General features: G+C 43.9%; 3 protein-coding genes and 1 long non-coding RNA gene across 16 annotated transcripts; 1 reads left to right on the top strand and 3 right to left on the bottom strand.

Annotated features, from left to right (window-relative positions):
- Positions 1-88,415: 88,415 nt before the first annotated feature.
- LOC137376324 (platelet-activating factor receptor-like) lies at positions 88,416-94,884 on the bottom strand. The gene has a single exon (XM_068044625.1). The coding sequence runs from the start codon at positions 94,168-94,170 to the stop codon at positions 93,166-93,168; it is 1,005 nt and encodes a 334-aa protein (XP_067900726.1). The 5' UTR covers positions 94,171-94,884; the 3' UTR covers positions 88,416-93,165.
- Positions 94,885-101,287: 6,403 nt separating this feature from the next.
- On the bottom strand, positions 101,288-372,447 carry kif25 (kinesin family member 25). 9 transcript variants are annotated; one of them, XR_010976172.1, is made up of 19 exons: positions 372,309-372,447; positions 336,400-336,465; positions 319,320-319,442; positions 298,084-298,210; positions 296,103-296,206; positions 273,616-273,704; positions 269,580-269,622; positions 251,519-251,586; positions 250,720-250,812; positions 235,340-235,414; positions 191,935-192,084; positions 154,621-154,797; positions 128,567-128,718; positions 128,275-128,487; positions 126,601-126,756; positions 121,695-121,838; positions 114,213-114,359; positions 113,059-113,243; positions 101,288-101,970 (listed from the first exon to the last, which is right to left on the bottom strand). XR_010976172.1 is itself a non-coding variant. In XM_068044632.1 (17 exons), the coding sequence occupies exons 1-17, from the start codon at positions 372,375-372,377 to the stop codon at positions 114,280-114,282; spliced, it is 1,929 nt and encodes a 642-aa protein (XP_067900733.1). In that variant the 5' UTR covers positions 372,378-372,447; the 3' UTR covers positions 112,376-114,279. The 9 variants fall into 9 exon arrangements, 3 of the variants coding, with proteins under 3 accessions (XP_067900733.1, XP_067900736.1, XP_067900737.1); XR_010976173.1 differs by having other exon boundaries at positions 101,288-101,938; positions 113,059-114,359; XR_010976171.1 differs by having other exon boundaries at positions 101,288-101,941; positions 113,059-114,359.
- afdna (afadin, adherens junction formation factor a) lies at positions 103,965-702,235 on the bottom strand. Of its 5 annotated transcripts, none has more exons than XM_068044630.1 (33): positions 701,943-702,235; positions 629,425-629,620; positions 628,055-628,170; positions 620,275-620,432; positions 617,572-617,738; positions 615,700-615,857; positions 603,351-603,462; positions 600,661-600,825; positions 576,336-576,430; positions 572,063-572,322; positions 566,515-566,596; positions 559,685-559,800; positions 550,336-550,397; positions 549,361-549,566; positions 546,491-546,511; positions 545,972-546,117; positions 526,447-526,541; positions 515,298-515,563; positions 508,997-509,140; positions 504,980-505,178; positions 490,716-490,816; positions 488,734-488,820; positions 472,213-472,278; positions 469,004-469,077; positions 468,335-468,453; positions 465,390-465,584; positions 462,247-462,338; positions 458,260-458,439; positions 448,908-449,954; positions 439,981-440,115; positions 434,821-434,917; positions 430,234-430,327; positions 420,437-421,768 (listed from the first exon to the last, which is right to left on the bottom strand). In XM_068044630.1, exons 1-33 carry the CDS (start codon positions 702,039-702,041, stop codon positions 421,615-421,617), a joined length of 5,304 nt encoding a protein of 1,767 aa, XP_067900731.1. In that variant the 5' UTR covers positions 702,042-702,235; the 3' UTR covers positions 420,437-421,614. The 5 variants fall into 5 exon arrangements, with proteins under 5 accessions (XP_067900732.1, XP_067900731.1, XP_067900730.1 ...); XM_068044629.1 differs by having other exon boundaries at positions 434,614-434,917; XM_068044627.1 differs by having other exon boundaries at positions 434,392-434,917.
- A 122,011-nt stretch (positions 702,236-824,246) lies between these two features.
- On the top strand, positions 824,247-868,081 carry LOC137376771 (uncharacterized). The gene is made up of 3 exons (XR_010976296.1): positions 824,247-824,301; positions 867,602-867,674; positions 867,905-868,081. It is a non-coding gene; the product is annotated as an uncharacterized lncRNA (long non-coding RNA).
- Positions 868,082-1,109,386: the final 241,305 nt, after the last annotated feature.

Raw genomic sequence — 1,109,386 nt, forward strand, 5'->3', positions numbered from 1 at the left:
TTGCAGCTGTCAGCCTTTATTTTAGTGGGGCAGTTTCTTATTCACTACATCCTTTGTTCTAACTCTTGCTGTTTCTCTTTTCTCTGCCTAAGCACAATTTTTAACTGCTGTACTGTCTCAAGGTCTTTACTTACATACCCTTATCAGTTCTCTTTTTCAGTGATTTCATTATGTTGTGTAGAAATGACTTCTCGGTAATTTTCCACAAGCTGTAGAAACAACATTTCAGTATTTCTTATTCTCACACCCCCACAAAACACTTTTTTAATTTCCAAAATATACTTTATTCATAAAATCTGTAAAAAATACATTACAAAACAGTTCCAAAAAGCACAAGGAGTGCAAAGGAGATCAATTTCCTTCATTACAGGAGTGAGTTGCCTCACAACCCTTCCATTTCATTTTACATGCTATGTACATTTTACAGCAAAACAAATATTTTCTGGATACAGTTGAGGGGTTTCTCATGGATCCAGCCCCTCAGTTCACCTTGGTGGGGGGTGACCTTACACAGTGGTCTTTCCCCATTGAGGCTTTGCCGCGGCTCCCCCAAGCTTTAGTGCATCCCTCAGCACATAGTCCTAGACCTTGGAATGTGCCAATCTGCAACATTCGGTTGTGGACAACTCTTTGCGCTGAAAAACCAGCAAGCGTCGGGCAGACCAAAGGGTGTCTTTTACCGAATTGATAGTCCTCCAGCAGCAGTTGATGTTTGTCTCGGTGTGCATCCCTGGGAACAGCCCGTAGAGCACAGACACCTGTGTTACAGAGCTGCTTGGGATGAACCTCAACAAAAACCACTGCATCTCTTTCCACACCTGCTTTGCAAAGACACATTTCAGAAAGAGGTGGGCAACTGTCTCTTCCCCACCACAGCCACCTCGAGGGCATTGTGCAGAGGCTGTGAGACTCCGGGCGTGCAGGAAGGATATGACAGGGAGGGCTCTTCTCACCACCAGCCAAGCTACATCTTGGTGCTTGTTTGAAAGTTCTGGTGATGAGGCATTCCACCAAATGACTCTGGCAGTCTGCTCAGGGAACCACCCGACAGGATCCACCATCTCCTTTTCCCGTAGGGCCTTGAGGACATTCTGTGCAGACCACTGCCTGATGGATTGGTGGTCAAAGGTGTTTTTCCGTAGAAACTTTTCCACGACAGATAGATGGTATGGTACGGACCAACTGGATGGCACGTTCCGCGGCAATGTGACCAGACCCATCCTTCGCAACACTGGGGACAGATAGAACATCAGCACATAGTGACACCTCGAGTTTGCGTACTGGGGGTCTACGCACAGCTTGATGCAGCCGCACACGATGGTGGTCATCAGGATGAGGGCGGCGTTGGGTACATTTTTCCGGCCCTTATCAAGGGGTTTGAACATTGTGTCCCTCCGGACCTGGTCCATTTTGGATCCCCATATGAAGCGGAAAATGGCTTGGGTGACCGCCACAGCGCAGGAGTGGGGTATGGGACAGACCTGCACCACGTACAGCAACAACGTGAGCGCCTCGCATCTGATGACCCACAATGGAGAGAGATCGCTGCTCCCACATGCTCAGTTTATGGTGTATCCTGGCTACTCGCTACCTCCAGGTTTTGGTGCATGCCCCGGTCCCTCCAAACCATATCCCCAACACCTTCAGGTAGTCTGACCTGATGGTGAAGGGGACAAAGGATCGGTCAGCCCAGTTCCCAAAGGACATGTCCTCGCTCTTGCCGTGGTTAACTTTGGTTCCCGAGGCCAGTTCGAACTGGTCGCAGATGCTCATCAGTCTGCGCACAGACAGCGGATCCGAGCAGAAGACGGCGACGTCATCCATGTACAGGGAGGTTTTAACCTGAGTGCCTCCACTGCCTGGGATTGTCACCCCTCTTATGCTCGCATCCTTGCTAATAGATTCAGCAAAGGGTTCAATACAGCAAACAAACAAGACAGGGGAGAGAGGACAGCCCTGTCTGACTCCAGATTGGATCGGGAAACTTTCTGATTCCCACCCGTTGATTGAGACTGCGCTACTGATGTTCCTGTAGAGCAGTTTGATCCCATTACAGATTCCCTCCCCAAACCCCATTTTGGAAAGCACGTCCATCATGTAGGTGTGTGATATCCTGTCAAAAGCCTTCTCTTGGTCCAGGCTGATGAGGCAGGTGTCCACCCTCCTGTCCCGTACATAGATACCTAACCCTTCCATTACCTTTCAAATCTGACCTATCCCCAGACTGCACAAAGTTTGAAGTTCACCCCTTACCACCATCCCCTACACCCATTACATTTATTTGACCCATTCCCCCCACCCCGCACTGAAAATCTATCTCCTCCACCTCCCCACCCCCCCACCACCCCCCCCCCACCCCATCAGTATCACGCCGGCTTTCCCTGGACGGGGAATTGAAGGCATGGAAGTGCCAGCCACCACGACGAAGATCGTGGTGGGCCCATAAGATTGCAGGTAAATCCATTTAAATTTATGCATGTAATTAATTTAAATATCGAAACCCAGATCCTGCCACCCAGCGGCAGGGCTCCACCACGGAGCCTCGCCCCCAGCGGGAGGTTTGGGCCGGGACCTCTTGATGTCGGGCTCCGTGGCAGACCGCTGCTGGCTCCATATTTTGGCCTCCCCCACTTCCGTCAGGGAGCTTGAGGTCAAGGGCTTGGTAAAATCCAGCAAGATTTGCTGTTTTTCAACTTAAAATCATATTGTTTTAAATCACCAATTGTTGCTCCACACTGATTTCCAATTTCATGTTCTGTCAATAAATCACACACAAAGTCTTCATATCACTTTGGTGGTCTCCTCTCACACCGTGGTCTGCCTGTTGTCTCAGGAACTCTGGTCACCGTGTTAGGATTAGCAAGTGTCATCGGCCCCTCTGGAACTGATGTTTCTTCCTCTGGATAGCAAGCTGTCTGTCTGCCAACAGTATCGCTGCCTTGGACATCTGGATTGCTGTGTGTCAGATTCACCTCAGCTCCTACATCTGGTTCATCTGCTGCTGTGTCTTTGTCACCATGACACTTTTTGACACATGAAGAATTTCTGTCATACAATACTCCTTCTGATGACTGCACAGTCAAACTGTTTCCCTTCTTGGCAATAACCATGTACGGCTTGGGGTAATATGATGTATCCATCTTACTCGAACTCTCCCGTCTCAGCAATACCTCATCACCTGGCATCACATCAGACAGTCTAGCTCCCCTTCTGTGATCTGCATAAAACTTTGCAGCACCCTTTTTCTCAGCATCATGACCCCAAACCTCCAGATCAACTCTAATGTCCTTCAGTTCTGGTATCTTGGTTGTATTTTGTGCCCAAATAACAACTCAGCTTTCCTGTCATAGTGTGTGTAGTTGCTCTATACATGGCTACATATGACAACCACACCTTTTTCCAGTCTTTACCCTCAGCCTGAGCAATCCTCATCTGTTTCTCTAAGGATTAGTTTTGCCATTCCACCTCCATTTGCCTGCAGCCATTTAGGGTTACTCTGTGATGGTGAATGCCTGTGACTGTATGTAATCTGCAATCATCTGTGAAATGATTTGTGGCCCATTGTCTGAATACAGACTGACTGGTAGACCATGCCTTGCAAATATTTCAATCAATGCAAACACCATTTTCTCTGGATCTGGGAGAATAAATCATGTCTAACAGCTTGTGACCATCACTAATTCAAATTCAATGCTGAACAAGTATGCATGGAATCTTTCACATGCTCACAACAATCCTAAGGCCTCTTTCTCTGTCTGAGAATATCTCTTTTCCTCATTTGTTAAAGATCTGCTCACATAAGCAATGATTCTCAGGCCTTCAGCATTCATTTGCATCAGCACTGCTCCTAATCCTACTGGACTAGCATCTGCTATGACTTTCATTGGTGCATTTGGATCATAGTATCTCAAAGTTCGAGCACTTGTCAAGCTGTCTTTCAAAGCTTTGAATGCAGCTTTCTGTTCTTCATCAAATTTGAACCGTTCATTCTTTTTGGTTAACTTCCTCAATGGATAAACCAGGGTAGCAAAGTTTGTGATATACCTCGCACAATAGTTCACAAGTCCCAGAAAATTTCTCACTTTGCTAGCATTTTGTGGTTCACATGCCTCTGCTATTGCTTCTCTCTCGTCTTTGGCAGGATTGATTCCACTTTTGGTGTGTTTATGCCCCATGAACCTTGCTCTGTCATGTTCAGCAAGCACTTGTCTGCATTTACCCTCACACACAATCAGCCATCATGACAATGTTCAGCTGTGGAAGATTAAGAGAGAGCATTAGCTGGAGTGTGGAGCTCCAAAATGGCAGTACTACTGTCAATTCAGCATTACAAGCTGGTTGAAAATGCTCTGCATACTGCTAGTGGACGATTGGTGTGCACACACTAATCCTTCACCAATATGATGTCCAGCGCAGATGGCATTTTGGAACCTTAAAGGGTCTCGAAAAAACATTGAAAAAATGGGTGCTACTGAGCTCAATTTGCCCCGCTATTAATGTAACATCTACTCCACTACCTTCATCAGTCCTCTCTGTTACTTCGTCAAAGACCTCAACATGATTTGCTGTCCCTTATTAACCCATGCTGTGCCAATTGAGAATTAATTTTTCCCTTGACGATGGTCTCTAGTAGGTTTCACATCATTGACATTAGATTGTTTGACTAGTAACTTCTGGGTTTAGCCCCCTTTTTGAACAGGAGTGTAACATTTGCAATTCTCCAGTCCTCAGGCAATACTCCAGTATCTAAGGAGGATTGAAATATTGTGGTCACAGCTTCTGCTACCTCCACCCTAGCTTCCCTCAGCAATCCCATCCAGATGAAACCAGCAAAGGGCCACCAAAAGTTGATAAAAAAGGAAGAAATAGAATGAGAGTAAACGAGCCAGTAATATAAAAACAGATTGTAAGAACTTTTATAGGTATATAAAAAGGAAGTGAGTAGCTAAAGTAAACTGTTTGGGCAGTCTGTGCTAACTTTTTAACACTGGGTTCAGCAAGCTAACCTCGATCAAGAAAGACCTGCTAAACACTTCCTTTGGTTCCTCTAAATTCTCAAAGAAGGTTTCAGACAACCAGACAGCAGGGTGATCTGTCTGCGGTGCCTGTTCAGCCTCCTCTGAGAGAGCTTGTTTGGCCATGGATCGGGTCACCACACAGTCAGGGAAAATGCCAGGGTTGTTCTCCTATAATTGCTCTGTCTCCTTGACCTATTTTGGTCTCTCTAAAACCACAAGGGTAGCTACCACCTTTGCCCCGCCAGGTCATTACCGAGGAGCAGGTCGGCCCTGTCCGCAGGTAAACTAGGGACAATCCCCATGGTTACTGGTCCTCAAACAAGGTCGCACTCCAGATGCACCCAATATAAAGGTATGGGCATATACCTTCCCCCAATACCGCTCACTAATACTTTGGCATTCAATGCACTCTCTAGGGGAAAGGTCATGCCTTTTCCCAGCAGAAGGTGGCCCCCGTATCCCTAAGTATGACTGTGGGCTTACTTGCCTGACTCGAGGGGTATAGGGTCACTTTTTCTTTACACACAAAATCCTGGTAACTCTTAGGGATTTCGTTAAGTTCGCCCGCACTCACAGCGGTACATTTACATGGACTTACTGCCGCAGTTAGAGCCACATCCTAGTCTGCTGTGCTCTCCATCAGGGCCCCTTTTCCTGCACTGGTCTGATGTACACTGACTAATCTTATGGGTTTTTCCTGTAACTTCCAGCAGTCAGCTCGAAGGTGACCTGCTTTGTTGCAATGGAAACATACAGGTTTTCAGGAATCACTCCTGTTCTCAGCACCTACCTTTTTGGCTTGAGGAGGGCCCCCTGTGTTTCCAGCTTTCCCTTCTCACCCATGGCTGTTCATCGTCCTATCACCCTCCTTCTATCCTTTCCTGGTTTTCTTTGGGGCAAGGTCTTGTGGACAAGCCAGCGTTTCTGCCTGCCTGGTTCTTGGAACCCTTTGTTCTTCCATGTGTTTTTTATGGAAAGGGAAGTGAGTTTTTGAACTCCTAGAGGAGAATCACCTCTCAAAGTTTTCATAGGTGGATTCTATCTTAAACGCCCATATCCATCACTTGAAAGTGGGTTGCTTAACCCATTTGAACTCGATGTAAGTTTGTTCAGGCCGTTTTCGGAGCGTTTGGAATTTTTGGCAGTACGCCTCCGGTACCAGCTCATATGCGCTCAGGATAACATTTTTGGTCATCTCATAGTTTGATGAACACTCGCCGGACAATAGGGAATAAAACTCATGGACTTTTCCTGTTAATTTGCTTTGCAGTAGCAAGATCCAGCCCTCTGCTGGCCAATTCAATTGTTCTGCAAGCTTTTCAAATGAGATGAAAAATGCTTCCACATCCCCCTTATCAAACTTTGGTATCAATCGGGAGAACTTTAAGAGCTCAGCACTCAGTCCTGAGCTAGGGGTAGTTCCCTCACTGGATACATTGGGTCTTTCCCTATTCAGTTTGAGCTGCCTTAACTCTTTTTCCTGCCTCTCCTTCTGGAAAGCTCTTCCTTTCTCCCTTTCCTGGAATTCTCTCTCCTCCTTCTGTTCCTGGAATTCTAGCTCTAGTCTCCGCTGTTCCAGCTGTATCTTGTCTACTGCCAGCCTATCTGTTTCAGATTCTATGCCTGTTTCTGCTTCGTCAGCTTCAATTTCAAAATGGTTGGCCACAAGTTTTAGGATTTTGGTTTTCCTAGCTTTTGGATGGATATTTATCTCTAAATGCCTAGCTATACTCCTTAATTCTTCAACAGCTAGGGGTTTAAGTCCCAAGCTACTTCAGTCTGTTCTAGGAAGGTACTGGCTTCGAATGTGGTGATTTTAGTACTCTAGCACTGAACCACAAGAAAATCTGTATTGAAGTTTTTAAAAAATAAATTGTTGCTAGTGATCAATTTAGTTTCCTGCTTCCAATTTTCTGTTAGTATTTGGGTTTGCTTATGGACATAGAGCCCCCAAATTGCTGCTCCGATCAGGTGAGGAGGGGTTGAAAGGCTCCCCTCTTTTCCCTCTCCTTGTTTGACCACAACAGATTTATTTCCTTCTTAAGTGGATATACTTGCCAATTCATTAGTGTTTAACTTGTTTACGTGTCATGATCATAAAAAATGCCAATCAGACAGGTTTTCTCAAGTTTAACAAAGAAAGAGGTTAACTTTATTGTACTTAAGCTGATCTGAGTAAAAATAATAAAATACTCTCTCAACCTATACACACACACAAATAGGTTACAGAGCGGGGGAAGGATAGTTTTGTCGAATTAGAGTCCAGAGAACTAAAAGAGGTATACAGTCTGTGGAGGCTGGTAACTCAGCTGGCGTCAGGCTGAATTCAGTGGTCCTGAGGCTTCCAGTTTGAAGAGGAGAATGCTGATTCAGTGGTTCTCCAGGAGTGCTTCCCCCCCCCATCCCCCACAACCCATGCCTAAGTCATTAAGCACAGTGAGCATCGATCGGTGAACAAACAAACACAATCAAATGTAGGTCAATTAAACCACTGAACGCTACAATCTGCAGCAAGGAATATGCCACGGTGCTCACAGTCAGCAGGCAGAGTTTGCAGTTTGCAAGGTTTGAGTGGTTCATCTCCACCAGTTTAATATTCAGGTTTCCAGCTAGTGGATTAAAAAAAAATCATCGTTTTCATGTCAGTAGGTAAAGGGAGACCAGTAGCTATGGTATGCCTGGATTTCCAAAAGACATTCAATAAAGTGCCACATAAAAGGTTAATAGGCAAGCTAAGGGCTCATGGAGTTGAGGGTAATATATTAGCATAGGTAGAGGATTGGTTAATGGACAGGAAGCAATGGGTGGGCATAAAGTTGGCCTGCAGTGAATAGTGGAGTGCCACAAGGATTAGTGTTGGGGCCTCGGCTATTTACAATCTATATCAATCACTTAGATGAAGAGTATTTAAGTTTTCTGATGACACGAAGGTAGGTGGAAAGGTAATCTACGGGGAGGACACAGAGAAGCTTCAAAGAGATATGGACAGGTTGGGTTGGATTTTCAGAGCCTGCCGTCGCTCTCGGCAGTGATCTGAAAAATGCAGGTCGCACACCAAATAGCCGCCACAATCTCCCGCGCAGCAACTCATTTAAATAGCCGGGGCAGCCCACTCCCCCTCTCAATCACGGGGAGGGGGCGGCCTGTCTGTAGCCAGAAATGGAGTCAGCTGCCTATGTGCAGGCACTGGTGCCCTTTTTAAAGGGCAGCCAGCCCGGCCAGCAAATTTGAATTTTTAAAGTGAACACCCCCAAAATTTACAAAAAAAACTGTAACGCCCATTTCCAAACCCCCAATAAAAATTACAGTATTTGCCCTTCCCCCGCAAAACACTTACCTTTGAATTCTGACCCTCCCCGCCCCCAGACTGCACAAAGTTGAAAGTTCATCCCTTCCCACCATCCCCTACATTGATGATGCTTATTTGACCCCGTCTCCACCTGGCAGTAAAAATCTTAGCTCCTCCCCCCCTCCCCACCAGTGTCATGCCTGCTTTCCCCAGACGGGGAATTGAAGGCATGGGAGAGCCGGCCACCATGCTGAAGATCACGGCGAACCCGGAAGATTCAAGGTAAGTTGATTTAAATTTTTTCATCTCATCAATCTAAATATTGAAATTGAGGTCCTGTCACCCAGCCATGGAGCCTCGCTGCCACTGGGAGGATCAGGCCGGGCCCTCCCGGTGTTGGTTCCATGGCGGGCCTCTGCCACAACCTTTGGAGCCAGATGTTGTGGGCTTGGTAAAATCCAGCCCATTGTGAGTGGGCAACAAGATGATGGATGGAGTATAATGTAGGGAAGTGTGAAGTTATTCACTTTGATCCTAAGAATTGAAAAGCAGAATATTTTTTCAAAAGTGTGAAACTTCTAAGTGTTGATGTTCAAAGAGACTTGGGTGTGCTTGTACAAGGAACGCACGAAGTTAACATGCAGGTACAGCAAGCAATTAAGAAGGCAAATGGTGTGTTGGCCTTCATTGCGAGGAGGCTGGAGTACAGGAATAAGGAAGTATTGCTACAATAGTTCAGGTTTTTGGTGAGACCACATCTGGAGTACTTTGTGCAGTTTTGGTCTCCACATTTAAGAAAGGATATACTTGCATTGGAGGCGGTACATTGAAGGTTCACTAAATTTGTCCCTGGGATGAAGGGGTTGTTCTATGATGAGAGGCTGAGTAAATTGGGCCTATACCCTCTGGAGTTTAGAAGAATAAGTGATCTCATTGAAACATACAAGATTCTGAAGGGGCTGGATAGGGTAGACACTGAGAGATTGTTTCTGCTGGCCAGGGAATCTAAAACCGGAGCGATACAGTCTCAGGATAAGAGGCCAATCATTTAGGACTGAGTTAAGGAGAAATTACTTCATTCAAAGGGTTGTGAATCTTTGGAATTCTCTACACCAGAGGTTTGTGGATGCTCCATCATTGAATACATTTAAGGCTGGGATAGACATATTTTTGGTCTCTCAGGGAATCAAGGGATATGGGGAACAGGTAGGAAAGTGGAATTGAAGACCAAGATCAGCCATGATCGTATTGAATGGCAGAGCAGGCTCAATGGGCCATATGACTACTTCTGCTCCTATTTCTTGTATTCTTGGACCAGGTGATTTGTTAATTTTGAGTGATGCCAGATATTTAGCTCCTCCTTTCTATCTATTTTAATCCTAACCCATATTACTACACCAGCATTAACATCATCCTCTTCTTTTCTGAAGACATGCAAAATACTCATTCAGTACTTCAGCATGCCCTCTGCCTTCACAAGAAGGTTTCCTTTTCTGTCCCTAATTCGTCACACCATCTCTTTGGCTATCTTTTAAATTTTTTATGTTTACAAAAGATTTTTGGGCTCCCTTTTATGTTAGCTGCTAATATTCCTCATGCAGGGAAGTTATCCCCAGTGTTCTGGCCAATATTTATCTCTCAATCAACATCACAAAAACAAATTAACTGGTCATTATCACATTGCTGTTTGTGGGCCCTTTATGCACGCAAATTGACTGCTGAATTTCTTATGTTACAACATTCAAAAGTACTTAATTGGCTGTAAAGTGCTTTGAGATGGTTATCGAGTGGTTATGAAGCTGCTTTATAAATGTAAGTTTTTTCTTTTTTAATTCTATCTTTGGCCTTCTTACATCATTTTTCAATTTCCCCAGCACTCCCTGTATTCTGCCTGTTTTTGATTGTATTCTGTACCTGACATTTATCATAAACCATCTATTCCTCATTTGTTTTAACTTCTATCTGCTTTGCCATCCTGTCTATTGTTCACTCCTGCTGATTGCCTTTACTGAAGGGTAAACTATATGTCAGCTCTCGATTTGAATACCCAATCTTTGCGCCTTATGGGAATATGCTTGATTTGTACTCAAACTATCTTTGCCTTGAATACCTGCCATTGCTCATTTATTGCTTTCCTGGCAGATCTTTTTTTTCAGTCCACCTGTGCAAGATCCCTTCTCAAATCACTGAAAAACTCTCTTCCAGTTAGTTATTTTCACAGTTGATTTTTCTTTTCTCCTATCCATAACCACATAAAACGTAAGCATATTATGATCACTATTGCCAAGATGTTCTCTAACTGAAAACACATTCCATTTGCCCTTCTTCTTTCCCTAGAACTAGATGCAGCACTTCTTCATTCATTGATGAGTTAGAAACATATTGATTAAGAAGGTTCTTCTGTGCACATTTTCAGAACTATACACCATCCTTGCCCTTTACTCTGTTTTCCCCAGTCCATATTTGGGTAATTGAAGTCCCCTGTTATTACTGCTCTTTCATTTTTATATTTCTCTGAAATATGCCCACAGATTTTCTTCTCTATTTTCTTCTCGCTATTTAGGAGTCCATAGTAAACATTCAGCAATGCAAAAACTCCTTTTCTGTTCCTTAACTCCAACTAAATAGATTCAGTCTTTGAACCCTTTAATATATTGCCCCTCTTTAGAGCTTTAATATTATCCTCTATCATCCTGACACATGCCCCTTTGTTCACTTCCCTATCTCTCCTGAATATGCTGTAGCCAGGAATCCTGCTCATGTTTAAGCCAAATTTCCCTTATTGGAACATAGAAACATAGGAATATATGAAATAGAAACAGGAGTAGCCCATTCAGCCCCTCGAGCCTGCTCCGCCATTCAACTAGATCATGGCTGATCTTCTACCTCAATGTCATTTTCGCGCATTATCCTCATATCCCTTGATATCTTTAATATCTAGAAATCTATCGATCTCTGTCTTGAATATATTCAATGACCTCCACAGCCCTCTGGGGTAGAGAATTCCAAAGATTCACCACCCTTTGAGTGAAGAAATTCCTCCTCATCTCCCACCTAAATGGCTCACCTCTTAATCCGAAACATCCTTCCTGCATCTACTCTGTCGAGCCCTGTAAGAATTTTGTGTGCTGTAATGAGATCATCTCTTATTTTCCCAAACTCTAGAGAATAGAGGCCTCAATCTCTCCTCATAGGACAATCCCACCATCCCAGGGATCAGTCTGGTGAACCTTTGTTGCACTCCCTCAATGGCAAGTATATCCTTCCTTAGGTAAGGAGACCAAAACTGTACACAATACTCCAGGTGCAGTCTCACCAAGGCTCCATACAACTACAGCAAGACCTCTTTACTCCTGTACTCAAATCCTCTTGCAATAAAGGCCAACATACCATTTGCCTTCCTAATTGATTGCTGCACCTGCATGTTAGCTTTCAGTGACTTATGAACAAGGACCCCCAGGTCCCTTTGGACATCAACACTTCCCAATCTCTCACCATTTTAGAAATATTCTGCATCTCTGTTTTTCCTACCAAAGTGGATAACTTCACATTTTTCCACATTATATTCCATCTGCCATGTTCTTGCCCACTCACTTAACTTGTCTAAATTCCCTTGAAGCCTCTTTGTATTGTCCTTACAACTCACATTCCCACCTAGTTTTGTGTCATCAGCAAACTTCCAATATGTCCATTATAAAATTATATTCAAAATATTATAACCCCATGTGGCAACTCGTGGTTTTAGCTCATCAACCTTATTTGTAACATTCATCGCATCAGCACACATGCATTCCAACACCATGCTAATCTGCTTTGCTGTTTTTTGCTTCAATTACTTCCTGCTCTTACTACACTGTTCTGTTTTGTTGCTGTTTCTATTTGTGACATATGTTGTAGTTTACACTTCACTAAAGATAATTAGCAGGATTGAAAAACAAATAGGGGAAGACATGGTAGACAAACATTACCAAATAAGTCACTTCTAAATGAAATAAATAATTTAATACAAAATACTGCAAGATAAGTTGATATTTTCATTTTGATCCTAGAGCCAAAGTCTATTTCTGAAACCTTCCTCATCTGCTGTTAAGGATCAGCCTGATGAATGTGAATTTAAGGAATCAATATTACCTAACACATAATTATGGAGCGGTTAATGTTACCAAGGGATATGGTGCAGTTTATGGTTACTGAGCCCTTTGTGATTGAGAACAGGAAATAAACCTGAAGGTACGTACCAATGAGTAATAATTAATGAAGTGTTAGAAGGCGAGGATAGAGCACCACTACCAGCTTGATTGTGAATACCTCAGTAGCACCAGTGTGGTATAAAAGAAGCACCCAATAGGATGTACAGTGTATAAAATGCTTTCTTTGACCTCCTTATCTCGAGAGACAATGGATAAGCACCTGGAGGTGATCAGTGGTTTGTGGAGCAGCGCCTGGAGTGGCTATAAAGGCCAATTCTCGAGTGACAGTCTCTTCCACAGGTGCTGCAGAGAAATTTGTTTGTTGGGGCTGTTACACAGTTGGCTCTCCCCTTGCACCTCTGTCTTTTTTCCTGCCAACTGCTAAGTCTCTTCGACTCGCCACACTTTAGCCCCGTCTTTATGGCTGCCCGCCAGCTCTGGCGAACGCTGGCAACTGACTCCCATGACTTGTGATCAATGTCACAGGATTTCATGTCGCGTTTGCAGACGTCTTTAAAGCGGAGACATGGACATAAAATGCTACCAAGAAGGAAATTATATCTTTCAGAAATGTCCCAAAGAGCTCCACAAATAATTAATTACCTTGTTGTTGTAGGCAAATGCAGTAGCAGTTTTTCACTGAGCAAGGCTGTGCAAAAGCAATACAAATTAATTTGTGGAGGCAATGATTGAGGAAAGAAAATTGGCCAGGACACTGAGAGAACTCCCTGTTTATCAGATAATATCAAACTGTCCCTTGCTTTAATGTCTCATCTGAAGGATGGCACCTCCCACAATGCAGCATATCTTTAGTACTGCTGTGGAATGTAAGTCTAGATTATGTACTTGAATGAGGCTTGATCCCACAACCTCCTGACATAGAAGCCAGAGCCCTACCACAGAACCAAATTGACACTCAAAGAAAATTTACAGAGCTATCTAGTACTGCACACTATTTTAGATATGTAACCACCACAGCGACACTACTTATCAGTTTGGAACACATTGTCCTTCCCAATTGATCCCAAAATTCAATGAGGGAGACGAGGACGCCTTTTTTGTGTCTTTTGAAAAACTGGCAAGACAGTTAAAGTGGCCAGCTGAGGCTTGGACTCTCCTGCTACAAAGCAAGCTAACGGGAAAAGCCCAAGAGGTTTATTCCACATTGCCAGATGTGAGTCCATCCAATTATGAACTGACAAAAAATGCTATCCTCGGGGCATATGAGTTAGTACCGGAAGCCTGTGGCCAAAAGTTTAGAACCCTCAAGAAGCAAGCAGATCAAACTTATCTGGAGTTTGAGAGAAATAAGCAGCTGGTTTTTGATCAGTGGCTGAGAGCTGTTAAAGTGCAGCCCAGCTATGCAAATCTCAGAGAGGTAATTTTGCTAGAGGAATTTAAAAACTCTCTCCCACTCTCCATAAAGACTCATGTAGAGGAACAGAAGGTTCATAGAGCCTGGCAAACTGCACTCCTGGCTGATGACTTTGCTGTCATTTATAAGTCGGTTCCCCAGGGGAAAACCTTTCCTAGTCACCCCCACAAATCCAAAAAGGACAAAGGGTGGGAAGGCGATTGAAGCCCAAGCAGTCCTGGGAGGGAAGAAAAGCAGGAGACACAGGGGGCCCTCCTCCAGCCGAAAAGGAAGGTGCTATAAATGGGAGTGAGACCCGGAGACCTGTGTGCTTCCATTGTAATAAAGCAGTCATCTAAGAGCTGGCTGCTGGAAACTAAACGGAAAACCTATAGGGTTAATGAGGGTAGGCCCTCTCAGTGAAGGAGAGGGACCCTGATGGAAAGCACAACAGAACAAGAGTGGTTGTAGACAGGCTGTTTGATGTTGTAACAGCCCAGGCTACCACATCAGTGGCATGTCCTGACTCATCTATCTGTGTGTGTATATGTTGGGGTCCTTGTTCAGTTACATTGTCTTTTATTTTTAAAAAGCCCAATATGAACCCCAGTGATGATGTCTTCTCCCTTCATTGCAATGTCCTCCGTCTCCATATTCTTACCACCTGGTGAGTCCCACATACTGGTCCACACCACAACTGGTTACATTCTACTTATGAACAGAAATGCAAGAGATATTAACAAATGCCTCATCACATAACAAAAATAGAAAAGATATCCAAATGCCTTACAAGATGAAGACAGAAACAAAGCTGACTCAATTTGCAGATGACATCAAATGGAGGAGGGGGTGGTGGTATGAATAAATATGGACCAAAGGGATAGGTTGCACATATAATCTTTTTGTGCATTTTTTGGTAAAATGCTAAGATGAAAAGAAGAGTGTGAATATTTTTTGATTTTTGTGAATGCTTTACTACCTTGGTTACTGAATGGTGGGAGATGTTTGCTAAGTAAATATACACATTTGAAGTACATTTATCAGTGTTGTGTGTAAGGCCTTTTCCACTAAAATTAGTGCACGTGGTTAAAATGATGTTGCCATAGCCAAACCTGTGGCTGATCAATGATTACTATTGGTCATCACTGATCAACAGTAATGGCCCGAGTATTGATCCCTATGACACCACCCAGAGAGTGTGTCCACAGGAAAAAATTATATATTCACTATCCCTTGGTCACTTGATATCATGTGGCTGATTAAATTTTGTAATCATTTCTTTTTTTACTTGCTTGTGCAAATATATTCATAGACATTTCAGCATTTCTATCCACATTCCAGCTTCATTCTCTCCTTTAACTCTTCTCAGCAGACTCTAAGGGCCGAATTTTATTAGCGAGACTCCAGTCCCACCATCAGGACCAGAACCGGGGGTGAGGCATGATGCAGGCAGGAGTGGCCTGCCGCATGTGATTCAGTGGCAGACAGCCAATTAAGCCTAATGAGCCGTGACACCCAACCAATTGTGTGATCGGTATCGGGCCCGGAGGCGGGGAGCATGGGGTCAGGTGATGCCTTGGCAGGTGTGGGTGCCATTTTTAAAGGGCTGCCAGCCCTGCATTGAAATCAGTATTCTGAAAGGCCTGGGAGAGGAGGAGGTGATTGCAGAAACTGAAGAGATGGCTGAGAGGAGACCCGGGTGGCCCCATGCTTCCCTGATGCCTCCCTCCAGGTGTTTTTGCTGGCTGTAAGAGAGAGGAGGGATCTATTGTTCCTGAGGGATGGCAGGAGGAGACCTGGCAGCCAAACCAAGCAGGCCTGACTCCAGATCACAGAGGAGGTGAGCAGCCATGGGGTCACGCTGTGCACTTGGATACAGTGCCGCAAGCGGCTCAACGACTTCATCCGGGCTGTGAACGTGAGTACATTTTAATTCCTTCATCGTCTTGGGCCTTGCATCCGGCGAAACAGGTTGGTGCGTTGGGAGGAGAGAGATCAACCCCCTCAGACACTGTCAAAGGGTCAAGGGACGCAAGATGACTGACAGTGGCCAGGTGAAAGGAGGACCCCTGTCATTGTGCAGTCTCACAAGGTCCCTGGAAAGGGGGTGCATGCAGAAGGCATCTGTGTGCCCCCGTCAGTGGCAGCTGGACTGCCAGCAGCCTATGTGTTGAGATTGATCTCACTTGGGGACCAGCATCTCCCTTCCCTCTGTCTGCAGGAGAAGATAATGCATAATCGGAGAGAGCGAGCCAAGACTGGTGGTGGGCTGCCCATCACGCACGTTCCAACACCAATGGAGGATGAGGCCATGGAGCTGGCTGGACCACAAGATGGCCGGAGTGTTGTGGACAGAGAGGCAGGGGCACCTTCCCAAGACAGTGAGGAAGGTCACCATGGGGCACAAGGGTGCATCTGCAGTGATGGAACCATGCTGCTCATCAGGCATCTGGTGCCCACAGGGATCTGCATCATAGGTGTGTGTGCTATGGTGGGAGGGGAGGCCATTGATCCTTACATGTCTTTGTTCTCTCATGGAGGTCAAGTGGTGCCAAATCAGGGAGCCTCCGAATCCATGGGAGAGTCTACCCCCTCTGAGGAGGAAGAGGGAGAATCAGAGGGTCCAGCGTCACCTCATATCCCTGCACCCTCCACCAGTGCAGATACTTGCACCTCGGTGAATTATCACAGATGTGCCCGAGCAGCTGATAGAGGCTGTGACAGCCCAGGCCTCTGACAGTTGAAGGAATGTGGGAGGCCAGGCCCATGCTGAGTCACAGGCTCCTGACGTGCCTCTGGTGTCGGCAGCATCATAGGAAATGCTGCAGCTGCAGCGAGAGGTCTGGCAATACCTGGCAGAGATACCAGATACAATGTGTGCCCAAGCGCGGACAATGAGGAGTCTAGGCCTTAAATGCTCCACTGCCTCTGACTGGTGCATGGGTGGCATCCTCCATTGAGAGATTGGCAACTCTGATAGATAACCGCATCCAACAGAGCACTCAGTGTCTGAAGGATATTCATGCAGACCTGCATACCCTCGTCTTGACCATGCGTGCAAGGCAGAAATGGCAAGGTGAGTGGGGGACAAGGGACCTCGAGTCACCAGCAGGACCCCTGCACTCTCAGGTCAGCAGGGAGGCAGATGTCTATCTTGCAAGGGTGGAGGAGCGGCTACCTCCTGCAGCTGGGGGCTCCTCTCAGGCTGCTTCTGGGGTGGCAGCAGTTCCTCAGCCCCTCTGCCAGTGATACCAGATCCTCCTTCATCCCTGCTGAAAGAGGATGGCACTGCTTTGGTGCAGGAGGCCCTCAACATGCTGGGGCCCTCCAGGCCCAAGGTATTCAGAGGGTGACCGCCAAGGTCATCCGTAGCCAAGGGGCAGCAAGGTCAGCATCCTGCCTCCACTTCAGCAGAGAGCACAGAGAGAGCATCGCTTTGGAGTTCACGAAGGTTAAGAAGTGCACAGGTGAGTGTATCTCTCACATGCAAAGTGCAGGTTGTAGTGTGAGTGTAAATAAATAGTTTCTCTTAAACATAGACTCCCTTCCTTTCTCTTCCACCAAGCACTTGGCCCTTTGCTGCAGTCCAAACTCTAGGAAGAGGCTGGAGGCGATAGAACATGCTGCAAGGGGTCAACTCTGGAGCCTCACCAGATCTGCTCTGCGTGAATGTTCAATCCATAAAGAGGGAAGGCGACAACATGGCTGCAAAAAAGTAGGTTTTTATTGGTCAAAGTACAAGTGGCAGTGAGGATCAAGGAAATGTGAATGTGTACGTGCATTGCGAGATTCCCTTGCACGTATCTCATGGCCACTCTCCAGTTGCACGTATCCCATGGCCACTCTCCAGCTGCATGTATCTCATGGCCACTCTCCAGTTGCACGTATCCCATGGCCACTCTCCAGCTGCATGTATCTCATGGCCACTCTCCAGTTGCACGTATCTCATGGCCACTCTCCAGTTGCACGTATCTCATGGCCACTCTCCAGTTGCACGTATCTCATGGCCACTCTCCAGTTGCACGTATCCCATGGCCACTCTCCAGTTGCACGTATCTCATGGCCACTCTCCAGTTGCACGTATCCCATGGCCACTCTCCAGTTGCACGTATCTCATGGCCACTCTCCAGTTGCACGTATCCCATGGCCACTCTCCAGTTGCACGTATCCCATGGCCACTCTCCAGTTGCACGTATCTCATGGCCACTCTCCAGTTGCACGTATCCCAAGGCCACTCTCCAGTTGCACGTATCCCATGGCCACTCTCCAGTTGCTCCTAGGCTCCTTCATCTAGCCTGGCTTCAATCTGGGAGAGCAGAAAATTCCACATATTTACTTAAAAAGGAAGTAAGTTAGCAGAGGAAACTGATATGGAAAAATAATGAAGGCACACCTTCATAATCAAATAGATAGAGATATAAAACAAACAAGGAGATACAATACCCACCACCCATAATGGGTGTGTTGGTGTTAATCTGGTTTACCCTCCATATGAGGTGCATGCTTAAAAGGAGCGCTGCTCAAACACCAACTTCACACTCACAATACCATCAAATCAGAAGTGAACAAGTCTGTATATAGCTTAATACAATTTATACAAACTATATTATCTAGGAAGTCAAAAAAGTTAAAATAGTTATACATTGCAAAGGATATAATTGTCTTGAACTTTAGACCACAGTTATTCTACTTGTCTTTGTCGAAGATATCTGTAACCAGAGTCTTTCTCTGGCAGTATGGCCACTGTCACTTTGTCCCCTTTTTCTGTCATTTCCCAGTCTGGTTCTGTACTCATAGCTCCTTAGCAATGTCAGAAGCACAGAGCAATCATTGATCAGAGTTCCTGTAATGTCGTCACTGTTTTCAACCAGGTTCTGTTCTCCCTCCTCATCATTCTGGGCTGGCATTGCACCCGCAAGCTCTGCTACCTCATCTGTGCCAGTTTCAGGCGGAGTGGCATGTTCACCAATGTTATGCAGCAGAGAGAATGCTTCCCTTGATGTCCCACCTGGTGCTCCCAGAAGCGGAATCTTCCTGGTCCCGGGGAGGTGGCTTTGGAGGTGGGAGCAGGGAAATCCAGACCAAGGGGTATGAGGTCTGCTCCCCAATGTGTTCCCACCTTTAGGAGATTTTCCCTGAGGCGGATTCCCTGTGGCAGTAGTTGCCCACCTGTCTGCGATGGGTAGCCAATCAAGGTATGTGAAAGGGAAATTAGCCCTTAATTGTGTGCACCAATGCAATTGTTACAACCAAGTGAGAAGGGGTCTAGGGGTTTCCTCTCAGCCTTTGCCTGGTTTACCCATAACCGGGTTTAATTTTAGAAACATCATGTTTTAGCTCCCCCCTCAGTAAATTCTTGCTCACCGATTTCCAATTGTAAGGCAAAGAAATCAGACAGGTTTTCTTATAATTAAACATGAAAGGTGGAAGTTTATTAATCTTAAACTCTAATTCTGGTAATCGCTACGAATGCACGACATGACCACACTAGCATGCATACACGATAAACACGCACGCAGATAGAGACAAAAAAAGTAGAAAAGAATTAAGGGGAAAAGTTTGAGGCAATAGCTGGATTGTAATTACAGTTCTTTGAGTTTGAGGTTGTTGGTAAATCTTACTGTCCGTTGGGGCCCAGTGCATGCTTTAACTTGTTTCAATGTAGGAGTCTTTCCTCTCTTGATGTTCACATGTCATCAGTTGGTCCAGAGGCTTGTGAGAAAGCAAGAGAGAGTCAGCCAGGAGAGAGGCTGTCTTGTTTCAGGTTCAGTTGCAAATGGCAGTCTGAATTCAAGCTGTCCTGTGGCTAGTTCAAAAAACCTTGAACAGCCAGTTATGTGACCAGCTGGCTTAACCACTCTGCGTTTGTGGATTTCAAAGCTCTCGGTGGGGTGGGGGGGTGGGGTGTAGTGCTGTCTCTTACCCCAACAAGATGTGGATCACCATTGCCCAGCCCAATCTCTGTTAATTGAATCAGTGAGCAATTCTTTTGTCTCTCCAAGCACGGTCTCTTAGTATGCAAATGTTCTTCCAGCCAAGTGCCTGGTGATCTCTTGTAAAATAAGTCATTTCTTCACTCCAGCAACAGTTTAAAACTAATGTTCATGACAAAATTAATATGCCTCATTCTTGACAGGTGGGGGTCTTCATGACACCTCCACATCCAGTGGAATGAAATGCGATTTTTTTTTTAAAAGAGCATTTCATAAAAAGGGGCTAGAGAGAAGATAAGTACAGGAAAACACACATGCATCACTATCATTCATTCAGAAATTCTAACAGTTGTTACAGCCTGTCTTTTCTTGCTAGCAGTGCTGCTTTAAACTGCCCTTTGTGGCATCCCAATAAACATGTGGTATTTTGGGGAAGTTTTTCAGTTTGCACATTTCCATGGCTGCCTCGGATGTCTTTGTTCTTGTTAAGGTCTGCAGGGGGAGGGTTAGATTTAATTAGCCCTAGGTTGGAGTTCTGCTCAGGGGAGGCGACAGTGGGCGGTTCTACTCTGAACTCTCTTTCAGTGCTTTGATGAATCATGCAAGTTTTTCCCCTTAGGGGATGGTTGGTTCCCTTTTTTCTAATTGTGGAGGAGAATTCATTGCTAATTTTCCCTTTGTCCTATGGGACACTCCTGCGTGCAGGTATTTGTCCAGTTTCTACTGCACTCCCCTGCGGCACTTCGTCTAGGTAAGGTATCACCCTCACAGTTTCTCTGCCCCCTAGAGGTCTCTCATTGTCTCTGCTGGTTCCTGTAAATGCTGATAGCAACTCTGGTGAGATCTTCTGGAGTCTGCATTCACATAAGAGGATATGGGGTTTAACTTTTCACATTTTCGAGGGTTCGTTGACCAGACAGTAGGGGTTTTCCTCCGGGATTCTTCCCGGACTTCCTTTAACCTGCCCTCTTGGTCACTTTTTCCCCTTCTCTTTCTAAACTTTTGCCAGCCATGTGCCTGCCTTTCCCCTTTTTTTCTCAGCAGGAGTCCCTTACAATTCACCAGCCCTCTGCTGGAGGGTCCTCCTAACATCAGTGCAGGACTTAGGGGTGCAGGTTTTACTATAGCATGGGGTTTCCCCTAAACCTGGCACATGGGGAAAGTCCTGCAGTACTCCATCACATCTTTGTGGAGTTTCGGCCAGTCAACCTGTTGTCTTATGCGGGTTTTGTTCTTTTGTATACCGGCATGTACAGCTACTGTGGTCTTGTGGGCCCTTCTTAATATTTCTCTCCAGTACCTCTGCAGCACCACTAACTGGTGAACTACTGTCCACTCCTTGCCCTCAGGTCTGTGAGGAGAACTCCATTTCCTCATCAGTACCTCATTCTTTAAGTAGTAGCAATCAAGGATTCCCTCTGCTTTACTTTCAGACTGGGCAGCCTGTGCTAACTCTTGCAATACTGGGTCGGCTCTCTGAGCCTCAGCTAGGGAAAATCCATTTAATTCATTCCCTGGTCTCCTAACTTTCCAAAGGAAGTCTCAGACAGGCAGACCTCATGGTCATTTGCCTGCAGTGCCAATGCAGTCTCCTCTGGGGGAGCTGGTTTGATCATGGCCTGACACATTCAGGGAGTCTGCAGGGCTCAGTCTCCTGCCACTGCCCTGTCTCTCTGACCTCCTGAGGTCTTTCTTTCACCACTGGGGTGGCTACTAGTTGCACCCCTGCCGGATCATTACCTAGGAGCAGGTTAACTCCGTCCACAGGCAAATTAGGGACAATCCCTATGGTCACCAGTCCCGAAACTAGGTTGCACTCCAAGTGCACAGCCTGGGTACAGGTACAGACATACACTGCCCTCCAATACCATTCATCACCATTTTGGTGTTCACTGCACTCTCTGGGGGAAAGGTCAGACCTTTTCCCAGTAAAAGGGATCTAGTGGCCCCCGTGTCCCTGAGAATCACTATGGGCTTGCTTGCACCACTCGAGGGATATGGGGTTATTTTCCCTTCAAATACAAAACCCTGATAACCTTCAGGAATCCTAGTAACTTTTCCTGCACTGGCCATAGTAATCTTCCTGGGTCTCACTCTTACTGCAGTTAAAGCCACAGCTTCCATCAGAGCCTCGTCTTCACTGAGCGGGTGTGCCGTGATTAACCCTGCCGGTTTCCCCTTTAGTTTCCAGCAGTCAGCTTTTAAATGCCTTGCCTTATTACAATGGAATTACACTGTCCAGGTCTCACTCTTGCTCACAGCACCTTCATTTTTGGTTGGAGGAGTGCCCCCTGTGTCTCCTGCTTTCCTTTCTCTTCCAGAACTGTCTGGGCAGATATCACCTTCCCACCCTTTGTCCTTTTCAGATTTGTGGGGATGATTAGGAAAGGTTCTCCCCTGAGAAACCACTTATAAACTAAAGCAAACTCATCAGCCAGAACGGTCGCTTGCAGGGCTCCCTAAACCTGTTGCTCCTCCACATGGGTTTTTATTGAGAATGGGAGAGAGTTTTCAAATTCCTCTAACAGAATTAGTTCTCTGAGAGTCTCATAGCTGAGTTGTATTTTTAAAGCCCTCAGCCACTGGTCAAAAGCCAGCTGGTTGCTCCTTTCAAACTTCAGATAAGTTTGATTGGCTTGCTTTTTGAGGGTTCTAACTTTTTGGCGATAGGCTTCGGGTACTAATCCATATGCCGGGAGGATAGCATTTTTGGGCAGTTCATAATTTGATGAGCTCTCACCTGGCAGTAAGGAATAAACCTCATGGGCTTTTCCGGTTAGTTTACTTTGCATTAAAAGAGACCAGGTCTTAACTGCTCATTTTAGCTGCCTTGCCAGTTGCTCGAAGGACATGAAAAATTCTTCCACATCTTCCTCATTGTATTTTGGAATTAATTGAGCAAGTTTTAGCAATCTTGTAGCTGGCCCTGCATTATGTTCCTCCGTATTGACCATGCTTTCACTAGAGATACTCTGTTGACCCCTTGTTAACTCAAACTGCTTCATCTCTCTTTCTTTGCATTCTTTCCGGAATTTTCTTTCTCGCTCCTCTTTCTCTCGTTCCTTCTCCTGCCTTTCATTTTCTTCACGTTCCTTTTGGAAGGCTCTTTCTTTCTCCCTCTCCTGCCTCTCTCTCTCTTTTTATCTTTCCTCCAATTCAAGTTTCTTCTGTTCCAATTGTATCTTTGCTCACAATACCCTGTCGGATTCTGCTTCTAACCTTATTTCTGCTTCTTCAGATTCAAGGAAAAAATGGTTGGCCACTAGCCTTAGGAGTTCAGACTTCCTAGCCTTGCCATGGACAGTGATCCCACACCGCTCAACCATTTTCCTCAACTCCTCCATAGACAGTGCTTTTAACTTATCCCAAGTTACTTCACCCTGGCTTGGGGAGCTACTCGCTTCAGTTGCAGACATGTTAGTATTCAATCACACACAACCACAACAAAACCTGTACTGATTTGCTCTTTTTGATTGGGAACAATTTGGCTTCCCACTTCCAATTTCACTGGTTTGTCGGTGGGTGAAATCCTGGACGCTAGCACCCAATTTTCTGTTATGACCAGATGAGCAATGTGTCTAGGGGTCTGTTGCTATCTTCACCTGATCTTATTGCTACAGGGTTTAATTTTAAACACACTGACTGGAATTGTATGCCACTCCAGCGAGCCAGATGGTGACGGGGTGGTGGCATAAAATTGAGTGGGAAGCTCCATGAGGCCTTCCCGACCCACTCCCACCTCCACCCCATTTTACGTGGGCCGGGGGTGGGGTGGGGGTGGGGGGGGGGGCACACACCCCAGGCCAATCAAGGCCCTTAAGTGGCCACTTAACAGCCACTTAAGGGCCTTCACCTGCCTCCACGGGGATTTTACCCATGGCAAGCAGGCGCCCAGGAGATGTGAAAGGTCGTCCAGTGAAACCTGGCGGCCTCTCAGCACACCGGGGGGTGGGGGTGGGGGAGGGGGTGGCGCCTGGCCAAAGGGACGCAGGGTGCCCAATTGAGGGCTGCCCCTGCTTCCCCAATACCCGAGACGCCCCCTCTTCCCCCCACACGACCACCCTTGCCTCGACGGGATGCAACCGACCACACTGGTGAGGCAAACCAAACTTACCCTGTAGTCCTGTCTCCATGTCCTCGGCTGGGCTGCAGTCCTAGCAGTGGCCACTACTCCCAGTGGCACTGCTGGGACTAAGAGTTGCTGGCCTGATGATTGGCCAGCAGCTCAATGAGGCAGGTCTTCCTCCCTCAAGCGGGTGGAAGTCCTGCCTTGGAACAATTAAAGCTCGGGGACCCATAAAATGAGGGTCGTTTTCCCAGGCTGGGCGGAAGCGAGTTTGCCACCGACTTTTACGTCAGTGGCCAGCTCCTGTCCGCCCGACATAAAATCCAGCCCACTGTTTTTTGAGCTCCCCCCTTTTGAATCCTTGTTCACAGTTTTCCAATAATAAGACAAAGAAACCAATTCACACAGGCTTTCTCAGGTTTAAAGAAGAAAGATGAAATTTTATTAAAACTTAAGCTCTAATATGGTTCACCCCTACGGATATACAACACGCCCATGCTAGCTTGCACATGCGATACACACATGTAAATAGGGACAGAAAAGAGATGAAGAAAAGATAAGGTGGAACAATTTGAGGCAGTATCTTGTTACAGTGATTCAAGCTCACTGTAGTCCTTTTGTAAGTAGTCTTGCTTTTCGTTGGGGCCCAGTAGTCTTCTTAAAACCTTGTTCACATAGGAAACTTTTCTCTCTGAGTTTCACGTGTGTTCACAAGATTCAGTTCCTTGGGAAGGAGATGGAAGCAGGCAGACAGGAGGGGCTGTAATTCTTGCTTCAATTCCAGGAGAGATCTTTACTCCAAGAGCACACGGCTTTGTCTCTTCAAAATCTGTTTCTCCAGTTTAAAACTCTCCTAGTTGGCCAGCAGGTGGTCACGTGACCGACTGGTTTGACCAGGTGTCTTCTGTGTATTGGGGCAGGGACTGTTTCCCTTTGTTTCAACATTGTCTGATACTATGCAAATGTCTTTCCAGTCAGGCACTTGTAATTTTTTAAGTTTTAATGTTCATGTGGCGAAATAATGTGTGCCTCAGTCTTGGCAGGGTGGGGGTTTGCCTGACAATACCATCCACAGTCGTCGCACCCATTTTCACCGCTGCATGGAGCAGTGTCGAATCTAGGGATTGTTGGAGGTTCTGGAGGAACTGATCCTGGGTCTGGCAAATACCAATGGGGGAGTGGGACTCCTGTCATGAGTTCAAATGAGCTGTAACCTGTATAGCTACTGGTGTGGTGCAGTTGGCCATCAAAACACCAGGCAAAGCAGTAACCCATTCACTCTTGGTCTTAACCAGATCATCAGTTCCTTGCATGATAGTTTTCTTCAGCCCTGCTTTTAGACTGTGATTAAAGCATTCCACCATCCCACTGGACTGCAGGTGATAGAGCATGTGGAAATGTTGTTCCACATTGATGAGGCAGCACAGGGATTACATACTTTCTGCTGAAAACTGTGAGCCATTAACCCCATTTGGTAAAACTTTGCTCCAACAACATTTCAGCTCTGGTAACCACATAATTTTTACAGACTGGGAAAGCTTTAATTCACCAGGTAAGCATATCGTTAACAACTAAGTTAAACTGATACCTTCCTATTGCTATGGGTAATGGGCTGGTATAATCAGTCAGCTTTGTTTGATATGCACCATTATTCAGCTGGGAGGTGCCCATCTTTCACTTGGCTAGGGCCTAATTCATTTGGACACAATGAGACAGGTGATGCTGAACATCCTCGTGCATCATTGGCCACCAATAACAACTGTCTAATGTATCCCCCTTTTTGATGCATATTCAGAATCAATCCCTTTCTGAGATTGAGAGCTATGACCCACGTCAAGTTGGGGCCATCTTCATGATACAAAACCTCGTCATGTAGGATGAGTGAATTCTTACTTGGTGCAAAGGAAGGGAAAAGATGCTTCCTGTTCTGTATTGCTTTTTTAGCCATTACCACAGTGGGGTTGCTAGCTATGTTATATATTTGGTTCTTTATGCTGCCAATGTGTAGAGTCTAGCCAGAGAGGTTCTTAGATTGTATTGTTTAAACAGTAATCTTTATTGTATAGTAACTAGATACAGTCCACACTAGCCTGTGTGTCTCCTTCAAAAGCCACACTATAACTGTTGTCTTACCTCATCCTGGTGGACGGTAATCTTTACATTCTCTCAAGATTAACCCTTAATACCCTTATACTACATCTCCGCCCAAGTCTTTAACCCAATATATATTTACATACATTCACTTTTTTATTTACATGGTACCCCATCTCTCCCCAAGTCTCTGACTTCATAGGTTCAACCTATCAGGAGGCTTCAAAACTATCCCTGATCTTATTGTCATCAGATGTGGAAGATTTGGAGTCTTTCTCTGATCCTTTGTTTCTTGACTTGGACGGCCTTTGTTGAGGTTTGTAACATGCGGTGCTTTTTGAATTTTAGGTTCATCATCTGAGTCGTCTAAATGTATGACCGATTGACATCTTTAATGTAAAGGAATCAGATTCCTTCTATTTCTCCACATAGAACCTTCTTGAGTTAAAACTAGATAAGATTGCTATTGATTCTCGTCCTTCTGGAGAATTCCCCCTTCTCTATTTTGGTCTCGTACCCAAAACTTTTGTCCTTCTGACAACTTTGATAGGTTTCTGGTACGGTGTCTTCTGTTATAATTATGGGTCTGTTTGTTTCGATATGACTTTTCTTTGTCTTGTACTTTCTGATAATCCTTGCTTTGCAATCCTGGAAGTAATTTCTTGGGTAGAATTGGAAATTGTGTTGGAAGTTTTCTTCTCATTAAGAGTTCCGATGGTGCTAAGCCGCATAATAATGGAATACTTTTGTATGTCAGTAGTGCTAATTGGAAATTTTGATTTTTCATCAACATAGTTTTAATGGTTCTGGCTGTTTGCTCAGCTTCTCCATTTGATTGTAGATACTTAGGAGATCTTGTTAGGTGAACAAATACACATTCCATCGCAAAGTGCGTGAAGTAATCATTTGTAAATTGTGGTCCATTATCAGATATTATCTGATCAGGTATACCATATGTTGCAAAAATTTCTTGTAAAACTCTGATGACTGCTTCAGTTGTTGTTGTGTACCTTCGCTTAACTTCGATCCATCTTGAGAAGTAATGAACTATAATTAGCTAGGATCTTCCCTCAAAGAAGAATAGATCCATCGCCAACCGTTCCCATGATCTAGTTGGGAATTGGGTCGAAATTAAAGGTTCTCTTTGATCTGTGAACTGCACATACATCACAATTCAAAATCAGTTCTTCGATATCCTTTGAGATTCTTGTCCGCCACAAAGACGCCTGAGCCCATGCTCCACATTTAGTTATGCCCATATGACCCTGGTGTATCTTGTCCAAGATCTCTACTCTGAGTGACTCTCACCAGTCTCTTGTCATATACCAATAACTCACCAGCTATGGTAAAGTGTCTTGTGTGTTTGAAGAAGATTTTCATCCTCTTCTCTTTGGGACTTTGTTGTAGCCAACCTTTTTCACAATTTTGGCGGACATAGATGCATTCTTCATCTTGCATCTGCGCCTGACAAATTTGTTGAAGTCTATTTGAACTTGCCGACCATTTTGATGCAGTGACCTGCGAAAATAACTCAATTTCATTAATAAAGTTAACATCCTGTTGAATAGGATGGTTGACTGTCACTCGAGACAATGCATCTGCTGTCATTTGTTGCTTGCCCTGTGTGTATACTGTTTCGTAGGTGAACTTCATTAGCCTCAATCAGAATCTCTGGATCTGTGGAGGCATCCTAGTGAGTTCCTTTTTATTGAGTAAGGAAACTAAGGGTTTGTGGTGTGTCTCAATGATGACCTTTAAGCCAATAATGTAGTTCAAAAATTTCTCACATGTACAAGTGACTGCGAGAGCTTCCTTCTCTATCACAGCATATCTCATCTCCGTGTCTGAGAGTGCTCGTGACATGTAGTAAACAGGTCTTCAACTTCTATCGGGCTGTTCCTGGAAAAGGACTGCCCTATCCCTGTAGTCATGGTGTCAGCCGCGATCATAGTTGGAAATGAAGGGTTATAATGGGCTAAAACATCCAGTGAAATCAGCATCTCCTTGATTTATTGGAATGCTTGTTTCTGATGTGCATCTCAGCACCATACCAAAGCTTTCCTCAGCAGTTGTCGCAAAGGTTCAGTAATTTAGGCTAAATTAGGTAGGTATTTTGCCAACTGATTGACGATACCAAGAAATGATTGAAGATTATGGGTCGAAGTAGGACTTGGAAATTCGCTAATGGTTCTTGTCTTTTGCGGGTCTACCATTATGCCTCTGCTGCTGACAATGTGTCCCAAAAAACAAATGGATGTTTTAGAAAACTCGCACTTCTCATTGAGTGTTATGCCTTCATTCTGCAAACGATTCAAAACTGCTCTAACCTTTCGGTTATATTCTTCTATGGACTCCCAGTGATTAAGCATGTCATCCATATGGCAGTTTACACCTTCCAGGTCCTGTAGAATACTTGACATAGTGCTCTGGAATATTTTTGGTGCTGACATGATACCAAATGGAAGATGGTTAAAGCAAAATCTCCCAAAGGGAGGAATGAAGGTCGCCAATAACCTTGACTTCTTATCAAATGGAACTTGCCAAAAGCCACTATTTGTGTCAAGCTTTGTGAAGACAGTGCTTCTGGATAACTTTGCCAAGCTTTCATGTACTGAGGTCATCGGATGGATTACACATGCCTTATTAAGTTAAGTCTACACAAATACAAAGATCCCCATTTGGTTTAGGAACTGGAACCATTCCTGAACACAAATCTGTCAGCTCAGTAGCAGGAGAAATGACTCCCACCCTGGTCATGTCTTCTAGTTGATGTTGAACTTGCTTCATTAGTGGGTGTGGAATCTTCCTCGGCATGAAGAGAAAAAGTGGTTTAGCATCTTTTCGCAACATGATATTATATTTGGTCTTCAGTCTCCCTAGCCCTGTGAACAGTTTTGGGAATTCCTCTTGAAAGGGACTCCCAGATTCCTGTTGTTTAATCTCTTCAACTTTCTCTATAAGATGAATTTCAATACAAGCTCTTCTACTTAAGAGTGAGAACTCCTGATTGCTTAGGACATGCAGTGTTTCTAATGTCTGCCTTCTCTTATATTGAAGAATCACTTATAACTTTCCCTTTACTTTAAGTACAACACCTCCTGGGCCATGTAACTGAGTTTCTGTTGGTTGCAGAATGTGGGTGGATAGCCACAGCTCTTTATCTGACAGGACCGTCACACTTGCTCCAGTGTCAAGTTTGGAATTAGTGATATGTCTGTTGACATACGTCTGCTGACTAAAATGCCTGGTTCGGATCATTGATTTCGCCCAGAAAAGATTTCAATTGGTCTGCTGCAGGAGATTGCACAATTTCATTTACCTCTCTGTTCTTAACTGCTTTTCCTTTCGACGTTGAGGTAGTCGAGATTTTATTTAGGCACATCTTACTGAAATGCCCTAATTTTCTGCAATAAAAAGCATTCTGCTGTATTGGTGGGATATGGTTCACGCCTGTGGGAAGTTTTTGCACCACAGTGCTGTGGCAGGGTTTAAAAGTGTCTTTTGCTGTCCCCTACCACCACCACCCCCCCACCTCCCCACATCCACCACCCCCCCACCTCCCCACATCCACCACCACCCCCCCCCCCCCCCCTCCCCAGTGTACCTTTTTTCCTGGTGCCTCTTGTTGAGCCTTCTGGTGAAGGAACTGAACAGTTGCAGGAGGTTTCCTGAACCAAAGTCTTTTCTCACCTTGCAGGATTGGTCTGTTATTGCTGCACAAATTGAAGTAGGAATCACGAGCATTTAAGACTTCATCGAATTTGGCTGATGTTTCATCAATGTCTTGCTATTATATCATCAGCTACAACATCAATTAAATATAATAATATATGCACTTGCTCAATTTCTGACCTGCTGTCTAATTTCAATGCAATTCTATATCTGAGGAACCTTTTCCTCCATAGTTCCCAGTTTTGAGTCTGATTGGATCCCTCATGACTTTAGAAACTCTCTGGCGCTCCCAAACTTGGATCCATTTTTTAAAATGTTATACTCTTTTTAGAGTGTTCCCCTTTAAGAACCTCTTTTTTCAGCCTAGCTTGCTTTGATGGAGTGCAGCTATGTAGCTGAAGCTTGACAGTGTTTCCTGCTTGTTTTTTTATAGGCTTCTGGTAGGGCCTTCTGCTTTCTTTCAGCAGTTCACTGAAATGTTTATACAGCTGTCTATTGAACTTGACAGAGCTGTTCGATAGACAGTTCCAGTTGCTTTTTTTTTAGCGAGAGTTTAATTATTTTGTTCAAGCTTGACTGCTTTAATGATTTTTTTTCTCTTCAGCTTAGCTGCGTTAATGGAGACTCTGCTGTGTTTGGGGTTTCTCGTGCTTTTTTTACTTATTTTTTCAGTTCACATGTTTTCAGGGTTTTCCTGCTCTTCACCTTCATGTTCAGCCCAAGTGAGGGATTGGGTTTTCCCCCTTTTTTTTCTTTTGCTCTCACACAGAGCCTTTAGAAAATTAAACTTCTAAGCTATTCAAAAGCTTTTTTTAAAACTGGGATTTCTCGATTGTTGGCCCAATGATTCACCCGATCACTTGCTTTTCAGCCACGTTTCCGTTCTATGGAGCTTTTCTCTGCCTTCTATGGTATGTAGTTTGTTTTTTCTCTTTAGCTACCCGTTTTAAAGTTTCTTCTCTTCTGGCTGAAATATAATTGTTGCTTCAAATTCTTTCTTCTGCGTATAGCACTTTGATCCCAGCTCAGTTCACTATGTTATATGTTTGGTTCTTTATGCTGCCGCTATATAGAGTCTAGCCAGAGAGTTCATAAACTGTATTGTTTAAACATGAATCTTTATTGTATAGTAACTATATACACGCCACACTAGTATGTGTGTCTCCTTCAAAAGCTACACTGTAACTGTTCTCGAGTCTCTCCCACATGATCTCTTACCTCATCCTGGTGGGCGGTAATCTTTACATTCTCTCAAGATTAACCCTTTGATACCCTCTTCTACAATCCTGACGAGTTTTTAAATCAAGTCTAACCTCAGTCTGTCACACTGGTGCCAGTTGTTGTGAGTTGAGTGGTTTTCATGGAACTACTTTTCCAGCTCTTCTGGCCAATTATCTGCCATATTATTACAGTTTACCTTCTTGGCAAGTTCCGTTCCACTGATGGACTGTCATCTTACAAATAGGAAATTTGTCCTGATCTCTTGCTTGCAAAGTCCCAAGCCATTTGGAGTTCAGAATGATGGGTCAGTTGTTTACCCTCTACCGTGCAGAAGCCACACTGTTACCAGATAGACAAATATTCTCTGACGGAGTTGCACCAAAATGAATTGTCCATAATGGCTGGAGAGCCATAACTACAGCAAAAACTTCAGCTTTTTGGACAGAGTGTTGAGGTGGACATTCAATGAGAAAAAATTGTTTTGCCTGTGGAATCCAACATACTCCTGTATGGTATTGTCCCAGGTTATAGAAACTGGTACCATCACATAGACACTAGCGGAGCCCAACAATGGTACAGTTTTAATAGGTTCACTGGATATGCAGGTTTGAGAGGTATGTAGGTTTAATTGATTAAATCCTATCAAATATTCTGCATGCTTGACTGACCAATGGACTCTTAATATCTGTTTATTGGTTGTACGATCTCTCCACAGGGGTGAGCATGCACGTATGTTAACATTTTCTTTGCCAGCCCAGTTTTCTTTGGATTGATTTTAAATCCAGTCTCTTTGAAGAGGCTGAACACTCCCTCTAAGAGGAGTTAATTCTCCTTCATTGACTCCCACTGCAACAACATATCTGCTATACTCTGATGAAATAAAGTGGGTGAGTTGTGAAATATCTGGGGTATAGCTACACAACTGTTGTTCTCTGAGGTAAATGCAAATTTGTACTGACTGTGAATGCACTGGAATGTCCCAGAATCCATCTGAGATGTCCGGGATTGAATAGATGGTTAGAAAAAAATAGAAAACTAAAAATCCTTTTTAAAAATGATTTTAGGTCTGTGCTTTTTTCTGACAATACATAGTAAATTGTCAGTGTTTCTCACAGTTAAAGGAAGGTCTATGCCCTTTTGCTCCTCCATTAATCACAAATGTTGCTGCTTATTTTATTTTTGGGATAGCTGGGAGTTTATGATCGAGTCGGGATTCATAGCAGGCTTGGAGAACCATCTGAATATCCCCCTCCATCCTGTCTCATGGCTCCATTGCCATCAGTTCCATGGCATACTGACAAAGTAGAACTTACAAGGGTCGTACATATTAATCATCAAACCCCAAGAAGTGGCATCGTCACCAGTTAATTCTACTTGCTCACTATAGGGTTCACGGTTCTGATTATACATGTCCACAATGTCAAATACTGGGTTGGGTGCTCATCCCTGGGCTTATGGTCCATTATATTTCCCATTCCTGCCACTATCCTATAATCCTACTGCCTCACACACAATGCCCGGAATTTTGGCGCCCCCCACCCCCCCACCCCGACAAAAGAGCGGGCTGTTTGCGGGGGTACGGCATAAAATGGAGTGGGAAGCCTGGGGTGTGGCCCTTCCCGCCCCACTCCCACCTCTGCTATCAATTTACACAGGGCGGTGGCAGCGACAAACAGCCCGCATCCCCCAGGCCAATCAAGGCCCTTAGGTGGCCAATTAATGGCCACTTAAGGACCTCTGCCCACCGCCACAGGGATTTTATGGATGGCTGGCAGGCAGCTGAAGCTTCAGAAAAGCCACCTAATAAAACTAGGTGGTCTTCTGCTGGCCTGGGAGGGGGAGGGTGCCCTCCTGATGTGGCACCCTGTGCCCCATGGAGGGCCGCTCCTGAAGTCCCAGCCACCCCCAACACCCAACACGTCTCCTGCCACCCCTAACCAACCCCCTTGCTTCACCAGGGCCTGACCAACTGCCCCCGGCAAGGCCCCAAAAACTTACCTCTTCACTGGTGCTGTCAGTCATCTTCATCCTGAAGCTGGGTTGCAGTCCCAGCAGCGGCCACTGCTTCCGGTGAGGCTGCTGGCACTAAGAGCTGCCGGCCGCTGATTGGACGGCAGTTCCTTTAGGCAGAGCTTCCTTCCTCAAAGTCCTGCCCAAGACCAATTAATAGCCTGGGGAGTGTAAAATCCAGTCTGGATCTCCAGGCCCACAGAGGCGGGATCACCACCGACCTTTTGGCTGGTGGACAGCTCCCCCTCGCCCAGCCCGTTGTCTGTATGCTCTTTATAGTCTGGGAATTCGCCCTCATCACCCACTATAAACTTATCAGGCAGTGTCATGCAAGGAGATAAGGCAGCCTGCAATAGTCGTCAATCATACTTGTTTGTCAAGGCATACGCCTGCTATAGCAATCAAACTTTATTTAATAGCTGAGTTGGGTCTCCTACTCCATCATATTTGGGCAATTAGCCACTAAATTGACATAATTCCGAAAGGGTCAGATCGCTGTTTGATTCATTTACTGTTTGACCTTTCATGTCTATCTTCCTGTCTTTGTGCAGCTGTTCAGTAACCATCTTGACAGACCTGTGTGCACCTGTACTACCATCTGTTTTAAACCAGGTATAATCGACGACACTCCCTGCATTACTACTGAAATAAAAATACCACCACTCATCAGAATTCTCCTGCTGAGGTATTCTGGAAGATGGGAGCGCCGTCAGGAGGACTGCATTGTCCTTGTCATCATCACTACGGCATTCCTCCTTCTCCGTGCCGATAGACAAGGTTTCACCCTAACTTTTAATGCATTAGGACAAGAATGTTATCACCATAGCACCAGCTCCAATGGTGCTATGGAGGCTTAGCGTCATTTTGTTGGGGCATGTTGTGCTCCCAGCTTCTGAAGGGTGCCCACACTGGCATTCCCAGCATGCACTGAAAGACTGTAAAGGAGCATTATCCTGACACCACACAGCCCTACCAGCCAATGCAATGCCAGGGCACCTAATTTGGACCTTGAGGTTGCATGCCACTCTTCAAACAACAAGCGTTGAGCTGTAAGATGGTCCCTGCCCATAAAGGGGCAGGCACCCAAATTGTAGGTATAGTATTGCCAAGTGTCTGGAAGTATTCTGGAGTGTTGTGGTGAGTTTCTGGTTCAGCCAGAGAGTATTTCCACCCCCTCATAGGAATGGAAGAGGATTAGGTGACCTGTCCACACAGAGGGTGCAACCCCTAGTGGGGAGCATTGGCAATATTGCATCTATATCTGCAACATGACAGGGAGAAGGAGCAGAGGCTGCAGAGAGGGCAAATTCTGCAGAAGTTCTCTTGTAGGCTAGCTAATGCACCCACTATCTCATGCCTATCAGCACTATCCTGTATGCTGTCCCGTTGAGGTCCTCATCTGAGTCCTCTGCAGCAGGACTTATCTGTGACCTAACCCTCTGCTGAGCTGTCAAGTGAACCATCCTTTACCCCCGGCCTGGGTGTAGTCCAATCCTGCCCCGTGACTCACCAGGTGCTGATCCCCACTCTATACCAGCCTCCAAGGTAGGTGCAGTTCCAGCATCTGAGCTGGTGGCTGAGTGTCAGATCAAGTGACGGGACCACGTTATTAGTGCAGTGCCTTTGCTCTCTCTCTTCCTCCCTGGGCAGTTGTTGCTGGGCAGGTGAGAGTCAGAATGTCAGTGATTGTGTAGCACTGTTTTTAGATGATGTCCATGCCACAGCTGAATAGCTGGAGGTATGTTAAGGCAATGAGACATGGGTGTGAGGCTGGCATCATTGGTAGGTGTGTGAGAGTGAGGTGGCAATGTTGCCAGGTCCAGGGGTCCAGACTTGAGTCGCTGATCTCCCTAATCTGCTCCCACTCCCTTCTGATGCTGGCCTTTGAGGGCCTCCTGAGCCCCTGCAGAATAATGTGTCTCTCCTCCTGTTCATCTCCATCACTAATGCCTCCTGAGCTGTATCCATCATCCTGAAACCCTCTCTCTTCTCTGGTATTCCATTTTCCATCTTATAAATGCTGGCAATATCATTCAGTACAGCTTCCCTTTAAGAGGGACAGCCTACCTTTAGGAGCAGAGTGATGGCTGCACCACATGCTCTCAGCACAATGCTGTTCTGCTGAGTGCAGAGGAAACCAGCAGCGAGGAGCCCACTCAGACTGACTCTACAATCAACGAGGTGAGGTGGGAGCAGCAAATTTGTATTCTGCCCACCTCCAATGGAACCAGCTACAAAGTTGATAAGGAATGAAACTGGACGGACCACCCTGCATCGGCCTAGGCACTGGAAATGACAACTGTAAACCAAGCCTTGTCGACCCTGCAAAGTCCTCCTTACTAACAACTGGGGGCTTGTGCCAAAGTTGGGAGAGCTGTCCCACAGACTAGTCAAGCAACAGCCTGACATAGTCATACTCACCAAATCATACCTTACAGACAATGTCCCAGACACCACTATCACATTCCCTGGGTATGTCCTGTCCCACCGGCAGGACAGACCCACCACAGATGGCAGCACAATGGTATACCATCAAGAGGGAGTTGCCCTGGGAGTCCTCAACATCGACTCAGGCCCCCATGAAGTCTCATGGCATCAGATCAGACATGGGAAAGGAAACCTCCTGCTGATTACCACCTACTGCACCCCCCTCAGCTGATGAATCAGTACTTCTCCATATTGAACACACTCGGAGGAAGCACTGAGGGTGGCAAGGACACAGAATGTACCCTGTGTGGGGGACTTCAATGTCCAATCACCAAGAGTGGCTGGGTAGCACCAGTACTGACCGAGCTGGCCGAGTCCTAAAGGACACAGCTGCTAGACTGGGTCTGCAGCAGGTGGTGAGGGAACCAACAAGAGGGAAAAACATACTTGACCTCGTACTCACTAATCTGCCTGTCACAGATGCATCTGTCCATGACAGTATTGGTAGGAGTGACCACCGCACAGTCCTTGTGGAGACAAAGTCCCGTCTTCACATTGATGATACCCTCCATCGTGTTGCGTGGCACTACCACCGTGCTAAGTGGGGTAGATTTCGAACAGATCTAGCAACTCAAAACTGTCCATCCACGTGGGCCATCAGCAGCAGCAGAATTGTACTCAACCACAATCTATAACCTCATGGCCCGGCATATCCCCCACTCTACCATTACCATCAAGCTAGGGTACCAACCCTGGTTCAATGAAGAGTGCAGGAGGGCATGCCAGGAACAGCACCAGGCATACCTCAAAATGAGATGTCAGCCTGGTGAACCTACAACCCAGCACTACTTGCGTGCCAAACAGCGTAAGCAGCATGCGATAGACAGAGCTAAGCGATCCCATAACCAACGGATCAGATCTAAGATCTGCCGTCATGCCACATCCAGTAGTGACTGGTGGTGGACAATTAAACAACTAACTGGAGGAGGTGGCTCCATAAATCTCCCCATTCTCGATGATGAGGGAGCCCAGCACATCAGTGCAAAAGATAAGGCTGAAGCATTTGCAACAATCTTCAGCCAATCTTCATCCATCTTGGCCTCCTCCTGATGTCCCCAGCATCACAGATGCCAGTCTTCAGCCAATTCGATTCACTCCGCGTGATATCAAGAAACGACTGAAGGCACTGGATACTGCAAAGGCTATGGGCCCTGACAACATTCCGGCAATAGTGCTGAAGACCTGTGCTCCAGAACTTGCCGCACCCCTAGCCAAGCTGTTCCAGTACAGCTACAACACTGGCATCTACCTAGCAATGTGGAAAATTGCCCAGGTATGTCCTGTAGACAAAAAACAGGACAAATCCAAATACCGCCCCATCAGTCTACTCGCGATCATCAGTAAAATGATGGAAGGTGTTGTCGACAGTACTATCGAGCGGCACTTGCTCAGCAATAACCTGCTCAGTGACGCTCAGTTTGGGTTCCACCAGGGCCACTCAGCTCCTGACCTCATTACAGCCTTGGTTCAAACATGGACAAAAGAACTGAACTCAAGAGGTGAGGTGAGAGTGACTGCCTTTGACATAAGGCAGCATTTGACCGAGTATGGCATCAAGGAGCCCTAGCAAAACTGGAGTCAATGGGAATCAGGTCAGAAGTGGGGATGTTCACTGATGATTGCACAATGTTCAGCACCATTCGCGACTCCTCAGATACTGTAGCGGTCTGTGTGGAAATGCTGCAATATCCAGGCTTGGGCTGATAAGTGGCAAGTAACATTCGTGCCACATAAGTGCCAGGCAATGACCATCTCCAACAAGAGAGATCCTAACCATCTCTCCTTGACATTCAGTGGCATTACGATTGCTGACTCTCCCACTATCAACATCCTGGGGCTTACCATTGACCAGAAACTGAACTGGAGTAGCCATATTAATACCTTGGCTACAAGAGCAGGTCAGAGACTAGGAATCCTGTGATGAGTAACTCACCTCCTGACTCCCCAAATCCTGTCCACCATCTACAAAGCACAAGTCAGGAGTGTGATGGAATACTCTCCACTTGCCTGGATGGGTGCTGCTCCAACAACACTCAAGAAGCTCCTGCTTGATTGAAGCTCAAGCAACCTGCTTGATTGGCACCCCATGCACAAACATTCACTACCTCCACCGCCGACGCACAGTGGCAGCAGTGTGTACCATCTACAAGATGCACTGCAGCAACACACCAAGGCTCCTTAGACAGCACCTTCCAAACCCGCGACCTCTACTAACGAGAAAGACAAGGGCAGCAGATGCATGGGAACACCACCACCTGCAAGTTCTCCTCCAAGCAACACGCCATCCTAACTTGGAACTATATCATGTTCCTTCACTGTCACTGGGTCAAATTCCTGGAACTCGCTTCCTAACAGTACTGTGGGTGTATCTACCCCACATGGACTGCAGCGGTTCAAGAAGGCAGCTCACCACCACCTTCTCAAGGGAAATGAGGGATAGGCAATAAATGCTGGCCTAGCCAGTGACTCAATGACGCCCAAGTCCCATGAACGAATAAAAAGAAAAGCGTGGGCAGGTAGCAAATTGTGATCCCCATGTCCAAAAAATGGGCAGATGTGTTTTTAACTGTTAATCTTTTACTGATCCTCTAGTTTTTCTCATCTCTCTTCTCTCCAACGTCTTACCACCTCTCCTAGCCACGACAAATTCCATAATTCTTGATAAGCTATTTTCGAATCCTTCAATTTTCTTTACCCTCTAACTGTTGTTTCTGAAGATCTCTGCAGCTGGGCAAGTAATTGAGTTATTTCTTAGTGCAACTCCAGCTGTTGCATGGCTGCTAATGTATCTTCTTCCAGTGCAGAAACCAAGTCATTTTTCAAGCTCTCTATTTCTGCCTGGCTACTCTGTTTAGTATTTTTCTCATTCAAGATAGCTATTATTGTATCATTGCCATTATTTGCTTTGCCTTTTTGCTTTTTTTATTTTTTTTCATTTACATTACAATTTTCATACCTCATTGTAAGGTCTCAATCAGAATCATTAGTGTCACTCTCCTCAAAAGGCTCTTCTCTATTGTGTTTTTGGACATAACTTTCTGCCCACACCACCTTTGAGAATACTCCTTTATCATTATTATCCTTTTTTTTAGAGGTTTTCTGTTGGGCTTGTTCTTGGACTTGTTTTTTTTACATTTTTTCCTCTGTTTAACCCTCTCCTTCATGGGCACAGCCTTTATTGGAGGTGATCAATCTCCAATTTGCCCACTTACAACAACCTCCCCCTCCTATGATGTGTAATATAGCTGATGGCTGTGTGATTTTACAGTGGTCTCCCAGCCACTGTCACATAAAGCACCAAACAATTTGGTATCTGCTCCACTCCCTTAACAAATTGAGTACTACTCACACATCTATATGTTTTTAATTATGTGTCTTGCTGCATAGTCATCACCACTAGTCCCTGATAGTGGAAGTAGTCTACCTCCTGTCCCAGGACTTGTCATGATTAAGTCCTTTGTGATTCAGTTTAGATCTCAGTCTGGTATCGACCAACTACGATTTTTCAAAAAGCAACAAGTTTGCTTGACTCGCCAAATGTTACTAAAACTATAAACTTCTTGTTGTTCACTTGATTAGTAATAAAGTCAGTCAGTGATTACAATCATTTTATTCTTTAATTTCAGGATAAAAAGCAATTTACAAGCAGAGTATTGTTAACAGATTGGACACACTTGAATGTGGTTGTAACAATCAGGTGAGGAGGGGTCGAATGGTTCCCCTCTTTTCCCTCTCCTTGTTTGACTGCAACAGGTTTACTCCTTTTTTGAAAAGGATATACTTGCCAATTCAGTGAATGTTTAACTGCTTATGTGCTGTGATCATCAAAGAACCAATTGGATAGGTTTTCTAGAGTTTAATAAAGAAAAAGGTTTGTTTAATTTCCTTAAACCGATCTAAGTAAAATAATAAAATATGCTCCGAATTTCACACACACATACTCGAAATTCGTACATGTACACAAATAGGTTATAGAGTGAAGGAGGAGGATAGATTGGTCAAATTAGAGTCCAGAGAAATAAAAGGGGTATACAGTCTGTGGAGGTTGGTGACTTAACTGGCTTCAGGCTGAACCCGATAGTCATACCACTTTCCCTTGGTGGTCCTTGTTTGGAAAAAATCTATCCACTCTCAAGGCCACAGGATTAAAGCAAATAAAGATTTTATTTCAAGCGTGTGCAAGGGAGAAGACTTCAGTTACCCCCGCACCCACCCACCCCGCCCCCCCAAGAGCCTTCTCAATGATACGGAATTTACAGCACATATTTATAGGATACAATAGTCAGTACTGATTGATCGCACTACCCCTGACACATACCAGGTTTACGACTTGATCAATGAACTGGATTGTATGGTCCCAATAAATGTTTCTTGTTATATCTGCCCCCAGCCCTGAGGCTGCTAGTTCCCATGGTTTATTGCTGCCTGTCTAGTCTCCAGTCTTCCCCTTATCTCTTTGATGAGTGAAGCAAGGACAGCATGTTTACACAGGCTTTTGAGGCAATTAAGTACTGAGTTGTAAAATCCCAGAACAGTGGCCAAGTATTCCATCATTCAAAGGGTCCCTCACAACTACAGTGTTTCTTCTAAGGTTATTAATGCATTCTAATGCTAAATCTACTAATGTTGACCCTTTGGTCCCACTTCAGTCCCGATGGTTCCGATTTAAAGATGTAGACAGCTGATTTGGCTGTTCTCCTGGAGACAGTAGTGTGGGGGTGATTTCATTCAAGGAGTCTCTGTCTGCAGCAGGGGCATCCCTGGGTGGTCGCAGTCGGCGAATAGGGTTTGAAGCTTGCAAGGTGAGTTGGAGAGTGAGGGAGGAAGGAGGGACCCCACTCGGTCTACTCTCGTCAGCGTCTCAGCTGCTTGTCTCTTTACTGCAGAGCAATCGGAAGCTTAAACACACAAAGAGTGGGCCTGTCACATGACCATCACCCAGGGATTCAAACATTGTCGTTACTAGTGTATTCCCCCTTGTAACTTAATTAGTTCATGTCTGGGAAGCCCCTCTCACAGCTAGGGTCCCATTGTTCAAGTGTTTGGGCTTACAAAGTGATTCTTGACAACGCAACCGGCCACTGACATCATCAGATTGTGCCAAGCTCCGCACATGTGCAAACGGGTTCCTGCTCTCTGCGTGTGCGCTGCGTTCCGCATTGCCAGGACTGTTTGGCGCATGCACAGATGATGTCATTGCGTAACGCGGCAAAGCGGTTATTTAAGCAGTGCCATCTTTAGTTCTGGCAGCTGCCAGAATGTTGCAGACTGTGACATTTTAGTGGATCAGGCTGCATTTGTGTATGTGCCAGTGCAGCGCCAGCAAACGCAGCCTTGGGTTTAAAGCATTTCCATTATAGCTTGATGAGTTCATGTCTGGAAACCCCCTCTCTGCTAGGGTCCCATTGTCCACGTGATTAGGTTTAGTGGTTTGTCTGCACCAGTTGAATACCTCAGGTGATTGCCTTGATGGGGACAGGATATGTGGTTCACTCAGATTCCCTAGGTCATTGTCCTTGATGGATCTTTTCAGACATGGTGTCACTATCTCAGTGGATTGGAATGTGGAAGGTACAGTGATGCAAATTGGGGTAGCCATTTTTAGCTGTGAGCTCAAGTCACCTTTAGTCTCCTTTTTTAAAAATTCAATTCAGATTTCCAGCTGGTGGATTAAAAATCATCATTTGACAGAAAGCACGTTTTCATGACAAGGTATGCATTCTTTCCTGTGGGCACTGACAAAAGGAAAAATGTTTATTCCAATATACTATTTTTCTTATCAAACTGGAACTGGCATTGCCGTATATGGTAGTCTCTGGCTTAATGCAGAGTTCTTCAGTAAAAGCCTATCAATACGCACACAAGTCTACATTTTCGACTACATCCATCAACAGCCTTTACCCATGGTCAGCAGATAATGTAAGTTGCAGCATCTTTCCTATTGTTTGCAATATTTTATTGGCAGGACTTCAGTTTTCATCTCTTGAATTTGAACAACTGACTGGGTTTAGGCTAGAGTAATTCTCTGTCGTAGAGAGTGCTACGTAAGAGCGACTGCTTATAATAACAGTGCAAAGGCAAGGATAAAGACAAAACTCAGAAGAAAATGGAAAACAATTAGCATTGCGCTCATACCTTCCTTGTAATCTTCAAAATGCCTGTGAGGTGTTTATCGCTGATAATTAAGACTGGTAAGGAACAAGCAGTGAGGACCATCCATACAGCAGCAAGCAAAACCATTGTTCTCTGTCTCAGTCTCAATCGAGCTGTCCTATTGGCCGGACACTCCACGGTAACAGCTGTAGCTGCTCAAAGCCAGGAAGCCAAAAGTGCTGTAGATGTTAGAAAACCATAGAACCATAGAAAGGTTACGGCACAGAAAGAGGCCATTCAGCTCATCATGTCTGCACAGGCTGAAAAAATTGTCCGTCCAATCTAATCCCACTTTCCAGCACCTGGTCTGTAGCCTTGCAGGTTACAACACTTCAGGTCCAGGTCCAGGTAACACCACCAATCCGGGCAGTGAATTCCAGACACCCATCACCCTCTCGGTGAAAAAGATTTTCCTCATATCCCCTTTAATCCTTCTACAAATCACCTTAAATCTGTTCCCCCTAGTAATTGACCTCTCCACTAGGGGAAACAGATCCTTTCCATCTATCTAGGCTTCTCGTAATTTTGTACACCTCAATTAAGTCACTCCTCAGCCTCCTCTGTTCTAAGGAAAACAACCCTAGCCTATCCAATCTTTCCTCATAGCTGCAATTTTCAAGCCCTGGCAACATTCTTGTAAATCTCTTCTGTACTGTCTCCAGATCAATTATGTCCTTTCCGTAATGTGGTGACCAGAACTGTACACAATCCTCCAGCTATGGCCTAACCAGCGTTTTATACAGTTCCAGCATAACATCCCTGCTTTTGTATTCCATACCTCAGCCAATAAAGGAAAGCATTCCATATGCCGTCTTCACCACTTTATCCACCTGTCCTGCCACCGTCAGGGACCTGTGGACATGCACTCCAAGGTCTCTCACTTCCTCTACCCCTCTCACTATCCTCCCATTTATTGTGTATGCCTTTTCTTTATTTGCCCTCCCCAAATGCATTACCTCACACTTCTCCAGATTGAATTCCATTTGCCACTTCTCTACCCACTCAACCAAACCACTGATGTCATTCTGGAGTCTACAGCTATCCTCTTCACTATCAACTAAACGGCCAATTTTTGTGTCATCCGCAAATTTCCCATTCATGCCTCCCGCATTTAAGTGCAAATCATTAATATATACCACAAACAGCAAGAGACCCAACACTGAGCCTTGCGGGACGCCACTGGAAATCGCCTTCCATTCGCACAAACATCCGTCAACCATTACCCTTTCTTTCCTTTCTCTGAGCCAATTTTGGATCCAACCTGCCACATTCCCCTGTATCCCATGGGCTTTTACTTTTCTGGCCAATCTGCCATGTGGGAATTTGTCCAATGCCTTACTTAAGTCCATGTAGACCACATCCACTGCACTACCTTCATCAATCCTCCTTGTTACTTCCTCAAAAAATTCAATTAAGTTAGCAAGACACGACCTTCCCTTAACAAATCTATGCTATCACTGATTAATCGGTGCCTTTCTAAGTGACAGTTTATCCAATCTCCCAGAATTGATTCTAATAATTTGCCCATCACCAAGGTCAGACTGACTGGCCTATAATTATTTGGTCTATCCCTTGCACCCTTTTTAAATAATGGTACAACATTTGCAGACCTCCAATCCTCTGGTACCTCGTCTGTATCTAGTGAGGATTTGAAGATTATCCTCAGAGTATCCGCTATTTCCTCCCTGCCTTCCTTTAACAGCCTGGGATACAATCCATCCAGCCCTGGTGTTTTATCCACTTTCAAGGATGTCAGACCCTCTTGTACTTCCTCTCTCATTATGCTAATCATATCTAATATTTCACACTGCTCCTCTTTAACTACAGTGCCTGCATCATCCCTCTCCTTTTTGAAGACAGAGACAAAGTATCCATTCAGAACACTGCCCACATCTTCTGCATCCTACCCTTTCGTTAGTTATCCTCTTACCCTTAATGTACTGATAAAACATCTTTGGGTTTTCCTTGTTTTTACCTGCCAATATTTTTTCATGTCCTCTTTTTGCTTTCCTCATTTTCATTTTTACTTCACCCCTGCACTTTCTATACTCCACAAGGCTTTCTAAAGTATTAAGTTTTTTGTGACTGTCATAAGCTTTCTTTTTCCGCTTTATCTTACCCTGTATGCTTCTAGATAACCAGGGGGCTCTAGATTTAACAGTACCACCCTTTTTCTTTGTGGGGACATGTTTACGCTTTGTGCGTAGAATCTCGCTTTTCAATGCCTCCCACTGCTTTACCACTGATTTTCCTTCAAGTAGCTGTATCCAGTCCACTTTCACCAGATCACCTCTCAGCTTCGTAAAATTTGCCTTCCCCCAATTTAGAACTTTTACTCTTGTTCTATCTTTGTCTTTTTCCATAATATTGCTAAATCTAACTGTGTTATGGTGATTATCTCCAAAATGATCACCCACTGCTATTTCACCCACATGTCCAGCTTCATTTCCTTAGACTAAATCTAGAATTGCACACCCTCTTGTTGGGCTAAAAAGGTTCTCTTGAAAGCAGTTCAAGAGTTTTGTGCCTTCTGTGCCCTTCACGCTGTATCCCAGTTGATATTAGGGTAGTTGAAATCCCCAATCATTATTACCCCATTGTTTTTGCACTCAGAACTTTGCCTACATATTTGTTCTTCTATCTCCCTGTCACTATTTGGGGATCTATAGTACACTCCTAGTAGTGTGGCTGTCCCTTTTTTATTTCTGAGCTCATCCCACATGGCCTCATTTGATGATTCACTTAGCATATCATCGCTCCTCACAGCTTTAATTGCTTTATTGTGGGACAAGAGGAGATTCAGGTACAGTTTCAATCAATTTACTCAAGGGTAAACAGGGAGAGATACCACCTCAGGTATTCCAAGGTAATACTCTAACTTTACATTCAGGAGCACAGACATATATACTGTTCTTATCATACAGTAGATGATTGATATGATTGACCATAAACTTTTAATTAAAACAATGGTGATTGATTACGCATTCCGGTGAGCACACTTCCTCAACTTCATCAGTACCCATACCAAATGGCTTCAAACTGTTGGCAACTGTTTGTCTTTGATCCCTTTGTTTCCCCCTTATACCAACATTCCACAGAAACGGTTAATTACCTGGCCTCGAGGCCCCACCCCCCCCCCACACACCACCCCCACACCCGGCTCCATCCTTCGCTCCCTATCCTAACCTTCACCCTAGCAGCTTGTTTGTTCTATCCTATTCTAAACCTGATCATTAAATTCAGCTGAGATGTATTTCTAATTCTCAGCTTGTTTCTACTTGTGAATACACAATTATTAGTCTTTATCAGTGCATATCTCTAGCCTGGGTCTATTATTCTTGGTTTCACATTAGTCCAAACATTCCATAGTTTAATTTACTTTATTGTAAAGTCTCTACAGATCCTGGCTATCAACTTTTACTCGTTAGATTAGATTAGATTAGAGATACAGCACTGAAACAGGCCCTTCGGCCCACCGAGTCTGTGCCGACCATCAGCCACCCATTTATACTAATCCTACACTAATCCCATATTCCTACCAAACATCCCCACCTGTCCCTATATTTCCCTACCACCTACCTATACTAGTGACAATTTATAATGGCCAATTTACCTACCAACCTGCAAGTCTTTTGGCTTGTGGGAGGAAACCGGAGCACCCGGAGAAAACCCACGCAGACACAGGGAGAACTTGCAAACTCCACACAGGCAGTACCCAGAATCGAACCCGGGTCCCTGGAGCTGTGAGGCTGTAGTGCTAACCACTGCGCCACTGTGCCGCCCCGCGCCACTGTGCCGCCCCTGTTAATCCTGTAACAGTTTGTCTGTCTTTCTCCCATCCTGACTTATTCTACTGGGCTGCTTTCCAAATTCACATTTCCTAATTCTGCTTAACCCCTTCAGCTTCTTTAACCAATAAGGCTACACTTCTTTTTTATTCCTCCTCTCTATCCTGCCCGAAAACTTTATATCCAGGGATGTTGAGATGCCTTTTTTGCCCCTCTTTAAGCCAAATTTCTGTTATAGCAATGATATCATGCTGCCATGTGTCTATCTGTGTCCTCAGCTCATCGGCTTTATTTGTTTTACTCCTTGTATTTAAATAAATATCTATAACACTGCCACGTTCCTGTGCTGCACACTTTTTAACATTTGCTTCTTCTGTCTTTCAGAGTCATTTGCAAATTTTCTGCCTCCTGTACCCTGCTCTGAATTTGTTCTATCTGCAACTGCCCTCGGGTTCCCATCCCCCTGCCAATCTAGTTTAAACCATCCCCGACAGCACTAGCAAACCTTCCTGCAAGGATATTTGTCCTGGTCCTGTTCAAGTGTAGACCATCCGGCTTGTACAGATCCACCTTCCCCAGAACCAGTCCCAATGCCCCAGAAATCTGAAACCCTCCTTCCTGTTTCATCTCTCCAGCCACGCATTCATCTGCTGTATTCTCCTATTTCTAAACCCACTAGCACGTGGCCTTGGAAGTAATCTGGAGATTACTACCTTTAAGGTCCTGCTTGCTAAACTCTTTCTAATCTAATGTTGATGAAAACAAGGAGCCAGTCAAGTTGCACACAAAACTGGAAAACACACAGTTCCACTGATCAAGATAGTAATCCACAGAGGAAGGCTTAAAATGAAAAGGACATCAGCAAGGTTTTGGTTGACCATAAAATTTAAGTTCCATTCAGTCTTTTTTTAGAGCCACCTCTCACAAGAATACTGCTGCAATATTAGTAGAAAGCCCCACAACAAAGATGAACCTGTACTGTACAATAAAAAATTAATACTTGGAATTCAGAACTGGGAAAACATTCTCCTGGAGCCCTGTCAATGTCCTGTTCTGGGGCTGTGTCCTGAGTACTGTACAAAAGCAAAATACTGAGGATGCTGGAAGTCAGTAATAAAAACAGAAAATGTTGGAAATACTGAGCAGGTCAGACAGCATCTTTGAAGAGAGAAGCATGGTTAACATTTCAGGTCAATGACCAGTTCTGACTATAAGGTCATTAACCTGAAACCTTCTCTCCACAAATGTTGCCTGTCCTGCTCAGTATTTCCAGCATTTTCTGTTTCTATTTATTGAATATTCTGTTCACTTGTTAACTTGTCAGTGGTCATCCCTGAGAAAGGTCCTGCGACATAGTCAATGTTGGGCCCACTGTTTTATTTGCTATATATAAATGACTTGGAGCTTGGAATACAGAGTAGAATCTCAAAATTTTCGGATGACATCAAACTTGGGGGTGCGGCATACAGTGAGGATGATATGAACTGCCTGCAACAGGACATAGATAAGCTAGCAGAGTGGGCAGACATGTGGCAGATGGAATTTAATACTGACAAGTATGAGGTGATGCATTTTGGCAGAAGGGATAGGGAGAGGCAATATGTACTTAATGGCACAGTTCTAAAGAGTGTACAGGAATAGAGGGTGCATGTGCATTGATCTTTGAAGGTGACAGAACATATTGGAGAGTGATTAGTAAAGCATATAGGATCTTGGGCTTCATAAATAGAGGCATAGAGTACAAAAGCAAGGAAGTTACACTCAACCCTTATAAAGTTCTGGTTAGGCCCTAACTGGAAGATTGCATCCAGTTCTGGTCACCACACTTTTGGAAGGATGTGAGGGTCATTGAGAGGGTGTAGAGGAGATTTACCAGAACGGTTCCAGGGATGGAGGATTTTAGTTACAAAGTTATGTTGGAAAAGCTAGGTTTGTTCTCCTTAGAACAAAGAAGACTGAGGGGATATTTAATAGAAGTGTACAAAATTATGATAGGCTTAGATAAGTTAGACAAGGAAGAACTGTTCCTATTAACTAATGGTACAAGGACTAGGGGACACAGATTGAAGATTTTGGGCAAGAGATGCAGGGGGAATATGAGGAAGAACTTTTTTATGCAGCAGGTGGTAATGACCTGGAACTCGCTGCCCACGAGGGTGGTTGGCGCAGAAACAATTGATGACTTCAAAAGGAAATTGGATGGCCACTTGAAGGAAGTAAACTTGCAGGGCCTCAGAGATCGGGTGGGGGAGTAGGACTGACTGGATAGCTCTGTGGAGAGCTGGCAGGGACTCAATGGGCTGGTCTCCTTCTGTGCCATAAATAACTCAGTGACTCTGGTTGTTATGTTGTTTAATTTGTAAAAACATGACCTAACCCATCACATTCTACTTACATGAATGTTTGGAAATAAAGGCTTTTGGCAACAAGTTGACAAAATATTTATAGAATTTAATGATAGTAACGTATGGTTAACCATATTAGGCTTTGGCATAATCTCAAGAAGATAAAGAGTTGTTTTCTTGCAATGCTAATGCTAAGGATAAAGAGACATTGTTATTATTATTTATGAACTATGAACATAGGATAGAATAAACCAGTGTTGTGTTCTTGCAGATCCAAAAAATGTGCTTATATAGTATAGGATAGTCACTAATAAATTCAATAGCAAATCAGGAGAAATTTCTTCACCCATAGAGTGGTTAGAATGTGGAACTTGCTGCTACAAGGAATAGTTGAGAGTAATAGCATAAATATATTCAATGGGAAGCTAAGTAAATACATGAGAGAGAAAGGAATAGAAGGATATGTTGTTAGTGCCAAGCATGAGGCATATTAATTTTGCCAAATGGACGTTAAATTTCAAACTGTTTATGTTTATGTTTAGAGATACAGCACTGAAACAGGCCCTTCGGCCCACCGAGTCTGTGCCGGCCATCAACCACCCATTTATACTAATCCTACACTAATCCCATATTCCTACCACATCCCCACCTGTCCCTATATTTCCCTACCACCTACCTATACTAGGGGCAATTTATAATGGCCAATTTACCTATCAACCTGCAAGTCTTTGGCATGTGGGAGGAAACCGGAGCACCCGGGGGAAACCCACGCAGACACAGGTACAACTTGCAAACTCCACACAGGCAGTACCCAGAATTGAACCCGGGTCGCTGGAGCTATGAGGCTGCGGTGCTAACCACTGCTGTTGTTGAAGTGAAGAAAGGATTTGCTTTTACAAAATTGCCAGATTTTGGTCGGAAAGACATTTGCATTTTAACAGACAGTGTTTGGAAGGACAAAGCAGCCATTCCCTGACACATTCAACCCACAATGTCCCCTTGGCTGGAAAGATATTTGCACATTAACAGATAGTGCTTGGAAAGGACAAAGGACCATTCCCTGAAATATTCAATCCACAGTGGACTTTTGATTACCAGACATTGAAGGTGGGGGAGCTCGCATTCCAGGTTGACTGCTAAGATGGACAAATACACAAACGGCCAAGGCCAAACCAGCTAGTCACAAGACTAACCTGTTGGGCAACCTGGGTTTTTTGAATTTGTACAAACAGCTTGAGGAGAAAAGCAGAATGCTCCTGGACTGAGAAGATCTCTCCTGGCTGGCTCGCCACAGCCTCTCCTGTCTGCCTGCTCCCATCTCTTTCTTACGGAACTCCAAATCCACTGAAGACACGTGAACCCCAAGAGAGAAAAGTCGACTACAGTGAACAAGATTTAAGAAGAATACTGGGCCCCAACAAAATGCAAGATCTACCTACACTAAAGGACCCTACAGTGAGCTCAAAGAACTGTAACACAAAAAACCTCCTCAGATATTGCCTCAAACCTTTCCACTTTATTTCTTCTGTTCTCTTTCTGTCCCTATCTGCATGTGTGTATTGCATATGCATGCTAGCGTGGGCACGTCGTGTTTCCATCGGCATTAATCAAATTAGTTTAAGTGTAATAAATTTCAACTTTTCTTCCTTAAACCTAAGAAAGCCTGTTTGTGCTAGTTTTTTGCCTTATAATTCACCAAGGGGAAGCTAAATACACTGTGTGTTTAAAATTAAACCCTATTACAGTAAGACCAGGTGAAGGCTGAAAGGGAACCCTAGACCTCTTTCTCACCTGGTCGTAACAATAGGGTTAAATATAGAAGAGTGAGGAGGCTTCTCGTGTGGAGCGTAAACACCAACAGAGAGCAATGAGACCGAATGGCCTATTTCTGTGCTGTAATTACTTTGTAATGTCAGGTGATGCCACATTTATTAAAAGGCTTTCCATGAACTGGTCTTCTACTTGGTGCATTCTTACATGCTCAGAGTGTTAACGCTATCATTCAGAAATATAACATTCATCTCCTCATCCTGCTCTGAATTCAAAGTTCTAGTTAAATAGTTTTGCTGGTTTGCCCACTGGATTGAAACCAACTTCTACTATGGTTTGATCAAGAGCTCGTTTTACTTTTATGTTTTTGGAGACCACAGTTAACACAGTGCGACTAGTAAAACATTCGACAAGTGCCCTGTCCAAGAGGAGGGCACCAATAATGCAACAAACAAACCTAAATTTATTAAATGATAGTATTATTCTGCCCATCTATCAGAACACCCATATCAAATTCTACTCACCAGCCACAGAAAACTACAAATGTATCAATGGACACTGCATGATACCTCTCCAAGGTCGCTAGTGCACGCAGAAGGCCATGGAGGAGAGGTCAGTAGTTGGAATGACCTTCCCAGCAATCCCTTGCATCCTGGGCATGTAGATGGCTGTCTTAGCCAGGCCCAACTGCAGACTCATTAGCAGGTCTGCTGACTTGCCAACCCACCATTGTTGTCGGTACTATTGTTTCTCATTCTCTTCTTCTTGACCTTTTCTTCCTAATGTGTTAATTGTACATACTTTTAACTGTGAAGTACTAGATAGTGCTTGCATTTCAACAGTATGTGGGCCAGATTGGTTAAAAGTTTATCGTGATTCACTAAGTAGTGAGAATTGACACAAGGATAAGGAATATCCTTGATAAGGATAAGGTACTAGTTACTTTAGGTTTGGTGATGACAACACATGGAGGTCACTAAAGAGAATTGTAATTCAGTGTAAAATAGCTGGACTAAGTCATTTTATAAGTACTGTTGTAGTCTCAAGTGCGATGCCTGTGCTGTTGAGTAAACCTTGTCTGAAAAAGGCACAAATGAAACTTGACATGGAGCACGATAAGGCAATTGTTTTTGGAAAAGTCAGTGGAACTGCAGTTTACCTAGTCAAGACGTTATTGTATCCCCTTAACAAAACCTGATGTTTCTCATCAGAGTGTTAGACAAGTATTAATGGCATCAGGTGATAAGAATCAGAGAGAAAAAAGCAAATTGTCTTCAAGTTACATAGACAATTTGCCTACCCTACTTGTCAAAGAGTAAAAATCCTGCTAAAACATGCAGGTATGGTTGATGAAGATGGTACAAAATTAATAGAAGAGATTAGTGAGATGTGTGAAATCTGTAAGAAGTATCACCACCACATCCTATTGTAAGCCTTCTAATGCACGTGACTTTAACAAGGTAGTTGCCATGGATTGAAAGGTATGGAACAAAGACAGAAATATTCTCATCCTACATTTTATAGACCTGGCAACCAGATTTAGTCTATATACAATGATCCATAATAAGGCAAAGGGTTATTATAGGCAAAATCATGGAGAAATGGATAGGGACCAGACTTAATAATGGAGAGGAATTTGCCAATGATAATTTCTGAGACATGTATGAAAATATGAACAGCATGGTCATAAATACAGCAACCGAAAGTTCTTTCAGCAATGGACTCTGTGAAAAGAATCATGCAGTGATCAATGAAATTCTGCATAAAATTTTAGCTGATCAACCAGACTGCAAGTTGTCAGCTGCCCTGGCATGGGCTGTCCTTACAAAGAATTCACTCCAGATGGTTGGAGGGTATGGTCCCAACAATTAGTCTATGGGCAAAATTCTAAGTTGCCTTCTGTGCTGTGAGAGAGTCTTCCTGCTCTAGAAGGTACTACAATTAGTTCAATTCTTTTTTCTGTACATTTAAATGCTTTACATGCAGAGAGACAGACATTCATCAAGGCTGAGGTCTCAAAGGAAATTTAGAGAACATTAAGGCCTCATGTAAGACCATCTGAGACAGAGTTTAATTTAGGAGATTTGGTATACTATAAAAGAGAGGGTCTTGGGAATGGAAAGGCCTTGATAAAGTAATAGGCTGTGATGTTAAGACAGCTGTTCTCAAACGGCAATCAAACTGTTAAGGTTCATTCCTCACAATTAACTGGAATTAGTTACACAATCTCAGACTCTGAATAGCCGATAGCAGTAAACGAGGCACCTTGTACTTCAAATGTTCATGTGTTTTGTGATGAGGGTCCTGAGGAACAGTATGAGGTAGGTCAAGGGCAGGACAATGATAATTTCAGTGATCATGGCACACGGGACAGAGCTATCATATTTATTTATTTAGAGATACAGCACTGAAACAGGCCCTTTGGCCCACCAAGTCTGTGCCGACCATCAACCACCCATTTATACTAATCCTACATTAATCCCATATTCCTACCACATCCCCTCCTTCCCTCACCACCTACCTGTACTAAGGGTAATTTACAATGGCCAATTTACCTATCAACCTGCAAGTCTTTGGCTGTGGGAGGAAACCGGAGCACCCGGCGAAAACCCACGCGGTCACAGGGAGAACTTGCAAACTCCGTGCAGGCAGTACCCAGAATCAAACCCGGGTCACTGGAGCTGTGAGGCTGCAGTGCTAACCACTGCGCCACTGTGCTGCCCATATCTGTAGGCTAATTGCGCAGAGTAGGTTTTCGGGTGACATATATTCAAGAGGGGTCCAGTGAATGGAGGGATGTGACAATTGTGGGACATGCAGGAAAGCTATTGGCAAGTTCAATTATTGGTTGAATGTTCATGATTTGTCAAAATGGGGTGAAAGAGTGGAAAGTAAAAAGTGCATTGCACCCAGTGACAGTGAGTCTGGAAGTGAATTTTTGTCAGAAAAAGATCACGAACTGGAGGAAGAACCTCCGATAATGCAAGAGGGAGGTCACGCAGTAGTAGTATGGACAGACATCGAAGTTGAAATAGAGGCTGTAGATTGAATAGATTAGTTAATGAAATAAAGGTCATGGAACAATCTTGCAAAAGAACTAGAAGCAAAAGTCTTCTTGATCATGAGATTTTGGTGGCTGCCAATAAACGTGAAGATAAATTAATAAATAGAAGCAAAACAAAGGGAGTTAGATAATTGGAGAGAGTTTGGAATTTATTCTGAGGTACCAGATAAGGGTCAACTAGTTTTGTCACACAGCTGGATTTGTACTGAAAAGATCCTTGCAGATGAGACTTATAAGTAACACCTTACCAAGTTCACGGTCACATTTTACAAATTTCACAGTCACAGCATTTTAAGAATCATGAATTTCACAATTTCACTAATTTAAATCATAAATTTCACAGTGTCCCAACAAATCACAACAATGATTTATTTAAAACAAGAAAAAGACATGGAGTTTTCTGGTTTCAAATGGCAATTATTGTGTAGTCAAAAACTATTTTAAAAAACTGACTATAAACAGGTCACATTCTTTACTCACTGAAGTCAGTGATTGAATGTGAGCATGGAGCAACCTGCAATTGTCTCTTTCTGCATTCCCTGGGCTGAATTTTATTGGGGCGCCCTTTGAACTTGGCGGCGCACCCGCATTAGCCGGCAGACGCCGAGCCCCTGCAATATTAGTTGTGGGGGCTCATTTCCATAGAGGCCATGTGCTGCCCCCCCCCACCATATTATGTGGGGAGAGGTGGGACATTCGGAGCAGTGAGGAACCCTTTGACAGCTGTGCCCTATTTTAAGGGCCCCAGCACCTGCTTCCTGACAGCTGTCAAAGAAATACCTGACTGCTGAAGATTGGGGCTGCTGTCAATCTGGCAGCAAAGCAGAAAGTGAAACAGAAAGCCAGCAGGTCAGGCAGCATCTGTGGAGAGAGAAGCAGAGTTAGCTTGTCCAAGTTCACAGACCTGAAAGTTAACTCTGCTTCTCTCTCCACAGATGCTGCCTGACCTGCTGACTGACCCCAGCACTTTCCACTTTGCCGCCACATACTTACCCTGCTGTGTCCCAGTGTCCTGTGAAGTTGTGATCCTCTTCTACCACTCAAGTGTAATATTCCTTCTTGTAGGCGTGCCCTACCCAGGTGAATAATCGTACATTTACACATTCCAGGATGTGAGACTTAAATAGACCATAAAAGATATTACAGAGGTTTACAGAGAACACACTGACACAAATGGGGATGCACGGGTGTCACAGCAATGTAAATATATCTTTCACTAAATGTTCCTCACCAACATGTGTGTCCTTTTCTCTGTGCGAATGATGTGTGCCAGTATGTAGCGCCAATGTCACATCCCTTGGCACCATTGGCCCTTCAGGAGAGCCAATGTATGCAATAACATCATTGCCATGCCACCATTACTCATGAGTTCTCCAAGGACTCTGTGACATGGACATTGGCTCAATCAGCTGCTGCCTCTAATGGTTTACACAGGGATGCTGCAGATGTGGACTGGTGCACAGCAGGTGAGCAAGGGTGATGTGTGGCTTGCAGAGCTCATGTTAGTTCCTATGGTGCAGACAGCTTTGGTCTGATAAGCCACTTCCATACCTCCCTATCTCACTGCTAGCCCTACGCGCAGAGCCTGGGTGCCATGCTTCTTTCATGTTGTAGGTCCTCAGCGTCCTCATAGGAGGAATCCTGGTGACATCTCTCCTCATCATGCCAGGCCTGGCCCCTATTGGGTGCGTAGTTGTGCAGAGCAGCAAAGAAAGGAGCTGGCCTTTCTGGCCCGTAGTACAGGACATCACCCTATCCATATAGGCATTGGAGGCACTCTTTCAGCATGCTGATCTCCTGCTCAATGGTGGCTCATGTAGCTCAGTGGCTGGCGTTTTATCTCTCCTCTGCAGCAGTGGTGGGGTCTTTCACTGGTGTCGAGAGCCATGTCTGCAAAGGATAGCCCTTATCTCCAAGAAGCCACCCCTCCATCTGAGCCAGTTCAGTGAACAGCGGTGGCAGCTGGGACTGGCGCAAGACCCAGGTGTCATAGCAGCTGCCTGAGAAGCAGACACACATTCGCTGCAAACATCTGCAGTGTTCACTTTCCAGCTTCACCTAGATTGAGAGGGCTGCCTTAATGTTGACATCTGCAGGTAGTAACCTGGCAGTAGGCCTGATGGCCACATGAGTGCAGTCTATGAACATTACAGCCTATGGATCTCCAGCAATGGTGCTCTCTGGATCTGGCTGTGAGATTCCGTCCTGAAGTGGACATCCTCACTGGCCCTCCAGCGCAGGGCATTGGTGACCTCCCTGATGCAGTGGTGCACTGATGACTGTGTGACCCCACAAAGGTCTCTGGTGGGCCCCTAAAAAGGTGCAGAGATGTCAGGCTTGAGAACCGCTGCCACTATGAGGAACAAAGGCATGGGATGTCCACCGGAGCCCATGGGCTGCAGGTCATCCTTGAGCAGAGCACAGAGATGTGTCACTACCCTCTCTACATGCGCAATCTCCTCTGACACTGGTGCTCTGACATCCGATGGCATGTCATTTGGGGCCTGTAGATGCACGACAAATGTAATGGCGAGCTCCCCTTGGGGGCTGCTGCTCATGACCAGGGCCTTTACGTGGATCGCACCTGCCTGGTGATATTTCCTCTGGCACATACGGATCCTCATGTGCAGAGGATCACACAGTGTAGGATGAGCCACACCTATTTCCATGTGATAAATAAAGTTGAACCCTGCATGTATTCAGAGGTTCCTAACAGGACAGGGATTGGTGTTGACGGGTACATCAGCTGCTTTCCTGGATCAACCATGTGGCATGCCATGGCATTGCCCATCTTGGCCAACACTCAGAGTGGCACAGCATGACCACATCAAGATCCTACCAGCTGAATCGATTGCCCCCACCATCCATACAACCTTAATGCTCCTGCCCTTTCTGGCACCCTCCCAACACACAGGGTGCCTAGTGTGCCATTGCCCCTTCACAAACACAGAGCATACACTGTTAACGGAGGGATGATACACAGTACCTCCTTTTGTGCCAGAACAGCTTTCCCTCCAGTAATCCAGCTCCACACAGCCTCACAGCTCCAGCGACCCGGGTTCGATTCTGGGTACTGCCTGTGTGGAGTCTGCAAGTTCTCCCTGTGACCGCGTGGGTTTTCGCCGGGTGCTCCGGTTTCCTCCAACAGCCAAAGACTTGCAGGTTGATAGGTAAATTGGTCATTGTAAATTGCCCCTAGTATAGGTAGGTGGTAGGGGAATTGAGGGAAGGAGGGGATGTGGTAGGAATATGGGATTAATGTAGGATTAGTATAAATGGATGGTTGATGGTTGGCATAGACTCGGTGGCCCGAAGGGACTGTTTCAGTGCTGTATCTCTAAATAAAAATTAAAAAAATAATCTCAGACCCCCTCCCTTCCATAATGCAGAGTTAGACCGCTGAATATCCCCCCCTCTTCCCTTTAAGAATGCAGAGTTAGGCTCCTGAATACCGCCCCTCCTCTCCCTTTAGAAATGCAGAGTGAGACCCCTGAATATCCCCCCCACCTTTCCGTAATGCAGAGTGAGACCCCTGAATAACAGAACTTAACTTCTCTGGCGACAACTTCTGCCTCTGAGGACCCACCGGCTTTTCAAATCATGAACGGGATGACACGTGACAGCCGCCCGTTCATCAAAAAATCTGGAAGTGTCAGTGGAGAAGCGGCAGACTGCCTAATCAGCAACGGTAAGTACTCTTTACCATATGTTAATTGTGGTGCCGCTGCCGTGCGTTTGGGGGGCCGAACCAAGGTCCTGCCGCAGCCGGTAACATGCGGCGGGCCCTTCTTGACGTCACGAGTCGTGGTGGGCTTCTCCCCACAGCATTTTACCAGCCCCCGCACCGTGACCTGCAGCGTCGAGGGCCTGGTAAAATTCAGCCCCCTGTCTCTGAGCTGTGAACACCTGACAATGTTTAGGCATAGCTCTCTCCACATTCACAGAGTGATGTGAATTTGACAGGGTGTGGTATTTTTGGTGAGATCTGTTTTGCTGAAAGTAGGTCGCGTTCAACGAAAAGCAGATCCCACAATGTTTTATTGATGTCACAAAGGGAACCTTCCAGACATGAGAAATTTGTTTTTAAAAGATGCAAGTAGAATTTAAATTTGTAAGTCAGGCTTGTAGGGCTTTAAAATATATTGGCTTAGATATTAAACAAAGTAGATCTGTAATAACTTTAAATCAAAATCCTATTTAAGAGTGTTACTGCCATCCCTGTTTATCATATTAGGTCATCACAAAAGAATGAGGTTATATCTAAAGAAGAGACAGAACATTTGCGAAGCTTGATTGGTCAGTTGAAGTGGTTGGGCACTCAGACTAGACCAGATGCTAGTTTTGATGTGTTGGAGTTAAGTACTACAATGAAACACCCTAAAGTAGAGAATGTTTTAAAGACAAATAAAACATTAAGGAAGATAAATCTGAATAAATGTGCCCTTGAGTTCCTATCCTTCGTTGATCCAAAGAACATGAAGCTATTCATTTTTATTGATGCTTCACATGCTAATCTTCCAGATGGGTATTCTGGTGCAGCTGGTTTCATAATATTTCTGATGGGTGAGAATGGGAAATGTTGTCCTTTAGCTTGGGAAACTAAGAAAATATAAAAGGTTGGTAAAAGTACCCTGACTGCCGAAACACTGGCTCTTGTGGAGGCTGTGGACATGGGTTTCTATTTGTCAAATATTTTAAGTGAAATTCTGTACACTGGGAATATTGAAGATAGTACATCCATTGAATGTCAAGTGCATAATAAAAAGTGTGAGTAAGAAAAGATTATGGATTGAGCTTGCTAGCTTGAAACAAATGTTGGAGAGGAAGGAAATCTTTAAAATTAAGTGGGTGGATGTAAATCATCAACTCTCGGATTGTTTTACAATCCGCCGCATGTATGAAGAAATTGTTAGGGGTTCTAGAGGAGGGGAGTCTCGCAATGCAAAGTTTTGTACAGAATATGAAGTTCTTTAAATTAATTTCTTTTGACATTTTTGTTGTACATATAAACTCTTTTTTATTTAAGGAGAGAGAAGGGAATCTGTTATTTGTATATTAATTGTATTAATTGGGGATTCACTTGTGTCCCAAAAATAGGAACAGACTGAAACTGTGGTTATTGGGTAAGGAGGTGCATGTTTGTAATAGGTATCTCTGTAAATAAATGCTTATGAAAGTGTGTAAAGATTGGCTCAAGTTCTATCCTAATCATCTGATTTTCTGGAGTATAACAGGGACTAGAGTATTGAAGGTAGAGGTGAGGGTATGGTTGAGCAGATGGTTAGCTGCAGAAATATCATGGTGAATGGAGGGTGAAAGACTAGACAATTGAATTTCAAAAGTGCTATTCAAGTCAATTGGGAGAGAGTATTTTCCAGGGGCTGACACAGAAGGAATTGGGGTTGGGAGGTGGAAAGGGGATGTGAATGGAGAGCAATACAAGAAAATGATCAGAGGTAGCCTTATCTGTGATAGCTACAATTGGAGTAGTAAGTAGTAATTGGAGTTGACAAGTTCAAGGTCCCCTCACTCCATCAATCCTTCAGCGTCCTCCCTTCCAACAATCTCCCCAAACAAGAACCAACTGTTCCCCTGCTTCAAAGAAAAGAAAAAAGAAACACTTGCATTTTTAGCACTTTTCATGTCCTCAGGATGTCCCAAAGTGGCTTGCAGTCAGTTAGATACTTTCAAAGTGTAGTTAATGTTCCAATGTAGGAAATGCTGCAGACAATTTACACACAGCAAGATCTCACTAACAGTCATGTGAGAATGACCAATCTGGTTTTTAGTGATGTTGGTTGAGGGATAAATATTGACCAAGAAGCTGGGGATAACTCCCCTGCTGTTCTTTCTATCGCATAGTGGGATTTTTTACATATATGAGACGGCAGAATGGGCCTTGTTTTAATGAGCTTATAGCTTTTAGAGGTTCCATTTCTTTAGTTAGTATAACTCTCGGTCAGATCACAGATCTGACACTGCAGTGGATTGTACACTGAGGTTTCACAGTGAGTAGGATGCTAAGGTAACTAACAGTAACATACAGAGAATGCACAACACATACAGAGAATGCACAATATTTATTCAAACTGTACTTCCCAAGACACTGCGATAATTTACACAGAAAGGACATCACTATTCCAAGTGAATGTTGACACGATCGCTCATTACTTCCTTAACAGGAAGAAAAGATAAAACAGCTGCCACCATGACACCAAGTGCTATTGTTAGATTAAAGAGGAAGAGGAAATTATGGTTAAGAGTCAGTAAGTCTCAGAATGAAGACAGAGTGCAACGCTTGTGAGGAAGGAGTCTCAAGTTCCCCTCTGGCTCCTTTCCTGGTTTGGCCGTAACAGGGTTTAATTTTTATAACAAAATGTTTTAGCTTCACCTCAATGAGCCTTACTCACTGCTCTCTAATTGTAATTGTAAATGAATCAATCAGACAGGCTTTCTTAGGTTTAAACAAGGAAGCTGTAAGTTTATTAACCTTATCACTCTAACTCAGTTAGAATTACTAAAAATATGCGATGCAATTACGCTAGCATGCATATGAGATAAACACACACACAAATAGGTACAGAGGAGGAGAAAGAATAAAAGGGGGAGTGTTTGGAGTAGTAAATGGAATTCAGTTACTGTCGTTAGTTTTGCTATAAAATCTTTGGTTGGAATTGCGGTCTTGTAGTTCTCACTGGGGCCCAATGCACATTTTCAAACTTGCTTCTCTGATACCAGAAGGTTGAAATGGTCCTCTATCTTAAGGCTTAAGCTGCTTCCGTGGGTCCCTGGGACTTTTCTTGAGAGAGAGAGAGAAAGAGAGATGAAGATAGCTTCCTTCTCTTTTGTCTTCAAATTGCAGTCTGCCCATTCTGTGTGGCACAATTCAAAATGTCCCTAGGTTGGCCAGCAGGTTAGTCATGTGACCAGTTTGAACCATAGACCCATAGAAAAGTTACGGCACAGAAGGAGGCTATTCAGCACGTCATGTCCGCGCCAACAGAAAACACTAGCCGCCCAATCTAATTCCATTTTCCAGCACCTGGTCTATAGCTTTGCAGGTTACAGCACTTCAGGTGCATGTTCAGGTACCTTTTAAAGAATTGAGGGTTTCTGCTCCACCATTCCTGACAGTGAATTCCAGACACCACCACCCTCTGGGTGAAAAAGTTTTTCCTCATGACCCCTCCAGTTCTTCTACCAATCACCTTAAATCTGTGCCCCCTGGTAATTGACCTCTCCACTAGAGTCATAGAGTCATACAGCACAGAAACAGGCCCTTTGGCCCATTGTGTCTGTGCCGGCCATCAGGCACCTATCTACTCTAATCCTATCCTTCCCCGTAGCCTTGTATGCTATAGTGTTTCAAGTACTCATCTAAATATTTCTTAAATGTTGTGAGGGTTCCTGCCTGTACCATCCCTTCAGGTAGTGTGTTCCAGATTCCATCCACCATCTGGGTGAAAAAAATCTTTCCTCAAATCCCCTCTAAACCTCCTGCCCCTTACCTTAAATCTATGCCCCCTGGTTATTGATCCCTCTGCTAAGGGAAAAAGTTTCTTCCTATCTATCCTATCAATGGCCCTCATAATTTTGTATACCTCAATCAGGTCCCCCCTCAGTCTTCTCTGCTCTAAGGAAAACAACCCTAGCCTATTCAGTCTCTCTTCATAGCTGAAATGCTCCAGCCCAGGCAACATCCTGGTGAATCTCCTCTGCACCCTCTCCAGTACAATCACATCCTTCCTAATAGTGCAGTGACCAGAACTGTACATAGTGCTCCAGTTGTGGCCTAACTAGGGTTTTATACAGGGGAAACAGGTCCTTCCTGTATACTCTATCTAGTCCTCTCATAATTTTGTACACCTCAATTAAGTCACCCTTCAGCCTCCTCTGTTCTAAGGAAAACAACCCTAGCCTATCCAATCTTTCCTCATAGCTGCAATTTTCAAGCCCTGGCAACATTCTTGTAAATCTCTTCTGTACTGCCTCCAGATCAATTATGTCCTTTCTGTAATGTGGTGACCAGAACTGGATGCAATACTCCACCTGTGGCCTAACCAGCGTTTTATACAGTTCCAGCATAACATCCCTGCTTTTGTCTTCTATACCTCGGCCAATAAAGTAAAGCATTCCATATGCCTTCTTCACCACTTTATTGAGCTGTCCTGCCACCTTCAGGAACCTGTGGACATGCACTCCAAGGTCTCTCACTTCTTCTACCCCTCTCAATATCCTCCTGTTTATTGTATATTCCCTTGCTTTATTTGCCCTCCCAAATGCATTACCTCACACTTACCTGGGTTGAATTCCATTTGCCACTTTTTTGCCCACACAACCAAACCATTGATATCATTCTGGAGTCTACAGCTATCCTCTTCACTATCAACTACACGGCCAATTTTTGTGTCATCAGCAAATTTCCTAATCATGCCTCCCACATTTAAGTCCAAATCATTAATATATACCACAAACAGCAAGAAACCCAATTCTGAGCCCTGTGGAATGCCACTGGAAACAGCTTTCCATTCGCAAAAATATCCTTTGACTACTACTCTTTATTTCCTGTCCCTAAGTCAATTCTGGATCCAACCTGCCACATTCTCCTGTATACCATAGGCTTTCATTTTACTGACCAGTCTACCATGCGGGACCTTGTCAAATGCCTTATTAAAATCCATGTAGTCCACAAGCACTGCACTCCCCTCATCAATCCTCCTTGTTACTTCCTCAAAATATTCAATTAAGTTAGTAAGACATGACCTTCCCCTAACAAATCCATGCTGACTATCCCTGATTAATCTGTGTCTTTCTAAGTGGCAGTTTATCCTGTCCCTCAGAATTGATTCTAACAATTTACCCAACACTGAGGTCAGACTGACCGGCCTATAATTATTTGGCCTATCCCTCGCACCCTTATTAAATAATGGTACAATGTTTGCAGACCTCCAATCATCTGGTATCTCACCTGTATCTGATGAGGATTTGAAGATGATCCTCAGCGCAACTGCTATTTCCTCCCTGGCTTCCTTTAACAACCTAGGATGCAATCCATCCGGCCCTGGTGATTTATACGCTTTCAAGGATGTCAGACCCTCTAGTACTTCCTCTCTTGTTATGCTTATCATATCTAATATTTCACACTCCTCCTCTTTAACTACAATGTCTGCATCAACCCTCTCCATTGTGAAGACAGAGACAAAAAACTCATTAAGAACCCTGCCCACATCTTCTGCATCCACGCATAAGTTCCCTTGTACATCTCTGATAGGCCCTACCTTTTCCTTAGTGATCCTCTTGCTCTTAATGTACTGATAAAACATCATCAGGTTTGCCTTGATTTTACCTGCCAATAATTTTTCATGTCCTCTCTTTGCTTTTAATTTCCTTTTTTGCTTCACCCTTGCACTTTCTATACTCCTCTAAGCTTTCTAAAGTATTAAGATTTTTGTGATTGTCATAAGCTTTCTTTTTCTACTTTATCTTACCCTGTACACTTCTAGATAACCAGGCGGCTCTAGATTTGGCAGTACCACCCTTTATCTTTGTGGGGACATGCCTACACTGTGCCTGTAGTATCTCGCTTTTGAATGCCTCCCACTGGTTTGCCACTGATTTTCCTTCAAATAGCTGTATCCAGTACACTTTTGCCAGATCACTTTTCAGTTTTGGAAAATTTGCCTTCCCCCAATTTAGAACGTTTACTCCTGTTTTATCTTTGTCCTTTTCCATGATTATGCTAAAACGTACCGTATTCTGGTCACTATCTCCAAAATCGTCACCCATTGTTACTTCACCCACTTGCCCAGCTTCATTACCGAAGACTAAATCTAGAATTGTGCCCCCTCTCATTGGGCTTGTTACGTGCTGGCTGAAAAAGTTCTCTTGAACGCAATTCAAGAATTTTGTCCCCTCTGTGCCCTTCACACTGTTTGTATCCTGGTTGATATTGGGGTAGTTTAAATCCACAACTATTCATGTCCTATAGCTTTTGCACTCAGAAATTTGCCTACAAATTTGTTCTTCTACCTCCCTCTCACTATTTGGGGGTCTATAGTACACTCCCAGTAGTGTGGCTGCCCCTTTTTTTTATTTCTGAGCTCTACCCATATGACCTCGTTTGATGATTCATTTAGCATATCATCCCTCCTCAAAGCTGTTACTGATTCCTTAACTAATAATGCTACACCCCCTCCTTTTTTCTCTCCCTCTCTATCCCTCCTGAAAACTCTATATCCAGGGATGTTGAGCTGCCATTCTGGCCCCTCTTTAAACCAGGTTCCATTATAGCAACGATGTCGTGTTGCCATGTGTCTGTCTGTGTCCTCAGCTTATCAGCTTTATTTACTATACTCCCTGCATTTAATTAAATACCCTTTAACACTGCCACATTCCTGTGCTGCACACCTTTTAACCTTTGCTTCTTCTGTTTTTCAGAATCACTCGCTAATTTTCTGCCTCCTGTTCCCTGCCCTGAAATTATCCTGCACTCAGGTTCCTATCCCCGGCTGAAACAGCATAGTCTGCGAGGATTGTTGATTTCAAAAGTTCTCCGGTCACACTCAGTGGGGGAGTGGAGGTCTGTCTCTTTTGATCGCCACTATTGACAAAACCCATCTTGCTAATTGAATCAATGAGCACTCCCATTGTCTCTTCATGCAACTGTCTCTCTGAATGCAAATGTCAACCATGTTTTAGCTGTCCAGCTCTGTGGTCCTTTTAAACAAGTTATGTTCAATGTTCAGTAAGAAGTTCAAGTAGTGTTCCATATGACAAAATTAATATGCTTCCATTTGGCAGGTGTGATTTCCGTCACACTATCCAGAGGAAGACTGTTCTACAGACGGATAATAATGTGCGTTTATATAATGTCTTTAACATAGAAGAATATCCCAAGGTGCTTTAGAAGGAAGAGAAGACCATCATTATAAGATCATAAAAAGAGGTACTGTATATAAGCTCATGCTGACTAGTATGCTTAATGAATGGAGATTTTTTTAATGCCAATGGCAGAAAAATGTCAGTGGTAAGGCAGGGAAAGACCCATGGAAGGGATTTGCCCACCAGCACTAACGTCTATACTAAACCATGTTGCCATGTCCCTCTTTCCACTGAAAGCTATATGTACAAGCTGCTCACAACAATACCATTGTAGTCTCTGTTCCCCTATTGTTTCTCTGTATGTTCTACAAGAAAAGCCAGCACTCACTGCAGCTGAGCACACCATCAAACAATGCTGTTGCTTCTCAACAATGCTGTTACTCTGACCGCCCCAGATATTTCGACCAACCCACCCCAGAGATTTACAGAATGAGTGAGGTGGGGGTATTAATTGTGTGGTATTTGAGTATTTAATTGTATTCAGGTGGTGGACATTAACTGGGGATTGACTTGTGCTCCTAGATATAGGAGCCAACAGAAACTGTGGCAGTTGGGTTTGGAGATGAATGTGTATCTTTGTAAATCAAAGCTTACAAAGTGTGTAAAGATTGGGCTCCCATTTTATCCTTCACTGCCTGGCTTTCTGGAGTCGAAGGGGCGGGGGCAGGGGTGGCGACAGAGTGAGACACAAGGCACGAGCGAGAATGAGCTGTTGGTGGTTGCAGACAATGAATAACACCTTGTCAGGAGGGGCAGGTTGGCATCCCAACTTTGCTCATGAGCCCGATGCCGGGATTATTGGTTCCAATCTTCCTGGCGGTGGCGAGGCTCCATGGTAGCACCTCCGCCGGTCTACGACGGGACCCTAGTTTAAAATGTTTCTCTGCATAAATTTAAATTTAATTCCCTGCGATCTTACCTTCAGTTCGCAATCTTGAGCACATCGTGCAGCACACAATGTGCCTGCGCTTTCCTGTCCAGGAGAAGCTGGTGCCACCGAGGTGGGGAAGGGATCAACTCTGCATGATTTGTATGGGGAAGGGGGGAGAAGGGGTCAACGCTGCATGATTTAGTGTATAATGAAGCTCTGCCTTATGTTGTACTGCCTGCAGGGCTGGCACCAGCACCTGCTCTTACATGAGGTGACACCGTGAACGTGTCGCCAATGCCACCCCAGCCACATGATTGGGGGGTGCACAATCGCAGCGGCCCGGGTCCCATGAAGTACGGTCGCCATGTTTCACGCCCGCTGCTGCTCCTGGTGGCAGGACTACAAAATCCAGCCCATTGAAACTAAATTCATGTAAATTGTTCCTCCAAAAATGTAGACTTCTCTTTTAAGTTGCTTCTGAAGACTTTTGAAACCAGCAGCGGAACAGAAAATTCGTCTTCACATCCAGCAAACTCCTGACAGCTGGCACTGTTTAGCCTGGGAGCAATTAGAAATATTCTAAGCTGCAGTGTGGTTAGCACTCAATCAATATGCCCCATCTGCCTCCCACCCAATCCATACTTGGACTAGAAAATCCCACCTTATTACTAGTGATTTAAGCTCCAGCGTACTGTTCCTGTATGATATCAAATGATAACACTGCCTGGTCACTGCTACTAATCTTCAGATTTGTGGGGCATTTTGTAAGTTGTGTATTAGGGAGGCAACATCAATGTAAACACAAACTGCCATTGATCTAATTAAAATAAAACTTGAATTAGGTGGCAGGTTGTGGCGGATAATAGAACTAAAATCAAGACTTCTCGATAAAATTTAAGATAATCAGTTTGAGAATTCTTCAAAACAAACTGAACAAATTATCAGCAAATCTGCCCAAACCCTCAATAAATAATTGAAAGAAAAGTTTGCCAAAAAACTTACTTCGACCAAAGAAACCAACACAAAATCACATATTTTGTGGCTCATTGAATAAATGGAAAATTATGTATAAGTGTGGAGGTATTTCTGCCTTTACTTCATCTCTGCGTCATGCTGCTGGCTAACTCCTGACCAATTAACTCCAGTATCACAATGCAGCTAGCCACACATAGGTGTGTACAAATTAGTAGAACCAAAAAGCTATTCTCTCTAATAAACAATGTTAAGTAACAGATTTTGAGAATACAGCACAGCTATCTCTTTCAGAATTATTTTAACATTTGGAGCTACTCGATACAATCCTAATGAATGATCAAATGCAGCAAAATTTCTCATCTGTTCTCCCCGTAATTTCCCACACTGAGCATTCTTGATTACAACCATGCTCTGTATCCCTGAGGAAAGACAAATCAACCCTGCATTGTATTTGATGCTACACAGAGGCTACTGGAAGCACCAGTTTGCCTGGGCCTTTGATCTCAGTATCTAACCAATGTTGCAGGAGAACATAACTTAAAATACAGCTTCTGCAATTAATTAGAGAAGTAGATATCTTGCACTTGAGTATTATAGAATATATTGGTTACTTTAAAATTTTTATGGTATTTCTTATGGAGAATGTTTGCACTTATTAAGGTGAGGGCTATCAATGCTCAGAATGGAACACTTATCACTTTTAATGCATCCAGTGTTAGTATGAAACTAAATTAATGTTGACTATTCAGTCAGCAAATCACCAAACCCCATTTTGTTCAGGCCCTTCCTCTTATTTGACCACAACAGGGTTTATTCCTTTTTAAAAACAATGGTTGTGCTTACCATCTCAGTGAGTGTTTCACCTTTTTCCTTTCATGTGATTGCAAAAGAACCAATCGGACAGGTTTTCTTGAGTTTAAACAAGAAAGAGGTAAGTTTATTATACTTAACACTCTAACCCGATTTAAAAGTGCTAAAAATATGCGACACATTCATGCACACACTCACACGAGAATCACACGCACACAAATAGATTACAGAGGGAAACAGTTTTGCTGGTTGAATTAAAGTCCAGAATAAATGGAACTTAAATACAGTCTAGAAATCCAGTAGTCCTCGGCTGGAGCTGTATTCTTGAAGTTGTCGCTGGTCAAAATGTACTTTGATTGGCTTGCTTTGCTAAGAGTTTTCCTGAAGGCAGAATTGGTAGTTGATTCTCTTCCCCTGGTTGCTGACTGTAGTCGTCTGTAGGCTTGGAGGGTGTCCCCCAGTCGCAGAAAGTTCTTTTCTTGATATTTTCTGGGGAGAGAGAAAGAGAGGGAGAGAGAGAGACAGGGGAGCAGCCGCCTTCTTCACTGCTGTACACTCAGTTACTGCTTGTCTGCTGTCTGTGTCACAAAACCTCTGGTTTCTTCAGAGATGAACAGGCAGTCACATGGTTCTCTCAATCCCCTTTGTTTTTAATGTAGTCCAAAGTCTAAAACCCAAAACTCCTCTTAGGTGGGGTTGCCAGTGTTCACCCCCGCAGAGACACCTCCACTTATGAATGCCTCAGGATGACTTTGAATGGCTCACTAACGAGGATCATCTGGCTAATCTACTGAGTTAGCCAAAGCATTGTTCTGACTGGGCTTCTTGTTAGACTTTTTGTCTCCAGTTCAATCTCCTGGTGTATCAGATGTAAATGGCAGTGGCCATCTTGGCTGCTAGTTTTTTTTTTAAGTTACTGTAGAGTTTTTTTTCATTAAAAGTCTAATGTAAGTTTCCAACTGATGAAATTAATATTTCCCATTTGGCATTTAGGGTTTTCCTGACAAGGATATGAAAGATCATAAATCAATTGACAACAAAGGAGAAACGATCAAATAGGATTGAAGAAGGCCTATTAAAACATTCAGGGGTGTCTCAGGGAAATTATCCCTACTCTCTATCCAAGGGAATCCTTCACAAAGGGTAGGAACTCTCTCAAAGGGTTAAATAAACAGATCTAAGGCAGTGATGAGGTGGCAGTGATCCCTCTGAAATCCAACTGAAGTAGAATTTGAATTCAAATAGACAGCAAATGACAATAAGGTGCACAGGTTCAAGCGCGTGACATTTATAGAACACGGAAGAGAGATTTATTTAGAAGAATTCAATAACTTGATTGACAGAACTTTCCTCTTTGTTTCAGAATGAGTATTCTACTTTGAACAAAAGTGTAGCTAAAACAAGTGCCAATTATAAACCAATGGGTGGAGAAACATGGATTGGTCAGCCTGTCTGAATGACATGCCAGAGAGCATCAATCACAGATAAGGCCGTCTCTGGTCACTTCCTTGTATCACTGCCCACCCACATACCCATTCCATACCCCAACTCTACCTCTTTCTGTATTGTCGCGCGGAAAAAACTATTCCCTAATTCACTTACAGCTGCACTTTCAAAATCCCAACTGTCCAGCGCTTGTTGCTTTGTTCATCACAACATTACTGCAGTTACTGATTTGCTGAACTGCACCTTCACCTCCACCTTTGATGCCCTAGTTCCCAATAAAACCATTACTCTCTCTCATGTGTTCACATTGAACAACTTCTCCTTCAACTCCACTCACTTCTTTCAAATAAAAGGTGTTGCTATGGGTACCTGCATGGGTCCTAGTTATGCCTGCCTTTTTGTGGGATATGTCGAACATTCCTTGTTCCAGTCCTACTCAAGCCCCCTCTGCCAACTCTTTTTCCAGTACATTGATGACTGTATCGGTGCCGTTTCCTGCTCCCACCCAGAACTGGAAAACTTTGTCAACTTTGCTTCTAATTTCCACCCTTCTCTCACCTTTAGATAGTCCATCACCGACACTTCCCTTCCCTTCCTTGACTTCTCTGTCTCCATCTCTGGGGATAGCCTGTCTACTTATATTCATTATAAGCCCACCAACTCCCACAGCTAGCTCGACTACACTTCTTCACACCCTGCCTCCTGTAAGGACTCCATTCCATTCTCCCAGTTTCTCCATATCCGACGCATCTGCTCTGATGATGCAACCTTCCATGACAGAGCTTCTGATGTGTCTTCCTTTTTCCTCAGCCAAGGACTCCACCCCCCACCACCCCCCACCCCCCCGCCCCACTGTGGTTGACAGGGCCCTCATCCGTATCCGACCCATTTCCCGCACCTCTACCCTCACCCTTTCCCTTCCCTCCCACTACCGTGACAGGGTTCCCCTTGTCCTCATTTTCCATCCCATCAGCCTCCACATCCAAAGGATCATCCTCCGCCATTTCCGCCACCTCCAGCGTGATGCCACAACCAAATACATCTCCCCTCCCTTCTCCTGTCGGCATTCCGAAGGGATCGTTCCCTCCGGGACACCCTGGTCCACTCCTCCATTATCCCCACCATCTCGTCCCCTTCCCACGGCACCTTCCCCTGCAATCACAGGAGGTGTAATACCTGCCCATTTACCTCCTCTCTCCTCACTATCCAAGGCCCCAAACACTCCTTTCAGGTGAAGCAGCAATTTACTTGTACTTCTTTCAATTTAGTATACCATATTCGTTGCTCACAATGTTGTCTCCTCTACAGTGGGGAGATCAAACGCAAACTGGGTGATCGCTTTGCGGAACACCTCCGCTCAGTCCGCAAGCAGGACCCCGAGCTTCTGGTTGCTAGCCATTTCAACACGCCCCCCATGCTCTCATGCACACATCTCTGTTCTGGGATTACTGCAGTGTTCCAGTGAACATCAACGCAAGCTCGAGGAGCAGCACCTCATTTACCGAATAGGCACACTACAGCCTGCCGGACGGAACATTGAGTTCAATAATTTCAGAGCATGACGGGCCCCCCTTTTTATTTTTATTTTTAGTTATTTTTTCTTTTTTTGCTTTTATTTTTTGTGTTTATTTTATTTTAGTTTGTTTAGTTTGATACTACTGTGCCTACCCCCTGTTTTTTCATGTTTGTGCTTGGGGCCAGGCTGCTCAGTTTTCTGTCCATTCACACCCTCTCTGCACTAATGCTTTGTCTTTCAGCACACCATTAACATACCACTTGCCTTTACTCCATGACCTTCTGGTCAGTTATTCTCTGTGACCTTGTCCTATAAACACATTCTCTTTTGTTATCTCTTGCCCCACCCCGCTTTACTTGTTTAAAACCTTTTACATTTCTAATATCTGCCAGTTCTGATGAAGGGTCACTGACCTGAAACGTTAACTCTGCTTCTCTCTCCAAAGATGCAGCCAGACCTGCTGAGTATTGCCAGCATTTCTTGTTTGAGTTTCTTTACTCTCTCTCACCCTGGCCATTCCCCCGGTATCCTCCTCATTCCCCCCTCATCTCTGCTCCCTTAAGATCAAGAGATGCAGACGTGAAAGGATATAGCAGACAACTGGTGTAGCCATTTACTACAAGATCTAGCTGGACCACATAAAACACCATTGGGTCCTGCTCTCCTCTGCTAAAACTGCTTACTTTTCCAGGATGATGCTGAAATGTAAAGATTTGCTTATTTTCTGTACTGAAAACGGTTTCTTAAAACGCTTTCCCCTGTATCCTCCAGCCTCACCTCCAATGACAAGAGCAAGGAGCTAATGGACTTCTTTGTCACTAAGATTGAGATCACACGATCAGCTGCCTCTGCCACTTCCCTACCTTGCACTAGCCCACCTGGCCAAACTTCCTCTAATGCTCCCCACTGCCCTAAACCTGAACTCGCATCTTTCTCTAGTTTCTCTCTATCTCCCCTCATGCCCTGTCCAAACTCATCTTGTTCATGAGACCCACCTTCTGCTCTGAAGACCCTATTCCCACTAAACTTCTGACCTTCCTGTACTATACTGGTCAGTGTGCTGTTAATATTAAATGAGGATAGTAGACTTTGGGTCAAAGTAACAGGAATTTATTTACAGGGGTCTTATCTCTAAGGTAGCTACATTAACACGGAGCAACACGAGGTTCAGACTCATGACATCACATCCTGTGATGATGCTTTCAGTCTATATACATAATCTACCCAGCAACAGCTTAAGTATTGTACTACACCTCCAACTTCCCTTCATGATGCCATGTTAGCTGATGTTGTTAATGGTTCTCTGTCATAGAGAGATACAGCACCAAAATAGGCCCTTTGGCCCAACAAGTCCATGCTGACCATCAACCACCTATTTCTACTAATCCTACATTAGTCCCATTTTTTCCTTCTCACATCCCTACCTTCCCCTACCACCTACCTACACTAGGGGCAATCTTTACAATGGTCAATTTACCTATCAACCCGCAAGTCTTTGGCATGTGGGAGGAAACCAGAGCGCCCAGAGGAAACCCACACAGTCACAGGGAGAACTTGCAAACTCCACACAGGCAGTACCCAGAACTGAACCCAGGCCGCTGGAGCTGTGAGGCTGTGGTGCTAATCGCTGTGCCACCCCCTCTCCTTAGGTACTGTCCCATTCTCCTTTTAATCTGCCAGCATCAACTATCTCCTCGAAAAAAACTCTTGACCCCCACCGTCCTTGCAAACCTCCACCCATCTCCAACCTCCTTTTCCACTTCAAAGTCCTTGAATAATTTGTAACCTGTCAAATCAGTGCCATCTTTCCCAGAACTCCATGTTTGAATTCCTCCAATCAGGTTTCTGCTTTGTCACAGTACCAAAACACCTCTTATCAAAGTCACAAATGACATCCTCTGTGACTGTGAAGAAGGTAAACTATCCCTCCTCATCCTTCTCCACTTGTCTGCAGCCTTTGATACAGTTGACCACACCATCCTCCTCCAATGCCTCCCGTCCAGCTGGATGGGACTGATCTCACCTGGTTCCATTCTTATCTATCTAATTGTACACAATGTATCATTTGCAATGAATTCTCTTCCTGCTCCCACACCATTATGTCTGGTGCCCCCACCCCAACAGGGATCTATCCTTGACCGCCTCATTTTTCTATATGCTGCCCCTCAGCGACATCATTCAAGAGCATAGTGTTAGTTTTCACATGTACATTGATGACACCCAGTTGTACCTCTCCGTCACCTCTCTCGACTCCTGCACTGTTGCTAAATTATCAGGCTACTCATCCAACATCCAGTAGTGGATGAGCAGAAATTTATTTCAATTAAATATTGGGAGACTGAAGCCATTGTTTTCAACATCCACCTCCCCCCCCCCCGCCCCACACCCCCCACCACCACAAACTCCGCTCCATAGCTCTTGACTCCATCCCTCTCCCTGGCAACTGTCGAAGACTGTGAACCAGACTGTTCACATCCTTGGTGTCATATTTGATCCCGAGGTGAGCTTCCAGCCTAATATCCATGCCATCACAATGACAGTCTATTTCCGCCTTGTAACATCGCCCGACTTGGTTCTTGCCTTGGCTCATTCATGCCTTTGTTACCTCTAGACTTGACTATTCCAATGCACTCCTGCCTGGCCTCCCACATTCAACCCTCCGTAAACTTGAGGTCATCCAAAACTCTTCTGCCTGTTCCTTACTCGCACCAAGTCCTGTTCACCTATCACTCCTCTGTTCGCTGACCCACATTGGCTCCTGGTCAAGCAAGGTCTCCATTTTAAGATTCTCATCCTTGTTTTCAAATCCTTTCATGGCCTCACCCCTCCCTAACTCTGTAATCTACTCCAGGCCCACAACCCTCCAAGATATCTGTGCTCCTCAAATTCTGGCCTCTCAAGCAGTCCCGGTTTTAACTGCTCCCCAGTTGGCGACCGTGACTTCAGCTGCCTAGGCCCTCAGTTCTGGAATTCCCTCCCTAAACCTCTTCACCTCGCAACCTCTCTTTCTTCCTTTAAGATGTTCTTTAAAATGTACCACTTTGACCAGGTTTTTTGGCCATCTACCCGAATATCTCCTTATGTGGCACAATATCAAATTTTGCTTTATAATTCTCCTGTGAAACACCTTGGGACTTTTTTTACTTTAAAGATGCTATTTAAATATTTGTTGTTGTTTAGCCCATTACATTGGCATATTATTTCCCTTTTCTCATAGAATGACATAGAATTTTACAGCACAACAACATACTATTCAGCCCAACATGTCTTTGCTGGTGTTTCTGCCCCACACAAGCCACCTTCCACTCTATTTGCTTCATCTCACTCTACCCATATATCCTTCTATTCCTTTCTCCCTCATCGTTTATCTAGCTTCCCTTAAAATCTACCACTTTGACCAAGCTTTTGGCCATCTGCCCTATTCGCCTCAGCAACTTCATATGGTAGCGAGTTCCACATTCTCACGATTCTGAGCAAAGAAATTTCCCTTGAATTTTCTACTGGATTTATTAGTGCCCAACTTGTATTTATGGTTTTGGACATCCTCATAAGTGAAAACATCTTCTCAACATCCATCCTATCGAACACTTACAAAATCTTAAAGACCTCTATCAGGTCACCCATCAGCCTTTATTCCTTGCTGGAGAAAAGAGCCCCAGTTTGTACAAAAATGTACATCTGTTGTTGTTTTGATGAATAGTAAGATAAATTTTTAATGCCTTTATCTCTCTAATAATTTCCCTACCACTGATGTAAGGCTCATCGGCCTATAATCTCCTGGATTATCCTTGCTACCCTTCTTAAACAAAGGAACAACATTGGCTATTCTCCAGTCCTCTGGGACCTCACCTGTAGCCAATGAGGATACAAAGATTTTTGTCAAAGCCCCAGCAATTTCTTCCCTTGCCTCCCTCAGTATTCTGGGGTAGATCCCATCAGCAGGCCCTGGGGACTTATCTACCTTAATGCTTTGCAAGACGCCCAGCACCTCCTCCTTTTTGATAACGACATGACCGAGACTATCTACACTCCCTTCCTAGAATCAGCATCCACCAAGTCCTTCTCTTTGGTGAATACTGATGCAAAGTACTCATTTAGTTTATTTAAGTTTAGTGAAGTGTTCAGCACCAGTCACTTTCTCTGTGATATCATCGATTGTTGGTGTCAAATGTTTTTCTCCTTGTATGACTTGGTTTGGTGATTGCATATCCATGCAGATTCTAATCTGGTTCTTGCTCTTGGGTTTCTTGATGATTTGTATGAGTGAGACCCAAGAGAAAGGCTCAACCCGACTTTCTCAATAATGTCAAAGTCAAGTAGGCGTTGAAGTTCCTTCTCTGTCTGTTTTCTGACATGAAATGGTATCCATTGCCGTTGATGCACAACTGGGGGTGCAATAGGGGCTATATGCAGCTGCATGTAATACCTTTCAGTTTACTGATACCAGTGAAGCGGTTAGCATACAGCTCGAAAATGTGGTTATGCATAGGAATCACAAATGTGACTGTAATCATGTGCAGATCTGTTGCTGTGTGGAAACTGATAAGCGTGTCACAGTCTCCAGATATGGCATAGAATACAGCATTCACTCTAGTGTCTTTGAATGGGACTGGCGTTTCAAAAGTCGGCAGTTTGTCACTACTGTATGGGAAAATTTTCATATTCCCTGGTTTGCAGGGAATGGGGCAATCCAGAAGTTTGATGAACATTTTGTCTCCCATGCCATTGACAGATGCTCCTCTATCTTTGACAACATCTATGTCTGAGGTCACTGTCACCCGTGGCTGTTGCTGTGTTCGAGAAAGAGCACAAAAGTATGGTCAAGGTCATCCTCCTCTACATTGGTTATATTCTCAAGCCCTTTTGCTGTGGTACACATACATGACACCCTTCTGTTGGTATTGGCCTTTGTAGGTGATTTTGTTGATGAGTGGCAAACATGAGCAAAGTGGTTAGGTTTTCCACAGGCTTTACACTGCTTACCAGTAGCAGGACACTCTGTGGAAACATTCTTTGGACAAGTCATAACTCTGTTTATGAGACTGCTGTTGTTGCTCTACAGGTGGTTTCCTGGCACATGAGTGATGAACAGTGTTCACAGGAGTTGAAATTAGAGTTTGGTAGTTACTGTTAGCAGCGTCAACTTCAGTAACTCTGAACTCTGACAGTGATAGTGATCGCTCCAACAGCTCTGACAGCTTTCTGTCTTTCTCGAGTGCTTTTTGGCATAGTTGAGTAGAGGGACAACTTCAATTATTTGTGTTTTGATTTCCCGTTTGTCATGTTCAACATCACCAAAGTCACATTTGTTTGCTAGTTGCCTCAGTCACATGCAATATTGGTCAATTGTCTTATTTGCTTCTTGCTTAGTGTGTCAGAAGACAATAGTTGCATATATGGTATTTTTCTGAGGTGTAAAGTAGGTTATAGTGCATTTTTGTTGAGTTGTAATCATTTTGCTCAGGCGGAAATGTCTCAAAGATATCCTCCAATTCTTCACCTCCATAGTGGAGAAGTAGGCCTTTTGGTCATCTGTGATTGAGAAACCTGCCATCACGCCTTCAAAATGTTGCATCTACTTTTGCCAAAGTGGCAATACACATAAATGCACATCAAAAGGTGATAGACTGGGCATATACAATGCCCTATAGATCAACAACACAATGATAATGTGTGATCAGTGATCCAGGTCCAGGATCGCATTCCTTTCAAAGAAAACTTCTCTATAATGATCCAAGATTTTTTTTTGATTGGATGGTTATTTTGGAGAGGTCCGTGTGTGTGTGTGTGTGCCTCATTGTGGTTTCTAATTCTCCAACTTAAAATGCTGTCTGCAGAAAATAGACAAACACCTTCCAAGAATTTCATAGAGAGATACAGCACTGAAACAGGCCCTTCAGCCCACTGAGTCTGTGCCAACCATCAACCACCCATTTATACTAATCCTACATTAATCCCATATTCCCTATCACATCCCCACAATTCTCCTACCACCTACCTACACTAGGGGCAATTTACAATGGCCAATTTACCTATCAACCTGCAATTCTTTGGCTGTGGGAGGAAACTGGAGCACCTAGTGGAAACCCACACAGTCACAGGGAGAACTTGCAAACTCCACACAAGCAGTACCCAGAACCGAAGCCAGGTCAGTGGAGCTGTGAGGCTGTGGTGCTAACCACTGCACCACTGTGCTGCCCTTTCATACCTGAAAGCAGTGTTTCCTATTTTTCACCACCCTCGTTGCCAATGTGAGGTTCTTGAGATTAAACGGTAATATTCAGCCAGAACCACTGCATGCTGTTGAAACATTGTTATGACCAAGGCAGGAATCAGTTCAGTCCCAATACTCCACAGGTCGCAGCATATTATTAAAGTTTTCAACAATTTACTGCCATCCAGAATAGAAACAAACCAAACCAGGTATCTTTAGACAACAACAAATCAACTATTTATTAGGAAACTAAATCTTAAACACTATTAAGATAAATTTATGTCTAAAGACCTTATAACTTCTTATTTATTCAAACTTCCCCATTCATACACATACAATCAAAAACTAACAGTTAACCCGTTTTAAAAATGTGTTTTAAAAAATCAGCTGTTTCTTAAGAATAAATAAATAACTGGCTTATAAGGCTTTGTGAGTTACATTCCTGGTTGATGAGGTGTCCAGATTAGAACAATCAGATGCCACTCGAAGTCTCCACGCAGATTTGATGAACAGTCTTTACTTGATAGGCATTCAAAGCACTTCGGCTGCAGCAGGCATTATACAGTTCTTTCAACATGGAGTATGACGATAGGTCTATTATTTGGACTTTAAAATTGGTAGTCTTTCAGTCAAAACTTTACTGCGAATTCCAGGAAATACAATCAGTTAAGAGAGAGTCAATCTTGAAGCAAAGACTTCACCTTAAAGCTCCAATTCCAACTTCACCTCTCACTCATCCTGTTCTCCCTCTTGTGTGCGTATCCATGCAGCAATCTGGAATGTACCACACATTGAAATAACCATGCTGCTCACAAATTCATAAAATTTCCGTGACTTTGGAAGTAAAGCAAAGGAATTTTGCTACCTCCAGCAATACGAATGCTCTCTTCAAAGGGTATTTTTTGCCTCCTTCGGCAAGTAACACAGCCTGTAGCTCATTGTAGAATTTCTGCTGAGAGAATTCTCTTCCTTCAAGGCAAGCATGCTTCACTGGTGTCTCTCTAGTTCAAACTGGTTTTATTTGGTTCTTACACACAGTTAAAAGTTACAGTATGCCACGTGACCTCTCCACTCTCCTGCTGTTGCCTAGTTAACAGATGTAGCTGCTGCACACACTGTTCTCAGTCTTAAATCTTCTCATGCTATCTTAAAAGCACTGTTTTAAACAGAGGAGAAAAATAAATAGTTCCATGATAACATAGATTCCTTTTTTCTCTTACAGCCATGCTGTGTTGATATATGTGTGTATGGTAGCCTTAAGTGGGCAGAATGCTCACTGCAATTTTCAAAACACTACAAATAAGGGTGCCACGTTTGCCAATCTCCAATCCTCTGGCACCTCCCCCATATCTAGGGAAGACTGGAAGATTATGGCAAGCCCTTTTGCAATCTCCACCCCCATTTCCCTTAGCAACCTGGGATGCAACCCATCTGGACCAGGTGACCTATCCACTCTATGCATAGCCAGCCTTTCCAGTATCTCTTCACTCTCACGGTCAGGTAAACACACACAGTCTGATGTGAAGTTGATCAATTGTTTTAGTTTCAATGAGCCCCTAAAGATTTTGAAGACAAATTTATTTTTTTTAATTTTATTTCATTTTAGAGATACAGCACTGAAACAGGCCCTTCGGCCCACCCAGTCTGTGCCGACCATCAACCACCCATTTATACTAATTACCATTAATCCCATATTCCTACCACATCCCCACAATTCCCCTACCACCTACCTATACTATGGCCAATTTACCTATCAACCTGCAAGTCTTTGGCTGTGGGAGGAAACCGGAACACCCGGCGAAAACCCACAGGTTGAGTTATTAATCATATATATGGAGCATGCCCAACGAACACTTACCTTTAGCACTGAGTGCCACATGAACCAGCCTGGAAATGGCACATTAATTTAAGCTATCTAGATCAATAGATAATGACTGAGAGACCAGATCATGTGAGTTTCATTTCACTGTTTGGCGTGATGAATAGATTTTTAAGGTTGTTTTTGATCTAAGCACAGATTTTCAAGCTGTGTGTATTCTCTCCACTCTTCTCTACTCTTCAGATAGTGCTAGGTCTCATGTCAGGGAAGTGGGGCCAGAAGTCTAGATGTGGGATGTGTGAGGGGAGAAGGAGAAAGTGATGCGTGAGGAGAGAGGGAGAACAGGACGCGTGAGGGAAGAGGAAGAATGGGACGCTTGGTGGGAGAGGAAGAACAGGATGAGTGAGAGGTGGAGTTGGAATGGGACCTTTAAGGTGAGGGAGAATTGGGCCAATGGGAAGAGAGCAATGCTCCCTCTAAGGGCATGTATGCGCATCCATGCAGCAATTTGGAATGTACCACACATTGAAATAACCCGGCTGCTCACAAATTCATAACATTTCAGTGACTTTTAAAATGAAAACATAGGAGTTTATTGCCTGCCCAGTACTAATAAAATTTAGAGGGAGCATTGAATTCCCCGTAAGCGAATGTTACAATAAATGAGAGCATGTGGAATGTTGGCCTTTATCTCAAGAGGACTGGAATACAAATGGGTGGAACTTACGTTATAGTTTTGGTTAGAATCCATTTTTAGAGTATTGTGTTCAGTTCTGGGTGCATGTTAGGAAAGATATATTGATCCTGAAGGGGTGCAGTGCAGATTCACAAGTTGATACTGGGTCTAAAAGGGTTAAATTATGAGGGAAGATTGCATTAACTTGCTTTGTATTCCATTCAATATAGCAGATTAAGGGGTGATCTAATTGATGTGTTTAAGATGATCAAAGGAGTTGTTAGGATGGATAGAAAGAAACTATTTCCTCTGGTAGGAGAATCCAGAACAAGGGGGCATATTTAAAATTAGAGCAAGATTGTTCAAGTGTGATGACAGAAAGCCCTTCTTCAAAGGGAGTCTCCCACATGTCAAGAAAAAATATTTTATGTTGAATGATGATTTTTAATCCACCGGCTGGAAACCCAAATTTTGAATTTTAAAAAACAGACTAAAGGTGACTCGATGATTGCAGCTGAAGATGGCGACTCTAATTTGCATCACTGTACCTTCCTCATTCCAATACATTGAGATAGAGACACCATGTCTGCAAAGACCCAGCAAGGACAATGACCCGTGGAATCTGAGTGAATCACATATCCTGGTCCCATTAGCATGACATCAAGGCAATCACCTGCGATATTCAACTGGAAGAGATGAATCACTCAACCTAATCACTTGAACAATGGGACCCTAGCTGAGAAAAGGGGATTCCTAGACATGAACTAATTAGGTTGCAAGGGGGAATACACTTGTCACGGCCATGCTTGAATCACTGGGTGATGGTCATGTGACAGGCCCACCCTTTGTGTGCCTGTAATTATTTTTTCTCTGCAGTAGGAGATAAGCAGCTAGATGCTAACGAGTGAAGACCCGAGTGAAGTCCTTCCTTCCTCTCTCTCTTTCTAACCCATCTTGCAAGCTTCAAACCCTGTTTGCTGACAATGACCACTCATGGTTGCCCCTGCTGCAGACGGAGACTCCGTGAAGGAAATCAACCTACTGTCTCTAGGAGAACAGCCATATCAGCTGTTTACATCTTCAGATCGGAAGCACAGGACCAACAAAGGAAAGTCGCACGACCACTAAATTTAGCCTGAGCCAGTCAACTCACCAGCCTCCACAGACTGTATGTCCCTTTTAATTCTCTGAACTCTAATTTGCCAATCTATCCTCCCCCACTGTCCCCCCTGCCACCCAACTCTGTAATCTATTTGTATGCATGTGTAAACTTCGAGTGTGTGTGTGTGTGAAAGGTGGAGCCTATTTTATTATACGCGGATTGGTTTAAATAGAATCAAGCTAACCTCTTTCTTTGTTAAACTCAAGAAAACCTGTTCGATTGGTTCTCTTATGATCACAGCATGTAAACAGTTAAACACTCACTGAATTGACAAGTATCTCCTTTTCAAAAAAGAAGTAAACCTGTTGCATTCAAACATGGAGGGGGGAAAGAGGGGAACAATAACCATTTGACCCCTCCTCACCTGATCATAATACACATCATGGTCGAGTGCTCCAAATTGCACAATCTCACCATATATAGAGGTCTGCATTTGGAAGAAGCACAGCAATAACATTGGATGAGGAAGACCAAAGTAAGGTGAGGAAGTTGAATTCTGAAAACAAACAAAGGTCTTTATTCGGGAAATGTGACAACGGAGGATTGAAGGGTATGAGGGAAACTGGTTGGCAGGTAGGGGCCTCTGATCTCTTACCACCTGCCCTAAATGGGAGTACTGGAGGGTTAAAAGTGAACTAAGTAACAAGAGAGCATTGATAGGATCTGAGATTGTTGGAAAAGAGCTTACAGTATGAATGTGAAAGGGCAATGGCAATGAGAGGGTCGGGGGAGAAACGAGTACAATTGGAGGAGTGAATGGGAAAGGAGTCTCTGAGGGTCTCTTTTTCCCTGCAGCCTTACTCTAAATGCAGCCTGCAGACATTTGTGGCTCCTTCCCCTGCTGTGCCATATTACACCTCACACCATCTTCCACCCGAAAGAAAAGAAAATTGAGGGAGAAGCAGAAGAGGAAAGAAGCAAAGAGAGTTAGTGAGAGAGAGGCTGAAGAGAAAAAAGAAATAGAAACAATCACGGGGTTGTCTACCTGATGTGTTTCCATCTCCCTGCGTTCTTGCTGGAGGCGAGGTCAGACTGGCACCAGCTACCCATTCGGAAGTGGTGGTTAACCAATTAATATCAACTAAATTCCCACTTGGGGTAAAATTGGTGATGCTATCGCAATCTTCCCGATGTTGGCCAAAGCCTGGCAGGTGCCTGGAGGCAGCCTCCTGGCGGCAGGCCAGTGCGCCATTGATGCCTCTTTTAAATCCCCCCATCCCAGAGCTGCAGAGATCAAAAGCTATAGCTGTGGCTGCAGGGCATCCTTCTCCACAATGATAGCAGCACATCATCCAGCACAGTGGCACAGTGGTTAGCACCGCAGCCTCACAGCTCCAGTGACCTGGGTCAAAAACAAGAAATGCTGGAGTCACTCAGCAGGTCAGCATCTGTGGAAAGAGAAGCAGAGTTAACGTTTCGGGTCAGTGACCCTTCTTCGGAACTGACAAATATTAGAAAAGTCACAGATTATAAACAAGTGAGGTGGGGGTAGGGCAAGAGATAACAAAGGAGAAGGTGCAGATTGGACCAGGCCACATAGCTGACCAAAAGGTCACGGAGCAAAGGCAAACAATATGTTAATGGGGTGTTGAAAGACAAAGCATTAGTCCAGATTAGGTGTGAATACACTGAATATTGAACAGCAGCAAGTGCAAACCTGAAAAAAAAACAACCTGAAAAAAACAGTGGGTAAGCAAACTGAACAAACTAAGATGAAATGAAATAAATGCAAAAAAAGATTGTAAAAAATGTAAAAAGGAATGTAAAAAAAAAGGAAGAAAAAATAACTAAAAATGAAAGTAAAATGAGGGGCTGTCATGCTCTGAAATTATTGAACTCAATGTTCAGTCCGGCAGGCTGTAGTGTGCCTAATCGGTAGATGAGATGCTGTTCCTCGAGCTTGCGTTGATGTTCACTGGAACACTGCAGCAATCCCAGGACAGAGATGTGAGCATGAGAGCAGGGGGGAGTGTTGAAATGGCAAGCAACCGGAAGCTCAGGGTCCTGCTTGCGGACTGAGCGGAGATGTTCCGCAAAGCGGTCACCCAGTCTGCGCTTGGTCTCCCCAATGTAGAGGAGACCACACTGTGAGCAGCGAATACAGTATACTACATTGAAAGAAGTACAAGTAAATCGCTGCTTCACCTGAAAGGAGTGTTTGGGGCCTGGGATAGTGAGGAGAGAGGTAAATGGGCAGGTATTACACCTCCTGCGATTGCAGGGGAAGGTGCCCTGGGACGGGGACGAGGTGGTGGGGGTAATGGAGGAGTGGACCAGGGTGTCGCGGAGGGAACGATCCCTTCGGAATGCTGACAGGGGAAGGGAGGGGAAGATGCGACTGGTAGTGGCATCACGCTGGAGGTGGCGAAAATGGCGGAGGATGATCCTTTGGATATGGAGGCTGGTGGGATGAAAAGTGAGGACAAGGGGAACCCTGTCACGGTTCTGGGAGGGAGGGGAAGGGGTGAGGGTAGAGGTGCGGGGAATGGGTCAGACACGGTTGAGGGTCCTGTCAACCACAGTGGGGGGAAATCCTCGGTTGAGGAAAAAGGAGGTCATATCAGAAGCACCGTCATGGAAGGTAGCATCATCAGAGCAGATGCATCGGAGACGGAGAAACTGGGAGAATGGAATGGAGTCCTTACAGGAGGTAGGGTGTGAAGAAGTGTAGTCGAGGTAGCTGTGGGAGTCAGTGGGCTTATAATGGATATTGGTAGACAACCTATCCCCAGAGATGGAGACAGAGAAGTCGAGGAAGGGAAGGGAAGTGTCAGAGATGGACCATGTAAAGGTGAGAGAAGGGTGGAAATTGGAAGCAAAGTTGATAAAGTTTTCTAGTTCGGGGCGGGAGCAGGAAACGGCACCCAGTGACCTGGGTACTGTCTGTGTGGAGTTTGCAAGTTCTCCCTGTGACTGTGTGGGTTTCTGCCAGGTGCTCTGGTTTCTTCCCACAGCCAAAGACTTGTAGGTTGATAGGTAAATTGACCATTGTAAATTGCCCCTAGTGCAGGTAAGTAGTAGGAGAATGGTGGGGATGTGGTAGGGAATATGGGATTAATGTAGGATTAGTATAAATGGGTGGTTGATGGTTGGCACAGACTCAGTGGGCTGAAGGGCCTGTTTCAGTGCTGTATCTCTAAATAAATAAAAATAAATGATGGCCAATGCAGCTGCAGGCACACCTTATATTTAAAAATTCAAACGTCTTCAGATGGCGCCTCCATCTTGAGGCACCCTCGGTGGTCCCTTCACTTACATTGGCAGTGTCCATCTCTCCCGATCGAGCTGCCAGCTGCCCACACCCTCAGGCGCTCCAACTGGCCTTCCTGCCCGCCGTCCTTAATTGGACAGCAAACACAGAGGCAGTCTGTTAATTGTCTGCAGATTACACAGCTGGTCAGGGCTAAGATGCTATCAGAGTCAGGACTCAGAAATGATCCTGGCCCACGCTTAAAAATAACGTCAGTAAGATTCCTCTTTAACTTTCTGTTCAAAGGAAGACTGCACTCATTCAATTGTTGCACGCATTTGAGTATAATATGTTTTCTTGGGTGATCACGAGTCTGAGTGAAACGACTTCAAAAGAACAAAGAGGCAGAGCATTTTACAGCAAAGAGCTTGTGAATGGGAAGTTTATTTTTAAAAGACCTTTCTGTCAGTTCTTTGGAAAGAAAGAGAGTTACTTGTATTGACTGCCAAATTGAGTTCTAATATTACAGAGGTACATTCAGTCTGCTGTACCACCTTGCATATGAAATTGCCTTAATTGTTCAAAATAAACTTTCCAGTAGCCCTTCTGCGACAACCAACAACACAACAACAAATGAAACCCATCAGTTTTGACAGCGTACTCCTAGAAATTCAGAATCATTGGAAGCCCATGAGCTATGTACGATAATATAACCAATTCTATTGCAAAGTGGATTGCTACCAACTGCAGACCGGTAAACATTGTAAGTGACACAGAGCTAAGAGATGACCTGCAAATAGCATTTTACAATCAGTCATATACTATACTCGATGGGCCGAAGGGCCTCTTCTGCACTGTATTATTCTGTGATTCTGTGATACCTTCCGGCAGAACTATAATGTCACAAATAGATAATCTTTATCAGGTAAAGGGAGTAGGGGGTAACATTTTGGCATGGATGGAAGATTGGCTGTCTAAAAGGTCATTTTCTGCTTGGCAAGATGTAATGAGTGGTGTGCCACAGGGATCAGTGCTGCTGCCTCAACATTTTAATATTTATATAAATGATTTGGATAAAAGGTATGGTTGCTAAATTGCTGATGACACAAAGATAGGTAGGAAAGTAAGTTGTGAAGAGGAAATAAGGAGGCTACAAAGTGATATAGATAGGTTAAGTGAGTGGGCAAAGATCTGGCAAACGGAGTATATGTGGACAAATGTGAAATTGTCCATTTTGGCAGGAAGAATAAAAAAGAAGCATATTATCCAAATGGTGAGAGATCGCAGAGCTCTGAGATGCAGAGGGATCTGGGTGTCCTCGTGCATGAAACGCAAAAGGTTAGTATGCAGGTACAGCATATAATTAGGAAAGCGAATAGAATGTTATCGTTTATTGTGAGGGGAATTGAATACAAAAGTAGGGAGGTTATGCTTCAATTGTACAAGGCATTGGTGAGACCACATCTGGAGTAGTGTGTACAGTATTGGTCTTCTTATTTAAGGAAGGATGTAATTGCATTGGAAACAGTTCAGAGAAGGATTACTAGACTAATACCTGGAATGGGCGAGTTGTCTTATGAGGAAAGGTTGGACAGGCTAGGCTTGTATCTGCTGGAGTTTAGAAGAGTAAGAGGTGCTTGATTGAAACATATATGATTCTGAGGGGTCTTGACGGGGTGGATGTGGAAAGGATGTTTCTTTTTGTGGGAGAATCTAGAACTAGGGGTCACTGTTTAAAAATAAGGGGTTGCCCATTTATGACAGAGATGAGGAGAATTTTTTTCTCTCAGAAGGTCTTGAGTCTTTGGAACTCTTTCTCAAAAGGCAGTGGAAGCAGAGTCTTTGAATATTTTTAAGGCAGAGGTAGATAGATTCTTGATAAGCAAGGGGGTGAAAGGTTATTGGGGGTAGGCGGGAATGTGGCGTCGAGGTTACAGTCAGATCAATCATGAGCTTGTTGAATGACGGAGCAGGCTCGAGGGGCTGAGTGGCCTACTCCTGCTCTTTGTATGTCTGTAGGTTTGTATGCTCGTATTGTTATAAAAAAGCTGATTCGGTAATTATCTTTTTTTTTACACAGATCATAAGCAGCCATTTAAGCAACAAATTACTATGCAATCAGTTTGAACAGAACCGCCATCGCTCCCCACCCCAAACCTTTCAATAGGGAGTTTCAAGAGTGGGCTACCAGTTTTGTTTGTTCTGCCTGTGGTTGTCAATGAGCACTTCCATCAGGAAGTCAGGATCAGACAAGCAGCAGCCAGAGGCAGGCTTGGAGTGTGGCCACCACATATGAGGCTGGCTTTTTCACCTAGGGGAGCACGCACGGAGGAGCACTGAGTGCGGGCCTACGATCACCAGGAAGACCCACAGTTACCAGGGCTGTTGGTGGGAACTAGGTGAGTACAGGCAGGCTTCTAAATAAACCAATCCATCCATAAAATAAACAAAAGGACATCTGTAATAAAAATAGAACATTCTGGGAATACTCAGCAGGTCAGGCAGCCTATTACTTTACACCTATTTGTTATGGACAGGTGGGAGATGAGAGGGATGGTTTTTCCCTTTTTCACCTCTCAACTGACCAGAGACAGCGTTTTATCCACTGAGCATTTTAATGGTCAGCAAACAGACAAATGACAGGTTTTCTCCTAAGTTTAAAAGAAAGATAAATGTTTATTCTGACAACACATGAAAATGTATGCAATGTCACCCACTCTCACACACATAAAGATACACCCAAACACACAAGAAAAAATAGAGATTTAAAAATAACATGCATTTACTTCTAATGTTTTAAAAGTGTCCAATCTTTAACTTGTGTTTCCCTGGGGTGAAGACTTTGAACAATGCAGGCCTGTATTCTTTTCCTTGTTCACTGAAGAAAGACTTCAGAGGTTTAGGAAGATGGATGCATTGCTGCTGACTTCTTTTGTTATATTCCAGCCAAAGGTCACTGGGGAAGGCCTGGTATCATTTCTCAGGTAGGGAGTTCAAGGCCAAACTCCAGTCTCCTGGTAATCTTAGGCAGGGACTTGTCTCTTCGATAGCATAGATGGATCTCCTTCTTCTTCTGGCTTTGTCTGCACAGAAAGTTTTTTTATTAAAATTCCTTATCCGAAACCTGGTTTTAGTCATGTGAGCAGAGTTTCTCCCTCATTGTTCTCATAAATGGTATCTGATAGTGAGGCCATTGTTAGACAATGTGGTCTGGGTGTCACCCATTTTCATTCCATCTTGATAAAATGGAGTTTTTCACACCCATTCTCTTGAGTTTAAATTTGGAGTCACCAAGTCTGCAATGCTATTGTTACCTCAATTCTTTGGAGAGAAGTAACTATTAACTCAGAATTTGCATTTTAATGCCTTCTCCAAGGCTTGTCCAGACATGAATATTGACTCAGGGTTTAGTTTCTATGTGTATTAGCAGTACAGGATAAGGTCACCTGATCTCTCAACTCCATTTTCTTTTGTAGGAAAAGTGTCCATTGTGGGTTTGTTTCACAGGTTCATGATATAGTTCATAATTTCTTCTTGTATGAGTATGATATAATACATTTCTAACCTCTAACCATTCTCTTGAAAGGTCATCAACCTGAAATATTAACTCTACCTGACCTGACAATATGAAAGGCACAATTCAGCATAGCAGTGCTTCAAGAGACCCCTTTTCTATCCTGAGTGGCGTTGAACAGGGCTGTGTTCTTGCACCTACACTGTTTGGGATCTTCTTCTCACTGCTGCTCTCACATGCATTCAAGTCTTCAGAAGAAGGAATTTTCCTCTACACAAGATCAGATGGCAGGTTGTTCAACCTTGCCTGTCTAAGAGCGAAGACCAAAGTACAGAAAGTCATTATCAGGGAACTCCTCTTTGCTGACGATGCTGCATTAACATCCCACACAGAAGAGTGTCCACAAAGACTCATCGACAGGATTGCAGCTGCCTGCAACGAATTTGGCCTAACCATCAAGAAAACGAGCATCATGGGACAGGACGTCAGAAATGCTCCATCCATCAATATCAGCGACCACAATCTGGAAGTGGTTCAAGAGTTCACCTACCTAGGCTCAACTATCACCAGTAACCTGTCTCTTGATGCAGAAATCAACAAGCGCATGGGAAAGGCGTCCATTGCTATGTCCAGAATAGCCAAGAGAGTGTGGGAAAATGGCGCACTGACACAGAACACAAAAGTCCGAGTGTATCAAGCCTGTGTCTTCAGTACCTTGCTCTACAGCAGCGAGGCCTGGACAACGTATGTCAGCCAAGAGCGACGTCTCAACTCATTCCATCTTCGCTGCCTCCGGAGAATCCTTGGCATCAGGTGGCAGGACCGTATCTCCAACACAGAAGTCCTCGAGGTGGCCAACATCCCCAACATACACACCCTACTGAGCCAGCGGCGCTTGAGATGGCTTGGCCGCGTGAGCCATATGGAAGATGGCAGGATCCCCAAGGACGCTTTGTACAGTGAGCTCATCACTGGTATCAGACCCACCGGCCGTCCGTGTCTCCGCTTTAAAGATGTCTGCAAACGCGAAACGAAGTCCTGTGACATTGACCACAAGTCGTGGGAGTCAGTTGCCAGCGTTCGGCAGAGCTGGCGGGCAGCCTGAAAAGGCGGGGAGTGGTGAGTCAAAGAGACTTAGCAGTTGGCAGGAAAAAAGACAGATGTGCAAGGAGAGAGCCAACTGTGTAACAGCCCCAACAACCAATTTTATCTGCAACACCTGTGGAAGAGTCTGTCACTTTCGAATTGGCCTTTATAGTCACTCCAGGCGCTGCTCCACAAACCACTGACCACCTCCAGGCGCTTACCCATTGTCTCTCGAGACAAGGAGGCCAAAGAAGAACTGACCTGCTGAGTATTTGCAGCATTTTGTTTTTATTTCATATTTACAGCATCCCAGTATTTTGCTTTTGTAAAGGGACTTCTGTGTTTAATGCAGTGACTTTTACTGAGTTTTGTTCAAAAGAGTGGAGTTCTTTTAAATATTTAAATATATCGTAGCTGGGCGTGAGTGTCAGGTGAAATTTGCCGAGAGAATACAAACCTATTGGTTTTAGTAGAAGAAGGTTTAGATATTTAAAAGTGTGATTTCTTTTTGCTAATACTACCACATACGTAAACTCAAAGAAAGGGCGCTAAGATACAAGTTCGCCCAGGGTTTCATTTTCCCTTTGACTGGTCCTGGACATATTATGCTGCAACATGTACAAAGTGTTTTTTGAATGGTGCAAAAGAGTGGCTGAAATAAGCCAAGGTAAGAACTGGTATTGACAATGTATGAAATACGATAACGACAGCCAATTTTTGGCATATGATCACTCTCTATCTCCAGTGATCAATCGCAGTAGCAGTTAATGATGCCGGACTTGGAAACTTCCAGGCAAAATACAGAAAACTCATGGGTCATTTCAGGCATAGAACAGCTAATGATGTAGAACTAGAAATACAACTGGACAGAAACAGGAATCTCATACAAGATGCTTTTAGAGGGAACTCCACATTCAGCCACTGTTTAGAAATAGATTCGCTATCGCAGCCACATTAGCTTTCCAGAAGCGCAATCTAACAGTGCCCACTCCTGCTGCATGTTACAAACCTAGGACCAGAAATTGCTGAAACGGTGCACCATCCCACGCCATTATTAATTTGTAAACAAAATTGAGGAGTTACAGATATATGCGGAGTTCCGACCTTCCACAAGTTGTCATTGTCATTTGACTATAATTCACCTTATTTCCTTTTCCTTCTTTTGCTCTGTTTCTTTCGCTATATTTGCCTTCCACTAGTCAGGGAGATGGGCGAACGAGCAAGATGTTCCCAGATGTGATATTGCTGTTTACGGGATCAACATTCCAGCAATTTGCTGCGCAAATATAGTGCAATTTCATTGGCGGAAGTTGAAAACTCTATTTGAGCTTTGCAGACATGTGAACGAGCTCTTTGGGGAAGATATGTATGTTTCCTGTTCCATGGTTGTAGCTGCATTGTGTCATTTATTGTGTGATATGACTTTCTGGGATGATGACCCACTGTATCTTGTCCAATTTAAGAACTCTTACACTGTTATACAAGAAACAATCTCACATAGCTAAAGGTGAACAATGACGTTTGGACCCAAATTCTAAGTATCTGAAATTCCTTCCAAAATTCGACAGGGAGAAAGTGAGCAAGTTAATTCGTGCCTTATTGTTGTTAGAAGTCTGATAAAACCAGCAGTTTTTGCACAAACCCTGCGCAGAGAGGCATACTTAGGAGAGCGAGGTGGGAGAATTGATGCTAAATGTGGTAGCCCCATCTCTGATGTGCTTTTCTTTAGAACAAAGTTTGCAACTGGAGTATTGGAATTGCTCCATTGACCAAACAAAAAACAGAAAAAGAGAAACAAAGAAGGTCAATTAATGGACAATCTTTATAATGATTTTGTCAAGGAGTGACAGACATATCAGTAAGATACATATCACACAATTAGGCAAAAATTAGAATCAAGTGGGGAATGTTTCATACCAAAGGAAATAATACAAACTAAAATGAATTTCTGTAGCTCCCCTCACCCCATATATAAACAGAGCCTGGAAAATTCAGACCAGTAGACGAAAATAAATTCCACCTCAGATCCATTTTTCAGTGTGGTGAAAAGTAGGAAAAGCATGCAGCTATTTTCGTCAGAATTCGCTTATCATTTTGATCACATTTTTACTAAATTTGGAGGTGTTTCAAAGCACAATTTGAATCTTCCCACATAATGGTTGCAGAATGTGAATTCTGCCCAGCAATTTTTAATTTGTCAAGTGCCCAGGGAGCAAAAATGATGTGTATAATACAATACTATGATTCCTTTGCGAACATAAAAAAATTGCAGAAAAAAAATTCCTCAGTCAAGTGCCAATTTACTGAAATAAAAGCAAAATACTGCGGATGCTGGAAATCTGAAACAAAAACAAGAAATGCTGGAATCCTTTGTTATCTCTTGCCCCACCCCCACCTCACTTGTTTATAATCTGTGACTTTTCTAATATTTGTCAGTTCCGAAGAAGGGTCACTGACCCGAAACGTTAACTCTGCTTCTCTTTCCACAGATGCTGCCAGACCTGCTGAGTGGTTCCAGCATTTCTTGTTTTTGTGCCAATTTACTGAAACTATTTTGACTAATCATGATAAATAAAGACACTGTAATATGATATTTATAAAAATTAGAACTATCCTGAATCAAAGTGAAATTGCAGTATTCAGAGGGCAATGTGTTAAAAAGTGTTTAGCAAAACTTTAATAGTTTGTGAAAGGAATAGAGCTGCATCATTTTTGGCATAAGTTATTAGATGCAAGCGATGCACAAGCCACTTTATGGCACGATTATTTGTTATGCTCGATGGCATTGTGTTCTGTGCTTGCGAGCAAAAGAAAATGGTTTGCAAAACATCTTTCATGAAAACAATGCCCCTTTAAATACAAACTTAACAATTAGCAACACTATATGCACGTGCGTACTAAACCTTAGTCACAATCAAGGAAGGATGGGCTGTTCACAGACAGTTAATACTTGGTGGGGGGAGGTTATGTTTCACTTTTGGTGATGGTGTAAAATGTACCTCTTTGGACTGGCCGCCCATTATACCTCCCACTTGATTTTCTTTCGAATGACCATCAATGTGGCTGCTCTGATATTGCCCACTTTATGACATCAGCAAAACTTAAAATAGCCTCATGATAGAAACTGCATTGGAAGAACTCATCATGTGACTTCCTGTAACATAACTGCAATAAAATGATGCACAGTTTTTGCCTCTTCACAAAAATGTTTGTCAAACCTAATTTTTCATGACAACACTTGCACCTATACAGACCTACATATAATAAAGTTTCTGTGACTGACTTCCTGTTCTTAGTGAGTCAGTGTTGTAACTTCCAGCCATTCTGTCACAGACAAGAAGCTATTTTAGCTCCCACAAGGCCTGAATGAGGCAGGCAAGTACAAACTCAATCACAACTTAACGTCCGTGTTCCAGGCGTAACATCAGTGTTTCAGACATAACAGTGAGGAAAAGGAAAATCATCTGACAAGCATCTCACAACCAGCTCTGCAGTGGATATACCAAGACAAATAGATATTTGGGGTCTCATAGATTTGGGCCTGTGCTCGCTGTCTCACTCAACAAATCCAAAATTCATCTATTAAAAAAATAAATTTACAAAATTAACAACTTCAAATCATATGTTACTGCCTTAGCAAATAAATATTGAACTAGGCAACAGACATCCCAAAATGTTCAAGGAATGTGAGGGGATGCAGAGTGTGCACAAGAGCCTCGGGGCCTGACCTCAGATATCTTGCCTCACAATTTCATTGAACTTTTTTGGGGAAATTGGCCACTCTGTTTCTTAAACAGAAACAGAAAACACAGAAACAATTAGCAGGTCAGGTAGCATTTGTTGAGAGACTACAAATCAGTTCACATTTCAAGTATAGATCTTCCTCAGAACTGAAATGTAGTGCAGATGAGCTGCATTTAAAAATTAATGTAACAAGGGAAAGGGGGAAGGGCAGGAAATAAACTAACTATAACCACACATACAAACACTGCATCTTGTCATCTTTCAGATTCTAATGTCTAAATCTTCCTCTACAATGTTGTAATCTGTTTTTTTTAAATAAAAGGCCTGTGTGCCCTGAAAATGTGGACTCAGTCAGGGGTATGGTCGTATAGATGCTGGGCAGTCTCCTGTACTTTGCCTAAGTGATCATCCTTCATGTGTAAGCCTAGACAGTGATTGTCAGCTGAAGATCACATCTTACAAGGACTTTTATGTAACTGAAGTTAAATTATTGGCCTGGTTAGGAAATTGGCTCAGTGCAGGAGACAGAGAGTAGGGATAATGGACAGGCCCTCTAATTGGCAGGATGTGACTAGTGATGCCCTCAAAGCTCTGTGTTGGAGCCTCAACTATTCACTGGGTTTATTAACAACTTAGATGGTGGGATTGAAAGCCACATATTCAAATTGCTGATGACACAAAGATAGGCAGCACTGTAAGCAGCGTAGAAGGAAGCATAAAATTACACAGAGATATTGATAGCTGAAGTGAATGGACAAAACTATGGCGAATGGATTTCAATGTAGCGACCGAAAAGGGTTAGTACTTTCTAAATGGTGAAAAGCTAGAAACACTGGAGGTCCAAAGAGACTTGGGGTTCAGGTACACAGATCATTAAAATAAACGGAGTGTCTCCTGACAACGCAAAACATGTGCAGAGCGATTGCAGATGTCATCAGTGTGTCCGAACATTTGTCAGCTTGCTAGTATGAATCTGTGCATGCGCACACTGACATCACCATGCAAGGACACGAGACATAATGATGCCAGTCTGAGCAGTGCCTCAACCCTCAATGGTTGCAATCGCAGACAGGTGGGAATGAGAGCGGCAAAGAGATGCGTCGATGGCGGGAGGGAGTGGGGTACTGTTGGGGTTGGGATGAAGGCGGCGATGGCAGCCTTTGAGGGGGTTTGGTTTAATTCACTTTATGTGACAAATTGAGTAGCGCCATTTTTTATACTGGCAGCTGCCTGAGACGTCACAGACAGAGACGTTTCAGTCGATGAGGATGCATTTGTGCATGTGCCAGTGCTGCGCCACTTAGTGGTTCCATTGTCAGCAAATGCAGTCTAAAATAAAATAAATAATACTTGGACTCCAAGGGTTAAATTGCAAGAAGAAATTATACAAACTAAGGTTGTATTCCCTGTGATTTAGAAGGTTAAGGGGTATTTTGATCAAAGTTTTCAAGATATTAAGGGGAACATAGGGTAAATGGAAGAAAACTATTTGCATTAGTTAGGAATCAAGGAGTTGTGGCATAGTCTAAAAATTAGAGTCAGGCCTTTCAGGAGTGAAACTAGGAAACACCTCTAGATGCAGAGAGTTGTAGAAGTTTGGAACTCTCTTCTGCAAATGGAAATTGATGCTAGATCAATTGTTAATTTTAAATCTGAGATATTTGGGGTGGCACAGTGGCACAGCGGTTAGTACCACAGCCTCACAGCTCCAGCGACCGGGTTCTGTTCTGGGTACTGCCTGTGCAGAATTTGCAAGTTCTCCCTGTGACTGTGTGGGTTTCCACCGGGTGCTCTGGTTTCCTCCCACAGCCAAAGACTTGCAGGTTGGTAGGTAAATTGGCCATTATAAATTGCCCCTAGTGTAGGTAGATGGTGGGGAATATGGGATTAATGTAGGATTAGTATAAACGGGTAGTTGTTGGTCAGCACAGACTCATTGGGCCAAAGGGTCTGTTTCAGTGCTGTATCTCTATATTAAGGGATATGGGGCAAAGGTGTTATGGAGTTAGGTTGCAGATTAGCCATGATCTTGTTGAGGTGCTAAATGGCCTGCTCCTGTTCTTATATGTGGTAGATATTGCATGGTATTATCAGGGCCAGAGTGACCTTCTGGAATAGCAGTGATCGTCTATGCAGTTCAGAGCCAAATCTCCCAGGTTTTATCCATCCAAATTGGCCTGGGTTTTTGCTCCTTCCAGATCACATGGCTTTCAGGTGTGGTGTAGAGTTTATATATTGTGATGCACAAGATGTTGCAGTTATGTGGGGCAGAATGGATGGACCACAAGGCCCATTGTTGCTGTGTTTGTAAATTTCAATCATGGGGCATTGGGATAAAGCTGCTATCCTCAATGATGTGCTCTTTGCAGTCGGGATTAGTTGATGGAAATCAAAATCGGGGCACTGGATGATTTTTTTCCACGTCCTAATTCAAAGGCACTGAAGCCAATTGCAACTCCCTAACTTTTGCCTTGGGTGAGATCAGGTAACTAAATAACAAGGAACTGAAAGGTCTTCAGTAAATGTCTGTAACATACTCAGGAAATGCTACACACCACAAGGTTCACTAATATTGAAAGCAAGAAGTTCTTTGATCTGATATTTCATTGTTTTGGAATAATAAAAATGCTGGGAAAAAAACAATCGTAAACAAGGCGTACTTATAGTTCAACCTTTTCTCATGATAAACTAAACGACCTTCACGAGTACAGTTGATTTCTAATACAAAAGTTGATCAGCGGTTATTTTTGAGGTGATATAAAGTACTTGCAGAGTAAAATTCCACAACTAGGATAAAGCTTTCATGAAAGCTAAATCTCTTGAGGTTTAGGGCTGCTCTTGAGGATATATTTACGTCTGCAAGACTGTGTCAATTCTTTCAAATATTGCTTGAAGTTTTCTGTCAGAAAGCAGTAAAGAATGGGGTCCAGAATGCAGTTGATACACATTAGGCATAGGGTGACTTGATGAACATCGTTGACAGTCTTTCTGAAAGCGCAGTCGTCAGATTGCCAGAAATTGAGAACTAAAAGCACCCAGGGCAGTTGGACCAGATGGTGAGGTAGAAAACAAATAACATAAATAATCAGAACGGTAAACACCATTCGAAAAGCCCGTATCTTCAACCTGCTTTGCGAAGTTCTCAATTTTTCCTGATCAACTGACAGTTTTCGAAGGATAAGGACACGGTTGGCAATGACCACTCCAAAACTAAGGAAAAAACCCAACAACATTAGCAAGTGGATAATTAGGATCAGAATTTTTCCCTCCCGATAATTTTCAAAACAACTTATTTTGCTGTCTTTTCTGTTCAGGTGTGATTCGTTATCGATTAAAAACGGTAAAGAAAAGAAAAGTGTTATTGTCCAGATGAAAGCAGTAAGGGCGAAGCCTCTTTTGATCTGTTTCGATTGAGCTGTCTTTACCGGCTGTGAGACAGCGAGGTAACGAGTGAAGCTGATGAAAGCCAGAAAGAAGATAGTATTGTAAGTATTGATGTAAAACAGAGATCCGCATAGACTGCACATGAAGCTGGCGAAAGCCCAATTGCCTTCACGATAGTAGTAATCAATCCAGAAAGGAAGAAATGTAACGAACAGGAGATCAGCCGCTGTTAGACTGATCATGTAGATTTTGACTTCGGTTAGTCTTTTATTAGCTGTGCTACGTACTAAAAAATAAAGTGCTGCAATGTTTTCCGGGAGTCCCACAATAAATAGAAAGCTGTAAATTATAGTGAAAAACTGGTACCTAAATTCAGATGTGTCATAAAAATGTTCTTCACTGCAGTTTCCCGAATGTGTTGAGTTATTCATTTTAACGGTTGAACATTCGATGGAGAAACGATTGGTGTTGCTGGACGTGACAATTTTCTCCCGTTCCTCAGTGTCACGTTATTATTGCAAGGTAGAGTCGTCACAGGTCACTTTTCTGCTGTTTTCAAGATGGCTCTTCATACAAAAGGCTTTTGGTCTGCAGTTATTTTTAAAAAATCACAATGTGTGATTTCCGTGGAATTGAACCTCTGAATAAGTAAACCGTGTAACTAATTCAATATCCACTACCAGCTCAATGCAGGTGCTTGCACTGTACAGACTAGTCAAATTCTGTTATAGTTTCTCTGGCAACGCAGCAAGTCTGGCAGCATCTGTGGAGAGAGAAACGGAATTCCCGTGAGAAGAGCAGAACTTTTTCAAGAAGGCTTTCTTGGTTTCTCTGTTGTTCACTTCAGTACTTCAAATGAAAGAAGCCTGTGCGTTTTGGTTTATTTATCTGACCGGATGTGACACTGAATATTTCATATTTCCAACAGTTGTGCGGTTAATGTAGAAAAAACTGTGGGTGTGGTACGTCAAATCTGCTGATTCACTGTAGGCGTTCTTGGCTTTGTTTCTGTTCTACCAATCTTCAGTTTTTTGAAGTGGTGTTGGAAAGTTTCTGTGGAAAAACACCTCTGACCACCAATCCTCAAGGAGAAAAGCACGGGAAAAGGAGATGGTAGATCCTGTCAGATAGTTCCCCGAGCAGACTACCAAAGTCCAGCATTTGCAGTATTTTGCTTTTATTACACCTGTCATTCTGGAGCCTGTCACTCCAGAATTGGCCTTTATAGCCACTCCAGGCGCTGCTTCACAAACCACTGACCACCTCCAGGCGCGTATCCATTGTCTCTCGAGATAAGGAGGCCCAAAAGAAAGAACACCATACATCATGCATCATGCCCATGTTCTTTTAAAATAAATATATATGGACAATTTAGTCATTACATCCAGCATGTACAATGATTTGCAGAGATGTGCAATCATGCTGATATTATTGTGAGTACTTGAAGGACAAATTGGCAAAGCAGAGGGATGAGGTTAGCCATAAATAGGGAGCTGTGGTTGGGGAGAAGAGACCTGAGGAGCTATTTTTTTCATGGTGTGGAAGAAATGTTAAATAGGCTGGCAGCTTGTGGGACCTTTCGAGACAGACTGGTTGCCATTTTGCAGCTGGTTCAGGCATCTCTGGCCTAGAAGCAGGATTGTGGGAGAGGATAAAAACCAAAGAACTGAGACAACGTTCGTAATGAAATAGTGAACAGCCAATTTGTTATTGTCCCACCTCCAAGTGCAGCCTAGTTAATAAGTTCTCAGATTGACAAGGTCACATGGTACTTGTGTCTATTTTTATTATGAAGTTAGAGGTAACATAAAGAGATGTACTTTCTTGCCACAAGTAGCACGGGAGTCCTTGTGTTCTTGAGTAGGAGGGTGAATAGGTGTGGAGCTGAAACCCAGGAAATTGCCAGACTTTACAGCATTGTTTTAAGCACTGGGGGCATGAGCATGCACAAATACATGTGTCACTAAAAGGGAAAAGTCGATTTGTAATGTATGTGTGTCTGTGGCAAGGGAGGGGTATCATGTTGTAATTTGATCTCCTGCATTCCACTCAGATAAACATTAAGAGTGACTGTCCATATCTTTCTGGCATGTATCAGGGTTTTAGAATCATAGGGTAAAATTAGTCTTTGCCAGTTGTGCAAAATGGGCTCATGGTGAATCAGCAGCCTGTTTTACACCGTGTCCAATTTTCTTTTCCATTGAAGCCAGTTGGTTATGAACCTGTTTTGGGATACTGGTGTAAACCAATTTCATCTCCTTGGAATTTCACAACACTAGAGAGAAAGTAAGTTGCATCTTTATTAGAGGCTTTTGATAAGATCCCACATGACTCTGAACGGACAGGGGGCATTCTGAAGGGGGAGGGTGAACAGCCAGAGGTTGTGGTACACATCGGTACCAACGACATAGGCAGGAAGAGTGATGAGGTCCTGCAGGGGGAGTTTAGGCAGTTAGGTAGAAAGTTAAAAAACAGGACCTCTAGGGTTGTAATCTCGGGATTACTCCCTGTGCCACGTGCCAGTGAGGCTAGAAATAGAAAGATAGTGCAGCTAAACACGTGGCTGAACAGCTGGTGTAGAAGGGAGGGTTTCAGATATCTGGACCATTGGGATCTCTTCAGGGACAGATGGGACCTGTACAAGAAGGACGGGTTGCATCTAAACTGGAGGGGCACAAATATCCTGGCTGCGAGGTTTGCTAGCGTCACTCGGGAGGGTTTAAACTAGTGTGGCACGGGGGTGGGAACCAGAGCAGTAGGACAGCAAGAGAAATAAATGAAGGGGAACTAGTAAATAAGGCCAGTAAGACTAAGAGGAAGAGCAGGCAGGGAGATGATGCGGAGCACAATGGGACTGGTGGTCTGAAGTGCATTTGTTTCAATGCAAGAAGTATAACAGGTAAGGCAGATGAACTTAGAGCTTGGATTAGTACTTGGAACTATGATGTTGTTGCTATTACAGAGACTTGGTTGAGGGAAGGACAGGATTGGCAGCTAAATGTTCCAGGATTTAGAAGCTTTAGGCGGGATAGAGGGGGATGTAAAAGGGGTGGGGGAGCTGCATTACTGGTTAAGGAGAATATCAAAGCTGTACTGCAGGAGGACACCTCGGAGGGGTCATGCAGCAAGGCAATATGGGTGGAGCTCAGGAATAGGAAGGGTGCAGTCACGATGTTGGGGGTTTACTACAGGCCTCCCAACAGCCAGCGGGAGGTAGAAGAGCAGATATGTAGACAGATTTTGGAAAGATGTAAAGGTAACAGGGTTGTAGTGGTGGGTGATTTTAACTTCCCCTATATTGACTGGGACTCACTTAGTGCTAGGGGCTTGGATGGGGCAGAATTTGTAAGGAGCATCCAGGAGGGCTTCTTGAAACAATACGCAGATAGTTCAACTAGGGATGGGGCTGTACTGGACCTGGTATTGGGGAATGAGCCCGGCCAGGTGGTCGAAGTTTCAGTAGGGGAGTATTTCGGGAACAGTGACCATAATTCCATAAGTTTTAAGGTACATGTGGATAAGGATAAGAGTAGTCCTCGGGTGAAGGTGCTAAATTGGGGGAAGGCTAATTATAACAATATTAGGCAGGAACTGAAGAATTTAGATTGGGGGCGGCTGTTTGAGGGTAAATCAACATCTGACATGTGGGAGTCTTTCAAACGTCAGTTGATTAGAATCCAGGACCAGCATGTTCCTGTGAGGAAGAAGGATAAGTTTGGCAAGTTTCAGGAACCTTGGATAACGCGGGATATTGTGAGCCTCGTCAAAAAGAAAAAAGAAGCATTCGTAAGGGCTGGAAGGCTAGGAACAGACGAATCCCTTGAGGAATATAAAGACAGTAGGAAGGAATTAAGCAAGGAGTCAGGAGGGCTAAAAGGGGTTATGAGAAGTCATTGGCAAACAGGATTAAGGAAAATCCCAAGGCTTTTTATACGTACATTAGAGAGGATTCTTCGGGACAGGATTTACTCCCATTTGGATACAAATGGACTTATTAGCGAGAGGCAGCATGGTTTTGTGAAGGGGAGGTCGTGTCTCACTAATTTGATTGAGTTGTTTGAGGAAGTGACAAAGATGATTGATGAAGGAAGGGCAGTGGATGTTATCTATATGGACTTCAGTAAAGCCTTTGACAAGGTCTCTCATGGCAGACTGATACAAAAGGTGAAGTCACATGGGATCAGAGGTGAGCTGGCAAGATGGATACAGAATTGGCTCGGTCATAGAAGACAGAGGGTAGCAGTGGAAGGGTGCTTTTCTGAATGGAGGGATGTGACTAGTGGTGTTCTGCAGGGATCAGTGCTGGGACCTTTGCTCTTTGTAGTATATATAAATTATTTGGAGGAAAATGTAGCTGGTCTGATTAGTAAGTTTGCGGACGACACAATCGTTGGTGGAGTTGCGGATAATGATGAGGATTGTCAGAGGATACAGCAGGATATAGATCGGTTGGAGACTTGTGCAGAGTAATTTGGGCAGATGTAATTTAATTTGGACAAATGTGAAGTAATGCATTTTGGAAGGTCTAATGCAGGTGGGAAGTATACAGTAAATGGTAGAACCCTTAGGAGTATTGATAGGCAGAGAGATCTGGGCGTACAGGTCCACAGGTCACTGAAAGTGGCAACGCAGGTGGATAAGGTAGTCAAGAAGGCATACAGCATGATTGTCTTCATTGGTTGGGGCATAGAGTATAAAAATAGGCAAATCATGCTGCAGCTGTACAGAACTTTAGTTAGGCCTCACTTACAATATTGCGTGCAATTCTGGTCACCACACTACCAGAAGGACGTGGAGGCTTTGGAGAGGGTACAGAAGAGGTTTACCAGGATGTTGCCTGGTCTGGAGGGCATTAGCTATGAGGAGAGGTTGGATAAACTCGGATTGTTTTCACTGGAACGACGGAGATGGAGGGGCGACATGATAGAGGTTTACAAAGTTATAAGCGGCATGGACAGAGTGGATAGTCAGAATCTTTTTCCCAGGGTGGAAGAGTCAGTTACTAGGGGACATAAATTTAAGGTGAGAGGGGCAAAGTTTAGAGGGGATGTGCGAGGCAAGTTCTTTACACAGCGGGTGGTGAGTGCCTGGAACTTGTTGCCGGGGGAGGTGGTGGAAGCAGGTACCATAGAGACGTTTAAGAGATATCTTGACAAATACATGAATAGGATGGGAATAGAGGGATACGGACCCCGGAAGTGCAGGAGGTTTTAGTTTAGGCAGGCATCAAGATCGGTGCAGGCTTTGCCTGTTCCTGTGCTGTATTGTTCTTTGTTCTTTGACAGACTGGTCATAAAGGTAAAAGCCCATGGGAGCCAAAGCAAAGTGGCAAGTTGGATCCAAAATTAGCTCAGAGGCAGGAAGCAAAGGGTAATGGTCGATGGGTATTATTGTGGCTTGAAGAATGTTACCAGTGGGGTTCTGCAGGGATCGGTATGAGGTCCTTTGCTTTTTGTGGTATATATCAGTGATTTGGACTTGAATGTAGGGGTATGATTAAGAAGTTTGCAGATGATACAAAATAAAAGCAAAATACTGCGGGTGCTGGAAATCTGAAATGAAAGCAAGAAATGCTGGAAATACTCAGGAGCTCTGGCAGCATCTGTGGAGAGAGAAGCAGAGTTAACGTTTCAGGTCAATGACCCTTCTTCAGAACTAGCAGATATTAGAAATATGAAAGGTTTTAAGCAAGTAAAGCGGGGGTGGGGCAAGAGATAACAAAGGAGAAGGCGTAGATAGGACAAGATCACAGAGAATAACTGACCAGAAGGTCATGGAGCAAAGGCAAACAATATGTTAATGGTGTGTTAAAAGACAAAGCATTAGTACAGATAGGGTGTTAATGGACTGAAACTGAACAGCCACAAGCACAAACATGAAAAAAATAGTGGGTAGGCAAACTGAACAAATTAAGATAAAATAAAATAAACACAAATTTTTTAAAAAAAATAAATAAGAAAAAATAACTAAAAATAAAAGTAAAATGGGGGGCCCGTCATGCTCTGAAATTATTGAACTCAATGTTCAGACTGTAGTGTGCCTAATCGGTAAATGAGATGCTGTTCCTCGAGCTTGCGTTGATGTTCACTGGAACACTGCAGCAATCTCAGGACAGAGATGTGAGCATGAGAGCAAGGGGGGAGTGTTGAAATGGCAAGCAACCGGAAGCTCGGGGTCATGCTTTCAGACTGAGCGGAGGTGTTCCTCAAAGCGGTCACCCAGTCTGCGTTTGGTCTCCCCAATGTAGAGGAGACTACAATGTGAGCAGCGAATACAGTATACTACATTGAAAGAAGTACAAGTAAGTCGCTGCTTCACCTGAAAGGAGTGTTTGGGGCCTGGGATAGTGAGGAGAGAGGAGGTAAATGGGCAGGTATTACACCGCCTGCAATTGCGGGGGAAGGTGCCGTGGGAAGGGGATGAGGTGGTGGGGTAATGGAGAAGTGGACTAGGGTGTCACGGAGGGAACGATCCCTTTGGAATGCTGACAGGGGGAGGGAGGGGAAGATGCGTTTGGTAGTCGCATCACAAAAATTGGTTGTGTGGTTGATAATGAAGAAGAAAGTTGTAGACTGCAGGAGGATATCAATGGACTGGTCAGGTGGGCGGAACAGTGGCAAATGGAGTTCAATCCGGAGAAGTGTGAGGTAATGCATTTGGGGAAGGCTAACAAAGCAAAAGAATGCACAATAAATGGTAGCATACTGAGGAAGTGTAGAGGAACAGAGGGACTTAGGAGTGCATGTCCACAGAACCCTGAAAGTGGCTGGACAGATAGATAAGATAGTCAAGAAGGCATACGAAATGCTTGCCTTTATTAGCCGAGGCATAGAATATAAGAGCAGCGAGGTTATGCTGGAATGGTATAAAATGCTAGTTAGGACACACCCAGAGTACTGCATGCAGTTCTGGTCACAGCATTATAGGAAAGATGTGATTGCACTAGAGCAGGTATAGATTTACAAGGATGTTGCCTGGATTGGAGAATTTTAGTTATGAGGTAAGATTGGATAGGCTAGGGGTGTTTACTTTGGAACAGAGGAGGCTGAAGAGAGACCTAATTGAAGTGTATAAAATTATGAGGAGTCTAGATGGAGTGGATAGGAACGCCCTATTCCCCTTGGTTGCGGGCCCAGAACCAGGGTAGTAGATTTAGGGTAAGAGGTAGGAGGTTTAGAGGGGATTCAAGGGGAATTTTTTTCACCCAGAGGATGGTGGGGATCTGGAACACTCAGCCTGAAAGGGTGGTAGAGGCAGAAACCCTCATAATATTTAAAAATACTTGGATACGCACTTGAAGTAACCTACAAAGCTATGCACCAAGAGTTGAAAAGTGGGATTAGGCTGGACAGCTACTTGTCCGCCGAGTGGATATGATGGGCCGAACAGCCTCTGAAAGGGAGTTCAGTCAACCTCTGATTCCGCAATAGACCGGACGCGACTCAAGCTTCTTTGTTCACTGGTTTATTGCAAACATATGCAGGGGAGACCGCACCCATGCAAGATGGCATACGAACTCTCCGAATAGTTTCAAAACATCATTCTTATACTATTTTACAGATTCGTTTGCATTTACCAATCATTCTGTTACACATTCTTACTCTCTTATCTCTATCCAATTGTGTCTACTTGTGTACATAGCTAGGTTACATTGGGCGGCACAGTGGCGCAGTGGTTAGCACCGCAGCCTCACAGCTCCAGCGACCCGGGTTCAATTCTGGGTACTGCCTGTGTGGAGTCTGCAAGTTCTCCCTGTGTCTGCGTGGGTTTTCTCCGGGTGCTCCGGTTTCCTCCCACAGCCAAAAAGACTTGCAGGTTGGTAGGTAAATTGGCCATTATAAGTTATCCCTAGTATAGGTAGGTGGTAGGGAAATATAGGGACAGGTGGGGATGTGGTAGGAATATGGGATTAGTGTAGGATTAGTATAAATGGGTGGTTGATGGTTGGCACAGATTCAGTGGGCCGAAGGGCCTGTTTCAGTGCTGTATCTCTAAACTAAACTAAACATTCTGAGCATGTATACATTATACTATCCAATCATTAACAAGCATGCACACATGAAACTTTGACTCTTGTCTGGGTTTTTGTCACTCAAGACAGCTTGTGGTTCATCAGGCTTTTTCCTTTGTTCACTGTCCTTGTCTTTTTCTCCCCCTTCAGCCTCCTTCCATGCTGTAAATTCTGATTCTTCATTCCCTCTGCTTATGTTGAAACAAAACGAGCTGAATGCCTCCAAAATGAATAGAAATTGAAGTACTCACAAGAATTCAGCAGGATAAAAAAACTTTCTAAAGTCATATTCACAATTGTGGCATGCATCTATTTAAGGGTTGATGATGCACTGGATTTCTTTCTCCTTTGACATTACTGCTCAGCAACTAGGCTAAGTTATCTCCAATTTAAAATGTCTAAATTGCCTTAATTTGTTTCCAGTTACAGTTTGTTTCTTACGAAACATAGATAGAAAAATTAATACATTCCCACTGAGAACTTGCTTGGAGAGAACGCAGTGCGGCAGAAAGATCAGCCAAGACTTTTGTACTTTTAAGCTCAATTTTGCAAGGCTTTGGGCAGTTAGCAGAACCTAGCAGGGGAAAGCATGGGTTATGAAATCAAGTGAGCAAGCCCTCTTTGCACTCTTCTCTATTTCACAATGAAGAAACATGGTAGGTGACACAAGCCTGCATGGTGGGCAGCAGCAGCCTCATTGTAATATTTTCATTTAATTAATTGCATTTGTGCCAAATTTCATAATATTCAGGCAAGCTCCTCTGTCACAGTTTTTTATACTAACTGTTTCCTCAGTTTCACCATCACTGGTCGTTCCTGTTGGTGGATCTCACTTTTCCTACAATCCAGCGTGTATATTCCACCCCCCTCCCCCCCCCCCCCCCCCCACCCCCACCTGTATCAAGGTAAATGATATGGGGAACCAGAACTGTAACAAGAGAATGCTTACTCTGTACACTAGCTATTGAGATATAACATTTGCCACCCCAACTGAATTCTCTCTTTATTGGACGTGAACTGAATGAACAATCTACTGAAACAAGGCAAAGACTTCAGAACAATAAATGATGTATTTACATAAAATATATACATTAACAATATAGACTACATCACAGAGATAATATTTATTTCCCTAATAAAGATACAACTTACTTTTTCTCTAAACACGAGCTTCAATATAGAATACCTTACTCCTTTAAATGTTCCTCGGGCTTTTTCTGCTAGCTGACAAAACCATGAGCAACTGAGAAAAACGCTCATATGAAGTTTGTGAGATGGGAGCTCTGCCCACTGAGTGGCAATTACAGACAGATCCGGTCAAGCCAGTGGCCTCCCTCTTTCAATTCCTTTCTTCAAGAGATTCAGACATGGCTGTCAATCAAATTTTCTGCCCTGAGATGAGATCCTGCCCTTTGATGTGTGTCTAGGAGGATTCCAAGTGTCTGTATGGCTATGCTCCCCACTACCCTAATGGAACATCCTGGACTGTCAAGTTCCGTGAAGAATCATCAGTCACAATAGCAAATAATGTTTGAAATTGTAAATACCAATCTTCTCTCTGTATAACTAATTAATACTTCAAATGATTATTATGTGAGTCTAAACAAACTGACATCTTCAGTAAAATATAATCAATATCCAGGCTGGTTTCAGGATGCTGCTTTACTGGTAAAAAAAAAAGGTGCTATGTGTAGTCCTGGGAGCTAACCTCTTGCATATTGAATCTAGCATTACACACAGGAATGCTACTTTTCTTCCTTTGAAAAAGGCCCTTGCACACAAATCGTATGGCCTGCTTGTGAGGACTGTGCACGCACAAAAAACATGCAGCTGGGCCTTCCAGGTTCTCACATTTTTTCCTTGAGCAGGTAAGATACATAAGACTCACCTCATTCTAAATGAGATATAGTATAGACCTATTTTCTGGCTATGTTGGTCACTCCATGTAGCTGAGAGGATGTTGCCTGAATTAAATGTCTTTGCAAAGAGGTATAGCATCTGTCTGTGCTTTCCCCAAATCTTTGGTTGGACTCTCATATCTATATCTTTTGCAGTCCCACTCAGCTTGTACAATTTAGACTTCCTGCATGGTCAAATAATCATTTCTCACTTCTGCTGTGTTTGAAGCTGACTTGACAGGGCTTTGGCCTGAAATCACATGTCCCACCTCCGCCGCACCCCACCCACCACCCCCCCCCCCCCCACCCCCCTCAAGTATGTTCAAGTGGGAATATTCAAAACTTTGTGTCACTCTGTTAGCAATGGCTGCAGTTGGACTAACAAAGCCTGCTGTTCTTTGGCTAGCCCTGACATCCTTAACAAGCAGTTTGGCCATATCCCTTCAGTATCTCTTGGCATTATTCCCCCGCCAAAACACAAAATGGCATGGTTATAGAGAACCTGTCTTCTCTCACCCCACGTGAGATACTCTAGCCAATCTCTGACCTGAATGCAATCAACTCTGCCCTTCTCGTAATGGTGATCAGGCATGAATCACTGATTCATTGCTGTATCAGGCATGGATGCATTAATACTGCAGGAGCACTGTGTCCCTTAACCCTTTTGCCAGTGCTCTATTTGCTGTAATCAGGCTTAGGGAAGGAAACATCGGCCTAAAAATTCCAATGAGTTGTTGCACTGCTGCAAAATTCGGTGAGGCAGGATGTCTGCTTGTTGGTTGGCTTTGATGTTGAGCTGACTTTGATAGTCAGCCATTTGTGTAATCACATGCTAGCAGGCAGTCTAAGTTCTGCTTGGTATGCCATATGTTTGTGGGGCAAGGAACACTTATGAAGAGGTGGGTGGGGAGTATAGCTCCCATCTGTAATTGAAACAAGATGTGAGGGAGGGGGTGCAAAGAAAGCTCCAGGGAGAGGAGAGACACAATAAAACCTGCTGCTACTTAGAGGAACAATGGCAGTACTAGAAGAGGATTAGAAAATAAATACTGAATGATGGCAACAAGAACAGAGGAGAAACAAAGAGCAGCCAACAACCTGGAGATGACTGGAATGTGCTTCAGAGTGATATGCTTTGAGATGCCATCTCTTGTGGCACCATCCGGGAAGGGTTTTCAAGTATTAGTGTTAACTGAATTGAGTAGCACATCTAGGAACATGTCCACCCATCCCTGGCAAGAGAGAAGCCTCTGGACCCTGTAGGTAGCTCCAACATCTATCTTGGCACTCACCTCACTCAATATAAAATGGGCATGCGTTTAATTAGCCAGTCTGTCCTGCTGAAGTTGGATTTGTGAAGATGAGTTTCTTTTGCTAAAGTTCTGAGACTTTTTTCAAAAAAGAATTAATGTTTAGTTGTACTTTGCTCTCTTGATTAGCTTCTGTTGATATGGAAGGAGGCATTTTTGCAAAAAAAATTTTTTTTATTCGCTAGGCCAATAACTAACTGCTTCTGCATTTTCTCAGACCCCGGATCGATCCTCCAGTCTTTTGGGGTCAAAGTTTAAGGAGACTTAAAAACTTTATCGGGACGGGAATCCCGCCTCCAAGAGCTGCCTGCCAGTCAGAGGGCTGGCAGCTTAGCAGTGCCCTCAGAAGCGGTGGTCACTACCAGTACTGCGGAGGCCTAGGACCCAGGCCCAGCGGTGGAACCCCAGTGGATAAGCGAGGTTTCCAGGGCCAGTCCAGAAGGCCCCAGCAAGACGGGGTGGGGGGTGGTCATTTGGTCCAGGGGACGGTGGTGGGGGGAGGGGGGGGGGTTGCTCCATAGGCCACAAATTGCCAAGAAGGAAGGACCCCCCTGCAAGCCCACAGGGAGGGCGCCTCACTTTACAAGATGCCCTCCCTGCACGGCGCTGGCTCCCCACCCCCCGCCGCTTGTATGATTTAATAAGCCACTTAAGGGCCTCCATTGGCCTCTGGGAGAAGGTTGTCGTCAGCCTATCCTGCTCCTGGAGATTCAGAACCGGGATTCTGGGCATTGGGTTCCGTTGCGATTCTGCCCTGATTCTCTGGCCCCACCCACCACAAAACCCACTGTCAGGATAACAACAAAATCCGGCCCATTGTGAGGCTTCACCTCAGTTAAAAGGAAGTTCCCACCCCAAATCGCCTTGGCAAGTCTGGAGGGGGGCTGCTGACTGTCACTAGAGGAGACTGCTGATGGCCTTGTAGGATGCCTTGAGCACCCCTGGGCCTTGAGGGCCTAGCTTTGGACTGCACCACCTCGGCATGGTTGAGAGGCAACAGCAAGGGCACTGGCAGAGTGGCAGTGGTGTGGGCACGAATGCTGTCATCCTGAGAAAGGACAGCAGGTTTGTCCTCTACAATGCCACTGCCACTCCAGAGGGCGGTACCTCAGCAATCCTTGTAATCTACTGGTGCACAGGTTGCTGGACCTCTGTGAGAGCTTGCATGTCCTGCTGAGCACTGATATATGCACCCATGATGGTTGCTGTCTGAACCTGGAAGGCAACGGTCTGAGCCTGCATGCCAGCCACCTGGGATCTCATGACCTCTGCCTGAGCTTCCACTGTATCAATGAGAAATCGGGGAGGCCTTTGCCAATGCTGCAGTGGAAGCTAAGACAGCGGCCAACAGACACTCCATCATGGGTTAGTCTGGCAGTGCTACCATAGCATTGCTTAACACTTCCACGATGAAAAGGATGGGCTCAGGGCTACATTGTAATCATGGAGATGAAGTGTGTGTACCAAGTTTACATGCTGCCCACCTCATTAGGAACCAGCAGAGGCAAGTCACCAATCACGGGCTCCGTGCCTGAAAATTGAGGCTATCCAATTTCTAGCCCAGAGTCTTAAACAAATCCCTTTAATTCTAGTCAGAACGCAATTAACCTGTTAACTCTTAAACAACTTTATATATTTCCTAGTGACAGTCTGCTGCTGCAATGACTATTTTTTCATCAAATTAATCTGGCCTAGATCCCCTTTCATCCCACTGAAATGAACTAATTTCCAGTCCCACACCTTCATCGTTGACCCTCTTTTTCTTCATCAATTTTAAATTATAACTTTCTAAATGTTCTCTTCCCTTCAGATTACTTACTGTCTTGCTTCAGTTCCTCATATCAGATTTGATACTGCATCCTTCCTTGTTGGACATGCAACATACTAATTAGGAGACAATTATGTCTATCCTAAGAACCCCTCTCCATTTGACCACAAACTTTTATTTTATCACAGTCTACCTGAGGTTAATGCTCCCAGTATAACAATTCTGTATGACTACAAATCTCATACTCAATTTCCTTCCCACTAGTCAGTAGTCAATAAAGAGACTTGAATTTATATCGCACTTTTCATAATCACTGGATATCTCAAAGCACTTTACAGCCAATGAAGTAGTATTTAGTTTAGTTTAGTTTAGAGATACAGCACTGAAACAGGCCCTCCGGCCCACCGAGTCTGTGCCGACCATCAACCACCCATTTATACTAATCCTACACTAATTCCATATTCCTACCACATCCCCATCTGTCCCGATATTTCCCTACCACCTACCTATCCTAGGGGCAATTGCTAATGGCCAATTTACCTATCAACCTGCAAGTCTTTGGCATGTGGGAGGAAACCGGAGTACCCGGAGGAAACCCACGCAGACACAGGGAGAACTTGCAAACTCCACACAGGCAGTACCCAGAATTGAACCCGGGTCGCTGGAGCTGTGAGGCTGCAGTGCTAACCACTGCACAGGGCACCAATGCGCAGGGAGAAATAATAGTGGAGGTGTCAACTTGCAGGAAGGATCACTAGTTCTGCTGCAGACGACTCAAATGGTGAATTCATTGGTCCAGGCTATAGACTGATGGGCGTACATACACGATTGCTTGGTTCATTTGAAAGCCTGCTAGAAATCACGGAGGAATCCAGCACCAACTTGGAACTGAGTTTTGTGCAGAGCTTGGGGCCCATTCTTTCCAACATGGAACGTTTGGCTACCTCCTGCAGCACACCTGTGGAACTTACCATGATTCAGCACTTGATGGCTTGTATCTCAGCTGCCATTGCAGCACAAGCAACAGCATCCAATGTCTGAGTGCTACAGTGGAAGCTCAGATTGCTGTCATGCAATCTCAGCTTGTTGTCATCGAAGCTCAGATTACTGCCATCATAGATCTGGATACAAATGTGCAAAGGGGCTTGCTGCATGTCACAGCACTCCAGCAATCTGTTCTCCAAAAGATCTGCTCCCTAAAAACCCTCTGTGAACATGGCCTCTTGTTGATAGCCTTTACCCCCTTCCTCATCCTCCTTCTTCTAGCAGCTTATCCTGTTCTGTGTGGCCTCTGCTCATTCTTGCAGTCCTGTTCAATGCCAAGTGGAAGTCCTATTTGGCCACCCATGTCTGGAAGTCACTAGTTTATGCACAAGCCTTTAAGTAACCAAAAAAGTACTTCAGCACCAATCAGATCAGTCCCTACAGACTACTGAAACTTTTAACAAGTATAGAAAAGAACCAAAAATGCATAGAATCACAGCCACAGCCAGAAGACATAATCCAGCAACTAACCTATAAGTAGTTGATGATTCCTTTAAATAGCACTAGTGGTCCATCATGCTGTTGAATGCGTGTTCAGCTGTGGGAAGTTGAGAGGTCATAGGCTGGACTGTGAAGCTCCATAACGGCAACGCTGCAGTAAAATCAGCATTGCATGCTGCTTGACCTCATGATCTGCCTGCTCTGCATATTGGCGCTGACATTAGTTGTACGTTCACAAAACCCTATACGAAGATGGCGTCTGGTGCACTTCCCTTTAGAAGTGTGCACATGCACCGCGTGTGCCATTTTCAATGCTTAAGGAACCTTGTAGTACCCAAACAAATGGGCACTGCAGAGCCCAATTTCTCCCAAAAGCTCTAATCCATTTTTTTTCCTTTATTCTTCCCTTGACTAACCTTCATATGAACATTTCTCTCCTATTTGCCCTAAGGTACATTTTTTCATAACCCATCTTCCCTGAGCTTACTATTTTAGATTGTGTTTCCTTCTCACTGTACTCATTCTTAACCTAACCACAATATATTCTAAGATATGGATCTCTTTCCTGTGTTAAAACTATAAATTCTGCCCTAATGGTTCAGAATCAAGAGGCGCCACCCCAACTATATAGCTTTGACCTCACACTGGAAAGTAGAAAACAGATGGTTCCGACTACACTTATACTGTCTGCATTTATCATGGGCATTAACCTTTTGCTATTACTATGGAGTCAATTACTAAGGTGCCATTTAAAACATATTAAGTGCACAGACTATTTCGGGCAGTTCACTAATTACTTATCCTGTACTTATTAATTTAAAAGGCTTTTCTGATTTCTGCCAAAGTCTGATCTTCAAGCAGCTTCAATAAAATGTTCACACCTTGTTGCAATTTGATTATTTTAGTGATGTGATTCCGGATGCAACTGCTAACAATTAGGAGAGGCAGTTGCTAAGTAAAACGCATTAACCCCAATGCACCTGCTATAAACAGTGGGGACTGTACTTGCCCTGTTTCTAGCACTCCCTCGGAACTCTATAATTTCCCATTGTCTTAAAGAAGTTATTCCCTATCTTAATTACCACATATAGCTACTTCATTTCGAGAAGAATAGTGTATCCTTCTCCTGACCCCTCAAACATTGTGTATTTAAACATGTAGGGAGGAATTTTATGCTCTCCTCCGCAGCTAAAACTTAGTCTGGGGCAGGGAGGCCTGTGAACGGCCTTCCCACCCTGCTTCCAATTGAGGCCCTTAACTGGGCAATTAACCCTCAATTAAGGGCCTCTTCCTGCTGCAGCCACAATTAGTCGTGCAGCAGGCGGCCCTGGCACTGCAGGGGAAGCAAGGCACGAGGAACCATGCAAGCTGCTTCCTGGTCCAGAAGGGGGGATCCTCGTTAAAAGACACAGTGCCTGAACAATGGATCCGGCATCAGGAAGGAGGGGCCTGCTGAGGGACACTCCCCTACCCTTGCCTAAGACCCCCCTCCGCCCTTCCCCCACGACCTCCACCCCACAAGGCTCCTCCTGCCTTGATCTAACCGAGGTCTTGTTCCAATGATGCTTGCTTCTCGGCTTCCAGTAGGTACCTCCACAGTGGCACTGCAGCTGCCGGCCTCTGACCAGAACTTTCAAAAAAACACCAAGATGTAGCTTGGCTGGTGATGAGAAGAGCCCTCCTCGTCAGATCCTTCCTGCACGCCCGGAGTCTCACCCCCTGCGCACAATGCCCTCGAGGTGGCTGTGGTGGGAAAGAGACTGTTGCCCTCATCATTCTGGAATGTGTCTTTGCAAAGCAGGTGTGGAAAAAGATGCAGTGGTTTTTGTTGAGGTTCATCCCAAGCAGCTCTGTAACACAGGAGTCTGTGCTCTACGGTCTGTTCCCAGGGACGCACACCGAGATAAACATCAAATGCTGCTGGAGGACCATCAATTCGGTGATAGACGCTCTTTGGTCTGCCTGAAACTTGCTGGTCTTCCAGCGCAAAGAGTTGTCCACGACCGAGTGTTGCAGACTGGCACATTCCAAGGTCCAGGACTATGTGCTGAGGGACGCACTAAAGCTTGGGGCAGCCGCGGGAAAGGCTCAATGGGGAAAGACCGCTGTGTAAGGTCCCCCCCACCAAGGTGAACTGAGGGACTGGATCCATGGAAAACCCCTCGGGCCGTATCCAGAAAATATGGGTTTGCTGCAAAATGTATCTGGCATGTAAAATGAAATGGAAGGGTTGTGAGGCAATTCACTCCTGTATTGAAGGAAACTGATATCCTTTGCACTCTTTGTATTGTCGACTTGGTTCTGTTTTGAACTGTTCTGTAATGTTTTTTTACAGATTTTTATGAATAAAGTATATTTTGGAAAAAAAAGCTGCCGGCCTCTGACCAGACCTGCACTGTACCCGGCAGGAAGATCTCTGATAGTCTTGCGCTACTCAGGGATATGATCGCCTAAGTACGGGACAAGAGGGTGCACGCCTGCCTCATCAGCTTGGATCAAGAGAAGGCTTTTGACAGGATATCGCACACCTACTTGATGGACGTGCTCTCCAAAATGGGGTTTGGGGAGGGAATCTGCAATTGGATCAAACTGCTTTACACAAACATCAGTAGCGCAGTCTCAATCAATGGGTGGGAATCAGAAAGTTTCCCAATCCAATCTGGAGTCAGACAGGGCTGTCCTCTCTCCCCATCTTGTTTGTTTGCTGTATTGAACCCTTTGCTGAGTCTATTAGAAAGGATACAGGCATAAGAGGGGTGACAATCCCAGGCAGCGGAGGCACTCAGGTTAAAACCTCCCTGTACATGGACGACGTTGCTGTCTTCTGCTCAGATCCGCTGTCCATTCCAGACTGATGAGCATCTGCGACCAGTTCAAACTGGCCTCGGGAGCCAAAGTTAACCACGGCAAGAGAGAGGTCATGTTCTTTGGGAACTGGGTTGACCGATCCTTTGCTCCCTTCACTGTCAGGTCAGACTACCTGAAGGTGCTGGGGATATGGTTCGGAAGGGCTGGGGCGAGCACCAAAACTGGAAGGAGCAAGTAGCCAGGGTACACCATCAACTGAGCACGTGGGAGCAGCGATCTCTCTCCATTGTGGGTAAGAACCTGGTCATCAGGTGCGAAGCGCTCACTTTGTAGCTGTATGTGGCGCATGTCTGGCCCATACCCCACTACTGCGCCGTGACGGTCACCCGAGCCATTTTCCGCCTCATCTGGGGATCCAAAATGGACCGGGTCCAGAGGGACACCATGTTCAAACCTCTGGATTAGGGGAGGAAAAATGTACCTAACATCGCCCTCATCCTGATGACCACCTTCGTGTGCAGCTGCATCAAGCTGTGCATGGAGCCCCAGTACGCAAACAGCAAGTGTCACGACATGCTGAGGTTCTATCTGTCCCCGGTGTTGCGAAGGATGGGCCTGGTCACATTGCCACGGAACGCTCCATCCAGTTGGACCGTGCCGTACCACCTATCCTTCATGGAAACGTTTCTGCGGAAAAACACCTTTGACCACCAATCCATCAGGCAATGGTCTGCACGGAATGTCCTCAAGGCCCTACGGGAAAAGGAGATGGTGGATCCTGTCAGATGGTTCCCCGAGCAGACTGCCAAAGTTATTTGGCACAATGCCTCATCACCAGAACTTTCAAACAAGCACCAAGATGTAGCTTGGCTGGTGGTGAGAAGAGCCCTCCCCGTCAGATTCTTCCTGCACGCCCGGAGTCTCACCCCCTCCGCACACTGCCCTCGAGGTGGCTGTGGTGGGGAACAGACTGTTGCCCACCTCCTTCTGGAATGTGTCTTTGCAAAGCAGGTGTGGAAAAAGATGCAGTGGGTTTTGTCGAGATTTATCCCAAGCAACTCTGTAACACTGGAGTCTGTGCTCTATGGGCTGTTCCCAGGGATGCACACCAAGATAAACATCAACTGCTGCTGGAGGACCATCAATTCGGTGAAAGACTCTCTTTGGTCTGCCTGAAACTTGCTGGTCTTCCAGCGCAAAGAGTTGTCCACGACCGAGTGTTGCAGACTGGCACATTCCAAGGTCCAGGACTATGTGCTGAGGGCCGCACTAAAGCTTGGGGCAGCCGCGGCAAAGGCTTAATGGGGAAAGACCACTGTGTAAGGTCCCCCCACCAAAATGAACCGAGGGGCTGGATCCATGGTAAACCCCTTGGGCTGTATCCAGAAAATAGGGGTTTGCTGCAAAATGTACCTGGCATGTAAAATGAAATGGAAGGGTTGTGAGGCAACTCACTCCTGTATTGAAGGAAACTGATCTCATTTGCACTTTATGTATTGTCAACTTGATGCTGTTTTGAACTGTTTTGTCATGTATCTTTTACAGATTTTTATGAATAAAGTATATTTTGGAAAAAAAAAGCTGTCGGCCTCTGATAGGCTGGCAGATCTGCAAGGGCCGAACTCCGGCAACAAGGTCCTTGATTCTGTGGAAAACCCGCCATTGTCCACTTAAGTGCCTAATCAGCCCTTAATTCAGTGGGATTTCTGTAGAAGAGGTGACATGGGGATCTCGGCTTCAGTTCCTCTGGATGTCAAGACCCCTGCTGCCAGGATAAAATTTCCCCCGTAAAGTTCTCTTCAGTCACTACAAAGGAATCTCAAAGGGAAAGGGATTGGATAGGAGCTATTATGGTTCCACTCTTCAGTCTTAAATACTTAATCAATCATAACTCTATTCTAACAGATTCCATTTCTATAATAAAACACTAATTCTTTCCTTCATTTTGAAATAAATACCAAAATTGTGTAAGGTACTTGGTTAAAACAATATCTACATGATTAGATTGTCATCTCTTAATCAAAACTGTAAAACCTTACTCTAGAAAGGCTTCAACGTGCTCCAAAGTAGAGAAGACCATCACTTCCCAGCTAGCTGCCTCCATTGGTTAGGTGGTGTTCTAAATGGCATCTTTCTGTTCATTACAGTAATAGTGCGAAAAAAGTAATGCCACTGAATTAATTCAAAGTACTCATCACACTCAATGCAGATTGTAGATAAAAAACTGAAAAATAAAAGAGAAACAGGAACATACAAGCAAAGCCCTGCTGACCCTCTCTCAACCAATCATTGTGTGAATGAGTTCTCTGATTCCAACAGCATGCTCATAGTAACCACAGAAAATTTACATCACAGAGGGAGACCATTCGGCCTATCGTGTCTGTGTCGGTAATGTTGGTGCTTCAACGTACCATTCACATTTATTCTAATGTAATATTTGTTTGGCTCTTCCAAGCATTATCAAATGCAATTTATCGTTACATGATATCCTGCTCTTAGGAAGTGAAAATTATGAACAATGTAGTTGGTAAAAAGTACAATTAAATCTATCTATAATATATAACAATTGATAACACCAACGAACAGCTTGTAGCAACATACATTTAAAGGACTTGTGCACAAATACCACAGCTTTCAATGAATGAATTATTGGTTTTGCCTCAAAGTCAAAGAATTGCATATAGAAATACATTTTATAATGAGTGTTATACCATCATAATTAACTAATTATATTCTATGGCTTCATAATTTAAAAACCTATATTAAATCTCCTAGCCTTCGCTGCTCCAGTGTAAATTATCTCAGACACTCCCGTAAATTAGAAGGTTTCTTTGCAGTTAATCGTTTTTTTGGTTATTAAAGTAGTAAATAAAGCACAGCAAAACTTCTTCATAGAAAACGGAATCAAAATAAAATCATTATTTGATGAAATATATCAAACCATTGCAGTGATTCTTCCCTAGTCTTGAAAACAAAATTATGATTTGTAGTTGGTGCTATAAATTTTAGAAGACTAGTACTATATGGTTTTGTCATTTAATTACTCCTGCCTTCCACCCATCACAGACCTTTCCTTCTGTTTTTTCCTCCTTTCCTTGTTTTTGTGCTTAAAAACTGTTACGTTTAACTTTTTCCAGTTCTGATGAAAGGGCATCAACCTGAATAACATCTCACTCCACAGATGCTACCTGACCTGTAATTTCTCTTTTTATTTCAGATTTAAAGCATTCGCAGTGTTTTGGTTTTGTCATACTATATGGTTACTGGCCCTGTGTAAAGCCGGAAACATTTCGCCGAGATCCTTGGGGGTTATTTTGTGAAGATCTTCTTCCACTGTTCTCTACAAGTTATAAATGAATAACAGTTAGAAAAGACATTGTTAAATTCTCAATAATCAAGTACAAAACACAGCATCCCTATATACTGCTGCAGCAATGCTATTAATTCCATTTTCATGAAGATAACAATCACGCAATGGGGTAGTTATATTTGTCTCTCTCATCATTCAGAACATAAATCTTAAACAGTACCAAATGAAGCCAATTTTATGCTGTGGACTTATGCACCGGGAGTTGAATTGAGACTGTTGAAACCCAAGTCATCATTCTAGATGGGAATCAAACCTTTGTCCCATATGTAATAACTTATAAAAGATATTATTTATCCCTGAGATTTTCTTAATTATTTCAGTGATAGGCACACAACCACAGAAATTTGCAGCACAGAAGGATGCCAGTCAACCCCCTATCCCAGCTATTCCCAAATATTTGCTAAAGCAATCCAGAATTAATCCCAGAACCCAGGGTTCTGATGTGGAAGGCTCATATCCGACTCGAAACACTATTTCTGTTTCTTTCTCCACAAATCTGCCAGACCTGCTGAGTATGGCAAGATGGATACAGAACTGGCTTGGTCATAGAACACAGAGGATAGCAGTGGAAGGGTGCTTTTCTGAATGGAGGGCCATGACTAGTGGTGTTCCGCAGGGATCAGTGCTGGGACCTTTGCTGTTTGTAGTATATATAAATGATTTGGAGGAAAATGTAGCTGGTCCGATTAGTAAGTTTGCGGACGACACAAAGGTTGGTGGAGTTGCAGATAGTGATGAGGATTGTCAGAGGATACAGCAGGATTAGATCGGTTGGAGACTTGGGCGGAGAAATGGCAGATGGAGTTTAATCCAGACAAATGTGAGGTAATGCATTTTGGAAGATCTAATACAGGTGGGAAGTATTCCGTAAATGGCAGAACCCTTAGGAGTATTGACAGGCAGAGAGATCTGACCATACAGGTCCACAGGTCACTGAAAGTGGCAACGCAGGTGGATAGGGTAGTCAAGAAGGCATATGGCATGCTTGCCTTCATCGGTCGGGGCATAGAGTATAAAAATTGGCAAGTCATGCTGCAGCTGTACAGAATTTTAGTTAGGCCACACGTAGAATATTGCGTGCAATTCTGGTTGCCACACTACCAGAAGGACGTGGAGGCTTTGGAGAGGGTACAGAAGAGGTTTACCAGGATGTTGCCTGGTCTGAAGGGCATTAGCTATGAGGAGAGGTTGGATAAACCCGGATTGTTTTCACTGGAACGACGGAGGTGGAGGGGCAACATGATAGAGGTTTACAAAGTTATGAGCGGCATGGACAGAGTGGATAGTCAGAAGCTTTTTCCCAGGGTGGAAGAGTCAGTTACTAGGGGACATAGGTTTAAGGTGCGAGTGGCAAAATTTAGAGGGGATGTGCGAGGCAGGTTCATCACACAGAGGGTGGTGAGTGCCTGGAACTTGCTGCCGGGGGAGGTGGTGGAAGCAGGTACGATAGCGACGATTAAGAGAGATCTTGACAAATACATGAATAGGATGGGAATAGAGGGATATGGGTCCCCGGAAGTGTAGAAGGTTTTAGTTTAGGCAGGCATCAAGATCGGCGCAGGCTTGGAGGGCCGAATGGCCTGTTCCTGTGTTGTACTGTTCTTTGTTCTTTCTGTTTTATTTCAGATTTCAAGCATCTGCAGTGTTTTGCTTTTATTTACCACAATTAGTCCCACTGCCCTGCTCTATCTGTTTAAAATATTTAATTACCCTTCCCTTACAAAATGCAATGGTCTCTGTCTGTACTCCTTCCTGAGATAGTACATTTCATCCTCTTACAGCTGTCTGGATAAAGATGTTTCTCTAATCTACTCCCCACTGCTTTACTGACAATTTTATATTGATGATCTATGGTCATTGACTGGTGCACTAGAGGAAAAAGTATTTTTTTCTGGGCGACACAGTGGCGCAGTGGTGAGCACCGCAGCCTCACAGATCCAGCGACCTGGGTTCGATTCTGGGTACACTCATGGGGAGGGGGGACGAGTTTAATTTTCAGGTCGGGAGGAGGGGGGGAAATGGAGGATCCTTACTCCATTGGCTGGGGGGATGGTGGGAAGGGGTTGAAGGGCAAAGCTAACGATGTTCGGTGGGGGGGGGAGGGTCTGTGCAGAGTTTGCAAGTTCTCGCTATGATCGCGTGGGTTTTCGCCGGGTGCTCCGGTTTCCTCCCACAGCCAAAGACTTGCAGGTTGATAGGTAAATTGGCCATTATAAATTGCCCCTAGAGTAGGTAGGTGGTAGTGGGGATGTGAGAGGGTAATGGGATTAATGTAGGATTAGTATAAATGGGTGGTTGATGGTCGGCACAGATTCGGTGGGCCGAAGAGCCTGTTTCAGTGCTGTATCTCTAAATAAATTAAATCATCCTATCAAAATCCTTTATGATACTAAATCCAATTAAATTTTATCTGCTATAAAAAGAATCAGTGGGCTGAAAGTTATGAGCACGCTGCAAATTGCAGTGGCGCGCTCTGCTATCGGTGGTCTTCAGGCACGGATGCGCCATCATTGAGCCCCCGATGCCATAGAGAGGACAGCCGCTCCATCCCCGGCAATGGCATCTGGCACCACTGCGCAGGCACAGGCGCCATTCTTAAAGGGCTTCAAGCCCTGCAATCACAATTGAAATTTTAAAGGGACATTAATTTGAAATTTGTGTGAAAAACTGAATAAAAGCTGGAATCTCCTTCTGACTACTGCACCACCCCCCCCCCCCCACCCCCACCCCCACCCATGTTTGATTTTGGGCCTATTCCATCCAAAATGAACATAATTCCCAACTCGAACCTCCCACCACCCCGAACTTCGTTAGATTTGCCCTTCAACCCCTTCCCACCATCCCCCCAGCCAATGGAGTAAGGATCCTCCATTTTCCCCCCCTCCTCCCGACCTGAAAATTAAACTCGTCCCCCCTCCCCATGAGTGTCTTGCCTTGAATTTCCAACAGGGATCGGAAGACGTGTGACTTCCAGCCACCGGACAGAATATCAGCGTGGGATGGCTGTCTGGTCTAGGTATGTTTATTTACATTTATTTGCAACGCAAATGAAGGCCCTGCCACCGGCCGCACGGAGGTGTCTCTGCCGCCGGTAAAATGTGGCGGGAACTTCTCGGCGTCAGGGGTTATGGTGGGCCTCTCCCAGAAGAATTTTCCAATCCCCCCTGCCACGACCCCCAACGCCAGAGCCCAGTATCTGAGGTTTCATCCTCATAAGTATAGTTCTTCATCCCTGGTATCATTCTGGTGAATCTCCAGATTTCTTTGTATAGTGAGGTGCTCAAAAATTCACAATGTACTCTACCTGTACATTGCCTTATTCAGGTTTTATAACTGCCTCACAGTTTGTACTTTATGCCTTTATTATAAAGTCCAAAAGGCCACTAGCCTTTTTTATGGCTTTATCCATCTGCCCTTTCCTGGAATCATGGGGCTGATTTTGGTCTTACTATCACCCTGTTTATGCCTGGGTACTTGCATTGTCAGGACTCCCAGTGCCGATATCAAACTGTTTGCTACCACAGTAATGACCACCTTTGAAAAGTGCACCTCGCTTTTAAGAGCTGCAGGCCAGCTTGATTTTGCTGCTTCACTAATGGCAAACTGTGTATAAGCAGTGCACTTAGTGTTGGCAGCTTGCCTAGTCAATGTAAGAAAGGCCCAACCACCAAAATTGATCGAGCCTTTTCTTTTATTTGTTCATGGGAAGTGGGCATTGCTGGAAAGGCCGGCATTTATTGTCCATCCCTAATTGGCCTTGAGAAAGTGACAGTCTTCTTGAACTGCTGCAAGTCCATGTTGTGTAGGTACACCCACAGTACTGCTAGGGAGGGAGTTCCAGGATTTTGACCCAGCGACAGTGAAGGAATGGCAACATATTTCTAAGTCAGGATGAAGTGATGATGTTCCCATGTGCCTGCTGCTGTTGTTCTTCTAGGGGTGAAGGTTGCAGTTTGGAAGGTGCTATCAAAGGAGCCTTCGCAAACTGCTGCAATGCATCTTGTAAATGGTACACACTGCTACCACTGTACACCAGTGGTGGAAGAAGTGAATGTTTAAGTATTGGTTGGGGTGCTGATCAAGCAGACTATTTTGTCTTGGATGGTGTTGAGTTCCTTGAGTGTTGGAGCTGCACCCATCCAGGCAATTGGGTAATATCCATCAAAGTATGGTCTGACCAGACCACTGTGCAAATTGATCAGAACTTCCACTGACCTATATTTTATTTTGGCTGTACTGTTAAATATTCTTTTGGCGTAGACTGCTGTTTGTAATTGGTTGAGCCTGTTGAGTGCTAAGTCTAGTAAGATTGCAGAAATGTAAGTAGGTTGAGGGTCAAAATGGGAGTTCCAGGGTGTTCATTGGTACAGAAAGTCGAAGGAGCTCTGGGCTGGGGAATGGAGTTCAGAGGAGCATTCCTGTTTTGAAAAGGTTCTCTTGATTTCCAGAGTTGATTGTAGCTGCTGGCATTCTGCTCTGTTTTAGCTTAAGATGTCATCAAAGTCCTACTAGGCTTCAACCCCAGCGCAACCAAATATTGTAGATATTCTGGAATACAATATCCTCCTGAGTATGCCTTGTAGATGGTGTCCAGGGTTTGGGGAGTCAGGAGGTGAGTTACTCGCCGCAGGATTCCCAGCCTCTGACCTGCTCCTATAGCTATTGTATTTATGTATCTGGTCTAGTTAAGTTTCTGCTGAATGTGACTCACCAGGATGTTCTTGCTGGGAGTTGCAGCAATGGTAATGTCATTGAGTGTAAAGGGGAGATGGTTAGATTCTGTCTTGTTAGTGATGGCCATTGCCTGGCACTTGCATGGCACGAATGTTGCATGTGTTATGGCCATGTGGTGAGAGGTTTGGGTGATTCCTACTGTTCAACTCCCATCTTTTTATTATTAGGGTTTAACCCCTTCGTGTTTTATTTGTTAAATAAACAGACAGCGACAGGTTTTCTTGTAGGTTTAAAACAGAAAATCAATTATTAACTGATCAATATGCCTTAACCCGAGATTGTCGCAACCGCATCCACTCACGCATTCCCTCATGTGCGCACGCGCACACACACACACAAGAAAAACAAGAAACAGATAGAGAGGAATAGGGGTAAGCGGTTGTAAGTTGGGGGTCATGGTAAACCCGTTGAATTCTATTGGAAGTCAAGTTCTCATTTGTGGCAAGCCTGAGCTGTTTGTAGGTTTCTCTCTTGGTTGAAAGTTCAGTTGAAGACAGTGGATCACTTATAATTTACTGCTGTGTAAGTATAGACATATAATTCTATAGCAGGGTGCATCTCTCTATCTTGCTAGAATCCTCCCAGCCCCATAGCTGGAAAAGCTTCTTGGAAGCTTCTTTCTGGGTGTCTCTCTCTCTCTCTCTAGGGCTGCCTTTTAAGGTAAAATTTATTACATCTCATCTCTGCTGGGAAACAGGGATTTTCTTCCAGGATGTGGTTACTTCACACCTTCTTTGTTTCAGAAGAACGTATTCAATTCAAAAGTGTCTCTTGATGGGTTCAGGAGGAGAATAATCTAGTTATGATGTTTCCACTGCACATCTGCTTTGTTTCAGAGGAACCCATTCAATTCAGGAATATTTCAAGATGGGTGTAGGATGGGTGCAATTGATACCTCTTAGCTTTGAAAGTGTTCCTTTGTCCCTGTCAGACAGTTTGAATATACAAAGGCCAAATCTTTTTAAAGAAAAGTCAATTTTTTAAAAGACAAAGGGCTGGATTTTAACAAGCCCATGACGTCAGGCTCCATGGCGGGGGCAGGGACAGTTGATGGTTAAGGCAGCAGTCTGCCAATGAGGCCAATGCCAGGAGGGCCTGGCCAATCTTCCCGACGGCGGCAAGGCTCTGTGGTGGACTCCGCTGCTGGGAAATGGGAACAGCATTTTAATATTTAAATGAATGACATGAATACATTTATATAAACTTACCTGAAATCTTCTGGGCCCGCTATGATCTTCAGCATGGCGGCCGGCACTCCTGCACCTTCAATTCCCATCCAGGAATAGCTGGCATGACACTGATAGGGGAGGGGGAAAGGAGTTAAGATTTTCAGTGCGGGAGGGATGGGGTCAAATAAATGTGGTAGGAAGGGGTGAAATTTAAACTTTGTGTAATCTGTGGTGGTAGGGGGAAGGTCAGATTTAAAAGGTGCATATCTTGGGGGGGGGAAAGGGCAAATAGTTATTGTAATTGTTATGGGGAGGGTGGGAAAGGGGCGACTGAAATTTACTTGACAAAGTTTGAGGGTGTATCTTTAAAAACTTAAATATGCTGGCAGGGCTCTCTAAATGAGCTGCCGCGCGGGAGATCGCGGCATTGAGGCTGCCATTTTTTGAGTGCACCGCTCAGCTCGGCGACGGGCTCTCAAAATCCTGCCCTAATTCAATTTTTATAACACTTCAGTTTTAGTCTGTACTTTTTCATTGTTGCACCTCTGGTATGCGTGACACATGACACTTATCTTCCCAAATCTGAATATTGGCCTGGTCTTGCTGCATGCTCCAACCAGTAGAACATTTTCCCTCTAATCGCCATTGATTTCAATCTTACCAGGGCTCCTTGATGCCACACTTGGTCAAATGCTGCCTTAATGTCAAGAGCAATTACTCTCAACTCATCTTTGGAATTCAGCTCTTCTGTCCATGCTTGGGCTTAGGGTATAATGAGATCTGGAACTTAATGGTCCTGGCGGAACCCAAACTGAGCATCAGTGAGCAACATCCACCCAATCTGTGCCACATACCAAAATCGTGCTCAATATATTTAAACCACTAGGTCTGAACACCCAACATACTTCCATTGAGTTTATACTCCAATTACTTATTTTTCTTTCCAAATACTTTACAGAATGAATAAGAAATTGGTAGAAGGGTAGAAGGTAGTTGAACAAGTTACTGTTCCAAACTTGTAGGAGCAATAAAATTGGAGGAGGTAGCATTACATAATGAGCTGGACAAAATATGTAAGTAGGCAAAATGATTAAATTTAATGTAGATAAGTGTAAATTACTGCACATGGGGAGAAAAATAGGCAATTACATATGCTCCATGGAGTTAAAATAGCTAAGGATGAAATTGAAAGAAACCTAAAAACTTTAATAGATTCAACACTCAACCAATGCAGAGCAGCAATCTACAAACAGTTCAGCACCTGCCATACCAGTTCCTGCAGACTTTTGTAGCTTGAAACAACAGAATATGCCAAGTAATTGTTATGGGAAGATAACCAAATGAGGAAAATTTACCAGGAATATATTGAAATCTAATGGAAAACTGAAAAATTTAACTTCACCTGGGAGTATGAGACTCTTTTTCCTTACATGACTCTTCTGTATTTGCCGAGCTCTGCTGCCAAATCCTAAAGACTGCAATGATTCTGTTGTATATTTCTGGGCAGGCGAAACACATACTATCACCAACAGTTTAGCATCACCCCCTAAAGAAGGAGGCACAGCAATATTTAGAATGCATATTACTGTATTTTTGCACAAACTATGCAATTATAAGCAAATTATAGTTTCTTTGGCAGTGCTAATTCAATTAACCGTCTCATTTATCAAATGTACTTATGCATAAATATTTGGAAAATTCAGTGTAGTTGCAATTTAAAAGAAAACTTTTTGTCTTAATCTTATCCCAAGGCAACTGGCCCTCCAGTCACAGCAACCAACTTTGTTGCATGTCTGAAGCTATACATGCAAATATGACTTAGCCTTGGCTGCTAGCATTCACTGCTTCTTCAAACAAAGCAGTGGACTATCCTGCTGATAGATTAAGGTAGTATATTGTACCTCAGAGTGCAAATTACAACTTAAATTGATGTTTGCATTCAGAACTGTTGAGATTATAGTCATAGTCACAGAGATACAGCACTGAAACAGGCCCTTCGGCCCACCAAGTCTGTGCTGACCAACAACCACCCATTAATACTAATCCTACATTAATCCCATATTCCCTACTACATCCCCACCATTCTCCTATCACCTACCTACACTAGGAGCAATTTTAGAATGGCCAATTTACCTATCAACCTGCAAGTCTTTGGCTGTGGGAGGAAACCAGAGCACCCGGTAGAAACCCACGCGGTCACAGGGAGAACTTGCAAACTCCGCACAGGCAGTACCCAGAATTGAACCCGGGTTGCTGGAGCTGTGATGCGAACCACTGCGCCACTCTCAAATACTAAACATATTATTATTATAAGAAGAAAGTAACAGTGCCCCAGTATCTTTTATAGCCACCTGAGAGGTTCAACATATCATCGGAAAGGCAGCACTCCCTCAGTCCTGCTCTGGAGTTTCAGACATAATTACATGCTTAGTACCTGGAGTGGAGTTTGACCCCATAATCTTCTGATTCAAAGGTGAGAGTGCTACCTCTGAGCCACAGCTGACATCGACATCAGTAATTGTTTTATCTCAGTATTAGATATAGCAATTTCCATGGGTTATAAATAATAGCGCAAATTATTTAGACATTCAGCACTACTGAGGGTTGGAAGGGAGCAGCAACTGCTGGTGTGCGCACATGCGTGCACTTACACTGGCATCTGGAAATTGCAGTACATGACAATGTGCTCTTCCAAAGTCTCCGGTGATGGTACCACTGAGCCACCCTTTAAAGTGGCAGGAACCCACAGTTTATCAATTTGGGCTGACTGCCTACAGGTCACGCTCATTTTATCGTTTTTCTTTAGAGCTGATATTAGCTTTCTCAGGAGTAGATCTGCCATTAGGAAGGCACTGGCAGCAGCAATGTTAATGTATTTGAAGGTCGTGTTGGATCTCTTTTTTTTGTTCATCAACTTAAGTATAATTTTTTACAGCATTTTGCAACAAAAATATCACTAGTTAAAATCTTTATTTCCTATATTGCAAAAGTGTTGCAAACTGAATTAATAAAAATTTTATTCCATTTTTACTTTGTATATATCCTAAAAATAAAATCAAAGAATATGTTCAGTAGAAACCAATTTTACCCAGATTTATGTTCCAGAGAAGTGGTGCAGTTAGCCATTCTTGCAATGAGTTCAAAAAAGTCATCCAGGAAGCATTACAAACTGAAGAAAATCATCCAGGGCTGGTGCTCAGGTGCATCATCTGGTGCTGAGGAGCAAGGCCTATAAATTAGATTAAAAGAAGGTATTTCTCCTCGACTTATCAGTCCAAGGAGCTGGGCCACCCACACAAAAAATAGCACTATGAGAATCAGAGCCTGAAACAGTGTAGCCAGTTTGCTCAGAGTGTGATGCAGGCAAGGGAATGCAGTTTATACTTTCCAAAGTCCTGAATGCAAGATTATCTTTAAACAGCTTAAATTGTTCATGTTAAGACGTTTAAAGTTTATCAAACGCATTAACATTGAATGTCACATAACAATCCAGCAGCCTCGATACAAATTACCTTCAGAGACATTCCCTGTCCTGTTTGAAAATGATTGCTTTGGGGTTCATTATAGATGAGGGTGTATTCACTTCTGCATTATTTAGTAAAATTTGGCTTTCTGAGAAATAAATATGAGTCCTGAACAAGGAAATAAAGCCAAAGAATTATGGATTTAAATTGTATTCTTTGATGCAAGAACTTTGCATCTTTACTTGATGGCATAGAGTACGCAGAAGGGAATCTTTGAAATACATGGGCTTATGATCTTGTTAGCTTGGGCAATATGATCTTAGCAGTAGTTCAAACAAATATTTGAAGAATAATACTCTCACCAATAAGCATGTTTACACCATTAAATTATATGCAAGACTGGCAGTGGAAGGGATGACAAGCGGAGATGGCTGTTTACTAGTGGAAGGAAGAAGCTTCTTCTGAATCAATCCAGACGATTTGAGGGCTGTTCCAGACGAGGGAAACTTGTGTGCTACCAGTGTGGGATGGGGTCTGAATTTATTTTGTGGAAACACCAATTGCTGTTTTCTCTGATAGTTTTAAGTATTTCAAGTTTTAAGGCCCACTATGGACTCGCAGCTCCTGTTGAAAATCAAAGCAGTTTGCCCAAGATGTTCCCCGGGGCAGTCACTTGGTGGTAAAAGTTTGTTAAAGTATTTAAAAGTTTCTAAAAGTTTTAAAAAGTGTTTAAAGTATTTGAATCATAATAAAACACTCAACTGCCTTTGAGTTGAAGACTAACCTTGAGAAAGAAAGACTTGCATTTATATAGCGTGTTTCATGACCACCGGACATCTCAAAGTGCAGACAGCCAATTAAGTACCTTTTGAAGTGTAGTTACTGTTGTAATGCAGGAAGCGTAATGTAACATAACAAGGGTGTGTCTTCAGCTCATGACATCTTTAGGAGGCATGGCTTCATCAGGAATGCACTTCGGTGCAAGGCCTCACTGATGCTCTTGTAGGTGGTCTGTGCTGCGGCCAGAAGTTGAAATTCTCGCTGCAGCTAGCGAACTAGGTAAGTTCACATTTCTCAATGTGGTGGGTGGCGATTGCTATCGCTTCACCACTGACTGCAAAATCTGGGCCAATGTTTCATGTTTATGGCATCTTCACATGTAGCATAAAGAGCCTTAACCAGGATTCTTCTTCCACTTATAAATTGCAGATCTGCATTTCACAGAATAATATGTGAATTGTGTATCAATTGTTTAATTATATACAGGTAGAGGGTACTAATTGAGGTCTTACTAGAGCACTTATAAGGAGACACTAACTAAGACTGGTAGAGGATGTGAATGAGGAGCTACCTGTTTGTAATCCTTCTTACTCTGTATAATAAATATGAAACGGAGTAAAAATAGGTTCCAGCGTCATCCTTCCACATCAAGCTTTCTGGAACTTAACATAACCTGTGTTCAGGGGGCCAAAAGAAACACCTCCAACGTCAATCAGTAGTCCACCAAGTGACATTGTCAGAGCTGGGGAATTCATTACAAATTCAATGGAATTTAGAGATCAGAATGCACATGCACTAAACTTCCTCCAAGTAGTTTGGTTTCTAAAGATCCAAGGAGTCATCAAAAATTCACACATAGGCACCTGTGTTCCTCTGCAGAGCAATGCCACCTGTATAAACGGGAACAATTCCATTCTGTCAACATGTAGCTTGTATGTGACTACTGCCACAAGATTATGCAAGTCAAAGTTGTTCTCAAACATTTTTCTTTTAAAAGCTAGGCTCTGAAATCTGAATCTCTAGTCTCAGCAGCTGGGGAGAATTGACCTGGCCCTCTGGACAGATGCTTCTTGTTCCCCTATCTCCATCTCCACCAGCCTTTGCTCACCTCTGCTCTGTACATCACCAGGGTGCTCTACCCATGTCTGGAGGTGCACTCTATGGGGAAATGAAGGCAGAAAGGTGCTGCATTTAGATGGAAGACAGAGATAAAGATTCTGATCTCTTTGTGCAGAAAGAAGTGAAACTGGTAGCAACTACACAGTGCAGCTCAATTGAAAATAATTGCTGGATGCATAGAAACAGTACCACTGGATGGGGAAGAGGACTGAGAAATGCTAGTACCTGTGGCAGCACTCAAAAAAGAGGATGAGTGTCATGCACCTATTTTACCCTTCCTTGTAAGGTTGTAGAATTTCTTCTTACATTGAAGCCATGTATTATGCATGTGCTGGAGACATTCAGCTTGCCTGCCACCTCCTGAAAAGCCCACCTGACCACTGTTTTGGCAAGCCTGTAGCCATCGTGAAGAGGACGAGAATCTTCTTTCTGCTGCCCATTTAGTTCAGCAAAATATCAACTACATTCCCATGAATATAGAGGGCACTGCTTTCCCCCCCAATACTGCATGCTATTCGTTGCATCACAATTGGTGCTAACTTCCAAGCAATTTCAATAAACTACCCATTAACTTCAGCCAATTTCAATCAGCAAGCAGGTCAAGGTCAGCCCAGCAGACCAATGTTCCACAATGCAGGTTAAAGTAGTGCTGCACAATGCAGGTCACTTCAGGGCCTGCAGACAGTACACTTTTAAGCAGCTGCATACTTTAACTTATCCCTCCAAAATGGGTGTGCAGGCATTTAAAGGTGTACACACACCTTGCACATTCCCATAGTATGTAATTTATCAGCAATTTGAATTATACAGGTGTTCTTGCAACTTCTGGGCGGAGTGCACTTCCACTGTTTTTACATACATGCACATACACTGGGGCCAAGAACTTGATGTCAAAGTTGATGTGATTATTGTGGAAGAAGTATTATACAGAATATGTATTCCTACCTATAGAGTCCTGGAGTAAATGAGTTAGCTTGCTGTTTCGATAAGGTATATGGGATCGTTGTTCTGCAAGTGCTCCAAGCACATCAGACAATGCTGATAAGCTTCGATTTATAAAAGACGTCTCTCTCAAAGCTGTACCAGTCACTCCAGACATTCCTAACAGAAAGTAAATCACAAATTAAATGGTGATAAAATTAATACATAAAAAGAGATGGTATGTTCATGCGTCCTGACAAATCAAATAGTTCTTGAAGCTCACCATTCAGTTAAAAAAAATCCCAGTTTTAAAATGACTGCAAACTATTATGAGTTTCTTAGGATTTCTTAACTTTTTCCCATTCCTTGCCAGTCTACTTGGGTTGTATATTGAGCAATGGCAGAAGACCTGGGCCTGAGTCACCAACAAAACTTCACAAATAAGATCATAAGAAATAGGAGCAGGAGTAGGCCATTCAGCCCCTCAAGCCTGCTCTGCCATTCAATACGATCATGGATGGCCTGATTGTGGCCTTAACTCCACTTTCCTGCCTGCCCCCCATAAGCCTTGACTCCCTTGTAGATCAAAAATCTGTCTAACTCAGCTTTGAATATATTCAATGATCCAGTCTCCACTGCTCTCTGGGAAGAGACTTCCAAAGGTTAGCGACCCTCAAGAGAGGAAATTTCTCCTCATCTCCACCTTAAAAGGGAGACCTCTTATTTTGAAATTTGTGAACTTTTAGCTGACAATGTTCACCAGCAGAAACCCTTGCTGATTTTTCTTTTCTCTAGCCCAAGGATAACTAAGGCAATTATAGCATCCCATCACTACACACCTGAGTTCATACTGCCTTTTCAAATTGTTGTCAGAACATTGAAATTGTTGGCCACATTGCCCAAACGAGACTTTGACCTAGGTTTTCTGCTTTTGCGGCTTTGGGGCTACTGCCTGCCACAATGATATAGCCCTCACCCCAGCCAATCTTTTATTTATCTCAGAGGCACTAACATATGCAGGCAGGGCCCACTGGAGAGTCCAGCCAGACAGTGGGTATAGTTCAGCGGTGGCAGCAGCAGCAAGTCTTAGAGACTCACTGAAGCATAGTGGTGTCAGCAGCCTCCAAGATGTCAGTGAAAGTTTCAAAAATTTTCCAAAACCTTTTAAATGCCTGCTTCCGTACTGTACAATTATCAGCTGGCCAAGCTTTCTAGTGGTAAAATAAATTCAAAATCATCACTCTGCTTCTACTAACACATATCCCAAAATATAGTGGTGCAATGGTACAAATGACAGAAAATATATTCATTGTTCATAGATGGGTCAGCATATTGCCTGTGGGGAATTGGGATCATGTGAAAATGAGCATGAACATAGCAGAGTGCATTTCTGAGCCATTTTCCGCCCCACTCCTCCCAGCCAGTGGGGCGGAAAATGGCTGGGAGGTAGGAAATCCCAAAATGTATGTTCTTGCATTGCCTTTTGTGCATCATGGTCAGTATCAAAATTACTGATGGAGAAAATCAGTCATTTGAAGTCAGTGCTTCAGCAGTTTTTAAGTTATTGTGATGATATATCTTAGGACATCTAATTACCCTTGTTAGTAGTTAAATATTTGATAAAACAATCTTGTGATGTTTTACAAGTGGGAAAGAAAACAGCACACAGTTAGTTCATTTAGGTTTAAGGTTGCTTACCTACGCATTCACTGCCAGCAAGATCGACCAATTGTAGCTTAGTTTTAAGATACTTTGGAAGTTCTGTAAGTTCTGTGGAAAAGTGCTTATCAGGCAAAGATCGGGAAAGTGATGCTGAATTGTTATTTATGATAGGAGAAGGCAGCTGCTTGCAGGACTGACGCTGTAATGGTCGAAACATACTTGATTCTAATGTGCTTTGCATCCGTACACCTATAACAATAAAATACAAAACTGAAAGACAATCAACAAACTCTACAACTGGAAAAATTCTCATTTGTGGCATCCTTACCAGATTTATCAGCTGTGACCTTTGTGGTGATAGTAATTGTTATTACAAGGTGGGATCGAGAAGAGTGTGCATGGACTAGTGTTGGGTGCTTGGTTCTATGTTGTAAACCATGGTTGATTAGATTCAGAATACTTGTGGGATTCTCAACATGTCTGTAATACAGCAAACAGCATTGTAAATAAAACAATTAACACCACTAATCATGAATTACAAATAGCAGTTGTTTAATATTAAACAGACCCTCTATATAATGTAGTCAGTAGTCTTTGAAAGCTATTACATAGGAGTAAGTACTATAGTAAGTGGCATACATTCAAATGAAGAAACATGGAAGTTTGGAGTCTCAGTAGGAGGTCTGACATCAAGTTGCAAATGTTGTACCAAAATTGAACGCATTCTTCTAGAGCTTCAGAATATGCATATGGATTGCAAAAAAGATTGTCTGATCTCTTGCAAATCTTACCATAGCCATCGCTACAGACTACTTGTATAACTTTCGAGTGGGCAACTGCTCAGTTATCTTCAGTACAGAATTATCTTAATTTTTGTGTACTTTGCCACTCCAGGTGTTTGAACTCCACTCAGAGTGGAACAGACACAGTTCACAGTGCTGTATCTCTAAATTAAACTAAACTAAACATCCTCTTCTAGTGATTTCCTATACCTAGTTTGGATATAGATAACCAATATATAGGATATAGGCACCATGCTCTTAAAGTAACGAGGTCCTTGAGTGGTTCTACAAACACTGCCCACTGACTGGGTAATTAAGCATCTGCCTAGGTTTTCCAATCATTGCAAGATAATTAGTCTGAGGCATGCTGAGACTGGAAAAGTTGGAAACATTTAGGTAAAAGATCCTGAAAGTACAGTGTGAAATGGAGATATTAGAAGCAGTGATCAGAAGATCAAAGGGGTGGATTCTAATGTGGGTCTTAAAGGAAGAGAAGAATTTGGAGGGGTTTAGGGAGGGAATTCCAAAGCATGGAGATTAGGTTGAACGCACAGCTGGCAATGATGGACTAAAATAAGGGAGAGATGCATAAGATGGAAGTGCAAATGAATAGAAAGTCCAAAGCGGGTTTTGCTTTCACAGATAGGGAGGGGTAAGATCATGAAGAGACTTAAACGCAAGGACGATCATTTAAAAAACTAGGTGTTGGTGCCAATATACGTTAGTGTGTATAGGGGTGATCAGTGTGCTGAACTTGGTATGGGATAGGATATGGACAGCAGAGTTTTGGAAGAGCTGAAAATTATAGAGCATGGAGAATGGGAGGCCAGTCAGGACAGCATTGTCATAATCAAGTCTAGGGTTTCAGCAGCATATGTTAATTGTATATTAATTGTGTTTAGTTTTATGCAGATAGTGGGCATTAACTGGGGATTCACTGGAGTCTCTATAAAAATGCACAGGCTAAAATTGTGGTTGTTGTGTTAGATTGTATGCTTGTAATGTGTAACCCTGTAAATAAATCTAAAAGTGTATAAAGATTGGCTCGCATTCTATCATTCACCAACTGGTTTTCTGGAATAGAATATGGTAGCAGAGAATGGTTGCCTAAAGGTGAAGGTTGGAAGCTAAGAAAAAAAATCTGCAATCTATTTTACAACTATTATGAAAAATGGCAAAAAAACACATGTAAATTGTTGGGGTATGATTACCTTCTGATGTTCTTGGTGTCTGAACCATATGATCAGTGGAAGAATGAAGTGGATATCTGGACACGGGTTACGTCCCTACCAAAGGGGAAATAGGGCATGGCCTTGGCATTGTTGCTTCCTGCCAGAAGTAAAATTAGAAGTATTTTTTGAGCTGTATGCCTATTGGTTGGATAGTGATGAAGGTTTGGGCATCTATTAGAGTTCTTGGATGAAATTTGCAAGAAAGATGATTTGTTAAATGCATATGAGGCCTGTTCAGGACTTTGATAGATTTTGAAAAATAGATGATAATTCCATGAAGGAATATATCATGAACTTTAACAGATTGCTTAAAAGATTGACAACATTTAATTTGGGGACCCCTGGAATAGTACTAATGTTTAAATTGCTGAATTATGCTCAGGTGTCTCATATGGACAGGCTCCTGGTTCTAAATTGGTGTTTACTTCTTAGAGAGGGAGACCCTGTGGATCAAATATCTGCTGTCTTGAAACAATTTCTGGGGAAACAGTCACATCTTTCAGCCTACATGGAACAAATTAGGTAATCTGCCGTGACACAAAGAATTGAGGACTCAATGATTGCCAGATTTAGAAACAATATAAATGCTGGATGCAGGCAACAATATAATGGAAGGGTTAAAGACAGGCAGAATGAGGATGAAAGCACCCTTAGCAGATCCAACTATTATAACAAAGATAGAATTGGAACAGCAATAATTGATGAATGAATCCCAGGACTGTGCAAGGAACAGTAAATAGGTACTTCAGATGTGACGAAGTATGTGATAAACCGCCCAAAGGAGAGAGGCAGGGTCCTTGAAATTTAAATATATTGGTTTAGATATTAAACAGATTAGGTGTGGAATAACTTTAAATCAAAAATCCTATTTAATGTTACTCCCATCCCAGTTAATTGTGCTTGATCATCACAGAAAGATGATGTTATATTTAAAGAGCGAAGCTTGATTGGTCAGTTGAACTGGTTGGGGACACAGACTAGACCAGATGCTAATTTTGATGTATTGGAGTTAAAGTACTATGATGAAACACCCTAAAGTTGTGAATGTTTTAAAGGAAAATAAAACATTACAAGAATTAAATGTGGAGAAATGCACATTTAAGTTTCCATCTTCAGGTGAACCAAAGATAATACAACTAGCCATTTTAGTGATGTGTTACAACCAGGTGAGAAAGGGGTCCAAGGGCTCCCTCTCAGCCTTTTACTGATTTGGCCGTAACAGGGTTTAATTTGTAAAACACCATGTTTTTAGCTTCCCCTCAGTGAATCCTTGTTCACTGCTCTCCAATTGCAATGGCAAAGTAATCAACTAGACAGGTTTTCTTAGCTTTAAGGAAGAAAGGTGCAAGTTTATTAATCTTAAAACTCTACCTCAGTTAAAACTACTATGAATACGCGAAGTGGCCAAGCTAGCACGCATATGCGAGAAACCCACACACAGGTAGAGACAGAAAAGTAGAAAGAATCAAGGGGAAAGATTTGAAGCAATAGCTGGAGTTCATTTATTTTCTTTTGAGTTCAATGTAAAGTTTTTGATTGCAGTTAAATCTTGCCGTCTCATTGGGGCCCAGTGCAGGCTTTCAAACTTGTTTCGATGGTTTTCTGTCTTGAGGCTTCATTTCTTCCATGGGTCCCTGTCTTTGCGTGAGAGGGAGAGAGAGAGACAGGGAGAGATGCTCTCTCTTCAAGTTCAGTTGCAGTCTGTCTTTTTTTCTGTGGGGCACAATTCAAACCAAACTGGGCCAACAGGCCAGTCATGTAATTAGCTCCTTTTTTGGAAGAATCTGCCCAGCGCGGTTTTGTGGATTCTTTCAATCTTAGTACATATCCTCAGTAAGGGGCTGGAATGCTGACTTTCACACATACAATGTCTTTTGATCAAAATCCATTTGGTTAATTGAATCAGGGAGCAGATCCATTGTCGTCTCCAGGCAACTGTCTTTTAGAAAGCAAATGTTTCCAGCCACTGTCCTTTTAGGATGCAGGTGCAGCCATGTTTTTAGTCCAGTAAGAGTTTAAATTAATGTTCCATATGCTGAAATTAATATGCTTCATTCTTGGAAGATGTGGTTTTCTTCACAGATGCTTCACATGCTAACCTTCCTGATACTGCAGATGGTTTCATAATATTTCTTATGGGTGAAAATGGGAATTGTTGTCCCTTAGCTTCAGGAGCAAAGGAAACAAGAAAGCAGTTAAAAGTACTTTAGCTGCTGAAACACCGGCTCTTGTGGAGATAGGGTATGTGGGATTCTATTTGTCAGATATTTTAAATGAGATTCTGTACATGGGGTGTACTGGATAGTATACCCATTGCATGTTCTGTAGATCATCGTTCATTGTGCGATAATATGCACTCTAAGAAAAGTGTGAGTGAGAAAAGATTAGGAATTGACCTTACTGTCTTGAAACAAATGCTGGACAGAAAGGAAATCTCTAAAATCAAATGGATAGATGAAAGTTATCAACTATCTGATTGTTTTACAAAAGGAAATGCCTATACAAAGAAATTGTTCGGGGTTCTGGAGAAGGGGCATCTCACAATGTAATGCTTTGTACAGATTTAATTCGTTTTAAAATTTTAATTGCACATAATAACTAATTTTTATTTGAAGAGAAGGGAATTTATTAATTGTATATTAATTGTGTTTAATTATATGTAGGTGGTGGGTATTAACTGAAGTTTCACCTGAGTCCCTATAAAAATAGACACAAACTGAAACTGTGGTTGTTGGGTTAGGATGTGTATGCTTGTAATGTGGAACTCTGTAAATAAATATAAAATTGTGCAAAGATCAGCTTCAGTTCTATCCTTCACCAACTGGCTTTCTGGAATAGAGCAGCAGATGGGCTGAGGCAGAGTTGGAGACAGGTGATGTTATAAAAATGGATCTTGATGCCCACTGATCTCCTGAACTGACAGTTATGACCAGGTGAGAAAGAGGTCTAGGGTTCCCTTCAGCCTTCACCTGGTCTTACTGTAACAGGGTTTTATTTTTAAACATACTGGGCTGAATTTTACCAGCCCCTCGACGCTGCGGGTCGTGGCACGGGGGCTGGTAAAATTCTGCGGAGAGGGCCTGCCTTGACCCGCGATGTCGAGAAGAGCTCGCCACAAATTACCGGTGGTGGGGGGACCACAGTGCGGCTCCCCCGCCACACGGTGGAGGCACCACAATTAGCGTATGGTAAAAGGTACTTATCTTTGCTGATTATGCAGCCCACCGCCTCTCCATTGATACTTCCTGATTTTTCGATGAACGGGCGGCCGTCACGTGCTGTCCTGTTCATGATTGGAAAAGCCGGTGGGTCCACAGAGGCATAAGGTTTTGCGGTAGAAGGTAAGTTTATTTTCAGGGGTCTCACTCTGCATTCCTAAAGGCGGGGGATACACAGTGGTCTCACTCTGTATTCTTAAAGGGAGCGGGAGGGGGGGGGGATACACAGGGGTCTCACTCTGCATTCCTAAAGGGAAGAGGGAGGGGGGATACACAGGGGTTTCACTCTGCATTCCTAAAGGGAGGAGGGTGGGGGATATACAGGGGTCTCACTCTGCATTCCTAAAGGGAGGAGGGAGGAGGGGTATACACAGGGGTCTCACTCTGCATTCTTAAAGGGAGGGGGTCTTTAATGTTTACAGGTTTAACTTTCCAACAACTTCAGAGCTGGTCTCCCAAGTTCCACTCTACACAAATTCCAACACACCCGTCTTTGTCCAATATCCCTTAATACCTTTGGTTAACAATTTTAAAATTAACAATTGATCTAGCATCAATTGCCATTTGCTGAAGAGAGTTCCAAACTTCTATCACCCTTACTGTTTAGAAGTGTTTCCTAATTTCTCTCCTGAAAAGTCTGTAATTTTATAGGCTATGCCCCCTAGTCTTAGGCTCCCTGGGCAGCAGAAATAATTTCTATCGATCCTATCTGTTCCCCTTATTATCTTGGAATCCTCGAAAAAATCATCCCTTAACCTTCTAAACTCCAGGGAATACAACCCTAGTTTGTGTAATCTCTCCTCATAATTTAACCCTTGGAGTCCAGGTATCATTCTGGCAAATCTATGTTGCACTTTCTCCAAGTCCTCCAGGTACAGTCTAACCAGAGCTTTGTATGGCTGAAGCATGACTGAAACTCTTTGTATTCTAGTCCTCTACGTATAAGGGCCAGCATTCCATTAGCCTTTTTGATTATTTTCTTACATGTTCATGACATTTTAATCATTTCTGTACCAGGACCCCCAAGTCTCTTGACTATTTCACCATTTAGAAAGTAGCCTTTCTATCCTTTTTAGGTCCAAAGTGGATGCCTCACATTTGCCTACATTGAAATCCCTTTGACACAGTTTTGTCCATTCACTTAATTTATCAATATTTATCTGTAATTTAATGCTTCGATCTGCACTACTTACAATGGATATATGGCTTTCTATCCTATCAGCTAACTCGTTAATAAATATGGTGAATAGTTGAGGCCCCAACACAGATCCAAGTGGGACACCACTCGTCATATTCTGCCAATTAGAGCAACTGCCCATTATCCTTACTCTCTGACTCCTGCCACTTAGCCAATTTCCGAATCAGGCCAATAATTTGACTTCAGTTCCATGGGCTTCAACTTTAGCTAACAGTTTCTTATGGGGGACTTTATCAAATGCCTTCTGGAAGTCCATAATGACTTCTACAAAAAATTCAATCAGGTTTGTCAAGCATGGCATACTCTTTACAAATCCATGCTGGTTCTCTCCGATCAGCTGAAAATTTTCAAGGTATTCAGCCACCCTACCCTTAATTATAGTCCCCAGTAATTTCTTGACAACAGATCTTAGACTAAATGGTCTATAATTCCTTGTTTTCCCTTTCTCACCTCTCTTAAATAGCGCAGTGACATGTGCATCTAAAGAAACAGTTCCCAAAACGAGAGAACTTTGGATGATTGTAGTTCGGTTATTTGCAGTGTTCTCATCTTTTTCATTTAAAACCCTGGGCATGTCACTCTTTAGTGCCATTATTTTCTTTATGGCTGTTATTTTGCTTACATTAATGTTGGTGATTCCCTGACCCTGATTCAATATTAGTTTCCTTGGGATGTATGTCATGCTGACCTCAGCCTCTACTGGAAATACTCATGCAATTATTCAGCCTGTCCTCCACTTCCATATTTTTATTGACAATATCACTGTTACCAGTTTTCAAGGGGCCCACATTGCTCCTCACCACCCTTTTTTCATAACGTAGTTCTAAACATTTTCAGAATTTTGATTTTGATATTCCTTGCAAGTTTCTTTTCATGCTCCTTTTCGTAGCTCCTACTATTTGTTTTATAAAACTTTGTTATTGTTTGTATCTTTACCATTTGCCAGGATCTGTGCTTTTTTGAATTTTCTTTTAGTTTTATGTTATCTCTTATCTCTTTAGCTGTCCATGGCCGTCTTTATTGAGAATTAGAGCTCTTGTCCTTTAGGAGTATAAACTGGTTCTGTAGACATTAAATCCTTTTTTGAACACCTCTTCCTGATCATCTATCATTTTAGCCATTAATAAATATGCCCAGTTTACTGTGGACAGTCTCTATCTCATTCCACTGAAATCAGCCTTACCTAAATCTAGACTGTTAGTGGCTGTATTGCAGTTCTCCATTTTAAACACTCGGTTGAACTTGATCATATTATGATCGTTATTAGATAAATGTTCACACACCATTAGGCTGTTAATCTGACTCATTACTAAATCAAATATGGCATGCCCCGAATTAGCTATAGGACATATTGCTGAAGAAAACTATCCTGGATACACTCGAGAAATTCACAACGACTGAATCCACCCCCTCCCTCTCCAATATCCCTTCAAGCTGGTTCGTGATGACCCTCATGCTGGCACCAGGAAGGTAACATACCACTTTTTATTCTTTCACAGGATGTGGGCGTCACTGGCTATGCCAGCATTTATTGCCGATCCCTAATTGCCCTGAGAAGGTGGTGGTGAGCTGCCTTCTTGAACTGCTGCAGTCCATGTTCTGTAGGTACACCCACAGTGCTGTTCGGAAGGGAGTGCCAAGATTTTGACCCAGCAACAGTGAAGGTAAAGCAATATGGTTCCAAGTCAGGATGGTGTGTGACTTGGAGGGGAGCTTCCAGGCGGTAGTGTTCCCATGCATCTGCTGCCCTTGTCTTTCTAGGTGGTTGACACCGTGGGTTTGGAAGATGCTGTCGAAGGATCCTTTGTGAGTTGCTGCAGTGCATCAGTGGTGGAGGAAGTGAATGTTGAAGGTGATGAATGGGGTGCCAATCAAGCGGGCTGCTTTGTCCGGGATTATGTCGAGCTTCTTGAGTGTTGTTGGAGCTGCACTCATCCAGGCAAGTGGAGAGTATTCCATCACACTCCTGAGTTGCGCCTTCTAGATAGTGAACAGGCTTTGGGGAATCAGGAGGCTCCCAGACTCTGACCTGTTCTTGTAGCCACAGTACTGATATGGCTGGTCCAGTTCAGCTCTGGTCAATGGTAACCCCCAGGATATTGATAGTAGGGGATTCAACGATGGTAATGCCTTTGAATGTCCAGGGAAGATGGTTGGATTCTCTCTTGTTGGAGATGATCATTGCCTAGAATATGTGTGGTAAGAATGTAACTTGCCACTTATCAGCCCAAGCCTGAATGCTATCCAGGTCTTGCTGTATATGGACACAGACTGCCTCAGTATCTGAAGAGTTGCAAATAGTGCTGAACATTGTGCAATCATCAGCGAACATCCCCACTTCTGACCTTATGATGGAGGGAAGGTCATTGATGAAGCAGCTGAAAATTGTTGGGCCTAGGACACTACCCTGAGGAACTTCTGCAGTGATGTCCTGGGGCTAAGATGATTGACCTCCAACAACCACAACCATCTTCCTTTGCGCTCTGTATGACTCCAACCAATGGAGAATTGATTCTCATTGACTCCAGTTTTCCTAGGGCTCTTCAATGCCACATTCGGTCAAATACTGCCTTGATGTCAACTTGATATTACTCTCACCTCACCTCTTGAGTTCAACTGTTTTATCCATATTTGGATCTGAGTGGCCCTGGTCGAACCTTTTCCGTTTTTATTTCAGATTTCCAGCATCTACAGTACTTTGTTTTAGTTTCTGAAAATTAGGACTTTTGTTTTACTGGATCAGAGGTTTCAAAATTGGTTTTGAGAGGGAGTGAGTAGCGCACGGAGTGGAGACTTCGCCAGAGTGAGACATAGAGTATGAAGGTGGGAATTTGGTTCACATGGTAAGTTCTGATAGGTTTTTCTCAAGTTCAATTTAGATTAAGAGTCAGGCTTTGACATAGAACTTTTAAACTTCACATTAGTTAAATTGCCATGTTAAACAGACAGCTGCTTGGTAGTGGCAGTTACCTGTCAATCAGTTGAAAGTAGTCGGTTGAATAGGTTTTAATTACTGTCGGTACGAGCTAGTGATTCATCAAAGGCTCTATAAAAGCAGTTAGGTTTTCAAACTGCATGGAGTCTTCACTGGAGTTAGAGTGTGAAGGTGGGAATTTGATTGATATGAGATATATTCAGAGTGTGAAGGTGGGAATTTGGTTTACCTGGGAATTCATTTGGTGCAGAGGGGGCAAGAGGAATTGATGTGTGATGTTTCAGCATAGAAGTTTGCAGATGACACAAAGATTGGCTGTGTGGTTGATAGTGAGGAGGATAGCTGTAGGAAGCTATTGATGGTCTGGGCAGAAAAGTGGTAAATGGATTTTGACCTGCAGAAGTGAGGTTATGTATTTGGGGAGGTTAAACAAGGCAAAGAAATGCAAGATTAATGGGAAAATACTGAGGTGTAGATGAAGTAGAGGACCTTGGAGTAAATGTCCACAGATCCCTGAAGGTGGCAGGACAGGTTGATAAGGTGGTTAAGAAGGCATATGGAATCCTTCATTGGTTCTGATGAAAGGTTACAGACCTGAAACGTTAATGCTGCTTCTCTCTCTACAAATGCTGACTTACCTGAGTATTTCTAGTACTTTCTGTTTTTATATGGAATCCTTTCCTTTATTAGCTGATGTATAGAATATAAGATCAGGGAGATTATGCTGGAACTGTATAAATCATTGGTTAGGCCACAACTTGAGTAATGTATGCAGTTCTGGTCACCTCATTATAGAAAGGATGTAATTGCACTAGAGAGGGTACAGAGATTTATGAGGCTGTTGCTGAGACTAGAAAAATGCAGCTATGAGGAAAGATTGGATAGGCTGTAGTTGTTCTCTTTGGAACAGAGAAGGCTGAGGGGAGATTTGATTGAGATGCACAAAATTGTGTGGGGCCTGGATAGAGTTGATGTGAAGGGCCTATTTACCTTAGCAGAGAGGTCAGTGACGAGAGGGCACAGATTTAAAGTGATTGGTAGAAGGATTAGAGGGGAGGTGAGGAAAGATTTTTTTTCACCCAGAGTGGTGGGGGTCTAGAACTCACTGCCTGAAAGGGTAGTTGAAGTAGAAACCCTCAACTTATTCAAAAGAAGTCTGGATGTGCGCCTCAAATGCTGTAATCTACAGGACTACTGACTGAATGTTGGAATGTGGGATCAGAATGGGTGGAATGTTTTTTGGTTGGCACAGACATGATGGGCCAAGTAGTCTCTTTCTGTGCAGTAAACTTTCTCTGATTCTATGATTCTTAAGGGAAATAAATTAATTAACACATTATAAAGACGCCACAGCAGGTGATGTGTTGTGGCTGCAGTATATGGGAGCTGGTGGAAGTCAGTGTGATCCACAACAAACACGTCGTCATAAGTGTCTGCAGCTCGAGGAGCTTCAGGGCAGAGTCAGTCTGCTGGACGCACAGCTACAGACACAGCGATGCATCAAGGTGGGAGAAAGTTACCTGGACACTTTGTTCCTGAAAGCAGTCACACCCCTTAGGATAGGGTCTTCTGATTTGGTCAGGGGCAGGAAGGTGTGACTAAGTGAGGCAGGTAAGGGGATCGAGAAGGCGGACGTGGTGGAGACTCAGCCCTTGCAGTTGTCCAACTGGTTTGAGGTTCTTTCTACTTGTATGGATGAGAGCAAGGGCTGCAGGGTTGATGAGCAAACTGGCCATGACACAGTGGTGTGGGGAGTAAATAGGAATGTACTGGTAGCAGGAGATTGTATAGTCAGGATGATTGATACCATTCTTTGGAGCCAAGAGCGAGAGTTCAGAAGGCACTGTTGCCTGCCCAGTGCGAGGGTTTGGGATATCTGCTCAGGGCTGGAGAGGAACTTGCAGTTGGAGGGGGAGGATACAGTTGTTACCCACATGGGTACCAATATCATAGATAGGACTAGGGAAGAGGTTCTGCATAGAGTATGAGCAGCTAGGGGCTAAATTTTAAAAAGCAGAACCTCAAAGGTAATAATCTCTGGATTATTACCTGTGCCATGAGCAAACTGTAGAGTAAATAAGATCAGAGTTAAAAGCGTGGCTCAAAGATTGGCATGGGAGAAATGGGTTTTGATTCATGGGGCACTGGCACCAGTACTAGGGAAAGTGTGAGCTGTACTGTACTAGGGAAAGTGATGGTCCTCACCTGAATTGTGGTGGCACCAGTGTTCTGGTGTTTCACATAACTAGGGCAGTAGAAAGGACTTTAAACTAAATAGTGGGAGCGAGGGATCAAGTGAGAAGATGTGATAATTTAGAGGCAAGGTCGCAATAAGGGAATTGATAATCTGAGTGTGGCAGGAAGGGAAGATTAGAGGGAAGCAAAACTGATAACAGGAAGTAGAAAGGTAGTAAGCGAAATTAGAAGAAAAAGTGAAGGTATGCATCAAATAGGATCAGAATGCATGCAGTATTCACAACAAGGTAGATAATTTGAAGGCAAATGGGTAGAAATTAATTGCCATTACAAAGATGTGGTTACAGGGTGACTAAGATTGGGAACTGAATGTTCAAAGATATTTGTCATTAAGAAAGTATAGGCAAAAAGGAGGTGGATAGTGCTCTTAATAAAGGATGAGATCAGTCCACTAGTGACAGGATCTTAGATCAAAGGATTAAGATGTAGAATCAGTTTGGGTGGAGATAAACAGAAAGGGGCAGCAAACATTGGTGGGTGTTTATAGGCCACCAAACAGTAGTGATAATGTTGGGCACAGTATAATTCAGGAAATTAGAGGTGCATGTAACATGGGTAATACAGTAATAATGGGTGACTTCAATTTGCATATAGACTAGGTAAACCTAATCAGTACTAATGCTGTGGAGGATGAATTCCTGGAGTGTGTACAAGATGGGTTTCTGGATGAGTAAGTTGAAGAACCAACTAGGAATCCAGCTATTTTAGATTTAGTATTATGTAATGAGAGGGCTAATTAATAACCTTGCTTTAAAGTAGTCTTTGGGAAATAGTGACCATAACATGATAGAATTTTACATTAAGTTTGAAAGTGATAATATTCATTCTGAAACTAAGATCTTAAATCTGAACAAAGGAAACTGAGACAAGTTGGATATGGTGGTTTGGGAAAATACACTAAGATTAACAGACAGGCAATGGCTTGTATTTTAAGAATTATGACATGGTCTACAACAAGTATACATTCCTCTAAGACACAAAAACTGAATCGGAAAGATGAATCAACTAGGGCTAACAAAAGAAGTTAAAGATTGCATTAGATCAAAGGATGACCAAGTAATTGAGAAAGAGAAAAGAGAATATGAATGGATTGAAGGAGGTGGCAATAGAGGTAGTAGATGCATTGGTGGCTATCTTCCAAAATTCTATAGATTCTGGAAAAGTTCCCGCAGACTGGAATGTAGCAATTGTAATCCCATTGTTTAAGAAACGAGGGAGAGCAAATGGGGAACTACAGACCTGTTAGTTTGATGTCAATAGTAGGGAAAATGTTAGAATCTCATATAAAGGATATGATAGCTGGACACTAAGACAATGATATAATTGGGCAGTCAGCATGGATTTATGACCGGGAAATCATTTTTGACAAATCTGTTGGAGTTTTTTGAGGATGTTACTTGTAGCAAAGATAAAGGAGAACCAATGGATGTGCTGTATTTGGATTTTCAGAACGCTTTTGATAAGGTCCCACACAGGAGGTTAGTAACCAAAATTAAAGCACATGGGATTGGGGGTAATATACTGGTATGGATTGAGAATTGGTTAACAGACAGAAAACTGAAGGAATAAACAGGTCATTCTCAGCATGGCAGGCTGTTACTAGTGGGGTACCGGAAGGATCGGTGCTGAGGCCACAGATGTTCACAATCTATATAAATGATTTGGATGTGGGGACTGAATGTAATATTTCCAAATTTGCTGATGAGACAAAACTAGGTGAGAATTGAAGATATAAGGAGGCTTCAAGGGGATCTGGACAAGCTAAGTGAAGGGGAAAGAATATGACCGATGGAATATAATGTGAATAAGTGTGAAGTGTTCCACTTTGGTAGAAAAAAAAAGTATTTCTTAAATGGAGAGGTTGGGAAGTGTTGATAATCAAAGGGACCTGGGTGTTCTTGTTCATGAGTCACTAAAAGCGAACTTGCAGATGCAGCAAGCAATTAGGAAGGCAAATGATATGTTGGCCTTCATTGCAACGGGATTTGAGTACAGAAGTAAAGATGTCTTGCTGCAATTGTATAGTGCCTTGGTGAGACTGCACCTGGAGTATTGCATACAGCTTTGGTCTCTTTATATATAAAGAAGAATCTACTTGCCATAGAGGGAGCGCAATGGAGGTTCACCAGACTAATCCCTGGGATGGCAGGATTGCCTTATGAGGAGAGTTTGGAGAGGGCCTGTATTCTCTACAGTTTCAAAGAATAAGAGGTGATTTCATAGTAACTTGCAAAATTTTTCCAGGGTGTGACAGGGTGGATTTAGATAGGATGTTTTCCCTGGTTGGTGAGTCTAGAACAGGGTTGTCCAACCTCTTCAGGCAAAAGGCCGCATTATGATTTTTGCTCGGCCTGGGGAGCCAGTAAGCAAATTTTGAAATATAAAGGTTTTAAAAATTTGTTACTGATAACAACAAATGTGCATTTTTGTGAATAAGCTTCAAATGAGAAGATTAATTTATTGACTTACTTTCTCATCACTATATTGAAAACTGATTCTGTGACATACAGCACTGATGTGCTGGGCTTCCCGATCGTTGAGCATGGGGTTATTTGTGGAGCCTCCTTCCTGTCAGTTGTTTAATTGTCCATCACCATTCACAACTGGATGTGACAGGACTGCAGAGCTTAGATTTGATCTGTTGGGTTGTCGGCTTTCTTAGCCCTGTCTATCGTCTGCTGCTTCCGCTGTTTGGCATGCAAGTAGTCCTGTGTTGTAGCTTCATCAGGCTGACACCTAATTTTTAAGTATGCCTGGTGCTGCTCCTGGCATGCCCTCCTGCACTTTTTATTGAACCAAGGTTGGTCCCCACACTCGATGGTAATGATAAGAGTGGGGGATATGCCAGGCCATAAGTTTACAGATTGTGGTTGAATACAATTCTGCTGCTGTTGATGGCCCACATTGCCTCATGGATGCCCAGTTTTGAGTTGCTAGATCTGTTCGAAATCTATCCCATTTAGTACAGTGGTAATGCCATGTAACACAATGGTGTGTACCCTAAATGTGAAGACAGGATTTAGTCTCCACAAGGACAGTGTGGTGGTCACTCCTACCAATACTATCATGGACAGATGCATCTGCGACAGGTAGCCTGGTGAGGATGAGGTCAAGTAGGTTTTTCTCTCCTTTGTTGGCTCCGTCACCACCTCCCGCAGACCCAGTCTAGCAGCTATGTCCTTTAGGGGCTGGCCAGCTTGGTCAGTAGTGGTGTTACCAAGCCACTCTTGGTGATGTTCATTGGAGTCTCCCACCCAGAATACATATGGAAGAGAATGGGGACCAGGTGCAATATGAAGACCCCAAGGGACCACAGGCAAGGCGCAATAAGATACATACAAGGGAAGCTCATGACTCATGAATATAGACACATTTTTCATGAGCCTTCCTTACACACACATTCAATCAAATAAATCTTCCACTTTCTACAGCCCTGGTGTCCTTTCCTTGAATGCCAGTACCATCTCACAGGACCTGTCATCAGGTTATGGCATAGGAAATGCATTCAGTGTGATCCTTCCCATCACACTCTTTGCGAGAGCCAGCAATCTGTTAATGGCCCAGCAATGTATAAATAAGTTATCATGCAGGCCCCACCTGCCAAAAATGAGGCATACTATTTTTGTATTATAAACATTGATTTTAAACTATTATTGGAGTGAAGAAAGGACTTTTTAAAAAACAAAATCACCAGCCACTTGGCTGGAAAAACATTTTTTGCATACTCAGTGTTTGGAGGGACATGCTCCAATTATCCCCTGCTCCAATTTAACCCACAATGGACTTTGAGCACCAGGTATTGTGTGTAAGAAGAGATATTCCAGGATTGGCTAAGACAAGAGAATCCACAAACCGTTGTGGTCAGACTAGCTAGTCATGTGACTGAACTGCTTGGCAACCTGGAATTTTCTAAATGGTACAAAGAGTTTGAACAGAAGAAAAGTTTTTTTGCTCCTGGAGAGAGAAGACCTCTCCTATCTGCTCCCATCTTTTTCACAAGCCTCTGGACCCACTGAGTTCACGTGAACCTCAAGAGAGAAAAGTCTCCTACATTGAGCAAAGTTTAAGAATACTGGGCGCCAACGAAAAGCAAGACCTACCTGCAGTCAAGGCCTCTAAAGCGAGTTTTAAGAACAGTAACCAAAACCATCTTCAGATATTGCCTCAAACATTTCCACTTTATTTCTTCTGCTCTTTTCTGTCTCTATCTGCACGTGTGTATCGTGCATGCATGCTAGCATGGGCACATTGTGTATCCGTAGGTGTTAACTGAATTAGAGTTTAAGCAGCTTTTTCTTTTGTGTCTTTTGAGAAACTGGCAAGGCAGCTAAAATGGCCAGCTGAGACCTGGTCTCTTTTATTTCAAAGCAAGCTAACCAGAAAAGCCCATGAGGTTTATTCCCTGTTGCCAGATGAGAGGTCATCAAATTACAAACTGACAAAAAACTCTATCCTCAGGGCATGTGAATTAGTACCTGAAGCCGATTGCCAAAAGATTAGAACCCTCAAGAAGCAAGTTAATCTAACTTATCTGGAGTTTGGAAGAAGTAAGTAGCTGGCTTTTGACCAGCGGCTGAGGGCTCTTAAAGTATAGCTCAGCTATGAGAATCTCAGAAGTAATTCTTAGAGGAATTTAAACACACTCTCCCACTCTCCAAAAAATACCCATGTGGAGGAGCTGTGGGTCCAGAGAGCCCAGCAAGTGACCATTCTGGCTGATGAGTTTGCTTTAATTGATAAGTCAGTTTCCCAGGGGAAAACCTTTCCTAGTCACCCCCACAAATCTGAACAGGACAAAGGGTGGGAAGGTGATAGGAGCGCAAGCAGTCCTGGGAGAGAAAGGAAAGCAGGAGACACAGGGGGCTCTCATCTAGCCAAAAAGCAAAGTGCTGTGAGCAGGAGTGAGACCCGGAGACCTGTGTGCTTCCATTGTAATAAAGCAGGGCATTTAAAAGCTGACTGCTGGAAACTAAAGGGAAAACCTGTAGGGTTAATCAGGGCACATCTGTTCAGTGAAGACAGGAACCTGATGGAAAGCACAGCAGAACAAGCTGTGGCTTTAACTGCAGTAAGACTGAGTCCCAGGAAGCTTACGGCTGCAAGTGCAGGAAAATGCAATAGGGTTCTTGAAGGTTATCAGGGTTTTGTGTCTGAAGGGAAAGTAACCCCATACCCCTCGAGTGGGACAAGCAAGCCCATAGTAATTGTCAGGGAAAGAGGGGCCACTAGATCCCTTTACTGGGAAAAGGCCTGACATTCCCCTCAGTGCAATAAACACCAGAACGGTGGTGAATGGTATTGGAGGGCAGTGTATGCCTGTATCTGTATACCAGGTGCACCTGGAGTGCAACCTAGTTTCGGGACCAGTGACCAAAGGGATTGTCCCTAGTTTGCCTGTGGAAGGGGTTGACTAATAATCTGGTGAGGTGAAGGTGGTAGCCAACCCAGTAGTTAAAGAAAGACTGCAGGAGGTCAGACAGGGCAGTGGCAGGAGACGGTCCCCTGCAGTTTCCCTGAATGTGTAATGAATCAGGCCATGATCAAACCAGCTGCCCCAGAGTTGACTGCATTGGCACTGCAGACAAATGACCAGACAAATCACCTAGTCAAAGTGCCACAAGGGAGTGCAGTAGAGTCTGCGCAAATACCTGCAGGCAGGTATTATACCCTGAGGACAAAGGGGAGGTTAGCAAAGAATCCTCCCCCACAGTCAAAAAAAGAACCACCCATCCCCTGAAGTCAAAAGCCTTTGCATAACTCAGCAGAGCACTGAAAGAGTTCAGGATACTTCCCCTCCTGAGGAAAAAAATTCCAACTTGGGGCTAATTAAACCTCTCCCTTTGCCGCCTTCAACAGGAACAAAGGCCCTAGCCAGCCATGTAAATGGGCAAACTGAAGGAAGACTTCCCCAAAGAACCACAAGTTTATTGTGATGCCAAAAAGGGCAGTTTAAAGCAACACTGCTACCAAGAAAAGGCAGGCTTCAGGAATTCATAGGAATTATGAAGGAATGTGAACGAATGCAAGAGAAATGCATTCTTTTTCCTGTATCTTATATTTTCTCTCTCGACCCTTTTTAATGAAATGCGATTTCTTAAATCGCATTTCATTCTGCTGGGTGTGGAGGTATCATATAGGACCCCACCTGAGGCATATTAATTTTTGTCATACAAACATTGATTTTAAACTATTACTGGAATGAAGAAAGGACATTAAAAAAATCACCAGACACATGGTTGGAAAAACATTTTTGCATACTAACAGACAGTGCTTGGAAGGACAAAGGGACTATTCCCTGCTCCAATTTAACCCACAATGGACTTTGAGCACCAGGTATTGTGTGTAAGAAGAGATAGTCCAGGGTCGGCTAAGACAAAAGAATCCACAAACAGATGTGGTCAGACCAGCCAGTCACATGACTAACCTAAAATAAAAGCAAAATACTGCGGATGCTGGAAATCTGAAATAAAAACAAGAAATGCTGAAAATACTCAGCAGGTCTGGCAGCATCTGTGGAGAGAGAAACAGAGTTAACGTTTCAGGTCAGTGACTCTTCTTCAGAACTGGCAAATATTAGAAATGTGAAAGGTTATAAGCAAGTAAAGTGGGGGTGCGGCAAGAGATAACAAAGGAGAAGGCGTAGATAGGACAAGGTCACAGAATAGCTGACCAGAAGGTCATGGAGCAAAGGCAAACAATATGTTAATGGTGTGTTGAAAGACAAAGCATTAGTACAGATAGGGTGTTAATGGACTGAAAATTCAACAGCCGCAAGTACAAACATGAAAAAAAGTGGGTAAGCAAACTGAACAAACTTAGATGAAATAAAATAAACACAAAAAACCATCAAACTAAATAAATATATAAAAAAGAAAAAAATAACTAAAAATAAAAGTAAAATGGGTGGCCGGTCATGCTCTGAAATTACTGAACTCAATGCAATAACCTGCTCAGTGACGCTCAGTTTGGGATCCACCAGGGGCACTCAGCTCCTGACTTCATTACAGCCTTGGTTCAAACATGGAAAAAAGAGCTGAACTCAGGAGGTGAGTTGAGAGTGACTGCCCTTGACATCAAGGCAGCATTTTACAGAGTATGGCCCTAGCAAAACTGGAGTCAATGGGAATCAGGGAGAAACCTCTCCGCTGGTTGGAGTCATACCTAGCGCAAAGGAAGATGGTTGTGGTGTTGGAGATCAATTGTCTCCGCTCCAGGACAACACTGCAGGAGTTCCTCAGGGTAGTGTCCTAGGCCCAACCATCTTCAGCTGCTTCATCAATGACCTTCCTTCAGAAGTGGGGATGTTTGCTGATGATTGCACAATGTCCTGCACCTTTCGCGACTCCTCTGATACTGAAGCAGTCCGTGAGAAACGCAGCAAGACGTGGGCAATATCCAGGCTTGGGCTGATAAGTGGCAAGTAATATTCGCACCACACAACTGCCAGGCAATGACCACCTCAAACAAGAGAAAATCTAACCATCTCCCTTTCACATTCACTGGCATTTTGATTGCTGAATGCCCACTATCAACATCCTAGGGATTGCCATTGACCAGAAACTGAACTGGAGTAGCCAAATAAATACCGTGGCTACAAGAACAGGTCAGAGGATAGGAATCCTGTGGCGAGTAACCTGCCTCCTGAGTCCCGAAAGCCTGTCCATCATCTACAAGGCCCAAGCCAGGTATGTAAAGGAATACTCTCCACTTGCCTGGACGGGTGCAGCTCCAACAAGACGAAGCTTGACACCATCCAGGACAAAGCAGCCCACTTGATTGGCAACCAACTGACAACATTCTCTCCCTCCACTACTGACACACCATGGCAGCAGTGTGTACCATCTACAAGATGCACTACAGCAACGCACCAAGGCTCCTTAGACAGCACCTTTCAAACCCACGACCTCTACCACCTAGAAGGACAAGGGCAGTAGATGCATGGGAACACCACCAGCTACAAATTCCCCTCCAAGCCACATACCATCCTGACTTGGAACTATATTGCCATTCCTTCACTGTCGCTGGGACAAAATCCTGGAACTCCCTTCCTAACACCACATGGACTGTAGTGCTTCAAGAAGGCAGCTAATCACCACCTTCTCAAAGGTAATTAGGGAATGGGAAATAAATGCTGGCCTGGCCAGCCACGCCTACATCCCTATCAACGAATAAAATAAAAACACAGGACTAAAACTCCTTGTGACCAGAATAATTATTTTGGAATGCATCATTATCTTCATCCTCTTCCTCAGCTTTCTCTTCTTCATGTGTCAATTCAAGGAGCTTGCCTCTCTACTTTGAGCGGTTCACCACATAATAATACTTCAAGTCACGCCTGAAGCACTCCCTCGATGTTCAAGTTGTCTGCGACAAATTTAAGCAGATCATGCAGATGTGCGCGTGGTTTCCAGGAAGTTGCCATGACTTCTACATCCTTACAGTCTCAATTGCCTCAGTTCTTCAGGCCACCTGAATGCCTTAATGGCTGGATAATGGGAGACAAAGGTTTTCCACTGAAGACATGGCTTCTGACCTCTGCACGCAATCCCAACACACAGGCAGAAAATACATTCAATCACTGCCATACGACTACAATGGCCACCAGCGAGCAGGCCATTGGCTTTTTAAAGATGAGATTTGATAGATATGAGGGAGCCCTGCAAATAAGGCATCCCACATCACTGTCGTCTGCTGCACATTGCAGAACCTGGCACTCCAAAGTGGAGTAGCGCTTGAGCCAGAGGAAGACACTGAGCAAGCCACATCCTCAGAGCAAGTGGATGAGCATAAGCCGTCTCAACAGGCGACAACCAATGAAGATGGTGCCATGGGGACCACCTCACAGGACAGTGACATGCATGGCAGGGAGATTCGCAACTCTATAATCAGCAGACACTTCACATGAGGACAAATGGAAGGGGCTACCGAACCAAGAAGTTGACTCCCAGAGGCAGCCTTGCTGACCTTTCATGAGAGACCTTTAGCATCTCTTTGTACCCGTCAGCACTATTTGTCAAGGCCTTCTATCAACACAGGTGCTCATGAGGCCCTCATTTTTACATACCCTTCATCTATTTGATTCCACATCTGGTCATGGCCAACTATTACAAAAAAAATAACAGATTGTTATACATTGAATGTCAAGACCTTTAATTCTTGTAAAACATTAAAGGCTTCTGCAGTTTACAAATTATCACCCAGTGAAACCTCAAGTGCTAGTCCATGGATTTATGCGCTCACTTATGGTCACTTCTATGGGATGCTCCCCCTGCACTGAGAATTGATGTGGAGGCAGGCTGCTGCCTTTCTTGCTCCAGTGCATTAAATGGCCATGGCCTGTGACTTCAGGGTGCCTGAGTCTACTGGGCCCCAACATATTTGGGGCCACCTGTATCTGTGCAGGGGCCGCTTCAGTCATCAAACCAGCATGCAGCGTTGGCGTCACTATCAAAGGGGCCAAGGGTCTGCCTTCGCCTGTCGAAGCACCTTGAGAGGGTGCCCCATTGTCTTCAGCCTGCTCCTCCTGTGCCCTTTCAGGCTCCACATACAGTCCCATGGTTGCCTGGAGTAGCTCAGTTCCTGGCAATGGGGAGATGCGTGGCTGGCCCATTTCACCCACCCATCTCTCCACAGACCTCATGCATAAGACCATACTATGGAGGTCTCTGCGTACCCCCTGCATCCACTCGGTGGTAGGCTCCGTATGTCTCTCCATGAGGGTTGCCAATCTCTCAGTGGAGGACACCATGTGTTCACGTGCCAGAAATATGGAGCCACTCATGACATGAGTGGAATCCTCCATCATTTGTGCACCGGACTTCACTGCCTCTGGAAACTCCAACATATGTTCACACGTTTGACGATGCTGCTGAAGCACCTGCTGCATTTATGATGACACCCAAGGCTCGCCAACTGCATGGAGTTAAGCATCACAGATTGAGCCACCCATTCTACACGCACAACAAAGCCCACCAATGTGAGTGTATCTGTGCTGGTGGAGGGTGCGCTGGAATAAAGTGACAGTATCTTGAGATTACGTTGCATCCTCTGAACTTTCCAGTGTTGCAGGAGCCCTGGTCGGTTCCTCATCTGCTGTAACTGCTGGAGAGACATGATTAAGTTAAACCCTGGTGCTGCCCCTTGGTCAGGAGCTTCCAATGGCATTAAAGGCCCATGCACGTGGCGCAGGACACACCTGGTCTAGGAAATGTTGGACGCAACCATCTCTTTACTCACTCTCGATAGCTTCCACACTTGCCTCATAAAAGAACAAAGAACAGTACAGCACAGGGACAGGCCACTCGGCCCTCCAAGCCTGCGCCGATCTTGATGCCTGCCTAAACTAAAACCTTCTTCCGGGGACCGTATCCCTCTATTCCCATCCTATTCATGTATTTGTCAAGATGCCTCAGCAATAGGTTGTCCTACCATGACCCATATGATCTCCCTGGCCACCTCCTCCGTCGGTATCACCACAGCAATGAAAGGCACTCCATCTCTGGTTTGTTGATGCTCCCTGGCATTCTGAGTGCACTTCGCCTGCAAGCACAGACATACACGATGTCACTCCTGTCTCATGGCCCAACTGTGCTGGTCGGCCTAAGGCACTGTAAATGTGTAGCACCATGCCACTGGGGTGGCATGGTGATGCGGCCATTTAGCCATCTCAATGTAGTGCCATGAAAACTCTATATGCCAAATGGGAAATATTAATTTCATCGGCTGGAACCTTGCACTAAACATTTACTGGAAATTCTTACAAGTAACTTTTTAAAAAGTAAACAGGCAACCAAGATGGCCACTGCAATTTACATTTGAAACACCAAAAAATCAGACTGGAGACGACAAGTCTGATTCAACCTAGCCAGAACAATGAGGTGCTCTCGGTTATTAAATTACCTGGAATGGGACACAGCATCAGGGCCATCTACACCCATTGACTTTGAAAGAGCCTAACACCCCACCAAGTATGACTGGACAGCTTGACGTGTTGAAACTTGAATCTCAGAGAAGATTCAGAAAACCTCATTAAAATAACAAAGGGGCTTGATTGTGTCATCTGACTGCTGCGAGGCTCTGGAGAGACTGTAAGCTTTATCACACAGAAAGCACACAGGAGTAACTGAAAAGTCATCAATGAAGCAGGTCTCTCTCTCCTCTCGCCAGTAAATATCAGGAGAAGACCCGGCTGCAACTGGGAGACCCCTCAGGTCTACAGACCGCCACAGCCAGCAACCAGGGGACAAGAATCAAATCCCTCTTCTGCCTTCAGGAGCCCTAAGAGGCAAGCCCACAACTGTGCACGTGGCCCAGGGAGGACTTCAGGACTACAATTTCAACTGAGGACTTTGGGACAGTATTTAAAGTAGTTAAAGTCCATTTATTCTGGACTTCAATCCAACTAGCAAATCTGGTTTCCCTCTGTAATCTATTTGTCTGTGTGTGTGACTCTCGTGTAAATGCATGCGTGAATGTGTATCATATTTTTAATAATTTTAACCGAATTAGATTGTTAAGAGTAATAAGCTTACATCTTTCGTGTTTAAACTCAAGAAAACTTGTCTGGTTCTTTTGCAATTACATTTGAGGAACAGCAGCAAGTGCTCACTGAGGTGGTAAGTTCAATTACTGCATTTAAAAAGGATAAACCCTGCTGCTGTCAAACTAGAGAAGGGGTGAAAGAGGAGCCTGAGAACCCCTCCTCACCTGGCTGTAACAATAGCATCTACCAGGACTGGCTATGGGGTTTGGGTGCGTGTGAACTGGGTGCCTGCTGTTGCCCCTTGCACAGGTCTATTGCCTGGCCTCACATTTCATGGGCATCTTTTAATTCATGCTGGGCTTCCAGTTTGCAACTCTAAACACCACTCACCTTTCTAGACCGCAGAAAATCATTACATTTCTACCTGCACTGAATCCAGGTTCTTGCAATGACCCTTCTGCTACTTACGATGTCTGCCACCTCCACCCATGCCTTCTTGGTGAGGCTTACTGGCCTCTTCCTCCTGTCTGCTGGAAACAGGACATCTGTCCTTTCTCTGACTACCTCCAGCGAGGCGTCACTGAATCGTGGAGTGACCCTTCCTCATTCTGAACTCATTTCTCCACTGCCTCTGTTGCTGTAGACCCCCTCCTTTCTGCCTGTGTCTTCAGCCAGCACATGTGGCTGGCTCTTACTTGGCTCTTGCTGATAAAATCTCATAGGAAGTCCCGCCACTGCTGGCACTTGCCGTCAACCTAAATTTAATTTCTGCCACACGTCAGCTCGTCCACTTGATCAGTAAACTTCAGGCTAGGGAGGGATGAGGCCATGGTGGGATTTGAAAACAAGGATGAGAATTTTAAAATTGAGGCGATGTTAACTGGGAGCATTGGTCAGCAAGCACAGGGCAATAATGTGAATGGAACTTGGTGCGAGTAAGGGCATAGGCACCAGAGTTTTGGATGACCTCAAGTTTACGGAGAGTAGAATGTATGAGGTTGGCCAGGATTGCATTGGAATTGTCAAGGTGTTGATGAGGGTTTCAGCACCAGATAAGCCAATGAAGGTGCAGAGTCAGGCAATGTTAAGGAAGTGAAAATAGGCATTTTTAGTGATGGCGTGGATATGTGGTTGGAACCTCATCTCGGAGCCAAATATGACACTGAGGTTGCGAACAGTCTGGTTCAGTTTCAGACAGTTGCCAGGCAGAGGGATGGAATCAGTAGCTAGGGAACAGAGTATGTAGCAGGGACCAAGGACAATGGCTTCATTTTTGCCAATATTTAATTAGAGCAAATTTCTGCTCATCCATAACTGTATATTGGACAAGTTGTCTAATAATTTAGTGATGGTGGAGGGGTTGAGAGAAGTGGTGATGAGATAGAAATGGGCGTTGTCAACGTAAATGTGAAAACCAATGCTATGTTTCTGGATGATGTCGCTGAGCGGCAGCATGCAGATGAGAAATAGGAGGGGACCAAGGAGGTCCCCTTAGGGGACACCAGAGGTAAAGGTGCAGGAGTGGGAAGAGAAGCCATTGCAGATGATACTCTGGCTACAATTAGATAGGTAAGAATCACCAGGTAAGTGCCGTCCCACCCAGCTGGATGACAGTGGAGAGGGATTGGAGGAGGATGGTGTGGTCAACCATTTCGAAGACTGCAGACAGGCCAAGAAGTGAAATGGTTTACCTTTGTCACAGTCACATAGAATGTAATTTGTGACTTTGATAAAAGCCATTTTGGTATTGAAGCGAGGGCGGAAATCTGATTGGAGGGATTCAAACATGGAGTTTCGAGAAAGATGGGCACAGGTTTCAGAGACAACAAAACAGTCAAGGACTTTGGAGAGGAAAGGGAGTTTCGAGAATTGGGTGGTAGTTTGCAAGCATGGTAGGATCAAGGGTTGGTTTTTTTGAGGAGAGGGTTGATGGTGGCAGTTTTGAAGGAGAGAGGGTCCGTCTGCTGTCCACTAAATTCCAAGCCCCCCACTTGATCATGATGAATTAGATGCAAATGCTCAGCAATTTAAAATGTATTCACATTGCATCAGTGTGGCGATCCCACCTTGGTGCTTTCTTGCCACTGACTAAATCTGGAACCGACATTGCGATACCGGATTTCCGGGCGGACGCTTCTGATGCAATTCTTCGTACCTCCACACCACCATTCCCATTTCAAACAACTGCACAAATTTCTGCCCTTTGTGTGCACACTTTCAGTATGCTTTGAATTGGCCAGCTGCAATGTCCAACACTGATCCTCAGGCCTCCATGCCTAATAATATGGGAACAACAACTGAAGCATTACATGTTTTGGTGCTGTGGGTTTCTGTGCATTAGATGGAGTATTATCTTTTGGCTAAATTACGTTATTTTAATCCAGAGTCTTTTAATCTTCCTTTCATATAAATGTGATTTATATTTTTCAGCCAAAGTCTGTTTTTGTGGTGTTTGCTATCAATCAGAAGTGAATGGCAAAACTCCAATAGCACTCCAATACATACATTAAATGTAAAAAAAAAGTGCACTATTCATCTTTGACCTGTTATCCCAGAATATTTTGTGTCTAAGATCATGTTTTAATTTATAGGGAGAAGGGTTTTATCTATGGAAGTGAACATTTGTGTTTGACATGAAGAAAAAGTATCTGAAGCAAGCTCGGATCATAACAAGGATTCTTTGCTAAACAGGGTGAAATTTTGCATGATGTCATTGATGACAAAGTTGTATTTTAAAATAGTTATGTCATTCAGAATCTCACAATTATTTCATATCATATAGACTTGATATGGCTGGTGGATAGTGTCATAAACAGTTCTGCACAGAAGGCGGCCATTCAGCTCATCCAGTCTAGGCCTTCTCATTCAAAGAGCAATCCAGTTAGTCCCACTACCCCCACTTCCTCATATCCCTACAATTTATTTTTTCCTTCAAGTATTTATGTAATTTTCTTTTGAAGGCTACTATTGAATCTGTATCCACCACCAGACAGAATTTCATAAACAATTGGGCCAGTTATCTGGAGAAAAATGTGTCAGCTTGGCTCAGTTAAGAATGCTCTTTCCTTTAAGTCAGAAAGTTTACCATTTAAAAATACTCTAAGACTTGAGCACATAGTCTCAGCTGCATTCCTGGATTGTTTCAGATAAAATGTTTCCTCCTTTGATAGCACAGCAGTTTTCATTCACTATATGGTGCAAAGTATAGTCCCGATGAGCTGTTCATGATAAAACCATTACACTGAAAAAAAATCAATATTCAAATATAAATTTACTTACTCATGAGTTAATGAAGGAACGTCACTATTACCAGTAATAGTAGTCACAACATCTCGTTTTACACCTAAAATAGTTCCAGCGTTGTCTTTCGCCAGCAGGTCAATGATTTCATTATTGTACACTTCCACAATTGATACTTTGACAGAGTGTGTTTCAAGTGGTTTATCTGACATTAGTCTATAAAGATAATACAAGCCTTTTATTTACAAAATTCTTAGCTCATCTTAAAGTCACCAAAGTAAACATTCATCAGGTATACTGAATGATTCATTAATTACATATTATTCTCCATCTTTTTACAGCAAAATCTGTAGAGCCATAAATTCTGGTCAGATCTGGAACCATTTAATGCCCTTTCTAGGACGATTTCTGCTGCTGTTTATATCAATGGGAAACTTAATTTTTACAATAGAGATGAGACCTGAAAATCTACAATGTTTTCAGCAGATTTGGAGTAAGTGGAGATTAGAGGACTTGGAAATTAGAGTGCACCCTATTCTGTGATACACTGGGGTTTCGTTTAGAATAAGGGACAGATGGTTATTTGTTATTTAATCTTTCCTGCTCTCTGCCCTATCACACACCTTCCCTTTTGTTCTCTTCCCCACCAACCCCCTGCCCCTCCCCTTTACTTGGTTAAAACCTGATTTCTTTTCTAACCTTTGCCAGTTTTGATGAAAGATCACAGACCTGAAATGTTAACTCTGCATCTCCCTCCACAGATGCTGCCTGACCTGCTGAGTATTTCCAGCACTTTCTGTTTTTAGTTCAGATTTCCAGCATCTGCAGTATTTTGCTTTTATACAGATGGAGGTGGGTCTGCCTTGACACAATAGTGGGGCTCACAGCACTATTGTAGGCCTGGGTTAGTGAAGAAATAAGATTTTTGCACCCTGAAAATAACTTTCCTAGAAAGCAGCTGAAATGTATTCGGAACTGCAAGCTACTGGTACACCAGCAATGCTACTACTGGCATGAGCGCCCCACAACAATAGCTAAATGCCTGATTCTAGGAATTCTGATGAGGGCAGACATTTTAGTCTCAGACACTGTGTACGTTCCTCTCTTCTACTGTTAAAGATTTTGGCCATGGTTTTTTGATTTTGTGCTCGTCAGCTGTAATTTTCTGTTCATTCATTTCTGGTAAGTTCAAAGCACAAAATCCTGGTCCCTGTCTCTTTATGCAGTTTTGGCTGTTAAGATTCATTTCTCAACAAAATTACCTACAGAAAAACAACCAGGATAAATGGAAATTGACGGATGCAGAATTATTTGGTCCCCAATTCCTTTGTACTGCAGGTGTACAATCTGGGCAGGTGGGTGTGATCAGATAAATTTGGGGATGGGATCCATTTGTGCTAGGTCATTGCCTGGGATTTTCATTGTGCAAAATTCTGCAAAAATTTGGGTTGAGCACTTCTTGTATTTGCCCCCTTCCTTCCATGTGGATGTCACAGAATGTCTGACTGGTGAGGTGGCATTATCCACCAGCTTTCACACTAGTTCCACCTTCTTTGCCCACAATGCTATGCATGTCTGCATGAAACAGGTGCACCAAGGAAGTGGGTCCACTGCTGCTTTAAAAGATGGTTTTCCTATGGAAATAATGGCAGATTTGAAATTAGAGTCTTAGTCATTTATGGCACAGAAGGAGGCCATTCGGCCCATCGAGTCCATGTCGGCTCTCCATAGAGCAATCAAGTTAGTCCCATTCCCCCACTCTATTCCCGTAATCCTGCAAGTTCCTTCAAGTATCCATCCAATTTCCTTTTGAAATCATTGTCTCTGCCTCCACCACCCTTGTAGGCAGTGAGTTCCATTAAGATATTTTTTTTTAAATCATACATTCAGGCAGCACAGCTGGTGGCAAAGAACCCTGGAGAAGGGTAACCATGACAAAATCTATGCCAACATGGAATAAGGAATTGCCAAAGAGTGACAGTGAGGTGCAGAAACACATTAGTACCAGGAATTCTATCATCAGGGGAACAGGCATGCACTTTGGCAGTCTTCAATGGTATTATGTCTCCCAGGTGGCAGGGTTAGGAATATCTTGGAGCGGGTACAAAAGGTTTTACATAGGAACAGGAATAGACAATTCAGTCTTGAGCCTGTTCCACCATTCAGTTAGATCATGGTTGATCTGTATCTTAACTCCATCTACTCACCTTGGTTCCCTAATGCTTAATGCCCTTGTCTAAATAAAATCTATCAATTTAAATTTTGGCATTTCCAATTCACTTGTCCTCAACAGCGTTTTGGGGGAGAGAGTTACATATTTACACAACATTTTGAGTGAAGAAGTCCTTCCAGGCATCTAAGTGGCCTAGCTCTAATTTTAGTCTTATTTCCCCTTGTCCTGGACTCCCCCACTGGAGGAAATAGCTTCTCTACCTACTCTATCAAATCCTTTAATCGTCTTAAATACCTCAATCAGAACACCCCTTAATCTTTTATGCTCAAGGGAATACAAGCCAAGTCTATGCAACCTGTCCTCATAATTTAATCCCTTTAAGCCAAAGTATTTATTTAGAGATACAGCAATGAAACAGGCCCTTCAGCCCACCACGTCTGTGCCGACCATCAACCACCCATTTATACTAATCCTACATTAATCCCATATTCCTACCACATCCCCTCAATTCCCCTACCTGCACTAGGGGCAATTTACAATGGCCAATTTACCTATCACCCTGCAAGTCTTCGGCTGTGGGAGGAAACCGGGGCACCTGGCGGAAACCCACGCAGTCACAGGGAGAAGTTGCAAACTCCACACAGACAGTACCCAGAATCGAACCTGGGTCGCTGAAGCTGTGGTGCTAACCACTGCGCCACTGTGCCGCCCATGTATTATTCTGGTGATCTGCAGTGTAACCCTTCAAGGCCAATATATCCTTCCTCGGGTACAGTGTCCAGAACTGAATGCAATGCTCTAAGTAAGGCCTAACCAGAGCTTTGTATAACTGCAACATAACTTCCAGCCTTTTGTATTCTAGCCCCTTTGAGATTTCAGCCAGTATTCCGATAGCCTTGTTAATTATCTTTGTGATTTCTGTACTTGGATCCCTTAATCTCTCTGTTCCTCCAGAGGTCCTTGCTTTATGCCATTTGGAAAATACTCAGTAACTCTCTTGGGTCCAAAGTGGATGACCTCATATTTCCCCATATTGAACTCCATCTGCCACAGTTTTGCCGATTCACTTAATCTCACAATATCCCTTTGCAAATTTCTGCTCCCATCTACAGTATTTGCTGTGCCACTTACCATTTATAAATATAGTGAAGACATGAAGCCCCAGTACAGATTACTGGGGATACTTCTAGTCGCATCCTGCAAATTGGAGTACATACCCATTATTCCAACTCTAAGGGCTGAATTTTCTTTGCAGGTTTTAGTTATAGTCTCATTATTCCCTTGTTTTAACTTTCAGAAGGCAGCTGTTCAACATTCTGCCATTCACACCTCCTCTAGACACATGTTTTGTTTCTTTACTTGCCCCATTATCACTCCCTTTGGCCCTGCACCAACAATTCTTTTCTGATTTAATCTCTCCTTTCTTCCACCCTATCACACAGCTTCCCTTTTAGTTGTTTAGTAGTACAGAACTTGAGTATTGCTGAAAATAGAGATATGTTGTCGAAGCTTTTCGTCTTGCACTCATCAGGACAATCCGCAAGAATACCAATGTAAGGGAAAACAACAACCTTATTCCATCTGAGAAGAGAGTGCTGATTGGTTGGCAAGTGAACTCTGATTGGTAGAGGCATTACCATGGAGAGTGCACCAGTTAACGGTGACTGACAGTTAACTACCCAAGCTTTGTTTGAAATTTAAACCAGGCAGCTTGACTATGATTGGTCAAGGCATTGACCTGAGGAATGAACCAGCCAATGGCTGTCACTTATTTTGTTTAGCTGAAACAGGCACAATGTTTGTACATATTCTTTCTGTCTGCAAAGAACAGGTCCCTATGTATTAATATATGTAGCTTCCAGTATGCGCAAATGTGCCACACTGCAAGCCCTACTGACAATCTTAATTTGAGCAACAGGTGAAGCTAGCTGTTTCACGCTGCTACTGTGCAGTAGCAACACGTGTGGTGTTCGCCACTAACAGGATGCTGCCTTCAAGCCAAAAAGACGTCCTGTCTCTCACACAAATAAGTAATCTGATATCTGAATTTCAATGCCAGTGTGATGCTAGGTATATAGGCCGAATGCCCCAAAGACTGGTGGATTGTATCAAACAACATGTCCCTTCTGCTGTGTGCAATAGGCAAGGTACAGGCCATACCCAACAAGCCCGTGCTTGCAAAACTCAAAACTGTGTCCAACATTAGATGTGATTGGACAACATTGCTAAATAATCCTCAGTGTGCTAAGAATTACGCTGACAACCAATCAGCACTCTCTTCTCATACAGTATAAAGTAGTTGTTTTCCCTTACATTGGTATTCTTGCGGATTGTCCTGATGAGTGCAAGACAAAAAGCTTCAACAAAATGCCTTTGTTTTCAGCAATACCTTCCCTTTTGTTCATTTTCCAACTTTTCCCCTTTCATTTTCTTAAAACCTATTAAATTTCTAACCTTTTCCAGTTCTCATGAAAGTTCATTAACCTGAAACGTTAACTCTGTTCCTCTCCCCACAAATGCTGCCTGGCCTGCTGACTATTTGCACCATTTTCTGTTCTTATTATAGCAGAAATAGTTTCTCTCTATTAATCCTTTTTGTTCCCCTTAATATCTTGAAAACTTCAATCAAATCACCCTACAACCCTAGTTTAGGTAATCTCTCCTTGTAATTTAACCCTTGGAGTCTGGGTATCATTCTGATAAACCAAAGCTGCATTCCCTTCAAGGCCAATATATTCTTCCTAAGGTTTGGTGCACAGAACTGCTCACAGTACTCCAGGTGTGGTCAAATGAGAGCTTTGTATAGCTGTAGCATAACTTCTACCCACTTGTATTCTAGTCTTCTAGATATAAAGGCCAACATTCCATTAACCTTTTTGATTATCATCTGTACAGATTCATAGCATTTAAATGATCAATGCATCTGGACCCCCAAGTCTCCTTGGACCTCCACTGTTTCTAGCTTTTCATCATTTATTAAGTACCCTGTTCTATCATTTTTGAGTCCAAAGTGGGTGACCTCACATTTGCCACATTGAAATCTATTTGCCACACTTTTTCCAATTCACTTAATCTATTAATATCTCTTTGTAATTTTATGTGCTCATCTATACTGCTAGAGACAGTAGTATAGTGGCAATTTTACTGGACTACTAATCTACAGGCCCAGACTAATGCTCCAGAGACATGAGTTCAAATCCCACCAGGGCAGCTGGAGGAATATAAAAATTCAATTAATTTGGAATGAAATGCTCATTGCATTAATAAAGATCATGAAACTACTGGATTATTGTAACCCATCTGTTTCACTAATGCCCTACGAAGGGACGAAATCTGCCATTCTTACCCTGTCTGGCCTACATGTGACTCCAGATGCACAGCAATATGGTTAACTCTAACTGCCCTTGAAAATGGCCTAGTAAGCCACTCAGTTGTACCACATGGCTACAGAGAAGTCAAATATTGTGGGTGTACGTATACTATGTGCATTGCAGTGGTTCACTACCACCTTCTCAAGGGCAACTAGGGATGGGCAATAAATGCTGGCCTTGCCAGCAATGCTCACATCCCAAGAATGAACAATAAATCCTGCCCATCTTTGTGGCTTTGGAAAATTTGGATATGGAATTTCAATTCCATTATGTAAGTCATTAATAAATATGGTGAATAGTTGAGGCTCCAACATAGAGCCATGCAGGACACCACTAGTCACATCCTGCCAATTAGGGTACCTGTGCATTGTCCTTACTCTTCGTCTCCAGTCGCACAGCCAATGTCCTAACCAGGACAATAATTTGGCTTCAATTCCATGGGCTTCAATTTTAGCTAACAGTCTCTAATGAGGAACTTTATCAAATGCCTTTTGGAAGTCCATATAGATAACATTCATAGACATTTTCCTGCCTACTACTTTAGTCACCTCTCCAAAAAATGTATCTAGGTTCATAAGGCATGACATACTCTTTACAAATCCATGATGACTCTCTCTGATCAGGCCAACTGGTTTTCCCCTCGCATCTTGTTTAAATATTGGAATGACATGTTAATTTTCCAACCTATAGGAATAGTTCCCAAATCAAGAGAGCTTTGGAGCCATGTCAATAGGTTGTCTCCAATTACACATTGCTCTCATTTTGTTAGCAGTCTTTTCTGTAAAGCACTTTGCAATGTCCTGAAGTCTTGAAAGGCATTACATAAATGTGGAACCTTATGAATGCCTCTGAATGTTTATATTAATACCATTTATCTACCACGTTAGTTACCTCCTCAAAAGATTCCACTAAGTTCATTTGACATGACGTACCCTTTACAATCCATGCTGGCTCTCTCTGATCAGTTCATGTTTGTCCAAGTGCTCAGTCACTCTGTCCCTAATAATAAATTCTATTAACTTCTCTGCAACAGATATTAGGCTGATAGGCCTATGTTACGAATAGGTGAGCAATGTCTAGGGGTCTTTTGCTATCTTCACCTGGTCTTATTGTAACAGGGTTTAATTTTTAACACAATGTGTTTTGCGCTCCCTTTTGTGAATCCTTGTTCACAGTCTCCAATTATAAGGTAAAGAAATGAGCACAAACAGGCTTTCTTTGGTTTAAAACAGAAAGAGGAAATTTATTAAAACCTTAAAACCTAAACTCTAATATGGTTTACGCCTACTATTATAAGACGCACCCACGTTAGCATGCACATGCGATATAAACCTGCAGATAGGGACAGAATAGAGCAGAAGAAAAGATAAGGAGAACAGCTTGAGGCAATGTCTTGTTACTGTTTCTTGAACTCGCTGTAGTCCTTGATTGAAGATATTGTCTGGCATTCTGTTGGGGCCCAGTAGTCTTCTAAAAACCTTGTTCATGTAGGAACCTGTTCTCTCTTTGAGTTTCACATGTTTTCACAAGATTCAGTTCCGTGAGAAGAGATGAAGACAGACAGGCAGAGGAGATGTTTTCAGTCCATGTGTACACGGCGTTCTGACTCAATCCTTTGTTGGGAGTTTAAAATTCAAAAAGCTCCCAGGGTGCTCAGCAGGTGAGTTATGTGACTAGCTCCTTATATGGAATGGACTCTTCAACATCCTTTGTTGGTAGTTCAAATCCAAAAGCTCCAGCCAGCTAGTCATGTGACTAGAACTGGTTTGACCACCTCTGTGTATTGGAGAAGCAACTGCTGGGGCCCCATTGTTTCAACAATGTGTGTCTCAGTCTTGGCAGGTGGGGTTTGCCTGACACCTCCACACCCAGGGGAGTGAAATGCAATGTGAAGAAAATGGCGCCTTTCATTACAGAATTTGAGAGAAATATATGATACAGAAAGAAACCATGCATTTCTCTCATTCATTTCTATTCATTCACCAGTTTTGAAGCTCACTAAAATGCTCTGCTCTGGGGGGGCCAGGGCTGCTTTAATTTCAATATTTTTTCCAGGAGAGTAGCAGTGGGCAGGTCTATCCTCATCTCACTGAGTCATGCAAAGAAGTTTGGCTTCAGGGCGTGGGTGGTTCCCTTTTTCTCTGACTGTGGGGGCGGAGTCTTTGTTACTCTCCCTGTTATTCTCTGGGACACTCCTACCTGCAGGTATTTGGGCAGACTTAACTGCATTCTCCTGTGACACTTTGACTCGGTGAGGCATCACCCTCGTGGTTTCTGTGCCCCCTAGAGGTCTCTCTTTGTCTCTGCAGATTCCTGTAAAAGGCTGTTAGCAACTCTGGTGGGGTGCTTCTAGAGTCTGCATTTACATAGGAGGAGCTGGGGTCTAGCTTTTCACATTTCTCTGGGTTGTTTGACCAGGTGGTAGGGGTTTTCATTTGGTATTCTTCCTGGACTTCCTTTAACCTGCCCTCTGGGTCACATTTTCCCTTTCTCGTCCTAACCTTTTGCCTGCTATGTGCCTGCCTGTCCCCTTTTGTTCTCAGCGGGGGGTCCCTTACAGTTCACTAGCCCTCTGCTGGAGGGTTCTACTAACACTGGTACAGGACTTAGGAGTGCAGGTTTCACTGTAGGTTGGGGTTCCCCTCAACCTGGTAGATGTGGCAACTCCTGCAATACTCCACCACATCCATGTGAAGTTTTGGCCGGTCAAACTGCTGCCTTATGAGGGTTTTGGTCTTTTGTATTCCGGCATGTACCGCCACTGTAGTCTCATGGGCCCTTCTTAATATTTCTCCCCGGTACCTCTGTGGCACCACTAACTGGTGAACTACTGTCCACTCCTTGTCCTCAGGTCTGTGAGGAGAACTTCATTTCCTCATCAGTACCTCATTCTTTAAAATGTAGCAGTCAGCGACTCCCTCTGCTTCACTTTCAGATTAGGCAGCCTGTGCTTGGCTGAGGTCGGCTTGCTGAGCCTCAGCAAGGGAAAATCCATTTAATTCATTCCTTGGGTCTCCTAACTTTCCAAAGGAAATCTCGGCATAGCTGACCTCATGGTCATTTGCCTGCAGTGTCAATGCAGTCTCCTCTGGGGGGGCTGGTTTGATCGTGGCCTGACCCACTACACATTCAGGACTCATTAGGGGGCCATCTCCTGCCAAGGCCTGTCTCTCTGACCTCCTCCAGTTTTTCTTTCACTACTGGGGGGGCTACCACCTTCACCCCCACCAGATCATTACCTAGGAACAGGTCAAACCCGTCCACAGGCAAACTAGGGACAATCCCTACAGTCAACGGTCCCGAAACTAGGTCACACTCCAGGTGCAACCGCTGTACAGGTACAGTCATACACTGCCCTCCAATACCATTCAACACCATTTTGAAGCAGCAATACTGAGTGGGATAAGCACGGTTTAAAAGTGCAGCGGCAGCAAGAGGGAGTGATACTGAGTGGGACCGGCACAGTTTAAAGGTGCAGTGGCAGCGGGAAGGAGCGAGACTGAGTGGGACCAGCACAGTTTAAAGGTGCAGTGGCAGCGGGAAGGAGAGAGACTGAGGGGGACCGGCACAGTTTAAAAGAGCAGCGGGAAGGAGTGATACTGAGTGGGACCGGCACAGTTTGAAAATGCAACGGGAAGGACCGAGACTGAGGGGGACCAGCACAGTTTAAAAGAGCAGCGGGAAGGAGTGATATTGAGTGGGACCGGCACGGTTTGAAAATGCAGCGGGAAGGACCGAGACTGAGGGGGACCAGCACAGTTTAAAAGTGCAGCGGCAGCGGGAAGGAGCGAGACTGAGTGGGACCAGCACAGTTTGAAAATGCAGCGGGAAGGAGAGAGACTGAGTGGGACCGGCACAGTTTAAAAGTGCAGCGGCAGCGGGAAGGAGAGAGACTGAGTGGGACCAGCACAGTTTAAAAGAGCAGCGGCAGCAGGAAGGAGCGAGACTGAGTGGGACCAGCACAGTTTGAAAATGCAGCGGGAAGGAGAGAGACTGAGTGGGACCGGCACAGTTTGAAAATGCAGCGGGAAGGACCGAGACTGAGGGGGACCAGCACAGTTTAAAAGTGCAGCGGCAGCGGGAAGGAGAGAGACTGAGTGGGACCAGCACAGTTTAAAAGAGCAGCGGCAGCGGGAAGGAGAGAGACTGAGTGGGACCAGCACAGTTTGAAAATGCAGCGGGAAGGAGAGAGACTGAGTGGGACCAGCACAGTTTGAAAATGCAGCGGGAAGGAGAGAGACTGAGTGGGACCGGCACAGTTTAAAAGTGCAGCGGCAGCGGGAAGGAGCGAGACTGAGTGGGACCAGCACAGTTTGAAAATGCAGCGGGAAGGACCGAGACTGAGGGGGACCGGCACAGTTTAAAAGAGCAGCGGGAAGGAGTGGTACTGAGTGGGACCGGCACAGTTTAAAAGAGCAGCGGGAAGGAGTGATACTGAGTGGGACCGGCACAGTTTGAAAGAGCAGCGGCAGCGGGAAGGAGAGAGACTGAGTGGGACCGGCACAGTTTAAAAGAGCAGCGGGAAGGACCGAGACTGAGTGGGACCGGCACAGTTTAAAAGAGCAGCGGGAAGGAGTGATACTGAGTGGGACCGGCACAGTTTGAAAGAGCAGCGGCAGCGGGAAGGAGAGAGACTGAGTGGGACCGGCACAGTTTGAAAATGCAGCGGGAAGGACCGAGACTGAGGGGGACCGGCACAGTTTAAAAGAGCAGCGGGAAGGACCGAGACTGAGTGGGACCGGCACAGTTTGAAAGAGCAGCGGGAAGGAGCGAGACTGAGGGGGACCAGCACAGTTTGAAAGAGCAGCGGGAAGCAGAGAGACTGAGTGGGACCGGCACAGTTTGAAAATGCAGCGGGAAGGACCGAGACTGAGGGGGACCGGCACAGTTTGAAAATGCAGCGGGAAGGAGAGAGACTGAGTGGGACCGGCACAGTTTGAAAATGCAGCGGGAAGGAGAGAGACTGAGAGGGACCAGCACAGTTTGAAAATGCAGCGGGAAGGAGAGAGACTGAGAGGGACCAGCACAGTTTGAAAATGCAGCGGGAAGGAGAGAGACTGAGAGGGACCAGCACAGTTTGAAAATGCAGCGGGAAGGAGCGAGACTGAGGGGGACCAGCACAGTTTGAAAATGCAGCGGGAAGGAGAGAGACTGAGTGGGACCGGCACAGTTTAAAAGTGCAGCGGGAAGGAGTGATACTGAGTGGGACCGGCACAGTTTAAAAGTGCAGCGGGAAGGAGTGATACTGAGTGGGACCGGCACAGTTTAAAAATGCAGCAGGAAGGAGTGATACTGAGTGGGACCGGCACAGTTTGAAAGAGCAGCGGGAAGGAGTGATACTGAGTGGGACCGGCACAGTTTAAAAATGCAGCGGGAAGGAGTGATACTGAGTGGGACCGGCACAGTTTAAAAGTGCAGCGGGAAGGAGTGATACTGAGTGGGACCGGCACAGTTTAAAAGTGCAGCGGGAAGGAGTGATACTGAGTGGGATCAGCACAGTTTAAAAGTGCAGCGGGAAGGAGAGAGACTGAGTGGGACCAGCACAGTTTAAAAATGCAGCGGGAAGGAGTGATACTGAGTGGGACCAGCACAGTTTAAAAGTGCAGCGGGAAGGAGTGATACTGAGTGGGACCGGCACAGTTTAAAAATGCAGCGGGAAGGAGTGATACTGAGTGGGACCGGCACAGTTTAAAAGTGCAGCGGGAAGGAGAGAGACTGAGTGGGACCAGCACAGTTTAAAAATGCAGCGGGAAGGAGTGATACTGAGTGGGACCAGCACAGTTTAAAAGTGCAGCGGGAAGGAGTGATACTGAGTGGGACCGGCACAGTTTAAAAATGCAGCAGGAAGGAGTGATACTGAGTGGGACCGGCACAGTTTGAAAGAGCAGCGGGAAGGAGTGATACTGAGTGGGACTGGCACAGTTTGAAAGAGCAGCGGGAAGGAGAGAGACTGAGTGGGACCGGCACAGTTTAAAAATGCAGCGGGAAGGAGTGATACTGAGTGGGACCAGCACAGTTTAAAAGTGCAGCGGGAAGGAGTGATACTGAGTGGGACCGGCACAGTTTAAAAATGCAGCAGGAAGGAGTGATACTGAGTGGGACCAGCACAGTTTAAAAGAGCAGCGGGAAGGAGTGATACTGAGTGGGACCGGCACAGTTTGAAAATGCAGCGGGAAGGACCGAGACTGAGGGGGACCAGCACAGTTTAAAAGAGCAGCGGGAAGGAGTGATATTGAGTGGGACCGGCACAGTTTGAAAATGCAGCGGGAAGGACCGAGACTGAGGGGGACCAGCACAGTTTAAAAGTGCAGCGGCAGCGGGAAGGAGCGAGACTGAGTGGGACCAGCACAGTTTGAAAATGCAGCGGGAAGGAGAGAGACTGAGTGGGACCGGCACAGTTTAAAAGTGCAGCGGCAGCGGGAAGGAGAGAGACTGAGTGGGACCAGCACAGTTTAAAAGAGCAGCGGCAGCAGGAAGGAGCGAGACTGAGTGGGACCAGCACAGTTTGAAAATGCAGCGGGAAGGAGAGAGACTGAGTGGGACCGGCACAGTTTGAAAATGCAGCGGGAAGGACCGAGACTGAGGGGGACCAGCACAGTTTAAAAGTGCAGCGGCAGCGGGAAGGAGAGAGACTGAGTGGGACCAGCACAGTTTAAAAGAGCAGCGGCAGCGGGAAGGAGAGAGACTGAGTGGGACCAGCACAGTTTGAAAATGCAGCGGGAAGGAGAGAGACTGAGTGGGACCAGCACAGTTTGAAAATGCAGCGGGAAGGAGAGAGACTGAGTGGGACCGGCACAGTTTAAAAGTGCAGCGGCAGCGGGAAGGAGCGAGACTGAGTGGGACCAGCACAGTTTGAAAATGCAGCGGGAAGGACCGAGACTGAGGGGGACCGGCACAGTTTAAAAGAGCAGCGGGAAGGAGTGATACTGAGTGGGACCGGTACAGTTTAAAAGAGCAGCGGGAAGGAGTGATACTGAGTGGGACCGGCACAGTTTGAAAGAGCAGCGGCAGCGGGAAGGAGAGAGACTGAGTGGGACCGGCACAGTTTGAAAATGCAGCGGGAAGGACCGAGACTGAGGGGGACCGGCACAGTTTAAAAGAGCAGCGGGAAGGACCGAGACTGAGTGGGACCGGCACAGTTTAAAAGAGCAGCGGGAAGGAGTGATACTGAGTGGGACCGGCACAGTTTGAAAGAGCAGCGGCAGCGGGAAGGAGAGAGACTGAGTGGGACCGGCACAGTTTGAAAATGCAGCGGGAAGGACCGAGACTGAGGGGGACCAGCACAGTTTAAAAATGCAGCGGGAAGCAGAGAGACTGAGTGGGACCGGCACAGTTTGAAAATGCAGCGGGAAGGAGAGAGACTGAGAGGGACCAGTACAGTTTGAAAATGCAGCGGGAAGGAGCGAGACTGAGGGGGACCAGCACAGTTGAAAATGCAGCGGGAAGGAGAGAGACTGAGTGGGACCGGCACAGTTTAAAAGTGCAGCGGGAAGGAGTGATACTGAGTGGGACCGGCACAGTTTAAAAGTGCAGCGGGAAGGAGTGATACTGAGTGGGACCGGCACAGTTTAAAAATGCAGCAGGAAGGAGTGATACTGAGTGGGACCGGCACAGTTTGAAAGAGCAGCGGGAAGGAGTGATACTGAGTGGGACCGGCAGTTTAAAAATGCAGCGGGAAGGAGTGATACTGAGTGGGACCGGCACAGTTTAAAAGTGCAGCGGGAAGGAGTGATACTGAGTGGGACCGGCACAGTTTGAAAGAGCAGCAGGAAGAAGTGATACTGAGTGGGACCGGCACAGTTTAAAAATGCAGCGGGAAGGAGTGATACTGAGTGGGACCGGCACAGTTTAAAAGTGCAGCGGGAAGGAGTGATACTGAGTGGGACCGGCACAGTTTAAAAGTGCAGCGGGAAGGAGTGATACTGAGTGGGATCAGCACAGTTTAAAAGTGCAGCGGGAAGGAGAGAGACTGAGTGGGACCAGCACAGTTTAAAAATGCAGCGGGAAGGAGTGATACTGAGTGGGACCAGCACAGTTTAAAAGTGCAGCGGGAAGGAGTGATACTGAGTGGGACCGGCACAGTTTAAAAATGCAGCAGGAAGGAGTTATACTGAGTGGGACCGGCACAGTTTGAAAGAGCAGCGGGAAGGAGTGATACTGAGTGGGACTGGCACAGTTTGAAAGAGCAGCGGGAAGGAGAGAGACTGAGTGTGACCGGCACAGTTTAAAAATGCAGCGGGAAGGAGTGATACTGAGTGGGACCAGCACAGTTTAAAAGTGCAGCGGGAAGGAGTGATACTGAGTGGGACCAGCACAGTTTAAAAATGCAGCAGGAAGGAGTGATACTGAGTGGGACCAGCACAGTTTAAAAGTGCAGCGGCAGCGGGAAGGAGAGAGACTGAGTGGGACCAGCACAGTTTAAAAGAGCAGCGGCAGCGGGAAGGAGAGAGACTGAGTGGGACCAGCACAGTTTGAAAATGCAGCGGGAAGGAGAGAGACTGAGTGGGACCAGCACAGTTTGAAAATGCAGCGGGAAGGACCGAGACTGAGGGGGACCAGCACAGTTTAAAAGTGCAGCGGCAGCGGGAAGGAGAGAGACTGAGTGGGACCAGCACAGTTTAAAAGAGCAGCGGCAGCGGGAAGGAGAGAGACTGAGTGGGACCAGCACAGTTTGAAAATGCAGCGGGAAGGAGAGAGACTGAGTGGGACCAGCACAGTTTGAAAATGCAGCGGGAAGGAGAGAGACTGAGTGGGACCGGCACAGTTTAAAAGTGCAGCGGCAGCGGGAAGGAGCGAGACTGAGTGGGACCAGCACAGTTTGAAAATGCAGCGGGAAGGACCGAGACTGAGGGGGACCGGCACAGTTTAAAAGAGCAGCGGGAAGGAGTGGTACTGAGTGGGACCGGCACAGTTTAAAAGAGCAGCGGGAAGGAGTGATACTGAGTGGGACCGGCACAGTTTGAAAGAGCAGCGGCAGCGGGAAGGAGAGAGACTGAGTGGGACCGGCACAGTTTAAAAGAGCAGCGGGAAGGAGTGATACTGAGTGGGACCGGCACAGTTTAAAAGAGCAGCGGGAAGGAGTGGTACTGAGTGGGACTGGCACAGTTTAAAAGAGCAGCGGGAAGGAGTGATACTGAGTGGGACCGGCACAGTTTGAAAGAGCAGCGGCAGCGGGAAGGAGAGAGACTGAGTGGGACCGGCACAGTTTAAAAGAGCAGCGGGAAGGACCGAGACTGAGTGGGACCGGCACAGTTTAAAAGAGCAGCGGGAAGGAGTGATACTGAGTGGGACCGGCACAGTTTGAAAGAGCAGCGGCAGCGGGAAGGAGAGAGACTGAGTGGGACCGGCACAGTTTGAAAATGCAGCGGGAAGGACCGAGACTGAGGGGGACCGGCACAGTTTAAAAGAGCAGCGGGAAGGACCGAGACTGAGTGGGACCGGCACAGTTTGAAAGAGCAGCGGGAAGGAGCGAGACTGAGGGGGACCAGCACAGTTTAAAAATGCAGCGGGAAGCAGAGAGACTGAGTGGGACCGGCACAGTTTGAAAATGCAGCGGGAAGGAGAGAGACTGAGAGGGACCGGCACAGTTTGAAAATGCAGCGGGAAGGAGAGAGACTGAGTGGGACCGGCACAGTTTAAAAGTGCAGCGGGAAGGAGTGATACTGAGTGGGACCGGCACAGTTTAAAAGTGCAGCGGGAAGGAGTGATACTGAGTGGGACCGGCACAGTTTAAAAATGCAGCAGGAAGGAGTGATACTGAGTGGGACCGGCACAGTTTGAAAGAGCAGCGGGAAGGAGTGATACTGAGTGGGACCGGCACAGTTTAAAAATGCAGCGGGAAGGAGTGATACTGAGTGGGACCGGCACAGTTTAAAAGTGCAGCGGGAAGGAGTGATACTGAGTGGGACCGGCACAGTTTAAAAGTGCAGCGGGAAGGAGTGATACTGAGTGGGATCAGCACAGTTTAAAAGTGCAGCGGGAAGGAGAGAGACTGAGTGGGACCAGCACAGTTTAAAAATGCAGCGGGAAGGAGTGATACTGAGTGGGACCAGCACAGTTTAAAAGTGCAGCGGGAAGGAGTGATACTGAGTGGGACCGGCACAGTTTAAAAATGCAGCGGGAAGGAGTGATACTGAGTGGGACCGGCACAGTTTAAAAGTGCAGCGGGAAGGAGAGAGACTGAGTGGGACCAGCACAGTTTAAAAATGCAGCGGGAAGGAGTGATACTGAGTGGGACCAGCACAGTTTAAAAGTGCAGCGGGAAGGAGTGATACTGAGTGGGACCGGCACAGTTTAAAAATGCAGCAGGAAGGAGTGATACTGAGTGGGACCGGCACAGTTTGAAAGAGCAGCGGGAAGGAGTGATACTGAGTGGGACTGGCACAGTTTGAAAGAGCAGCGGGAAGGAGAGAGACTGAGTGGGACCGGCACAGTTTAAAAATGCAGCGGGAAGGAGTGATACTGAGTGGGACCGGCACAGTTTAAAAGTGCAGCGGGAAGGAGTGATACTGAGTGGGACCGGCACAGTTTAAAAATGCAGCAGGAAGGAGTGATACTGAGTGGGACCAGCACAGTTTAAAAGAGCAGCGGGAAGGAGTGATACTGAGTGGGACCGGCACAGTTTGAAAATGCAGCGGGAAGGACCGAGACTGAGGGGGACCAGCACAGTTTAAAAGAGCAGCGGGAAGGAGTGATATTGAGTGGGACCGGCACAGTTTGAAAATGCAGCGGGAAGGACCGAGACTGAGGGGGACCAGCACAGTTTAAAAGTGCAGCGGCAGCGGGAAGGAGCGAGACTGAGTGGGACCAGCACAGTTTGAAAATGCAGCGGGAAGGAGAGAGACTGAGTGGGACCGGCACAGTTTAAAAGTGCAGCGGCAGCGGGAAGGAGAGAGACTGAGTGGGACCAGCACAGTTTAAAAGAGCAGCGGCAGCAGGAAGGAGCGAGACTGAGTGGGACCAGCACAGTTTGAAAATGCAGCGGGAAGGAGAGAGACTGAGTGGGACCGGCACAGTTTGAAAATGCAGCGGGAAGGACCGAGACTGAGGGGGACCAGCACAGTTTAAAAGTGCAGCGGCAGCGGGAAGGAGAGAGACTGAGTGGGACCAGCACAGTTTGAAAATGCAGCGGGAAGGACCGAGACTGAGGGGGACCGGCACAGTTTAAAAGAGCAGCGGGAAGGAGTGATACTGAGTGGGACCGGCACAGTTTAAAAGAGCAGCGGGAAGGAGTGATACTGAGTGGGACCGGCACAGTTTGAAAGAGCAGCGGCAGCGGGAAGGAGAGAGACTGAGTGGGACCGGCACAGTTTGAAAATGCAGCGGGAAGGACCGAGACTGAGGGGGACCGGCACAGTTTAAAAGAGCAGCGGGAAGGACCGAGACTGAGTGGGACCGGCACAGTTTAAAAGAGCAGCGGGAAGGAGTGATACTGAGTGGGACCGGCACAGTTTGAAAGAGCAGCGGCAGCGGGAAGGAGAGAGACTGAGTGGGACCGGCACAGTTTGAAAATGCAGCGGGAAGGACCGAGACTGAGGGGGACCAGCACAGTTTAAAAATGCAGCGGGAAGCAGAGAGACTGAGTGGGACCGGCACAGTTTGAAAATGCAGCGGGAAGGAGAGAGACTGAGAGGGACCAGTACAGTTTGAAAATGCAGCGGGAAGGAGCGAGACTGAGGGGGACCAGCACAGTTTGAAAATGCAGCGGGAAGGAGAGAGACTGAGTGGGACCGGCACAGTTTAAAAGTGCAGCGGGAAGGAGTGATACTGAGTGGGACCGGCACAGTTTAAAAGTGCAGCGGGAAGGAGTGATACTGAGTGGGACCGGCACAGTTTAAAAATGCAGCAGGAAGGAGTGATACTGAGTGGGACCGGCACAGTTTGAAAGAGCAGCGGGAAGGAGTGATACTGAGTGGGACCGGCACAGTTTAAAAATGCAGCGGGAAGGAGTGATACTGAGTGGGACCGGCACAGTTTAAAAGTGCAGCGGGAAGGAGTGATACTGAGTGGGACCGGCACAGTTTGAAAGAGCAGCAGGAAGAAGTGATACTGAGTGGGACCGGCACAGTTTAAAAATGCAGCGGGAAGGAGTGATACTGAGTGGGACCGGCACAGTTTAAAAGTGCAGCGGGAAGGAGTGATACTGAGTGGGACCGGCACAGTTTAAAAGTGCAGCGGGAAGGAGTGATACTGAGTGGGATCAGCACAGTTTAAAAGTGCAGCGGGAAGGAGAGAGACTGAGTGGGACCAGCACAGTTTAAAAATGCAGCGGGAAGGAGTGATACTGAGTGGGACCAGCACAGTTTAAAAGTGCAGCGGGAAGGAGTGATACTGAGTGGGACCGGCACAGTTTAAAAATGCAGCAGGAAGGAGTGATACTGAGTGGGACCGGCACAGTTTGAAAGAGCAGCGGGAAGGAGTGATACTGAGTGGGACTGGCACAGTTTGAAAGAGCAGCGGGAAGGAGAGAGACTGAGTGTGACCGGCACAGTTTAAAAATGCAGCGGGAAGGAGTGATACTGAGTGGGACCAGCACAGTTTAAAAGTGCAGCGGCAGCGGGAAGGAGAGAGACTGAGTGGGACCAGCACAGTTTAAAAGTGCAGCGGGAAGGAGTGATACTGAGTGGGACCAGCACAGTTTAAAAGTGCAGCGGGAAGGAGTGATACTGAGTGGGACCAGCACAGTTTAAAAATGCAGCAGGAAGGAGTGATACCGAGTGGGACCAGCACAGTTTAAAAGTGCAGCGGCAGCGGGAAGGAGAGAGACTGAGTGGGACCAGCACAGTTTAAAAGAGCAGCGGCAGCGGGAAGGAGAGAGACTGAGTGGGACCAGCACAGTTTGAAAATGCAGCGGGAAGGAGAGAGACTGAGTGGGACCAGCACAGTTTGAAAATGCAGCGGGAAGGAGAGAGACTGAGTGGGACCAGCACAGTTTGAAAATGCAGCGGGAAGGAGAGAGACTGAGTGGGACCGGTACAGTTTAAAAGTGCAGCGGCAGCGGGAAGGAGCGAGACTGAGTGGGACCAGCACAGTTTGAAAATGCAGCGGGAAGGACCGAGACTGAGGGGGTCCGGCACAGTTTAAAAGAGCAGCGGGAAGGAGTGATACTGAGTGGGACCGGCACAGTTTAAAAGAGCAGCGGGAAGGAGTGATACTGAGTGGGACCGGCACAGTTTGAAAGAGCAGCGGCAGCGGGAAGGAGAGAGACTGAGTGGGACCGGCACAGTTTGAAAATGCAGCGGGAAGGACCGAGACTGAGGGGGACCGGCACAGTTTAAAAGAGCAGCGGGAAGGACCGTGACTGAGTGGGACCGGCACAGTTTGAAAGAGCAGCGGGAAGGAGCGAGACTGAGGGGGACCAGTACAGTTTAAAAATGCAGCGGGAAGCAGAGAGACTGAGTGGGACCGGCACAGTTTGAAAATGCAGCGGGAAGGAGAGAGACTGAGTGGGACCAGCACAGTTTAAAAATGCAGCGGGAAGGAGAGAGACTGAGTGGGACCGGCACAGTTTAAAAGTGCAGCGGGAAGGAGTGATACTGAGTGGGACCAGCACAGTTTGAAAATGCAGCGGGAAGGAGAGAGACTGAGTGGGACCGGCACAGTTTAAAAGTGCAGCGGGAAGGAGTGATACTGAGTGGGACCGGCACAGTTTAAAAGTGCAGCGGGAAGGAGTGATACTGAGTGGGACCGGCACAGTTTAAAAATGCAGCAGGAAGGAGTGATACTGAGTGGGACCGGCACAGTTTGAAAGAGCAGCGGGAAGGAGTGATACTGAGTGGGACCAGCACAGTTTGAAAATGCAGCGGGAAGGAGAGAGACTGAGTGGGACCGGCACAGTTTAAAAGTGCAGCGGGAAGGAGTGATACTGAGTGGGACCGGCACAGTTTAAAAGTGCAGCGGGAAGGAGTGATACTGAGTGGGACCGGCACAGTTTAAAAATGCAGCAGGAAGGAGTGATACTGAGTGGGACCGGCACAGTTTGAAAGAGCAGCGGGAAGGAGTGATACTGAGTGGGACCGGCACAGTTTAAAAATGCAGCGGGAAGGAGTGATACTGAGTGGGACCGGCACAGTTTAAAAGTGCAGCGGGAAGGAGTGATACTGAGTGGGACCAGCACAGTTTAAAAGTGCAGCGGGAAGGAGTGATACTGAGTGGGACCGGCACAGTTTAAAAATGCAGCAGGAAGGAGTGATACTGAGTGGGACCGGCACAGTTTGAAAGAGCAGCGGGAAGGAGTGATACTGAGTGGGACTGGCACAGTTTGAAAGAGCAGCGGGAAGGAGAGAGACTGAGTGTGACCGGCACAGTTTAAAAATGCAGCGGGAAGGAGTGATACTGAGTGGGACCAGCACAGTTTAAAAGTGCAGCGGGAAGGAGTGATACTGAGTGGGACCGGCACAGTTTAAAAATGCAGCAGGAAGGAGTGATACTGAGTGGGACCGGCACAGTTTGAAAGAGCAGCGGGAAGGAGTGATACTGAGTGGGACTGGCACAGTTTGAAAGAGCAGCGGGAAGGAGAGAGACTGAGTGTGACCGGCACAGTTTAAAAATGCAGCGGGAAGGAGTGATACTGAGTGGGACCAGCACAGTTTAAAAGTGCAGCGGCAGCGGGAAGGAGAGAGACTGAGTGGGACCAGCACAGTTTAAAAGTGCAGCGGGAAGGAGTGATACTGAGTGGGACCAGCACAGTTTAAAAGTGCAGCGGGAAGGAGTGATACTGAGTGGGACCAGCACAGTTTAAAAATGCAGCAGGAAGGAGTGATACTGAGTGGGACCAGCACAGTTTAAAAGTGCAGCGGCAGCGGGAAGGAGAGAGACTGAGTGGGACCAGCACAGTTTAAAAGAGCAGCGGCAGCGGGAAGGAGAGAGACTGAGTGGGACCAGCACAGTTTGAAAATGCAGCGGGAAGGAGAGAGACTGAGTGGGACCAGCACAGTTTGAAAATGCAGCGGGAAGGAGAGAGACTGAGTGGGACCGGTACAGTTTAAAAGTGCAGCGGCAGCGGGAAGGAGCGAGACTGAGTGGGACCAGCACAGTTTGAAAATGCAGCGGGAAGGACCGAGACTGAGGGGGACCGGCACAGTTTAAAAGAGCAGCGGGAAGGAGTGATACTGAGTGGGACCGGCACAGTTTAAAAGAGCAGCGGGAAGGAGTGATACTGAGTGGGACCGGCACAGTTTGAAAGAGCAGCGGCAGCGGGAAGGAGAGAGACTGAGTGGGACCGGCACAGTTTGAAAATGCAGCGGGAAGGACCGAGACTGAGGGGGACCGGCACAGTTTAAAAGAGCAGCGGGAAGGACCGTGACTGAGTGGGACCGGCACAGTTTGAAAGAGCAGCGGGAAGGAGCGAGACTGAGGGGGACCAGTACAGTTTAAAAATGCAGCGGGAAGCAGAGAGACTGAGTGGGACCGGCACAGTTTGAAAATGCAGCGGGAAGGAGAGAGACTGAGTGGGACCAGCACTGTTTGAAAATGCAGCGGGAAGGAGCGAGACTGAGGGGGACCAGCACAGTTTGAAAATGCAGCGGGAAGGAGAGAGACTGAGTGGGACCGGCACAGTTTAAAAGTGCAGCGGGAAGGAGTGATACTGAGTGGGACCGGCACAGTTTAAAAGTGCAGCGGGAAGGAGTGATACTGAGTGGGACCGGCACAGTTTAAAAATGCAGCAGGAAGGAGTGATACTGAGTGGGACCGGCACAGTTTGAAAGAGCAGCGGGAAGGAGTGATACTGAGTGGGACCGGCACAGTTTAAAAATGCAGCGGGAAGGAGTGATACTGAGTGGGACCGGCACAGTTTAAAAGTGCAGCGGGAAGGAGTGATACTGAGTGGGACCGGCACAGTTTGAAAGAGCAGCAGGAAGAAGTGATACTGAGTGGGACCGGCACAGTTTAAAAATGCAGCGGGAAGGAGTGATACTGAGTGGGACCGGCACAGTTTAAAAGTGCAGCGGGAAGGAGTGATACTGAGTGGGACCGGCACAGTTTAAAAGTGCAGCGGGAAGGAGTGATACTGAGTGGGATCAGCACAGTTTAAAAGTGCAGCGGGAAGGAGAGAGACTGAGTGGGACCAGCACAGTTTAAAAATGCAGCGGGAAGGAGTGATACTGAGTGGGACCAGCACAGTTTAAAAGTGCAGCGGGAAGGAGTGATACTGAGTGGGACCGGCACAGTTTAAAAATGCAGCAGGAAGGAGTGATACTGAGTGGGACCGGCACAGTTTGAAAGAGCAGCGGGAAGGAGTGATACTGAGTGGGACTGGCACAGTTTGAAAGAGCAGCGGGAAGGAGAGAGACTGAGTGTGACCGGCACAGTTTAAAAATGCAGCGGGAAGGAGTGATACTGAGTGGGACCAGTACAGTTTAAAAGTGCAGCGGGAAGGAGTGATACTGAGTGGGACCGGCACAGTTTAAAAATGCAGCAGGAAGGAGTGATACTGAGTGGGACCAGCACAGTTTAAAAGTGCAGCGGGAAGGAATGATACTGAGTGGGACCGGCACAGTTTAAAAGTGCAGCGGGAAGGAGTGATACTGAGTGGGACCAGCACAGTTTAAAAGTGCAGCGGGAAGGAGCGATACTGAGTGGGACCGGCACAGTTTAAAAGTGCAGCGGGAAGGAGTGATACTGAGTGGGACCAGCACAGTTTAAAAGAGCAGCGGGAAGGAATGATACTGAGTGGGACCGGCACAGTTTAAAAGTGCAGCGGGAAGGAGTGATACTGAGTGGGACCAGCATAGTTTAAAAGTGCAGCGGGAAGGAGTGATACTGAGTGGGACCGGCACAGTTTGAAAATGCAGCGGGAAGGAGCGATACTGAGTGGGACCTGCACAGTTTAAAAGTGCAGCGGCAACAGGAAGGAGAGAGACTGAGTGGGACCAGCACAGTTTAAAAGTGCAGCGGCAACAGGAAGGAGCGAGACTGAGTGGGACCGGCACAGTTTGAAAATGCAGCGGGAAGGAGCGAGACTGAGTGGGACCAGCACAGGTTAAAAGTGCAGCGGCAACAGGAAGGAGCGATACTGAGTAGGACCAGCACAGGGAGCAGAGAGCCGTCCAGGCGTGCAGAGTTTTGTAAAAAAGTCAACAGTGACATCATAGGAAAGCTGGAAGCTGATTGGTTGGTGAGTAACTGCTGTTAGGGAATAGCTCTAAATAGCTGGCTTAGTAACTGAGGTAAGAAAGGTCTACAGTTTATTTTTATATATAGTAAGTCGTGTTTTTTAGGGAGTTCTGTAGTAACGAGGACCAGGGAAAAAGGGCCCAAGAGTAATTGATATTATTTGATGTTAAGCATCTTCCAAAAGGGTTAAGTCATGGCAGGAGAGATCAAAGTCGTCGTGAGCTCCTCGTGCTCTATGTGGAAAGCCGGGAACCATTCCAGTGCCCGGGACCAGAATATGTGCAGGAAGTGTCTCCAGCTGCAGCTCCTGGAAGCCTGGGTTTCAGAGCTGGAGTAGCGGCTGGGGACACTGGAGCATCCACGAGGCAGTATCGGGATAGCACGTAGAGAGAGGTGGTCACACCGCAGGCTCAGACTCCACAGGCAGGAAGGGAATGGGTGACCACCAGGCAGAGTAAGAGGACTCGGCAGGCAGTGTAGGAATCTCTTGTGGCTATTCCCCTGCAAAACAGAGATATTGCTTTGGATACTGTTGGGGGGAATGGCCTCTCAGGGGAAAGCAGCAACAGCCCAATTCGTTGCACCACGGTTGGCTCTGCTGCACAGGGAGGAGTAAAAAGTGTGGGAATGCAATGGTTATAGGGGATTCAATTGTAAGGGGAATAGGTAGGTATTTCTGTGGCCGCAAATGAGACTCCAGGATGGTTTGTTGTTTCCCTGGTGCTGGGGTCAAGGATGTCTCAGAGTGGTTACAGGACATTCTGAAGGGGGAGGGTGAACAGCCAGTGGACGTGGTACACATTGGTACAAACGATGTAGGTTAAAAAAAAGGATGAGGTCCTCAAAGCAGAATATAGGGAGTTAGGAAGTAAGTTGAAAAGTAGAACCTCAAAGGTAGTGATCTCAGCATTACAACCTGTGCCAAATGCTAGTCAGAGTAGAAATAGCAGGATATATCGGATGAATACGTAGCTGAAGAGATGGTGCGAAGGGGAGGGTTTTAGATTCCTGGGACATTGGGACCAGTTCTGGGGGAGGTGGGACCAGTACAAACTGGACAGGTTAAACCTGTTTAGGACCGGGACTGACGTCCTAGGGGGAGTATTTGCTAGGGTGGTTGGGGAGAGTTTAAACTAGAATGGCAGGGGAATGGGAACCTTTGAAAGGAGTCAAAGAAGAGGGGATCAAAGACAAGAACAAAAGACAGTCAAAGAAATAAGAAAAAGGATAGGCAGAGAAATCAAGGGCGAGAATCAAACAGGGCCACATTGAAAAATAATGGGAAGGGGACAAGTAATGTTAAAAAGATAAGCCTTAAGGTTTTGTGCCTTAACATGCGAAGCATTCGCAATAAAGTGGATGAATTAATCACGCAAATAGATGTAAACGGGTATGATATAGTCGGGATTATGGAGACATGGCTGCAAGGTGACCAGAGATGGGAAATGAACATCCAGGGGTATTCAGTATTTAGGAAGGACAGACAAAACGTAAAAGGCGATGGAGTTGCATTACTGGTTAAAGAGGAAATTAATGCAATTGTGAGGAAGGATATAGCTCTGACGATGTGAAATCTGTGCGGGTAGAGCTGAGAAACACGAAGGGGCAAAAAACGTTAGTGGGGGTTGTCTATAGACCCCCAAACTGTAGCGGTGATGTTGGGAATGGCATTAAACAGGAAATTAGAGACGCATGCGATAAAGGAACATCTGTAATTATGGGTGAATTTAATCTGCATATAGATTGGGCAAATCAAATTAGTCACAATACCGTAGAGGTAGGAATTCATGGAGTGTATACGGGGTGGTTTTCTGGATCAATACATTGAGGAAGCAACAAGAGAAGGCCATCCTAGACTGGGTATTGTGTAATGAGAGAGGAATAATTGACAATTTAGTTGTACGAGACCCCTTGGGGATGAGCGACCATAATATGATAGAATTCTTGATCAAGATGGAGAGTGACGTAGTTGATTCTGAGACTAGGGTCCTGAATATTAATAAAGGAAACTACGAAGGTATGAGGCGCGAGTTGGCCATGACGGATTGGGAAACGTTACTTAAAGGGATGACGGTGGATAGGCAATGGCAAACATTCAAAGAGCGCATGAATGAACTGCAACAATTGTTTATTCCTGTCTGGCGCAAAAGTAAAACAGGAAAGGTAGCCAAACCATGACTTACAAGGGAAATTAGAGATAGCATTAGATCCAAGGAAGAGGCATACAAATTCACCAGAAAAAACAACAGACCTGAGGATTGGGAGCAGTTTAGAATTCAGCAAAGGAGGACCAAGGGATTGATTAAGAAGGGGAAAATAGAGTACGAGAGTAAGCTTGCGGGGAACATAAAAACTGACTGTAAAAGTTTTTACAGGTATGTGAAGAGAAAAAGATTGGTGAAGACAAATGTCAGAAACAGGGGAATTTATTATGGCGAACAAAGAAATGGCTGACCAACTAAATGCATACTTTGGTTCTATCTTCACAAAGGAGGACACAAATATCATACCAGAAATGTTGGGGAACACAGGGTTTAGTGAGAGGGAGGAACTGAAGGAAATCAGTATTAGTAGAGAAATGGTGTTGGGGAAATTGATGGGATTGAACGCTGATAAATCCCCAGGGTCTGCATCCCAGAGTACTTAAGGAAGTGGCCCTGGAAACAGTAGATGCATTGGTGGTCATCTTCCAAGATTCTATAGTCTCTGGAACAGTTCCTACAGATTGGAGGGTAGCTAATGTAACCCCATTATTTAAAAAGGGAGGTAGAGAGAAAACAGGGAATTACAGACCAGTCAGCCTGATGTCCAGAACCAGGAGTCATAGTCTAAGGATACGGGGTAAACCTTTCAGGACTGAGATGAGGAGAAATTTCTTCACCCAGAGAGTGGTGAGCCTGTGGAATTCACTATGACAGAAAGCAGTTGAGGCCAAAACATTGTATGTTTTCAAGAAGGAGTTAGATATAACTCTTGGGGCGAAAGGGATCAAAGGATATGGGGGGAAAGTGGGAACAGGTTACTGAGCTGGATGATGAGCCATGATCATAATGAATGGCGGAGCAGACTCGAAGGGCCGAAGGGCCCACTCCTGCTCCTATTTTCTATGTTTCTATGACCTTCAGGAATCCTATTAACTTTTCCTACACTGGCTGTAGTAAGTTTCCTAGGTTGCACCCTTACTGCAGTCATAGCCACAGCCCGTTCCCGGTTTTCCATCAGGCCCTCGTCTTCACTGAGCGGATGTGCCCTGATTAACCCTACCGATTTCACGTTTAATTTCCAGCAGTTAGCTTTTAAATGCCCTGACTTGTTACTGTGGAAGCACACAGGTCTCTGGGCCTCACTCTTGCTCACAGCACCTTCCTTTTTGGCTGGAGGAGTGCCCCCTGTGTCTCCTGCTTTCCTTTTTCATCCTGGACTGCCTGTGCAGATGTCACCTTCCCACCCTTTGTCCTTTTTGGTTTGTGGGGGTGATTAGGAAAGGTTCTCCCCTGGGAAACCAACTTATAAATTAAAGAAAATTCATCGGCCAGAACGACTGCTTGCCAGGTTCCCGGAATCTGCTGCTCCTCGACATGAGTTTTTAATTGAGAATGGGAGAGAGTTTTTAAATCCTTTTAACAGGATTATTTCTCTGAGAGTCCCATAGCTGAGCTGTATTTTTAAAGCCCTCAGCCATTGGTCAAAAACCAGCTGCTTGCTTCTTTCAAACTCCAGATAGGTTTGATTGTCTTGCTTTTTGAGTGTTCTAAACTTTTTTATTCATTCATGGGATGTGGACGTCGCTGGCTAAGTCAGCATTACTGCTCATCCCTAATTGCCCTTGAAAAGGTGGTGGTGAGCTGCCTTCTTGAACCGTGGCAGTCCATGTGCGATAGGTACACCCACAGTGCTGTTAGGAAGGGAGTTCCAGGATTTTGACCCAGCGACAGTGAAGGAACGGTGATATAGTTCCAAGTCAGGATGGTGTGTGACATGGAGGGGAACTTGCAGGTGGTGGTGTTCCCATGCATTTGCTGCCCTTGTCCTTCTAGTTGGTAGAGGTTGCAGGTTTGGAAGGTGTTGTCTAAGAGCCTTGGTTCGTTGCTGCAGTGCATCTTGTAGTTGGTACACACTGATGCCACTGTGCGTCGGTGGTGGAGGGAGTGAATGTTTGTGGATGGGGTGCCAATCAAGTGGTTTGCTTTGTCCTGGATAGTGTCGAGCTTCTTGTGTGTTGTTGGAGCTGCACCCATCCAGGCAATTTGAGAGTATTCCATCACACTCCTAACTTGTGCCTTGTTGACAGGCTTTGATGAGTCAGGAGGTCAGTTACCCGTTGCAGGATTCCAATCCTCTGACCTGCTCATGTAGCCATGGTATTTAAATGGCTACTCCAGTTCAGTTTCTGGTCAATGGTAGTCCCAGGATGTTGATAGTGGGGGATTCAATGATGGTAATGCAATTAGAACATTACAGCGCAGTACAGGCCCTTCGGCCCTCGATGTTGCGCCGACCTGTGAAACCATCTGATCTACACTATTCCATTTTCATCCATATGTCTATCCAATGACCACTTAAATGCCCTTAAAGTTGGCGAGTCTACTACTGTTGCAGGCAGGGCGTTCCACGCCCCTACTACTCTCTGAGTAAAGAAACTACCTCTAACATCTGTCCTATATCTATCACCCCTCAACTTAAAGCTATGTCCCCTCGTGTTTACCATCACCATCCGAGGAAAAAGACTCTCACTATCCACCCTATCTAACCCTCTGATTATCTTATATGTCTCTATTAAGTCACCTCTCCTCCTCCTTCTCTCTAACGAAAACAACCTCAAGTCCCTCAGCCTTTCCTCGTAAGACCTTCCCTCCATACCAGGCAACATCCTAGTAAATCTCCTCTGCACCCTTTCCAAAGCTTCCACATCCTTCCTATAATGCGGTGACCAGAACTGCACGCAATACTCCAGGTGCGGCCGCACCAGAGTTTTGTACAGCTGCAGCATGACCTCGTGGCTCCGAAACTCGATCCCCCTACTAATAAAAGCTAACACACCATATGCCTTCTTAACAGCCCTATTAACCTGGGTGGCAACTTTCAGGGATTTATGTACCTGGACACCAAGATCTCTCTGCTCATCTACACTACCAAGAATCTTCCCATTAGCCCAGTACTCCTTCCAAAGTGAATCACCTCACACTTTTCCGCATTAAACTCCATTTGCCATCTCTCAGCCCAGCTCTGCAGCCTATCTATGTCCCTCTGTAACCTACAACATCCTTCGGCACTATCCACAACTCCACCGACCTTCGTGTCATCCGCAAATTTACTAACCCACCCTTCTACACCCTCATCCAGGTCATTTATAAAAATGACAAACAGCAGTGGCCCCAAAACAGATCCTTGCGGTACACCACTAGTAACTAAACTCCAGGATGAACATTTGCCATCAACCACCACCCTCTGTCTTCTTTCAGCTAGCCAATTTCTGATCCAAAGCTCTAAATCACCTTCAATCCCATACTTCTGTATTTTCTGCAATAGCCTACCGTGGGGAACCTTATCAAACGCCTTACTGAAATCCATATACACCACATCCGCAGCTTTACCCTCATCCACCTGTTTGGTCACCTTCTCAAAAAACTCAATAAGGTTTGTGAGGCACGACCTACCCTTCACAAAACCGTGCTGACTATCTCTAATGAACTTATTCTTTTCAAGATGATTATAAATCCTATCTCTTATAACCTTTTCCAACATTTTACCCACAACCGAAGTAAGGCTCACAGGTCTATAATTACCAGGGCTGTCTCTACTCCCCTTCTTGAACAAGGGGACAACATTTGCTATCCTCAAGTCTTCCGGCACTATTCCTGTCGACAATGACGACATAAAGATCAAGGTCAAAGGCTCTGCAATCTCCTCCCTGGCTTCCCAGAGAATCCTAGGATAAATCCCATCTGGCCCAGGGGACTTATCTATTTTCACACTTTCCAAAATTGCTAACACCTCCTCCTTGTGAACCTCAATCCCATCTAGCCTAGTAGTCTGTATCTCAGTATTCTCCTCGACAACATTTTCTTTCTCTACTGTAAATACTGACGAAAAATATTCATTTAACGCTTCCCCTATCTCCTCTGATTCCACACACAACTTCCCACTACTATCCTTGATTGGCCATAATCTAACTCTAGTCATTCTTTTATTCCTGATATACCTATAGAAAGCCTTAGGGTTTTCCTTGATCCTATCCGCCAATGACTTCTCGTGTCCTCTCCTTGCTCTTCTTAGCTCTCCCTTTAGATCCTTCCTGGCTAGCTTGTAACTCTCAAGCGCCCTAACTGAGCCTTCACGTCTCATCCTAACATAAGCCTTCTTCTTCCTCTTGACAAGCGCTTCAACTTCTTTAGTAAACCATGGCTCCCTCGCTCGACAACTTCCTCCCTGCCTGACAGGTACATACTTATCAAGGACACGCAGTAGCTGCTCCCTGAATAAGCTCCACATTTCGATTGTGCCCATCCCCTGCAGTTTCCTTCCCCATCCTACGCATCCTAAATCTTGCCTAATCGCATCATAATTTCCTTTCCCCCAGCTATAATTCTTGCCCTGCGGTATATACCTGTCCCTGCCCATCGCTAAGGTAAACCTAACCGAATTGTGATCACTATCACCAAAGTGCTCACCTACATCTAAATCTAACACCTGGCCGGGTTCATTACCCAGTACCAAATCCAATGTGGCATCGTCCCTGGTTGGCCTGTCTACATACTGTGTCAGAAAACCCTCCTGCACACACTGGACAAAAACTGACCCATCTAAAGTACTCGAACTATAGTATTTCCAGTCAATATTTGGAAAGTTAAAGTCCCCCATAACAACTACCCTGTTACTCTCGCTCCTGTCGAGAATCATCTTTGCTATCCTTTCCTCTACATCTCTGGAACTATTCGGAGGTCTATAGAAAACTCCCAACAGGGTGACCTCTCCTCTCCAGTTTCTAACCTCGGCCCATACTACCTCAGTAGACGAGTCCTCAAACGTCCTTTCTGCCGCCGTAATACTCTCCTTGATTAACAATGCCACACCGCCCCCTCTTTTACCATCTTCTCTGTTCTTACTGAAACATCTAAATCCCGGAACCTGCAACATCCATTCCTGTCCCTGCTCTACCCATGTCTCCGAAATGGCCACAACATCGAGATCCCAGGTACCAACCCATGCTGCAAGCTCACCCACCTTATTCCGGATGCTCCTGGCGTTGAAGTAGACACACTTTAAACCAAGTTCTTGCTTGCCAGTGCCCTCTTGCGTCCTTGTAACCTTATCCCTGACCTCACTACTCTCAACATCCTGTACACTGGAACTACAATTTAGGTTCCCATTCCCCTGCTGAATTAGTTTAAACCCCCCCGAAGAGCACTAGCAAATCTCCCCCCCAGGATATTGGTACCCCTCTGGTTCAGGTGAAGACCATCCTGTTTGTAGAGGTCCCACCTACCCCAGAAAGAGCCCCAATTATCCAGAAAACCAAAACCCTCCCTCCTACACCATCCCTGCAGCCACGTGTTCAACTCCTCTCTCTCCCTATTCCTCGCTTCACTCGCACGTGGCACGGGCAACAACCCAGAGATAACAACTCTGTTTGTTCTTGCTCTAAGCTTCCACCCTAGCTCCCTGAATTTCTGCCTTGAATCCCCATCTCTCTTCCTACCTATGTCGTTGGTGCCTATGTGGACCACTACTTGGGGCTGCTCCCCCTCCTCCTTAAGGATCCCAAAACCACGATCCGAGACATCACGAACCCTGGCACCTGGGAGGCAACACACCAACCGTGAGTCTCTCTCGTTCCCACAGAACCTCCTATCTGTTCCCCTAACTATGGAGTCCCCAATGACTAATGCTCTGCTCCTCTTCCCCCTTCCCTTCTGAGCAACAGGGACAGACTCTGTGCCAGAGACCTGTACCCCATTGCTTACCCCTGGTAAGTCGTCCCCCCCAACAGTATCCAAAATGGTATACCTGTTGTTGAGGGAAACGGCCACAGGGGATCCCTGCACTGCCTGCTGGTTCCCTCTCCTTCCCCTGACGGTAACCCATCTACCTACTTCTTTTACCTGAGGTGTGACTACTTCCCTATAACTCCTCTCAATAACCCCCTCCGCCTCCCGAATGATCCGAAGTTCATCCAGCTCCAGCTCCAGTTCCCTGACGCGGTTCTCGAGGAGCTGGAGTTGGGTGCACTTCCCGCAGATGTGGTCCCTGCCGTTCACAATGGGATCAGCCAGCTCCCACATCATACAGCTACAGCACATCACCTGCCCAGCCATCTCTACTTAGTTAATTACTTTATTAATTTATATAAATTTATGAGCTAAATACTTTGATTCTTCTCTGCTGTGGTCTTTTTCAAATAACCAATTAATAGATAAGTCAAAAAAGTAAAAGAAAAAAGTAAATTTTTACCAATCACACGATACAGAAGAAATAAAAGAAAAAGCTTACCTTATCAACACACCATAGTCCTTTTTTTGGTTAGAGGAGGAGGGTGGGTGGGAGACACTACACGTGTAGTGGTTCGGGTTCAGCCACTGCCCAAATATATATAGGTTTTGACTTACCCAGCAGTCCCCTGGTCCTCCGAAACAAAAGGGAATTAACTTTAACTTTAAACTGAAACTGACCTCCCAGCTGATAGTTCGCTCCGCACTCTCCGCTTCTGAAAAAGCTGCTGCAACCAAACGAAAGTTATTTTAAACTGCCCAAATTTATAGGTTTTGACTTACCCAGCAGTCCCCTGGTCCTCCGAAACAAAAGGGAATTAACTTTAACTTTAAACTGAAACTGACCTCCCAGCTAATAGTTCGCTCCGCACTCTCCGCTTCTGAAAAAGCTGCTGCAACCAAAATTGAATGTCAAGGGGAGATGATTAGATTCTCTCTTGTTGGAGATGGTCATTGCCTGGCACTTGTGTGGCGTGAATCTTACTTGCCACTTATCAGTCCAAGCCTGGATATTGTCCAGTTCTTGCTGCATTCTACCCGGACTGCTTCAGTATCTGAGGAGTCGCGAATGGTGCTGAATATTGTGCAATCATCAGCGAACATCCCCACTTCTGACCTTATGATTGAAGGAAGGTCATTGATGAAGCAGTTGAAGATGGTTGGGCCTATGACACTACCCCAAGGAACTCCTGCAGTGATGTCCTGGAGCTCAGATGATTGACCTCCAACAACCAGGACATGCAGGACATTCTAAAGGGGGAGGGGGAGGGGGAGCAGCCAGAGGTCGTGGTACACATTGGTACCAACGACAGAGGTAGAAAAAGGGATGAGGTCCTGTAACAAGAATTTAGGGAGCTAGGTAGCAGATTAAAAAGCAGGACTTCTAAGGTTGTAATCTCTGGATTACCCCCGGTGCCACGTGCTAGTGAGTTTAGAAATAGGAGGATAGAGCAGATGAATGCGTGGCTGAGGAGATGGTGCAGAAGGGAGGGCTTTAGTTTCCTGGATCACTGGGTCTGTTTCTGGCAAAGGTGGGACCTGTACAAGTTGGACGGGTTGCACCTGAACCAGAATGGGACAAGCATCCTTGCTGGGAGATCTGCTAGTGCTGTTGGAGGGGGGAGGTTAAACTAATTTGGGAGGGGGATGGGATACAGAGTGGAGGCACAGTAGGGGGTGATATAGAACAGAAAGTGAGTCTGCCTGGAAAGCAAAGCAATTATAGACCTGGTACGGCACAAGGGGAAAATGCAAGGTTGGATTGCATCTATTTCAATGCAAGGAGTCTTACTAGTAAGGCAGATGAATTGAGGGTGTTGATTAGCACATGGGATTATTATATTTTGCTATCACAGAGACATGGTTGAGGGAGGGACAGGACTGGCAGCTCAATATTCCAGGGTATAGAATCTTCAGGCGTGACCAGGGAGGGGATAAAAGAGGAGGTGGCATTGCACTGTTGGTCAAGGAGTCAATTACAGCAGTAAGGAGGAATGACATCTTAGAAGATTCCTCAAATGAGGCCATTTGGGTGGAACTTAAAAACAAAAAGGGGCAAATCACTTGGCTGGGTGTGTACTACAGGCCCCCAAAAAGTCAGGAATAGATAGAGGAGCAGATATGTAGGCAAATCTCTGAGAGGTGTAAAAATAATAGGGTAATAATTGTATGGGATTTCAACTTCCCCAATATTAACTGGGATAGTCTTAGTGCAAAAGTCTTAAAAGGGGCGGAATTCTTAAAATGCATACAGGAGAGCTTTTTGAGCCAGTATGTAGAAAGTTCTACAAGAGAAGGGGCAGTACTGGACCTAATCCTAGGGAATGAAGCCAGTCAAGTGGTAGAAGTGTCAGTGGGGGAGCATTTCGGGGATAGTGACCATAACTCTGTAAAATTTAAGGTAGTTATGGAAAAGGACAAAGATGGACCAGAAATAAAGGTGCTGAATTGGAGGAAGGCCGATTTCAATATGATAAAACAGAATCTGGCCAAAGTGGACTGGGAGCAGCTACTTGTAGGAAAGTCTACATCACATCAGTGGGAGTCATTCAAGAGGAAATTGTGAGAGTTCAGAGCTGACATGTACCCGTTAAGGTGAAGGGTAGGACTAACAGGCCCAGGGAACCCTGGATGTCAAGGGATATAGAGGATTGGATCAGGGGAAAAAAGGAGGCTTACGGCAGATCCCAAGCGCTGAAAACAGCAGAGGCACTAGTGGAGTATAGAAAATATATGGTGGTACTTAAAAGAATAATTAGGAGAGTGAAGAGGGGACATGAAAAAACACTGGCAGGCAAGATAAAGGAAAATCCCAAGGCATTTATAAGTATATTAAGGACAAGAGGATAATCAGGGAAAGAGTAGGGCCCATTAGGGACCAACGTGGCAATCTTTGTGTGGAGCCGGAGGACATATGTGAGGTTTTAAATGATTACTTTTCATCGGTGTTCACTATGGAGAAGAATGATGTCAGTGCAGAGATCAGGGAGGGGGATTGTGAACATATTAGCATTGAAAGGGAGACAGTATTAGCTGTTTTAGTAGGCTTAAGAGTGGATAAATCCCCAGGCCCAGATGAGATGTATCCCAGGCTGTTATGTGAGGCAAGGGAGGAGATAGCAGGGGCTTTAACACAAATTTTCAAATCCTCTCTGGCCACAGGAGAGGTACCAGAGGACTGGAGGACAGTGAATGTGGTACCATTATTCAAGAAGGGTAGTAGAGATAAACCAAGTAATTACAGGCCAGCTAGTCTAACATCAGTGGTTGGGAAAATATTGGAAAATATTCTGCGGGACAGGATTAATCTCCACTTGGAGAGGTAGGGATTAATCAAGGATAGTCAGCATGGCTTTGTCAGGGGGAGATCGTGTCTAACTAACTTGATTGAATTTTTCGAGGAGCTGACTAGATGTGTAGATGAGGGTAAAGCAGTAGATGTAGTACACATGTATTTCAGTAAGGCTTTTGATAAGGTCCCGCATGGGAGATTGGTTAAGAAGGTAAGAGCCTATGGGATCCAGGGCAATTTGGCAAATTGGATCCAAAATTGGCTTAGTGGCAGAGGGTAATGGTCAAGGGCTGTTTTTGCGATTGGAAGCCTGTGACCAGTGGTGTACCACAGAGATCGGTGCTGGAACCCTTGCTGTTTGTCGTGTACATAATGATTTAGACGTGAATATAGGAGGTATGATCAGTAAGTTCGCAGATGACAGGAAAATTGGTGGTGTTGTAAATAGTGAGGAGGAAATCCCTTAGATTACAGGGAGGTATAGATGGGCGGAGCTGTGGCAAATGGAATTTAATCCTGAGAAGTGTGAGGTAACGCATTTTGGGAGGACCAACACGCAAGGGAATATACAATGGATGGTAGAACCCTACGAAGTACAGGAGGTCAGAAGGACCTTGGTGTACTTGTCCATAGATCACTGAAGGCAGCAGCACAGATAGATAAGGGGGTCAGGAAAGCATATGGGATACTTACCTTTATTAGCCGAGGCACAGAATATAAGAGCAGGGAGGTTATGATGGAGCTATATAAATCGCTAATTCGGCCGCAGCTGGAGTACTGTGTACAGTTCTGGTCACCACACTATAGGAAGGATGTGATTGCAGTGGAGAGGGTGCAGAGGAGATTCCCCAGGATGTTGCCTGGGCTGGAGTATTTCAGCTATGAAGAGAGACTGAAAAGGCAAGGGTTGTCTTCCATTTCCTGATTTTCAATTACAATATTACCTTGTTTCTGTCTTTCAGTGGCGCACATCACGCTTAGCCACCCTCGTTCTCTTAATATACTTGTAAAATCCTTTAGTGCTGTTCTTGATATGGCTTGCAAGTTTTTTCTCACATTCCCTTTTTAATGCTCTTACTATTTTCTTAGTATCCCTTTGCTCCCGTCATATCTCTCCTAGACTGCTGCATCTCCATTGTTCTTTGCATCTGTATAAGCTTTCTTTTAGTTTTATACTACATCTCACTTCTCTTGTTCACCTGTTTAATTACACAAGTAAAGCTCTTGCCCTCTAGAGGAACTTACAAGCCTTGTATTATACCAAATACTTCTTTGAAGACCTACCACTGTTTGTCTGTGGTTTAGGAGGAGGGAAGAGCGAGTTTAAACTAATATGGTGGGAGGAAGGAGAAAAAATGATGAAGTGGAAAGACAGTAAAAGGGGGGGGAAGTGTGTAGGAAAAATTAGAGTGGCACGTCAGAAGGACAGAGTCTTAAACATAGAACGTCAATTACACTGTGATAGACCTCCAACATAATTTTGGTGGCTAATCCGCAGAAACCTTCGAGAAATGGTGTAAACAGGAATTCTGTGGATCTTTTTTTGAAGTTATGGCGGCCAATAAGGAGCGGCCTAGCCAACATTCAATTACTGAGAAAAAAACTGCAGACAAAAGGAATGGACAGCAGAGCAGTGGGACAGGAAGCTGAGTGCTGAGACTGAGTTGAGTGTGGAGCAAAGCAGTGAGGCCAGAAACAGCACTGGTTGGAAAGCACAGTAGTCATATTTGACTGGACCTGGATAACCACATGACTGACAATGGAAATGAACAAGCATGAATGGGCACAATGAAACAATTTTTTTCTCTTTCCCACTGTATGGGACTTTTGCCTGAACTCAGAAGGAAATTGGATGGGAATTTGAATGAAATAAACTTGCAGGGCTACGGGGATCGTGCAGGAGAATGGGACTGACTGACTGCTTTGCAGAGAGCGGGCATGGGATCGATAGGCCAAATGGCCTCCTTCTGTGCCGTAATGACTCTATGACTTTGTCTGTACCTCTGAACCCTTCAAATTTTATGGAGTCAGGCAAATTTGAATGATTAGGGAGGGTGCCAGGACCATTTATGATGCCTCTGGGATACTTGCCTCAGCTGAAAATGGGAGTGAAATAGGTGCAAAATCAGAGTTTTTTTCCTCCTTGTACTTTAAATTTGAAGCTTTATTTAATACAATCAATTGTCTTATTCAAAGGAGCCTTTAAAAAGTAACCCATCTTATGGCGCATAGCAATGCTGTACTCCAGGAACACACAAGTGTTCCTTGTGGCCAGCACTGTGATAAGAAGTATGTATACTGTCCGTTGTATATAATATTTTGCACCCATGCTTGGGCAGTCATATTATCTGCCTGATGTTACTTCCAGAAGAAAATTTTGGAAATCATGTCAGATGGCAGGGATTCAAAGGATCGGCCCCGCGACTGACCTTTCCTTTGTTGTCCAGGTTATACTAAACTAAAAAGGAAAATCACCCCAGTCCTTTTTTTTGGTTAAATAAGTAGTATATAAGCTTGACCATTTTGGCAGGAAGAATAAAAAAGAAGCATATTATCTAAATGATGAGAGATTGCAGAACTCTGGAATGCAGAGGGATCTGGGTGTCTTAGTGCGTGAATTGCAAAAGGTTAGTATGCAGGTTCAGCAAGTAATTAGGAAAGCTAATAGAATATTATCATTTATTGCGAGGAAAATTGAATACAAAGTAGGGAGGTTATGCTTCAGTTATACAGGGCATTGGTGAGACCACATCTGGAGTACTGTGTGCAGTACTGGTCTCCTTATTTAAAGAAGGATGTAAACGCATTGGAAGCGTTTACTAGACTGATACCTGGAATGGATATGTTGTCTTATAAGGAAAGCTTGGACAGGCTAGGCTTGTATCCGCTGGAGTTTAGAAGAGTAAGAGACAACTTGATTGAAATATATAAGATTCTGAGGGGTCTTGACAGGATGGATGTGGAAAAGATGTTTCCTCTTGTGGGAGAACCTAGAACTAAAGGACACTATTTAAAAATAAGGGGACACCCATGTAAGACAGAGATGAGGAGAATTTTTTCTCTCAGAGGGTCGTGAGGCTTTGGAGCTCTCTTATTCAAAATGCAGTGGAAGCAGAGTCTTTAAATATTTTTAAGACAGAGATAGATAGACTCTTGATAAGTAAAGGGGTGAAAGGTTATCGGGGGTAGGTGGGAATGTGGAGTTGAGGTTATAGTCAGATCAGCCATGGTCTTATTAAATGGCGGAGCAGGTTCGAGGGGCCGAGTGACTTACGCCTGCTCCTAATTTGTATGTTCGTATGACAGAAGCTTCTGATGTAATTTAAATGTTGTAGTTGTTATATATCATTTATCAGTCTTACAGTACCAAAATTCGTGAATGATAACTGATAGGCTACATAAGCACTTCCATACCTGAATAACTCTCTTGCAGCTTTTGGGATAATTCCTTCATCTAACTGTGGCTCAGGAGAAAGAGTGAAGTTTTCTTTAGAATGTGGCCCGAACATAGTGTAAGTCTTGCCACTGCCCGTCTGCCCATATGCCATGATGCATACATTGTATCTAGAATACAATAACAGATCATAAGGAGTTTAGGGATTTTAAAAAATCATTGTTACATTTGATCTTTGAATATTCCACCATCTGTCACAGCAAACTGTTAAGCATAAAAATGATACAATTTGTAACCACATTGCATTAAAAAGTATCCTACGTCAACACTTTTTTCTAGCCTGCAAGATATTTGACAGTTAACTTGAAAATTCTTGTTGGGGAGGGGAGGTGGGTGAGGTTCAGTGGCTGTACAGAAAACCATGTAGCATACAACCTGTCAACACTTGTCACCCGGCTTAAAAAAAAATTAATTGAGACAGACCTTTTTTTAAACTATGTTATCACCACTGATTAAGAATTTGCTTACAGAAATAGTGGATGGAACCTGACCCTGCTGGAACAGCGGACCATTTTTGGGCTGGGAATCCGAATCTTCGATTTGACCACCTTGTGATTGCTCTTTCCCAGAGCAAACCAATTAACAGCCCGCCTCTGGGTTCCCCAACCAATCAGGGAGGGCGCGGGAAGACACGCCTAAAACAGCAATGAAAGATCTCTATTTAAAGGGACCCTGGCAGCAATGTTTGAAAGGAAAAATCCACTGTGAGTGAGGAAAGAGCTGCAGAATGGATGCAAGATGTGGAAAGGCTGCCCCCGCATCCCACCGCGCACCCCGCCCCCCCCCCCCCACCCCGCCACCGGTTCATGAACTCATTCCTGGAGGTCATGATTCAAGCAGTGACTGAACAGAGAAAAGTCCTCTTCCCTGAGGATGGCCAGAGGAGGCCAGCCAGCCTCACCAAGCGGGCATGGCTTCAAGATGCTGAGGCGGTGAGCAGCTGGAGTGTGGTGCCGAGGAACTGGATCCAGTGCGACAAAGGTTCAATAAACTCATGAGGTCCAGCAGCCTGAGTGTCCTACAACTCTCAGGTGGAAGCCAATACTCTCTCACTCCCAAGATACAGCACTCCTTTGACCAACATACCTTGCTGTCATACACTTCCTTTCTCTCCAACCTCCTCAAATCTCCATCTCACCAGACAATACTCACAGTCGTCTGCAACCTCTCTTGCTGCCTTTCCTCACAGGAACCCTCCTCAAATATCTACCCTCCATCCTCAGCAAAATTTTAACTCCTCACAAACCTAACTCGCCGACTTTCCTCATTGCAGGAGAAAAGAGCCCACAACTCCAGGGAGAGGCAGAGAACCAGGAGTGGAGCTGCAGTCATGGCCACCCTGACATCAATCAAGGAGGAAGACTTAGAGATTGCAGAATGGTAGCCTGTACAAGCCATTGCCGATGGAGAGATGGGGTGGACCTAAGACCTGGTGACAACATCAGATATCGTATTGCCACTTGACACTAAACTGGCAGTCATGTTGAGCCGATGTCACCAACACATTAAATGTCATGATCTGTACTAGATAACTTGGTACCCTATTTCACTCAGGTTCAACACTAACTCATATCTTTCATCTCCCACAGATGCATTGCCAGAGCTGGGGCAGAGATGAGGGATGAGCCCATGGTGTCCTGAGGAGGACCAGCACTCTGAGGATGCACTGTCACATGACTCCTGTATACCCTCCACCAGCACAGATACACACACTTTGGTGGGTCTAGCCTCTCAGTTAGATTGGGTGGTATATGCTGAGACACACATCACATGACAGCAGGTGCAGGTGCTGAAGACAGGGACAGCAGTGGAAAGACCCCATTAGAGAGTGCAGAACATTTCAAGCTCTGCTCAGCTGGATACAGATGCTGAGCCTTGAGGATCTTACACTAAACGGGTACTTGTGGGACAGCAACGAGAAATGTGACTGTATCTGTCAGAGTTTCCTGAGGCAGTGCGCACCCTTGCACAGAAAATGGAGGAGTCCATCTCTAGCATGAGTGCTATGATGCCTCAGGCATTTGCAATGATGACCACCAACACTGAAAGAGCGACCAATCTCATGGACAGTCATAAGCAGCAGGCATCGAGTGCATGCTGGCCCACACCAATGGCCTGCAGGTGCCCTCACTGTACAACCCTTGCCCTTGCCTGCTCTGACAGAGCCCCACATGTTGAGCTGGATTTTGTGCCCATTGCTGGGGCTCCCAGCGCTGGGCTGAAGACCAGGGCGAATCCCATCTCAGCCAGCTGAAGCCCCCTTGGAGTGATTCCATGGTGCCACGCCAATTGCAAGGGATTCCACTTCTCTAATGTGCAGCAGGTAAGTGACCACCAGAAGAGGATAATGCAAGTGTTTAGTTTCGAAGAGCCTTTGCAGCTTCCAAATCAAACACACAAAATTGATTTTATGTGTATACATATATGTGCATGCAACTCTAATACATATATAATAGCTTAGAAATTTAGATTTTAGAACAGCAATACTACTTTATTCTTCAAAAGCAGAGTCAACCTATCAAGAATGTGACACAAAATAGTTCTGTACTTCTGCTTGACTAAGCTACTCTTCTGTCTAAGTTTAAAAACATGTGCAAATATCAGGTTTCTAAACTGTTGGTATCTCCCAATTTGAGTTGTATTTCAGTTAAAATAGGAAGGAAATGAAACAGCACAACACAATCACCTTGACAAGGAAACATTAATAAAGTTACACAAGAGGAAAAATGTCTCACAAATAAAGAAAAAGAAGAACTTGCAATTAAATAACCATTTTCAAACCCTCTGGATAACCCTATGTAAGAAAGGGTTAATCAGACTTACAAGAAGTGTGCTAATGTAATATAACAATTAATTTGTCTTTATATTGTTCATAGTAATATTAACTTTTAGCCTTTGTTCGTTCAGTGAGGAAACATTAAGTACTCACCACTGAACTGAGACTGACCCTACAGCACCAGAACGTTTCAATGTGAAGTAATTACCTGCTAATAAGAGAAGTTAATTAGCGATTGCATACTAGTTCCTAAGACTCAGGGAGCTGTAATCAATAAGATGGATGCAGGGACAAAAGTTTGCACTGCAAAAGGAAAATATTTGGGTAAGTAATGGGGGAATTAAGCTGATGCTGAGTGGTACAGAATCAAAGATAGACACAATTAATAGTTTCACTTAATAGAATAGCAATTATATCTCCCCACCACTTATAGCAGGGGACATTGGTGCAGAACATTATAGCTATGGAGAGCTGAATGGGGCTGAAGTACACAGCAGTTCTGTCTGGTCAGTTTCATTTCTGGTTTAGAGTTGAAAGAATTGTAATCATCGGTCTAGAGAACCATGGCGAGAGGGATGGCTGAAGGCAGTGGGACTGCCTGAAATAACTTAATGACAGGTAATTGCAATTTAACAAGGTGCAAACAGCTGTTTGACTTATCTGAAACAGCTGGCATGCTTAAAACAGTTTAAGTGCCAGCATTATAAATAACATCTATGGTGATGGCAAATGGTTCGCGCCATTTGCCCGATGTAGCGGCTGTCCAGGATAAGAAGAGACCGTCTCTGGAGGAAGCGGCTACAAGGAGAAGCACAAAATGAAGGAGAAGGCAAGTGAGACTGGGCTCCAGTTTTTCCGATGTGGCTCTAGAGGAATTAGTGCAGGAGGTGGAAGGGAGGAGAGAAATAATGCATCTGCAGGGGACTAGGAGGCCTTCAAGGCACACCCTGAGAAGGGAGCAGGTGTCCAGGGTGGTCAATTTCCGGAGTCTGGCTACGAGGACGTGGCAGCAGTGCTGTAAGAAGTTCAACGACATTACACGGGTGGTCAAGGTCAGAGAATGCATCTTGACATGACATCTCCTATCCACCACTCTGCCAAACTCTCAGTGCACCACACCTTCATCACTCACCCATCAACAATCTTTAGTAATTAGGTCTCAGGCCTAACATTCAGATGTTCTACCTCACCTTCATACACCCACCAATGCTGTGAGGCTCACACACATCTCTTGCTGCTTCCATGTAGCTCCAGCTATTCAGCTACGGCAGGTACATTAACCAAACGCATGAAAGGTCACAGACCTGAAACATTAACTCTGCTTCTCTCTTCACAGATGCTGCCAGAACTGTTGAGTATGTCCAGCATTTTCTGTTTTTACAACACAATCACTGACATTTTTCCCTCTCTCTTGCAGGACAAGGTGGCTCATAACAGAAGGGAGCAGAGGAGAATCGGCGGGGAAGAGGCATGCCTGCATCACCTGAGCCCTCTGGATGAGACAGTGCTCTCCATCGTGCGAACGACTATGCCAGTGCCCATTGCATCCAGCATCGCTGAAAACATCAGGATGATGGTATGTTCCTGTCATATGTCCCTTCTCAAATCTCACCTCACCCTCATCCTGCTATCTGGCATGAAGTGTAAGCTGCAGATGGTGTGTCCATGGACCTCTTGCTTTCCACCCCAGCAACCCCCTTCCCTCACCCCAACCCTTCCCTTCTGATTTCTGCTTTCAGATACACAAGAACTGCCACCTGGCTGGCTCTTGCAGCCTCATGAGGAAGGGCAACAGCTTCACCTGACCTTTGAAGAAGAAGCATCGTCACTTGATCTGACAATCATAGCCACCAGCTCAGATACTGGCATTGCGTGTACCTTAGAGCGTAGTGTAGAGTTAGCACCTGAGTCATTGGACATGAAGGGCTGCAGCCAGACCTGGGAAAAAGGATAGTTCATATGCCAGCTCACTGGCAGGCGAGATTGGAGACAAGTTCTGCTGCAGGGATCTCAGATGACAACATCAATGGGATGGCTGACAGGAGAAAGCTGAAGGTCACACACATCAAGGTGCTTGGTGCATTGACAGGCCTGCCAGACAGCTTGTTGTCACTGTCAAAGAGCTAGGACTGGCAAAGACACACGCAAGACAGGTACTAGGCAGATGCACAAGGGTGAACAGTCCAGTTTTGTATGTATTGTTGGATAAAGTGGTTATGGATTGTTTTTCTGTTGACGGCTTTTATTTCATGATTTTGGCCAAGAGTGTGCTATGTAAGAAATGGGATCTTTAATAAATGATACTTCCAGAATAGAATAGAATTCTTATGGAAATAATAGTCATAGCATGAGCCCACCCACAGAAAAGCTGTTTTCTCTCCCTCTCTCTCTCTCTCTCCAAGGAACAAAAGAAGCAGCTGTTAGCAGCTAGGGACATCACTGGTAATAACAGATAGGGCCAAAGAGTATGACATTCAGAAAGGGCAATACAGAAGCCACTAGACACTACAGACATTCCTAAGCTGATAAGATAGTCTTCTGATTCTTTGTGTACCCTCTCATCTATACAAACACGTAGTAAAGGCTAACAACTTGCCCCCAGCATGAAGTAAACTGAATGATGACCTCAAGCTAAAGTGTGGACAAAGGGGAGGTGACCACCCCTGACACCTCGGGTAGCTGGTCCTGTAGTCATTGGTTAGCAGGGTTCGAACAAGTGATTGATGTAGGGTGAACTACCAGCCCCCAAAAATAAGATACATCAATGGATGTTTGGAGGGGCAGAGGGTAGCCCTTGCCTAGCAGAAAACAGAGAGCTTCCTAACACCTTGGCGAACTCGAGGAGGAAAAGGACAGAGAGTGAAACAAGAAAATGGTTGTTAGCAAGAAGACAGGGGGCTGCCACTTCCAACTGCAGAGATCGGCTACAAAGGACTGTCACTCCCAGCTGCAGAGATTGGCTACATTTGCTCGCTCATTCTCCAGGATCGGTAAACCATTCTCATCTGTAACGGATCACTTACTGTCCCTGTCAATTTCACTTATGCATCATATCTCAACAGTTGCTTCTTGATGAACTTAATAAACTACTATAAAATCACTTATGAGTTCTCGACTGCCTATTTTGGGTAATTTGTGACTTCCGAACCTAAATCTTACAAATTGGTGTCAGGAGTGGGATACATAGTGGTCAGAATTGTAGGCTTGTGTTGTGAGAAGCAACAGCTTATTTAAGTGCATGTGACTGCTGCTGAGACTGATAGAAAACATCAGGACGGTTTTGGTTAAGTAAAGACAGAAGTACAACAGTGCAGCATATCACAGGAAATGGCTGATCAATAGCTTGATGGAGAAAACAGGGGCAACGGGAGCGAGAGATATAGTTGGGATTGTAGAAAACTGCAAAGGGGATTACGAGTGCATTCTCAGTAGGCTCTCTGAGGAGGTTCAGAACATAAACTTAAGTTAAAAAAGGGTCGGGATAAATTGGCCAATGGGGCACATTTATATGCCTCACAGTTAAATGGCAAAAAACCAAGAACAAAGTAAGCAATAGATAAGTTACAAAAAGAAAGCGAAGGTTGAAAGGACAGCATTGCCATTTATGCTGGGAACAAGAAACACATGACAGAGCATGCTACACAAGGAAAAATACTAGAGCAGATATTCACAGAATTACAGAATTGTTATAGCGCAGAAGGAGGCCATTCGGCCTATCGTGTCCACACCAGCTCTCAGAATGAGCAATTCAACTTAATGCTATTCTCCTGCTTTGGAACAAAATATCGCATTACAGGCAGAAAATACCAGACTAAGTGAGGAGATAGAAGATACAAGGGGGTCTTTGAGGGAGTTAGTTTGGCAACAAATTGTCACTTCCCCAGAAGCAGACCCCTGTGTTTAGCTAAAATCTGTCAATTCCAGACACAGGTTGGCCAACAGCAATGGTGGCTGCTGTCTCCAAAACTAGAGCAGGCGACCTAGCCCTTGTTGAGACAATACAGTTGAGAACCTCACCCATACAAGACAGACAGGAAAATGCCAGCATGTGTGGTTACACGAGCCAGGACCAAGACAAAGGGAGGGGAAAGGGGCAATGAAGGACCGTCCACCGGGTTCAGAGAAGATGTCACAACTATGCACAGGCCCTTTCCCCCACTGAAGTCAGGATCCTAGGGAAGGAAGTTCTAGTTAACATCAAACAAGCCCCCAACGAAAGTCCGGGTGTATACACAAAGAGAATCCATGACTTACTGTAAGACTCGAGAGGGGGAGGACTGTAAGACTCAAGAAGGTTAGGACGAGGAGGATGATGATGATACAAGTTATGACACTCCAAATTTTAACAGCCTTTACCTGAAAGGACTCTAGTCAGCAGTCCGTCGTGGGTTGGGTGTTTATAACACTAAAAGTGACCTGGGATGATTTGATTCTCCAAGCCGGTACGGTCTGGGGACAGGTCTGTGGTAACCTCCCTCGAACACCTGCGAAAGCTAAGGTAGCTGCCCCTTGCCCAGCCAGAAATCTGGACTGCCTATAAATCCTGTGCTGGGAAGGAATGTTTCAGTACGTTGTTTTAACTGCAACTGCTTGGGCCATTACGCTCGCGTCTGCTGTAATATGCATAGTGGGGGAACTGACAGAAATAGTGAGTCCTGTTTCCATCCTCCTCCTCCAGCATCGACGAGTCCTGACCCTGTTGAACAGCGACGAAAGAGAATGGAGGCAGTGACTAAAGAGAATGGAGGCAACGATAGAGGCAATGCGAATTGGAACTGGGACCCAGCCAGTGGCTGCCACAGTGTTTTAGTCCTCTAGGCCAGTAAACCAGCTTCCCCAATAACTCCTACTGGTCTCCCCTGGAGGGGTGGTTTCTCCTCTCCAATATGACGGTAGTGGGAGACTGGCAGTCTGCACTGTTGATACCAGAGACCATGTATTTGCAACCCATAATCATGATTGTTGAAACGTGACCAAACTTGAAGATATTAGCAGAACGGTACATGCTCCTATGAAGCAGTACCCTTACACAGCTGACAGTATAACATATATTCAAGACACTGCTGAGTCATTGTTAAAGCAGGGTGTTGTTCGCAAACATCAGAAATTGAAAAATCAGTTCGAAGAAGAAGCCAATAAGTTTGGAAACAATTGGAGTTTAATCTAAAATGTTGTCTTTCCTGATGCCAATGTTTTCTTTTGAAGTCGATAAATGTTACTACTGATTTAAAAATAAAATGGTGCAAGTTTAAAAAAGGCTTCAAGACTTGGGAAAACCATTTGCAATGGTGCTTGGTTTGTCTTTGATTGGAAAAAAGTTTTATGTAACATGATGCAATTGCGTGCCCTCTTGAAAACAAGCAGAGAAGTTAAGACTTTCTTCTGAAAGCTGTTTTATTTTTCATTTAATTCACCACACAACTTTTGTATTGCTCAGTGTAAATTATATATTGGGCATTATAAAATTTTAAGTTTCTAAATTGACAGATTTGATTGGAAAAATTAACCCATTGGGCTCTTAAGCACAGCCACAATGAATTCTTTGTGTTTTTCTGAACAGGCGATGATGATTTCCAGGACCTCTTGAGTAGTAATGCCACAGTTAGAGATCAAGCAGTTTTTTTTTTGGAAAAAAGAATTTAAGAACCTATCTGCTGACATCAAATGTCAGACCATGGTGACGATTTGGACCATCGGCTTTGCCTTTCAAAGATTTGGGGGTGGATTTTACGAAGAGTGGACAGGAGCTGGCCACTGATGTAAAAGTAGGTGGCGAACCTGCTTCTGCCTAGTCTGAGGATCTGTCCCGCATTTTACGGGTCCCTGGGCTTTAATTGTTCTGAGGCAGGAATTCCACCTGCTTGAGGAAGGCAGTCCCACCTCATTGAGCTGCTGGTCAATCAGCAGGCCGGCAGCTCTTAGTCCCAGCAAAGCAACCAGGAGCGGTGGCCACTGCTGGGACTGCAGCCCAGCCGAGGACATGGAGCTGGGAGTGCAGGTCAGAGAGTCATAGAGTCAGACAGCACAGAAACAGGCCCTTCAGCCCATCGTGTCTGTGCCGGCCATCAAGCACCTACCTAGTCTAATCCCATTTTGGTAAGTTTGGGTTACCTCGCTGGGGGTAATCGGTCGGGCCCCGGCGAGGCAAGAGGAGTCATTTGGGGGGAAGGGGGGGCATCTTGTGTCCTGGGGGTGGTTGGGGAAGCGGGGACGGCTCTCAATCGGCCACCCTGCGCCCAATTGTCAGGGGCCAACCTCAGGGCGCTGAGAGGTCACCAGCTTTTACCGAGCAGCCTTTCCCGGTTCCAGGACGCCCACTTGCCACACGTAAAATTCGCATGGAAGCGGGCGAAGGCCCTTAAGTGGCCGTTAATTGGGGTGGAGGTGGGAGCAGAACGGGAAGGCCTCCCGGAACTTCCCGCTCCATTTTACGCCACCACCACCACCCCCGCCACCATCCGGCTCGTTGGGGTGGCGTAAAATTCCGGCCTTGGTCTTAACCCATTCAGGCAGTTTGTTATATTCCAAGACAAAGTGCTTAAGAAGAAGGGATATAGAAGTTACCTCTAAACTAGCTGCAAGCACTTCTGAATTTAATGTAAAACACCATGCAAGACCACCAAGCCTAGGCATAAATATTTCTGAGATTTGAATGGATAAAATAAATTGATGTGAGTAGTTATTTCAAGCACTCAAACGGAAAATTTTACCTGAAATTTAAGGGGATAATCACATTTTCATTCAACAAAAAAACTGATGGAAAAGCAGTCCAGGTGGTTCCTGAGTATCAAAAAGAACCAGAAGGTTATTTTTGGGGAGAACAAATTGAACAATGACAAAACCTGTCAGCCCTATAACACTTCCGAAGAAGGGTCACTGACCCGAAACGTTAACTCTGCTTCTCTTTCCACAGATGCTGCCAGACCTGCTGAGTGATTCCAGCATTTCTTGTTTTTGAGCCCTATAACACTGCTGTTTGAATCTAGGAGGATTTAAAAAATTTTGAAGCATAAAAGGTCATTTAAAATAAAGAACAAACAAACGAATGTGTTAATAACTGGGACAACTTGGAAATGTATGATTTTTGCTCTAAAGATATTATGAGAATACAGTATTGGACAGTAAAGTTCCTCCTTATGACTAAGATAGAATGGTAATTAATGGGATGTCCCACTTAAGGATAAAGATATGAGACAGGATGATCACACCACCAAATTGGAATTGCAATAACTCACCTTGTGTGTTCTCACACTCACACAAGGAACAGTTATGAACTAAAGTGAACTGGAACAATTATGAACTGTAAAAATGAACTTATGAACTAAACTCCAAAAAATTGACACATTTTTGCTGCAGACAAGCTGGAGTAAGAGGTCAGGTGACTTCTCCTGTACTGCAAATATACACAGTGACTGTTGGAGATTAAACCCATCATCATGTCTGGACTAGGCCTAGGGAAGGCATGTTAAAATGCTGAACAGCCCATTCAATGTTAAATGGCTCCTATCTTCAAGAATTGGGTTTACAAGGCCTTTGCAGACTGGGAGACAGATAATAGGTGGGACATTAAACCACTTTATCAAGATAAGCCACATTCAAACCCCATTGTGTAACAAGGACCTTCCTTCCAAATTAAGGTCAGAAGTGCGGATGTTCGCTGATGATTGCACAATGTTCAGCATCATTCGCGACTCCTCAGATACTGAAGCAGTCTGTGTAGAAATGCAGCAAGACCGGGACAATACCCAGGCTTGGGGTGATAAGTGGCAAATAACATTCGTGCCACACAAGTGCCAGGCAATGACTGTCTCAAACAGGAAAGAATCTAACCATCTCCCCTTGACATTCAATGGCATCACCATCGCTGAATACCCCACTATCAACATCCTGGGGGTTACCATTAACCAGAAATTGAGCTGGAGTAGCCATAAATACCATGGCTACAAGAGCAGGTCAGAAACTGGGAATCCTGCGGCGAGTAACTCACCTCCCGACTCCTGAAAGCCTGTCCACCATCTGCAAGGCACAAATCACTTGCCTGGATGGGTGCAGCTCCAACAACACTCAAGAAGTTCAACACCATCCAGGACAAAGCAACCCGATGCACTGTGGCTGCAGTATGTACCATCTACAAGATGCACAACAGCAACACACCAAGGGTCCTTAGACAGCACCTTCCAAACCTGCGATCTCTACCAACAAGAAGGACAAGGGCAGCAGATGCATGGGAACCCACCACCTGCAAGTTCCCCTCCAAGCCACACACCATCCTGACTTAGAACTATATCACCGTTCCTTCACTCACTGGGTCAAAATCCTGGAACTCCCTTCCTAACAGCACTGTGGGTGTACTTATCCCACATGGACTGCAGCAGTTCAAGAAGGCGGCTGACCACCACCTTCTCAAGGGCAATTAGGAAACGGGAAATAAATGCTGGCCTAGCCAGGGTCGCTCACATCCCACCATTAAGAAGCTGCTGCAATGGCAGATAACTAAGATCTCACACATAAATCCTTTTATCAAGGAAAATCCTTTCATAATAATCCCCAGAGGTTCGGGAAGGACAGAAAGTGGGATAGTGAAAAAAATGGTGCCAGTGAAAGGGAAAATAAGAGTGAGAATGCAGGGAGCCCTCCACAAGTCAGGAAAGAAAGTACAGAGTAGGAATGTTTTCCACAGACCCGTGTGTTCCAATTGTAGTAAAGCAGGGCATGTGAAACTTGATAGCTGGAAGTTGAAGGGGAAGCCAGTGGATTTTGTTGGGATTCACAAGGCTAGCCCTGGAAAGGATGCTTCAGCAAGTAGTACAGCAGACAATCCTGTGGCCCTAACCACGGTGATGGCCCCCTCATAAGTGTGGCAGAAACAGGAAAAATTCTTGAGGGTTACCAGGATTTTGTTTTAAATGGAAAGGTGTCCCCGCACCCCTCTAATGAGGTGAGTAAGCCAATTGTCCTGCACACGTATACAGGATCCATTCAATCCTTAATGCTGGATAATGGCATGACCTATCCACTAGCAAGCTCACTAAAGGCAAAGATTCTGGTAAAAGGCATTGAAGGTGGATACATGTTCGTACCCCTTTACTGGGTCCACTTGCAGTGTGGCCTAGTTTCTGGACCAGTTACAGTAGGGATTGTTCCGAGTCTGTCTATGGCTGGAATAGATTTGCTTCGAGGCAATAATTTGACTGGGGGTAGGGTGGTAGCAGCCACAGTAGTCTTCGACCAGCCAAATGAGGCCAAGGAGATGGAACAGATACAGGAGGAAGTCCCTGGAATATTCCCTGACTGTGTAGTAACCAGGTCCGTGGATAAGCAAGCTCCGTTAGAGAGAGCTGAGCCAGTAATTCAGCCAAATGACACCGTGAGGTCTGGCTGGCTGAAACTTTTTTCAGAGATTTAGGAGAGGAGGAGGTGTACAGTAGGTCCTCCCTGACTGAGACAAGCAGGTAGACCGTGATTTAAAAATAGCGCAGACCACCTGTTCTGAGGCACGGGCAGAGGCAGAAAAAGTACCTGAATGCTATTACTTTAAAAATGGGGTAGTGTTATGGCCAAATGGTGAGAGGTGTGGGTGATTCCCACTGCTCAACTCCCACTTGACTGCAACAAGCATTTTTTGTTATTAGCAATTAACCCATTAATGTTTTATTTGTCAAATAAACAGACAGCGACAGGTTTTCTTGTAGGTTTAAAACTGAAGATCAATTATATATTGAGCAACACACTTTATCCTGAAATTGTCGCAACCACATCCACTTATGCATTCACTTGCTCGTGCGTGCATGCGCACGCTCACACACACACACACACACACGAGACAGATGGAGAGGAAAAGGGGTAAGCGGTTTTCACGTGAGGTAGGTTTTGAGATTCTTGGTAAACATGAAACCTGTTCAATTCTCTCGTAAGTCAAGTTCTCATTGGTGAGGTGTTTGTAGATTGCTGTCTTGATTGAAAGTTCAGTTTGAAGACAGAGGATCACTTCCAATACACTGCCGCATAAGTTAAAATGTAGAATTTTACAGCAGAGCGCCTACCTAATGGCTTGCTGGATCTTCTCCCAGCCCTTAGCTGGACAAGCTGTTTGGTGATGCTTCTTTCTGGGTGTCTCTCTCTCGCTCTTCCAGGGCTGCCTTTTTAAGGTAGAAAGTTTATCACATCATCTTCTGGTAGGAGACGATTTGGTCTCTTCCCCCATGGTGATCACACAATGGCCCAGGATGAGAATAATCTGGTTATGATGTTTTCGCTTCATACTGTCATACTAGGCAATGACCATCTCCAACAAGAGAGTATCTAACCATCTCCCCTTGACATTCAATGGCATTACCATCGCTGAATCCCCCACTATCAACATCCTAGGGGCTACCACTGACCAGAAACTGAACTGGAGTAGCCATATAAATACCGTGGCTACAACAGCAGGTCAGAGGCTAGGAATCCTGCGGCGAGTAACTCACCTCCTGAATCCCCAAAGCCTGTCCACCGTCTACAAGGCACAAGTCAGGAGTATGATGGAATACTCTCCACTTGCCTGGATGGGTGCAGCTCCAACAACACTCAAGAAGCTCAACACCATCCAGGACAAAGCAGCCCGCTTGATTGGCACCCCATCTACAAACATTCACTCCCTCCACCAGACACACAGTGGCAGCAGTGTGTACCATCTACGAGATGCACTGCAGCAATGCACCGAGGCTCCTTAGACAGCAGCTTCCAAACCTGCGACCTCTACCAACTAGAAGGACAAGGGCAGCAAATGCATGGGAAAACCACCACCTGCAAGTTCCCCTCCAAGTCACACACCATCCTGACTTGGAACTATATCGCCGCTCCTTCACTGTCGCTGGGTCAAAATCCTGGAACTCCCTCCTAACAGCACTGTTGGTGTGCCTACCCCAAATGGACTGCCACGGTTCAAGAAGGCAGCTCACCACCACCTTTTCAAGGGCAATTAGGGATGGGCAATAAATGCTGGCCTGGCCAGCGATGCCCAAATCCCATGAATGAATAAAACAAAAAGAATGGTTGAAAGCCAACTGTAAATTATAGTATTTATGTGCACTTGGGTGTTATTGTCAACTGCCATCATACAAAGCTTGTTAAGTTATTTTACTTGTGTTCAACCTGTTAAAATAGAGGAGGGAGATCTCTTCACCAACAGGAAGTGGGACAGCTACTTGAAGGGGTGTAGTCACATGACCTAGAAGCCACGCTTCTTCAGCCGTCCTGGTTTTGAAACAGTTTCAGTTGGAAGGAACAGCTCATACAGCCAAGCAGCTGCCTGAAAGATGTGTACCCGGTTATCTCTGAGACCTGCCTGCAAGAAGAAGGAAAGAAGCCATAGTCTGCAAAGCAGCAAGAAAATCTCTCTGCTCTCTGCCAGTCTCTCTTTATCAAAAAGTTGGGAAATCAGAAACTAAGCTGCCTCAGATTATCTCCGAAAATGCAAGAAGATGAAAGCGTAAGAGAAGATTCCTGCGACTCCTACCCCACTCGGCATTTCCAGTCGGTTAATTCCAGCTTTGGACATTATGTTAGTTAAAAAACAGACTCTAATTTCAACTGGAAGCCCCTGTCAGTTTGTAATTAAGGCATTTTTCTACTTGATAAATGTCCTTGCCATTTTGATGCCTTTACCTTTCCTTGTATGTTTGTGAGTGTGCATTGAGAAGATAACCCCTCCTGAGTTTAAGAGTGTGTGTTAATAAACCCTATTTCTTTGTTTTAACTTTAACAACAGTGTTGTTGCGGTCCTTTAAAAGTCAGGGTTCACAAACTGAGGGAGTGGAGAAATACGCCATCAGGATTTTCCTTTTATTTTTAAAAAAGGGAAAAATTTAAATCACAATCTGCTTACAGACAAATTGTTGAAAATATAGAGAAATTTGTTTTCAAAATTATCTACCTGTTCGAAACAGAAATTGGGAGCTCAAGTCCATGACAAACCCATGAGATTAAGACCAAATAATAAGAAATAAGCTGAATCAGAGATTAAAATAAACTGATTGGAAGCCAAAAGAGGAAAATCTGGTAGTCAAAAAGATTGTTAAAACAAATAGATGACTACAGCAAACCCTCTTACTCTAACATTAGAAAATGCCACATTTTGAATCAAAAACGTTTTTGGAGCAAGGTGATGTAACTGCTGAAATGTTGCAAACCTGAGTACAAACCAATTAAAAGCTATAGCTAGGGAAATACAAGCGAAACTGCCCAGTAAGGTGAAACGAACTGAGGTCCTTAAAGTGCTTGCTGAGCATCGAGGACACAGTCCCATTCTGGAACAGGCAGATGACGAATTAACTCCTAAAATTGACTCATCTCCCATGGCCAGAATGGAACTGGCAAAATTCAGAATGCAATTGGAGTTTCAGGAGAGGAGAGAAAAGGAGAAAGAGACAAAGGAGAGGAGAAAAGGAGCGAGAGAGAGAGCGGAGAGAGAAAAGGAAAGAGAAAGGTTGTCCAGCTAAAATAATTGGAAATGGAGCTGAAGGATCAAACAGAGAGAGATGCAAGACAGATGGAGGCCACTAGGGAAAATCTTTCTTCACCCAGTAACCGCCTAAATCTCCCTAACCTGGAATCAGGCTTTGAGGCTCTAAGCATGTTAAATTCGTACCAAAATTTGAAGAGAGTGAGGTGGAATTGTTTTTTTTTGCCACATTTGAGAAGGTAGCAGGACAGCTACGATGGCCACAAGAAATGTGGACCCTCAAGATCCAGGGTCAGTTAATAGGGATGGCTCAAGAGGTCTATTCTACGCTGACCCCTGAAATGTCCGTTGATTACGAGCAGACCAAAGCTGCCATCCTTAGTCCATATATTGGTCCCAGAGGCATATTGCCAGCAGTTCAGGAATGCTCAAAAGAAACCCATGCAGAGCAATTTGGAATTCGAAATCATTTTTAACTGGTGGGTCCTATCTGTAAAAATACAGCACATCTATGATGAATTACATGAGCTAATATTGCTGGAGGAATTCAAAAATTGCCTACCCTCACAACCTGAGAATGCACTTAGAGGAGTAGAGAGTCCACATAGCTAGAGAGGCCACAGTCGCTGCCAATAGCTATGACCTCACACATAGGCTTGGCAACTCAGGCAGACCCTTACAAAGCCACCCAAAAAAATAGTGGGAGGTTAAGAGGGGAGAGTGTGAGAGAAAGGGAGCCATACTGGGAAAGGGGAGAACAAATGAGGGTGCGAAGAGTCCACACCAAGCCCACAAAGAGAAACTCCGGAGACCAGTGTGCTCCCACTGCAACAAAGTGGGTCACTCCAGAATCAAATGCTGGAGGCTAAAAGGAAAGCCGGTGGGTCTAATAGGTCTCATCAAGATGTGGTTAAATTTTGTAGGAACTACCATACTTGCCAGGTTGTTGGGAAACCACATCCTGCAATTAAGCCTGCTCCACTAACACCCATCCCTGCTTTCAAACAACACTTCAGCAGAGTTCTGGAAGATTACCCAAAAATAGGACAGGTTTCCAATACCTCCTAACAATCATGGATATGTCCACCCGATTCCCAGAAGCTGTAACCTTGAGAAAAATTACAGCCAATGTCATGGTCAAGGAGCTGACCCATTTTTTCATCTGATATGGATGGTTCAAAAAAAAACAAACAGATCAAGGATCTAATTTCATGTCCCGGGTATTCCAAGAAAACATATATAGACTCAGCATTGAACAGCTAAAATTTTCAGCATCTTCTCCACAATCTCAAGGGGCGCTGGAAAGATACCACCAAATCCTGAAAACGATGATTGGAACCTAATTCTGCGAGTAGCCCCACGATTGGGATAAAGAGTTAGCTTTGCTGCTGGTCACCACCAGAGATTCAACAAATCAATCAACAGGTTTCAGCCCATTTGAATTGATAATGGACACGAAGTATGAGGCCCCTTTAAATGGATCAAGGAAAAATTCCTCGATCAAAGGGAGGAAACCTCATTATTAAATTACATTTCAGCTTTTTGTGAGTGACTTTTTAAAGCCTGTGCTGTAGCAAAAGAGCACCTTAAAGCCTCTCAGAAAAACATGAAAATGCAGGCAGACAAAAGGGCTGAAGCATGAGCATTTAAACCAGGGCACTATGTCCAGCATTACTGGGCGAACCCCTAAAAGCGAGATTTAGTGGCCCATACAGTGTGGGGAAAAAAAGGTCAGTGAAGTACATTATCTTATTAACACCCAAGACTGGAGATAGAAGCAAAGACTGTGCCACATAAATATATTGAAAAGATACCACAATTGGGAACCAGACAAACCAGTAGAGTGTATGTCAGGCAGTGAGTTTAGTGGAAGGTGACAACAATAGTGGAGACAACCTAGGGGAAGGAGGGAACCCAGAAAATTCTCAAATTTAACCTCCTACTGTGAAATTGGACAAACAGAAATCTTAGGGAGATTAGAAACAATATTTAACTATTTGTCTGACAGAGAAAGGACCTAGCAACACTGCTTAAGGAATCTGAAGAAGTTTGTAGGGACAAACCAGGTCGTACCTCTTTAACCATTCACAATGTAGATGTAGGAGAGACCCCACCTATAAAACTAAACCCATATAGACTGAGTCCCGAAAAATTGGCTCAAGTCCGCGATGAAATCCAGTGCATGCTGGAAAATCATCGAATTGAAACAAGACAAAGCAGCTGGAGTTCACCCATCGTATTAGTCCCCAAACCTGAGGATCAAAAAGACTCTGTATCGACTACTGCAAAGTTAATGCAGTAACACGAACAGACTCATATCCAATTCCCCACATTGAGCACTGCATTGACCAAGTAGGCAATTCTGCCTACATCAGAAAAACTGATTTATTAAAAGGATACTGTCATGTTCCCATGACCACCCAATCCAAAGAAATCTCAGCTTTTGTAACACCCGATGGCTTATTCCAATATAAAGTGATGCCTTTCGGTTTAAAGAATGCCCCAGCAACATTTCAGAGATTTCAGAACCAGGTGGTGGCTGGTTTAAACAACTGTGTCCTCTACCTAGATGACTTGTTAGTCTATAGTAACGCTTGGGAAGACCACCTAAACCATTTATGAGCACTGTTCATAAACGCTAACCTAGTAGCCAATTTAGCTAAAAGCGTGCTTGCTATAGTGACCTATTTTAGGACATATTGTAGACCAAGGTCGGGTGTTGCCAAGGGCAGCAAAAATACAAGCCCTGATAGATTTTCCCATTCCCAAGACCAAGATGAGAAATAATGCGATTCCTGGAGATGTGTGGCTTCTACAGAAAATTTGTTCCCAACTTCAGCACCGTAGCTGTCCCCTTAAACGACCTATTAAATAAAAACACTAAGATAGTATTGTCAGAACGGTGCCAGAAGGCTTTTGAAAAGTTGAAGGCAATTTTAACAAATGAACCTGTATTGGCAGCCCAAAATTTCAACAGATCCTTTAAGGAGGCTATTGACGCCAGCAATATATGTAGCAGTAGGAGCAGTCTTACTCCAAGAAAATGACTCGGGCATCGCGAGGCCAATTGGCAATTTTTCAAAAAAACTGGTCATCCAGGTGGAGGACACAGTTGTTTAAACCAGCCATCATCTGGTTCTGAAATCTCTGAAATGTTGCTGGGGCATTCCTTAAACATCAATGTAAACATTTCACCATTGAAAAGGAAACATTGGGACTTTTGTTGGCCCGTCAACATTTCAAAGTTTATGCTAATAATGGACACAGGGAAATCCTGATATATACTAACCACAACCCACGAATCTTCTTAGAGAAATTCAAAGTTAACAATGCCAGGTTGTTCAGATGGAGTTTACTCCTCTAGCTGTTTATCTGGAAAAGCACACATATAGCTGGGAAAAACAAAGGGCAGAATTTTACCGGCCTCTTGACGCCGCGGGTCACAGCGCAGGGGCTGGTAAAATTACGCGGGGAGAGGCCTGCCTCGATCCCAGACATCGCAAAGGGCCCACCGCATATTACCGGCGGCGGGGGGACCTCAGTGTGGCCCCCCGCCACTCGGCGGCGGCACCCCAATTACCATATTCAAAACGGTACTTACCTCTGCAGATTATGCAGCCTGCCACCTCTCGATGCACACTTCTGGATTTTACGTTGCACGGGCGGCCATCACGCGCCGTCCCGTTCACGAGCAGAAAAGCTGGCGGGTCATCAGAGGTAGAAGGTTTCGCTATGGCAGGTAAGTTCTGATATTCAGGGGTCTCACTCTGCATTCTTAAAGGGAGTAGGGAGGGGGGGATATTCAGGGGTCTCACTTTGCATTCTGCAAGGGAGAGGGGGATATTCAGGGGTGTCACTCTGTATTCTTAAAGGGAGGAGGGATCACAGAGGTTTCATCTCTGCATTCTTAAAGGGAGGAGGGGGAGGCGTCTGGAACTACTGGAGGGAAAGCTCTGCAGACATAAAGGGAGGGACTGTGTACCCTCTCTCCGTAAACAGTGTATGCTCTGCATTTGTTGTGTGTATGAAGGAGCAAGGGTACTCCAATCACCCTGTATGTGGGGAGGGTGCCAGAAAGGGTAGGAGGGTTAAGGTTGTATGGATGGTGCGGGCAATTGATGCAGCTGGTAGGATCTTGATGTGGTCCTGCTGTGCCACTCTGAGTGTTAGCCAAGATGGGCAATGCCATGCCACACCGCATAGCTGATCCATGAAAGCACCTGATGTACCCATCAACACCGATCCCTGCCCTGTTAGGAATCTTCAAATAAATGAAGGGTTCAACTTTATTTATCACATGGAAATGGGTATGGGTCATCCTACATTGTGTCATCCTCTACTCCTGAGGATCCGTATGTGCCGGAGCCAAAATCAACAGGCAGGTGTGGTCCACGTAGAGGCCCCCGGTTGTGAGCAGCAGCCCCCAAGGGGAGCTCGCCATTACAGTCGCCGTGCATCTACAGACCCCACAAGACATGCCATTGGATGTCAAAGCACCAATGTCAGAGGCGACTGTGCATGCAGAGAGGGTGGTGACACGTCTCTGTGCCTTGCTCGAAGACGGCCTGCAGCCCATGGGCTTCGGTGGACATCCTATGCCTGCAGTCCTCATAATGGCAGGGGTTCTCAAGCTTGACGCCTATGTAGCCTTTCAGGGGCCCACCAGAGACCTTTGTGGGGGTCACACAATCAGCAGTGCACTACTGTATCAGGGAGGTTACTGACGCTCTGCACCAGAGGGCCAGTGAGTATGTCCGCTTCAGGATGGACTCTCACAGCCAGGCCCAGAGGGCCATCAGTTTTGGCACCATTGCTGGAGAATGACATGTTTTAATGTGGCCATCAGGCCTCCCACCAGGCTACTACCTGTAGACGTCACATACGAACATATGAATTAGGAGCAGGAGTAGGCCACTCGGCCCTTCAAACCTGCTCAGCCATTCAATAACTTATTACTCCACATTTCCACCTACCCCCGATAACCTTCCACCCCCTTGCTTATCAAAAATCTATCTACCTCTGCCTTAGAAATATTCAAAGACTCTGCTTCCACTACCTTTTGAGGAAGAGAATTCCAAAGACTCACGATCCTCTGAGTGAAAAAATTTCTCATCTCTGTCTTAAATGGGCGACCCCTTATTTTTGAACAGTGACCCCTAGTTCTAGATTCTCCCACAAGGGGAAACATCCTTTCCACATCCACCCTGTCAAGACCCCTCAGGATCTTATATGTTTCAATCAAGTCACCTCCTACTCTTCTAAATTCCATTAAAGGAATCCTCTCAATCTAGATGAAACTGGTGTGTGATCACCACAAATGCTTCAAGCAAATCTGTGCCCGCTTCTCAGGCAGCTGTCATGACACCTAGGCCCTGCATCAGTCCCAGCTGCCACCGCTGTTCACTGAACTGGCTCAGATGGGGGAGTGGCTTCTTGGAGCCAAGGAATATCCCTTGCAGACATGGCTCTCAACACCAGTGCAAGACCCCATCACTGCTGCAGAGGAGACATACAACGCCAGCCATTGAGCTACATGAGCCACCTTTGAGCAGGCGATCGGCATACAGAAAAAGCACTTACAAAGCCTGGATAGACAGGGTGATGCCCTGTACTACGGGCAGAAAAGGCCAGCTCCTTTCTTTTCTGCTTGCTGTGCTCTGCACAACTACGCACCCAATATGGGGCAGGCCTGGCATGATGAGGAGGCCAGCATTCATTGCCCAACCCTTATTGCTGTTGAGATGGTGGTGGTGAGCTGCCTGCTTGAACCATTGCAGTCCATGAAATGAAGATACTTCTACAGTGCTGTTACGGAGGGAGTTCCAGGATTTTTACCCAGTGACGATGAAGGAACGGCGATTTATTTCCAAATCAGGATGGTGTGTAACTTGAAGGGGAATTTACAGGTGGTGGTATTCTTGGCGGTAGAGGTCGCGGATTTGGAAGGTGCTGTCAACAGAGCCTTAGCAAATTGCTGCAGTGCATATGGTACATGCTACAGCCACTGTGCACCTGTAATGGAGGCACTGAATGTTTGAGGTGATGGACACGGTGCTGATGAAGTGGGCTGCTTTGTCATGGATAGTGTTAAGCTTCTGTAACTTGAGCTTTGTTGAACAGGGAGGTTTTAAGGAGTGTTTTAAAGGAGGAGAGGTAGAGAGGTTTAGGGAGGGTATTGCAGAGCTTAGAGCCAAGGCAGCAGAATGCATGGCCAACAATGGTGAAGCAATTAAAATTGGGGACGCTCAAGAGGCCAGAATTGGCCGCCTCCTGTAAAATTAAACTGGCAGGTGCACTACTGAAATGTGCATGGTTGGGACCCGAAACTTGAAAAATTTTTAGGTGGAGAAAATTCCTGCCATTAAGTGTGAGGTTACCCACCTTGGACCTAATAATGATAAATCAGAGCACGTTCTAAAAGGTGAGAAACTACAAACTGTAAGGAACATTCTCCCATTCCTTATCCAGACCAAGGGGATTCTAGTAAGATGCCCATGACAAAACACTCCCTTTTCTCCTTGGAACTCCCATAGATGGTTGTGAGTGTTAGACAGCAATAATCTTAGCCTGAAGACTTTGGGCTGAATTTTATGCCACACCTAAGAGCGGGATGGTGGCTGGGGGGGGGGGGATGGGTGGCGTAAAATAGAGCGGGAGGCTCCAGGAACCCTTCCCAGCCTAATCCCGCCTCTGCTGCCACTTTACGCAGGGCGGTGGGCAAAAAACAGCCTGCCTGCCCCAGGCCAATCAAGGCCCTTAAGTGGCCACTTAACAGCCATTTAAGGGCCTTCGTCCGCCTCCACGGGGATTTTACACATGGCAAACGGGCATCCTAGACACGAGAGAAGTCGCTTGACAATAGCAGGGGGCTCTCGAACGTCCCGCGGGGGGCTCTCATGATTGGGCACCCTGTGCCCAATGGAGGGCCGCCCCCGCTACATCAACCACCCTCAATACCCAACACCCGCACCCCCCTTCCCCCCAACGACCACTCTTGCCTCGCCAAGGCCCGACCAATTACTCCCGGTGAGGCAACCAAAACTTACCTGTGCTCCAGTCTCGCTGACATCTCTTCACGCTGGATTGTCGTCCTAGCAGTCACCACCGCTCCCGGCGGTGCTGCTGGGACTAAGAACTGCTGGCCCGCTGATTGGCCAGCAGCTTTATTAGGTGGGATTTCCTTCCTCAAGCGGATAGAAGTCCCACCTCACACCAATTGAAGCCCAGCGACCTGCAAAATACGGGTCAGATTCCCCAGGCGAGGCGGAAGCGGGTTCGACACCAACGTTTCAGTCGCTAGCCAGCTCCCGTCCGCCTACCACAAAATCCGGGCCATCGCTGCAGGAGTTTCTCTAGGTAGTGTCTTAGGCCTGACCATCTTCAGCTGTTTCATCAATGACCTTTCCTCCATTATAAGGTCAGAAGTGGGGATGCCTGCTGATGATTGCACAGTGTTCAGTACCATTTGTAACTCCTGAGATACTGAAGCAGTTCGTGCCTGCATGCAGCAAGACCTGGACAACATTCAGTCTTGGGCTGAGAAGTGGTAACATTTGTGCCGCACAAATGCCAGGCAATGACCATCTCCAACAAGAGAGAATCTACCATCTCCTCTTGACGTTAAATAGCATTACCATCACTGAATTCCCCCACCATCAACATCTTGGGGGGTTACCATTGACCAGAAACTTAACTGGACCAGCCACATAAGTACCGTGGCTACAAGAGCAGGTCAGAGACTGGGGTTTCTGTGGTGAGTAACTCACCTCCTGACTCCCAAAGCCTGTCCACCATCTACAAGGCACAAGTCAGGAGTGTGATGGAATACTTGCCTGGCTGACTGCAGCTCCAACAGAACTCAAGAAGCTCAACACCCTCTGGGACAAAGCAGCCCATTTGATTGGTACCCCATCCACTACCTTAAACATTCATTCCCTCCACCACTGGTGCACAGCGGAGGGAGTGCATGCCATTGACAAGATGCACTGCAGCAATTCACCAAGGTTCCTTCAACAGCACCTTCCAAATCACAACCTCTCCCACCTAAAAGGACAAGTGCAGCAGATGCCTGGCAACACCAAGCCACACACCATCCTGACTTGAGACTATACTGCCGTTCCTTCACTGTCGCTGGATCAAAAACCTGGAAGTCCCTTCGTAACAGCACTGTGGGAGTACCTACACCACATGGATAGCAGTAGTTCAAGGAGGCGCATCTTCTCAATGGCAATTAGGGAAGGGCAATAAATGCTGGCCTTGACAGCGATGCACACATCCCATGAACGAATAAAACAAAAAAGTATCCAATAAGGTGGAGTAGCACAGCACTTGATCTTTTTAGGTGAAGTCCTCAGGGAATTTGCAGAATAAGTGTTGCTAACATGTTGGTGAAGTCTTGACAAAGTGTCCCACAAAGTGCCCCGATATGTTTTAGAGGTCCTCTTTGCAGCTCCAACAGTAAGTGAACATGAAATTTTGAATATCCTGTTATGACTGGGGTTCCCTTTCAGCCTTCACCTGGTCTTACTGTAACAGGGTTTAATTTTAAACACACCGTGTTTTTGGCTCCCCCTTGGTGAATCCTTGTTCACTGCTTTCCAATTATAAGGCAAAGAAACCAGCACAAACAGGCTTTCTCAGGTTTAAAGAAGAAAAGTTGAAATTTATTCAACTTAAACTCTAATTTCAATTGATGCCTACAGATAAACGACACGCCCACGCTAGCATGCATATGCGATACACACATGCAAATACAGACAGAAAAGAGCAGAAGAAACAAAGTGGAAAAGTTTCAGGCAATACCTGAAGAGTTTTTTTTTAACGGGTCTTCAAGCTCACTGTAGAGTCCTTGATTGTAGGTAGACCTTGCTTTTCATTGGGGCCCAATATTCTTCTTAAACCTTTTTCGCTATAGGAGACTTTTCTCTCTTGGGGTTCATGTGTCTTCAGTGGATTCCATTCCATAAGAAAGAGACGGGAGCAGACAGGAGAGGCTGTGGCAAGCCAGCCAGGAGGGGTCTTTTCAATCCAGGAACAAACAGCTTTCTGCCGGCTCTCAGTTCAAAACTGTACAATTCAGAAACCCCCAGGTTGCCAAGCAGGTTAGTCATGTGACTAACTGGTCTGACCATGTCTTGGCTCTGTGTATTGTGTGTGTCAGGGAATGGTCCTTTGTTTACAAACACTGTCTGTTAATATGCAAAAATGCCTTTCCAGCTAGGGGCCTGGCAATGCCTTGTAACAGGCCTTCTCTTCTTCCAAGCAACAATTTGAAATTTAATGCCCATGTGGTGAAATTAATATGCCTCATTCTTGGCAGGTGGGGGGGGGGGGGGGGGGGGGCCTGCATGACAATCCCTTTAAGTAGCACTTAAAATCCACATAAATGCCTTGCTTACTCCCAAACAGCTGGTCGCTGTTAGGAGAGGGCGTTAACACAACTACTAATCACCAAAACGCTGTGCAACCTCCTTAATAAGCAATAGCAGGCACTTCAAATGGCAATCAGCCCCTTAATGAGCCTCTGAATGGCTGTTCCTTGCAGGGGCTTCAACTCCTAAACCAAGATGGTGTCTTGCAATAATTGTTGGCTAAACCAGTGTTTCAACTCAAGACCCCATCAAAGCTACCTCGGAGGATCTTTAGTGCCTAAACACGCAACTGAAAATTGCCCCAATGATTGTGTGGGTGCCAGATCACCAGAGGGCAAGGTTGCACAATATTACTACTGCAGAGGTGTCAGATGAAGACTTAGATGGGAAAGGCTAAAAAGGAAGGCTGATGGGTGTACTGAAAACCCTGTGCTCAACGTTAAGGAGCATGGTAGAGTCCAACAACGACTGAGCAAAGGGTTTTGCACAGAGCCAATCCTTTCCAACATGGATCAGGTGGTCAACTCCATCACCACACCTGTGGAATCCACCATGATGCAACATCAAATGGCCAATGCCACAGCTTCCATTGCAGCACAGTTTCCATCAAAGGTCCTAGTGGCTGCACTGGAAACTCAGACCGCTGCCATCATGGTTCTGGATACCACTGTTGAAAGGGACTTCCAGGGGTCAGAACAATCAGTTCTTCAACAGATCAAAAGGATTCTTGAGGTGCCATCCCAGGAGAGTGTGCCCGGGCGGCACAGTGGCGCAGTGGTTAGCACCGCAGCCTCACAGCTCCAGGGACCCGGGTTCGATTCTGGGTACTGCCTGTGTGGAGTTTGCAAGTTCTCCCTGTGTCTGCGTGGGTTTCCTCCGGGTGCTCCGGTTTCCTCCCACATGCCAAAGACTTGCAGGTTGATAGGTTAATTGGCCATTATAAATTGCCCCTAGTATAGGTAGGTGGTAGGGAAATATATAGGGACAGGTGGGGATGTGGTAGGAATATGAAATTAGTGTAGGATTAGTATAAATGGGTGGTTGATGGTCGGCACAGACTTGGTGGGCCGAAGGGCCTGTTTCAGTGCTTGGGCCAAAGGGCCTGTTTCAGTGCTGTATCTCTAAACTAAACTAAAACTAAACTAAGAGAGCAGAAGAAAAATAGAGGTTTGAGGCAATCTCTGAACAGGGTTTCTTTTTGCTGTGCTTCGAGCTCACTGCAAAGTCCTTGCTTTTCTTTGGGACCCAGTATTCTTTTTAAACCTTGTTCACTGTAGCAGATTTTTCTTTCTTGGGGTTCATATGTCTTCAATGGGTTCCGAAACTGGTGAGAGCAAGATGAGAGCAGACAGGAGAGAGGTCTTTTCTATCCAGCAGCAAACAGCTTTCACAGTTTTAAAACTCTGTGGCAAGTTCAAATTCAAAAAACTCCAACAGCCAGTTAGTCATGTGACTAAACTGGTCTGACCACATCTATGTGTGTATTTGGCCATCTTAGCAGTTAACCAGGAATGCTAGCCTCTCCACCTACAACATCTGGTAGGGCAGCACAGTGGTGCAGTGGTTAGCACCACAGCCTCACAGTTCCAGCTACCTGGGTTCAGTTCTGGGTACTGCCTGTGCGGAGTTTGCAAGTTCTCCCTGTGACTGCGTGGGTTTCCGCCGGGTACTCTGGTTTCCTCCCACAGCCAAAGACTTGCAGGTTGATAGGTAAATTGGCCATTGTAAATTGCCCCTAGTGTAGGTGGGTGGTAGGAGAATGGTGGGGATGTAGTAGGGAATATGGGATTAATGTAGGATTAGTATAAATGGGTAGTTTGGTGCTTGGTGGGCCAAAGTGCCTGTTTCAGTGCTGTATCTCTAAATAAATAAAAGTCCATTGTGGATTAAATTGCAGCAGGGAGTGGCCCCTTTGTCCTTTCCAAGTACTGTCTGTTACTATGCAATTGTCTTTCCAGTCAAGGGTCTGGTGGTTTTTGTTTTAAAAACAAGTTCTTTCTTTACTCCAGTAACAGTTTAAAAATCAATGTTCATGTGGCGAATTTATTGTCTCATTCTTGACAGGTGGGGACTGCATGACAGTGGTCAGAAATAGGACGATGTGATGGTCAGTGATAGAGGAAAGGTAAAAAGTATGGGGCTGTTGGTAAATGGGGAGGTGTGACTAAGGTTACTGGTATCGTTCATGAATTATTTGACCATGCAAAGCCCGGGCAGAAAGGGGCTGTCTAGGTTGCAACCTCCCTGGTTCTGCACTTGTTGCACTTCCTCATCCCCCACTTCCTCCTCCTCATGCTCCTGCTCCTCAGCTTTTTGACTGATAGGTGGTGACAAGGTAATGGTGAGGTTGTGTGCAGTATGCAGCATACTACTACAAATCTTCATACCCATTCAGCTAAGTACTGCAGGGCTCCTCCAGAGCAGTCCAGGCAGTGGAAGTGTTGCTTGAGGATGCCAATGGTGTGCTCTGTAATGTTCCTTGTAGCAGTAGGCCTTCTGTACACGTGTGCATGGGTTCAGGTCCAAAGGCATTAGCCATGATATGAGCGAATAATCCTGGTCACCCAATAGACAGACTTTGACTTGTGCTGGGTCAAATACAGGTGGCACAGAATAAGCAATTGTGCCTGTACCCTGCTGGTTATCACCTGCTGCCTCTGGTTATGCATCAACTTGTCCTACAAGAGCGAGGGAAGTGTGTAAGTATGAATTTAAATTCATAGAAATTGTTGGTAGGTGAGTGATGGGAGTGTGATGCATTCAGCAGTGTCTGACGTTAGTGGTGCAGTTGGTAGGATATGGCATTTGAAGAGGCATTCATTTGACCATTCATGTGAGATCACTGAACTGCATCCAGGTCCTCAGAGCTTGACTCCTGACATTTACTGCCATCTTTATCTGCTCCCAATGACTTCTCAGAGTTTGGTTGGAGTGCCTCCTGGCCCCCTGCGGATAAAGCACATCTCTTATCCTCTCAAGACCTCCAATGCATTGTTGGAAAGTTTTGGGGCCCGCATCTCCTATGGTGTGACATTCTTGACTTACAACACCTGTTCCATTCACAATGCATCTCCCTTTTAAGAGGGCAGGCTGGCTTAAGGCTGTGCCAAATAGCTTTAACTGGTGCTAGCCTTGCACAATGATGGCCACCACCACCCCCCCCCCCCCCCCACCCCCCGCCAATGGTGCAGCTGCTCAACAGCACTTAGCGCTGGCTGCACTCTACAATCATAGTTATGAACAGGTAGCGTGAAGTTGGAATATTGCCTGCATTGGAAGCAACTGGCATGGGTTAATTGTCCGTCATAATCCCCGCACCTGTTTTCTGGGGTTATCAAATTTTGTGGGCTGGGTGTCTTAACAGCCAATGTGAAAACGGAGAGGTTTCTCTGCTCCTGAGATGCAGAGGAAGAAATGAACACAGGGAAGCTCTGCATCTTTTCTACATTTTTGACCTACCAAAAGATCCTTTTCTGTGAAAAAGCTGCTGCAGTTCTTTAATTAGCCATAGCAGCACCAGATATTGTGATTCTATATCTGCACGTACTCGTGGCAGCTGCATTGCAGCCACATCTCACAGTGATGATCTAAACAGGGCCGGCACCCGAAGATTCATTGGGGTCAACCATGTGCTATTTGGGTGGATGCAAAGCGTGCACTGCAACACATCACAGAAAACTATCCCAAAAAATGTCATAAGTGTACAATTGGAAACAACTATAAATGAACAGGATGGAAGTTCTACAATATTAACACATAGTGGTTGTTGGGAACTGAGAAAAAATAGAATACTAATAAGCAACGTTTCCTATAGTTTAATCCATACCTCAGCAATCCTAGTTAACAGTTAGTAGAGCTCTGTATTTAACCTTCTCTGTGCATGGTTCCATGCAGTGACTACAACTGGGAAAAAGTTCCAGGGAAAGGGCAAAGGTTGTTTGAAAGCAGCAGCTTGAGTTCCTTGTATAAGCATAAATACTATCTAGCTCTTGTGATGCTGTTTATATTATCTTTTAGAGACCTCAAACTTTGGCCACACCCTTCCAGGATCTTCCTGTTCTGCTGAACTCTAGGAAAAGAGTTTCTGTGTAAGAAGTTTCCATGTAATACTGGTAATAAAGATTCTGTTGCTTCTCTCATTGCAAAAACATCTGGAAAATCTAGGAGCAGTGCATGAAACATTAGCTGGAACAAAAATTTTATATTTATACCATTAACTTTAGTTAGAAACATATTATATACACCAATAATAAAAGGAAGAATGTGTAACTATGTAGTGCTTATTAAATCCAGAGATCATCCAAGCACTTCATAACCCATTAATTTCCTATAATGTATAGGATATGTAGGCAAATAAAGCAGCCAATGTTTACAAGGCAAGGTCCCACAAACAATAGTAAATCATTGGTCATTTAATCTGCACTGTTGGTGATGGATGGATAAATGTTGGTCAAGACACTGGGACAGCTCTTTGCTCTCTCCAAATATTGTCACGGGATCTTTTACTTTTACCTGAACTGCAAGACATGACCTCTGTTCAACACAGCATCTGAAAAATGGTGGGGGAAAGATTTGATAGCCCGTGAAAACGAGTTCGGAGATCGCAATGCGCGGTTAACCCACACCCGTTGTTTCCGATGCCGGTAGCAACGATCTAAGACATTTTAATCGTTAGATGTATTATTGGATTGGACCTGGAGTCTCTTTTCACAAAGGTAGTGGGATGATTTGTTCATCTTTATCATTTCACCCGTAGATCCAAATTTTATGCTCTTGGTTTTTTTTTTTGCTAAGCATTTATTATTCAATGGAAAAGTCAAAAAATTATTCCAGATGGTGGGGCTAATTTCCCTTACTAAAGAGTGCCTGAATATTTCACACAGATGCTATTGCACAGAGAGCTTCCTTAATACAAGGCATCTTTTTAACAGATACTCAACCCCAATATCACTGCAAGGAGATAGTTTAATCTAAGTTTGAATGTATGTGCGAGAATGTACAGGACACTGACAGTGCACCAAGTGCACGCTGGGATAATCTAATTCTGATGCTAAATTAATAGTGGAAGACAAAGAGGTCAATAAAATCTTCTTTAGAAAATGAGCTGCAATAGAAAATATTCATTGAGCAGATTGTTCAATAGGATCTACAGACAAATAATTAAAATTTTAGTAATTTAATGATAGTACCGTAGGGGCAAATTTTCACTTTTAGCGCAGTCAGACTTAGATCTTTGAGGTTAAGAGCACAGCTGATTTATAGGCCGATAATTTCTATGCATTCATTTGAGTAGCTTTAATAAAATTGTGGGTCAGTGAATTGATGCAGATCCACATTCCTAATTTGCACTCCCAACACAAAAAGTTCTGCATTTCTAACCTTTGCCAGTTCTGATGAAAGGTCACTGACCTGAAATGTTAACTCTGCTTATCTCTCCACAGATGCTGCCAGACCTGCTGAATATTTCCAGTGTTTCTTGTTTTTATTACAAAAAGTTCTGCATTGGGTAGCTAAAGATGAAAATTTATCCCATAGCTCCTTTAATCACCTTCAGGAGTTAAATGATTCACCAACCTCTTAACCTATCTAATTTCAAATCGCTGAACTATAACATTAGACTTTTTTAATGTATTTATTCAAATTATGTCAAAAATTGTCTGTGCATTCTATGGGCTCAAAATTCTAATAGACCTACTCGGCTGGTGAAAATGAAAAGTGAGCTGTAAGTCTGTCAATAACGGGTGACTTAGACCAGTTCCAAATTTCAGTGCTTGGGCCAAATGTATAAATGGGACAAGTGACCTGAACTTGTGAAGATGCTTCGCGAGCACCTAACCCAATCCACTGGGAAAGAATGGAGCATCCAATTAGAAGGACACTGAAGCTCTTCTTGGGTCAAAAAAATAAAGTAAGTAAAGAAATCCAAAGGGAGTCTTTAGGAGTGCATTAAGGTAATGCAGAATTGATCAATTTTGACTGCAATGTCCGGAGCCTTTCAAGAGGCCTCCACAGCTTTCATAGCAGCTCTCAGCCAACAAAAGATCCATTGAAATAAAAACAAGAAATGCTGGAACTACTCAGCAGGTTTGGCTGCATCTGTGGAGAGAGAAGCAGAGTTAACATTTCAGGTCAGTGACCTTTCAGCAGAACCATCAAATCCATTGAACCTTATAAAGGAATGTTGGACAGAATTCTTGGGACTGGTGAAAAACTTGCCTGTTCACCCTCATTGGAATTTAAAGCAGCACTTCGAACAAGCTGAACTGTGTTCTGCTTCAGATTCTGGCCTGTGTCAGGCAATCCGCCTGATTTGAACTCATGGGCCCCAGTGGAACTTGGATCCTAAATATTCATGTCATAGTCATTACTGTCTTTCAGTGTATATGTCTTGTGTATTCTGGAATGCAGTTATAAATCTCAATTACATGTATAATATCAAAAAAGCACTTTTGCAGGTTCAATAGAGTGTATATGCAAAATTAGTGCAAAATCATAATTTACTGATTATTTTACAATGAGCTGGAGATCAATACCTATGAAACCACTTTACTACTACACAGAAATGGCTATTTCTGGCGTTAAAATGCAGCATGCTGAGTGTACACAATCCACCATGTTGCAATTTTGCAAAAGGAACTAGTCTTAATGTGTAGTCCTACAGTTTATAGCCCTGAGTAGCTGCATGTAACCCACGCAAGTGTATTAGTACCCCATCAATTGCATTAATTAATTTTGTAATATTTATGAATGGCAATGAAAGTCATAAAATCAATTTGACTTTCACTTGTCACTGAGAACAGGATATAATAGAAACATAAACAATTACAGCAAAGAAGGTGGCCATTTGGTCCAACATGTTGCTACTTCTTTGCTTGAGTAATCCAATATTAATCCCACTGGTCCTGTCTCGCTATTGTCTTAATTGTATCATCCATTGCTTCAAAATAATTAACTACTTTTCCTCTAAAGGATGCAGTGATCTTTGCCTCAACCACTCTCTTTGGCAAACCATTCCAAGCTCCACCAATCCACTGTGCAATGAAATTTCGCACTTACCTCCTCATTCTCTGAGTAACAATTTTAAATTCATGACCTCCAAAGTAAAAAGAAATACACTGTTGCGGGTTCAGCACTTCCTTGGGCTATGGTTGTCTATGCTGATTTAGTTCAGGCGTATACTGTTGAGATTTCAGAGGATATTTGGATATAATCTGACTGGCAAAATGGGTGCAGTTTTGGATGCAAATTCCAAGTTACGGCCACGGATGAAATTACACGTCTCTACCTCAATATCCACTTATGCAAAGCATTCCACATTCGAATAATCTACTTGGGGGGAAGGGGGGGGCGGCAAGCTTCTAACTTCCCCTTTCATTGTTTTAGTGATAAACCTGAGTGAATATCCCTTGTTGTTTATTTGTTGACCAGTGAAATTAGGAACATAGGAACAGGAGTAGGCTATTCAGCCTGTCGAAACTGCTCCACAATTCAACTAGATTATGGCAGATCATCTACCTAAGTGCCACTTTCCCGCGCTATCTCCATATCCCTTGATGTCATTTGTTGCCAGAAATCTATTGATTTCTGTCTTAAACATGCTCAGTAATTGAGCTTCCACAGCTATCTGGGGTCGAGAATCCCAAAGATTCACCACCCTCTGAGTGAAGAAATTCCTCCTCATTTCATTCTTAAATGGCCTACCCCTTATTCTGAGATTATGTCCCCTGGTTCTAGTCTCATCAGCCAGAGGAAACATCCTATCCACATCCACCCTGTCATGCTCAGTAAGAATTTTATAAGTTTCAATGAGATCACCTCTCATTCTTCAAATCTCTAGAGCATGCAGGCCCAGTTTCCTCAAGCTCTCCTCAGAAGACAATCCCGCCATCCCAGGGATTAATCTGGTGAGTCTTCTTTGCACTCCCTCTGTGGCAAGTACATTCTTCATTAGATAAGGAGACCAAAACTGTACACAATACTGCAGGTGCAGTCTCACTTTACTTCTGTACTAAAATCCCCTTATGATGAAGGCCAACATAGGCGGTGGCGTAGTGGTATTGTCACTGGACTAGTAACCCAGAGACCCAGGGTATTCCTCTGGGGACATGGGTTCGAATCCCACCACAGCAGAAGGTGGAATTTGAACTTAATAAAATCTGGAATTAAAACTAGTCCAATGATGGCCATGAAACCATTGTCGATTGTTGTAAAAACCCATCTGGTTCACTAATGTCCTTCAGGGAAGGAAATCAGCTGTCCTTACCTGGTCTGGCCTACATGTGACTCCAGACCCACAGCAATGTGGTTAACTCTTACATGCCCTCTGAAATGGCCTAGCAAGCCACTCAGTTGTACCTAACCACTACGAAGTCTATAAAAAGGAATGAAACCGGACGGACCACCCGGCATCGACCTAGGCACTGGAAACGACAACGGCAAACCCAGCCCTGTCGACCCTGCAAATTCCTCCTTACTAATATCTGGGGGCTTGTGCCAAAGTTGGGAGAGCTGTCCCATAGACTAGTCAAACAACAGCCTGACATAGTCATACTCACGGAATCATACTTGACAGACAATGTTCCAGACACTGCCATCACCATCCCTGGGTACGTCCTGCCCACCGGCAGGACAGACCCAGCAGAGGTGGGTACAGTGGTATACAGTAGGGAGGGAGTTGCCCTGGGAGTCCTCAACATCGACTCCGGACCTCATGAAGTCTCATGGCATCAGGTCAAATATGGGCAAGGTAACCTCCTACTGATTACCACCGACCGCCCTCCCTCAGCTGATGACACAGTACTCCTCCACGTTGTACACCACTTGGAGGAAGCACTGAGGGTGGCAAGGGCACAAAATGTACTCTGGGTGGGGGACTTCAATGTCCATCATCATGAGTGGCTCGGTAGCACCACTACTGACCGAGCTGGCCGAGTCCTAAAGGACATGGCTGCTAGACTGGGTCTGCGGCAGGTGGTGGGAGAACCAACACGAGGGAAAAACATACTCGACCTCGTCATCACCAATCTGCCTGCCGCAGATGCATCTGTCCATGACAGTATTGGTAGGAGTGACAACCGCACAGTTCTTGTGGAGACGAAGTCCCACCTTCACATTGAGGATACCGTCCATCGTGTTGTGTGGCAGTATCACCGTGCTGAATGGAATAGATTTTGAACGGATCTAGCAATGCAAAACTGGGCATCCATGAGGCGCTGTGGGCCATCAGCAGCAGCAGAATTGTACTCAACCACAATCTGTAACCTCATGGCCCGGCATATCCCCCACTCTACCATTACCATCAAGCCAGGAGACCAACCCTTGTTCAATGAAGAGAGCAGAAGGGCATGCCAGGAGCAGCACCAGGCATACCTCAAAATGAGGTGTCAACCTGGTGAAGCTACAACACAGGACTACTTGCATGCCAAACTGCGTAAGCAGCATGCGATAGACAGAGCTAAGCGATCCCACAACCAACGGATCAGATCTAAGCTCTGCAGTCCTGCCACATCCAGTCGTGAATGGTGGTGGACAATTAAACAACTAACTGGAGGAGGTGGCTCCACAAATATCCCCATCCTCAATGATGGGGGAGCCCAGCACATCAGTGCGAAAGATAAGGCTGAAGCATTTGCAACAACCTTCAGCCAGAAGTGCCGAGTTGATGATCCATCTCGGCCTCCTCCTGAAGTCCCCAGCATCACAGATGCCAGACTTCAGCCAATTCGATTCACTCCACGTGATATCAAGAAACGACTGAAGGCACTGGATACTGCAAAAGCTATGGACCCTGACAATATTCCGGCAATAGTACTGAAGACCTGTGCTCCAGAACTTGCCGCGCCCCTAGCCAAGCTGTTCCAGTACAGCTACAACACTGGCATCTACCCTGCAATGTGGAAAATTGCCCAGGTATGTCCACAGCAAAAAGCAGGACAAATCCAACCCGGCCAACTACCGCCCCATTAGCCTACTCTCAATCATCAGTAAAGTGATGGAAGGTGTCAGCAACAGTGCCATCAAGCGGCACTTGCTTAGCAACAACCTGCTCAGTGATGCTCAGTTTGGGTTCCACCAGGGCCACTCAGCTCCTGACCTCATTACAGCCTTGGTTCAAACATGGACAAAAGCGCTGAACTCAAGAGGTGAGGCGAGAGTGACTGCCCTTGACATCACGGCAGCATTTGACCGAGTATGACATCAAGGAGCCCTAGCAAAACTGAAGTCAATGGGAATCAGGGGGAAAACCCTCCACTGGCTGGAGTCATACCTAGCGCAAAGGAAGATGGTTGTGGTTGTTGGAGGTCAATCATCTCAGCTCCAGGACATCACTGCAGGTGTTCCTCAGGGTAGTGTCCTCGGCCCAACCATCTTCATCAATGACTTTCCTTCATCAATGACTTTCCTTCAATCATAAGGTCAGAAGTGGGGATGTTCGCTGATGATTGCACAATGTTCTGCACCATTCGCAACTCCTCAGATACTGAAGCAGTCAGTGTAGAAATGCAGCAAGACCTGGACAATATCCAGGCTTGGGCTGATAAGTGGCAAGTAACATTCACGCCACACATGTGCCAGGCAATGACCATCTCCAACAAAAGAGAATCAAACCATCTCCCCTGGACATTCAACGGCATTACCATCGCTGAATCCCCCACTATCAACATCCTTGGGGCTACCATTGACCGAAAACTGAACTGGAGCAGCCATATAAATACCGTGGCTACAAGAGCAGGTCAGAGGCTAGGAATCTTGAGGCGAGTAACTCACCTCCTGACTCCCCAAAGCCTGTCCACAATCTACAAGGCACAAGTCAGGAGTGTGATGGAATACTCTCCACTTGCCTGCATGGGTGCAGCTCCAACAACACTCAAGAAGCTCGACACCATCCAGGACAAAGCAGCCCACTTGATTGGCACCCCATCTACAAACATTCACTCCCTCCACCACCGACGCACAGTGGCAGCAGTGTGTACCATCTACAAGATGCACTACAGCAATGCACCAAGGCTCCTTCGACAGCACCTTCCAAACCCGCGACCTCTACCAACTAGAAGGACAAGGGCAGCAAATACATGGGAACACCACCACCTGTAAGTTCCCCTCCAAGTCACACACCATCCTGACTTGGAACTATATCGCCGTTCCTTCACTGTCACTGCGTCAAAATCCTGGAACTCCCTTCCTAACAGCACTGTGGGTGTACCTACCCCACATGGACTGCAGCGGTTCAAGAAGGAAGCTCACCACCACCTTCTCAAGGGCAATTAGGGATGGGCAATAAATGCTGGCCTGGCCAGCGATGCCCATATCCCGTGAATGAATTTTTAAAAAACATACCATTTGCCTTCCTAATTGTTTGCTGCACCTGCACGCTAGCTTTTAGTGACTCATGAACAAGAACACCAATACTTCCCAACCTCTCACCATTTACGAAATATTCTGTCTTTCTGTTTTTTCTACCAAAGTGGATACTTTCACACTTATTGACATTATATTCCATCTGTCATGATCTTGCCCCTTCACTTAGCCCATCCAGGTCCTCTTGAAGCCACCTTGCATCTTCCTCACAACTTACACACCTAGTCTTGTGTCATCAGCAAATTTGGAAATATTATATTTGGTCCCCATTTCCAAATCATTTGTATTGACTGAACATCTGTGGCCTCAATACTGATCCTTGCAGTACCCCAATAGTAACAGCCTGTCATCCTGAGAATGACCCGTTTATTCCTATTCTCTGTTTTCTGTTAACCAATTCTCAATCCATGCCAATATATTACCCCAATCCCATGTGCTCTAATTTTGTTTACTAACCTTCTGTGTAGGACCTTATCAAAAGTCTTCTGAAAATCCAAATACATCATATCCATTGGTTCTCCTTTATCTATGCTACAAGTAACATCCTCAAAAAACTCCAACAGGTTTGTCAAACATGATTTCCCTGTCATAATTCCATGATGACTCTGCCCAATCATATCATTATTTTCTTAGTATCTAGCTATCACATCCTTTATAATAGATTCTAACATTTTCCCTACTACTAATGTCAAACTAACAGGTCTGTAGTTCCCCATTTTCTCTTTCCCTCCTTTCTTAAACAGTGGGGTTACATTTGCAACATTTCAGTCCGCAGGAACTTTTCCAGAATCTATAGAATTTTGAAAGATAACCACCAATGCATCTACTGTCCCTACAGCTACCTCCTCCAACATTCTGGGATGTAGCTCATCTGGACCAGGGGATTTATGGGCCTTCAATCCAGTTAATTTTTCGAGTACTACCTCTTTATTAATACCAATGTCTTTCAGTCCTTATTTTCACAAGTCCTTTGGTTCCTAGCATTTCTGGGAGATTTTCTGTATCTTGCTCCGTGAGAACTGACACAAAGTAATTGTTTAGTTTCTCTGCCATTTCCCTATTCTCCATTATAAATTCTCCTGTCTCTGCTTGCAATGGACCCACATTTGTCCTTGCTAATTTTTTCCTTTCCACATACCTAAAGAAGCTTCTACAGTCTACCTTTATGCTTCTCGCTAGCTTGCATTCATATTCTCTTTTCCCTTTATCAATTTCTTGGTCATCCTTTGCTGGATTCTAAATTGCTCCCAATCCTCGGACTTACCACTTTTTCTGGCAACATTGTAAGCCACTTCCTTTGATCTAATGCAATTTTCAACTTCTTTTGTTAGCCACGGTTGATTCAACTTTCCTGTTCGGTTTTTGTATCTTAGAGGAATGTATACTTGTTGCAGAACATACTTCTTTCAATACTAGCCATTGCCTGTCTACTGGCAAATTTTTTTGCATATTTTCCCAAACTACCACAGCCAACTTGCCCCTCATAACTTCATAGATTCCCCTGTTCAGATTTAAGATCCTAGTTTCAGAATGAATCTTATCACTTTCAAACTTAATGTAAAATTCTATCATACTATGGTAACTATTTCCCAAAGACTCCTTTACAGCAAGGTTATTAATTAGCCCTTTCTCATTCTCTTCTTTGGCCTCCTTATCTCGAGAGACAATGGATACGCGCCTGGAGGTGGTCAGTGGTTTGTGAAGCAGCGCCTGGAGTGGCTATAAAGGCCAATTCTCGAGTGACAGGCTCTTCCACAGGTGCTGCAGAACAATTTGTTTGTCGGGGCTGTTACACAGTTGGCATTTCATAATTCACAGTTCTCATAACATAATAGTAAATCTAAAATAGCCAGATTCCTAGTTGGTTCTTCAACTTACTCATCCAGAAACCCATCTTGTACACACTCCAGAAATTTATCCTCCACAGCATTCGTGATTAGGTTTACCCAGTCTATATGTAAATTGACGGTGCCCATTATTACTGTATTACCCATGTTACATGCACCTCTAATTTCCTGATTTATACCGTGCCCAACATTATCACTACTGTTTGGTGGCCTATAAACAATGCCCACCAACGTTTGCTGTCCCTTGCTGTTTCTTATCTCCACCCAAACTGATTCTACATCTTGATCCTTCAATCTAAGATCCTCTCTCATTAATGTACTGATTTTGTCCTTTATTAAGAACGCTACCCACCTCCTTTTCCTCTCTGCCTATCCTTCCTAAATGACAAATATCCTTGAATATTCAGTTCCCAGTCTTAGTCACCCTGTAACCACATCTCTGTAATGGCAATTAAACCATACCCATTTACCTCTATTTGTACTTTCAAATTATCTACCTTGTTGCAAATACTGTGTGCATTCAGATAGAGTGCCCTTAACTTGTCTTTTTAACATTATTCCGCATTCTGATCCTATTTGATGCGTACCTTCACTTTGTCTTCTAATTTTGCTTACTACTTTTCTACTTCCTGTTACCTGTTTCGCTTCCCTCCAATCTTCCCTTCCTGCCACACTCAGATTATCAATTCCCTTAGTAGTACCTTGCTCTCTTGCCTCTCTCTAAATTATCACATCTTCCCTCACTTGATCCCTTGCCCCCACTATTTAGTTTAAAGCCCTCTCTGCCGTCCTAATTATATGAATCACCAAAACACTGATCCCACTATGATTCAGGTGACGACCGTCCCAACGGTACAGCTCCCACTTTCCCCAGTACTGGTGCCAGTGCCTCATGAATCACAACCCATTTTTCCCACGCCAATCTTTAGGCCAAGCATTTAAATCTCTAATCTTATTTACCCTACTCCAATTTGCTCGTGACACAGGTAATAATCCAGAGATTATTACTCTTGAGGTTCTGCTTTTTAATTTAGTCCCTAGCTGCTCATACTCTCTGTGCAGAACCTCTTTCCTAGTCTTATTTATGTCATTGGTAACACGTGGACAACAACTGTATCCTCCCCCTCCAACTGCAATTTCCACTCCAGCCCTGAGCAGATGTCCCAAACCCTGGCACCGGGTAGGCAACAATGCCTCCTGGACTCTCAGTCTTGGCTCCAGAGAATCGTGTCAATCCCCTGACTATACTACCTCTTACTACCAATACATTCCTATTTATTCCCCACTTGAATGGCTTCCTGTACCACGGTGTCATGGTCAGTTTGCTCATCCATACAAGTGGAAAGAATCTCAAACCAGTTGGACAATTGTAAGGGCTGAGTCTCCTCCATTTCTGCCTTCTCGATCCCCTTACCTGCCCCACTCGCAGTCACACATTCCTGTCCCTGACCAGTGACCAAATCAGAAGACCATATCCTAAGGGGTGTGACTGCTTTCTGGAACAAAGTGTTCAGGTAACTTTCTCCCTCCCTGATGCATCACAGTGTCTGTAGCTCGTCCTCCAGCTCATGACTCTGCACTGAAGCTCCTCGAGCTGCAGACACTTACTGCAGACGTGGTTGCCGTGGATCACACCGGTGTCCACCACCTCCCACATACTGCAGCCACAACACATCACCTACTCTGCCATCTTTATAATGTGTTAATTAATTTATTTTTCTTAATTAATTTATAATTAATAAACCCCACTACTACTAAGCCCCACTGCTGGTAAGCTTTACAACTGCTGATAAACCTTACTGCAACTAATAATACCTTACTAATAAATCACCTGAGTCTCAGAAGATTCATATGTTCATTATTCCAATTAATGTTATACTAACCCCAATTAAAATGCCTTAGTTTAGATCAGAGAAAGAGAAAATGTTCACCAACCAATTACTTACCTTCTATGCTGGAACGTTACACATCAATTCCTCTTTCCTCCTCTGCCCTGAATTTCCAGGTGAACCAAATTCCCACCTTCACACTCTGACTACATCTCAATTCCACGTGAACCAAATTCCCACCTTCACATTCTGACCACGTCTCACTTCGGCAAAGTCTCCACTCTGTGTGTCACTCACTCTTTCGCAAAGTCTTTCATAATTTTGAAAATTCTAATCCAGTAAAACAAAAGTCCTAAATGTCAGAAACTAAAGCAAAATATTGCAGATGCTGGAAATCTGAAATAAAAACAGAAACGGCTGGAAATAGTAGGTCAGGCAGCATCTGTGGACAGAAAACTGAGTTCAAGTTTCAGGTTGATGACCTTTCTCATGAAAGGTCATCGACCTGAAACATTGGGTTGGATGTTTATTCTGCAAAGGTGATGGGTACGGAGGCAGGCGTACCAGCAATTCCATGCTACTGGCCTGCGTGCCTGTCTGCTGGTATGTTCCAGCCACCAGCCTATTTTCAGTGAGGCTGCCTCTGGAGGGCTATGAAGAGCAATTAAAGTTCCTACTGAGGGAACTCTTCACATCGTCTGAAACTTTCCAGCTGGCATACGGGTCCCCTGCTGAGGCTCATGCCTGGGAGGTGGGCGCAGGTTCCTCTCCATAATGATGCTCCGGCAGCTGTGGCCACATTTTATTTTTAAACTTTTCTAAATCTTCAGGGGGCACCTCCATCTGGAGGCACCCTCTTGTTATCTACCAGGAGAGGTGGGTGCTGCCGGATGCTCAGGGTCTCGGGCGCTCCAATTGGCTCTCACAGCTGTGGAGCCCATCCTCCATCCTTAATTGGACGGGGCTTCCGGAGGCGGCCTCTTAATTGGACACCTCCTCCAAAATCTCCCTTGGAGTCCCGCCGCCAGCATTTCTGGTTCCTGCCCCGCTTTTCATCCATACGGTGGGATCTGGACCGGGAACGAAAATCCAACCCATTAATTCTGTTTCTCTCTCCATACATGCTGCCTGACCAACTGACTATTCCCAGAATTTTCTGTTTTTATTCCTAACTTTGAGCCTTTCACCTTCATGGTATTATCCTTGTGCATCTGCAATGTACCTTTCCTGGACTGAAATTTAAATAATACTTTATACAATTCAAATATAATGGCCTTGCTTTTACATTCAGTGCCCCTATGTATAAAGCTAGATTCCCATTTACCTCTTTATGGCCTGCACTCTCACCTTTAAAAATCCATGGATAGATTTTAGCCTTTAGGCAGCCAAATATGCAGAATGTGCTATCTACTTGCCTGTTCCAGCAGTGAAGGAACTGGAACCATTTTGAGGCTGGGCTTCATTTAAGTAGAATCGGTGAACTACAGGCATCCCAATGCAGCTTTCTGGATTTGGGCCAGTGCAATATCGAGCAGTCCAGAGGCTGCCTGCCTGGCAGCGGCCTAGATTATTTTTGTGGGGGTGCAGAGGTATATCTGTTAAGTATTTTCCCACTTCTGACACTTGTATATGGCTTTCTGCATTTTCCTGCATTCTTCCTCACAGTTTGCCGAATTCCTTAACAAGATATCAAGTTCAATTGTCATAAAGTGACCTTAATGCTAGATTTTAATGCAAATATAGATGGTAGTAGTTGTTATTGGGTTACTGTTCCTTTGATAGTGCAACTTAAAGACTACTTTTTTTTCTTGTTCTGGGAAATTATTCATTTGAGTACAGTTTTGAAGTGTAAAATTTACAAATTAAGAGGCTTGTTGGCACTGGTGCCTGTGAACAAGCTTTCTACTGAGTCTATTCCCCGTTAAAGGTTTATTTTTCAAATATTTATCCACTTCATTCTTTTGGTGATCATCTTAGGAATATAGGAACAGAAGAAAGCCATTCGGTTCCTCGAGCCTGTTTTGCCATTCAATGAGATCAATGGCTGTTCTGCGACCTAACTCCACATATCTACCTTGCCCCATATCCCTTAATAACTTTGGATAGCAAAAATTTATCAATCTCAGTTGTAAAATTAACAATTGATTTAGCATCAAATGCCATTTATGAAAGAAAGTTCCAAACTTCTACCTTCCTTTGCGTGAGTAAGTGTTTCCTATTTCCCTAATTTCACTTCTGAAAGGACTGGCACTCATTTTTAGCAACTGACTCACCAACTAGCAAAAATAGTTTTAACCAAATTACTTTATCAATTTTAATTCTGACCATCTCGATTAGATCTCCTCTTATCCTACTTTCTTCTAACCAGAAGGGAATTACATACAATATTACACACTCGTGCACAGTTTGCAAGGACGTACAGATGCAAAATATTGTGCAAATTATACAAACATTATTTATGAAGTACATGTCAGTTGGCTTATAACCTCTCCATCTTCCTCAGGATCAATGCCATTGAAAATCCCCTGAGATTTCCATATTCTGCAATTAAGCTCTGCCAGCTGAGTCCACCATTGTTGCACCTTTCTCTCCTACTATGTGCAAATTTTAAACTATATGCAAGGTAGATCAAGACAGGGTGCTTTAACCCAAATTCTTTCATCCGTTTTGTTCTATTTGGCCTCTTGTCATGTGCAACATCAGCTCGTTTCACTTGTGCTATTTTCCTTGTATACAACTTCCTGGGTGAGTACAGTGTTTTTGAATATATCTAACTTTGACTTTCCTTTATGTCAACATATGCCCTGTATTACTGCTTTGCACTATTACATTTGCTTTAATTTGAGTGCGCTTTAAGAGTCAAGCAAACTCTTTCAGACCTCCCACATGGTCATCCAAGTGATAGACATAAGATTACATATGCTCTGTTATGAATCTGGTTGAGACCCATGCTGCTGTTTCTCTAGGATGATGTTCAGTAGGTTAGGGCCTGATTCATGAAGCAACTTTATAAACTTATTCACAAAGATATTGGATGTTACACTGGATTCCCAAATTCTATACCCTTTATGCTGGTTCAGTGCCTCTTATCTACTTGAGAAGCATTAAAGAATCATCGTTACAGCTGTATTGTCGTTAGTTGATTTGTTGTTCCTGCTAACAAAATGCCCAGTGTATGCTATCTTTAAGCAGACAATTTCATACAATTCATTTTGTTAGCAGGTAGAAATTCAAAAATGGGTTATTTACTTTTGCGATTAGTATAAAATAGATAAATCCAGTGGGAATTATAAATCCAATAAGGAATTCAAGAGAAACTTCTTTATCCAGAGTAGTTAGAATGTGAAACTTGCTATCGCATGGAATAGTACAGGTGAATAGCATAGAAGTATTTAAGTGGAAGCTGAATAAGCACGAGGGAGGAAAGAAAACCTGTTAGGATTAGATGAAGTAGGATGGGAGGAGGCTCATGTAGAACACGAACACCAAAACAAACCAGTTGTGCAGAATAACCTGCTTCAGTGTTGTAAATTCTATAACATTGATTATCAGTGATCTTACTATTTCCAAACTTAATTCTTAAAACACTTCCATTTTAGAGTTGAAATTGTGTTCATTTTGTTACCACTGGCTCCTTGATTTGTTTTAAGCTGTGTGCTGCAAGCGGAACTTTCCTGAAAAACAATACTGCCTCATGGAGGACCTGTTATACAACAAGGTTAGAAATATGTGTTACACTTACCCATCTAGTACGGAGGTAAGTAAAGGACGCAATTGCTCAAACATGGACTCCTGGGAATCACCAGAACCATAAACCCTATTGTGTAGAAGGAATTAATATAAATGATGAATCTTAAGTTAATTGGAGAGGTACAAATAAGAGAAATTTTCAAGAAGCTGCAGACACAGTAATTGTTTCAAACCTCTGATGACTGCAGTAGATTTTTCACTGCATTGCTATTACAATGTTCTACCATTAGCATCTGAAACACACTGAACCCAAAATTCTGATGCCTGCTGTCTGCTACTATAAATCAATGCATTCACAACTGGAAACTGGTCTGTGGACCCAGACTGCTGAGGAGTAAAGCCTGGAGAAACAGTCTGTTGTAGGTCCACTCCAGGACTCAGCAGCACTGAGTGACAGATCACTTCTGTCCTCAGTTTTTTTTTATTCCTTCAGGGGATGTGGGCATCGCTTATCTGTAACTGCCCTTGAGATGGAGATGATGAGCTGTCTTCAATGTTTTGATAGGGAGGGAGTTTCAGAATTTTTGATGCAGCGACAGTGAAGGAACAGCAATATATTTCCAAGTCAGGATGGCATGTAACTTGGAGAGGAACTTGCAGATGATGACATTCCTGTGCATTTGCTGTCCTTGTTCTTCTAGGTGATAGAGATCGTGGGTTTGGAAGGTGCTGTCAAAGGAGCCTTGGCGAGATGCTGCAGTGTATCTTATAGATGAAACCTGCTGATGCCACCTTGCACCGGTGGTGCAGGAAGTGAATGCTTAAGATGTGGATAGGGTGCCAGTCAAACAGACTGCTTTGTCCTGGATGGTGTGGAGCTTCTTGAGTATTGTTGGAGCTGCACCCATGCAGGGAAGGGAGAGTTTTCTATCACATTCCCACCTTGTACCTTGTAGATGGTGGAAAGGCACTGTGGAGTCAGGAAGCAAGCTACTCACTACAGAATTCCCAGCATCTGACCAGCTCTTGTAGCCACAGAATTTTGTGGCTGGACCAGTTCAGTTTCTGGTGAGTGGTAGCCCCCAGCATGTTGATAGTGGGGGTGCAGCAATGTAATGCCACAATATTGAGGGTATTAGGGATACAGCACTGAAACAGGCCCTTCTGCCCACTGAGTCTGTGACGACCATCAACCGCCCATTTATACTAATCCTACACTAATTCCATATTCCTACCACATCCCCACCTGTCCCTACCACCTACCTATACTAGGGGCAATTTATAATAGCCAATTAACCTATCAACCAGCAGTACTTTGGCATGTGGGAGGAAACCGGAGCACCCGGAGGAAACCCACGCAGACACAGGGAGAACTTGCAAACTCCACACAGGCAGTACCCAGAATTGAACCCGGGTCGCTGGAGCTGTGAGGCTGCAGTGCTAACCACTGCGCCACTGTGCCGCCCATAAGTGGTAAGTGATGGGTAAGTGATGAGGGTTAGCATGAGCAGCGTGTGTAGTGCAGTGGGTCAGAGAAGTCATGTGAAGATGTATTCACTGACCCTGACCACTCGTGTGAGGTCATTGAACTTCTTGTGGCACTGCTGGCAGATCCTCAGGGCCAGACTCTGAGAATTGATCCCCTTGGTCACTTGCTCCCAATCCCTTCTCAGGGTTTACCTTAGGGGCATCCAACTACCTACAGAACCAGTGCTTCTCTCCTCTTTTGGACTTCTTGCACTAATGCCTCCAGAAATGCACCGGAAAATCTGGCAGCCCTCTCTATTTCCTGCTGCTATTTGGTGTGCTTCCCTTTGTAGCCACTTCCTCCACAGTCAGCAATAGCTTCCGTATAATTAGTGCAGCTCCTCTTTAAGATGGGCCGGCTGCTTTTAAGATGTACAATCTCGCTGAAACACCTGCTAGCCAAGCACACTGTTTGGCCCCGTGTTGAATATGCAGCCAGCCATCAGCATGTTTGGTGCTGGGCTGCACGTTGAAATCATTGAAATGATGAGGCAACACAAAGTCTTTTTTTTTTGCATGCTGCCTGCCTCAACAGGACCAGGCTAAGGGAATCGCGACTCACCCACTCCCGAAAACAGGAGTATTCGAATTTTCCCCACCGTGTGCCTTGGTTTATTGTTGCGAAATGGCTTCAAGACCCATATAATGCTTTGGATATTTTAATTTATTTGCAATTCTTTACTCCATTATAAACTGGAATTTAAGTTCTAATCTATACTTTATCTTACAGAACTACCAAAGCAAACAGAAGCTACAGCAGGAAATTTTGACAACTTTACCCTTTGCAATTGCCCTTTAAGAACCTACTTTCACTTGATTCACCAGGTTCTTGCAAAAATGCCTGTTCCATTAGGCATTCTTGATAGGCAAGTGCTGTAAGGTGGAATTGACAGAATCTGGGATGGATAACGTCATTTTGATGGCTGTCATTTTAGCGAGTAGGCACTTCTTAAACTGATCTGAATTTAGAACTCAGAAAAGGATGTCCAAAAAACTGATAAAGAAGGGGAAAAGAGTATATGAATGCAAGCTAGCATGCAACATAAAGGCAGACTGTAAAAGCTTTTTTAGGTCTGTTAAAAGATTAACTAGGACAAATGTGGGCCCATTACAGGTGGAGACAGGAGAATTTATAGTGGATAACAGGGAAATGGCGTAGAAACTAAACAATTACTTTGTGTCTGTCTTCGCGGAAGAAAATCTCCCAGGAACACTAGGCAACCAAGGGACTTGTGAAACCAAAGGACTTGAAAAGTTAACTGGATTGAAGATTGATAAACCCCCTGGACCAGATGAGCTACATCCCAGATTGTTAAAGGAGGTGGCTATAGAGATAGATTAGATTAGATTAGAGATACAGCACTGAAACAGGCCCTTCGGCCCACCGAGTCTGTGCCGAACATCAACCACCCATTTATACTAATCCTACACTAATCCCATATCTCTACCAAACATCCCCACCTGTCCCTATATTTCCCTACCACCTACCTATACTAGTGACAATTTATAATGGCCAATTTACCTATCAACCTGCAAGTCTTTTGGCTTGTGGGAGGAAACCGGAGCACCCGGAGAAAACCCACGCAGACACAGGGAGAACTTGCAAACTCCACACAGGCAGTACCCGGAATCGAACCCGGGTCCCTGGAGCTGTGAGGCTGCGGTGCTAACCACTGCGCCACTGTGCCGCATGGTGGTTATCTTTCAAAATTATATAGATTCGGGAAAGCTTCCCGCAAACCAAAAAGTAGCAAATGTAACCCCACTATTTAAGAAGGGAGGGAAAGAGAAAATGGGGAACTACAGACCTGTTAGTTTGACGTCAGTAGTAGGGAAAATGTTAGAATCAATTATAAAGGATGTGACAGCTAGATACTAAGAAAATAATGATATGATTGGGCAGAGTCAGCATGGATTTATGACAGGGACATCATTTTTGACAAATCTGTTGGAGTTTTTTGAGGATGTTATTTGTAGCATAGATAAAGGAGAGCCAATGGATATGGTGTATTTGGATTTTCAGAAGGCTTTTGATAAGGTCCCACACAGGAGGTTAGTAAACAAAATTAGAGCACATGGGATTGGGGTAATATATTGGCATGGATTGAGAGTTGGTTAACAGACAGAAAACAGAGTAGGAATAAACAGGTCATTCTCAGGATGACAGGCTGTTACTAGTCGGGTACCACAAGGAGCAGTGCTGGGGCCACAGCCGTTCACAATCTGTACAAATGATTTGGAAATGGGGACCAATTGTAACATTCGCAAATCTGCTGATGACTCAAAACTAGGTGGTAATGGAAATTGTCAGGAAGATGCAAGGAGGCTTCAAGCGGACTTACACAGGCTAAGTGAATGGACAAGAACATGGCAGATGGAATATAATGTGAATAAGTGTGAAGTGATCCCCTTTGGTAGAAAAAACAGAAAGACAGAATATTTCTTAGATGGTGAGAAGTTGGGAAGTATTGGTGTTCAAAGGGACCTGGGTGCTCTTGTTCATGAGTCACTAAAAGCTAGCGTGCAGGTGCAGCAAACAATTAGGAAGGCAAATGGTATGTTGGCCTTCATCACAAGGGGATTTGAGTACAGAAGTGAAGATGTCTTGCTGCAATTGTATAGAGCCTTGCTGAGACCGCACCTGGAGTATTGTGTACAGTTTTAGTCTCCTTATCTAAAGAAGGATATACTTGCCATAAAGGGAGTGCAACGGAGGTTCACCAGACTAATCCCCGGGATGGCGGGATTGTCTTATGAGGAGAGACTGAGGAAACTGGGCCTGTATGCTCCAGAATTTCGAAGAATGAGAGGTGATCTCATTGAAACTTACAAAATTCTTACAGGGCCTGACAGGGTGGATGTAGATAGAATGTCTCCCCTGGCTGGTGAGTCTAGGACCATGTGACATAATCTCAGAATAAGGGTTGGGCCATCTAAGACTGAGATGATGAATTTCTTCACTCAGAGCGTGGTGAATCTTTGGAATTCCCTACCCCAGATGGCTGTGGAAGCTCAATCACTGAGCATGTTCAAGACAGAAATCAATAAATTTCTGGAGACAAATGACATCAAGGGATATGGACATCATGCGGGAATGTGGCATTGAGGTAGATGATTAGCCATGATCTAATTGAACGGTGGAGCAGGCTCAACAGGTTGAATGGCCGACTCCTGTTCCTGTGTTCCTAAAATTGACCATAATGGAAATGAGGCAGCTTCTGAGTCCATCACAAAATCTGCTCCCTGGGTGAATGATATGCCCCTCTTCTGCCCTCTCTCCTCACTAGAATTATGGGTCCATTCTTGATCAAAGAATTCTATGCCTCTGGGAGAGAAATTTTAAATAAAGTGCATGCAATCTTAGTTAGAACTGTCACCATAACCTATAAAGGACACAGATTTCAAATTATTTTGGGAGTTTGACTAAACTCTGCTGTAACTCCAGTGGAACCTACTGGAAAACAGCAGGGACCCAGTAGCACTGTGTACCTGCTGTTTCTGGGACTTTCCTAGGCTGCCTTGTAAAGGGTGAAACATCTGATCACCTCTACAAGGCCAATGACATCAAGGGAGAGCCCTGGCAGTGAGGCTTCTAGCCCAGGAATTCCAGCTTAATCAGTTCAGCTGGGATTCAGCATAGGAGTGGAGACTGGTATGCCATGAGAGGTGTGATATACTGGGCTCCATATGGTGGTAATGGGCATCCCATGGTGGTTCAGGCTAGGACTTGTAATGGGGAGCTGCCACCATTTAGTGAGTTCCTTTTATGTTGTCTGATGCAACATAAATGAGATGCACAGAATCCAGTTGCTTGACAATCTCAAAACCGGTTTCTTAATAGCTAACTATCAGATACAGTACAGAGCTAACTATTTACAGATCCCTACTCTGGGTGTTACAGTTGAAGAGTGACTCTGGCTTCAAGTCACATGAATGCATCCTGGTACTTAGCTCATTAGCATACTAAGGCGTTAAAGGGACATCACTCTTAAAGGCAATCATACAACATCCCCTTTCTTTCCAAAGATAAGTCTTGTATGTTAAAAGTAAAAAATACATATCAAAATTATTTACACAGGTATAGAGATTGTGAAATTTACAAATGTAGAGGCTTAAGAGTCCATATTTTAGTGGTTTGACAGCTCTTCTATATCTGGTTAAGGTATAACCTTCTGTGGGAGTGGATTTCTCCCTTGGCTGTCCTGGATTTGCAGGCATGTTGTCTGCGTTGGCTGCCGTCCTGTTGATCTGTCACACCCCCACCACCGGAGCATGCTCCCTCGAGTCCGCTGTGAGCAATTGGAGTATTGCACACCTCTCTCAGTTGGCTTCGGTTCCTTCTCAACACTGCTCCGTTAGATGTTGTAATCTCGTAGGACCTAGGTTCACTGCAAACTCCAGCAACTCTGCAGGCAACCATGTTGTCATTGTGGGGGGTATGACCCTGACCTTTTGTCCTACATGTAGCTTTGGTAGCTCCACCCCTGCGTGTCGGTCATGCACCATCTTCATTCTCCCGTTTTTCGAGCAGTGTCTCTTGCATCTCGGAGAATTTGGATAGATGATGCCTTGACAGAGTCATCCGCACTTGTCTGCTAAACATGATCTCTGCTGGTGACGGTAAGCCATAGGTGTAGCCCTGAGGTGGTACATGGCAACACAAAAATCTTGTTTTGTTGCCCTACACTTTAGGATAAATGTTTTGACTGTGCAGACCATTCGCTCAGCGAGACGGTTAGGCCAAGGGTAATGTGGAGAGGACACCCAATTTGGCACACATAACCTGAAAGGTTTGCCCATATACTGTGGCCCATTGTCAGAAATTATTTCTTCAGGTGCACCGAGTAGACTGAATAAGGCACTCAATGTGTCTGCGACAACCGCACTTGAAGTGTCTTTTACCTGTCTGACAATTGGAAATTTGGAGAAATAGTGACTAAGATAAAGTCTTCTCCATTTACGAAATGGAGAATAGGTCAGCGGCGATTTTGGACCAAGGGTCTGACGGAATTTCGCAAGGATGTAGAGGTTCTTTGTGTTGTTGTAGCTGGTGGCTCTGGCATGCCTCACACACCTTCACTAACCTTTCGATGTCATTATTGATCCCTGGCCGATAAACAGTGTCTCGTGCCAGTCGTCTTGTTCGTTCAATACCCATATGGCTTTGGTGAAGTTGTGATAAGATGTCCTCTCGGACAGCTTTGGGCACAATTACATGTTTTCCCTTGAAGGTGATGCCTCTCGAGATACCGAGTTAATCTCTGTAAGACCAGAAGCATCTGAGGGCTTCTGGCACCTCTTTTACCATGTCAGGCCAGCCTTCCATGATGACTATCCACGGTGCCTTCAGTTGTGGATTATTTGCTGTTTCTGATTGTAGTTGGTCACATTTGTGCTGACTGAAATGCAATAAGTCGACTTTGAGCACATCTTCCACCCCGATGTCCATGCTGTCCACTTGTAGATCCAGTGGAACTTCTTCATTCTTATTCAGATTTGGCAATCTGCTCAGTGTATCCGAGGTGACCATTTTAGTACCCGGTTTGTAGCAGATGTCGAAGTCGTACCGTGTACCTTCACTAACAGCCGCAGTAGTCAAGGTGGTGCACTTGTCAATGGTTTGCATCAGATCATTTCCAGTGGTTTGTAGTCAGTTTCCACCGTGAACTGCTTGCCGAACAGGCAGAAGTGGAACCTTGTGATCCCAAACACCAGAGCAAGGGTTTCACACTCTATGTTTGAGTAATTGGATTGTGCTGAGGATAAAAATTTGGACCTGAATGCAATTGGTTTGCCATCCTATAAGATGCACACTCCTAGCCCTTTCTGTGAGGGGCTGACTTCCAGGATTGCCTTTTTCCTTGGGTTGTAGTACTGCAGGGTAAAGATTTCTGCTGAAAATGCTTGTTTGAGGAACTCAAACATATGCTGAGGTCCTCCTTTTTTTTTAAAAGCTCTCTCAGCGATGATGCTTTGTCAGAAAAATTAGAAATTTATGATGCCAAAAAGTTGAAAAATCCAAGACATCTCTGGAGGTCTTCTTTGTCTTGGGGGTAGGCATATGCCTTGCATCTTCAATTTTGCCTGGGTCAGGACGGGTTCCGCAACCAGAATAGATGGAGCCAAAGAAATTGATCTGACTTACATTCACCTGGCACTTCTTGCTGTTAAAAATGAGCCCTTCGCGACAAGCTACTGCCATCAGGGAATGGAGATTTTGATCATGTTCTTCTTTGGTTTTGCCCCATTACCGTAATGTCATTGGCAATGCATATGCAACCAGGCACGTTCTCTATAATTCTGTCCATATGTTGCTGGATCAGATCTTGACTGACAGATAAGCCGAAGGGTAGTCTCTGGAAGTAGTATCTTCCAAATGGTGTCCTGCAGGTAGTGACTTCTTGAGATTCCTTAGTTAGGTGTACAAACAATATCCATGTTTGGCACCCAACTTGGAGAAGAATTTGCCTCCTTTGAACTTGGGATTCAATTCCTCTAATGTTGGAATCTTGTGGGGGCATCACTTTAGGGAGAGGTTCAGACGCCTCGGATCTAGACATACCCTAATTGCTCCAACCTTCTGCAGTACGCATATGATTGAGCTGCACCAGTCTGCGTGATGATGCACAACGCAGGTGATGCCATTGCGTTCCATGTCATCTAACTTGCGCTTAAGCATTTCTTTTATGTGCACGCTGCACTTTCTGGGAGGGTCAATTGATGGAATTGCATCCTCTCTGAGGTGCAGTACGGCATCGCCTTTGAAATTTCCTATGTGTCGAACCAGTCTGGGTACATTTGTTGTAGGTTGTAGACCGACTCAATGCGGGTACCCTTGGTCTCTTCTGCTGTAATGGGTACCTTGGTGACCTCGTGGATGGTTATGATGTTGAGATCCTTACACGCTGTTAGTCCTGCCACTGCTGGTCCACTTGTGTCTACTAGGTAGAACATTTGTTGTTTCCATGCCGACTTGCCGTGTCTGCATTGTATTGTTAATGTGCCATTGCAAGGGATGGATGATCTGTTGCATGCAGATGACTTGGCAGTTGTCACTTGTACCATTGATTCCCAATGACTCCAGTACATATCTTTGAGGATTCGGACTGATAGGATATTTGCACTAGCGCCGGTGTCAATCTTGACCCTGAGCTTTCTTTGCCAGCTTTCTTTGGGCACATGATGTTAATAGTGGCAAAAACTTCCAGTTGTTTGACTTCATCAACATGATGTGTCAGGTTCACAATGTGGAACACCTGTTCGCCTTTGGCTGAGAATTGTTTCTCTCTGGTTCTTGTCTCAGGTGCGTTTCGCTGTGGACTTCATGTATCAGCTTGCGTTTGTGCAGGTCTCTGGCACTTTCCTTGCTGTTGTTGCCCTGCTGCTGCACCTGTCGTCTGTTTGTTAGTGTCCGACCATGACTTCTGGCTGTGTCTTTGGAGCCAGAATTCCTGCATAGGCCTGCCCAGTGCCCTTTTACACCGCATGCCTTGCACAGATCGTGAAATGCGGGACCAACCACACTTACCACACAGCTTGTTTGCTCTTTACGACCTCGTTATTGTGTCGATACTATTGCCTGCACCTAGTGCTTGCAGGTGCTGCTGTCTAGCTACAATAGCTTCATATTTCCTGTCATCTTCAAGCAGCGCATTAATGCTGTGACTTTTCTATTTCCCCAAAAGGTCTTCTGAAACGCTTCAATGGGTGTCGATACGATCACCAGCTCCATTATTAGGTCTGACAGCTCAGCTTCTGAGAAATCGCATTCATTACCCTTACTATGGCATCTACTGACGAACTGGTCTATTGATTACTGTGGCTGTTGCCTGTAGGACACCAATTCCAGAGGCTGAATTCGAAAATTCACTCGTAATTGGAGCTGATCTTCTCGCACTTTCCATATTTTTGTGGGATCTTTCTGATCCTCATCAGATAATACAGAAGTGTTGATTCTGTGTAATCCTTCATTTCCGATTGCTGTCAGTATCTTCACAGCCTGTCTGTCTGGTTCTACCATTGCTTGGTCTGTGAAGGATAACTACATTCTTTGTTTGAACAGTTGGAACTTGGATAGAATATCGAAGGTCTTCCAGTTCATGCTGGGAAATTTGGTATCCATCTTCCTGCTGTTCTTTTGCTTTAAAACTTGCTTTATGACTCTGCACTGTTTCCCCTTTAAAAAGCTCTCTTGGCAGCTTTGGACTTCATGTATCAGCTTGCGTTTGTGCAGGTCTCTGGCACGGGAAACAGCGAAAGCGGAACCAGAGCATAAAGAGACTGGGAGAGAGAGAGCGAGAGTTCACTCAGTGAGCTGGAAACAGCGAGAGTTTGAAAACAAATTAAACAGTGACATTGCAAGAAAGCTGCAAGATGATTGGTTGGTGAGTAACCACTGTTAGGGAATAACTCTAAATAGCTGGATTAGTAACTAAAGTAAAGAGAAAGGTAAGGTCTACAGTTTTTTTATATAGTAAGTAGTGTTTTTTAGGGAATCAAGGTCCATAGTGTAAATAATCTCTAGTTTTTGAGTAATTTAGGGAGTAAATTAAGGATAAGTCATGGCAGGGCAGCTCGGCAACGTGGAGTGCTACTCCTGTGAAATGTAGGAAGTCAAGGACACTTCCAATGCCCAGAGCGAACACATATGCAGGAAGTGTCTCCAGCTGCAGCTACTCAAAATCCATGTTTCAGGTCTGGAGCAGCAGCTGGGGACACTGTGGAGCATCCGCGAGGCTAAGATCATCGCATCTAGCACGTACAAGGGGGTGGTCACATCACAGGTAAAGACTGCTCAGGCAGAAAGGGAATGGGTGACCACCAGACAGAGTAGAAGAACTAGGCAGATAGTGCAGGAGTCCCCTGGGTCCATCTCCCACTCTAACAAATTTTCTGCTTTGGATATTGTTGAAGGAGATGGCTTCTCAGGGGAATGCAGCAACAGCCAGGTCTGTGGCACCATGGGTAGCTCAGCTGCACAGGAGGGAAGGAAAAAGAGTGGGAGAGCTATAGTGATAGGGGATTCTTTTGTAAGGGGTACAGATAGGCATTTCTGTGGCCGCAAACGTGACTCCAGGATGGTATGTTGCCTTCCTGGTGCTAGGGTCAAGGATGTCACGGAGCGGCTGCAAGACATCCTGAAGGGGGAGGGTGAATAGTCAGAGGTCGTGGGTTCACATTGGTACCAACAACATAGGTAGAAAGCCGGATGAGGTCCTGCAACAAGAATTTAGGGAGCTAGTTAGCAGATTAAAAAGCAGAACCTCAAAGGTTGTAATCTCTGGATTACTCACGGTGCCATGTGCTAATGAGTCTAGGAATAGGAGAGAGCAGATGAATGCGTGGCTGAAGAGATGGTGCAGGAGGAAGGGCTTTATTTTCCTGGATCACTGGGTCGGTTTCTGGCGAAGGTGGGACCTGCACAAGTCGGACGGGTTGCACCTGAACCAGAAAGGGACCAACATCCTTGCAGGGATGTTTGCTAGTGCTGTTGGAGGGGTTTAAACTAATTTGGCAGGGGGAATGGAATACAGAGTGGAGGTACAGTAGGGGGTGATGCACAGCCAAATACAGAAGAGAAACTAAGTTAGTCTGGAAGGCAGAGCAAATATAGACCTGTTAAGGCACAAGCGAATACTGCAAGGCTGGATTGCATCTATCTTAACGCAAGGAGTCTTACCAGTAAGGCAGATGAATTGAGGATACTGAATAACACATGGGAATATGATATTATTGCTATCACAGAGACATTGTTGAGGGAAGGGCAGGACTGGCAGCTCAATATTCCAGGGTATAGAATCTTGAGGCGCGACACGAGGCAGGGGGGGGTGGTAAAAGAGGAGGTGGCATTGCACTATTGATCAAGGAGTAAACTACTGCAGTAAGGAGGGATGATCTCTTAGAAGGTTCCTCAAATGAGGCCATTTGGGTAGAACTTAAAAACAAAAAGGGGGCAACCACTTTGCTGGGCATATACTACAGGCCTCCAAACAGTCAGGGCGAGATAGAGGAGCACATATATAGGCAAATCTCAGAGAGGTGTAAAAATAATAGGGTAATAATAGTAGGTAATAGTAGGTGATTTCAACTTCCCCTGTATCAACTGGGATAGTCTTAGTGCAAAAGGCTTAAAGGGGGCGGAATTCTTAAAATGCATACAGGAGAGCTTTTTGATGCAGCACATAGAAAGTCCTACAAGAGAAGGGGCGGTACTGGACCTAATCTTACGTAATGAAGCCGGACAAGTGGTATAAGTGTCAGTGGGGGAGCATTTCGGGGATAGTGACCATAACTCTGTAAGATTAAAGGCAATTATGAAAAGGGACGAAGATGGACCAGAAATAAAGGCACTGAATTGGGGGAAGGCCGATTTCAATATAATAAAACAGGATGTAGCTAAAGTGGGACTGGGAGCAGCTACTTGTAGGAAAGTCTACATCAGACCAGTGGGAGTCATTCAAAAAGGAAAGAGTGAGAGTTCAGGGCCAACATGTTCCCGTAAAGGTGACGGGTAGGACCAACAAGTCCAGGGAACCCTGGATGTCAAGGGATATAGAGGATTGGATAAGGAAGAAAAGGAGGCTTATGGCAGATTCAGAGCACTGAAAACAGTGGAGGCCCTAGAGGAGTATAGAAAGTGTAGGGGGTACTTAAAAAAGTAATTAGGAGAGCGAAGAGGGGGCATGAACAAACACTGGCGGGCAAGATAAAGGAAAATCCCAAAGCGTTTAAGTATATAAAGGGCAAGAGGATAACCAGGGAAAGAGTAGGGCCCATTATGGATCAAAGTGGCAATCTGTGTGTGAAGCCAGAGGAAGTAGGTGAGGTTTTGAATGATTACTTTTCATCTGTGTTCACTGTAGAGAAAGACGATGTAGGGTAGCGATCAGGGAGGGGGACTGTGATATACTTGAACAAATTAGTATTGAAAGGGAGGAGGGATTAGCAGTTTCAGCAGGCTTAAAAGTGGATAAATCCCCAGGTCCAGAGGAGATGTATCCCAGACATACAAACAAGAAATGGTGAAAATACTCAGCAGGTCTGGCAGCATCTGTGGAGAGAGAAGCAGAGTTAACGTTTCAGGTCAGTGACCCTTCATCAGAACTGGCAGATATTAGAAATGTCCAAGGTTTTAAGCAAGAAAAGCGGGGGTGGGGCAAGAGATAACAAAAGAAGTGTTGTTAGGACAAGGTCACAGAGAATAACTGACCAGAAGGGTCATGGAGCAAAGGCAAATGTTATGTTAATGGTGTGCTGAAAGACAAAGCATTAGTACAGAGAGGGTGTTAATGGACAGAAAACTGAGCAGCCTGGCCCCAAGCACAAACATGAAAAAAACCGTGGGTAGGCACAGTAGAAACAAACTAAAATAAAACAGAAAAAGGAAAAAGAACAAAAAATAAAAATGAAAATGGAAGCCTGTCATGCTCTGAAATTATTGAACGTTTTAGGTCAGTGACCCTTCATGTATCCCAGGCTGCGATGTGAGGGAAGGGAGGAGATTGCAGGGGCTCTGACACAAATTTTCAAATCCTCTCTGGCCACAGGAGAGGTGCAAGAGGACTGGAGGACAGTGAATATGGTACCATTATTCAAGAAGGGTAGCAGGGATAAACCAGGTAATTATAGGCCAGTGAGTCTAACATCAGCGGTAGGGAAACTATTGGAAAAAGTTCTGAGGGACAGGATTAATTTCCACTTGGAGGGGCATGGATTAATCAAGGATAGTCAGCATGGCTTTGTCAGGGGGAGATGGTGTCTAACAAATTTAATTTTTTGAGGCCATGAATAGGTGTGTAGACGAGGGTAAAGCAATTGATGTAGTCTACATGGACTTCAGTAAGGCTTTTGATAAGGTCCCACATGGGAGAGTGGTCAAGAAGGTAACAGCCCATGGGATCCAGGGCAATTTGGCAAACTGGATCCAAAATTGGCTTAGTGGCAGGAGGCAGAGGGCGATGGTCGAGTGTTGTTTTTGCGATTGGAAGCCTGTGACCAGAGAGTACCGCAGGGATCCGCGCTGGGACCCTTGCTGTTTGTAGTGTACATTAATGATTTGTATGTGAATATAGGAGGTATGGTCAGCAAGTTCACAGATGACAGGAAAATTGGTGGTGTCGTGAATAGTGAGGAGGAAAGCCTTAGAATACAGGACAATATAGATGGGCTGGTAAGATGAGCAGAGCAGTGGCAGATGGAATTTAATCCTGAGAAGTGTGAGGTGATGCATTTTGGGAGGACTAACAATTCAGGAAAATATACAATGGATGGTAGGATCATAGGAAGTCAGAGGGACCTTGGTGTACTTTATTTAGAGGTACAGCACTGAAACAGGCCCATCGGCCCACCGAGTCTGCGCAGACCAACAACCACCCATTTATACTAATCCTACATTAATCCCATATTTCCTACCACCTACCTACACTAGGGGCAATTTACAATGGCCAATTTACCTATCAACCTGCAAGTCTTTGGCTGCAGGAGGAAACTTGAGCACCCGGCGGAAACCCACACAGTCAAAAGGAGAACTTGCAAATTCCACACAGGCAGTATACAGAACTAAACCCGGGTCGCTGGAGCTGTGAGGCTGCGGTGCTAACCACTGCGCCACTGTGCCGTCCATAAATCACTGTCCATAGATCACCGAAGGCAGCAGCACAGGTAGATAAGGTGGTTAGGAAGGCATATGGGATACTTGCCTTTATTAGCCAAGGCATAGAATATAAGAACAGGGAGGTTATGACGGAGCTGTATAAAACGCTAGTTAGGCCACAGCTGGAGTACTGTGTACAGTTCTGGTCGCCACACTATAGGAAGGATGTGATTGCACTGGAAAGAGTGCAGAGGAGATTCACCAGGATTTTGCCTGGCTGGAGCATTTTAGCTATGAAGAGAGACTGGATAGGCTAGGGTTGCTTTCCTAAGAGCAGAGAAGGCTGAGGGGGGACCTGATCGAGATATACAAAATTATGAGGGGCATAGATAGGGCAGATAGGGAGAAACTTTTTCCCTTAGCGGAGGGGTCAATAACCAGGAGGCATAGATTTAAGGTAAAGGGCAGGAGGTTTAGAGGGGATTTAAGGAAAAAAAAATTCACTTAGAGGGTGGTTGGAATCTGGAACATACTGCCTGAAGGGGTAGTAGAGGAAGGTACCCTCATAACATTTAACAAGTATTTAGATGTGCACATAGCATACAAGGCTATGGGCCATGTACTGGAAAATGGAATTAGAATAGATAGGTGCTTGATGGCCAGCATAGACACGATGGGCTGAAGGGCCTGTTTCTGTGCTGTATAACTCTATGACTCTATGGTTGACAGGAACATGTGTTTAGCAGTGCTTGTCTGTTTATCTAGCTTCCAGCACTCTCTCTGTTTACACAGCTGTGCTGTAGGCATTTCAAATGCTTTTTCTCTCTGCTGGAGTTTGTTTATACAGCCGTTCAATCGGCAATTCTTCACACTTGAGTGGTCTTATGGGTTTTTTAAACTCCAGCTGAGTGAATGAAAGCTCTTCATGCTCGAGTGGTTTGATGATTTTTTTTAAAGCTTTAGCTACGAGATGCGTGAATGGAGGATTCCCGGACATTTTGCTGTCGGGCGCCTCCTGTAATAGCGCCGACTTCGATCAGCCTGGGAAAGGAGACAGGTCTTCCCCATTTTCACTACCACAGAGATTTTTTTTAAAAAAATCAATTTTCGAAGCACTTCAGTGCTTTTGTTTACTGGGATTCCTCTACCAACGGCACAATGACTCACCCGTTCATAATGATTGATTTGCAGCTTGTCACTCAGAGCTCTGTCTTCTACAGCTGGGGGTAAGTTTTTTTTTATTGTTTGGGCCAGTATTTCTTTTTAACTTTCTCTCTTCTGGCTGTAAAAGGGTAGATTTAAAGCTGTTTTACCTGTGGTCTTCAACCTTGGATTCTGTCTTCTCAACGCAGCTGCCACCAGGTAATGAGGAGCTGCCACCATACAATAAGCTCTTTTTATGTTGTCTGATGCAATGTAAATGAGATGCGTGGAGTTCAGTTGCTTGAAGATCTCAAAACAGGTTTATTAACAGTTAACTATCATACACAGTGCACAGTTATTTACAGAACCTTACTCTGGGTGTTACAGTTGGAGAGTGACTGTGGCTCTTAGTCACATGGCTGCATTCTGTACTTAGCTCATTAGCATACTAAGATCTTAAAGGGACATCACTCTTAAAGGCAATCATACAATAGGACTCACAAAATATTTTTTAAAAATTCAAAATAATCAGCTCCCTTATACTGGAAGCATGTAGAAGGTACAAGAAAGTTGGGATGATGAGCATGTGGACAAGCCATCCCAATGGCAGGCAGCCAAGCACCAGGTTTTGTGGCAACATAGACTGGTGGGCACTGGAGATGTACCTCTAGTCCTTAATAGTGTGCATGTCTGTCAGTCCCATACAATTTAGGTGCCCTCCCACTCTGGCATGATCAGCACTGGAAGTCACTTTCCCATGGACTTTCATGGCCTTATTATTTACAGTATATATGAGCCTAACTTTATTTTATATTTATATTCTATCTTTGCATACAATGGAAGCATAAAAATTGCCATGCATTTAACAATCATCTCTTAAACAGTGACCTAAGATGTTTCCCTCATTGTATGATGGATTGTTCTGTTATGTGGTGACTGAATAATTCTGTTAATCATCTTATAACTTACCGGTCAAACTCAAACATCTTGTTCACTACTGTATGACCAGAACGATTGCATTTTACATGAACAGTTTCCTAAACAAAAGATAAAAATACATTAAACCACACTTTTTAAAAAAGCAAATAAATGACAATTTAGTGCAATTTGGACATATAAAAATCATTCCCAGACATCAGTTTGATAGAACTGAGAAACTAAATCTATCAATGAAACTGATTTATCTTAAGTAACATATAGTGGTAATGGGGACTGCAATGATTGTACTATTTTTCCTTGCACTTAGTCCCCATAACTCCTACTAACAAATCAGCTAGAAACACCACAAGTGGTGCTCTGTGTTCATGTGTGGTACCTGAATCTGCAAATATATATGTGAACATATCTCACTTTGGCAGATGAATAGTACAAATGCAGACTTCAAGAAACATAGGAACTGGAGCCATTTAGTTCCTCAAGCCTGTTCTGCCTTTCAATGAGATCATGGCTGATCTGCGACGTAACTCCACATACCCACCTTTGCTCCATATCCCTTAATACCTTTTGATAACAAAGATCTATTAACCTCAGATTTAAAATTTACAATAGATCTAATATCAATTGTTGTTTGCAGAAAAAAGTTCCAAATGTCTACCACCCTTTGTGTGTAGAAGTGTTTCCTAATTTCATTCCTAAAAGGTCTGTCTCTAAATTTTAGGCTATTCCCTTTAGTTCTAGGCTCCCCAACAGTGGAAATAGCTTCTCTCTATCTACTCGATCAGTTCCCTTTAATATCTTGAAAACTTCGATCAGATCACTCCATAACCTTCTAAATTTCAAGGAGTACAACCATAGTTAGTATAATCGCTCCTTGTAAGTTAACCCTTGGTGTTCAGGTAGTCTAGTAAATCTACACTTTTTTAAAATATTCGTTCATGGGATGTGGGCTCGGACAGCATTTATTGCCCATCACTAATTGCCCATGGGAAGGTGCTGATGAGCCACCGTCTTGAACCGCTGAGTCCATGTGGGGTAGGTACACCCACACTGCTATTCGGAAGGGAGTTCCAGGATTTTGACCCGGCGACAGTGAAAGAACAGCGATATAGTTCAAAGTCAGGATGGTATGTGGCTTGGAGGGGAACAGCAGTTGGTGGTGTTCCCATGCATCTGCTGCCCTTGTCCTTCAAGCTGGTAGAGGTCGTGCGTTTGGAAGGTGCTGTCTAAGCAGCCTTGGTGCTGCACTCCCTTCATGCCCAATATATCCTTCCTAAGGTGTGGTGTCCAGACTGTTATAGCTGAAGCATGACATCTACCCCTTGCATGCTAGTGCTTTAGATATAAAAGCCAGCATTACTTTAAGTATTTTTGATTATTTTCTGTACCTGTTGTCATGATCCTGTCTTTTTTTTTCTCTGGAAAGTATGTGGTGTGTCTTTAAGATAGCAAAGGAGCCGTACTGCTTTAAGAAAGCAAACCTCAGGAGTTAGAGAAAGTGCATTTTGGTTGCCATTAGATACAAGCATACGGAAAGGGAACCAACCAGCTTCAAAGAATGCATCCTGGTTACCCGGCAACAGCCATTCAGGGACCAAAGACCGGATATACAATGTTGCAATTATTTTTTGAGCTGGCTTTTTAGTTGAAAACAGACTGTTACAGCTGGGGACACAGAGCTGTGTGTTAACACCTGAAAGGAGAAACAGACCATTTAAACTGAAGGAAGAGAATTAGTCTGTTTACTTATTATCTCTCAAAATTCTAAAAAAAACGTCAAGCCAAAACAGAGATCTCTGATAATTTAAATTGAAGGATGGGACGTTAAACTGTGACAATCTTTTATCTCTCAAAAATTCTAAAGCCAAATAGGTTCTTTTAAAAAGTGTTTGCAAGTTGCTAATTGTGGAAATTCATCGCTGGTGAAGGAAAGCATCACTTACTGCTGGAATTAGACTACAGACTGTTCTACTGTTGAAGAACTTTTTTTTTCTCCCCATAGGACAGCTGTGAGGACGTCAAGCAACATTGGACTTTTTCACCTCCAGCAGGAGCATAAAAGTGCAAGGACTCTAATTTTTCTATTTTTGCTGTTGTTTCTGTCTTAGTAGTGTTTAAGAATTTAGTTTTCCTAATTAAACAGTTAATTTGTTGATTTAAAGACACCTGGTTTGGTTAGCCTCATTCGGGGGTTAATAGATAGCACAATTTGGCTGGGTCTTCCTTTAATTTGGAAAGTTTAAAAATGATATGTTAGGCGATCTGTGGAGGGACGGGATTGAATTAACAGTGCGTTTCTCCCACCACAATCAGAATCATATATTTTGATTGGGGGCTTTGACTGGAGCGGTCAGTCGTAAAATTTTAATTGAGGGCTTGCTCGAGATTTGAATCACATATTAATTGGGTTTCTTGGGGTTTGAATCATATCTTAATTGGGGGCTCGCTCGCAGTTGAATCATATTTAATTCGGTGACTCGCGTCTGGGATCAGAATCAGACTAATTTGGAGGGCTCGCAATTAGAATCATAGTAATTACTTGTCTCTGGGATAACATATTTAAATTGGGGTCCTGCGTTTGGCATCATATTCATTGCTCTCAAGTCTGGGATCATATTAATTGGAAACTCGATTGTTGGGATCTAAATCTGACACCAATTACAAAGAAAATAAAAGAACCAGGTCTCTTGTAGAATAAGGTACAGTCTATACCATTGTAATGGCATTTGTGGTTGTAGCAGAGTTTTAGGGAAAGCAGAATGTTTTCCTGAGTGACTTGATAACTTTAACTAAGAACAAATTAAAAGAATTGGCAGCGAAATTGGAGTTGGAATTGAAATCAGGTGCCAAAAAAGCAGAGATAATTGACATAATAGCCGAACATCTGGAATTAGTCGATGATGATGATGATACAGATGAAGGGCAATACGAGGAACAAGAAAGGGAATACAAGAGACAAGAAGGTAGTAGGTCCAAGAGTAATGCAGTGGAATTGGCTAGGATTCAGTTAGAAATGAAAAAAACTGGAGCTTCAACTGGAAAAAGAAAGCAATAGCATTAAAACAACCTCAATTGGAAAAAGAGGAAAGGGAGAAAGAGAGAGCATTTTGGAGAGAAAGTGAAAGAGAAGAGAGGGAATTTAGGCTAAAAGAGATGGAACTAAGACACGGGGTAGTCTTAAATCTAGGGAAATTCAGGTCAGGAAGAATCTGAATTTAGCTCAGGACCCAGTGAAAAGTTGTTTAAATTTATACAGGCTCTCCCTAAGTTCGAGGAAAGGGACATAGAGGCATTTTTCATATCTTTTGAAAAAATGGCCAAACAGATGAAGTGGTGAAAAGAAAGCAGGAAACTGCTTATCCCAGGCAGGCTGGTAGGCAGAGCTCATAAAACTTATGCCATGCTATCTGAAGAGGTTTCTGCAGATTATGAAATGGCAAAAAAGGCTATTCCCACTGCGTATGAGTTAGTCTCTGAAGCTTACCGTCAGAAGTTTAGGAACTTAGGGAGATTGACTGGGCAGACATATTTAGAATTTGAGAGGGTGAAACGAATGAATTTTGACCGTTGGATACGGGCAGTAAAGATAGAAACCAGATATGAGAACCTTTGAGAATTGATTCTCTTAGAACAGTTTAAAAACTCTATTCCTTCAGTAGTGAGAACTCAGATAACCTGAAAGTTTTGAAAGCTAGGCAAGTAGCAGAGATTGCTGATGATTTTGAGCTTCTGAATAAGCCAATCTATTTTGTCCGTCACCCCCATAAACCCGAGAAGGATAGAAAGTGGGAGAGTGAAAGGAAGGCAAATAGCCAGGGACAAAAAGGAACAGCTGGGAATGCCCCAGGATCACCTCCTCAGGTCAGAAAGAAAGGTGCTGAGGGTAGAAGTGAGGTTCGCAAGCCAAGGTATTATCATTGCAACAAAACGGGTCATCTTTGTTCAGAGTGCTGGAATTTGCGAGGTAAGCCCATAGGACTTGTTGGGGTATGCAAAGTTAGTGCAGAGGAAAAGACTCTGACTGAGAGTATAGCAGACCAGATTATAGCTTTAACGACAGCTGTGAATGTGAAACCATTTACTAAAACTAAAAGGAGTGTAGAGCTTAAGAATAAAGTACCTAAGAGTTATAGTAAATTTTTGTCAAAGGGGAGAGTAATTCCATATCCTGTAAGTGAGGCAGGAAAATCTATCATTATACTCAGTGACACAGGAGCAACCCAAACACTCTTGCTGGGGAACGATATAATGTTTCCACAAGAGAGCGCCTTGAATGCTAAAGTTTGAATTAACAGAATTGGTGGAGTGTATATAGCTGTACCTTTGAATAAAGTACGCCTAGAGAGTGACTTATTATCTGGGATAGTTATTGTAGGTGTTGTCCACAGTTTACCAGTAAAGGGAATTGATCTACTCCTAGGAAATGATTTGGCTGGATCAAAAATATCAGTTTCTCCTATAGTTACAGAGGAACCAAATGAAATTAAGGAAACGGAACAATTATAGGAACAAGTTCCGGGAATATTTCCTGCGTGTGTAGTTACCCGAGCAATGGCTAAACAGGATCCATTGTCGGAGGTAAAAGGGGCACCACAAGTAGATAGCCAAGTATCTGAAACCTTATTTGGGGATTTAAATAATCCAAATGAGTTGTTTAACAGATCGTCTATCATTGCAACACAGCAAGCTGATCCAGAGATATACCGAATAGCGCAGACGGCTCAGTCAGAAGCTGAGGCGAAAGGAGTTCCAGAAGGCTATTATATGGCAAACGGGGTTTTGAGGAGGAAATGGGGACCGCCTCATAGACCTGCAGATGAAGACTGGACAGTTGTTGAACAGATAGTGGTACCACCTCAATATCGACAAGGATTATTAAGGTTAGCACACGACATTGCTTTTGCAGAACATAGGGGAATTTGGAAGACCAAATCACATATAAGCAAACATTATTACTGGCCAGGTCTTACAAAGGAAGTGAGTCAATTTTGTAGAACACGCCACATCTGTCAAATGGTGGGAAAACCACAACCTACCATAAAACCAGGGTATGAAGTATTAGTGTTGTTACTGTCACAGGGAATAACATTAAAAGCACGGTTCAGTGGTCCATAAGGAGTGATCAAGAGTGGTAAGGTAGATTACTTGATTGACACCCCTGGTGGCCGGAAAAAGAACCGGTTGTGTTACATTAATACGCTCAAACCATATTACCTTAGAGAGGAGGATAAACCAGTACAGGTAGGTCAGGTAATCGGGACTGTCGAGAAGAAAAAGGATAGTGAGGATGAGGCAGAAGTAGGCCTAGGAAATTCTCAGATTGAACCTCCAACTATCCAATTAGCGAATGCAGAATGGTTAGGAAAATTAAACAATAGGCTTTTGCACTTAGAGACAAAACAGCGTGAAGTCCTAACCAGGGTTTTCATAACGTTTCAAAAGGTTTGTAGGGATAAGCCAGGATGTACAACCTTAGCCACACATGATATGGGTGTAGGGGGAGCCGTTCCTTTAAAACAACGTCCTTAGGTCCAGACAGACAGGCCCAAGTGGAAGCAGAGGTACAATGCATGCTGAAGGGCAGCTTAGATGAACCTAGTCAGGGCAGCTGGAATTTGCAGATGGTCTTGATGACTAAACCTGGCGGGTCAGCTCAAACTTGCATAGACTCTAGAAAAGTCACTGTGCTGAAGAAGGCAGACTCCTACCCAAATTCTCATTTAAAGGACTGTATGGACTGAGTGGGCAACACAATGTGTCTTAAAGAGACAGATGTTTTGGAGGGATACTGTCAAATTCCTCTGACACCCCAGGGTAAGAAAAAATCAGCTTCTGTTACACCAGACAGGGTTTTCCAGTGTCAAGTGATGCCATATAGATTAAGGGGTACTCAAGAAACCTCTCAGAGAATAGCAAACACAGTAGTGGTCAGTGCTCCTTGCTGTGCAGTTCACCTGGCTGAGGTGATGGACAACAGGGATGCTTGGAAGGAAAACACAAAACAATTGGAAGACTACGCTTGGAAAGTTAAAAATGGGTTAGTTGGGACAACCTTTTGAAAGTTTAAAGCCGAAATATTCTGGTGGAACTTATTGCTGTAGTCTTAACATTTTTGAAAAGTGTATACCTGCAAATACAGGGAAAAAAAATTATATTTTTTTACCTATTGTAATAAAACGCATTCCAGGAATGGCATAGAATATAAGAGCAGGGAGGTTATGATGGAGCTCTATAAAACGCTAGTTAGGCCACAGCTGGAGTACTGTGTATGGTTCTAGTCACCACACTACAGGAAAGATGTGATTGCACTGGAGAGGGTGCAGAGGAGATTCACCAGGATGCTGCCTGGGCTGGAGCTTTTCAGCTATGAAGACAGACTGGATAGGCTAGGGTTGTTTTCCTTAGAGCACAGAAGGCTGAGGGGGGACCTGATAAAGGTATACAAAATTATGAGGGGCATTGATAGGATAGGTAGGAAGAATTTATTTCCCTTAGCAGAGGCGTCAATAACCAGGGGGCATAGATTTAAGTTAAAGGGCAGGAGGTTTACAGGGGATTTGAGGAAAAATATTTTTACCCAGAGGGTGGATGGAATCTGGAACACACTGCCTGAAGGGGTGATAGAGACAGGAACCCTTACAACATTTATGAAGTATTTAGATGAGTACTTGAAACACCATAGCATACAAGGCTACGGGCCAAGTGCTGGAAAATAGGATTAGAATACATAGGTGCTTGATGGCCGGCACAGACACGATGGGCCAAAGGGTCTGTTTCTGTGCTGTATAAGTCTATGACTCTATTCCACCAGGGGTGGAGGTGTCATGAGTCTGTCTTTTTTTTTCTCTGGAAAATATGTGGTATGTCTTTAAGATAGCAAAGGAGCCGTGCTGCTTTAAGAACCAGCAAACCTCAGGAGTTAGAGAAAGTGCATTTGGTTACCACTAGATACAAGCATATGGAAAGGGAACCAACCAGCTTCAAAGAATGTATCCTGGTTACCCGGCAACAGCCATTCAGGGACCAAGCACCAGATATACAATGTTGCAATTATCTTTTGAACTGGCTTTTTAGTTGAAAACAGACTTTTATAGCTGGGGACACAGCGAGATGATGGTTGGTGGGGAAGAGAACAAAAGGAAAGGTTGTGATAGGGCAGAGGGCAGGAGAGATTAAATAACAAACATGTCATAGGACAAAGGCAAAGAGAGTATTAATGATTGTGGTGCAATGCAAAGCATCAGTCCAGAGAGTGAGTTACTGGTACAGTAATGAGCAGCTCTGTCCAAAAGCACAAACATGAAAAACAGGCAAATGGTTAAAAAAAATGTAAAAAAAAAGAAAAATATAAAAAAAAGGCCAGTCATGCTCTGAAATTATTGAACTCAATGTTGATCCACGAGGCTGTAGAGTGCCTAATCGAAAGATGAGGTGTTGCTCCTCGAGCTTGCGTTGATGTTCACTGGAACACTGCAGCAAGCCAAGGAAAGAAATGCAGGGGTGTGCTGAAATGGCAAGCAACTGGAAGCTCGGGGTCATGCTTTTGGACTGAGCGAATGTGTTCCACAAAGCGGTCACCCAATTTACGGCGACCGCATTGTGAGCAGCAAATACAGTATACTAATTGAATGAAGTACCAAGTAAATCACTGCTTCCCCTGGAAGGAGTGGTTGGGCCTTGGATGGTGAGGAGAGAGGAGGTAAAAGGGCAGGTATTACACCTCCTGCGATTGCACGGGAAGGTGCCATGGGAAGGGAACGAGATGTCGGGGATGATGGCGGAGTGGATCAGAATGTCACGGAGTGAATGATCACTTCGGAATGCTGACAGGAGAGGGTAAGGGAAAATGTGTTTGGTGGTGGTATCACGCTGGAGGTGGTGGAAATGGCGGAGGATAATCCTTCGGATGTGGAGGCTGGTGGGGTGGAAAGTGAGGACAAGGGAAACTTTGCTGTGTTTCTGGGAGGGAGGGGAAGTGGTGAGGGCAGAAATGTGGGAAACGGATTGGACACGGTTGAGGGTCCTGTCAACCACAGTGGGGGAAATCCTCAGTTGAGGAAAAAGGAAGACATGTCAGAAGTGCTGTTGTGGATGGTTGCATCATCAGAACAGATGTGTCAGAGATGGAGAAACTGGGAGAATAGGATGGAGTCCTTACGGGAAACAGGGTGTGAGGAAGTGTAGTCAAGGTAGTCATGGGAATCGGGGGGCTTATAATGAAAAGTGGACAGCCTATCTCCAGAAATGGAGACAGAGAAGTCAAGGCAGGGAAGGGAAGTGTTGGAAATAGACCAAGTAAAGGTGAGAGAAGGGTGGAAATTGGAAGCAAAGCTGATTTAAGTTTTCCAGTTCGGGGCAAGAGAAGGAAGCGTCACCGATACAGTCATCAATGTACTGGAAAAAGAGGTGAAGGAGGGGGCCTGAGTAGGACTGGAACAAGGAATGTTCAACATATCTCACAAAAAGACAGGCAAAACTAGGACCCATGCGGGTCCCTATAGCAACACCTTTTATTTGAAGGAAGTGAGTGGAGTTGAAGGAGAAGTTGTTCAAAGTAAGAACAAGTGCAACCAGGCAGAGGAGGGTGGTGGTGGAATGGGACTGGTTGGGCCTCTGTTTAAGGAAGAAGTGGAGAGCCCTCAGAACATCCTGGTCGGGGATGGAGGTGTCGAGAGATTGGACGTCCATAGTGAAGAGGAGGCAGTTAGGGCCAGGGAACCGGAAATTGTCGAAATGATGTAGGTGGGAAGAGACTGGACCAGGGGACAAAAGATAGAGTCAAGATAGGAAGAAATAAGTTCAGTGGGGCAGGAAAAGGCTGAAACGATGGATCTAACAAGTCAGTCCTGTTTGTGGATTTTGGGAAGGAGGTAGAAGCGGGCTGTCCGGGGTTGTGGGACTATGAGGTTGGAAGCTGTAGAGGGAAGGTTTCAGGAGGAGATGAGGTATGTGACAGTCCTGGAGACAGTGGATTGATGTTCAGTGGTGGGGTCATGGTCCAGGGGAGGTAGGAAGAAGAGTCTGAGAATTGCACTCAGCAGCACCACCCTTGTCAGCAGGTTTGCTTTCAATTTTCACCCTTCTCTTGCCTTTACATGGTCTATCTCCAACACTTCCCTTCCCTTCCTTGACTTCTCTGTCTCCATCTCTGGGGATAGGCTGTACACTAATATTTATTACAAACTCACTGACTCCAACGGCTACCTTGACTACACTTCCTCACACCCAGTTTCCCGTAAGGACTCCACCCCATTCTCCCAGTTTCTCTGTCTCTGACACATCTGTTCTGATGATGCAACCTTCCACAACAGCGCTTCTGAATGTCTTCCTTTTTCCTCAACCGAGGATTCTTCCCCACTTTGGTTGACAGGGCCCACAACCATATCCGACCCATTTCCCACACTTCTTCCTTCACCCTTTTCCCTCCCTCCCAGAACCACGACAGAGTTCCCCTTGTCCTCACTTTCCACCCCACCAGCCTCTGCATCCAAAGGATCATCCTCCGCCATTTCCGCCACCTCCAATGTGATGACATCACCAAACACATCTTCCCTTCCCCTCCCGTCAGCATTCCGAAGGGATCATTCACACCATGACACCCTGGTTCACTCCTCCATCACCCCTGACACCCCGTCCCCTTCCTGTGGCACCTTCCCAAGCAATCGCAGGAGGTGTAATACCTGCCCTATTACCTCCTCTCTCCTCACCATCCAAGGTCCAAACACTCCTTCCAGGTGAAGCAGCGATTTACTTACAGTATACTAAATTGAAGGAAGTGCATTTGCTGCTCACAATGCAGTCGCCTCAACACTGGGGAGATCAAAGGTAGATTGGGCTTTGCAGAACACCTCCGCTCAGTCCCAAAGCATGACCCCAAACTTCCAGTTGCTTGCCATTTCAGCACACCCCCTTGCTCTCATGCCCACATTTCTTTCCTTGGCCTGCAGCAGTGTTCCAGTCAACACCAATGCAAGCTCGAGAAGCAGCACCTCATCTTTCGATTAGGCACTCTCCAGCCTTGCGGACTCAACACTGCATTCAATAATTTCAGAGCATGACTGGTCTTATTAAAATATTTTTCTTTATTATTTTATTTGATTTTTCAACCATGTGCCTGTTTTTCATGTTTGTGCTTTTGGACAGAGCTGCTCATTACTCTGCCATTAACACTCTCCCTGGACTAATGCTTTGTTTTTCACCACAAGCATTAACACTCTGTTTTCCTTTGTCCCACTGCCATGTTTGCTATTTAATCTCTCCTGCCCTCTGCCCTATCACACAGCTTCTCTTTTGTTCTCCATCCTGCCAATCTCCCTGACCCTCCGCGCCCTCCTACCCAGTGCCCCGCCACCTTCACTTGCTTAAAACTTAATTCTTTTCTAACATTTGCCAGTTCCGATGAAAGTTGACAGACCTGAAACGTTAACTCTGCTTCTCTCCCCACAGATGCTGCCTGACCTGCTGAGTATTTCCAGCACTTTATGTTTTTATTACTTTCTCCCATTGTTGGTTACATACAAACTTGAGGCAGAAACATTTTAAGAAGAGCTGATGCCTTCCAAGTATCACAGGTACAAAGTCTCCAAAGAAACTATTAATAATGAATAAGATGTTACATACAGATCTTTAAAAAAAACTTTTTATTTTCCTAAACGGAAATCCATGCTACTCCATACTAGTTGATACTGACTGCATGCTTTCTGGCAGGCCCAGCATTTCATTGTGCATACCTATCCCATTTTTCCTGTAGGCTCCACTGAAGTCCTCATCTGAGTCCATTGCAGCAGAACTTATGTTTGATCTCGTCCTTTGGAGAGTTGGCACCTGCGCAACACTTTCCCCATCCTAGCTACAGGCCACTTGTGCCCGGTGCCTCACCAAGTGCAGATCCTACCACTAACCTACCCTCTAAAGTACACGTTGCATTTGTATCTGACTTGATGGCTGCAAGTCTGAGAGTGAGTGACAGTGTTTCTTCTTCATCAGTATCTCTCTTTCACTTCTTGCTCCTACACCACTGCCTGGGCAGATTGAAGTTCTTGGGTATCTGAAAGGAGAAAGGCACAAAGGCAGGGTGAGGTGAGGGAATGGGGGAAAGCAAGAGGTGCATGCTTAGACCATCTGTAGCTTGTAAATCAGAAGAGATGTGGGGTGGCAGGTGTTATGAAAGAGCTTCCTTTTTTTTATATTTTATTTTTTGAGGACTTGTGTTAAAACTGAAAAGATTCCATGGATGTGTTTTTTTTACCAAGTTCACCGACAGGCCACAATGTTGTTTGAAAGCCAAGTTCTGGAGGCCACCTGTGATATGGGCTCAGAAAACAGCAGAGCCCTTGATGACTTGGGGGAAAAATGGTTACAGAAAAGCAACATGTCAAGGTTTATGGAGGTCAGGAGGTCAACTCACAGTTTGGGGTATGAATATTGTTTTCAGTTAGTTGGAGTGTGAACTGTCTGAAGACAGTTGGTGTTTTCCTGCCAAGAAAAAAGAAATCACCCAGTTCACCTCCTTCTCTACCTTTTTGAAGAAATCATGCCAAGATTCAGTGTCAAAGAGAAAAAAAAGTCCCTGGTGCCATATAGTTCTTGAGGAGCTGAAAAAAAAATCCTGCAATTCAAGTGTAGGCTGGCGGAAAAACCTTGATGCCAGATTTCTCCTAGAAAGCCTGTTAGAATAATTCCCAACATCTCCAGAATGAACTGCTTCTGAAACGAACCCAATGATCCGTCTCCATATACTCAGATGCCAGACCAAAAAAGGGAGAACTGACTTCCTTTCGTATTGTCAAGGAACTGTATTTATTTTTCTCCTCGGATTAAAACTTTGTGCCTTTAAGACTCTGTTAAAAACAGTGCAACTTTAAGACAGAGAGAGAATCTTTTGGATTCTGAGGCACAGTATGCCAGCTGCACTTGTTACCTAGGCAACAACAGGAGAGAGAGGCCACATGCTATTATGTTTCAATTTAACTGTGTGTAAAAACCGGCTGAAACCAGTTTTAGGAGTCACCAGCGAAGCATGCTACTGAAGAAAAGAGCTGTCTATTTTTCTCAGCAGAAATTCTACAAGGAGCTACAGGCCAAGTTAATTGCCTAAGGCGGAAAAAAACCCTTTGAAGAGACTGTATTGCTGAAATAAAGTTTCGACTGAGAGACTGTCGGTTTTTAAATTCAAGTAGACCTATTGCTTTGCTCATTGTTGAAAGAACTGTTTGATGCCTGCTGCAGCCAAAGCGTTTTGAATGCCTACCTAAGAGACTATTTCATCAAATTCACGCGGAGACGTTGAGTGGCATTTGATTATTTTCACCCATCAGAACGTAACCCTTAAAGACTTATTAACCCAGTTATTCATTTCTTCTTAAGAAACAGATAAACATCAAAACTTCACTTTTTTAAAGAAACTGGTTAACCATTAAGTTTTGAGTGTATGTGTATGAATGGGGGAGTTAGGTTAAAATAAGAAGTTATAAGGTCTTTAGACACAGGTTCATCTTAATAGTGTTTAAGATTTAGTTTTAATAAATAGCTAATCTGCTGTTGTCTAAAGATACCTGGTTTGGTCTGTTTTATTCTGGGGGCTACTAGAGTGTTTATTTTGGCTCTTTTCCAATTGGGCAGGAAAACTTTAAATAATATGCTGTGACCTGTGGAGTGATGGGACTGAACTGACAGTGCGTTGCTCCCGCCTCAGTCATAACAATATCTTCTTTCTTTTTTTGTCAAGAACTAACAAGTATTTGGCCAAAGTAGTTTTTTTTGTGGGTTTTTTTGTAACAGACCGCTGCAGAGTGAATTCCTGTATTTTTTTCAGAGTGGGTGTGAGTGTAATTGAGGAATTTTTAAAAAGGGAACTTTCATAATTTAATCAGTGTGTTAATGCTTTGCTTCATTAATGGTGAAGTCTTGTTTTATAATAAACTGATAATTTTGTTGTTTATTAAAGAAACCTGGTTGGTGTATTTTGTTCTGGGATAAAAAAAAGAATATATGATTGGCAGTATCAGTAACTGGGTAAACATTTAAATAGATGTTGTGACCTGTGGAGAAGTAGATCTAGAAAAGACAGTGCAATCCTCCCGCCTCGGTCATAACACAGGGAAGTGGATCATTAGGTATGGGAATATCGTCACCTTCAATCCAGCCACAGCCATGACTACTGCAATGATTACGTGCACCCTCTCCTCCGTTGGCGTGAGGACTGGCAGCTATGCCTAGGTCCCACTAGTTAGGTGCTGCTGCCTGCAACTATGTACCATCTTGTCCTGGAAGAGACAGGAAAATAGGTCAGTGAGTATTGTGCAATGTGTTTGCGTAATGTACCTGTCACAGTTAAATACCTGGCAGTGTGTGCATGCTGTGAGATGTGGGTGTTAGGCTTGCACCCAGTGCTAAGCGTTGAGCGTGGTGAAGCTATGTGACGTATGAGTCCTAGTTGATAGAAATCTTTGGTGGGCGAGAAAAGGTGCAGTGGTAAATTGAGAAGCATGTGAGGCTAGTGGTTCATCTGTAAGGATAAGGCATTTGAAGATGTATTCACTCACCTGGACCACTTGTGTGAGGTCCTTGAACTTCTGGTGGTTCTGAATCCAGATCCTTGACGTTAGACTTCCGGCATTAACCACTGCAGCTATTGTTTCCACTGCCTTCGCAGTGCCTGTCTGGAGGGCCTCGTGGTCCCCTGTGGATACAGCACTTCTCTCCTTCTGCACTAAGGTCTTCAGTGGCACATTCAATAATCTTGGAGGCTGCTGTCTCCCAATTTTGTTCTTCCCAGCTGTTCCAGTCAAGAAGTGCAGGCTGGCTTTAAGTACTGCAAAGTAGCTTTAAGTGCTGTTAGTCTCTCATGATTTTGTGCCCTGTGCTCAGGTTTACAGTCACTCAGCAGTGTGCTTAGCACTGGCTGCACACTACAATTATAAAAATGAGCAGGTGGCACGATGTTTATGTGCTGTTAGCATTGGAAGGCATGGGTGCAGATTAATCATGCATCCTGATCCCCATGCCCATTTTCAGGCCTTATCGAACTTCGCAGCAACTATATCTATAGTCCTTTACGAATAGTTTTAATTTGAAAGCAAAATTACAGAAAGCTCCAAAATGCAAGCAAATTTACCAAATAAAGTGTGTGTGTGTGTGACAAAAGAAGTCTTGCACAGTAATTTCTAAATCCACTACTGCTGCGAACTTCACTTTTATGAACTTTAGGTTCCCCCCACAGTGAAAGTGATTGAAAGTTTAGTGTAGCTCCTGCTTAGCACATGGCAGCCTATGTCCTGCTGTACTAAATGCAAGTCTTTTTTTGCAGTCTAATTCCTTGGCCAGGATTTAATGAGTCCTGCGGCGTTCCTGTCGCTGGGACCGGAAGTTGACGGAATTTCTGCTTGTGCCATTTTTCCGGTTGCGCATGCAATTTCACAAGCAAATCAACGGTGCAGCAATGGGCACAGGAGACACGTGGGATCATGCAGCGGGGATGGACTTTCATTGGTGGAATGCACCATCAAGCACCATGAGCACCACAGCTATAAATCATTCTGCATTCCAAGCCTCAAGGAGCAGCAGCCTTCCTGGTATGTGTTTTCAGAGTTACCGCAATTAAATCTTTTACTTAGTTTTAACTGCTTTCTCCTTCCTTAATTTTTCAAACCCAACACCAACTCCCCATTATTTTTTTTTGACTAAAGCAAGAGCAAAAAAAATGTCAGCCAGCAGGCAGCGTCCCATCCCACGGTTCAGCGTTGCCTCCCTGCAGGTTCTCCTCCGGGGCGTCAAGGAAAGGCGGGAGGTCCTCTTCCCTACAGATGGAGTCAGAAGACCCTCCCAATGAGTTCAAGACACAAAACCAGTGACCTCAGACACAACTGCACAAAGCCAACTGGTGTACACCAGTTTTAAATGAATATGAACGGGGTGGCATAGGAATACCACACACCACTAACGTAATCTGGCAGGTAGGACTTAATTTGAACTAAGTGTAGGGTAATGAGTATTCATGGTATGGAAATGAATGCAAAGCTGCAATCAGTCACCGTGCGGAGCAGAACCCCAGTCCACCACAAACACGCTGTTGACTTAACTGTGATTTTTAAAAATTCGCTGTCGGAAAAACAACTGATGCCTAATTATCACTCAACACGTCACCAAAGCTGCTCTTGCAGGGCAAAAAGTTCCCCCCTTGTGGTGTTTGTGCAAGGTCTATCTATATTCAGCCTTTTTTGGTGTTACCAGCTTTTTAAAAATCTGTTGGTCACATTTTGCTACTTAACTCGAGTTGTCATTTAGTGAAACCATTCTGGGTTAATTGTGTCACTTAAGTTTAGTTTAGAGATACAGCACTGAAACAAGCCCTTCGGCCCACCGAGTCTGTGCCAACCATCAACCACCCATTTATACTAATCCTACACTAATTCCGTATTCCTACCACATCCCCACCCTGTCCCTACATTTCCCTACCACTTACCTATACTAGGGGCAATTTATAATAGCCAATTTACCTATCAATCTGCAAGTCTTTGGCATGTGGGAGGAAACCGGAGCACCCGGAGGAAACCCACGCAGACACAGGGAGAACTTGCAAACTCCACACAGGCAGTACCCAGAATTGAACCCGGGTCGCTGGAGCTGTGAGGCTGCAGTGCTAACCACTGCGCCACTGTGCCGCACAGGAAACTGTTCAGCAGAGATAGTGGACGAAAACAAAATAAAGAGCAGCAGAGATTGTTGCGACTGACATAAGGCACAGCCAGTGGGAAGCAACCAAGACATTTGTAGAAGGTCAACTAAGCTCAAACAAATATTTGGAACTCAAGCCAAGTATTCCAAATTGAGCCCAGAACTCCAAGGGAGGAGTAGTCTTCTGGGAAAACTGCTTCTGGGGATTTACAGCAATGTACAGTGAATTCTGTGAGAAACAACAATCATTTTATTTAAAATTCTTTAACTTTATATGGGTTTCTTACATTAAAAATGTTACTTTCACTGATAAATTTCACATGGGAGAAATTCGAATCAACTTCTCAAAATCTTTGGAACAATTCCATTTGTTACTTCTGGTACTTTCTGTTAAGGAATGGTATCTCCTGCCACATATCAGTTTGACACTGGTTGCTTAAAAAGGCAATTTAGTTGTTAGTTTTTCTGCTGCTTCTCATTTCTCTTTGGTACTTGCAAACTTAATCTGTTTTCAGTACTCTAATCAATTGGACATTTGATGAGGGATTTACGCTAAATCCTCATATCAGCCAATAACTATTTTTTGCCCTACAGATGTGCGACATCCTGAGGTGCAACCCCTGAAGTACCAGTGTTTTTGAAAGAAATAACATCACAGGTACATGCTAAATGTAATACTTTTAATTATATAAGACACTAAATATTCCTTTTGAGTTATATATGACCTGTAGGTGATGTTGTTCAATACAGACAGCAAAAAACCATGACTGTATTTATTTTTGGCACATTTACTGATATTAAATCTTTAATATCAAGTATAACTACAAGACTGATACATAATCAGTCGGCACAGGGGCGCAGTGGTTAGCACCGCAGCCTCACAGCTCCAGGGACCCGGGTTCGATTCCGGGTACTGCCTGTGTGGAGTTTGCAAGTTCTCCCTGTGTCTGCGTGGGGTTTCTCCGGGTGCTCCGGTTTCCTCCCACAAGCCAAAAGACTTGCAGGTTGATAGGTAAATTGGCCATTATAAATTGTCACTAGTATAGGTAGGTGGTAGGGAAATATAGGGACAGGTGGGGATGTTTGGTAGGAATATGGGATTAGTGTAGGATTAGTATAAATGGGTGGTTGATGTTCGGCACAGACTCGGTGGGCCGAGGGGCCTGTTTCAGTGCTGTATCTCTAATCTAATCATAATAAAAAAATAAATGAAGTCCAATAACACATGATTTATCTAAGTTTCATAACAGATAAAATATAAACAGTCAAGTCCCATAGTGGAGAACAACACTAACTTAAAAATTAAAACTAAAGAATTGGAGAAATGGCATTTGTATCAAACCACTAGAGAAAAAAGCACTGTATCTACACCACATGAACTGTAACGGTTCAAGAAGGTGGCTCACTACCACGTTATCAAGGGCAATTAGGAATGGGGAGAAAACACTGGCCTTGCCAGCGACCCTCAAATCACAAGAACCAATTTTTAAAAATGAGATAAATCAAGTTGTGGTTGAAATTGAAAATCTGGTGATTATATCCCTTAAGACAGTTAACATAATAACTCATAAGCAAGTGGAGTTATAGCGAATGGTATACAAATCTTATCTCAGTGTATTCATTGGATATATCAGATAAATAATTAAAACTTAGTGATTTGTAAATACAGAAAAAAGAAAAGTCTTGCATTTATATAGCGCTTTTGAGAACTACTGGGCATCTCAAAGCACTTTACAGCCAATTAAATACTTTTGAAGTGTATTCACTATTGTAATGTAGGAAACACAGCAGCAAAACTGCGCACAGCAAACTCCCACAAACAGCAATGTGATAACGATCAGATAATCTGTTTTTGTAATGCTGTTTGAGGGATAAATATTGGCCAGGACACTGGGGGTAACTCCCCTGCTCTTCTTTGAAATAGTGCCATGAGATCTTTTACATCCACCCCAGCAGACAGATGGGGTCTCAGGTTAATGTCTGATTTAAAAGATGGCACCTGCAACAGTGCAGCACTCCCTCAGTATTAGCCTTGATTTTTTGTGCTTAATGGCAATTTTAAATGGAAATTATATTGATGCATGGGTTGGGATGAGATCTGATGATGTGACCATTAAGTTTTTTGCAACAGTGTAATCTGACATCATTATTTAATTAAATAGGAAGAAAATCCCATCAAGATGAAATTATTATAAAGGTATAACAATATTTAGACAATGTTTATAATAACTATATACAAGGAATAATGATGGAATTGCAAGGCACACATTTAAACAGGGAAGCAGATTTAAAACAACAATAATGTTTACTTACAACAGAGGCATGAACTAAATAGTGGCTTATTTTTAGCATGTAACTGATTGCACCTTACAACATTATGGTAAGATTACACTTAGGCAATGGAGAGGGTGGTACTCACATCATCAATCCAATGAATTACCCTCTCTGATGCAGTTCCAGGCCTACAAAATATCATGTGTAATAAAATATTTAAAAACCTGGCAGGGGACAGCAGTATAAGTCAAAAACACTGATATTAGCAGAATCTAAAAATAAGTACATTAACCCTTAGTTAACATTTAGATTTGCATTAAATTCTGAACTGAAGTGAAGTTGATAAATATCTGATAAATTGAGAATAAGTATTTTAGCAAAATGAAAAATTTCAAATAATTCTGCAGCGTAAACAAAAAGAATTGTTAGCGTTGCAAATGCAAAGATAGGCAGCCTCAAGAACACCTTGTTCAAACTGGAATAAGTTTTCAGAAATGAAAGGAATTCGTTTCAATTTTGTTATGCACTGATAAGCCAACTCACTTCACCAAAGAATGCTAAATGGATTCTTTATTGAAAGTACCCATATGGGTAAATTATTAATTTCATTCTTTTTATATTCATTCTTAGGATGTGGACAACACTGGAAAGGTCAGCATTTATTGTCCATCCCTAGTTACAGCTGAGAAGGTGCTGGTGGGTGGTCCTCTTGAACTGCAGGACATCTGGTGAAGGTACTTCCACAATGCTGTTAGGGAGGGAGTCTGTGGATTATAACTAGGATAAGAGTGGCCAAAGACCAAAAGGTCTGAAAACTAGTGGCCGAAGACAAAAAAGTTGAAATTTTTTTTGACACGGAATCATGTAATTATAGCATTGCTAATGATCTGTAATTAATGCAATTGCTTCCAGGCCACTTCAAATGCGTAAAGATATTAGTTATCCCTTTGTTTACCTTTGATTACCATCAAGACGGTGAACCAATACATTTGTATAAAATTACCAAAGTGACCTCAGCATTCCAACATTTCAGCATTTAACACAGTTAGCACATCAAGTAATTATGAAGGATGAAGTAAATTTTCACACCAGAACTGTCAGTTCGACTTTCTAAAAGTCCGCTGGAAAACCATGAAGCTGCCCGGAAGGTTGGAAGCAGCAGTTCCTGCTTGCATTCACTGGCAGTTCCAATTTTTTTATAAAGCCAGTGTTTTGGGTCTGTAGGTGGGAAACTGCAGAGGTGTCCAACATTTTCGCGTGAGGAGCCACATTACAATTTTTGCCCTACATAGGGGGCCAGTGAGCAAATTTCGGAGTGATAAAGGTATTAGAAATTTATTTTACTATTAATCAAAACAACAAAAAATGTACATTTTGTAAACAAGCTTCAAGCGAGTAGACTAATTTATTAACTTACTTTCTTATCACTATGTTGAACAGTGATTTAGTGAGATACCTGGCATTGTTTTTGCTTGCCAGGACATTTAGATTTTTTTAGATTAGAGATACGGCACTGAAACAGGCCCTTCGGCCCACCGAGTCTGTGCCGAACATCAACCACCCATTTATACTAATCCTACACTAATCCCATATTCCTACCAAACATCCCCACCTGTCCCTATATTTCCCTACCACTTACCTATACTAGTGACAATTTATAATGGCCAATTTACCTATCAACCTGCAAGTCTTTTGGCTTGTGGGAGGAAACCGGAGCACCCGGAGAAACCCCACGCAGACACAGGGAGAACTTGCAAACTCCACACAGGCAGTACCCAGAATTGAACCCGGGTCCCTGGAGCTGTGAGGCTGCGGTGCTAACCACTGCGCCACTGTGCCGTGATCTAGAGATTCAGAGTATTCTGGATAGATGTCCATTTGTTAGGAGTGATCTTGATCGCTCTCTCGCTCTCTCCCCCTCTATGTGTCTGTCTGTCTCTCTCCACACCGTGTGCCTCTCTCTCTCTCCCCCTCTCTGTGTAACTCTCTCTCTCACCCCGTGTCTGTGTGTGTCTCTCTCCCTCTCCCCCCTCTCTATGTTCCCCCCTTGCTCTGTGTCCCCCACCCCTCTGTGTACCCGCCAGTGTATTCCCTCACCCCCCCCCCCCAACTGTGGCGTCCCCTATCTCTCTCAGTGTCTCCCCACCCCTCACTCTCTCTCTGCTCCCCAGGCCGGTGCTGGTTTAAAGAGCTGCCTGATTCTCTCTTTGTGCTTTCTCAGCGCCGCTCAGGCCCCATCTCTGACTGTGTGTTGGCCCGCTTCCTCCTTTCCCCTCAGCCTCTCCCACTGCAGCCATTCCCGCTCACTCACCAAACCACCCGAAAACCGCAGGGGTGGCCGAACCCTGCGCACCTGCGCCGTGAACCGTCAATCAGTGCTCACCCCACCCAGGCACACAGACGACCAATCACAGACAGTGCCGGATTGAAAGCTTTAGCAGCGGGAAGAAGCCAATGGAAGATTTCCAAAACTCTAATGTCAGAAATCTGTCATTTGGTGGAAATTTCTCATCCCTCTATAACCTAGCGACTTTCAGGAACACTGATATATGCCCAAGTCAAGATGATGTGCAACTTGAAGGGAAATTAGGAGGTGATAGTGTTCCCACTGAGGTTGCCCTCGATCTTTTAGGTAGCGGAGATTGGGGTTTAGGAGGTGTTGCTGAAGTAGCTGTGGCGACTTGCTGCTGTGCTGGAAAAACTCAACAGGTCTGGCAGCACTTGTGGAGAGAGAAGCAGGATTAACATTTCAGGTCAGTGACCTTTTATCAGAACTGGCAAAGGTTAGGAATGGCTGAACACTGACATCTGTAGTTCCTCAAGAGGAAGCTGAGAAGGACCATCCAGTCAGCTCTTCTGGCTGAGGACGGCGCAAACACTTAAGCCGTGTCTTTTGTACTCAGTTAGGATGGGTATGTTCAAGCAGCCTCCGCCCCCCCACGCCCCCAACGTGAGTTGCTTAATTGTCCATTACCATTGGTGATGTGTCAGGACACATGTATTATCTATCCCAAGTGCATAGCAGTGTTGTCCAATTTCAACCTTAGGACAAATGAAACTCCTTAGCCCTGAAAGCCCATTTATATTTCACTTATATTTCTCATTCACCGGTTTTAAATCCTAAATTAGAATACATATTCCTGCTTAGTATTAGCAGCTTGGGATATATGCAAACTACAGATAACATGGATCTTAACCTTGTCATGGGCTCCCTTAGAATCCACAAACCAGCAGCTACACAGAACAAAACAAAGGTTGGACACCCCAATTGTGTAGCATTAAACTAATTAGTGCTTAGACACACTGTCAAAATACTGATAATTGAGTATTAACAGACAGAAGTGTGAAGTTGGATATGTGGGAGTCAGAGCAGATAGGTTGTGACTGATGATTAAAAAAAGAGGAAATAGCAGTATCAATTGGGTTCTGGAGAGACTGGAAGTAGGAAGTGGAAAAGAGGTTGTAGTGGCAAGCAGGGTAACAAAAGTTGGGTAAGGAGAAATGTTGAAGAGTTTCCAGAAGAAATGTTAGGGACTTCCAGAGAATTTGGAGGTGTTGAGCATGGAAGGGGTTAGTGGGATGAGGTCTGTGCAGAAAAATGAGAGTTAGGGCAATTAAGAATTGTAAGGACGAACGGTAACAATAGAACAATTACACGCATTGAGGATGGGAGATCTTACAGTGTGTGGACTAAAACAAAGCACAGAAAGTGTGAGTAGGACTGAAAAGAACAAACCAGTAGCAATTAAAAAAGATGATACTGGACTGGAACAGATACAGAAAGAAAAAAAAAGAACCTGTATTTATATAGCGCCATTCACATTCTCAAGATATTTCAAAGTGCTACACAGCCAACAAATTACTTTTCAAGTGTAGTCACTGTTGTTTAGAGTAGCCAGTTTGTGTGAAAAAAGGTCTCACATATAACAATGAGGCCCCATTTTAAAGTTATACAACTCTGCTTTTACTTTTATGCAATATTTGATTTTATATTATTTAATATATTAGAAATCTTGTGCCTTTATGCATTTCCCGTCAGTTTTTCCATTATAAATTCCAATTTTCACATTTATATTGGTCACTGCCAATGTAAACTTGTCATGCTATAATTACATCGTTCCTACTGTGGAGATGCTACAGAAAAGGGAAATAACACAATACTGAGACAGGGCATATCTTACCTTTCCAACAAGCTTTTATCATCATCTCCAGAGTCAAATGGCATAGAAGGGCGCACTCTACAGTGGACTCTAATATTCCCACGCAATTCCTGAAATTAAAAATATTTAGCAGACTATAGCTGATTTCTGACATGTAGAAAAAATAATGAATCTAAGTTTTAATACCTTATGTTGATAGTTAGATCACTGATCACTGCTAAAGCAATAGCAATGTAGTAAATGGTTATGACAGCCTTGCGAAACCACCATTATACTAAGGCAAAAAGTTCATTTAAATTTCAATTATTCTCTGGGCACTTTCCTTTCAGTTGCTTTGCACATTCCAAGCACAAGTGCAAGTTGAAATAGCAAATGGGTAACCTGCTCTAGTGTCTTCATCAAAGCTACTCTTTACCTTGCTACTTAATGTACTAGGTGCAGTCCAGAACAGCTCTTATCTATCCTTCCATTTTCTTCCTGCCTTCTGGAGTAGGGCTTGGCTTCCACTCAACTCATCCCCAACATATGGTAGCTAAAATCAGGAGCTCAGAATGAGAAACAGCAGCATAAGCCCATGTTTCAACAGTGCAAGGAACAGTGCCGGCATTCTAATGTGCTGTGAATTTTAGTTCAAGATTACTACTTTAAAAAAAAAATTAAAACTAAATATCAACAGCAATATTGAACTCTATGTTACCCATACAATTGGAGTCTAGAGGGGTTTCACTATGCAAGGGATCGTATCAGCATCAGGCAAAGCTAAAAAAAAACACTAGCATGAGCAGGTCCTCATGCAGTAGCTGTCACAGCGTATCTATTTCCTTTTTGATGAGGCGCACTTCTAAACATATGAATTCGGAGCAGGAGTAGGCCACTCGACCCCTCTAGCCTGCTCCGCCATTCAATAACCTCTGGCTGAATTGATTAGTCCCCATTTCCACCTACCCCCGATAACCTTCCACCCCCTTGCTTATCAAGAATCTATCTACCTCAGCCTTAAAAATATTCAAAGACTCTGCTTCCACTGCCTTTTCAGGAAGAGAATTCCAAAGCCTCACGACCCTCTGAGAGAAAAAATTTCTCCTCATCTCTGTCTTAAATGGGCGTCCCCTCATTTTTAAACAGTGACCCCTATAGTTCGAGATTCTCCCACAATGGGAAACATCCTTTCCACATCCACCCTGTCAAGAGCCCTCAGGATCTTATATGTTTCAATCAAGTCACCTCTTACTCTTATAAATTCCAGTGGATACATGCCTAGCCTGTCCAATCTTTCCTATAAGACAGCCCACCCAATGCAGGTATTAGTCTAGTAAAGCTTTTCAGGCAAGGAAAAGAATCCTAACTTGTGGGGTGTATCCTGCTTAAATGCTGCCTCACACTCCTTTCTTCCATCCTTTCCTGCTGACAGCATATTAAGTTAAATGGTGTGAGAAAGACAGCAACAGAGCAGAAGGTTGGGGTTCTTTTGCCTAATCTGAGTTCTATATACTAATGCATGGAGTAGAAGAAATGAATTGAGTGAATTAGAGACTGAAATACAGTTTGAGGATATGACATATCCATATGCATATGCAAGTTCCTGTCCAAGTCACACACCATCCTGACTTGGAACTATATTGCTGTTCCTTCACTGTCGCTGGGTCAAAATCCTGGAACTCCCTTCCTAACAGCATTGTGGGTGTACCTACCTCACATGGACTGCAGGGGCTCAAGAAGGCAGCTCACCACCACCTTCTCAAGGACAATTAGGGATGGGCAATAAATGCTGGCCTGGCCAGCGACGCCCACATCCTATGAATGAATTTTAAAAAACATAGTGGCCATTACTGAGACATAACTGCAAGCTGGTCATGATTGGCAGTTAAAAATTCTGGCTTATAAAGGCATTAGAAAAATAAGGAAACTGGTAGAGGAGAGGTAGCCTTATTGATTAAAGATACTATTACAAAATTAACAAGAGAGAACAATCAGTGGAGACTCTACAGTTATAATTAAGGACTAAGATAGCAGCAATGAACATAGAACATAGAACATAGAAAATACAGCACAGAACAGGCCCTTCGGCCCACGATGTTGTGCCGATCCTTTGTCCTCTGTCAAGGACAATTTAATCTATACCCCATCATTCTCCTTTATCCGCTTGTAGCAAAAAGTAGTTTTAATGGGAGATTTTAATTTTGATATAGATTGGGAAAAGCAGAATAACTCAAGTCAAAAAGGTTAGTGACTTTCTTGAGGACATTCAAGATAGTTTTCTGGACAATGTGTTCTAGAACCAACAAGAGAGCAGGCAGTTTTAGATTTAGTGAAGGGTAATGAACAGACATAGTTAATAATCTAATAGTAAGGGAATATTTAAACGAAATAGGTGAGAAAATTAGATGCTTTAGCCATAATCTTCCAAAACTCTCTCAATTCAGGAATTGTAGCTTTGGATTGAAAATTTGCAAATGTAACTCCATTATTTAAGAAAGATGAGAAGAAACCAGAAAAATATAGTCCTATTAGTCTAAAATCTGCTATGGTGAAGTTCTTGGAATCTATAATTAAGGCAGACTGACTGAGCACTTACAGAAAGGTAAGCTGATTAGGGAGAGCCATCATAGATTTAAAACGGGTCGGTCATGTCTATTAAACCTAATGATTATTTTCAGTCAGTAACTAAAATAATATAGACAGGGGGATGTCTATGGATGTAGTTTATGTCGACTTCCAGAAGGCACGCGATAAGTTTCCACATAAGTGGCGGCACAGTGGCGCAGTGGTTAGCACCGCAGCCTCACAGCTCCAGCGACCTGGGTTCAGTTCTGGGTACTACCTATGTGGAGTTTGCAAGCTCTCCCTGTGTCTGTGTGGGTTTCCGCCGGGTGCTTCGGTTTCCTATCACAGTCAAATAGAGGTGCCGGAAGCATCCAGGAGGCAGGAACAGATCAATGAGGGCAATTTTAAATGGCAAGCAACAGCCATGACTAGGCTTGCCTTTGCCTTCAGTACTGCAGCACCAGGGAGATTGGAGGGCCTGTGTGGGCATGGGCATATGTCCCCGGGTGGCGCCATGTTTCTCTGATGCCTCCCTGGAGGTGCTCATTGATGCAGTGTCACAGAGGAGAGAGCTGGCCTCAGGAAGGAGAAATCTGCCCAGCGAGACCAAGAAGATGTGGATGGAGGTGGCCATGGAGGTCAGCAGCCAGGGACCCACAAGACAGGACCTGGGTCTAGTGCAGAAAATGGTTCAATGACCTCTTGTGGCCTGGTAGGGTGAGTGGCCAGTGGCACCCAGTTGATAGATCACTAACTTGCTAAACACCAGAATGCAGGCAAACTAACCTCAGAATGTTGATAGTACTTCCTAAAATTGTCAGAACAAGTCAACGGTCAATACACTGAGACGCAGCCACCCCCAAATATGGGGGTGACATTCAGATGGGACAGCGCTGAGGGGAATATCAGCCCATGTCTATGTCATGCTGGAAGAGATGAGGGAGGACAGCCTTCTCATAAATCATTCTCCTCTCAGTGGCACAGTGGTTAGCACCACAGCCTCACAGCTCCAGCGACCTAGGTTCGGTTCTGGGTACTGCCTGTGCGGAGTTTGCAAGTTCTCCATGACTGTGTGGGTTTCTGCCGGGTGCTCCGGTTTCCTTCCACAGCCAAAGACTTGCAGGTTGATAGGTAAATTGGCCATTGTAAATTTCCCCTAGTGTAGGTAGGTGGTAGGAGAATGGTGGGGAGGTGGTAGGGAATATGGGATTAATGTAGGGTTAGTATAAATGGGTGGTTGTTGGTTGGCACAGACTTGGTGGGCCGAAGAGCCTGTTTTAGTGCTGTATCACTCTATGACTCTCGTCCAGCAGGAAAAGACAGCCCATAATATATGAGAGATAGTCATAATGGAAAGTGGAGTAGTCTACCTCCACACTCTGACAACAGAGGAAGCAGTGCTGGAGATTGCCAGGGTGCCCTCAAGGCATTCAGTGGGGGATGGCGAGACAGGAGGCTATAAGCAATAGGGTCATTGAATAGCTCTTTCTTGAGCTGAACAGCATGGAGGAAACTCCCGTTCAATGTGTGCTATAGATCTTAGACTGCTGTCATCTGATGGGATGGTTGTTCGGGGGCACTTGTTGAGTGGGAACAGTTCCCATTCCCATTTTTTGTGTCTCCTACAGGGCCATTTGCGGAGCAGGAGCAAAGTGGACCTGACGAATCGGCGCTGCCATCCTCAGCTGGGGAGGAGTCCATGGAACCTGTGCCATCACATCATAACTTGGCACCTTCTGTCAGCAGAGACACAATGACCTTGACTGGGCTACAGATTAGTGTAGAAAAGGGCGAACATCACAGCATGTATAAGCAGGAGGAAGAGGATGAGACAGAGTCAACTGTGGGCAGTCCACCTCAGAAGACGGAGGACAGACACAGCAATGCATCGCTGGGCAAAGATGCTGGGCCTCGAGTGTCATGGCTAAGGAGGGCCTTCCTCAAGAACCAGAGGCAGATAAGTTCCTGTTTGTCGGAGTTCCCTGAGGCCTTAGGGAGCCATGGGCCACCAATGGAGGAATCCATGCAGCGCTTGTGCTCCGTCATGACTCAGGGATTCGATCGCATGAGCTCCTGCATTGAGAGATTGGGCAACCGCTTGGAGAGCCATATGCAGCATCACTATGCATGGATGGAGGAGCAGCACGCTGATATGCACAGAAAGAGTGAAACTCTCTGTAGCATTGACTGCTCAGTGTCACTGATGGCGCAAAGGTACTCGGATTGGATGCCAGCTGTGTCCCAGTTGGTAGCCGCATTCAGCATCCACGGGCACCAGGAAAGGGCTGAGTTGATCATAGTGGCAGACGAAGCAGCCACCAGCATCATCCTTCAGTCCCTTTCCCCCTCCGACTCTGGAGCCATGTGTGCCAGGGCCCTGTGACAGAAGCAGCCCCTGCCATGACACAGTCGCGGCAGACTGTGGAGGAGCCCCCACAGGCACCTCCAAGAGGAGGACAGAAGCCACGGGCATCTCAGCCAGAGCAAGAATGTAGGGAGCAGGCTGCCTCCACCTCATCCTCTGCCACAGGGGGAAGCACCCCGTAGAAGTGTTAGGGAGATGAAGGCGCTATGCCGTTGAATTCACTTTATGAGTCACCTGGGTGCTATGTCTACATCTGTCTGTTATTTTGTTTACCTCACAATATAACTTCATTATGTCATTGCTCTGACAGGTGTGTTGCTGATGTCTCATCTGAAAAGGGGGAACGTAACATTGTGGGTCGGGTGGCAGGGATATGGGGCCCTGGGAGTGTTATGTGCGAATGCCTTATGATGTTAGACAATGTTGGTGGAGGAACCCTCAATCTGAATGTTCATAGCTGGCAATGGGACCTAACAGTTAAGGGTCTGTATGCTGGAAGGTAAGTTTAGGGGGTCTTCAGCCACAAGGGTTCAGGAGCAAACAGCGTGCCCTTGCGGCCATGCCAGCCTGCAGTTCACCCTGAGGTCTGAAATGGCATTGACCGGTGCCCTCTGCTAGCTGAGTGCCGGCCACCTCTTGAGCGATCCCTTCCTCCTCCTATTCCTCCTCCGAGGTGGAGTGGCATTCCAGCTACTCCTCTTCAACCATCTCCAAGCTTCTTTGCAGCATAGCAGACGACCACAATAGGGGGCACTCTGGCTGGTTCGTACTAGAGGGCACCACCCGACCGGTCAAGGCAACAGCAGCGCATCTAAGAGCATAAGAAATAGGAGTAGGAGTTGGCCATTCCGCCCCTCGAGCCTGCTCCGCCATTTAATAAGATGGTGGCTGATCGGATTGTTCCCTTCCACTTTCCTGCCTGATACCCAGAATCCTTGACTCCCTTGTAGATCAAAAATCTAACTCAGCCTTGAATATATTCAAGGCCTCCACTGCTCCTGGGGAAGAGAATTCCAAAGATTAACGATCCTTTGACAAGAAATTCCTCCTCATCTCCATCTTAAAAGACAGACCCCTTATTTTGAAATTGTACCCCCTAGTTCTAGATTCCTCCACCAGAGAAACATCCTCTCACATCTATGGCTCTGTATTTGGGTTTCGAACAGGTGTCAGTAGCCATCTCCTTAGGGGATAATTCATCCACCAGCAGCCACCCACGAAGTCTGGATATGGGCCTGAAGAGATGTGGCACCAGGGACTGTGGCAAGATAAAGGAGTCATGGCAGCTGTCCTGGAACCGGGCGCAGACCTGCAAGATTCATTTCCTGTGGTCACAGACCAGCTGGACATTCAATGAGTAGTAGCCCTTTCTGTTAAGGAATCTGACTGGCTGGTCTGTGGTGCCTTGATGGCTACGTGGGTGTAATCCATGACCGCCCTGGACCTGAAGGAATCCATCAATGGCAGCTCTCTGTGCCTGTGCTGGCCCATCTGTGTCAAAGTGGATGTAGTTTCCTTGCCTCCAGAATGTGGCATCCATGACCTGCCTGATGGCGTGATGAAGTGTCGTGTGCAAGATGCCAACTAGGTCCACAGCTGATCCCTGGAATGACCCGAATGCACAGAGCGATGGTGACACTGACGGCTGCAGGGGGCTGTGAGGCCTCAGGTCATTGTGGGTCAGAGCACTCAGGTCCGAGACCATCTGCCTGGATAGGTGTAGCCTACTATAGCACTGGCACACTGTCATTTGCAGGTAACTGACTCTTGGGCAGTAGACCCGTCGTCTTGGGTAATCCCCTCTTCCCCTTGCAGCCCCCCGTGTGCTCCCCTGGCTGCCTGGAGGTTGCACCTGCTGAAGCTCATCGTGGCTGTTCTGTCCAATGTCAGAGTAGCCTGATAACATCTCAACTCCCTCAGCTGGGCTTTGTGCGTTCACCAGGCCTCTCCCTGCCAACCCCAACTGCCCAGTGATGCCAGTGGCCTCACATGCTTCTCCAGATTTGTATTACTCACCACAGACAAACGCAAGTCTTACAGCTCCAGCAATGGCTGCTCTGTGACACTTTTGATGCAACTAAGCTTCATTTTGGGCCTCCGCATTATGTTAATCAGCCCTTACGCACCCCCACCCCCGGCCTAGTTCATGTCTTGTACACCCTGCCATGTTCCAGACATGGCATTTTCCCTGGAATCACTCAGCAGGTCTGGCAGCATCTGTGGAAAGAGAAGCAGAGTTAACGTTTCGGGTCAGTGACCCTTCTTCGGAACTGACAAATATTAGAAAAGTCACAGATTATAAACAAGTGAGGTGGGGGTTGGGCAAGAGATAACAAAGGAGAAGGTGCAGATTGGACCAGGCCACATAGCTGACCAAAAGGTCACGGAGCAAAGGCAAACAATATGTTAATGGTGTTTTGAAAGACAAAGCATTAGTACAGATTAGGTGTGAATATACTGAATATAGAACATCAGCAAGTGCAAACCTGAAGAAAAACAACCTGAAAAAAACAGTGGGTAAGCAAACTGAACAAACTAAGATGAAATGAAATAAATGCAAAAAATTTAAAAATTTTTTGCATTTATTTCATTTAATCTTAGTTTGTTCAGTTTGCTTACCCACTGTTTTTTTCAGGTTGTTTTTCTTCAGGTTTGCACTTGCTGATGTTCTATATTCAGTATATTCACACCTAATCTGTACTAATGCTTTGTCTTTCAAAACACCATTAACATATTGTTTGCCTTTGCTCCGTGACCTTTTGGTCAGCTATGTGGCCTGGTCCAATCTGCACCTTCTCCTTTGTTATCTCTTGCCCAACCCCCACCTCACTTGTTTATAATCTGTGACTTTTCTAATATTTGTCAGTTCCGAAGAAGGGTCACTGATCCGAAACGTTAACTCTGCTTCTCTTTCCACAGATGCTGCCAGACCTGCTGAGTGATTCCAGCATTTCTTGTTTTTGTTTCAGATTTCCAGCATCCGCAGGATTTTGCTTTTATTATTATGGCATTTTCCCTGTGCCCTTCCAGTGAAAATCCCAACCTGCTGCTAATAAGCCTGTTAATGAGCTCCACAATGAGCACAATGGGCACTTAATTGGAGGCGTGCAGGGTTGCTGTTCCCTCCCTCCCAATGTCCCTTTAAAATTGTCTTTGTGTTCCTGAGGCGACGGGACCCAGTGACGACCTCCAAGAACATGGGCTTCAAAATGTTCCTGCTCCAGCCCATGGAGTTGAAGACAGTATTATTGAGTTGGTTAGGTGGTAGAAGACAGAGTGTAGGAATAATGGGTATGTACTCAAATTGGAAGGAGGTGACTAGTGGTATTCCACAAGGACCTGTGCTGGGGCTTCTACTATTCACTATGTTTATTAGTGACTTAGATAGAACAATAGAGAGGCAACTATCCAGGTTTGCTGATGACAGAAAAATTGGTAGAATAAATAGTGTAGATGGAAGCATTAAACTTCAAAGAGATGTTGATAGATTAACTGAATGGGCAAAATTGTGGCAGATGGATTTCAACGCAGACCAAAAAAGAATAGATTTGAGCATTATTAAAATAGTGAAAAGCTAACAACAGTGGAGACCCAAAGAGATTTATGACTCCATGTGCACAGATCACTAAAATGTAGTCGTCAGGTACAAAAAATAATTAAAAATACTAATGAAATGTTAGCTTTTATGTCTAAAGGGCTAGAATATAATGAGGATGAAATTTTGCTACTGCTATGTACAGCCCCAGTTAGAGCACATCTGGAGTACTGTGTACAGTACACCAAACCTTAAAAACCTTACTGGCCTTGGAAGAAGTGCAGCATAGATTCACCAGAATGCTACCAAGGCTCCAAGGGTTCGATTATGAGGAGAGATTATATAGACTAGGCTTGTATTCCCTGGAATATAGAAAGTTAAGAAGTGATTTGATTTTGGGCTTCAGGATTTTGAAAGGAAATTATAGGGTAGATACAGAGAAGTGTTTCCCACTGGTGCAAGAGTCTAGGTTAAGAGGACATACCCTTAAAATCAGAGTCAGTTCATTTAGCTGGAAAACACTTCAGTCAGAGCTTGTTAAATGTGTGTAACATGCTCCCTAAAAAAGCAGTCCATGCTAGCTCAATTCATAATTTTAAATCTGAAATTGGTAAGATTTATTTGCAGCCACGGGTATTAACATAAGAAATAGGAGCCAGAGTAGAGCATATGGGCCCTTGGAAGGAGGGTCACTGACCTGAAACGTTAACTCTGCTTCTCTCTCCACAGATGCTGCCAGACCTGCTGAGTATTTCCAGCATTTCTTGATTTGATTTTATATTATATGGGCCCTTGAGCCTGCTTCACCATTCAATGCACTCATGGTTGATCTTCTCCCTCAACTCCACTTTCCTGCCTGCTCCTCATATCCCTTGATTCTTTAAGAGATCAAAAATCTATCTATACCAGCCTTGAATACAAAGGGATATGCAGCCAAGGCAGGTGGACGGAGTTAGATCAGCCATGATCTCACTGAATTGTGGAACAGACTTTGAGGGGCCGAATGGCCAACTCCTGTTCCTATGCTAAAGACATACAAAGCTTTGCAAAAAGTGAATGCTCTTGAGAAGCTCTCCCACAGTGGAAGTGGAAAGTGAAAAAATATCCTGGTAATCTCATTACTTCAGACAGTCAGAAGCAAGTGCAAGACTATCTAGGCTCTACGCCAAACAAATTCACTCCAACAGCATTCCCAGTTTCAGTTCTGCTCAAAATTTCAGCGGTCTCCATGCTTGAAGACTCTTCATTTCTGCTAGTTTCAGCTGATCCTACCAACAACTGTGCTTTATATTTCCTGTTACAGATTACACTCATTGCACTGCAATTGTAAATATAGGAAAATTGAGGATGCTAATTCTCATTTAAATCTGGTTCTGGGGGAATCAGCAAACATAGCACAGGAAGGGTCAAAGTGCATTTAGAAATTCAGACATTTTGTTTTTGGGACGAAAACTGACGCAAATGAGATCTGCCACAATTTTCTGGTCAATTATATGAGATGCCTTGATTTTGAGCACCCGAAATGGCAATAATTGCATGGAATTATAGTTATAAAATAAAATAACAAATTAAAAATGTATAATTCTAAAGAAAATCACTATGTTTACTCATAAAATTGTTTAATTAATGTTCAAAATGCCTTTTTTTAATTCATTCACAGATGTGGGTGTCACCGGCAAGAACAGTATCTATTGCCTATCCCTAATTGCAGTTGTGAAGGTGGTGGTAAGCCGCCTTCTTGAATCACTGTAGTCCATGGTGAAGGTACTCCCACAGTGATGCTGGGGAGCGAGTTCTAGGATTTTGATCCAGCGATGATGAAGGAATAGTGATATATTTCCAAGTGTGTGTTGTGTGACTTGGATGAAAACTTGGAGGTGTTGTTCCCTTCATTTGCTGTCCTTGTCCTCTGAGGTGATAGAGGTCATGGGTTTGGGAGGTGCTGCCGACAAAGCCTTCATGAGCAATGTTCCCTCTAAGTTGCACGAGTGCATGGCTGCACAGTAATTGGGTAGGTGCCATGCAGGGAACAAACGGGCTGTGCACAAGTGGAGCCATGCATCAATCCTAAAGGGACAAGCCAGCTGCACACAGCAAACAAAAGTTAGAGGGAATGTTGTTTGTGAGTTGCTGCAATGCACACTGTAGATGGTACACACTGTAGCCAGGGTGTGCCAATGGTGGAGGGAGTAAGTATTTAAGGTTGCAGATGGGTGTCAATCAAGCAGGTTGCTTTGTCCCGGATGGTGTTCAGCTTTTTGAGTGTTGTTGGAGCTGCACTCATCCAGACAAATGGAGAATATTCCATCATACTCCTGCCTTGTGCTTTGTAGATGGGGAGTCAGGTGGTGAGTCACTCACTGAAGAATTCCCAGTTTCTGATCTGCTCTTGTAGCCATGGTATCTTTATAGCAAGTCCAGTTAAGTTTCTTGTCAATGGTGACACCCAGGATGTTAATTGTAGGGGATTCGATGATGACAATGCTATTGAATATCAGTGGGAGGTGATTAGACTCTCTCTTATTGGAGATAGTCAATACTTGGCACTTGTCATAGGGAGTGACAAGGTGTTGGAAGTTTTGGAAGGCTTAAAAGTAGACAGATCTCCAGGTCTGGACGATTTGTGTCCCAGGATGCTGTGGGAGGCGAGGGTGGAGATTGCAGGGGCTCTGACCCTAATTTTTAATTCCTCTCTGGCCACGGGGGAGGTGCAAGAGGACTGGAGAACAGCTAATGTGGTCCCACTATTTAAGAAAGGTTGTAGAGATAAGCCAGGGAACTACAAACCAGTGAGTCTCACGTCAGTGGTAGGGAAACTATTGGAGAAAATTCTGAAGGAGAGAATCTATCTCCACTTGGAGAGGCAAAATTTGATTAGGAATAGTCAGCATGGCTTTGTCAGAGGGAGGTCATGCCTAACAAATTTGATTGAATTTTTTGAGCATGTGACCAAGTGTGTAGATGAGGGTAGTGCAGTTGATGTAGTTTACATGGATTTCAGCAAAGCCTTTGACAAGGTCCCACATGGGAGACTTATCAAGAAAGCAAATGCACATGGGATACAGGGTAACTTGATAAGGTGGATTCAAAATTGGCTTAGCTGTAGGAGACAGAGAGTGATGACAGACGGCTGTTTTAGTGACTGGAAGCCAGTGTCCAGTGGCGTACCACAGGGATCTGCGCTGGGTCCCCTATTGTTTGTCATTTATATAAACGACTATGAGGGGTTGGATCAGTAAGTTCGCGGATAACACAAAGATTGGCCGAGTGGTTAACAGTGAGGTGGAGTGTCTTAGGTTACAGGAAGATATAGACGGGATGGTCAAATGGGCAGAAAAGTGGCAGATGGAATTTAACGCTGAAAAGTGTGAGGTGATACACTTTGGAAGGAGTAATGTGACACGGAAGTATTCAATGAATGGCCTGACACTGGGAAGTTCCGAGGAACAAATGGACCTTGGCGTGTTTGTCCATAGATCTCTGAAGGCAGAAGGCCAGGTTAATAGGGTGGTGAAAAAGGTATATGGGACACTTGCCTTTATCAATCGAGGCATAGATTACAAAAGCAGGGAGGTCATGTTGGAGTCGTACAGAACTTTAGTAAGGCCACAGCTGGAGTACTGTGTGCAATTCTGGTCGCCACATTACAGGAAGGATGTGATTGCACTGGAGGGGGTGCAGAGATGATTCACCAGGATGTTGCCTGGGATGGAACATTTAAGTTATGAAGAGCGGTTGGATAGGCTTGGGTTGTTTTCACTAGTGCAGAGAAGACTGAGGGGTGACCTGATCGAGGTGTACAAGATTATGAGGGGCATGGACAGGGTGGATAGGGAGCAGCTGTTCCCCTTAGTTGAAGGGTCAGTTACGAGGGGTCACAAGTTTAAGGTGAGGGGCGGGAGGTTTAAGGGGGATTTGAGGAAGAACTTTTTTACCCAGAGGGTGGTGACGGTCTGGAATGCCCTGCCTGGGAGGGTGGTAGAGGCGGGTTGCCTCACATCCTTTAAAAAGTACCTGGATGAGCACTTGGCACATCATAACATTCAAGGCTATGGGCCAAGTGCTGGCAAATGGGATTAGGTAGACAGGTCAGGTGTCTTTAATGTATCAGTGCAGACTCGATGGGCCGAAGGGCCTCTTCTGCACTGTATTATTCTGTGATTCTGTGTGGCGCGAATGTTACTTGACACTTATCAGCCCAAGCTGAATGTGGTCCAGATCTTACTGCATGCACTATCTGAAGAGTGGAAAATGGAACTGAATACTGTGCAATCATCAGCAAATGTCCCCATTTATGACCTTATAACGGGGGAAGGTAATTGATGAAGCAGCAGAAGATGGTTGGGCCTAGGACACTGCCCTGAGGAACTCCTGCAGCGCTGTCCCGAGGCTGAGATGATTTACCTCCAACATCACAATCATCTTCCTTTGTGCTAGGTATGGCACCAGCCAGTGGAAAATTTCCCCTCTGCCGATTCCCATTTACTTCAATTTTACTAGGGCTCCATGATGCCACAACTGGTTAAATGCTGCCTTGACATCAAGAGCAGTCACTCTCACCTCATCTCTGGAATTCAGCTGATTTGTCTATGTTTGGACTAAGGCTGTAATGAGGACAGGAGCCGAGCAGCCCTAGTGAAACCCAAACTGAGAGTTGGTGATCAGATTATTGGTGAGTGAGTGCCATTTGGCTGTCAACAACTCCTTCCATCACTTTGCTGATGACAGAGAATAAGCTAATGTGGCGGTAATTGACCAGATTGGATTTGCCCTGTTTTTTGTGGACAGAACATACCTGGGCAATTTTCCATTTTGTTGGGTGGCTACCAGTAGTTTAGCTGTCCTGAAAAAGCTTGGCTGGAGGCGCGGCTAGTTCTGGAGCACAAGTCTTCAGCACTGTATCTGGGGTGTTGTCAGGGCCCATGTGTCCCATTGCTTAATAGCATGTGGAGTGAATTGGAATAACTGAAGATTGGCTTCTGTGATGGTGGGGACCTCAGGAGGAAGCCAAGATGGATCATCCACTAGGCACTTCTGGTTGCAAACACTTCAGCTTTGTCTTTTGCACACATGCTGGGCTCCACCACCATTGAGGATGCAGATGTCCATGGAACCTCCTCAGAATCACAGAATTGATACAGTACAGAAGGAGGCCATTCAGCCCATTGTGTCTGCGCCGGCTCTTCGAATGAGCAATTCATCTAGCGCCATTCCCCCGCCTTCTCCCCGTAATCCTGCAATTCTTCCTTTTCAGGTAACAGTCTAATTCCCTTTTGAAGGCCTCAATTGAACCTGCCTCCACCACACTCTCAGGCAGTGCATTCCAGACCGTAACCACTTGCTGCATGAAGAAGTTTTTCCTCACGTCGCTTTTGCTTCTTTTGCCAATACTTTAAATCTGTACCATCTCGTTCTCGATCCTTTCATGAGTGGGAACTGTTTTTCCCTATCTACTCTGTCCAGACCCCTCATGATTTTGAATACCTCTATCAAGTCACCTCTCAGCCTTCTCATCTCCAAGGAAAACAGTCCCAATTTCTCCAGTCTATTTTCATAACTGAAGTTCCTCATCCCTGGAACCATTCTTGTGAATCTTTTCTGCACTCTCTCCAATGCTTTCACATCTTTCCTAAAGTGCAGCACCCAGAACTGGACGCAATACTCCAGCTGAGGCCAAACTAGTGTCTTATACAAGTTCAACATAACCTCCTTCCTCTTGAACTCTATGCCCCTATTAATAAAGCCTAGGATACTGTATGCTTTACTAACCGCTCTGTCAGCCTGTCATGCCACCTTCAATGACTTATGCACATATACACCTAGGTCCCTCTGCTCCTGCACCCCCATTAGAGTTGTACCACTTATCTTATTTTGTCTCTCCATGCTCTTCCTTCCAAAATGAATTACTTCACATTTCTCCACACTGAACTTCATCTGCCAATTGTCCACCCACTCCACCAACTTGTCTATGTCCGTTTGAAGTTCTACACTATCGTCTCACAGTGCACAATGCTTCTAAGTTTCGTATCATCTGCAAATTTTGAAATTGTGCCCTGTACACCAAGGTCTAGGTCATTAATAGATATCCGGAACGGCAAGGGTCCTAACACTGACCGCTGGGGAACTCCACTACAAACCTTCCTCCAACCTGAAAAACATCCATTAATCACTACTCTCTGTTTCCTGTCACACAGCCAATTTCATATCCATGTTGCTACTGTCCCTTTTACATTCCATGAGCTATAACTTTGCTCACAAGTCTGTTGCGTGGCATTTTATCAAATGCCTTCTGGAAGTCCCTGCACATCACATCAACAGCATTGCTTTCATCAACCCTCTGTTACCTCTTCTACAGCAAGTTAATTAATCACGATTTTCCCCTGACAAATCTGTGCTGGCTTTCCTTAATCTATCCATATTCGTCCATGAGCTTATTAATTTTGTCCCAAATTACTGTTTCTAGAAGTTTCCCCACCACCGAAGTTAAACTGACTGGCCTGTAGTTGCTGGGCTTTTCTTTACACCCTTTTTTGAACAAGGGTGTAACATTTGCAATTCTCCAGTCCTCTGGCACCACCCCTGAATCTAAGGAAGACTGGAAAATTATGGCCAGTACTTCCACAATTTCCACTCACTTCCCTCAGCATCCTTGGATATATCTCATCTGCTCCTGGTGCTTCATCAACTTTAAGTATAGACAGCCTATCTAATACCTCCTTCGTATCAATTTTAAATCTTCCTACTGTATTAATTATGTCCTCTTTCACTGTGGCCTGGGTAGCATCTTCTTCCTTAGTAAATACAGATAAAAAGAATTCATTTAGCACCTCAGCTATTCCCCCTACCTCCATGTGTAAATCCTCTTTTTGATCCTTAATCGACCTTACTCATCTTTTTACTATTTATATGCCTACAGAAGACTTTGGAATTCCTTTTTATTTTAGCCGCCAGTCTCTTTTCATACTCCCTCTTTGCTTCCCTCTGAACCTTCTATATTCAGCCTGATCCTCCATTGTATTATCCAGCTGACATCTGTCATAAGCACATTTTTCTTCTTCATCTTAAACTCTATCTCTTTTGTCATCTAGAGAGCTCTGGATTTGTTTTCCCTCCCCTTCCACTTCAAAGGAATATATCTTGACTGTGCCCGAATTATCTCTTCTTTGAATGTTCAGCTACTATTTTTCCTGCCTACCTTTGATTCCAATTTATTCAGCCCACATCCATTCTTACCCCATTGAAGTTGGCTTTCCCCCGTTAATTATTCTTACTCTACATTGTCCTTTTCCATAGCCAACCTAAACCATATGATACAATGAACAGTGTCCCCTAAATGTTCTACTGATATTAGATCCACTTGGTCCACCTCATTCCCAAAGACCAGGCCCAGCAGTCCCTCCCCTCTCTTTGGACTCGAAACATACTGCTATAGAAAATTTTCCTGAACACTTTCTGGGAACTCTTGCTCCTCTCTGCCCTTCACACTACTACTATCCCAGTCTATATTCAGATAATTGAAGTCCCCCATTATAACTACTCTATAATTCTTGCACCTCCCTGTAATTTCCTTGCAAATTTGTTCCTCTACATCCTTTCCAACTAGTTGGTGGCCTATAGACTAACCGAGCAATGTAATTGCACCTTTTTTGTTCTTTCTTAATCAATTCTGATACTCCTCCCCCTTTTCTTCCTTTCTTATCTTTCCTGAACACCTTGTATCCAGGAATATTTAACACCCAGTCCTGCCCTTCTTTGAGCCAGGTCTCTGTTATAGCTGCAATATCATATTTCCAAACGTCAATTTGCGTCTGTAGCTCACCAATCTTATTAACCCCACTCTGTACATTCACATACATGCACATTAACCCTGATTTAGACTTTATTTATTTCTCCCTTACTCTGACCCCACCTAATAACTTACTATTTCCTACTCTAGTGCTATCAACCTCTCCCAGTATTCTGTGCACCTTAGTATTCATCTCTGATATTTCCTCCTGGTTCCCACACCCCTGCCAAGTTAGTTTAAACCCTTCCCAATAGCACTTGCAAATCGCCTCGCAAGGAACTCAGTCCAGGCTCTGTTTAGGTGCAACCCGTCCGGCCTGTACAGGTCCCATCTGCCCCAGAGCCAGTCCCAAGAATCTAAAGCCCTCCCTCCTGCACCATCTTTCCAGCTATGCGTTCATTTGTTTTATCCTCCTGTTTCTGTACTCACTTGCGTCTGGTACTGGAAGTAATCTGGTGATTACTACTTTTGAGGTCCTGCTTGCTAACTTCTTACCTAGCTCACTAAACTGTTTTTACAGGACCACGTCCCTCTTCCTACCTATGTCGTTGGTACCAATGTGGTCCACATGTGGTTCACCATCCCCCCTCAGGGTGCTCTGCAGCTGTTCAGTAACATCCTTGACCCTGGCAACACACCCTCCTGGATTCATGTCTGCAGCCACAGAAATGCTTGTCTATTCCCCTAACTATCGAATCACTTATCGCTACTGCTCTTCCAGTCTTCCTTGTACCCCCTGCCCCCTCCCCCTGTACAGCTGAGTCAGCTGTGGTGCCATGGACTTGGCTCTGGCTGCATTCCCTGGCTGAACCATCACTCTCATCAGTACTCAGTACTGAATACTGGTTGAAGAGTGGGATGTACTCAGGGGACTCCTGCACTACCTGCCTGTTTCGACTTGACTGTCTATTGGTTACCCATTCCCTCCTTGCATACTTTTATGCTGAGGGGTGACCACATCGATAAACGTGTTATCCACGAAGCTCTCAACCTCAAGGATGCTCCGCAGTGACGCCAGCTGTTGCGCAGAAACCTGCAGCTCAAGCTACTGCAACTGACAACACTTCCTGCACATATGGTTATCCAGGACATGAGAAGCATCATGGAATTCCCACATAGCACAGGATGTGCACTCCAGAGGTTGGACCAGCCCTGCCATTCCTCTATCGATTAAATTTTAAACATTGGTAAGTTCCATTAGTTGTTTAATTGTCCTCCACCATTCATGACTGGGTATGGCAGGATGTGCAGAGCTTTGATCTGATCCGTTGGTTATGGGATCTCTCAGTTCTGTCTATCATATGCTACTTCTGCTGTTCAGCATGCATGCAGTCCTGTGTTTGTACCTTCATTAGGTTGACACCTCATTTTTAGATATTCCTGTTCCTGGCATGCTCTTCTACACTCCTCATTGAACCGAGGTTGGTCTCTTGGCTTGATGGTAATAGTAGTGAGGAATATACCAGGCCATGAGGTTACAGATTGTGGCAGAATACAATTCTATTGCTACTGATGGACCATAGCACATAATGGATGCCCAGTTTTCAGCTGCTAGATCTGTTCTGAATCCATCCCATTTAGCATGGTGGCAGGGTCACTCAACATGCTGGAGAGTGTCCTCAGTATGAAGACTAGACTTTGTCTCCACAACAATTGTATGGTGGTCACTCCTAGAAATACTGTCATGGACATATACATCTGTGACAGGTAAATTGGTGAGGATGAGGTCAAATATGTTTTTTCCTTGTGTTGGTTTCCTCACCAGCTGCCACAGCCCCAGTCTGGCAGCTATGTCCTTCAAGATTTGGCCAGCTCGGTCAATAGTAGTGCTACTAAGCTGCTTTTGGTCATGAACATTGAAGTCCTCCACCCAGGGTACATTCTGTGCCCTTCCTGCCCTCAGTGTTTCTTCCAAGTGGTGTTCAACATGAGGAGTACTGATTCATCAGCTGAGGGAGGGCAGCACGTGGCAATCAGCAAGAGATTTTCTTGCCCATCTTTGACCTAATGTCATGAGACTTCATGGTTTCCGTACCTCCAGGACCAATCTCTCCCGAATATATACCACTGTGCCACCAACTCTGATGGGTCTGTCCCAGGACATTCCTAGGGATGGCGATGATGATGTTGGCTGAAAGGCATGATTCTGTGAGTATGACTATGAAAGGGTGTTGCTTGATTAGTCTGTGGGACAGCTCTCCCAGTTTTGGCATAAGTCCCCAAATCTTAGTGAGGAAGACTTTGCAGAGTTGCTTGGGCTGGGTGTACCTTTGCCGTGTCCAAATCCGAAGCCTAGGTTAGTTTTATTCTTATTATATATTGGCGCTGCAGTTTGTTAGGCCATTTCAGAAGGCAGGAGCCAACCACATTGGTGTGGGTCTGGAGTCATGTAAAGGCCAGACCAGGTAATGATAGCAAATTTCCTACCCAAACGGGCAGTAGTGAAACCCGATGGGTTTTTACAACAAAAGTCCAGCAATTCCATGGTCAGCATTACTGATATTAACTTTTTAATTCCAGACTTACCTAATTAACTGCATTTAAATTTCCCAGCTGCCGTGGGATTTGAACGCATGTCTCTGGATCATTAGTATAGGCCTCTGGATTACCAGTCCAGTAACATGACTACTATGCTATAATTCCCAGTGACTAGTGGTTATGTTACTGGACCAGTAAGCCTGTAAAACAATTTCCACCATTTAGGTCCATTCTTCTTTCAGGATCCTGGCACTTGAGTTGAAATTTCACCTTGATACAGGTGCTGCAATTTTCAATTGCTGTGGACAAATCTATATAGGCAAGTATTGTTTTCACCCTGCTCCTACAAAATTACAATATCAAGACAATCCATGTCACATAACAACCAGGTAGAAAGAACTTGATAGCTCTTACTCACTTGCAATTTGCACACTGCTACAAAACTCTGAAGCACATTGTCAGCTGGCCACAACATTTAAACAGCAACTTTGAGGCCCAAGTAACAGAAGAAAAACATTTAATTATTCAGCTTTTTCAGCCACTAAGTAAAAATTCTGAACACATACCCTTGTTTAGGATCTTTTTGGTGCATTGGGACTGATGTTTGCTCCAGAGTGAGAGGGAATGGTTATGAAGTACTTTAATGCTAATCTTGGGCATTGCAACTGCAGTCAGATAGCCAGCTAGCCAGGTCTGAACAGTAGCGATTGGACATCTGGTCAGATACTGATCATAGGAAACTCAATGTGGGAAAATCTCCCTTTACAGTGCTATACAGGTAATTTCAGTAAGAACTACAGGTCAAATAAGGATGAAAAAAAAAAAATCGCTCTGATCAAGTAAATCATTCAAATAAAAATGGAGGGAGGAAGGAGTAAGAAACAAATAAAACATCTGGATTTAAGTAAATCTACTATGGCAGACAAGACAAGAATATATTAAAGAAACAACTGGAAATAAGAGGTTCTGTGGAGAGAGGAACAAAATTATTTGCATCTCAAGGAAGTTCTGAAAAGTAGTAGGAATTGTTACGACCAGGTGAGGAAGGGGTCTCGGGCTCCCCTTTCGCCCATTCTGGTTTGACTGCAACAGGGTTTATCTTTTTAACACAGTGATTTAACTAACCACCTCAGTGAGCACTTGCTTCTGTTCCTCTAATATATAATGGCAAATGAACCAATCAGATAGGTTTTCTTGAGTTTAAACAAGAAAGATGTAAGTTTATTAACCTTAACACTCTAAATTAATTAAAAATTACTAAAACGCGCTACACATCCATGCCCACATTCACACAAGAGCCACACACACACACACAAATAGATTACAGAGGAAAAAACAGAGTTGGAAGGTTGAAGTCCACAATAAATGGAATTTAAATACTCAGTCTCAGCGTCTTTAATTGAAATTGCAGTCCTGAAGGCATCACTGGGCCATGTGCACAGTTTGGGCTTGCTCCTCAGGTTCCGGAAGGCAGAAGAGGGGCTTTATCCATGTACCCTGGTTGTTGACTGTAAGGATCTGCAGATTTGAGGCTTGGTAGCTGCAGCTGCAGCTTCCCTGGGACTTTACAGGAGGGACAGAGAGAGAGAGAGATGCTTTTTGCTGGATTTCAGTTATTGACTGACTCCTGAGTCACCATTCACAAATCTCCAGAGTGGCCCAAGCGATCATGCGATGTGACCGTCACTTTGTTTGAAATGGAAGCTTCCAGAAAAAGGTCTTTGAAATTCAAGGCTCTGCTCTCAAGCTGTTCAAACATACTTGGTACGAGGTTTGGCTCTTTCAAAGTCAACGGGTGTCGAAGGCTTTTGTTGACCCCCATTGATAAGGCCATCCCAGATAGGTGAATTAGAGAACACTCCATTGTTCTGGCTAGACTGGTTAATCAACTCTGTCTCCAGCTGGCCTTTGGCTTCTCATGTGCAAATTATGTGTGGCCATCTTGGCTGCTCGCTGTTCTGTTTTTTATAAGTTATTTGGAACAGTCTCATTAAAAGTCTCAGGCAAAGTTCCACATAATGAATTGAATATTTTCTATTTGGCATGTGGGGTCTTCGTCACAGAATATAATGTTAAAAATATATCTGTTGAGCAAGGATGAACAATGCAGCTCACTGTAACCTGTTTTGCTGAGGCAGCAAAGGCCTTTGGTCTTACTGTTAACCTAAAGAAAACAGAAGTGTGGTATCAACCATGGCCCCAAGGAAATTACAATTCATTGTAGATCAGCATTGACAGCAGCAACCACAATGCAGTAGAACAGTTTACCTTTCTAGGTAGTGTTATCTCAAATAATGCCACTGTAAACAAGGACATAGAAAGTCGACTGTCCAAGGCCAACAGCTCCTTTGGCCACCTCACGATGTGCGTACGGCGAAACCAGTCACTACATATCTCTCCCAAAATTCAAGTATACTGAGCGGTTATCACCACCATCTTTTATGGGTCAGAATCATGGGTTCTATACAGAAAACAAATGCAACTGCATTGCACTTGGCAGGACATGCATCACGCATGGAGGATTCCAGAATTCCAAAAGCAATGCTCTAGTAAGCAAGATTGAGGTATACCTCACAAACGCTTCAAAGACCAGCTGAAAAGACAGCTGTCTCTGGCTGGCATTGCCCAACGGGTGTGGGAGGAGGAGGGTGCCGACAGAAACAGCTGGTGCACAACACCAGGAAAGCAACCTATAAGTTCAAAACAAACAGATGCAAGGCTGCTGAAGAAAGGTGCAGACAGTGGAAGGAGTCTGCTTATACCAGAGCCGCTCCAGAGGAGTTCTTATGCCCCAAATGCTCAAGAGCCAGCAGAAGAATTGGCCTCTTCACCAAAGATCATGCCAACTACCACAGAGAGAAGTCTTCCCATGATCTTCACCTGCAAAGAATCTGCCATCATCATCATACCTGTTGAGCTGGCACCTTTTAGTATCAGTCAGATAATTCATATAACAAAGTGATTCTTGACAATGCAGCCGGCTGCTGACGTCATCAGACTGCGCCAACCTGCGCACATGCGCAAATGGGCTCTTGCTCTCTGTGCATACGTTGAGTTCCAAATTTACAGGACTGGTTGGCGCATGCGCAGATGATGTCATCACGTAACGCGGGGAGAGAGCAGCCAAAGACCTTGGTGGCGACGGGTCCGCTCTCCTCTTCCCCCCACCCCGCCCGCTCTCTCCCCGCTCCCCCGCCGCCCGCTCGCTCTCTCCCTCCCCCCCTCCTGATCACTCTCTCCCTCCCACCCCGCCCACTCGCTCCATCCCTTCCCCCCACCACCACACCGCCCTGCTCCCTCTCTCCGGCCATTGCGTGCTGCTATGGGTTTATGTTGCCTTTGTGTGATTATTTGAACAGTGCCATCTTTAATCCTGGCAGCTGCTTAAACGTTGCATACTGTGACGTTTTAGTGGAACAGGCTGCATTTGCACATGTGCCAGTGCAGCACCACCTGGTGGTTGCGTTGTCAGCAAACGCAGCCTTCATATAATATAGCCAGTAATGTGAGGGATTGATTCTGTAAATTTGCTGCATTGCAGCGATAGGCAAAACACTGTCATGTATAGGTTGCCACAGGACCACAGTAAAGTATGCTTTAAATGGGCAACATGAGATATCTATTAGTTCATGTTAAATTGTAGTCTACAAATTACTGTCAGCAATGCCCTTGTATCAAGTTATTTTGCTATTTTAATGGTAGTGTTCATCTAAAACTAAAATCATATTTTAGGCTTGGTGCTAATAGTATCATTTCTCTCTGATTTTGAAAAAAGGGCAAAATAGGAGTTTAGTACTTACAATTAGTGCGTTGTGAAGCACCTTCCTTTTATGCTTCTCTGCAATGTATCTGCCATTAAGTTCCTGAAGAGATTTTTCTAATTGAAAGACTTGTCCTTGGTGCTCTGTAGTCATAGATGAGTAACATTATTTTATTTTCTTGGCAATTTTCCCTGCTTATTTTATCTCTTCCTGCGCCTAATACCTCTTTGATGGAATACAAGTCCCTGAACATTTGTTGCACTCCAATACTGTGCCTATTATTTTTGTGTGAGCCTATCAGCAGACATCACATCCATACCCAGACCTATTCTCAGAAGAACTGTAATCAGTGGTATATCTCATAAAGCCAGGTGGTGAAGGATAGAACTTGAACCAATCCTACACACTTTAATAAGCACTTATTTACAGAGATACATACTACAAACATGGACCTCTTAAACCAACTGCCACAGTTTCAGTCTATTCCTATTTATAGGAGCACAAGTGAATCCCCAGTTAATGCCCACCACCTGCATACAATTAAATCCAATTAATATACAATCAGGCTTGGGAAAAGTGACTAATTTTCCTCTATTTCCTAATCAAGGGCATTGAGGCTAACTGTAGCTCCCTTGCCACTACTCCACTGCGCCTGTTTCAGCTAAACAAAATAAGTGACAACGATTCGCTGGTTCATTCCTCAGGGCAATGCTCTAACCAATCAGAGTCAAGCTGCCCGGTTTAAATTTCAAACAAAGCCTGACAGTTAATTGTCAGTCACCATAAACTGGTGCATTCTCTATGGCAACGCCTCTTCCACTCAGAGTTCACTTGCCAACCAATCAGCACTCTCTTCTCATAAATTTGTTGTTTTCCCTTACATTGGTATTCTTGCGAATTACCCTGATGAGTGCAAGACGAAAAGCTTTGGCAAAATGTCTGTTTTCAGCAATACTCAAGTTCTGTACCACCGAAGAGACTTTTTCTTGATAATAACTTTTAAAATATAAAAATACATGCTATCAAAGTGCAAACCCATTAATTGGCCTTTTGTATGTTATCAGCACAGTAAAGAAGTAAGTAACATCTGTCGAGCAGGTTTATTGCATCATAATGGTTAAAAGACAGGACAACGTGAAGGACTGTACTTTCTATATCACATTTTATGGTAGTATTAGTACCTTAGTCCCTTGAGAATCCTCAAAGAGTTTAAAACGCTGCACAGGACAAACTAAGAGAATGTTTGGTACTGTAATAGCCAACCTACTCCTCCTCCTACGCCTCCGGTATTAAGGCTGGGGACTTTAAAGTATTATAAAGTTTTAAGTGCCAGCTATGGGTCAGTTTGTAGCACTCTCACATCTGAATCAGAAAGTCATGGGTTAAAGTCCCACTCCAGAGACTTGAGCACAAAACTTATAACAGTGACTACAATTCAAAAGTACTTCATTGATTGTAAAGTGCTTTGGGCTGTCCTAAAGTCATGAGAGGTGCTACATAAATACAAGTCTTTCGTTTTACTTTTTTCAGTGAGAAGAGGTCTGATGTGAGGACCAAAGCACTTACAATGGAGAAAAACGGAACAATGAAAAATAACGAGATTATATGGTACCATATTTCACATAATAGGAAACCACATGAACCACAATCTGACTCACATACTATGACAATATTATTAAGTGCACGCTCAGCACCTGGTTTCCTCAGAACTTAGCAAGCAAGACTATATTTCTATATTGTGCGGAAGAATAAAGATCTTATGAGGTATGCGGTTTATTTATTTAAGTGCATTTGGATCAGTGCATTTATAGTGTGGCAGTGGCAAGAATTTCATCCCCAAAACTCTGGCCTGGATTCAAACCTAAATTTCAGAAATGAAAGGGCAGCATTGTGGCATCCAGTCTCTTAAACAGATCATGTGCAATGCAATAGAAAATAATTAAAATTAAATATTGTCAGTTAAATTTTCCAATATAATTTGATTTTTTTTTTACATTATACTTCATATCATGATACTTACTATTCATATCAATAGTGTGTAAACTGACAGTTAAAAATTCCTTCAAAGTTGCTTTACATTTTTCTTGAAACTTATTAGACAAATCAGTAGCCAATGAATGCAAGGATTTTAACTCTTGCTTCAAGACCTGTACATAAATAGAAAAAGAAGAAACAGATATGAGACCCCATATTTATCCCAAGACCCCAAGAACATTTATCAAACAAAATATATGGTGAAAGATTTTCCATTTTACCCTGAGATTTTAAACATTACATATTCTGTTTGCTTATTAACCACCTCTATGTCAAACCTCTATCAGAAATAATCCTATAGAAACAAAGAATTTTAAAATGCTTTATATGTTATTCACTCAGTAATGACGAGGTCATATTGAAAGACTTGCCCAAATTAACCTATCAGTGCTCCTACTTGGTTTTAATAAGAAATACGAATCCTGGTTTAGGCAATCTGTTCATCAGCAAGTTAAGGATGAGCGACAACTGATTGTAAAGAAATGGATGACATTTTAAAAACTGCCCCAACTGCCTCCCCCTGCCATTATATAGACATACTCCAATGCACGTTTGATCTTTCGTTTTTAAAATTCTTTTCACATTGTCACTCACACCAGGGGCTGAATTTTATCGGGGCACTGCGCTCTGCGGCGGCGCCGTTTGAACTGGCCGGCATGCCCACATTTGCCTGCCGCCACCGAGCCCTCTCCATTAATATTTCATCTCATTTCCATTGAGACCGCGCGCTCCCCCCCCAACCCCCCAAGTGATGCCACCCTGATCGCCTTCTCCAGGCTGTGCGAGCAAGACAGGAGGTCCTCTTCCCCAGCGATGGCACGACCAAAGCAGCCTGGCTGGAGGTGGCTCACGAAGTGAACTGCCGTGGTGCCATCTGGCGCAACTGAGTGCAGCGTCGGAAACAAATGAATGACCAGCTAAGAAGTGCAAGAGTAAGTACCAATGCCTATCAGGGCTCCTTTGAAACTGGGTGCATCCACACAGAGTGGCAGATGTGTGCCACTGCTGTGCTGAAGAATGGGAGGTTGGGCAGGGAGGGAAGAAGCGCTATGAATGGTGCAATGTATGGCACAACTTACCCTTGTCCGATGCTCAGGAAATGGCACCTACATAAGTGACTCACTCAGAAGTGCACACCAAGAACCTAGCCTGCAACTGTCTTTTGACACGTGTCACCCTTTTGTCATGCCATTGTTAATATCTGCCCCCTTGCCCCTCCTGGCGAAGACTCCCACAATTCCAGGTAGTCCACCTGCACCGGAGGAGGTCCTGCCCGCCTGTTGACACTAACAGATGCCAAGGAGGAGGCCCTGCAGCTGGTGCCAAGGCATCAGGGGCACCCATTCGGACGGGTTGACATCGGGCTCCAAAGTGAGCAAACGTCGAATTGATATTAAAGATGGGCACTGTGTACTGTTGGGTCAGTAATGCAATGCTGTTGACATTGTAAAGTGTGTTACAGCAGAACTGACAATGTCCTTTCCCCATTGTGTCTTCTAGTTGAAAGAACAGAGTCGGACCCAGCTGGGAGCGTGCCAGCCGTCACCTCAGAGTAAGAGCCAGACTCTGAGGAAGCACCACCCCATGGCACTAATGCACCTTCCACGATCACAGATACTGTCACCTCGGTGGGTATCCATACGGCCTTAGAGTGTGGTCACAATCTGGTGAGAGCACTGCACGTGCGCCCAAACAGCTGACTGAGGCTGAGACAGCCATGGCCCCTGACAGTCGGAGGCCCGTGAGTGGCCAGGCCCAGGCTGAGCCCCAGCTACTGATGACCATCCGCTGACGATAGAACAGAGAAGGTCGGAGCTGTTGGAAAAGCTATGGCAACTGCAGGTGGACATGACACACGCCATGCGCAGCCTTGAGTGGACAATAGGGTAGTCTATCCACGCCATGACTGCTACCATGTCGCAGGCATGCAAGCGCCTGGCGTCGTCCATTGAGGCAGTAGCGGCCCTCGTGGTGACCTAGAATCAAATGATAAGCTCAGACCTGCTATTCCTCGCCACTACTGTCACATCCATTGAGCAGTGGCTAGGCGCGAGAGGGACCAGAGGCATGGAGAATGCTCCTGCTCCTGGTCCCTCCCTGGAGGGGAGATGGAGGAGGCGAGCCAGCGGACCCTATCTGGGGTCCCCCCTCGAGGCGATCACAATGTGGATGCAGGCCCCTCAGCCCCTCCGCCTGTGAGTGAAGCCCCAGTGGCCGTGATACCTGAGGGTCCTGTGATGACTCAGGATCCTCCCAGCCAGACAGGGCCCTGCAGGCCTCATGCGTGCAGAGGACGACTGCCGAAGTCATCCAGAGACAAAGGGCAGTCTGAGCAGCAGCCTTCCTCCAGTCAGGCTGCTAATGCAGAGGTTGCACCAAGATGGGGCACACGCAAGCATTTAAAGAGACCACACTGACACAAATGGGAATGCAGGGGTATCATAGCAATGTAAATACGTCTTTCACTAAATGTTCCTCACCAACATGTGTGTCCTTTTCTCTGTGCGAATGATGTGTGCCAGCATGTCGTACCAATATCACATTCCTTGGCACCGTTGGCCCTTCAGGAGAACCAATGTATGCATTAACTTCATTGCCATGCCACCACTACTCATGAGCGTCTCCACTGGTGCAGTGACATGGACATAGGCTCAGTCAGCTGCTGCCTCTAATGGTTTACACAGGGATGCTGCAGATGTGGACTGGTGTACAGTAGGTGAACGAGGGTGATGTGTGGCTTGCAGAGATCATGTAGGTTCCTATGAGAAGACACCCTTTGTCTGATAAACCACTTCCATACATCCCTAGCTCACTGTTAGTCCTGCATGCAGAGTCTGGGTGCCATCTACCCTCTTTCACGTTGTAGGTGCTCAGCGTCCTCATAGTCTGAGGAGGAATCTTGTTGACGTCTCTCCTCATCATGCCAGGCCTGGCCCCTATTGGGTGCGTAGTTGTGCAGAGCACAGCCAGAAGCGAAGAAAGGAGTTGGCCTTTTTGGTCCGTAGCACAGGGCATCACCCTATCCATACAGGCATTGGAGGCGCTCTTCCAGCATGCGAATCTCCAGCTCAATAGTGGCAGCGGTTCTCAAACCTGATGCCTCTGCAGCTCAGTGGTTGGCACTGTATCTCTCCTCTGCAACAGTGGTGGGGTCTCTCACTGGTGTCGGGAGCCATGTCTGCAAAGGATAGCCCTTATCTCCAAGAAGACACCCCTCCATCTGAAATGAAAACAAGAAATTCCGGAAACACTCAGCAGGTCTGGCAGCATCTGTGGAGAGAGAAGCAGAGTTAATGTTTCAGGTCTTGACCCTTCTTCAGAACTGGCAAATATTAGAAATGTAAAAGGTTATAAGCAAGTAAAGTGGGGGTGGGGCAAGAGATAACAAAGGAGAAGGTGCAGATAGGACAAGGTCACAGAATAGCTAACCCCTCCATCTGAGCCAGTTCAGTGAACAGTGGTGGCAGCCGGGACTGGCCCAAGACCCAGGTGTCATCGCAGCTGCCTGAGAAGCGGTCGCACATTCGCAGCAAGCATCGGCAGTGATCACATACCAGCTTCACCTAGATTGAGAGGGCTCCTTTAATGGTGACGTCTGCAGGTGGTAGCCTGGGGGGAGGCCTGATGGCCACATAAGTGCAGTCTATGAACATTACAACCTACGGTTCTGCGGCAATGGTGCCAGAACCAATGGCCCTCTGGACCTGGCAGTGAGAGTCTGTCCTGAAGCGGACATACTCACTGGCCCCACGGTGCAGGGCATTGGTGACCTCCCTGATGCAGTGGTGCACTGCTGACTGTGTGACCCCATAAAGGTCGCTGGTGGGCCCCTAAAAAGCTGCAGAGGCGTCAGGTTTGAGAACCGCTGCCACTATGAGGAACAAAAGCATGGGATGTCCATCGGAGCCCATGGGCTGCAGGTCATCCTTGAGCAGGGCACATCCTCCCTACATGCGCAATCGCCTCTGACACTGGTGCTCTGACATCCGATGGCATGTTATGTGGGGCCTGTAGATGCATGGCAAATGTAATGGCGAGCTCCCCTTGAGGGCTGCTGCTCACGACCGGGGGCCTCTACGTGGATCACACCTGCCTGTTGATATTTCCTCTGGCACATACGGATCCTCACGAGCAGAGGATCACACAATGTAGGATTAGCCATACCTATTTCCATGTGATTCATAAAGTTGAACCCTTCATGTATTCAAAGGTTCCTAACAGGGCAGGGATTGGTGTTGATGGGTACATCAGCTGCTTTCCTGGATCAACTATGTGGTGTGCCATGGCATCGCCCATCTTGGCCAACACTCAGAGTGGTACAGCAATACCACATCAAGATCCTACCAGATGAATCGATTGCCCCCACCATCAATATAACCTTAATGCCCTTTCTGGCACCCTCCCCACACACAGGGTGCCTAGTGTGCCATTGCTCCCTCACAAACACAGAGTATACGCTGTTAACGGAGGAATGGTACACAGTACCTCCCTTCACGCCAACAGAATCCAGTAATCCCAGACCCCCTCCCTTTAGGATGGTAGGCTGATGGAGAAAGTGAAGGCGCATGGGGTCCAAGGTGTACTAGCTAGATGGATAAAGAACTGGCTGGGCAACAGGAGACAGAGAGTAGCAGTGGAAGGGAGTTTCTCAAAATGGAGACGTGTGACCAGTGGTGTTCCACAGGGATCTGTGCTGGGACCACTGTTGTTTGTGATATACATAAATGATTTGGAGGAAAGTATAGGTGGTCTGATTAGCAAGTTTGCAGACGACACTAAGATTGGTGGAGTAGCAGATACTGAAGGGGACTGTCAGAGAATACAGCAGAATATAGATAGACTGGAGAGTTGGGCAGAGAAATGGCAGATGGAGTTCAATCAGGGCAAATGCGAGGTGATGCATTTTGGAAGATCCAATTCAAGAGTGAACTACACAGTAAATGGAAAAGTCCTGGGGAAAATTGATGTACAGAGAGATTTGGGTGTTCAGGTCCATTGTTCCCTGAAGGTGGCAACGCAGGTTAATAGAGTGGTCAAGAAGACATACGGCATGCTTTCCTTCATCGGACGGGGTATTGAGTACAAGAGTTGGCAGGTCATGTTACAGTTGTATAGGACTTTGGTTCGGCCACATTTGGAATACTGCGTGCAGTTCTGGTCGCCACATTACCAAAAGGATGTGGATGCTTTGGAGAGGGTGCAGAGGAGATTCACCAGGATGTTGCCTGGTATGGAGGGCGCTAGCTATGAAGAGAGGTTGAGTAGATTAGGATTATTTTCATTAGAAAGACGGAGGTTGAGGGGGGACCTGATTGAGGTGTACAAAATCATGAGAGGTCTAGACAGAGTGGATAGCAAGAAGCTTTTTCCCAGAGTGGGGGATTCAATTACAAGGGGACACGAGTTCAAAGTGAAAGGGGAAAAGTTTAGGGGGGATATGCGTGGAAAGTTCTTTACGCAGAGGGTGGTGGGTGCATGGAACGCTTTGCCAGCGGAGGTGGTAGACGCGGACACGATAGCGTCTTTTAAGATGTATCTAGACAGATACATGAATGGGCAGGAAGGAAAGAGATACAGTCCCTTAGAAAATAGGCGACAGGTTTAGATAGAGGATTTGGATCGGCGTAGGCTTGGAGGGCCGAAGGGCCTGTTCCTGTGCTGTAATTTTCTTTGTTCTTTGTTCTTAAGACTGCAGAGTGAGACCCCTGTGTATCCCCCCCTCCTCCCTTCCAGTATGCAGAGTGAGACCCCTGTAATTCTCCCCTCCCTCCTCCCTTTAGGAATACAGAGCGAGACCCCTGAAAAGAAACTTACTTTCTGCCTCTGTGGACCCGCCGGCTTTTCCAGTCATGAATGACACATGGCCACCCGTTCATCTAAAAATCAGCAAGTGTCAATGGAGACGTGGCAGGCTGCATAATCAGCAAAGGCAAGTACCATTTACCATATGCTAATCTTTGTGCTGCCGCTGTACGGCAGGGGGGCTGCACGGAGGTCCTGCCACCGCCAATAATATGCGGCGGGCCCTTCCCGAAGTAACGGGTCAAGGCAGGCCTCTCCCCACAGCATTTTACCGGCCCCCGCATCGTGACCCACGGTGTTAAGGGGCCAGTAAAATGCAGTCCCAAAAGTGTGATGATACAACAATCATAGACTAACTCGGAAGAGTATGAAAAACGGACTTTGTCTTTAAAAAAACAAACCTTTATTTTTAAAAAGTGAACAATGGTCCAAAATGCCACCATGGACAGGGGATTGGCCTTTTTTGTATTCAAATAATCTGAGAAAGACAAAGGACGCATCTTTTAAGCCAAAAGGTGTTAATAAAACCCATTTTACACCAATCTTAAAAACATTCCAGAATTGAATGTCTTCTTCTTAAACAAAGGAGGTGTGAAGTAGCCACGTCCTGGGCCAACTAGATGAACCAACTAGAGAACAGGCCATCCTAGACTGGGTATTGTGTAATGAAAGAGGAATAATTGACAATCTAGTGGTGCGAGACCCCTTGGGACGAGTGACCATAATATGATGGAATTCTTCACCAAGATGGAGAGTGACGTAGTTGATTCTGAGACAAGGGTCCTGAATCTTAGTAAAGGAAACTACAAAGGTATGAGGCGCGAGTTGGTCATGACGGATTGGGAAACGTTACTTAAAGGGATGACGGTGGATAGGCAATGGCAAACATTTAAAGAGCGCATGGATGAACTGCAACAATCGTTTATCCCTGTCTGGTGCAAAAGTAAAACAGGAAAGGTAGCCAAACCATGACTTACAAGGGAAATTGGAGACAGCGTTAGATCCAAGGAAGAGGCATATAAACTTGCCAGAAAAAACAACAGACCTGAGGATTGGGAGCAGTTTAGAATTCAGCAAAGGAGGACCAAGGGGTTGATTAAGAAGGGGAAAATAGAGTACAAGTGCAAGCTTGCAGGGAACATAAAAACTGACTGTAAAAGTTTCTATAGGTACGTGAAGAGAAAAAGATTGGTGAAGACAAATGTACGTCCCTTACAGTCAGAAACAGGGAATTTATTATGGGGAATAAAGAAATGGCTGACCAACTAAATGCATACTTTGGTTCTGTCTTCAGAAAGGAGGACACCAATATCATACCAGAAATGTTGGGGAACACAGGAGTTAATGAGAGAGAGGAACTGAAAGAAATCAGTATTAGAGAAATGGTGTTGGGGAAATTGATGAGATTGAAGGCTGATAAATCCCCAGGGCCTGATGGTATGCATCCAAGAGTACTTAAGGAAGTGGCCCTAGAAATAGTGGATGCATTGGTGGTCATCTTCCAAGATTCTACAGACTCTGGAACAGTTCCTACAGATTGGAGGGTAGCTAATGTAACCCCACTATTTAAAAAGGGAGGTAGAGAGAAAGCTGGGAATTATAGACCAGTCAGCCTGACGTCGGTAGTGGGGAAAATTCTAGAGTCCATGATCAAAGATTTTATAGCAGAGCACTTGGAGAACACTGGTAGAATCGGGCAGAGTCAGCATGGATTTACGAAAGGGAAATCATGCTTGACAAATCTACGAGAATTCTTCGAGGATGTAACTAGTAGAGTTGATGAGGAGGAGCCAGTAGATGTGGTTTATTTGGACTTTCAGAAGGCTTTCGACAAAGTCCCACAGAAGAGATTAGCATGTAAAATTAAAGTGCATGGGATTGGTGGTAGTGTATTGCGATGGATAGAAAATTGGTTGGCGGACAGGAAACAAAGAGTAGGGATAAATGGGTCTTTTTCCGAATGGCAGGCAGTGACTAGTGGGGTACCGCAGGGATCATTGCTAGGACCCCAGCTATTCACAATATACATTAATGATTTAGATGAAGGAACTAAAAGTAATTTCTCCAAATTTGCAGATGACACAAAACTGGGTGGGAGGGTGAGTTGTGAGGAGGATGCAAAGAGGCTTCAGGGTGATTTGGACAAGTTAAGTGAGTGGGCTAATGCATGGAGGATGTAGTATAATGTGGATAAATGTGAGGTTATCCACTTTGGTAGCAAAAACAGGAAGGCAGATTATCTGAACGGCTATAAACTGAGAGAGGGGAATATGCAGCGAGACCTGGGTGTTCTCGTGCACCAGTCGCTGAAGGCAAGCATGCAGGTGCAACAGGCGGTAAAAAAGGCAACTGGTAAGTTGGCCTTCATAGCGAGAGGATTCGAGTACAGGAGCAGGGATATCTTGCTGCAATTATACAGCGCCATGGTGAGGCCACACCTGGAATACTGTGTGCAGTTTTGGTCTCCTTATCTGAGGAAGGATGTTCTTGCTATAGAGGGAGTGCAGCGAAGGTTTACCAGACTGATTCCTGGGATGGTGGGACTGACGTATGAGGAGAGATTGAGCCGGTTAGGATTATATTCGCTGGAGTCCAGAAGAGTGAGGGGGGATCTCATAGAAACCTATAAAATTCTAACAGGGTAGATGCAGGAAGGATGTTCCCGATGGTGGCGGAGTCTGGAACCAGGGGTCACAGTCTAAGGATACGGGGTAAACCTTTTAGGACTGAGATGAGGAGAAATTTCTTCACCAAGAGAGTGCTGAGCCTGTGGAATTCACTACCACAGAAAGCAGTTGAGGCCAAAACATTGTATGTTTTCAAGAAGAAGTTCGATATAGCTCTTGGGTCTAAAGGGATCAAAGGATATGGGGCGAAAGCGGGAACAGGCTACTGAGTTGGATGATCATCCATGATCATAATGAATGGCGGAGCAGGCTTGAAGGGCCGAATGGCCTACTCTTGCTCCTATTTTCTATGTTTCAATGGGCCAGTGTGCAATCACTATGGGGAAGAGAGGAGAATGTCTCCTACCAGGAGATGAGAGGTGAGACAGTTTTACCTTAAAAAAAACAGCCAGAGAGAGAGAGACTGACTCAGGTGAAGCTACTTGTCACAGCTTGAGTTCCAGCAGAGCCATGAAGCACAGTGCCCTGCTGAAAAAATCTGACATCTACAGTATACAGCAGTGAGAGCTAGCAGTAACCCAACATCTTCAACAGAACCTTCAATTAAGGGAGAAATCTACAATTATCTCAGGCCTGCATCCATCTGGAACTTGATTCTCAAGAGAATTCGACAGATTTATCGCAATCTTCCCCCCACCCCCCCACTAAAAACCACCTTTCTCTTTCCCTTCTCTATCTGTTTTTACTTGCGCATGTGTATGCGAGCAATTGCGCGAGTGAATGTGGTTGCGACAATTTCAGTATAAGGCGTATTGATCAATAAACAATTGACTTTTTTTTTAAAACCTACAATAAAACCTGTTGTTGTCTGTTTATTTGAGAAATAAAACAAGAGACTAAACTCAAATACAAATACACTTGCTCGGATCAAGTGGGGAGTTGAACAGTGGGTACTACCCACATCATACCACGTGGCCGTAACAAATTGGGGGCTTGAAGACAGGATCTGAACCGCCAGACAAACAAGAAATTTGAAAAACGGGAGGAAAATTAACCTCTAAAATTGTGGAAAAATAAATAAACAGGTTGTTTTGAATTCTTCTGTTTTTTCTCTATGGTGCTACAAACAAAATAGATGGCCACATTTAATCCTAAGGAGTTTGTACAGCAGGGAGAGATATGCCACGATAAGTTAAACAAATTAAGTTTTGAAGATTGAAAAAGCTTAGCTATAGAGGTGGGAATCACTTTCAGACAAAAAGCAATGAAACCTGAACTGGTGAAAAGTCTAACCGACCATTTTAAACTTACCCCTGAACTAGAAGAAAAAAGCCTAGAATCAGAGTCTGAAAAAATAATTCTTAATAGAATTCAATTACATATGAAAAGTGAAGAAATGGAGTTTCAGCTTCAAAAGGAAAAAGAGAAAAAGGAGATGCAATTTCAAAAGGAAAAAGAGGAAAGGGAAATGCAAAGAGAGGAAGCAGCAAGAAGGTTTGAGTTGGAGACTGCAAAACCCAAAATGAAAATGCTGCTAGTCGCTCGAACCTTATCCCAGTGCCAAAATTTAATGAGGAGGTTGAGACATATTTTATCTCATTTGACAAAATAGTTACCAGGCTAAAATGACCAAAAGAATTTTGGACTCTCTTCTTACAAGGCGAGTTCATGGGTAGGGCTCACAAAGGTTTTTTTCTGTTATCAAAAGTAAGTTCCTCTGATTATGAACAACTAAAACTGCAATTCTAAATACATATGAGCTGGTGCCGGAAGCATATAGACAGAAATTACAACACACCCGGAGAAGACCCACACAGACTTGCATTGAATTCGAAAGAATCAAACATATGGCTTTTGACGGCCAGATACAATCTCTCAAGCTAGAACCCTCATATGAAAATTTGAGAGAAGTGATGTTGCTAGAAGAGTTTAAAAATAGCATCCCAAGTAGTACAAGAACCCACACTGAAGAACAAATAGTCACGAGTAAAGGAAGCAGCTAAAATGACTGACGACCATGATTTAATATACAAATCCCTAACTCCGAATAAATTTGAGTGTAATTAACTCGCAGGGAGAGATAGCAGGGGTGCAGAAGAAGCAGAAATGGGCTCAAAAGAAATGGAGAGCAGGGAAGGAAAACCCAACCAGTCTCCAAATTTTAAAAGAAGGAACCCAGGGAATAAACTAGTAGAGGTCTGCCCAACATGTTTCTAGTGTGGCAAATCTGGGCTTGTCCAGGCAAATTGATGGTATGCCAAAAAACCAGCAGGTGGTGCTGCAGTCAAGCCTGTGTCTGTGGCTTTGAAAGATATAAGCCTGTTTTCTGATACAGCTCAAGAGCAGAGCACATATCAGAACTTTTTGCACAAAGGAAACATAACTCCTTTTGTGTCCCAGGAACCAGACAAAGAAATAACCTTTCTCAGGGATACGGGATGTTTTCAGACCCTACTGGCAGCCAAACTGACAGAAATGCCACTGGAAAGCAGAACAAATACCACGGTATTAGTAAAAGGGCTTACTGGCAAATCCTTGAAAGTTCCCTTAGTTAAAATTTACCTACATAGTAAGTTGGTCACCGGGGGAAGTGACAGTCAGAATCATTCCAAGCTTACCCATGCAGGGGGTCAATCTATTGCTAAGCAATGACTTGGCAGCAAGCACACTATTGTACCCAGAGGGTGCAGAGCAGTCCACAGAGACTGGGGAACCCGAAGGTAGAAAACAAAACTCTGCACAACTGCAGAAGGCTGGGAAAGTCCTAAAACTCCCACCGGGGCCATGAGAGCCAGAAGAATGTAAAAGGGCCAAAATAGAGCCAAAAGGATTTAAAGAAGCTATGATAATCGCTGCAAATGCTGGAAAAAAGCAACCGAGATATGGTTAGCTGAAACCTTTTTTTAAAGATTTAAATAGGGACAAGGAAAGTTCCCAAACAGGAAAGCCAAGGGTGAGGGAGATGCCTCACTTAGTTGAAGTGCCCACTGGGGAGTGCAGTAGAAACTGGAAAACCACCTGCGAGCAGTAGTGTCCCAGAAGACATGTGACAGATTAGGGAAACACTTATCTCTGAAGTAAAGCATGGCTCAAGTATTAAACTAAATACCGACCCGGACCCGACGACAACAGCCAACCCAAACCCGACCCGGGCCCGAGTCCTTTAATTTCTTTTCATGCCCGACCCGACCCGAAAATATCAAACATATTATTGAAACAGAAAAAAATTGTAGATTAAAAAGAAAACACTATCACCAGCTAATGGGAATGGCAATTAGTAGTGCAATTGGGAAATCTACATCAGTAGTACTGTGCCAGAGAGTTCCCAAAACCTGCTAGGGTGCCTAAGTTAGACAAGATAAGTCAACAAGTGTGAGGATGAGCCTCCCACATTAGTCTTGCATTAGCAGACAGTTCAGGAACCCAGACATGGTGCTGTCAGAGAGCATAACCAACGTTTGTCTGTTTTAGATCCTCCACTACTTACCTCTGCATCTAAAATATTGAGGAAGGAGGTACTTGTAGCATTTGTTGCATTCAGGTCCCTGTACAATTTGAGTAGACAGAGAGGGAAATTTCTAACTGACAAACTTATGGAAATGACGCAGGAAGACTAGCTGGCCCATCAAGACTGCCCCACACCAACATAGCTGGACTATCATGGCTAAACAATTCTTCCCTCTCCCTTACTCACATCTAAATCTACTAGAAGTGGCAAAAAACATAATATGTATTTATATTGCGGTTTTCACATAAGTGGACATGACATGTGACACCAAGACTTCCAAAGTTAAACAGTACAGTCCAGCCTGGCCCGACCCGAGCCCGAATGCTGGACACAGAATATAGACCCAACCCGAACCTGACATATGTAGTTGGGTTTGGGTCAGGTAGCCAGGCTTTACTCTGAAGTAAAAGGAAAGGCAAGGTACCATACCCTAAAGTGAACCACACTTGTGAAAAATACAAGAAAACTAAAAGTGAGGTCGGCATCGATTTATCCACTGAAGAATTGCACGATCAGGTTCCTCCAAAACTAATCAAGCCCAACAATTTAGTGTCGGAACTCAGCAAAAACAAGGGGTAGGAAGAAGATGTCTCGCAGGGGCTAGAACTACCAATGTGCAAGAACCTGAATGGATAACGCCATGTACTGTGGAAACAGTAGTTAAGGGGTTAAAGCTTGTATAAACAGTGAACCTGCCGCAAGCTGTAAAATAAATTTAAATACTACAAAATTCACCAACAATCACATGGTCCTGGAGACCAACATTCCTAAAGTAGTACAAACTGCTGTGAGAGAAACTACAACCCCATTTGACAATACGTAACCAAAAGAAAGGCAATTTTTGGGTGGCACCTCATTCAAAGGAAGGATGATAAAAAAAAATGTAGGCTGGAAGACTGAGGAGTGAATGAAATGAATGTGTAAAGTGGTATGACCCTAAACTGTCTTACTGTTTCTTTTTCCCTTCTCTCTAAACCCAAAAAAGAAATAACATAAAAATGAAATCCAAGGAATTTCATTTTTTCCCTTTTGGGGGAGGTGTCATGCACATCAGAAGTGTGCTGATATAACAATCGTGGACTAACTCTGAAGAGTTTTTCATAATGGACTTTGTCTTTTAAAAAAATGAATCTTTATTTCAAAAAAAGTGAACAATGGTCCAAAATGGCCACCGAAGAAAGGGGGTTAGCTTTTGTGTATTCAAACAGTCCGACAAAGACAAAGGACAAATCTTCAAAGCCAAAAGCTGTTAATGAAACCGATCTTAATACCGAAGAGGACTGCAACAAAATATAGGAAGACAGTAATAAACTTGTAGAATGGGCATGTAATTAGCAAATAAATGTACTATGTGCGAGATAGTATATTTCACAAGGAAGAACAAGGAGGATAATTGCACTACATGGGGTAGAGGAACAGAGGGATCTGGCGGTACATATACACAAATCACTGAAAAGTAGTGACACTGGTTAATAAGGCCATACAAAAAGCTAACAAAGCACAGGTTCATTTCTAGAGGGATAGAATATAAAATCAGAGAAGGTATATTAAACTTGCATAGAACCTTGGTTAGACTCCACATGGAGTAATGTGAATAGTTCTGGCCTCCATACTATAACAGGACATAAAGGCACTGGAGAAGGTATAAAAAAAAGATGTATTTGGGCTAGAAATTAGTTTAGCCCTGAATTTGTCCATGCTAGTTGGAAACAAGGGCTGGATTTTACAGCTCCCCCCACCCCCGCAACCCCCAACATCGGGGGTCATGACACTGGGGCGCCGGAAAATGCCTCCAGCAGAGGCCTGCCATGAGCCTTGACGCCGGCGACGGTGAGGCCTTTTGGCAGCTTCCCCGCCACTCAGCGACAGAAGGCAAATTTAAATATGCAAAATAATGTTGATGACAGAATTAATTACTTACCTGCGCCCACCCTCCGTTAGGCCGCGATATTGCTGCCAGTGGCCGCCACTCCCGTGCCTTCGGTGTGGAGGGGAGAGTATTTCAGTGCAGGAGGGGGTGGAGCGGCATCAGAGTGGTTTGATTGGTGTAGGGGATGGCGGGAAGGGGTAAAGATTAAAGTTTGTGAACTTTGGGGGTTGGGGGGGGAAGGTTAGGTGCACAAGGTAAGTATTTTGAGGGGGGAAGAGGACATGGAATGAATTGTATGGTTATTGGGGGGTGGGGTTGGGAGAGGGACTAGAAACATTTATTTAATTTCTTCGAATTAATTTTACATCACTATCTCTTTAAAAATTTAATTTAAATGGAAGGGCTCGAAGCCCTTTAAAAATGTCGCCTGCGCATGCGCAATGGCGTCTGACACCAATGACGGGGACGGACAACCCTCCCTCTCCACGTCATCGGGATGGGTGGTCTACCCCGGCCATTTAAATGATCGGCAGCGAGCTTATAAAATCCAGCTCAAGGTGTGCAACACATAAAATTTGCCTGAGTGGAGAGGGCCAGGAGCAGTTCCCACACTAAGCTGGTCTTCTTTCCACTGCCGGTGTCGTCTGTGCACTGAATGGTCTGAGTAGCGTGGTGAAGAAACCACATACTCCAGGCAGCCTTCTGTTTTAAAGATGCAGTCCCTGTAAAAGAGAAGTTGCAGCTATACACTGCTGGATAATCACACTAGAGCACTAAGCGACAAGGAGGATGTCACACCAGGCCAAAAAGATACAAAACTTAGGCAAATAGACATATATTGTTAGGAGTATGAGAGTGAACAGGACTTCCCACTTCTTTGAGAAAGTATAGTTGTGAATGAATAAAGTACCAGCTGGAAAGGTGAGGATCATCTTTCAAAGGATTATCCTTGTATTTAGACGAAAACATCTTCAAAATTTACAATGAAATGTTTGTTTATTCAACAACAGCATTCTAATTTTATAGAAATAAAACTGAAAGACTATTAGAATGCTGGCTGCAAGACACCCCTTCAAACATAGGTTACAATGTTGACAACTTATGTTATGGTAGCGTGTTGGAATGTATGCTTGTGTGACTGGGTATGGAGAGAAAGAATAAAATGAGGAAGATGTTTCTAGTCCTAAACTTAAAGGAAATTTCCATCTTCACATTGGTTCACACCCCCTTTCAGTTCTTATGCCCTAGGATGTCAAACATAGTCTGTTCCAGCTGAGCCAGAATTTTCAGTGCATCTCCAGTTGGTGTTTTCTCCCAGTGGTTGCATGCCAACGTGTCCTGCAGGACAGAAGTAGTGTTGAGATGTTGGAATTTTGAAGGAGTGTTTATAAGAACATAAGAACTAGGAGCAAGAGTCGGCAATTCAGCCCCTCGGGCCTGCTCCGCCATTCAATACGATCATGGCTGATCTCATCTTGGCCTCAACTCCACTTTCCTGCCCATTCTCCATAATCCTTCAACCCATTACGAATTAAAAATCTGTCTATCTCCTCCTTAAATTTACTCAATGTCCCAGCATCCACCGCACTCTGGGGTAGTGAATTCCACAGACTCACGACCCTTTGAGAGAAGTAATTTCTCCTCATCCCTGTTTTAATCTGCTACCCCTTATCCTAAAACTATGACCTCTCGTTCTAGATTGCCCCACCAGAGGAAACATCCTCTCTATGACTACTTTGTCAATCCCCTTAATCATCATATCCCTTAATTAGATCTCCTCTCATTCTTCTAAAGTCTAGAGAGTAAAGTCCTAAACTGCTCAATATCTTTTCATAAGACAAACCCCTCATCTCTGGAATCAATCCAGTGAACCTCCTTTGAACTGCCTCCAATGCAACTACATCCCTCCTCAAGTAAGGGGACCAAAACCGTACGCAATACTCCAGGTGCAATCTCACAAATGACTTGTACAGTTGCAGCAACACTTCCCTACTTTTATACTCTATTCCTTTAGCAATAAATGCCAAAATTCCATTTGCCTTCCTTATTACCTGCTGCACCTGCATACTAGTTTTCTGTAATTCATGCACAAGGATACCCAGATCCCTCTGCACTGAAGCACTCTGAAGTTTCTCTCCATTTAGATAACAATTTGCCTTTCTATTCTTCCGACCAAAATGGACAACCTCACACTTAGCCATGTTAAACTCCATCTGCCAAATTTTGGCCCATTCACCTAACCTATCCATATCCATTTGTAAATTTCTTATTTCTTTTTTGCAACTTACTATCCCACCTATTTTAGTGCCATCTTTAAATGTGGCTATAGTACCTTCTATCCCTGCATCCAAGTCATTAATATAGACTATAAATAGTTGGGGCCCGAGGACCGAACCCTGTGGCACCCCACTAGTTACATCTTGCCAGCCAGAAAAAGACCCATTTATCCCAACTCTCTGTTTTCTGTTGGTTAGCCAATTCTCTATCCAAGCTAATAAATTGCCCCTAACCCCAGGTGATCTTACCTTGTGTATTAACCTTTTGTGTTGCACCTTATCAAATGCCTTCTGGAAGTCCAGATATACTACATCTACAGGATCCCCATTATCCACCCGACTTGTTGCAGCTTCAAAGAACTCTGGCCCATTAGTCAAACACAATTTACCCTTCATAAAACCATGCTGACTCTTATGGATCGCATTTTGACTTTCTAAATGTCCTGTTATTACTTCCTCAATAATGGATTCTAACAATTTCCCAACGGCAGATGTTAAACTAACTGGTTTATAGATTCCTACTTTCTGCCTCCCTCCCATTTTGATTAAGGGCATTATATTAGCATTTTTCCAATCCACTGGAACCTTTCCCGCATCCAGGGAATTTTGGAATATTATAATCAATGGATCCACTATCTCCGCTGCCACTTCCTTTAAGACCATAGGATGTAGGCCAACAGGCTCTGGGGACTTGTCTGCCTTCAATCCCAATAGTTTTCTCAGTACTTTTTCCCTAGTGATGATGATTGTTCTAAGTTCATCCCTTTCTATTACCTCTACATTACCTGTTACTATTGGGATGGTACTAGTGTCCTCCACCGTGAAAACTGAAGCAAAATACTGATTTAGTGTCTCCACCATTTCTGTGGTCCTCACTATTAACGCCCCAGTCTCATCCTCCAAGGGACCAACATTCACTTTAGCTACTCTCTTCCCTTTTATATACTTATAGAAGCTTATGCTATCTGTTTTTATATTCTGCGCTAGTTTTCTTTCATAATTTACCTTTGCTCTTTTTATTACTTTTTTAGTAACCCTTTGTTGATCTTTAAAAGTTTCCCAATCTTCCAGCCTGCCACTGGCCTTTGCAATATGGTATGCCTTAGTTTTTGTCTTTATGTTATCCTTAACTTCCTTGATAAGCCACGGATTTTTTTTCCCCCTCTTACAATCTTTCTTCTTCACTGGAATATATTTTAGTTGGGAGGAATTGAATATCTCCTTAAACATCTGCCACTGCTCATCAATTGTCCTACCTTTTAGTCTTCCTGCCCAGTCCACCAGGGCCAAATCTGTCCTCATGCCTATGTAATTACCTTTGTTTAACTCCAGAACGCTATTGTGGAACTCCAGTTTCTCGCCCTCAAACTGAATTTGAAATTCTAGCAGGCTATGATCACTCTTCCCTAGAGGATCCTTAACTATGAGATCATTAATTAATCCCACCTCATTACACAATAGCAAATCTAGAATAGCCTGCTCCCTGGTTACTTCCACAACATATTGCTGCAAAAAGCAATCTCTAATACATTCAGCTACCCTTGTCAATATGATTAATCCAGTCTATATGCATATTAAAATCACCCATGATTATTGCCGTACCTTTCTTACAAGCCCCCAGTATTTTCTGGTTTATTCTGCGCCCCACTGCGGAACTACTGTTTGGAGACCTATAGACTACTCCCACCAGGGTCTTCTTTCCCTTGCTATTTCTTATTTCTACCCAGATTGATTCTATATCTTGATCTCTAGTGCCTATATCATTTCTCACTACAGCACTGATCTCTTCCTTTACTCACAAAGCTACACCACCTCCTTTTCCTTCCTGTCTATCTTTCCGAAAAACTGAGTACCCTTGGATATTCAATTCCCAAACCTGGTTTCCCTGCAACTACGTCTCAGTAATCGCCACTAAATCATACCCATTTTTCTCTATTTGCGCTGTTATTTCACTAATTTTATTCTGAATGCTTCGCGCATTCAGATATAAAGCCTTTAAGTTTGTTCTGTTATCAAATTTCCCTACTCTTTTACGATTCCTTGGTGCAACATGATGTTCACACGTTCTGTCCCTACCTTTTATTTTCTGGCAACAATCAGCCTCATCACTAACCTGCACTCCTACCTTCTCCTTTAACTGTGACTTCCTAATTTTCCAAGCAGCTGAACCCTCACCCCACCCACCCCCCCACCCCAACCACCCCCCCCCCCCCCCCCACTATTTAGTTCAAAGCCCTATCTACAGCTCGAGTTATGCCAGGACTCTGGTCTCAGCAAGATTAAGGTGGAGCCTGTCCCATTGGAACAGCTCCCACCTTCCCCAGTACTGGTGCTAATGTCCCATGAATTCGAATCCATTCCTCTCACACCAATCTTTGAGCCACACATTTACCTCTTCAATCTTATCGACCCTGTGCCAATTAGCTCGTGGCTCAGGTAGTAATCCGGAGATTATTACCTTTTTGGTTCTGCTTTTTAATTTAGCCCCTAGCTGCTTTATCTTAAATTCCAGCTTATGTGTGACTAAGTTAACATGAATCATACAAGGTGGTTATATTGCAAGGTTGGTTGTGAGTTCAAGTTTCTAAATGGTAAACAAACATTTCCAGTTTGCTTTATCAGTAAAACTATCTGTCCTGAACAGATAAACACGTAAAGCTTGTAAAGAGATTTCCACAACCCTTCCTCCACCAATACCCCCCACTGAGTTCTGACCATGCAGCCTTAGTCATTGTTTAACAGTGGCAGCAAACTCTTCTGGCAAGAATTATTTGTCTGTCAGTTTGTTATATTGATATATTGGCTCATCTCGTTGGTTGTTAAAACCTTTTCTTGATTTAATTCCAGGTCCATTAGCTCTTACATCCATTTCTTAGGAAGCAAACTAAATGGAACTACTCTGGAGGGGACACGCAAAGAGGACAATCCATATTTCTGCACTTCCTCCAAAGGCATTGTCAAAACAGCAGAACAAGATGAAGATGCTCTACCTCTCAAGCCATTTCTAAGTCTGTGGTTAGCAGGACCCTTTAAAGAGCAACTGCAGCTTTTAGAACCACAACTTCACACTATTTCCTGCCTCCTGATGATGGTTGGCTCCTCCGCAGACTCAATCTACTTCAGTACCAGGACAGTAAAATTCCCTTATAATGTTAATATTGCTTTTGATCAGTTTAATTTTATGACTGTTTGTTACTTGTCCTTGATGATCCTACGGCATGTATGTAGTTAATTGAAAGAGAAAGGAATAGAATGTCCTAATAAGGTTAAATGAAGTAGGGTGGTAGGAGGCTTGTGTGAAGCATAAACACGGGCATAGACCAAATGGGCTGTTTCTGTGTTGTAAATTCTATATAAAAGGATGTATTTGTATGCTTAGGAAAGTTTAGCACAATTAAAGAGTATATGCAAAAGGGGAATGTTTTGTTTCAATGCTTAATGGACTAATAAACTAGGCTGCGTTTGGTGACTATGTTGTCAGGAGACACAGTGTGAACTAACATCCACCCTGCAATCAGACAAATAAAATCCCTGTGGATTGTTAAATACAACTTTTTTTCTTGCAGCACTGCTTTCTACAATAATAAACCAGAACACACAAATCATACCTAGCTGGAGGCTGCACGTATTCTTGAATGTTACTGCTCACGTGGCAATAGACAGCTTCAAATATATTCATTTACTGGCATTTGATGACGTGTCACATCAAAGGTTACTAAGCAAAACAAGAGCTCATGGCACTGGGGGTAACATATTAGCATGGATAGAAGATTGGTTAACCAACAGGAAACAGAGAGTAGGCATAAATTGGGTCATTTTCGAGTTGGCAAGATGTGACGAGTGGAGTGCCACAGGGATCAGTGCTGGGACTTCAAATATTTCTAATCTATATCAATGGCTTGGATGAAGAGACCGGATGTACGGTTGCTAAATTTGCTGATGACACAAAGATAGGTAGGAAAGTAAGTTGCGAAGAGGACATAAGGAGTCTGCAAAGGGATATAGATAGGTTAAGTGAGTGGGCACAAATTTGGCAAATGGAGTATAATGTGGAAAAATGTGAACTTATCCACTTTGGCAGGAATAGTAAAGCAGCATATTATTTAAATGGAGAGAGACTGCAGAACTCTGAGGTATCGAGGGATCTGGGTGTCCTGGTAAATGAATCACAAATTTGGTATGCAAATACAGCAAGTGACTAGGAAGGCAAATGGAATGTTGTTGTTTATTGCAAGGGAAATGGAATATAAAAGTAGGGATGGCTTGCTACAGTTGTATAGGGCATTGGTAAGACCACATCTGGGAGTACTGTGTCCAGTTTTGGTCTCCTTATTTAAGAAAGGATATAAATGTGTTGGAGGCAGTTCGGAGGAGGTTCACTCGGCTGATGTCTGGAATGGGTGGGGGGGGTTATCTTGTGAAGAAAGGTTGGACAGGTAGGGTCTGTATCCATTGGAGTTTAGAAGAATAAGAGGTGATTTTATTGAAAAATATAAGATCTTGAGGGGACTTGACAGGGTGGGTGCTGAAAGGATGTTTAAAAATAAGGGGTCGCCCATTTAAGACGGAGATGAGGAGAATTTTTTTTCTCTCAGAGGGCTGAAAGTCTTTGGAACTCTCTTCCCTAGAGAGCAGTGGAGGCAGGGTCATTGAATATTTTCACGGCACATGTAGATAAATTTTTGACTAACAATGGAGTCAAAGGGTATCGGGGGTAGGTGGGAAAGTGGAGTTAAGGCCACAATCAGATCAGTCATGATCTTATTAAATGGCAATGCAGGCTCGAAGGAGCCGAATGGCCTACTCCTGCTCCTAATTCGTATATTCATATGACAGTTTTATGACCCATACAGATGATACAGTACCCTATATTCTATGAATAACTGATGCTGGGCTACAACCATTTTCTGTAAACAGCCATCAGAAGCTGCACAAGAGCAACAGTGAGAAACTTGCACCTCAATTTTACCATTCCTCACATGAGGAACTGACTCATGTCAACCTGTACTAATATTTCCCTACCCTAAAATGGAAATTGAGTTTGCAGGCAATCCTGGGTAATAACATATGCCAGGACACGGATCCACTAGATCACCGTTAAATGTGACAAGCAAATTCCCCAAATGTAACAATGCTTACCTTTACTCCTGCAAATAGCTGCAATAACTGATTGCCGGTATTTTTCTGAATCTTCTGCACATCCTCTAAAAGTCTGCGTAAGCTTGCTGCCTCTTCTCTGCTGTCTCTTACTGATCCATAGCACTATATATAAATAGGTTTAACAGTTGTACGGTCAGTATATACAAACACATTATTGTATCTACTATTAACAAAATGCATTTGCATTCAAACTTACCAATGTTTCATTTGCAACAGCATATTTATTGTTCTTAATTACAGACTACATAGTCACTGTATAATCTACATGCTGTAATTAATACCATCTATTTAGGAATTAAATAATATTGCAAAAATTATTATATTGCCACTAAATAAAGTGTATGCGGTGCTTATGGGTTTTGATTTTTGTTAACAGGTGTAGAATTCCACCTCACTACATGAAATGGTGTTCAGTCAGAAAATACACCAGGAAGAACTGAAAATTTTGGAACTAAGCCATTAAGTACAATACAGCAACAGCAATATCTTTTTACATCAGATTCAATGAAAAAATACTACACACGGAAGTTACAAATTTAAACCAAGGGTATGCAATTTTTGTCCGCTACTGCAACTGATCTGTTACTGAATTAGCAAGTACAAAACAGTATACTTTAAAATGGGAAGGTCTGTATAACCCTTTACATTGCAAAGTTGTTTTTGTATTTTCTCTTTTCTAAAATCACCCTATGCCAGCCTCAGTCCTGTTTATCTAAGACCTCAACAGCAGTTTGAAGCTTCAGCTGTAGATTGGAAAATTGGGCTCCCAGAATTGCATACACTACATTATATACGGAGTTTCACGGGGCAGAATGAGGCAGTGCCAGCATGGACGTTTGATCCCAGACCAAATTTTACTTATGAGCAAATTACTGTGAATGATGGAAATCCAAAATAAACACAAAAAATGCTGGAAATACTCAACGGGTCTGGCAGTATCTGTGGACGGAGGAACAGAGTTGATGTTTCAGGTCGATGAGTTCTAACTAAGGGTCACTACCTGTTGAGTATTTCCAGCATTTTCTCTTTTTATTCCAAATTTTACTCTATTGGTTGAGGATCCGTCCACATACACCTTTCCCATATAAAACGAGCATGTCAGCACTTTTGGTCAGCTTATGCAGGCTGTTTAAAAGGAAGATTGTTTGAGTTACTGTTAAAATTGTATTTTTTTATGCATTTACAAATACACACTGCATGCATTACTCAGTTTTACTTTTCAGTCCACCTTTAGAATCATAGAAATTTCCAGCACAGGAGGAGGCCATTTGGCCCGTCGTGCCTATGCTGGCTCTTTAATAGAGCTGTTGTGCCACACCCTGGTTTTTAACTGCAACCATGCAAGTGCCTCATTCTCAAGAGCCTGTCCAACTCACTTTTAAAATTATTTATGGAATCAACTTTCATTACCTTTTAAGGTAGACCACTCCAGATGCCAACAACTCAGTGAAAAAATTTCTCAACTCCTTAGATCTTTTGCCAATCATTTTGAATCCATGACTTCCAGTTATTGGCTCACTCACCAGAGGGAATACATTTTCTCTATCTACTCTATCAAAACCTTTTCTCATCTTGGAAATCTTAACCTCTGCTCTTCCATGGAAAACAGTCCTAACTTTTCCAACTTGTCCTCATAACTGAAGTTCTTCATTCCTGATAGCATCTTAGTAAACCTCCTCTGTATGCTTTCTAAGGCCTTTACATTTTTCCTGGTGTGGTGGCCAGAATTTTCCACAATACTCCAACTGAGGCCTAACCAGTGATTTATAAAGTTCTGGCATGATTTCTATGCTTTTATTTGCTTTTCCTGTTTATAAACCTAGGTAATCCCTATCCTTTTTTTTTAAAGCAGCTTTTCAACTCGCCCTGTCATCTTTAACTATCTATGTATCTCTCTGTTCATCTACATTTTTCAAAATTGTGCCATCTATAGTATACTGTCTTTCCATATTAGTCCTCCTAAAGTTCATCACTTCACACACCTCTGCACTGCACACAATCTGCCATGCTTCTGCCCATTTCACCAAGACCGCATTTGTTGACAACGCGAACAGTAGGTGGCGCTGTTTTGGCACATGCGCAAATACAGTATGTGCCACTAAAACGTCACAGATTGCGACTGCAGCAGCTGCCAGGACTAAAGATGGCGCTGCTCAAAGAATCACACAGAGGAAACCTAACGAACACGTGGCAGTATACAATGGCCGGAGTGAGAGAGCAGCGCGGGGGCCGGTGAGAGCAGCGCGGGGGGCGGGGAGAGCAGCGTTGACGGTGACGGCGGGGGGTGGAGGGGGGAAGGGGGGAGGAAAGGGAGGGGGAAAAAAGAGAGGGAGGGGGGGAAAAGAGAGGGAGGGGGTGGAAAGAGAGGGAGGGGGTGGAAAGAGAGGGAGGGGGTGGAAAGAGAGGGAGGGGGGGAAGAGAGGGAGGGGGAGGGGAGGAAGAGAGGGAGGGGGAGGGGAGGAAGAGAGGGAGGGGGAGGGGAGGAAGAGAGGGAGGGAGAGGGGGGGGAAGAGAGGGAGGGGAGGGGGGAAGAGAGGGAGGGGGAGGGGGGGAAGAGACAGAGGGGGAGGGGGGAGAGAGGGAGGGGGAAGGGGGAGGGGAAGGAGGGAGGGGGAGGGGGGTAGAGGGTGGGGGAGGGGGGAGGGGAAAGAGGGAGGGGGAGGGGGGAAGAGGGAGAACTGGGGGAGTGGAGGGAGGGGGGGAGCGGGTGGAGGGGGAGAGGGAGGAAGGGGAGAGGAAGGAAGGGGAGAGGGGGGATGGGGAGGGGAGAGAGGGGGGGAAGGTCGTGGGTGGGGGAGTGTGGAGGGGTGGGGGAGAGTGGGGGGGTGGGGGAGCAGCGGAGCATGCGCCAGAAACACAACAGCAAAAGACTTACCGGCCAGTCCCTGGACCCGGCGACACCAAGGTCTTCGCACACTCGCTCCCCGCAGCTCTCTACGGCCTCTCGCTTCCGGCCCTCTCCATTCAGCCGTTCCCTCCAGCTGCGGATGCCCAATCCAGTTGCTTCTTCCCTACTTCTCCACAGTACTTCAGGCATTGCAACTGTCTGGTCCCTGCATTTTGCATGCTCCCTCTCTCCACCCCTCCCCCCTCTCCATCTTCACCTCCCCCTCTTCACCCACCCCTCCTTCCCCCTCCTCTATTCCCCTCTTCACCCACCCCTCCTCTACCCCACTACCTCCCTACCTCCACCCCTCCACCACAGTTGAATATCAGAAGTGCAGTTGCAAAGTCGGGGAAATAGCATGCAAAACAAAGCCTCAACAATTCTGGGGTTAATTATTGAGGTTTTATTAAGTTCATTAAGCATCCGAGGCACTGCTGTGCATGGATACATGAGTGTTGTGTTTCCAGCATTCCCGTTAGACAGACAGGCCGAGTCTCTGCTATGCACAGCTGAAGAGATTGTTTCTGGAGAGCCTTGTGGTGAATGAACGCTTGGCTCTCTATTCCACTACTGTATTGTCCATGTGAAGAAGGCAAAGTCACAAGAGTCTGAGCTCAGTCTATTCTTGGTGAATGTCCCCCAAGCGCATCCCAATGTGCATTCCCAATTCATCCATAAATGCAATGTTCCTTTCCACATCGTGACAAGCTCCGCAGCATGATCCAGTTGCCTTCGTTGCTTGAATGCTGACCTTACGTCTCAAGGATTGTTTTCTCGACGGCATGTTTTACATGAAAAGAAATAAAGCAAATCAGAGTCAGAGCTTGCCGCCGTCCATCCACTGAAATTACTGTTGTGCACACCTTTTTAAGTTCTGCAGTGAAGGCACCAATTGATAACATCGCCAATGAAGCACTTATTACCCACCTCACTGTGTTGCCTGTTGTGTTGCCTCAACGTCACCTGTGTTGCTTGCACATAGCAACTCACAACAGGGATTGGAGCACATGTGGTGCCCCAGACAATGGAAATGCTTTCAGAGCAGCTTACAACAGGGACTGGAGCACATGCGGTGCCCCAGACAATGGAAATGCTTTCAAAGCAACTTACAAAGGGCAGAGCAGCTTACCTTGGAACAATCTCCTGTGTCTAATAAAAATGAAGCAAATCTCCAAAACGACTAAATAATTCAGATAAAATGCGAGAAAATGCCCGACGAAACCTCTCCTCCTTCCACTTTCAAAAAGTCGCGCCGAAGCTTTGACGCATGCGTGAATATCCGAAGATTGACGCATGCGCAGAGGCCAACCTGGCGCGTTGTCCGAGGAAGACAACTTAACGCGATGACGTCATCTGCGCATGCGCAAAGCGGCCGTGGCAAGCTGCACCGCAGCGCATGCGCAGAGAGCAGGAGACCGTCTGCGCATGTGCGCACCACGACATCTGCGCATGCGCAAACTGGTCCTGGCAAGCCGGACTGCAGCGTATGCGCAGAGAGAAGGAGACCGTCTGCGCATGTGCGCACCGCGGCGCAGTCTGATGACGTCAGCGCTGACGAAGCGTTGTCATGAATCACTTTGTTTCACCAATCTGTCATCCCGAAGCCTAACTATCCTCATCAGCACCTACTCCTTTATCAGGTTATGTATCATCTGCAAACTTTTAATGCTGCTCCCTACACCAGAGTCTAGGTTGTTTATAGAACAAAGTAATTCATGACAACGCTACTTCATCGGAGAACGTCATCAGGATGCGCCGCGTTGCGCACATGCGCAGACGGTTTCATGCCCGTTGCGCATGCGCTGCGGTCCGACTCTCCAGGACTGATTTGCGCATGCGCAAAGGACGTGGTACGCGCATGCGCACACAGTCTATTCATCTCTGCGCATGCGCTGCGGTCCAACCTGCCGGTCAGGTTGTGCGCATGCGCAGATGACGTCATCGCGTTATTTCGTCAACCTCCCGACGCGCCAGTTTGGCCTCTGCGCATGCGTCAAAGCTTCGGCGCGACTTTTTGAAAGTGGAAGGAACGGAGGTTTCGTCGGGCATCTTATCTGAATTATTTATTCGTTTTGGAGACTTGCTTCATTTTTATTTGACACAGGAGATTGTTCCAAGGTAAGTTGCTCTGCCTTTGTAAGTTGCTCTGAAAACATTTCCATTGTCTGGGCCACCGCATGTTCTCCAGTCCCTGTTGTGAGTTGCTCTGAAAACATTTCCATTGTCTGGGCCACCGCATGTTCTCCAGTCCCTGTTGTGAGTTGCTCTGTAAACATTTCCATTGTCTGGGCCACCGCATGTTCTCCAGTCCCTGTTGTGAGCTGCTCTGAAAACATTTCCATTGTCTGGGCCACCGCATGTTCTCCAGCCCTTGTTGTGAGTTGCTCTGAAAACATTTCCATTGTCTGGGCCACCGCAGGTAGCAGGATGAAGGCACAGTGACTGTGATTTCTGGCGCCAAACAGTACACACTGCAGATACATGATGGCCAGGCTACCTGCAGCTGCATCTTCTCCATTCAGACTTTGTTGCCCTGCAAACGTGCTGTTGTTGTGCAGAGGCATCTGGGTCTGCCTTTGGACAGGCTCGCCCCCAATTGTCGCTGGCGTGCATCTCAGACACCAACGACGACAGGCATGGCTGCTGCCATTGTGATTACAGAGGAACAGCCAAGGCCCCTCAGCCACAATGAAAAATACCGCTTGCTTTCAGATCAATTGTACCAGCTGCAACAGGCCGTTCTGCAGAGTGGAACGGCAGCATTCATGAGGAGACTGGACTGGCTGCGGCAACAGACTCTCCGCTGGCAGCAAGGACTGGCTGATGAGATGGAGCCATTTACTATGCCCAACAATTGCCCGGAAGCACCTTCGGATGGAGGTGGCCGCGCGCTGGACATCAGTCACGTGTCACAAACCCTGGATCCTGAGCGTCTCACCCCCTGGCCTAATGATCTGATGGACCATACATGTGCCTACCTGTTCAAATCTCCACTTCCCCTACCTGCGGTACCCTCTCCTTGCTGCTCAGTTACACAGTCACCTGCTCCTACACCCATCAGGGCAGTGCACATGGACACACAGTTACCTGCTCCTACACCCATCAGGGCAGTGCACATGGACACACAGTTACCTGCTCCTACACCCATCAGGGCAGTGCACATGGACACACAGTTACCTGCTCCTACACCCATCAGGGCAGTGCACATGGACACACAGTTACCTGCTCCTACACCCATCAGGGCAGTGCACATGGACACACAGTTACCTGCTCCTACACCCATCAGGGCAGTGCACATGGACACACAGTTACCTGCTCCTACACCCATCAGGGCAGTGCTCATGGACACACAGCCACCTGTTACCCCATCCGACGTTGAAACAACCATGCAGAGCCTTGTGAGACTCCGCAATTGCCAGTTGCTGCCTGTCAAGCAGAGAGGGCGTCCAAAGGGGTCAAGCACTTGGGGAACATTCAGCAAGAAGAGACTGAGCACTAAAAGAAACAAGCATGCCGTGTCCAGTGGTAGCAGAAATGTGAATGCTCTTGCTGTGAACACAACTGGTGATAGTCGTAGGCAGGATTAAATGGGAATGGATGGAAAGACGCACGAGTAACATAACCACTGGCAGGGAACTGCTGGGCTAAATGGGCAGCTTTATGTTCATAGCCCAAAAGAAATGTGCTTCTTTTCCAGCACCCTCACATCATTCATGTTTTCCCTGAGAGCAGCATTGAACCATCACGACATAGGGGCAGTAACATCATCCTGCCTCCTACAGCTGAGGTGGGTACTAAGTGATTCATTGGCGGTGTTATCAGTACATGCCTTTACCGCAGAACACAAAGCATGCTCAACAGTAATTTCATTGGAGGGAGGGAAGCTCTGACACTGATGTTCTTTCCTTATTTTCTTTCATGTAAAACGTGCCCTTGAGAAAACAATCCTTGACACTTAAGGACGGCATTCAAGCAAAGGAGGCAGTGCGGGAGAGGACGCAAGGATGTGCTGATTCCTGCATCTGAGGTGGGTAATAAGTGCTTCATTGGCGACGTTATCAATTGGTGCCTTCACTGCAGAACTTAAAAAGGTGTGCACAACAGTAATTTCAGTGGATGGAGGGAGGCAAGCTCTGACTCTGATTTGCTTTATTTCTTTTCATGTAAAACATGCCGTCGAGAAAACAATCCTTGAGACTTAAGGTCAGCATTCAAGCAACGAAGGCAACTAGATCATGCTGCGGAGCTCATCACGATGTGGAAAGGAACATTGCATTTATGGATGAATTGGGAATGCACATTGGGATGCACTTGGGGAACATTCACCAAGAATAGACTGAGCTCAGACTCTTGTGACTTTGCCTTCTTCACATGGACAATACAGTAGTGGAATAGAGAGCCAAGCTTTTATTCACCACAAGGCTCTCCAGGAACAATCTCTTCAGCTGTGCATAGCAGAGAATCGGCTTGTCTAATGGGAATGCTGGACACAACACTCATGTATCCATGCACAGCAGTTCCTCGGATACTTAATGAACTTAATAAAACTTTTCATTAATTAAACCCAGAATTGTTGAGGTTTTGTTTTGCATGCTATTTCCCCGACTTTGCAACTGCACTTCAGATATTCAACTATGGTGGGGGGACAGAGGGAGGGGTGTTTGAAGAGGGGGAGGGGTGGGGAGTGCGGGGAGGGGTGGGGAGAGGGAGCATGCAAAATGCAGGGACCAAACAGTTGTAATGCCTGAAGTACTGAGGAGAAGTAGAGAAAGCAACTGGGTAGGGGAGAAAGCAACTGGATCGGGCATCCGCAGCTGGAGGGAACGGCTGAATGGAGTGGGCCGGAAGCGAGAGGCCGTAGAGAGCCGTGGGGAGCGAGCGTGCGAAGACCTTGGTGTCACCGGGTCCAGGGACTGGCCAGTAAGTCTTTTGCTGCACTCCTCTTCCGTTCCGCTGCTCCCCCCCCCCCCCCACTCTCTCCCCTTCCTCCCTCTCCCCCCAGCTCTCCCCCTCCCCCCTTCCTTACCCCTCCCTCATTCTCCCCCCCTCCCTCTCTCTCCCCCCCTCCCTCTCCCTCTCTCTCCCCCCTCCCCCCCTCCCTCTTTCTCCCCCTCCCCCTCCCTCTTTCTCCCCCTCCCTCTCCCTCTTTCTCCCCCTCCCTCTCCCTCTTTCTCCCCCTCCCTCTTTCTCCCCCCCCCTCTTTCTCCCCCCCTCCCTCTCCCTCCCCGGCACCGCTACCGCTGGTCTCCCCGCGCTGCTCTCCCCGGCCCCCGCGCTGATCTCCCCGGCCCCCGCACTGCTCTCCACGGCCCCCGCACTGCCTTTCCCGGCCCCCGCGCTGCTCTCCACGGCCCCCGTGCTGCCTTTCCCGGCCCCCGCGCTGATCTCCCCGGCCCCCGCGCTGATCTCCCCGGCCCGCTCCACTCTCTCACTCCGGCCATTATATTCTGCCACGTGTTTGTTAGGTTTCATCTCTGTGATTTTTTGAATAGCGCCATCTTTAGTCCTGGCAGCTGCAACAGTCGCAGGCTGTGACGTTTTCGTGGCACATGCTGTATCTGCGCATGTGCCAAAACAGCGCCACCTACCGATCGCGTTGTCAACAATTGCGGTCTTTATAGAAACGGCAAAGAATAATGAACCGAGAACTACGCCTTGGGGAGCACTACTGCAAACCACCCAATCTGAAAAACATTCATCCACCATCACCTGCTGCTTCCTGTCACTGATCCAATTCTGCATTCTTAACACCACTTTCCACTTAATGCCATGGGCCTCTATCCTGTCAATAAGCCTCCTGTATGCCACTTTGTCAAAGACCTTCCGAAAGTCCATATATGCACAACATCAACTGCACTACCTTGATTGGCCTTCTCTGTTGCCTCAAATAATTCAATCAAAGTAGTCAGACATGATTTGCCTTTAATAAGTCCATGTTGGTTCTCCTAGATTAATGCATGCCTTCCCAAATCAAAGTTCATTTTGTTCCTGATAATGGTTTCCAATAACTTCCCACCTCCAATGTTAGGCTGACTGGTCTGTAGTTTTGTGGTTTATCCCTCACCCCTTTCTTGAGTAATGGTATCACATTAGCAACTCTCCAGTCCTCGAGCACTACTCTAGTATCCATTGAGGATTGAAAGATTGTAGCCAATGCCTCTGCTATTTCTATCTTTACTTCTTTCATCAACCTAGGATGCATTCCAACTGGACCACATATCTTAGCAGCTTACAGAAATGCTAATCGTTTTAGTATGTTTTCTCTATCTATTACTATCCTGCCACAGCATCCCCCTCCCCTTTTGTGAACCTACACATCATCCGCTTCCTTTGTGAAGACAGATACCAAGTACTTTTGTGTTACTTCTTATCTTCATTAGTCATGGTTATCAATAAGTATGTGTTTTTTAAACCAATTTTCAGCATAAAATCCCATATTTTGTTTTTGCAGGAGGTAGATTGTGAACAACTGATTTCCTCCAAAAATTGCCAGAAATTTCCCCTTGGAATCAATTGTCAGTAAGAAAACAAAGATGTCCACGCATCACATCCACAAAACATATATGTAGAACTTCATTTACTGATATTTGATATTCATTTCATGTCAAATATTTGCCAATCTTCCCTGTTCAAGCAGAATTACAAAACACTAAGTCAGCCTTTCGCTAAATCAACGAATGCATTTCCAAATATCAGTCGTACCCATCACCAAAATGAGGCTGTGCTAGCATCTACTGCAGGTAGTGTATGTAGTACAGCGAGATAGTGGATTGTCACTTAGCCTTTTTTAGTATCTTGCTTGTTTTGAGTTTTAGCAATATTCCAAATAAAAACTGATTTTCTCTGAATTTACCCAGGATATTAGGGCCCAATTTCCTATGCTAAATATAAGACCTGAAATACATGGAACTTTTAAAATATCAGCATAAAAACTTTAATGATCTTTATTCTTGTTTGTTACTACCATCTAAGTAGTCTTTTGGGGTAGTCTTTGTGCTGCATGATTCTGATGAAGAGCAGGAGTTCATGTAAGGACAACAAAGGGCAGGTGCAACATGAGCCATTCTGACTCTACCTATCACTTCTCCAGGGTCTGCATTTGTACAACCCTCCACACATACCTATAAAGGTTATAGAAGACCAGTCTTTACCAACTCCACTTCACAGGACAGGCTGCCAGACATCTCTACTTTCTGCTGCATAACTTGCAGACAACATCTGGCACAGGGACATCTCATCATACTGAAGTGAGTTACTACAGTGTGAAGTGTCACTGCCATCAGGTCATTCCAAGCTAGCTCAAGGGGTAGCTGCTCCTCAGGCCGTCAGCAGTTCAAACAAGTCAGCAAATGACAAATGTTTTCTTTGAAAGGGCACAGCTTCTTCGCTTTCCCTATGGAAAGGAGGCATCAGGTGGATAGGTGCAGAGCCTTTACCAAGTGGCAGGCCTCCAAGTGCAGGATGTTAAAGATGGCATCCATGCAAATATATAGGCTTCTGATAACAACCGCATGGTCTACATGCAAAGAGAAAGGGTTTGCACCCAGGTATGCTCAGATCTTTTTTATGCTTTCATAGGATGGGAGCGTCACTGGCAAGCCCAGCATTTGTTGCTCATCCACAAGAACTAGGAGAAGGATTAGGCCATTCGGCCCCTCGAGCCTGCTCTACCATTCAATAAGATCATGGCTGATCTGACTGCGGCCTCAATTTCATTTTTCTGTCTACCTGCCCATAACTCTTGACTCCCTTGATCAAAAATCTATCTAATTCAGCCTTGAACATATTCAATGACCCAGCCTCCATTGCTCCCTAATTGCCCTTGAGGTGAGCTTCTGTGGTTTGACCACAGAAACATAATTATGGACCAATCCATAGCATATACATTTAATGAAGCAGCAGAAACATTGGGTAAATTACTCTTCAGCCACTCTAACCTCTTGCATTCTGGCTGACCTCACCAAGAAACCCCATAACAGCAGTGGAGAACCTTGGGTTGAAAGCCTGAACATCTGTCAGTCATTTCTGAGCTACTACTTCCATCTTCAAGAAAAGCATACTGTTCAGCAATAGCACAACAAAATACTGTGTACAAAGGGGAAATGATTCTGTAGTGCTTCAGACCTCAGAGGGTGCAGTAGGTCCCAACTTTGGTCTATGTTGTGCTTGATGGGCCCCACAAGAAACGTGAACAAATGAGAAATATACTTACCTTGACCTTCTTCCTGATACCAGTAAAACCATTCCTCATTTTCAGCCAGGTATGAGAGATCTGTGTGACTCGGGTAACAGTCTCCACCATGGAGCTGGCACCTATGCTTTTAGTGGAGGGAGACTATCAACTCCAAATAGAGCACACTCATTTGGCACACCACCTCAAGTAGGATCTCAAATGATAAGAACGTAAGAAATAGGAGCAGGAGTATTCCATTCGGTCCCTTGAGCTTGCTCTACCATTAATTAAGACCTTCTACCTAAGCTACAATATCTCCACATCCCTTGATTCCCTTAATATCTAAAATTTTGTCAATCTCTGACTTCAATATACTTGATAATTGAGCATTCACAGCTTTCTGGGGTAGCGAATTCCAAAAGTTCACAACACTCAGTGAAGAAATTTCTCCTCATCTCAGTTCTAAATGGCCAACCACTTATTAGATTAGATTAGAGATACAGCACTGAAACAGGCCCTTCGGCCCACCGAGTCTGTGCCGAACATCAACCACCCATTTTTTATACTAATCCTACACTAATCCCATATTCCCAACAAACATCCCCACCTATCCCTATATTTCCCTACCACCTACCTATACTAGTGACAATTTATAATGGCCAATTTACCTATTAACCTGCAAGTCTTTTGGTTTGTGGGAGGAAACCGGAGCACCCGGAGAAAACCCACGCAGACACAGGGAGAACTTGCAAACTCCACACAGGCAGTACCCAGAATCGAACCCGGGTCCCTGGAGCTGTGAGGCTGCGGTGCTAACCACTGCGCCACTGTGCCGCCCTATTCTGAGACAATGAATCTAGTTCCAGACTCCTCAGCCAGGGAAAACATCCTCCCAGCAACTACCCTGTCAAGCCCCTTAAGAATGTTTCATGTTTCAACGAGATCAACTCTCAGTCTCCTAAACTCTAGGGAATTCAGGCCAAGTCTACTCAGTTTCTCCTCATAGGATAATCCCCTCATCCCAGGAATCAGACTAGTGAGCCTTTGCTGCATTCTCTCCAAGGTAAATATATCCTTCCTTATGTAAGGAGACCAAAATTGTACCCAGTTCTCAAGGTGTGATCTCACCAAGGCCCTATACAGTTGCATTAAAATTCTTTAATCTTATACTCCAATCCCTTTGTAATAAAGGCTAGCATTTTTCTCCACATTATATTCAATCTGCTACCTTTTTGCCCACTCATTTGGCCTGACTAAATCCTTTCACAGCCTCTTTTTGTCCTGCTTACAGCTTACTATCCCACCTAACAGCAAACTTGAGTACTCTCAATCCCCTCATCTAAGTAATTGATGTAGATTGTAAATAGCTGAGGCCAAGCACTGATCCTTGCAGTACCCCACTAGATATAGTATGCCAACTCGAAAATGGCATGTTTATTCCTACTCTCTGTTTTCTATCCATTAACCAATCCTCAATCTATACTCATATATTACCCCCAATCCCGCAAGTCTAATTTTGTGTAATAACCTCTTGGCCGGCACTTTATTGAATATCCTTTGAAAATCCAATGGTTCCCCCCCACCCCCCATACACTCTTCTAGATACATTCTCAAAAACCTCTAATAGATTTGTGAAACACGGTTTTCCTGTAACAAATCTGTGCTGCCTCTTCCCAAACATATTATAATTTTGAAGAATGGTTTTACTATTATCAGGAAGAAAGCTAAGGTAAGCTACTTTTCATTTGTTCACACATTTCTTGTGTGAAATCCATCAGTATCAAAGGGAGCAGTGTTGCCAACACATTTCAACTGTGCAAATTAGTCCAGTTTTACCACTACCACAACCACTCCTTTAATGATGAGTTGAACCACTTAAGTGCTGCAGCCTGACCAGATATTACTCTCCAGCTGAGCATGCAATGTGCAAGTTTTTGAAGTGCCAATAGCCTGTTCAAATTAGGGGGAGGGTCTCCCATTAGAAAATGCAATACAGCCTACCCTCTGAAGTAGGCGGATTCACCCCATTTGTGAGAATCAATTCAAGACTACATAGTCTTATTGAGGATGTTATAAAATTACTCAGATGATTTAACCAAGATTTCAGATAATTTCCAGAAAGTTTTATGATTTATATAGGAAAACTCAGTTATTCCATGCCCCCATTAGGGAGGTGCGCTTGAACAGAATGCAGGCCAAAAAACTGGTGCTAATGGTACCCTAACCCTGGTTCACACTCCCTCCAAGTGCAGTTACCCACCTGAGACTGAAATTGATGATTTTATCCTATAATGTCATCTGACCCTTTCAACTAAACAATTGCTACTCACTCTCTCTGAGATTCCAAAATGTTACATTTTTTGGCTCCCCATCCTTTTACAGGTCTCCATGTCCCACATCAAACCCACCTGAGATAGTAGGAGAAACGATGAGCTTGACCTCTGTAAATATTGTTCTGTAACTGGCTCTGTTGAAATGCATGAGAGTTGGTTAACGTTACTCACCTTCTAATTTCCCCTCCCTGTGTACAGTGCCTAGTCTGCACTTAGTGCGCTTTCTTAATCAATGGGCCATAAGGAATTCTCAAGCATAAAACATGCCCTGATTAATGACACTTTCCACATATACCCATATCAACCATTTGTATTACTGTTAAGTGGCACTGCCTTTTCTTCATATACGTGATTCAAAACAATGATGATACTTGTAATCACCATGCTTGTGAACACTGTACTCCAAAGGGAAATCGCAGTGTTAAATTACTCCAAGGTATTTAATATGCTTTAACATATACGGCATTCATTTGGGATGATTCCATTTTGTTATTTCATGAATGGATTGAAAAACTTTCAGAGGATGAGCCGTCAATTATAGCACAGTTAGAACTATGAGAGGAACATGGTTGTCTACAAATATAGCTAGTGAAAGATCATCTAATATTGAGTTGCTTAGAACTACATGGTGCCAGATCGCAAATATTTTGTCTTTGATGTGTAATAGGAATCAGCGCGACATATCAGAATTACCACAGAATTGTTACAGCACAGAAGGAGGCCATTCGGCCCATCATGTCTGCATTGGCTCTCCAAAAGAGCAATTTGTCTAGTGCAACTCCCCTGCCTTGTCCCCGTAGCCCTGCACATTCTTTCTTTTCAGATAACAACCCAATTCCCTCTTAAATGCCTTGACGGAAGCTGCCTCCATTACACTGTCGGGCAGTGCATTCCAGATCCTAACCACTCGCTAGGTGAAAAATATCTTCATGTCGCTATTGCTTCTTTTGCCAATTACTTTAAATTTATGCTCTCTTGTTCTTGATCCTTCCACTAATGGGAACAGTTTTTCTCTATCCAGACCCCTCATTATTTTGAACATCTCTATCAAAGCTCCTCTCAACCTTCTCTTCTCTAAGGAAAACAGTCCCAACTTCTCCAATCTATCCACATAACTGAAGTTCCTCATCCCTGGAACCATTCTTGTGAATGCTTTCTGCACTCTCTCTAATGTCTTCACATCTTTGCTAAAGTGTGGGGCCCAAAGCTGGGCACAATACTCCAGTTGAGGCCAAACCAGTGTTCTATACAAATTTAACTTCCTTGCTTTTGTACTCTATGCGCCTATAAATGAAGCCTAGAATGCTATATGCTCTCTCAACCTGTCCTGCTACCTTCAATGATTTATGGACATATACACTCAGGTCCCTCTGCTCTTGTATCCCCTTTAGAATTGCACCCTTTCTTTTATAGTGTCTCTTCATACTCTTCCTACCAAAATATATCACTTTACACTTCTCTGCATTAAATTTTACTTTACAATTCTCTGCCCATTCCACCAACCTGTCTATGTTCTTTTGAAGTTCTACACTGTCCTCGCAGTTCACAATGTTTCCAAGTTTCATATTATATGCAAATTTTGAAATTGTGCCCTGCACACCAAGTTCTGGGTCATTAACACATAAATCAGGAACAGCAAGGGTCCTAACACCGACTCTTGGGGAACTCCTCTGCAAACTTTCCTCCAGACCGAAAAACATCCATTAACCACTACTCCCTCGTTCCTGTCACTCGGCCAATTTCGTATCTATTTTGCGACTGTCCCTTTTATTTCGTGGGCTATAACTTTGCTCACAAGTCTGTTGTGCGGAACTTAATCAAATGCTTTTTGGATGTCCATGTACACATCAACTGCATTACCCTGATCAACCGTCTCTCTTCCGGTAAGTTAGTTAAACATGGTTTGCCCTTCACAAATACCTGCTGGCTTTCCCTAATTAACCCACATTTGACTATTAATTTTGTCCCGAATTATTGTTTCTAGACGTTTCTGCAACACCGAGGTTAAACTGACTGGCCTGTAACTGCTGGGCTTATCTTTACACCCTTTTTTGAACAAGGGTGTCACATTTGCAATTCTCCAGTCCTCTGGCACCACCCCTGAATCTAAGGAAGACTAGAAAATTACAGCCAGTGGCTCCGTAATTTCCACTCTCACTTCCCTCAGTATCCTCAGATGCTTCTCATCCGGGTCCTGGTGTTTCATCAACTTTGAGTACAGTGAGCGTATCCAATGGTTTGCAACAGAAAATAGAGATAGCATTAGATCCAAGGAAGAGGCATATAAATTTGCCAGAAAAAACAACAGACCTGAGGATTGGGAGCAGTTTAGAATTCAGGAAAGGAGGACCAAGGGATTGATTAAGAAGGGGAAAACCGAGTACGAGAGCAAGCTTGCAGGGAACATAAAAACTGACTGTAAAACTTTCTATAGGTATGTGAAAAGAAAAAGATACAGTCAGAAACAGGGGAATTTATTATGGGGAATAAAGAAATGGCTGACCAACTAAATGCATACTTTGGTTCTGTCTTCACAAAGGAGGACACAAATATCGTACCAGAAATGTTGGGGAACACAGGGCTGAGTGAGAGAGAGGAACTGAAGGAAGTCAGTATTAGTAGAGAAATGGTGTTGGGGAAATTGATGGGATTGAAAGCCGATAAATCCCCAGGGCCTGATGGTATGCATCCCAGAGTACTTAAGGCAGTGACCCTAGAAATAGTGGATACATTGGTGGTCATCTTCCAAGACTCTATAGACTCTGGAACAGTTCCTACAGATTGGAGGGTAGCTAATGCAACCCCACTATTTAAAAAGGGAGGTAGAGAGAAAGCAGGGAATTATAGACCAGTAAGCCTGGCGTTAGTAGTGGGGAAAATTCTAGAGTCCATTATCAAAGATTTTACAGCAGAGCACTTAGAGAACACTGGTAGAATCGGGCAGAGTCAGCATGGATTTACGAAAGGGAAATCATGCTTGACAAATCTACTAGAATTCTTCGCAGATGTAACTAGTAGAGTTGATGAGGGGGAACCAGTGGATGTGGTTTAACAGGACTTTCAGAAGGCTTTCGACAAATTCCCACATAAGAGATTAGCATGTAAAATTAAAGTGCATGGGATTGGGGGTAGTGTATTGCGATGGATACAAAATTGGCTGGCAGACAGGAAACAAAGAGTAGGGATAAATGGGTCTTCTTCTGAATGGCCACTGACTTGAAACGTTAACTCTGCTTCTCTCTTCACAGATGCTGCCAGACCTGCTGAGTATTTCCAACATTTCTTGTTTTTATTTCAGATTTCCAGCATCCGCAGTATTTTGCTTTTACTTAAGTAAGAGATAATAATTGTCTCTAGCCATGAGTTTGGCTAACTAGTTCATTCAGAATGTTGTTACTAGTGAGTCACCCAGTCAACATTTACTCATAAGCCGGGATGTGTCTGTGTGTAGAACAATGTCAACAAAATTTATTCTTCGGAAATTTTTTGTTGCAAATGTTAAGATAAGTGCTCCTTACACAATAATCCTGTATACTGAAATCCCATGCATATAATGCTGCTTGGCGGGTTGAGCAGTCTTTTGAGTATGTTCCCCTCCCTACTGAGGGGACAGCACCTTGTTTGAAAATCCCTGTCTTACAGTATGGTGTTATTAAGAGATATTACTTTTGCCAGTTTCAGGTGAAGCAGAGCATTTTCAGTTTCCAGGTGAACAATTCTTTCATCTTTGCCCTGAAATTAGAGAAAAAATGATGTTAGGACACTTTAAAATTCATTTCTCAGCAAATGTGCATTTTTAAAAATGGTATTTCATGGTTGTACATATCTAGTTAAATCCACGTACATTTTGTCCATAAGTTGAAGTGCACTTTAATATGGCACAATGACATGTCACTACAGTACAGTTACATCCAGTAATACTAACGTCAAAGCACTTAGTGTTGCACTGTAATTTGCTACTGGTTCCATTGCTGCCTGTGTAGTCAGACGGGTGTTTTAAACAACACCGTTTTGGAGATCACCATTTACTAAGCATTTGATCGAAGCGCAAGAGAAAAAAGCTTCAGTAATGGAAGTGAAAGGGAGCCTAATCACTTCTTGAAAGTGTGGTCAACTTGGAAACAGTTGAAAGAAAGAAATCTTGATACCAATGGCAAGAAGACTGTTTGATAGGAGAGTGTCTGAAAGATGAAAGTGAAGGACAGAGGAGACAGATTATCAAAAGGGAGGATAAAGGTCAAAGGATGGGAAGGAGAGAAGGTGCTTTTCAGATTTGTGCATTTCATTGCAAGTCACTGGGCAAGTGCAGGTCACCTGGTTTGAAGCCTACATATACCATTCTGGAAATATGTGCCTAAGAATTATTCATAATGATTCACCTGTGTCTGGGTAGAATGGAAACTCACTATATGGGGAAATCGCAATGCAAACTTGGGACAGACAGCACTTCTTGATGATACAGCACAAGCCATTAGGATGGACCACTAAATCCATTCCAGTGTTTTGCTCCATGAGCCAGCTAGTGAAATCCCATTCTTCTACTTGTTCCCCATATCTTTAACTTTCCTCCTTTTTAAGCAATTATCTAAATCCCTTTTGAAAAAACTTTACTTCAACAATAATTTGTGGCAAAGAAATTCGCTTTCTAACCATCCTTTGTAAAGGTTTTTTTCTAATCAGCTCTAATTCTTTCTTTATGATTAGCTTAAATTTATGCCTTCTTGTTACTGTCTCGCTGACCATTGGAGACAGCATCACAATTTACTATTGTAAGAATATGCATTTCCACTTCTTCTGTTTTAAGAGACTGGACTATAATCTAGGGAGGATTTGTTTTAATCATGTTCTCAAAAGTCCTTCTTCCAATATTACTGATGAGAAGTTTTTGAAAAACAGATTTTTTTAATCACAGCAAAGGGTGCCATGACTGCATACATCAGAGAATGATTTAGGGGCACAAAAAATAAGTAACAGTCTGGTGTGAAAAGTGTATGAGGCCTCTAATCTGTTTGCTAAACGATTGGAAACAAATGGGTAGTTGTATAACATGAGGCAAGGATTGCATTCGATAGGAAGAGAACCATAAACTAAAAGGGTATAAAGACAGCTGCTATGTTTTACGTAGTTAGAATAGAAAAGAAACCTTGGGATCCTGACAGACTTAGAGAAGCCATCTTCACGACTTCTCATTAAATCTATGCATAATTAATTTTGGATGCAGGGCTAATGTGCACTTTTCTGTATGGCTAGTAAGGTCAGTTAAATGAAGCCAATTATCAAACATATTACTGTCTCTAGTTCTACGAATCTGTTTAAAGGATAAGGATCCAACAATTAGAATCCATGCAAATTTCTGTTACGACCAGGTGAGAAAGGGGTCTAGGGGCTCCCTCTCAGCCTTTGCCTGGTTTAACCGTAACAGGGTTTAATTTTTAAAAACACTCTGTTTTTAGCTCCCCCTCAGTGAATCCTTGTTCACTGCTTTCCAATTGTAAGGCAAAGAGGTCAGACAGGTTTTCTTAGATTTAAACAAGAAAAGGTGGAAGTTTATTAACCTTAAACTCTGATCCGGTTAACGACTACGAATATGCGACGCGACCACTCTAGCAAGCATACACAATAAACACACACACAGATAAAGACAGAAAAAGTAGAAAAGAATAAAGCGGAAAAGTTTGAGGCAATAGCTGGGTGTATTTACGGTCCTTTGAGGTCAATGTGGAGTCTTTGGCTGCCGGTAAGTCTTGCCATTCATTGGGGCTCAGTGCACACTTTAACTTCTTCAATTTAGCAGTCTTCTCTCTCTTGAGGTTTAAGCGACATCAGTGGGTCCGGAGGCTTGTGAGAAAGCGAGAGAGAGCCAGCCAGAATAGAGGCTCTCTTGTTCCAGGTTCAGTTACAATCTCCAGTCTGTCTACAAACTGTCTTGTGCCCAGTTCAAAAAGCTTGGGCCAGCGGGTTAGTCATGTGCCCAGTTGGTTTAACCACTCCTGCGTTTATGGATTCTCCATCTTAGCAGACACTGGAACGCAAGCTTCCTTACACCTTCAATGGCTGATCAAAATCCATTTGGGTTAATTGGACCAGGCAGTAGTTGCTTTGTCTCTCCAAGCACTCTCTCTTAGTATGCAAATATCCTCCAGCCAAATAGAAACATAGGAGCAGGAGTAGACCATTCAGCCCTTCGAGCTGGCTCCACTATTCAATACGATCATGGCTGATCATCCAAACTCAGTAGCCTGTTCCCGCTTTCTCCTCATATCCCTTGATCCCATTAGCCCCAAGAACTATATCTAACTCTTTCTTGAATATATTTAATGATTTGGCCTCAACTGCTTTCCATGGTAGAGAATTCCACAGGTTCACCACTCTCTGGGTGAAGAAATCTCTCCTCATCTCAGTTCTAAATGGCTTACCCCGTATCCTTAGACTGTGACCCCTGGTGTCCTGGACTCCCCCACCATCAGGAACATCCTCGTCTGTCCAGTCCTGTTAGAATTTTGTAGGTTTCTGTGAGATACCCTCTCATTCTTCTAAACTCTAGGAATACAAGCCTAATCGATCCAATCTCTCTTCATACGTCAGTCCTGCCATCCCAGGGATCAGTCTGGTGAACCTTCGCTGCATTCCCTCCATAGCAAGAATATCCTTCCTCAGATAAGGAGACCAAAACTGCACACAATATTCCAGATGTGGTCTCATCAAGGCCTTGTATAATTGCAGCAAGACATCCTTGCTCCTGTACTCGAATCCTCTCACTTTGAAGGCCAACATACTATTTGCCTTCTTAACTGCCTGCTGCACGTTTATTTTCAGCGACTGGTGTACAAGGACACCCAGGTCTCGCTGCACTTCTCCCTTTCCCAATCTATTGCCGTTCAGATAATAATCTGCCTTCCTGTTTTTGCCACCAAAGTGGATAACCTCACATTTATCCACATTATACTGCATCTGCCATGTATTTGCCTACTCACTCAACTTGCCCAAATCACACTGGAGCTTCTCTGCATCCTCCTCACAGCTCACCCTCCCACCCAGCTTTGTGTCATCTGCAAACTTGGATAATTACGTTTAATTCCCTCATCTATATCATTAATATATATTTGTTACCAAAAAAAGGGTGGCACAGTGGTGCAGCGGTTAGCACTGCAGCCTCACAGCAATCCAGGTTCGGTTCTGGGTACTGCCTGTGCGGAGTTTGCAAGTTCTCCCTTTGACCGTGTGGGTTTCTGCCAGGTGCTCCGGTTTCTTCCCACAGCCAAAGACTTGCAGGTTGATAGGTAAATTGGGCATTGTAAATTGCCCCTAGTGTAGGTAGGTGGTAGGAGAATTGATGGAAGGTGGGGATGTGGTAGGGAATATGGGATTAAAGTAGGATTAGTATAAATGGGTCGGCACAGACTTGGTGAGCCAAAGGGCCTGTTTCAGTGCTGTATCTCCCTATGACTCTATAGTGAATAGCTGGTGTCCTAGCACTGATCCCTGTGGTACTCCACTAGTCACTGCCTGCCACTTGGAAAATCAATGTTCATATGACAATATTAATATGCCTCATCCTTGCCAGGTGGGGGTCTGCATGACACCTCCACACCCAATGAAATGCAATTTTTTTTTTAAAAAAAGAGCATTTCATTAAAAGGGTCTAGAGAGAAGATAAGGAAAACACACATGCATCTCTCCCATTCATTCAGAAATCCTAACAGTTGTTACAGCCTATCTTTTCTTAGTTGCAGTGGCGCTTTAAACTGCCCTTTTTGGCATCGCAACAAACATGTGGTTTTTGGGGAAGTTTTTCAGTTTGCACATTTCCCTGACTGCTTCGGGTGTCTTTGTTCTTGGTGACGTCTGCAGGGGGAAGGTTAGATTTAATTAGCCCTAAGTGAGAGTTCTGCTCCGAACTCTCTTTCAGTGCTTTGATGAGTCATGCAAAGGCTTTTCACCTTAGAGGGATGGTTGATTCCCTTTTCTCCTGATGGTGGGGGAGGGTTCCTTAGTAATCTTCTCTTTGTCCTCTGGGACAATCCTGCTTGCAGGTATTTGTCCAGATTCTACTGCAATCCCCTGTGGCACTTCGACTAGGTAAGGCATCACCCTCACAGTTTCTCTGCTTCTTGAGGACTTTCTTTGTTTCTGCAGGTTCCTGTAAATGCTGTTAGAAACTCTGGTGGGATGCTTCTCGTGTCTACATTTACATAGGAGGATGTGGGGTCTAACTTCTCAAATATTTTGGGATTAGCTGACCGGACAGCTGGGGCTTCCATTTGGAATTCCTTCCAGACTTCCTTTCACCTGCCCTCTTGGTCCCTTTTTCTCCTTTCCTTTATATCCTTTTGCCAGCCTTGTGCCTGCCTGTCCCCTTTTGTTCTCGGCACGGGTCCCTTACAATTCACCAGCCCTCTGCTCGAGGGTCCTCCAAACACCGATACAGGACTTCATGTCATCTCATGGGCCATTCTTAATATTTCTCTCCGGTACCTCTGCTGCACCACCAACTGGTAAACCACTGTCCACTCCTTGCTCTCAGGTCTGTGAGGAGAACTCCACTTCCTCATCAGTATCTCATTCTTTAAATAGTAGCAATCAGGGACTCCCTCTGCTTCAATTTCAGACTGGGCAGCCTGTGCTAACTCTCTCAATACTGGGTCAGCTCGCTGAACCTCAGCTAGGGAAGATTCATTTCATTCATTCCCTGGGTCTTCTAACTTTCCAAAGAAAGTCGCAGACGGACAGATCTCACGGCCATCTGCCTGCAGTGCCAATGCAGTCTCCTCTGGGGGGGAGCTGGTTTGATCATGGCCTGATTCACCACACATTCAGGGAAACTGCAGGGGACCGTCTCCTGTCATGGCCCTGTCTCTCTGACCTCCTGCGGTCTCTTTCACTCCTGGGGAAGCTACCACCTTCGTCCCCACCAGATCATTACCTAGGAGCATTCCTGGGAGGGAAGGAAAAGCAGGAGACACAGGGGGCCCTCCTCCAGCGAAAAAGGAAGGTGCTGTAAGTAGGAGTGAGACCTGGAGACCTGTGTGTTTTCATTGTAATAAAACAGGGCATCTAAGAACTGACTGCTGGAAACTAAAGGGAAAACCTGTGGGGTTAATCAGGACATACCCGCTCACATCCACAGGCAAACTAGGGACAATCCCTACAGTCACCAATCCCGAAACTAGGTTGCACTCCAAGTGAACCCAGTGTAAAGGTACAGGCATACACTGCCCTCCAATACCATTCACCACCATTCTGGTGTTTACTGCACTCTCTAGGGAAAAGGTCAGGTCTTTTCCCAGTAAAAGGGATCTAGTGGCCCGTGTCCCTGAGAATTACTATGGGCTTGCTTGCCCCACTCCAGGGGTATGGAGTTACTCTCCCTTCAGAGGCAAAACCCTGATAGCCTTCAGGAATCCTATAAAATTTTCCTGCACTTGCAGCAGTAAGCATCCTGGGTCGCACTCTTACTGCAGTTAAAGCCACAGAATTTAAAAACTCTCTCGCACTCTCCATAAAGACACATGCTTTGCTTTCCATCAGGGATCCTTCTTCTTCAATGAGCGGGTATGTCCTGCAGGTTTTCCCTTTAGTTTCCAGCAGTCAGTTCTCAGATGCCCTGCTTTATTACAATGAAAGCACACAGGTCTCCAGGTCTCACTCCTACTCACAGCACCTTCCTTTTTGGCTGGAGGAGGGCCCCCTGTGTCTCCTGTTTTTCCTTCCCTCCCAGGAATGCTTGGGCTTCTATCACCTTCCCACCCTTTGTCCTTTTTGGATTCGTGGGGTGATTAGGAAAGGTTTTCCCCTGGGAAACTGACTTATAAATGAGAGCAAACTCATCAGCCAGCACTGCAGCTTGCCGGGTTCTATGAACCTTCTGTTCCTCTACCTGTGTCTTTATGGAGAGTGCGAGAGAGTTTTTAAATTCCTCTAGCAAAATTACTTCTCTGAGATTTTCATAGGTGAGCTACATATTAAGAGCCCTCAGACACTGGTCAAAAGCAGGCTGCTTACTTCTCTCAAACTCCAGGTAAGTTTGATCAGCTTGCTTCTTGAGGGTTCTAAACTTTTGGCAATACGCTTCTGGTACTAACTCATATGCCCCAAGGATAGCATCATAATTTTTTTTATTCATTCATGGGATATAGGCGTCACTAGCCAGGCCAGCATTTATTGCTCATCCCTAATTGCCCTTGAGAAGGTGGTGGAGCTGCCTTCTTGAACCACTGCAGTCCATGTGGGGTAGGTACACCCACAGTGCTGTTAGGAAGGGAGTTCCAGGATTTTGACCCAGCGACAGTGAAGGAACGGCAATATAGTTCCAAGTCAGGATGGTGTGTGACTTGGAGGGGAACTCGCAGGTGGTGGTGTTCCCATGCATTTGCTGCCCTCGTCCTTCTAGTTGGTAGAGGTCGCGGGTTTGGAAGGTGCTGTCTAAGGAGCCTTGGTGCATTGCTGCAGTGCATCTTGTAGATGGTACACACTGCTGCCACTGTGCGTCGGTGGTGGAGGGAGTGAATGTTTGTAGATGGGGTGCCAATCAAGAGGGCTGTTCTGTCCTGAATGGTGTTGAGCTTCTTGAGTGTTGTTGGAGCTGCACCCATCCAGGCAAGTGGAGAGTATTCCATCACACTCCTGACTTGTGCCTTATTTATTTTTTATTTTATTTATTTAGAGATACAGCACTGAAACAGGCCCTTCGGCCCACCGAGTCTGTGCCGACCATCAACCACCCATTTATACTAATCCTACACTAATCCCATATTCCTACCACATCCCCACCTGTCCCTATATTCCCCTACCACCTACCTATACTAGGGGCAATTTATAATGGCCAATTTAACTATCAACCTGCAAGTCTTTTGGTGGTGGGAGGAAACCGGAGCACCCGGAGAAAACCCACGCAGACACAGGGAGAACTTGCAAACTCCACACAGGCAGTACCCAGAATTGAACCCAGGTCACTGGAGCTGTGAGGCTGCAGTGCTAACCACTGCGCCACTGTGCCGCCCCTTGTAGATGGTGGACAGGCTTTGGGGAGTCAGGAGATGAGTTACTTGCCTCAGGATTCCTAGCCTTTGACCTGCTCTTGTAGCCACGGTATTTATATGGCTACTCCAGTTCAGTTTCTAGTCAATGGTAGCCCTCAGGATGTTGATAGTGGGGGATTCAGCGATGGTAATGCTGTTGAATGTCATGGGGAGATGGTTAGATTCTCTCTTGTTGGAGATGATCATTGCCTGGCACTTGTGTGGCGTGAATGTTACTTGCCACTTATCAGTCCAAGCCTGGATATTGTCCAGGTCTTGCTGCATTTCTACACGGACTGCTTCAGTATCTGCGGAGTCACGAATGGTGCTGAGCAATGTGCAATCATCAGCGAGCATCCCCACTTCTGACCTTATGATTGAAGGAAGGTCCTTGATGAAGCAGCTGAAGATGGTTGGGCCTAGGACACTACCCTGAGGAACTCCTGCAGTGATGTCCTGAAGCTCAGATGAGTTTGACCTCCAACAACCACAACCATCTTCCTTTGTGCTAGGTATGACTCCAGCCAGCAGAGGGTTTTCCCCGATTCCCATTGACCTCTGTTTTGCTAGGGCTCCTTGATGCCATACTCGGTCAAATGCTGCCTTGATGTCAAGAGCAGTCACTCTCACCTTACCTCGAGTTCAGCTCTTTTGTCCATGTTTGAACCAAGGCTGTAATGAGGTCAGAAGCTGAGTGGCCCTGGCGGAACCCAAACTGAGTGTTATTGAGCAGGTTATTGCTAAGCAAGTGCCGCTTGATGGCACTGTTGATGACACCTTCCATCACTTTACTGATGATTGAGAGTAGGCCGATGGGGCGGTAATTGGCCGGGTTGGACTTGTCCTGCTTTTTGTGTTCAGGACATACCTGGGCAATTTTCCACATTGCAGGGTAGATTCCAGTGTTGTAGCTGTTCTGGAACAGCTTGGTTAGGGGCGCAGCAAGTTTTGGAGCACAGGTCTTCAGTACTATTGCCGGAATATTTGTCAAGTCCCATAGCTTTTGCAGTATGCAGTGCCTTCAGTCGTTTCTTGATATAAAGCGGAGTGAAGCGAATTGGCTGAAGTCTGGCATCTGTGATGCTGGGGACTTCAGGAGGAGGCCGAGATGGATCATCAACTCAGCATTTTTGGCTGAAGATTGTTGCAAATGCTTCAGCCTTATCTTTCGCACTGATGTGCTGGGCTCCCCCATCATTGAGGATGGGGATATTTGTGGTGCCACTTCCTCCAGTTAGTTGTTTAATTGTCCACCACCATTCACGGCTGGATGTGGTAGGACTGCCGAGCTTAGATCTGATCCGTTGGTTATGGGATCGCTTAGCCCTGTCTATCGCATGCTGCTTACGCAGTTTGGCACGCAGATAGTCCTGTGTTGTAGCTTCACCAGGTTGACACTTCATTTTGAGGTATGCCTGGTGCTGCTCCTGGCATGCCCTCCTGCACTCTTCATTGAACCAGGGTTGGTCTCCTGGCTTGATGGTAATGGTAGAGTGGGGGATGTGTCAGGCCATGAGGTTACAGATTGTGGTTGAGTACAATTCTGCTGCTGCTGATGGCCCACAGTGCCTCATGGATGCCCAGTTTTGCATTGCTAGATCTGTTCGAAATCTATCCCATTTAGCACGGTGATAGTGCCACACAACACAATGGATGGTATCCTCAATGTGAAGGCAGGACTTCGTCTCCACAAGGACTGTGCGGTGGTCACTCCTACCAATACTGTAATAGACAGAAGCATCTGCGGCAGGCGGATTGGTGAGGATGAGGTCAAGTATGTTTTTCCCTTGTGTTGGTTCCCCCATCACCTGCCGCAGACCCAGTCTAGCAGCTATGTCCTCTAGGACTCGGCCAGCTCGGTCAGTAGTGGTGCTACCGAGCCACTCGTGGTGATGGACATTGAAGTCCCCCATCCAGAGTACATTTTATGCCCTTGCCACCCTCAGTGCTTCCTCCAAGTGGTGTTCAACATGGAGCAGTACTGAGTCATCAGCTGAGGGAGGGCAGTAGGTGGTAATCAGTAGGAGGTTACCTTGCCCATGTTTGACCTGATGCCATGAGACTTCATGGGGTCCAGAGTCGATGTTGAGGACTCCCAGGGCAACTCCCTCCCTACTGTATACCACTGTGCCACCACCTCTGGTGGGTCTGTCCTGCCGGTGGGATGAACTCATCTGGCAACATGGAATAAACCTCATGGTCATTTCCTATTAATTTGCTCTGTATCAGCAGAGTCCAAGCCTCAGTTGGCCACTTTAACAGCCTTTACAGTTTTTCAAAAGACACAAAAAACGCTTCCACATCTCCCTCATTGAATTTGGGGATCATAGAGTCATAGACAGATACAGCACCGAAACAGGCCCTGCAGCCCACCGAGTCTGTGCCGACCATCAACCACCCATTTATGCTAATCCTACATTAATCCCATTTTTCCCCTTTCACATTCCCACCTTCCCTCAATTCTCCTACCTACACTAGGGGCAATTTTTACAATGGCCAATTTACCTATCAACCCTCAAGTTGTGGTAGGAAACTGGAGCACCCGGAGGAAACCCACGCAGTCACAGGGAGAACTTGCATACTTCGCACAGGCAGTACCCAGAACTGAACTCGGGTCGCTGGAGCTGTGAGGCTGCAGTGCTAGCCACTGCGCCACCCAGTTGGGAAATTTTTAACAATTCTGTACCCAGCCCTGAATTACACTCCTGCATACTGGCCATGCTTTCACTAGGGTTATTCTGTCGCCCCCTAGTTAACTCAAGCCACCTCAGCTCTCTCGCTTCGATTTCCTTCCGGAAGGCTCTCTCTTTCTCGCTTTTTCTTCACGTTCCTTCTGAAAAGTTCTTTCTTTCTCTTTCTCTCTATCTCTCTCTTTCCCTTTCCCTGTCTTCTAATTCAAGTTTTCTCTGTTCCAATTGTAGCTTTGCTAACAACACCACACAATAAAACATTGATAAGATAGTTTTATGCTGATAGCCCTAAACCACAATCAACTGAATTACTGACAAAGATAACCAAACCAAAAATCTGATTTATAATCTTGAAACACAGCTCGATGAATAATGAAAAATTGACCATCACAGGACTCACAGCTTGGCATTTTTTAGAAATCAAAGAGGCCTTACCTAGGAATTAATAGTTATACAACCTGTCTTAGGAATCAAAGAGGACGGACTTTACCTGGAAATTAACAGATATATGGCCTTATTTAGAAAATAAAGGGGGACAAACTGATTTACAGTTGAGGTAGCACCCCCATACGCAAGAAATTAGTTACGCAACTTGAAAAAACAGTATTGGAAGTACATACTGGATTTTTAGATTCGTCAGCCTCTCACAGCGTCTCTCACAATAAAGGTACAAATATTGAAGTAAGACAATGATAATTCTCTCCTAAACTGGGAGAAGTATTGAAGGACCTGACCCCTGAGCTGTAAGAATATAAAGTAGTTCAAAATCACACACAGACACTAAGGGGTTAACTGTAACACACAGAAGAGTGAGTGAACTGAAACTCTGGCTCATTTAGAGACTGAGAGAGCCATCATTACAGACAATGGCACAGGGCAACTGCCATTACATAGCACAATTAGTTCCTGCCAGGAATGAAAGAAGCATTCACACCCCCCCAGTCCACCTTGGAACCAGGTATCCCTCACCATGGAAGGGGGTCACATTGTTTTCTGTTGTGTAAACAGCAGAATCATTGCCTATGTCCATACAGTCCTGTCTAAACTAGGACATGGAATAAACACGATCTGTGCCTGTGATATGAATAATCATAAAAGAGGACAACATCGGAGCACGGGTCCTGCAGTCAGGAGGAAGATGGAGACCGGTCATCACCAGATCCAGGCCTACAATCAATACCAATGCAACCAGCTGTGTGGTGATTTTAATTTTCAACCAAATTGTAGAGGGATTTGTGTTTTGAGGTATTTTGTAAATTTCAGTCAACCTTGTATGGGGTTTAAACTGTGCGGTATTGTTGTTAACTCTGGTCAAATCACAGAGGAGTTTGTACTGGTGGTCGGGGGTGGTGAATTTTGAGAGTTCAATAAATGAACGAATTTGAGGTTGGGCCAAACCCTGTGTCACATGCATTTTGTTCTTGTAATTCCTGGAGTCCAAGAACTATTGTAAGGGAACAGAATCTCAGCAACCTCAACAAGACTCTAAGGTTAAGAACAAAATGATGAACAGGGTCAAGGGCAAGAAACCCTCGATGGAGGGTAGGATATCCTCATGTGTATGGCAAGCTAAATAGTTCCGAGCCATGGGTGCGGGAAATGATAGTCTCTGACAATCCACAGGAGAATGCAGCAGAGTGGACATGTGGTAGCGAACATAGAAATCAAAAGAAAAGGCGATTTGTTTACTGTGCTTGCAGAAACAGAACCGGATTCTCATGGAGAGAGCTAAGCAATTAGAAGAGGAAAAAAGAGAATTAGAGTAGGGCAAGCGACAGAGAGGCCATAGTCAATCGGGTGACGAAAGATTTAAGTGATGAAAGGCAGGAGAGGAAAGCACAGGAAGAAACAACTAGGAAAACTAGTACCTGCAATGTCAGGTCACCGACATTGGCAGCGTCAGGCTCAATGCGAGGAAAGTGCCAGGAATTTAGAGAGAGCCAACGAGGCCAAGGGATAGTTGAAAGATATCAAGGTGGCATACAGGGTAGCTCAAAATCGGCAATATGAAGAGGCCAATCACGGGCCCTGTAACGAGAAAATTCGTAAGCTGACCCCAGCATTATCCAGGGACAGGGGTATGGCTTGTCTTATGGCACCAGGGGAAGATGGGAAAAACAGGGTGGAGGAGAGAAAGGAGCCCAACGACGGGACCTAGTACAGTGAGTGTCAGTCGGCTCCTGAGGCACCAGGACCACCAAGACCGATGTGTCCCCTGCAACAGCAAAAGTTTGGTCCATCCCCAACAGGCGGTGGTCTGGCGCCATTGCAGAGCGATTATATGCTCCCCTCTACGTCCCTCCAGTTACAGGAAATGCTGGCCAGTGTGCCAAAGTTGAAGCATGGAGGAGATGCCTCTGTTCATTTTGCCAACGTAGAGCAGATAGGGGGTATTAATAACTGTGTCGGGGACAAAGTGAAGAAGCTGATACTGTTCTCCCTAGACGGCAGCATGTACCAGAGTTTGTCGGCAGCCACTAAGTTAGGGAGGGGCACCACTGACGGTTTGAAGGTCGAAATTTTAGTGGCGCTGGAACATAACCAAGGAACCCATTTCTGCAGGTTCAGAAGCCCAGACAGCTAGCGGGCGAGATGCCAGATGCATTTGCAATAGACTTTGGCCCATATATCTGAAAGTGACTGGGGGAAATCTAACCTGAGCAAACTTGATGGGGGCTCCCAGGAATCAGTGGCTGAGGACCATAGTGGCTAACAGCTCGCCACGGATCACAGCAAGGGTCGAATCATGGTGTGATCCTGAGGATGAGGTAAATACAGAAACAGGTATGTTGAGGAAACCGATTCTGGCTTTTAAATACGACCGGGGTGGGGAAGGGGCGGAAGAGAATAAACAAAAGGGGAAGGTGCACGAGATGAAGGGAAACGTGGGTGGTAGAAAGGAATGAAAGCAAGAGGGGAGTAATACAGACAGGTCCCAGGCATGTTTTAATTGTGGGAAAATGGGACACTGGAGCGGAGAGCGCGTTCCCGAAAGGGAGGAAACCAGGATACGGGGATCCCTCAGGGTCAAAACCGCGAGTAGTAGAGGCGGAGAAAGAGAGAATAGAAGACCCAGTGAAACTTCTGGTGGCCATGTTACAGCAGGTCATGGGCAAGGACCAGAGAAAGCTGGAAGCTGCCATATGCAAAGGAGGGCCCAGCGCGCCTGCACCTCCCCAGTGACTAGGCCGTGCCCAGCCCGAGTACCTATGCCCACTCACCTACGATGAATGGGACAGACCCTGCGTAAAGATTAAGGTGGAAACCGTTTGGGGGCGGTGAGTATCTAGTGGATACCGGGGCCTCCAGTACAGTGGTTCACTCACCAAATCCGATGACTTCTCCCTGGTCAAGGAGAGTCCGTGGGTTTTAAAGGTAACGAGCAGGCTGGGGCAGTATCTATACCCTTGCCTGTAGAGTTAGGACCCTTGTCACTGTGGGAATTTGTTCTTATAAAGTGAGAACAGCCCGACGAGGAGATCTTCAGGGCTGATTTCTGACCCACTACGTGATTGTGGATATGAAAAACCACCATCTATGGAAGGGCAGTTGATTCAGATAAGCCAGAGGAGATCTTAGTCATCCCCAAGGATGAAAGGGTGAAAGGTAGCGCCTGCACAATGAAACCAAATGGAAGCTATGACTTAGAACAATTGTCCACAGCACCCCAGCATTGAGTGTACGAGCAAAATAGTCTCACAATGTTCGCCACTCACTGACATGACTGTGGTAGGGTAACGGGGGGTACAGGTGAAGGTACATGGGGACCCAATGTCGCTTCATCAGAAACAGTACAGTTTTCCTCGGGAGGCACAGAAAGACTTGGAAACTGCATTGAACTGCCTGGTGTACTGAGACAGACAGCTACCCACGTAAATTCACCCCTTTAGCCAGTTAGGAAGCCCAATCGGTCATGGAGAGCCACGGTGGACTACCAGGTTCTCAATGGAAATATTCCAGCCTGCGCACCCACTGAAGCAGCGGTAGCAGATTTAATAGGGAGTATTTCCATGGAGGCAACGACGTTCACTGTACTGGATATAGCCAACGGGTTCTGGTCAATTCCGGTAAGACGAGAAGATCAGCATAAATTTGCCTTCACGTTCAGGGGGCAACAGTATACATGGATGTGTCTCCTGCAAGGGTTTCACAACAGTCCCTTGATTTTCCACCAATGCATGGCTGATGCTTTAAAGAGTTTTAGTCAGCTCAATCAATTAATACAATGTGTGGATGACTTGTTATTATTTTTGGGGAGTGCAGACAACCACGGGCCACTACTGGACAAGCTTCTGAAGCTGTTGAAAGAGACAGGTTTTAAGGTGAACCCCAAAAAAGCCCAAATTGGACAGGAGGAGATGCAGTTCCTAGGACTGATGATTAGGGCAGGGGAAAGAGCTATAAGGTGAGGTGAAAAAAGAGGGCAGTTCAGGAACTACACGCCCCAAAGGATGTATCTAGGGTAAGGTCCTTTCTGTGAATAACGGGGTATTGCAAGGAGTTCATTGAAGGCTACGCAGCCACGGCAGCCCCTTTGCTCAGACTCCTCAGGAAAGGAGTAGGTTGGGAGTGGGATGAGAGTTGCCAGGAGGCATTTACCTGCCTAAAGGAAAACCTACAAACTGCACCTGCACTAGGAGCGATAAACGGGAATGAGGATTTTTATATGGAGGTAGAAGCTACTGGGGATAGTCTGTGTAGTGTTGCTCCAGGAATGACATGGCAAGCTGAGGCCAGTGGCCTACGCCTCACGAGTCCTGACGGACGTAGAAAGGGGCTACTCAAATTGTAAATGACATCTCCTTGGCGACCTATTGGGCCGCCAAATGCTTCCTATTATTTATGGGGTCATCCTTAGTAACCCTACTGACGTGCCGCACCCTGTCACAGATGTTAATGGACATTAGGATAAAAGATGGGACAGTAAGTAGCAGTCGTATTGCCCACTGGACGTTACTGCTCTCCCAGATGAACCCGAGGGTGGAGAGACTGGCGGAACCTAAACGAGCCCTGAATATGATCTACCGGGGACAGACCATTTATGCTCGGTAGAAGGGGTGTGGAATGTAGATGTGGGCCAGACAACATCCGACAGGGAGAGATATCTATGTGGATGGGTTCAGTTCAGTAACAAACGGAGAGGGTAGAACAAGGTGTAGAATTTATGGGCCGGGATAGAGAAAGCCATAAAACTCCTCAGCACACTGAGCGCACAACAGGATAAACTGATACCACGAAGAATTCATGCAGCTAGTTCATGGGGGTCCGGGAACTGGACATCCAAGACTGGAAACGACATGGAAGAAAGTGGTAGTGGTGGGTTGGAGGCCTCATCTCAGAAAAGATGTAAAGGAATATTGTGATAACTGCCTAGTGTGCACTGCAAATAATCTGGACCCCCACCGAAGAAAGGCTCCGTTGGGGTATATTAGCAGAGTAGAGGGACCATGACGATCTATACTAATAGACTTCATTGGGCCGTTGCCCACCAGAAAAACAGGCAACAAATATAGTCTAGTGTTGGTGGAGGCTTTCCCTTGTAGAACAACAAGGGGTGGCGTAGTGGTTAGCACCGCAGCCTCACAGCTCCAGGGACCCGGGTTCGATTCTGGGTACTGCGTGTGCGGAGTTTGCAAGTTCTCCCTGTGACCGCGTGGGTTTTCGCCGGGTGCTCCGGTTTCCTCCCACAGCCAAAGACTTGCAGGTTGATAGGTAAATTGGCCATTGTAAATTGCCCCTAGTGTAGGTAGGTGGTAGGGAATATGGGACTACTGTAGGGTTAGTATAAATAGGTGGTTGTTGGTCGGCACAGACCCGGTGGGCCGAAGGGCCTGTTTCAGTGCTGTATCTCTAAAATAAAAAAAAATAAAAAAAATAACCACAGCATTAATCTCTGCTAGGGTCCTAGTAAAGGACATGTTCTCCCAATGGGGACTACCCCAGATAGTGGAATCAGATCAGGGGAGCCATTTCCCTGGACAGGTTATGCAGACCACCCTAAGATTATCTAGGGATACAGCGAAAATGGCATGTGGCCCACAACCCCTAATCATCGGGTATAGTGGAAAGAATGAACCAGACCATAAAAGAGAGGCTTAAGGAGATAGGGGAGGATCCAAAGAAATAGAAACATAGAAAAATAGGAGTAGGCCATTACGCCTTTTGAGCCTGCACCGCCATTCAATATGATCATGGCTAATCATCCAAACACAGTACCCTATTCCCGCTTTCTCCCCGTGTCCCTTGATCTCTTTAGCCCTAAGAATTAAATCTAACTCTTTCTTGAATATATTTAATGATTTGGCCTCAACTGCTATCTGTGGTATGGGAACAGGTCCTGCCTCGAGTTCTTATGAACATTCGGGCCAGCCTCTCCAAAAGCACAGGGCACTCCCCCACATGAGCTGATGACTGGAAGGACGATGAGGACCCTGACTCATGTTGGTGCCGGTCCTAATCGAAGCTCAAACTAGGGAGGTCAACCAGGATAGGTTTGTAAAAGATCTATATGAGACTCTAAGGAAAGTGCATTGGGAAGCAGCGAATAACATGGGAAGCCAGCACCAGAAGAATAAAATGCTGTTAAAACCACATAAAGTACAGGAATGGAAGGTTGGGGACCAGGCCAAAACCAGAAATTATGCCAGGGTAGGGACATTCGAACCATTGTATATGGGACCATACAGTATAGTGGACAGGGCAAGCCCTATATATAAGTAGTGCAGTTGCCAAAACGGATAAAATGGTTCCATATTAACCAGTGTAAACTCTATGACCCTGAAGAGAGCAGGACAAAACAGGCCAGGACCCAGGGATCAATCATGAGATTAATCAGCCTAAGTCTTCCTCCCATGTTGTGGGATGATGATGAAGACCCAGAGAGCAGGGTGGTAAGAAGTAGTCGGACACCCCGACCCAGGGTGCCCTGGATGCCGCCTCGCACGCCAACCCTGAGCCGCAAGAAGTTCCAATCAGGAAGAAAGGAAAAGGGGACGCGGTAATTGTAGCATACAGTGTAAATTTGTACAGAACTTAAGTCTGACCTGTGGAGGGAAGACCTCTCTCAAAGTGGTGCTATTTTCTTTTTTTTTGCAGAAGTAAGTCAAGCCAAGGACGCAAGATGAAATGCACTCTGTGGCTGGGCATGGTAATAATCCTGATTGAAGCAGGACAGGAGGATTGAGGGGACATTGAGATGTCTTTTACTTATGGGTGTATGGGAGGAGCCTGGTCCACTGTAACATGGGGGTAGAACACGGGGCACTGATGGGATAGCTACATACTTCCATGAGGGCAAGTGGCCAGGTTGGTTGGGGTCAAATTCCCCTAAGTATTCCAATCACACTGGTTACAAATTTGGGGAAGCATCGGCACCCAGCCTGAAATTAAATATCACAGTCAGCAAGGTGCAGGTGAAAGAGGGAAGACAAGTTTGCATAAAATGTCTAGGCAGCCTCTCTGTGGGCTGGTGGTGGTGGTTACGGAAGACAACGAGACTAAAGGAGATGAATTCACAGATTGGGAAACGACTCACGCAGGGGGATTATGGGAACTAAGGAGGGAGTTAAATTGTGTTGGAACAAGTGGTGGAAGGAGGAGCGAGGAGTTTGTGTGGTGTGTGTAGGTGGGTCAGAGCGAAGGACCAAGGGATTGATTAAGAAGGGGAAAATAGAGTACGAGAGCAGGCTTGCGGGGAACAGAAAAACTGACTGTAAAAGTTTCTATAGGTATGTGAAGAAAAAAAAGATTAGTGAAGACAAATATAGGTCCCTTACAGTCAGAAACAGGGGAATTTATTATGGGGAACAAAGAAATGGCTAACCAACTAAATGGTTCTGTCTTCACAAAGGAGGACACAAATATCATACCAGAAATGTTGGGGAACACAGGAGTTAATGAGAGAGAGGAACTGAAGGAAATCAGTATTAGTAGAGAAATAGTGTTGTGGAAATTGTTGGGATTGAAGGCCAATAAATTCCCAGGACCTGATGGTCTGCATCCCAGAGTACTTAAGGAAGTGGCCCTAGAAATAGTGGATGCATTGGTGGTCATCTTCCAAGATTCTATAGACTCTGGAACGGTTCATACAGATTGGAGGGTAGCTAATGTAACCCCACTATTTAAAAAGGGAGGTAGAGAGAAAGCAGGGTATTATAGACCAGTCAGCCTGACGTTGGTAGTGGGGAAAATTCTAGAGTCCATTATCAAAGATTTTATAGCAGAGCACTTGGAGAACAGTGGTAGAATCAGACAGAGTCAGCATGGATTTACGAAAGGGAAATCATGCTTGACAAATCTACGAGAATTCTGCGAGGATGTAACTAGTAGAGTTGATGAGGGGCAGCCAGTGGATGTGGTTTATTTGGACTTCCAAAAGGCTTTCGACAAAGTCCAACGTAAGAGTTTAACGTGTAAAATTAAAGCACATGGGATTGGGGGTAGTGTATTGCAATGGATAGAACATTGGTTAGCAGACAGGAAACAAAGAGTAGGGATAAATGGATCTTTTACTGAATGGCAGGCAGTGACTAGTGGGGTACCGCAGGGATCGGTGCTAGGACCCCAGCTATTCACAATATACATTAATGATTTAGATGAGGGAACTAAATGTAATATCTCCACATTTGCAAATGACACAAAACTGGGTGGAAGGGTGGGTTGTGAGGAGGATGCAGAGAGGCTTCAGGGTGATTTGGACAAGTTGAGTGAGCAGGCTAATACATGGCAGCTGCAGTATAATGTGGATAAATGCAAGGTTATCCACTTTGGTAGCAAAAACAGGAAGGCAGATTATCTGAACGGCTACAAACAGAGAGGGGAATATGCAACAAGACCTGGGTGTTCTCGTACACCAGTCGCTGAAGGTAAGCATGCAGGTGCAACAGGCGGTAAAAAAGGCAAACGGTATGTTAACCTTCATAGCAAGAGGAATTGAGTACAGGAGCAGGGATGTCTTGCTGCAATTATACAGGGCCTTGGTGGGGCCACACCTGGAATAAGTGTGTGCAGTTTTGGTCTCCTTATCTGAGGAAGGATGTTCTTGCTATGGTGGGAATGCAGCGAAGGTTTACCAGACTGATTCCTGGGATGGCGGGACTCACGTATGAGGAGAGATTGAGTCAGTTAGATTATATTCGCTGGAGTTCAGAAGAGTGATGGGGGGGTTCTCATATAAACCTATAAAATTCTAACAGGACTTGACAGGGTAGATGCAGGAAAGATGTTCCCAATGGTGGGGGAGTCCAGAACCAGGGATACGGGGCAAACCATTCAGGACTGAGATGAGAATTTCTTCACCCCGAGAGTGGTGAACCTGTGGAATTCGCTACCACAGAAAGCAGTTGAGGCCAAATCATTGTATGTTTTCAAGAAGGAGTTCGATATAGCTCTTGGGTTTAAAGGGATCAAAGGATATGGGGTGAAAGCGGGAACAGGTTACTGAGTTGGATGATCAGCCATGATCATAATGAATGGCAGAACAGGCTCAAAGGGCCGAATGGCCTACTCCTGCTCCTGTTTTCTATGTTTCTATGTATATGCCAGAAGGGGGTGTCTATCGCTTTTGAACGACAATGGCAAGACTCTGGATCCGGTACGGATTGGACTCAGAGTTTAGAATCTTGTATGGTCTCAGATCCTCCAAATACAATCAATGCTACCGAACAACTGGCGCATAAAAGGAAGCGCCTACCAACAGCCCCAAAGACCCAGGATAAAGTGGTTAAATGCCCCATAACACCCAAAACTCGGAATGGGTTGGTTCCTATTCCAACATGGACGATGTTATACCATGACGTGCATTATGAAGTAGCATCTGTCGTCCTTAACTGAACAGAGGTACGGCTACCCAGGTGGTGTCCAGCAGTAACAGGAAAATTGTATGGGAAATGCTCCGACAACTCTATGAGCTGAATTATGGGGACAAAAGTCAGGAGGATTTATATAAACTAGTTGACAACAGTCACACCAGTTTGAGGAGACGGAAGAGGGGATTGATCAATGATGCGGTCTCAGTGTTTAATATAGAGACATCATTGGTCAATAGTATAGATGATGCCCAGCTGCAAATGCAGGTCAATACCTTCGGGATCAGCAAAAGAGAATACTGGGGGAGGGTAATGAGATTGAGGGACAAAAATTACAGGAAGACCAGGTAATGGCCATTCACTTAAAGGAAATAATAACGGAGCTGGAAACTCACGCCCAGACCATAAACAATTTAATAAAGGAGGACCGGAACATATTGGGCCGCCCAAAATGCGTGTATTATGTACGGTGCCTGGTCGTTAAATGAGGGTGTAGTAATTTAGAGGATTTGGAGCAAAATCGAGTGCCATCATGGATTGACAACAGACACCTAAAGGCTATGAGTACTTATGTCAATCTCAAATCCCTGCCAGCTGCGGCTGGCATCTGGAGCATACCCAGTCCCAAACGACTGTGGTATAACCAAACTATGATGGGGATAGTTCTCAGGATGCCAGTGATGGGTCAGTCACAATGGCCAGTTCCGGTTTACCAGGTGGAAAACATTGGTGTCATTCAAATTGGTGTACATGTGCAGCATCATGGGGCCCCTCTGTATGTGGTTAAGTGAGGGAACTCTATGACTGGCACTGATCTGAAGGGGTGTCAGGGAAGGGGTACACATGTAGTGTTGTGTCAATATCACCTAAATGTGTTCGACCAACACCGGTATGTGGGTTTGACTCTGAAAGCGCACAACCTATCAACTATACTATAAAGGTGATGGCTCAGGGTCATGTCCCCTCCCAGGCTCATATGAGGGTAACGGAACCTACTGTGTCACTAGCGCGAGCCAATATAGGGTACACAATGATACGTGGTGCCCAGTTCATGACTCAACCTTTTGCTTTAGACCCCAGATAGAGTTTCAAGTAGCACAAGAAAAGATAATCTCTGATCACACCCCAATAAGTCACACAGTGAGCGATATTTTATCGAACCTCCCATTTTGGGTACGATATTCAGCCACTACCCAAACATTTGACGGAACCGGTGAAGGATGTAGAGCTTCACAAAAAAACATTATTATACCCTACAACAGGAAAACAGGGAAACGAGAGATGAGATCAAGGAAATAATTATCCCGCCTTGGTGGGATATTGGGCTCAATATTGAGGTTCCTCCTTGGATTTGAATTGCATCGCTTATATTAGTAATTGTACAATTGATTATGGTATTGAATCTGTTTATATTATCAGGTAAGCTAAAAATTAAAGGCAAAAAGGAAAAAACTGGAATGATTATTTAAAGGGGGATTTGGGGTGATGGAATCAAATATATAAACTGGATAAAGAAAGATAAGATTTGGCTGAAACCGGCAATGCACTCACCGCAGCAGAAGAATCAACAGAGTTAATATCTCTAGTATAAAAGAGATATTAAAGAGGGAGAATTGAAGGACAAGACCCCGAGCTGTAAGAATATAAAATAGCTCAAAACCACACACAGAGGTGAGCTGTACAGACACGAAGGGGTTAAATGTGAGGGGTGAGCTAACTAAAACTCTGACTCATCAAGAGACTGAGAGAGCCATTATCATGGCACAGGGCAACTGCCATTACATGGCACAATTAGTTCCTACCAGGAATGAAAGGAGCATTCACACCCCAGTCAACCTTGGAGCCAGGTATCCCTCACCATGGAGAGGGGATCACATTCTTTTCTGTTGTGTAAACAACAGAAGAATTAACCATGTCCATACAGTCCTGTCTAGACCAGGCCATGAAACCAACCTGGTAACAGGATCTCTGCCTGTGATATGAATCATCATAAAAGAGGACAACATCAAAGCGTGGGCACTGCAGTCAGAAGAAGGAGGACGAAGACCGGTCATCTCCAGATCCAGGATTACAATCAATACCGGTAACGACCAGCTGTGTGGGTGATTGTACGTTTCAGCCAAATCGTAAAGGGGTTTACATTGTGAGGTACTGTGTAAATTTCAGTCAACCCATGAGGTAGTTATTAACTCGAGTCAAATCAGAGAGGGGTTTGTACTGCTGGGGAGGGAGGGGACGGGGGGGGGAGGGATTTTGTGATTTCAATAAAAAAGCAAATTTGAAGTTGAGCCAATTGAGCCAAACCCTGCGTCACGTGCATTTTGTTCTCGTCATTCCTGGAGTCCAAGAACTGTCGTAAAGGGGAACGGGAACGGAGCTCTTACAGCATCTTGCTAACCCTGTATTCTACTCAGGCATTTAAGGTAAATGTTACTTTAATAATTGATATCCTACTTAAATATTTTACTGTAACAATATTTAGATTTAAAAATTGGATTCTCTACTAGAAACAAGATTGTACTTTCTATCTTTTCCAAGAACTATTAATGTTGCGATTGACTGTCTCACCAACTGTGAATTGCATATTCGGTGCTTTAATAAAATTCTTACATCATTTAGAATTTATATTGTCTCTCGAGTTAGCAATACAGAAGACTACATGAATCCATCTCCATACACTCTTTGGTGGGGACGTACATTAGTGAAGAGAGATTCCCGGACCCTCATAATATCTGGGTTATTCCAATCTGGGTGAAACTTATTAAAAAGGCTATCTGGAAAACGGTAATATCCTCAGCTGGTTCTTTTCCTTTGGGAAGAGTTAGATCAGTCCTTCAGACCCACTGTCTTTAGGATCTGTCTTTCTCAACCTTAAGTTGAGACTGATGTCTGAGAAGTGCGCCTGATTCGGGATAGCTCCAAAAAGGGGCTAGGATTATAATCCACCACATCAGGATCCCAAATTTGGCATATGAATGTGCAGGCAATGCTTGCATTGTGTACTCATAAAAAAAAGTGCGAAACAGCAAAATGGACCCTGCTGTTCTATTTAAAGAGCCAGGCACCCTGATTGCATTTAAGTTAAATTTTTGGAATGGTTTCCATTGCAAGGGATCTGAAAGTACACTGAAGTGTTTTGGCGAGTTCCTGCATTTGCCAGAAAGTGTTGCCACATCCTCACACAGATGGCAGAGAGTAGATGACCTGTGCACACAAAGGCTGCTAGGAGTAAAGGTCTGCAGGAAGACAGGGAGATGGAGCAGAGGCTGCAGAGATTGAGGTCTGCGCCATCCCCTCAGCCAACTTGGAGCCAGTCTCCTCCATGCTCCTGGACAGTGACAGGAGTTGCCTGGCAGGCCAGCCAACAGATTCAGCATCTCAGTGTGCATGCCCTATCCCGTATCCCACTCCACCAAGGTCTTCATCCGAGTCTGTCAGGCAAGCCCCCCACCTGCCAAGAATGAGGAAAATTAATTTTGGCCACATGAACAATTGATTTTAAACTGTTGATGGTGAAGAAAGAACTTGCTTTAAAAAACAACTGAAGACTTTGGATGGAAAGAGACATTAGCATATCAACAGACAGTACTTCAAAGGACAAAGGAGCTATTCCCTGCTCCAATTTAATCCACAATGGACTTTTGATTACCAGACATTAAAGGTGGAAAGGCTAGCATTCCAGGTTTACTGCTAAGATGGCCGAATACACAGACGCGGTCGGACCAGTTTGGTCACATGACTTTGTGACTGTTGGAGTTTTTTTTAATTTGAATTTCCAACAGGGATTTTAAACTCAGAAAGCAGTTTTCTCCTGGACTGAGAACACCTCTCTCCTGTCTGCTCTCATCAGCTTCGGAAATCATTGAAGACACGAACCCCAAGTGAGAAAAGCCTCCTACAGTGAACAAGGTTTAAGAATAATACTGGGCCCCAACAAAAAGTAATACTACTTACAAAAGGACTACAGTAAGCCCGAAGAACAGTAAATAAAAAACTCTTCTGATGTTGCCTCAAATCTCTCCATTTTATTTTTCTTCTGCTCTTTTCTGTCCCTATTTACATGTGTGTAGCGCGTGTGCATGCTAGAGTGGGCACGTCATAAGTCCGTAGGCGTTAACTGTATTTGAGTTTAAGGTTTACTTAATTTCACTTTTCTTCTTCAAACCTAAGAAAGCCTATTTATGCTCATTTCTTTGCCTTATAATTGGAATGTGGTGAACAAGGATTCACCAAAGGGGGAGCTCAAAACACAGTGTGTTTAAAAATTAAACCCTGTTACAATAAGACCAGGCAAAGACAGTAAAAGACCCCTAGACACCTTTCTCACCTGGTCGTAACGGAGCCGTATACAGCAGTTTTCCTTTGTCACATCACCCTCTGGTGAGCTGGTAAATGAATCATCCTTTATTCTTGGCCTGGCTTTAGCCCTCTCACCATATGCTAATCTCAACTCTATACTAGCCTCCAAGGTAAGTGCGTGCTAGTTTCTGAGCTGGTGGCTGCGAGTGTCAGCTCAAGTCTGGGGCCTCCTGACCAGTGCAGTGCTATTGCTCTCTTCCCTTCTCCTGGCACTCCGGTGGCTGGGCAGGTGGCACCATGATGCAGAGAACCAGGTCCTCTGTAGGGATCAGGAGATGCAGGTGTCCTTGTTCCCTGCTGGTTCTGCTCTGCTCCCTTCAATTTTGTGCAACATTTTCCGACAAGAGAGAGAGTAGAATGTCAGTTGTTGTGTAGCAATGTTTTGGGGTGATGTGCCTACCATAGCTGAATAGCCAGAGGTATGTAGAGGTAATGAGAGGCAGCCTTCTGTCCTCCTTCTTGAGGCTGGCAGCATCAGGTGTGAGGATGAGGGGGAGTATCTGGATGTTAGATGTGTATCCCAAATGCCAAGGAGTATTGCTGGGTGAATGATAGCATTGTGATGCATTGAGCAGAGAGAGAGTCTGGTGCTATGGTGGACTGAAGATGTAATATGAAGATGCATTCACTGTTGTTGACCACCCGCATGAGGTCATTAGACCTCTTATGGACCTGTTGCCAGATCCTTGGGTCCAGACTGTGGGAGCTGACCCATCTGGACACCTGCTCCCACTCCCTTCCGAGGGTGGTCCTTGAGGGTCTGCTGCCCCTGCCCCGCCGCCCCCCGCCTTGACCAGGTTTGACACTCCAGCCTTCCATCATAGCTTCAGTTCACTCGTAACAATTTAGCTTGATGTTTTGAGGGAAAGATAGAAACTCTAAGGGGCTTTGCATCTATGTTATTGTCATCAAAGTCCAACTTAAAGGACCTTTAAAAAGAACAAAGAATTTCAAAACATTTGGTTATTTTGGTCTCAGATAATGGTTTAAAGTACCCAAGAAAGTTAAATACTGTACGGATTGACAAATTTGAGTTTTTACAGGATGTAACTAGCAGGGTTGAAACAAAGAAACATAGAAATTAGGAGCAGAAGTAGGCCATTCGGCCCTTCGAGCCTCCTCCGCCATTCATCACGATCATGACTGATCATCCAACTCAGTAGCCTGTTCCCGCTTTCGCCCCATATCCTTTGATCCCTTTAGACCCAAGAGCTATATCCAACTCCTTCTTGAAAACATACAATGTTTTGGCCTCAACTGCTTTCTGTGGTAGCGAATTCCACAGGCTCACCACTCACTGGGTGAAGAAATTTCTCCTCATCTCAGTCCCGAAAGGTTTACACCGTATCCTTAGACTATGACCCCTGGTTCTGGACTCCCCCACCATCGGGAACATCCTTCCTGCATCTACCCTGTCAAGTCCTGTTAGAATTTTATAGGTTTCTATGAGATCCCCCCTCACTCTTCTGAACTCCAGCATATATAATCCTAACCGACTCAATCTCTCCTCATACGTCAGTCCCGCCATCACAGGAATCAATCTGGTAAACCTTCGCTGCACTCCCTCTATAGCAAGAACATCCTTCCTCAGATTAGGAGACCAAAACTGCACACAATATTCCAGGTGTGGCCTCACCAAGGCCCTGTATAATTGCAGCAAGACATCCCTGCTCCCTGTACTCGAATCCTCTCGCTATGAAGGCCAACATACCGTTTGCCTTTTTTACCGCCTGTTGCACCTGCATGCTGACCTTCAGCGACTGGTGTACGAGAACACCCAGGACTCGCTGCATATTCCCCTCTCTCAGTTTATAGACGTTCAGATAATAATCTGCCTTCCTGTTTTTGCTACCAAAGTGGATGACCTCACATTTATCCACAGTATACTGCATTTGTCATGCATTAGCCGACTCACTCAACTTGTCCAAATCACCCTGAAGCCTCTCTGCATCCTCCTCACAACTCACCCTCCCACCAGTTTTGTGTCATCTGCAAATGTGGAGATATTACATTTAGTTCCCTCATCTAAATCATTAATGTATATTGTGAATAGCTGGGGTCATAGCACTGATCCCTGCGGTACCCCATTAATCACTGCCTGTCATTCGGAAAAAGACCCATTTATTCCTACTCTTTGTTTTCTGTCCGCCAACCAATTTTTCTGTCCATCGCAATACACTACCCCCAATCCCATGCGCTTTGATTTTACACGCTAATCTCTTATGTGGGACTTTGTCGAAAGCCTTCTGAAAGTCCAAATAAACCACATCCACTGGCTGCCCCTCATCAACTCTACTAGTTACATCCTCGAAGAATTCTCGTAGATTTGTCAAGCATGATTTCCCTTTCGTAAATCCATGCTGACTCTGCCCGATTCTACCACTGTTCTCCAAGTGCTCTGCTATAAAATCTTTGATAATGGACTCTAGAATTTTCCCCACTACCAACGTCAGGCTGACTGGTCTATAATTCACTGCTTTCTCTCTACCTCCCTTTTTAAATAGTGGGGTTACATTAGATACCCTCCAATCTGTAGGAACTGTTCCAGAGTCTATAGAATCTTGGAAGATGACCACCAATGCATCCACTATTTCTAGGGCCACTTCCTTAAGTACTCTTGGATGCATACCATCAGGCCCTAGGGATTTATCGGCTTTCAATCCCATCAATTTCCCCAACACCATTTCTCTACTAATACTGATTTCTTTCAGTTCCTCTCTTTCACTAAGCCTCAGGTCTGTTGTTTTTCCTGGAAAATTTATGTGCCTCTTCTTTGGATCTAATGCTATCTCTAATTTCCCTTGTAAGCCATGGTTTGGCTACCTTTCCTGTTTTACTTTGGCGCCAGACGGGATAAACAATTGTTGCAGTTCACCCATGCACTCTTTAAATGTTTACCATTGCCTATCCATCGTTATCCCTTTAAGTAACATTTCCCAATCTGTCATGGCCAACTCGCGCCTCATACCTTCGTAGTTTTCTTTACTAAGATTCAGGACAATTGTCTCAGGATCAACTACATCACTCTCCATCTTGATGAAGAATTCTATCATATTATGGTCGCTCGTCCCCAAGGGGTCTCGCACCACTAGATTGTCAATTATTCCTCTCTTATTACACAATACCCAGTCTAGGATGGCCTGTTCTCTAGTTGGTTCCACAACGTGTTGGTCCAGAAAACCATCCCGTATACACTCCAAGAATTCTTCCTCTACGGTATTGTGACTAATGATTTGCCCAATCTATATGCAGATTAGAGTCACCCATAAATACAGATGTCCCTTTATCGCATGCATCTCCAATTTTCTGTTTAATGCCATTCCCAACCTCACCACTACAGTTTGGGGGTCGATATACAACCCCCGCTAATGTTTTTTGCCCCCTAGTGTTTCTCAGCTCTACCCATACAGACTCCACATTGTCAGAGCGAATATCTTTCATCGCTATTGCGTTAATTTCCTCTTTAACCAGTTGTGTGCTCCTCGTGCTCCATGTGAGAAGCCGGGAACAATTCCAATGCCCGGGACCAGCATGTGTGCAGGAAGTGTCTCCAGCTGCAGCTCCCGGAAGCCCAGGTTTCGGAGCTAGAACAGCAGCTGGGGACACTGTGGAGCATCCACGAGGCAGAGAGTATCATGGATAGCATGGCTCAGACCCCACAGACAGAAAGGGAATGGGTGACCACCAGGCAGAGCAAGAGGACAAGGCGGGCAGTTCAGGAATCTCCTGTGACTATTCTCCAACAAAACAGGTATACTGCTTTGGATACTGTTGGGGAGAATGGCCTCTCAGGGGAAAGCAGCAACAGCCCAATTTGTTGCACCACGGTTGGCTCTGCTGCACAGGGGAGGTGTAAAAAGTGTGGGAATGCAATAGTTATAGGGGATTCAATAGTAAGGGGAATAGATAGGCGTTTCTGTGGCTGCAAAAGAGACTCCAGGATGGTATGCTGCCTCCCTGGTACTAGGGTCAAGGATGTCTCAGAGCGGTTACAGGACATTCTGAAGGGGGAGGGTGAACAGCCAGTGGTCGTGATACACATTGGTACAAATGACATAGGTAAAAAAAGGATGAGGTCCTAAAAGCAGAATATAGGGAAGTAGGAAGTAAGTTGAAAAGTAGGACCTCAAAGGTAGTGATCTCAGGATTACTACCAGTGCCACATGCTAGTCAGAGTAGAAATAGCAGGATATATCGGATGAATACGTGGCTGAAGAGATGGTGTGAGGGGGAGGGTTTTAGATTCCTGGAGCATTGGGACCGGTTCTGGGGGTGGTGGGACGAGTACAAACTGGACGGGTTACACCTGGGCAAGACTGGGACTGATGTCCTAGGGGGAGTATTTGCTAGAGTGGTTGGGGAGGGTTTAAACGAAAATGGCAGGGGAATGGGAACCTTTGCAAGGAGTCAAAGAAGAGGGGATCAAAGACAAGAACAAAAGACAGTAAGAGAAATAAGAAAAGTGATAGGCAGAGAAATCAAGGGCCAGAATCAAACAGGGCCACATTGAAAAATAGTGGGAAGGGGACAAGTAATGCTAAAAAGAAAAGCCTTAAGGTTTTGTGCCTTAACGCGCAGTGCATTCGCAATAAAGAGGATGAATTAATCACGTAAATAGATGTAAATGGGTACGCTATAGTCGGGATTACACAGACATGGCTGCAAGTCGACCAAGGATGGGAAATGAACATCCAAGGGTATTCAGTATTTACCACCTCTTGCTCGACTCCTCCGCTGTCACTAAATTATCAGGCTGCTTGTCCAACATCCTGTACTGGATGAGCAGAAATTTCCTCCAATTAAAACTGAAACCATTGTCTTCCATCTGCTCTACGAGCTCTGATCCCTAGCTACGACTCCATTCCTTTCCCTGGCAACTATCTGAGGTAGAACCAGACTTTTTAAAACCCTTTTGTCATATTTGACCCTGAGATGAGCTGCCAACCACATATCTGTGCCATCACGAAAACTGTCCATTTCATCTCTGTAACATCGCCTGACTCCATCCTTGCCTAAGCTGATCTGCTGCTGAAACTCTCATCCATTCCTATGTTGCCTCTAGACTTAAACAATGCACTCCTGGCTGCTCTCTCACATTTTACCCTCCATAAACTTGAGGTCATCCAAAACTCTGCTGCCTGTGTCCTTACTCACACCAAGTCCTGTTCACCCATCACCCCAGTTCTCAGTGCCCTACTTTGGCTCCCAGTTAAGCAACAACTCGATTTTAAAATTCTCATCCTGGTTTTCAAAACACTCCATGGCCTTGCCCCTCCCCAGCCCTGTATTCTCCAAGATATGCATGCTCTAATCCTCGCCTCTTGAACACATCCAATATAAAAACAAAATTTAAAATTGCTTCACCAGTTGTAGCCGTGCCTTCATCTGCCCAGGCCCTAATTTCCATCTTAGACTCTCCTCCTCGCTTTCCTCCTTTAAGACACTCTTTAAAACCTACCACTTTGATGAAGCTTTTGGTCATCTGCACTATTATTGCCTTATGTGGCTCAGTGTAAAATTTTGCTTTAGAACACTCCCGTGAAGCGCCTTGCGATGTTTTATTACATTATATAAATTCAAGGTGTTGTTGTATCGCTATTATAGAAACATTGAAAAATTGATGGCACTGGAGGCCATTTGGGCCATCGTGTCCACACCAGGATGTGTTATGAATTTTATTTCAAGTCAGAGGTTGGGTATTCTGTGGCGAGTAACTCACCTCCTGACTTCTCAAAGTCTATCTACCATCTGCTAGGCACAAGTCAGGAGTGTGATGGAATACTCTCCACTTGCCCAGATGAATGCTCCAATAATACTCAAGAAGTTCGACACCATCCAAGACAAAGCAGCCTGCTTGATTGGCACCCCATCCACAACCTCAAACATTCACTCCCTCCACCACTGGCATACCATGGCTGCAGTGTGTACCATATACAAGATGCACTGCAGGAACTCACTAAGGCTCCTTCAACAGCAACTCCCACACCTATGACCGCTACTGCCTAACAGAACAAGGACAGCAGGCGCATGGGAATACTGCAAGCTCCCCTCCAAGTCGCACATCATCCAGACTTGGAATTATATTGCTATTCCTTCATCGCCAATAGGTCAAAATCTTGGAACTCCCTAACTAACAGCACTGTGAGTGTACCAACACCATATGGACTGTAGCGATTCAAGAAGGCAATTCACCACCTTCTCAAGAGAATTAGGGATGGGTCATAAATGCTGGCCTTGTTAGTGATGCTCACATCACACGGATGGATAAAACAAATAATTTTTAGGAATATTTAGTGGGGTGAAGGAGAAACCAAGTTGGTCACTGAAACAAGAACAAGAAATGCTGGAAATACTCAGCAGGTCTGGCAGCATCTGTGGAGAGAGAAGCACAGTTAACGTCTCAGGTCAGTGACCCTTCATCAGAACCATCTTCTTTTGTGCTCAGAATGACTCCAAACAGCAGAGATTTTTCTCCCTGGTTTCCATTGACTTCAATTTTGCTAGGGCTCCTTGATCTCACTCTCACCTCACCTCTTTTGTCCATGTTTGTACCAAGATTGTAATGAGGTCTGGAGCTACGTGGCCATGGCAGAACCCAAACTGAGCATCAGTGAGCAGGTTATTGCTATGTAAGTGCCTCCTGATAGTACTGTCGATAACATCTTCCAATACTTTGGTGATGATTGAGTAGACTGATGGGACAGTAATTGGTCGGATTGGATTTGTCCTTTTTGTGGACACGATAAACATGGGCAATTTTCCACCTTGTCAGGTAGATGCCAGTGTTGTAACTGTAAAGAAGCAGCTTGGCTACAGGCACAGCTAGTTCTAGAGCACAAATTTTCAGTTTTATTGCCAGGATGTTGTCAGGGCCCACAGCCTTTGCTATATCCAGTGCCTTCACTGTTTTTTTGATATCACATGAAGTGAATCAATTGGCTGAAGACAGGCATCAGTGATGCTGGGGACCTCAGGAGGGGCCAAGATGGATCTCGGCACTTTTGGCTGAAGATGGCTGCAAACGCTTCAGCCTTTTCTTTTGCACTGATGTGCTGGCTTCCCCATCATTGAGGATGGGGATGTTTGTGCAGCCTCCAGTTAGCTGTTTAACTTTTCATCACCATTCACAACTGGAAGTGGCAGGACTACAGAGCTTTGATTAAATCTGTGGGTTGTAGGATCCCTTAGCTCTGTCTTTCGCATGCTGCTTCTGCTGTTTAGCAAGCATACAATCCTGTGTGTCATAGTTTCACTAGGTTGGCACTTCATTTTTAGGTATGCCGGGTGCTGCTCCTAGAATGCTCTCCTGCATGCCTTACTGAACCAGGGTTGATCCCCTGGCTTCATGGTATTGGTGGAGTGAGGGATATGTCAGGCCATGAGGTTACAGATTGTGGTTAAATACAATTCTGTAGCTGCTGATGGCCCACAGCACTTCAAGAATGCCAATTTTGAGCTGCTAGTTCTATTCTGAATCTAACCCATTTAACACATTGGTAGTGCCACACAACACCATGAATGGCATCCTCATTGTGAAGACCGGACACTGGACTTCATCTCCACAAGGACTGCGTGATGGTCACTCCTGCCAATACTATCATGAACAGATACATCTGTGACAGGTAGATTGGCAAGGCAAGGTCAAGCAGGTCTTTCCCTCTTATTGGTTCCTTCATCACCTACTACAGCACTAGTCTGGCATATATGTCCTTCATGAATCGGCCAGCTTGGTTAGTAACGCACTACTGAGTCACTCCTCGTGATGGAAATTGATGGATTGAAGTCCCCTATCCAGAGTACATTCTGCGCCCTTGCTACCCTCAGTGTTTTTCCAAGTGGTGTTCAACATGGAGGAGTAAAGGCCTGCGTGGGTATACAATTTAAACCCGATCCCAGCCCGACCACATCTAACCTGAACCCAACTTGGGCCAGAGTCCTTTGGTTTTTTCCCGTGCCCGACCCGACTACCGGAAATTAATGACGCTTAATCTTACTTCCCTTTCCCTCCCTGGCCAAAAGGCAGCACTGCCACTGTGACCGACCCAGTCTGACCGCTGGACCTGGAACAGCAACCCGAACCAAACCTGACATGTCATAATCTATGGAGGAGTACTGATTCATCAGCTGGGGGAGGGCAGTATTTGGTAATTAGTAGGTTTCCTTGCCCATGTTTGACCTGATGCCATCATCCTTCATGGGCTCCAGAATCAACGCTGGGGACTTCCAGGGCAACTCTGTCCCAACTGTATACCACTGTGCCGCCACCTCTGGCAGTCGGAGGCAGGATTAGTAGTCGGGGCAATTTTCACTGTAAAGTGCGCGACCACGCAGCTCCCAGAAATTCCCCGCAGGTTGTACACAAATCAGCCCCTTTAAATTAACGCGTGTGCGCAGCCAGAATATCGCACACCTACATGATGGACGTGCTCTCCTAAATGGGGTTTGGGGAGGGAATCTGCAATTGGATCAAACTGCTCTACACAAACATCAGTAGCGAAGTCTCAATCAATGGGTGGGAATCAGAAAGTTTCCCGATCCAATCTGGAGTCAGACAGGGCTGTCCTCTCTCTCCCCTGTCTTGCTTGTTTGCTGTATTGAAACCTTTGCTGAGTCTATTAGGAAGGATGCGAGCATAAGAGGGGCGACAATCTCAGGCAGCTGAGGCACTCAGGTTAAAACCTCCCTGTACATGGATGACAGCGCCGTTTTCTGCTCGGACCCGCTGTCTGTGCGCAGACTGATGAGCATCTGCGACCAGTTCGAACTGGCCTCAAGAGCCAAAGTTAACCACGGCAAGAGCGAGGCCATGTTCTTTGGGAACTGGGCTGACCGATCCTTTGTCCCCTTCACTGTTAGGTCAGACTACCTGAAGGTGCTGGAGATATGGTTCAGAAGGGCCGGGGCGTGCACCAAAACCTGGAAGGAGCAAGTAGCCAGGGTACAACATAAGCTGAGCATGTGGGAGCAGTCATCTCTCTCCATTATGGGTAAGGACCTGGTCATCAGGTGCAAGGCACTCACGTTGTTGATGTACGTGGCGCAGATCTGGCCCATTCCCCACTCCTGCACCGTGGCGGTCACCCGAGCCATTTTTCACTTCATCTGGGGATCCAAAATGGACCGGGTCTGGAGGGACATGATGTTCAAACCTCTGGATAAGGGCAGGAAAAATCTACCCAACATTGCCCTCATCCTGATGACCACCTTCGTGTGCGGCTGCATCAAGCTGTGTGTAGACCTCCAGTACGCAAACTCCAAGTGTCACTACGTGCGGAGGTTCTCTGTCCCCGGTGTTGCAAAGGATGGGCCTGGTCACATTGCCGCGGAACGCTCCATCCAGTTGGACTGTGCCGCACCACCTATCCTTCGTGGAAAAGTTTCTGCGGAAAAACACCTGTGACCACCAATCCATCAGGCAGTGGTCTGCACGCAATGTCCTCAAGGTCCTATGGGAAAAGGAGATGGTGGACCCTGTCGGATGGTTCCCTGAGCAGACTGCCAACGTCATTTGGCGGAATGCCTCATCACCAGAACTTTCAAACAAGCATCAAGATGTAGCTTGGCTGGTGGTGAGAAGAACCCTCCCTGTCAGATCCTTCCTGCACGCCCGAAGTCTCACCCCCTCCGCACAATGCCCTTGAGGTGGCTGTGGTGGGGAAGAGACAGTCGCCCACCTCCTTCTGGAATGTGTCTTTGCAAAGCAGGTGTGGAAAGAGATGCAGTGGTTTTTGTCGAGGTTGATTGATGAGGGAAGGGCTGTAGATGTCATATACATGGACTTCAGTAAGGCGTTTGATAAGGTTCCCCATGGTAGGCTGATGGAGAAAGTAAAGTCGCATGGGGTCCAGGGTGTACTAGCTAGATGGATAAAGAACTGGCTGGGCAACAGGAGACAGAGAGTAGCAGTGGAAGGGAGTTTCTCAAAATGGAGACGTGTGACCAGTGGTGTGCCACAGGGATCCGTGCTGGGACCACTGTTGTTTGTGATATACATAAATGATTTGGAGAAAAGTATAGGTGGTCTGATTAGCAAGTTTGCAGACGACACTAAGATTGGTGGAGTAGCAGATAGTGATGGGGACTGTCAGACAATACAGCAGAATATAGATAGATTGGAGAGTTGGGCAGAGAAATGGCAGATGGAGTTCAATCAGGGCAAATGCGAGGTGATGCATTTTGGAAGATCCAATTCAAGAGTAAACTATCCAGTAAATGGAAAAGTCCTGGGGAAAATTGATGTACAGAGAGATTTGGGTGTTCAGGTCCATTGTTCCCTGAAGGTGGCAACGCAGGTCAATAGAGTGGTCAAGAAGGCATACGGCATGCTTTCCTTCATCGGACGGGGTATTGAGTACAAGGGTTGGTAGGTCATGTTACAGTTGTATAAGACTTTGGTTCGGCCACATTTGGAATACTGCGTGCAGTTCTGGTCGCCACATTACCAAAAGGATGTAGATGCTTTGGAGAGGGTGCAGAGGAGGTTCACCAGGATGTTGCCTGGTATGGAGGGCGCTAGCTATGAAGAGAGGTTGAATAGATTAGGATTATTTTCATTAGAAAGACAGAGGTTGAGGGGGGACCTGATTGAGGTGTACAAAATCATGAGAGGTATAGACAGGGTGTGGATAGCAAGAAGCTTTTTCCCCCAGAGTGGGGGATTCAATTACTAGGGGTCACGAGTTCAAAGTGAGAGGGGAAAGGTTTAGGGGGGATATGCGTGGAAAGTTCTTTACGCAGAGTGTTGTGGGTGCCTGGAACGCGTTGCCAGCGAAGGTGGTAGACGTGGACACGATAGCGTCTTTTAAGATGTATCTAGACAGATACATGAATGGGCAGGAAGCAAAGAGATACAGACCCTTAGAAAATAGGCGACATGTTTAGATAGAGGATCTGGATCGGCGCAGGCTTGGAGGGCCGAAGGGCCTGATCCTGTGCTGTAATTTTCTTTGTTCATCCCAAGCAGCTCTGTAACACTGGAGTCTGTGCTCTACGGGCTGTTCCCAGGGACACACACCGAGACAAACATCAACTGCTGCTGGAGGACTATCAATTCGGTGAAAGACGCCCTTTGGTCTGCCGGAAACTTGCCGGTCATCCAGCGCAGAGTTGTCCACGACCGAATGTTGCAGACTGGCACATTCCCAGGTCCAGGACTGTGTGCTGAGGGACGCACTAAAGCTTGGGGCAGCCGCAGCAAAGGCTCAATGGGGAAAGATCCCCCCACCAAGCTGAACAAAGGGGCTGGATCCATGTGAAACCCCTCAAACTGCATCCGGAAAATTTTTGTTAGCTGTAAAATGTATATGGCATGAAAAATGAAATGGAAGGGTTGTGAGGCTCACTCCTGTATTGAAGGAAACTGACCTCTTTTGCACTGTTTGTATTTGTATTTTTTGACTTGGTGCTGTATGGAACTGGTTTGTAATGTATTTTTTTAACAGATTTTAATGAATAATGTATATTTTGGAAATAAAAAAACTTTAAAGGGGCCTCACATTTAAAGAAATCGACCCCGCACTCAGAAAAGCAAACAGAGTGGTTACGTTTCGAAATCGCTCCCGACACCGCCGTTACTACTCGGCGCTTCCAGCCACTGAAAACTCGCCAGCCGATGTCAGTGATGCGGCTTCCACAACGACCCAATCCCGGGGCTCACCGATATGGCTGCGGACATTTCCTCTGGCGCGGCTGCCGGTACTTACCCGTAATGTCCGCTCCAGCTGCCGAAGCCGCTGTTCCAGTAGCCGCTGCACCTCCATCCCGAGCGCCATCTCCCTCCGCACCTTTCAAATCCCAAGCTGCAATCACGAGCACCAACCGTCCGGACCCATCATCACCATGGCACCGGCCCGCGCCACTATCCACCTCTCTGATTGGACCGAACACTCAGCCAATGGGAGTGTGGATGCCGGATCCGGTCTGCAATTTTTCTTTACAATGATATGGACAGCCTGATGGTGAGGTATGATAAGCCGACCTGAAATAAATACATGCTTGTGTTGTACTTCCGTTTTTAATGATTTGGGGATCATTGTAATAAATGTTTGGATGGGTCTTTCTGCCAGGAAGGGTTCTGGACTTCATGTACTTCCCACCTACCAATTCATTGACGTTTTTGCCCTTCATGGAAAATAACAACATAGGAACAGCAGTAAGCCTTTCAGTGCCTCCAACCTGCCCTCAATATAAGAGCTGTTCACAAACGAAAGAACTTGCATTTATAATCGTTGGTTATAAGGTTGCCAACTCTGGTGGGAAGCATTCCTGGAGGCTTCATCCGGTGACATTCTGATCACGATATCCGATCATGGGATATCCTAGTGCATCACCGTCACATGGCATTTGGCCAAATGATTTCTACAAATACTATTGTATTTACCTTATAATGATTGGGTCCACTGTAGCTGCATATTTCTGCTCATGGTTTCGTGCGAGCAATTGTTGTGCAACAAGTTCCAAGAACCAGGAGACCCCTCATGAGCAGATGAAGAGGGGAAACCGAGGATGGAAGGGAATATGATTCCACCAGATAACTAACAGTAACTTCCCTGAGCTTCCATTCCCCAGTCACCATCTCTCCCTACTAGCTCCCATTCCCCTGTCCCTATCCATCATTCCCCTGAGCCCCAATTCCCAAGCATCCCTTTGATACCCGAGCCCCCATTTCCATCTTTCCCCCGATCCCAAGTCTTCTCTTTAAGAGCCTCACCATTTTCTGAGCTGCTCCCCAATTTTCATCTTCACAGATTCAGAGACTCGTTGAATGGATACCAGTGATTCCCGAGCCTCCCGATTCCCAACTCTCCAGCCCCAGCCGACTGCGCTCCACGAGGTCATGACTCTCCGCTGTTAAGATTATAAACATGCCAATTCATTGATATTTTAATTTAATCTATTTGTTAATCAATCAGGATTGACTGCAACCAATATGGTGGATATATTTAAGACAGAATATAACACATTAGTTATACACCAAAAATATATGACCGTGGCCAGTTGTAAGTACCAGTTCAGGTCAGACAGGATGGCTGCCATGCATGACCAGCTCTTTTTCTTTTCTTCTCTTCTTGGTACCTCACATCTTCACAACTTCGCAAACTATCTAAGATTGTTGGACCAATGTCAGCATGGATCTACCCTGAGGAGCTCCTCTCCACCGCCTGATACAATGGCCTCCTTCAAAAAATTATCCTTTATACCCTTATTCAGAGATTTTTTTTTTTTAGAGATACAGCACTGAAACAGGCCTTTTGGCCCACCGAGTCTGTGCCGACCAACAACCACCCATTTATTCTAACCCTACAGTAATCCCATATGCCCTACCACCTATCTACACTAGGGGCAATTTGTAACAGCTAATTTACCTATCACCTGCAAGTCTTTTGGCGGTGGGAGGAAACCGGAGCACCCGGAGGAAACCCACGCAGACACAGGGAGAATTTACAAACTCCACACAGACAGTACCCAGAATTGAACCCGGGTCCCTGGAGCTGTGAGGCTGCAGTGCTAACCACTGCGCCGCCAGATGAACCTGGATGTTATATTGACGGGACTTAATTGTTCTGTAAAAGTTCTAAATATAAAGTGTCCAATGGTGCATTGAGTTCTTTGTTTAAATCATGGAGTAAAAGCTCACCCTTAAGTTACCTTCCACTTTCCATGACCTGCTCTCGCCTTTGCACGTACCTTCTGTCCTTGATGTGTCTTTACAGCATCTTTCCTTATTTCTCCCTATGCTGCATCTCATGGCCAGTTCCACAACTCCTTTAAAACAGTCCATCTCTGGCATTCAAATTAAACTTCAGGGGCTTTGTTGTTCATATTTACCTGTTATCAGTTATTTATGCCTAAAGCTGTTCAAAAGGCCTGCTAATAAGCTGTTCATCCAGTCTCACTGTTATAATTCCTTATTAAACTATTGAACCATGGAGTGATTCACTGAAGTAATTTATTTTCTACTTGCACACACTAATTACAGATTTCAGCAAGCATCTTAATTAGGCAAGGTTAACTGAAAATCCTAGCACAGCTTTGAAGTATGGTTTATTTGTTTTAAGTATCTATCCAGTTGCTCTCCCACTATTGCCGAGGCCTCATCTGACCATGGCCCCTTTCCAGGCTACCTACCATTTTCTAAGAATAAGCATTCCACTGGTTTGTTTCTGGAGAAATGAAACTTATAGCACTAACCTAATCTTCTACCTATTTCAAGCTGATTTTATATATGCACACACAACAGATTTCTAGCCAAGAAAAAGAGCCTGTCGAATATCATCTTTAAAAACTACCTAATGGCAAAGACAAAAAGGCGACTTTTGAAAGCTTCCCATCTGAGAGATTGAAAGCGGATATTCGTCATTGGACTGTAAGTGCAAATTAACCAAAGAAGTCTGCAGCCAAGCATTTGTCCACCTGAGACTCTCCAAAACTTGACTCCAGTGAACCAGTAGAAAAGGAAAAACATGGCTGCATTGTTTAAATTTTCCTCTCGGGAAAATAAAACAAGGTTTCACAACAAACTCTTTGTAAAAACACCAGACCTAAATGCATGCTATCTTTTAATCTCGATCTTTTCTTGCATGTGTGGCTGTGGGTGAAGTTTCCAATTTTCAGGTTTTTTGTTTAATAAACATTTATCTTTCTTTAAACCTGCGAGAAAACCTGTCTGTTTATTGACTATTAAAACGCTCAAGGGTTAAAACACAATTCTAATAAAAACACTACCTGCATAATACTCCATGAAGGGAGTGCAGATAGTCTCACTCATCTCATTATCAAAAAGGAGGAGGTGTTGGGTGTCTTGCAAAGCATTAAGGTAGATAAGTCCCCAGGGCCTGATGGGATCTACCCTAGAATACTGAGGGAGGCAAGGGAAGAAATTGCTGGGGCCTTGACAGAAATCTTTGCATCCTCATTGGCTACAGGTGAGGTCCCAGAGGACTGGAGAATAGCCAATGTTGTTCCTTTGTTTAAGAAGGGTGGTAAGGATAATCCAGGAAATTATAGGCCGGTGAGCCTTACGTCAGTGGTAGGGAAACTATTAGAGAGGATTCTTCGGGACAGGATTTACTCCCATTTGGAAACAAACAAACTTATTAGCGAGAGACAGCATGGTTTTGTGAAGGGGAGGTCGTGTCTTACTAATTTGATTGAGTTTTTTGAGGAAGTGACGAAGATGATTGATGAGGGAAGGGCGGTGGATGTAGTCTATATGGACTTTAGTAAAGCCTTTGACAAGGTCCCGCATGGCAGACTGGTGCAAAAGGTGAAGTCACATGGGATCAGAGGTGAGCTGGCAAGATGAATACAGAACTGGCTCAGTCACAGAAGACAGAGGGTAACAGTGGATGGGTGTTTTTCTGAATGGAGGGATGTGACTAGCGGTGTTCCGCAGAGATCAGTGCTGGGACCTTTGCTGTTTGTAGTATATATAAATGATTTGGAGGAAAATGTAGCTGGTCTGATTAGTAAGTTTGTGGACGACACAAAAGTTGGTGGAGTTGCGGATAATGATGAGGATTGTCAGAGGATACAGCAGGATATAGATCGGTTGGAGACTTGGGCGGAGAAATGGCAGATGGAGTTTAATCCGGACAAATGTGAGGTAATGCATTTTGGAAAGTCTAATGCAGGTGGGAGGTATACAGTAAATGGCAGAACCCTTAGGAGTATTGACAGGCAGAGAGATCTGGGCGTACAGGTCCACAGGTCACTGAAAATGGCAACGCAGGTGGATAAGGTAGTCAAGAAGGCATACGGCATGCTTGCCTTCATCGGTCGGGGCATAGAGTATAAAAATTGGCAAGTCATGCTGCAGCTGTACAGAACCTTAGTTAGGCCATACTTAGAATATTGCGTGCAATTCTGGTCGCCACACTACCAGAAGGACGGGGAGGCTTTGGAGAGGGTACAGAGGAGGTTTACCAGCATGTTGCCTGGTCTGGAGGGCATTAGCTATGAGGAGAGGTTGGAAAAACTCAGATTGTTTTCACTGGAACGACAGAGGTGGAGGGGCGACATGATAGAGGTTTACAAAGTTATGAGCGGCATGCACAGAGTGGATAGTCAGAAGCTTTTTCTCAGGGTGGAAGAGTCAGTTACTAGGGGACATAGGCTTAAGGTGCGAGGGGCAAAGTTTCGAGGGGATGTGCGAGGCAAGTTTTTTACACAGAGGGTGGTGAGTGCGTGGAACTTGCTGCCAGGGGAGGTGGTGGAAGCAGATACGATAGCGACATTTAAGAGACATCTTGACAAATATATGAATAGGAAGGGAATGGAGAGATATGGGCCCCGGAAGTGCAGAAAGTGTTAGTTTCGGCAGGCATCAAGATCGGCGCAGGCTTGGAGGGCCGAATGGCCTGTTCCTGTGCTGTACTGTTCTTTGTTCTTTATAACAGATTTGGGGCTCTTGAGTCCGAGATTTGAAATATTAGGATTGAATGAGTGATTTGGAAACAGGAGAAAAATAGATTCCTAAAAATTTTTTTTTTTACAAAAGCAGGCTTTCTCATATTCCTTTTCTTCTCGACAGTGCCAAAACACTTAAAGACATGGCTGCATTCAACACCAAAGCATTTGAGGAACAGAGAGAGTTATCATGAGATGCCTTAAAGAATTTTTTTTTTGTTGAAAGCTAAGAATTCTGCGTGTTTTTGAAAGCTGGGAAAAGGGATTTTCTGTGAACACTGAATGCTGGTGTTTGAAGTGCGCAGACGACAAGACCTGTTTCCAAGCAACCAGGAAGATATATGACTGTCTTGTGACTTGACTGTTTTTAGTTTCATTTTGGGATTAAAAGAGACCAGTGAACACTACAAGGAGCAGGCTTTGAAATCTTTTGCCTCCAGTCCCTCAAGAATCCCTGCCTCGAGAATGATTCCTGTTACTCCTGTGTTTTTTGGGAGATCCTGAAATCTCAAGAAAGCTTCTACTGTTAGACTGCTACTTCAAAATCCAAGTAGACCTGTCGCTACACCCTTTTGCTGAAAGATCTGTGTGATGCCTGCTGCAGACAAATTGCCTTTAATGCCGACCCATCACAGAATGTTCATTAATCTCGCCTGGAGAGACTTTGAGCGGCATCTGACTATTCGACTCTGGGACACCTCACCGATCCGGAACTATCCTACTAGTCTGTGACAGCCAATTATTTTATTATTCCGAAGAAACCGTTGCAACTCAAAACATCCTTTTTCCCCAGTTAACTGGTTTTTGAATGCTGTGTGTGTACATGAGGGTTAGGAAGGATAAGAAGTTATGAAATCTTTTCATATATATATATATAGAGAGAGAGACAGAGAAAGAGAGAGCTTTATCCCATTATTAAGAACAAAGAACAAAGAAAATTACAGCACAAGAACAGGCCCTTCGGCCCTCCAAGCCTACGCCGATCCAAATCCTCTATCTAAACCTGTCGCCTATTTTCTAAGGGTCTGTATCTCTTTACTTCCTGCCCATTCATGTATCTGTCTAGATACATCTTAAAAGACGCTATCATGCCCGCGTCTACCACCTCCGCTGGTAATGCGTTCCATGCACCCACCACCCTCTGCGTAAAGAACTTTCCACGGATATTCCCCCTAAACTTTTCCCCTTTCACTTTGAACTCGTGTCCCCTTGTAATTGAATCCCCCACTCTGGGAAAAAGCTTCTTGCTATCCACCCTGTCTATACCTCTCACGATTTTGTACACCTCAATCAGGTCCCCCCTCAACCTCCGTCTTTCTAATGAAAATAATCCTAATCTACTCAACCTCTCTTCATAGCTAGCGCCCTCCATACCAGGCAACATCCTGGTGAACCTCCTCTGCACCCTCTCCAAAGCATCCACATCCTTTTGGTAATGTGGCGACCAGAACTGCACGCAGTATTCCAAATGTGGCCGAACCAAAGTCCTATACAACTGTAACATGACCTGCCAACTCTTGTACTCAATACCCCGTCCGATGAAGGAAAGCATGCCGTATGCCTTCTTGACCACTCTATTGACCTGCGTTGCCACCTTCAGGGAACAATGGACCTGAACACCCAAATCTCTCTGTACATCAATTTTCCCCAGGACTTTTCCATTTACTGTATAGTTTACTCTTGAATTGGATCTTCCAAAATGCATCACCTCGCATTTGCCCTGATTGAACTCCATCTGCCATTTCTCTGCCCAACTCTCCAGTCTATCTATATTCTGCTGTATTCTCTGACAGTCCCCTTCACTATCTGCTACTCCACCAATCTTAGTGTCGTCTGCAAACTTGCTAATCAGACCACCTATACTTTCCTCCAAATCATTTATGTATATCACAAACAACAGTGGTCCCAGCACGGATCCCTGTGGAACATCACTGGTCACACTTCTTCATTTTGAGAAACTCCCTTCCACTGCTACTCTCTGTCTCCTGTTGCCCAGCCAGTTCTTTATCCATCTAGCTAGTACACCTTGGACCCCATGCGCCTTCACTTTCTCCATCAGCCTACCATGGGGAACCTTATCAAACGCCTTACTGAAGTCCATGTATATGACATCTACAGCCCTTCCCTCATCAATCAACTTTGTCACTTCCTCAAAGAATTCTATTAAGTTGGTAAGACATGACCTTCCCTGCACAAAACCATGTTGCCTGTCACTGATAAGCCCATTTTCTTCCAGATGGGAATAGATCCTATCCCTCAGTATCTTCTCCAGCAGCTTCCCTACCACTGACGTCAGGCTCACCGGTCTATAATTACCTGGATTTTCCCTGCTACCCTTCTTAAGCAAGGGGACAACATTAGCAATTCTCCAGTCCTCCGGGACCTCACCCGTGTTTAAGGATGTTGCAAAGATATCTGTTAAGGCCCCAACTATTTCCTCTCTCGCTTCCCACAGTAACCTGAGATAGATCCCATCCGGACCTGGGGACTTGTCCACCTTAATGCCTTTTAGAATACCCAACACTTCCTCCCTCCTTCTGCCGACTTGACCGAGAGTAATCAAACATCTGTCCCTAACCTCAACATCTGTCATGTCCCTCTCCTCGGTGAATACCGATGCAAAGTACTCGTTTAGAATCTCACCCATTTTCTCTGACTCCACGCATAACTTTCCTCCTTTGTCCTTGAGTGGGCCAATCCTTTCTCTAGTTACCCTCTTGCTCCTTATATATGAATAAAAGGCTTTGGGATTTTCCTTAACCCTGTTTGCTAAAGATATTTCATGACCCCTTTTAGCCCTCTTAATTCCTCGTTTCAGATTGCGCCTACAATCCCGATATTCTTTCAAAGCTTCGTCTTTCTTCAGCCGCCAAGACCTTATGTGTGCTTCCTTTTTCCTCTTCGCTAGTCTCACAATTTCACCTGTCATCCATGGTTCCCTAATCTTGCCATTTCTGCCCCTCATTTTTACAGGAACATGTCTCTCCTGCACGCTAATCAACCTCTCTTTAAAAGCCTCCCACATATCAAAAGTGGATTTACCTTCAAACAGCTGCTCCCAATCTACATTCCCCAGCTCCTGCCGAATTTTGGTATAGTTGGCCTTCCCCCAATTTAACACTCTTCCTTTAGGACCACTCTCGTCTTTGTCCATGAGTATTCTAAAACATACGGAATTGTGATCACTATTCCCAAAGTAGTCCCCTACTGAAACGTCAACCACCTGGCCCGGCTCATTTCCCAACACCAGGTCCAGTATGGCCCCTTCCCGAGTTGGACTATTTACATACTGCTCTAGAAAACCCTCCTGGATGCTCCTTACAAATTCTGCTCCATCTAGACCTCTAACATTAAGTGAATCCCAGTCAATGTTGGGAAAATTAAAATCTCCTATCACCACCACCCTGTTGCTCCTACAGCTTTCCATAATCTGTTTACATATTTGTACCTCTATCTCACGCTCGCTGTTGGGAGGCCTGTAGTACAGCCCCAACATTGTTACCGCACCCTTCCTATTTCTGAGTTCTGCCCATATTGCCTCACAGCTCGAGTCCTCCATAGTGCCTTCCTTCAGCACAACTGTGATATCCTCTTTGACCAGTAATGCAACTCCTCCACCCCTTTTACCTCCCTCTCTATCCCGCCTGAAGCATCGGTATCCTGGGATATTTAGTTGCCAATCATGCCCTTCCCTTAACCAAGTCTCAGTAATAGCAATAACATCATACTCCCAGGTACTAATCCAAGCCCTAAGTTCATCTGCCTTACCTACTACACTTCTTGCATTAAAACAAATACACCTCAGACCACCAGTCCCTTTGCTTTCATCATCTGCTCCCTGCCTACTCTTTCCCTTAGTCACGCTGACTTCATTATCTAGTTCCTTACAGGCTTTAGTTACTACATCCTTACTCTCCACTGACCTCATTTGGTTCCCATCCCCCTGCCACATTAGTTTAAACCCTCCCCAACAGCGTTAGCAAAAGCACCCCCAAGGACATTGGTTCCAGTCCGACCCAGGTGTAGACCGTCCAATTTGTAATAGTCCCACCTCCCCCAGAACCGGTCCCAATGTCCCAAAAGTCTGAACCCCTCCCTCCTGCACCATCTCTCAAGCCACGCATTCATCCTGACTATTCTTTCATTTCTACTCTGACTATCACGTGGCACTGGTAGCAATCCTGAGATTACTACCTCTGAGGTCCTACTTTTTAACTTGGCTCCTAACTCCCTAAATTCTGCTTGCAGGACCTCATCCCGTTTTTTACCTATATCATTGGTGCCTATGTGCACAACGACAACTGGCTGTTCACCCTCCCCCTTCAGAATGTTCTGCAGCCGATCTGAGACATCCCTGACCCGTGCACCTGGGATGCAACATACCATTCGGGAGTCTCGTTTTCGACCACAGAACCGCCTATCTACTCCCCTTACAATCGAATCCCCTATGACTATAGCCCTTCCACTCTTTTTCCCGCCCTTCTGAACAGCAGAGCCAGCCACGGTGCCATGAACCTGGCTACTGCTGCCTTCCCCTGGTGAGCCATCTCCATCAACAGTATCCAAAACGGTATACCTGTTGTGGAGGGAGATGACCGCAGGGGACACCTGCGCTGCCTTCCTGTTCTTTCTCTGCCTTTTGGTCACCCATTCCCTTTCTCCCTCAGCAATCCTAATCTGCGGTGTGACCAATTCACTAAACGTGCTATCCACGACCTCCTCAGCATCGCGGATGCTCCAAAGTGAGTCCATCCGCAGCTCCAGAGCCGTCATGCGGTCCAACAAGAGCTGCAGCTGGACACACGTCCTGCACGTGAAGGAGTCAGGGACATCAGCCATGTCCCTGAGCTCCCACATTGAGCAAGAGGAGCATGTCACGGGTCTGAGATCTCCTGCCATTTTTAATCTTAAGCTTAAACTTAGTTAAATGAAAAAGGAACGAAAAGTTTTTTACCAATCACACAATAAAAAAAAAGAGAAATAGAAAAAGCCTTACCTTATCTACACACCACCGAGTCCTTTTTTTTGGTTAGAGGAGGAGGGCGGGTGGGAGACACTACAGGTGTAGTGTCTCGGGTTCAGAAACGGCCCAAATATATAGGGTTTTACTTACCCAGCAGCCCCCTGGTCTCCGCCGAAAACAAAAGGAAATTAAATTTACTTTAAACTGACCTTCCCAGCTGCTCACTCGCTCGCACTCTCTGCTCCCGAAAAAGCTGCTGCAATGAAAGGCAAGTTATTTTAAACGGCCCAAATATATAGGGTTTTACTTACCCAGCAGCCCCCTGGTCTCCGCCGAAAACAAAAGGAAATTAAATTTACTTTAAACTGACCTTCCCAGCTGCTCACTCGCTCGCACTCTCTGCTCCCGAAAAAGCTGCTGCAAGATTGTTTAAGATTTAGTTTATTAATAAATAATTAATTTTGTTATTGTTTGAAGAAACCTGGTTTTGTGTGCTTTATTCTGGGGGATAAATAAAGTGTTTGATTTAACTATTTTTTGATAGGTGAGAAACTTGACTAATATGCTGTGACCTGTGGTGTAGTGGGACTGAATTAACAGTGCATTATTCGTGCCTTGGTCATAACAAATTGTAAAAAAATAAATAAATAAGCAGGCTTTCTTGTATTCCTTTTCTTCTCTACGGTGCCAAAGCACTTAAAGACATGGCCGCATTCAATATCAAAGCTTTTGTAGAACAGGAAAAGTTATCATGGGATGCCTTAAATCTGTTAAGTATTGAAGACTTAAAAGCCATAGCTACTCAGGTGGGAGTAACTTTCAGGCAGAAAGCCAGGAAGGCCAAGATCCTTAATCTAGCTCGTCATTTTAAAATTGACCCAGAAATAGAAGAAACTGGCATGGAACCTGGGTCTGAAAAGATAGCCCTAGCTGGATTTCAATTGGAAATGCAGAAATTGGAATGGAAGCTTCAAATACAGAGGAGGGAGATGCAGAGGGAAACAGAGAAAGAAGAAAGACAAATGCAAAGAGAAAGAGGAGCAGCGGAAACAGAACTGCAAAAGGAGAGAGAGTTGAGACAGTTTGAGTTAGACAAGCTGAAAGGAAGGAGGAGATGCCACCTGCAATTCAAATGTTGACTCCAATTCGAAGAAAAGCCTTGATGTTATGAGACACTCACAATTAATGCTGAAATTTAATGAGGAAAAGGTAGAATCATATTTTATCTCTTCTGAGAAAATTGCCTACAGATTAAAGTGTCCAAAAAATTCTTGGATCCTGCTTTTACAAGGCAAATTAATGGGGAGAGCTGGTGGAGCCTACTCCATGTTGTCAGAGGACAGATCCTTAGATTATGAGCAAACCAAAATTGCTATTTTAAATGCCTATGAGGTGTATTGACAAAACTTTAGCAATGTTAGAAAAAGATCTGCTCAAATCTTGATTGAATTTGAAAGAGTTAAACACATGGCTGTAATCGCTGGATAAGATCTCTCAAATTAAACCCCTCTGACGAGAATTTGCGGGAGGTGATTCTGTTAGAGGAATTTAAAAATAGTATTTTCATTAGCATAAAACCCAAATTGAGGATAAAAGGGTCAGAAGGATGAGGGAAGCCACTGCAATGGCAGACGTCTATGAGCTCACACATAAATCCTTTTATCAAGGAAAGCATTTCCATTATAATACAGAAAGTGGCATAGTGACAGAAAATGGAGTGCTAGTGAAAGGGAGAATAAGAGTGAGAATGCGGGAGGTCCTCCACAAGTCAGGAAAGAAAGTGCAGAGGGTAGGAATACTTTCCATAGACCCGTGTGTTCCCATTGCAGTAAGGCAGGGCACGTGAAATCCGACTGCTGGAAATTAAAGGGGAAGCCAGTGAGTTTTGTTGGGGGTCACAAGGCCAGGCCAGTCCAGGACAGGGTGCTCTAACAGGTGGCAAGGTGGACCGGACCATGGCCCTAACCACAGTGAGTGAGCCCTCTAAGAATACTGCCATGGGAATGGTAGAAACAGACAAAATTCCTGAGGATTGCCACGATTTTGTTTTAAATGGAAAAATGTCCCCATACCCCTCTAATGAGGCGAGCAAGTCAATTGTCCTGTTCAGGGATACCTCGGTCCTTAATGCTAGATAAGCATAAGCAGAGAGCTCGCTAAAGGCGAAGGTTCTGGTAAAAAGTATTCAAGGCGTGTACATGTCCATACCCCTATATTGGGTTCACTTGCAATGTGACCTAATCTCTGGACTGGTTACAGTAGGGATTGTCCCTAGTCTGCCTGTGGCCAGAATAGATTTGCTGCTAGGCAATGACTTGGCTGGGGTAGAGTGGTAGCAGCCCCGGTGGTCTTAGACTAGCCAACTGAGGCCGAGGAGATGGAACAGTTACTGGAATATTCCCTGACTGTGTAGTAACCAGGTCCATGGCTAAACAAGCTTTGCTAGAGAGAGCTGAGCCAGTAATTCGGAAACTTTTTCAGAGACTTAGGAGAGGAGAAGGAGGTGTACAGTAGATCCTTCCTGATTGAAGCTCAGAAGGCAGACTCTGATTTAAAAATAGCCCAGACTGCCTGTTCTGAGGCAGAGAAAGGGCCTGAATGCTATTACTTTAAAAATGGGGTAGTGATGAGGAAATGGAGACCTCCACAGTGCCCTGCAGAGGAGGGGTGGCCAGTGGTCTACCAAATTTTAGTTCCCCCCAAATATCATAGAGAAATCTTGAGGATTGCCCATGAAATCCCAAAAGCTGGGCACGTGAGTATCTAAAAGGCCCAGGATCGGATCAGCTGGCACTTTTATTGGCCTCATCTCCACAACAATGTGGATACATTTTGTAGAATCTGTAATACCTGCCAGGCTGTTGGGAAACCACAACCTGCAATCAAGCCTGCTCCATTAATAACCATCCCTGCTTTGAAGAACCCTTCAGCAAAGTTCTGGTAGATTGCGTAGGGCCTTTACCCAAAACTAGGACATGTTTTCAATACCTCCTAACAATCATGGATCTGTTACCCGATTCCCAGAGGCTATATCCTGAAGACAAATTACTGCCAAAATTGTGGTTGAGGGGCTGAAACAGTTTTTTACCTGATAAGGACGACCCAAACAGATCCAATCAGATCAAGGATCTTATTTTATGCCCGGGGTATTCCAAGAAGACATACATAGCCTCAGTATCAAACAGCTAAAATCTTCAGCATTTCACTGACAATCACAAGGGGCTCTGGAACAATACCACCTAACCCTGAAAAGCATGATCAGAACCTCTTCTTTGGGCCTCCTTATCTCGAGAGACAATGGATACGCGCCTGGGGGTGGTCAGTGGTTTGTGAAGCAGCGCCTGGAGTGGCTATAAAGGCCAATTCTAGAGTGACAGACTCTTCCACAGGTGCTGCAGAGAAATTTGTTTGTCGGGGCTGTTGCACAGTTGGCTCTCCCCTTGCGCCTCTGACTTTTTTCCTGCCAACTACTAAGTCTCTTCGACTCGCCACATTTTAGCCCCGTCTTTATGGCTGCCCGCCAGCTCTGGCGAACGCTGGCAACTGACTCCCACGACTTGTGATCAATGTCACAGGATTTCATGTCGCGTTTGCAGACGTCTTTATAGCGGAGACATGGACGGCCGGTGGGTCTGATACCAGTGGCGAGCTCGCTGTACAATGTGTCTTTGGGGATCCTGCCATCTTCCATGCGGCTCACATGGCCAAGCCATCTCAAGCGCCGCTGACTCAGTAGTGTGTACAAGCTGGGGATGTTGGCCGCTTCAAGGACTTCTGTGTTGGAGATACGGTCCTGCCACCTGATGCCAAGTATTCTCCGGAGGCAGCGAAGATGGAATGAATTGAGATGTCGCTCTTGGCTGACATACGTTGTCCAGACCTCGCTGCCATAGAGCAAGATACTGAGGACACAGGCCTGATACACTCGGACTTTTGTGTTCCGTGTCAGTGCGCCATTTTCCCACACTCTCTTGGCCAGTCTGGACATAGCAGTGGAAGCCTTTCCCATGCGCTTGTTGATTTCTGCATCTAGAGACAGGTTACTGGTGATAGTTGAGCCTAGGTAGGTGAACTCTTGAACCAGTTCCAGAGCGTGGACGCCAATATTGATGGATGGAGCATTTCTGACATCCTGCCCCATGATGTTTGTTTTCTTGAGGCTGATGGTTAGGCCAAATTCATTGCAGGTAGCCGCAAACCTGTCGATGAGACTCTGCAGGCACTCTTCAGTGTGAGATGTTAAAGCAGCATCGTCAGCAAAGAGGAGTTCCCTGATGAGGACTTTCCGTACTTTGGACTTCGCTCTTAGACGGGCAAGGTTGAACAACCTGCCCCCTGATCTTGTGTGGAGGAAAATTCCTTCTTCAGAGGACTTGAACGCATGTGAAAGCAGCAGGGAGAAGAAAATCCCAAAAAGTGTGGGTGCGAGAACACAGCCCTGTTTCACACCACTCAGGATAGGAAAGGGCTCTGAGGAGGAGCCACCATGTTGAATTGTGCCTTTCATATTGTCATGGAATGAGGTTATGATACTTAGTAGCTTTGGTGGGCATCCAATCTTTTCTAGTAGTCTGAAGAGACCACGTCTGCTGACGAGGTCAAAGGCTTTGGTGAGATCAATGAAAGCAATGTAGAGGGGCATCTGTTGTTCACAGCATTTCTCCTGTATCTGACGAAGGGAGAACAGCATGTCAATGGTCGATCTCTCTGCACGAAAGCCACACTGTGCCTCAGGGTAGACGCGCTCGGCCAGCTTCTGGAGCCTGTTCAGAGCGACTCGAGCAAAGACTTTCCCCTATTGCTGTGAATACCCCCACAATTGGGATAAAGAGTTAGCTTTTCTGCTGTTCACCACCACAGATTCACCCAAAGAATCAACCGACTTCAGTCCATTTGAATTGATCTATGGACACGATGTAAGAGGCCCCCTTAAATTGATCAAAGCAAAATTTCTAGATCAAAGGGAGGAAACCCAATGCTAAATTACGTCTCAGCTTTTTGCTAGTGACTTTTTAAAGCCTGTGCTGTGGCAAAAGAGCACTTTAAAGCCTCTCAGAAAAACATGAAAAGACAGGCAGGCGAAAAGGCCGACAGGCAAAAAGGCTGAAGCCCGAGCATTTAAACCAGGGTACATGGTACTGGTACTGTTGCCATTACAGGGCCACCCCTGAAAGTGAGATTTAGAGGCCTGTACAGTGTTGGGGAAAAGATCAGTGAAGTAAGTTACCTGATTAACATCCCAGACCAGAGAAAGAATCAAAGACTGTGCCACATAAATATCTTGAAGAAATACCACAATCGGGAACCAGACCAACTTCTAATGCTTCTAATTTTTTTTTGTTAAATTATGAGGATCTGTATTTTGAAACTGAAAAGAATTCCATAGATACTGGAACTTTGGATTTTTAAAAAAAGAGGTCATCAGAAGGTCTTTTGCATTGAGTTTGTAAACAGTTACTGGAAGAATCAAGGTCTCACCAAAATCCTGTACAATTGAACCAAGACTTTATTCCTGTATTGCAATCCCCCCTTGCAATAAAGGCCAAAATTCCATTTGCATTCCTAATTGCTTGCTGTACCTGCATGCTAACTTTCTGCATTCCTTGTACAAGCACACCCAAGTCTCTTGGAACATCAACACTTACAAGTTTCACACCTTTGAAAAAATATTCTACTTTTCTATTCTTATGACCAAAGTGAATAACTTTGCACTTCCTTACATTATACTCCATCTGCCATCTTGTTGCCCTCTTATTTGACCTGTCTATATCTCTTTGAAGTATCTCTGTGTCCTCCCCACAGCTTACCTTTCCACCTACCTTTGTATAATCATCAAACTTGGATATATTACTCCCTGCCTCTTCATCATATAGATTGTAAATAGCTGAGGCCCCAGCATTGATCCTTGTGGCACTCCACTATTCACCAACTTGAAAATGCCCTGTTTCTGCCAACTCTTTGCTTCCTGACCGTTAACCAATCCTCTATCCATGCTAATATATTACCCCCAACTCCATGAGCCCTTATCTTGCCTATTAACCTTTTGTGTGGCACCTTATCAAACGCCTTTCGGAATCCAGGTATACTGCATCTACTGGTTCCCCTTTATCTATCCTACTAGCTACATCCCGAAAAAACTCTAGTAAATTTGTCAAACAGGACTTATAATCTGTTTTTATGTACCTGGTTAGTTTACTCTATTTTTTTCCACTTTTTATCAACTGTTTGCTTGTCTCTAAAACTCCCCTAATCATCAGGCTTCATTATAAGCCTTTTCTTTTAAGCTAATACTATCCTTAATGTAGTAAGCCACAGATGGATCTTTTTCATTGAGCTTTTAGTTTTTAATGGAACATTTTGTTGAAAATTTTGAATCATTTCTTTAAATGCTTCCCACTGTTTATTTACCGCCATACCTTTTCATCTGTTTACCCAATCAACCTTAACCAGCTCTCCCCCATGCCTATGTAATTGTCTTTATTTAAATTTAAGATTCTTGTTTTGCATTGGAGTGTCACTTTCAAACTTATATGGAATTCACTTGTATAAATGATCACTTTTTCCCCAAAGGATCTTTTACTATGAAATTAACCCTGCCTCATTACAGAATACTAGATCTAAGATAACTTTATCCCTAGTTGGTTCCACAACATATTGTTCGAGGAAGCTGCCATGAAAGCATTCTACAAACTCATCTTCCCATCTACCTTTGCCAATTTGATTTGTCCAGCCTATATGAAGAATAAAGTCCTCCATGATCATTACATTGCCTTTGTTGCAAGTTCCATTTATTTATTTCTTAATATTCTGTCCAACAGTATAACTGTTTGGGGCCCTATAAACTTATGGCTTATTACCTGCACCAGCTTCCCCCCCCCCCCCTCCCCCCACTTTACCCCCCTTCCACCCCCCCCACCCCCGTCCCCTTCCCTGCTCCACCCTCTCAGCTCACCCCCTCACAACCCCGTCCCAGCCCGCCCCCCCTCGCACCATCTTCACCCCGCACCCCCCCCACCCCCTCCCTCTACCCCTCCCCCTTGCATCCCCTCCTCCCACCGGCACCATCCTACACCTGTGTAGGGGCCCCAACAACCCCACTGCCTTGTGGGCGTCTCGGGAGCGACCAAGGCTAAGGGAGTAAACCCTAACAGAAAATCCGGAGCGGAACCCCGTAGGCGGTCATGTGTCACCTTTGGCATGTTTCCGGCAGTTTCTGCAGCCATACTGGTGCCAAACGTCGTGTCCTGCACTCCTTTGGACCCCACCAGAAAGGCCGAGAGGGGGGTTTTGACGACTGGGCAACTCTCAACCTCCATAAATTTGCCCAGGCATGCGCCATGGAGAGGTCACTCCATAGTTGCCTCACAGCGACTAAAACAACACGGAAGGCAGCAGTTACGGGTTATAAGTCCAGATAAATTGGCGTAGAAACTGGGCGCCACGGGTTGCCTTTGTCGGTGGGAGAGGTCATTGCACCTCACTGGACAGCTACCACCCGCCTCAAACCGGGCAGCCCCCGGTCAATAAGGTTCTGTCCCGCCACAGTCTGCCTGCTTCAATGGGTGCTTGGAGCTCAGGGTCATAGCCCGAAAGGTGGACTGTTACACCGCACCAAACAACATGAAAAAAGGAAAGAAGGTACCAGCCCTTCGCTTTGCAAGCTGGAACGTCAGAACTATGTGTCCTGGCCTGTCGGAAGACCTTACACAAATCAACGATTCTCGGAAGACCGCCATCATTAACAACGAGCTCAGTAGATTCAATGTGGACATTGCAGCACTTCAGGAGACTCACCTCCCCGCGAGTGGCTCTCTAGCAGAGCAAGACTACACCTTCTTCTGGCAGGGCAGGGATCCTGAAGAACCAAGACAGCATGGAGTGGGCTTCGCCATCAGAAACTCCTTGCTCAGCATGATAGAGCCTCCCTCAAATGGCTCGGAACGCATACTGTCCATCCGACTGCTCACCACCTCTGGTCCAGTACACCTACTCAGCATCTATGCTCCAACACTCTGCTCCCCACCTGAAGCTAAAGACCAGTTCTATGAACAATTCCATAACATCATCAGCAGCATCCCCAACACCGAACACCTATTCCTGCTGGGGGACTTTAATGCCAGGGTTGGGGCCGACCATGACTCATGGCCCTCCTGCCTTGGGCGCTATGGCGTTGGAAGGATGAATGAGAACGGGCAGAGACTGCTTGAGTTGTGTACCTATCATAACCTCTGCATCACCAACTCGTTCTTTCACACTAAACCCTGTCACCAGGTTTCATGGAGGCACCCAAGATCACGTCGTTGGCACCAGCTAGACCTCATTGTCACAAGGCGAGCCGCCTTAAACAGTGTTCAAATCACACGCAGCTTCCACAGTGCGGACTGCGACACCGACCACTCCCTGGTGTGCAGCAAGGTTAGACTCAGACCAAAGAAGTTGCATCATTCCAAGCAGAAGGGCCACCCGTGCATCAACACGAGCAGAATTTCTCACCCACAGCTGTTACAAAAATTTCTAAATTCACTTGTAACAGCCCTTCAAAACACTCCCACAGGGGATGCTGAGACTAAGTGGGCCCACATCAGAGACGCCATCTATGAGTCAGCTTTGACCACCTACGGCAAAAGTGCGAAGAGAAATGCAGACTGGTTTCAATCTCATAATGAAGAGCTGGAACCTGTCATAGCCGCCAAGCGCATTGCACTGTTGAACTACAAGAAAGCCCCCAGCGATTTAACATCCGCAGCACTTAAAGCAGCCAGAAGTACTGCACAAAGAACAGCTAGGCGTTGCGCAAACGACTACTGGCAACACCTATGCAGTCATATTCAGCTGGCCTCAGACACCGGAAACATCAGAGGAATGTATGATGGCATGAAGAGAGCTCTTGGGCCAACTATCAAGAAGATCGCCCCCCTCAAATCTAAATCGGGGGACATAATCACTGACCAACGCAAACAGATGGACCGCTGGGTTGAGCACTACCTAGAACTGTACTCCAGGGAGAATGCTGTCACTGAGACTGCCCTCAATGCAGCCCAGCCTCTACCAGTCATGGATGAGCTGGACATACAGCCAACCAAATCGGAACTCAGTGATGCCATTGATTCCCTAGCCAGCGGAAAGGCCCCTGGGAAGGACAGCATTCCCCCTGAAATAATCAAGAGTGCCAAGCCTGCTATACTCTCAGCACTACATGAACTGCTATGCCTGTGCTGGGACGAGGGAGCAGTACCTCAGGGCATGCGCGATGCCAATATCATCACCCTCTATAAAAACAAAGGTGACCGCGGTGACTGCAACAACTACCGTGGAATCTCCCTGCTCAGCATAGTGGGGACAGTCTTTGCTCGATTCGCTCTGAACAGGCTCCAGAAGCTGGCCGAGCGCGTCTACCCTGAGGCACAGTGTGGCTTTCGTGCAGAGAGATCGACCATTGACATGCTGTTCTCCCTTCGTCAGATACAGGAGAAATGCCGTGAACAACAGATGCCCCTCTACATTGCTTTCATTGATCTCACCAAAGCCTTGGACCTCGTCAGCAGACGTGGTCTCTTCAGACTACTAGAAAAGATCGGATGTCCACCAAAGCTACTAAGTATCATCACCTCATTCCATGACAATATGAAAGGCACAATTCAACATGGTGGCTCCTCATCAGAGCCCTTTCCTATCCTGAGTGGTGTGAAACAGGGCTGTGTTCTCGCACCCACACTTTTTGGGATTTTCTTCTCCCTGCTGCTTTCACATGCGTTCAAATCCTCTGAAGAAGGAATTTTCCTCCACACAAGATCAGGGGGCAGGTTGTTCAACCTTGCCTGTCTAAGAGCGAAGTCCAAAGTACGGAAAGTCCTCATCAGAGAACTCCTCTTTGCTGACGATGCTGCTTTAACATCTCACACTGAAGAGTGCCTGCAGAGTCTCATCGACAGGTTTGCGTCTGCCTGCAATGAATTTGGCCTAACCATCAGCCTCAAGAAAACGAACATCATGGGGCAGGATGTCAGAAATGCTCCATCCATCAATATTGGCGACCACGCTCTGGAAGTGGTTCAAGAGTTCACCTACCTAGGCTCAACTATCACCAGTAACCTGTCTCTAGATGCAGAAATCAACAAGCGCATGGGTAAGGCTTCCACTGCTATGTCCAGACTGGCCAAGAGAGTGTGGGAAAATGGCGCACTGACACGGAACACAAAAGTCCGAGTGTATCAGGCCTGTGTCCTCAGTACCTTGCTCTACGGCAGCGAGGCCTGGACAACATATGCCAGCCAAGAGCGACGTCTCAATTCATTCCATCTTCGCTGCCTTCGGAGAATACTTGGCATCAGGTGGCAGGACTATATCTCCAACACAGAAGTCCTTGAAGCGGCCAACACCCCCAGCTTATACACACTACTGAGTCAGCAGCGCTTGAGATGGCTTGGCCATGTGAGCCGCATGGAAGATGGCAGGATCCCCAAAGACACATTGTACAGCGAGCTCGCCACTGGTATCAGACCCACCGGCCGTCCATGTCTCCGCTATAAAGACGTCTGCAAACGCGACATGAAATCGTGTGACATTGATCACAAGTCGTGGGAGTCAGTTGCCAGCATTCGCCAGAGCTGGCGGGCAGCCATAAAGACAGGGCTAAATTGTGGCGAGTCGAAGAGACTTAGTAGTTGGCAGGAAAAAAGACAGAGGCGCAAGGGGAGAGCCAACTGTGCAACAGCCCCGACAAACACATTTCTCTGCAGCACCTGTGGAAGAGCCTGTCACTCCAGAATTGGCCTTTATTGCCACTCCAGGCGCTGCTTCACAAACCACTGACCACCTCCAGGCGCGTATCCATTGTCTCTCGAGATAAGGAGGCCCAAAAGAAACTACTCCCACCAGCATTTTCTGACCTTTGTTCTTCCTAATCTCCACCCATACTGATTCAACCTCCTGATGTTTGGAGCCAAGATCCTATCTTACAACTGCCCTTATGTCATCCATTACTATCAGGGCACTCCTCCTCCTTTTTCCATTCTGCCTGTCTTTTCAAAATGTTATGGAATATTAACACTGGAATATTTATTTCCAAAACTTGGTCACCTTGCAACCATGTTTCTGTAATGGCAATTAAGATCTAAACCATTTATCTCTATGCCACTACTTCATCTATCTTGTTATAAATGCTTCATGAGTTCAAATAAAGAGCCTTTAATTTTAATTTTTTTACCAGTATTCTTTGCCTGGACCTTATTCATGATGCACTATTACCGTTAAATTCTCTGTCCCTTCCTATCCCACTCTGCTTGTCTTTATCCGAATCACTACACTGCTCTATTGTCTTGACTTTTCTCTTTAGATTTCTAAATTTCCCATCACCTGATCCTTCCCCTCACCTTTTAGGTTATAGTCCTATCCAAAGCCCTAGTTATATGATTCACCAGGACTCTGATCCCTGCCCAGTTTAAGTGGAGCCCATCCCAGATGAACAGCTCCCTCTCTCCCCAGTACTGGTACCAGTGCCCCATGAATCAAAACCCCTTCTTCCCACACCCCTTTTTGAGCCAAACATTCAATTTACTTGTGGCTCAGATAGCAATCCAGAGATTTTTTACCTTTGAGGTTCTGCTTATTAATTTAGAACCCAGTTCCTCAAACTCCCTCTGCAGAACTATATTCTTAGCTCTACCCATGTTGTTGGTTCCTACATGGATGGCAACAACTGGGTCCTCCCACTCCCACTCCAAGTTCTTCTCTAGGTGTAAGCATTTTCACTGAGCCTTCAGATCTCCCAGTCTCAGCTGAGGTCAACAATATCTATTCCCTTGACTATGCTGTCCCCTACCACTACCAAATTCATTTTCACTCCCCCACTTGAATGGCCTCCTGTGTTGTGATACCACTTTAACAGTCTCAGTACATCACATATCATCAAAGGAAGTGACATCAACCAACATGTGATAGCTCATTTGGAATTGTGTTAGACACCTAATCATAAGCATATTATAGATCTTTCCTGTAAAGAACCCATTCTTTGATTACCTTTCAACTCAAGCCTGTTTGGTACCTTATTGCTGAAGAAGGCAATAACACAATATGGTGACAGCTTGTGGTTTCTGAAGCTTGTCAAGTTCTGGGTAGGCCATCCACATCTGACAGCAACAAGGTGTAGTTGAAGACCACAGCGTGGAGGTGACAGAATGCATCAAAGTAGTAGTACAGCAAAGAGATTTAGCAATGGCACTCGTGGGGAACAGAAGTCCATCAGAGGTAGTGGTGACAGCACGTCACTGTCAGGTTCGACAACCATCTGCTGAATTCGGTGCTCAAGAGTGTTTGAGTACACAAAAGGGGTTTGTTATCTCAATGGTGCACAGCGAGAAAAAGCAAGATTCGGGCAGAATCAGGTTCTAGAAAGGCGAGCAGAGTCGGTTCACGTCAAGGCAGCGGAGCGGCACTGTCATTGTGCACTTTGTTTTCCCGCCATAACCGCTTCATGGCGGGATCTCCCATTTGCAGGTTGCAGGCACTGAACACAGGACGTGGCTGAAGTCCGATGCTGTGCGCATAGGAAACCTGCAATTTTTTTTTCCCTTCAGGGAAAGCCTCAAAAAAAAGAGGGAGTCATTTAAAGGGAAAAGCTCTACCTAAGGACTCTTGCAGACGAGTAATTTGGTTCTATGACTACCAAATACCCATCAATGGATTGGAGAGGCCAGGACCTCCTACATGAATTCCAACTTTTCAGGCAACGCATGGAATTGTATTTCCTGGATTTGCTGTCACTGAGCTGGACAAGCAAGTGATTGGCAACAAGAGGCTGCATCTTTTCAACACCTCAGAATTATCTAAACAGACCAGAAGGACCCAGTGGGACTCTGGACTACACTAGAGGACCAGCTGAAGGTCAAGATTAATTTTTGAATCCATCGTTTGGAACTGATGGCATACAGGCAGCAGCCAAGGAGATCATGAGCGGATGCTGTGATAAAGGAATGGTCTGTGATTTCTCGGAAGTGGAGTTATCCAAAAGGATCATAGAATTGGTCATTGCATCTACCCCGATAGAAGCTTTTTAGAAACACAAGGAAAAAAGGTATGATATAGAAAGTCTCCTGAGAGAATGCAGGAAGTTTGAAGCCATTGCTGCAAGTAGGCAGTGCATATGAACACTTAGAACAATGACCATAGGTGAGGTAACCAGATCACCTCAGCAAGGCAAGTTATTTGGCGAGTGCGAACTGGGTACACCAACTGAGAACTTGTCCGACTTACATTGGATAACTACAAGGTGTACGGCAACAAAAGGGCACTGGGCAAGGCTGTGCAAGAGGTCTGGTACTGGAAAACTGGCCAGAAGTCACAGCAGATCACAATCTGACAAGAAACAAACACCACCTTGTGAGAGAAATGAGGATACATTCACAAGAGGACAATACAAATGCAGACGTGTCCATGAGATAGACACAGATGTAACAGAGAGAGCACTGATGATGAGCAACCTTTTCACACAGTAGCAATTGCCCACCAGATGGACTTTGTTACCCAGCAGGAAGCATTCAGCATCATTGACATCAAATGCTCAGCGACAGCTGGACAGTACAAACTGCAACTCAAAATTGATACAGGACAAGTGCAAATATTTTGCCACTGAGAATACTAAAGAACATGTGCCTGGCAAGATGGGAAGCCATGATGCAACTTACAAATGCAAGTCTCACTGAATACAACAGTATCCCGATTAAATGTATGGGTACACTAAAGCTGGAATATAGGTATAGAAACTCTTTGTGGTCACAGCAAACATTCTACATTGTTGATACCAATTGCAGGGCTGCTGGCTTCGAATTGCGACAATCAATGAGATCAGCATGTGTCAAGGACAGATGTGCAAAACAGATGTGATCCGATTGAATCCATCCAAGATTTACAACAAATGTACCCAAATCATTTTGATACAGTGGGAAGTTTCAAAGGAGTAGCCACTCTACACGTGAGAGATGATGCCATTTCTAATATAGATCCACCAAGGAAAGATAATGTCCATATTAAGGACAAACTCAAAGCCATGCTATGGAGAAGCAAGGAATTTTCAGGCACCTTCAGCAGCACATGGATTGGTGCAGTTCTATAACAGTAGTGATAAAAAAAAAATGGCAACATCACCGTATTCATAGATGCTAGAAAGCTGAACCAGGCGTTCAAATGATGTCCTCATAAAATCTCCACCTTGGAGGAACTGAATTCAAAGTTTGCAAGAGCTAGATTCTTTTCCAAGCTTGATGCAAAGTATGGATACTGGTTGGTCCATCTCTCTGAAAGCTCACAAGAGTTAACAACTTTCAGGTCTTCATATGGGAGATATGTTTTTTTACGCGTACCATTTTGCTTATCAGTAAGCCAGGATTTATTTCAGCAATATATGGATCATATCACAGAGAATGTTCCAGGGTGTGTCTATATTGTTGATGATATAGTGGTAATGGCCCGCACAAAAGAGGAGCACAACAGAAATCTGCACATCCTCATGCAAACTGCCAGAAAGGGAGGCCTTGTATTTAACAGCAAGAAGTATGCCATGAACACAAATCACATCATTTTTTTCAGTTCCATTTACACAGATGCAGGCTTAAAACCAGATTCCGCAAAGATAGAGAATATCCAGTCCATGCCAAGTCCACAAGACAAGGAAGACTTACAGAGATGCCTCAGTCTATTTAATGTCCTATCTCCCTACATCTCAAATTTTTCAGAGAATTCATCATCTCTATTGAAACTCCTTAAAAAGGATACACCTTATCTATGGCATGAGGACCACCAGCATGCATTTGATTTTCTGAAGCAGTCACTGTCAACAGAGGCATGTTTACAATATAATGACCTGAATAAGAACAAAGAACAAAGAACAGTACAGCACAGAAACAGGCCATTCGGCCCTCCAAGCCTGCGCCGATCTTGATGCCTGCCTAAACTAAAACCTTCTGCACTTCCGGGGTCCGTATCCCTCTATTCCCATCCTATTCATGTATTTGTCAAGCTGCCTCTTAAACGTTGCTATTGTACCTGCTTCCACCACCTCCCCCGGCAGCATGTTCCAGGCACTCACCACCCTCTGTGTAAAGAACTTGCCTCGCACATCCCCTCTAAGCTTTGCCCCTCTCACCTTAAGCCTATGTCCCCTAGTAACTGACTCTTCCACCCTGGGAAAAAGCTTCTGACTATCCACTCTGTCCATGCCACTCATAACTTTGAAACTGCTATCAGGTCGCCCCTCCACCTCCGTCATTCCAGTGAAAACAATCCGAGTTTATCCAACCTCTCCTCATAGCTAATACCCTCCAGACCAGGCAACACCCTGGTAAACCTCTTCTGTACCCTTTCGAAAGCCTCCACATCCTTCTGGTAGTGTGGTGACCAGAATTGTACGCAATATTCCAAGTGTGGCCTAACTAAGGTTCTGTACAGCTGCAGCATGACTTGCCAATTTTTATACTCAATGCCCCGACCAATGAAGGCAAGCATGCCGTATGCCTTCTTGACTACCTTATCCACCTGTGTTGCCACTTTCAGTGACCTGTGGACCTGTACGCCCAGATTTCTCTGCCTGTCAATACTCCTAAGGGTTCTGTCATTTACTGTATACTTCCCACCTGTATTAGACCTTCCAAAATGCATTACCTCACATTTGTCCGGATTAAACTCCATCTGCCATTTCTCCACCCAAGTCTCCAACCGACCTATATCTTGCTGTATCCTCTGACAATCCTCATCACTATCTGCAACTCCACCAACCTTTGTGTCATCCACAAACTTACTAATCAGACCCAGTTACATTTCGTTCCAAATCATTTATATATACTACAAACAGCAAAGGTCCCAGCACTGATCCCTGTGGAACACCACTAGTCACAGTCCTCCATTCAGAAAAGCACCCTTCCACTGCTACCCTCTGTCTTCTATGACTGAGCCAGTTCTGTAGTCATCTTGCCAGCTCACCTCTGATCCCATGTGACTTCACCTTTTGTACCAGTCTGCCATGAGGGACCTCGTCAAAGGCTTTACTGAAGTCCATGTAGACAACATCCACTGCCCTTCCTTCATCAATTATCTTTGTCACTTCCTCAAAAAACTCGATCAAGTTAGTGAGACACGATCTCCCCTTCACAAAACCAGAACACTAAGGAAGAAATAATTGGAGCTTGTAACAAAGGCAATGTAATGATCATGGAGAACTCTAATCTTCAAATAGACTGGACAATTTAAATTGGCAAAGGTAGTCTGGAAGATGAGTTTGTAGAATGCTTTTGTGACAGTTTCCTGGAACAATATGTTGTGGAACCAACTAGGGACAAAGTTGTTTTAGATCTAGTATTATGTAATAAGGCCAGGTTAATTAATAATCTTATAGTAAAAGATCCTCTGGGAAAAAGTGATCATTATACAACTGAATTCCATATTAAGTTTGACAGCGACATACTAGAGTGCAAAACAAGAATCTTAAACTTAAACAAAGCCAATTGTATAGGTATGAGGAAAGAGTTGGCTAAGCTTGAGGGGGTAAGTATACTAAAAGGTATGGCAGTAAATAAACAGTGGGAAACATTTAAAGAAGTAATTCAAAATGTTTAACAAAAATATGTTCCATTAAAAAACAAAAACTCAGTGAGAAAAATACATCTGTGGCTTACTCAGGAAGTCAAGGATAGTACTAATTTAACAGAAGAAGCTTATAATGTTGTGAAGAATAGTGGTAAGCCTGAGGATTGGGAGAGTTTTAGAAACTAGCAAAGGGTGACCAAAAAGTTGATAAAAAGAGAAAAAAAAATAAGAGAGTAAATTAGCCAGGAATATAAAAATGGATTGTAAGAGCTTTAACAAGTAAATAAAAAGAAGTAACTAAAGTAAACATTGATCCCTTAGAGGCCAAGGCAGGAGGAATTATCATGGGGAATGAGAAAATGGCAGAGACGTTGAACAAATATTTTGTGTCTGTCTTCGCTGTAGAAGACACAAATTATATACCAGAAATAGAGGGAAACCAAGGGGCTAATAAGAATGAGGAACTTCAAGTAATTAATATCAGCAGAGGAAAAGTATTGGAGAAACTTAAGGGACCAAAAGGCAACAAATCCCCAGAACCTGATGGCCTACATCCTTGGGTTCTTAAAGAAGTAGCCATAGAGATAATCGAAGCACTGATTATGATCTTCCAAACTTCCCTAGATTCTACAATGGTCCCAGCGGATTAGAAGTTAGGAAATGTAACACCACTATTCAAGGAAGGAGGGAGAGAGGAAACAAAGAACTACAGGCCAGTTAGCCTGACATCAGTTGTCGAGAAAATGCTCAAATCTGTTAAGAAAGCCTTAATGCACTTAGAAAATCATGGTATGGTCAGGCAGAGTCAACATGGTTTTATGAAAGGGAAATCGTGTTTGACAAATTTATTGAGTTTTCTGAGGATGTGACTAGGCGGCATAGATTTAAAGTGATTGGTAGGAAAATTAGAGGGGAGTTGAGGAAAGTTTTTTTCACCCAGAAGGTGGTGGGGGTCTGGAACTCACTGCTTGAAAAGGTAGTTGAGGCAGAAGCCCTCAACTCATTCAAAAGGGATCTGGATGTGCACCTCAAGTGCCGTAATCTGCAGGGCTATAGACCAAATGCTGGAAGGTTGGATTAGAATGGGTGGATCATTTTTCGGCTGTCACAGACACGATGGGCCAAGTGGCCTCTTTCTGTGCCTTACATTTTCTAGAATTCTATTCTATGATGTAACTCGTAGGGTAGATAAAGGGGAGCCAGAAGATGCAACATGCTGGATTTCCATTCGATGGTGCCACACAAAAGATTAATATGCAAGATAAGGGCTCATGGATTTGGGGTAATGTATTAGCACAGATGAAAGTTTGGTTAACAGACAGGAAGCAGCGAATAGGTATAAACAGGGCATTTTCAAGCTGACAGGCTGTAACTGGTGGAGTGTGGGGGCCTCAGCTATTTACAATCTATATTAATGACTTTACTCTCGTTCTCTTCATCTGTGTATACTGATGACACAAAGTTAAGTGGGAATGTAAGCTGTGAGGAGGACACAAAGAGGGTGCAAAAAGATATAGACTGGTTAAGTGAATGGGTAACAACATGGCAGATGGACTATAATATGGGGAAGTGTGAGATTTACTTCAGTAATAATAGATAAGCAGAATATTTCTTAAAAGGCATGAAACTTTTAAATATTAATGTTCAAAGACACTTCGGTGTCCTTGTACAAGGAACACAAAGTTAACATGCAGGTTACAGCAAGCAATTAGGAAGTCAAATGGCATGTTGGCCTTTATTGCAAGGGAACTGGAGTATAAGATTAAGGAAGTCTTGCTACACGTCTATAGTGAGACCACGCCTGGTTTACTGTGCTCAGTTTTGGTCTCCATATCTAAGGAAGGATATACTTACCTTGGAGGCATTACAGTGAAGGTTCACTAGATTGTTTTGTGGGATGAGAGGGTTGTCCTATGATGAGAGGCTGAGTAAATTGGGCCTATACTCTCTGGAGTTTAGAAGAATAAGAGGTGATCTCTTTGAAACATGCAGGATTCTGAAGGGACTTGACAGGGTAGACACTGAGAGGTTGTTCCCTCTGGCTGATCAATCCAGAACATGGGGACACAGCCTTAGGATAAAGGGTCAATCATCTAGGACTGAGATAAGGAGAAATTTGTTTACTCTGGGGATTATGAATCTTTGAAATTGTCTGTCACAGGGTTGTGGATGCTCCGTCTTTGAGTATATTCAAGGCTGGGGAGGATAGATTTTTGATCTCATGGAATTTAGGGATATGGGGAGCAGATGAGAAAGTGGAGTTGAGGCAGATCAGCCATGATTGTATTGAAAAGTGGAGCAAGCTTGAGGGGGCATATGGTCTACTCCATCTCCTATTTCTTACGTTCTTATCAATGGCACCCAGTACATGTGGGAATCCAAGCAGAGAGGTGATTCTGTAATCACAGGGGAAGTTTACATAACTCCCAGCCCTAGCAAACAATCTGTCCCTTCCTTATGCATTTATGTGTAGTGGACAACATGACCCTTGATGACTGTTTGAGGGTAAATCAACATCTGACATGTGGGAGTCTTTCAAACGTCAGCTGATTAGAATCCAGGACCAGCATGTTCCTGTGAGGAAGAAAGACAAGTTTGGCAAGTTTCGGGAAGCTTGGATAACACGGGATATTGTGAGCCTAGTCAAAAAGAAAAAGGAAGCATTTGTAAGGGCTGGAAGGTTAGGAACAGATGAAGCACTTGAGGAACATAAAGACAGTAGGAAGGAACTTAAGCAAGGAGTTAGGAGGGCTAAAAGGGGTCATGAAAAGTCATTGGATAACAGGATTAAGGAACATCCCAAGGCTTTTTATACATATATAAAGAGCATGAGGGTAACGAGGGAAAGGGTTGGCCCACTCAAGGACAGAGATGGGAATCTATGTGTGGAGCCAGAGGAAATGGGCGAGGTGCTAAATGAGTACTTTGCATCAGTATTCACCAAAAAGAAGGACTTGGTGGATGATGAGCCTAGGGAAGGGAGTGCAGATAGTCTCAGTCATCTCATTATCAAAAAGGAGGAGGTGTTGGATGTCTTGCAAAGCATTAAGGTAGATAAGTCCCCAGGGCCTGATGGGATCTACCCTAGAATACTGAGGGAGGCAAGGGAAGAAATTGCTGGGGCCTTGACAGAAATCTTTGCATCCTCATTAGCTACAGGTGAGGTCCCAGAGGACTGGAGAATAGCCAATGTTGTGCCTTTGTTTAAGAAGGGTGGCAAGGATAATTCAGGAAATTATAGGCCGGTGAGCCTTACGTCAGTGGTAGGGAAACTATTAGAGAGGATTATTCGGGACAGGATTTACTCCCATTTGGAAACAAATGAACTTATTAGCGAGAGACAGCATGGTTTTGTGAAGGGGAGGTCATGTCTTACTAATTTGATTGAGTTTTTTGAGGAAGTGACGAAGATGATTGATGAAGGAAGGGCAGTGGATGTTATCTATATGGACTTTAGTAAAGCCTTTGACAAGGTCCCGCATGGCAGACTGGTACAAAAGGTGAAGTCACACGGGATCAGAGGTGAGCTGGCAAGATGGATACAGAACTGGCTCGGTCATAGAAGACAGAGGGTATCAGTGGATGGGTGTTTTTCTGAATGGAGGACTGTGACTAGTGGTGTTCTGCAGGGATCAGTGCTGGGACCTTTGCTGTTTGTAGTATATATAAATGATTTGGAGGAAAATGTAGCTGGTCTGATTAGTAAGTTTGTGGACGACACAAAGGTTGGTGGAGTTGCGGATAATGATGAGGATTGTCAGAGGATACAGCAGGATATAGATCGGTTGGAGACTTGGGCGGAGAAATGGCAGATGGAGTTTAATCCGGACAAATGTGAGGTAATGCATTTTGGAAGGTCTAATGCAGGTGGGAGGTATGCAGTAAATGGCAGAAGCCTTAGGAGTATTGACAGGCAGAGAGATCTGGGCGTACAGGTCCACAGGTCACTGAAAGTGGCAACGCAGGTGGATAAGGTAGTCAAGAAGGCATACGGCATGCTTGCCTTCATCAGTCGGGGCATAGAGTATAAAAATTGGCAAGTCATGTTGCAGCTGTACAGAACCTTAGTTCGGCCACACTTAGAATATTGTGTGCAATTCTGGTCGCCACACTACCAGAAGGACGTGGAGGCTTTGGAGAGGGTACAGAGGAGGTTTACCAGGATGTTGCCTGGTCTGGAGGGCATTAGCTATGAGGAGAGGTTGGAAAAACTTGAATTGTTTTCACTGGAACGACAGAGGTGGAGGGGCGACACGATAGAGGTTTACAAAGTTATGAGCGGCATGGACAGAGTGGATAGTCAGAAGCTTTTTCCCAGGGTGGAAGAGTCAGTTACTAGGGGACATAGGTTTAAGGTGCGAGGGGCAAAGTTTAGAGGGGATGTGCGAGGCAAGTTTTTTACACAGAGGGTGGTGAGTGCCTGGTACTTGTTGCCAGGGGAGGTGGTGGAAGCAGATACGATAGCGACGTTTAAGAGACATCTTGACAAATACATGAATAGGAAGGGAATAGAGGGATATGGGCCCTGGAAGTGCAGAAGTTGTTAGTTTAGGCAGGCATCAAGATCGGTGCAGGTTTGGAGGGCCGAATGGCCTGTTCCTGTGCTGTACTGTTCTTTGTTCTTTGTTCTTTGTCTGCAGCAGCATCCTGGAAGGAACCAAAGGCAAAACATTTGAGGGCCATTGTGACTTTCACAGTCATTGGCACAGGTCCAGCATGTAGCAGGTCTTCTTTTAAGAGGCTGCAGTTGTCTGCCACCACCTGACATATCATCATTAGCCCGCAGAAGTGCAGCTCTTCCAACAGGTCAAGGAAACTGAACCTTTGTTTTAAACCATTACGTTGGCAGTCCTTCCTGCAGCCATGGTTCCTCTCCTGTGTATGTGCTGTGTTGTCGCTGCCATGGATGGTGATATTCTTCCTCTTCTGATATACTGTCAAAACACATCGAATGCACCTCATATCCTGTGTCAAAGCTATATTAACACAAGAGCTCTGCCAAATGTTTGCCAGATAGAATGAAGGCACCAGCTGTGATAAGTGAATTCTTATTCAAATTGGGCAATAACCCTGCTGGAGATGTTAAACTTAAAGACAAGTCAAATTCAATTCAAATATATCACATTAGCATCTCCTAAGAATATTAATTGCTTTGATAAGTACTCCAGCTGCACTAATTAAGGTCCTGGCTTCTTTGAATAGTTTAGTCGCTGACATCCAAATGCACCTATATTAAACCTGGAAATAGGTGTATTGGAGCTGGGTTGCAGTCGCAGTCTCAAATTAAATTACTATCCACAAGCTCCCAATGCATCTGTTCTTGGGGGTTAAAATTCCCCTCACAGTTATTATGGAAGGGAATTAGAGAATGCAAAAGGTTCATGCTAGAATTTAGTAGGTTTATTAGAAGTACAAGCTTATTGTGCACCCTAGGTATGCTATCTCTCTCAGATTACCTTGTGCATAAATTTACCCTCTAGTTCACAGAAAGCATATGGTTTGCCTGTGGGAGCAAATCCTTGTATTAGCATGAGAAAAAATATTGGATAGCATCTTGAATCTTAATTTTAAATCATTATTGGCCTTTGTATGCTTCCCTGTCTAAACAAGAAGTAGGTGGGGTTTTCCGACAACTGTGAGGAACAATTATGCTTATTCCCCCAAAGATTACAAATTTTGTGCCTGCAAGTAAAGATCTAATAACACTACCATAATTTTATTTACGTTGACTTTTATCACACCATTTTTGTTTAATTGATGTGAAATCTGAAAATGTCTAACTGTCAGTGTTGCCAGTAAGTGCAACTTTTAAGAGATCCTTAACAATAATCTATTAGTGATGATATGTCTTTGATGAACAAATAGAAAGTACAACTCATCTCACTATGATGTTAGTATCAGATAATCCCACTACTTGTATCCAAAGCATATATTTTCATAACAGGTCCAAGAGAGTTATTTTGCTTTAATATAATGGGTCATATATGTTGTATGATTGCCTTGAAGAATGATGTCCCTATGAGATCTAGGTATGCTATGAGCTAAGTACGAGGATAGTCATGTGACTCAAAGCCAGAATCACACTGCAACTGTAACACTCAGAGTAAGGTTCTGTAAATAGTTAGCTCTGTACTGTATCTAATAGTCTAGCTGTCAACAAACCTGTTTGCAATCTTCAACCAACTGGACTCCATGCACCTCACTTATGTTGCATCAGACAACATAAAAGAATTCATTAAATGGTGGCAGCTGTGGTGAGAAGACAAAGTCTGAGGTTGAAGACCACAGTTAAAACAGCTTGCAAACGACCTTTCCTATAGCCAGTAGAGAGAAAGTGCAAGAAAAATATAGCTCAAACAGTAAAAAAAGAACTTCAAGCTGTAGAAGACAGAGCACAGAATGACAGGCTGCAAGTAAATCGGGTGAATCATTATGCCGATGGGCGAGGGATACTGCTTTAAAAAAAAGCTTTGAAGTCCTTCAAAAGATCTTTTTTTTTCAAAAGCTCCGTGTAGAAAAAAAACAAGGAAGACCCGACTCCCTTCGTGAGCTGATTGAGGTCAGCGCCATTACAGGAGGCATCCATTAGAAAAATGCAGGAAAATCCAGATCACTGCAGAGCCTTCATCCATGCGGCCAAAGTTAAAAAAAAATTAAAGAGTTTCCATTCACAAAGCCACAGTAAAAAAAATTAAAACCACTCAATCATTAAAACCACTTGAGCGTGAAGAACATAAAGGAAACTCTTAAAAAAAAGCAATTGAACTGCGTATTGAACAGCTGTGTAAACAGGCTTAAGTGGTGGAAGCAAGACAAACACACAGCACTAGCAAACACCTGCTCCTGTCAATAGCAGAAGGTTTTAGTTTAGACAGGCATCAAGATCGGCGCAGGCTTGGAGGGCCGAATGGCCTGTTCCTGTGCTGTACTGTTCTTTGTTCTTTGTTCTTGAAGGGGAAACAGTGCAGAGTCATAGAACAAGTCTCAAAACAAATTTTAAAGCAAAAGGACAGCAGAAATATAGATACCAAATTTTCAGCATGAACTGGAAGGCCTCGGATAACCTATCCAAGTTCCAAATGTTCAGACAAAGAATGCAGTTATGCTTCACAGACCAAATAATTGTAGAACCAGAAAAACAGGCTGTGAAAATACTAATTGCAGTTGTAAATGAGGGATGACACAAAACCAATACTTCAGGCTTATCTGATGAGGACCAGAAAGATCCCACAAAGATATGGAAAATGCTGGAAGATCAGCTCCGATTAGGAGTGAATTTTCAAATTCATCGCTTGGAATTGATGTCCTACAGGCAACAGCCACAGGAATCAATAGATCAGTTCATCAGTAGATGCCGAAGTAAGTGCAACAAATGCAATTTCTCAGAAACTGAGCTGTTGGACCAAATAATGGAGCTGGTGATCATATCCACAGCTATTGAAGCATTTCAGAAAGACCTCCTGGGGGAAAAGAAAGGTCGCAGCATTGATGTGTGCTGGAAGATGTCAGGAAATACAAAGGCATTGTAGCTGGACAACAACATCTGCAAGCACTATGTGCAGCCAACTGTATTGGCCCCATAACTAGGTTGAAAAGAGCAAGCAAGCTATGTGGTAAGTGTGGTTTTAGTTTAGTTTTAGTTTAGAGATACAGCACTGAAACAGGCCATTCGGCCCACCGAGTCTGTGCCGACCATCAACCACCCATTTATACTAATCCTACACTAATTCCATAATTCCTACCACATCCCCATCTGTCCCTATATTTCCCTACCACCTACCTATACTAGGGGCAATTTATAATGGCCAATTTACCTATCAACCTGCAAGTCTTTGGCAAGTGGGAGGAAACCGGAGCACCCGGAGGAAACCCACGCAGACACAGGGAGAACTTGCAAACTCCACACAGGCAGTACCCAGAATTGAACGCGGGTCGCTGGAGCTGTGAGGCTGCGGTACTAACCACTGCGCCACTGTGCCGCCCCCACAGTGGTTGGTCCCACTCACTGCAAAGTTCTCCTGCATTTCGAGACCTGTGCAAGGCATGTTATGCAAAAGGACACTTATACAGGAATCCTGGCTCCAAAGACGCAGCCAGGACAGACAAACAGAAGACGGGCATGGCAACAGGGCAACAGCAGCAAGGAGAGCGCCAGAGACCTACGTAAATGCAAGCCAATACACGAAGTCCACAGCGAAACAGACCTGAGACAAGACTCAACGAGGAGTAATTCTCAGCCAGAAGACGAACATGCATTCCACATTGTGAACCTGACACATCATGTTGATGAAGTCAAACAACTGGAAGCTTTCGCCATTATTAACAACACATGCCCAAAAAAAGCTGGCAAACATACACTCAGGGTCAAGATTAACACTGGTGCTAGTGCAAATATCCTACTGTCTGAATACTCAGTGGTGCAGTGGTTAGCACCGCAGCCTCGCAGCTCCAGCGACCCAGGTTTGATTCTGGGTACTGCCTGTGCGGAGTTTGCAAATTCTCCCTGTGACTGCGTGGGTTTCCACCAGGTGCTCTGGTTTCCTCCCACAGCCAAAGACTTGCAGGTTGATAGGTAAATTGGTCATTGTAAATTGCCCCTAGTGTAAGTAGGAGAATTGAGGGAAGGTGGGGATGTGGTAGGGAATTTGGGATTAATGTAGGATTTAGTATAAATGGGTGGCTGATGGTCGGCACAGACTCGGTGGGCCGAAGGGCCTGTTTCAGTGCTGTATGCCTGTATATGTACTAGAGTCATTGGAAATCAATGATAGAACCAACAACTGCTAAGTTGTCTGCATACAACGGGTCACCCATCCCTTGCAGTAGCACACTAACAATGCAATGCAGCAATGGCAAATTGACATTGAAACCACAAATATTCCACCTGGTAGACACAAGGGAACCAATGGTGGCAGGATTACCAGCATGTGAGGACCTCAACATCATAACTATCCACAAAGTCACCAAGGTACCAAATTTTTTCTTATTCATTCACAGGATGTGGGCATCACTGGTTAGGCCAGCATTTATTGCTCGTCCCTAATTGCCCTTGAGAAGGTGGTGGTGAAGACCTTCTTGAACCGCGGCAGTCCATGTGGGGTAGTACATCCACAGTGCTGTTAGGAAGGGAGTTCCAGGATTTTGTCCCAGCAACAGTGAAGGAACGACAATATAGTTCCAAGTCAGGATGGTGTGTGACTTGGAGGGGAACTTGCAGGTGTTGGTGTTCCCATGCATTTGCTGCCCTTGTCCTTCTAGTTGGTAGAGGTCACGGGTTTGGAAGGTGCTGTCTAAGGAGCCTTGGTCCGTTGCTGCAGTGCATCTTGTAGGTGGTACACACTGCTGCCACTGTGCGTCGGTTGTGGAGGGAGTGAATGTTTGTGGATGGGGTGCCAATCAAGTGGACTGCTTTGTCCTGGATGATGTCGAGCTTCTTGAGTGTTGTTGGCGCTTCACCCATCCAGGCAAGTGGAGAGTATTCCATCACACTCCTGACTTGTGCCTTGGAGATGGTGGACAGGCTTTGGGGAGTCAGGAGGTGAGTTACTCGCCACAGGATTCCTAGCCTCTGACCTGCTCTTGTAGCCACGGTATTTAGATGGCTACTCCAGTTCAGTTTCTGGTCAATGGTAACCCTCAGGATGTTGATAGTGGGGGATTCAGTGATGGTAATGTCAAGGGGAGATGGTTAGATTCTTTCTTGTTGGAGATGGTCACTGCCTGGCACTTGTGTGGCGCAAATGTTACCTGCCACTTATTAGCTCAAGCCTGGATATTGTCCAGGTCTTGCTGCATTTCTACACAGACTGCTTCAGTATCTGAGGAGTCGCGAATGGTGCTGAACATTGTGCAATCATCAGCGAACATTCCCACTTCTGACTTTATGATTGAAGGAAGGTCATTGATGAAGCAGCTGAAGATGGTTGGGCCTAGGACACTACCTTGAGGAACTCCTGCAGTGATGTCCTGGGGCTGAGATGATTGACCTCCAACAACCACAACCATCTTCCTAGGTATGACTCCAACCAGTGGAGAGTTTTCCCCCCGATTCCCATTGACTTCAGTTTTGCTAGGGCTCCTTGATACCATACTCGGTCAAATGCTGCCTTGATGTCAAGGGCAGTCACTCTCACCTCACCTCTTGAGTTCAGCTCTTTTGTCCATGTTTGAACTAAGGCTGTAATGAGGTCAGACGCTGAGTGGCCCTGGCGGAACCCAAACTGAGTATTATTGAGCAGGTTATTGCTAAGCAAGTGCCGCTTGATGGCACTGTTGATGACAACTTCCATCACTTTACTGATGATTGAGAGTAGACTGATGGGGCGGTAATTGGCCAGGTTGGACTTGTCCTGCTTTTTGTCGACAGGACTACCCGGGCAATTTTCCACATTGCAGGGTAGATGCCAATGTTGTAGCTGTACAGCTTGGCTAGAGGTGTGGCAAGTTCTGGAGCACAGGTCTTCAGTATTATTGCCGGAATATTGTCAGGGCCCATAGCCTTTACAGTATCCAGTGCCTTCAGTTGTTTCTTGATATCACGCGGAGTGAATCGAATTGGCTGAAATCTGGCATTTGTGATGCTGGGGACGTCAGGAAGAGGTCAAGATGGATCATCAACTCGGCACTTCTGGCTGAAGATTGTTGCAAATGCTTCAGCCTTATCTTTTGCACAGATGTGCTGGGCTCCCCCATCATTGAGGATGGGGATATTTGTGGAGCCACCTCCTCCAGTTAGTTGTTTAATTGTCCACCACCATTCACGGCTGGATGTGGCAGGACTGTAGAGCTTTGATCTGATCCGTTGGTTATGGGATTGCTTAGCTCTATCACATGCTGCTTACGCAGTTTGGCATGCAAGTAGTCGTGTGTTGTAGCTTCACCAGGTTGACACTTCATTTTGAGGCATGATCTCCTGCACTTCATTGAACCAGAGTTGGTCTCCTGGCTTGATGGTAATGGTAGAGTGGGGGATATGCCGGGCCATGAGGTTACAAATTGTGGTTGAGTACAGTTCTGCTGCTGCTGATGGCCCACAGTGCCTCATGGATGCCCAGTTTTGCATTGCCAGATCTGTTCGAAATCTATCCCATTTAGCACAGTGGTAGTACCACACAACACGATGGAGAGTATCCTCAATGTGAAGACGGGACTTCGTCTCCACAAGGACTGTGCGGTGGTAACTCCTACCAATACCATCATGGACAGATGCATCTGTGGCAGGCAGATTTGTGAGGATGAGTTCAAGTATGTTTTTCCCTCTTGTTGGTTCCCTCACCACCTGCCGCATACCCAACCTAGCAACAATGTCCTTAAGGACTCGGCCAGCTCGGTCAGTAGTGGTGCTACCAAGCCACTCTTGGTGATGGACATTGAAGTCCCCCACCCAGAGTACATTCTGTGCCCTTGCCACCCTCAGTGCTTCCTCCAAGTGGTGATCAACATGGAGGAGTACTGACTCATCAGCTGAGGGAGGGTGGTAGGTGGTAATCAGCAAGAGGTTTCCTTGCCCATGTTTGACCTGATGCCATGAGACTTCATGGGGTCCGGAGACGATGTTGAGGACTCCAAGGGCAACTCCCTCCTGACTGTATACCACTGTGCCGCCACCTCTGGTGGGTCTGTCCTGCCGGTGGTACAGGACATACCTGGGGATGGCAGTGTCTGGGACATTGTAAGGTATGATTCCGTGAGTAAGACTATGTCAGGCTGTTGCTTGACTAGTCTGTGGGACAGCTCTCCCAACTTTGGCACAATCCCCCAGATGTTAGTAAGGAGGACTTTGCAGGGTTGACAGGGCTGGGTTTGCCATTGTCGTTTCCTGTGCCTAGGTCGATGCCAGGTGGTCCATCTGGTTTCATTTTTTTTTTATTGACTTTGTAGCGGTTAGATACAACTGAGTGACTTGCTAGGCCATTTCAGAGGGCATGTAAGAGTAGGCCACATGTAGGCCAGACCAGGTAAGGACAGCAGATTTCCTTCCCTCCAGGACATTAGTGAACCAGATAGGTTTTTACAACAATTGACAATGGTTTCATGGCCATCATTAGACTAGCTTTTTAATTCCAGATTTATTAACTGAATTCAAATTCCACTTTCTGCTGTGGTGGGATTCGAACCCATGTCCCCAGAGCAATACCCTGGGTCTCTGGGTTACTAGTCCAGTGACAATACCACTACGCCACCTCCTCCCTCCTCAATTACAGCAGAAGAGACCGGGGGTACTCGCATTGAGTCACAGTTCCTCCAGGACCTCAGTAGTTCTGGTTTGGAGAGTATCAGCCTCTTCTCAGAGACACCACACCAAGAGTATGAAGATCCAAAATCAGATGGTGAAGGTTCTTCGTCAACAGGCAGTGTCTCTTCGCAATCCTGCGTTTCAGAAGAAGAGGCTGGCGTTGTAAGTACTGAGAAGCAAAGGCTGGCAGTGGAGAGTATTGCCAAGGGGAAATCTCCAAGGACCGGAACCTGCTTGCAGACTCTGGCCAGCATCAAACGGTGAAATCTGGAAACCCAGCAACTGCACAACAATGCCGCGCCTTCACTGCTGCTATCTAGAGAAACACCAGCACCACAGCGAGCCAGAATGGATAGGTACCTCCATGAGGCCAAGTACTCATCCCCCAAAAAGTCCTCGACCTTGAGCCCCAGGCCTTCAGACACAGAGGATGAGGAGAGGCAAAGGATACGCAATGTCCTGAAGAGGCAGAATGCAGAGGAGGAATGACTTGAAGCATTGTCTGTTGGCTCTTTGAAATGAAGTGTCGGAACTCTCCAAGAATGACAAGACCTCAAAAGTGGTCATCCTGAAAGAAGCAACGGCGTATGTTAGCAGGCTAAAGGCAGAGAAAGAAACTGAATGCAGAGAGGGAGGAACTTCAGAAAAAAGAGCTACAGATGAGATATCGATTCCCCGAGCAAGAGTTACCAAACCACCAAAATAGTATATGGACTTTTAAGCTTCTGCACCTGTAAGTTTGGCAATTCCTATCCTTCTACCTTTAAATTTTATAGTCTCTATTCTGTACAACTAGTTTTGATGTTATCTAATTTTATGAGTTTTTACTTGTAGAATACAATCTTATCTTTGGAAAGAAGGGGGATGTTATATGATTGCCTTTAAGATCTTAGTATGCTAATGAGCTCAGTACCAGGACACAGTCAAGTAACTCAAAGCCAGAATCATTCTGCAACTGTGACACCCAGAGTAAGGTTCTGTAAATAGTTAGCTCTGTACTGCATAAAATAGTCTAGCTGTGAATAAATCTGTTTGAGATCTTCAACCAACTGGACTCCACGCATCTCATTTATGTTGCATTAGACAACAGAAAAGAACTCAGATGCTCTCAGATCTAGCCAGTGGCACCTGTTTCAGAGAAAATGTTCGAGATTATTAGAGGCCTATTTCACAACGAAGAAACCCCATCCTCTTGAATCCATTTGAGGGGGAAATTTCCTTTCTTCTTTAATGGCTTTCCCCACACTTAGCACCATTTAACAAGAATGTGGTTGGGTAACCTGCTTTCAGGCCTCTGCCAGTATGACTCTGAAATAAGCACAAGGAAATCAGCTCACTATTCCAATGAGGAAGCACCTAGCCCTTATTCAATGCCTCAACTGCTCTTTTTAACTGAATAGCTGAAGTGAATCACAAGCCTATTTGGTAAAATATTTTAGGTTTTATAAAACTTGAGTAAATTCACTTCACTTACCAAAAATTGTTTTAATTTTTAATTTGAGGTAATATATCCTTAAAAAAAATGCACAATTGTTATTCAGGAATTGAGTAGGAAAGTTGGTTAAAAACAAGAGAGAGAAACTTTAATTTATATAGTGCCTTTAACAAAGTAAAACATACTACATGCTCCACTGGAGCATTACCAAACAAAATTTGACATCAAGCCACGTATGGAGATATTAGGATAGGTGACCAAAAGGGAGGCGGAGAGATTTAGTGAGGAAAATCCAGAGCTTAGGGCCTAGACAGCTGAAGGCAGGGCCGCCAATGGTGGGGTGATGAAAATCGGGGATATGCAAGAGGCCAGAGAGATCTCGGAGGATCATAAGGCCAGAGGAGGTTGCAGAGATAGGGAGGGGCAGGCCTTGGAGAGATTAGAAAACATGGAACAGAATTTCAAAATCGAGGCACAAGGGTGAGAGATAGAAATAAGCTGGTATTACAAACATAAAAAAAATTATGCACAGGAAAAGACTATCTGGTCCATTAAGCCTGTTCCACCCAGTCATGGTGCATAAAACATCATTAGCTACCCCTCAAGATACCAGTATCCATGTAATCTCCTGAGAGGCAAACACACACATAACATCCCAAAGATAATTACAGAAAAAAGAACATTCTGGAACTTCCTTTCCAACTCCATTTGGTAATCGAAAACTAGATCAGCAGATCACTGACGATACTTGTATTATCTATTCTTTCATCTATCTTTTGCAAGATGTGATCTCTGGCCCAGCTGTTTTGAAGCTTTGAAGAGTCAGCCTGAGCTAGCACTTGTTCCAAAGTTCTAGTATCCTCCAGGGAAAAAAAAAATCTAACTCAGGCCTACTCTTGTGTAATTTATACATATGACCACCTGTCTTCTCCAATATATTAATTTGAAAAAAACTATCAATAGGAACACAATCTAGTCTTAACTAATTTATATACTTCTATCAAATCATCCCAAGTTCTACACATGTCTGAAGTGAACAGACACAATCTTTTAAGCATCTGAGTAACTGAAGTTTTGTTAAGCTGGGGTCCTTCTCTGCACCTTTTCAATAGGAGGAAAACCATATTACTTACAAACACTTTGGACAGAATTTTATGTCGGAACGGAGGTCCCATCCACCGGCCAAAAAGTCGGGGCGAGCCCGCCTCCGCTGGGCCTCAAAGCCACGTCGTGATTTTACATGGCCTTGGTGGGATTCCTGCCTCCAAGAGCTGCCAGCCAATCTGCGGGCCAGCAGCTCTTCAGTCCCAGCAGTGCCACCATGAGCAGTGGCTGCTCCTGGGACTGCACCCAGTGAGAAGAGCAGCAATAGAGGCCTCAGAATTGAGATAGGTGTAGGGGCCCTCGCCAGGGACAATCAGCTGAGCCCTGGCGAGGTGCTCTAGCGGGAGTGGTTTGTGCCATAGGTTGGGCCGTCCATGGGGTACAGGATGCCCAATCAGGTGGCTCCCACCCTCCCCACCCCCTACCTTGCAAGGAGGCTGCCAGATTTTACTGGGCAGCCTCCTGAGGTATTGAGCCGCCGTTTACCACTGGTAATATACCAGCGATCTCTGGAGGAGGCCTTTAAGTGGTAATAAATTGGTCACTTAAGGGCCTTAATTGGCCTGGGGCAGGTGAGCTGTTTGTCACCTCCCCAGCCACCCGTAAGATTGCAGCAGGGCGGGAAGATGACGAGAACGGCACTCCCCATCACCCACTCTATTTTATGCCCCCTGCCACCAGCCTGCTCTCGCAGGAGGCTGAAAATTCCAGCCCTTCAATCTCAATCTCAGAACAGTTGTAAAGTTCCTTGTAAGTTAGCCAGCAGTTTTCCAACCATAATTTATACTAGCTATATCAAGATTATTACATATTTTTTCTTCCTCAGTTTTCTCATCTCCCTTCCTGATAATGTTGAATCCTTGCTGGACGTATTTGTCCTCTAGAATCTTGCCCAAGTGGCTATGTGAGAGCCTTGACTGTGAGTTTCAGCAGGCTGTTCAATCACAGAATGTATCACAGCCAAGCCTAATGCTGTTCTCACCCAACAAGCCACACACATTTCTATAATGGATGAACAGTAGCAACCAGGAGTGGGAAGTGAGGCCATTTGTAGTATATCTACTGCAACCCAATTGAGATCAACAATCTCAGCAAAAACCAGAAGTCTAAGCTTGAGGTCTTTCTGATCTGTATGGCTCCATTACTCATTGGATCATCAGAGGCGCTCAAGATTATTCAAGGATTAAAAACAATGAAAAAGTCTTTTAAAATAGATTTTCAATTATACAGAAGTTAAGAATTAACCAAGATTTAGTTAAAAATGTTATACAAAACATTGAACCATTGAAATACTAGGAATGCTAAAGATGTTTTATTAAAGAAGGTGTATGAGATTTTATTACAATCACTGGATCACTAAGATACCTACACAGCATTCATAATCCATCCATAGAAGAAAAAGCAGGATGCACAAGTGGTTACCAGAACTCATGGAACTATACAGCAGCATAAGTCACCAACTTCAGGAAAGAGACATGGGGGATAAAACTGCAGCCAGAGCTTTGTTTTGCTGCATGAATACCTTGAAATCGGCCCCACTTAAATATCTACTGGTTGCAATACTTGAGGCCAGCAATGGTAGCACCAATTCCTCTCATTATTTACCTGTAAAGACAAGTTAATTAGCAGTTATGATGAAAGCACAATTGTAACTGCCAATTTTTTTTGACTCTCACTGAGCCAAAAGATCTAGTGCACAGCATAAAGCTCAAACCTATGCTTTGTATATGGAGTAGTACGTAAATAATTATAGAACCATAGAAAAATTACGGCACAGAAGGAGGCCATTCAGCCCATTGTGTCTGTGCCAGCCAAAAAAACTAGCTTCCCAATCTAATCCCATCTTCCAGCACCTGGTCCATAGCCTCGCCAGCTACATCACTTCAGGAGCATGCCCAGGTACCTTTTAAAAGAATTGAGGATTTCTGCCTCCACCACCATTCCTGGCAGTGAATTCCAGACACCCACCACCCTCTGGGTGAAAAAGTTTTTCCTCATGTCCCCTCTAATCCTTCTATCAATCACCATATCTTTAATTGACCTCTCCACTAGGGGAAACAGGTCCTTCCTGTCTACTCTATCTAGGCCCCTCATAATTTTTCACACTTCTATAAAGTCACCCCTCAGCTTCCTCTGTTCTTTCCTCACAGCTGTAACTTTCAAGCCCTGGCAACATTCTTGTAAATCTCCTCTGTACTCTCTCCAGAGCAATATGTCCTTCCTGGAATGTGGTGACCAGAACTGTACACAATATTCCAGCTGTGGCCTAACCAGCATTTTATACAGTTCCAGCATTACATCCTTGCTTTTGTATTCTATACCTTGGCGAATAAAGGAAAACATTCCATATATCTTCTTCACCACTCTAATCTACCTGTCCTACCACCTCAGGGACCTGTGGACATGCACTCCGAGGTGTCTCACTTCTTCTACCCCTTTCAATATCCTCCTGTTTATTGTGTTTCCTTCGCTTTGTTTGCCCTCCCCAAATGCATTACTGCTCACTTCTCTGGATTGAATTCCATTTGTCACTTTTCCGCCGACTCAACCAAAACATTGATATAATTCTGGAGTCTACAGCTATCCTCTTCACTATCAACTACATGGCCAATTTTTGTGTCATCAGAAAATTTCCCAATTGTGCCTCTCACACTTAAGTCCAAATCATTAATATATACACAGACAGCAAGGGACCCAACACTGAGCCTTGTGGAACATCACTGGAAACCGCTTTCCATTCACAAAAACATCCATCGACTACTACCCTTTGTTTCCTGTCACTGAGCCAATTTTGGATCCAACTTGCCACATTCCCCTGTATCCCATGGGCTTTCATTTTACTGACCAGTCTGCCATGCGGAACCTTGTCAAATGCCTTACTAGAATCCATGTAGACCACATCCACTGCACTGCCCTCATCAATCCTCCTTGTTACTTCCTCAAAAAACTCAATCAGGTTTGTAAGACATGATACAAAAACAAAAAGTGCCAGAAATACTCAGCAGGTCTGGCAGCATCTGTGGAGAAAGAAACAAAGTTAACGTTTCAGGTCTGTGGCCTTTCATCAGACCTGAAACGTTAACTTTGCTTCTCTCTCCACAGATGCTGCCAGACTTGCTGAGTATTCCCAGCACTTTTTGTTTTTGTTTCATATTTCCAGCATCTGCAGTATTTTGCTTTTTAGTAAGACATGACCTTCCCTTAAAAAATCCATGCTATCCCTGATTAGTCCGTGCCTTTCTAAGTGGCAGTTTATTCTGTCCCTCAGAATTGATTCTAATAATTTACCCACTACCGAGGTCAGACTGACAAGCCTAAAATTATTTGGTCTATTCCTCGCACCCTTTTTAAATAATGGTACAACATTTTCAGATCTCCAATTGTCTTGTACCTCGCCTGTATCTAGTCAGGATTTGAAGATGATCCTTAGCGCATCCGCTATTTGCTCCCTAGCTTCTTTTAAACAACCTGGGATGCAATCCATCCGGCCCTGACGATTTATCCACTTTCAAGGATGTGAGACCTTCTAGTACTTTCTCTCTCATTATGCTCATCCTATCTAACATTTCACACTCCTCTTTAACTACAATGTCTGCATCAACCCTCTCCTTTGTGAAGACAGAGACAGAAAACTCATTAAGAACCCTGTCCACATCTTCTGCATCCACACATAAGTTCCCTTGTACATCTCTGGTAGGCCCTACCCTTTCCTTTGTTATCCTCTTGCTCTTAATGTACTGATAAATCATCTTCGGGTTTTCCTTGATTTTACCTGCCAATAATTTTTCATGTCCTCTCTTTGCTTTTCTAATTTCCTTTTTTGCTTCACCCTTGCACTTTCTATACTCCTCTAAGCTTTCGAAAGTATTACGTTTTTTGTAATCATCATAAGCTTTCTTTTTCTGCTTTAACGTACCCTGTAAGCTTCTAGATAACCAGAGGGCTCTAGATTTGGCAGTACCACCCTTTATCTTTGTGGGGATATGCCTACACTGTGCCTGTAGTATCTTGCTTTTGAATGCCTCACACTGGTTTGCCACTAATTTTCCTTCAAGTAGCTGTATCCAGTACACTTTTACCAGGTCACCTCAGTTTCGTAACATTTGTCTCCCCTCAATTTAGAACTTTTGCTCCCGTTTTATCTTTGTCCTTTTCCATGATTATGCTAAAACTAATTGTATTATGGTCACTATCTCCAAAATGGTCACTCGCTGTTGCTTCACCCACTTGCCCAGCATCATTACTGAAGACTAAATCTAGAATTGTGTCCCCTCTTGTTGGGCTTGTTACATACTGGCTAAAAAAGTTCTCTTGAAAGCAGTTCAAGAATATTGTGCCCTTCACACTGTTTGTATCCCAGTTGATATTGGGGTAGTTGAAAATGGCATTACGATCGCTGAATCCCCCACTCTCAACATCCTGAGGGTTACCATTGACCAGCAACTGAACTATAGTAGCCACATAAATACCGTGGCTACAAGAGCAGGTCAGAGGCTAGGAATCCTATGGCGAGTAACTCACCTCCTGACTCCCCAAATCCTGTCCACCATCCACAAGGCACAGTCAGGAGTGTGATGGAATACTCTGCACTTGCCTGGATGGGTGCAGCTCCAACAAAACTCAAGAAGCTCGACACCCTCCAGGACAAAGCAGCCCGCTCAATTGGCACCCTATCCACATTCACTCCCTCCACCACCGACGCAGTGGCAGCAATGTGTATCATCTACAAGATGCACTGCAGCAACACAGCAAGGCTACTCAGGCAACACCTTCCAAACCCACAACCTCTACCACCTAGCAGGACAAGGGCAGATGATGTGTGGGAACGCCACCATCTGCAAGTTCCCCTCCAAGCCCACACCATCCTGACTTGGAACTATATCACTGTTCCTTCACTGTTGCTGAGTCAAAAACCTGGAACTCCTTTTCTAACAGCACTGTGGGTGTATCTACCACACATGGACTGCAACGGTTCAAGAAGGCAGCTCACCACCACCTTCTCAAGGGCAATTAGGGATGGGCAATAAATGCTGGCCTGGCCAGCGATGCCCACATCCCATGAAAGGAATTTTTAAAAAAAACCCAACTATTATGGGTTCTAAAACCTGTTCCAAACGAGTTCCAAAACCTGGAGCTCAAGCTTCTGCAGTCGCTGACACTTCCTGCAGATGTTTGTGTCAAGGACACGTTGCGTCGACGACTTCCCACATACCACAGGAGGCACATTCCACTCTGTCGAGCTGCCCTGCCATTACTTAGTTTTACAAAAAATTGCTTAAGTATAACAACTTACTAGTTATTGCCAATCAGCTTCTTCCCCTGTACTGTGGAGGCTGAAAAGGCAGAAAAGACTGCAACTCAGCCTTACACTCTGTCCAAACAGCACTTTCCAATTCGCAATTACTAATAGATGACAGTAACTAAAACCTCAGTAATACCAACCTTACCACTTACTAGCTACTTGAGGGTTTAAAAATCTTTTTTTCTTGATTCTTTTAAGCTGTTTACAGGCAATAACAGCTGTTACTTACCAACCAGCTTACAGATTTCCCATGATGTCACTGTTAGTTGCACAGTGGTGCAGTGGTTAGCACCGCAGCCTCACAGCTCCAGCGACCCGAGTTCAATTCCGGGTACTGCCTGTGTGGAGTTTGCAAGTTCTCCCTGTGTCTGCGTGGGTTTCCTCCGGGTGCTCCGGTTTCCTCCCACAAGCCAAAAGACTTGCAGGTTGGTAGGTAGATTGGCCATTATAAATTGCCACTAGTGTAGGTAGGTGGTAGGGAAATGTAGGGACAGGTGGGGATGTGGTAGGAATATGGGATTAGTGTAGCATTAGTATAAATGGGTGGTTGATGGTCGGCACAGACTCGGTGGGCCGAAGGGCCTGTTTGTGCTGTATCTCTAAAAAACTAAAAAAAAAAATGCAGCGTGCGGGGACACAAGACACAGGTCCGCCTGCCGACTGTTGCTTTGCTCTTTAGTTAGGTGTAGGCCTCGAGGCCCGCACTCGATTTATAGCTCCTGCTCCAGTCCTCACAGGTCCGCCGCCTGTTGCTTTGCTCAGGTAGTTTATGTTTATTTCACTTGCAAAGGAGCCCCGTGTAATGTGGAACAAAAACAAAAAGTGCTGGCAATACTCAGCAGGTCTGGCAGCATCTGTGGAAAGAGAAGCAAAGTTAACATTTCAGGTCTGTGACCTTTCATCAGAACTGAAACAATAACTTTGCTTCTCTCTCCACAGATGCTATCAGACCTGCTGAGTATTTCCAGCATCTGAAGTATTTTGCTTTTATACCTATGTAATGTGATTTAGATTTGACATATTGGGGAATAAATGCTGGCCTTGGTAATGATGCCCGTAACTCCAGTTTAAATTAAAAATGCAGACTTTGAATTGTGCAATACATTAAATAACTTGCTACCCAAAGATGATTATGGTAAATGTCACTGGACTCAATATCCACCCTCATCACTGCTGCAATGGGGCTGTAATATGAATTACAATATGAAACTGCAGTAGCTCAATGTAGTTTTGATAGCACATTCACCCCACTCCCCCAGTGACCTGGATTACAGAGAACAAGAATTCCAAATCATACACACCCTGACATATCTATCTTCACTGTTCCTGGGTCAATAGCCTGAAATTCACTTCCCAAGACCATCAGTATCACAAGGACTGTAGCACTTCATGGAGAAGACCCATCACCTTCTCAGGAAAACCTGGGCCAGGCAATAAATGCAGACTTGCCGTGCCACCTGTAGTTTGAGCACAACATTTTAAAACATTTGCCTTAACCTCATCACATATGTGAAGTACCACCCTCTCCCCCATTTCAAACGGCTGCTATTGTTTTTTGGGTGGGAAGAGGATTTTTCAGATATTGATTTCTTGGTAGATATCAAGATTATTAAAGTGTCTAATCAAGAATGAACATGGTTGTCCATTATACCACAACATTTTTAAAAACAGAAATTTAAAATCTAATTTCATGAAAAGTATGGCACAATAATACTTAAATAATACACTATCATACTCAGTCAATCGGTATGTTTTGATTCAAATAACACTGATATTTAAGTGCTATAGGCAAAAGCAAGACAGGACAACTTTTGAATACATACAAAGTAATTTATTAAAAATAGGTTGCAAGTGAAATACAGTAGAAATAAGATACTACAGCAGTTCTGATGTTCAGTAAACAGTTTAATAACAGCACTCTAGTGGCGATCACACAAAGAACTCTGTAAACCCAACAGAATCCATGAAAAACTATATGTAAAATACCAGTTTTCCTCCATCAGCTCTGAATACCAGCAGCAGCACAGAAACAATAGCAGTTTATTTTTCATTTATAAAATGACACTAATTTGTTTCAGCTGTTTGTACCATGCTGTTGGTATTCAGGACTCCGGTAATCAGCAAATCATTTGCTCAGCCTTACATACTGCAAACTCCAAACTTATCCTTCATGAGGCGGGGTTTACTCCCATTTTCTTTTTCTCTACTGATTCATGTTACACAGCTGAAATGGTACAACACTCTTCTGTTCCACATATGAAACAGTTTAATAAGTAAAAAAAAATATTTACACTCCAATCTTCATTAGACATTTTAATTATTTGTACATTTCGTATAAAGTGATTCCATTCCTAAGGCAGTGGAAGTCTACTCTATGCTGAGAAGTGTGCATTTATCCCTAAATACAATTATAGACCACAATATTATACAGAAAATTGTTCAATAACTTTAAAATCCAGTTTAGGACACCTAAGAGGAAATTTTGGTTGGAATCATAATTTTTATTAAAATGCACATTGAAGAAAGCTTTTCACTTTTTTGTAAGTAGAATGAGGTCCACACATCCCATTTATTAGCCACAATGCATAGCTGAAACAATTGAGGCACCAGCTGCTGGACAAGAAAAATTCTTTCAATACATTTAAAAGCTTCTACATTACAACAAGTTTACAATTCTGTATTACACCATTTTGTTTCACCATACGCTATCTCCAGGTGTAGTGTACTCTGTATGCCAGAAAAATCAGAACCCTAAAATTGTGAAAGTGACCATTACCTTCATTTTATATTTATTTTAAAAAAAAACATTTAGCAGTGCTCAAATTGTATAGTTAAATTATAATATGCTTGGTATGCAACTCACCAAAGTGGAAGTTTAATTTCCTGCACCCCAATTTACAGTTGCAGGAGTCAAAGATTTAAACACTGTACAACCTAGCATAGAAACATTTTGCACTGAACTTTTCATTGTTATTAAGACACCAATTTTATTTTGTGTTCAGCTCATTTTCTAGTTCCATCAATTTCCGTGATGCCTTCACTTTGTTAGAAATATCCTGTCCATGTGAGAAAAGACGCTGGCGTTCTTTAAATGTTAAGTTTTCTGGGGATCCCTTCACAACCTGTGTTTCTGGGTCTTGGCTGTTTAAAAAAAAATAAAAGTGAAAGTTAATATGCTAGTATCTGTGCAATTATAGTCTATATTTATTCTTCTCAATTACTAGGTGAATTTTTCAGCAAACAGAGTACATCATTTATCACCAATATATTCTGGTGCATACCAGTACCAATTTTAAAATGTCATCTAACTGAGTTTATTTAAAACAGCTTAATATTTTAAATTTCTTCCTTTTTCTACCTTTCAATGCATCAGTTTTCTTTGTTTCAAATGCTTAACTTCTATACAGGTTCAGAAGTCACAAAATATCCAGGCTTCTGCTCCCACACATGCACCCCTCCCCCTGATATTTGTGCAATATGAGCAACCTTATTGACTAACACAGAAACGAATGGATGCCAGGATATTTGGGAAGCTTTTGCCGCAACTATTACAATTGCCAAGTATGTCCCAATTGAATTCTGCGCCTTTGCAATTAGCAGTAAATAGCAAATAATCAAATACAAACTCAGAAGTTCATTGTTCACTCGAAAACCTAAAAACACATATTTCATTACATAATTTGTATCTATTAAGTTCTGGCAATCAGCTTACTGCACCCAAAAATAAACATACATAACATACCCCAGGTCCCAGCATCTAACCTTATTCAAGCATAATACAGCAGGTATAGCTCGATTTTACTTCTGGAGTGGACCCTTCAAAAATGGTCTACATATAAAGGTTAATCCATCTTTTCAGTTGGCAATCCTGTTGTCCATCTTCCATTTTATTTTCAGATTTCTAATATTTGCATTTAAAAACATCTTTTAAATTTAGTTCAAGTCACATATGCAAAAGCAAATGGCAAGATTAAATGTGAATATGACAAAAGGAAACTAGATTGCCACACAAAAATAATTGTTCTCAATAAATGACAGCAGTTACAAATAAAACAAGAACTTAATTTGCTGGGAATCGGATTCTGGAATCAGAAAATATTCCGATTCTGGGTTGTACATAATTGGTAATTCAGAAAATTATCAAGAGAGGCGCAACTATACACCGGCTGTGGGGAGATGGAGGCTGGTGGGGGAAAAAGTGAGTACGGTGTGGGGGAGGGTGGGGCAAGAGCGAGGTGGGAAGAGGAAGAGACACCAATTATCTCAACCAGAACTCTGCCACAACCAAAAGGCCCACACTTTACCTTTCCTTTACCCACCATCACAGCGACCTTTGACAACACAGAGAAAATGCACATTCCAATTTAAGTTTACACAGTAAAACAACATATTGCACACAAAAATAAACTAATTAGCCCCGTGCATTCCAGTGGTGACTCTTTTGCACAGGCTTTTGTTTCTTCTAATGGTCCTCCAAGGTATTTCCCCAGTGGTTGCAACATGGGTGGTGGAAGGCTGCTAACCTCCAATTTAGGAGACTTCAAATGGCCTTGGAGGGTGACCTTGAGCAGCTCTGGGACTATAAGGCCTGATGTTAGACTGCAGTAGTTTATTTGGACATGCATACTCATCAAACTCTTCTTCTATAGCATGGTCGACTGAAATCCCTCAGCCGAGTCCTCTGCAACAGAACTAATGTGAGACATCACCTTCTGGTGAGCTGGCACCTATGCTATCCTCCCCCTCTAGCTACTGCACACTTGTGCCTGGTGTCGCAGAATCCTCTTTTTTCCTAGTCTTTAAAATACATGCAGTGTTAGTATCTGAGCCAGTGGCTGCAAGCACAAGATCGACTGATGGTGTCTTTTCCTCTTCCTCCCCCAACTGGGAAGTCTCCAGTTCTTGGGTATCTGAAATGAAAAAAGGGTCAAGGGTTGGGTTGTGGTAAGGGGAGAGCAGCAATTAAGTGTATGCTTACACCACTTGCAGCTTCCAACTCAAAAGATTGAAAGCTGAGGAAGAAGTGGGATGAGAGAAGCAGGTTTAGGTGTGTGGATACCCTCAATCGCTTTAGTGCCACCATTGGTCAGGGTCTCCCATGATAGCCAGCACTGTTTTTTCCATTTGGGTTAAACTATGCAGGCATGTTTGCCCTTCTCTCCAGTTCTTTGCTGAGATGGCTGTTATAATTATCTCTTTCTTGCAGGAGGAGGTGGCATATCAGTGAGTGTTGTGCAATATGTTTGGGAGATGGGGTGTCATGGATGAATAGCTGCAAGTGTATGCGAGCTGCGAGTGTGAGGCTTGCAACAATCCCAAGTGTATGAGGTAAAACATATGAATTTTAATTTTGAGTACTGATTGAAACCGTTGCTAGGTGAACGATGTGGGTGTAGTGAATTGAGCAGATGAGACTATTGGTATAGTTGTTTCAATAGGACATCTTGGAATGAAAGCCCACAGCTTGTTAACTTGTGTGAAATCATTAAACTTCTTCCTGTACCTTTGTTCGATGAGCAACATTTCTGGCATTGACATCCTCTGCTATTTTTTCTCACTACCTCCTGAGCATGTGTCTGGAGGGCCCCCTGGCCCCTGCAGATACAGGACATCTCTCCTACTTTCCATTTCTTCCACGAAGGCCTTGGTGCATGCTCTCTTGCACAAAGTATCACAGCTGACCCAGCCACAATACACTTCTCCTTAAGAGGTGCATAATGCCTTTAAGTAGCACTAGACACTCAATATCAGACCCCTGCTGATGACTGCAGCAAATGAACAATGCAGAGAACACTGGATGCATGCAGAAATCATTTATGAGAGCAAGCAGCATGAATTTAACGTAGTGCTTAATCACACACTATAATTGATCCACCTGTTTCCAAGTTGTATGCAAATTCTCCCCATTGTGTCTGAAATGATCACTGCTACTCTCTCAATATTGGTCAGGAAGCAACAAGACTGTAATTAAATCACATTTGATCTTTCAGAATTCAAGTGAGGACTGTACACATGCTCATCGTTAAACATAGCAAAACCTCCTAAAACAGCAGTGAAGCACCATGCCCCCTCACAAATACTTAATGTTGGGACACTTAGAGATCAGCAAGTATCAAAATTTCTGCTGATAACAGAGGAGAAAAAGTGGCAAGGATTTGGGGGGGGGGGAGGAATTGACAATGATTTTAAAATGTACTTGTAAAAGTGTATATACAAACACCCACACACACGTACATATGTACAGAAGTATAACTGAAAATTCACATCACACTTTAAAGCTCGTTATAGAGCTACCTGTAAGAATGCTGGCAGATAACAATGAGTCAGAATCATAAATGTCATTACTGGAAAGCAATAGTATAATTTCTCTTGGACAGTTAAAGTTCTACATGATTTAAAAAGAGACCAAGATATGGGGGAGAACTATTCCATTCTAGAAATCACGGATGTATTATTTTTCAGTTTGACAATCATCTCATTATAATGGTAGGCCCCAGCTGGAGTATTTTGGTCAATCTGGGCAGACACGTATTAAAACCGTACCAGGGATTAAATACTTCAGTTATGTGGAGAGACTGGAGAAACTGCAGTTGGTGTCCAAGCAAAGAAGGTTAACAGGAAATTCGATAGAGGTGTTCATGATCATGAAGACTTTAATAAGAGTAAACGAGAAACTGTTTCCAGTGGCAGTAAAAAAGTTCACAACTAGAAGACACTATTTAAGTTAACTGGCAAAAGAACCAGAGACGGCCTGAGGAAACAGTTTCAATGCAGCGAGTTTTGAAAGCAGTGTCAATAACAAATTTCATCAAGGGATTTGGATAAATAAAGTAGAAAAAATTTCAGAGCTATATGGAGAAGAGCAGGGGAATGGGATTAATTAGTTAGCTCTTTCAAAGAGTCGGCACTGGCACTATTTGTCGCATAGCCCCCTTCTGTGCAGAATCATTCTATGGTGCTATATATAATCATGGACCATTAAGTGCTAGAATGTTTCTTCAAAAACCTACAGTATTTTCTCTATTCTCCCTGGGCTTTGAGGATTCAGGTCCCTGGAAGCTACTGCACCTTCTGGCCAGAAATATTCTCTTTCATCTTGCACTATATCTACTCACATGTTAATCCTTTGCAACAGCAAATGAAATCAATGCTAAGTCTTGGCTCCGTCCCAAATAGATCTGAAGGTGATCAGCCCTTGTAGATGGAAATTTGACGAAGAACAAACTCAGATTGCACAGTTTATTTAAACTTTGAGCTGCCAGTCCAAGGTAAAATTTTACAAAACTGTTACGAAAAGGTAAGCTTGCTGGCAGAACAAAACACAAACCAGTCAAAATGAAATTGTGACTACCTGTAATTCCTAAGGATGGGTTTTACATGACACAACCCAAGATAAATTTGCAATTTAAAAATGGTTAGAATTGTATAAGGCCACAAACTATGGCACCATAGATTATTTTCCCAACCTGGCTGCTATCTATCTGCTAGTATTAATACTCTAATAGGAAGCTTTCAAACTTGCCATATTTACAAGGGATCAGACAAATTCTAAGAAATCTCAGGGCTGGGGTGGTTTCACCACCCACCCCACAATCGTTCAATCTGTAACTTCATTTAGGTAACTTGTCAGTGAACACATACATTACTTGTGCTTGTATACAGATGCAACGATAACTGACATCTAGTAGCTATATTGAAGTAAGAGTTGTATCTCCCTGAGAGTTGGAATCACTTACTGTTCTCCTTGTTAAACAGCGTATTAATTTCATGCTTTTTAGTCTTGAAGTTACAATTTCTTTAATCCAAAAATGCTTCCCAAAATATTCCCAACACTTTGGAGGAAGGGTACGAACCAACTTGCAATAATAATGAAGCTCTAATAATGTAACTCATGTGGAGTATAAACAAGCACAGACTAGTTGGACTAAATAGCCTGCTTCTAAGCTTTATATTCCATGAAACGCTTGCAGCATTTACATATTAGATGTTGTTATGGTCGTGAGGTGGGGTTGAAGGGCTTCCCTCTTTTCCCTCTCCTTGTTAGACCACAACAGGTTTAATTCTTAAAGTAGATGTACTGGCTAATTCAGTAGGTGTTTGATTACTTACTTGTTCTGATCATGAACCAATCAGACAGGTTTTCTTGAGTTAAAGGGAGAGGTTAACTTTATTGTATCTAAACCGAACTAAAAAAAACACACCAGCTTTCACTCACACACGCACACAAATAGATTACTGAGTGGGGAAAGGTAGATTGGTTGAGTTAGAGTCCATAAGAAAGGTACAGTCTGTGGAGTTTGGCGATTCGTCTGGCTTCTAGCTGAATTCCTGAAGCTTTTAGTTTGAAGAAGTAGATGACTGGATCGGTGAGTCGCTTGGAGATAGCGATGTGGATGATTTCCTCAAACGTGGTTTCTGATTATAGCCGGAGTATGCAAAGATGGTCAGTCAACAGGCATGATTTGAAAGTTTTCAAACTGGAATGCAGACCGGGAGAGAATCGAGAGAGAGAGACCCCACTTAGGGTCTGCTCACGTCGGAGTCCAGTCACTTCTCTGCTGCAGAGCAAACACCAGCTGAAAACCACAGATGGGGACGGGCTTGTCACATGACAGTCACTCAGTGATTGAAACATGGCAGTTATCAGTATTTCTCTGCTTGCTGAAAAGAGCAGGTAGTTCCTTTAAACTTCCTAGGTCTTGGTTCTTGCTGGGAAATGCAGACATTTCGAATTCCAACATTTCTTCTCCCTCCTCACAGCATTGCAGGGTTTGATGCAGTGTAGCAAACTAGGTGATCTTAAGCTTCCAGCAGTCATCCTGTTAAATATTTTTAAAATTTCTTCCCAAAAAAATATATTCAGGACTGCACAGTGGCGCAGTCGTTAGCACTGCAGCCTCACAGCTCCAGTGACCCGGGTTCAATTGTGGGTACTGCCTGTGCGGAGTTTGCAATTTCTCCCTGTGACCGCGTGGGTTTTCGCCGGGTGCTCCGGTTTCCTCCCACAGCCAAAGACCTGCGGGTTGATTGGTAAATTGACCATTATAAATTGCCCCTAGTATAGGTAGGTGGTAGGGGAATTGAGGGAAGGTGGGGATGTGGTAAGAATATGGGATTAATGTAGGATTAGTATAAATGGGTGGTTGATGGTTGGCACAGACTTGGTGGGCCGAAGGGCCTTTTTCAGTGCTGTATCCCTAAATAAAAATAAAAAATAAAAAACTCCAGTGGACCAAAGAAAATTATCATTCAGCACATTGACGTAACAATGTGCATTTCAGTTCGCCTCACTAGTCAAGTCTAAATCATAAGTTATAATAATCTGACATCAAAGCAAAATACTGCAGATGCTGGAAATCAAATAAAAACAAGAAATGCTGGAAATACTCAGCAGGTCTGGCAGCATCTGTGAAGAGAGAAGCAGAGTTAACGTTTCAGGTCAGTGACCCTTCTTCAGAACTAGCAGATATTAGAAATGTGAAAGGTTTTAAGTAAAGTGGGGGATGAGGCAAGAGATAACAAAGCAGAAGGTGCAGATAGGACAAGGTCACAGAATAACCAATCAGGTGGTCATGGAGCAAAGGCAAACAATATGTTAATAGTGTGTTGAAAGCCAAAGCATTAGTACAGATAGGGTGTTAATGGACTGAAAAATGAACAGCCACAAGCACAAACATGAAAAAAAACATGGGTAGGCAAACTGAATAAACTAAGATAAAATAAACAAAAAATTATAAAAAATAAAAAAATAAAATGGGGGGCCCCATCATGCTTTGAAATTACTGAACTCAATGTTCAGTCCGGCAGGCTGTAGCATGCCTAATCGGTAAATGAGATGCGGTTCCTCGAGCTTGCGTCGATGTTCACTGGAACACTGCAGCAATCCCAAGACAGAGATGTGAGCATGAGAGCACGGGGGAGTGTTGAAATGGCAACGGAAGCTTGGGGTCATGTTTTCGGACTAAGCGGAGATGTTCCGCAAAGCGGTCACCCAGTCTGCGTTTGGTCTCCCCAATGTAGAGGAGACCACATTGTGAGCAGCGAATACAGTATACTACCTTGAAAGTACAAGTAAATCACTGCTTCACCTGAAAGGAGTGTTTGGGGCCTGGGATAGTGAGGAGAGAGGAGGTAAATGGGCAGGTATTACACTTCCTGCGATTACAGGGGAAGGTGCTGTGGGAAGGGGACGAGGTTGTGGGGGTAATGGAGTGGATCAAGGTGTCGCGGAGGGAACAATTCCTTCGGAGTGCTGACAGGGGAAGGGAGGGGAAGATGCGTTTGGTAGTGGGATCATGCTGAAGGTGGCGGAAAATGATCCTTTGGATATGGAGGCTGATGGGTTGGAAAGTGAGGACAAGGGGAACCCTGTCGCGGTTCTGGGAGGGAGGGGAAGGGGTGAGGGTAGAGCTGCAGGAAATGGGCCAGACACAGTTGAGGGCCGTCAACCACAGTGGGGGGGGACTCCTCGGTTGAGGAAAAAGGAAGACATATCAGAAGCACTGTCATGGAAGGGATCATCAGAACAGATGCGTCAGAGATGGAGAAACTGGGAGAATGGAATGGAGTCCTTACAGGAGGCAGGGTGTGAAGAAGTGTAGTCGACAATTGATGACAGTTCTACTCCCTTCCAACTACTAAGAATACAATGCAGATGTGGGTTAGCTAACTGCCTGTGGTCTTAGCTAAAGGCTGAATTGACTGTTCCAGTAGGAAAAGATCATGAAGCCCCTTTGGAAAGCATCTGAAAAATAAGTTTTAAAAAAAGTGTCTTGTACTTTCAAAAAAAGTGTATATCAGGCCTGTGTCCTCAGTACCTTGCTCTAGGCAGCGAGGTCTGGACAACGTATGCCAGCCAAGAGCGACGTCTCAATTCATTCCATCTTCGCTGCCTCCAGAGAATACTTGGCATCAGGTGGCAGGAGCGTATCTCCAACACAGAAGTCCTCGAAGCGGCCAACATCCCCAGCTTGTACACACTACTGAGTCAGCGGCGCTTGAGATGACTTGGCCATGTGAGCCGCATGGAAGATGGCAGGATCCCCAAAGACACATTGTACAGCGAGCTCGCCACTGGTATCAGACCCACCGGCCGTCCATGTCTCCGCTTTAAAGACGTCTGCAAACGCGACATGAAATCCTGTGACATTGATCACAAGTCGTGGGAGTCAGTTGCCAGCGTTCGCCAGCGCTGGCGGGCAGCCATAAAGACAGGGCTAAATTGTGGCGAGTCGAAGAGACTTAGTAGTTGGCAGGAAAAAAGACAGAGGCGCAAGGGGAGAGCCAACTGTGCAACAGCCCCGACAAACAAATTTCTCTGCAGCACCTGTGGAAGAGTCTGTCACTCTAGAATTGGCTTTTATAGCCACTCCAGGCGCTGCTTCACAAACCACTGACCACCTCCAGGCGCGTATCCATTGTCTCTCGAGATAAGGAGGCCCAAAAGAACTTTCAAAAACTTTCGATTCATCATATATTCCAGTATTACTACAGTACTAGGTATATGCATATAGAATATTTGTATACATGCAGTAGGACAGTTTATTTCAATGATTTCCTAGAGCACTAGCTATTCAGTCAACAGTGGCTTTTCTTTTCAACCTTACCCTTTATTTTGCTCAAGACGCTTCTCCCTTGGGCCTTTGCAAACTTCATTTGTTCCAATGCTACTTGCTGTTGACACTCCATAAGGAGTAAACCCTAATTAAATAAATAAAATATTTAGCTTGAAAGGATTACATCACAGCCAGGAAATAATTAGATGCAAACAAATATGCAAAATACGAGCATTCAATTCTGGAAACTGAATGGTAGGAAAATAAACCTGTGTTTTCATAACTATGGGCGACAAATAGTTGAACATTTTTAAGTTACCAGATAAAACAACAAAACCTATTGCATACGTTTTCTTATAGCACCGATCATCAATCCTGAGGGCATTACTAGGAATGCAGACTCCAGTCTTCTAACAGCAGTGGTCCAAATCCTACTACTGAGGCTTGAAAATTCTCAGGATAAACAAAAGCTTTGCCACATCAGAGTAATAATTTGCATTTATGTTGCACCTTTAATATAGGAAAGTGTCTCAAAGTTTCATAGGAGCATCAGACAAAAATTGACATTTATTCAAAGAACAGACAATTAGGATGGATGACTACAAGCTCAGTTAAATATAAATAGTAGGTTTTAAGAAGGGTCTTAATGGAGGAGAGAAATTAAGAGGATTAGAGGGGGAATTCCAGATCTTAGGGCCGACATGGCTGAAGACACAGCTGCCAATGGTGGGACAAAGGAAACTGGGGATACACAAGATGATGGAACTGGAGGAATGCAGAGAGCTTGGGAGGGTTGTAGGGCTGGAAGAGGCTACAGAGATAGGGAGGAGGGGCCAGGGAGGGATTTGAACACAATGACGAGAGTTTTAAATTTAAGATGTTGGTTGACTGGGAGTCAATGTTGGTGACAGAGTACAAGGATGATGGGTGACTAGAACTTGATGCTGAGCAGCAGTTTTGAATGAGTTCCACTTTATGGAAAGTGGAAGATGGGAGGTTGGCTAAGAAGAGTATTGGAATAATCAAGGCTGGAGGTAGAAGCATGGATGTGGGTTTCAGCAGCAGAAAAGCTTGGCAGGGCAGAGATGGGCGATGCAGAAGTAGGCAGTCTTTGTAATGGAGAGAATATGGGGCCGGAAACTCAGCTTAGGGTAAAATAGAAAACTGAGGTTGCGAAGTCAGATTCCTTGGCCAAGGAGTGGGATGGAATCAATGGCAGGGAAACTGAGTTCATGCTAGGGGTCGAAGACAATGGCTTTGGTCTGTTTAACGGGTGGAAATTGCAGTAACCCAGGACTGCATGGTGGACAAGCAGTTTGACAACCATGGGGCCAAGGACGTTCCTTGGGGGACTCCAGAGGTAACAATATGTGGTGGAAAGAGAAGCCATTGCAGGAGATTCTCTGGCTACACTGGATAGCTAAATAGTTGAACCAAGGAAGGGCAGCTCCACTCAATTGGGCAACAGAGAAGAGGTACTGGAGAATGATGGTGTGATCAACCTCGCAAAGACTGCACACAGGTCAAGAGGAGACAATAGTGCATCGCAGTCACAGTGGATATCAAGTGATTTTTGATTAGGAATGGGTGGAAAGCTGATTGTCAAGTCATGTTTGAACCTCTCTAAAGATGAGCAAAATCTGGGATGTGACTACACATTCAAGGACTTGAGGAAAGGTGATGGAGCATGTGTTTGCAAAGTCAGAGGGTCAAGTGTGGGCTTGAGGTGGGGATGGGGGCTGATACAAGATGACTTAAAAGGGAGTGGGATAATACCAGAGGAGATGGAACTGTTTACAGTATCAGCTAGCATGGAGAGGAAAGAAGTTGAATGGTCAGCAGTTCAGTGGGAAGAGTGTCAAGAGGAGTAAGGGATGGGCTCAAGGACAAAATGAGCTTGGACAGAAAGATGAGAGTTTAGGACCAGGGTAGGGGTGAACCTGATTTAGCTTGGTGGGCAAGGGCAATGGATGGATTGAGGATGCAGCAGAGATAACTGAATGTATGGTCTCAATCTTAATGACCATGTCGTCCATGAGCTCCTCACACTTATTAATTAAAGTAAATTGAAGGCAAACTACTTTTCAATTATATGTTTTTGGGGAAGTATTTTGGAAATAACAAACATTTGCTTTTAATTTAGATATAAAACTGAAGTAGGAATATAATGATGCTGTAAAAGGATTTCTGTAAATTACAGACAGCTGTCTTTTTTGCAGGTGTCCTTATTTTCAAAATAGTCACTGTATGTACTGTAAAAGGTTCAGCAGAATGTTGAGTTCTTTACCCAGCACTCAGAGGCAGAAAAATCACTCTAGCCCTGGGATAGAGCCATGCAAGCATTGAGAGTTGTTTTCTGCCACTATAGATGCTAGGTAACAATCACCACATTCCACAAAAGCTGTTTCTTCCACAAAACATGTTGCTACCTCAGGATTTGGAGGCAGTAAGGAAGCAAGCTGCTAGGGCAAGCACCAGTGGTCCCAACTCAGTGAAAGCACCAGTTACGAAAGCTTAGCAACAGACTATGCACAATGTTTTAAGTTGTAAAAGGGTTTGGTGCATTGAAGGCTGTCCGTAGCTTATAATTTGCAAATGTCCATGGTTTCAGAGTACTTTACCATGCAAGTTATTTAGGTCTCAGTAAGTGTACTTTTTTTTTGCAGCTGTCTGTTTTTTGAGAGTGTCAATTTATACAGGTTTTAGTATTTCAAATTTAATAATGGTAAAAGATAATATTTCTCTCCCTTACCCCTAATTAGGTTCAAACTTATTTTTCCTTTTCTACATGTTGACTAAATAGTGTTGAGTTGATTTCTGAAACCAGTGCACTATATACCCCCAACATCCAACCTTTTTAACTGTTCTCCCACTATTTTCAAATCTGCTGCAATTAATCACTGCTGTTTAATTTTATTATTCAAAATAAAAGCTTTCACTATTTTCTACTGTCCCATGACACACACCATTCAGTCTCCAATTGTCATACAACTGTCACAATACAGCAATGTTATGAGGAAACATGCTGCCGTCTTTTATAATGCCTAATCTTATTAGAATAAAGTTGTTACTTTGCTTTAATTTTTCAAAAATAATTAGAAAAGTAAGCCAACAGAAACATTTGCTGAGCTATTGAAAAAAGGCTCCGTGAGTTAGGTCCATAGCAAAAAGAACACTGCAATTGTATTATATATAAACCAAGAATTCAAAATAAATAATTTTATTTCAAGGATTTTGTAATGTTTTCCATGAATTCTCAATTATGTGGCATTTTTCCTGCATGTAAAGCAAAAATTTCGAACGAAACTTGGGTTTCTTTTACTACCATTCAAAAACATAATTAATGCATTAGTAATAGTTTTTTAAAAAAAGCAGAGGGTGATTTGGTTAAGAACAAAATGAGGAAACAACAAATGTTTAAGGCAGATGACAGTGTTAGGTGATGATTGAAGAGAATGTGAATGCAGCGTGGACCATAATTTAGAGTAATTAAATTCTATAGCCACATTGCATTCGAAGCATTAGCAGCAAACAGTTGTGAAATATTCATTTACCACTAGCAAGAAACAATTTGTTTATGCTGTTACTTGTTAAATTTAAACTTGTTTATATATTGGTTAAGAGACACTTATTTGCATAATCTCAACAAGTGCAGTTTGTTGTAGGTTCACAACTAGTTACTCATAATGCTAAGTTAGGTCACACCAGATCAGTTCCCCTTTACCATGTGAATAGTAAAAGATAAGGCTCGAAACAATTCTCAAAATGGGAAAAAACTGCAAGCATACCATTGTATTATAGGTGCCACATTCTCTTCCAGTACATGGAGAGGGGCTTTTGGGATGCATTCATTCACAGAACAGAACAGACTCAAAACCAAAACCAACAGTACTTTGATTGGAACAAACAAAAAAAAAAAGGATCAGGCTTCCACTAAGAATATTAAGGGAATGCAACAAAAATATTTAATTTGTGATGACAGGAGAATCTGAAGATAGAAGTTAAGAAGTTGAAAAGAGAATATTCAGTGGCTTTAAGGGAAAAATGATTGATTGATTCAAGTATCAAGTGAAAATTTTGTATTATTTTGGAGGAAGAGACTTGTACATCAGGAAACAATTATTCTCTAAGGAAGTTGGAAGAACATAGAAAATTCAAATGTCTAAAAGAAAGTAAGGTTATAAGATTGTTACTTGTACTTGTCTCTACCTTTCGAACCACTCTGTGGCATGAAGCTCGGTTTGGTTGGAGGGGGAGGGGGCACACCAGCTTTTGGAGCAGTACTGTTGGCATTGGTAGATGGTGGCCAGAATGAGTTTGAAAGATAGTAGCCATCTGAAACCGGGCGGGGCTGACGAATGAATGGCAGCTGCTTAGGGACAGGAGGGAGATCACCATACGATTTCCTTGTGTTGGAGTACTTATCCTGACCTGAGAGATTTGATTCTTCCTCATCCTCATCATTGTACGGGACAAACTTGGCAGTGTAAACTGTGTCAGGGGAGACAATCTGTGTTTTGATGTAAGAGATGGTTCTCTGAGGAGGGGGAGGAGCATTAGATGAATGGGGTGGGGGAGGGAACTCATACTGCTGGGTTTCAGAAGCATAGTCCCGTGGAAGGGGAGGCCTGTACAGACCAGGTTCATCAGGTTGCAGCAACTTCCTCTCAGCTTCTTCCTGTTGTCTACGCCTTTCAGCCTCCAAACGTGTATAATATTCTTCTTCCTGTCTTCTCTATGGAAAGCAGAAAGTTCTGTCAGTGAGGACATACAAACTCAGAACAGGCCTCTTTTTCCCGTTATTTTTACTCAGCTTTAAAGCAAACCAAGAACAGATAGTTTACATCAGATTTGATTAAGTTTGTAGAGATTTATATGCCAAATACTAAAATCCCATTCTTCTCTTGTGCTGTGCTAAGTCTAGCTAAAATTTCCTTTAGCAGAATTATTATGCTCATACATTATATAAATTTAGTAAAAACTATCCACATTACTCTGATTCTAAAAAGTATGACATGCATTTCATTTGCATTTTCTCACCCCATGCAATTATGGGAAAAGCAATAACTGTACACTGCTACTCTCTTTTCCCTCCCCAAATCCTTATATTATTCTATGAGGCAGCCCAAAGTAAGTATGCTTTCATAGGATGTAATGATCAGCTTATACAACTTTAAGGCAATCACAGGGCATAATTTCAAAGTTTGCAGATGACACGAATCTAAGAAATGTAGTAAACACGAGAACGGTAACAGACTTCAGGAGGGCATAGACAGCCTGGTGAAATGGGCAGATGCATGGCAGATGAAGTTTGAAAAGTGAGAAATGATTTGTTTTGGTAGGAAGGTTGAGATAACAAACTAAAAAAAAAATTGTATTTAACAATTTTAAAGGGGGTGCAGGAACAGAGAAACCTGGGGGTATATGCACACAAATCTTTGAAGGTGACGGGAGGAATTGAGACAGCTGTTAAGGCATCATCGTATTAATAAATAGAGGCATTGAGTACGAAAGCAAGGAAGTTATGCTAAACCTTTATAAATTACTGGTTAGGCCCCAGTTGGAGTACTGTGGTCAATTCTGGGCACCAGAAGGATTTCATTGTCTTAAAAAGGCTGCAGCAGAGATTTAAAAGAATGGCACCAGGGATGAAAGACTTCAATTACATGCAGAAACGGAGATTTGATAGAGATTTTCAAAATCATGAATGCCTTTGATAAAGTAATTAAGGAGACACACATCCCAGTGGCAGTAGGGATAGTAACCAGAGGACACAGACTTAAGGCAAGATAAAATAGAACAAGAGGTGACGAGGGAAAAAATTTAGGCCGTGAGTTATGATGTGGAATGCACTGCCTGAAAGGGTGGTGGAAGCAAATTCAAAAACTTTGAAAAGGGAACTGAATATTTAAAAGGGGAAAAATTTGCAGGTGTCATGCCCAGTGAAGGCATGTCCCATGCATAACTTCAAACATGGACTGTAATCAGCATATAATCTTCTGGAGCTGAATTTTCTTTTTAAATGAACCAAAACGGATATTAAAATACTGCATAAGAGGTTCAGGTGACTTTTGCAATTTTGGCCCAGACTCAAATATCTCAAGCCTCCAGAAAGTTCCTAATTGAATGACCATGGGTGGAATGCCTCCCTTGAATTGACAGACCAAGACGAAGCCATCTGTGGAATTCTCAACACCTACTGTTTGTGGTCTTACCCCAAACTCTATCTATGGACTCCTAGACTCACTGTCTCCAAGCTCAAAACTTAACAAAGACAGCTGTAAGAACCCAGTTAAATCATAAGTAGATGCAAATGGCCACCATCCATATTCCATTGTGGAGCAATGACTTCGAACTTCAAATCGTCTGGGTGGACAATAGAAGTATTGGTCACTTGACCAAAATTCATCGTAGGTATTGAATCTTATTACACCAAGAACCAGGAAAAGACTGGACAGTCTGAAAAACAGCAGCTGAAGAGACAGCAGGAAAGGCAAAACACCTATGCCTTAAAACTGGAGACTGCCACACCTTAAGGCCTCCAAGCCAATTCCTTTTCATATCCACCAGCACAGAAAACCAACCTCCAAGTAATAAGACTACAAGCAACTAACTTTGTGACCTGCTGCAAATCTACCCCTTCGAGAGAAACCTGCAATGACTTCGATATAAGACACTGGCAATCAAATCGACCGAGCTACACTTCAGGAGTGAAAGCGCCTTCTTTGCTGGGCCTGCAACGCATGCTTCCCCCCCCCCCAAGATGAGCCAAATCACATGACCTACGAATTATTCCTTCATTTATAATTTGTAAAGGTGTACTATCCTCTTCAACAGCTTTCTTTCCCGAGTGAAAGAGAGGGGTCGAGGAAGAAGTGAGTGACATAGCGTCAGACCTTCGGGGTGAATGCATAAATAAAAATAATCCTCTTTATGAACCCACGAAAAGCATGCTGCTGGTTATTCAAATTGGCCATACACTCAGGTGTTAAGAAACGTTTTGGTTCTCTCTCATCTCTGTCCCTAACACAGGGCTATGCAGGGGATTGGGACTACAGGTTGAATATCCAAAATCCGGCACCCTCGGGACTGAGACCATGCCAGATTTCAGATTTTCCCGGATTTTGGACAATAATATCAGGTAGCCTCTGCAACGCCAAGTTCAATGAACAAGAGATACATGAAAGGGGTACAAAGTTGCAATGTGCATCCACCCAAACTTCAAAATAATTTACTACTTCAAAGCATTCCCTATTTCACTGCTTCGATTTCCCACGTCAGCCATTTCGTAACCCCTTTTGATCAGACTGCCAATTCGTGCAACCTTAAAGGCTCCTGAATTGATTTTCACATTGAGCATTACATGATTCTGAAGAGACTTTCATTCTGTCTATCACTGCTGATTAATACCCAGCTCCTGATGGTGAATGATATCAGTATTTCAAAAATGTCTGGTTTTCGGACAATTCAGATGTCCAACCTAAAATTAGAATGTTCATTCTAAGAGCTGGCACAGACATGGAGACCTGCCTGGCCTCTTTTCTGTGCGATATCAGTCTATGATTTTTTTTTGATATTAGTGACTTGGCCCACACAAAAAGTTGCCCAAGGTCATTACTAGAACTGAAACCTACAAACAATAGTAGTGAAGAATCTATGCTACATTGATGCACTTTTTTTGGTACATTAAGTGGGGTAACAAGATGCAGCTGGGGATAATAGGAGGGAGACAGTGGCGTAGTGGCAATATCACTGGACTAGTAATCCAGAGTCCAGGCTAATGCTCTGGGGGCAAGGGCTCGAATCCCGCCACGGCAGATGATGAAATTTGTATTCAATTCGCAAATCTGGAATTTAAAAAAAAAAAGCTGGTCTAATGGTGACCATGAAACCACTGTCGATTATTGTAAAAACCCATCTGGTTCACTACTGTCCTTTAGGGAAGGAAATCTGCCGTCCTTACCTGGTCTGGCCTACATGTGATTCACTCTTAAATGCCCTCGCAAGCCACTCAGTTCAAGGGCAATTAGGGATGGGCAATAAATGCTGGCTTAGCCAGTGACACCCACATCCCACAAAAATGAGTTAAAAAAAAACATTGATAGATATCTCAAAACTGTCTTGATTATTGTAGTACAGATATGTTGAGAAACTGTACTGACTGCCAATTCGCAAGGAATTTGCAGTATTTCCAAGTTTAACTTTAAAGAGGATATTGTGTGATTGAGAAGAAGGATGTCTGTGCTGGGAAATTAAATGCTTCCCATTTTAGATAACCACTAATGAGTACCAAGCACACTTGGGTCAAGTACAGAACAGCCAAATACCAAGTCCCAGTAACATGCTTCAGCACTAACCTCTGAAGAAAATGCCCTAACCGCACCAGAATAGCGTCTTTTCCATTTTCAACATCAACTATTCTCGACAGAAGTACAATGCCAATCAGTGCTAAACTGGGGTAGTTCTGTGCTCTTGACCCACAACCACTAGGAAGTGAATAAAATTGTTTAAACTCATTTCGCATAAGAACTACAGATAGAGGAGATTTTGATCCCAGCAATCTGCACTGAATTTGAATCAGAGTCCCAATGTCTAACCAGTCGGTTATTTGTAAAGAAATTTTCAAAACAGAATATTCAGATTTATTCCTCAATGAATTAGTAAAAGTACCAACCTTATTCCTTGACTTCACTGTGCAATATGCAGCATCTTAAAAACTACGATTTGTTCAAAGGCAGTATTGTTAGTTCAGCTACAATCTTAAGATTGAATATTACTGGCAATTGAGTACACACTGGGAAGGAGCACCAGCAAGGTGGGTCATAGGACAGAAAGATGCAATTTCAGTCCCTCTGTCCAAAGCAACTAACCTCTATTGCAAACAGACGCAAGATTTCCTCACAAAACAAAAGGAGAAAGGCAGGTTTGAATCCCTGAGTTCCTAACCTGACTTAACTACTGTAGGACCACTCCAGATGAAGTTCTGGTGTCTCAAGGGAAGCAACAATATTGATGTCATCTCCAAAGACTGCAGGTTGCATGCCTCCTGGAGGCTAGCTAAAAGCAAGAATGACTATGACCTGGGATTGAAAGACAGACAGACATGTATTTCTACAGCACCTTTCGTGAACCACAGGACGTCCCAAAATGCTTTACATTCAATTAGGTATTTTTGAAGTGCAGTTACTGTTGTAATGTTGGAAATGCAGCAGCCAGTTTGCATGCAGGAAGTTCCCACAAAGAGCAATGTAATATCAATCATATAATTTGTTTTTGTGATGTTGATTGAGGGTCAAATATTGGCTGGGACACTGGGGATAACTCCCCCGGCTCTTCGAAATAGTGCTCTGGGATCTATTATGTCCACATGAGCAGGCAGACAGGGCTTCGGTTTAATGTTTCATCCGAAAGATGGAATCTGACAGTACATCACACCTTCGGTACTGCACTGGCGTGTCAGCTTTGATTTTTATGCTCAGGTCCTGTAGTAGGATTGGTACCTGGCTAAGGTTCTCATGGGTATGGAAGGCTAACAACAAGGGTAAGAAAAAAATACTTTTTCTGTGGGGGGACAACTACGACAGAGATATTAAACCTTTTCAAGTCATTACCAGTGCTGAAATCCACGAACAATGCCAGAGTGAAGAAACAACTGTATTAAAAAGAGCGTCTCTTCAGTATTGTAATAAGATGCAGTCAAGGAATTATAAATAGTAAAAGCCTCACAAAACTGACTTGATGGTTGCCGGGAGCATGGACAAGTAAAGAAATTGTACTTTCAAGAAAAATTTCTTCAACCTTTTCATCAGTTTCTCTCCGTGCTTGCTCCTCCTCTTGACGATGACGCTCATCTTCTTGTCTTGTTCTTTCTTCTGCTTCTTTTCTTCGGATATCTTCCAGCTGCTGATGACGTCGGCGTTCTTCATCTTGCAACTGCAATTAATTTGTTGATATTTACTTTTAAACACAAGAATTGGGATTAATTTATAAGTCTTTATAGCATGCTACCAGTAACATATGACACATTTGGTATGGATAAGAAGCTTTCATTTTCACCACAACGATGCTAGTCTTCGCAGAACATCGCCACCAACTCTAATACATCAGCAGTTCGGCATCAGGGAGAAAGCCATTTGAAAGTTCTGTTCTTAAAGTGCCAGAAATAACGTTTTGACTAGGAAACAGCTCAAACAGCCCCCTGTACTGATATTGTAAATTTTAATTTATACGAACCAGTCAGGTAATTCTCTCCCAACACATTTTGTTAGAAGTTCACTCATTTATATGGTCAGTTTTCCCCCCAAAAGGCAATGCAAGCTGGCAGTTCAAGCATGACTACCATCCTCACAAATGATACCAATTCTGCAGCACTAAAAGCAAGGAACAAAATTAAGGTAGAACATCTAGATTGGAAGAGGGTTCATTTCACCTTGATGAAAAGGGATCTAGCCAGGGTAGAATGGAACCAAAGACTGGAAGGAAGAGCTGTATCGGAACAATGGGTTATCTTTAAGGAAGAGATGCTTCAGGTACAGGCTAGGAACATTCCAACAAGGGTGAAAGGTAGGGGAAACAAGAACAGGGCTCCTTGGTTGACGAGGGAGATGATGATGATGATGAAGAAACAAAAGTGTATGATGCATGTCAGATGAACTCATCAAGTGAGAACCAGGCCATATATAATAAGTTGAGAGGGAAGGTGAAGAGGAAACTAAAACCGGCAAAGAGAGAATATGAAAATAGAATGGCAGTCAACATAAAGGGGAATCCAAAAGGTCTTCTACAAGCATGTAAATAGTAAGTGGGTGGTGAGATGAGCAGTGGGGCATATTAGGAACAGAGAGGGTTAGATATGCCTAAAGGTGCAGAACAAAGCTGATATACAAAGTATTCATTAAGAATCAGTGTTCACTAAGGAAATGGAGGCTGACAAAATATTTGAAGTAGTGTATAAAGGCAATGGATAGGATAACAATTGAAGGGGGGAGGGGGGTGAAGAAGTACTAATAAGGCTGGCTAGGCTTAGGGTAGATAAGTCACCTGGCCCGGATGGTTTGCATCACAGATTGCTAAAGGACGTGGAGATGGAGGTAACGGGAGGACTTGCCACAATCTTCCCTGGATATGAGGGAGATGGCACAGGCTTGGAGTGTGTCATGTTTGTCACCCTTATTCAAGAAAGCGTTAGGATAGTCCAAGCAACAACAGGCCAGTTAGTTGATCAGTGGTGGGTAAGGTTTTAGCAACTATAATCAGTGAAAATATCAACGGACACAGACAAGTGTGAGGTGATGCATTTTGGCAGAAGAATAGGGAGAGAATATATACTTAATGGCACAGTTCTAAAGAGTGTGCAGGGACTGAGGTCCGTGGGGTGCTTGTGCATAGATCTTTGAAGGTGGTGAGACATATTGAGAGTCGTTAGTAAAGCATATGGGATCATGGGCTTCATAAATAGTGAAGCTATGCTGAACCTTTATAAAGCTCTGGCTAGGCCCCAATTGGACTGTTGCGCCAGTTCTGGTTACCACACTTCAGGAAGGATGTGAAGGCCCTTGAGAGGGTGCAAAGATTTACCAGAATGTTTCCAGGGATGGAGGATTTTAGTTACAAGGTTAGGTTGGAAAAGCTGGGGTTGTTCTCCTTAGAAGGTGGTAAGCATGCAAGTGCAACAGGTGGTAAGAAAGGCAAAAGGTATGTTGGCCTCATAGCAAGAGGATTCGAGTACAGAAGCAGGGATGTCTTGCTGCAATTATACAGGACCTTGGTGAGGCCACACCTGGAATATTGTGTGCAGTTTTGGTCTCCTTATCTGAGGAAGGATGTCTTGCTATAGAGGGAGTGCAGCGAAGGTTTACCAGACTGATTCCTGGGATGACGGGACTGACATATGAGGAGACATTGAGTCGGTTAGGATTGTATTCGCTGGAGTTCAGAAGAGGAGAGGGGAATCTCAGAAACCTATAAAATTCTAACAGGACTTGACAGGGTAGATGCAGGAAGGATGTTCCTGACGGTGGGGGAAGTCCAGAACCAGGGGTCACAGGCTAAGGATACAGGGTAAACCTTTCAAGACTGAGATGAGAAGTTTCTTCATCCAGAGAATGATGAGCCTGTGGAATTCACTACCACAGAAAGCAGTTGAGACCAAAACATTGAATGTTTTCAAAAAGGAGTTAGATATAGCTCTTGGGTCTAAAGGGATCAAAGGGTATGGGGCGAAAGCCGGAACAGGCTACTGAGTTGAATGATCAGCCATGATCATAATGAATGACGGAGCAGGGCCAAATAGCCTACTCCTGCTCCTATTTTTCTATGTTCTATGTAGAACAAAGGAGATTGAAGGGATATTTAACAGAAGTGCACAGGATTATGACAAGCTTAGATAAGTTAAAGAAGGAAAAGCTGTTCCCATTAACAAATGCTACAAGGATTAGGGGACACAGATTGAAAGTTTTGGGCAAATGTTGCAGGGGAATATGAGGAAGCACTTTAAGTAACAGGTGGTAATGACCTGGAACTCACTGTCCATGAGGGTGGTGGAACTGGAGATGATCAATGACTTTAAGATGATGATGAATGGCCACCTGAGGGAATTGTATTTGCAGGGGATCGAGCCGGGAGTGCGACTGACTGCATAGCTCCGTGGAGCGCTGGCATGGATTCGATGGGCTGAATGTACTATATGACTATAATGAGGGGCTGGGTTTTGTGGAGTCGGGGCTCGCAGTGCCGGGTCAAAAAGGCGGGGGGGGGGAACCCCACCTCTGCCTTTTCGTGCCCGCATGGAGCAATCCTCCAGTCTTTTTAAGTCAAGGTTTCATGAGCCGGGATCCCCATCTCTTTATTGATGGGGATCCTGCCTCCAAGAAATGCCGGCCAATCAGAGGGATGGCAGCTCAGCAGCACTGGCAGTGCCACTGGGAGCAGTGGCTACTGTCGGTACCACAGAGGCCTCGGACCCAGGCCCAGCGCTGGAACCCCGGAGCAGAGGTAGGTGAGGCTGGGTCACCAAGACCAGTCCAGAAGGCCCTGGCGAGAGGGGGAGGTTGCGCACTCCAGGGAGGTTGGGGGGGGGGGGTCCCAGGAGTAAAGTTGTTCCTGGTGGGGCCACAAATTGCCCATAGAAGAGTGACCCTGCCTACCCCAAACAAGCCCTCAGGGAGGAGCGCCTCAGGCTGCAAGGCATTCTCCCTGACGGCAGAGGCATCTCCCCACCCATCCCCAAACCGCTGCTGCTAAGATCCCAGCAGCAGTGGGAAGAGGCACTTTTTTGGCCGTTAGTAGCCACTTAAGGGCTTCAATTGGCCTCTGGACAGGAAGGCCGTCACTGGCCTATCCCACCCCCCTCCACCCGTCTCAATACTCTGTGCCTCCTGCCTCATTAGGCTACACAAAATCCTGGCCGGGGTGTTCCTATAAATTCTCCAAGTAGTAATTTACGCTTTACGGGTTACTCAATACTAAAGTTTTTAAACAATTAAATGCGAATATAATCAAAGCTTCAGTTTGATATTTGAACAATAGAAAGTGATCTTCTAGTGGATGAAAATTGATTTTAAAATCAAAATTTCAGCTCTCAGTTGTGTGCAGCCGGAGTTGGTTCTGGCCAGATACAGCCGCAATAGCTACTTTTTCTGCTCCTCCCCAGCCAAACAGCTTCCATATTTTCCATTCTATTCATGTCTCACTTCCTTGAGTTGCAAGTACAGATTAACAACTTCCAATAGCACGATTGCTCTATTCAACACCTGAAAACTGAATGAAGCGTCAGTCAGTTCTTACTTGGGGAAATCCGGCTCAGCTCAACTGAAATAAAATTACGCAAGAGCACCATCACTGATGAGAGTAGTGCTGACTGCTGCGCTGCAAGCTGCATTTTGACATTTCATCACTATTAAACTATCAGAGCCCATCTTTCTCTCAAATTCTACAACATGCAGTTCACATTCAAATAATACTGAACATCCATAGTGAATCAAACCATACTTATGGGGAGAAAATCTTAGCAATTTCAGTTGAACAAAAGCAGCATCTTGCCCATATTGTAACATTTACCTTTATAGGCAGAGATATATAACAAGAGATACTTTAAAATTCATGCAATCATACCTCAAACCAAAATGTTAGACAGGGGATGTAACAGAAAGACATATTAATAACTTTTTAAAAAAGTTTAACATACAAACCCAACTACACCATCATTTTTGTTTGAGGACCAAATGTCTTTTTAAAACAAAATATAAAGCATCTTTTCCCATCCATGGGTCAATCATGACAACACACCATATCTGTCCGTAAGCACCAGTATACCAACAAACTTGCTGATGCAAAGTATGGAAAGAAACTTTCAGATCCAACATAAATCCTTTTCCAGAAAAAGGATTAAAGTAATTAGTTGTTGAACATAGTATGTAAAAAGATTGCTCAATTCTCCAGCCGTTTCTATGAAAACAGTAATTCCTATTGAGAGTTTACTTCCAATAGTATGTAACTTTTTCTACAAGTAACTTTTTTTTTTGCAATATTAAATCTTAAGTCACTACTTTATGGAGATCATGACAAACCAGAGAAACTGGGATATTTTGGTTGGCGAGTTATGTAGAAAGGCACAGAAAAGTAAGAGAGGCGCAGACCTGCACATTATGCAAAAATGTAATGAAGTATTTAGAAAAGTTGTATATTCTCATGTTATTTCTTTTGTTTCATTGATATGACCTGTAATATATTCAATTTAAAATCACATTTCCTCAAACTCTTGCAGATCAAATGGGAGGAAAAACAGAAAAAGCGAAAGGAGAATTTGAATTGTTTCTTCAAAATTCTCACGAAAGCTTTCCATATGGAGTACAGTGAAGTTAAAAGTATCAAGGGCGGTGTGATGAAATGCACGAAGTGTGTAGAATAAAAAGGACCATTCAAAAATCAGCGACCCATAGTAACTCAACACATTGAAGCACTAATGTGATTCTATAGTGGTGGAAGAGATTAAATGACAAAATCCTTTTGCCTTACATCATCATCCCTTTTGTCATTTTATCTCTCCTTTCTGATTAAAGGTCAGCAACATGAAATGTTAACTCTGCTTCCACAGATGCTGCCAGCCCTGCTGAGTATTTCCAACATTTGTTTTTATTTTACAGTGAAGAGTCTGTTCAAGGCATTTTTCATGGAGTTTACTTATAACTAGGGTTTCTGCCTTATATCAATAAGAGTAACAGTGTGTTAATCTGGGGGACACAATGAAGAAATTATGACATAGTTGATAATCAGCAATGTTGCAGTAGATCAGGAGAGGGGTGGAAGAGAGATGAGAGAACAAATGGCCTGCTTGACAAAAACTGCTCTTCGCACACAATATTCCCAAACATTCAAATTCTGAATCCAAAGTTCAAGATAATAAACATGCTGTTAAAAAGCACCAAAAAATCAGAACAGGGATCAAGATCACACAAGGGGGAAAAAAAATAGCTGTCATATTTACAATGGCCAAGTTAAATTAAATTACTACTGACACCAGATACAGTCACCAGAGCCACAACTAATTATGCAGAAGAGAGAACAAACAGGCAGGAAGACTAGTTGGAAGAAATGAGAACATACCAAATCTAGAACTGAGATGGCTGGAACAGTCTGCAGCAGCGATAAGAAGGAAAGATGATGCAAAATCATTAGTTCAGACAGTACCAATAGCTATTTCACGGATTGGTTTCATTACCTTAGGTAACAAAATTAGTAAATCTTTCACAGTGAATACTGAGTGCATTCCTTGCTAGACCAGGAAGAGCTCAGTGTTAGACATATGAAAGAACACAAGAAGAAGGTTGTGTTTTCTTTTAAAAAAGACATCCTGAAAGAGAGAATGAAAAAATATAGAATCAAAATAAATACTGACCCAGCAGAAAGCAGTGCATTTAATAATGAAGCTTGAAGATATGCATGAGAAAAGTCCAACAGACTCGAGAATTTACAACAATGGTCACTGCAAGTTGTCCACTCAGAGCCGCTTATGAAGGTTTTCTTACCAAGACCCAATATACAAGCAACTTTATTTTTAATTTCTGCCAGTGGATCTGTTGTGGGACCATAAGATAGATAATTATTTAACATTATACCAACTATCACACAATGTTGGCGTTTAGAAGGATCAGAGGTGATCTGATTGAAACATACAAGACCCTTAGGGGACTTGAGGGGGTGGATTTGGAAAGGCTGTTTCCCCTTGTGGGAGAGACTAAAACTAGTGTGCAGAGTTTAAAAATAAGGGGTCTCCCATTTAGGAGAATGAGGAGAAATTTTTTTTCCGAGGGTAGTGAGTCTGTGGAACTCTCTTTCCCAGAGAGCGGTGGAGACAGGGTCATTTATGTTTTTCAGGCAGATATAAACAGATTCTTGACAAACAAAGAAGTCAAAGGGTATTGGGGGTAGGCAGGAAAGTGGAGTTGAGTCCATAAACAGATCAGCCATGATCTTATTAAATGGCGAAGCAGGCTTGAGGGGCCAAATGGCCTAGTCCTGCTCCAAGTTCGTGTGTTCGTAATGTGTTATAGTTCATTGCCATGGTGTTGCTCAAAAACAAAAACTATTCCCCTTCAACTGTCTTGACATCTTTCCTTCTATCAGATTTTTTTGCCCGTTTTCATCCCAAGATGAATACAGTGAGACGGGGGCAGCAGGGTCTGGGAATACTATGGGCCACAGAGAACCCGTGGGAGCTGGGCAATGGGGAGGTGGGAACGTGAGCACTTCATTATAAGAAAAAACACAGAACTCGGGTTGGGTGCTAAAGGTGAGGATAGGCAGGCTTGAATAAAGCACATTGGGTGAGTGCTAACAGTGAGTGAGTAGGAGGGAAGTTGGCTGTGAATACTGACTGGGGATTGGGGTCAGGAAAAGAGTTCACGACAGCCTTAGGTCTGGGTGTTGGCAGGTTCAAATACCAATGCAGTAGACATGATGTTCTAAAAGGAGCAGGCAAGAAGCAGGGCAGGGAAGACAGTTCAAGAGGCCAAGATATTTTAAGATTTGGCAGCAGGTCCAACTGAAGTGTGCCCAATGCATCTTTTTTGGGGGAACTGATGGGTGAGAAGGTAAGAGGGACTCAACAGATGTATGTACAGTAGCCCAAAAAAAGACAGGATAGGTCCTGCTGTACAAGCCAAGCTCCAGAAAAGAAAACTCAAGTCCAAAATCCTGGAAAAGGGATAGCCTTTGGGACAAAAAAAATACTGGCCTGGATTTTGCAATAGTAGTGGAGGCATAACTGTCAGCATTTGCTGTCATTACTCCTTGAAACAGACAGTAACTTTGGGTGGCCGCACATGTGCGGTTAAATGCCGAAATCCAGAAGGTACTGTCAACTATTCTATACTTCTCCACAAGGTGTGGTGTTCAAGTCTCCGCAGAGTGCAGTAAATTAGAAATCACTGAACTGACCAGAACTTTCCCCTTGCATTGTAATATCGCTGTTTTAAAAAACGCAAGAAAATAACGCTGAATTAGTGAAGTGTAATTGGGTTTTTAGTAGTGTGCGATCTACTGAAGAACCCCTCTGGCCTCGGAAAACATATTTGTGTAATGTCAAACTTATTTCTTATAAGAATTCAAAGTTTAATAAATATTTTTTAAAGTTCATCATATTTTAGCTGCTGTGCATGTTCCCATTAATTATGCTCTGTAAAATTTAATAAAACGTGAAGGATCATCAGTGCAATTTAGTTCCTGGTTTGCTGTTTGAGAGAATGCTTCAGTGTAATTGGCTGCTTAGTCTGCTTGATGACACCACTGTTGCTGATGCTTGGAGATTCCCAAAACGTGATGCCAGATTCCAACTGTTGAGAAAAGGTGAAATCCACAACTCGTTTGGGGTCAGCAGCAAAGACCATTATTTTGCCACTGACTGCAAAGTCTGAGCCACTGGATAGATTTTCAACATGATTTGGGAAGTTTTATGGGTACAAAAATTTTTTTTTTCCCCACATTAAATGGCCCTGTCACTTTTAAAAAAAAATAAGGTGTGGAAACACTAGGCACCAGTAATTTTTTTTAAAAAAAGAAATTGTATTATCTTGTTTAATACTTATAATACTTGTGAAAGCCAATTTCAAAAATAAAATCAGCAATTGTATTGGTTGATTGGCTGCTGCTGGTTGTTGAATTGATGGCTTTTACTACCTGTAATGAACGTTACCGGTTTTGATGTCTCAAAAAGCCTACCAAGTAAATGCAAACAGACAACAGTTATTTGAACCAACCATTTTTCATAATGTTTTTGAGGTGTGATATGCCTAATGAATGTCAGATGCAAATTTAATGATACAGACAGACGATTGAATGCTAATAAAACAGCTTATTTTTAAATTAGATACTGATAATTTTCCATCAGAGAAATGAAGAATAAATTTGCTAAAACAAAGTGATCAATTTGATTGCTTATGCTATTGTGCTGTTTCAATTAGATAATCTACAAATCATTTCTACTCTTTCAGAGGCTCAATTTTCAGATAGGTTTACCCTTTAAAGGATTTCAGACAAAATTTTACACGACACAGAGGTACACAGAAATTAACTGCAATCACCTGCTTACTGAGATACTTAAGATTTGGTTAAATATCTATATAGTAAACATGTTATACTTTAGAACATCCATCTTTAAGCCATAAAAGGCAACAATAAACATTTTCAAAAGTGAACAGAAACTGCAAGTCTAATTTTACTCTCCTTACCCTTGCTCGTCTTTCTACTTCTAGTCTTTGCATGATAAGAGCTGTATCAACATCGTCATCTTCTTCCTCTTCATCATCATCATCCTTCTCTTTGGACTCCTGTAACCGCTTTTGGAACTGCCATTCAAGCATAAGTTTACGAAGGCGGTCATTCTCTTCAGATGTGCGATCAGGTTTGTTCTGTAGCTCTTGTATCTCTTTGCTAAGCATCTCCAAGAGGTGTTGTTGCTGCTGTTTCTCCATTTTCTCCTTTGCATCTCGTTTCCAAGGATCAGGTGAAAGGCTATCACTCCCAGGCAACTGTTCTTTGCTAATTGTAATGTACTGCAAGTCCCTGCGTTCAATTGTGCGAGGCTGTTGCTGAGGCTGAAGCTCACGGATTACTGTATCTTGAGAACGTGGTAGGCCAGCCATTTTTTCTGGCCTTGTTTGCTGGATTGCAGAAGTAACATGAACAGGTTGGGGTGGATTTATGTGCAAGGGTGGTGGGCCACGCATCTGGCCAATTTTCCTATCATGCTCACGACGTTTCCTGTCCCGTTCTTCCTCCAATCGTGCTTTTTCTTTCTCATACCAGCGCTGCTGTTCTTGTTTCCTACGATCAACTGCAGAGCCTGGATTTGATACTTGTGAAGCTGGCGGGGGAGGAGGTGGGGGTGGTAGGGGTAGGTCAGTATGGGTATTATCAAATTCAACGGAATAATGTACTGGTGGTGGAGGAGGGGGTGGTGGCAACTGATTTTCTATTCTAATGGGCTGGGAAACAGCAACTGGAGTAGCCTGATTTGGAGCCGGAGTTTTCCAGCGCCCAGGCCCACTTTTATGAGGCGCAATAACACTTGCTGGGAGCGATTTCGAAGAGTAGTTCAAATGCTCTTGACCTGATGCGCTAGAATCCACCGAGGAACTCTGATTAGCCCAGGCATCTGACTTCCGATCCAAGTCTTTCTGGTATTCTGTTTCTCTGCGGAACAGATCTTCTTGTCGCACCTTCTCTATGTGGAAAGCTTTTGCTTCGTGCAATTCTTCTTGTGAACGAGTTCCGCGCTGTTAAGCAATTAAAAATACATTATTTAGTAAAATACATTCTAACAATTTGTTGCTTTAAACATCCATATATAGCTAAAGAGACTTGAAAACTTTATTGGTCATCTGTTGTTTTACAGCTGAAATGCATAAAGAACTGGCAATAAGTAAATTTAGAGCAGCAAAGACTCAGTTAACTTGCATAATATAGTAAACCCTTCCACATCTAGTACAAAGCTTTTGCAGGCAAGGTCCTAATTTACAGTGATTATCTCTAGCCACTTCATATTATCACTGAGCCACTTAAGAGGAAGGAGAGTCCAGAAGGAACACTTCTTGTTCAAAGTACTTCCCAGGTCTATCAGAAATGACAGATGTGTTAAATAGCTCAAGAAAAATGAGAAGACATGAACTGTGCCCTGGCCATAAACCATTCACTTATTTAAATCTTTGAGCAGTGCCACAGGACATTACGAGTAATTGTAACAATGCTAGCAAATTGACAAATGTAATCAATAATATAAATTAACCTAAAGACGTTTAATTAGGGCCAAAATAACCTAACTCCCTACAAACAATGCGGCAAATTAAAAGCTTATATTCAATTCTTAATACTATAGAAGCACTGAAAGAAAATTATGCCACTAATTTCTCCGAGGTTCTCCTGATTTCTGTCTTAACTTCAGTGAGAGATCGGGGAAACCTCTCAGTAACAGTGTAAGTGACTTTTCCTCCAGGATTTACACTGCTCTTCCAAAGTTACAGTGGGAGATTAAGGAATGCCTGAAATTAACCAAGTACTATAATTTAGGCCTTTTCTTACTGATGCTAGAATTCAGTGACTTCAGTGATGCAGGAAGTTGGAACTGAGATTACTCTACATGAAACTTGAGCAACAGTCAACAAACTCAGTTTAAACTAATATTTTTTAAAACATCTATAATCTTATAAAACAAACTACACATGAAAATCCCAATGCGTGCAATCAAATTGTTAATAGTATGTAATTACCCAAAAAATCATTTTTTTTTAGATAACAATTAACCATGTGATAACACTTCAATATGCAACAGGAAACTTCTAATTAAGTGGCTGTTATCCTGGTTACACGATGAGATGTTTGGTCTAAGTGCAAAAGCACTTCATCGCCAAAGGACTCGGAGTAAGATTTATTGTTGATAGCGTGCACGAGTGGATGTTGATGTTAAATTCTGCTGCTGGTGACTAACAGCGATAGTCGCCCAACAAAGAAGTGTAACGTTTAGGTTGCAATGCACAACAGTATGTAAACTGCTACTGAGAAGCTGCCAATCTACTTTTTTCCCCAGTTTTATCAATTTTTGGTGGAGTAAAACAAGATGGCAAGCATCATGCTGTACAGCAAGGCTCCACATTTCTAAAACAAACTTAGATCAAAGGCAGTAAATTGTTCAACTTCCATTACTGCATTGTAATGCTAATAATGACTTTTGCACTGCCACATAAAACAAACTTGAATATTCCATATAATAGCTGAGCTGCAATCATGCTGTACAATTCAAATTAATGCAGTACAGTATTATACAAACATTTGTTTTTGAACAATTTTTGTCGTTTAGAACCCATCCAAACTATTTCACTCATACACAATTTTTTTAAGCTGGTCTCAATTTTCTCCTCAGACTGCACTGTTCCCAGATTATAAACTATTGTGCTTGTATTAAGGAAATCATGGCTTCCAGATTTTCTCATGCACACTCCTTTACCTTGTTGTCCCGTACAGCAAAGCTGCATAAATGTAGGCAGGACGGCACAGCTCAAAAAAAGTTACCTCAGTTACATTTTTCTGACTATGTGTGTATATACCTAATTAAGAACTACACTATCAAACAATTTCATAATTAAAATATGATACCTAAAAATATCTCTGGTTCATTTCTCAAACATCAAAGTTAAAATATAGAATCATACAGCACAGAAACAGGCCCTTCGGCCCATCATGTCTGTGCCAGCCATACAGCACCCAACTATTCTAATCCCATATTCATGCACTTGGCCTGTAACCTTGTATGCTATGGCATTTCAAGTGCTCATCTAAATACTTCCTAAATGTTGTGAGGGTTCCTGCCTCCACTACCTCTTCAGGCAGTGCGTTTCAGATTCCAACCACCCTCTGGGTGATAAAATGCTTCAAATCCCCCCGAAACCTCCTGCCCCTTACCCTAAATCTATGCCCCCTAGTTCTTGACCCCTCCGCTAAGGGAAAAGGTTTCTTCCTATCTAACCTATCAATGCCCCTCAATCTTGTATACCTCAATCATGTCTCCCTTCAGCCTTCTCTGCTCCAAGGAAAACAACCCTAGCCTTTTCAGTCTCTCTTCATAGCTAAAATGCTCCAGCCCAGCCAACATCCTGGTGAATCTCCTTTGCACCCTCTCCAGTGCAATCACATCCTTCCTATGGTGTGGTGACCAGAACTGTACACAGTACTCTAGCTGTGGCCTAACTAGTGTTTTATATAGCTCCATCATAACCTCCCTGCTCTTATATTCTATGCCTCAGCTAATAAAGTCAAGTATCTCATATGCCTTCCTAACCACTTTATCTACCTGTGCTGCTGCCTTCAGTGATCTATGGACAAGTACACCAAGGTCCTTCTGACTTTCTGTACTTCCTAGGGTCCTACCATCCATTGTATACTCCCTTGCCTTGGTAGTCCTCCCAAAATGCATTACCTCACACTTCTTAGGATTAAATTCCATTTGCCACTGCTCCACCCATCTTACCAGCCCATCTAAACCTCCCTGTAATCTAAGGATTTCCTCCTCACTATTTAGGACACCAATTTTCCTGTTATCTGCGAACTTACTGATCATACCTCCTATATTCACGTCTAAATCATTCACGTACACTCCAAACAGCAAGTGTCCCAGCACCGATCCCTGTGGTACACCACTGGTCACAGGCGTCCAATCGCAAAAACAGCCCTCAACATTACCGTCTGCCTCCTGCCACTAAGCCAATTTTGGATCCAATTTGCCACATTGCCCTGGATCCCACGGGCTCTTACTTTCTTAACCAATCTCTCACGTGGGACCTTATCAACAGCTTTACTGAAATCCATGTATACTACATCTACTGCTTTACCGTCATTGACACATGGAGTTACCTCCTCGAAAAATTCAATCAAGTTAGACACGATCTCCCCTTGACAAAGCCATGCAGACTATCCCTGATTAATCCCTGCCTCTCCAAGTGGAGATTAATCCTATTCTTCAGAGTTTTTTCCAATATTTTCCCAACCACTGATGTTAGACTCACCGGCCTGTAATTACCTGGTTTATCCCTACTACCCCCTTCTTGAATAATGGGACCACATTCGCTGTCTTCCAGTCCTCTGGTACCTCTCCTGTGGCCAGAGAGGATTTGAAAATTTGTGTCAAAGCCCCTGCCATCTCCTCCCTAGCCTCACATAACAGCCTGGGATACATCTCATCTGGGCCTGGGGATTTATCCACTTTTAAACCTGCTAAAACAGCTAATATTTCCTCCCTTTCAATGTTAATATGTTCAAGTATATCACAATCCCTCCCTGATCTTTACACCTACATCGTCCTTCTCCATAGTGAACACCGATGAAAAGTAATCATTTAAAACCTCACCTATGTCTTCCAGCTCCACACACAGATTGCCACTTGGGTCCTTAATGGGCCCTACTCTTTCCCTGGTTATCCTCTTACTCTTAATATACTTATAAAATGCCTTGGGAACTTCCTTTACCTTGCCCGCCAGTGTTTTTTCATGTCCCCTCTTCACACTCCTACTTTTTTTTTTATAAAAGTACCCACCCCCTACACTTTCTATACTCCTTTAGGGCCTCCGCTGTTTTCAGCGCTTGGGATCTGCCATAAGCCTCCTTTTTTTTTTCCTGATCCAATCCTCTATATTCCTTGACATCCAGGGCTCCCTAGACTTGTTGGTCCTACCCTTCACCTTAACGGATACATGTTGGCTCAATTTCCTCTTTGAATGAATCCCACTGATGCGATGTCGACTTTCCTACAAGTAGCTGCTCCCAGTCCACTTTAGCCAGATTCTGTTTTATCATATTGAAATCGGCCTTCCCCCAATTCAGCACCTTTATTTCTGGTCCATCTTTGTCCTTTTCCATAACTACCTTAAATTTTTACAGAGTTATGGTCACTATCCCCGAAATGCTCCCCCGCTGACACTTCTACCACTTGACCGGCTTCATTCCCTAGGATTAGGTCCAGTACTGCCTTTTCTCTTGTAGGACTTTCTACATACTGGCTCAAAAAGCTTTCCTGTATGCATTTTAAGAATTCCGCCCCTTTTAAGCCTTTTGCACTAAGACTATCCTAGTTAATATTGGGGAAGTTGAAATCCCCTACTATTATTACCCTATTATTTTTACACCTCTCAGAGATTTGCCTACATATCTGTTCCTCTATCTCTTCCTAACTGTTTGGGGGCCTGTAGTACACACCCAGCCAAGTGATTGCCCCTTTTTTGTTTTTAAGTTCTACCCAAATGGCCTCATTTGAGGAACCTTCTGAGATGTCATCCCTCCTTACTGCTGTAATTGATTCCTTGATCAACAGTGGAATGCCACCTCCTCTTTTATCCCCTCGCCTGAAGATTCGATACCCTGGAATATTGAGCTGCCAATCCTGTCCTTCCCTCAACCATGTTTCTGTGATAGCTATATAATAATCCCATGTGCTAATCAACGCCCTCTGCCTTACTAGTTAGACTCCTTGCATTGAAATAGTTGCAATTCAACCTTGCATTTTTCCCTTGTGCCTTACCAGGTCTATATTTGCTCTGTCTTCCAGGCAGACTCACTTTCTGTTCTATATTACCCCCTGTTGTACCTCCACTCTATCCCATCCCCCTGCCAAATTAGTTTAAACCCCCCCCACATAACAGAAATGGCAAATCTCCCAGCAAGGATGCTTGTCCCATTCCGGTTCAGGTGCAACCCGTCCAACATGTACAGGTCCCACCTTTGCCAGAAACAGACCCAGTGATCCAGGAAATTAAAGCCCTCCCTCCTTTCATCTGCTCTATCCTCCTATTTCTAAACTCACTAGCACGTGGCACCGGGAGCAATCCAGAGATTACAACCTTAGAGGTCCTGCTTTTTAGTCTGCTACCTAGCTCCCTAAATTCTTGTTGCAGGACCTCATCCCTTTTTCTACCCATGTAGTAAGTACCAATGTGTACCACGACCTCTGGCTGCTCCCCCTCTAGAATGCCCCGCAGCCACTCCGTGACATCCTTGACCCTAGCACCAGGGAGGCAATATACCATCCTGGAGTCACGTTTGCGGCCACAGAAACACCTATCTGTACTCCTTATGATAGAAGCCCCTATCACTATAGCTCTTACACCTTTTTCCTCCCTGCTGTGCAGCAGAGCTATCCTTGCTGCCACGGATCTGGCTATTGCTGCTTTCCCCTGGGAGGTCATCCCCCCCAACAGTATCCAAAGCAGTATATCTGTGAGAGGGGGATGGCCACAGGGGACTCCTGTACTACCTGCCTGCACTTACTACTCCGCCTGGTGGTCACCCATCCCTTTTCTGCCTGTGCTGCCATTACCTGTGGTGTGACCACCTCACTGAACGTGCTATCCATGACGTCCTCAGGATCGCGGATGCTCCACAGTAAATCCACCCGCAGCTCTAGCTCCGTAATGCGGGTAGTCAGTAGCTGCAGATGGATACACTTCCTGCACACATGGTTGTCAGGGACACTGGAAGCATCCCCGATTTCCCACATAGCGCAGGAGGAGCATACCACGGGTGCGAGCTCTCCTGCCGAGCTTACCTTTAAATTAATTTAGTTACTCCCTTTAAAAAATACTAATTACACTAGGGGTCTTGTTTGGAGTAGAACACTACCCAGTACAATCTAAACTCCTTAAACATTTTTACTAATTTAAATAGGACTACTCACCTTATCACTTGAGGTCTTTAAAAAACTTTCCCTTTTTTAAGCAATTTAAATGCACTAACAGCTGTTACTTACCCAACCAATCACCATGCAGAATTCCTGTGATGTCACTAAGTTTTTTTCCCGCTTTTCCGAGTCTCAGCATGCGCTGAGACACACCGAGAGACTGCCGCCGCTCCGGATCAGGTTCCTCGCAGGTCTGCCAGTTGCCACTCCGCTCTGCTTCCAGGTAAGCGAATGAGGGCCTCGAGCCCCGCTCTTGACTTCCAGCCGCCGCTCCACATCAGGTTCCTCGCAGGTCCGCCAGTCGCCGCGTTGCTCCGCTCTGCTCCCAAATAAGTGAATGAGGGCCTCGAGACCTGCTCTTTATTTCCAGCCGCCACTGCAGATCAGGTTCCACACAGGTCTGCCAGCCACCGCTCTGCGGTAAGCGATTGAGGGCCTCGAGACCCGCTCTTTATTTCCAGCCGCCGCTCCAGATCAGGTTCCTCGCAGGTCCGCCAGCCACTGCTCCGCTCCCAGCTAAGTCAATATATGCTAAATATCTGAAAGAATTCTCTCCATAGCATATGCATTTGAATGTATTTATCACAGCAAATATCCACTTTTTTGTAGTTCAACTCTTCCATACACCTGCTTTGAGACATTAAGTCCGCAATGAAGATAAAGAAAAGCATTGCCACTCCCACAGCATATTAGTTAGCAATGCAAAAGCTGAATGTGAGCAAAGCAAATTAATGAAAGCAAGCACCTACATGGTGCTGGACAATTAAAACAGAACACCTAGAAGCCTTTTTTAAAATTTACTTTTTGTACTCAAGGTGAGGAATGTTAGTTGGAAAATAGAACTGTTCAATTTCAGTTGCCTAGCATAAGCATTAAGCACACCCAGATTTCGTATAGTAAAGCTCTGTCTACTCTGTCCTATGCCTCATCCCCAACTACAGCAGTACAGCTGTGTTCCATTTCCCCCACCAATCATTCGGTGATCTGTGAGATTGTCATTTAGTGCCAAATTAGGGACAGTTTTGTGCAGTCTGATGCCCACTACAGGTTGGATTGAGAGTGCTCAAACTCATTCACACTCCATCATTACAGCCAGCAGAAAGACATTTTCATCCTAGACTAGATTTGAGAGCAGGTCCCAGAGGTGAAAAGCTAGAGTCTAACCCACAGCCTCACCAATTTCCTGGACTTGCGCAAGTTTTGACCGAGACCTTCAATCCTAATCAGACAGACAGTAGATCGATTTTCAATCCTCTGTTGAACCTTGACAGGGTCCAGGCTCATCTGCTGTTACTACTGCATGTGGCAACCAGTCGGCTGGCTAAATTGGAACAACTCCAGAGTTGTCACAGGCAACCTTAAAAGTTACTAACGATGTTACCCTGCAAATGGACTGGCATCAGCAAAATTGGAAATTGAACCAGAACGAAGCAACCAGGTCCTGTTGAACCTAAACGTCCAAATATATAGTGCCTCATCACATCCTCGAACTTTCATAAAGCATTTCGAAGCTCATGAATTAGTTTTGAAATGCAGTCACTATTGCGTTGACAAATTTATGCAGAGTAATTCAAGCCTTTCACTGATGACTGCAAGGCAGCTTTTTTATTCAGTTTATGTATAAGAGAAGGTGCTGTAATACGTGCATGGCTAAAGTAAATCAAACATATGCAAGAGTCTGAAAATATTTTTATTCTCCCAGACAACCGCTCACTTTAGCTTTTCCTTTGTCCATTTCTTTCCTTTTAAACAGTTTTATCTTGTCATTTTATTCTTTCTGGTATCTTCCATTCGAGCTCCTTTTTCATCTTTATTCAGGTTTTGAACTTGTGATTACTTTTCCATTTCATGTACAAAATTCTTTTCAACATTTTTTAATTAAACATTTAGCTAAATAAGCAAATTAAATCCAAAATTAATGAGCATCCCTATACTAGATGAAAGTACACAGCCTTAATTTTTCTGAATTGTTCTTGAAACATCACTTTAAGCAGGTTCAAAAAGTCCATCTGAGAACAGCTAATGTAAGTTACTTTGTACTCAATATTAAATAGAAGCCCGTTACTAAATCCAGCTGTTAAAAGTCCACTCTACAAGTTTCATTAACATACAGTTTTGAAATAAAATAACTGATCACTTTGGAAAAGCTACCACTTGTTTTCTCCCCCCTTGTATTCTCAGAATAGTTAAAAAAACAGTATCGATTGGGTTCCCACATATCGAATTGCTAATCATTCCACAACAGAGGGAGACTATACAACCTAGCAGTGAAACACATATTTTCAAAATCTTGTGTACCAAAAACACTTGGGATGATTTCTTCTACTTAGTGTACAGACAACGGTGCATCAGTACAGTCTTACCTGCACAGTGCCACTGAAGGGCTGCTCCTGCATCATTGTTCTCTCATCATAGTGTTGCCATTGTCCAGGGACAGGACTCACTCTGTCCTGGGATCTGGATGTTGGGAAGGTGAAGTATTCCCTGGTATATGTTTGCGTAGGAATTGGATAGGCTTCAGGTCTTGTGGGCATTAATTGCTCCTAAAAGTAGAATGAGCAATTTATTTAATTGAACTAGCAAGCATTCGTGATATATGAATTAAAAATGTCAAGCATAAATAATTTAGAGGCTACAAGAAATAAATCATGCATAATGTACGACTGTATTGAAAAGACTCATTAAATAAAGAATGGCAGGCATTTATCAGTATAGATGCTGTCTTGAACATTATGCAAAATCTAGTCTTGCCCTGGACAAAGGGATATTGGTCAAAATAACCCCATTTCCATTCTTGCCACACAAAATTTTGATTTTCTCTCCCCCAAAAAATTGCTAGTGTGATTTCTCTTCAAATACACATTTTTTTTTTAAACAAACCCCCATCTCTCAAGTTGCCTCCACAGCTGGGCATGTGAATTGGTAATATGCTCCCAGTATCATCATCATCTTCTTTGGCCTCCTTATCTCGAGAGACAATGGGTAAGCGCCTGGACGTGGTCAGTGGTGTGTGGAGCAGCGCCTGCACTGGCTATAAAGGCCAATTCTAGAGTGACAGGCTCTTCCACAGGTGCTGCAGAAAAATTTGTTTGTCGGGGCTGTTACACAGTTGGCTCTCCCCTTGCGCTTCCGTCTTTTTTCCTGCCAACTGCTAAGTCTCTTCGACTCACCACACTTTAGCCCCGCCTTTATGGCTGCCCGCCAGTTCTGGCGATTGCTGGCAACTGACTCCCATGACTTGTGATCAATGTCACAGGACTTCATGTCGCGTTTGCAGACGTCTTTAAAGCGGAGACATGGACGGCCGGTGGGTCTGATACCAGTGGTGAGCTCGCTGTATAATGTGTCTTTGGGGATCCTGCCATCTTCCATGCGGCTCACATGGCCAAGCCATCTCAAGCACGGCTGACTCAGTAGTGTGTATAAGCTGGGGTTGTTGGCCGCCTCGAGGACTTCTGTGTTGGAGATACGGTCGGTCCTGCCACCTGATGCCAAGTATTCTCCGGAGGCAGCGAAGATGGAATGAATTGAGACGTCGTTCTTGGCTGACATACGTTGTCCAGGCCTCGCTGCCATAGAGCAAGGTACTGAGGACACAGGCTTGATACACTCAGACTTTTGTGTTCCGTGTCAGTGCGCCATTTTCCCACACTCTCTTGGCCAGTCTGGACATAGCAGTGGAAGCCTTTCCCATGCGCTTGTTGATTTCTGCATCTACAGACAGGTTACTGGTGATAGTTGAACCTAGGTAGGTGAACTCTTGAACCACTTCCAGAGCGTGGTCGCCGATATTGATGGATGGAGCATTTCTGACGTCCCGTCCCATGATGTTCATTTTCTTGAGGCTGATGGTTAGGCCAAATTCGTTGCAGGCAGCCGCAAACCTGTCAATGAGACTCTGCAGACACTCTTCAGTGTGAGATGTTAAAGCAGCATCATCAGCAAAGAGGAGTTCCCTGATGAGGACTTTCCGTACCAGTATACTCCATAAGAAACATAGCCTAGATATACCCCAACTATGAGATCTGAGTTTGTTTCTTTTCCCTTATTAATGGAATTGTCACAGGTGGAGTTCAAGGCTCAGCTTTTCAATCATTTGGACAGTCTAACATCCTTTTTAAAAAAAAATTATTCATGGGATGAGGGCATTGCTGGCTTGGCCAGCATTTATTGCCCATCCCTAATTTCCCTTGAAAAGGTGGTGGCGAGCTGCCTTCTTGAACCACTGCAGTCCATGTGAGGTAGGTACACCCACAATGCTGTTAGGAAGGGAGCTCCAGGATTTAGACCCAGCAACAGTGAAGGATTGGCGATATAGTTCCAAGTCAGGATGGTGTGGGGCTTGGAGGGGAACTTGCAGACAGTGGTGTTCCCATGCATCTGTTGCCTTGTCCTTCTAGGTGGTAGAGGTCATGGGTTTGGAAGGTGCTGTCGAACCAGCCTTGGTGCATTGCTGCAGTTCATCTTGTAGCTGGTACACACTGCTGCCACTGTGCGTCCGTGGTGGAGAGAGTGAATGTTTGTGGAGGAGGTACCAATCAAGCGGGCTGCTTCGTCCTGGATGGTGCCGAGCTCGAGTGTTGTTGGAGCTGCACCCATCCAGGCAGGTGCAGAGTATTCCATCACACTCCTGACTTATGCCTTTTAGTGGCAGACCGGTTTTGGGGAGTCAGCAAGTGAGTTTCTCACCTCAGGATTCCTAGCCTCTCGCCTGCCCTTGCAGCTATGGTATTTATATGGCTACAGTTCAGTTTCTGGTCAATGGTAACCACCAGGATGTTGACAGTGGGAGATTCAGTGATCGTAATGCCATTGAATGTCAATGAGAGATGATCAGATTCTTTTGTTTGACATAGTCATTGCCTGGCACTCATGTGGCGCAAATGGTACTTGCCACTTATCAGCCCAAGTCTGGATATTGTCCAGGTCTTGCTGCATTTCTACAAGGACTGCTTCAGTACCTGAGTCATCGCGAATGGTGCTGAACACTGTGCAATTAGCAGTGAACATCCCCACTTCTGACCTTATAATTGAATATCCTTGTACACCGTCTAACATCTTTGTGCGCCAAACACAGTTAGGGTTTAGGAAGTACACTACATTGTGAGAAAACAATGAGACTGTAGCAAAGAAATTTGTATTGAGGGAAACCTAACACTGGCAGGTGTAAATGAATTACAATAAAAACACTACAGTGCAGTGTTATCCAACAAATCTTAGATTTCCTAAAGTCCTTGCCTCTTTCTTGGTCATAAATTGGCAACATATTTCATCACTTTGCTGTCGGTTAACATTATACCACAGACTATAGGCTGAATTAAGCACCAATGTCAGGAACCCGACGTCGGGGTCATTCCTGGGACATGAACCCCGGTGTGGCAGCACTTCACCTTTCGGTGAATTTTACAGGAGGCATGGAATTAGTAAATTGTACTAATATTTGCCGTCCAATTAGCAATGCTGGACGGGTTCTGGAGATGGGTGCTGCAGACAGCGCAGCTGGCATCCCTCAATGACCAGCGGGAGCGCTGTTGAGACACAAGCAACAGGGAAGCACTGGACCTGCCAACAAGTATCAGTGGAGCAGCTGAGACCCCATTCGGCCCATGACGATCGGAGACATCCCGCTCCAGGAATTCCATGCTCAATAGCAAGGCTGAGACTTGGGAAGGCAGCAGCCTTGACATTTTCTGCCAAAAAAATTTAGATCTCTTTCAGCTGTAACACTGCCTTTGTACATCCATCTCCTCTCCATTGCTGGGGTGCAGACACAGTGGGGCGCCCCACATAACAGCAGCAAAATTGCTGTGCATCTGCAATAATTGCTGTTAAGTGGCTCCTTAATTAGCTTCATTGCATTCCTGCCACTGCAGGGTGGGCTGCCGTCACCGCTGCATGCCCGGCTGAGGGAACAGCATAAGGAGGGGAATGTCTGTGAGTTGGTCCGACGCTGTTCAGTGCAATCTTCCCACCACCCCCCCGGCCTCAAAAGCCTGGAAAATTCGGTCCTATATATCTATATCATTCCTCAGTAAAATGAGTCTGATAGTACTTACCACCCCATCCTGTAGGAATAGTCAATAAACACAATGCAAAAAATAAAATGTTAACTATTTTTCTAGCATTTGCTGTACTACAACTACTTTTATTTACTTAAAAGTAGGATCATGAGCCTAACCTGAATTCTATCATATTCAAGACAAATTTTCTTGATACTGCAATAATGTATTCAAATAAATAATTAAAAGTTGTTAATCAAGAAAGTCTGAAGGTAATACACAAATAGAGAAGTTTGCAACATTTGTTACAGATTAACCTGCTAGCTGCCTAAAGCTCGCATAAATACTGACCTCAGCGCAAAGGTTCCCAGTGGAGACTGATTGGATTTTGGAGGTAGGCACAGTAGAATAAACAGGCTTTGTCCCAGGACTTGGAGGTTGGTCTTCTCGGCCAAAAACAAAAATGTCAAATTAAATACAACATTCACTATTTAATTTATATACCAGTGTCTGAATTCATCATATATAACAGTTAAATTACAAGCTTCTTCCAAAATAATAGAAATTCAAAAACTATGTCTGATACTGGATGACAGACAGTGGGCACCACAACTGCTTAACAAACGGGAGTCAGACAGCACTGCGAAAACAAAAAAAAAAAAATCAAGGAGTGACATCACAGGATAGCACTTAGGGCACTGATTGTTTGGAAAGCCTGGACATAAGAAGCGCAGCCTTGAAGGAGATCTGGGGTGTTTGGGAGGGGAGTGGGGGAAGGAAAGAGTGGGAACAGCAGAGCAGAGTGAGCACAAAGGCAGGGAGAGGGGTAAAAAAGTGATGTCAGCATAAGGGAAGGTTCTGACTGGTGAATCAGTTTTTTTAATATATAAAAGTCTATAATAATTCTTTAGTTTTTTTTGCTGTTAAGTTTAATTAGTTGAATAAATAGAGGCATGGCAGGACACCTCAGTGCCATGGAATGCAGATCCTGTTCCATATGAGAACTCCAGGATGCTTCTCACGTCCTAGACAACCATGGGTCGCATCTCGTTCTCATCCCGATGGCAGGCTTCGTGGCGGGGGGGGGGGGGGGGGCGAGCGGTAATTCAGGACAGAATCGCCTGCCACAGATCCAGGCGCCAGGATTCCTTGTTCCAATTCTCCCAGGAGTGGGATAGGCCAATGACTGCCTTCCTGCCCAGAAGCCAATTGAGGCCCTTAAGTGGACAACAAACAACCACTTAAGGGCCTCTTTCCGCATGGGGAGGATGCCTTGGAAAACGAGGTGCCCTCCCTGTGAGGTTGGAGGTGAGGGTCCTACTTTGTGGGCAATTTGTGGCCAATGGAGGACCCCACAGGGAATAATTAAACGACCCCCACCCTGGACCGAATGTCCAGCACACCCCCCCACATCAGGGCCTTCTGCACAGGCCCCGGTGACCCCACCTCACCTACCTCTTCTCTGGGGTTCTAGCACTGGGCCTGGGTCCAAGGTCTTTGCAGTACCAGCAGTGGCCACTGCGCCTGGTGGCGCTGCTGATATTGCTAAGCTGCCGGCCCTGTGATTGGCTGGCAGCTATTTGGAGGCGGGATCCCTGTCCCAATAAAGTCTTTAAAGGGACAGGGATCACACCTCAAACTCTGACCCCAAAAAAAAATCAGATGAGAGCTCTCAAAAAAATGCAGAGGCGGGGGTCACCCCCGCCCCCCCCGACTTTTCTGCCCGGTGCTGGGAACCCTGCCTCCTCCACAAAATCCAGCCCCACGTGCGCAGCTGTCGTCAGCCAGAGCAGCTCCAGGTTTCAGAGGTTGAGCAGCAGTTGGCATTGCTGCGATACAACCGTGATGCTGAGAGCTACGCAAATAGCACATTTCTCCATGTGGTCACCGCACAGCTTTGGTGTGTAGGCAGAGAAGGAAGGGTGACCCAACCCTGTGTTTTCCTTGAGAATGCTCCACTCCTGAAGCGCAAGTCAAGAAAACCCAAGAATACCTATCTTACCTGAATTCTTACATCCTACGTAGAAAAGTCTACAATCCAATATGTAGTAATTCATAGGCTCCCACCATTTCCCTTTGGTTTTAAAGCATGGAATTATAACCTCTCATTATGATCTGTAGCACTAGATCAGATGTCCCAATGCATAAAGTACTGCCGTACAGTCTAGGAAGGTACCTGCCCAGGTCACTGCTGAATTAGCAGATTTCAGCGAAGGTAACTGACTGGTGGACTAGAATTGGAGCCCACAAGAGTTAGGCCGGGGGGGGCGGGGGGGGGGGGGGTGGTGGAATGAACCACTGCTAGAAGTTATGCATACATGAACATTGGGTGAGGAGAGCAATGAGTTGGAAATTGCCTCAAACCTATGATCAAAAAACCCAATGGCCCGCTAAAACATTTTCTAGACTCTCACCATCAATGAATACTGGTGACAAGGTATCACAGGGCTACCACCACCTATAAAATCATACTGTAGCATCCAGGAGCGTGGAGGGAAGACTAGGATAAAAGTTCACTTTGCATTACCATTAAAGCAAATTTAAATTGGTTACATCACAAAGGAAACTTCCTGCCAAATGCAACAGAATTGAAATTACTTCTCTGCTTTACTAATAGGTGGCATTTGCTGATAACGCAACTACTACGTGGTGCAGTACTGGCACATGTACAAATGCAGCCTCATCAACCGAAACGTCACTGTCTGCGATGTCTCATGTAGCTGCCAGAAATAAAGATGGCGCTGATCAATTTGACAGAAAAAGAAAACTGAACCCAAAACCCCTTACCCTTCAATGGCTGTGATTGCCACCTCCATCCTCCCCCTCCAACACCACCCGGCTCCCTCCCGCGATCACTGCCTCAATCTCCACTTTCAGTTTCTCACTACCTCCTGTGATTTCTGCTTCTCTTCCCCACTACTCCCGCAATCACTGCCTCAATCACTGCATTCAGTTTCCCGTTCCCTTGTGCATTCGTCGCTCCCGACTGCATGCCGCTTCGCCCCATCCTGTCACTTCTCTGGGCTGCAAGGAGAGCCAGTGGCTTGGGAGGGGGAGAACGAGGCAAGACGGCAGGATGGAGCAGCAAACACTCGGAAGCAGCAGGAATAAATGGCGACCAGAGTGGTCCGGGAAGGAGCGGGGAAGAGAAGTCGCGATCGCAGGAGGGAGCAGGCTACTGTTGGCAGTGGGGGGGGGGGGGGGGGGGGGGAAATGAAGGTGGTGATTGAGGCCATTGAGGTGAGAGACAATGCTCAGACGTCATTACATCTGACATCATTACGTGGTGACATCGGCACGCGTTTGCATGGATTCATACTGGCAAGCCGGCGCATGTTCAGATGCATTAATGACATTGGAGATCGCTCTGCACATGCACTGTGCTGTCAGGAGACACTGTTACTAATAAATCCCTCTCAATTACTCATTAACTGTGTGCGTCAAAGCAACTGACAATAGTGAGTATAAAGCTAGATCCAGGGCTATATGCTTACTTGCAACATTGGGACTAGATCGATGATCTGCTCGGTTTTTCAACAGTCTATCATCCCCAGGTGGTTTCTTTGGTTCAGTGTATTCTGTCCAGCCCATCGGGGAATTTTCAGGTGTTCCATTCTGAGGATTATTGTTGTACAATTCAAAACCTTCACTCTTTGGACGAGGCTTTCCTGAGCCACGACGATCAGAGGCTGAAAATGGAAAGAATATTTACACATTTCATATTAAGAGTTGGGGGAAAATAACTTACCAGAACCACCTCAAAAGCACCTTTTCAACTACTAATCTTGAAACATATGCTTCTTCTCTAAAGAATGATTTAAGTTTTGAAAATGCTGTAAAAATTGGCATGCAATAAGTTGGATATGCAGTGAAAAAGGATTATGCACAATATCAATACATTGCAGAGTTTTGTAACCAAAACATACTTTATTAGCTCAATCCCTTGTTAATGGACTCATTTTTAAAGAGCGATGCTAGCACTTTACTCAAGCTGGTTAAAATGGAAGCAATAACGCAGTAGTAATTTTAAAAAGAACTGGGAAAAACAATAGCATTTATAATTACCCCCAATTTGTTTTCAATTAGACAAAAATTACAGCAAAGCTCAAAAAATGCAAAAGGACCCAGTTATAACAGTTTAGCTTTAAACACAAGAAAATTGGAGAAAGCAGCAGTGAAAGCTTATGGAAGAAAAAATTACACGTTTCAGAGTGAGGCTGCATTTGAATTTACAGCAAGTGGAGGGGGGGACTTGGTCACTTGATTTCTAAAGGAGGAAATTTCTTACTATCCCCAGTTAATTTCCTTTTTTCCCCACTCCCCAGTTGAATGACTACTAAAGTCCTATTATATGTGGAGGTTGAAAACATTAAAATATGGATATTAAATCTACTGGTGGTATAATTCTTAATCATAAACAAATACATCTGTACATTTACTTGCAATTGTTGCATCTTGTTGCTGTGGTTTAGAACTACTCATTAACATTTTAATTTAACAAAATTCTGTATAAAAGTGTTTTGCAATTCTTAGACTGCCAAATACATGGAACATTAGCACCTAGTTTAAATGAAGAAAAACAAACTATATTAAATAGTAAATTATTCAATAGTGGAAGTAATGAGTAATATTGAACTTATCATAGGACGATTTGGAACACACAAATGGAGGATTACACCATAATCCATTTTCCTATTGCTCTGTGATGTATAATGAACACACAATACCATTCTCATCAAATTGCATTTAAGGTGAATATTCAAAGTATAAACTGCTTGCTTCAATTGAATTACGCTCAAGATCCGAGATATATCATCTGAGCTCAAAGGAATATTCCAATTGCATTTTTAAAATATTGCAATCAATCTAATGGCTCTGATTCACACACACACAACTGACTCTTCATCTGACAGTTGTTTTGAGCCATAACTGACTTAGCACCGCAGCCTCACAGCTCCAGGGACCAGGTTCAATTCTGGGTACTGCCTGTGAGGAGTTTGCAAGTTCTCCCTGTGACCACGTGGGTTTTCGCCGGGTGCTCTGGTTTCCTCCCACCGCCAAAGACTTGCAGGTGATAGGTAAATCGGCCATTATAAATCACCCCTAGTGTAGGTAGGTGGTAGGGAATAGGGGATTACTGTAGGGATAGTATAAATGGGTGGTTCTTGGTCGGCACAGACTCGGTGGGCCGAAGGGCCTGTTTCAGTGCAGTATCTCTAAATAAATAAATAAAAGATAAACTGATGGATTTACTTAAAAATGTGAACTGCTCTAGAAAATTCTTTTTTATTTTTCCTTTGGGCCTCCTTATCTCGAGAGACAATGGATACGTGCCTGGAGGTAGAAAATACATTTTATTCAACAAAATAGAAGAGCATTAATAACAGAGTTCCTTGCATTACTAGTTTCCATTTAAATCAGAAACCTAAAGCATACAGTTAAAAAAAAAATCAACTTAAATTTGTCACAAATAATTGCTATACTTGCATAAAGGTTTCACCAAGTATTCTCTGCTCACACGATGCCAGAAGAACACATTTTGATAACACCTCATTATGTGCCAAACAATGGATTATTTTGGAAGTAAAATAACTTAGAGGAAAACAGCAGCCAATTTTGCACACAGCCAGGACATAGATGAATTACAAGTTAAATTGTTCTTGGTGCCACTCACTGAAGGGGGAAATGTTGAACAGGACAAATAAAAATAGAAAATGCTAGAAATTCTCAGCAAGTCAAGCAGAATCTATGGAGAAAGAGAGACAGACAGAGGCCAGGACTTTGGCCCCCAGTGGAGGCTGGCGTGCTGATTTTCCAGCTCCATCCCATTCCCAAGCTATTTTTACAGAGGTGGGGGGGTTGGGGGCGCGGAGGACAGCAGCAGGGCTACCCACCCACATGGGGGTTAACTGGCCATTTAAGGCCAATTGTCAGAGGCTGACTGGAATTTTCCAGTCGGCCTCTGGGTCCCCGAGGTGTCGGGGACTAGGCCTGAAGGCAGCCTCCTACTGCAGACCAAGGGGGGTAGGCCAGTATTTCATGCAGGCTTTGAGGCCTCTCCTGCCTGCTTGGCTACAGTTGCGGCCATAGGCCACCCTGCATAATTGTAGGCTGGCTGCCAAGGACTTTTTAATTAAAGGTTTAAAAAGTTGGAGGACCCCACATAGTAGGGGGTAGTGACCCCCATTTTAACCCAAACGTCAGGGTCCCAACCCAAAACCCTGCCCAGAGTTAATGTTTCAGGTTTGATGACATTTCATCAGGATCATTTTGTTCTTGCACTAGGAAAACATCCTGCTCAAAGTTGTTTTACTTCCACCTGGAGGTTGGAAAGGAAAGTTACTGAACATATTACCTGCCCAGTAATGTATGCAATATTATGAACTCTCAGATGATGTTTGATAGAGAACTTGAGCACTAATGTAAGAAATATTTTTACCTCTCTGCATCATTGGAGAAGGTTGGTTGAGTAGAGTGGCCAAACCATGGTAAATAGCTCCTTGCCTTGCTATTTCTAAGGTGACCACAGAACCTGTTCTTGTCATAAGCTCTGCAGCCCTGAAAAAGAGGATTTTCTTTTAATAATTTAAATGTTAAATGCAACAGTTTAAAAGTACATGGTTTACATGAAAAAAACAATCCCAATTATCTTTTGCTTAAATAAAACTGCCCAATTTAAAAATGAGTTTGCATTTTTCACTTCTTCCCCATGTGGTCTACCTACAGCATGCATATTTTAATGACTAAACTGTGGTTAAGAAACTTAATCCCTAATCTCTACTGTCCATTAACAGACCATTAGAAAGTTTGCAAGGTCACTCTTTGGGGGTGGGGGGGGGGGGGGGGCACAGTGGTGACAGTTTCTCTAATGCTCTTTCCTTACCTGTAGGGGTGAGGTGGAAGATAGAAAATCTAGGCTTGAATTCATATCCTACCATGGATTCCATACTTTGTTAACACCATTCATACCCTACAACACATTAACTCAAATCTTTGGACCACATGGCTTAAGCTGTCTATTACAATGATTTTCCAAATGACAGTACCCATTTTGACAATTTTCAATGTATTTAAAAGTCAATAGACAAACTGCAGTAGTGTTTATTACCTTTCTTGTGAAAGCCCCACAAGACTACGGCCATCTACACTTAATAACTGATCTCCTGCAGCCAAACGACCATCCTGTAGACACAAGGAATTAGTCACAATTAGATAGCATCCTGTTTTATGCACTAGGATGGAATAGAAAAAACATGCCCATAGGTAAATTTCTTTAATATTCATAATCTATTACTCATTCCAAAAAGCTAAATTATGTAGGGTGACTACCCCAGCCAATCTTTCCTTCCCCTTCCTTTGCAGACACTCATCTTCATTCTGGTTGTTTTTTTAATTGCCCTCTGAAGTACTAAGAGTCCAGTAAGAATTCTGAAACATTCCAGTCTAATTTTGACACACGTAAAGCTATACAGAAGATATGAAATTAAAAACAAAAAATGTCAATGATTTTTTTTGTTTATTATTTTATAGTCACATGGCTCCATGCTGAGTAGTTTCACAGATGCTTGGCACCTTCTTGTACCTTTCCCAAATGATAGTTAACCTACAATGTACAAAACTCAAGATTAATGCCATGCCCCTTAGCAATAACTAGACCTTTTGGAATTTCTCAATGTAGATCTTCTGTAAGTGTTCAATGGGCAAGATTCTTAAAGCTCGACAGCTTTATGATTAAAGGGGCTATTTCAGGAAAAAGGAATTAAAATTTTATGCTTCAAATGGCAAACTGTTTAATCAAATTTACATACTGTAAGTATAGATGTGCTACAACAAAGCGTCATTCTAATGTACTTAACACTGCATAGTGGTATTGCTCCAGATCGAGCATGTATCTCAAGCCTCAGTGAAAAATATAAAATTTGTTATCTATGCATCACAGTAACCTCAGCCATCTAAATGCTTTATCAGATGGATGCATGTTCCCATACATCGAATAAATTAGTACTTTTAACTTTCAAAGTCAATTCGCTTCAGATCAGAGATGCCTTTGGGTAATTAAACACCTTCACCCCTTGAAAGCTTTGCTGTTTAATCATTTACACTTTATTAAATGCTTATAAACTGAAATATTATACAATTATCTGACTGAGAATGCAACTATGAAGCTTGGATAAAAAAAAAGTTCAATTTTAATATTCCAGCAAGTAAAACAGACTTATCTGGAACAATGATATTATTGGAGAGAAATTTAAATACAGCAGCATAAACAAGCAGTGAAAGGCTTTTCATAAATTTTGCCTAAGGTTTGATAGATGGTGAGGAATGATTGATTGCTAACAGATTCATTCATATGATCCCAATTGATAACCAGATTTTGCTTTTCTATTTTATTGATGACATTGCAGTTATATTGGGCTTTTAAAGTCATGAGGAAAATAAAGGAAAAATTTTAATTTTACAATTTTAGTTTCAACAGACTATTTTGTAAATACCTACATATTTTAACTAGTTTGTACATGTTTAATACTCTCCACACTTGTATTGAACTGCATGAGCTGCATATGCTTTTCTCTCATTTTGATTGCCATTTTCATGAATACCGGGAAAAAATGCTTTATTGGGTATTGATCAAATTTATCCACGGCAATTTAGTGAAGTAGTATTTACTACTCAATAAACATCTCTAGACATTTATTTACTAAAGAAAGAACTTGCATTTAAATAGTTTTCTCAATCTCAGGCATCTCAAAGTGCATCACACCCAATGAAGAACTTTTGAAGTGTAGTCATTGATGTAATGCAAGGAAATGTAGCAGCCAATTGCACATAGTAAGGTCCCACAAACAGCGAGAGATATAAATGACCAACTGGGCATTTTTTTTTCCTGCAAAGCAATATTACTTGAGGGGTGCATGTAGGCCAGGACACAAGATCTCCTCTGCTCTTCTTTGAATAGTGTCATGGGATCAGTTATGTCCAGGGCAGACGAGAGCTTGGTTTCATCCACCAGTGAACTGAACTAGATTGTCCAAACAGCTTTCATGTAAATTTACAGAACTTAAGTATGCAATGACAAAATTTCTGCGAACATATATATTTCTCCCTTTATTTCTCACTTATTCAATGTTATTACTTGGATCAGTTGTCATGCACCTCAACAAGCATCATATATCCGCTGGGTGGTTCTGCTCTCACCTGGTTCCATTCTTATCAAATTGTAGCCAGAGAATCACTTGCAAAGGCTTCTCTTCCTGCTCCCGCACGGTTACCTCTGGTGTCCCCCAAGGATCTATCCTTAACCCCACCCCACCCCTCACTATTTGTCGTCTACATCCTGCCCCTCGGTGACATCATCCAAAAGCACAGCGTTAGTTTTCGCATGTATACTGATGACATTCAGCTCTTCCTCACCACTTCTTCCGACTCCTCCACTGTTACTAAATTATCAGACTGCTTATCCGACATCCAGTACTGGATGAGCAGAAATTGCCTTCAATTAAATATTGAGAAGACTGAAGCCATTTTCTTTGGTCCCCGCTCCAAACTCCATCCCTCTCCCTGGCAACAGTCTGAGATTAAGCCAATCTGTTCGCAACCTTGGTGCCACATTTGATGCAGAGATGAATGTGACCTCATATTTGTGCCATCACTAAGGCCTCCTCGTTCCACCTCTAACATCGCCTGACTTTGCCCAGTCTCAACTCATCTGCTGCTGAAACCCTCATTCAAGCCTTCATTAGCTCTAGACTTGACCATTCCAATACACTCCTGGCTGGTCTCCCACATTTTACTCTCCGTAGACTTGAGGCCATCCAAAACTCTGCAACCCGTGTCTTAACTTGCACCAAGTCCTGTTCCCCATTCATCCCTATGCTCGCTGACCTACACTGCCTCCTGGTCAAGCAATGTATTGATTTTTAAAATTCTCATCCTTGTTTTCAAATCCCTCCATGGCTTCACCCCTCCCTACCTTTGTAATCTCCTCCAATTCCACAAACTTTCAAGATACCTGCACTCCTCCAATTCTGGGCTCTTGTGTAACCCTGATTTTAAATCACAGCACCATTGGTGGCCATGCTTTTAGCTGCCTTGGCCCCAAGCCCTGGAATACCCTCCCTACACCTCGCTTTCCTACTTTAAGATACTCCTTAAAAACCTACCTCTTTTGATCATCTGACCTAATATCTCCTTTTGTAGCTCAATGTCATACTTTACTTCATAATGCTCCTGTAACACACCTTGTGATGTTTTATTACATTAAAGGTGCTATCTAAATACAAGTTGTTGTTAATCAGAACAGGAATAAGGTCTACTTACCAAGTCTGCAGCTCCTCCTTTCACAACAGATTTGACATAGATTCCGAGCTTATCCTGTCCCGCACCCTGAGGACATTGAAGATAGATCATCAGTACCAAATACCTAAACAAAACATCCCTAGAGCTAAAATCATACTAAATTATAGCAACGGACATTTTAGAAGGTGTAACTGATTGGAACAATTAGTTTGAATCTTCTGGAACTATTACTGGTGGTAAAGTGCAATGTTTAATGACACACAGATGATACTGCAATTGGAGATCAGGAAATGGCAGACTTATTATATAGGTCCTATGGATCTGTATTGGGGTCTCAGCTTTTTACGATATTTATAAATGACTTGGATTAATAGAAAGCCGTATATCTAAGTTTGTTGATGACACTAAGGCAGGCAGCACAGTAAATAGTGTAGATAGGAGCAGAAAGTTGCAAAGGGACATTGATAGATTAAGTTAGTTTTTCTAACAAATGGAGTTTAATATGGGAAACTGTGAGGTAATTCACTTTGGTCCCAAGATAGAGCATTCTTTAACTGGTGAGAAGCTAGGAACTGTGGATGAATGGAGAGATTTGGGGTCCATGTACACTAATCACTAAAATCTGGTGGACGGATACAAAAACATTTTTTAGGAAGTCTAATGGAGTGTTGGTATTTATCTCAAGGAGGTTGGAATATGCAGGGGTGTTCATATGTTACGTACAGAGCACTGGTTACATCCCATCTGGAGTACTGCATCCAGTTCCTGGCACCGCACCTCAGGAAGGATATATTAGAGAAGGTGCAGTGCAGATTTGCCAGGATGACACTGGAGCTAAAAGGGTTTAAATTATGAAGACAGGCTGCACAGAGTAGGCTTGAATATAAAAGATAATGGGGTGAGGTATTTAAGACGAATGAAGGATTTGATAAGGTAAATTGAGAATAACTATTTCCTCTGGTAAAAGTCCAGAATAAGGGGGCATTACATTAGAATTAGAGCTAGGCTGTTCATGGGGTGATGTCAAAAATCACTTCACACAAAAGGGTGGTGAAAATGCAGAACACTCTCCTCTAAAAAGCTGCTGAGGCCAAGTCAGTTGAAAATTTCAAAACAGGTTGATAAGTTTTTACAAAAGCAAAATACTGCAGATGTTGGAAATCTGAAATAAAAACTGAAAATGTTGGAAATCGTCAGCAGGTCTGGCAGCATCTGTGGAGACAGAAACAGTCATCATTTCAAGTCAGCGACCCTTCATCAACATGAAGCATTAATTCTGTTCCTCTCTCCACAGATGCTGCCAGACCTGAGAACTTCCACCATTGATAAATTTGTGTCAGGCAAGATTATTAAGGGTTATGGCAGATTAATGCAGTTGATACAGATCAGCCATGATCTAACTGAATGGTGGAACAGGCTTCAAGGATTGAATGGCTTACTCCTGCTCCTATTAAGTATGATGAAATAAAATTAGTAAACTATTAAAGGGGCAGGGGAATACACATCCAGAAAGCATCAGTTGATGATTCCATGCTTAACATTTCCAGCAACATGCCCCAAGACATTGTATAAATTTGTACTTTGCAATTAACACAGCAGATATTTAATGGTTATATTCTGACCAGAATATCTTCTCATGTCCAATGCAAATGATCATTACCATAAGCAAGCCTTCACTTCCTATAAACCAGTGTGAAAAGTACTCCTAAAAATGTAGCATGCTGAACAATGCTGCTTATTAAGCTACTACTAAATTCATTGAAAATAAAACAAATGCCTCGAGTTTGCCTGATCCCTCTGATGATAGGCAAGAACCATAGTAATGGAACATATATATGTCAAGTTGTAAACAATTGATCAGATTTTCCAAGCAAGGTTAAACAGAATTCATCACGCACACAGTTGATTGCCCTAGATGACAGTAAAAGTCCTTTAAACCAGCTTGTTACCTGCGAACAGGCCTGATTATCGATGATTGCGTTGATATCATGGCCTTGACAGAAACTTGCTGAGTGATGACACCTTCCCCCTAAATGAAGCTATCCTGCCTGGTTATACCTTCCACTACTCTCCCCGCCCCAACTGCAGTGGTAACGTGCCTCTCATCACCAGATCTCACCTTGGTCTGTCCCTTTATTCCGCTAGCACCTTCTCCTCCGTTGAACATCTCATCTTGTTCCAGCAGTCTTGCTTCATTTAAAATCCTCATTCTCTACCATCCCAGTACCATGCCAAATTTCTCACCAAGATATTTTCACTGCTTTCCTCCCTCAACCTCTGCATAGTGAATTCTCATTGAGTGATTTTAAATTCCATCTCGAATGATCATGCTCGCTCCAGAGTTCACTACCCTCCTATCCTCCCTTAATCTTTCCCTCCATGTAAACTCCGCAACTCATTCACAACCACCTCCTTGACCTTTCCATCTCATGTGGCCTTGCTACTCCAATCATATTGATCACGGGTTAGACCATCTCTGATCACTTCCTTGTATCACTCTCCACCCAGAACCCCCTTCTCCCTCCTATTCCCACTTCTGGAACAAACTCTTTTCCCAATTCACTTTCAACTGTACTTTCAAGATTCTCCCCTGCCCTAGCCCTAAACTTATTTCCTTCTCTAGTTAACTGTTATCTTGCTCTTCAGGTACGTCCTTCGTTCTTTCAAATCTGCCATCACCAGCCCACTCGAGAAAAAACTCTTCACCCTCCATCCTTACAATACTATCCCATTTCCAACCAAACTTTCCTTCCCAAAGTCCTTGAAAGTGTTATCACCTCCCAAATCCGTGCCCATCTTTCCCACAACTCCATGTCTGAAACCCTCCAAACAGGTTCCGTCCCACAACAGTACCGAAATAGCTTAAAGTCACAAACGATGTCCTATAAGACTGTGACTAAGGCAAATCATCCCTCCTTAACTGGTCGTCAGCCCTTGACACGGTTGACCACATCATATTCCTCCAATGCCTCTCCACTGTCGTTCAGTTGGGTGCGACTGCATTTGCCTGATTCCATTCTTATAGCCAGAGGATCAACTGCAACGGCTTCTCTTCCCACTCCTGCACAGTTACCTCTGACATCCCCCAGGATCTTTCCTCAACCATCTATTTCTCATTACGTGCTGCCCCTTGGTATCATCCAAAAACAGCATTAGTTTCCACAAGTACGCTGATGACATCCAGTTTTACCTCACACCTATCGACACCCTCCATCGTCTCTAAACTGCCAGACTGCTTATCTGACATGCAATACTGGATGAGAAGTTTCCTTCAATTAAACACTGGGAAGACTGAAGCCATTGTCTTCGGTCCCTGCCACAAACTCCTTTCCCTATCAAGGACTCCACCCCTGTCCCTGACAAATGTCTGAGACTGAAGCAGACTGTTCGCAACTTTGGTGTGGTAGCTCATCTTGGCAAATATCAGCCACATATCCGCGCCATTACCAAGACCACCTATTTCCACCTCCGTTTCATCACCTGACTCCATCCCTTCCTTAGCTTAACTGCTGCTGAAACAATTATCCATGCCTTAGTTACCTCCAGACTTGACTATTCCAAAGCACTCTTGGAAAGCCACCCACATTCTACCCTCCATAAACTTGGTCACCCAAAACTCTGCTGCCTGTGTCCTAACTCACACCAAGTCCCGTTCATCTATTTACCCTGTGGTCAGTGACCTACACTGATTCCCAGTTATGCAATGTCAATTTTAAACTTCTCATCCTTGATTTCAATTCCCTCCATGGCCTCAGCCCTCTCTAGCTCTGTCACCTCCTCAAGCCCTATGGAGAAATCTGCGCTCCTCTAATCCTGGCCTCTTCAGCATCCTGGATTTAATTTTTTTTAAAAATTCATTCATAGGATTTGGGCGTCGCTGGCTAGGCCAGCATTTATTGCCCATCTACAATTGCCCTAGAGAAGGTGGTGGTGAACTGCCTTCTTGAACCGCTGTAGTCCATTTGGGATAGGTATACCCACAGTGTTAGGAAGGGAGTTCCAGGATTTTGACCCAGCGACAGTGAAAGAATGGCGATATAGTTCCAAGTCAGGATGGTGTGTTACTTGGAGGGGAACTTGCAGATGGTGGTGTTCCCATGCATTTGCTGCCCTTGTCCTTCTAGTTGATAGAGGTCGCGGGTTTGAAAGTTGCTATCCAAGGAGCCTTGGTGCGCTGCTGCAGTGCATCTTGTAGATGGTACACATTGCTGCCACTGTGCGTCGGTGGTTGAGAGAGTGAATGTTTGTGGATGGGGTGCCAATCAAGTGGGCTGCTTTGTCCTGGATGGTGTCGAGCTTCTTGAGTGTTGTTGGAGCTGCACCCATCTAGGCAAGTGGAGAGTATCCCATCACACTCCTGACTTGTGCCTTGGAGATGGTGGACAGGCTTTGGGGAGTCAGGTGGTGAGTTACTCGCCTCAGGATTCCTAGCCTCTGACCTGCTCTTGTAGACACAGTATTTATATGGCTACTCCAGTTCAGTTTCTGGTCAATGGTAGCCCCTAGGATGTTGATAGTGGGGGATTCAGCGATGGTAATGCCATTGAATGTCAAAGGGAGATGGTTAGATTCTCTCTTGTTGGAGATGGTCATTGCCTGGCACTTATGTGGCGCGAATGTTACTTGCCACTTATCAGCCCAAGCCTGGTTAAGAACAGCAGATTTCCTTCCCTAAAGGACATTAGTGAACCAGATGGGTTTTTACAACAATGGCCATCATTAGACTGGCTTTTTAATTCCAAATTTATTAATTGAATTCAAATTCCACCTTCTGCTGTGGTGGCATTTGAACCCATGTCCCCAGAGCAATACCCTAGGACTCTGGGTTACTAGCCCAGTGACAATACCACTACGCCACTGCCTCCCCTGGAGGTGGCAGTGCCTTCAGCTCCCAGGACCCTAAGCTCGAATTCCCTCTTTAAAGCTCCCCTTCTCTCTTCCTTTAAAACACTTAAAACCTACCTCTCTGACCAAGCCTTTGATCATATGCCCTAGCACCTCAAGCGGCTTGGTGTCAAATTTTGTTTCGTAACATTCCAGTGAAGCACTTTGGGACATTTTATTACATTAAAGGCACTATATCTATCCAGTTGTAGCCAAAGAAGAAATGGTTTCTCTTTCTGCTCCTGTACCATTACCTGAGGTATTCCCCAAGGATCTAACCTTCGCACTATTTCTTATACATGCTGTCCCTCATCATTCAAATTGCAATGCCTGTTTTTGACAAGTAGACTAATGACACCCTGTTCTACTTCACCACTATGTCCCTCATCCCTCCAGCGTCTCTAAGTTGTCAGACTGCTCACCCAACATCCACTACTGATTGAACAGAAATTTCCTCCAACTAAATATAGGGAAGTCATTATGTTCGACCCCTGCACAAACTCTGCTCTCTAGCCACTGACCCAATCCTCTCCCTGGCAGCAGTCTGAGGCTGAATCAGACCACGTGCAACCTTGGTGTTGTATTTGACCCCAATATAAGCTTCAACCAAACACCTTCGCTGTCACTAAGACTGCTTACTTCCATCTCTGGAACACTGCCCAAATCTGCTGCTGCTTTAGTTCATCCGCTCCTGAAACCCTCATCCATGCCTTTGTTACCTCTAGACTTGGTTTTTCCAACACATTCCTGGATAGCTTCCTCTCTCAATCACCATAAACTAAAGCTCATCCAAAACTTTGCTGCCCGTGTCCTAACTCTCACAAAGTTCTATTCACACATTACCTGTGTGCTTGCTGATCTTCTGGTTAAGCAATGCCTGGATTTAAAAATTTTCATTTTCAAACATTTCCATTATCTCACCTCAATATCTTTTGAGACTTTTTCTAGCCCTAGAACCCTCCACGACATATGCACTCTTCCAATTCTGGTCTCTTGGGCATCTCAGATTTTAATCTCTCCACCACCGGTGTGATGACCTTCAGCTGCTGAGGCCTTAAGCTCTGGAATTTTTCCCAAAACCTCTACCTTCTCTAAGATGCTCCTTAAAACCTACCTCTGACCAAGCTTTTGGGCATCGGTGTCAAATTTTGTTTGATCATGTCCCGCTATGTGCCTTGGGATGTTTTACTGTCAAAGGCACTGTAGCAGTTCAAGACGTCTTTGAACAAAAAGTTATACATGAAAATTAATCAGAATTCTGCCACTAAGTCTAGCTTGCTCATCAAGCCAGAATTTAGTAAAAGAACTTCGATGAGCAAAACTAGGACTAAAGAAGGGATTATCTGACATGTTTTCCTAATGTAACATTTAAATCTAATAGCATATTTTTAAATTTGTTTCTTATGGGATGTGGGCGTTGCTGGCTAGGCCAGTATTTATTGCCCATCCCGAATAGCCGAGAAGGTGGTGGTGAGCTGCCTTCTTGAACTGCTGCAGTCCATGTGGAGTAGGTACTCCCACAGTGCTGTTAGGAAGGGAGTTCCAGGATTTTGACCCAGTGCTGGTGAAGGAATGGCAATATAATTCCAAATCAGGATGGTGCATGGCTTGGAGGGGAACTTGCAGGTAGTGGTGTTGCCATGTAACTGCTGCCTATGATCTTCTAGGTGATAAGAGGTCTCAGGTTTGGAAGGTGCTGTCTAAGGAGCCCTGGTGCGTAGCTGCAATGCATCTTGTAGATAGCACACACTGCTGCCACCCTGTGATTATGATGCAGACACAGGGAGAACTTGCAAACTCCGCACAGGCAGTACCCAGAACTGAACCTGTGACCGCGTGGGTTTCCGCCGGGTGCTCCGGTTTCCTCCCACAGCCAAAGATTTGCAGGTTGATAGGTAAATTGACCATTGTAAATTGCCCCTAGTGCAGGTAGGTGGTAGGAGAATGGTGGGGATGTAATAGGGAATATGGGGTTAATGCAGGATTAGTATAAATGGGTGGTTGTTGGTCGGCACAGACTCGGTGGGCCGAAGGGCCTGTTTCAGTGCTGTATCTTGAAATAAATTAAATAAACGATCCGTTGGTTATGGGATCGCTTAGCTCTTTTGGCATGCATGTAATCCTGGGTTGTAGCTTCAACACGCTGACACCTCATTTTGAGGTATGCCTAGTGCTGCTCCTGGCATGCGCTCCTGTACTTCATTGAACCAGGGTTAGTCCCCTGGCTTGATGGTAATGGTAGAGTGGGGGATATGCTGGGCCATGAGGTTACAGATTGTGGTTGAGTATAATTCTGCTGCTGTTGATGGCCCACTGCGCCTCATGGGTGCCCAGTTTTGCATTGATAGATCTGTTTGAAATCTATTCCATTCAGCACAGTGGTAGTGCCACACAACACAATGGAGGGAATCCTCAATATGAAGACGGGACTTTGTCTCCACAAGGACTGTGCAGTGGTCACTCCTACCAATACTGTCACAGACAGATGCATTTGCGGCAGGCAGACTGATGAGGATGAAGTTAAGTACATTTTTCCCTCGTTGGTTCCCTCACCACCTGCTGCAGACCCAGTCCAGCGGCTGTATACTTTAGGACCTGGCCAGCTCAGACAGTAGTAGCGCTGCTGAACCACTCTTGGTGATGGACATTGAAGTCCCCCACCCAGAGTACATTCTGTGCCCTTGCCACCCTCAGTGCTTCCTCCAAGTGGTGTTCAATATGGAGGAGTGCTGATTCATCATCTGTGTTGGGGGGGGGGGGGGGGGGGGGTGTCGCTGGAATGGGGGGGGGGAAGGCGGCGGTAGGTGGTAATCAGCAGGCAGTTTCCTTGCCCATGTTTGACTTCATGCCATGAGACTTAATAGGGTTCGGAGTCGATGTTGGAGGACTGTCAGGGCAACCCCCTCTCGACTGTATATCACTGTGCTGCCATCTCTGCTGGGTCTGTCCTGCCAGTGGTTAATGCCTTCTCTGCCTGTACTCCACGGACCTGCAATGAGCTAGTCAGTACCAACAACAGTAATTGCTGGTGATACTTACTAAGCAGTCCATTCTATTGCGGCATAGACAACTACCTTTAAACTGACATTAACGTATTAGACAAGTGCATTTTCCCCAATGCACAGAAAGGCAACTGGGCAAATCTCTCCCATGCAATTGCAACAAAACAAATTCAAAGAGGCTACAATGCTAACACAGCGACAAAATCCTACAAAGGAATATTTTAAAAGTCTCTTAGGACTGAAAACAATTAAGTTAATACTTAGTTAGACAACGGAAGAAGTCTGCTTACACAAGAGACCCTCCAAACCAGGAGTTCATATGCCCCAACTGTTAAAGAGCCCGCAGATTAAGAAATGGCCTCTTCAGACATCCACGATGGGTACAGGAATATTTTCTACCCCAATGAAAACGATTTTCATTAAGTGCTTTTTTTGGTAACTCAAGCACACCAGGTATTACTTGTGGTACAGTTATATTGTTGGTATCGAGACCATACCAATTCAATTCTGGAGCACTGAAGAGCTATAGTGTCTACTTGCACCACCTTTGAACTGGGGACAGTGGCATGCAAAACTAATATGCAGATCTGTGTCACCAGTGTTGTAGGGTATTCCCAAGCGCAGAGGCACCTGCAGTAAATATCATACTGTTTAAATGTTATTTAAGTAGATTCATATAATCCTAGTGAATATATATATATATATATATATATATATATACACACACACACACATACATACACTCATATACAAGTTGAAAGTATAGCCACATATTGTTACAAAATGGAGTCCTCATCCAAGGCACTGTGGGAAGATGATTGGCTAAGTCATATCCCTGGGAATGGTACCGTGAGACCCAGACAGTTAGGCTGACCAAGGAGGCCCCTCATATCAGTGTATAAGACAGTTGCTTTGTGTAACTGCAGACTGCACGAAGCAATCAGGAATGCAAGTTTGATAAACGTAGAAGGATTCATTGTGAAGACTCGAGGATAGTTGATAAGGGGGTCTGGGAAACATCACAAGATGATCAGGGGGCTTGCATGAGCTGATCACGTAGCCACATGATGCCTAATGAGTGATCTAATTGGTAATATGTGTAATGTATGTAATCAATAACCGTTATGATTGGATTATGTCCAGCCGGGATGGACTGAGTAACTGTATATCCGTTGTGGATTTTCCTTTGTTCGGTGGAGAGGCATCTGGACAGACCAGTGATCTGCTCCCCGCTGGCGTAATAAACTGTTTGACATTGGAGCAGACCTGAGTGTTGAGTGATTCTTCTAGATTCATTCCCGCTAACAACAGCCTCCAACTATTCATGACATTTTTCATAGTTGTATAAGTCACAACTTATCTACTAAATGTTTTCTGTCATTAGAAACAGAAGGCAGAACTTTCAACTTCAGCAGCGTGTGTAAAGGGCAGCCAGGATCAGCTATCTGTATACATGCTATCAATGGGAGAGAGAAAAAAAATTGGACTGAGTACATTAATGTTGAGCCAATCTGCTATTCACTGATCTATGATCACCAGCTTTATGCTCCTTCTGAAGTTGCTAATTTTCAGCCTTAGCGCTTTCAAAGAAATCAGGTAATTAATTTATCAACACGAACACTGAAATTTGTAGTAACTGTACTTAAATATAACATGCTGTGCTCCCTAAACATTCAGAGGTACAGCTCTCATTTTAGGAACTATACACACCAAGAATTAATACATTTGATCACTGGCCTGTTAAGTTAGCTGATTTTTTTTTTAAACTAGGGCAATGGCTGGGATGCTTCATTTGGTGTAGTGTCCTGGATTTGAGACGAGAAAAACTGGACTAGTCACCTGCTTCCAACTCCTACACTGAAATTCATACTAGAAGTATATGTTGGCGGAGACTGGAGAAGGACAGCAGCTAGGTTTAATGTGACAGCTTCCATTTTAATACACTGCCAAATGTTATTTGGGTAAAATGCTGCAGAGTAATTACCACCTGAGGAACTGTACATCAATAATGGAATCAACACTTTCCCAAACAAGAGGGAAGAGCAGAAAACTGGATGCATGGAAAAATGCAACTGTTGAGAATCTAAAGTGTGGGAAATATGAGGTAAAATTGAGTACAGTAGAATTAGTGCTCAGCTTCTACATACATTAAAAATTGCACTGCATGGATGCAAGCACTGCAGTATAAATATCTCAAGTGACAATACCAATATTTTCAAAAATATTGAAAGTTCCTCCTTCCTACAAAACAATTTATTTCCAGGGTAATTATTTAACTTAAATGTTGGCCAATACTCCAACTTTAATGTTTACAATTTGAGTTGGGGGTGAATAAGTGGAAAAGAAGAAGAAATATTTCCACAAGTGTAGGTGGCCTGATAACTCAGTTTTCAAGAGGTACCAGCAGCATAAGTGAAAACATTTCATTGGCTACAGTCCAAAGTCTCACTCTACTTCTCCTCCCCTCATATGTAATATGCCATTTATTCCATATATTTATATTAAAAAAAAATTGTGCTATTAATTTAGAAATTGCACAAGCACCATAGTATTCTTATGGCATCACGTCCATTGCTCTTCAAAGGTGCTTTGTTGCTTTTAGTTACTTTTAGCATGAAATCTGAAGTTAGGGGCAAAACAATTGACAATTAAGTAAAAATAGGTTAATTTTTTAAATTAAGAATCTCACTGGTTGTCTTGTTCAGAACTAGATCAGAACTAAGTGTTGCTCTGCTTGGTAAACAATTTTGATTAAGGCTATAGACTATGGAGATCAAAAGCAGCATCAGTAAGGAGGTCACCTTCAACTCCAAATTTTCTAATGAAGTGTCTTTGAGGAGAGCATTGCCCATGGAATCAAATAACTGGAATCACAAAATAGCACTTAGCCTTGCCATTTCCAATTACACTCTTATATACTCCTATAAATATATGCACATTCAATCCTACAAGTTATTACAGCATACTATAATGTAATGAGAGTTATAAAATTAATCTGCAAACCTGGTCACATTTGTTTCATGTAGGAACCAAAAATTTCCTTCCCTGAAAGGACATTAGTGAACCAGATTTTAAAAAAAACAATTGATGGTAGTAATGGTGCCATTACTGAGACTAGCTTTTAATTCCAGGGTTTTATGAATTAATTGAATTTATTAATTCATTGAATTTAAATTCCACCAGCTGCTGTGGTGGGATTTGGACCAGTGTCCCCAGGGCATTACCCTGAGCCTCTGGATTACTAGTCCAGTGACCATTACCACTATGCCACCGTCTCCCCACTGGCCCCTCGAACCTGCGCCGCCATTTAGTAAGATCATAGCTGATCTTCAACCTAAACTCTACAATCCACCTATCCCATATCCCTAGAATCTCAGTCCAAAAATTTATTGATCTCACCTTTGTATACACTCAACAACTGATCAAAACCCTCTGGGATAGAAAATTCCAAAGATTCACAATCGAGTGAAAAAATGTCTCATCTTAGTTCTAAATGGCCAGTACCATATCCTGAGACCACGAGCCCTAGTTCTAGACTCTCCAGCCAAGAGAAACAGGCTCTCAGCATTGTCCCTGCCAAGCTCTCTCAGAATATGTTTCAAGGAGATCACCTCTCATTCTTGCAAAGAGAATATAGGCCCATTCTACTCAATTTCTCCTCATAGGACAACCTCTCATCCCACGAATCAATTTAGTGAACCTTCATTGCATCCTCTTTAAGGCAAGTATACCCTTTCTTAGGTAAGACCACCAAAACTGTACACAGTGCTCCAGGTGTGGTCTCACCAAAGTCCTGTGTAACTGCAACAGGATTTCCTTACTCTTGTGCTCTAAACCCCTTGCAATAAAGGCCAGCATACTACTTGCCTTGGTAATTGATTGTTGCATATTAACTTTATGTTTCATGTCAAATCTGGAATTGAAAGCTAGTCTCAGTAATGGTGCTATGAAACCATCATCAATTGACATAAAAACCCATAATGTTCTTTCCCTTTAGGGAAAGAAATCTGCCATCCTTACCTTGTCTCGTTCACGTGACTTCAGACCCAAAGCAATGTGGCTGACTCTTAACTGCCCTCTGAAATGGGCGAGCAAGCCACTCAGTTGCCAAGGGCAATTAGGGATGGGCAACAAATGCTGGCCTTACCAGCGACGCCCACGTCCCACGAAAGAACAAAAAGTACAATGGCACCCAAATCCCTCTGAACATTAACGTTTAATAGTTTACCACTTAAAAAAATTCTGCTTTTCTATTCTTCCTACCAAAGTGAATAACTTCACATTTCCCCATATTTCTTGCAAGCTCATTTTTCTTTTATTCTTTCATAGGATGTGGGTGTCACTGGCAAGCCCAGCATTCGCTGCCCATCCCAACTTGCCCTTGAGGTGGTGACAGTGAGCTGCCTTCTTGAATCGCTACAGTCCATTTGGTGCAGGTACACCCACAGTGCTGTTAGGGAGGGAGTTCCAGGATTTTGATCCAGTAACAGTGAAGTAACAACAATATACTTCCAAGTCAGGATGGAGAGAGACTTGGAGGGAAATATGCAGGTGGGTACTGTTCCCATGTATCTGCTGTCCTTATCCTTCTGGGTGGTACACGTCACAAGTTTGGAAAGTGCTGTTGAAGGAGGCATGGTGAGTTGCTGCAGTGCATCTTGTACACGGTACACACTGCTGCCACTGTGCGTCAGTGGTGGAGAGAGTGAATGTTTAAGGTGGTGTATGGGGTGCCGAGCAAGTGGGCTGTTTTGTCCTGGATGGTGTCAAGTTTCCTGAGTGTTGTTGGATCTGCACCCATCCAGACAAGTGGAGTATTCCATCACACTCCTGACTTGTGCCTTGTAGATGGTGGATAGGCTTTCAGGAGTCAGGAGGTGTTTTACGCGTCGCAGAATTCCCAGTCTCTGACCTGCTCTTGTAGCCACAGTAACGGCTGGTCCAGTTGAGTTTCTGGTTAATGATAACCCTCAGGATGCTGACAGTGGAGAATTCAGTGATGGTAATGCCATTGAATGTCAAGGGGAGATGGTTAGATCCTCTTATTGGAGATAGTCATTACCTGGTTCTTGTGTGGCGTGAATGTTACTTGCCACTTATCAGCCTAAGTCTGAATGTTAACCTATTTATACCCCTGCAGATAGTCTCCTCCTCACAGATTACTTTCCCACCTAGCTTTGTATCAGCAGTAAAACTGGATACATTATACTCCATCCTCTCATCTAAGTCATTAATAGAGACTGAAAGTAGCTGAGCCTCAGCACTGATCCATGCAGCATTCCACTATTAACAGACTGCCAACCTTAAAATAACTTTTTCATTCTTACTTTGTTCGTCCTTTATCCAGGTTAATATATTACCCCACAAGCCCATGCAACAATCTTTCATGCGGTACCCTATCAAATACCTTTTGAAAATCCAAATACACTACATCCACTGGCTCCCCTTTCTCTATCCTGCTAGTTACAACATCAAAGTACTCTAGTAGATTTGTCAATCACCATTTCCCTTTCATAAAATCATGCTGACTCGACCTCATCATGTGGTCTTCCAAGTGCCCTGTTACCACTTCCTTAATAATGGATTCTAGCATTTTTCCTGATGACTGATGTCAGACTAACTGCCTATAGCTCTCCCTTTTCCCTCTCCATCTTTTCTTGAATAGCAGTGTTACAGTTCCTTCTGAATAACTGCTTTAAGATGCTCCTTAAAACCTACCTCTTTGATCAAGCTTTTGGTCACCCATTCTCATATCTCCTTATATGGCTCAGTGCCAAATTGTGTTCGATAACCTTACTGTGAAGCACCTTGGGACAGTTTACAACATTAAAGGAATTATATAAATGCAAGTTTTTGTTGTAGCATTCAATAAAGGACATGTTAAAGAAAATTCCATCAATTGCCGATATAATCTCTGTTCACATTACTCCTGCGACATACGATAATGTAGTTTTGCAGATGAAGGATTGTTAAAGATTAAAAAAAGGGTCTTACAGAATTTCCAATGAATTTGTTTTAGTATTATGCACACAGGTATAAATAGATAGGTAAAATTACAGGAGTCTGCAGTGAGTTAACAGTATGATTGCAGTCAGATAGGCTAATGCTTGCTCCATAGTTTTAAATTTACCCTACGGCAGTCAGCAGATATGAAAAGGATGTACTGTAAATGCATCCAAGTAAAGGGATGCTACAAAAAGTACAAAAGCTGTATCATTTTAATTCACTGAGCATCTGCGTTTAAAGTGTTCTACAGTAAAATGACTGAACAGTCTTACAGAATTGTGCTATGCTTTATAAATATTGTATAACTTTCAATTTCTATTGCCTTGTTTTGTTGCAATAGTAATACAATTAGGTGGATAGCCAAGGATATTTATTTGATTACGTGAAATTTACAATATTTTCATTCTCGGGGATTTAGATGTTTAATCAACAAAATAAAGCAGTTCAAATTAAATGTGATTTTACATTAAATTTGTCCTTCTGACCAGTGCAGGTATTAAAAAAAATTCTAACGTGCACAGCACTGGCATTCTTATTCCCCATCGCTAGATGCATTGAGAATGTGGTGTTGGAGGCAATACACAGAAGGTTTATGAGACTAATACCTGGAAAGGGCGGCCTGTCTTACGAGGAAAGACTGGACAGGCTAGGCTTGCATCTGCTGAAGAGTAAGAGGCAACTTGACTGAAACATATAAGATCCTGACAGGTCTTGACAGGGTGGATGTGGAAAGGATGTTTCCCCTTGTGGGAGAATCTCGAGCTAGGGGTCACTGTTTAAAATAAGGGTTTGCCCATTTAAGACAGAGATGAGGAGAAATGTTTTCTCAGAGGGTCGTGAGTCTTTGGATTGCTCTTCCTCAAAAGGCAGTGAAAGCAGAGTCTTTGAATATTTTTAAGGCAGAGGTAGATAGATTCTTGATAAGCAAGGGGGTGGAAGGTTATCGGGGGTAGGTGGAAATGTGGAGCAATCAGTTCAGCCATGAACTTATTGAATGGCAGAGCAGGCTCGAGGGGGTCAAATGGCCTACTCCTGCTCCTAGTTCGTACATATATCCTCTATGGCTGTGATTCTAAATCAGCAAGGTCAGAGATACTGCCATCTAAACTTCCAAGTGCTCACACTTTGCTTAGCCACTCCACTCAGATTAAAATTAATATTTTCCAGCAAGTCAGATGTGACTCCTATAGGTCAAGAATGAAGGACAGCACAAGAATGAAAAGCTTGCAGTCATGCAGTCTACCTCAACCTCAAGTGTCTGTGGTGCAGTAACTATGGCTTCAAGGTGCAGATGGGAGATATGGTTAGTGGCACAAGAATCATAACTTTGAGATGAGGAAAGGCACAGTGTCCCCAGGACCTTTCGAGTACTTGGGCAGAAAGTACTCTTGCAAGCACCTGGGCAACGAGCTGGAACTAACCAGTTCCAAAAGGGAGATAATAACAGCAATTGTACCGCATTATTTCTTGTCCCAAAGCAGTTCTCAGCTAGAGAAAGATGCCTCACTTTACTGGGTACAGCTTGTATCTGGGCACCATGCAGACATGGTGGCAATAAGAAAAGATTAACTGATGTATCGTAGATTCCAGATGCACCCAATGAATACTTTGCACATTCAACATCTATACTGCTTATGTTTCTCACCTTCTATATAAGCTAATGATGAATATCAACATCAACTTCCCAGGTATGCAATGCCATCAGCAAGCATGTTGGGAAGCACCAAATGCACTACCCATGATTTTCCTTCCACTGAAATCGAAGGATGTAAAGTCAGAGGAACATCCAGTATATGCACAGCTCCACTGGATATACCATCAGATTAAGTTACATGAAACCATCCATCCATTGCATGTTACGGTGTAGTTACTTGCTTTGATATTTCACATGCTTATATTTTGAGTTGTCAGTTTTTAAAGCCATTGGTTAGATTTCCCTAGGATTCTAGGTTGACATGCATGCATTACAACTGAGGCAATTGTGTCTTAAAAATTGGGAAATATCAAAATGATCACAGCAACCAAGCTGCACTGTTCACTAAACTGTTGCATCCAATGGGTTGTAATTTTAGAAACAAGATTTTATTAAAAGTGACTGAACACTTGGCTTCAGCATAACATGATTCTATGGAACTCAAAAATGTGAGTACCAGAAACTGATTTCTGCAACCCAAAAGATACCAGTTACCCAGAAATTTTCCATAGTTGTTTATCCTAAAAAGAACTAGATGACCTAAATACTGATTTTTGTGAACCACAGAAAGTGAGTCTTAGCGCCAAATATGAGTGTGTCACCACTGGCAGCCTCACATCCATAACTTTGTAAAGATGGAGCACCTATTCTAAGTGGTTAAAAATTGACCCATTCATCAAATACAAAACAGCAGTCAGTGATTCTAATAGAAAAGTCATCCAACTTAATTTCTCATGCAGCTTAACAAGAGAGAGATATGGAAGAGGAGGCAAGTTGCATTATGGAAGATATGAATAAGCCTATAAATTTTCACCACTCCTTTGGGATACAACCTATTGTATTCTATTGCTGTTTAGTATGCTCCTCTGGACAGTTCAAACAAGACTGCTCAAAGGTTCTTCTGTGACAGTGATAACAGCATCATCCACAAGCCATTTTAAAACACAATTATCTTACCTTAGCAGCTACAATGCTTAGTCCCATTCCATTTTGCTTTTTCAGTGTCACTGTAATTATTTCCGGTTCTTTACGATTAGGCTCAGCCTGAAAAAAAAAAGGATACTCAATAAACCGAATTTAGGATACAATTTACTGTCCTTTAAGTAATACCAGACAAGAAAATTGTCTACTAGTTTTAATTCAGTTAAAATGGCTGATCTGAAGCTCAACTGCATAAAGAGAGGTCAAAAGAGCGGACATGAAATTCATTTCATTTCTTAATTACAAAATGAAATAGTATTACCTTTCTCATTTAAAGAACTGTAAATTACCAACTCAAACACAAGCTAGTTTCTTTTCATTCAGCATCTCAATACAAAACAGTATCTGACTTAGAATTTCAGTCATTGAATTCATGCTCAATGTTATTGAAATGGTTGATCATAGCTATATTCTCTGTGGCTATTTGCTGGCTGTACAATTGACCCCATTTTTTCACCTTTGTAATCAGTAATAAACTTTTGAACACAAAACAATTGCATTTCTTGCCAGCAGCTAGGTTATGGCTCATTGCCTATATTTTTATTTTTTTTTTAAAAGTATATTATGGCAGCAGTATGTAATGGTAAAAGGAGTTAGGAAACTGCCGAGTCCATGTTCAAACACGGCACGAGGTCTCAGAGACCAGGAAGTACACATCGGGAACATTATCAATGAGGCTTTGGCTTATACCTCTTGTGGCTTCAGATTCAATGAACTAGAATAAACTAAGGTTGCAGTTGCCTCATTCAATTAATGAGCAAATAAGAGAAAGACAAACACAATTTGGTCAATAATTCACTGGAGAACAGCGAGGTCAGTAGTGACTGAACTCCTGCACAGATCGAAGTTACTCTCAAGTTAAACCAGCAGCACGGGAGATTCAGGTAATGATATTCAGAATGAAGGATCAGCTGAGCAGGTAAACGGAAAAGCAGGTACACTAGCACACTCAAAAATGCATAGGTTTTATTGAACATATAAACTGTGCAATGCGTGGCGCTGACAATTAATACGCCTCATGTAGAGAGTTTAGCAGACATGTTACAAACCAGGATATATCAATTTAAGGATAAAATACTAAAAGACTAGATTATGTACAATCTGTCAAAAAAGGAAAATGTCTGCACACTAAGCTAAATATGGTATGCTGTCACATTTAAGAAAATTCTGAAGCTTGGACTTGACCTCTAGAATTTTAAATTGGGCCTCAAAATCTGCTTCACTAGCTGAAGCCTATAGGTAGAAATGAAAACAACACCATTAAAAAAAAAAATCTCATTTATAAGTAATTCCAATGCAAATTGTGAAAAAAAGGAAGCTCACAGTGAGGAAACACCATACGAGGTGCAGAAAAGACATTATTTGAGATGAGGACTTCCTTGAAAGGATTGAGAAATATCCTGTATTAAAAGGGACAGCTGGGTAAAATTAGTTTTTTTGACACCATCAACAAAAAAGCCACTTGTTCTCATTAACGGAAAGCTGAACATAGCAACCAGACACATGCATCAGAATAGTTAATAATGAACCTTGGCATATGAAAAAAACGAAACTTGTGATAAACATGACATTTTTGTTTGTTTTGCTATATCTATTATCCCAACCATACTCTGAAATATACCTTGAATATTCGGATATACTGCCACTACTGATTCAAGACAAATGCATCAGAAAAATTAAACCTGCACAATTCAAGTCTCTAAGCTCTTGCCTGAATGTCATAAGCATTTATAATTTTTAGCCTCACTGCTAGTCGTCTCTACTGTATTTCATTAATACCAACCAACTCCAATACATTTTAAGGTACATTAGACACGGTACAAATGTAATATAAATGCAGCATTAAAGTCAATGTATGCGTTTGTGCCAATTCTTCAGAATACAATTTGGTACTATTAGGGAGGGAGAGATCCATACACATACACACATAGAAGTTCTATTCCATAGAACCAACCTACCAGCTCAGTATCAGTCAGAAAATGACTGTCGTAGTCAGCGCTCTCAAAATAAATTGTCCAAGTGCCAGGTGATCGAGAATGAGCTGTTAGCCTGCAAAAACCTACATGAAAGAACACATTTAAACAACAGGTGGTGGTTGGTAGTGTTATCCGTAAAATGTGGACTATAATAACATCCTTACAAAAATAATTTATTGGTCAAATGCAATAATTTTGGGGTAGGAAAGAGGGCTAGGAAAGACTAGTTTCCAGTCCAATGCTCAGTTTTTACAAAAATAGCTAATCATTCACTACTTTGTCATTTGATCTTTAATAAAAAGAAAATGCTATATTTTAAGGCTTTTTAAAAAAAAAAAATCTACAAAGCGCATTTCTTTTGGGGCATAACTTGGTTACCAATCCCAAGAAATTCTCAGAAAGCCATGAAATTATTCAAAAGATCTTATAAGAAATGTTACTTAAGAAAAACAGTGCACATAAGGAAATGCTACCGTCATATCATAGGAACAGAAGTAGGCCATTCAGCCCTCCAACTTGTTGAATTAGATTATCTCATTTTACCATGACTGAAATTTTAACCAGCAAACTACATTACAAATCGAGGCAAATTCCATGGCAGATTTCATTCGATTATAATAGCTCTCATAAGCTCCCTGTGACCCTGAGAATCTTACTAATGTAACCAAAGAAAAAGCAGATAACTGAGGAAAAAAATGGAAATCTGACTGGTCAGAATAAATGGTGCAGATGTAAACACTGCCTCTGACACTTGCCTTTCCTTCTCTAAATATTCTGACTGTTCTGAGTATGTCCTGCATTTTCTGATTAAAATAAAATCTTGGCCAAAGGAAACTTCTTTTCACAAAAGTAACAGAAATTTTCTTATTCATTGCACTGCACTAGATTGTCATTGTTGGCACAGCATGAATCCACAAAATTCTAACCTGGTGGGGAGAGCACAATTACAATTACATGGTAATAAAGGCCTGCTCATGTCAGGAAAAAAAACCCAACCCGAACCTGACAGAACCACATCGGACCCGAGCCCGACCCGGCCAGAGTCCCTCCATTTTATCCCACGCCCGACCCGACCACCAGAATGTTCACTTTACCTACCTTCCGATTCCGAATCTGCAGCATGAACGCGATGACGTCATAGAGATGCTCACTGCGCAGACTCAAGAGTTTCCCTCCTTGACGTCCCGGACTCCCAGTTCAAGTAGGCTTTTCAACTTTTGACACTTACTAAACTCAACTACCCAGCAGAGCAAAGTGTAATACTGTGCGCCCCCGACCCGGACCGACCCGAACCCAAATGCCGGACCCGGAAAAGCGACCTGACCCAACCCCGACACGTCCTTTACATGGTAACACTCCTACCTACTATATTGCCTGGGAAGGGGTTTCAAGTTTTGTACACTTAGGGTTCCAAGTCATACTTGAAGTTACATGCCTACCCATACTGATTTGTCAAATAACTTCACAATTCTTTTGAATGTACTGACATGATACCTAACCAAACAGGTCAGCCACTATACTGCAGTTCCACTAACAGCTGAACTAAACGGCCAGTTTATCTGTTCTAGAATTATTGGTTGAAGGAGGAATTTTGATCACATTTAGTAGAATTCTGCTCTTCAGTTATTCTCGAAGATCTTTAATGTCCATCTAACACAGCAGGCAGACCAGAGTTCAACATTTCATCCAAAGACAGCATTAGCAAAAATGTAACATTCCCATAATATTTGGCCGCAGACCCTGATTTTGTCATTCTCTGACAGAGATGAGTGCACTACCAACTGAGCCAAACTGATTAAAACGAGATTAGGAAGATAACAGGTAAATGACAGCAGCCTCTAAACACGATAGGTTGAACATGGCCAGGAGTGCACAAGCATCGTGCATGAACTGTGGTAGACACAGTCAACAGCCTATGAAAAACTGGTCCTCCATCAAATAATTAGAATCTCTCCCAATTCATCTTGAATTACAGGTATTATAACTGGGTTGAGACTTGATCTTCATTTACTGTACTCACCATAAACCCACCAACATGCACAGATAAGATTATCAACATAAAGAAACACAGTGAATAACCTTGGGATAAGGCCAGCAAAACAGCATAACACTGCAAAGCTAGTGAACCTGTGCAATGCAGAACCTGCACTTTTCTCGGACCCCAGTGTGACAGCACACACTCTTGAGCTGAACTATAGCTATTCAATTACTCCTTGGAGACAGGACAGCTCAAAGACCTGGCAGGTTTTGAGTCAAATTTTTTTTTTCTGATTTTGTCATTGGTAATAGTGAATTTTGGTTACTGCTTAGAATACAGACTAGCAGTCGCACTTATCACTATTGTTCAACAAGTTAAAGAAATTCAAATCCAATCAGGAGATAAAAACAACAAATTCTGATCTTCCAGTTTTAGAAACAAACAGGGCTATCTTAACAAGTGCTTTTAATTCTTTCATGGGATGTGGGCATCACTGGCAAGCATTTGGCCATGTTGCCCATCCCCAACTGCCCCTGAGCAGGTGGTGGTGAGCTGCCTTCTTGAATTGCTGCAGTCCATCTGGTATCAGGCACTCAGTCCAGTTTTGCATGAAATGAAAGAAAAACTGAGGAATCAGGTTGAGGACACTGACTTGGTGCTGAATTCTATTTCAGATTGACAGCTGTGTCAGACAAAAACTGCTTGATCTAGATACAAGCATGGCAGCACTTTTTTTACTTCAATAGTTCTGTTCTTCATTGAACTGCCACTCAGGAAACAAACCTCAGTTTGCTTCGCATGTAAAATCATTTCATTAAGAATGCAAGGTGTTTAAAGCACTGCAGGGAATTGCCAAGTCGCCTTGACTTTTGTTTGAAACGTCACTGGGAGGTCATGAATGTAAATTTGGTTTTGCTTCTGCTTAATGACATTGGTTAATGAACCCAATTCTTTCTCCACAGGCTGAGATATATGGCTTATCAGTGCTATTTGTCCATCAGTTGGCGACCCCAAGAAAATATGAGGCTTTATTATAGCAAAAGGTGATGTTGCTTGTTCTTCCCAGGTTACTTTGCACACACGATCATGCTTTGATTTTGAGGAAGTATTGGCTTGTCTGTCGAAGCTGCCCTTTATAATAAAGCAGAAGTAAAAGTATCTGGCAGGTGTCCAAATTATAACTCTGTTTCATAGAAACATAGAAAAATAGGAGTAGGCCATTCGGCCCTTCGAGCCTGCACCGCCATTCAATACGATCATGGCTGATTGTCCAGTCAGTACCCTGTTCCCGCTTTCTCCCCATATCCCTTGATCCCTTAAGCCCCAAGAACTATATCTAACTCTTTCTTAAATATATTTAATGATTTGGCCTCAACTGCTTTCTGTGGGAGAGAATTCCACAGGTTCACCACTCTCTGGGTGAAGAAATCCCTCCTCATCTCAGTCCTAAATGGCTTACCCCGTATCCTTAGTCTGTGACCCCCGGTCCTGGACTCCCCTGCCATCAGAAACATCCTTCCTGCATCTAGTCTGTCCAGTCCTGTTAGTATTTTGTAGGTTTCTAGGAGATCCCCTCTCATTCTTCTGAACTCTAGCGAATACAAGCCTAATCGACCCAATCTCTCTTCATACGTCAGTCTTGCCATCCCAGGAATCAGTCTGGTGAACCTTCGCTGCACTCCCTCCATAGCAAGAACATCCTTCCTCAGATAAGGGGACCAAAACTGCACACAATACTCCAGATGTGGCCTCACCAAGGCCTTGTATAATTGCAAGACTCCTTGCTCCTGTACTCGAATCCTCGCGCTACAAAGGCCAACATACCATTTGCCTTAACTGCCTGCTGCACCTACATGATTACTTTCAGCGACTGGTGCACAAGGACACCCAGGTCTCGCTGCACCTCCCCCTTTCCCAATCTATCGCCATTCAGATAATAATCTGTTTTTGCCACCAAAGCGGATAACCTCACATTTATCCACATTATACTGCATCTGCCATGTATTTGCCCATTCACTCAACCTGTCCAAATCACACTGGAGCTTCTCTGCATCCCTCACAGCTCACACTCCCACCTAGCTTTGTGTCGCCTGCAAACTTGGATATATTACATTTAATTCCCTCATCCATATCATTAATATATATTGTGCATAGCACTGATCCCTGTGGTACCCCACGAGTCACTGCCTGCCACTCGGAAAAAGACCCATTCATTCCTACTCTTTGTTTCCTGTCTGCCAACCAGTTCTCTATCCATCTTACCCCCAATCCCACGTGCTTTAATTTTGCACACTAACCTCTTATGTGGGACCTTATCGAAAGCCTTCTGAAAGTCCAAATACACCACATCCACTGGTTCACCCTTATCTATTCTACTAGTTACATCCTCAAAAAATTCCTGAAGATTTCCCAAGCATGATTTCCCTTTCGTAAATCCATGTTGACTTTGTCCGATCCTGTTATTGTTTTCCAAGTGCTCTATTACGTCTTTTAGAATAGACTCTAGCATTTTCCCCACTACTGATGTCAGACTAATCGGTCTATAATTCCCTGTTTTCTCTCTACCTCCTTTTTTAAATAGTGGGGTTACATTAGCTACCCTCCAATCTGTTGGAACTGTTCCATAGTCTAGAGAAGTTTGAAAAATGACCAGCAATGCATCTACTATTTCTAAGGCCACTTCCTTAAGTACTCTGGGATGTAGATCATCAGGCCCAGGGGATTTATCAGCCTTCAATCCCATCAATTTCCCTAACACCATTTCCCTACTAATACTGATTTCATACAGTTCCTCCCTCCCATTAGACCCTATGTTCCCCAACATTTCTGGGAGGTAATTTGTGTCCTCCTTTGTGGAGACAGAACCAAAGTTTGTATTTAATTGGTCAGCCATTTCTTTGTTCCCCATAATAAATTCCCCCATTTCTGACTGTAAGGGACCCACATTTGTCTTCACGAATCTTTCCTTTTTATTTTTTTTATTTAGAGATACATCACTGAAACAGGCCCTTCGGCCCGAGTCTGTGCCGACCAACAACCACCCCACCCATTTATACTAATCCTACATTAATCCCATATTCCCTACCACCTACCTACACTAGGGGCAATTTACAATGGCCTATCACCTGCAAGTCTTTGGCTGTGGGAGGAAACCGGAGTACCCGGCGAAAACCCACGCGGTCACAGGGAGAACTTGCAAACGCCACACAGGCAGTACCCAGAATTGAACCCAGATTCCTGGAGCTGAGAGGCTGCGGTGCTAACCACTGCGCCGCCCGACTGTGCCACTGTGTCTTCACATATCTATAGAAGCTTTTACAGTCAGTTTTTATGTTCTCTACAAGTTTACTCTCATACTCTGTTTTCCCCTTCTTAATCAATCCCTTGGTCCTCCTTTGCTGAATTATAAACTGCTTCCAATCCTCAGGTTTGTTGCTTGTTCTGGCCATTTTATATTTCTCCTCCTTGGATCTAATACTATCCCTAATTTATTTTGTAAGCCATGGTTGAGCCACCCTTCCTGTTTCATGTTTGCGCCAGACAGGAATGAACAATTGTTGTAATTCATCCATGCGTTCTTTAAATGCTAGCCATTGCCTATCCACTGTCAGCCGTTTAAGTAAAGTTCCCCAATCTATCATAGCCAACTCAGGCCTCATACCTTCATAGAGTTAGATTCAGAACCCAACCCTCTCTCTCTCCACCTTAAAGAAGAATTCTATCATGTTATGGTTGCTCTTCCCCAAGGGACCCCGCACAAGATTGTTAACTAATCCTTTCTCATTACACAATACCCAGTCTAGGATGGCCTGTTCTCTAGTTAGTTCCTCAATGTATTGGTCCAAAAAACCAAGTACACACTCCAGGAAATTCCTCCTCTACAGTACTATTGCTAATCTGGTTTGCCCAATCTATACATAGATAAGTCACCCATAATTACAGTTGCACCCTTATTGCATGCGTCTAGAATTTCCTGTTTAATGCCATCTTCTACACCACAACTGCTGTTTGGGGGGTCTATATACAATCACCACCAACGTTTTTTGCCCCTTGTTGTTTCTTAATTCCACCCATACAGATTCCACATCAGGATTCTCTGAGCTAATATGCTATTGTATTGAGTTCCTCTTTTACTAAGAATGCTACTCCACCTTCTTTCCCTTTTTGCCTGTCCTTCCTAAATATTGAATACGTCTCGTTTCGTCTCCCTCCCCCAGAATACACTTTGATGTCATTCAACATCTCGAAAACTAAGATGTGCTAATACTTTTGGGGACAGTAAAGAAATGGAAGTGAAATCCTAAATTTTCATGGCCTGACAATCTCAGATAGCCCTTTATGACATTTACCAAACCTTAATGGACATTTGTTCCTTTGCTTCTCAGAATATCCCAAGAAAACAATCCTGAACTCAAGGTACTGCAATAAGTGGAAGGCAAAACACTCTACATTACTTCAAACTTCCTCACCCAAACATGGCCCAGTCACCTACTGAATAAGGAGGCCCCTTCTGTGTTTTTATGATGTGGTGGTGGGGGGTGGGAGGGAATAAAAGAGATGAAAAGAAATAGGATACAAGCTGCACACCACAGCATGCAGTCACGAAAAGCATAATGCTTCATTCCAGGGCCTATAGGTACATGTTACATACTGACCATGCTTAGGCTGTCCCCTTACCGTTCTGTCAGGGCCACGCGGCTCCAGACCTCATTACAGCTTTGGCTTAAATATAGAGAAAGCTGAATTCCAGAGGCGAGGTGAAAGTGACTGCCCTTGACGTCAAGGCAGTATTTGAATGTGTGTGGCAAGGAGTAGTCCGTTTCACCGACATCCATGATATTCTACCCCAGAGGGCTGTGGAAGCTCAGTCATTGAGTATGTTTAAAGCAGAGATTGAAGGATTTCTAAATACCAATGACAGAAAGGGATATGGGGATAGTGTGGGAAAAAGAGATTGAAGTGGATGATCAGCCATGATCATCGCCTGCTCTTATGTTCCTATTCTACCTGAGATTTCCTGGGGTCTCCCATGGTCCTTTTTCACCCTTCCCAGAAATTCCTCAACCTCTTTCTGCAATAGCCTCTGGTCTGAGAAAGGGAGCTGCAGTCCTGACTCCCACGTCCAAGGAATCCAAAATGATTTGCTACCTGGTCAGCATTGTACACATTACAAGCAGGGGCATCATTTTCAAGAACAAGCTAGGCAGAATGTTTATGCACATATTTAATTCAGTATGCTTGTTATGAAGCAGGAATGGGGAGCCTTTTCCACATAGACGTTCATAACACTTTGAGCATGGAAAACTGCAGGAGAGTTGGTCAGTGGCTTTGCAAAAAAAAGTCAGTGAGCAGACACGGTAACTGTAGTAAATGCAGACAGAGTTTTGTGCAGCCCACAGCTAGGGAAACTCTAAATACCTGGGCAACTATGCTCTGCTTGTCTTAGGTACTGGGCAAAGGTGGACTCGTCATGAGGGATCAAAAATAAGACTCGAGAACAAGAAAAAGATTCCTTGAATTACCTAATGTTGTGGATTCAAGCTTGCAATTTGCTTTGAGAAATCCATGGGTTAAATTACGAGGAGAGATTACACAAACTAGGCTTGTAGTCACTGGAATTAAGGTGGTTAAGGGGCGATTTGATCAAAGTTTAAATTATTAAGGGGAACTAATAGGGTGGTTGGAGAGAAACGATTTACACTGGTTGGGGGATCTAGGACTTAAGGGCATAGTCTAAAAATTAGAGCCAGACCTTTCAGCAGTAAAATTAGGAAACACTTTTGCATGCAAAGGATGGTAGAAGTTTGGAACTTTCTTCGGCAAACAGCAATTGATGCCTGATCAATGATTAATTTTAAAACTGAGATTGATAATACCTTTGGTTAACAAAAATCTAAGGGATGTAGGGAAAAGGGGTATAGGGAGTTCGGTTGCAGATCAACCATGATCTCATTGTATGGGGGCACAGGCTCAAGGTGCTAAATGGTCTACTCCTGTTTCTACTTATTTGTGTTCCATTTGACTGCACATTTCCTGGTTCTCTTAATTTCCCCCTACACCAAAAGGTGTTGACACTGAATGGTGTACAGTTCTACAGGCACCAGCAGCTCAGATACCTCACACATTGGATAGGTCTGGATAGTGAGCTTCAGGAGACTAACTGGTAGGTTTTATTGGGGAGGGACAGGAAGAAGATCACAAGCATAATTGGTTGTGCACTCACCTACTGTCCACGTGTACATACCTTTTTAACAAGGGTCCGTGATCAGGAGTGAAAACGTGGCTGCCTTCTCTCTAGCCAACTGTAGTGGTCTACCACCAGTCAAAAACAGCCCAATATCAGCAAATAAGGAACCAAACCAACAATCATACTGTTGAGTATCGTTCCGGATAGCACATTTACCAAATGATTCACTGGGAAAGCTATGCTGCAAGTTTAACAAAACCTCCAGAATAGCTATCATATTGCAGCATGGTGAAAACATAATCTGAATAGTAGACCAACTATATGACATAGCCCCTTCTGATATATTAGGTGTTTGACCATTTTGACAAACAAATGTTTATCAACTGAGTATAATCATACATAAACAAAGATTATTTGAAAATAATTCTGCCATTTTCCCCTCCCAAGAACTCCTTGTTGGAGTATAGTTTATCTAGTGCTCCACCTAAAAAGAAACATTATTCACCTGTGATCTTCTACAGCATGCATCAACACCTAATCTTGTCCCTGCTAACCCTTGCCATAGGCACCTCCAGATGGATAGCAAATCAGTAGCAGGATCCCTGGCCAGATGTCTTTTTTTTTTAATTAATTCATGGGATGTGGGTGATGCTGGCCACCCAGCATTTATTGCCCATCCCTAATTGCCCTTGAGAAGGTGGTGAGCTGCCTTCTTGAACCACTGCAGTCCATTTGGGGTGCGTTTATTGGCTTCGTAGCAGTTAGGTACAACTGAGTGGCTTGCTTGGCCATTTCAGAGGGCATGTAAGAGTTAACCACATTGCTGTGGGTCTGGAGTCACATGTAGGCCAGACCAGGTAAGGACAGCAGATTTCCTTCCCTAAAGGACATGAGTGAACCAGATGGGCTTTTACAACAATTGACAATGGTTTCATGGCCATCATAAGCCTAGCTTTTTTAAATTCCAGATTTATTAACTAAATTCAAATTCCACCTTCTGCTGTGGTGGGATTCGAACCCATGTCCCCAGAAAATACCCTGGGTCTCGGTGTTATTAGTCCAGTGATAATACCACTACGCCACCGCCTACCCGTTTCTAATTCAACAGCCACCAGCTGCACAGACCTGGTATAGGACCTAGGTAATTCCTGGCCCATATGACTCAATTACTCATTGATTAAATTGAAGAGATTCATAGGAGCGCTGATTATTCTTGATACGAAACACCTCCAGTGCAAGAGGAGAAACAGATTGCAATCCAAAGTCCTAAATTTACTGATGTTTTGGGTTACATATACATATTACTTCAGGTTTGGTGATAATTTGGAGATTTGAATTCTAAATTATTTTGAGGTGACAAGTTATTATTCAGCTATCTGTTTAAGCACATAACAAATCCTGTAGAAATAAGTCATACCAGCCACCAATGCAGATAATGGAAAATAACGTGATAAGTTTGGTAAAATCCGAAAGCAAGTTTTTAAAAATTCATTCATGGGATGTGGGCGTCGCTGGCCAGGGCAGCATTTATTGCCCATCCCTAATTGCCCTCGAGAAGGTGGTGGTGAAGGGCCTTCTTGAACCACTGCAGTCCATGTGGGGTAGGTGTACCCACAGTGCTGTTAGGAAGGGAGTTCCAGGATTTTGACCCAGCGACAGTGAAGGAACGGCGATATAGTTCCAAGTCAGGATGGTGTGTGACTTGGAGGGGAACTTGCAGATGGTGGTGCTCCCATGCATTTGTTGCCCTTGTCCTTCTAGTTGATAGAGGTCGCGGGTTTGGAAGATGCTGTCGAAGGAGCCTTGGTGCGTAGCTGCAGTGCATCTTGTAGATGGTACACATTGCTGCCACTGTGCGTCGGGTGGAGGAGGGAGTGAATGTTTGTAGATGGGGTGCCGAACAAGCAGGCTGCTTTGTCCTGGATCGTGTCGAGCTTCTTGAGTGTTGTTGGAGCTGCACCCATCCAGGCAAGTGAAGAGTATTCCATCACACTCCTGACTTGTGCCTTGTAGATGGTGGACAGGCTTTGGGGAGTCAGGAGGAGAGTTACTCGCTGCAGAATTCCTAGCCTCTGACCTGCTCTTGTAGCCACGGTATTTATATGGCTATTTCAATTCAGTTTCTGGTCAATGGTAAGCCCTAGGATGTTGATAGTGGGGGATTCAGTGATGGCAATGCCATTGAATGTCAAGTGGAGAGGGTTAGATTCTCTCCTATTGGAGATGGTCATTGCCTGGCACCTGTGTGGTGCAAATGTTACTTGCCACTTATTAGCCCAAACCTGAATATATTCCAAGTCTTGCTACGTTTCTACACGGATTGCTTCAGTATCTGAGGAGTTACGAATGGTGCTGAACATTATGCAATCATCAGCGAACATCCCCACTTCTGACCTTATGATTGAAGGAATGTCATTGATGAAGCAGCTGAAGATGGTTGGGCCTAGGACACGACCTTGAGGAACTCCTGCAGTGATGTCCTGGAGCTCAGATGATTGACCTCCAACAACCACAACCATCTTCCTTTGCAGTAGGTATGATCCAGCCAGTGGAGGGTTTTCCCCAATTCCCATTGACCTCAGTTTTGCTAGGGCTCCTTGATACCATACACGGTCAAATGCTGCCTTGATGTCAAGGGCAGTCACTCTCACCTCACCTCTGGAGTTCAGCTCTTTAGTCCATGTTTGAACCAAGGCTGTAACGAGGTCAGGAGCTGAGGCGCCCTGGTGGAGCCCAAACTCAGCGTCACTGAGCAGGTTATTGCTAAGCAAGTGCCGCTTGATGGCACTGTTGATGACACCTTCCATCACTTTACTGATGATTGAGAGTAGGCTGATGGAGCGGTAATAGACTGGGTTGGATTTGTCCTGCTTTTTGTGTACAGGATATACCTGGGCAATTTTCCGCATTGCAAGGTAGATGCCAGTGTTGTAGCTGCACTGGAACAGCTTGGCTAGGGGTGCTGCAAGTTCTGGAGCACAGGTCTTCAGTACTATTGCCAGAATATTGTCAGGGCCCATAGCCTTTGCAGTATCCAGTGCCTTCAGTCGTTTCTTGATATCACACGCAGTGAATCGAACTGGCTGAAGTCTGGCATCTGTGATGCTGGGGACTTCAGGAGGAGGCAGAGATGCATCAACTCGGCACAGATTGTAGCAAATGCTTCAGCCTTATATTTCGCACTGGGCTCCCTGGTAGCTTGGCTGGGCTCCCCCATCACTGAGGATGGGGATATTTGTGGAGCCACCTCCTCCATTTTGTTGTTTAATTGTCCACCACCATTCACGGCTGGATGTGGTAGGACTGCAGAACTTGGATCCGATCCGTTGGTTATGGAATCGCTTAGCTCTGTCTATCGCATGCTACTTATGCAGTTTTGCACACAGATAGTCCTGTGTTGTAGCTTCACCAGGTTGACACTTCATTTTGAGGTATGCCTGGTGCTGCTCCTGGCATGCCCTCCTACACTCTTCATTGAACCAGGGTTGGTCTCCTGGCTTGATGGTAATGGCAGAGTGGGGAATATGCTAGGCCATGAGATTACAGGTTGTGGTCGAGTACAATTCTGCTGCTGCTGATGGCCCACAGCACATCATGGACGCCCAGTTTTGCATTGCTAGATCTGTTCGAAATCTATCCCATTTATCACGGTGGTAATGCCACACAACACGATGGAGGGTATCCTCAATGTGAAGGCGGGACTTCGTCTCCACAATAACTGTGCGGTGGTCACTCCTACCAATATTGTCATGGACAGATGCATCTGCGTTAGGCAGATTGGTGAGGACGAGGTCAAGTATGTTTTCCCCTCCTGTTGGCACCCTCACCACCTCCCGCATACCCAGTCGAGCAGATATATCATTTTGGACTCGGCCAGCTCGGTCAGTAGTGGTGCTACCGAGCCACTCTTGGTGATGGACATTGAAGTCCCCCACCCAGAGTACATTCTGTGCCCTTGCCACCCTCAATGCTTCCTCCAAGTGCTGTTCAACATGGATGAGTACTGACTCATCAGCTGAGGGAGGGTGGTAGGTGGTAATCAGCAGGAGGTTTCCTTGCCCGTGTTTGACCTGATGCCATGAGACTTCATGGGGTCCAGAGTCAATGTTGAGGACTCCCAGGGCAACTCCCTCCCTACTGTATACCACTGTGTCGCCACCTCTGCTGGGTCTGTCCTGCTGGTGGGACAGGACATAGCCGGGGATGGCGATGGCAGTGTCTGGGACATTGTCTGTAAGGTATGATTCCGTGAGTATGACTGTCAGGCTGTTGCTCGATTAGTCTGTGGGACAGCTCTCCCAACTTTGGCACAAGTCCCCAGATGTTAGTAAGGAAGACTTTGCAGGGTCGACAGGGCTGGGTTTGCTGTTGTCGTTTCCGGTGCCCAGGTCGATGCGGTTAGATACAACTGAGTGGCTTCTAGGCCATTTCAGAGGGCATGTAAGAGTCAACCACATTGCTGTGGGTCTGGAGTCACATGTAGGCCAGACCAGGTAAGGACAGCAGATTTCCTTCCCTAAAGGACACTAGTGAACCAGATGGGTTTTTACAACAATCGACAATGGTTTCATGGCCATCATTAGACTAGCCTTTTTAATTCAGATTTATCAAATTCAAATTCCAACTTCTGCTGTGGTGGGATGTGAACCCATGTCCCCACAGTAATACCCTGGGTCTCTGGGTTACTAGTTCAGTGACAATTCCACTACGCCACTGCCTCCCCTTTTTAGTTAAAGTGGCAAGTCTTTCAATAAAGGTGTTGACTGGCAATATAAACAATTTCAAATATACCAATTTTTAAAAAAGGAACAAGATATCCAGTAAGGGAGGTACATTTGTCAGACAGTTTTACAACATTCTTGCCTTCAGTAAAAACAATATAACATTTACGAATGAACATATGAATTGGGAGTAGTAGGCCATTGGGCTCCTCGAGCCTGCTCCAGCATTTGATAAGATCACAGACCACCTGTCTGTGTGTCTCGAATTCCACACTCCCATCTACCCCCGATAACCTTTGATTTCCTTGCCTAACAAGAATCTATCTACCGCTGCCTTAATAACTTTAATGACCCCAACCTCCATCATCTTCTGAGGCAGAGTTTCAAAATCGCACAACCCTCTGAGGAAAAAGTTCTCCTCACCTCTGTCCAAAAAGGGCGACGCCTAATTTTAAAAACAGTGCCCCCTAATTCTGGACTCACCCACAAGAGGAAACATCCTTTCCAGATTTACCTTGTCAGGACCATTCAGGATTTTACAAACTTCAATCAAGTCTCTCCTCACTCTTCTAAACTCCAGTGTAAACAAGCCCAGTCTGTTCAATCTTTCCCCATTAGACAACCCGCAAATTCCAGGCATCAATCTAGTAAACAACCAGGAACAGTACAGCACAGGAACAGGCCATTTGGCCCTCCAAGCCTGCGCCGATCTTGATGCCTGTCTAAACTAAAACCTTCTGCGCTTCCGGGGACCATATCCCTCTATTCCCATCCTAATCATGTATGTCAAGATGCCTCTTAAACGTCGCTATCGTACCTGCTTCCACCACCTCCCCCGGCAGCAGGTTCCAGGCACTCACCACCCTCGCACAACCCCTCTAAACTTTGCCCCTCACGCCTTAAACCTATGTCCCCTAGTAACTGACTCTCCCACCCTAGGAAAAAGCTTCTGGCTATCCACTCTGTCCATGCCGCTCATAACTTTGTAAACCTCTATCATGTCGCCCCCCAACCTCCATCGTTCCAGTGAAAACAATCAGAGTTTATCCAACCTCTCCTCATAGCCAATGCCCTCAAGGCCAGGCAACATCCTGGTAAACCTCTTCTGTACCCTCTCCAAAGCCTCCACGTCCTTCTGGTAGTGTGGTGACCAGAATTGCACGCAATATTCCAAGTGTGGCCTAACTAAGGTTCTGTACATCTACAGCATGACTTGCCAATTTTAACACTCTATGCCCCGACCGATGAAAGCAAGCATGCTGTATGCCTTCTTGGCTCCTCTGAATGACCTCCAACGCATTTACATTTCCAATTCTTTTACCACCAATAGCAATACAAAGGGATTTAAAAAAAAAATTACCTCTCTGGCAAAGTGGTTCTAAGAATTCTTGAAGGCCATTAGGAATGTTTCTGACAACATCACAAGAATATCCATCTTCAGGCAACAGAAAAGGTAGCTGTAGGTCAGGGTCCTCTTCCAATTGCACCTCTCTACCATCACTGCGAGCAAGCTCATCAGCTGTGTTCTCTGCTAATGCCACTACATTCTCAATCAATTCCTAAAATAAACAAAATCAATTGCTGTTCAATGTGCATGACTACAAAAAAAAAGGAAAGAAACAAATGTTATGTTGCACCACATTGCATTTATCCTGTTCGGCGGGGCTGAGGGGGAGGGAGGGGCGGGGCCGAGTGGTGGAGAGGCCGAGGAGGGAGGGAGGGGCCAAGAGGGCGGGGGGGAAGGAGTGGGGGGGGGAAGGAGGGGGGGGGGAAGGAGGGGGGGGGAGGGGGGGGAAGGAGGGGGGGGGAGGGGGGGGAAGGAGGGGGGGAAGGAGGGGGGGAAGGAGGGGGGGAAGGAGGGGGGGGGGGGAAGGAGGGGGGGGGGGGAAGGAGGGGGGGGGGGGAAGGAGGAGGGGGGGGGAAGGAGGAGGGGGGGGGGGGAAGGAGGAGGGGGGGGAAGGAGGAGGGGGGGAAGGAGGAGGGGGGGGGAAGGAGGGGGGGGGGAAGGAGGGGGGGGGGAAGGAGGGGGGGGGGAAGGAGGGGGGGGGGAAGGAGGGGGGGGGAAGGAGGGGGGGGGGAAGGAGGGGGGGGGGAAAAGGAGGGGGGGGGAGGAGGGGGGGGGGAAGGGGGAAGGAGGGGGGGGGGGAAGGAGGGGGGGGGGGGAAGGAGGGGGGGGGGAAGGAGGGGGGGGGAAGGAGAGGGGGGGGTAAGGAGGGGGGGGGGTAAGGAGAGGGGGGGGTAAGGAGAGGGGGGGTAAGGAGAGGGGGGGTAAGGAGAGGGGGGGTAAGGAGAGGGGGGGTAAGGAGAGGGGGGGTAAGGAGAGGGGGGGTAAGGAGAGGGGGGGTAAGGAGAGGGGGGGTAAGGAGAGGGGGGGTAAGGAGAGGGGGGGTAAGGAGAGGGGGGGTAAGGAGAGGGGGGGTAAGGAGAGGGGGGGTAAGGAGAGGGGGGGTAAGGAGAGGGGGGGTAAGGAGGGGGGGGGGGTAAGGAGGGGGGGGGGGTAAGGAGGGGGGGGGGGTAAGGAGGGGGGGGGGGTAAGGAGGGGGGGGGGGTAAGGAGGGGGGGGGGTAAGGAAGGGGGGGGGTAAGGAGGGGGGGGGGTAAGGAAGGGGGGGGGGTAAGGAGGGGGGGGGGTAAGGAGGGGGGGGGGTAAGGAGGGGGGGGGTAAGGAGGGGGGGGGGTAAGGAGGGGGGGGGTAAGGAGGGGGGGGGGGTAAGGAGGGGGGGGGGGTAAGGAGGGGGGGGGGGTAAGGAGGGGGGGGGGTAAGGAGGGGGGGGGGTAAGGAGGGGGGGGGGTAAGGAGGGGGGGGGGTAAGGAGGGGGGGGGGGTAAGGAGGGGGGGGGTAAGGAGGGGGGGGGGTAAGGAGGGGGGGGGGGTAAGGAGGGGGGGGGGTAAGGAGGGGGGGGGGTGAGGAGGGGGGGGGGTAAGGAGGGGGGGGGTAAGGAGGGGGGGGGTAAGGAGGGGGGGGGTAAGGAGGGGGGGGGGTAAGGAGGGGGGGGGTAAGGAGGGGGGGGGGTAAGGAGGGGGGGGGTAAGGAGGGGGGGGGTAAGGAGGGGGGGGTAAGGAGGGGGGGGGTAAGGAGGGGGGGGTAAGGAGGGGGGGGTAAGGAGGGGGGGGTAAGGAGGGGGGGGTAAGGAGGGGGGGGTAAGGAGGGGGGGGTAAGGAGGGGGGGGTAAGGAGGGGGGGGTAAGGAGGGGGGGGTAAGGAGGGGGGGGTAAGGAGGGGGGGGTAAGGAGGGGGGGGGAAGGAGGGGGGGGTAAGGAGGGGGGGGGTAAGGAGGGGGGGGAAGGAGGGGGGGGGTAAGGAGGGGGGGGGAAGGAGGGGGGGGGTAAGGAGGGGGGGGGAAGGAGGGGGGGGGTAAGGAGGGGGGGGGTAAGGAGGGGGGGGTAAGGAGGGGGGGGTAAGGAGGGGGGGGTAAGGAGGGGGGGGTAAGGAGGGGGGGGTAAGGAGGGGGGGGTAAGGAGGGGGGGGTAAGGAGGGGGGGGGGAAGGAGGGGGGGGGAGGAGGGGGGGGAAGGAGGGGGGGGAAGGAGGGGGGGGAAGGAGGGGGGGGAAGGAGGGGGGGGAAGGAGGGGGGGAAGGAGGGGGGGGGGGGGAAGGAGGGGGGGGGGAGGAGGGGGGGGGAAGGAGGGGGGAGGGGAAGGAGGGGGGAGGGGAAGGAGGGGGGAGGGGAAGGAGGGGGGGGGGGGAAGGAGGGGGGGGGGAAGGAAGGAGGGGGGGGGGGAAGGAAGGAGGGGGGGGGGAAGGAAGGAGGGGGGGGGGAAGGAAGGAGGGGGGGGGGAAGGAAGGAGGGGGGGGGGAAGGAAGGAGGGGGGGGGGAAGGAAGGAGGGGGGGGGGAAGGAAGGAGGGGGGGGGGAAGGAGGGGGGGGGGGGGAAGGAGGGGGGGGGGAAGGAGGGGGGGGGGGAAGAGGAAGGAGGAGGCGGGGGGGGGGGGGGAAAAGAGGAAGGAGGGAAGGGGGACACGGAAGAGGAAGGAGGGAAGGGGGGCACCGGGAGCTCAGGGGGACCAACGGGGAGGCAGGCCAGGAGCGGGAGGCAGGCCGTGAAAGGGAGCGACCGAGCGGGAGACAGGCCGGGAGAGGGAGCGACCGAGCGGAAGGCCGAGAGAGCAAGAGGAAGTTAGTTCATGGAATCCTATTGACCATCACTGGAATGCTTTCAAATTTACTGTTCGCGTACAGCAGACCAAGTGGAGCTTGAACCGACAAAACGTCTGACTCCGAGGCAAAGGCCCCATCAGCTGAACCAAGCTGACACTTAAAAGGACTTCTGGATCACTGCATCTCGGTTTTGAAAGGCAAGGTTATTTTGTTAAATTCTGGTGAGTGACCAGTGGATTGAGACAAGAGAAAGGATTTATAAAAAAACATTCCATACTGGCAGCATCCCTCTAAGCATCATGGTGATTAATCCCATTGTACTAGATTGGTCCCATGTCAGTGTATACTATATGCAGGCTTTTCACCTTCTTCCAGGATCTGAACCAATCTTTGCATGTCTTTTTAGAAACTGGTCTTGCATTTGACCCTACTTTGTAGAGTACTCTGATCTTTTTTTATCTCAGGCCTAAATATCTTCGTGCTCCAGAGCTTCAGTAAAACATTGGCTTTCATCTCTCTTTAATCCCAATTTCTACTGCTATCTGTCCAAAACTCATTTTAGAAAGAACAAATTTACATTCATAGTGTCTTTCAGTACCTCAGGAAATGCACTTCACAGCCAAGGTACTTTTGAAGCTGTTGTCACTGTCGTAACATAGGATATGTAGCAGCCAATTTATGCACAGTAAGATCCCACAGAGAGCAATGAAATAAATGACCAGCTAACTTTTTTTTCTATTTGAAATAAGTGAGCTTCCAGGTTTAAAAATGGAAAACATGATTTTGGCCACATTGGTCTGTCCTCATCTCTCAGTATTGAGCAGCTTCAAATGGAATCAAGGTATCATGCATGCATCCATGATATATTTTTCACTTCAAAAGCTCCAAAATTTAGGGAGGTCTAAATTTCTTTGTAGTATTTGTCTGGCAAATGCCAGCAGTCAGCAAGTAGCCAAAGCACATCTCTCAGTACTTGCTTTTTTTTTTTTAAGAAAAAAGAATTTGATATTTAACTGAACCCAAAATACTTAACTCATTTACTGTCCATCGAATGCCCACAATTGTCAGTTTTGACCAGAATTCTGCAGCCAACAAAAACATACACCTCCCCCTGCACCCCAACCCCCCATAAAAACTTCCCAGTACACCAAATCCCTCTCTCTTCAATTCCTTCCCTGCACAGCTTGTCATTTCAATGCTAAACAATGCCAATATGACAACTCCATTAGTACTTAAAATATAACCTCAAATGAAATTACTGTGGGTTAGCAATTTAGATACCTGAGGAATATAGGGCTCATTCTGTGCACAATGATAACTCTGAAGCAGTGCTTGCAGCTGCAATGAATTCAACTTAAAACAAGTGTTGTTGATGTTTGAAACATCTTCCGCCAAATATTTATCCATCGTTAACAATGTAGTTGCCTGAAATAGTAACAAACACGTTCAGATTTCTACAGCATCATCATTTCACTTTTCCCATTAAAATTATGGGACTGGCTCAAGAACTTATAATAGACATGATAAAACAAATTCAATCAAGATAGGTATTTATATACATAAAGGTTTAAAATTAGTTTTATATATTTCCCAAGCAACATATTGACTCTTCCAATATTACATAAGGTACCCTATTTTACTGCATTAGCACTTATTTTTAAATATACAGTTCCCAGACTTCATTCAATACTGATACCTACTTAAATATCATTACTGAAGTTTAAGATTATAATTACTTTAGGCCTGTCACACAAGTTTAAAAAATACAAATAATCCTGCTGGATATAAAGCAACTGGAAAAACACACATCATAAGAGTCCTTTTGCATACTGTTGCTCAGTTCCTTTTCATTTTTGCAGTGAACTGTGCAGTACACACTATTTCTCTATATTTTGGATATGTGGCACAAATACTATGTAAAAACTAGTAAACAGTCGTCATGGTGTGGGGCAGGTTTCAGTTGGTCTTTTTCTGCCATCAATTTTCTATGTTCGTAACTTCATCCAGCTTTATTTACTGGTAATTTTGTTGCAGAAATCAGTAGGCCTTGGATACCAGATGTGATTAAACCAAACCAAGCTGCAGTCTCTGCAAGTGTTATTTAGCCATTAAAATGGAAGACGATTGCTGGTAAAGGAAAACATCAAGGATACAACCTTAGTCCAAAAGATACACCACCTTATAGCACTGGAAGGAAAGATCACACCACTAATATAATGAAGTACACGAACAAATTATTTTGCTAGATATAACAGTAGAAATATTGACTCGAGGTATTCAAGATGGAGAAGGATGCTGAGTTTAGAGAGTTGAAGTACTAGAGAGATCAGCTTCAATGAGCCATTCTCCATCTTATTTTTTGCTTAAGGATAGAACAATCACAAACTTTTCCAAGAAAAGCTGGCGAGAATATTTTTTGACTTAAACAAAGATGGCTACGTCAAGGTGGTAAAGTATCTTTTGTGTTTTACCATCCTCCAAACTCAACAGTAGCCTGACTCAGTAGCACCAATAAGAAAAGATGACATATTAGACTGGGCAAAACATCTATAGCAAGGATAGAAACTAAGTCATCCTTAGCAAATAGATAAATGTTTAGTATTGGTATAACTGTTTCTATACATTTCAGCTATACAAATATAAACAATATCACTTTTTAAAACTACCCTATGAAGTGATGCTGATCTTGTCAAATGTTACTTTACCTTACCAAAAGGCTTCCTACCTAAATGGAACAATGCAAGATAAATATAACTATTAGCAAAGGCACACACAAATCTAGTGCTGTTAGCAACAATTTATTTGACCCTCGGCTCAGTACTGCAGCTTAGCCTTGGGGAATGGCACTGCCATTGTTGAACAAGATCTTTTCTCATGCGTCATGGAGAGGCATAGGTTGCTTTGAAGGCCCAAACAGCAAGTGGGGGCAGGGAGGACGGTGGGGTGTAGGGGGTAGAAAAACAGAAGTCAGTTCAGGGGAGATTCAGGAAAGGAAGATCATCACTAATTTCCCATCAAAAACATCTCAAAAGGAACCATTCCTTTAAGGTAATACATTTAAGTCTGAACTTATTCTTGTAGTAAGATACTGGAAAGGTGCATAATTCCAGGCTAAATTTGCTCTGCAGCAATAATTCAGGGTGCTAGCAAAGTGCTTTACATGGCTCCAACTAAACAGCAGTTTTACAGTAAACAGTCCCAAAGGTAGATTCAATATATCTGATATATACAAGCAAACAAACAGAGGTTTGTGTGTGTGGGGGGGGGGGGGGGGGGTGCGGGTGGAGGATAGAACGTGAGGAAGGAGAACTTCAAGAAAGGCTTTGTAGAGATCAGGGAGGGGGATTGCGATATACTTGAACATATTAACATTGAAAGGGAGGAAGTATTAGATGCTTTAGCGGGCTTAAAAGTGGATTAGTCCAGATGAGATGCATCCCAGGCTGTTGTGTGAGGCAAGGGAGGTGATAGCAGGGACAGTGACACAAATTTTCAGATCCTCTCTGGCCACAGGAGAGGTGCCAGAGGACTGGAAGACAGCGCATGTGGTACCATTATTCAAGAAGGGTAGCAGGGATAGACCAGGCCGGTGAGTCTAACATCAGTGGTTGGGAAACTATTGGAAAAAATTCTGAGGGATAGGATTAATCTCCACTTGGAGAGGCAGGGAATAATCAGGGATAGTCAGCACGGCTTTGTCAGGGGGAGATAGTGTCTAACTAACTTGATAACCGGGGGCATAGATTTACGGTAAGGGGCAGGAGGTTTAGAGGGGATTTGAGGAAAAACTTTTTCACCCAGAGGGTGGTTGGAATCTGGAATACACTGCCTGCAGTGGTGGTAGAGGCAGGAACCCTCACAACATTTAAGTAGTATTTAGACGAGCACTTGAAACACCATAGCATACAAGGCTATGAGCCAAGTGCTGTAAAATGGGAGAATAGTTAGGTGCTTGATGGCCGGCACAGACATGATGGGCTGAAGGGCTTGTTTCTGTGCTATATGACTATGATTTTAAAAAAATATAATTTGTCCTCAGGAGTCAACAACACTGGCAAGGATGCACAAATTACCCATTCCTAATTTCCCTAGGCTTTACTTCTTGCTCGACCCTTCAGAAGGGTCGAAGAGTCAACCACTCAGTATGGGACTGGAGTCGTGCCAGCCAGATCAGATAGGATTGACTGGCAGGCTTCTTTTCCTGAAGGACATTATTTAATCAGTTGGGCTTATACAACAGTACAGCAGCTTTCATGGCTCTACATTAATGAAGCTAGCTCACAAATTGCAGAATTTACTGAAGTCAATTCCATAATTTATCGTAGAACATAACTGGGTTGCTAGTTCAATACCATAACCAAGGCACAACTGCAGAGTTTTGGTAAGATTAAAAAAAGCAAAGTGAAACATTAAAAAAAAAATTATATTTGCCTTTATCTGATTGACCTTTACAACAACTTGCCTTTATATAGGTCCGAAGACACGTCACAGGAGCAATTACCAAAAAACTTGAGAGACCCTCAATCGATCTTGGGGCAGGTGACCAAAAGCCTAGTCAAAGAGGGGAGGTAGACTTTAAGGAGTATTTTTTAAAAGGAAGGAGGGACAAAGATGGAGAGATTTAGGGAGGGAATTCCACAGTTTAGCATCTAGACAGCTGAAAGCATGGCTGCCAATGGTGGAACAAAGACAAACAGGAATTCTCCAGAGGCCAAAATTGGAGGAGCCCTGAAATCTTGGCGAGTTGGAGGGCTAGAGGAGGTTGAGGAAGTAGAGAAGGATGAGACGATGGAAAAATTTAAAAATAAAGATGAGTATTTTAAAATCAAGGCATTGCTAAAAGAAGCATTAATGTAGGTCAGCAATCATAGGGGTGATAGGATACGGGCAGCAGAATTTTGGATAAACTCAAGCATACAGAGGATGCAAGCTTTGGAATAGTTGCAGAGGTAACAAAGGCACAGATCAGGGGTTCAGCAGCAAATAAGCTGAGGCAGGGACAGAGTTAGGCAGTGTTACAGAAATGGAAATAGGTGACCGAGAAGATACAGGGTCAAATTAGACATGAAGTTTGTAAACAGTCTGGTTCAAACTCTCAGTGCTTAGGGAGGGAAATGGAGTTGGTGACTATGTGACAGAGTCTGTGACGGACAGAAGACAAAGGCCTTGCTCTTCCCAATGTTTAATTGGAGGACATTTCTGCCAGAAAAGCAGCATGACAAATCAGGCATGGTCATGAGGTGGTAGTGAGATAGAGCTGGGTATTGTCAACTTACGTGTGGAACCTGGTGCCGTGTTTACGGATGATATTGCCAATGGGCATCATGCCAATGGGCAGATGAGAATTAGGAGGAAGCCAAGGATCGATCCTTTAGGGACTCCAGAGCAAAAGTGCAGGAGCTCAAAGGAAAGCCATTGCAGGTGATTCTCTTGTTACGACTGGATAGATAGCAATGGAAACAGGCAAAGGAAGTCTCACCCAGCTGAACAAGGGAGGATAAAAGCAAAATACTGTGGATGCTGGAAATCTGAAATAAAAACAGTAAGTGCTGGAAATACTCAGCAAGTCTGGCAGCATCTATGGAGAAAGAGAGAGAAGCAGAGTTAACATTTCAGGTCAGTGACCTTTCATCAGAACTAGATACTCTGATTAAAAGGTCACTTGCTTGAAACATTAACTCTGCTTCTCTCTGGACAAGGGAGGAGATGGAGGAGAGATATTGGAGGGGGAAGGTGACACCAATTGTGTTAAGGTTGCAAATAGATCGAAAAGGATGAAGAGGGAGGGAGTCATTTGTGTCTGTGATCAGTGCCATTTTGGTCCTATGGCAAGAGCAGAAATTTGACTGGAGGAGTTCAAACATGGAATTATGGAAAAGCTGGGCACAGACTTGGGAGGCAACACCACATTCAATGATTTGAGAGGAAAAGGAGTTTAGAGATAGGGCAGTAGTTTACAGGGATGGATGGCCTTTTGAGGATGGGAGGTGATGATGGCAGATTTGAAGAGGAGGGGCATAATACCTGAAAGGGGGGGGGGGGGGGGGGAAAGAGAAGTGTTATCACCAGCTTTAATCTGTCCAAATCCTCCCTCTTACTACCTTTTTACTATCTATATGCCTACAGAAGACCTATGATTTCTTTTTTTAATGTTAGCTGCCAGTCTCTTCTCATATCTCTCTTTGCCACTCACTTCATTTTTCATTTCCCCCCTGAACTTTCTACATTCAGCCTATTTCTCACTTGTATTATCAATCTGACATCAGTCATATACACTCTTTCTGCGTCATCTTACTTTTTATCTCTTCCATCATCCAGGGAGCTCCGGCTTTGGTTGCCCTACCTTTCCTCCTCAGAGGAATGTGCTTCGATTGTACCCAATCTTTCTTCTGTTACATTATAGTTCTGCCTGCCAATCTTTGATTCCAATTTACTTGGGCCAGATCAGTTTTCACCCACTGAAACTAGCCCTCTACCAATAAAGTATTTTTACTCTAGATTGCTCCTTGTCCTTTTCCATAGCTAATGTAAACTTTATGATACTCTTCACCATTCCCTAAAAGCTTCCTGGCTGATACTTGATCCACTTTACACCCCAGAACCAAATGCAGCAAGGCCTCCTTCCTCATTGAGCCAGAAACATACAGATCAAGAAAATTCACCTCAGCACACTTGAGAAACTCTTCCCCCTCTCCTTTACACTTTTACTATCCCAGACTATATTAGGATAATTATAGTTTTTGCACCTAACTTCCCTGCAATTTGCTCTTCTATACCTTTCCCATTAGATGGTCAATAGAATACACCTAGTGTAATGGTAGCTCTTAATGCCTCTTAACTCTAATCAGATAGATTCTATACTTTACCCCTCGAGTACATTCCCTCTCTCCAGGACTACAATACTCTCCTTAATTGATACTGCCACCCCATTCCTTTCTTTTTCTCTTTTCCTATTGTTCCTGAACACCTTGTATCCAGGAATATTTAGTACCCAGTACGAACCTTTTCTGAGTCAGGTCTCCATTTTTGCCACATCATATTCCCATGCAACTGGCTGCATCTGCAGCTCACCAAACTTATTTACCACGCTTTGTGTATTTACATACATACACTGTAAACCTAATTAGACCTCATTATATCACCTCTTAGTCTGACCCAACCGAATATCTATGTCTTGAAGGGTTTATGGTCACTTGAAGGACTGTACCAGACTGTAAAATAGGACTGGTTTAACTCTAGTGGTGCATGGACAATGTTAAATAATTTAGAATTTTAAGTCGATTCTCAGATTTCAGATGTCAAGTTTAATTCAATTTAAATTCAAAGCGTTGGCTCATCTAATAATATGGTTTACAAACATAATACTCAATTCTTCATCCTTTTTCCTCACCTCAGTTAAATTGCTCCCTAAACTGGAAGAAAAATACCAAATCCTTTGCTGATAGTTTGATTAATAGTGGATTCAGCATGTAGCTTCTTTGTGACACATCCATGTAGGTGAACAACAAAGTGGAGAGATTAGGATCAAATTGGTGTAAAATTGGAATTCAATATGGTGTTACGCATCATTTCAATAACTGACCTGCACTATTCTGCTAAGATGACAGTCTGCAGCCAATTCCAAGCCCTGTTTTTCAGCCCACGCTTCAATGTGACCAAGCTGCTGTCGGATGATAGCTCCCCAATAATGAGAACAAAGGCCTGAGTCTGGCTCAGTGACCAGTTTATTAAATAGCCACATGTTAATAAAATGAAAGAGCTGAGAGAATAGTTGGATAGTGAGAGCAGCATTCACACGACAACGACGCAGTAAAGACATTGCTCCCGTCAATGTGTGCAACACATCATCTGGAAAATAAAATGAAAAACATGTCAAGCAAGCTTGGCAAAACACATCAGCTGAATACTTAATTTCACGATCAAATATTTTTACATTTAGAAGTTTGATTTTTAAATTAATTTCATATCTGTATGCTGTTATAAAGTTTGCTTCAGATCAAAGAAGGATGAACACGATTACAACAAATTCTCTCTAGCTAGAGTGTGGGCACTAAGGAACCATGCTTAACCATTGCAGAGACAAAATTTGTATCAGTTTAGTTTAGTTTAGAGATACAGCACTGAAACAGGCCCTTCAGCCCACCGAGTCTGTGCCGACCATCAGCCACCCTACACTAATTCCATATTCCTACCACACCTGTCCCTATATTTCCCTACCACCTACCTATACTAGGGGCAATTTATAATGGCCAATTAACCTATCAACCTGCAAGTCTTTGGCATGTGGGAGGAAACTGGAGCACCCGGAGAAAACCCACGCAGACACAGGGAGAAGTTTAGTTTAGAGATACAGCACTGAAACAGGCCCTTCGGCCCACCGAGTCTGTGCCGACCATCAACCACCCATTTATACTAATCCTACACTAATCCCATATTCCTAGCACATCCCCACCTGTTCCTATATTTCCCTACCACCTACCTATACTAGGGGCAATTTATAATGGCCAATTTACCTACCAACCTGCAAGTCTTTTGGCTTGTGGGAGGAAACCGGAGCACCCGGAGAAAACCCACGCAGACACAGGGAGAACTTGCAAACTCCACACAGGCAGTGCCCAGAATTGAACCCGGGTCGCTGGAGCTGTGAGGCTGCGTTACTAACCACTGCGCCACTTAATTTTCTTAAAGTAAAATACTTTTCAAATTGATTGAAATATGACTCGAGTTAGAGGCATGTTGTATTTACACATTGTATGCAAAATCCTGTTAGGGCTTTTATTCAGATACTTTCACCTTGTTTAAAGCTCTACAACTGAAAACATTTAAATTCTACCATTTCTCAAGCATACAGAATATTACTGATTAATGCATTAAATGAAGTTCTATTCTTTTCCTCTCCCTTTGTACATGACGCCACTATCATGCATAGTGGAATATATAATATCCCGAGACCAAAAATATGTCTATCCCAGCCTTAAAAGTATTCAACGATGGAGCATCCACAACCCTCTGTGGTAGAGAATATCAAGATTCACAACCCTTTGGGTGAAGTAATTTCTCATATCAGTCAGAAATGATCAGCCCCTTATCCTGAGACTGTGTTTTACATTCCTCGACCAGCATAAACACTGTGTCTACCCTATCCAGCCACTTCAGACTCTTGAATGTTTCAATGAGATTGCCTCTCATTTTTATAAACTCCAGAGAATACAGGTCCAATTTACTCAGCACCTTAATAGGACAAACCCCACATCCCAGGGACCAATTTAGTGAACCTTTGCTGTACCGCCTCCAATGCAAATATATCCTTTCTTAAATGTGGAGAGCAAAACTGCACACACTACTCCAGATGTGGTCTCACCAAAACCCTGTATAATTGTAGCAAGATTTCTTTATTCCTGTACTCCAATCCCCTTGCAATGAAGGGGAATATGCCAACATGAATAATTGACAATCACGTTGTGCAAAACCCCTTGGGGATGAGCGACCATAATATGATAGAATTCTTCATCAAGATGGAGAGTGACGTAGTTGATTCTGAGACAAGGGTCCTGAATCTTAATAAAGGAAACTTCAAAGGTATGAGGCGCGAGCTGGCTACGATGGATTGGGAAACGTTGCTTAAAGGTATGACGGTGGATAGGCAATGGCAAACATTTAAAGAGCACATAGATGAACTGCAACAATTGTTTATTCATATCTGGCGCAAAAGTAAAATGGGAAAGGTAGCCAAACCATGGCTTACAAGGGAAATTGGAAACAGCATTAGATCCAAGGATGAGACATACAAATTTGCCAGAAAAAACAAGATCTGTGGATTGGGAGCAGTTTAGAATTCAGCAAAGGAGGACCAAGGGATTGATTAAGGAGGGGAAAATAGAGTATGAGAGTAAGCTTGCAGGGAACATAAAAACTGACTGTAAAAGTTTCTATAGGTATGTGAAGAGAAAAAGATTGGTGAAGACAAATGTAGGTCCCTTACAGTCAGAAATGAGGGAATTTAATATGGGGAAGAAATGGCTGACTAACTAAATGCATACTTTGGTTCTATCTTCACAAAGGAGGACGCAAATATCATACCAGAAAGGTTGGGAAACACAGGGCTTACAGAGAGAGGAACTGAAAGAAATCAGTATTAGTAGAGAAATGGTGTTGGGGAAATTGATGGGATTGAAGGCTGATAAATCCCCAGGGCCTGATGATCTACATCCCAGAGTACTTAAGGAAGTGGCCCTAGAAATAGTGGATGCGTTGCTGGTCATCTTCCAAGATTATTCCATAGACTCTGGAACAGTTCCTACAGACTGGAGGGTAGCTAATGTAACCCCACTATTTAAAAAGGGAGATAGAGAGAAAACAGGGAATTATAGACCAGTCAGCCTGACGTCGGTAGTGGTGAAAATTCTAGAGTCCATTATCAAAGATTTTATAGCAGAGCACTTGGAGAACAGTGGTAGAATCGGACAGAGTCAGCATGGATTTACGAAAGGGAAGTCATGCTTGACAAATCTACTAGAAGTTTTCGAGGATGTAACGAGTAGAGTTGATGAGGGGGAGCCAGTGGATGTGGTTTATTCGGACTTTCAGAAGGCTTTCGACAAGTCCCACATAAGAGATTTGCGTGTAAAATTAAAGTGCATGGGATTGGGGGTAGTGTATTGCAATGGATAGAAAATTGGTTGGCGGACAGGAAACAAAGAAGGAATAAATGGGTCATTTTCCGAATGACAGGCAGTGCCTAGTGGGGTACTGCAGGGATCGGTGCTAGGACCCCAGCTATTCACAATATACATTAATGATTTAGATGAGGGAACTAAATGTAATATCTCCAAATCTGCAGATGACAAAACTGGATGGGAGGGTGAGTTGTGAGGAGGATGCAGAGAGGCTTCAGGGCGATTTGGACAAGTTGAGTGAGTGGGCAAATGTATGGCAGATGCAGTATAATGTGGATAAATGTGAGGTCATCCACTTTGGTAGCAAAAACAGGAAGGCAGATTATCTGAATGGCTATAAACAGAGACGGGAATATGCAGCGAGTCCTGGGTGTTCTCGTACACCAGTCGCTGAAGGTAAGCATGCAGGTGCAACAGGCGGTAAAAAAGGCAAATGGTATGTTGGCCTTCATAGCGAGAGGATTAGAGTACAGGAGCAGGGATGGCTTGCTGCAATTATACAGGGCCTTGGTGAGGCCACACCTGGAATATTGTGTGCAGTTTTGATCTCCTTATCTGAGGATGTTCTTGCTGTGGAGGGAGTGCAGCGAAGGTTTACCAGACTGATTCCTGGGATGGCAGGACTGACATATGAGGAGAGATCAAGTCGGTTAGGATTATATTTGCTGGAATTCAGAAGAGTGAGGGGGGATCTCATAGAAACCGTTAAAAGCATAATAGGACTTGACAAGGTAGATGCAGGAAGGATGTTCCCAATGGTGGGGGAGTCCAGAACCAGAGGTCATAGTCTAAGGATACGGGGTAAACCTTTTAGGTCTGAGATGAGGAAAAATTACTTCACCAAGAGAGTGGTGAGCCTGTGAAATTCGCTACCACAGAAAGCAATTGAGGCCAAAACATTGTATGTTTTCAAGAAGGAGTTGGATATAGCTCTTGGGGCGAAAGGGATCAAAGGATATGGGGGGGGAAAGCGAGGACAGGTTCCTGAATTGGATGATCAGCGATGATCATAATGAATGGCGCAGAAAGCTTGAAGGGCCCAATGGCCTACTCCTATTTTCTATGTTTCTATTTGCCTTCCTAATTGCTTGCTGTACCTGCATGCTAACTTTCTGCATTCCTTGTACAAGCACACCAAAGTCTCTTGGATCATTAGCACAAGGGCAGCACAGTGGTTAGCACCGCAGCATCACAGCTCCAGCGACCCGGGATAGGTTCTGGGTACTGCCTGTGCGAAGTTTGCAAGTTCTCCCTGTGACCGCGTGGGTTTCCGCCAGGTGCTCCAGATTCCTCCCACAGCCAAAGACTTGCAGGTTGATAGGTAAATTGGCCATTGTAAATTGCCCCTAGTGTAGGTAGGTGGTAGGAGAAAGGTGGGGATATGGTAGGGAACATGGGATTAATGTAGGATTAGTATAAATGGGTGGTTGTTGGTCGGCACAGACTTGGTGGGCCGAAGGGCCTGTTTCAGTGCTGTATCTATGACTCGATGACTTACAAGTTTCATCACTGAAAAAAACACTGTTTTTCTCTTCTGACAACCAAAGTGAATAACTTTGCACTTCCCTACATTATACTCCATCTGCCATCGTTGCCCACTCACTTCACCTGTCTATATCTCTTTGCAGCCAGTGTCCTCCCCACAGTTTACCTTTCCACCTACGTGTATCAACAAATTTAGATACATTACTCTGTCTCTTCAAGTAAGGCATTAATATAGATTGTAATAGCTGAGGCTCCAGCATTGATCCTTGTGGCACTCCACTATTCACTGCCTGCTGTTAAATGCCCCGTTTATGCCCGATCTTTGCTTCTTGTTCGTTAACCAATCCTCTATCCATGCTAATATATTATCCCCAACTCCATGAGCCCTTATCTTGCCCATTAACCTTTGTGTGGCGCCTTGCCGAATGCTTTTTGGAAATCCAGGGATACTACATCTACTGGTTCCTCTTTATCTACCCAACTGCTTACATCCTCAAAAAAATCTAAAATTTGTCAAACAGGATTTCCCTTTAGTATAACCATGTTGACTTGTTCTAATCATACTGTGCCTAAGTGCATTGTTAAGACGCCCTTAATAATAGATTCCAGCATTTTCTCAATGACTGCTTTCAAGCAAATAATTCCGACTCAAATGTGTGATGCAGTCAAACTGCAGTGCGAATAATTGAACGGGATCTAGTGCACCTCCTAGCAACCCCTTGTCCAGAATGGCAGCATTCAAGATTTACAGGGGAGAATCTCCAAATTGAGCCATTGGTTGAGACTAAGACAATAATAATTCATGCTTTCTATACTTACTTCACATTTGATATGACAAGCTAATCACTTGCCCTTTAAAGAGATCACCTATATTTATTAAAGATAAGTAAATGATTTGAAGTGAATGTATCAGAAGGTGATATACAGCCATAAAACAGCTTCATACAACATGGTTCCTCTGCCCAAATAGTATAAATTTACCCTCAGTACATTTTGAAGAGGAAATTTGAGTTGCATCCACTTTAATGCTCAGAACAGAGATAATAAATTACTTTCCCCTTTTATCTTGGTTCTTTATTTCTTCCCTCCCACCCTTATTCAAGGATGCTCATGCCAACTGTGTGCATTAACTACTGTCCTAGCAGAGATCATGTAGCTCATCACTGGGAATTGAAGATAGGGCTTTTTTTCTGTGACATAGTGCTAGATTAGATTGCACCTTTTAGTCACTAGGCCACTGCATCTAATGGGTATAGCCCAACGTATTTTCTAAGTCAGTGACCCTGAAAGAAAATTTCATAAAGTGACCAGCAAGATTGGTGTGGCTCTACAAATCTGTAGATAACATTTTTCTATTGAAGCAGATCATGCACCCTTTCTCCTCTTCAAACCATATTCCTGAGGAGGTATGATCAGAATAGCACAGCACAAAACAAGATCATTCAGCTGATCAAACTTTCCAATGCCTTGCTCTTTCTCCATATCTCTATTTAAAATGGCCTAAACTGCAGATGGGCTGAGCATTGTGGAGTTGGGAACAAACCTATTAAGGGAAATGGGTGCCACAGCAGATTTTGGCACATAAAGCAATCTCACAAATGACGTACTGACTTCTAGCAGAGAAGCAGTACTGCACAAAATATTCTTAACTTTACATCTTTACAGGTTTGAATAAATATTTTGCACGCCCCAGAACTCAGTGGTACAAGAAACTTTTATGCAAAGCAGCTCCCTAGGAGACCAGAAATCTCCCAAAAACATAAAAGTTGAAGACACCAATAAAAGGTTTCCTGGATAATTGGGGCTCTTTCTGGGGTAGGTGGGACCTCTACAAACAAGATGGTCTTCACCTGAACCAGAGGGGTACCAATATCCTGGGGGGGAGATTTGCTAGTGCTCTTCGGGGGGGTTTAAACTAATTCAGCAGGGGGATGGGAACCTAAATTGTAGTTCCAGTGTGCAGGATGTTGAGAGTAGTGAGGTCAGGGATAAGGTTATAAAGGACACAAGAGGGCACTGGCAAGCAAGAGCTTGGTTTAAAATGTGTCTACTTCAATGCCAGGAGCATCCGGAATAAGGTGGGTGAGCTTGCAGCATGGGTTGGTACCTGGGATCTCGATGTTGTGGCCATTTCAGAGACATGGGTAGAGCAGGGACAGGAATGGATGTTGCGGGTTCCGGGATTTAGATGTTTCACTAAGAACAGAGAAGATGGTAAAAGAGGGGGGGTGTGGCATTGTTAATCAAGGAAAGTATTACAGCAGCAGAAAGGACGTTTGAGGACTCGTCTACTGAGGTAGTCTGGACCGAGGTTAGAAACAGGAGAGGAGAGGTCACCCTGTTGGGAGTTTTCTATAGACCTCCGAATAGTTCCAGAGATGTAGGGGAAAGGATAGCAAAGATGATTCTTGACAGGAGCGAGAGTAACAGGGTCGTGGTTATGGGGGACTTTAACTTTCCAAATATTGACTGGAAATACTATAGTTCGAGTACTTTAGATGGGTCAGTTTTTGTCCAGTGTGTGCAGGAGGGTTTTCTGACACAGTATGTAGACAGGCCAACCAGGGGCGATGCCACATTGGATTTGGTACTGGGTAATGAACCCGGCCAGGTGTTAGATTTAGAAGTTGGCGAGCACTTTGGTGATAGTGATCACAATTCGGTTAGGTTTACCTTAGCGATGGGCAGGGACAGGCATATACAGCAGGGCAAGAATTATAGCTGGGGGAAAGGAAATTATGATGCGATTAGGCAAGATTTAGGATGCGTAGGATGGGGAAGGAAACTGCAGGGGATGGGCACAATCGAAATGTGGAGCTTATTCAAGGAGCAGCTACTGCGTGTCCTTGATAAGTATGTACCTGTGAGGCAGGGAGGAAGTTGTCGAGCGAGGGAGCCGTGGTTTACTCAAGAAGTTGAAGAGCTTGTCAAGAGGAAGAAGGCGGCTTATGTTAGGATGAGACGTGAAGGCTCAGTTAGGGCGCTTGAGAGTTACAAGCTAGCCAGGAAGGATCTAAAGGGAGAGATAAGAAGAGCAAGGAGAGGACACGAGAAGTCATTGGCGGATAGGATCAAAGAAAACCTTAAGGCTTTCTATAGGTATATCAGGAATAAAAGAATGACTAGAGATAGGTTAGGGCCAATCAAGGATAGTAGTGGGAAGTTGTGTGTGGAATCGGAGGAGATAGGGGAAGTGTTAAATGAATATTTTTCGTCAGTATTTACAGTGGAGAAAGAAAATGTTGTCGAGGAGAATACTGAGATACAGACTACTAGGCTAGATGGGATTGAGGTCCACAAGGAGGAGGTGTTAACAATTTTGGAAAGTGTGAAAATAGATAAGTCCCCTGGGCCAGATGGAATTTATCCTAGGATTCTCTGGGAAGCCAGGGAGGAGATTGCAGAGCCTTTGTCCTTGATTTTTATGTCATTGTCGACAGGAATAGTGCCGGAGGATAGCAAATGTTGTCCCCTTGTTCAAGAAGGGGAGTAGAGACAGCCCTGGTAATTATAGACCTGTAAGCCTTACTTCGGTTGTGGGTAAAATGTTGGAAAAGGTTATAAGAGATAGGATTTAAAATCATCTTGAAAAGAATAAGTTCATTAGAGATAGTCAGCACGGTTTTGTGAAGGGTAGGTCGTGCCTCACAAACCTTATTGAGTTTTTTGACAAGGTGACCAAACAGGTGGATGAGGGTAAAGCCGTGGATGTGGTCTATATGGATTTCAGTAAGGCGTTTGATAAAGTTCCCCACGGTAGGCTATTGCAGAAAATACAGAAGTATGGGATTGAAGGTGAATTAGTGCTTTGGATCAGAAATTGGCTAGCTGAAAGAAGACAGAGGGTGGTGGTTGATGGTAAATGTTCATCCTGGAGTATAGTTTCTAGTGGTGTACCGCAAGGATCTGTTTTGGGGCCACTGCTGTTTGTCATTTTTATAAATGACCTGGATGAGGGTGTAGAAGGGTGGGTTAGTAAATTTGCGGATGACACGAAGGTCAGTGGAGTTGTGGATAGTGCCGAAGGATGTTGTAGGTTACAGAGGGACATAGATAGGCTGCAGAGCTGGGCTGAGAGATGGCAAATGGAGTTTAATGCGGAAAAGTGTGAGGTGATTCACTTCGGAAGGAGTAACAGGATTGCAGAATACTGGGCTAATGGGAAGATTCTTGGTAGTGTAGATGAGCAGAGAGATCTTGGTGTCCAGGTACATAAATCCCTGAAAGTTGCCACCCAGGTTAATAGAGCTGTTAAAAAGGCATATGGTGTGTTAGCTTTTATTAGTAGGGGGATCGAGTTTAGGAGCCACGAGGTCATGCTGCAGCTGTACAGAACTCTGGTGCGGCCGCACCTGGAGTATTGCGTGCAGTTCTGGTCACCGCATTATAGGAAGGATGTGGAAGCTTTGGAAAAGGTGCAGAGGAGATTTACTAGGATGTTGCCTGGTATGGAGGGAAGGTCTTACGAGGAAAGGCCGAGGGACTTGAGGTTGTTTTCGTTAGAGAGGAGGAGGAGGAGAAGAGGTGACTTAATAGAGACATATAAGATAGTCAGAGGGTTGGACAGGGTGGATAGTGAGAGCCTTTTTCCTCGGATGGTGATGGCAAACACGAGGGGACATAGCTTTAAGTTGAGGGGTGATAGATATAGGACAGATGTCAGAGGTAGTTTCTTTGCAGAGAGAGTAGTAGGGGCGTGGAACGCCCTGCCTGTAACAGTAGTAGACTCGACAACTTTAAGGGCATTTAAGTGGTCATTGGATAGACATATGGATGAAAATGGAATAGTGTTGGTCAGATGGTTTCACAGGTCGGCGCAACATCGAGGGCTGAAGGGCCTGTACTGCGCTGTAATGTTCTATAAAAGGTAAAATCAGCTGGCTTTCCATTAACTGGTACTTTAGCCCTCCTAGGAAATATCCATCACTGGACTCTTGGGAAGCAAGGTTATTTTTAAATATAAAAAAGAGCAGTGAGGAGAGAAAGACACTATCTGGTTACGGCAACAGGAGAATTTTTTGGGGGGGGGGGGGGGGGGTGGGGAATGGAATGGGGAAGCAGAAAAAGAGGGTAGAAACTCTTGTGCAACACGGAGCCAGATAGTAGATCTGAAAGGTAAATATTTAAAATGCTATCATAGCTAATAGTCCAAGTTTAACAAAAGCTCCTAGGTACATTTATAGAAATGGAAACAGCTGTTGTTGGAAATGGACCATAAAACACCTAGATAGAAACAGTCAGTCAAACAGTTTGGCTGTCCCTAGAAGGAACTTACTCAAAACCAGAAATAGCCGAAAATGCTGGAAATAAATCGGTCAGACAGTAAGTAACTGTCGAGAAAGAAACAGAGTTAACGTTTCAGGCCAATGACCTTACATCAGAAATGATGAAAGGTCATTGAGTTGAAACATCAACTTTCTCTCTCCAGAGTTCTGGTGAATGGTCAACCAGCAAAACATTAACTCTGTTTCTCTAGCCACAGATGCTGACTGATCTGAGTATTTCCAGCATTTCCTATTTTTATTTCAGATTTCCAGTATCAGTAGTGTTTTGCTTTTTTCACTCAAAACTAGTTCTGACTTGAAGCAGTGTTCTTGTCTGAAAGCTGGAATGTTACTGCTGGCTGGAAAATAAAAGATTGTATGTATTTCCTACAACTTCAAGTAAAACAGCGCATTCAGTGATAATTTGCAGTTCTGAACTTTGCTGAATATGGAGTTTCATATTTAGGTTAGGATTAGATGAGAACCTTCACATGGGAAAATTACACCTCGCCAGCCTATATCCGGACCACATCTTGTCTGTCTGACTGCTAGTCATGGATAATATAGAATTTCATCCCGTTGAGCTGAAGTCAATCTTCAGACTCCACCGAAAACTCTGCACCCTTGCTACTAGTTCAACACCGCTTACCGGCTGCTTGCTAATGGATCAAATTCAAATTTCTCAACCTCATCTACAAATCCCTCTACTATCTGGCTATACCCTCCCTGTGCACACTTTTCCAGTCTTGTATACCCTTCCATCCTTTGACTCTGGCATCACATGCATTTTCCATTCTCTCTGGTGCCAGCAACCTCAGACTACTTTCTAGAACTCACTCCTCAAACCCCTTTGTCTCTCTGCCTTCCTCCCTACAAAATCTTTTCAAAACCTTTCCCTTTAACCAAGCTTAAACTTCTCACAAATGATAGTTTCCAGCTCCTTTCCTCCTCCATGAAGGGCCTTGGGATTTATTAAATGTTATATTTTAAACAAATATTTGCAAGTTTAAGGAAGACTAGACAGTTGACAAATTAACAGGGAAATTGGCATTTTCATTTTTGGGAGGGAAGGGGACAATAATATTAAACAGAAAACTAGTATCGGCAGCGGTATTTATAGTCTTTGAACTAGGACAGAATGGGAATCAACAATGCACCTGGTCTCATGCAGTTAAGAACAAGCCCTGCAGAGTTTTAGGACTATGCAAATCTAAGGCAAGCTTAATCCTAAGAAAGTAGTGTGCGCCTGGGAAATGATCACTATTAAATAATGTTGCAACAAAAGTTAAAAATTTAGCTATCCAACCTATTTTGGGTCTTTGCGGGTTTGCTTCATCAGGGTCTTCAAGAAATGCTGGCATATAATTGTTGAGATCAGATTGAAGACAGTGCACCAAGTACCTGCAACACAGAATTCACCAACAATTTTATATTTCATAACTTCATCCAAAAGAAAGCTTTATATCTGAAATATGAAGTCCAGGCAATATCCCACATTCACAGGAGCTTTTAAGACATTCAGTAAAAGGATATCTTAGGCACTTTAGAACTAATAGTTTATTTGGCTGAGAACAAGGGGAAAGAGCCATGAGGGCTCAACAGGATCATCAATCTTCACAGATCATCTCCACTCCATTACCTCTCTCTATAAACTTCTCTCCAAAACTACTCACTACAATTTCATTTCTCTGTACTAGGTCCCTTGCTATATATACATGGTATATCAATGATTTAAGACTTAAATGTGGTGGATGGTTAAAAGAAAATTTCAGATGATGCAAAAATTGACCATGCAGTTAACAGTGAGGAAGAAAACTGTAGGTTGCAGTAAGATATCAATGGACTGTTAAGCTGGAGAGAAAAGTGGCAAGTGGAATTCAATTTACAGAACTGTGAGGTAATGCATTAGGGGATGGCAAACAAGGCAAGGGAATACACAATGGTAGGTTACTGAAAAGTGTAGAGGAGCAAAAGGACCTTGGAGTGCATGTCCACAGGTTCCAGAAGGTAGTGGGGCAGAGTGCTTAGGAAGGCATATAGGACACTTTCCTTTATTAGCTGAGGCATAGAATACAAGAGCAGGGAGATTATGCCAAAACTGAAAAATACATTATTTAAGCCATAGCTAGACTACTACAGTTCTGGTCACATTACAGGAAGGATGTGATCACATTAGAGGGTACAGAGGTTTACGAGGATGTTTCCAGGATAGGAAAATTTTAGCCACAAGAATGGATCGATTCGGGTCATTTTCTTTGCAACAGGGGAGGTTGGGAGAAGACTTAGTTGACGTATATAAAATTATGAGGGTCCTAGAGTGGATAGGATGGACCCATTTCCCCTAGAAGAGAGATCAATGATAAGAGGACATAGATTTAAAGTAATTGGTAGAAGGATTAGAAGGGAGTTTAGAAATTTTTACACCCAGAAGGTGGTGAAGGCAGAAAGCCTCATCGCATTTAAAAAGGTATCATGATATGCACTTGAAGTGCCATAACCTATGGATCAAGAGCTAGAAAGCAGCATTTGGCTGGACAACTCTTTTGGCTGGCACAGACACGATAGGTTATATGGCCTCCTCCTGTGCAGTAAATGTCTATGATTCAATGGCCTTCACTGTTAATGATTACATAGTTTTCTTTTGGGTGAAAAACCCTGGATTATTTCACTTCTCTTTCCAGCTTCCTGATTTTCCCCCTTATAACTGAATTATTTAAGTTAGTGAAATATTTGGCTTTGACCACATTTGCAGATACCCTTAATAGTCTTGAAACCTTCAGTTAGGTTACTGAGGTCTTCCTCTTTCCCAAAGAACCTAATCTTTGACCTTTGTTCAAATCTTTCTAAATGCATCCATTATCTTGGGATTCTGAAATGTTACAAATTAATACAGTCCAGAAATGTTTTCTTTGAATCAGAAAAATCTATACGGTATTCAAAATTCCTACAATATCTTTTCATCCAGATGAACTTTATAAATGAAAGCCCATCTAATGTTCAATGCTAATTATAAGAAATTTACTCAGTGTCTATTAATTCCACTAAAATTAAAGAAAGCATTTTTAACTATAGTGGGCAGAGTTTTTCCAAGTATGAAAAAAATCAGCTTATTGCATGACAGGCTCCCAAGATATGATTTAAGATTTCTGCACTTGCCAGTTTATAATGTGTATCTCAAGCTGAAGCACACTGTACAAAGTGCATTGCCTGCAGTTAGGAGACTACCTTGGATGGAATTGGAGAAGTGAAGTGCTACAAACAAAATTCTATTTTGATACTGAGTGAATGCGAGGGCATCACAGGAGGGTCACACTTGCTCAATTTGCACCTGTAGCAGTTTCAGAGCCAAGCGCTTTTTCCAGATAAAGAACAAAATTTAGGATACTAGGAATGCTACTTGGATCTTGCAGTATGTTCGAGGTGAGGGGAACCTCCGGTGACCCTGCCGACTTCACCTGCTGGAAGTGCATCCGTCTCCAGCTCCTATCAGACCGTGTTAGGGAACTGGAGCTGGAGCTGGATGAACTGAGGATCATTCGGGAAGCTGAGGGGGTGATAGATAGAAGCTACAGGGATGTCGTTACTCCACAAAACAAAGGCAGCTGGGTAACAGTTAGAGGTGGGAAGAGGTCAGTGCAGGGATCTCCTGTGGTCGTTCCCCTCAGCAACAAGTATACAGTTTTAGATACTGTTGGGGGGGACGGCCTATCGGGGGCAGGCTGCAGTGAACGGGCCTCTGGCGCGGGGTCCTGCACTGTGGCTCAGAAGGGAAGGAGGGAGAATGGGAGAGCACTAGTCATCGGGGACTCGATGGTGAGGAGTACCGACAGGCGGTTCTGTGGGCGCAAGCGAGACGCACGGATGGTTTGTTGCCTACCTGGTGCCAGGGTCCGTGATGTTTGTGATCGCGTCTTCAGGATCCTTAAAGGGGAGGGGGAGCAGCCAGAGGTCGTGGTGCACATTGGCACCAACGACGTAGGAAGGAAGGGTGGCACAGATGTTAGAAGTGAGTTTAGGGAGTTAGGCTGGAAGCTGAAAGCTCGGACGGACAGAGTTGTTATCTCTGGTTTGTTGCCGGCGCCACGTGATAATGAGGCTAGGAATAGGGAGAGAGCACAGCTGAACACGTGGCTGCAGGAATGGTGTAGGAGAGAGGGCTTCCAGTTCTTGGATAATTGGACTGCATTCTGGGGAAGATGGGACCTGTTCAAACAGGACGGGCTGCATCTGAACCAGAGGGGCACCAATATCCTGGGAGGGAGGTTTGCTAGTACTGTTCGGGAGGGTTTAAACTAGTTTGGGAGGGGGATGGGAACCGGACTTGTAGTCCAGGGACCAGTGGGTCCACTCAGAAAGACAAAGAGTGTAGTGAGGTATTGGGGAAGGTAGCACTGTCGCAGAGGACAGATGGGCACGGAGAAGGGTTAAAGTGCGTATACTTCAACGCAAGAAGCATCAGGAATAAGGTGAGTGAATTGAAGGCGTGGATGGGCACTTGGGACTACGATGTTGTGGCCATCACTGAAACGTGGATAGGTGAGGGGGAGGAATGGTTCTTGGAGGTACCTGGTTATAGATGTTTTCATAAGATTAGGAATGGTGGTAAAAGAGGTGGGGGGGTGGCATTGTTAGTTAGAAATAGTGTAACAACTGCTGAAAGAATTTTCGAGGAGGATCTGCCGACTGAGGCACTGTGGGTTGAGGTCAGGAACAGGAAAGGAGCAGTCACCTTGATGGGAGTTTTCTATCGGCCCCCCAATAGCAGCAGGGAGGTGGAAGAGCAGATTGGGAAACAGATTTTGGAAAGGAGCAGAAGTCACAGGGTAGTAATTATGGGGGATTTCAACTTCCCAAATATTGATTGGCAACTCTTTAGATCGAATAGTTTGGATGGGGTAGTGTTTGTGCAGTATGTCCAGGAAGCTTTTCTGACTCAGTATGTAGACTGCCCGACCAGAGGGGAGGCAATATTGGATTTGGTACTAGGTAATGAACCAGGGCAAGTGATAGAGCTGTTGGTGGGCGAGCACTTTGGAGATAGTGATCACAATTCTGTAGCATTCACTGTGGTAATGGAGAGGGATAGGTATGTGCAACAGGGCAAGGTTTACAATTGGGGGAAGGGTAGATATGATGCTGTCAGGCAGGAACTGAGGAGCATAAGTTGGGAGCATATGCTGGCAGGGAAGGGCACGGTCGAAATGTGGAACTTTTTCAAGGAGCAGATAGTAGGGGCCATTGATAAGCATGTCCCTGTCAGACAGGGAAGGGATGGTCATGTGAGGGAACCGTGGTTGACAAGAGAGGTTGAGAGTCTTGTTAGGAAGAAGAAGGATGCGTATATAAGGTTGAGGAAAAAGGGCACAGGCATAGCTCTGGAGGGATACAAGATGGCCAGGAAGGATCTGAAGAAAGGGATAGGAGAGCTAAGAGAGGGCATGAAAAATGCTTGGCGGGTAGGATAAAAGAAAACCCCAAGGCCTTTTACGCGTATCTCAGAAATATGAGGATGACTAGGGGGACCGTAGGTCCGGTCAAGGACAATAGCGGGAGACTGTGTGTTGAGCCGGAAGAGATAAGTGAGGTTTTGAATGAGTACTTCTCTTCGGTATTTACGAATGAGAAGGGGTGTATTACTGAAGAGGACGGTGTGAAACAGACTGGTAAGCTCGAGGAAGTGCTCGTTAGGAGGGAAGATGTGTTGGGGTTTTTGAATAACTTGAAGATAGACAAGTCTCCCGGGCCTGACGGGGTATATCCAAGGATGTTATGGGAAGCAAGGGATGAAATTGCAGAGCCGCTGGCAATGATCTTTTCATCTTCTCTGTTGACGGGGGTGGTACCAGGTGATTGGAGGGTGGCAAATGTTGTGCCCCTGTTCAAGAAAGGGAATAGGAACAACCCTGGGAATTACAGGCCAGTTAGTCTTACTTCGGTGGTAGGCAAGTTGATGGAAAAGGTGCTGAGGGATAGGATTTCTGAGCATCTGGAAAGACACTGCTTGATTCGGGACAGTCAGCACGGTTTTGTGAGGGGTAGGTCTTGCCTCACAAGCCTGATTGAATTCTTTGAGCAGGTGACCAAGCAAGTGGATGAGGGTAAACCAGTGGATGTGGTGTACATGGATTTTAGTAAGGCATTTGATAAGGTCCCCCATGGTAGACTTATGGAGAAAGTCAGGAGGCATGGGATAGTGGGGAATGTGGCCAGTTGGATTAAGAATTGGCTAACTGATAGAAGGCAGAGAGTGGTCTTAGATGGTAAATACTCAGCCTGGAGCCCAGTTACCAGTGGCGTGCCACAGGGATCAGTTCTGGGTCCTCTCCTGTTTGTGATTTTTATTAACGACTTGGATGAGGAAGTCGAAGGGTGGGTCAGTAAATTTGCAGATGATACAAAGGTTGGTGGAGTTGTGGATACCGAGGAGGGCTATTGTCGTCTGCAAAGGGACTTGGATAGGTTGCAGTGCTGGGCTGAAAAGTGGCAGATGGAGTTTAACCCTGAAAAGTGTGAGGTCGTCCATTTTGGAAGGACAAACACGAATGCAAAATACTGGGTTAACGGTAGGGTTCTTGGGCATGTGGAGGAGCAGAGAGACCTTGGGGTCTATGTGCATAGATCGTTGAAAGTTGCAACTCAAGTGGATAGGGCTGTGAAGAAGGCATATGGGGTGTTAGCGTTCATTAGCAGAGGGATTGAATTTAAGAGCCGTGAGGTGATGATGCAGCTGTACAGGACCTTGGTAAGGCCTCATTTGGAGTACTGTGTGCAGTTCTGGTCGCCTCATTTTAGGAAGGATGTGGAAGCCTTGGAGAGGGTGCAGAGGAGATTTACCAGGATGTTGCCTGGAATGGAGAATAAGTCTTACGAGGAAAGGCTGAACATTCTAGGCCTCTTCTCATTAGAACGGAGAAGGATGAGGGGTGACATGATAGAGGTTTATAAGATGATCAGGGGAATAGATAGGGTAGACAGTCAGAAACTTTTTCCCCGGGTGGAGCAAAGCGTTACAAGGGGTCATAAATTTAAGGTGAAGGGTGGGAGATATAAGGGGGATGTCAGGGGAAGGTTCTTTACCCAGAGAGTGGTCGGGGCATGGAATGCCTTGCCTGGGGAAGTTGTTGAGTCAGAAACTTTAGGGACTTTCAAACGGCTTTTAGATAGGTATATGGAAAAAGGAGAATGATGGGGTATAGATTAAATTGTCCTTGACAGAGGACAAAGGATCGGCACAACATCGTGGGCCGAAGGGCCTGTTCTGTGCTGTATTTTTCTATGTTCTATGTTCTAACAGGTGAGCTTCAGCACAGTATTAACTTTTGTTTTTCATATCTTGAAACAATATCGAAAAGCACTTTTTGCATATTGAATTGCCACTAAATTTGTGACCATTCTTTGAAAACTAAGTGCCACACTGTGTAACATGGCAGGATCAATTCTAGAAATAATTAAGAAAACAATTTTAGTAGGTCTTAAGATTGTCAAATCTGACCAGAAATGTCATTCAAAAACTTTTTAGGTTGAGCAGAAAGTATCCAAGAAAACTCTGGTTTTTATTCTACATGTAATGGTTAGTGCTGTTAGCTAGCAACATGCTGCTAACTCTTTCACTGAATGGACTGTTTTCATAGAAATCAGAGAACAATTATGACAGAGAAGGAGGCCATTCAGCTCATCATGTCTGTGCTGGTCGACGAAGAGCTAGCCAGCCTAATTGCATCTTCCTGTACTAGGTGGGTAGCCCTAGGGCATGCTTCAAGTAGACATTCAAGTAATCAATTACAGCTGTGAGGAGGGATGATACGCTAAATGAATCATCAAATCAGGCCATGTGGGATGAGCTCAGAAATAAAAAAGGGACAGCCACACTACTAGGAATGTACTACAGACCCCCAAATAGCGAGAGGGAGACAGAAGAACAAATATGTAGGCAAATTTCTGAGTGCAAAAACGATAGGGCAATAATAGTTGGGGATTTCAACTACCCTAATATCAAAACGGATACAGACAAACAGTGTGAAGAGCACAGAGGACACAAAATTCTTGAACTACATTCAGGAGAACATTTTAGCCAGCACGTAACAAGTCCAATGAGAGGGAAGCAACTCTAGATTTAGTCAAGGCAAATGAAGCTAGGCAAGTGGATGAAGTAGCAGTGGATGACCATTTTGGAGAGAGTGACCATAATAGTTAGATTTAGCATTATTATGGAAAAGGACAAAGATAAAACAGGAGTAAAAGTTCTAAATTGGGGGAAGGCAAATTTTATGAAGCAGAGGGGTGATCTGGCTAAAGTGGACTGGATACAGCTACTTGAAGAAAAATCAGTGGCAAACCAGTGGGTGGCATTCAAAAGCGAGATTCTACAGGCACAGTGTAGACATGTCCCCACAAAGCAGAAGGGTGGTACCGCCAAATCTAGAGTCCCCTGGTTATCTAGAAGCATGCAGGGTAAGATAAAGCAGAAAAAGATTATGACAGTCACAAAAAATTTAATACTTTAGAAAGCATACGAGGAGTTATAGAAAGTGCAAGGGTGAAGTAAAAAAAGAAAATTAGGAAAACAAAGAGAGCACATGAAAAAATACTGGCAGGCAAAAACAAGGAAAACCCAAAGATAAAGCAAAATGCTGCAAATGCTGGAAATCTGAAATAAAAACAAAAAGTGCTAAAAATACTCAGCAGGTCTGGCAGCATCTGTGGAGAGGGAAGCAGAGTTCACGTTTCAGGTCAGAGACCCTTCATCAAAAAACCCAAAGATGTTTTATCAGTACATTAAGAGCAAGAGGATAACTAAGAAAAGGGTAGGACCTATCAGGGATGTACAAGGTAACTTATGCGTGAATGCAGATGATGTGGGCAGGGTTCCTAATGAGTACTTTGTCTTCAAGGAGGGGGATGATGCAGACATTGTAGTTAAAGAGGACGACTGTGAAATATTAGATATGATAAGCATAATGAGGGAGGCGGTACTAGAGGATCTGACGATCTTGAAAGTGGACAAATCACCACAGCCAGATGGGCTGCATCCCAGGCTGTTAAAGGAAGTCAGTGAGGAAATAGCAGATGAACTGAGGATCATTTTCAAATCTTCACTCGATACAGGCAAGGCACCAGAGGACTGGAGGTCTGCGAACGTTGTACCACTGTTTAAAAAGGGCGCATGGGATAGGCCACACAATTATGGAACTGTCAGTCTGATCTTGGTGGTGGGAAAATTATTAGAAATCAATTCTAAGAGATAGGATAAACTGTCACTTAGAAAAGCATGTATTTATCAGGGACAGTCAGCATGGAAGTGTTAAGGGAAGGTTGTGTCTTACTAACAATTGAATTTTTTGAGGAAGTAACAAGGAGGATTGATGAGGGTAGTGGATGTTGTCTACATGGATTTTAATAAGGCATTTAACCAGATCCCACATGGCAGATTGGTCAGAAAAGTAAAGCCCATGAGTTGGATCCAAAATTGGTTCAGTGACAGGAAACAAAAGGTAATGGTCGACTAATGTTTTTGTGAATTGAAAGCGGTTTTCAGTGGTGTTCCACAGGGCTCAGTGTTGGGTCCCTTGCTGTTTGTGGTAAATATTAATGATTTGGACTTAAGTGTGAGAGGCATGATTGGGAAATTTGCAGATGACACAAAAATTGGCCGTGTAGTTGATAGTGAAGAGGATAGTTGTAGATTCCAGAATTATATCAATCAGTGGGCGGAAAAGTGGCAAATGGAGTTCAATCCGGAGAAGTATGAGCTAATGCAACTGGGGAGGGAAAATAAAGCAAGGGAATACACAATAAACGGGAGAATATTGAGAGGGGTGGAGGAAGTGAATAACCTTGGAGTGCATGTCCACAGGTTCCTGAAGGTGGTAAGACAGGTAAGATAAAGTAGTGAAGGCATATGGAATGCTTTCGTTTATTGGTAGAGGTATAGAATACAAAAGCAGGGATGGAATGTTGGAACTGTAAAAAATGCTGGTTAGGCCACAGTTGGAATATTGCATACAGTTCTGATCACAGCACAGGAAGGACATAATTGCTCTGAAGAATGTACAGAAGATTTACAAGAATGTTGCCAGGGCTGGGAAACTGCAGTTATGAGGAAGGATTGGATAGGCTAGGGTTGTTTTCTTTAGAACAGAGGAGGCTGAGGAGTGGCTTAATTGAAGTGTACAAAATTATGAGGAGCCTAGATAGAGTAGACAGGAAGGACCTGTTTCTTGTAGCGGACAGGTCAATTACCAGGAGCACAGATTTAAAAGGTGATTGGTAGAAGGATTAGAGTGGACATGAGGAAAAACTTTTTCACCCAGAGGGTGGTGGGTGTCTGGAATTCGTTGCCTGGAGCAGTGGCGGAGGCAGAAACCCTCAACCCATTTAAAAAGGTACCTGGACCTGCAGCTGAAGTGCTGTAACCTGCAAGACTACGGACCAGATGCTGGAAGGTAGGAGTAGAATGGGCAGCTAGTTTTTTCAGCTGGCGCAGATATGATGGGCTGAATGGCCTCTTTCTGTGCCATAACTTTTCTATGGTATCTTTTAAATGTGGTATTTCTGCCTCTACCACCCTTTCAGACAGTGTTCCAGGACCTTACCACGCTCTGGGTGAAAAAATGTTTCCTCATCATCCCACTAATCCTTCTATCAATTACTTTAAATCTATGCACCCTGGTTTTTCACCTCCCTCTGCTAAAGGTAAATAGTTCAACCCTAATTACTCTATCGAGGCCCCGCAATTTTGCACACCTTAAACTAAGTCACCCCTCAGCCTCCTTGGTTCCTGTCCAATCTTTCCTCATAACTAAAAATTTCACAGTCCTGGCAACATTCTCATAAATCTCCTCTAATCTTCTCCAGTGCAATTGCATCTTTCCTGCAATGTGTTGACCAGAACTGTATACAATACACAAGGGGTGGTCTATCTAGTGTTGTATCCATTCTAGAATAACCTCCCTGCTCCTATATTCTATGTCTCAGCTAATAAAGGAAAGCATTTTTCTTTTAATTTTTTCAAGGGATGTGGGCATCGCTAGATAGGACAGTATTTTTTGCCCTTGAGAAGGTGGTAGCGAACTGCCTTCTTGAACCGCTGGAGTCCATATGGGGTAGGTACACCCATGGGGCTGTTTCGAAGAGAGTTCCAGGATTGTGACCCAGCGATAGTGAAGTAACAATGATATAATTTCCAAGTCAGGATGGTGTGTGGCTTGGAGGGGAACTTGCAGGTGGTGGTGTTCCCATGCATTTGCTACCCTTGACCTTCTAGTTGGTAGAGGTTGCAGGTTTGGAAGGTGCTGTCTAAGGAGCCTTGGTGCGTTGCTGCACTGCATCTTGTAGATGGTACACACTGCAGCCACTGTGCGGCGGTGGTGGAGGGATTGAATGTGAAAGGGGTGCCAATCAAGTGGGCTGTTCTGTCCTGGATGGTGTTCAGTTTCTTGTGTTGTTGGAGCTTGCCCATCCAGGCAAGTGCAGAATATTCCATCACATTCCTGACTGTGCCTTGTAGATGGTGGACAGGCTTTGGGGAGTTAGGTGGCAAGTTACTCGCCGGTCTTGTAGCCATGGAATTTGTATGGTTACTCCAGTTCAGTTTCTGGTCAATGGTAACCCCCAGGATGTTGATAGTGGGGGTTTCAGTGATCATAATGCCACTGAATGCCAAGGGGAGATGGTTAGATTCTCTCTTGTTGGAGATGGTCATTGCCTGGCACTTGTGTGGCACTAATGTTACTTGCCACTTATCAGCACAAGCCGGATATCGTCCAGGTCTTGCTGCATTTCTACACGGACTGCTTCAGTATCTGAGGAGTCGCGAATGGTGAACATTCCCATTTCTGACCTTATGATTGAAGGAAGGTCATTGACGAAGCAGCTGAAGATGGTTGGGCCGAAGACACTGCCGAGGAACTCCTGAACTGATGTCTTGGAGTGGAGATGATTGACCTCCAATAACCACAACCATCTTCCTTTGCGCTAGGTGTGACTTCAACTAGAGGAGGGTTTTCCCCAATTCCCACTGACTCCAGTTTTGCTAGGGCTCCTTGATGCCATACTCAGACAAATGCTGCCTTGATGTCAAGGGCAGTCACTCTCAACTCACCACTGGAGTTCAGCTCCTTTGTCCATGTTTGAACCATGGCTGTAATGAGGTCAGGAGCTGAGTGGCCCTGGCAGAACCTAAACTGTGCATCAGTGAGCAGGTTATTGCTAAGCAGGTGCTGCTTGTTAGCACTGTCAAAGACACCTTCCATCACTTTACTGATGATTGAGAGAAGACTGCTAGGGCAGTAATTTGCCAGGTTGGATGTATCCTGTTTTTTGTGTACAGGACATATCTGGGCAATGTTCCACATTGCTGGGCAGATGCCAGTGTTGTCGCTATACTGGAAAAGCTTGGCTAGGGATGCAGCAAGTTCTGGAGCACAGGTCTTCAGTACTATTGCTGGAATGTTGCCAGGGCCCATAGCTTTTGCAGTATCCAGTGCCTTCAGTTGTTCCTTTGTATCATGTGGAGTGAATCGAATTGGCTGAAAACTGGCATCTGTGACGCTGAGGACTTTAGGAGGAGGCAGAGATGTTTCATCCACTCAGCACTTCTGGCTGAAGATGGATGCAAATGCTTCAGCCTTATCTTTTGCACTGATGTGCTGGGCTCCCCTATTATTGAGGATGGAGATATTTGTGAAGACACTTCCTCCAATTAGTTGTTTAATTGTCCACCACCATTCATGACTGGATGTGGCGGAATAGCAGAGTTTAGATCAGATCCGTTGGTTGTGGGATCACTTAGCTCTGTCTATCGCACGCTGTTTGGCACACAAGCAGTCCTGGGTTGTAGCTTCACCAGGTTGACCCCTCATTTTGAGGCATGCCCTCCTGTACTCTTCATTGAACCAGGGTCGACTCCCCCAGCTTGATGGTAATGGTAGCATGGGGGATATGCTGGGCCTTGAGGTTCCAGATTGTGGTTATGGTATTCTAACCACCTGTGCCGCGACCTTTAAGGTCTGTGGACACACACTCCAAAGGTCCATTTGTTCCTCCACAGTACTCAGAATCCTCCCAGTTAATGTGTATTCCCTTGTCCTATTGCACCTCCCAAAATGCATTACCCCTCACTTCTCTGGATTGAATTCCATTTTCCACTTTTCTGCCCAACTGATCAGACCTTCTATATCTTCCTGCAATCTAAAACTTTCCTCCCCACAAAAATTGGCCGTATGGTTGACAGTATTGTTACGGCCACGTGGTTGGTTCCCGCTGTTCAACTCCCCATGTGACAGCATTTAGAGTTTAACCGCTTGGTATTTTATTTTTCAAATAACCAGACAACAGGTTGCCTTGTAGGTTTTAAAATAACAGAAAAAGTCAACTGTTTATTGATTCATATGCCTTATCCCAAAATTGTCACAACTATATCCACTCATGAATTCGCGCGCAAATGCGCACACACACAACAGAGAAGGGAAAGAGGAAGATGGTTTTTTTGTGGGGGAGAAAGGTTATGATAAACCTGTTGAATTCTCGAGATTCAAGTTCCAGTTGGTTGCAAACCTGAGATGATTGTAGATTTCTCTCGATTGAAGGTTATGTTGAAGATGGCGAGTCAGTTCCAGCTCCATCTGCTTTATAATGTCCATATTGGATTTTTCAGTAGCGAATGTGCTTTCTGACTTGCAGGAGTGACAGCTGTTACAAGTAGCTTCACCTTCTGGGTCAGTCGATTTCTCTCTGGCTGTCTTTTTTTTTTAAAGGTAAGACTGTCACTTCTCACCTGTTAGGAAACCTTCTTCTCCAAGGTGAATGCACAATGACCCAGGATGTGGCTACTTCACACCTTCTTTGTTTTAGAAGACAACATTCAATTCTGGAATTTTTATAGGATAGGTGTAAGATGAGTTTCAACACCACCTTTTGGCTTTGAAGGTTCACCCTTTGCCAGACTGTTTGAATACACAAACGGCTAATTTTATTTCTTCGGCAGCCATTTTTGACCATTGTTCACTTTTTAAAATAAAAACTTTGTCTTTCAAAAAATGAACCTTTATTACTCATCAGAGTTAGTCTGAATGTTGCATCACTGTGCTTCCGATGTGAGAGACACCTTCCCCCAAAGGGAAAAAATTTAAATTAAATCCGAGAAATTTCATTTTTCTTTCCCTCCCACTTAACCCAAAAAACCCTCCAGTAAGACAGTTTACGGACACACCACTTTACACATTCATTTAGTTCGTTCCTCAGGTTTCCAGCCTATGTTTTTCATCATCCTTCCTTTGGATTAGGTATCAAATAATTGCATTTCTTTTGGTTACATGTTGTCAAATGGGGTTGTAATTTCTCTCACCAGTTTGTACTACTTTAGGTGGGCGGCACAGTGGTTAGCACCGCAGCCTCACAGCTCCAGGGACCCGGGTTCAATTTTGGGTACTGCCTGTGCGGAGTTTGCAAGTTCTCCCTGTGACCGCGTGGGTTTTCGCCGGGTGCTCCGGTTTCCTCCCACATCCAAAAGACTTGCAGGTTGATAGGTAAATTGGCCATTGTAAATTGCCCCTAGTGTAGGTAAGTGGTAGGGAATATGGGATTACTGTAGAGTTTGTATAAAATGGGTGGTTCTTGGTCGGCACAGACTCGGTGGACCGAAGGACCTGTTTCAGTACAGTATCTCTAAATAAATAAAAATAAAGGAATGTTGGTCTCCAGGACCATGAGATTGCCGAAGCTTGTAGTATGAACATTTCTGTTGCTACTTATACAAAGAGTATTGTGCCACAAGCTCTAACCCCTTGATTCCTGCTTTCACAATACATGGCATTAACCATTCAGGTTCTGGCACACAGATAGTTCTCATTTCTATGGTGACTGTGGGCGATACACTGATTTTTAGGCCTTTGAGGGATCTGGGATTTCTTCCTGCCCCTTGTTCCGGCTAGGTTTTGACTCCAAAATGTTGGGTTTGATTAGTTTTGGATCTAGAACGTTGACCTTACTTTTAGTTCTCTTGCGATTTTCACAAGTGCGGTTCACTTTCGGGTATGTTACCGTCCCTTTTCTTTCAGAGATAGGTATTTCCCTAATCTGCCCCCTGTCCTCAGACGCTGCTTGCAGTTGGTTGTCCAGCTTCCTGTGCACTCCCCAGTGGCTCTTCAACTAGGTGAGGCATCTCCCCCACTCTGGCTTTCTTGTTTGGAAACTTTCCTCGTCACTATTTAAATCTTTAAAAAAGGTTTCAGTTAACCATATCTGAGTTACTTTTCTTTCCATTGCTTTGGCTTTTATTAGAGCTTCTTTAAACCTTTTTGGCTGTATCTGGGCTCTTTTAAATTCTTTTGGCTCCATCACCCCTTGTGGGATTTTTGGGACTTCCTCAGCCCTCTGCAGTTGTGCAGTTTTTGTTTTCTTCCCTCAGTTTCTCCAGCCTCCATGGACTGCTCTGGACCCTCTGGGTGCAACACTATGCTTCCTGCTAAGTCATTGACCATTAATAGGTCTATCCTTGCATGGGTAAGCGCAGAATGATTCGGACTGTCACTACCCCAGTGACCATAATACTCCATAGGTAAATTTTAACTGAGGGATTCTTCAAGCATCAGCCAGTAAGCCATTTTACTAATACTGTGGTATTTGTTCTGCTTTCCCGTGGCATTTGTGTCAATTTGGCTGCCAGTAGGGTCTGAAAACAACCAGTATCCCCGAAGAATGAGGATGGTTTTCTCCCTGTCTGGTGCCTGGGACACAAAAGGAGTCATTTTTCCTTTGTGTAAAAAGTTCTGATATGTGCTCTACTCGTGTTATATTAGAACACAGGCTTATATCTTTCAAAGCCAGACACAGGCTTGACTCAGCGCCTCTTGCTGGTTTTTTGGCATACCAACAATTGGCCTGGAGATGCACAAAGGTGTCACACTGGAAACATATCGGGCTGACCCCTACTGGTTTTATGCCCTGGGTTCCTTCTTTTAAAAGTGGGAGACCGGTCAGGTTTTCCTTCCATGCTCTCCTTTTCTCTCGAGCCCATTTCTGCTTCCTCTTCACCCTGTTATCGCTCTCTAGCTTATACAAGTTACTAGACCCAAATTTATTCAGTTAGAGATCTGTGTATTAATTCATAGTCGGCCATTTTTGTGGCTTCCCTCACTCGTGACTCTTTGTTCTTCAATTTGAGTTCTCAAATTTTCATGAGGGTTATGGCTTGAGCAATAAAAAGCCATATGTTTGATTCTTTCGAATTCAATGCAAGTCTGCATTGATCTTTACTGGGTGTGTCAGAATATGTCTATCTGCTTCTGGTACCAGCTCATATTCATTTAGAATTGCTGTTTTAGTTTATTCATAATCAGAGGAACTTTCTTCTGGTAAGAGGGAAAAAGCTTCATAAGCCCTAACCACAAACTTGCCTTACAAGAGACTCCAAAATTCTCTTGGCCATTTTAGCCTGGTAGCTATTTTCTCAAATGAGAAGAAAGGACAACCTCCTCATTAAATTTTGGCACTAGTCTTGAGTGTCACAGCGCATCAAAGTTTTGCTCTAAATTGGGGATAAGATTTGAGTGACTAGCAACATTTTCATTTTGGGTTTGCAGTTTAACTCAAACCTTCTTGCTGCTTCCTCTCCTCTTTTTTCCTTTTGAAACTGAATCTCTTCGCTTTTCAACTTAACTTTTTTTTCCCCCCCAGAGTCTCTGGGTTTTCCTCTTCTAGTACAGGGGTAACTTTAAAATGGTTCGCTAGACTTTTCACCAGTTCAGGTTTCTTTGATTTTTGTCTGAAAGTGATTCCCACCTCTGCAGCTAAGCTTTTTAAATCTTAAACACCTAAATTTGTTTAACTTATCATGGGATAGCTCTCCCTGCTCTACAAACTGCTTAGCATTAAATGTGGCCATCTCTTGTTTCTAGCACCGTAGAGAAAATAATAAAACCTGTTTATTTTTCCATAATTTGAGGTCAATTTTCCTCCCGTTTTCCAAATCTCTCACTTGTCTGGTGGCTCAGATTCCGGCTTTGAGCCCCCAATTTGTTACGTGGTGTGATTTCCGCTGTTCAACTCCCCAGCTGACCACAAGTGTACTTGTATTAGAGTTTAGCCCCTTGGTGTTTTATTTTTCAAATAACCAAACATTGGCAGGTTTTCTTGAAGGTTTTAAAAATCAGAAAGTCAATTGTTTATTGATCAATAAGCCTTATCCCGAAATTGTCACAACCGCATCCACTAGCTCATTCGCTCGGAGACACACACACACAAGAAACAGATAGAGAAGGAAAAGAGGATGGTGGTTTTTAGTGGGGGAGAAAGGATACGATAATCCTGTTGAATTCTCGAGGTCAAGTTCTAGATGGTTTCAAGCCTTAGATGATTGCAGATTTCTCTCTTGATTGAAGGTTGAAAATTTCTCTCTCGATTGAAGGTTGAAGACTTCCAGCTCTCTGCTGTATAATATACATGTCGAATTTTTCAGCAGGGCATGTGCTTTCTGGATTGTTGGAATGCCAGCTGTTACAAGTAGCTTCACCTTCTGGGTCAGTCTCTGACTGCCTTTTTTAACCAAGAAAAGGTAAAACGGTCAACTTTTCACCTCTTGTTAGGAGACATTATGGGTCCATCCCCATGGCGATTGCACAATGGCCCAGGACATTGCTACTTCTAAAACAAAGGAGGTGAAGAAAACATTCAATTCTGGTGTAAGATGGGTTTCATTAACACCTTTTGGCTTTGAAGATTTGTCCTTTGTCAGACTGTTTGAACACATGAAAGGCTAATCCCTTTTTTCTTCGGTGGGCATTTTGGGCCATTGTTCACTTTTTAAAATAAAGGTTCATTTTAAAAACAAAGTCTGTTTACTTCATAACTCTTCAGAGTTAATCCGTGAATGTTGTATACTCGCATTTCTGATGCACGTGACAGTATCATCTGCAAACTTATTTATCATGCCCCCTACATTGGAGGCTAAATTCATTAATATAAACTACAAAAAGCAAGGGACCGAGCACTGAGACCTGTGGAACCCCAATGGTAGCGGGCTTCCGGTCACAAAAACACCAGGCAACCATTGCCCTTTGCTCTCTGCCACTAAGCTAATTTTGGATCCAATTTGCAATTCTGTTACATCCCTCGGGCTTTTATGTTTGTGACCAGCCTGCCATGTGGGACCTTGTCAAAAGTCTTGCTAACATTCACATAGACCGGATCCACCATACTGCCTTCATCAACCCTTGGCACCTCCTCAAAAAATTCAAATCAAATTGAGACATGACCTTCCCTTAACAAGTCCATGTTGACTTTCTTCAATTAACCCATATCTTTCTAAATGAAGGTTTATACTGTTCCTCAGAATGGATTCCAATAATTTTCCCACAACTGAAGTTAAGCTAACTGGTCTATCATTACTTGGATTATCTCTTCCTCCCTCCTTAAAAGACGATAAAATGTTGACAGTCCATCAATCCTCTGGCACTACTCCTGTAGCCAGGGAGGATTGAAATATGATGGGTCAGAGCCTCTGCAATCTGCTCCTTTGCATGTTTTAACAACTTGGGATATATTTCATCTGGGCCTGGTGATTTATCTATTTTCAAAGACATCAAACCCTTATAATACTTCCTCTCTTACCATGTTTATGCAATCCAATATTTAACATTCTTCCTCCTTAACAATGATGTAATTTTCAGCCCCTCTTGTGTAAAGACAGCTGCAAATTCATTAAGAACCTTATCCACATTCTCCGACTCCACAAATAGGTAACCTTTTTGGTCCCCAATAGGCCCTACTCTTTCCTTAGCTATCCTTTTGCTCTTTATATACTTACAAAACATTTTTGGACTTTCCTTGACTTTATTTGCCAGTACTTTTTCATGCCCTCTCTGTTTTCATGTTTCTCTTTTAATGTCATTCCTACACTTCCTGTACTCTTCTAGGCTTCCAGCAGGATTAAGCTCTGTCAGACATAAGCTTCCCTTTTTGCCTCATCTTACCCTCTCTACCTTGTCATCCAGGGGGCTCTATATTTGGCTGTCCCACCCTTTATGGCAGCATGTTTACCCTGAACCATTAGAATCTCCTCCTTGAATGCCTCCCATTGCTCTGATACCGATTTACCTTCAACTAGCTGTTTTCAGTCCACTTTTGCTAAATTGCTTTTCAACCTAGTAAAACTGGCTTCTTCCCCAATTTGAATTATGATCACTACCACAAATGTGCTCTCCCACTGATACTCCTTCCACCTGCCCAGTTTCATTCCCTGAAACTAAATCAAGATTGCCCCACTCTTGTCAGGGTTGCCAAATACTGGCCAAAAACATTCCCCTGAATGCAATTTAGGAGCTCTGTTCCCTCTGTATCTTTTGCACTGACTGTATCCCAGTTGGTTCATTCGTTGGTGTCATCTTCTTCCCAGAAGATTGCATGACGAGTCTCCACCAGTCTGTCCTGCCCTTACACATTCCGCATATAGATTAATTGCATCCAGCCATTCTATCAGTCATCCATTTTCTCCTCTGCTTCTCACATTTTCCGTCAATCTTTCCTTCCAATAATTGTCTGTACTCCAGTTAATATTTGGGTAATTGAAATCCCCCACTATTACTGCCTTACTGTTTTTGCATTTGTCAGTAATTTGCCTACAAATGTACTCTATCTCCCTCGGTCTGTTTGGAGGTCTACAGTACTCTCAAGCAGTGTGATTGCCCCAGTTTGGTTCCTTAGTTCAACCCATATAGCCTCATTTGATGATCCCTCTCACATATCATCCCTTCTCACGGCTAATTGTTTGTTTAATCAATACTGCCACTCCACCTTTTTTTTTTTAAATCCTGTTCTCTTCTCATCTGAAAACCCTGTAACCAGGAACATTAAGCTGCCATTCCTGCTCCTCTCTAAGCCCTGTCTGAGTAACAGCTAAAAAGCAATCATACTTCCAAATGTCAATCTGTGCATTCAGCTCATCTGCCTTATTCACTATACCTCTTGCATTTAAGGATATACCATTAAGCACAACTGGACTCCTTTTTTGTCTATTTTGAAACCTTTGTGCGCTCTGCCTTCCAAACCCTTTTGCTAATTTTCTGCCTTCCATTTCCAGCTCTGCTTTTCTCTATTCTGAATCTACAGAACATAACTTAACGGGTAAGTCATCTAGAATCTGACAGCATCAATTTTGATCAACGTATAAATACTAAACAATACTTTTTCTTTGGCCAATACATGATCATAACATGCAACTGAAAACTGTCAATCTAACTGTACTCCACAAGTAACTATAATTCAGAAAGAATATTCAGATTTAGTTAAATCTGAAATGAAATTTCATAACAAAATTATCAGGCTAATTTTCAAACAGGAGAACTTGTACAATTATTTAGTAAACTATTTCCTGCCAGATTTCAAATCGTTCAGTTGCATTTCTAAAACATACATTTGGTGGTAGTACTAAATATTTGCACGTGTTTTGACAAACTCCTCCTACTCCTCTCCACTTTCTATTATGGTGAGGACAATTTATAAAAGCAACCCACGATTCTGAGATGCACTATTTTGAAAGGAAGCACCAATGTGGCTCAGGAGAAAGTGAATTTCTTCCAAAGATTTTCAAACTTAAAGACTTTTAATGGCCAGGTGTTAGGTGTTTTCCAATATAAACTATTTTAAGGAGGATTGCATGGACTGAGAAGGCAGAAAATAGTATAGAAAAGCATTGCTATTTAGTCGACTTTCTGTGATCTGGCGGTGGGGATTAGTAATGGAGAAAGTCACAAAATAGAACTTGCCAATTCAGTACATGCCTTTAGTGAGAGGACAAGATAGTTGATAAGACATTGTTAGTGTTTTAATTTTCATACTTGAAAGCCATTTGCACCAAATGAGCCAAGACATCCTGTGCATCTAGGGTGATCCGACTCAGATCTCTGTCCTGTTTGATGAAGTTGAGAAGCTCTGATGCATTTGCCATCCAGAAAGCAAGTGCACCTGCAATATTCTTCTGTTTCTGTAATGATCAAAATAATGTTATTCTTGAGGACTTTTGTTCTGTTCTACATGATAAGTCTTAAATGCAACCCCTGACCGCATGAGCCAGGCTAGGCAATGTTAAACAAGGCTGACAAAAGAACAGGGCCACAGACATCAAGCAAGAGAACTTGGGCTGAATCTGTACATCACCACAGAAAAGTGCATTAAGCAGATAAAATGAAATGCCAACATAGTTGTGCAGTCAAGTTTTAGTGCTGCATGTTCCAATTGCTAAATGAGTGTTATGTACCGTTCAGTCCAGCCGCTGGATTTGTTGTTTCTGATATGGAGAAGCATGAGAAACTGAGCTAAGCTGACTGCTGGGTACAGTTCCCAGCAACATGTCCTACCTGTTCATACTGTGCTATATCCTGCAGAAAAGGGAAGAGGAATCAGGCAAAATAGAGAAAAAAATAACAGTCACGATGTACACAAATAATGATTAATACAATGCAAAACATTGCATAAAATTAAATTACAAAACTACACAGACAGCAACTTAAAACACAAACTCTCAACTGCTATGATCTAGAAACAAACTTTCACAATGTGTATATTAAGCTATCACTTTGTAGCGAGAAAGATTTTCCCTACCCAAGGGGTTTGGTGGGGCAGAACAAAAAAAGGTAATCACTTTCACTACTTTTCCACAATAAAAATTGAAATCAAGTGTTTGAATTTTAGTACTGAATGAAAAAAATACATTTATTTTGGTACTTGATTTATAGGCGTATAAAAATATATTTGTTCATTTTTAATGTCTAGAGCAGTTTATGTTGCATCAAGTGTCTATATTAGTGATGCACAGCATTGATCAAAAAAAAAACTTTAGCTTTCCTAAGGGTTTTGTCAAAGTAAAATATTTTGAACATAAAATGCCAAAAAGTCTATTTTTATGCATGAAGTACATCAAAAAAATCAAAGCAATTAACAAGTCAAAAGGCGGCAATGCCAAAATCTCGTGTAGAAATGTTGAATTACTATAATTCCATAAAAAGGTCCTGATAGATCTTTAAAAACGGAAATAAAGGTTGGGCATGTTTCTTGTAAAAAGCTAACCAGTTACTTTTCCCACAAATTAAGTCCTTGTAAGAGTGGAAATACAACTCCCAAGATGCTACGGTGCAAGTTATTTAAAACAGACTTGCACATACACAGCTCTTTGGCAGGTTTACCCATTCATAAACTGATGTCAGGTTTACATTATGCCCCCTGTAGTCATACAATTCAAGACTGGCTGCAGTGGCAGAAAGTAAGCCTTTGCTCTCTAATCACTTAACACTGTACGCTGAAACAGTCCTGCTTTGATGTACTTATTTTCTATTAGAAAAATCTAAGTAAACTGAGACAAAAGCAAAATACTGCAGATGCTGGAAATCAAATAAAAACAGAAAATGCTGGAAACACTCCAACTCTGGCAGCAGCTGTGGAGAAACTGGTTAAGTCTACTTCAGGTGTTCACGATTTATTTAGTTTACTCAATTGCCCAGATATATTGTACCCACTTGAAGGGGAGTGCAATATCCTAGCTAAGTATTACTGCAATCCTGTGGATCGAGTCAACACAACTGAATAAATTTCTTTTACACACAGTGGTGCAGTGGTTAGCACCGCAGCCTTACAGCTCCAGCGACCCGGGTTCGGTTCTGGGTACTGCCTGTGCGGAGTTTGCAAGTTCTCCCTGTGACCACGTGGGTTTCTGCCGGGTGCTCCAGTTTTCTCCCACAGCCAAAGACTTGCAGGTTGATAGGTAAATTGGCCATTGTAAATTGCCCCTAGTGTAGGTAGGTGGTAGGAGAATGGTGGGGATGTGGTAGGGAATATGAGATTAATGTAGGATTAGTATAAATGGGTGGTTGATGGTTGGCACAGACTCGGTGGGCAGAAGGGCCTGTTTCAGTGCTGTATCTCTCTTTGACTCGAATAGGTAAGCGTAAACTCTATCAGGCCATTGCCAGGAATTTGTTTACATTAGAAGTGTACGTTATATATAAAATATCTTAGCAGCTGTCTAAACTTGTGCTATGATAGAGAAACTGTTAGCATTGGCGGAAGGGTTAAGAAACAGAGGACATTTCAGGTGAACAGCCAAAGAACTGGGATGACATGAAGAAAACCGTTTTTATACAGCAAGTGGTTAGGATCTGGAATGCACTGTCTGACAGTATTGTGGAAGCAGATTCAATTGCGACTTTCAACAGGGAATTGGATAATTATCTGAAGAGAAAGAATTGCAGGCCTATGGGAAAAGGGAAGGAGAGTGGGACTAGTTGAGTTGGTCTTGCTGAGGGCTGGCAGGGACATAACAGGCTGAATGGTTACAGCACGGAAGGAAGCCATTCTATGATTCAATGAAATCAGGTGGTTTTTATTACAGAATAGGCAGAGCACGATACTGACTCGAGGCAAATTCCTGTATACAGAATACTCTTTCAACAGTCAACAAAAAAATGGACAATTACTTTTTTTTTTACTGAAAATCAATTTCATATTCTTCATAAATTATTACAACCATATAAAATTATGCAACTTAAATTTAAGATTTTAGAATTAAATTTGAAACTACCATTTAAAAATATTGCTTAACTCCAGAAATGGTATATTAATGCAGCTATAGTGAAACTTAGGAATACAGTATAACTACTTTTGGTTCTAAATTCAGTAATAATGCTAGAAACAAAACAAAAAACATATCAGAGTACCAAAGCTTGTCTGTTCCTAAAACTAGCTACAAAAACTGTATTTTATAAAAGAATGACTGTTTGAAGAAGTGTTCTAATTTATCTGAGCTACAACTAGGACTCTTGAAATTTGTTGTTTAAAGGCATATTCCAATCTTCATTTTTCACTGTGCTTTCTAGTGCATCGGAAGCATAAACACAAGGTATAGGTAAGCTATACCGGTTCCTCCACTACCATACTGACAGATTATTTTTGTTGCCTTCTGTGACAAATGTAGCAATTACTGCAACAGCACTGACCCAACAAATTTCAGATTTGCCTTGTGATTTTGATGTCTACAAGTCCAACAAAATATTCCTCTCAAGAAAGGCAGCAAAATTGTAAATTTTACTAGTTAAGCTGCAGAAACATTAAATCAGTAAATGTTAATATGTCCATCACAAGTATTAATCATTTATCCTAATCACTGCAAAATCTAACACATGCATAAAAAATGAATTTGAAAGCAATTCAGGCATCAGTGAATCTCAAAACTCACCTGAATAACTCCTTCCATCATGCTAACCATCTTGTTAACTATAGCAATAACTTTATGGGTACGTTCAGAAGGGCTCATATCAGGCCGGTACTGGCTGGACAGGACATATCGACAAGTCATATACAGTACATACGTAGGAGACAGCTTGAAATGGACAGTAGAACTATTAGTATAGTTAACAACTGCAGATAGGAAGGCATCTTCAGCTGTAAAATAACACAAATATTTAGTTACCACCTAATCCAACATGATAGTAGCTCACCTAAAACATTCTACTGTATGACTAGCTTTTATTTCAAGTAATTATCTAGGTACTTAAAGGAACAAACTTGCATTTACAAAGTGCTCAGAACCTCTAAAGTGCCTCAAAGCCAATGAGGTACTTTTGGAGTGCAGTCACTGTTGTAATGTAGGAAAACGTGGCAGTTATTTTGCACACAGCAAGGTCCTACAAACAGCAATTAAATAAATGACCAGATAATCTGAGATGCACTGGATGAGGGATAAATATCGTTAATGACACAAAATAACTCCCCAGCCTTCTAATAGTGAAATGGGATATTTTACGTCCACCTGGCAGGACAGACCAAGCCTCAGTTTAACATCTCAGATGAAAGACACCTACCTACAGTATAGTACTCCCTCAATACTGCACTGAAGTCCCAACTTATATTATGAACTCAAGCCTAAGGAGTGGGACTTGAACCCATATCTCGGGCGAGAATGCTACCAGTGAGCCAAGGTTGACACTGTAAAAATACAACTGCTCAGTACAACTTGACAATACATATTAACTTTAAAAACAGGAACATATGTATTACTGAGAACACAGACTTCAGAATATCAGCAATATTATAAAATATAAAGCTCTACTGGCTGACTGTTGTATTTGGGACCACACACCCTGAATAGAATTAATTCTTCATCCTACAACATGTGCATCTGCTGCAAGCGTAAGCAATTGTAGTTACTTACAGCTTTCTCGGAACTCTATGGTTGCTGGCAGAGTCAATTCATGACCTTGTACATCTTGTAGTCTGCAAGAAAAAAGTGCATTTTCAACAAACCAAATAATGTATATGCAGTTGATCCTACCATCAACAGATGCTGACCTCTCCAGTGAGCATGCCGTTGTACAATTAATTATACAGCAATTTTAAGGACAAAACCATGATGAATAAACCAAGTTTATACTACACAAACTTTTAATATTAATACCTGGCCTAGAACACTTGCTGCTTTCACATTCATTGGGAGGTTTCTCTTCATGGCACTACAGTATTAAATGTAAAACCAGAACTGGATTTACAATAGTGATGAGCTTGTGCTTTCATTGTATTGCCTTTTAAGCTACACTGTACATCTGCTACAGACAACTACCTTTAAAAATGCGAACACAGACATCAATTGATACAGGTAATTAAAGATAAAAACCATTGCATCTATTTTTTTCTTAAATGAAGCATTGAACTTGCAAATAAAAAGAATATGCAAATATTGGAAATCTAGCAAAAACATTGAAAGTACCAGAGTTTATCAGCATCTGAAAAAAAAAGGATGAATTAATGTAATGAAGGGTCTACAACCAAAACATCTGGAAGTGAGGCCATTAAACATGACTGCGTACTTTTTGGGTTCATCGATTGACAGCTTTTTTAAAAAGATAGAAAGAGATGAAACCTAGTGGATGTAGTGAATGAGGCAAAAAGTTTTTAAAACAAAGGGCAGGAAGTAATTGGGGCATAAAAAAAAAAGAGATAATAGGGGAATTTGAAGTTAAAAAAAAAACTGAAAATGCCAGCAATATACAGCAGGTTCTTCAATGAAAAGAGGCAATATAACTTAATGGTACAATTGTGAAGGGGGTACAGGACCAGAGACACTTAGGGGTGTATGTACACAAATCTTTGCAGGTGGCAGGACAAGTTGAAAAGGCAGTTTAAAAAAATCATACCAGATCCTTATATGCATAAACAGAGAAATGAAGTACAAAAACAAGGAAGTTATGCTAAACCTTCACAAAATCACTGACTAAGCGCCAGCTGGAATACTGTGCCCAATTCTGGGAAGATGGAAAGATGTCAAGCTCTAGAGAGTGAACAACTAGAACGGTACCAGGGATGTGGGACTTTAGTTTTTTTTTTGGAGACTAGAGAAGGCTAGGTTGTTGTTCTTAGAGCAGTGAATGTTAAGGGGAGATTTAACAGACATGTTCAAAATCTCAAGGGTTGGTAAACAGAGGAAATATGTTTAAGCTACTTGGAAAAAGAACCAGAGACAAGATGAGGAGAAATTATTTTACACAGCAGTTATAATGATCTGGAACGCATTGCCTGAAAAAAAAAGGAAGCCGAGTCAGTAATAACTTTCAAAAGGGAATTGGATAAATACTTGAAGGGGAAACACTTGCACAGTAAGAGAAGCAGGGAGTGGTACTAATTGGATAGCTCTTTCATAGTCAGCGTACGCACAACAGCGCACGCACAACAGGCTGAATAACCTGTCTCCGTGCTGTATCACCTGCGGTTCAAATACAAATGATAAAAACACTCCTCAAAGAAAATATTTAATGAACTTTATATTAAAAATCTGAATTTTATCTGAAAAATCAAAAACTATAGTGCCTTTAGCATTGTAATATGTCCCAAGTACTTCACAGGATCATAATCAAATATAAGGTTGTGTCTCGGAAACATACGTTACAAATAAACTTGCATATCCATAACCATGAAGACAATGCTTACACAACACCCCGTTACAGAATTCACAAGATATGCATTTCGTACGTGGCATGCTTAGCAATTGAATTTCAATTTTAAGAATGATACAAATCGACTGGTGTAGTGATTCATTGCGTATGATTGTCGAGTGCATTTCATTATATACTGCTATTTTTGAACATATGCTTTTCACAATTCTACTATATACATCTTGATGCAACACTAAATCAGTTATCCTCAACTTTCATTTTTAAACTTTGTGAGGGCAGAGGCAAGGGAAGAAAAAGTGCAAGGATAAATAACTTAAGAACCTCCAATATAGTGGAATTCGCTTGGAGCGATCGGCAAAGCTGCAAACCAAAGACTGATACTTTGATGAAGCCGCTTATACTGCCAGTGAACAGCATTGCTGAACAGCTGGGTAATGCAGAGAGTAGTCATTCCTGTTGGCATAGCAGTAATGTCACTTGACTATTACTCCATAGGCCTTTGCTAATGCTCTGGGCACATGGGTTTGAATCCCACCAGGGCAGACGGTGAAATTTGAATTCGATTAATAAATGTGGAACTAAAAAAAACAAGCTACTCTAATGGCAGCTATGAAACCATTATTGATTGTTGTAAAAACCCATTTGGTACACTAATGTCCTTTTTGGAAGGAAATCTATCGTCAGATGAAAGGTCACAGACCTGAAATGTGAACTCTGCTTCTCTCTCTCCACAGATGCGCCGTGACCTGCTGAGTATTTCCAGCACCGTTTATTTCAGATTTTCATCACCTGCAGTATTTTGCTTTTAATTTACTGTCCTTACTTGGTTTGGCCTACATGTGACTCCAGACCCACAGCAATGTGGTTGACTCTTAAATACCCTCTGAAATGGCCTAGCAAGCCACTCATTTATATCAAACTGCTACAAAGTCTAAGAAAAGGAAACAAAACCAGACAGACCACCCGGCATTGGAAACGACAATGGCAAACCCAGCCCTGTCGACCCTGCAAAGTCTACCTTGCTAACATCTGAGGACTTGTGCCAAAATTGGGAGAGCTATCACACAGACTAGTCAAGCAACAGCCTAACATAGTCTACTCATGGAATCATATGTTACAGACAATGTCTCAGACACCATCACCTCCCCAGGCATGTCCTGTCCCACTGGCAGGACAGACTGACCAGCGATGGCGGCACAGTAGTATACAGGAGGGAGGGAGTTGTCCTGGGAGTCCTCAACATTGAGTCAGGATCCCATGAAATCTCATGGCATCAGGTCAAACATGGGCAAGGAAACCTCCTGCTGATTACCACCTACTGCCCCCCTCAGCTGATGAATCAGTGCTTCTCCATGTTGATCAATTGAAAGCAGCACTGAGGGTAGCAATGGCACAGAATGTACTCAGGGTGGGGGAACCTCAATGTCCATCACCAAGAGTGGCTTGGTAGCATCACTACTGACCGAGTCCTAAAGGACATAGCTGCTAGACTGGGTCTGCGGCAGGTGGCGAGGGAACCAAGAGGGAAAAGCTACTTGAGCTTGCCCTCACCAATCTACCTGTCGCAAATGCATCTGCCCGTGGCAGTATTGGTAGGAGTGACCACCACACAGTCCTTGTGGAGACAAAGTTCAGTCTTCACACGGAGGATACCCACCATCATGTCGTGTGGCACTACCATGCTAAATGGGATAGATTTCAAACAGATCTAACAACTAAAAACTGGGTATCCATGAGGCACTGTGTGTCATCAGCAGCAGCACTGTATTCAACCACAATCTGTAACCTCATGGACCAGCATACCCCCACTCTACTGTTAAAATCAAGCTGGGGAACCAACCCTGCTTCAAAGAGTGCAGGATGGCATGCCAGGAGCAGCACCAGCCATACCTAAAAAATGAGGGGTCAGCCTGGTGAAGCTACAACACAGGACTACTTGCATGCCAAACAGCAGAAGCAGCATACAATAGACAGGATGAAGCGATCCCACAACCAACGGATCAGATCCAAGTTCTGCAGTCCTGTCACATCCAGTCACGAATGGTGGAGGACAATTAAATAACTGGAGGAGGCAACTTCACAAGTATCCCCATCCTCAACAATGGGGGAGCCCAGCACATCTGTGTAAAAGACAAAGCTGAAGCATTTGCATCCATCTTCAGCCAGAAGTGCCAAGTGGACGATCCATCTCGGCCTCCTCCTGAGGTCCCCAGCACCACAGGTGCCAGTTTCAGCCAATCTGATTCACTCCATGTGATAAAGAAATGGCTGAAGGCACTGGATGTTGCAAAGGCTATGGGCCCTGACAAAATTCCAGCATAAGTACTGAAGACCTGTGCTCCAGAACTAGCTGCACCGCTAGCCAAGCTGTTCCAGTACAGCTGCAACACTGGAATCTACCCAGCAATGTGGAAAATTGCCCAAGTTTGTCCTGTACACAAAAAGCAAGACAAATCGAACACGGTCAAGTACCTCCCCATCAGTCTACTCTATCAGCAAAGTGATGGAAGGGGTTATCAACAATGTTATCAAATGGCACTTGCTTAGCTCAGTTTGGGTTCTGCCAGGGTCACTCAGCTCCTGAACTAATTACAGCCTTGGTCCAAACATGGACAAAAGAGCTGAACTCAAGAGGTGAGGTGAGCCCTTGACATCAAGGCAGCATTTGACAGAGTATGACATCAAGGAGCCCTAGTAACACTGCATTCAATGGAAATCAGGAGATAAACTCTCCACTGGTTGGAGTCATACCTAGCACAAAGGAAGAAAGTTGTGGTTGTTGGAGGACAGTCATCTCAGTCCCAGGACATCACTGCAAGAATTCATCAAGGTAGTGTCCTAGGCCCAACCATCTTCAGCTGCTTCATAATGACCTTCGCTCCATCATTAGGCCAGAAGTGGGGATGTTCGCTGACGATTGCACAATGTTCAGTACGATTCGCGACTCTTCGGATACTAAAGCAGCCAGTGTCCAGATGTGGCAAGACCTGGATAACACCCAGGCTTGGGCTGATAAGTGGCAAGTAACATTCGCGCCACACAAGTGCTGGACAATGACTATCTCAAACGAGAATCTAACCATCTCTCCTGGATATGCTCCAGGGATTACAATCAATGCATCCCCCACTATCATCCTGGGGGTTACCACTGACCAGAAACTGAACTGGAGTAGACATATAAATACTGTGGCTACAAGAGCAGGTTAGAGACTGGGAATTCTACAGCAAGCAACTCACCTCCCGACTCCCCAATGCCTTTCCACCATCTACAAGGCACAAGTCAGGAGTTTGATGGAATACTCTCCACTTGCCTGGATGGGTGAAGCTCCAACAACACTCAAGAAGCTAGTCACCATCCAGGACAAATCAGCCTGCTTGATTGGCACCCTATCCACCACCTTAAACATTCACTCCCTTCACCACCGACCCACAGTGGTAGCAGTGTACACCATGTACAAGATGCACTGTAGCAACTCACCAAGGTTCCTTAGACCGCACCTTCCAAACACGCGACCTCTACCAACTAGAAGGACAAGGACAGCAGATGCATGGAAACACCGCAACCTTCAAGTTGCTAACGAACACCTAAATTGCTCAGAGGACTTGCAGCTCCAGCAGCTGATGGGGACTAATGTCCCTCCAGATCCTTCTTCCCCTTCACTTCCCTCTGACCCCTTGCCGTGTATTCACTATACCCTCTGACCTCCCCCTCTCCGACATTGAACGTTCTGTACTCAGCAAAGGTCTCAGATTTATCGCCTTACGCCCCCCCACCTCAATGAATTTCGCATTCGACTTGACGTTGAGCTCTTCTTCCGTCGCAGTCGCCTCTGGGCTCACTTCTTTGACCAGGGGTCCTTCCAACCTCATAGTCCCACAACCCCATACAGCCCGCTTCTACCTCATTCCCAAAATCCACAAACAGGACAGTTCCAGCAGACCCACTGTGTCAGCCTGCCCCTGACCCACTGAACTCATTTCTTCCTATCTTGACTATCTTTTCACCACTGGTCCAGTCTCTTCCCACCTATAACTGTGACTCTTCCATACCCAAAGGATCATCCTCCACCATTTCCGCTACCTCCAGCGTGATGCCAGTACCAAGCGCATCTTCCCCTCCCTTCCAGTCAGCATTCCGAAGGGATCGTTCCCTCCGCGACACCCTGGTCCACTTCTCCATTACCCCCACCATCTTCCCCTGCAATTGCAGGTGGTGTAATACTGGTCCATTTACCTCCTATCTCCTCACTATCCCAGGCCCCAAACACTCCTTTCAGGTGAAGCAGTGATTTACTTGTACTTCTTTCAAGGTAGTGTACTGTATTCGCTGCTCACAATGTGGTCTCCTCTACACTGGGGAGACCAAACGCAGACTGGGTGACCACTTTGTGGAACATGTCCGCTTAGTCCGAAAGCAGGACCCCAAGCTTCTGGTTGCTTGCCATTTCAACACTCCCCCTGGGACTGCTGCAATATTCCAATGAACAGGCTCGAGGAACAGCATCTCTTTAGAATTGTGCCCGTTACATTGCCTTTCCTCTTCCTTCCTACCAAAAATGTATCACTGTACATTTAATCTGCCACGTGTCTTATCTATTCCACCATGTAGAATATGCCCTCTTAAAGTCTATAACTTCAAGATAGTTATGGAAAAGGATAGGACTGGTCCTCAGGTTGAAGTCCTAAATTGTGGGAAGGCTAATTTCGATGGCATCAGACAGGAACTCTCAAAAGTTGAACGGGAGAGGCTGTTTACAGGTAAAGGGATGTCTGGCAAGTGGGAGGCTTTTAAAAGTGAGATAGGAAGAGTTCAGGGCTGGCATGTTCCTGTTAGATGGAAGGGCAAGGCTGGCAAGTTTAGGGAACGTTGGTTGATGAGAGATATTGAGGGTCTAGTCAGGACAAAGGAGGCAGCATATATCAGATATAGGCAGCTGGGACCGAGCGAGTCCCTCGAGGAGTATAGGGGATGTAGGACTGCACTTGAGGAAATTAGGTGGGCAAAAAGGGGCCATGAGATTTCCCTGGCAGATAAGATAAAGGAGAATCCTAAAAGATTCTATAAGTATATTAAAAGCAAAAGGGTAGCTAGGGAGAGAGTAGGTCCCCTTAAGGATCAGTGTGGCAATCTGTGTGCGGAGCCACGGGAAATGGACGTCTTAAATGAATATTTCTCGTCCGCATTTACTGCGGAGGTGGTCATGGAAGCTAGCGAGTTCAAGGGAGGGAACACCGATATCCTGGAGCATATCAACATTACAAAGGAGGTGGTGTTGGAGGTCTTGAAGCGCATTAAGGTGGATAAATCCCCAGGGCCTGACCAGGTGTATCCTAGGATGCTCTGGGAAGCAAGGGAGGAGATTGCTGGGGCCCTGGCAGAGATCTTTGCATCATCGTTAGCCACGGGTGAGGTACCGGAAGACTGGAGGATAGTTAATGTGTGCCTTTATTTACGAAGGGCAGCAGGGATAAGCCAGGGAACAACAGGCCAGTGAGCCTTACATCAGTGGCGGGAAAGTTATTAGAAGGGATTCTGAGAGACAGGATTTATATGCATCTGGAAAGGCATGGTCTATCTAGGGATAGTCAGCTTAGCTTTGTGCGTGGGAAATCATGTCTCACGAATTTGACTCAGTTTTTGGAGGTGACCAAGAGGATTGAAGAGGGCACGGCGATGGACGTTGTCTACATGGACTTTAGCAAGGCCTTTGACAAGGTCCCGCATGGTAGGCTGGTCCAGAAGGTTCAAACACATGGGATCCAGGGTGAGCTAGCAAATTGGATACAAATTGGGCGGCACAGTGGCGCAGTGGTTAGCACCGCAGCATCACAGCTCCAGCGACCCGGGTTCAATTCTGGGTACTGCCTGTGCGGAGTTCGCAAGTTCTCCCTGTGACCGCGTGGGTTTCTGCCGGGTGCTCCGGTTTCCTCCCATAGCCAAAGACTTGCAAGTTGCTAGGTAAATTGGCCATTGTAAATTGCCCCTAGTGTAGGTAGGTGGTAGGAGAATGTTGGGGATGTGGTAGGGAATATGGGATTAATGTAGGATTAGTATAAGTGGGTGGTTGATGGTCAGCACAGATTTGGTGGGCCGAAGGGCCTGTTTCAGTGCTGTATCTCTAAATAAATAAATAAAATTGGCTTGGTGATAGGAGGCAGAGGGTGGTAGTGGAGGGTTGTTTTTCAGGTTGGAGGCCAGTGGTGTGCCACAGGGATCGGTGCTGGGCCCTCTGTCATATATATTAATGACTTGGATGCGAATGTAAGGGGCATGATTAGTAAGTTTGCAGATGACACCAAAATTGGTGATATAGTGGACAGCGAAGGTAGTTATCTAAGGTTACAACACGATATAGATCAACTGGAAAAGTGGGCAAGGGAGTGGCAAATGGAATTTAACAGACAAGTGTGAAGTGATGCATTTTGGGAAGTTAAACCAGGGCAGGACATACACAGTGAATGGCAGGGCCCTGGGGAGTGTTGTTGAGCAGAGAGACCTTGGGGTGCCAGTACAGAGTTCCCTGAAAGTGGCAACACAGGTAGACAGGGTGGTGAAGAAGGCGTATGGCATGCTTGCCTTCATCGGCCGAGGCATTGAGTACAAGAGTTGGGACATCATGATACAGTTGTACATAATGTTGGTTAGGCCACATTTGGAGTAGTGCGCGCAGTTCTGGTCGCCGCACTACAGGAGAGATGTGATTAAGCTAGAGAGGGCGCAGAAAAGATTCACAAGGATGTTGCCTGGTTTGGAGGGCTTGAGTTATAAAGAGAGATGCAATAGGCTGGGTCTGTTTTCCCTGGAGCGAAGGAGGCTGAGAGGAGACATGATAGAGGTATATAAAATTATGAGAGGCATAGATAGGGTAGCTAGCCAGAGTCTGTTTCCCATGGTAGGGGTGACTAAAACTAGAGGGCATAGATTTAAGGTGAGAGGGAGGAGGTTTAAAGGGGATCAAAGGGGTAAATCTTTCACACAAAGAATAGTGGGTATCTGGAATAAGCTGCCTGAGGAGGTGGTGGAGGCAGGAACAGTAGCAACATTTAAGAGACATCTGGACAGGTACTTGAATGAGCAAGGCATAGAGGGATATGGAATTAATGCAGGCAGGTGGGATTAGTATAGATAGGCATTATGGCCGGCATGGACACGGTGGGCCGAAGAGCCTGTTTCTAAGCTGTACGACTATGACTATAGCCAACCGATAGCGGAGAAGATTCTACAACAATGCCTTTACATTGAGACTAGACTAATCCCCCCTGCCCAATGCATTTTCACTCAAGCTTGTCATAAACAGTATCCAATTGATTACATGTTCTATGTCAGAAAGCAGATCTCAACCAAACTAAACAGCTAACCTCAGTATAATCAAAAAATAACTTTCATCAGTGCCAGATTTATTTTAATAGATTAGTTTTAGCTATTTGGTGGATTTTCAAATTGTTCCAAACCAAGTGGAGTGATGAGCAGATTCAATTTACATAAGTATAAACAATGTTTCCATAACTATGTGAGGCTGAATTTTCCCACTGAAAAATCTGCAAGATCTTAAAATGCATCTTGAAATACAGCTAATAAACATACATTCTAATAACTGTAAAGGTTGTGCCTTGCCTGATCTCTTGTTTGTAGTGGTCTTGTTGTTCCACTCTGATAATTGGCTTCACCACATTACGTTCACTTGAACTGGAACTTGAAGCAGTGTGCTCACTATCCAATCTGTCTGAACTCTAAGGAAAAGACGACATTTAGTGTCAGGATTTGGAGTTAAAGTTTCACTACTCTATATGCGGCATTCTTAAACCTATGAAAGAATTGCAACATACAAACAGGATGGCCCAGATTTTGTACAGAATAACCATGAAGCTAATAGTGCTCACTGTTATTATGGAGTAAATGGACATCGTTATTACGGAGTAAAATTGGATGACAAGTTCCAGATTGCACACATATGCAGCGAAACACAGAAATCTTGAAGTTGCCATCCGAGTTACTCTGCTCCTCCACGTGCTCCACTCTAACAGTATCTAATTGAAATGCTCAGCATTGAAAGCAATTCAAGGGTGTGAAATTGCACTACTTCCTGGCTACTTATCCATAAACATGCCAGAAAAAAAAATTAGAGCTGGTGCATTCAGAAGTAAGTGAATATTTAACAGAATAAGTTTTAATTACTGCCAAACTCCTCTCTGGCCTCCAACATTTAATTATACAAACGTGGCATCTCATTCCTTCAGAATTTAGTGTTGGAGATCTAATAAAAGTAAAAATTTAAGTTATTTTTTCTGTCTCTTATCTCGCTCAATTTCATCTTTTTCCAATATTTATTTTACTTTCTGTATATGATTTCAACCTTATTTACAATTCCTGGTTTATACTCAGTGAGGATTCTTTAATCTGATTGATTGAAGAGCTTTGCTGTTTCTTGCCCCACTCACATGCTACAGATCCCCAATAGAGGGTACCTCACTGGATCAGACACCAAATCAGAGGAAATCTCGGCCTAAAAGCCCACAAAACTCTGTGGGCAGCCATCAGCGAAGTGATCAGTGAGCATAGTTCCTTTTCCACTGTCTACAAAATCCGAACCCATTATTGTCACCAAGCAAGGGAAGTCTCCCAGGAATAGTCATTTTAGAAATTTTCACTATTACACTGCCATCTTGGTTAGATGATCATCCCCCTACTTAGTACCCAAGGTCTCAGTCTGAACTCTGAGCTCAGAGACTGGAGACCGTAGTAATGAGACTTGGAACAAAAGGTGCAAATTTTGCTTTTGACATCAGTGAACAAGCCACTTCTATATGATGTGAAGCATTTACAATGAGACTTTTCTAGATACAAGTACAATTGCCATTACTGATTGCTGGAACAGCCACTTCATATGAACATGGAACAAAAGGCTATTTGCACTAACACTGCAACCACTAGGTGGCACAGTACTTGCACATGCGCAAATGCAGCCTCATGCACTCAACTGTCACTGACTGACATTTTAGGCAGCTGCCAGGATTAAAAATGGCGCTGCTCAATTTATCACAAAAAATTAAATTCAAGTGCTGCGATCGCGCTCCACCCCCAACAATATCCCACTTCTCTTCCCCAGCGCAGCCTTCTGTGCCCGTCAGCTCGCCGCTGCCTTCCCTCAGCCACATGCTCCCGCTTCAAGTCCCGCATCTCGCTTGTTGGCCACTCATGCACCCCCCCCAGGTCCCGCCTCTTCTCTCCTCCTCCTACCACCCAACCAGCGCCCCCACCCCCCCCCACCCAGTAGCTAGCCGAGGCCAAGCAGTGAGGAGGGGAGTAGGACGGAGCCGGAAAGCGGAGAGCAGGAACAAGTTGGCAACGGGGTGGGATCTGAAGCACTGAGTGAAGTGAGCAGCTGCTGGGGATGAAGCAGTGAGGGGGGAGTGAGTGGACAATGGTGGTGGGGTTTGAAGCAGTGTGCGATGCGAGCAGCTGATGGGGATGAAGCAGTCAGGGGGAGCGAATGGACAATGGTGGTGGGGTTTGAAGCAGTGTGCGATGCGAGCAGCTGATGGGGATGAAGCAGTCAGGGGGAGCGAATGGACAATAGGGGTGCGGGGGTTTGTAGCTGTGAGCATGTGGCTGAGGGAAGGCAGCAGCATGCCAGGTGCAGGCAGTGAGCAGACGGGCCTGGGAGGCAGCGCCGGGCCAGAGAAGCAGCACGACATTCTAGTACACGATGACGTTTTTGCACGCATGTGCAAGTTAGTCCTGGCAAGAACATAGACTGCACATGCACAGCACCTTACTGACAGCAAGAGACTGTTCTGCGCAAGTGCGTTGTTGGGAGCGCCCTGATGACGTCAGGGCACTATATGCGTGATCAGCAGTCACTTTGGGAATAAAAAGGATTAAAAGCAGCACCATTTCTTTCTGAGATCGTTCCCAATGTAGCTTCACAAAACCGATCCAAGGAACAATTCTACAAAATTATCCCCGTCTTTCTCCCATGTAAAATAAGAATTCAGAATATCAAACTTTATATCCCACATTAATACTTGGTACACTTCCAAGAACACAACAGCTCAGCGTTTCCCACACACAATTTGATTAGCTTTTCTTTAACACCCACAAATCAATTTTTTTTTTGAAGATGTAACCCAAGACACCATTAATGGACAGTATTCCACACAACCAAACCCTGCGAGGAAATGAAGAATATTTTTGCCAAAGACACAAGCAAGGCAACTACAGTTGCAATCCACAAAGAATAAGTGTCTCAAGATCTCTGTATTGATGCCTTGGAGGCTTTCCGGTTGATGCCAAAAATGGCTAAGAGATAATGTGTCGAAAGCTGAATTCAGCTCAGAAGCAAAAATAAATCAAAGCCAACTACTTCCCAAGATTAGAAATTAACTCTGATGACGAAGGTCACCTTAATTGCACATTCCAAAAATACCTTGGTTTTCAGCAACCCTCCCACTCACCCCTCCCAAAAATCAGAGGATCCAATTGTTTCTTCAATGATTTGCGTGCTTCCCCTTTCAGTATCTAGATGCCCATTCCATGCATGTCACTGCATCAATAAGAATTTCTTAAAAACTTCCCTGAACCCTTTTAACCCATATTCCCCCGATCCTATTCATAAATTTCATTTGAAGACATTTTCTGAATCTACATTTCCCATATAATTCATATTGCACACTTCCATACAGGTAATTTCCAATCAAAACTCAAGAGCCCAAATTTCTCCAATGGCGCTGCTTAACTCTGTCCTCTGATGCTAGGGATTAGCTTTATGGGACTCTTAAGGTTTCTTCCTTGACTCAGGGGCAGAAGGAGTCAGGAGGTGGTGGGTTCAAGCCCCAGAGTACTAATTTAAATTGGCACATAAGTGCAGTACTGACTGAATGCATTATATTTGGACATACAAAGACCATCACTATCCTATTAAAAGTTCCAGTTCTACTTGTGATACTATATCCCAGTAGTGAGTAGCAATCAAATTACTTCAACTGTCTATATTCCAAGGAATGTGAGCCTAGTTTATATTAAATGTCCATATTCTATTAGAAAATTAGTATATTCGTAATAATGGCACTGAAGGCTGACAAATCCCCAGGACCCGATGGTTTCCACCCGAGGTTTTCCAAGAACTAGGTGAGGAAATTGCAGATACTTCAGCCGTAATCATCCAAAGCTCCCTGATTCAGGAATTGTCCCTTTAGATTGGAAAATTATGGAATTACATTTGCAATGTAAGATAGGTGAGAGAGAGAAACCAGGAAATTACAGACCTGTTAGCCTAATATCTGTTGTGGGGAAGTTATTGAAACCTATAACTGATTGAGTGACTGAGCACTTATGTAAATTTGATCAGAAAGCACCAATATAAATTTGTAATGGGTAGTTCATGCCGAATGAAGCGAATTGAATTTTTTGAGAAAGTAACTAAATTTGTACATACTCTCATGCTAGGCCAAGAATGAGGCACATTGATTTTAAACTATTGAGTGAAGAAAGGACTTGTTAAACAGATCAGCTATGGTTGGAAAAGACATTTGCATATTAACAGAGTGTGTTTGGAAGGTCAAAGCAGCCATTCCTGACACATTCCACCCACAATGGGCTTTTGATCACCAGACATTGAAGAGGTGGGAGCTCGCATTCCAGGTTGACTGCTAAGATGGCCAAAGACACAAATGGACATGGTCAAACCAGCTAGTCACATAACTAACCTGGACAACCGGAGTTTTTGACTTTGTACAAATTGGGCAGAAAGTCGGTTTGCTCCTGGACTGAAAAAAATCTCTCATGTCTGCTCCCATCTCTTTCTCACAAGCCTCTGAAGACATATGATCCCCAAGGGAGAAAAGTTTCTTACAGCGCAGCTTGGGTTGCACAGTGGCGCAGTGGTTAGCACTGCAGCCTCACAGCTCCAGGGACCCGGGTTCGATTCTGGGTACTGCCTGTGCGGAGTTTGCAAGTTCTGCTTGTGACAGCGTGGGTTTTCGCCGGGTGCTCCGGTTTCCTCCCACCGTCAAAGACTTGCAGGTGATAGGTAAATTGGCTGTTGTAAATTGCCCCTAGTGTAGGTAGGGAATATGGGGTTACCGTCGGGTTAGCATAAATGAGTGGTTGTTGGTCGGCACAGACTCGGTGGGCTGAAGGGCCTGTTTCAGTGCTGTATCTCTAAATAAAAAAAATTTAAAAAGCGAACAAGGTTTAAGAAGAATACTTGACTCCAACGAAAAGCAAGATCTACCTGCAATCATGGACTCTACATTGAGCTTGAAGAACCATAACAGCTCTTCAGATATTGCCTCAAACCTTTCCACTTTATTTTTATTCTGCTCTTTTCTGTCTCTATTTGCATGTGTGCATTGCGTATGTATGCTAGCTCGGGTGCATCGTGTAAAAGGGCCCCATTGCGCAGGAGGGGGGGGGGGGGGGGGGGGAGAAGAGAAGATTCCTGGCCAAAGAAGTGGGCACAGAAGTAAAGGTCACAAAAGCAGAACACATCTCCATGTTCTTCTAGACAGGAAAGTGACCAAGGATGCTACTGCAGCAGCCTCAACTCCCTAAACAGGACAGCAAGCTAAATCTCCTGAACTTCAAACACTACTGGGTATTGTGCCTATAGGGAATGATAGCTTAGAACAGGGTGTCCTCATAAAAATCGCCACTTAGTTATGGAAGCAGGGTAGGTATGCTGCCTTCCTAATTACCCTCCAAACAGTCTTTACTTTAGAGTGCAAAAAATGTCCTTCTGGAATCTGAAATTTTAAGACCAAAGAGAAGCATTCATTGCATCCAAAGTGCTATTTTATTCACTGCTCCAGTGCAGCAACAATCTTCCAAAGGTATTGGGTGTAAAGGTTTTAGAATGTGACACAAGATGATCAGATCTTATGCCTACCTAGCATGAGATCACCACCTTAACTTTCATGCAAAAAATGGCTTTTAGACTTTGCTGGTTGAAGCTTTACACCCAAGGTTACCCACCATCCAAGTATAGAATTTCTTTGCTTGGATGCAAGATAAACTATACCCGAGATCCTGGAAAATAAGTGAAATGCTATACCTTAGGCTACCAACCAAGTTTAAAAAAACTATAGTTGCAAGCGGATAGCATATCATTCACATTAGAAAGCCATTTGTCCCATTGAGTCCATGCCGGCTCTCTGCAGAGCAATCCAGTCAGTCCCACTCCCCACATTAGCTTGGTAATGGAGGGAGAAACAAAAGTCAATGAAACATGATGCTGCATAAATGATTAAATGACTAAGTGGACCATTCGGATACCAGTCTTATTTGCAGAACACCTTGATTTATCCAATCAGAGCAACTTTTTCCCCTTTTGCAAGCAGCAGAGGAAAATATTGGAGACCCATATTCGATACTCATTCTGAACTCTGTATGCCAACAGCCTAGAAACAATTGTTGCTTTCAGAATTAGGAGGGGCATATAGATCCAGCTGAAAATCAAGGACAAATTATATTCAAAAAATCTGACTGTGATCACTACGAACAAAATCTCTCTACATGAAGTGTGGCTTCTCCATTTTCAACATTTATCCTTCTAACCCTGCTCAGTGAAACTAACCAAATGAGTGTCAAATCGTTGAAATTATGAATTGAATTTACATCCATTAGTTTCTGGTATAAGAATCCCCCCAAAAAAAAGGTTTAAAAAAGGAGTTTCATTAGACAGAGGTATCAGACTAAAAAGGTTTCCCAAGTATCCTTTTAAGCCTCTGAAATGTCACCTTTTTTGTCATGACAGAATTGAATGCTCAATTTGTGCGTCTAACATCAACTTTAATCTCCCACTTAAGAGGTTGTGCGCAATGGAGTTCATATTTTAACAGATCTAAAATTATTCTTCACTCTGAAAACAATTGCAGATAAAAACAGCTTACGGCAACTTTTTCTGAGAAGTTTCCCACTTTGAATTTTAAGTCAGCATAACTTCCCTGAACAAATGTGCATGCAGAGTCACTTATTTAGAAAGAAAACATTCCCCATCTTCCAAGGAAATCTGCATCTTCCCATTGCCATTATTTGATTGTACTTAGTTCAGCCAACTGCTGCAGTTGCAGCTTTACTTCTAACCTTCCCCTAGTGCGCCAAGAGCATTGAATGTTTGCCAACTCTCAATGCCTGTCAAGGGATGAAGGAAAAAAAGTTTAAGAAAGGAGAAACCAGCACATAGATTAAAACAGCACAAAAATGGAACATGAACATAATCAATTCAGTCTGCCCAATCCAAAAAAAATTCAGATAAAACTCTATCACTGCAATCTAGAGGTTAAAGCTAGCTTGGAGCCCAGCTTAGATTATATAGAGAAGTCATCACTGCCAGAACATTTTGATGTTCAACTCGAGCATCTTCATTATTCACTTTCATGACAACAGTATATTTCAATTGCACCCAATTATCTACAACATCCCAAAAATAAAAAGCTAAATTTTACCTTGCTTGTAGTCAATGATATACCACTGTGAATGTCGCCATCAAGATCAAATGTAGTTTCTTGGACACTTCGGGACCCTTGCCTGTAAATCACAATAATTGAGATTTTGTTTTAATAAATGTCCTTCAAATTTAATTCTCCATTTTAACATTTCCCAAAGGCACTACATTGAAACTTATTCCAGACATATCACAGCTGCAAGATTAAGAACAGGATGGTCCAACATACGGCCTGCAGGCCAGGATCTGGCCTGCCAAAGGTTTCCATCTGGTCCGTGGATATATTTCAGAAATGAGAAATTTTCCATTAGCTTCACCTTTGAGGCTGGTTTTTAAAAAAAGAAAATTGCTAATCAGTTCCACAGCTGACAGGTGCTGACATCGGGAACAGCAGTTTCTGAACTTTGGACAGATTTGGGGTTTTCTGGTGGGTTCTCATTTTTTTTTTTAAAAAGCCTGCCGGAAACCCCAAATATATCCAAAGTTGGAAACCACTGTTCCCGCTCCCAGCACCTGTCAGAGAGCTGGGGGGACGGGACGGTGGGGAAGAGAAGAATGACAGGACAGGGAATGTGCCTGGGGACCATGGGGCAGGAGGGGTACAGGGGGGCAGGGCATCTATCAATATCACTCCAGACAGATGGACATCTATCTGGAATACTCTGCATCCTTACAAGTAGTGTTCGGGCAAGCACTGACTACTTGTGCAAGCAAAGAATGCCAGGTAGCTCACTAAATCAGTGTTCAACATAGTGATGAGGACGCAAGTCAATATATTAATCTTCTCATTTAAAACTTCACAAAAATGCACATTTGCTGGTGCTTTGCTTAAATAGCAAGATAAATCTTTAATGCCTTTATCTTTCTGAAATAGTCTCACCAGCCCCCTATGCAAGACAAAAATTGAAATGTGGACTCCCGATGCAAAAAGGTTGGACAACCAAGAATAAACTCCAGAATTAAATAGGCTTTAACCAAATGTTTCCTATTGCTTATGGAGTTGTTAAAGACGTCTTTTATTACATTCTATAGCTCACTACCATTAAAATTGCAAGAAAATCAAAAAGGTGGAGTACAGTCCAATAACTGCATCCATTTATTTCCTTTCACATTTTCACTTTTCTCTAGCTGTTTTGAGAATTAAACTGTACTAAAAAGATTCTCCTATCCTTTGTCTTCCACAATCCTAATAAAACAGGGGCAAAACAAGGAAGGAGTCATTAGAAAAAAAGAATTTTCTTTCCCCTCCCTGAAATTCATTTGCGTCTCACTCAATCACACTATTTCAATCTGAGAGGCAAGCTTTAATACCAATTTATAGGTCACAGGAAATGTTACTGTACAGCAGAAATGCACAAAGGTAGAGTTTAGTCATATGATTACCCCATGCCTCCAATGGAAAATTGCCTGGCTTCCACTTAGCAACTTCACAGAGCAGCATAGTTGAGTTTAGCAGCTCACCCAGTGAGGCACTGATATTTTGTCTAAGTTTTGCAAGTTGCTGCATGCTGGAGCTGGGCAGAAATGAGAGTGGGAAGAGAGAACGATTGACAGTCAAGCAATGTCCAGAACTAAAATTCCTGGCTAATCCTTACTTTGGTACATCAGTGACTGTATATTACTTTGTATCAAGCATGGAGGAAAGTTTTATAGGTTTTTCTCAGGGCCACAAATATAAGATAGTCACTAAAAATCCAATAGAGAATTTAGGAACTTCTTTACCCAAAGAGTGGTAAGACTGGTGAATTTGCTACGAGGAGCAGTTGAAGCGAGGAGCATAGATGCTTTTAAGGGGAAGCCAGATTAACATTAGGGAGAAAAGAATAGGATATGCAGATAAGGTTAGATGAAGGAGGGTGGGAAGTGGCTCATCTGAAGCACAAATGGCAGCATTGACTAGTCGGCTCAAATGGCCTTTTTTAAAGCTGTAAATTCTATATAATATACAAGTTTTTAGGTATTTGTGCTGTTTTTAGCTACTGGCAATAACCTCCATCTAGTCTCCAAATAACATATTATAGTGCATTTTAATGGTTTAGATTTGAGATCCATGCATAACACTACAGAACACAAAGCAGCAATCCAGTTATAATGGGAAGATATAGTTTGTTGACTGTCCCAAGGGTGCAAATACACTGCAAAAAATCCCGAATAAATTTTGTCTGTGGCGTCCAATACAAGATGAGCTTGCTCATGCATGATTTAAGCAATGCCAGTAGTCAAAAGGCAAAATATCCCATGGTACTATTTTAAAAAACAGGAGAGGTATCCTTAGTGTCCTGGCCAATGATTACCCCTCAATCATCACTACACAAATAAATTATCTGGTCATTATCGCAATGCAGTTTGTGGGAGCTCGCAGTGTCCAAATTGGCACAGTGCTTCAAAAGGACTTAATAGGCTATAAAATGCTTTGCAATGTTGAGGTTGGGAAAGGTATTACATAAATCCAACTCTTCCTTTTCTTTCTTTCCATTATTTTATGTAAGGGTGTGCATTCCATGCTAGAAAAAAAACTACCAGCTGCAACTGCTTTATGATTTTATTCAAAGACACTTCTGGACACTTTCATATCCGTTGAATGTCAACACTCGTTTTGGAGAGGGTGCTGCCATGACAACTTTCTATTGAAAGGATACTTCACTGGGTTGGTCTTAAAGGATATTTCTTCAAAGTTGCTTCAGGTTCTAGATCAGAAAGTGCAAAATCTTTTTGAGGAAGGCCCAGTTTGCCACTGGAACTGCACCAAAACATGAAATGAATCGACCTCCCTTTAGGTTAAATAGACCAACTTCCCTCAACAGTTAATATACTCAAGTCAGGCCAGGCAGCCTTTTCAGGTACTCATACCATGCTTCAGAGATACATAATTTAACTCAAATTTCAATCGAGGATTTAGATGGTTGGCTAGCATTTTGAGTACTGTTTGCACTTAAAAACTTGAAAATTGAGAGAAACAAATAAAGGCAGCAAACTACCTTGGTAAATAACTTGTTAAAGGCACGATATAATGTTTCAAGGCACTTCACAAGAGCATTAGAAAACAAAGTAGGACACTGAGCCACTTAAGGAGATAGCAGGTCAGATGACCAGAGGGGTAGGTTTTAAGAATCATCTTAATGGAGGAAAACAAGACGGAGAGACAGAGGTGCAGGGAGGATATTCCAGAGTTTGGGGCCTGGACAACTGAAGGCATGGCAGCGTGCAGCAATTAAAATAGGGAGTGTACAAGAGGACAGAAATAGAATAGCGCAGATATCTGAGAGGGTTGTGGGGCTGCAGAGGATTACAGAGATAAGGAACAGAGGCCATGGAGGGATTTGAAAACAAGGATGAGAATTTGAAAATCAAGATGCTGCTTGATCTGGAGCCAATGTTGGTCAGCCAGCACAGGGGTGCTAGGGGAATGGGACTGTTGTGAGTTAACAGATGGGCAGAGTTTTGGATGTCAAGTTTACAGGGGGTAGAATATGGGATACCAGCCAAGAGTGCGTTTTGGAATAGTCAAGCCTAGAGGGTAATGAAGGCATGAATGAGGGTTTCAGCAGCAGATAGGCTGAAACTGGGCAAAGTCAGACAGTGTTACAGAAGTGGAAATAGGCAATCTTGGTGATGACACGAATATAAGGTCAGAAGTTCATCTCTGGGTTAAATGTGACATCAAGGTTGCAAGCAGACTGACGTATTCTCAAACTTGCCAGGGAGAGAGATGGAATCAGTAGCTCAGGAATGGAGTTTGGAGCAGGGATGGAAAAAATGGCTTCAGTCTTCCCAATATTTAAATCAGAGGAAATTTCTGCTCATCCAGTACTGAATGTTGGATAAGTAGTCTGATAAATCAGTGGAGGAGTTGAAAGAAGTGGTGGTGAGGTAGAGTTGAGAGTTTTCACTTGCATGCAGACGACAAATGCCGTGCTTTCAGATGATGTCGCCGAGGGGCAGCATGTAGATGAGAAATAGGAGGGGGGTCAAGGATAGGTCCTTGGGGGACACCAGAGGTAACAATGCAGCAGCAGGAAGCCATCGCAGATGATTCTCTGGCCACGATTAGACAGGTAAGAATGGAACCAGTAGTCCCAATCAGCTGGATGACAGTGGAGGCGCACTGGAGGAGGATAGTGTGGTCAACCATGCCAAAGGCTGCAGAGGTAGAGAAGGATCAGGAGGAAAGGTTTACCTTTATCACACTCACAGAATGTAATTTGTGACTTTGATAAGAGCTGTTTCAGTCCTGTGGCAGGACAGAAAACAGATTGGACGGAATTGAATACTGAATTCGGGAAAAATGGGAACAGAATTGGGCGGCGACAACAGAGTCAAGGACTTTGGAGACGAAAGGAAGGTTGGAGATAGGACGATAGTTTGCAAGGGCACAGGAGTCAAGGGTTATTTTTTTTGAGGAGGGTGTTATGATGGCAGATTTAAAAGGAAAGAGGGACAACACCTGAAGACAGCACACAGTTTACAATATCAGCTAACATGGGGACCAGGACAGAAAGTTGATCAGTAGTTTAGAGGGAACAGAAGGTAGGTCTCATGGACAATATTAGGCCAGAGAGGGCAAGAGGGGAGCTAGAAGAGCAACTAGAGAATGATCCAAGTTCAAGGCTAGGCTAGGGAGCATTATAGAAAGTTTGGCCAAGTGGGCTAGTGGAAGGAAAGGTCACAGCAGAGACAGCTGATCGGATGGTCTCAATCTCAGTGACAAAGTTGTCCATGAGCTCGTTGTACATTGTTGGATGTGAGGGTGGAGGGACAGGGGAGAGGATTTTAAGATGACAGTTTTCAATAGAAAAAAGCTGGGCATTATCTATGCATTCCAGGGTGATCCTGGAATAGTGAGCAGTTTAAGCAGACAGGAGCAGGACCCAATTGTGTTTTAAATGGTCCAGCCAGATCTGGCATTGGATGGCTAAACCAGTTGTCCGCCATCTACATCCCTTGGATGTGAAAGCGGAGATGAGGGCCGTATCGGGAGAATGGCAAGGGGAGAGAGACTGATTTTTACTGGGGACTAGGGCAGCAAAAGTGGAGGTGAGGGTGGGGATAAGCAAATCAATATTTGCAGAAATGTTGTCCCAAAAAAAAGGGCTAAAGGCTAAAAAGATGAGATTTTGAAAGTACAGTTGTAAGTGAATAGGGGCAAGAGTTGTAACTGAATAGGGCGATAGTTTTTTCTAATGACAAGATACAGAATGAGGCAGCAATTTGGGCTTGGAAGGGAATATGGGTACAGAGTGAGATCGGAAGTGATCCGAGAGAGCCTTACCTGTAATTGATATGTGACTTGCAAGACCACATTACATAGTTGTGATAATGGAGAAAAATACTCAAAGAACATGTCTTTTGCATGGTGCAAGGAGAATGCCAGGTCACAGCTGTTCAATATTTCTTCCAAGCCTTGCCATTCTATTGGCATCCTGTGTTTTCCTTAATGGCATTTAGACATGGAGTTCTAACACATCAGTAAGACCATTTTAGTAAATACCTAACTAAAACCTGTCTACACAAATCACAGTTCACACATTCTGAACATAAAAATAACTCACCCAGATTTAATTCTCTGGCCCTTGACCATTGGTCCTGCATCCATGGGTCTCTTGGCAATATGATTCTGAGTAGGATCCACAAACTTGAACACGTGTGATGACCCAAACTGAATATTCATGCCACTTTGCAACATGACGGTCTCAGTAATGTGCTGGCCATCAACATACGTTTCAGCATCAAAGCTGCGAGGGGTAACTGTTACTATACCATCCATGTTTGTAAGATCACAATGATGAGGTTGAATTCCTGGACCAAAAAGCTACAAAACCAAGTAAAACCTTTAAGTTAACCATGAAAATTCAATTTAAAACTTCTGTATCAAAAAAAATGTAAGCGCTGGGTTTACAATCCACTTGTATCTTGTTCTTTAAAAAAAATTGCTAAATTCAGTTACGTTTTGACACTTTCCTAGCGGAAGTCCTTCTGTTCTGAAATATATTCTCATTCATAGATGGTGTAAATTATGCACAAAGTTTTGGAAATAATTAATAGAAATGCATCAATATTGTAGAAAAGGCTAAAGTATCCAGCTACAAACAGTAAATTACAAAAGCAAAATACTATGAATGCTGAAAATCTGAAATAAAAACAGAAAATGTTGGAAATGCTCAGCAGTCAGGCAGCATCCTGGAGAGAGAAAAAGAGAGTTAACCTTTCAGGTTGATCTTTCACCAGAGTTAACAGGTTTTAAGTACAACAGTAGGGATAAGGCTTGGGGAGACAGTAGGAAGAAGAAAGGGAAGATCTGATAGGGTGGAGTGCAGGAAAGATAATAAATGGATCAAAAGATGGGTCTAGAGGTGTAAATGGGTACAGCAGAATCAACAGTTGTGATCCAAAAAAAAAAATGGGTGCAGTGGTTATGATCTGAAATTGTTGAACTAAACGTTGAGTCTGGAAAACTAAAATGCCTAATCAGAATATGAGGTGCTGTTCCTCGAGCTTACATTGAGTTTCAACGGAAGTGTAGGAGGCAGAGGTCAGGTCAGAAAATCAAAATGATAGGCAACCAGAAGGTCAGGGTCACGCTTGCTGACTGTGGTCAAACAATAAGGTATTGCAATATGTGGTGCAAAACCAAATCATTTCTACTGTTCAGATTCTGGTTTCAGATTGTCTAGTCTACACTCAACAAAAGCAGTGTGAAAGGAAACCCAAGCTTGCAAAATAAAAATTTAGCTTATGACTATAATCTGATTTAAAGAGCTTTTCTGGACCCCTTCATGCATTCTCTTAATGTAGCATCTAATCTGCCAAGACCACATGCTGAAAGTAGGAGATGCACCGCAAGTTCACTCTCTTGCTTGAACGCAGTATTAGCGCTCACTAGATGTTATACTATTGAGAAATTCAAAGGCTGCCTGAGGAACACTTCTCCAAAAAGTAACCCAACACAATTTGTCAAAGAAACTTCCAAGCCTGTTTGCTTACCACAGAGCTTACTTCTGCTCTCCAAACACCCACAGCCAGTGCTGGCTGGCTTCTTTTAAAAAAAAAGACACTTGAATACAATTAACTAAGTGACACCCAACACCTGTTGACCCTATTATCTTGAACTACCAGGTATTTATCATCCATCAACAGAACTTCAGACCCTAACATGATCAAGAAATCAGCAACTGGGACAGGACATTTATGGGATAACATTGCACATATTTTTACTTGTAAAATAAAAAGCTTTGCTGTCATTACCAAACCAAAATTGCAATACTATATTTCAAAGCTGGTCATCTCTTTTGAAAAGTGCATTGGATGCTTTACCCATATAGCATAGCACAATTCATTCTACAGTGTCCTGTTCTACAACAACAACTCCTGGCATTATTGAGGTTCTTGCTCATTTCTCAACTACTGTTGCTTATTTGTCACGTGTATGCACTTCCTGGTTTCCTTCATTTCAAAGGAAATGTTTGATTTGAACCAACAGGAAAAACGAACAGCCAAAATAAATATGCCTTTTAAATGGTACAAGGGGAAGGTGCAGTATTGATCAGTGTCAAATCAGCTTACAAATGTTTTATATGGCAACCTTTTGTCTTCCAGTGGTAAGCAGAGCATGTGAACGAGTGAACCATGTAGTAGGCAGTGCTCTTTGAAGCAGTGTGCCATAGCATATTTTTAGAATAAGGGGTGTTTTACTCTGCACTCCATGTAATATCAGATCTGAATTCCTAGTGTAGATTCTGCATGCTGGAGAATGAAAAATATTGTATTCCCGGTCACTGAAGGAGTTAATTTTACCATCACAAAAATTCTCCACAAAATGTAAATTCAAAAGTATGAATTTTCTGCATTATGCCTATTATAGCACAAAGAAGAAAATCAGGAACATACAAATGTACAGGATCAAAATGACTACAGAACTTTATCTGGCTGGCCCCAAATACTCTCAAATCGTCCACTGCCTTGAATATTTAAATATTTAAATGTTTTCACATCATGTCCCCATTGTCTCACTAGGCAGTAGATTCCAAACATTAATAAAATGCCATATAATAAGACTTGACAGAAAAACTAAAGCCCATGGAATAAAAGGGCAAGTGACAGCATGGATAGGAAGTTGGCTGAGTGATAGGAAACAACAGTATGAACAGTTATTTTTCAGAATGGAGGAACATATACAGTGGGGTTCTCCAGGGGTCAGTAATAGGTCTACTCCTTTTCTTGATGTATATTCATGATTGAGACTTGGGTGTGCAGGCCACACTTTCAAAATTTGCAGATGACAAAACTTGAAAATATTGGGAACTGCAAGGATGACAGTGATAGACTTCAAAAGGACAGAGGCTGGTGGAATGGGTGAACATGTGGCAGAAGAAATTCAATGTACAGAAGTGTGAAGTGGCACATTTTGGTAGGAAGAATGAGGGGGGGAAATATAATAAAAAGAACAATTCTAAAAGGGGTACAGGAACTGAGAGACTGTACAAGTTGTTGACGCTGGTAGGACAGGTTGAGAAAATTGTTAAAAACATATGGAATCCCAGGCAGAATGCAAAAAGCAAGGAAGTTATGTTGAATCTTTATAAAAAGGTCTGGTTCGGCCTCAACTGGAGTATTGTGCCCAATTTTGTGCGTTGAACTTTAGGAAGGATGTGAAGCTTTTAGAGGATGCAGAAAAAGTTTATGAAAACTATTTCAGGGATAAGGAACTGCAGTTACATGGGGAGATTGGGGAAGCTGGGTTTGTTCTCCTTAGAGAAGGTTGAGAGATTTGATAGGTGTTCAAAATCATGGACAGTCGAGACAAAATAGAAAGAAACAAACTGCTTCCATTGGTAGAATGGTTGCAAACCAGAGGAGATAGATTTACAGTGAATGGCAAAAAACAAAACAAAGGCAACTTGAGGAAAATCTTTAACACAGTGAGTGGCTAGGATCTGGAATGCACTGCCTGAGTGCATGAAGACAGGCACAAAAGGGAACTGGATAAGCAACCGAAAAGAGAAAAATCTGCAGGGTTACGAGTGGAACTAGCCGAGTTGTTCTTGGAGAGCCAGCATGGATACAACAGCCGAATAACTTCCTTCTGTGCTGTAACCATTCTGTGATTTATGATCATTTACATAAACCAGTTAAGTCAAAACAGCCTATGCACCTTTCCTCATCTAAGCTTGAACTCATTTCCTCCTTTTTGAGGAACTTAAATTGAACACCAATATGTCCATTTGCCTCCTTAAACATTTGATGATAATGCAAAGTCACAGAATTTGTTGCACTTCTACAATATATAAAATAGATGAATTTGTTTTGTATGTTTGTTCAATTGCAGTGTGGCCAATGAAATGGCACACACGACTCCCAATAGGAGAACAAAGTGGGGACCACAAAGTACTGATACCAATATTTTTTTGAGATATGCAAAGCACTAGTTCTGGTTGGAACAAAATACATCCGAGAATAACCTGAATACTACTACAACTTTCATGGTTCTTTTATTCCCTCAATTCTTTTAAAAGGTACCTGGACATGTACCTGAAGTGCCATAATCTGCAAGGCTATGGACCAGGTGCTGGAAAGTGGGATTAGATTGGGCGGCTAGCTTTTTCGGCTGGCACGGACATGATGGGCTGCATGGCCTCCTTCTGTACCATAATTGTTCTATGGTTCTAACTTGTAAAGTGTTTTGAGATGTATTTCTAAAGTTGGAGAGCCACATAAATGTTAGTCTTTGTTGCAATGGCAAGTTTAGTTTATTTAAAAAAAAATTGCTGTTCACAAGTTTTCCTTTAGCCACTTTTGATTAGAAGGCTACACAAAACTCATTCTTACCTGTATGGTGCTTTCATCTGACTTTTCAGTGCCAACATCAGTTACATTCAGTTGTAAACGGTACAGCTTTGGTTTATCTCTGGAATCTGAACCATCTGCAACATTTTTAAATATGCAGGTTTAGCCTGTGCATGAGATTTACTTCAATTACAATAGGCCCATTTTATATATTAAAAATTTGCATGTGTCATCAATTTGGCACATAAGCCCACAAAAAGCTAAGGAAGGTATAAACTTTTGGAAGTTAGTCACTGGAATCAGATTTAGAGTCTCACCAGCTTAAAACTGTTCCTTTTTGTTTGCTTTGGATTTGCAAGACAGTGAAGTTGCATTAGGCTAGGATAAATATCTGATGCAAAGTCCCTGTTGTGGATTTAAACTGGAAAGGCAATAAATGCAAAGTAAAAAGGGAAACTATTCATTTTATTAATAGCATCTTGTTCTCTGGTCGCCAATGGCCCAAACGAAGTACACTGCATAGATTTTAAAGCAATACTCACCTGATTTAGTACTTCCAGTTACAAAAATAAGGTTTGTCCATTAACTTTTATTCTATGGAGCAAGTGTACTATAAATGAGAAGTCTTTCAGATACAGAACTAAACAAAAGGTAAAACCGGTTTTATCTGTTCAAGCTAAATCATAACCTGCAGCTAAAGAAGTTCACACCACAGCCACCTAATATAGTTCTAAAAGGTGGCTTTGTACATTATATTAGCAACTACATTGCTCAACACAACTGATAAATGATTATTTTATTTAGAGAGATACAGCACTGAAACAGGCCCTTCGGCCCACCGAATCTGTGCCAACCAACAACCACCCATTTTATACTAATATTTCCTACCACATCCCCACCATTCGCCTATCACCTACCTACACTAGGGGCAATTTACAATGGCCAATTTACCTATCAACCTGCAAGCCTTTGGCTGTGGGAGGAAACCGGAGCACCCGGCGGAAACCCACGCGGTCACGGAGAACTTGCAAACTCCGCATAGGCAGTACCCAGAACTGAACCTGGGTCGCTGGAGTGGTGAGGATGCGCCACTAACCACTGCGCCACTGTGCTGCCCCTGTGACATTTCTTTCACTTTGGCTTTTCTATAATAAAGAACATTTTGGTTTTTATGAAAAGTAAATGATATGAAACAAAAGTCAGAGAAATGTTTAATTTTCTCTAACCACCATAAGATTCTTATGCCTGTTAATTTTTAATATTGATGAAGTATACACTAATTTTATTTCAAAAAGTGAAGCCTCTCTCTACACAAGGCATGTTGAGCCTAGTCAACAAAAACAAAAGTCATGCACTTGTTTCTCAATGCGCCTGCATTGAACATCTATGAACACTTGCAATACATAAGATTTCTCTCCTACACTGTCCTTTTACACCTATTGCCCTTCACATCTATTCAAGTCTAGTGTTTAAAATGCCTGTGATCCAAACATCACTGAAAGCATTAAGGGCCACGTCATTTCCCAATACATCTTCAGCTGTATAGGCCACTGCCCCAAAGCACAATTAAAATTGTTGCAAGTGGTCAGAAAGTCTGACTAGATCTGTAAACTAAGCTTGTGCTTAATGGATGCATAAGACAGAAGTACTACTTTATGTACTGGGAAGAATGGTTTGTATAAGCACTTTAAAGAAACATTCCTAGTCACTGCTCAAACATAAAAAGCAACGGGGGTAAATCAAATTACAAAGACACAATGGACAATCTACAATCAAATACTATATTGTTGGAATTTGGCCAGATCACAAAAGGAACCTATGCTAAAAACACATATTAAAAACATTTCAAAGTTCAGGAATTAGTCTGTTTCATTCCAGTAGTAATATTGTATACATAATCCGTCTTGGACTTTGGTGACTAATTCTTTTATTTACAGAATCCCCTGTTACTGTTGCTAAGTTTAGTAAATGAAAAAAGTCCATATGATATATTTCAGAATATAGCAATAGGGAAACTACCTTCACTTGTGGAACTACTGCACTTAAAGATAGGATCTACTTTTCAGATCTATTCCACATAACTTGGATAGAGCAAGCTATGTAGTACATTTTCAGAAAGCAGATAAGTACCTAGACATGAAGCTGACACTTCAGAATGAACTTTGAAGCATCAGTTACAGGGTCACTGGTTTACAGTGACTGAATAAATCAAAAACCATTATAACAGCCTTCTGGATTTTCTTTCCAACTGGTGTTCGAGGATTGCATTTTGAAATTCTATGCACTTAAAGTTAAGTCCACAGATTTCTTTGTGGCTAAAACAAAAGTCCTTTTTTTATGGGATTTATACCAGCATTGCAATTGTATTGTGACTGCCCATTTTTCAGAGGAAATGACTAATCACCCATCTTGATTCATAACTAGTCTGGCAAATGTGGTCAATTACCAAAATCTTCCAGCTTCGACTGTTTACGAATATTCTTTATAGTAAATTCTCTAAACTAATTGTTTTGAATCAACATGCAAAATGTTACACAAAAATATTGCCAAACTAATGTATATTAAATTGCTATCTATAATCACACACCTATCTCAATTCTGATATAAAAGCAAAATACTGCAGATGCTGGAAATCTGAAATAAAGAGTGTGCTGGAAATACTGAGGTCAGGCAGCATCTGTGGAGAGAGAATCAGAGTTAACATTTCAGGTCTGTGACCCTTCATCAGAACTCTCCACAGATGCTGCCTGACCTGCTGAGTATTTCCAACACTGTTTTTATCTCAATTCTGAATCACACAAGCAGCTGCATGCTTCTACCACTAGATGGAGCTTTAGAACCACATACAATGTACTCAGGAAAATTTGCTTTGTGAACAAAGCCAAAAGGAAATTCACTGGTAATTGTCTGAACCATGAATGTTTAAAGAAGTCTCATGCATATTCTGTTTTATTTGACAATTAAACCCGTGGAGGACAAAAAGATCACAAGATATCAAAAAACCTTTCTAATGATATTATATAACAATTTAGGAAGAAGAGATTAATTTTAATTTAATGCAATTATGGTGATTTGATTACCAAGGCTTGCAAGCGAGATCAACTTTACACAAAAAGATTATATGCAACACAATTAGTCAACTTACATTTGCATTACATTCGTCGCACCCTCAGGATTTCCCAATGCTTCTTCTACTTCTTTGGCCTCCTTATCTCGAGAGACAATGGATACGCGCTTGGAGGTGGTCAGTGGTTTGTGAAGCAGCGCCTGGAGTGGCTATAAAGGCCAATTCTAGAGTGACAGGCTCTTCCACAGGTGCTGCAGAGAAACTTGTTTGTCGGGGCTGTTGCACAGTTGGCTCTCCCCTTGCGCCTCTGTCTTTTTTCCTGCCAACTACTAAGTCTCTTCGACTCGCCACATTTTAGCCCCGTTTTTATGGCTGCCCGCCAGCTCTGGCGAACGCTGGCAACTGACTCCCACGACTTGTGATCAATGTCACAGGATTTCATGTCGCGTTTGCAGACGTCTTTAAAGCGGAGACATGGACGGCCGGTGGGTCTGATACCAGTGGCGAGCTCGCTGTACAATGTGTCTTTGGGGATCCTGCCATCTTCCATGCGGCTCACATGGCCAAGCCATCTCAAGCGCCGCTGATTCAGTAGTGTGTACAAGCTGGGGATGTTGGCCGCCTCGAGGACTTGTGTTGGAGATAGGGTCCTGCCACCTGATGCCAAGTATTCTCTGGAGGCAGCGAAGATGGAATGAATTGAGATGTCGCTCTTGGCTGACATACGTTGTCCAGGCCTCGCTGCCATAGAGCAAGGTACTGAGGACACAGGCCTGATACACTCGGACTTTTGTGTTCCGAGTCAGTGGAACATTTTCCCACACTCTCTTGGCCAGTCTGGACATAGCAGTGGAAGCCTTTCCCATGCGCTTGTTGATTTCTGCATCGAGAGACAGGTTACTGGTGATAGTTGAGCCTAGGTAGGCGAACTCTTGAACCACTTCCAGAGCGTGGTCACCAATATTGATGGATGGAGCATTTCTGACGTCCTGCCCCATGATGTTCGCTTTCTTGAGGCTGATGGTTAGGCCAAATTCATTGCAGGCAGCCGCAAACCTGCCGATGAGACTCTGCAGGCACTCTCCAGTGTGAGATGTTAAAGCAGCATCGTCAGCAAAGAGGAGTTCCCTGATGACTTTCCGTACTTTGGACTTCGCTCTTAGATGGGCAAGGTTGAACAACCTGCCCCCTGATCTTGTGTGGAGGAAAACTCCTTCAGAGGACTTGAACGCATGTGAAAGCAGCAGGGAGAAGAAAATCCCAAAAGGTGCGGGTGCGAGAACACAGCCCTGTTTCACGCCACTCAGGATAGGAAAGGGCTCTGATGAGGAGCCACCATGTTAATTACTTTTGAGGGGTTCAGTTAGCTCAGTTGGCTAGACGGCTAGTGTGTGATGCAGAAAGACGCCAACAGTACGGGGTTCAATCCCCGTACAGGCTGTGGTAGTTCATGGAAGCTTAACTCCTTGCCTTGCTCCATGCTTGAGAAGCGGTGTCCCTCAAGCTATACATTACCACCTGTCTCTCTCGAATGCAAAGAGAGAGATGCCTATGACTAGAACAATTACTTTGAAGAATTTGTGTGGCTATTCATTCGAGGGTAGCTAAAAACTAATGCATAGAATAGGAAAGTATTCCAATTACTCCCCTAATTTATATAGGGGAAAAAAAAAATCTACCCTTTAAGAATTGATCTTAAAACGTAAAGGATGCAGCCTAGTAGGAACACACACCAACCCTAGCAATGCTTAATTTTTGTTTTAAAAAATCTAGTTCAAAAAGTAAGATTCTTGTCAACAGATCTTCTGGTCTATAAAATAGGGGACAGGGGAAAGAGAGAAGGTACTTTGAACAAAAGAGTACTTTTTATAGGGTTTCTTTATATGGTTGTACTGATTTTCATTTTACAATTCCAGACACTGAATGCCCATTAAAATGTCCAGTTGTATTTACAGAGAGCACATGATTATGGCATATGCCCTAAAGGCCTGCTCAGGTCGGGAAAAAGAACTGGAACCCGACTGATCTATAGTGGACCCGAGCCCCTCCAATTTCACCCCAACCCGACCATCCCTTCACTTAATTTCCGACTGGGAAGCTCCACGAAGCTGCAGCGCATGCATGATGACGTCACAGTAACGTCACTCGCTCACCGCGCAGACTCAGTATCGACCCGGACTCCCAACTAAAGTAAGTTTTTTATTTTTAATACTGAACGGCAGAGCACTTACTGTGTGTGTGTCTGGCCCGGCCCGGCCTGACCCGAGCCCGAAAACCGGACCCGGAAGAGGGGCCTGACCCGAACCCGACACGTCATTGGGTCCCGTCAGGTTAGGGTCAGGTAGCAGGCCATCAGGGAATCTCTATAGTGGGAGGCAAATAGAAGGCTGGAAAAGGACCATATGATATAGTAATTCTTTGTGTTGGTTTCAAACATTAAATTTCTTAAGCATTGGACACATTTTGTAATAGAACAAAACATCCTGAGGTTCAATGCAAGACGGTCTCAGACAGAATGCTTCACTGAAGTGAAACAAAGTAACCTTAATCTCATTGAGAATTTGAACACTATGTTCAATTGGTCAAGGGCAGATGGTCATCTCGCAGTTGTATTTAAGCTTTTTCATTCTTTCCCTCCCTAGCCCTCCAGAAACAGCGATGGTTGCCAACATATACCCCACATTATTAGAACAGTTAGTTTCCATAGTCTTGAAAAAGTAAATTCATTGCACTTTTCCTGACACTGGCATTGCAATGCTCACCCCTGCCATTGCCCCCACAAACAGGTAACTGCAGCACATTCCACTATCCCGTGGTAACAAAACAAAAAATGCTGGAAATACTCAGCAGGTCTAGCAGCATCTGTGGAGAGAGAAGCAGAGTTAACGTTTCAGGTCAGTGACCCTTCTTCAGTATCCTGCGGATTTGAAGACAACAAAATGAAACTCATTCCAGAGAGACTGTATAATCTACCCATAGACTCCATATCTCCCCAATTCTGCTCATCTCAGGACTCGACAGGCCCAGAGGCACTTAGGATATGGGAAGCTGAAAGACACAGCCAATGACCCAGGATAAATGCTCAACACTTGCTGCAGCTCAGCATTTATTTTGACTAATCCAGGTTTCACAAACAAACATTTGTTCCACCTGGCATCCATCCACATGCCTCCTACTTGAGCTTCAACTGCACTAACTTCCCCACTACAAATCAGTGTCAAAGCTGTGCCCTCAACACTGGCATGCAATCTATGGGCGCACTGATGTACAGAAAGGCTGAATGGTGCAAATCAAAATATAGTAGCATATAAAAGGGCTAGCTGAGTGAACCAGTAAGTACATTAGAGCAGCTTCATGTACTAGAGACCTGTTGGGGATTACAAATGACTCCTATGCCTGATGCAAATGAGCTAGAATGACCCCCATCTTTGGAATTGATCCCAGTTTCTGGGAATCAAAACCCCAAAACAAAAAGTTAACAATTTATATTATATTTGGATAATATGAAATTGTCAGTGGTGTTGATGTTTGCTGAAAATGATTCTTTAATGCTAAAGAGTTTCTCAACAAGTGAATCCCATAATATTGAAGTGCTTTCTTCAATGTAACTATTAAATGTAAAAGTAAACACCAGCCAATATATGGTTAAGAGGGAAATGTCAAATTCACTGGTATTCTCTGCAACCAACAGACACTGCAGACCAACTACTGATGGCTTCTTTGGGGTGAATTATTTCTACACTATTTTGGCTGCAGAAGGTCTCGGGAAAGTGTTAAAGCTAGAATGCCCATTGAGGGCGGCACAGTGGCGCAGTGGTTAGCACCGCAGCCTCACAGCTCCAGGGACCCGGGTTCGATTCTGGGTACTGCCTGTGTGGAGTTTGCAAGTTCTCCCTGTGTCTGCGTGGGTTTTCTCCGGGTGCTCCAGTTTCCTCCCACAAGCCAAAAGACTTGCAGGTTGATAGGTAAATTGGCCATTATAAATTGTCACTAGTATAGGTAGGTGGTAGGGAAATATAGGGACAGGTGGGGATGTTTGGTAGGAATATGGGATTAGTGTAGGATTAGTATAAATGGGTGGTTGATGTTCGGCACAGACTCGGTGGGCCGAAGGGCCTGTTTCAGTGCTGTATCTCTAATCTAATCTAAAGTTGGGGGATTTTTTTTCGATTGCTGTACAATATGCACACTAAACTCAACCACTTCCCAACTGTATCACAATGCAGCAATTCTACTATAAAGCACAACATCCAGAATAATTAAGTTTCCCAAGAATAAATCAGTCTTCGCCATCTCCATGTAAATAAAAGTCAGAAGAATATGCAAAAATCAAACTTTAAGATTTGTTTCTGCAACATGCTATTTATTTCATTTGACCTGGGGCAGTTAATTTTGAAAGCATTAAGTAGCATCTACTGGCATTATCGACAGCATTCATTCATCATAACTTTTTGACTAAGTAAGCAGAGGGCTGAGCATTGCCAATGACAGAATAGCTATTTACAGCCAATGTAGAATCCAATATAATATGGGAGCTAAAAAGGTATTTTCAGTGAAACAAAAGAATTCACATGATGAAAATTAATGAAATTCTGACAATTAATATACAAAATACGAAATGAACTTTTCAGAGATCCACGTGGCCAATTTTCTTTAACTAAGCCAAAGGTACCAAATACAGCACTAACGGTCATCCCTTTTGAATCAATTATTCAGTGTCATGCACACCGAAAGCGCCATGATACAAATTATGGACCAACTCTGAAGAGTTATGAAAATCTGACTGTGTCTTTAAAAAATGTACCTTAATTTTAAAAAAGTGAACAATGTTCCAAAGTGACCACTGAACAAAATGGGATTGGCCTTTATGTATTCAAACTGTCTGACAAGAACAAATCTTCAAAGCTACGAGGTGTCAATTGCACCCCATCCTAAAACATTCCAGAATTGAATGCCTTCTTCTGAAACAAAGCTCATGTGAAGTAACCACATCCTGGGCCATTGTGCAATCACCAAGAGACCAGAATGTCTCCTACCAGGAGGTGAAAAGTAACGCAGCTTTACCTTTTGAAAAAAAAAGACGCCAGTGGGAGGTGGGGCAACATCCAGCAGCTTGTTTTCCAGCAAACCAGCCACCGCCATTAAAAATCACGTGCCCTTTTCCCCCCCTTGCTGTCTCTGCTTGCGTGCGAGCACATGAATGCATGGGTGGAGGCTAGGAATCCTGCGACAAGTAACTCATCTCCTGACTCCCAAAGCCTCTCCAGCATCTACAAGGCACAAGTCAGGAGTGTGATGGAATACTCTCCACTTGCCTGGATGGGTGCAGCTCCAACATTCAAGAAGCTTGACACCATCCAGGACAAAGCAGCCCGCTCGATTGGCACCCCATTCACAAACAAACATTCACTTCTTCCACCACCGATGCACAGTGGCAACAGTGTGTACCATCTACAAGATGCATTGCAGCAATGCACCAAGGCTCCTTAGATAGCACCGTCCAAACCCACGACGTCTACCTCCTGGAAGGACAAGGGCAGTAGTTGCTTGGGAACACCGCCATCTACAAGTTCCCCTCCAAGCCACACATCATCCGGACTTGGAACTATACTGCCGTTCCTTCACTGTCGCTGGGTCAAAATCCTGGAACTCTCTTCCTAACACCTATGTGGTGTACCTACACCACATGGACTGCAGTGGTTCAAGAAGGTGGCTCACCACCACCTTCTCAAGGGCAATTAGGAATGGGCAATGAATGCTGGCCAAGCCAGCGATGCCCACATCTCATGAATGAATGAAAGTGCAGTTCAGATAATTTCGGGATAAGGCGTATTGACCAATAAACAATAGATTTTTCTGTTTTTAAACCTACAAAAACGTTTTACTGTCTGTTTATTTGACAAATAAATCAAAGGGGTTAAACCCTAATAACAAAACACACTTGCTGCAGTCAGGTGGGGAATCTAACAGTGGGAACCACCCACATCGCACCACGTGGCCGTAACACTAGCTTGAACAACTGAGCCAAAATGCTAAGCTATAGTCAAACTATAGCAGGGCAGTTTGAGAAACCAGTTAATAAAGGATTGGGATTCTGAGCTTTATAAATAGAAGAGTACAAAAGCAAGGAAGTTATGATAAACCTGTAGAAAACGCTTGCTGGGCCTCAGCTGGAGTATTGTGCCCAATTCAGGAAGGATGTGAAGGCATTAGAGAGGGTGCAGAAAAGATTCACGAGAATGGTTCCAGGGTTGAGGGACTTCAGTTACGTAGATAGATTGGAGAATCTGGGACTGTTGTCCTTGAAGAGAGGTATTCAAAATCAAGGGGAGCCTGGGCAGAGTAGATAGGGAATTACTGTTCCCTTTGGCAGAACAGTCGAGAAGCAGAAGACACTGATTTAAGGCGAATGGCAAAAGCAACAACTGCAACATAAGGAAAAACATTTTACGCAGCGAGTGGTTAGGATCTGGAATGCATTGCCTGAGTGTGTGGCGGAGGCAAATTCAACAGAGCCCTTCAAAAGCAAATGGGATAGAGATCAACCCTTTCAGTAAATACACCTCAATCCAGAAGACTAGGCACCCAACAGTACTTTTCAATCTTCCAAAGTTATACATAATGTAAGTAATGCACAGATCAACTCTGGGGAAGGAAAATGCATAGGGGCAACAAAGTGGTGAAAAAAAGTCAAAATTCATCACAGAACTATTACAGCGCAGAAGGTTGCCATTTGGCCCATCGTGTCTGCACTGGCTCTGTAAGAGCAATACATTTAGTGCCAATCCCGCACCTTCCCCTTGTAACCTTGCACATTCTCTGAATAGAATAACCCCATGGGCACTATGAATTACTTGTAGTCAAAGAGGCTAAGCAGCATAAATCAAAAAGGAAGTTGAACAAAATACTTGTTTCAAAAAAATAAAAATGCCCTTTTGTGAAAACATTAAAATGTAATTGGTATGTTTGTTCAGCACAGTAAAATCTAAATGTGTCTTTTTTTATTCATTTATGGGATGTGGGCATCGCTGGCTAGGCCAGCATTTATTGCCCATCCCCAATTGCCCTTGAGAAGGTGGCGGTAAGCTGCCTCCTTGAACTGCTGCAGTCCATGGGAGGTAGGTACACCCACAGTGCTGTTGGGAAGAGAGTTCCAGGATTTTGACCCAGAGACAGTGAAGGAACGGCAATATAATTCCAAGTCAGGATGGTGTGTGACTTGAAGGGGAACGTGCAGGTGGTGTTCCCATGAATTTGCTGCCCTTGTCCTTCTAGTTGGTAGAGGTCACGGGTTTGGACGGTGCTGTCTTAGGAGACTTGGTACGTTGCTGCAATGCATCTTGTAGATCTTGTGCACTGCTGCGTCGGTGGTGGAAGCAGTGAATGTTAGTAGATGGGATGCCAATCAAGCAGGTTGCTTTGTCCTGGATGGCGTCGAGCTTCGAGTGTTGTTGCAGCTGCACCCATCCAGGCAAGTGGAGAGTATTCCATCACACTCCTGACTTGTGCCTTGTAGGTAGACAGACTTTGGGGAGTCAGGAGGTGAGTTACTCGCCGCAGGGTTCCTAGCATCTGACCTGCTCTTGTAGTCACGGTATTTATATGACTACTTCAGTTCAGTTTCTAGTCAATGGTAGCCACCAGGATGTTGATAGTGGGGGATTCAGCGATAGTAATGCCATTGAATGTCACGGGGAGATGGTTAGATTCTCTCTTGTTGGAGATGGTCATTGCCTGGCACTTTTACCTGGCGGGAATGTTACTTGCCACTTATCAGCCCAAGCCTAGATATTGTCCAGGTCTTGCTGCATTTCTACACGGACTGCTTCAGTATCTGAGGAGGCACGAATGGTACTGAACATTGCACAATCCGCGAACAGCCCCACTTCTGACCTTATGATCGAAGGAAGGTCATTGATGAAGCAACTGAAGATGATTGACCTCCAACAACCACAACCATCTTTCTTTGCGCTAGGTATGACTCCAACCAGTGCAGAGTTTTCCCCGATTCCCATTGACTTCAGTATTGCTAGGTCTCCTTGATACCATACTCTGTCAAATGCTGCCTTGATGTCAAGGAGTCACTCTCACCGAATTCAGCTCTTTTGTCCATGTTTGAACCAAGGCTGTAATGAGGTCAGGAGCAGAGTGGCCCTGGCAGAACCCAAACTGAGCATCACTGAGCAGGTCATTGCGAGGCAAGTGCTGCTTGATGGCACTGATGACACCTTCCATCACTTTACTGATGATTGAGAGTAGGCTGATGGGGCGGTGATTGACTGGATGGGACTTGTCCTGCTTTTTGTGTACAGGACATACCTGGGCAATTTTTCACATTGCAGGGTAAATGCCAGTGTTGTAGCTGTACTGGAACAGCTTGGTTAGGGGGACAGGAAGTTCTGGAGCACAGGTCTTCAGTACTATTTCTGGAATATTGTCAGGGTCCATAGCCTTTGCAGTATCCAGTGCCTTCAGTCATTTCTTGATATCATGCGGAGTGAATCGAATTGGCTGAAGTCTGGCATTTGTAATGCTGGGGACTTCAGGAGGAGGCAGAGATGGATCATCAACTCAGCACTTGAGAGTCATAGAGTCATAGAGAGATACAGCACTGAAACAGGCCCTTCGGCTCACCGCGTCTGTGCCAACCAGCCACCCATTTATACTAATCCTACATTAATCCCATATTCCCTACCACATCCCCACCTTACCTCAATTCCTACCACCTACCTACACAAGGGGCAATTTACAATGGCTAATTTACCTATCAACCTGCAAGCCTTTGGCTGTGGGAGGAAACCGGAGCACCCAGCGGAAACCCACACATTGTTGAAAATGCTTCAGCCTAGTCTTTCGCACTGATGTGCTGGGCTACCTCATCATTGAGGATGGGGATATTTGTGGAGCCACCTCCTCCAGTTAGTTGTTTAATTGTCCACCAGCATTCACAGCTAGATGCGGCAGGACTGCAGAGCTTAGATCTGATCCGGTGGTTGGGATCGCTTAGCTCTATCGCATGCTGCTTATGCAACTTGGCACGCTTGTAGTCCTTTGTTGTAGCTTCACCAGGTTGACACCTCATTGAGGTATGCCTGGTGTTGCTCCTGGCATGCCCTCCTGCACTCTTCATTGAACCAGGCTTTGTCTCCTGGCTTGATGGCAATGGCAGAGTGGGGGATGTGTCAGGCCATGAGGTTACAGATTGGGGTTGAGTACAATTCTGCTGCTGCTGATGGCCCACGCTGCCTCATGGATGCCCAGTTTTGCATTGCTAGATCTGTTCGAAATCTATCCCATTTAGCACGGTGGGAGTGCCTCACAACACGATGGAGGGTATCCTCAATGTGAAGGAGAGACTTTGTCTCCACAAGGACTGTGCGATGGTCTCTCCTACCAATATTGTCATGAACAGATGCACCTGCGGCAGGCAGACTGGTGAGGACAAGGTCAAGTATTTTTTTCTCTCACCACCTGCCGCATACGCAGTCTAGCAGCTGTGTCCTTTAGGACTCAGCCAGCTTGGTTCATACTAGTGCTACTGAGCCACTCTTGGTGATGGACATTGAAGTCACCCACCCAGAGTATATTTTGTGCCCTTGCCACCCTCAGTGCTTCCTCCAAGTGGTGTTCAACATGGAAGAGTACTGACTCATCAGCTGAGGGAGGACGGTAGGTGGTAATCAGCAGGTTTCCTTGCCCATGTTTGGCCTGTTGCCATGAGACTTCATGGGGTCCAGAGTCGATGTTGAGGACTCCCAGGGCAACTCCCTCCCAACTGTATATCACTGTGCCACCACCTCTGCTGGGTCTATCCTGCCGGTGGGACAGGACATACCCGGGGATGGTGATGGCAGTCTCTGGGACATGGTCTGTCAGGTATGATTCCGTGAGTATGACTGTCAGGCTGTTGCTTGACTAGTCTGTGGGACAGTTCTCCCAACTTTGGCACAAGCCCCCAGATGTTAGTAAGGAGGACTTTGCTGGGTCGACAAGGCTGGGTCTGCCGTTGTCGTTTCCTTTGCCTAGGTCGATGCCTGGTGGTCTGTCCGGTTTCATTCTTTTTTATTGACTTCGTAGCGGTTAGGTACAACCGAGTGGCTTGCTAGGCCATTTCAGAGGTTTTGTAAGAGTCAACCGCATTGCTGTGGGTCTGGAGTCCTATGTAGGCCAGACCAGGTAAGGACAGCAGATTTCCTTCCCTAAAGAACATTAGCGAACCAGATGGGTTTTTACAACAATTGACAATGATTTCATGGCCATCATTAGATTAACTTTTAATTCCATATTTATTAATTGAATTCAAATTCCACCTTCTGCTGTGGTACCCTGGATCTCTGGGTTACTAGTTCCGTTCCGAAGGGTCACTGTCCCGAAACGTTAACTATGCTTCTCTTTCCACAGATGCTGCCAGACCTGCTGAGTGGTTCCAACATTTCTTGTTTTTATCTCTGGGTTACTAGTCCAATGACAATACCACTACTCCACTGCCTCGCCTATTGATAGGTTTGCAGAGAAAATTATGCCTTCTGAACAGACATTCCTATCATTTTAATGTAAATTTAAAATCATATTGCAACACTACCAAAGTAAAAAAGCTTCCAATGTAGTAATGCAATTATGTCCTGGTTTCAAACTCCAAACTGCACAGTGCTATTCAGTCACAACTTGATTGTATATTTCCAACTTCAAAGTAACTATATCATTTTATTGGCATGTGCAGTGACAGAAGTCATTATCAGGGATAGGCAGAGATCACAGGTTTCTGACATTTAAGAGTGGATTGAATAAAAATCTTTAAAAGAGAATGGGGAAACAATTGGAAAATAGGATTAGAATATGCAGCATAAGAATAATGGGACAAAGGGCATCCTTCGGAAACTATGCTTAATAATGTGCCTAAAAAGCAAACACTTACTAATTTTCAATCAATATGAAACCAAATAATTGTCAACATGGAAGCATCAAGTTGGGTTGGACACCACTAGGTACAGGATTTAATAAATGGGAAAAGGCAGAAAGTTTTCTGTAACTTTTACCTGTAAAGGAGTTTTAAAAAGAAACTGATCTTTGTTACTTTTTTGCAGGCAGAATTGTTAGAAGCATCAAAAACTAGAGTTAAGCAGCAGCAAATACAGGGCTACTAAAAACACATGAATAATGTAAGTAATCTCAGACATCGCCGAGGTAAATCTAATTACAAGTAATTTGAAATTAAAGGTTACTAATGGTCTGAAAGACCGAATGCTCCAGTCAAAGCCCCCAATCAAAATATACTATTCTTATATAAAAGCAAAATACTGCGGATGCTGGAACTCTGAAACAAAAACAAGAAATGCTGGAATCACTCAGCAGGTCTGGCAGCATCTGTGGAAAGAGAAGCAGAGTTAACGTTTCGGGTCAGTGACCCTTCTCCGAAGAAGGGTCACTGACCCGAAACGTTAACTCTGCTTCTCTTTCCACAGATGCTGCCAGACCTGCTGAGTGATTCCAGCATTTCTTGTTTTTGTATACTATTCTTATTGTGCTGTGAGAAGCGCACTGTTAATTCAATCCTGTCTCTGCACAGATTGCCTAACAAATTTTTGAACTTTCAAAATTAAAGACCCAGCCAACTTGTAACCCCCCCGAATGAGGCTAACAAACCAGGTGTCTTTAAATCAAATTAACTGTTTAATTAGAAAAACTAAATTTTTAAATAATACGAAGATATAAACATTTAAAACAGAAAAAATTAGCATCCTTGCAGATTTACGCTCCTGCCGAAGGTGGAACAGTCCAAGGTTGCCTGAAGTCCTCACAGCCGCCAAAGGGGGGGGAAAAAGGTTCTTCAACAGTAGAAGAGTTTGTAGTCTGATTCAGAAGTCAAAATTGTTGCTCCTTCTCCAGTGATGAATTTCAACAATTAACATGCAAACACTTTTTAATGGATCAATTTGGCTTTAGAATTTGAGGAATAAAGGACTGTCACGGATAAAGGCCTGCTACCAGACCCGAACCGGACGGCATATGTTGGGTTCGGGTCAGGTCGCTCTTCCGGGTCCAGCTTTCTGGCTCGTATCGGGTTGAACACATACAGTAAGTATTGCTCTGCTGGGAAGTTGAGTTTAGTGTCAGAAGTTGAAAAGCTATCGGAGCTGGGAGTCCGGGATGTCAAGGAGGAAAACTCAGGTCTGCGCAGTGAGCAAGCGTCTTTATGATGTCATCGCACTCATGCTGTAGCTTCCTGCAGATTCGGAATCGATAGGTAGGTAAAGTGAACATTCCAATGGTCGGGTCAGCCTCAGGAAAAAATGGAGGGACTCTGGCTGGGTTGGGTTCAGGTCAGGTTTTTTATCCTGACCTGAGCAGGCCTTTATGTCGCGGTCTAACTTCCCTTCCTCAAGTTTAAATTATCAAGAGATCTCTGCTTTGGCTTGACTTTTTAGAATTTTGAGAATAATAAACAGACTAAACTCTCTTCCTTCAGTTGAAATGGTCTGAGAGCTCTCCTTTCTGGTGCTAACACAGCTGCCCACCTGTTTCTCAGTTAGAACAGCCTGTTTCCACTATAAGCCTGTTCAAAATCAAATTGTAACAATGCATCTCTCGATCTCTGGTCCTGAATGGCTGTATCCCGGGGCAATGAGAATGCATTCTTTGAGTTTTTAAAGAACTTGCTGCAAATGTATTTGAAAACTGAAAAATCTGGAAGCCATTTTCCCCATGTCCCATGAAATCCATAACCCAAACATAGCAATATCTATAGCCGACAACATATATATTGAGGTGGAAGAGAAGACAACAGCATCTGAACCTGGAACTTAAAATTAGGCTTTGGCAACATTATTTCCTCAGATGGAGGGATAGTGCAGAATATTAGTCTCCTCATATAACAGACACACAGAGCACTGAGGTGCTGGCTTGCGCTGATTCTCTACTGTGCTACTATAAGAAAAGCCATATTCCTGCAGATTATTGTATTGCAAAAATCTCCACTGCCTGAGCATCTCAGGCATTTATTGCTCTGTTGACTAAGCCTGCTAATGGCATGAGGCATAAGCACAGTTAATAAAAACTGTGGATTTATGTTTCTCAAGAGCAAAATCTACTAACGTGGACTTCAAGATTACTTGTCCCTCAAAGTTGGAGCAAATATCAGCCCTTAAGCTCCATGCAAGGAGCTTAGCGCTGAACAATATGATTAATACAATAAAGTAGATCAACAGCATTAGTAATCAGCAAAATGCACAAACTGTATTTTCCTTGTTTACAAATTCTAGAAACTACAGAACCTCGTTCTAGAAATTGGGAAGTGAACAAAGCTGAAAGAAAAAAATTGTTCTATAGGTCCTTTTATACTTGCTTATGCTAACTGGTTTCTAAGACGTAGGGACAGCCAGCTGCAAGTTAATGTAAAACAATTGCCAGGAAGATAATTTTTAGCAGATCGTTTGGGCTAAAATAAGAACAGTAGTGATGACTGTTCGGCCAATTAGATCATGGCTGATCTGCATCTTAATTTCATTTACCAGTCTTGGTGCCATATTCTTTAATATCCTTACCCAACAAAAATTTCAGTTTTGAAAATTTCAACTTTAGCCCTTTATTTTGTGGGGGGGGGTGGGGGGATTTCCACTACCATTTGTATGAAGTACTTCCTGACATCACTCCTGAATCACCCAGCTTGAATTTTAAGGTTAGGTCCCTTTGTTCTGCACTATAGTCTTATGTACCCTATTACCTGCTTTAATCATCTTGCATTCTTCAATTCCATTACCCCTTAATCTTGTATATTCAAGGAAATACAAGCCCAGTCTATGCAACCTGTCCTCAATTAAAGCCTTGCGCCAGTCTTACCTCAAGGCTGCTGTTTTAAAGCACCAGGCAGCACTAATAGCATATAAAAGCCACTAAACATTTATACATGGCATAAGCAGGAAGCTGCATGCAACACTGCCTGTTTACACATGTAGTAAATTTTTATGGTCACATTCAGCATACAATTTCCCCAGAACCAAGATTGTAAATGTTCCTACAATGCGTGAAAGGAAAAAAGTACCAACAGATCCCAGCCCTTGAAATGGGTGGATCATCTGCCATACAGCTGAACAGGTAGCTTTCAACAATGGAGCTCTGATGAACGAGAAGATCATGCAGATAGAATGGAGATACTACATCCAGAGTGTTAATGCAGACAGGCTCAAGGAGTTTCTTGCCTTTTGAATTACATTAGATAAAGCTGAATTGGTGCTCCTGTGTGCAGGTAAGTATCATTTCATTGAAAAGCAGAGGAGTCATGTTAAACATGTATAGAACCTTGGTTAGACTACACTTGGGAGTACTGGTAACAGCTCTGGTCTACATATTATGAGGGGGGGAAAAAAGGCAATGGGAGGCTGTAAAAACATACTAGATCAGAACTGTGAAGTTATACCAATCAGGAAAGATTGAACAGGCTAGGGATCTTTTCTGTAGAAAGGAGAAGACCAAGGGGTGATCCGACAGGGTAGATGTCTCCGCTTGCAGGCAAGAGCAGAACTAAGAGCCATAAACACCAATTTATGTTGGTCACCAACAGATAGTCACAAATAAATTTAACAGGGAATTCAGGTGGAACTTCTTTACCCAGAGAATGATTAGTGTGTGGAACTCATTACCACAACAAGCAACTGAGGTAAATAGCATAGATGCATTTAAATTAAAGCTAGCTAAACACGAGAGTAAAAGGAATAGAATATGTTGATGGGGTTAGGAGGAGGATGGGGGAAGGCTCCTGTGGAGAATAAATAATGGTATGGAACTGTTGGACTGAGTGGCCCATTTCTGTGTTGCAACTAATTCTTTGGCAACTAAAATGTTTCCTGAATAATCTGCAACCACCTCAAGAATCAGTATAGGACTTTTGAGTTCTAGCATACAACTGAATCATAGAATGATCAGTACAGAAGGAAAATATGCAGCCCATAGTACCTGCTTTTTGAAAAAGCCATCCAATTAGTTCCAGCCCTGAAAATCTTTCACTTTAAGTGCATATCCCCTTCCATCTTGCAAATTATTGAATCTGCTTCCACCACTCCTTCAGGCTGTGCAGACCAGATCATACCTAAAAACAAAATTCTCAATTCACTTTTGCCAATTAGCTTATATTTGTGTCCTCTGGTTACCACCTTTCTGCCACTGGAAAAAGTTTCTCCTTATTTACTCTATCAAAACCATTCATAGTTCTGAACACCTTAAATTTCCCCTTCGCTGCTCCAAGAATAAACCCACCTTCTCTAATCTCTCCATGTACTTGAAGTCTTGAATCCGATACCATCTTGGCAAATCTCCTCTACATCCTCTCAACGGCTTGATATCCCACCCAACGTGTGATGCGGAGAAATTAACATAATATTCTAGCTTGGCGTAAACAGTGATTTATAAAGGTTTTGCATAACTTGCTTTTGTACTCCATGCCTCTGTTTATAAACCCAAGGATCGTGTATGCTGTTCTAACAGCCTTCTCAACTTCTCCGACCACCTTCAAAGCTTGGTGTATGCCAGGTGTCTCTGATCCTGCAACTTTAAAGTTGTACCATTTAGTTTTCATTGCCTCTCCTCATTCTTCCTACTCAAATGTATTACTTCACATTTCCCTGCTTTAAATGTATGTCATGTTTCTGCCCTCCTGAAGTCTGACTATCCAGCTCATCGTTTTCTACCTTTCCAAGTTTTGTGTCATTTGCAAAATTTGTAATTATGCCTTGCATTTCCAAGCCCATGTCATTAATTTATCAAAAAGAGCAGTCCTAATATGGACCATCGGGAGACACCACTGCATACTTCTCCCCAGTCTGAAAAAAAAACTATCGCTTTCTGTCCCTTAGCCAATTTCCTCCCCACACTGATAATGCCCCTTTAATCCTATAGGTTTCAATTTTGCTAACAAGGCTATCGGATGCCTTTTGAAAGTTCATATACACATCAACTGCACTAACCTTTATAAATGTTACTTCAAAGAACTGAAGTTAGTCAAACACAATTTACCTTTAACAAATCTGTGCTGGCTGCTATTTATTTACCTATATTTTTGAGAATTAATGTTGTCTGATCATCTCCCAAGTGTCCCCACCAGATGTTAGGTTAATGACCTGCAGTTGGGTTTATCCCTCCATTTGGACAGGGGTGTAACATTTGCAATCATCCAGTCCTCTGACAGCATTCCCCCATATCTAAAGAGGATTGGAAGATCGTGGCCAGAGCTTCTGCTATCTGTGGCCTTACTTCCCTCAGCAATCTAGGGTGCACTGCATTTGGACTGGTTGACTTTTCTACTTTGAATGCTGCCAATCTTTTAAGTATCTTCGCTATTTTTATCCTATCCATTTTCTATACTATCTTCTCCTTTATTGGGACATTAATAGCATCCTCTTCTTTAGTGAAGCCTGATGCAAAGCACTCATTTAGTACCTTATCCATGTCCTATCTCTCTACAAGATCTTTTTAGTCCCGATCAACTCCACCAATCCTTTCACTCACTATGAGACTTTTAGGTTCACTTTTTTGTTAGCTGTTAATCTATCTCACTCTTTCTTCACCCCATTTCGTTTTTTAGTTCGCCACTGTTCATCTTGGGGCTTTTCTGAAATCTGAGCTGGACATTTATCATAAACCTCCTTTTTCAGATTCATTTTAATCTCTGCATCTTTAAGTCATCCAGAGAACTCTAGCTTCATCACCTTCTCAAGGACAACTGGGGCTGGGCAACAAATGCTGGCCTTGCCAGTAATGCACACATCCCATGAAGGAATAAAATAAATGTCCCCACACTTCATTCCCAGAACCAGGTCCAGCGCTGCTCCCTTCCGCATTGGGCTGGAAACAAAGTTCCCTTGTATACATTTCATGAATTCCTCCTCCTTTCCTCTTTGCCCTTAATGTTATTTTCCCAGTCCATATTAGGATAATTGAAATCCCCATCACTACACCATGGCTCTTACATCATTCTCAAACTTGCCTACAAATTTGTTCCTCTAGCCCCACTACTTGGAAGCTTATAGTACCCACCCAACAGTGCAATCGTTCCATCAATTGTTCCATAATTCCAACCAAATAGATTCTAACATTGAACCCTCAAGATCTTCCCTTTCCAGTACTGCAACAAGCGCATCTTCAATCAATGCTGCCACATCTTACCACTTCAGTTTTTTCTTTCCCCATCTTTCCTGTATATTTTGTGGTCAGGAATATTACCAACCCTCCCATTGTTTGAGCCAGGATTCTGTTATTGCGCCTGTATCATTATCCCATGAAGTAATTTGTGCTTGTAGCTCACCAACCTTAATAACCATGCTCTGTGCATTTACACACAAGCACTTCAAAGCCATCCTAGTCCTCTGTCTGATTCCTATTTGATTTTTGATTTAGATTTTTTGATTTAGAGATACAGCACTGAAACAGGCCCTTCGGCCCACCGAGTCTGTGCCAACCATTAACCACCCATTTATACTAATCCTACACTAATCCCATATTCCTACCACATCCTCACCTGTCCTTATATTCCCCTACCACCTGCCTATACTAGGGGCAATTTTATAATGGCCAATTTACCTATCGACCTGCAAGTCTTTTGGCTGTGGGAGGAAACCGGAGCACCCGGAGGAAACCCACGCAGACACAGGGAGAACTTGCAAACTCCACACAGGCAGTACCCAGAATTGAACCCGGGTCGCTGGAGCTGTGAGGCTGCAGTGCTAACCACTGCGCCGCCCATTTCTGGACTACACTTTATTTGAATACTGTCTCTTCACCAGTTCTGTGCACCTTATTTCTCCTCTCTACTGTTTCATCCTGGTGGCACTTCCCCTGCCAAATTAGTTTAAATCCTCCCAAACCCACCACAAGACTAGTTAACCTCCCTGGTCTTTTAGGGGAAGAATAAATCCCTTGCAATAAAAACTTCTTGTAAACAGAGAAAGTAACTTTTCTGGTAGTCACTATAACCCATCATTTCCAGGAACTGAACTGTATTTTGGTGGGATGGTTTGCATCTTCTTATGACCCTGAGGGCTATGCTGGCAGCAGTACAACTCCTTCAAGGACCACCCAAGCCAGACAGGTCAAAAGGCAGGAACTAGGCTAAAAGGTTGTCACTAGTCCTTCTGCTAGGGTACTGAGTCAGGCCAACAACTTGTCCACAAAGATGCCTTTCATTACAGAAAACAACCCAGAGACAATACGTTTGTTACGAACCAACAAACACAAATACCAAGTCTGTAGAACCGCAATCTGCTGGATATACAGCAATACTCAGATGGAATTAAATACCTTGGTCTACAAGAAGAGTAGTCAAAGAAGTACATTTGCTCATGTACCACTTGGCACAACGGACCATTATCCATCCACCTGTAACATTTTCCCATATAGCATCAGTTGGTTACAACCCAGGTACATGTGGGAATGAAATACCAGTTAGGTCATTGACATAAGCCCCGAGACATTGAAGATCACGGATGGGTGCCTCAGTATGTGGATATTGCTCAAATGTGAAGGAACACTACGCTAACTCAAACCCCAGATGTTACCACAAAAAGGTGTGGCTGAGCCAGACTTTGTCACAGTTCTTAGACGCTTTTAAGCGGAATTCTACTTTCATTAGCATTCCTGTATCGAAACATATGCTGAAATATGCTGCTTTTTCCTTATAAGAAATGCTCTATTCTGTTCCCTCTCCAGCCCCTAAACTATCTTTCCTATCAATGGATATTTGTAATAGCTGCTATGGCTCCAGTGGGAACAGCCATGGCAATCTGCACAATAAAAAAAAAAATCCATGGATCTTGTTCAGTCCAAGACATCCATCACTTACGCAGCAGCACCACAGCCTATATTTGATCAAGCATCAACTGACTTCAGGAAAATGTCCCATCTGCTTTATCCATGCTCTGAAGTTGTGTAGCCTCTGATGAGCTAAATCTGTCCAAAGGGTCAGGTGGCATATTATCCCAATACCAATGTCATTTTCCCAGAATAGCTGAAATCCCCTATAATCGCTACTCTATGGTTCTTTTATCTTTCTGAAACTTGCCTGAAAATTTGCTCCTCTATCTCATTTCGACTATTTGGCTTGGGTAGTCCTTGAAGGAGTATGCAAACCATCCCATCACAATACATTGGGGCGGCACAGTGGCGCAGTGGTTAGCACTGCAGCCTCACAGCTCCAGCGACCCGGGTTCAATTCTGGGTACTGCCTGTGTGGAGTTTGCAAGTTCTCCCTGTGTCTGCGTGGGTTTCCTCCGGGTGCTCCGGTTTCCTCCCACATGCCAAAGACTTGCAGGTTGATAGGTAAATTGGCCATTATAAATTGCCCCTAGTATAGGTAGGTGGTAGGGAAATATAGGGACAGGTGGGGATGTGGTAGGAATATGGGATTAGTGTAGGATTAGTATAAATGGGTGGTTGATGGTCGGCATAGACTCGGTGGGCCGAAGGGCCTGTTTCAGTGCTGTATCTCTAAACTAAAAAATGCAGTTCCTGGAAATAATGGGTCATACAGATTACCAGAAAAGGTTACTTTCTCTATTTGCAACAGGTTTCTACTTCAAGGCATTTATTATTCCCCAAAAAGACCAGGAATATTGGAGGTAGGTTAGTGCTGTGGTGATGGGAGGTGGTTATACTGCTCCCAATCCTCCCCTTGTTTGAGCCAGGTCTCTGTTATTGCCCCTGCATCATAATCTTATGTGGTAATTGTTCCTGCAGCTCAACCTTATTTACCATGCTCCGTATTTTACGTAACTCACTTCAAACCCATCCTAGTCTGTCTTACATTTCCTCGGGCTGATTCCCCTTTGTTAGATCCTATTTCAAGCAGATCTAGGTGCTAACAAAGGTAAGAACTATGGAAGCAATCCACTTTTAACTGTAGATGTATTGCAGGATTAGTACCAGAAAGTATGTCATAAAGCCTGTTGTGTATCTTAGCCTTTGAACGATAATCCCTTTTATTTGTTTTTGTCTGCTTTATTTGCTCTCTATGGCTATCAAGACGGAACAAAATTATTCAAATGCATTGCTATATGGCTTAAAAGAGCACAGTTTATCTTGCTGTTTGCGTAAACTTATTTCCTGGCAGATCTTTGTTCAGTGCTGGCATTTTAAACTCTAAGAAACCGGAATAAATTGTATAGCCTGGATAAACTAACAATATTTCATGCTGTTTGACTAATTTAACCTACACTTACAGAGCAGCTGAAGACTCTTCTAAACTTTGTGAGGAGGTTCAAAATAGTGAGCAAAGAACCCTCGGAGACAAAGCAGTGCCATAGCACAGGTTCTTAGGTTTCATATAGCACAGGAGTAGGACGTCACATTCTGTGGAATCATGACATTTTTATGACCATACTCAGTGTAACCTGATAACTTCTGGAAATCTGTGTGCTATGTTCTGATAGTACATGGAGAATACAGAATAAAGACTACACAACCAAAATTATGCAAGGAAAATGGGACAGAATGGGGTGGGAAGGATAGTCCCCATGTATTTCCCTCTTCAGTATCCTTGCCTTTTGACAGAGATTCAATTTTTATATAACCCTTTCTACATTAGTTACATTGACTTCTACTCACTCATTATGATCTGGGTTCTTAAGAAATGTTTGTGCCTGTGTTAGGCATTTCACAATACCAATGTTGTAATAAAAGCAAAATACTGCAGTTGCTGGAAATGTGAAATAAAAACAAGAAATGCTGGAAATACTCAGCAGGTCTGGCAACATCTGTGGAGAGAAGAGCAGAGTTAACATTTCAGGTCAGTGACTCTTCTTCAGAACCAATGTTGCAATGGTCATCTCTCTAAAATAACTAACTCTGGTAATGCAAAAGTTTAATTATATTAATATAGCCAAACAAGATCAACTTTTATAAAAATTTGAAACAGGCAAATCAAAGACCTCAGCTGTCTTTACTCAATGCAGCAATTGGACAAAAGGAAATTGCTATTTGACATGAATTAAATTGTATTAGAAGCAACAGTGCAACTTTTATAGAAAACAAAATGGAACTTTTCAATAACTGCAGTATTATTGGTTAACACTGAAAGTTAAAACAAAACCATGATTTTCAGCAACTGTAAGGACCAACTATTGGAGTATTTTATTCTGAATGCGAAGGATCGGCTATGTTTTTCTTTTCGCAGTATTAACTGAAACAAAGTTACAAAAGGAAACAGAATTTTCCAGATGCCAGGATAAGACAAACATTAAACAAGACAAGACTGAAATTAAATTTCAGCTATACAAAAATCTTTAAACACCTTATACATTGGTATTATGCAATACTTACCAGGACTCAGTTCAACAAGGTATGGCAGTTTCTCAGGAGGCAATGACAAACCATAGCTTGAATTGTCATTCCTTTCTTTTCCTTTTAACAATCTCCCATCTTGTTTCCTTGCATTCTTCGGAATATAATCAGGTGGTCGTTTCTTTAACTGAAAAACTAAAGTACCTATTAAAAAAAAGTTTAAGGGCAAGGATTAATCATTGATGAGGCTGTATATAGTCTTAGTTAGAAGATATCAGAAACTGGGGGCATATACGCACAAATTGTTGAACGTGGAGGGCAGATTGAGAAAGTAGTTATTAAGGCATATGGGATCCAAGGCTTTTTATATAGATATAAATAATATACATGAGGCAGAGTACAAAAGTCAGGAAGTTATGAAACTTTATAAAACTCTGATTTGGCCTCAACTGGAATAGTGTGCTTAATTCTGGGTACCACACATTTGAAGGATGTGAAGGCATTAGAGGGGTGCGGAAAAAGAGAATGGTTCGAGGAATAAGGACTTTAGTTCCATGGACTGACTGGAAAAGTTGGGGCTGTTCTCCTTAGAGAAAAGCAGGTTGAGAGGAGATTTAATAGAGGTGTTCAAAATCACGAGGGGTCAGAGTAGGTAGAGAGAAACTGTTTCCATTGGTGGAAGGATTGAGAACCAGGGGACACCAATTTAAGGTGAATGGCAAAAGAACTAATGGCAACATGAGGAAAAACTATTTCGCGCAGCATGTGGTTAGGATCTGGAATGCACTGCCTGAGTGTGTGGTGGAGGTACAGTCAAATCGTGGCTTTCAAAGGATATTGGATAATTTGTAGAGAAAACAATTGCAGGGCTACAGGAAAAGGGAAGTGGGCGAGCTCAGATGCTGTTGTAACATGACAAACCGAATGGCCTTCTTCTGTGTTGTAACCATTCTATGAGAGACTTTGGTTAAGGGCAAGAGATTTGAGAAATTGGAGCTCTTTATGGAAAGGTGGTGTTCAAACTTATTAGGGGCTATGGGAAAGTAACTAGGATAAAAATATTCCCACTTCAGTGTGGCAGTAACTAGAGGGTATACATTTAGGATCACCAAGAGACTGAAGGGACAGGTTAGAGTTTCTATTCTATAATATGTATATTTGCAGAGGGTTGTTAGGACATAGAATATGGCAAGTGAAGGAGTGGAACCAAAATCCATAAAATTTTAACCACCATATGAAAGGCAATGCTTTTTCTAAGTATTATCAGGAGTAAAGCAATACAGGATATTATCCTAAACTGCAGCCTCAAACGATATCAACCAACTTTTTGGAGTTAATCTAACCAACAGCAATGGAACTTCACTCATCCCAGGTTGAGTTCCCCCCCGCCCCTGCAAACTGACTCAAAAGGTTACTCCTCATCCAGCTCCAGATCTGTATAAAGCATTGCCACAGAGAAGTGAGAAAGAAAGGATGAAAGTCTATATTGCAAAGCAGTGTCCCAGACCACAATTGAACATCCAGAGCCTGCTCAAAACATACTATTTGTAAGAGAAAGATGCCGCAGTACAAGAAACAAAGTTGAGAAATCACACTGTTTCAACCACTCAACTTAGATTAATGTAACACTATTACATCTGTCAAATATCCCACACCAAGTAGAATTACTTTAAAGCAGTGACTTTAATGCAACCATTTTACGGACAAGTTCACATTAATTGCAACATGATGATTTGACCACAATTTGTTTTGGTAGTTATTTAAAGAAGGAATGCTGATCAAGAAATAGAACAGCTTAAGTTCCTTGATCTTAATAGCACCATGTCCAGTTCAATATCCACAGGAACAGGCAGATGATGCCTAATTAAATAAAAGCAAAATACTGCAGATGCTGGAAATCTGAAATAAAAACAAGAAATGCTGCAAATACTCAGCAGGTCTGGCAGCATCTGTGCAGAGAAAGAAGCAGAATTAATGCTTCAAGTCAGTGGCCTCACACAGAACTGGCAAAGGTTAGAAAAGCAATAGGGTGTAAACAAATAGAGGGGGTGGGGCAAGAGATAACAAAACGGAAGGTGTTGCTAGGACAGAGTTACAAAGAATAACTGACAAGGTGGTCATGGAGCATCAGATTAATGGTGTGCTGAAAGATAAAGCATTACTGCAGAGGAGGTGTAAGAAACCGTCTCCCTACGTGAATCGCCATGAGAAAATCGGCAAAATGTCCTGGTAGTCTTTCTTAAAATTCATTTATGGGATGTGAACATCACTGGCAAGGCCAGTATTTATTGCTCATTTTCAAACGCCCTGGCGGTGGTATTGAGCTGCCGCCTTAAACCGCTGCAGTCCTTATGGTGTAGGCACCTCACAATGTTGTTAGGTCGGGAGTTACAAGATTTTGACCCAGCAACGAAGGAACAACAGATTTCCAAATCAGATGGAAAGAGACTTGGAGGTGGTGGTGCTCCTAAGTGCCTTCTGCCCCTGTTCATCTAGACAGTCGAAGCCACGGGTTTGAGTGCAGTTAGAATATCAAAAAAATAAAGTTACACTTAACAGGGAAATTTCTTAGCAAAGGAATCTGCTTATCAATAGAGCTCTTGAACATTCTATATGGACAGGAAGTATTCATTTTGGATTTTCCTAGCATGCTTAAATTGTTCACTTACCTATATAGGTTGCAATATTAGCGTCTTAAAAACAAAAACACAATGGTCCAATTTGCTCACCTTGGTCACTTGGCCAGTCTCTGAAAATCTGGAGTGGACATTCATCATCATCAAGTAGAGTCTCTTTAGCTCCTTTATCATCAGAGTGTTGTGCACCAGGTGGTAATACTACCTATGTAAGAAAATGTCAAACAGAAAAATCAATTTCTCCAGTTTGATATTCAGCTTGCCCACAATAAAACGTATCCGAACAAAATTTGTACTTGAAATTTTAGACTATATTCAGCAAGTGAGGAAAGAGAGAATAGGAAAGAGGAGAAAATGAAGTGAAAAGGAAAGTAGGAAAGAAAAGGAGCGCAAAGAAAAAAATTGAGAGCATCTTCCATGTTTGCACTTCACAGCCAATAAATTACTTTCTAAAGTGTAGTTACTATGTTATAGACAAACACAGCAACCAATCTGTATACATCAAGGTTCCACAAACAGCAATAAAATGAACCACCAGTATATCGTTTTTTGCGGTGTTGGTTGAGAAGTGTTGGCCAGGTCACCAGAAGTCCTTGCTCTTCTGTAAAAATGTTTCACGGGATATTTTGCAACTACTTGAACAGCCAAAAAGGTGAATAAAATCTTTTTCAAATGAATGCATTCCTGTACCATCGGGTTCATCAGGGACATACCAAAAGGGAACAGATTAAAAGGAAAAACTCGCCATGGTGCTTTGATAGTAGAGATGCCAAACCCTTCCCATAATCAGCACAGGAACAGGCCATTCAGCTCAACCAGCCCATTCCAGCATTTATGTTCTATTGCAGCTTCCTCATCAAACTTCATCAGTATAACCCTCTATTCCCTTCTCACTCATATGCTTATCTAGCTTCTCCTTAAATGCATCTACATTATTCACCTCAACTACTCCCTGTGGCAGCGAGTTCCATATTCTCACCACTCTCCAAAGGGATCCATACTTTGGCACAAAATGCCTGAATTATACCCCAAGGGGGGGGGGGGGGGGGGAAATGATCTCAAAACACCACATGATACTTTATAAGGAATTGAACATTTTCAGATTGTGGGAGTAGGGATCATGAAAGTGTCCCCTGGTTATTCTGAAGATTCAGTTACATTAGGGTCCAAATGTTAACTGCAAATTCATACATACCTGCAAATGTTGATTCAGAGCAAATGCTGACAATTTTTACAACTGTAGGGGAAAAATGTTCAACTGCTAGAGGAACATGGCAAATATGTCTTTTATGGTTACAATGGATCATATACCTAGGTCCAGTTCCTGTTCGAACACGAGACTAACAGATATTTGTATTAACACTGGAACTTGCTGCACAGGTTATGGGGACAGTCACTTTATAATCACATGGTAAAGCTAACAAAAAGTGACTCAAAATACAATTGGAGCTTGGCTCGTTAAGTTGGACAAGTTGGTTGCACAAACACACACACCTCAAATACAGATATCGCAACGATTTCAGCATCACAAGAACCAGATCTGCATACCAGGCTACAGGTGCTAGTGTTTAAACACTGCATCATACTTCTAGCAAACATCTGGTAGCACTCTTGCCTCAAAGCCAGGAAGTTTCAAATATGATTAACCACCAAAATATATTTTTGAGCAGTGTGAAAAAGGCCCCATTGACCTATTCAAGACACACCGTCTCTTCCATATACACTAGGAAGTAAATCAACAGCATTCTAACGAGACAAGAGCTTCCTAGCCAGAAAGGCAGCAATAGGAGTGTAGCCAGCAAGCCGGTCATATTAACACATTAAACTTCAAAAGATGTGATTGTTAGCAAAGTTAGGCACTGTGCATAGATGCGTAACAAATGAAAGTAGTGATAAACAAGGCCTAAAAGCAACTTTTAGTTCACTCAAGATGAAGAATGACAAGATGAAGTTAATTACTCTCCAATTGTTAAGTAAATGACTTGTGGGAGTGAATAATGTTGGAAATGGGATAGCCATCCACTAGAGGACTGGATATTAATGTGTCGGATCACTTTGCTGTAGGCCACCTGGGTGAAGACTCTTCAAGATGCAATGATAAAAGCTGCTACTTATGGCAGCACTAGCTATTGTTCAAGACACTAAGTATTAAGCAGATAAAAAAAAGTCTTAAGGCACAAGATGTATTTGAAGTTATGTAAATAACCTAGATGTACAGACTGTATAAGCACTGTTGAGATGAGTCTCTGCAATTCTCTTGAAAATTTTAGGCCACACAACTCAATTTCTACTACACCAAGTCATTCTTTACGCCACCCTGAAATAAAGTCTAAATTAAAAATGTAATATAGAAGAGACAGCCTCAATTATCTACTTGTATTCAAGTCTTGCAGATTAATTTTGATACTCAAATCCATTATTAAATGAACTGATTTCAATATATTAAACCATTAAAATGTTAAAACTTAATTCTGGGTTGGTCTTTTACATTAGCAATAAGTTAGTCACACTGAATGAAACTTCACTCATCTTCTCCACTCAACTACTCTAGGACAGTTTACCATATCAGCAAAAATGGTCCAGTCTGTACACTGTTCTATACAGTCTATTTCATTATAACTAGACCACCCATGGCAGTGTTCATAGTGAATTGGCACACATACTATTTTATACCATATAGCTAACAAGATACGAACAAAAGGCATAATTACAGTGTCACTGCTGGGAAGTGGCTTAACACTCAGTACTTGTAAAATAATTGGCAGCATTTTTAAAAAATCACAGGTGGTGTTAATTTTGTATCAATTGTTTAACTGCAAGTGGAGGGAGTTAACGGAGGTCTTTTTTTAAATTATTCATTCATGGGATGTGGGCATCGCTGGCTAGGCCAAGTCAAATCTTACTTGACCATTTATAAGCAGACACTCTGAGACTGGTGGAGGTGGAGTGAGGAGTTACTGGTTTGTAATCCTTTTAACACTGTACAATAAACGCGAAAATGAGTAAAGATAAGCTCCAGCATCACCCTTCCACAACAAACTTTCTGGAATTTAACAGAAGGCACTTTAAACACTTTTAACCGGTTCCCATGAATAGAGACAAACATGGCAAGACTGGGGCTTCAGTACTTTCGGTCAGATATTGATTGGGTTTGGGGGCATGGGAGGGAGACAGGCTAGAGCAGGAGCAAAAAGGCGACACCACTGCACCACCGGCTCAATTTTATAAGATTCAAGCTGGATGACACTTTGGCACCACCTAACGTGAGCTTGGGGTTTGGGGTGAGGTGATGGGAAGCGGGGTCTCAGAGCTACATATGCAAAAGTACCATCTACCTTCAACAAACATGCAAGACACAAGTAAAATAGGCTAAAAATGTAGAGGCTCGATAGAAAAAGTATGACATTAAAGAGTTGCAGAATGTAACTTACAAGAAGTGCATATTACACAAGACTGAATATACTTTGTTCAACATCCGAAAACAGTATAAAAACAATGGTGCTCAACATCAAGTAACAAATTGCTGGGAAGTTATTTACAGACATGGACTCCAGAATGCATAGATTTGAAGAATACAATTTTCAGTAATTACTGGTTACATAACCTCAGTTCTAGACAATGCAAATATATAAAAGGTTTTAAGAGTCTTAAGAATCAAGTGCAGCAAAATATGCATCTCAAAAACAGGCTCAAGCACAAATAAGTGGCAAATTCCTAATGCACCAGAAACATTTTCATGTGCATTTAATATTTTCTCCACAGCAAACATGAACTGCAATGTAAATTCAGTTTTACAGGTTCATACTATGACAAAATGCAAACTTACACAAGCACAAAGGACCTGGCTTTACAGTTTTGTGTTTTAGTCTTGGTCCATATACAAAGTTAAATGAGATTTAAAAAAAAAATCATAGGTTTTGTAACTGCCTTGTATTAATGGACTAACCCTGCCTTTTATAACATACTTGAACTTCAATTAAATGCAGAAAGCATTGTAGCTAGGAAATTAACAAACCATTAATACAAAGTAATTTGATTCCACAAATGGGACAATATAAAACAGCCTGAAGTATTAAGTTGATAAATGTGATATTCCAGTAAGTATAATAAAAAACATTCTGATAAAGCCATAGCCAGCCTTTTATTTACAAAATCTGCTCCTAATGTACCCTTGATAGAAAACAGAACATTGGAGACACCAGCTTTTCAAAGCAGCAAATTGTATTTTAACACTAATTTTATTGCAGATAGATATCCCAAGAACAATTATTCTCATTAATTTAAGGGATTCAAATGTAAAACCACAGAGCAATGTTTAACGGATTTATAACTAATTTGAAACCTATGATGACATTACTGCTTGATAATCACCTTATGATTTTTTATAATACAGTATGCATAGGGTAGAGCTGACAGGGGAAGCTCTTTGTTTAAGGTCAACAGCAGCACAGTGGATATAGACAGCCAGAATGTTCCATATCATTGACTTTTGATAGTCTTACTGAAAGGATTATGAAGATTATTAAACCACTACAAGTATATCAAAAAAAAAATCTGTAGCTGAAAGTTAAAACAAGCATAAAATACATAAACTGGAAAATTACAAGGTACCTGCATGGACAGACAGGAACATTATAAAGCACATATCCTCCATTTTATTAAGGACCTCAAGTTCAAACCTTACTATGATTTTTCCACCTGGTATTGAAGGAATCTGTGGTGCTGTCTGTTAGAATGAAAGATTAAACCAAAGCCCATTAATCTACTCAAGCAAGCACAGAAGATCTCATCGAACTACTTAAAGAGAAGTAGACAGTCGTATTCTGGCCAATACTTCTCCCTCAACTAACTCCATCAATAATAGATTATTTGGTCATTCGGGCAGTTAACTCTAGGCATTTCTGTCTGCAATTTGCAGCGATATTTTCCTGAATAGTTGTTGCTCATTTAAAAAAGCAAACTATCTTTGGGTTGTCAAGATGCTATCGTAATATAAATTATTTCTTTCTGGCAGATTTGTTTTGCTGACTGAGGGTCACATTAGATAGAGAAGATAAATGCAATAAACGAATTGCAGGATTTCAACTCGACTATTTGAACTTAAGCGATAACAAGTTTTATTTTTCTGCACACTGGAGGAATAAATTACCTGGTATAAATTATGAAGGAGTCAAATGCATTTTGCAGGTTCTCTCACGTTCAACTTTAATCGCCATTAGTAATATTTAAAGCCAGTCAGTGTAAGGGGCATCACCTAGCACATAGTTTGCATCAGCATCACTATTAAAAATGTAACCTGGCAGTTATCATTTCCACTGCTTGGATCAATCTTGCAACCATTTAAATAGGCTTTTTAAATTCACTGAAAGTGATTTCTTCATTGTATACATCTCAAATATTAATATACTTTTTAGTGAGAAGACTTAAGAAATAAGTAAATGCTAACCAAATTCTGACTGGACTTTCATGTCAAGCACCTTCATACAGGAAGAGCGAAAAGTTATTGTCCATCTCACCACATTATAATGGACTAAGGCCAGATAAATTGCATTAGGTCCTGTAACATTAACCAACAGGTGAAAATACAATTTGATATTACAGTCTTGACTTGCAAATCAACTTTCCAATGCAAATGCTTTTTTAAAAAAATTGAACATCAATGGCAATTGGCCAACATGTTGACCCATTACAAAGCAAGGTACAAAATGGACCAATATTGTAACTTTGACACTGCATTCCCTTTTCTAACCCACCCATGCAACGGGAACAAAAAAGTGAAAACTTGAGAAATGTGCTCCGCTCCATCCATGGAGGGATTCAGCACTCCACAGATTTCCTTTGTGTTCCTGCATCCTAGGAGAACACTTCAGTCCTAAAGGACTGCTCTTGTACCACAGCACAGCTCTCAGCCCCGTGTTCAAAGGTCATCCTTGTGTCTTCCCAAATTCAGTGGCAGAGCCCCACCCCTTCCTGCCTTATAGAGTTATTTGTACCTCCAGATTCAGATCCTCAAGTACTGTATCCAGCCAGTACTAGTAGCTCATTTGAGTACCATATCATAATGAGCCTCTTCACTCTCAATGCTGACAATCATTCTCCTATGGAGCTGGAACCTTCAAACATAATTCTAAACATTATAGGAATGTCAATACATGCTCTTTTTCCCCTGTTTACCACACTATCAACTCACAAAACATGGAGTAACAGTGACAATGTCAAGGATACTCTCGAGTCACAACTTTTACACTCCAACAAATGGCTTAACAGTCATTCTATGAGCTGCAAAGGAATTTATGGAGAATTTCAATTGAATTAACTTTATCCATGTACTGAGAGTTAGGAAGTATGCATTTCTCTAAGCTGCTGAGGAGTAGAAACAGAACAGAATAGAAGCATAGAAAGATAAATGGCACAATAGGCCATTCAGCCCATCATGTCCATACCAGCCCCCCCAAAAAAGCTATCCAGTCTAATCCCACCATCCAGTTCTTTGCCCGTAGCCCTATACGTTACAGCACCAAGTGCATTTGCAAGTGAAACATGAGTTTATTCACAGCACAGGAGGACATTTGGTACATTATGTCTGTGCTAGTTCCATTAATCCAAACAGCTCTGCTCGCTTCTCTTGTCTACCCAACTACCCTCTCCCCTGACCACCCACCCCACCACCTGTCATGAATCTTCCACTGCTTCAAATATCTATCTTTTCTTTAAAAATGCAATGGTTTCTGCTTCAACATTCCTTGTGGCAAAGTATTCCATATTCCAATACATGCTCTGCAGCAGTGGAGGCAGCCAACCTGCCCACGTGTTAAGAATCCAAAATTAATCCCACAGCCCTAGTCGCTCCACATAGTCATGTACTTTATTCTATACTGAATGGACTAATTTCTAGCTACTGATTGGAATCAGTAAATTTAACAGAAAGCATTTCTGATGCACAACAGCCTGTTCAAGATAAATTTATAATATGTCAAACTGAATCGATGTATTCATTAGTAAAGCAACTTTACTTGCAATAAACTTCAAATGGCAAATGAGAAACTAAGTTTTCAAAATACAAGTATCCTTTTATTAGTAAAGTTCTCAAAGCAACAAAACTTTCAACTAAACTGCAAAAGCAGAGGGACAGTATGTGCAAGATCTCAAAGCTAAAGAAATTAAAATACACCTATATGTAGTTCAGTTTTAGCACAAAAAACCTAAATTCACAAAGAACTTATCTGATCAGAGGATTTTTTTTTAAATAATGTGTTTGCAGGTGGGTAAGGGAAAATAATGGTCCCAAATTTTTCCAGCTTTCTTGGAGCCAATGTCAAACATTTCAAACATTAACAATTTAACGTTATATTTGTTTTCTGAATTTTTTTGTGCAAAAGGAAAGGAAAACATGAGATAAACAAGGAATGCAATGAGATAATATCTACCAGTGGCCAAAGAAACATCATCTATGCAGTAAGCCAGGTCATGCTCATTTTATAATTTCAAAAATGACCTGGGGGGGCAAGGGTAGAGAGAGCAGAAATGCCTGGAGTCAATGACGTCTTAGATTTATAGGGAGTTAACTCCCTTATTAACTATCTCATACTGATCTTATATCTAAAAGTTTTAAAAAAAAAATATTTGAGAATGCTGGAGTTATGAGATCAGTACTGATCTTAGTGTAGAGGTTGCATTGCCTGTGCATTTGAAGATTGGCACTTTGGTCAGTATGTACAATATTAGATTGCACATCCCAAGGCTGTGCAGTCTTCTAACTGGATCAGAAACAATATATGTACCAGCGTTCCAGCTCTTTGAACAGACATGGACCTTGGTTCAGCCAGCACCATCTTGTTGGGTCCTCCCTGCAGTCTATATTTATACTCAATTCCTTTCTAGCCCAAAGCTTACAAGGAAAAAACTCAAGATATCTGCTTGGGGGACTGAAGATTTTTTTTTTATTACAGCCAATGAAGTATAGTTACTGCTGTAATGTAGGAAATGTGGCAGCCAATTTGCACAAAGCCAACTCCCACAAACCACAATGTGATAATTATCTTGTGGATGTAGATGATTCCCCAATAGTCAAAGAAATACATTAAAATCAGCTGCCAGTACTCAATAGCAATCAAGACAAACAGGATCCACCTTGAGTGACTAATAAAAGAAACATCTTGGTTGAAATTGTTACAAAAAGAAAAAGCTGGTTAAGTTTTGCAAGATTACAAAAGCACACTATTTGTAACATGCAAAAGGAAAATTAAAAATAAATTTTTACAAACGTGCATGTTCCGAAACATTGCGACTAATGAGGGAAAAAAAAACTTTGGCATGTTCAGTAGCAAGGGATATACAATTGACCAAAAAAAAGTGTTAAATATTTAGTCAGGGCTGTTTATTGTTAGAAATAGCAGGTGGGGGCAGGGTTCAAAAAATACTGCTCACAGGGTTAAAAATGTGATGAGCTATTTTCTGCATTAAAACCTGGCATGCAAAAGGGTCGCTTAAGCAGCAGTGAGAGACACTTGATGCACTATTCTATTTAATTTGCACAACTTGAGACTTGTGTTAGTGAGGCTGAGATGACTGCATACTTGAAAGTGGAAATTATAGTTGGACAAAAACTTAAGTAATTAATAACCTGTAAATGGTTGCTGAGATGATGTAATTCCAATATAGCTTTCTGATGCCATTTTTAAAAGGATGCTGAAGGACATATCTGGGCTGACTTTATACCAGTAAGCAGTCAGCTTTCAAGTAGATGCCCTAGTTTTCATCAAGCTGCGAAGTTTTGCACTTAATACTATGCTGACCAGCAGAACCTGAGGGAATTTGAAACTGGAGTATATGTAGGGAACACAAGGTATGCATGAGAGAGATGAGACTAAACTTGAGCAAATATCTCGCACAAATGAAAAAAAAAACACAAAAATATACAATGGGCAAAAGCACCTGATCAGGAAGTCTTAAAAGATGACTGACCATAGGTGCCTCTTATCTACTGTGTAAGAACAATTACTTATGCAGTCACTGAAGTAATAATCCAAGGTGATCATGAATTAGCCATTTAATGTACAGTAAATCTAGTATCTTCTTCATGGGAACCAAAGCAGATTTGAAGCACGGTACAAGGCTTAAATACCAGCTCTCAATAACTGAGACACCCAGAATTAAGCGCAGTTTCAGACTTTCAAAAAACAGTTATTACACTAGTAGGAAACTCCATCTTTTTTGTTTAATATTCATTCATGGGGATGTGGACGTCGCTGGCAAGACCAACATTTATTGCCCATCCTTAAGCGCCCTCGAGGTGGTGGTGGGACAAATTTGTTCGAGTTCTTTGAGGATATAAAAAACGGAGTGGATAAAGGGGAACTGGTAGATGTAGTGTATTTTCAGGCGGTGTTCGATAAGGTGCCACATAAACGGTTGTTGCACAAGAGAGAGCTCAGGGTTTGGGGGGTAATGTGTTGGCATGGATTGTGGATTGGTTAACACACAGAAGGCAGAGAGTCATGATTAATGGGTCTTTTTCAGGTTGGAAAGCCGTAACTAGTGGGGTGCCACAAGGATCGGTCCTAGTGCCTCAACTATTTACTATCTATATTAATGTCTTGGAGAAAGGGACAAAATGTATCCAAATTTGCTGACGATACAAAAATAGGAGGGATAGCATGTTGTGATGAGGACACAAAGAATCTACAAAGGGATATAGATAGGTTAAATGAATGGGAAAAAACTTGGTAGATGGAGTTCAAAGTGGGAAAGTGCGAGGTCATCCACTTTGGTCGGAAGAATAAAAAGGCAGACTATTTCGATGCAGAAAGACTACAAAAATACTGCAGTACAGAGGGATCTGGGTGTTTTTGTACAAGAAACACAAAAAGTCAGCATGCAGGTGCAGCAAGTAATTAGGAAGACAAATGGAATTTTGGCCTTTATTGCGAGGGGGTTAGAGTTTAAAAAATATGAAAGTCTTGTTGCAACTGTACAGGGGTGTTGGTGAGGCCACACCCTGGAGTACTGCGTACAGTTTTGGTCCCCATATTTAAGAAAGGATATACTAGCACTGAAAGCAGTTCAGGAAAGGCTCACTAGGCTGATTCCTGGGATGAAGGGGTTGTCTTAAGAACGACTAAACAGGTTAGGCCTTTATTCATTGGAATTTAGAAGAATGAGGGGTGATCTTATTGAAACATAAGATTCTAAGGGGCTTGACAGGGTAGATGTTGAAATTATGTTTCCACTGGTGGGGAAATCTTGAACTAGGGGACTTAGTTACAGAATAAGGGGGCACTCATTTAAAACTGAGATGCAAAAGAATTTCTTCTGAGGATGGTGAATCTCTGGAATTCTCTACCTCAGTTGTGGAGGCTAGGTCACTAAGTGTATTTAAGGAGATGGTAGATAGATTTTTGAAATCTCAGGGAGTCGCGGGTTATGCGGAGTAGGCCCGAAAGAGGAGTTGAGGCCAGGGACAAATCAGCCATGATCTTACTGAATGGCGGGGCAGGCTTGAGGGGCTGAATGGCCTACTCCTATTATGTTCTTGAAATGCTACAGGCTGTGAAGTATAGGTACACTCAGTGCTGTTAGGGTTATTCCTCCTTCTCATTATATTTTCATGTTTTTGGTTCATGTGCTAGATATGTTAACCTAGTGAAGAACTGCCATATATTTCCATGGATGATGGTGTGCAACCTGAGGAACTTGCAGGTTGTGGTGTTCCGATGCACCGGCTACCCTCGCCAAACCAGGTGGCAAACGTCGCTGGTTTAGAAGATGCTGTTGTAACAGTGGTGAGTTGGTGCAATGCATCTTATGGATGGTACACACCGCAAACATGGTGTGCCAGTGATGGAGGGAGTGAATGCGGTGCTAATCAAGCAGGCTGCTTTGTCCTGGAGGGTGTTCAGCTTCCGAGTGTTGTTGGAGCTGTACTTATCCAGACAAGTTGGGAGTATTCCATCACACTACTGACTTGTGCCCAAGATGGTGCAGAGGCACCGGGGAGTGAACAGGTGAAATACACGCTGCAGAATACCCAGTCTCTGACCTGTCCTTGTAGCCACAGTATTTATGCATCTGGTACAGTTAAGTTTCTGGTCAATGGCAACCAGAGGATGTTGACAGTGGGGGGATTCAGCAATGGTAATGGCACTGAATGTCAAGGGAGATGGTTAGAGACTCTCTTGTTGGGAGATGATCATTGCTTGATACTAATGTTGCTTGTCATTTATCAGCCTAAGCCCAATCGTCGTCTAGGTATTACTGCATGTGCACATGGACTGCTTCAGTGTCTGATGAGCTGTAAATGGAACACTGCAATCATCAGAGAACACCTCCATTTCTGACCCTATGAAGGATGGAAGTTCATTGATGAAACAGCTGACAATGGTTGGACCTAGGCCACTGCCCTGAGGAACTCCTGCAGTGATTGAGATGATTGGCCTCCAACCATACCCATCTCCCTCTGGGTGACATATGGCACCAGCCAGCTTCTCATTAAGTTATATTTTATTAAGGCTCTTTGATGCCACACTGTCAAACGCTGCCTTGATGTCAGGCACCGTCACACTCACCTCATTTTTACATATTTGGACCAAGACTAATGATGTATGGACTAAGTGGTCTGCTGCAACCCAAAGTGGATACCGGTGAGACGCGCCATCAAGCAGCACTTATTGATAACACTTTCACTTTGTTAACGATTGAAAGTAGACTAATGGGGCAGTAATTGGCTAGATTGGATTTGTCCTGCTGAGAGTGGACAGGGCACCGGGGCATTTTCCTACTTTGTTGGGTAGATGCTGGCATTGTAGCTGTACTGAAACAACTTGGCTAAAAGTGCAATTAGTCTATAAGTACACCTTCAGCAGTGCAACTGGGATGTTGTCTGGGCCTATAGCCTTTGCTGTAACCAGTGTGCTCAGCCATTGATTGATATTATGTAGAGCAAATCAGATTGGCTGAAAACTGACATCCGTGATGGTGGGCCATCAGGAGGAGGCCAAGATGAATCATCCATGCAGAACTTCCGACTTAAGATATTGTAAAAGATAGCTTCAGCCTGGTCTTTTGCACTCACGGGCTGGACCTGCCATCAATGAGGGTGTGGATGTTCACGGAGCTTCCTCCTCCTGTTAGTTGTTTGATTGTCCATCACCATTCACAACTTGATGTGGCAGGACTACAGAGCTTTGATCTGATCTGTTGGTTGTGGGATCACTTAATTCTGTTTAAAGCATGCTGCTTCCACCTTGTTTTGCATGCAAGTAGTCAAGAGTTTTAAACCCAATAAACAAAAACATTTATCCTTATGATACATATGTAGCCATGAATGTTCGGAAAATTAAACAAGTTTTAATGACATCTTACAGTCTCTTGTCCATGGAGTCATTTAACCTTAATAAAAAAAACTGTATAATGAGATGTATGTATGCACAAAAAATATACTTACCCTTGCTATACAATATTCCTTTGGGTTTTCCTTTTCCAGTCCATACTTCTCAAGAGCTTCTCCAACAGCAAAGTCTGATGTATCTGTTGTTGACAGCAAGATAGTCTTGTATGGTATATTTGGCTTTAAACTATCTGCATAGATCCTAAGAGTTCCACCTGGACCAAAAAGATATAAACTCCTTAATGTTTATATGAACTTGATTAGATTGGACTACTACTTTTTATAGTTTGGTGTACATTTCTACACAGCCAACTGATCTACAATGTGGAATCAAAACAATTCCTAGCAAATATCCTAAACAGAATGACAATGAATTACATTGAACTACAAATTTCTGTTCAACTTAAGACAACTTAATATTTGGAAGAAATATTGTTTCCAATTTAAGTACATTGAATCATCTATTAAATGTCAGTTAGCTCAACTACTTCAGAATAAACCAACTAAAATTTTTGTGGCTCAATGTCCAAGTTACTTTTTTTTTTAAATGTGTAGATTTATGAATTCGCTATCCACATTTTCGACCAAGTTATTCACAAACTGCACAATGAGACTTCCCAATCTCAGCCAGTGAATTTAAGAGTAGTACCAGAATGCCCAGATGGAGGGAAGATCATTCAGTCCATTTCCATGCCTTCCAAGAGTAAGTTGCAGACCAGCAGCTCACGCCTGAAAAGTCAGATGCTAAAAACCACTCAGCCACACCAAAGAAATTAGTAACTATGGTACTATGAAAGCCCTTCACTGAGAACATGGCATCTCTAATGGACCGCGCTCTCCTACCAAAACCAACAATTACTATACTATCACCCTGGAGAGCAGTGATAAATCCCACAGCTTCTTTTCTCCCTTACCATTCATCTCCTTAAACCACACACCTGCCCCTCCATTATCATCCCCAATAAGTACAAGGAGCTCATGGATTTCATCACCAAGATTGAGATTGTGCATTCAACTGCCTCCGCTGCTTCTGCCCATTCCCTTTGCCCACAAAACCAAACCTCCGCCTAGCATTGAACCCACATAACTCAACCTCTGTCCCATTTTCCCTTATACCCTTCTTTGTACACAGGATCCATCTAATGCTCCCTTGACCATATTCCCACTAAATTACTGACTACCCAACTTACCCATATAACTCACACGCTTGCTGCCATTGTGAATGGTGGCTTCTTTCCAGGTACTGCCTCCCTCCTTTTCAAAGCCACTGTCATCAACCCTCTGAGTGACCCATACTCTTCATACAACCGGCACTGTGCCTGACCCCAAGTTGAGTTCCCAACCACACATCCTCTTCATCATAAAGACCATCTACTACCAGCTCTAACATTGCCCACCTCCACTCCTACTTCAGCTCAGCAGCTGCTGAAACCTTCTTATTCCATACTATTGCAATGCATACCTGTCCAAGCTCCCATTTTCCACTCCGTAAACTTCAGTACATTTAACATCCTCCAACTAACCCACCCTCTATGACCTTTACTGATTCCCAGTCCCTTAACCCTTCAAATTGAAAATTTCCATCCTTGTCTCTAAATCCCTTCAGGGTCTTATCCCCATCAATAACTGGAACCCTCTTACAGCCCGCTGAACACTCCGTTCCTCTGACTAGACTCTTGTACATCCCCTCCCTTCACCCTACCACTTGTGCCATATCTTAAATTATCTTGGCTCCATACTCTGGATTCCTTTCCTAAACTACTCCACTCTTAGTTTGAGACACCACTTAAAGCCCACTTATTTGATCAAGCTTTTGAGCATTCCTCTAATATCTCCTGTGGCTCAGTACTTTGTTTTATTAATTACTCAGCAAACGTTTGGGATGTTTTTCTACATTAAAGACACTATACAAACACAAGCTGTCAATACCTGAATCAGGCCGCCCATCACCGCTACGAAATTCTTGCATTCTTTGTTCTAACTTTTGCTGTCGTCTTCGTTTCATAACTACCTCAGGGTTAGATATTGTACGGGTGAAGCTAGTCTCTGGCATGTCTTTGTATACCTCTGCTGCAAGATGTGAACTCAAGTTCTCACTTTTGGTAGAAAGAAATATTTGCCATTTTAAAACTTGCATGATATTGCAGAAAAAAATGTAAACAACCAGATTGAGCAATTTTAAGTCGCTTGGGAAGCTTAAGAAACTCTGAGCATTCTCTTAGGAACTCAAATTTATCTGACAAATTTTATTTTTCAATATAGTTTCCTGGGTTTTTGGTGGTTTCATGAAAAGAATATTTTGGTTGAAGCAGTAGTAAAATGACACATTGTCAGTCAGGCTGACTGACAGAAATGTGGATTTAAGGACTAAAGCAAGTTATTTTGTCTAACCCTTTGAGTTCAATTGGGCTAGCTAACAAAGTCCAGCTTATTAATGCCATATTGGACTTAGTCACTCATTTCTCTCTGCAGGTCTGTGGATTTTGCTGCCACGTTCTTGTATTGTTCTGCTTTGTTCTCCCGGAAAGTGATTATGTTGGATTGGGTAAGGGGGGGGCTTAATGAATGGCATCTTAACTGCTAATATTAAACAGTTTTTGGAACACACCAAACAAATTATCCAGATTGCAACATATCCCACAGACACATCAACCACATTTGTTGTTGTGGAGGATAACCTTTTCATGGTTGACCATGACAGGTCAGTTAGGCTACAGGCTGTATTGAAGTGGCAGGGTGGGGCTGGAGCAGTTGCAAAGGGAGAATTACTTGTTTTCCATTAAATAATTCCAATAAGCATTGGCTGTATCTTCTAGGGTTCCAAGGTAACCTAGTAATTAGCAGTCAACATAGATCCAGACAAGAATGACAGACCAACTTAGTCAGAGAAAATAACCCAACAGGATTGGACTGCCTCAGGATGCCATGTACCTGGACTTCCAAACTGCAGGTGGCCAAGTTGCAAACAAAAGATTATTCGATAAGTCAAAGCTACAGAGAAATTGGCAAAGGATACAGAACAAAAAGCAATGATACAAAACAAAAATGGGAATATACAAATCATGATCGACATGTACAGTTCTCGGATCACACCACAACTGGAGTACTTTATGCAGTTCTGATCACCAAGATACAGGGGAGACATTCAAGATCTGCAAACACCACAAAGAGGAGTCACAAGGCTGAACTCAAATGTCAGAGGTCTGACTTATGAGGGAAGACCGGAGAAACTTTGGCTTTTCAACCTACAAATGAGATGATCTCAACAGTATTTTAGTTAAGGGAAAAGGAAAGGTAAATTCTGCACATTACTTTAAATTAAGCTGAGAATTTAAAGCAAAGGGACATATGTTCAAACTAGTACAACTTAAATTTAAGACTGATCTAGCGAACCTTCACAAGAGTAATAAATGCATGTAATGGATTTTCTGATAAAGAGACAAAAATGTTAGAATGATTTGAGACAACTGGATGCAGAAATATGACAGCTTCATAGTCATTCTTAAAGCAAGATAGACTGAATGATCTGCCTCATCTATAATTATTTTGTGATTTGTACAGAAATAAAACCAGTTAGTCAGAAGTAAAAAGTACAGAATACTTCAAAGAAAGGACCACCACTTATAACTGCAGAAAGATGCTTTTCACAATATTTTTCTGCACTTACTTTCAGCAATTAGAAGATTTGCAGCCGAATGGGAAATTAGTTTACGTACTAGAGCTTGCAAAATTCAGCTTGGGTTTATCAGGTGAATCACATGGATTGAGATTGAAGAATTGAGGAACTGTACCTTCTTATTGGCTGTTCTAGGGACCAAGGCAGAGCCACCTTGAAGCACTCTGCTGATCTCAACAGGGTGAAAAATGAGATTAGTATTTTCCTTACTAATGTATAGTTGCAATGGCAACCATTATACACCAGATTCTCTCTCGTTTGTAGAATTTAGCACTGCCATAAATGGTAGAGTTTTTATAAAAAAAAAGACAAACTCACAGGTTAGTTTCCCTCTGGCCTGTGTCAGGACCCTTTCTGCACTCTCCTTTTGAAGTCTTGTGTTGGGTTTATAAATTGCTTCTCCCTTTCCAGATTTTCTACCTTAGTGTCCCTCAATAGTACTAGAGGCGCAAGACCTCTCTTTCCCAGCAGTGTTGTGGGCAATTTGCACCATTGGAATAGGAAATATTGGTCACCGGAGGACTAGGTTGAGGCATTAGAGAAAAGGTGCGGGTCGGAAGGTTAGTAACAGTGATAAAAGTTAGATAAATAGGTTTAGATACCTACTGATCCTACATCATAGCACATAGAATAGGAATTGAGGAAGGCGATTGTTTTCGGAAGTCATCTATTCTGGATTATCTTACTATACTTCAGCAGTGTAGCTTCTATTTCCTTTTCTTTAAGTGTTGCATGTCAAACTCAGCACTACACAACTTAAGTTTTAACTTGCACACAAATCTTGTTTTGAGTACACAGATGAAAATATGGAAGTACTGATGATGTATACTACAAGTGAACAATGTTAAAGTAGGATGCACATTATTGCATTACTTCAGAGAATAATGAACACTGAAATTATTATAGCTGTGGGCACAGGAAAGCTGTTGGAGTAATAGTAGCTTGCTACTGCTTACCCATCACCACTGGAAATAGGTCCATCATCATCTGTAGGTTGCATTAGTGCTTCCTTTTCTCGTCTCTTTTTCTCTTTCTTTTCCTTCTTCGAGAGTGTTCTTTTAAAGTTCTGGATCACACCCTCCTTCTCTTTTTCTGGACCATTACTCTGAGACTTCTGTAACTCAAACAAGTGTCACAGTATATGCATAGTTTTAACCCCAAGTCATCACAAGCTTAAAAATGAAAAACACATCCCCGTTTATTTGCAATGCACTTAACTGTAATTCCCATATTAGTGCAACATTTCTATAGTCACTTTACCCCCCTTTACTTATTCTGAAAAGTTTTGTTTTATTGCAATTTCATTATTTTGCAGCTCCCACTTATATTCAAGTATGGCGTACAGAAATCCTACTTTGACAAGACTTTCAGCTTTCAATCTGATTGGTTTCGCTGGTTAATAACGTGCTTAAAAACTGGATTGACCTAGTTTTCAGTCATCTCTAATGCTTGTTAGAGTTGTGTTCCTTCTATACTAAAGCTTAAGAAAATTAGTTCATATTAAATTTTAATGCAAGAGGTACACAGCAGCACAATTTTTTTTGCATTTTGTTTTAAAAATCTATTATGCACAAAGGACCTATGGTTACCATCAAAACACCAATGTACCTCCATTGGCATTCTAATAAGTAATTTAGCCCAAAGATCAAGTGTGTTTCCTCCTTTCATTGTGGCATGTTGGCACTTGGAATGGAGCACCTTTCCCATTTCAGATACCCAGGTCAGAGTAACACAACCAATTCCTCCAACAATACCAGAAGATCACTCCCAATACACCAGTATGGCACTTCCACTTGCCATACTATGCTTGCTAAGACTGCCTAATGCTAATTTTGTGCCAAAAATCCACAATACCCACTAAGATGGGTTGAGACTGCCCAGAATACTGTAGAATCCCTAGAACAGATGCGAGCGCGCAGCAGTGGAGAGTGTGGACACACAAACACTGCTAGCTCTCAACTGTTGTTGGCGAAATTTAAACACAAAGTAACATGATCACATTTTTAAGGAAAATATTCCAATGTTTTCTCACAAAACCTGCCTTTATGAAGCTTTCTTGCAAAGTCTACTCAAAATTAAAATACTTTAACATCTGGTCTAGAAAAGGGATCTGACCACATCTTCGATTTTCCAGTTTTCATTTACTAAACACCCAATCATTACCCCTGACAAGAAAAGCACTGTACAGAACTGACCAGTAAATACTATCCCCTGCATGTTAATTTAGCTAGAGATTCTAAGCAATATTTAGATTTGCTGATGGGTTTTGAACATACATAAATAGAGATCAAACTACTGTGTAAGTATACATTTGATGCCTATTTTTAAATATAGGGGAGTGGCACATTTCAGAATCAGATGAAGGCATCTTGAAATCAAACAAGGCAGGAAAAAAAACTTGACAGCAAGAAGTTATGTAAATATACTATATACAGGACCCAAAATCTGTCATCTATAGTGAAATGAAGAACCAAAATGAGTTAAACATTTAATCTGAGTCACTCCTCTCAGCTACTGAACTGAACTTGAAAAACAGCAGCCAGATGTTAAAAAGACAGAATTAAAGACTCTTATCTGAATGCATGCAGCATGCGTAACGGGATGGAGGAATTGATGGCACAAATAGAAATAAATGAGTATGATAATGATAGCCATTAGAGACGTAGTTGCAAGGTGACCAAGACTGAGAACTGAATGTTCAAGGGCATGACATTTCAGAAGGATAAGAAAGAAAAAGGAGGTGGGATAGTTCTGTTAATAAAAGATGACTGCATCATCACAGCGTCACTTGGCAGCTTCACGTGCAGCACTTGCGGCAGAACCTGCCTCTCAAGGATTGGCCTTCACAGCCATCAGCAAAGGTGCACCAAGAGAAGACATTCCATTTAAATGAATTGTTTGCTGCATGTCCATCATCTTTCATTGATGGAAGGATGCCAACCAACCAAAAAAATATGATCAGTACAGTAGAGAGAAATGATTCTGGCTTGGAAGATCAGATGCAGAATCAATTTAGGCTGCGTTAAACAGTAAAGCAGAGTCACTGGTGGGAGTAGTTTATAGGACTAACAGTAGCTACACTGTAGGACAGAGTACAAATCAAGCAATAACCAGGACTTATAAGAAAGGTACTGCAATAATCGACTGGATGAATCAAATTGACAAAGCTGGGCTGAAGGATGCGTTCATAGTGTGTATTCGGGACAGTATGTTCTGGAAACAACCAGGGAGCAGGCTATTTTAGACTTGGTAATGTGCAATAAGATAGGGTTAATGAACTTATAGTAAAAGGATCCTATAGGCAAGAGCAATAACATGATGAATTTCAAATTCAGTTTGAAGTCGAGAACTTTTGATCTGAAATCAGTGTCTTAAACTTAAATAAAAGGCAATTTCAAGGGTAAGACGACAGAGTTGGCTAAAGCAGACAGGGAAAATAGGGTAAAAAGATGGCTGAAAAGCAGTGGCAGACATATAAAAAAATTTCATAACTATCAAAAATATATGCCACTGAGAAAGAAAGACTATGAAAAGGATGCAACATCCGTGGCTAAGGAAGTTAAGGGTGGTATCAAATTGAAGGAAAAGGTGTACAGTGCTGCGAACATTAGTGGTAGGCCAGAAGATTAGGAAAATTTTAGAAACCAAAGGATGGCTAAAAAAAAAAAGAAATTAAAGAGTAAAGTAGCAAGAAATATAAAAACAGACAATAAAAAGCTTCCACAAATATATAAAAAGGAAACGAACAGCTGGTCCCTCAGAGGATGAGACTGGGGAATTAGTAATGGAAAACAAGGAAATGGTGGTGACTTTGAATAAGTATTTTGTATCTGTCTTCACATTAGAAGACACAAAAAGCATACCAAGAACAGTAGAAAATCAAGAGGCAAAAGGGAGGGAGGAACTTAAAACAACCATTAAGAGAAAAAGTACTCTGTGAACTAATGGTAGTAAAGTTCCCTGGACATGATGGCCTGCATCCTACGGTCTTAAAAAAAAAAGTGGCTGCAGAGATAGTGGATGCACTGGTTGTCAACGTCCTAAATTCCCTATATTCTGTAAAGATCCCAGTGGATTGGAAAAACACAAATGGAAAGCACCTATTCAAGAAAGGAGGGAGACAGAAAGCAAGAAACTACAGGCCAGTTAGCCTAACATCTGTTATTGGGAAAATGCTAGAATCCATTATTGAGGAAGTCTTAGCAGGACATTTAGAAAATTATCATGCAATCAAGCAGAGTCAACATGGTTTTATGAAAGGGAAATAGCGTTTGACAAATTTATTAGCGTTCTGAGGACGTAACAAGTAGGGTGGATAAAAGGGGAAACCAAATGTAGTGTATTGGGATTTCCAAAAGACATTCGATAAGGTACCACATACAAGGTTATTAAACAAAATAAGAGCTCATGGTGTTAGGGAATATAAAACTTAGCATGGATAGAAGATTGACCAACAGGAAAGAGTATTGGGATAAATGGGGCACTTTCAGGTTGACAAACTGTAACCAGTGGAGTACCACAGGGATCAGTGCTGGGGCCAAACTATTTACAAATTATATTAATGACTTGGATGAAGGGACTGAGTGTATGGTAGCCAAATTTGCTGCTGATACAAAGATAGGTAGAAAAGCAAGCTGTGAAGAGGGGACAAAGAGTCTGTGTAAAGGAATATAGATAGGTTAAGTGAGTAGGCAAAAAATTGGCATATAGAGTATAATATGGGAAAATGTGAGGGTGCCCACTTTGCCTGAAAGAATAGGAAAACAGATTATTTAAATAGAAAGAGACTACAGAATGCTGCAGTACAGGAGAGATGTCGGCGTCCTCATACATGAATCACAAAAAGCTAGCGTGCAGGTGCAAGTAATTGAGGCAAATGGAATGTACTTAAGGAGGGATATTACATGCATTGCAGGCAGTTCAGAGAAGGTACACTAGGATGATTTGTGGGATGAAGGGGCTGTCTTATGAAGTAGGTTGAACTGTTGGGCCTTTACTCATTGGAGTTTAGAAGAATGAGAGGTGACCTTATTGAAACATATAAGATTCTGAGGAGTCTTGACAGAGTAGATGTTGAATGTTCCCTCTCGTGGGGAAATCCAAAACTGGGGGCACAGATTCAAAATAAGGGGTCCCCATTTAAGATGGAGATGAGGAAGAATTTCTTCTGAGGACTGTTAATTTTTGAAATTCTCTTCCCGAGAGAGCGGTGGAGGCTGGGTCATTGAATATATTCAAGGCTGAGTTAGATTTCTGATCTACAAGGGAGTCGAGTTATAGGGACAGGCTGGAAAGTGGAGTTAAGGCCACGATCAATGGCAGAGCAGGCTCAAGGAGTCGAATGACCTACTCCTACACCTATTTCTAGATAGTCCCAAAGGCTCAAGATTACCCTACGTTCAATAACTGCTTTGTGCAAAAAAATTACCTCAACTAGAGTGGTAAAGCAGTCCTACGACTCAATACCTCTGGTGACAAGGGATGTTCCCAAGTGAATGAAAAAGAACTTGGAAGAGGATGAAAAAGAATTCTCAGTTGTGGTCTACACCACAAGAATGTGAAGGAGGCCTGCCGAGGTACAGAACCTAGGATAGAAATTAAAAAGCAGGACCTCGGAGGGCGTAATCACCGTATTACTACCCTAGCTACTTGCTAATTAACATAAGGATAAGCAAGTTAGGAAGATGAATACGTGCTGTGGCATGGAAAGGTGCATCAATTCCTAGGGCACTGGCACCAGTACAGAAACAGGAAGGAGCTATACTGCTGGGACAGATAGATATAGATAGAAATAATAAGATAGAAGACAGCAACGGTTGGAATACATAAAAACAAACACTCTGGGAACAGAAATAGTTATAGGAAGTAATAAGGTATTGGTTGAAGATAAAGCTGTAGTGATTAAAAATAAAAAGATATTAAACTGACAGTATAATAGACACAGCATCAGTTTCAAAAATACTACAGATGAAAGAGAGAATATACCATCAAGGCACATAGAATCATAGAATGGTTACAGCACATAAAGCAGCCCTTGGGCCTGTCGTGTACGTGCCAGCTTTCTGAAAGAGAAACCCACCTAGTCCCACTCCACTTTCTTTTCCCTGTATCCCTGCAAATATTTTCCTCTTCACTTAATTATCCAGTTCTCTTCTGAAGGCCTCGATTGAATCTGCCTCCACCACAGTCTCAGACAGTGCATTCCAGATCCTAAACACACGCTGCGTAAAAAAAAGTTTCTCATGTCGTTGTTGCTTCTTTGGCCAATCACCTTAAAACGGTGTCCTCTAAATCTTGATCCTTTCACCAACAGGAACAGTTTCTCCCTATCTACTCTGTCCAGAACTTTCTCAATCTTAAACACCTCTATCAAATCCCCTCAAACCTTTCTTCTCCAAGGAAAGCAGACCAAGCTTCTCCAATCTACCCACAGTGGTGCAGTGGTTAACACCGCAGCCTCACAGCTCCAGCGACCTGGGTTCAATTCTGGGTACTGCCTGTGTGGAGTTTGCAAGTTCTCCGTGTCTGCGTGGGTTTCCTCCGGGTGCTCCGGTTTCCTCCCACATGCCAAAAGACTTGCAGGTTGATAGGTAAATTGGCCATTATAAATTGCCCCTAGTATAGGTAGGTGGTAGGGAAATATAGTGACAGGTGGGGATGTGGTAGGAATATAGGATTAGTATAAATGGGTGGTTGATGGTCGGCACAGACTCGGTGGGCCGAAGGGCCTGTTTCAGTGCTGTATCTCTAAACTAAAACTAAAAATTAAATAAAGTAGTTCTTCATCCCTGGAACCATTCTCATGAAACTTTTATGCACCTTCTCTAATGCCTTAACATCCTTCTGATAGCGTGGTGCCCAGAAATGGACGTCGTTGAAGCCGAACCAGTGTTTTAGACAGGTTTATCATAACTTCCTTGCTTTTATACGCTACGCTCCTATTTATGAAGCCCAGGATCCCATATACTTCATGAACCGCTTTCTCAACCTGCCCTGCAATCTTCAATGATTTATGCACATATACCCGCAGATCCCTCTGCTCTTGCACCCACTTTAGAGTTGTACCCTCTAATTTATACTGCCTCTCCTACCAAAATTAATCACTTTACACGTCTCTGCATTAAATTTCATCTGCCACTTGTCTGTTCATGTCCTCTTGCAGTCTATCACCATTGTCCTCACAGTTCATAATACTTACAAGGTTTGGGTCATCAGCAAAATTTTGAAATTGTGCCCTATACACCCAAGTCTAGATCATTCATATATATCAAGAAAAGCAGGGGTCCCAACACCAGTCCCTGGGGAACCCCATTATATACCTTCCTCCAGTCTGAAAAACAACCGTTCATCACTACTGTTCCCTGTCACTCAGACAATTTCATATCCATGCTGCTACCGCCCCATTTATTCCATGGTCTCTATCCATGCTGACAAGTCTGTTATGTGGCACTTTATCAAATGCCTTTTCGAAGTCCATTTTCACAACCCCCTCTGTTACCGCTTCAAAAAACACAAGCAAATTAAACACTATTTGCCCTTAGCAAATCCGTGCTGGCTTTCCTTAATTAATCCACATTTATCCAAGTGACTCTTAATTTTGTCCCTAATTATAGTTTCTAAAAGCTTTCCAACCACCAAGGTTAAACTGACTGGCCTGTAGTTGCTGGGCTCGTCTTTGAACCCTTTTTTAAAAAAAAACAAGGGTGCAAAATTTGCAATTCTCTAGTCCTCTTGCACCACATCTGTATCTGACATTGTAAGATTATGCCTGGCCAGTGCCTCTGCAATTTCCACCCATACTTCCCCAAGTATCTGGGATGCATCTTATCCAGTCCTGGTGACGTATCAAATTTAAGTACAACCAGCTTAATATCTCATGGGCAGGATGGGGAGAGCTGCCCAAATAAGGGTAATGTATGCAACAAAGGACATAGAATTCTGGTAGGATTTCTCTACAGAACTCCTGAAAGCAGCAAAAGAGAAAAATATAAAGAGATCTCAAGGAAAATTATAGCACAAACAATGGTCTTATAATGGGAGTAGGTAAAACTGTGGCAGATGGAGTTTAATAAAGGAAGGAGCGAGGTCATCTACTTTGGATCCGAAACAAAAAACTCAATATAAATGTTTAAAAGTAATCAACATGACAAAATACTGCTCTGTAGAGGAAACTTCACATTTCTCAAAATACATGACTTTTAACCCTTTATGAAATAAAAGACAAATATATTCTCTCCCACCATTCCAATCTCCATTTAATTTTCCTGAACAATCTTGTTGCCCAGCCTCCTCTTGGAGAAACACTTGAGGATAATGTGCTGAAACTTTCAAATATTACCATTTGCTAAAGTACCATGGATTTGACAAAGGGAATGTAGCTGCACATGCTACGTACAGTACAGCTGCACAAGGATAGCAGCCTTCTCCTACTTCACTCAAATAAACCATTCATACTAAGCCCAGGTACCGGGTGCTGGGAATGTATTTCGTTACAAGTACAGAGTACCAAGAGACAATGAAAATCAAGCAGCATCAGCAACCCGGATTAGATCTATGGCCTCAAGACCAACTCTACTACCCAACTCAGAACATAAAACAATGATTGAATCTGTGACTTTTTACACCGTGCACTGCACTGATCTATTGAGACTGCGATGGAGTTACAAATTGTGCAGATTTATCAAGCAGTATGTAGCAAAAACAAAACACAGAACACTAAACTTCTATACAGCTTACCTTTGGTGGGAGAAAGGCATTTTCATTCTTCAAAACAAATCTTCCCTCCCTATCATCCTTGTTCCAGTTTAATTGTACAACTAAAGGCTTTTCATCCTGGTCAAGTTTACGCTCCTCTGTAACATAAAGTTTAGATGTTTTATAAAACAAAAGAAATTATACATGCCAATATTTTATTTCCCTGCTATAAATGAAACATACAAGCATTCATAACTTAAATGGTTTTATAATCAATGCAGGCAGAGCAAATACATTGGAACAAAGATAGAAGAGAGTGGCTTTTAATGCTAACACCCTGAAATGCCACAAGAATGGAAAGCTGACAGAAGAATCCCAATGCATAGCCAAATTAGTCCAAAGTAATACTCCACCGTATCTGTTTTTTCAGCCTAACAACTTCAAAGTTATATGGCTTTGTGTATATATAAAATATATTTAGAATAGTTTTAAATCAACTAAGCAGTCAATAAAAAGAAATTTCAGACTTCAGGTAATAATGATGGCAATCTATTTAAAAACATTTCTGAACTTTAGTTAAATAAATGACATCCAAATGAAAAGGAAATTCTGAAGGAAATACTTATTGTTCAGTGTCCTTCTTGCTTTCTAATGGCTAGCAATCTTAAGTAGCTATATAGGAAACAGCAGGGGCAGGAGAGAGGATAACACGATAAAGATTTTACAAATGCTGCAAGTAACAAACTGGTGCCGATTCTGACAGACCAATTTTGTTGATGGAACTGTATTTAAATTGAAGTTACAATAACAAATGGATTTTTAAAGTTTTTTTGCCCCATCCTCTACAACTTGACATGAACATACAATGGCATAACACAAAATGATGCCCAGAACAGACTGGAATGGTTCTCAATGGGGAACGTGCTTGTCCTCTTGCTGTTCCTCTGAGGCCTATTAAATTAGCACAAAGAAAGATTACTTGTCTTGTAGGACCTTCTTCATTCTGCCAGGCAATATCCCGTATACGAGGTTGAGAATCTTCAACAAATGTATACCAACGAAGCATCATGCTTTGAGGATAAACACTTCACCTTAAGGCAACCATTATGCTCATCAAAACAAAAATCTCCCCAGTGCTTTTTTTTGTTGCAGCGTTTACAGCCCTGGGCTGCACTTGATATTGTATGACACTTCATAAAAAGCAGAATGTGCACTTGTCGAGGAGTGTCCAGGTGCTGACTGCAATAGGGAATCTGGATCATTAGTCAAAAGTTCAATAATTACACATGAATCTTACAAGAGTAAAACCAGAATTAATAAGGCATCAGTGGTACCTGAACATATTATATGGCTCCAGAGGGCTTTGCCTGTCTTAGGAAACATTTGAAAAATTGCTTGATCAAGAAACTCACCACCACTAACGTGCACTTCATAAAGTGAGTATCTAGGAGAGGACAACATGCGCATGTCTGGTCGGAACTTCTCTGCAAGAGTCTCTATAACATCTTGTGTGGTAGCAGTGCTGGACACTCTGATGCATTTTGTTGCAAAGTTCCCTGCTACTTTGTCTTGAAAATAAAATCTCATCACACCATGGAACTCCAGATCCTAGGAAATTAAAAAACTCACGTTATAAAAACAGGAAAGCACAAGTTACTATACCAAAAAGTGCAAAACCAACAGCTAATTTGTAAATAAACTCAGGTTCTCTATAAAAAAAAAAAATTCTCATTTTGAACAGGAAGGGATGTTATTCTTCCTCCCACTCTTCAGGCTAAGAAAGAATGGAACTGTACTTTCCACAAGTGCCAGTTGGTGATACACCCACCTATGGATCAGAAGGTTTAGTCTGAAGTCCATTAACCTAGGCTGACAGTCTTGCAGTGTTGATAGACTACTGCACTGTCAGAGGTATTGTACTAAATATTAGATGTCAAACTATGTTATTTGGTAGTTTAGGCAGAGTTTCAATGTCACAGCACGATGCAGAGCAGAGTTCTGTTTCCGAGCCAATAGCCCTCCTGCAATCAATATTACCAAAAAAAAGGATAACTAGTCACTTATCTGTCACTATGGATGATTACTGCTGCAGACGTGTCATGTTTTCCACCGTCACTCCATTTCAAAAGTAATTTGTGAGTGAAGTACAAACATTTTGAATGAATGTGGGAGAGGGAGAAACATATGCAGATGTCCTGTGGAACTGCTCAGTACAAGTCAGAGTATGCAATGTTTTATAATAGTATAAAGCAATGTAGGTCATGACATGTTTCACAGTGACAGGTCAAGTTCCAGCTTTATTCGCTAGTTTTTTTTTTAAAAAGAGAGACTTTTTAACCAGTACTTTGGGGATCAAATTCCCCCATCTCTATTCTGTAAAAACTACAAATGCATAGCATTTTTGTGCATATATTCCTTCAATTAAGCTTTATCCCTCAATTTTTAAAGCTGGGGACACATAACAGGATGGTATATTTATGTGTATGCAGCTATTTGGCACTCAGAAAAACTGGAGGTTTTAAGAGTTAGATGCACTTGGAGGCAGTGCTCAGTTTTGGTAGCACTGTTGGATGGCTCAAGCGTTTTGCAGAACTGAGTGTGGCAGCAAAAGAGGTAATCTCCTTGTTGGTCACCAACATGGAGGGAGAACTTGAGGTTTGGCAGAATTGTGCTTGATTCACTGTTAGATGCCTGACAGTGAGAAGAGAAGGATAAAAGGGCATAGCTCTGAGAGCACTCCAAGGGACTATAGGGAGGGTCCCAGGTCTGAGAGAACTGCTAAGTTTCAAAAATGAGAAAACTATGTTCCTATTTGCTTATTGTGGGAGCAGTTTTGCTGAGCTTTTGCTTCTGTAACTGTTATTTGAGTAAGTAGATTAATATAATCCTAGTGAATATACGTATACATATATACTCTCATATACGAGTTGAAAGTATAGCTACATATTGGTACAAAATGGAGTATTTGACCGAGGCATTGTGGGACAGATTAGTTAGCTCGCAGTTTGAGCCTGGTACAGCATAGCATAGACAACGAGAGGGGCCCCTCTTATCAGTGTAACTGCAAACTGCACAGCAGGTCTGGCAGCATCTGTGGAGAAAGAAGCAGATTTAACGTTTCAGGTCAATGACCCTTCTTCAGAACTAGCAGATATTAGAAATGCGAAAGGTTTTAAACCAGTAAAGCGGGGGTGGGGCAAGAGATAACAAAGAAGGTGTAGACAGGAGGTGGTCACAGAATAACCGACCAGAAGATCATTGAGCAAAGGCAAACAATATGTTAATGGTGTGTTGAAAGCATTAGTACAGATAGGTGTTAATGGACTGAAAACTGAACAGCTACAAGCACAAACATGAAAAAAAAGTGCGTAGGCAAACTGAACAAACGATGATAAAACAAACAAAAGTTAATAAAAGTAAAGTGGGGGGCCCCGTCATGCTCAAATTACTGAACTCAATGTTTTGGCTGGCAGGCTGGAGCGTGCCTAATCAGTAAATGAGATGCTGTTCCTTGAACTTGCGTTGACGTTCACTGCAGCAATCCCAGGACAGAGATGTGAGCATGAGAGCAGGGGTTAAGTGTTGAAATGGCAAGCAACCGGAAGCTCGGGGTCATGCTTTCGGACTGAGTGGAGGTGTGCCGTAAAGCGGTCACCCAGTCTGCGTTTGGTCTCCCCAATGTAGAGGAGACCACATTGTGAGCAGCGAATACAGTATACTACACTGAAAATACAAGTAAATCATTGCTTCACCTGAAAGGAGTGTGTGGGGCCTGGGATAGTGAGGTGATAAATGGACAGGTATTACACCTCCTGCGATTGTAGGGGAAGGTGATGATGTGGTGGGGGTAATGGAGGAGTGGACCAGGGTGTCGAGGAGGGAACGATCCCTTCGGAATGCTGACAGGGGAAGGGAGGGGAAGATACGTTTGGTACTGACATCACGCTGGAGGTGGTGGAAATGGCAGAGGATGATCCTTTGGATATGGAGGCTGATGGGGTGGAAAGTGAGGACAAGGGGAACCCTGACGGGCTTCTGGGAGGGGAAGGGGTGAGGGTAGAGGTGCGGGAAATGGGCCAGACACAGTTGATGGCCCTGTCAACCACAGTGGAGCAGAATCCTCGGTTGAGGAAAAAGGAAGACATATCAGAGGTTTTAAGTATCATCTTAAAGGAGGAAAGTGAGGTGGAAAGGTGGAGAGCTGTGAGGCCTAGGCAACTGAAGGCACAGCTACTAATGGTGGAGTGATTAAAATCAGAGACACAAGAATTAGAGGAGTGCAGATATTCTGGAGGGCTGCGGGCTGGCAGAGATTAGAGAGATAAGGCATGGCAAGGCCATGGAGGGATTTGAAAACAAGGATGAAAATTTTAAAATCAAGATTGACTTGGCCAGGAGCCAATGCAGGTCTGAGCACAGGGGTGTTAGGGCAATAGGATTGGGTGCAAGTTAAGACACAGGCAGCAAACTTTTGGATGACCTCGAGTTGAGAGATTAGCATGTGGAAGACCAGACAGGAGTGCGTTGAATAGTCAACTCTACAGTAACAAAGGCATGAATGAGCTGAGACAGGGCAAAGTTGGGCAGTTCCGGAGGTGGAAACAGGCGGTCTTAGTGATGGCACAAATGAGATCAGAAGCTCGAGGTCAAATGTGACACCAATATGCAAACAGACTGTCTTCTCGGGCCGTTGCTCGAGAGAGGGGTAAAGTCAGTCGCTAGGGAACGGTTTGGAGCAGGGAATAAAAACAATGGCTTCGGTCTTCCCAATATGGGAGGAAATTTCTGCTCATGCAGTATTGGATGTCAGATAAGCAGCCTGATAATTTAATAATGGAGCAATTGAGAAGCGGTGCTGAGGTAAAACGGAGTGTTGTCAGCATACATGTCAAAACTAACACTTTGCTTTTGAAATCAATATTGCCAAAGCACAGCATATAGATGAGAAATAGGAGGCCAAGGATAATTCCTTGGTGGGGGGGGGGGGGGGGGGGGGGGGGGTCGGTCACCAGAGGTAACGGTGTGGGAGCAGGAAGAGAAGCTACTGCAAGTGATTCGCTGGCTATGACTGGATAGATAAGGAGGGAATCAGGTCAGAGCAATCCCAACCAGTTGGACGACAGTGGAGGGGCGTTGAAGGAGGACGGTGTGGTCAATCGTGTCAAAGGCTGCAGAGAGGTAGAGAAGGACAAGGAGGGAAAGTTTGCCTTTGTCAGTCACACAGGATGTCATTTGTGACTTTGCTAAGAGTTGTTTGATATTGCAGCAGGGCCATAAACCTGATGCGAGGGATTCAAACATGGAGTTCCAGGAAAGATAGGAACAGACTGGAAGGCAACAACACGTTCAAGGACTTTGAACAGGAAAGGAAGGTCGGAGATGGGGACGGTAGTTTGCAAGGGTGGTGGGTCAAGTTTGGTTTTTTGAGAGAGGAGATGCTGGCAGATTTAAAAATAAGAGGGGGACAACACCTGGAGACAGAACTGTTTACAATATTGGCTAACATGCTGTTATGACTGAGGCAGGAATGCACTGTCTTCTCTAGTTCCACTTCTCCACAGGTCACATCTAATTAAATGTTTACCCGATTACCATTACAGCAAATCATACTTTTTTTTTTAAATCCAAGATACACCAACCAGATTTCTTTAATAAAAAAATTCAGATTATAAAACAAGACTTATAACAGTAACGAAGAAAAGCATTAACAGACTGAAGTATGAATGTTCCGCTTTTAAAATCCCCCACACAAAGAAAAATACAGAAATTCTCTTTGCAGAGGTCGGTTACAAAAACAAAGAAAAAAAAATCAATACTTTGCCAAACACTTGCTAATTCTTAAAGAAAAAAAGAAATGGAATGATGTCAGTTGCCCCTTTTATTTATGCTCGTGTATTTTGTATTTATGCTTTTTGCTTAAAACTTAACTCGGACCTCAGAAATATCACTGAGAAAAACAGTGGACATTCTCCCACCCCAGCCCCCCAAAAAGTTTTTTAAAAAGTGTTCTTTTTTGTAGGCTCTCCTATTCTCCCTTCAGGCTTTGCTGTTTTCACAAGTTCTTAGTAGTTTCTCATGAACAACTTTGCAACTGCTTTTCTCACTTTTGACTCTACATTCCCCACTACTTCAGTTCTGATTTGCTAGTTCTATTTTGAGCCAAAGTGTGACAGTACAATTACAGGAAGCTGGTGAGATACTCATTAGGAAGTCTGCACTATACACAAGAATGAATGTCAGATATATGGAGGGAATCTTGGAAAATCGTCTGTTGCCAAGATAGATGCAACTAAGGGTACTTTGCCACTTTTAATGTTGATGCATATTAGTTACGTGAATACTGATGTACAAATATCAGCATAGCCTGGAACATGTGATGAGCTATGCCACAACACAAAGCTCATACCTGATTCAAACTCTGACTTGTATTAAGCTACATTTTGAAAGGGCCCAGTGAGTTCATTGTACCTCTTTAGGGATGAAGAAAGCAAGCAGGCAATTTCACTTGCTCTCCAACATGAAAAATTGACCAGCTTTAAATGCAAGTTGTCAACGGTTCCCAGGTTAAGAAAACGTGATTTAGCAGTGTGAAGCAGCTCATGGACTCTGGAATTTAAAATGAAAATAGTCGCTGTACATAAGCAGTGTTAATGTCAGCAATTTGGGTCAGGAGAATCAGAACTCATTGCACCTGCAACCTGTGACAATGCAGCTTTATGATGACCCTGGATGTGGTACAAAAATATTACCACATACCTCTTAAGTCGTTTATGCTTGCCTTTTACCAGACATGATACATCTCCGACCCCTCAAAATTTTGACATGACAGGAAATAGACAACAGCTGAAATGCTCTCTCGATAAACTGAAAGCTTATGCTCCAAATGCTGCTCAGAATTCTCATTCTGCAAAGGCTAGAGAGCAGCTCATATGGTTCTGCACCACAAATACTTTAATTAAAATTTCTACATACTTATCTAAAGACATGACCACTAATATCCAAGCGTTAGCACAAGTCAACTGCAAGACTAACTGACTCAGACGCTCAGTTCTGCACACTGATATTTCAATTTAATAACTCCAGTCAGAGCACCTACAACTGGTTAATGTGTTACCTGAAAACGTGAAATGCTGTTTAATGGATAGAGGCAGAGGCATTTTTAAACACAGTGGTGTTGGCCAAAGCAGAAATTAGAACTGACCCACATCTGTAAGAAAAAGTATTCTCTAACCTGCAAGCAGCCTTTGCTGCACTAAAGCAGTTTACCTATTAACACTTCACTAATGCTGTAAATATACAAGCATTTTAAGTTCTTACTGTCCTCCCAATGCTCTGTCGATGTACGATATTCAAGTATATTGAGTATTGCTGAAAAGAAACATTTTGTCAAAGCTTTTCGCCTGCACGCATCAGGACAATTCGCAAGAATACCAATGTAAGGGAAAACAACTTGATACTATGAAAAGAGTGCTGAATGGTTGGCAAGTGAATTCTGATTGGAGGAGACATTGCCATGGAGAATGCAGTTTAGGGTGACTGACAGTTAATTGCCAAGCTTTGTTTGCAATTTAAACCAGGCAGCTTGACTCGGATTGGTCAAGGCATCGCCCTGAGAAATGAACCAGTGAATGGCTATCACTTATTTTGTTTAGCTGAAACAGGCGCAATGTGTGTACACGTTCCTTCTGTCTGCAAAGAACAGGGCCCTGTGTATTAATATACGTAGTTTCCAGTACGCGCAAAGTCACCACACTGCGAGCCCAACTGACAATCTTAAATTGGTTGTCAGCATAATTCTTAGCATACTGTGTACATAAGTTATCTCTCTTCCCCTAAAATGCATCAAAAGAAATGGGTTTACAGCATGGAACAATACGCAGATCACACAGATGAGGGCTTTACCCACACTGGATGTACAAATTGCAGGATCGAGTTCCAATTCGAGCCATGATTTTGTGGAAAGCCAAAGCTGAGTTTTGTGGTTACTCAGGTATTGCTGCAATGAAAGGCAAGTCAGATAGATACGGGTGGAAGGTGCATGACTATCCTTCATTCCTCTTTCGAATAGTATTATTTCTATTCAACCATAATGGTTACTTGAAGATTTTTTTTTTTCTTAACAACTGACAAATATCACAAAACCTTTGCAAGAGTAGAATACAAAGTAACAAAAATAATGTGGAGGTAGGTGAAGAAAAAAAAACTGCAAAGTGTACCATTAACTTTTCCTGACAGTTTCTAACAGAACCAATTGCTGCCAATACAAATACTGAGTACATTCCCAAAACAGTGTTGAGGAACCACATTCAATATATCATCCAGGACCAAGCAATTTTACATGTATTGATTTTTAGTTGGGCCAGAGAGGAAGAGAGCTGCCACAGGCTTTCATCTTTAGCTTGGTTAATTCAAAATAAAGTTAGTATTTTGCCAGTTTTCAAATTAACACAGCATTTTGTAAAAAAAAACTCACAGCAATGATTAGCGACTAGCTCTTCAAGGTAAGAAATGTGCATAAAACTAGTAGTGGGTTAACAATGAGGAGTTTTAGCAACTTTTGCAATCTTACTATGGAGGCAGATTGTAAACGTATGCATGAACACAAAATAGTGATCAAACATGTTGAGATACAGAACGATTGACAAAGCAAAAATGATATTGGTTAAACTTTAATCTAATTTTTCTAAACTTCACACTCAAATTCAACAGGGAAAAAAAAATAAAACTGCATTAGAGCAAACTAAAACTAAACAGGTACAAGCATTTCCATGCTTATTTCTCTTATTTTTAGAATGTGGAGGCACTGGCAAGGCCAGCAATTATTGCCCATTCCGAATGGTCCTCAAGAAGCTGGTGGTGAGTGACATTCTTGAATCGCTGCAGTCCATTTGGTGTTGGTACATCTATGTGCAGGGAATTCCAGGATTTTCACCAAGTGACCATGGAGGAACAGCAGTACACGTTCAATCTGGATGGTTTGTGACTTGGAGGGAAACCTGCAGGTGGTGGTGCTCCCATGCACCTGGTGCCAATGCTCTTCTAGGCAGTAGACGTCATGGGTTTGGAAGGAGCTGTGGAATAATTCTTGGTGAGTTACTGCAGTGTATCTTATAGATGGTACATACTGCAGCCAGTGCGCCGTGGTGGAGGGCATGAATTTAAGATGGGGTGCCAATCAAGCAGGCTGTGTCAAACTTTGTGCTAGGCATGACTCCATCAAGTGGAGTGTTCCCCAACCCCCACCCCCCACCCTAATTCTTAGTGACTTCAATTTTACTAGAGCTCCTTCATGCCACACACTGTCAAATTCTGCCTTGATGCCACACTCACCTCTGAATTTCAATTTTTTGTCCATGTTTGAACCAAGGTTGTAATGAGGTTTGGAACCAAATGGCCCTGCTGGAGCCCAAACTGAGCATGCGAGCAGGCTGATGCTGAGCAAGTGCACGGTAGCACTATCAATGACACCTTTGCTGATGATTGATGAATAGATTGTTGGGGTGGTAATGGATTTATTCTGCTTTTTGTGGACAGGACATACCTAGGCAATTTTCCACTTTGCTGGGCAGATGCCAGTGTTGTAGCTGTACTGGAACAGGTTAGAGGCCTGGCTAGTTCTGGAGCACAATTCAATATCACAGCCACGATGCTGTTGGGGCCCTTAGCCTTTGATGTATCCAATGCATTAGACGGTTTTGATATAGTGTGAAGTGAATGCAACTGGCTGAAGACTGGCATTTGTGATGCTGGGGATCTCAGCAGGAAGCAGAGATGGATCATCCACTCTACACTTCTGGCTGAAGATGGCTGCAAATACTACTGCCTTGTCTTTTGCACTAACGTGGTGGGTTCTATCATTGAGGATGAGGATGTTTGTGCAGCATCCTCCCCCCGCTAGTTGTCTGATGGTCCACCGTCATTCACAATAGATGTGGCAGGACTGTCGAGCTTAGACCTAATCCACTGGTTGTGGGATTGCTTGGCTCTGTCATAGCATGCTGCTTTTGCTGTTTAGCACGCATGCAGTCCTACACTGGAGGTCCACCTGGTTGGTACCTCATTTTAGGAATGTCTGGTCCTGCTTCTGACATGTTCTCCTACACACTCCACTTGAATGGGTGTTGGTCCCCTGGCTTAATGGTAAAATGAGGGATACACTAGACCACAAGGATACAGATTGTGGTTGAATGCAATTCTGCCACTGCTCATGGATGTAGAGTTTTCAGCTGCTAGAGCTGTTCTGAACCTATCCCAGTTAGCATTGTCAATACAACACAATGGAGGATGACCGTGTGAAGACAGAATTTTGTCTTTACAAGGACTGTGCAGTAATCCCTCCTGGTCATGGATAGGGAGTAGGGAGATTGGTGAGGATGACGCCAAGTAGGTTTTTCTCAAGTTGATTCTCTTACCACCTGCCGCAGGCCCAGTCTGGCAGGTAAATCATTCAGGACATGGCCAGCTCAGTCAGTAGTAGTGCTACCAAGCCACTCTTGGTGATGGACATACAAGTCCCCCACCCAGTGTACATTCTGTTCCCTTGCTACCCTGCATTTCTTCCAAGTGGTGTTCAACATAGAGGAGTACTGATTCATCAGTTGAGGAACAGTGATAGGTGGCTTCCTTGCCTATGGCTAAACTGATGTCACGAAACTTCATGGGCTCAGAGTCAATGTTGAGGGCTCTCAAGGCCACTCCCTCGGACTATACACCACTGTGTCACTACCTCTGGTGGGTCTGCCCTGCTGGTGGGACAAGACATATCCAGGGATGGTGATGGAACAGTCTGGGACATTGGCTTAAAAGGTATGATTCTGTGAGTATGCTTATGTCAGGCTGTTGCTTCACTAGTCTGTGGGGCAGTTCTCCTGATTTTGGCATAAGTTCTCATATGTTAGGGAGGAAGACTTGGCAGGGACAACAGTGCTCAGTGGGCCTTCGTCATGTCCACTGCTCAAGTTGATCCTGGGTGGCCCATCCGGTTTTCTTCAACTTTTTCATAGCTGTTTGGTACAACTGAGTGGCTTGCTAGGTCATTTCAAAGGAAGATTAAGAGTTAACCACACTGCTGTGTGCCTGGAGTCACATGTAGGCCAGGCCAGGTAGAAAAGGCAGATTTCCTTCCCTATGGAACTTGTGGCTACATTGCCTTGCTGAGATAGAAATTGAGAAAAGAAAACTTCTTTAAAAATACTAAATAAACTTTCAACCCACAACTATCAACTTGAAATGGTCTATTGTTTAAGAATATTCATCAACACTGATCATTGCTCCATCTCTGCAGCTGTTTCAATAGAAACCAGCTGCACTAGTTGCCAAAACAAGTCTCATACAGAAATTATTCATAAGCACATGGGAGTAAGTTGGCAATTCAATTCCATTCCTAGTTCACTGCAAAGTTTGAGTTTAATACTTAAAAGTTTAAAACATTTACGTGCTAGGCATTGAAAAAAATACAACCTGATCTGTCGTAGTATTGCTTTTGGACAAAAATATTACAGAAAATAAATTAATCTGAAGAGCCATGCAAGCATTCAATCCCAGAGATAAAGCTGATGAAAGACATCAACCTGAAATGTTAACTGTCTGTCTTTCTCCATGGATGCTGCCAGACCTGGTGCATATTTCCAGCATTTTCAGTTTTTATTCCAGAGATAGAGCAGTTTTTCTGCCACTATGAATGCCGGGTAAAGAACTGCCCATTCCATTCATAAAATCCTCTGTCACTGATCTGCGAGCCCCATATTTTAAGCTGCAATAGGGCTTGGTTCACTGAAGGCAGTCTATAATTCCCCATTCATTAGTGTCCGTGATTAGAGCGTTATTTGGGTCTCAAATAAAAGGTATTTATTTTGTGTGTCCGTTTATACATATTTCACTGTACACTCCCAAGAGTTGGGTAGGGATGTTTGACAGCAATTTGGCAGGGTCCTGCAAGATCCAAAAGGGCATTGTTTAGTGGGTGATACATGAGGTGCAGCAGTGGGCAAGTCTCCAGGGTACTGCAAAACCATCATGGAGCAGGATAAGAGAAAAGGATCAGTTACCGATAGAACAGTGTGTCCCAGGACATTTCCATATTCTGGTGAGGAATGCTCGTAGTATAGTTCCATTGTGAAGGTGGGGGGGAGGAAGAGTAAAGAGACGGAGAAGGGACCTGGACGATTAATTTTAGAAGATTGGGGGGTGGGGGGAAAGAGACTGAAGTTATGGCAACAGCAGGGGCACTAACTCTGATCTCATTGAAATTGTACCTTATATTCCCATTGCTTGCAGTTTTAGAGCAGACTTTTGAGAAACTTTACTGAAGGCTTTCTGAAAATGTAAGTTTTCTGCAGTGCCACAGTTTAGTTACTCCACGTCAGTGGCATCACATCCTTATCGGAGTTCTACCCTCACCAGAGTAGGTTGGGAATCAACTCCTTGCTCATTACAGGACCCAATTCATCAACAACCCCAGAGCTTGCATTGTGCACTCCATTCCAACTCATCGGAATGTCCAAGTTCTTAGGTCCATCCACCACAGGAAAGAGAACAAAGAGACTTGCATCTATATAGCACCTTTCACGACCACCAGACCTCAAAGCACTTTACAGCCAATGAAGTATCACAGAATTGTTATAGTGCAGAAGGCAGCCAACTTGGCCCATCGCATCCGCACTGGCTCTCCAAAAAAACAATTCACTAAGTTCCATTCCCCTGCCTTCTCCCTGTAAACCTGCACATTCTTCCTTTTCATACAACGGTCTAATTCTCTTGTGAATGCTTCAATTGAACCTGCCTCTACCACAATCTCAGACAGTGCATTTCAGACCTTAACCACGCTCAGCATGAAAAAGTTTTCCCTCATGTCACTTTCGCTTCTCTTACCAAATACTTTAAATCTGTCCTCTCTCGCTCTCGATCCTTTCACAAGTGGGAACAGTTTCTCTCGATCTACTCCGTCCAGAGCCCTCATGATTTTGAATACCTTTATCAAATCACCTCTCATCCTTCTCTTCTCCAAGGAAAAAAAAAGAGTCCTAACTTCTCCAATCTATCTTAATACCTAAAGTTCCTCATCCCTGGAACCATTCTCGTGAATCTTTTCTGTACTCACTTCTTTCCTAAAGTGCAGTGCCCAGAACAGAACACGATACTCCAGCTGAGGCCGAACTAGTGTCTTATACAAGTTCAACATAACTTCCTTGCTCTTGTACTCTATTCTTTATTAACTGCTCTCAACCTGTCCTGCCACCTTCAATGATTTATGCACATATATACCCAGGTCTCTCTGCTTCTGCACCCCCTTTAGAATTGTACCCTTTATTTTATATTGTCTCTCCATGTTCTTCCTACCAAAATGAATCACTTCTCATTTCTCTGCATTGAACTTCATCTGCCGCCTGTCTGCCCATTCCACCAACTTGTCTATGTCCTTTTTAAGTTCTACACTATCTTCCTCACAGTTCACAATGTTTCCAAGTTTCGTATCATCTGCAAATTTTGAAATTGTGCCCTGTACACCAAGGTCTAAGTCATTAATAGATATCAGGAAAAACAAGGGTCCCAACAGTGACCCCTAAGGAACTCCGCTACAAGCTTTTCTCTAGCCCGAAAAACATCCATTAACCACTATTCTTTGTTCCCGGTCACTCAGCCAATTCCATATCCATGTTGCTACCATCCCTTTTATTCCATGATCTATAACTTTGCTCACAAGTCTGTTGTGTGGCACTGTATCAAATACCTTTTGAAAGTCCATGCACATCACATCAACAGCATTAACCTCATCAACCCTCTCTGTTACCTCCTCAAAAAACTCCAGCGAGTTAAACATGATTTTCCTTAAGAAATCCATGCTGGCTTTCCTTAGCTAACCCACATTTGTCCACATGACTACTAATTTTGTCCTGAATTATTTTTTCTAGAAGTTTCCCCACCACTACACAGTTAAACTGACTGGCCTGTAGTTACTGGGTTTATGTTTACACCCTTTTTGAACAAGGGTGTAACATTTGCAATTCTCCAGTCCTCTGGCACCAGCCCCGAGTCTAAGGAAGACTGAAAAGTTTTGGCCAGTGCCTCTGCAATTTCCAATCTCGCTATCCTTGGATGCATCTCATCTGATCCTGGTGTTTTATCCACTAAGAATAGACTGCCTATCTAATATATCTTCTATCAATTTTAAACCCCTCCAGTGCCTGAATTACCTCCTCTTTCACCATTGCCTGGGTTGCACCTTCTTCCTTGGTAAAGACAGATGCAAAGTATTCATTTAATACCTCAGCTTTGCCCTCTGCCTCCATATGTAAATTCCCTTGTTGGTCCCATATTGGCCCCACTCATCCTTTTACTATTTATATGTTTATAGAAAACTTCGGGATTTTCTTTAATGCTAGCTGCCAGTTTCTCTTCATGCGCTCTCTCTGCTTCTCTTACTTGCTTTTTCACTTCCCCTCTGGACCTTCTATAATTCAGCCTGCTTCTCAATAGTATTTTCTACCTGGAATTTGTCATTAGCACACTTTTTCTTCTTTATCTTAATCTCTACCTATTTTGTCATCCAGGGAGCTCTGGATTTGTTTACCCTACTTATCACCTTCAAGGGAACATACATTGACTGTGCCTAAACACTCTCTTCTTTGAAGGTAGCCCTTTGTTCAGCTACTAGTTTTCCTGCCAACTTTTGACTCCAATTTATTCGCCCCCAGCTCCACTCTTAACCCACTGAAGTTGGCTTTCCCCCAGTTAATTATTCTTACTCTGGATTTTCTTTGTCCTTTTTCAGTCAGCTTAAACCTTATGATACAATGATCACTATCCCCTAAATGCTCTCCTACTGATACTTGATCTACCTGGCCCACCTCATTCCCAAGAACCAGGTCTAGCAGTGCCTCCTTTCTTGTTGGACTAGCAATATACTGTAAAAAAAAAAAAAAAATTCTGGACACACTCGAGGAACCTTTGCCCCTCACTGTCCTTTACACTACCATTCTCCCAGTCTATGCTTGGATAATTAAAGTCTCCCATTATAATTACCCTATAATGTTTGCACCTCTCTAATTGCCTTGCAAATTTGTTCCTCTATGTCCTTCCCACTAGCTGGTGACCTGTAGACAACACCGGGCAATTTAACTGCACCTTTTTTGTTCCCTAGCTCTAGCCAAATTGATTTTGCCCTCAACCCCTCTGGGATGTCCTTTTTCCTCCAGCACTGCAATATTTTCCTTAACCAATACCACCACCCCTCCCTATTTTTCCCTTTCCTATCTTTCCTGAACACCTTGTATCCAGGAATATGTAACACCCAGTCCTGCCCTTCTTTGAGCCAGGTCTCTGTTATAGCCACATCATCTTATTCCCACATGGCAATCTGTGCTTGTGTATTAACCACACTCCATGCATATTAACCCTGATTTAGATTTTATTTCTTTCTCCCTTATTCTGACCCCACTTAACAACTTACGATTCCCTACTCCAGTGCTATCCACCTCCCCCAGTATTCTGTGCAGCTTGGTATTTCTCAGATATTTGCTCCTGGTTCCTGCACCACTGCCAAGTTACCAGTTTTGATTCCTCCAAACTGAGTTCCCCCTCAGGTTCCAATCTCCCTGCAAGTATATATCAGTCCCAGTCCTGCTAAGATGCAACCCATCCATCTTCTACAGGTCCCACCTGCCCTAGAACCGGTCCCAATGCCTCAAAAATGTGATGCCCTCCCTCTTCCACCAGTTCTCCAGCCACATGTTCAATTGCTCAGTTCTCCTATTTCTATGCTCACTTGCACGTGGGACAGAGTAAAACTGAGATTACTGCTTTTGAGGTCCTGCTTTTAAATCGCTTGCCTAATTCCCTAAAAGCTGCTTTTAGGACCTCATCCCCTTTCCTACCTATTTCACTAGTGTCACCGCGGACCAAGCCCTCTGGCTGTTCACCGTCCCCCAGAAGAATGTCCTCTAGCCATTCCATGATATCCTTGACCCTGGCACCAGGGAGTCAACACACCATCCTGGAGTCACGTTCACTGCCGCAGAAACGCCCGTTTGCTCCCCTAACGAATCCCCTATCACTACTCCTCCTCTTCTCTTCCTCCCACCTTGTGCAGTTGAGCTACCTGTGGTGCCACAAACTTGGGTCTGACTGCAATCCTGAGGAACCATCACCTTCAGCAGTGTTAAAAATGGAAAACCGATTAGCAAGTGAGACCGTCTCAGGGGACTCCTACACTACCTTCCTGGTTCTCAGCCTGCCTGGCGATCACCCATTCCCTACCTGCCTGTATGCATGCATGTGCCTAACCTGCAGTGTGACCACCTCCCTATTCACGTAGTTTTCTGCCTCGCAGATGCACCAGTGACTCCAGCTGCCACTCAAGTTCTGAAACCCGCTCAAGCTTCTGCAGCCAGTGACACTTCCTGCAGATGTGTTTGTCCAGGACACGTGGTGCATCCATGACTTCCCTCATGCCACAGGCTGTACGTTCCACGCAGCCGAGCTGCCCAGTCATACCTTAACTTTACAGACTATTTATTCGAAGTAGAATAGCTTACTAGTTACTCACAACCAGCTCTTTCCACTGCATCAAAGCAAGAACCAAATTCAGGAGGGCAAAAAAAAAATGTAGAAAAAAATAGCACCACCTCCCCCTCGGACCCAACTCGTATCTACACACTGCTTGCAATCTGCACTCCATTTGGAGGCTGCACCCAGACCTGTGTACTTATACCTTTTGAAGCTGAAATTGCAGCAACCAGATTGGACTGGTTAGCTAATTAATTAGCTACTCTGCAGTAGAGCCCGTTAATGCCTATGACTGGAAGAAACTGTTTGAAGTGTAGTCACTGTTGCAATGTATGTAAAAGGAATAGGTTCCAAAGCAGTCTATACCCACAATTGTCTCAGATGATCAACAACCTCAAATCAGAGGTTTTAACTGGAGGGTTCTGTCAGTCGCCTCAATTGTAAGTCGAACTTACATTAAGACTGTGACTCTGCTGCATTATCATTCCTTGCCCTCTCTGTAGCCTTTGATACAATACTATACTTTTTTTTTTATATAAAGAGATACAGCACTGAAACAGGCCCTTCGGCCCACCGAGTGAGTGCCGACCATCAACCACCCATTTATACTAATCCTACACTAATCCCATATTCCTACCACATACCCACCTATCCCTATATTTCCCTACCACCTACCTATACTAGGTAAATTGGCCATTAGCAATTGCCCCTATCAACCTGCAAGTCTTTTGGCATGTGGGAGGAAACCGGAGTACCCGGAGGAAACCCACGCAGACACAGGGAGAACTTGCAAACTCCACACAGGCAGTACCCAGAATTGAACCCGGGTCGCTGGAGCTGTGAGGCTGCGGCGCTAACCACTGCGCCGCCCACAGTGATAGGAGGCAGAGGGTGGTAGTGGAGGGTTATTTTTCAGATTGGAGGCCGGTGACCAGTGGTGTGCCGCAGGGATCGGTGCTGGGCCCTCTGTTGTTTGTCATATGTATTAATGACTTGGATGAGAATGTAGGGGGCATGATTAGTAAGTTTGCAGATGACACCAAAATTGGTGGTATAGTGGACAGTGAGGAAGGTTGCCTAAGGTTACAACAGGATATAGATCAACTGGGAAAGTGGGCAAAGGATTGACAAATGGAATTTAACGCAGACAAGTGTGAAGTGATGCATTTTGGGAAGTTAAACCAGGGCAGGACAAATACAGTGAATGGCAGGGCCCTGGGGAGTGTTGTTGAGCAGAGAGACCTTGGGGTGCAAGTACATAGTTCCCTGAAAGTGGCAACACAGGTAGACAGGGTGGTGAAGGTGGTGTATGGCATGCTTGCCTTCATCGGCCAAGGCATTGAGTACAAGAGTTGGGACGTTATGTTACAGTTGTACATAACGTTGGTTAGGCCGCATTTGGAGTACAGTGTGCAGTTCTGGTCGCCGCACTATAGGAAAGATGTGATTAAGCTAGAGAGGGTGCAGAAAAGATTCACAAGGTTGTTGCCTGGTTTGGAGGGCTTGAGTTATAAAGAGAGATTGCATAGGCTGTTTTCCCTAGAGCGAAGGAGGCTGAGAGGGGACATGATAGAGGTATATAAAATTATGAGATGCATAGATAGGGTAGATAGCCAGAGTCTGTTTCCTGTGGTAGGGGTGACTAAAACTAGAGGGCATAGATTTAAGGTGAGAGGGAGGAGGTTTAAAGAGGATCAAAGGGGTACATTTTTCACACAAAGAATAGTGGGTATCTGGAATGAGCTGCCAGAGGAGGTGGTGGAGGCAGGAACAGTAGCATCTGGACAGGTACTTGAATGAGTAAGGCATAGAGGGATATGGAACTAATGCAGGCAGGTGGGATTAGTATAGATAAGCATTATGGACGCGGTGGGCCGAAGGGCCTGTTTCTATGCTGTATGACTCAAGACTGTGGGGTGAAATCGACTTGATCAAGAAAGTGAGAAAAATACTGTTCTAATGTTTCTGCTCCACTGCCCAGTTCAGTGGGATTGTTCTTGCTTAACACCACTCTTACCCATCAGATGAGTCAGAGATCTCCAGCAATGGCTTCTCTTCCCAACTCATCCATAAAAGCATTCTCCGCTTCACCTCTCCAACTTCACTGGCTGCCCAAGATCCAGTCTTGGATATGGCAATTTCCTCCAGTTAATTACTGGTCAAAGTTAAGCCATCATGTTTGGTCCCGCCACAGCTCTCATACTGTCGCCACTGATTCCATGCTCGCATACCTCCGAATCTAACGTACTGCATCGGCTCTACCCACTTGGGAGCTACACCTTCAGCCACCTAGCCCTCTTGCTCTGGAACTACCTTCCTAAAATTCTCTGCTTCTCCTTCCTCTTTAAGGCTTTGCTTCAACCCCCATCTCTTTGACCATACTTTAGGTCACTTTAATATCTTTGGCACAGCATTTTTTTTTTTGATTATGCCTCAAACCACCCTGGGACATTTTTCGATATTAAAAGGTGCTAAATAAATTGAAGTTGTTGTGATTTGCCCTAAAGGGACCACAATTTAGCAAGTCTGATTCTAACCAGAAACTGAATTTAGAAAACTAAAAATTGGAAAGAACTGGTGGCACAGGACATTCATTGACCAAATGTAATCCATAATTAAATAGGCATATTGGATTCAAATTACTGATCCAGGACAACAGGAACTGTGCATTTTAGCACCCGACTTGATAGAACACATCACTTAGTCTGAGATAAAATGGGTGCAAAATAGGATTACGAAAATTGCACAGCAGAATAGCCCTCTCCAAAAAACTTGAAAAGCCAACATGACAGCTATACAGCTGGCCAAAGTTACAATGCAAATCTTCAAGTGACTATAACTTGTATTTATACAGTATTAAACAAATATCTTAAGGCACTTCAGCCAGGGCAGGGGGTGGGGAAAATGGGAGAACAGATAGATTTTTTAAAAAGTGGGACACAAACTATGGTGCGAGACAATTGAAAGCTTGATCAAAAGGACAGGTTTGAGAAGATTTTTTTTCTAAAAAGGTAGGTAGAGAAATGCAGAGACAAAGGGGTTACTGGAGGGAATTCCATAGAGTGGGCCCACTGCAAATGAATGTGGTAATGGGAGGAGACGGATGGTTGATGGCAGGCCTTTGAAAAGTAGGAAGCAGAGATAGTGGCTTTAAAAAGGACAATCCGAATAAAAGGACGTGTAAAAAGTTGTCAGCTATGATTCAGAAGCAATAGCCAAGTTGTCAGGTGCTTAATAGGAAAGAGATCAAGAAAGCAGAGGGCAAAAGGTCAAACAGGTGAACTTGGAGAAAGTAGGAAGAATAACTGCAGAAAGATGGAGGGCAATAGGACATAGGGGAGGTGGAAGAGAGGTGGGCAGGGGTCAAATCAGGAAAAGGAAGAGAATAGAGAACTAGGAGAGGTAGCTGCATATACAGTCTCAATCTTCACAAAAGAAATCCATGAGCTCTTCAAATTCTCAGCTATTAGCAACAGAGTGAAGGTTGGAAGGGGCTTGGAAAATTGGTTAAGGTGGCCTAATTGAGGGAAAAAAAATTGTCCTTTCCCTCCAGAATGGCCCTTGAGTGTAGTTGAACAGGGTAAGCGCAATAGTGTTCATGTCTGAACACTGGCAACTAAAGACAAGATCAATTGTGTGGTAGAAGCATGCTCAAAGTGCCATCCTCAGACACAAGAGTTTGGGAACCCTAGACTGCCAGATAAAAAAAGAGATTGTGATTTACACCAGTAAGTGGAGTCACTGCAGTCCACTATCACTAGAGACATTTTTTTGATACCAGCAGCAGCAAATGTACCATCAGTCCAAAGTCTACATTTTAAATTTTGGTTTTCCCAGCTCCTCTCCTGAAGGCATCAACTTCCTGCTGAGGCATGATATCCATAAGCATTAAGCACCCTCCAGTACTTTATTCACATATGGTAGACTATGTAACAGTCAGGCCATCACATCCACATCAGCTAGTCCAGGAGAAACGTTACTAGATAGTGATCAGGGAAGCATGAACCCAGACAGATTTTCTCCTCCCTGGATCAGGGCTATGAAGCCAATTGCAGCACCCCTACTACCTAGACCAGAGATCAAACCTGGGACCCTGCTGGTATATATTGCTTAGCTACTCATTAAGTAAACTTTGAAGCATCAGGGCAATTTTCCTAAGTGTGGGAAAAAAAATATACTGCCATATCTCTTTCAAAATTCCTACAATCTAAACACAGCCATCTTTCAGCACTTAAGACAACAGCTGGAAGCAATATGGAACGCTCCATAAATTTGAGTACATAAGCATGGACGACTCCTTTCCTACTACAGTGACGAAACTGGACAGTGCAACTGCAGCTTCCTATTTGTACAATACTAAAATTGTGCTGGTATTTCATATTCCACCAAATAAGTTGGCATTGAAACATACCATCCTAAAAAAATATCTGTAGGTTCTAGATTGCAATGAGTATTGTTTGCATAACAAACTGACTATTTATAAGACAATTCTGCTATTTAAAAAAGGAGGGAAGGCACCATTAGTTTTAGATATAGAAAACATTTCAAAGTCTTGGATAGTAAATAAAAGGCGTAGCAAAAAAGCTTTACAAAAGATTTACAAATGCTGTACAGCACTCAAGTACAACTTACTTCAGGTAACAATGCTAAAAATTACTTACAGGGTGGTAGCAATCTGACACCTGAAGCGGATTTACATAAATTTTAAATGCATACTTGAGCTTTAATAGATTAGAATTACCAGATTTATTTACTCATAACCTATGACAATTTAAAAACAAATGTTAATCAACTAAAAACTCCACATGGGAGAAGTTTTTTTTGCGTCATACACCATCTCCCATCGCTGTTTCGATGACGCATAGAGGGAATTTCACCTGGTTTACATGTAGTTCTGCCAACTCGCTCCAATTGCAGAATACTCTTCAGGTCTGTTCATAATTTTCATAGACAAATTTTACACAAATTTTCTCACCCCCAACCTTAAAAAGACAATTTTGTGTATTTGAGAGATGATCAAGCTTCTGTTTCTTCATTGTGCTACTTTATAATGGTTTGATGTGCTCGTTACCTACTTCAATGGTTTAACATACATACACAGGCTGGTTCTGTATTTCAACTTGAAGTGCAAATACATATGCACACATCGCTGGTCATGTATAACAATGTGATCTGGTAACATGATGCAAGGGAATAAACCAAACTGGCCCCACTAAGTTCATTCTAAAATAATGCTCCATTTAGTTTGATCAGAAATAGCCCCTGTATTGAACAGAATTTTTCAGAACATTCAACTTGAGGGGTACTAAAGTATGTACTACATACTACATTCTATGGATTCATTTATAGACCCACACAATTTTTTTTTAAAAAAAAACAAACAAGTAACAGTCATCCCAATTCCATATGATTAGGTGAGAATAAATTCGAATCTTAACCATTCACGTGGCATGTCAATTCTCAATATGGGTTGGCCTCAGACCTCATTCTTGCAGGATAATCTCCCATCATTGCAGACAATTCTGGAACCACTGATGAACCCCACCCAGACAGAAAGAGCAGGATGACATACAATGACAGCAGGTTAAGAATTTGATTTAATTTCAACGTTCAGCTACTGAAAAAACCTGAACACAATGTATGCAAGACTCAAATTCTAGGGTTTCCTGACATCAATGGAGCAGTTTACCTTTTAAATTTGACTTCAACTGCTTATGCAAAAAATCCTGTATAAAATGAGGAAACTGAATTTGAAATAAGATTTTTAAAATATTGAGAATACAGATGCTAAAACACTCAAGGAAATGAAAAAATATTTTGTTCAAATTGATAAAAGATTCTCACTTACAGACAAGGTAAAGTGCCAGCCCAAAGACAGCACTTACCAAAGGGGGTCACATTTTATTTATTTAGAGATACAGCACTGAAACAGGCCCTTTGGCCCACAGAGTCTGTGCTGACCAACAACCACCCATTTACACTAATCCTACATTAATCCCATATTCCCTACCACATCCCCACCATTCTCCTACTACCTACCTACACAAGGGGCAATTTACAATGGCCAATTTACCAAACAACCTGCAAGTCTTTGGCTGTGGGAGGAAACCGGAGCACCCAGCGGAAACCCACGCGGTCACAGGGAGGACTTGCAAACTCCACACAGGCAGTACCCAGAACTGAACTCGGGTCGCTGGAGCTGTGAGGCTGCGGTGCTAACCACTGCGCCGCCCCTGTGCTTTTGTGGCAGTATTTTTTTCTGTTGGCAACCATGTCATGATCTTGCATTTCTGCAGGACTGTAGAATAAATTCTACTTTCTAATGTCCATTTAGTGCACAGCACTTGATAGCTATTTCACCTCTTTCATTTGAGTGTTAAATATTACTCTTGAGGCCTAAAATTAACAAAGATAGAATTGTCCGATCTAAAAAAAAACTACCTTCCAATTAAAGGTGATCAATTTACAAAATAAAAGGTGCCTTTTAAATCCTGCAATTTGCTGAGTTTGCACCTTTGTCATGCGGGGCGGGCGCCACTCTGGACAATCCGTTTAAGACATTATGACATCAATTTTCATTATCACTACGATCGATCCCACTCCATCGCAGTAAAAAGGACATGTCTTGTTCAACAGCTAGTTGACTTTGATGAGAAAAGTATGAATGATCAAGTGATATCCTGTCTACCAATAGTTGATGAAATGCACACCAATCCTCCCCTTGCTAAAGGGTTATTCCATTTAAATAATGGAAATGGTCTTACATTGTAATTAATGTATTTTTAGTTATAATATTTTCACATACCACAGAATGCTGATAAAGTAGCAAAAATCAGGAAGCGGAAGAGTCAGAACCTTGCAGTGCAGCTAGCACTCTGGCCATTAGATGCCAGACTTTAGATGACCCACACCTGCTAGATCTGAGCAATATCACTTCATAGAAGAATGGACTTTATTCCACGTCACAGCTTTACAAATATACAGAAAATTATAGTTAGTCTGCAATCGGCCCAAGAGATGGAGGTGAAAAGTTTCCATTATTATTTTGACTGAGCTCGCATTCAAGTTTATCGATTGTTTCCACAAAACCGAGGGAGGGGGAAAAAAAGTTGGGATCAGAAACAGAATGCACCCTCTATTTTATGTGCGAACAGGAAATGTAATCTAATTACATTGCAACATTAATTTTTTTTTGCAATAGTATCAAATCAGTACATTCCAGTTGTGCATGGATATCAAAAAAACATTCGGTTGTGAAATTGTACAAAGCAAACATGACTTTCTGTAACCAAAGCCTTCACTGATATTCATGTTAACACTTACTTTAATAGCAAAAAAAATCAAAATTCCAAATCAGGCATGTGATGTTTCAACAAATCTGAATCAAAAACAAAAAGATGGCCTGTGACACACATGCACTCAGGCCTCAACAAAGGCAATAGGAGATAGAAATATGGAAAGCCTGAAAAATTTGCAAGTTACTTGCAATAACGTAAACAAACATGCCAAACTCAGTCTTTCAACTGTTTCCACTATACTGTGCATAATGATTTTATGATGTGATGCTTTATATCAAGAACCAGTGGACCATGTGGCGTCTGAGCATAATGCTACAGCACATATCAGCACCAATATGTGGGCGTAAACACTGGCTGAGGGAAGCACCAGAGGCTTCAGCGAAAGAGAAGCAACCATCTGGGTATTTTTGTACACCAAATATCCATACAGCTTATAGCCTGTTAAACAATCATCTCTGCCAAGGAATGTCCAGAACATGAGAATGAGGTTGAGGAGCCCTCAACCTCAAAGACAATTTACAGTCTTCTGAAATGAAAATTCTTGTCCCAAAACAAATTTCCAATAAGGTCCATAGGTCACAAAATTCGACCCAGGTAATAGTCTCCGCGCCAGATCGATATTCGAGAAAGTTTTAATTGCCCAACTTACAACCAATCTGTGAAAAATTCCATCAGATCAGTGATGTTCCTCTTATACTGGCTGTTTTCAGTATGACGTTAACCTTGCAAGATTATGCAGACAATGTTAAATTAATCCGAACATTATGCACAATATTGGGTGTACTCCTTTATAAAAATAGCTCATTAAAAAAACCAAGCCAGTAATAAAAGATCCTAGGCATGCCAAGAACAGACATCATAGAAGCAACCAAAGCCATTTTTGTCTCCAGGTTCATGAAGATGCTTTGCAGTAGCAAAAGTGCGTGTTCCATTAACCCCAAGACACCAGCCTGGATTATGCACCTGGGCCTCAAGTAAAACACTGAAGGAGTAGGTAACTGGGAAAACTATTCCCATAGGTGTATTGTCTATTTGCAGAACTTAAAACAACCATTGCCTAAAGGACAGTCTGTTCGTATTGTCTACCTAACGAATACCTTGTTACAAATCATACAAGTGGAAAGTAGTAAAGGCTTTACATATCTTCAAAAAAGTAAAAATGTTGTTAAGTAACCAAAATTGCTGTGCTTTGAATCGGTTAGGAGGAAGTGCTGAATTGTAGTGATCAGTAATGGGACCCTTCCAGGTTCCAACTAACAGTATTGATTGGAGGGAAAATGAGAAAATACCAACCTACAGGCTATCAAATATGAAGATCAGCCAAGTCTTTAAAATAAAAAGAGGGATATTCATGGATTTATATAGCCCATTTCTTAACAGAAACTCCAAGGCAATTTACATTTCAAAAAAAAAAAAATTGGCTGTGAACACTGTTGTAATGAAATAAACATGGCAGCCAATTTGCACACAGCAAGGTCCCACAAACAGCAATGAGATAAATAACTAGACAATCAATTTTAGCGATGTTGGTTGAAGGGCAAATACTGGCTACGGCACAGAGCTCCCCTGCTCTTTTTCCAATAGTGTCATGGGATCTTTTACATTCACTTGAACAGGCAGGTGAGGTTACAATGGGACTTCATAGATGCATATAGGATAGAAAACCCATGAGATACAAAGCTGGGAAACTTTCAGTTAAGCCATGACAGACAAAAGGCAAGATTCAGACTAACAGAACCTCCAGATCACAACAAAATAAGATTTAAAATAATGATTTAGAGAGACAAAGTAACAGAATAGGGAAGAAAGTTAATTTTTTAAAGTCTTTATTCACTCATTCATGAGATGTGGACATCACTGATCAGGCCAGCATTTACTGCCCATCCCATGTTGATGTTGAAAAGGTGATGAGTCGTCTTCTTGAACTGCTGCAGTATTTGTGCTGAAGGTATTCCCACAACCCTGTTAGGTGGGGAGCTCTAGGATTTTGACCCAGCAGCAGTGAAGGAACAGCGATATAGTCCGTGAGAATGATGTGTGACTTGGAGAGGAACTTAAGACACGGTGTTGTCTACTTGCGTCTGCTGCCCTTGCCCTTCTAGGTGGTAAAGGTCATGGGTTTGGGAGGTGCTGTCACATTATATAGGGATGAGGACAGAAATGGGAAACAAATGTTGACAAAGATCGAACATATGGGGTATATTTAAATACGTGATTGTTAGGCAAACCCCCCACCTGCCAATACTGAGGCACACATTACTTCACATGAACAAAAACTTAACATTACAAGCAAAAACAAGAAATGCTGGATTCACTCAGCAGGTCTGGCAGCATCTGTGGAAAGAGAAGCAGAGTTAACGTTTCGGGTCAGTGACCCTTCTTCGGAACATTACAAGCCCTGACTGGAAGGATATTTGCATAGTACCAGACAACTTGCAAGTTGATAGGTAAATTGGCCATTATAAATTGCCCCTAGTATAGGTAGGTGGTAGGGAAATATAGGGACAGTTGGGGATGTGGTAGGAATATGGAATTAGTGTAGGATTAGTATAAATGGGTGGTTGATGGTTGGCACAGACTCGGTGGGCCGAAGGACCTGTTTCAGTGCTATATCTCTAAAAACTAAAAAAGAAACGCTGAAACAATGGAGACCCAGCACTTGCTTCCCCAATACACAGAAGTGGTCAAACCAGTTTTAGCCACATGACTAGCTGGCTGACTGAAGCTTTTGAATTTGAATTTCCAAAGGATTTGAACACAGAACGCCCTGTGCTCATGGACCGAGAACATCTCCCCTGTCTATCTGCTTTCATTGCTTTCCCACCGAACTGAATCTTGTGAAGACATGCAAACTCAGAGAAAGGTTTCCTACGTGAACATGGTTTTAAGATGACTACTGGGTCCCAACGAAACGGAAGACCATATCTTCAATCAAGGACTACAACGAGCTCGAGAAACAGTAACAAGATATTGCCTTAAACTATTCTACTTACCTTTTCTTCTGCTCTTTTCTGTCTGTTTGCATGTGTGTATTGCGTCTGCATGCTAGTGTGGGCGCGTCATATCCTTAGGCATGAATCATATTACAGTTTAAGTTTAAGGTTTAATAAATCTCATCTTTCTTCTTTAAACCAAAGAACGCCTGTTTGTGCAAATTTCTTTGCCTTATAATTGAAAAGCTGTGAACAAAGATTCACAAAAAAGGGAGCTCAAAACAGTGTTTAAAATAAAACCCTGTTACAAAAAGATCAGGTAAAGCCAAAGACCCCCAGATGCATTTCTCACCTGGTTGTAAGTGATCAAGGGCTCAGGAGATGTATATTCTACTAAAAAAAGTTTGCCAATAATGAGACACCATGAACGAATAGAAATATGGGTATAACTTAAATGAAAGAAAACTGTATGCACTAAATACAGAGATAAAAGGGAAGAAAAAGGAATACAAAGATTAAATTTTTAAAAAGGCAGAGGAATTACAAAATGAAGTTATCAAAGGACTGCTCGCCAATGATATCTGTTCCCCATTCACCAGGTGTCTTGTATTGAAAATCAAAAAAGGGCAGCGCAGTGGTTAGCACCGCAGCCTCACAGCTCTAGCGACTCGGGTTCAGTTCTGGGTACTGCCTGTGCCGAGTTTGCAAGTTCTCCCTGTGACCGCGTGGGTTTCCGCTGGGTACTCTGGTTTCCTCCCACAACTTGCAGGTTGATAGGTAAATTGGCCATTGTAAATTGCCCCTAGTGTAGGTAGGTGGTAGGAGAATTGAGGGAAGGTCGGGATGTGGTAGGGAATATGGGATTAAATGTAGGATTAGTATAAATGGGTGGTTGGTTGGCACAGACTCGGTGGGCCGAAGGGCCTGTTTTAGTGCTGTATCTCTCTATGACTATGATTTAAAAAGATAGTGTAGACACAAACAACGGGGAAGAGCCCCTAAGTGATGCACAAGATAAATTCACAAGTAATGACGTATTGAATAGATATTTTGTCTAAGTTTTTAATTGGGAGAACAAAGTAGACATGACAGAAGGGGAGATCAAAAAGGATACAAGGCATTCAACAAAGACAGGAGGGGGATAACTGATAAAGTAGAGAAACTAGATAAAGTCTCAGGTCCAGAAACATTGCATCTGTGCATTCTCAAAGCAGCTAAAGAAAATGCACACAGACTAGGGCACTTTTCTCCAGAAGTGAAATTGAGAGGTAGCACGAGAGGCCTTTAAAATTATGAAGGAAATACAATAAGGTAAATGCAGAGAGGACATTGGGGGGGGGGGGGGGGGGGGGGGGAAGAGTTGTAAGCACAAGGTAGTCACTAACAAATCAAAAATGGAATTCAGAACCATCTTTACCCAGAGTGGTAAGAAATGTGAAACTTGCTACCATGTGTAGTGACTGAAACGAATAGCATAGATGTATTTAAGGGGAAAATAGACAAGTACACAAAGCAGAAAGGAATGGAACAATGTCGATAAGGTTAGATGAAGTAAGGTGGGAGGAGGTGCATGTATATCTCCCTGCATGACTTTCTCTCAATCCAAGCTCAGACATGTTCCTGATCGTCTCATCCTAGACTGATTGTGTCCCCAGGACCCAGTCGAGCATTGGAGAAATACTAGTGAGCCTGTGGGCCGAGGATCTGCAGGACAGTCGCGGAAGACAATGGAGGAGTTAGAGAAGGATCACAGTCCAGAGTGGACAGTGAAGGCATAGATCTGCTGGGCCAATGGCCTGTTTCAGTGGTACGCAATTCTTTGTAATTCCTAACACGAGTCCAAAATCTTTGATATGATCCATATGGTAACCAAAATATTTTAATGAGGCACTTTGCAGGAACAAATGCAATAAAAAGGTACACAGATGTATCTTTTAGAGGCAGAGAGTCAGATTCATACAGCACAGAAACAGGCCCTTCAGCCCATCTTGTCTGTGCTAGCCTGAAGAGAGTACTTTTGAATGCAGTATCATAATCAATGCCACTTTTATATTTGTGCTGCAGCTTTGAGAGCGCACAAACTTAAGAATTTCAAGCACTGTTCTCCCTTTTCATTGCACCTGTATGACCCAGTCTGTAGTAGGGGGCCAACATTAAGAAATCAGATTTCCTCAATGTTCATTAAGAACTCACAAAAAATTTTATTCCATTTGCTGAGCTCCCAGTTAGCTTTGCTGTGAAAACCATACATCAGCCACCAACAGTACATTAATGTAAAACTTCAGTTTACAGAATTCTGTTCCAAACAAAAATAAAGATGGAAAATTAACATATTTGCTCTGAATCACTGTCGGAAAGCTTTTCTTTGCATACGTAAGTACCAAGTCAAATCCCACTGGAGGCAGTACTGCTTGACCGTTTCAGCAAATATAGGAAATGCCCAATTTCCTCCTCTTCTGATTTGAGGATATAACCTGAATACCACCTCCACCAAAAAAAGTGCATGGTGCATCCACACCCTCCATCAAACCCATCAGCACTCATTTCATTATACTAGAAATATTTAAATATGCATTATCAAGTCTATAAAATTAGTGATACGGATTCTGTAATTTACCAAGATAAAGCTGTACAATAAAGTAACTTTTCTTCTTTGGCCTCCTTGTCTCAAGAGACAATGGGTAAGCGCCTTGAGGTGGTCAGTGGTTTGTGGAGCAGCGTCTGGAGTGGCTCTAAAGGCCAATTCTAGAGCGGCAGACTCTTCCACAGGCGCTGCAGATAAAATTGGTTGTTGGCTCTCCCCTTGCACTTGTGTCTTTTTTCCTGCCTACTGCTAAGTCTCTTCGACTCGCCACTCTTTAACCCTGCCTTTATGGCTGTCCGCCAGCTCTGGCAATCACTGGCAACTGACTCCCACAACTTGTGATCAATGTCACAGGACTTCATGTCGCATTTGCAGATGTCTTTAAAGCGGAGACATGGACGGCCGGTGGGTCTGATACCAGTGATGAGCTCGCTGTACAATGAGTCTTTGGGAATCCTGCTATTTTCCATGCAGCTCACATGGCCAAGCCATCTCAAGTGCCACTGACTCTTTAGGGTGTATATGCTGGGGACGCTGGCCGCCTCCAAGACTTCTGCGTTGGAGATACGGTCCTGCCACCTGATGCCAAGGATTCGCTGGAGGCAGCGAAGATGGAATGAGTCGAGACGTCGCTCTTGACTGACATACGTTGTCCAGACCTCGCTGCCGTAGAGCAAGGTACCGAGGACACAGGCTTGAAACACTCGGGCTTTTGTGTTCCATGTCAGTGCGCCATTTTCCCACACCCTCTTGGCCAGTCTGGACATAGCAGCGGACGCCTTTCCCATGCGCTTGTTGATTTCTGCATCGAGAGACAGGTTACTGATGATAGTTGAGCCTAGGTAGGTCAACTCTTGAACCACTTCCAGAGCATGGTCGCCGATACTGATGGATGGAGCATTTCTGACGTCCTGTCCCATGATGTTCGTTTTCTTGAGGCTGATGGTTATGCCAAACTCGTTGCAGGCAGCCACAATCCTGTCGATGAGTCTCTGCAGACACTCTTCTGTGTGGGTTGTTAATGCAGCATAGTCAAAGAGGAGTTCCCTAATGAGGACTTTCTGCACTTTGGTCTTCGCTCTAAGATGGGCAAGGTTGAACAACTTGCCATCTGATCTTGCGTGGAAGAAAATTCCTTCTTCTGAAGACTTGAACGCATGAGAGCAGCAGCAGTAACTTCTCTAGTACATACGAAAACATGGAAAGACAAAAGGCCATTCAGCTCATCAATTCCACTCCTTCAACATAGTATAGAGACAGGCTGGAAACCATGTTAAACCCCTCAGGATATATGCACCAGAAAATGTTTTTGGTATGTGATGCAATGTACATTGTAAATATAACTTGAAATGGCAAGGGTAATGAGGCATGTATTGTATTGAAAGAAACTGATCTGTATTGCACTGTGAAATGTCCAATTTGGATTAACATTTTTACAAATTTTATTCAGTTATTTTTGGGGAAAAATGCAAAGTCTATCCTATTACAGACATCTCATCTATTTAACTCCAAAGGATAGGTCAACGAAGTAAAACTTCATGATACCTACCAATCTCTACACAGTTCTAATCAAATCCCCACAATCAATAACCCCTGACTGGCAATATAGAACCATGTTGCATGGAGCTTTTGATTTAGTTATGAAAATGTTTAAATAAATGCCTCATTCCACTGCTGTGCAAAACCAACTTGCCAATAGGGCCTACTCAAAACCACAGAGCACAGAAATTAAAAGCAATTCAGCTGTGACGGAAGTGGGCAGGAAACCAGATACCACCATATTGGCCTGATAAAAGTAAACTTTCAGTTAAGTTGTGAACTTTTCGGGGGCAGTGGGGGGAGCAGTTTTTTTTTTAAAAAGTCTATAGCCTGAGGTATCCTTGAAATTTGCCAGCAACCAATCTCTTTATTGAAGAGTCTTCAATTTTTTTTTTTACAGTAATGGTAGATACAAATTATACATATTAGAATTCACACTATATTCAACTAGAATTGCTGAAAATAGAAACATGTCAAAGCTTTTCGTCTTGCACTCATCAGGACAACATGCAAGAATAAACAACGTAAGGGAAAACATCAACTTGACTACATAAGAGTGCTGATTGGTTGGCAAGTGAACTCATTGGTAGAGGCGTTGCCATGGAGAATGTGCCAATTTATGGTGTGTTAACTGCCAAGATTTGTTTGAAATTTAAATCAGGCAGCTTGACTGATTCCTCAAGGCAATGTCTTGAGGAATGAACCAGCCAATGGCTGTCACTTATTTTGTTCAGCTGAAGCAGGCTGAATGTGTGTACATGTTCTTTCTGCCTGCAAACAGGGCCCTGTGTATTAATATAGGTAGCTTCCAGTACGCACAAATGCACCACACGGCAAGCTCCCTTTCCTTGACATACTAGTTGAGAAATCTGTTAAGGGGTTCTCGATCACAGTCTACCGTAAACCTACCTTCACTGGTCAATACACGTGTTGGGATTCTTAGTTCCACACACTAAGATTGGCCTTATCAACAATCTTGTAAATAGGGCCCAATCCATCTGCTCACCAAGCAAGCTTGATGCTGAAATAGGGCGAATGAAAGATATCCTGCATGACAATGGCTACCCTGATCAGATCATTTCTTGCTGTATAATGCACAAGCTTATGAACAGGCCTAAGGCCGTCATTTCCGGCCCTGAAAGAAGTGTCCAGTCTACTTCAAATTACCCTAGAAGGGTAATGCATCCATAAAAATTTGAGCAACAGGAAAAGCTAGCTGCTTCACACTGCTACTATGCTGTAGCAACACGTGTGGTGTTCGCCACTAACAGGACACTGCCGTCAAGCCAAAAAGAGTTCCTGCCCATCACAAGTGAGTAATGAGATATATGAATTTCAATGTCAGTGTGATGCTAGGCATATAGGCCATATGTCCCAAAAACGGGCAGATTGGAACAACATGGCCCTTACGCTGTTCGCAATGGGTAAGGTACAGGCCGTATCCAACCAGCCCATGTTCTCAAAACAGCGTCCAACATTAGATGTGATTCCGCGATTTGCTAAATAAACTGCAGTGTGCTAAGTATTACGCTGACGACCAATTTAAGACAGTCAGTTGGGCTCACAGCGTGGCACATTTGCGTGTACTGGAAGCTAGATATATTAATACACAGGGCCCTGTTCTTTGCAGACAGAAAGAACATGTACACACATTCCGCCTGTTTCAGCTGAACAAAATAAGTGACAGCCATTCGCAGGTTCATTCCTCAGGGCAATGTCTTGACCAGAATCAAACTGCTTGTGTTTGAAATTTCAAACAAAGCTTGGCAGTTAACTGTCCATCACCGTAAACTGGTTCTTTCTCCATGGCAACGCCTCTACCAGAGTTCACCTGCCAATCAGCACTCTCTTCTCATGCAGCATTAGTTGTTTGCCCTTACATTGGTTATTCTGGCGTATTGCCCTGATGAGTGCAAGACGAAAAGCTTCGACAACATGTCTCTATTTTCAGCAATAACCAAGCTCTGTACTACCAAACAATTATTTATATTCAACCTACTGATGAATGCACTTTTATTTTGAAGGGAACACAGGCAAATGCAAGGTCCTCCATTTGGACCAAAATTGAGTCGATCTAACTTTAAATATGGTGAAAAGCTGGGAATGACAGAGGACCAAAGAGATTTATGGGTCTGCATATACAGATCACTAAAATGTAGGGGTCAGATGCAACAAGTAATCAAAAAGCCTAATGGAATGTTACCTTTACATCGAGAGGACTAGAATATAATGGTGAGAATGTTTTACTGTAGTTACACAAAGTCTTGGTTAGTCCACATCTGTACTGTCTACAGTTCTGGGCACTGCAATTTAGGATATCAAGGGATTATTACCGAAGGAATTTGCTAATTGGCTTAGGGACAAACAGATTAGGAAAGTCAACATGTTGCTAAAAGAGTAGTATGGGAAGGAGGGGTTCCATCCATGGGACACCACCACCAGTACTGGGGCAGGAAAGAGCTGTACATTTGGGACAGGCTGCATCTGAATCAGGTTGAGACCAAGGTTCTAGCAGAAAGGATAACTAGAGCTGTAAACATGATTCTAAACCAATGTCATGAGGAAAGAGCATTACTAGAAATTACAGAAACCTAAGAATCAGGAAAGAGTAAAGTACAAAAACTAAAGGAAGAAATAAGGATAACAGAAATGGCCAGAGATTGGAAAAAGACACTGAGCATAAAAGGCAAGTTAATTTCTAAAAAACAAAAAAATAAAAACAAATTAAACTGCTGGTACAGCAATTTATGTAGTATTCAAAACAAAATGGACGAACTTGAGGCAATGATTTATATAGAGAATCCAGATATAGTAGGGATGGCTGAAACACGGCCACATAGGCAATAGGACTGACATCTAAACACCACATTTAGGAAGGAAAGAGGGGAGGTGGAGTAGCTGTATTCATTAAAGCTAACAATGGCAGTAGAAAAAAAATGATGTAACTAGTAGTAAGCTAGATACAGAATCTACATAAATTAAAAGATCTATCACCTTAACTAGAGGCCAGAGGTCTTTAAAGTCATGAAATAAAAACAAAGTGCTGGAAATACTCGGGTCAGACAGCATCTGTGGACAGAGAAGCAGAGTTAACATTTCAGGACTGTGACCTTTCATCAGAACTCAGTTTTTCGTTAATGCATTGGATAAGACTAAGGATGAAATGAAACTGCGGAGCTGAGCGGCTTGGAGATAAGGTGAGGCAGTGCTTCTGAAGAGAGGTGTCAAGTGTGTACATGTGGCAGCGCATGGCACTGAGTGAGGATGTCACAATGCGGCAAAAGCAGCAGTCCAAGGACGTTGCATTTCTTGGAGATAACTGTAATCCTGGGTGGATTCAAAACATGAAGGATGGAACTTCAGTGGGAATCCATGTGGAATAAGTAGGAGCTGGAGACAGTCGCTGAGGAAGGAGATGTGGCTGTGAAAGCGAGTTTTAGTAGTTACCTTTTCAAACACCAGGAGGGAAATAGAAAGCAATGAAAATGAACAAGGTAAAAGAGACAAACAGAAATCATGGAGAGAAGAGCAAAACTTTCAAGGTAGGCATTCCTGAAGAGAAGTGGCAGTAAATTAAACACTAAAATCATGAATAAGCTAGGCAGGGCAGGGCAGATGTGGAGAGAATGTTTCTGCCTGTAGAAGAATCCAAAACAATGAGCCATAAACACAAGTTACAAATCCAATATCCAAAATTCGGCTGTTCGAAAACAGATTTTTCAAAATATTCAGGTGCAACAGTTTAGTGTCAATTGATCATAATTACGCGAATTAAACCTGAAAAGACTGAAGGGACAGTTTTTATAGTATCCTCATTAAAGAGTTAAGTCAATGCTTCAAGTTTAATTTTCTGTCAATTTCTACCCGATTTGCTTTAAAATTGTGGAATGTCAGTGACTGGTGCATCCTTCATCCCAACACCTCCGCTCCAGTCAGCCAAAGACAATACTCGGGTAGGTAATAAGCCGATGGTTATCCACGGGCTCTGGCTGACCCGAACTGCGGTCGCCAACTCCACGAGCCCAAAATCCAGGAAAACCTAAAATCAGGTATGATCTCTGTCCCAAGGGTGCTGGATTTCAGATATTGAACCTGTACTTACAAATAAATCCAATGAGGGAGATAAGAAATTTCTTTACCCATAGTGGTTAGAAAGTGGAACTCTATACCACAGGAAGTGGTTAAGGCAAATAGCTTAGAAGCTTTCAAAAAGGAAACTAGACGAGTACATATGAGAGAAGAGTGAACTGCAGCAAGTGCAATTAACTGCCACAAGTTGTATACACTAGTGGCAAGGAATTCAATTATATGGTGTTTACTGGCACAAGGCATCCATGCCATTTTATATGAAATCTTCCTCACCAAAACTGGAACTATGTGTAAATAAATATACAAGAGGATATAATTCCTTGCCACTGGTGGGTAAATACAAAAACAATCATGCGCACTTGTCATTAAGTGCCAAAGGACAGACTCAAACCCCATCTAGCAACAGATGATTTGTGGGGAGTATACTGTAAACAGACCTTCTCAGTTGCTGAACAATGCAAGGGACCAAGTGGATGGAAAACAACTTTCATGGAACAAGGAGGGAAAAAAATTTTTGAAGTTGGGTAATGGTACAAAATGAAACTTGTTTATATTAGTTGATTTACCAGGACATTGCACATGGACTCCAAAACCAAGTGCAGTCCTCAGGTTAAACAGGGTTAGAGGGCCTGGGACATCTGGATCAAGTGCGATGCAATTTAGCTTCCATTTTAAAGTCTCACATTCTAACATTTTTTATAGTTTCATGATAAATTCCCATCATTTATAACAGAAACTGCCTATATAAACTTGTTATATTGTAATCATGCCCTTCAAGGTGTAGCATTATAACAGTGTACGGATTGGGGAAGTGGGGGTAAGGGAGAGTCCAATTAGTGACATTTATATGGATAAATCCCAATATAAACCTGGAAATAAGCATTTATAACGAAAATGCTGACAGCCACTTCAAAACTTTTAATCCATTACTAATCAATCTCTCATGGTACTACATATGTTGAGACAGAGAAGGTGATCCATCTTGCTTATTCCTACTGTGCTTTTGCTGCTTTTTCTCCCCTCAACTAGTTCCTCCACTTAACATTTTTAGCCCCTCTGTGTTGGGTTATGTGTGTGGAAAGGAGCCACCAACTGGCTGTATCTAGGTAATGGGCCTCAGTTGGGGGGGGCGGGGGAGAGAGGGGGGGGCAAGAGACTGGGAAGGAACCCAATCATGTTTCCCTCCTCATAACCCCCACTAGTGCCACTGTTTCCCCTACTCCTACTATCCACTACCCAGTTGCCTTTCTTGAGGAGTCAGTCTTGACTCAGTGGAAGCACTCTGCCACTCCAGGACCTGAGTATAATCACAGGTAACACTTTAGTACATACTGAGTGCAGCATTATAGGTGGCATCATCTTTTGAATGAGATGGTAAATCTAAGTCCCACCTTACCCTCGAGTGGATGTAAAAGATCACTCAGCATATTTCAAAGAGGAACAGGGAGTTCTCCTAATGTTCTGGCCAAGACAGATCCCTGAACCCCCATCAAAACATTTTAATAAATAGTTTGTCATTTCTATTGTGACCTGGTATGCAAACTGACAGCCGTCGCACTAGAACAGTGATTACACATCAAATTTATTGGTTGTGAAATGCTTTGGAATGCCCTGGGGTTGTGAAAGACACCACATAAATTCAAATTCTTCCTTTTTAACCACACCCTCACTTCTATCATTACCCCCAACTCTTGCCTTTTAACTACCCACTCCACTCATTTGCTCCACTACCTTCAACCATCCATTGATACCCTAGTCCCATTTGTCCCCCACACCCTAACTGTAGGTGACAAGAGCCCCTCCCTGCAACCCGGTTCCAACCTGCTCACCGCCACTTTCTCCTCCTATCCATCTTCCTTTGTTTCCATCAGAAACTTTACTTGCTTTCAAAAATTCAACTTATATGGAAAAAACTAAATTTGAATGAGAAAATTGCCCATCTTTTGGTCTTTTCTCTGGTTCTTTGTTGCGAAGGTATTAAAAATTAGCATCTCTGAATCATTTACATTGACCTTTTCTGATTATCAACAAAACACAGGCTTTCAGACTGACTGGTTTTGCCCGCTTCCCATTTCAGTCACCTTTCATTCCACTTCTTACTGTCATGTATACAGAGGATCTTTCATTCTACTACTACTGTTTGCAGTCCATTTTACTAGATTCTAGCAGGTATTTGATACAGATTTTTACTTTGTGCTGTTTACAAATAGTTTGACTTAAATTTGAATAACATTCAAGCATTAAATACAGATTCCTGTTTTGAATATAATGGCTCCTGGAAAGTTATAATATATTCTTTAAATTGGCAACATTAATTTTATTTGGAGTTCTATTTATAGTTGTACATTAGATTCTGCAACATTATGTTCAATGTTTCATGTAACATTAGGTTCACAGCACAACTTATTGACAGGAGGAGAAGCGGGAAGGTTGGGAGCGGACGGATCACGCTAGCAAAATAAAATCAAAGGGTAACAGTACAGGAAAGTAGATAAGTGAATGAGTTTTTTTTTTCCTTTCTAAACTAGGGTTTGGGTCTAAACTAGAAGCTGAGAAATTAACTATTTCAATTTGACCAAGTATAATAGTAAAAAGATTATTGGCACATAACACAAGTGTCAAGTGGCACTAATTAAAATCAATAGTTAAACAAGGTAGTAACTAGATTCTAAAACAGGAAAGAGATTTTTCTTCTTTAAATTATGGATGGCAGCGAGACCTGTTGCTTGCAATTCCTGCTGCATGCTTTTTTTTTTACTCATTCATGGGATGTGAGCGTCGCTGGCTAGGCCAGCATTTATTGCCCATCCCGAATTGCCCTGGGAGGTGGTGGTGGTGAGCTGCCTTCTTGAACCGCTGCAGTCCACGTGAGGTAGGAACACCCACTGTGCTGTTAGGAAGGGAGTTCCAGGATTTTGACCCAACGACAGTGAAGGAATGGCGATATAGTCGTCAGGATGGTGTGAGACTTGGAGGGGAACTTGCAGGTGGTGGTGTTCCCATGCATTTGCTGCCCTTGTCCTTCTAGCTGGTAGAGATCACAAGTTTAGAAGGTGCTGTCTAAGGAGCCTTGGTGTGTTGCTGCAGTGCATCTTGTAGATGGTACACACTGCTGCCACTGTGCGTCGGTGGTGGAGGGAGTAAACGTTTGCGGATGGGGTGCCAATCAAGCGGACCTGCTTTGTCCTGAATGGTGTCGAGCTTGAGTGCTGTTGGAGCTGCACCCATCCAGAAAAATGGAGAGTATTCCATCACACTCTAGACTCGTGCCCAGTAGATGGTGGACAGGCTTTGGGGGGTCAGAAGGCAAGTTACTTGCCACAAAATTACATAGAAGCATAGAAAATAGTAGGCCATTCGGCCCTTCGAGCCTGCTCCGCCATTCATCATCATGGCTGATCATCCAACTCAGTAACCTGTTCCCGCTTTCGCCCCATATCCGTTGATCCCTTACGCCCCAAGAGCTCTATCTAACTCCTTCGTGAAGACATGCAATGTTTTGGCCTCAACTGCTTTCTGTGGTAGCGAATTCCACAGGGTCACTGTTCTGGGTGAAGGAATTTCTCATCTCAGTCCTGAAAGGTTTACCCCGTATCCTTGGACTATGATTCCTGGTTCTGGACTCCCCCCACCATCGGGAACATCCTTCCTGCATCTACCCTGTCAAGTCCTGTTAGAATTTTATAAGTTGCTGAGATCCCCCCCTCACTCTTCTGAACTCCAGCGAATATAATCCTAACCGACTCAATCTCTCCTCATATGCCAGTCCCATCATCCCAGGAATCAGTCTAGTAAACCTTCGCTGCACTCCCTCTGTAGCAAGAGCATCCTTCCTCAGATAAGGAGACCAAAACTGCACACAAATATTCCAGGTGTGGCCTCACCAAGGCCCTGTATAATTGCAGCAAGACATCTCTGCTCCTGTACTCGAATCCTCTCGCTACGAAGGCCAACATAGCATTTGCCTTTTTTTTTTAAACCGCCTGTAGCACCTGCATGCTTACCCTCAGTGAATGATGTACCAGAACACCCAGGTCTCGCTGCAGATTCCCCTTGGTTTATAGCTGTTCAGAAAATAATCTGCCTTCCTGTTTTTGCTACCACAGTGGATAACCTCATATTTATCCACATTATACTGCATCTGTCATGCATTTGCCCGCTCACTCAACTTGTCCAAATCACCCTCCCACCCAATTGCACGTCATCTGCAAATTTGGAATTACATTTAGTTCCCTCATCTAAATCATGAATATATATTGTGAATAGCTGGGGTCCTAGCACCGATCCCTGCGGTACCCCATTAGTCACTGCCTGCCATTCGGAAAAAGACCCACTTATCCCTACTCTTTACACCCTCTACATTGGGGAGACCAAACGCAGACTGCGTGACCGCTTTGCGAAACACCTCCGCTCAGCCGGCAAGCAGGACTCAGCTTCCAGTTGCTTGCCATTTCAACACTCACCCCACCACCCCCCTGCTCACATGTCTATCCTAGGCTTGCTGCAGGATTCCAGTGAACATCAACGCAAGCTCAAGGAACAGCATCTCATTTACCGATTAGGCACACTACAGCCTGCCGGGCTGAACATTGAGTTCAATAATTTCAGAGCATGACGGGGCCCCCCATTTTACTTTCATTTTTAGTTATTTTTTCTTTTTTACATTTTTTAATGCTTATTTTATTTCATCTTAGTTTGTTCAGTTTGCTTACCCACTTTTTTTTTTTCATGTTTGTACTTGCTGCTGCCCAATTTTCAGTCCGTTAACACACTAGCTAAAGGGATGATGGTGGATAGGCAATGGCAAACATTTATAGAGCGCATGGATGAACTGCAACAATTGTTCATCCCTGTCTGGCGCAAAAGTAAAACGGGAAAGGTAGCCAAACCATGGCTTACAAGGGAAATTAGAGATAGCATTAGATCCAAGGAAGAGGCATACAAATTTGCCAGAAAAAACAGACCTGAGGATTGGGAGCAGTTTAGAATTCAAAGGAGGACCAAAGGTATGATTAAGATGGGGACAACAGGAGTACGAGAGCAAGCTTGCGGAGAACATAAAAACTGACTGTAAAGGTTTCTATAGGTATGTGAAGAGAAAAAGATTGAAGACAAATAAACGTAGGTCCCTTACAGTCAAACAGGGGAATTTATTATGGGGAAGAAATGGCTGACTAACTAAATGCATACTTTGGTCCTGTCTTCACAAAGGAGGACACAAATATCATACCAGAAATGTTGGGGAACACAGGGCTTCGTGAGAGAGAGAGAGGAACCGAAGGAAATCTGTATTAGAGAAATGGTGTTGGGGAAATTGATGGGATTGAAGGCCGATAAATCTCCAGGGCCTGATAGTATGCATCCCAGAGTACTTAAGGAAGTGGCCCTAGAAGTAGTGGATGCATTGGTGGTCATCTTCCAAGATTCTATAGACTCTGGAACAGTTCCTACAGATTGGAGGGTAGCTAATGTAAACCCACTATTTAAAAAAGGGAGGTAGAGAGAAAGCAGGGAATTATAGACCTGTCAGCCTGACAGAATTATAGACTAGTCAGTATTGGAGATGGTCATTGCCCGGCACTTGTGTGGTGCGAATGTGACTTGCCACTTATTAGCCCAAGCCTGGATATTGTCCAGGTCTTGCTGCTTTTCTACACGGACTGCTTCAGTATCTGAGGAGTCACGAATGGTGAGCATTGTGCAATCAGCGAATGTCCCCAATTCTGACCTTATGATTGAAGGAAGACCATTGATGAAGCAGCTGACGATTGTTGGGCGTAGGACACTATCCTGAGGAGCTCCTGCAGTGAAGTCCTGCAGCCCAGATGATTGACCTCCAACAACCACAACCATCTTCCTTTGCGCTAGGTATGACTCCAACCAGCGCAGAGTTTTCCCCCTGATTCCCATTGACCTCAGTTTTGTTTGGGCTCCTTGCTGCCATACTCAGTCAAATGCTGCCTTGATGTCAAGGTTAGTCATTCAGTTCAGCTCTTTTGTCCATGTTTGAAACAAAGCTGTAATGAGGTCAGGAGCTGAGTGGCCCTGGTGGAACCCAAACTGAGTGTCACTGAGCAGGTTATTGCTAAGCAAATGCCACTTGATGGCACTGTTGAGGACACCTTCCATCCCTTTACTGATGATTGAGAGTAGACTGATGGGGCAGTAATCGGCTTGGTTTTTGTGGACAGGATATCATCTTCTTTGACCCATCGTCTTTCGAGTCAACGAGGCAAGCGCCTAGAGGTGGTCAGTGGTTTGTGCAGCAGCGTCTGGAGTGGCTATGAAAGCCAATTCTAGAGCGGCAGACTTCCACAGGCGCTGCAGATAAAATTGGTTGTCGGGGCTGTTACACAGCGAGCTCTCTCCTTGCACTTGTCTTTTTTCCTGCCAACTGCTAAGTCTCTTCGACTCACCACTCTTTAGCCCCGCCTTTATGGCTGTCCGCCAGCTCTGGCAATCACTGGCAATTGACTCCCACGGCTTGTGGTCAATGTCACAGGACTTCATGTCTCGTTTGCAGACATCTTTAAAGCGGAGGCATGGACGGCTGGTGGGTCTGATACCAGTGACGAGCTCCACGTTACAATGCGCCCTTGGGGATCCTGCCATCTTCCATGCGGCTCACATGGCCAAGCCATCTCAAGTGCCGCTGGCTCAGTAGGGCGTATATGATGGGAATGTTGGCCGCCTCGAGGACTTCTGTGTTGGAGATACGGTCCTGCCACCCGATGCCAAGGATTCTTCGGAGGCAGCGAAGATAGAAATGAGTTGAGATGTCGCTCTAGACTGACACACTTTGTCCAGACCTTGCCGCCGTAGAGCAAGGTACCGAGGACACAGGCTTGATACACTCGGACTTTTGTGTTCCACGTCAGTGCGCAATTTTCCCACACTCTCTTGGCTATTCTGGACATAGCAGCGGACGCCTTTCCCATGCGCTTGTTGATTTCTGCATCGAGAGACAGGTTACTGGTGATAGTTGAGCCTAAGTAGGTGAACTCTTGAACCACTTCCAGAGCGTGGTCGCCGATATTGATGGATGGAGCATTTCTGACGTCCTGTCCCACGATGTTAGTTTTCTTGAGGCTGATGGTTCGGCCAAATTCATTGCAGGCAGCCACAATTTTGTTGATGAGTCTCTGCAGACACTCTTCAGTGCGAGTTGTTAATACAGCATCGTCAGCAAAGAGGAGTTCCCTGATGAGGACTTTCCATACTTTGGTCTTCATTCCAAGACAGGCAAGGTTGAACAACCTGCCATCTGATCTTGTGTGGAGGAAAATTCCTTCTTCTGAAGACTTGAACGCGTGAGAGAACAGCAGTGAAGATGCGAGAACACGGAGACCCACCACTGACATGCTGTTCTCCCTTCGTCAGCTACAGGAAAAATGCCGCAAACAGATGCCCCTTTACATTGCTTTCATAGATCTCACCAAAGCCTTTGACCTCGTCAGCAGACGTGTTTCTTCAGACTACTAGCAAAGATTAGATGTCCAAAGCTACCAAGTATCATCACCTCATTCCATGACAATATGAAAGGCACAATTCAGCATAGCGGTGCCTCAGACCCCTTTCCTACTGAGTGGCATGAAACAGGACAGGACATACTTGGGCAATTTTCCACATTGCCGGGTAGATGCCAGTGTTGTAGCTGTACTGGAACAGCTTGGCTAGGGGCACGGCCAGTTCTGGAGCACAGACCTTCAGTACTATTGCCGGAATGTTGTCAGGGCCCATAGCCTTTGCAGTATTCAGTGTCTTCGGTCGTTTCTTGATATCACACGCAGTGAATCAAATTGGCTGAAGTCTGACATGAGAGATTGTCAGGACACTTCCTGTGTCTTGGGGGAGCCACATGCGTGCTAAGTGTCTCCAGCTGCCTGAGCTCGAACTCAGGATTTCTGAGCTGAAGCCTCGCTTCCATTACCACCAAAGCTACCAGTTGGCATGAAGCAAACCAAGACTTTCAGGACAGTAAATGCACCTGCAAAGATCTTAAATCAATTTTCCCACAAAGTATTTAAAATGTGAAAATGCAGCAAAGATATGATAAATCTCCTGATTGTTAAGCTCATTAAGGCATTGATCTCAGACTGGCTACAGGGGCACAACTTTTAGCCTCAGCAGGCCCAGGTTAGGAAGGAGCAATGCACCCAGGATTTTCACTCCCAATAACTGCATAGCATCCTTTACTGAAAGCACTCATGGATGTTAGGAGAAAGTTCTAAATCTCAGAGTCAAAGAACTTTCGGATAATCAGTTGATGTTTGAAGTGAACGAAGTTCAGAGGTTTCCAATCATCTGATGTTACAGATGATCAGGGAACCGACAAAATTTCCACCCCTCATTTCCATGCTTATGCAAAGTTCAGTGCCTGCAGTACTATAGTCTACATACTTCCACACAACCTCAGTGCACCAAGAGTCCTTTCTAGCACCTTGCTCAGGTGGCCTTCATTCAACTATATATTGGTGCTATATGAAAAAATGATTAACTATGACAAAGTAGGACTCCAACTCAAGAATACAAAACTCCTAGTAGATTTATTCGTTATGAGTTTGTAAAAGAAAAAAAATCCTGTGTACTCAAGGATGTCCTAGAAAATGAAATCAAGCCAAGTCTAATTTAGCTTTAGTTCCATGCCCTGGAACATTAGTGCACCTCCAAAGAGCCATAACCCAAGAATGCCTACACAGAAGATCAACCATGACCCTCATGTTAAAAATGAGATCATAGTATAATAGCTATAATTAGGAGTGGATTAATAGATTGAGAATCAGAGGAAGGGAAAATATAATTTTGTATTCTTCAATGCCAACAGCCATGTCAGTTCACTCTAGTTGCATTTTGAAAGATTAGCAAATTTAGACAGTCCAGGACTGGTCAGGGAAAATGCACGTTAAAGGCTGGCTACCCAACATGTCGGGTTGGGTTGCACTTCCAGGTCCGGCATTCGGGCTCGGCTCGGGCCAGACACGCTATCACAAGTGTCTCCAATGTTAATTTAATTTTTGGACTAGAAAGGTAGTTTTGTTAGTTATTTTAAGCTTGTGCAGATCAGCAAAGTGAAAAACAGAAGGCAAGTTAACTGATGGTCGGGCTCAGGTCGGGTTTTTTTTTTTGCAGACCCGAGCAGGCCTTTAATGCATGTATGGGAAATTCAACTTTTCCAAAGCTTGAAAGCAAGCCAAAAAAATGGAAAGCACATAAGTAAGTTCCCCATCACTGCAATTTGCATACTTCTAGAATAGTAACTTTGAGCCAAGTTATACAAACTTTCAGGTAGAGTGAATAAAATTACAAATGGATACTGATTGATTAATCAGTTTCGTAATAGGGCTTCTACAATCATCATCCATCATACAAGAGTGCCTGGAGGCAATTTGCCCACTATTTTTTTTTACTGTCACCAAGATTATATATCTGTAGCTCTTGGAACAGCTTTAAATTGCACAAGAGGACTTCCTATTATCCAGGTCACACTTTTCAATTAGAAAATTCTGTAGAGGGCAAGAGTCCAAACTGCTGCTTCTTACTGCCAACATAAAAAGCAACATTCATGAAAACTGAATGAATTACTCCATCTGATCACTTTTACCATATTTGCAAAGGAGATGCCCAAATTGTGCCGACAGTTCATATAAAGCATGGCTTTTTGCAGTGGGGCATGTGTAAAATCAAATACATAATTAGTAAAGGCTCATGAACCAATGCAGCATGCTCCAAGAAATGTTACAGGAATACCATACTATTAGTAGGTAATCTATGAACCCAGTAAAATGCCATTGAAGGATTTGAAAACTTTGCCATGACCATCAGGTCTGCTTCACCATTCATGCACGAACTTTCTTACAAACTGTATCCTCCGTTTTCGAATGGCAAGGGAACAGGGATCGAAGAACTTAAACACAAATAAAATTACAAAAAATTGAATGCCAGGCAGGAAAGGCGATGGAGTTAAACGATATATCTGTTAAGTAAAAAAAAAATGCTTTACTTAATGCTAAGATTTTAGTGATTTATAATGGTGGGTATGTAAACATTTACACAAACTGAAAAATATGGAATGCAATTGGACTACAGATTTTTGTCCTTTCAAACTGCATTGCATGCAGCTTATTTTTAGCTATATATGTATTGCTATTTCCAGATCTATCATCTAGACAGGCTATGGGCCCTGACAGCATTCCGGCAATAGTACTGAAGACCTGTGCTCCAGAACTTGCCGCACCCTTAGTCAAGCTGTTCCAGTACAGCTACAAACACTGGCATCTACCCAGCAAAGTGGAAAATTGCCCAGCTATGTCCTGTCGACAAAAAACAGGACAAATCCAACCCAGCCAATTATCGCCCCATCAGTCTACTCTTGATCATCAATAAAGTGATGGAAGGTGTCGTAGAGTGCTCTCAAGTGGCACTTGCTTAGCAATAACCTGCTCAGTGACACTGAGTTTGGGTTCTGCCAGGGCCACTTAGCTCCTGACCTCATTACAGCCTTGGCTCAAACATGGACAAAAGAGCTGAAAATCAAGAGCTAAGGTGAGGTGAGAGTGACTGCCCTTGAAATCATGGCAACATTTGACTGAGTATGGCATCAAGGAGCCCCAGCTAATTTAAAGTCAATGGGAATCAGGGGGGGAAACTGTGCTGGTTAGAGTCATACCTAGCGCAAAGGAAGATGGTTGTGGTTGGAGGTCAATCACCTCCAGGACATCACTGCAAGAGTTCCTCAGGGTAAAGGCCGGCTCGGGTGTGCAAATGAAACCCGACCCGAGCCAGACAGAACCACATCTGACCCCGAGCCCGACCTGGCCCGAGTCCTTCCATTTTTTTCCCACACCCTGTTAACCTACCTTCCGTTTTTCACTTTGTTACTTATCTGTACAAGCTTAAAATAACTAACGACACCACCTCTCTGGTCCAAAAATTACATCAACAGTGGAGCGACTTATCTGAGGTTGTGATAGAGCGTGTCCAACCCTGCCCTACCCAACCTGCGCCCGAATGCTGGACCCGAAAGTGCAACCCAACCCGAACCAGTCATGTCATCGGATCCGGGTCGGGTAGCCGGCCTTTACCTCCAGGTAGTGTCCTAGGCCCAACTATCTTCAGCTGTTTCATCAATGACCTTCCTTCAATCATAGGGTCAGAAGTGGGGATGTTCACTGATGTTCAGCACCATTCACGACTCCTCAGATACTGAAGCAGTCCGTGTAGAAATGCAGCAAGGCATGGTCGTGCCATACAAACGCCAGGCAATGACCATCTCCAACAAGAAAAAATCTAATTATCTCCCCTTGACATTCAATGGCATTACAATCGCTGAATCCCCCACTATCAACATCTTGGGGGTTACCATTGACCAGAAACTGAACTGGAGTAGACATATCAATACCATGGCTACAGAAGCAGGTCAGAGGCTAGGAATCCTGCAGCGAGTAACTCACCTCCTGACTCCCCAAAGCCTGCCCACCATCTACAAGGCACAAGTCAGGAGTGTGATGGAATACTCTCCACTTGCTTGGATGGTTGCAGCTCCAAAAACACTCAAGCTCAACACCATCCAGGATAAAGCAGCCTGCTTGACTTGCACCGTATCCACCATGTTCAACATTCACTCCCTCCACCACCAATGCACAAAGGCAGCAGTGTGCACCATCTACAAGATGCACTGTAGCAACGCACCAAGGCTATTTAGACAGCACCTTCCAAACCCATGACCTCTACCAGTTCGAAGGACAAGGGCAGCAAATGCATGGAAGCACCACCACCTGCAAGTTCCCCTCCAAGTCACACACCATCCTGACTTGGAACTATATCGCCGTTCCTTCACGGTTGCTGGGTCAAAAATCCTGGAACTCCCTTCCCAACAGCACTGTGGGTGTACTTACCCCACATGGACTGCAGCAGTTAAAGGTGGCAGCTCACCACCACCTTCAAGGTCAATTAGGGATGGGCAATAGATGCTGGCATAGCCAGCGATGCTCACATCTCAAATGAATAAAACAATTTTCAAGTAATAAACGAAAATCAAAGCATCAGCTCCAGTTCAATTTTCCCTAAACCATCTGGTGCCAATACACTGAATATGCCCAGTGCCAACACTGCAAATCTCCACATCTGGAAATAGCGAAGTATATACAATCTGGAGATGTAATCCCAAGACTCAAATGTTATAATACTGATCTACAAAATCATAGCAATAATGACTTCATAAAAGCATTACTCCAGGCTGCATACTGGCCTGCAAGGTTGTCATACCACAGAGAAGTGTCCAATTTTCTGAGTAGACCAGTGAAGCAGTGGTTTAAAAAAATATCCATTTGGCTCCTCTATTTTTAGTAGAAGTTTTACATAAAGCTCTATTTTATAACACATGCCTTCCTGAATGTCTAGTTGTAACAAGAAATCTGAAGTTTCACATATTTCTGTGCAAGATGATGTCTGACAGTATTTCAAACAAGATACATTAATCTTTGAGAATTCAGATTCTCTTCCACTCATGCTCACTGTAAAAGGCAGAGGCTGGGGGTGATTCCATGTCCATGAATTGAAATTCAACCTTCTGTGTAATGCAACTAAGAATAGCAGATCTCCAGGTTAGAAACCTACCCTTGTATCACTGAAGTATACACCGTAAATACAAAAGTAGCCACCATCTGGCTTCTACAATCAGAAAAATGTCATGCTGACAAGCCTTGCGATTCAATTAAAAACCCACTATAGAAACTTTAGATATAAAGCAAAATGAGTGAATAAATTAGTACTGCAGTACATAACTGTCTGATCCTTAAAACCATTTTCAGGAGTAAACTAAAGCACTTTAAATTCTCAGCATCTAAATAGAGTATTTAAAAAAAGTATTAACACACGCCTCTGTGCTCTCAACTCTATCCAGTTTTACTTGCCTGGTAATATAGCTGAATTAAGCAAACTGAAGGCATGACAAAAGGCACTGATTATTCTTGGTCTAAGTAACCTCACATTTAGAGTATTTTCTTCACAAGGCAACTTCCTTTGAAAAAGTTTCAGTAGCTGCTCAACTAAACAAGTAAACAACTTTGTAACCAACCATATATTCAAGGCTAATAAAGTACCATATTAATATAAAATTAACAGAATAAAATGTCCCAAGGCGCTTCACAGGAGTGTTATAAAGCAAAATTAAATACCAAGCCACAAAAGGAGATATTAGGGCAGATAGCCAAAAGCTTGGTCAAGGAGGAAGGCTTTAAAAGGAGCATCTCAAAAGGGAGAGGGGTGCAGGGAGGGGATTCCAAAGCTTAGAGCCTAGGCAGCTGAAGGCATGGCCACCAATGCTGCAGCATTTAAAATAGGGGATACACAAGAGGCCAGAATTAGATAAACGTAGATATCTTGGACAATTGTGGGGCTGGAGGAGGTTGCAGAGATAGGAAGGAGCGAGGTCAATGAGGGATTTGAAAACAAGAATGAGAATTTTAAATGAAGGCGTTGCTTGGCTGGGAGTCAAATGTAGGTCAGCCAGCACAATGATGATAGGTGAATGAGACTTGCGCAAGTAAGGACATGGGCAGCAGAGTTTTGAATGACTTCAAGTTTACAGAGGGTAGATTGTGGGAGGCCAGCCAGGAGTGTTGGAATAGTCAAGCCTAAAGCCAACAAAGTTTCAGCAGAGGTAGGGACAAAGTCAGGTGATGTTAGAGGTGTAAAACAGGCAGACTTGTCTTAGAAATGGTGCAGATATACGGTCTGAAGCTCATCGCAGGGTCAATGACCAAGTTGCCAACAATCTGGTTCAGTCTCCAACATTGCCAGGGAGAGGGATACAGTCAGTACTAGGGAACAGTTTGGAGCAAGAAACAATGGCTTCAGCCTTTCAAATATTTAATTGTAGGAAGTAGATAATTGATAAGCATCACAAATAACTTGGTTCTAAGTAACCATTGCCCATCTACTCTCAGTGGCAACTTTATATATATTGTTCTGCCAGTGATATCTAGCAAACCAATCTGAACCTGATGACAATATGTTTCAGAAATGAAAGCAAGCCAACCTACTTTGCATTTTAACACAAAAGGACAGATGAAATCTCAAAATAACAGCAATCATGTCTTCTATTTTAAGTATCCTAGTACCTAAGCCTAGTAATAATTCAAATTAAGAGACATAACAGACAAATGTAATAATGAGATATGACATAACCCCATTTGGGACATTTCTATCCTGCTACCAAAGCATGATGTTCAGAATTGCTACACATATAGAAATGAATACAACAGTATCATTTTATTGCCTGCAAGAAACTCAAGATCACAAACAAATAATGCCAATGTTAACTTGCTCAGAAAATAGTTAACGTTTTGACGACAAATGAGGTTTAATTACCAAATTCCTTTCATGAACTTACAACCTAAAGGCCAGTCAACTGAATCTTCTAGAAGAATTCACATGGAAACCATTTTAGCCCGTGTGAGTTGGCTGAAAGAAAATCTCGTTCTGTTTATTTCAGAAGTCAAAACCGAAGTCCTGTAGGCATTACATCATGCCAAGTTCATAACATCCTGCACGAAGAATTCAGAATTAATCAATGCACAACTTAAAACTCCTTAGCCAATGAGCAGTCATAAAAATGACTTTTACCATTGCCAAATCTTTTAAATAACCTAGGTTGAGACAGAAAATAAAATCTGACTTAGCCAATAATGCAGAATCAATTTGTGCAGTTAGAGCAAATAACAATTTAAAATTTCCCACTGGACTAGTAATCCAGAGGCCTAGGCTTGTGCTCTGGGTTCAAATCCCACCACGGCAGATGGTGAAATTTGAATTCAATTAATAAATCTGGAATTTTAAAAAAGCTAGTCTAATGGTGACCATGAAACCATGGTCGATTGCAAAAACCCATCTGGTTCACGAATGTCCTTTAGGGAAGGAAATCTACTGTCCTTACCTGGTCTGGCCTACAGGTGACTCCAGACCCACAGCAATGTTGCTGACTCTTAAATGCCCTCTGAAATGGCCTAACAAGCCACTCAATTCAAGTGCAATTCGGGACAGGCAATAAATGCTGGCCTAGCCAACGATGCCCACATCCCATGAATAAAAAAAAACTTACAAAGAAAAACAACTCTTCCATTAAACAAATGTTATTCCACTTCAAGCAAATTTATGTGCAAAATAATTCGCGAAAATTTAGCATGGTTTTGGCACTTCTTCCTTGCAGATGCGCATCTAACCTTGGAAAAAGGAGGATTGGTCATTATGAGGGAGACATAGCAAAGCAGCACAGATAGACAAGGTAGCCCAGTTCTTCAGAGTGAATGCCCTGTATTGTCATCTTGAACAATGTCTTTATTATGAAATGATGCACAACGTTCAAATCTAACAGTGGCTGGAAATATTCCTATTCTGTGATTATAGTATATAAACCAATTGCACATGGAGTTTCCCTAGTTTATCACTAATTATGTTGAGCGTGGGAAAACAATGGCTTGGTTATAGCGTTTTGATAAAGTCACTTCTGAATATTGGTGAATTCCTATGAAATAAATCTATTTTTCCCCACAGTCTAACTGGAGTTTTTTGTTTGTGGGGTGGGGAGCGGGGGAGAGGTTGGAACGAAAATCTTTCCCCCTGGTTGTTTGCTTGGACTTCACAGTGTAGCATGAAACCTTTAAAAAAAAAAATATCAGAATGGACGAAGTCTTGATTTTTCAGTCACCCCTGGAATGGTTTTGGAGCTCTTTTAGAAATGATTAAATTATCCACTTAATTCCAATGAAATGCTTCCCTAAATAGCCAGGAGCCTGTTAGACAGACAGGTAATTGGTTATGCACCTGTCTTTCTTTGGCCTCCTTATCTCGAGAGACAATGGGTAAGTGCCTGGAGGTGGTCAGTGGTTTGTGGAGCAGCGCCTGCAGTGGCTATGAAGGCCAGTTCTAGAGTAACAGGCTCTTCCACAGGTGCTGCAGAAAAATTTGTTTGTCGGGGCTGTTACACAGTTGGCTCTCTCCTTGCGCTTCTGTCTTTTTTCCTGCCAACTGCTAAGTCTCTTCGACTCGCCACGCTTTAGCCCCGCCTTTATGGCTGCCCGCCAGTTCTGGCGATCGCTGGCAACTGACTCCCACGACTTGTGATCAATGTCACAGGACTTCATGTCGCGTTTGCAGACGTCTTTAAAGCGGAGACATGGACGAAAACCTGTATATCTGTAAAACAGGATACCCTGCGTCAACGAGTCTCAGCTACATCTATGGCAGATAGTTGCAGTATTTTGGCTGTTTGGACAACATAGTATTAGATTGATCACTGTCTTATCTTCATTAAAGTTCAAATAATTGTGGCACTTGTGAGCAACTTTTACACTAATAAGCAAACATGCTTGGTAGGACACATCTTTCAGTGTCTGAACAGTATTTGATTCCTGTTTTAGTGGCACAACTATACTTCAGTTGAGGATTTTTTTTGCCTAAAGGAGTTTGCACTTACAAAGCCTTGCAAGAATTAGTCCTTCGAAGTCAATTGAACGTACAATACCCCAGGACTAACAAGAACATTAACCATAATTTGCCCCACAGTACCTTCAGAACACAGGCACAGAAATAGGCATTTAGACTGAATTTGTCCTGCAATTCATGAAATCATGGCTTATCTGTACCTGAACTCCACGGAACCCTTAACTGACCAAAAAAATCTAGGTTGACACTCCAATGCAGTACTGCACTGTCAGAGATGCCTTCTTTTGGATGAGAAGTTAAACTAAGGCCCCATCTGCTCTCAGGTGGACGTAAAAGATCCCACAGCACTATTTTGAAGAGTAGCAGGGGAGTTATACCTGGTGTCTTGGCCAATGTTAATCTCTCCCAACATCATTGAAAACAATTATCTGGTCATTATCACATTGCTGTTTGAGAGAGATTGCTATGTGAAAATTAGCTACAGCATTTTCTGCATTGCAAGAGTAACAATTTGTTTTGGGCGTCCTAAGGTTGCGAAAGGTGCTATGTAAGCACAAGCCTTTCATTCTTTGACTGAGATCACCTCATTTGTCCAGGTGTTCAGTCACTCGTCTTTGATAGATGTCAGTAATTTCATCACAACTGATGTTAAACTGGCAGATCTGTAGTTACCAGGTTTCTTCCTCTATACTATCTTAAATAATGGAGAACATTTGTAATTTTCCAATCCAAATGCACAACTACTAAATTTAGGGAGCTCTAGAAAATACAACTATAATTTTCTCCACAGGTTTCTTAAAATACCCTAGGTCTCGGAACTTCGTCTACTTTAAATTCCTTTATTTTTTCTAACTTTTTTGAAAATAAACTCCCTTGAAAGAGATGGTTTGGGTACAGTCAAGGTACATTCCCACAAAGAGGAAAAGGTAAAGGCAACCAAAGCCAGAGCTTTCTGGATGACTAGACACAGAGCAAGTGCCAGCTAGCCAGTGCCAGGACCTGTAAGAGCACGCAAGAGACAGAGTGAGAGAGAGGGGGAGAGCGAGATAAAGTAAAATGAAGCAGAAAAGGAGGCGTATGACAGGTGTCAGATTGATAATACAAGGGTGAAGCAGACAGAACAGAGAAAGGATTAGTGGGGAAGTGAAAAGTAAATCAAAGCAAGAATACAAGGGGAGGCTGGCAGCTAGCAGAAATGAGAATCAAAAAGCCATCTATAAACATATAAATAGCAAAAAGGTATGGGGGTAGGGGTGGAGCCAATTAGGAACCAAAAAGGGGATCTACACATGGAGGCAGAGAGCATAGCTCAGGTAATAAATAAGTACTTTCCATCTATCTTGTTCAAGAAGAGTGCTGCCCAAGTCAGTGAAAGGCGAGATAGTCGAGATACTGGACGGGCTAAAAAAAATTGATAAAGTCTCATCAGAAAGACTGGCCGTATGTAGTTCACCAAGACCAGACAGGACACAGCCGAGGATTCTGAGGGAAGTAAGGATGGAAATTGCAGAGGTACTGGCCATAATCTTCCAATCCTCTTTAGATTTGGGGGATATTGCCGGATTACTGGAGAATTGCAAATGTCATACCCTTGTGCAAGGATAAACCAAGCAATGACAGGCAAGTTTAACCTGGGTGGTGGAAAAGCTTTTAGAAATGATAATCCAGGACAAAATTATCATTTAGACAAGTGCAGATTAATAAGGGAAAGCTAGCATGGATTTGTTAAAGACAAATTGCGTTTAATTTCACTGAATTTTTTTTCAAAAATGAGGTAACAGATGGTTGGAGAATAATGCAGTTGATGTATTTGGCAGGAAAGTCCCCTGGACCAGGTGAGCTACATCCCAGAGTATTGAAGGTAGCAGGTTTGGAGGTAGTGGATGCATTGGTGGTAATCTTTCATAATTCTATAGATTCTGGAAGGGTTCCTGCAGACTGTAAAGCAACAAAAGTAACTGCACCACTTAAGGGACCAAAAGAAAACAGAGAACTGCAGACCTGTTAGTTTGACGTCAGATAACCGGACACTTGGAAAACGACATGATTGGGCAGTCAATATAGATTTATGAAAGGGAAATCATGTTTGACAAACATGGAGTTTTTTTTTTTGAGGATGGTACTTGTAGCATAGTGTTACAACTGAAGTGGGAGGAGTACACTGTTAATTCAGTCCTACTTCTCCACAGGTCACAACAGATTTAAAGCTTTCCCCACTTGTGGAAACAGTCAGATAGACTATTTTTGCCCAAAATAGAACACACTAACCAGGTTTCTTTACTGAACAAAATTAAACATTATAAAACAAGTCTCAACTAGTAATGAAGTAAACAATATCACAGATCAAATTTTATGAAAATCCAACCCTAAATTTTTAAAAAGTCCACTCTACCTTAGTCCCTATATACATATTTTATATTATCTATATAGAACCAAAGAAAGTTAAAGGGACTTTTAGATCAGAACTGTTATGAACAAAAACACTAGGGCAGATCGCTTGATCACCCCTGAAAAGAAAAATGAGACATATTGCATCAAATTCACACACAGACCAACCTCCGAGCATCTGTTGAAGAAATTTCCAGAATTAGCTGTCTTCAGGCGACACTGCAAAGCAATTTAGCAGGCCTGCTTGAAATGCAGGAACAAGACGAAATGATACACGGAACTTCACTGAGTCTTAGGGAATTGCAAGAAAACGAGCTGGGTTGTGGTCTTCTGTTCTTCCTTGGAATTCTCCTTTTTCTATCCTTTTTTGATACTTTAGAAGCACTTGACTTTTGTTTCCTTCCACAAGGTATCATATATATGCAATGACTAACCACTAAACAGCTTGGCAGTTTTTTGCCCACCCAGATGTTCTCCTGCTTCTGGGCTCGTCAATTGCTGCCCCTGTTGCCACGGCTTCTGCTCTAAGCCTAGCCTGAACCAGGTGACAAACCACTTGCCAATCAGCCCTCACTGTCCTTTTGATTAAAAAACATTTAGCTGAACTATAAATTCCTTCTTAAAAAAATTATTGTTCACAAAAGAGTCACTTTCATATTAGCCAAAAGGAGAACCAGTGGATGTGGTGTATTTGGATTTTCAGAAGGCTTTTGATAAAGATCTCACACAGGAGGATACGAAACAAAATTATAGCACATGGGATTGGGGAAAATATACTATGGATTGAGAATTGGTTAACAGACAAAGCAGATCTCAGGATGGCAGGCTGTTACTAGTGGGGTACCACAAGGATCAGTGCTTGGGCCATAGCTGTTCACAATCTATATAAAAAATCTGGACATGGGGACCAATTGTAATATTTCCAAATTTGCTAGTGACACAAAACTAGGTGGGAATGCAAGTTGCGAGGAGGATGCAAGGAGGCTTCAAGCACACTTAGGCTAAGTGAATGAGCAAGAACATGGCAGATGGAATATAACGTGAATAAGTGTGAAGTGATCCACTTTGGTAGAAAAAAAAAACAATGGCAGGGTATTTCTTAAATGGTGTGAAGTGTTGATGTCCAAAGAGACCTGGGTGTCCTTGTTCATAAATCACTAAAAGCTAGTATGCAGGTGCAGCAAGCAACTAGGAAGGCAAATGGTAGGTTTGCCTTCACTGCAAGGGGATTTAAGTACAGGAGCAAAGCAGACTTGCTGCAACTGTATAAAGCCTTGGTGAGCCCGCAGCTGGAGTATTGTGTACAGTTTTGGTCTCTTTACCTTAGCAATAATACCCTTACCATACAGGGAGTGCAACGGAGGTTCACCAGACTAACCCCTGGGATGGCGGGATTATCTTATGAGGAGAGATTGCAGAAACTGGGCCTGTATACTCTAGAGTTTAAAAGAATGATAGGTGATCTCATTGATACTTACAAAATTCTCACAGGGCGTGACAGGGTAGATGTGGATAGGATGTTTCCTCTGGCTAGTGAGTCTAGAACCAGGGGACACAGTCTCAGAATAAAGGGGTAGGCCACTTAAGACTGGAGATGAGGAGGAATTTCTTCACTCAAAGGGTAGTGAATATGTGGAATTCTCTACCCCAGAGGACTGTGGAAGCTCAATCATTGAACATATCCAAGACAGAAAAGACAGATTTCTGAATACTAAACGACATCAAAGGATAGTTGGGGAGGAAATGGCATAGAGATAGATCAGCCATGATCTGTTTGAATGGTGGAGTGAACTCAATGGCGTACTCCTGCTTCCTATGATCCTATAATAGGCTTGCCAGCAAAGTTGAAGCCCATGGAATAAAAGGGAAAGTAGCCACATGGGTACGAAGTTAGCTGACTGACAGGAAACAGCAGTTGTTTTTCCAGACTGGAAGGTATACAGTGGGGTTCTCAAGGAGTCTGTACCAGGACCACTGCTTTTCTTGACATATATTAATGACCAAGACTTGAGTGGACAGGGTACAATTGCAAAATTTGCAAATGACAAAACTTGGAAGCATGAGATGGATAGTGATAGATTTCAAGAGGACATAGGCCAGTGGGATGGGTGGATACATGGCAGGTGAAATTTAATGCACGGAAGTATGAAGTGATGCATTTTGGTAGGAACAACAATGAGAGGTAATATAGAATAAAGGGTACGATTCTGAAGGGGGTGCAGGAACAGAGACCTGTGGGTATATGTGCACAAATCAGTTAAAAGGTGGCAGCGCAGGTTGATAAAGTGGTTAAAAAGGCATATGGGATCCTGAGCATTATAAATGGCGAGTGCACAAATCAAGGAAGTTATGATAAACATTTATAAAACTCTAGTTGTGCCTCAACTGGAGTAGTGTGTGTCCAATTCTGAGCACTGCACTATAGGAAGGATGTGAAGGCTCTAGAAAGGGTGCAGAAAGATTTACGAGCAGGTTTCCAGGGTCGAGGGACTTCGGTTATGTATTGACTGCAGAAGCTGGGGTTGTTCTCCTTCAGGAAGGAAGAGAAAAAATTTGATAGAAATGTTCAAAATCATAAGGGGTCTAAACACAGAAAACGTTCTCACTGGCAGAATGGTTAAGAGCCAGAGGACAATGATTTAAGGTGATTGGCAAAAGAAGCAACGGTGACGGGAGGAAAAACTTTTTTTTTTTAAAAAGAAAAGGCAGCAAGTGGTTAGGTTCCATAATACACTGTCCGAGAGTGCGGTGGAGACGGATACAATCAAGACTTTCAAAAGGGAACTGGATAAGCACCGAAGGGGAAAATAAAGTATGAGAGCAAGCTTGTGGGGAACATAAAAACTGACTGTAAAAGCTTCTATAGGTATGTGAAGAGAAAAAGATTGGTGAAGACAAATGTAGGTCCCTTACAGTCAGAAACAGAGGAATTTATTATGGGGAACAAAAATGGCTGACCAACTAAATGCATACTTTGGTTCTGTCTTCACAAAGGAGGGCACAAATATCATACCAGAAATGTTGGGGAACACAGGGCTTAGTGAGAGAGAGAGGGGAACTGAAAGAAATCAGTATTAGTAGAGAAATGTTGGGGAAATTGTTGGGATTGAAGGCTGATAAATCCCCAGGACCTGATGGTATGCATCCCAGAATACTTAAGAAAGTGGCCCTAGAAATATTGGATGCATTGGTGGTCATCTTCCAAGATTCTACAGACTCGAACTGTTCCTACAGATTGGAGGGTAGCTAATGTAACCCCACTATTTAAAGAAGTGAGGCAGAGAGAAAGCAGGGAATTATAGACCAGTCAGCCTGACATCAGTAGTGGGGAAAATTCTAGAGTCCATAATCAAAAATTTTATAGCAGAGCACTTGGAGAACAGTGGTAGAATCGGACAGACACAGCATGGATTTACAAAAGGGAAATCATGCTTGACAAATCTACTAGAATTCTTTGAGGACGTAACGAGTAGAGTTGATGAGGGGGAGCCAGTGGATATGGTTTATTTGGACTTTCAGAAGTCTTTCGACTAAGTCCCACATAACAGATTAGCATGTAAAATTAAAGCGCATGGGATCGGGGGTAGCGTTTTGCGATGGATAGAAAAATTGGTTGGCGGACAGGAAACAAAGTCGGGATAAATGGGTCTTCTTCTGAATGGCAGGCAGTGACTAGTGGGGTACCGCAGGGATCAGTGCTAGGACCCCAGCTATTCACAATATATATTAATGATTTAGATGAGGGAACTAAAAGGTAATATCTCCAAATTTGCAGATGACAAAACTGGGTGGGAGGGTGAATTGTGAGGAGGATGCAGAAAGGCTTCAGGGTAATTTGGACAAGTTGAGTGAGTGGGCTAATGCATGGCAGATGCAGTATAATGTGGATAAATGTGAGGTTATCCACTTTGGTAGCAAAAACGGGAAGGCAGATTATCTGAACGGCTATAAACTGAGAAGGGAATATGCAGTGAGACCTGGGTGTTCTCGTACACCAGTCGCTGAAGCTAAGCAAGCAGCTACAACAGGCTTTTTAAAAAAAAAGGCAAACGGTATGTTGACCTTCATAGCGAAAGGATTCGAGTACAAGAGCAGGGATGTCTTGCTGCAATTATACAGGGCCTTGGTGAGGCCACACCTGGAATATTGTGTGCAGTTTTGGTCTCCTTATCTGAGGAAGGATGTTCTTGCTACAGAGGGAGTGCAGCGAAGGTTTACCAGACTGATTCCTGGGATGGCAGGACTGGCATATGAGGAGAGATTGAGTCGGTTAGGATTATAAATCGCTGGAGTTCAGAAGAGTGACGGGGGATCTCACAGAAACCTATAAAATTTTAACAGGACTTGACAGGGTAGACGCAGGAAGGATGTTCCCGATGGTGGGGGGAGTCCAGAACCAGGGATCATAGTCTAAGGATGTGGGGCAAACCTTTCAGGACTGAGATGAGGAGAAATTTCTTCACCCAGAGAGTGGTGAGCCTGTGGAATTCGCTACCACAGAAAACAGTTGAGGCCAAAACATTGTATGTTTTCAAAAAGTAGTTCGATATAGCTCTTGGGTCTAAAGGGATCAATGGGTATGGGGCGAAAGCCGGAACAGGCTACCGAGTTGGATGATCAGCCATGATCATAATGAATGGCGCAGCAGGCTCGAAGGGCCTACTCCTGCTCCTATTTTCTATGTAAAGAGAAATAATTAGCAGGGCTACGGTAAAGGGCAGGGGAGTGTGACTAGCTGAGTTGCTCTTGCAGAGAGCTGGCATGAGATCAACAGGCTGAATGGTTAGTCTTTCTGTGCTGTAACCATTCTGTGATTCTAACTCATCAAATCTACTGAGCTTTTTTTAAAAAAAATAGATTTCCTTTAATTGCCTGTCCTGGTCTTCAACTTCATGAAAATGGATACAAGATCAATTTAACAAGTTTGCCATTTCCTTATTATCCATTATAGCATCACCTACATGTGTCTTTAAATGGGGCTACATTCTCCCTTCCCAGTATTTTTAACATACGTATAAAAATATTAATTGGGTTTGATAACTTCTAAATTTTTGTTCGTTCCTTTTCTGTACCTCATTTTCTTCATATTCCTTTCTAAAAGCTCCCCCAGTCTGGTTTTCTACCTTTCCTTGCATTTGTGTAAACCTTACCTTTTAGTTTAAGATTGTCGCTTATCTTGTTTGTTGACCATGGTTGCTTAACTGCATAAGTGGAGCTTTTGTCTTTTAGGGATACGTAATTGTTTTGCATCGTACCAAACACTTCCTTGAACACTGTCTGAGGTTTGCCCATTAATGGCTCAATCCAGCTTGCTATGGTCAATTTCTCATTGCATAGTATGCATTAATTGGTAAAATCTTGGTTCATGGCTCGTTTCTCCCTCTCAAATTGAATATCAAATCTAAATAGGAGTTGAAAATCTGGAATCTGGTAGGAATTGGAATTCTCTGGGTCAAAGCCTGCCCTCACCCAAAACAAACTGCAGTTGACATGGAAGAATTATAGTTAAAGGGAAATATAACTATAAATACATTTGTAAGGGAAGAAAACACTAGCTACTTCTAAACAATATGCTAGGAGAGACTCTGCAGCTCTGGGACTAAGCAACTTTGTGGACAGAACAGAAGGAGGTTGCGCAAGTCCTTAATGTCGGTCTTCCTTCAACCATATTTGCTAGTACTGAATGTAATTTCATCAGTACATGTTTTTAAGATCACTCCAAAAAGCAGTGAACTAAATTCTCCTCCTCATCTGGAACCATAAACTTGCTCCTTCAGGGCCCACTGCTCAAAGTTTCTTAGTTCAAAGATACCAATGCATAGCTGGGAAATGTTTGTGGATTTTTTAAATCCTATCAGGGCATATGGGCACCATTGACAGGGCATTTATTGCTCACCCTTAATTGCCCTCAAGCCTTCTTGAACTGCTACACTGTTACGTAGGGAGTTCCAGGATTTAAGCAGAAATGATTAAGGAACAGTGATATATTTCCAAGTCAGGATGGTGCATGACTTGTAAGGGGAATTCAAAAGGTGGTGGTGCCCCCATGCACCTGCTACCCTTGTCTTTCTAGGGCGTAGAGGTTGTGGGTTTGGAAGGTGCTAGCGAAGCAGTCCTGACAGGTTGTTCCAATGCATCTTGGAGATGGTACACACTTTAAAAGCTAAATAGTAAGGTAATTTATCAGAAGGTATTAGAATGTGATTCATTAGCACCAACTGACGAGAGACAATGACTAGACAAAATTCCACAGCAACTTTTTACAAATCTGAAAGGCAAAGAGCTATCAGGTAACATAAGTATAGAGTCAGGTTTGCATTCAGAACAGCAGCTGGCTTTCACCAGGAGGAAGGAAAATTTAACTAGGTTTTAAGTGGAATAGGGATGAGCACCAGGTATATGCACAACAGACAGCGTTCCATATGATTTTTCACAGGGTGATAGCATTTCTCATTCGTGCATGCAGTTGAACAGAAAATATTTTCAACTTAGATCCTCAACTGCAATATTAAATCTGAATGATTACTTGGCATGTATGTGTTCAACAGCTAAATAGTGCTAATCACCTTTAATGGACTAACAACTGAAGTTTTGCACTTATCTAAAAGTAACAAAGAATACATTCCAATAACTTTTCCGGAAAAGAAAAATACTGCGGATGCTGGAAATCTAAACCCAAAATAAAAAGAGAAAATGTTAAAAATACAGAGCAGGTCTGGCAGCATCTGTGGAGAGGAAGAGAACATTTCAGATCAGTTTCTGATGGAAGATTAATCCACCTGAAAAGTCAACTCTTTCTCTCTTCACACCCAGATGCTGCCAGACCTGCTGAGCATTTCCAGCTTTTTCTGTTTTTATTTCAGCTATTCCATGGAGCTTTATGAATAATTTTGACGATGCTGCTCATGCAGTAAAAGAATGGCTTGCACATAGTAGAATCTATACTTCACTGCAGATTTGTGGAGTAGAGATGAAAGCTCTATTCTAACCCACTCAAAACTTATGATGGGACCCAAAACCTTTATTTAAAATCCAGGAATGGCTGCTACCAGTACACTGGGGTTTATTTCATGTGGCAGCAAATACATTCGGCAACAGATTAACTAATCTCCTTTTATACAAATTGAAAAATCAAGATTGTGGCACATAAAATTGAATGACTGATTATTTAATCTACCTTTGAGATTTACTACAATTAACAACTACACCAGTTTAGTACAAAAGTCAGTATTTTCAGAACCAGGACTCCCTAAAAGTTACAACTTATATCCTTTTGCCAACAGTCTAAATAATGAAATATTTCAGAACAAAGCCAACACTGAACTTATTCACCTGACTACAGCATAAATGAGTGGTGCAGACAATGGTACTTCGTAGTATAGAACCTGAGTATTGCTGAAAGAGACATGCTATTGAAGCTTTTCATCTTGCGCTCATCAGGACAGATGCACTTTGGCATGCTTCGACAGAATGCCTCTTTTTCAGTAATACAACTGTATTTGTTAGTCAGCAGCCTACTTATGTCTTAATGCATGAAGAGATATTAGATTGATCTGAACAGAATCATCTCCTTCTTTGGCCTCCTTGTCTCGAAAGACAATGGGTAAGCGCCTGGAGGTGGTCAGTGGTTTGTGAAGCAGCGCCTGGAGTGGCTATAAAGACCAATTCTAAAGTGACAGACTCTTCTCTTTCACAGGTGCTGCAGATATGGTCGTCGGGGCTGTTCCACAGTTGGCTCTCCCCTTGCGCTTCTGGCTTTTTTCCTGCCAACTAAGTCTCTTCGACGCGCCACACTTTAGCCCCGCCTTTATGGCTGTCCGCCAGCTCTGGCGATTGCGGGCAACTGACTCCCACGACTTGCGATCAATGTCACAGGCCTTCACGTCGCGTTTGCAGGCGTCTTTAAAGCGGAGACATGGACAGCCGGTGAGTCTGATACCAGTGACGAGCTCGCTGTACAATGTGTCCTTGGGGATGCTGCCATCTTCCATGCGGCTCACATGGCCAAGCCATCTCAAACGCCACTGGCTCAGTAGTGTGTATAAGCTGGGGATGTTGGCCGCCTCGAGGACTTCTATGTTGGAGATACAGTCCTGCCACCTGATGCCAAGGATTCTCCGGAGGCAGCAAAGATGGAAGGAGTTGAGAAGTCACTCTTGGCTGACATACGCTGTCCAGGCCACGCTGCCGTAGAGCAAGGTACTGAGGTACACTCGGACTTTTGCATTCCGTGTCAGTGTGCCATTTTCCCACACTCTCTTAGCCAGTCTGGACAGAGTAATGTGCCTATATCAATTACTACTGGCTGGTTGATCACTGACAATTCTGAAGGCTGCTTCCAACAATCAATATTATTTTTAAGGAGTAATTAAAAATTGGGGGCGGGGGGGGGGGGGGGGAAAGAGAAATCTATTAGTTGCTGTGAGAGGGGAGAGTTAAAAAGGACAAAGAATAGCAAAAAAAGGTCTTGGTTATCTTTTTGTAGTCCAGATTAATCACAGTAATAAAGCTACTACTAACACAATTAAACAGCTTTATTATTGTAATATTAGTTCCTGCATCAAATATATTGGAAACCAGGGAGTTATTTACCTACAACTATCCATAACCCAATGGATAAAATAAATCAGCACTATATCCTTGTTTATTAAGATGTTTTTTTATAAACACTCACTTTATACTTCTCCAAATTCTAAGATGCTACTTCTGAAAAATAAAAGCACAAACCCAGCAAAAAATTAAGCATGTTACACTTTGAAAAGGAATCAGATCCAATTTCTTTTACTTTTGGCAACATCTGAGAAGAAAAATATCTTAAATTGTGTAGTGGAAAATTGGGAGTTAAGCCAAAAACAGACATTTTAAAAATCATTTTGAAAAAAGTTACACAATAATTATATGCCATATGATACACGAAGAAGTTTTATTGAAAAAAAGCATCTTAAAAAAAAGTCACTTCTTCCACCATGGCACAGAGTGGCTGCAGCGTGTACCATCTACAGGATGCACTAGGGCAACTCGCCAAGGCTTCAACAGCACCTTCCAAACCCACCACGACCTCTGCTGCCAGGAACTAGGGCAGCAGGTGCACGGGAACACAATCACCTGCAAGCACTCTCCAGATCACATGTTACAGCCACATGGTGAGGCATAAGTTGTTCCCACAGTTCAACTGCCCCCACCTGACTGCAAGTGTATTTGTATTAAGAGTTTAGCCCCTTTGTGTTTTATTTTTCAAATAACCTGACAGCGACAGTTTTATCAATCAACATACCTTATCCTAAAATTGTTGCAACCACATTCACTCACACACACAAAAGGAGGGAAAGAGGTGGGCCTTAGCAGGAAAGGGTTACGATACACCTGCTGAATTCTGAAGCTTGTATTGTAGAGGGTTGCCGGCCTGTGAGGATTGTAGATTTCTCTCTTTATTGATGGTTCTGTTGAAGATGGTGGGTTACTTCGAGCTCTCTGTGTGCGGTATGATGTATATGTTGAATTATTTTCCAGAACATGTGCTTTCTGGAAATGCCAGCAGTTACAAGTAGTTTCACCTTCTGGGTCAGTCTCTCCCTGGTTGTCTTTTTAAAAAAGGTAAAACTGTCATTTCTCACCTTCTGTTAGGAGACATTCTGGTTTCCTACCCATGGTGAATGCACAATGGCCCAGGATGTGGCTACTTCATACCTCCTTTGTTTTAGAAGACGACATTCAATTTTGGAACGTTTCTATGATAGGTGTGAGATGGGTTTCATTATCACCTTTCGGCTTTGAAGGAAGAGTCTCTTGCATTGACGGACACAATTATTTTTCAGTCTATTAACGTGTCATTAACAGCCAACATAACCACATAGCTATATGATTCAATATTCCACAGTTCTTGCCTCACCTCAGAAATAACATCTAAAATAGGACAGTACAGAATCAGTGGATGCTGGTTCATAAGTTTTGTGCCCTACCAATTAACATTTGGCAGCACAAGAAAGGAGTAGACATACAGCTTAAATTCAAAAATTGTGTTTTAATGGCCAAGATTTTGCACTAGTAATGACAGCTAAACTGTCATCATTCCTCTGAAATTGACAGCAGCTTCTGGAGTCCACACATTTGCAAATGCAGAAACCCAAAAGTTGCTGTCAGTGCTTCTATGCTTTCCCCAAGTGTGCTGTTGAAGCTCGGAATACCCCTCCTTCCATCGCCCCCACCCTCCACGAAGACTGCAGCCAAGTAGTAATCACTGAACTGATGCAAACTTGCTCTTATTCTGTAAAAGACATTGAAAAAGTTACATCTTGTTCAATGAGGTAACCAGGTTTTTAAATGGCATGTTAAGTTCATAATTACTGAAGAATATCTCCACCAAGATAATCAAAACTAATTCTGTATCTGTGGAATGTCAGATTTCTCCATCAAGACAAATAATATTTGATATTTCAGCTTCTTCCTTAATCCCATGTGTAGGTCGCAATCATTTATTTCACACTCAAACTTAATTAGAAAGATATCAATTTATTTTAATTCCTGGCTTGCTGTCTAGGAGAATACTTCAATGTGATTGGCTGCTTATCCTGCTTGATGATATCACTGTTGCAGGATGTCTGGAGACCCCCTTGACTTGGTGCCAGATTCATACTGACATGGGAAAGGGGAAATCCACACCAGAGATCGCTGAATCTTTGTAGGCAGCTTTTCAAAGTCAGCCTCAGTGAAATCAATAAAAGCAAAATTAGATGCATAAACCAGAATAATGGAACCTAATATAACACACACTGGCACCGATTACCAACATTTTTTGGAATGTTGCAAATTAGAGTGGAATAGTACTCCAAAAATTTGCTACCAATCTCATTCCCCACAGTTCCATTCATGTACTGATTATGCTACACTTTGACATGCGTGCACATGCACAAGCTTAGACAAGAAAGTACCACAAATCGGTGCTCCAACTTGTACAATTTATGATGTTACGACTAAAGTTTTTGTTGCTGATTTAATTGCGGAGACTTACTGCTGGCACTTGTATCATTGTACACAATATTATGGAGCAACTTTGTTCTAATATATTGTCTGTGGAAACAGATCACTGGAGGTGTGGTATCATCTGTTCTTTACAATGCCAGATAAAATACTGAACAAACTGAGCACAATAGAGTTATACTGTGCATCTTGTGGCAGTTTAATAAAGTAACTTGTACATACATAATGTGTACAGTATTACTGTAGTACAAAGTAGCCTTAATGCACCACTAATTTGATTTGAGGGCCACTTGCTTCCATTTCAGTGCTGGTTCAATCACAATCAACTCAATACATGACCGTGTTTTCTCAATATGCTGCATGCATATGTAGTGGTACGAGTGAAGAATTTTAATATTTACTGGGAAGATAACTTTTAAACCCTATGTCCCTTGTCAATTCATTTAGAGCTATGTACTATTAAAAGAAACAAAACCAAACTTGCCAATATTAAGTGCAATTAACAAAAGGAAATCAAAAAAATGCAAGTACTGCCCATAATTTTGTACTAAATTGGGAACCTCATTCACACGATGATTGATGTTAGAAATGGAAAGGTGTCCTAACCAGTTGAGCGAATTGTGCCCAAGACTGCAAGAAATTTTTATCCCTTGACTCAGGACTGCAATGCATAAATTGTATGCCTAAATTGGCAAAAGTGCTCCACTTATTATTACTGGCATCCCTTTTATAAAAACTGAAAAAAAATGGATTTTATCAAGTTCACAAAAGACTTGCATTATATAAACACCTTTCGTAGTCACAAGACTTCCCAAAGCACTTTATGTCGAGAGAGATCTTGATAGATGACAGAAAGAACTTTTAACTACATAAAAAAGGACAGTGCATTAAATGATTACAATGTCCCTATCAAGATTTATTGTATCAATACAAAAGCAAAGTAGTCTTCTGTACCTATTAGATTTAAATGCAGGAAAGCAAAATATTACTACACTTCCTCTCACCCTGCTTCCTGCGAGGACTGCACTTCATTCTCCCAGTTTCTCAGCCTCTGTCACATCAACCTTCCATACCAATGCTTCCAATAAGTCTTTTTCCTCAACCGAGGGCCTCCACACCAGCATGGTTGACTAGGCACTCCCATATCCTGCAATTTGTGCTCTCACCCCTTCACCTCCCTCCCAGAACCATAAGGTTCCCCTTATCCTCACCATCCACCACACTACCCTCCATATTTAACACATCATCCTCCGCCATGTCCACCACCTCCAGTGTGATGCCCCCAAACACATCTTTGTCTCCCTTTCCCATTCTGAAGGACCACTCCCTGTATGTCCACTCCTCAATCACCCCCCACCCCCCACCAACTCCCACTCCAGACACCTTTCCATCCAAGCTCCCAAGAGAAAATACCTGCCCTTTGTCCTCCTCTCTCCTCACCAAGGCCCCAAACAGCCCCAAAAGCAGCAATTTATGCATACTACTTTGAATTTAGTATATTGAATTCAGTGGCAGGGAATAGGTTTGATTTCCACTATTGCATCAGCCATGTAGTTCAGGAAGCTGTCATGCAGAAGCCAAGTGCTTCCTTGTAATGAAAAAAAAAGGAAAGTTAGAAGAATCACTGCCACCAGTACTTGAGGCAACCTTACCACTTGTTCACACATGGCTTCTACCAAAGATGGCAAGAGAACAGTAAAAACCTCCCATTTAGTACTGGTTTAGTACTATATTATACTCTCAATTATCTACAGTTCCATTTGAGTTCAACTTAAATCATTTGCTTGCCAAGCTGAACAGAAAGTGACTCAACCTCATTTGATTGGAAACAGACTAAAACACTAATTTTCAGCTGATTACTGGCCTGGAAAGAAACAAATACCAAAACAATTTAAAGACAAAGGTGAACTTCATATTATAGCAATTGAAATTAGTTGAAAGCAAACAGCTAATAAATCAACTACCTGGTATCTTTGTAGTTACAGTGCTGGGTTTGAACACCAAGTTAGTTTTTTTTTTATAACACTATGCTAATTTCAGTTTGCAGGGAAACACTTATCGGAGATCATACAATTTACCATATTACCTTTAAAATTGTGGAAACTTGTTTTCAAAATTAATTACTATCATACAAATCCATTCCATATACGCACATATATATTGCCACAATTCCACTAAGAAAATCCAGCATTTAAGTAATCGTCTGCAATGGCCCAATAAGTTGAAGTTTTCCCAACATAGAGGATAATTATGTTTTTGCGACACAGAACTATGTCAGTAACATCTGGTTTGCGTGTTTGTGTCACTGACTACTATGCGTTACCTTCATATTTTGCCTATAGAATTCAACTCAATTATTTCACAACTCTGTTTATAGTGCAATATTGATGGAATGCAAGCTTCAAAGCATTGCTACCAAATTCTTTATCTCTGCACCTTAAGGAGACCAAGCAAGAACGTAGTCATCAGCCTCTTCTCACAAAACTTGAATAGTAGCTCAGGCAGAGGAAACCTCTCTGCCTAGCTCCTGCCTGCCTGCCCCTCCTCCACCCCACCACAAAAAGTGGTTAGCTAAATATATTCTTCACTTGGATTTTTTCTAAATCTGTAGTATTATAATGCTATATTTCTACACTTTCCATGACACTGTTTCCAACTCATTCACACAAATAATGAAGAGTTGAATCTCCAGCCACTTGCGACCCATATGGTTGCACAAATCCAATTTTCATCAGCACCTTCATCTCTATTTCTGATTACCCTAGTGTTCAGTCATTCATATTCATCAAGCTACATACAATGTTAAAAATTAAGGAAGGCACTATGACTACACACAATACATCAGTGCACCAAATCACTGCATTACAGTAAACTGTGAAGAAATCACTTTCACAAAATCAGTAGGGTCACAGTGAACAAGTTTAAATGGATTAAGAATGATGATTAATCTGGGCTGCTTTCACATCGTCTTTCCTGGTTATTTGGTGGCAATGATAAATGATTCACAGTAAGCTGCTTCAAAACTTCTGATGAAAGGTCACAGACTTGAAACGTTAACTTTCTCTCCACAGATGCTGCTTGACCGGAGTATTTCCAGCATTTTCTGCTTTTCAGATTTCCAGCATCCGCAGTATTTTGCTCTTGTGCTGGAAATTGTATACTCTTAAGTCCCTTATCCTTAAAAGAATTAAATATGTAATTTCTTTAGGTTTGTAATAAAGACTTTGTAGAACATTCCGACAAACCAAAGCTCCCTGAAGAATGTGTATTTGGCAAAAATTGGTTAGTCACTATGACACTTCAGTGTACCAGAGGGCAACAGGATAGATATCATTTCACTGTGATGTTAAAGGGACATATCAAGTGAAAGTAACCTCCTATACATGTAAACATGTACCCATTATGAACAGATAACCGAAGCCGTTATAACTACAAAATAAATGGTCACCTTTCCATTAAACAATTTCAAATCTATTGAGAGCATTCATTCCAGAAGTTACCATTAATTCAGTAGGGAAGAATTACAAAAAGGTATTATAAATGAATTCCATTATAGTTTGCAAAAGAATTCAGTTGTGGCTTACACAGATAAAAGTGCTGAGTCAAGGGGAAAAATATTAGCTGTAATGAAAATAAGTTACCAGCTTCAAAAATCCTGCAGAAAAAGGGCTTAATTTGCTCAAGTGCCACAAACCTACAGGGGAGTCAGGCAGCCAAAGAGAAGGACTGTACATTTTTTGCAACCCTTTATGTACAACACCTGAGCAAAGCATTGTATCTTTCCTGTTTCATTTATTTCTCATCTCAATCTCTCAGCTGTCTTTTTAAAAAAAAATTTACATCCTTCCTCCAAACACCATATCTACCACTAAAAGGAACCAAGCTTACAATCAGCTTGCAATCCTAACTCACTGCTAAGCTATTTGGTATTAGTGCAAAAGCCTGGATTCGCTCACCATCCAACATTTCCTCATTCCTTCATAGAAATGGACAGTTTTCCACTTATTACCTCCTTAGACACCCAAGCTGAAAGCAGAAGCATTATGTAGAGATTCACAGTAGAAATACCACTCCATGATACAGTGAACCAATTGGTTTCCTTATACTAGTATAAACTGAAATTTGTACAGTTATTTGCTGATAAGTGACAAGTTATAGATTGGGTCATGTTTAGAGATAAATTTCACTGTTTTACAAAGTTAAGTGCATCAGCAATTGCAGAGAGTTTTAATATTGTATCTAACACCAACTATTATGAAAGATCAAGTAACTCAGTTCTGGAAATGTCCATTTTAGCAACTGTAAATTTCCTATATAAAAATGAAATATGCAGACGGTTAAGTTGCTCTTAGAGGGAAACAATCCTTGTGAAGCTATGAGTATTAATATACTGTCTTGGTTCAGAGGCAGTAAAAATTAAGACTTGTGTTGAATAAGCATTTTAATTTCTGCTATAGCACTCTTACAAAGTGACGAAATCAAAAATATCAAGAAAAATGCATATTTTAATATAGCCATGCACTTTGAAAGTTAAATGTCACTGAATTTTATTTTTCATAAAGTCCAAGGTATTAAAGATTACATGCAAGTTCAGCAAAAGGCATCACATTTGTGCCCTCTCTCCCCCGCCCAAGTAGCCTGCAGACAATAGTACAGTTCAAAAGTTGAAACTTGTATTATTCAAGGATATGACAAAACCCTACTCAAAGTTGAAAAGGAAATGTTCTGTACATTAGAGTTCATGATTACCATGACCTAGTTTGCAACCAACAAGACAATTCCAAAAATTTGCGACAATATGGAATAGCAGAACTGTCAGCAGACCCACCTATGCAGTTAGGCTTTCAATATAAATTTTTAAAAAATACACAACTGACGTACCATGATGCTGAGATAGTCGACAGTCTGAAGCATGGCGGCAACATGGCTTATGTCTTTCAGGCCACTGCTCAGGTACTCTGAGAAAGCAGTCTAAATAGGTCAATTCAGTTAGAGGATAATTGTTGTTTGAAGTTACCCTAGCAAAGCTTATCAGGAAAATTTAGCTTCACTCACAATCTCAATAGAGCTCTCAAAACTTGTTTTTTTAAAAAACTTAATTGATTGGCCTAAGACGCCAATCTTAGTCATGCCTCCTGTCATTGGCTGCTGCTGGGACACGTGGAGGCAGCTGTTTCAGCCAATAGTGACAGTGGTGGGAGAGGAGATCTTTCATTTACACAGCGCAGGTTAAAAAAACCAAGAAGCAGTGCTTGTGGACCGTGCAACATGACCATGGGCTGGTGAGTGGATTAATTTACTAGTGCAGTGGTTCTAAAACTGGGGTCTGCAGACGCCTGGGGATCCACTGTGCAGGGGTGTAGGTGGGAAGCCACCCAGGGAGCCACCTGGTCAAGACTAACCAAATGAGCAGCAGCCAGAGGGGCGTCTCTGCTCTAGCGCTCAGCCCGTGCTCTTTCCACCCACCATGCTCTGCTTTAGTCTCAACACACTTCTGCCACCAACTTATGACTGCTGGTGTCGGAACACAAACTTTGAGGGCAGACTGAACAGTGGAGAGAAAAATGGAATTTGTGTATATCTGTATCTTCATCAGGATATCTAAATATGTTTTCTTAAAATCTAATTAGCTTCATAAACAAACTCAATCTATATTGGTTTATGCTTGAAACAAAATAGAAACTCAATTTTTATACCAATTCTCTTGAAGAGCTTGTTTCCTGATTTGAGACTGAGGTTGGCATCTGTGCCCTAGACCAACAGGTGCTCTGATCCCAACAGCATCTCCAGATTATCGCTGTGAGAAAAACAGTAAGAAAAAATCCCTCTCTCCATATACTTTTTTTTTTTAAGTTCGTGTGCTTTGTTGTCTAACCACAGCATTACACCACAGTCTTGCTTAGCCAAAAAAATTAGAACTTGGGGCAGAGATGATTTTTCTAGTAGCTCTGTCAATATTTGACAGAAGTCAATTCTCAAATATCCCAGCACTTGAGGTCTGTTCAATGCATAAATCAACACTACCTATAAATTCTGTAAATTACTACCCATTTGTGTCACTTTTCTACATGAATACAAATAAACATGCATAAAATACAATGGTACACACATGCATGTTCAATTTTGACAATCCTAATTACAAGCTATTGTTTACCGTTATTGAAGGAATTAATACAGCAGGCTTTTTGGTATATGCCATGCCCTATTCCCTAGCCAGGAACACAAGTACACAACTTGCTCTGAGACATTCAACGAGCAACTGGTAAAAACAATTTAGATTCAGACTTCACTGCACAGAAAGTCAATTTGATGTATCGTTTAAGTACTGGCTCTCTGAGCTATCCAGTTCCACTTCAAGTTTCTTCCCCACTTGCGGATATACTATTGTATCTGCACATTATATGGAACATTTAAACATACACAGCTTGGAAATTGGGGCAAGAGTCACAAGACATCAAAAAACCCACTATAAAAAGGATGTTGGTGCTATAATACAAATCAAAAACCAATAGCTAGGTAGCAGCTGTCTGCCCAGTTTCATTATCACATTTATATTAACAGTCCATCGCCACAGCTTAATGCAAAAACCATACCTTAAAACGATACACAGAATTAAGAAACTACATGGGCCCCAAACACTTTTTCCAAAAAGGGGAAATTTTCAACTTAAAAAAGGGAACTGTGCACTGCATTATGTTGTTTTGAGTCCTGAAGTAGTTGCACCAATGATGCTACTCATAATTGAGAAGGAAACACCAGCTGCCTAAAATACATATTACAATGACATCTCTATTACATATGCTCATGTTTAATTTCCTAGAACCTAACAATGGAAGTGACTGGGAACCAAACTATTATTGATAGCATGGTCTCTTGCAAGGAGTAAGCTCAAAGCCAAAGCAGCTTTCTCATCCCACTCTTCACACATTACAAGACTGCGATCCCCTTAAGCAAAGAAAAATGCTTCAACACCATAGAAACATTTTACACAGCATCTTTAACAAAGAAACATCCCAAGGCAGAAAGATAGTCATAAGGAAACAGAGGTTATATACATTCAGAAATCTTCTCCAGCTGTACATAGCACATATATTATGTTCCTATGACTCAAATGCTCCTTGTTCCCTAATCTCTTTCACTGCGAGGCTGACATTTCAGCTGACCCTTTTTCAAACCACTTTCCCTTGATGCCTTTCTCCCTGCCGTCAATCTCCCAAAAAGGCGTGCTCTAGACAAGAAATTACACAGCATTCCTGTGCTATACCACTTGCAAAATAAAAAGGTGAACCAATGAGCTAGTCAATAGCTAAGGTCAGTGAAAATTCAAACTCTATCATCTGGATCAATGGTGAACAATGTTATCACGTCTATATTTATTTAGTACATAGACAGTATGCACAACAAATAAAAGCCCAACAGCTTCCAATTAGAATTTTGCTAACTTTTTATACAATTAATTTTAGAGATTCTTACACATTTGGAATAGATTTTGAGCTAATCAATGCAATACCGGTTTGCTCCAAATGCTGTAAGCAATATGGTTTGTACAGCATTGCTAAAATTTTTAATTCTCTAATAATCTACCAAATTAAAGATGCTTTTATAAACAAATGAAAAGTTAAGCATTTTCCATCCTGCCAGAACTGCTATTTTAACATGGAGAGACAGAACTGCAGTTGCACACTGTTCCTTGGATGAAGTTTGACATCCACTTTCCAAACTTGCAATGCAAGGGCAAATAAGACATGCTCCAGTTCATTATACCAGAACCAGTGACTTGAAAATAGTTTAAAAAAAATTAAACTAGAAATTGTAAAAACAAGATGGATACGTGACCTCTAAGATAAGCAACATTTATGACATACCACTCTTAAGTTACATATTAACACTGCTGATCAGTTTGTAACAGGTAAAGTTTTTGAACTAGGGTTCCCAAGATAATCAAGTGGCTTTTCCTATATGAGAGCATACCAGCATGTCATTTTTGTTACTGAATATTTGTGGAAACAATTCTGTATCGATAGCATGGTTTTCCTTTTGCTAACTGCTAGTTTTTCCAGAGGCGAGAATGGGAGTGTCCCTGAGTCTATTTACAAGAGATCCCCACATATAAATATTGGAAAACGACTGCAGTGACAGCATTCCAGGATTATATAAGAGTTCTGGGAAAATGCTGGCTGGTTAAAATTGCTTTAAACCAATAATGATAGGACTTTCATTTTGGCTGTTCTATTTGCAGTCCAATATATTAATTGCATATTTATATTATTCGGATGAGCTTCTACAATGTTACAGACAGTATCAAATTTGTAATTAAAACTCATGTTTAATCGAAATCTGACTCAAAAATATTTGCAAATGTTTGTTGTTCCCAATTTACTTATTGCACTGAAGCAATATTTGTGAAACAATTAAAATGTTTTACTTTTTTTGTAAATAAAACCTGAGAAATGCGACCTTACATTTGCGCCGGCTCATTTGGAATTCAGTTCAAATAACTCACGAAAAATCATGATTTGGGAGTGTGCATCTCGAACCCATGTGATGTTAACTCATGAGGGTGGGGATGGGCAAAAAAGAACCAACAGCGAGCCCCCCTCCCAAGGAGGAAAACATTGCAGAAATCTATGCGGGTCAAATACAGATTATTTTACGCGCTCTTAAAAGATTTTTTTTCAACAAAAGAAAACACCAGTTAAAAACTGCAGGAAAATGCCTCCGGTTCCGTCCTGGGGAGGTGCAGCCTGTGTTGCCCCTATCCCAAAAGCTGGGTAACCTCAAGAGTTTCGAATATAAATGGTCCAGGAGTACGGGCACGCCCTTCAATTCGTTATACGGATAAAATTCAGGATGTATTTTTGTATTTAAAATTACTTAAAAGTACATGAGAGGAGACGCCGAGACCGAATGTTTGTTCAGCTTATTATCTCTTCTCTCCCCCCGCCCCTCCCAAAAACCCAACCCCCCAACCTGCTGCCGAGCCGACAAACCAGACTCCGACTGGGCTGTCCTTTGTTGTGTAAAGAACGGAGAATAAAGACGCTTCACAAAACATCGGAGTCTCCTCTATCCTCAGTCCCCGAGCCCAGCTGCGCGGTCCGACCGCCGAAACTCCTCGTCCACCTGGGACTGGGGCGGCCGCGGCCTGCACCGTCGCTTCAGGCCCCGGCACTCACCTCGGTCGGTTGGCTGATTTCGAACAGGTCGAGCCGGTTGGCATTCCAATGATTAATGATCTCCGCCAGTTTCCTGCGCTCCTCTTCGCGACTCGACATCCTCGGGAAAGCCGGTGTAAACTAAACCAAAAAAAAAATCTAAGTGGTCAGGTCAGAGCACGATTAATTTCCATGAAGAAAGGGTGAACAAAAAGATAGGAATGAGGAACCGCGACAGGAAAGCCGCCGCCGCCAGGTTCCGGCTGCGTGTTATCAACCGCTAGCTCCTCCGCCTCAGTCTCGAGCGCTGCCCAACAACCTCTCCCGCACCGCCCTCTCGCGAGCCTAGATGACGTTCCCGCCCCCACCCATCTCGAGAGGTGTAAAATGTCCGAACGCCCATGAGTTAGGCGGGTTCTGCCGCATGCGTACTAAAGCTCGGTAAACATTCCAGGGTAAGGAGCAGGTGATAGAGGTGGAACAATAAAAGGTTGTTGATTCTTTGCAGTTTCTATATCTTTAACGATATATTAATGTCGATATCAAATGTACTGGGTCTCACTTATGCGAACTCAATTTCGCTTTAAAGCGTAGTTTTTTTCATATGCCTTTTCCTCTGAAACACATTCGAAGTAGTTGAAGGAGTTCGGGGACAGAGTAGCAGAGCAGAGTAAGTATGTGCATCAGGAAGCAAGGTAAAAAAGAACTAAAAGTATCGTTAGTATTAGTGGGCTAAGTATAACAATAAGAGGGCATAGAGTTATTTTTACAACATGGAAGGATAGTTGAGACCTGTTGTTTGCAATTTCTGCACCACGTGAGAACTTCAGGACACTTCCTGATCTTGGGGGACCACCCGTGTAGGAAGTGTCTCCAGTTGTTTGGACACAAGCTCAGGTTTTCTGGGGCAGCTGGAGTCACTACAGAGCATCAGGGAGGATATGAGAGCTTCCTGGATTGTATGTTCCAAGACATGCTTTCCTACAAGCAGCTGGAGTTCAAGATAATCGATGGGTAGGCATCCAGAAGAGAACCAAGATGCAGGAAGTGCAGGAGTCTTTGGGGTATGTGCCAATCTCAAACTGATACCCAACATTGGAGACTGCTGGGAGTGATGATGCCTTTGAAGGAGCGCAGTCCAAACCATGGCACCAATGGTCAAGGGACTGCACAGGAGTGAACAGCAAAGAGTAGAAATGTAGTTATTGTAGGAGATTTCATAATTAGGGATATACAGGTGTTTCTGTAACTCTCACTGTGAGTTCCACATGGTGTGTGGCCTCTCTGGTGCCAGGGTAAAGGACATCATGGGGATGGTGCAGGATATTCTGCAGGGAGAAAGTAGTGACCCAGAAGTTGTGGTACACATTGGTACTAATGATATAGAGAGGGCTGATAATCAGGTCCTGCGGTCAGAGTTTCAGGAGCTAGGGACGAAGTTTAAAAGTAGGGCCTCAAAGGTCGTAATCCCTGGATTACTCCCAGTGCCACATGCTAGCAAGAGAAGAAATAGGAATATAGGGAGAATCAATGTGTCGCTGGTATCATGGTGCAGGAGGGAGGGCTTCAGATTGTTGGAGCATTGGGACCAGTTCCAGGGCAGGAGACACCTATTCAAAAGGGACAGGTTGCACTTCAACAGGATTGGGACCACTGTCCTAGCAGGGAGGCTCACTAGTGTGGTTAGGGAAGGTTTCAACTAAATTGGCAAGGGGATAGGCACCAATAGATATGAGGTGCATAAATGGAGAGTGTTGTAGAGTACTAGAGAAGGAAGTAGCACCATATTAGATAGGAGCAGACTAAGAAGGGCTACAAAGAATGCAAAGACAGGTTTAGAATACATGCATGTAAATGCACAAAGTGTAGTCAATAAGGTTGGTGATTTATAAGCACAAATAGCTGTTTGGGAATATGATGTAGTAGCAATAATGGAAACGTGGCTTAAAAATGGTGAGGACTGGGCACTTAATATTCAAGAATACAAAGTGTTCATAATAGATAGGGGAGGAGGAAAGGGAGGTGGGGTGGCAGTACTGATTAGGAAAAATGTTGTGTTGGAAAGAGAGTATGTCCTTGAGGGAGCAAAGACAGAATCCATTTGGTTAGATTTGAGAAGAAAGAAAGACATGATCATGCTACTGGGAGTATTCTATAGGCCTCCAAATAGCAAGCGAGAGAGAGAGAGGAGCAAATCTACAGGGAAATCAGAGATGTGCAAGAACATGTGATATTGGGGGACTTTAATTACCCAAATATCGATTGGGAAAATGTTAGATGTCATGTCCAGTAAAGACATGACATATATTCCTATTTTTAAGGTACAACTTTATTCAATGTGGACTCTTTGAAATTAACTTCTTTAAATAAGTGGACAATGTGCTGCAAGATAGCTACTGAAAGTCAAATGACCTGGCCTGTATATTCAAACAGTCTCACTGTCTCGAAAGGACAAAAGGATACATTCCATATTGGAGCTATCAAGAGACATTTCTGAATTGAATGGATTTCTTCTGAGATAAAGAAGGTATGAAGTAGACACTGTTTTGGCATGACCACTCAGAACAAGGCCCCCAATCAAAATATATCATTCTGATTGTGGTGGGAGCAACGCACTGTCAGTTCAGTACTGCCGCCCTACAGGATGCATAACATATATCTTTAAGCTTTCCAAATCAAAGAAAGCAGCCACCAAATTGATCAATCTAGTAACCCCCGAATGAGGTGAACCAAACCAGGTATCTTTAGATATTAACAAATTACCAGTTTATTAGAAAAAAAACTACAATCTTAAACACTACTAAAATAAACCAATATCAAAAAATAGAAATAACAGTAAAGTTTTTGCAGATTTACTCTTCCTGATGACCAGTCCTCTGATTCAAAGTCCACTCGCAATCTTCCAGGGTCCAATGAATCCGATGGTAGGAATTCGGTAATTCAGTTCAACATTTGAAGCATCAAACTCTTCCTTCCAGCGATGACCACAGCAGATCAACAATTGTCAACCATTTTCAAAAGAGTCAATCCGGCTTAACTTTTAGAATTATGAGAGGTAAAAATAAACAATATAAATTAGCTTCCTTCAGTTTAAATTGACTCAGATCTTTTTTAGGTGCTAGCACACAGCTGTCTGTCAGAACAGTCTGTGTTTCAAACTCTTTCTCAACTGTCTCTGCAAAGCCAGTTTTTTCTAACTAGTTTCAAAGTTAAATGGCAATATTGTATGTCCTATTCTCTGTCTCTGGTTGAATTCAGGGCAACCAAGATGCACTTTACAGTAACTCCTGAAGCTGGCTTGTTCTCTCTCTCTGTATGTTTGTATCCAGGGTAACCAAGACGTACCTTTACTGGGTAACTTGCTGCCTTAAAAAATTACTGATGTCTTACAGCCTTAAAGGCACACTGCATATTTCCCAAAAAAAAACAACAGGTGCTTTTCTGAATGGAGGGATGTGACTAGTGGTGTTCCGCAGGGATCAGTGCTGGGACCTTTTCTGTTTGTAGTATATATAAATGATTTGGAGAAAAATGTAGCTGATCTGATTAGTAAGTTTGCGGACGACACAAAGGTTGGTGGAGTTGCGGACAGTGATGAGGATTGTCAGAGGATACAGCAGGATATAGATCGGTTGGAGAAGTGGGCGGAGAAATGGCAGATGGAGTTTAATTCGGACAAATATGAGGTAATGCATTTTGGAAGGTCTAATGCAGGTGGGAAGTATACAGTAAATGGCAGAACCCTTAGGAGTATTGACAGGCAGAGAGATCTGGGCGTACAGGTCCACAGGTCACTGAAAGTGGCAACGCAGGTGGATAAGGTAGTGAAGAAGGCATACGGCATGCTTGCCTTTATTGGTCGGGGCATAGAGTATAAAAATAGGCAAGTCATGCTGCAGCTGTACAGAACTTTAGTTAGGCCACACTTAGAATATTGCGTGCAATTCTGGTCGCCACACTACCAGAAGGACGTGGAGGCTTTGGAGAGGGTACAGAAGAGGTTTACCAGGATATTGCCTGGTCTGGAGGGCATTAGCTATGAGGAGAGGTTGGATAAACTCGGATTGTTTTCACTGGAATGACGGAGGTGGAGGGGCAACAGGATCGAGGTTTACAAAGTTATGAGCGGCATGGACAGAGTGGATAGTCAGAAGCTTTTTCCCAGGGTGGAAGAGTCAGTTACTAGGGGACATAGGTTTAAGGTGAGAGGGGCAAAGTTTAGAGGGGATGTGCGAGACAAGTTCTTTACACAGAGGGTGGTGAGTGCCTGGAACTTGTTGCCGGGGGAGGTGGTGGAAGGAGGTACCATAGAGACGTTTAAGAGGCATCTTGACAAATACATGAATAGGATGGGAATAGCGGGATACGGACCCCGGAAGTGCAGAAGGTTTTAGTTTAGGCAGGCATCAAGATCGGCGCAGGCTTGGAGGGCCGAATGGCCTGTTCCTGTGCTTCACTGTTCTTTTGTGACACCTCCGCCACGGTGAAATGAAACGTCATTCTTGAAATGCATCTCATTACAATGTAAAATATGGAAATTGAAAAACACTAACATATTTTTCCACATATACAATTTTTCTAAAATGGTAAGACTACAGCAGCAAGTTCCATCAGAACATATTCGGCTTTAAATTTTCAAAAGGTTGTCCCAATTAACCCATTTCAAATTGTCTCCCAGTTGTTTCGTGTTTTCCTTCCAAGTGTCCTGATTGTCCAACACCTCAGCCAGGAGAGCTGCACAGCTAGGAGCACTGACCACTACTGGGTTCACTATTGTCTGAGAAGTTTCTCGAGTGTTCCTTAACCTGTGCGGCATTACTTGATACTAGAAAGCCCTGTTCGGTGTAACAGAAGCTGATTTTTCCTTATCTTGGAGTGTCAAAGAAATTTGTCAGTATCCTTCCAACACGTCTGTCTCTTTAAGACACATAGTGTTGTCCACTCTGTTCATACAGTCCTTTTAAACGAGAATTTGGGTAGGAGTCTGCTGCCTTTACCGCAGTTACTTTCCTAGAGTCTATGCAAGTTTGAGCCGTCCCACCAGGTTTAGGTATCAAGACCACTTGTGAATTCCAGCTGTCCTGACTCGGTTCAACTAAGCTGCCCTTCAGCATGCATTGTACCTCTGCTTCCACTTGGGCCTGTTTGTCTGGACTCAAGCAGTAAGGATGTTGTTTTAAAGGAGTGGTTCCCCCTATACCCACATCATGTGTGGCTACGGTTGTATATCCCGGCTTATCCCTACTAACTCTTTGAAACGTTCTGAAAAGCCTGGTTAGGTTTTCGTGCTGTTTTGCCTCTAAGTGTAAAAGCATTTTGTCTAATTTTCCTAGCCATTCTGTATTTGCTAATCTGATAGTGGGAGGTTCAATCTGAGAATTTCCTAGGTCTGCTTCTGCCTCATCCTCACAATCCTTTTCCTTCTCAACAGTCCCGATTACCTGACATACCTGTACTGGCTTATCCTCCTCCCTGCGATAATATTGATTTAGCAGATTGATGTGACACAGTTATTCTTTCAGTGATCAGGGGTGTCAATCAAGTAATCTACCTTACCCACTCTTTTGATCACTCTATATGGGCCACTGAACTGTACTTTTAATGGTTCCCCTTGTAATGGTAACAACACTAATACTTCATCCCCTGGTTGAAAATCATAGGTTTTTGCATTCTTGTCTGCCATTTTTTCATATTGGTTTGGGATGCTTTAAGGTGTTCCTGAGCTACGCCAGAAACCTTTGTGAGCCTTTCCTGGAACATAAACACACAGTCTAGTATCGAAGATTCATTCTTTTGTTCCAAGAATCTGTCAGTTTTAGAGGACCTCTTATTTCATGTCCGTAAACCAATTCAAAAGGACTGAAGCCTGTAGACTCATTCAGTGAGTCTCTGGTGGCAAAGAAAAGAAAGTCTAGTCCTTTATCCCAGTCATGTGGATATTCGTGACAGTATGTTGTAATCATTGTTTTGAGAGTCTGGTGAAATCTCTCTAAAGCTCCCTGTGACTGTGGGTGATATGCTGAAGATTTCAACTGTCTAATCTCCAAGTTGCTCATGACTTCTTAAAATATCCAAGACATGAAATTAGAACCTTGATCTGATTGAACTTCAGGTGGCAACCCATATCTCGTAAAGAATTTCGTTAACTTTTCTATTACTACTCTAACAGTAATTGTCCTCAAAGAAATGGCTTCTGGAAATCGAGTAGCCATATCCATGACGGTAAGTATGTATTGATGCCCCGCTTTTGTTTTTGGCAAGAGTCCTACACAGTCTACTAATACCCTGCTAAATGGTTCCTCAGTCACTGGTATGGGAACTAGTGGTGCTGGTTTTATTGAAGGTTGTGGTTTTCCCACCATTTGACAGGTATGGCAAGTCCTACAAAATTGTCTCACCTCCTTTGTAAGACCTGGCCAGTAATAATGTTGGCTTATGCGTGATTTGGTCTTCCGAATTCCCCTGTGTCCTACAAGAGGAATATTGTGTGCTAACCTTTATAATCCTTGGCGATATTTAGGTGGTACCACTATTTGTTCAACAACTGTCCAGTCTTCATCTGCAGGTCTATGAGGCAGTTTCCATTTCCTCCTCAAAACCCCTTTTGCCATATAATAGCCTTCTGGAACTCCTTTCACCTCAGCTTCTGACAGAGCTGTCTGTGCCATTCGGTACATCTCTGGATCAGGTTGCTGTGCTGCAATGATAGACGATCTGTTAAAAATCTCATTTGGATTATCTAAATCCCCAAATAAGGTTTCAGATACTTGGCTATCTGTTTGTGGTGCCTCTTTTACCTCCGCCAATGGATCCTGTTTAGCCATTGCTTGGGTAACTACACACACAGGAAATATTCCCGGAACTTGTTCTTGTAATTGCTCAGTTTCCTTAAATTCACTTGGTTCCTCTGTAATTATAGGGGAAACTGATCCTTTTGATCCAGCCAAATCGTTTCCTAGGAGTAGATCAATTCCCTTTCCTGGCAAACTGTGGACAACTCCTACAGTTACTATCCCAGATATTAAGTCACTCTGTAGCCGTACTTTATACAAAGGTATAGGTATATACTCCCCACCAATTCCATTAACTAAAACTTTAGCATTCAAGGCGCTCTCTGGTGAAAACATTATATCTTTCCCCAGCAAGAGTGTTTGGGTTGCTCCTGTGTCACTGAGTATAATGATAGGTTTTCCTGCCTCACTTAAAGGATATGGAGTTACTTTCCCCTTTGACAAAAATTCATGATAACTCTCAGCTATTTTATTCCTAACCTCTACACTCCTTTTATAGTTTTAGTATCTGGTTTCACAGTTGTCGTTAAAGCTTGTAGCCTGGCCTGCTATACTCACTGTCAGAGTCCTTTCCTCTGCCTAGCTTTGCATACCCCAACAAGTTCTATGGGTTTACCTCGCAATTTCCAGCACACTGAATGAAGATGACCCGTTTGCTGGCAATGATAACACTTAGGCTTGCGAACCTCACTTCTACCCTCAGCACCTTCCTTTCTGACCTGAGGAGGTGATCCTGGGGCATTCCCAGCTGTTCCTTCTTGTCCCCGGCTACTTGCCTTCCTTTCAGTCTGCCACTTTCTAGCCTTCTCGGGTTTATGGGGGTGACGGACAAAAGAGTTTGGCTTATTCACAAGCTCAAAATCATCAGCAATCTCTGCTGCTTGCCTAGCTTTCAAAACTTTCAGGTTATTTTATTTTTTTATTTATTTAGAGATACAGCACTGAAACAGGCCCTTCGGCCCACCGAGTCTGTGCCGACCAACAACCACCCATTTATACTAACCCTACAGTAATCCCATATTCCCTATCACCTCCCAACACTAGGGGCAATTTACAACGGCCAATTTATCTATCACCTGCAAGTCTTTTGGATGTGGGAGGAAACCGGAGCACCCGGCGAAAGCCCACGCAGACACAGGGAGAACTTGCAAACTCCGCACAGGCAGTACCCAGAATCGAACCCGGGTCCCTGGAGCTGTGAGGCTGCGGTACTAACCACTGCGCCACACTGAAGGAATGGAGTTTTTAAACTCTTCTCAGAGGATCAATTCTTGAAGGTTCTCCTATCTGGTTTCTATCTTTAATGCCCGTATCCAACAGTCAAAAGTAATTTGCTTCACCCTCTGAAATTCTAAATATGTCTGCCCAGCCAATCTCCGTAAGTTCCTAAACTTCTGGTGGTTAGCTTCAGGGACTATCTCATACGCAGCAAGAGCTCTGCCTACCAACCTGTCCTGAATAAGCAGTGTCTAGCTGTCTTTCGACCATTTCATCTGTTTGGCTATTTTTTTCAAACGATATGAAAAATGCCTCTAGGTCCCTTTCCTCGAACTTAGGAAGAGCCTGTATAACTTTTTGCTGGGTCCTGAGCTGAATTCAGATTCTTCCTGACCCGAATTTTCCCTGGATTCAAGACTACCCTTTTGTCATAGTTCCATCTCCTTTAACTTAAATTCCCTCCCTTTCTCCCTTTCCGTTTTCTGGAATTCAAGCTTAAGTCTTTCCAATGCTAGCGCTGTTTCTTTCTCTTGTTCAAGTTTTCTTATCGCTATTGCTTTTTCTTTTTCCTTTTCTTCTTTTTCCAATTCAAGTTTTCTTAATTCTTTTTCAGCCTCAAGTCTTTTCGTTTCTAACTGAATCCTAGCCAATACCACTGCATCACTCTCAGATCTACTTCGTTTTTGTTCCTCGTATTCCCCTTTTTCTAATTCCCGAAGTTGGGCTATTATGTCAATTATCTCTGCTTTTTTGGTACCTAATTTCAATTCTAACCTCAATTTTGCTGCCAATTCTTTTAATTTATTCTTAGTTAAAGTCGTTAAATCACTCCGGCAAACACTGCTTTCCCACAGAAGCTGCCTGACCTGCTGAGTATTTCAGTTTTCCGGTATCCACAGTATTTTGTTTCTGTGTTTAAAATCTTTCTAGTTGTTCAGTTTACTGCCAATAATGGATTCATACTTGCCAAGTGTAATTTGTATCTTTTTGGTTTGGATTTGTGCCTTGCTATAATATGTTACTTCTAAAAATACAACTCGGATGAAGGTCTTTATCTGAAATATTGATTTGTCTTTCTCCTTAAGATGATAACTGAACTATATTCCTAGTATATTTTATTAATTTCACATTTCCGACCTTCAGTCTTGGGGTTTTATCATGCATATATTTAAGCAGATTTTCAGCGTGTGCCAGTATTACTGAACGTGAATGGCACTTCTAATACTTTCCCATTTTTGGAATTGCTATTATTTGCCAAGGATGAGACTGGACTGTAAAAATACTTGCAGTTTATACTGCAAATATATATATTATGGAATCATTTATACCTGGGAGAAACTGTATTGATTTGATAAATATATATATGGTTCAACCGATGGATAGTATCGATTTATTTTCCAAAACCACCGATCTATGTTTTACGTGGAAAATGTGGAATCTCTTTCCATAAAAATGGAATTTGATTTATTCTGTTCCATTAATTAGTGGCCCTGCTTGTATCCCACAGGCAAATCTATTTGATAATTCAGAAGTTGAGCTTTAATCCATTCATCACAATAATAAGAATAGTACAATAATAAGAATAGTGCCATAATGGTTAGGTTACTGGACTAGTACTTCCAGGGACTTGGAATAATGATCTAGAGACTTGAGTTCAAATTCCACCGTGACAGCTGAAGAATTTAAATTCAGTTAATTAAATAAATCTAAAATAAAAAGCTAATATGAGTAATAGTGACCATCTAACTAGTAGGTTGTCAAAAAATCCATCGTCTTCACTAATGTCCTTTAGGGAAAGAAAGCGGCCCATTTTTATCTGGTCTGGCGTACATATGACTCTTGTTTGCAGAATGCTTTCATGACAGTTTCCTGGAACAACTACTACTGTTAGTTTCCTGGAACAATTTGTGGTGGAACCAACTGGAGATAAAGCTTTCTTAGTTCTAGTACTGTGCAATGAGGCAGGTTTAATTAGTGTTCCAACTGAGGCAGGAGGAGTGCACTGTTTTTTCTAGTTCCATTTCTGCACAGGTCACAACAATTATTTAAAGTTTTGCCCAGTTATCGATACGGTCAATCGTAGACTCTATTTTTATCCCAGAATAAAATACACCAACCAGGTTTCTGTAATAAACAGCAAAATTATCAGTTTATGATGAAACAAGATTTAACCTGTAACGAAGCAAAGCATTAACACACATTGAAATATGGATGTTCCCTTTTTACCTTAGCCCCGAGGTTTGTTACCCAAAAAAAAAAGGAATACTTGGCCAAATACTTGCTAATTCTTGAAGAAAAAAGAGAATATATGGAAAGATGTCAGTTATCCCTTTTTGGATTGGCGTCCCAAACACGCGTAGAAGGCTGTTTCTGGGATCTTCCTGGAACAGTTCTTTTCTGGTGACATTGAGGATCAGTTTGGCAGGCTTTCCAGATGAAATGCGACAACAAGGGTTTCTGGCAGGCTTTTCAGGAGGAATGCAGCATCAATTTCTCTCTTTCTTACATTCTCTTCTAAGAACTTCTCAAAGAGATGGAAAAGCTGGCAGTCCTTTCAAAGAGATTGAAAAAGGCTGAGCTGGGGTTTTGTCGTTGGCAGGTTGATTTTTAAACACCTTTCCAAACACTCTCTATACACCAACTAACTGTCCAATGTGAAACCAAAACCAATATCTCAAGAGTCAAGCCTTCTGACCACTATAAATCTTGACCTGTCACTTCTCTGTAAACATCTTCTCTAAGTCAAAAAGCCCCTGCTGGATATTTATCTGAAGACCGGTGACTTCCAGTAAGGGTTGTTGACAACCAAGTCCAAAAGACCTTCTGATGACCTCAGTGAAAAAAAAAAATCCATGGAATCCTTTCCAGTTTTCCCAAATAAAACAATGTCCATAATTCTAAAATACACAAGTCCTCAAAAAATACTTAACAAAAAATATAGAAGCACTGTCATAACATTAGTAATCTCATTGTGAAAAAAGTCCTCTGCAGAAAAAGTGGTCAGAATACAATTGGATTCTATATTAAGTTTGAAACAAAAGAACACAAGAAATAGGAGCAGCAGTAGACCATGTGGCCCATTGAGCCTGCTCCGCCATTCAATATGATCATGGCTGATCTTGGGCTTCAATTCCACTTTCCTGCCCACTCCCCATGTCCCTTGATTCCCTACGAGATCAAAAATCTATCCCATCCTTAAATGTATTCAATGATGGGGCATTAACAACCCTCTGGGGTAGATAATTCCAAAGATTCACAACCCTTTGAGTGTAGTAATTTCTCCTCATTTCAGTCCTGAATGATTGGCCCCTTATCCTGACACTGTATCCCTGTGTTCTAGATTCCCTGACCAGTGGGAACAACCTTTCAGTTTCTACCCTATTAAGCCCTTTCAGAATCTTGTATGTCTCAATTAGATTGCCTCTCATTCTTCTAAACTCCAGAGAATATAAGCCCAATTTACTCAGTCTCTCATCATAGGATAACCCCCTCAACCCCGGGACCAATCTAGTAAATCTTCGCTGCACTGCCTCCAGTGCGAGTATATCCTTTCTTAAATGTGTAGACCAAAACTGCACACAGTATTCCAGGTGCGGTCTCACCAAAGCACTGTATAATTTTAGTAAGACTTCTTTATTCCTGTATTCCGATCCCCTTGCAATAAAGGCCAACATGCCATTTGCCTTCCTAATAGCCTGCTGCACCTGCATGTTAACTTTGTGCATTCCTTGTACAAGTATCCCCAAGTGTGTCTGAACATCAACACTTACCAGTTTCACACCTTTTAAAAAATATTCTGCTTTTCTATTTTTACGACCAAAGTGAACAACTTCACACTTCCCTGCATTATACTCCATTTGCCGTCTTGTTGCCCACTCACTTAACCAGTCTATATCTCTTTGCAGCCTCTCTACATCCTCCCCGCAGCTCACCTTTCCACCAAGCTTTGTATCATCAGCAAACTTAGATACATTACTCTCTGTCTCTTCATCCAAGTCATGAATATAGAGTGTAAATAGCTGAGGCCCCAGAACTGATCTTTGCGGCACCCCATTATTCACTGCCTGCCAGCTTAAGTATGCTCCCACTCTCTGATTCCTGTCTGTTAACCAATCCTCTATCCATACTAATATATTACCCCCAACACCATGGGCCCTTATCTTGCCTATTAATCTTTTATATGGCACCTTATCAAATGCCTTTTGTAAATCCAGGTATACTACATCTACTGGTTCCCCTTTATCTACCCTACTATCCTTCAAATAAATGTCAAACAAAATTTCCATGCTTGGTGGTCTATATTCTTCTTGGCATGCAGGCTCATGCAGGACTTCAGTTTTCTTTAAATTGATTTTTAGTCCGAAGAGTTGTGCCGCCTCGGAAAAATGTTTTGTTATACGCCGCGGGTCTGACTGACTGTGGGCCAGGAGAGCACAGTCATCAGCGAAAAGAAGTTCACCGATGAGTTTTTCTTGTGTCTTTGTGTGAGCCTGAAGACGCCTGAGGTTGAAAAGGCTGTCATCAGTCTGTAAGCTTATGTAAACTCCCTCCTTCAGGTCTTCCATTGCCAGCTGCAGCATCATGCTGAAAAAGATGGTGAATAGGGTCGGGGCCAGCACACATCCCTGTTTCACGCGATTGGAGATAGGAAAGGGGGATGGACAAAGTCCACCCACCCCCCATTGTATGGAGAGCTGACCACGGGTAAAAGGAACAGAGGAGCCCAATGCAAACGTTTAAAGGACTCTCTGAAGAAGTCCCTCTCTGTGAGCCACATCAACCATCACCAGTGGGAAGAGCAGGCCATAGATCGTGATGCCTGGAGATTTTTTTTTTTGATGTGCTAAATTGTATTTGAAGCTTGAAATTCTTTGAACACTTACAGTAACTTGAGATATGTGTATTGTATGCTGGCCATCCTTGGATCTACTTACATGTGTGAGCAAGTGTTTTCAAGTATGAATTTCATGAAAAGCAAGAGATTATGTTACTGGGCTAGTAATTCAGAGACCTGGATTAATAATCTAGCAACAGGAGTTCAAGTCCCACCATGCCCGAGATGGGGTATTTAAATTTGAGGATCACTATGAAGTAGACTGGGAGCAGTTGAAACAGACCAGGATCAGAACATAAAAGCACAGTGGGGGAGGGAGGAGCCTTTAAATACAGCATGGGAAACACCAGCATCAGCAGAGTAGCAAAGCAGAGCGGGAGAAAGAGAAACCTTTTAAAAACAGCGCAGAAAACACCAGCAGAGAAACAAAGTACAGCGGTAGAGAGGAGCCTTTAAAAACATCCTGTGAAACAGCGGCACAGCAGCAAAGCACAATGGGAGAAAGAAGCAGCGGCAAGAGGCGGGGATATAATCTGAAGCAACATCACAGGACAAGGAGTCACATGGGGTGAGCACACTGGTAAGCTTTAAATTTTTTATTTTAATATTTTATTTAAATCAACTTTAAGACTAGATCAATTAATTAGCATATAACTGGGGCCAATTTGATCTACAATCAATGTTCAATTAACTAATCAAATCTAGGGAATTACGTTAAAATTAAATAGCATGGAATGGTAACACTGTAACTATAAAGTTGTGAATTTTCAGTTAATTAAAATCTAAGGTACTTAGATAATTAAGTAAAAACGTTTGTTAAGCTCCCTAATAAGTGATTGGTGAGTAGCTGCTGAGTCTTTATTTCTTTAAGTCATAAGTTTATTAATGAAATAAATAGAGGCATGGCAGGGAAGCTCACTCCTGTGGAATATGCAACCTGCTCCATGTGTGAACTCTAGGATGTTTCTCATGTCCTGGACAACCATGTGCAAGAAGTGTCGTCAGCTGCAGCAGCTTGAGCTCTGGGTTTCAGAGCTTGAGCAGCAGGTGACATCATTGCTGCGCATCTGCAAGGCTGAGAGTTTCATAGATAGCACGTTTATAGATGTGGCCACCCCGCAGCTTAAGGGTATGCAGGCAGAGAGGGAATGGGTGACCACCAGGCAGTCAAGAAGGACCAGACAGGTAGTGCAGGAGTCCCCTGAGTGCATCTCACTCTGCATTCAGTATTCTGTTCTGAATACTGGTTGAGAGTGATAGTTCCTCTAGGGCGAGCCTAGTCCACGGCACCACACCTGGCTCAGCTGTACAAGGGGACAGGAGGAAGATTGGAAAAGCAATAGTGATAGAGGATTCGACAGCTAGGGGAACAGACGGGTGCTTCTGTGGTCGCAAACTTGAATCCTGGATGGTATGTTACTTCCCTTGGTGCCAGGGTCAAGGATGTCACTGAACGGCTGCAGAGCACTCTGAGGGGGGAGGATGAACAGCCACTGGTCATGGTCCATATTGGTACCAACAACATAGGTAGAAAAAGGGGTGAGTTCCTGCAGGCAGAATTTAGAGAGCTAGGAACAAAACTAGCAAGCAGGACCTCAAAGGTAGTAATTTCCAGATTACTACCATGCGCAAGTGAGTATAGAAATAGGAGGATAGAGCAAATGAAAGCTTGTTTGGAGAGATGGTGTAGGAAAGAGGGCATTAATTTCTTGGGACATTGAGACAGGTTCTTGGGGAGATGGGACCTGTACAGGCTGGAGGGGTTGTATCTGAACCAAGCTGAGAGCAATGTCGTTGCGGGGGTGATATGCTAGTGCTACTAAGGAGGGTTTAAACCAACGTAGCAGGGCTACGGGAACCAGGAGGTAATATAAGAATGGAAAACCAAGGTGCACAGAGAATTGGGAGAAATAGATAGCACTAGAGTAAGAAATAGTAAGGTATTATGTGGGGTCAGAGTGAGAGGGAATGTAATAAGATCTGAATTAGGTTTACTGTGCATGTATGTGAATGCGTGGAGTGTGAAATAAGGCTAGTGAGCTGTAGGTGCAGACAGCCATGTGGAAATATAATGCTGTGGGGATAATGGAGAGCTGGGTCAAAAAGGGCAGGACTGTGTATTAAATATTCCTGGATACAAGGTATTCAGGAGAGATAAGGAAGGAAAGAAAGGCGGAAGATAGCAGTATTCATTCAGGAGAACACTGCAATGCTGGAGAGAGGATATCCAAGAGGGGTCATGGGCAGAATCTATTTGGTTAGAGCTAAGAAACAATAGAGGTACCATTACATTACTGGGGTTATTCTATAGGCCATCAACTAGTGGGAACGATATAGAGGAACAAATTTGCAAGGAAATTACAGAAGGATGCAAGAATTATAGTGATTATATTGGGGGACTTTATTACTATCCCAGTCTTCATTAGGATAATTAGTGTAAAGTGCATAGGGAGCAAGAGTTTCCAATGTGTGTTCAGGAGAATTTTTTACGTTGGTATGTTTCCAGTCTGACAAGAAAAGAGGCATTGCTGGATCTGGTTCTGGGGAATGAGTTAGGCCAAGTGGATCAAGTGTCAGTAGGGGAACATTTGGGAGACAGTGATCATAGTATAATTTTTAGGTTGGCTATGGAAAAGGACTAGGAGCAATCCGAAGTAAAAGTAATTAATTGGGGGAGGACCAACTTCAGTGGGGTGAAAACGGATCTGGCCCACATAAATTGGAATCAAAGTTTGGCAGGCAAAATTGCAACGGAACAATGAGCTGCCTTGAAAGAGGAGATAGTTCTAGCATTGTCAAGGTATATTCCCATGAAGGGGAAAGGTAGGGAAAACAAATGCAGAGCTCCCTGGATGATGAAAGAGGTAGAGAGTAAGATGAAGCAGAAAGGGGTGCATATATCATGTGGATAGTACAATTGAGAACCAGGCTGATTATAGAAAATTCAGAGGTGAAGTGAAAAAACAAATGGGAAGCAAAGAAAGAATATGAGAAGAGACTGGCAGCTAACATAAAAGGGAATCCAAAAGACTTTGATAGGTAGATAAACAGTAAAGGGGTGGTAAAAGGAAGAATGGGTCCAATTAAGGACCAAGAAGGGGATATACACATGGAGGCAGTGGGCATGGCTAAGGTATGAAATGATTACTTTGCATCTGTCTTTACCAAGGTAGAAGATGCTGCCTGTTACGACCAGGTGCGAAGGGGTGTAGAGGTTCCCTCTCAGCCTTTGCCTGGTTTAACTGTAACAGGGTTTAATTTTAGAAACACCATGTTTTTAGCTCTCCCGCAGTGAATCCTTGTTCACCGCTCCAATTGTAAGGCAAAGAAATCAACAGGTTTCCTTAGATTTAAAATAGAAAGGTGGAAGTTTATTAAACTTAATCTCTAATCCGATTAATGACTACGAATATGCGACCCGACCACACTAGCATGCATATGCGATAAACGCACACAGATGAGGCAGAAAAAGTAGAAGAGTATAAAGGGGAAAAGTTTGAGGCAATATCATGATTATCGTCCTTTGAGTTCAATGTGGAGCCTTTGATTGCAGGGAAGTCCTGCTGTTCGTTGGGGCCCAGTTCACACTCCAACTTGTTCGGATGTCAAGAGTCTTTTCTCTCTTGAGCTTTACGTGTCTTCTGTGGGTCCAGTGGCTTGGGAGAAAGTGAGAGAGAGACAGCTAGGAGAAAGGCTTCCTTGCTCCAGCTTCAGTTGCAAACAGCCTTCTCTTCCCTTCTGCATGGCACAAGTTAGCCAGCAGGTTAGTCATGTGACCAACTGGCTTAACCGCTCCTGCGTTCGTGGATTTCAAAGCTCTCGTGGGGGTGGAGTGTAGGGCTGTCTCTTACCCCAACAAGCTGTGGATCACCATTGCAACGCCTAATCTGTTACTTGAATCAGTGAGCAATTCTTTTGTCTCTCCAAGCACTGTCTCTTAGTATGCAAATGTCCTTCCAGCCCAAATGTCTTGCTGATCGCTTTAACAAATCATTTCTTCACTCCACTCGAGTTTAAAATCAATTTTCATATGACAAAATTAACATGCCTCATTCTCCACCTCCACACCCAGCGGAATAAAATGCGATTTTTTTTTTAAAAGAGCATTTCATTAAAGGGGACTGGACAGAAGATAAGGACAGGAAAACACATATGCATCTCTCTCATTCATTCAGAACCCTAACAATTGTTACAGCCTGTCTTTTCTTGGTAACAATGCTATTTTAAATGGCCTTTTTTGGCATCCCAATAAATGTGATTTTTGGGGAAGTTTTTCAGTTTGCACATGTCCATGACTGCCGAGAGTCTCTTTGTTCTTGTTGAGGTCTGCAGGGGGAGGGTTAGATTTAATTAGCCCTGGAGTTCTACTCGGGTGGCGGCAGTGGGTGGTTCCATTCTGAACTCTCTTTCAGTGCTTTGATGAGTCATGCAAGGGCTTTTCACCTTAGGGGTGGCTGGTTCCCTTTTTTCCTGACTCTGGGGGTGGATTCTTTGCTAATCCTCCCTTTGTCCTCTGGGACACTCTGCTTGCAGGTATTTGTCCAGATTCTGCTGCACTTTGACTAGGTGAGGCATCACCTTCATGGTTTCTCTTCCCTCTTCAAGACTTGCTTTGTCTCTGCAGGTTCCTGTAAATGCTGTTAGCAACTCTGGTGGGGTGCTTCTACTGTCTGCATTTACATAGGATGTGGGGTCTAACTTTTCAAATATTTCGGGGGTGGCTGACCAGACAATGGGGGTTTTCATCCAGGATACTTCCCAGACTTCCTTTAACCTGCCCTCTTGGTCCCTTCTTCCCCATTCCTTTCTAACCTGTTGCCAGCCTTGTGCCTGCCTGTCCTCTTTTGTTCTCGGCAGGGGGTCCCTTACAGTTCACCAGCCCTCTGCTGGAGGGTCCTCCAAACACCGATACTGGTTGATAATCTCTATATGCTCGTCTAAATCATTTAATGTACACTACAAATAGCAAGGGTCCCAGCACTGGTCCCTGCGGTACACCACTGGTCACAGGCTTCTAATCGCAAAAACAGCCCTCGATCATCTCCCTCTGCCTCCTGCCACTAAGCCAATTTTGGATCCAATTTGCCAAATTGCCCTGGATCCCATGGGCTCTTACCTTCTTAACCAATCTCCCATGCGGGACCTTATCAAAAGCTTTACTGAAGTCCATGTAAACTACTGTCATCTACGCATCTAGTCACCACCTCAAAAAATTCAGTCAAGTTTGTTGGACATGATCTCCCCCTGACAAAGCCATGCTGACTATCCTTGGTTAATCCCTGCCTCTCCAAGTGGAGATTAATCCAGTCCATCAGAATTTTAGACACTTTTAGCCTGTAATTACCTGGTTTATCCCTGCTACCCTTCTTGAATAATGATAGCACATTGGCTGTCCTCCACTCCTCTGGCACCTTTCCTGTGACCAGAGAGGATTTGAAAATTTGTGTCCAAGCCCCTGCTATCTCCTCCCTTGCCTCACATAACTGTCTGGGATACATCTCATCTGGACCTGGGGATTTATCTACTTTTAAAACCGCTAATACCTTCTCCCTTTCAATGCTAATTTGTTCGAGTATATCACAATCCCCCGCCCTGATCTCTACACCGACATCATTCTTCTCTATAGTGAACACCGATGAAAAGTAATCATTTAAAACCTTACCTGCCTCCTCCGGCTCCACACACACATTGCCACTTTGGTCCCTAATGGGCCCTACTCTTTCCCTGGTTATCCTATTGCCCTTAATATACTTATAAAACGCCTTGGGATTTTTTTTTATCTTGCCCGTCGGTGTTTTTTCATGCCCCCTCTTCGCTCTGCTACTTACTTTTTTAAGCACCCCCCCCCCCTACACTGTCTATACTCCTCTAGGGCCTCTGCTGTTTTCAGCCCCCTGAATCTGCCATAAGCCTCCTTTTTTTCCCCCTTATCCAATCCTCTATATCCCTTGACATCCAGGGTTACCTGGACTTGTTGGTCCTACCCCTCACCTTTACGGGAACATGTTGGCCCTGAACTCTCGCTATTTCCTTTTTGAATGGCTCCCACTGGTCTGATGTAGAGTTTCCTACAAGTGGTTGCTGCCAGTCCACTTTGGCCAGATCCTGTTTTATCATTGAAATCGGCCTTCCCCCAATTCAGTAACTTTATTTCGGGTCCATCTTTGTCCTTTTCCATAACTACCTTAAATCTTACAGAGTTATGGTCACTATCCCCGAAATGCTCCCCCACTGACACTTCTACCACTTGTCCAGCTTCATTCCCTAGGATGAGGTCCAGTACCGCCCTTTCTCTTGTAGGACTTTCTACATGCTGGCTCAAAAAGCACTCCTGTATGCACTTTAAGAATTCCGCCCCTTTTAAGCCTTTTGCATTATGACTATCCCAGTTAATATTGGGGAAGTTGAAATCCCCTACTGTTATTACCCTATTATTTTTAAACCTCTTTGAGATTTGCCTACATATCTGCTCCTCTATCTCTCCCTAACTATTTGGGGGCCTGTAGTACATGCCCAGCCAAGTGACTGCCCCCTTTTTGTTTTTAAGTTCTCCCCATATGGCCTCATTTGAGGAACCTTCTAAGATATCATCCCTCCTTACTGCAGTAATTGACTCCTTGACTTTTATTCTCCCTCCCCCCACCCCCCATCATGCCAGAAGGTTCTATATCCTGGAATATTGAACTGCCAGTCCTGCCCCTCCCTCAACCATGTCTCTGTGATAGCAATAATATGATATTCCCATGTGTTAATCAACGCCCTCCATTCTTCTGCCTTACTTGTAAGACTCGTTGCGTTAAAATAGATGCAATCCAGCCTTGCATTATTCGCTTGTGCTTTACCAGGTCTATATTTCCTCTGCTTTCCAGACTGACTTAATTTCTTTTCTATATTTGGCTATGCATCACCCCCTACTGTACCTCCACTCTGTATCCCAGCCCCTTGCCAAATTAGTTTACATGCCCCGCAACAGCACTAGCAAACCTCCCAGAAAGAATGTTGGTCCCGTTCCGGTTCAGGTGCAACCCGTCCAACTTGTACAACTTTGCCAGAAACAGACCCAGTGATCCAGGAAACTAAAGCCCTCCCTCCTGCACCATATCTTCAGCCACGCATTCATCTGCTCTGTCTTCCTATTCCTATACTCACTAGCATGTGGCACCGGGAGTAATCCAGAGATTATCAACCTTTGAGGCACTACTTTTTAAGCTGCTACTTAGCTCCCTAAATTCTTGTTGCAGGAAGTGAATAGTCAAACAGCTAACAGCCATTATTGAAGACTGAAGGCTGAAATAGCAATGATAAATGTACACTGGACATTTTTTGAAATTCTTTTCAGGCATCAGTGTGTTCCTTTCCTCCAATGAGCATTTTCCTTTTCATCTGAAACCAAGCAAATGATTTACGAGAGTGCATCTAATGTTAAAGTAAGTCAAGATGTATTTAAACTTCTGGAAGAGTTGCATAATATTTAGAGCACCCGTGCCACCTTTGTGCTCAAAACTGTTTCTTTTTCCGTTTTCTTCCACTACGTCTAGGTGCTAGCCCCACATTAGCAGCTGAAGTGGAGGCAGCCTTGTTTTGGATGACTGTGGTGGGCGTCCTCTGGAGGAACAGGGCTTTGATGGCTCTATCCTACTGGCAGTCTGTGGCAAGAGCATCCCCCTTGTACTCACCTGCTGGACCCGCTGGAGGCAAAGGGTTCAATGTTGGGGAGGGTGAGATGTTGCTTACCCTAAGGATGTCCTGAGAGAGAGGCCGTGGGGCAGCTGGCACGTGCTCCTCCTCCACCTGGGTGCACAATGGCACCTGCTTGTCTCCATAAGGGGAAGGAGAACCTGTAGGGAGGTCCAGGTTCCTCATTCCCCCTCTTGCTTCGACTCTGCAAGGAACCCACAGCAACAGTGAGGGGCTCAGGTGCTCAACCAGCCTTGCCACGGAGCTCGCCAAACTCCCCACGGAGGAAGCCATACACTCAAATGCCTGGGATATGGCAGGCATCATGCCTTGCATGGACTCCTCCATGGTATGTGAAAAGCCACACATGACCTCAGGCATCTCCAATGTATTTTCCACATGGCTTTGCTGCACATCCAGCAGACTTCTGGTCCCCAGCAGTCCTCCGATTATCAGGAGACCTGGCTGGCACATGCTCCCTCAGCTGCTGGGACGTGTGTGTCATGCATACCAGATTGTGACCCAGATCCTAATCTTAAATCCCCTGCGGACCATGTAGATGTATCTACACTGGCGGAGGCGGAAGAAGAGGCATGTGACGGTGCACCGTCTGGGGCACTGGCTTCATCTTCCACCCCAGAGGAGGAGTCTTGGGCCTTGCGGCTTTCAGACACTCTATTCGGAGACACAAGCAGAGGCGCATTAAGCATCAGCTGAATATGAGTTTGCACACTTTCCTTTGGTGTACACATATGGCTCCAAGACTGAAGATGACACTGCACCCTTACATCTTGAGGATCCTTCCTTGCCATCTGATAATTGCCCTACCTCCCTCATTTCTCACAATTTCTGCAACCTCTTCAGCCAGTATCAGGACTCCGATGTCTGGGACACCTCCACCTATCTTGGTGTGCTCGTGCTGGTTGTGGGTGCATTAGTCCTGCAGGAGACACTGCAGATTTAATGACATGTCAAAAGATGAATCCTAACCATTGTAAACATGCATCAACATCATTCATTCAGGACTGGCTTTTGCGCGAGACATTCAAGCACATCAACAATGCCAATCGTCAACTTTCCACAAAATCATTTAGTGTATGGCACCAAGGCTGCTCACACAATCCACTGCATACATTGTCTGCCCTCTGTCTTAAAGAGACGGAGCCAGAAAGAAAAAGAGTGGAACAGCTTCGGCAAGACCACTTACCCTCGCCGATCTGATCAAGTCATTGATGCACTTGTAACACTGCACCCTGGTTCTGCGCATCATCCCACGATTTGAGCCCACCTCTGCTACCTCCATCCAGGCTGTCGTGGTCAGGTGGGAGGGTCTTCTGAGTCTATCTGCAGGGAAGAGGACTCCTGCCTTTCCCTGACAGCCTGGAGGAGAACCTGCCGGGAGATTTCACTGAACCACAGGGTGGGACACTGCCTGCTGCCTAACATTTTCTTTGCTATTGCTGCAGAGAAAAATAAATGACGTGAAGTTGGTGCTGGATTACAAAATTTAAGGGAGGTAAAAGCATTTTCAATTCAGGTTCCTATGCAGAGACTTTACATGACAGGAAGGATACTGATCCTAGAGGCTGCAAGCACAGAATGCCTTACAGCCGTAGCGATCATAGTGCTTGACCCAGCGACGGCAGGTTCCACCAATGAAAGACTGTCCCTGCCACATAATCCCACATGTCTCCCGTGCCTGTCGCTGCACGGTTCATTTACATATGAAATTGCATGTAAAACAGGAAAAATGATGGAAATTATGCCAACTTCCAGTCCCACTGTCGGAAGCACCGCAGGATTAATAAAATCCCGGCCTATGTCACCTTTAAGAATAGATTAGATAGGTAATTGAAGGAACTGGGAACTAAGCGGGTATGTGGGATTAAAACTCCTCCCCCATCCGTGGAATAACAACATGGACTGGTTGGGTAAACTGGCCTGTTTCCTGTTGTAAACCATCATTAAAGTTTTCAAGGGCGAATGTCATACTCAAAGTATTTTCTACTGAAACCAAAATATCTTTTTTTAAAAGAGCCATAAATTCACAAAAGATTATTAGATTAGAGTGCTTGAAAAAGTATTGAAATATTCTAACTGAGGTAGGATTCAAATGAGAATTTCCAAATGTGCTTTCTACTTGCGGTGCAATTTCAAATTACTTACACATTCTTTAAAATATTTTTCATAAATGAGATTTGAGATATATGAAGTAGATTTCTAACTTTAGTCAGGCTGTTGTGGGGAGGAACCAAGTGAAGGTTAGGCCTTCCCTACAGGGAGAATAAGAGGCAATCACACTGTTTCCTGTTTAGTGCAGTGCAAGGGAGGTGACATTAAACAAGCCTCTCTGTGTCCTGTTTAACTGGGATTCATACAGAACTTGGCACCCAAGCCTGAGCATGTGCAAGAATATTCCAGATATAGAATAAAACTTAAACTGAAAATTTGTTTGACACAAGTCTATTTGCCCACTGTTGGTTCCACATATATAGGTATAGATCCAGGAGGCTGTTCATCCCATAGCTCATCCTTCCTTAAAAATCTATGGCTCCCTCATCAGAGTATCTAACTGATCTTGAATGATTCCAGAGTTACTGTCTCCACTATCTCAAGTATTACTACATGAATAAGTTCTTCTTGACACTGCTGAACTTGCCTTTATTTGCCAAGGTTTATGCCTATGTCCCCTTGTCCTGCAGTTGTGCTTTAACTTCAGATAATGATAATGAACTTTCTGTTCCACAAAGTTTCTTGGTAATCATACTAAAGATGACACAAAATGGCTGTACAGTTAGAAATAAATTACGCAAGGGTCTGAGAGGAAGCATAGGGGGTACAGATTTATGTTAAAAGGTAGGAGGTTTAGAGGGGATCCCTAGTATGGGATGACAATTTTGAAGCAGTATACCCTCAAGTTATAGAATAAATAGAATCATAGAAATTTACAGCAAGGAAGGAGGGCATTTGCCCCATCATGTCCGCACTGGCCAACAAGGAGCCAGCCAGACTAATCCCACCGTCCAACTCTTGGTCCGTAGCCTTTTAGGTTAGTGCATATTCAGTTACTTTTTCAATGTTATATTGGTTTCTGCCTCTACCACCCTTTCAGGCAGTGAGTTTGAGATCCCCACCATCCTCTGGGTGAAACAAATTCCCCTCAAATCCCCTCTAAATCCCCTACCTCTTAACATAAAAATCTGTACCCCCTGGTTACCCAATAGGAATAGGGACTTCCTATCCACTCTATCTAGACCCCTCATAATTTTACAAACTTCAATTAAGTCTCCCCTCATCCTCCTCTGTTACAAAGAAACCAACCTTAACCTATCCAATCTTTCCTCATAATTAAAATTTTCCAGCCCAGGCAACATACTCATAAATCTCCTCTGTACCCTCTCCAGTGCAATCACAACTCTTCTATAGCATGGTGACCAGAACTTAATGTAGTACACCAGCTGTGTCCTAAATAGTTCCAGCATAACCTGCCTGTTCTTACATTCTATGCCTCGGCTAATAAAGGCAAATATCTCATATGCCTTCTTAACCACCTTATTCATCTGTCCAGTCACCTTCAGGGATCTGTGGCCATGCTCTCCAAGGTCCCTTTGCTCTTCTTCACTTATTAGCATTCTGCCATGTATTGTGTATTCCCTTGCCTTGTTAGTATTCCCCAAATGCATTACCTCACACTTCTTTGGATTGAGCTCCATTTAGAAGCCATAGAAAAGTTACGGCACAGAAAGAGGCCATTCAGCCCATCAAGTCTGTGCCAGCTGAAAAAACTAGCCGCCCAATCTAATCCTACCTTCCAGCACCTCGTCTGCAGCCTTGCAGATTACAGCACTTCAGGTGCAGGTCCAGGTACCTTTTTAAATGAGGTGAGGGTTTCTCCCTCCACCATCGATCTAGGCAGGGAATTCCAGATACCCACCACCCTCTGGGTGAAAAGATTTTTCCTCATGTCCCCTCTAATCCTTCTACCCATCACCTTAAATCTGTGCCCCCTGGTAATTGACCTGTCCGCTAGGGGCAACAGGTCCTTCCTGTCTACTCTATCTAGGCCCCTCATAATTTTGCACACCTCTATTAAGACACCCCTCAGCCTCCTCTGTTCTAAGGAAAACAACCCTAGCCCATCCAATCTTTCCTCATAGCTGCAACTTTCAAGCCCTGGCAACATTCTTGCAAATCTAATTAATTACTAATGAATCCTTCCTCATTGCACAATATTAGATCTAAAAAAGCTTTATCCTAGCTTTATCCTGAGTTGTATCCAGAAAGTATTGTTCTGTCACAGAAGCATTTTACATACTCAGCTTCCAGAGCACCTTTGCCAATTTGATTGGGCCAGTCTACATGAAGTTCCACCCACCTGACTAGTCCATTTATATCTTGCTGCAGTTTACAGCTTTTTACTTCATTATCAACTACACGGCCAGGTTCTGTATCATCTGCAAACTTGTTAATCATACCCCCTGCATTCAAGTCCAAATCATTGATATATACCACAAAAAGCAAGAGACCGAATACTGAACCTGTGGAAATCCATTGGAAACAGCCTTCCAGTCACACACAACCCATTGACCATTACCCTTTGCTTCCTACCTCTGAGCTAATTTTGGATCCAACTTGGCACTTTGTCTTGGATTCCATGGCCTTTTACTTTTGTGACTAGTTTGCCACATCCAAATGGCCTTATCAAAAACCTGGCTAGAATTCATATTGTCCAACCTTTTCGGGCGGAGGGCCGCATCACGGGTTTTGCTCGGCTCGGGGCCACTGGGCAAATTTTGAAAGAGAAAGGCATTAAAAATTTATCTTACTTATTAAAAACAACAATAAATGTGCATTTTTGTGAAGAAGCTTTAAATGAGAAGACTAATTTATTGATTTATTTTCTCATCACTATATTGAAAACTGATTTAGTGACGTACCTGATGTTTTTGCTTGATTAAGTAGTCAATCTCTGACCGCACACTTGATGTAACGATGCAGAGTATTCTGGATAGATTTCCATTTGTCAGGGGAGACCTTGATCTCTCTACCCTCTCTCCCCACGCTCTCTCTGTGTGTGTCTCTGTCTCTCTTTCCCCCCTCTCTCCCTCTCCCATCTCTAGGACTAGGGGACGCAGATTGAAAGTTTTGGGCAAAAGGTGCAGGGGGAATATGAGGAAGCACTTTTTTACACAGCAGCTGGTAATGACCTGGAACTCGCTGCCCAAGGGTGGTGGAAGCGGAGACAATCAATGATGTCAAGAGGAAGTTGGATGGCCACCTGAGAGAAATAAATTTGTAGGATCAAGCCAGGGAGTGGGACTGACTGTATAGCTCCGTGGAGAGGTGGCATGGACTCTAAGGACAAACGGCCTCCTTCTGTGCCGTATGACTCTATGACTCTCTCCCCACCTCCCCGCTCCGTGTTCCCCATCCCCGCCTCGTGTTCCCCACTGCCCGCTCCCTGTTCCCCACAGCAGTCATTACGACAAACGGATACTTACCATGCCTGTATTATTTAAGTTGGGGTGAGTGGAGGCAGGAATCTGCCCAGTGTGCAGGATACAGGACATTTACTGAATCATGCAAAAGCAGCAGGGGTGGACGATCCCAGGCCCCTGCGCTACATGCCACCAATCAGCTCTAATGCTGCCTCGGCAGCCCCTGTCAGTCACAGGGAGTGATCAATCACAGACAGGGGTCCCCCTGCCCAGACATATGTCCTGCCTACATCCTCTGCCCAACGTACATGGCAATCTTCAATCAGAGCTGAGCCACGGGCAGATTGGTGGGCCGGATTCTGACCTGCGGGCCCTATGTTGGACAACCCTGATATAGACTAACATCAAATGCACTATCCTCATTGACCCTCCTTGTTAGCTCCACTAAAAATACAATCATGTTAGTCAGACATGACTGTCTTTGATTATTCCATGTCTTTCTAAATGAAGATTTATCCTGTCTGTCAGAATTTTTTCCCTTTCTCCCTTTTTAAACAATGTGGTATGGACAGTTGAGAGATGATAGGGATGTTCCCTCTTTTCCATCTCTCAACTGACCGAAGACAGCATTTTTTTTTAAACTTGTTTTTTAACCCGAGTGCGTTAATTATCAAGAACAGACAAATGATGGGTTTTCTCATAAGTTGTAAAAAGAAAGATAGATGTTTATACAACACCCAAAGTATAGGCAACGACACACAGTCTCACACTCATACAGGTACACATACACTCAAGAAAAGATGCAGAATATAAAGATAACATGCGTTAAGTCTGATGGTTTGTAAAGAATTCTCGGTTGAACTTGTTTTTCCTGGGGTGGTGTCTTGAAATGGAGCAGGCCTGTAATCTTTTCCCTTGTTCACTGAAGAAGACTAGGGAGGTTTCGAAAGATGAATGTGCCTGTTGTAGGCAATGTGAGAATGTGCCTCTTGTTCTATTCCAGCCAAAGGTCAATGGCAAAGTCCTGGTATGATTACTCAGATAGAAAATTCAAGACTAAACCCAGTCTCAGCCTACATGTAGCTCAAAGCTAGTAATCTTCAATGGCATAGGTGGATCTCTTTTATGTCTGCCTAGAATATAGCTTTAATAAAGCTCTATCAAAAACCTAGTTTCTGTCATGTGACCATAGTTTCTCTTTTTCCATTGTCCTCATAAATAGAAACATAGAAAATTGGAGCTAGAGTAGGCCATTCAGCCCTTTGGGCCTGCACCACCATTCAAAAAACATCATGGCTGATCATCTAATTCAGTACCCTGTTCCCGCTTTCTCCCCATATCCCTTGATCCCTTTGGCATTGAGAAATATATCTATCTCCTTCTTGAATATATTTAATGACTTGGCCTCCACTGCCTTCTGCGGTAGAGAATTCCACCCTCTGAGTGAAGAAATTTCTCCTCATCTCGGTTCTAAATGGCATACCCTATCCTGAGACTGTGACCCCTGGTTCTGGACTCCCCAGCTATCAGGAACATCCTCCCTGCATCTAGCCTGTCTAGTCCTGTTAGAATTTTATAGGTTTCTATGAGATCCCCTCTCATACTTCTAAATGCTAATGAATATAGGCCTAGTCGACACAATCTCTCCTCATAGGTCAATCCTGCCATCCCAGGAATCAGCCTAGTAAATCTTCTTTGCACTCCCTCCATGGCAAGAACATCTTTCCTCAGCTAAGGAGACCAAAACTGCACACAATTCTCCAGATGTGGCCTCACCAAGGCCATGTATAACTCTAGTAAGACATCCTTGCTCCTGTACTCAAATCCTCTTGCAATGAAGGCCAACATACCATTCGCCTTCCTAACTGCTTGTTGCACCTGAATGCTTGCTTTCTGCGACTGGTGTACAAGGACACCCAGGTCTTGTTGCACCTCCCCCTTTCCCAATCTATCACCATTCAGATATTAATTTGCCTTTCTTAGTTTAGTTTAGAGATACAGCACTGAAACAGGCCCTTCGGCCCACCGAGTCTGTGCCGACCATCAACCACCCATTTATACTAATCCTACTCTAATCCCATATTCCTACCACATCCCCACCTGTCCCTATATTTCCCTACCACCTAACTATACTAGGGGCAATTTATAATGGCCAATTTACCTACCTTCTGTTTTTACAACCAAAGTGGATAACCTCACATTTATCCACATTATACTGCTTCTGCCACGCATTTGCCCACTCACCCAACTTGTCCAAATCACATTGGAGCCTCTTTGCATCCTCCTCACAGCTCACATTCCACCCCACACCCCCCCCCCCCCAGCTTTGTGTCGCCTGTAAACTTGGAAATTTTATATTTAGTTCCCTGACCCAAGTCATTAATATATATTGTGAATAGCTGGGGCCCAAGCACTGATCCCTGCGGTACCCCACTAGTCACTGCCTGCCACCCAGAAAAAGACCCATTTATTCCTACTCTCTGTTTCCTGTCTGTCAGCCAATTCTCAATCCATGCCAGTATATTACCCCCAATCCCATGTGCTTTAGTTTTGCACACTAACCTCTTATGTGGGACCTTATCAAAAGTCTTCTGAAAATCCAAATACACCACATTGACTGGTTCTACCTATCTATTCTACTAGTTACATCTTTGAAAAAACTCCAGTAGATTTGTTAAGCATGATTTGCCTTTCGTAAACCCATGCTGACTTTGTCCAATTCCGTTTATGCTTTCCAGGTGTTCTGCTATCATATTCTTTATAATAGCCGCTAGCATTTTCCCCACTACTGATGTAAGGCTAACTGGTCTGTAATTCCTTGTTTTTTCTCTCCCTCCTTTTTTAAATAGTGGGGTTATATTTGCCACCCTCCAATCTGCAGGAACTGCTCCAGAGTCTATAGAATTTTGGAAGATGACCACCAATGCATCCACTATTTCCAAGGCCACTTCCTTTAGTACTCTGGGATGTAGGTTATCAGGCCCTGGGGATTTGTCAGCCTTTAACTCCATTAATTTCCCCAGCACTTTTTTTTTTACTAATACTGATTTCCTTCAGTTCCTCCCTCTCATTCGACCCTAGTTTCCCTAAAATTTCTGGGAGGTTATTTTTGTCCTCGGTGGTGAAGACAGAACCAAAGTATGTGTTTAATTGTTCTGCCATTTCCTTGTTCCCCATTATAATTTCCCCTGTTTCTGACTGTAAGGGACCTACATTTGTCGTCACTAATCTTTTTCTCTTCACATATTTATGGAAGCTTTTACAGTCAGTTTTTATGTTCCCCGCAAGTTCACTCATACTCTGTTTTCTCCTGCTTAATCAACCTCTTTGTCGTCCTTTGCTGAATTCTAAACTGCTCCCAATCCTCAGACTTGCTGCTTTTTGTGGCATTACAGAGACGTGGGACCTAAATATTCAGGGATATTTGACATTTCAGAATAGGCAGAAAGGAAAATGAGGTGGGGTAGCTCTGTAAATAACAGATGGTATCAGTATAGTCGTCAGAAATGACCTTGGCTCTGAAAATCAAGATGTAGAATCAGTTTGGGTGGAGGTAAGAAATAGCAAGAGAATGAAGTCACTAGTAGGAGTAGTCTTTAGGCCCCCTACCAGTAGCAAAGGTAGCCTTGAGAACAAATTCATAGAGTGTATTGCTGGGATGAAGGGGTTGTCTTATGAGGAAAAGTTGAGCAGGTTGGGTCTATGCTCATTGGAGTTTAGAAGAATGAGAGGTGATCTTATTGAAACATATAAGGTTCTGAGGGGGCTTGACAGGGTTGATGATGAGATGATGTTTCCCCTTGTGGGGAATCTAGAACTGGGGGGATAGTTTCAAGATAAGGAGTCGCCCATTAAAAGGAAGATGAGGAGGAATTTCTTCTCTCAGAGGGTTGTGAATCTTTGGAATTCTCTACCCCAGAGGGCTGTGGAGGTTGAGTCATTGAATATATTCAAGACCGAGATAGACAGATTTTTGAACTATAGGGGAGTCCAGGCCAATGGGGGAATAGGTGGGAAAGTGGAGTTGAGGCCAGAATCAGATCATCCATGATCTTATTGAATGGCAGAGCAGGCACGAGTGGTCATATGGCCTACTCCTGCTCCTATTTCTTATGTTCATATGTTCTTATGTTCTGTTACCATGTATCTAAATAATAGATTCTAACATTTTCCCTACTACTGATGTCAAGGTTACTGGCCTATCGTTCCCAGTTTTCACTCTCCCTCCTTTCTTGAATAGTGAAGTTACATTTGCTCCCTTCCAATCCATGGGGACTGTTCTAGAATCTAGAAAATTCTGGAAGATCAAAACCAAACTATCTCTGTAGTTACCTCTTTTAAAACCCTAGGATGCAGACCATCAGGTTCAGAAGATTTTTTGACTTCTAAATACCTTTTAATTTCTATTTATTTACTAATAATAATATCTTTAAGTTCCTCATTTTCACTGGACCCTTGGTTCAGCGCCATTTCTTTATTCCCCATTATTTCTTTTGTCTCTGCCTCTAGAAGACCTACGTTTACTTTTGCTAACCTCTTCCTTTTTTTATTCATTCAAGGGATGTGAGCGTCGCTGGCCAGGCCAGCATTTATTGCCCATCCCTAATTGCCCTTGAGAAGATAGTGGTGAGCTGCCTTCTTGAATTGCTGCAGTCCATGTGGGGTAGGTACACCTACAGTGCTGTAAGGAAGGCAGTTCCAGGATTTTGACCCAGTGACAGTGAAGGAACGGCGATATAGTTCCAAGTAAGGATGGTGTGTAACTTGAAGGGGAACTTGCAGATGGTGGTGTTCCCACGTACATACTGCTGCCACTGTGCATCGATGGTGGAGGGAGTGAATGTTTATGGATGGGGTGCCAGTCAAGTGGGCTGCTTTGTCCTGGATGGTGTTGAGTTTCTTGAGTGTTGTTGGAGCTGCACCCATCCAGGCGAGTGGAGAGTATTCCATCACACTCCTGACTTGTGCCTTGTAGATTTCTTTTTACCTATAGAAGATTTTACAATCTGCTTTTAAGTCTCTTGCTATAATGTACTCTCATATTCTCTTTTTCTTTATCAATTTCTTGGTCACCCTTTGCTGAATTCTAATATCCTCACAATTCCCAGGCTTACAATTCTCTTTGGCAACATTATAAGCCTCTTTGAGCTAATAGTATCTTTAACTTCTCTGGTTAGCCACAGTAGACCCATTTTTCCCATAGGGTTTTTATTCTTTAAGGTAATGTATGTTGTTGCAAATTAATTAATTCTTCAAATGTTTACCATTGCTTATCTACTGCTGTATCTTTTAATCTAGTTTCCCAATCTACCTTAGCCAACTTGGCCCTCGTACCTACGTAGTTTGCTTTGTTCAGATTTAAGACCTTAGTTTTGGGCTTGACTAAATCACTCTCAAACTCAATGTAAGATTATATCTTATTATGATCACTATTCCCTTCGAGGCTCCTTTACTACATAGCTATTAATTAACCCTTTCTCATTGCAAAATACTAGAGCTAAAATGTCAGTTCCTCAAAGTACTAATCTAGATAACTAGTTTAGTTTAGAGATACAGCACTGAAACAGGCCCTTCGGCCCACCAAGTCTGTGCCGACCATCAACCACCCATTTATACTAATGCTACACTAATCCCATATTCCTACCACATCCCCACCTGTCCCTATATTTCCCTACCACCTACCTACACTAGGGACAATTTATAATGGCCAATTTACCTATCAACCTGCATGTCTTTGGCATGTGGAGGAAACCGGAGCACCCGGAGGAAACCCACGCAAACACAGGGAGAACTTGCAAACTCCACACAGCCAGTACCCAGATTTGAACCCGGGTCACTGGAGCTGTGAGGCTGCGGTGCTAACCACTGCGCCACTATCATGTATATATTCCCTGAACTTATCCTCCACACTATTACTGAAAATTTGGCTTGCCCAGTTCATATGAAAATTACAGTCCCCGCATGATTACTGTACTACCCTGGTTCAATGCCTCTCTAATTTCCTGATTTATACTCTTCCCAACACTATAGAGGGTCTATAAACTACTCCCACCAGTATTTTCTGCCTCCCTGTTGTTTCTTAGCTCCAGCCACTCTGATTTTACATCTTGATTTTCTGAGCTAAAATTCTTTCTCTCTACTGCCTTTATCCCATCCTTTATTGTCAGGGTTGCATTTCCCCTCCTTTTTCCCTTTTGCCTATTTCTTCCAAAAGTCAAATATCCTAGAATATTCCATTTTCAACATCGTTTACTTTGCAACCACATCTCCATAATGGCTACCAAATCAAACCCATTAATTTCTATCTGCTATTAATTCATCTATTTTGTTACAAATGTTTTGCACATTCAGATGTAGTGCCTTTAGCTTTGACTTTTTTCTATTTTTCTCTGATGTCACTTTGAAGCTGAAGGAAATGTACCTGTGGAAAGAATGGATTGCATATTCGGATTTGTCTATTCAGAATTACCCACATTTTCTGCCATCATTGAGGATGGGGATATTCATGGAGCCTCCTCCTCCTGTTAGTTTCTTAATTGTTTACCACCACCGTTTATGTCTGGATGTGGCACAACTGCAGAGTTTTGATCTGATCCGTTGGTTGTAAGATCACTAAGTTCCAACTATAACGTGCTGCTTCCACTGTTTAGCATGCTTCTCAATTTTAGGTTCAGCTGGGGCTGCTCTTGACATGCTTTCCTGCAATCCTCATTGAACTACGATTGGTGGTTATGATAGAGTGAGGAATATACCAGGCTATGAGGTTACAGATTGTGGTGGAATACAATTTTGCTGTTGCTGATGGCCCACAGCACTTCATGGATGCCCAGTTTTGGGCTGCTAGATCTATTCTGAATCTATCCCATTTAGCGTGGTGGTAGTACTACACAACATGATGGAGGGTGTCCTCAGTGTGAAGATGGACTTCATCTCCACAAGGACTATGTGGTGATCACTCCTGCAAATACTGTTGTGGACAGATGCAGTTGTGACAGGTAGACTGGTGTGTATGAGATCAAGTAGTTTTTTCCCTTGTGTTGGTTCTCTTACCAGCTGCTGCCGATCCAGTCTGACAGCTATGTCCTTCAAGACACATCCAGCCCAGTCAGTAGTGTTGCACCAAGTCTCTCTTGATGATGGACATGGAAATCCCCCAGCCAGAGTACATTCTGTGCCCTTGCTATCTTCAGTGCTTCTTCCAAATGGTGTTCAACATGGAGGAATACTGATTTGTCAATTGAGGGAGGGCAGTAGATGGTTTTCTTGCCAATGTTTGACCATGAGACCATATGAGACTTCATGGGGTTTGGAGTCAATGTTGAGGACTCCAAGTGCCACACGCTCCTGACTATATACCACCTCCTGACTGTGCACCACCTTTGGTGGGTCTGTTCTGCTGGTGGGATGGTGATGGAGGAGTCTGGGACATTGGCTAAAAGATATGATTCTGCGAATATCACTATGTCAGGGACAACTTTCCCAATTAACTTATAGGTTAATATTGCCAGAGCTTGCAGAACCAGCATGAGCCACTACTTCAAAAGAGCAAAAGAAGAAAAAAAGATTAAAAAGTTTTGTAAACATGAACAAAGGAACATACTTCAGTACAAATTGCAGACCATATGAACATAACTGATTAATTAATGACTTTTTTGCTTCTGTTGGGTTCATCCATTGTCCAAGTATCACAAGAAACTTGAGGACTTCTATTTATCTTGTTGTAGTTGTACTGAAATAGTAGGGTTAATAGATAGTCTTGAGCTAGATTCTTTCCTAGCTCTTAAAAAAAGTAATGAATAATCTTCATTGTTGGACTCAATGAATGACCCTGAAAAAACATGTAAAAATATTTATGAATAATTTAGGGATCTTTATTTGAAATGGATGATACAAATGAAAATAGTTAAGACACAATCTTCAGTATGTACAGTACCTGCAGTTGAAGGAGTACAAAGCTGCTGCAGCCCCCACACTGCTGTTAATTTAAGGAACTCTAAGATTTCCACTGACAGTTTGTTCTGTTCACACACAGCAGTTATTAATGTAACACTACTGAAATACTCAAGATTTGTGTTCCAAGTCACAAAAATTGTGGTTTAGGTGCTTAAGAAACCATCTGTTCAACCTCCTGTCAATCAGACTAGCCATTTGTAAAGTGAAACTGGTAATTTCAATTAACATTTTAAGTGTTTTATTCTTAATTACAAGTCGAAGTAAAATTGCTAAGTTGTTAATTTTTACAAATTTCATGTGTTAGCAGTAACAGTGTTTGGTCATTTTTGCCCATGCTCCTAAAGTTCCTCCACCGACTTGGTGTTAATGCTTGTTGAGGGCTCATTAAGCACCAGTGGAAGGCAAATGTGCATATGGGGGAAGAGTGCACAGGAAAGAGAGGAGGTGGAGCAAGACAACCATCAGCTGGAGATAGAAAGCAGCAAATAATAGCCAAATGTTTCAATAAATAAAAGTTAAGAAACTGAATAAATATCACCCCTGCCACTGTTCTTTCCCCCACACAGCAACCAACTCATGAAGACCTGTGCTCCCAAATGCTTTTGTACTTTGTCTTCATAACAGAGAAGCCGCAATCTCACATTATTATCTAAGTCAGCTGAGATAGAATCATCCACAGAAGTGAACCCTGAAGACTATGTGGTCAAACAATTTTTACTTTCTGGAACAGGGTGGTACAGTGGCGCAGTGGTTAGCACTGCAGCCTCACAGCTCCAGGAACCCGGGTTCGATTCTGGGTACTGCCTGTGTGGAGTTTGCAAGTTCTCCCTGTGACCGCGTGGGTTTTCGCCAGGTGCTCTGGTTTCCTCCCACAGCCAAAGACTTGCAGGTTGATAGGTAAATTGGCCATTGTAAATTGCCCCTAGTGGTGGTAGGGATTATGGGATTACTGCAGGGTTAGTATAAATGGGTGGTTGTCGGTTGACACAGACTCAGTGGGCCGAAGGGCCTGTTTCAGTGTTGTATCTCTAAATAAATAAACAAATTCAACAAAAGCTTCCAATAGTTTCATGCACTCTAACTGCAACTATTTTCTATTGCCGTGTCTACCCTTCATGCCAGCTACCTGACTTACACCAGCTCCTCATCTGCTACAAGTATCAGGTTCTCCCTGAGTGACAGAAGAACAAGAGATATGTGGCTCTCAGAAATTTCCTTTGGAGCCTTTGAAGACTGAGATAACTTGTGTTTCAGGAAAGCCGCTGTCTCAGGGAGACCTACTTCCAGTTGTTATTCTTTTGCAATGGCAAGGGATACTAGGCCTAGTTCAAAAGTTCTCTCAGCTACAGACATTGGAGGGAGATCTTAAAAGATGTAGATACACTCAGAGATAGCAATATCTGCTACCACTTCTTGCAGTTCACTGGTGCAGAGCAGAGGCTCAGATATTCAGTTAGTTTAGTTTAACATCTGTCATTGGGAAATTGTTAGAATCCATTATTAAGGAAGTAAATAACAGGACATTTAGAAAGTCAAAACGCAATCTGTCAAAGTCAGCGTGGTTTTATGAAGGGTAAATCGTGTTTGACTAATTTGCTAGAGTTCTTCGAAGATGTAACAAGTAAAGTGGATAATGGGGATCCTATAGATGTAGTATATCTGGACTTCCAGAAGGCATTTGGTAAGGTGCCGCACAAAAGGTTAATACACAAGGTAAGATCACATGGGGTTAGGGGCAATTTATTAGCTTGGATAGAGGATTGGCTAACCAACAGAAAACAGAGAGTCGGGATAAATGGGTTCTTTTCTGGTTGGCAAGATGTAACTAGTAGGGTGCCACAGGGTTCGGTCCTCGGGCCCCAACTATTTACAATCTATATTAATGGCTTGGATGCAGGGATAGAAGGTACTATAGCCAAATTTGCAGATGACATTAAAATAGGTGGGATAGTAAGTTGCAATAAAGAAATAAGAAATTTACAAATGGGTATAGATAGGTTAGGTGAATGAGCCAAAATTTGGCAGATGGAGTTTAACTTGGATAAGTGTGAGGTTATCCATTTTGGTCGGGAGAATAGAAAGGCAAATTATTACCGAAATGGAGAGAAACTTCAGAGTGCTTCAGTGCAGAGGGATCTGGGTGTCCTCGTGCATGAAACGCAGAAAACTAGTATGCAGGTATAGCAGGCAATAAGGAAGGCAAATGGAATTTTGGCATTTGTTGCTAAAGGAATAGAGTATAAAAGTAGGGAAGTGTTGCTGCAACTGTACAAGGCATTAGTGAGACCGCATCTGGAGTATTGCGTACGGTTTTGGTCCCCTTACTTGAGGAGGGATGTAGTTGCATTGGAGGCAGTTTAGAGGAGGTTCACTAGATTGATTCCAGAGACGAGGGGTTTGTCTTATGAAGAGAGATTGAGCAGTTTAGACCTTTACTCTCTAGAGTTTATAAGAATGAGAGGAGATCAAATTGAGGTATATAAGATAATTAAGGGGATTGACAAAGTAGACGTAGAGAGGATGTTTCCTCTGGTGGGGCAATCTAGAACAAGAAGTCATAGTTTTAGGATAAGGGGTAGCAGATTTAAAACAGAGATGAGGAGAAATTACTTCTCTCAAAGGGTCATGAATCTGTGGAATTCACTACCCCAGAGTGTGGTGGATGCTGGGACATTGAGTAAATTTAAGGAGGAGAGATTTTTAATTAGTAAAGGGTTGAAGGGTTATGGAGAATGGGCAGGAAGGTGGAGTTGAGGCCGAGATGAGATCAGCCATGATGGTATTGAATGGTGGAGCAGGCTCGAGGGGCAGAATTGCCTGCTCCTGCTCCTAGTTCATATGTTCTTATATGTCACCGGTCATTACAGATATTACAGTCCTAATCAAGTCTGGATACCCTTTGAAAGTATTATGATCAGGCTAACCCTTAAAGATTTGGCATGCACTGACTGGTAAGTCCTTCCTTCAAGACTTACCTTTGCATTTAATTGGATATTATGTTCTTTTACAAATACCACATCTTATTACAACAGCTTATCTGGAAAACATCAATGTTGAAACATAGCAATGGCTACAAGGTTTAAGGAGATACCTTGGTTCTTTATTTCAGTACCAGTGAATGTGTGGTATATTTTTAACATGATGTTGTAGCGTGCTTTCTTATTACGTTACATGTTGAAGTCCATTATGATTCTTGATCTCCTTCTGTGCTGTATGATTCTATCAGCCCGTTGTTTCTGTGATGGCTTGAAAGAGCTATCCAATTAGTTCCAGCCCCATTACTTTTTTGCATTGCCTGGCAAATTTTTCCTTTTCAAGTATTGATCCAATTCCCTTTTGAAAGTTGCTACTGAATCTGCCTCCATCACCCTTTCAGGCAGTTCATTCAAGATCAACATAAAAGATCATTATCCTTTTAGTGTACTACTCCTAAGTGATGTACTATTTCAAGGCATAGGTGTGGAGAATTCCTGAGAGGCTTCCTGAGGGACTGTTTGTCTCAAACATATAAAACTAATGCTTAGCAAAATCACATTAATATTGCAGGGGTGTCCGCGTGTTTTGAAGGGGGTGTGATGCAAGAGCTTCTGCTGCAACTTGAGAGACGGTTGCTGACAGGTGATTATTAGTAACTTGAGACCTATCCAACAGTGGTCTTGTTTCATAGGATCATAGGAAATAGGAGCAAGAGTAGGCCATTCAGCCCATCAAGCCTGCTGCACCATTCAAACAGATCATGGCTGATCATCTACCTCTACGCCATTTTTCCCCACTATCCCCATATCCCTTGATGTCATTAGTATCCAGAAATCTATCAATTTCTGTCTTGAACATGCTCAATGATTGAGCTTCCACAGCCCTCTGGGGTAGAGAATTCCACAGATTCACCACCCTCTGAGTGAAGAAATTCCTCCTCATCTCAGTCTTAAGTGACCTCCCCAGTTTCTAGACGCACCAGCCAGAGGAAATATCCTATCCACATCTACCCCATCACGCCCTGTAAGAATTTTGTATGGTTCAATGAGATCACCTCTCATTCTTCTAAACTCAAGAGAATACAGGCCCAGTTTTTGCAATCTCTCCTTCCTTTGTATATCCTTCCTTAGATAAGGAGACCAAAACTGTAAACAATACTTCAGCTGCGGTCTCACCAAGGCTTTGTACAATTGCAGCAATATATCTTTACTGCTGTTTTTAAATCCCCTTGCAGTGAAGGCCAACATATCATTTGCTTTCTTAATTGCTTGCTGCACCTGCATACTAGCTTTTAGTGACTCATGAACTAGGACACCCAGGTCTCTTTGGACATCAACACTTCCCAACCTCTCACCATTTAAGAAATACTCTGCCTTTCTGTTTTTTCTACCAAAGTGGATCACTTCACACTTATTCACATCATATTCCATCTGCCATGTTCTTGCCCATTCACTTAGCCTGTCCAAATCCCCTTGAAGCCTCCTTGCATTCTCCTCACAACTTTCATTCCCACCTAGTTTTGTGTCATCAGCAAATTTGGAAATATTACAATTGGTTCCCATGCCCAAATCATTTATATAAATTGTGAACAGCTATGGCCCAAGCACTGAACCTTGTGGTACGCCACTGGTAACAGCCTGCCATCCTAAAAATGACCCGTTTATTCCTATTCTCTGCTTTCTGTCTGTTAACCAATTCTCAATCCATTGCAGTATAGAACCCCCAATTCCCATGTGCTCTAATTTTATTTACTAACCTGTGTGGGACCTTATCAAAAACCTTCTGAAAATCCAAATACACCACATGGCACTGGTTCTCCTTTATCTATGCTACAAATAACATCCTCAAAAAACTCTAACAGGTTTGTCAAACATGATTTCCCGTTCACAAAGCCATGTTGACTCTGCCCAATCATAGCATTATTTTCCAAGTATCCAGTTTTCTCACCCTTTATAATAGATTCTAGAGTCATAGAGTTATACAGCACAAAAACAGGCCCTTCGGCTCATCATGTCCGTGCCGGCCATCAAGCACCTATCTATTCTAATCCCATTTTCCAGCACTTGGCCTGTGGCCTTGTATGCTTTGGTGTTTCAACTGCTCATCTAAATACTTCTTAAATGTTGTGAGAGTTCCTGCCTCTACCACCCCTTAGGCAGTATGTTCCAGATTCCAACCACCTTCTGGGTAAAAATTTTTTCCTCAAATCCCCTCTCAACCTCCTGCCCATTATCTTAAATCTATGCCCCCTGGTTATTGACACCTCCGCTAAGGGAAAAAATTTCTTCCTAGCTATCCAATCAATGCCCCTCATAATTTTGTATACCTCAATCAGGTCCCCCCTCAGCCTCTCTGCTCTAAGGAAAACAACCCTAGCCTATCCAGTCTCTCTTCATAGCTGAAATGCTCCAGCCCAGGCAACATCCTGGTGAATCTCCTCTGCACCCTCTCCAGTGCAATCACATCCTTCCGATAGTGTGGCGACCAGAACTATACACAGTACTCCAGCTGTGGCCTAAATAGCATTTTATGCAGCTCCATCATAACCTCCCTACTCTTATATTCTGTGCCTCGGCTAATAAAGGCAAGTATCCCATATGCCTTCCTAACCACCTTTATCTACCTGTGTTGCTGCCTTCAGTGATCTGTGGACAAGTACATCAAGGTCCCTCTGTCCTTCTACAGTCCTACCACCCATTGTATATTCCCTTGCCTTGTTCGTCCTCCCAAAATGCATCACTTCCCACTTCTTAGGATTAAATTCCATTAGCCACTGCTCTGCCCATCTTACCAGCCCATCTATATCATTCTGTAATCTAAGGCTTTCCTCCTCACTATTTACGACACCACCAATTTACGTGTCATCTGCAAACTTACTGATCATACCTCCTATGTTCACGTACAAATCATTAATGTACACTACAGACAGCAAGGGTCGCAGAACCGATCCCTGCAGTACATCACTGGTCACAGGCTTCCAATCGCAAAAACAACCCTCGACCATCACCCTCTGCCTCCTGCCACTAAGCCAATTTTGGATCCAATTTGCCGAATTGCCCTGGATCCCATGGGCTGTTACTTTGTTAACTAATCTCCCATGCGGGACCTTATCAAAAACCTTACTGAACTCCATGTAGACTACATCAGCTGCTTTACCCTTATCTGCATATCTAGTCACCTCCTCGAAAAATTCAATCAAGTTAGTTCGACACGATCTCCCCCTGACAAAGTCATGTTGACTATCCCTAATTATTCCCTGCCTCTCCAAGTGGAGATTAGCCTTGTCCCTCAGAATTTTTTTCCAATAGTTTCCCTACCACTCAAGTTCGACTCACTGGTCTGGAATTACCTGGTTTATTCCTGCTACCCTTTTTGAATAATGGTACCACATTCGCTGTCCTCCAGTCCTCTGGCATCTCTCCTGTGACCAGAGGGGATTTGAAAATTTGTGTCTGAGCGCCTGCTATCTCCTCCCTTGCCTCACATAACAGCCTGGGATACATCTCATCTGGGCCTGGGGATTATTCCACTTTTAAGCCCGCTAAAACAGCTAATACTTTCTCCCATTCAATGCTAATTTGTTCAAGTATATCACAATCCCCCTCCTTGATCTCTACACCTACATCATCCTTCTCCATAGTGAACACAGATGAAAAGTAATCATTTAAAACCTCACCTATGTCCTCCGGCTCCACACACAGATTGCCACTTTGGTCCCTAATGGGCCCTACTCTTTCCCTGGTTATCCTTTTCCCTTTACCATTTTCCTTTCTACTGACGTCAAACTAACAGGTCTGTAGATCTCAGTTTTCTCTCTCGCTAACTTCTCAAATAGTGGGATTACATTTGCTACTTTCCAATCTGCAGGAACTCTTCCAGAATCTGTAGAATTTTGAAAGATAACCAACAATGCATCTACTATCTCTACAGCCACCTCCTTCAGTACTCTGGGATGTAGTTTATCTGGTCCAGGGGATTTATCAACTTTCAATCCAATTAATTTTGAGTACTACCTCTTTATTGATACTAATTACTTCCAATCCCTCATTCTGTGCATAACTTCCTGCTGGATGCTAGTTCTCTGTATCAGCCACTTATCTGCTCCAGTGCAGATTGTTTCAGTTCCTCTCTGATTCCTGCACCTACTGTAATGCCAAAATGGGACTTCGTTGCATCTTGAACTGTGAAACTTGATGGTTCAACATCATCATTGGGAGCATTCCTGAGCTCCAACTGTGTTCATCGCTGGAGTGCTTTTGGCCTCACTTACTGATTTAACTGCACATTGCTCAACTTTACGTGCAAAGCCCTTTAAAAATGTGAGAGTGTCAAGCCTGTCAGCTGTAACTTGCAGCTTGAAAGTGCTCCCTGCTGGAGTACATGCATGCATCATAAGCAATGAAAGAGTTGTATGGTTCTATGAGGACAGCATGAGCCAGCAGTATATGCGAAATACTTGTATATCTCTATTAGAGTCCTCTCAGATGTCTCCTCCAGGCTGGAAAGCCCCAAGTTTCCTCAGCCTTTCATCATAGTTAGACCTCTGGCAGTAGGCCTCATGTCCTTTCTCTGCACTGTCTCCATTGCTTGTTTCACGGTGAGCAGAACTGGGACCACTGGATGGGGTCTGACCAAAGCACTGTATTGTCTGATCACAACTTCCTCTTTTATACTCTACTGTTTTGACTGCATAGTTCAACACTATTAGCATTGTTGATTGCTGCCTGAAGTAGTTGGACATGTTGAGTGTTGTGTGTGTTAGGACTCCTAAGTTTCTTTCAGATTCATCCTTAGCTATTTAATACCATTCGTAGAGTATGAATGTTTCTGATTTTTCCTTCCAATTTGCAACACTTTGCATTAAATTTCATCCGCTTGTCCTATTGGAGCTGCTATTATTGTTTCAAAGGAGGAACTGGGTGAATAAGAAGTAATCAAAAAATCTGATTGTTGTTCAGTGCAGTTGAGTTAACATTCTAGGCTAACATGAGCAATGTCATTTATTAGTATGTCTGAGACCAGATTAAAGGCCGGCTCAGGTCTGCAAATGAAACCCGACCCGAGCCCGACAGAACCACATCCGACCCCGAGCCCGACCCGGCCCTTCCATTTTTTCCCGCGCCCGACCCGACCAGACCATCAGTTGACCTACCGTCCATTTTTCACTTTGTTGCTTATCTGCACAAGCTTAAAATAACTGTAACAAAATCACTTTACAAGCCCAAAAAGTACATTAGCATTGGAGCCACTTACCTGAGGTTGTAATAGAGCATGTCTGACCCCACCCGAGTCCAAATGCCGGACCAGGAAGTGCGACCCGACCCGACCCGACCCGACACATGTCGTCTGGTTTGGGTCGGGTAGCCGGCCTTTAGACCAGATCACATTTAGGAAACAAAATGAGGCCAGGTGTAAAATGGGTGCTGTTTTTTTGAGTGCAATAAAAGTGAAAATGATACCCAATGTGTTACCATGTTTATCAATCCAGCTGCAGAGGACACAAAATCCATCATTAGCACTCAATTTAGCAAAGAGAGGAAAGTGTATTCCAAGTGCCTTCTGTTACATCAGAATCCATTCCAACAACCTGAATCTACAGTTATACTTTTGCCTTCAGTCATGAATCTATGTAACCAACAGGACAAACACAGCAATGGCTTGGTGGGGGCCCAAGGGTCAGAAGGTTGTGGGTTCAGAACCCACTCCAGAGTTTTGAGTACAGAAGCCAAGCTGACACTTCAGCGCAGTATTGAAGGCTTGTTGCACTGTCAGAAGTACAAACAGAGATGGTCAAACCAGCTAGTCATATGACTAACCTGCTGGGCAACCTGAGTTTTTGTGAATTGTTCAGACAATTTGAGAGAGAGAGACTGTTTGCTCTGGAGCGAGGAAATGACTTGTTAAACAGATCAGCTGTGGCTGGAGAAAACATTCACATACTAACAGTCAGTGCTTGTGGAGACAAAGGACCATTTCCTGACACATTCAACCCACAATAAACTTTGATCACCAGACATTGAAGGTGAGGAGGCTCACATTCCAGGATGACTGCTAAGATGGCCAAATCCACAAACAGACATGGTCAAACCAGCTAGTCATATGACTAACCTGCTGGGCAACCTGAGTTTTTGTGAATTGTTCAGACAATTTGAGAGAGAGAGACTGTTTGCTCTGGACTGTAAAGACCTCTTCTGGCTGGCTCACCACAGCCTCTCCTGTCTGCTCCCATCTCTTTCTCATGCAACTGCAAAACCACTGAAGACACGTGAACCTCAAGAGAAAGAAGTCTCCTACATCGAACAAGGTTTAAGAAGAATACTGGGCCCCAATGAAAAGCAAGACCAACCTAAAATCAAGGACTCTACAGTGAGCTCTAAGAACAGTAACCAAAACCATCTTCAGATATTGCCTCAAACATTTCCACTTTATTTCTGCTCTTTTCTGTCTCTATCTGCATGTGTGTATTGCGTATGCATGTCAGCGTGGGCGCTTCGTGTATCTGTAGGCGTTAACCGAATTAGAGTTTAAGTTTAATAAAGTTCAATCTTTCTTCTTTAAACCTAAGAAAACCTGTTTGGCTGGTTTCTTTGCCTTACAATTGGAAAGCAGTGAACAAGGATCTACTAAGGGGGAGCTTAAAAAACGGTGTGTTCAAAATAAAACCCTGTTACGGTAAGATTAGCTGAAGGCTGAGAGGGAACCCTAGACCCCTTTCTCACCTGGTCGTAACACAATACATAAACGCAAAGTTCTTTCTTCTTTAAATCAACTTACTGGCCTCATTTGCATGTTAAATGTCTGTACATGCACAGACACTATGTACCTGTGCTTCCTTTCTGGTAGGAGTAGGACAAGGGAACACAGATTCAAACTATTAAAAGTACAGATATCAGGAAGTTCTTGACTCAGTGATTAACCAATGTAATGATTGTCTGGGCAAAGTGTTAGTGATGAAAACTCTGGAATTCTTTAAGAAACAAAAATTGCAATGGTGGCATTTTGAATGAATAAATCAAAATGGGCTGCATGGCCTTCCTCATTTGTTGTGATCTTATGATCTGCCATGCTGTTTTTCTTTGGTCATGTTTTCAATATTACTTAGCCCATTTATAACAGCTCTTTCCTCAATTCATCACTGACATGCTTGCAGGTTGCAGCAATAGGTGCGGTATGTTTATAATTGTATCCACCCATCAAATAATGGATCGAATTGCTGTTTTCACAATAGTTTAGCAATACTGTTGCCACCATTGAAATTTATGTGGGCAACTGGGAGCCTCTAACCACATTGAATAATGATTCGTTGCCGTTGGAATTGTTTCCAAGCCATCAGTAGAAGTAGCAGCATGCAGAAACATACAACTGCCCCCATTTAGTTAAGGAAACAATGAGCAGCACTGGGAAATTCCAATATGGGGAAGGTTGAATGATCATGTTTTTATTTAGAGTAGTTGTTTAGTCAGAACCATTTACCCATTTGGCTTAATGACTAAATATTAAAAAAATTCTGTCTGTTTGAAAAATAAATCAAAGTGTGTGTGTCAGCAATCTCGAAACATGTCATGTTGTTTCTGGCTAGCAATCTGTCCTCAGGTCTGATCCAACACTTCGCTTTCTTCTATACTTTCCACAAAAGTGTGTAACTGCATAAAACAATAGAGAAAAATAAACTGTTAAATTGTGTCCATTACTACAACACCAGCACGAAGCCGATGAAACAATTTGGGAGTAACATTAATTTAAAAATAATTCTCTAAGTAAATTATCTGAGTCTGCAGGATTCTTCTGTTAAGTAGTTTTCAAACCTTTGATTCAAGTATAAATCTAATATCAAATTGGAAATAATTGATGCTTCAAATGTGCACCAAAGATAACTTGTGTGGCCATCCTATTAATTTAACTGTAAGACAGTATATTGCACAAGGTACTGCTTAAATTAATTCATGAAATTAATTTATTTTTCTTTGCTCCCATCTTGAAAGTGTTTCATTTTCTCACTCTTTTTAAGGGTGCTTTTACTCATCAGGGCCGATATTCATCCTCCTCCCAGTCCCAGTGTAAGTTGGTCATTGTGCTGTTCCACTGCATCTGGGCTATGAACATACGAATTAGGAGCAGAAGTAGGCCATTCAACCCCTCTAGCTTGCTTCGCCATTCAATAAGATCATGGCTGATCTGTTTGTATCTTAAATTCCACATTCCCATCTACCCCTGATTCCCTTGCCTAACAAAAATCTATCTACCCCTGCCTTAAGAATATTCAATGACCCTGTCTCCACCAGCTTCTGAAGCAGAGAGTTCCAAAGTCACACAACCCTCCGAGAGAAAAAAATTCTCCTCATCTCTGTCCTAAAAGGGCAACCCCTAATTTTAAAATAGTGCCCCCTAGTTCTGGACTCCCCCACAAGAGGAAAAGGCCTTGCCATATCCACCTTGTCAAGACCATTCAGGTTCTTATAAATTTCAATCAAGTCTCCCCTCACACTTCTAAACGCCAGTGAGAACAAGCTCAGCCTGTCCAACCTTTCCTCATAAAACCCGCTCATTCCAGGTATCAATCTAGTAAACCTCCTCTAAACCGCCTCCAATGCATTTACATCTTTCCTTAAATAAGGAGACCAAAACTGCACACAGTATTCAAGATGTGGTCTCACCAATGCCCTATATAACTGAAACATAACATCCTTACTTTTATTTTCAATTCCTCTCATAATAAAGGATAGCATTCCTTTATTCTTCTTTATTACTTGCTGTACCTGCATACTAACTTTTTGTGACTCATGCATTAGAACACCAGATCCCTCTGCACCTTGGAATTCTGCAGTCGTTCTCCGTTTAAGTAATACTCTGCTTTTTTATTCTTCCTACCAAAGTGAACAACTTCACATTTTCCCACATTATACTCCAACTGCTGGAATTATGCCCACTCACTCAACGTATCTATATCGGTCTGCAAGCTCCTTATGTCCTCTTCACAACATACTTTCCTACCTAACTTTGTGTCATCTGCAAATTTAGCTCCTCGCATCTAAGTCATTGATATAAATTGTAAAAAGTTGAGGCCCCAACACAGACCTCTGCGGGACTCCACTCATCACATCCTGCCAACCAGAAAAGGACCCATTTATGCATACTCTATTTTCTGCCAGCCAGCCAATCTTCTATCCATGCTAATATGTTACCCACTACACCATGAGCTCCTACTTTGCACAATAACCTTTTATGTGGCACCGTGTCAAATGCCTTCTGGAAATCCAAGTCCCATACCAGTCTTTGAGCCATGTATTCATTTCACTAACCTTATGTGCCCTCAGCCAATTTCCTTCAAGTGCCCATCCAATTTCTCTTTGAAATCATTCATTGCTTCCGTGTCCATCACCCTCATGGGTATCGAGTCCCATTTCTTGCTCAAAATCTTTAATCTGTGTGCCCTAGTTCTTGTACCATCAGTTAAAGGGAACCCTATCCCTTCTGCTAAAATGCATCACCTCACACTTCTCTATTAAATTCCATGTGCCACTTGTCTGCCCATTCTACTAGCCTATCTATGTCCTTTTACAGGCAATTTGTATCATCCTCACTGTTTACAACTCCAAGTTTGGTATCATTGGCAAATTTTGAAATCCTACTCTGTATTCCAAGATCCAAATTATTCAGAGATAAGCAAACGAAAAGCCATTCTCCAGTCTGAAAACCAACTATTTACCACGACTCTATCCTTCTATCCTTAAGGCAATTTTTTATCCAATTGGACATTGATCCTCCTATTCCATGAGCCTCAATTGTGTTAGCCAGCCTTTTATCTGGTACTTTAACAAATGCTTTCTTAAAATCTATATAGACAACATCCACCGCATTCCCTTCATCAACCTTCTCTGTTACTTCATCAGAAAATTCAATTAGATTAGTCAAGCATGATCTTCCTTTTACAAATCCATGCTGGCTATCCTTAATTTACTCAAACCTCTCCAAGTGCCTGTTGATTTTTATCCCTGAAACCTTACCCCATCACTGATGTTAAATTAACAGACCTGTAGTTGCTAAGACTGTCATTACACCTTACAGAATGTCACATTTGCCTTTCTCCAATCGTCTGTCACCTCCCCAATATCTAGTGTTATGGCCATGTGGTTGGGGGGGTGGGGGGGGGATGTGTGGGTGGTTCCCTCTGTTCAACTCCTGCCTGACTGCAGCAAGTGTTTCTGTTATTAAGGTTTTAACCCCTTTGTGTTTTATTTATCAAATAAGCAGATAGCGAAAGGTTTTCTTGTAGGTTTAAAACAAAGGATTAATTATTTATTGAGCAATATGCTTTATCCTAAAATTGTCACAACTGCACCCATTCATTCATTCACTCAAGCGCGCACACACATGCAAGAGACAGATAGAGAGGAAAAGGGGTAAGTGTTTTGAAGTCAGGTGAGGTTTCACAGTAAACCTGTTGAATTCTCTCAGAGGTCAACTTATGTTTAGTTGCAGGCCTGACGTGTTTGTAAATTTCTCTATTGGTTGTGTCACAAATGGATGGAAACCATCTGTAAATTATGGTTAAAGCAAAATACTTCAGAAACTGAAATAAAAACAGAAAGTGCTGGAAATACTCAGCAGGTCAGGCAGCGTCTGTGGAGAGAGAAGCAGTTCTGATGAAAGGTCACAGACCTGAAACATTAACTCTGCTTCTCTCTCCACAGATGCTGCCTGACCTGTGGTGGGTGCCTGGAACACGTTGCCAGCGGAGGTGGTAGATGCGGGCACGATAGCGTCTTTTAAGATGTATCTAGACAGATACATGAATGGGCAGGAAGTAAAGAGATACAGACCCTTAGAAAATAGGCGTCATGTTTAGATAGAGGATCTGGATCGGCGCAGGCTTGGAGGGCCGAAGGGCCTGTTCCTGTGCTGTAATTTTCTTTGTTCTTTGTTGAGTATTTACAGCACTTTCTGTTATTGTAAATTCTGATATTTTTGTGCACTTCTGTGTTATTGTCAGCTGCCATTATACATGGCATGTTAAGTTGATTTACTTCTGTGTTCAACTTGTTTAAATTGGAGTGGGGGAACCACTTCAACTGGAGGTGGGACAGCTACTTGAAGGGGTCCGGTCACATGACCTGGAAGCCATCCTTTTTAGCCTGTCTAATTTTGAAACAGTTTCAGTTGGAGGGAACAGCTTGTACAGGAAAGCAGCTGCCTGGAAGCTGTGCACCTAGCTATCTCTGGGGCCTGCCTGCAAGAAGAAGAAGAAAGAAAGCCATAGTATGAAAAACAGCAAGAAAATCTGCTCTCTGCCAATTTCTCCCCGTCAAAAAGGGTAAAATCAGAAACTAAACCACCTCAGCTTATCTCTGAAAGTGCATAAGAATGAAGTTTAAGAGAAAAGATTTCCTACAACTCCTACTCCACTCGGCATTTCCAGTCAGTTAATTCCAGCTTTGGACTTTGTTAGTTAAAAAAACGGGCTCTGGTTTCACCTGGGACCCGCCGCACCGCTCCCCCCCCCGCCCCTCCCCCCTCAGTTTCTAATTAAGCTATTTTCTACTTGGTAACTGTCCTTGCCCTTTTGATGCCTTTACCTTTCCTTGTATGTTTGTGAGCGTGCATTGCAAAGTTAATCCCCTCCCGACTTTAAGAGTGTGTTAATAAACCCTACTTTGTTGCGGTCCTTTAAAAGTCAGGGTCCACAAACTGAGGGAGTGGAGAACAATGCCATCAGGGTTTTTTTTAAAGGGAAAATTTTACATCACAATCTGCTTACGGATAGGTTGTTGAAAATGTAGAGAAATTTGTTTTCGAAATTAACTACCTGTTCGTAACAATTGAAAGTTCAGTTTGAAGACAGAGAATCACTTCCAGTTCATGCTGCACAAGTTGAAAAAGGTAGAATTCACAATAGGGCACCTTCCTTTCTGGCTTGCTGGATTTTCTCCCAGCTCTGAGCTGGACAAGCTTTGGTGATGCTTATTCCTGGGACTCCCTCCCTATCTCTCTCCAGAGAGGTACCTTTAAAGCTAAAAGTCTCTTACATCTCACCTCTGTTGCGAGACAGGAATTTTCCTCCCTGTGATGACTGACAACGGCCCAGGATGTGGCTACGTCATACCTTCTTTGTTTCAGAAGAACCCATTCAATTCAAAAATGTCTTGATGGGTTTAGGATGGGTGCAATTGACACCTCTTAGCTTGGAATGTATTCTTTTGATTGTACCAGATGGTAGACAGTTTGAAGATGCAAAGCCAGGTTGTTTGACCTTCGGTGGCCATTTTGGTGCACATTGTCCACTTTTAAAAGAAAATTCCATGTTTATAACTTTTCATGTTGAGTTCTTGTAGTTTTAAATCACTGCAATGTATGAGCATCACACCTCCCCCAAAAGGAAAAAAATGAAATTGCTTGGATTTCATTTTTATGTTTGTTTTTTTTGGTTTTGAAATAAAATGGTAAGAAGGTATAGGAGTCACCTCAATCTCACAACTGCTACATCTGGCATTGTCTGCAACAGTTATTTCTTGTTAAAGTTTGAGTTTTACATCATCCTTTCTTTGGATGAGGCACAATTGTAATTGAATTTTCCTTTTTGGGTGTTGAGGTTTTGCCCCAGGAAAGCATATGTTTAGAATATGGTATCTTTTTATCCATTTCCCACTTTTATTGTTTCAAGGCTTGTGATATGCAAATTTCCTTGCTGCATTGTTCTGTGTTGCTTGCAAGCTCCACTGTCTGTAGCGGCTTTAACCTGTTAACTGTTTTTTCCACAACAAAGGGGTTGAATAGTTCAGGTTCTGGCACATTGATAATTCTTATCCATAGGGTGATAGTGGGTGAAAAATTATTTTTTAGCCCCTGTGAGGTGTCTGGGCACTCCTCCTGCACTGTCCTTAGTGAGTTCTGAATCTATTTGGCTGGGTTCGGTTAGCTCTGGATTTAGAAACTGACCCTTTGATTTTTCAGTGGGCACATCCACACTGACCTCACTTTTAGTTTTCTGTTGGCTTTCACAAATGTTGTTTACTTTAGGGTATTTTACCTTCACTTTTCCTTTTACTTCAGGGATGGGACTTTCCCTAATCTGCCCCATGTCCTCTGGGACACTAGTGCTTGTAGCATGCACTGCACTTCCCTGTGGCACTTCAGCTAGGTGAGGCATCTCCCTCACTCTTGGCTCGCCTGCTTGGGAACTTTCCTTGTCCCTATTTAAATCTTTAAAGAAGGTTTCAGCTAATTATATCTCTGGTGCTTTTCCTTCAAACTTTGCTTCTTTTATCTCAGCTCCATTAAATCCTTCTGGCTCTATCTTGATCTTTTTAATTTTCACTGGCTCTCTTGGCTTTTTAAAAATTCCTCTGGCTCTCCTTTAGCCACATTAATCTTAACTGGCCCTATCGCCCCTGTGGGATTTTTGGGATTTCCTCAGCCCTCTGCAGCTGTGCAGAGTTTTATTCATTCCCCTATTTCCCAGTTTCTCCAGTCTCCATGGACTGCTCTGGACCCTCTGGGTACAGTGCTGTGCTTCCTGCCAAGTCATTCCCAGCAATAGGTTGACCTCCTGCATTGGTAACCTCGGAAAGATCACAACCGTCACTACTCCAGTGACCAACTTACTGTGTAGGTAAACATTAACGAAGGGAACCTTCAAGCATTTGCCAGTAAACCCTTTTACCAATACCATGGTATTTATTCTGCTTTCAGGTGGTATTTCTGTAAACATGGCTGCCAGTAGGGTTTGAGAACAACTGGTATCCCTGAGGATGGTTATCTCTTTGCCTGGTGTCTGGGACACCTACAGATTCATTTTTCCTTTTTGTAAAAATTTCTGGTATGTGTTCTGTTCTTGGATTATATAAGAACACATGCTTATTACTTTCACAGCCATGGAAACTGGTTTGACTGCAGTGCCCCCTGTTATTTTGGAATACCAACAATTTGCCTTGCCATGCCCAGATTTGCCACACTGGAAACACATCGGGTATGCTGGTTTATCAGCTGGGTTCCTTCTTTTAAAAGTTGGAGACTGATCTGGTTTTCCTTCCCTGCTCTCCTTTTGTCTTGGGCCCATTTCTGCTTCCTCTGCATCCCTGCTTCTCTCCCTAGCCTGTAAGAGTAACTAGACCCAAATTTATTTGGAGTTAGGGATTCTGTATTAACTCAATCGTCGGCAATTTCTGCTGCTTCTCTTACCCTTGTAACTCTTTGTTCTTCAATGTGGGTCTTTGTACGAACTGGGATGCTATTTTTAAATTCTTCCAGCAACATCACTTTACGTGAGCATCACATTAGGGAAGATTGGAAGTTTATAGCAAGCCCTTCCACTATCTCCATCCCTTTAGCAAACTGGGATGCAAGCCATCTGGATCAGGTGACTTATCTACCCTAAGCATAGCCAGCCTTCCAGTACCACCACCCTCAATTTTTGCCCTACCATTGTCTCTACTCTCTCCACCTATACCAATACTTTGTCAGCATTCTCTTCCTCCGATTCTCCACCAATACAGAGTGCTCATTAAGTATTCTAGTCTTGCCCTAAGCCTCTAAGCATCTATTACCCTCTTTGTCCCTAGTAGGCCCCACTCCTCCTCTTACTACTTGCTTACTATTTACATGCGATAGAAGATTTTTTGGGTTCTTTTTTATGTTGACTGCCATTGTATTCTCATTCTCTCTTTGCCAGTCTTATTTTCCTCTTCACCTCCCCTGTCAACTTAATGTATTTGAAGAATTCACCTGACATGCATCATACACCCTCTTTTTTTTTTGTTTCATCATAATTTCTGTCTCCATCGTCATCCAAGGAACCCTATTTCAGGTTCCCCCTACCTTTCACCCTTGTTGGAATGTACCTAGCCTGTACCTGAAGCTTCTGTTCCTTAAAGATAACCCATTGTTCCATTACAGTTTTCCCTGGCAGTCTTTAGTTCCATTTTATCCTGGCTCGAACTCTTCTCATCACATTGAAATTAACCCTCTTCCAATCTAACTGTTCTACTTTATATCATTCCTTGCTTTTCTGCATTACTAATCTAAACTTTATGATACGATGAACACCCTTACCCAAGTGCTCCCCCACAGACACTTGGTCCACTTGACCCACCTCATTTCCCAGCACCAAATCCAGCAATGCCTCCTTTCTAGTTGGGCTGAGAACATACTGATCAAGGAAGTTCTCCTGAACACATTTCAGAAATTCCTCCCCCTGCTTTTCCTTTACTCTAACATTATCCCAATCGATATTTGGATAATTAAAGTTCCTCAATATCACCACTCTATAGTTCTTGCACATCCTGGTGATTTGCCCCTATCTCTCTCACTATTTGGAGGCCCCTAGTAATGTGATCATACCCTTTTTTGCTTCTCAACTCTAACCAAATGGATTCTGTCCTTGCCACCTCAAGGACATCTCTTTCCAATGCTGCAATGTCTTCCCTAATTAGTACTGCCACCCCACCTCCCTTTATTCCTTCTCTATCTTTTCTGAACACTTTATATCATTGTATATTAAGCTTCCAGTCTTCATTTTAAAGCCACGTTTCCATTTGAGTTCAATTTATTTGAATGCCTTAGCTTTCAGCCACCACAAGGTTCCCCTGGGAATGAGTGGACATCCTAGCTTGCACAAGGGAATGTGTTCATTCCTGCTTCAGGCCTGCAGTAGCATCAGTACCAATTGCTTTCAGGCCCATTTGTTCCTGCCAAAAAGAGCAGCCTGATCTCTTTGTTGTTCCAAAATAATGGAAACCATACCTTCTTTAAAGGTTGCACAATGTTTCTAGCAGAAATTTTCAACTCTTCCAATTTGAAGGCACTGGCCACAACCTTCATGCCACACAAGTGCCAGGCAATGACCATCTCCAACAAGAGAGAATCTAACCATTTCCCCTTGACATTCAATGGCATTACAATCACTGAATCCCCCACTATCAATGTCCTGGGGGTTACCATTGACCAGAAACTGAACTGGAGTAGCCATGTAAACACTGTGGCTAGAAGAGCAGGTCTGGGGCTCAGAATCCTGCAGTGAGTAGCTCACCTCCTGACTCCCCAAAGCCTGTCCACCATCTATAAGGCAAAAGTCAGGAGTATGATGGAATACTGTTCACTTGCCTGGATGGGTGCAGCTCCAACAACACTCAAGAAGCTCGACACCATCCAGGACAAAGCAGCCCGCTTGATTGGCACCCTATCCACAAACATTCACTCCCTCCAGCACCAACGCACAGTGGCAACAGTGTGTACCATCTACAAAATGCACTGCATAACACATCAAGGCTCCTTGGACAGCACCTTCCAAACCTGCGACCTCTACCACCTAGAAGGAGAAGGGCAGAAGATGCATGGGAACAGCACCACCTGCAAGTTCCCGTCCAAGCCACACACCATCCTGACTTAGAAATATATCACCGTTCCTTCACTGTCGCTGGGTCAAAATCCTGGAACTCCCTTCCTAACAGGTGTACCTACCCCACATGTACTGCAGCAGTTCAAGAAAGCAGCTCACCACCTGCTTCTCAAGGGCAATTAGGGATGGGCAATAAATGCTGGTCTAGCCAGCAATGCGCACATCCCAGGAACGATAAATAAAAAACCTCAAGGGCCCCCATTCACTGAACAATCTACTTTATGGGCATCCACCAGGCCAGCTTTGATGCCACTCCTATATTATTAAGATTGAAGTTAAGTGCTTAGTGGAAGTACTAATTATTGTTGGTCAGAATAATGATATAGGATGGAAACGTAGAAGTTTTACCACAATTGAAGTCAAAGGAGAAATACGAGGCAAAAACCCACCTCTCCTTCGTGAGAGATGGGAGTTTTGGGGGGGTGGGGGTGGAGTTTTTTTTTGTTGGTGACACATCAGCAGTGAGAATTGTGAGCAACGGGTTATGTCCTTGTCTGTGCTCCTGATGGTCGTATCTGCAAAAACACTTGGATTGGTCTAATTATTCAATTATGGCAATCTCCCAGTATTGGATCCATCTATTTATGGGAAATTGCACACTGTGAAGGGATCTATGGTGCTGCTGCCATTTAAAGGCATGGGGCCTCCTAAAGGTCAAATCTGGAGAGCAAAAACATTGAGGACAAAATTAGTGGTGACAACAAAAGGTTGGCAGGCAAAAAGAAGTTGCAATGGGAAATAAAGTATAATGACTGGTATGGGCATTGATGCTCCAGGCAGCTCTATGGTATGTCTTTTCTCATCTTGTACTACATCAAGCACTAAATACTGTAGCTGAGGCACTTAAAAAGCAAATCCTATCATTTATGAAAAGTGACCTAAACCAAATTGCTGCTGTTCCTTTAGTGACTCAAAATGTTCAACAAAAATACGTTTGATTAAAAAAAAAAAGGGGGCTGAATGTTATCAGCATACCGTGCTCCGCGGCGGCGTGCTGTGAAGGCAGCGGCCTTCTGACACGGAGGTGCCGCCGCAGAGTCCACGCGATATTACGTGTGGGGGCTGATTTAAATGGAGGGGGGAGAGTGTAAGCCCCCGTTGACGTAGAGGGGGTGGCCACCGCATCCCCGGCAACGGCGTCCAGTGACACCGCACAGGCGCTGGCACCATTTTTAAAGGGCTTCAGGCCCTTCAGTGATATTTAAATTTTTAAAGGTCCCGGTCTCTGGGAAATAAAGATAACATTTTAATTCAACTTTAAATCCCGTCTCCCACCCCCCCAATGGGTAATCGATATATAAATTGCCCTCTGTCCCCATAAAAAACTTTTATTTATATCCCGAACTTTCCCCCCCGAAATGTGTTCCCTTTGAACTCAACCCCTTCTCACCATCCCTGCAACCAATAAAAAGTGATTTCCCTGCTCCCCACCCCCCCGCCGTGATAATTTTATTCTTCCCCCCCCCCTCCCCACCAGTGTCTCGCCTCAGAACTCCAACGGAGTTCCGAAGGCGTGCAAGTCGCGGCTGGTTCGCCATAAAATCAGCATAGGATGGCCGCTGTTGGCAGATAAGTTAATTTGTATGTTAATTATCCTCATTTTAATATTTTAATAAAAGGGCCGCGCCGAGGCCTCACCACCGCCGCTAATGTCCAGCAGGGCCTTCTTGGCGTCGTGGGTCAAGGTGGTCTGCTCCCGCTAGCATTTAACGGGCCTCCCCGCCATGACCCATGGCGTTGAGGGGCTGATAAAATTCAGCCCAAACACTCAGCAAGAAAGATACATCTGTGGCTTACTAGGGGAGGTAAGGATGTTATTATATTAAAAGAAGACGTAATTTTGCAGAGAATAGTAGTAAGCCTGAGGATTGGGAGAGTTTTACAAAAGAACAATGGGCGACCAAAATGTTGATAGAAGGGGAAAAAGCAGAATGAGTGTAAACTAGCCAGGAATATAAAAACAGATAAGAGCTTTTGCAAGGATATAAAAAGGAAAGTAGCTAGAGTAACATTGATCCCTTAGAGGCAGAGGCAGGAGAAATTGATAAATTGGCTGAATAAATTGGGTCTTTATGCTCTGAAGTTTACATGAATGAGAAATGATCTCGTTGCTGTCAAGCCCCTTCAGAATCTTGTAAATTTCATTGGCAGAGGTCGTTTCTCCTGGCTGGAGAATCTAGCACACAGGGCAGGGTCTCAGGATAAGGGGGTGATCATTTAGGTCTGAGATGTGAAATGTCTTCACTCAAAGGGCTATGTTCTGCTTATGTGAAATGTAGCAATTGAAAATACAAAAACTCAAACTGAAGAGTTAAAAAAAAAAGACTTTTCTTTCAAAAAGTGGAAAATGTGCTTCAAAAATGGCCAAAGGTCGAACTGTCTTAATATCTGGCAAGGACAAAAGGATACACTCGAAGCTAAGAGGTGTCCATTACACCCATCCTGAACCCATCAAGAGATGTTTTTGAATTGAATGGGGTCCTCTGAAACAAAGAAGGTGTGAAGTCACCATATCCTGGGCCGTTATCGGTCACCACAGGGAGGAAGAACTATGTCCCCGAATGGAGGCAAGATGTGTGACCATTTTGACCTTAAAAGTAGCTTTCCGGACAGAAAGAGAGAGAGAGAGACCCAGGACAAATATCATGGAGGCCTGTCCAGCCTTTTCCTCTTGATCTGCTGCGCGCGCGCGTGTGTGTGTGTGCATGCGCGCGCAAATGTATGTGTGGGTGTGGTTGCAACCATTTCGGGAGTGATTATTACTCAATAAGTAATCAATCTGCTGTTTTAAATCTTAAGAAAACCTGTCACTGTCTGTTTATTTGACAAATAAACCACAAAGGGGTAAAACCCTAGTAAGAAAAACACTTGCTATGGTCAGTTGGGAGTTGAACAGTGGGAACCACCCATGCCTCTCATCATGTGGCCATAACAGTTGTGAATCTTTGAAATTGTCTACCTCAGAGGATTGTGGAGCCTCCATCATTGAATATATTTAAGGCTGAGATAGACAGATTTTGGTCTCTCAGGGAATCAAGGGATATGGGGAGCAGGCAAGCAAGTGGAGTTGAAGCTGAAGATCAGCCATGATCATATTGAATGGCAGAAGAGGCTCGACAGGCCATATGGTCCACTTCTCCTATTTCTTATATTCTTAAATCATCATGGGGAATGAGGAAATGACAAAGACGTTGAACAAATATTTTGCATCTGTCTTTGCAGTAGAAGACACATTACATAACAGAAATAGAGGGTAACCAAGGGACTTATAAGAGAACTTAAGGTAATTATTATCAGCAGAGAAAAAGCATTAGAGAAACTTAAGGGGCTAAAAGCCAAATATCCCCAGGACCTGATGGCCTACGTCCAAGGGTTCTAAAAGAGGTAGCTGCAGAGATAGTGGATGCACTGGTTAAGAATTTCCAAAATTCCCTAGATTCTAGAATGGATCCAGCATATTGGAAGTTAGCAATTGTAACACTGCTATTCAAGAAAGGAAGAGAGAGAAAGAAAACAGGGAACTACAGGCCAGTTAACCTGATATGAGTCATTGGGAAAATGCTGAAATCCATTATTAAGGAAGTTTTAACAATGCAATTAGAAAATCATAATATGACCCGACAAAATCAGCATGGTTTTCCGAAAGAAAAATAGTGTTTGACAAATTTATTAGTGTTTTTTGAGGATGTAACTAGTATGGTAGATGAAGAGGAACCAGTAGTAGAATACTTGGACTTCCAAATGGTATTCGATAAGGTGCTAGACAAAAGTTTAATACACAAGATGAGGGCTCATGGAGTTGGGGTAATATATTGTCATGAATAGAGGATTGGTTAATGGACAGGCATCTGAAATTGGGATAAATGGGGCATTTTTAAGTTGGCAGCCTGTAAATAGTGGAGTGCAACAAGGATCAGTGCTGGGGCCTCAGCTGTTTACGATCTACATTAATGACTTAGAAGAAGACACCAAGAGTAATAAACCCAAGTTTGCTGATGATACAAAGTTACTTGGGAATGTAATCTGTGTGGATGACACAAATAGGCGGCAAAGAGATATAGACAGGTTAAGTGAGGGGCAGGTGGAGTATAATGTGGGAAAGTGTGAGGTTATTCACTTTGGTAGTAGGAATAGAACATCAGAATCTTTTTTAAAAGGCATAAAACTTCTAAATGTTGATGTTTAGAGAGACTTAGGTGTACTTGTTCAAGGAACGCAGGAAGTTAGCATTCAGGTAGAGCAAGCAATTAGGAAGGCAAATAGCATGTTGACCATTATTGAAAGGGGATCGGAGTACAAGAATAAGGAAATCTTGTTACAGTTGTACAGGGCTTTGGTGAGACCATACCTGGAGTAGAACATAGAACATTACAGCGCAGTACAGGCCCTTCAGCCCTCGATGTTGCGCCGACCTGTGAAACCATCTGACCTACACTATTCCATTTTCATCCATATGTCTATCCAATGACCACTTAAATGCCCTTAAAGTTGGCGAGTCTACTACTGTTACAGGCAGGGCGTTCCACGCCCCTACTACTCTCTCTGTAAAGAAACTACCTCTGACATCTGTCCTATATCTATCACCCCTCAACTTAAAGCTATGTCCCCTCGTGTTTGCCATCACCATCCGAGGAAAAAGGCTCTCACTATCCACCCTGTCCAGCCCTCTGACTATCTTATATGTCTCTATTAAGTCACCTCTTCTCCTCCTCCTCCTCTCTAACGAAAACAACCTCAAGTCCCTCAGCCTTTCCTCGTAAGACCTTCCCAGTAAATCTCCTCTGCACCTTTTCCAAAGCTTCCACATCCTTCCTATAATGCGGTGACCAGAACTGCACGCAATACTCCAGGTGCGGCCGCACCAGAGTTCTGTACAGCTGCAGCATAACCTCGTGGCTCCTAAACTCGATCCCCCTACTAATAAAAGCTAACACACCATATGCCTTCTTAACAGCTCTATTAACCTGGGTGGCAACTTTCAGGGATTTATGTACCTGGACACCAAGATCTCTCTGCTCATCTACACTACCAAGAATCTTCCCATTAGCCCAGTATTCTGCAATCCTGTTACTCCTTCCGAAGTGAATCACCTCACACTTTTCCGCATTAAACTCCATTTGCCATCTCTCAGCCCAGCTCTGCAGCCTATCTATGTCCCTCTGTAACCTACAACATCCTTCGGCACTATCCACAACTCCACCGACCTTCGTGTCATCCGCAAATTTACTAACCCACCCTTCCACACCCTCATCCAGGTCATTTATAAAAATGACAAACAGCAGTGGCCCCAAAACAGATCCTTGCGGTACACCACTAGAAACTATACTCCAGGATGAACATTTACCATCAACCACCACCCTCTGTCTTCTTTCAGCTAGCCAATTTCTGATCCAAAGCACTAATTCACCTTCAATCCCATACTTCTGTATTTTCTGCAATAGCCTACCGTGGGGAACTTTATCAAACGCCTTACTGAAATCCATATAGACCACATCCACGGCTTTACCCTCATCCACCTGTTTGGTCACCTTGTCAAAAAACTCAATAAGGTTTGTGAGGCACGACCTACCCTTCACAAAACCGTGCTGACTATCTCTAATGAACTTATTCTTTTCAAGATGATTATAAATCCTATCTCTTATAACCTTTTCCAACATTTTACCCACAACCGAAGTAAGGCTCACAGGTCTATAATTACCAGGGCTGTCTCTACTCCCCTTCTTGAACAAGGGAACAACATTTGCTATCCTCCAGTCTTCCGGCACTATTCCTGTCGACAATGACGACATAAAAATCAAGGATAAAGGCTCTGCAATCTCCTCCCTGGCTTCCCAGAGAATCCTAGGATAAATCCCATCTGGCCCAGGGGACTTATCTATTTTCACACTTTCCAAAATTGCTAACACCTCCTCCTTGTGAACCTCAATCCCATCTAGCCTAGTAGTCTGTATCTCAGTATTCTCCTCGACAACATTTTCTTTCTGCACTGTAAATACTGTGCGCAGTTTTGGTCTCCATATCTAAGGAAGGATGGAGGTGGTACAGTGAATATTCACTATATTGGTTCCTGGGATGAGAGGGTTGTCCTCTGATGAGAGGCAAGTAAATTAGGCCTATACTCTCTGGAGTTAAGAATGAGAGATGATTTCATTGAAACATACAAGATTCTGAATGGACTTGACAGAGTAGACACGGAGAGGTTGTTTCCCCTGGTTAGAGAATCTAGTACGTGGGGGTACAGTCTCAGGATAAGCAGTCAATCATTTAGGCCTGTGATGAAGAGAAATTTCTTCACTCAGAGGGTTGTGAATCTTTGGAATTATCTAACCCAGTGGGTTGTGAATGCTCCATCATTGAGTATGTTAAAGGCTGAGGTAGACAGATATTTGGTCTCTTGGGGAAATCGAGGGATATGGGGAGCTGGTGGGAAAGTGAACTACTCCAGTCTACTCCAGCTCCTATTTCTTCTGTTGTTGCGTTAATGCAGTCCAATGTTTAGAGTGAGAATTAAAACTGGCTGTGAGATTAATAATCTGTTGTATATTACTGGAAAATTAATACCTATTACAAAACAATGTGAATTAGAATGGTCGAGAGATATACCAAGACATCAAAAGATTTTTTAATTAGATATGGTTGACCTTTAACATATTCTCCAGCCTGTTTAAAAAAATTATTTAGTTTTGAGCAGTAAATTTACATACTATTGAGTATGTGCCATGAATGAATGATAAAACTGTTACTTTTTAATGACAATTTTTTCTCATATCAAATTTCATAGAATTGCATGGTCAGAAGAGACAAATTTCAAGGGTTAGGCACAAACATGAAAATATAATAAATCGTAGCTGATGTATTCATTGTATACAAATTCATAATCATTTACAATTCTGTTTTTCATTTGAATGAACCTAGCATACACACAGTAACACATCAAAATCAAGTCTGTTTTCTACAGCATTTCACTAATTAAATCAGGAATGATCCCATTCTTTATGACTGGAGTAATTTATCTGTACAAATGAAAACTGACTGATTTAATGTTTTTGTCAGGACTGAGATAAGGAGGAGACCAAGGCCTCACTTTTAAAGCTGGTCATGGTGTCAAGGGCGGGTGGTGGGGGTCAGTGCTTGGAAGGACGGAAAAGGGTAGCGCACCTGGAAGTGTGTAAACTGGCAAGGCCTGGCCAATTTTAACTGCTGAGCCTTTCCATTTGGTTGGTAGCAGGTCAGCCAATTGCGTTGGCAATCGGCCACTCACCCATCTACCATGTGCAATTTCCACTGGCAATCTGACCACTATTTATAGGAATCATTCAACATGAACCTGGCTTTTGGCAATTCAATTTCTCTTTCTAGACTATGGCTGCAAAGATGGTTAAGGTTGCTCCCAGGTTTTCTGACACCTCCCTGGAGGTGATGCTTGCAGTAGTGAGGATCTTGGAGGAAGTACTGTTCTTACAAAATGACAAGAATAAACTGAACAGTGTCATCAGGAGGTGACAGAGGAAGTTAGCACCAGGGGCAACCCCATGAGGAACTGGATCCAGTGCTACAAGAGATTCAGTGACATCAGCAGATCAGGGAAGGTCAGTGCACCTCCTCCCTTCACATCTGCACCTGCTCACAGTCTCTTTCCTGTCACCTCCGTCATTCAGACCAATCATCCCTCCAATGCTTCCCACATCATCAATCACAAAGCCTTACAATAGCCCATATCATTGCACGTGTGACCCTTTCAAATTCCTCATCCTAGAGGACCACATCTCTGTCCCACTCAGAGCTGTAAGAGCTCAGTACCCTCTGTTGAGAGCTTTTCTGGGTTGTCCCTGCCACCAGTATCTGCTCCTGCTCACCTGTATGGAGTGTTTCATCAGGTGTAGACCCCTTTAACTCAGTATCTATGCCCGAGGGAAAATATCTACATTGGTGCTTGGGAAGGATACATCATGTGACAGCGTAAAAGTCAATAACATAATGGGGCTGACAAGAGGTCAGGTTCTCCTGTTGCATAACAGATGTGGGGCCTTGCATTATGGGGTATCGAGGCCTTTTTCCATCTGTGTACCAAATAGGCGAAGTGCTTTGTAATTCAGGGCAGACACACGTCATGCAATTAATGTATGCAAGACCTCATACCCTACAATTTAATTGAAATGAGGAGGTCTCTAGGTAAGGCAATCAAGAGATTGCAGCAGTGCCTGATAAGCTGAGCACCTGTTTATATTGTTCATTGCTGAAGAAATATGTTCTCTTACTTGGAGAAGGGAAGTTCTTTATTATTTGTGGACTTTCCAATAGCTACCTAAAGCTGCCCTTTGTCAGTGACTAACTGTTAGATGGCCTTTACCTTCCAGCTATGGGTATTATAAGTAGACCTAATTATTTGCAGCTTCCAAAGGAAGAATTCATGAAGCAGAGGAAGCATTAAGGAGAAGTGTGATTGCAGGTTAGCTGCTCCCTGCAGATAGATACTTATGCCGATGCTAATGTATAGATCTGAAAACATTTGCCAGCACAAACTTGGATTCACAAAGGAAGCCATCAGTCAACTTTCTACAGTCAGAATGGGAGACAAGTTTCAGCACGGCAAAATCTCTGTCAGTGGCAAACAAGGTTACAGCTGCTTGAACTTGGGCCTGCCAGGCAAATGCAGAAGATCTGTCACATCTGCCAACCTTAGGCCCACAATTGTAATGAGCAGACAATTATCACATTGTTTGTCAGCACCAAGTATTTCACCATGTTTCACATAGAAGGCAGCAGCAGCAAAATAGAGCCCTGCACTTCTACCATCTGGCCATCGCTGACTGTACTCATGTTCACAGCCCAAGTGCTTTGCCATTCATGAATGGAAAGGGCTGATGAGCCGAGAAGCTTCTGGAACTGGTGGAGACCTGGCGTAACTCCCAAAGAGTTAGAGTCTTTTGATATTTTGCTCACTATGTAGATTGGATTCAATGTGCCACCAGCACTTCAATTAGCTGAGGAGAAACAGCAAATTGCAGGAAAAGGAAGCCCGTGATATCAGTAGTCTTGCAAAGTTCATCATCAGATCCTGGTGCTATGCAACACAGTATGCCAAGCACAGCTACAAGGATACTGCATTAACCCTTCTGAATAATGTACTTGTGTCTTCATTGATACATGTCGACAACAGAGTTGACTGACACAAGAACACATGAAATAGGAGCAGGAGTATATGGCCCATCAAGCCTGCTCCGCCATTCAATACAATTAAGGCTCGTCTTAGGCTTCAATTCCACTTTCCCGCCCACTCGCCATATCCCTCGATTCCCTGAGAGGCCAAAAATCTGTCTATCCCAGCCTTAAATGTATTCAACGATGGAGCATCCCTCTGGGGTAGAGAATTTCAAAGATTCACAACCCTTTGAGTGAAGTAATTTCTCCTCATCTCAGTCCTAAATGATCAGCTTCTTATCCTGAGACTGTGCCCCCCCCCCCCCTTGTTTTAGATCCCTTGACCGGCAAAAACAATCTCAGTGTCTACCCTGTCCAGTCCCTTCAGAATCCTGTATGTCTCAATTTGATGGCCTCTCATTCTTCTAAACAAGAGTATAGGCCCAATTTACTCAGACTGTCATCATAGGACAACCCCCTCATCCCAAGGACCAATTTAGTGAATCTTCGCTGTACCGCCTCCAATGCGAGTATATCCTTCCTTAAATGTGGAGGCCAAAACTGCACACACTACTCCAGATGTGGTCTCACCAAAACCCTGCACAACTGTAGCAAGACTTCTTTATTCCTGTACTCCAATCCCCTTGCAATAAAGGCCAACAAGCCATTTGCCTTCTTAATTACTTGCTGTACCTGTATGCTAACTTTCTGCATTCCTTGTACAAGCACACTCAAGTCTCTGAATATCAACACCTTTTAAAAATATTCTGCTTTTCTATTCTTATGAAGAAAGTGAATAACCTCACACTTCCCTATATTATGCTCCATCTGCCATCTTGTTGCCCACTCACTTAACCTGTCTATATCTCTTTGCAGCCTCTGTGTCCTCCCCACAGTTTACCTTTCCACCAAGCTTTGTATCATCAGCAAACTTAGATACATTACTCTCTGTCTCTTAAACTAAGTCATAAATATAGATTGTAAATAGCTGAGACCCCCACATTGATCCTTGTTGCACTCTATCATTCACTGCCTGCCGACTTAAATGGCCCATTTCTGCCCACTCTTTGCTTCCTGTCTGTTAACCAATCTTCTATCCATGCTAACTTGTTCTAATCATACTGTGCTTTTCTAAGTGCATTGTTAAGACTTCCTTAATAATAGATTGCAGCATTTTCCCAACGAATGATGTCAGGCAAACCCCCCACCTGCCAAGACTGAGGCACACATGATTTCACCGCATGAACATCACAACTTAAAATTGCAAGCCCCTGACTGGAAAGACATTTGCATAGTAACAGACAGTGTTGGATCAAGGGACAAAGGACCTTGCCCTGACACATTCAACCAACAATGGACTTTTGATTACTAGATATTGAAGGTGGGGGAGCTAGCATTCCAGGTTGACTGCTAAGATAGCAGAATCCACAAACACAGAAGAAGTGGTCAGACCAGTTTTAGTCACATGACTGACTGACTGTTGGAGTTTTGAATTTGAACTTCCAACAATGAATTTGAAATCAGAAAGCTCTTGGCACCTGGTTTGAGAACATCTATCTCCTGTCTGCTCTCATCTCGCTCACGCTAGCTTCAGAAACCATTGAAGACACGAGAACCTCAAAAAGAGAAAAGTCTCCTACGTTGAACATGATTTAAGAAGAAATAAAAACAAGAAATTCTGGAAATACTCAGCAGGTCTGGCAGCATCTGTGGAGAGAGAAGCAGAGTTAATGTTTCAGGTCAGTGACCCTTCATCAGAACTGGCAAAGGCTAGAAATGTAATAGGTTTTAAGCAAATAAAATGGGGGGTGGGGAAAGAGATAACCAAAGAGAAGGTGTTGATAGGACAGGGTTACAGAGAATAACTGACCAGAAGGTCATGGAGCAAAGGCAGACAGTATGTTAATGGTGTGCTGAAAGACAAAGCTTTAGTGCAGAGAGGGAGTTAATTGACAGAAAAATCGAACAGCCTGGCCCAAGCACAAACATGAAAAAAAAGCAGTGGGTAGAAACATGATTTCCAGCATTTCTTGTTTTTATTTCAGATTTCCAGCATCTGCAGTATTTTGCTTTAATTTTAAGGTTTAAGAAGAATACTGGCCCCCAATGAAAAGTAAGAGCTGCCTACAATCGAAGACTCTACAGCAAGCTGGAACCACAGAAACAGTAACCAGAAACCCCCTTCAGAGACTGCCTCAAACCTTTCACCTTATATTTTCCTCTCTTTTCTGTCCCTATCTGCATGTGTGTATTACGTGTGCATGCTAGCGTGGGCACATCATATATCCGTAGGGGTTAACCATATTAGAGGTTAAGTTTAAGGTTTAATAAATTTCATCTTTCTCCTTTAAACCAAAGAAAGCCTGTTTATGCTCATTTCTTTGCCTTATTAATTGGAAAGTGGAAACAAGGATTCACTAAGGGGGAGCTCAAAACACAGTGTGTTTAAAAATAAAACCCTGTTACAATAAGACCAGGTGAAGACAGCAAAAGACCCTAGACATCTTTCGTACCTGGTCGTAACACTGGTGGTAGGCTAACTGGCCTGTCATTCTCCGTTTTCTCTCTCCCTCCTTTCTTGCAAAAGCGGTGTAACATTTGCCAACTTCCAATCTGAAGGGACTGTGACTGAATCTAAGGAATTTTGGAAAATCATAGCTAGTGCTTCCAATATCTCTGCAGCTATCTCTTTTAGAACCCTAGGATGTAGGCCTTCAGGCTCTATGAATGTCAGATTTTAGTCCCCTAAGTTTCTCCAATACTTTTTCTCTACTGATATTAATCTCCTCAGTCTTTTTAGCCCCTAGGTTCATGTCTATATCTGGTATGAAACTTGTGACTTCTAATGTGAAGACAGACAAAATATTTGTTCAATGTCTCTGCCATTTCCTCAATCCCCATGATAATTTTTCCTATCTCTGCTTCCAAGGGACCAACATTTCATTTCGCTACGCTCTTCCTTTTTATATACCTATAAAAGCTCTTACAATCTGTTTTTATATTAATGGTTAGTTTACTCTCATTCTATTTTTTCCTTTATCAACTTTTTGGTGGTCCTTTGCTGGTATTTAAAACACTCCCAATCCTCAGGCTTACACTCTTTTTTGCAACATTGTAAGCCTCTTCTTTTAATCCTCTACTATCCTTAACTTCCTGAGTGAGCCATGGATGAGTGTTTCTTGCTAAGCTTTTGTTTCTCAATGGAATGTATTTTTGTTGAACATTTTGAATTGTTTCTTTAAAGGATTCCCACTGTTCATTTACTGCCATACCTTTTAGTCTATTTACCCAATTTACCTTAGCCGGTTCTCCCCTCATACCTACATATTTAGTTTTGTTTACGTTTACAGTACTTGTTTGTGATTGGAGTATGTCACTTTCAAACTTAACATGTAATTCAATGGTATTATGTTCACTATTTTCCGGTGGATCTTTTACTATGACATTATTAATTAACCCTGCTTCATTACACAATACTAGATCTAAGATAGCTTTATCCCTAGACGGTTCCACAACGTATTGCTCCAAGAAACTATCCCGAAAACATTCGACTAACTCATCTTCTAGACCACTCTTGCCAATTTCATTGTCCCCGTCTATATGAAGATTAAAGTCCTCCACAATTATTCCATTGCCTTTGTTACAAGCCACAATAATTTCTTGTTTAATGCTCTGTCCAACGGTATAACTACTGTTAGGGGGCCTAGAAACTACTCCCAGAAGTGTTTTCTGATTCTTGCTGTTCCTAATTTCCACCCATACCGATTCCAAATCATGATCTTCTGAGGCCAGATCCTCTCACTAGTGTCCTTATGTCATCCTTTACTATCAAGGCTACCCCTCCTACTTTTCCATTCTGTCTATCTTTCCGAAATAGTGCATCCTGGAATATTTATTCCCCAACTTTCATCACCGTGTAACCATGTGTCTGTAACGGCGATTAGATCTAAATCATTTAACTCTGTGCCACTAGTTCATCTATCTTATTGCAGATGCTTTGCACATTCAGATAAAGAACCTTTAATTTCATTTTTTAAAACTCTATTCCCTGCAATGACCTTATTTGCTGATGTACAATTTTTGTTAAACTCTCTGACCCTTCCTGTTCTATTCTGTTTTTCTTTATCCACAATGCTGTACTGTTGCAATGCCTTGACCTTTCTCTTTGGATTTCTAAATCTCCCATCACCCGAACCCTCGCCACCCCCCCATTAGTTCACAACCTCTAGCCTTGTCTGCTGGCACATGCTTAAGTTTGTACACTCTGTCCCTTCCTGCCCCACTTTGATCATCATTACCTTTATTGCTATCTTGCTCTCTTGCCCTCACCTCTCTCTTTAAATTATCACATCTTCCCTCACTTGATCCTTGCCCCCACTATTTAGTTTAAAGGCCTCTCTACCACTCTAGTTATACGACTCACCAGAACATTGGTCCTAACACAGTTCAGGTTAAGACCATCCCAACAGTACAGCTCCCACTTTCCCCAGTACTGGTGCTAGTGTTCCATGAATCAAAACCCGTTTCTCCCACACCAATCTTTGAGCCATGCATTTAACTCTAATCTTATTTACCCTACACCAATTTACTCATGGCTCAGGTAATAACCTTTGAGGTTCTGCTTTTTAATTTAACCCCTAGCTGCTCTTACTCCATATGTAGAACCTCTTTCCTAGTCCTGTGACTTTGGTACCCACATGGAGGACAGGCAGGCAACACATCCTTCTGGACTCTTGCTCTTGGCCACAGAAAACTGTGTCTATCCTCCTGACTATACTATCTCCTACTACCACTACATTCCTATTTACTCTCCCCACTTGAATGGTTTCCTGTACCGCGGTACCATGGTCAGTTCACTCATCCACCTGCAGCCTTTGCTCTCATCCATATAATTTGAAAGAAGCTCAAACCTATTGGACAGTTGCAGGGGCTGAAGCTCTTCCACTTTTGCCTTCTCGATCCCCTTACCTGCCTCACTCGCAATCACACCCTCCTGTCCCTGACCACTGACCAAATCAAAAGACCCTATCCTAAGGGGTGTGACCTTCTGGAACAAAGTGTCCAGGAAATTTCACTCTTCCTGATGCATCGCAGCATCTGTAGCTCAGCCTCCAGCTCACTGACTCAGAGCCAAAGCACTTTGAGTCGCAGACACTTACTGCAGACGTGCTTGCCGTGGATCACACTGGCATCCACCAGCAACCCCTATTGCAGTCTCAATACATCACCTGTCCTACCATCTTTATTCTGTTAATTTCTCTTAATTAATTTATAATTACTAAGCCTCACTACTAATAATCTTTACTACCATTGGTAAACCCTACTACTACTAATAAACCTTACTAATAAATTACCTGAGTCTCAGAAGATTCTTATTATTCCAATTAATGTTACACTGACCCCAATTACAATTCCTTAGCTTAGACAAGAGAAAAACTTACCTTCTTTGATGGAACATCACACGTCAATTCCTCTTTCCCCCTCTGCACTAAATTCCCACATGAACCAAATTCCCACTTTCACACTCTGACGATGTCTCACTCCAGCAAAGTCTCCACTCCATACGGTTTGAAAACCTGACTGCCTCTGATGAGTCACTAACTAGCTGGTACGGTAATTAACACCTATTGAACCAACTGCTTTCAACTAATTGACAGGTAACTGCCAGTGCATGGCAGTTGTCTGCTCAACAAGGAAATTTAACTAACTTGAAGTTTGAAAGTTCTATGCCAAAGCCTGACTCGTAATCTAAATTGAACTTAAAAAAAACTTACCAGAGCTTATCAAGTGAACCAAATTCCCACCTTCATGAGTTCAGCCTCAACTGGAGTATTGCATCCAATTCTGGGTGCTGCATTTGAGGAAAGACGTAAGGGCATTGGAGAGAATACAGAAAAGATTCAGGAGAATGGTTCCAGGGATGAGGAATTTCAGTAATGAAGATAGATTGGAGAAGTTAGGACTGTTTTCCTTGGAGAAGAGAAGGCTGAGAGGTGATTTGATAGAGGTATTCAAAATCATGAGGAGTCTGGACAGAGTAGATAGAGAGAAACTGTTCCCACTTGTGAAAGGATCGAGAACAAGAGGGCACAGATTTAAAGTATTTGGTAAGAGATGCAAAAGTGACATGAGGTATAACTTTTTCATGCAGCGAGTGGTTAAGTTCTGGAATGCTCTGCCTGAGAACATTGTGGAGGCAGGTTCAATTGAAGCCTTCAAAAGGGAATTAGACTGTTATCTGAAAAGGAAGAATGTGCAGGGTTATGGGGAGAAGGCAGGGGAATGGAACTGAGTGTGTTGCTCTTTCAGAGAGCTGGTGCGGACATAATGGGCTGAATGGCCTCCTTCTGCACTGTAACGATTCTGTGATTCACACTCTGACTACATCTCATTCCAAGCACCCCTCACTGCAGATATTCTCAGTGTTAGCCTAGAAAAACCTGAAAGAAAGAACTTGCATATACAAGGCACCTATGACATCCTAAGGACCACAGCCAATGAAGTTCTTTTGAAGTATAGTCACTGTTATAATATAGGAAATCTGGCAGCCAATTTGAGCAAACAGCAATAAGATAATGACCAAGTGAGTTGCTCTTATTGATGTTGGTTGAGGAATAAATGTTGGCTACAACACCAGTTTAACATCTCACCCGAAAGGCAACATCTCCTTCAGTGCAATGTTCCCTCACTACTGCACTGGTATCATTCAAATCTTTGGTGTAGAGCTTGAACCCACAACTTTCTGACACAGAAGTGAAAGTGCTACCACTGAGTCAAGGCCAAAACTAGGTGTAAAGAAATTTGGCACTGCCATATGGATATAAGATTTTGTCTGGAAATCTTCCTCAAGAGGATGGCATGGCTCTTAGCAAAGTATTTGGCCTTGGGGGAGACGCGTGATATCTAACCGTACTTGGCATTGAACAACCGGGCCTGTCGTGTAGCAATGTGCTCAGGTGGAAGGCTTGAGAAGAGGTTGAATATGAGAGGGAACCAGACTTTTTTTCCACCTGGGGTTGGAGGTGAGCAGGAAATGTTGATGTCATAGAAATCTTGGAAGTAATAAGACTTTGTGAGCTGGCTGAATCAGAAGGCCTGTCATGGATGAAGGCATTGGGGGAGCTGACATGCAGGGGGCTCTTGAATGAGCATAGGAGAGCAGAGAAACTGGAGAAGAGGCTAGAGCAATTTAGTTGAAAGCTGAAATCACTGAGGAAAAAGTTACACAATTTAGAGGGAAATAGAGAGGAGGAAGGAAATTTTAGCAGCTGCTGGGGGAACTTGGGAGGTTGATAGAGGTTTAGGGCTTTGAAAGAGATGTGGAAGGGGTAGTAGAGGCGGAGTTCCAGTGCAGTAAAGAGACAGATTAGGATGGGGCCTAGTGATAATGCCAAACTGCTGCCACAGTGGTAACAACAGTGATGCAACTTGTAGCTGGTGGGGCAGCCTCAGTGAGCAAGATAAATTCACCATTTGTGAGCCAGGTTTCAGCTAGGATCTGGTCCTGAATAATATGAGCGTATTTGCAAGCAGTCATTTTGAAGGGAAGTATGGAGTATAAGGGTAGGAGAAGACCTGCAGAGGTGGTTAGAGAGAGAGAGTGGCAAAAGTAGTGAACAGAAAGACGAGATTGAAGAGATTTATTCCCAGAGAGAGTAGTGGGTGGGATTTGTGCCAGAATGGGATTGTTACTTGGTGAGGGGCAGAGGATTCCTCAGGTAGACCAGGCTATGGACCCATTCAGGAGGGACTTAAAATCTGGATAATGAAGTCTACTGTAGCCAATTGTGACAATGTTTCAGCAGCAAAACAGTGGTTGCCCCAGTGTCCCATTGGTATTCTTTCCCAGGCAGCCATCATGATGTCCAGATGAACCTTGAGAATTTTGAGGTTGTTGAGCTCTCAGATGATGAGATGAACATTTGTGTCATTTTGGCATGGAAGAGGAGGTAGGAGGGAGCAAAGCATGATCAAATAAAGAAAACAAGCCTCTCAGTGCTGTCTCAAACTCGGTTACTCAAGTGGAACATGTCTGCTTTATTCATTTCTGTGAATTCTTATGCAAGGATGGAGTGGAGGCAACAAAGGCATTCTCACTGAGAACAGACAGAAATGATGATTGAGTCTAGCATTATGCCATATTGTATTTAGTAGGGAGACAGTTTAAACACTTAAGCCTAGGAGTTTTTCCAGGCACTACCTAGACCACTAAGGCTCCACTATGGAAGCATGGACACATTTCTGGCCAAGAGTGTGCTCTCTGCCATATTGGGTAAGGATGAAAAATATATGTCCTTTACCCATGTCTAAATAGGCTCTTTGCATATGCAAATTAGGGGCCAAAAACCTGTTTAAGGTCCCTTCTCCAAAATTGATTTGCCCTGAGGCAGTGGGCTCTAGCTCTGGGCCTTGGAATCATCTGCAAGGCCCAACAAAACAGCTAAATGACTTACCTGAATGTGGATTTGGGAAGAGCAGAAGTTATTGGTTTCAATGGAAATAAAAATTGGGAGAAATGTAAAATAGACTGCTGATTCGCAATCACCCTTTTACACTATTGCACAGCCAAAATCTACCTCAGGAAGTGGAATCCCTTCCTGTTGAAAATGTTGAGTGGGTTTTCTGTAGTTCACAAAGCAATGTAAATGCCATTAATAGCACTCTGGACCCTGGGGAAGCCAGCATGCCTGTAAGACTGTATGGTCCTATCTTGCTGCTGCCTTGCGATGATGCCAAAGGTGATGAATTTCCCCAGCTCTCCTGTATAGGGCATCAGTGACCTAATGAATGCAAGCCCCAGCTGATATTACAGAGAGATCCCTCGTGGCTGCCTAAAATGAGCCTGCATTGTAAAAGTTGAATGCAATTATCGCCTTCAGAGCCACAGAGAGAACAGTGCTGGCAGGCGAGTGTGGCTGCAGGTCCTCATGCAGTAAGTGGCAGATCCACTCTATTGACTCTTCTACCTACTCTTCTTGCATCTCATCCATATGGTCTGCATGATCAGTGCTGCCAAGAGTAAGGAGGGGGCGCATGGCAAAATCTGGTAGGGGCAATTCCCCTTAAATGCTGCCAGGCAGCTCCATCCTGTGCTGCTCCCCCTCTTCCATGATAATGACACTTAAGGAAACTACGGCATCCACAATTACCTCCAGAACTCCTTCTTCCTTCAATCCTCACCTGCCCCATCAATTACTTGAATGCTGGGGACCATTCTGCTGGGTTCCTGGTGACAGCCTCCTGCTGCCCGAAATCCCTCCTGCCTTCTGACCAGGTAGTGTTTCCAGCCAAGTTTGAGTAGGAGCCTCACTTCAAACCTGGAAGTGAGTTGCAGGGGTTAAAATGGCCTGGGCCTCATGCCAGCAGGCTCAGCAAGCTTGTTGCTCATCCCAAATCCACCATGCTGTACTCATGACCTGAGATAAAATCAGAGCTACTGTCCCACAAAATGGTAGGACCTGGAGAGTTTTTTGACCTCAACTGTGCCAACAGAGCAAATGACATGCAGAAGCCAGGCACTTTCGCAGGTGAAGAGAGCAATGCTTTGAGGCAAATCACCCACAGCTATTCTTGCCAATCCCCTAAAGACCACCTTAGTAACATCATTGGGATGAGCTTAGGAAGAGGGTTCTAAACCATCCATATGGGGTGGAATTAGGGTACAGATGCAGACAACCTAACCAGAGGGGATAAAAAGAAATATTTAAAAGAGAGGAATAAAAAAAATCGAGGCACAAATTAATAGTTGCCAGTTTGATTATTTATTTATTTTTATTTAGAGATACAGCACTGAAACAGGCCCTTCAGCCCACCGAGTCTGTGCGGACCATCAACCACCCATTTATACTAATCCTACATTAATCCTATTACCCTCTCACATCCCCATCTTCCCTCAATTCCCCTATCACCTACCTATACTAGGGGCACTTTATAATGGCCAGTTTGCCTATCAACCTGCAAGTCTTTGGCTGTGGGAGGAAACTGGAGCACCCGGCGAAAACCCACGCGGTCACAGGGAGAACTTGCAAACTCCGCACAGGCAGTACCCAGAATTAAACCCGGGTCGCTGGAGCTGTGAGGCTGCGGTGCTAACCACTGCGCCACTGATGACATCATCAGCTAACTAAAATAGAAATGGAGATTTTTTTTAAATGCAATATAAATTCAACAGGATGGTGCACAATGTTAGCTACAATGCAGTGGCCTTCAGGATCTCTGACCAGAGGGGCTGGAGGCAGCGTGTGATTAAAATGCGTGCAAGAATGGGGGTGGGTTGTTTGATGTGAAGGATTTGGAACAAGCCCTCTGGTTCTGATGTAACTTCAGTACCTCCTTTCAGACTTAGATTCACTGTACTGCCAGATCCTACATATTCACCTGATATTGTGGAAAAGGGCAGTGAGCATAGGGATGAGATATACCTGCAGGAAGTTCTGTGCCAGTGTGAAACAAAACCGGAAAATGTTGGTAGGACTCAGGATCATATGTGGAGAGCACAGGTGAATGATTGTTTCAGGAGTAAACCCTTCACCAGTTCTGACAATGAGTCTACGTTTGCAATGCTGGGGACAACCTTTAACCTTGCCAAACTGGAGGAAAGTGGATGGGTGGACAATTAAAATATCCTGGGCGAACTTACCTGCCGATTTCTCCTCTGATTTGCACCAATCCTGATTTTAACCTGCTCTCCTGAGCATGCTGCAAAGGCATCCGCCTGAAATTTTTAGGGTCCCTCTTTAAATGTGCAGTTTAGGATCCAATGACATAATCAGGTGGACATAAAAGATCCCATGCCACTGTTTTGAAGACGAGCAGGGGAGTCATCCCTCGTCTCCTGGCCAATATTTATTCCTCAACCAATATCTGTAAAAACAGATTAACAGGTCATTAATGTTAGTGTCTAATAAGTTCTGTTGATGGATGTTAAATACCTAGTAGTTGAAGGTAATAGGGTGAACAGGTGTTGGGTGTTGATTAGTTAATTGTACTCAGATGTATATATAAAAAAGAGGCAACTAGCACTGGCTGGAGATGGTTAGGAGTGGAGTAATGAGCTCTGTGGAAAGCAATAAAAAATCTGCACCAAAGCCTCCTAGTCTCAGTATCTTCTTCACAAACAGGCTTGGAAGTTTCTCTGAAATTGATAGCAGAGGACAGTTGCCTAAAAGTGAAGATTGGAGACTAAGATTTATTTTCAAACAAGATATTAGAATTGGAGTTAATTTTCTTTGAGAAGATTGTAATTGGAGTTTATTTTTGAAGTAAGATGACTGAAACCAGGTGTAAGGTGCCAGGATATGATTTTCCACTGTTATCTTGTGAAGCCGAACCTTATGATCAATGGAAAAATGAAGTTGATCTATGGAAACAGGTGTCTTTCCCAAAAAGAAAGCAAGAAATAGCACTTGCGCTTTCGCTTCCTGCCTGAAGCAAAATCAGTTGTAAAGTGTTCTCGGAGCTAGAGGCTCATCATTTAGACAATGAGGATGGTTTGGACAATCTCATAAAATTTATATGAAAGATGACGTGCAGCAAAGATTGCAGCAATTCTACTTGAAATTCCTAAATCAGTACTTGCCTTCAAATTGTTGGATTGTGCTTTGATGCCGAACATGGATAGGCTCTTAGTTTTAACCAGAGTTACATTCAAAGACAGAGATATGCTTTTTGATCAGATGTCTGAAACCTTAAAATTTTTTTTAGGAAAACATTCATTTCCAGCTGCTTTCATGGCACAGATGGGCTCTTCAGCAGTGACACCAATGTTGGAGGATACAATGCTAGCAGCATTTTGAGGCCATTCAAATATGGAGCCCAAACATCAGTACGAAAGAAGAATCCCAAACAAAAAGACTGAGGTTAGGGACCCTTTTGGTGGCTATAAACAGATGGCAGGAATTAGGCAATTATGGCAGAAGGATGAATCCCAAGAATAACCAAGGGGTGGCCAACAGGTGTTTCAGCTGTGACTCAAAGTATCATTAGGCGTTGAATTGTCCGATAAGGTGAGGATGATGATACTGATCAATCAGAAGGAATTGTACTGGTCATTAGAAGCTTCAGTCCAGTAATGACTGTCCTAATCACAGATTCGTTCGATTGCGCAGTACTAGACAGTGGGTATACGTCCGTGGTATGTGGAGTGGACTGGTTACAGTGTTACATGGATTCTTTAAGTAAGGAAGACAAGGTCAAAGAATATAACAGTTCTACCTGTTTCAGGTTTGGGTATCAGGATGTGTTGAGATCACTAAAAAGAGTGGTAACTCTATGTAAGATAGCAGTGGTTAACAACTTTATTAGTACGGATGTAGTATCCAGTGAAATACCTTTGCTGTTAAGTAAGCCGTCTATGAAGAAGGCTCAAATGAAAATGGATATGGAACATGATAAGGCGATTGTCTTTGGGAAATCTATAGATTTACAGTTTACACAGTCAGGATATTAATTGTATTCCTTTAACAAAATCTAACATCTCTAAGCAGAATGTTAGAGGTATTAATGGCATCCGGGGGTGAGGATTTAAAGGAGAAAAGGCAGATTATTTCAAAACTATATCAACAATTTGTACATTCATCTTGTCATGGGTTGAAGGATCTGTTAAAAGATGCAGAGGTAATAGCTGATGACTAGACTAAAGTTAGAGGTCTTCTTCTTCTTCTTTGGCCTCCTTGTCTCGGGAGACAATGGGTAAGCGCCTGGAGGTGGTCAGTGGTTTGTCGAGCAGCGCCTGGAGTGGCTATAAAGGCCAATTCTAGAGTGACAGACTCTTCCACAGGTGCTGCATAAAAAATTGGTTGTCGGGGTTGTTACACAGTTGGCTCTCCCCTTGCGCCTCTGTCTTTTTTCCTGCCAACTGCTAAGTCTCTTCGACTCGCCACACTTTAGCCCTGCCTTTATGGCTGCCCGCCAGCTCTGGCGATCGCTGGCAACTGACTCACACGACTTGTGATCAATGTCACAGGACTTCATGTTGCGTTTGCAGACGTCTTTAAAGCGGAGACATGGACGGCCGGTAGGTCTGATACCAGTGGCGAGCTCGCTGTACAATGTGTCCTTGGGGATCCTGCCATCTTCCATGCGGTTCACATGGCCAAGCCATCTCAAGCACTGCTGACTCAGTAGTATGTATAAGCTGGGGATGTTGGCCGCCTCGAGGACTTCTGTGTTGGAGATGCGGTCCTGCTACCTGATGCCAAGGATTCTCCAGAGGCAGCGAAGATGGAATGAATTGAGACGTCGCTCTTGGCTGGCATACGTTGTCCAGGCCTCGCTGCCATAGAGCAAGGTACTGAGGACACAGGCTTGATACACTCGGATTTTTGTGTTCCGTGTCAGTGCGCCATTTTCCCACACTCTCTTGGCCAGTCTGGACATAGCAGTGGAAGCCTTTCCCATGCGCTTGTTGACTTCTGCATCGAGAGACAGGTTACTGGTGATAGTTGAGCCTAGGTAGGTGAACTCTTGAACCACTTCCAGAGCGTGCTCGCCGATATTGATGGATGGAGCATTTCTGACGTCCTGTCCCATGATGTTCGTTTTCTTGATGCTGATGGTTAGGCCAAATTCGTTGCAGGCAGCCGCAAACCTGTCGATGAGACTCTGCAGACACTCTTCAGTGTGAGATGTTAATGCAGCATCGTCAGCAAAGAGGAGTTCCCTGACGAGGACTTTCCGTACTTTGGTCTTCGCTCTTAGGCGGGCAAGGTTGAACAACCTGCCACCTGGTCTTGTGTGGAGGAAAATTCCTTCTTCTGAAGATTTGAATGCGTGTGAGAGCAGCAGGGAGAAGAAAATCCCAAACAGTGTAGGTGCGAGAACACAGCCCTGTTGATTTGAATGCGTGTGAGAGCAGCAGGGAGAAGAAAATCCCAAACAGTGTAGGTGCGAGAACACAGCCCTGTTTCACGCCACTCAGGATAGGAAAGGGGTCCGATGAGGCGCCGCTATGCTGAATTGTGCCTTTCATATTGTCATGGAATGAGGTGATGATACTTAGTAGCTTTGGTGGACAGTGAAAAATGTGATATCTTTAAAAAGAATACAGGAGGACGACATCGCGACCTGTAGTGAGTCTCCCCTTAGCAAGACTTTAATGAAACCGTAGCGATGGACTTGAAGGTATGGAATAAAGACAAAAACATTTTTCCTCTATACTTTCGACATAGTGACTAGATTCAGACTGTCAATGGTAATTTATAGTAAAGACAAAAAAGTAATAGTGGACAAGATAGTGGAAAGATGGATAGGAACGGGACTGGGAGCACCGACTAGATTTCTAACTGACAATGGAGGAGAATTTGCCAATGATGAATTCAGGAGAATGTGTGAAAATGTGAAGATTGTAGCAATGCACACAGCGGCAGAAAGTCCTTTTAGTAATGGGAATTGTGAGAAATCCTGCCGTGATTGATGAAATTCTCTGAAAAAGTTTAGCTGACCAGCCAAATTGTAAATTGACAACTGCTCTGGCGTGGGCAGTAAATGCGAAAAACACGCTTTAAGTGATTGGGGGCTACAGCCCATATCAATTAGTTTATAGCAGGAACCCAAAAATACCTTCAGTAATGTGGGATCATCCCCCGGCTTTAAAGGGGACTACAATTAGTTCCATTTTTGCAGCACGTTTGAATGCCATGCATGCAGGGAGAAGAGCATTTATTGAGGCAGAGGTTTCAGAAAAAATCAGGAGAGCTTTGAGGTAATGTATCAGGCCATCAGAAAAGAACTTTAATACCGGGGACATGGTGTATTACAAAAGAGAAGGCCAGAAAGAATGGAGAGGCCCAGGAAAAGTTATAGGCACTGATGGCAAAACGGTAATTTTGGAACATGGCAACCAAACCATTAGAGTACATTCCTCGTGGCTTATTGGCACTGACTATACACTGTGAGAATCTGAACAAATGATGGAAACTGATGATGCACCATGTACTTCGCATACACATATGTCAGACCTTTACAAGCAACAGATTGTGGCAGATCACTGGCTAACCAAGAGTGGACAAAGTGATAGTGAAGATCCAGATAAGGCCATTTATCCCAAAGGTCAACTACTGAAAGTTGGGACTAGAGTAATGTATGTACCAGAAGGGGATAGTGAATGGAGGGAAGCCACCATTGTAGGAAGGGCAGGAAAGGCCACAAGTAAATACAAACATTGGCCGAATGTGCAAGACAAAGGACAGGATATCAGACCTATGGATTGGCAGAAGGAAATAAAAATGTGGAAGGCCAGAAAACGTAGCATAAGTTCAGACAGTGGGCCTGATGATGATCACAGTCCAAGGAAAAGGTCACAAACCTTGTGAGAGGAAGTCTGGTAGTTGGAGGGACAGGTCACGTAGTAGCAGTTCAGAAAGAGATAGGAAATCTAGTAGGAGACGTAGTTTAACAAGAGCGAGGATCAGAGAGCAGGTGAGGAGCATCACAAGAAGAGCCCTTACGATAGAGAAGCTGTAGCAGCCACTTACAAGTTAGATGGTAAGATTGTAAAGGTTGCAAAACAAAATGAGCTTGACAGTTGGAGAGAGTTTGGTGTCTACACAGAGGTGCCAGATAGAGGACAACCAGCTTTGTCCTATAGATGGATATGTAACGAGAAAGTACTTCCCAATGGTACGTATAAAGCTAAGGCAAGACTTATAGCTCGGATTTGAGGAATGACTAGGCAACCAGGAAGTTAGAGTAGACTCCCCATCAGCAGGAAAAGTGAGTTTGAGGATTTTCCTAGCTCTTTTAGCAACACATTAATGGGAATGTAAGTCTACTGACATCAAAGCAGCATTTCTTCAAGGGGAGAAATTTCAAAGAGAAGTATTTTTAAAGCCACCAAAAGAATTTGGAGATATAGAGGGGAAATTATGGAAGCTAAACAAGTATGTTTATGGACTAAACGATGCATCCAGGGTATGGTATTTTTCAGTGAGGTCCGTCCTACTAAAAGCTGGTTGTATTCAGCTAAAAACAGATCCAGCAATGTTTTATTGGTACTATGAAGAAAAACTAGCAAGCATTTTATTGATGAACGTAGATGATTTTCTGTGGGGAGGATCTGTGTCATTTGCGAAATTTGTGGTAGATGAAGTTCTACAGGAATTTAAAATTGGAAGTCGGGCTTTCAGAGCTTTTAAATATATAGGGTTGGACGTCAGGCAGACTAAGTTGGGAGTAACCCTTCATCAACAGTCTTACCTAGAGAATCCCAATAAATCAGGCCACATCCTCACAAAAGAAAGACTCTGCAACCAAGAAGAAGCAGACTGGTTAAAGAGCTCAATCAGGCAATTAAACTGGTTATGCACACAAATTAGGCCAGATGCTTGCTATGATGTATTAGATTTGAGCACCATGCTGAAACATGCTACTGCTGGGGAAATGATGAAAGCAAATAAGACATTGAAGAAGTTGAGTTTTGACAAATGTACACTCAAATTTCCAGCCTTGGGTGACCCAGAAGAAATGAAATTGGTCATTTTTATTGACGCCTCAGACGCTAATCTTCATGATGGTTATTCAAGTGTGGCAGAGTTCCTTATATTTTTGGTGGGAAGAAACGATAAATGTTGTCCATTAGCCTGGGAATCGAAGAAAATAAAGAGGCTAGTTAAAAGCACCTTAGCTGCTGAGACACTTGCACTGGTAGTGGCGATAGATACGGGTATGTATTTATTGAGTATTTTAACGGAACTCTTGTATAAGGGGCAATCGGAGAAAAAGTTTCCTATAGAATGCCGTATAGATAACCATTCTCTCTGCGACAATGTTCATTTGACAAAAAGTGTCACAGAAAAGATGTTGAGGATTGATTTCGTGAGTTTAAAAATGTTGGAACGAAACAAAATTTCCAAAATGAAATGGATTGACGTGAGCCATCAGTTGTCAGATTGTTCTACGAAAAGAAGTGCTTGTTCAAAGAAATTGCTGGATGTTCTCGAAGAGGACCGTCTTGTGTTGTGATGAGTTGATACACCATGGAAACTTTTGTTACGATCGCTTTGTAATTCTTTAACCAAGTTTTTTTTTGTTTTAAAAAAAAAGGGGAATATACAGTATGTTAATGGCTGGTGCTGTTGAAGGTTGATGGTATAACAATGTAAGATTATGAAGAATGCATCATCATTTTTATCTCTTTAGTTTTACATATATGTATTTAATTTAAAGAAACGAGGGGAATCTGTTAGTGTCTAATAAGTCCTGCTGATGAATGTTAAATACTTAGTAGTTGAAGGTAATAGGGTGAACAGGTGTTGGGTGTTGATTAGTTAATTGTACTCAGATGTATATGTAAAGAAGAGCCAGCCAGCACTGGCTGGAGATTGTTAGGAGTGGTAGTAGTGAGCTGTGGTAAGTAATAAACAGTCTCCACCAAAGCCTCCTCGTCTCAGTGTCTTCTTCACAAACAGGCTTGGAAGTTTCTCTGACAGTTATCACATTGCAGTTTGGGGAGTGGCTGTGTGCAAATTGGTTGCCGTGTTTCCTACATTACAACAGTAACTACACTTCAAAAGTACTTCACTTTGGGATATCCTGCGGTTGTAAAAGGTGCTATAGAAATGTAAATCTCTCCTTCTTCTGAAACATTTCCACCAGATGAATACAACAAGAAGAGGCTCTGGGACCATACAAGATCATTTACGATAATTTTTATTTTCTCATGGGACCAGGAGTAAACCTGAGTCGCACAAGGAGAATTTGGGCTTCCCCACCACCCCCCAATGCCCCTACTGTGAGACTGTCCTGAAACCCTCAACCCCATGACTTATCTTGTCAGTTCCCTTTGGCAGCTGCTAACCTCCTGCCACCCGAACTTATGCTGTCGACTGTCAGTAAGCTGCGGCTTTCTACCTGTTTTGTGCAGGCAGCTCATTGCATGCATGCAGGCAAGGCCCAGGAGTTACAACCACCTAGGCTTATTGCCACCCACATTGGGCATGATTGGCACTCACCCCGCCCCCTTGGCACCACCCCCCCCACCTCACTCTTCTGAATAACACTCCCAGCTAAAATTCTCCCTTTTTATTCAGAGGCTGACTGACTGTAACATTTTCTGTTTTGGTTTCAGGTTTCCAGCATCTTCAGTATTTTGCTTTTAGAACATAGAAAAATAGAACATCGCACAAAATTAGACTTCCAATGCAGTTAGCTTGTGCTGCATTTTAGGGAGCATGGCAGGATCCAACTGAAAGTGTCAGATCTGGAGATAACTGGTGCAAAGCCAGATACTTAAAGACTACCTATCAAAAGAGTCTTTCCACAGGCTTCACTACACTGTCCAATTTGTTCATATCTAGGGCTCAATTTTAAGGCCCTGATGGGGGCAGGCACAGAGGCAGGTGGGTGGGGAATTTCACTCTGCCAACCAGTGTGCCAGTTCCTCGGCTCCATTCCGCCCTCGGGTTATTTTCCTGAAGACGGGATGGGTGTGGGGTGGCAGGGCTATCTTCCCGCAAGCAGCAAGTAGTCAATTCAGAGTTTATGGCCACTTGAGGCCTATTGTTGGAGGCCGACTGGAATCTTTCATTCGGCCTCTAAGCCCCCGCAGGCAGCAGACTGGGGCAACGATCCAGGCAGGCTCAGAGGCCCTCCCTGCCTGGTTTTAGCTGCAGCCACAGGCCACCATGTGGAGAGATTCCCCCTGCACAATAGGGATCCAAAGGCACGGGAGTGACGACCACCGGCGCCAATATTGCACCGGGACGGACGGTGGGAGCGGGTAAGTAATTAATTCCTTTATTTAAATAAATTTTAATGTTGAGATGGGGTTCCCGTTGCCAAGCAGTGCTGGGTGGGGGGGGGGGGCTCCCACGGGGCCACGCCACCACTGACAATATCGAGCTGGGCCTTCCCTCCGTCAAGGCCTGTGGCGGGCCTTTCCCGGAGGCATTTTCCACCCCACCACGACCACTGACATCGGGGGGAGGGGGGTTTGTAAAATTTGCCCCACTACCTATATTTCTAGAGCGCCTTTAATGTAATAAAACATCCCAAGGCGCTTCACAGGAACATTATCAAACAAAGTATGGCACCGAGCTACAAAAGGAAATATTAGGTCTGATGACAAAAAGCTTGGTCAAAGTAGGTTTTAAGGTATGTCTTAAAGGAGGAAAGTGAGGTGGAAAGGCAGAAAGGTGCAGGGAGGGTATTCTAGAGCTTAGGCAACTGAAGGCGCTCAACAATGGAGAAGCAATTAAAATCAAGGATGCTCAAGAGGCCAGAATTAGAGGAGATATCTTGGAGGCTTGTGGGGTTTGAGGTGATTACAGAGATAAAGAGGGGCAAGGCCACAGAGGGATTTGAAAACAAGGATGAGAATTTTAAAATCAAGACATTGCTTGAAAGGGAGCTAATATAGTTCAGCGAACACAGGAGTGACAGGGGAACAGGATTTGATGCGAGTTAAGACATGGGCAGCAGAGATTTGGATGACTTCAAGTTTACAGAAGTAGAATGTGGGAGACCAGCCAGGAGTGCATTGGAATAGTCAAGTCTAGAGGTAACGAAGGCTTGAATGAAGGTTTCAGCAGCAGATGAGCTGAGACAGGGGCTAAGTCGGGCGATGTTACAGAGGTGGAAATAGGCGGTCTTAGTGATGGCACAAATATGAGGTCGGAAACTCATCTCAGGGTCAAATGTGACACCAAGGTTGCGAACAGACTGGCTTAATCTCAGACTGTTGCCAGGGAGAGGGATGGAGTTGGTAGCTCGGGAACGGAGTTTTAATACTGTTTATTTTCAACTACACTAACAATCAGATCAAAATAGTAATCGCACAATTTAATTCATGAAAATGGATCACACAGTCAAAAATGGGTGTCCTTTATCTCACTTGTTTATGTCTGATTTTTACAGGCTGTCACTTTGCCTGGATCTGAAGCAATGATTTAGACAGAGCTCCTTTATTCACATTCTGTTAGGCACAATAATTCTTTCAAGCCCTATCCCCCGCAGTTATGAACTGTTCAAACAACATAATTTTTAAAAATCAATCCAAAAATTGTCAAAATTGATCCTAACTTTTTGTAATTGGTGGATTTTTGAAAAGGATTCTGGTGGCAAAACTCCTTCTGTATTCTCTACAGCATTTCTGTTATTTTCCATCCAGTACAGTGCCTCACTTTCACATATCATCAGCATCACATGCATCTGATTCTTGGACAGCTGCTGTTCAATGACTTGGTATCTCTGCCTGTACAATGTGTGCCAGCCACAGTAATATTACTACTGACGTTTGATTCAGACTGGTGTTAAGGGCAGGGAAGGGGACACCAAGTCCATTTTTATTTTTAACTGCACAAAAGATGGACAGCTGGTTCCGTAAATTGTAGCAGCTTGTTATTTTAGTAAAACGATAGGAATTTAAATGGAAATTATATCTGTATATTTCAAATATATTAAAGATCTTTGAGGCAAAATTTTCTACAGGTACGGTTAGGGTTCCTAAATGGCGCATGTGCCTGTGCACATACTTTTGATGCAAAATATACCAGACACCATCCTGGTAAAGGCATTAGCGCATGTGCTGTTAACGTCCACTGGAAGTATGTACAGCAGGCAAATCATGCCATCAGTCAGTGTGAAGCACTGATTTGATGCCAGGACTGCTGTTTTGGAGCTTCATGATCCAGCCAACACCTTCCCTTAACCTTGCACAGCTAACAGGTTAAGCAACATGAAAGAACTCCCCCATCCCACCCTACTCCCTTGCATCCCTTTTTAGAGCGATCATCAACTACTTACAGGTTTCTGGTTCATTTCTTCTGGTTGTTGCTACAATTCCACATGTTTTTGGTGTTTTCCATAGTTGTTTCAGAAGTCTATAGGAGCTGGTGTGGCGGGTGCTGCACTATTTGTTGCTGTTTTCAAGGCTTCTGCACAAACCAGTTGTGCCCACACATGGGTGCACTAGTATGCCTTCCTCTTGGATTTGAGCATGACTGGGAAAATGAGCAGAGGCCTCACACAACAGGAAAAACTGCTTGAAAAGGGAGGAGGAAAAGCAGGACCAGGAAGAGAAGGAAGTGGAAGAGGAAGGGAGGCTGCAACCATGACAGCCCCTTTCTATCTGGGCTGTACATGGAAAACTAATTCATGTGCAATACCAGTAACCTCCATCCCGATTCTCCATTCACCAATAGCCCCACACCCCTTTTGGCACCAATGCAAAAATAAAAGCCAACACAAACTACGCAATCCAAACCAAATTTCTAATTTAAATCAAGCCAAATTGTATAAAAATGTAAACAAATCATCCTTGTGCACTTCCTTAGCTCCTGTCTTCTGTGTGCCTTTGCCTGTCCTGGTATTCCTACGAAGTTCCTGCTGGAAGGCTGCTGACTTTCTGCGGAGGAGACTATTGAAGGCCTCGAGCTGCTCTGGGCCTAAAAGGCTAGGCTTCAAATTGTACCTTCTGGGTATGGGCGGCAGCAGTCTGGGCTGGCTCGCATATAAGCAACAGCCAGGGCTCTGGTAGAGTGGCAGGGGTGGCATCACAAATGCTATTATCCTGAGAGAGGACAGCGGGTTCATACACCATGCAGCCATGATCACATTCCCAGGGTAGCGCTTCAGCAATCCTAGTAATCTATTAGAGGACAGATTGCTGGTCTGCTGTGACACCCTGGAAGTCCCTTTGAACAGTGGTGCCAAAGCCATAATGGCAGCAATCTGAGCTTGCATGTCAGCAACCTGACTTGGTATGATATCAGTCTGAGGTTGCATGACAACACCACTGTTACCACAGGCTTTTGGTAGAAGTTGGTTTTGCTGCAAAGGAAGCTGAGACACTGCATCATAGTTGGGCCCACAAATGTGTTGATGGAGTTGGCCACCAGTTCCATACTGGAAAGGATGGACTCCAAGCTCTGCACAAAGCCCAGTTGGTGCCAGACTTCTCCATGCTCCTTGACATTCAACTCAGCCTTTCCAGCAGGTTTCCCAATGCATCAAGCATTTGTTGTTTACACCCATCAGCCTTCTTCTGCAGCCTGGCCTATCAAAGCCTTCTGGAGAGATAGTGCAGGAGGGAGGGCTTCAGATTTCTGGGGCATTAGGACCAGTTCTGGGGTAGGTGGGACCTGTATAAGCCGGATGGTCTGCACCTGAACAGGACTGGGACAAATTTCCTTGCAGGAAGGTTTGCTAGTGCTGTTGGAGATGGATTAAACTAGATTTGCAGGGGTATGGGAACCTGAGCGCAGTCATAGATAGGTCAATTTCAGGGCAGGGAACAGGATACAAAAAATTAGCAAAATTGGCAAGTGATTCTAAAAGACAGAAGAAGAAAAGGTTCAAAAGTGTGCAACACAGGAATGTCGCAGTGTTAAAGGGTATTTATTTAAATGTAAGGAGTATTGTAAATAAAGTAGATGAGTTGAGATCACAGATAGACACATGACAACATGTTATCATTGCTATAATGGAAACTTGGTTTAAGAAGGGGCAAGAATGGCAACTCAACATCCCTGGATTGAGAGTATTCAGGCGTGATAGGGAGATAAAAGAGGAGGGGGTGTAGCATTATTAGTCAAGGAATCAATGACAGCTTTGAGGATGGTTGATATGCTAAATGAATCATCAAACAAGACCATATGGATGGAGCTCAGAAATAAAAAGGGGGCAGCCACATTACTGGGAGTGTACTTTAGAACCCCAAATAGTGAGAGGGAGGTAGAAGAACAAATATGTAGGCAGATTTCTGAATGCAATAACTTTAGGGCGTTGATGGTTGGGGATTTCAACTACCCCAATATTGACTGGGATACAAACAGTGTGAAGGGCACAGAGGGGACATAATTCTTGAACTGCATTCAAGAGAACTTTTTTCGCCAGCACGGAACAAGCCCAACAAGAGGGGATACAATTCTAGATTTAGCTTTCGGTACTGAAGCTGGACAAATGGATGAAGTAACAGTGGGTGACCATTATGGAGATACTGACCATAATACAGTTAGTTTCAGCATAATCATGGAAAAGGACAAAGATAAAACAGGAGCAAAGGTTCTAAATTGGGGGAAGACAAATTTTACGAAACTGAGAGGTGACCTGGCGAAGGTGTACTGGATACAGCTTCTTGAAGGAAAATCAGTGGCAACCAGTGGGAGGCATTCAAAAGCGAGATACTACAGGCACGGTGTAGACATGTCCCCACAAAGATAAAGGGTGGTACTGCCAAATCTAGAGCTCCCTGGTTATCTAGAAGCTTACGGGGTAAGTTAAAGCAGAAAAAGAAAGCTTATGACCATCACAAATATCTTAATACTTTAGAAAGCTTAGAGGAGTATAGAAAGTGCAGGGATGAAGTAAAAAAGGAAATTAGAAAAGCAAAGAAGGACATGAAAAATTATTGGCAGGTAAAATCAAGGAAAACCCGAAGATGTTTTATCAGTACATTAAGAGCAAGAGGATAACTAAGGAAAGGGTAGGGACGATCAGAGATGTACAGGGGAATTTATGCGTGGATGCAGAAGATGTGGGCAGGGTTCTTAATCAGTTTTTTGTCTCTGTCTTCACAAAGCAGCGGGATGATGCAGACATTGTAGTTAAGGAGGAGGAGTGTGAAATATCAGATAAGATAAGCATAATGAGAGAGGAAGTGCTTGAGGGTCTGACATGCCTGAAAGTGGATAAATCACCAGGACCGGATGTTTTGCATCCCAGGTTGTTAAAGGAAGCCAGGGAGGAAATAGTGGATACGCTGAGGATCATCTTCAAATCCTCACTAGACACAGGCGAGGTACCAGATGATTGGAGGTCTACAAATGTTGTACCATTGTTTAGAAAGGGTGCGAGGGATAAGCCAGGTAATTATAGGCCAGTCAGTCTGTCCTTGGTGGTGGGTAAATTGTTAGAATCTATTCTGAGGGACAGGATAAACTGTCATTTAGAAAGGCATGGATTAATCAGGGATAGTCAGCATGGATTTGTTAAGGGAAGGTCACGTCTTACTAACTTGATTGAGTTTTTTGAGGAAGTAACAAGGAGGATTGATGAGGGTAGTGCGTGGATGTGGTTTACATGGATTTTTGTAAGGCTTTGACCAGGTCCTGCATGGCAAACTGGTCAGTAAAATGAAAGCCTATGGGATACAAGGGAAGGTGACAGGTTGGATCCAGAATTGGCCCAATGACAGGAAACAAAGGGTAGTAGTCGGTGGATGTTTTTGTGAATGGAAAGGGGTTTCCAGTGGTGTTTCACAAGGCTCAGTGTTGAGTCCCTTGTTGTTTGTGGTATATGTTAATGATTTGGACTTAAATGTGGGAGGTATGATTGGGAAATTTGCTGATGACACAAAAATTGGCCGTATAGTTCATAATGAGGAGGAGAGTCGTTGGCTCCAGAATGGTATCAATGGTTTGGTTGAGTGGGCGAAAAAGTGTCAAATGGAATTCAGTCCTGAGAAGTGTGAGGTGATGCATTTAGGGAGGGCAAATAAAGCGAGGGAATATACAATAAACGGGAGGATATTGAGAGGGGTAGAAGTGAGAGACCTTGGAGTGCATGTCCACAGGTCCCTGAAGGTGGCAGGACATGTGGATAGAGTGGTGAAGAAGGCATATGGATTGCTTTCCTTTATTGGCCAAGGTATAGAGTACAAAAACAGGGATGTAATGCTGGAGCTGTATAGTGCACTGGTTAGGCTGCAGCTGGAGTATTGTGTATAGTTCTGGTCCCCACATTACAGAAAGGACATAATTGCTCTGGAGAGAGTACAGAGGAGATTTACAAGAATGTTGCCAGGGCTTGAGGGTTGCAGCTATGGGGAAAGATTGGATAGGTTGGGGTTGTTTCCCTGGAATTGAGGAGGATGAGGGTGACTTAATTGAGGTGTACAAAATTATGAGGGGCTTAGATAGAGTGGACAGGAAGGACCTGTTTCCCCTGGCAGGGAGGTCGATTACTCGGGGACACAGATTTAAGGTTATTGGTAGAAGGATTAGATGGGACATGAGGAGAACCTTTTTCACCCAGAGGGTGGTGAGTGTCTGGAATTCACTGCCAGGATCGGTGATGGAGGCAGAGACCGTCAATTTTTTAAAAAGGTACCTGGACATGCACCTAAGGTGCTGTAACCTGCAGGGCTATGGACCAGGTGCTGGAAGGTAGGATTAGTTTGGGTGGATAGCTTATTTGGCTGGCGTGGACATGATGGGCTGAATAGCCTCCTTCTGTGCTGCATTTTGTTCTATGTTCTATTTGAGTCCTCCGCACTAGAACTTCTGTGCAACTTTGTCCTTCAGTTAGCTGGTATCAGTACTATCCTTGCCCCCTGCCCTGGTTGTTGCGCACTTGTGCCCATTGTCTCACCACATGCAGATCTTACCTCTTTGCTATCCTGTAAGATATGGACAGTGACAGTATCTGAGCTGGTGGCTGCGATTGTGAAATCAATTAACGGTGTGTCTTCATCAGCATTGTCTTCTCAGTCTTCCTCCACTATTCAAGCAGGTTGTAGTTCTTGGGTATCTGAAAGGAAAAACAAAAGGAAAGAAGGGTAAGGTTGTGGTGAGAGGAGAAAGTAAGAATTTCATGGTTACACCATCTGCAGCTTGTAAGTCAGAAGAGATTGTGGGATGAGGGGGAGATAAAGATTAGGTATGAAAATACCATCATCTTCAATGGATTCAGCCCTACCGTTGGCCATGACCTCAGCAATGGCCCTTCCCACTATGACCAGCACCATCTCCTCCATGGGGATTAGAAGATGCAAGTGCACCTCTTCCCCTCCAGTTTGGTCCTGCTGCTTCTGGTTGTGTGCCACCTTCTTCTGTAAGAGTGAGGGAAGTGTGTCAGTGAGTGTCATGTAATTTATTTGGGTAAAGTGGCTGTCATGATTGAATAGCTGGCAGTGCGTGCAAGCAGTGAGATGTGGGTGTGAAGCCTTCAATAGTGCTAAGTGTATGAAGGTGAAGTGAAGCCTATGAATGTTAGGCATGAGTCTTGACTGAAAGAGATTGTTGGTAGTTGAGTGCATTTAGTAAGATATGGCATTTGAAGATGCATTCACTGATCTTGTCCAATTGTGTGAAGTCATTAAACATCTTGCAGCATTACATCCAGGTCCTCAGGGCTAAATTCCTAGCATTGTCCTCTGTGGCTATCTGTTCCCACTGCCTTCACATCACATGTTTGGAAGGCCTCCTGCTCCTCTGAGATTCCACTTCCTCCACCGAGGCCTCCAGTGCAAAGTCAGAAAACACTGGCGGAACAGGCATGCTCCAAGTTTAAAAAGCTCTGCTGAGAGCTGGAAGAACCAACTTGTCCGACATTACTAAATGGCCAGTTAAGTCCTTGGTGCATGCTGCCTCCCATGCTCTGCCATTGTTTGTTGCACAGCACTGTTCCGAGTGATCTCAGTAACTCCAGCAGCCATGATGCACCTTCCCTTAATGCAGGCTAGCATTAAGCAGTGCTAAGTAGTAACAATATTGTAACAGTTTTTCAACAAGGCAGGGTAAGGAGGGGAGGGGATGAAAGAACAAACGGGAAGATCTGTGATAGGGTGGAAGACAGGAGAGAAAGAATGACAAAAGGGATGATTGTGCAAGGCAAAAAGAGATAGTAACGGGGCAAGAAACAAAATATGTGTCTAGAGGAGGTGTAAATGGGAATAGCAGAATCACCACCAACAGCTGCCGTCCAAATAAAAGGGGCAGAGGTTATGATTTGAAATTCTTGAACTCGATATTGAGTCCGGAAGGCTGTAAAGTGCCTAGAAAAAAGATAAGATGCTGTTCCTCAAGATTATGTTGAGCTTCACTGGAAGTGTAGGAGGCCAAGGCCAGAAAGGTCAGAGTGGGAGTGGAGCAGAGAACTAAAATGACAGGCGGCTGGAAGCTCAGGGTCATGATTGCAGACTGAACGGAGGTGTTCCACAAATCTATAACCCAATCAGCATCTGGCCTCCCCAGTGTAGGGGAGACCACATCGTGAACAGCAAGTACAGTATTCTAAACTGAAAGACGATCAAGTAATCACTTTTCACCTGTAAGGAGTTTTTGGCGCCTTGCACGGTGAGAAGGGAGTAGTTAAAAGGGCAGGGATTGCATGGAAGGTGCTGAAGGAAGGAGACAATGTGTTGGGGGTGATTGAGGAATGGACAAGGGTGTTGCTGAGGAAACGGCCCCTTCGGAGGAGAGGTCGTGGCATCACGCTGGAGTGGCAGAAATGGAAGGGGATGATCTGTTGAACATGGAGGCTGGTGGGGTGGAAGGTAAGGACAAGGGGAACCCTATCATTGTTCTGGGGGATGCAGGGTGGAGAAGTAGTGAGAGCAGAAGTGTGGGAAATGGAATAGGCACAATTGAGGGTGCTGTCAACCACGGTGGGGGAAAATCCTCAGTTAAGGAAGGTTCACCAACCTGAAACGTTAACTCTGTTTCTCTCTCGACACATGCTGTTGAGTATTTCCAGCATTTTCTGTTTTTATTACATAATTGTTTTCTTTTTATTTCTTTAACCTACAAGTGGGAAACCTACAGCTTTGATCTGAAACAGCAACCAGGATATCTGACATTTTCAAAAATGTTTATACTGCTGACTTCCTTATTGGATTAAAGCCAGTTGCAACTTGATAAATTCTGCAGAAATTGCACTCCTCATTCTGACAAGGAACTAGCCCGCGAGTAATGAGAGCTAAACCTGAATGATTCAGATAACTTCCCAGATGTATAACCAGAATGAGGATGAAGGTGATACAGACACTCACCTGAATGAAAATAAATCTGATCAAGCAGCTGCATGACCTTGTCACCTTGAAACAGCATGGGCCCACATGCTCAATGCATTAACAGGCATATAAAGCTGCTCAGTTACGAATTCTGCATTGATTTTAATATACATGAACTGAGCTACACCATAGGGAAAATAGATATAAACAACAGCAATACAAGGAATCTGGGATTTTGGCTGCATTGCAAAAGTGCCACTCAAGATTTTGATTTGAAAAACATGTCACACATTGTCGTTATGTTGTGTAGTTAGCCAATGTTTATTTGCTCACACCAGATCTACAGCTATAACAAAAAACAGTCACAATTTGCACTATATTATGTATACACACATCAGCCATGTTCCTCAGGAACTGAAAGTTTGGATTGCACCACTCTCCCTGCCTCGTTTTCTCACACTTTGTCTCTCAGCTGCTGTTTCTCTATCTCTGTCTCTGACTTTGGTAGTGATGAATTGGTTTGGCAGTGATGGATTAGTTTAGGAATGCTGGATTGGTTTATGAGTGTTGGAAGGAAAGAAGAGTGAAAGAAAGAGTGAAGGCGATTAGGGGTATACAGAAGGGGCAAGAAGTGGAAGAGTTATGGGGAAATGGGAGGCAGAGAGGGAGAGGGAAAGAGGGGTTGGAAAGGTGAGAGCGGGGCAGGGAAGATTAGGATAAGAAAAGGGCAAGGTGAAAGAGAGATGGGAATAGAGGGGATGAGGAGAAAATGGAATAGGAGGTTTGAGGAAGACTAAAGGTTGAGGGAGGAAGAAATGAGAGGGTAGGAGGATAGGAAAAAGAGGAGTGTAGGAAGGATAGAGATGAGTACAGGTGGGAGAGGGGAGAGGAGGGAGGTGGAGTGGTCGTATTCTAATGATCTTGTAGCCTTCCTATTTTACTTTGAAATACGCACTCAACTTGTATCCTCCAGTTCCCTCCTCTGCTCCTATCCTGCCTTGCCTTTCCCCTTTTCCTTCTTCCCCATTCTCCCTCCCTAGTCCTCCAAACTCCTCTCTATCCTTCATTCTTCTCTTCTTTTCCCTCCTTTACACCTCTCCTCTCTTCTCATACCTGTATCTCCCCTTCCCTACCTTCTTTCTCTCATCCTTTTTTGTTCCTCACTCCTCTTTCCTACTCTCCCATCCCTGTACTCCCTCTTGCTTTCCCCCTCCTCTTCCCATTTTCCACCTTACTCATCTGTCTTCCTCTCCTCCCTTCTTACTCTTTATCACCTTCTCTTCCCCTTGTCCTCTCTTCTTTCCTCCTTTCCTTCTCTCGCCCCTTCCCAATCTCCTTCCCTGTCTCGTGTCCCTCCACCACAGCTCCACTTTCCTATCCTCCCCTCTCTAGTCCCCCTCCTTTCTTCTCCCAATGACAGGAGGGTGTAATTACAGTCTGACAAGTTTACATGGAAATATAAAAATAGGAACAGACTATATGGCCACAGTATATCCAGGGGTGTGAGCTAGGCTGAAAATGGCTGAAGAACCTGATAAGGCTGAAAATGCGGATGTCCTGTTGTTGTTAGTGGCAGGACCTCATTATCATTTTTCTGATTCATTTCCCACCTAGCAGCCAGCCAAATTGACTGCCTGGATGTCAGCTAGGATGGAAAATGAACAATAGGAGGCAAGAGACTGCAGCTGGGCCCTTGGGATGGTTCCTGGAGGGAGGAACATCGGCCCTTACGGGGGAATGTGGCAGGGAGAAAAAAAATCAGGCATCGTGGTTAGAGGGGTGGGGGAAGAGAGGCCGGTGATCAGGAAGGTGCAGAATGGCTGCGATCAGCAGTGGGGAGGCCAAAGGCTTCCATTAAAGGGGAGACTGTGGCATGGTGGTAATATCACTGAACTAGTAATCCAGAGGACCAGGCTAATGCCCTGGGGTCATGGGTTAAAATCCCACCACAGCAGCTGGTGGAATTTAAATTCAATGAATTAATAAATTCGATGGATTAATAAAAATTGGGAATTGAAACATAGTCTCAGTAATGGTGCCATAAAACTATCATCAATTGTCATAAAAACCCATCTGCGTCACTAATGTCCTTTAGGGAAGGAAATTTGCTGTCCTTACCTGGTCTGGCCTACATGTGACTCCAGACTCATAGCAATGTGGTTGACTCTTACCTGCCCTCTGAAATGGCCTAGCAAGCCACTCAGTTGTCAGGGGCAATTATGGATGGGCAACAAATGCTAGCTTTGCCATTGATGCCCACATTCCATGAAAGAATTAAAAAAATGGGGCTAGGAGTAGCACTACTGCTTCTCCTGGCCCATAGGGACTGCTAAGTAAGACACCTACGTTATGGAACCGGCAGCTCCCCCTTCCCTTTCACTGCCGAGTTCTCGACCTCTGGGAAACCCATGCAGCAGCAGTAAATTTTAAATTATATTCCCACTTGCACTGTTGCAGCATGATTTAAAAATGTTAATGAAATGTCACACCTGTCCACAGCACAGTGAAAAAGGCAACACTGTAGCTGAGGGTCGCTCTTTGTGTATTTGTTTGTTTAAGCCCATCCCCCTAAACCCCGGGCCCACCCTGCCAACCCTCTCCTCCTCATTGTATGGGTTAATATTGAGGCCAATGATTTTAAAATGTGGACTGTCTTCCTCCTCCTCCTCCTGGCTCCAATTATTCCTCCTATTGAAGATCATAGTTGGCTTGACTTCCCATATGCAATGCTATGGCAGAATATATGTATCATACTTCAAAAAGTATAGTAAGTATATACTGTACAATATAATATACATATGTATGATTATAGAAATAAGAGATCGGCTTTGACTGAGAAAGAACTTGTGCTACAGAACTTGTCATGCCCCTAGCCAAGCTGTTCCAGTACAGCTACAACATTGGCATCTATCCGGCAATGTGGAAAATTGCCCAGGTATGTCCTGTGCACAAAAAGCAGGACAAATCCAACCTGACCAATTACCGCCCTATCAGTTTACTCCTGATCATCAGCAAAGTGATGGAAGGGGTCGCCGACAGTGCTATCAAGCGGCACATGCTCAGCAATAACCTGCTCAGTGATACTCAGTTTGGGTTCCGCAAGGGCCACTCAGCTCTTGACCTCATTATAACCTTGGTCCAAACATGGACAAAAGAGCTGAACTCAAGAGGTGAGATGAGAGTGACTGCCCTTGACATCAAGGCAGCATTTGACCGAGTATTGCATCAAGGAGCCCTAGCAAAACTGGAGTCAATGGGAATCAAGGGGAAAGCTCTCCTCTGGTTGGAGTCATACCTAGCACAAAGAAGACGGTTGTGGTTGTTGGAGATCAATCATCTCAGTCCCAGGATATCACTGCAGGAGTTCGTCAGGGTAGTGTCCTAGGCCCAACCATCTTCAACTGCTTCATCAATGACTTTCCCTCCATCATAAGGTCAGATGTGGGGATGTTCACTGATGATTGCACAATGTTCAACACCATTCGCGACTCCTCAGATACTGAAGCGGCCCATGTTCATATGCAGCAAAACCTGGACAACATCAAGACTTGGGCTGATAAGTGGCAAGTAACATTCGTGCTATACAAGTGCCAGGCAATGACCATCTCAAACAAGAGAGGATCTAACCATCTCCCCTTGATGTTCATTGGCATTGCCATCGCTGAATCCCCAACTATCAACATCCTGGGGGTTACCATTGACCAGAAACTGAACTGGACCAGTCACATAAATGCCATGGCTACAAAAGCAGGTCAGAGGCTGGGAATTCTGCGGCAAGTACCTCACCTGCTTTTTCCTCACCGCCTGTCCACCATCTACAAGGCACAAGTCAGGAGTGTGATGGAATACTCTCCACTTGCCTGGATGGGTGCAGCTCCAACAACACTCAAGAAGTTTGACACCATCCAGGACAAAGCAGCCCGCTTAATTGGCACCCCATCCACCACCTTCAACATTCACTCCCTCCACCACCGACACACAGTGGCAGCAGTGCGTACCATCTACAAGATACACTGCAGCAACTCATCAAGGCTCCTTCGACAGCTCCTTCCAAACCTGTGACCTCTACCAACTAGAAAGACAACGGGCAGCAGATGCAATGGGAACACCACCATGTGCAAGTTCCCCTCCAAGCCACACACCATCCTGACTTGGAACTATAACACCGTTCCTTCACTGTCACTGGGTCAAAATTCTGGAACTCCCTTCCTAACAGCACTGTTGTCTGTGCCTACACCCGAGGACTGCAGCGGTTCAAGAAGGCAGCTCACCACCACCTTCTCAAGGGCAATTAGGAATGGGTAGTAAATGCTGGCATAGCCAGCGAAGCCCACATTCCACAAACGAATATAAAAGAAAATCTTTGCTATTGTCTTCTCCTGGGTGATGCTGGGTGATGTTCACCAATCCACCGTTTTCTTCTTACAGTGGGGGTGGTAAGACAGTTTGGTGCGAACGTCTGTGCAGCAGATCCCAGTAATACTCCATAATCCAACAAGAGCTGAAGTTCAAGTAAAGAGAGTTGGGGCTTTAGCAATTTATCTCTCCATCTCCAGCTCTCCTTCCCCATCAATAGTGGCCTCACTGAGGGCAGATTGAGCTTGTCTCAGCAAATCAAACAAGCTGAAAGACAGACAGCCATGCACTTGAACTCACAAACTCCTGGTTGTAAATAAAGTTTTCAACTGCTTCAGATATTCAGCTACCTTGGCAGAATGTAAGTTTTTGAACTTTCATTAAATTCTCAGGTATTCTTCAATAACCAGCTCCAAATAAATAGTGCCAATTCAAACATAATTTATCAGCTTTCGAAACTGCCAGTATAAGCCAGGATATTTACTTGGACACTAACAGCCATCTACTTGCTATGCTAATATTGATAATGTTTAGTAACCTCTCAGATGCAGTATCCTGGAGGAACATTTCACTGGGCAGCATGATGCCCTCTATTAGAATTTACATAACATGGATCACTGGAATGCAAGTTCAATGCTGATAAACTCCTAATCTTAGCCATGTTTTTGTGTGGCCCTTTCAAGCAGAGGCTGAAGCCCCAATTTTTCACTACAGCAAACTGGGGCAATGCTTATGTGCAGGGATGGTTGGGCTTGCTACATGTTCTGAGATGAGCCCCTTCCTTTCAGTAGAACAGGGTGGTGGAATCACATTCAATAGTAACTTTCAAACAGAAATTGGGTCTGCACTTGAAAAGGAAAATTTGTTGGGCTATGGGGAAAGAGCAAGGGAGTGGGACTAATTGGAAATGTTTTCAAAGGTACGATGGGCTGAATGACCTCTTGTGATGTAAGATTCTATGATTCAATAAACAAGCTTGTTGCACATAGAAAATGTGCAGAAGGAATCAGGCCCACCAACTGTTTGGCTGTAAGTCAGAGATCTGGGTGAGCCAGCAGCTCTAAAAGGGCTGCTGTTCAACCCGTAATGTGGAATCGCTTATTGTTGCTTTACTGGAAGGAAGCAACCGATTTAGCAATGTGACTCTTGCCCTCAATAATGACTCGTCATTTCAGCCCAAGACGGTTTGTGTCCAATTTGTCTCATGCGAGGACAGAGTTCACTGAATGAATTAATGCAATCTCCCAGGTCAATTTCCCAAGTCAGTTTGGAGCAAATGAGGTTGAAGTTTAGCGGCACCAGAAGTGCTAAGGAAAGTGTAGGCACCTTCTATATAAACACATAGTCATCATGCTGAGGCATGGACCTGATGTAAATACTCGACTGCTTTGCCCTTGGGGATGGGAAATCAAGCAGGATTGCATGGTATATTCGCAGTGGGGGGACAGTAATTCCAGGCACTTAGCACTTCACTGGTCACCTGCAAAGGAGTCATGCCAGAAAAAGCATCATGCCAGTTAATGTGAGAAGGCCTGGCACAAAGAGCAAGTGGTCAGGGCAGAGGGTTACTGTATCAAGTGTCGAAGCACTTGCTAACATTTACATCGATGTGTTCTTCTTGCAGAACAAAGCTATCCCAGAAGTACTGGGAGAGAAGTAGGATAGGTTGGGGCAGCTCTGCTGAACCAGCTGTCTGACTTGAGGAGATAGCTCTTGTCCTTTTTGTGTAGCAATCCATAGAGCGCATTGATGAAGGTGAATTTAAAGGAGTGCTGCCAGCACTAATCAAGTATTCTCCATTTGTTATGATCCTTCATACACTCATAGGAAGCTAGGAACAGGAGCAGCCCATTCAATCCCTCAAGACTGTTCTGCCATTGAATTAGATCATTGCCTATTTGTACCTCAACTCCATTTATGTTTGGTCCATATCCTTTGATACCCATACCGAACAAAAATCTCTTGATTTCAGTCTTGAAAAATCCAGTTGTCCCAGCATCCACAGCCTTTCATCTAAATCCCCATAGCAGAAGCAACATTTGTGTGGCAACCCATGATGCACTAGAGGTCTAATGGTCTTCTGTGCTATCTGGGGGATGAATTGTACATCTTACCATTTTCTTCTTCTATCAGGATCTTTGTAAGATGAAGAGGCCAGAGAAAATAGCACTCTGACTTTAGCACTCTACCTGGCCCCAGCACCAGCATGGTTACTAGCACTCTGGGTTATCCAGCTGGGCTGCACAGTACCTGGCACATAGCAGGAGAAGGTTCTGATAAGCCAGCATCAAAATGCCCAGGAAATCTCCCACCCAGATGGCTACTCAAAGGGTTGAGGAAGTGTCAGTAGTTAGTGAGTTGAGGAGGAGTCACTGGGTGAAAGACAAGTGAAGAAGAGCATGTGGAGGTGGAAGGAGAGGATAAGAAAGATCTAACTGGGATATGAACCCATGGTATTTGACTTCTGTATGGGCTAAGTAAGGATGTCCTATTGGGCCTGCCTTCAGATGGAAGGTAAAGTAGGAACAGAAGACATTTTCCACAACCTTTGAGGCCACGATGAGCAGCCTGCAGGGTGTGGTAAAGAAGGTCCAGTAGTACATCTCTTTTAGCATTCTTGCAGTTCTGCACAAGGGACCTTTGAAAGAAACAGGATACTGTGGAGAAAATGGCATCTCTGTAGAAGAAACCCAAATCAGGGAGAGAACAAGAGCATGTTCTCTCATGAACACAGTGACTGACCGGTGCCCTTGAATCCATGGATCATCTACAAGTGTCAGTCACTGCTGGATGTCACAGACTAAGAGATAGTTTGGAAACAACAGTGATGGCAGGCTTTGCCCATATATCATCTATAGACGGTTCTCACACAGATCACGGGTCATGGAGCTCCATGTACTTGGCACTGTACAAAGTGTTTTTAGGTAAGGCTATAGAAATGGAAATCAGTTCTGAGAAGGAGGCAGCTTGAGTGCAGGGAGTGGGCACAAGGCTCTTGGAGCTACAATATGTGGTGTCCTACAGAAAACCAAAATGGATCACTGGAAGTAATTGTTTGTTGCTAGAAGTAATTGTGTGGAGCAGAATTCTGCTCTAACCTCTCAGCTTAGTCATCAATTCCCTCCATCTTGCCCTCATTCTCTTCCAACAGTGCAATATGCCTCTTCCTTTGACAGAAATTGGCAGCTGATCTACATAATTAATCTATGGTAGTGGTCGTTGCCTATGTCTGCAGTGAGACCTCTATATTTCACTCAAATTCACCTGCTAGAAAATCAAGCATGAGACAGACTGGACAGTCTTGGGCTGAATTTTCCAACATGCCTGCTGCCAGACAGTGCCACGAGGGGAGCCTCAGAAAATTGGGATGTGATTCCTTATCACAGGAAGGGAAAACTAGGAATAGGGTCATGCTTAGGTTGCAATTGCACACAGCTGTGCAGCTGACTTAGGTGGTACTTGTGGACAACTCAGTGTGGTATCAACTGTGGTTCAGTTGGTAGCTCTTGGCACTGAGTCGGATGGTTGTAGGGTCAAAGTCCTACTCCAGAGACTTGTGCACAAAATCTAGGATGATACTCCAGGGAGTACTGAAGGAGTGCTGCACTGTCGGAGATGTGCCCTCTCAGATGAATGTCAAAGATCCCATGGCACTATTTCGAAGAAGAACATGGAATTCTTCCTCTAATCTGACCCATATTTATTCCTCAACCAATATCGCCAAAAACAGATTAACTGCTTATTATCACATTGCTATTTGAAGGAGTTTGCTGTATGAAATTTTAACTGCTGCATTTCTTGTATTACAACAGCGACTAAGCTTCAAAAAAAGCTATAAATTGGCTGTAAAGCTCTTTGGGATGTCCTGAGGTCATGAGAGGTGCAATAGAAATGCAGGTCTTTCTTTTTTGACTTTCAGAGCAAAAGTGTTCAGCCGCACCCTTGAAGCAAATGATGTGTGGTCCAGCAGGCCAAATGGTAAAGATGAAAGAGTTCCTGCCCTTCAGAAAAATAATTTTGTAAAGAGAAATCTCAACACAATTTGAAATGTGCCCTATTAGTTCTGCACTATATTCCATTTTCTGAGTGCTGACGAAGTATCATATTTTGATCTGGCTTTGCATTCAATAAATGATTGAGACAGAACAATACTATTCACAAAATGTCCCAGTTTCTATTTGCGAGGCTGGTGTAGGATGTAAAATAGCTGCTGCTATCATCATTGTCCTGATAAGAACAGCTAGCTATTTGTAGTATAGGGAGATAAAAATGACAGGAACATAGGAACCCTCCAGCATTCATAAATGTTGCATGGCTGAAAGATTGGTGTGGGAGGAATGGGTTCAAATTTGTGGGGAAGGCGGGAGCTGTTCCGATGGGACGGGCTCCACCTGAATCATGCTGGGACCAGAGTCCTGGCGAATCGCATAACTAGGGCTGTAGATAGGGCTTTAAACTAAATAGTGGGGGGAAGGGTTCAGTTGTATGGAAAATTTGGAAGTCAAAGCTAAAGGAGAAGGTAGGAGTGCAGGTTAGTGATGAGGCTGATTGTTACCAGAATATAAATGGTAGGGACAGAAAGTGTGAATGTCATATTGCACCAAGGAATCGTACAAGAGTAGGGAAATTTGATAGTAGAACAAACTTATAGGCTTTGTATCTGAATGCATGAAGCATTTGGAATACAATTAATGAGTTAACAGCGCAAATAGAGACGAATGGGTTTGATTTAGTGGCAATTACTGAGACGTGGTTGCAGGGAAACCAGGTTTGGGAATTGAATATCCAAGGGTACTCAGTATTTCGCAAGGATAGGCAGGAAGGAAAAGGAGGTGGTGTAGCTTTGTTAGTAAAGGAAGAGATCAGTGCTGTAGTGAGAAATTATATAGGCACTGGAGATCAAGATGTAGAATCAGTCTGGGTAGAAATAAGAAATAGCAAGGGGAAGAAGACCCTGATGAGAGTAATCTATAGGTCCCCAAACAGTAGTTCCGCAGTGGGGCACAGTATAAACCAGGAAATACTGGGGGCTTGTAAGAAAGGTACAGCAATAATCATGGGGAATTTTAATATGCATATAGACTGGATTAATCATATTGGCAAGGGTAGCCTCAAGGGAAAGTTCATTGGATGTATTAGAGATTGTTTTTTGGAGCAATATGTTGCGGAACCAACCAGGGAGCAGGCTAATCTAGATTTGGTATTGTGTAAGGAGGTGGGATTAATTAATGATCTCACAGTTAAGGATTCTCTAGGGAAGAGTGATCATAGCATGCTAGAATTTCAAATTCAGTTTGAGGGCGAGAAACTGGAGTCCCACACTAGTGTTCTGGAGTTAAACAAAGGTAATTACATAGGCATGAGGACAGATTTGTCCCTAGTGGACTGGGCAGGAAGACTAAAAGGTAGGACTGGGCGGCACAGTGGCACAGTGGTTAGCACCGCAGCCTCACAGCTCCAGCGACCCGGGTTCAATTCTGGGTACTGCCTGTGCGGGGTTTGCAAGTTCTCCCTGTGACCGCGTGGGTTTTCGCTGGGTGCTCCAGTTTCCTCCCAAAGCCAAAGACATGCAGGTTGATAGGTAAATTGGCTATCGTAAATTGCCCCTAGTGTAGGTAGGAGAATGGTGGGGATGTGGTAGGGAATATGGGATTAAAGTAGGATTGGTGTAAATGGGTGGATGTTGGTCGGCACAGACTCGGTGGGCCGAAGGGCCTGTTTCAGTGCTGTATCTCTAAATAAATAAAATAAGACAGTTGATGAGCAGTGGCAGATGTTTAAGGACATATTCAAATCCTCCCAACTAAAATATATTCCAGAGAGGAAGAAAGATTGTAAGAGGGGGAAAACATCCATGGTGAAGCAAGGAAGTTAAGGATAACATAAAAACTATGGCATACCATATTGCAAAGGCCAGTGACAGGCTGGATGATTGGGAAACTTTTAAAGATCAACAAAGGCTTACTGAAAAAGTAATAAAAAGAGCAAAGGTAAATTATGAAAGAAAGCTAGCGCAAAATATAAAAACAGATAGCAAAAGCTTCTATAAGTATATAAAAGGGAAGAGAGTAGCGAAAGTGAGACACGAAATCAGTATTTTGCCTCAGTTTTCACGGTGGAGGATACCAATAGTAACAAATAATGCAGAGGTTATAGGAAGGGAGGAACTTAGAACAATCATCATCACTAGGGAAAAAGTACTGAGCAAACTATTGGGATTGAAGAGACAAGTCCCCAGGGCCTGATGGCCTACATTCTAGGGTTTTAAAGGAAGTGGCAGTGGAGACAGTGAATCCATTGGTTATAATATTCCAAAATTCCCTGGATGTGGGAAAGGTTCAGATGGATTGGAAAAATGCTAATATAACGCCCTTATTCAAAAAGGGAGGGAGGCAGAAAGTAGGAAACTAAAGACCAGTTGGTTTAACATCTATCGTTGGGAAATTGTTAGAATCCATTATTAAGGAAGTAATAACAGGACATTTAGAAAGTCAAAACGCACTCCATCAGAGTCAGCATGGTTTTATGAAGGGTAAATTGTGTTTGACAAATTTTCTAGAGTTCTTTGAAGATGTAACAAGCAAAGTGGATAATGGGGATCCTGTAGATGTAGTATATCTGGACCTCCAGAAGGCATTTGATAAGGTGCCGCACAAAAGGTTAATACACCAGGTAAGATCACATGGGGTTAGGGGCAATTTATTAGCTTGGATAGAGGATTGGCTAACCAACAGAAAACAGAGAGTTGGGATAAATGGGTCTTCTTTTGGTTGGCAAGATGTAACTAGTAGGGTGTCATAGGGTTCGGTCCTCAGGCCCCAACTATTTAGGTGAATGGGCCAAAATATGGCAGATGGAGTTTAACGTGGATAAATGTGAGGTTATCCATTTTGGTCGGAAGAATAGAAAGGCAAATTATTATCTAAATGGAGAGAAACTTCAGAATGCTTTGGTGCAGAGGGATCTGGGTGCCCTCATGCATGAATTGCAGAAAACTAGTATACAGAAGCAGCAGGTAATAAGGAAGGCAAATGGAATTTTGGCATTTATTGCTAAGGGATAGAGTATAAAAGTAGGAAGTATTGCCGCAACTGTACAAGGCATTAGTGAGACTGCACCTGGAGTATTGCGTACAGATTTGGTCCCCTTACTTGAGGAGGGATGTAGTTGCATTGGAGGCAGTTCAGAAGAGCTGCATTAGATTGATTCCAGAGATGAGGGGTTTGTCTTATGAAGAGACATTGAGCAGTTTAGGCCTTTACTCTCTAGAGTTTAGAATAATGAGAGATCAAATTGAGGTACATAAGATGATTAAGGGGATTGACAAAGTAGACGTAGAGAGGATGTGTCCTCTGGTGGGGCAATCTAGAATGAGAGGTCATAGTTTTAGGATAAGGGGTAGCAGATTTAAAACAGAGATGAGGAGAAATTACTTCTCTCAAAGGGTTGTGAGTCTGTGGAATTCACTACCCCAAAGTGTGGTGGATGCTGGGACATTGAGTAAATTTAAGAATGAGATAGACAGATTTTTAATTAGTAATGGGTTGAAGGGTTATGGAGAACGAGCAGGAAAGTGGAGTTAAAGCCGAGATGAGATCAGCCATGATCGTATTGAAAGGCGGAGCAGGCTCGTGGGGCTGAATTGCCTACTCCTGCTCCTAGTTCTTATGTTCTTATTACTCATATTGATTAATCTGATGGAGGAACTATGACTAGGGTGAAAGTTAGAAGAGGGTTTGGAATGCACAGACTGCAAATAGCTGGCTGCTGTGCAGATCCCCTGCACGACCATAACTTTTCAGAGCCCTGCTAGAGCAGTGTGGAGGTGTTGGCAAGCCACCACCCCTTTGCATAGACGGCTAGCTCACAAATAGTAGTTTCACCAACATCACCAAAACAGGAATAGAGAACTAGTGCTGACCTCTTGGCCAAAATGAATGTGCACTCATTTGTGCATGAAGGAGAAAATCTACTGCAACAGTAAAGGTTCCCATCGAAGTGGCTAAAATTGGCCACATTCACCATTCCTCTGGGGTTTCTGATGCATATTCCACTGAGGTTAGAGTGGGAGATTGAGAGAACCCTATGAAAGTTCTAGGGCAATGTACCAAGCCATAAAACGTAAGCGAAGGTAGACAATTCCCCTTCTTTACGAAAGTACAGAGGTAGGTGAGCTCCTTTCCTAACCAATGAATATAGTCAGAAAAAGAGACAAGGACGAAAACGAAGTTATGCATCAAAGTCATGTTTGAATGTGGATTAAAGAATGACTCAGATGACTGACACAACTTGCTAAGTTTAACCATGTTTATGTATTTGCCATAAAACAATTCCTCATGTATCTGGCCAATTAATCACTTATAGATATTGCACAGCTAGGATCTGCCCAATTCTGATAGTTCAGAGCACCCATGTTATTTCTAGTTCACTTCACTTTCCTGCTAGGTGACTATAGAAAGGGAAGACTTGCATTTACACAGCACCTTTCACAACCACCAGACATTGCAAAGCACTTTGCAGCCAATGAAGTACTTTTGAAGTGTGATGTAGAAAACACAGCAGCCAATTTACACACAGCAAGCTGCCACAAACAGCAATATGATAATGACCTGAAAATCTGTTTTTGCAATGCTGGTTAAGGGACAAATATTGTCCAGGACACCAGGGATAACTTCACCGCTCTTCTACAAAATAGCATCATGAGATCATTTATGTCCACCCGAGAGGGCAAACAGGGCCTTGGTTTAACATCTCATCTGAATGACACACTGCAGAGAGTGCAGTATCCCTCAGTACTGCACTGCAGTTCCACCTTGATTTTTGTGTTTAAGTCCCAAAGTGGGACTTGACCCCAGAACCTTCCAACTCAGAAGCAAGAGTCCTGATTCAGCTGATGCTGAAACTCCAGTTCATGACACCAGTGAAAAATTCTCACACTGTACACAAGTGAGATCTAACTGAGATCACACTACCACTGGGATAGTCACCGAGACTTTACAAGACACAGCTTATAGTAGTTTCAGAATGGTCTATGAGGATTTTGTTGCCTGGTGCATCCTGCACTCTATGGAGAGACATGGGCACAACATTCAGATTATTGGATGTTATTGGATAAAGTTGGTTTGGAATTGTTGGTTTGTGTTGTCTTTTTTTAAGGATTGTGGCCAAGAGTTGTGAATGATAGTAACAGCTGTGCGTGTTTAAGAGCGAATGTTACCTGAGCAGTGAGGCCCAAAATGGCAGATTGGGCATCATATCAGCATTATATGCTGATTGACGTTACAAACTGCCTACTCCGCATACATCCGTCTCACGCATGGAACGCCTGGGCTAGCAACTGAAAAATTCCTACACTGTACACTGAGTCAAAAGTGGTCGGAAGTGGCCTCCTCTCTTGATTTCTCATCTCTACCGACTCCAATAGCACAGAAACCAATGTGAGCATGCCATAGGAGATGCACTTGTGTGTGTGTTTATATATATATAAAGCCCACTTCAAAAATACTGAAAAATAAAATATTAAAAAGCAAACTTTTCTGTGGGTGTGTGTACCAGATTCTCTGTGGAAAATAAATTCTGTACAAGAAGTGCAGTATCTACAATGAATGTCGATCAAGCTTTCACGATTTCTGAATTTTCTAAGTACCTTTTCTGATTTCACTCATACTTTCTTTCACATAGTGCATTTAATTCCTTAGTTCTCAACACTGACTGTTCTGTAATTCTTCTGATCTTGATGCTTCAGCTAACATTCCACACGTCTACTTTCACTTCAAAGTTATATTATCTTGCCAGGGCGTTTCCTGTCAAGTAGTAGCAGAACTGTTCTTTTGCTCAGGTGTTCATTTTTGCATTCTTTATGCTTCAGTTTTCCTATGTGAAGTAATGTTCAGTAGGTCCCAATATTTGTCTTTAAACTCTCAGTGCTCTTACACCACCTCTTAGCAGTTAATTTGCCAGGATAACCAACCCTGATTCCAAGGTTTAAGTCCTCCAAGATAGCTTCACTGGCATGCTGCCAAAATGCCAAATCACTCCTTATTGCTTTCACCTGGATCTGGGACAATCTCTACCTACTGGCCACTTTCATACACTCCCTATATAAATACCCCTCCCCTCCAGTCTAGTAGAACTGCCTGAGAGACAACAACAGTTTCCAGTTTCCCCTTGGTCCCATTGCCGAACTCTTCAACCAACAATTCTGCCTGTCTCTTCAATAGTGTTACGACCAGGTGAGAAGGGGTCTAGGGGTTCCCTCTCAGCCTTTGCCTGGTTTAACCGTAACAGGGTTTAATTTTTAAAAACACAGCGCTGAATTTTACCGGCCCCTCAATGCTACCAGTCACGGCGCAGGGTCCGGTAAAATGTTGCGGGGAGAGGCCTGCCTCAATCTGCGACGTCAAGAAGGGGCTGCCGCATATTACAGGGGACAGGGGGACGGCAGTGCGGCCCCCACGACGCCTGGCAGCGGGGCCTTCATCTGCATATTTAAATTGACATCAATTACATTCAAATTAACTTACCTACTGTCCCACATCAATTTTACGGCCTCCATTCGGCCTTCACGTGCCTTCAGAGCTCCGCACGGAGCTCGGAGGTGAGAACCTGGTGGCAAGGGGTAGTAATAAAAATTTCAGGGCGGGAGGGGTGGAGGAGTGAGGAAATCAATTTTTATTGGATGTGGGGATGGTGTGAAGGGGTTGTAGGCCAAATGTTATAAGTTTAGGGGCTAAAGCTCAGATAGGGAAAAAGGAATGTGTTGGTCATTTCAGGCATTGAAATGACCATTGGGGGGGAGGGTTGGGGAAGGGCCAGCAGCATTTTTTTAAAAATAAAATTTTAATGCTGCTGTCCGTTTAAAAATTTAAAGTAATTGTAAGGGCTTAAAGCCCTTTAAAAATGGAGCCGGCACCTGTGCAGTGGCGCCGGACGGCGTTGCCGGTGACGCGGAGGCCGACCCTACATGTTATTGGGGGTGGCTGCTCCGCCCCGACTATTTAAATGAGCCCCTGCAGGCGCCGACACCATTTTTAAAGACCTTCAAGCCCTTCAGGTAAATTAACATTTGTAAAGGTCCGGCTGGACGACAATTGTAAGTAAAATGTTATTTAAACTTTGAATCCCCTTTCGCAGCCCCCCCCCCCCCCCCACTGAGTTCTCCATAAATAAAATGACCTATCCCCCCAGAGAACCACTTTTCAATATGCCGAAATTTCACCCCCCCACCACCTTCAGCACCTTTGACTTTCAACCCCTTCCCACCATCCCCATAACCAATCGGAGTGGTTTTCCCCGCTCCCTGCCCCAACTCTGCCCTGCAAATTTTACTCCTCCCCCCCTCCCCACCAGTATCACGCCTCGGACCTCCATACGGAGAACCGAAGGCGCGGGAGATCCGGCCAGCAGCTGGAATATCGGTGTGGGACGGCCATCGCTACCAGGTAAGTGTTTGTTCATTGCTTTTAATATGATAAGCATATTCAGATGAAGGCTCCACAGCTGTGTGGCGGGGGGCTGCACTGAGGCCTTTCCGCTGCCGGTAAAATGCGATGGGGCCTTCCTAGCATCGGGGATCATGGCGGGCCTCTCCCTGAAGAATTTTCCGGGCCCCCCGTCCATGACCCCTGACATCGGAGGACTGGTAAAATTCAGCCCGATGGGTCTTATCACCCTATTTTACTCTTTTGAATGCCTGAAAACAGCCCAAAAACAGGGAGTAATTGGAAGGAAAATCCAGCCTTACATGTCAGAGAAAATGGTATGTCGAAAATTGAACTAAGAACATGACCAGTGCATCGTCAATTCAGGAATTGTGATTCATAGCACCAGAGATCCAGGGGAACAACAGCACCTGCTGCATCTCAACACAAGACCTATGCAGGATGATACAGATTGGGACCTGAATATTGAAGGGTACATGACATTTAGGAAGGACAGGACGCTAGGAAAAGGTGGAGGGGTGGCTCTGTTAATTAGTAATGGTATTAGCACCATAGAGCGGGATGACCTAAGTTCAGGAAACCAGGATGTGGAAGCGGTTTGGATCAAGATAAGAAATGATAAAGGCAATAAGTCACTTGGGAGAGTGGTATACAGGCCCCCTAACAGTAACCACATGGTAGGACAGGGTATAAAGGAAGAAATAATGGGAGCTTGTCAGAAAGGTATGGCCATAATCATGGGGGATTTTTAACCTACATATAGACTGGAAAAATCAGATGGGCAAAGGTAGCCTAGATGAGGAGTTCATAGAATGTTTTCGGCATAGTTTCTTAGAACAGCACATTCTGAAGCCAACCAGAAAGCAAGCTATACTCAACTTCGTATTGTGCAACGAGATAGGATTAATTCATGACCTCATGGTGAAGGCACCCCTAGGCAGCAGCAATTATAATATGATTGAATTTTACATTCAGTTTGAGGGAGAGAAGAGTGGGTCTAACACTAGTATTTTAAACTTAAATAAGGGCAATTATGAGGGCATGAAAGCAGAGCTAGCAAAAGTTAACTGGCAAAGTAAGTTAAGGGATAGGTCAATAGAGATGCAATGCAGATATTTAAGGGGCTATTTCAGAATACACAGAATACATATATTCCAACAAGAAAGAAAAATTCCAAGGGGAGGATTCACCATCTGTGGTTAACTAAAAAGTTAAAGATAGTATCAATCTTAAAGAAAAAGTCTATAATTGTGCAAAGATGGATGGCAATTCAGAAAACTAGACAGAATATAAAAAAACAGCAAAGAATTACTAAAAGATTAATAAGGACGGAAAAATTAGAGTACAAGAGAAAGCTGGCTAGAAATATAAAAACAGATAGTAAGAGTTTCTATAGATATTTAAAAAAAGAAGAGTTAACAAAGTGAGCGTTGGTCCTATAGAACGTGAGTCGGAGGAATTAATAAGGGAAAATAAGGAGATGGCAGATGAATTGAACAGATATTTTTCATCAGTCTTCACCATAGAGGATACAAGTAACATCCCAGAAATAGTTGTAAATCAGGAAATGGAAGGGAGGGAGGAACTCAAGAAAATTACAATCACCAGGGAAGTAGTACTGAGCAAATTGTTGGAGCTGCTGGCTGACAAGTCCCCGGGTCCTGATGGAATTTATCCTAGGTGTTAAAAGAAATGGCTAGTGAGATAGTTGATGCGTTGGTTTTAATTTTCCAAAATTCCCTAGATTCAGGGAAGGTTCCATTAGATTGGAAAATAACCAATGTAACTGCTTTATTCAAAAAGGAAGACAGAAAGCAGGAAACTACAGGTCAGTTAGCTTAACATCTGTCATAGGGAAAATGTTAGAAGCTATTATTAAAGACGTTATAGCAAGGCACTTAGAAAAATTCAAGGTAATCAGGCAGGGTCAACATGATTTGGTGAAAGGGAAATCATGTTTAACCAATTTATTGGAGTTCTTTGAAGAAGTAACATGTGCTGTGGATAAAGGGGAACCGGTGGATGTACTTTACTTAGATTTCCAGAAGGCATTTGATAAGGTGCCACATCAAAGGTTATTGCAGAGAATAAAAGGTCATGGTATAGGGGGTAACATATTGGCATGGATAGAAGATTGGCTTCCTAACAGAAAACAGAGAGTAGGCATAAATGGGTCATTTTCTGGTTGGCATGATGAAACGAGTGGTGTGCTGCAGGGATCAGTGCTGGGGCCTCAACTTCTTACAATTTATTTAATGGAGGGACCGGAAGTATGGCTGCTAAATTTGCAGATGGCACAAAGTTAGGTAGGAATAAGGACATAAGGAGGCTACAAAGGGATATTGATAGGTTAAGTGAGTGGGCAAAGATCTGGCAAATGGAGTATAATGTGGGAAAATGTGAAATTGTCCATTTTGGCAGAAAGAATAAAAAAGAAGTGTATTATCTAAATAGTAAGAGATACAGAGCTCTGAGATGCAGAGGGATCTGGGTGTCCTAGTGCATGAATTGCAAAAGTTTAGTATGCAGGTACAGCAGGTAATTAGGAAAGCTAATAGAATGTTATAATTTATTGCGAGGGGAATTGAATACAAAAGTAGGGAGGTTATGCTTCAGTTATACAGGGCATTGGTGTGACCTCATCTGGAGTACTGTGTATAGTATTGGTCTCCTTATTTAAGGAAGGATGTAAATGCGTTGGAAGCAGTTCAGAGAAGGTTTACTAGACTAATACCTAGAATGGGTGGGTTGTCTTATGAGGAAAGGTTGGACAGACTAGGCTTGTATCTGCTGTAGTTTAGAAGAGTAAGAGGCGACTCAATTGAAATATATAAGTTTCTGAGGGGTCTTGACAGGGTGGATGTGGAAAGGATGTTTCCTCTTGTGGGAGAATCTAGAACTAGGGGTCACTGTTTAAAAATAAGGGATCGCCCATTTAAGACAGAGAAATTTTTTCTGTCCGAGGGTCATGAGTTTTTGGAACTCTCTTCCTCAAAAGGCGGTGGAAGCAGAGTCTTTGAATATTTTTAAGGCAGAGGTAGATAGATTCTTGATAAGCAAAGAGGTTGAAAGGTTATTGCAGGTAGGTGGGAATGTGGAGTAGAGGTTACAATCAGATCAACCCCATGATCTTATTGAATGGCGGAGCAGGCTCGAAGGGGCTGAGTGGCCGACTCCTGCTCCTAATTTGTATATTCGTATGAATCCCAAAGTGCTTCACAGGAGTGTTATAAAGCATAATTTGACACTGAGCCATTTAAGGAGATGGTAGGGTAGATTACCGAAAGCTTAGTCAAAAAGGTAGGTTGTAAGTAATATCTTAAAGGAGGAAAGAGGTAGAAGGCAGATAGATTTAGAGAGGGAGTTCCAGAGCAGGAGTTCCAGAGGTTAGGGTCTTGGCAGCTGAAGACACAGCCCCCAATAGTGGAGCAATTAAAATCAGGGATCCACAAGAGGCCAGAATTAGAGGAGCACCGATATCTTGGACAGTTGTGGAGCTGGAGGAGATTACAGAGATAGGGAGGGATAAGGCCAAGGAGAGATTTGAAAAGAAGAATGACAATTTTAACATTGAGGTGTTGCTTAACTGGGAGCCACTGTAGGTCAGCGAGCACAGAAGTGATGGGTGAATGAGACTTAGTATGAGTTAGGACAAGGGACAGCAGTGTTTTGGATGACCTTAAGTTTATGGAGGGTAGAATGTGGGATGTCAGTGCGGAGTCTGTTGGAATAGTCAATTCTGAGGTAACAAAGGCATGGATAAGGGTTCAGCAGCAGAAGATCTGATGCAAGGGCAGTGTCAGGCAGAGGTGGAAATAGGCAGCCTTCGTGATGGCATGGATATGCAGTTGGAAATTCATCCAGGGTCGGGCCTATTCCGCTTTATTGATGAGTCACACTGGAATCAGATTGACTGATCCATGGTGACAGAATAGGAGGATAAGCAATACAATAAAATGTCTAACAATCATTCAAGGCAGTGAAGAAACTCCAGGGAACAAGTGGGAGTGTTCCTGAGCTTTGTTTTATACAAACCCTCCTTGAATTTGATTTGATTTAGAGATACAGCACTGAAACAAGCCCTTCGGCCCACCGCGTCTGTGCCGACCATTAACCACCCATTTATACTAATCCCATATTCCTACCACATCCTCACCTGTTCCTATATTCCCCTACCACCTACCTATACTAGGGACAATTTATAATGGCCAATTTACCTATCAACCTGCAAGTTTTTTGGCTGTGGGAGGAAACCGGAGCACCCGGAGGAAACCCACGCAGACACAGGGAGAACTTGCAAACTCCACACAGGCAGTACCCAGAATTGAACCCGGGTCGCTGGAGTTGTGAGGCTGCGGTGCTAACCACTGCGCCACTGTGCCGCCCAATTGAAAGAGGAAAATGGAAGAGACTAAGCAGGTTAAATCAAGAAATGTAATAACTGGGGACAGTACTTAAAGAAGGAGGTACAGAGGTAAAAAAAGGAAAACAAGCTGATTAACTCTAATAGACTGAAATGCATTACCTAAATTGACATAGGTGCTCACCAGTGTTCCATTTAAAATTTAATTGTTGTGCATGGCCAGGTTCTTCAATGTGCAGTGCCTTTAAATATTTTTTGCTGCCATGCACATCCCATATTTATCATGGAACAAGGCTTGTGTAGTACCTTACAGGCTGCTGTGTGGCTGTGCGCCCATACAGCTTAGTGAGAACACTGGTGCTCACCACTAAAAATGTAATTTGTTACCTTTCTTTGCTAGCAAGCATCAGTTTGGTTCAGTTCCTGGTACTTTTGCTTCTGAGTCTTAAATTGGTTGGTTCAAATTCTACTCCAGATCTTGACCTTATAATTCAACACAGTACAGAGGGAATGCTGCATTGCTAGAGATGCCCACTTTCAAATCAGATTTTAAAGAATAGTTTGGGTAAATATATTCTATCCCCGAGCACTAATGAGCTCTTCTGAAGTCCTGCCAACTTTCAGCCCTCAAGTAATACTACCAAAACAAATTAACTGGTCAGTTGATTTTTTTCTGATTGTAGGTCCTTGAAAGCTACTGTCACATTTGCCTATGTAACAGCAGTGACTGCATTTCAAAACTAATACATTGGGACATGAAAGGCACTATATAAATACAAGATACCTTTGAATTCCAAGACTGTTGATTTGTGCTTATTGTATTCCTTGATCAAAGTTTAAATTTATACCCTAAGAATATATACCTGTGAATTTTTCTCCTAGTAAATGCAGTGAAGAACATCAACCGTGACCTTGAAAATCTACTGTACAAATCAGTTTACAAGTACTTAATGCATTTGTGTGAAATGTATTCGTCCGATATTTTAGTAGATGGGTTAACACATCTATAATAAAATGGATAACAGCAAATGTAAAATGATGAGTACTGGAATTGCACAGAAAAGTATCAAATATTTGTATGTTTCTCTGATTTCAAGGCCTTGTGTAAAGATGGAAACTCAACTGAGGTAAATGTAAGTTTGAATTCTTGCTCAACTTTCCATTTGTATTTCTCATTTAAAAATTTTCTCATTCAACTCTATCCTTTTTTGCTTTATATCCTCCTTAACTTATTCGAATTTACTTTGCTGAAGAGTCATTCTAATTCTTTCTCTCTTTTAACCTTTTTTAAATTCAATGCCCTAAATGATGGTAAGACTTGTCCAATTGCTTCATTTCAGTTGTTTCTTTTTCATTACTCAAGTATTGATTTTTGGTGCATTCATCAGCGAACCTTGGTATGTGACTGAGAACACAAATATAAAGCAGGTTGATTACAGGACACAGGGATATATCTATAACAACATTAGATTGTGCAGCAAATTTCATGTATAGTTTCATGTTTGTCTCTTTCAACTTATCACGTTTGTTGATCTTACGGCCCTGATATTTACGGAGAGATGGGGAGGGTATGGCGGAGGCCGAAGAATCCGCTCAGGCAGGGAAATGGAGATCCTGCCAGATGTAATGGCAGGGCCTCAATAACATTGTTTAGTTTTGTTTCCCGCATGGCAGCTGGCCAAATGAACGGCCTGCATGACGGCCGGGAGACAACACCAGCAACAGGAATCCGCAGCCAGGGCCAGTCGGGGATGCACCCCTGGAATCGAGAGAGGGAAATGAGTTTGCGATCAGGTCTGGGACGGGGTGAGCTGTCATCTGGAGGAGAGGCTATGATTGGAAGGAGGACAGAGAGCCCACGATTGGAAAGGTGGGGGTAAGGCCACGATTTGGAGGGGGAAGAGAGGTTGGAAGTTGGAGGGTTGCTGGTTGGGGAAGCCTGGCAATCGGTGCTGGGGAAGGACAAAAGCTTCCTTGAGGGAGCACTCCTGCTCCCTCGGCCCTCAGCACAAGGAGTGCTGAATAAAGCACTTATCTTGTGTTACCAGCAGCTCCCTGGGAAATGTCTGCAACAACAGTGACTCTGTGGAACACTTAGACACCCCGATATTCACCTCTCAGGCATTCTTTACTATTCCAGAGAAATTGCCACCCTTGTCTATCAATAACAAATGTTACGGCCTGGTGAGGAGGGAGGTCTCAGGCTTTCTTACCACCTCATGAGTGTTTGCTTCTGTTCCTCTAATGTGATTGCAAAAGAACCAATAAGATAGGTTTTCTTGAGTTTAAACAAGAAAGAGGTAAGTTTATTATACTTAACACTCTAACCCGATTTAAAATACTAAAAATATGCTACACATTCATGCACACATTCACACGAGAGTCACATATACACACAAATAGATTACATAAGGAAACAAGTTTGGTGGTTGGATTAAAGTCTGGAATAAATGGAATTTAAATACAGTATGTGAGTCCAGTAGTCTTCAGCTGAAATTGTATTCCTGAAGTCTTTGCTGGGCCACATGTACAGTGGTTGGCTTGCTTTGCTCAGGGCTGCTGAAGGCAGAAGCGGATGGTTTTTCTTTCCCTGGTGGCTAGCTGTAGCGGTCTGTAGGCTTGGGGGCGGGTACCCAGTCGCAGCTGGATCTTCGCTTGATATTTTCTGGAGGGAGAGAGAGAGAGAGCCTGCTTCATTGATGGCTTTTCTGTTACTACTCTCTGCTGTCTGTGTGACAAAGCTGACAGTTTCTTCAGAGCTGCACAGACAGTCACATGGTTCTATCAAACCCCTGTGTTTTTAATGAGGTTTTTTCTGGAACCTTCTCTGAGATTCAAGGTGCTACATGCCTCAAGATGTCCAGTCACACTTGAAGGGGGTTGGCTCTTTCAAAGTCAATGAATGTAGATGGCCTTGACAACCATGTTGATAAAGCCATTCTAGGTAATTCATTCACTGAGAGCATTGTCCTGGCTGGGCTTGGTGAGACTTTACATCTCCAGTTTAATCTTCTGGTGTTTCAAATGTAAATTGCAGTGGTCATCTTGGCTGTCAGTTTTTTTAACAGTTTACTTGTAGGATTTTTCCATTAAAAGACTAATGTAAGGTTCCAACCGATGAAATTAATATTTCCCATTTGGCATATAGCATTTTCTTGACACAAATGAAAACATACTTAACTGTAATTTGATTTTTATGGAAAACTTAGCAAGGTTATTGAAGATTGTTTTGGGTAGTTAGACTTCTAAAGTGCAGAAACCTATCACCGTTCTTAAGAGTCTCTGAATCAAGCTATTGAGAAATGAAAGGCGGAATTTTCTCAGCATAGTCCCCACCGAAACTATGGGACCATTAGCAGGTCGTGAACCTCCTGAACTCTCCAGCGTGCTTTGCCGAGGCTCTTTTACTGAACCATGGCTTTAGCATCCTGACTGCTGGGTTCCCTTCTCAATTAGGGAGGGTGGGTGGGATGACGCCCCTAATCATTCATTGAAGGACCTCTATGTAAAGGGACACCAGCAGGGTGGAAGCAAGGCGTGAGAAGGCTGACCTCTCCCCACACCCCCACCCCCCCCCCCCCCCCACCTCCGAATCTGAGACTCGTCACTGAAGGTAATGATGGATGCAGTTGGGGTCAGAAGAGAAATCCTCTTTCCTGAGGACAGGAGGAGGAGGTCAGCCAGCCTGTTCAAGCAGTCGTGCTCGCAGGTTGCAGAAATGGTGAGCGGCAGGAGTGTGGTGCTCAGGACCAGGATCCAGTGCCATAAAAGGTTTAATGACCTCATTAGGTCTGGCAAGGTGAGTGACAAACCACTCTCAGCTGGCAGCCATAACTCTCTGACCTCCCTAGCATTCTTTTGCACAGCATTCCTCTGACTGACACAGCTTTCTGTCACACACATCCTTTCTCTTCAGCTTTCTCCTCAAATCTACACCTCAACAGTCAAAAATCACACTGAACCTCATCCTATTGCCCTCTTGCAGCCATTCCTCATAGTCACCTTCCTCAAATGTTAACCAGCCATCCTCAGCACTCATTTCATTTCTCACAGTCATAACTCTCTGCCTTTTCTCAGTGTAGGACAAGAGAGCCCACAACTCCAGGGAGGGGCAGAAAACTGGGGGTGGAGCTGCAGGCATGACCACGCTGACTGTGATGGAGGAGAAAGCCCTTGAAATCGGCCGGGTGGCAGAAGTACTAGCCATTGATAATGGAGAGGTGGGAGTGGCCCAGAGACCTAGTGACAGCATTAGATGATGAACTGCAGCTTGGCAGTTAACTGTTACTCATGTTGAATTGATGTCGCCAATACATGAGCTATCATGATCTGCATTAGGCTAAGTTCGTATGCTATGTCACCTGCTTTCAGCCTAGGAGCATAGGAACATAGGAAGGTAGGAACAGGAGTAGGCCATTCAGCTCCTTAAGCCTGTCCCGCCATTCAATGAGATCATGGCTCATCAGTGGCCTAACTCCATATACCTGCCTTTGGCCCATATCCCTTAATATCTTTCCTTAACAAAAATCTATCTCAGATTTAAAATTAACTTTAAAATTAAATTCTAGCTTCAATTGCTGTTTGTGGGAGACAGTTCCAAACCTCCACCACCCTTTGCTTGAAGAAGTGTTTCCTAACATCACTCCTGAATGGTCTGGCCCTAATTTTTAACTATGCCCCTTAGTTTTAGAATCTCCAACCAGTGGAAATAGTTTATCTTTATCTAGCCTGTCTTTTCTTGTTAATATCTTGAAGACTTCAATCAGATCACCCCTTAACCTTCTAAATTCTAGCGAAAACAGGCCTAATTTGTGTAATCTCTCCTCGTAACTTAACCCCTGTAGTCCAGGTATCATTCTTGTAAACCTACGTTGCACTCCCTCCAAGGCCAATATATCCTTCTTAAGGTGTGGTGCCCAGAACTGCTCACAGTACTCCAAGTGGGGTCTAACCGGGGTTTTGTACAGCTGCAGCATAACCTCTGTGTCTTTATACTCCAATCCTCTAGATATAAAGGCTTTTTGATTATTTTCTGCACTTGCTCGTGGCATTTTAAAGATCTATGCACCTGAATACCCAAGTCTCTTTGGACATCCACTGTACTTAACCTCTTCCCATTTAGAAAGTACCCTACTCTATCCTTTTTTTGTCCAAAACAGATAAGCTCACACTTGCCCACATTGAAATCCATCTGCCACAGTTTTGCTCATTCACCTAGTCTGTCAATATCTCCTTGCAATTTTATGCTATCATCTAGACTGTCTACAATGCCGCCTAACTTTGTATCATCAGCAAATCTGGATATATGACTTACTATGTCATCATCCAAGTCATTAATGAATAATGTGAATAATTGAGGCCCCAACACAGATCGCTGCGGGACACCACTAGTCACATCCTGCCAATCGGAGTACTTACCCATTATCCCCACTCTCTGTCGCCTACCACTCAACCAACTTCCTAACCATGTCAATAATTTGTCCTCAACTCCATGGGCTTCTACCTTAGTTAACAGTCTCTTATGTGGGGCTTTATCAAATGCCTTCAGGAAGTTGATATAAATAACATCCATAGACATTCCCCTGTCCACTACCTTAGTCACCTCTTCAAAACATTCAATGAGATTTGTCAGGCATGACCTTCCCATCATGAATCCATGCTGGCTGTCCCTGATTAACTGAAATTGTTCGAGGTGTTCAGTCACCCTATCCTTGATTATAGACTCCAGCAACTCTTTCATCTCCCACAGGTCCTTCACGGGTACCAACAGAGATGATGAGGAACCAGCTGAAGAATCCTGAGAGGATAGCGAGTGGTGATACACCATCACATGACTCCTGCGCACCCTCCAGCAGTGCAGTTACAGACAGCTCAATGGGTCCTGCATTCCAGATGGATAGGGTGGCACATGGTGAGGAGCACATCACACAGAGTCATAATGGCACGAAGGAGGCCATTCAGCCCATCGAGTCCATGCTGGCTCTCTGCAGAGCAATCCAATCAGTCCCACTCCCAGGCTCTATCCCTATAGCCCTGTAAGTTTATTTCCTTCAAGTGTCCATCCAATTTTCTTTTAAAATCATTCATCATCTACGGTTCCACCACCCTCGTAGGCAGCAAGTTCCAGGTCAATACCACTCGTTGAGTAAAAACATTCTTCCTCACATCTCCCTGCATCTCTTGCCCAACACCTTAAATCTGTATCCCCTAGTCCTTGCACCATCAGCTAATGAGAATAGCTTTTCTTTGTGTACCCTATCCAAACCTGTCAGAATCTTGTACACCTCTAGCAAATCTCTCCTCAATCTCCTTTGCTTCAAGGAGAGCAACCCCAGCTTCTCCAACATAGAATCCCTCAACACTGGAACCATTCTGGTAAATCTACTTTGCACCCTCTCAAAGACCCTTCCATCCTTCCTAAAGTGTGGTGACCAGAAATGGACGCAATAATCTAGTTTTGGCCGAACCAGAGCTTTATAAAGGTTCAACATAACTTCCCTGCTTTTGTACTCAATACTTCTATTTTTACATGTGAGCAGGAGTAGGTGCTGGAGACAGGGACAGCAGTGAAGAGTCCTCATTGGAGGGCACAGGACTCTCCAAGCTCTGCTCAGCAGGACCTAGATGCTGAGCCTCAGGAATCATGCATGATAAGGAACAATGTGAATATTGGGATGATATCAGGATCCCGAAGTCACTTTTAGGGGATTGAACTCCCTGCTCTTAACCAAACCTGCCTCCCCTTGCCTGGTAAAATTCCTCTCTAGTGTCTGTGTTTGCCTGGCAAGGAGTGCAGACTCTCCGTGTGTAGGGTCATACTCCACTTGCCTTAGTGCAGAGAACTTGTGGGCGTGTTGACAGAAAATAGGGTTGCCAACTGTGAGTAGAAGCACTAGGTTTAAGCAGCTAAAACTATCACCATATCAGCACAGAGCTTTGCTATGCTTCCTACCAATTGTCCAGGCAGAACCACCCTACCCATTAAGAAACTGGCTTTCAGACTGGTGTACACATCATGGATAAACTACAGATCTAGCTGTGCACTCGTAAGGATTTCACCATCTTAATGAGGTCAGTAGCGGTGTTTAAAATTATGAGGGGTTTTGATAGAGTATGTCAAGAGAAACTGTTTTCATTGGAAGGAAGCTCAATAACCAGAGGGGATACAAAAATTGAACATATGTTTGATAGTGAGGAAGAAAACTGTAGACTGCAGGAATATATCAATGGACTGGTCAGATGGGTAAAGAAGTGGCAAAGGAAATCAATCTGGAGAAGTGTGAGGTAATGCATTTGGGGAGAGCATGCAAGCAAGGCAATAAATGGTAGGTTACTAAGAAGTGTAGAGGAACAGAGGGACCATGGAGTGCATTTTCATAGATTCCTGAAGGCAGCAGGACAGGTAGATAAGGTGTTTAAGAAGATATACAGAATACTTTCCTTTATTACTTGAGGCATAGAATATAAAAGCAGGGAGGTGCAAGGGGAACCATATAAAACACTAGTTCGGCCGCAGTTGGAGTACTGCCTATAGTTCTGGGCACCGCATTACAGGAAGAATGTGATTTTACTAGAGAGGGCACAGAGGAGATTTACAAGGATGTTGACAGTAATGGAGAACCTTAGCTCTGAGGGAAGATTGGGTCGGCTAGGGTTGGTTTCTTCAGAACCGAGGAGGCTGAGAGGAGATTTATTTGTGGTGTTTACAATTAAGAACCTAGATAGAGTGGATAGGAAGAATCTAGTTCCCTTAGCAGACAGGTAAATAAGCACAGGGCATAGATTTAAAATAATTAGTAGAAGGATTAGAGGGAGTTGAGGAGAAATTTATTTACCCAGAGAGTGGTGGGGTCTGGAATTCACTAGTTGAAAGGGTGTTAGAGGCAGAAACCCTCATCGCATTTAAAAAATACTTGGATATGCACTTGAAGTGCTGTGGCCTACAGGGCTACGGGCCAGGAACTGGAAAGTGGGATCAGGCTGAATAGCTCTTTTTCTGTTGGTGCAGGCAAGATGGGCCAAATGGCCTCCTTCTTTGCTGTAAATTTCTATGATCGTATAATAAGAAATTGTTTTATGAAGTGAATTGTTAGGATCTGAAATACACTGCCTGAAAGAGTGCTGGAAGTGGATGTTATAGTAATTTTCAAAATGGAATTGTACGTAAACTTAAAAAGGAAAGATTGCAGTGCTGTGGAGAATGGGTAGAGCCGGAGGGGCCAATTGGATAGATCTTTCAAAGAGCCGACACAGACAGGTTACATTGAATGTCCTCCTGTACTGTAAGATTCTCTGATTCTATGATTAAAAATTGAAAACATTACAACATATAAATGAAAGCAATTTAAGATTTCTTCTGAGCGTTATGACAATGTTACATAAAACTACATCTTGTCCTATACATTCCTCACCAGAGCAAAATCCTGACTGTTCCTTTCTGCTTATTCTGTTGGCCTTCAAAGCATCTGATATATCTAAGATGAACATCTGAAGAACTGCCTTAAAACTACCAATATTAGCAATTTCGGGAAATCTGTTCTTCACCACGGTCCCTATGAATGCACTCTTGAACACCAAGGAAATGCATGTCTTAAGCAGAATCCTATTCACAGCCTTAAAAGGACGGGGCCAAGATGAAACAAGCATAGTTAAAACTGTTCCTCAAGGCTATTTCTCCTGTCTCTCACCGACAGCTACGTTTAGAAATTCAGCATGAATACCATTCATTCCTGTCTTACTACTATTAGTGATGTGCTGAAAAACTGTTCTTCAAAAACAATAGGATTCTTTACTTTCAGTAAACACATCCACTATGTCAGTTAAAATTCTTGTGCAACTGCAGCATCAGATACGACAGAGGAAGATCATTTGATCCACTTCGTTTATCCTTACAGGAAAAAAAAAGTTGCAATCTCCTCAAGACAGCATCCATTTGTTTCATAAAAGATTCTTGACTACTAACAACCCAACCTGGTAAGAATCTGGCAACAGGCAAAATGCAAGAGTTTGGTTATATAGAAGGCTTTAATCTGGATGCTGTAATTTTTTTTTAGAAGAATGTCTCTCCCTTCCTTGGACTGTAGTGCACCATGCACCTTTGCCAACTTTGACGGTGACCTGCTTCAGGACTTTGGAAAAGACACTTGGGATTCCACTAAAGTGGCAGACGGTGATATTCTTTCTGATTGGTCCTTCATGCCTTGGGGAAGCGCCTGACTTTCATTAAGAAGCCACTTAAGGCAGTCAGGCTAAAATTAAGAATTTAGCAGAAAGGGGAATGTGGGCATATACCTCAATCTTAACACATTAGAATGCCAACATGCAAACAGATTTCAAGTGGAGGTCTCTTAAAAGAAAAGGAAGTTTACAGTTGTACATTTTCAGACATGACATTCATTGTGAGTTACATATTTATGCATTTTGGAACAGCAGTTATTATTTGCTTCAGAAACAGGCTGAAAGAAAAACTCAGGAGGACAAATGATCCTGTTAACAGAATTCTCCAACAGAAAAGATCTACCACTTTCTGAAAGGGAATGTGTGAGAAGATTCAAGCTGAACTCATTATTTGTGATTTACGTCAGGAATTAAAGAGTAATTTATAAACCCAGTCTGTAATTTCATTGTCAAGTGTACAGTTGTGCTGCTGGGCTTAATCTAATAAAACACTATAGCTAATCAACGTGAAACAAATGTGCTTTCAGGGTGTAGCCTAACTCAAATCCCGGAAAAGAGTTAGCTAATGAAAAACACTTGTACTTCTGTTTTTCACACTAATCACCTTTATAGCCCATTATAGTCAAATTGTTAACTTAGTATCAAATTTTGTGCCATAGTTTTGTGGTCTCTATGACTTGAAGTGAGAAGGCTGAAAATTGGTTTGTCCTGTTTCATGATTCATGACCTGCCCTTGCCAGTTCTGGTGGAGGTAGGCCAAAAGTAAATTTGGTGCTGCCCCCTCATTTACCTGACAGTAGCATTGGGCCAATGTCTCCCATGCTGCTGGCTGCCTCTGCACTCATCAGGGAGCCAAGCAGCATTGTGCTGTTAGCAGGTGGTGAAGCCAGTCTTCTGTTCTTCAAGGCAGTCTGTCCCTCTTAAAGGTAAGCTGCACTGAATTACAGGAGGCTGCTGCTGAATGCTATTTCTGCAACTCTAAACAAGGAAGGTGACCCACCAGGGCAGAGAGAGGGGTCCAGGATCACAGATGTGGCACTGGAGGCCTGAGTGTTGGAGGTGGACAGGAGGTGAGGTGCCATGTTTCTGTGGGTGCTGGGGGCTCTCAAAAGCCACCCTCAGAATAAATTGCGAGCAGGTGGCCAAGAAGGACAATTCCTGGAGCTTGGACTTGAGGAACTGGCAGCAATGGCACAAGAAGTCTTACAATCTCATGCGGGTGGTCAAGGTCAGTGACTGCATCTTCACATGACATCTCCTACCCATTGTTCCACCAGCTTCTCATGCTGCTTAATGCACCACACACCCATCACTCACACAGCACCAGTCCCTGGGTCTCAGGACTCATGCCTAACATCCAGATAATGCACCTCACCCTCATACACATACCAATGCTGTCAGTCTCACACCCACCTCTCGCTGCCTCCACATACCTCCAGCTATTCAGCTATGACAGACATATCACCCAAACACAATACGACACAATCACTGACATTCTGCCCTCTTTCTTGCAGAACAAAGTGGCATGCAATAGAAGGGAGCAGAGCATAACTGGTGGGGACAAGGACACCTGCATCTCCTGAGCCATATTGAGGAAATGGTTGTCCACATCATAGGGCCAGTTGCGTCTGCCGTCACTGAGAACATTCAGGATGACAGTATGTCATCTTATTCCCCTTCTTAACTCCTAGCTCACCCTCATCCTGCTATCTGGCATGAAGTGCAAGCTGCAGATGGTGTCACCATGGACCTCTTGCTTTCCAGCTCGCTTCCCCTTCCCTCACCCCAACCTTCCCCTTCTGCTTTTCTACTTTCAGAAAGCCAAGAACTGCCGCCTGCCTAACCTCAGCAGCCCCAGGGAGAAGAGAGAGAGAAACAGTGCCGAACTGATGAAAAGGCCCCTTCACTTTATTGGACACTGGCAGGCACCAGTTCAACTATTGGCACTGTCCGTATCTTGGACGCTGGTATAGGATTGGGATTTGCACGTGGTGAGTCACCATACACGAATGGGTTGCAGCCAGACTTGGGGTAAAGGATTATTTGTTTGCCAGCTCACTGGATGGTGAAGTTGCAGACAAGTTCTGCTGCAGGGATTAAAAACATGAAATGCTGGAGATACTCAGCAGGTCTGGCAGCATCCACAGTTCCACAGATGCTGCCAGACCTGCTGAGTATCTCCAGCATTTCTTGTTTTTATTTCAGATTTCCAGCATCCGCAGTATTTTGCTTTTATTCTGCTACAGGGAACTCAGTTGAGGATCTCGATAGGGTGACATACAGGGGAATGCTGGTGGGCATGCACACCAAGATGCTGGGTGCATTGGCTGGCCTGCCAGACAGCCTCCTGTCACGATTAAGCAGCATGGAGGAGTCCAGCTCGAAGTTGGCAGAGGGCGTGGTGCAGAGCTTCCCTCTCTGCAGCCTCAGCTCCTTCTCTCTGTTGTGCTGCAAAACCAGTGGCACTGCCATTGCACTCCCCATACCTGTTGTAGTGTTGCAGCCTTTATGTGGACAGGTCATCTAATCCTTTATCCTACCTGTAAGGGTGCAGCAACAATCCCTGCCATATTCAGGAACTAACCAGAACATCCTCAAAAACAGTACTTCCACAGTACTTCTAGACATTTTGCAACAGCAGAAGTTCTTCAAATTCAACAAACTGGAAGTTGGGTGCCTGGCCCTTTCTGGGTGCTGGGTCCCTCTTGCAGATCTTTGGTGGGTGATGTATGAATCTGCATGGTCCAAATTCAGGCAATGGACATCACATCAACCAGTAAGGCTATGTGATATCCGGATAACACTTGTTCAGCTGCCTCTGGCATATGCAGGGGACGCGAGGCCCACCCCCACGACTGACCACCTCCACCTCTGGTGGATAGCCCCCTCCCATTGCCCTCTGCCTCTGATCGCTCCCAGACTAGGCCTCTGGGCAGGGAACTGATCACTGCGGGTCAGGTCAGTGAAAACTCTGCCCATCGTCTCCGATATTTACGGAAAGGCGGGGAGGGAGTGGGGATGCGGGGAGGTTTAGCAGATTGAAAAGCTGGCTGTTGGGAACACAGGCCTGCAGCCGGGGTGTGGTGAGGAGGGAGGGAAGGAGGGAAGGAAGAGATCGTGAGTTGAACATCGGGGGTAGGATGCCGGATTGTTGTTTGAACATGGGGGGGGGGGGGGTTACGGTGCAGAAAGATCGTGGGTCGGACATCGCTGGGGGGTGGGCCCGGAGAGATTGTCGGTCAGACATCGGGGGTAGGGGTCCGTGGAGGGATCATGAGTCAAAAATTGGTGTGGGGGCCTCGGAGAGATTGTTGTTCGGAGACTGGTCACGGGTCAGAGACTCTGTGGGGGTGCGGGAAATTGATGGGAGTAATCCTGCTCCTCCTGGCCTGTAAACAATGCAGGAAAATCACCTACCTGTTCTTCTAGCCAGTCTCAGCTCCCTTCAGCTGTTAGGTTTCCAGATCTGGGAAACTCAGCTGGCCAATGTTAAATCTGAAACACAGTTAAAATTCCTAGTCACACAATCTCATTTTAATATTAAAAGGAGGGATCCACCTCCGGAGAGTTGGTTAGTCATCTGCCCCTCAACCCATCTCTGCTAAAATTGGGCATGGGCATGTTGGAGGTAGCTGGTTTCCCATTTTTAAATCCCCACCCACCTCCCTTCTGCTCATCCAAGGGAGTTAAACGTAGCTGCAGTAGGTGGAAGGGTAAGGTTCTGTGATATAAAGCATGGTGATTGTAGCGTGGACGGGAATAATTACATATATGAATTGGAGCAGGAGTAGGCAATTCAGCCCCTCGAGCCTGTTCCGCCATTCAATACGATCATGGCTGATCTCATCTCGGCCTCAATTCCTGCCCATTCTCCATAACCCTTTAAACCCATTACTAATTAAAAATCTGTCTATCTCCTCCTTAAATTTACACAATGTCCCGACATTTAAGGAGGAGATAGACAGTCTGGCCCTCAATCTCTCTGGGCTGTCCCCTCCGATCTTCGACGCATCATTTCTGAGATCCCTCTCCACCCCCACTCTGGGATAGTGAATTCCACAGATTCACGACCCTTTGAGAGAAGTAATTTCTCCTCATGTCTGTTTTAAATCTGCTACCCCTTATCCTAAAACTATGACCTCTCGTTCTAGATTGCCCCACCAGAGGAAACATCCTCTCTACGTCTACTTTGTCAATCCCTTAAATCATCTTATATACCTCAATTAGATCTCCTCTCATTCTTCTAAACTCTAGAGAGTAAAGGCCTAAACTGCTCAATATCTCTTCATAAGACAAACCCCTCATCTCTGGAATCAATCTAGTGAACCTGCTCTGAACTGCCTCCAATGCAACTACATCCCTCCTCAAGTAAGGGGACCAAAACTGTAAGCAATGCTCCAGGTGCAGTTGCAGCAACACTTCCCGACTTTTATACTCTATTCCTTTAGCAATAAATGCCAAAATTCCATTTGCCTTCCTTATTACCTGCTGCATCTGCATACTAGTTTTCTACAATTCATGCACGAGGACACCCAGATCCCTCTGCACCGAAGCACTCTGAAGTTTCTCTCCATTTAGATAACAAGTTGCCTTTCTATTCTTCCAACCAAAATGGATAACCTCACACTTATCCACGTTAAACTCCATCTGCCAAATTTTGGCCCATTCACCGAACCTATCCATATCCATTTGTAAATTTCTTATTTCTTTATTGCAACTTACTATCCCACCTATTTTAGTGTCATCTGCAAATGTGGCTATAGTACCTTCTATCCCTGCAGCCAAGTCATTAATATCGATTGCAAATAGTTGGCGCCCGAGGACTAAACCCTGTGGCACCCCACTAGTTACATCTTGCCAACCAGAAAAAGACCCATTTATCCCGACTCTCTGTTTTCTGTTGGTTAGCCAATCCTCTATCCAAGCTAATAAATTGCCCCTAACCCTATGTGATCTTACCTTGTGTATTAACCTTTTGTGCGGCAACTTATCAAATGCCTTCTGGAAGTCCAGATATACTACATCTACAGGATCCCCATTATCCACTTTGCTTGTTTCATCTTCGAATAACTCTAGCAAATTAGTCTAACACAATTTAACCTTCATAAAACCATGCTGACTGATGGATTGCGTTTTGACTTTCTAAATGTCATGTAATTACTTTCTTAATAATGGATTCTAACAATTTCCCAAGGACAGATGTTAAACTAACTGGTCTATAGTTTCCTACTTTCTGCCTCCCTCCCATTTTGATTAAGGGCATTATATTAGCTTTTTTCCAATCCACTGGAACCTTTCCCACATCCAGGGAATTTTGGAATATTATAACCAATGGATCCACTATCTCCGCTGCCACTTCCTTTAAGACCCTAGGATGTAGGCCATCAGGCCCTGGGGACCTGTCTGCCTTCATTCCCAATAGTTTGCTCAGTACCTTTTCCCTAGTGATGATGATTGTTCTAAGTTCCTCTCTTTCTATAACCTCTGCTTTACCTGTTAGTATTGGGATGGTACTAGTGTCCTCCACCATGAAAACAGAGGCAAATACTGATTTAGTGTCTCCGCCATTTCTGTGTTCCCCTCTATTAACTCCCCAGTCTCATCCTCCAAGGGACCAACATTCACTTTAGCTACTCTCTTCCCTTTTATATACTTATAGAAGCTTTTGCTATCTTTTTATGTTTTGCACTAGTTTTCTTTCATAATTTACCTTTGCTGTTTTTGTTACTTTCTTAGTAACCCTTTGTTGATCTTTAAAAGTTTCCCAATCTTCCAGCCTGCCACTGGCCTTTGCAATATGATATGTTGTAGTTTTTGTCTTTATGTTATCCTTAACTTCCTTGCTAAGCCATGGATGTTTTTTCCCCCTCTTACAATCTTTCTTCCTCTCTGGAATATATTTTAGTTGGGAGGATTTGAATATCTCCTTAAACATCTGCCACTGCTCATCAACTGTCCTACCTTTTAGTCTTCCTGCCCAGTCCACTAGGGCCAAATCTGTCCCCATGCCGATGTAATTACCTTTGTTTAACTCCAGAACGCTAGTGTGGTCTCCAGTTTCTCGCCCTCAAACTGAATTTGAAAATCTAGCATGCTATGATCACTCTTTCCTAGAGAATCCTTAACTATGTGATCATTAATTAATCCCACCTCATTACATAATACCAAATCTAGAAAAGCCTGCTTCCTGGTTGGTTCCACAACATATTGCTCCAAAAAACAATCTCTAATACATTCAATGAACTCTCCCTCGAGGCTACCCTTGCCAATTTGATTAATCCAGTCTATATGCATATTAAAATCCCCTCATGATTATTACCATACCTTTCTTACAAGCCCCCAGTATTTCCTGGTTTATACTGTGCCCCACTTTGGAACTACTGTTTGGGGACCTATAGATTACTCCCACCAGGGACTTCTTTCATATATAAAGCTATTGAGGCTTAGTAGGGGCCCATTTGCACCTTTGTGTCTGTACTGGCTTTTTGTGAGAACAATTCAAAAATAATCCTACTGCCTTGCTCTTTTCCCTGTATCTTCCTTTGATTCAAATATTTATCTACTCTTCCTTTAAGACAGGCAACTATCTTTGCCTCAGCCACTCCCAGTAGCAAAGCATTCCATTCCCTAACAACTCTCTACGTGCAGAATGTTCTCTTAACTGTTCTTTTCTCTTAGTGCCAATTTTAAGTTGATGGCTCCTCATCATTGATCCCTTAACCAGAGGAAATAATCTTTCCTTATTTACTGTATCAACACCCTTTATATGTCTTGTACTTTAAATTGAATAGTAATATTTTTCTCTCCTCCCTTGTGTAAGTTATGTAGTCTCATCTCTTCACTGCTGTTGGTAAAGAATTGCTGGATGTCTGGTGTTATATTATGAGTAGAGGGACAGAGCTGAGAATCTGGGTTGGGCTTTTCTTATTGTTTAGTGGAGACCCTGCCACAGCGAGGGTAAAAAACAGCAAACATGTCTTGCTGCTCAGTCACCAACTGCCTTAAGAGAGGCTTGACTGATCTCACTGAGGATCTTTGGTTTGGAGCAACCTAAATGAATAGGCTGAGTACTGAACTTAACCTCTTTAGCAATTTGCCTCAGGCCAACTTATAGAGTTGTGTTTCATTGCTGCTGGCTGCAAATTCTGAATGGTACCTAGTTTAGCACAGATAAATTCCAGGATATAACCCAGAGGGTCTCAGCTTTGTCCCTCTACTCATAACACCAGACATCCAGCAATTCTTTACCAAGAGCAGTGAAGAGATGATACTTCATAACTTACAGGGGAGGAGACAAAAATATTACTATTCAATTTAAATTCAATGCCCCTCTGGGTTATATCCTGGAATTTATCTGTGCTAAACTAGGTACTATTCAGAATTTGGGACCTGCCAGTTTGGATTAGATCCTGACTGACTGACTTCCAGGCTAGAGAGTACACAGAGTCATGCAGCCTGATTGTACTAGTCAATACCTTGCTATTGCAGTCTACATAAGAGAATGTAGTAATTCTGAAGTGGTGACATTGTCTGCCTCCTACAGCTTCAATAATTGTGGAGGGAATTTCAGACTAATAAGCAGTGGTGTATCTGCGTCTGTACTTCTGTCTCGTGGGTAAAGCAACACTTACAGATGTCAATGTGGGCTCCTAGTGTTGATTCCTCCATCAAAGCTGCAAGCATTTTTCAAACCTCAGGTGTTAGATTTTCTTCCTTTTTCTGCAAGGCAGCAAAAAACAGATATGGAGATTGGGCTATCCCAACATTCGCTCCGTGTCTCAAAATGCTCATTCATGCCAAAAATAAACATGGTTAAAAATGGTAAGCTGCAGCTGTCATTGGAGAAGCATGAACGTATACTGCTTTCTTTTATATCCTCCTTTTATCTGCCTTTTTAGAGAATCACAGAATTGTTACAGTGCAGAAGGAGGCTATTCAGCCCATCATATCGGCACTGGCTCTCTGAAAGAGGAATTCCCTCAGTTCCATTTCCCTGCCTTCTCCCCATAACCCTGCACATTCTTCCTTTTCATATAACTGTCTAATTCCCTGTGAATGTTTCAATTGAACCTGGCTACGCCACACTCTCAGGCAGAGCATTCCAGATCTTAACCACTCGCTGTGTGAAAATGTTTTTCCTCATGTCTCTTTTGCTTCTCTTACCAAATACTTTAAATCTGTGCCCTCTTGTTCTCAATCCTTTCATGAGTGGGAACAGTTTCTCTCTTTCTGCTCTGTCCAGACCCCTCATGATTTTGAATACCTCTATCAAATCACCTCTCAGCCTTCTCTTCTCCAAGGAAAACAGTCCTAATTTCTCCAATCTATCTTCATAACTGAAATTCCTCATCCCTGGAACCATTCTCCTGAATCTTTTCTGTACTCTCTCCAATGCCCTTACGTCTTTCCTAAAGTGCGGCTTCTAGAACTGGATGCAGTACTCCAGCTGCGGCTGAACTAGTGTCTTATACAAGTTCAACATAACTTCCTTGCTCTCGTACTCTATGCCCCTATTAATAAAGCCCAGGACACTGTATGCTTTATTAACCGCTCTCTCAACCTGTCCTGTCACCTTCAATGACTTATGCACATATACACCTAGGTCCTTCTGCTCCTGCACCCACTTTACAATTGTACCCTTTATTCTATATTGTCTCTCCATGTTCTTTCTACCAAAATGAATCACTTCACATTTCTCTGCATTGAACTTCATCTGCCACCTTTCTGCCCATTCCACCAACTTGTCCATGTCCTTTTGAAGTTCCACATTATCCTCCTCACAGTTCCAAGTTTCGTATCATCTGCAAACTTTGAAATTGTGCCCTGTACATCAAGGTCTAGGTCATTAATATATATCAGGAAAAGCAAGGGTCCCAACACTGATCCCTGGGGAACTTCACTACTAACCTTCCTCCAGCCCGAAAAACACCCATTAACCACTACTCTGTTTCCTGTCATTCAGCCAGCTTTGTATCCATGTTGCTACCATCCTTTTTATTCCATAAACTGCAAGGTTGCTCACAAGTCTGTTGTATGGCACTGTATCAAACGCCTTTTGAAAGTCTATGTACACCACATCAACAGCATTGCCCTCATCAACCCTCTCTGTTACCTCCTCAAAAAACTCCAGCAAGTTATTTAAACATGATTTTCCCTTAAGAAATCCATGCTGGCTTTTCATTAATTAACTCACATTTGTTGATATGACTATTGATTTTGTCCCGAATTTTGTTTCTAGAAGTTTTCCCATCACCAAAGTTAAACTGACTGGCCTGTAGTTGCTGAGCTTATCTTTGCACCCTTTTTTGAACAAGGGTGTAACGATTGCAATTCTCCAGTCCTCTGGCACCACCCATGAGTCTAAGGAAGACTAAAAAATTTATGGCCAGTACCTCTGCGATTTTCGCCCTCACTTCCCTCATTATCATTGGATGCATCTCATCTGGTCCTGGTGTTTTATCCACTTTGAAAACAGACAGCTTATCTAATACTTCCTCTTTATCAATTTTAAACCCCTCTAGTGTCTGACTTAACCTCCTCTTTCAACATTGCCTGGGTTGCATCTTCTTCCTTGGTAAAGACAGATGCAAAGTATTCATTTAATACCTCAACTATGCCCTCTGCCTCCATGTGCAAATCCCCTTTCTGGTCCATAATGGGTCCCACTCCTCCTTTTACCACCCTTTTACTATTTATAAGTCTACAGAAAACATTGGGATTTCCTTTAATGCGAGCTGCCAGTCTCTTTTCATGCTCTCTTTGCTTCTCTTATTTGCTTTTTCACTTCCCCTCTGGACCTTCTATATTCAGCCTGGTTCTCAATCGTATTTTCTACCTGACATCTGTCATAAGCATACTTTTTCTTCTTTTTAGTTTAGTTTAGTTTAGTTTAGAGATACAGCACTGAAACAGGCCCTTCGGCCCACCGAGTCTGTGCCGACCATCAACCACCCATTTATACTAATCCTACACTAATCCCATATTCCTATCACATCCCCACCTGTCCCTAAATATTTTCCTACCACCTACCTATACTAGGGGCAATTTATAATGGCCAATTAACCTATCAACCTGCAAGTCTTTGGCATGTGGGAGGAAACCAGAGCACCCGGAGGAAACCCACGCAGACACAGGGAGAACTTGCAAACTCCGCACAGGCAGTACCCAGAATCAAACCCGGGTCCCTGGAGCTGTGAGGCTGCGGTGCTAACCACTGCGCCACTGTGCCGCCCTTAATCTTAATCTCTACCTCTTTTGTCATCCAGGGAGCTCTGGATTTGTTTGCTTGCCCTATTTTTCCCCTTCGAGGGAACATACCTTGACTGTGCCTGAGTGATCTGTTCTTTGAAGGTAGCCCATTGTTCATCTATTGTTTTTCATTCATTTTCTCCACCTTTTTCAAGATAGTGGGAGAAAGCAAGTGACAACTATAGAGGCAATAAAAACAATGGGCTTTATATTAACCCCCTGGAAACATGACCCCAAAATGCCATGCATGCGCCTGCTGCCTTTTTATGGTCGTGGATAGCGAGACATCCAAGTGTCACACTGTAGAGAGCTGGGGCACTTAATTAATAATACTTAAATAGGGTTCCCACATGGCATTAGGGAGCCAAATCTAAAACTCACTATTGCTACATGTGGTTCCAGGGGTCAGAATTCCAGGGAGTGAAAGAGAAATGGGAGCTTCTAGCTGCACAAGGTCTGTACTTTGTTCAGCACTCCTTATGGGCCAGAGGAAGCAAGAGTGCTACCCCCCTAGCTCCTCAAGGAAGCCTTCAGCCTTCCCATTCCCAATCACAGCCTCTCTCCCCCCTCCTGCTTGCCGACCTCTCTTCCTCCCTCCCTATTATGATGTCTCCTGGCCCAGTTTGTTGATCTTCCCCTGCTCCAATTGCTGGGAAACGTGTCCAAGACTCCCTTGCTTCGGCCTCCTGCCACTGGTTTAGCCTTCCAGTGCCCTTGAAAACCAGCGAAGTATTTTTTGAAGTGTAGTCATTGTTTTCATGTAGCCAATTTGCCAACATGGGATCCAATCTGTGCACAGCAAGATCTCACAAACAGCAAGTCACACAAATAGCAAAAAGTTCAGTGACCAGGAGCCTTGCAAAATTGGGGCTGGTTTGCTACATTTGCAACAACGGGGACCAAAGTGCATTGAAGTCAATACATTGATGTTTAAAACATCTTGGGATTTAGGGCTGTCTGTTTTAGATCTTGCAGTCAACCAATCTCTTTTAAATTTGAGTAACGGATTTAACTAAATTGGCAATTTGTTGTTGGCAGCCTTTCTAGTGCTAAGGCTTGGTGGTTTGGCTTGAGTCCCAATTAGCTTCTTGGCATTTGTGATCTGTGCCAACAATTAAACTAACTTCAGGATCCCTGAGTATGGTTTCCCAGACTTTTTGGAGCCTTCCATTGCTAGCATTTCCGACAATGTAGTAATGTTTCTAAGGGTTGTGACTGATTTGTAGTCCTTTAACCTTATTGATTTGTACTATAGCAACTTGTATCTGATTTGATAGCTAAATTTATGGCGGGCAATATAATTGGTGTATGAAAGTAGGAAATGCCGTGTTAGCATTTCGTCTCCCCTCCCTTTCCCCTCCACCAAATATTTGGTAATTTTTGTGCTCTTGGACATGTGGCTGAGAAGGACAATATTTTAACATTTTAGGCCCCTAGTTTCATCATTAATCACTCCCAGGTCAGGCACAGCATGGCAAATGTGGAGTAATGATTCCTCTGTTGTGCTGTGTTCCCCATACAAAAGAGAGCATTCTCCAGTACACTGTGTTTTATTTTCCATTTACAACATCAGCCACCCAGTGACATAGAGTCATCTATGAGAAAGTACTAATTTTAGTGCGAATAAGTGCCACATTATGGACAGTGTTATGGGCCCATTGTTCATTAGTATTTGGGTTGAGACTGATTCATTTCATATAGGGTCTTTAAAGCAAGCATTGGAGCAAGTTTCAAACTGGGCTGGATACAAGCTAGGTTTAAGAAGTGAAAGGAGTACCACCTAACCTGTGAATGTCAACCAACTCCTCAAAATATTAATGCAGCAGAGCTAGCACAAAACATCCCAAATGCCCATCAACTCCATATGTAGCCCACTGCCTGTTTCCCATTTTGACACAGGACATGAAGCTTGTAATGCATGTAACACAGTAAGTGATACATGCTTTCTGAAATGTTTTTATTCATTCTCATGATGTGGACATTTCTGCAAGGCTGATATTTATTGCCCCTCCTTAGATACCCTTAAGAAGATGGTGGTAGGCCTTCTTCTTGAGCCGCTGCAGTCTGTGTAGTGAAGGTGGTTCCACTTTGCTGTTAGGTTGGGAGTTCCTGGATTTTGACTCAGTGAATTATGTCCAAGTTGGGATGGTGTATGACTTGGCAGGGAATTTTGCCCTTTTTAAGGAGGCACAACAGCTGCAAACACCATCAAGTGCAATGCTTTGCTTCAGAGTGAAACAGAATTGACACTAAATTGATTTTTATTTTTAAAGAAATATTACCCATGCAATCTTGTGGATTACATGTTCCCCAAACCTACGACTATAATTTTTCCTCAGCCCCAATGTATTTCCTTCATTCAGGAAGGAGATGGCCATGGTCATTTAACTCTACTTGTGAAGCAATTTCCTGATGGATGTCCTGATAACATTTTGCTGTGCTGGCATAAAATGGGCTGAAGATTCATTGTAAATAGTTGCTCACATTGATTTGGTGGCACTAAACAGCACTTCAATTCATGAGTTAAATTGCTATTTTACTATCTTGATGTCCTCAAACAGCAATGCTCTTAAATAACAAAAAAATTGTATTCAGCCTGAGAAGTTGACAAACCAAAATTATTGTCAGCTTTTTTGTAAAGCTGCTTTTTGAGAAAATGCATTTGCCTCTTTCATTACTGGAGTATTTAATTCAGCTGCAGCCTCACTGAAAGCATCCCAGTGGGATATGATTTATGTAGCTGCTTCAGCCCAGCAACCAAACACTCAATATTCAACCTTAGCACTTTTGCTGTTTTCCATGAATTCACTAAACTTTATTAAATAGTTCAGCTGCTTGGGAGGCATGAAACTAGAGCCTCTCCATCCACAGTGCAAAATATGAAGCATTGCTGTGTCATGTGGTTAATTAACAGTTGATCAGAAAGCAATGAAGTGTAGAGCTTTTCGTTCTTAAATCTGGGAGAATTTCCCCAATGGGAGACTGGTAACAAGAACCCAAGTATGGTCCAAAATAATTCTATTATGCAATAGATGTATGCCCGCATGCAGTAAGACTTGGACAATATTCAGGCTTGAGCTGATAAGTGGCAAGTAATATTTGTACCGCACAAGTGCCATCAATAACCATCTCCAACAAGAGAGAGTCTAACCACCTCTCCTTGACATTCAGTGGCATTGCCATTGCTAAATCCCCTAGCATCAACATCCTGGGAGGCACCATTGACCAGAAACTTAACTGGACCAGCCATATGAATGCTGTGGCTATAGGACACTGGGAATTTTGCAGCCTGTAACTCACCTCCATAATTCCCAAAGCCTGTCCACTATCTTAAAAATACAAGTCAGGAGTATGATGGATAGTTGCAGCTCCAACAACACTCAAGAAGCTTGAAACCATCCAGGGCAAAGCAGCCCACTTGATTGGCATCCCAACCATCACCTTAAATATTCACTCCCTCCACCAACAGTGCACAGTGGAGCAGTGTGTATAATCTATAAAATGCACTGCAGCAACTTGTCAAGGCTCCTTCGACAGTATCTTCCAAACCCGTGACCACTACCACCTAGAAGAACAAGGACACCTGGTGCATGGGAACATCATCACCTGCAAGTTTTCCTCTAAGTCACACGCCATCCTGACTTGGAAATATATCGATGTTCCCTCACTGTTGTTGGGTCAAAATTCTAAAACTCCCTCCCTAACAGCACGGGGACTGCAGTGGTTCAAGAAGGTAGTTCACCACCACCTTCTCAAGGGTGATTGGGTATGGGCAATAAATGCTGGCCTTGCCAGTGATCCCCACATCCCATGAATAAATTAAACATCAGAATCAAAAGACAGTTTTAGGAACAATTGGCCGGGCCCCACAAGGTAAGGGGGTTGGTTAGGGGGGGCAGGGGAGTGTTGTTCGTTGGCAGTGGTTGGGGCTTCAGAGGCAGCCCTCTATACGGCACAAGGTGCCCAATCAAGAGGGTCTACCCACCCCTGCCCACAAGAAGGCCACCTGGTTTTACCAGGCAGTGTTCTTGAGGCTTTTGCCATCCAGCTGCCAAGGGTAAAATACCTATGGGGCTGGGAGGAGGCCCTTAAGTGCCAGTTAATTGGCCATTTAAGGACCTTGATTGGCCTGGGGTGGGCGTAAAATTGCAGTGGGGGCAGGAGGGAGTCGGGAACGCCCTCCCCCTCCCTCCAACTCCCACTCAATTGTATGACCCCCTTGTCACCAGCCTGCTTGTTTAGTGGCCGTAAAATTCTGCCAATATTAAAGACAATTTTGTATCTAAAAATGTACTTTTATTCAAACCAAGGAGACACAGTTCCAATGCTGAGGTGGCAGAATTGGAACTCAGTGAGCTTTGTGCTTTCTGAAATTGAAACTTACTGAGGCTTGGCCCTTAGAAAATACAGTTCTTCCTGTGCATGTCCATTCTGCAGCAGGACACACTGTTTCAGTGCTATTTAAAATTGGAACTACTGTCATATTTGTAGTTAGAAAGATGAGCCTATAAAGCAAGCTTACAATAAACATTTGATGCATGTTTCTTTGTTCACACACAAGCTGGGATACAGGATGGGCTTCGCTCTGTGTTCCACAAACTTTCAACATCTCATCACTACTTTCCTGTTTGAAATGACAGCAGGGCCCCGTAACTTTAAAGACTTAAGCCCATTTTAAAAGGATGAGCTAGACCCTGGGTCATGTGGATGAGTGTGAAATACACTTGTTTGCATAAGTTTGAGGGCCAAGGTATTTAACTCCCAGATCTTAGCAATTGCCATCGGAGAGTTACCAGCTCAAAATGCAGCTGGTCAATAGGTGTTCAGGCGATTAACTGGCCTTAGCAGAAGACTCACCCACAAACGGTACATCCCAGGGCAGGGGGCTTTGGCAGCGTCTTGTGGAAGGGAAGAAGGGGAGAGTCTGAGGCAGAGAAGGCGACAACTTGCCTTGTGGGGCCAGAGAAGCACTCCTCCCTCAAGGAGAGTCAAAGAGTCTTGCATTTATATAGTACTTTACTATGCTCTCAGAAACACCTCATGTTTACAATTCTACTTTCCTTGGACGTGAATGAGTCTTCCCCAGAGAAAAGAAACACACGTGACATCAAGAGGAAGGAAAGTAAGTTGTCAAGTGGAGGTAAAGAGTCTACAAAGGGATATAGATAGTTTAAGAGAGTGGGTAAAAATTTGGCAAATGGAGTATAATGTGGGAAAATGTGATTGTCCACTTTGGCAGGAAGAATGGAAAAGCAGTATACTATTTAAATGGAGAGAAATTGCAGAACTCGGTGGTACAGAGGGATCTGGGTGTCCTGGTACATTTTTTTTATTCATTCATGGGATGTGGGCATCGCTGACTAGGCCAGCATTTAGTGCCCATCCCTAATTGCCCTTGAGAAGGTGGTGGTGAGCTGCCTTCTTGAACTGCTGCAGTCCATGGGAGGGAGGTACACCCACTGTGCTGTTAGGAAGGGAGTTCCAGGATTTTGTCCCAGCGACAGTGAAGGAACGGCGATATAGTTTCAAGTCAGGATGGTGTGTGACTTGGAGGGGTACTTGCAGGTGCTGGTGCTCCCATCCATTTTCTCCCCTTGTCCTTCTAGTTGATAGATGTTGCGGGTTTGGAAGGTGCTGTCTAAGGAGCCTTGGTGCATTGCTACAGTGCATCCTGTAGATGGTATACACCGCTGCCACTGTACATCGGTGATGGAGGGAGTAAATGTTTGTGGATGGGGTGCCAATCAAGTGGACTGCTTTGTCCTGGCTGGTTTCGAGCTTCTTGAGCGCTGTTGGAGCTTCACCCATCCAGGCAAGTGGAGAGTATTTCATCATACGCCTGACTTGTGCCTTATAGATGGTGGACAGGCTTTGGGGAGTCAGGTGGTGAGTTACTCGCCGCTGGATTCCTAGCCTCTGACCTGCTTTTGTAGCCACGGTATTTATATGGCTACTCCAGTTCAGTTTCTGGTCAATGGTAACCCCCCAGGATGTTGATAGTGGGGGATTCAGTGATCGTAATGCCATTGAATGTCAAGGGGAGATGGTTAGATTCTCTCTTGTTAGAGATGGTCATTGCCTGGCACCTGTGTGACGCGAATGTTAGTTGCCACATCAGCCCAAGCCTGGATATTGTCCAGGTCTTGCTGCATTTCTACCTGGACTGCTTCAGTATCTGAAGACTCACGAATGGTGCTGAACATTGTGCAATCATCAGCAAACATCCCCACTTCTGACCTTGTTTGAAGGAAGGTCATTGATGGAGCATCTGAAGCTGGTTGGGCCTAGGACACTACCCTGAGGAACTCCTACAGTGATGTCCTGGAGCTCAGATGATTGCCCTCCAACAACCACAACCATCTTCCTTTGTGCGAGGTATGACTCCAACCAGTGGAGAGTTTTCCCCCCGATTCCCATTGACTTCAGTTTTGCTAGGGCTCCTTGATGCCATACTCGGTCAAATGCTGCCTTGATGTCAAGGGCAGTCACTCTCACCTCACCTCTTGAGTTCAGCTCTTTTGTCCATGTTTGAATCGAGGCTGTAATGAGGTCAGGAGCTGAGTGGCCCTGGCAGAACCCAAACTGAGCATCACTGAGCAGGTTATTGCCAAGCAAGTGCTGCTTGATAGCACTGTCGATGACACCTTCCATCATTTTACTGATGATTGAGAGTGGACTGATGAGGTGGTAATTGGTCGGGTTGGACTTGTCCTGCTTTTTGTGTACAAGACATACCTGGGCAATTTTCCACATTGCCAGGTAGATGCCAGTGTTGTTCTTCTTTCTTTTTTCTTTTGGGCCTCCTTATCTCGAGAGACAATGGATACGCGCCTGGAGGTGGTCAGTGGTTTGTGAAGCAGCGCCTGGAGTGGCTATAAAGGCCAATTCTGGAGTGACAGGCTCTTCCACAGGTGCTGCAGAGAAATTTGTTTGTTGGGGCTGTTGCACAGTTGGCTCTCCCCTTGCGCCTCTGTCTTTTTTCCTGCCAACTACTAAGTCTCTTCGACTCGCCACAATTTAGCCCTGTCTTTATGGCTGCCCGCCAGCTCTGGCGAATGCTGGCAACTGACTCCCACGACTTGTGATCAATGTCACACGATTTCATGTCGCGTTTGCAGACGTCTTTATAACGGAGACATGGACGGCCGGTGGGTCTGATACCAGTGGCGAGCTCGCTGTACAATGTGTCTTTGGGGATCCTGCCATCTTCCATGCGGCTCACATGGCCAAGCCATCTCAAGCGCCGCTGACTCAGTAGTGTGTATAAGCTGGGGGTGTTGGCCGCTTCAAGGACTTCTGTGTTGGAGATATAGTCCTGCCACCTGATGCCAAGTATTCTCCGAAGGCAGCGAAGATGGGATGAATTGAGACGTCGCTCTTGGCTGGCATACGTTGTCCAGGCCTCGCTGCCGTAGAGCAAGGTACTGAGGACACAGGCCTGATACACTCGGACTTTTGTGTTCCGTGTCAGTGCGCCATTTTCCCACACTCTCTTGGCCAGTCTGGACATAGCAGTGGAAGCCTTACCCATGCGCTTGTTGATTTCTGCATCTAGAGACAGGTTACTGGTGATATTTGAGCCTAGGTAGGTGAACTCTTGAACCACTTCCAGAGCGTGGTCGCCAATATTGATGGATGGAGCATTTCTGACATCCTGCCCCATGATGTTCGTTTTCTTGAGGCTGATGGTTAGGCCAAATTCATTGCAGGCAGACGCAAACCTGTCGATGAGACTCTGCAGGCATTCTTCAGTGTGAGATGTTAAAGCAGCATCGTCAGCAAAGAGGAGTTCTCTGATGAGGACTTTCCGTACTTTGGACTTCGCTCTTAGATGGGCAAGGTTGAACAACCTGCCCCCTGATCTTGTGTGGAGGAAAATTCCTTCTTCAGAGGATTTGAACGCATGTGAAAGCAGCAGGGAGAAGAAAATCCCAAAAAGTGTGGGTGCGAGAACACAGCCCTGTTTCACACCACTCAGGATAGGAAAGGGCTCTGATGAGGAGCCACCATGTTGAATTGTGCCTTTCATATTGTCATGGAATGAGGTGATGATACTTAGTAGCTTTGGTGGACATCCGATCTTTTCTAGTAGTCTGAAGAGACCACGTCTGCTGACGAGGTCAAAGGCTTTGGTGAGATCAATGAAAGCAATGTAGAGGGGCATCTGTTGTTCACGGCATTTCTCCTGTATCTGACGAAGGGAGAACAGCATGTCAATAGTCGATCTCTCTGCACGAAAGCCACACTGTGCCTCAGGGTAGACGCGCTCGGCCAGCTTCTGGAGCCTGTTCAGAGCGACTCGAGCAAAGACTTTCCCCACTATGCTGAGCAGGGAGATTCCACGGTAGTTGTTGCAGTCACCGCGGTCACCTTTGTTTTTATAGAGGGTGATGATGTTGGCATCGCGCATGTCCTGGGGTACTGCTCCCTCGTCCCAGCACAGGCATAGCAGTTCATGTAGTGCTGAGAGTATAGCAGGCTTGGCACTCTTGATTATTTCAGGGGTAATGCTGTCCTTCCCAGGGGCTTTTCCGCTGGCTAGGGAATCAATGGCATCACTGAGTTCCGATTTTGTTGGCTGTATGTCCAGCTCATCCATGACTGGTAGAGGCTGGGCTGCATTGAGGGCAGTCTCAGTGACAGCATTCTCCCTGGAGTACAGTTCTAGGTAGTGCTCAACCCAGCGGTCCATCTGTTTGCGTTGGTCAGTGATTATGTCCCCCGATTTAGATTTGAGGGGGGTGATCTTCTTGATGGTTGGCCCAAGAGCTCTCTTCATGCCATCATACATTCCTCTGATGTTTCCGGTGTCTGAGGCCAGCTGAATATGACTGCATAGGTGTTGCCAGTAGTCGTTTGCGCAACGCCTAGCTGTTCTTTGTGCAGTACTTCTGGCTGCTTTAAGTGCTGCGGATGTTAAATCACTGGGGGCTTTCTTGTAGTTCAAAAGTGCAATGCGCTTAGCGGCTATGACAGGTTCCAGCTCTTCATTATGAGATTGAAACCAGTCTGCATTTCTCTTCGCACTTTTGCCGTAGGTGGTCAAAGCTGACTCATAGATGGCGTCTCTGATGTGGGCCCACTTGGTCTCAGCATCCCCTGTGGGAGTGTTTTGAAGGGCTGTTACAAGTGAATTTAGAAATTTTTGCAACAGCTGTGGGTGAGAAATTCTGCTCGTGTTGATGCGCGGGTGGCCCTTCTGCTTGGAATGATGCAACTTCTTTGGTCTGAGTCTCACCTTGCTGCACACCAGGGAGTGGTCGGTGTCGCAGTCCGCACTGTGGAAGCTGCGTGTGATTTGAACACTGTTTAAGGCGGCTCGCCTTGTGACAATGAGGTCTAGCTGGTGCCAACGACGTGATCTTGGGTGCCTCCATGAAACCTGGTGACAGGGTTTAGTGTGAAAGAACGAGTTGGTGATGCAGAGGTTATGATAGGTACACAACTCAAGCAGTCTCTGCCCGTTCTCATTCATCCTTCCAACGCCATAGCGCCCAAGGCAGGAGGGCCATGAGTCATGGTCGGCCCCAACCCTGGCATTAAAGTCCCCCAGCAGGAATAGGTGTTCGGTGTTGGGGATGCTGCGAATGATGTTATGGAGTTGTTCATAGAACTGGTCTTTAGCTTCAGGTGCGGAGCAGAGTGTTGGAGCATAGATGCTGAGTAGGTGTACTGGACCAGAGGTGGTGAGCAGTCGGATGGACAGTATGCGTTCCGAGCCATTTGAGGGAGGCTCTATCATGCTGAGCAAGGAGTTTCTGATGGCGAAGCCCACTCCATGCTGTCTTGGTTCTTCAGGATCCCTGCCCTGCCAGAAGAAGGTGTAGTCTTGCTCTGCTAGAGAGCCACTCGCGGGGAGGCGAGTCTCCTGAAGTGCTGCAATGTCCACATTGAATCTACTGAGCTCGTTGTTAATGATGGCGGTCTTCCGAGAGTCGTTGATTTGTGTAAGGTCTTCCGACAGTCCAGGACACATAGTTCTGACGTTCCAGCTTGCAAAGCGAAGGGCTGGTACCTTCTTTCCTTTTTTCATGTTGTTTGGTGCGGTGTATCAGTCCACCTTTCGGGCAATGACCCTGAGCTCCAAGCACCCATTGAAGCAGGCAGACTGTGGCGGGACAGAACCTTATTGACCGGGGGCTGCCCGGTTTGAGGCGGGCGGTAGCTGTCCAGTGAGGTGCAATGACCTCTCCCACCGACAAAGGCAACCCGTGGCGCCCAGTTTCTACGCCAATTTATCTGGACTTATAACCCGTAACTGCTGCCTTCCGTGTTGTTTTAGTCGCTGTGAGGCAACTATGGAGTGACCTCTCCATGGCGCATGCCTGGGCAAATTTATGGAGGTTGAGAGTTGCCCAGTCGTCAAAACCCCCCTCTCGGCCTTTCTGGTGGGGTCCAAAGGAGTGCAGGACACGACGTTTGGCACCAGTATGGCTGCAGGAACTGCCGGAAACATGCCAAAGGTGACACATGACCGCCTACGGGGTTCCGCTCCGGATTTTCTGTTAGGGTTTACTCCCTTAGCCTTGGTCTCTCCCGAGACGCCCACAAGGCAGTGGGGTTGTCGGGGCCCCTACACAGGTGCAGGATGGTGCCGGTGGGAGGAGGGGATGCAAGGGGGAGGGGTAGAGGGAGGGGGTGGGGGGGGGTGCAGGGGAAGGGGGTGCGGGGTGAAGATGGTGCGAGGGGGGGGGCGGGCTGGGCCGGGGTTGTGAGGGGGTGAGCTGAGAGGGTGGAGCAGGGAAGGGGACGGGGGTGGGGGGGGGTGGAAGGGGGGTAAAGGGGGGGGGAGGGGGGGTGGAATCTGGTGCAGGTAATAAGCCATTTCCTCAGTGCCCACCATCGACGTCCGGAAAGCTCATCCACGTCCTTCGGGAGGTGAAGCATCATTTGGCAGACTTAGAGGTGATTACATTTGCTAAGGGTTTTTTTTTTGCAGTGGTTTAAATAAAGGCATGCAGCATTGCCGACAGTGCGCTGCAGATGCTCTCCGAGCCATCTCCCGTGGGCGCTTTGAAGTTGCGGCCGGGGGGGCCGTTCGTGGATGTTTTGGGTGTTCGGGGCACCTTTTCACAGGACTTCTCTCGGGTCCCGCAGCTCCTTCTTCACCTCAATGGACTTACCGCATGCCGTGGCTGCAGACACTCTGGACTGTGAAGACAGCAGGATCGGAGATTTTGCCAGTGTTGTAGCTGTACTGGAACAGCTTGACATGACTCGCAAAAAGTTAGAATGCAGGTACAGCAAGTGATTAGGAAGGCAAATGGAATGTCGCCATTTATTGCAAGGGGAATTGAGTATAAAAGTAGGGAAGTTTTATTGCAGGTGTACAGAGCCTTGTTGAGACCACATCTGGAGTACTGTGTTCAGTTTTGATCTCCTGATTTGAAAAAGGATATAATTACTTTGGAAGCAGTTCAGAGAAGGTTCACTCAACACATTCCGGGGATAAAAGGCTGACCTTATGAAGAAAGGTGGAACAGGTTGGGCCTATACTCGTTGGAGTTTAGAAGAATGAGAAGTGATCTTATTGAAACATGTAAGATCCTGAGGAGACTTGATAGAGTGGATACCAGGAGAATGTTTCCTCTTGTGGGGGAGTCTAGAACTAGGGGACACAGTTTAAGATTAAGAGGTCTCCCTTTTAAGATGGAGATGAGGAGAATTTTTTTCTCTCAGAGGGACCTTAGTCTGTGGAATTCTCTTCCTCAGAAAGCAGTGGAGGCTGGGTCATTGAATTTATTCAAGGCTGAAATTTGATAGACAAGGGAGTCAACGGTTATGGGGGGCAGATAGGAAAGTGGAGTTGAGACCACAACCAGATCAGCCATGATCTTATTGAATGCTGGAGCAGGCTGGAAGGGCCAAATGGCCTACTCCTGCTCCTAAGTCCTATGTTCTACAATGTCCAACTTAGACACACTGTCCCAAGACCAAGACAACTTTGTCTTGGCCAATAAAGTGGCATCAGACATGAGCCGAATGTTACCTGGACAAAACAAAATCTCAAAGTGCTTTGCATCTTATGAAATAATTTCAAGCGTAGTGACTGTTGCTATGGAGGAAAATATAGCAGCCGTTATGTGCATAGCAAGATCCCATAAAGAGCAATGAGATAAATGACCATTTCAATTGTTTGGTGAATTGAGGGAAGATTATTAGGCAGGCCACGAGGAGAGTTCCCTTTCTTTAAATAGTGCCATGAGATCTTTAATGTCTGCCTTATATTCAAAAGAAATGTAGGACATGAATCCAGGAATTATAGACCAGTTAATCGTATCTGACCTCTCCTCTCCTCTTCTCTTCTCCTGGCTGCTTCCATGGACACTGGTGACCCAATGGTACCTTGCCCAAGAAAGCACCTTTTATTTGTGAGTTTAGATGGCAAGTGTTCTGAGGCTATTGACTACTTAATCAGCAGAACTGAATCAAATCCTGTCCACACCTGATGTCCGTGTTTTTGGGATCCTTAAGGGGGAGGGGGAGCAGCCCCAAGTCGTAGTCCACATAGGCACCAACGACATAGGTAGGAAGAGAGATGGGGATTTAAGGCAGAAATTCAGGGAGCTAGGGTGAAAGCTTAGAGCGAGAACAAACAGAGTTGTTATCTCTGGGTTGTTGCCCATGCCACTTGCTAGCGAAGCGAGGAATAGGGAGAGAGAGGAGTTGAACACGTGGCTGCAGGGATGGTGTAGGAGGGAGGGTTTTGGTTTCCTGGATAATTGGGGCTTTTTCTGGGGTAGGTGGGACCTCTACAAACAGGATGGTCTTCACCTGAACCAGAGGGGTACCAATATCCTGGGGGGGAGATTTGCTAGTGCTCTTCGGGAGGGTTTAAACTAATTCAGCAGGGGAATGGGAACCTAAATTGTAGTTCCAGTGTACAGGATGTTGAGAGTAGTGAGGTCAGGGATAAGGTTACAAGGACGCAAGAGGGCACTGGCAAGCAAGAACTTAGCTTAAAGTGTGTCTACTTCAATGCCAGGAGCATCCGGAATAAGGTGGGTGAGCTTGCAGCATGGGTTGGTACCTGGGATCTCGATGTTGTGGCCATTTCGGAGACATGGGTAGAGCAGGGGCAGGAATGGATGTTGCAGGTTCCGGAATTTAGATGTTTCAGTAAGAGCAGAGTAGATGGTAAAAGAGGGGGGGGTGTGGCATTGTTAATCAAGGAGGGTATTACAGCGGCAGAAAGGACGTTTGAGAACTCGTCTACTGAGGTAGTATGGGCCGAGGTTAGAAACAGGAGAGGAGAGGTCACCCTGTTGGGAGTTTTCTATAGACCTCCGAATAGTTCCAGAGATGTAGAGGAAAGGATAGCGAAGATGATTCTCGACAGGAGCGAGAGTAACAGGGTAGTTGTTATGGGGGACTTTAACTTTCCAAATATTGACTGGAAATACTATAGTTCGAGTACTTTAGATGGGTCAGTTTTTGTCCAGTGTGTGCAGGAGGGTTTTCTGACACAGTATGTAGACAGGCCAACCAGGGACGATGCCACATTGGATTTGGTACTGGGTAATGAACCCGGCCAGGTGTTAGATTTAGATGTAGGCGAGCACTTTGGTGATAGTGATCACAATTCGGTTAGGTTTACCTTAGCGATGGGCAGGGACAGGTATATACCGCAGGGCAAGAATTATAGCTGGGGGAAAGGAAATTATGATGCGATTAGGCAAGATTTAGGATGGGGAAGGAAACTGCAGGGGATGGGCACAATAGAAATGTGGAGCTTATTCAAGGAGCAGCTACTGCGTGTCCTTTATAAGTATGTACCTGTCAGGCAGGGAGGAAGTTGTCGAGCGAGGGAGCCGTGGTTTACTAAAGAAGTTGAAGCGCTTGTCAATAGGAAAAAGAAGGCTTATGTTAGGATGAGACGTGAAGGCTCAGTTAGGGCGCTTGAGAGTTACAAGCTAGCCAGGAAATATCTAAAGGGAGAGCTAAGAAGAGCGAGGAGAGGACACGAGAAGTCATTGGCGGATAGGATCAAGGAAAACCCTAAGGCTTTCTATAGGTATATCAGGAATAAAAGAATGACTAGAGTTAGATTAGGGCCAATCAAGGATAGTAGTGGGAAGTTGTGTGTGGAATCAGAGGAGATAGGGGAAGCGTTAAATGAATATTTTTCGTCAGTATTTACAGTAGAGAAAGAAAATGTTGTCGAGGAGAATACTGAGATACAGAATACTAGGCTAGATGGGATTGAGGTTCACAAGGAGGAGGTGTTAGCAATTTTGGAAAGTGTGAAAATAGATAAGTCCCCTGGGCCAGATGGGATTTATCCTAGGATTCTCTGGGAAGCCAGGGAGGAGATTGCAGAGCCTTTGTCCTTGATCTTTATCTCGTCATTGTCGACAGGAATAGTGCCGGAAGACTGGAGGATAGCAAATGTTGTCCCCTTGTTCAAGAAGGGGAGTAGAGACAGCCCTGGTAATTATAGACCTGTGAGCCTTACTTCGGTGGTGGGTAAAATGTTGGAAAAGGTTATAAGAGATAGGATTTATAATCATCTTGAAAAGAATAAGTTCATTAGCGATAGTCAGCACGGTTTTGTGAAGGGTAGGTCGTGCCTCACAAACCTTATTGAGTTTTTCGAGAAGGTGACCAAACAGGTGGATGAGGGTAAAGCCGTGGATGTGGTGTATATGGATTTCAGTAAGGTGTTTGATAAGGTTCCCCACGGTAGGCTATTGCAGAAAATACGGAAGTATGGGATTGAAGGTGATTTAGAGCTTTGGATCAGAAATTGGCTAGCTGAAAGAAGACAGAGGGTGGTGGTTGATGGCAAATGTTCATCCTGGAGTTTAGTTACTAGTGGTGTACCGCAAGGATCTGTTTTGGGGCCACTGCTGTTTGTCATTTTTATAAATGACCTGGATGAGGGTGTAGAAGGGTGGGTTAGTAAATTTGCGGATGACACGAAGGTCAGTGGAGTTGTGGATAGTGCCGAAGGATGTTGTAGGGTACAGAGGGACATAGATAGGCTGCAGAGCTGGGCTGAGAGATGGCAAATGGAGTTTAATGCGGAAAAGTGTGAGGTGATTCACTTTGGAAGGAGTAACAGGAATACAGAGTACTGGGCTAATGGGAAGATTCTTGGTAGTGTAGATGAGCAGAGAGATCTTGGTGTCCAGGTACATAAATCCCCGAAAGTTGCCACCCAGGTTAATAGGGCTGTTAAGAAGGCATATGGTGTGTTAGCTTTTATTAGTAGGGGGATCGAGTTTCGGAGCCACGAGGTCATGCTGCAGCTGTACAAAACTCGGGTGCGGCCGCACCTGGAGTATTGCGTGCAGTTCTGGTCACCGCATTATAGGAAGGATGTGGAAGCTTTGGAAAGGGTGCAGAGGAGATTTACTAGGATGTTGCCTGGTATGGAGGGAAGGTCTTACGAGGAAAGGCTGAGGGACTTGAGGTTGTTTTCGTTAGAGAGAAGGAGGAGGAGAGGTGACTTAATAGAGACATATAAGATAATCAGAGGGTTAGATAGGGTGGATAGTGAGAGTCTTTTTCCTCGGATGGTGATGGCAAACACGAGGGGACATAGCTTTAAGTTGAGGGGTGATAGGTATAGGACAGATGTTAGAGGTAGTTTCTTTACTCAGAGAGTAGTAGGGGCGTGGAACGCCCTGCCTGCAACAGTAGTGGACTCGCCAACTTTAAGGGCATTTAAGTGGTCATTGGATAGACATATGGATGAAAATGGAATAGTGTAGGTCAGATGGTTTCACAGGTCGGTGCAACATCGAGGGCCGAAGGGCCTGTACTGCGCTGTAATGTTCTCTGTTCTATCACTTCCTGCAGCAGTCACTGGATAGTCATCAGGACCGGCAGCCATGGGCATTTCTCCCTCCCTAACACAGGGATATTGAGACCAATTGCAATTGTCTGCCACTCACCCTGGATGATATCAACCAGCTCAACATAGTCCAGGGATTGGAGCTGGAATCTTTGTGATCTACGTGGTTCAGTTACAAACTATATGATCAATTTAATAGGATAATATAGCCTAGTGGTTATGATACTGTGAATATTACGAATCTAACAACCAAGAGGTGATGATACTTAGTAGCTTTGGTGGACACCCAATCTTTTCTAGTAGTCTGAAGAGACCACGTCTGCTGACGAGGTCAAAGGCTTTGGTGAGATCAATGAAAGCAACATAGAGGGACATCTGTTGTTCGCGGCATTTCTCCTGTAGCTGGTGAAGGGAGAACAGCATGTCAATGGTCGATCTCTCTGCTCGAAAGCTACACTGTGCCTCAGGGTAGATGCGCTCGGCCAGCTTCTGGAGCCTGTTTAAAGCGACTCGAGCGAAGACTTTCCCCACTATGCTGAGCAGGGAGATTCCACGGTAGTTGTTGCAGTCACTGCGGTCACCTTTGTTCTTATAGAGGGTGATAATATTGGCATCGCGCATGTCCTGTGGTATTGCTCCCTCGTCCCAGCTCAGGCAAAGCAGTTCGTAGAGTGCTGAGAGTATAGCAGGCTTAGCGCTCTTGATTATTTCAGGGGTAATGCCGTCCTTCCCAGGGGCTTTTCCGCTGGCTAGAGAATCAATGGCATCACTGAGTTCCGATTTTGTTGGCTGTACATCCAGCTCATCCATGACTGGCAGAGACTGGGCTGCATTGAGGGCGGTATCAGTGACAACATTTTCCCTGGAGTACAGTTCTAGGTAGTGCTCCACCCAGCGGTCCATTTGCTTGCGTTAGTCAGTGATTAGATTTGAGGGGGGCGATCTTCTTGATGGTTGGCCCAAAAGCTCTCTTAATGCAATCTCTTAATCACCTCATTCCATGACAATATGAAAGGCACAATTCAGCATAGTGGCGCCTCCTCAGACTCCTTTCCTATCCTGAGCGGCGTGAAACAGGGCTATGTTTTCGCACCCACACTGTTTGGAATCTTCTTCTCCCTGCTGCTCTCACATGCGTTCAAGACTTCAGAAGAAGGAATTTTCCTCCACACAAGATCACATGGCAGGTTGTTCCACCTTGCCCGTCTAAGAGCGAAGACCAAAGTACGGAAAGTCCTCATCAGGGAACTCCTCTTTGCTGACGATGCTGCATTAATATCTCACACTGAAGAGTGTCTGCAGAGACTCATTGACAGGTTTGCGGCTGCCTGCAACGAATTTGGCCTAACCATCAGCCTCAAGAAAACGAACATCATGGGACAGGACATCAGAAATGCTCCATCCATCAATATCGGTGAGCACACTCTGGAAGTGGTTCAAGAGTTCACCTACCTAGGCTCAACTATCACCAGTAACCTGTCTCTCGATGCAGAAATCAACAAGCGCATGGGAAAGTCTTCCACTGCTATGTCCAGACTGGCCAAGAGAGTGTGGGAAAATGGCGCACTGACACGGAACACAAAAGTCCGAGTGTATCAAGCCTGTGTCCTCAGTACCTTGCTCTACGGCAGTGAGGCCTGGACAATGTATGTCAGCCAAGAGCGATGTCTCAATTCATTCCATCTTTGCTGCCTCCGGAGAATCCTTGGCATCAGGTGGCAGGACCGTATTTCCTACACAGAAGTCCTCGAGGCGGCCAACCTCCCCAGCATATACACCCTGCTGAGCCAGCGGTGCCTGAGATGGCTTGGCCATGTGAGCCGCATGGAAGATGGCAGGATCCCCAAGGACACATTGTACAGCGAGCTCGCCACTGGTATCAGACCCACCGGCCGTCCATATCTCCACTTTAAAGACGTCTGCAAACGCAACATGAATCTCCTGTGGCATTGATCACAAGTCGTGGGAGTCAGTTGCCAGTGATCGCCAGAGCTGGCGGGCAGCCATAAAGGCGGGGCTAAAGTGCGGCGAGTCGAAGAGACTTAGCAGTTGGCAGGAAAAAAGCCAGAAGCGCAAGGGGAGAGCCAACTGCGTAACAGCCCTGACAAACAATTTTATCTGCAGCGCCTGTGGAAGAGTCAGTCACTAGAATTTGCCTTTATAGCCACTCCAGGCGCTGCTCCACAAATCACTGACCACCTCCAGGCGCTTACCCATTGTCTCACGAGACAAGAAGGCCGAAGAAGAAGAACAACAACAACCACGAGATTTTAAGTTCACAGTTCACCAGGGTGAGTTATGAAATTGAATTCAATATATCTGCTTGATTCTTGAGGCTAAAAATTTGCGTGGTCCTGTTTTCAGGAGCAGAATTTGTGATTTGCCATCTGCCCATGCCCGGTTCTGTTGAGGCAGGCAGAATGCAAACATCATGCTGCCTCTTGAGTTGAATGATTGTAGCATTCAGCCAAGTGGGACCCACACTGTTGGCTGGCTGAACACTCAACAGGGGGCCTTGAGGCGTGTGAGGTTAGCATGTATTCCGGCTAGCCTCCAGCTCTCAAATGCGGTCTGTCCCTCTTGAAGGGGAGCTACATTGACTGAAAGGAATCTGCTGCTGACTGCCAATGCTACAATTATCTGCAGCTGGAAACAAAGCAGTTTTATTTTTAAAAAATGTACCTTCTCCGTAAAAAATTGTAAAAGTGCATTGCATAACAGTTCAAATTTGACATTATATAAACTGTGATATAGTTCAATTTCTTTCAATACAGTATGTGACACTCTGAGGTGCCTCACTGCACTGACAATTACAGATTATATTTACAATATACATTTCATGTCAAACATTCTCTGGTGTATACAGCCCGAGCGGTTTTACTTGGGTTCCAGGCCCTCGGAGTACCATGGCATGAGAGCCTTAGGCGGTGGCCTTTCCCCATTGAGCTTTTGCGGTGGCTCCCCAAGCTTTAGTGTGTCCCCAGCACGTGGTCCTGGACCTTGGAATGTGCCAGTCTGCAACACTCGGTCGCAGACAGCATTTTGCACTGGAAGGCCAGCAAATTTTGGGCAGACCAAAGAGTGTCTTTCACAGAGTTGATGGTGTGCCAGCAGCAGTTGATATTTGTTTCAGTGTGCATCCCCTGGAACAGCCCATAGAGCACAGAGTCCTGCGTTATGGAACTGCTCATGATGAACCTCTACAAAAACCACTGCATTTCTTTCCAGACCTTCTTTGCAAAGGCACATTCCAGCAACAGGTGGACGACAGTCTCTTCTCCACTGCAGCCGCCTCAAGGGCAGAGTGTAAATGAAGGATCTGACAGGGAGGGCCTTTCTCACCAGCACTTGTTTGAAAGTTCTGGCGATGAGGCATTCTGTCAAATGGGATTAGAATAGATAGGCTTGATGGCCAGCGCAGACTTGGTGGGCCGAAGGGCCTGTTTCTGTTCTGTATAACCCTATGGCGCTAAGGGTCTACACACAGCTTGATGCAGCCGCACATGAAGGTGGCCATCAGGATGAGGGTGATGTTAGGTACATTCCCCCCCCACCCCCTTCTCTGGAGATTTGTACATGGTGTCCCTGCAGACATAGTCCATTTTCAATCTCCAGATAAAATGGAAGATAGCTTGGGCAGGAACAGGGTATGGGCCAGACCTGCCTGACATACTGCAACACCGAGGGCACCTTGCATCTGATGACCAGGTTCTTACCCACAATGGAGAGGGACCGTCTGATCAGGGTGGATCACCAACTCCAGAGTAGACTTGACCCGATTGGCGATGACCTTGGACAGAATTTTTTAGTCCATGTTAAGTTGTGAAATGGGTCATCAATTTCTGATTTCCTCTCTCTCCCCCTTCTGCTTGTAGATGAGGGTGATGATGTCTTTCCTCATGGATTCTGATATGCTGCTGGTCAGAAGCATACTCTCATATACTCTCAACACGTCTGGATTGAACCAGTCCCACAGAGTCGAATACAACTTGCCAAGTAAGCTGTCGCTTCCAGGAGTTTTACTTGTCTCAAAGGACCTGACGGCCTTTGTCAGCTCATCTAGAGTTAGCGGTTTATCTACTCTCCCACTTACTATCATCTAAGACCTCCGTGATCGAGGGCAGGAAGGACTGGGAGGCTGTGCTGTCTGTGGGCTTCACATTGTACAGCCCGGCATTAAAGTATTTGTTGATTCTTATTATGTCAGGCTGCGATGGCGTTACCAAGCCATCTTCTTCCTTCAGGCAGTTGCTCACAGAGCTCTCTCTGTGTACCTTTTGGAAGAAGAAACATGAGCACATCACATCCCACTTCAGGGAGTGGACTTTGGACCAGAAGATGATCTTGGAATCCTCCAAGGCAAAGAGCGAGGCCTGCTGACTTTTCACCTCCCTGACTTTGACCCCTTTAGGACCAGATTCTGCATGCTTTTCTGGAGTTGGGACATTTCCCTCTCTCTCACTCTGTGAACCCCTTTGAGGATGAAGAACCTTTTGATGTTCGCCTTGATTGCTTCCCACCAGCACGTCGCGGACTCAAAGAGGGGTTTCATGGTTCTCCAACCTTTGTAATCCCTTTTGAGTTCCTCGATGTTTTCTGGGGTCAACAGTTTTACATTCAGCATCCATGTCCCCCTGCCAATCCTCTGGTCTTCTTGTAAGTTACAGTCGGTCAGTAGGAGGTAGTGGTCAGAGAAGAAGACTGGCGTGACATTGGTGGATCTGACTGACAGCACTTGTGACACAAACAGGGAGTCTATCCTGGAATGGACGGACCCATCTTGCCTTGACCAGGTGCATCAATGCAGTGCACCAAATGCAGGATTGCGGAAGACATTGTGCAGCTTGTCTTTTACTGCTTCCATCAGGAGTCTGCATATAGCGTCCAGTTTGACGTCAGCCTTGCTGGATTGTCCCGCCACATCGATGATGCAGTTGAAGTACAGTGATCAGCCTGGATGCCATCAACAGTAGTAGGCGCTGCTGGAAGACGGCCAGCTGCTTGTTCTTTAGAACAGGATGTCCAGGTTGATTAAACGGAATGGACCGTTTTTGAACGATACATCTGGCTGCCCACCCACTTCGGTGTTGGTGAAATTGCCTCCCCATAGCAAAATACCCAGGCTGGAAGAACGGGAATCATTTCCTCCTGACCAGATCGATGGCCTGTTGGACCACTATTGAGACCTTTGACTGTAAGTGCTGAGGTGTGGTATTCCACATTCCTGCAGAAACAGCAGGTCAGCTTTGACCTTGGCAAGGTACCCCAAGATCGAAACACATTGTGCCGTGGCCTTAACGCTATGCACGTTAATGGGGGCAATCTTAATCCCATTTAAACTGTGTTATTTACCAGTCCAATTGTCTATGCAAGTCCCAGCTGTTGGGTATGTTCCTGCATACCTGTAGTGTTCACAAACTGTTGCACTGTTGCAGGGCTGAGATAACAGTCCTGGTCTGCCGCGGAAGTGTTGTTCCACCTGGGTGTCATCGCAGGAAGTCGTGTAACCAGGAAGATTTTGCTTGTCTCCAGATGGTCCTGTCCTTCCCCTCTGCTCCTCATCGAGGACTTTGCTGTGCCCAGCTTCCTGGAGCTGGTGTGTGCTGGTTGCGTCGCTGCTTTCTGCATCCCAGAGCTGGTGTGCATTGGGCACTTTGCTGCTCCCAACATTCTGGGGCTGGGGTACATTGGGCAACTCACTGCTCCTGGTGTTTGGGGCCTGGGGTGTGCTGGGCCCTTTGACACTTTCAGTGTTTTGGAGCTGGGGGCCCTTCGCATGCCTTACCCCCTTCGCGCTTTGCTCCTTTTTCTGTTGGTGGTGGCTTTCGTGCCCTTCCTGGTCCTACAAGGTGCATCCACTGGTGTCTGTTTGGGCAATCAGCCACTTCTTGCCACTAGATTCAATGGCAGCTTTTTCCTTTTTCTGTGCCTCTTCCTTTGTGGTTTTCTTTTAACCACCTGCCAGTCAACTTGTTCTGCTGCTGCCTCCTCTTCCCTTGATTCTGTCTGTTCTAGATGAGGCTAAGGGGTGATGTTCTGGGTTTGGCAATTTGCTGAAGTTTCCTTCCCATTTTTGTTGACCGTCATGGCTTCTTTCTTGTTGTTGTGTCCGCCAAGGCCATTGGTGGAGGGTAGGGTGTTAATCTCCTTTGAAGCAACAGTGTTCGTCACTCCTTCTTTAATCGCCTGTGCATAGGTGCTTTGAGCAGGCTTTGTAGAGGTGGCCAGCCTCACCACACAGGTTGCAGCAGTAGCTCTCCTTGCATTCCTTCATCTGGTGATCTTCCTGCTTGCTGTTTCTGCAGAAGGTTGCGTTGCAGTTGGCAGCCACGTGTCCAGCTTTGCAGCAAGTGTGACACACTCTGGGCTGCCCCCTGTACACCAAAGAGCCTCAACATCGTTCAGTGCGAAGCTGGAGGAAGGGTAGAGGATAGCTCCCTTGGTGTCCATCTTCAAAGTCACCTTGGCCTGGTCCAAATTGCAAAAAGGTCATTGACTACACTACTGTTTCCAGCTACTTTGGCGTACCTGCTGAGGAATGTAAGCACATCCACAACGGGGATATGGGGGTTATACATGTGGATCGTCACCACACAGTTCCATTGTGACAGCAGCATAAACTGCGACACCGTAGTAAGGATCAATAGTGGCACCTGGTTTCCTCTCTCCTTAAATTTCTGCGGAAACTTCAGGCATCCCACGATGTGTTTGAATGTGACAGTAAAATATCCACAGCTGGGGAAATCTTGCAGGCCACAGTTTAAAATCCACAGCAGTCGATGAGGATCCTCTTCACAAAGAAGGTGTGCCTTCTTCCGTCTTCTTGATTGTCATCCTGACAGTGTTATGCAGCCCCCTGGCTTGGAGCTTGAGTGTTGATTGCAGCCATAGCTGAACATTGAATCTTCACTCTGTTTGCATTAGGCCTGTGCCAGCATAAAGATCACCAATCACAGGAGAGCTCGAACATTGCTGGGGTGTTAGGCTGAAGCCAGCATTGAGATCGATCTAAAAACAAAACAAAAAAAACAACTTGCAACTCGGACCAAAAGGCCAAGAAGCGTCTAAGACTGATAGCAATGTTGTACAAAGCAAATGAAGCACCAGAGCAGAGAGGGGTTTCCCAGGTTCACGGATGCACGGATGCAGTGCTGGAGGCCTTAGTCATGGAGGTCATGAGGACAGTGGCCATGTTTCTGCAAAGGGGCCAGGAGACCCTCAATGAATGCCCTCCAAAGGGAATAGAAATAGGTGGCCAGAGAGATCAAATCCCGGAGTCTGGAGCTGAGGACCTGGCAGTAGTGCAGGAAGAATTTCAATGATCTCATCACTGACTTCTTATGCTGCTCACTGCAGCTCAACCTCATCACTTACCCGTTAGCAGCCCCTGGCATTCAGGTCTCAGGTCTAACATTCAGATACTCATCCTCACCCCCACACACCTCCCAATATTGCAAGCCTCACACCCACCGGAGGGCGAAATTGCACACAAGTTTTGTTACAAGGAACTCAGATAAGGACTTTGAAGGTGTGATCTAGAGAAAAATGATGGTTAACCAGTCCAGTTAAGTTTCTGGTCAATGGGGGATTCAGCGCCGTTGAACGTCCAGGGGAGATGGTTAGATTTCCCTCTTGTTTGAGATGGTCATTGCCTGGCACTTGTATGGCGTGAATGTTACTTGCCACTTATCAGCCCAAACCTGGATATTGTCCAGGTCTTGCTACATATGGACATGGGCTGCTTCAGTATCTGAGGAGTCGTGAATGGTGCTGAACATTGTGCGAACATCAGCGAACATCCCCACTTCTGATCCGATGATGGAGGGAAGTCATTGATGAAACAGCTGAAGATGGTTGGGCCTAGTACACTACTCCTGCAGTGATATCCTGGGACTGAGATGATTGAACCCCAACAACCACAACCATCTTCCTTTGTGCTAGGTATGACTCCAACCAGTGGAGAGTTTTCCCCCTAATTCCCATTGACTCTTGTTTTGCTAGGGATCCTTAATGTCAGACTCGGTCAAATGCTGAAATAAAAGCAAAATACTGCGGATGCTGGAAATCTGAAATAAAAACAAGGAATCCATAGTTCCGAAGAAGGGTCAGTGACCCGAAACGTTAACTCTGCTTCTCTCTCCACAGTTCTGAAGAAGGGTCACTGACCCGAAACGTTAACTCTGTTTCTCTCTCCACAGATGCTGCCAGACCTGCTGAGTATTTCCAGCATTTCTTGTTTTTATTTCAGTCAAATGCTGCCTTGATGTCAAGGGTGGTCACTCTCACCTCTGGAGTTCAACTCTTTTGTCCATGTTTGAACCAATGCTATAATGAGGTCAGGAGCTGAGTGGTCCTGGCGGAACCCAAACTGAGCGTCACTGAGCAGGTTATTGCTAAGCAAGTGCTGCTTGATAGCACTGTCGACGACCCCTTCCATTACTTTGCTGATAATCGAGAGCAGACTGATAGGGCGGTAATTGGCCAGGTGAAATTTGTCCTGCTTTTTGTGCACAAGACATATGCTGGGCGATTTTCCATATTGCCGGGTAGATGCCAGTGTTCTAACTGAACTGGAACAGCTTGGCTCGAGGCGTGGCTAGTTCTGGAGCACAAATCTTCAGTACTATTGCTGGAATATTGTCAGGGCACATAGCCTTTGCAGTATCCAGTGTCTTCAGCCATTTCTTGATATCACGTGGAGCGAATTGGATTGGCTGAAAACTGGCATCTGTGATGCTGGGGACCTCAGGAGGAGGCTGAGATGGATCATCCACTCGGGACTTCTGGCTGAAGATGGATGCAAATGCTTCAGCCTTGTCTTTTGCACTGATTTACTGGACTCTCCCATCATTGAAGATGGAGGTATTTGTGGAGCCTCCTCCTCATGTTAGTTGTTTAATTGTCCGCCACCATTCAGAACTGGATGTGGCAGGACCGCAGAGCTTAGATCTGATCCATTGGTTGCGGGATCAATTAGCTCTGTCTATTGCATGCTGCTTCCGTTGTTTGGCATGCAAGTAGTCCTGAGTTGTAGCTTCACCAGGTTGACACCTCATTTTGATGTATGCCTGGTGCTGCTCCTGGCATGCCATCCTGCACTCTTCATTGAACCAAGATTGGTTCCCCGGCTTGATGGTAATTTTTTTTTATTCGTTCAAGGATGTGGATGTCACTGGCAAGGTCTAATTGCCCTTGAGAAACTGAGTGGCTTGCTAGGCCATTTCAGAGGGCATTAAGAGTCAACCACATTGCTGTGGGTCTGGTGTCACAGGTAGGCCAGACCAGGTAAGAACGGCAGATTTCCTTCCTTAAAGGACATTAGTGAACCAGGTGGGTTTTTACAACAATTGACAATGGTTTCATGGTCACCATTAGATTAGCTTTTTAATTCCAGAGCATTAGCCCAGGGCTCTGGGTTACTAGTCTAATGACATTACCACACTTAAGTAAGGCTTTTGATAAGGTCCTGCATGGGAGATTGGTCAAGAAGGTAACAGCCCATGGGATCCAAGGCAATTTGGCAAATTGAATCCAAAATTGGCTTAGTGGCAAGAGGCAGAGGGTGATGGTCAAGGGTTGTTTTTGCGATTGGAAGCCTGTGACCAGTGGTGTATTGCAGGGATCACTGCTGGCACCCATGCTGTTTTAGTGCACATAAATGATTTAGACGTGAATATAGGAGGTATGATCAGTAAGTTTGCAGATGACATGAAAATTGGTGGTGTTGTGAATAGTGAGGAGAAAAGCCTTAGATTACAAATGGAATTTAATCCTGAGAAGTGTGAGGTGATGCATTTTGGGAGCACTAACAAGGCAAGGGAATATACAATGGATGGTAGGACCATAGGAAGTACAGAAGGTCAGAGGGACCTTGGTGTACGTGTCCATAGGTCACTGAAGGCAGCAGCACAGGTAGATAAAGTGGTTAAGAAAGCATATGGAATACTTGCCTTTATTGGCCGAGGCATAGAATATAAGAGCACGGAGGTTATGATGAAGCTGTATAAAACGATAGTTAGGCCGCAGCTGGAGTATTGTGTATAGTTCTTGTCACCACACTATCAGAAGGATATGATTGCACTGGAGAGGGTGCAGAGGAGATTCACCAGGATGTTGCCTGGGCTGGAGCATTTCAGCTATGAAGAGAGACTGGATAGGCTGGGGTTGTTTTCCTTAGAGCAGAGAAGGCTGAGGGGTGACCTGATTGAGGTATACAAAATTATGAGGGGCATAGATAGGGTAGATAGGAAGAAACATTTTCCCTTAGCGGAGTTGTCAGTAACCAGGGGGCATAGATTTAAGGTAAGGGGCAGGAGATTTGGAGTGGATTTGAGGAAAACTTTTTTTTACCTACAGGGCGTTTGGAATCTGGAACACACTGCCTGAAGGGGTGGTAGAGGCAGGAACCCTCACAACATTTAAGTGGTATTTAGATGAGCACTTGAAACACCATAGCATTCAAGGCTACAGGCCAAGTGCTGGAAAATGGGATTAGAATAGATAGGCTTGTGGGCACGGTGGGCCGAAGGGCCTGATTCTGTGCTGTATAACTCTATGAATCTATGACTCTATGCCACCACCTCACAGGTGATGGTAATGTACTTTAGAACAGGAAACCTGTACAAGGTGAAGGTGCGATCTTTAGTATAGGTGAAAAGGTCTTGCCACTTCCTGCTCAGCTTCCCAAGGCCTCCTAAAGAACTATCTCTTCAATCTTCATTTAACCCTACATCTTGCTTTTTCCTTCCTGCTTGATGTCTATTCTTTTTCCACCATCAAATAAAGCATTCTGAGACATCTTTTTGTGCATGAGGAGCTCTATCGAAATACGTTGCATTTCTCTTCCTTCTTCCCACATTCTCTCATGTTTTTCTGTCGCCTACTTTAACATTCAGTGAAGGAGACGTGCATGTAGAAAGTAGGGCATGCTGAGTGATGAGTTTCTAGAGCTTGCCAGACATTGGTCAGGATTTTGGCCTCAATTGGGGGTGGGAAAGGAGGCGGGCAGGCATGGAATTTCCTGACACCAGGTGGCATTCCGGTTCTCCTCCACAGTCCCAACTCCCGGCCACTTTCCTGGAGGCCAGATCGGGCGACGAACGGCTATCCGCTCGCTTGGTAAGACAATTAAGGCCATTGATCGGAGGCCGACTGGAATTTTCCCTGCGGCATTGGGAGCACAGCAGATGCTTGGAAGCGGCCTTCTGGTGGCAGACCCCAGGGCCAGCACTCCAGGATCATTTTGAGGCATCCCCCATGCCCTGCAGCTGCCACTCCTACGAGTCGCAGGCCACCCTGCCCCTCCACAATGGTGATCCAGCAGCTGTGGTCATTTTTTATTTCAATTATGTTAAAAGTGCTGAGAGGGCGTCCTCCCTCTCCCTTACCTGCAATGGCAGACTGCAGCTCCTTCAGTGCTGGAGGGCCTCCTATTAGCCCTCCAGCTTCGAGAGCCTACCTGCTGTCCTTAATTGGATGGCAAGTGTGCCCTCTGGCCACTAATTGGCCAATCCAGCAGAAATCGATGTCAGGTGATTGCTCCCAACAAGGTATAGGGTCAGAACCTGCATTTGACCCTGACGTCAGGGTGCCGACTGCAAATGGAAAATCCTGCCCATTGTTTCTGACAGGATAAATGGCTGTACTTTTGGATTCTGTTGTATCCATGTAACCTTTGTGACCTTGCTTTTGGCAGTTCTGCAAAAAGCATTGAGCATGATTTCTCACCTGTCGGTATCACACTGTGTGGACCTGTAGATAGTTAGTGGCGTAAAAGTTAGTAAACCAGGAGGAATAGTTGAATTTATGTAAAGGATTAGGTTGTATTATTAGTAAGGGATAAATGGGATTAAATCAGTCTCTGGACACTGAGAGTAAGGGTGACCAGGAGTTAGATGAAGTTTGGAATTTTAATTGCTGGTCAAGTGCCAACACGTCGCAGAGCCAGAAGGGGAAAGGAGAATAAGGTACTCGGTAATAAATATCTAGAGAAGATAAGGAAATGAAGGCTAGCAACAACAGGCCGAGTCACTCATGGATGAAGAATGTTCAGAAAACAATAAACTGATAGTGGAGCATGTATGATCCATGCGTCTATTGATGCAATTGCATATTACATGGAGCTACATAGAATCCACAGTGCAGGAACAGGTCATTTGGCCCAACTTATCTAGTCTGGCATTTTTACCCCAAATGAGTCTCGTCCCATCTTACTTCATCTCAACAGTGGCGCAGTGGTTAGCACCGCAGCCTCACAGCTCCAGCGACCCGGGTTCAATTCTGAATACTGCCTGTGTGGAGTTTGCAAGTTCTCCCCGTGTCTGCGTGGGTTTCCTCCGGGTGCTCCGGTTTCCTCCCACATGCCAAAGACTTGCAGGTTGATATGTAAATTGGCCATTGTAAATTGCCCCTCGTGTAGGTAGGTGGTAGGGAAATATAGGGACAGGTGGGGATGTGGAATTATTGTAGGATTAGTTTAAATGGGTGGTTGATGGTCGGCACAGACACGGTGGGCCCAAGGGCCTGTTTCAGTGCTGTATCTCTAAACTAAACTAAACCTATCAGCATATCCTTCTATTCCTTTCTCCCTCATGTGCGATCTAGCTTCCCTTTAAATGCATCTATGTTACATGCCTCAATTACTCCTTGAGGTAGCATGATTCACATTCTAACCACTCTTCGGATAAAGAGTGAACTTCCTATTGGATTTATTATTGTCACTGGACGAGTAACCCAGGGTATTGCTCTGGGGACATGGGTTCAAATCCCACCACAGCAGATGGTGAAAATTGAATTCAATTAATAAATCTGGAATTAAAAGCTAGTCTAATGATGGCCATGAAACAATTGTCAATTGTTGTAAAAACTCATTTGGTTCACTAATGTCCTTTAGGGAAGGAAATCTGCTGTCCTTACCAAGTCTGGCCTACATGTGACTCCAGACCCACAGCAATGTGTTTGACTCTTAAATGCCCTCTGAAATGGCCGAGCAAGCCACTCAGTTGTATATAATCGCTACAAAATCACCCAGCATTGACCTAGGTACCGGAAACGACAATGGCAAACCCAGCCCTGTCGACCCTGCAAAGTCCTTCTTACTAACATCTGGGGGCTTGTCCCAAAGTTGGGAGAGCTGTCCCACAGACTGGTCAAGCAACAGCCTGACATAGTCATACTCACGGAATCAAACCTGACAGACAATGTCCCATACACTGCCATCACCATCCCTGGGTATGTCCTGTCCCACTGGCGGAGATGGCCGCACAATGGTATACAGTCGAGAGGGAGTTGCCCTGGGAGTCCTTAACATCGACTCCAGACCCCATGAAGTCTTATGGCATCAGGCCAAACATGGACAAGGAAACCTCCTGCTGATTACCACCTACCGCTCTCCCTCAGCTGATGAATCAGTACTCCTCCATGTTGAACAGCACTTGGAGGAAGCACTGAGGGTGGCAAGGGCACAGAATGTACTCTGGGTGGGGGATTTAAATGACCATCACCAAGAGTGGCTGGGTAGCACCAGTACTGACTGAGCTGGCTGAGTCCTAAAGGACATAGCTGCTAGACTGGGTCTGCGGCAGGTAGTGAGGAAACCAACAAGAGGGAAAAACATACTTGACTTCGTCCTCACCGATCTGCCTGCCACAGATGTAGCTGTCCATGATAGTATGTGTAGGAGTGACCACTGCACAGTCCTTGTGGAGACAAAGTCCCGCCTTCACATTGAGGATACCCTCCATCGTGTTGTGTGACGCTACTACCGTGCTAAATGGGATAGATTTCAAACAGATCTAGCAATGCAAAACTGGGCATCCATGAGGTGCTGTGGGCCATCAGCAGCAGCAGAATTGTACTCAACCACAATCTGTAACCTCATGGCCCGGCATATCCCCCACTCTACCATTACCATCAAGCTGGGAGACCAACCCTGGTTTAATGAAGAGTGCAGGAGGGCATGCCAGGAGCAGCACCAGGCATACCTCAAAATGAGGTGTCAACCTGGTGAAGCTACAACCCAGGACTACTTGCGTGCCAAACAGCGTAAGCAGCATGTGATAGACAGAGCTAAGCAATCCCATACCAATGGATCCCATCTAAGCTCTGCAGTCCTGTCACAACCAGGCATGAATGGTGGTGAATATGTTGTCCTTACCTGGTCTGGCCTCCATGTGACTCCAGACCCACAGCAATGTGGTTGACTTTAAAATGCCCTCTGAAATGGCCTAGCAAGCCACTCAGTTCAAGGGAAATTAGGAATGGGCAACAAATGCTGGCCTAGCCAGCAATGCCCCCATCCCACAAACGAATAATAAATTTTAAAATACTAACTGGAGGAGGTGGCTCCACAAGTATCCCTTCTTGAATGATAGAGGAGTCCACCACATCAGTGCAAAAGATAAGGCTGAAGCATTTGCAACAATCTTCAGCCAGAAGTGCCGTGTTGATGATCCATCTCGGCCTCCTCCTGAAGTCCCCAAACTCACAGATGCCAGACTTCAGCCAATTTGATTCACTCCACGTGATATCAAGAAACGACTGAAGGCACTGGATACTGCAAAGGCTATGGGTCCTGACAACATTCCGGCAGTAGCACTGAAGACCTGTGCTCCAGAACTTGCCGCACTGCTAGCCAAGCTGTTCCAGTACAGCTACAACACTGGCATCTACTGGGCAATGTGGAAAATTGCCCAGGTATGTCCTGTACACTAAAAGCAGGACAAGTCCAACCCGGCCAATTACTGCCCCATCAGTCTACTCTCAATCATCAATAAAGTGATGGAAGGTGTCGTCGACAGTGCTATCAAGCAGCACTTGCTTAGCAATAACCTGCTGTGACGCTCAGTTTGGGTTCCGCCAGGGCCACTCAGCTCCTGACCTCATTACAATCTTGGTTCAAACATGGACAAAAGAGTTGAACTCAAGAGGTGAGGTGAGAGTGACTGCCCTTGACATCAAGGCAGCATTTGACTGAGTATGGCATCAAGGAGCTCTAGCAAAACTGGAGTCAATGGGAATCGGGGGAAAACTCTCCGCTGGTTGGAGTCATACCTAGAGCAAAGGAAGATGGTTGTGGTTGTTGGAGGTCAATCATCTGAGCTCCAGGACATCACTGCAGGAGTACCTCAGGGTATTGTCCTAGGCCCAACCATCTTCAGCTGCATCATCAATGACCTTCCTTCAATCATAAGGTCAGAAGTGGGGTTGTTCGCTGATAATTGCACAATGTTCAGCACTGGAGCCTGCTGCGCTGTTCAACAAGATCATGGCTGATCTGATTGTAACCTCAACTCCACATTCCCACCTACCCCTGATAACCTTTCATCCCCTTGCTTATCAAGAATCCATCTACCTCTGCCTTAAAAATATTCAAAGACTCTGCTTCCACTGCCTTTTGAGGAAGAGAGTTCCTAAGACTCACAATCCTCTGAGAGAAAATGTTTCTCCTCATCTCTGTCTTAACTGGGAAACCCCTTATTTTTAAATTCTCCCACATCCTGTCCACATCTATCCTGTCAAGACCCTAAGGATCTTATATGTTTCAATCAGGTCACCTCTTACTCTTCTAAACTCCAGCAGATATAAGCGTAGCCTGTCCAACCTTTCCTCATAAGAAAACTTGCCCATTCCAGTTATTAGTCTAGCAAACCTTCTCTGAACTGCTTCCAACACATTTACATCCTTCCTCAAATAAGGAGATCAATACTGTACACAGTACTCCAGATGTGGTCTCACTGTATAAATGAAACATAACCTCCCTACTTTTGTATTCAATTCCCCTCACAATAAACAATAACATTCTATTAGCTTTCCTAATTATTTGCTGAATCTGCATTCTAACCTTTTACAATTCATGCACGAGGACACCCAGATCCCTTTGCATGTCAGAGCTCTGCAATCTCTCACCATTTAGATAATATGCTTCTTTTTTGTTCTTCCTGCCAAAATGGACAATTTCACATTTTTCCACATTATACTCCATTTGCCAGATCTTTGCCCACTCACTTAATCTATCTACATCCCTTTGTAGCCTCCTTATGTCCTCTTCACAACTTTTTTTCCTACCTATCTTTGTGTCATCAGCAAATTTAGCAACCATACCTTTGGTTCCTTCATCCGAGTCATTTATGTAAATTGTAAAAAGTTGAGGCCCCAGCACAGATCTCTGTGGCATACCACTCGTTACATCTTGCCAACCATAAAATGACCCGTTTATGACTTCTCTGTGTTTCCTGTTAGTTAGCCAATCTTCTACCCTTAACCATGAGCTTTTATTTTCCGCAATAACCTTTGATGTGGCACCTTATCAAATGCCTTCTGGAAATCTAAGTACCATGCATCCACCGGTTCCCCTTTATCCATACAACGCCAATAAATTGGTTAAACATGATTTCCTTTCACAAAACAATGTTGACTCTGACTGATTACCTTGAATTTTTCAAAGTGCCCTGCATTAGTGTCGATACCGCCACATTCACTAGGTGATGTATCTTTATACCTCGATCTTTTATCTCATGTTTCTCTTATGGCAACAGGTGAGATAGATGGATTTTACCAGCTCCCCAACATCGAGGGTCATGGCGGGGGGCCCGGAAAAAACCTCTGGGAGAGGCCCACGATGGGACTTGATGGCAGAAGGTCCCGCCCCATATTACTGGTGGCGGCGAGGCCTCGTGGCGCCCCCCCCCCCCCAACTCGGCTACTGCAACTTAATTTAAATATTTAAATACAATATAATTTATGCATAATTACTTACCTCGTCGTGACAGCCGTCCCATGCCAATATTCTGGCCAGTTGCCGGAACTCCCGCACCTTCGGATCTCCGTTCAGAGATCCGAGGCGGCACACTGGTGGGAAGGAGGGAGGAGTGACGTTTTCAGTGCATGGGGTTGGCCAGGGAAAGTTCTTGCTATTGGTTGAGGCGATGGTGGGAAGGGGTTGAAGGTCAAAGTTACTAAAGTTCAGGGGGGAAAGTTCGGGATCGAAGGAAAGGTTTTTTTTGGGGAGAGGGCAATTAATAAACTGATTAGACTTTTGGAGGGTGGGAGAGGGGATTGGAACTTTGAATAACATTTTAATTTTTTAATACCTGTCCCTTTAAAAATTTAAATGGCACCACACCTGCGTAATGGAGGCGGACGCTTTGCTGGGGATGGAGCGCTCGCCCCCTCTACGTCATCGGGGTTGGGCATTCCACTCCCTCCATGTAAATGAGCCGCACACTAAATATTCCGGCAGTTCAGTGACGCACATCTCGCATGTGCGCTGCGCTGTTTTTGAAGCTGCCCCACATCGGCGGTGAGCTGTAAAAATTCAGCCCACTAGCACCATTTCTCTTCCTGGCTTGTATTTCAGATGAAATCATAACTGAAGCCTCAAGAGTAACCTTTGTAATCTTCCTGGTGCTCTACACAGATTCTTCTTGCAGATCCGTACTAGTGGATGATGATCACTCTCCACTATGATTTTGCTCCCATAGAGATATGTCTGGAATTGCTCGCATTCATACATCACTGCCAAAAGCTCTCTTTCTGTTTTGGCATATCTGACCTCAGCTGATGTTAGAGCTTTGGATGCAAACGTTTTCCTTCTTGTACCAGTCTTTTTGTAGAAACATCTACTTGCAGAGTGACAGGTTTCGCTCTGTTGAAATATGACAGACTTGTCTCCTTGCATATTACTTCTTTGAGTTTACTGAAACTTCTCTCATGTGACTTTGACCTCATCAGCTCTCGTAGGTTTGCTGTGTGCTCTGACATGTGAGGTATGAAAGAGCTCATGTACTGGATGAAGCCAAGAAAACTTCTTGCCTCTTGGAGCATCCATCTCAGAAAGAGCTGTGACTTTTTCAGGACTTAGTTTGACTTAATCAGGTGTGTACACCATTTCAAAGAACTGGCATTCTGTTACCTTTATAATGCATTTGTCTTCATTTAGCTTGATCCCAGCTTTCCTGGTTCTCTCCATGGCTTCATGTAGATAATAGTCATGGTCTTTCTCATCTACACCATAGATCTGGGCATCATCAGCCAAGCCAATTGCTCCTTTAAATTCCTTGTATGTCTCATCTATTTTTTACTGGAACACACCTTGGCTCACTTTTAAGGCCAAAAGGTAGACGCAGGAATTGGTATTGTCCAAAGGATGTGTTGAATGTTGTCGACAGTAAAGAATCCTCGTCAAGCGTCACGTTCCAGTAGCTATTTCTGGCATCAAGCTTGCTGAAAACTTTTGCCCTTGCCAGTGCTGGCATAATCTCTTCTAGTGTTGGAATAGGCTAGTGATTACTCTTTATTGCTTGATTAAGATCCTTGGGATCCCAGCAAATTTATAGCTGTCCATTTGGCTTCTCTCTCACCACGATGGAATTTACCTAATCTGTAGGCTCTGTGACTCTGGCAATCACTTTATTTTCTTCCAGCTTTCTTTATTTATTTCAAGCTCTGCTTTAAGCTCTGTTGTTACTTTATGTGGGTGATGAATCACTGGTTTCTCCTCTGGGTCAATGGTGACATGATACTCAAAATCTTCAAAGCAGCCAACCGTCTCATTAAAGCTCTCTGGATACATTTGGACCAGATCTTCCTTGCTTCTGATTGGAGGGCGCTTTTCAATGGGTGTGCTGCCTTCAACCTTCATTGATACCTCCTTCATCTCATGGTTTACCGAGATCAGCTGCAGCTCTTAGCAACTGCTGTACCCAAGGATAGCTGGACCATCTGGTCAGTGACGTAGAATACCCTGTGTCTGCATGGGTTTCTGCCGGGTGCTTCGGTTTCCTCCCACAGCCAAAGACTTGCAGGTTGATAGGTAAATTGGCCATTGTAAATTGCCCCTAGTGTAGGTAGGTGGGAGGAGAATTGAGGGAAGGTGGGGATGTGGTAGGGAATATGGGATCAATGTAGGATTAGTATAAATGGGTGGTTGTTGGCCGGCACAGACTCGGTGGGCCGAAGGGCCTGTTTCAGTGCTGTATCTCTAAATAAATAAATAAATAAACAAACAAACAGTTAATGTCTTTTCTTTTGTGCGTTCCGCTGATTTGGTTCGTTCCCAGCTGTCGAATCTCAGTTCCACCGTATGCCGTCAGCATTATGTTGCTTAGTTTCAAATGATCGTTCTTTGGGTAACCATTCTCTTCGAAATTTTCAGGAAAGAGCTTCTGTATAGTCTGAGCCGAGATAAAGTCGAGCCCAACATTTTAGGTCGGTGACACTGTGTCAGAGTTCTCAGTTCTGTCGAAGGATCACTGACCTGAAATGTTAACTCTGTTTCTCTCTCCACTGATGCTGTCAGACTTGTTGAGTATTTCCAACATTTTTATTTTATATAAGCATCACTGACACCTATATTAAGGATGTGGGACAATGGAAGCAGCGCAGTCGCACTAAATATTGGAATATAGTATTGCAGATGTCAGTTAAAACCCAATTTTCTCCATTCCTGATATGGCCTGTGCTGTACTGGGAGATGCTGAGCAAAGGCTTGGCATGTCCTAACCTTTGGGAAAATCAGAAAGATTATTCTCATTAGTTGTCACTGTACCTCTCCTGCCAGAATAGCAATGATTTGTGAGGAAAACCCACTCCCTTGACAATGGCCATGCAAAGCCCAAAAGGACATTTTAATGGGAGAAACTAGGGAAAAATTGGAAGCTGTGTGCATCGCTTGGAAGGTAAATAGCTTAATTAAAAAAAGGAAACCAGGACACTTAAGATAAAAGACAGCCACATTGGCCAGAACAGAAAGGGAAATTGCTGGGCACAGGGCCATATACAGGGATGAAGACATTTCCTTTGTTTAAAACATGAATTGCCAAAGGATTACGTACACTGAGAGAAAATGATTCAATACAGAGGTGGTAGAAAAGTCAGAAAATAATAAAATGCAAATGAATTTTACTTATAAAGAAATATAGTAGTTGACATCACAATAGCTTTTTATTATATGATACTAAAAATTACTGGATGTTAAATTTTGAGATGCTGTGGCTGGAAAAATAGTCCACGTGATCAGCCTATTAATGAAGTAGTGATTCTTGAGGGCATCTTAACCTATCAGGGTGAACTTTAGAGAGCTGAAATTTAAATCCCTGTGAGGCTGTGGGTCAATTGAGCAGATTGATTTGCTAGCCAACCTGTGTGGCTAACTGTGCCCTTTTTGTTGGCATAGTGTGATGCATGGCACTCATGTTACTTTGTTTCTTTTAGATGTCACTGCAGCAAGATTGTTATCTGTACCCTGACGTCTTGGCACAGTCCCAAGTTCATGTATGCTTATTGGGTAAGGATGTTGAAAGGACAACTCTAGCCACTGGTGTTGATATGTTCCTTCAGGCACCATAGTCACAAGACAAAATATGTGGCCTGTCCAAGAAGTAGCCATGTGGAGAATCCATTAAATATGTTGATATTCTCAGGGTGTCTCCGGTCTGTGGCTAGCCCTTGGATGGTGGTCCTGGGAAATTGTGCATTCCCTGTCAAAATCCTGAACACTGTTTCCTTTCTCCTCAGATTAGGTAATCAATCTTGCAGCAAAGACCAAGCCAAAGCATAATGTGTGGAACAATCATTCATGATATGAAATATTGAGTTAAGAAGAAATGAATTGTATTTATCTGAGAACACAATAAATGTCTAATAGTGTGGAAAGTTATCATAAATTATGTGGAAAGTTATTTCCTTGCACAGGAAGCACAATATTTTGACTACCTTAATTCTAGCTGAAATGAACTTTGGTGTTAATTTTAACCCTACCCACCTGGTGAAAACTGGGCAGGTGGCAAGTTGCAAATGCATAGGTTACTTACCCGCTCAGAACTCTACCCTTTGCTCCATTTCGGACTTTAACCTGTAGGCTACTGCAGACAAGTGAGAAGCTTGCCTAAAGCAGGCTGGGACCTCATGAATTTAAGTGAATTTGGTACTGTTACTCCACCACAGCTTTCCCATCAGGCTGAAGCTGATCTGCAGACAGAAGAAGCCCTCCAAGGTAAATGTAAAACTTTTCTTTGTAAGGTCAGGATGGTTAGGAGTGCCCCTCTGGGCTCTGCAGTGGAATTCACAGCCACCCTTTCTCCAGATTCTCCTGCTTCTCTCCTAAAGGCTGGTAACGACCACACGGTCTTTCCCTGCTGGCAGCTGTTTTACGCTCTCTTCTTGCCCATTCTGGAAGGGATGTAAACTGCTGGTATTTAATTGAATCCCAGGAGTTAAACCACCTTGGCCCTGAAACTTAGGCCAACGAGTACATTTTGTGCTCATGCTCACCCAACTGAAACCCACTTTAGGTGAAAATTGACCCGTTTGCTTTTTAGGTGGCCCAGCTGCACCTTTGCCATTGCTGAGGTATTTATTATTCCCCCCTTGTCCTGGCTGACCTTCTGCAGTTGCTGAGCTGCTTAGAGTGATTTTCCAGATCCCTGTGTATTGTTGGCATTGTATTTATTTTGATGAATTATAGCCCAGGCATTCTAATGCCCAATAAAATGTCCAGCAACTGTGGACATTGTGCTTGTTGTTCCAATGATTGCCTGAATCCAATTAAAAATTATTTTATCAAAATGCAGTCTGGGACTCAGCCCTTGGACACAATGTACATTTATTTGTCACTGCCTCGAACATATTCAAAGCCTTTGATACGATTGGATACTTTACAAGTCAGCATTAGTTTCCCAATGTTCCAAGGTACCTGGCTTCCTCCCAAGTTGTTTTTATCTATGCAGTAGTTTGGAGGTGTCCAATCTTTTGAGGGGGGTGGGGGGCGATTTTCCCCAGATACTTTAGATGGTAAAGAGTCCCTGAGATAGCCAAAATGGGGTCTTGAGCTGCCTTCAGTGCAAGATGCCCTCTTGGTAAAGGAGTTTAAATGCATGCTAGGAACATTTACAACAAGGATGATTATGTCTCTGATGACCAATTAAATTGGCTCCTAGTACTCATTAAAAAAGCTGCACGCCATTTTGCTGTCCAGTGCTGCAATTAGTGACTAAGAGGGATCAGTTGAACAGGAATAAAGAGTCAAAAGTAAAATACTGTGGATGCTAGAAATTTGGAATAAAAAACAGAAAATGCTGTCAATACTCAGTAGGTCTGGCAGCATCTATGGAGGGAGAAACAGAGATAACATTTCAGGTCAATGACCCTTCATCAGAACTCTTGGTTATGGGGATCTTCTTAGGGATCCTGTTTGGTCTGGAGGAGGAATGGAAGGGTCAGGCAAAGCAGCACCAGCTGCTGGACGAGAGATAGAGTAGAGGGACAGGAGGGTGAGCAGTGCTCCAGTTTCTTGTTGACTTGCTGCATGCTGCACATCTGGGCGATCATGATGCACCAGCAACTGTGGCAAAGGGTCAAGTCAGAAGCCACTAGAGGAGAAGGAAGATAGAGATAAAGAGTGGGGAAGCAGATAAGCTGATCCTATCCAACAGGAACTGTATTTGCTACCTGTGAGGATAAGGATAAAGACTGTTGGAAGGGCAGTCAGAATGTGGACCATGGCACCTTGGAGCAGGAGGCTGTCCAAAGGGTGGGACGGGGTGGCGGGGGGGGGAAGGTGGTGCAGGAGTGCAGTGGGCTGGTGGAGGACGAGGGCGACAGGAATGTGGCAGTTGTAGGGAATTCAATAATTATGGGGGACAGGTAGCATCCTTTGTAAGCGGGATCCAGAGTCCATTATGATTTGTTGCCTACCTGGTGCCAGGGTGAGGCACATCTCAAACAGGCTTGAATGAATATTGGAGAAGGAGGGTGAAGATCCAGTTGTGGTAATCTATATTGGGACCAACAGTATAGGAAAAAGTAGGCAAGAGGTCCTATTTGGACAGTACCAGGAACCAGGAGCTAAATTAAAGGAAGGACCTCAAGGGCTTTAATCTTCAGATTATTAGCTGAGTCATGTGCAAATTGATGTAGAGACAAGCAGATTAGGGAGCTGAACTCATGGCTAAAGGAATGGTGTGGGAAAGAGGGCTTTCAATTCATGGACGCTGGCACCAGTAATGTGACAGAAAGTTACTGTACCATTGGGATGGGCTCCACCTGAACTGGACTGGGACCAGGGTTCCAGCAGACAGAATAAATAGGGTTGTCACAAGGCCTTTAAACTAGTTATTTGGGGTGGGGGGGGGGGGTGGGGGGAGGTCTCAGGTGAAAAAGGTAATATAGATAATACTGGAAACTAAACAAAACGGAACAGAGTAGAGTAAGAAATTGTGCTTTAGACAATATAGGTAAAGGGAAAGTAGGGGCGTAGAGTACAAAAACAAGGAAGTTATGTTAAACTTGTATAAAACACTGGTTCAGCCTCAACTGGAGTATTGTGTTCAGTTCTGGGCGCTACTCTAGGAAAGATGTGAAGGCATTAGCGAGAGTGCAGAAAATGCCTCCAGTGAGAATGCCTCCAGAGATGAGGAATTTCCATTATGTTGATAGATTGGAGAAGTTAGGAATGTTTTCCTTAGAGAAGAGAAGTTTGAGGGGAGATTTGATAGAGGTGTGCAAAATAATTAGGGGTCTGGACAGAATAGACAGGGAAAAACACTTCCCATTGGTGGAAGAATCGAGAACAAAAGGGCACAGATTTAAGGTAATAGGCAAAAGAAGCAGTAGTGACATGAGGAAAAACCTTTTTACGCAGCGAGTGGTTAGGATTTGGAATGCACTGCCTGAGAGTGTAATGGAGGCAGGTTCAATCGAGGCATTCAAGAGGGAATTGGATTGTTATCTGAAAAGGAAGAAAGTGCAGGGCTACAGGGAGAAGGCAGGAGAGTGGTACTAGGTAAATTGCTTTTAAGGAGAGCCAGTGCAGCCATGACGGGCCGAATGGTCTCCTTCTGAGCTGTAACAATTCTGTGATTCTTTGATTCTGTGAACTAAAAAATGTAAAGCAATTAAACCAGGAGAGAGAAATAGGAAATGTCTGAATAAAACATTAGAGCAGAATGACAGGTTATGGTGTGTGGAGCAAATAAGCATTCTTTATACAAATGCACGAAGTATAATGAACAAATTGATTCAATTGCCGGCGCAAATTCAACTTGAATGGTATGATATGATAGACATGGCTACAAGACAATCAGGAATGGGAACTAAATATGCCAGGTTATAAGGTCTACAGGAAAGATAGGAAAAATGGTAGAGGGGGAGGAGTAGCCTTAGTGATTAAGGACAAAATCATTTCAATGATAAGAGAGGGTATAACAAGAGGTAAGCAGGCAGTGGAGACTTTGTGGGTAGCATGAAGAAATAGAAAAGGATTTTAGATTATAGCAGGAGTTGTGTACAGGCCCCCTGATAGTAACTGTGAAGTGGAAGCTTGTATAAATTTTGAACTTATACAAACATGTAGCAGAGTGGCTTTAATGGGGGATTTTAACTTTCATATAGATTGGGATAAGCAGACTAGTACATATCAGAAAGGTAGTGAATTTCTTGAGTGTGTCTGAGATAGTTTTCTGAAACAAATGTCCTGGAAGCAACAAGGGGGCAGGCCTTATTAGATTTGTTAATGAGTAATGAGCAAGATTTAGTTAACAGCCTAACAGTGCGTGAACATTTATCTAATAGCGATCATAATATGATCGAGTTCAATATAATATTTGAAAGGGTGAAATGCAAAACAGCTGCTAAGATTCCAGATTTAGGTAAGGCTGACTTCAATGGGATGAGACAGAGATTGTCCACAGTAAACTGGGCAAATCTGTTAATGGGTAAAATGAAAGAAGATCAGTTGGGTTCAAAAAGAATTTAATGGGCCTGGGCACATTGCCGCAGAACGCTCCATGCAGTTGGGCCGTGCCGTACCACCTATCTTTCGTGGAGCAGTTTCTGCGGGAAAACACCTTTGACCACCGGTCCATCAGGCAGTGGTCTGCACGGAATGTCCTCAAGGCCCTACGGGAAAAGGAGACGGTGGATCCTGTCGGATGGTTCCCCGAGCAGACCGTCAAAGTCATTTGGCGGAATGCCTCATCACCAGAACTTTCAAGCAAGCACCAAGACGTAGCTTGGCTGGTGGTGAGAAGGGCCCTCCCCGTCAGATCCTTCATGCACACCCGAAGTCTCGCCCCCTCCGCACAATGCCCCCGCGGTGGCTGTGGCAGGGAAGAGACGGTCGCCCACCTCCTCCTGGAATGTGTCTTCGCAAAGCAGGTGTGGAAAGAGATGCAGTGGTTTTTGTCGAGGTTCATCCCAAGCAGCTCTGTAACACAGGAGTCTGTGCTCTACGGGCTGTTCCCAGGGACGCACACCGAGACAAACATCAACTGCTGCTGGAGGACTATCAATTCGGTGAAAGACGCCCTTTGGTCAGCCCGAAACTTGCTGGTCTTCCAGCGCAAAGAATTGGCCACCACTGAATGTTGCAGACTGGCACATTCCAAGGTCCAGGACTACGTGCTGAGGGACGCACTAAAGCTTGGGGCAGCCGCAGCAAAGGCTCAATGGGGAAAGACCACAGTGTAAGGTCCCCCCACCAAGCTGAACTGAGGGGCTGGATCCATGGGAAACCCCTCGAACTGTATCATTGATATTTTCATTTGCTGTAAATGTAAAACTGTAATTGGCATGACAATAGTGAAATGGAAGGTTTGTGAAGAAACTCATGATAGTATAGAAGGAAACTGATCTCCCTTGCAATGTTTGTATTTTTTGGTGCTGTTTGAAACTGTTTGGCAATGTAATTTTTGCAGATTTTTATGAATAAAGTACATTTTGGAAATAAAAAAAAAAGAATTTAATGTGCTACAGAACCAGTTTATACCCCTAAAGGGCAAGAGTTCTACTTGACAAAAAAAACAGCCATGGACAACTAAAGGGGTAAGTGATAACATAAAATTAGAAGATAAAATGTACAAAAATACAAACAGAACTATAGATTCTAGTGGAAGGTAAAGATACAAAGAGCAACAAAGGGTGACAAAACAGACAGTAAAAGCCACAAAAAGGGAGTATGAAATAAAACTTGCAAGGGATATCAAAATCAACACAAAGAAGTTTACAATTACTTTAGGAAAAGAGGATGTTTAGAAGCAATATGGGCCCTTTGAAAACTAATGAAGGTGATGTGTCAATGTAAAAAAGGGAAATGGCGGATAGGCTAATATTTACTATGCGTTAGTATTATAGTAGAGGAAGAGATTAGCATGCCAGATATCCAAGGAAATTATTATTGAATTAGGGACAGGGACACAACATGATTAATGCAGGCAAGATAACAGTATTGGAGAAATTCATGTCTCCAAAGAGCAACAAATCCCCAGCGTCAGATGGTTTCTATTCCAGGATTTTAACAAAGTAGGCCAGAACATTGCAGATGCCCAAAGTATAATCTTCCAAAGTTCTCTAAATTTGGGAACTGTTCCTTTAGATTAGAAAATTGCATATGACTCTCCATTATTTAAGAAAGGAGATAGAGGGAAATAAGGGAATTACAGACCAGTCACTCTAACTAGGAAATTGCTAGAGTCTATAATTAAGGATAAGTTGACTGAACACCTTGAAAATTTTCAGTTGATCAGAGAGAGTCAGCATGGATTTGTAAAGGATAGTTCATGCCTGATGAATCTGATTAAATGTTTTGAAAGTGGCGACTAAAGTAGCGGACAGAGGATTATCTATGGATACTTTTTATGTGGACTTCCAGAAGGCATTTGGTAAAGTCCCTATAGGAGACTGTTAGCTAAAGTTGAAGCTCATGGAATTGAAGGCAAATCGTTGATCTGGTTAAGAAATTGGCTGAGGAAGAGGAGACAGAGAATAGAGATAATGGACAGGATGTGACTAATGGTGTCCCACAGGATCTGTGTTGGGGCCTCAACTATTCACGATATTCATTAATGACTTAGATGATGGATATAAAGCCACATTTATAAATTTGCTGATGGCACAAAGATTAGCAGCATTCTAAACACGGTATTTGGAAGCATAACATTACAGAGATATTAATAGGTTAAGTCAATGAGCAAAATTGTGGCAAATGGATTTCAATGTAGACAAATGTGAGGTCATCCAATTTGAACCTAAAAAGGATAGAACATGGGTATTTTCTAAATGGTGAAAAACTACAGAAACACTGGGAATCCTAAGAGACTTGGGGTCCAGGTACACAGATCATTAAAATGTCATGAACAGGCACAAAAATTAATCAAAAAGGCTAATGGAATGCTGGCCTTTATATTTAGAGGAATAGAATGCAAGTGGGTAGAAGTCATGCTTCAGCTATACAAAGCCTTGTTATACCTCAATAAAAGCAAAAGACTGCAGATGCTGGAAATCTGAAATAAAAACAGAAAGTGCTGGAAATACTCTGCAGGTCTGGTAGCATCTGTGGAGACAGAAGCAGAGTTAACGTTTCAGGTCTGCGACCTTTCATCAGTTCTGATGTCACTTATTTTGTTTAGTTGAAACAGGTGCAATGTGTGTACATGTTCTTTCTGTCTGCAAAGGACAGGACCCTGTGTATTAATATATGTAGCTTCCAGTACATGCAAATGTGCCACACTGCAAGCCCTACTGACAATCTTAAATTGGTTGTCAGCATAATTTTTAGCACACTGAGGATTATTTAGCAAATGTTGTCCAACTGTGGAATCACATCTAATGTTGGACACTATGTTTTGAGTTTTGCAAGCACGGGCTGGTTGGGTGTGGCCTGTACCTCGCCCGTTGCGAACAGCGGAAGGAACATGTTGTTTGATATGATCCACCAGTCTCTGGGACATACGGCCTATATACCTAGCATCACACTGGCATTGAAATTCATATATCATTATTTGCTAAATAGCTAAACAAAATAAGTGATAGCCATTCGCTGGTTCATTCCTCAGGGCAATGCCTTGACCAATCAGAGTCAAGCTGCCTGATTTAAATTTCAAACAAAGCTTGGCAGTTAACTATCAGTCACCGTAAACTGGTGCATTCTCCATGGCAAAGCCACCACTAATCAGTGTTCACTTGCCAACCAATTAGCACTCTCTTCTCATATAGTATAAAGTTGTTGTTTTCCCTTACATTGGTATTCTTTCAGATTGTCCCGATGAGTGCAAGATGAAAAGCTTCAACAACATGTCCCTATTTTCAGCAATATTACTTAAATGGTGAAATGCTAGGAACAGTGGAGGTCCAAAGAGATTTAGTGATCCATGTCTACAGATCACTACAAAAAAAAAAATCAAAAAGGCTAAAAGAAAGAAACAGGGCTAGAATATAAATGCGAGGAAATTTTGCTACAGCTGTACAAAGCCCTGGTTAGTCCAGATATGGAGTATTGTGTACTGTTCTGGTCGCTGCACCTTACAAAGGATGTATTGGCCGTGGAAGGAGTGCAGAGCAGATTAACTAGAATGCTACCAGAAATGCAAAACTTAAGTTATGAGGAGAGATTACATAAATTAGGCTTGTATACCCTGGAATATAGACAGTTGTAGGGTGATTTGTTTGAGGTTTTTAGGATTTTGAAATGAATCGATAGGGTAGATAGAGAGAAACTTTTTCTGCTGGTGGAGGAGTCTAGGACAAGGGGACATATCTTTAAAATCAAATCCAGGCCATTCAGGAGAGAAGGTAGGTGATACTTCTTCATACAAAGGATGGTAGAAGTGTGGTGTTCTCTCCCACATAAAGCAGTAGATGCTAGCTCAATGAATAATTTTAGATCTGAGATGATAGATTTTTTGCTAGCTGAGGTTATCTAGACATATGGAGCCAAAGTGGATGTGGAGTTATTATACAAAACAGCCATGTTCTCACTGAATGGCGGAACAGGCTCGAGGGGCCGAATGCCTTACTCCTATTCTTATGTTCCTATTTTTAGCCAATTATAGAAAATGTCCAAAATTACCTGCAATTGCACCAGCAGCCAAAATAAATAATTGAGTAACTAATATGCAAGTTTACATGAGCCTTTTAAATACAGTTGGTGGTGGGGGGTGTCATTCATGCTGTTCAACGTAATGTTCAGCCGTGCAAAGTTAAGACAGGAATGTGGAGTTAAAAAATGGCAGCAATGGCTTCAATCAGCGTTGCGCACTGATTTGTGCTCTGCATGCTGCCAGCAGTTTTTATGCACAAAAACCTCTTTCCCAAGGTGCCATCCTGCATACTTTCCATTTTGGACAACATTTTGAAACCTTAGATGGCTACATCGCGCCCAAAAAACGGGCACTACGCTGCCCAATTTAACCACCATAGAGTGTTACAGCACAAAAGGAAGCCATTTGGCCCATCATGTCCATGCTAGTTCTTGAAAGAGCTATGTAATTCATCCCACTTGTAAGGATCAAATGTCTAAGATATCACAGTGAGTGTCCGGTGTTCAAAATAATCTCATAACTTCAAAGTACAATTAAATAAAAAAAAGTACTCCTTCATATCCAGGTGAACATGGACTCTATATTTTGCATATACCGTGTAAAGGAATTATCCCCTGAACAAAGTGATGGTTTGTGGACACACTTGAAATTCATTCCAATGGATTGGAAGTTGGAAGTGTTAAATTTACACTACCTAATAGGCAAATTAGTGCCTCAAAGCAGCACAAGAGATTTTACATCACTGTGATCACGGATCTCTCTCACGAACAATACAATTCAGCCCTTTCTCCATTGATTTTTTTTAGATTAGTAAGTGAAATGCAAGCAGCAATGATTCACATCAACCACCAACAGGTATCACATTTTCTACAGTAGCATGATTCATGATGCGTGAAGTCATATTTTCACTATGCAGTAGGTAAACAAATTGGTTACATTATAAATGCATTGCTGACTGAATGATGTACATCTACAGTTACTTTGGTACAACACATGGGTGGGAAATATTTTTATATTAAACTACAGCATGTGGAATTTGTTGTTTAACCGGCTTTCAGCTAAACACAGGACTCTTTTGTAATTTGAGAACAGCATACAGAGCATTGAGTCATGGAACTTGACATGAACCCCTTGGACCTAATTTAATGTCACAAGGTTGGGTACAGTTCTATGGGATTAATGCTCCTCTACCTCACCAATTTTCTTTGAAGTTAATAATAGGATCTTAACATATTTTGAAGAATTAATCATCCACCTTTGGAATTCCCATAAAAGAACAACTTTATTTTATTTGAATTAAACTTATTCAATTTTTTTTTCTGCTAATTCTCCTCCTGGTATGTATCGGTAATCTAGTGATAGAATTTCATACTTTGTGCAATACGAAAGAGTTACAAAATTGAACTATCAGATGTGGAAGACTTGAACATCTCAGCAGTTTTATTGCTGTCATTAACAATTAGCTTTACAGTCTATTCCATTGCCCACCCAGTATATTCTCACACACTGCAAAAAGTCCAGGCAGATTTTGTATTCATTAGCTTGTTGAAAGGGATCCAGTTTGTTAGATTAAAAGATCATCAGACAAAATGGTGAATGTCATGAACCAGAAAATACGGGCCAGTCGCGAAGATGCCATAAACAATAATTGTTTTACATTTAAGCCAACAAGCATATGCAATGGGCTTGGTCATATTGTTTTTATTTATTTTTATTTAGAGATACAGCACTGAAACAGGCCCTTCGGCCCACCGAGTCTGTGCCAACCATCAACCACCGATTTATACTAATCCTACACTAATCCCATATTCCTACCACATCCTCACCTGTCCCTATATTCCCCTACCACCTACCTATACTAGGGGCAATTTATAATGGCCAATTTTTAGGTGATGGAAATTAGCTATCAAGAGATGCCACTGCTTCCACAACAAAAGGACTTGCAAGTCTTTTCTATTACATTGCTTCTTCACACATAATGCAGTGGCATAACTCTGTTGATCTGCATCATTGTGTTATTTGTGAGTGCATTGTTGTGACAAAAATTGGGCTATGCTCTTCTGATTTTTTCCCCCACCACCAAACAACATTCATCAAATCTTTATCCTGAAGCAGTGTCCCTTTAACAACTTCACTGTTTGTGAAGTGAATGTTATTGATTAACTTTTTAAAAAAATGTTGAAACTACTATTTTTGCATTATGTAAATACCAAATGAGAGTTAATCACATTAGTTACTCCAGTTTTGATTTTTTTTTTACAATTGGCAATTAAGTATAGTGCAGTCTTAATCTCTGCTGTCATGTCAAGGGGAGTTTCTGGGCAGCTGCCAGTTGCTTAACAATGAACAGTTTGAGTAATGGAGACTGAGCCATTCAAGACCTTTCATGGCCATCTCCTAGTGACTGGTCACAGGGTCTGGGAGAACACTGTAAACTCTCAACTCTAATGAAGTAAGGCAATGAGGGGGAGTGGAACTAAATGGAGAGGTAACAAAATATGTGACGAGCAAAACAAAATACAGTGAATAAACAAAAAGATTCTGTTTTCTGATAGTTTGTGTTATAAATCTCTCAATTACAGTGCCCAGACATCTCAAGAAGTTTGAAGACCCTTTAACACAGCCCATAAATAATTTAACAGTGCACTAAAGGAATGAATCCTATTGACTGGATGTGAATTCCTGATATTAGGTATACAAAAACAAACTGAAATATGCACAGCAAAAAACAATTCAAACAAGTCTGGGCGTGCAATGAACAGTGCTTCCTATTATTTCAATATAATGAGGTGTGCTCTAAATTCCATTTGGCAAGACTGGTAGGATTGGAATGTGAGGAATTGCTACCTTTTGATTTGTAACTTGAAGCAATGACTCAGGCAAAGCAGACATATATTTCCCTTCCAAAACATCATTTGATTTTGCCACAGGCATTCTCTGATGATGTGACTGTGTCTCACTTTTGTAATACTATGAATTCCATGATAAGTAAAGGATATTAGGTTTCTTCACTTTAGTCCACAGGATTTCTCAACCTCTTAGCACCCTCTGTATGTACCTCTTAAAAAAATCTTAAAGGTCCTGAGTAGAGTGCAATGTGTTGCTTGTGGCCTAAATGTATTTTGCACATTTTTCAAGAACCTGGTATCCACATTGTAACGTTGATGTATGTGAAATGACATTTCTGCTTCTTTTGCTGAAGTTCATTGCCAAATGACAACAAAAAGAATGAAGGAAAGTTTCCAAATAAGATGAAAATTATTCATCTTCCAATCATACCATTTCTCGGGAATATAAAGAATCAACTAACAGAAACAAGGTGGAACATTCCCAACTGGTGTTCCACAAAATTCATAGCACTTGGAGGATGGGCAAGTGACTTGCTCCCCAGGCCTCTGCCAATGTAATGTAGCAATTGGTTGATGTGACCTGCATAGCATGGTAAATTCTGGCAAGTTGGAAACTGGCATGACTGGCACAGGTCTCAGAACAATTTAAAAGCAGTTTTAGTGAGTTCTGTGATTTTCTTGTTGTTGATGGGAAACACCTCATTTCCTCCCTGTATTCCTGTGTTGGCACTAAGCAGTCCTGTAAATCTCTGTTACTGTTGGCAATCCTTCAGTGCTGCAATGAATCTCTATTACCGCTGGTGGTAATACAAATGCACGTGACACTACATTACCACTCATTTAGTATCTCCATTATTGCCAGTGTTTCCCGAAGTCACTATTATCACTGGTGCTGATTTTGTGTTGCCATGAATCTTTATTACCACTGATATTGATTTCATCACCATGGATCTCTAATACCAGTGGTGTTACCACACATACAGATACTGTAGATGTGACCTGATTGTATAAATGGAAAGGAGCAAGCACAATTGCATTGCATGCCTACTTCATTTTGGTGGGGACAGTAGGCAGAATTTTAACTCCTTTCACCCTGTAGAAACAGGAATGGTGGGGGAATGGTATAAAATCCCAGCGGAGCTCATTTCCTGTGGCTGTTTTAAGCTCCTCCAGGTCCCACAAGGAAAGTTTGGTGTGCTGTTCTCCAGGCTCCCTCCTTCCCAGCTACAAAATACCCTCAACTGGCCCTACCCCCCCCCCCCCCCCACTGCACCACCCATCCGCCCCACCCCCCACCTGACATGCAGCATCAAGGCTGCCCGATTTTCACAGGTCCTAAACCACCAAACCAACTCTGGATGCCTTTTTCAGGTGGGCATCTGACCAGCAGGATGTTAATGAGACTCAGTTGTTAAAGTGGACTGTGCCTCCCGGGCATGCGCCCGCTGACTTCCAACCAGGGAGTTAAAATTCCCTCAAGATTCATAGAGTCACAGAGGTGTTACAGCACAGAAGGAAGTCATTTAGCTCATTGAGTCCATGCGGGCTCTCTGGAGAGCAACGGAGTCAGTCCCATTCCCCCACCTTATCCCTGTAGCCCTGCAAGTTTATTCCCCTCAGGTGCCCATCCAATTTCCTTTTGAAATCATTCATCATCTCAGTTTTCACCACACTTGTAGGCAGCAAGCTCCAGGTCACTACCACTCGCTGTGTACAAATGTTCTTCCACATACCACCACAAACACCACCCCCCCCCCCCCCCCCCCCCCGCCCCACCATCTCTTGCCCAAAACCTTAAATCTGTGTCCCCTCGTCTTTGTACCATCAGCCAATGTGAACAGCTTTTCTTTATTCACCTTATCCAAACCTGTCATTATCTTGTACACCTCTATCAAATATCCCCTCAATCTCCTTTGTTCTAAGGAGAGCAATCCCAGCTTCTCCAACTTAACCTTGTAGTTGAAATCCCTCACCCCTGGAACCATTCTGGTAAATCTCCTCTGCACCCTCTCAAGGACCCTCACATCCTTCCTAAAGTGTGGTGACTAGAACTGGATGCAATACTCTAGTTGTGGCCTAACTAGAGCTTTATAAAGGTTCAACAAGACGTCACTGCTTTTGTACTCAATACCTCTATTTCTGTAGCCCAAGATCCCATATGCTTTGTTAATTAATCTCTCAATATGTCTTGCCACCTTCAAAGATCTATACATATGAACTCCCAGCACCCTTTGTCCTTGCACACTCTTTAGAACTGGGCCATTAAGTCTACATTGCCTCTCCCTAAGCCTTCTGCCAAAATGCATCACCTCACACTTTTCTGCATTAAACTCTATCTGCTACTTGTCTTCCTATTCTGCTAGCCTATCTATGTCCTGTTGCAGTCAATTGGTATCATCCTCACTGCCTGCCCACGCTTCCAAGTTTGGTATCATTGGCAAATTTTGAAATTTTACTCTGGTACACACCCCAAAGACTCCTGGACTTCCTGCCTCTTCTGGGTGGCCACCCATCTACTATCCAGAACTCTCTCTGCCTTGTGGGTGGGCACACCTTGGAAGGTATGAACCAGGAAACGCTCCTGCTCCCTGATGCTCCGCAGTGATTCCAGCTTCCCCTCAGGCTCAGAAAACCTGAGCTCGAGCTCAAGCAGCTGGAGACACAACTCCTACACGTTTGGTCCCCCAAGACACATGAAGTGTCCTTAAGTTCCAACATGGTGCAGGAATTGCAAGTAACAGATCTCAGCTGCCCAACCATGATGTTAAAAATCTCTGTTACCTCTTTTAAAATCTAGTTAGTACCTTGTTTAAACTATTAATTTTAGTTCATGCCTGTAGACCTGCTCTGTGCTCATACTCTTCTTATTAATTCACTTCCTGTTATATTTATCCCAATTGAATTTTTAAATTTCCCAGCTCCTGGCTTGAATGAATGTCCTAGTTTAGAGAGAAAAACAGAAATACTCACCAACCAATCACTTACCTGCTTTCCTGCAACATCTCACTTTGATTTTTATCTGTGTTCTGCCTCTCATAGATTGGTCTCTTCAGCCATCAGCAAAATGCGCCATGTGAAAATATCCCATCACCAATGGATTTGCTGCATGTCCATCATCTCACAAAGGATGCCTATATTAAAATTCTGACTCTCAGCTCCTGCTCTTTTTAAATCTCTGGTCTGGCTCTCGGTTCCCATTCCTTTTAAATCTTCCCATTTACTATTGTGTTTTATTAACAACCTGTTCAAAAGTACCAGTTCTGTTATGAATAGATCCCCACTCAATTCTCATGTGATGATGCTACTTTCTTATTGCCAGTTGCAATCTACTGTCATTTTTGACATAGTCATGGGTGGAACTTGGAAATAAGAAAGGGGTGATCACTTTGATGGGATTATACTATAGGCTCCCCAATAGTCGGAGGGAAGTGGAGGAGCATACATGTAGGGAAATCACAGATAGGTGTAGGAATTATAGGGTTGTAATAGTAGGTGATTTTAACTTCCCTAATATTGACTGGGACTGCCTTAGTGCTAAGGGATCAGATGGGGAAGAATTTGTTAAGTGTGTCCAGGATAGTTTTCTGAAGCAGTATGTGGATAGCCCTACTAGAGAAGGGGCTACACTCGACCTCCTCTTAGGAAATGAGGATGGGCAGGTGGTTGATGTGTCAGTGGGGGAGCACTTTGGGACCAGTGACCATAATTCTATTAGCTTCAAGATAGTTATGGAAAAGGATAGGACTGGTCCTCAGGTTGAAGTCCTAAATTGGGGGAAGGCTAATTTCGATGGCATCAGACAGGAACTCTCAAAAGTTGAATGGGAAAGGCTGTTTACAGGTAAAGGAACGTCTGGCAAGTGGGAGGCTTTTAAAAGTGAGATAGGAAGAGTTCAGGGCCGGAATGTTCCTGTTAGATGGAAGGGCAAGACTGGCAAGTTTAGGGAACCTTGGTTGACGAGGGATATTGAGGGTCTGGTCAGGACAAAGAAGGAGGCATACGTCAGGTATAGGCAGCTGGGATCGAGTGAGTCCCTCGAGGAATATAGGGGATGTAGGACTACACTTAAGAAGGAAATTAGGAGGGCAAAAAGGGGCCATGAGATTTCCCTGGCAGATATGATAAAGGAGAATCCTAGAAGATTCTATAAGTATGTTAAGAGTAAAAGGGTAGCTAGGGAGGGAAGAGGTCCCCTTAAGGATCAGTGTGGCAATCTATGTGTGGAGCCACAGGAAATGGGCGAGGTCTTAAATGAATATTTCTCGTCCGTATTTACCATGGAGAAGGTCATGGAAGCTAGTGAGTTCAAGGGAGGGAACAGCGATATCCTGGAGCATATCAACATTACAAAGGAGGAGGTGTTGGAGGTTTTGAAGCGCATTAAGGTGGATAAATCCCCAGGGCCTGACCAGGGGTATCCTAGGATGCTATGGGAAGCAAGGGAGGAGATTGCTGGGGCCCGGGCAGAGATTTTTGTATCATCGTTAGCCATGTGTGAGGTATCGGAAGACTGGAGGATAGCTAATGTTGTGCCTTTATTTAAGAAGGGCAGCAGGGATAACTACAGGCCGGTGAGCCTTACATCAGTGGTGGGAAAGTTATTGGAAGGGATTCTGAGAGACAGGATTTATATGCATCTGGAAAGGCATGGTCTGATTAGGGATAGTCAGCATGGCTTTGTGCATGCGAAATCATGTCTCATGAATTTGATTGAGTTTTTCAAGGAGGTGACCAAGAGGATTGACGAGGGCAAGGCGATGACATTGTCGACATGGACTTTAGCAAGGCCTTTGACAAGGTCCTGCATGGTAGGCTGGTCCAGAAGGTTCGAACACATGGGATCCAGGGTGAGCTAGCAAATTGGATACAAAATTGGCTTGGTGATAGGAGGCAGAGGGTGGTAGTGGAGGGTTGTTTTTCAGATTGGAGGCCAGTGGCCAGTGGTGTGCCGCAGGGATCAGTGCTGGGCCCTCTGTTGTTTGTCATATATATTAATGACTTGGATGTAAATGTAAGGGGCATGATTAGTAAGTTTGCAGATGACACCAAAATTGGTGGTATAGTGGACAGTGAAAAAGGTTATCTAAGGTTGCAACAGGGTATAGATCAACTGGAAAAGTGGGCAAGGTATTGGCAAATGGAACTTAATGCAGATAAGTGTGAAGTGATGCATTTTGGGAAGTTAAACCAGGGCAGGACATATACAGTGAATGGCAGGGGCCCTGGGGAGTGTTGTTGAGCAGAGAGACCTTGGGGTGCCAGTACAGAGTTCCCTGAAAGTGGCAACACAGGTAGACAGGGTGGTGAAGAAGGCGTATGGCGATGCTTGCCTTCATTGGTCGAGGCAATGAGTACAAGAGTTGGGACGTCGTGTTACAGTTGTACATGACGTTGGTTAGGCCGCATTTGGAGTACTGTGTGCAGTTCTGGTCGCCGCACTACAGGAAAGATGTGATTAAGCTAGAGAGGGTGCAGAAATGATTCACAAGGATGTTGTCTGGTTTGGAGGGCTTGAGTTATAAAGAGAGATGGGATAGGCTGGGTCTGTTTTCCCTGGAGCGAAGGAGGCTGAGAGGGGACATGATAGAGGTATATAAAATTATGAGAGGCATAGATAGGGTAGATAGCCAGAGTCTGTTTCCCATGATAGGGGTGACTAAAACTAGAGGGCATAGATTTAAGGTGAGAGGGAGGAGGTTTAAAGGGGATCAAAGGGGTAAATTTTTCACACAAAGAATAGTGGGTATCTGGAATGAGCTGCCTGAGGAGGTGGTGGAGGCAGGAACAGTAGCAACATTTAAGAGGCATCTGGACAGGTACTTGAATGAGCAAGACATAGAGGGATATGGAATTAATGCAGGCAGATGGGATTAGTATAGATAGGCATTATGGCCGGAATGGACGCGGTGGGCCGAAGGGCCTGTTTCTGTGCTGTACGACTCTATGACTCTATGACTCATTTCAAAGACATGTACTTTCCCTTGTTGCTCTCATGCTGGTCAGATAGAAGTCAGATGCAATTCTCTGCAAAATACAGAATGTTATCAAAAGTTCAAAGCTGTACTCATTGTCGTGAATGATTGACTTGTCTTCATGATTTAGTTTCAAAAAGGATACATTTTAAAAGATGTTCTCTAAGAAATAATCTCACACTTAAAGGCCTGCTTGGGTCTGCAAATGAGACCCAACCCGAGCCCGACAGAACCCCACCTGACCCAGCCTGAGTCCTTCCATTTTTTCCCACGCCCGGCCCGACCCGACCATCAGTTAACTTACCTTCCATTTTTCACTTTGTTCCTTACCTGCACAAGCTTAAAATAACTGTAACAAAACCACCTTTAAAGTCCAAAAAGTAAATTAACGTTGAAGTCACTTACCTGAGGTGGTGATAGAGCGTGTCCAATCCGGCCCAACCCGACCTGGACCCGGAAGTGCGACCCGACTCGACCCGAACCTGACGCATGTCATCAGGTCCCATTGGGTTCAGGTCGGGTAGCAGGCCTTTACTGTGTATTCCCTTGCCTTGTTGTACCTCCCAAAATGCATTGCCTCATACTTCTCCGGATTGAATTCCATTTTCCACTTTTCTGCCCAACTGACCAGACCATCTATATCTTCTTGCAGACTAAATCTTTCCTCCTCATTATCAACCACACGGCCAATTTTTTAATCATCTGAAAACTTCTTTATCATGCCCTCTACATTTGAGTCTAAATCATTAATATAAATAACAAAAAGCAAGGGACTGAGTACTGAGCCCTGCGAAACTCCATTGGTAACAGTCTTCCAGTCGTAAAAACACACATTACCCTTTGCTTCCTGCCACTAAGCCAATTTTGGATCCAATTTGCCATTTTCACTTGGATCCGAAGGGTTTTTACTTTTCTGATCAGCATGCTACGTGGAACCTTTTCAACAGCCTTGCTAAAATCCATGTAGGCCGCATCCACGGCACTTCCCCCATCAACCCTACTTGCCACCTCTTCAAAAAATTGGAACTATTGGGGGACCAGCAGCTAATGTATGTCAGTGAGAACAAGAGTGATGGTTGAGCAAGACTTGTTGCAGGATAGGATATCGGCAGCAGAATTTTGGATGTGCTGAGGTTTACTGAAGTAAAGGATGGGAGACTTCGGGGAACGTTGGATTAGTTGAATCTCGGGATGATGTAAGCATGGATGAGGATTTCATCTGCAAATTGGCTAAGATAGGGGTAGAAGCGAGAAATGTTATGGAGGTGGAAGTAGCCAGTCTCTGTGATGGCGAGAATATAGGGTTGGAAGCTTAGCTCAGGATTGAATAGGATGGCAAGTTTGCAAACAGCCTTATTCAGCCTGAGACAGTTGTTGGAAAGGGGGAAATTGAGTTAACATAAGAACTAGGAGCAGGAGTAGGCAATTCAGCCCCTCGAGCCTACTCATCCATTCAATACAATCATGGCTGATCTCACCTTGGCCTCAACTCCACTTTCCTGCCCGTTCTCCATAACCCTTCAACCCATTTCTAATTAAACATCTGTCTATCTCCTCCTTAAATTTACCCAATGTCCCGGCATCCACCGCACTCTGGGGTAGTGAATTCCACAGATTCACGACCCTTTGAGAGAAGTAATTTCTCCTTATCTCTGTTTTAAATCTGCTCCCCCTTATCCTAAAACTATGACCTCTTGTTCTAGATTGCCCCACCAGAGGAAACATCCTCTCTACGTCTACTTTGTCAATCCCCTTAATTATCTTATATACCTCAATTAGATCTCCTCTCATTCTTCTAAACTCCAGAGAGTAAAGGTCTAAACTGCTCAATCTCTCTTTAAAAGACAAGCCCCCCATCTCTGGAATCAATCCAGTGAACCTGCTCTGAACTGCCTCCAATGCAACCACATCCCTCCTCAAGTAAGGGGACCAAAACTGTACGCAATACTCCATGTGTAGTCTCACCAATTCCTTGTACAGTTGCAGCAACACTTCCCTACTTTTATACTCTATTCTTTTAGCAATAAATGCCAAAATTCCATTTGCCTTCCTTATCACCTGCTGCACCTGCAAATTAGTTTTCTGCGATTCATGCACAAGGACACCCAGATCCCTCTGCACCAAAGCACTCTGAAGTTTCTCTCCATTTAGATAATAATTTGCCTTTCTATTCTTCTAACCAAGATAGATAACCTCACACTTATCCACATTAAAATCCATCTGCCAAATTTTGGCCCATTTATCTATATCCATATCCATTTGTAGATTTCTTATTTCTTTATTGCAACTTACTGTCCCATCTATTTTAGTGTCATCTTCAAATTTGGCTATAGTACCTTCTATCCCTGCATCCAAGTCATTTATATAGATTGTAAATAGTTGGGGCCCAAGAACCGAACCCTGTGGCACCCCAATAGTTACAGCTTGCCAACCAGAAAAAGACCCATTTATCCCGACTCTCTGTTTTCTGTTGGTTAGCCAGTCCTCTATCCAAGCTAATAAATTGCCCCTAACCCCATGTGAACTTAACTTGTGTATTGAGTTAGTGGTGAGAGTGCAAAGATGATGGGCTGAATTTTATTTGCCAAGGTGGGATGGTTTCAGGTGTGAGCAAAGGAATTAAATCCTTAAAAAATAACGACATGTTGGAAACCTGACATGATTCTGCCCAGTTCCGGGTTTTACCAGGGCACATTTGGAGACAAGCGGGAATCCCCTGTGGAGCTCTCAGGTCAGTCACTTAAATAAAAAAATAAATAATCAATTAATTGAGTTTTTAACCCTGAATTCTTTCTTTAACAGCCAGCAAACAGGTTTTCCAAGCTGTGCAGAATTCGCCAGGGTCAACAAGGCGAGAGCTTAACAGGGATTAATTGATCAATAAAGCTGACAAGCTTGTAAGTTTTTAAACAGTGAAACTGCATAGATGCTGGCCTACCTATGTGAGAAGCTTGTGCTCACAGCACTTGTTCTGAGAATGTGCTTTCAGGTGATATCCAACTTTTTGGAAATCATTTCACCCAGCCCAGACTTGACCCACCTTGATCTGATCTTCCCTGCTGTCAGCCTTCACTGCAGCATGGGTGCAGTTTATGCAGCTCCACCTTGGACACCTGATGAGGAACAAGAGGAGCAACACCAGCAACACCAACAGCACCAGGAGCAGCAGGAGAAACACAAGCAGAACCAGCTGCCTTCTCCTCAGCCTCATGCCGCCTCACAGGACAGAGGGGATGGACACAGAGATCCAGTTCCAAGGAGGCAAAGCTCCAAACATAGGGTCTACAGGGAGAGGATCAGCTATCTCAACATAAGAAATAGGAACAGGAGTAGGCCAAACAGCTCTTCAAGCCTGCTCTGCCATTCAATAAGATCATGGCTGATCTGATCTTGGCCTCAACTCCACTTTCTTGCCTATTCCCCATAACCTTTGACTCCCCATAGTTCAAAAATCTGTCTATCACAGCCCTGAATATATTCAATGACCCAACCTCTACTGCTCTCGGGGAACAGAATTCCAAAGACCACAACCCTCTGAGAGAAGACATTCCTCCTCATCTCCACCTTAAATGGGAGAGCCCCTTATTCTGAAACTGTGCCCCCTATTTCTAGGTTCCCCCCTGAGGGTAAATATCCTCTCAGCATCTATCCTGTCAGCCCCCACACAATCTTATATGTTTCAATAAGATCACCTTTCATTCTTCTAAACTCCAATGAGTATCGGCCCAACTGCTCAACAAAAGAAAAACCTTTCATTCCAGGAATCAACCTAGTGAACCTTCTCTGAACTGCCTCCAATGCAAGTATATCCCTCCTTAAATAAGGAGACCAAAACTGTACAGAGTACTCTAGGGGCTGGATTTTGTAGTCCTGCAGCTGGGAGCGGCGGCCGGTGCAGACCATGGCGGCTGTCACGCACATAACCCACGTGGCCACACAGCTGCAATTATACAGTGCGCGGACACACAACATATTGACGGTGGCCACCCGCCCCCACCCCCCCCAATCACATGGCGGGGGCGACATTGGCGACGTCGTGAACGGCGCCACCTGATGCAGGAGCAGGTGCTGGCGCCATCTTTAAAAGGCTGCCAGCCCTGCATTCAATCTCTCCCTGAATTGCAGAGAAGCTTTTTGGAACAACATTTCAGGAGTGTTCCAGAAATCTAACAGTCAGCAAGCGGAACCACTGGGCATCCCTCTGGTCATGGCAGAAGTCTGAGCAAGGACGGCCCCATGGTTCAATGGTGCTTCCCTGCTTATTCTCCTCCAGGCTGCAAAGGAAAGGCGGGATGTCCTTTTTCCCAGAGATGGCAAGAAGAGGTCCTCTCACCTGAGCAAGGAAGCTTGGACGAAGATCGCAGGGGAGGTTAGCAGCTGTAGAATTACCCGACGAGACTGGGTTCAGTGTCTGAAGAAGGTCAATGAACTCCTGTGTTCTGCAAAGGTAAGTGGCACATTTTTTTTTAATTCATTCATGGGATGTGGGCAACGCATGCCAGGCCAGCATTTATTGCCCATCCCGAATTGCCCTTGAGAAGGTGGTGGTGAGCTGCCTTCTTGAACTGCTGCAGTCCATTTGGGGTAGGTATACCCACAGTGCTGTTAGGAAGGGAGTTCCAGGATTTTGACCCAGCGACAATGAAGGAACGGTGATATAGTTCCAAGTCAGGATGGTGTGTGACTTGGAGGGGAACTTGCAGGTGGTGGTGTTCCCATGCATTTGTTGCCCTTGTCCTTCTAGTTGGTAGAGGTCGCGGGTTTGGAAGGTGCTGTCTAAGGAGCCTTGGTGCATTGCTGCAGTGCATCTTGGAGATGGTACACACTGCTGCCACTGTGCGTCGGTGGTGGAGGGAGTGAATGTTCATAGATGGGGTGCCAATCAAGTGGGCTGCTTTGTCCTGGATGGTGTTGAGTTTCTTGAGTGTTGTTGGAGCCGCACCCATCCAGGCAAGTGGAGAGTATTCCATCACACTCCTGACTTGTGCCTTGTAGATGGTGAACAGGCTTTGGGGAGTCAGGAGGTGAGTTACTCGCCTCAGGATTCCTAGCCTCTGACCTGCTCTTGTAGCCATGTGATTTATATGGCTACTCCAGTTCAGTTTCTGGTCAATGGTAGCCCCTAGGATGTTGATAGTGGGGAATTCAGCGATGGTAATGCTGTTGCAAGGATAATCCAGGAAATTATAGGCCGGTGAGCCTTACATCAGTGGTAGGGAAATTATTAGAGAGGATTCTTCGGGACAGGATTTATTCCCATTTGGAAACAAATGAACTTATTAGCGAGAGGCAGCATGGTTTTGTGAAGGGGAGGTCATGTCTCACTAACTTGATCGAGTTTCTTGAGGAAGTGCCGAAGATGATTGATGAAGGAAGGGCAGTGGATGTTGTCTATATAGACTTCAGTAAAGCCTTTGACAAGGTCCCTCATGGCAGACTGGTACAAAAGGTGAAGTCACACGAGATCAGAGGTGAGCTGGCAAGATGGATACAGAACAGGCTCAGTCATAGAGGACAGAGGGTAGCAGTGGAAGGGTGCTTTTCTGAATGGAGGGCTGTGACTAATGGTGTTCCGCAGGGATCAGTGCTGGGACCTTTGCTGTTTGTATTATATATAAATGATTTGGAGGAAAATGTATCTGGTCTGATTAGTAAGTTTGCGGACGACACAAAGGTTGGTGGAGTTGCGGACAGTGATGAGGATTGTCAGAGGATACAGCAAGATATAGATCGGTTGGAGACTTGGGCGGAGAAATGGCAGATGGAGTTTAATCCGGACAAATGTGAGGTAATGCATTTTGGAAGGTCTAATGCAGGTGGGAGGTATACAGTAAATGGCAGAACCCTTAGGAGTATTGACAGGCAGAGAGATCTGGGCGTACAAGTCCACAGGTCACTGAAAGTGGCAACGCAGGTGGATAAGGGAGTCAAGAAGGCATACGGCATGCTTGCCTTCATCGGTCAGGGCATAGAGTATAAAAATTGGCAAGTCATGCTGCAGCTGTACAGAACCTTAGTTAGGCCACACTTAGAATATTGTGTGCAATTCTGGTCGCCACACTACCAGAAGGATGTGGAGGCTTTGGAGAGGGTACAGAAGGGCTTGACCAGGATGTTGCCTGGTCTGGAGGGCATTAGCTATGAGGAGAGGTTGGATAAACTCGGATTGTTTTCACTGGAACAACGGAGGTGGAGGGGTGACATGATAGAGGTTTACAAAGTTATGAGCGGCATGGACAGAGTGGATAATCAGAAGCTTTTTCCCAGGGTGGAAGAGTCAGTTACTAGGGGACATAGATTTAAGGTGCGAGGGGCAAAGTTTAGAGGGGATGTGCGAGGCAAATTCTTTACACAGAGGGTGGTGAGTGCCTGGAACCTGCTGCTGGGGTGGTTGGTGGAAGCAGGTACGATAGCGATGTTTAAGAGGCATCTTGACAAATACATGAATAGGATGGGAATAGAGGGATATGGACCCCGGAAGTGCAGAAGGTTTTAGTTTAGACAGGCATCAAGATCGGCACAGGCTTGGAGGGCCGAATGGCTTGTTTCTGTGCTGTACTGTTCTTTGTTTGTTCTTTGAATGTCAAGGAGAGATGGTTAGATTCTCTCTTGTTGGAGATGGTCATTGCCTGGCACCTGTGTGGCGCGAATGTTACTTGCCACTTATCAGCCCAAGCCTGGATATTGTCCAGATCTTGCTGCATTTTTACACGGACTGCTTCAGTATCTGAGGAGTCACGAGTGGTGCTGAACATTGTGCAATCATCAGCGAACATCCCCACTTCTGACCTTATGATTGAAGGAAAGTCATTGATGAAGTAGCTGAAGATGGTTGGGCCTAGGACACTACCCTGAGGAACTCCTGCAGTGATGTCCTGGAGCTCAGATGATTGACCTCCAACAACCACAACCATCTTCCTTTGTGCTAGGTATGACTCCAGCTAGCGGAGAGTTTTCCCCCTGATTCCCATTGACATCAGTTTTGCTAGGGCTCCTTGATGCCATACTCGGTCAAATGCTGCCTTGATGTCAAGGGCAGTCACTCTCACCTTACCTCTTGAGTTCAACTCTTTTGTCCATGTTTGAACCAAGGCTGTAATGAGGGCAGGAGCTGAGTGGCCCTGGCGGAACCCAAACTGAGCGTCACTGAGCAGGTTATTGCTAAGCAACTGCTGCTTGATGGCACTGTTGATGACACCTTCCATTACTTTATTGATGATTGAGAGTAGGCTGATGGGGCGGTAATTGGCCGGGTTGGACTTGTCCTGCTTTTTGTGTTCAGGACATACCTGGGCAATTTTCCACATTGCAGGGTAGATGCCAGTGTTGTAGCTGTACTGGAACAGCTTGGCTAGGGGCGCGGCAAGTTCTGGAGCACAGGTCTTCAGTACTACTGCCGGAATATTGTCAGGGCCCATAGCTTTTGCAGTATCCAGTGCCTTCAGTTTGATATCACGCGGAGTGAATCGAATTGGCTGAAGTCTGGCATCTGTGATGCTGGGGACCTCAGGAGGAGGCCGAGACAGATCATCAACTCGGCACCTCTGGCTGAAGATTGTTGCAAATGCTTCAGCCTTATCTTTCGCACTGATGTGCTGGGCTCCCCCATCATTGAGGATGGGGATAGTTGGGGAGCCACCTCCTCCAGTTAGTTGTTTAATTGTCCACCACCATTCACGGCTGGATGTGGCAGGCCTGCAGAGCTTAGATCTGATCCGTTGGTTATGGGATCGCTTAGCTCTGTCTATCGCATGCTGCTTAAGCAGTTTGGCACGCAGATAGTCCTTTGTTGTAGCTTCATCAGGTTGACATCTCATTTTGAGGTATGCCTGGTGCTGCTCCTGGCATGCCCTCCTGCACTCTTCATTGAACCAGGGTTGGTCTCCTGGCTTGATGGTAATGGTAGAGTTGGGGATATGCCGGGCCATGAGGTTACAGATTGTGGTTGAGTACAATTCTGTTGCTGCTGATGGCCCACAGCACCTCATGGATGCCCAGTTTTGCATTGCTAGATCTGTTTGAAATCTATCCCATTTAGCACGGTGATAGTGCCACACAACAAGATGGACGGTATCCTCAATGTGAAGGCGGGACTTCATCTCCACAAGGACTGTGCGGTGGTCACTCCTACCAATACAGTCATGGACAGAAGCATCTGCGGCAGGCAGATCGGTGAGGACGAGGTCAAGTATGTTTTTCCCTCGTTTTGGTTCCCCCACCACCTGCCGCAGACCCAGTCTAGCAGCTCTGTCCTTTAGGACTCGACCAGCTCGGTCAGTAGTGGTGCTACCGAGCCACTTTTGGTGATGGACATTGAAGTCCCCCACCCAGAGTACATTTTGTGCCCTTGCCACCCTCAGTGCTTCCTCCACGTGGTGTTCAGCATGGAGGAGTACTGAGTCATCAGCTGAGGGAGGGCGGTGGGTGGTAATCAGTAGGAGGTTACCTTGCCCATGTTTTACCTGATGCCATGAGACTTCATGGGGTCTGGAGTCGATGTTTAGGACTCCCAGGGAAACTCCCTCCCTACTGTATACCACTGTGCCACCACCTCTGCTGGGTCTGTCCTGCCGGTGGGACAGGACATACCCGGGGATGGTGATGGCAGTGTCTGGGACATTGTCTGTAAGGTATGATTCCGTGAGTATGACTATGTCAGGCTGTTGCTTGACTAGTCTGTGGGTCAGCTCTCCCAACTTTGGCCCAAGCCCCCAGATGTTAGTAAGGAGGACTTTGCAGGGTCGACAGGGCTGGGATTGCCGCTGTCATTTCCGGTGCCTAGGTCGATGCCGGGTGGTCAGACCAGTTTCATTCCTTTTTATTGACTTCGTCGCAATTAGGTATAACTGAGTGGCTTGCTCGGCCATTTCAGTGGGCATGTAAGAGTTAACCACATTGCTGTGGGTCTGGAGTCACATGTAGGCCAGACCAGGTAAGGACAGCAGATTTCCTTCCCTAAAGGACATTAGTGAACCAGATGGGTTTTTACAACAATTGACAATTGCTATCACTAAACTAGCTTTTAATTCCAGATTTATTAATTAAATTCAAATTCCACCTTCTGCTGTGGTGGGATTTGAACCCATGTCCTTAGAGAAATACCCCGGGTCTCTGGGTTACTAGTCCAGTGATAATACCACTGTGCCACCGCCTACCCATTCAAAATTAGGAACAGGAACATAGGAGTAGGAATAGGCCATTCAGCCCTTCGAGCCTGCTCCGCCATTCTCGATCATGGCTGATCGTATACCTAAATGCCATATTCCCACATTATCCCCATATCCCTTGATGTCATTAGCAACTATAAATCTATCGATCTCTGTCTTAAACTTACTCAGTGACTGAGCTTCCACCATCCTCTGGGGTAGAGAATTCCAAAGATTCTCCACCATCTGAGTGAAGAAGTTCCTCCTCATCTCAGTCCTAAATGGCTTGCCCTTTATTCTGAGATTGTGTCCCCTGGTTCTAGACCCCACAGTCAGGGGAAACATCCTTTTTGCATCTACCCTGCCTATCCCTTTAAGTATTTTGTAAGTTTCTATGAGATTGCCTCACATTTTTCTGAACTCCAGAGAATACAGGCCCAGTCTCCTCAATTTCTCCTCTTGGGATAATCCCACCATCACAGCAATCAGTCTGGTGAACCTCTGCTGCACTTCCTCTATGGCAAGTATATCCTTCCTCAGGCAAGGGGACCAGAATTGCACACAATATTCCAGGTGCAGCCTTACCAATGCTCTATACAATTGAAGCAAGACTTCTTTGCTCCTGTGCTCAAATCCTCCTGCGATAAAGGCTAACGTACCATTTGCTTTCCTAATTGCTTGCTGCACCTGCATGCTAGCTTTCAGTGACTTATGAACGAGGACACCTAGGTCCCTTTAGACATCAACACTTTCCAATCTCTCACCATTTAAGAAGTACTCTGCACCTCCGTTCCTCCTACCAAAGTGGATAACCTCACACTTATCCACATTATATTCCATCTGTCATGTTCTTGCCCAGTCACTCAGCCTATCCAAATCCCCTAGAAGTCACTGTGCATCATCTTCACAACTGAAATTCCACCAAGTTTTGTGTCATCAGTAAATTTGGAAATATTACAATTGGTCCCCATATGCAAAACATTGATATAGATTGTGAACAGCTGAGGCCCAAGCACTGATCCTTGCAGTACACCACTGGTCACAGCCTGCCAACCTGAGAATGACCCCTTTATTCCTACTCTCTGTTTTCTGCCTGCTACCCAATCCTCAATCCATGCTAGTATATTACCCCAATCCCATGCACTTTAATTTTGCTTAGTAACCTCCTATGTGGGACTTTATCAAAAGCTTTCTGAAAGTCCAAATACACCACATCCAGTGGTTCCCCCCCCTTATTCATTCTGCTAGTAACATCCTCAAAAAACTAACAAGTTTGTCAAACATAATTTCCCCTTCATAAATGCATGTTGACTCTGCCCTATCAGACCATAATTTTCTAAGTGTCCAGTAATCACATCCTTTACAATAGATTCCAGTGATCTGGTTGTCTCTACACAGTATGCCACATGGGGTGCCATTGCCATTTCAGAGACAGGGAGGTCAGGGAGGATTGATGGCAAATGATTGGCTGCATATGTGAATCAAGTCTCCCTCGTTAGTACCTGAGAGCATGTCAGACCCATGTCAGGGTGAGTTTGTATGCCAGACAAAGCATTCCCCAGGTGTCGATGTCGTGCCCAAGTTCGTACAACCGTGATGTTGACATTTGGCAATGGTCAATATCTGCATTCTTGCTCTTTCAGGGGAAGAGGGCCCACAATAGTAGGGAGGCATCCAGGACTGGAGGCAGGGTGCCCAGCCTGAGGCCTCTGTCGCAAGCTGAAGAGGAGGTGCTGGAGTTAGCCGTGAACCAAGGGACATGTGCCATATCAGACGTGGAGCTTGGGGTCACAGTTGAAGAGAGTGATTATTGCCAAGCACAGAATGATTTGAAATTACATCTCATATGCAGACTCTGTGCTGTCATCATTGCAACATGTGTACCATGCCACCTAAACGTCTGTTCTTCACATTGTATCTTGCAGGGCAACACTCGGCAATGCCACCAGAGACCTCGGAAAGGATGAGCATCTCTGAGGAGGAGATACACTCAGAGCATGCACCGTCCCATGATACTCCTACATCTTCCACCAGCACAGATACTCTCACCTCTGTGGGTAACCAATCGGCATTAGATTTGGGGTCATGAGCCGGTGAGAGCACAACACACATACGCCCAAGCAGATGGCTGAGGCTGAGACAGCTGAGGCCTCTGACAGTCGGAGAACTGTGGGTGGCCAGGCCCAAGCTGAGCCCCAGGCTGATGATGAGCCTCTGGTGTCGGCAGCACAGGACATGTTGGAGTTGCAGGGAAAGGTAAGGCAACATCTGCTGGAGATGCCAGAGGCGATGCGCAGCCTTGAGTGGACGGTGGGGGAGTCCATCCATGCCATGATGGCTGCCATGTGTCAGGCATATAAGCACATGGCTTCATTCATCGAGAGCTTGGCGACTTTCATGGAGATCAACATTCCACAGATGTGCCATGAACTGCAAACCCTCGCCTTGGCCTTGACTTCAATTCAGCAATGGCTGGGCAAGAGAAGGACCAGGAGCATGGAGATTGTTCCTGCTGCTGGTCCTTCACCGGAGAGCAAGGAGGTTCCAACAAGCCTTGAGAGGGAGCAGGAGAGGCTGCGCTTCACATCTGGGGTCTCACCTCATGGTGATTCGAGTGTGGACACCGGCTCCTCAGCCCCTTCACCAGTGAGTCTAGCTCCAGAAACTGCGACGCCTGAGGATAGCCCTGCACTGGTGCAAGAGGCCCTAAGGCAGCCGGGGCCCTCCAGGCCTCAAGCTACAATCATCCCAGGCCAAGGGCATGCCTCCAATCCAGCTGCCAGCACAGAAGTAACACCGAGAAGGAGCACCTGCAAACGTATTACAAAGACACCTTGACACATATGGGTGAGACAAATATGTCATGTGTACTTTAATTAAATGTGTTGTCCTGCCAATCATCAGCCATTATTGTCTGAATAACGCATGCCACCATGGATTGATTATGTGCCTTTCCATTACATCATAAGCCTTACAGTACTGCCAATGTAAGAAATAACATAATTGCCATGCTAATATGCATGATGTGACACTGTACGAATAAAGTTACGTGGACAATGGCTCCGTTAAGCTGTTGCCAGTCATGCTGGAGAGATGGCTGTTACAGAGGCAGAAGACTTCAGACGACATGCACGATGGTGGGTTGTGCTGTAAGGAATATTTGTTGAACTTCAAGGATTGTGGAAGCGCTTGTTACGACCAGGTGATAAAGAGGTCTGGGGTTCCCTTTCAGCCTTCACCTGGTCTTACCATAACAGGGTTTAATTTTAAACACACCATGTTTGTAGCTCCCCCTTGGTGAATCCTTGTTCACCACTTTCCAATTATAAGGTAAAGAAACCAGCACAAACAGGCTTTCTTAGGTTTAAAGAAGAAAAGTTGAAATTTATTAAACTTAAACTCTAATTCGGTTGACGCCTACGGATATACTACGTGCCCACGCTAGCATGCATATGCGATACACACATTCAAATAGAGACAGAAAAGAGCAGACGAAAAATAAAGTGGAAAAGTATCTGAAGAGTTTTTTGTGTTACAGTTCTTTGAGCTCACTGTAGAGTCCTTGATTGTAAGTAGATTGTGCTTTTCATTGGGGTCCAGTATTCTTCTTAAACCTTGTTCACTGTAGGAGACTTTTCTCTCTTGGGCTTCACGTGTCTTCAGTAGATTCAGAAACTTGTGAGAAAGAATGGGAGTAGACAGGAGAGCAATCTCAGTCCAGGAGCAAACAGACCCTCTGCCCAAACTGTCTGTACAAATTCAAAAAACTCAGTTTGCCCAGCAGGTTAGTCATGTGACTAGCTGGTCAGACCATGTCAGTTTGTGTATTCGGCTAAATTAGCAGTCAACCTGGAATGTGAGTTCCCCCACCTTCAGTGTCTGGTGATCAAAAGTCCATTGTGTGTTGAATATGTCAGGGAATGGCTGCTTTGTCCTTCCAAACACTGTCTGTTAATATGCAAATATCTTTTCCAGCCACGGCTGATCTGTTTAACAAGTCCTTTCTTCACTCCAGTAACAGTTTAAAATCAATGTTCATGACAAAATTAATCTGCCTTATTCTTGGCAGGTGGGGGCCTAGCATGACACGCTCAATAATCAGTCATTGCCTTGCCTCCCTGCTCATCATGTCGGGCCTCCATCACTGCTTTCTGTGCTCCCATGCGTGCTTGTTTTTGAGTGCCCTCTGTGTCATCATCGTCGGAGGATGTGCCCTGCTCCCTTACCTCTTCATATTGCAAGTCTTCCCTTCTCTGTACTGCGATGTTGTGCAGAACACAGCAGACTACAACAATGCGCCCAACCCTCTCTGGTGCATACTGTAGGACTCCACCAGATCTATCGAGGCAGTGGACACGCATCTTCAATATACCGATGGCCAGCTCGATGGTTGCTCAGGTGGAGCTATAACAGGCATTGTAATGCTCTTCAGCATCATTGGTGGGGTTCCTCACCGGCATCAGAAGATATGTCATCAAGGGGTAGCCCTTATCCCCATGAGTCCATCCCTGAAGGTGAGCAGGGGGGAGTGAAAAGCAGTGGCACCCGGTACTGGTGCATGATAAATGAGTCATGGCAGCTGCTTGGGAAGTGGGCACACATTTGCAGGAAGCACTTCCTGTGGTTGCACACTAGTTGCACATTGATGGAATGAAAGCCCTTTCTGTTTATGAACTGGTTGTTCCGTGGGAGTCTTGATGGCCATATGCATGCAGTCAATGACTCCTTGCACCTGTTGGTATCCTGCAATGGCCCCAAATCCAACAGGCCTCTTGACCTGATGCTCAGGGTCTGTCCTGAAGCGGAACTAGTTGCCGGCCCTCCTGAACAAAGCATGAATAACCTCCTTGATGCAGTAGTGCACTGCGGATTCAGAGACCCCATACATGTCGCCAGTGGATCCCTGGAATGATCAAGAGGCGTAGACATTTAGTAACTTTGAGGGTCACAGGCATAGGGTGACCAACAAAGCCCATTAGTTGCAGGTCATCTCTATGCTCCTGTAACTTTGGGTTCCTTCAAAAGGTCATTTACACCTATCTGGGATGAGAGTTGTGTTAATTCCTGCTTCAGCAGTGTTCCAGCATGAGCTGTATGGTATGGCATGATGTTGCCCTCACAAACTTTAAATAAGTGCAAGCCTGCCTGACCATCATTACATCATTTGAGTTGACCACCGACAACAGCAATCTATACAGTTTCCCAGTTGTGCCCCCCCCCAAACAGTATATCCACTTGCAGAGTTGACCCCTTCCCCCCTCTCCTTCACGATAGACCAATGCAGAGTTGACACCTTCCTCTTCCCCTCACGATAGACCAATGCAGAGTTGATCCCTTCCCCCACTTCATGATAGACCAACCCCTTTCACTTCAGATGATTTAACTTTACTGTGTCCAAGTTCGCAACAAAAACCTAAGAGGGCAACGCATTACTTACCAACCTTTGCAGGCACCGAGGACTCTCGCGTCGGTGGCATCAGCTTTTCAAGGATGGGCAAGTGAAGGCACATGAGAGCCGCATGTTGAGCTCAAGATTGGAAACCGCTGGTAGGATTGCAGCGAATTACATTCTAATAGATGCAAAGAGGTACTTACCATATTTAAAGTAGGGTCCCGTCGCAGAGTGGCGGAGGTGCTGCCACGGAGTTGCGCTGTCCCTGCGAAGATCAGAACCAGCAATCCCGGTGTCGGGCTCCATGGTGGCCACTGCCGTTCTAATTCTCCGCCCCCACACCCCCCCGTGCCACGAAACCTGCCAACAGGAGGAGAACAGGATCCAGCCTTTTAGTCTCTCTCAGTTAAATAATATTTTGATTTTCTATTCTTCCTACCAAAATGGATAACTTCACATCTTCCCACATTATACTCCATCTGCCAGTTTTTTGCCCATTTGTTTATCTATATTCTTTTGCAGACTCTTTGAGTCCTCCTCACAACAAGAGCCAAGGCAAAGCCCACCTCTCTGACAAACACGTTCCCAACCGCTGCTGGCTCCCCCTCTGTGAGCAAGTCTGTTTCACTAAAATTCAACGCGATGACTTTGGTTTTCCCAATGTTTTTGTAATTTCTGACAACGCAATTGCTTCAAGATAATTGAAGTTTGTGATAAATGCTTGACGTGGCATCAAAAATCAGACACAATTGTTAAATTAGACCAGTCCTTCAAAGCTCAAGTTCAGTTTTAAAGATTTTCACATTTCATTGTCCAAATTGACGCTCATCCCTAATAACGATAAACCCTGAAAAATATTGGAGGAGGTTGTTATTTATCCAATAAACCAAATGGAATCTTACAATGCTGCAGCATTCAAGGCTGCCAAAAAATTTAAAGTTCACTCGAACTTCTGGTGATTAAAGCCTCTGCTGTCAGTTTCAATTTTTGCTTGTTAATAACCAATTTGTTACATGTTTGTCCTGGGTATACACATTAATTAAAATTTTTGCAACTAGAAAGAATTTATTGAGATGACATCATGGGGTCTTCCCACCTCTTTGTTTTAAGCCCCAAGTTAAAACTGGGGGCTTAAGTGACCATCTTGTGCATTTTATCTATCAGAGGCATAATAAATAATCTATGTTTTTGGTAAAAAGCACCAGAATTTTTTTAAGCCGTTAGAAGAGCAGCCATTTCAAATGAATCTTTTGGACACAGATGTGAGTTGATGGTTTTGCCTCATGACTTGAAGAAAAATATCTCCCCTGTTAATTTGCTGTCAACACTATAATGATCATTTGTGCCAATGTACTGTAGGATCATTATCATTGTGACAACCTGAAATTAACATCTTTGTTACCCTTTAGATTAGTGCATCATGGATATTTTGAATATTTTAAAACATTTCATCAAACTTTGATTAGCTTTATCTCTTAAGTGCACACACAGGGCAGAAATTTATCTGGCCAGCAGAGAGGGAGTGGAGGTGTGGGGGGCCGAAAAATTGGGGTGGATGTGCTTGCACCCGAAACCCGACACCGTGACATCAGTTCCTGATTTTGTCACCGGCAGGAAAGCCCCAAGGCGGCGTTGCTGCCACGAAGCGGCGGGATTGCAATTTGAATTGGTGAACAGCTAGTTAGAATACATTTGTTTTGAATGGAAGCCAATTTTATGGAGGGTTTTAAATATAGTCAAAGACACACGGGGATCACGTGCCTTCAGATTCCTGACTGCTTAAAGGCGGCAGTACAGAGGCGAGGCCTTAATGCTGCTACAGGAAGGTAACCAGATGAACAGTGGATAGAGGAGGAGGGAAGAGCAGAGACCACTGTTGGCCTGCAGTGCTGGGCTCTCTGCAAGGGTGGGCGCAGTCTTGGGTGCAAGGTATTATGAATGCTGGAATTTCCAGTATGGCTATGTTTTAAAAGCTGCAATCTTTAATGCAGTGTAAAATGGACATTGGGAGAGAACATGTGACCTCACACAAAATCTACCCAGAGACAAGCCAGAGGTTTTGGTTACCATGAGAACAAGGAACCCAGATCAAAGACCCTTTTGAAAGCAGGGTGCAAGTTTATAGCACCTGAAGTACAATGGGTTTTGCACTCTCAGATTGTAAAAAGGGAGCCAGAGGCTCTAAAATGCAGATTTTAGTTGCAATTTCTAACACCTGGAAACAGAGAAAGGCCCAGGTGGTTTTGCTATGGTCAGACTTATGGTCTCTGGGAATTGTCAAAGACAAACGACTGTTGACTTTTGATTTGGATAAATACGAGGGGCTTTCCTAGGTCTGGGACGGAAAGGAAGAAAAGAGAGAGAGAGAGACCAATGGGCTGTTTCTGGGGCGACAACTGCTCTCAGATCACTGGTACAGCAAAAGGCTACTAAGATTTGAGCCCTGTTCGAAGGCTCGAGGTTTGCGGAGGAGAAAAGACCAATGAGGTCACCAGAGATTGCCTTATTAACAGAAGTTCAGCTGAATGTGCTCAGAAAGAGGGAGCAAAGAGGACATTAGCTTTGAGAAGGATACTTGGAGATCCAACCCATTGCAGCTGGGAGGAGTTTGGGACTTTTAACTGCAAGGATACCTTTTCGATGAGAACACTGTGTAATGTATAAATGTGGTGTGAGGTTTTCGAGTGTGTTCATAAGTTAATAGGAAATAGCTTTTTCTTTAAGTTATAGTATTAGCTACCTACTAAGTACTGTTTAGTTAATGTTGATTTTTAGCTTAGTTGTTGTAGTAAAAGTCTTAAAATGTGAAATCTTGTCATGTGATTCTTTAATCAGTCACTGGGAATTACATATCTTGTTTTAAAGTTAGTGATCTCTACTGAGGTTGGAACAAAGGGTAGGCATAGTCTTGGATGCTGGGATCTCTGTAAGGGTGGGCACGAAAGGGCATTAGCATGTCTTCAGAGGAAAGAAGCAATGGGAACATCTCAAGGCAAGATTGTCTCTCAAAGGACAGCGCACGGGAGTGGCAGAAATCAGCTGGCATTGGTCTCCTACAACCAGCCTTTCTAGACCCCTGTTCCACACAGCAGTGGCTCAGAGGGAGGGAGGACCAGGATCTGGCTGGGCCTGCCTGTGAAGCACCAATAGGAGAGCAGCAGCAGCTGGCCATGCCAAGAAGGGCCTATCCGCGCCACAGAGTGTACAGGACTCACCTCCACTAGCTGAAAATGTCCAAGCAACAGTGTCAGGGAAGCTACAGTTCTCCAGGGAGGCCGTCACCAACTTATGCAACATGCTGCAGGACGAGCTGTGCTTCATGGGCTTCGGTGGACGCCCAATACCCATGGCACTGAAGATCACTGTGGCATTCAACGGGGACATGTGTGGGCAGCAGACCACTGCTACATTAAGGAGGTGGCCAATGCCTTGTTCAAGAGGACCAGCAACTATGTGCGATACCAATCGACCCTGACAGTCAGGCAGAGAGAGCCATCGGTTTCGGAGCCGTTGCTAGATTTCCCCAAGGTGCAAGGTGTCATCAATTGTATGTGGCCATGAAGGTTCTCCCAGAGCAGCTACCGGCATTCATCAACAGGAAGGGTTTCCATTCCATCAACATCCAACTAGTCTGCAACCACCGGAGACGCATCCTGCAGGTGTGTGCCCGCTTCCCAGGAAGCGGCCATGATGCCTAAATACTTCAACAATCCGAGATGCCACAGCTTTTCAGGTCCCCTGTTGCCTTCAGAGATGGATTCTCGGGGAGAAGGGCTACCGATTGAAGACATGGCTACTGATGCCTGTGAGGAACCCTTGCACTACAGCGGAGGAGAGGTACAACACCTGCTATGGGCCCAACTGAGTGACCAATAAGCAGACTGTTAGGCTGCTGAAGATGAGATTCCAGTACCTGGATCGATCCGGTGAAGCCCTGGAGTATGCCCCAGCGAGGGTCTTGCGTATTGTGGTGGTCTGCTGTGCTCTGCACAATCTAGTGCAGCAGAGGGGGGAGGCCTTGCATGAAGAGGACATGATTGATCGCTAGTCATCATCTGGTGAGGAGGATGTGGAGGAGGCTACTGAGCAGGTAGCACTGGATCTTGATTCCCTTGCACCGGAGGCCAGAGCCATTGGGAGACACGCAAGGGAGGGACAGCACAATCTCATACATACCCAATTCTTGCCACCATGATGGCCTTTCAAAGTGAACTCAATAATAACTCACCTCACTGTATTCCCCTGTCCAGTCCATCCTATCGCACTCCAGTGCCTAGTGCCCAGTTTCACCATGTGCTCTGACACATCTGAGAAGCTGCCCAAATGCAGCCTGTGCCTACACTGGCAGCCTATTGACCGAGCAAGGGTGAAGGTTGCATCTGACAAGGAAGCTATGAAAGCATGATTTTGAACTCCCTTTATTCAGAGCAACCAATGACAAGGGCGCAATTAATACATGCGACCACTGTGCTGGCAGCTGAGATGAAGGCATGCTCTTGATCCGGCTGCCCCTTGTCCTGGGATGACTTTGGTGGTCGTCCTCCGGCTGCCTGAAGCCTGGAGCCTCAGTCATCATGGTACTAGAGCTGGGCTCACTGGTGGAGAGGCTGAGAAGATGCTGCCCACACTCAGAGCACCCTTAGGGGAACCCCCAGATGTGGACAAAAGACTCTCCTCCTCCCTTTCAATGCTCACTTGCACCTCCCTCCTAACCTGAGAAGGACAAGGATCTGTTAGAGAATCCAGGAGCCTTGTCCTTCTCTCACCTTGCCACTGCAGCGTTGAGCTCATGGCCAAGGCAATGGTGTGCAGGTCTGTGCGCATCTGTGGGATCTGGTGCTCCATGAGGGTTGCCAACCTCTCGATGGAGGAAGAAATGTGCTCACACGTCTGAAACACGGCAGCACTTATGGCACTCCCTCGTTTGCTCATGGCTGCACATTGCCTCTGGCATCTCCGCCAGATGTTCCCTTACCTCTCTGTGCAACTCCAGCATGTTCTGTTCTGCTGACACCAGAGGCTTGTCATCAGCCTAGGGCTCAGCAGGGGCCCGGCCGCCCACAGTCCTCCAACTGTCTGTGGCCTCAGCCATCACAGCCTCCATCAGCTGCTTGGGCGTTGGGGTGGTACTTTCACCAGCTTGTGATCCTGAATCTAAGCCCAGCGTATACCCACCAATGTGAAAGTATCTGCACTGGCAGAGGGCGCAGGGAATGATGTGAAGGTGCATCCTCTGATTGTTCCTCCTCCTACTCAGAGGTGGACAGCAGACCCCAGTCCCAGCGGCTGACCTTGCCTCTGATGTGCCATGACCTGCTTGAAAGAACGCAAACATATTTGGGTTAGGTTGTTCAGATCTCCTCATGCCAACCATGCATGAATGATGAGTATTTCCAGAATTGTGTTGGAGGACACATAAACACAAAGTCTCCTTACTCTCAAATGTGGATGCTCCAGTCTCACTATCTGTGATTGCATGGCTGCCATGGGCCTCCGCTAGCTCCAGAGCCCCCTCCTCTGCCAGAATCAGAGGACGCACATCAGGGATCCCAATGCCAGTCCTCAATGTCTCCCTGATGTTATGGGCCCATTTCTCCTGCAAGCAGAAACAAGGATGCAGTTAGACCTCGCACGAAAGTACACTTATACTGGTGGCAGCCCCGTGTCCCCTGATGGGTTTACCAAATGGCTCTCCCTCACGTCCACTCTCAGGGAATGTAATGCGGGTCAGCTCTGAAAGGCGGCGGCTTGTCGCCTAGCTGCAGCCATGCATCTGACAGAATGTGCTGATGCCTCAACCCCACATGCAAGCCCCAAAGAGGAGATGGATATGCAGAGCAAAGGAGGTCATTGATGCTCTCGTGGCACTAGACCCTGTTGCGGGGGTGGAGGGGGGTGGGGGTGGGGGTGACGCCACAGCTGCTGACCTCCTCTGTGATCACAGTCCAGGCTTGTTTGGTCAGGCGGGGGGGGGTTTCGTCTTGCCATCCCTTGGAAAGAGGAGCTCCTGCCTTTCCCTTTCAGCCTGGAGGAGAATCTCCAGGGAGGCACCACTAAACTGTAGAGACACCTGGTGTCTTGCCTCGGATATGGTCCCAGTTGGTTCCCGCTCTGTCTGCTGGGTTCTTATTCCTGGTGCAGTGGCACAGGGAGGTCCAGCAGTAACAGCAGCAGTAGACGGGTGTTCAGCAGTAACAGCAGCAGTGAGGGAGGGGGGTCTAGCAGCAACAGCAGCAGTGGGGGGGATGGGGTTCACCAGCAACAGTTGCAGTAGGGGGAGGTCCAGCAGTAACAGCAGCAGTGTTGGGGTGGAGGGGGGGCGGCTCCAGCAGTCAAGCAGTAGTGAGGGAGGGGGTCCAGCAGCAACAGCAGCAGTGGGGTGGGGGGGGGAGGTTCAGCAGCATCAGTTGCAGTAGAGGGGGGTCCAGGAGTAACAGCAGGGGTAGAGGGGTCCAACAGCACTCCAGATTCACTGAACCAGTGAAAGGCAGCAGTAGAAGCAGGGCTGGCAACGCTTTAAAGATGGCTCCAGCACCTGTGTTTTCATCAGCTGATGCGGCCATCAATGTCTTGGAGCCCGCCTCCAAGGATGGTCCCTGCGCCTCGATTATGTTAATTGCCTGGCTGCCATGTGATCACAGTTGGCCAGCTGCACACGTGACATGTGGCGACAGCACCTGCTTCTGGTGCTGCCACCGGGACCTGTAACGAGCTGACAAAATTCAACCCAAAAAGTCCACTTAGCTTCATTTAAGTGCTGCTTAATCACTAAGAGTTTGAACTTAAGTAAATTCTTTCTCGAATGCATTGAGAGCCAAAAGAAACAAAGTACAGGCTGCACATAATCTGAAACAAAAATAAAGAGATCCCACCCTCAATTGCTGTGAATTCACACGGCTAAAGTTCTGCTGTGCTCAGGATACAACTTCAGCTCGTTCAAGAAGGAGTTTCTCCATTTTGTTAATATGAGTAAAACAGCAGCTTTCTGCATTCAATCTTTCTGTTTAAAAACTAGTGCAGAGATAAACGCTTGGTTGCTGTGCCTAAGCTTTGGAAATCCCTTCCTATACCTCTCCACCTCTCTCTCCTCCTTTAAGACCCACTTTAAATCCACCTCCATAATGAAGCTATTGGTCAAACATCCGGATATTTAATTCTTTAGCTCAGAGTCAGTGTCTGCATGGGTTTTCTCCGGGTGCTCCGGTTTCCTCCCACAAGCCAAAAGACTTGCAGGTTGGTAGGTAAATTGGCCATTATAAATCGCCCCTAGTATAGGTCGGTGGTAGGGAAATATAGGGACGTATAGGGAATATGGAATTAGTGTAGGATTAGTATAAATGGGTGGTTGATGGTCGGCACAGACTCAGTGGGCCGAAGGGCCTGTTTCAGTGCTGTATCTCTAAAATCTAAAAAAAAAAAATTTGTCTGATTATGCTCCTGGGCATGTTCTCACTGGAAAATAGATTTAGAGGTTGCTGTTTCTATGTTTTTAAAGGGTCTAGATAATGTAGACCATAACAAGCTGTTTCACCTTGACCTGGACAGTAGAACCAGAAGAAACATCCTGTGCTTGCAGGGGGTACGTTCAAAATTAATCTGTGGAAACAATGGCCCCAATATAAATGAGAAGGCAGGAGTGTGTAGGGGAGCCTGGTAGCGGGTGAAGAACCTGGCAAGGCTGGGGGTGTAGAGGCCCTGCTAATCTTAACGGCAGGGCCTCATTGAGATAAATCAATGCAGATTCCTGACCGAAAACTACCAGCTTGACAGCTTAGCCAGCAGGTGGGAACAGAAATTAGCAGAAGAGGTTGTAGCCAGGGACCCATGGGAATAGTCCCCACAGTCAGTGGGGTGGCAGGTGGTGGTTTGGAAGGAGGAAGAAGTATTTCAGAAACCAGAGTCGCAATCAAGAGAGAGAGAGAGAGTGTTTCAGGGATTGGGGTTGTGATAGAGAGAGAGAGAGTGTTTCAGGGATTGGGGTTGTGATAGAGAGAGAGAGAGTGTTTCAGGGATTGGGGTTGTGATGGAGAGAGAGAGCGTTTCGGAGAATCTGGTCACAATTGGGCTTAGGAAAGAAATCGGTGGGGTTGGTGGGTGTGGGAAACTGAAGAGTTCCTTGTGAGGCCTAGGAATCTGCTTTCCTCCTGGCCACAAGGAACTTAAAACCAGGCAAAGTTTAGAAACTTAACCTGGATCTCTTCTGGCCAGTTGGCTTCTCTCCCACCATGTTTCTGCTGCTGGGCAACATTGTGGGACTCCCTCTGTGGTGAGGTTAAAAATAAGTTGCAGTGCCGATAACATCACCAGGCCACAACTTTTGCTATGACTAGGCTCATGCTAGCTTTTAGTGGGAGACTTGTTCAGGGCGTGAATCGCTGGGGTCAGTTTGCTCAATCCCAATATCTTATGCCCCCAACCCTCTCCTGCCTCTCAAAGAGGGGGAATTAAAATCAAGGCCATTCAGTGATCGAATGGCCAATCTATGGAACAGACTTCAGAGGGAGATGATGGAATTAGTTCGTGTTGATGCATTCAAATGCAAGTTAGATGGATTTCTTTCAGAAAATATCATTTTGGGATGCAGTATATAAGTAACTATAGCATACTTGCAAGGAAAGAGGTGATTTTGGACTTATGTTTCCTGAAACTCTCCACCGCTGGGGTTTCCATGCAACATATCTGGGTCTGTTATAGACTAATTAACAGAGATTAATTGCCATGATTAGTCAACATTATTGTATCATGTGACTACTAGGGTGGTAGAAGGTGACCAAGATGGGTCTTTATCTTTTTATCTAGCAATTTCCATGAAGCTCCTTGGAAGTCTTCCTATGTTAGAGAAGCTTTGTAACAAGATTGTCCAACCTTTTTCACGTGGGGGGGGGGGTCACATTACAATTTCGTCTGACATAGGAGACAATTTCGGAAAAATAAAGGCATTCAAATTTATCTGACTATTAATCAAAACAGCAACAAATGTACATTTTTGTGAAGAAGCTTTTAATGAGAAGGCTAATTTATTGACTTACTTTCTTGATCACTCTCTCTCTCTCCCTCTGCCCCCTCCCTCTCCCTTTCTCTCTGTCTGGCCCTGTCTCCCCCTCCCTCCCTGTCTCCCCCTCTCTCTCTTTCCCCTCCCTCGCTCTCTGTCTCTCACTCTCTCTTTGTCCCTCACTCTCTCTTTGTCCCTCACTCTTTCTCTCTCTGTTCCACTCTCTCTCCCCCTTTCTCTCTCTCTCTGTCTCTCTCTCTGACAGTTGCAGAGACCGGGAACACTCAGCAGATAGTTGATCAGTTTTTTTAAAGAAAACATTGCATGTCAGTTTCACGGCTGACAGTTCCTGACAGCGTGAACAACTGTTCCCCAACTTCAGACAGATTCAGGGTTTTCCGGTGGGCTGAGAGGTTTGGATCCTCTCTTAATACAGAGCTCGTTAGAGTAGTGGATACCATCTGAGTGACTTGATTATCGTCCTGCGTAGTCAAATTGACGTATTGCCAGATTCTGGCACTCATCTGATGTGCTGCAAGGGGAATTTAGGGGCAAACTGGAAAGTTTTTAAAGGATCCTGACAAAATTATCTAGTGGCTACAGAATTGGAGAAAAACCAAAGACAGCTACAGATAGCTATCCTGAGAGTTGTAATGGGTCAGAAGTGCAAAGAGAGATTGAGCATGCTTGGAATGAGTGAGGATGATGCAAAAGAACCATGCAGGATAATTGACAAATTATTTTGCACCTGAAAGGAATGTTTTGTATGACAGATACATTTTCATCGTGCCAGCTAGTGTTGACCAGTTTGTGGTCCAGTTGAGACAGTTAACTGAACCCTGCAAGTTTGGTACGCTACTTGACGAGATGTTGAGAGATAGGCTGGTGCTAGGCTGTTGACATAAACAGGCTCAAGCCAGATTGTTTAGAGAGCAGGATACAGTATGTAATCTCAAGAAGGCTATTGCAGTCCTTAAAGTTAGTGAGGCTGCTCATCAGCAACTCAAAGTTGTTGGAGGGCAAGAACAGCTGCCCTACAGCCATGTCAAGTTACCTTCCAAACCCAAGACGAGGTCAGTAGGCTCCTCAAAGAAGACTCGTGGTGTGAAGAAATGTCAGCAAAAGACATCACACAGCCAAAGGCCCACACAAAGAAGCCACAAGGTTTCCAACACGTATCCCTACTGTGGAGGAAGTCATGGAAAAGGACAAGAAAAATGTCCGGCATATGGAAAGATCTGCAGGAAATGTGACAAGGTGAACCATTTCCAGGCTGTCTGCAAAAGGAAAGCTCGAGCACTACATCAAGTACAGGATGATAATGACATGTCAGTTTCAGGGAGTGAGGTACATGCTACAGAGGAAGTCAGAGCTCTCCATATTCATGATGAAGGAAAGAAATTGACTGTACTGCTATTTTGTGGCAATCAGCTGATAGAGTGCCAAGTTAATGCAGGAGCAACATGCAATGTCATCTCATTCAGGCAAATATGTGAGATTGACAAGACAAGACACACAACACTTCGACCTAGCAAGACAAAGATTAGATTTTATGATGGAATTGCTATTCCTGTAAGCTTCTAGATAACCAGGGAGCTCTAGATTTGGCAGTACCACCCTTTATCTTAGTGGGGACATGCCTCCTACACTAAGCCTGTAGTATCTCACTTTTGAATGCCTTCCACTGGTTTGCCACTGATTTTCCTTCAAGTAGCTGTATCCAGTCCACTTTTGCCAGGTCACCTTTCAGTTTCTTAAAATTTACCTTCCCTCAAATTTAGAACTTTTACTCCTGTTTTATCTTTGTCCTTTTCCATGATTATGCTTAAGCTAACTGTATTATGGTCACTATCTCCAAAATGGTTACCCACTGTTACTTCATCCACTTTCCCAGCTTCATTACCGAAGATAAAATCCAGAATGGTGCCCCCTCTCGTTGGGCTCGTTACGTGCTGGCTAAAAAAATTCTCATGCAGTTCAAGAATTTTGTCCCCTCTGTGCCCTTCACACTGTTTGTATCCCAGTCAATATTGGGGTAGTTGAAATCCCCAACCATCAACGCCCTAAAGTTATTGCATTCAGAAATTTGCCTACATATTCATTCTTCTATCTCCCTCTCACTACTTGGGGGTCTAGAGTACAGTCCTAGTAGTGTGGCTGCCCCTTTTTTATTTCTGAGCTCCATCCATATGGACTCATTTGATGATTCATTTAGCACATCATCCCTCCTCAAAGCTGTTTTTGATTCCTTAACTAATAATGCTACACCCCCGCCTTTTTTATCTCCCTCTCTTTCCTGCCTGAAAACTCTATATCCAGGGATGTTGAGTTGCCATTCTTGCCCCTCTTTAAGCCAAGTTTCCGTTATAGCAACAATATTGTGTTGCCATGTGTGTATCTGTGCCCTCAGCTCATTGGCTTTATTTACTATACTCCTTGTATTTAAATAAATACCATTTCACACTGCCAAATTCCTGTGCTGCACACTTTTTAACCTTCGCTTCTTCTCTCCTTCAGAGTCACTCGCTAACTTTCTGCCTCCTGTTCCCTGCCCTGAAACTGTCCTATTTAAGACTGTGCTCATGTTCCCAATCCCCTGCCAAGCTAGTTTAAACCATCCCCACAGCACTAGCAAACCTTCCTGCAAGGATATTTGTCCCAGTCCTGTTCAGGTGCAGACCATCTGGCTTGTACAGGTCCCACCTTCTCCGGAACTGGGCCAATGCCCCAGAAATCTGAAGCCCTCCCTCCTGCACCATCTTTCCAGCCATGCATTCATCTGGTATATTTTCCTATTTCTATACTCACTAGCACGTGGCCTTGGGAGTAATCTGGAGATTACTACCTTTGAGGTCCTGCTTGCTAATCTCGTTCCTAACTCCCTAAACTCAGCCTGAAAGATCTCATCCCTTTTTCTTCCTATATCGTTGGTACCAATGTGGACCACGACCTCTGGCTGTGCACCCTCACCCTCCAGAATACCCTGTAGCCGCTTGGTGATATCCATGACCCTTGCACCAGGGAGGCAACATACCATTCTGGAATCACGTCTGCCACCACAGAAAATTCTATCTGTTCCCCTAACTATAGAATCCCCTATCACTATTGCTCCCTTGTCCCTTTTTCTCCTCCCTCCCTGCACAGCTGAGCCACCCATGTTGCTCTGGTCATGACTCTTGCTGCACTCGCTACAGGAACCCTCTCTCCCATCGGTACTCAGAACTGAATACTGGTTAGAAAGTGAGATGCCCTCTGGGAACTCTTGCACTACCTGCCTTGACCTTCTTGTCTGTCTGGCAGCCACCCAGTCACTCTCTGCCTGTGCTCTCTTAAGCTCCGGGGTGACTAACTCCTGAAACATGCTATCCATGTAGTTCTCTGTCTCGCGGATGCACCACAGTGACTCCAGCCGCTGCTCGAGTTCTGAAACCCGGAGCTCAAGCTTCTGTAGCCGGTGACACTTGCTGCAGATGTGTTTGTCAAGGACACATGGTGCGTCCAAAACTTCCCACATGCCACAGGAGGCACATTCCACTTGGCCAAGCTGCCCTGCCATTACTTAGCTTTATAAACTAACTATTGCTAATGTAATAAGTGGAATAACTTACCAGTTACTTGCCAATTAGCTTCTTCCCCTGTACCATAGAGGCGGAAAAGGCAGAAAAGAAAAGAAAGACTGCAAAGAGCACCTTTTTCCCCTAGTCAGTAAAATCCCTCACACACAACTCACATCTGTCCAAACAGCACTATTCTAATGAGTAACTATTAATGAATTACACTAATTAAAAAACCTTAGTAGTACTAACCTTATCACATACAAGGTAGCTATTTGAGGGTTTAAAAAAGAGTTTTTGTTCCCCCTTTTTTAAAAGCTATTTACAGGCAATAACAGCTGTTACTTACCAACCAATCAGCTTACAGATTTCCCGTGATGTTACTATAAGTTTTTTTTCCTCTTTTGAAACACCAACATTGAGCCTGCCGACTGCCGCTGCTCCGGTCTGAGGTAGGTGAGGGCCTCGAGCCCCGCTCTTTATTTCCACAGGTCTTGCTCCAGATCCGCCTCCTCCCAGTTCCGCTGCCAACTGCCACTGCTCCTGTCTGAGGTCTAGCAAAGGCTAGAAATGTAATAGGTTTTGAGCAAATGAAAGGGGTTGGGGGGAAAGAAGAACGAAAGGAAATGTCCGTGATAGGGTGGAGGATAGGAGAGATTAAATGACAAAGATGTCATTTCTAATCTTTCTACATTTCTAACCTTTGCTAGTTCTGATGAAAGGTCATTGACCTGAAATATTATCTCTGTTTCTATCTCCTCAGATGCAGCCAGGCTTGCTGAGTGTTTCCAGCACTTTCTGTTTTTATTTCAGATTTCCAGCATCCACAGTATTTTTCTGTTGTGGAAGGATGGGGCATTCTTGACAAAGTTACACAATCAACAGAATGGAGTAGCAGTGCAATCATTGTGAAGATGCCTAACAAATTTCAGATCTGCATTGACTCTAAGCTCTGAAGTGCCCGCACTACTCTACTCCCACTGTGGATAACAAGGCCACCTAAAGCTCGTGTCTTCTCAGTTCTTGGTGCTAAAGACAGGTTTTGAAACTAGATGAGGAGAGGAGTCTTCTCACAATGTTGCTACACCCTACGGCCACTACAGATGGACACGTATGCCGTTTGGGATAACAACAGCCCCGGAAGAATTTCAATAATGCCAGCATGAAATTATTGAAGGCTTAGATAGTGTTGATGTCATAGCTGATGACATTCTGGTTATACGCAGTGGTGACACCCACCAGGAAGTGGTAGCAGACCATGGCAAGAAATTAGCCAAGTTCCTGCAGAGAACAAGAGAAGTCAACTTGAAGCTGAATAGGAAGAAGCTTCAACTTTGTCTCTCATCAGTGCCTTGTATGGGGCACCTACTGACAGCGGATGGCCTACGCCTGGATCCAAACAAAATAAAGGCTATCATGGAGATGCCAGCCCCTAAAGACAAGAAGGCTGGGCAGCATCTTCTCGAGCGTGTTACCCACCTGGCAAAGTTCCTACCCAGACAATCTCATATTGCAGAGCCACTAAGGAGAGTGATGGACAAAGATGTTCACGTTGAGTGGCTAGAACACCACACTCAAACACTACATGAGCTCAAACAACTTCTCATGCAAGCTCCAGTGTTGAAGTACTACAGCTTGCATGAAGAGGTCACAATCCAATGTGATGCATTAGAGAATGGACTTGGAGCCACCCTTCTTCAGAATGGCCAGCCAGTTATCTTTGCTTCACAAGCCTTGAGCAAAGCAGAATGCAACTATGCTCAAATAGAAAAGGAATGCTTGGCCATAGTCTTCAGCTGCAGAGAGGTTTGGCCAGTACATACAAGGGATGAAGGTCACAGTGCACACTGATCACAAGCCATTTGTTCCAATGGCTATGGTCAAGTGATAAAGGGTGTGGCTGGTTCCCACTGTTCAACTCCCAACTGACTGCAGCAAGTGTTTTTGTTATTAGGGTTTTAACCCCTTTGTGCTTTATTTGTCAAATAAACAGACAGTGACAGGTTTTCTTGTAAGTTTAAAACAGAAGGTGAATTATGTTTTGAGCAATATTCTTCCTGAAGTTGTTGCAACCGCACCCACACACGCATTCACTCATATACACACACACACATGGAAAAAGAGATAGATAGAGCCAAAAGAGTAAGTGGTTTGAGGTGAGGTAGGTTTTCAGGGTGCACGGTAAACCTGTTGAATCTTCTTGGAGGTCAATTTCTCTTTTAAAGTTGCAGGCCTGAGTTGTTTGTAGATTTCTCTGGCGGGTGAGACTTCAATCTGGAGACAGGGATCACTTTCAGTTCTCTGTTGAACAAGCTGAAGTTTAGAATTCACAGCAGGGCATCTTCTTTGGCTTTTGCAGGAGATCTCAGCTCTTGGCTGGACAGGAGTTTGGTGATGTTGTTCTGATTCTCTCCCTCTCTCTCCAGAGAGCTACTTTTTAAGATAAAAATCTCTCACATGTCACCTCTGTTGGGTGACACAGAGCCCTCTCCCTGTGGCGACCAACAATGGCTACTTCAAACTTTCTTTGTTTCAGAAGAACCCATTCAATTCCTAGTTCTTATCAGATTTTTAATTAATAATGGGTTGAAGGGTTATGGAGAGCAGGCAGGAAAGTGGAGTTGAGGCCGAGATGAGATCAGTCATGGTCGTATTGAACAGCAGAGCAGGCTCGAGGGGCTGAATTGCCTACTCCTGCTCCTAATTCTTATGTTCTTAATTCAAATATTTTTTTATTTTTTAGAGATACAGCACTGAAACAGACCCTTCAACATACCGAGTCTGTGCCGACCAAGAACCACCCATTTATACTAACCCTACAGTAATCCCATATTCCCTACCACCACTAGGGGCAATTTACAATGGCCAATTTACCTATCACCTGCAAGTTTTTGGCAGTGGGAGGAAACCGGAGCACCCGGCGAAAACCCACGCGGTCACAGGGAGAACTTGCAAACTCCGCACAGGCAGTACCCAGAATTGAACCCGGGTCCCTGGAGCTGTGAGGCTGCGGTGCTAACCACTGCGCCACTGTGCCACCCATGTGCCACCAAATATGTTTCTTGATGCATCCAGGATGGGTGTAATTGATACTTCTTAGCTTGAAATGCAATCTTTTGTCCTTAACAGACAGTAAGACAGTTTGAATATATAGGGCCAGGTCATCTGGCATTCGGTGGCCATTTTGCAGTACATTGTCCACTTTTTAAAAGGAAAAGTCAATTTTTATAACTCTTCAGTTTGGGTTCTGTATTTTCAATCACTGCACTTCACGTGAGCGTGACACAATCTTCATCAAAGCCATTCACAGTGCACCAAAGAGGCTGATGCGGAGATTACAGAACTACCAGTTAGATGTCAAGTACTGTCCTGGGAAGGAGATGACTAGTTGGGTAGAAACTACATAAATAAACCCCGTAGCAGAATGGCTAATCCAAATCACAATGAAAGCGAACAGATTAATCAAGCAGACTACCTGAGAGTGAGCGAAGCGACATCCATCCAGCTCCAGAAAGAGACTTTGTGAGATTGGTCACTACAAACACTGACATTCGTGGTGATGAATGGATGACCAGATGACAGAGCAGAAATACCAGTCTCAGTTCGAGAATACTTCAATTTCAGAGAGGAGATAACAATGCAGAATGGAATTCTCTACAAGGGCATGAAAGTCATTGTGCCTAAAGCAGTGTAGCCACTGATGTTGGACAGATTCCATAGCCATCACCTTGAAGTAGATGTTTGCGTCAGATGAAACAGAGATATTCTTTTCTGGCCAGGAATAGTTGCACAACTGAAAGACAAAGTGACACAATGTAGCACACACAATGCATTTCAGGCAAAGCAGCAGAAAGTGCCAATGATGTCATATGACACACAATCCTGTCCCTGGAGTGTTGTGTCACAAGATCTGTTTTGCTACCACAGTGAGGACTACCTGATCACAGCAGATCACTACAGTGATTACTGGGAGGTAGATAGGCTAACAGGTGACACCACACTTGCAGCAGTAGTCAAATACACAAAGGTCCAGTTTGCAAGATATGGCAGGCTAGATAAGGTGATAACTGACAATGGGCCCCAATTTGTGACAAGAGAGTAGGAAGAATTTGCATGAAACTGGGAGTCCGAGCATACCACAACATTGCCACTACACAAACAGAGCCATGGGAAGAACACAAGAAAACAAGAAATAGGAGCAGAAGTAGACCATATGGCCCATTGAGCCTGCTCCGCCATTCAATACGAACATGGCTGATCTTGGGCTTCAATTCCACTTTCCTGCCTGCTCCCCGTTTGATTCCCCGTGAGACCAAAAATCTATCTATCCCAGCCTTAAATGTATTCAGTGATGGAGCATCCACAACCCTCTGGGGTAGATAATTCCAAAGATTCACAAACCTTTGAGTGAAGTAATTTCTCGATGATCGGCCCCTTATCCTGACACTGTGTCCCCGTGTTCTAGATTCGCGAGCAGTGGGAACAATCTCTCCACTTCTACCCTATCAAGCCCTTTCAGAATCTTGTACGTCTCAAGTAGATTGCCTCTCATTCTTCTAAACTTCAGAGAATATAGGCCCAATTTACTCAGCCTCTCATCATAGGACCAACCCCTCAACCCAGGGAACAATTTAGTAAATCTTCGCTGCACTGCCTCCAGTGCAAGTATATCCTTTCTTAAATGTGGAGACTAAGACTGCACACAGTGTTCCAGGTGCAGTCTCACCAAAGCCCTGTACAATTTTAGTAAGACTTCTTTATTCCTGTATTCCGATCCCCTTGCAATAAAGGCCAACATGCCATTTGCCTTCCTAATAGCCTGCTGCACCTGCATGTTAGCTTTGTGCGTTCCTTGTACGAGTATCCCCAAGTCTCTCTGAACATCAACTCTTACCAGTTTCACACCTTTTAAAAAATATTCTGCTTTTCTACTTTTATGAGCAAAGTGAACAACTTCACACTTCCCTACATTATACTCCATTTGCCATCTTGCTGCCCACTCACTTAACCTGCCTCTCTACATCCTCCCCACAGCTTAACTTTCTGCTGAGCTTTGTATCATCAGCCAACTTAGATACATTACTCTCTGTCTCTTCATCCAAGTCATGAATATAGAGTGTAAATAGCTGAGGCCCCAGCACTGATCCTTGCAGCACCCCACTATTCACTGCCTGCCAACTTGCAAATGCCCCATTTATGCTCACTCACTGCTTTCTGTCTGTTAACCAATCCTCTGTCCATGCTAATATATTACTCGCAACACCTTGCCTATTAGTCTTTTATGTGACACCTTATCGAATGCCTTTTGAAAATCCAGGTATAAAACATCTACTGGTTCCCCTTTATCTACCCTACTAGTTACATCCTCAAAAAAACCCTATTTAATTTCTCAAACAGGATCTCCCTTTAGTAAAACCATGTTGACTTGCTCTAATCATACTAGGCTTTTCGAAGTGCAATGTTAAGACTGCTTCAATAATAGTTTCCAGCATCTTCCCAATGACTGATATTAGGCTAACTGGCCTGTAGTTCCCTGTTTTCTCTCTACTTCCTTTCTTGAAAAGCAGTGTAACGTTTGCCATCTTCCAATCTGATGGGACCATTCCTGAATCTAAGGAATTCTGGAAAATCATAGCTAGCGCATCTACTATCTGTGCAGCTATCTCTTTTAGAACCCTAGGATATAGGCCATCCGGTCCTGGGGACTTGTCAGATTTTAGTCCCTCAAGTTTCTCCAATACTTTTTCTCGCCTGATATCAATATCCTTAATTTCCTCAGCAGGTCAGACAGCATTTGTGCAGAGAGAAGCAGAATGCTTTGCCTTTCACCACAAGCGTTAACACACTCTTTGCCTTTATCCCAGGACAGTTTTGTTATTTAATCTTTCCTGCCCTCTGCCCTATCATACACCTTTCCTTTTGTTCTCTTACCCCCACCTCCCCCCACCCTCTTCACTTGCTTAAAACCTAATTCTTTTCTAACCTTTGCCAGTTCTGATAAAAGATCACAGACCTGAAACGTTAACCCTGCTTCTCTCTCCACAGAAGCTGCCTGACCTGCTGAGTATTTCCAGCACTTTCTGTTTTTATTTCAGATTTCCAGCATCTGCAGTATTTTGCTTTTATTATCCTTAATTTCCTCACTCTTTTTAGCCCCTAGGTTACTGCCTATTTCTGGTATGGAACTTGTGTCTTCTACTGTGAAGACAGACACAACATATTTGTTCAATGCCTCTGCCATTTCCTCATTCCCCATGATGATTTCTCCTTTCTCTGCCTCTAAGGGACCAATGTCTACTTTAGCTACTCTTTTCCTTTTTTATGTACTTATAAAAGCTCTAACAATCTGTTTTTATATTGCTGGCTAGTTTACTGTCATATTCTATTTTTTCCCTTTTTATCAACTTTTTGGTGACCCTTTGCTGGTTTCTAAAGCACTCCCAATCCTCAGACTTGCTACTATTTTTTGCAACATTGTAAGCCTCTTCTTTTATTCTAATACTCTCCTTAGCTTCCTGAGTGGGAAAGCTGAATCAGCAGTGAAGATAGCAAAGAATATCCTTAAGAAAACTTCAATGGAAGGGTGAGATGTCTATCTAGCAGTCCGAGATTAGCCCAATGAGAGTGGAAGCAGCCTGGCAGAGAGATTGATGTTGCACCAGTGCACTGCTACCTGAGGGACGACTGAAACCATATGTAGTGGAAAGGGTAGCTGGGAACGTTCAACACAGAAAACAACAAGCAATGAAGCAGTATGACAAAGGTGCAACCCCCCCCCCCCACTTCCAGAGCTGGAGATAGGACAGCTGATTTGAATCTAGCCAGGCAGTCAAGGCCTGGAATGGAGGCTAGGCTGGTTTAAAGACAAAGTAGGACCAGATCTGACCTAGTTCAAACAGAGACAGGATGTCTACAAGAGAAACTGTAAATTCCTGAGACTGATGGATGAACTGATACAACCTCCAGCTCAATCTGAGCCAGTGAGTCAGCCCACATGAGAGAATCAGCGAGAAGCAGATCGGATGGTGCCTCAGAGCAGAGAGAGTAAAGGAAAACTCTTCCTATGCAGCAGCAACAGCTAGAACACCAGTCAAAGCTGACACTGACAAACACTAGCTTCAGAAACATGAAGGAGCAGATGCATCCACATGACCTAGAGCAGACAAATCAACAACTTTGACAGCAGTGCAGCAGAGCTGGCTGACAGGGTCTACCAGATCAAGGCAGAATATCAAGATGCCAGACAAGTATGAGCAGTTTGTCAGCAAGGGAGCTCAATGTGCCTACTGGAGCACAGGAAATTCTTTTATAAAGCTCAAGTTTGTTTTTGAAATGGTCTTTTCAGGTTTGAGAACACGTTAGTCAATGGCTAAAGAGAACACCGGATACACATTTATTGATGCACAAAGAGTTAGTTTTATTGACTCATTGAATGGAAAAGAACACTCTGAACACTCAAGGACTCAGTGAAAAAACATATACCAAACACTTACACATTTGTTCTTTGTTATGGTGCTGTGATTGGGATCACTGTATGATTTTACTTTTATTCTTTTGGACAACTAATTTAAAACAAAAGAAGGGAGATGTTATGGTATGTGAGGAGAACATGACTTGTTTGCTGTGCTGTTGTGATAACCAGCACAGACGATCTTCAAGACCCTGCGTGTGACTTGATGTGAGTCTATTTATAAAGGCTCCCTCTAGTGGCTAGGGCCACACACCCACGCAGACATAGAAGAAGAAAGATGGATGCTTACAGAGTGAAGCACATGTTCGAATGCTGAAACTTGCGCTGACTTTTGTGTCAACCAAACCAAACCAAAAAGGCAGGCCCTGGTAAAGGGAGGAGGCAGGGGGACACTGAGAGGAAGCGGCACCAATGCCACAGGGGCGGCCAATGCTGCCGGGAGCGCCCCGTCGTGAGACAAAAAGTGCCCGAAAAGGAGCCCCCCTCACTCCCCGGAGCCTGCTGGGAGGCACCAGGTATTTCCTCGTGGTCTCCCCATGCAGCAGAGGACTCTGGTTTGTCCAAATATATGACTGATTGACGTCTTTGATGAATGGGAATAAGGTTCCTCCTGTTTCTTCTTCCTATAGTACCTTCTGAAGTATGTACTAAATCAGGTCACTGTTGATTTTCATCTAGCTGGACAATTACTCCTTCTCTGCCTTGGTCTCATACCCATACCTTTTGTCCTTCTGTCAACGTCAGTAGGTTCCTGGTATGGTATTTCCTATTATAATTATAGGCTTGTTGCTTTCTGTAAGACTTTTCTCTGTCCTGAAATCTCTGATAATCCTGGCCTTGTAGCCCTGGAAGTAACTTTTTGGGTAGGATTGGAAGTTGTGTTCTACGCTTCCTTCCCATTAACAGTTCTCATGGTGCTAATCTGCATAGCAGTTGAGTAGTTCTGTCATTCAGGAGTGCCATTTGAAAATCTTGATTTTTTTTTAAAGTACTTTGATAGTTCTGACTCCTCGCTCAACTTCTCCGTTAGATTGTGGATATCTAGGGGAACTTATAAGATGTACAAATGCACAGTTTTCTGCAAAGTGCGTGAAGTAGTCATTTGCAAATTGTGGTCCATTATCAGAAACTACCTGGTCAGGTATACCATGTGTTGCAAAGATTTCTTGTAACATTTGAATGACTGCTTCAGTTGTCATTGTGTACAAACATATGACCACAATCCATCTTGAAAAGTAGTCAATGACAATCAGGTAGGGTTTTCCATTAAATATGAATTGATCCATCGCCAGACGTTCTCACGATCTGGTTGGGAATTGGGTAGAGATAAGGGGTTCCCTCTGATCCTGTCTGTGCACTGCACATACCTGACAATTAGAAATCATTTCTTCTATATATTTCGATATTCACGGTCACCACACAGATGCCTGAGCCTGTGCTGTACATTTAGTTATGCCCATATTATCCTGGTGTATTTTCTCCAAGACGTATACCCGGAGTGGCTGTGGTATCACCAGTCACTTGTCATATACCAGCAAATCATCCACTATAGTAAAGTGTCTTCTGTGTTCGAAGAAGATTTTCATCCTCTTATCACTGGGACACTGCTGCAGACAGCTTTGCTTGCAATATTGATCTGAGCATGATGAATTTCTTGGGGCTTTTTTGAACTTGTGATGCAGTGATCTGAGAACAGGACTCAATTTCATTCATAAAGTTAACATCCTGTTGTGTAGGATGGTCGGCAGTAGTTCTGGACAATACATCTGCTGTCGTTTGTTGTATACCGTTTCATATGTGAACCTCATTAGCCTCAACCGGAATCTCTGGATTTGCGGAGGCATCCTAGCGAGTTCCTTTTCATCAAGTAAGGAAACTAGGAGTTTGTGATCTGTCTCTGTGATGACCTTTAAGCCGATGATATAATCGGAGAACATCTCACAAGCTTACGTGACTGCCACAGCTTCTTTCTCAATGATAACGTACCGTGTCTCAGTCTCAGACAACGCTCGTGACGCATAATAAACCTGTCTTCCGACACCATCTGGCTGTTCTTGGAAAAAGACTGCCCCTAACCCTGTTGATGAAGCATCTGCTGCAATTGTGGTTGGCAATAAGGGGTTATAATGCACTAGGATATCTGGTGAAATCAGCATCTGCTTGATCATTTAGTAGTACAGAACTTGAGTATTGCTGAAAATAGAGACAAGCTTCAACAACATGTCTCTATTTTCAGCAATCTCCTTGATCTTTTGAAATGCTTGCTCCTGATGTGCATCCCAGCACCATGCTTGAGCTTTCCTTAATAGTTGTTGCAAAGGCTCAGTAACTTGTGCTTGATTAGGTAAGAATTTTGCCAGCTGATTGATCATGACAAGAAATCATTGTAGATCTCGGACAGAAGTAGGAAGTGGCAATTCACTAACGGCTCTTGTCTTTTGTGGGTCTGCCATGATTCTGTTGCTTCTGACAATGTGTCTTAAAAAACAAAAAGATGTCTTTGAAAACTCACACTTCTCATTAAGTGTTAGGCCTTCGTCTTGTAGGCGATTCAAAACCGCTCTAACACTCAGGTCTTGTGCTTCAATGGACTCACTGTGAACTCAGATGTCGTCCACATGGCATATTACACCTTTAAGGCCCTGTAGAATGTTCAGTATAGTTCTTTGGAATATTTCCGGTGCTGATGTTATACCGAATGGTAGATGATTGAAAAAAAATCTTCCAAATGGAGTAATGAAGGTTGTCAATAACCTTGACTTCTTATCCAATGGAACATGCCAAAAGCCACTATTCGTGTAAAGCTTCGTGAAGATGGTACTTCTGGATAACTTTGCCAAGCTTTCGTCCACTGTGAACATTGGATGAACTTCTCTTGCCACAGCCTTATTAAGTTGAGTTAAAGTCTACACAAACGCGAAGATTACCATTAGGTTTAGGAACGGGAACCATTCCCGAACACCACTCTGTAGGTTCAGTGACAGGAGAAATGTCTCCCATCCTGGTCATGTCGTCTAGTTGGTGTTGGACTTGCTTCATTAGTGGGTGTGGTATCTTCCAAGGCATGAAAAGACATGCAGGTTTAGCAGCTTTTCGCCAAGTAATACTATATTCGGTCTTCAGTCTCCCCAGACCAGTAAATAATTTTGGGAATTCTTTTTGGAAGTGATTCCTGGATTCTTGTTACTTAACTTCTTCCACTTTCCTTATAAGATGAAGGTTAATACAATCTCTTCTACTTAAGAGAGAGAATGCCTGATTCCTTAGAACATACAGTGTTTCCAATATCTGTTTTCCCTCGTACTGGAGTGTTGCCTGTAGCTTCCCCTTAACTTCCAGTTCAGTCCCTCCTGGACCATGTAACTGAGTTTCTGTTGATTGCAGGTAATACGTTGATAACCATGGTTATTTGTCTGATAAGATCGTTACACTTGCTCCAGTGTCCAGTTTAAAATTAGTGATATGCCCGTTGACATATATATCTGCAGACCAAAACACCTAATTAGGATCATTGATCTCATCAAGGAAATTTTCTGACATCTGTCCTGATGGAGGTTGTTTAACTTTGTTAACCACTCTATGCTTGAATGCTTTCTCTTTCGAACTTGTGGGAGCAGAGATTTTACTTTGGCACTTTTTCCCAAAATGCCCTATTTTCTTAGAGTGGAAGCATTCTGCTTTCTATGCAGGACACTGGTCAGAATTTTATGTTGTGTGGGAGGCCCCGCCCAACAGCCAGAAAGTTGGGGGCGAGCCCGCCTCCGCTGGGCCTGGGGAGCCACAACAGGATTTTATGCTCCCCAGGCCCTTTATTGGCCTTGGGTGGGACTTCCATCTCTGTGAGGCAGGAAGTCCTGCCTCCAAGAGCTGCTGGCCAATCAGCGAGCTGGCAGCACTCAGTCCGAGCAGCACCACTGGCAGCGGTGGCCACTGCTGGGACTGCACCCAGCCAACAGCAGGATCGTGGAGGCTAGCCCCTGAAGGAAGGCACATTTTTGGGGCCTCGTCGGGGACAATTGGCCATGGCCAGGCGAGGCAAGAGGGTTTGGTTGGGAGGGGGGACTTTATTTCAGTGGGGCGGTTGGGACTTTGGGGGTGCCCTCCGTTGGGCACAAGGTGTGCTATCAGGAGAGCCCCCCCGGAGACCTGGCGGCCTTCTGGGAGCCTGAGGCGTCCACCTTACGCTGATGAAATACCAGCGCCAGTGGGAGGGGGCCCTTAAGTGGCAGTTAATTGGCCACTTAAGGGCCTTGATTGGCCTGGGGCAGGCAGGCCATTTCTCACTGTTGCCAGCCCTGATAAAATTGCAGCGGGGGTGGGAAGGCATTGGGAATGGTAACCACCCCCCACCCCCCCCACCGCTTCCCACTCAATTTTACAGCCCTCCCCGCCACCAGCCCACATCTGTGGGGCGCGTAAAATTCCGGCCACTGTTCGTGCCTGTGGGTATTGTTGACGCCACAGCACTGGCAGTGTCTTGCGCTTTCTCCCCCCACCCCCCCCCCCCCCCAGTGTACCTTATTTTCTGGTGCTTCTTTTACAGCCCTCTGATTAAGGAACTATACAGTTGCTGGAGTTTTCCTGAACCAAGGAATGCTCTATGTTCTTCCGGACTTCTGCTTGTCTTACCAGCTGAATTGCTTTGTGCAGGGTGAGGTCTTCTCACTGTTTCACCTGGTTTCTGGACCCTTCTGTTAAATCTTGTCCTTTCCAGAATCTTATTGCTCCACAGATTGAAATAACTATCACAGGCTTATAAAACTTCTCAAATTTGGCTGATGTCTCATTAATGCCTTGTCTTGCAATAACATCATCTACTATTGCCCCAGTGAAATACAGCAATGTGTTAGCTTGCTCTGCTTCAGACTGGCTGTCTAACTTGGAAGCAATTCTGTATCTCAAAAATCATTTTCGCCAATTTTGGGTTTGATTTAGTTCGTACCATGTGTCCAAACCTCTCTGATATTGTGAATTTAAGATTCATAGCTTCTGTTTGGTTTACTTTCACTTTTGAATTTTTCCCTCCAGTATCAGAAGTTTTCCGCACTTTTCAGCCCTGCGCCGACTCCCGCGATGGCCATTGTTTCTCACTGGGGAATCTCATGGCTAGACTTCAGATTTATTTCCTCCTTGTTTTACACACAGTTTTGTAACATTACTGCTATACTCCTTTAACTCCCTTCTTTTGGAGTATCAATTATTTGCAGTCTCATTTTTTTTTCACTCATTCCAGTCGCCACATGTAATGTCGCCGACCTCAGATCTGCCCTCTCTAAGGACCTTTGATTTTCCTAGTGCTGCCTGCCTAGTGTCATTAGGAACAAATTTTTACTCTCTTTCACCAGATCCCCGATTGTTACTTGGTTTTCCAACTCTACTACCCTTTCAGGCAGTGAGCTCCAGATCCCCAGCACCCTCTGGGTGAAATTATTTTTCCTCATCTCCCCTCTAATCCTTCTACCAATCATTTTAAATCTATACTCCCTAGTTACTGACCTCTATGCTAAGGTAATTAGGCCTTTCACATTCATTCTATCCAGGCCCCTCACAATTTTATACATTTCAGTCAGATCTCCCCTCAGCTGTCTCTGTTCCAAGGAGAACAACCCCAGCCTAGCCAATCTTTCCCCATAGCTACATTTTTCCAGTCCCGGCAATATCCTCGTAAATCTCCTCTATACCCTCTCTAGTGCAATTAGATCCTTTCTGGAATGAGGTGACCAGAACTGCTCACAGTACTCAAGTTGTGGCCTAACCAATGATTTCTACAGTTCCAGGATAACCTCCCTGCTCTTATATTCTATACCTCGACTAATAAAGGAAAGGATTCAATATACCTTCTTAACCACCTTATCAGCCTGCCCTGCTACCTTCAGGGATCTATGGACATTCACTCCAAGATCCCTCACTTCCTCTACACCTCTCAGTATTCTCCCATTAATCATGTATTCCTTTACTTTGTTTGACCTCCCCAAATGCATCACCTCACACTTCTCCGGGTTGAATTCCATTTGCCACTTTTCTGCCCACCTGACCAGTCCATCGGTATTGTCCTGCAGCCTACAGCTATCCTCCTTGCTATCTACCACATGGCCAATCTTGGTGTCATCTGCAAACTCCTTGATCATGCCCCCTACATTTATGTCCAAATCGTTAATATGTACCATAAAAAGCAAGGGACCCAGTACTGAGCCCTGTGGAACGCCACTGGAAACAGCCCTCCAGTCACAAAAACATTTGCCAACAATTACCCTTTGTTTCCTGCCACACATCTGTAGATTCAGACAGCTTTATTTTGGGGTATCATCAACTCTGTCTTCAGCTGACTCATGAGCAGCTGGCTTTGTTTATTCTCCTTGTCACAGAATTGCTACCTGCCAGCTTCTTGTACTATGTCTGTATTACCACATGATTCACATCCCCTTAGGCCACAATTAAAGTACACCTACTAACATCAGAGGTGGGGCTTGTCCTGTTGCCTGTGTCTATTTGTCATGGATGTTTATCCACAGCCTTTTTCACATTAATTTATTTGGTCTCCAGCATACGTCTCTCATTTAGAAGCTATAGCCGCAAATAATCTTGCATCGTTAAGATGCAAGTTCAAAACAGGAAAGAAAATGGAAACAAAACAAACAGCAGAATCCTGTTCTTCCCATCCAGCTCCGAATAATTGAAAATGTCTACTTTATGACAAACTCTAGTCATTTTTAAAAAGAAAATTCATCAGAAACATCCTTTACTTAAACACATTATAATGGTCCAAGTTTAATTCTACAACTTTGCCAGCTTAAAACCAAGTGGCAAAATTGTCCTCTTGAAGTAATGTTGCTGCAACGTTTACAGCAGCATGTCCTCACCGACAGTAATGTTTCCTTCACAATAATTACATGTCGACATTTTCCCAACCACTGTGAACTAGACATTAATAGCAAATGGTTGGTAGGTAGGAAGATAAAACAGATGCTAACAGATACTTATAGATTGAACAGGAGTATAAGCAGGAGATAGTTAACGTTTTAGATAGCTTTTTAAAAAAATGTTATTGGCAAAGAGTACACTAACAGTACAATACTATCCAAAATCAAGCACAGTGAGATTGGGAAAGAACAAGTTCTAGTTCGGCTGCAAGGTTTGAAGATCAATAAATTTCCTGGTACAGATGAACTATATCCCAGGATACCTTGAAAGACAAAGGACGAGATTTGTGAAGCACATATGGTCATTTTTATAGATTCAATGAACACTGTGAGGTTGCAGCAGACCTTAAAAATTCCCTGTGTTCAAACAAGATGACAGAGCCATACTTGGCAGCTTTCGACCCTTTAGTTTGATATGAAAATCAGATAACTAATTGAATCATTAATCAGAAATAAAATTACCAGGGGGCATGGATTTAAGGTGATTGGTAGAAGGATTAGAGGGTACATGAGGAACAGCCTTATCATCCAGAGGGTGGTGGGTGTCTGGAATTTACTGCCAGGAACTGTGGTGGAGGCAGAAACCCTCAATTCTTTTAAAAGGTATCTGGACATGCACCTGAAGTGTTGTAACCGGCAAAGCTATGGACCAGCTGTTGGAAGGTGGGATTAGATTGGGCGGCTAGTTTGTTCGGCCGGCAGGGACATAACGGGCTGAATGGCCTCCTTCGGTGCCGTAATTTTTCTATGGTTCTAAAAGAGTACCTAAATAAAAATAATCCTTGTAAATGACATACTATATGACTTCAGAAAGGTAAATCTTGTCTGAATGTAGACTGTTTAGAGGAGGCAACATTCCAAAATGACAGGAAATTTATATATCATAATGTACCTAGACTTTCAAAGTTCTTTGATAACGTTTTATATGAGATTCCTTTACAACTAAGGTCAATGGGTAATGACAGCTAGGGATGTAGATTAGTAACTGGCTATAAATAAAATGAATGCACTAGATGTGCTCTATATGTACCTTCAGAAGGTACCCAATAAAGTGCCTCACAGGAGGCTTATTACAAAAATGTAGGCATATGGCAAAAGAGGAGATGTAGTAGAATGAACAGAGAGCTGATTGGCAGACAGAAAACAAAGGGTTAGGATTTAGAGATGTGGCTTGGATTGTGTATAGCAGGGCTTATCGATTCTTAATAAATGTGGATGATTTGGACAGCAAAATTTGCTGACATTGCTAAAGTTGGGGGTTGGCAGAGTGAGGAGGACAGAACATTTGTTACAGTGCTTTGGTTAGACCCACATCTGGAGTATTGGGTTCAGTTTTGGGCATTGTACCTCAGAAAGGATATATTGGCCTTGTAGGAGTTACAGGGCACATTCAGCAGAATGATACCAGAACTTAAAGGGTTAAATTATGAAGACAGGTTGCATAAACTGGGCTGCTATTCCTTTGTGTTTACAGCAGGGGCGTCAAACATATGGCTTAGTCTGAAACACAGTTTAATCCAGCCGCAGTATCCTGCGCTTAGTGCTGCTGCCATGCGTCCCAAAATGGGTGCTGCCTCTCATAGCCTGGGACAACTGCAGCATTTAAACCTTGTGCCACAGCAATCCCTCCCCTCCCCTTCTCTGGAACGTCACCACCCCCTTACCCCATAGGCTCAAGCCGACACTTATTTAGGAGAGACTGGAAGGTGAAGGGGAAAGAGAGAGAGGAACATGGAGAGGAGCTGAGCTAAGTTTGGAAAGGTTGTCAGAGGAGCAGGAAGTTGGGAGGAGGGGAAGAGGGGTGAGGGAGAATTAGATTGTGACTTGGGGGCAGGGTTAGTCGAGACAGATTGGGACTAGGGGTGGTTCTGGTGATTTGGATCAGGAATTGGGGTTGGGATGTCAGCTGAGGAGGCAATTGGGAGGTTGAGACTATGGCAGCAATTGGGAGATTGGGGCTCGGAGCAGTTGGGAAAGAAGGAGACAGTGACAGGCCTGAAGGTTGGGGAGAGGGTGACAGGGGACTGAAGGACTTGGAAGAGAAAGAGAGACTGGCGTATAGGAGTCGGGAGATGGCTTGGGGTTGGGGGGGGGGAGGCGGTCAGACACTGAGCAGTGGGGCTTAGTGAGAGAGGGGATTAGGAAAATGTGGATAAGGAATGTTGGTTTGGAGGAGGAACAGGCTGTGAAACAGGGCTCTGGAGATCAGGGCGAGTGGATAATGGAAAGGAATTGGGTGGGCATGGGATATAGCACCTTCTGCAGAATGGGGAGCAGCAGCAGCAGCAACATGGTGAGTGAAACCTGGGGACCTTTCTGTGCCGTTGTCTGGGAAAACTAAAAGCGGCCCAATCCAATATAGATCCTATACTGGGCCTTTATTCTCTGGAGTTTAGAAGAATGAAAGGCGATCTTATTTAAAAATACATAAAAGCTCCCCAATCCAATATAGATCCAATACAGTGGAGATTGCAACTTGAAATTCGTTCACCTATTGTTCATTTCACCACAAAAACCTGAGTGAAATAAATTAGAATTTCTCTCTTTCAGAATGTTAGTAATGGAACAACTGACCCATGTATTTGTATTTGGTTTGCACCTCTATAAATGTGTTCAAGCCTTTGTGGGGTAATCTTCTGCAACAAAAATAGCATTTTGGGGCAACTTTAATCTAACACGTCCAATGGAAAATCCACAATATCAGATCAGCCACCCGTTTTACATGCTACCCAGTTTTACTTTGCATTGAATTCACTAATCTGATCCCATTATCTTCCTGCCAGGCGCACTTGGTTAAAATTACCTGCATCCTTTCTACTTAAGAACATAAGAACACAAGAAATAGCAGCAGGAGTGGGCCATTCAGCTCTTCAAGCTGATCATGGCTGATCTTCTACTTCAACACCAATTTCCTGCACTATCCCCATAACCCTTGATATTTAAAATGTAGAAATTATTGATCTCTGTCTCTTACATACTCAATGACTGATCTCCACACCCTCTGCACAGAGGATTCCAAAGATTCACCACCCTCTGAGTGAAGAAATTCCTCTTCATCTCAGTCCTAAATGGCCTGCCCCTTATTCTGAGACTCTGTCCTCTGGTTCTGGACTCCCCAGCCAGGGGAAACATTCTTCCTGCACCAACCCTGTTGAGCCCTGTAAGAATGTTGTATGTTTAAATTAGATCACCTCTCATTCTTCTAAATTCCAGAGAATAAAGGCCTAGTCTATTTAATCTTTCCTCATAGGACAATCCCACCATCCCAGGAATTACTTTGGTGAACCTTTGTTGCACTCCCTCTATGGCAAGTATATCTTTCCTTAGGTAAGGATACCTAAACTGCATATAATACTCCAGGCTCTATATAATTGCAGTAAGACATCTTTACTCCCATACTCAAATCCTCTTGTAATGAAGGCCAATATACCATTTGCCTTCCTAATTGCTTGCTGTATCTGCATGTTAGCTTTCAGGAAATCATGAACAAGGACACCCAAGTCCCTTTTGAAATTCAACACTTCCCAGCCTCTCACCATTTAAGGAATACTCTGTGCTTCTGTTTTTCCTACCAAGGTGGATACCCTCACATTTCTCCACATTGTATTCCATCTGCCAATTTTTGTCCACTTGCTTAGCCTCTCCAAATGCCCTTGAAGCGTCTTTGCATATCCTCACAACTCACACTTCCACCTAGATTTTTGTCATCTGCGAACTTGGAAATATTACATTTAAGCCCCACATCCAAATCATTGATATAGATTGCAAATAGCTGGGGCTCAAGCACTGATCCTTGTGATACCCCACTAGTCACAGTCTGCCAATTGGAAAATGACCCATTTATTCTTACTCTCTGTTTTCTGTCCGTTAAGCAGTTCTCAACCTGTGCCAGTATATTCCTCCCAATACCATGTGCTCTAATTTTGTTTCCTAACCTCTTGGGCTGAATTTTACTGACCCCTTGACACCGTGGGTTGCGGTGCGGGGGCCAGTAAAATGCTGCGGGGAGAGGCCCACCTCGACCCGCAACGTCGAGACGGGCCCGCCGCGTTTTGTCGGCGGCGACGGGACCTTGGTGCAGCCCCCCCGCCACATGGCGGCACGGCACCAGAATCAACACCGCACCGCAGCCTCACAGCTCCAGGGACCCGGGTTCGATTCTGGGTACTGCCTGTGCGGAGTTTGCAAGTTCTCCCTGTGTCTGCGTGGGTTTCCTCCGGGTGCTCCGGTTTCCTCCCACACGCCAAAGACTTGCAGGTTGATAGGTTAATTGGCCATTACAAATTGCCCCTAGTATAGGTAGGTGGTAGGAAATATATAGGAACAGGTGGGGATGTGGTAGGAATATGGGATTAGTGTAGGATTAGTATAAATGGGTGGTTGATGGTCGGCACAGACTCGGTGGGCCGAAGGGCCTGTTTCAGTGCTGTATCTCTAAACTAAACATATGGTAATGATTATTTACCTATGCTGATTATGCAGCCCGCCGCCTCTCCACTGACACTGCTGGCTTTTTTGTTGAACGGGTGGCCATCACGTGCCGTCCCATTCATGATCTGAAAAGCCAGCGAGTCCTCACTCTGCATTACGGAAGGGAGGAGGGTTGGGCGATACACAGGGGGTCTAACTCTGCATTCTTAAAGGGAGGAGGGGGGATATGCAGGGGTCTAACTCTGCATCCTTAAAGGGAGGGGGGATACACAGGGGTCTAACTCTGCATTCTTAAAGGGAGGGGGAAATGCAGGGGTCTGACTCTGCATTCCTAAAGGGAGAAGGGTGGGGTGGGGGGGAATACACAGGGTCGCACTCTGTATTTTGAAAGGGGGTCTGGGATTACTGGAGGGAAAGCTGTGCTGGCATGAAGGGAAGTACGTGTACCATCCCTCCGTTAACAGTGTACACTCTGTGTTTGTCAGGGGACAATGGCACACTAGGTACCCTGTGTGTGGGGAGGGTGCCAGAAAGGGCAGGAGCATTAAGGATTTATGGATGGTGGGGGGCAATCAATTCAGCTGGTAGGATCTTGATGTGGTCATGTTGTGCCACTCTGAATGTTGGCCAAGATGGGCAATGCCATGGCATGCCACATAGTTGATCCAGGAAAGCAGCTGATGTACCCATCAACACCAATCCATGCCCTGTTAGGAACCTACGAATACATGCAGGGTTCAACTTTATTTATCACATGGAAATTGGTATGGCTCATCCTACACTGTGTGATCCTCTGCACGTGAGGATCTATATGTGCCAGAGGCAATATCAACAGGCAGGTGTGATCCATGTAGAGGCCCCCGGTCATGAGCAGCAGCCCCCAAGCGGAGCCTGCCATTACAGTTGCCGTGCATCTATAGGCCCCACATACATTCCATCGGATGTCACAGCGCCAGTGTCAGAGGAGATTGCGCATGTAGAGAGGATGGTGACACGTCTCTGTGCCCTGCTCAAGGATGACCTGCAGCCCATGGGCTCCGGTGGACATCCCATGCCTTTGTTCCTCATAGTGGCAGCGGTTCTCAAGCCTGATGCCTCTGCAGCTTTTTAGGGGCCCACCAGAGATCTTTGTGGGGTCACACTGTTGGCAGTGCACCGCTGCATCAGGGAGGTCACCAATGCCCTGCACCGGAGGGCCAGTGACTTCAGGACGGACTCTCACAGCCAGGCCCAGAGGGCCATTGGTTTCGGCACCATTGCCGGAGAACCATAGTTTGTAATGTTCATTGACTGCACTCATGTAGCCATCCGGCCTACTGCCAGCCTACCACCTGCAGACGTCACCATTAAAGGAGCCCTCTCAATCCAGATGAAACTGGTATGTGATCATTGCAGATGCTTGCTGCGAATGTGTGACTGCTTCTCAGGCAGCTGCTATGACATCTGGGTCTTGGGCCAGTCCCGGCTGCCACCACTGTTCACTGAACTGGCTCAGATGGAGGGGTGGCTTCTTGGAGGGATAAGGGCTATTCTTTGCAAACGTGGCTCCCAGCACCAGTGAGAGACCCCACCACTGCTGCAGAGGAGAGATACAACACCAGCCACTGAGCTACATGAGCCACCATTGAGTAAGAGATCAGCATGCTGAAAGAGTGCCTCCAATGCCTGTATGGATAGGATGATGTCCTGTACTATGGGCCGAAAAGGCCAGCTCCTCTCTTTGCTGCTCTGCACAACTATGCACCCAGTAGGCCTGGCATGATGAGGAGAGACGTCAACAGGATTCCCCCTTGGACTATGAGGATGCTGAGGACCTACAACATGAAAGTAGCATGGGAGGGCTGATGGCACCCGGGCTCTGCATGCAGGGCTAGCAGTGAGGTAGGGATGTATGGAAGTGGCTTATCAGACAAAGGCTGTCTGCTCCATAGGAACTGACATGAGCTCTGCCAGCCACACATCACCCTCACTCACCTGCTGTGCACCAGTCCACATCTGCAGCATCCCTGTGTAAACCATTAGAGGCAGCAGCTGACTGAGCCAATGTCCATGTCACTGCATCCATGGAGACACTCATGAGTAATGGTGGCATGGCAATGATGTTACTTCATACGTTGGCTCTTCTGAAGGGCCAACAGTGCAAAGGGATGTGACATTGGCGCTACACGCTGGTACACCTCATTCGCACAGAGAAAAAGACACACATGTTGGTGAGGAACATTTAGTGAAAGACATATTTACATTGCTGTGACACCTGTGCATTCCCATTTGTGTCCATGTGTTCTCTGTAATACCATTTTTTGGTCTATTTAAGTCTCACGTCCTGGAATGTGCAAAATTAAGATTATTCACCCAGGTACAGCATGCCTACAAGAAGGAATGTTACACTTGAGTGGATGAAGACGATCGCAACTTCACAGGACACTGGGACACAGCAGAGTAAGTATGTGGCAGCAAAGCAGAAAGTGCTGGGGTCACACAGCAGGTCAGACAGCATCTGTGGAGAGAGAAGCAGAGTTAACTTTCAGCTCTGTGATCTTGGACAAGTTAACTCTGCTTCTCTCTCCACAGATGCTGCCTAATCTGCTGGATTTCTGCAGCATTTTCTGCTTTGCTGCCAGAATACTGCCAGCCCAACTCTTCAGCAGTCAGGTAAGTATTCTTTGACAGCTGTCAGGAAGCAGGTGCTGGGGCGCTTAAAATAGGGCCCCATCACCTGCTGTACAACTGTCAAAGGGCTCCTCACTGCGCCAAATGTCCCGCATATCCCCACGTAGGAGGGGGGAGGCTCGGCGTAGTGATGCTAATGAGCCCCTGCGTGTAATATCACGGGGGCTCTGCGGCGGCTGCTAAATGTGGGCGCCGTGCTGAGTTGAAAGGGCGCTGCCGCGCAGCACAGTGCCCGAATAAAATTCAGCCCCTTGTGCGGGACCTTCTTACAAGATTTCTGAAAATCTAAATATACCACATCAACTGGTTCCCCCTTATCTATGCTGCTAGTTACATCCTCAGAAAACTCCAACAGGTTTGTTCAACATGATTTCCCTTTCATAAATCCATGTTGAGTCTGGTCAATCCTACCATTATTTTCTAAGTGTCCTGTTATCACATCCTTTATTATAGATTCTAGCATTTTCCCTATGACTGATGTACGGCTAACAGGTCTGTAGTTCCCTGTTTTCGCTCTCCCTCCTTACTTAAATAGTGGTGTTACATTGGCTACCTTCCAATCTGCAAGAACCATTCCAGAGTCCAAAGAATTTTGAAAGATGGCCACCAATGCATCTACTATCTCTAAAGCCATCTCTTTCAATACTCTGGGATGTAGATCATCAGGTCCAGGGGATTTATCTACTTTAAGCCCCATTAATTTCTCTAGTACTTTTTATTTTACTAATATTAATATCTTGCAGTTCCTCATTTACACTAGTCCCTTGATTCTCCATTATTTCTGGGAGGTTTTTAGTATTTTCTTCCGTGAAGATAGACTCGAAGTATTTGTTTAGTTTCTCTGCCATTTCCCTATTCCCCACTATAAATTCTCCTGACTCTGCTTGTAATAGACCCACATTTGTTTTTGCTATTTCTTTCCTTTTTTCATACCGTTAGAAGCTTTTACAGTCCGTTTTTATGTTTCTCGCTAGTTTACTCTCATCCTATTTTCCCTTTCTTAATCTTTTTCTTAGTTCTCCTTTGCAGAATTCTGAAATGCTCACAATCCTCAGGCTTACCATTTTTTGGCAACTTTATCTGCCTCTTCCTTTGCTCTAATACAATCCTTGATTTATTTTGTTAGCCATGGTTGGAACACTTTCCTTGCTGGGTTTTTGTGCATTAAAGGAATGCATTTTTGTTGCAAACTGTTTTAGTTCTTTAAATGTTAGCCATTGCCTGTCTACCATCATAACTTTTAATGTAGTTTCCCATCCACCACAGCCAATTTGCCCCTCATACCTTCATAGTTTCTCATACTTTGCCCTTTCCTAGGTGTTGTATCATTATCTTAATTTAGGAAATTTCTTATGGTTATATATGTAACTTCACATACGACAGCTTACAAGCTCTGTCATGCAGAGTGGCTGACTTCAGTCTAGGTTCAACTAATTGCCTAATTGTAACATTGAGACAGCACTTACTGGTGTTGAAGGAATGTCTCTGAATTCTCACTCAAACTGATGTGTCATTACATCTCTCTTTACTGCCACATCTGAAGCATTCATCAAAATAAAGAAATTGTTTGTTGATCGGGAAAGTGCGCCCAAAATGGAATTGAAATTGCACTGATTAGGTTACGCACCAAGTGTCCACAAAAATTCATTTGCATCACCATAAACGCAAAATCTTTCATTAACCAGAGCAATCGCGCAGGATAGTAGAAAGTAATTGTTCTTTTTTCTTTCCATTAAGAAGTATTCCTTGATGTATTTCTGGGTGGTAACCGAGTGCAGTTTTATTAATATAGCTGAAAATGGATTTAGTGTGTCCTTGCACTGTGAGTAACCTGATTTAAAATCACTTAACATTTCTTTTAAAAACTATACTGAACCATTTAGTAGTTTCATTGGTGTACATTCATCAATTTCTTAGTAACTTACATTATTTGATATGAAAAATCTTTTAAAATGTGCCTACTAGTGCCAGTATGTCTAAGAAAATGAGCTCAATTTGAAAAACCTTCCCAAACCAATGCAATTGGCATAATCTCGCATCTTTGACTTGGGGTGTGGCCAGTTTTATGGGCAGGGTCTAATTTGGACCAATTGAATCTTGAATCAATGTAAAAGATCGCAGAAAACACAAGCATAAGTAGTTTTGGGCGTAACTCATATGTCTTAAGTTCCACTATCTTTTGTGTTGATTTGGCTGATTCCACCCAGACTGTGTTGATATAATGATTGGAAACTAGTGAAAAATTGTTTCTGCAAGTTAATGTATTATTCCTAGTAGATTATCTTTTCTATGTCTGATTGCCAAAAAATATCTATATGGAAAATGAAAATTAAAAAGTAACCAGATTGCGTTCAAAATATCAGACAATCAGTACTTTCACAAGCTTTCAGGATTGTGCCTTGACTCCTAAGCTTTTGCTATCTCAAATCTGGCTTATATGTTTACCAGATAAGAGATCATCATCGGAGCAGTGTCTTTACATATTTATCTGGGTAGTTTTCAAAATCTAATCTTTCAATAACTTTTAAATTGGGCTGTCACAGAGTTGAGGTACAAACTGGTTCATAGCATCACCAGATGTGCCACTGAAAGGACTTCCAGCTCCTTGAAAGATATATCTGTGTGTATTTACTGCAGTCTTCATGCGGTTTTACTTTGCAACAATTCTGAAATTATAATATAAATGCAGCTTGAATCTAGAGTCAGTGTCCAACCTGATACCAGAGCAAAGAGGAGTGAAGCTCCCTGGTGAAGCAGGTAGTCTCACTTTGCTTTGTTTTAGAGTCAGTTCCGGCCTTAGAACCCAATGTACACTATGTAGGTTTAGAGTCAGCGAATAGGTTAAAATCATCTTACATCAACTCCATATTTTTGGCAGCCTCATATGCCTCAGTATTTCTGCTGATGCACTTCAGTTAAGTTCTGTAGCATCTCCCTGGCACATTATACCTAATCATAACCTGTCCAGGAATGTTAGGAACATTGATTATAGCTGTGTTTCATTCATATGTGCCTCTGGAGATATTTTTTGCAACATCAACATTCCAGGCTGCGGCTATTACCAAAATACTGAGGCGAAGGTAAACAAAAGTAACTCTCTATTAATAAAATAGTATTCCCCTTTCGACTGTGCACAGAATTGATTATCTCCTTCCTCAACCCCGCCTACCCCAGACTGCCCCCAACTTCACTGTCAATCTTCTTCCTAGAACCAACTAGCACTTTTGTGTGGGGCTTTCGACTGCTGCTCTGGCCCAGAGGCCTGCATTGTTTGCTGCCTTTCCCCACGCATATTAAGCATGCTTTAATGAAGTTAAAGCTATTTCATGAACTATTTCCAGCTCACATTTCATTTGGTCCTACTTTAATAAACAGAAGTAACTCTCTAAGTTCAGATCATTAATCTGTAGAATATTCCTATACATCCACATTCTCAATTTGCAATCTCCCTCAATCAAGATGAGAGAACCATTCCATATAGAAATGGTAGTTTGGTTATTCCCTTGTTGGACAAAGATTGGTCCAAAATGTCTCTGCCTAAGTTAACATACAAGGGCTGCAAAATTTGGTTCTGACTTGAAGCCAGAGGCTCTCAAATTGGTGGGCGAAATGCCTCCAGGTACTTTCGACATGGTCCACATGGTGTCCCATACTGGTAAGGGCACTAGTGTGGGAGTGCCGCATATGCGGCATGCAAGTCCAGTGAATGTCGTGTGCTAATCACTAACAGCTAAACATGTATTCAGCAGAATGAAGGACCCCCCCAACCCTGCCCAAGACACATGCTAATTAAATGGTCAGCCATCCAACTTGCAGGCGAGTTGCTTTTGAGTCATAAGAGTGATACAGCACTGAAACAGGCCCTTCAGCCCACTGAGTCTGTGCCAACAACAACCTCCCATTTATACTAATCATACATTAATCCCATATTCCTACCACATCCCCACCATTCTCCTACCACCTTCCTACGCTAGGGGCAATTTACAATGGCCAATTTACCTATCAACCTGTAAGTCTTTGGCTGTGAGAGGAAACTAGAGTACCCGGTGGAAACCCACACAGTCACAGTAAAAACTTGCAAACTCCGCACAGCCAGTACCCAAAACCGAACCTGGGTCAGCGGAGCTGTGAGGCTGCGGTGCTAACCGCTGCGCCACTGTGCCTCCCAAAGGTGATGTCAGGAGTGGACTTACTTATGCTCTCGTAAAGTTTGTGAAAGTACTGAGGTGTATCCTCGGAGAAGTTCTGGTGACTTGCTGATTCTGGAAGGGAGTGTTGCTGCATCCTGACAGGGAGGTCAGAGGAGAGTTTGTGACCTGTTCACAGAAAGGCTACAGTTATGGGGCTGTAGTTGCAATCCCTCTTGGTCTGCAACATGACAGGGAGATGGAGCTGAGGCTGCAGAGAAGTTATGTGCAGAGAGAGGAGGTGGTGGGGGGGAGGGGGGGGTCTCCACAGAAAGCCCAGCAAGGATCTTCAGGGAGCACTTCTCCAACCTCCACCTCAGCCAGGAGCAATGCCTGAGGTACCTGCAATTCACCAAGGAGGTGTACAACGAACTCTGCCACCACCTTCAACAGGACCTACAGCCTCACAGCAGGGAGAGGACGGAGCTGCCAGTGGCTGGCAAAGTCACTGTTGCTCTCAAATTCTACTTAACTGGATCCTTCCTAATCAGAGCAGGAGACACAGTCAACATTTCCCAGCTCAGCATCCACCACTAAATCTGAGACTGTCAAAGGCCATGTATGCCAGGAGAGGAGCTTTTTTATGTAGCGAGTGGTTAGGATCAGGAAAGCGCTACCCGTGAGTGTGGTGGAGGCAGATTCAAGCATGATTTTCAGAAGAGAATTGGATAAGCACCTGAAAAGAAAAGATTTGCAGGGTTATGGGATAGGGCTGGGGAGTGGGACCACCTGATTTGCTTTTGCAGAGAACTTGCACGGACATGAGGGGCTGAATAGCCTCCTTCCATGCTGTAACCATTCATAACTTCCTTGCTTTTGTACTCTATGCCTCCATTTATAAAACCCATAATCCCGTATGCTTTATTAACGGCTTTCTCAACCTGCCTTGCCACTTTAGCGATTTGTGCACATATACCCCCAGGTCTCTATATTCTGCACCCCCTTTAGAATTGTACCCATTATTTTATTTTGCCTCTCCTCATTCTTCCTACCAAAATATATCACTTCACACTTCTCTGCATCAATTTTCATTTATCACGTACCCGGCCATTCCACCAGCCTATGTCCCCTTGAAGTCTATCACTGTCCTCCTTACAGTTCATAATACCTCCAACTTTTTGACAGTGACAAGAGGTTGTCTGGCAGACCTGCCAATGTACCAGTATGCCAGGTAGGCATGCTAATCAGCATTCTCCTGTAGTCTGCCCCATCAAAATCCTCATCTGAGTCCCCTGTAGCAGTACTTGTAGGTGAACTCATCCTCCAGTTGGCAAATGAACTGTCTAAACCCTCTGGCCTGGCTGTAGCATGTGACACACCACATGCAGATCCTGACTCTATAAAACCCCCTAACGTATCCAAGCTAGTGGCTGTGAGTGTCTGATGAGGTGACAATGCTTCTTTTTCAGATATCTGTAGCAGCTCTCACCCTTCCACATGAGGTGCTCTGGCTGGCCAGGTGGCAGTTCTTGGGTATTTGAAAGGAGAAAATCAGAAGGGGAGGGTTGGGCTGAGGGAACAGGGTGGGCTGTATATATGAACATATGAATTAGGAGCAGGAGATTGGCCACTCGGTCCCTTGAGCCTGCTCTGCCATTCAACAAGATCATGGCTGATCTGATTGTAACCTCAACTCCACATTCCTGCCTACCCCAATAATCTTTCACCCCCTTGCTTATCAAGAATCTATCTACTTCTGCCTTTAACATATTCAAAGACTTTGCTTCCACTGCCTTTTGAGGAAGAGAGTTCCAAAGACTCATGACCCTCGGAGAGAAAGAATTTCTCCTCATCTCTGTCTTAAATGGGCGACCCCTTATTTTTGAACAGTGACTCCTAGTTCTAGATTCTCCCACTAGGGGAAACATCCTTTCCATAGCCACCCTGTCAAGACCCCTCAGGATCTTATATGTTTCAATCAAGCCACCTCTTACTCTTCTAAACTCCAGCGGATACAAGCCTGTCCAACCTTTCCTTATAAGACAACCCGCCCATTCCAGGTATCAGTCTAGTAAACCTTCTCTGAACTGCTTCCAATGCATTTACATCCCTCCTTAATTAAGGAGACCAATACTGTACACAGTACTCCAGATGTGGTCTCACCAATGCCCTGTATAACTGTAGCATAATCTCCCTACCTTTGTATTCAATTCCCTTCACAGTAAACGATAACGTTCTATTAACTTTCCTAATTACTTGCTGAACCTGCATACTAACCTTTTGCGTTTCATGCACAAGGACATCCAAATCCCTCTGCATCTCAGAGCTCTGCAATCGCTCACCATTTAGATAAAATGCTTCTTTTTATTCTTCCTGCCAAAATGGACAATTTCACATATTCCCACATTATACTCCATTTGCCAGATCTTTGTCCACTCACTTAACCTATCTATATCCCTTTGTAGCCTCCTCATGTCTGCTCCACAGCTGACTTTCCTACCTATCTTTGTCAACAGCAAATTTAGCAACCATACCTTCAGTCCCTTCATCCGAGTTATTAATATAAATTGTAAAAAGTTGAGGCCCCAGCACAGATCCCTGTGGCACACCATTCGTTACATCTTGCTAACCAGAAAATGACCCATTTATGCCCACTTTCTGTTTCCTGTTAGCTAGCCAATCTTCTATCCATGCCACTACGTTACCCTTTACACCATGAGCTTTTATTCTCTGCAATAACTTTTGATGTGGCACCTTATCAAATGCCTCCTGCAAATCTAAGTACAGTACATCCACTGTTTCCCCTTTATCCACAGCACATGTTACTTCTTCAAAGAACTCCAATAAATTGGTTAAACCTGATTTCCTTTTAATAAAACCATGTTTTACGCCTGATTACCTTGAATTTTTCAAAGTGCCCTGCTTTAATGCTTTAATAATAGCTGTAAAGCATGAGGTCCATGATCACACCATCTGCAGCTTTCTCGTCATGCCAGATAGCAGGATGAGGGGAAGATGAGATTTTAGAATGGCCATAAGGCAGGAACATACCATCATCCTGAATGTTCTCAGCAACGTCGGATGCAATGGCCTCTGTCAAAGCCAGCCCCATGATACTGAGCACAATCTCCTCCAGTGGACTTAGATGATGCAGGCCTGTCTATCCCCCTCTGGTTTTACTCTGTTCCTCCCTGTTAGGGGCTACATTATCCTGCAAGAAGAGAGAGGGAAGAATCCCAGTGAGTGTGTTCTAATGTGTTTGGGTGATGCGCCTGTCATAGCTGAAGGTATGTAGAGGCTGCAAGATGTGGATGTAAGGTTGGCATCATTGGTGGCTATGTAAAGGTAAGGTGGTTCTGAATGTTAGGCCTGAGTTCTGATTGCCAGGGACTGCTGCTAGGTGTGATGGCTGTGTGGTGCACTGAGCAGTCTGAGATGTTGGTAGTGCAGAGGGTAGGAGATCCATTTGAAGATACATTCACTGACCTTGACCACACGTGTGAGGTCATTGAACTTCTTATGTCACTGCTGCCAGGTCCGCATGGCCAGACTCTGGGAATTGACCACCCTGGCAACCTGCTTTCATTTCCTTTGCAGGGTGTGCCTTGAGGGCATCCTGGCATCTCACCACACCTATCCTCCCACGGAAACATGGCTTCTGCCTCTCTCTGTCAGCCTCCTGGACTAAGGCCCCGGTGCCACATTTGAAAAATTAGGAGTCCTCTCTCGGCTGTTGTTCCATCTGGTGTCCTGCTACTTATAGCCACTTGCACTACAGGCAGTCAGCAGCGGCTTCCTTTGAACGAATGTAGCTCCCCTTTAAGAGGAGAATGCTAGCTGAAATAATGTGCTAGCCACACATACCACTAGGCATCCTGTGGAGCATTCAGCCAGCCAGCAGCGCAAATCACGCTCAGCTGAACACACAATTATTCAAATGAGGAGCCAGCACCAAGTGTGCATGCTGCCTGCCTCAATGGGAGTGGGTGTGGTGTAACTGTGAATTGCGACCCCCACCCCCCACCCCACCAAGCCTGAAAGCAGCAGCAATATAATTTTTAGCCCAAAGAATTTTTTGAAGAAAGTAAACTATCCCTCCTGAGAGTCAGCTATATAGTAGAAACAGTAAAAGTCTTCACTAACGTTGATTGGTTGGGTGAGTAATGACAGTTTATCACTAATCATTAACTTTGCATTTATTCTACTAGGCTCAATTTTATATGTATTATAAGACTGAACAGTTACTCTACGCTGGATTTTGTGTTGGAGGCGGGGCTCCTGGTGCCAGGTCGAAAAGGCGGGGGGGGGTGCGGGGGTACCCCACCTCGGCCGTCTTGCACCCTGTCGGACCGATCATCTGGCCTTTTAACCTTTAAATTTCACTAGCCAGCATCCCTATCCCTTTAAAGATGGGGATCCTGCCTCTAAGAACTGCCGGCCAATCAGAGGGCCAGAAGCCTCAGCAGTACTGACAACGCCACTGGGATCGGTGGCCACTGTTGGTACTGCAGAGGCCTTGCACCCAGGCCCAGAGAACGAATCTAGTTGATTTTAAATACCATCAATACTCACATTAGAAATGATAATCCGGGACGAAACAGTCGCTTGGACAAACATGTATTTATTAAGGAAAGCCTACATGGATTTGTTAAGGACAAATTGTATCTAACTAAATTGATTGAGTTTTTCGATAGGGTTTTCAGAGAGGGTTGATGAGGGTAATGTGGTTAATACGGACTTCCATAAGGCGTTTGATAAAGTGCCAAATATCAGACTTGTCAGCAAAGTTGAAGCCCATGAAATAAATGGAACAGTAGCAGCATGGATACCAAGTTGGCTGAGTGACAGGCAACAGAGAGTAGCGGTGAATAGTTGTTTTTTGGACTGGAGGAAAGTATATAATGGGGTTCCCAGGGGTCATGTTAGGACCACTGCTTTTCTTGATCTATATTAATGACCTAGACTTGGGTCTACAGGGCACAATTACAAAATTTGTAGATAACACAAAACTTGGAAGTATTGTGAACTGTAAGGAGGATAGTAATAAACTTCAAGAGGACATATGGGTGGACATGTGGCAGATGAAATTTAATGCAGAGAAGTGTGAAATGATGCATTTTGGTCGGAAGAATGAGTAAAGGCAATATAAAATAAAGGAGCAGAGGGACCTGGGAGTTGAGAAAGCAGTTATGAAGATAGATTGGCAAAGCTGGGGTTTTTCTCTTTAGAGAAGAGAAGGTTGAAAGGCGATTTGATAGAGCTGTTCAAAATCATGAGGGGTCTGGACAGATTAGATAGGGAGAAACTGTTCCCATTGGTAGAAGGGTCAAGAACCAAAGGCAACCAATTTAAGGTGATTGGCAAAAGGAGCAACAGACATGAGGAAAAACATTTTTACGCAGCAAATGATTAGGATCTGGAATGCACTGCCTGTGCGTGTGGTGGAGGCAGATTCAATCGTGGCTTTCATAAGGGAATTGGATAATTATCTGAAGAGAAAAGATTTGCAGACAAAAAGGCAGGGGAGTGGAGCTAGCTAAGTAGCTGATACAGAGAGCTGGCATGGACATGATAGACCGAGTGGCCTCCTTCTGTGCTGTAACAGTTCTTTGATTCTATGATTCTATAGCCCTTGTTGCCCAGTAGTCACGCTCTGGTTTCTCGGGGTGGCTCAAATGCTGCTGGGACAGTGAACAGGCACAGAATAAAGCATCATAGCTGCTGCCAGGATACTGGGCATTGACCTGCATGATGCACTGAGTAGTCACACAACAGCTGGACATTGGGAGAGTGGAAACCTTTGTGGTTGTGGTACATTTCTGCATTTACATGTGGTGCCCACAAAGTGACATATGTCAATAGCACAAGTGCAAAGTACTGTGAATGCTGGAAATCTGAAACAAAACATCGAAGATTGGAAATACTCAGCAGGAATGGGAACATCTGTGCAGAGCGAAATAATTAACATTTCAGGTCTGTGACCTTTCACCAAACAGAGTACTTAGAGATGTAACCATTTTTAAGCAAGGCAGGGAAAGGTGGGGAAGAGGAGGAAAGAACAAAAGGAAAGGTCTGTGATAGGGTGGAAGGCAGGCGAGATTAAATGACAAAAGGGATGATAGCATAAGGCAGAAAGAGATAATGAGACAAGTAAAGAAACAAAAATATGTGAAGACGTTCAAGTCCATTTGTCACCTTTACAGCCACTGGCAATAACGTCCACACTCTGCTGTGGGACGTACAGGTCTGCTTGCAACAGGTGGCAGATTTCAATGAACACCTCCTTCATTAAATGAGACACAACAGAGATGATGGCCTTGAACCTCTTCGCTTTGGGCTCCTTCCAGGCTGGAGCAGGTGACATCTTCAACATCTCACAATTTGTGAGATATATAAGGGAGGTCACTAACGCTCTGTATGCAAAAAGAGGGGAATATATTGCATTCGCTCTTTCCAGAGAGAAGCAAACTGATCGAGAATGCGGCTTTGCCAGGATAGTGGGATTTTCCATGGTACAGGGTGCCATTGACACACAAAAACAGAAAATGGTGGAAATACTCAGCAGGTCTGGCAGCATCTGTGGAGAGAGAAGCAGAGTTAGTGTTTCAGGTCTGTAACCTTTCATCAGAACTGCGATATTTAGAGATGTGTCGCCTATACTTCTCCTTGCTGAGATTGAGATAGGAGAATTTCTCCCTGAAGACCCTCAGTGGAAAGGTCCATCTACTGAGAGCCCTTTACCTACTCCTCCTCCTCCTCCTCCCCCTTCAAGCAACTTAGCCTACTCTGTGCCACCTCTGCTCATTAACCTTGTCATGTTGTAGGCCAAGGGGAGAAGAAACTATAGCAGGTAAGTGATGTGAGCCGAACCCGTGAAGTGAGAACCAAAGCCTTTACCACGTACCACACCACTCCCTGTAGACTTCACCAAGCTTAAATAGTACTACAAAGCTCAAAGCTCCAAACACTTCAACAACTCAGAAAGAGCAAGTAGAAACCAGTCAGCAACTGACCTGAAAGTTTATGATCTGTTTAGTTAGCGCTAGTGATGGGGGGTGAGAGGGGGTCCTTCCTGCTGCCGAATGCATGTTCAACTGTGCAAGATTAAGAGATGGTGTCAGCTAGAGTGTTGAGATCAAAAATGGCTCTGCTAGAGAAAAATCACCATTACACCCTGACTGACGCCAAAATCTGTCCACTTTGCATACTTCCAGTGCACAGTCCCAGCACCCGTGCTAACAACCCACCCAAAATGGTGTCTGCCACAGCCTACAAAGCCAAAGTCTGTGTGCATGGCACAGACGTCATTTTGAATATGAAACAGCATCTGAAGCACCAAAATATGAATATTACAAAATCAAATTTTGCAGCCAAACAGTGGTAAAGCTATTTAACTGCTTTGATTATTACAACATGCTAGCTTCCAGTTCTAATCTTCTTGTCCCCCTACTCCAATCTTTAAACTTATGTTGCTCTGCTACCAACTTTAAATTGCTCTTTTCAACTTTCAGATATGTGGAGTGTCTTCAGGACACTCGGGACCCCGATATCGGGACCAAATGTGCATCCCAAGCCTGCACTTGCCAGGAATGAGACAAACAGGGATATTCCCGGAGGTGCGTTCCTAATTGGCTGCCTCTCAGCTCGCTGTCCTATTAAGGATGGCGGGTGGGTACCTGATGCTGCTGGCCCAATTAGAGAACTGGCAGCTCTGGAGCCTTGGCAGCTCGACCAGGAGAAGTGGGCATTGCTGAGGCAGGTATGCTATCAACAGGGTGCCTCGAACTGGAGGCATCCCTGGAGACATACAAATAATTAACTATTTTAGAGGGGCCAAGCAGGCAGGCCCCTCCGGCGGCCTTTGCTGCTGGTGGCATTTCCGGCTCTGATGGCCCCTCCAGACTGCCATCTCCATTAAGCTGGTAGCTTCCGCACGTGGCCAGGGGTTGCTCCGCTGCCAGCAAAATGCCAGTGAGCGGGAAAAATCGCCCCGAATTGAGGCCTTAATGAATTCAATTGGCTGCTCACCTCGTGACTGGGCAACCAGTCCACCTCCTGGCCTGCTCCCTTGAAACCTTCCTGGTGGCGCAAATGCATTGGGAAGCCATCCCAACGCAGCTCCCTGCTATTTTTCTGGTTCCCCTTTTCCTGCCTCTTAGACTGACACCCGGAGCTGCGAAAATTCAGCCTGTTCTATTCATACTCTGAGCACTACAAGATTGCATTTGGCAGGGTCAGACTGACCCTGTCCTGAAAAACATACATCAAGGTGCACTCTGGGGTTTGAATCTGTTCACACATAGAAGGTAACTTAGTTTCCTGCCCAGTGCACACACTTTGCCGTTTCCAGCTGTAATGGAGATGTCATCAGTCAGATTGCTTGGTAGATGAACGATAATTCAAAACATGAATTGATTAGATACAATACAACTGGCTGGGATACTCTTAGAAAGTAATCAATACTCAGCTCGGAATCAGATCTGAAGTTAGGAATGGGGAACTGGCTTTAAAATTGTTAATATGGAACAGATGTTGAAGACAGTGGAGAGTTTGGTCCCAATATTTATGAGGAGTCAGGGAGGAAGTGGTGAGAGGGCCGTTTAGTCAGAGAGTCATAGAGATTTACAGCATAGAAGGAGGCCATTTGGCTCATCGTGTCTGTGCCGGCTGAACAAGAGCTATCCAGCCTAATCCCACCTTCCAACTCGTGGTCCGTAGCTTTGCAGGTTACGGCACTTCAAGTGCATATCCAAGTACTTTTTAAATGCAATGAGGGTTTCTCCCTCTCCACCCTTTCAGGCTGTGAATTCCAGATCCCCACCACCCTCTAGGTGAAAAAAATTCATCTCAACTCCCCTTTAATCCTTTTACCAATTACTTTAAATCTATGCCCCCTGGATATTGCTAAGGGAACTAGGTCTCTCATAATTTTATTAAATCTCCCCTCAGCCTCCTCTGTTCCAAAGAAAACAACCCAGCCTATCCGATCTTTCCTCAAATCTAAAATTTTACAGTCTTGGCAACATCTTCATAAGTCTCCTCTGTATTCTCTCTAGTGTGATCACATCCTTCCTGTAGTGCTGTGACCAGAACTATACGCAGTACTCTAGCTGTGGCCTAATATTTTATACAGTTCTAGCATAAGCTGGAATATATTCTATGCCTCAGCCAATAAAGGGAAGTATCCTGGATGCCTTCTTAACCACTTTATCTACCTGTCCAGCTACCTTCAGGGATCTGTGGACATGCACTCCAAGGTGCCTCTGTTACTCTATACTTCTCAGTATCCTACTATTTATTGTATTGCTTTGCTTATCCTCTGGCAGCTTTCCGTCTTGTGAGATGATGGTTTGTGCCTTGGTTGTCAACTCTCTGTTAAATATCGCCTGATGTGGCTCAGGAGCTCAACTGTGGCATGAAAGTCTCTGCCACGCTTGATGCAGATGAAGGCAGTGGACTGAGAAGATGCAGGATTCTCTGGCCTCTGTTTTCTCTGGGCCCTCTTCTCAGCCAGCTGAACTTTCTGTTTCTCCTCGCCTCTTCTGATGACCATGTGAACAATCAGCATCCAGAGATCCCGGCTGTCAGTGGCTGTCTCCTAGTTGGCTGTGTTGATGTCCGCCATCTTCATATGTCGCTTGCAGGTGTCCTTGTAGCGGAGCTATGAACGTTCAGCAGGTCGTGACCCAGTAGCCAATTCACCGTACAGAAGGTCTTTGGGTATACGCCCATCATCCATCCAATAAACGTGGCCAAACCATCCCAGACATCATCGGCTTAATAATGAGTGTATGCTGATGGAATTAGCAGGCTCCAGAACCTCTGAGTTGGTAACACCAAGAGGTGTCGTGGATCTGTCTGAGACAGCGAAGGTGGACACTGTGCAGCCTTTTCTCCTGCCTAGCATAAGTTGTCCAGGTCTCACTACTGTCGAGGAGTGCACTGAGGACACAGGCTTGGTAGACGCGCAGTTTGACCTTCTCCATCAAGTTGCTGTTGATCCACACTCGCTTACTCAGCTTGGACACAACAACTGCAGCTTTTGCAATGTGCGTGTTGATTTCAGAATCAAGTGACAGATTGCTAGTGATTGTGGAGCCTAGATATATGAAGCTATCAACAACTTCCAGTGTCACATTCCCAGTGATGATTGATGCTGGTATGGTAACATCCTGCATCATGACATTCATCTTCCTGATGCTGATGGTCAAACCAAACTCTTTACAGGTGTGAGACAGTCTGTTCATTTGCTGCTGAAGCTGTTTCTCAGTGTGGAATCATTGGCATAGAGCAACTCTCTGATGAGGACTTGGCGCACATTTCTCTTGAATCTCAGGCAGGCAAGGCAGACCAGCTTTCTGTTGGTTCTGGTATCACAGAATCACAGAATTGTTCCAGTGCAGAAGGAGGCCATTCGGCCCATCGTGTCTACACCAGCTGTCCAAATGAGCATTTCACCTAGTGCCACCACCCCGCCTTCTCCCCGTAACCCTGCACATTCCTCCTTTTCATATAACAGTCTAATTCCCCTTTGAATGTTTCAATTGAACCTGCCTCCACTACACTGTCAGGCAGTGCATTCCAGACCTTAACCACTCGCTGCGTGAAAAAGTTTTTCCTCATGTTGCTTTTGCTTCTCTTACCAATTACTTTAAATCTGTGCCCTCTCGTTCTCGATCCTTTCACGAGTGGGAACAGTTTCTCTCCATCTACTCTGTCCAGACCACTCATGATTTTGAATACCTCTATCAAATCATCTCTCAGCCTTCTCTTCTCCAAGGAAAACAGTCCGAACTTCTCCAATAAAAACATACAGTGCTGGAAATACTCAGCAGGTCTGGAAGCATCTGTGGCATGAGAAACAGAGTTAATGTTTCAGGTCTGTGACCTTTCATCAGAACTGACATCCCAACTTCTCCAATCTATCTTCATAACTGAAATTCCTCATCCCTGGAATCATTCTCGTGAATCTTTTTGCACCCTCTCTGATGCCTTCACATCCTTCCTAAATTGTGGCGCCCAGAACTGGACGCAATACTCCAGCTGAGGCCAAACTAGTGTCTTATACAAGTTCAACATAACTAGCTCTTGTACTCTATGCCCCTATTAATAAAGCTCAAGATACTGTATGCTTTATTAACTGCTCTCTCAACCTGTCCTGCCACCTTCATTGACTTATGCACATAAACACCCAGGTCCCTCTGCTCCTGCACCCCCTTTAGAATTGTACCCTTTATTCCATATTGTCTCTCCATGTTCTTCCTACCAAAATGTATCACTTCACATTTCTCTGCATTGAACTTCATCTGCCACCTGTCTGCCCATTCCACCAGCTTGTCTATGTCCTTTTGAAGTTCTATATTATGTTCCTCACAGTTTACAATGCTTTCAAGTTTCGTATCATCACAAACTTTGAAATTGTGCCCTGTACATCAAGGTCTAGGTCATTAATATATATCAGGAAAAGCAAAGATCCCAACACTGACCTCTGGGGAATTTCACTGCAAACCTTCCTCCAGCCTGAAAAACATCCATTAACCACTACTCTTTGTTTCCTGTCACTCAGCCAATTCCGTAACCATGTTGCTACTGTCCAGTTTATTCCATGAGCTATAACCTTGCTCACAAGTCTATTGTGTGGCATTGTATCAAACACCTTTTGAAAGTCCATGTACACCACATCAACTGCATTGCCCTCATCAATCCTCTCTGTTACCTCCTCAAAAAACTCCAGCAAGTTAGTTAAACATCATTTTCCCTTGACAAACCCTTGCTGGCTTCCTTTAATTAACTTTCATTTGTCCATGTGACCATTAATTTTGTCCTGAATTATTTTTTCTAGAAGTTCCCCTATCACTGCGTTAAACTGACTGGCCTGTAGTTGCTGGGCATATCTTTACAGCCTTTTTGAACAAGGATAGAATGTTTGCAATTCTCCAGTCCTCTGGCACCACCTCTGAGTTTAAGGAAGACTGAAAAATTAAGGCCAGTGCCTCTGTGATTTCCACTCTCACCTCCCTCAATATCCTTGGATGCATGTCATCCGGTCTTGGTGCCTTATCTACTTTTAAGTACAAACAGCCTGTCCAACACCTCCTCCTTATCAATTTTAAGCCCTTCTAGTGTCTGAATTACCTCCTCTTTCACCACTGCCTGGTTGCATTTTCTTCTTTGGTAAAGGCCAATACAAAGTATTCATTTAATACCTCAGCTATGCCCTCTGCCTCCATGCGCAAATCCCCTTGTTGGTTTCTAATCAGCCCCACTCATCCTTTTACCACCCTTTTACTATTTATACGTCTATAGAAAACTGTGAGATTCCCTATTATGTTAGCTGCCAGTCTCTGTTCATACTCTCTCTTTTCTTCTCTTTTTTGCTTTGCATTTCCCCTCTGAACCTTCTATATTTAGCCTGGTTCTCAATAGTATTCTCTACCTGGCATCAGTCATAAGCACACTTTATCTTCTTTATGTTAATCTCTATCTCTTTTGTCATCCAGGGAGCTCTGGATTTGTTTACCTTACCTTTCTCCTTCAAGGGAACATACCTTGACTGTGGTATGTAAGTAGGCACCCTCTGTGGATGGACTGAAGACATGACCTTCATGGAAGGAGGAGATTTCACTGAGCAGCTTCGGCAGGCAGCCGATTTTCTTCAGCAGCTAAAATAGATCACCTCTGCTCATATGATCAAATGCCTTAGTGAGGTCGATGAAGACAATATACAGTGGTCTCCTTTGTTCATGTCATTTCTCTTGCAGCTGCTGGACTGAGAAGATCATGTCAATTGTGGATCTTCCAGGTCTGAAACCACACTGGATTCTGGATAGAAGTGTTCAGCCAAGATCTGAATCCTGACAAGGGCAAATACCTTTCCTCCAATGTTCAGCAGGGCGACGCCACAATAGTTCTTGTACAAGGTCACAATCTTTGCATCATGCATATCCTGAGGCACTACCCCTCCCTCCAGCAGAGACAGAGAAGTTCATGCAGATGCTGCAGGATTACCAGTTTCCCGGACTTGATGATTTCAGTTGGTATAACATCATCACCTGCAGCTTTGCCAATGGCAAGCGAGACAATAGCTTTGCAAAGCTCCTCCACTGTGAGTTTGGTATCTAGCTCTTCCATGACAGGCAGGTGTCTAGAGCTTCCTCAGTGATGGTGTTTTCCCTGGAGTACAACTGAAGGTAGTGTTCCACCCATTTCTCCATCTGTTTGTTGCAGTCAGTAATGATAGTGGGCAAATTATTGGAACTTAAAAAAAATTCATTCATGGGATGTGGACGTCGCTGGCTGGGCCAGCATTTATTGCCCATCCCTAATTGCCCTTGGGACGGCACAGTGGCGCAGTGGTTATCACCGCAGCCTCACAGCTCCTGCGACCCGGGTTCGATTCTGGGTACTGCCTGTGCGGAGTTTGCAAGTTCCCCCTGTGACCGCGTGGGTTTTCGCCGGGTGCTCCGGTTTCCTCCCACAGCCAAAGACTTGCAGGTTGATAGGTAAATTGGCCATTATAAATTGCCCCTAGTGTAGGTAGGTGCAGGGGAAGGTGGGGATGTGAGAGGGTAATGGGATTAATGTAGGATTAGTATAAATGGGTGGTTGATGGTCGGCACAGACTCGGTGGGCCAAAGGGCCTGTTTCAGTGCTGTATCTCCAAATAAATAAGGTGGTGGTGGGCTGCCTTCTTGAAATGCTGCAGTCCATGTGAGGTAGGTACACACACACAGCTGTTAGGAAGGGAGTTCCAGGATTTTGATCCAGTGACAGAGAAGGAACAGCGATATCGTTCCAAGTCAGGATGGTGTGTGACTTGGAGGGGAACTTGCAGGTGGTGGTGTTCCCATGCATTTGCTGCCCTTGTCCTTCTAGTTGGTAGAGGTCCTGGGTTTGGAAGGTGCTGTCGAAGCAGCCTTGGTGCATTGCTGCAGTGCATCTTGTAGATGGTAGACACTGCTGCAACTATGCATCAGTGGTGGAGGGAGTGAATGTTTGTGCATGGGGTGCCAATCAAGTGCGCTGCTTTGTCCTGGATGATGGCGGGCTTCTTGAGTGTTGTTGGAGCTGCACCCATCCAGGCAAGTGGAGAGTATTCCATCACACTCCTGTCTTGTGCCTTGTAGATGGTGGACAGGCTTTGGGGAGTCAGGACGTGAGTTACTTGCCGCAGACCTGCCTCTGGCCTCTGACCTGCTCTTGTAGCCACGGTATTTATATGGCTACTCCAGTTCAGTTTCTGGTCAATGATAACCCATAGGATGTTGATAGTGGGGGATTCAGTGATGGTAATGCCATTGAATGTCAAGGGGAGATGGTTAGATTCTCTCTTGTTGGAGATGGTCATTGCCTGGCAATTGTGTGGCGCGAATGTTACTTGCCACTTATCAGCCCAAGCCTGGATATTGTCCAGGTCTTGCTGCATTTCTGCACGGACTGTTTCAGTATCTGAAGAGTCACGAATGGTGTTGAACATTGTGCAATCATCAGCGAACATCCCCACTTCTGACCTTATGATTGAAGGAAGGTGATTAATGAAGAAGCTGAAGATGGTTGGGCCTAGACACTACCCTGAGGAACTCCTGCAGTGATGTCCTGGGACTGAGATGATTGACCTCCAACAACCACAATCATCTTCCTTTGCGCTTGGTATAACGCCAACCAGCAAAGAGTAGTCCCCCTGATTCCCATTGACTTAGTTTTGCTAGGGCTCCTTGATGCCATACTCGGTCAAATGCTGCCTTAATGTCAAGGGCAGTCACTCTCATCTCACCTCGAGTTCAACTCTTTTGTCCATGTTTGAACCAAGGCTGTACTGCGGTCAGGAGCTGAGTGGCCCTGGCAGAACCCAAACTGAGCGTCACTGAGCAGGTTATTGCTAAGCAAATGCCGCTTGATGGCACTGTTGATGACACCTTCTATCACTTTACTGATGATTGAGAGTAGTCTGATGGGGCGGTAATTGGCTGAGTTGGACTTGTCCTGCTTTTTGTGTACAATCAATTTTGAGAGACAGAATAAACTGTCACTTAGAAGGCACGGATTAATCAATGATAGTCAGCATGGATTTGTTAAGGGAAGATCTTGTCTGACCAGCTTGATTGAATTTTTTGAAGAAGTAACGAGGAAGAAAGATGAGGGTAGTACAGTTGATGTGGCCTACATGGATTTTAGCAAGGCTTTTGACAAGGTCCCACATGGCAGACTGGTAAAAAAAAAGCTAATGGGATCCAGGGAAATGTAGCAAGGTGGATACAAAATTGGCTCAGTGGCAGGAAGCAAAGGGTAATTGTTGATGGGCGTTTTTGCAACTGCAAGGCTGTTTTCAGTGGCGTTCCGCAGGGTTCAGTACTAGGTCCCCTGCTTTTTGTGGTATATATTAACGATTTGGACGTAAATGTAGTGGGCATGATCAAGAAGTTTGCATACGACACAATAATTGGCCATGTGGTAGATAGCGAGGAGGATAGCTGTAGACTGCAGGAAGATATCGATGGACTGGTCAGATGGGCAGAAAAGTGGCAAATGGAATTCAACCCAGAGAAGTGTAAAGTGATGCATTTGGGGAGGTCAAACAAGGCAAAGGAATACACAATAAATGGGAGAATACTGAGAGGTGTAAATAAAGTGAGGGACCTTGGAGTAAATGTCCACAGATCCCTGAAGGTAGCATGACAGGTCGATAAGGTGGTTAAGTAAGTAAATGGAATCCTTTCCTTTATTAGCCGAGGTACAGAATACAAGAGCAGGGAGGTTATGTTGGAACAGTATAACTCATTGGTTAGGCCACAACTTGAGTACTGTGTGCAATTCTGGTCACCTCATTACAGAAAGAATGTAATTGCACCAGAGAGGGTACAGAGGAGATTTACGAATATGTTGGCAGGACTGGAAAAATGCCGTCCCCCACTGAGGAAAGATTTAATAGGCTGGGGTTGTTCTCCTTGGAACAGAGAAGGCTGAGGGGAGATTTAATTGAAATGTATGAATTTGTGAGGGGCCTGAATAGAGTGGATGTGAAGGGCCTATTTACCTTAGCAGAGAGGTCAGTGACTAGGGGGCATAGATTTAAAGTGATTGGTAGAAAGATTAGAGGGGAGACGAGGAAAATTTTTCACGCAGAGGGTGGTGATGGTCTGGAACTCACTGCCTGAAAAGATAATAGAGGCAGAAATCCTCAAGTCATTTAAAAGGTTTCTGGATATGCACCTCAAGTGCCGTAATTTGGAGGGCTACAGACCAAATGCTGGAAGGTGGGATTAGTTTGAGTGGTTCATTTTTCGACCAACGCAGGCATAATGGGCCAAGTGGCCTCTTTCTGTGCCATAAACCTTCCATGATTCTATGATTCTAAGCTGCCCAAAGTCTGAATGTTGCAGTGGAAGTTCAGACTGAAGTCACGCATGTTCAACTTGTTGTCATGCAGGGTGAGACTGCTGCTATCATGGCTGCGGATCCAGGGCTCAAAGCAGCTTGCAGGGTCTCACAGCAGTTGCTGGGATTGCTGAGGTGCACCCTGGGGATGTTGCAGTGGCTCCACGGAGAATGAACCTGCTCAGGATGACATTTGTCCTCGCACCACTGTTCCTCTGTCAGTGCCCTTGCTGTTGCCTGTCAGCCATCCAGCCCAGACTGCTGCTGCCCGTACTGAGGTGCTGTAGTCCACAGCTGCACCTTCTATGGCCAGAGCTGCTCAAGATCATCCTGCAAGACCATCTGCAGTCTCCCCTGCTGAAAGTAATGTTGCAGCCACTGGGGTAGCACTGGCTTGGGAGCCCTGGGACAGGCAAAGGCATACGGAAGACGGGCACTAAGGGAATGCACAAGGGTGATTAGTTGACTTTTGTATAGGATATCGAATGCTTTGCTCAACAAAGTTGGTTTGGAAGTTTATTTTGTCGTGTCTTTTATTTTAACATTGTGGCTAAGAGGACACTGTGACGGTCAGTATCAGAAGGAAGGTAAGGAGGGGAAATTTTATGGAGGTGACAGGAGTCTCGGTTGCCAGCTGGAAAGCTGGTGAGAGACCCGTGTTGCCTCCTTTGGCAAAGGCCCATCGTATCAAGACTCAATTCTGGGATCAGGACCCTGGGCCGGGAAGTCCCGCCTGCTGATTGCCCGGCAGCGCTACTGGAGATGCAGTGGCTGCTGCTGGAATGGCACCCGCCGGAGACCTAGGATCGTGGAGTAATGATGGCAGGAGGGATTTTGCGGGGTGAGGGTCGCAGGAAAGAGGGATGTTGGGGGGGTGGGGTCGGCAGGAAGGGCAGTGGGGGTGGCTCTCAGCGGGCCCCCCTTTCCCGATGCTGGGTCCCTCGATCAGGCACTAAGTGCCTTTGAACAAGGGAATCTCCTGGGAGACCACAAGCAACCCCACATGGGCTTGCATGTCCTGCTTCATGCATGGCAACAGGCCCGTCTGCCGCTGAGTTAATATCAGTGGCGGCGGGAAGAGGCCCTTAATTGGGCATTAATTGCCCCTTAAGTGCCTCAGTTGGCAGCGGGGCAGGAAGGCTGTCCACAGACCTTCCAGCCACAGACTTAATCGGGACGTAGGTGGCAAGGTGGTGGGGTCCTCACCCGTTTCCATCCTGCCCGATTAAATGCCTTCCCCACCTCCAAACTTGCCATGGTGGAGAGCGTAAAATACTCCCCAAGGTGTGGGATTGTTGTTGAATGGGGAATTGGGGTTGTGTTCACTGGGAGCACAATTGGATCAGTTGATCACGGACAGCCCAGCCGGAAAGGGGATGTGTTGGTTGCCTCCTCTCGTTTCCTCCTCCTCCTCCTCCTCCTCCTCCTCAGCTGCTTAACTTATAGCTGGTGGCAAGGGCTGTGCCCTCACAATGGCGAGGTTATGCAGGATACAGCAGACAACAATGAATCATTACCTGTGCTCTAGAGTGTACTACAGTTCTCCTCCAGAGTGGTCCAGGCAAAGGAAACATTGTTTGAGCACCCCAGTGTTCCACTTTGTGATGTTTCATGAGTCAGCATGGCTCTCATTGTATGCATGCTGCCAAGTCTGCCTGCGTTGCACAATGGAGTCATGAGCCAGGTGGTCAGCAGATTGTTGCCCAGTAGCCACCCTCTAGTTTGATGCGGAGGCTCAAATATTGACGGTACAACGTACTGATGCAGAATAAAGCACTGACCTGTATGATGTGCTGAGCATGCTCATACAGCAACAGTACATTCAGGGAGTGGAATCTGGTTGCAGTACATCTTTGCATTTAGATATGGCAACCATAAAGCAATTTGTGCATGCTCAATGGCATCCTGCACCACGGGGAAGCCCACTATGCTGGCGAAGCAACTTGCACGCGGTACTTGCTTCTCTCTGGAAAGAGACAATGCAATGTATTTCTCTCTCCTGGCATACAACACATCAGACGTGAGTAGCTCGCAGTTATTGGCAAGTTTGATGAGCCCTACATTATAATCAGGGTTGCTATGCATTTTGGAATGGCAGACGATGTTGATTGCATCTTTCTGTGCCTGCAGTCTGGTCAGCAGAAAGTCCTCATTCCTCATGTATATAGCAGTGGACAGAGAACTGCGAGATGTTAAAGATGTTGCTTGATGCAGTCTGGAAGGATCTGACGAGAAAAAGTTCATGGCCATAGTTCCCTTTACAGTCACGGGCAATGCCGTCCTTACCTGCTGTGAGACTGCAGGTGGTATATTTCCGTGAGCATCTCCTTCGTAAAATGGAAAGACTGCTCCTCGCTGAGGATGATATAATTGTTTCCTGAAGACCTTGGGTGGATATGGCCTCCTGCTGAGAGCCCTTCTCGCCATCCTCCTCCTTCCTCTTTGAGCAGCTTGTCCTCCTCTGTGTTGCCTCTGCTCAATCTCCCTGTCATGCTGTAGGCCAAGGGGGAGGGTAACTACAGCATCCATGAGTCAGAGCAAGTGGTGTCTGTGATAATCAGTCTGGTCACACAGTTTCAGCTTAATCAGCCAATGAACCTAGCTCACCTCCCTCTTGAAGATTTAGCTCTCTTTAATCACAATTGCAGCAGGAGTTTAGATCACCCAGAAAAAACTCAGCTTGATCCTGCAGTTCAGCTACCTCCAATGCTTAAAGCCTTAGCACGTCTAATAACTCTGAAATCTAATTTCTATGTTGAAGTCTGGACAGAGTCATTTCAGATCAGCAGATCCCTCCTATCTTGCCCTTCTCAAGCACACTTTTTCTCTTCTACATGTGCCCAGCACCATTCCTCATTTGTTCTTGACCTTTTTTGTAATCAATACTAATTTTTCTCAACTAAGCATTTTCTTGCAGCAGAGCCTACCTGCCAGACCTGGGTGTTGCTCTTCTGATATTCTTTCTCAGATATTACTCCTGAGTCCTGAACTCAATTATGATTTTTCCTGGCAAGTGACCCTATTTATTTTCAGAGCCCAGATGTTGTTTCTGGGTTCCAATCAGAGCCTATCTCACCCGAGCATTTCTGGGGCCTGGATATCTTTAAAGGTCCTTGGCTTATCTTTGCCACTTGAAGATCCCAGTGATACATTGCGGGAAAACAATTCCAACATGGATGCATGTTTGCACACTCATGGTTTGCTCCCATTCCTGCTTCAAGTCAATGGAGGATTGGGCAGGTAAGTGTACATCACATTTAGCTCCTGTAACGGCATGCTGAAAACAGAGGTCAAAAAACAATGGGATTCAAATGTATTAAGAAAATATTATGATGTGAATTCAAAATGTGAACGACAGTTTCACTTAAATGTATAACAAGGTTTCTCCTTGCTTGCTTCATAAGTGAAATTATTGAGATAACCAGTGGAGACACACATTATGGGGTTTTACTTTACTCTGTGTGCTCATTTTCATTGCACTGGTCAAACTGTGCCGATTGTTACTATTTTAAACCAGTTGTTCCCCATTTAAAATAAGAGTTAATGACTGCATTAAAATAGTGCACATGGGAATTTGACAGGAACTGTTAATCAGTGTACTAGAAACAACAGAGGACATTAAATTTCTAATTGTCTCGTGAACTTGTGTCATTGTATGCTCGTCCAGTATATAATGTGCTCAATTTGTGTCTGAATGTTTCTGAGATGTCATTATTCAAAGCACCATTTTGAGAGTCACTGGGCCAGATTTTCCTTCCAGGGTCGGGAAATGGATGTTGGGACAATTTCCAGGTCCTGATCCAGCCCCTGTGGGGCCGGGGGTTGGGGGATGGGGTGGGGTCGGGGAGCAGTCACAGGCCGTGATTTTGGTGGGTTGGCCTGTTAATTGGCTGGAGGGTGGGTTGGACAGCTGGTTAGAGGTCACGGGGATGGGAATGGAGGCAGGACTGTGTGACTGCATGCCCGATTTAAACAGACCATGGCAGCCATTACTGTGGCTGCTATTTAACCTTTTGGTCAGCTATGTGGCCTGGTCCAATCTGCACCTTCTCCTTTGTTATCTCTTGCCCCACCCCCACCTCACTTGTTTATAATCTGTGACTTTTCTAATATTTGTCAGTTCCGAAGAAGGGTCACTGACCCGAAACGTTAACTCTGCTTCTCTTTCCACAGATGCTGCCAGACCTGCTGAGTGATTCCAGCATTTCTTGTTTTTGTTTCAGATTTCCAGCATCCGCAGTATTTTGCTTTTATTTAACTCCTTGAATTGTAGCAGCAGTCATGGAGCAGGAAAACCAGAGGGCAGGAACCCAGGGTAAGGCTGCCACTCGCTTTGCTGATGTCAATCTGGAGGTCCTCTTTGAGGCAGTGAGGGGGAAGTGGGAGGTCCTTTTTCTGGAGGGTTGTAGGAGAAGACCACCTTCCCAAACAAAGCAGGCCTGGATAGAGGTGGCTGAGAACATGAGTAGACGAAATGTGGTCAGAAGGATATGAGTTCCAGAAAAGGTTCATTGGCCTTCTTTGCTAGGGTAAGGTGAGTGCAACACCAGACCTGAATGACAGGCCTCTGGGTATTCAACTTCCAGCAGACACACCAGCTGAGGAGCCTGAGGTTGCATGCTGTTCCTGAACATGGGAGGAATGTGTGCCCTGGGTACTCACTGACCCCTCAGCAAGGCTCAGAACCATACTGATGAGGACCTGCCAGCTCTAATACATACAGCTTCTTATGTCAATGAGCTGCTGTCTTTGGCCATAGAGGCCAGCAGTGCCTTTTCTATCTTTCTATTGTCCTTGTCGGAGAAAAGGACACATAACGACCACAGCGGGGTACAGACCAAAGGAGGAGTATCCAACCTACACATTGTCACCATCGTGGAAGAGGGAGCAATGGATATCACCAGAGTAGCTGACCATGAGCAACTCGGGGAAGGCGAATTGGACATCGCTGATGGAAAGGGTGAATAGGTAACTGCAACGTGTAAATGAAGGTGCACTCAACTCCATCCTGTCTGACAGCATGCCAAAGATTCCGCTGCATTGGGAATCCTCAGCACTGCAGAGGCTTCTACTCTCCAAGGCGAGTTCTCGTGATCTCTTCTTGTGTTTCCCACAGATTCAGACATCAAGGGGGAAGGACAGATTCCTGCACCAGGGCAAGCGCTGTCAGCAGAGACATCAGACTGTCACACCTTACAAACGCACCCTTCATCAGCTCAGATACAGTCACCTTGGTGCTTATACAGGGTAGCACTGGGTGATAAGTATGTCACAAGTGAGCAGGAGGAGATGAGAGAGGCAGAGGTAGCTGTGGGAAGTCCTCCTCAGAGGACAGAGGACAGGTACAGCCACGCTCAGCTGGGTGCAGGCGCAAGGCCTTGGGAGTCACAAGAAAAGGAGGCTCTAAGTAGACCAGCAGCAACAGATGTGCTCCCACATGTTGGAACTCCCTGAGGTAGTATGGGCCCATGGTTTGAGAATGGAGGAGTCCATTCAGCTCATGTGCATTACTATGGCTCAGGGCTTTGAGTGCATGAGCTCCTCCATTAAGAGAGTGGCCAACCTCACAGAGAGCCAAATGCGGCAGCACCCGGAAAGCAGACAGGAGCAGCGCACTAACATGCACAGAATGCATGGCACACTCTGTAGCATGGACCAGTCAGTGGCATTGTTGGTGCAGAGATGTTTGGAGGGGATGCCAGTTGTGCCCCAGCTGTTGCTCCCCTCCAGCCATCAGGAGGGCAAGCCAAGGGCTGAGGGAGTTGCCGAGGAGAATGAAGGTGCCACCCCTCACTTAGTGCCATCATCATCATAGGCCTCCTTGGCTCCTCTGACTAAGGGAACATCTGTGCAGCAGGACCAAATGACGGAGGCTGCTCGTGCATTGACGCCAGTGAAGCAGCCTCTGGAGGTGACCCCACTAGTACCTCCATGACGAGGACGATTGCCGCGTGCATCTCAACTGCAAGCGGAGATATGTGAGCAGGCTGCTTCGACCTTATCCAAGGCCACTAGGAGAGAGCCATGTAAAAGTGGACAGGAGCGGAGGTCACTGTGTTGGGCAAAGTACTGTGGTTCACTGGGAATTGCCTCACCTGTAAATTTGCACTTCTCTTTTTCAACTCTGTAAATATTGACACATGACGGCAGAAATGTGAGCTTCTATTTTTTTAATTGCGAGACAGGGAAGGAAGGAAAAGGTGGTGAAGGGGAGCAAGGGTCCTTAGAAGGGGCATTGAATCCTCTGGATGGATGTGGATCATTCATTGGCAGTAAGAGTTGATCTATTCCAGACTCTATTCTCCAATGGAGGTGTTCTCACAGGAAGATCAAAGTGGGTTCTAGACCATGCTGTCCTCCTCGGTTAGAAGGGCTCAGCTGAAATGTGTCTGAATCAGATGATCCTTGACTTGATGGCATCCTGATGAGACCCTCGAGTTATGTGCCGGCTCCAACCACCTCCCTGTGCAGCCGGGTTACCTTTGTGTTCTGCATCTTCCTCCTCCTCCTTTTCCACTTCCTACTCCTGCTCTTCCTCCAGTGAGCTGTGTCATTCCAAAGCCTCACCCTCTTCAATGTCCACACCTCTCTGAAGGTCCATATTATTGACACCACAACAGATCAGCACAATGTGCGAGACCCTTGCAGGAGTGTACTGCAGGGTGCCACCCACTGAACCTGCATCTTCAGAAGTCTGATGGCCTGCTCGATGGTGGTCCTTGCGAGCAGACGGCTGCAATTGTGGCGCCTCTGTGCCTTGGGATTTCGTAAAGGGGTCAGTAGCCATCTCTATGAGGGATAACCCTTGTTCCTAGACTCTATCCACATAGTTTGGGGGGTGAAATAAAGAGCTGCAGCACCTTGGAATGCCACAGGATGAAGAAGTCATTGCAATTGCCAGAAAACACATGCAAGGAGTGGTATACTTGGATTTTCAGAAGGCTTTTGATAAAGTCCCCCGCAGGAGGTTGGTTAGCAAAATTAAAGCACATAGGATAGGAGGTAATATACTGGCATGGATTAAGGATTGGTTAACAGGCATAAAACAGAGAGTGGGAATAAATGGATCATTCTTGCATTGGCAGGCTGTGACTAGTGGGGTACCACAGGGATCAGTGCTTGGGCCCCAGATGTTCACAATATATATCAATGATTTGGATTTGGGGACCAAATGTAGTATTTCCAAGTTCACGGATGACACAAAACTAGGTGGGAACCTGTGTTGTGAGGAAAATGCAAAGTGGCTTCAAGGGGATTTGGATAGACTGAGTGGGTAAGAACGTGGCAAATGGAATATAATGTGGAAAAATGCGAGGTTATCCACTTTGGTAGGAGGAATAGACATGCAGAGTATTTCTTAAATGGTAAGAAATTAGAAAGTGTAGACGTACAAAGGGACATGGTGTCCTTGCCAATAAGTCACTGAAAGCTAACATGCAGGTGCAGCAGGGAATTAGGAAGGCTAATGGTATGTTAGCCTTTATCGCAAGAGGATTTGAGTACAAGAGTAGTGAAGTCTTGCTTCAATTGTATAGAACCTTGGTTAGACCGCACCTGGAGTACTGTGTGCAGTTTTGGTCCCCTTAACTTAGGAAGGATATCACTGCTACAGAGGGAGTGCAACAAAGGATCACCAGACTTGTTCCCAGATGGTCGGACTGTCCTATGAAGAGAGATTGGGGAAACTGGGCCTGTATTCTCTAGAGTTTAAAAGAATGAGAGGTGATCTCATTGAAACCTACAAAATACTTAAAAGGGATAGACAGGATAGATGCAGCTAAGATGTTTTCCCTGGTTGGGGAGTCTAGTATCGGGGGACACATTTTCAAAATAAGGGGGAAGCCACTTAGGACAGAGCTAAGGAGAAGTTTCTTTACTCAGAGGGTTGTGAATCTTTGGAATTCTCTACCCCAGAGGGCTGTGGAAACTCAGTCATTGAGTATGTTTAAAGCAGAGATTGACAGTAAGGGGATATGAGTATAGTGTGGGAAAAGGGCATTGAAGTGGAAGATCAGCCATGATTGTATTGAATGGCGGGGCAGGCTTGATGGGCTGAATGGCCTACTCCTGCTCCTATGTTCCTATCTCAGTGTCGCTCCTTCTTTGCAGGTAGATCCAATGCTGGAAATATGGCCTCCATGTCCTTCCTGCCCCTCTTCCCTATCAGCTGCCCTCTCCATACCTGGGGCTCTTCCCTTCCTGTGGAGGATGTTGCTCCTTATTACCACTGGATCTGAAATCAATCTAAGAGTCGTGATCCCATTACCAGCTGCTGTCTTCCTCGTGCTCAGGTGGCCACTCAATTATGTCTGTAAGTCTTTCCCCTCCTCTTATGCCCCCGCAATGCCAGGAGGGTGACGACCCCCAACACTGCCTGAGCGCCTAGTCAACACTTTCCCCGCAACCTGTGCACACCTGATGGCACCTGTGTGCCAATGGCTGAGTGCCCCTCTTAGCCATTCTCACTTTCATGGGGCCTACCCAATTTCTTGGTGTGGCCATGACTAGTTCACCATTGTGTTGCCGCCTCCATGCACCTGGTCTGCCCCTGACACAGCGTGCAACCCTTGCGCCCCACAAAATTCTGAAGCTGGCCCTCTATGAACTCTCTATTAACTTTTTAACTGGCTTAATTAGCCTTATTTGCGAATCGGCACATTCTCAAGGCCAGCCTTTCCATGCCCTCCTGAAAGTCACTGGCGACGGCAACGGCAATGAGAAACTCAGTCACACTGTCCCTCTTGTCAATCTGCCCCTATCAATACACAAAATAACCCAAATATGCACATTTGCAAGGTATGCATGCATGTATTTTCATCCACTTGGGGAGATGGTGGCGTAGTGGTAATGTCACTGAATTAGTAATCCAGAGTCCCAGGCCAATGCCCATGGCAGCTGGTGGAATTTAAATTTAATTAATAAGTTCAATTAATTAGTTAAAATGTGGAATTGAAAGCGAGTCTCAGTAATGTTGCCATGAAACTATCAATTGTGGTCAAAACCCATCTGGTTCACAACTGTCCTTTTGGGAAGGAAATCTGCCATCCTTTCCTGGTCTGGCCTACATATGACTCCAGATACACAGCAATGTGGTTGACTCTTAACTGAAATGGCCTAGCAAGCCACTCAATTGTCAAGGGCAATTAGGGATGGGCAACATGCCAGCGACACCCACATCCCATGAAAGAATATATATTAAAAAATCCACTTTGGCCTCAAATAGGAACAAAAGCAGGTCAGTTTGAAATACAGTATTAGCACAATTAAGGACATTTCTGGGATGGCTTCTTCTGTTCATGTTTGAAGATTAAATTAGTTACTGCTGTTTCCCCTCGTTAACTGTTCTATAGCTTATGTGGACCACTGGATGTGAAATTTAAGCAAAAAATGATTATAACATAGTAAAATTATAACAACTTAAATTGGAATCAGACAGAGATAAAAATAGAAAACCAAGGAAACGACTGGGGAGAACACATAGCAACAGCAATTGCAGTATATCATCATCTCGGTCTGTGCACAAACCCAGGGGATTGACATACTGAAATTGCTGCAGGACTGTCTGGCTTTTTTCATTAAAGAAAAATTGCCAGAAATACACAGGAAGGTAATCAGCATCTGAAAACACTGTGAATTTGATGCACTTTCTGTTGCTAACTTTTGTCATTGTTTGCTGCAGTTCGCAGTTCAGTACTGAATATCCTTTGGGTATAATTGTTCTTATTCTACACAGGATCAACACTGTTTATTTTGGTGCCATGTTATTTTGTACTCCGAGGCAGCTGTATTGTTTGTCAATATACTTTCTGCTGCCCCAGATTCTTGCTTTAATACTTGGCTGTAAACAACCTCAGCTGACATTATGAATACTTTAATTAAAGGATGTGCAGGGCAAGGAATTTTTGCTTCAACCATCCAGTGCTGTGCTGGGGCGTTAATTAAATAAGCTTGCAGCTGGTCTTAATAATACTAGAGCAATGCAAAAAGAGCACAACAAGCTTCAGCAACATGACAATGGATGAATGTGTTGTCATGAATGTCTTGGCTGCTGCCATCTGGGTAAACTGGAAACGTCTCATCATTTGCAAAGGATTTAATCATCACTTTGGAGTTTCCTGGCTCAGAGTGAAAGAAAAGTCAGACATAGCAAATAAATTAAAGTTAAATTATATATAGGAGGATTTAAATTCAGTCACTCGTTATCACAGTCTTACTTGTAATTGTGATTTTAGGCTATTTGGCCACTAGTTTTTCTTTCCTCTTTTTCTGCTGTGTGTTTTCTCCATGCCAAGCAACACCAGTGGCTTAGAGGGCAGGTGGGCCATTTGCTCCAAGTTCACCACCAGTGCTACTCTCAACCAGCCTAGGAGGCATGCAACAGCAGCCTGGGTATTTTCTCTCCAATTTTCCCTCAATCACTGTGGTAAGGTGGCTGGCTGCTGCTCAGCACTTCGCTGTGGTAACTTGTCTAAGATCAGGAATTGAGTAGAATGGGGGAGGGTTGAACTTGCTTCTCATCACACCTTGACAGAAGGTAGAGACTGCAAACTGTTATGTTACAATGCTTACAATTGTAAAGTTGACATTAGCTCTCAGCTCCTATATCACTGTTCTCTTTAACTTGCAGCTAGAAATTTCTCTGGTATTAGTTCACCTTTGTGTCGGTGTTTCAGTCAAGTTACTCACATCGTGGTCAGACAGATGAGTTACTATTTTACCTTTCTAGGAAACTGAAAGAAACAAAGGAGAGAAAACATATTATTTTTATTCCAGTCATGGTTCCTCAGGGCACTCGTCTCCCTTTATTGAACAGATATTGAACTATTTTCTCCCTCATAGAATGATGATTCATCCTGTGGTTGGTAAGGGTATCATTAAATAAACAGAGACAGTATGTTACTAAAAATGTTACCACCCATATGTTGGCTGAGTACATAAGATCTTATCAACCTGTTTTCATTTCTGTCCCAAATCACTGAGATAGCTTTGGTTTTTGCCATCCTCGTGAAGGATTGCATTCCAGATACAGACAGTTCAGCTATTTGAAAAGTATAATGATTTATATAAAAGAAACCTATAGTAGTGTGCATACACCTACTAGAAATTAATTTTAAGGACTTCTGGTACTAATTACTTTCTATTACCATAGGCACCAATTACAAAGGCATTGCGTAAATAGTATTATGCGGGCCATCTATTTCAGGCAATTCAAGCAGCTGTTCGCACCTCGTGATTACCTGTCATTAATCCTAACCCTCATGGTATCTAGCACTCCTGTCACTGCTGCGAGCTTTCTCGCTGAGTTGGATACCTTCCGGCTTCATTTTATACTTTAGAAAGAGATTATACAGGCCAATTCATTTTCTCAATGTAAAAATTGTGGTTAAGTATGATCCAACATAAAAATAATAAAGAATTGAGGTGACACATTCTGACTGTTTTAAGATGAGGGAGCACACCTGGCCTGTTTAACTCTTCCTTGTACTATTCCAGAAAGTCAGTTGGTGAAGGATAGAACTAGAGCCAATCATTACACACTTTTATATTTATTTACAGAATTGCACATTACAAGCATACATCTCCTAACCCAACAATCAGAGTTTTAGTCTGTGTCTATTTTTATAGGGGCATAAGTGAAACCCCAGTTAATACCACCTGCAGAAAATTAGCACAGTGAACAGATTTCCTTCTTTCTCTTTAAATAAAAATTAGAGTTAATATGCACAACCATAATTTCAAAACAAATTAAATCAAAAACCTCCACATTCCACACAAAGCATTATATTGTGAGATGCCCTGCCTCCAGAACCCTTAACAATATCTTTGTACGTGCATTTCTTTTCGTAAAACAATTCAACAACCATGATGATTTGCAACCGCCCATTTAATTTTTAGAGATTCCCTTCTCTCCTGCATTTTTTCAAGCCAGCAAGGTCAATCTGTAACATTTTAATACTCACACTTTTTGTAGAGTGTACATTATCCCACAATGAACGATTATCTACATAACATTCAATGGGTATACTATATACAGTACGCTGATTGTACAGAATCTCACTTAAAATATTTGACAAATAGAATCCCATATCCACTGCCTTCACAAGAGCCAGTGTTTCAGCAGCTAAAGTATTAACAATCTTTTTTATGTTCTTAGCTTCCCAAGCTAAAGAACAACATTTCTCATTTTCACCCATAAAAAATATTATGAAACCAGCTGCACCAGAATACACATCAGGAAGATTAGTATCTGAAGCATCACTAACAATACTAGTTTCATGATCTTTGGGTCACCTAAGGATGGAAACCTAAGTATGCATTTCTCTAGGTTTAAATTTTTTAATGTTTTATTTGTCCTTAAATCATTCTCAACTTTAGGGTGTTTCATCGTAGTACTTAACTCCAAGACATCAAGATGAACATCTGGTCTAGTCTGAGTGCCCAACCACTTCAACTGACGCAATTGTGTTATGATTCCAGTGGAGACCACCAACAACCAAAGAGAATCGAATATTGACCCCAATTTAGGAAACCAAACCAAATGGACAAGATTTCACTTTTACAAATTTAACTTTCCCATTGAAACCAAAGTCAACATAAATTAAACATGAAGCAACAGACAGATCACAGTCAATATATTACAAATTACACCTTAACTATCGGATACAACAGAGATGGTTTCTCTGGGCAGTCTATTCAGTATATATGTCAACAAATTACAGTCACATAGTTTTTCATAACTCTGAAGTTCCTCATGTAGATTTTTAGCTCCTTTCTTCAAGGATTTAGCTGTTGTTCTTCTTCCAACAGCAGTTTCCTCTCAATCTGAACGCCATGGATGCGATCTTTACCACAAGGCGCACTTCTCCAGAATCTCCTCAGCTCTGCTCATAGTCTTGACATGGATACACCAGTCTTCCTTTTATCTGAGTCTTTCAGTGACAACCTGTACACTGTAGGGTTGGGTCTGATTTAGATTTTAGATATAGAGATATAGCACTGAAACAGGCCCTTCGGCCCACCGAGTCTGTGCCGACCATTAACCACCCATTTATACTAATCCTACACTAATCCCATATTCCTACCACATCCTCACCTGTCCCTATATTCCCCTACCACCTACCTATACTAGGGGCAATTTATAATGGCCAATTTACCTATCAACCTGCAAGTCTTTTGGCTGTGGGAGGAAACCGGAGCACCCGGAGGAAACCCACGCAGACACAGGGAGAACTTGCAAACTCCACACAGGCAGCACCCAGAATTGAACCCGGGTCGCTGGAGCTGTGAGGCTGCGGTGCTAACCACTGCGCCACTGGTATCTTTGAGTAACAGAAACAGCTCCTGGATTCAGTCTTCACTTTCTTTTGCTTGCCAGCGCTGCACTCCTGCCTGATCTGCCTGGTCTATCTGGTCATGGGAGGTCTGTCTTCTTTTATATGGTTCTAACCGGTGTCAGTTTCCCCAGAACCCTGAAGTTGTTTCCGCTTCTGTTTCAATTCTAGTTTCTATTGGAATTATAGTTTCTGTTTTAATTCTAGTTTCCCTCTCAGTCAGGGTAAAAAAAAAAAGCTCTATAACTACAAATTCCATCACAATTGCTCTGTCTCCTTAAATATAATCATCTTTTTGTAATGAGCTAGCACGATTAACCAGGATGGGAGTAACACTGTGTAAATAGGTTTGTTGAATTAAGGTTATTCCAGACCTACTCTGCTTAATATCTAAACCATTATATTTAAAAGCCCCTCAAACTGGACTCAAAATGTTCAAATTCCACTGTAATCTTATTAATAACACATTTTTCAACTTCCGCACTACCATCCCATAAGAAATCATCAAAATGCATCATGCAGATGCCTGAAAATTTCCCTTTACGATACCAATAAAACTTTGTGGGATCTGCTTTTAGTTAAACATAATCTATTTCCAGTAAAACAGATCTCACCAAAAAATACCACACCCTGGAAGCATCATTGAGGCCATAGACATATTTGTTCAGTTTCCATCTTTTTCCTTCTGCATCTGCTGCCTCTTTGGGCAGTGTCAGAAACACTTCTCTCTGAAAAGTATCACCCTGCAAAAACACAGCTTTTATGTCGATTGATCTACATTTCCATGAGTATGTGGCCAAAAGAGCTAAAAAGGATTTAAGATAACTTTTCCAGCTGTGGGACACTCACCTCTAACATCTGTATCACACAGTCACTCTTCTAAACACCTAGCAACCAGCCTCACTTTAGCCTTGTAAGTGCCATCTGCAAGGCCTTTATCAGTACAAATCCATCTATGTAACAAAGCTGGTTGCTCCTTATCTGGTACCTCAGAATAAATTCCAAACTTTCTCCAGCTATCTAATTCCTTTTTTCTCTCATTAGTTTATCACCATGTTTATTGGCAGCCATCAAAACTTCATGATGACTTCTGCTTCCAGTTCTGTTCTGAGACTGCTGTGTGGCCCTTATTTCATTTGTAATCTATTCAAGCTACAGCCTGTACTTGCACTTTTATAACTGTTGGGACTACTACTGCAAGATCACCCTCTTGCACAATCGGAGGGTCTTCGGTGTGTGATCATTTTCTGACGCAAGAGTCATTTGCATTTCACTTTCTTACTCTCCACTCTTTCACCCCATTCTACCAGTCCAGGAACTTCACATCTTGGCCATCATCCTGAACATTTAACCAATATTTAAACTTGCTAGTAGCTTTTCCTTCACATCCCTTAATTGTCGCAGCCCTTCATTCATTAGACCCCTCTGGAAATATATGTCACCCAAGTACTCATTCTGAGCAATTGGATGTGATAGCTCTGTTAAGTGTGTCATAATCATGCACATTACCACTGTTTAGAGCCCTTAATCTACCATATTCTGTTCCTCAGGACCTTCAACAGAAAATGCATGAGCACTTGAGGTACAAGATACCTCGTTTACTTTTATGAGTTGCTCAGAGTCTGAGATTTTGTAATTAATTCCGATTAATCATGAGGATTGAACATTAACAGTTTGATTGCCCTGTTTGATAAATACTGTCTTACCATCACAACTTATTACCTTACCAGGGCCTTTCCATTCCCTATGACCCTCTCTTTTATAATGCACTCAATCTCCTGAATTAAATTATTTCTCAGATGATCTGATATGATGCCTCAGAGCTCTCTGAATTTTCTCCGAGACCTCAGCCTTAATGCAAATTTGTCTCCTGCAGGTAAAAAATCAAATGTAGTATCTTATAGAGCAGGAGGACTATCACACAGAACAGGAGGCAATTTGGGATTTCGCCCATAGACTAATTGATAAGGGCTATACCCTCCAACCACCTGAAGTGAATTCTTTGCAGGAGCTGCCCATATGTCAGGCAGTAGTCAACTTGCAGTCTGATTAATCAGCTAAAATTTGATGCACATTTCATCAATCACCACGAGTCATTTCACAGAGTTCATTGCTAAAAGATGATACCAAAATTGGAGGTGTGGCAAACATTGAGGATGATACCAATCGACTGCAACAGGACATAGATAGGCCAGCAGAATGGGATGACAAGTAGCAGATGGAATTTAATACAGAGGAGTGTGAGGTGATGCATTTTGGCAGAAGGAATAGGAAGAGGCAATATATACTCAATGGCACAGTTCTAAAGAGTATATAGGGACAGAGGGATCTGGGGGTTCATGTGCATAGATCTTTGAAGGTGGCAGGACATATTGAGAGAAGTGAAGCATATGGGATCCTGGGCTTCAAACATAGAGGTATTGAGTACAAAAGTGGGGAAGTTATGCTGAACCTTTATACAGCTCTGGTTAGGCCACAACTAGAGTATTGCATCCAGTTCTGGTCACTGTACTTTAGGAAGTACGTGAGGCTGCAGCGGAGATTTCCCAAAATGGTTCCAGGGATGAGGGATTTTACTTACAAAGTTAGGTTGGAGAAGCTGAAGTTGTTCCCCTTGAAGCAAATGAGATTGAGGTAAGGTTTGATAGGTTTAAACAAAGCTGTTCCCATTAGCTGATTGCACAAGTCTAACTAGGAGGCACAGATTTAAGATGTGGGGCAAAAGATGTAGGAGGGGTGTGCGGTACAACTTTTTAATGCAGTGTTAATGAGATAGAACTTGCTGCCTATGAGGGTGGTGGAAGTGGAGATGATCAATGATTACAAAAGGAATAAAAACAAAAAGTGCTGGAAATATTCAGCAGGTCTGGCAGCATCTGTGGAGAAAGAAGCCAAGTTAACACTTCAGGTCCGTGACCTTTCATCAGATTACAATAGGAAATTGGATGGGCAGCCGAGGGAAATAAATCTGCAGGGCTATAGGGCAGGGAAATGGGACTGACTGCATTGCTCTGCAGAGAGCTGGCATGGACTCGATGGGTCGAATGGCTTCCTTCTGCAATGACTCTGTGACCGTATGAAAGGATTTCAGCTGCAGTATTTGTGACCATGTTTTTCATGTTTTCACTCATGTTTTGGAACTCATCATTAGCAAATTTCCCTCCATTATCAGTCACCGCTGGTGACCGAAGTCCAGTGCCTATCTGTTTCTCCATGATTTTGTCGACAATAACCCTTCTCTCCTTACTAAGTAATACTGTAGAAAGATTAAATCTGGTCACCAGGTATAGAAATAGTAGAATGAAAATATTTCTTTATCCCAGATTTAGATGCATGGCAAGTACGTCGTTAAGGCCATGTGCCAATGGAAAGCTTACAATAGGATGTGGCGGCATCCTCCAATACTCTTTATAGATTTTATAGATTTCGCAGCCTGGATTTTCAATCCAGGGTTGGCAAACTGACGTCTGGAACATTTCCGGATCACGTCCCCACATTGTGTCAGTGAAGCAATGTGCCTTTAAAATGCGAAGGTTCTAATTGGCCCAGTGGCAAGTTCGACAGCTGCTGAGAGAACATAAGAAATAGGAGCAGGAGTAGGCCATTCGGCCCCTCAAGCCATTCAATAAAATTATGGCTGATCTGTCCCAGACCTCATCTTCTGTTTCGTGCCAGCTCCTCATAGCCCTCAACTCCCCGATATTTCAAAAATCTATCTACCTCCTCTTTAAATACTTTCAGTGATCTAGCCTCCACAACTCTCTGGGGTAGAGAATTCCAGACATTCACTACCCTCTGAGAGGAGAAATTCCTTCGCATCTCAGTTTTAAATGAGTGTCCCCTTATTCTGTAACTATGTCCCCTAGTTCGAGATTCCCCCACTAGTGGAAACATCTTCTCAACATCTACCCTGTCAAGCCCCCTCAGAATCTTGTACGTTTCAATAAGATCACCCCTCATTCTTCTAAACTCTAATGAATAAAGGCCTAACCTGTTTAGCCGTTCTTGATAAGTCAACCCCTTCATCCCAGGAATCAGCCTAGTGAATCTCTTTTGAACTGCCTCCAATGCCAGTATATCCTTTCTTAAATACGGGGACCAAAACTGTACACAGTACTCCAGGTGCGGCCTCACCAACACCCTGTCCAGTTGTAACAAGAATTCCCTATTTTTAAACTCCAATCCCCTAGCAATAAAGGCCAAAATTCCATTTGCCTTCTTAATTACTTGCTGCACCTGCATGCTAATGTTTTGTGTTTCATGCACAAAAACACCCAGATCCCTCTGTGCTGCACTTTTTTGGAGTCTCTCTCCATTTAAATAATAATCTGCCTTTTGATTCCTCCTTTTTCCTCAACCGAGGATTTCCCCCCACTGTGGTTGACAGGGCGCTCAACCGTGTCCGACCCATTCCCCGCACCTCTACCCTCACCCCTTCCCCTCCCTCCCAGAACCGTGACAGGGTTCCCCTTGTCCTGCTGTCATCTATTGGGTTGGTTGTGCTGATGTGCCTGTTGTGTAGCCCAAGTTCTCATCACCACCTTCTTGAGTTTCCCATGGGGCCAGTAGCAGAGTGGGAGCAGAGTGTCCCAGCACTGTCATCACTGGCCTCCTTGGTAGAGGGAGATGTTCCAGAGCCTGCACTGTCACATCATTCCTCCATACCATCCATCAGTGCAGACACACTCACCTTGGTTGGCCCTAAATCAAGATTAGAACAAGGGCCACTGGATTAGCAGCACATCACAAATGAACAGGAGGAGGGGAGTGAGGCAGCGTCAGCTGTGAGCAGTCCCTTTCAGAGGACAAAGGACAGACACAACCATGCTTTGCTGCATGAAGATGCTGGACCTTGGGTGTCACAAACAAGGAGGGTTTTTCTGGAGCATCAGAGGCGGATGTGTTCCCAAATATCGGAGATCCCTGAAGCATTGCAGAGCCATGGGCAGGCAATGGAGGCGTCCATGCAGTGCATGTGCACTGTAATGATTCAGGATTTTGAGCTCTCAAGCTCCTCCATTGAGAGAGTGGCCAACCTCCTGGAGAGCCATATGCAGCACCACTGAGTAGGTGCAGGAGCAGCATGCTGATATGCACAGAAAGAGTGACACTCTCTGAAGCATTGACCACTCAGTATTGGTGATGGTGCAGAGATGCTTGGAGTGGATGCCAGTTGCATCCCATCTGGTGACCTGATCCCGCATCCAACAGCACCATGAAAGGGCTGAGGCAGTCGAAGAGGCTGATGTGGGGGCTTCCCCTCAGGGGGCACTGGCGCCATCCCTCACCTCCTCGGCCTGTCTGACTGAGGAGCCACCCATGCTGCAAGGCAGATATGTGTACACTGGATAATTTCTCTGTGATGGAAGTTGAGTTGCAGAGTTATCTGACATAACGCTGAGGTGCTCAAGTGAAACATTGCTGAATTAGCGTGGGCCTTGTGGCCGTGGCATGCTGTGCAGCCTGGGACGGCCTCGGCGTCATCCTTCAATGCCCGATCACTGGGCTTCTCTGCAGCATCCCCTTTGTCCTTCTCTTCCTCATCTTCTTCCTCCTCTCCGTCCTCCTCCGAGGAAGAGTGGTGTTCCAGGTCCTCCTCTTCATCCAGCTCCAGTCTTTATTGTATTGTCATGTTGTGCAACATGCAGCAGACAACCACAATACGAAACACTCAGGTTGGTTCATATTGGAGGCCACTATTCGACCGGTCAAGGCAACTGAAGCACATCTTCAAGATGCTAATGGCCTGTTCAATGCAGGTTTATGTTAAGAGATGGCTCTGGTTGTAATGCCTCTCTCCATCTGTGTCTGGGTACCAGATGGGTGTCAGGAGCCACCTCTTCAGGGGATAACCCTTATTCCCAGCAGCCACCCACAGACACTGAATGTGGGCCTGAAGAGGCCCATGGGACTCTCGCAGGATGAAGGAATCATGAGAGCTGCCCAGAAACTGGGCACAGACCTGCAAGATTTGCTTCCTGTGGTCACAGACCAGCTGGACATTCAGTGAGTGGAAGCCTTTTCTGTTCAGGAATCTGACTGGCTGGTCTGTCAGTGCCTTGATGGCTATATGCGTGTAATCGATGATCTCCAGATCTGAGGGAATCCATCGATGCCACCAAAGCCCAATGTCCTCCGTGCCTCTGTTGGTCCATCGATCTCAAAATGGATGTAGTCCTTCGCCCTCCGAAATACAGCATCCTTGACATGCCTGATAGCATGATGAGCTGCCAACTGTGAGATGCCACTTAGGTCTGCAGCTGATTCTTGGAACAATTTGGAAGACTAAAAATTCATGGCGAAGGTGACCTTGAAGGCTGCAAGTAGGGGACAGCCATGGGGTCCATGAGGCCTCAGGTCATTGTGCACCAGAGTGCAAATGTCTGTGACCAACTGAGGGGTCAAGGATAGAATCAACTTGGCTAGAGCTAAGGAACAAAAAAGGTGCAGTTACATTGCTTGGTGTTGTCTATAGGCCACCAGCTAGTGGGAAGGATGTGGAGGAACAAATTTGCAAGAAAATTACAGAAAGGTGCAAAACTTCTAAGGTAGTTATAATGGGGGACTTTAATTAGCCATAGATTGGGATAGTAATAGTGTAAAGGGCAGTGAGGGGCAAGAGTTCCTAGAGTGTGTTCAGGAACATTTTCTACAACGGTATGTTGCTAGTCCAACGAGAAAGAAGGCACTGCTAGACCTGGTTCTTGGGAATGAGGTGGGCCAAGTGGATCAAGTATCAGTAGGACAGCATTTACGGGATAGTGATCATTGTATCATAACGTTGAGGCTGACTATGGAAAAGGACAAAGAGAAATCCAGAGTAAGAATAATAAACTAGGGGAAGGCAAACTTCAATGGGGTAAAAATGGAGCTGGGGCAAATAAATTGGAGTCAAAAGCTGGCAGGAAAACCAGTAGATGAACAATGAGCTACCTTCAAAGAAAAGATAGTTTGGGCACAGAAAGGTATGTTCCTTCTAATGGGAAAAGAAGGGCATACAAATCTAGAGCCCCCTGGATGACAAAAGAGGTAGAGATTAAAATAAGGAAGAAAAAATGTGCTTATGACAGATGCGAGGTCAAAAATACGATTGAGAACCAGGCTGAATATAGAAGGTCCCAGAGGGGGAGTGAGAAAGCAAATAAGAGAAGCAAAGAGAAAGCATGAAAAGAGACTGGCAGCTAGCATTAAAGGAAATCCCAAAGTTTTCCATAGGCATATAAATAGTAAAATGGTGGTAAAAGGAGGAGCGGGGCCGATTAGGGACCAGAAAGGGGATTTACACATGGAGGCAGAGGGCTTAGCAGAGGTATTAAATGAATACGATTGAGAATCTGTCTTTACCGAGGAAGAAGATGCAACCTAGGCAATGTTGAAAGAGGAGGTAATTCAGACACTGGAGAGGTTTAAAATTGAAAAAGAAGAAGTATTAGATAGGCTGTCTGTACTTAAAATGGATAAAACACCAGGACCAGATGGGATACATCAAAGGATACTGAGGGAAATGAGGGTGGAAATCGCAGAGGCACTGGCCATAATTTTTCAGTCTCCCTTCGACTCGGGGGTGTTGCCAGAGGACTGGAGAATTGCAAACATCACACCCTTGTTCAAACAAGGGTGTAAAGATAAGCCCAGCAACTACAGGCCAGTCAGTTTAACTTCAGTGGTGGGGATCCTCCAGAAAAAATAATTTGGGACAAAATTAATAGTCACATGGACAAATACGTGTTAATTCAGGAAAGCCAGCTTGGATTTCTTAAGGGAAAATGATGTTTAACTAACCTGCTGGAGTTTTTTGAGGAGGTAACAGAGAGGGTTGATGAGGGCAATGCTGTTGATGTGGTGTACATGGACTTTCAAAAGATTTTTGATACAGTGTCACTCAACAGACTTGTGAGCAAATTTGTAGCTCATGGAATAAAAGGGACGGTAACAACATGGAGACGAAATTGGCTGAGTGACAGGAAACGAAGAGTCGTGGTTAATAGATGTTTTCTAGGCTTCAGGAAGGTTAGTAGTGGAGTTCCCCAAGGATGTATATTCCTGATGTATATTAATGACCTAGACCTTGGTGTACAGGGCAAAATTTCTAAGTTTGCAGATGATACGAAACTTGGAAGCATTGTGAACTGTGAGGAAGATAGTGTAGAACTTAAAAAGGACATAGACCAGTTGGTGGAATGGGCAGACAGGTGGCAGATGAAGTTCAATGCAGAGAAATGTGAAATCATTCATTTTGGTAGGAAGAACATGGAGAGACAATAGAAAATAAAGGTTACAATTCTAAAGGGGGTGCAGGAGCAGAGGGACCTGGGGGTATATGTGCATAAGTCATTGAAGGTGGCAGGACAGGTTAATAAAGCATACAGTATACTGGGCTTTATTAATTGGGGTATAGAGTATAAGATCAAAGACAAGAACAAAAGACAGTAAGGGGAATAAGAAAAGTGATAGGCAGAGAAATCAAAGGCCAGAATCATACAGGGACACAGTGAAAAATATTGGGAAGAGGACAAGTAATGTTAAAAAGATAAGCCTTAAGGCTTTTTGTGTTAACGCACGGAGCATTCGCAATAAAATGGATGAATTAATCGCGCAAATAGATGTAAACGGGTATGATATAGTTGGGATTATGGAGGCATGGCTGCAAGGTGACCAGGGATGGGAAATGAGCATCCAGGGATATTCAGTATTTAGGAAGGACAGACAAAAAGCAAAAGGCGGTGGAGTTGCATTGCTGGTTAAAGAGGAAATTAACGCAATAGTGAGGAAAGATCTTAGCTCTGACGATGTGGAATCTGTATGGGTACAGCTGAGAAATACTAAGGGGCAAAATTCGTAAGTGGGGATTGTATATAGACCCGCAAACTGTAGTGGTGATATTGGGAATAGTATTAAACAGGAAATTAGAGATGCATGCGATAAAGGAACATCTGTAATTATGGGTGACCTTAATCTGCATATAGATTGGGCAAATCAAATTAGTCACAACACCGTAGAGGAGGAATTCTTGGAGTGTATGTGGGATGGTTTTCTGGACCAATTAGTTGAGGAACCAACCAGAGAACAGGCCATCCTAGACTGGGTATTGTGTAATGAGAGAGGAATAATTGACAATCTAGTGGTCCGAGACCCCTTGGGGACGAGCGACCATAATATGATAGAATTCTTCATCAAGATGGAGAATGATGTAGTTGATTCTGAGACAAGGGTCCTGAATCTTAGTAAAGGAAACTACGAAGGTATGAGGCGTGAGTTGGCCATGACGGATTGGGAAACTTTACTTAAAGGGATGACGGTGGATAGGCAATGGCAAACATTTAAAGAGCGTATGGATAAACTACAACAATTGTTTATCCCTGTCTAGCGCAAAAGTAAAACGGGAAAGGTAGCCAAACCATGACTTACATGGGAAATTAGAGATAGCATTAGATCCAAGGAAGAGGCATATAAATTTTCCAGGAAAAACAACAGACCTGAGGATTGGGAGCAGTTTAGAATTCAGCAAAGGAGGATCAAGGGATTGATTAAGAAGGGGAAAATAGAGAACAAGAGCAAGCTTGTGGGGAACATAAAAACTGACTGTAAAATTTTCTATAAGTATGTGAAGAGAAAAAGATTGGTGAAGACAAATGTAGGTCCCTTACAGTCAGAAACAGGGGAATTTATTATGGGGAACAAAGAAATGGCTGACCAACTAAATGTATACTTTGGTCCTGTCTTCACAAAGGAGGACACAAATATCATACCAGAAATGTTGGGGAACACAGGGCTTAGTGAGAGAGAGGAACTGAAAGAAATCAGTATTAGTAGAGAAATGGTATTGGGGAAATTGATGGGATTGAAGGCTGATGAATCCCCAGGGCCTGATGGTATGCATCCCAGAGTACTTAAGGAAGTGGCCCTAGAAATAGTGAATGCATTGGTGGTCATCTTCCAAGATTCTATAGGCTCTGGAACAGTTCCGACAGATTGGAGGGTAGTTAATGTAACCCCACTATTTAAAAAGGGAGGTAGAGAGAAAGCAGGGAATTATAGACCAGTCACCCTGATGTCGGTAGTGGGGGAAATTCCAGAGTCCATAATCAAAGATTTTATAGCAGAGCACTTGGAGAACAGTGGTAGAATCGGACAGAGTCAGCATGGATTTACGAAAGGGAAATCATGCTTGACAAATCTACTCGAATTTTTCGAGGATGTAACTAGTAGAGTTGATGAGGGGGAGCCAGTGGATGTGGTTTATTTGGACTTTCAGAAGGCTTTCAACAAAGTCCCACATATGAGATTGCGTGTAAAATTAAAGTGCATGGGATTGGGGGTAGTGTATTGCGATGGATAGAAAATTGGTTGGTGGACAAGAAACAAACAGTAGGGATAAATGGGTCTTTTTCCAAATGGTAGGCAGTGGTTAGTGGGGTACCGCAGGGATCGGTGCTAAGACCCCAGCTGTTCACAATATACATTAATGATTTAGATGAGGGAACTAAATGTAATATCTCCAAATTTGCAGATGACACAAAACTGGGTGGGAGGGTGAGTTGTGAGGAGGATGCAGAGAAGCTTCAGGGTGATTTGGATAAGTTGAGTGAGTGGGCTAATGCATGGCAGATGCAGTACAATGTGGATAAATATGAGGTTATCCACTTTGGTAGCAAAAACAGGAAGGCAGATTATTATCTGAACGGCTATAAACTGAGAGAGGGGAATATGCAGCGAGACCTGGGTGTTCTCGTACACCAGTCGCTGAAGGTAAGCATGCAGGTGTAACAGGCAGTAAAAAAGGCAAATAGTATGTTGGCCTTCATAGCGAGAGGATTCAAGTACAGAAGCAGGGATATCTTGCTGCAATTATACAAGGCCTTGATGAGGCCACACCTGGAATATTGTGTGCAGTTTTGGTGTCCTTATCTGAGGAAGGATGTTCTTGCTATAGAGGGAGTGCAGCGAAGGTTTACCAGACTGATTCCTGGGATGGCGGGACTGGCGTATGAGGAGAAATTGAGTTGGTTAGGATTATATTCGCTGGAGTTCAGAAGAGTGAGGGGGGATCTCACAGAAACCTATAAAATTCTAATGGGACTTGACAGGGTAGATGCAGGAAGGATGTTCCTGATGGTGGGGGAGTCCAGAACCAGGGGTCATAGTCTAAGGATATTGGGTAAACCTTTCAGGACTGAGATGAGGAGAAACTTCTTCATCCAGAGAGTGGTGAGCCTGTGGAATTTGCTACCACAGAAAGCAGTTGATGCCAAAACCTTGTATGTTTTCAAGAAAGAGTTAGAGATAGTTCTTGGGGCAAAAGGGATCAAAGGATATGGGGCAAAAGCCGGAACAGGCTACTGAGTTGGATGATCAGCCATGATCATAATGAATGGCGGAGCAGGCTCGAATGGCCAAATGACCTACTCCTGCTCCTATTTTCTATGTTTCTAAGAGCAAGGAAGTTATGTTGAATTTGTGTAAGACACTGGTTCGGCCTCAACTGGAGTATTGCATCCAGTTTTGGGCACCGCACTTTAGGAAAGATGTAAGGGCATTGGAGAGAGTACAGAAAAGATTCACGAAAATGGTTCCAGGGATGAGGGACTTCAGTTATCAAGATTGATTGGCGAAGTTAGGACTGTTTTCCTTGGAGACGGGAAGGCTAAGAGGTATCCTTGATAGAGGTATTCAAAATCATGAGGGGTCTGAACAAAGTAGATAGAGAGAAACTGTTCCCACTCATGAAAAGATCAAGAATGAGAGGGTACATATTTACAGTATTTGGTAAAAGAATCAAAAGTGACATGAGGAAAAACTTTTTCACGCAGCGAGTGGTTAAGGTCTGGAATGTGCTCTCTGAGAACGTGGTGGAGGCAGGTTCAACTGAAGCATTCAAAAGGGAATTAGACAGTTATTTGAAAAGGAAGAACATGCAGGGTTATGTGGAGAAGGCGGGGGAATGGAACAGAGGGAATTGCTCTTTCAGAGAACCAGTGCGGACACGATGGGTTGAATGGCCTCCTTCTGCACTCTAACGATTGTGATTCTGTGAAGTAATACTTTTATATTCCATAACCTTACATCAATCCTCACTACTTAGTGAATCAAGGTAACATTTTATCCAAGCTGTTCCATGTACTGTTGAGTGCAAGTTCTATCTAGCTCTGCACGGTTAAACCAATTCATTACTAACACATTCATCAGAGGAATAAAACTCCTTGTGACTTTTAAAATTCATTCAAATTCATCGCTATCTTCATCCTCTTCCTTAGAATTCTCTGCATCATGTGTCATTTCGAGGACCCTGCTTCTCTGCTTTGGGTAGTACATCTCAATGATACTTTGAGTCACATCTGAAGCACCTGTTCCTTGGGCATTCCTTGGATTCATTTGCCTATTATTGCTGTTCCAATTCTGTCTTCTGCTCATAGCCAGATCTGCTCAAGGTGCTTTCATCTCATTCTGTTTGTCTTAAGCCCTTCCGTTATCTTGACACCTTGTCTAGTATCTGGACTATTTTGAAATCTGGCAATCATTGAGACCTCTACTCTCTATGTTGCCACAGAATTTCCCATTTGTTCCACGAAGGCTGATGTTTTCCTAGGATTTTTTTCAAGGCAGCAGGCATCTAATCCAACAGGGTCTCCCTCTGCAAACATCGGTTAAAACCAGTTGCCTGTCCCTATGAGACACTTTAGCACAATCCAACAATTTAAAACTAGTGCTGATCCAAGGGTCCTCAAATTGAACTTTGTCAATCTTTTATAGAATCTGTTAAAGTCCAGGAATGACCATCTGTTTTATAAAATCTATCAAAGTCTGACCATGCCACATAGGTATATAATAGATAATTTTTCTTCTCTAATAGAAGGTCCAATCTTCATCCCTATCCAACTGACAGGCATCCAGCTCACAGAATACTTTACTTTTGATTTTACTTCTGGTAGGAAGCAACAATGCAAGGCCAGACTTTGTTTCTTCTTTGGTGGCAACGTAAGCCGTGTCCACATATCCACTTCATTCTTCCACTGATTATATGGTTCAGACCTCAAGAACATTGGAAGGTAATCATACACTGACAGTTTACACTTGCCTTCTGTCATTTTTCACAATGGCTGCTAGATTTGCAGTTTTCTGTCTGAATTTTTTTTCCTAACTTTCAACCTTTATCTTTAGGCAATCATTCTCTGCTATCATGTTCTAATCCTGAAAGCCAGTTGGTGAAGGGTAGAACTGGAGCCAATATTTAAACACTTTTATATTTAATAACAGAATTACACATTATAAGCATGCACCTCCTAACCCAACAACTACAGTTTTAATCTGTGTCTATTTATATGGGCTCAAGTGAATCCCCAATTAACGCCCAGCACCTGCATACAATTAAACACAGTTAATATACAATTCACACACTTGTTTGTTTCAGGGCTTTAATCTCAGCAAAGTTGATTGGTTGTCAGTGCAGGCTTCTGAATCGCCTTCTGTTTGTGTGGAATAGAATTATCTCAAATTCTTATATGCCTCTGCTACTTCACACCATCATTTGTTTGTTACACCGTCCACCGCGTATAGTGGGCAAATCGTGTTGGACACTAAGTTGCACTCTACAAGTGGTGGGGACTGTATCAATGAATTGCCACTTACGTGTAATTATAATTATGTGGCTGGATCTGAGGTGACAATTCTGCTGCCAAAGTGCATGTGCTTTTTATGGTTGATGTTGTCATGATTGATTTTGCCAAACGATTTCTTTGCTTAAATTTTATGTTTATTTTCTTAATAATTGGCTTCCCTTTATTACAACTGGTAAATTTTAGGTGAAATGTTATCCGCAATAGTTCATTAGAATCACCAGTCACCCACTTGCTTGCAAGACTAATTCAGACCTATTTATTGCCAGAAAATCAATGGAGTTTTTAGTGTTACATTCAGCATGATCATAAACAAAGAACACAAAGGAAAAGAAAATAGATGGAAAACTTTAAAAGATTAATCGGTAAACATGTTCAAAAATGTCGACCAGATTTTAACTCTGGATGGGAGTCAGGTGAGTGGGGGGGGCTAAGGTCAGTAAAAAACCATCCTGATCTCAGCAGAGTGAGATTTTAACTCCTCATTTGCATAGTTTGAGTCTCCCAACTAAAATCAGCGGGAAGCGTCAGTTAGTCGGTGGGTGGGAGCACAATGTCAGGCAGCAGCAGGCCGTTGTTGGTAACAGAAGAAATGATCACCAGCACTCAGGTAAGTTGCAGGGAGGAGGTTTGGGAAATGGGGGAATCCCTGGGTATGGAAAGTGTAAACTTTCCTTGGGGGGTGATGGGGGGCTGCACTGACCCTCTAGGCTGTACAAGCCACATAAGAAAAAGTAAAAAGACAGCTATATGAGCCTTTTCTGGTCCCAACTCCTTTCCTTACTAGGCTGGCTGTGTGGAAAAGCCCCAAATGGTTACCAATGTCTCTTGTTCCTTGTGGTGTGGAAAATGGCTACTGCCAAAAGCCTTTATTTACATATCATGACATCAGAGGTCAGGTGCACAGCAAGCCAAACTGTACCAAAGTATTTATTCAAACATCCCCATTTTCATAAAAAAAAATCTGTTCTTTCTTGTCCTTTCAAATTTATCTGTCCTGACACATGCGTTTCACACACAATCTTTGAACAGTTCAAGTCGTTTTATGGTACACGTGTGAGTTGTTGTTGGCTGTTTGTCTGGTATCCTTGGGTGATGTTGCTGGTATCCCTTCTCAGGGGAAAGTTGGTGCTCATCTGTTGCATTGGTTGGAGTACGGTTGACCTCTGGGAGTGATGGTCATTCAGTTCCTTGTTCAGTTAGTCAACTCAGTCATTTGCTGTGAGGGAGCAGCTTCTCTTGTTGAGCGTAGATGTCTATGTTGCGACAACAGATCTGGCCGTTCACCTTCACCTGGGATAATTGAGGTGATAACTTCTTCATGCAAGTCCCCAGTTGCCAAATGGATTCATTTTCTTAAGTACGTTGAATGTTTGCACTCTGACCAACTCTCCAACTCTCAGTTCTGGCAACAATTTGGCAGTTTTATCAAAGTGACATTTGACTTTCTGTCATTTCACTATGATCTTGTCCCTCACACCTGTTACTACTTCTGGCTTCAGCTGTTGAAAGAGTCGTCTGGGTGCGGCGTGACATTAGTCACTAGACAGGACTAGGTCCCATGCCTTCAGTAGTTGTGTATCTCAAATCTAAGATTGCCTTGTACACATCTGTGCTAGATCTCGTAGATTTCCTTATGATCATTTTGACAATTTTCACTGCTGCCTCAGCCTGTCCATTTGATTGGGGACAGTGTGGAGATGATGGTTTCAGGCCATCCTTTCATCACAACTTCCTGTAGCACTTGAAGACTTGCATCTCGTCGCGTAGTATGCTTGATCTGTGAAAGACGCTTGTCTATCAGATTCAATGTCTCTGTTGAGTTGATGACTGTCAGAGCATGTTGTGCTGTTGCTTATTGTAGAATTTGAAAGATTTTGCACTCTGTACTTGCATCATCAAATTCCTTCAATCGGAATGCAGCTCTTGACAGCATGTCAGTAATGTACATCTGCTTCCCTTGCTTGTACTTCACTTACAAGTGATTTCTCTGCAAACGAAGTAACATCCTTTGCAAATGCTTTGGAGCAGATAGAAGTGGTTTGGGAAAGATGCTTTGAAGTGGCTTGTCGTCAGACTCTACCATCACTTTCTCTCTCCCAAACAGGTACTGCTTGAAATGCTCACAAAAACAATCACCAGACATTCTTTCTCGACCTCTGCATAGTGCGTTCAGTTTGCGTTAACATTCTGGATGCAAACACAACAGGGTTGTCCTTGATGCACGAGGATGGCTCCAAGACCTGTTTTACTGGCATCATACTGCAGGTTGGCTTCCTCAGTGACATCATAATACCTCAGCACTGGTCGTTACTAATTGTTTGATGCGAGTGAAAGCTGCTTCTTGTTCCGTGTCCCAATGCCACTGAACGTCCTTTGAAGTGAGCTTGCATAGAGGCCCATATACTCTGATGACAGATTGGGCAAGAACTTGGCTAGGTAATTCACAAACTGAACAAATCATTGAGCCAATTTGTTGGTTGCTGCATCTCTGCTACAGCTCGCACCTTATCAGGATCAGGGTGAAGTCCTTTGGCTGTCAGTACATGCCCTATGTACTTGACTTCAGTCCTCTTCAGCTGCAACTTTTTCTTGTCCAGTTTCAGGTTCATCTGGCGGGCTCTTTCGAGCACTCTCACTCGATTCTGATCATGGTCTACAATGGCATCTTTCATCTACATCCATACCTTGGAAGATCATCCATGATTGCTTCCACTCCTGATCTACCTCACGCTGCCTGCGTTGGTACTCTTCCGAAGCAGTAGAAATGCCAAATGACATGCACAACTATTTGTACCTCATAAATGGCATCCAAAAAGTAATCAGAAAGCTGCTGTTTACATCCAACTTCACTTGCCAATATCCATCCTTAGCATCTAGGGTAGTAAAGACCTTTGTCTTGGCAAGTTAAGGCAGAATCTCTTCAATGGTTGGTGTAGGGTAATGAGATCTCTAAACACACTCTAATTTTCCAGGGTTTTTCACGGCTACCATACTGCTAATCCAGTCTGCAGGAGTTGGCACTTTCTTGATAACTCCCATTTTTTCACGCCCATCTATCTTGTGTTTCAGACTGGACTTGAAGGCAGATGGAACTCTCCTCGGAAGATGTTGAGTTGGCCTCACACTCTCATCTACTTCAAGGTGATGTTTACCAGGAAGGCATCCAAGACTTGTGAAAACATCTTTGTAATCTGTCCGGATCTGTTCAGCAGTCAACCGTTTGGTGTCATGCGAAACACTGCAAATCTCTTCTGGTACGTGGAGGGTTACCAGTCCAAGATTTTGACTTGTTTCAGCAGAGGTGAAGGGAGTTTGCTTCATGTCCACTACCTGAAATTGAAGTTTTTTTTCTTCCCATTGCACTGGACTCTCATCTTAGTTTGTCCTCTTGGGATAAGCATCATTCCAACACAGAGCCTCAACTTTACCTTCGACAGCTTGATATTTGGGTCACCATCTTGTGCAATTTCACACAAGTCTGCGAAACTCATTATGTTGCATGTAGGACCAGTGTCTGACAGGCGGGATAGAGGGGGATGTAAAAGGGGTGGGGGTGTTGCATTACTTGTTAAGCAGAATATCACAGCTGTACTGCGGGAGGACACCTCGAAGGGGTCGTGCAGCGAGGCAATATGGGTGGAGCTCAGGAAAAGGAAGGGTGCAGTCACGATGTTGGGGGTTTACTACAGGCCTCCCAACAGCCAGAGGAGCAGATATGTAGACAGATTTTGGAAAGATGTAAAGGTAACAGCGTTGTAGTGGTGGGTGATTTTAACTTCCCCTATATTGACTGGGACTCACTTAGTGCTCGGGGCTTGGATGGGGCAGAATTTGTAAGGAGCATCCAGGAGGGCTTCTTGAAACAATATGTAGATAGTTCAACTAGGGATGGGGCTGTACTGGACCTGGTATTGGGGAATGAGCCTGGCCAGGTGATCAAAGTTTCAGTCGGGGAGCATTTTGGGAACAGTGACCATAATTCCATAAGTTTTAAGGTACTTGTGGATAAGGATAAGAGTAGTCCTCGGGTGAAGGTGCTAAATTGGGGGAAGGCAAATTATAACAATATTAGGCAGGAACTGAAGAATTTAGATTGGGGGCGGCTGTTTGAGGGTAAATCAACATCTGACATGTGGGAGTCTTTCAAACGTCAGTGGATTAGAATCTAGGACCAGCATGTTCCTGTGAGGAAGAAGGATAAGTTTGTCAAGTTTCGGGAACCTTGGATAACGCGGGATATTGTGAGCCTCGTCAAAAAGAAAAAGGAAGCATTTGTTAAGGCTAGAAGGCTGGGAACAGATGAATCCCTTGAGGAATATAAAGACAGTAGGAAGGAACTTAAGCAAGGAGTCAGGAGGGCGAAAAGGGGTCATGAAAAGTCATTGGCAAACAGGATTAAGGAAAATCCCAAGGCTTTTTATACGTATATAAAGAGCAAGAGGGTAACTAGGGAAGGGTTGGCCCACTCAAGGACAGAGAAGGGAATCTACGTGTGGAGCCAGAGGAAATGGGCAAGGTACTAAATGAGTACTTTGCATCAGTGTTCACCAAAGAGAAGGACTTGGTGGATGATGAGCCTAGGGAAGAGAGTGTAGATAGTCTCGGTCATGTCGTTACCAAAAAGGAGGAGGTGTTGGGCGTCTTGCAAAGCATTTAGATACGTCCCCAGGGCCTGATGGGATCTACCCCAGAATACTGAGGGAGACAAGGGAAGAAATTGCTGGGGCCTTGACAGAAATCTTTGCATCCTCATTGGCTACAGGTGAGGTCCCAGAGGACTGGAGAATAGCCAATGTTGTTCCTTTGTTTAAGAAGGGTAGCAAGGATAATCCAGGAAATTATAGGCCGGTGAGGCTTACGTCAGTGGTAGGGAAATTATTAGAGAGGATTCTTCAGGACAGGATTTACTCCCATTTGGAAACAAATGAACTTATTAGCGAGAGGCAGCATGGTTTTGTGAAGGGGAGGTCATGTATCACTAATTTGATTGAGTTTTTTGAGGAGGTGACAAAGATGATTGATGAAGGAAGGGCAGTGGATGTTATCAATATGGACTTCAGTAAAGCCTTTGACAAGGTCCCTCATGGCAGACTGGTACAAAAGGTGAAGTCACATGGAATCAGATGTGAGCTGGCAAGATGGATACAGAACTGGCTCAGTCATAGAAGACAGAGGGTAGCAGTGGAAGGGTGCTTTTCTGAATGGAGGGATGTGACTAGTGGTGTTCCGCAGGGATCAGTGCTGGGACCTTTGCTCTTTGTAGTATGTATAAATGATTTGGAGGCAAATGTAGCTGGTCTGATTGGTAAGTTTGCGGACGACACAAAGGTTGGTGGAGTTGCGGACAGTGTTGAGGATTGTCAGAGGATACAGCAGGATATAGATCGGTTGGAGACTTGGGCGAAGAAATGGCAGATGGAGTTTAATCCGGACAAATGTGAGGTAATGCATTTTGGAAGGTCTAATGCAGGTGACAAGTATACAGTAAATGGCAGAACCTTTAGGAGTATTGACAGGCAGAGAGATCTGGGCGTACAGGTCCACAGGTCACTGAAAGTGGCAACGCAGATGGATAAGGTAGTCAAGGAGGCATACGGCATGCTTGCCTTCATCGGTCAGGACATAGAGTATAAAAATTGGCGAGTCATGCTGCAGCTGTACAGAACTTTAGTTAGGCCATACTTAGAATATTGCGTGCAATTCTGGTCGCCACACTACCAGAAGGATGTGGAGGCTTTGGAGAGGGTACAGAAGAGGTTTACCAGGATGTTGCCTGGTCTGGAGGGCATTAGCTATGAGGAGAGGTTGGATAAACTCGGATTGTTTTCACTGGAACGACGGAAGTGGAGGGGCGACATGATAGAGGTTTACAAAATTATGAGCGGCATGGACAGTGGATAGTCAGAAGCTTTTTCCCAGGGTGGAAGAGTCAGTTACTAGGGGACATAGGTTTAAGGTGAGAGGGGAAAAGTTTAGAGGGGATGTACGAGGCATGTTCTTTACACAGAGGGTGGTGAGTGCCTGGAACTTGCTGCCGGGGGAGGCGGTGGAAGCAGGTACAATAGCTACGTTTAAGAGGCATCTTGACAAATACATGAATAGGATGCGAATAGAGGGATAAGGTCCCTGGAAGTGCAGAAGGTTTTAGTTTAGGCAGGCATCAAGATCGGCGCAGGTTTGGAGGGCCGAATGGCCTGTTTCTGTGCTGTACTGTTCTTTGTTCTTTGACACCTCACATGAGCTTGGTGCTGTCCTTCTGCAATCATCATTCCAATAGTCACAAACCACTTTATACCTTGAGACATGATGCACCAGCATGTTCCAGTGTGTAGAATGATTCATCAGAATCATTATCAGACATCTCTTCATCAACCATCTTTACAGGCTTGCTTTTCTTCTTTCTAGCAAAACACTTGCGTGCTTCTTGCAGTTAAAGCACTGTTTTCTATGCTGGATATGCTTCCTTTTCCTTCTTGTGGTGTCCTCCACAGTATTTACATCCAGTACTCTAGCCTTGATCTTTCTGCTGGCTCTTCTGAAAGTTGTCCTTCCTTTTCATCATTGACTTGTGTTTGGATGACTTGGACTGTCTCTCAGCCTCAGTACTCTTCAGCTTTTGTTTCGCAACCTCAAAGCTTCTGCACATGCCAGTAGCTTTCTTGAGAGTAAGCTTCTCTTCTCAGCAGACGTGCTCTCACAGCGGAATCTCTTGTTCCTAAGACAATCCTATCGTTGATGAGATCATCCTTCAGTTTCCCAAACTCACAAGACTCAGCCACAAGGCTCAGTGCAGTCAAATACTGATCAATATTCTCCCTCTCTTCCTGACTCTAGTGTTAAACACATAGTGTTCATAAATGCCATTAGTAGTGGGTTCAAAGTGGGTCTTCAAGCCCTCCAAAATCTCCCAAATATTGCTTTCCTTCTCCTCAGTGAGATCTAGGGTGCAATACAGCTCATAACACTCCTTCCCCATCACTGAGAACAAAGTTGCAATCTTATCTGTTCGGGTTTCTTGTCCAAATCTGTGACAATCTCATAATTCTGCCATTGACACTAGAAGAACTGCCAATTCCCTCTCAAATCTTCCTTCACGTCCATAGGAGCAGGTACTGGAAAATTTGAAGCCATGATGACTTACCCAGCTGTCGGTTTCCTGTGCAAATTTGCAGACAGGAGCTGTTTTAAACTCTGATGTTTTGCACGTCTGCTTTCTGTCTTACAGCTATCAAAATCCTCTCAAATCCCAACTGCTCAATTCTGACACCATGTTCCATGTGGTGTGTAAAATGGCTACTGTCAAAAGCCTTTATTTATATATCATGACATCAGAGGTCACATGTCTGGCAAGCCAAAGTTGTTGTATGACTGACTTTGAGTGATATCCCTTTAAGATCTAAGTATGCTAATGATGCAGTCATGTGACTACAAGCCAGAATCACTCTGCAACTGTAACACCCAGAGCAAGGTTCTATAAATAGTTTGCTCTGTACTGTATATAATCGTTTAGCTGGTAATAAACCTGTTTGAAATCTTCAGCATAACTGGACTCCATGCATCTCATTTCTGTTGCATCAGACAACATAAAGAACTCATTACAAAAGTGTACAAAAGAATTTATCCAAACACAGCTGGGTACACGCAGGCCTCTGTTTAAAATAGCAGTTGGATTCCAATGACATTATTGTAGCTCGATCGGCATATTTAAATAAAAAGCCCCCAGTTTCTGCCTGGTGTCCCCTCTCACCAGCTCAGAACAGCAGGTTAATGGTTTTGGGACATCAGCTGGTGAGCTCCATGGATGCTTTTTAACTGCTCGCCCAACCGACTTCTGACGAGTGGGCAGGGTTATTTGCACCTTGTAAGTTGCAGGAAGTAGTGAACAAGAAGCACATAAAAGCTTCTAAATGTAGCTAAGGTGTTAAAGTCATTCCTGAAACTCACTGCTCTTGTCAGCCATTTATTTTACTTAGGAACTGCTATGAGTCATTTGTCCTTTACAAATTTTCAGATCACAAGCCGAGGTTCCATAAATGGATTTGCAGCACCTACTTCAAGTGCAAATAATTGAAATCTCAACTTAATTCCTTGTGTAATTAAGATTCTAAAATTGTAACAGGAGTGACAAGAATGCTCTGTCAGTACATGTATTAAGTCTGCAAATGCTCTTAAGCTAAAAAGGAGCAAACAAAAATGTGATGGTGGTGGGCTGTACTAAAATATCACATTTACAAAGGATGTCAGAACCAGAACCAGAATAGATTTGATCAAATGTTGCTGGTTTACCCCTGTGTGGAGCATTGTTTCTACACTTGCACTGCTAATACTTATCCAAATCGCTTTCCAATTATTGGGGGAAATTTAAAACCCCCAGAATGGGTGCGAGGGGGAGGGTGATTACATTCTTAAAATCTGATACACAACCCCAACCAGCTGTGAATGCGCCTATTTCCAGTTTAACTGAGGCAAGTTACGTATTGAGCAAGTTGGGTAGACAGGTCAGTAACTTAAATGTGTTAATGAGGCTGGGTGCCTCAGAGTTTAGCTGCCATTTAGCTTGAACAACTCCAAGCTGGATATCCCAGGGCTTGGGAAACCTGGAGTTGAAGGGAGGTAAGAACTGTTAGATCCAATAGATGAGTGCTTTTTATAGCATTGCTTGTGGGCCCGGAGGAGCAGGAGTGCTTCCTCGTGACCCCTCAAACTAATCTGCTGCAAACGGTTTCCCCCACACAATTGGCCTCCAACCCCATAATTCGCCAACCACCTATCCTCCGATCTCCAGACAACAACACCAAGTGATCCAGAGTACACCTATGATCCAATTCCCTCAAATCTTCGCAATTTTCCCCATGATGTCTCCCTCCCTCCTTTCTGGTCCCTGGCTGCAGCTTTCTACTGCAGGTCTTCCCGCCTGAAAGCCAGTTAGCCTCTTAAACTGGCTGGCTACAGGCTGGGAAACGGAGAGAAACATTCAAATTCAGCAGGACGTCCACATTCCCCGCATTTCAGAGTTTCCCATCCGCAGTAAGTCCATCCTGCCCTACACAAACCTGGATCCTTATAAATATCAGGGCCCTTGTCTCTGTCTCAATAGCCACTGGTGTTCGCACAATCCATGGTCTTCTGTGAAAAAAAAATTCTTCTAACTTCCCTCTTCATTCAAGTAATAATCCTTAGTTTTATGCCTCCTGTTCCTGATTTGCCAAAGAGCAGAACCAATCTTTTACCACTGGCGTTTTACTCGCAAAACCCATCAAGAGTGACAAGATAGAGACAGCTCTTGAATTAAATGGCAGCTTGGTTCTTTATCTGCATCTGCCAGAACAATTTAATATTTGCACTCTGCAGCTGGTACCTATGCACCAGCTTCGCCACCAACTGCCGCTTCGTGAGCTCAATCGCCTGCTCCATCAAATCAGTAAACCTCCTTATATCCTCATTCTCATTACCTGCAAGTAGCCTGCATCTCTCAGGCATTATGACAGCTCCTTCACTGTCGCTGGATCAAAAACCTGGAACGTCTTCCCTAACAGCACTGTGGGTGTACCTAAACCATATGGATTGTAGCAGTTCAAGAAGGTGGCTCACCTCCACGTTCTTAAGGCAATTTGGGATGGACAACAAATGCCGGCCTTGCCATCAAAACTCACATCCCAGGATCAAATTTTTTTTAAAGCTTCTTCTGGAACAATATTAGGTGATGGCAAATGTGAAGGAAATCTCCCAGGTGGCAATAGACAGTTGATGTAAGAGGGAGGGCAAGTGACCCTGTAGTATGAGAGGTCACAGTTGTAGAGTCACATGCAAGAGCAGCTCTTAAGGGGAGTTCCAAACATAGGTTTTAAATGGAAAAATTAGAGAGCCATTGAACCACAATGTACTATGAATGATGCCTGGTCATTCCATTCAAGAAGTGGGCAATCAGGAGAGGAGGTTCCATAGCAATGTGAGAGATGTACCACTGAGTACCATTGCCACTTCCCTCCACATAGCTTTGGTGACTGCCTTTGGCAGTCTCCTTCTCTATGAACCTGGCATACAGTCTCTCCTGCAGCAGATCTGATCCAGAAAAATCAGTGGGTCAACAGTGTAAACTGCTCTTCAGGGTCACTATAATTTATTCTATATTGCAGTTTGATTTCCTAGATCCTTGCCAATGTGAAATACCATAAAAGTTAATCATTTACAAAAACATTGCAAGTGTGTTGGAGGGAGCTTTGCTTCCACTGACAAGTCCATATTTCAAACCACTACCTCAGATGAAATCCTAAGAAAATACCAATTGATGGGTCTATTTGCTCTCTACGAGGACTTAAGTGATTGGCATTCTTTATCTTTGGGAGAAAGAAGCGAAAAATACCAGTCCTGTCTTATAGCAGCACATATCCTCTCAGTCAATGATCAAGTATTGATTATAGCTATGGAGAAAATTCTGTTGGAAAATAGCTCAGAGCCACAGTGGTGATAAGGAAATATAAGAGGTATGGCACGTATGGAACAAAAAACTTGGCAAAACTGGAGTGAACCTACTAGCAACACTGAGGCTGTCTTTCGTCTGTAATAGTAAATAGAGCAATTTGTACTAAAAGCAAATGATCATTTAAATAGACAATCACACCATCCTTTTATCTCTGGAGCTTGGATTTAAAACCTGCCCCTGTTAATGGTTTAAATTTCCTTATCTGTTAGACAGCAATAATTGGCACTAAATTGACAATCTAATTCAAAGACATAATAAGGATAACTCTGATAAAACATTAGTATTCATGTAATAATGGGTGTCACATTGAAGTTAGGATTGTGGACGTACTTTACTCTATATTTGGCCTGACTCACAAATATTTGATACCAGTGTAGGCTGCAAAATGTGAAAAATGTTCTCCATTCACCAATGGCAATGTCCCATACTTTGATGAACAAATAAAAAAACCCAAAATAATAGTTCTATTAAAATGAGAAAATCCGAGTTAGACCATTAGGACAGCTACACACAATCTGATTATAACTAGAGACAAGCATTTAGGATCTGGGATTTCATCTCTGGTATCCTTAAAATGCATGCATTTAGAAAACCAATGTCAATTTCAATAATGCGGAACAGCTCAGAAAACTCCTTGGACTGCTGGGGATATATAACTAATCGCTCAATGTACATACAGCTTTCAGCAAGTAGACATGGTTCATTTTTGATGAATATGACTAAATAGTTCATTCTTCAGCCCAGACAGCTGAAGCTGAAGAGCAACTTCAGCACTGAAATAGATTCTGCAGTAACGTCAAAAGGCTTTTAGAATTAGAATTAGAACATTACAGCGCAGTACAGGCCCTTCGGCCCTCGATGTTGCGCCGACCTGTGAAACCATCTGACCTACACTATTCCATTTTCATCCATATGTCTATCCAATGACCACTTAAATGCCCTTAAAGTTGGCGAGTCTACTACTGTTGCAGGCAGGGCGTTCCACGCCCCTACTACTCTCTGAGTAAAGAAACTACCTCTGACATCTGTCCTATATCTATCACCCCTCAACTTAAAGCTATGTCCCCTCGTGTTTGCCATCACCATCCGAGGAAAAAGACTCTCACTATCCACCCTATCTAACCCTCTGATTATCTTATATGTCTCTATTAAGTCACCTCTCCTCCTCCTTCTCTCCAACGAAAACAACCTCAAGTCCCTCAGCCTTTCCTCGTAAGACCTTCCCTCCATACCAGGCAACATCCTAGTAAATCTCCTCTGCACCCTTTCCATAGCTTCCACATCCTTCCTATAATGCGGTGACCAGAACTGCACGCAATACTCCAGGTGCGGTCTCACCAGAGTTTTGTACAGCTGCAGCATGACCTTGTGGCTTCGAAACTCGATCCCCCTACTAATAAAAGCTATCACACCATATGCCTTCTTAACAGTCCTATTAACCTGGGTAGCAACCTTCAGGGATTCATGCACCTGGACACCAAGATCTCTCTGTTCATCGACACTACCAAGAATCTTCCCATTAGCCCAGTACTCTGCATTCCTGTTACTCCTTCCAAAGTGAATCACCTCGCACTTTTCTGCATTAAACTCCATTTGCCATCTCTCAGCCCAGCTCTGCAGCCTATCTATGTCCCTCTGAACCCTACAACATCCTTCAGCACTATCCACAACTCCACCGACCTTAGTGTCATCCACAAATTTACTAACCCACCCTTCTACACCCTCTTCCAGGTCATTTATAAAAATGACAAACAGCAGTGGCCCCAAAACTGATCCTTGCGGTACACCACTAGTAACTAAACTCCAGGATGAACATTTGCCATCAACCACCACCCTCTGTCTTCTTTCAGCTAGCCAATTTCTGATCCAAAGCTCTAAATCACCTTCAACTCCATACTTCCGTATTTTCTGCAATAGCCTACCATGGGGAACCTTATCAAACGCCTTACTGAAATCCATATACACCACATCCACTGCTTTACCCTCATCCACCTGTTTGGCCACCTTCTCGAAAAACTCAATAAGGTTTGCGAGGCACGACCTACCCGTCACAAAACCGTCCTGACTATCGATAATGAACTTATTCTTTTCAAGATGATTATAAATCATGTCTCTTATAACCTTTTCCAACATTTTACCCACAACTGAAGTAAGGCTCACAGGTCTATAATTACCAGGGCTGTCTCTACTCCCCTTCTTGAACAAGGGGACAACATTTGCTATCCTCCAGTCTTCCAGCACTATTCCTGTCGACAATGACGACATAAAGATCAAGGACAAAGGCTCTGCAATCTCCTCCCTAGCTTCTCAGAGAATCCTAGGATAAATCCCATCTGGCCCAGGGGACTTATCTATTTTCACACTTTCCAAAATTGATAACACCTCCTCCTTGTGAACCTCAATCCCATCTAGCCTAGTAGCCTGAATCTCAGTATTCTCCTCGACAACATTTCCTTTCTCTACTGTAAATACTGACGCAAAATATTCATTTAACACTTCCCCTACCTCCTCTGATTCCACACACAACTTCCCACTACTATCCTTGATTGGCCCTAATCTAACTCTAGTCATTCTTTTATTCCTGATATACCTATAGAAAGCCTTAGGGTTTTCCCTGATCCTATCCGCCAATGACTTCTCGTGTCCTCTCCTTGCTCTTCTTAGCTCTCCCTTTAGATCCTTCCTGGCTAGCTTGTAACTCTCAAGCGCCCTAACTGAGCCTTCACGTCTCATCCTAACATAAGCCTTCTTCTTTCTCTTGACAAGCGCTTCAACTTCTTTCGTAAACCACGGCTCCCTCGCTCGACAACTTCCTCCCTGCCTCACAGGTACATACTTATCAAGGACACGCAGTAGCTGCTCCTTGAATAAGCTTGATCAATAACTACGCAATGTAAATTAAGTAATATATTGTGTAACACTAGCTGAACCACAAGTACGTGCCCTGACTTGTCAGTAGCTAAACCACTGAGATGAGAGGTGGGGGTTGTGGTGGGGGGAGGTTAGAGTTTAATACAGCCTGTATGCTTTTAAAGGGATAGTTCAGTACAGAAAAAAGCAGTTTATCATGCCAAATGGAGATTATGGGCTGAATTTTAATAGCTCACTGCAAATTGCGGATGTGAAATCGATGGCCTTCAGGCACAGATGCGCCACCGCTGACCCCCGCGATATTTCGCCCGGGGGCTCATTTCAATGAAGGGGGCGGAACGGCTGCCCCCGATGACATAGTGAGGGCAGCCGCTCCGTCCCCAGCAGTGGCGTCTGGTGCCACCGCACAGGCACCGGCACCATTTTTAAAGGGCTTCAAGCCCTTAGGAACAAAGTGAATTTTTAAAGGTACATTTCTGTGAATCATCTTTAAAAAAGTAACTAAAAGCTGGAGGCCCTTTCCCAACTCCCCCCTCAATGTTTTTTTTATTGTTCTATATTTCATAATATATTTCATTCCCAACCCGAACTTGTCCCCCTACTTCGTCACATTTGCCCTTCCCACCATCCCCACAGCCAATAAAAAGTGCTTTTCCTGCTCTCTCCTCCCCGCCCTGATAATTTCACTCCTCACCCCCTCCCCACCAGTGTCTCACCTTGAGTCCCCAAATGAGTCCCACAATATCGGCATGGGACGGCCGCCTGGTCCAGGTAAGTAAATTAACATTTTTTTGAATATGTTTCAGTAGGTAAATGAAGGCCCCGCTGCTTGGCGGCAGGGGAGGCTGCACCGAGGCCTTGCCGCCGCCAGCAAAATGCGACGGGGCCTTCTCAGCGTTGCAGATCATGGCGGGCCTCTCCCGCAAGTATTTTACGGGCCCCCCTACCATAACCCCTGGCATCGAAGGGCTGGTAAAATTCAGCCCTATGATTCATTCATTCCAGGTTCAAATTGGCACTGGTATAATGCCTTAGGACCAAGTATACTGCTGCTGCTAGTTTAGATGCATGAATGGATATTAGCTTGTATCTATTTGCTCCTTTCCCACGTCTTTCTAAACCACTCTACCATTTCCACTCCTTCCTGTCAACCCACTGTTCCTGCCTTCCATCACCAATCGCTCTTCTCATCTAGCATCAGTCGCTCCTCCCTTCTACCAACAATTACTCCTCCTTTATACCAACTACTGCTCATTTTCTATGAGTCACTCCTGCCCTCTACCACCTATTGCTACACTCTGCCAACTACCACTGCTCGCCTTTACCAAAGGCTTCTCCTCCCTCTGCCACTGCTCTCCTCTACCACCAGTTGGTCCTCCCCTCTGCCACCATTTACTGCTGCCTCTACCACCTCACACTGAGGGTATACTTAGAGACTCTCTACACAGTTTAGTCAACTCATGGACAAGCTAGCTAATTCATGGAAATTATATCAAGACTGATCAAAGCAGATTTGTCTTTCATACGGATATCTGTACAGGTACAATTGCACTTTTGTGACCTTGAACAAAACAGACCCAGTTGAGCACAGATTTGGATGTGGCTAGTTTAGACAAACCTAAAAATGTTAGTGAGGTTGGATCTTGAATCTCATCATTTCAAGCTGATGAAATGAAAATGGAATTTCACAATAGACTTCTAGCTCACGCTCTGTGTGCGATGAACATAAGAGTACCCTTGATTAAATCCATTGCAGTAGGGAATTGAATTCCTGCTGGTGCTGCAGAAGTGAACAGCATGTTAAGCATTTTTGCTTCTTCACAAGTGTGTCCATCACTTCAAGATATTTTTGTGCAGTGCAGAATCCAGCCAAAGTGTCTGGTGTCACTCCTTTGGTGTTGGAAGCAGATGGCAGTTAATAAGTTAAAATAATTAGAACTGTGAGCTCTACCTTAATAGCACTTGATCTCATTCTGCAAGGTTTCAAGGCATCTCAGTGCAGCTGGTTTAGTTCAGTGATAACTCCCTACAGAAAACAATATCATCTTATTAGTGCACACTCAGACATTCCCTGTTCGCCAAGATTTCATTGTCTGTGAGATTGATGTTTTCAGTTTCTTATACTGCAATTATAGTTGCACAACATAATAACAAGATGTGCTGACTCCTTTGCTGTACTCAGACACATGGAATCCAATATTTACAGGGAGGCGGGAGATTGTGAAAAGTGCTGCAGTGTGGTGAAAATATGGCAAGGCTGACAACGTGGAGGTCCTGCCTAATTTGATGGCCAGACCTCATTATAAATGTTTTCATCCATTTCCTGACCAGCAACTGAACAAATGGACAGCCTGTCTGACTGCTGGGTGGGAAAACTAGTGGGCAGGAGGCCGCAGCCCTTGGAGACATTCCTTGAAATTGGAGGGGAGAGATGAGCTGGAAATTGGTGCTTAGGTGGGGGTAACAGGCCATCGTGGGAGAAAGGGAGTGAAAGATCAGGCTTGTGGAAGGAGAGACAGGCCATGGTGGGAGGGAGGGAGAGATTGGGGTTTGGGGAGGGTGGAGAGAGAGGTAACTGTCAGAGGGAGGGAGTAAGGAGCAGGGGTAGGTGTGGGGTACTGAACATGGAACGGGTGAGAGAGAGGCTGCAATCAGCAGAGGGGTGGCCAAAGGCCTCCTTGAGGGCCAAGGTGAGTACTTCTGCTCCTTGTGCCCCACAAGGTGTGCTATTAAAAACACTTGTGGAGCAAGGAGTTCCCACTTCCCTTTGACTTCTGGGTTTCCTGGACCCTGGAAAATCTGGGCAGTAATTACTAAATTTAAAACCAAACTCCCAATTGCACTTTAGGCGTCTGATTTATATTTATTAATGAAACATCCCATCTCTTGAGATGCTGGACACTCACATGACATGAAATTTGCCACAGTGAAAATGGAAATTGGTGGTAACATGGTGGGTTGTGAGTGTGTTCCCTATTTAAAAAATTTTTTTAACCCCTCCGACCCTCTCATGAACTTGATGGGGTCGTGGGGGGTGGGGGATGGAGGGAACACGTTAATATTGAGGGCATGTAATAGACCTCGTACAGGCTTCTAATTGCTGGGATGCAGTTTTTTTTGAAGTACTAGCAATGGGAAAGAAAGATCTGAATGTAAAATGTCTGCCTGTTATGCAAAACACGAAAATACTCTGACTAATATGGATGTAAAAGCCCAGAGAACTCCTGCTATTATATTTTACACCTAATTGAAAGCATAGGTGTCCTGTCAGAAGGGGTTTTCCTCTATACCCTCAAGTTCCTTCTTATATAATGGATATTAGTTGTGACCCTTTGTCCAAGACCTTACTCTTGTTTAAAAGCAAAATACTGCGGATGCTGGAGATCTGAAATAAAAACAAGAAATGCTGGAAATACTCAGCAGGTCTGGCAGCATCTGTGGAGAGAGAAGCAGAATTAATGTTTCAGGTCAGTGACCCTTCTTCAGAACTGGCAAATGTTAGAAATGTGAAAGGTTATAAGCAAGTAAAGCGGGGTGGGGCAAGAGATAACAAAGGAGAAGGTGTAGATAGGACAAGGTCACAGAATAGCTGACCAGAAGGTCATGGAGCAAAGGCAAACAATATGTTAATGGTGTGTTGAAAGACAAAGCATTAGTACAGATAGTGTTAACGGACTGAAAATTGAACAGCCGCAAGTACAAACATGAAAACAAAACAGTGGGTAGGCAAACTGAACAAACTAATATGAAATAAAATAAAATAAACACAAAAAAAAAATAGAAAAAGGAAAAAGAAAAAAATAACTAAAAATAAAAGTAAAATGGGGGGCACGTCATGCTCTGAAATTATTGAACTCAGTGTTCAGCCCGGCACCTTACTCTTGTTGCCTGATTAGTTTCTGAATCGACATCATCAGCCCTTGAGACCCTGGGGCACTGCAGCAGCTGTCTCACTATTTTTATTTATTAATTTGTGGTTTTACATTTTACATAGGGCTCTTTGCTTGTGCAATTACGGTGTCATAAAACAAATATGAAGATTTCATGCTACCTTGGCCATAAATAGCACAAGTATGCAGTTCACAGCCTAGTTATTGTTCCAAATTTAATGATTAATTCATAAACTGATAGGTGCTCTGTGGATTAGACTTGCCTAAGACATAAGTACCTGATGCAAGTCATGATGGGAAATGCAGTCAGACATGATTCACTAGATGTTTATATAACCTGATACTTCTAAATATGGCACAAAATGATGTAGTAGCTTATGCCTTTGTAATAAAGGGGAGCAATTCAGTCATACCTAATATGTAATCAAATACTAATTAATTGAATTTTAGACCTGAAACAATTCAGATTTCAAAATATGTCCATATTCTCTTTAGAAGAATCTTGAAACAATTAATTTTGTTTACTGATAATTTTGTTTAAAATAGCCTCTTTGTGATTAATTTTATTTCCATCCCTTCCTTTAAGATTCACTGTCACTGTTTACCAGCTGGTAATTTAGAGGGCAAGCATGTAAACTGCTCTCTGCCAAAAGTACTATTTAGCCAGCTGTTGGTAGGAAAGAGTAGCCAGGGGAATCGCTCACACCTGACATGTTAGACATCTCTCTTAGACTGTTGGATTGGACCTTAACACCTGGGGAATGGCAGGAGCAAAATTACATAGCATTATTTCATAACCTGCCATTTCTATGTAATGTCCCTTTCTGCTCATTTCTAATATTCCGCATCATAAATATTATTAGAAAATGGTTTGGATCCAAGAACTTTCTGTAATAGACAACATTGTATGAGTAAATAAAGATTTTTGGGCTAGATCTTGCAGTCAGTGATGAAGCAACAGCACTTACCGATGACCTTAAAGAAAACTGCCCACAAAGATCTAGCAATCTCTGTGACATGAATTTCTCCTTTCACGTGTCAGTTTGAATCTGGTGTCAAGGCAAGGGGATTTCCAGGCATTCAGCAGCAGTGATTTCATCAAGTAAGGTAAGCAGCCATTGAAATATTCTCCCTGACAGCAAACTAGGAAGTAAAATGCACTGAAACTTAAGGGTATGTAGGCAGAGAGGGAATGGATGACCGTCAGATAGTTAAGGAGGACCAGTCAAGTAGTGCAGGGGTTCCCTGATTGTATCTCACTCTCTACCTGGTGGTGAGGGTGATGGTTCCGCTGGTGAGTATAGCCAGAGCCACGGCACCACGAGTAGCTCAGCTATACAAAGGAGGAAGGAGGAAGATCGGAAAAGCAGTAGCGATAGGGGATTCGATAATTAGGGGAATAGACAGGCATTTCTGCGGCCACAGACATGTCTCCATTAGGGTAGCTGCTTCCCTGGTGCCAGGATTCTGAATGTCACTGAGTGGCTGCAGAACATTCTGAAGGAGGCAGGGCGAACAGCAGAGGTTGTGGTCCATATCGGTACCAATGACATAGGTAGAAAAAGGGATGAACTCCTGCAGGGAACAAGGAAAGAAATTAATGCCAGACCTCAAGGGTAGTGTTACGACCAGGTGAGGAAGAGGTCTCAGGCTCCCCTTTCGCACAGGGTTTAACTTTAAAAAAAGTGTTTTTAGCTTCACCTCAGTGAGTCCTTACTCACTGCTCTCTAATTACAATTGTAAATGAATCAATCAGACAGGTTTTCTCAGGTTTAAACAAAAAAGGTGTAAGTTTATTAACCTTAAAAGTCTAACTCAGTTAAAACTACTAAGAATACGCGACGCAACCTAGCTAACATGCATACGCGATAAACACAGACAGAAATAGATGCAGAGGAGGAGAAAGAATTAAAGGGGGAAGGTTTGAAGTAGTAGATGGAATTCAGTTGCTGTTTTTTAGTTTTGCTGTGAAGTTTTTGATTTAAGTCAAGTCTTGCAGTTCTGTTTGGGGCCCAGCGCACACTTTCAAACTTGTTTCGCTGGTACCAGAATGCTGCAGGGGTCTTCTGGCTTGAGGCTTAAATTACTTCCGTGGGTCCCTGGAATTTTGCGTGTGAGAGAGAGAGAGAGAGACCTTGCTTCTCTTTGGTCTTCAAAATTGCAGTCTGTCTCAAAACTTTTCTGTGATGCACAATTCAATCAATTCCCAGGTTGGCCAGCAGGTTAGTCATGTAACTAGCTCTTTGTTTGAATCAGCATCACCTGCGAGGTTTGTTGATTCTTCAAAGCTTACTGGACACACCCAGTGGGGGGGGGGGGGGCGCGGGGAGGGGTGGAATTCTGGCCTTTACACAGACAATGACTCTCAATGTCTTTTGATCATCACTATTGATAAAATTCATCTGGCTAATTGAATCAGGGAGCATTCCCATTATCTCGCGATACAACTGCCTCTCAGAATGCAAATGTGCAGCCATGTTTTCAGCCACTGTTCTGTGGTCTTTTTAAACAAATTATGTTCAATGTCCAGTACAAGTTCAAATAGTGTTCCATATGCCGAAATTAATATGTTTCCATTTGGCAGGTGTGGTTTCTGTCACACCTCCACCTCTGGCTGAATTAATGCGATATTAGGGGGAGCATTTCATTATAAATTAGAAGGAAGAGAAAGTACACACGCATTTCTCTCACTCATTCTTATTCATTCAGAAATCTTAAAATTGTTACAGTCTGTCTTTCCTTTGTAGCAGTGCTGCTGTGGACAGTCCTTTTGTCCTTGAGGTGGATCTGAGATAGCTATGTGTTGCCCAAGGGGTTTAACGTTTCTTCACTATCAGCCTGCAATACGTTGGGAATGGGCATCCCAATAAACATGTGATTTTTGGGGAGGTTTGCAGTTTGCACATTTCTATGATTGTCCAGGGTGTCTTTGTTCCTGTTGAGGTTTGCAGGGGGATGGTTAGATTTAATTAGCCCTGGTTTGGAGTTCTGATCATGGGAGTCGACAGTGGGTGGATCCACTCTGATCTCTCTTTCAGTGCTCTGATGAGTTATGCAAGTGCTTTTCACTCTAGGGTATGGTTGGTTCCCTTTTCTCCTGACTGTGGGGGTATATTCTTTGCTAATCTTCCCTTTGTCTTCTGGGACACTCCTGCTTACAGGTATTTGTCCAGATTCTACTGCACGCCCCTCTGGCACTTCAACTAGGTGAGGCATCACCCTCATGGTTTCTCTGCCCTCTGGAGGACTTTCTTTGTCCCTGCAGGTTTCTGTAAATTCTGTTAGCAACCCTGGTGGGGTGCTTCTGGTGTCTACATTTACATAGATGTGGGGTCTAATTTTTCAAACATTTCGTGGTTGGCTGACCGGACAGTTGGGGGTTTTTATTTTGGATTTCTCCCGGATCTCCTGTAACCTGTTCTCTTTCTCACTTTTTCCCCTTTCCTCTCTAATGTTTTGTCAGCCCTTTGCCTGTCTGTCCCCTTTTGTTCTCGGCCATGGTCCCTTACAATTCAACAGCCCCCTGCTGGAGGATTTCGCAAAAGCCGATACAGGACCTAGGGGTGCAGATTTCACTACAGGTTGAGGCTTCTCCTCAACCTGGCACACGTGGTAACTCCTGCAGTACTCCACCATACCTTTGTGGAGTTTTGGCCAGTCAAACTGCTGTCTTACGTGGGCTTTGGTTTTTCGTATACCGACATGTACAGCCACTGTAATCTCATGGGCCATTCTTAGCATTTCTCTCTGGTACCTCTGCGGCGCCACTACCTGGTGAACCAGTGTCCACTCTTTGCTCTCAGGTCTGTGAGGAGAACTCCATTTCCTCATCAGTACCTCATTCTTTAAATAGTAGCAATTCAGGGACTCCCTCTGCTTCAATTTCAGACTGGGCAGCCTGTGCTAACTCTCTCAATACTGGGTCAGCTCGCTGAGCCTTAACTAGGGAAGATTCATTTAATCCATTCCCTGGGTCCTCTAACTTTCCAAAGAAAGTTTCAGACAGACAGACCTTATGATCATCTGCCTGCAGTGCTAATTCAGTCTCCTCTAGGTGAGCTGGTTTGATCATGGCCCGATTCACTACACATTCAGGGGAACTAGAGGGGACCGTCTCCTGCCACTGCCCTGTCTCTCTGACCTGCTGCGGTCTCTCTTTCACTACTACCAACTTCATCCCTGCCAGATCATTACCAAGGAGCAGGTCAACCCCGTCCACAGGCAAACTAGGAACAATCCCTACGATCACCAGTCCCAAAACTAGGTCGCACTCCAAGTGCGCCTGGTGTAAATGTACAGGCTTACACTGCCCCCCAATACCATTCACCACCATTCTGGTATTTACTGCATTCTCTGGGAGAATGGTCAGGATTTTTCCCAGTAAATGGGATCCTGTGGCCTCTGTGTCCCTGAGGATTACTATGGGCTTACTTGCCCCATTCAAAGGGTTTTGGGTTACTCTCCCTTCAGACACAAAATCCTGATAACCTTCAGGAATCTTATTAAATTTTCCTGCACCTGCAGCAGTATATTTTCTGGGTCTTACTATTGCTGCAGTTAAAGCCACAGCTTGTTTTGCTGTGCTTTCCATCAGGGCCCCTTCTCCTTCACTGAGTAGGTGTGCTGTGATTAACCATACAGACTTTCCCCATAATTTCCATCAGTCAGCTCTTAGATGACCTGCCTTGTTACAATGCATGCACACAGATCTCCGGGTCTCACTCCTACTTATAGCACCATCCTTTTTGGCTGGAGGACGGCTCCCTCTGTGTCCTGCTTTTCTTTCTCTACCAGGACTGCTTGGGCTCCTATTACCTTCCCACCCTTTGTCCTTTTTAGATTTGTGGGGGTGACGAGGAAAGGTTTTCCCCCTGGGGAACCAACTTGTATATTAGAACAAACTCATCGGCCAGAACTGCAGCTTGCCTCGCTCTATGTACTGTACTTTTTGTTCCTCCACATGGGTCTTTATAGAGAGTGGGAGAGAGTTTATAAAATCCTGTAGCATAATCATCTCTCTGAGCGTTTCATAGCTGGACTGCACTTTAAGAGCCCTCAACCACTGGTCAAAAGGCAGCTGCTTACTTCTCTCAAACTCTAGGTAAGTTTGATCAGTCTGTTTCCTGAGGGTTTGGAACTTCTGGCAGTAGGCTTCCGGTACGAGCTCATATGCCCCGAGGATAGCATTTTTTGTTGGTTCATAATTTGATGAATTCTTATCTGGCAACAGGGAATAAACCTCATGGGCTTTTCCTGTTAGTTTACTTTGCAACAGAAGAGTCCAGCTCTCAGCCGGCCATTTTAACTACCTTGTAAGTTTCTCAAAAGATACAAAAAATGCTTCCACGTCTCCCTCATTGAATTTTGGAATCAGTTGAGTAAATTTTAAAAATTCAGTACACAGCCCTGCACCACTTGTATTTTCCATGCTTTCTCTGGGGTTACTCTGTTGCCCCCTAGCTAACTTAAGCCTCCTCAGCTCTCTTTCCTCCCATTCCTTCTGGGAGGTTCTTTCTCTCTTTCTCTCTTCTAATTCAAATTTTCTCCGTTCCAGTTGTATCTTTGCTAGCGATACCCTGTTGGAGTCTATTTCTAACCCTAATTTACCATGCTTCTTGCATTTACATGCATACACAATAAACCTCATTTAGACCTTACTGCATTCCCTCTTACTCTGACCCCACTTAATACCTCACTATTTCTTACTCCAGTGCTATCTGTCTCTTCTAATCTTTTGTGCACCTTGTTTCTCCTTTCTAAAGATTCATCCTGGTTCCCATCCCCCTGTCATTAGTTTAAATCCTTCTCAGCAGCACTAGAAAACCTCCTTGTGAGGACAATCAGTGCTGGTTCGGTTTAGGTGCAACCCGTCCAGCCTGAAAAGGTGCTACCTCCACCCAAGCCAGCCCCAATGGCCCAGAAATCTAAAGCCCTCCCTCCTGTGCTCTCTCTCTAGCCATGCATTCATCTGCTCTATCCTTCTATTTCCAAACTTGTAATGAGTTCTTCTATGTTGTCTGATGCAACATAAATAAGATGCATAGAGTCCAGTTGGTTGAAGATCTCAAACAGGTTTATTACAGCTATATTTTTATACAGTACAGAGCTAACTATTTACAGAACCTTACTCTGGGTGTTACAGTTGCAGAGTGACTCTGACTGAGTCACATGACTGCATCCTGGTACTTAGCTCATTAGCATACTAAAATCTTAAAGGACATCATTCTTAAAAGCAATTATACAACAAGACTCACTAACAAGTGGCTAGTGGTAATTCAGAGATGCTTGCTAATTTGATGTCCTGCTTGCTAATCCTTGTAGCTCCCTAAAACTTGCCTGCAGGATCTCATCCCTTTTTCTGCCTTCCTCATGGTACCCAAATGGACCACAACCTCTGGCAGTTCATTCCCTCCCCTCAGAGTGCTCTGCAGTTGCTCAGCCTCATCCTTGACCTTGACACCAGGGAGGCAACCTACCATCCTGGAATCATATCTGCAGCCTCAGAAATGCTTGTATGTTTTCCTAAGTATAGAATCCCCCATTGTTTTCCTAATCATCTTCCTGCGCACCACCACCACCCACCGCCCCCCACCCCCACCACCACCACCCAATACACATGAGCTACTTGTGGTGTTGTGCATTCGGCTCTGGCTGCACTCCCCAGAGGAACCATCACCCTCATTGGCATTCAGAACCAGTTAGAGAATGAGACCCGCTCAGGAGACTCATGCACTGCTGCCTGTTCCTCCTTGATTATCTGGTGGTCATCCATCCTCATTCTACCTCCACACTCTTAAGATGCGGGGTGACTACCTGTCAGCCTCGCGATGCAATGCAGTGACTCTAGATGTCACTCATGATCTGAAAGCCAGAGCTCGAGCTGCTCCAGTTGATGACAATTCCTGCACAGGTTGGTTGTCTTGGAGATGAGACTTGTCCTGGAGTTCCCACATGGAATAGGATGTGCACTCCATGGGACTGATGTGCCTGTCATACCTCTATTAATTAGACTATTAACCAAATTAAGAGAAATAAACTTAATACTTAAATAAACACTCTACCAGCTTCTCGCTAATCAGCTCCTTCCCTTGTAGTTAGGAGCGAATGGCCCTGGGAGTCCTCAACATTGACTCTGGACCCCATGATGTCTCATGGCATCAGGTCAAACATTGGCAAGGAAACCTCCTGCTGATTACCTCCTACTGCCCTGCATCAGCTGATGAATCAGTACTCCTCCGTGTTGAACAGCACTTGGAGGAAGCACTGAGGGTGGCAAGGGTGCAGAATGTACTCTGGGTGGGGGACTTCAATTTCCATCACCAAGAGTGGCTCGGTCGCACCACTACTGACCGAGCTGTCCAAGTCATAAAGGACAGAGCTGCTCGACTGGGTCTGCAGCAGGTGGTGGGGGAACCAACAAGAGGGAAAAATATACTTTCACCAATCTGCCTGCCGCAGATGCATCTGTCCATGACAGTATTGTTAGGAATGACCACTGCACAGTCCTTGTGGAAACAAAGTCCTGTCTTCACATTGAGGATACCCTCCATCGTGTTGTGTGACACTACCACCGTGCTAAATGGGATAGATTTTGAACAGATCTAGCAATGCAAAACTGGGCATCCATGAGCCAGAAGTATATCCTTTACTGTGGAAAACTTAGAAAGATGATGACTGGACAGGGTAGTTCTTACCTGCCTTCCAAACATCAACTCTGCAGGTGAAGGTAAGCCCATGTCCGATGGAGTAGTTCGGAGGTGCAGCATTGTAACCTTGAGATCTTGTCCTGTCTGCCTATACTTTAAAATTAGTGATTTGATGGTGCGCACCATGCGTTCAGTCTTGCCGTTGGACTTTGGATAATATGGCGACGATGTCACGTGACAGATTCCCCACCTGGCACACATGTCTTGGAATGGTCTTCCTGCATATTGCGGCCCATTACTGAGAGAATTTCTTCTGGCACATCAAGTAGGCTGAACAGAGCACTGACCATATCAGCAACCACTGCCCTTGATGTATCTTGTAGCCACCTGATGATCGGAAACTCAGTGAAGTAATCTGTAACAAGGAGGAAATCATCACCTTGAATGTGAAATAAATCTGTGCTGATCTTCGCCCATGGATGCACTTGGTGGATGATTCTGTTGCACTCCATCTTGTCCAGCTCCACTTTAAGCTTCTCTTGAATGCGCACACTGCACTTCCTTGCTACGTCGATAATAGGAACTGCATCCTCCCTCACGTGCAATATGGCATAACCCTTGAAATCACCGATTGCATCAAACCTGTCTGGGTAAAGTAGTTTCAGGCCTCTAACCGACTCAGTGCACTCCGTGTTGCAACATTTCATACCTTTCAGTTGCCCTCATGTATTATGACGATTTGTAAATCTTGGCAGACTGGATGTCCTGTGACAGCTGGTCCAGTTATGTCTACAATATAAAACATTTGTTGTAGCCATTCGGAGCTCCCATAGCTGCACTGCAAGGTTATCGTTCCAATGCAATTGATTGGAGAGCTACTGTCGGCAGTCAGCCGAGCCGTGGTGGGTCATACCATAGATTCCCATTTCCTTAAGGACATGTTGTTACGACCGGGTGAGGAAGGGGTATCAGGCTCCCATCTCGCCCCTTTCCTGGTTGGCCATAACAGGGTTTATCTTTTAAAACACTGTGATTTTAGCTTACCCTCTCAGTGAGCCCTTTGCTCACTGCACTCTAATTGTAATTGCAAATGAACCAATCAGACAGGTTTTCTTAGGTGGAAACAAGAAAGATGTAAGTTTATAGGCCTTATCACTCTAACTCAGTTAAAATTACTAAAATACGTGACGCAACCACACTAGCACGCATACAAGAGAAACAAACACAAAAATAGATACAGAGGGGAGGAAAGAACTGGGGTAGTGGTGGTTGAAGTAGAATTCGTAATAAAGGAAATTCTGTTACTGGGTGGAAATATCCTTGATAAAAGCTGAAGTCTTGGAGTTCTCGCTGGGGCTCAGTGCAGAATTTCCAATGTGCTTCTCTGGTACCAGAAGGCTGAAGAAGTGCTTGAGGCTGAAGCTGCTACTGTGGATCCCTGGGACTTTGCCGGAGAAAGAGACAAGCAGAGAGAACTTCCTTCACTTTGGTCTTCAAATTTCAGTCTGTTACCTTTCTGTGAGGCACTATTCAAACAGTCCCCAGTCTGGCCAGCAGGTAAGTCATGTGATCAGTCATGTTTGGAATAGCATCTTCTCAGAGGGTTGCTGGACTTCAGAGTCTTTCAGACACGCGCTGGGGGGTTGAGGTTTGTCTCTTACAAAGTCAATGGCTCTCAATGTCTTTTGATCATCATTATTGACAAAACCCATCTCGCTAATTGCATCAGGGACCATTCCCATTGTCTCTCTATTCAACTGTCTCTCAGAATGAAAATGTGCAACCATGTTCAACTCTGTGGTCCTTTTAAACAAGCTATGTTCACTGTCCAGTAAAAAAAGGTTCAATAGTGTTCCACATGACAAAATTAATATGTTTCCATTTGGCAGGTGTGATTTCCGTCACAATGTCCTTCAGTATACAGATGGGCAGAATATTTGTACTTGTGCCAGTGTCAATTTTCGCTCTTAGTTTATGCTTGCCACTCTTCTGCAGACATATAATCAGATCATGGCAAATGCCGCAGATTGTGTAATAGCATTGACCAAATTAACTATGTGAAATGCTTGCTCATTGTTTGTAAAAGTGCATTCTTCATCCGTGTCCTCCTGGCAATCTGTCTCTCTGCTGACTTGATGTGCCTGCTTGGGCTTTTGTTGTGTGTTGGCATACCTTTTATTGTGTTTTCCATCCTGTATTGCAGACATCCTCTGTGTATATGATCTTCCACCATCCTGTGCGCAGTTTCTGAGCTTGGCTTTCTGCAATGCCTTTCCCAATGTCCTTGCATTTCACAAGCTTTGCACTGGACTGGTACGCCAGGCAACTACAAATTGGGTGAGTCAGGCAACATTTGCCACAAGGCTTAGCAGACTTCTGAGCCTTTGTTACCATACCAATTGTCATAGCTGCCCACAACACTTGTAACTATTGGCACCCAGCCATGATGGCTTCAAATTTCCTTCCATCATTGAGTAGTGCACCTATGGTGTACACTTTCTTCTTTTCTAGTAGGTCTTCTTGAAAAGCCTCTTGTACAGTAGACGCGATATAACCCGTTCTGACAAATCAATATCTGCGACATTGCAATCTTGAGCTTTGTCTTGGCACCTTGCAACAAACGGTCAATGGACTCATCTTGCCTTTGCCGGTAGGTCATAAGCTCAAACCTATGTACTCAGAAATTGTCCTTTACCTTGTGTTGATCTTCCAGGAATGCCCATAACTTGCTAGGGTCCTTCTGAGCTGACAATCCTGATGTATTGATCCATTGCAGACCCTCGTTGCCCAGTGTGATCTTCATTTTAAAGCTTGTTTTTCTGGTTTGCCCACTTCTTGATCACGGAAACACAGTTCTATCCATTGTCGAAACAGTTTAAACTCGAACACACTGTCCGCATCTTCCAATCCAATGTTGGATACTTGAATGCCATTTTCTTAATGATCTTAATTCTCTAAAAATATGGGACATTTCACAGATTTTCTTTTTCGCAGGAACACTTCTTTTACAGGCTCTCTGTTTCACAGGTTTTCTGTTTTACAGGCACAGATTACTTTTTCCTTTTTTAGACAGTGTTGTTTTCTGCAGGCCTGTCCCTTTAAGAGTGAGAAGCTACAGCGTTTTTTTGTTTACATAGCTTGTATTTTTTAACTATGAGATGACAGCTTTCTTTGTTTACACAGGCTGTTTTTTTTTAAAGTGAGAAAGCAGTTTTTTTCCCTCTCTACAGAGAGCTGCAGCTTGCAGTACCAGCAGCTGCCACAACCATCCTTTTACTTTGTGCTGGACCTCCAGTGGCGCCGTTGAGCTCTTCCCGCTCTTTCTGGCTTAGGCCCTGCCCACAAAGCAACAACCCTGAAAAACTAAACCATTTTGGCTGCAACTACTTTTCAAATTTTTCGACCCACAACCAGATTAGCTGAAAGCTCTGATCCCCTGGCAATTTGCCTACTCTACTCACAGAGTTTCAACACCTCCCAGGGTCCTGTCTGCAGTCCTAGCTCGATGCTCTGCTGTGGGGTCTTCTGTCAGCTGCACTCCTGCAGGATCTTCAGCTACTTCAGGTACGCAGTCAGATGTTCCTTGTTCTCTCTTAGTGTGTTCTTCAGGAAAAAAATCAAACATTACCACTATGTAATATTTGGTGGTCTTCAGAAAAAATATATCCTAAACATTGCCACCATATAATATTACTTGTTCCTTTCTTATGTGAACTATTGTAAGATTCACAGGACTACAAGTAATATCCAAAGAATACATTTTTTTATTATAACGTAAACTAAAACAGATATAACAGAGGCTTTTTCGATTTCTCTGGTTTTATTGTGATTGGTAAAAACTTTTCGTTCCTTTTTCATTTAACTAAGTTTAAACTTAAGATTAAAAATGGCAGGAGATCTCAGACCCGTATCATGCTCCTCTTGCTCAATGTGGGAGCTCAGGGACACGGCTGATGACCCTGACTCCTTCACGTGCAGGAAGTGTGTCCAGCTGCAGCTCTTGTTAGACCGCATGACGGCTCTCGAGCTGCGGATGGACTCACTTTGGAGCATGCGCGATGCTGAGGAGGTCGTGGATAGCACGTTTAGTGAATTGGTCACACCGCAGATTAGGATTGCTGAGGGAGAAAGGGAATGGGTGACCAAAAGGCAGAGAAAGAGCAGGAAGGCAGCGCAGGAGTCCCCTGCGGTCATCTCCCTCCAAAACAAGTATACCGTTTTGGATACTGTTGAGGGAGATGGCTCACCAGGGGAAGGCAGCAGTAGCCAGGTCCATGGCACCGTGGCTGGCTCTGCTGCTCAGAAGGGCGGGAAAAAGAGTGGAAGGGCTATAGTCGTAGGGGATTCGATTGTAAGGGGAGTAGATAGGCGGTTCTGTGGTCGAAAACGAGGGTCCCGAATGGTATGTTGCCTCCCAGGTGCACGGGTCAGGGACGTCTCAGATCGGCTACAGAACATTCTAAAGGGGGAGGGTGAACAGCCAGTTGTCATTGTGCACATAGGCACGAATGATATAGGTAAAAAACGGGATGAGGTCCTACAAGCAGAGTTTAGGGAGTTAGGAGCCAAGTTAAAAAGTAGGACCTCAGAGGTAGTAATCTCAGGATTACTACCAGTGCCACGTGATAGTCAGAGTAAAAATGAAAGAATAGTCAGGATGAATGCGTGGCTTGAGAGATGGTGCAGGAAGGAGGGGTTCAGATTTTTGGGACATTGGGACCGGTTCTGGGGGAGGTGGGACTATTACAAATTGGACGGTCTACACCTGGGCCGGACTGGAACCAATGTCCTTGGAGGTGCTTTTGCTAACGCTGTTGGGGAGGGTTTAAACTAATGTGGCAGGGGGATGGGAACCAATTGAGGTCAGTTGACAGTGAGGAGGTAGTAACAAAAGCCTGTAAGGAACTAGATAATGAAGTCAGTGTGACTAAGGGGAAGAGCAGGCAGGGAGCAGTTGATGAATATAAAGGGACTGGTGGTCTGAGGTGCATTTGTTTTAATGCAAGAAGTGTAGTTGGTAAGGCAGATGAACTTAGGGCTTGGATTAGTACCTGGGAGTATGATGTTATTGCTATTACTGAGACTTGGTTGAGGGAAGGGCATGATTGGCAACTAAATATCCCAGGATATCGATGCTTCAGGCGGGATAGAGAGGGAGGTAAAAGGGGTGGAGGAGTTGCATTACTGGTCAAAGAGGATATCACAGCTGTGCTGAAGGAGGGCACTATGGAGGACTCGAGCAGTGAGGCAATATGGACAGAACTCAGAAATAGGAAGGGTGCGGTAACAATGTTGGGGCTGTACTACAGGCCTCCCAACAGCGAGCGTGAGATAGAGGTACAAATATGTAAACAGATTATGGAAAGATGTAGGAGCAACAGGGTGGTGGTGATAGGAGATTTTAATTTTCCCAACATTGACTGGGATTCGCTTAATGTTAGAGGTCCAGATGGAGCAGAATTTGTAAGGAGCATCCAGGAGGGTTTTCTAGAGCAGTATGTAAATAGTCCAACTCGGGAAGGGGCCATACTGGACCTGGTGTTGGGGAATGAGCCCGGCCAGGTTGTTGAAGTTTCAGTAGGGGACTACTTTGGGAATAGTGATCACAATTCCGTAAGCTTTAAAATACTCATGGACAAAGACGAGAGTGGTCCAAAAGGAAGAGTGCTAAATTGGGGGAAGGCCAACTATACCAAAATTCGGCAGGAGCTGGGAAATGTAGATTGGGAGCAGCTGTTTGAAGGTAAATCCACATGTGATATGTGGGAGGCTTTTAAAGAGAGGTTGATTAGCGTGCAGGAGAGACATGTTCCTGTGAAAAGTAGGGATAGAAATGGCAAGATTAGGGAACCATGGATGACAGGTGAAATTGTGAGACTAGCTAAGAGGAAAAAGGAAGCATACATAAGGTCTAGGCGGCTGATGAAAGACGAAGCTTTGAAAGAATATCGGGAATGTAGGACCAATCTGAAACGAGGAATTAAGAGGGCTAAAAGGGGTCATGAAATATCTTTAGCGAACAGGGTTAAGGAAAATCCCAAAGCCTTTTATTCATATATAAGGAGAAAGAGGGTATCTAGAGAAAGGATTGGCCCACTAAAGGACAAAGGAGGAATGTTATGCTTGGACTCAGAGAAAATGGGTGAGATTCTAAACGAGTACTTTGCATCGGTATTCACCGAGGAGAGGGACATGACGGATGTTGAGGTTAGGAACAGATGTTTGATTACTCTAGGTCAAGTCGGCATAAGGAGGGAGGAAGTGTTGGGTATTCTAAAGGGCATTAAGGTGGACAAGTCCCCAGGTCCGGATGGGATCTATCCCAGGTTACTGAAGGAAGCGAGAGAGGAAATAGCTGGGGCCTTAACAGATATCTTTGCAGCATCCTTAAACACGGGTGAGGTCCCGGAGGACTGGAGAATTGCTAATGTTGTCCCCTTGTTTAAGAAGGGTAGCAGGGATAATCCAGGTAATTATAGACCGGTGAGCCTGACGTCAGTGGTAGGGAAGCTGCTGGAGAAGCTACTGAGGGATAGGATCTATTCCCATTTGGAAGAAAATGGGCTCATCAGTGATAGGCAACATGGTTTTGTGCAGGGAAGGTCATGTCTTACCAACTTAATAGAATTCTTTGAGGAAGTGACAAAGTTGATTGATGATGGAAGGGCTGTCGATGTCATATACATGGACTTCAGTAAGGCGTTTGATAAGGTTCCCCATGGCAGGCTGATGGAGAAAGTGAAGGCGCTTGGGGTCCAAGGTGTACTAGCTAGATGGATAAAGAACTGGCTGGGCAACAGGAGACAGAGAGTAGCAGTAGAAGGGAGTTTCTCAAAATGGAGACGTGTGACCAGTGGTGTTCCACAGGGATCCGTGCTGGGACCACTGTTGTTTGTGATATACATTAATGATTTGGAGGAAAGTATAGGTGGACTGATTAGCAAATTTGCAGACGACACTAAGATTGGTGGAGTAGCAGATAGTGAAGGGGGCTGTCAGAGAATACAGCAGAATGTAGATAGATTGGAGAGTTGGGCAGAGAAATGGCAGATGGAGTTCAATCAGGGCAAATGCGAGGTGATGCATTTTGGAAGATCCAATTCAAGAGTGAACTATACAGTAAATGGAAAAGTCCTGGGGAAAATTGATGTCCAGAGAGATTTGGGTGTTCAGGTCCACTGTTCCCTGAAGGTGGCAACGCAGGTAAATAGAGTGGTCAAGAAGGCATACGGCATGCTTTCCTTCATCGGACGGGGCATTGAGTACAAGAGTTGGCAGGTCATGTTACAGTTGTATAGGACTTTGGTTCGGCCACATTTGGAATACTGCGTACAGTTCTGGTCGCCACATTATCAAAAGGATGTGGATGCTTTGGAGAGGGTGCAGAGGAGGTTCACCAGGATGTTGCCTGGTATGGAGGGCGCTAGCTATGAAGAGAGGTTGAGTAGATTAGGATTATTTTCATTAGAAAGACGGAGGTTGAGGGGGGACCTGATTGAGGTGTACAAAATCATGAGAGGTATACACAGAGTGGATAGCAAGAAGCTTTTTCCCCAGAGTGGGGGTTTCAATTACTAGAGGACACGAGTTCAAAGTGAAAGGGGAAAAGTTTAGGGGGGATATGCGTGGAAAGTTCTTTACGCAGAGGGTGGTGGGCACCTGGAACGCATTGCCAGCGGAGGTGGTAGATGCGGGCACGATGGAGTCTTTTAAGATGTATCTGGACAGATACATGAATGGGCAGGAAGAAAAGAGATACAGAAGCTTAGAAAATAGGCGACATGTTTAGAGAGAGGATCTGGATCGGCGCAGGCTTGGAGGGCCGAAGGGCCTGTTCCTGTGCTGTAATTATCTTTGTTCTCTTTTTGTTTATATACACAGTTATTACAGGAGCACACCAACACACGTCTTATTCTGTCAGGCGACTCCCACACGTCATGTGTTACGCTGTGGTGGATTATAATCCTAGCCCATTTTTTTAGACTATCCTGGATCAGGTGTACTTCTCAGATAGTCACTCTCACTTAAGGTTGAGAAAGACAGATCCGAAGGACACTTAAATGAATCTGAAGGACTGTTCTAACTCTACATAAAGGAAGGGAACCAGCTGAGAATATTACCATCCTTCAGATAGCCTTTTTAACAAGTTTCAACCAGATTATAATAACCTGGATAAGCGTACAGGAATCTCTCTTCAGTAATGTACCTCTCCACCAAAAAGAGTGTACGGAGATGGGTTTATGAATTAGTGATACAGAAGACTATCTGAGACAATTTGATTTCTAAATTATATAAAAGTTTATTAAAGAACCAAACATGCAATTCACAGTTGGTGAGGTAGTCATCCGCAATGTTAATAGTTCGAGGAAAAGAAAGAAAGTATAATCTTGTTCTAGCAGAGAATCTAATTTTTAAATCTAAATATTGCTACAGTAAAATATTTAAGATATCCATCAAGTGTTAAAGTAACATTTACCTTAAATCCCCAAGTAGAAGGCTACAGAGTTTAGCGAGATACCTCTGCCCAGTTAAGGGGAGAACAATAGTCGTCTTACCCCAATAGCCATACCTTTACCATGAGACACATTGGAGCAAGTCCAATGAATCTAAAAATCAACTGTGTGGTTCCAATACTTAAATTGTTTTTAAGTTGCATAATTAATTTTATCATATATGAGGGGTCACCTCTTTTGCAAGTAGGTTCGTTCCCCTTTATTTCCCAAATAAGGCTGTATAACTGTTAATTTCTAGTTAAGATCCACCTTCTTTCATTTCATTTCATAGAAGGGCTAGGCAAGCCGTAAGCTGTGAGTCTCTCTTGGTGGTCAATTTCCCATTAGTCATCTAACTGTGTTTCAAGATTATAATTCAGTTTTTTGGGTTTGGTCAGTTTTGTCAAAAGTTCAGTTGAATGTGGTTTAGGGCTATCAACAGAAAATTGTCATATCGACTATTACACTGTGGCAGCTTACATGACCATTTGTAAAATTATGTTATCAATGTTTTACCGTGTGATGAGGTTTGTGACTTTTAGGAGTGAATCCATCTTATCAGAAGTTGCCTCTATCTTCTAAGATGAGGCAAGACCTTCAACACAGAGACATGTCAGAGGCATATCCATGAACGTTTTTTTTAGGAAAATGAACCCTGCTTTTAATTTTTTAATCCCTAATTCATAGGAAAATAACTCTTTTAATTTATAACCCCTCATTACGGCTGGATTCCTTCACAACGTGACATCACTTCGTCTGGTAACCTTCACTTACAGTCTCTTAAGGTGATCCCACAACAAAATATTTACAACCATCTTCAGCCAGAAGTGCCGAGTGAATGATCCATCTCAACTTCCTCCTGAGGATACTAGCATCACAGATGCCAGTCTTAACCCAATTGGGTTCACTCAATGTGATATCAAGAAACGGTTGAAGGCACTGGATACAGCAAAGGCTATGGGCCCTGACAATCTCCCGGCTATAGTACTAAGACTTATGCTTCAGAACTAGCTGTGCCACGAGTCAATCTGTTCCATTACAGCTACAACACTGGTTCAACCCGACAATGTGGAAAATTGCCCAGGTATGTCCTGTCCACAAAAAACAGGTTCAAATCCAATCTGGCCAATTGCTGCCCCATCAGTCTAGTCTTAATCATCAGCAAAGTGATGAAAGGTGTCAGTGATAGTGCTATCAAGTGGCACTTAATGACCAGTAACCTGCTCACCGCTGCTCAGTTTGGGTTTCGCTAGGGTCACTGGGCTCCAGACCTCATTGCAGCCTTGGTCCAAACATGGTTGTGGTTGTTGGAAGTCAATCATCTTAGTCCCAGGACATCACTGCAGATGTTTCTCAGGGTAGTGTCCCTGGCCCAACCATCTTCAGCTGTTACATCAATGGCCTTCCCTCCACCATTAGATCAGAAGTAAGGATGTTCGCTGATGATTGCACAATGTTCAGCACCATTCGCGACTCCTCAGATAATTAAGCAGCCTGTGTCCAGATGTAGCAAGACCTGGACAACATCCAGACTTGGCTGATAGGTGGCAAGTAATATTCATGCCACACAAGTGCCATCTCAAACAAGAGAGAATCTAACCATCTTCCCTTGATGTTCAATGGCATTACCATCGCTGAATACCATCGCATTACTATCAACATCCTGGAGGTTACCATTGACCAGAAACTGAACTGGACCAGCCACATAAATACCATGGCTACAAAAGCAGGTCAGAGACAGGGAATTCTGTGGCGAGTAACTCACCTCCTGACTCCCCAATCCCTTTCCACCATCTACAAGGCACAAGTCAGGAGTGTGATGGAATTCTCTCCACTTGCCTGGACGTGTGCAGCTCCAACAACACTCAAGAAGCTTGACACCATCCAGGACAAAGCAGGCCACTTGACTAATACCCCATCCATCACCTTAAACATTCACTTCCTTCACCACCGACGCACAGTGGCAACAGTGTGTACATTTTACAAGATGCATTGCAGCAACTCACCAAGGCTCCTTTGACAGCACCTTCCAAACTTGCGACCTCTAACACCTAGAAGGACAAGGGCAGCAGATATATGGGAACACCACCACCTGCAAGTTCCCCTCCAAGCCACACACCATCCTGACTTGGAACTATATCGCTATTCCTTCACTGTCGCTGGGTCAAAATCCTGGAACTCCCTTCCTTACAGCACTGTGAACTGCAGCAGTTTAACAAGGCAGCTCACCACCTTCTCAAGGGCAATTAGTGATGAGCAATAAATGCTGGCCTAGCCAGCGAAGCTCACATCCCATGAAAGAATAAAAACTAAATGGACAAAAGAGCTGAATTCCAGGGTGAGGTGAAAATGACTGCCCTTGACATCAAGGCAGCATTTCACCAAATGTAGCATCAAGGAGCCCTAGCAAAATTGAAGTAAATGGGAATCAGTGGGAAAAATCTACACTGGTTGGAGTCATACCCAGTACAAAGGAAGATGCATGTGGTTGTTGGAGGCCAATCATCTCAGCCCCAGGACACTGCTGCAGGAGTTCTTCAGGGCAGTCTCCTAGGTCCAACTATCTTCAGCTGCTTCATCAATGACTTTCCCTCCATCATAAGGTCAGAAGTGGGGATGTTCGCTGATAATTGCACAGTGTTCAGTACCATTTATAACTCCTCAGATACTGAAGCAGTCCATGCCCGCATGCATCAAGACCTGGACAACATTCAGGCTTGGGCTCATAAGTAGCAAGTAACATTAGAGTCATAGAGCCATTTACGGCACAGAAGACATTCGCACCACGCAAGCAATGACTATCTTCAATAAGACAGAATCTAATCATTTCCCCTTGATGTTCAACAGCACCACCATCGCTGAAACCCCACCATCAACATCCTGGTGGTTACCACTGACCAGAAACTTAACTGGACCAGCCATATTAATACTGTGACTACAACAGCAGGTCAGAGGATGGGAATTCTGCTGCGAGTAACTCACCTCCTGACTCCCCAAAGCCTGTCCACCATCTACAAGGCACAAGTCAGGAGTGTAATGGAATACGCCACACTTGCCTGGAAAAGTGCAGCTACAACACTCAAGAAGCTCGACAGCATCCAGGACAAAGCAGCCTACTTGTTTGGCACCTCATTCACCACCTTAAATATTCACTCCCTCTACCACTGACACAGTGGCAACAGTATGTACCATCTACAAGATGCGCTGCAGCAACTCACCAAGCCTCCTTCAATAGTACGTTCCAAACCCACAACCTCTACAACCTAGAAGGACAAGGGCAGCAGGCACATGGGAACACCACCACCTGCAAGTTCCCCTCCAAGCCACACAGCATCCTGACTTGGAACTATCTCTCTGTTCCTTCATTGTTGGTGGGTCAAAAACCTGGAATTCCATTCCTAACTGCATTGTGCAGCAGATTAAGAAGGCAACTCACCACCACCTTCTCAAGGGTAATTAGGGATGAGCAACAAATGCTGTCCTTGTTGAAAATTGTAGGTTGGGCATCAAATCAGAGTTAGCCGCTGACTTGACTTCATGATCTGTCTGCTCTGCATACATCTGGCACGTGCACATCTAACCGCGATAACCCCCTGAACAACATAGTGTTCAGCACAATGTGTCCTTGAAATGGGTGGGAGTGGCACAGATACCATTTTTATACCAAACTGGCAGTAGTAGCGCTGAAATCACTAGTGTTACTCAGCTGAATTTTGCAACCAATATCTTTGCAAGTATCAATGCAAGTCAGCAAGAGTTATGCTATGATACCTTTGGTTCAATTTAATTAGGTCTTATTTAACTTAAAAATAGGACAACACGAATCTTGTTCATTCAAATGCGATCTGACCTAATTAATTGACATTTTAATCAACATGGTCATCTTATACTTGATTGGAGGTTATGCTTTCTTGTCATTGCTTTCACAATATCTCTCCCCCTTCCCCAGCACTTACACACTCTCTGTCAGTGCTGTACTTAAAAAGGTCATATAGGTGGAACAGAACCAAATCCACTTAGAAACTTTTAACCATTCCATCCTGGCTACATTTTGCAAATACCGGAAAATATCATAATAACTAATGCATACATTGTTTATGATGTGATGGCAACATAATATGATAAGATGGGAGGAACAGATTATCAAGATCCAACTATTGCAATAAAAACAGAAGATGCTGCCGATAACACCCACTGGTCCGTCAGCAGCAAATAGGCTAATATTTCAAGTATGTGCCTTTCTTCAGAACTACTGTTCAATATTTCATCGGTTCATTGTGAAAGGCGCAATGATATTTTTACAATTTCCTTTCAGGATATAAGAATATAAGAAATAGGAGCAGGAGTAGACCCTTTAGTCCTACTCTGCCATTCTGTAAGATTATGGCAGATTTTTTACATCAACTCTGCTTTCCCATCATATCCCAATATCCCTTTAGTGCCCAAAAGTCTATCAAACTGAGTCTTGAATATACTTAACAACTGAGCATTCACAGCTCTCTGGGGTAGAAGATTCAAGATTCACTACCCTCTAGTTGAAGAAATTTCTCCTCATCTCAGTCTCCTGAGATTATGACCCCTAGTTCCATTCTCTCCAGCCAGCTTACTTTTCTAATCGGCTTGTTTAAATTTGTGATATGCTAGTGTAGCCATTCTGTAACCTCTTTGAAAAGTTTATTTGTAGACCCATTCTGCTCTGAAACACCACTGTAACACCACAGGGTTACGTCTAGAATGTTTGCTGCAACACAAGCACCAACAAGGCATAGTAAGTCATATATCCAAATTTGCTGATGATACAAAGTTAGGCAGCATTGTAGACAGTCTAGATGATAGCATAAAATTGCAAAGAGATATTGACAGACTCGGTGAGTGGGCAAAACTGTGGCAGATGGATTTCAATGTGGGCAAGTGAGAGGTTATCCATTTTGGACCAAAAAAGGATAGAGCAGCGTACTTTCTAAAAGGGAAGAGGTTAAGTACAGTGGATCTCCAAAGAGACTTGGGGGTTCAGCAGCATAGATCTTTAAAATGCCACGAGCAAGTGCAGAAAATAATCAAAAAGGCTAATGGAATGCTAGCCTTTATATCCACAGGATTAGAGTATAAAGACACAGAGGTTATGCTGCAGCTGTACAAAACCCTGGTTAGACCCCCACTTGGAGTACTGTGAGCAGTTCTGGGCATCACACCTTAGGAAGGATATTTTGGGTTGGAGGGAGTGCAACGTAGAATGATACCTGGACTACAGGGGTTAAATTACGAGGAGAGATTACACAAATTAGGCCTGTTTTCACTAGAATTTAGAAGGTTAAGGGGTGATCTGATTGAAGTCTTCAAGATATTAACAGGAAAAGACAGGCTAGATAAAGATAAACTATTTCCACTGGTTGTAGATTCTAAAACTAGGGGGATTAGTCTAAAAATTAGGACCAGACCGTTCAGGAGAGATGTTAGGAAGCACTTCTTCATGCAAAGGATGGTAGAGGTTTGGAACTCTCTCCCACAAACAGCAGTTGAAGCTAGAACAGTTGTTAAACCTGCCAAAGGCAGGTATATGGAGTTAGGCTGCGGATCAGCCAGGATCTCAGTGAATGGCGGGACAGGCTCGAGGGGCTGAATGGCCTACTCCTGTTCCTATCTTCCTATGTTCCTAAGGCAGCCTTCTCACTTTAATCTTTGGATTTTAGAGTTAGAAGTATTACATTTCTTGCACCAGACAATAACCTTCAGTGTGATGATCTCATTCCGTTGCTAGTGACATCATTCTCTGTATATAACATGGTAAATTGGCCTTCAAACCACTTTAACACAGGAACACTAAGCTTTGAAGCTATGGGTAGAGAAAGGCATTTGGAAATTCTGTATTGTATCATTCTGCATTTAATATCCTATTTAAATATTTAAAAATAAAGAGTTGCAGGCATTTTTGGAAATTTATTCCATCACATAATTAAACAGCACAGAAGACAATCATTCAGCCTCATCGTTCCTATGTCGGCTCTTTGAAAGAGCAATCCAATTAGTCCCGCTCCTCTCCCCTTTCCCTGCAAACTTTTCTTTTTCAAGTAGATGACCAATGCCCTTCTAAAATGTATTTTATTTCTCCTGCATCTTGGGCAAGGGGCAGAATTTAGTGAAGCCATGAGGAGTGGGAATAGAGGCATGGGAGGGATGGGCGGGGGGGGGTGAGTGGTGCAGGGGGAGTCCGGAGAATAGCGACGGATGGACCCACCTGGAAATCTGACATTGTGACGTCGGTTCCAGATTTAGGCAGCAGCGGGAAAGCTCCAAGGCAGTGTCGCCCTGACATGATGGGACTGCCATTTAAGTTGCTGAATAGCTCGTTGTAATGTATTTGCATGGAACTGATTGCAGTTCATTCGGAGATTTGGACTTAAGTCAATGGCGGGTGGGCCTCACGTGCCTTTGGATTACCAGCTGTTGAAAGGTGGTGGCACCGAGGTGAAGCTTCAGTGCCGACACTGGAAGGCAGACACGGGAAGCAGTGGATAGAGGAAGATGGGGGAGCAGATGCCATTGTCAGCCTGCAATGCTGTGCACTCTGCACAGATGGGCTTGATCTCAGATGCGAGGGACCGGTGGCCATAGTACTGGGTGCTGGGCTCTTTCAGGGGTGGACACTGAGGGCCATTAGCACGTATTCCGAGGGGAGTAGCAAAGGTAAAAATGCTAAGGCAAGTTCGTCTCTGCAAGGACTGCAGCTCTCCAGGGAGGATCTCACTGACTTATACGCATGATGCAGGATGGGTTGCAACCTATGGGCTTTGGTGGTCACCCTATGCCAATGGCCCTGAAGATCATTGAGGCATTTACACATCTAGCTCTTTCAAGGGATCCACCGGGGACACGTGTGGGGTCTCCCAGGCTACATCCCACCATTGCATGAAGGAGGTGACCAATGCCCTGTTCAAGAGGGTCGGTGATTATGTGCGCTACCAGACCAACCATGACAGTCAGGCCGAGAGGGCCATTGTACTCGGGGCCACCACTGGATTTTCCCAGGTGCAAGGTGTGATAGGTTGCATGCATGTGGCCGTCAAGGTTCCTACAGAGCAGCTAGCAGCCTTCATGAACAGGAAGGGCTTCTATTCCATCAATGTTCAATTGGTTTGCAACCATTGAAAGTGTTTCCTGCAGGTGTGTGCCCTCTTCCTGGGAAGCAGCCATGACGTCTACATACTCCGGCAGTCCCAGTTTTTCAGAACTCCCACGCGCCTTCAGGGATGGATTCCTGGGACAAGGACTATCGTGGTGGTCTGCTGTGCTCTGCACAATCTAGCACTGCAGAGGGGGGAAGCCTTGCATGAAGAGGATGTGATTGATTGCCAGTCCTCAACCGACAAGGAGAATGTGGAGGAGGAAGATGAGCAGGCAGTACTGGATATTGAACCCCTTGCACCGAAGGCCAAGCACATTGAGCAATGGGCACGAGAGGCAAGAGACAATCTCATACATTCCCACTTCCTGCCACCATGATGCCCTCTTAAAGTGAACGCAATAAAGACTCACCTCACTGTATTCACTCTGTCTCCTCCTTTCCATCTCGATTCCATGCCTAGCTAAACCATGCACTCTGGCACATCTGAGACACTTACCAAACGCGGCCTGTGTCTACAATGGCAGATCAATGATGCAACAAGAGTGAAAGCAGCAGTTCACAATTCAGGCATGAAAGAATGAGCATTTTACAACAATTAATTGTATTCATGACAAAGGTTTATTAAACAATATAAATGGCAAATGAAAAACACCCGTGAAACTCTAAGTGGTACACTTCTTTTTACGTTTACGAGTGCTTCTACGAGGTATGGCCCCTGTGCTATCAGCTGCGCTGGAGGCAGGCTGATCAGGCTATTCGTTGGCCTGGGATAACTTCGATGGGTGTCCTCTGGCTGCCTGAGGCCTCGAGGGCCCCAACTGCCTGAGAGGTTGCTGCACAGGTGCAGGAGCCTCCTCGGTCATCGTGGTTACTGCAGTTGGTCTCACTGGCGGAGTGGCTGAGGAGTGGCTGTCCATACTCAGATGGTCCTGAGGGGAGCCTGCAGCTTTGGAAGTCAGCCTCTCCTCCTCCTTTTTAAGGCTCACTTGAAGTTCCTTGCTGACCAGAGAAGGGCGAGGAGCTGGAGAAGATTCTAGGGGCCTTGTATCCCAATGGCCAGCCTTTGACTTACCATGGTAGGTCAAATACAGGCAGTACAAAGAACTAGCACAGAATGAAGGAATCATGACTACTGCAAGGAAAATGAACATTCACCTACATGATGCACTATCTGTGGTTGCACAGCAGCTGCACATTGAGGGTGTGGAATTCCCTTACGGTTCACAAGAGGCGCATGCAAAGCAACGTGTGTAGTCAAAAGAACCCTACACCATGGGGAAACCTGCAATCTGTGCAAATGCTTGGGCTCACTTCGCCCGCTTGTCTGTGCAAGAATGAGATGAAGCTCTCTTTCTGTATAGAGAGCCTCAGTGAAACTGCAAGATGTTGCTTGTATCTTCTGCAGCTTCCAGGAAGAAGCTAGATGCAAAAAGTATGACATGCCCGACTACGCACTGCTCCAACCTCACTTGACTGCTCGCCATTCCCTCCCACTGCTCCCTCCCCCACCGGTCTGCTCGCTGCTTGCACATCCCCCATTGCCAGTCACTCAGCCCCCTGCTCACTTCTCCCCCCGCTGCTCGCTCCCCCCCACCGCTTGCTTCCTCGCTCGAGCTCACCCCTTTGCTCGATTCCCCCGCCCCCCCCATCACCACTTGCTTTGCTGCCTGACTCCCCCACTCGCCGTACAATCCTCCCATCACTACTCATTTTGTCGCTCAACTCTCCGCTCGCCGCTTAATTCCCCCCTATCGTGGCTTGGACCCCCGCGCACCGCCCAATCAGCCTTGTCACCATTCACCTTGCCACTTGATCACCCCATTGCTGCTCTGCACCCCGTAGCTCCCTTCTCACCGGACCCCGCCACTCACTTCTCCCCCCGCCGCTCGCTTCTCCTCTGCCACTCGCTTCTCCTCCCTACTCTTCACTTCTCCCCCCCACCGACTTGCTTCTCCCTCTGCCGCTCACTTCTCCCCACCACTCGCTCGTCACGTGATGGTGTAAAGCACATAGTGACATCAACAACATAAGTATATGGTGACATCAACAACATAAGTGCATGGTGACATCAGCACGTGCATGCACAGATTAATGCTGACAAGCTACAAATGTGGATGCTCTTGGGGTGATATAGGCCATCAGTCTGCATTGTCAGGAGACACAGTGTTTATTTTTACACAATTCCCAAAATGGTCCCAAACTCACCCACACACATTCACTCACACACCCTTAGACAAGAATAGATAGAGAGAAAAGGGTAGGAAGTAGTTCAAAATGAGATAGGTTTTCGTAGTTTATGGTAAACCTGTTGCATCTTCTCAGGAGGGCCATCTCTTTTAAAGGTACAGGCCTGGGTATTTGTAGTCTTGAACTTGTTGAGGTTTTGTAGATTTCTGATCATTTAGACTTCAGATTGGAGGTAGTGGTTAAGTTCTCTACTGCAGCAAGTTGAAATGTAGAATTAGCAGCAGGGTTTCTTCTTTGTGCTGATCCAATCTCACAGCCTTTGGCTGGACTGACTTGATCTCCCTCTCTCTCCAGAGGGCTATCTTTTTAAGGTAAAAATCCATCACATTAGAGTTTCTGTTAGTTAACACATCACCCTCCCCCCTGATGTGACCACACAATGGACCAGGATATGGATACCATGGCTATCGATTAAGGTTTGAATGGGGACCATTCTGTTAGCATGGTACTATTTCACACCTATTCAATTTTGGTTTGGGCTGTGAGTCTGTCTGTCTCCAGGATCCTTTGTTAGTTCATTCATGTCGATAAGAGTCGTTAATATGTAATAGAGCTCCTTTCAATTTCAAAAGGGTTCTCCCCAGAGCTATTTCAGACAAGGATAACGAGTTCTATATTTTCAAATAGGGATGTCGATTTTCCAGTACAGGAGGGGTCACATGACGACTACTCCATTTTGACTGTGCTACCAATGTCCAGGTTTTTGTGGTTTTGTTCAACAGTTGACTTTTTAAATTCATAATTCTTCCATTTCATTGTTTATTTAATCATGGCTCCTTCTGTGCATGACAGTCAGCAAGTACAGGATATAAAAAAAAGAAAACAGATCTTCTCAGTGGCTATATTTTTAGTAGTAAAGTGAAGATGATACATAATGTCCCACTAGGCCCTATACTACACTATGGATACTTCCCAATGCTGTTTGTGGTATCTGCAAAAAGTTTACTTTCATAGTTAAGCCCAAACTTCCTATAAACCAAAACTAGGCCTTATTACAGAATGATACAGCACAGAAGGAGGCCATTTGGCCCATCATGCTTGCGCCGGCTCTTTGAAACAACTATTCAGTTAGACTGAAGCCCTGCTCTTTTCCCATGGCCCTGCAAATTTTTCCCCTTCAAGTAATTAATTCTTTAATTCTAAATTTCAAAATTATGTCCTGTACATGAAATTCTAAATCATTAATATAGATCAAGAAAAGCAATGGTCCTAATACTGACCAGAATGATCAATTAATTTTTTTTTGGTGCTTTTGGTTCAGGATGAATGTTGACCAAGATACCAGGAGAACTCCTTGCTCTACTTCAAATAGTAGCATGGAATCTTTTATGATCACTGAGGAGGGCGACCAATTCTGTTTAATGTCTCATCAGAACAGTGGCACAATACAGCATTGCTTCAGAACTGCATCCAAATGTCAGACTAGAATATGTGCTTAAGTCTGTATTGGATTTGGTCTCACAACCTTCTGACTCAGCAAGAATGTTACCAAACTAAGCCAAGATAGTACTTAAAGGAACAAATCTATAATATCATAAAATTCATAATACAACAATTATGGAATTTGAAAATGGACAGATCTCACTCTGCCACACCCTGTATGTCAGGTTGATAAATGAATGCAAGGTGTTGAATTCGAATTGGCCAGGCATTTTCATTTAAATGGACTGAGAGAGAGAAAATTAGTAATTGAGATTTTCTATGCTATTCTTGCTCACAACTAGCATCTTGACACGTAGCAACACTGAGGGGAACATGGCAACAGGCCATTTGCTTGTTCTTTCAGCTAGTAGTGCATGCTACAACAGGACATAAAAATAAATAATTGGGAAAAAATAAAAAGAGGAAAAAAAACAATTGAAAAGTGTAGAGAAGACAAAACAAAATATCACAGAACTAGCCACAAGCATGGAGTCCCAATAAACCACAGGTTTGATTACTGGAAAGAGAGGAAAGCCTTAACATGAGAAGATGCATGGTGAAAAAAAGCACTGATTGAGAATAGTTGAGAAAAAGCCTTTTAGATACTATAAAGGACTACATACCAGTAAATCTTGTGCAAATTCAATGAGACTGGGCCGTAATTAGAGACGGATCAGAAAACACATAAAGTGAGGGATTAATAAATTATCCACGTTGATAATTCAAATGAGGGGTGAAGAACCTCAATGTTTTAGGAATGCTAAAGGATTCCTTGTGCTGTGTCAAAGTAGTACAAATGGCTCGATAATCAACTTTGTTTTTGGAATGTGGCTAATAACAAAAAGCTGACAGCAGCTAATTGCAGGATTTTGTTGTTCCTCAGTAATGCCAGCTATTAAAAGCACAATGTGCAGCTCAAAGCTGAAAATCCTACCACAAAATTCCATTGCAGGCATCAGACCAATGGATCAATGGTTAAAATGGAATTTGAAAGCTAAATGCCAAAAATATGTGTGAGTGAGGACAAGGTCAAGCACCGAATCCTGTGAGAGTGGTGGGAATACTAACAAGATTAATGTTTTTCTGCAATACATTATGTTCGCTTTTGAATTACTTGTATTAAAGGAAAATGTGCACTAATGCTCTGTTATTCATTAAGATTATAGTCACATGAGGTCATGGGACAAGGTGTTGCATCTCTGCCCCTGATCACACTAAATAACACCCCAGTGGAAGTGGTTAGCGAATTCTGCTACCTTGGGTCCACGGTGATAGACAATCTGTCTTTTGATGCAGAGCTCGATACAGGCATGGGGAAAGCAGCTACCACCTTTGGCCGACTCGTGAAACGCGCATGGGCTAACATCAAGCTGACCCTTAGGACCAAGCTAATGGTTTATAAGGCCTGTGTTCTCAGCACCTTGCTGTATGACTCTGAAACAAGAAGCTCAATAATTTCCATCTTCATTGTCTACGGAGCATTATGGGTATATCCTGGCAGGACAAAATCACAAATGCGCCAGTTCTCTCAAAGGCAGAGCTCCTACGTGTGTTGGCACTAATCAAACAGAGGCGGCTTTGGTGAATTGGACATGACCGCAGGATGGAAGACGATCGCATACCCAAGGACCTCTGTATGGTGAGGTAGCCAGGGCCAGACGACCAAAGCTCTGCTTCATGGGTACTTGCAAGCATGGCGTGAAGGCCCTTACTGTCAACTATCACACCTCTGAGTCACTAGCTGGTGAAAGAGGGAAATGGCGATACATCCTGTGGACTGGTGTGCACTACCAGGACAACCAGTTGCTACAGCAGCCTGGCAACAGGCAACGACGTCAAAAATAACAACTCACAGCATCACTTGGCAGCGTCACATGCAGCACTTGTGGCAGAACCTGCCTCTCAAGGATTGGCCTTCACAGCCATCAGCAAATGTGCACCAAGAGAAGACACCCCACCTAAATGGATTGTTTGCTGCGTGTCCATCATCTTTCATAGATGGAAAGATGCCAACCAGACACACAGGAAAGAAAACAGTTACAATTGCTCACGTCCTTAATCAAATCATTTAGACTTGCACAGTCATGTAGGGCCAAGGAGGTGTGATGTTATGTTCTAGGGTGGGTATTGCTTTGAAGGATTTGTAATTCATTTGAAGGTGGGGGAGAAAGAGTTATAGCAATGGTGACAAAGCTAGACTGTGTCAACCAGATGAGAAGACCTCATTGACAAGTTGAGTTCAGAAGTTCCTTGTAACTGTCACTGAGGAGTCCTCTGATTAATGGTCTTCAAGGTGCTCTGCTTTGTAATCTTCTCCCTCCAATGCAGCAAGGGTCACCTCCAAAAGATCTCCATATCTAGGCCTTTTGGGCTGCCAGAGTTACGTGGAGCACAGCATTGCTACAGTGATACAGGATTCATGCTCTGGAGAATATTGCAACATCCCTCCTGATCTATCAAGGCAGCAAAAACGTCCCTTTAATACCTCTTTGGTTCTCTCTATGACAATTCTGATTGAGTTAAGTCCCTTGCAACATTCCTCAACTGCTGTTCTTGAACTTCTTAGAGGGGTCATTTCCATGGTAAGAAGGGACATCTGTTCACGACTGTCTCCCTTGAAGAGTTTATGGAGGAAAGAATTACTGAGGATGAAAGCATGATGACAACTTCCAGAAAAATTGCCCTTGACGTGAAGGATTTTTTGCACGTGGTCACACACAATCTGGATACTCATCAAGTAGTATAACTTAAAATTAAGAAAGTTTAGAAGGTAGCAGGCAGGAACTTGTAATTTTATGTAGGTGCATTCTATTGCACTATGTACTATGGTGAACCTTGCAATGAAACTGTATGGTCCTATCAGAATGTTGCCCAGATTTTCTAAATAACTGTCAGTTACCTGCCGAATACATGTTTGGATATCCTGGATACCTGGATGATATTGCACAGATTCCTGTTGACTGCTTGAAATGAGCTAGTGGCATAAAAATCAAGTTCTGCTTACCATGTTCTTAGCCGCAGACATATTTATCTGGGCAAATGAACTGCAGGTATTCACATCGTAATTAGCACAGGTCCCCTATTCTGCCTTGTGGAAATAGATAAATCTGGAAAATAAATGCTAGCATCGGTAATGGTGACCATGAAACTATTGGATTGTTGTAAAAACCCAACTGATTCACTAATGTTCTTTTGGGAAGGAAACATACCTTCCTTACCTAATCTAGCCAATATGTGACTCTAAATGCACAGCAATGTGAATGGCTCTTAGCTGACCTCTGAAAGCCACTCAGTTGTATCAAACTGCTACAAAGAAATATATTAAGAATAAAACTGGAAGGACCAATTGCCTTTGATCTAAACGTCAGATTTGAATATGACAAATGCTGAACCTGCCCAGTTGATCTTGCAAACTCCTGCTCACTAACATCTGGCAACTTGGGCCAAAGTTGGGAGAGCTGTATCACAGACTAGTCAAGCACCAGCTTGGCGTAGTTATACTCACAGAATCACATCTATTGTAATGTATTTGTATATTATGCTAATGACATAATGACAGGATGATGGAATGACGTTAATAAACACTTCATTGAACTGACCACGCTTGGTGTCCATTTTCTCTACTAGTCCCACCTAAGCATACTACAGAAAAGGGAGACAAGGATGGAATGAAAGTCCGTAAATATAGGCAGCAAACAGCAGCAGGGATTGCAGTTAACAAGATTGCAGTTCCCAGTGACCTACCTGCTTGGATGGCAGAGACTTTGGCTGGATAAGCCTGAGCCTTAAACTGTGTCCTCAGTTGAATGGGACGCTGCAGGGTCCTAATGTGTATCAGTTTGAAAATGCTAATTTGGGTAACAGAATATTTTCAACCACCAGCTAAACTGGTTTTAGGTATCACTGTTAAGGACAGCTGCAGTAAAGTGTTACTGTGAATTTGGAAACGGGTCAATATGACTGTGCCCACGGGATACATCAGAAGGCTAGGAACATATGAGAGGACTCAAGAGCCATTCAGTTCGTATATTGAATGAATGGGCATGTCTTTCAGAGCTAAGAACATTTTGGAACTTGAAGGTGAAAGTGAAAAGGTCAAGACCCAGAATAAGACAATTCTTGAGCACAAGAAAGCAATTTTTCTAACGGAAATTGGCCTGGAAGTGTATGGCATGCTAACAAACCTTCTTGGACCCAACAAGGCAAAAGATGTGCCATTCAAAATAATAGTCACCAAGTTGGAGGAACATTTCAACCGTAAGCCACTAGAGTAGGCGGAAAGCTATAAATTTGGAACCAGAAATCAGAAAAGTAGTGAAAGAGTTGGTGAGTACATTGTGGCGCTGAAGAATTTATCATTATATTGCAACTTTGGCCATGCATTACAGGACAGATTCATGTGTGGATTTGTAGGCAAAAGAATCCAATCAACGTTACTAAATGCACAAAATCTTACATTTGAGCAAGGGTGTAAGATAGCTTTTTCTATGGAGATGGCATCAAAGAATATTCTGGAATTTTATTCTATGCCAGTGACAAGTACAGCTTCTGGCCACTGTTAGGAGCTTTCCACCAACACTAAAGTGGAGAGTCCTAGTCAGAAGAGTGAAGGTGATACCAGTTTAGTGTCTTGTTATCGCTGTAAGAGCAACCACATGGCACAAGCATGTCAGTACAGAAACGCCAAGTCCTTTAATTGCCAAAAGAAAGGCCATATTGCAACTTCATGCCGAGCAAAGGCCAAAGCGGAAAAAGGGAACGCATTCTAGTGGTAATGGAAAACAATGATGCCTTAAGGTTGGAGTTCACAATCTCGAAGTGAATCCAGGTGCCTAAGTGAAGAGGAGCTAAGGCTGCACAGCATTTATGCCACTAGAAATATCTCAGATGATAGAGACTTTTGTACAAAGGTGTTGGTAAATCATCAGTACATCAAAATGTGCAAAAATGCGGTTGCAGATTGCTTCATTATGAGTAGAGATATATACAGAACAAATTCAGTGATGTACCTCTGACTGAGCGCACAGTTCAGTCAAAAACCTACTCTGGAGAAGTGTTAGATATGGAGACCAGCAGCTCTTTTACTGAGCAGCGCCACTGCAGAGGCGGTGGCTGCTGCCAGTAATGGACCCACTGGAGGCCTTGGATCATCGAGGGACCCAGGCCACAGCTGAGTCAAGTCAGGAGGGATTTTACGGGGGGGGGGGGGGAGGTCACAGGGGTGGGGTTCCTAGGGGTGGCGGTTGGCAGCAAGGGCAAGGGAGTGGCTCTCAGCAGGCCCCTCTACTTCCCGATACCGGGTCCCTCGATGAGGCACTAAGCGCCCATGAACGAGGGACCCCCAGAGCCGGCAAGGAACCCGTATAGGTTTGCTTGGCGTACTCCCCATCTGGTGACAGGCTCGCCTGCCGCTGGGCTAATACAAGCAGCAGCGGGATGAGGCCCTTAGTTGGGCATTAATTGCCCATGGACTTAATTGGGGTGAAGATGGGAAGGTGGCAGGGCAGGGCAGGGACCCTGCCACCAACCCACCCAATTAAATGCTTTCCCTGCCTGCAAACTCGCCAAAAGGGAGAGCACAAAACTCCCCCAATGGGGTTATACTCCTACACAAAGCTGCCCGATGGTATGAAGTCTTCTCCAACAATCTTCCAAGCTACAATGAATACGATTTTGCAAGGAGTGTCTCATTGCTTGTGAAAGCAGGCTGATGTGTTGTTCATGACTGCAACGAAGGATGAAAATCTTCAAGTGTTGGATGAAATATTAAAAAGGCTCAATGACCACAATGTGAAGTTGAAAAGGAGCAAGTGTACTTTCGTGCAATCCGAGGTAGTGAACCTTGGCCTGAAAATCAATGGAAAAAGGACTACAGCCAGTGAAAAAGATAGAGGCAATCGTCAATGCTGGAGCTGGATGAACTTCGGATCATTCGGGAGGCGGAGGGGGTTATTGAGAGGAGTTATGGGGAGGTAGTCACACCTCAGGTAAAAGAAGTAGGTAGATGGGTTACCGTCAGGGGAAGGAGAGGGAACCAGCAGACAGTGTAGGGATCCCCTGTGGCCGTTTCCCTCAACAACAGGTATACCGTTTTGGATACTGTTGCGGGGGACGACTTACCAGGGGTAAGCAATGGGGTACAGGTATCTGGCACAGAGTCTGTCCCTGTTGCTCAGAAGGGAAGGAGGAAGAGGAGCAGAGCATTAGTCATTGGGGACTCCATAGTTAGGGGAACAGATAGGAGGTTCTGTGGGAACGAGAGAGACTCACGGTTGATGTGTTGCCTCCCAGGTGCCAGGGTTCGTGATGTCTCGGATCGTGTTTTTGGGACCCTTAAGGGGGAGGGGGAGCAGCCCCAAGTCGTGGTCCACATAGGCACCAACGACATAGGTAGGAAGAGAGATGGGGATTTAAGACAGAAATTCAGGGAGCTAGGGTGGAAGCTTAGAGTGAGAACAAACAGAGTTGTTATCTCTGGGTTGTTGCCCGTGCCACGTGATAGCGAAGCGAGGAATAGGGAGAGAGAGGAGTTGAACACGTGGCTGCAGGGATGGTGCAGGAGGGAGGGTTTTGGTTTCCTGGATAATTGGGGCTCTTTCTGGGGTAGGTGGGACCTCTACAAACAGGATGGTCTTCACCTGAACCAGAGGGGTACCAATATCCTGGGGGGGAGATTTGCTAGTGCTCTTCGGGGGGGGTTTAAACTAATTCAGCAGGGGAATGGGAACCTAAATTGTAGTGCCAGTGTACAGGATGTTGAGAGTAGTGAGGTCAGGGATAAGGTTACAAGGACGCAAGAGGGCACTGGCAAGAAAGAACCTGATTTAAAGTGTGTCTACTTCAACGCCAGGAGCATCCGGAATAAGGTGGATGAGCTTGCAGCATGGGTTGGTACCTGGGATCTCGATGTTGTGGCCATTTCGGAGACATGGGTAGAGCAGGGGCAGGAATGGATGTTGCAGGTTCCGGGATTTAGATGTTTCAGTAAGAACAGAGAAGATGGTAAAAGAGGGGGGGTGTGGCATTGTTAATCAAGGAGAGTATTACAGCGACAGAAAGGACATTTGAGGACTCGTCTACTGAGGTAGTATGGGCCGAGGTTAGAAACAGGAGAGGTGAGGTCACCCTGTTGGGAGTCTTTTATAGACCTCCGAATAGTTCCAGAGACGTAGAGGAAAGGATAGCGAAGATGATTCTCGACAGAGGCGAGAGTAACAGGGTAGTTGTTATGGGGGACTTTAACTTTCCAAATATTGACTGGAAATACTATAGTTCGAGTACTTTAGATGGGTCAGTTTTTGTCCAGTGTGTGCAGGAGGGTTTTCTAACACAGTATGTAGACAGGCCAACCAGGGGCGATGCCACATTGGATTTGGTACTGGGTAATGAACCCGGCCAGGTGTTAGATTTAGATGTAGGTGAGCACTTTGGTGATAGTGATCACAATTCGGTTAGGTTTACCTTAGCGATGGGCAGGGACAGGTATATGCCGCAGGGCAACAATTATAGCTGGGGGAAAGGAAATTATGATGCGATTAGGCAAGATTTAGGATGCGTAGGATGGGGAAGGAAACTGCAGGGGATGGGAACAATCGAAATGTGGAGCTTATTCAAGGAGCAGCTACTGCATGTCCTTGATAAGTATGTACCTGTCAGGCAGGGAGGAAGTTGTCGAGCGAGGGAGCCGTGGTTTACTAAAGAAGTTGAAGCGCTTGTCAAGAGAAAGAAGAAGGCTTATGTTAGGATGAGACGTGAAGGCTCAGTTAGGGCGCTTGAGAGTTACAAGCTAGCCAGGAAGGATCTAAAGGGAGAGCTAAGAAGAGCAAGGAGAGGACACGAGAAGTCATTGGCGGATAGGATCAGGGAAAACCCTAAGGCTTTCTATAGGTATATCAGGAATAAAAGAATGACTAGAGTTAGATTAGGGCCAATCAAGGATAGTAGTGGGAAGTTGTGTGTGGAATCAGAGGAGATAGGGGAAGCGTTAAATGAATATTTTGCGTCAGTATTTACAGTAGAGAAAGAAAATGTTGTCGAGGAGAATACTGAGATTCAGGCTACCAGGCTAGATGGGATTGAGGTTCACAAGGAGGAGGTGTTAGCAATTTTGGAAAGTGTGAAAATAGATAAGTCCCCTGGGCCAGATGGGATTTATCCTAGGATTCTCTGGGAAGCCAGGGAGGAGATTGCAGAGCCTTTGTCCTTGATCTTTATCTCGTCATTGTCGACAGGAATAGTGCCGGAAGACTGGAGGATAGCAAATGTTGTCCCCTTGTTCAAGAAGGGGAGTAGAGACAGCCCTGGTAATTATAGACCTGTGAGCCTTACTTCGGTTGTGGGTAAAATGTTGGAAAAGGTTATAAGAGACAGGATTTATAATCATCTTGAAAAGAATAAGTTCATTAGCGATAGTCAGCACGGTTTTGTGAAGGGTAGGTCGTGCCTCACAAACCTTATTGAGTTTTTCGAGAAGGTGACCAAACAGGTGGATGAGGTGTATATGGATTTCAGTAAGGCGTTTGATAAGGTTCCCCACGGTAGGCTATTGCAGAAAATACGGAAGTATGGAGTTGAAGGTGATTTAGAGCTTTGGATCAGAAATTGGCTAGCTGAAAGAAGACAGAGGGTGGTGGTTGATGGCAAATGTTCATCCTGGAGTTTAGTTACTAGTGGTGTACCGCAAGGATCTGTTTTGGGGCCACTGCTGTTTGTCATTTTTATAAATGACCTGGAAGAGGGTGTAGAAGGGTGGGTTAGTAAATTTGCAGATGACACTAAGGTCGGTGGAGTTGTGGATAGTGCCGAAGGATGTTGTAGGGTACAGAGGGACATAGATAGGCTGCAGAGCTGGGCTGAGAGATGGCAAATGGAGTTTAATGCGGAAATGTGTGAGGTGATTCACATTGGAAGGAGTAACAGGAATGCAGAGTACTGGGCTAATGGGAAGATTCTTGGTAGTGTAGATGAACAGAGAGATCTTGGTGTCCAGGTACATAAGTCCCTGAAGGTTGCTACCCAGGTTAATAGGGCTGTTAAGAAGGCATATGGTGTGTTAGCTTTTATTAGTAGTGGGGATCGAGTTTCGGAGCCACGAGGTCATGCTGCAGCTGTACAAAACTCGGGTGCGGCCGCACCTGGAGTATTGCGTGCAGTTCTGGTCACCGCATTATAGGAAGGATGTGGAAGCTTTGGAAAGGGTGCAGAGGAGATTTACTAGGATGTTGCCTGGTATGGAGGGAAGGTCTTACGAGGAAAGGCTGAGGGACTTGAGGTTGTTTTCGTTGGAGAGAAGGAGGAGGAGAGGTGACTTAATAGAGACATATAAGATAATCAGAGGGTTAGATAGGGTGGATAGTGAGAGTCTTTTTCCTCGGATGGTGATGGCAAACACGAGGGGACATAGCTTTAAGTTGAGGGGTGATAGATATAGATTAGATTAGATATACAGCACTGAAACAGGCCCTTCGGCCCACCGAGTCTGTGCCGACCATCAACCACCCATTTTATACTAATCCTACACTAATCCCATATTCCCAACAAACATCCCCACCTGTCCCTATATTTCCCTACCACCTACCTATACTAGTGACAATTTATAATAGCCAATTTACCTATCAACCTGCAAGTCTTTTGGCTTGTGGGAGGAAACTGGAGCACCCGGAGAAAACCCACGCAGACACAGGGAGAACTTGCAAACTCCACACAGGCAGTACCCGGAATCGAACCCGGGTCCCTGGAGCTGTGAGGCTGCGGTGCTAACCACTGCGCCACTGTGCCGCCCATCTGACAGATGTCAGAGGTAGTTTCTTTACTCAGAGAGTAGTAGGGGCGTGGAACGCCCTGCCTGCAGCAGTAGTAGACTCGCCAACTTTAAGGGCATTTAAGTGGTCATTGGATAGACATATGGATGAAAATGGAATAGTGTAGGTCAGATAGTTTCACAGGTCGGCGCAACATTGAGGGCCGAAGGGCCTGTACTGCGCTGTAATATTCTAATTCTAATGCCCCAAAGCCAAAAGATTTTTTTCTACACATGTATTCTGTCCCACAGTAAGCCCTCACTAATCCCATTGCTTCCCTGTCCCATAACACACAAAATTGAAAATCCTCATTCTTGAATTGAAATTCCTCCATTGCCTGCCACACCCTTCATCCTCCCGCATCCTCAGACTGTAGCTTTTTCTAGCATCCTTCCTCCCTTTCCACCATCATTGGTGACAGGACTTTTAGCTGTCTCTCTCGTACCTATGCCTCTCCACTTTTGCACTTATCTCTCCATCTTTGAAAGCCTTCTCAACAGATATCTCATCATCTAAGGTTTCAATCACCTCACCTAACTCTCCCTCCATGACCTGGAATCAATTACCATTGCCAATTTCAACCACTGCCCCGCCCCCGGCTTCCATGAAACATTTGCGACGTTTTCTGTAGTATTGCAAGTTTTTGTTATTGTTAATAAGCAGCTTATTAATGTGCAAAGCACAAGCAACGTTCAGTTAACCCTCGAATAAAGCTTCAACAGCAATTTCATGTCAGTAAGTTCATATATGTAAGATGCTGGCAGCCATGAAATAGAGTATGACCTTACCGTCTATTTTGGGCGGAAGAGGGTTGTGGAAGTTAAAGAGTTAGATACAAAGAGCACGACCCCAATCCACCGCGCACACGTCCACCACTGTAATATCGGGGAGCCCGAATCTCCCGCCATGGAGAATTAATATATTTAAATTGGGCTTCAACGGTGCAACTGGGAGCCTGATTTCAAATACGCTGATGCTGCGCGGCTTCCCCAAGGTTGGGAAATCCGGCAGTGAGAGGGAGGCAGAAGCTGCTGGTTCCACAAGGTTCAGAACTCCTTGTGAACCCGGAGGGCTCCCCCCAGGCATCTCAACGATGCCTTTGCCTCCAATCCAGTCCTGTTTGCTGACGTCTCCCCAGCCCTCCCGAACGCAGGCTTTTCCACCACCGCTGATCACATCTCCTCTCCCCACCCCCGGCCTTGTCAGTATCTTCAGCTGTTTTTGAACTCACCTGCAGCCCCGCTGTCTCCCTGCAAATATCAAAGCACATTAAGCAGGAGATCAGGGAGAAAAGTCAGAGGGCAGGGAAGATGATCATTACAGAACTGCCATATTAAGCTATCTCCATGACCAAAAGTGAATTGGAAGGCTGGCTGACTGAGAGGCTTGGTAGAAAATAGGCCCAGTCATTGCAACTAATGACTTTACACACACAAAATGAGAGAACACGTTTGTACAGGCGTTTCCTCAGACCTAAGCTATAAGGCGCATCCCAGATGAAATGCAGTGTATTTTAAGTCGGAATTGCAAACTTTAACATCTTGACAATGGGTAAACAAAATGGTGTCGTCAGATTGCCATGCTCTTAATTATGTCTGATTCCTTGTAGTGTTTGTGAATTTGGCTATGTTGGGTAGAATGCTCTATTTATCTTAAAGAGATCAGGCCTTTGCAGATCTCATCAGTTCATGCATGCATGAAACTCTGAGTTTAATGTGAGCATTTGCCAGAGTAAAAAGTACAGTGCTGATGTAATGAAAATTAAACCTACATACATATTTTCGAGCATAATTGATGTTGATTTGGACACAGGAAGTACAGATAAACTTGTGAAAGTTCCCAAAGGAAATCTGGAATTCTGAGGAAACATATTTGGATTTATTTCCCGCACTTAAGTAAATCGGGAAAACGTCCCTTTTAATTATATAAATGTTTATATGATAATTAGTGGTCTTAGATTCAAAAAATTACATGTGAAAGATGTTAAATTTTTTAGGAGCACATTTTGCATTAAATCTCTGAATGCCCAATTTATACAAAAGCTCCCCTGGCAAGAAAGGATACAGAAAAATTAAACATGATGTTTACTGCAATTACTGTTGGGTAGTGAAGGTCTTCATGTAAACAAACCAGAACCACAGTGGCAAGCACACAAATTTTGCATAACATGGGCTGCACTTATAAACTACCCAAAACAATTGAAGTAAAAATTTGCATTCAGAGTTTATATTTACTGAAAATGTTTCCTTAATCAAAATATAAGACTGACAAACAAAGGACAAAAGTCCCAATATTTACAGGGAGGTGGGAAGGGAGCGGGGAATGAGGTGGGACTCTGAAGCACTGGGAATGCAGAGGTTCTGCTGAACTTAATGGCAGGCCCTAATGAGCATTTTTCAGTCCATTTCCTGCACAGCAGCCTGCTCGATCGAGGGGCTGGCTGACTCCTGGGTGGGAAAGCCAGTGATAGAAAGTGGTTAGCACTGCAGCCTCACAGCTCCAGGGACCCGGGTTCGATTCTGGGCACTGCCTGTGTGGAGTTTGCAAGTTCTCCCTGTGTCTGCGTGGGTTTTCTCCGGGTGCTCCGGTTTCCTCCCACAAGCCAAAAGACTTGCAGGTTGGTAGGTAAATTGGCCATTATAAATTGTCACTAGTATAGGTAGGTGGTAGGGAAATATAGGGACAGATGGGGATGTTTGGTAGGAATATGGGATTAGTGTAGGATTAGTATAAATGGGTGGTTGATGGTCGGCACAGACTCGGTGGGCCAAAGGGCCTGTTTCAGTGCTGTATCTCTAATCTAATCTAAAAGCTGGGGTCAGTCCAGCAACTTGGAAGGAGAGATCATGGGGAGGAAGGTGATTGTGGCAGGGGTGGGGTGTGAGAGTGGGGGTGAGTAGGAGAGTCAGAAGATTGTGGCAGAATATGTGTTTGAAGGGCTGGGGGCAGAACGATTGATCCTCCTGGCCTCCAAGCAAGTGCTCTAAAAAGCACTTAGCTACTGAATCTGGCATCTTCCACCTCCCTTAAGCAGCTTGCTTCCCAGGCTCTCAGAGTCTCTTCAAGTCAGTTAAACCAGAAGTAGACATGTGACAGTTGAGCTTCAGTCTGTTGTGGGGGGAGGTGCAGAGGTGGGGGGTTTGCGTAGGAGGGCGGGAAGTGTGGCTGGATTAAAATTCCCCCATGATTTCTAAAATGCTGTTTATTTACTCAGGATGTAAATGGAAGGCTGTTTTAAAGCCTGTCCGGTTCGGGTCGGGTCGAAATTCCGAGTCCAGCATTCGGGCTCGGGTCGGGTCAGGCTGGACACTGCTTCCGGGAAGTCATGGGATCAGGTTTACCCATGATTCCCCACAACTCCACTGCAGGAATAGCCTGCTGTCGGAACAGATGAAGGAGATTCATGTTGGGTCGGGTCAGGTCCGAAAAAACAATAGGTCTGAGGCTTGGGTTGGCTGTAGTGTGATTTGGCCCGGGTCGGGTTTTAATTTTATACCCAAGCCAAGCTTTAGGCTGTTTTATCACGATAAATAACTATATATTACATTTTTAGAATTATATTGTGTCAAAGAGTTTATCAAAAGGAAAAGATAAAGGAAATAAAATTCTAAACTCTAAAACTCCAACAGCTACCTAGCAGTAATTGTAAACTTACCACTTCCAATATCTAAATAAAGAAAAGCTATTAGCTTATACAGCCAAAACAGTAGAATACTCATCCATAGGAGGCATGGTCAGGTTTTAGAATGTACTCACCAGTAACACCACACTTGGAGGATGGTGCAGTTTTGGTCACCATAGTACAAGAGGAAAAGAAAGAATCTTTGGAAGAGAAAGAAAAATGATCCCCAAGAGTGAAAGGGATTTGCTGTGTGGAACAACTAGAGAAATTCTTTAGAGAAGGTACAGAAAATATTTCGGAGAGTGGTTCCAGGGATGAGGCATTTCGACTACTTGGATGGATTGAAAAAGTTGGAGCTGTTCTCCTTTGAGAAGAGAAGGTTGAGAGGAAACTTACTGGAGGTTTTCAAAATAGTGAGGGGTCCAGACAGTTTAGATAGAGACAAACCGTTCTCATTGGCAGAAGGGTTGAGAACCAGAGGATACAGATTTAAAATGTTGTGATCAAAAGGGCTTCCTTCTTGTTCTTCCTCTTGTTTGACTGCAACAGGGCTTACTTCTTTTAAACAGTGAATACGCTTACCATTTCAGTGAGTGTTTAACCCTTTATGTGCTATGATCATAAAAGAACCAATTGGACAGGTTTTCTTGGTTTAAACAAGAAAGAGGTTAGTTTATTGTACTTAATATCAAAACCCGATCTAAGTAAAAATAATAAACTACGCTCCAACTTTCACACACACACACACACACTCAAATAGGTTACAGAGTGATGAAGGATAGATTGGTTGGATTAGAGTCCAGAACACATAAAAATACCACACAGTCTATGGGGTCTGGTAATTTTTTATTCGTTCATGCGATGTGGGGGTTGCTGGCTTGGACAGCATTTATTGACCATCCCTAATTGCCCTTGATAAGGTGGTGGTGAGCTGCCTTCTTGAACCGCTGCAGTCCTTGGAGTATAAGTACACCAACAGTGCTGCTAGGAAAGGAGTTCCAGGATTTTGATCTGGCGACAGTGAAGGAAGGGCAATATAGTTCCAAGTCAGGATGATGTGCGGCTTGGAGGGAAACTTACAGGTAGTGGTGTTTCCATGCATCTGCTGACCATGTCCTTCTAGGTGGTAGAAGTCGCAGGTTTGGAAGGTGCTTTCAAAGGAGCCTTGGCGAGTTGCTGTAGTGCATCTTGTAGATGGTACACACTGCTGCGACTGGGTGTCGGTGGTGAAGGGAGTGAATGTTGAAAGTTGTGGATGAGGTGCCAATAGAGCAGGCTGCTTTGTTCTGGATGGTGACAAGCGTCTTGAGTGTTGGAGCTGCACCCATCCAGGCAAGTGGAGAGTATTCAATGACACTCCTGACTTGTGCCTTGTCGAGGGTGGACGGGCATTGGGGAGTCAGGAGGTGAGTTACACACCGTAGAATTCCCAGCCTCTGACCTGCTGTTGCAACCATGGTATTTATATGGCTGGTCCAGTTCAGTTTCTCATCAATGGTAACCACCAGGATGTTGATTGTGGGGGAATTCAGTAATGGTAATACCATTGAACATCAAGGGGAGATGGTTAGATTCTTTCTTGTTTGAGGTGGCCATTGCCTGGCACTTGTGTGGCGTGAATGTTACTTGCTACTTATCAGCCCAAGCCTGGATGTTGTCCAGGTCTTGCTGCATCTGGACATGGACTGCTTCAGTATCTGAAGAGTTGCGAATGGTGCTGAACATTGTGCAATCATCAGCAAACATCCCTACTCTGAACCTATGATGGAGGGAAGGTCATTGATGAAGCAGCTGAAGATGGTGAGGCCGAGGACATTAACCTGAGGAACTCCTGCTGTGATGTCTTGGGACTGAGATGATTGACCTCCAACAACCACAACCATCTTCCGTTGTGCAAGGTAGAAACATAGAAAATAGGAGCTAGAGTAGACCTTTCGGCCCTTCGAGCCTGCTCCGCCATTCATTATGATCATGGCTGATCATCCAACTCAGTAGCCTGTTCCCGCTTTCACCCCATACCCTTCTTTGATCCCTTTAGACCCAAGAGCTATATCTAACTCCTTCTTGAAAACATACAATGTTTTGGCCTCAATTGCTTTCTGTGGTAATGAATTCTACAGGCTCACCACGCTCTGGGTGAAGAAATTTCTCCTCATCTCAGTCCTGAAAGGTTTACCCCGTTTCCTTAGACTATGGCCCCTGGTTCTGGACTCCCCCACCATCAAGAACATCCTTCTTGCATCTGCCCTGTCAAGTCCTGTTAGAATTTTATAGGTTTCTATGAGATCCCCCCTCACTCTTCTGAACTCCAGCAAATATAATCTGAACCGACACAATCTCTCCTCATACGTCAGTCCCGCCATCACAGGAATCAGTCTGGTAAACCTTCGCTGCACTCCTGCTATAGCAAGAACATCCTTCCTCAGATAAGGAGATCAAAACTGCACACAATATTCCAGGTGTGGCCTCACCTAAGCCCTGTATAATTGCAGCAAGACATCCCTGCTCCAGTACTCGAATCCTCTCCGCTATGAAGGCCAACATGCCTTTTGTCTTTTTTACCGCCTGTTGCATCTGCATGCTTACCTTCAACGACTGGTGTACGAGAACACCCAGATCTCGCTGCATATTCCCCTTGCTCCGTTTATAGCTGTTCAGATAATAATCTGCCTTCCTGTTTTTGCTACCAAAGTGGATAACCTCACATTTATCCACATTATACTGCATCGCCATGCATTAGCCCACTCACTCAACTTGTCCAAATCACCCTGAAGCCTCTTTGCATCCTCCTCACAACTCACCCTCCCACCCAGTTTTGTGTCATCTGTAAATCTGGAGATATTACATTCAGTTCCCTCATCTAAATCATTAATGTATATTGTGAATAGCTGGGGTCCTAGCACCGATCCCTGCGGTACCCCACTAGTTGCTGCCTGCCATTCGGAAAAAGACCCATTTATCCCTACTCTTTGTTTCCTGTCCCCCAACCAATTTTCTGTCCATCACAATACACTACCCCCAATCCCATGTGCTTTAATTTTACATGCTAATCGCTTATGTGGGACTTTGTCAAAAGCCTTCTGAAAGTCCAAATAAACCACATCCACTGGCTCCCCCTCATCAACTCTACTAGTTACATCCTCGAAGAATTCTAGTAGATTTGTCAAGCATGATTTCCTTTTCGTAAATCCATGTTGACTCTGCCCAATTCTACCACTGCTCTCTAAGTGCTCTGCTATAAAATATTTGATTATGGACTTTAGAATTTTCCCCACTACTGACATCAGGCTGACTGGTCTATAATTCCCTGTTTTCTCTCTACCTCCCTTTTTAAATAGTGGGGTTACATTAACTACCCTCCAATCTGTAGGAACTGTTCCAGAGCCTATAGAATCTTGGAAGATGACCACCAATGCATCCACTATTTCTAGGGCCACTTCCTTAAGTACTCTGGGATGCATACTATCAGGCCCTGGGAATTTATTGACCTTCAATCCCATCAATTTCCCCAACACCATTTCTCTAATACTGATTTCTTTCAGTTCCTCCCTCTCACTAAACCCTGTGTTTCCCAACATTTCTGGTATGATATTTGTGTCCTGCTTTGTGAAGACAGAACCAAAGTATGCATTTAGTTGGTCAGCCATTTCTTTGTTCCCCATAATAAATTCCCCTGTTTCTGACTGTAAGGGACGTACATTTGTCTTCACCAATCTTTTTCTCTTCATATACCTATAGAAACTTTTACAGTCAGTTTTTATGTTCCCCACAAGCTTGCTCTCGTTCTCTATTTTCCCCTTCTTAATCAATCCCTTGGTCCTCCTTTGCTGAATTCTAAACTGCTCCCAATCCTCAGGTCTGTTGTTTTACCTGGCAAATTTATATGCCTCTTTCTTGGACCTAATGCTATCTCTAATTTCCTTTGTAAGCCATGGTTTGGCTACCTTTCCCGTTTTACTTTTGCACCAGACAGGGATGAACGATTGTTGCAGTTCATCCATGCGCTCTTTAAATGTTTGCTATTGCCTATCCACCGTCATCCCTTTAAGTAACTCGCGCCTCATACCTTCGTAGTTTCCTTTACTAAGATTCAGGACCCTTGTCTCAGAATCAACTACGTCACTCTCCATCTTGATGAAGAATTCTATCATATTTTGATCGCTTGTCCCCAAGGGGTCTCGCACCACTAGATTGTCAATTATTCCTCTCTCATTACACAATACCCAATCTAGGATGGCTGGTTCTCTAGTTGGTTCCTCAACATATTGGTCCAGAAAACCATCTCGTAAGGTATGAATGCAACCTGCGGAGATTTGCCCCCTGATTCCCATTGACTCCAGTTTTGCTAGGGATCCTTGATGCCATACTTGGTCAAATGCTGCCTTGATGTCAAGGACAGTCACTCTCACCTCACCTCTAGAATTCAGCTCATCTGTCCATGTTTGGACAAAGGCTGTAACGAGGTCAGGAGCCGAGCAGCCCTGGCAGAACCCAAATTGAGTGTCAGTGAGCAGGTTATTTCTGAGCAAGTGCCACTTGATAGAACTGTTGACGACCCCTTCCATCACTTTGCTGATGATCGAGAGTAGACTGATAGGGTGGTAATTGGTCAGGTTGGATTTGTCCTGCTTTTTGTGTACAGGACATACTTGGGCAATTTTCCACATTGACGAGCCAGTGCTGTAGCTGTACTGGAACAGCTTGGCTAGTTATGAAGCACAAGTCTTCAGTACTGTTGCTGGAATGTTGTCAGGGCCCATGGCCTTTGCAGTATCCAGTGCCTTCAGCAGTTTCTTGATATCACACGGAGTGAATCAGATTGGCTGAAGACTGGCATCTGTGATGCTGGGGACTTCAGGAGGAGGCCATGATGGATAATCCACTCGGCACTTCTGGATGAAGATTGTTGCAAATGCTTCAGCCTTAACTTTTGAACTGATGTGCTGGGCTCCCCCATCATTGAGGATGGGATATTTGTGGAGCCACCTCCTCCAGTTAGTTGTTGAATTGTCCACCACCATTCACGACTGGATGTGGCAGGACTGCAGAGCTTACATCTGATCCATTGGTTGAGGGATTGCTTAGCCCTGTCTATGCAAGTAGTCCTGGGTTGTAGCTTCACCAGGCTGACCTCTCATTTTAGGTATGCCTGGTGCTGCTCCTGGCATGCCCTCCTATATTCTTTATTGAACCAGTGTTGGTTCCCTGGCTTGATGGTAATGGTAGAGTGGGGGATATGCCAGGCCATGAGGCTACAGATTGTGGTTGAATACAGTTCTGCTGCTGCTGACGGCCCACAGCGCCTCATGGGTGCCCCATTTTGAGTTGCTAGATCTGTTTGAAACCTATCCCATTTAGCACAGTGGTAGTGCCACACAACATGTGAAGATGGGATCTCGTCTCCACAAGGACTGTGTGGTGGTCACTCCTACCAATACTATCATGGATGCATTTGTGACAGGTAGATTGGTGAGGATGAGGTCGAGTAGGCTTTTCCCTCTTGCTGATTTCCTCACCACCTGCCATAGACCCAGTCTAGCAGCTATGTCCTTTAGGACGTGGCCAGCTTGGTCAGTAGTTATGCTACCATGCCACTCTTGGTGATGGACATTGAAGTCCCCCATCCAAAGTACATTCTGTGCCCTTGCTATTATTAGTGCTTCTTCCAGTTGGTGTTCAACATGGAGAAGCACTGATTCAATTAGTCACAGGGGGTGGGGGGTGGGGGTTGGTGGTCGTTGGTAATCAGCAGGAGATTTCCTTGCCCATGTTTGACCTGATGCCATGAGACTTCATGGGGTCCAGAGTCAATGTTGAGGACTCCCAGGGTAACTCTCTCCTGATTGTATACCACTGTACCGCCACTTCTAGTGGGACTGTCCTGCCCGTGCAACAGGACATACCCGGGGATGGTGATGATGGTGTCTGGGACATTGTAAGATATGATTCCGTGCATATGAATATGTCAGGCTGTTGTCTGTGGGACAGCTCTCCCAATTTTGGCACCGGCCCCCCAGATGTTAGGAAGGATGACTTTGCAGGATCGATAGGGCTGGGCCTATCGTTGTCGTTTCCAATGCCTAGGTCTATGCTGGGTGGTCTACCTGGTTTCATTCCTTTTCGATTTTCAATTCAGTTGTTTACTGGCTGAATTCATGGTTCTGAAGTTCCTGGCTGGTAGAAGCATCCTCTTGGCTCAGGGTTTACTTGAGACAACGATGTCAGTGGCTTTAACACCGGAGTTTCTTTCTGTAGCAATGATAGACTTGGATGGTCTGCAGTCCACAGGAAGTGTTCAATACTTGCAGTATTATGTGGGGAGAGAGAGAGATACACACACACACACACACACACACACACACACAGGCCCACTGGGGTCCTGCACTGATTAGCTCTCAAAACCTGTGTGCTATATGTAACAGAAGCTCCAAGTTTTCACAGAGACAGACAGACTGTCACATGATTATCTCAGTGCATTCGCTGTTGCACTTTAATGAGATTCAAGTCTAAGAATTTCAATCTCTCTCGAGCTTTATTGTCTCAATGATTAATCCCTGGAGGCTTGTCTCCACTAAGGTTAATTTTCCAAGATGCCTTTGAATGTCCTGCTAATGAAAGCGATATCAGGTAGTTCATTCAAATGTTCAAGCCATTGTTCTGGATGAGAGCTTATTTAGACATGCATCTTCACTTTGATATCTTGAAATGTGAGGTATTACAATGCGAATTGTAATTGTGGCCATCTTAGCTGCTTGCTTTTTAAAAAGTTGAATTTCAGATTCCAGCTTCCTTTTTAAAAAGGAAGGTTTCCAACTGCTGAATTAAAATCATCATTCTGCATAGCACGTTTTCATGACAAAAGTGATTGGCAAAAGAACCAAAGGCGACATGCGGAAACACTTTTTTTTAAACATAGTGAGCAGCTATGCTCTGGAATGCAGTGCCGATTGAAACTGCCTGCACCAATTTATCAGGGTTTTCAAAAGGGAAGCACCTGAAGGGAAATATTTGCAAGGCTATGGGGAAAGGGCCGGGGAATGGGTCTAGCTAAAATGCTCTTGCAGAGAGCCAGCACAGGCTCAGCAGGCCGAATAGCCTCCTTCTGTGCTGTAACCATTCTATGATTGTGGATCAAGGTCTATAGTAATAGAGGAAAATTATGGCATTGACCTCATTAAGATATATAATATAGTAAGTGGGATAGATAAAATAAACCAGATTATAAAATAAGCTAGTTCAGAGGGCCAGAGCATCTAAATTTAAATTAGTAAAAAGTAAATTTAAAAACTTGTATTTGGAAGATCTTACTCAGTTATAAATGTCGCAATATTCTGCCAAACAGGATGAGAGAGAAAAACACTGAAGTATTCAAAATGCAGTTGGATACTGGGCTGGGAGAATTATGGTACTGGAGGGATGAGCTTCAGTTGGGCAAATGATCCTTTCTTATTCTTGGTATTTGTAATTTCCTTAAAGCTTGGATCTCACATTTCCCTCCAACATTCCTGATCTTTGCCGTGCGAAGGAGAAAAAACAAGCTATATTTATAAAGGGGGTAAAGATTCCATCACTGTGCCCCAAATTCACATTAGGGCAGAAACTCATAGGATGGAGGTGCGCAAGTTTGTCCACCAGGATCACAGAAGCAGAATTTTTACCCCATTGGGCCTAAACACATAGGCCACTCGGCCCCTCGAGCCTGCTCCACCATTCAATAAGATCATGGCTGATCTGATTGTAACCTCAACTCTACATTCCCGCCTACCCCCCCCCCCCCCCCCCCCCCACCAATAACCTTTCACCCCCTTGCTCATTAAGAATTTATCTACCTCTGCCTTAAAAATATTCAAAGTCTCTACTTCCACTGCCTTTTGAGGAGAGTTCCAAAGACTCATGACCCTCAGAAAAATGTCTCCTTATCTCTGTCTTTAATGGGCGACCCCTTATTTTTAAATAGTGACCCCTAGTTCTAGATTCCCTCGCAAGGAAGAATATCCTTTCCACATCCACCCTGTCAAGACCCCTCAGGATATTATACACACCTCATCTGAAGGACAAACCCTCTGCTAGGTTTGAGTTGTGACTGCATCAGGTTACCTTTGTGAAGCGAAGGTGTGTCCTACTTTGCTCTTCCAAAGAGTTCATGTAGAAGAGCTCTGAATACTCCTTGTTGGTATAACTCCTTTGCAGTGCTCACCTCCTCCCTCTTGTGGCAGCAGCTGCAGTTCTTTGCTGTCTTACTCACTACTCTCCCTCCTGCTCCAGCTCCAAGGCAGTCTTATCAGGCCACCTATTACAGTGAAACTATAAGGCAGCTAATAACAGTTCAACACCAGCAAAATCTTCTCACCAGTGAAAACTAGTTACGACAAGGGGCAATTTCCCTGGATCCTTTAGATGCTAAAGAGCCTGAGGTGACAAAGATAGGGTCTTAAGCTGAAATGCTGCTTTAGCCCACCTTCAGTGCAAGATGCCATCTTGGTAAAGGAGTTGAAGCTTGCAGCACAAATGGCTGGCCAGAGGATTGTGTTATGACCAAGTTGGGAGTAATGCACTGTTAATTCAGTCCCACCACTCCACAGGTCATAGCATATTAGTAAAAATTCCCACCTACCGGAAAAATAGCCAAATTAAACACTTTGTCCCCCAGACTAAAGCATACCAAACCAGGTTTCTTTAAATAAATCTATTTATTCATAAACAAAGTCTTGAACTATAATGAGATAATTCTATATGTGAAAAGATTCTTTTCAAACTTCTTATTCTTTTTCACCCTCATATAACACACACACATACATTTCAAAAAATGGTTAACCAGTTTTAAAAGGATGTTTTGGATTACAACTTTTTCTTAGGAATAATAAAATAACTGGGTTGTAACGTTCTGGTAGGATATTTCCTGGTCAGTGAGGTGTCCCAGAGTCAAATGCCACTTGAAGTCTCTCCAGGTGAGGTTGTTGAACAGTCTGTGATGGGTTGGCACACATGGCACTTCATCTTCAGCAGGCATCACACAGGTCTTTCAGCAAAGAGTGTGGCAACAGGTCTACGTGGACTTTGAAATAGCAGTCTAGCAATGAAGCTTTCAGGATCTCCCAAAACATAAGAAGCAACAGGAATCACTCCTGAGGCAGAGATTTATTTTTTTAAAGAGACTAGAGGCAATAGGAATTTGCTGCTTTTTAAAATGCAGGGCTTCCTCTCAGTAAAAGAGCCTTTCTCCGCAGAGAGCAGCAACTCCTCTTTTCTTCTCCAGTGGTCTTTTCCTCTCTCTCCAAGCAGACCACAGCCACCACCTCAAATGTCAAATTTCTTTTTATAAGAGAGGAAAATCTTCTTTTTAGAGAGTAGGTCTTTTTCCCTCTGGTCTGCAAACACAGATCCCAGCCAGCTAACAGCTTCCAGCTCCCTAGTCTTTTCACACTGTGAAACTGAAACTCTAACGATAAGTCATGTGACAGCCATAAGTTGTTGTAGTTTCCCTGTTGAGTTGCTTGGAAACAAGTGCCTGCAGTCTGGGTCACTCAGTTCAAACACCAAGTTTCAGCATTCAATGTTCACAGAGAAAAATCCTTTTTCTCAGTTTTTAAAAACACACATAATTCTTAGCTTTCAAAAAAAACAAAGCTCTTGTGACAATTGTTAAGGGCTGATTGCCCCTTAAATTGCTTGCTAACACTCATTAAGGAGGCTGTATTGCATTTTGGTTACTTTCTTTCTTTGGCCTCCTTGTCTCGAGAGACAATGGGTAAGCGCCTAGAGGTGGTCAGTGGTGTCAGTCGCTGTGAGGCAACTATGGAGTGACCTCTCCATGGCGCATGCCTGGGCGAATGTATGGAGGTTGAGAGTTGCCCAAGCGTCAAAACCCCCCTCTCGGCCTTTCTGGTGGGGTCCAAAGGAGTGCAGAGCACGACGTTTGGCACCGGTATGGCTGCAGGAACTGCCGGAAACATGCCAAAGGTGACACATGACCGCCTACGGGGTTCCACTCCGGATTTTCTGTTAGGGTTTACTCCCTTAGCCGTGGTCTCTCCCGAGACGCCCACAAGGCAGCTGTTCATTTGACAAATAAAACAAGTTAGGGTTATACCCTCATAACCAAAAAATACTTGCTGCAGTCAGGTGGGAGTTGAACAGTGCAAACCACCCTCACCAGGTGGCCGTAACCAATTGGGGGCTTGTCTGGGATCTGAACTGCCAGACAAACGGGAAATTTGGAAAACGGGAGGGAAAATTGACCTCTAAATTGTGGAAGGGTAAACAAACAGGTTTTCTTGTACTCTTCTGTTTTCCTCTACAGTGCTAGGAACAAAAGAAATGGCCACATTTAATGCTAAGGAGTTTGTGCAGCAGGGAGAGATATCCCATGATACAAACATACGAACACGAATTATGAGAAGTAGGCCATTCGACCCCTCTAGCCTGCTCCGCCTTTCAAGAAGATCATGGCTGATGTGTGTGTGTCTGGAATTCCACACTCCCATCTACCCACGATAACCTTTGATTCCCTTGCCTAACAAGAATCTATCTACCCCCACCTTAAAATTATTCAATGACCCTGCCTCCACCACCTTCTGAGGTAGAGTGCTCCAAAGTCGCACAACCCTCAGAGAAAAAATTTCTCCTCATCTCTGTCTTAAAAGGGCAATCCAAATTTTAAAATGGTGCCCCCTCGTTATGGACTCACCCACAAGAGGAAACATCCTTTCCACATCCACCTTGTCAAGACCATTCTTGATCTTATGTACTTCAATCAAGTCTCCACTCACTCTTCTAAACTCCAGTGAAAACAAGCCCAGTCTGTCCAACTTTTACTCAAAAGACAACCCGCTCATTCCAGGTATCAATCTAGTAAACCTCCTCTGAACCACCTCCAACGCATTCATATCCTTCCTTAAATAAGGTGACCAAAACTGCAGCAATGAATAAAGAAGGCTAATGGAATGCTATCCTTTATGATGAGAAGAATTGAAAATAAAAGTAAGGATGTTATGCTTCAGTTATACAGGGCATTGGTGAACAACAGGTATACCGTTTTGGATACTGTTGGGGGAGACGACTTACCAGGGGTAGGCAATGGGATACAGGTCTCTGGCGCAGAGTCTGTCCCTGTTGCTCAGAAGGGAAGGGGTAAGAGGAGCAGAGCATTAGTCATTGGGGACTCCATAGTTAGGGGAACAGATAGGAGGTTTTGTGGGAACGAGAGAGACTCACGGTTGGTGTGTTGCCTCCCAGGTGCCAGGGTACGTGATGTCTCGGATCGTGTTTTTGGGATCCTCAAGGGGGAGGGGGTGCAGCCCCAAGTCGTGGTACACATAGACACCAACGACATAGGTAGGAAGAGATGGGGATTTAAGGCAGAAATTCAGGGAGCTAGGGTGGAGGCTTAGAGCGAGAACAAACAGAGTTGTTATCTCTGGATTGTTGCCCATGCCACGTGCTAACGAAGTGAGGAATAGTGAGAGAGAGGAGTTGAACACGTGGCTGCAGGGATGGTGTAGGAGGGAGGGTTTTGGTTTCCTGGATAATTGGGGCTCTTTCTGGGGTAGGTGGGACCTCTACAAACAGGATGGTCTTCACCTGAACCAGAGGGGTACCAATATCCTGGGGGGGAGATTTGCTAGTGCTCCTCGGGGGGGTTTAAACTAATTCAGCAGGGGGATGGGAACCTAAATTGTAGTTCCAGTGTACAGGATGTTGAGAGTAGTGAGGGCAGAGATAAGGTTATAAGGACACAAGAGGGCACTGGCAAGCAAGAGCTTGGTTTAAAATGTGTCTACTTCAATGCCAGGAGCATCCGGCTAAATCATGAATATATATTGTGAATAGCTGGGGTCCTAGCACCGATCCCTGCGGTACCCCATTAGTCACTGCCTGCCATTCGGAAAAAGACCCACTTATCCCTACTCTTTACACCCTCTACATTGGGGAGACCAAACGCAGACTGCGTGACCGCTTTGCGAAACACCTCCGCTCAGCCGGCAAGCAGGACTCAGCTTCCAGTTGCTTGCCATTTCAACACTCACCCCACCACCCCCCTGCTCACATGTCTATCCTAGGCTTGCTGCAGGATTCCAGTGAACATCAACGCAAGCTCAAGGAACAGCATCTCATTTACCGATTAGGCACACTACAGCCTGCCGGGCTGAACATTGAGTTCAATAATTTCAGAGCATGACGGGGCCCCCCATTTTACTTTCATTTTTAGTTATTTTTTCTTTTTTACATTTTTTAATGCTTATTTTATTTCATCTTAGTTTGTTCAGTTTGCTTACCCACTGTTTTTTTTTCATGTTTGTACTTGCTGCTGCCCAATTTTCAGTCCGTTAACACACTAGCTAAAGGGATGATGGTGGATAGGCAATGGCAAACATTTATAGAGCGCATGGATGAACTGCAACAATTGTTCATCCCTGTCTGGCGCAAAAGTAAAACGGGAAAGGTAGCCAAACCATGGCTTACAAGGGAAATTAGAGATAGCATTAGATCCAAGGAAGAGGCATACAAATTTGCCAGAAAAAACAGACCTGAGGATTGGGAGCAGTTTAGAATTCAAAGGAGGACCAAAGGTATGATTAAGATGGGGACAACAGGAGTACGAGAGCAAGCTTGCGGAGAACATAAAAACTGACTGTAAAGGTTTCTATAGGTATGTGAAGAGAAAAAGATTGAAGACAAATAAATGTAGGTCCCTTACAGTCAAACAGGGGAATTTATTATGGGGAAGAAATGGCTGACTAACTAAATGCATACTTTGGTCCTGTCTTCACAAAGGAGGACACAAATATCATACCAGAAATGTTGGGGAACACAGGGCTTAGTGAGAGAGAGAGAGGAACCGAAGGAAATCTGTATTAGAGAAATGGTGTTGGGGAAATTGATGGGATTGAAGGCCGATAAATCTCCAGGGCCTGATAGTATGCATCCCAGAGTACTTAAGGAAGTGGCCCTAGAAGTAGTGGATGCATTGGTGGTCATCTTCCAAGATTCTATAGACTCTGGAACAGTTCCTACAGATTGGAGGGTAGCTAATGTAAACCCACTATTTAAAAAAGGGAGGTAGAGAGAAAGCAGGGAATTATAGACCAGTCAGCCTGACAGAATTATAGACTAGTCAGTATTGGAGATGGTCATTGCCCGGCACTTGTGTGGTGCGAATGTGACTTGCCACTTATTAGCCCAAGCCTGGATATTGTCCAGGTCTTGCTGCTTTTCTACACGGACTGCTTCAGTATCTGAGGAGTCACGAATGGTGAGCATTGTGCAATCAGCGAATGTCCCCAATTCTGACCTTATGATTGAAGGAAGACCATTGATGAAGCAGCTGACGATTGTTGGGCGTAGGACACTATCCTGAGGAGCTCCTGCAGTGAAGTCCTGCAGCCCAGATGATTGACCTCCAACAACCACAACCATCTTCCTTTGCGCTAGGTATGACTCCAACCAGCGCAGAGTTTTCCCCCTGATTCCCATTGACCTCAGTTTTGTTTGGGCTCCTTGCTGCCATACTCAGTCAAATGCTGCCTTGATGTCAAGGTTAGTCATTCAGTTCAGCTCTTTTGTCCATGTTTGAAACAAAGCTGTAATGAGGTCAGGAGCTGAGTGGCCCTGGTGGAACCCAAACTGAGTGTCACTGAGCAGGTTATTGCTAAGCAAATGCCACTTGATGGCACTGTTGAGGACACCTTCCATCCCTTTACTGATGATTGAGAGTAGACTGATGGGGCAGTAATCGGCTTGGTTTTTGTGGACAGGATATCATCTTCTTTGACCCATCGTCTTTCGAGTCAACGAGGCAAGCGCCTAGAGGTGGTCAGTGGTTTGTGCAGCAGCGTCTGGAGTGGCTATGAAAGCCAATTCTAGAGCGGCAGACTTCCACAGGCGCTGCAGATAAAATTGGTTGTCGGGGCTGTTACACAGCGAGCTCTCTCCTTGCACTTGTCTTTTTTCCTGCCAACTGCTAAGTCTCTTCGACTCACCACTCTTAGCCCCGCCTTTATGGCTGTCCGCCAGCTCTGGCAATCACTGGCAATTGACTCCCACGGCTTGTGGTCAATGTCACAGGACTTCATGTCTCGTTTGCAGACATCTTTAAAGCGGAGGCATGGACGGCTGGTGGGTCTGATACCAGTGACGAGCTCCACGTTACAATGCGCCCTTGGGGATCCTGCCATCTTCCATGCGGCTCACATGGCCAAGCCATCTCAAGTGCCGCTGGCTCAGTAGGGCGTATATGATGGGAATGTTGGCCGCCTCGAGGACTTCTGTGTTGGAGATACGGTCCTGCCACCCGATGCCAAGGATTCTTCGGAGGCAGCGAAGATAGAAATGAGTTGAGATGTCGCTCTAGACTGACACACTTTGTCCAGACCTTGCCGCCGTAGAGCAAGGTACCGAGGACACAGGCTTGATACACTCGGACTTTTGTGTTCCACGTCAGTGCGCAATTTTCCCACACCCACTTGGCCAGTCTGGACATAGCAGCGGACGCCTTTCCCATGCGCTTGTTGATTTCTGCATCGAGAGACAGGTTACTGGTGATAGTTGAGCCTAAGTAGGTGAACTCTTGAACCACTTCCAGAGCGTGGTCGCCGATATTGATGGATGGAGCATTTCTGACGTCCTGTCCCACGATGTTAGTTTTCTTGAGGCTGATGGTTCGGCCAAATTCATTGCAGGCAGCCACAATTTTGTTGATGAGTCTCTGCAGACACTCTTCAGTGCGAGTTGTTAATACAGCATCGTCAGCAAAGAGGAGTTCCCTGATGAGGACTTTCCATACTTTGGTCTTCATTCCAAGACAGGCAAGGTTGAACAACCTGCCATCTGATCTTGTGTGGAGGAAAATTCCTTCTTATTGTCATGGAATGAGGTGATGATACTTGGTAGCTTTGGACATCTAATCTTTGCTAGTAGTCTGAAGAAACACGTCTGCTGACGAGGTCAAAGGCTTTGGTGAGATCTATGAAAGCAATGTAAAGGGGCATCTGTTTGCGGCATTTTTCCTGTAGCTGACGAAGGGAGAACAGCATGTCAGTGGTGGGTCTCCGTGTTCTCGCATCTTCACTGCTGTTTGGTTACTAGCCCTTGATCTAATACCCTCCCCTAACAGTGGCCAGCTGATTGGGAGCAAAAGTCATTGTTGAGCATTTTGAATGCTACTTCATTTTTTGATGCTGGAGGTCTGAAGCGGACTTCTGAAATGCATTGGCAGACTTTCTGGGACATTTACCAAGACTTCACCAACCCTCTGTCAACATTTATTTCAGAAATTCTTTGAGGAGTTCATCTAAAAAGAGTAACTGCTTTCCCACTCAACCATATTGGACATGTTACCTTATAGGAGTCGCCAGGAGAAAGGGAGTGAGTTCTTGGTCATGATTATTTTGCTAGGGGTCCCGCTGGGTCTGGAGGAGGAATGGGAGGAGGACATGAGGCCAGGCAGAGCAGCACCAGCCGTTGCAGGAGAGAGGGACAGGAGGGTGAAGTGGACTCCTTCCCCACTGTGGATACAGAGCATTCCTCTTCCTCTAGTCCTCCTCCACCAGGACCTCCAGTGCTCCTTCCAAGAACCTGTGAACCCTTTCACTGGATCTCTGAACTATCCTCAAAGTTGCCACTGTGTGTCAGCCAGCCCACACCACACCTTCAGTGGAAGAGGGTCCCTGGAGCCCACATTTACCACATCTATTTAATGCTTCAGTGCTAAACCTGTAGGTTTAAAAGCAAAATACTGCGGATGCTGGAAATATGAGAAAAAACAGAAAGTGCTGGAAATACTCAGCAGGTCAGGCCGCATCTGTGGAGAGAGAAGCAGAGTTAACGTTTCAGGGCTCGGACCTTGCAGCAAAGTTCTGATGAAAGGTCACAGACCTGAAACATTAACTCTCCTTCTCTCGCCACAGATGCTGCCAGCCCTGCTGAGTATTTCCAGCACTTTCTGGGCGGGATCTTGCTCTCCCCCAGGCGTCGGGTTCCCTGAAGATGGCTCCGGATAGGCCTGCCATGGACCTCGATGCTGAGAGGGCCCATCCCGATCCTCCCTGCTCCGTGGCACCTCCCCGAGCCACTGGGAGACGGGACTTCAATTAAAAAGTTCAAATCAATAAAATGAATGAATTAACATAGACTTACCTGCGATCTTGAGGGCCCACCGTAATACTCATTGCGGCAGCTGGCACTCCTGCAGCTTCAAATCCCAATCCGGGGAAAGACGATGCCACACTGGTGGGGAGGGGGAGGAGGTAAGATTATCAGTGCAGTGGGGTGGGGAGGGGGATCAGGGTCAAATAAACATAATGGTTGTGGGGGATGGTGGGAAGGATTGAACTATAAACTTTGTGCAGTTTGTGTGGGGTATAGGTCAGATGTTGAAGGTACGTGTTTTGTGGGGGAAATGGCAAATAGTTAATGTAATTGTTATTGCTGGGGGAAGGGGAATTGGAATTTTATTTATTTAATTTTGGGGCGGTCTGTCTACTTCTGCTCCTAATATGTATGGTCATATGGTAAATGTAAATAAGCCGGCAGGGCTGGCTGCTCTTTAAAAATGGCAGCAGTGCCTGCGTACAGGCAGTTGATGCTATTGCCGGCGATGGACAGCCCACCCCTTCCATGAGACTGGGGGGGAGAGCAGGCTGCCCTGGCTATTTAAATGAGCTGCCGCGTTTAAGATCGCAGCGGCTCTTTGGCGTACAGCCCGCCAGGGCAGGCCACCACTTTTTGAGCTCGCTGTCGATCTCAGTGGCGGGCTCTTAAAATCCAGCCCTATGTTTTTTCCCTAAACCTGCAGATATCTGTTTTAGCATCTCCAGGCAAGTTCAAATTATAGTAATCAGCAATTAGGACTTAAATTGCATGCTAAAACCAGACTTTCAAGCAGTTTTGTCTCAATTGCATAGCACCCATTTGGTGCCATTTCCCACCCTATGCTAAAATGAGTCTACAGCACAGAAACAGGCCACTTGACACAACAGGTCTCTGCCAATGTTTATGCTCCAAAAAAATCCTCCTCTCACTCCTCCTCATCTAACCCCATCAGCAAAACCTTCTATCCCTTTCTCCCTCATGTGCTTATCTATCTTTCCCTTATATGCATCTATGTCATTCGCCTCAACAGCTCCTTGTGGTAGCGAGTTTCACATTCTTGCTACTCTTTAGGTAAAGAGCTTTCTTCTAGATTCTCTATTGGATTTTTTGGTCACTATCTGATATTTATGGCCCCTGCTTGTGGGAACATCAGCCTGAATATTAAGAGGGCAGATTATGTAGGTGAGGGGGGTGGGCAGCGGAGATTTGGATGGGAAACCTGGAAGTCTGGGTTTTCCCACGTGCTGTGGAGCTTTAACTCCACGGCATGTGTCTTTATGGCCCTGACATATTTGCTGCCCAGAAATCAACCTGATTGACAGGCTTGGCTTCCAGCCTTGTGGAGAGTGCTCTGAAGCAGGTAGCAAGACCAGGTATGTCTGATCCATGATCCTAAGTGGAGGGTTTGATCCTTGGGATAGTCTGATTCCCAACCTGGGGTGGAGAGGGGGTTGGGAGCGATCCTGGGGGGATCTGATCTCTGATCCCAGGGGGAATCTGATCCCAGAACGTGGCGGAATCCAATCCTTGACAATGAGGACCTCTGTATGGGGAGTGGGGGACTCTGATGAGGGGAGCTAAGGAAGCCAGGTGAAAGCACTCCTGCTCTTCCTGGCCCACAAAGACTGTTCTGAAGGCACTTACTTTTTCCCTGAAACTATCCTCACCTTCCTTTCCAGGTTTCCTGAGGCCTGGGAAACTTGTAAAGGAGGTTAAATCAGAGGCTGCCAGCCTTATTAAAATATTTAAATTGCCAACCTTGACTCCAGGGAGCGAATTGGTTGCCTGCCCCTAGTCCCACCTCTATAAAACCTGGAAGTGGATGGGTTAGAAGTGGGTTGGGGTTAGGGTTCAGGTTTTTAAAATGTAACATTTTTGTGTGATAATATTCAGTCCATCTTCTATGTTATCAAACCCTTTCATAATGTTAAAGACTTCCAGCAGGTCACCTCACAACTGTCTCTATTTAGAGAAGAGAGCACCAGCCTGTGCAATCTTTCCTGATAAGGATGTCCTTTCATTTCTGGTATCATCCATGCAAATCATTATGCACTTTCTCCAGTGCCTTTTTGATAATAGGAAGACCAGAACAGTACAGTACTGCAAGTGTGATGTAAGCAAGGTTCGAGACAAGTGTAACCTAACTTCTCTGCTTTTCAATTCTATCCCTTTAGAAATGAACCCCAGTGCTTGGTTTTTTTTCTAATGGCTTCAGTAATGTGTTTTGCTATTTTTAGTTATTTGTTTCTCTGTACACCTGGTTCTCCCATACAGACTCTTGCTCCAAAATTTGTTTGCATAGTACCTCTTGTTTTGCTGCTATGGGTGCCATTCCTATTCCAAAATGCTGTCGCTAACGTCCATGCACACTCCTGGTGTGGGCCATGCTGGACATCATCTTGGGTAAATGTTAATACTGGCACAGGGGGCATGCACTGGAAGTATGCCAAGTAGGCAGATCACTGCCAGCAGTGCCATTTTGGAGCTCAACGCTCCAGCTAATGCCATTTCTTAACCCTCGCACAGCTCAACATGCATTCAGCAGCAGGAAGGACCTGTCTGAGGCTAGTGGTTTAGTATGGCACTTGAAGATTAATTTACTAGCTTGACCACTCACGTGAGGTCATTAAACCAATTGTGGTCGTGTATCCAGGCACTCGGGCGATACCGTTTGCATTGAATGCAGTGGTTATCAGCTTCCACTGCCTTCTCAGAATTTGTCTGGAGGGCCCCCTGAGAATAGAGGAAACTCTCCTCCTGTCCATCTCTTGCACCAACTCCTCCGGTGCTGCATCTGAGAACCTTGGAGCATGCTCTCTTCTCAGTTGTGCCATTAGTCAATCGTCCTGCAGGTCAGAAGCTCTTCTGCAGCCAATTCTAGCATCTACTCCATGCAGAATGCATCTCCCCTTTAAGAGGTGCAGGCTGGGTTTAAGTAATTTAGGTTAGCTTTAAGTGGTGCTAACCTAGCATGAACTTGGTCCCGTGTTGAGGCGCACTGTTGCTCGACAGCTCGTTTAGCGCTGGGCTGCACACTACTATCATTTAAATTATCATGTAACATGAAGATTGCACACTGCCTGCATTGGAAGGAACAGGCGCTGTCTAATTGTGCATTGCGATCCCTCTGTTGGCTTTCAGGGTCTATTGATTATTGCCCCCCTTATTCTCCAAGCAGTTCGTGACCTCCTTGTTCTATCAACTAAAATATAACACCTTACACTTCTTTATAATGAAATCAGTTTTTTTAAAATTCATTCATGGGATGTGGGCGTCATTGGCTATGCCAGCATTTATTGCCCATCCCAAATTGCCCTTGAGAAGGTGGTGGTGAGCTGCCTTCTTGAACCGCTGCAGTCCATGTGAGGTAGGTACACCCACAGTGCTGTTAGGAAGGGAGTTCCAGGATGTTGACCCAGCGACAGTGAAGGAACGGCGATATAGTTCCAAGTCAGGATGGTGTGTGACTTGGACGGGAACTTGCAGGTGGTGATGATGATAACTTACCTCCTGACACCCCAAAGCCTGTCCAACATCTACAAGGCACAAGTCAGAAGTGTGATGGAATACTCTCCACTTGCCTAGATAGGTGCAGCTCCAACAACACTCAAGAAGTTCGACACCATCCAGGACAAAGCAGCCCGCTTGATTGCATCCCATCCACAAACATTCACTCCCTCCACCACCGACGCACAGTGGCAGCAATGTGTACCATCTACAAGATGCACTGCAGCAACGCACCAAGGCTCCTTAGACAGCACCTTCCACGACCTCTACCACCTAGAAGGACAAGGGCAGCAGATGCATGGGAACACCACCACCTGCATGTTCCCCTCCAAGCCACACACCATTCTGACTTGTAACTATATCACCGTTCCTTCACTGTCACTGGGTCAAAATCCTGGAACACCCTTCCTAACAGCACTGTGGGCATACCTGCCCCACATGGTCTGCACAGTTCATGAAGGCAGCTCACCACCACCTTCTCAAGGGCAATTAGGGATGGGCAATCAATGCTGGCCTAGACAGCAATGCCCACATCCCATGAAGGAGTAATTTTTAAAAAAAATTGGTGCTATCTGTAAATTTTGAATTTGTACTTCTGATTCCTGAGTCCAAATGATTTCTGTAAATTGTGAACAACAGTGGTTGTTCTGATCCTTGTGCAACACCTTTTGCCAGTTGGCTGAATAGCTACCCTTAATCCCTACTCTCTGTTTTCTGTTTGTAGCCAACTTGCTGTCCATTCTGCTATTTGTCCCTTGACTCTACATGCTCTGACCTTAGTCATGACTCTACCAAACAGTATCTTATCAAAAGTCTTTGGAAAATCCAAATATTTTATGTCTACTGCATTATCCTTGTCTCTACTTTCTGGAACTTCTTCCAAGCATTCATTAAGGTCAAGCATGATGTTCCCTTATGAAATCTGTGCTGATGACTACTTTTTTTTGTGACATCTTTTGAATAAAGGTTTTATTATCTTTCCTACCAGGGAGCATTAAGCTAACTAGTTGAAAGTTTCCTGGACCTGATCTATCTCCCTTTTTAATATAGGAATAACATTAGCTGCCCACAAGTGCCCGGGCACTATTCCCCTTTCTAATGCATTTATATCTATGTATCTAAATAGTGCCTCTGCCATCCCTTCCATAACTTCTTTTAATAAAAGTGGATATAATTCATCCAGACCATGGGTTTTATCCTCTCTAAGTTTGAATAGTTTATCAAGTACCTCTTGTCTCTATATTTTAAATATCTTTGTCTTTTTTGATCACTTTTTTTTATTTGTTCATGAGACGTGAGCGTCACTGGCAAGGCCAGCATTCATTGCCCATCTCTAATTGCCCTTGAGAAGGTGGTGGTGAGTCGCCTTCTTGAACTGCTATAGTCTATGTGGGGTAGGTACGCCCACAGTGCTGTTGGGAAGGGAGTTCCAGGATTTTGACCCAGTGACAGTGAAAGAACGGTGATATAGTTCCAAGTCAGGATGGTATGTGACTTGGAAGGGAATGTGCAGGTGGTAGTGTTCCCATATGCCTGTGGTGTAGTGGTAATGTCACTGAACTAGTAATTGAGAGGCTCAGAATAATGCTCTCACCACAGCAACTGGTGGAATTTAAACTTCGTTAATAAAAATCTGGAATTGAAAGCTAGTCCCAGCAATTGTGCCATGAAGCTATCATCAATTGTTGTAAAAACCCATCTGGTTCATTAATGTCCTTTAGGGAAGGAAATCTGCCATCCTTACCTGGTCTGGCCTACAAGTGACTCCACACTTACAGCAATGTGGCTGATTCTTAACTGCCTTTTGAATTTGCCTAGCAAGCCACTCAGTTGTAAAGGGCAATTCAGGATGGGTAACAAATGCAGGCCTTGCCAGTGACACCCACATCCTATGAAAATATAAAACAAAATTCTGTTTCTATCTCTATGCTAGTTTATTCTTTTAATTCTACTGCAAGTATGTTGGGCACGGAATTGGGCTTGGTAATGTCCATTCTTTGTGCACTACAGGTGCCATTTGGGGACCAAAATTGTGTGAGCATATGCACACTTCTGCCATGAGTTAAGTTGGATGCCATTTTGGTGAGGCCATTAACACGCACACAGCCAACGTTGACTCGTAGTACGCAGAGCAGGAAGAACATGACATCAATCAGTGTGCAACACTGATTTGACACCAGTGGTGCCATTTTCAGCCATGCTCTCTCTTAACCTCATACAGATGAACAGAACATTGAGCAGAAGGAAGGACCCCACCCCAGCCCCCACTACCAGCAGTATTTAAAGGGATCATCAACTCACTTACAGGTTAGTTGCTGGTTGATTTCTTCTGGCTGTTGCTACAACTTTACAAGTGTTTGGTGCTTTCCATAGTTCTTTGCAAGTTGCAAGAGTCCACAGTGGTAATGGCAGGTGCTGAAGGACTCTAGCACTTTTTGCTGACTTCAAGGCTTCTGCACAAGCAGTTGCTCCGAGACATGGGTGCATTTGTAGGCATTCCCATTGGAATATTGCGTGCCTTGGCAAATGAATTGTGGCCACAGAGAGCAGGACAAACTGCTAGGACAGGGAGGAGGAGGAGGAGGAAGGGGAGAAGGGCTGTCATCAGGATGCCATATCCACCCGGGGGTTCAGTGAGCATTTTAGTTTAGTTTAGTTTAGAGATACAGCACTGAAACAGGCCCTTCGGCCCACCGAGTCTGTGCCGACCATCAACCACCCATTTACACTAATCCTACACTAATCCCATATTCCTATCACATCCCCACCTGTCCCCATATATTTCCCTACCACCTACCTATACTAGGGGCAATTTATAATGGCCAATTAACCTATCAACCTGCAAGTCTTTGGCATGTGGGAAGAAACCGGAGCACCCGGAGGAAACCCACGCAGACACAGGGAGAACTTGCAAACTCCGCACAGGCAGTACCCAGAATCGAACCCGGGTCCCTGGAGCTGTGAGGCTGCGGTGCTAACCACTGCGCCACTGTGCCGCCCCAATTCTCCTACCTGAATCTCAGTGAGAAAAATGTGTGCGGCTTCTGTACTTCAGTGTGTTAGCTGTGGCTCATTAGGTATCACTCTAGGACTTGAGCACTAAAAGCAAGGCTACCACTCCAGTGCAGTACAGATGGAGCACTGCACTGTCAGAGGTGTCGTCTTTTGGATGAGATGTTAAACCGAGACCTCTTCTGCCCACTCGTGCGAATGTAAAAGTTCCCATGACATAATTTCGAAGAGGAGCACTATCCCTGGTGTCCTGGCCAATATTTATCTCTCAATCAACATCACAAAAAAAAACAAATTATCTAATCATTATCACATTGCTATTTATGGGAGATTGCTGTGTGCGAATTGGCTGCTGTGTTTCCTATAACAGTGAATGCATTTCAAAAGTACTTCATTGGCTGCAAAGCACTTTGAGACATTCACTGGTTGTGAAAAGTGCTACATAAATGCAAGTCCTTCAAGTCTTTTCTTCAATAAGAACATCCTTGTTGAAATCTGCCACCTGCTGCAGCCACAACTGCAACCTCAGAGCAGGGAAAGGACAACTGTGTAGTGGCAGTGCAGGAGACTGTGGTGATGAACTTTTATGCATTTGGCTTCTGTCAGGCTGGAGAAAAATCTCGTAGTTTGCCTTACACCGTTGTGTAAGGGAGGTCACCTGTCATTTTCCATTCAAAGAGAGTTTACTACATTTCATTCTCTCTTGTCACAGACCAGCAGGTACAGCGAGCACACAGTCCTCAATACCCAGCTGGTGTGCGACAAAAGGCAGCAAGTCAATGCCCAGTCATGACATTTTCATTCTGTGGCAGACCGCTGGGCCATCTGCATTTGAGCAAACGCGGCAAACCAAAGGGTGGCTACTGGACAAGAGAAATCCATTGACCACGTGGCTAATGACTCCAGTGTGAAACTTTTGCACATGTACACAGCATGCACACAATGAAAGTCATGCTGCCACACACACTGTGATAGAGCAGACCATTGGCATGCTGAAACTACACCTATGCTGCCTGGACTGCTCTGGAGGAGCCCTTCAGTACTTGGCCGAGTGACAGTCAAATTCATGGAAGTCTGCTGCATGCATGCTGCACAATCTTGCCATCAAGACCAGCTCAGAAGCAGGAGCATGAGGAGGAGAAGAGGAGGAGTAGGAAGACGAAGAGGAAAGGAGGAGGAAACCTAGACAGCTCATTTCTGGCCGGGCTGTCAATGAATAACTAATTTCTATGTGATACCAGTAACTGCGATCGCAGTTTCCCATTCACGAACAGTCCCAGACCTTACCTTCTCTCTGTCACTGACCATCACAATGCCCGCTTGGCCACTTTGCAAACCCAACACCCTTGTGCATTCCTTTAGTGCCTGCCTTCCATGTGCTTTTGCCTGTCCTCGTGCTCTACACAGCGTTACCCCTGTGGCTGCAGCATGGCTAGGAAAGGCTGATGGCATTCAGTGGAGGAGACTGCAGCTGGCCTTGGAGGATGTCCTTGAGCAGCTCTGGGCCTAGATTGGGCAATATGATGACAGCAGTCTGGGTTGGCTGGTTGGCAGGCAACAGCAAGGGTGGAGAGGCAGGAGTGGGAGGATGAATGCGGTCATCCTGATAAAGGACAATAGGTTTGCGTTCTTTGGAACTATTGCCACTCCCCTGAGGCAGCTCCTGACTTGTCCTAGTAACCTGCTTGAGGATATTTAGCTGGAATGCAGTGACCACCATGCAAGCCCCTTTGAACATTGTAATCCAGATTCACGATGGCAGCAGTCTGAGCTTGCCTGACAACAATCTGACCTTGCATGACAGCTGTCCGAGGTTCCACTGCAGCACCCAGACATTGGGTGGCTGCTGCTTGAGCTGGAATGGAAGTTGTGACATCGGACAATGGACACCGTATCATTGTTGAGTTCACAAGAGTGCAGACTGTGTTGGTCACTGCCAGAACTTAGACAGCCAGATGGTGAAGGATAGAACACTAGAGTTTATTCTTAAACTTTTATTTACCTGTTATGAAAGTGCTTCTGTTTTTTGTTAAAAATATTTTTTGAGGAATTCATAGTCAAACTGAAGAAATGTTGGAGCAGTTTTTTTTTTCAAGAAGGTCATCAAGAGGACATTGAAAGAACTTGTTTGGCAACAATGGTTACTGGTTGTCACATGACTCAAGTTAAAAATAGAACAGACACTCTGGTAACTGGGGGAAGATGGTTACAGAGAAGTAACAGGCCAGAAGGTGGACTTTCTGTTTCTGGATGCACTTTTGAATTGTTTGGAGAAGGGAATGAACTGTTTAAAATGGATTGGAGTTTAAAAATAAAACTGAAGGACAGAACCCCAGCTCAGTACAGCCTGTTCCATCTCTTTAAAAAGCCTGCAGAAGGAGAGAATTCCCAAGGAAGGAGAGAAGACCACCCATCTCAGCTTTCCAGCACTTCTCTAAAAGACCCTGAGCAGTCCATTGTGTCAACTCATCTCATCTCCTGTCTTTGAAGAAAAGTCTGCTAAATTAATTTTCAATGCCACCTGAAAAGAACTGTTCTAAAAGATCCTAGTGACCTGGCTACGTGTACTCAGAGGCCAGACTGTATGCCAGTTTTGGAGCACAACATATCTCATGTGCTGTTTTCTTCAAGAATGAGCAAGTATTCGGCCCAAGTGTTTTTTTTAGTCAGTAACAGAGCTCTAAACAAAAATCCTTATTATTTTTCCAGTTAACTGGTGTATGTGTTTATGTATGTGTGTGAAGGGCTAAGGTAAAAAGGGAACTGTGAGGAAAACCACACCTGCCAAGAATGAAGCATATTAATTTCGTCATATGGAACATTAATTTTAACGCTTACTGGACTGAAAACATGGTTGCAACTGCATTCTAAAAGGACAGTGGCTGGAGAAGACAATGGAACTGCTCTCTGTTTCAATTAACCTAATGGATTTTGATTAAAAGACATTGAAGGTGTGAAAGTCAGCATTCCAGCCCCCTACTGAGGATGTCTACTAAGATTGAAAGAATCCACAAAACCTCACTGGACAGGTTGTTTCAAAAAAGGAGCTAATCACATGACTGGCCTGCTGGCCCAGGTTTGGTTTGAATTGTGCCACACAGACAAAAACGGACTGCAACTGAACTTGAAGAGAGAGCATCTCTCCCTGTCTCTCTGTCTCACGAAAAGTGGGGACTGCAACTGGATTTCAAGAAGACAGCATCTCCCTGTCTCTCTCTCTCCCTCTCACGCAAAGACAGGGACCATTGGAAGAAACTCAAGACAGAAAACCATCGAAACATGTTTGAAAGCATGCACTGGGCCCCAATGAGATGACAAGATTTAACTGCAATCAAAGACTTTACATCGAACTCAAAACACAGTAAATGAACTCCAGCTATTGCTTTAAACCTTTCACCTTGATTCTTTCTCCTTTTCTGTCTCTATCTGCATGTGTTTATCATGAATGCAATGCTAGCATGGTCGCATCGCGTATTTTTAGTAGTTTTAACCGCACTAGAGTTTTAAGGTTAATAAACTTACACCTTTCTTGATTAAATCTAAGAAAACCTGTCTGGTTGATTTCTTTGTCATTACAATTGAAGGGCAGTTAACAAGGATTCACTGAGGGGAAGCTAAAAACATAGTGTTTTAAAAATTAAACCCTTTTGGGGCCAAACCAGGAAAAGGCTGAGAGGGAACCCCTAGACTCCTTTCTCACCTAGTCGTAACAGGAACTTTTAAAATTTTAATCCGTGTGTTTATGCTTTACTTCATTTCAGGTTAAGACTTGTTTTTGAATAAACTAATAATTTTGTTGTTCATTAAAGAAACCTGCTTAGTGTATTTTATTTTGGGAAAAATAGAGTGTATGATTGACCGTACTGGTAAATTGGACGATTTAAACATATGTTGTGACCTGTGGAGAATTGGAACTAGAATAAACAGTGCACTCCTCCTGCCTCAGTTGTAACATTACAGAGACTCACAATGCATATGGTGCACTTCCAATCATCAGCCCCTCTTTCAGTTTGTTCCATATATATGAGCATAGGTGAGTCCCCTGTTAATACCCACCAACTGAATACAATTGGCACCCAATTGATATACAATTAACAGATTCCTTTTTTCTCATTGAATAAATAAAAATTAGACTTTTTATGTAAACCCAAAATTTCAAAAGAACATGAATGACTTCCATACACTGTACAAAGCATTATATTATGAGACAACCCTCCTCCAGGACCCCTAACAATTTCTTCGTAAACGCACTTCTTTTAGTCAAGTAATCAGACTTGAATCTACGCTTTAATTTTAGAGATTTCCTTTTTCTCCAGCATTTGTTTCAAGTCAGCAAGATCAATCCGTAACCTTATCTCACTCACACTTTCCGTGGACTGTACATTATCCCACAATGAACAATTATCTACTTAATGTTCAATGGGCATACTACCTTCAGTACCCTCATTGTACAGCATGTCACTTAAAGTGTTTGCCAGATAGAATGCCATATCCAATGCCTCGACAAGAACCAGTGTTTCAGCAGCCAGAGTGTTTTTAACAGCTCTTTTTATTTTTTCTATTAGCTGCTCCTAAAGAACAAAAGAACAAAGAACAGTACAGCACAGGAACAGACCATCGGCCCTCCAAGCCTGCGCCGATCTTGATGCCTGCCGAAACTAACACCTTCTGCACTTCCGGGGCCCATATCTCTCTATTCCCTTCCTATTCATATATTTGTCAAGATGTCTCTTGATGAATCAAGAGGATTAATCTTCCAGATGTGTATTCCAGTGCAGCTGGTTTCATAATATTTCTTACAGGTGAGAATAGAAAATGTAGTCCTTTAGCTTGGGATAGTAAAGAAAAATAGGGCTAATAAAAGCACTCTGGCTGCTGAAACACTGGCTCTTGTGGAGGCAGTGGTTGTGAGATTCTATTTCTCAAATATTTTAAGTAAGATTCTGTATAATGGGCATACCGAAAATAGTATACCCATTGAATTTTATGTAGATTAAAGGCCTGCTACCCGACCTGAACCTGACAGGACCCGACGACATGTGTCGGATTCGGGTCGAGTTGGGTTGCACTTCTGGGTCCGGCATTTGGGCTCAGTTCGGTCCAGGTCGGACATGCTCTATCACAGGAAAGTGGCTCCAATGTTAATTTAATTTTTGGACTAGAAATGTGGTTTTGTTACAGTTATTTTAAGCTTGTGCAGATCAGCAACAAAGCGAAAAACAGAAGGTAAGTTAACTAATGGTTGGGCTCGGGTCGGGTTGGGTGCGGGAAAAAATGGTAGGACTCAGGCTGGGTCGAGCTCGGGTCGGATGTGGTTTTGTGGGCATGAACTGGAGATTCACTTGTGCTCCTATATATGGGGGGAGATTGAAACTGTGGTGGTTGGGTTTGAAGATGCATGTTTGTAGCATGTATCTCTGTAAAGAAAAGCTTATAAAGTGTGTAAAGATTGGGCTCCAGTTCTATCCTTCACCTCCTGCCTTTCTGGAGTAAAGCATGCAGGCTAGCTTTAAGTAGTGCTAGGAAGTTATTGTTATGGTTCCCTTGCTAATGTGTACAGCTAATGAAAAGCACAGTACCAGTTGCATACAGAAATCATTAAAATTAACAGGTAGCATGAAGTTGGCTTGCTGCCCCTATTGCAACCAATGGGCACAGGCTAATCATGTATCACAATCCCTGTACCCATTTTCAGGGGTGAAATTACCTATCCCATCCACTTCTTCCCTCCCTATCTTTTCTAACTACATTATATCCTGCAATATTCAGCTGTCAGTCCTGTTCTTTATGTAGAATTAACTTTCCAGACTCTGATAACAGAACAAAAAAAGTTTAAGTTAACCAGCAACCTGAAATGGCAAACAAGCAATTAACCTGCATGGGATGAGCTTCACTTGAACAGGGCTGGGACCAGTGTCCTGGTGGATCGCATAACTAGGGCTGTGAACAGGGTGAAAATAAGAGGCACAGGCTTATACCATCTGCAGCTTGTATATCATAAGATACTGAGGTACGAGGGGAAAGTGGGATGTGAGAAGGATGATTTGGTATGAGGATAGTCATCTTCAATGGTTTCAGCCCTGCCACTGGCCATGGCCTCAGGAATGGCAACACTGTCTCCCCCATGGGGGTTCGGACATGCAGGTGTGCCTGTTCTCCTCCGGTTAGTTCCTGCTGCATGCCAAATTGTCCTGCAAGAAAGAGGAGACATGTGTCACTGAGTATTTGTGCAATCGATTTGGGTGATGTGGCTGTCATGGATGAATAACTAGCAGTGTGTGCAACCTGTGAGCTGTGGATGTGAAGCTTGCGGTAGTGCTAAGTCTTATGAGGGTACAGTGGAGCATATGAATGTTAGGTTTGAGGCCTGATTGATAGAGATTGTTGGTAGGTTAGTGAGTGTGTGGTGATTGAGCAGTGCCTGAGGCCACTGGTGCAATTGGTAGGATATGGTATTTGAAGGTGCATTCACTGACCTTGACCACACGTGTAAGGTCACTGAACTTCATATGAATACTGCGTTCAGATCCTCGGGGCTTGACGCCTGGCATTGGCCTCCAGAAACATCTGCTCCCACTACCTTTTTACCATGTGCCTGGACAACCTCCTTCCCCTCTGCAGATACAAGATATCTCTCCACCTTTTCATCTCCACCAAGACGTCCAGTGCAGCATTCAAAAAGTTTGCAGCCTGTGCTCTCCCCTGTTTTTCCATTCCTCACTCTTTCCCAGGTCAGATACTTTACAAGCACAACTCCCAGCACCTGCTTCAGCCATAATACACCTCCCCTTTTAAGAGGTGTAGTCTAGCTTTAAGCAGCATAGGTTAGCTTTAAATGTTTCTAGCTACTCATGATATTGGCTCCTTGTTGATGCATCTAGCCAATGAACAGCATGGTTAGTGCTGGCTGAATGCAAAGATCATTCAAATATGCATGCAGCACAAAGTTGACATGCTGCCTGCATTGCAATCAACAGGTGCAGGTTAATAACGCATCATGATCTCCGTGCCTGCTTTCAGCAGCTATCTAATTTAGTCCCCATTGTACTTTAAGAGTGCATTATTTGAGCTACACAGAACAATTTGTTACCCCACGTTGAGATGTTAAACAAAAGGGTGCTGAATCAAATTTGTGATATTTTGCCAGACGTATTTGCATCATTGTACCTATCTCCACATCAGATTGCGACAATCTGTCCCCAGTCATGATGTTCTGTTGTCCTGAAAGAAGAAAGATTTGCATTTATATAGCGCCTTTCATGATCTCAGGACATCCCAAAGCACTTATAGTTACAGTTACAAAGTTACTGTTTTAATTTGTAACCAATTTGTGCACAGGCAAGGTCCCACAAATAGCAATGAGATAATGAGCAGATAATTGTTTGGTGATGTAGTTTGAGGGGTAAATATTAGTCAGGTTACCAGGAAGAATTCCCTTGCTCTTTGAAATAGTGCCATGGGATCTTTTCTGTTCACCTGAGAGAGCAGACAGGCCCTCAGTTTAAAGTCGCATCTGAAAGACTGCACTTTTGACAGGGCAATACTCCCTCGGTACTGTGTGTCAGACTAGATTATGTGCTCATGTCTGGAGTAGGACTATATCCCACAATATGCTGACTCAGAGTTGCAAGTGCTTCCACTAAGCAATGGCCAACAGTCCTGATCAACATTATCTTAGCAGTGGCTATTTTCTTGCATTTACCTGACATGATTTGAGAGAAAGTTGGCTGCAATCATGGTGAAAATAAATTGTTTTGCTGTTTTCTGCTAAAGAAAGCCCTGTTTGTAATGTTGTCATCTGCAACCATATAAAAATTGTCCCCTCATGGAGAGCATGTTTTGGAGCAGAATTTGTACAGTTTCTGTACTAGTAAGGGGGCCATAAATAACTCATGCAATAATAGAGGTCACAGGGTATCAAAGAGGCTTAGAGTGAGTAGTTGCAGTACATGCTGACAAGATGAAAAAATAATCACTGCAGTCAGTCAATCAGTCAGAGAAAGGGGTTGGAAAGAGGTCAGTTAGAGGACAAGCTGTAGCACTCCACTCTTTTTTTAAAAGGGTGTGTGTTTTGCTGATGGATTAGGCAGAAAAACAATCTAACAAGAGGGCAGTCTTGGTTCCCTGTGGAATCCTGGTGCCACAGTTAGGCACTTAGTGCTACCGCAGTGCAGTGAACACTATGGAACACCCTCTGGAGGTCAAATGGTCTCTAAGCTGCTGTTCAACTGATGCACATTCTTGGGATGCCATTGTGCTGATCCTCACATCTGGTTGCAATGCCTGATTGCGCTATCACTATTGTAAACTTATGAGATTTATCTCTTTTCTGGTGATTGCTTTCATGGATCAAGTTCTATTTAGCTGGGAGGGCACATGATCTTTTTACTGCTTAAACATTCTTTTGGGGAATTTTAATGTAAAGTAATAACTTAATTATTAAAAATGCCTTTTTCCCAACAAAAAAGAGGAATTTATTGCTTCATCACACCCAGCATTCTTCAATATTGCTGTATGAAAGAGGATGATGGGGTATTCTGTCCTTCTGCACTGCCTCCCAGCCAAATACTGATTTTGAAAGATGATCAGTTTATAAAATGGTACATGCTTGTATTTGATGCTATTGTGTTTGGCATTGTCATCGACTTCACTTGATTAAGGATCATGCTCGGAGCTTGCAGCTACTCTAATGGGGCATGCTGGTCTTATTAAAAAAATGATTCAATAGTTATGGTCACATGGTGAGGGGTTTGGGTGGTTCCCACTGGTCGACTCTCAACTGACTGCCACAAGTGTTTTTTTGTTATTTGGGTTTAACCACTTTGTGTTTTATTTGTCAAATAAACAGACAGCGACAGGTAGAAAATAAATTATTTATTGATCAATATGCCTTAACCCGAAATTGTCACAACCGCATCCACTCACAAATTTGCTCGCAAACACACATACCACACATACACACATACACACGCACAAACACGAAGAGACAGAGAGGAAAAGAGGTAACGATTATAAGTGGGGGGTAGGTTTTGGCAGGGGGATCATGAGGTAAACCTGTTGAATTCTCCCAGAAGTCAAGTTCTCATTGGTTGCAGGCCTGAGGTGTTTGTAGATTTCTCTCTTGGTTGAAAGTTCAGTTGAAGACAGCGGATTGCTTCTAATTCAGTGCTGTATAAGTATAGATATAGAATTCTACAGCAGGGTGTGTCCCTTCTGGCTTGATTTCTCTCAGTCCCTTAGCTGGAAACAAGCTTCTTGGATGCTTCTTTCTGTGTGTTTCTCACTTTCCCTCTCTCTAGAGCTGCCTTTTAAGGTAAAAATTTGCTACATCTCGCCTCTGCTGTGAGACAGGTATTTTCTCACCTGTAGTGACCAACAATGGCCCAGTATGTGGCTACTTCCCACCTTCTTTGTTTCAGAAGAACCCATTCAATTCAAAAGGGTCTCTTGATGGGCTCAGGATGAGAATAATCTGGTTACAATGTTTCCATTTCACACCTTCTTTGTTTCAGAAAGGTCCTTTTTTAAAAAAAAGTCTATTTTTATAACACTTCAGTTTTAGTCCATAATTTTTCATTGTCACACTTCTTGTACGCGTGACACTATTCACCACCATTTTGTTAATTATTTTCCATCTATTCCTTTAAGTTACTGCATGTCAAAAATCAATTACCACCCATGTTGCTCTATTTCCATCGGAATCAAGCACTTGACCTGTACTTCACTGCATTTGACCTTCAGTGTCTTTCTTGGGCAAACCAAATGTGATTGCTGTCACACTTTTACTGAACTAAGGAAAAAGAGCTTCGAGTGGAAGATGTCTAAGTATACAGAGTTATTAAATATATACATTATTGGTTAGTGTAGTTATTTGAATGATACAAGCTGAAGGGCCAATTGTCGTCACTGGCCTATCAGGAGAAAAAGAAAATGGGAGTCACACTTGGTTGCTCTGGCACAATCCCCAGTGGCTGCTTTCAGGGCAGCTTTCAATGAGTGCTAGGAAGCAATTTTCATCAAGTACTTTAGGCGCTAACGGGTCTCTGAATTGGCTAAGGTTGGGGTCTTAAGCTACAATGCCGATTTAGCCTGTGTTTACCTCAGGGAGTTGAAGCCAGCACTCCAAACATCTACCCAGAGGCTCAATACACAGGTGCCTGCTAGCGCTCGTTAAAGAGGGTGTGTTGTGTTATTGCTTTAGTCAACAAAAAGGTACCATACAATCTTGAGTTGAAAGGTAAATAAACTGTGGCTTTATTGTGAAGTAACAAATTTGCAGGAGAGATCTTTAATGAATGTGACTAGGTGATCGACACAACTCCAACTGCTCCAGCACAGGTTGGATGACATCACTTCATGTGATGATGTGTGAGGTATTCAAACTGTTAAAGTGATATCACAACAGGGTGCACTGCAGTTGGTGGCTAGCACTTGTCCTAACATCCTTTCCTAATAGTGACCAACATGGCATTGATGTCGATTTCAAGCACTACTTTGAAATTATTTCACCTTTGACTGTTCATTACTGCTAGAATTGGGAAGAGGATTTGCTGAAGTGCACCAGGAGACTTTCTGGGACTTCATCAGGACTTCACCAACACTCAAGCAACATTTTAGAAATTCTCAGAGGGCTTGACCTAACAAGAGTAAGTGCTGAGGAAGGAGATAGTGCTGTGCTTCTCCATCTTATTGAACACTTTATAGGAGTCACCAGGAGAAAGGGAGTGCTTAGTCTTGAGCATCTTTCTTGGCTTCCCCTTGGTCTGGATGAAGAATGGGAGGAGGACATGAGGCCAGGCAGAGCAGCACCAACTGCTGCAGGAGACAGGGACAGGAAGATGAGGTGGAGTCCTCACCCACAACTGCATCCCCCTCCCACCTCCTCCAGCAGGTTTAGGACATCCCTCCTGCTTGGGACCTCCTGAGCCATCCTACCAGCCAGAGAACTCACACCTTTAGTAGAAGTGGGTGCAAAGAGCCCACATGTACTGCTCCACAAAAATTGCATCTTATCAGCGTGCTAAACCTGCAGATTTCTGGTTTAATACTTCCAGGCAAGTTCAAAGTTATGGTAATTAGCAATTAGGACCAAATTCTGCCCTAAATCTAGACTTTCAAACTTACTAGGACAGTACCCATTTAGAACCTATTTTCTCTCTTTGGGCAAAATAATCCCCTGGAGTGTGTGGCCCACCCATTCTCTTAGCTGCACATTGTCTGTGAAGCAAGGAGACAACCACATAGTGTATTGCTTTAACTTGTATTGCTTGATGGTTCCTTAATATATTTCAGATATGCCATATTTAAAATATTACTGATCACCTTAATGCCATATAGGGCTACGATTTAATTTACTACGCGTGGAAGATATAATCATGCTTAACTGTATATTAGCAAAATAATTGTAATGTTTTTACTGTGCATCAATTTCATGTGCTCCTGATTAATACAACGCCAGGATTTGAGAAGGGGAGGAAGAAATGTGAAGTTAAGAGGAACTATTAAGGGAATGTCATCCACCATTGTTGATAGTCGGGAAGAAAAATATAGGGGGCAGTTTTATGTTCTCCCCCACGGCGGGTTTGGAGGCAGGGAGAGCATATCATCGGGTGGGATGGTGGCAGGGGTTGACCCCATCACATTCCCGTCTCAGCCAAAATTAAGTCCGGGACGGAAAGGCCTGTGAATGGCCTTCCCACCCCGCCACCAATTGAGGCCCTTAACTGGCCGATTAATGCCCAGTTACGGGCCTCATCCCACCACCGCCGCAATTAGCCAAGTGGCAGGCAGCCCTGTCACTGCACATGAAGCATGGCAGGAATAACTGTGCGGGCTGCTTTCCGGCTCCGGGATGGAGGGGGTGGGGTGGGGTCCCTCATTAAAAGGCACAGTGTCTGAATGAGGGACCTGGCATCAGGATGTGGGGGGCCCAGTGAGAGTCACCCTGCTGCACTTGCTGCCAACTCCCCTACACCCCCTTCCCCTGTGCTCCCCACCCCACTAGACATCTCCTGCCCTAACGTACCTGTGACCTGGACCTTGGCTGGGTGATCCACTGGCAGCGACCACTGCCTCTGCGGTGGCGCTGCTCAGTTAAAGAGCTGTCCGCCTCTGATTGGCCGGCAGCTCTCAGAGGGCAAGACTTCCATCACCGGGGTTCTTAATCCCGTGGAAGACCCGCCACTGTTCATCTGCGTGCCTAATTGGCACTTGATTCAGCGGGCCTCCCGTAGAACGATGTGCCAGAGCGTGTGGTTAGCTGGGCTCTCTGTACGGAATCCAGATAGAAAGAAGGCGACAGACTGAATCCATTGAGGTGAGTCTTTATTGAGTTCGCTTTGAGAGGTCATCATAGTGGGTCGAAACAGATAAGTATGAGATTGACTCTTGTCTCCCTGGCCCGTCGCTCAATGTGCCCGGCCTTCGGTGCAAGATGTTCATGATCCAGTGCCGCCTGCTCATCACCCTTCTCCACATCGTCCTCATCATTTGAGGACTGGTGATCAATCAATTCACTTCATGCAAGTTCTTCCCCCTCTGCAGTTCTGGATTGTGCAGAGCATGACAGACCACCATGATACACGAGACCCTCACTGGGATATACTGCAGGACTCCAGCAGATCAATCAAGGCACCGGAATTTTGTCTTCAGCAATGTCATGACACAATTCTCCAGCCTCCCATGCTCCATTCCCGTTTCAAATGGCCTCACAGGTGCAACCATCTGAAAAGCCAGGAAGAACATTTAGCTGTGGTGCCATTCAGACACAAAATGAGGGGAAAGGAATAGCATCTATTTTTCAGGCATAATTTGGCACTAAAAACAAGAAAATTGGCCTTATTATGCTCAGATAGATTAGAAATTTGAATGAGAACAGGATCAGGCTAGGCTGTGATGTCTCCCAGGTTGAACAGCTTACCACTCAAAGTTGACAAATTAAAATAGTCACTTGGATGAGGTTTCAGAGGGTGAGTATGGAGTATGGCTCATGGAAATATTTCCTAGTAAGGAATCAATACCTTCAGTTATGTAAAGAGACAATTGGGAAAAAAAACTGTGCATGAAGTGTTTTATGCAAAGACAGCTTTCTTCTGATTCAAGTGTAACGATTTCAAACACTGCAGTAACAGCTTCTCATGGTTAAATTATCAAAGCAAATCATTCCTCGACACTTTAATGAGGAGCTAGCAGACTGTGGCTGTGCATTTTCTGATTGGGTTATAATTTGCTGTGGTAGGACATCTAATGGTGTCTGCTGTTAGTTAGCCATGCCCCAGCATGTTTAGGTTTTTAACATTTTTGTGTGACAATTTGCTGAAAGTGTGAGCTGATAATGTCACAGCAAAGAAAAGGCACATCTAGGGCCTGAGTGAGCAGAGAAAAGCAAATGTGTATTTCCTTAACCAATCAGACTGAAGGATTCTGAAATTGACAGCACAGGGGCTGAATAGGAAGTTTACTTTAGAGTGGGTGAATTCAATGTCAAATCAAGTATGGAATGAGAAATAAACAGGGAAAGAAAAAGTGGATTAAGAGAAAATAAAAGAGATAGAAAGGAAAAGTAAATAAAATTCAAAATTTGACATTCAAAAAATCATTAACTATTAGAACAGAAAGAGACTCTGTACTTATAATAGTTCATTTTCAGTGTCAGAGAGGTTGACTGTAAAGATCTGCTTGGGTCTGCAAATGAAACCCGACCCGAGCCCGACAGAACCACATCCGACCCGAGGCCGACCCGGCCCGAGTCCTTTAATTTTTCCCCGCGCCCGACCCGACCCGCCAACCAGAATGTTCAGTTAACCTAGCTTCCATTTTTCACTTTTTAAGCTTGTGCAGATAAGCAACAAAAACTGTAACTGGAATTTTCTTTTGGGCCTCCTTATCTCGAGAGACAATGGATACGCGCCTGGAGGTGGTCAGTGGTTTGTGAAGCAGCGCCTGGAGTGGCTATAAAGGCCAATTCTGGAGTGACAGGCTCTTCCACAGGTGCTGCAGAGAAATTTGTTTGTTGGGGCTGTTGCACAGTTGGCTCTCCCCTTGCGCCTCTGTCTTTTTTCCTGCCAACTACTAAGTCTCTTCGACTCGCCACAATTTAGCCCTGTCTTTATGGCTGCCCGCCAGCTCTGGCGAATGCTGGCAACTGACTCCCACGACTTGTGATCAATGTCACACGATTTCATGTCGCGTTTGCAGACGTCTTTATAACGGAGACATGGACGGCCGGTGGGTCTGATACCAGTGGCGAGCTCGCTGTACAATGTGTCTTTGGGGATCCTGCCATCTTCCATGCGGCTCACATGGCCAAGCCATCTCAAGCGCCGCTGACTCAGTAGTGTGTATAAGCTGGGGGTGTTGGCCGCTTCAAGGACTTCTGTGTTGGAGATATAGTCCTGCCACCTGATGCCAAGTATTCTCCGAAGGCAGCGAAGATGGAATGAATTGAGACGTCGCTCTTGGCTGGCATACGTTGTCCAGGCCTCGCTGCCGTAGAGCAAGGTACTGAGGACACAGGCCTGATACACTCGGACTTTTGTGTTCCGTGTCAGTGCGCCATTTTCCCACACTCTCTTGGCCAGTCTGGACATAGCAGTGGAAGCCTTACCCATGCGCTTGTTGATTTCTGCATCTAGAGACAGGTTACTGGTGATAGTTGAGCCTAGGTAGGTGAACTGTTGAACCACTTCCAGAGCGTGGTCGCCAATATTGATGGATGGAGCATTTCTGACATCCTGCCCCATGATGTTCGTTTTCTTGAGGCTGATGGTTAGGCCAAATTCATTGCAGGCAGACGCAAACCTGTCGATGAGACTCTGCAGGCATTCTTCAGTGTGAGATGTTAAAGCAGCATCGTCAGCAAAGAGGAGTTCTCTGATGAGGACTTTCCGTACTTTGGACTTCGCTCTTAGACGGGCAAGGTTGAACAACCTGCCCCCTGATCTTGTGTGGAGGAAAATTCCTTCTTCAGAGGATTTGAACGCATGTGAAAGCAGCAGGGAGAAGAAAATCCCAAAAAGTGTGGGTGCGAGAACACAGCCCTGTTTCACACCACTCAGGATAGGAAAGGGCTCTGATGAGGAGCCACCATGTTGAATTGTGCCTTTCATATTGTCATGGAATGAGGTGATGATACTTAGTAGCTTTGGTGGACATCCGATCTTTTCTAGTAGTCTGAAGAGACCACGTCTGCTGACGAGGTCAAAGGCTTTGGTGAGATCAATGAAAGCAATGTAGAGGGGCATCTGTTGTTCACGGCATTTCTCCTGTATCTGACGAAGGGAGAACAGCATGTCAATAGTCGATCTCTCTGCACGAAAGCCACACTGTGCCTCAGGGTAGACGCGCTCGGCCAGCTTCTGGAGCCTGTTCAGAGCGACTCGAGCAAAGACTTTCCCCACTATGCTGAGCAGGGAGATTCCACGGTAGTTGTTGCAGTCACCGCGGTCACCTTTGTTTTTATAGGGGGTGATGATGTTGGCATCGCGCATGTCCTGGGGTACTGCTCCCTCGTCCCAGCACAGGCATAGCAGTTCATGTAGTGCTGAGAGTATAGCAGGCTTGGCACTCTTGATTATTTCAGGGGTAATGCTGTCCTTCCCAGGGGCTTTTCCGCTGGCTAGGGAATCAATGGCATCACTGAGTTCCGATTTGGTTGGCTGTATGTCCAGCTCATCCATGACTGGTAGAGGCTGGGCTGCATTGAGGGCAGTCTCAGTGACAGCATTCTCCCTGGAGTACAGTTCTAGGTAGTGCTCAACCCAGCGGTCCATCTGTTTGCGTTGGTCAGTGATTATGTCCCCCGATTTAGATTTGAGGGGGGTGATCTTCTTGATGGTTGGCCCAAGAGCTCTCTTCATGCCATCATACATTCCTCTGATGTTTCCGGTGTCTGAGGCCAGCTGAATATGACTGCATAGGTGTTGCCAGTAGTCGTTTGCGCAACGCCTAGCTGTTCTTTGTGCAGTACTTCTGGCTGCTTTAAGTGCTGCGGATGTTAAATCGCTGGGGGCTTTCTTGTAGTTCAAAAGTGCAATGCGCTTAGCGGCTATGACAGGTTCCAGCTCTTCATTATGAGATTGAAACCAGTCTGCATTTCTCTTCGCACTTTTGCCGTAGGTGGTCAAAGCTGACTCATAGATGGCGTCTCTGATGTGGGCCCACTTGGTCTCAGCATCCCCTGTGGGAGTGTTTTGAAGGGCTGTTACAAGTGAATTTAGAAATTTTTGTAACAGCTGTGGGTGAGAAATTCTGCTCGTGTTGATGCGCGGATGGCCCTTCTGCTTGGAATGATGCAACTTCTTTGGTCTGAGTCTAACCTTGCTGCACACCAGGGAGTGGTCGGTGTCGCAGTCCGCACTGTGGAAGCTGCGTGTGATTTGAACACTGTTTAAGGCGGCTCGCCTTGTGACAATGAGGTCTAGCTGGTGCCAACGACGTGATCTTGGGTGCCTCCATGAAACCTGGTGACAGGGTTTAGTGTGAAAGAACGAGTTGGTGATGCAGAGGTTATGATAGGTACACAACTCAAGCAGTCTCTGCCCGTTCTCATTCATCCTTCCAACGCCATAGCGCCCAAGGCAGGAGGGCCATGAGTCATGGTCGGCCCCAACCCTGGCATTAAAGTCCCCCAGCAGGAATAGGTGTTCGGTGTTGGGGATGCTGCTAATGATGTTATGGAGTTGTTCATAGAACTGGTCTTTAGCTTCAGGTGCGGAGCAGAGTGTTGGAGCATAGATGCTGAGTAGGTGTACTGGACCAGAGGTGGTGAGCAGTCGGATGGACAGTATGCGTTCCGAGCCATTTGAGGGAGGCTCTATCATGCTGAGCAAGGAGTTTCTGATGGCGAAGCCCACTCCATGCTGTCTTGGTTCTTCAGGATCCCTGCCCTGCCAGAAGAAGGTGTAGTCTTGCTCTGCTAGAGAGCCACTCGCGGGGAGGCGAGTCTCCTGAAGTGCTGCAATGTCCACATTGAATCTACTGAGCTCGTTGTTAATGATGGCGGTCTTCCGAGAATCGTTGATTTGTGTAAGGTCTTCCGACAGGCCAGGACACATAGTTCTGACGTTCCAGCTTGCAAAGCGAAGGGCTGGTACCTTCTTTCCTTTTTTCATGTTGTTTGGTGCGGTGTATCAGTCCACCTTTCGGGCAATGACCCTGAGCTCCAAGCACCCATTGAAGCAGGCAGACTGTGGCGGGACAGAACCTTATTGACCGGGGGCTGCCCGGTTTGAGGCGGGCGGTAGCTGTCCAGTGAGGTGCAATGACCTCTCCCACCGACAAAGGCAACCCGTGGCGCCCAGTTTCTACGCCAATTTATCTGGACTTATAACCCGTAACTGCTGCCTTCCGTGTTGTTTTAGTCGCTGTGAGGCAACTATGGAGTGAACTCTCCATGGCGCATGCCTGGGCAAATTTATGGAGGTTGAGAATTGCCCAGTCGTCAAAACCCCCCTCTCGGCCTTTCTGGTGGGGTCCAAAGGAGTGCAGGACACGACGTTTGGCACCAGTATGGCTGCAGAAACTGCCGGAAACATGCCAAAGGTGACACATGACCGCCTACGGGGTTCCGCTCCGGATTTTCTGTTAGGGTTTACTCCCTTAGCCTTGGTCTCTCCCGAGACGCCCACAAGGCAGTGGGGTTGTTGGGGCCCCTACACAGGTGTAGGATGGTGCCGGTGGGAGGAGGGGATGCAAGGGGGAGGGGTAGAGGGAGGGGGTGGGTGCAGGGGAAGGGGGTGCGGGGTGAAGATGGTGCGAGGGGGGGCGGGCTGGGACGGGGTTGTGAGGGGGTGAGCTGAGAGGGTGGAGCAGGGAAGGGGACGGGGGTGGGGGGGGGGGTGGAAGGGGGGTAAAAGGGGGGGGAAGGGGGGGTGGAATCTGGTGCAGGTAATAAGCCATTTCCTCAGTGCCCACCATCGACGTCCGGAAAGCTCATCCACGTCCTTCGGGAGGTGAAGCATCATTTGGCAGACTTAGAGGTGATTACATTTGCTAAGGGTTTTTTTTTGCAGTGGTTTAAATAAAAGCATGCAGCATTGCCGACAGTGCGCTGCAGATGCTCTCCGAGCCATCTCCCGCGGGCGCTTTGAAGTTGCGGCCGGGGGGGCCGTTCGTGGATGTTTTGGGTGTTCGGGGCACCTTTTCACAGGACTTCTCTCGGGTCCCGCAGCTCCTTCTTCACCTCAATGGACTTACCGCATGCCGTGGCTGCAGACACTCTGGACTGTGAAGACAGCAGGATCGGAGATTGAAGTATCGGCAGCTGTGCTCGTCAATTTCATCCGGATCAATTTCATTGAGAAAACAAAGAGCAGGTGTGGCTGGGGGAGGGCAGTGGGCCCAGGTAACATACACTAAAACTAACTGTTAACTTTTAGATAGGGCTAAAATGAACTGATTTAAAGAGCCAGGGGAATTTAAACAGTTTAAGAGGGCAGATTGGGGGAGAAAACGTTAGGGATGGCAGCAGATGGCCATGGATAGAGTTGAACAGCAAGGGAGCTTCCTAGGGAGCTTCCAGCCCAGGAGCCATCTTGAACAGAACATTTAGTTAATCGGAAAGCCATGGAGATGTGCCCAGACAGATTGTCCCACACTGTACCAGTATCTGTATTGCTTAAAATAAACACAGCATTGCCCGAAGGCTCAGTAAATATCATTATACATTACCTAGACTCCTTTACAGGTTGAAATACTTGCTGCAAGTTTATCCAGTGAGCAGCTGAGATGCAGAGACCAGGAAGGTCCTGAATGATTAATTATTATAAAATATACATTCCTATATTAAAGAGGTTGTGCTCTACCTTCGATGGAATCGCTCACTGCAGAATAGTGCTAAGTGTTTCCCGCCTTGGCGTCCTGGCTGTCACTGGATCATGAATCCAGGCTTCTGGATTACTAGTCCAGTGATCTTTGAAATGTCACTCCTTGATTTACTATTTTTTTATAAACAAAATTATTAACTGCTTTAAGACTGCTTCATATTTAGCGGTGTCACATGAATTAAGAAATTAGAATATATTCAAAATTATATATCAACTATTAAGTACCAATGCCCAGCTTTGTATATAAAAAATGCCTCTTAATATCATTATTTATCCATAAACACTGAGGCCACATTAAACTGAAAGCAGTGATTTATCAGGTCTGACAATTAATTATATTCCAAATCCGAGCATAATTCGTTGTCTTTCCCCTTTAAATCTCAATTTACCTTACAAGCCGCTTTTACTTTACATTCTTTATTCAATACAAAATGTTTTGAGGCAGGCACGAGAAGTCTTACCAACCCCTAACGGGATGCAGTCAATTCATTTGAAAACTGTGCAATTAAAGAAAAGGGCCAAGTTCCTATTAATGCAGATTGAAGCTGTTAAACTGCTTTTGTCATCAAGTATACAAAGCACGAAGGAAAACCAAGAGATAAACCAAAACACAAAAAGGTTAAATTTGTGTCAATGAGAAAGAGATCTCATTAAAAACAACTTATTACATAACAGTGCAGCAACTGATTGCCATTTTAATCTTAATGAAATATTTACAATGTAAAGACCTTCAACACCCCTAGAATCAAGAAAGGGCTAACCGGATAATTATGAGCCTGGGACTGAGTTCTGCTACAATGTATGCAAGAACCATTTATTGATTAGTATACAGCAAGTTGAAATACCAAGCAGAGGAAGCACACCCGGAAGAGCAGCCTGACCCGACCCAAACTCGACACATGTCGCGGGTCCTGCCGACTGCCTGTAGTTACCCTTTTAACAATGTGATAAATGTTATTTAAACTGAAATGGACAAGACAACTTTTTGTGGCTAGTTTGGTTTGTATCTAGTGCACAAACAAAGCAACTTCATGCAATTCAGTGTATTTCAATGGTGGGGCAGCCAGCGAGATCCAACTTTCGCTGAACTAGGGGCAGAGTGGAGTATCTCAAACGGCAACTTTTGGATATCTGGGTTTAACAGGGCATTTGCCCTCGCGCGGATTTGCTGTAGCATTGTACATAAAAATAGGTGATGCCATTAGCCTTACAACTATTTTGACAGAAAATTATGGTGCAATATGTTCTCAGCAGCTACATTCTTTGCATTGCAATCTGAACACAGGATAGCAGAAATCATTTACAGAAATGACAAAAACAAAACAAACAGAACTTACTTTTCAAAGTATATTGGAGCGCCATCTGATGCATGGACTGCAAAGTACCAGTGGCCCAGAATTTCTTGGAACTTTTATGACGTAGCTACAATGTAAGATGCATTGTTTTTCTTTCAGAGAAACTTTGCACATAACCGGTTTATGCATGTCTTTTATTAAAACTTCACTGTGTACATATTTCTTCTAACATTTGCTCTGCTTTTAAGATACAGCAGTCAAAAGCATCTCCCAGTCACCTGCTTGTGTTGTGTTAGCTGTGGCTCAATGGGTAAGCACTCTTATCTCTGTGTCACAAGGTTGTGTGTTCCAGTCCCACTTCAGTGAATTAAGTATAAAATGTAGATTGACACTCTACTGCAGGATTGAGGGAATGGTGTGTTTTTTTGTTGTTGCATGAAATGTTAAACTGAAGCCCGTCTTCCTTGTTGGGTAGATGTGAAAGAATGTATCTCACCATTTTCAACAAGAGTAGCAGGTAAGGGGGCTCTCCCCAGGGTGCTGGCCAATATTTATTTCTCAATCAACATCACCCTAAACATATTACCTGATCATTTTCTCATTGCTGTTAGTGGGAACTTGCTGTGCATAAATTGGCTGCCATGTTTCCTATATTGATTACCCTTCTAAAGTACATCATTGGCTGCAAAGCACTTTGGGGCATTCTGAGGCCTTGAATGGTGCTATATAAAAGTTGGTCTTTTTTTTTCTTACCTGGCTCCTTCCCCATGCAAAAGACCAGTTCATGTGAGTTTCCACCATTTATGCTAGCAATGCTTGAGTTTAGATTTACCCCAAAAATGTTAGGTCAAGCAGGACCCCAAAATCACTTGACATCAGTGTAACTGGAGGTACTACTGCATTTCTCAGGTCCGATGGCTTTTTTTAAATTAATAAAAAAAAAAGACACTTTTATATCTATTAATGCTTAATTGTTCAAAAATATCATTTTAATTCCTTTCATATAAACAATGTTCACACTTTCATGAAAACTCTGCTCTACAGCATCAAATATTTTGGGCAAAGTTCCTATCAACAAGATTGGCATTGAAACCATTGTAAATTTCAGCATAATTTCTGCCTAAGTATGATCCAGGAAATTCTGGGCTTTGAAAAGAAGTGAATTCTGTTTAATGGATTTTCATTGTGAGATTATTGAGGTTAAGTGCTGTGCATTATATTTGGAGCTAAGTAGGTATTTTAAAATGGTATCTTAGGAGCCAGTGATGATTTTTGCAAGTTTCCATACTGGTCCTTTTTTGTGTGAGGCCCAGAGGAAGTTGGTAGCCTAGCTGCAAACACTTACCTACACAGAAAAAGTTTAGCATGGCTAGTTTAAGCAACCAAAATATTTTTCTGTTAAGATATAATTCCTATTTATCTTATTTGATGGAAGTCTTTTTAGTACAAATGGTAAAATACTGTTCAAATGATCAATGCTCTTTAATTCAATGACTAAAAACAGTCACAGTAGCTATGATAGATTTGTGAACTCTTAGTTTATTGCTCAGTAAAACATACAACACAGAAGCTGGCAGAATTTTGGAAAATGGCTTCTTCACACTTGGCGGATTTTATACTAAACACTGAAAGAACAGAATCCCTTGGTCACGGAAAATATACATTTTGTTTTCTGGCATCACACATAAGTAAATAAGACATTTATAACATGTACTTCTTTGATAATTTGCACTTCCTTGTGGAGCTCAAAGCCAGTTAGAATAACTTAGTACAGAACTTCTAATTAGTGTTGAAAAGAAGTTTTGTGCCTGAGTAAAGGCTTTCAGCTCTTGTCAGTGTGTGGTTAGCAGTTCCTATCCAGCTGCAGGTTCAATAGCATGTGAGACTTGAACATAAATGGTTTGCTTCTCACTCAAGATAATTGGGGACAGCATTTGCATTTGTATTGCTTACGCAAAGAAACTATTCTGAAAAATTGTCACTACTGTACAAAATTGATTTTAAAACATTTGCTTGTAATGAATTTGAATGCAGGTTGTTAATAGTTTAGGCCTTCACCTCCCTCTATTGTATGGAAGCAACAGTTTGTAAATGGCATTGTGTGCTGAGAATAGCCTTTTAGAAATATGTACAAAACTTCAATTTTTCCACATTTTCCACACTAACACACTGCATGCGGAATTTTGCAAATGTCAGTGAAAGTGCTCAAAATTGTACTGCATTTGAAAGGCAGTAACAATCTGTTCACATGATGTAGTAAAGGAGAAAATATTGGACTTTAATTTATTCAGAATCTCATCAGGTTGTCAAAACATCTCATAGTGCTTCACAAAATGAATTACTTTCTTTTTGAGTACAGTTATGTTAAGATGCCATACATGCCCATCATTACTGACATACAGTATTTTTGAACATTTTGGTTAGTGTAACAGTGTTGCCTGATGAAAATCAATGCAGACTGGGCTCCTCTCCTTTCAACACTGCTCCAGTCTTCCTGCTCATAGACTAACTCGCCCCGCTTCTCCCCTCAGCAGCACTCCAGTTCTGTTGAAAATAGATGAACTGTCTCTTTTTCCTCTCAGCAGTGGTCCAGGTTTGTCACTAATACATTGAACCAGATCTCTCTTCTTTCAGCACTGCTCCAGTCCTGTCACTAGTCCAGATCACAGTTTCTCTCCCCTCAACACAGTTCCACAAGAGTCCTGCCATTAATGAAGTGGATCCCTGGCTCTGCAAAATGTGGGTGGGAATTCTTTCCTTGTGAGAATTGACAACTATAATAGTCAGAGGTGGGCATCCTTTCCATTCTGGCATGACTGTTGTGAATCAGTGCTAAGGGATCCGGAGCCTGGTCCGCTGTATTAGCAACACCACTCAGGCCGGACAGAAGTCAGAAGGGCAGGAGGCAGAACAAAATGGTAATTAAGGAGATAGCAAGACAAAAATGATTCCATGAAGATTGGGGAAATAGAGGCAACCTAGAGGAAAGAAGGGGAATGGATGACAGTGAAGGGGAGAGAAGGGAGAATGGATAACATTGAAAGTGAGCGAAACGGGAAATGGATGTAAATGAGGAAAGAATGGAGAAATGGGTGATAATCAAGAGGTTGGGAAAATGGATGGCTTCAAAGGAGGGAAAGGAATAATGGATGGGAATCAAGGATTGAAGGGGTAGAAGCTAGAAGTAATTTTGGTGAAAAAGGGAAGCATCTAAGTGTGGCACTTTGAAGTGGAGAAGGAGGGTTCGAGCATGAACTGGGAGGAGGTGAAATAGTGTCAGATTGAATGAGCAGGACAAATGCCAGCATTAATTCAAGGGCAGAAAAAAGTGCAAGCTTTAATGAAATGAGGGGGAAGGAGAGGTGTTAGAAGAGTACCAGCTTGAATGGGTTTGGAATGGGTGAAAATGCAAGGTTTAACTGAGGGATGAGGTGAAGTTTTAGCTTGAAAAAGGGAGGAGGAGTAAAGGTTGAATTGAGGTGGGCTGAGAAAAGTACTAGATTAAATTGAGAGCAGTGGGGATATAAAGGGCCAGTTTGAACTAAAGGGTGTTGGAGGATGTGTGTGCCTCTGTGTAAAAGTGGGTTGCTGACTGCAACATAATAGGGTTGCTTTGAACTCGAGGTGGATGGGGTACATGGCGGCAGGGAAATTCGCAAGGAGAGTTCAGTGTGAGGCTCAGGTCATTTTAACTCCCGGGGCTCAGTTAAATGCTGCAGCATTGTCTCCCACCTGAAGCCAATGGAGACAGAGGAGGGGGAGAGAGAGAGAGGGGTAAGTGATGTCAAGACAGAGCAGAAATTGCGTCAGGACATAAAAGAATGGACCTGATGTGAAGTTAATGCTGGGAATGGTTTTCACCAAGGATGCAGGTATTTTGAGGAAGATGCAAGTCACAGACTGCAGAGGACCAAGGGTTCCTTGCATGGCCTAGGGGAGCACATGCTCCTCCTGGCCCACAAGGATTCTTCAATAAAAGAAAATGTAACCCTCAGTGACTCACTTGCTGGCCCTCCTCCAATCACTGATGCTTTTTCCCAATCTCTCACACCCATCGCTACTTCTTCCCTTTTGAAATATCTGTTTAATCCCTATATCCTCTTCATTGTCTTCCAAGCTATCACACTTCACCCTTAACCCTTCCCACTTGCATCCACATGAACAGGTCGCAAGTGCTCCTTGGCCCTCTCACCTGTTTCACCCTACCCTCCCTTTTTTGCATTTTAATCTCTGACATGACCCAATCCACCAGCTTTTGCGAGTTAAGATTCAGCCCTATGTGTCACATAGCATGACACCTTGAACAATGAAAAGGCCTATTATGGCACCACCTACAGAAGGACTGAAGGATAGAGATAGAGGAGCAAATCTGCAGGGAAATTGCAAAGATGTGCAAGAACGATAGAGTGGTAATATTGGAGGACTTTAATTACCCAAATATCGATTTGGATAATATTAAAGTGAAAAGAGGGGGAGGAACTTCTGAAATGTGACCAATATGTTCTCACTCCAACAAGGAAGGAGACATTGCTGGATCTGCTGCTGGGGAATGAGGTGACCAAGTGAACCAAGGAGTTATGGGGGAACATTTGGATAAGAGTGATCATTGTATCATAAGATTTAGATTAGTAAAGGAGAGCAAGGAACAATCTAAAGTAGAACTTCTAAATTGGAAGGGGGCCAGAGTAAAATGGAACCAAAGACTGACAGGAAAAACTGTAATGGAACAATGGGTGATCTTTAGGGAAGAGATGTTTCAGGTACGGGCTAGGTACATTCCAACAAGGGTGAAAGATAAGGGAACCAAAGGCAAGGACTCCTTGGATGATGAGGGAGATAGAGAAAATGATGAAACAAAAGAAGAGGGTGTATGATGCATGTCAGATGAATTCTTCAAGCAAGAATCAGGCCAAATGCAATAAGTTGAGGGGGAAGTGATGAGGAAAATAAGATTGGCAGAGAGAATATGAGAATAGAATGGCAATTAACATAAAAGAGAGCCCAAAAGTCTTTTACCAGCATGTAAACAGTAAGCGGATAGTAAGAGGTGGAGTGGGTCATATTAGAGACAAAGAGGGTGATATATGCTGAGTGGTGCAGGGCAAAGCCAGAATACTTAATCAGTACTTTGTATCAGTATTTACTAAGGAAGTGGATTCTGACAAAATATCAGTAGAAATGGAGATGGTAGAGGTAATGGGTGGAGTGAAAATTGATAGGCAGGATGTACTGGAAAGGCTGACTATGCTTAGAGTGGATAAGTTGCCTGATCCGGATGGTTTACATTCCAGGTTGCAAAAGGAAGTAGGGGTGGAGATAGCAGAAAGGCTTGCCAGAATCTTTCAATCTTCCCGAGATACGGAGGAGGGGGTCAAAGGATTAGACAGTAGCAAATGTTATTCAAGAAGAGTGTAAGGACAGTCCGAGCAACTATAGGCTAGTTAGTTTAACAGCAGTGGTGGGTAAGGTTTTAGAAACAATAAGCAGGGGAAAAAAATCAACAGGCACTTTGGGGAGGTTTGAATTAATTATGGAGAGCCAGCACAGATTTGTAAAAGGCAGATCAATTGAATTTTTTGATGCAGTAACAGAGAAAGTTAATGAAGACAATGCAATGGAAGTTGTCTATATGGATTTTAAGAAAGCGTTTGACAAAGTACCACATAAAAGACTGGTGAACAAAATTGAGACTCCTGGAATATGAGGGTAGTGTCAGTTTGGATAAAAAATTGGATTAAGGACAGAAAACGGCGATTCATGGTAAGTGGTTGTTTTTCAGACTGGAGGATGGTAGACAGCAGTGCGGTTTTCCCCAAGGGTCCGTGCTAGAACCACTGCTCTTCTTGATATATATATAGATTTTTTTTTTTTCTTTGGCCTCCTTATCTCGAGAGACAATGGGTAAGCGCCTGGAGGTGGTCAGTGGTGTGTGGAGCAGCGCCTGGAGTGGCTATAAAGGCCAATTCTAGAGTGACAGCCTCTTCCACAGGTGCTGCAGATAAAATTTGTTTGTCGGGGCTGTTAGACAGTTGGCTCTCCCCTTGCGCTTTTGTCTTTTTTCCTGCCAACTGCTAAGTCTCTTCGACTCGCCACACTTTAGCCCCGCCTTTATGGCTGCCCACCAGCTCTGGCGAACGCTGGCAACTGACTCCCACGACTTGTGATCAATGTCACAGGACTTCATGTCGCGTTTGCAGACGTCTTTGAAGCGGAGACATGGACGGCCGGTGGGTTTGATACCAGTGGCGAGCTCGCTGTACAATGTGTCTTTGGGGATCCTGCCATCTTCCATGCGGCTCACATGGCCAAGCCATCTAGAGCGCTGCTGACTCAGTAGTGTGTATAAGCTGGGGATGTTGGCCGCCTCGAGGACTTCTGTGTTGGAGATACGGTCCTGCCACCTGATGCCAAGGATTTTCCGGAGGCAGCGAAGATGGAATGAATTGAGACGTCGCTCTTGGCTGACATACGTTGTCCAGGCCTCGCTGCCATAGAGCAAGGTACTGAGGACACAGCCTTGATACACTCGGACCTTTGTGTTCCGTGTCAGTGCGCCATTTTCCCACACTCTCTTGGCCAGTCTGGACATAGCAGTGGAAGCCTTTCCCATGCGCTTGTTGATTTCTGTATCGAGAGACAGGTTACTGGTGATAGTTGAGCCTAGGTAGGTGAACTCTTGAACTACTTCCAGAGCGTGGTCGCCGATATTGATGGATGGAGCATTTCTGACGTCCTGCCCCATGATGTTCGTTTTCTTGAGGCTGATGGTTAGGCCAAATTCATTGCAGGCAGCTGCAAACCTGTCGATGAGACTCTGCAGGCACTCTTCAGTGTGAGATGTTAGATTAGATTAGATTAGAGATACAGCACTGAAACAGGCCCTTCGGCCCACCGAGTCTGTGCCGAACATTAACCACCCATTTATACTAATCCTACACTAATCCCATATTCCTACCAAACATCCCCACCTGTCCCTATATTTCCCTACCACCTACCTATACTAGTGACAATTTATAATGGCCAATTTACCTATCAACCTGCAAGTCTTTTGGCTTGTGGGAGGAAACCGGAGCACCCGGAGAAAACCCACGCAGACACAGGGAGAACTTGCAAACTCCACACAGGCAGTGCCCAGAATTGAACCCGGGTCCCTGGAGCTGTGAGGCTGCGGTGCTAACCACTGCGCCACTGTGCCGCCCATGTTAAAGCAGCATCGTCAGCAAAGAGGAGGTCCCTGATGAGGACTTTCCGTACTTTGGACTTCACTCTTAGACGGGCAAGGTTGAACAACCTGCCCCCTGATCTTGTGTGGAGAAAAATTCCTTCTTCAGAAGACTTGAACGGATGTGAGAGCAGCAGGGAGGAGAAAATCCCAAAAAGTGTGGGTGCGAGAACACAGCCCTGCTTCATGCCACTCAAGATAGGAAAGGGCTCTGATGAGGAGCCGCCATGTTGAATTGTGCCTTTCATATTGTCATGGAATGAGGTGATGATACTTAGTAGCTTTGGTGGACATCCAATCTTTTCTAGTAGTCTGAAGAGACCACGTCTGCTGACGAGGTCAAAGGCTTTGGTGAGATCAATGAAAGCAATGTAGAGGAGCATCTGTTGTTCGCGGCATTTCTCCTGTATCTGACGAAGGGAGAACAGCATGTCAATGGTCGATCTCTCTGCACAAAAGCCACACTGTGCCTCAGGGTAGACGCGCTCGGCCAGCTTCTGGAGCCTGTTTAGAGCGACTCAAGCAAAGACTTTCCCCACTATGCTGAGCAGGGAGATTCCACGGTAGTTGTTGCAGTCACCGCGGTCACCCTTGTTCTTATAGAGGGTGATGATATTGGCATCGCGCATGTCCTGAGGTACTGCTCCCTCGTCCCAGCACAGGCATAGCAGTTCATGTAGTGCTGAGAGTATAGCAGGCTTGGCACTCTTGATTATTTCAGGGGTAATGCTGTCCTTCCCAAGGGCTTTTCCGCTGGCTAGAGAATCAATGGTATCAATGAGTTCCGATTTTGTTGGCTGTACGTCCAGCTCATCCATGACTGGTAGAGGCTGGGCTGCATTGAGGGCAGTCTCAGTGACAACATTCTCCCTGGAGTACAGTTCTAGGTAGTGCTTAACCCAGCGGTCCATTTGTTTGCATTGGTCAGTGATTATGTCCCCTGATTTAGATTTGAGGGGGGCGATCATCTTGATGGTTGGCCCAAAAGCTCTCTTAATGCCATCATACATTCCTCTGATGTTTCCGGTGTCTGAGGCCAGCTGAATATGACTGCATAGGTGTTGCCAGTAGTCATTTGCGCAGTGCCTGGCTGTTCTTTGTGCAGTGCTTCTGGCTGCTTTAAGTGCTACGGATGTTAACTTGCTGGGGGCTTTCTTGTAGTTCAACAGTGCAGTGCGCTTAGCGGCTATGACAGGTTCCAGCTCTTCATTATGAGATTGAAACCAGTCTGCATTTCTCTTCGCACGTTTGCCGTAGGTGGTCAAAGCTGACTCATAGATGGCGTCTCTGATGTGGGCCCACTTGGTCTCAGCATCCTCTGTGGGAGTGTTTTGAAGGGCTGTTACAAGTGAATTTTGAAATTTTTGTAACACCTGTGGATGAGAAATTCTGCTCGTGTTGATGCGCAGGTGGCCCTTCTGCTTGGAATGATGCAACTCCTTTGGTCTGAGTCTAACCTTGCTGCACACCAGGGAGCGGTCGGTGTCGCAGTCCGCACTGTGGAAGCTGCGTGTGATTTGAACACTGTTTAAGGAGGCTCGCCTTGTGACAATGAGGTCTAGCTGGTGCCGACGACGCGATCTTGGGTGTCTCCATGAAACCTGGTGACAGGGTTTAGTGTGAAAGAACGAGTTGGTGATGCAGAGGTTATGATAGGTACACAACTCAAGCAGTCTCTGCCCGTTCTCATTCATCCTTCCAACGCCATAGCGCCCAAGGCAGGAGGGCCATGAGTCATGGTCAGCTCCAACCCTGGCATTAAAGTCCCCCAGCAGGAACAGATGTTCGGTGTTGGGGATGCTGCTAATGATGTTATGGAGTTCCTCGTAGAACTGGTCTTTAGCTTCAGGTGGGGAGCAGAGTGTTGGAGCATAGATGCTGAGTAGGTGTACTGGACCAGGGGTGGTGAGCAGTCGGATGGACAGTATGCTTTCCGAGCCATTTGAGAGAGGCTCTATCATGCTGAGTAAGGAGTTTCTGATGGCGAAGTCCACTCCATGCTGTCTTGGTTCTTCAGGATCCCTGCCCTGCCAGAAGAAGGTGTAGACTTGCTCGGCTAGAGATCCACTCGCGGGGAGGTGTGTCTCCTGAAGTGCTGCAATGTCTACATTGAGTCTACTGAGCTCGTTGTTAATGATGGTGGTCTTCCGAGAATCGTTGATTTGTGTAAGGTCTTCCGACAGGCCAGGACACATAGTTCTGACGTTCCAGCTTGCAAAGCGAAGGGCTGGTACCTTCTTTCCTTTTTTCATGTTGTTTGGTGCGGTGTTGCAGTCCACCTTTCAGGCAGTGACCCTGAGCTCCAAGCACTCATTGAAGCAGGTGGACTGTGGCATGACAGAACCTTATTGACCGGGGGCTGCCCGGTTTGAGGCGGGCGGTAGCTGTCCAGTGAGGTGCGATGACCTCTCCCACCGACAAAGGCAACCCGTGGCGTCCAGTTTCTACGCCAATTTAGCTGGACTTATAACCCGTAACTGCTGCCTTCCGTGTTGTTTCAGTCGCTGTGAGGCAACTATGGAGTGACCTCTCCATGGCGCATGCCTGGGCAAATGTATGGCGGTTGAGAGTTGCCCAATCGTCAAAACCCCCCTCTCGGCCTTTCTGGTGGGGTCCAAAGGAGTGCAGAGCACAGTCTGGCTGCAGGAACTGCCGGAAACATGCCAAACATGACCGCCTACGGGATTCCGCTCCGGATTTCTGTTAGGGTTTACTCCCTTAACCTTGGTCTCTCCCGAGACGCCCACAAGGCAGTGGGGTTGTTAGGGCCCCTACACAGGTGTAGGATGATGCCGGTGGGAGGAGGGGGTATGAGGGGGAGGGGTGGAGGGAAGGGGGTGCGAGGGGGAGCTGGGAAGGGGGCTGTAAGGCGATTGTGGGGGGGTGCAGGGGAAGTGGGTGCAGGGGGAAGATGGTGCGAAGGGGGTGCTGGGAAGGGGTTGTGAGGGGGGAGGGGGGAGGGGGTGCGGGGGGGGGGTGAGCTGAGAGAGTGGAGCTGGGAAGGGGAAGGTGGGGGGTGGAAGGGGAAGTGGGGGGAGAGGGGGTGCAGGTAGTAAGCCATTTCCTCAGTTCCCACCATCGACGCCTGGAAATCTCCTTTGCGTCCTTCGGGAGGTGAGCGACATCCTCGTGCACTGATACCAGCATTGCCGACAGTGCGCTGCAGATGCTCTCCGAGCCATCTCCCGCGGGCGCTTTGAAGTTGCGGCCAAGGAGCCATTCGTGGATTTTTGGGTGTTCGGAGCACCTTTTCGCAAGGCTTCCCTCGGGTCCCGCTGCTCACTGACCTGCATTGGCTCCCAGTCAAGCAACAACTTGATTTTACAATTCTCATCCTTGTTTTCAAAGCCCTCCATGGCCTCACCCTTCCCTATCTCTGTAATTTCATCCAGCTCCACAACCATCCGATATCTGCGCTCCTCTAATTCTGGCATCTGTGCATCCCTGATTTTAATTACTCCACCATTGGTAGCTGTACCTTCAGTTGCCTAGGCCCCAAGCTCTGGAATAACCTCCCTACCTCACTTTCTTCTTTTGAGACACTCCTTAAAACCTATCTCCTTTAACCAAGCTTTTGGCCATCTCTCCTAATATCTCTTTTTGTGGCTCGGTGTCATACTTTTTTTATAAAGCTCCTGTGAAGTGCCCTGTTTTACTACATTAAAGACACAATATAAATATAAGTTTGTTGTAATTGAACCTTTACAAAGCTCAGGTTAGGTTACAACTAGAGTATTCCATCCAATTCTGATCACAGCACGTTCGGAAGGATGTGAGGGTCCTTGAGAGGGTGCAGAGGAGATTTACCAAAATGGTTCAGGGGTGAGGGATTTTAGCTACAAGGTTAGGTGGGAGAAGCTGGTGTTGTTCTTCTTGGAGAAAAGAAGGTTGATGAGAGATTTGATAAGAGGTGGACAAGATTATGACAGGTTTAGATAAGGTAAAAAGGAAAGTTGTTCCCATTAGTTGATTGTACAAGAACTTGGGGATACAGATTTAAAGTTTTGGGTAAAGAGCTGCAGGGAGATATGAGGTAGAACATTTTTACACATCGAGTGGTAAAGACCTGGAACTCGCTGCCTACAAGGGTGGTGGAAGTGGATGATCAATAATTTCAAATGGAAATCGGATGGGCACTGGAGGGATATAAACTTGCAGTGCTACGGAGATAGAGTGGGACAACGGGACTGACAGGATTGTTGTACCATGAGCCAGCAAGGACTTTATGGGCCAAATCCCTCCTACTGTGCCGTAATGACTCTATGGGCCGGATTTTATTCCGGCGACGGAGGCCCTGAACAAATGGGACATTCTGCAGTAACACAAAGAATGGAGGACTCAATGATTGCCAGATTTTGAAATGGTCAATTTCTTGGATGCAGGCACCAATACAATGGAAATGTTGAAGGCAAGAGGAATGAGGATGAAAGCATCTTTAGCATATCTGGCTATTACAGCAGAATTCAGAATTGGAACAGCAATAATAGGTGAATGAATCCCAGGAATGCACAAAGAACAGTTAATAGGTGTTTCAGGTGTGGCTCCAAAGTATCATTATGCTATGAACTACCCAAAGCGGAGAGGTAGGGTCTTCAAAGTGACACATGACAGAGAATTTTGAGGCAGAAGAGGAAGATAATGATAAATCTGAATGAATTGTACTAGTCACAAAGAGTTTTATTCCTGTGATGAATGTGTTAATTGTGGATTCATTCAACTGTGCTGTGTTAGATAGTGCTTGCATGTCGACAGTATGTGGAGCAGATTGGTTAAAATGTTACCTGGATTCACTCAGTAGTGAGGATCGCCGAAAGGTTAAGGAGTATAAAAGTTACTACTAGCTTTAGGTTTGGTGATGATAACACATTGAAGTCACTAAAGAGAGTTGTAATTCCATGTAAAATAGCTGGAATGAGCCACTTTATCAGTACTGATGTAATCTCTAGTGAGATACCTTTACTGTTGAGTAAACCTTTGATGAAAAAGGCCCACATTAAACTTAATATGGAATATGATAAGGGAATTGTTTTTGAAAAGTCAATGGATTTGCTGTTTACCCAGTCAGGGCATGATTGTATCCCCTTAACAAAACTGATGTTTCTAGTCAAAGTGTTGGAGAAGTATTAATGGCATCAGGTGATAAAAATCATAGAGAAAAAAAAGCAGATTGTCTCAAAGTTACACAGATAATTTGCTTGCTCTTCTTGTGAAAGATTAAAAACCCTGCTAAAGGATGCAGGTGTGATTGATGAAGAGTATATGAAGATAATAGAAGAAATTATTGAAAAGTGCAAAAATGTATTGGAGGACACTATCACGTTCTATTGTGAGCCTTCCATTGGTATGTGACTTTAACAAGATAGTTGCCATGAATTTAAAGGTATGGGACAAAGACAGAAATATTTTCATTCTACATTTTATCGACCTGGCAATGAGATTTAGTCTTTCTGCAATAATAAATAGCGAGGACTAATGGGTGATTATAGATACAATCATGAAGAAATGGAAAGGGACAGGACTATAATACAGTTAAATTTAGCATTATCATGGAAAATGACAAGGATAGAACAGGAGTAAAAGTTCTAAATTGGGGGAAGGCAAATTTTACGAAGCTGAGAGGTGATCTGGTGAAAGTGTACCGGATACAGCTACCTGAAGGAAAATCAATGGCAAACCAGTGGGAGGCATGCAAAAGCGTGATTCTACAGACATGTCCCGATAAAGGAAAAGGGTGGTACTGTCAAATCTAGAGCCCCTTGTTTATCAAGAAGCATACAGAGTAAGATAAAGCAGAAAAACAAAGCTTATGACAGTCACAAAAAACTTAATACTTTAGAAAGCCTACGAGGAGTATAGAAAGTGCAGGGGTGAAGTAAAAAAGGAAATTAGGAAAGCAAAGGGAGGACGTGAAAAAATATTGGTAGGTAAAATCAAGGAAAACCCGAAGATGTTTTATCAGTACATTAAGAGCAAAAGGATAATCAAGGAAAGGGTAGGGCCTATCAAAGATGTACAAGGGAACTTATGCGTGGATGCAGAAGATATAGGCAGGGACCTTAATGAGCACTTTGTCTCCATCTTCACAAAGGAGAGGGATGTGCAGACATGTAGTTAAAGAGGAGGCATGTGAGATATTAGATACGATAAGCATAATGAGAGAGGAAGTACTAGAGGTTCTGACATCCTTGAAAGTGAATAAATCACCAAGGACAGATGGATTGTATCCCAGGCTGTTAAAGGAAGCCAGGGAAGAAATAACGGATGCTCTGAGGATCATCCTCAAATCCTCACTAGATACAGACGAGGTACCAGCGGACTGGAGGTCTGCAAATGTTGTACCATTGTTTAAAAAGGGTGCAAGGGATAGACCAAATAATTATAGGCCGCTGGTGGGCAAATTATTAGAATCAATTCTGAGAGATAGGATAAATTGTCACTTAGAAAGGCACAGATTAATCAGAGATATTCAGCATGGATTTGTTAAGGGAAGGTTATATCTTACTAACTTAATTGAATTTTTTGAGGAAGTAACAAGGAGGATTAATGAGGGTAGTGCAGTGGATGTTGTCTATATGGATTTTAGTAAGGCATTTGACAAAGTCCCACATGGCAGACTGGTCAGAAAAGTAAAAGCTGGATCCAAAATTGGTTCAGTGACAAGTAACAAAGGGTAATGGTCGACAGATGTTTTTGCAAATGGAAGGCGGTTTCGAATGGCGTTCCACAGTGCTCAGTGTTGGGTCCCTTGCTGTTTGTGGTATATATTAATGATTTGGACTTAAATGTGGGAGGCATGATTGGGAAATTTGCTGATGACACAAAAAGTGGCCGTGTAGTTGATAGTGAAGAGGATAGCTGTAGATTCCAGAATGATATCAATGGTTTGGTTGAGTGGGCGGAAAAGTGGCAAATGGAATTCAATCTGGAGAAGTGTGAGGTAATGCATTTGGGGAGGGAAAACAAAGCGAGGGAATACACACTAAATGGGAGAATATTGAGAGGGGTAAAGGAAGTCAGAGACCTTGGAGTGCTTGTCCATAGGTCCCTGAAGGTGGCAGGACAGATAGATGAAGCGGTGAAGAAAGCATTCCTTTATTGGCCAAGGTATAGAATACAAAAGCAGGGATGTTATGCTGGAACTGTATAAAACGCTGGTTAGGCCACAGCTGGAATATTGCCTACAATTCTGGTCACCACATTACAGGATGGACATAATTGATCTGAAGACAGTACAGAAGAGATTTACAAGAATGTTGTCAGTGCTTGAAAATTGCAGCTATGAGGAAAGATTGGATAGACTAGGGTTGTTTTCCTTAGAACACAGGAAGGTGAAGGATGACTTAATTGAGGTGTACAAAATTATGAGGGGCCTTGATAGAGTAGATAGGAAGGACCTGTTTCCCTTAGCAGAGAGGTCAATTACCAGGGGGCACAGATTTAAGGTGATTGGTAGAAGGATTAGAGGGTTCATGAGGAAAAGACCTTTTCACCTAGAGGGTGGTGGGTGTCTGGAATTCACTACCCGGATCAGTGGTGGAGGCAGAAACCTTCAACTCATTTAAAAGATACCTTTACCTGCACCTGAAGTGCTGTAAGTTGCAAGGCTATGGACCAGGTGCTGAAAGGTGGTATTAGATTGGGCGGCTTGTTTTCTCAGCCGGCACAGACACAATGGGCTGAATGGCCTCTTTCTGTGCCATAACTTTTCTATGGTTCTAAGGTTCTAGTTGGGGCACCAGCTAAATTTCTGACTGATAATGGAGGGGAATTTGCCAGTGACGAGTTCAGAGACATGTGTGAAAACATGAACATTATGATCATGAATACTGCAGCTGAAAATCCTTTCAGCAATGGGCTCTGTGACTTACGCAGTTATCGATGAAACACTGCATAAAATCTTAGCTGACCAACCAAACTGCAAGTTGACAACTGCCCTGGCATGGGTAGTTCATGCAAAGAATTCACTTCAGATGGTTGGAGGGTATAGTCCCTATCAATTGGTCTGTGGGAGAAATCCCAAATTGCCTTCTGTGTTGTATGACAGTCCTCCTGCACTAGAAGATACGACAATTAATTAAGTTTTTTCTGCACATTTGAATGTTTACATGCTGTGAGACGGGCTTTCATCAAGGCTGAGGTCTTGGAGAAAATTCGGAGAGCTCTGTGGCATCGTATAAGGCCATCTGAGGCAGAATTTAATTCAGGAGATTTGGTGTATAATAAAAGGGAGGGTGATGGGGAATGGAAAGGCCCTGGCAAGGTAATACTGATGGTAAGACAGTAATTATTAAACATGAAAATCAAACCGTTAAGATTCATTCCTCATGATTAATCGGGATTGATTATAAAATCTCAGAATCTGAACAGCTGATAGAAAGAAACAAGGCATCTTATACCTCAAATGGTATGTATTTTGTGATGAAGGTCCTGAGGAACAGAAAACGGTAGATCATGGGTTGGATAGTGGTAATGTGAGTGATCACGATGGACAGGACAGAGCTATCACATCCACAGGCCAATTGCCCCGAGTAGGTACACAAGTGATGTATATTCCAGAGGGGTCTAGTGAGTGGAGGAATGTGAGAGTTGTGGGACATGCAGGATAATCTAGTGGCAAGTTTAAATATTGGTTGAATGCTCAGGATGATGACCAAGAAGCGAGGTCCACGCACTGGCAGAATAGGGTGATAGAGTGGCGAGTTAGAAAGCACAGTGCAAATTCTAATAGTGGGGCTGGAATGGACTCTGCATCAGGAAATGATCACATACTGGAGAAAGAGCCTCCAACAGTGCAAGAGGGAAATCTTACAGTAGTAGTCCTGAAAGTGCTAGTAGAGGCTGTAGTGTTAACAGATTGCACAATGAAATGAAGGCTAAAGAACAGTCTCACAATAGAACTAGAAGCAGAAGTTCTCATGATTTTGACATTTTGGGGCTGCCAATAAACTTGAGGATAAACTTCTAAGAGAGGCAAGACAAAAGGAGTTAGAGAGTTGAGAGAGTTTGATGTTTATTCTGAGGTACCAGATAAGGGACAGCCAGCTTTGTCACATAGACAGATTTGTACTGAAAAAAACCTTGCAGATGGGACTTATAAGGTGAAAGCGAAGCTGGTTGAGAGGGATTTTGAAGAGCAACTTGTAGGGTGTGAGAGCCCCTGCAGAGTCTCACTTAGGTTCGGAGCAGGATTCAACACCAAATAATGTGTAAAAACAGTTATTTTATTGAGTAATTATTAAACAGTTATTAATAAAAAAGGGAAGAAAGTCAACTTTCTTAAAAAGTAAGGAAGAAAATAGTATAGAAAGACCAAAAATCTTATAGCACACTACTATAACTCCAAACTAGTCTGTTCACAAGAGCTCCCTAAAATGGTACAGTGTTCCCCCTTGGTATATACATCACCAAGAGAACCTTGCACGGGGATGGACTCTCCAGTCAGTCACTCCGTCGACATCCCTTTCTCCGTAGGCTTCAGTGGTTGACTAGTCCACTCCGGCTGCAGCCCCGAATGCTGGATGGTGTGCCCCTTTAAGTCCAATTTCTGACTCCATTCCAGCTTTCTGAGGCCTATATTAGACTTTCTCAAAACAACCATTAGTCCTTAACAAATTCTTCTCCCATGCACTACGAGGCTGCCAGGCTGTTTACACATCCTTTGATGGCATCTCTCACCTGCCATCAATTAGGTTATACTGTCCATCAATTAAACTCCATCTTCTGACTTTACACCATAGTGCCAGGTTATCCATTGTCCTGGCTTGTAGTTCAAGGGTTACTGAATACTGTAAGAAGTGATTCTGTTTAAACAATGGGGAACAACCGTTATTTTCAAGAAAACAGTAGTTTAGACAACACAACAGCTGTGTAAGTCCTACCCTGACCAACATAAAAACAAAAAGAAAAAGTTCTTGAGGGAAAAAACAAGTTCATACTATTGATTACATAGTTTAGTTTAGAGATACAGCACTGAAACAGGCCCTTCGGCCCACCGAGTCTGTGCCGACCATCAACCACCCATTTATACTAATCCTACATTAATCCCATATTCCTACCACATCCCCACCTGTCCCTATATTTCCCTACCACCTACCGATACTCGGGGCAATTTTATAATGGCCAATTAACCTATCAACCTGCAAGTCTTTGGAATGTGGGAGGAAACCAGAGCACCCGGAGGAAACCCATGTAGACACAGGGAGAACTTGCAAACTCCACACAGGCAGCACCCAGAATTGAACCCGGGTCGCTGGAGCTGTGAGGCTGCGGTGCTAACCACTGCACCACTGTGCCGCCTCTGACTTAATCAGAGTACAATCACACATAGTTTTAAATCAATGTCTACAAAGTAAGGTTTAAAAATACACTACAGGTTTAATACAGGTTTTTTTTTTAAAAAAGAAATCAAAAGCAAATTAAAATGCAAAAACATAAAAAGTACAAAAAGTAGTAGCAACAGGCCTCAGGCCTACAGACTGGGTGCTATAGATGTTAGAGTGGATTCTCCCACAGCTGAAAAAACAATCTTGAAAATCTTTTTAGCTCTTTTGGCCACATATTCATGAGAATGCAGATCAATTGACATAAAAGGCACATTTCTGCAGGGTGTTACTAATACTTAGTAAAAGTGTTATTATAAACAAAGTCATGGGGAAATGGATAGGGACTGGACTTGGGGCAAAGTTTCTGGCTGATAATGCGGGGGAATTTGCCAATGACTTGTTCAGAGACATGTCTGAAAATATGAATAGCATGGTCATGAATAACACAGCTGAAAATCCTTTCAGCAATGGACTCTGTGGAAAGAATCATACGATGATCAATTAATTTTTGCTGGTCAACTAGTGACAACCATCCTGGCATGGGCAGTTCATACAACAAATACACTTTAGATGGTTGGAGAGTATAGTTCCTATCGATTAGTCTATGGGAAAAATCCCAAATTGCCTTCTGTGCTGTCCAATAGTCCTCCTGCTCCAGAAGGGGATACTACAATTATTTATTTAGAGATACAGCACTGAAACAGACCCTTTGGCCCACCAAGTCTGTGCCGACCATCAACCACCCATTTATACTAACCCTACATTAATCCCATATTCCTACCACATCTCCACCTACCCTCAATTCCCCTACCACCTACCTACACTAGGAGAAATTTACAATGGCTAATTTACCTATCAACCTGCAAGTCTTTGGCTGTGGGAGGAAACCAGAGCACCTGGCGGAAACCCATACAGTCACAGGGAGAACTTGCAAACTCCGCACAGGCAGTACCCAGAATCAAACCTGGGTCGCTGGAGCTGCGAGGCTGCAGTGCTAACCACTGCACCACTGTGCCGCCCAATTAGTTACATTTTTTTCTGCACATTTAAATGCTTCACATGCAGGGAGACGGATATTCATCAAGGCTGAGGCCTTGGGGAAATTCAGAGATAACTGAGGCATTGATTATGACCATCCAAAACAGAATTTAATTCAGGAGATTTGGTGGGTCATAGGGAATGGAAAGGCCTTGGCAAGGTGATACTAAGATAGCACTTATCAAACATGACAATCAAAATGTTAAGGTTCATTTCTCACAATTAATTACAAAATCTTGCACTCTGAGCAGCTGATAGAAATAAATGAGGCACCTTGTACCTCAAATGCTCACTTGTTTTGTGATGAAGGTTCTGACGAACAGAATACCATAGATCAAGGGCTGGATAGTGGTAATGTGAGTGATTGTGACATACATGAGAGAGATATCGCATCCAAAGGCCAATTTCCCAGACTGGGAAATTGATATATATTGCAGAGGGAGAGTGAATGGAGGGATGCGACAATTGTGGGATATGCAGGAAAACCTACTGGCAAGTTTAAATATTGGTTGAATGTTCAGGATGATGGCTAAGAGTTGAGGTCCATGGACTGGCAGAATGGGGTGAAAGAGTGGCGAGTAAGAAAGCGCAGTGCAAACAGTGATAGTAGATCTGGAAGTCACTCTTGCATCAGAAACCGATCATGAGCCGGACAAAGACTGTCCGATAGTGCAAGAGGGTGATCTCACTGTAGTAGTCCTGAAAGATGTAAAAGTGCAAGTAGAGGCAGTAGCTTGAATGCATTGCACAATGAAATAAAGGCCACGGAATAGTCTCATAACAGAACTAGATGCAGAATTCCTCATGATTATGAAGTTTTGGAGGCTGCCAATAAACTTGAGGATTAACTAATGAGAGGCAAAACAAAAGACATTAGATACTTGGAGAGTTTGGAGTCTATTCTGAGCTACCAGATAAGGGTCAACCAGCTTTGTCATAAACTTATACTGAAAAGGTCACTGCCGATGGGACTTAAAAGGCTAAAGTGAGGTTAGTTGCTAGGGGTTTTGAAGAAAGACTGGGTGATACCGATGTTAGAGTGGATTCTCCCACAGCTGGAAAAATAATCTTGAAAATCCTTTTAGCTCTTTTGGCCACATATTCATGGAAGTGTAGATCAATTTGGGCGGCACAGTGGTTAGCACCACAGCTCACAGCTCTAGCAACGCAGGTTCAGTTCTGGGTACTGCCTGTGCGGAGTTTGCAAGTTCTCCCTGTGACTGCGTGGGTTTCCGCCGGGTGCTCCGGTTTCCTCCTACAGCCAAAGACTTGCAGGTTGATAGGTAAATTGGCCATTGTAAATTGCCCCTAGTGTAGGTAGGTGGTAGGAGAATGGTGGGGATGTGGTAGGGAATATGGGATTAATGTAGGATTAGTATAAATGGGTGGTTGTTGGGCGGCACAGACTCGATGGGCCGAAGGGCCTGTTTCAGTGCTGTATCTCTAAATATAAATAATTAACATAAAATCCACATTTCTGCAAGGCGATCACTTCCCAGAGAAGTGCTTCCAAAGAAGCAGCAGGTGCAGATGGAAACTAAACAAGTGTGTCAATAGCCTAAATGATGCTGCCAGTGTGTGGTATTTTTCAGTGAAATCTGTTTTGCAGAAAATAGGTTGTGTTCAACTAAAAGCAGATCACAAAATTTTTATTGGCAAAATAAAGGCAAACTTTCAGGCATTTTGATGATGCCAGTTGATGATTTCTAATGGGGCAGTACAGTAGAAATTGAGTAATATGTTATTCGGGTCAAATTTAAAATTGGGAGTCAGGCTTGTGGGCCTCTTAAATATATTGATTTAGATATTAAGCAGAGCAATTCTGGAATAACCTTAAATCAACAATCCTATTTAGATAGGGGTACTCCCATTCTGGTTAATCATACTAGGTGATCACAGAAATATAATGTTATATCAAAAGCGACAGAGCAATTGCCAAACTTGACTGGTCATGGAAGAGTTTCAGTGCTGTATCTCTAAATATAAATAATCAACATAAAATCCACATTTCTGCAAGGCGATACCTCCCAGAGAAGCGTGCACTCGGATTAGACCAGATGCTAGTCTTGATGTATTAGGGTTAAGTACTACAATGAAACACCCAAAAGAAAAGAATGTTTTAAGGGCAAATAAAACATTAAAATAATTAAATCTGGAGACTAATTAAATCTAGGGTGGCACAGTGGCGAGCACCACAGCCTCACAGCTCCAGCAACCGAGGTTTGATTTTGGGTACTGCCTGTGCAGAGTTTGCAAGTTCTCCCTGTGACTGTGCGGGTTTCCTCCCACATACCAGACTTGTGGGTTGATAGGTAAATTGGCCATTGTCAATTGCCCCTAGTGTAGGTATGTGGTATGAGAATTGAGGGTAGGTGGGGATGTGAGAGGGAAATGGGATTAATGTAGGATTAGTATAAATGGGGTGGTTGATGGTCAGCATGGACTCGTTGGGCCGAAGAGCCTGTTTCAGTGCTGTATCTCTCTATGACTCTAAATGTGTTTTAAGATCCAATCCTCAGGTGACCCAAAGAACATGAAACTTTTTAGTAATGTTTCAAATGCTAATCTTCCTGATGGGTATTTTAATGCAGCTGGTTTCATAATATTTCTTATTGATGAAAATGGGCGATGTCCTTTAGCTTGGGAAGCTAAGGAAATAAAATGGGAGGTTAAAAGTACTTCAGCTGGTGAAACACTGGTTCCTGTGAAGACAGTGCGTATGAGATTCTATTTGTCAAATATTTTAAGTGAGATACTGAAGATTGCATACCCATTGAATGTTATGTAGATTGTGGGATAATGCACACTCTATGAAAAGTTTGAGTGAGATTAGGTAAGGGATTGACCTTGCGATTTGAAACAAATGCTGAGAGAAAGGAAATCTCTAAAATTAAATGGGTGGATGCATGCATGAAAAAATTATTAGGGGTTTGAGAGGAGGGATGACTTGCAATGTAATAATTCTTTGTTTGGCATATGGAGGTTTTCCGATTTAATTTGTTTTGGAATTTGGTTGTGCATATCACCTCTAATTTTTATTTACTTAGAGAAGGGAATCTGTTAATCGTATATTAATTGTGTTTGATTGTATGCAGGTGGTGGACATTAACTGGTGTGATAGATCATGATGTAGAATCAGTTTGGGTGGAAATAAGGAATAGCAAGGGAAAGAAATCAAGAGTGGGAGTGGTCTATAGGCCCCCGAGGAGTTGCCTCTCTGTAGGACAAAATATTAATCACAAAATAATGGAGGCGTGTAAGAAGGTCACTGCAAATATCATGGGTGATTTTAATCTGCAAATAGACTGGACAAATCAAATTGGCAAGGGTAGCATGGAAGACGAATTTGTAGAGTGCATCAGGGATTGTTTCTTGGAACAACACGTTGCAGAACCTACCTGGGAACAGGCTATTTTAGATTTGGTAATGTGTAATGAGGTAGGATTAATAAGAGATCTCGTAGTTAAGGATCCTCCTAGGGGGAAGCGATCATAACGTGGTAGAATTTCAAATTCAGTTTGTGGGTGAGCAAGTTGGGTCTCAAACCAGTGTCTTCAACTTAAACAAGGGCAATTACAGACGTATGAAGAAAGAGTTCTCTAAAGCGGTCTGGGAAAATTGACTACAGGGAAAGTCAGTAGATGAGTAATGGCAGACATTTAAGCAGATATTTTGTAACACTCAGCAAACATTTATTTCGCTCAGAAGGAAGGACTCGATGAGAACGATGAACCCGTGGACAACAAAGGAAGTTAAGGAGAGTATCAAATCAAAAGCAAAGGAAGTTAAGGAGAGTATCAAATCAAAAGCAAAGGCGTACAAAGTGGATAAAACTAGTGGTAGGCCAGAGGATAGGGAATTTTTTAGAAACCAGCAGTGGATGACTAAAAAACTAATGAGAGAGAAAATTGATTAAGAGTAAATTGGCAAGAAATATAAAAACCAACAGTAAGAGCTTCTATGGGTATATAAAATGGAAGAGAGTAGCTAAAGTAAGTGTGGGGCCCTTGGAGGATGAGAGTGAGGAATTAATAACAGGGAACAGGGAAATGGTAGATAATGTAAACCAATATTTTGCATCGGTCTTCATGGTGGAGGACACGATAAGCATCCCAACAATCATAGATGAGCAAGGTGTAAATGGGAGGAAGGAACTTGTAACAATCTCTATCACGAGGGAAAAGGTGATTGAAAAACTGATGGGACTAAAGGCAGACAAGTCACCAGGACCTGATTGCCTGCATCCCAAGGATTGTAAAAGAAGTGGCTGTAGGGATAGTGGAGGCATTGGTCATAATATACCAAAACTCACTGGATTCCGGTAGGATACCAGCGGATGGGTAAACCACTAATGTGACGCCCCTATTCAAGAAATGAGGGAGACAAAGCAGGAAACTATAGATCAGTTAGCTTAACATCTGTCATTGGGAGAATGCTAGAGTCCATTATTAAGGAAGAAATAGCAGGACATTTAGAAAAACATAATGCAATCAAACAGAGTCAACATGGTTTTATGAAAGGGAAATCATGTTTGACAAATTTGTTAGAGTTCTTTGAGGATATAACAAGCAGAGTGGATAAAGGGGAACCAGTAGATGTAGTGTGTTTGGATTTTCAGAATGCGTTCGATAATGCCACATAAAAGGTTATTGCACAAAATAAGAGCTCAGGGTATTGGGGGTAATGTGTTGGTATGGATTGAGGATTGGCTAACACACAGAAGGCAGAGAGTCGGGATCAATGGGTCTTTTTCAGATTGGAAAGCCGTAACTAGTAGCGTGCCATAAGGATCGGTCCTCGGGCCTCAACTATTTACTATCTATAATAATGACTTGGAGGAAGGGACAGCGTGTAGTGTATCCAAATTTGCTGACTATACAAAAATAGGTGGGAAGGCATGTTGTGATGAGGACACAAAGAATCTGCAAAGGGATATAGATAGGTTAAGTGAGTGAGCAAAAACTTGGCAGATGGAGTTCAATGTGGGAAAGTGTGAGGTAATCCACTTTGGTTGGAAGAATAAAAAGGCATATTATTATTTAGATGGAGAAAAACTGCAAAATACTGCAGTACAGAGGGATCTGGGTGTTCTTGTACAAAAACACAAAAAGTTAGCATGCAGGTGCAGCAAGTACTTAGGGAGGCAAATGGAATTTTGGCCTTTATTGCTAGGGGGCTAGAATTTAAAAATAGGGAAGTCTTGTTACAACTGTACAGGGTGTTGGTGAGACCACACCTAGGGTACTGCGTACAGTTTTGGTGTTCGTATTTAAGGGAGGATATACTGGCATTGGAGGCAGTTCAGGAAAGGTTCACTAGGCTGATTCCTGGGATGACAGGGTTGTCTTATCAAGAACGGCTAAGAAGGTTAGGCTTTTGTTCATTGGAGTTTAGAAGAATGAGAGGTGATCTTATTGAAACATATAAGATTTTAAGGGGGCTTGACAGGGTAGATATTGAGAATGTGTTTCCATTAGTGGGGAAATCTCGAACTAGGGGACATAGTTACAGAATAAGGGGTCACACATTTAAAACTGAGTTGCAAAGGAATTTCTTCTCAGAGGGTAGTGAATCTCTGGAATTCTCTACCTCAGAGAGTTGTGGAGGCTAGATCACTAAATGTATTTAAGGAGGAGGTAGATAGATTTTTGAAATCTCGGGGAGTCAAGGGGTATGCGGAGCAGGACCGAAAGAGGAGTTGAGGCCTGGGACAGATCAGCCATGATCTTATTGAATGGTGGGGTATGCTTGAGGGGCTAAATGGCCTACTCCTGCTCCTATTTCTTATGTTCTTATTCACTTGAGCCCTTTATGAACAGACACAGACCAAAACTGTAGTTGTTGGGTTAGGAGGTGTATGCTTGTAATGTGTACTTCTGTAAATAAATACAAAAGTGTGCAAAGACTGGCTCCCGTTCTATCCTTCACTAACTGTCTTTCTGAACTAGAACACGCCTACAGAAGATGACATATCTCTGTGAGTGCCTCTCTTATGTAGTTGAAGTGATGAGGACAGTTTTCTTTTGACATGTCTAGGATGCCTAGCATTGTGTGTAAACATGGGTCCTGGGGTAGTGATTGGTACAAAATGCTTCAGGTGTCATTACACTTGCATTATTGCCTACTCATAAAATTGTTCTCTTCATCTAGATCGGAATCCCTAAAGGAAGTGCCATTCTCATTATTTTGTTTGCCGTAAGCTGAATAGCAGTAGCAAATAATTAACAGAAAACAAAATAGCACTTCCACTTTCCAGCTGCAAAAGCATTTACAGTGGGAGCAAAGTTCAACCAAATATCAAATCAAAAGAGAAAAACCCAAGAATCTCTCAAACAGGTTTCGTAACATTAATCTCACTTTAAAATACAACTTTACCAGGTCAGGACAAAGGATACATTTTATATGAGCAAACTTGGCAGCAGGAGTGGAATCACCCAAAACATGTGAAAATCAGTGAGAAATTAACATATGATTTTCAAGACACTAATGGGATTTCACTGGGTCCACTGTTCAACTTCTCCCACAACTGGAACTTTTATTTCATTGCAAAACACAGCATGATTGTGTTACCGGCAATATAAAAAGCAAGTTCTATGATTTTGAGTGGTGGGGTGGAATAGTAGGATGTATTGTAAATATCAGATTTAGGGGGAGAGTTTCACAATACTTTTGGTACTCAAAGGCCTCTGAGGGGGCCAAGATAGGGTCTTGAGCTGCAATACCAGTTTAGCTCATGTTTAGCACGAGACACCATATTGATAACAAAGTTGAAGCCACTGCCAGGATCAGCTGACCGGAGGCTTGTTAAACAGATGATTGCCATTAAAATGCTTGCTGGCACTCAATAAAAAAGTGGCTGTGTGGCATTTTGGTGACCAGTACTTGTCCTAATACCTTCTCCTAACAGCAACCAGCTATTTGGGACTGAACATGGCACAGATGTTAATTTCAAGCTCTGCTTAAAGGGATGTCCACTATTTCATCTTCACTTGCTGCTGCAGCTGTGAAGAGGACCTCTGCAGGAGAGAGGGACAGGAGTTACCACAGATACAGTACAGGACATCCTTCCTCCTCTGGACCTCCTCCACCAGGACCTCCAGTGCCTCTTCTGAGAACCTGTGCACCCTCTCCCTTGGTCCCTGAGCTATTCTGCAACATGTTGCTGTGTGTCTGCCAGAACGGTCCGCACCTTCCTTGGAAGTGGGTGTGAGGAGCACAAATATATGGCTCCATGAAAATTGCATCTAATCAGTACTTGAGCGCCAAACCTGTATAGGTTTACTACCTCCAGACAAGTACAAATTCTGGTAATTCTGACAATTAGGACCAAAATTGTGTGCTAAATCCAGACATTCAAACAGGCTCGACTCATTAGCATTGATCCATTTAGTATCTGTTTTCATCCTTTGGCCAAAATAACCCCTTTACAGCTTTGGATTTCAAAGCTTGCATGAACGTCGTTAAGGATCATAGGAAATGCATTTGCCTTGATTTCCAAAAGGTGATGTCAGTATGAGACAGCTTTATGCCCACAAATATGTTTAGCTGAGGAGGAATCTCCTTTAAGCGCATTAGTGGCTAGGATGGGGAGCAACGTTTATGCAGATAGCCAAGGATCCGGTGTTTAGCAATTGTACGGCTTAATTTGAACTCCCGTGCAAGAACGTGGCAAAGTGAGCTTTGTGCCCATCCAGGACAGCAGCAGGCAGGCTTGGCAGATTTTAATGGGTAGGCCTCATTAATATGCCATTTGCTGTCTTCTTGAACAAAAGGGCAGGGAAGTTGGCAGGGTCCCCAACTATTAAAACTGGGAGGCAGGACATTGTTGCCAGGGTCCTGCAGGAATAATACTTGACAAGGTAAATGATCTAGGAAGGGAATCCTGATCAGGGATGGGGAGGGAAGCTCAGGGCAGGGGTGTTTAAGATTTCCTTGTGGAGTCCAGTGTAGCACCACTGATTTTTCTGACCCACAACAGAACTAAAAGTAAATTTTAAAAACTTACCTTGCCTCTTCTAGCCCTCGCTTTGGTTCCAAGTAGGTTTCACCTGGCAGGGAAGCCATCTCTGTTCCCCCACTCAGATTAAAGTAACAGATCAGGTCCCAATCGGTATCATAGGAGATGGATCTACATAGTTAAAGGGGACCTTGGCAACTTTGGGTGGGTGTTCGTGCTGCCTGTAGTCAGCCAGATCAGAGTGGGGAAGGAGTGGGTAAATCCCCAATCATTTTAACTGCATCCCACCTGGATTTCGGCAAAGTGGGGGAAGTTAAAATATTTCATATTTCCTTCAGCAGTAGCAACCTTTACCATTAATTAGACTATTTACAAACTGCAAACGCTGACAAAATGTGATTTACCATCCAAATTCCAATTTATAACAAGGAGTAATATTGCCTAAACAATACAGCGTTTAGGAAAATCCAGCACATGACAGCTATGGAAATAATCTGTACTGTAAATAACCCATACTGCGGATAGGTTGCTGAGAAAATAATAATCAAAATAATGTCACTGTTACTCTGCAGATAAGAAATTAATAAGTGACTTGTTTTGTAGTTGAACTTTCGACATTGTCCTTTTTCTTCCAGTTAAGCTTATCACTTCAGATTTGAAAAAAATCTCTAAAGTTAACTGACATAGTCCCTTTTTAATACTCAGTTATTACTGGCCCTTTGATTTTTCAAAACTAAAAATGTAAAGTATGGAACGAGAAATGGCAGTTTGGGCCATCAAGTCCTCTTCTTCCTCAAACCACATATAATATACCATAACATGCAGTGCACCTTGTCAAATGCCTTCTGGAAATCCAAGTACAGTACATCAATGAGCTCCCTTTTATCCACAGTACATGTTACTCCAATAAATTGGTTAAACATGATCTCCCTTTCAAAAAGCCATGCTGACCATTCCCGATTACCTTGGGTTTTTCTAAATGCCCAGCTCTCGCCTCCTTGATGATCGATTCAAATACCTTCCCCATGACAGACATCAAGTTAACTGGTCTATAGTTACCGGTTTTCTGCCTCCCCCTCCCCCTCCCCCCACTCCCTTTTTTGAATAGAGGGGTTATATTTGCTATTTCCCAGTCTGATGGACTTCGCACCTGACCGCACTGGTTGCCATGCTCTGCCAGTAGCCGTCAAAGTCGCTGCGGCCTTAAACTTCTTTGCTTCTTCCTGTTTGAATGGTTCTTTTATGATCACAGTGCATAAATATTTAAACACTCACTGAATTGGCAAGAATATTTTTTTCAAAAAAGTAAACCTGTTGCAGTCAAACAAGGAGAGAGAATAGAGGGGAACCATTCAACCCCTCCTCACCCGATCGTAACAGATGCCTTAGATCTTCACTCCAACCCCCAAAATGCTTGGATAGATCTGAGGGGACAAGGAATATGCTTTGAAGACATGGCTACTCACCCCTCTACAGGA

This window comes from Heterodontus francisci, chromosome 13, assembly GCF_036365525.1.
Source record: "Heterodontus francisci isolate sHetFra1 chromosome 13, sHetFra1.hap1, whole genome shotgun sequence".
In the NCBI taxonomy this organism is placed as follows: domain Eukaryota; kingdom Metazoa; phylum Chordata; class Chondrichthyes; order Heterodontiformes; family Heterodontidae; genus Heterodontus; species Heterodontus francisci.

Coding starts and splice junctions, on each gene's coding strand:
- kif25 (XM_068044632.1), bottom strand. CDS start 372,377: ATGGCGCTCGGGATGGAGGTGCAGCGGCTACTGGAACAGCGGCTTCGG. Junction 298,211..319,319: donor AGCTATTTGCAGGAGTAAAG/GTAAGCATTGTT, acceptor ATTTATGTACAG/GTCTTGAAGCAAGAGTTAAA. Junction 273,705..296,102: donor TGCTTCACAACGCACTAATT/GTAAGTACTAAA, acceptor TTTTAATTTCAG/GAATTGCGTGGGAATATTAG.
- afdna (XM_068044627.1), bottom strand. CDS start 702,041: ATGTCGAGTCGCGAAGAGGAGCGCAGGAAACTGGCGGAGATCATTAAT. Junction 603,463..615,699: donor AGGAATATTGTATAGCAAGG/GTAAGTATATTT, acceptor TTTCTTACATAG/GTAGTATTACCACCTGGTGC. Junction 566,597..572,062: donor GGCCAGAGAATTAAATCTGG/GTGAGTTATTTT, acceptor TGTGATTTACAG/GCAAGGGTCCCGAAGTGTCC.
- LOC137376324 (XM_068044625.1), bottom strand. CDS start 94,170: ATGAATAACTCAACACATTCGGGAAACTGCAGTGAAGAACATTTTTAT.